Source organism: Nomascus leucogenys, chromosome 15, assembly GCF_006542625.1.
Source record: "Nomascus leucogenys isolate Asia chromosome 15, Asia_NLE_v1, whole genome shotgun sequence".
Lineage (NCBI taxonomy): Eukaryota > Metazoa > Chordata > Mammalia > Primates > Hylobatidae > Nomascus > Nomascus leucogenys.
This window is the reverse complement of record NC_044395.1, coordinates 64,201,745-65,355,177: the sequence shown is the minus strand read 5'-3', so window position 1 is coordinate 65,355,177 and position 1,153,433 is coordinate 64,201,745. Positions and strand designations below refer to the sequence as shown.

The following is a 1,153,433-nucleotide window of genomic DNA, read 5'->3' as shown; positions in this document are numbered from 1 at the left end:
AAACGTATGTCACTGAATTTCTGTTATGCAGCAATTTTGTGAAAAGAGATATTTAACAAAAATGTCTATGGTAAATGTTAGTCTTCTTCCCTTATCATATTGTATTAATACATATTAAATAAATGTCTTTTTAATGCTTAACTGTGAATTCTACAAGAGTAGAAATTGTATTTTAAATGTAGCAGAGTAACATGGTTGAATAAGAAGTCCAATCCCTCCCTGCCCTACAGAAACACAGATTTAACAATGGTATAGTAACAAAATACCCTTAACGAGAAGTCCAGGATCCAGTTAAGAAGCTGTAGTATAAAACTACACAAAGAAGAGCATGAAACTGAGATCAGTCACACAGAAATAGGTAAGAAGAGTGATTTCATTTTACCTGCATCAGCCCCTTCCCCAAGCCAGCACAACTCAGCACCAAGAAAGACCACTACTCTTCCCCAGAGGGAGGGTGGGGGTGGAGTTAGAGGTGGGGTAAACTCCAACATCCTTGGCCTTTCAGTTACTCTCCAAGGAGCCAGCATCTGTCTTGCCCCACACAGAGCACTGAAAGAACTGGCATAGCTCAGACACCTAGGTTAGATATGAAGATAGGCACCTTCTGGGAGCCAGCAAGGCTCTGAAAGGCTTACAGAAGGCACAAAACCAAGGCCTCTACTCCAGGAGGGAGGAAGAGAGTAGTGGAGAGCAGCTCCAACATTTGTGCCCTTTTGGTTTACTCCTCAAGGGTCTAGTTTGTGTCCTGCCTCACACAGAGCACTGAAGAAACTGGCATGGTCTGGATGCCTGGGGCAGCTGTGGCCAATGTCTCTGTCAGGTTAGGAGAAGGCATAGAATTGAGGCTGCTCTTCAGGAGGGTGGGAGGAGTGCGACATGGTTCCAACATCCCCAGTCTTACAGTACACAGCCCAAGGGGCCCATTTCTATCTCACCTCACACAGAGTGCTGACAGAACCAACATAGTTAAACAACAGAAAGAGCAAGAGATTATAAACACCTGAAAGAAAAAAAAAAAAGGACCAAATGCCTGGGACAGCCAAGAATAAAATTCTAGAATCTCTAGCTGGGCTGACTGGTGATGGTCTTTCCCAATAAAAGCCAGTCTGTAAAGACTGGGAGAGAGGCAGTTTCTCAAATACTCAGATAACAGTGAAAGCTACAAGAAACATGAAGAATCAGGAAAACATGACACAATCAGCAGAACAAAACTAATCTACAGTAATCAACCCTAAAGGAAAGGAGATCTATTCATTTCCTGATAAATAATTCAAAATAAAGAACACAGACAACTAATCTAAATTAGGAAAATGATACATGAACAAAATTAGAATAAAGAACCAAACAGAAATTCTAGAGCTGATAAATACAATAAGTGAACTAAAAAAAAAATGGACTAGAGGGATTCTACAGCAGATTTGATCAAGCAGAAGAAAAAATCAGCAAAGATAAGTCATTTCAAATTATCCAGTCAGAGAAGTAAAAAGAAAAAAAGAATTAAAGAGTGAAAAAAAACCTAAGGGAATTGTGAGACACATTAAATGAACCAACATACACATTATGGCCATTCAAGAAGGAAAAGAGATAGAAAAGGAGGCAGAAAACTCATTTAAAGAAATGATGGCACTTCGGAAGGCCAAGGGCGGGCAGATCATGACGTCAGGAGATTGAGACCATCCTGGCTAACACAGTGAAACCCCATCTCTACTAAAAATACAAAAAATTAGCCAGGCGTGGTGGTGGGCGCCTGTAGTCCCAGCTACTCGGAAGTCTGAGGCAGGAGAATGGCGTGAACCCAGGAGGCAGAGCTTGCAGTGGGCCGAGATCACGCCACTGCACTCCAGCCTGGGCAACAGAGTGAGACTCCATCTCAAAAAAAAAAAAAAATACGGTATAACAATTATTTACATAGCATTTACATTGTACTAGGTGTTACAAGTAATCTGGAAACAATTTAAAGTATATGGGAGGATATGTATAGATTATATGTAAACTCTATGTAATTTTTAAACTTTTTTAGTGACACAGATAATTGTACATATTTATGGGGTATATGGTGATGTTCTGATACATACAATGTATAGTGATTAGATCAGAGTAATTAGAATATCCATCATCTCAAATACATCATTTCTTTGTCCTGAGAACATTTACTATCCTAGCTATTTGAAACTATATATTGTTAACTGTAGTCATCCTACAGTGTATAGAACACTAGAACTTATTCCTACTATCTTGCTGTCATGTTGTATCTTTAATAAATCCCTCCCTATCCTTCCTTTCCCCCTACCTTCCCCAGCCTCAAGTCCTCTGTGCTACTTTTACAAGACCAAGACCAACTGTTTTTTAGCTTGTGCATAGAAGTGAGAACATGCAGTATTTAACTTTCTGTTCTTGGCTTATTTCACTTAACATAATGTCCTCCACTTCCACTCATATTGCTGTGAATGACAAGACTGCATTCCTTTTTATGGCTGAATAATATTCCATTGTGTATATGTGCCATTCATCTGTTGTTAGACACCTAGGTTGATTCCATATTTTGGCTATTGTGAATAGTGCTGCAATAAACATGGTAAAATACATGTCTCTTCAATATATTGATTTCCTTTCCTTTAGATAAACGCTCAGTAGTGGATTACTGGATCACATAGTAGCTCTAGCTGTAGTTTTTGGGTTTGTTTTTTGCTTGTTTTTAGAGATAGGATCTCACTCTGTCACCCAAGCTGGAGAGCAGTGGCATGATCATAGCTCACTGTAGCCTCGACCTCCTGGGCTCAAGCAATCTTCCCGCCTCAGCCTCCTGAGTAGTCAGAATGACAGTGGCACACCACCAGGTCCAGATAATTTTTTTACGTTTTGTAGAGATGGGGTCTTGCTATGTTGCCCAGGCTGGTCTCAAACTCCTGGATTCAAGTGATCCTCCCACCTCGGCCTCCCAAAGTACCTGGGATTGCAGGCATAAGTCACTGCACCTAGCTATATTTGCAGTTTTTTGAGGAACTTCCATACTGTTCTCCATAGTGGCTTATTAATAGTTCATTGTATTATTAATAGTTTACAGTCCCAACAACAGTGTATATGAGTTCCCTTTTCTTTGCATCCTCTGCAGCATTTTTTTTTTTTTTTTTTGTCTTTCTGATAACAGCCATCCTAACTGGGGTGAAAGCCTACCTCATTGTGGTTTTGATTTGTATTTCCCTAATGATTAGGGATGTTGAGCATTTTTTCATATATTTATTGCCCTTTTAACTCCTCTTTTGAGAAATTTCTGTTCAGATCATTTGCTCATTTTTAATCAATTGCTTTGTGGGGGTTTGCTATTGAAATATTTGAGTTCCTTATATATTCTGGATATTAATCCTCTGTCAGATAGCTAGCAAATATTTTCTCCCATTCTGTAGGTTGTCTTTTCACTCTGTTGATTATTTCCTTTGCTGTACAGAAGCTTTTTCATATAATCCCATTTGCTTATTTTTCTTTTGTTGCCTGTGCTTTTGAGGTTATTCATAAAGTCTTTTCCCAGACCAAGGTCTAAATCATTTCCCTGATCTATATTTTTTCTAGTAGTTTTATAGTTTTGGGTCCTACATTTAGGTCTTGACTTGATTTTTGTATAGGATGAGAGGTAGGGCATCTAGTTTCATTCTTGTGTATATGGATATCTAGTTTTCCCAGCACCATTTTACATAAGGGACTTGAGCATCTTCAGATTTTGGTATCCACAGCAGGTCCTGGAACTAATCTCCCACAGATACGAAGGGACAACTAAAGTTGTCTCTTAGGGTTTCTGCAAGTATTAAAGAGATATCACATGGAAAACACTTGGAACCATGCCTGGCATGTAGCAAGTACTGCATAAACACTAACTCTTCATATTGCTGCTGAGATTAAGATGCTTGAAGTGACCAAGGCACAGTGGCTCATGCCTGGGAGGCTGAGGCAAGAGGTTTGCTTGAGCCCAGGAGTTCAAAAACAGCCTGGGCAAAATAGCGAGACCCTATCTCTTAAAAAAAAAAAAAAAAAACCTTATTGAATGCTGCCTTGTTTGTGGAGTATCAGGTATGTAGAAGAAGAGTCCTGGCCCCTGGCCAAAGCTTTGAAACACCTGCTGTAAGATCCCAATTAAATATTCAGCCTCCTACTGTCTTCTTCCTGTTCCTCACACACCTACTCAACAAGCAATTCTCAAGCCTGTCCTGCGCCTCTATGGTGGCTCTGTGCTTGGAGCTCCAGTGAGCCCACCAGAAGCATGCTATTATCCCTGCCCTCCTGGAACTTACATTCTGAAAAGAAAGCAAACTCATCATCCATGACACTGAGGACAAGGCCAGGCAGGAGGCACCACAGCCAATCTACAAGGACTTAGGAAGGAAGCAGTCTCTGCAGCCTGTTTCTTGTGATCCAGGAAGACCAGAATTCTTCCTCAGCAACTTCCATCTCTCCTTGCCACAGTGTGTCCCAAGCACACAAGTGATGCCATCATTCCCGGCTGGTTCTTCTCTCCCTGTTAAGCCCGACTTGGGCTTTCCCAGGCTCCTTGGATCAAAGATTCTTTAAATACTTTCTCTTCCTCTAAATCAAGAGTCTTCTTTTAACCTTTCTTGTTTTGTCTCTGGCTGTCACTCTTTTTCCCCTGTGTATACTACACCTACTTCTCCTCCTAATCTTTTACTGAGCAAGGAACATCACAAGTAAACAAGTATCTTGTAAGTTTACATTTCACACACATAAGGCCAAGAGCTCCCTGAGGACAAAGATTGTCTTGTTCAACTGTGTAGTTCCCACAACACCTGGCTTAGTACTTATCTGTGCCCCAAAGGAACACATACATGAAGAAGTGGGCTTTCATCACAAATTCCTCAGTGTCTCCAACAGGAATAGGCTTTTTAAAACTGATCATTTTGTTCTAACAGTCTCTGATCCCCACTCTTGGTGCCGGCCCAGGGCCAAAGCTAATGGGTGAGGATGGAAATACAAGCACCTTCAACATCTCCTGCACCAACTTCTTCCTGGTGGGTTTCCCTGGACTTCGAGAGTGGTGGCTCCTCCTAGTCCTGCCTCTTGTCTTCCTCTATGTGACCATCATCTCTGCCAATGCCCTGGTCATCCACACGGTGGTTGCCCGGCAAAATCTGCATCAGCCTACGCATATGCTCATCTCTGTGCTCCTGGCTGTCAACATTCGTGCTGCCACAGCCGTGATGCCTAAAAGCTGGAGGGCTTTGTATATTATGCTAACCCCATATCGCTGCATGGCCGCCTGGCCTAGGTGTTCTTTATCTACTTCACCTTCCTCCTGGACTACAACCTCCTCTGGCCATGGCCCTGGACTGCTACGTGGCCATCTGCCACCCACTCTGCTATTCTGACCTGATGACCTCCCAGCTGCTGGGACTGCTGGCATTCTTGCCTTGACACAGAGCCTGGGAGTGGCAGTGCCCTTGGTGGTACTAACTGCAAAAGCCCGATTCTGCCGGACAGCAGTGATTCGACACTTCACCTGTGAGTACATTGCACTGCTGAGCGTAGCTTGTGGAGATCTGACCTTCAACAACTGGCTGGGGCTGGCTATGTGGTTGGTCACTGTAACCTCTGATCTAGCCCTGCTGGGGACCTTCTACACCCACACCATCTATGCTGCCTTCCAGATCTCTTCTTGGGGAGCCCAAGCCAAGGCCTTACACACGTGTGGCTCCCACTTACTGGTAATCCTCTCCATCTACCTCTCTGGTCTTTTCACTTCCATCACCTTCTGAGTAGCCAAGACTGTGTCCCAGGATGTCCAGAATCTACTCAGTGCCATATACTTGCTGCTTCCAGGAGCCTTGAATCCTGTCATTTATGGGGTGAGGACTAGGGAGATCCAGCAACATGTAGAAAAGATGCTCTGTGGAAAGAAAACAGCCCAGAAGGCTGGGGAGAAGCCAAAGAGGCTGCAGAACATGAGACTGGAAACTGCCAGGGTGAGGGACTTTACTAACTTGGGAAGTTGGGGCTATGATCTCTGAGAATAGATAAGCAGGCAGTACTCAGGGACAGGCTCGAATTTCCTCAGCAGATTATGGGCTCAACGGCAGGTTCCCTGTTGGTCAACTGTTGCTTGTTAAATTTTTAGAATGCTCTTTGTTTTCACCCCCAGTAACAAAATTGCATTTACCTATTTATCCTTCTTGGTTTATTTTCTCTGTCCTCCTCCCAACTCCTGAGGAAGTCCCAACTAACATCTCGATGTATGGGGCTTCACTAACAGTCTTACAGAGCGAGTCATACAGACCACAACCTGCCCTGTCTGAACAACACCCAGTCTGAAACAAATAAACAGGCGGGCACTTCCCTGGAGCCCAGTCTCTCCCAAACATAGCCTAAGCTTGACATGAAGTTTATTCTGACCTAATACACACGTCATCCTTGAGGCTTCCAGTCTAATCCAGGTAGCAGGCTGGGTTCTAGAGTCCAGTCAGTACCAAACACAAGTGAGGTCCTTTCCTGAGATCCCCAAGCTGTACAGGCACACAGGTCAGGTTTATCCTGCGATGTCCAGTCTAGCCCACACAAACAGGTCAGGTCCTGCCCAAGGGTCCCCAGTCTGACACACACCCAGACCAGGTCTTCTTCAGGGTCCCAGTCTGACCCAAAGACCAGAATAGACCCTACCCTGGGAAACCCAAACTCAGCCAAACACAGGTCACATTTTGAGGCCTCCATGCTGACCTCAGGCACACAGATAGGGTCCTGCACTGGAGCCCAAGTCTGACCCAAAGACCAGACTAAGCCCTGATCTGGGATCCAGATCAAAGTTGGAACCAAACCCATAGTCAGGCCATTCTTCCCATGACAGCCAATGTGATCTACCTAAAAGCTAACCCCTGCTTAAAAGACTTCCACAGCTCTGGCTGGGCACAGCGGCTCACACCTATAATCCCAGCACTTTGGGAGGCCGAGGCAGGCAGATCACTTGAGGCCAGGAGTTTGAGACCAGCCTGGCCAACATGGCGAAAGCCCGTCTCTACCAAAAATACAAAAATTAACCCGGTGTGGTGGCGTGCGCCTGTAGTCCCAGCTACTCGAAAGGCTGAGGCAGGAGAATTGCTTGAACCCAGGAGGCAGAGGCTGCAGTGTGCCAAGATCGAGCCACTGCACTCCAGCCTGGGCAACAGAGCGAAACTGTGTCTCAAAATTAAAACAAAAACAAAAAAAAAAACAAAAAAAAAAAACTTCCACAGCTCCTTATCATCTACAGAAGGGAAGAGTGATCGGGTAATGTCCCAGAAAGGGGGTGCAGTGCCTGCACACTGCACAGAACCATCTACTAAACAAGCCTGAGTTTTCTCTTCCTCTGTCAGTTGATCATAGGGAACTCCCCATGAGGCCATAGGTGCAGGCTGGGGAAGAAAAGGCAATGTAGCAGAACTGGAGACCTCGGGCTTTTGGGTCACTTCTTCATGGTCACTTGTGCCTTCAGGGTTTGCTCGAGCCTGATTTTGTATATATCACTTCCATTTGATGATGGACTGCTGCTGTGCATGCTCAATTTTATGGCAAGTTGAGTCAGACAACAGCCAACTCAAATCACATGGTAATTTGGTGGCCCATGGTTAACTGTTCAGTCTCTACTAAGGCAACCCAAAAGCTGTTTCTCAAAAGGAGAGTAGTTATCCACAGGGGATGATGGCAGGGCTTTGGTCCAAAATCCTAAGGGCCTGTCCTGTGATTCACTTACAGGGGTCTGCCAAAGCCTCCAATGAGCATCTCTATCTGCCACTGCCACTTCAAGCACCACTGGATCTGATGAATCAGACGGCCCAAGTAGCAGAGAAACTTCCCTGGCAGCCTGGACCTGTGGCAGTGCCTTCTCTAGTTCTGGGCCCCAGAACTAGCAGCTTTTGGTAAACAGGATGGAGTAGCATGCCCCAGTGTGCTGCTCCAAATGAAACCTAAATTCAGTGGGAGTAATTAAATTTCAGAGTGGCATGTGGAGGCACTCAATTGCCATAACCAAGCTGGAAATGGTTACCATGATTTTTTACCTCCAAGACTCAAAGAGGTACACTATCATGCCTCTTTCTTGCTTGTAGGAGGGGACAGATGCAACAATTTATCCTTCACCTTAGAAAGTGTATCTCGACATGCCTCACACTAGATGCCTAGAAATTGCCCTGTGTAGAAGGTGGCCCTGAATTTTAGTGAGATTTCCCACCTTCTAACATGCAAGTATTCTACCAATGAGTCTAGAGAAGTCACTACTTCTTGCTCACAGGTCCAATCGATATAATGTCACCAATGTATTGGACCAGAGTGGTATCTTGTGGAACAGAAAGCTGATCAAAATCCTGTAAACTAAACTATGATATAGGGTTGGAGAGTTTATATACCCATGAGGCAGGACAGTGAAGGTGTATTGCTGGCCTTGCCAGCTGAAAACAAACTTGTTTCTGGTGGTCTTTACTAAGGGGTATGGAGAAAAAAGCATCTGCCAGATAAACAGCTGCATACCAGGTATGAGGATATGCGTTAACTTGCTCAAGCAATAGAACTGCCTCTGGTTGGAGTCATCACCCAGTTAAGCTTATGATAATCCATTGTCTTTCTCCAAAATTTGTATTTTCTGCAAAGGCCAAACTGGTGAGTTGAATGGGGATGGGGTGGAAATTATTTCTGCATACTTTAAGACCTTGATGGTGGCACTAATTTCTGGCATCCTTCCAGGAATGCAATATTGATTTTGGTTTATCATTTTCCTAGGCAGAGGCAGTTCTAGTGGCTTCCACTTGAACTTTCCCACTATAATAGCCCCCACTCAAGTCAGAGAACCAATATGGTTGGTTCTCTGTGTCAGTTGCTGAGTGTATCTATTCCAATTACGCATTCCCGAACTGCATAGTGAAATAACCACAGGATGGTTTCAGGGATCCCTGGAGCCACTGTGAGACAGACTGGAGGTAAAACTCCATTGATTACCTGACCTCCATAAGCTCCTACTCCAAATGGAAGATCACAGTGACATTTTAGTTTCCTGGAACTAGTGTCAGTTTAGAGTCTGTGTCCAGTAATCCTCAAAAGGTTTGATTATCTCTTTTTCCCAATGTAGTTACTAGTAAAAGGCCATAGATCCTTCTGGGAAAGGCTGGGAGAAAGATTTAACAGTATATATCTTTGATAGTGCAGTGGGATCCTTCCTCAAGGGGACTTGGTCTCCCTTTCATTCGAGGGGTTCTGGGTCTGTAAACCAGTTCAAATCTGGGAATTGATTGAGGGGCCATAATTCCGGTTTTATTATTCAAATTAGACTTGTTCACTTAACCTAAAACTCTTCTGCTTATATAGATCAAGTTAGAATTTAATAGATTCCCCATGTTTTTCACCTCGAGGAACTCCATGATCATCTAGCCAAACCATATCTCTGTGAGTCAGACTTTTTTTTTTTTGAGACACAGTCTCACTCTGTCACCTAGGCTAGAGTGCAGTGGCACAATATCAGCTCACTGCAGCCTCTGCCTCCTGGGTTCAAGCAATTCTCCTGCCTCAGCCTCCCAAGTAGCTGGAACTACAGATGCGCGCCACCACACCAGGTTAATTTTTGTGTTTTTGGTAGAGACAGGCTTTCACCATGTTGGCCAGGCTGATTTCAAACTCCTGGCCTCAAGTGATCTGCCTGCCTCGGCCTCCCAAAGTGCTGGGATTACAGGTGTGAGCCACTGCATCTGGCCAAGTCAGACGATTCTGATTGCTGCTTTAACTCTGCTGTCCATTATAGTAACCATTCCCACCCTGCCTTTGGCAATTAAGTGTCTCTACCTGGCACCATGGGATCCAATTACTCCCATTGAATTTAGGTTTCCCAATTCAGTGGCACCAATTCCCACTGTAATTTCAGACCTACAGAAAAGAGCAATCACAGAGGTCTTTAAGGATGCTGAGGCTTCCCTCACAAATTTACTTCTCACAGTCATGGTGAAGTGTCCTCCAGACTTCCCTCAGGGTGGGAGAGCTGGTCTTTTAAATGATAAATCCACTCTAACATTTCAATCTCCCTAAGCCTTTGAACTACTTCCTCTATAGTATACCAAGGCAGGACTGGCATTTCAACTTCACTTAGGGCAAATTTTGGTCCATGTTTCAACCAACCAACCAACCAGCTAGGGCAGGCACTTTTTGATCCCCCATGCTGCAATATTAAATCCAAAATCTCTGCTTTGTGGGCCCCTATCAATAAATTGAGCCTGATCCAACTTTATGTTGCTTCCATCATTATCACATATCCTTAATATCCATTTCCACACACATTCTCAAATGGGAAGAATCATGTAGTTCTTTTTGAGTGTAGCACACCTCCTCATAGATCTCACTTTGTACCTCACCTTTGGGGCCTGCTGGGACTTGAATCTAGCTATAGGTTTAGAAGCAAAGAGGGGTGGTCAGGGTGGGTCCTGAGGACAATCAGCAGTGTCCTGCAAGGCAATTATCTCAGAGGAAGACATCAGTTTCCTCAAGGAAAGCAGTTAATGTCAATTAGGTATAATCAGTTTGGGTAAATCAGTTATCTCTGCTTCTACTGGCAATGAAGACTCATCCGAATTTAGAGATTCAATATTACCAGCTTCATCAGGATCTTCCCATATGTCACCATTCCAATTTTCAGGATCCCATTCATTCCTAGTCAATATTCTCACTTTAATAGCAAAGGCACCCTGCAAGGCTCAGAATTCAATTTGTATTGTAACTCAGGCACTTGCAAAATGAGATTCTGGGTTTGGTTTCAGAAATCTCAACTCTGCAGCTACAGAACATAAAGTTTCTTTCAAGGCAGAAACAGAAATGTTCAGGTCTAGTACTTAAGTTGAGAATTCAAATCACTAGTCATCCGTTTCTTTCTCCAATTTGTCCAGTGCAATTAAAAGCAACCAGCCAATCTTTTTAGTTTGACAAAAAGTTTGAAGGTATCATATATCTCTGTCAAAACATTAACTGAACATGCACTAAAGGTACAAAGACTTTGGCGATCATACGTGACAAAGAATAGTCTGCAAAATTAGTTTGGGCTGGGCACGGTGGTTCACACTTGTAATGCCAGCACTTTGCGGGGGTGAGGTGGGTGGATCGGTTGAGGCCAGGAGTTCGACACCAGCCTGGCCAACATGGTGAAACCACATTTCTACTAAAAACACAAAATATAGCCAGGCATGGTGGCACACACCTGTAATCTCAGCTACTCAGGGCGCTAAGGCATAAGAATTGCCTGAATCCGGAGGCAGAGCATACGGTAAGTCGAGATCACACCACTGCATTCTGGCCTGGGTGACACAGCAAGACACTGTCTTAAAAAAAGAAAAGAAAAAAAAAAGTTTGGAAATGTCTCAAATGGAATACTACAGTCTTCAACATAGCAATGAAACAAAAAACAGTAAGCTCTGGAGTAGGAGAATCTGATTACTGGAGTTACCTCATTATAACAGTCAAATGCCCATTTTTCAACAACAAAAATCACAAGGCATATAAAAAAAAAAGAAAGAAAACATGGCCCATTCAAAGTAACAAGAAAAAATGATAGACACCATCCCTGAGAAAGCCAAGACATTGGATTTACTCAACAAAGACATTAAAACAACTGTATTAAATATACTCAAAGAGCTAAAGGAAAAGATGAACAAATAAGTAAAGGAAATCGGAAAAACAATTATTAACAAAATCAGAATATCAACAGAGACAAAAATTACAAAGAAGAATAAAAATTCTGGAGTTGAAAAGAATAACTGAAATGAAAAATTCACTAGAGGAGCACAACAATAGATTTGAGCAGGAAGAAGTGATAATCAGAAAACTGGAAGATAGGACACTGAAATTATCAAGTCTGGGAATAGAAAGAAAAAATAAAGAAAAGTAAACAACCCCTAACAGACCTATGGAACACCATCAAGTCGACCAATAGATGCACTATGGAAGTCCCTATAAGGAGAGAGAAAGGGGAAGAAAAACTATCTAAATAATGGCCAAAAACAACCCAAATTTAACAAAAGACCTGAATCTACAAATCCAATAAGCCCAGTAAGTCCCAAGTAGGATAAACTCAGAGACCCACACCAAGACACATTATAATGAAATTGTCAAGTCATTAAGATGACTATCATAAAAAATATGAGCTGGGTGTGGTGGCTCACAGCTGTAACCCCAAGATTTTGAGAGGCTGAGATGGGAGGATCGTTTGAGCCCAGGAGATCAAGGCTGCAGTGAGCTATGATGGTACCACTGCACTCCAGCCTGGGCAACAGAGCAAGACCTTCTCTCAAAAAACAAAACAAAACAAAAACAAAAATACGAAAAATAATTGTTGGTGAAGATGTGGAGAAAATGGTACCCTACTGTATTGCTGGTGGAAATGTAAAATAATGTAGCTGCTGTGGAAAAGTTTGGTAGTTCCTCAAAAAGTTAAAGATAGAATTACCATAATTTCCAGCAACTTCATCCCTGTATACATACCCAAACGAATTGAAGGCAGAACTCAATAGATACTTTTAAGCCAATGTTCACAAGAGCATTAGTCAAAATTCCTTAAAAGGAGGAAAGAACTCAAATGTCCATCAAAAGATAAGTGGATTAACAAAGTGTGGTATTCCAGGTGTGGAGACTCCACCACTTTAGGAGGCCGAGGCAAGTAGATCCCTTGAGGCCAGGAGTTTGAGACCAGCCTGGCCAACATGGTGAAACCCCCGTCTCTACCAAAAATACAAAAATTAGCCAGGCATGGTGGCGGGCACCTATAGTCCCAGCTACTTGCAAAGCTGAGACACAAGAATCACTTATCACTTGAACCCAGGAGGTAGACGTTGTGGTGAGCCAAGCTAAGATTGTACAGCCTGGGTGACAGAGCAAGACTCTGTCTCAAAAAAAAAAAAAAAAAAGTGTGGTATACATAGAGAATGAAATTTGGATACATGCTATAACGTAGATAAACTGTGAAAACATTATGCTAAATGAAATAAGCCAGACATGTATTCCATTTATACGAGGTACCTAGAATAGGCATATTCATAGAGACAGAAAGTAGAATAGAGGTTACCAGGGACTTAGCGGAGGGAAAGGGGGAGTTAATGTTCTTATTGATACAGAGTTTCTGTTTGGGATGATGAAGTTCTGGAAACAAATAGTGGTGATGGTAGTATAACACTGTGAATGTGCTTAAGCCACTGAATTTTATGTTTAAACATGGGTAAAATGGTAAACTGTATGTTAGGTATATTTTACTACAGAAAGGAAAAAAAAAGAAAAAGGCATATAATTTCCTCCCTGAATTCTCAAAGAACAGAAAATGTTTTTTTAAATTTGACTTTTATATGAAAGTAAATGACAAAATTAATCTCATACAATCACTTAGAAATGTTTATCTTTATTTCAGAATAACCTATAGGACCATATCCAGATAAAGGTCCTATCAGTACTTCTCATGAGTTATCACTCAGTTTTGCTTCTAGAGACCCATCAGTCAAAGCAGTAAAACTAAATCTCCTTAACAAAACTGAAGTCTTCAGAAAAGCAGTGCTAAAGGGCTGATGAAACCTTACTTAATCACTCCCTGTATGCAAGATGACTTATTTTGCATTCCTAAAACTTCTATTTTGATTCTCAATATATCCATTTTTTTTTCTTTTTTTCAAAAGCATTATTTTGGTGAAAATCCCAATATATGAGTTTAAAAAAAAATCATTATCATCGTAACAGTACTTTAAATCAATTATTCCTTTTTGCCTGCAACAGGGTCCAGCAAAGCCTTACCACCTCAAGCAAACCCACTATACCTATCTATGCTCAAGAAGTAGTTTGGCTACTGAAGACATGCTGGTCTCTTCCAAGTCTTTCCTCAGGATCCACACATCAGACATTCATCTCTATTCTCCAAAGAGCACACCATGGCTGCTGTGTTCCTCTCCTTCTCTTCTTCCTCTTTTGATACCTTTTCCTTATCTTTTAGCTTCTCCTTATTTAGAGTGAACTGGATTGGATTAGCCGCTGGTCTTGTCCTTAAATAATACATCCCAGTCTTCAAACCCTACAAGGAAAGTAAAGACAATTATTAGGAGAAACTCTGCGAGAATACTAGACATTCCACACCAATATTTAAAATACATTCCTGGCTAGGCGCTGTGGCTCACGCCTGTCATCCTCCAAAAGGGGTAATGCATGCCTGTAAATTTCAGCTACTCAGGAGGCTGAGGTTGCAGTGAGCCAAGATTGTATCATTGCACTCCAGCCTGGGCAACAGAGTGAGACTCCGTCTAAAAATGTATAAAATAAAATAAAATAATAATATTAAAATAAAATGAAATACATTCCTGGCCAGGCGCAGTGGCTCACACCTGTAATCCAAGCACTTTGGGAGGCCGAGGCAGGTGAATTGCTTGAGGCCAGGAGTTTGAGACCAGCCTGGCCAACATGGCAAAACCCCATCTCTATTAAAAATACAAAAATTAGCCGGGCGTGTTGGCACACACCTGTGATCCTAGCTACTCAGGAGGCTAAGACACAAGAATCACCTGAACCCAGGACAGAGGTTGCAGTGAGCCAAGATCACACTGCTGTACTCCAGCCGGGGCAACAGAGTGAGTCTCTGTCTCAAAATACATACATACATACATACATACATACATACATACATAAAATAAAATACATTCCCATGAACCAGATCAAACTTTTTTAAAACTTGGAATTCTATCTCCTCTAGGAGTACTCTCAAAAATGCTTTGTGAGTCAGACAGAAATATCCTGTTCTTTTCACCCCTAAAACAGGCTTATCTCTTTGGAAAGGTCAAACATTTTTATTCTTTTGTCTTTGTTTTTATGTATATGACTTCCAGGTTTGCCCAAGACAATATGTCTGCCTTAGGTTATAACTATTTAGAGAGCTAGACTGTGTCTCTGTGTAACAACAGACTATAAGACTTCAAAGATAAAGATCATCATCTTCTATTCAGTATCCTCAGTCCTGGCACATACTAGATGTTCAATAAATGTTAAATTAAAAAACAAATTTATAATTCTACTTAAATACCCAATACATTATCAGGGAATAAGAACATAATCCAAAATCACCAGACTTTACAGCTAGCAATGACTAGCTAAGTAAGCTGGCTTTCACTTTATAAAGTGAGAAAACAATGGATGTTTTTGAATAGTGGGTTGACGTGTGCAAAGTTTTATCTGAGGAATGGTGGTAAGGCACACAAAATGGCTGGGAGCAGAGATACTAGAAGCAATAAGGTCAGTTTAGAATAACTGCAGCAGAAAAGGAAGGAAGATATTTAAGAAATAATACAAAGGAACAATCAACACAACTTGGTAATTGTACGGAGACTAAAGGAAGGAAAGGATCACAGGTAACTACAAGTTTTCAAACCTAAGAAGGAAATAAACCTAACAGAAACAAGAAAATCCAAGGCAAGACCTTGTTCTGGTACAAAAGCCATGGGTTTGGTTTTAACATTCTGGATTTGAACTTAAAGAACTTCTAGGTGATAATATTTAATAGGTGGCTAGAACATAAAATCATTCCAATGCTAAAATATCTCAAGCTGGCAATTAAGTACTCCTTGATATTCTCTACCAACCTGCTTCCAGCCATAGAAGTGCATACTAGTGAGTTTGCCATAGTTAGGCTCAGCAATGTGGATGTTCAAAGATTGGCTTTGATCAATGAAAGCACCTCTCTCAGCTGCCATCCTGAGAACAGTTTTCTGAGAGATTTCCCACACAGTTTTATAAAGTTGCTTCAGGTCATCAGGAATTTCTGGTATGCTCTAAAGAAGGAAAACCCAATGTTTACTTTACTCCAGTTAAAGAAAGCAGTGTATGATTAATAGAATAGTGACACAAGCTTTGACCTTCATTTTACTTCCTGCCAGATCTGACCTTACCATTCAGTATCATATGATATGATCCTTATCAAGTTTACCAAGACTATTTAGAAAGTTGAACAAAACCCCATCTAACCAACCAAATATCAATCTGGTGATAGTAATTTCAGCATCCCTTTTTTGTTGGTTTATGACCCAAACATTCATTCTTCTAGAGGCACTTAAAGAAAGGAAAAGTCAGAGCTAAGCAGCAATAAATGACCCTTGAGTTTTGCAGAAAACACAAAAAATAAGGGCTGTAATTCACAGGGATCAAGGGAAGCAATTAGATAAAACCCTTTAAATAAGCTAGGATTCCAAACTCCCTTTGGAATCCAAAATCAGGTTTTTTTAGGTCTAGGGTTAACTTTCATTAAAACACACAGACTGGCTAATGCTACAGTTTCTGTCACCAAATATGGAACTGTTATAGGACTCTTCATCTGTGTTGCTAAGCAGACCAACATTTAGCCAGACGCCTCTATCTGCAAATAAATGCGTCTTGACTCTTAGTTGCAAATATTTACAGGATTTGTGACTCTGTCTTTTGGACTATCAGTCCTCAGCCATGATTTTTAATGAAGCTTGACTCTCTTAATTCCAGTCTTTCTATCTATGATCCCCCAAATTTTGATATACTTTGGAATGACCGAAAGAATCTTTAAAAAGTATTGATGTCTGAGGCCAGGCACGGTGGCTCATGCATGTAATCCTAGCACCCTGGGAGGCCAAGGCAGGCAGATCACCTGAGGTCAGGAGCCTGGCCAATATGGTGAAACCCTGTCTCTACTAAAAATATAAAAAACAGCCGGGCATGGTGGCGGGCACCTGTACTCCCAGCTACTTGGGAGGCTGAAGCAGGAGAATCGCTTGAACTCAGGAGGCAGAGGTTGCAGTGAGCCATGATTCCACCACTGCACTCCAGCCTGGGCGACAGAGACTTCGTCTCAAAAAAAAAAAATTGATGCCTGGTTCCTGTTCCTAGACATTTAATTGGTAAGGAATGCAACCTAAGCTTCAGGATTTTAAAAGCTCCCCAATTGATTCTAAGAGGCAGAAAAATTGAAAACTACTTTTTTATATTATTGCATAAAAACAAGATGGTAAGGGTTATGTAAAGATGTGTACAATCCTAGCACAACAATGCAGAGGTGAACAGAGCTACATAAGCAAAGTCTAGATGAACACAATGAAGTCATTCTCTCCATTGTCTAGCATGAGTGAGGAGGTACCACAATGTCCAACTCAGGCCCTGCAGAGCACACTTCATTTTCATTCTATACCTGGATAGAGCCATTGCATGCAATAATCTGGTTTTTCATCTCTTCATGCCATAGGCCCCGCTCAGTAAGATCTTTCAATAAGTGAGGATTTACAATCTGAATGGAAAAGCAGAAAATATATGAAGAAATAAATAACAGTGACTGCTTAGAAAAGACTACAGCTTTGAAGCTTAAACTAAAATCACTTAAGAATTATTTAATGCTAGATTGCTTGGTAAATTCTATCTTTTATAAAGATGAGACATCAATGCCACTACACAAAAGCTATATTCCTTTAAGATCTTGACATCCGTTATTCAAGAAACAATATAATTAGCCAGGCATGGTGGCACAGCATGCCTGTAATCCCAGCTACTCGGGAGGCTGAGGCATGAGAATTGCTTGAACCCAGGAGGCAGAGGTTGCAGTGAGCCAAGATCACGCCACTGCACTCTAGCCTGGGTGACAAAGTGAGACACTTTCTCAAAAACAACATCAACAACAACAAAAACATTGTGGTGTGGTAATCATTATATAATATATACACATATCAAATCATTACACTGTATACCTTGGATTTATACACAATTTTTATTGTCAATTATACCTTAATAAAGCTGAAAAAATATTTTCATTAAAAAAGAAACATATGGCATTTGCAAAAGTGAAAAGAATAGCGCCTAAGATGGGTAAATCTATAAATACTTAAGTTAAAAAAATTAGAAACGTATCCTTCTCGAACTTTACAGAACTTTATTTCAAGATATCTGGAAATTCACAAATAGTCTTTTAAATTGAGGTTCTCAACCCTAGCTACACATAAGAATCACCTGGGAACCTTAAAAACAAACAAACAAACAAACAAACAAAAACCACTGATCTCACCCACCATAAATTCTAATTGGTAACCAAGTCTGAGAACCACTGCCTTAAATGATACTTCTTTATACATTTTGAGTATCCTAACTTAAGCATCTGGGGGAAGTTATAGAATAGATCACTATGATTACATAACAGTTAAACATCATGTTAACTCTACTATCAACAACTTAGTTTCATACTCAACCCTCAATCATTCATTCTTTCAACAGATTATTTATTAAATGCCTATTGTGCTGAAATATTAATAATAAATAATAATATTAGAGATGAAGATGACTCTCTTCAAAGTTTGCACCCAAACTAAGAAAATGGGCAAATTAAACATGAGTGAGCATTTACTCCCAACATCAGGCTTTTGAAAGATCTCCCTGTAGGGCTGGTTGTGAACTGCTCACCTGAAATTCTCCTGACAAGACTCTGCGAGTATAGATGTTGCTGGTGTAAGGTTCAATGGACTCATTATTCCCCAGGATCTGAGCAGTGGAAGCTGTAGGCATTGGGGCAATAAGTAAACTGTTTCTTATACCATACCTAAAGAAAAGGAGATTATCAGGTATTAGTCCCAAAGCTACAATCTGCCAAGAAAGCAGCTACTTTAAGTCACTGTAGTAAATGTAGATAAATGTAGTAAATGTAAATGTAACATCATACATGCATTGAATTCACATGTTGACTTTCAAATTAAACTCCTACAGGGAGGCAATTCCACAGTATGGGTGCTATTATAGCCCACTCTCCTCTTAAATGCCTGACTCCTAAACTATATTAGTACAATTTTTATTGTTGGCTATCCTTATCATGCCATGATTTATGCCACTTGGACTGTGGCACTCAGGATAACACTTGATACACTATCTTGCATAGGGAAATATTCAAATCGCTGTTGAAGCGCTCCCCACCTGTATTAGGTTACGCTCATCCAACCCTCATTCTTTTCTAAGTGCCTATAAAATCACTGTGCTAGACCCCTTCTGGAAAAATAAAGTGGTCAGAATCAGACAAATATCACCATACTTCTCCATTATCCTGTAAACAGGAAGAAATTATGCTCAAAGTATATTCTTCAATTATAAGTTCCTGGAAGAAGGTTAACATCTTTTGACTAATCAATGCCCAAAAGAGTACTTAAGAGAAAATATACTATCTGACACACTGAGAAATCTCCCAACTGCCCCTGCCTCACCTTCAAAGCTCAGCCTAATTGATACCAATTTTAAAACATCTTTCCTCATCCAGGCACAAATACAAATGTCAAATACAAATATCTGCTCTGCAAACATTTTCTCTGACCTGTACCTTTCCATATACCTTAACTACTTGTTTTCTTAGTCGCAAGTTTTTAAAACACAAAGAGCCTGTCTTTCCTACATTCTATACCTATGGATTCGTACAGTGCTTAGCATACAGCCTCATATCCTGACGGAGTCTGTACAACTACATATAGTTTGGCTGTGTCCCCACCCAAATCTCATCTTGAATTGTAGTTCCCATAATCCCCACGTGTTACAGGAAGGACCTGGCAGGAGGTAATTTAATCACAGAGGTTACCCTCATGCTGTTCTCATGAGATAGTGAGTTCTCACAAGATCTGGTTTTATAAAGGGCTTTTCTCCCTTTACTCAGCACTTTGCTTGCCGCCGTATTAAAGAAGGACCTGTTTGCCTCCCCTTCTGCTATGATTGTAAGTTTCCTGAGGCCTCCCCAACCCTGCGGAACTGTGAGTCAATTAAACCTCTTTCCTTTATAAATTACCCAGTCTCAGGTAGTTCTTTATAACTGTGTGAGAACTGACTAATACAACTGGGTTCTCTACTTTTTAGTTATTATTATTTTTTTATTTACTTTTTTTGGGGGGTGGTTCTCCACCGTACTCTGTCACTTTGTAGTGAGGTATCAAGCAAACTACCAACTATCTTCATGTCTTTACTTCCTCATCTGTAAAATAGCAACATCATCTGTCTACAGACAGGTAAATGTTATGAAAAGTCATACATATACGATATATTCAAACTATAGAATTGTCTGTAATAATTAAAAACATTAGGTAGACCTACATGTACTAAAAGAGAAAGAGCTCCAAAATAAATCACTAAATAACGAGTCTCAGAATACATCGAGTCTTTTTTTTGAGACAGAGTCTCAGTCACCTAGGCTGGAGTACGGTGGCGTGATCTCGGCTCCCTGTAATCTCCACCTCCTAGGTTCAAGTGATTCTCATGTCTTAGCCTCCCAAGTAGCTGGGATTACAGGCATGCGCCACCACGCCCAGCTAATTTTTGTATTTTTAGTAGAGACTAAGTTTTGACATGTTGCCCAGGCTGGTCTTGAACTCCTGACCCCAAGTGATCCGCCCACCTCAGCCTCTCAAAGTGCTGGGATTACAGACGTGAGCCACGGTATCCAGCCCAGAACACATCAAGTTTGATCACATTTATATTGCAAAACCGTGTATGTGTACCTATCTGCCAATGTACTGAAAAAGATCTAGAAAAATACACACCATTAACAAGTCTTATCTCTGGGAAAAAGAGTAAGTTACTTTTTTGGTTTGTTTTCTGAAACAAATGGTTGGCAGAAGTATGAAGAAGGGCTTTTACTTTCTATTTTATTTCTGTATTTGAGCTTTATTAATAATAAATTTGTGTTCATATACTAATTTTGAAATTAGAAAAGTCATGTATATAAAAAACTAAGCCATAGTATTTTGAGGGAAAAAAAAATATATATATATATATAAAAATACAGTACAGGTCCATTTTCTTACAAGTTGAATTTCCATGTAAATACACGTGTGTGTACTCTTGGAAGAAAACCTAAAGGATGACAGACACTAAGATGCACACAGGTTTTCTGGGGGAGGCAGTATTAGTATAATTTTCATTTTCTCTTTCCAAATCTATGTTTTCCTAAATTTTCTAACATGTATTATTTGAGTAGGAAAACAATTTTAATTTAACAATTTTAAGGCAAACAGTTATTTTTTTAAAAGAGCATTTTAAAGCTACTGCTTCATTCTCCAAATATTAATCACTTTGCATATGCATTAACCCATAAATGACAAAGTCACCATGATAGAAAACAAAAACAATTTGCTTTGTTATTCACTCTGCAAAACATTCTGTCTGCCTTCGAATCCCTTATGCTTTTAGTTTGAAAGGCCTACAAAAACTCAATTTTAAAATTTTTCTTTCATATAGTTAAAACACATTACCCTCCAAAAAATCTTCCAAAATCCCTTATTCCTATGATAATCAATTCAAACAAAAGCCATTTATATGCCCAATGTAACTAAATTGGGAAATAAATAAGAATGAAAAACTTTTTTTTCTTTAAAAAGCACAGTTGAAAAAAAGCCTTAATGAGAAAGAAAATTACCTAATCTAGGTGTCTTAAGTCCCTAAAATAAGATCCACTAATAATAGTAATTCCTACCAGGTACTGAAATGCTTTCATTGTGCCAAGCAACTTCCAGGTTACTATATATATTATCTTACGAAGTTTTTTCCCAAAATAGTTTTGTGAGATAGGCCATTTTAGCCCCATTTGTAATAAATGAGTTTAAGAAGTTAAAATGACATATCTAACTTCTGAAGATCCAGAAGGTGAACCTAAACCCTTCTGCCTTCAAAGCTACATCTTTTCACTTACTTTGCAATCTTCTCCTTGAGAAGCTTCCAGTCCCATAGGTCTGTAGGAGTAACATTCCACATATCATACTGAAGAATCTAAGGAATACACAACTCAAATTTATTCTACAGCAAGTTAAAACTATGACACACACACAAAAAAACCCCACAAATGACTAGCTGCCATGTCCCCACACCCCAACAAATGCTGTCTTCTAATTGACCTCTATGAGGAATACAAGCTCCAGAGATTTTTCTGGACAAAATTCCATGTAGTCATACTGATCAGAAGCAGGCTAAGAAAACTGATTATTCCATATCATATCTACAAATCAGAAAACTCTAACATTCATAAAAGCATGTGGCTGATACATTCTCTTTTTTTTAACAGTAAAAATGTTACTTTCTTCAGTGCCTTCATCTGTCCCTTGATCTGTTTACTTCGCTAAAAACACCTATTTTCTAATAACCACACATTAGATTTTCTAATACCAGCAGGAATGTCAGAAATGAAATTAACATTTTATATAGAAAAGAATCATAGTACTGATAATAAAGGCAGTGGGAAAGGCAGAATTCTAAGACAGCTCCCCAGATTCCCACACCTTGGTGCACAGGCTATTTCTAATCTCGAGTATGGACATGACTTGAGAATAGGATGGATGTCACTCCAGTGATTATGGCAAAGGTGAAAGGTGTGTTCTGCAGATGTAACTAAGGTTGCAAATCAGCTGATTCTGAGTTAAATAAAAGGAAGATTACGCCAGGGGCAGTGATTCATGCCTGTAATCCCAGCACTTTGGGAGGCCAAGCAGGCGGATCACTTGAGGTCACAAGTTCAAGACCAGCCTGGCCAACATGGCAAAACCCCATCTCTACTAAAAATATAAAAATTAGCCAGGCATGGTACCATACACCTGTATTCCCAGCTACTTGGGAGACTTGAGGCAGCAGAATTGCTTCAACCTGGGAAGCAGAGGTTGCAGTGATCTGAGATCACACCACACACTCCAGCCTGGGTAACAAAGAGAGATTCTGTCTCAAAAAAAAAAAAAAAAGCGGGGCGGGGGGTGGTGGAGGGGTGTTAAGGATATTATCCTATGTGGACCTGACTTATCAGGTGAAAATCCTCAAAAGAGACTAGACTGTGCCCCTTTTAAAACGAGAGATGGTCTCTCCCACTGGCCTTAAAGAAGCAAGATGCCATGAGTCCTTGAAATATATTCTGCCAACAACCAGGTGAGCTTGGAAGAGAACTCTGTGTCTCAGACGAGATCACAGCCCTTACCAACATCTTGAACACAGATCCAGAAGGCCCAGCTAAGCTAAGTCTGGACTCCTGACCTGTGGAAACTGTGAGATAACGAATCCATGTTTTAATCCACAGAAAACTAACACTGGCAGCATCCCTCTTACATTATTTTAGCAATGACTAGTTCTAAATAAGAGATTAAAACAGAGTATCCTTTTTACTCCAGAGGACAAAGGTATTTAAGTTTCCTATGGCTGGTGCAACAAATTACTAAAAACTTGGTAACTTAACAAAAATTTATTCTCTCATAGTTCTGAAGACCAGAAGCCCAAAATCAACATGTTGGGAGGGCTACACTCCCTCCAGAGGCACTAGAAGAGATTCTGTTCCTTGCCTCTTATAACTTCTAGTGATTATCAGCATTCCAAGGCTTGTGGTTGCAACACTCCAATTTCTGCCTCCAGAGTCACGTTGCTTCCCCTTCTGTGTCTCTTGCAGGACAACTGTCATTAGATTTAGGGCTCACCTGGATAATCCAGGTAAATCTCCTTATCTCAAGGTTCTTAATTACATCTGCAAAAACCCTTTTTTTGAACCAAATAAAATGAAATTCACAGGTTCCAGGAATTAGGATGTGGACATATCCTTTTGCGGGGTCACCATTCAGCCCACTACAGGTACTCACAGGTAAAAACAATTTCATCCATATACTTACTCCTTTGCTAACTGGAGAGCCCTCATAGGTTTCGTATGGGCCCTGCTCCTTGGCAAGGTCACAGCTGGCTTCCAGAGCGCCATAATAAATAGTTTCAAAGATCTGCTTATTCAGTAACTGGGCTTCTGCACTCTCAAAAGGGTATCTCATCAGGATAAAAGCATCTGCCAGACCTTGTACCCCAATTCCAATGGGGCGATGGCGTTTATTTGATAGGCATGCCTTTGTGTCAACAGATTTTAAAGAAAAGGAGAAAACATTACTGAACAGGAAAAGCAACATTCTGTACCAAATGAGACAGACTACCTCTTTTTCTCAAACCATTTTATTGATAACCATTTAAATGATGACTCGAAGATCATGACTGATTCCTTTCAATTTGGATTTCAATAATTACCAATAAGCAGAGAAATCTATTCATACCTCTGGTACAGGATAGTAGTTTATATCAATAATTTTATTCAAGTTTCGGACAACAACTTTAGTGACTTCAGCCAACTTCTTAAAGTCGTATGTGTGTTCTGATGTGACATACATATTCAGGGCCAGGGAAGCCAAATTACAAACAGCAACCTGGAATGCAAAAAACAGGTCAAGAATCACACAATTTTTATTTTTACTTCCTGTGTCAATTACACTACCATGTGAGCCTCTAATACTCTCAGCCATTAAAATTTTAAATTTTTATATTTGACTTCTCCCTCTTCATCATTCATCAGTCCATTCCTAAATCCCACTGATTCTATTTCTTCAATACCTAGTCATATGTGTTAGTTATAACATGCATCAGCAAAATAGGTAAGATAGAGAACCCTATGTTCCACGATACACAGCTCTATTACCAGACATATATCACACTATGTTATAATTAGCTTTTCACACGTACCTATCTCATTATTCAGTAGATGAGTGCCCTGCAATATGGTAGCCACTGGCTACATATATCTATTTAAAATGAAATAAAATCTGAGTTTCTCAGTTGCACTAGTCATATTTCAAGTGCTCAATAGCCATCAGATACAGAACATTTCCATCACTGCAGAGTTCTTCAAAACACACACGTCCACCTCACCTTCACTGATATTCTGACAAGCCCTTAGCAACAATGGATCCCAATTTGTGATTTCTGAAAAAGCTCTTCCAGTGATTCCTCTACTACATGAGGCAGTGAGCTCCTTCACACAAGGATCATCTTATTTATATTTATATGTTTAGCACTAGCAACACATCTGGCACACAGTAAGTCTTGATAATGTTGAATGAATACACTTTCTTTTCCATTTTGATTATGACTATCCCAAGGCAAAGTCTTAACTTCTCTCACCTGGACTACTGAAAGTTTCCCAGCTGAACTCTTGATGCCCTTCACATCTACTCCATTCTACACATGTTGCCAAATACCCATTTTTTTTAATATAGCTTGAATCACAGAAGTCTAATAAATGCCAGGGAGAAAAATAGGCAGGAAAAGAAGACAGAGAGTACTGGGGATAAAGATGAAGGGGGTATAATTTTTAAACAGAGTTGTCAAGAAAGACCTCATTGAAAATGTTACATATGAACAAAGAACTGAACAGGTTAGAAAGCAAACCATGTGGCTATGGGAAGAGGGGGTGCATTTTAACATTCAAGAGGGAAGAAAGAACAAAAATCCTGAGGTAGGAGCATGTTTGACATGTTTGAGAAAAAGCAAGAAAATTAATAGGGTTGGAGCAGAGTGAACAAAGGGGAAAGTAACCACAGATGAAGTGGGTTATCCAGTTGTGTAGGACCTTGTAGGGCATTGTAAGGACTCTGGATGGAAAGGAATGAAGTACTGGTACATGCTACAACATGAATAAAAGAACATGTTAAGTGAAAGAAGCCTGACACAAAAGGCTGCATATTATATGACTCCATTCCTATGGAATGTCCACAAATCTAGAGACAGAAAATATATTAGTGGTTGTCAAGGGCTGAGGGAAGAAGGGAACAGGGAGTGACTAACGGGTAAAGGGTTTCATTATCTAGAGTGATAAAAATGTACTACAGGCCGGTCACGGTGGCTCACGCCTGTAATCCCAACACTTTGGGAGGCTGAGGGAGGCGGATCACGAGGTGAAGAGATTGAGACCATCCTGGCCAACACAGTGAAACCTCGTCCCTACTAAAAATACAAAAATTAGCTGGGTGTGGTGGCGCGCGCCTGTAGTCCCAGCTACTCATGAGGCTGAGGCAGGAGAATCACTTGAATCCAGGAGGCGGAGGTTGCGTGAGCCGAGATCGAGCCACTACACTCCAGCCTGGTGACGGAGCAAGACTCTGTCTCAAAAAATAAATAAATAAATAAAAACAAAAAATAAAAAATACTACAGTTAGATGGTGGTAATGGTTGCACAGACTTGCAGATATACTATAAAAAAAAAAAAGTGAATTGTACATTTTAAAAAGAGTGAATTATAGCTCAATTTGCAAAAAGAAAGAACTCTGTTGAGGTTGCAGTGAGCCACACTCCAGCCTGGGCAACAGAGTGAAATCTTGACTCACCCCAAAAAAAAGGAATTCTGCATGGGTTAGCAAGCCAAAGAGTAGTTTTGTGCAAATGACATTATCTGATTTTTATTTTAAAAATGTCACTCTAGCCTCTATAATATAATCTATCTGGCATAATAGTTACCTAAATATATGTCGATTTCTTCCAACTAAATTAGAAGTTTCCAGAGGGCAGCATATTTATTTATATTCTCAAGAGCACTTAACACAGTGTTTTACATATAGCTAGTGCACAATAAATTTTGAATTAAACTATACCTTAGCAGTATATTTAACTCACTTTCCATTTACTTCCTGACTTTTCATTTGTCTTTTATTTTAAGGTCCTAGAATTGAGGATCTACTCCTTCCTCATTTCCATAGTTTACATCCAAGATCAAAGCAGCCTGTCATCCAACTCCTACAACAATCTCCCTAGGCTAACCTCTAATCCCATCTCACAGCAAGACACTCTGTAACCAGAAGCAAGAACCTTCCTTTTCATCTTAACATTTTGATGCTATTTTCCTGTCAGAAACCTACAAGGGCTTCCTATCTGTGACATGTCAGCTTCTACCTTCTATCTCCTTTCCCCCAGCCATAGCCATCTCTCCATATTCCAATAATTAATCTACTTGCACCATCAAAACAGATTTACTTGCCACACTGCATAAAACCCAGCCCTGTCTCTGGTGTATCATACAGACCACTCTTTCCAAATGGAAAGCTCCTCTCTAAAACTTTTTTAAAACACCAAATCCATGTCCCATTTCTAGCCTTGATTCTTCTGTGAAGTCTCTTTACAGACTTGAAATTAGAATTTCATCTCACCATTCACTGAAAGGACTCTCTTTATAAGCTTCCATACTTTTGTTGTTGTTGTTGTTTTTGGTTTTTTGTTTGTTTTGAGACAGGGTCTCACTTTGTCGCCCAGGATGGAGTACAATGGCACAATCTCAGCCCACTGCAGCCTCCACTTTCCAGGCTCAAGGCTTACATACTTTAAACTGAATGTACATCCTAACACATTTTTGTGTGTGTCCTAAACCAACATAACTGTATATTTCTATTTTTCTTGAGTAAATATTATTACAATGATGTGTGTATAAGAAAAAACTGTGTCTTTCCCACACGGCTTAGACTAAAAAACATTTATAGGCACAGATCATACCCTCTCCTTCCTTTACTCTCTGCCTTTAACAGTGTTCTTCTGCTTACAACTATGCAAACTCCCCTCACTTATCTCAAGTGAAATCAAGTGAGGAATTCACAAATAATAACTGCCTAAGGTTCTTTTCTTAGTACTCTAGGAAGAATTTTTTCTACCTACCTCATCTTTGCTGGTGTACTCCACTATTTCTGTGCACAGGTTGCTGCATTTGATGGTTCCCAGGTTCTGCTGGTTGCTCTTCCGATTACAGGAATCTTTGTAGAGCATATACGGGGTGCCTGTTTCTGTCTGAGACTCAATGATGGCATACCAAAGCTGCTGAGCTTTTACAACTTTGCGGACACGACCTTGTTTCTCATAACTGAAAGGCACAAATAATATTATTTAATATATATTCCCTAAAAAAACTTTATTGTAGACAACTTGAAGACATTAAAATATAAAGTTATGAAAACTCTTAAATTTTTTCTAAGTTTTGCTAAAGAAAAAAAGGAATATGATATTTATTTTACTCTGGCTAAAGTCATAGGGGAAAATGAGGCGGTTTTAGGCTCCTTCAAATGATCCCAATCCCACTAAACCAATAATATCTTTCATAATAAAAAGGAGTAAAAACTAAGGAAGCCAAATCTCTTAAGATTGTGCTAAATTTTTTTTCCTTTTTTTTTTTTTGAGACGGAGTTTCGTTCTGTCACCCAGGCTGGAGTGCAGTGGCACAATCTCAGCTCACTGCAACCTCCACCTCCCAGGTTCAAGCAATTCTCCTACCTCAGCTTCCCAAGTAGCTGGGACTACAGGTGTGCACCACCACGCCCAGCTAATTTTTGTATTTTTACTAGAGACGGGGTTTCACCATGTTGGCCAGGCTGGTCTTGAACTCCTGATCTCAAATGATCCATCTGCCTCATCCTCCCAAAGTGCTGAGATTACAGATGTAAGTTACTGCACCTGGCCTATTTAATTTTAATAAACTATTGACATATGTGTCCTAGTCACTCATGATTCCTTTATGCAATATAAAGCATAGCTTATCAAAAGTACTGTATGACAGAGCAAAATAATAACCCTACTAGTTATCTTAACTTTTATAAGGATCAATTAAAAATCCCAAGAACCTATTTATACATTCCAAAGTTTTAAGAAAGAAGAAGACACAACTCAATTTTGGTGAAGAGTCAGGAAGCAAATCTGACCAAAATTATTAGTCACTTTTTCTCTTAGATGCTTCAAAAGATTCTTGACAAGTACTTTTGATATTTGGACCCCTGAAATAAGAGAAACCATGGTTAAAACATTATTGTTTTCTTTCATATTTTTCCCATACCTTGCATATAGTTTCTCAAATTCCTCTCCCCAAACCTCATCCAGACCAGGACACTCATTTGGACACATCAAAGACCAGTCCTAAAAAGGAAAGGACAAAATCACTCATAAGAAACTTCAAATAGCCAACCATAATCCATTAGAAACACTGCAAGCATAAGATGACTTTTACAAGCTCTCTTGGAAATTTGCTGTAGAAATAATCATTTTCAGGTTTAAGCCCAAACATCTAGGTCTGCCTGTTTATACATGACCTTTTAAGCATTTAGGTCACAAAGCATCTACTTTAGAGAATAGAAATATAAGAAGACAAGCACGGCATCTCTTAACTTGTTCAGAATGCCTTCTGTGGCATCACACATAGATGGGCTCTTCCTAAGCCTGACTTAAGATGACCAAAAAAGAGAAAGCTCACGTGAATCAAGTTGCTATTACCAACAAGTAAGTACCTATCTCTCACCCCCGTCTCTGCAAGTACCTATCTCTCACCTGATTAGTCTCCACTCGTTTCATGAAGAGATCTGGAATCCAAAGAGCAAAGAAAAGATCTCTGGCACGCTGCTCTTCCTTTCCTGTGTTCTTCTTTAAATCAAGGAATTCAAAGATGTCTAAATGCCAAGGCTCCAGGTAAATAGCAAATGCCCCAGGACGCTAGTGGTAAATAAATCATAATTCTCTTCAGAATAAAAATGAAACAAAGAAACATCATGTCTCCCAAAGCATTTTTATAGTATCTCCTTTGATCTTCACTACAATGAATTAAATAACATAAATAAAAGTATTATAAAAGTGTAAGTTTTCCATATATAATTGTAAAAGTAATATTTTACAATTATATGAGTAAAAACGAACGAATAATATAAACAAAATGTGAAACAAGATTAACTTTTCTAAAGTGACATGATGAACTACAGATGGAGCCTCCTCTTCAGCAACAGCCCAGCTCTCTTTACACCACATGACACGTACATAAAGCCCAAAGGAAGCTGCTTTGACAGTATAAGCCATGCTCTTATTGAAGGTCAAAAAGTTGATCTGTCTTATCAAGGTCCCCAAAGTCCATCAGAGAGAAATTCATAGACTAACAAGTGATTAGTGTGCCTATAGTCACAAAAGGCAGACTCTAGTCGCAAACCATCCTGTTGACAAAATAAGGTAAACAACCCAGTTCTCTCAACTTTACTGTTTCTTCTATCAATTAGGGAGAGTTTTTGTTTGTTTGTTCTGTTTTGTTTGAGACAAGGTCTAGCTCTATTGCCCAGGTTGGAGTGCAGTGGTATAATCTTGGCTCACTGCAACCTCCTGCCTACCGGGCTCAAGCCATCCTCCCTCCTCAGCCTCCAGAGAAGCTGAAACTACAGGCGTTCGCCACCACACCCGGTTAATTTTTGTATTTTTTGTGAAGATGGGGTTGCATCATGTTGCCCAGGGTGGTCTTGAACTCGTGAGCTTATGCAATCAGCCCACCTCATCCTCCCAAAGTGCTGGGATTACTGGCGGGAGCCACTGCATCCAGCCAATTAGGGAGAGTTTTGTTATTCCAGTTTGTTTTTGTTTTTGTTTCAAGAACAACCTAGGCCAGGTGCAGTGGCTAACACCCGTAATCCCAACACTTTGGGAGGCCAAGGCAGGTAGATTGCTTGAGCCTAGGAGTTTGAGATCAGCCTAGGCAAGAAAGTGAGACCCCCGTCTCTACAAAAAATATAAAAATTAGCTGGGTGTCGTGGCACAGGCCTATAGTCTGAGCTACATGGGAGGGCTGAGGCAGAAGGATCGCTTAAGTCCAGGAGGTCAAGGCTACAGTGAGCCAAGGTCGCACCATTGCACTCCAGCCTGGGTGATAAGAGAGAGACAAAAAAAAAAAAACGAAAGAAAAACCTAGAGCACATGTTACAACCCCATTTCAAGTAACAAATTTATATGAGTTACAACTTGAGAAATTCTTTGCAAACAAACTATCATGTAAGAAAGCTGAATAGATCAGTGGCTGTCTAGAGTCAGGGATAAAGTATGTGTGGGTAGGGGTGACAGGGGTGACTGAATGAATATAAAGGTATATGAGGGAGAAAAGATTTTGGGGCAATGGAAATGTTCTACCTCTTTATCAATGTGGTGATTACACAAGTGTATACATTTGTCAAAACCCATCAAACTGTACATTTAAAGTATATGCATATTAAAATAATTATACCTCCTCAAATTGATTTTACAAGTAAAAAAAAGTAATTAGAAACTACACATAAATGAACCATCTTAAGTGTATATGACTAAATCACCTTTAGTTCTGATTTCCAGTACTTTCAAGTCATGGAGCATACCTTGTTCCCACCTTGATCCACATATCGAGCTGTGTTGTTATATACTCTCAGCATCGGTACAAGGCCATTGGAATTGCCATTAGTCTAAAAGAGAGACCATGATAGAAAAGACAGAGGGCACTCAGCAAAGAAAAGAACAAAATGGCCCCATTCTTTTATCAAAAAAGATGCCTAATTTCTAGGTAGCAACCTATGAAGTTTTACCTGCTCTCCATCTCTACTTCTGCTTTGGAAAAATGCCCAAACAAAATCAACAAAATGTTGAATAAATTACAATTATGTACTAAGTTACCTCATGGCATTTCTAATTTATAATGAGATGTAACAATTACAAGCCAAAGGGATCCAAAATCAAGGTAGCTAAGTTTAAACTCTACATCTTCTAAAGGTCATTATATGAAGATACACTTTGGGTAGAGTAAAAAATATAAACACTACGACAATGCCTTTTTCCCAAAAGAAATCAAGGCAATTTACAATAAGAATTACATGCAATAGCTATATCAGGGCAATACATAAGGTAAAAGGAGATTCTCAGCAATAAGTGGACTCTAGAATGATGTTAAGAAAATAGAGACTCCTATGACTAGAAGATAACTTCATCAAATTCTTTAACCCTTCTGATCCCAACACAAGCCTTTAAACAGTCTAGAAAGATAAGTGAGCAACAGCTCACTCTACCACTGTGTCAAGTGCTGTATATATCACAGCACCTCCAAAACACAACATAATGGAATAATTTCCTTCTGGAAGTTTATTCTACAGGGTTAGATATTTTCTTCACCTTACAGAAAAGGAAACAAACTCAGACATAAAATAACTAACTCTAGGCCACATTACTAGTTAAGTAGGGGAGCTAGGATTTAAATCCAGGTCTAACTCAAAACTATTATCTTGACTCCCAATGAATAGTAAACTAAGAAAGGGCTGAAGTTTACATCATAACGTGTCAATGCATAAATCTTGAATCCTGGCTCTACCACATATTAAGTGATTGATCTCAGAAAGTAACAACTTTCTAAGTCTCAATTTCCTCACTTGTAAAATTAGACAATGGTACCTTTATTCACAAGGTTATTTTAAGGAATAAAATTCCCACTCATGATTATGAGTCTATAATCATAGCTACCTCATAGGGCTGTAGTAAGGGTCAAATGAGTACTTCATGTAAAACATTTATAACAAACTTAACATACAGTAAGCAATCAATAAATGATAACTGCTCTTATTACTGCTAAAATAAGCCAGAATTCTAAAACCTGAGCTAAAAAGGATTCTAGAGATTATCTAGTCAAATCTAAATGTCTAATAACATAGATGAAAATGAAGCCAGAAGTAAAATGACTCACTCCAAGTCACATAGCCATTTAGTAATTTAACAGAGACCCAGGACTCCCAAAAAATAGCATATGCCCTCTCAACCATAAATCTGGTTGCTTTTAGACTTGAATCCCCCTTTAAAAGTCAAATGGAAGAAACCTACCCCAGCAATGTAGCTGCCAGTAGCCCGAATACAACTCACAGCAACACCAATTCCTCCAGCAGACTTAGAAATCAATGCACATTGCTTTAGAGTGTCATAAATGCCTTCAATGCTGTCATCTTTCATACTCAGAAGAAAACAGCTACAGGGGAAAAAAATGTCTCAACTTAGAGCAAGGAAATGAAGAAGAGTCACAAAAAGGATTACTCAACACGAAGACACTAAGGCAAAAAAAAAAAAAAGAAGAAGAATTGAAGTTTAGAAAGTTCCTAAGTGTTTTTCAAAGAAGAAAACCCACTTTACTGTACATGACACAATAAAACATATCGAAATATTATTTTAAAATCATCTTGCTGCCTCCTCTAGATAGTAAGTAAATAAGCCTAGGAGGAAGTCTTATAATAAGTCTAAAATATTAGGTTACATTTTCACCAGACTGCAAACATGCCATTTTCACATTTTCTCATGCATATTCATAAACATACATCACCGCCTTTTCAGGTTGTTAGTAAGGCAAGAAAAACAAACATTTATGAAAATAATCTATCCAATTGTCAACCAATTCTTTGATATGTCTACCAAAATTATAGCTCCTTTACAGTCTTTTTAAAGACAACCCCTTTACCTCCACTTTGGATCTCAACCTGCTCCCCACCTCAGGAACCTTACTCTATCAATAATCTCTTCACTGCCTTGAATATTCAATCATGCAAATGGATTCTATCTATTGACTAGGTGTTTATATAAATATTCAGACATTCAGAAAAATATAGAGAATGATGTAACAAATACTCTGTACTTGCCACCTACCTCAAAAAATGAGACACCACAAATATACCCTCATTGCAATCCTCTAACATTTTCAAGCATTTCCATTATGACATTTTTACATGTTATACACTTAGAATTTTTCTGGTTGCATATCTGTTTATCATTCTGCAACTTGTTTTAATTCAATATTGTTTTACAGAATTAATCCTTTTGATACATGTAAACAAACTTTACTTTCATTGCTATAAGGTATTCTATTGTATAAATATATCAATACATTTGTCCCATGTGCCTGTTGATGAACATCTGGATTATTTCCAATTCATTTGCAATTCCAAACAATGCTGCTATAAAAATTCTTGAACACATCACCTTGTGTTTATCTCTAAGCATTTCTGTACAATATGAACCTAGGAGAGGAACTGCTGGGTCAAAAGATATACACACGTTTCACTTAACTAAAGATTCTCCAAAGTGGATGGACGAATCTATTTCTAGCAATGTATGAGATTTCCTTGTGCTCCACATTCTTGTCAATGCTTGGAATTGTCAGCCTTTTCATTTTTATCAAATATATATATATAATTTTCATTTTCCTATTGCACAGTTTAACATCTCAGATGTTTATTAGCCAATCAAGTTTTTTCTTCCATGCATTATTTGTTTATAGCCCTTGCCCATGTTTCTATTTGGCTTTCTGTTTTTCTTTTTTTTTTGAGACCGGGTCTAACTCTGTTACCCAGGCAGGAGTGCAGTGGCATGATCATAGCTCACAGAAGCTTTGACCTCCTGGGCTCGAGCGATCCTCCCGCCTCAGCCTTTCAAGTAGCTAGAACTACAGGTGTGCACCACCACGCCTGGCTAATTTTCTACTTTTGTAGAGACAGGCTCTCACTATGTTGCCCAGGCTGGTTTCAAACTCCTGCCCTCAAGCCAGCCTTTGCTTTGGCCTTCCAGAGTGTTGGAATTACAGGCAGGAGCCACTGCACCTGGCCTTGTTTTTCTTATAATCTCTCAATAGTTAACATGTTGCAAATATCTTCTCCCAGTCTGAAACTTGTTTTTTTGGGTGGTGGTGGTTGTTGTTGTTGTTGTTGTTGTTTTTGAGATGGAGTCTCACTCTTTTGCCCAGGCTGCAGTACAGTGGCATGATCTTGGCTCACTGCAAGCTCCGTCTCCCAGGTTCAAATGATTCTCATGCCTCAGCCTCCTGAGTAGCTCGGATTACAGGCATACGCCATCACGCCTGGCTAATAGTTGTATTTTTAGTAAAGACAGAGTTTCGCCATGTTGGCCAGGCTGGTCTCGAACTCCTGACCTCTCAGGTAATCCACCCGCCTTGGCCTCTCAATGTGTGAAACTTGTTATTTGACTTGTTTTTGGTTCACAGAAGTTTCTAATTGTAATGTAGTCAATTTTTCCAATGTTTTGCTCTATGGTGTTTTGCTCCGAGGTCATATTATATATTCTCCTATCGAGATATAAGTGGAAGTAGGGCCAGGCGCAGTGGCTCACACCTGTAATCCCAGCACTTTGGGAGGCTGAGGCGTGTGGATCACCTGAGGTCAGGAGTTCGAGACCAGCCTGGCCAACATGGAGAAACCCCATCTCTACTAAAAATACAAAAATTAGCTGGGTGTGGGGGCGCGTGCTGTAATCCAAGCTACTCAGGAGGCTGAGGCAGGTGAATTGCTTGAACCCGGGAGGCAGAGGTTGCAGTAAGCCAAAATCGTGCCACTGCACTCCAGCCTGGGTGACGAGAGTGAAACTCCATCTCAGAAAAAAAAGGTAAGTGGAGGTATTAAGAGTCACAATGGCTGCAACTCACTTTTTTTTTTTTTGGAGTGCTCCCTCCAGAAGTTTTGAGGGAGAATCTGTTCCTTGCTTTGTCCAGCTTTTAGTGGCTAATTGCTCTCCTTTGTGGCCACATGACTCCAATTTCTCCCTCCATCTTTACATCACTTTTTCCCCTTCTGTGAGTCATCATCTCCCTCAGCCTCTCTCTTACAAGGATACTTTTGATTGGATTAAGGGCCCACTCACATAATTCAAGATAATCTCTCCATGTCAAAATCCTTATCATACCTACAAAGACCACTTTCCTTATCAGGTAACATTTACAGGTTCCAGGAATTTGGACCTGACATTTTTGGGCAGTCTTTTGCTCTTTCACATGAATTTTACAATCAGTATGTTGAGATTTTGACTAGAATTACTTTGAATCTATATTTTAACTTGGAAAAAACTGACATTTTTATAAAATTAAATCTATTCCATTTATTTATTATTTAATGTCCTTTAATCATGTTTTAGAGAAATTTCTAAAAAACTTAAAAAACCGGGCATGGTAGCTCATGCCTGTAATCCCAGCACTTTGGGAGGCCAAGGAAGACGGATCACTCGAGGTCAGGAGTTTGAGATCTGCCTGGCCAACATGGTGAAACCCTGTCTGTATTAAAAATACAAAAATTAGCTGGGTGTCGTGGCGCACGCCTGTAATCCCAACTATTTGTAAGGCTGAGGCAGGAGAATCACTTAGATCTGGGAGGTGCAGGCTGCAGTGAGCCAAGATCACGCCACTGCACTCCAGCCTGGGCAACAGAGTGAGACTCTGTCTTAAAAACAAACAAAAAAGTCAACGATGGACTATACATACGACAGTGGTCATCCAGTAATCTAACGTTAATTTATTATTGAAGAAAATATTTTTAAAATAAATTAATGTGCATAATGTTTGTACAGTCTAGGCCTTCATTTTTTTTTTTTTTTTTTGTACTTTTAGTAGAGACAGGGTTTCATCGTGTTAGCCAGGATGGTCTCGATCTCCTGACCTTGTGATCCACCCACCTCAGCCTCCCAAAGTGCTGGGATTACAGGCGTGAGCCACTGCACGCAGCCTTTTTTTTTTTTAAGATAGAGTTTCGCTCCTGTTGCCCAGGCTGGAGTGTAGTGGTGCGATGTTGGCTCACTGCAACCTCCACCTTCCAGGTTCAAGCAATTCTCCTGCCTCAGCCTCCCAAGTAGCGGATTACAGGCGCCTGCCACCATACCCAGCTAATTTTTGTATTTTTAGTAGAGACAGGGTTTCACCATGTGGCCCTGTTGGTCTTGAACTCCTGACCTCGTGATCCACCTGCCTCGGCCTCCCAAAGTGCTGAGATTACAGGCGTGGACCACTGCGCCCAGCCAGGCCTTCACATTCATTCACCACTCACTCACTAACTCACCCAAAGCAATTTTCAGTCCTACAAGCTCTATTCATGATAACTGTCCTATACAGATGTATCATTTTTTATTTTTTTTTTTTTTATCTTTTCTTTTGGAGACGGAGTCTCGCTCTGTTGCCCAGGCTGGAGTGCAGTGGCGTGATCTTGGCTCACTGCAACCCCTGCCTCCAGGGTTCAAGCAATTCTCCTGCCTCAGCCTAAGTCGCTGGGACTACAGGTGCACACTGCTATGCCTGGCTAATTTTTTTATATCTATATTTTTAGTAGAGACAGGGTTTCACCATGTTGCCCAGGCTGGTTTCAAACTCCTGAGCTCAGGCAATCCGCCCGCCTCAGCCTCTCAACATGCTAGGATTACAGGCGTGAGCCACCGCACCTGGCCCATTTTTTATCTTTTATAGGGTACTTTTACTGTGATATGTTTGGATACACAAATACTTACCATGGTAATACAAAGGCCTACAGTATTCAGTACAGTAACATGCTACACAGGTTTGTAGCCTATGAGCAGCAACAGGCCATGCCATATATCCTATGTGTGTAGTAGGCTATACCATCTAGGCTTACCTAATTACACTGTATAATGTTTGCACAAGGAAATCACCTTACAACACATTTCTCAGAATATATCCCCATCATTACGTAATGCATGGCTGTAGGTTAAGACTTAATTTTCTAACAGCTAAAGTACAGAAACGTAACTGATTGATGTATACTGAACTTATATCCAGATATTTTGCTGAAATCTTTTATTTCTAATAATGTGTCTGCAGATGCTCTTGAGTTTCCTATGTAAAAATCATTTCTTCAAACCATTACAGTTTTGTTCCCTGATTTCCAATCTTTTCTTTTTCTTATTTTACAATGCTGGCTCAGGCCTCCACTATGCTGAAAAAAGAGATGATACATCTAGGTTTTTATTGGATATCTTTTGCCAAATTAGGAAGTTATTTTCTATATCAATTTTGCTAAAGTGTTTATTATAAAAGAGCATTAAACTGCATAAAATGTTAATGCAATGAATTACATTAATGTATTTTTTGATGTTACCATGTTCTTGAATTCCTGAAACAAACCAACTTGATAATGGCATATTATTTTTTTTAATGTATTACCAGACTGTTAGTGTTCCTTTTCTCAACAAACAGCATCATCATTAATCCTGTTACTTACTGTATCCATAAATGCAAGAACCATTCTTGACCCATATTCTGTCAATTTGACTGCCTAAATATCTTTTATATATATTTTTATCTTAATCAAGGTATCACTCTGTTGCCCAGGCTAGAGTGCAGTGGCATAATCATGGCTCACAGCAGCCTTGAACTTCTGACCTCAAGTGATCTTCCCACCTCAGCCTTCCAAAGTGTTGGAATTACAGATGTGAGCCACCATGCCTGGCCCTAAATATCTTTTGATCTATCTGCTTCTGTCAATTTCTACTTTCACCTCCCTAATCTAGACTACCACAATTTCTTATATAAACTGCTATAAGAGTCCCCTAACTAGTTCTTGGCACTTACTTTCTTTTTAAAACAACCTTATTGAAATATAATTCACACCAGGCGTGGTGGTTCATGCCTATAATCCCAGCACTTTGGGAGGCCAACGCGGGTGGATCACCTGAGGTCAGGAGTTCAAGACCAGCCTGACCAACATGGTGAAACCCCATCTCTACTACAAATACAAAAATTAGCTGGGTGTGGTGGCAGGCACCTGTAATCCCAGCTACTCGGGAGGCTGAGGCAGGAGAACTGCTTGTACCCAGGAGGCACAGGTTGCAGTGAGCCGAGATCGCGACACTGTACTCCAGCCTGGGTGACAGAGTGAGACTTTGTCTCAAAAAAAAAAAAAAAGAAATATAATTCACAAATAATATACTTCCCCATTTAAAGTGTACTACTCAATGGCTTTTAATATACTCACAGAGTTGTGTAACCATCACCACAATCCAATCAATTTTAGAACATTTTTGTTATAAGCATTTGCCTTTCCTCCAATTCATTTACCACATTACAGTCAGAGATCTTTCCAGAATCTAAATCTCATTTAATCAGAGCAGGCAGTTATTAAAAGTTCATTAAATTATCTTTTATGTGATGAACTGCCCAGTTTCTTCAGGTCAAGGTTTATTTCCCTACTCAAAACACACACCTAGAAAGTTGTGGGTGTACTCAAAACACCTACCTAGAAAGTTGTGGGCGGTTGGTACCAGCATTGAAGAGAGTGGGAGAAGCATGAGTAAACCACCTCTCAGAAAGAAGATTATATGTTTCGATTGCTGCATCAATGTCTTCTTTGTGGATCCCAACAGATACTCTCATCAACATATGTTGTGGTCTTTCAGCCACTATAGACAAAAGAGGAGTTTTCACATGATGAGACGTCAGAAAAAGTAGGTTGAGATATGTATTTGAATTTTAGAAAAGGATACCAAAAGGAAACTAGAAAAACTTTATACTAATAAACAGGACGATTATCCACAAACTAAACCTAATGTCCAAAATGTTATCTAGAGTCGAAGTAGGAATATTAAGACTTATAGCTCAAAGCTATACATTCAATATAATGAGTAGAAAATGTAACACACAAACATGTTCATTTCTCACCTTTTCCATTGATCTTCAACAAATAAGACCGCTCTAGCGTCTAGAAAGAGAGAAACAACAAAAAATTTTCAGAGCACCGTTTTTAAAGACGCAGTGGATATATCATCCACAATAAGGCAATCTCTTTAAATTTTCGCTGTTTCTATAAAATTTCAAATGAAAAGAATAGCACATTTACTCTTCCTAGCTTCATCTGGAACATTATCATTGGCACTTTTTTTTTTTTTTTGAGACGAAGTCTCACTCTGTCGCCCAGGCTGGAGTGCAGTGGCGCGATCTCGGCTCACTGCAAACTCTGTCTCCCGGGTTCACGCCATTCTCCTGCCTCAGGCTCCTGAGTAGCTGGGACTACAGGTGCCGGCCACCACGCCCAGCTAATTTTTTTTTTCTATTTTTAATAGAGACGGGGTTTCGCCATGTTAGCCAGGATTATCATTGGCACTTTTTAAAAAAAAAAACTTATGAAAACGTTTTGTAGAGACATGGTCTCCCTGTGTTGCCCAGGCTGGTCTCAAACTCCTAAGCTCAAGGAATCCTCCCATCTCAGCCTCCTCACTGGCACTTTTGTTTTGGCAGAGACTGCATGAAAATGTCCGGAAAAAGCCAGCTCTATACACATTAACAGCAGAAGTTGTAGCATTCATCATCATCATCATCAACTTCACAACAGCTAACACTTAAAAAGTGCCTGTAACAGACTAGGCACTGATCTAAGCAACATATACACTCATTACACTCATTTAATCCCCTGAAGACTCCTCATGGGGATTAAATGAGCAACATATACATCAGGGATTCCTCAGGGGATTAAATGAGTGTATATGTTGTTTAGAGCAGTGCCTAGTCTGTTATAGGCATCTTTTTTTTTTTTTGAGACAGAGTCTCACTCTGTCACCCAGGCTGGAGTGCAGTGCCACAATCTTGGCTCACTGCAACCTCCGTCTCCTGAGTATAAGCAGTTCTCCTGCCTCAGCCCCCCAAGTAGCTGGAATTACAGGCATGCACCACCATGCCCAGCTAATTTTTGTATTTTTTAGTAGAGAGGCATTTCGCCGCGTGGCCCAGGCTGGTCTCGAACTCCTGACCTTGGGTGATCAGCCCACCTCGGCCTCCTAAAGTGCTGGGATTACAGGCATAAGCCACCACACCCAGCCTGTTATAGGCACTTTAAATTGAAATTTTAACTAAACTGGCCGCAGTGGCTCATGCTTGTAATCCCAGGACTTTGGGAGGCCAAGGTGGGTGGATCACCTGAGGTCAGGAGTTCAAGACCAGACTGGCCAACATGGCGAAACTCCGTCTCTACTAAAAATACAAACATTAGCTGGGCGTGGTGGTTCATGCCTGTAGTCCCAGTCACTCAGGAGGCCGAGGCAGGAGAACTGCTTATACTCAGGAGACGGAAGTTACAGTGAGCCAAGATCGCGCCACTGTACTCCAGCCTGGTCGACACAGTGAGACACAGTCTCAAAAAAAAAATTTTTTTTAATTAAATTTGTTGTTGTAATTTTATATTCTTCCCATTCTAAAAAGGAGGAAACAAGCACAGAGAGATTAAATAACTTGCTGATAAGAAATAGAGCAGAGACTGGAATTCAGGTGGACACTGACATTCATGTTCTCAGTCACTACACTATACTATACTGCCTATCAACGCAAAAATACTTAGAATGTTATGAAATACTTATGGTAATTTATCTGCATAACTCCTCAGGTCATCCAGAATAATATGTGGAAAATTCAAAAATTGCAAATGGATAAGCTACCTTTGCCTTAATTCAAACCGCCGTTACCTTAACCCCACTAATTCCCCACATCCACCTCAACTCCAAACAACTTACGGCCGTGATAACTGTCACTAAAACATAAACAAAATCCTGTATTTCATGATTTAAGTACAAATCCCCACATACTTGAAACCCATTATTTACCTTAAAGCCAAAGTAATTGTAAGAGAAATCTCGGTCATAGATAATAGCAGAATTCAGGCGCTGATAGGGGTGAAAAAGAACCCATAATTAAATTAAAATAATTACTTATTTTCACAAAATCTGTTATCTCTCAGCGCTGACTCCAGAACTAAAATCAACACAGGATACAATGAAATAACACTAAGTATTATTACGGTAGAATAGAAGTCCATCTAACATTCTAAAAAAAAGAAACAATACATATAAATTAAGTATCCTAATTAGGTTTAAAAACATGTATATGAAAACACTAGAATACATAAATATATGTTGTGAGATTAAATGTGATTTTCCAAGCTTTTACTATTATGTTTATAGTATGTTTTGAAAGGGGAAAAAAACATGAGCATAATTGGGACTATATTATCATCCTTAAACATTTTTTTAGATTGGCTATTAATCCAAAAGTATTGGTACCACATATTTACTAATATATATATATATTTATTTTAAAAGCTAGCCTACCTCAAACTGCATATAACAGTATATATAAGGCTGGGCGCGGTGGCTCACGCTTGTAATCCCAGCACTTTGGGAGGCCGAGGCGGGCGGATCACGAGGTCAGGAGATCGAGACCACGGTGAAACCCCGTCTCTACTAAAAAATACAAAAAAAATTAGCCGGGCGTGGTGGCGGGCGCCTGTAGTCCCAGCTATTCAGAGAGGCTGAGGCAGGAGAATGGCGTGAACCCGGGAGGCGGAGCTTGCAGTGAGCCGAGATTGCGCCACTGCACTCCAGCCTGGGCGACAGAGCGAGACTCAGTCACAAAAAAAAAAAAAAAAAACAGGATATATAATAAACAATGACAGGAAGCAGGCTTACGTTAATTCTGAGGCTCTTCAAAATCTATGGTCCTTTAACAAGTTTCCAACAAAGAACTATTGTAACAGTAAGATTTTATAGCATAACTGGTCATTATTACAGAGTTTTTGCAGGCTACAAAGCCATTCAGAGGAAAATAAAAGCAATAACGTACAAATAATAATTTTGGATAGAAAAAAAAGGAGCCAGGTTTTCAAAATACTAACAGTGTTTCTACATAATCATCCATATCTAAGGACTAGAAAAACCTATACGAAAGCTTGCTTTCCTTTTCTCTTAAAATTTTAAGGTCATCTTTGTTGCCTTCATACTGGGCAGGTATGGGCCCAGTATGAATATTAGAGAACTGAAATACTTGACTATCAATAGGTATATTTTTAGACACAGGTTTTGCTGTTGCTGCTGCTGTGTTTTTGTCTTCAAGATTACACAAATTAACAAAACACAAACAACTCAGTTTTCTCCTAGTCTCTTTAACATCAGATACATGTTTAGAGAGACAGTCAATTAATCATTCTTTTTTTTTTTTTCTTTTTGAGACTGAGTCTTGCTCTGTTGCCCAGGCTGGAGCGCAGTGGCCCAATATCGGCTCACTGCAGGCTCCGCCTCCTGGGTTCACGCCATTCTCTTGCCTCAGCCTCCCGAGTAGCTGGGACTACAGGCACCAGCCACCACGCCCAGCTAATTTTTTGTATTTTTAGTAGAGACGGGGTTTCACCATGTTAGCCAGGATGGTCTGGATCTCCTGACCTCGTGATCCGCCCGCCTCGGCCTCCCAAAGTGCTGGGATTACAGGCGTGAGCCACCGCGCCTGGCCTAATCATTATATTACCTAAAGTTAAAACTGGTCTCTAATCTGTCCAGATATACATGGTAAATAAATCCTGTGTGTAAAAGAGCTGGCTAGGCTACATCTTTTCCCTTCTGTCCTCTGGCATCTAGTTAAGAAACAGGTTCAAACACAAGTGGATAATTTTTAAGTTGCTGAGCATGAGCTTGTAAAATTTTACCTGAGCAAACTTTTTGGCAGTCAGTTTGGCAATGCCTATGAAAATTTTGAATTCACATACACATGGGCTCAGCAATTCTACTGAAGGGATTTATCTTACAGATATATTCATCTATGAGCAAAACACCTACCATACAAGAATATTCACTGCAGTGAAACGACAAAAAACAAATAATGATCACTAAAGGAATTCTTACACATACATACAATGACAATATATCTACAAAATGGAACATTATACAACTGTTATAAAAAATGGGTAAATTCATAAAGGCTGATATAAAACAAACAAGATATACTTACAAGTGAAAAAAGTATCAATGAAAACAGTATGCACAGTACAGTACCCCTAAAAGAAAAATATGTAGGTACACACATACACATGTATGCACACACATGTACATACAAAATAGCTCTGGAAAAATACATTTTAAAATGATAAAGTTGTTTCTAGAGAGGAAAATCAGGAATCAGGGCAGGAAACAGAATTAGTATTTACCTGTATCTTTTGTAGTGTTTAAATTTTCTAAAATGTGTGCATTATTAAAAAAGACTCTCAAAAAATTTCCACCAGAAAAGTGTTATACATACATCTTTATTGGCCAGAACAATATCCAATGTTGACTTGGCCACCATGGGAGAGTGTTTGCCATTATGTGGATTTATGTAGTTATAGAGGTCTTCCATCACATCTAAAAAATATAACAAAAAATGAAAAGATATCAAGACCACTTAACAGCTAATTCAATCTTTAGGTAATAGTTGAAAACAGTGGTTCTCAACCCTTTTTGTTATCTCAACCCAACTCAATGCCTAGCATATAAAGTGCTCAATAAACACATATATGTTGAAGAAATATGTAATGCCTCATTTAAGGAAACAATCTTCTAGAGTTAAAGTGATTATAAGCTCTGGTAGTTTAAAATAGATTCCTGGGCCGGGCGCGGTGGCTCACACCTGTAATCCCAGCACTTTGGGAGGCCGAGGTGGGTGGATCACGAGGTCAGGAGATTGAGATCATCCTGGCTAACACAGTGAAACCGTCTCTACTAAAAATACAAAAAATTAAGCCAGGCGCGGTGGCTCACGCTTGTAATCCCAGCACTTTGGGAGGCTGAGGCGGGCGGATCACGAGGTCAGGAGATCGAGACCACGGTGAAACCCCGTCTCTACTAAAAATACAAAAAATTAGCCGGGCGTGGTGGCGGGCGCCTGTGGTCCCAGCTACTCGGAGAGGCTGAGGCAGGAGAATGGCGTGAACCCGGGAGGCGGAGCTTGCAGTGAGCCGAGATCGCGCCACTGCACTCCAGCCTGGGCGACAGAGCGAGACTCTGTCTCCAAAAAATAAAAAAAAAAAAAAATACAAAAAATTAGCTGGGCGTGGTGATGGGCGCCTGTAGTCCCAACTACTTGAGAGGCTGAGGCAGGAGAATCACTTGAACCCGGGAGGCGGAGGTTGCAGTGAGCCAAAATCACACCATTGCACTCCAGCCTAGGCGATAAGAGCAAAACTTTATCTCAAAAAAAAAAAAAAAAAATTTAAAAAGAGAGAATAAAAAACTTAAAAAACAAAGATCCATCAACCTTTTTATGCAGCAGATAGGCAGCATGGAGAAATAGGAAATTGTAGTCTGCTCTTTCCCACTAATTTACATATTTGCTATTTATTTATTTACTTATGAGACGGAGTCTCACTCTGTTGCCCAGGCAGGAGTGCAGTGGCACAGTCTCAGTTCACTGCAACCTCCGCCTCCCGGGTTCAAGCAATTCTCTTGCCTCAGCCTCCCGACTAGCTGGGATTACAGGCCCCCACCACCACGCCCAGCTAATTTTTTGTATTTTTAGTAGAGACAGGGTTTCACCATGTTGGCCAGGCTGGTCTCAAACTCCTGACCTCAGCGATCCACCTGTCTCGGCCTCCCAAAGCACTGGGATTACAGGCGTGAGCCACTGCACCCGGTCTATTTTATAATTTTAGATTTTTCTTAAAACGTAGAGATGGGGTTTCACCACATTGCCCAGGCTGGTTTCAAACTCCTGGACTCAAGCGATTTGCCTGCCTTGGCCTCCCAAATTGCTGGGATTCGAGGTGTAAGCCACCCCATCTAGCCATATTTGCTTCTTTAAACAGTCAAGATTTATTTCTAGTACCCTTATTACTTTTCTGAGAGTACTAAATTTTTACTTTTCACCCCAGACTTACCACTGAACACTTTCTTTGTTTCTTTGTGCAAGTTAGAGACAGCGATCCTGGCTGCCAAGATAGCATAGTCAGGGTGCTTAGTAGTCAAGGTTGCAGCTGTTTCAGCAGCCAAAGTATCTAGTTCCACTGTGGTGACCCCACTGTACAAGCCTTGGATTACTTTCATGGTGATCTGAGCCTACAAAAATAAAACCAAGAATTACTTGAGCTTTCCCAAGAAACAATAGCTTCCTTAAAAGAGTAATTAAGAAAACCATCATGGCCAGGTGTGGTAGTACATGCCTATAGTCCTAGCTACTCAGCGGCTGAGGTGAGGGGATCACTTAAGCTTAGCAGTTCATGACCCTATTAAAAAAAAAAAAAAAAAGCCAGACATTGTGGCTCACACCCAGAATCACAGCACTTTGGGAAGCCAATGTGGGAGAATGGCTTGAGTCCAGGAGTTCGAGACCAGCCTGGGCAAGCTAGGAAGACCCCCCACCACCACCCCACCCCCCATCTCCACAAATAATAAAAAAATTAGCTGGGTGTGGTGGTACACACCTGTGATCCCAGCTACTCGGGAAGCTGAGGCTGCAATGAGCTGTGATCATGCCACTGCACTCCAGCCTGGGTGACAGAGTGAGACCCTGTCTCAAAAAAAAAAAAAGGAAAGAAAAAAGAAAACAATCAAATTCGCATCACAATAAAAACGACAGGTTGGCACTTTGGGAGGCCGAGGCGGGCAGATCACGAGGTCAGGAGGTCGAGACCACAGTGAAACCCCGTCTCTACTAAAAATACAAAAAATTAGCCGGGCGCGATGGCGGGCATCTGTAGTCCCAGCTACTCGGAGAGGCTGAGGCAGGAGAATGGTGTGAACCCGGGAGGCGGAGCTTGCAGTGAGCCGAGATTGTGCCACTGCACTCCAGCCTGGGCGACAGAGCGAGACTCCGTCTCAAAAAAAACGACAGGTTGGGCACAGTGGCTCACACCTGTAATCCCAACACTTTGGGAGGCCAAGGTAGGAGGCTCGCTTGAGCCCAGGAGTTTGGGACAAACCCGAGCAATAAAATGAGACCCCATCCCTACTAAAAATAAAAAAATTAGCCAGTCATGGTGGTAAGTGCCTGTGGTTGCAGCTACAGGGTAAGCTGAGGTGGGAGGATTGCTTGTGCTGAGGAAGTCAAGACTGCACTGAGCTACCTATGATCATGGCACTGCATTCCAGCCTGGGCAACACAGTGAGACCCTGTCTCAAACAAAGAACAAGACAACTTACTTCTCTGAAAATTTATCTTTCAGAATGGTGGGCAGTGGGAAACTTAGTAATGAGAATGCATAACCCAGCAGAACTATCAGAAAATGTATACTACATATAAAATGAAGGTGTCATTAAAAAAAATCTAAGTATAGCCTTTAAATCGATTAGTCTCACAGGGAAATAGCTGAAAACATACTAATGATTCTATATTTCCCTATTTTTCATTCAAATTCTCCCAACGGACTGATTCTATATGAGGGTTTCCCCATTTTTCATTCAGATCCTCCCTAAGTGATCAGGGCTCCAGCTCCATACTTACTTTTCCCAAATTCCATATAAGGATAAGTACAGAAAAGCAAATGAATCAAACTTTAATCAGGCCAATTAAAGGAGACAAAAGTATAAATCAGGTTTCAGGCTGAGTCATGATAATTTAATGACAAATTTCTTTAGCACTTCACAAATTACAAAGTGCAACCTCCACCCCCGAGGTTCAAATGATTCTCAACCAAAGTTGATAAGTAATTATCAACTTTGATAATCTCTGACATTTCACAATCACTTTGTGAGATGATTATTACTACACCTATTTTACATGAAGAACCTGAGGCTCAGGTTACTGGGACTTGCCCAAGGTTATATTATTATACAAGTCTTCTGGCCCCAATCCCATTAAACCTCACTGCATTTCACTGTTTTCAAGGCCACATTATAAGTTCCAGTTTTTAAGACAGGTAATGCACAAGGTATTAGCATATATTTTTAAGAAAAACAAATTCTAAGTTGTGAGTGGTCTGTTTATTGAATCTTTAAGAAACCGCTTAATCCAACAGAAAATAAATGTATTTCCCAGCTGAACAATGCGTACCCCTCTCAAAAAAAGACACATACGTGTGTAACTATTTTAACAGTCTGCAATCTATTCTAATTATAATATAGCTAAGCCCAAGTTGCTCCTGAACACTTTCTTCCCAGATCCAGCAGATAAGGTGTGTTCAGTATAAGAGCAGTGAAGTCTTCTAAATAGTTTCTAGAGCAATATGGCAAACAATTAGAACTCAGAATGAAATACCATCTGTGTGCTAACTGTGCCAGATCTAACAGCATACAGTTTTTCTTTTTTTCTTTTTGAGACAGGGTCTCATTCTGTGGCCTGTGCTGGAGTACAGTGGCACAACCTCAGCTCACAGCAACCTCAACCTCCAGGGCTCAAGCGATCCTCCCACTACCAAGTAGCTGGGACTACTAGTATGTGCCACCACACCCAACTAATTTTTTTTTTTTTTTTTTGTAGAAACAGGGTTGAGGGCAGGCACAGTGTGGCTCACACCTGTAATCCCAGCACTTTGGGAGGCCAAGGCAGGCAGATTACTTGAGGTCAGGAGTTCAAGACCAGCCTGGCCAACATGGCAAAACCCTGTCTCTACTAAAAATACAAAAAAAAAAAAAAAATAGCGTGGTGTCACATGCCTGTAATCCCAGCTGAGGCACAAGAATCATTTGAACCCCAGGGGTGGAGGCTGCAGTGGGCCAAGATTGCGCCACTGCACCTGGGCAGTTTCACCATGTTGCCCAGGCTGGTCTCAAACTCCTGAGCCCAAGCAATCCGCCTACCTCAGTCTCCCTAAGTGCTGGTATTACAGATGTGCACCAGCAGTTTTTCAACAGAATCTACCCTAGGAAGTTTGAGGATGCTGCAACACTCCTGTGCTCTAAAATGTACTACTGCATGAGGCAATAGAACATATAGGAGTCAAGAGACCTAGGTGCTTCTCCCTACACTCCCACTAACTTAAGTCACTCCCCTCTCTCTTTGGAACTTTCTTATCTATAAACCAAAGATGAAATGGGATGGACTCTTAGGTTCATTCCAACTCTAACATTCTACTATTCTAATTATTGCCTAAGTCCTCGATATAAAAGAGAATTTACATAAACATATTTTCAAGATACATAAAATCATTTTCTCTTGACCAAACTTACTTTGGTCAAGTGGCTAATTAGATACACGTCAAGCACTGAGGATATCACAAGAATAAGATACATAGCCCATCCTCAATTCTAGAGGAGGACAAAGATCTATAATTAATTTCCATACTATATGATTAAAGCTATGAGATGAGCACAGGTTTTACAGCAGTACAGATAAGATACCTAAATAAGGAGATGGAAATATGGGTGGATTTGAAAAAAAAGAGTTCTTAGAGATTCTCATTTAAGGAAGGTCATTTTAGAAGTCAGGTGGAAGACGAGTTTGAAGAGGGTAAGATTAGAGGAAGTCCAGGACACTGCAGAGACCACAGAAAACAGTTCAGATAACTGATGATGAGAGTCTAGAATATAGGAGTTATAAAGGATAAGGAGAAAAGCAGAGCAACTCGTTTATGAACAGTTTGTTCTTGACTTAAATATTTTCCATGAAATCTACTTTATATTACTTAAATCTTTTTACATAAACAACAAAAAACAAATTTTAAACCAGTCCCTACCTAAATAACCACAATTCCAAAACAAGCTTTACTCTAGGCTTTCCTTTTTTTTTTTTTGAGAGGGAGTCTCGCTCTGTCACCCAGGCTGGAGTGCGATGGCACGATCTCGGCTCACTGCAACCTCTGCCTCCCAGGTTCAAGTGATTCTCCTGCCTCAGCCTCCCAAGTAGCTGGGATTACAGGTGCCCGCCACCAGGCCCAGCTAATTTTTGCATTTTTAGTAGAGACGGGGTTTCACCATGTTGGCCAGGCTGGTCTTGAACTCCTGACCTCAGGTGATCCGCCCACCTCAGCCTCCCAAAGTGCTGGGATTACAGGCGTGAGCCGCCGTGCCTGGCCTAGGCTTTTCCACTAATGAATAAAACAATTTACTCAAGGAAATATCTGATATTAAATGTTAATATCAAATTTTCCTCTTTACTCACATTCATGGTTCTCTGAAAAGTGAGAACTCACAGGACAGAACCAAAATTAAGGAAAAAAAAATGTTTTAAGCAATGAATCCAAATTTTATATCGAAGGGCATAGCCAGAATACCAAAGTATATCAGGTGAGTGAAGGTCCAGGGATAAGAGACAAATGGAAAGAAACACATGAAACAAGGAACCCAACATAAAAACCATATTTACTTACAGGATCAACAAAATCCATATTGAGTCCATAACAAAGCTTCTGGATTCGAGATGTAATTTTGTCAAACATGACTCGCTCTTGGCGGCCATCTAAAGAATCAAATCACATTAGCAATTATTAAATTCATGTTAGCAATTATTAAGACTACAGTGTCAAAGAATCAAATGTAATTAACATGTAAATTGACCAACATGAAATGCTATTTCACAGAAAAGATTCCGGCCCCCTCAAAAGATTCATGAAGAGATTGTCTTCTCTGATGTCACCTTCAAAGAGTATGAATTCTATACAGACAGACATTTACAGATAACTTCTTAAATTTTTCCCCCTATCCCACATGGCAGCCAAAATTACCCTTTAAAAGTTAAACTCAGAATCTTATCATTACCTCCTTCAAAACTCCTAATAGTGGCTTATGATCTCCAGAATGAAAGTCAAAACTGTTAAAACAATCCACAGGCCGGGCCTGGTGGCTCACGCCTGTAATCCCAGCACTTTGGGAGGCCAAGGGAGGTGGATCACCTGAGGTCAGGAGTTTGAGACCAGCCTGACCAATATGGTGAAATGCCGTCTCCATTAAAAATACAAAAAATTAGCTGGGCGTGGTGGCGGGGGCCTATAATCCCAGCTATTCGGGAGGCTAAGGCAGGAGAATTGCTTGAACCCAGGAGGCGGAGGTTGCAGTGAGCTGAGATCATGCCATTGCATTCCAGCCTGGACAAGAAGAGTGAAACTCCATCTCAAAAAAAAAAAAAAAAAAATCCACAGAATCCTATACAACCTGTCCGGTGCACCCACTTCCCAATTGCACCTCCAACTCTCCCACCTTCCTTCCTATTCTACCTTGACAACCTGGCCTTCTTGCTATATATCTCCTTTAGGTCTTTTGCTCAATGTCATCACCTTCTCAATGAGGCTTTCCCTGATGATTCCATTTTAAATTGCAATGGCCCAAATAGGAACCTTGCTCTTCTTATCCCCCTTCCCCTTCTGTGCTTTTTCTCCATAGCACTTACCCCATCTGACATACTATATATTTTACCTAATATTTTTCATGATTTTGGACTTAGATTTATCTTTGTCCTTCTAGACAAAAAAGTCTTACTACTCTTAGTTTAACCTTAAATAGTAGCTCATCCGACCTTTCTTTATTCTTACCAGGAAGAGTGAATATATCCAACCACCAAATAGCCTTAACCTTAGACAAGCCACAAAACACCATCAGTCATTTCATAGATCTTCATTTGTAGAAAGGGGTTAATTATTATATCTATTTTACTTGCCTCATCAGTTTGCGTGACAATAAAACTAGATAAGGTAAAAAGTGCTTTTGTTGTAACAACTTTGGCATAGTTACAACTATACCTCATTATAAAATAAAGCTGCTCCTATGGGGAAAAAAAATCACAGTATGTGATACACAATAGGCACTCAATAAATGTTAGTGTCTCACACTGATTTAGTTTTTGTCTCCTTTGTGCACCTACAATCCATTGTAACTACAGGCTGAGTATCCTTAATCCAAAATTCCAAAATCCAAAACACTCCAAAATCCAAAACTTTTTCAATGCCAACACAATGTTCAAAGAAAATGCTCCTTGGACCATTTCAGATTTTGGATTTTCTGATTAGGGATGCCCAACCAGTAAGTATAATGCGAATATTCCAAAATCTGAAACAAATCCAAATACTAAAAAACACTTCTGGGCCCAAGCACTTTGGATAAGGGATACTCAACCTGAAGTAACCAATAAGAAACATGTTAAATATGTTTACATTTGGCCCTCTCATTCACATCTGTATTCTCAAATTTAGTGCCTAGAACAAGGCAAGTTCTCAAACATTTGATGAAGAATAAATGAACAGTAAGACAATCACTATTAACCCATTATCACTAGAACAAGTTGCTTTTTCTTCTACACTGATATGTTAGCCCCTCTCTTTCTGATCACCATTGTGATAATTTTCTGATCAGGCTCACATCTGCAGCATTTAACTCTGGAACGGAATAAATTAACTGGCTGGCACTGGGACTGAAACCTCAGTGCTCTAGCAATTGGATAACTAAGCAAGCAGGTAATCACAAAGCAACATTAGCGTTCTGCAATTATACATGCAGTGTGGGGGGAAAGCAACTTAGCAAAAAGAAAATTCTACAACTGCCAAAAGTTCTGAAGTCAATCAGGAAACTGACAAAAAAAAAGTGCATTGGTAACTAATCTTAAATCACACTTGAGAATAGGAGGCAGACTAAAGATCTAAAGGTCCAGTGACACACGGTTCTCTATTCTGTCATTCCACTTGGTTAGTTTTTCAAGCCAGATGTTTATTTTATCACATCACTAATCCCTGTTTCTCACTGCCTACATTATCCTCTTCTCTCAAGCAAATCCTTTCTTAGTCTGGCCCCAGATCTCTTCAACTGTTCCCTGTGAAATATAAGTCCCAAGAGGGTTTCCCATTCCCATATCCACATCATTGCTTATACCTTACTCTGCCTAAAGGTTCCCCTTCCACCTTTCCATACATCTAACTCCTACTCATCCTCCAAATCTCACACCTCCATAAAACCTGTCTCAACCACTTTTAACTCACACTGACCTCTTCCTCTTTTAAAATCCTCTAGCCAGCCGGGCATGGTGGCTAATGCCTGTATTCCTAGCACTTTGGGAGGCCGAAGCAGGCGGATCACCTGAGGTCAGGAGTTCGAGACCAGTCTAGCCAACATGGTGAAATCCCATCTCTACTAAAAATACAAAAAAAAAAAAAATTAGCTGGGTATGCTGGCAGGCGCCTGTAATCCCAGCTACTTGGAAGGCTGAGGCAGGAGAATTGCCTGAACCCGGGAAGCAGAGGTTGCAGTAAGCCGAGATCACACCACTGCACTCCAGCCTGGGCGACAGAGCAAGACTCCGTCTCAAAACATAAAAAATAAAATAAAAAATCCTCTAGCATACTAGGGTGATTTCCTCTTGGCTATAAACTGGCTTTCATTCTTCTCTCTTCAGGAAGACTTCCCTAATCCTGTAAGACCAAGGATGCATGCCTTTTCCACAAGATACAAACTTTCTAATTCCCTCTGCGGAGAATGTTCAGGCCACAGATCTCACATTACTAGCTCTTAATACTATTTAGGGTTCAGCTCAAATGTTGGCTTCTCAGAGAAGCCTTTCCTGGCTACCTAATCCAAGGTTATTTTCTCATTCATCTTTATCACATGATCCTGTTTTACTATCATCTCATTAATCAGTATCTGAAATTAACTGATTATTATGTTTACTTCTGATTTCTTATATACACTTACCACTCCCACCCACACCAAGATGTCAACTCAATGAGAAATGTAATTTAGCTTTGTTCACTGCAGAATCTCTAATGCCCACAACAGTTCCTAGCACAAAGAGGTGCTGAATAAATGCTTTATGAATAACTGAATGAATGGCCTCTACTGCCTATACTTTACCTATCAGAGCATTTATCATATTTTATCATATTACTTCTTTATTTGTCTATCTTTCTCAATTGATTGTAGGATCTTTGGAAGCTGGAACCATGTCTGCCTACTCATCACTGCAATCCCAGTGCACAGCATGGTATCCACACAGAGTTGTAAAATAATATAGCAGGCTGTGAATGGAATAGGAAGGAAGGAAGGAAGGAAGAAAGGAGGGAGGGAGAAAAGGAGGGAGGGGGGAGGGGGAGAGGAGGGAGGAGGGAAGGAAGGGAGGGAGAAAAGAAGGAAGGAAGCAGGCAGGGAGGGAAGGGAGGGAGGGAGAAAGGGAGGAAGGAAGGGAGGCAGGGAGGGATAGGGAAAGAATCTGGAATAAAAGAAAGGTTAGAGCGCAAATGGATGCTTTCAAAGACATTATTTCATAAACTTTTGTATCATTTTATGTGTATCCACATATATACACGTATGTCTGTAAAATGTTTTGTTTTTTACTGTGAGTTACAATCCAAAGTTTTGAAAATACTACACTAAATTCCAAAACAGTTTACAACTCAGTCAGCTACTTTGTCATTTACTGCAATGGTTCTCAATGTTTATTTTTTTACCCATAATCTCCTTGAGGAATGATACTCTCCCATTAGGAAAAATAGCTCGAGATAGCAGATGAAAAAAACTCATCTACTATTCTCTTCTAATAATTTTCACATGGATTGTTCCTAAATCCCTAACAATTTTAAGTTCTTTGAAGATAGAGCTGCCTTCTCCATTACTGCCCTCACAGTGTTTAGCAAGACATTAGCACATTCAGTAGGTACTTCAAAGTCAACTTCCAGTTGCGCTTGCTGTTAAAAATAACAAAAACTAGCTGGCGTGGTGGCGCACATCTGTAGTCCCAGCTACTGAGGAGGCTAAGGCAGGAGAATCTCTTGAACCCAGGAGGCAGAGACTGCAGTGAGCTGACATCTCACCACTGCACTCCAGCCTGGGCAACAGAGCAAGACCCCATCTCAAAAAAAAAAAAATTAACAAAAACTATAGGAGTTAGTCTGCTATTCCACTGACATGCCAAAAATAAGGGGGGACAAAAAAAGTCCAGAAAACCAAAAACCCATGCATATTAAAAAACATTAAAATATAGAAACATAGAAATATAAAAAAACATAAAGAAAGAAACAAATCTAAATACATGTTGTATATTAAGTCTTGCTGAATGCTACAATGGCAGAACCTACAGCATGAACCATCTGGATCAAACTGTGCTCTATGAAGGAATGAGAAACAAAATAAGCTCTGCTTTTTAGAGCTAGTTATAGCTAGCACTTTGTGGTTTTTTGTTTTTGGTTTTTTTTTTGAGACAGAGTGTCATTCTGTCGCCTAGGCTGGAGTGCAATGGCACGATTTCAGCAATCTCTGCCTCCCAGGCTCAAGCGATTCTCCTGCCTCAGCCTTCTGAGTAGCTGGGATTACAGGCACAAACCTCTACCGTCCGGCTAACTTTTGTGTTTTTAGTAGTGACGGGGTTCCACCATGTTGGCCAGGCTGGTCTCAAACTCCACACCTCAAATGATCCACCCGCCTCAGCCTCCCAAAGTGCTGGGATTACAGGCGTGAGCCACCATGCCCGGCCACGCCCAGCCAAGGTAGCACTTTTTAAACAAAAGTATTTAGAAGTAGACTCAAAAGGTTAAAAATTCAACACAGAGTTGAATTTTACCCATTCTGGTCATCTAAGTCCATACATTTTCAATTCATCTTTGTTACTGACTTATCACAGACCACCCTAAACATCTCTCCCATATCTAAAGATTTAAAAAATAGATGCTCAAGCCAGGTGCGGTGGCTCCCGGCACTGTAATCCAAGCACTTTGGGAGGCTGAAGTGGGAGGATTGCTTGAGCCCAGGAGTTCAAGACCAGCCTGGGCAACAAAGCGAGACTCCTTCTCTAAAAAAATACAAATAATTAATAATGTAAAAAAATAAAAATACAAAAATAGATGCTGACCTCTCACTCTTATGAATGGATCAATAAAAGTGCACTATGTATTTTGCTCTTTGGTCAGCTAAAATGTGAGCTAGGAAAATTCACAGAATGATGTTCTCAAGATACCAAAAACAAGAAGGGCCACTACTGTCCACCTTTCCAACTCTTGTCTGTAGTTAAACCAATCTGGACATTGGCTGTAGTTAAACCAAATCAACTACCTGCTTATTCACAGCATTCATCATGTCCTACATTTTGATACAATTATTTTCATTCATTCTTTAAGAATCTATTCATGTCAGGTCCTGTGCTAAATGTGAACAGAAAAGTCTCCATCTTGCTTGTATTCCCAGCACTTTGGGAAGCCAAGGAAGGGAGGATGGCTTGAGGCCAGGAGTTCAAGGCCAGACTGGGAAACACAGCAAGACTCCTTTACTACCAGAAATTTTTAAAAATTAGCCACCCATGGTGGTGCATGCCTACAGTCCTAGCTACTTGAGAGGCTGAGGCAAGAGCATCGCTTGAGCCCAGGACTTCAAGGTTACAGTGAGCTATGATTACACCACTGCACTCCATCCTGGGTGACAGAGCAAGACTCCGTCTCAAACAAGTCTCCATCTTTGAAATGTTCACAGCCTAGAGGACAAAACAGAAACGAGTCGATTAACCAGTATTTACTAAGTGCCTACAATTTTGAAATAATTGTATTGCTTTAACAAAGGCGAGTAGGTTCAACTCAAAACTTGTTCATACATATCTCATGTGGTTATTAAAAGTATGTTGCTCTTGTTTTTCCAACCCGATTAAGCCTATTCCCAAGGCAGGGACTGTCTCCTCTTACAATCTCACAAAGCCAAGCAAAGGGCTGGGCACAAAGCAGGGACTCCGCAAGTCTAATGAGAAAGAACTGTTGAGAAAGAATACAAGTTCCTGACTCTTCCCAGTCCCCATCTTGTCAGAAGATGTCTCAGCCACTCTTCTCTGATTCAGTATCTCTTCCCATGAAGGGAGAGGAACTCGAGGGTGCTGTCTGGGATCTGTTTTTTCCACCCCACACTCCTATCCTCACCCCACAAAAGAGATCAGTAAACTGACAAGTGCCTATGTAAGGTAAAGAGGCCCCCTCCTTCTTTCCTAGCTGCCCCCCGACCCTGTGCCTAAGACGGCTCACCAACCCTACGGTTTTCAAATCAAACTGTGTTGTCACCTATGGGTGACTTTGGGTCAGTCGCCGAAACCTCGCTCTGAGCGTCAGTTTCCCCATCTGTAATAAGCTAATGATCTCTCTCAGAGGCTTGTAGAGAGGAATAAAATAGTGCCTGGAAAGTGCTCGGCGTACGCAGTCACTACTCGATACAGGGTAAGTGTTATCCTTTTGAAAGGCGGCAGGATGACAAAGCCGAGGGGGCGCAGCCTGAAGGCCCGAAGGAGGTTCGGGGCAGGCTGACTGAAGACAGAAGGCCTAGCGGGCTTACAGGGCGGAAGGCCGCGGCGGGAAAGGCGGGAAAGGCGGGAAGCAGCGAAAGCGGGCGGGCGGGCTGGCCATCAGCTCCGGCGGCGGCAGCCCGCATCCCCTCACCTTCCTTCTCGCCCACCTCGTCGCCCCCTCACCTCGCTTGATCACATGCATCGCAGCTAGTGGCTGAGGCTCTGAAGGATCCAAGACTGGACTGCGGCTCTAAAGCGCCGGCGGGATCGAGAAGGTGACAGAGGGGGAAGGGTTAGGTTCCAGGCGCTGCTCAGGGGCAAGAACTGGAGTTGGAGCCAGACAGCACTTTCTTCAGAGCAGAGGCGCAACAATCCAAATCCCCTTCCCGCGCCCGCCACCCGTGACGCACAAAGGGGCGCGACGGGGTTCGAGTGACGTTACTCGACGCTACGGCCCACGGCCAGGGTAGGCTTCACAGACTAAGACAGGCGCCTTGTAGCCGCCATGTTGAGTCTGGGCAAGACCCAGAAGACTACGCCTCTCCCATGGGCCCCATTGGATATGGACAGGTCCGGCGGAAATGCTGCTCTCCTGCCGCCATGTTTTGTGTGGGCAAGCCGAGTTCGGGACCCTTGGGGCCCTGGCGTAGCCCCAGAGCCCGCTGGGTCAGGCACCGCCCTTCTCGCCTGCGCGTCTCCGCCGGAGGAAAGGCGGTTAATTTGTTATTTTTGAAATAACAAAACCTAACCGGCCGGAACGTTTTTCTTGCTCTGACATTTATTATAATAATCCTAACACTGCCGTCCGCTGTGGGCTCCAACCAAGGCTCCACAGCCGTGGGCAGCTTGGAGCCCCAGGGCTTTTAGATCGGCCAGAGGACTGACACTCTGGAACTGGAAGAAAACCGCGCAAGGCCAATGGCGTTTGGATTTTTATCCTGACGCAAATCAGAGCCCTGAGAGAATTTTAAGCAGGGCAGGGTCAGTACCCATTTGCTTTTAGGGTTCTTCAGTGGATGGTGGCAGAGACAGGGTATTCATCTGTGGCATCTTTTCCCTAAAGCCTTTTCGTTGATTTCTCACTGCCCTCCAGAAGCTGCCCAGGGTCCCTGTGAAGTAATTTCAAAAATCATGGAAAGTCATAAGTGAGCCTGTAATCGCAGCATTTTGGGAGGCTAAGGCGGGAGCATCGGGTGAGGCCAGGTGTTGAGATAAGCCTGGGCAACATAGTGAGACCCCATTTCTACAAAAAATGGAAAAATTAGGTGAGCACGGTGCCTCACTCCTGTAATCCCAGCACTATGGGAGGCCAAGGTGGGCAGATCACGAGGTCAGGAGTTCGAGACCAGCCTAACCAACGTGGTGAAACCCCCCCCCCCCCCGCTAAAACTACAAAAAGTAGCCAGGCATGGTGGCACGCGCCTATAATCCCAGCCAGACAGGAGGCTGAGGCAGGAGAATCGCTTGAACCCGGGAGGCAGAGGTTGCAGTGAGCCAAGATCGCGCCATTGCACCCCTAGCCTGGGCAAGAGAGCGAGACGCCATCTCAAAAAAACAAAAAAAAAGAAAGAAAAATTAAATAGATATGTTTTTTAAAAGTCGTAAGTGAAGTTATAGGATAGATAGGGTCAAGTTTACCCAGACATAGGGTTTCCCAATTTCGCAAATAGAAATGTGTCCCAGATACTGCATGAGAGAAAATTATACTTTAAAAACTGTTTATCTGAAATTCAAATTTAACTGGTCATCCTGCATTTATCTGGTAACCCTGCCCACAGAGCTTCTGGGTATGTGCATTCAAGTTTTATTTTCCCTGGGCAAAGGAAAGATTGTCTGTTCATCCTGTCATGCCACAGCACAGAGAACACAATGAGTCAAAGCCAGCAGGGGTTAAAATCTTCTACATGCTTTATTGGACTTTCAAAGAGTCTTATGAAATAACACAGAAAACCCCATTTGAGGGTGTCCAGGGGGTACAAGGCAGTCTGCAGCCTAGCACCCTCCTAAGACCAGCCCCAGGTGCACCCACCCCAGGCCCAAAATAGGATCCCAGGATAAAGGCATGGCAGGGAGTGGGGCAGAGGGAAAATACCTTTACAGCCATAGCAAAAACAGGTAAGGGATTGAGTTGTCTAGAGGGTGGGAAGGGTGGGGGGAAGTGGTCACACAGCCGCCTTCACCTATACCATCTTCCTTAGCCACGCCTTCCCCAAACTGGTTGTGTCCTTTTCGAGCCTCTGGCCAAGGCTACAAAGTAACATGAAAATGGGATCTAACAAGGGGAATATGCAGCATAGGCACTTGGGAAATTCAGATTACTTTTCTTCCTTTTAACCTGTTTGTCTTTTGGTTCAAAAAATGACAGCATCCTTGCCCAACAACTCCAGGGCTCCATAAGAGCCCTGTATCATGGCTGTGGCTCTCCTGGCCAGGGGAGCCACTTGTCCTGAGCCCCAGGAGTATTGATGCTTGGGGAGCTTTGGGGCAGCACCTCTTAGAGACAAACCCTCCTGCAGTGTGGGGGAGCAGGGGTAAGAGGGAGGCAGGTGTGGGTGGGAGAAGAGAGAAAAAGTGACTGCCTTATAACCTACAGTTCTGGCACCCACTCTTGCTCCAATGAACAGAGGCCTCTTCCAACCCATCCCCAAGCCTAGCCTCTCTTTAAAAGTCTCTGGTGGGTTGTTCTCTGAGAATTGGTTTCACTCCCCCATGGACCCCTGGAGGCCTGAGAGATCTAGGATGAGGCTCCTTCTGACCCACAACAATACCAAAGAACAAACTCCAAAGATTAGGCCCTAGCCCCAGTCTGGAGCAAACAGAACCACTGTGAGTGGGGTGGAACGGATCTGAGGCACACATGTCAGAAGTTACTCATCCTATCTTCCCTGCAACTGCTAGGGGAAGTTGGGGAGTGGTGGGAGGGAGGAGCCTGAAAGCAAGAGACAGAAACAAGAAACCAAACCTCAAAACTGGGACAGCAGAGACAGAAGCTGAACCCCAGAGGTGGAGCTGGGAGCTGAGGGAACAGCAACTAAGACATGCACTGAAGTGGAGAGGAAGTGACAGCAGCAGCCCATGGTTGGGAGGGAGGCAGGGCAGGCAGGCCATGGTGGTCAGTTAATAAATAATAATGAAGGACCCAAGAATGAGGGGGCAGGTATGTACAGTGCCCAGACCCCTGGACCAGCCCTTCCCATGCCCCACTCTTGGGGCCAGTTATCTTGAAGGAAGGGAGGGAAGGAGAGGCAGAAGACCCAGGGAAGGACAAGCTGTCCCTTTACTGCCACCCCCATCCTGCCTACTTCTTAAGAGGCTTCTTAAAGATTTTTAGGGGAAACTTCTTCCGGCCTGGGCTGGAGTCTGTCTCCTCGCCAATAGAGCCATTATCCTCCTCAGCCACAGCCTTCTTGCCAGCCAGGTGGGGAATGCGTGTGTTTCGGCTGGCTTGCAGGGCTCGGCTGTCCCCAACTGGAGATGGCGTGTCTGGGTCTGGGGAACTGGGGCTGTGAGAACGGGAAGAATCCAAATGTGGAGAGCCACCAGGTGGGGCTGAGGGGCTCAGCTCCATCAGGCTGTGGGCCTTGTCCAGCCCATGGTTCAGCGCCAGTAATGCCTTCTTGGCCAGGGCAGGGCTGTCAGGCAGTTTCTCCACCAGAGACCCTGGGTGGACCCCCTCGATCAGCCGGTGGCTGCCATTGGAAGTCATGGCATTGAGAGCCTCGTCTGCGGCACGGCTCATCTGAGGAGGTTTGGGGGCCACACGCTGGCGGTCACTCATGTGGAGGGAGGACTCCGAATCGGAATGGGTCAAATCCCTGCAAGACATGGGGCAGAGAGGAAGAAAGGGACATATATTGGACGAGGTGATGGGGGAAAGGTGAAGAGGAGAGAGGGACAACACGAGAAGACAAGGACAGGGTAGGAAAATGGGGATAAAGCAGGAGAGAGAAATAGGATGAATAGGCAGGTGGGACGGAGAGAGCAAAGAGGAATAGACAGAAGTTGAGCAGCCATAAGTATAGGATAAGAGAGGAGGCAGGAAGAGGGAATGAGGATAGATTGGAAAAGAGACAGGAAAAGGATAGTATAATTGTAGAGGAAGAAAAGCAAAAGGATAAGCAGGTAGAAAGAAGGGCCAAGAGAGAAAGACAAGAAAGGGAAAAGTGATAGGGAGGGAAGAAACAGACAAGAAACAAAAACAAATGTCATCATACCATCATCTGTCTGGCAAATGGTTTTCCAATACCTGGGCCCCACCAGTGGTGAATGCTCTGGCTCTGAACTGGTGCAACCATAGCCTTAAATTCCACAGGCATCCTCCTCAATAAAATCTCTGCCTTCTCATAGCTGGCTATATTTCCTGGGACTCAATCTTAAGCTGACACAGAACCTACAGACTGCTCCGAGTCACCATTTTCCATGCCTTCCTCCCCCACTTTCTCCTGTCACACCTTAGGATATTATCGAGTCTGGGTCAGGCCCCAAGGAACAGGGCACATGCAGTCAGTGGACCTGACCCAGGCTGGAGATGAGAACGTTAGAACAGCCTTGCAAACAATCCTTCACCCACCCCAAAAGGCCAGGATGCTGCCTCTTCTAACCATCTCACAGGATTCAAAGGAGGTCGTAGATAGGTATTGCAGAGTTCAAACCAAAGTCTGTGGTGCAGCAGGAAGGGTGGGGTCTCTTTCAGAACTCTGCTGACGGAGAATGTAGGGAGGCATAGAAAGACAGGATGTTGGCCTTTAAACAGCAATGGTTCAGAAGAGGTCTGGACTCCTGTGTGATCTTAGACAAGTCATCTAAACTTGCTAGTCCTTAACTTTGGCCCAATGAAGATAATACCAATTCAATTTATCTTACAAGACTGTTTGGAGGATCAAATATGCTGGCAAAGCACTTGGAAATGTAGAAATTATTGTGGGAATGAAGATGATGAGGCCTGCCAAGCTGAAAGGCCTATGTAAGGGCCGGTCGCAAGAGGCTTCTTTGCAAGGCTGAGTTATGGAGACATGCCACCACACACTGGACATGCACACACACAGGCTAGTCTAGGAACTTGAGACCCTTTAAGGAGCTGGTGGTTGCTAAGACCATGAATCAATTCCAGATGCCACTCTTCCTGCTCTACAGACAAAAAGGTAGATATGGAGGTGCTCTCTCTGCCAATCCTGAATCCTCCTTCTGCCTTCCTAGAGGCCTGAAAACCTCAGCAAAAGCAGAAGAGAGAGCTAAGGGAAATGTTTAAACATCTGCTAGCCAAAGGGTAAGAGTCATGAGTGGAAAAGGAGACCACCATAGGACCTAGAAAGAAAGAGGCTGAGGGTCAGAAGTTAGGAAGGGTACCAGGCCCCTGAAACAGGCAAAAGCAGGAGGTTGGCTCATAGCTATTGTAGATTTAATTCTCAGTAGGAAGCAAATAACTAAGTAGCCACCCCATGGGCCAGTACCTTCCTGGACTCAGCAGGCAGCAGAGAACAATTCCAACTCAGCTTCCATTCTACAAATACTGTTTTAGCCACATATTCTAGTATTTACAAATACTCAGTCTCATATTTGGTTTCATATATCTGACACTGTCCTTGCTTCTGAACTTGTCCTTGTTTCTCTAAGCCCCAAGATGATCCTCTCCATATCTTGCCTTCTCCAAACACTATTATAAACCAATGAGCAAGGTGCCAACGAAGTTCTGGGAAGCAATCACACTGAGAAAAACGGTCCTCTAAGCTGAGGAAGTGAAGATTCTGGGATCCTACCCTCTCTAACACCAAGGAGGAGAAATCAGGAGGTTAGGGCCCTCCCAGCCTCACTTCTCCTGGACCAGACCCCTATTTCGTCTTGATTCCTATCCATCTTTTTATTTATTTATTTATTGACAGGGTCTCGCTCTGTTGCCCAGGCTGGAGTGCAATGGCGCGATCTCGGCTCACTGCAGCCTTGACCTCCCAGGCTCAAGTGATCCTCCTATGTAGCTGGGACCACAGGCATGTGCCACCATGCCCAACTAAATTTTTGATTTTTTTTTATAGAGACAGGGTCTCACTTTGTTTCCCAGGCTGGTCTCAAACTCCTGGGCTTAAGCAGTCCTCCCCTCTCGGCCTCCCAAAGTGCTAGGATTACAGGTGTGAGCCACTGCACACAGCCTGATTCCTGTCCTTCTATGCCTCCCTCATCAACTAAAAGTTGGGACTGCCAAAGCAAGATAAGAACCTGGGAGGAAGCCTAGGGAGATATAGGAGGGAAAATGCCCAGTGAGGCAGGCTCACCTTCCCTCCCTGAATCACTGAGAACAATCAGGCCAGAGGTCCCTCCCCAAAGGCTGGGCTGCCTCGGACTCCCATCCCAAGCTACTGACCTTACTAGAGAGCCTGCTTGCCTTTAGAGATGATCCTCTGGTGCATGGTGCAAAAGAAAATTAAGTAGTGAACAGGCCAGGTGGATACAGGTATCTCTCCGCCCTTCCTCCCCACTGCCCTCAGCTTAAACCTTGGAGCATGGAATTCACAGCATCCCCTAGTGTCCCCAACCCAATTTGATCCTCTCCATCTGTATTGGAAGGAGCAGTCTCCCTTCCTAGGCTTTTGGATGAAAATGAGAATGAGAATGGATATGAGTGGCTCTGCTGAGTAATAATCCTAGTAAGGGCAATCCCTTTGTGCAAGAGAAAGGAACAGCCCTCAAGCATAACTATCCAGAGGTTTAAGGGGCAGAGCTGAATAAATGGGTATCCAGAGTGAGCTAGAACTAAAAAAAAGCAACAGAGTAAGCAGACTGCAGCCCAGAGGCCAGGACTGGGCTGTGGTCACCATTTCAGAGATGAGAAGTACTTCCAGAGGGGAAGGACCTTCTGAAGGTCTCCTAAGCTTGTTCCAGGCAAGGTCAAGGCTACTACCTCTGATCCTAGGCTACCATCTTGGGTATTAGCAAGAAAAGTCTCTGCAGCTGTCAGACAAAGCTGTGGAAGAAAAACCTTTCACCAATTATTTTTCTAGTACACTTTTTGAGACCTTGTGAAAAGACAAAAATATCCAACGGAGTATTCTGGAATGGAAAGCCAAATTCTAATCTGTGCTCTGCTCTCAACTAGCTGTGAGACCTGGAGGGAATTACTTACCCTTTTAGAACCTTAACTTACTATTCTTAAAATGTGTGTTTTAATTCCTGCCCCACCTATAAACTCTTCTTGTCCAAAACCCCAAAACCTATGTCCCCTATCTTGGTTCCCGAATTCCATGAAGGATGCTATGTCCATTCAGTCACTCAAGCTATAAACCTGAGTGTCATACTAGATCCTCCCTTTCCTTCACCACTGTAGCCAGTTACCAAATTTATCATGTCTTTTTTTTTTTTTTTTTCTGTCGCCCAGGCTGGAGTGCAGTGGTGCAATCTCGGCTCACTGCAAGCTCCGCCTCCCGGGTTCACGCCACTCTCCTGCCTCAGCCTCTCCGAGTAGCTGGGACTACAGGCGCCCGCCACAACGCCCGGCTAATTTTTTGTATTTTTAGTAGAGACAGGGTTTCACCGTGGTCTGGATCTCCTGACCTCGTGATCCGCCCACCTTGGCCTCCCAAAGTGCTGGGATTACAAGCGTGAGCCACCGCGCCCGGTCATGTCTTTTTATCCCAAGGCCTCATTACCTCCCCTAGTGGTCTACTGGAATGTTTTCCAAATTCCTGTAGTATTCCGCTTCCTTCCTTCACACAGCCACTGTTATTTCTAAAATGTTATTTCTAAAATGCAAATGTGACTGATTCACTTTCTCTTAGAAACTCTTTTGTAGTTCTCCATCTCCTGACAGGTAGAGGCCAAAACCCTTCCCTTTCAGAGCCTTCATCATTCTAGCCTCACCTGTTTCTCCTTCCCACCAACACATATCCAGTGTTCTAACCACAAATATATCGTATTCTCTGGAATCTCCATGTCTCTGCACACAGTGTTTCCTCTGCCTAGAATACTCTTTCTCTTTCCCTTCACACAGGATGTTAGCACAAATTCATCTCTTTGGTGAAGCATTCCACCCAGGTACACACTGTTAGTCACTCCTTCCTCAACACTCCCATAGCACTTAATAAATTTTTCCATAATTATTTATGTATCTCTCTCAGACAAGATTATAGTTCTTGATGGCTGGGATTATGTCTTATCACCAGTGAACCCCTATGCCCAGCAGAGCCTGGCACGGAGTAGGCATTAGTAAATGTTTGTTGAAGGAGTAAACGAAGTGAGGGCCCAAGTGAGATAACTAATGTGAAAGTGCATAGTTTAGGCAAAAGTGCTATAGGGTCATGAGGGAAGAAAGTCGTTACTCATTTTTAGAGTCAGCAAACCCCAAACACAGAAGGGGAGAAAGTAGGCTGACCTTAAAAAGGAATCCCAGAGCTGGGAACAAACAGGATAAGAAGATTCCCCACTGCACACACCCCCAGAGTTGATCAAGCAGCAGCTGGCAGGCAGAAACCAAGGTAAAAGCAGCAGAAAGGGAAGGAAGGGAAGAAAGAAAAGAGAGACAGCTGATACCCCAAGCTCTCTGAATGCCCAGGCATCACAGCGGTGCTGTCAGAAGGGGGTGTGTCAGGGTAGGGCTCCATCTGGAGGAAATAGGAAGTGCTGTGGTGGTAATAAACAGGGTGGACATGGACGGTGGTGAAGGTGGTGGTGGTGGTGGTGGTGGTAGTTGTGATGGTGGTGATGGAAGAGGAGCAAGAAGCAGCAGCAGAGGCAGATGGAGAGCTGGTCCCGTAGCCTTCAGAACTGAAAGACTGTCCAGATGAAAGGCTGCGCATTCGCCGCAGAGATACCCGGCTTGTCAAGAAGTGGCCAGCCTCGCCCTCTACCAACCTCTGAGATCCCAGGCCATGCTGTGGCTCCGTCAGGCGCTGCCGAACACTGCTCTGCAGGCTAGGGGCTGCAAGGAGAATAAAGAAAGTGTCAGGAGGGGCCAGCCCACTTTGGGCTGGCAGGTAAGGAGATGCCCATGAATAAATGCTTGCTGGAGACCACCCTGGGCCTCTAATGCCAATTTGGAGAATGGGGCACCTCCTCCCAGAAACCTCCCACCAGGGGTCCTAAAAGGATGGGAAATTGAAGATGAGGTGCCCAGGTCAGTTTTAGTGGCAATTCCAATAGAAGGAGGCCTATGGGAAATATCACTATAAAGGGAAGTGGCAAGGCAGTTAGTGGGTAGACACAAGCAAGGAAGGGTAGGATAGGGGCTTGGGACAAGGTCCGGGAGAGCACTAAGAACCAGCCTTTTCAGAAAGCCAACCTCAGGAAATAATTCACAGCATAGACAAGGACTTATACATAAACATGTTCATCATTATTAATAATTGAATCAGAAGTAAACATAATCATTTACTTTTTATTAATAGCTGTATGAAAGTAAACATAAAGAATGAACAATGGGAAAGTGATAATATATCCAGTTTCTGGGAGACTATAGAGCTATTAAAAATGATGCTTATAAAAAGACTTGAAGAAAATGGAAAAATGCTTATTAAAATGTTCAGAGGGGAAAAAGGATACAGAATTATATGTACTAGCCTTGAGCTTTGGAATACCAAACACTAGAGTTTGAAACCAGGACTTTCACTTCTAGCTGTGACCTTGAGCAGCTGACTTCCCCATTTTAATTCCTAATTTCTAAAATCCTGCAGGGTTCTTCTGAGACTTCACAATAATGTCTTTAAGGCACCTGAAACAGGTCATGGCACTCAATAAGTGGTAGTGGCTATCATTATCTTAACCACATAAAAAATTTCACAGACAAAAGAGTGATAGAGAAGGTGCTCAAATATGGTGGGACTATGGATGCTTTTTATGCTAATGTTCACTCTTTTTCACTTTCCAATAAGCACATAAACAACAAAGAACCAGCTCTTGGATCAGGCTGCAAATCGGGGTCCTGGAGATAATGGCCACTATGCCCAGTGAAGGGATACATGGGCACCAAGTAACTTAGGAATATGCTAGTGCATTCCCTCTTGGGCTCACTCCCAACTAAAAGAGAGTGCAGACCTTTATTCTTTCTCCTCTACCCTGATAGATAAGCTTCCCTGCATTCTCCCTAAAGATGAGAGAAAGGGCCAGGTTACAAGGGTGAGAGAAGCCTTGGAAGGGCCACCAGGGAGACAGCATAGTTCCATAGTGATGGAGAGTTCAGGAGGTAGGGCTTCTATGCTGGTAGCTTTCAAGGTATGAAAGAGAGGCTGAAGAGGATGAGGAAGTCTGGAATAGGGAGGGGAAGGGGGAGAAAGAAGGGGGAAACTGGGAAGAAAAGGGAGAAACAAGAAAAAGAGAAAAGAAAGAGGTGATTTTTCCTTCCCTCTTTCCCTCCCAGCCCAGCTAGAAGAAGGGCTACCAGGTTATCTGCATAGCTGGGCTAAAGGGAGAAGCCTAAGCCTTCCATTACCATGGGTGTTCTCTATCCAGCTCTTGCCAAGCAAGCTGATTCTTCTCACCCCCGAACCCCTCCCTGTAGTTAGTAGGGACAGTGCTGAGGGGATAGAGGGAGCAGGCAGGGGCATGAAGCAGGCAGGAGAAGGGACCCATGGGGTAGGAGTGTTGATTTAGTCCCCAAAGTCGGAAAAACAAAATGCCCCAAAGGGGCTCCTCAAACCGGGGTATTTCCAGAGGGACTGATCATCCGAGCCGGCGGATGTAGAGCAGAGAGAGCGGTCACTGAACCTACGCCCCATCAGCCAGGCAGCATCTAGGGTCAACAGCCAGGCCAAAAGGAGAAGAGAATCTGATTTATGGAGGGCTTCGGCCTGCCATCAATGTAATAAAGGAAGGGCTGGGGGCAGGGATTGGGTAGCTCGGAGCTAATTAAGGTCCCTCCCAGCCTGGAGAACACAGAAGCCTTCAGATCAACAAGTCAGGATCAAGCTCTGCCTGTCAGTGATCCTGTCCTTGTTAAGCCTTTGATTAAAGGCCTAACGAGTTATCAGATTAGAAGAACAAAGAGGCTTGGCCAGGGGCAAGGTATTATTGATAAAATTACAAATAAATTCTGTCTCGGGTGGGAATCCGGCCTGATTAAAGAATCTGAAAGTAAGCCCCTAACCCAGCCCCGGCCTTCTGCCCTCCCCCTGTACTGGCAGAATATGGGCCTAGGACAATAGCTTTACCATAAGGGCTATTCTACTTACTTAAAATAGCTTCTGATCCAAAGAAAAATTCAACTGTGGGCCAGTAAGGGAAAACTCCCTTCATTCACTGAAGAATTCCAGTGTTGTTCCTTTTGGCTCTGCTCTACTCAACTCTCATCACTTGCAGGGGAGAAAAGGGAAAGGGAAGACCCAGGACAGAGGAAGAGGGGGTGGGATCCAAGAGTCCAGGTGGAAAGCCAGACATGCTTGTGCAGGAGATCCCTCCTGGGCAAGAATGCCTTTCCAGCTTAGAGGATTTAGGACTATATCACTTTAAGGGACTATTTCTTTATAGGGCTTCTCACAAAAAGACAAAGAGAAACACCATCCCATTCATCTACTTTACAATAAGAATAAGGAAAAAATCAAAATAAATAAGTTCAATAAACAGTCATAATAAACGCCATTTTTACGTTGAAATTCACTAAAGGACATATTTTTTATAAAGGTAGATAGAGTGGTAGTTAGGGACAATAAAGTGAAAAAGAATGAAGGGAGACACACTTAGCACAATAGACCCAAAGGTGCACACAGAGCATACAACAAGGAAGGAACACCAAAAGGACAATTATAAAGAAATAACCTGAGCAAATTGTGCTTTATTGACCAAGGTCATGAGTTGAGCTATCTTCCTGGGTATCTGCCCCATCTGCTGTTTAAGCACAACAGAGGCCACAGACTTCTCAACCTGTGCATCAAAGGCTCCTTCCTTCATCCCCCCAAAGAGGTCACCTACACTGCATGGACAAGGGAGACACAATCTCCTCATCCATGTCATCCACGTCGTCAGTCATGATGAAGTGGGCAGGGTTGGGGCGTGTACTGCCCATCCAGCTGGGGTCTATGTTGAGGGCAGCCACCAGTGAGTGGATGCCAGGGTTATTGACAATCTGGAAGCCACAGAGGATCTCGATCTGTTGCCAGCGGTGCAGGCGCTCCCGCAATGCTGCTGTCACCTCGCTCAGTGCTTGCCTGAAGACAAAGGAAAGAGAACTGCAGGCATGGACTTGGTGTAAGCCCCAATAGGAATGAAGCCTCTTCTCAGAGGAACAAGTTTTGAGAATATGTGTGAATAAAACACACAATAAACTCATAAACTTAAGAGCAAGGCGGGAGATAAATAAAGGCTGAGGCAGGAGACCAGAGCTGTCCCTCCACCAATGAGGAAATGGAATTGGTGTTGGAGGCCCTGTATGCCCTCAAATTCTGAGGATGATATGGACATTGCCAGAGTAGATAACTGGTGTTACTTACTTAGCTGTTAGAATTTTATGATCTACATCATCCAGGGAAGAGCTGTGGGCCACGTGGAAGGTGCCAAAGAGTGTGTTTCTCTTCTTTTTTATCTTCTCAGCCTGCAAAGATGAGGCCCCCAGCTCAAAAAGAGCAGGGATTCGAGATTGGAAGAAATGAGAAAGGCCTTCCTCTATGGCTGGGGCCCACTCCTCCTAGCACAACTTAGGCTGTACAAGGAAAGGGAAGAGAAAGAGGAAAAAGAGAAAGGCAGGCAAGGTAGAAGAAAAAGGAGGGGGACAAAATAGAGAAAGCAACGGGAGAAGCAAAGGGGTCCCTGAAAGCCCTTTTGCCCCAGGAGGACCTCTGTCCCCATGGCAGCCTGGGGCTGGCAGAGCTTTCCCTCTGCCTGCCTCCATTTGTTTCATCTTTCCCAGAAGACAGGCAGGAATGCCCCTACACCCTCATTCCCTCCTCCAGAAGCCTGAGGACACTGTCAGGAGCTGAACATTAGGAAAGAAACAGAACCCACCACCAGGATATCTCTTCACCCAATGGGAGGAACGGGGAGAGGGAGAGAAGAGGAAGATACGCAGGTAAAAAGGAGAAGGGCAAAAAGGAGAAAAGAGGACAATAGAAGGGCAGTTCTCACCCCCTCCTTGGCCACCAGCAGCTGTTTCTCAGCATTTTGCTTCTTGATGTTGTAATATTGCACCTCCACCTCATGTGTCAGCTGCAGCCACTTCTGAAGGGCCTCTGGAGCATACCATGAACTGTGTGATTCTAGCTCCTTCTCTGCTTTCCTCAAGGCTTCCCGAACCTGTGCAGCCAAAAGGATGTGAGTTCATTTACTGCTACTAAGACTCTCCAACACCTCTGTATGATGCTTCAGAACTCAGACTTATCTGCTTTACAACGCTCCCAAGAAGGAGAAAAGGTAAGGATTATTTTCCATATTTTATATAGAAGAAAGCAAGCTCAGAGAAGAAAATTAACCTACTCAAGGTCAACAGTGTCAACCAGAACCCAAATTGAGATGTTTCTGTTCCCAGGCGAAGGCATTCTTTTCTATCACATCAGCTTACTTTCCTGGTCATGCAGCAAGTTCCAGTAATCTTCCCTGATCTCTTCAGGAACAGGTCAGCTAGTGAATCACCCTCTTACCGAGAGTCAGGGTCTGTGCTTAGACTTCAAGACATCACAACGTGACAGGAAAAGCACTGGTCAGGAATCTGAAAATCTGGTTCTGGTCCCTGGTCTGTCGCTTAACTGGTTGTGTGACCGACCCTGTGCTTCCTAAACCAGCTCTTAATTCAGTGTGAGGAAGGACTTTTTCCCATGCAAATCCAAACTATCAGTGAAGGGGTGATCTCAGGAGAGAGTGAGTTCTCTGTCTGGGAGGTATGTGAAAAGCTCATGTCAGAGAGACCTGAAAAATGATTGGTACTTCAGAAGGGTATTGTCCTGAATGCTCTCCAAAGTCTCCTCTAGCCCAGAGACTGCGTCTATGATTCTCTCAGGGAGTAGAGCAAGTGGGCTTTGAAAAGAACTCTGTAAAAGGTGGGAAGATAATGAGCATGCCCACACCTAACACAGGCATTGCCAACAGAAGCCAAGACATGAGAGGACCAATGTATAAAAGTAGAAATAACTGACTTCTCTGCAGGGAGCACACAATGAGGCAGTCACAAAGCACTAAAGTGTAAAAGACTTGAAAGTACATACAGACATTATGTACACCGAGTTTCTTGCTGTCTCATCCAAGCTACCAGCATAAGTGATCTCCAATTCTCCTACCTGAACAGAATCCCAGAGAAGACACACTGAAAGCAGTCTTTTTATCCCCAGCTTCAGCCAATGAGGTAAACATCCCATAGCAAGCCTGAGGTCCTCTCCACAGCTAAGATAGGCCAGGAGGGCCTCAGCTAGGGACAGAACACCTTTATTCCTTTAAGAGGCAATGAGAGTGCCAATCTTCACTTGGTTTCTGTTCCCTGAAAAAAAAACTAAAAATAGCCCATTCCTGGTTTTATAGCTTCTAAATGAAGACTAGATACCTTAGAGACTAATATACGAAGTCTGAAAATTTATGATCAAGTTCTATATTAAAAGCAGTTTAAGGAATGGGATAAGCTAAGAAGGGAAGAATGGATGAAGAAGAGAAAAAAAGAGAGCAAATAGAAGCATGATAGTCAGGGAGGCATACAAAGGGGCTGGCCTACAAGGCTGAAAAACTGTTGGGAGCTGGACACAGTGGCTCATGCCTGTAATCCCAGTAGTTTGGAAGGCCAAAGCTGGAGGATCACTTGAGCCCAGGAGTTCGAGAGCAGCCTGAGCAACACAGCGAGACCTCATCTTACAGAAAATTGTAAAACTAGCCAGATGGGGTGGTGTGCACCTATGGTCCCAGCTACTCAGGAGGCTGAGGTGGGAAGATCGCTTGAGTCCAGGAGGTCAAGACTGCAGTGAGCCAAGATCGTGCTACCACACTCCAGCCTGGGCAATAGAGTGAGACACTGTCTCAAAAAAAAAAAAAAAAAAAAAAAGCTGTTTGGTTAATGAGAGAAATAACTACAAAATAAGGAATGGGGGAGATGGAAGACAGACAGACAGAGAAAGACATATCATGCCATGCACAGTAATAAATGCCTGATGGGAAGACAACAGATGGGCAAGTCAGAGTTCTTGTCCTTTTATTTTATGGCTGTGGTTCTCAACCTTGTCACATACTGTAAACACATGGGGAAATTTTTTACTTTATTTTGAGACAGGGTCTCATTGTGTCGCCCAGGCTGGAGTGCAGTGGTGCAGTCTCAGCTCACTGCAACCTCTGCCTCCCGGGCTCAAGTGATCCTCCCTCCTCAGCCTCCCGAGTAGCTTTGGGACCACAGGCGTGCACCACCATGCCCAGCTAATTTTTGTATTTATTTATTTATTTTTTATTATTATTTTTGGTAGAGATGGGGTTTTGCCATGTTGCCCAGGCTGGTTTCAAACTCCTGGGCTCAAGCGATCTGCCTGCCCTTTGCCTCCCAAAGTGTAAGGATTACAGGCGTGAGCTACCATGCCTGGCCAGGAACTTAAAAAAACACAGATATCTGGGTCCCAACCTAGAGATACTGATTTCATTTATCTGGGGTGTTTGCCTGGGCATTAAAATAGGCTCTCCAAGTCATTCTAATATGCAGCCAAAGTTAATAAACACTTATCTATATGTTTTAAATAAAATGTTATCACCTGACTTCCACTTCCCGGTAGGATATGGTAGGTCATGGGGGAAAAACAATTCTGATCCAACACAACATCTGGAAAAAGCTGTATGCATTTTATGAAAATTGTGTTTTCAAAATGGTTTCTATTTTGAAAAACTTAGAAAATATGTTATTTGTGTTAACATCTAAGAGGTTTGATATAGTTATTTTTATTATTTTTTTTTTTTTTTGAGATGGAGTCTTGCTCTGTCACCCAGGCTGGAGTGCAGTGATGTGATCTTGGCTCACTGCAACCTCTGCCTCCCAGGTTCAAGCGATTCTCCTGCCTCAGCCTCCCAAATAGCTGGGATTACAGGTGCCTGCTACCACACCTGGCTAATTCTTGTATTTTTAGTAGAGACGGGATTTCACTATGTTGGCCAGCCTGGTCTCTAACTCCTGACCTCAGGTGATCTGCACGCCTCGGCCTCCCAAAGTGCTGGGATTACAGACATGAGCCACTGTGCCCAGCCTGATATAGTTTTGGGTTTTTTTTGTTTTTTTTGTTTTTTTTTTTTGTATTTTTTTTTTTTTTTTTTTTTTTTTTGAGACGGAGTCTTGCTCTGTCACCCAGGCTGGAGTGTAGTGGCGCGATCTCTCGGCTCACTGCAAGCTCCGCCTCCCAGGTTCAAGCTATTCTCCTGCCTCAGCCTCCCGAGTAGCTGGGATTACAGATGCCTGCCACCACACCCGGCTAATTTCTTGTATTTTTAGTAGAGACGGAGTTTCACCGTGTTAGCCAGGATGATCTCGATCTCCTGACCTCATGATCTGCCCACTTCAGCCTCCCAAAGTGCTGGGATTACAGGCGTGAGCCACTGCGCCTGGCTATATAGTTATTTTAAATGAATTAATAAATATTTTTTAATTTTCTCAGTTTTAATTTCTAATAGGTTAAATATCAACAGTTTTACCCCCTATCAAAATGTTCTTTGAGGTCCTAAATACTTTTTAAGAGTAAAGGGTCCTGGCTGAGTGTGGTGGCTCACGCCTGTAATCCCAGCACTTTGGGAGGCTGAGGCGGGCGGATCACCTGAGGTCAGGAGTTCCAGACCAGCCTGACCAACATGGTGAAACCCCTTCTCTACTAAAAATACAAAAATTAGCCAGGTGTGGTGGCAGGCACCTGTAATCCCAGCTTCTCGGGAGGCTGAGGCAGGAGGAGAATTGCTTGAACCTGGGAGGCGGAGGTTGCAGTGAGCCGAGATCGTGCCATTGCACTCCAGCCTGGGCGACAAAAAAAAAAAAAAAAAAAAAAAAAAAGTAAAGAGTCCTAAGAACAAAAAGTGTGAGAACCACTAGACTAGATAAACTAAAAGTCAGAAAGAAAAAAAGCCTTTCTAAGATAATTTGTTAATTGCCAGTCATTTTCTTCCTGGGAGACAGTGATGATTTTAGGTGAGAGCTGAAAATTGGGCTGGACCCGTGTAGAAGATCTCCACTGGGGCACAAAGAAAACAGCCTACGAAGTGGCAGAACTGCATCTCTCACAGTCTTTCAGGGCTGAAGAGAAAGAAATCTAACAGCTTTCCATTTAAAAGTCAGGGAGGGACATACCTGAGAAACTGGGACAAATGAAGGCTACACCAAGTTTTACTAAAACTACAACCTAGTTCAAATGCAGCTCGATCTCTGATTGGCTTGAGATGATCAGTTCCTTAATATACTTCACAAAAGAAAGGGGGAAAACTACCTGATGGAAGAGAAAATCATCTGGAGCCTCTATTTTTTTTATACACACTGTCCAGCATGTAATAAAAATAAATTACTAGACATAAATGGCAAAAATATGACTAATAATCAAGAGGAAAAATAAGCAGTCCCATAAATGATCCAGATGTAAGAATTATAAGACAAGGACTTTAAAATAATTATGATTGCTATGTTAAGAGAAATACAGGAAAAGATGGATACAATAGATAAAAGATAGAAATTCTGGACAGGGAACTAGAACCTGTAAAAGAGTAAAGTGGATATTCTAGAATTGAAAAATACATTGTCTGAGAGTAGGAACCCACTGGATGGGTTAAACAGCAGAATGCTTACAGTAGAATGCAGAATTAAAGAACTTAAAAGATAGATCAATAGAAAATAACCAAACCAAAGCACAGAGAGAAAAAAGAACAGAACTGAGCATAAGAGACATGTGGAATACAGTTAAAAGATCTAACATAAATATTAGATTCTCAGAAGGAGAGGAGAGAATGGAGCAGAAGTATATTTTAAGAGATATATAAGTGCTAAAAAGAATGTATATTCTAGACTTAGGCAGAGTGTTCTATATGTGTCAAGGAATTCAAATTTATTAACCATGTTTTTAAATTTTTTATATCCTTATGGATGCTGTTGGTGGCTTATTGAGAGAAGCATATTAAAATATCTAACTTTGATTGTAAAATTTGTCGAGTATCATTTTAGTTCAGTCAATATTTGCTTTATATATTTTAGACTACATCATTAGATGTATCCAAATTAAGGGCTGTTATATATTGAATTCATCCACTTATCATTATGAAATATCTATTTTTGGGGTCTAGTAATACTTCTTGACCTAAAGTTTACTTTATATTAATGTAAATATTACATTTATATTAATATATAGCTACCCTTGCTTTATTTCACTTAGCAGTTGCTTTAGGTCAATACTTCATGACCTAAATCCTATTTTATATTAATATAAATATTATATCAATATATAGCTACTCCTGCTTCATTTTGCTGCTTTATTTTGTAACATATATCTTTTCTTATCCTTTCCCTTTAACCTTTTTTGTGTTCTTATATTTAAAGTGTGTCTCTTATAAACAGCATATAATTGAGTTTTGGCATTAATCCAATCTGACAATCTTTGACTTTTAACTGAATTGCTTAGTTGTATTTTTATACAAACCAAGTCTCAACAAGTTTCAAAGGACTACACCCACACAGCATATGTTCTCTGACCATAGTGAAATTAAACTAGAAATCAGTAAAAGAAAGATATGTTAAAAAGTCCTCACGTATTTGAAAATCAAGCAATATACTAGATAACCATGTCCCAAAAAAGGAACCACAATAAAAATTAGAAAACTTTCTGACCTGAATGATAATAAAAATATAAAATAGAGATTCCTGAATGATCACCTTACTTGGGGGGGGAAAAAAAAGATCCTTGACAGCCTACCTCATATCACATACAAAAGTTAATTTGAAATAATATCCCTAAATGTGAAAAGACAAACAATAAAAGTTCAGAAGAAAATTTAGGGAAATATCTTGGGGATAGGGAAGGATTTCTTAAACAAGAAACAAAAAGTAAAAAGCCTCAACTTTTTTTTTTTTTTTTTTGAGATGGAGTCTCGCTCTGTCACCCAGGCTGGAGTGCAGTGGCACTATCTTGGCTCACTGCAACCTCCACCTCCCAGGCTCAAGCAATCCTCCTGCCTCAGCCTCCCAAGGAGCTGGAACTACAGGTATGTGCCACCACATCCAGTTAATTTTTGTATTTTTAGTACAGATGGGCTTTTGCCATGTTGGCCAGGCTGGTCTCGAACTTCTGACCTCAAGTAATCTGCCCGCCTCAGCCTCCCAAAATGCTGCGATTACAGACATGAGCCACGGCGCCTGGCCACATCAGTCATTTTTAAAAACTGATTAAATTACACTTCATTAAAATCAAGGGCTTCTGTTTATCAAAAGACAATATTAATAAAGCAAAAAAAGAAGTCAAGGCTGAGAGAAAATATTTTCTATATATATGTGTATTTATATTGACAAAAGACTAATATCCAAAATATATAAATAATGCTTACAAATCAATAAGAAAAAGACAGACAATCCAATTTTTAAAATGAGAAGAGATTCCCAAATCAAAAGGCCAATAAATTTATAAAAAGATGTTTAATAATATTAGGGAAATGAAAACTAAAATCACAAGATACTACTATATATTTACCAGAACGTTTAAAATTAAAATGCCTAAAAATACTGAGGTCATGGATCAACTAGAATTCTCTTACATTGTTGTGGCAGTATAGATTGGTACAATCATTTTGGAAAACTGTTTGACACTTTCTAATAAAGCTAAATACATGAATATTATATGTCCAACAGAAATGAGTGCTTATGCCCACCAAGAGACATATGCAAGAAGGTTCATATCAATATTATTCATAAAAGTCAACAAAACTGCAGACAACCCAAATGTTTATCAACAGAAGAGTGGATAAATTATAGTATACTCATACAATAGATCATTACTCAGCAATGGAAATAAACCAACTATCACTACATGCAACTTTGATGACTGTCATAGACATAATGTTGAGTGAAAGAAACAAAACACAAAAGAGTATATACTGTATAATGCCATTTATATGAAGTTCAAAATTAGACAAAACTAATCTGGTTTACAAGTTGTGACAGTAGTTAACTTTTGGACGAAGTATTAACTGGGGGAGCAAAAGTGAGTTTTCTGGGGTGCTGAGAAGGTTCTGTATCTTGATCTGGGTGGTAGTAACACAGGTACATGCATATGCAAAAGCTTGCCAGCTGTATACTTATGATTTGTACACTTTATGTAAATACCTCAAAAAAGGAACAAAATAACTGTTATCACCTATTATCCACTGTTCTTTGAAAATCATAGGGACTATTTTTATAATTTTCTTTTTTTCTTTCTTTCTTTTTTTTTTTTTTTTTTTTTTGAGACAGAGATTCACTCTTGTCGCCCAGGCTGGAGAGCAATGGCACGATCTCAACTTACTGCAACCTCCACTTCCAGAATTCAGGCAATTCTCCTGCCTCAGCCACCCAAGTAGCTGGGATTACAGGTGCCCGCTGCCACACCCGGCTAATTTTTTTGTATTTTTAATAGAGATGGGCTTTCACCAAGTTGGCCAGGCTGATCTCGATCTCCTGACCTCAGGTGATCCACCCGCCTTGGCCTCCCAAAGTGCTAGAATTACAGGCATGAGCTACTGTGCCCGGCCCATAGTGACTATTTTTTACAACTTGAACTCTTATTGTTGGTAAGAGTCCAGTGACTCTAGAACATAGTCTTTGGATCATATTTCAAATTCCTCACACATGAAACTTTCCAGCCAGACCCTGGGCCCCTGCCCTTTACCCACCCATCAAGGTGTCCAGGAATTTGTGGACTCTCCTACCTGCTCCAACTCCTCCTCAGCATATTTTTGGCGGCTCCGCTCATTCTCAGTACCCTCCCGCAGCTCCTTCAGCCGCTGGGCTTCCTGCTTAGCAAGGTTGATCTCATCGCGCAGCTTCTTCTCCAGATGGACCTTCTCCACCTCCACTGTACGGTGCTCCTCCTGGGCCTTGTGCAGCCTGGGGGGCAATGCAGGGAGCTGGAGGAGGCCAGGCAAGGGGGTGCCAGCCAACATGCCATGAGTCATGGCATCAAAGAGGAAAATGACAGCTCCAACTCTCAGCATATATTCTCCCTGCTCTGCTGTGTGTCTGGCTCTGAGCTAGCTCAAGGCCTATAGAAACCACAGTCATTACCTAATTCACACATTGACCATCATTTTGCTGCCAGTAATCAAGGCTGCAAAGCCAGGCTCTCAGGCATCTGAATCCCTCCTCAAAACTGTCTCATACTAAAATCATAACAAGTATCAGTTTACAAGGTATTTCCCATTTGTCCTCCCAGCAGATAATGATATATTGGTATCATTATCAGCCTGGGACAGGCAGATACAGAGTCTTAGAGAGGGAAAGCAACTTGCAGGAAGAACTGAGGCTAGAAGTCCAATCTGTGTGACTTCAAATGCCACAATTATTCCTTTTATGTAGTGGTATCTAGAAAGTTCAATGAACGTAGAATACCCTGCAAGCTTGACAAAAAGATCCAGGGAAAACCTAATGGCTGAGAAATGACTGGGGTGGTAGCAGAGGGGTGGATTAAGGAAGATGAGGAAGGAACTATTGAGCTAGACCTCTTGGACTCCTGAGCTTCTGTTCCCAGAAGCACAAAACAAATTAAATTTATGCCAAAGGACTCAGGAGAGACACCCTGCTGCCCGCAGGCCCTGACTTCCTTTCCTAAGTATCTTCCTTAGTGGATAAGATCTCAAGGGCATGAGTTATAATGTAAGTCTACCCTTGCACCGTCACACACATTCCCTCAGTTCACCGACAAAACCTTCCATCCAGCTAAACAAGCCTCCCTTCCTCACTTCTTTCCTCCACACGGCTATCTATGTTAATACACTCATTCATTCATCTATTCATTCACCAAGTTCTTTCAAGTGCCTACTAAGTGCTAAGCCCTAAATACATGGCGATAAATCAGAAAGCTGTCCCTGCCACTGAGGAGCTCATGATTTACTCCAACAAAGACAAGTAAACAGATAACTGTATACAGTGTGACAAATTCTATAATAAAAAGATACATATATATATATAAGATATATATATATATATATATGTAAGATCCTGGGTCCGCCCAAAAGATGGAGTAATCAGCTCTGCCTGAAAGGAGTCAGGGAAAGAAAGGGAGACTTGGGCTACACCCAGAACAAAGACTGAGAGTTTGCTAATCCCTTTGGAAGAGAAAACGGACTTTACTGTCTGGTCTTCCTTTCTAAGTAAAAACCACCAGCTTACCAGGGGACCAGATTAGGAAGGAGAAAGGATGGTGAAGAAGAGATAAGATATATAGCTTAGACTTGAGGTATAGAAAAGAAAGGATAGACTACAGAACAAGAAGGACCCCTAGAGAACACTGACCACTGAGATAATTAAGTAGATGGAACAAATGAAACAAACAACTCAATCTGTAAAAAAAAAAAAAAACTCTAGATCCAGAGCTATCAGTGGCAGAGACTTCAAGATATCGTGGAACAAGCAAGGAGGTAAGAGGAGGAAATGTTAGGCTGCAAGCTTCCCACAAATTGTAATCTGCCTAATTTGTCCCTGAAGAGAAAGGGAGTTGAACCCCCTGAAAATGAACACCAGATGGCGATATATGCATAGGTAAAGACAAATCAGAGGCGCCATTTCCTGCCATCTCCTTCCCTTGCTGAATATCCTCCTTTACTGTACTCTTCCATGACCCAACTGTATAAAGTTACACCATTAAGGATTCACTTCTTCACTGAAATACTGTCCTTTATGAAAGCAGCCTCTTGAGAAAAGCCAATACTATGATATGTCTGTCCTTTACAATAGCGAGCTCCTTTAAAGTAGAATCAAGACTGAACCCCTTTCATAGTTCCAATAAGGTCTGTTAGAGATGGAGATCAATAATTATTGTTGGGTGCAGAAATGAGCAAATAAGTATACAATTAAGCACTGCCCCACTCCAAGGCAACAACAATTAGCATTGCAATTAGTCCTGGCTCTAAGCAGTTGTGTGACTATGAGCAAGTTTTGCCTGTTTTGGGAATCAAAATTTCTGCCTGCCTCAAATAATTATCTTGAAACTCAATGAAATCCTAACTGGACTGTACATGTAGAATTATATTTGTTCACATAAACTATCAGGAACTCTGTAATAAAGCTCTGTGAAAGCTGGCATTGCAGGTCTGTTAATACAAGGAGGAACAAGGTGGCATGTGGGCTCTGGACACTCAGAGGAGGATATATGTGTGCATGTGTGCAAGCCTATCTCTAGGGGGAAAAGGGGAGGGGTGTCTTTGTCTCTTTCTAAGTGCCACAGTGGTCATTTAGCTCTGGAAGCTTTAGGGAGCAGGGAGTGCTGGGAGCTTAGTTTTATCCCCAAACTTGGAATGTCTCCTGCCTAGATTCTTTTGCCTTTGGAATGGAAACAGTACATGTTTTTCAAACAAATGAGGTATGGGGACTGCTCAGACAGCAGCAGTTAGCTCCTAATTGGCAAAGGGCCCAAGAACAAGGGGCCCAGCAAAGTAGCCAGGAATCAGCTTAGAGATCAGACCCCTCTTGCTCCCTGAAGCCCAGCCCATGGAAATAAATCCAATAAGGCTGCTACCTCAGTAAAGGCAACACCCTGGAGTGTCAAAATTCCTAGTTCACTACTTACTGATATATGACCCTGAGCAAAGCACTTACCCTCTCTGAGCCTTCATTTCCTCAACTCTAATAGTACCTACTTCAAAGGGCCATAGTGATTAAAAGCAATAATGCATTTAAGTATTTAACAATACCTGGCTCACAAGAAGTCTTTTCCCCACCCCTCCAAATTAAATAGTGTTTACCATTTAAAAATGACACAATGGCTGGGCACAGTGGCTCAGGCCTGTAATCCCAGCACTTTGGGAGGCCGAGGCGGGCAGATCACGAGGTCAGGAGATCGAGACCACGGTGAAACACCGTCTCTACTAAAAATACAAAAAATTAGCTGGGCGTGGTGGCGGGCGCCTGTAGTCCCAGCTGCTCCGAGAGGCTGAGGCAGGAGAATAGCGTGAACCCGGGAGGCGGAGGTTGCAGTGAGCCAAGATTGCACCACTGCACTCCAGCCTGGGCGACAGAGCGAGACTCCGTCTCAAAAATAAAAATAAAAATATAAATAAATAAATAAATAAATAAATAAAAGTCCTGAATAGACCTCTCCTCTTCTCGAAAACAAAACAACCAAAAAAACCTGATTTGACTCTCTATTGCCTTCTGCATCCTACTAACTTCCCCACATGCATCTTAAGGTTCCAGGGATCTGGCCCCACCCTATATACTCAACTTTAACACCCAGGACCTCCCCACCCATCTTTAAAGGCCACCTCCTCAGAGTCCCACATCCACTCATCCACCTCTTTGTCTTTCTAGACATTAGCGTTCTTATCCTCTAAGCTGAGTCTGGAACTAAGTCTGCATTAAGTGTGCTCTCACTGCTGCTTCTTGTGGGTATGTAAGTTTTGTTTCCTCAGGACCAGTGAATTTCTTGTAACTGCCATCACAGAACTGGTTCCTAGATGTCAGGAAATACACAGGCTGACTGACTGACTGACGGGCACTTTCTTTTCACAGTTAAATCTTCTGCCATAGTTTTGAAGTCACATTTTATTTTAACAGAATCCCAGACCATCTGAGTTGGAAGTGTTCTCCTAGGAGACTTTAGCATTCTCCTAGGTCAATCCCTTCATATTATCAATGAGGAAATAAGTCCTGGAAGGGAAAGAAATTTATCCAAAGTCATACAGCAAGTCATGTTTATGAAATTTAGACTTATAAGAAAGAACTAAGGACAGTAAGAAGGAAGGTTTGTGAGGTTTCTTTGGGGAACGGTAAAGAACAGTTCATTACATCTATTTATATGCTAGGAGAGGCAGTCCAGAGACAGGCAGAAGGAAGAATGACCCCATAACAAGCAATGGGAAGCTCAAGACCTCTGGCAGCTACACATTTCTCCCTCTGAAGCTAAGAGGCAAAAAAGACAGAAACAAGCTTCTCCCCAGGAGGAATAACTGCCCAGGGCAATTGGAATATCAGCAACCTAAACTTGCAATGCAGTTTTGGACGGATGACGCAGCCTGAGCTGCCATGTTGACAAGGTCTCAGGGGCCAAGTGGCTCACACCCAGGTGGAAATAGGAGGTTCCCAAGAACTGGCAGGGCCTTACCTTTCCTGAAGGGGCAGGCCTTACCTTTCCTGAAGGTCATGCAGACTCTGCTCAGCTCGGTGTAACCCCTCCAAGTCCTTCATCATCTTCTTCATGTGCTCCTTGGAGTAACGGTTCTGGATATAGGCAAACCAGCAGCCGCCCACACCAATAACGATAGACACCACCAGCATGAAGTCCTTGAGGTGATTATGGCGAGTCACTGCCAGAGAGGGGAGGGCATGGTGAGTTAGGGTGCCCACTGCACACTTAGCCTTGCTGACTCCACTGCATCCCTCCTCTATGAAGCCTTCTATAACAGATACACTCTCCCACTGAGAAGGAATTAGTTTCTCTTCTTAGATACACACTTGCCATACACTATTATAGTAAGCTCTATGTCTATCTCTCTGCTAGCCAAGGCTTTGTTTTGAAATGAGAGGCCTTACAGCAATATAGGATGCTTATTAAATCACACTTTCTTAAGATACAGTGAAGAGGAGAGAACTAGTGCCTTCTCAATATACCCCAGCCATCTCTGGGCTGGATGAGTCCATATGCCCAGATGTAGTGGCTTCTGTCATATAGGGTAAGCAATTCTAAAGTTCCACAGTAGGTAAATGGAGATGACTGGTATAAAGATATAAAGCAATGTCACCAGAAGCCTCAGTTCTGGCTGTAGGACTGAAGTCACTGTAGGAACTAGGTCTCCTGGACTACCAGGCCATTCTTGGCACAGATCAGGGAAAGGTCCAGAAGTCTCAATCTATGGAGAACATTTCTAGGCTGCTGTGAAATCCAGAGACTTTAGAACAGGATAGCATCAATAAATTGATATGGATGAGACATTACACCTACCAGAAATTGAGGAGCAGAGCTATTTCCAGAGAACACCTGGTAGCAGTTCAGTGAACCATGAGGGCCCCAGCCACTAGCTGGGGTTCAAAGAATGCCCATTGTCCAGAGCAACATTTAAATGTTAAACAAGAAATGACACCAAAAGATAAAAAGCAAAAGCCACATCTAAAAACTTAGCCAATCAGGAGAGAGCCATTTCTGGAACTAACATTGTTCCTGGTATACCAGATCTGGACTCTGTGCCATAGCACAAAAGACTTGAAAGGGGCACTATAAGAAGGAGACGGCTACTCCTGCATCCTCTGTCTAGGTTGTGCTGTGGGCTCAGAGGAGCCTTGGATGTGGGAGTCAGAGAAAGAGGGGAAAAAGGGAGTTATGCCAGGGCTAATGACCTTCTGTGCACAGCAAGTTGCCCTTAGACAGCGGAGGAGGAGGTAGGACTGGCATGATCCTTGGACATAGTAAGGACATGGGGCTGGTGGAAATCCAAAAGGACCCAGGTAGAGCCACCAAGTTAAGGGAGGGTCAAGACAGCAGAAAAAGAAACCATATGATATTGATGCCCATAGTTTGACAAAAAGAGTTACCATCATAGCTCCTCATAGAAAGGCCGAGCAGCAGAACATGGGGATGAGATGGGATCAAAGACAGATTAACACATCCTATTTCCACCCAAGGGAGGGGGGTTACTAGGTCAGGGTGGTGGCCATGTCCTTCATATGTTTATTCCAGGCTCTCTGAAAGAAAATTGAGGGTCCTCTAGTGGCCATCCCCTAGCCTCCAGGCAGGCTACAAGTCTAGCCATACGTAAGCCCTCACTCTCCTGTCTTTCAGGTTCCAAGAGGAGCTATTTCTGCAGCACAGTGAGTTGCCTTTCTTCCTGGAACACACCTGCCTCCTCCAGAGCCACTACCAGAGCCTGGGGTATTCTTTGTCTCCCCTGTTTGTTAAGGACTTTTAATCTTGGTTTCCTAGGGTTTCTCAACTTCAATATCCCCTTTATATTCTTACCAAAAGTCAAAGGTATCCTCGTTCAAACCAGACTCCATGCAATGAGCACTTCCAATACTTCAAATACTTAAGGTGGGTATGCAGATTAAGCCTAGTTATTTCATTTGGTTTCTTATTCTACCTTATCCAGTGCGATTTGGAACCAGATCTATTATTTTGCCCAGCTTCATATTCTCATCCAAGTCATGAATAAGAATACTGAATAACCAAGGCCAAGGATAAGATCTAACAGTCACTCCCTCCCTCTAAGGTAATACTGTTCCACCTATCAGTACCACTGGATTCTTTCAACTAGTTTTGACTCCACTTAAGTATACAAATATCCATCCTATCCAACCCTCTGCCTTGTCAAATGTATAGATAAAGTCTGGAAATACTACCTGCCACATCCATGAACTACCAAGCTTGACAGAAAGAAGATGATTCTAACATGGTTGATTTACTCTTTAAGGTTCCTAGTGATCATCACTTGCCTATATATGCCAGTGCACAGCATAACATCAACCAGCATACAGAAGTCACTCAATAAATCTTGGAAGGATTGATTCTTTACTGATAAGCTTCAAGTATGATAATATCTCCCTTCCCTTAATCCATATAAGAAAGGAAGGTAAACAGAGAAAATATAAAACATATCAGGCATTTATATTCATCGTCTCTTATCCTCATGACTACTACATAAGATAGGTTATTGGTATTCCCATTCTGTAGACCAAGAAACTGAGGCTCTGTGAGGGACACTAACTTGCTAGAGCAGGTTTAAATCCAGATTTGCCCAACTACATTGTCTTTCTGCTACACCAAACTTTCTCACTATAACTTTCATATTCACGCAGCAAATATTGTTTCTGTTTTGTTACAGGCAAACATCTCTTACAATGGAGATGTCTATATGGCCCTGATCTAGCTCAAGCTAGACTCTTGGAACTCTTGACTCTAAAAGTACCAAGGCCTGAGTTTTCCCCCACACAATATCCTGGAAGCTGATAGTGGCATTGCCATCAGGGCAGTGAATACCCAAAGGCCAAATAACCAGGCCTTAAGATTAAACACAAGGGTCCATGTAGAGAAATTCTTGTGCTACCAAGGGAGGCATCCCACACTATGTGTTAGGAAGCCTGGTTCTATGCTTGCCTCTGCCCCAATTTGTTATATAATTCGCTTCCCTTATCTAGACCTCAGCTTCCTCAGCTGTAAAATGCATTAGAGTTACTACAGAGATAGAATGTGTGGTTACTAACGAGATCGAATGTGTAGGTGTAAATGACAGCACTTTGAGGTGTCTTGGAAATATTCAGATGGACATGCCAGGAGATAAGTAAGAATGTAGATGTGGAGCTTGAGAAAGAAGAAGGAGCTGAAGCAGTAGATGTAAGAATTGTCAGGTCCCTCCCACAGAGCCCTGGGCTGTACCCCACACCACTAAGTGAGTCTATGAATCACTGTGTAGAAAAACAGGAGAAAATAGGCAAATCAAGAGTCTAATCTATGCCTTACTAATAATCCGCTTCTTCCCATTATAATCCCTTTCCCATTCTTCAATTCCTACTGTCTTCTCCCTACCATTGCCCACAAAGCCTTCCATTCCATCTCCTGTGAGCTAAGATCAACCCATTCTTTGGACAGGTAAACATAGGTTATCTCTTTATTTCTCAGGGACTGTCTTGTGTGTTTTTCAACTTTTTTTTCTTTTTTAGAGATGGAGGTCTTGCTATGTTGTCCAGGCTAGTCTTGAGCTCCTAGCCTCAAGAGATCCTCTCACCTCAGCCTCCCAAAGTAGAATTACAGGAGAGAGTCACTGCGCCCAGCCTGTTTTTCAACTCCCATGTCAGTCACCATCTGGTAGTCTGTGAGTTCCTCAGGGCCAGGGCACAAGGGTTATTTATATCTCTGTAGCCCCATACTCTTCGCACAGGGTCTGACTAGAACAGGTATTTAGCAAAGGCAGAAAAGGAAGAAAAGGGGAGAATGCAGGGAGGTTTTAGATGGAAAGGGAGCTACAATACAAAGTGCATGTAGAGGGCAAATGCCAGCTCCTGGGGACAAAAAGAGCATGGCCAGCTGCATCACACAACCCTTACACAAACTCAGCTCTCAGAATCTACCTTGCACTCAGTAACCATAGCCAGGGCAGAGTTACCATGGAGGTTTCAGGAGAACAGATGTGACTGGCTAGGTGAACAGAGCTAACCCAGGGAAGCTGGCTGGGACTGGGGAACCAGAGGATGGCAGAATTCCCAGTCTGTTTGCTGCAATTAGATTTTAGCAAAATGAGGTCAACTATTAACACCATCAGTCCTGAGATAAGGGAAGTGGTTGTAAAAAAAATGAGATACTGAGATGTTAACAAAGTCAGGGGTAATAATAAGAATTTTCAGGATACCAGTTAGCACTGAGAAAGTGAGCATCCAATCATTATCACCTTCTGGAATCCCTTCTCCCAATCTATTCTCTCCACCCTGGCCACTGCACACAATACCCTGGCAGATACAGATATTCATCCCTCACTGCCAAAATATGTAGTAGGAATTTCTTTTGTCATTTACACAGACTTCTGTGCTGGGATGTCTGTTTAACATGTAAGAGCTACTCATGGGCCCCCTTCCCTTCTAGTTATAGCCTAACAAATGCTTTAAATGCCTCAGCTATTCAGGCACTCCATAGATAGCATTTCTCCCCAAAACCAAGCTGGGCCAGATTCTTCTCCAAAATCCCCTCACTTCTGTAGTCTGGAGAGGCCCAGCCTCCTTCCATATAACTTCTAGCACACATCTCCTGGCACTTAATTCTGGTTAGATCTTAAGCTGGGTGTTGATGACAGATAAACGAAATTCTTTCAAGGAGCTCCCAGTTTAACGGATAAAAGGCAGAGAAACATATTGTTATCAAAAAAAAAAAAAGTACAAAGGGCTGTGGGTTCCTACAGGAGAATCAGAGGAAAGAGTTGAGCATGCCTCTAAAAGGATGGAAAAACATCCTGGAGAAAGCTTGAAGGGCAAATTGGAGCATAACAGAAAAGAGAGAGGGGGTAAGGATGCAGGTACAGAGATCAGAGTGAGCTTTGCCAGAAAAGCAACCACTCCTGCTCACTGGGGACTTTCCCCTATTTTCTGAGCCAATGAAGAAGGAAGATAAGGCATAGTCTTTCCTTTTCCTATCTCCAACTGCCCCTGATCCACAACAATTATTCTGTAGGCCTCCCTGCACTTTTCTCAATATTCCTGCTGAAAGCACAAAGGGCACGCTAGCCCCTAGCCCAGGACTAAGCACACTGTAGGCACAAATTAAAAATTAAAAATAGTAGCTACCATTTATTTAGAGGAAATTGGGGCACAGAGAACCTTAGAAATGTGTCCAAGGTCACAAAGCTACTGAGTGATAGAGCTGGTCAGCTTGATTTCAAAGCTGGAACTCTTTATTATATCTTGTTTCCTCTAATGGAAGTAGAAGATGGATAACATCACCTAACATCTCCAAACACACCTAACATCTGCAAACTGGTACTGTTTGGCGAGCCCTAGATGGGCCTGTAAACCCAGAGCTAACTCTGCAGAGTGAAAAAGATCGTAAAGGGCAGTGTGCTGCTCTGTGGTCACATGGGGAGGACTGAGCATGCCATCTACTGTCAGAAAGTGGACCTTGAGGTGGCCCTCTGCTGAGCCAGTCTGACCTCTCTTCCCTCTTCCCTCTTCCCAAGTTCTGAGGCTGCTGTGGACAGATGGCACCTGTTCCCTCAGCAGGCCCTCTTGGCTACTGCATGACAAACCTTTTATTTGAGATATGTCAAGCCTCAGACCAATAACAGAATTTTTATTATGGCTCAGTGAGGTGGCCATAGCTCACAGCTGTAACAAATCTAGGTTCTCTGGGGTGTTTGTGTGCTAAATGACTGATGATGAGGTCTAAGTGTCTGCTCACTCAGCCTTAAGAACTCATCCTAAGTTCAGAATACAGGTCAGAGCCAGTACAGGCTTCTAGGTCCTAAATGGGTATTAAAGAATAGAACTAAAATAGGGATTTTTAGTCCATGCTCAGAGGGGAAATAAAGTCTAGAGGGGCACAGATCAAGGGACTTTTTGTAAACACCCAGCAGGCATGTCCCCACCCCTTTCAGAAGTCTCCTGGCAAAGAGCTCCTTAGTATTTTCCTCAGATTCCAGCTGGAATTTTCAAATGTTTCCTTTGACAAGCATCAGTAGAAAAATATAAAAACAATATTTGCCATCAGGATAGCTGCTGATTTCTAAAATCTTAAGCTTCCAGGAGTATACCCAGCTCTATCAGAATCCTTGAATGAGAGAACCAGTAAGAACCTTTAATGGCCAAACTCATTTTACAGATAAGGAAACCCAAATCTAGGCAGAACTGAATTGCCAAAGGTCACTTAATAAGGCAAGGACCAAGCACAGAAGTCCTAAAAATACAGGATGCAGACACCAGGAAGGAACAGATCTCCTGTCTTTTATACAGAACCCTTATTAAACAAGAAGTTCCTCCCAAAAATCATAAAATGTCGCAACTGAAAGGAACTGTAGGGAGGAATCTCATGATACAAATCATAAAACACACCTGAGAAAAGTGACCTACCCAAGGTCACACAGTGAGTGGCAATTTTGAAAAGGGACCAAACTTCAAACAAGTTGTCTGAATAAAAATCCAGGAGCTACAAAAAAAGCTGTACAGGCATACCTCAGATACACTGCAAGTTCAGTTTGAGGCCACTGCAATAAAGCTAATATAGCAATAAAGTGAGTCACACAAGTTTTTTAGTTTCCCAGTGATAAAAGTTATGTTTACACTATACTGTAGTCTATTAAGTGTATAACAGCATTATGTCTAAAAATACCGTGTGCGTGCCTTAATTTAAAAATAACTTATTGCTTAAAAATTCCGACACAGAGACTCAAAAGTGAGCACATGCTTTTGGAAATATGGTACCAACAGCTTGATCAACACAGGATTGCCACAAACCTTCAACTTGTAAAAAATGCAATTATCTGCAAAGTGCAATAAGGCAAAGCACAATAAAACAAGGTATGCATGTATATATTTATTATTATTATTATTAAGATATAATTAACAAACCCTAAAATTCTAAGTCTCTCTCTTAAAATGTGCAATTCAATGGTTGTATATATTCACAAGGTGGTGAAACCACTGGCAAAATTAATGTTAGAATATTATCATTACCCCAAAAAGAAATGCCATATCTATTAGCAGTCACTTCCTATTTCCCACTGCCCCCACCCCCAGCCCCAGAAACCACTAATCTATTTTCTGTCTCTATGGATTTGTGTGTTCCGGGCATTTTATATAAGTGAAATCACAAAATTATATAATATATGGCCTGTTGTGACTGGCTTCTTTTACTTGGCATGTTTTCAAGGTTCATCTACATTGTAGCATATATCAGTACTTCATTCCTTTTAGTGGCTGATTAATATTCTATTGTATGTATATACCATTTATTTTTCCATTCATCAACTAACAGACACTTGAGTTGTTTCCACTTTTGGGCTATTATTCTAATTTTGACACATTCTCACCAACACTTGTTACTGTCTTTTTTATTAAATCCTAGTGGGTAAAAAGTGTTACCTCATTGTGGTTTTGATTTGCATTGCCCTGATAATGATGTTGAGCATTGTTTCAGGTGTATATTGGCCATTGAACTGTGGACTATATAAATATATGTTCAAATCCTTTGTCCATTTTTTGTTTGTTTGTTTGTTTTGAGAGAGGGTCTCACTCTGTCACCCAGGCTGGAGTGCAGTGGCACGATCTTGGCTCACTGCAACCTCTGCCTCCCAGGTTTTAGCAATTCTTATGCCTCAACCTCCTGAGTAGCTAGGATTATAGGCATGTGCCACCACACCCAGCTAATTTTTGTATTTTTTTAGTAGAGACAGGGTTTTGCCATGTTGGCCAGGCTGTTCTCGAACTCCTGTCCTCAGGTGATCTGCCCACCTCAGCCTCCCAAAGTGCTGGGATTACTGGCATGAGCCACCGTACCTAGCAAGAATTTTTTATGTATTCTGGATAGTACAGCCTTGTCAGAAAAATGTTTGCCAATACCTTCTCCATTTTGTGGGTTGTCTTTTCACTTTCTTGGTACGTTCCTTGAAGTATAAAACTTTTATTTTGGTGAAGTCCAATTTATCTATTCTTTCTTGTATATGCTTTTTAAAAAATAATTTGAGGTAAAATTCACATAATATAAAAGTAACCATTTTAAAGTAAGCAATTTAGTGGCATATAGTACATTCATGATGTTATGCAACCACCACCTCTATCTAGTTCCAAAACATTTCTATCACTCTACAATAAAATTTTTTACCCAGTAAGTAGTTTCTCCCCATTCCCTCCTCCCACCAACCCCTGCCAACCATTAGTCTACATTCTGTCTCTGTGGATTTATCTATTCTAATCATTTCACATTAACAGAATCATATAATATGTGATCTTTTGTGTCTGGCTTCTTTCATTTAGCATAATGTTTTCCAGGTTCATCCACATTGTAGCATGTATCAGAACTTCATTCCATTTATAGGTGAATAATATTCGACTGCACCACAATGTATTTATCTATTCATCTATTAATAGACATTTGGGTTGTTTTATTTTTTTGGCTCTTGTGGCATGTGCTGCTATGAACATGCATGTACATGTACTTGTTTGAGTACTTGTCTTCAATTCTTTGCATATATACCTAAGTGTGGAATTTCTAGGTTCTAGGGTAACTCTGTGTCTAATTTTTGAGAAACCACCAGACTATTTTACACAGTAGCTGAACCGTTGTACCTTCTCACCAGCAATGTACAGGGTTCCAATTTCTCTATACCCTCGCCAACACAAGTTTTCCATTTTTAAAAACTATTATTATTATAACCATCCCAATCAGTGTGAAGTATATTCTTAGCTTCAGTATCTGTGTTCTGCCTATCTCAGGAAGATAGTTTTCCTGCTAATCTCTGGCCTTCCTTAAGTTAGATCACATGCAGCACATGGGCTACATGCAATAAGCCTAAGAGAAAAATACCCCTGTCCTGGTATCAGTCCAACCTGCTCCACCAGGGCCCCTCTTGTTGGTTCTGATATCCTGGACCCAGTACCATGTCCCCAGCATTCTGGTTCCCATGCTAGCTAATTTTTTCAGATAAAATCCTTGACTGCTTTAACCTGCAGTTTCTACTGTACCCTTTCAGACATGATAAATCTGATTTTGATACAGATACAGCTTGATAATATATATTACAAGGCTGAGGAAGACTTTCAGGCTGCTGAAAGCTTCCCCTTGCATGGTGGTGACGGAGGAGAACCTTTGCAAAAGTAGCCTAGCTTTTATGGTTGGGTATAAGTGTTCTTGTGGGTGTACACAAAGAGATGTGTAAGCTGTTAACATAGGGAGAGTTTAATAAGGCCACTTCTCATCTTTCAAGACTCAGCTCAAGAATTACTTTCTCCATAAAGTTTCCCTGGACTCCAGTAGGAAACTCCTCCCTAGTTTGTGCCACTAGTTGAACTCTGGAAAGACTTACATAATAGCTATAACACTTACTATATTTGTTGACACTTTACTATATTTGTTGACATAGCTATCTCCATTTAGACAGAAGTACCTGAGAGCAGGGACCCTGCCGTTTATGCTGGTACATAGAATGTGCTCAATAAAGGTTAGTGAATGACTGAAAGGCCATTGCTCAATACAGAGACTACGCCTTACATAAAGAGTAGAATCATTCACTGTGTCATTATTCAAAACCTACCAATGAAGGTGAGCAAAATGTGTCCTAGAACCCTCCACTCCACAAAAAAAAGGTGGCAAAGGAAGTGGAAACATTAGTCTTTTCCCAGGTTGCTCTGTTTCATACTTTCAAAAAGTATGGATCCACTTGTATTGAGACATCAACTTGCACATTTGCCAAGCCATATTCACAGACAGGGAAATGTTATATTGCCTCTGACCTTGCCTGCCAGCTGCTTCTCTGGACTGGTTCCTGGTTCAATAGCATTCTCCTGCTGGCACCCTAAATCGAGGCCAGCCATTCCCAAAGGGCAGGAAGTGGGCCCTAAGAGCCTGTTTGGTTGAAAATAGTTTTCTAAGAAATCTCACTACTTTTTGCTCCCCCTTGGTTCACTTAGAATTAGAAAAAGGATGGCAGGCTGGCCGTTCCCACCACGTAGATCTGTAGAGACTGAACAACCTAATTCTCTCAACTAGACCCTGGCTGAAGAGACCACCCTTTCTTAGGCCTGAGTGTGTCTACTGCTTCAGTGAAAACCCACTTAGTCCTCCTTGGTCATTCAATGATACAAAGATGTTCATTAATCAGTTCATGCACTCTACATGTCTACAATAACCCACCATTTATATATATAAACCTGCTGATATGCTATTGAAATGAAATATGGAAGCAGGTAACAGCTAAAAAGCTTTCAGCCCATAGGGGGTTACTTCTATCCCTGAGCATACTTTTCATATTTTAGCTTTTGTACTCTTGCTCGGGTTGTTTACTCTGCTTAGAATGTCCTATTTTGCCACCTCCATAGAATAAAGCTCTATCCACCCTTAAAGGCAGAGGTAACATGTCACCTTGTCTATAGGATACCTTCACTAGCCCTCCTCTGGGCCTCAGAAGCACTGTGTACCTCTATAGAACACTCATGTTATCCCTTCAGGGCAGAACATGATTCATTCCAGGTCTTCCTACAGGGTCCAGCACAGCAATGGCACAATGCAGATATTTCCTTAAAGTATTTAATGAATGCATGTTGCTACGTGTCTGGACTAAAATGTAAGACTCTTTCATACCTTAATACCAGTGGAAATAGTATAGGTGCTATCTTGCAGGTGTGCCTAGGAGACCCAGAGCCTTAGCCTTAGCCTATCCACTACAACAGCTTTGGTTTCCATGGCACAGCAGTAGCCCTTCTCAACACAAGACTCACAGAGAGGAGGCCCAAAGAGCACTGTATCCAGGGCCTTCAGCTGCAGCTTCTGCCGATGACTCCGGTCTGTCATCTTCAGCACAGTCCCTGTCATGGTGGTGTTGGTGACAGCTAGCCTGTTGAGGCAAACAGTAGCAGATCAGTTCGCTGCCAGTAAAGCCAGGAAGGACCCTGGTAGGATTACCCACCTCCTCCAGGAACACTTCTAGATCTTGGTGATTGCTCCCCTCTGCACTCTAGAACACAGAGTCTGTACCAGTTGGGTCTCAACAGGGTGTATCGAGGGACACATAACATTTACCAAGAATTTGTTCAGCCCTCTCCCCATATCCACCAACTTCTAAGCACCCTATCCTCTAAGGATTACGTGTCTGTGACCATTCCCACAGCCAACTAAATTTTCTGTTGTACTTCTCCTTCCAGGGTTTATCCTCTACATATTGTCCCCACCTCCTACCATTTATAAATGCATTTCCTGTGCAGCCCAGGTCAAACTGTCATGTCATATGACCCAGTGATTCTGGGACTTATGAATTATCCTAATCTAAACTCACTGTCATTATATATAAACCTGCTGATGTGCTATTGAAATGAAATATAGAAAAGGAAAAAAAAATTTTAATTAACCACTGATGACAAAAATGGAATTAGTCCTGTTAGCTTGTATTTGAGTAACTGCAATACAAGTTACCTCCAATAAAATTACTGTAATTTTTTATGACCTCCACCCATACTGTCAGTGATAACTTTAATAATAGAAAGCCTGTAAACAAGAAAATGACCTAGGAAAAATGGAACTTTGTTTCTCTTCTGCTGGAACACAGTGGATATAAGAGGAGGGGGGTAAAAGATATGAAAGGTTGAAAACCACTGGTCTAGGTCCCACAAGTAAGCACTTAATTCTATACTACTCTATAAGGTTGGTGCTCTTTTCTGATGCATAGCTTTATTTCCCCAGCTAGAAAAGAAGCTTCTGACATCACAGTGTGATTTATACTCCTGTCTGAGCATGCAGGAACAGCTACTTCCTTCTCTAGCCTTGGAAAGCAATCAAGCCCACCAATAAGAGACGCAGTGAGGCACTGTGATGGGGAGTGGGAGTGGTCAGGAGACCTGGCTTCTCATTTCAGCTCTACTAGTGACTCACTTGTCTGATCATAAGTTGCTTTGTTCCTCCCCCAGGACCTCAGTTTCCTACTGTGTAAACTTACGTAAAATCAGATGCTTCCTACAAGCCTGGGAGTTCTTGGGGTTCCTCTTTAAAACACTTGTGCTGCAGTTCGTCTGACTAATGAGAATAAACTTTGTCATCTTTTCTACAGTCTATTTCTCAAAGAAACCTATGAACTGGAATGCTACCTACTTGTAAGCAATGAAAGAAATGAGAAAGGAGCTAACATTGACTAAGCAACTACTGAACTACTGTGTGTCTGGTACTGAACTGATACTTTACATACAATACCTCATTCAGTCCTCACAACAACCTTAAGAACTCAGTTCCATTATTAGTGTCACTTTTTTTTTTTTTTTTTGAGCTGGAGTCTCGCTCTGTCGCCCAGGCTGGAGTGCAGTGGCGCGATCTCAGCTCACTGCAAGCCCCACCTCCCGGGTTCACGCCATTCTCCTGCCTCAGCCTCCTGAGCAGCTGGGACTACAGGCACCTGCCACCACGCCCGGCTAATTTTTTGTATTTTTAGTAGAGACAGGGTTTCACCATGTTAGCCAGGATGGTCTCGATCTCCTGACCTCGTGATCCACCCAACTCGGCCTCCCAAAGTGCTGGGATTACAGGCGTGAGCCACTGCACCCGGCCTAGTGCCACTTTCCAGATAAGAAAACGGAGACTTAGAGTTGAGTAACTTGCCCAAAGTCACACACAAGTAAGTGGCAAAGCCAGAGAATGAACTCAAATCTGATAGATTATTCTCATTATACCATGTGAGCTAGTGATGGGCCTAGAACCACCCTCACTTCACCCCAAGCACTGAAGGCTCCATGCTTCCTGCTGTCACTAAGGTGCCACAGCTTGGCATCCCCTACACCTGTGCCCAGCCTGGCTGGACCTGGTCTTGGCTGTAATTCTAGCCACAAAAAAACTAAGTGAACCGATGACCTGAGAACTGACTTCTTATCCTATGCTTTACAGTTTTAATCCACGCCAAAGATATCCCCCATGAGGAAAATGGTCCAGGGATCCACAAGGCAATATTGCTATTTCTATGGGTAGCAAGAAAGAAACCTAAATCCTGGATCTTAGTGGTCAATCATCTACTTTTCCATTAAACATGGAGTTCCTCAAAAGTCAGAGGTCAGGTCTAATGCATCTCTTTGTCCTCTGGGCCCACCAGAGAGCATGGCACATGGTAGGTGCTTAGTGAAGTTTTGTAAAATAGAACTGAACTGAATATTGAAAGGAAGCCTATCTTTAACCACATGGCACAAGAGGAAGATGCAGTGAAAAAAAGCAGGGCATTTAGAACAAGACAGACCTGGGTTCAAATCCCAGCCTCTGCCACTTACCAGCTTGGATAAATTATAAAATATTTGAGATTCAGTTTGCTCACCCAAAGGTTGGGATACTCTTCCTCCCAGAGTTGTGAGAATCAACTGAAATAATATGTAGGAAAGCACTCTATAAAGGGAGGTACAAACATTAAGATTATTACTCTCTCCAGAGTAGGGAGAAGCTGTGAAGAGGCTGCAGGCAGCAGAGGAGGGAACAGCCAGCTCAGCTAGGCCTGGACAGCAGTGCTCAGTAGCTCTGTGGCTGGAGACTGCAAAGTGTGGGCATTCCAACAGCTTCACCTTCCCCTTTCCCCTTTGCTGAAGCTCAAAACCAGATGCACCTACATAATAAGATGACAGATTATACATAATCAGCACTTACCAGATAGTAAGCCCTTTGAGGGCAAGGACAGCTTGTTGTCATCTTTATCCCCAGCACCCAGCACAAGTGCTTCGCACAGAGCAGGTACCCAGTAAATATTTGTTGGATGAATAAGTAAATGGATAATGACTGAATGACATATGGCACTAGTTTGACACAACAAGAAGTCCAAGCAGTACTCCATCCCCTTCCCACTCCCAGCCCAAGCCCTAGCATATTGAGCATGTAAAGCAGGCAAACAGTTATGAAACAACAGCTGTTGGAGTCATCCCAGAGATGAGGCTGGGGCCAATGGCAATCAGCCTCTCCTCTGTACCATTTTTATTATAAATAAGCTGTATATGGATAACCCAGGGGAGGCTAAAAGAGCCCTGAGGCTCCCGGGTGATAAAAGAGGCAGCTGCTCAGGGCACAGGAAAAAAAGAAAAAAGAAAGAAACACCAACAGGGTTTGATGCATACCAAGATTCAAATCTCAGTTTTGCCTCTAACTAGTCATGTTTGTGACCTTGGAGAAGTTACTTAACCAGTTTCATCATCTATATACAATAATACCCACCCTACAGGACTGACGTAAGAATTAAATGAGATACTGTATACAGTGTTGAGTAGAATGCCTGGCATGTACTAAGCACTCAGTAAATGGCAGCTATTAGTACCATTCCCAGGATTGACAGGAATATTAAAGAAGAGAATGGATACAAAGTGCCCATCATACTTTATAGCAAGTGCACAACAGATGTGAGAAGACGCAAGATCTATAGACGCTGCCCTGAAAAAGGCAGAACCTCACTTAACTGGCCAGAACAATCTGAAGGCAGGCCCACTCCAGCCCATTCCCTGTACCCTCAACAGAGAAAAACCCAGTCCCCTCCTGACCTTGGCATGGCATGGCCACTGAGCTGCAGCTTCCGGAAGGTCTCCTCATACTGAGGCAGCTCCACATATGTGATCAGCCACTGTACCACCTCATCCACGGTCCAATTGTATACTGTGAAAAGAGACAAGCAAAGCCATGACTCTAGAATGCCAAGCACTGCTTGCATTTATTGTCATACTGACCTTAATATTTACCACATTTGTGTGTTTAATATCTCTCTGTCCCATAAAATACTAAGTATGAAAGGAGTATACACTGTGAGTCTATTTATATGAAATCTTAGAAAAGACAAATCTATAGTGATAGAAAGCAGATCAATGGTTAGCTGGAGCCAGGAAGGGAGCTGGGGACTGACTGGGAAAAATCACAAATGCAACGTTATAAGGTGATGGATATATTCTATATCTTGAATGTGGTGGTGGTTACACAAATGATAACATCTGTCAAAATGCGTCAAACTGTACATTTAAAATAGGTGTATCTTCTTTTATGTAAATTATAACTCAATAAATTTGATTTTGGAATATTTTTAAACTGTTGTGACCAGGGTTGAGAATCAATTATCCATCCATCCATCTGTCCAGCTATTCAACTGAGCATTCATAAGGGGACTACTTAGTGCCAAGCCTGGAGGAAGTTAGTTCCCAATCCAGTGGAAGAGATCAAAAGCTAAACAGCATGAGTGAAGCACAGATTCTGATAAAGAAAAATACATAGAGCACAGAGAAGAAAGGAAATAACTGCCTAGGGCTTCAGGGACAGCCTCAGAGAAGATGATGTATTGCAACATAAAGGATTAGTAGAAGCTTATCTGAAACATTTCATGGGTGTGGGGGAGAGGAAGGCACTCAATACAGAATGAAGACAGGTGCAAAAGAAAAGATGTGAAATTTGATGTGTGTGAAACAGCAGTCCCCAACCTTTTTGGCATGAGGGACTGGTTTCATGGAAGATGATTTTTCCACGGACCTGGGCAGGGAGATGGTTTCAGGATGAAACTGTTCCACCTAGCTCATCAGGCATCAGTTAGATTCTCATAAGAAGCACGTAACCTAGATCCCTCACATGTGCAGTTCACAATAGGGTTCATGCTTCTATGAGTATCTAATGCCACTGCTGATCTGACAAAAGGTGGAGTTCAGGCAGTAATACTCCCTCACCTACCACTCATCTCCTGCTGGGCAGCCCAGTCCCTAAAGGGCCACGGACTGATACAGGTCCATGGTCCAGGGGTTGGGGACCCCTGGTCTAGAATATAGAATATATGGCAGGTAGTGGCAGAAGAAAGTTGAAGCCATGTCACAGAGTCTTAACTACCATGCTAAGATAGCTACTAGTATTGTCCTGGGATAAGCCTAACTCAGGTTGCTCTGGCCAGTTAGGTGAGGCCCAACCCTTTTCAGGACAGAATCTATAGACCTCTCCTCCTCTCACATCTACTGTGTGCTTAGTATAGAGCACACTGGGCACTTTATAGCCATTCTCTTATTTGATGTTATTCAGAGCTGCACTGTCCAAGCAGTAATAGCCAGTAGCCACAGTGGCTATTTAAATTTAAATTTATTAAAATTAAATAAATTAAGAATTCAGTTCCTCAGTGGCACTAGCCACACTTCAAGGGCCCAATAGCTAGATGTGGCTAGTGGCTACTATATTGGACAGCATAAACTATAGAACATTTCCATCATTGTAGAAAGTTCTATTAGACAGCACTGGTCAAGATAATTTAACATAGGCCGGGCACGGTAGCTCACACCTGTAATCCCAGCACTTTGAGAGGCTAAGGCGGGAGATTGCTTGAACTCCAGAATTCAAGACCAGAATTCAAGACCACCCTGGGCAATACAGTGAGACCCTGTCTCTATTAAAATTTTTTTTTCCTATTTGGTCACCTTTTTTTTTTTCTTTCTTTTTTTTATTTTATTATACTTTAAGTTCCAGGGTACATGTGCACAACGTGCAGGTTTGTTACATATGTATACATGTGCCATGTTGGTGTGCTGCACCCATTAACTCGTCATTTGCATTAGGTATATCTCCTAATGCTATCCCTTCCCCTTCCCCTAACCCCACAACAGGCCCCAGTGTGTGATGTTCCCCTTCCTGTGTCCAAGTGTTCTCACTGTTCAATTCCCACCTATGAGTGAGAACATGCGGTGTTTGGTTTTTTGTCCTTGCAAGAGTTTGCTGAGAATGATGGTTTCCAGCTTCATCCATGTCCCTACAAAAGACATGAATTCATCCTTTTTTACGGCTGCATAGTATTCCATGGTGTATATGTGCCACATTTTCTTAATCCAGTCTATCATTGATGGACATTTGGGTTGGTTCCAAGTCTTTGTATTGTGAATAGTGCCACAATAAACACATATGTGCATATGTCTTTATAGCAGCATAATTTATAATCCTTTGGGTATATACCCAGTAATTGGATGGCTGGGTCAAATGGTATTTCTAGTTCTAGATCCTTGAGGAATCTCCACACTGTCTCCCACAATGGTTGAACTAGTTTACAGTCCCACCAACAGTGTAAAAGTGTTCCTATTTCTGCACATCCTCTCCAGCACCTGTTGTTTCCTGACTTTTTAATGATCGCCATTATAACTGGTGTGAGATGGTATCTCATTGTGGTTTTGATTTGCATTTCTCTGATGGCCAGTGAAGATGAGCATTTTTTCATGTGTCTGTTGGCTACATAAATGTCTTCTTTTGAGAAGTATCTGTTCATATCCTTCGCCCACTTTTTGATGGGGTTTTTTCTTGTAACTTTGAGTTCTTTGTAGATTCTGGATATTAGCCCTTTGTCAGATAAGTAGATTGTAAAACTTTTCTCCCATTCTGTAGGTTGCCTGTTCACTCTGATGGCAGTTTCTTTTGCCGAGCAGAAGCTCTTTAGTTTAATTAGATCCCATTTGTCAATTTTGGCTTTTGTTGCCATTGCTTTTGGTGTTTTAGACATGAAGTCTTTGTCCATGCCTATGTCCTGAATCGTATTGCCTAGGTTTTTTTCTAGGGTTTTCATGGTTTTAGGTCTAACATTTAAGTCTTTAATCCATCTTGAATTAATTTTTGTATAAGATGTAAGGAAGGGATCCAGTTTCAGCTTTCTACATATGACTAGCCAGTTTTCCCAGCACCATTTATTAAATAGGGAATCCTTTCCCTATTTCTTGTTTTTGTCAGGTTTGTCAAAGATCAGATGGTTATAGATGTGTGGTATTATTTCTGAGGGCTCTGTTCCGTTCCATTGGTCTATATCTGTGTTTTGGTACCAGTACAATGCTGTTTTGGTTACTGTAGCCTTGTAGTATAGGTTGAAGTCAGGTAGTGTGATGCCTCCAGCTTTGTTCTTTTGGCTTAGGCTCTTTTTTGGTTCCATATGAACTTTAAAGTAGTTTTTTCCAATTCTGTGAAGAAATTCATTGGTAGCTTGATGGGGATGGCATTGAATCTATAAATTACCTTGGGCAATATGGCCATTTTCACGATATTGATTCTTCCTATCCATGAGCATGGAATGTTCTTCCATTTGTTTGTGTCCTCTTTTATTTCATTGAGCAGTGGTTTGTAGTTCTCCTTGAAGAGGTCCTTCACATCCCTTGTAAGTTGGATTCCTAGGTATTTTATTCTCTTTGAAGCAATTGTGAATGGGAGTTCACTCATGATTTGGCTCTCTGTTTGTCTGTTCTTGGTGCATAGGAATGCTTGTGATTTTTGCACATTGATTTTGTATCCTGAGACTTTGCTGAAGTTGCTCATCAGCTTAAGGAGATTTTGGGCGGAGACGATGGGGTTTATACAATCATGTCATCTGCAAACAGGGACAATTAGCCAGTTGTGGTGGTGCACACCTAGAGTCCCAGCTACTCAGGAGGCTGAGGTGGGAGATCACTTGAGCCTGGGAGATTGAGCCTGCAGTGAGCCATGATCATGCCACTGCACTCTAGCCTGAGTGATGGAGACTGTTGCAAAACAAATAAAAAAAGATAATTTACGGCCAGGCGGTGGTTCATGACTGTAATCCCAGCACTTTGGGAGGCCAAGGCAGGTGGATCATCTGAGCTCAAGAGTTCAAGACCATCCTGGCCAACATGGTGAAACCTCGTCTCTATTAAAAACACAGAAATTAGCCAGGTGTGGTGGTGCATGCCTGTAGTCCCAGCTACTCGGGAGACTGAGGCAGGAAAATAGCTTGAACTCAGGAAGCAGAGGTTGCAGTGAGCCGAGATTGCGTCACTGCACTCCAGCCTGAGTGACAGAGCAAGAGTCCATCTCAAAAAAAAAAAAAAAGACAATTTACTGTTAAAGTGTTTTGATTCTATATTTATATTTTGGAAATAAGCTAAAAGTAAAAAGCAAAAGTATATTCTGTATCATCTAGATATGTAAGAATACAGGCTTTCAACTTCAGTGCTCATGTTGCATTTGTGTTTATAAGTGTGTTGATGCAAAATAGTTACAATGACAGAGTTCACCTTTAAACAATGCAGGTTTTAACTGCCTGGGTCCATTTATACATGAATTTTATACATAGATTTTTTTTTCAATAAAAGGTATATTGAGTGTGCCTGCTTCTCCCACCTCCCTTCCTACCTTCTCTATCTTTTCTGCCTCTGCCACCCCTGAGACAGCAAGACTAACCTCTCTTCTTCCTCCTCCTCCTCAGCCCACTCAATGTGAAGATGAGGATGAAAACCTTTATGATGATCCACTTCCACTTAATAAACAGTAAATATATTTCCTCTTCTCTTACTTTATTGTAAGAATACAGTATATAATACATATAACATATAAAATACGTGTTAATAGGCTGTTTATGTTATTGGTAAGTCTTCTGGTCAACAGTAGGCTATTAATAGTTCAATTTTGAGGGAGTCAAAAGTTGTAAGTGGATTTCTGACTATATGGGGGAAAAGGGACAGTCAGCACCCCTAACCCCTGTGTTGTTAAGGCTCAACTGTATTTTCCTGGAATTTTAGGACATAATGTACTTTATAACAATAATATATCTCAAATTTAAATATTTTAATACAAAAGAACCCAGAGGTCAAACTGATGTTTTTACACAAAATATACATTCATAATTGCAATTCAAAAAGACAAATATTACCCACTAAAAGATATAAACTGTCTTTTAGTTTAATTCAGACAAGAACTGTCCCAATGGGTGCATCCCCAGAAAGACTAATGTAGTATAACAGGATCACCTATTACGATCTATCTGATAGCACTATAATGAACATGGGTCACTTTTGCCACCAAGCATCCACTTCCCTTTTTGGTGGCAATAGTATTCTGAATTGGTATTAACAGAACCACTCCTCCCTTGCTCTCAGCTAATATGCTTCAGGTAAAGCTAAATCAGTCTCTAAAGGTAGAGTATGTAACCCAAGTTAAACCAATCAATACATTCCATTTTTCTGCCCATAGTGCTTAGTTCGGGGATGAGTACATAACCCAAGTCAAGGCTGAAGAAACTGAATTCTAAAATTTTTGTTTGGCCCATAGGGGATATGCTTGCTTTTCCACTATACTGGTGTCTGGGATAAAATGATCCTGAACTATAATGTTAATAACAACAACAATAATAATAATAGTAATAGAAGCCATCACTTACATAGCGCTTACTCTATGAGAGTATTGTTCTAAGTACCTCACATATATTAACTCACTAATCTTCATCATTTTCATATGAAGTAGATATCCCATTTTATCCCCATTTTAAGGATGAAGAAACTAAAGCACAGAAAGGTTATATAACTTTCCCAAAGTTACCCAGCTAGGAACTGGGAAAGCCAAGATTTGGTCTCAGGCAGTCTGGCTCCATCATTCACATTCTAAGCATGTATGTGTGTGTGTGTGTGTTTGGGCAGGGGGGTTGTGTACAACCTCCCTGATGCTGCTGGAAGCCTTCATACAGAGGAAAAGCTGAGTCAAGATCCAGATGACAGGCCAGGCACAGTGACTCACGCCTATAATCCCAGGACTTTGGGAGACTGAGGCAGGAGGATCACTTGAATTCAGGGGTTTGAGATCAGTCAGGGCAACACAGGGAGACCACATATCTACGAAAAAATAAAAATAAAAAATTAGCCAGGTGTGGTGATGTGAGCCTGTGGTCCCAGCTACTCAGGAGGCTGAGGTGGGAGGATGGCTTGAGCCTGGGAGGTCGGCTTGAGCCTGGGAGGTCGAGGTTGCAATAAGCTGCAATCATGCCATTGCACTCCAGCTTGGGCAACAGAGTGAGACCCTGTCTCAAAAAAAAAAAAAAAAAATCCAGCTGATATAATTTAAGCCCTGAGTCAGATAATGCCTGTAGAAAGCCCTATTCATAGATATTTCAGTTTTGTGCAACAAGTACATTCTCCCTTTTGCTTATATCAGATTGAAAGGATTTTCTCTCATAACAGGAACCAACTCTAACTGAAACAACTGAATGGTCATTTGCAACATGGCAAATTGCATCATCACCATACGTGGAGCACTAGAGCTAGTGGTTCCTCAGTATTATAATGTGATGTTTTTAATGAACAGCCATAAAAAGTACCCTTTTAAAATAATTTTTAGGCCAGGGGCAGTGGCTCATGCCTGTAATCCCAGCACTTTGGGAGGCCGAGGTGGGTGGATCACCTGAGGTCAGGAGTTCAAGACCAGCCTGGCCAACATGGTGAAACCCCATCTCTACTAAAAGTACAAAAATTAACTGGGTGTGATGGCGGGCGCCTATAATCTCAGCTACTCAGGAGGCTAAGGTAGGAGAATTGCTTGAACTCGGGAGGTGGAGGTTGCAGTGAGCTGACATCATGCCACTGCACTCCAGCCTGGGCGACAGAGCGAGACTCTGTCTCAAAAAAAAAAAAATAATAATAATAATAATTTTTATATCTGTATTGTGTTTAAACATACAGAAAGCAAATTTATCTCTATACTTTGTTAAAAGTCAATTATGAAGGAATAGAAGTAGACTTAATACACAATACACAAGGAATACGTTCCAGTCCAGTGAAGGTCAAATGAGATCATGAATCAAAGTTTCATAGTAGCTTAAATAAAGAAAAATGGTGGGAGGAATGAGTCATCACATGGTATCCAGCAATACAGACATGCTGAACTTAAAAAGAGCCTGGAAGCAACTGATTTTCAGCAAAAAAGCATCATTTTATTGGATCTGAGGTTTATTTTTACTTAAAGTATATGTTTTTGTTTACACTTATATACAAATTTTATACAGTGACTTAAACTTTGTTTTATGTTTGTATATACTTAAATAACATTATAATAAAAATAATTTAAGTCAGCACTGCATGTCCAAGATGAATTATTTACCTTAAAAGGAGTTTGTACATTCTCCAAGTTTGAGAAACACTGCTGTAAGCAGCAAGAAGCCAAAAAAGTTTTGAAGTTGAATGATATGGTGAGATTCATCACTGTCCTCTCGTAAGATCCCTATCTTTTTTCTTTGAAGAGACAGGTCTTGGCCAGGCACGGTGGCTCAACACCTGTAATCCCAACACTTTGGGAGGCTGAGGTGGGCGGATCACGAGGTCAGGAGATTGAGACCATCCTGGCCAACATGCTGAAACCCTGTCTCTACTAAAAATACAAAAAAATTAGCTAGGCGTGGTGGCACGCACCTTCAGTTCCGGCTACTTGGGAGGCTGAGGCAGGAGAATCACTTGAACCTGGGAGGCAGAGGTTGCAGTGAGCTGAGATCACGCCATGGCACTCCAGGCTGGGTGACAGAGTGAGACTCCATCTCAAAAAAAAAAAAAAAAAGAGACAGGTCTTGCTCTGCCACCGAGGCTTGAGTGCAGTGGCATGGTCACAGCTCACTGCAGCCTTGAACTCCTGGGCTCAAGAGATCCTCCTGCCTCAGCTTCCTGAGTAGCTAAGACTACAGGCATGTACTACTACCATGCCAGGCTCTTTTTTTGTTTTTGTCTTTGTTTTTGTTTTGTTTTGTTTTGTTTTGTTTTGTTTGAAAAAGGGTCTTGCTCTGTCACCTAGGCTTCAGTGCAATGGCATGATCTCAGCTCACTGCAGCCTCCGCCTCCCAGGTTCATGTAATTCTCCTGCCTCAGCCTCTGGAGTAGCTGGGATTACAGACACGTGCCGCCACACCCAGCTAATTTGTGTATTTTCAGTACAGATGGGGTTTCACCATGTTGTCCAGGTTGGTCTCAGACTCCTGGCCTCAAGTGATCCTCCCACCTCGGCCTCACAAAGTGCTGGGATTACAGACATGAGCTACTGTGCCTGGTCAAACTCTTTTACTTGTTGTAGAGATGGGGTCTCCCAATGTTGCCCAGGCTGGTCTAGAACTCCTGGCCTCTGGCAATCCTCCAGCCTCAGCCTCCCTAAGTGATAAGATTATAGGAATGAGCCACCAGACCTGGCCTAATTTCCCTTTAATAGGCAGAAAACATTGAAGGCATGGAATATGTCCTGTTCATTTTTGCTCATCCACTGTTTCTGAACTAAGAGCTTCATATACAGTGGCATCAATAAGAACTACTCTAAATGAGGGGTTCCAGAAATGATTTGATGTGGGGCTCAAAACAACAACAACAAAACCTCCTTAGAAAAATATACAGCTCATGTGGATAAGTAACTTCTGAAACACTTGTCAAAAAACAGGCATTTGGCCAGACATGGTGGCTCATCCCTATAATCCCAGCACTTTGGGAGGCTGAGGCAGGAGGATCACTTGAGGCCAGGAGTTTGAGACGAAACTAAGCAACACAGCAAGACCCCAACTCTACAAAAGAAAAATAAAAAAATTAGCCAGGCTTAATGGCACATGCCTGTAGTCCCAGCTACTTAGGAGGACGAAGTGGGAGGATAATTTGAGCCCAGGAGTTCAAGGTTGCAGTGAGCCATAACTGCACCACTGCACTCCAGCCTGGGCAGCAGAACGAGACCCTGTCTCAAAAACAAACAAAACAAAACAAACAAAATCAGGCATTCCTCTCAGCCCAGCATGTGATGCAAAGCAGATAATCAGGGAGACATCCTGAATAAAATGAAGTTGAAGGCAAAAATGCTACAATCTCTTAATGTCCTCAAGAAGATGCTGGAGTTCAGAAGGAAAGCTCTGAAGCTGAGTGCCTTGGGGGGAAGATTAGACTATTTGCAGAGGCATGGGAGGTGAGAAGGGAAAGGTGGCAGGGGAAGGAAATGAGGGAGACACAGTGTGTCCAGGAATGCATCCTAGGAGATAAGATACTAGAAGCTTAAGTGAAGGGTGCTTAGTCAGTGCTTGGTTATATTTCTAATTCCCAGACTAGAATACGTTGGAAGAAAAAGATAAACTAATTTCCAAGAGATACCATTGAGAAAAGAAGGATGACAGAGCTGGGGTTAAATTAGTGTTGAGGGGTGGTACATGCCTGTGATCCCAGCTACTTGGGAGGCTAAGGCACGAGAATCACTTGAACCCAGGAGGCAGAGGTTGCAGTGAGCTGAGATCGCACCACTGCACTCCAGCCTGGGCGACAGACTGAGGCTGTCTCAAAAAAAAAAAAAAGGTAGCTCACGCCTGTAATCCCAGCACTTTGGGAGGCCGAGGTGGGTGGATCACTTTGAGGTCAGGAGAGTTCGAGACCACCCTGACCAACATAGTGAAACCCTGTCTCTACTAAAAATACAAAAATTAGCTGGGCATGGTGTCACATGCCTGTAATCCCAGCTACTCGGGAGGCTGAGGTGGAAGGATCACTTGAACCTGGGAGGCGGAGGGTTGCAGTGAGCTGAGATCTCACCACTGCACTCCAGCCTGGGCAACAGAGCAAAACTTCGTCTCAAAAAAAAAAAAAAAAAAAAAAAAAGAACTGTTGAGGGATGGACTTGGTGGCTCATGACTATAATCCCAGCACATAGGGAGGCTGAGACAGGTGGATCGCCTGAGCCCAGGAATTCAAGGCCAACCTGGGAAACATGACAAAACCCATCTCTACAAAAAAAAAATCAAAAAATTAGCCAGGTGTGGTAGTATATGCCTATAGTCCTAGCTACTCAGGAGGCTGAGGTGGGAGGATCAAGTAAGCCTGGAAGGCAGAGGTTGCAGTGAGCCGAGACTGCAACACTGTACTCCAGCCTGGGTGACAGAGCAAGACCCTGACTCAAAAAAAAAAAAAAAAAAAAAAAATGCTGACGGAAGTTAAATGGACTAGAATGCATTATTCCTGAAAATGAATATATATCCTAACGCATTGCAGATGTTATCATTTACTATGGTCTGGAGTGTCAGGTAATGAAGGCATAAGAGAGTGACACACAGATATGAGGCAGACAGACAAGTGCTAGCCTGTAAAGTGCAGAGAACAACACACTCCTGCCCCTGCTGCCAAGGGAACTCGACCTCATCCAGCACAAAGGGGCCTTTCTGCTTGGAGTGTAGTGGAAAGAAGGCTACTTTTTTATTGCTAGAAGGCCTGAGGCCAGCAGTGCATCAAGGGCCTTTTGTCTACTGGGAGGATGCCTTGATACAAGTCTGGGCATAGAATCTTGGCATGCAGAAACTCCTCTATCAGCACCCTACACCACAGTGGTGACAGGCAGAAGTCACTCTAGACCAGGGTTTCTGAGCCTCTGCACCAATGACATTTTAGATGAGATAATTCTTCGTTGTGGAGGCTGTCCTGTGCATTGCAGGATGTTTAACAACATAGATGCCAGTAACATGCTGCCAATCATGACAATTAAAAAATGTCTCCAGATATTGTTCAACATCCCATGGACGGGAAAAACTGCCCCCAGCTGAGAACCACTGCTCTAAACAATGCAGTGGTGAGGCACGGGGTCGCTAAGGGGGCCAATACACTCCACTGAAGATGGACTCTAGAATAATCAGCTCCTACATAGCTAAGCTATAGGGGAAAAGGAGAATGGCTTCAGCATGTCAGACCAAACCTCAAGATGGTTTTGGTTTGTTTGTTGTTGTTGTTGTTTTTATCTGCATATATCATTCTGTTACCTAGGCAGATGCCCTATCTAGGTAGGGTTTGGCAGCATGGTGTCCACCTGGAGTCTCTTATACTCTGAACAAAACGAGCCAGGATGAGCTGTATCCTCTGTAACATCTGTATCTCAGATAGCAACCCTGAGTTCCAGCATAAAGATCTCATTCAACAGACCAGCTGATATATCAGGGCTCCCTGTCCCCAAGGTTCAAGCACCTAAAAGTTAAAAGTCTTGTTCTGTTTTCTCATTCCAAAAGAGAAAATGGGAAGAATCCCCGGGCCAGAGTGAGGAAGAAGGCAACAGCAAGTACAGAGAGCTGTGGCTATCAGTGACAGGCTGCAGAATTTGGCAAGGAGAGCTTAGTACAGATACAGACTCCAAATGACTCATATGTCCAAATCCCAGGAGGACATGCGAGAGTCAATGTCCTAATGTCGTAAGTCTCCCATCCCCTGAGCCTGTCCATGTGGCCCCTAGCCAGATCAAAGACTACATCTCTGGGCAAAATGACAAACAATGCTACACCGAATCAGAGAAGGCTAACGCCTGGAGTTCTACACAATAAACCATCCTTCATAAGAGAGACACACGGGGTGACTTAACTCCTATCTTTTTTTTCCTTTTTTTTTTTTGAGATGGAGTCTCACTATGTCGCCAGGCTGGAGTGCAATGGTACAATCTCAGCTCACTGCAACCTCCACCTCCCAGGTTCAAGCAATTCTCCTGCCTCAGCCTCCCGAATAGCTGGGATTACAGGCACGCGCCACCATGCCCAGCTAATTTTTGTATTTTTAGTAGAGACAGGGTTTCACCATGTTGGCCAGGACGGTCTCAATCTCCTGACCTCGTGATCTGTCCACTTTGGCCTCCCAAAGTGCTGGGATTACAAGCATGAGCCACCACGCCCAGCCATCTCCAATCTTTTTAATGACATTATCTACCTGTAAAAAAAGCTTTGTATACACATTGCCAATATATGTATATGTGTTTACAAACTAGATTCATTTACTAACATTAGATTGTAAAACATACCTAAAAATTAAACAATGAGATAAAAATAAGTACAATACAAATACCACCCCTAGTATCTTCTTCGAATGAACAAATGATGGCAATCTGTGGGTCCTGGATCACTTGTTGTCCATCCCATCAGTATTTATATTATGTTTTCTCACTAAAAGTATCACTTACCCCCACAGACTACTTATGGAGGTAAAGGGGGGAGGTATAAGAAAATTAAAAAGTACTAATGACACATATCCACAAAGAATCCCAGAAACTGATGTCCAGTTAGCATCTTGGGTAGTAAAGATATACCCTGGTCTCCATACTATGTTTTATAGAAAGGAACAGACCTTTTATGTTTGAGAACAATTTTCATGTAAAAATCAATAAAGCCTCCTGTTTTATTCTGAGGTAGCTACAAAAACTAAAGTTATTAAAGACTTCCAAACCCTTGGCATTTTAGAACACTGATTTTTTATTTTAGGATATATTACAAAAAAAAAAACACTGAATTTGAAGCTGGAAGACCTTGCCTATCCTATCTGCCATGAACTAGCTTGCGTAAATCACTCAACCATTATGAACCTCAATTTCCCCTTCTGTAAAATATTAATTTTGCTATTCAACAAGCATTTATTTCATTCTATTCCGAGACCAGGCACTAGGAATAGGGCGGTGATCAAGAGAGAGAGCCCTACTCCCATGTAGCTTACAATTTAGCAATATCTGTCTCCCAGAGTTGTTGAATTAAATGAGTTAATGTATTTGAGATGCCTAGGATTTAATACAAACTCAGTAGTAATTTTTTCTTCATATGTACCTTCATTCAAAAAGGGGTAGATATTAAGGACTGGTCAGAATCTGGATGGACAGAGATGCAGATCTGCCAGAAGAAAGAATCATGAACAAAGACAAAGAGCTATAAGATGTGAAGCATGCTCAGAGAACACTGACTCTAGCTTGTCTGGAGTCCAAGAGTTATATATAGGGTCAAGGAGAATGAGGTATTGCTGACACCAAATGACAAAGGTCCTTGAAAACAAGTGGTCTCAAATTCCAAAATAATATATTCATTGGGGGAAAAACATTTATTGAGCAACTACTACTTGCCAGGCACCACTCTAGGAGGTAAAGATACAACAATACACAAAACAGTCACAGATCCCATGGTGCTTATATTCTGGTGGAGGGAGACAAAATAAAACACTATAAACAAATAATTACATGTCAGATGGTGATAAGTATAATGAAGAACAATTAAGCCATAAGGGGTTAAGGGGATAAAAAATAGTCCTATATTGTATTAGGTCAGATTAGGGAAGGCCTCTCTGATGAAGTGATATTTGAGCAGAAAATGAAATAAAAGGTATGAGCCATGTGGACATTGGGGGAAGGGCATACCAGGCAGAAGGAACAATATTACTCCCTAGCACTTGAGCTATAGCAATACATCCAGGGATGTGCCAGGGCAAACACTTGGCCTTGGTCAATCTTTTCTCTTGCCAGGGAAGGAATAAGTAATGTAAATGGATTCCTGAATCAGTATCTCTTTCCCATAATGGACCTGTGGTGCCTCCAGACGAAGCCCTCATCTACTTTTGTGGTTTCAAATCCACATCTCAAGAGAATGAGGTCTGGCAGGAAAGTTGCCAGTACTTTCTTTGCCTCTCCTTCACACAGCTGTTAGTTAGTTGGTCACTTAGCCTTTAGTCAGCTAGTCAGATATAGCACAGTGGTTAAGAATGTGAGCTGTGGCCAAGCACGGTGGCTCACACCTATAATCCTAATACTTTGGGATGCCAAGGCAGGAGGATCACTTGAGGCCAGGAGTTCAAGACCAGCCTGGGCAACAAAGTGAGACCTCATCTCTACAAAAAATAAACAAAATTAGCTGTGTGTGATGGCACACACCTGTAGTCCCAGCTACTTGGGAGGCTGAGGTGGGAGGATCACCTGGAGTTGAGGCTAGAGTGAGCCAAGATTGCGCCACTCCACCCTGAGTGATAGCAAAGATCCCGTCTCAAAAAAAAAAAAAAGAAGAAGAAGAAGAAGAATGTGAACTTTGAAACCAGGTGTCTTGATTTGAATTTGCAATCTGCTACTTACTAGATGTAAGACCATGGGCAAATTACTTGATATTTTGTGCCTCATTTTTTTCACCGCCAAAATGATGAAAATCAGAGTTTTCACATCATAAAAATGTAGTAAAGGGAAGCTCCTAGCATACTGTAAGTGTAAAAAAAATCATCTATAATTATTATCACTATTCATTTATTCATTCATTCACTAAGATTTTATTGGCTTCTACTCTAGCAGGTAAAGGGTGAGTTAACCAGCACAGAGGTGAATATGCACGAACTCCATCCTCAAGGGCTCTCTTCTAGAGAGGGGAATATACAAGGAAACAAATGAATATAATATAGTGTGATAAATACTAGGTCACAGGGATATATAAGGTGATGTGGGAGCACAGAGAAAAGAGTGACTGACAGTATCAGAAAAGGCATCACAAAACCCAGCTTTTTATTGGTCTTCTCTGAATAACAGCACTCCAAGGCAGCTGTCAAATCCTTCCAAAGTGGCCCTTCCTAAAGACAGTGTGTGACCTGGAACTGTGAATTGTCTCGTTAAGTAGCTTCCTTCTGGTTCCCACTAGCAGCTTCTCATCTCGGACTACAGTGAGGTAGAGGTCTTCATTTTCTAATCTGATGTCATTATCAAACCCTGAACCATCGCTGCAAAAATAATCTGGCCTAGGCCTCATGTGATAGGCTCACTAGGCTACCAGGCAAAAACCAGGTCTTCCAGGGCCCAACAGGACATGCTATTAAAGACCACCTATAGAGAAACTATAAGGTTAGTAGAGCCATGTTAGAGAAGTCTGGCAGCATGGCTGCAGCGTAGTAAGAGAACCTAGGTGCTCTGAAATGTTGGGTAGGCCAAACAACTTATCTAAGATCACACAATCAAACAGCCAAGGACACATTTTTGTGTGCTGCATTCCTACTCTGGGCCAGGCCCTGTGCTAAGTATTAAGAGATAAAATCATATAAAATGCTGCACTCCAGTAGTCTGATGGGAAAACAGGCAGTGGAACAGATCTTTGCATTTAGTGTGCTAAGGGCTGTGAAGAGATAGGGGCTGTGGGAACACAGAAGAAGACACCTAACTTAGCCTGTGGTTTTCAGGGAAGATGTCTTAAAGAAATGATCAATTGAGTTTTAAACAGATCAACAAAGGAGAAAGATAAATAGAGGAAATAGCATATATGAAAGCACCATGGGATGAAAAAGAATAACATTTCCTAGGAATTGCCAATATAGCAGTGCACTTCCAGAGGAGATGTAGTGTGGAATGATGGAAAACAAGTAGATCAGAGAAATAAGCATGGACCTTGTATGCTAAACTCATCTAGCACAATGCCTGTATATAGAAGGTACTCAGTAAATTTTTAACACAGAAATGTTTACATAAATTATAGGAGAAAAACACTACCTTCTGGGGCCAATACCACAGAGGTAGATAAGGAATAACAGAGAGCTACAGCATTAAAATATAAATAAACTCTCAAGATATAAAATATCATCAGGGCTGGGCACGGTGGCTTACACCTGTAATCCCAGCACTTTGGAAGACCGAGGCAGGCAGATCACATGAGGTCAGGAGTTCAAGACCAGCCTGTCCAACATGATGAAACCCCATCTCTACTAAAAATACAAAAAATTAGCTGGGTGTCATGGTGGGCACCTGTAAACCCAGCTACTTGGGAGGCTGAGGCAGGAGAATCACTTGAACCTGGGAGGCAGAGGTTGCACTGAGCCAAGATCACGCCACTATACTCCAGTCTGGGCAACAGAGTGAGACTCCATCAAAAAGTACAATATAATAAAATAAAATATCATCAGATTTTTATTTATGTGTACATATTACTTTTTCTCCCAGATAAGGTAATTCATTTTGAGATTACAGATGGACATTTAATTTCAATACATCTGACTAACATCTCACAGATAAACATGAAAAAAAAAAATCATTGACACTTCCTTTCTTTTTTTTTTTTTTTTTTTTGAGATGGAGTCTTACTCTGTTGCCCAGGCTGGAGTGCAGTGGCGTGATCTCAGCTCACTGCAACCTCTGCTTCCCGGGTTCAAGCAATTATCTGCCTCAGCCTCCTGAGTAGCTGGGATTACAGGTGCCCGCCACCACGCCCAGCTAATTTTTGTATTTTTAGTAGACACAGGGTTTCACCATGTTGGCCAGGCTGATCTTGAACTCCTGACCTTGTGATCCACCTGCCTCACCCTCCCAAAGTGCTGGGATTACAGACATGAGCCACCACGCCCGGCTTCTTTCTTTTTTTTAGAGATAGGGTTTCATTCTGTCACCCAGGCTGAAGTACAGTGGCCTGACCATAGCTCACTGTAGCCTCAACCTCTGGGGCTCACCTGATCCTCCCACAGGGCTGGAATTGCAGGCATGAGTCACCACACAGAGCCAACATTTTCTATCATTTTTTTCATCAAAAATTACTAAGCTTTTGGTATCTTATTTTGTTGAGTCTCAAATGAGAGAGCAGTTGTGATCTAAGCTTATCGCTACTCCTACACAAGCTGAAGGGTTATCCAACCAATAGGAAAGCCAATATTTATTCTTTCAAAATAACATTTGATTACTATTTATTGCTATATAGGTATTTACTTGTAACATTTTTAACAGTATCTTTATTTCTCCAGCTTCCATTTGAGAATATTTCTTATACCCAGAAATTTGATGCCCTAACTTGTTTGTTTCATGTATGAGAGAAAAATGGGAAAACTCTGAAAAATGTAAGCAGAGACCTCGTCAGATCTGGAACCAAGTGAAAGACAGATAGCAGCAGAGCTAGGCTGGGCCAAGAATAATGGTATATGAAGAACAACAGCCCAAGCAGCAAAAGATGATTCAGCTGACACTTCTGTTTCAGAGTAAGCTGAAGTGCCAGAAATGGAATTTACCCTCCCTCCTGAATTAAAATTACCCCTCCCAAAAAAGACAACATATATGAAATAATGGTTTTCAGGACACTGGACATCAGCCTACAAAGGACAATGATTCTTGAGAGATAGGCAACAAATGAGGGAAGTTATACAATTGCCCCAGCTTATGGCCTTGAATTTCCAAGCCACAGTGCAAGGATTAAAATCTAAGGTTGAGAGAGAGAAATGAAAATACACTACTGGAAGCTTCTTATACTACATGTGACATGGTATAATATCTCTTGAAAGTAGGCCCAGTGCAGTGGCTCACATCTGTAACACCAGCACTTTGGGAAGCCGAGGTAGGCGGATCACCTGAAGTCAGGAGTTCGAGACCAGCCTGACCAACATGGCAAAACCCCATCTCTATTAAAAATACAAAAATTAGCTGGGCGTCATGGTGGGCACCTGTAAACCCAGCTACTTGGGAGGCTGAGACAGGAGAATCACTTGAACCTGGGAGGCAGAGGTTGCAGTGAGCCAAGATCACGCCACTGTACTCCAGCCTGGGTTACAAAGCAAGACTCTGTCTCAAAAAAAAAAAAAAAAAAAAGACTGTGATGAGTTAAAGATACATATTTTTTATCTCCTAAAGCAACCACTAAAATACCAGTTATAGCTAATAACCAACAAAGAAGATATAATTGAATTGTAAAAAATACTGAATTAATCCAAAAGAAAGCAGAAAAGGTAGGAAAAGAAATTAAAGAACAGATGAGACAAACGGAAAACAAATAGCAAGAAAATGGACTAACCTAAATTATCTTATATTAATAATCATATCAATCATATTTGATTAATCATATTAATAATCACACCAAACATAAATGGTCTAAATAATGCAATTAACAGATATTGTCACACTGCAAAATATACATATATATATATATATATATATGACCCAACTATATGAGCCTATAGGAAATGCACTTTAAATATAAAAATACAAATAGATTAAATGTAGAGGGATGGAAAAAGACATTCCAAACTAACAACAGTCAAAAGACAGCTATATTTTTATCAAAGTAGATTTCAGAGCATAGATTACCACGAAGGATAAAGCAGTTCATTTCATAATGTTGAAGGGGTCAGTTAATCACTGAGAAATAATCATCCTAAATCTTTATGCACCTAGTAACAGAGCTTCAAAATACATGAACCAGAAACTACAAGGAAAAATAGGGAAATCCACAGTTATAACTGGAAACTTAAATACTCCTCTCTAACAATTGATAGAACAAGTAGGCAGGCCGGGTGCAGTGGCTCATGCCTGTAATTCCAGCACTTTGTGAGGTTGAGGAGGGCAGATCACTTGAGGTCAGGAGTTCGAGACCAGTCAACATGGTGAAACCCTGTCTCTACTAAAAATCCAAAAACTAGCCAGGGATGGTGGCACACACCTGTAATTCCAGCTACTCAGGAGGCTGAGGCAGGAGAATTGCCTGAACCCAGGAGGCGGAGGTTGCAGTGAGCCGAGATCATGCTACTGCACTCCAGCCTGGGCAACAGAGCAAGACTCCATTTCAAAAAAAAAAAAAAGAAAGAAAGAAAGAAAAGAAAAGAAAAAAAAAAGATAGAACAAGTAGGCAGAAAATCGATAAAGATATGTAGACTTGAACAATACCATTAACCAACATGACCTGATTTTCTCCCATTCTGTAGGTTGCCTGTTCACTCCGATGATAGTTACTTTTGCTGTACAGAGGCTCTTTCATTATATCCCATTTGTCAATTTTTGCTTTTGTTGCATTTGCTTTTGCCATTTTCATCATGAAACTTTTGCCTGTGCCTATGTCCTGAATGGTACAGAATGGGAGAATATGTTTGCAATCTATCCATCTGACAAAGGTCTAATATCCAGAGTCCTCAACGAACTTAAACAAATTTACAAAGAAAAAATAAACAACCCTATTAAAAAGTGGGCAAAAGGCATGAACAGATACTTCTCAAAAGAAGATATTCATGCAACCAACAAACATGAAAAAAGCTCAACATCACTGATCATTAGAGAAATGCAAATCAAAACCACAATGAGATGCCATTTCATACCAGTCAGAATGGCAATTACTAAAAAGTCAAGAAACAACAGATGCTGGCAAGGTTGCAGAGAAAAAGGAACACTTTTACACTGTTGGTGGGAATGCAAATTAGTTCACCATTGTGGAAGACACTGTGGTGATTCCTCAAAGATCTAGAAGCAGAAATACCATTTGACCCAGCAATCTCATCACTGGGTATACACCCAAAGGAATATAAACCATTCTATTATAAAGATAAATGCACATGTATGTTCACTGCAGCACTATTCACAATACCAAAGACATGGAATCAACCCAAATGCCCATCAATGAAAGACTGGATAAAGAAAATGTGGTACATATATACCATGGAATACTATGCAGCCATGAAAAGGAATGCCATCATGTCCTTTGCAGGGACATGAATAAAGTTGGTAGCTGTTATCCTCAGCAAACTCACGCAAGAACGGAAAACCAAACAGTGCATGTTCTCACTTGTAAGTGAGAGCTCAACGATGAGAACACATAGACACATCAGGGGGAACAACATACATTGTCAGGGGAGTGGGAGGAGTGAAAGCATCAGGAAGAACAGCTAATGGCTGCAGGGCTAAACACCTAGGTGATGGGTTATCTGTGCAGAAAACCACCATGGCACACATTTACCTGTATAACAAACCTGCACATCCTGCACATGTACCCTGGAACTTAAAAGTTGAAAAAAAAAAAAAAAGGGCAAAACAACAAAAACAGACCTGATTGACATTTATAGAAATCTCCATCCAATAGAACACATACAAGCAAACACGGGATATTTAACAAGATAGACCATGTCCTAGGACATGAAAGAAAAAAATCTTAAAATTTTTTAAAGGATTCAAGTCACATAAAGTATGCTCTCAGATCACAATGGAATTAAATTATAGAAACAATAACCAAAAAAGTCTAAAAAAAATCTCCAAATATTTGGAAACTAAATAACTTGCTTCTAAATAACTTGTCAACTAAAGATGTCAAAAAGGAAATATAAAATATTTTGAGCTAAGTGAAAAAAAAGCACATTTCATCCAATATAATGATAAACCAATAATGGATGGATCTAAGGTCTAAAACAGATTTTAAAAGTACGCATTTCCAGGGCAAAAGGAATCTCTCAAATTAGAACATATTATTAAGGGATACTAAGTTATTGAAGATTGTATCAGGAAAAAAAGTAATAGGAGAACATTTGCCATTAATTGTGTCTTCACTCTAGGTATTTTTATTCATCTGTGCTACTAATAAATCAGTTGGAAAAGAGGGAAAAAAAAAACACAGTACACCAGAATTTGGGACATGCCTCTAAAGCAGTAGTTAAGGGAAATTTACAGCACTAAATTCTGTATTAGAAAAGAAGAAAGGTCTCATATTGGTGACCTTAGTTTTCACCTTATCAAACTAAAAAATAAAACAGCAAATTATAACTAAAATAGCAGATGAAAGAAAATAATACAGATCAAAGTGGAAATCAATGAAATAGAAACCAGAGAAAAATCAACAAAATCAAACACTGGTTCTGTAAAATTAACAAAGATCTAATAAGACCAATCAGTAAAGAAAAGAAGACATAAATTATTAAGATCAGTAATGAGACATTATTACCGATTTTACAAACATTAAAATAAGGCAATTTTATTAACATATACCAGTAAATTTGACAACACAGGTGAAATAGACAAATTTCTTGAAAGACACAAAGTACCTAAGCTCACTCAAGAAATAGATAACCTGAACAGCCTTATACCTACTAAACAAATTGACACTATAATTAAAAACCTTCCCACAAAGAAAACTCTAAGCTCAGTTAGCTTCACTGCTGAATTCTATCAAATATTTAAGAAAAAATAATACCAATTCTACATGAACTCTTCAAAAAAACTTGAGGAATACTTCATAATTCATTCTATGAGACAAACATTATCCTGATACCAAAAACAAAGACATTTTAAGAAAACTACAAAACAGTATCCTTCATGAACAAAGACACAAAAATTTAAAACAAAATTTTAGCAAATCTAATCCAACAATATAGTGAAAGGATAACACATTATGACCAAGGGGATTTATCCCAAGAATGCAGGGTTAGCTTTACACTCAAAACTCAGTTACTCTAATTTATCAGATTAACAAACAAACAGAAAAACCATGCAATCATCTCAATAGACACAGAAAACTCATTTGATAAAATCCAGTATCTATGCCTGATAAAGGCTCTCAGCAAACTAGGAGAGACACTACAAAAAACCCACAGCCAACATTCTATATATATATATAATTTTTTTTAATTTAATTTTATTTATTTATTTATTTATTTTTCTGAGATAGTGTCTCACTCTGTTGCCCAGACTGGAGTGCAGTGGCACAATCTTGGCTCACTGAAACCTCCGCCTCCCAGGTTCAAGTGATTCTCCTGTCTCAGCCTCCCAAGTAGCTGGGATTACAGGCGCCCACCACCACGACCAGCTAATTTTTGTATTTTTAGTAGAGATGAGGTTTCACAATGTTGGCCAGGCTGGTCTCAAACTCCTGACCTCGTGATCCACCCACCTCAGCCTCCCAAAGTGCTGGGATTACAGGCATGAGCCACCACACCTGGCCCAACATTATATTTAATGGTGAAAGACTGAATGTTTTCTAAGATCAGAAACAGCCAGGTGCGGTGGCTCACGCCTGTAATCCCAGCACTTTGGGAGACCTGTAGTCCCAGCTACTTGGGAGGCTGAGGCAGGAGAATGGCGTGAACGCAAGAGGCGGAGCTTGCAGTGAGCCGAAATCATGCCATTGCACTCCAGCTAGGCGACAGGGTGAGAGTCCGTCTCAAAAAAAAAAAGATTAGAAATGAAACATGGATATCTGCTCACCTCATTTCTCTTCAACACTGTACTAGAAATACTATCCAAGGCAATCAGGCAAGAAAAAGAAAAAAAAAAGCATCAGATTGGAAAAGAAGTAAAACTGTCTTTACTGGCAGACAAACGTGACTATCTATGGAAAAAAAATGTGATGAAATCTACTAAATGAGTTTAGCACTTCATAGAATATACATTTTTAGTTTAGAATATCAAATCAATATACAAAAATCAATTACATTTCTGTATGTAAGCAACAATCAGAAATTATTTTAAAATACCATTTACATAGTAAATTTTGTTATATGTATTTTACTATGATTTTAAAAAATACCACATACAACAGCATAAAAAACTATGAACTACTTAGTGATAAATCTGACAAAAGACGTGAAAGTTCTAAATGTGAAAGACTAAAAAACAATACTCAGAGAAAGTGTATCTCCTAAATAAATGGAGAGATATACTTCGTTTATGAGTTGAAAGAACATCAGTATTTTGAAGAAGTCAGTTCTCTCAAACTCATCTATAGATTCAATGCAATCCTATTCAAAATCCCACCAGGCTTTTTTGTAGAAATTGACAAGTTTATTCAAGGACCTGAAACAGCCAAAACAACTTGAAAAAGAAGAACAAAGTTGGAGGGCTAACACTACCTAATTGAAAGAATTATTATAATTCTATGGTAATCAAAATAGCATGGTACTGGCATAAAGACAGACAGATAGATCAGCGTATCATAATAGAGAGTCCAAAAATAAACTCACACTTCTACAAACAACTTGAGGCATTTTTGTTTGTTTTTTAGAAACAGGTTCTTGCTATGCTGCCCCAGCTGGACTCCAACTCCTGGGCTCAAGCAGTTTTCACCCACCCCCCCACCTCAGCCACCCGAATAGCTGGGACTACAGTGTGTGCTACTGCACTCAGCTTAAACAACTGATTTTTGACAAAAGATGAGAGGCGTGGCAATGCAATGGAGAAAAGAATAGTATTTCAAAAAACGGTTCTAGAACAAATGGGACCATATGTAAGCACAATAAAGAAGTAAGTTCCATATTTCACACCACATATAAAAATTAATACAAAATGAATTATAGACCTAAATGTAAAACATAAAACTACAAAACTTCTAGAAAGAAATCTTTGTGTGATCCTGGGTTAGGCAAAGATTTATTAGACACAATACCAAAAGCATGATCTATTAAAAAACAAATTGATAAACTGGACTTCATCAAAATTACAACTTTCTGCTCTTCAAAAGACACTGTTAAAAGATTGATAGGACAAGCCACAGATTTGGAGAAAATCTTAGCAAAGTATATATTTGATAAAAGACTTAAATGGAGAATATATAAAGAATTCTCAAAACTCAATTTAAAAAAACAACCCAATAAAAAGCAGACAAAAGATTTAACAGATACTCTACCAAAAAAGAGATATGAATGGAAACATGTACCTAAAAAGATGCTCAACATTGTTAGTCATTAGGCAAATACAAAATAAAACCACGATCATTATACTATCAGAATGGCTAAAATTAAGTAGACCGACCATACCAAGTGTTTGTAAAGATGTGGAAGAACTGAAAATGTCATATACTGCTGGTGGGAATATAAAAAATACAACTATTTTAGAAAACAGTTTGACAGTTTCTTAAAAACATATACCTACCATATCATCTAGTCATTCCACTCCTAGATATTTACCTAAGAGAAAAGAAAATATATGTCCATACAGACTTGCATGTGAATGTTCATAGCAGCTTTATTTGTAATAGCCAAAAACTAAAAGCAGCTCAATGTCTCCCAGTAGGTAAATAGGTAAATAAATTGTGGTATGTCTCTACAATGGACTACTACTAAGCAATAAAAAGGAGTTAACTATTTACACATGCAAAACATAAATGAACCTCAAAATAGTTACACTGAGTGAAAGTGGCCAGATTATTTTTTAAAAGTACATATTATATAACTCCATTTACATAAAACTGTAGCAAATGCAAACTAATCTATGGCAGAAAGCAGATCAGTGGTTGCTGGAGGAGCAGAGACTACAAAGGACTATGAGAAAACTTTTAGGGGTGATTAATATATTCACTATCTTTAATGCAGTGATGGTTTCACAATTGTATACATGTACCAAAATCTTAAAAATAGTAAACTTTAGAGATTTACACCTTTTTGTATGTCAATTGCAACTCAATAAATATCTTTTTAAAAAGATAATGAAGTTGAGCTAAGGTAGTATCATAGGAGATGCACATAAGATATATTAAACAGGTAGAACCCTCAGGTGAGAGATACTCAGTTTTCTTATTTATTAAATGGGAATACCGGTAAAACTTTTTATCCTCAAGTGTCTATTTAAAATAAATATAAAATGACTGTGATAAAAGTTAAATCACTACATGGATGCTAGTTGTTTTTATTATCAGGATAAAAAAATTATCTGAAAGAATGTAAGGGAAAGAAAAAGCCAACCGTATGATTCTTCCAAAAAATACAGCAGCAAACAACTAATGTCTGAGGTTTTTAACTAAATGACTTGATGGTTCACTTAGAAAAATAATTTTTAATGACCAAAAGAAAATAATAAACATATCTCTCACTAGGTTTATGTAAAAGCAAAAATGGGCTGCCAACTCTTTCATACGGGTCTGACTTTTGAAATGGTTTAGACAGAAGTCTGATGCCACCTGGCCTCCCTGTGTTGTGTCAACAGAGAGGTCAGCAGGTCTGATGGGTGCTTTCTTTCTTTTTTTTTTTTTTTTTTTTTTTTTTTGAGATGGAGTTTCGCTCTTTCACCCAGGCTGGAGTGAAGTCGCGATCTCAGCTTACTGCAACCTCCGTACCCTGGGTTCAAGCGATTCTCCAGCCTCAGCCTCCTGAGTAGCTGGGATTATAGATGCCCACCACCACACCTGGCTAATAATAAAAAATACATTTTTGTATTTTTAGTAGAGACAGGGTTTCACCATGTTGGCCAGGTGGGTCTTGAACTCCTGACCTCAAGTGATCTGCCCGCTTCAGCCTCTCAAAGTGCTAGGATTACAGGCATGAGCCACCGCACCCGGCCTGGATGTTCTTTCTAAAGGCTTCCTAGCTCTCCAGTACAGTAAGTCCTCAATTAATGTCATCAATGGTTTGTTGGAAACTGCAACTTTAAGCAAAAGCATGTCTAACAAAACCAATTTTACCAGAGGCTAATTAATATAAACAAAGGTGACGTTATTATGGCATATTTCTGGTCACAAAAACATCATCAAACTTACAAATAAAGACCCAAACACTTCTAATATTACACAATGAAATAAATGTGACCTGTACATACATTTAAGGAAGATTAAAGCAAGTAAGATAATTATTTACCTGCTTATTTCAGTTCAAGGTTGAGAGTGGCTGGAGCCTATCCTCAGCAGCTCAGGGTGCCAGGTGGGAACCAACCCTGAATCAGATGCCATTCCACTGCAGGGCACACACACGAACACACCACATACACACACACGCACACTCTGTCTCTCTCTGTCTCTCTCTCTCTCTCTCTCCCCCCCCGCAACCCTCCTTCCCTCCCTCCTCTCTCTCTCTCTCCCTCACTCAGACTGGGACCATTTAGACACGCCAATTCACCTAAAGTGCACATCTTCGGGATGTGGGAGGAAACTGATGTACCTGGAGAAAGCCCATGCAGACATGGAGAGAACGTGCAAACTCCACAAAGAGACAGTGGTCCCAGTAGGGAAGCAATTTTTTTATTTTCATCAGCATTATAATCAAACAAGGTTGAATGAAGTGACATTATTCAGGAACCTGCTGTACTACTCCACTGCTTCCTACAGAGAAATTCTATTGTCCAAAGAATAGCACAGACAGAAAAGGAGATCTGTGAACTTATTTACTGTAATGTTTATTTTATTTATTTATTTATTTTTGGAGACGGAGTTTCGCTCTTTGTTGCCCAGGCTGGAGTGCCATGGCACAATCTCAGCTCACTGCAACCTCTGCTTTCCAGTTTCAAGCAATTCTCCTGCCTCAGCCTCCCAAGCAGCTGGGATTACAGGTGCCCGCCACCACACCCAGCTAATTTTTTTGTATTTTTAGTAGAGATGGGGTTTCACCATGTTGGCCAGGCTTGTCTTGAACTCCTGACCTCATGATCTGCCTGCCTCAGCCTCCCAAAGTGCTGGGATTACAGGCGTGAGCCACCACTCCCGGCCTGTAATGTTTATTTTCTACCAGGCGTTTGGAAACAAAAACTTTTGGAAACAACTACTATGGCAAAGTCCACAGGCACACTAGACTACCAGGTTCTTTTGCTTTTAGCTGCAATCATATTTCATAGAATCAAAGATTGATAGTTAGAAAGTCTTGATTCATAAAAATGAGGAAAGAAATTACTACTTAAGAAATATTGGCCAAGTGTGGTGGCTCACGCCTGTAATCCTAGAACTTTGGAAGGCCGAGGCGGGCGGATCACCTATAGTCAGGAGTTCGAGACCAGCCTGGTCCAATATGGTGAAACCCCGTCTCTACTAAAAATACAAAAATTAGCCGGGCGTGGGGGTTCACGCCTGTAATCCCAGCTACTCGGGAGGCTGATGCAGGAGAATCTCTTGAACTTGGAAGGCAGAGGTTGCAGTGAGCCGAGAACATTCCACTGCACTCCAGCGTGGGCAACAGAGCAAGACTCCATCTCAGAAAAAAAAAGAAAGAAAAAGAAAAAGAAAGAAAAAAAATATATTCGCCAGGCACAGTGGCTCATGCCTGTAATCCCAGCATTTTGGGAGGCTGAGGCAGGTGGATCACTTGAGATCAGGGGTTCAAGACCAGCCTAGCCAACATGGCAAAACCCCAACTCTATTAAAAATACAAAAATTAGCTGGACGTGATAGTGCATGCTTGTAATCCCAGCTACTCAGGAGGCTGAGGCAAAAGAATCCTTGAACCCGGGAGGCAGAGGCTGCAGTGAGCCAAGATCATGCCACTGAACTCCAGCCTGGGCTACAGAGTGAGACTCTGTCTCAAAAGAAGAAATATACTTTGTTTGGCAGATGGCATCATTTAAAATCTAGTGTCCAGGAAAGGAGAAGAGAAACAGTAATGATGCACTTTGCTTAGAAAAAATGAAAGCCATGCTTTAGAGGAGAATTCCCTTAGGTCAGTGCCTCCCATCATTCTTCTCTAAAAATGACACTGTTATTGTTTCCAATGGCTGAAATATGCAAACAGTAATTCTATTTCTCAAGGATTCTACAAAATCTACCCAGCCACCCTTCCTTTAAAGAACTGCCACTCCTCTAACTTCAAATGATCCTGTAGGGGCTGGAAATTGCAGCTCTCTCCAAACCCTACACACACACTCCCACTATCACCATCCTATTTAAATCTGTAATCCACACTATGCCAATCTGATTCTTCTCGTCATATCTGACTCTTGAGCAAAGACACTTAGAAATAAAAAATGAATAAAGCTGAGTCATATGAAAGTACCTAATTAGAAAAGGCCAATCCCCTGGGCACAGTGGTTCACACCTATAATCCTAGTACTTTGGGAGGCCGAGGTGGGCAGATAATGAGGTCAAGAGATCGAGACCATCCTGGCCAACCAACATGGTGAAACCCCATCTCTACTAAAAATACAAAAATTAGCTGGGCGTAGTGGCGCACACCTGTAGTCCCAGCTACTCGGGAGGCTGAGGCAGGAGAATCGCTTGAACCTGGGAGGCGGAGGTTGCAGTGAGCTGAGATTGCGCCACTGCACTCCAGCCCAGGTGACAGAGTGAGACTCCGTCTCAAAAAAAAAAAAAAAAAAGAAAAGGCCAATCCCCTAGTCTCTGCTGCTGGATTTCCTGGAGTGGCTCTCATTCTTGGTCCTTCTTCAACTCTGCTTTACCAGTTCTTCCATACTTAATTATTCAATGTTGTATAATAAAGAATTTGGCAGATCTTTGTCCTGGGTTACTGGGAAGTACCCACTGAACTTTTGGAATATTCCCAGCGATAGGAATGTCTTTATTATTCCTGGTGGGTCCCTTGGATCACACATGAGTTCAGGCTAATAAGATGACTCAGGATGGGGGTTGGTCACTATAAAAATCAACCATGTGACTAGAACACTGGGGCTCTGAGCCCGGTGATACTAATCCAACCTTCATGGAGAAAAAGGGAGCTGGAAATTAAGTTCAATCCTGTGCCTAATAATTCAATCAAATTGCCTATGTAATGAAACCCTAAGAAAAACACTGAACACCAAAGTTCAGTTGAGTTTCCTGGCTGGCAAACACTCTGATGTGCTGGAAAGAGATATGTGTCCTGATTCCACAAGGAGAGGACACAAAAGTGCCATATTCAGGACTCTTCCCATATCTTGCCCTATAAATTTCTTCTTTGGGCTGCTCCTGATTTGTAACTTTTATAATAAAATTGTAATCATAAGTATAGGGCTTTCTTGAATTCTCTGAGTAGTCCTAGTTAATTATCAAACCTGAGAAGGCCATGGTAATACATGAATTGTAGCCAGCTGGTCAGAAGTGCAGGTGACCTGGGAACAGCTTGAAATTATGGCTGATGTCTGAAGTGAGAGTAATCTTATTGGGGGCTGTGAACTTAACTCGTGAAGTCTGTGCTAACTCTATATGATCATAATATCTATACTTCATATGGTTTCTGTGAGAAATAATTTAATATATGTAAAGCACTTAGAAACAGTGCCTAGCACATATTAAATACTATATAAATGTTAAAGTAGTTTTTCAGTTTTTGTTGTTGCTGCTGCTGCTGCTGTTTTTATTACTAAAGCCCAGAGTTGGCTAAGATAGAGATTAGAAAACTTTTCTGCTAAGATCTATATAACACAGAGAAAAGATTGGCTCCCAACATTAGTCAGAAAAATGTTAACAATGCTAATCACACAGATGGTACTGACACTAGCCAGCTGATGTTCTGAACACAAATGACCACTGCTGACATCTACATCATCTAGCTAAACTCAGAACAGCTATTTTGAGCCAGTGCCAGAATATTAAATGCTTTTTGTAGCTCTGGAAATCATCACTCCAGAGAGATTAGGGGCCTTTCTCTGAATAATGAAGCAAATTATTGGGAGGAAGAGGACATATAAAAATTCTCACTTTTAGTCTGTCAAATCACCAGGTATAACACACAGTGAGCAAATTCTAATAGGGTACATATGTATATCATTTCTCATCTTAGCTGTGAACTACATCACTGCATTGAAATGCTTTTCTGCACTCATGGTTAATGAGGACTCTCCCCCAAAAACCTCACTCCATTGTCTTTCATTTTCCTGTAATTTAGAATACACTGGAAGTGTTCCAAATAGTTGCTAAGTCCAAAAATAAAGTCCTTGCCAGAAAACTGCCTGGAGCTGTTTTCTAGCATTATGATTTAGTCCCTCTGTTTCTGCCCTCTCACTTTCCTTTCCTAGATACTTCCATGTGAGCTTTCAGAAAAGGCCAGAATGCGCTCCCTGCCATCTTTAATTCTAAGTTCCTATTTTTGAAACCCACTCTTAAAAACCAGCCACCCTGTCCTCATGTTATTAGAGAAAAATAAGAAAGCCAAAACTAAATGATGCTAATGGAAGATTTTTTTCCTGGCACCGCTGGTATAGTTCCAAAGCTCATGTCACTGCTTAATCTTCATCAGTACATAGCCTGAGTTGCTTGAGAGCTATTAAAGAAAAGCCCCCAGAAGGAACTCAGCTTCCAAAGATAACCAGGAAGCTCTCTCCTACAGCTGCCTAATTTTTCTTCTACATTGATAAAACATAGAGTTAACAGGAAGCATCAGCCTGTCCATCCCATAATCAGTTACAATCCAGGTATTCCTGCTTCACATTTAATGCTCCCCATCTACAATATAGATTATCCCTTTCAGATCTCAAATTCTATAAGCCTAAATTAAAATGTAAATAAAAATAGAAACTGCCTCATTCCTACCGAAACTAGTCTTCTCTACCCTAGACTAATGCTTTCAACCAAGAGGGTATTGAAAAGCATTGGCTTACAGAGCTGAAGTTCTGGCTCTACTAAATGCATGATAATGACAAGTAACTTTATACACCTAGGCCTAAGGTTCTTCAGATAAAAACCAGGGATCCTGATGGTTACTTACATTTAACCCCTGTTAGCATCAGAACCTGCCCTAAGAGACCCTGGGAAGAGAGATTTCTTCTAGTCTTATTGTTATCTGTGCCCTAGCCACAGATATAAATGGAGAGGAAGCTAAAGCCCTGTTTTCCCCTTCCCTGTCAAGTCTCGCACAATTAGACATGCTCTTTCACTAAGAACTCTGAAGGAAATGCTCCAGAAAAAAAATGGTAATCATGGTTTAGCAGTTTTACAGAAATCTGAAGTTTTCATTAAGCTCAACATGGGTCAGCAGAGTGATATGACTAGTGAGGCACCAGTATCTAATCAGACTGCATTAACAGATGCACAGGATTCAGAAACAAGAAGGTGACAGTCCTGCTCAACTCTGTGATGATAAAATCACACTTGGAGGTGTGCAGCCAACTCTAGGATCTAAGAAACACATTAACAAAAGTGCTTATAGGCAGGAAATCAAGATGAGAAGGAGGCTGAGAAAATGTTTTCTTCAAGAAGTAGGGCTATTTAACCTGGAAAAAAGAAGACTCAGGAGAGAGTCACTCTACACTAGTGCTTTCAACCAAAATGGTATAGAAAAGCTTTCAATCAAGATGGTATAGAAAATGAGAGAGTCTGTCTGTACCCTCACCCAATCTTTGAATTGTCTAGGACTCAGCAGAGCTGGGACTAAGTGGGAAGCTAGAGAAGAAAGGGGCTGCCTCAAGAGACCAGCAAGCTCCCTGTCTCTGGAGATAAAGCAGCAGAACCTGGAAGATTCCTATGCCAGGGTCAGGTGGGTGAGGAAAGGGATAGGAATAGGACAGAATTCAAAAAGTATTCTAATGAAGAAAAATGCCAACTCTGGAGAACCTTCCCCCATGCCCAGCAGAGTGACTATATTCAGTCTTATTTAGTGACTGTATGTAGAATAATTTCAATAATTTGCCCTTTACTAAGCATTTTATATACATGTTATTTTAAGGCCAAGTTGCTGCTTCTTTCTTCTCTAAACCTTCCCACAACTAGTATTGATGACCAGGCTGCCTATTACCTTCTGATGACTTCCATGCCTTCCACAGGTCCTCCACGCTGATGAGCTTATCCTCACCATGGAAGGTGCTGTGTTTCACTGTTGGGTCATGGTAATTGAGGTCTTCCCTCAGGAACTGCAAGGGAAAAGTACACAAGTCACAAGAGATACCTAGGAGTCAGCCCATCAAGATCTCCACACAGGTCACCTGCCTCTAGCTAGCCATAACACATTCCATCTACCCAACATACAAGTGTATCACATCACTCATGTATCCTTCCTTATGCACATGTCCATTGCCAACTAAACTATCACTTCCTCTTTGTTACGTGTCTCACTTGAAAAATATATATAAATTAGAAATTCTTTCCTCATTTTTTAATTATGAAAAGACAATACATGAGAGTTAACTGAAAATCAATAAGCTAAAAGAGGAAAGAAAAAAGGAAGGAAGAATTTAAAATGTTTGAGTACTTGCTTATAAATTAAGCAATATTCTAAGAATTTCCACAATATTTTCTCATCAAATCTTCACAACCAATGAATTATCACACATTTTATAAATGAGAACAGTGATACTCTTGAAGATAATGCCATTTGCCCCAAATTACATTAGGTTTACACAGGTTAATTTACTGTGATGGTTGTTTGTTTGTTTGTTTGTTTGTCTGTCTGTCTTGAGACAGAGTCTCGCTCATCGCCCAGGCTGGAGTGCAGTGGCGCGATTTCGGCTCACTGCAACCCCCACCTCCCAAGTTCAAGCAATTCTCTTGTCTCAGCCTCCTGAGTGGCTGGGATTACAGGCGTGTGCCACCCGACCCAGCTAACTCTTTGTATTTTAGTAAAAATGGGGTTTCACCGTTGCCCAGGCTGGTCTCAAACTCCTGAGCTCAGGCAATCCACCCATCTCAGTTTCCCAAAGTGCTAGGATTATAGGTGTGAGCCACCGTACCCGGCTGAATGTGATGGTTTTAAAACATGTCCACAAATTGTTTGACAATCCTCCCATTAAAGGTGGATTTCTCTCCCCTTTAATATAGGCTGACATTAGTGACTCATCTTCTAACAAACAGAATGTGGCAGCAGTGATGTTGCATGACACCCAAGTCTAGGTTAGAAAAAGCAATATAAATTTCACCTGGCTCTCTCTCTTTTGGGCCCTGAGAGGCCCTGAGTCAAAATGTAAGAAGCCTGGCTACCCTGAAGCCACCCTGCTGGAGATATCATGTGGAAAGTCTATGTAGAGATAGAAATGCGTGAGTAGCTCCAGCTGTTTGAGTCTTCAAGTTCAGGAGTCAGGTATGTGAGTGACTGAGACTTCAGTTGATTCCAGCCCCCAGCTCTGCAATCAAATTGGGTATAGAAGGAATATACCTCAACACAATAAAGGCCATATATGACAAACCCACATCTAATACATCGAACAGGGAAAAGTTGAAAGCTTTTCCTCTAAAATCTGGGACAAGAAAAGGATGCCTTCGTTCACCGCTATTATTCAACATAGTAATGAAAGTCCTAGCCAGAGGAATTAGGCAAGAGGAAAGAAAGAAAGGAAAGAAAGGAAAGGAAGGGAAGGAAGGAAAGAAGAAAGGCATCAAAATTGGAAAGAAGGAAGTCAAACTGCCCCTGCATGCAGACAACATGATCTTCTCTTTTTTTTTTTTTTTTTTTTGAGACAGGTTCTTATTCTGTCACCCAGGCTGTAGTGCAGTGGCATGATCTCAGCTGACTGCAACCTCCACCTCCTGGGCCTCAAGAGATCCTCCCATCTCTGCCTCCCAAGTAGCTGGGACTACAGGTGTGCACGCCACCCCACCTGGCTAATTTTTTGTATTTTTGGTAGAGATGGGATTTTACCACGTTACCCAGGCTGGTCTCAAACTCCTGATCTCAAGGGATCCACCCACCTCTGCTTCCCAAAGTGCTGGAATTACAGATGTGAGCCACCATGCCCAGCCAATAACATGATATTAAATCTAGAAAAACCTACAGACACCACCAAAAAACTGTTAGAACTAGTAAACAAATCTGAAAAAGAAATCAAAAAAGCAATCCCATTTACAATAACTACAAAAAATAATAAAATATCTAAGAATAAATTTAGCCAAGGAGGTAAAAGATCTCTACAATGAAAACTGTAAACTACTGATGAACTAAATTGAAGAAGACACAAATAAATGGAAAGATATCCCACGTACATGAGTTGGAAGAATTAATATTGTTAAAATATTCATACTACCCAAAGCAATCTATGGATTCAATGTAATCCCTATCTAAATTTCAATGACATTCTTGAAAGAAATAGAAAAAAAATCCTAAAATTCATATGGAACCATAAAGAAACCTGAATAGCCAAAGCCATCTTGAGCGAAAAGAACAAAGCTAGAGCAATCACACCATCTGACTTTAAAATATTCTCCAAAACAACAGTAACTGAAACAGCATGGTGCTGGCATAAAAACAGACATACAGACCAATGGAAAAGAATACAGAACACAGGAATAAAACCCACATATGTATAGCCAATTGATTTTAGACAAATGCATGAACAAACATTGAGGAAAGGATAATCTCTTCAATAAACGGTACTGGGGGCTGGGCGCAGTGGCTCATGCCTGTAATCCCAGCACTTTGGGAGGCCAAGGCAGGTGGATCGCCTGAAGTCAGGAGTTGGAGACCAGCCTGGCCAGCATGGTGAAACCCCATCTCTACTAAAAATACAAAAATTAGCTGGGCATGGTGGCACATGCCTGTAATCCCAGTTACTCGGGAGGCTGAGGCAGGAGAATCACTTGAACCCAGGAAGTGGGGGCTGCAGTGAGCTAATATCACATCACCGCACTGCCAAAAAAAAAACCACCACCACCACCACGGGCAACAAAATACAAAAATAGATAAATGGGATTAAATCAAAATAAAATGGAAATAATGAAAAGTGAAGAGACAATCTACAGAATGGGAGAAAACATCTGCAAATTATACATCTGACAAGGGGTTAACATCTAGAATATATAAGGAACTTGAACAACTCAATAGAAAAAAAAATCAGATTAAAAAATGGGTGAAAGATCTAACTAGACATTTCTCAAAAGAAGACAAACAAGACTGAGTACAGTGGTTCATGCCTGTAATCATGGCACTTTGGGAAGCGAAAGTGGGAGGCTCACTTGAGCTCAGGATTTTGAGACCAGCCTGGGCAGCATAGGGAGACTCCGTCTGTGCAAAAAATTAAAAAAAAAAAATTAGCCAGGTGTGGTGGTTTATGCCTGTGGTCCCAGCTATAGGCTGAAGCTAGAGCCTGAGGTCAGAGGATCACTTGAGCCTGGGAGATCAAGGTTGTAATGAGTTGTGATCATGCCACTGTACTCCAGCCTGGGTGACAGAGCAAGACCTTGTCTCAGAGAAAAAAGAAAACAAAGTCCAAAAGGTATGTGAAAAATATGCTCAATATCACTAATCATCAGGGAAATGGAAATCAAAACCACAATGAGATATCATCTCACCCCAGTTAGTATGGCTATTACCAAAAAAAAATAACAAATAACAAATGCTGCCAAGGATATAGAGAAAGGGGAACCCTTACACACTGTTGGTGGCAGTGTAAATTAGTACAGTCACTATATAAAACAGTATGGAGGTTCCTCAAAACATGAAAAATAGAACTACCATATGATCCAGCAATCCCACTATTGGGTACACATCCAAAGGAAATGAAATCAGCATGTTGAAGAGACATCGTCACTCCCATGTTTATTGCAGCACTATTCACAATAGCCAAGATATGGAATCAACCTCAGGGCCCATCAGCAAATGAGTGTTTAAAGAAAATGTCGTATATTTACACAACAGCATACTATTCAGCCATAAAGAAAAAAAAGAATGAAATTCTGTCATTTGTGGCAACATGGATGTGCCTTGAGGACATTATGCTAAGTGAAATAAGCCAGGCACAAAAAAATAAATACCACATGTTCTCACTCATATATGGAATCTTAAAAAGCTGATCTCATAGAAGTAGAACGTAGGATAGTGGTTACCAGAATCTGGGAAAGGTAGACAGGGAGATGGTGAGAGATTGGTCAGTGGGTACAAATTTACAGCTGGGAGGGTAAGTTTATAAGTTCTAGTGTTCCATTGCACAGTAGGGTGATTTTAGTTAATAATAATATATTGTATATTTCAAAATAGCTAGAAGAAAGGATTTTGAATGTTCACCACAAAGAAATGATATATGTTTGAGATTACAGATATACTAATTACCCCCTAATTTGATCATTATACATAGTGTACATGTATCAAAACATCACACTGTATCCTATAAATAAGTAGTTTTTTTGGATGGTTGGTTGGTTGGTGGAGTTTTTTGTTGTTGTTGTTTTTGAGACAGTGTCTCGCTCTGTCACCCGGGCTGGGTGATCCTCCTGCCTCAGCTTCCCAAGTAACTTGGACTATATGTGTGCACCACCGTACCCAGCTATTTTTTTAAATTTTTTGTAGAGACAGTGTCTCACTATGTTGCCCAAGCTGGTCTCAAACTCCTGAGTTCAAGCAATCCTCCTCCCTCAGCCTCCCAAAGTGCTCGGATTACAGGCGTCAGCCACCATGCCTGGTCAATATGTACAACTGTTATGTATCAATTACAAATAAAATAAAACTTTAAAAATGTTTTTAAATAAAATATAATTTAAATAAAAAAACGAGCAGGGAAGAGGAATAGGAGATGCCAAGAGTAGTGGTATTCACAATTTGTCATTTTAATGAGAGGAATCAAGGAGTCATTAAGAAGCTGACTTCATTTTCTTCATTTTTATTTTATGTACAAACAGCTAATATGATTTTTCATTGGGTGGATGCCTTGGATAATCCATTCAAGGAAGATCACTTAGTCCAATTTAATGAAACCTATATCCTTCACGTACTGATGGCAACACTGGAGGCATATATTGAGGCTATATTTCCAGATCAGACCATGCTGGTTTGAGCAGATGCAACAAAAGCGAGAACTGTGGCCAGATTTTTGTGGGTGGCTCCAGTAGAGCTGCTCGTGATCCATTTTGCCTTTAGGAGTGCAACAAGGCAAAAGATAAGAAGGTGACTTTAAAGCAAATATTTAAAGGAGGTGTGGGAGAAAGGCATGCAGAATAACTGGGAGAAGAGTATCCCAAGAATGGAGAAGGGCAGATGCAAAGTCCCTGAGGCAAGAGAACATACTTGGTATGTTCAAGGAATAACAAGAAGGCCAGTATGGCTGGAGAGAAATGAGTAAGGTGGTAACTAGCAGGAGATGAAGTCAAAGAAGCCACAGGGTTCCAGAACACAGATGCCACCTTTTTAGGCCTTTTTTTTTTTTTTTTTGAGACGGAGTTTCGTTCTTATTGCCCAGGCTGGAGCGCAGGGGCACAAACTTGGCTCACCACAACCTCCACCTCGCAGTTTCAAGCAATTCTCCTGTCTCAGCCTCCCGAGTAGCTGGGATTACAGGCATGCACCACCACTCCCGGCTAATTTTGTATTTTTTAATAGAGACGGGGTTTCTCCATGTTAGTCAGGCTGCTCTTGAACTCCAGACCTCAGGTGATCCACCTGCCTCGGCCTCCCAAAGTGCTGGGATTGTAGGCGTGAGCCACTGCACCCAGCTGCCTTTTTAGGCTATTATCAAGACTTTGATTTTTCACTCTGAGATGGGAGCTGTTACAGGGATTTGAACAGAGGTATAACATGAAGACATTTATATTTTTAAAACGATTTCTCTGGATACTGTGTTAAAAAGTATAGACTATAAAAGGGAAAGGGCAGATACAGAGAAATCACTCAGGTGGCTATTGCAATAACATGAGCTAATGGTGGCTTGAAACAAGGTGGTAGCTGTGGAAGTGATGAGAATTTGTCAGAATTGGGATATATTTTAGAGATCAAATCTGCTATCCTCATGATTTTTTAGGTTTGATTAATCAGGTTCTTCAAGATATACCCTTCTTTGGTCCTCATAGGCTCAGACCTAGAACCTCTTAATCTAAGACTAGAAAGACAGTTATCACAAGCAGGCCTTGGGAGCAGAAATGCCAAAATCTCCAAGGAAGGGGATTTTCTGCCATTATCAGATAACTCCAGGAAACCATCTGATGTGAGATACCAGCTGCTTATAGGCAATCAACAAGAAATAGACTCATTTTTATAGTCAAGTCTGATCACCGAGGTAAGTGGAGAGCAGAGAAACTCAGAAAGAAAGTGCAAGGGACTCACATACAGACTCTACTGGTGCCACAAAGCACACAAAAAACAAGTAGGGTCAGAAAACAAGGTCAGAGAGAAGATGATGCCAAAAGAGGAACTGGCAAATAGAAGCTCTACCTGAAGGAAGGTACTTATGCTGAATGGGACCTCTTTAGAAAATAAAGAAATGAAGCTGCAACAATCAGGCCTCAAGAGTCAGAAAGGCAGAACCCAGTGGACTTCCAAGATGGCGAAATAGGAACAGCTCCGGTCTACAGCTCCCAGTGAGATCAATGCAGAAGACGGGTGATTTCTGCATTTCCAACTGAGGTACCTGGTTCATCTCATTGGGACTGGTTGGACAGTGGGTGCAGCCCCACGGAGAATGAGCCAAAGCAGGGCGGGGCATCGCCTCACCTGGGAAGTGCAAGGGGTCAGGGGATTTCCCTTTCCTAACCAAAGAGAAGCCGTGAGTGACTCCACCTGGTGGAATGATACACTTCTGCCCAAATACTGCACTTTTCCCACGGTCTTCGCAACTGGCAGATCCAGGAGATTCCCTCCTGTGCCTGGCTCGGCGGGTCCCACACACACACAGAGCCTTCCTTGCTGCTAGCACAGCAGTCTGAGATCAACCCGGGACACTGGAGCTTGGTGGGGGGAGGGGCATCCGCCATTGCTGAGGCTTGAGTAGGCAGTTCTATGCTCACAGTGTAAATAAAGTGGCAAGGAGCTCAAACTGGGTGGAGCCCATCACAGCTCAGCAAGACCTACTGCCTCTCTAGATTCCGTCTCTGGGGGCAGGGCATATCTGCACAAAAGGCAGCAGACAGCTTCTGCAGACTTAAACGTCCCTGCCTGACAGCTCTGAAGAGAGCAATGGTTCTCCCAGCATAGCGTTTGAGCTCTAATAATGGACAGACTGCCTCCTCAAGTGGGTCCCTGACCCCCATGTAGCCTGACTGGGAGACACCTCCCAGTAGGGACCGACAGACACCTCATAAAGGCAGGTGACCCTCTGGAGCAAAGCTTCCAGAGGAAGGATCAGGCAGCAATATTTGCTGTTCTGCAGCCTCCACTGGTGATACCCAGGCAAACAGGGTCCGGAGTGGACCTCCAGCAAACTCCAATAGACATGCAGCTGAGGGGCCTGTCTGTTAAAAGGAAAACTAACAAACAGAAAGGAATAGCATCAACATCAACAAAAAGGACATCCACACCAAAACCCCATCTGTAGGTCACCAACATCAAAGACCAAAGGTAGATAAAACCACAAAGATGGGGAGAAACCAGAACAGAGAGGCTGAAAATTCCCAAAACCGGAACGCCTCTTCTCCTCCAAAGGAACACAACTCCTCACCAGCAAGGGAACAAAACTGGAGGGAGGATGAGTTTAACAAGTTGACAGAAGTAGGCTTCAGAAGGTCGGTAATAACAAACTTCTCCGAGCTAAAGGATCATGTTCTAACCCACTGCAAGGAAGCTAAAATCCTTGAAAAAAGGTTAGACAAATGGCTAACTAGAATAACCAGTGTAGAGAAGAGCTTAAATGACCTGATGGAGCTGAAAAACACAGTACAAGAACTTCGTGAAGCATACACAAGCTTCAATAGCCGATTTGATCAAGTGGAATAAAAGATATCAGTGATTGAAGATCAAATTAATGAAATAAAGCAAGAAGACAAGATGAGAGAAAAAAGTAAAAAGAAACGAACAAAGCCTCCAAGAAATATGGGACTATGTGAAAATACCAAATCTACATTTGATTGGTGTACCTAAAAGTGACAGGGAGAATGCAACCAAGTTAGAAAACACTCTTCAGGATATTATCCAGGAGAACTTCCCCAATCTAGCAAGGCAGGCCAACATTCAAATTCAGGAAATACACAGAACACCACAAAGATACTCCTCGAGAAGAGCAACCTCAAGACACATAATTGTCAGATTCACCAAAGTTGAAATGAAGGAAAAAATGTTAAGGGCAGCCAGAGAGAGAGGTCGGGTTACCCACAAAGGGAAGCCCATCAGACTAACAGTGGATCTCTTGGCAGAAACCCTACAAGCCAGAAGAGAGTGGGGACCAATATTCAACATTCTTAAAGAAAAGAATTTTCAACCAAGAACTTCATATAAGCTTCATAAGTGAAGGAGAAATAAAACACTTTACACACAAGCAAATGCTGAGAGATTTTGTCACCACCAGCCCTGCCTTACAAGAGCTCCTGAAGGAAGGACTAAACATGGAAAGGACAACCAGTACCAGCCACTGCAAAAATATGCCAAATTGTAAAGACCATCAATGCTATGAAGAAACTCCATCAATTAATGGGCAAAATAACCGGCTAGCATCATAATGACAGGATTGAATTCACACATAACAATATTAACCCTAAATGTAAATGGGCTAAATGCCCCAATTAAAAGACACAGACTGGCAAATTTGATAAAGAGTCAAGACCCATCAGTAGCTGTATTCAGGAGACCCATCTCACGTGTAAAGACACACATAGACTCAAAATAAAGGGATAGAGGAAGATCTACCAAGCTAATGGAAAGCAATAAAAAGCAGGGGTTGCAATCCTAGTCTCTGATAAAACAGACTTTAAACCAACAAAGATCAAAAGAGACAAAGAAGGCCATTACATAATGGTAAAGGGATCAATTCAACAAGAAGAGCTAACTATCATAAATATATACACACCCAATACAAGAGCATGCAGATTCATAAAGCATGTTCTTAGAGACCTACAAAGAGACTTAGACTCCCACACAATAATAATGGGAGACTTTAACACCCCACTGTCAATATTAGACAGATAAACAAGACAGAAAATTAACAAGGATATCCAGGACCTGAACTCAGCTCTGGACCAAGCAGACCTAATAGACATCTACAGAACTCTCCACCCCAAATCAACAGAATATACATTCTTCTCAGCACAACATCACACTTACTCTAAAATTGACCACATAGTTGGAAGTAAAATACTCGTCAGCAAATGTAAAAGAACAGAAATCAAAACAAACTGTCTCTCAGACCACAGTGCAATCAAATTAGAACTCAGGATTAGGAAGTTCACTCAAAACCACACAACTACGTGGAAACTGAACAACCTGCTCCTGAATGACTACTGGATAAATAATGAAATTAAGGCAGAAATAAAGATGTTCTTTGAAACCAATAAGAACAAAGACAAAACATACCAGAATCTCTGGGACACATTTAAAACAGTGTGTAGAGGGAAATTTATAGCACCAAATGCCCACAAGAGAAAGCAAGAAAGATCTAAAATCGACACCCTAACATCACAATTAAAAGAACTAGAGAAGAAATGGCAAACAAATTCAAGAGCTAGCAGAAGACAAGAAATAACTAAGATCACAGCAGAACTGAAGGACATAGAGACACAAAAAACCCTTCAAAAAATCAATGAATCGGCCGGGTGCGGTGGCTGACGCCTGTAATCCCAGCACTTTGAGAGACCAACACGGGCAGATCACGAGGTCAGGAGATCGAGACCATCCTGGCTAACATGGTGAAACCCCATCTCTACTACAAAAACACAAAAAAATTAGCCAGGCATGGTGGCAGGCACCTGTAGTACCAGCTACTCGGGAGGCAGAGGCAGGAGAATGGCGTGAAACCGGGAGGTGGAGCTTGCAGTAAGCCAAGATCATGCCACTGCACTCCAGCCTGGGCAACAGAGGGATACTCTGTCTCAAAAAAAAAAAAAAAAAAAAAAAAAAAAAATCAATGAATCCAGGAGCTGGTTTTTGAAAAGATCAACAAAACAGACTGCTAGCAAGACTAATAAAGGAGAAGAATCATATAGATGCAATAAAAAATGATAAAGGGGATATCACCACCAATCCCACAGAAATACAAACTACCATCAGAGAATACTACAAACACCTTACACAAAGAGAATAAAATAATATAAAATATAAAATAAATAAACTAGAAAATCTAGAAGAAATGGATAAATTCCTCGACACATACACCCTCCCAAGACTAAATCAGGAAGAAGTTGAATCTTTGAACAGACCAAGTGGCAATAATTAATAGCCTACCAACTAAGAAAAGTCCAGGACCAGATGGATTCACAGCCGAATTCTACCAGAGGTACAAAGAGGAGCTGGTACCATTCCTTCTGAAACTATTCCAATCAATAGAAAAAGAGGGAATCCTCCCTAACTCATTTGATGAGGCCAGCATCATCCTGATACCAAAGCCTGGCAGAGACATAACAAAAAAAGAGAATTTTAGGCCAGTGTCCCCAATGAACATCGATGCAAAAATCCTCAATAAAATACTGGCAAACCGAATCCAGCAGCACATCAAAAAGCTTACCCACTACGATCAAGTTGGCTTCATCCCTGGGATGCAAGGCTGGTTCAACATACGCAGATCAATAAATGTAATATATCACATAAACAGAACCAATGACAAAAATCACATGATTATCTCAATAGATGCAGAAAAGGCCTTTGACAAAATTCAACAGCCTTTCATGCTAAAGACTCTCAATAAACTAGGTACTGATGGAACATATCTCAAAATAATAAGAGCTATTTATGACAAACCCACAGCCAATATCATACTGAATGGGCAAAAACTGGAAGCATTCCCTTTGAAAACCGGCACAAGACAAGGATGCCCTCTCTCACCACTCCTATTCAACATAGTATTGGAAGTTCTGGCCAGGGCATTCAGGCAAGAGAAAGAAATAAAGGGTATTCAATTAGGAAAAGAAGGAGTCAAATTGTCTCTGTTTGCAGATGATATGATTGTATATTTAGAAAACCCCATCGTCTCCGCCCAAAATCTCCTTAAACTGATAAGCAACTTCAGCAAAGTCTCAGGATACAAAATCAATGTGCAAAAATCACAAGCATTCCTATACACCAAGAATAGACAAACAAAGAGCCAAATCGTGAGTGAATTCCCATTCACAATTACTACAAAGCGAATAAAATACCTAGGAATCCAACTTACAAGGGATGTGAAGGACCTCTTCAAGGAGAACTACAAACTACTGCTCAACGAAATAAAAGAGGACACAAACAAATGGAAGAACATTCCATGCTCATGGATAGGAAGAATCAATATCATGAAAATGGCCACACTGCCCAGGGTAATTTATAGATTCAATGCTATCCCCATCAAGCTACCATTGACTTTCCTCACAGAATTGGAAAAAACTACTTTAAAGTTCATATGGAACCAAAAAAGAGTCCGCATAGCCAAGACAATCCTAAGCAAAGAGAACAAAGCTGGAGGCATCACACTACCTGACTTCAAACTATACTACAAGCCTACAGTAACCAAAACAGCATTGTACTGGTACCAAAACAGAGATATAGATCAATGGAACAGAACAGAGCCCTCAGAAATAACACCACACATCTACAACCATCGAATATTTGACAAACCTGACAAAAACAAGCAATGGAGAAGGGATTCCCTATTTAATAAATGGTGCTGGGAAAACTGGCTAGCCATGTGTAGAAAGCTGAAACTGGATCCCTCCCTTACACCTTATATAAAAATTAACTTGAGATGGATTAAAGACTTAAATGTAAGACCTAAAACCATAAAAACCCTAGAAGAAAACCTAGGCAATACCATTCAGGACATAGGCATGGGCAAAGACTTCATGACTAAAGCACCAAAAGCAATGGCAACAAAAGCAAAAATAGACAAATGGGATCTAATTAAACTAAAGAGCTTCTGCACAGCAAAAGAAACTATCAGCAGAGTGAACGGGCAACCTACAGAATGGGAGAAAATTTTTGCAATCTATCCATCTGACAAAGGGCTAATATCCAGAATCTACAAAGAACTTAAACAAATTTACAAGAAAAAAACAAACGACCCTGTCAAAAAGTAGGCAAAGGATATGAACAGACACTTCTCAAAAGAAGACATTTATGCAGCCAACAGACACATGAAAAAATGCTCATCTTCACTGGCCATCAGAGAAACGCAAATCAAAACCACAATGAGATACTATCTCAAGCCAGTTAGAATGGCGATCATTAAAAAGTCAGGAAACAACAGATGTTGGAAAGGATGTGGAGAAATAGGAACGCTTTTACACTGTTGGTGGGAGTGTAAATTAGTTCAACCATTGTGGAAGACAGTGTGGTGATTCCTCAAGGATCTAGAACTAGAAATACCATTTGACCCAGCCATCCCAATACTGCGTATATACCCAAAGGATTATAAATCATGCTGCTATAAAGACACATGCACACATATGTTTATTGCAGCACTATTCACAATAGCAAAGACTTGGAACCAACCCAAATGTCCATCAATAATAAACCGGATAAAGAAAATGTGGCACATATACACCATGGACTACTATGCAGCCATAAAAAATGATGAGTTCATGTCCTTTGCAGGGAATTGGATGAAGCTGGAAACCGTCATTCTCAGCAAAATATCACAAGGACAGAAACCCAAACACCACATGTTCTCACTTATAAGTGGTAGTTGAACAATGAGAACATATAGACACAGGGAGGGGAATATCATACACCAGGGCCTGTTGGGGGCTGGGGGGCTGGGGGAGGGATAGCATTAGAAGAAATACCTAATGTAAATGACAAGTTGATGGGTGCAGTAAACCAACATAGCACATGTATACCTATGTAACAAACCTGCACGTTGTGCACATGTACCCTAGAACTTAAAATATATAATAATAAAAAGAAATAAAGAAAGGCAGAACCTGTAGAAACGGGCTACTTACTTGCTGTGTGACTTTTGGGCAAGCTACTTTGCCTCTCTGAGCCTATTTTCCTCTCAAAATTAGGGTTAATAGTGCCCCTCATTCAGGTATGGTAAGGATTAAATGAGACATGTTTGCAGAAGTCATAAATCGCCTTTGTGTGTGTCTTTTACTGGCCTGCACAGCATTTTAAAAAGTTGAACCTAAATTTAAAAATCTGAAAATTTTGGCCGGGCGCAGTGGCTCATGCCTGTAATCCCAGCACATTGGGAGGATGAAGGAGGTGGATCACCTGAGGTCAGGAGTTTGAGACCAGCCAGGCCAACATTGTGAAACCCTGTCTCCACCAAAAATACAAAAATCAGCTAGGCAGGATGGCACACACCTGCAATCCCAGCTACTTGGGAGGCTGAGGCAGGACAGTTGCTTAAACCTGGAAGGCGGAGGTTGTAGTGAGTCGAGATCATGCCACTGCACTACAGCCTGGATGACAAGACTAGACTCTGTCTCAAAAAAAAAAAAAAAAAAAAAAAAATCAGAAAATTTCACTAAAAGTCCACCTTCTCAGGCTATCTTTTAAACAAATCAAAATCAGTTGGGCTCCATGGCTCATGCCTTAAATCCCAGCACTTTGGGAGGCCAAGGTGGGAGGAGATTGCTTGAGCCCAGGAGTTCAAGACTAGTCTGGGCAACATAGTGAAACCCCACCTCCACAAAAAATTTTAAAATTAGCTACATGTGGTGGCGTGCACTTGTGGTCCCAACTACTTGGGAGGCTGAAGTGAGAGGATTACTTGAACCCAAGAGGTTAAGGTTGTGGTAAGCCATGATCGTACCACTGCACTCCAGCCTGGGCAACAGAGCAAGATCCTGTCTCAAAAAAATAAAAATATCTAGCCACAGTAAGCTCCAATGACTTTAGAATTTTATACAGGAGTGGCTTAAGGACTAACAATTTAATTGGAAAAGGAGAGTGAGAGCTAAGGGACTTGTCATGAGGTTGCATTTGCATAGCAAGCACACTATTTTTATGAAGATTATTCATTACAAATTAATTTTATTTTACTTTATTTATTATTATTATTATTTTGAGATGGAGTCTTACTCTGTCCGCCCAAGCTGGAGTGCAGTGGCATGATCTCAGCTCACTGCAACCTCTGCCCCCCGGGTTCAAGCAATTCTCCTGCCTCAGCCTCCTGAGTAGCTGGGATTACAGGCGCCCACCATCATGCTAATTTTTGTGTTTTTAGTGGAGGCAGGTTTTCAGCATGTTGGCCAGGCTAGTCTCGAACTCCTGATCTCAAGTGATCCGCCTGCCGCGGCCTCCCAAAGTGTTGAGATTATAGGCGTGAGCCACCACACCCGGCCAAAAATTAATTTTAAAATGCAACTTTTTTTTTTTTTTTTTTTTGAGACACTCTTGCTCTGTCGCACAGGCTGGAGTGCAGTGGCGCGATCTCAGCTCACTGCAAGCTCCGCCTCCTGAGTTCACGCCATTCTCCTCCCTCAGCCTTCCAAGTAGCTGGGACTACAGGCGCCTGCCACCACACCCGGCTAATGTTTTTTTTTAATTTTTAGTAGAGACGGGGTTTCACTGTGTTAGCCAGAATGGTCTCGATCTCCTGACCTCGTAATCTGCCCGCCTCAGCCTCCCAAAGTGCTGGGATTACAGGCGTGAGCCACAGCGCCCAGCCAAAATCCAACTTTTTATGAAGATGTTTTTATTAACCTTTTACTTAAACTTAAGGAAAAAATCAATTCTCCATATCAAAGAATAAATATATACAGCAGCTCCTCAAATAACACCATTTCTTTCAATGTCATTTCTTTATAACATCAATGAAAAAAAATCAATTCCCGGCTGGGGCTACTGTCTATGTGAAGTTTCCATGCTCTCCCCATGTGTGCATGGGTTTTCTGTGCGTTCTCTGATTTCCTCCCACATCCCAAAGATGTACATTTTAGATGACCATGTCTCCATGGTCCTAGCCTGAGTGAGTGTGGGTGTGTGAGTGTGCCCTGCAATGGAATGGCGTCCTATCCAGAGTTGGTGCCCACCTTGCACCCTGAGCTGCTGGCATAAGCTCTGGACACTCTCAACCCTAAACTGAAATAAGTAGGTAAATAATTATCTTACTTGTTTTTATTAATCTTTCTTAAATGTATATATAGCTCACATTTATTTCAGTGTTTCATATTGTAAGTGTTTTGGTCTTTATTTGTAAGTTTGGTGATGTTTTTGTGACCAGAAATATGCCATAGGAACTTCACCCTTGTTTATATCAATTAGCCTCTGTTAAAATTGGTTTCATTATATGTCATTTCACTTATGACATATGATGGGGATACATTCTAAGAAATGCATCATTGTGTCAACATCATAGAGTATGCTAAATGTGTATAGCTACTACACACCTAGGTTATATGAAATAGCCTATTGCTCCTAGGCTACAAACTTGTACAACATGTTACTGTACTCAATATTGTAGGGAGTTGTAACACAGTAGTAAGTATTTGTGTATCTAAACATATCCAAACATAAAAAAGATATAGTAAAATATGATATTATAATCTTATGGAACCACATTGTATATGTGGCCCACTGTTGACTGAATGTCCTTATGTGGCATATGACTATATATAAAATATGTATAATTCGTATTATATATACGTATGAACATATATATGTTGTACAATTTGGGGTATCTTAAAGGTTGGGGAGTTGGTGTTAAAGGAGCTAATGGAGGCCTCAATCCCCTATCTCTTAGAACTGCTCTTGGATTACATAACTACACAGCAACAATCTGCCAGAGCTGCTCCTTCTGAAGAGGTATGTGCTCTCCATTTTCCCACAGCTCTCACCACTCACAGACTTATGCACATGCATTTATACAGCCCACATTACTCACTTACAATGCCCTCTGACCCCTCAGGGGCATAGTTTGTAATTCCTGTTGTACACTAAAGTACTATGAGTTTGAAAGCACAATTCAGATATTAATTGAGATTATTATTGGAAGGAGAGTGAGATAAGGATAGGAAAGTAACAGAAAAAGATTCTTGATCAAAGGTGGCCTCTTCTGTGCTCCCATAGTGCCTGTGAATAACTTTATCAATCTTATTAGATGTTTATCTCCCCTGCCAAACCATATACCCCGAACAGAAGTTCCCAGTTACCCAGCCATAAGCTGGGTACTAGCACCCAAGAATATTATATTGAGCTGTAACTTTGATGTCCAATATACTTGAAGTAGGCATTACCACATCTTACTCTGAACACTGTCCCACATCCAGCTAATAGCTAAAGTCTGATTTAAGACAAAGTTTAAAAGTAACAAAAGGTAATAACAAAGCTAAACAGGCAGCTTTTGGATCCCACCAAAGGGATTTACTATTTCAGACTTAGAACAAGCAGCTCTTCTCTCAGGAAGACCTAAGGAGGCTCCCCAAGAGTCCTGCCTTACCACGGGGAATGCAGCATTGGCTAGAACTATACAGCTCAATAGCTCTCCAAAGAGCCAAGGTACCAGCTGTCAGTAAGTATATTTAGTTCCATGCGCCCAGAAAAGTGATCTCCCAGGAGGTGGCACAAGGCATAAACCCATCCCAAGTGTTAAGCAGTAGTGAAGTAGTGAGAGTGGGAGCAGAGAAGAGGGGAGACATCTCTCTATAATTTCTACAAAATAGGCCCAGCCAGCTTGATCCACCAGAGAACAGAATTCACTGACATAAAGCCAGAAGAAGAGCAGCACACCTTTGGGTACAGCAATCTGGATGGCTTTCCTGGGTTCTTCCTTAGAATCAATAACTCTTCCCTCCCCTTTCCAACCTTGTTCCCTAATACTTACCTTCCATATTTCCCAAACCAAATCGTCCCACTTCCATTCCCACTTTCTCTGCTGCTCTCCAACCCCCACCCAGCCCACAATATTTAGAACCCTACATTAGTCCATTATTATATTGCTATAAAGAAATACCTGTGGCCGGGCACAGTGGCTCACACCTGTAATCCCAGCACTTTGGGAGCCAGAGGTGGGCAGATCACTTGAGGTCAGGAATTCAAGACCAGCCTTTTAGTAGAAACCCCATCTCTACAAAAATATAAAAAATAGCTGGTATCATGGCTTGTGCCTGTAATCCCAGCTACCTGGGAGGCTGAGGCAGGAGAATCGCTTGAACCCAAGAAACAGAGGTTGCAGTGAGCCGAGATTGTGCCACTGCACTCCAGCCTGGGCGACAGCATGAGACTCTGCCAAAAAAAAATTAAAAAAGAAAGAAAAAAAGAAATACCTGAGACTGGGTAATTTATAAGGAAAAGAGGTTTAATTGGCTCACCATTCCACAGGCTATACAGAAAGCATAGCAGCCTCTGCTTCTGGGGAGGCCTTGGGAAACTTAAAATCAAGGCAGAAGGTGAAAGGGAAACAGACACACCTTACACAGCCAGAGCAGGAGGAAGAGAGAGCGAAGGGTGAGGTGCTACCACACTTTTAAATGACCAGATCTCATGAGAACTCACTCACTATACAATACTAAGAGGGGATGGTGCTAAACAATTCATGAGAACATCACTCCGATAATCCAATCACTCCTACCAGGCCACACCTCCAGCACTGGGGATTACAATTCAACATGAGATTTGGTGGGGACACAGAACCAAGCCATTTCTAACCCATAAGTCACATGTTCCATATCTGAAAAGTTTACCAACTCTTATTCACCTCTTGAACATCTAGCAAGGAAGCATACCATATTTCAGGTACAATAGCTCTAAATGTCATTTACAGAGTTCTAGGACATGTATGTGTCATGAGTGAAATATCTGTTTCCACTGAGATCAGAAGCTGTTGCTCAAGGCAGGGATAGGGCAGTCATTTCTCACTTATCTTTGTACATCTAGTCTCTTTTCTGTCAGTCTATCTACCATATTAGATGCTAGAATGATCTTAAAATAAATATCTATTCCAACTCCCTTACTTAACATCTCATGGCTCCCCATTACCTACAAGATAAAGCCCTAGCTTCTTGGCCTGGCATTCAAGGCCTTTTACAATATGACACATTAACTTCCTAAGTACCTTCCTGGCCACTCTCCCTCCCTACCAGACACCTTACACACAAGATATTGGGTGAGAAAACTATGGCCATAAGCCAAATCCAGTTTGCTGTTTGTTGGTTTTGAGACTGAGTCTCCCTCTATTGCCCATGCTGAAGTGCAGTGGCGAGAACATGGCTCACTGCAGCCTCCTGGGCTTAAACCGTCCTCCTGCCTCAGCCTCCCGAGTAGCTTGGACTACAGGCACAGGGGCTAATTTTTTCTTCATTTTTTGTAGAGACAGAGTCTTATCATATTGTCCAGGCTGGTCTCAAACTCATAGACTCAAGCAATCCTCCTGCCTTGGCTTCCCAAAGTGATGGGATTGCAGGCATAAGCCACCATGCCCAGCCAGTTTTCATAAAGTTTTACTGAAACATAGCCAGGCTCATGCATTGATGTATATTTTCTGTGGCTGCTTTCATGCTACAAAGACAGAGTTGAGTATTTGTAACAGAGACTCTATGGCTAACAAAGTCTAAAATAATTACTGTCTAATCCTTTACAGAAAAAGTTGCCTGCTCTAGACACATCAAGTCATTTCATGCTCCTTGACCAAAGCATTATCTTTTATACCCCCAAGATTTTGCACAAGGTGCTCCATTTAAAATGCTTTCTCCCACTCTTTGTCTATTAAATAAAAAGTCACTGCCTTCTGTGAAGTTTTCTAGATCTCTCCCAGGTGAGTTCATTGCCCTATCGTATTTGTTCCCTTAGTTCTCAGGGTATACATTATCCCTCTCTTACTCTCCCTAAGCAACTCAAAAATAGAGACTATATTTTATTTATCATTTATTCTTCACCAGCATCTTGCAAGTTTTCTGGAATACATAAATGAATAATTAATTTAGCTCCATAAATCCATTTCCAAGCCAAGGGCCTGGCACAGAGCTGGGTGTGTGGTTATTAAATAACTGAAGGAGTGTCTCTCGAGTTTGTCCTATAACATGTAGCAGAGAGCTTAGCTTACAATAGCTAGTCAAGACATAATTGTCTATTGAATAGAAGAAAGAAAAAGGTCCCCAAACTGTCAGTCTATCTAAAACAAAGATATTTAGCCAGGAGCCAGAGAGTTACACTAGCTTGGATTCAATGTAGCATGATACTTTAGAGTTTTATTCTAGACCTGGCTGCCTGGGTTTGAATCCTCGTTCCACTACTTAGTTTCAGTGTATAACTTGCATCATTTGTAAAATGAAGATAGTAGCACAAAACCTAACAACCCTCATGTTGAGGGAAGCATAAATGAGTAAATTCAACTAAATACCTTAGAATAGTGCCTGGCACAAAATAAGCTCTCCTGTCTGTGTGTGTGTGTGTGTAATATGTTTTAAGAAGGATTAAAGATACTAAGAGAATGTACAATCCTAGGGCCCACTATTACAGTGATGCTGATCCCTCATATGTAAGGAAGACCTATAGAGGAGGTAGAAAATGGATATTCTCTAAGTGCTTGCTATATAAAGTCCATGTGTCAAGAGGTTAGGAATGGAGATAGTTAAGACAAGACATTGTAGTCTACTAACCTCTAAGGTCCTTTCTGTTCTACTCTATGATTCTTTGAAAGCTTTTAAAGCTTTAACTCCATTTAAAATCAAAACTTTACAACTTTATGCAAGACCCTCCCTCCTCTATGGGCTGTCCTTCCTCAGTGCATCAGTTGCCACTTCCTCTCATTCCCAATGATAATGAATTCCCAATTCCCAATGATAATGAATTACTTAAAACTCTCTGACAGTACCAGGCTTTTTACCTGTACAATATCTTTGTACATGCTATTCCCTCACTTAAAACATTCTCCTTATCACTCCTAGTCATCTGTTGAGATCCAGATTATGTGTCAGTGACTGTAACATGGGAAAAGCTGACTTAGGGCGTCCTCTTCTGCAACTCTATCACAGTGTTCACTCTTAAAATTTTATTTTTTTTTAGAGACAGGGTTTCGATATATTGCTAAGGCTGGTCTTGAACTCTGGGCTCAAGCAATTCTCCCACCTCAGCCTCCCAAGTAGCTGGTACTACAGGTGCAAGCCATTGTGCCTCACAATATCCACTTAATAAATTATAGTGTCCTTATCTGTTTTATGGCTATCTCCACCACTAGTGGAACTTCTTCAAAGGCAGCAACATTGCCTTTCCTTTTACTCCTTTATTTCCAGCACCTAGCACATACATAGATACAGAGAATCCCTCTGAGGTCAATGAGAAAGCTCAGTGCTTGTCATGGAATCATCGTTGATGCCTCACCAAAACATAGGGCACATGACACAGGTCAAATCCTAGAGGCAGCATTAAAAGTTTCAGCTTGCCAGGTACCTGGCCAGAATGGCAAAGACAGAGAAACTCTAACATCTCCAGTCTTGCAAACTGTCAGAACCAAAGTATCCAAGCTAGCCAAAGAATACCGTCTGGGGAATCTTTGTTTTATGAAAGGAGGACAGAAATAGATCACTAATTAGAAAATATTTCCCCAGAGGAAAGAGATTATCTTCTTAATTGGGGTAAATACTGCCACATTTATATAGGCTGAAATGCATAGCACTGGAGAAAATGCATTATGAGAAAGGACAGTTACAAAATTGATGCGTTAGAAGGGACTTCTAGTTTGACAGCATGGGAAGCTCCACAGACCCACTCTCCAGTAAAACTAGTGAAACTTATTTTTCAAAAGCAACCATTTAAAGTTTCTGGAAATGGTCTTAAAGGCACACAGCCAATGAAGAAACGTATGCTCAAGAAAACCTAAGAACAGCAGGAGTCCACAATATTTAAACCAAGACCTGTTCTCTGCCTTGCCTCTCCCAACTCAATGACACAGAAACTCCACTCCACACTGATGCAGCTAAAAACACAGACCTTCTCTCTCAAGCTCCCTGTTGAAGGGTTAGCTGTCTGGAATGTCCTGAGCAGGATATTAGCATTTCTGATCCTTCCCCCAGCTACCTGTTACTGAGGCTAAGTTCTAAGTGAGTGCAGCTAAAAGGTGGGCCTCTTTTGTCCCGTTTAACCCCCACTCATAGGATGGGAGCTTTAGCTTGGATGCAGTGCCACTGAGAATACTGGAGCCACAACTGGCATTGCCCTGGCTCATAAGATGGTGATTATACTCTGGGAGAAGCAAACCAAAAAGACCTGAGGCTACTGCCACCCCTCCATCAAGTCCTCAGCTCCTAAAGTGGTGGTGTCACTCAGAAGCATGTCATTGTCCCCCACCCCAGCTCCAGAACCGTGACTCAAAGATTTTGCCTGGCAGAGGAAGCAGGCTATAAAACAAAGAGCTCTGAATCTCTTCCCAGGGGAAATGACCTCATCTGCAACAGAGTGTAGAGAAGTTCAAGACTAAGGGTAGGGTACTCTCAAAACAGTAGAAGTTGTGGTGAAAGGAAAAGATTAGCAGATTCATTGGAGATATAGGCTGAACTGTAGACTAGAGAATTTGCTGGAGATAACTAGGGAAAGAGACAGCTGGGAGGAGTCTCTTGGGGTAAGAACAAATTTCACCAGCCTGGGCAACATAGGGAGACCCCATCTTTACAAAAAATTTAAAAATTAGCCAGGCCACCTGCACATCCTGCACATATATCCCAGAACTTAAAAAAAAAAAAAAAAAAAAAAAAAAAGAAGCCAGGTGTAGTGGCACACACCTGTGGTCCCAATTACTCAGGAGGCTGAGGTAGGAGGATCACTGGAGTCCAGGAGGTTGAGGCTGCAGTGGGCCATGATCACGCCACAGCACTCTAGCCTGGGTGAAAGAGTGGGACTCTATCTCCAAAAATAAACCAAAAAAGAACAAATCTCAAACACTGATCTCAGGAACTATCCCTTCGAAGGAACCCTAATATAGTTGGATTAGTCTGGGAAGCAATTTATGCTTCAGGGCATTGCTGAAAAGAGCAGAGCAATCAGATGGCAATTAGTGAACCTAAAAAGCTGGGTGTGGCCAGGGAAACAGACAGTCAAAGTTCTGCCCAAACCATTATCATCCAAATATGACTGTAGGCATACCAAAATCCTCTGAGGAGCAACATCAGAGGATTCACACTGTGAGAGGAGGGGGATCAACCACTTAAACAATCTAGCCAGTCATTAAATAAATAAACAAGCAAATAATAATAAGCCCCAGAGGAATCAGACAAGTACCCAAAGTTGCTACAATATATTATCAAAAATGTTCAGCTTCAAACAAACAAACAAACAAACAAAAAACAAAGAATCACGAAAGTGTGACCCACATACCGGAAAAAAAGTAGGCAACAGAAACTCTCAGTAAGAGGGACCAGATGTCAGATTTAACAGAAAAAGACTACAAATTAGCCATTATAAATATGTCCAAAGATTAAAAAAAAAAAAACCATGATTTTTAAAGAGGTAAAGGAATGCATGATGTCAATGTTGCATCAAATAAAGAATGTCAATAAAGAGACAGAAATTATTGTTTTAAGAAAAGAACCAAATGGATGTTCTGGAGTTGAAAAGTACAATAACTGAAGTGAAAAATTAGGAGAGGGGCTAAATAGTAGATCTGAACTGACAGAAGAAAGAATTAGCAAACTTCAAGAGAGACTGATAGAGATTATACAATCCTAAAAACATAGAGAAAAAGGAATGAAGAAAAATGAACAGAGCCTCGGAGAAATGTAGAACACCATTAATCACACCAATATATGAATACTAGAAGGGGAAGATAAAGAAAAAGGAGCAAGAAAACTCACACCTGTGAGAGGCCAAAGTGGGTGGATCGCTTGAGGCCGGGAGTTAAAGACCAGCCTGGACAACATGGTGAAACCACATCTCTACTAAAAATACAAAAATTAGCCGGGTGTGGTGGTGTACGCCTGTGATCCCAGCTACTCGGGGAGGCTGAGACATGAGAATCACTTGAACCCAGGAGTCAGATTGGAGTGAACTGAGATTGTGCCACTGTACTCCAGCCTGGGTGACAGAGTGAGACTACGTCTCAAAAAAAAAAAAAAAAAAAAAAAAAAGAAAAGAAAAAGGAGAAGGAAAAATATTCAAAGAAATAATGGCTGAAAAACCTCCCAAGTGTTTTGAAAAACATTAATCTACCCGTAAAGAAAATCCAATAAACTCCAAATAGGATAAATGCAAAGAGATCCACAAATAGACACATTAAGTAAAACGCTAAAAGTCAAAGGCAATTAGAAAACTTTGAAAGCAGCAAGAGAAAAATGACTCATCACACACATGTGAACCCAGTAAGATTAACAGTTAACTTCTCGCCAAAAATAATGGATGCCAGGAGACAATGGGATAACATGGTCAAAGGGCTCACTGAAGTGAGAGGATGTCAACCAAGAATTGTACATCCAGCAAAACTCTCATGAAAATAAAGACATTTCCAGATAAACAAACACTGAGAAAATTCACTGCTAACTAACACATCTTACAAAAAAATACTAAAGGAAGCTTTAAGTGACCCCCCAGATAGTACTTTGAATCCATACAAAAAAGTACCAACACTGAGCCAGGTACTGTTCTAGGTACTGGAGATATAGCAGTGAACAAAACAGATCCCTTTCCCTTATGAACTTTATATTCTAGGAAATAAATAGTAAAACAATAAGTGATTAAATAATAAAATCCAAATGATGATAAGTTCTTAAAAATTATTTTAAAAAGTGATTCATAATGAAGATCTGGGTGCCAGGAATGGAGCAGAGGTGCAGATTTCATTATTAAATAGGGTGGTCTGGGAAAGGTCTCTTTGATAAGATGAAGGATGACAAACGACAAAGAATATTTTGGGGGGTTTTTGTTTTGTTTTTTGTTTTTTTGAGGCAGAGTCTCCCTCTGTTGCCCAGGCTGGAGTGCAGTGGCACAATCTCTGCTCACCACAGCCTCCACCTCCTGGGTTCAAGCATTTCTCCTGCCTGAGCCTCTCGAATAGCCGAGACTACAGGCAAATGCCACCATGCCTGGCTAATTTTATATTTTTAGTAGAGACAGGGTTTTACTATGTTGGCCAGGCTGGTCTCGAACTCCTGACCTCAAGTGATCTGCCCACCTTGGCCTCCCAAAGTGCTGGGATTACAGGTGTGAGCCATCACGCCCAGCCACAAAGCATATTTTATATGGAAATATGAGGGCATAAACTAAATATCTAAGGAAACAATAGTCCAGGCAGGGGCAAAAGCTAGAACCAAGGCCCTAAAGCAGGAATACAAGAATATGAAGGAACACCAAAGAGTGTGGCTATAGTGAGTGACAAGGGGAATATAAGTCAGAGAGGAGATCAGAATAAGTGGGGACCAGAACCCAGAGGGCCTTGCTAACTTTTGTGGAGACTGTGGCTTTCACACCAAACAAAAAAATGAAGTTATCACAAGTTTTGAGCAGAGTGAAATGATCTGGTTTGCTTTTTTTTTTTTTTCAAAAAAGCTCTCTAGCTGCTACATTGAGAATAAATGTAGACATGGTTATCTGCTAGGAGACTACTGAGCCTTGGTGCCTGCAGTGGAATGATAGTGAGAAATTATTCTATTTTGGATATATTTTAAAGGGAGAACCCACAGGATTTACCAATAGATGTGGAGTTGAGAAAAATTATGAATTATTTAGAATATTTTTTGCCCAGGCAATTGAAACAATGGACTTGCCCTCAACTGAGATGAGGAAGGCAGTATATACAACAGGTTTTGGATAAGATAATATTTAGAATCCAGCTAGTGCACATTAAGCTTCAGATGCCTTTAAAACTCTTAGAAGAAAACACAGGGGTAAGTCATCACAACCTTGGATTTGACAATGGTTTCTTAGACATGACCTCAAAAGTATGAGCAGAAACAACAGCAAAAAAATAAATAAACTGGACTTCATCAAAATTTAAAACTTCTGTGCTTCAAAGGACACAATCAAGAAAGTGAAAAAGCAACCCACAGAATGGGAGAAAATATTTTCAAATCATGTATCTCAAAAGGGATTTGTACCTAAAATATATAAAGAACTTTAACAACTCAATAACAAAAAAGACAACCCAATTTAAAAATGAGTAAAGGTTTTTTATTTTATTTTAAATTTTTTTTTGAGACAGAGTCTCTCTGTCACCCAGGCTAAAGTGCAGTGGCCCAGTCTCAGCTCACTACAACCTCCGCCTGCTGGGTTCAAGCCATTCTCATGTCTCAGCCTCCTGAGTAGCTGGAATTATAGGCACACATCACCACGCCCAGCTAATTTTTGTATTTTTTTTGTAGAGACCAAGTTTTGCCACATTGCCCTGGCTGGTCTTGAACTCCTGGCTTCAGGCAATCCGCCCACCAAAGCACTGGGATTACAGGCATGAGCCACCATACCAGGACACAAAGTTATTATTAAAAACTAAAAAAAAAAAAAAAAAAAAAAAAAAAAAAACAGATGGCAAGGCTGCAGAGAAAAGAGAACACTTATACACAGTTGATGGGAATGTAAATTAGTCCAGCCACTGTGAAAAGCAGTTTGGAGATTTTTTTTTTTTTTTTTTTTTGAGATGGAGTTTCACTCTTGTTGCCCAGGCTGGAGTGCAATGGCACGATCTCGGCTCACCGCAACCTCCACCTCCCAGGTTCACGCGATTCTCCTGCCTCAGCCTTCTGAGTAGCTGGGATTACAGGCATGCGCCACCATGCCCGGCTAATTTTTTTGTATTTTTAGTAGAGATGGGGTTTCTCCATGTTGGTCAGGCTGGTCTCGAACTCCCGACCTCAGGTGATCCACCCTCCTCAGCCTCCCAAAGTGCTGGGATTACAGGCGTGAGCCACCATGCCGGGCCACAGCAGTTTGGAGATGTCTAAGAGTACTAAAAATAGAACTACCATTCGATCCAGCAATTCCATTACTGTATACATACCCAAAGGAAAATAAATTATTCTACTAAAAAGACATGTGCACTCATATGTTCACTGCAGCACTATTCACAATAGCAAAGACATGAAATCAACCTAGATGCCATTAATTAATGTGATACAGGCCAGGCACGGTGGTTCACGTCTGTAATACCAGCACTTTGGGAGGCCAAGGCGGGAGGAGAGCTTGAGCCCAGGAGTTCAAGACCAGCCTGGGCAACATAGCAAAACCCTGTATCTACAAAACAATACAAAGAAATTAGCCAGGCAGTGGTGCATGCCTGTAGTTCCAGCTACTCAGAAGCTGAGGTGGGAGGAACGCTTGAGCCCAGGAGATTGAGGCTGCAGTGAGCCGGAATCATGCCACTGCACTCCAGCCTGGGTGACAGAGCAAGACCCTGACTCAAAAAAAAAAAAAAAAAAAAAAAAAAAAGAAAGGAAAGAAAATGTGGTACATATTGACCATGAAAATATTTTGCAGCAACATGAATGCAGCTGGATGCCATTATCCTAAGCGAATTAATGCAGACACAGAAAACCAGATATTGCATGTTCTCACTTGTAAGTGGGAGCTAAATCTTGGGTACACACAAACACAAAGATGTGAACAATAGATACTGGAGTCTCCAAAAGGAGTGGGGATAGCGAGAAGGACTGAAAAAATTCCCATTGGATGCTATGGTCACTATCTGCATAAGAAAATCAGTAGAATCCCAAACCTCAGCATCACGCAATATACTCTTGTAACAAACCTGCACATGTACCCCGTGAATATAAAATGAAGATGGAAATTTTTTAAAATAATAAAAAATAAAATAAATGAGCAAAGGATCTGAGAAAATATTTCTCTAAAGAAGAAATACAAATAACCATTAAACACATGAAAAGATGTTCAATACCATTAGTCATCAGAGAAATGTAAATCAAAATCATAATGAGATATTGCTTTATACCAACTAGGATGACTGTAATCAAAAAGGCAGACAATAACAAGCGTTGATGAGCATGTGGAGAGAACAGATCCCTCATATACTGCTGGCAGGAATGTAAAAATGGTTTAGCCACTTGAACCATTTTTACATGGAAAATACTGTGGCAGTTCCTAAAACAGGTAAACACAGTTACCATATGACCCAGCAATTCTATTCATATGTATGTACCCAAGAGAAATAAAAGTATACATCCAAACAAAACATAAAACACATGTCCACACAAAAACTTATACATGTCTATAGCAGCAGTATTCATTATAGCCAAAAAGTGAAACAAACCAGATGTCTATAAATTGATGAATGCTAAACAAAACTGGTATGTCCATGCAATAGAATATTATTTGGCCATGAAAAGAAATAAAGTACAGATATATATACACAAACATGTACAGGCAGTACTGATACAACATGAATGCACCTTGAAAACATGCTAAGTGAAAAAAGCTAGTTACAACAGACCACATATTATATGATTGAATTTACATGAAATGTCCGTAATAGGCAAAACTACAGAAAGAGAAAGTAGATTCGTGGTTGCTTAGGGCTGGGGGAAATGCGGAGAGAGAACAATAGCTAATGTGTATGTGGTTTCTTTTTGAGGTGACAAAAATGTTTTTAAATTGACTGAGGTGATGGTTGCACATATCTGTGAATATACTAAAACCCATTGAATTGTAAAATGGGTGAATTGCACAGTATGTGAATTCTTTCTCCAAAAAGCTGGGTTTTTTTAATTGATAGGTTGGACTAGAGGCCAGATAAACTTTTTCTGTAAAGAGTCAGACAGTAAATATTTTAGGCTTGGTGGTCCATATGGTCTCTGTCGCAACTACTCAACTCTGCTATTCTTGTGTAAAAGCAGCAATAGACAATATGTAAACGAATGAGAGTGGCTGTATGCCAATAAAACTTTACAGACACTGAAATTTCAATTTCATATAAATTTCACATCTTGAAATTCTTCTTTAGCTTTCCCCCTAAACTATTTTAAAATGTAAAAATCAGGGTTCTCCCACCGCCCCTGCTGGGGGTCTCAGTAGCTCGGGTGGCGGGAGGAGCGGCAGCGACCAGGCAGCCCAGCTTCGCGAAGGCTCTCGGTGCGCCGCCGCTCGCAGACATCCCTCACGCGCCCTCCACGCCGCCAGGATGCCTAAGAGGAAGAAGGTCAGCTCCGCCGAAGGGGCCGCCAAGGAAGAGCCCAAGAGGAGATCGGCGCGGTTGTCTGCTAAACCTGCTCCTGCAAAAGTGGAAGCGAAGCCGAAAAAGGCAGGAGCGAAGGATAAATCTTCAGACAAAAAAGTGCAAACAAAAGGGAAAAGGGGAGCAGAGGGAAAACAGGCCGAAGTGGCTAACCAAGAAACTAAAGAACATTTACCTGCAGTAAACAGGGAAAAGAAAGCTGAGGAGAGTCCAGCCTCTGATGAAGCAGGAGAGAAAGAAGCCAAGTCTGATTAATACCACACATCATATATTATCAGTGGTCCCTGTCTCCCTTCTTGTACCATCCAGAGGAATATTTTTATCAACTATTTTGTAAATGCAAGTTTTTTAGTAGCTCTAGAAACATTTTTAAAAAGGAAGGAATTCCACCTCATCCCATCTTTTAAGTGTAAATGCTTTAAGAGGTGAAATCATTCGCTGGTTGTTTATTTTTTGGTACAACCAGAAAACAGTGTGGGTTATTGAATTATGGGAGGCTTTGACTGTCTTTGGTGTCAGCTTAACATTCCATAGGTGGGGGGGTTAGTTTTTATATCCTATAATACAATGCATATTAAATGACAATATGGAGTCAGTCCTGCATTTAATGTCTTGAACATTTTAAATTACTTCTATTCCCATGTTATTTTTTAGTAGAATTGTTTCCTAAAGGAAACCACTCCTTGATCATGGCTCTCCCTGTCAGAATTGTGTGTACTCTGTAACATCTTTGGTTGTGGTAGTCCCGTTTTCCTAATCACTTGGTTACTGTGCTGTGAAAGATTAAAAATTTGAATATGTAGTATACATGCTATTCAGTGTGAATTGGTGGGACGTATGTAACAGCTTATCAACATGTGAAGATACCGGTACTTGATAGCCTCTTAAGGACAATTTGCTTCCAAATTTTAAGCTGGAAAGTCACTGGAATAACTTTAAAAAAAGAATTACAATACATGGCTTTTTAGATTTTCGGTACGTATGTTAAGAATTGTGTACAAATTGGAATGTCTGTACTGATCCTCAACCAATAAAATCTCAATTATGAAAGAAAAAAAGTAAAAATCATTTTTAGTTTGCAGGCTATACGAAAAAAACAGTTTGCTGATCCCTGGACTAGATATAATAAATCCACTCTCTGCTCTGGCTTCAGGTGCTAAGGAAATCTCTCTCCCTGACAATCCCCATGAACAAACAGCAACTTCGATTCCCCGCTCAGTTTTCCCTCATGCTACCATCCCTATACATGGCTTTCAAACACCCTGAGAGGATCACAAACCCAGCCAAACACTCAACAGCAGGAAACCTCTAGGACTCCATTTCCAAAATAGAACACCCACTTCAACAGACTTGGCAAAAAGAATTAGAGCTCATCACGTGTTCCTTATAAATGACACTCACCTTTGGGCAGTGGTATGGGAAGAGGCTTAGGGACAAAGAATATAAGAGAATAAAACAAACTCATGCCTCTCCCAAGAAGCTTCTGGCATCTAATCAACTCTAAGTGGGAGGATTTAGGCTTATGCATCAATGAGCAATACAAAATATATACACACACTGTGTGTGTGTGTGTGTGTGTGTGTGTGTGTCCTTAAGGACAAAATATCCTATTAAGAGTATTGTACTACACAAGAGAAGGCAGAAGAATAGTGCAGGCATTAGGAGTTCCAGAAGCCTTTGTTAAGCACCATTTGTTCTTTCATTTGCCTAACCAATATTTACTGAGTAGTTACTATGTGACAGGTCTTGTGCTGAGATCCAAGGACACACAGATTAATCAGACATATTGAAAGCATCTAGGTGAGACAGATATATAGAAGAGAGTCAGTCCTTGAAGGAAAGAACCACTGTTCTATGCAGAGGAAAGTGTTACCACTCAATCCCAAAGACAGAGCCAAGCAACTTTCTCTCCAACTCCTCCATCCCCATACTGCCTGAGACCGCACAAAGTTTTCCACTCTTAACTGATCACACAGCTTGGTCAACATCCAGAGAAATCACAAAGCTTATGAAGTGTCATAGAGGAAAAAGAATTTCACAGATAATGTCTTGAATCACATTTCTGCCACTTACCACTGTGTCACCTAGAGCCTGTAAAATGCAAACTACCTCACAGTTACAATGTGGAGAAAAGGAGATAATTTAAGGCACAGTCCCTTACAGTGCCTGTATGTAGAAGATGCTTCATATGTCCGTTTGACTATTCTGAACCTAGGTCCCCTTGACAAGGGGGCTCATACTATTTATACTGGTTTATCTAAGGAGAAACCTAGTGTCTGAGGATAAACAAGAATAAAGAGTATGAGCCCCCTTGTCAAGGGACCCAGCAACTTCTAATCTTACCAGTGACTTCCCAGAGACTTCTAATCTTACCTCTGCCTCCTCAAGACACCAAGTGGCTAGATAAAAGAGGGCATGCCTCTCATCAAGCCAGTGCCAAACTGCCGAGGTGTATGCCTATGTGGATCTATACCTGAGAAGGCCTGATGCATGTTGGGTACTGACAAAAAATTAGAAGAAACTGGATAACACAATTATAGAAATTTGCACACAGCTCTATGGTTTACAAAGGATATTTTTCAAGCCTCACATCAGCCATTGAAGGTATATGTTACTGGTGTCCCTATCTTATAGATGAAGTAACTATTCTCTAGATACTTCCCTACTTGATGTCTCCCAGAGTTGCCATATTTTTTGCCTCCTGCCTTTACTCGTTAAGTTCCCCTTTCCTGGAATGCTCTTCTTCCTTTCTTCATCTAGTAAACTCCTGCTCATCTTTAAAAACCAAGTTCCAATTTCACCTCCTCTGCAAAACCTGCTCCTGACATACCTTCAGTCAGAATTAGGGCCAGCTCTGTTTACTTCTAGCTTTTCAACTTTAGGATGAAATCCAAGTTCCTCAGTATGGCACACAAATCTGGCTACAGCCTGCCTTTCTAATCTTATTCCCAACCTCTCCCTCCCTGCCCCACTATTACATTTGCTCAAGTTAAAAGAACCACTGAACCACAGATTCCCAAGGACATCATACTTGTTACTCCACATGATGTATCATGCTCAGCCCCCTCCCCATGTAAACCCCTATTCATCTCCAAAAATTCATCTCAGGCAATACCTTTTCTGGGTAGTGTTTCCTGTCATCCTCAGATGGGTTAACTCTTTTCTGTACTTCCAGAGCATGCAGGGCTCATCTCTTGTTACAATATCTATGGGGATTGAATATGTGTTTTTTTTGCCTCAATAATATGTGAGAACTTTGTAGGTAGGAAATTCATCTTATTAGTCTTTAAATGAGTATGCAAAACATATCCAGCATCCAGCACATAGCACACACTAAATATGTTTGAAGAAAAAAGAGAGAAAGAAGGCAAGGAGCACATCAAAAAGTAAGAAAGATTTCAAAGGAGGTATTTATAAGTGAGGAGAAGAACACAAGAATGAATGAAAGGAAATGAAAGGAAACTCACTGAACTTAAGTGAATCAGACAATTCTTCTTAATGCTATGAAGTACAAGTACACTGAATGTGAGGCATATGCAGACACAGACATGCACAGAAGGACTTGAAAAAATACATATATAGTCAGACAAACACAGACACCAGTTAGGTCTGAAGGGAAGCAGGGCCTTGGGAGCCAGCTGCCAATTCCTCCTTAGACAGGAAGAGTCAGAAATTTTTAATTTCTGAAGCATGGCTTTTCTCTCTCTGCTAGCTTGACCATTCCTGGCTGCTAGGTGATACCTGCATTCTGCCTACCACTTTGTGGGGCCCAGATTCTGCCTAGACTGACAGCATCTTTGGGCTGCTGATTACATTTCTGGCTCTGCTTTTACTTCCAGGTCCTGTGTCCTATACCTCAGGCCAAACCCTTTGTCCCTAACCTTCTCCTTGATCCTCAACCTCATTTATGGGCTTTCTTTCAGCCCCTACTTCCTTGGCTCAGTGTGCCTCTTCTCCCTCCACTTCTTGTCATACACAGACACATCTAAATGCAGAAAGACACATACCCACACAAGCACAAAATGGTGTATACACACATATAAAAAAAACACAAACACAAAGGCACATATAGACATATACACATATATAGACATCTATACAAACAAGTCTTACAAATATATCTCATCCCTGTCATCGACAGGATTACCATCCAGAAAAGACAAAGCAGACTCAATAACAAAGAGAGGGGGAAGGAAAACAACAGCCTGCTTAGTGAGAAAGAATTTCCCTATCTGTCAAAGCAAGCCACCGTCAGGTTTTCCTGGAAACATGAGGGGTACCATCTGGGGGAGCTGCTGCCTCATCTTGTATCTGGCTAAGGTACTGGGACAGATTGCAAACTATGCCTACTCTCACTGATATTTAGCTCAGCTTGTCTGGAAACTGGTACCCTTGCCTGCGTGCTGGCTGACAATATGGCTTCTGCTACACCAGTACATATAAGATCACTGCATCCTGATTCCTCTGGAAACTCCCACAGGCCCTATGGATACTATCATTACAGCCCTTAAAATGTGCTATTGTCACTGCCTGTTTATATAATTGTCTCTCTCACTAGCCTAGGGCTTGTTAATGGCAAAGAGTATCTTATTTTCATCACTACTTAGTACATTGCAAGGTTTGGATTTGAACCCAGGTTGGACTCCAAAGCTCATGCTTAGACTTTTAAAAAGTCAAAGTCCAAATAGTTTATTCTAAAGTTATTCTAAGAAACTCACAAAAGTTAGGACTGAATGTATGAGCTGGGCCAAATAACTTGAACTCGGCCTATAAACGAATGAGCCACTCCTGGTAGGTGAATTCTACAGCCACCCTATATGTACTTACAAGGAAGAATGGGAACAGGACATTTCTTTAGCCTAAGGAGCAGGTTTCACTTGAAAAATTATGTCATTAATGGTGTCAGCTATCTCTGTTCTGTCCAAAGGACCTGAGCAGACTTCAATCCGTGCTTTGCCTGAATTAAGAGCAGGGGGTCAGAATGCTCCATGAAGTAGGAGACAAGATGATGATTGCACCAGGATACAGGCAGAGAACTAGAAAGAAAAAAGGCAGAGAGGTGCCTCCAAACTGAAGTCAAAGAAGAATTACTATAGCAACAAAATGTATATACCAGAAACCAATGCTCAAGTAAATTTGCATATAGTAAATTTTTTTAAGAAAGGAGAAAGAGGCTGGACACGGTTGCTCACATCTGTAGTCCCAGCACTTTAGGAGGCCAAGGCGGGCGGATCACTTGAGGTCAGGAGTTTGAGACCAGCCTGACCAACATATGAAACCCCGTCTCTATTAAAAATACAAAAATTAGCCGGGCATGGTGGCATATGCCTGTAATCCCAACTACTCACGAGGCTGAGGCAGGAGAATCACTTGAATCCAGGAGGCGGAGATTGCAGTGAGCCAAGACTGCGCCACTGTACTCCAGCCTGGGCAACAAGAGGAAATTCCATCTAAAAAAAAAAAAGGAGAAAGAGGAGGAGGAGGAGGAGGAGAAAGAGAAAAAGCAGCAGCAGCAGCAGTAGCTCCAGGCTGTCAAAGCTGTGTGCAGGGAACACAAAGAAAAGTTATGTTCAGAATTGGGTCCAGGGACCAAAAGGAGAGCTCTGCTTCCCAGGTGCCAGTATGGCCTCTGGGAGTGATATAGCAGCCATGGGAATCAGAGAGAGGCCCTGAGCACAAGATGAATCAAGGAAAAATAAAACTAGAGCCACTTGGCTAGCTGTCTTTGACAACTCCTCACATGTAATGTCACACAGTAGGGGTCAAGAAATTGATTCAGGCCCCTGGTATATGGGCAAGAGGGAATTGCCACCATGGTTGTCCCACAGATTCTTTGACATCTTAACTTCCCCAGAAGCAGTACTAACTACAAAAAAGGAAAAGGAAGGAATAAAAAGAGAGAAAGAGGGAGAAATTCTCCAAAAGAGAATGTTCCAGGACTCTTCAGTCTGACATTCTCAAAAGTCATCTATACCTCCCCAGGAACTGAGGCAACCTCGCTGTCAGTTAGCTAACCAGGGATCTGCTTCCAGCAACCATGGTACTTCAGACTTCAAAGCACCACTGCATCTCTATCAAAGTTGGAGGTAGGGGAATGGAGATCGAGGCAGGGCACGGTGGCTTACACTTGTAATCCCAACACTTTGGGAGGCCAAGGCAGGCTGATTACTGGAGACCAGGAGTTCGAGACCAGCCTGGCCAACATAGAGAAACCCCTTCCTACTAAAAACACAAAAACATTTGCCAGGCGTGGTGGTGCATGCCTGTAGTCCCAGCTACTCGGGAGGCTGAGGCATGAGAATCACTTGACTCTAGGAGGTGTAGACTGCAGTGAGCAGAGATCACGCCACTGCACTCCAGCCTGGGTGACAGAGTGAGACTGTCTCAAAAAAAAAAAAAAAAATGGAGATAGAAATCAACATGACTTTCAAAGTGCTTTCTACAGGGCCCTAAGGATTGTTACGGGCTGGGCTACAGAAAGGCAAGCAAAAGGTGACCACCACTCCAACCAATGCAGTGACACTTTTTTAAAAAACATCTTTATTGAGATTTAATCACGTACTAATTGTAGTATAAAACCCAATAGTTTTTAGTATATTCACAGAAGTATACAACTATCACCACAATCTAATTTTAGAACATTATCATCAGCCTGAGGTACATCTGAGTTACAATAACCTCAAAAATGGTTAACTATGATCTAACTCCGTCTCTTTCCTTATTGGTTATACGGAAAAAAATTAATGTCTGTCTCAGAGATTTCTTGTAAGGATTATATGAGACAGCGTATGCAAGAGTACACAGCACAAGCCTAGCACATCATAGCAATGGTAGTACAAGTTAAAGAAGTAGAAATACTGCTACTATAAACTAGACCACAGGCTGGGTACTTGATATACATGATTTCATTTCATCTTTGCCATAATCTTTCAAGGTAGGAATTACTGACTAATTTGATGGTAAGGAAATGAAAGTTCACAGAGTTTAAGAAAATTTTCCAGGCTGGGTGCAGTGGCTCATGTTTACAATCCCAGGATTTTGGGAGGCTGAGGTGGGCAGAGATTGCTTGAGCCCAGGAGTTTTGAGACCACCCTGGGTAACATGGCGAAACCCTGTCTCTACAAAAAATACAGAAATTAACTGGGCATGGTGGTGTGCACCTGTAGTCCCAGCTACTCAGGAGGCTTTAGTGGGAAGATTGCTTGAACCCAGGAGTTTAAGGCTGCAGTAAGCTATGAGCATGCCACTGCACTCCAGGCTGGGGGACACAGCAAGACTCTATTTCAAAAAAAAAAGAAAGAAAAGAAAAGAAAAAAGAAACGAAAAGAAAAAGAGAGAGAGAGAGAGAGAAATTTTCCAAAGTCAAACAACTAATAATTGGCAAAAGTATACCTGAAACTATCATCTTTCTTGCTTTAAAAGTACATACTTTTGCTCTACTACATAGCCTTTGGGCATTCTCAGTGTTTTCCTTTTTTTATTCACTTGTGCTCCTACAGTATGTGTTATCCTCAAAGTCTCTCCTATCATTTTAAGTACAATAATCTTACCTCCATCCAGACTCTGCACATGATTCATAACATAGGGCAGAAGGGTAGGGAAGAAGGTCACAGAGGAGACCAGACATATAGGTCATATACTAACATGTCTAGAGCCCACACTGTAGCAACTCCAGAAAAACAACCCAACACTGACTTCAGCTTTTATCCTGACGGGGAACTCACAAGTCCAAAGCACTCTGTCCCCAGTACCATTGACCAGCCCACTCTGCACTCCTCCTCTGCACTAGAGAAACAATTTAAAGGGCATAAAACAATAAGATAGTATCTTTGTTTTCAAATTCAAAATTCAAAAAAAAGTCAACTCAGCACCCTTATGAGAAAGGTCCTGAACCAAACACAATGTTATGAGAAACAGCAATGAATAAAACCTAGTTCATGACCCCTAAAGGAACCCACAATCTGGTAGGACAGTTAAGCATGGACCCAATTACAATACAGAACAGAGCAACATGACAAACATAAGGTTCATGCCAAGTACTCTCAAACATGAGAAAGGATTACTTCCCACTGTAGGAGAACAAACAAGATTTCTTGGATTGGCCAGGAGTGGTGGCTCACGCCTATAATCTCAGCACTTTGGGAGCCAGAGGCGGATGGATCACAAGGTCTGGAGTTCAAGACCAGCTTGGCCAACATGAGGAAAGGGAGCCTGAGGCAGAAGAATCATTGGAACCCGGGAGGCAGAGGTTGCATGAGCCGAGATCACACCACTGCAGTCCAGCCTGGGCGACAGAACAAGACTCCATCTCCAAAAAAAAAAAAAAAAAAAATTTCTTGGATGAAGCAACATTTAATCTAGGCCAGTAGTTCTCAACAAGGGGCAGTTTGAAAACTGACAACTGACAATAGTAACTGGCAATATTTTTGATTGTCAAACTGGATTGCAAGGGCAGTTACATGAATCTATTAATAAATATGTATTAAAACTCATAGAACTATGCGCCAAAAAGTTAAATTTCATCATATGTTAATTTTTTTAAAGTTCCCAGCATAGTACCTGACACGTAATTCAAGCTCAGTGAATGCTCGCTACTTTCCCTTTTCTCTTTTCCTCTATATATCCAGGAAATCAACTAGCATCTGACAGTTGTATTTTTCTTAGATAGGGGTCTCACTATGTTGCCTAGGCTGGTGCTGAACTCCTGGGCTCAAGAAATCCTCCTGCCTCAGCCTCCCAAAGTTCTGGGATTACATGTGTGAGCCACCACGCCTAGCCTGACAGTTGTTTTTTTTTTGGAGATGGAGTCTCACTCTGTCACCCAGGATGGAGTGCAGTGGTACAGTCTTGGCTCACTGCAACCTCTACCTCCTGGGTTCAAGCGATTCTCCTGCATCAGCCTCCCTAGTAGCTGGAACTACAGGTGCGTACTGCCACACCCAGCTAATTTTTGTATTTTTAGTAGAGATGGGGTTTTGCCATGTTGGTCATGCTGGTCTTGAACTTCTGACCTCAGGTGATCTGCCCGCCTCCAGCTCCCAAAGTGCTGGGATTACAGGCATGAGCCACCACGCCTGGCCCCTGACAGCTGTATTTTAATGTTTGTCTGATGTATTTTGAGCCCCTTTAGGGAAAGAACTGCTCTTAGCTGGTTTGTCTCTCTTTTCCCCAGTGCCCAACAAAGTCTGTTATAGAATACGTGCTTAATCACTGTGTTGAATGACTGACCAATATTGCTATAGCAGAATGCTATCATTCTGCTATGGGAGTCTTAGCAAGGGTGTGATCACACATTTTAGGGGATAAGGATGAGTAGGTAGCAGTATGAATCCAGGAAGCTACAAGATCTACTTATGACTTCTGTTAGTGTCTGTGGTGTCTGGTATAGAAGTATAACACAGGGTTATGAGCTTATGCTCTGGAATCATGCAAACTCCATTCTGCCTCTTCCAGCTGTGGAAACTTGGGGAAGAAGTTACATAATCCCTTTCCACCTCAGTTTCTTCATTAGAAATTGGAGTAATAATAGTAGTAGGCCTTTCATGAAGTTGTTGCAAATATTAAATGAATAATGCATATAAAGCACTTAATACAATGCCTGGCACATAGAAGAGGCTCAATTAAAGTTTTTATGTTTATTATTGTTATCATCAGAAAGAACATATATTTTGATGCAAACAAGCCTGTATTCAAAACTTGGCTTTGCCACTTACTGGCTATACAACTTTAGGCAAATAACCTTACCTTTCTGAGCCTTGATTTTTTTTTAAGCTATTTGAGGAGGGATGTTGCAGGGATGTTGTGAGAAATTAATGTATGTAAAGCCCCTAGCACAATGCCTGGTACATGATAGGTGCTAAAGCCATGTTTTTTTTCTCCCTCAACATGAGGGTACAATAGTGAGGGCTGGCCTGTATAGCAAAATTCCAGATCAGCTCTATCACCATCCCGTGGCACCACAGCATTCAGCCATGGGAGCCACTCCCAGCAGTGTGCCTGACTTGACTAGGGCCAGGACACTGTAGGAGGTAGAGGTAGTTCTGTTTTTGCTTAAGTGGTTGATATTAAGAGGGAAGGCATGATAAAGCAGGATCACACATTTATAGGGACTACAACTTTTCTGGCAGCTCACCCAGCCTCCTACATATGCCTGTGTACTTTTTTTTTTTTTTTTGAGACGGAGTTTCACTCTTGTTGCCCAGGCTGGAGTGCAATGGCGCTATCTCGGCTCACTGCAACCTCCGCCTCCCAGGTTCAAGCGATTCTCCTGCCTCAGCCTCCTGAGTAGCTGGGATTACAGGCATGCACCACCACGCCCGGCTAATTTTGTATTTTTAGTAGAGATGGGGTTTCTCCATGTTGGTCAGGCTGGTTTCGAACTTCCGACCTCAGGTGATCCGCCCACCTCAGCCTCCCAAAGTGCTGGGATTACAGGCATGAGCCACCACGCCCGGTGCCTGTGTACTTTTAAAAAGGTCTGGCTTTTGGGCTGGGCACGGTGGCTCATGCCTGTAATCCCAGCACTTTGGGAGGCCGAGGCGGGCAGATCACTTGAGGTCAGGAGTTTGAGACCAGCCTAACCAACATGGTGAAATCCCGTCTCTACTAAAAATACACAAATTAATTGGGGTTGGTATCAGGTGCCTATAATCCCAGCTGCTCGGGAGGCTGAGGCATGAGAATCACCTGAACCCCAGGGAGGCGGAGGTTGCAGTGAGCTGGGATTGTGCCACTGTACTCCAGCTTGAGCGACAGAGTAGAAATGTCATGAGACCTGTTTAGAGTTTAGTAGGGGTAGAAATAGACTTGTTTTCTATGTTTTTCATTGTCCCACCCATTCTAACAGGCATGTGGTGATACCTTATTATGGTTTTAATTTGCATTTCCCTAACGGTTAATAATATTGAGTATCTTTTCATAGCTTATTAGCCATCCATATATCTACTTTGAAGTCTCTGTTCAAATCTTTTCCCATTTTTTATTAAGCGGCTTATTTTCTTCTTCTTCTTCTTCTTTCTTTTTTTTTTTTTTTTTTTTTTTTGAGGCAGAGTCTCACTTTGTGGCCCAATCTGGAATGCGGTGGCACAATCTCCACTCACTGCAACCTCCACCTCCCGGCTTTAGGCGATTCTCCTGCCTCAGCCTTCCCAGTAACTGGAATTACAGGCACGTGTCACCACACCAGCTAATTTTTTTGTATTTTTAGTACAGATAGGGTTTCGCCATGTTGGCCAAGCTGGTCTCAAACTCCTGACCTCAAGTGATCTGCCCACCTCAGCCTCCCAAAGTGTTGGGATTACAGGCATGAGCCACCACCACACCTGGCCTGGCTTATTTTCTATTGTCGAGTTTTGAGAATTCTTTATTTGTGTTGGGAATTTTAAACAGCACTTTTCTCACTTAATCCTGACAACAACCCTGCAATGGTAGGAATCATTAACTACCACTTTACCTTGAGAAAACCGAAGGAAAAGTCACTAGACTACTATAATCTGATCACAGTTCTGCCTAATTTCAAAGTTTTCTTATCACTTAATCACCTGTGCCATACAGATCACTAGAACGCAAGCTCCCTAAAAGCAGGGATCTTATCTGTTTTGTGAACTGTGGAATCCCTAGCCTTCTAATAGTGCCTGGCTTTAATACGTATTAAATAAGAATTTGTTTAATGATTGAATAAATGCCCTGATTTACCATGTAGGCTCCAGAAAAGAAAATAGCACTGCTCTCAAAAAGTCTGGTCCAGTCAAGGGGATGGTGGTCTTAGGAAGGCCCTTGTCTGCCCAACTCATACTGTTAAGGACAATCTAACAGTACCATCCCACTGCAACAAATCTTTTGCCCATGGAGCAAACCCCACCAGAGGTTTGAATAGAACACAGGTCATGAATTCTCATACTGCCAGCCTGGTAGAACTCCCTGCCAGCTCTGCAAGAAGGGCACCATCACCAATAGAGCCATCTTGCACATCTGAAGGGCCCAGAATACATAGCCTGTGCTATCCAGAAGAGAAGCAAGCAAAGATGGCACTTAACCAAACTAGCTGCCCCTACACAAATGATTATATATTTTTCTTTTCTTTTAAGAGACTCTTAAGTCTCTTTTAGGGTCTCTGTGCCAATATCTGGCTTTTTTTTTTTTTTTTGGTAGAGATAGAGTCTCCCTATGTTGTCCAGGCTGGTCTTGAACTCCTGGGCTCAAGCAATCCTCCTCCCTCAGCCTCCCAAGGTGCTCAGATTACAGCTGTGAGCCACCACAACTGGCCTGATTATATATTTTTCTATAACATGCCTACTGAGTCTCAGTTTGCCCTAAGTCTAATTTCACAGCAGAGTATATTCAGCAATTAGAAACGAGAATGGCTTTTTCTGCCTATAGATGCCGCTGAAAACATCATTAAAGTCTCTCTTCCCACTGCTATCGCGTCTAAGTCAGTCTCTTAAGAAGTCCCAACAGCTGTAGAAGTTCTTCATCAGAGAGTTGAGCTTTGAAATGACCAGTGAGGGTCCAATGAGCCATTCTGAGCAACAGGGAGCGCTCACAGACTGTGGTAATGAGAGATCCAAATACCAAGTGCTCCAGGGGCTTTGGGTTTGTCACATATGCCACTGTGGAGGAGGTGGATGCAGCCATGAATGCAAGGCTACATAAGGTGGATGGAAGAGCTGTATCAAGAGAAGATTCTCAAAGACCACGTGCCCACTTAACTATGAAAAGGATATTTGTTGGGGGCTTTAAAAAAGATACATTTTAAATTTCAAAAATATTTTTTTAAATTAGCTGGGTGTGGTGGCATGTGCCTATAGTCCCAGCTACTCAAGAGGCTGAGACAGGAAGATCATTTGAGCCTGGGAGGTAAAGGCTACAGTGAGCCATGCTCACACCACTGAACTCCAGCCTGGCCAACAGTGTGAGACTTTGTCTCAAAATAAATAAACAAATATTTTTAAAAGAAATACTGGCTGGGTGCAGTGGCTCATGCCTGTAATTCTAGCACTTTGGGAGGCCGAGGCAGAGGATCACTTGCCCAGGAGTTCAAGACCAGCCTGGGCAGCATGGCAAGACCTCGTCTCTACAAAAAATACAAAAATTAGCTAGGTGCAGTGGTGCGCGCCTGTAGTCCCAGCTACTCGGGAGGCTGAGATGGGAGGATCACTTGAGCCCAGGAGGTCCAGGCTGCAATGAGCTGTGTTCACACCACTGCACTCCAGCCTGGGCAACAGAGCAAGCCCTTGTCTCAAGAGAAAAAAAAAGAAATACCATACTGTGAATGGCCACAACTATGAAGTTAGGGATGCCATGTCAAAGAAAGAGATGGCTAGTGTTTCACCTAGCCAAAGAGGTCAAAGTGGTTCTGGAAACTCTGGTGATGGTCATGGAGGTGGTTTTGGTGAGAATGACAACTTTGGTCATGGAGGAGAAACTTCAGTGGTTGTGGTGACTTTGGTAGCAGCCATGGTGGTGGTGGATCTGGTAGCAACGGGGATGGCTATAATGGATATGGTAACAACAGTGGTTACAGAGGGGCAACCCTGGTTACGCTGAAGGAAGCAGAGGCTATGGAAGTGGAGGCAGGATTATGGAAATCAGGGCAGTGGCTACAGCAGGAGTGTCAGCTCTCACAGCTATAACAACGATGGAGGCAGAAGCAGCTTTGTTGGTGGCAGTGAAAGCAATTTTGGAGGCGGTGGAAGTTACAATAATTTTGGCAATTAAACAATCAGTCCTCAAATTTTGGATGCACGAAGGGAGGAAACTTCAGAGGCAGAAGCTCTGGATTCCATACTGGCCAAAACACAAAACCAAGGCAGCTATGGTGGTTCCAGTCAGTAGCTATGGCAGTGGCAGATTTTAATTACTGCCAGAAAAATGCTTAGCAGGAGAAGAGAGCCAGAGAAGTGACAAAGAAGCTGCAGGTTACAACAGATTTGTGAACTCAGCCAAGCACAGTGGTGGCAGGGCCTAGCTGCTACAAAGAAGACATGTTTTAGACAATATTAATGTGTATAGGCAAAAAAAAAAAAGTAGGACTGTATTTATGACTAATTGTATAACAGGTTATTTTAGTTTCTTTTCTGTGGAAAATGTAAAGCATGCCAACAAAGAGTTTTAGTGTAGATAATTTTTTTTACTCATGCTGTTAATTGCTAAATGTAATAGTTTGATCATGATGCTGAATAAATGTGTCTATAAAAAAAAGAAATGAGAATGAATCAAAGAAGAGATAAAACTATAAGAAGAAAACTATAAGAGGCAATCATAAGAATGTATATAGGAATCTAGGTACTGGGGTAATAGTGCAAGAGGCCCTGAAGACATGCTTTGATTCATACAAAGAAAAGTTAACACTCTAGTCACAATAATCTGTAGGAAGAAAGACTTACTTCAGAAATGGCTAAAATTTTAAAAGATCTGTAACTGGGGTTACAGTCCAGTTACACAAAAAAGTTACCAGTAGGAGGCTGAATACATGAGGCCTCAATAGAGCACCCCTTCAGACTTCTACTAAGGCTCTTGAGTAATCAGCAAGGCTTTTAGATGACTTACAAAAATCTCAGGTCCTTCATCAGAACCCAAGGAAATGAAGCTGAAGCAGGAGAACGAGGGGAAAATTAACCAGCCTTCCAACTTTGTCTACCTCATTCTAAAATTTACATAGTAGACCATTTGTCATCCATGCTGTCCCACAAAGAGTTTTTGTTTATGATTTATGACAGGTTTATGCTACTTCTACTTGAATATCTATATTTCCCATGTGGTTTTTATGTTTAATATTAGGAGAGTAGAGCCAGTTAACATTTAGGGAGTTATCTGTTTCCATCTTGAGGTGGCCAATATGGAAATGTGGAATTTTTATAAAGGTTATAAATGTTTGGCATAGTACTTTTGGTACATTGTGGCTTCACAAGGGCCAGTGTTAAAACTGCTTCATGTCTAAGCAAAGAAAACTGCCTACACCTTGGTTTGTCCTGGTAGGGAGTAAAAGGGATCATTGGTTCCAGTCACAGGTGTAGTAACTGTGGGTACTTTAAGGTTTGGAGCACTTAAACGGCTGTGGTAGAAACAGATATCCCATGGATATCACATGTTACATCTTGTATATCTATGGAATATTCAATCTCGCTGTGCACACCTTTGACTATGGCTGCAGAAGTGTTCCTTTAGACAAAGTTGTGACCCATTTTACTCTGGATAAGGGCAGAAACAGTTCACATTCCATTATTTGTAAAGTTACCTGCTGCTGGCTTTCATTATTTTTGCTACACTCATTTTATTTGTATTTAAATCTTTTAGACAACCTAAAAACAAATGTAAAAGTAAAGATGCAGTAAAAATGAATTGCTTGATATTCATTACTTCATGTATATCAAGCACAGCAGTAAAACAAAAAAAGAAAAACCCATGTATTTAACTTCTTTTTTTTTAGGTTTTTTGCTTTTGTGATTTTTTTTTTGATACTTGCCTAACATGCATGTGCTGTAAAAATAGTTAACAAGGAAATAACTTGAGATGATAGCTAGCTTTGTTTAACATCTTCTGAAATTTTCATGAACAATCCAAGCGTAATTGTTAAGAACACGTGAATTAAATTCATGTAAGTGGAATAAAAGTTTTATGAATGAAAAAAAAAAAACCCTTCAGGTCCTCGACGGCCAAAAGAACCAGGGTTTCTGGTACCCCACCATCCATTACACAATATTCTAAACCCTGAGATATCTACCCAACTTTCTAGTTAGATCCTGAACTCTTAAGGCTATCTTATACATGTTTGAAGTGACTTAGGCACACACATTTTGGTACTTTCTCTCTCAGGAAGGTAGCTTGTGATTGATCATGCAAACCTAGACCAGCAGGCCTCTCTAACCATGTGAGGCCTGAGATTGCAGGGAGAGCAGTGGAAACCAAGGCAAGGCAAAAACTATACTGAAAAAGAACAGCTCACCACTGGCACAGAGAAGAGCAGGGTAACAGCTTTTGTGTTATTTTGGAACGGTTTGTGCTGATGAGCTTTTTGTTGTGGTAACATTCCTCTAAAAAGAACATTTTATTCCTCCCCTCATTGACAAAGCAACTCAGCAGAATGTAACAAAAAAAAAAAAAAAAAGGACGAGGAGCAGATAACAAAGATATCCAAGAATTTATAGATCTTAGGTTACATCACCTTCTTCATCCATTCCCCAGTTTTGTGGCCAGGCCCTGGGACAGTCCATCAGGACGCCACTAGGCCTCATTCACCCCCAGGAACATGGCTGTATTCTCAGGTTAGACAAATAAAATTTTGATCCTTTACAGGTCAATGACACTTCTGGATGTAACCAAATTTCACATACTTATATCATGGTCGTTGTCTTTGCTCAAGAACCTACAGTTGCCTGGTTCAACAAGTATACTTATCTCAGCCTGGGCCCCACTTTCCTTTCCAACTTTTTGTTCTGTGGTTTTCTACCACAGTCCCTGTCTAACCAAACCAACCCACTATATTTCTTACTACCTCTACAGCTTTGCCCACACTGATTCTCCACTACTCAGTAAGCCCAACCCTTTCCATTCTATCCACATTTTACTTTTTCTCCAGGAAATCTATTTTTCTCTTCCTTTAAATTCCTTAAACATTATCTGGTTCATCCTTACAGACAAATCCCCTCTGTTGACCAATCAGTGAATTTTGTATTTTGTTTTGTGTTTTGTTTTGTTTTAGAGACAAGGTCTTGCTCTGTTGCCCAGGCTGGAGTGCAATGGCATGATCATAGTGCACCACAGCCTCGACCTCCTAGGTTCAAGTGATCCCCCCAGCCTCAGCCTCCAGAGTAGCTGAGACTACACGTGTATGCCACCACGCCCAGCCAATTTTTTTTTTTTTTAGAGACAGGGTCTCACTGTGTTGTCCAGGCTAGTCTCAAATTCTTGGCCTCAAGCTATCCTCCTGCCTTGGCCTCCCAAAGTGCTGGGATTACAGGCATGGGCCACCACACCCAGATTCAGTGGAGTTCTGTATGCTACTTGCCTATCTTCAGTGATAGGGAGTTCACTGTCTACCAAGGAAGCCTCTTCTATGACAAGATAGCTCTCACCGTTAGTCAATTCATTATTCTAAAAGAAAATGCCTACTTTTTACTTTCCCCACTTTACTTTGGACCTGGTTCTGCTCTTAGAATAGGAGAAACAATATAGCAGTACTTAAGAGCATGGGCTTTGAAACCAGATCTGCACTGATATTCACTGTGTCCCTGAAGAAAATGCTTAACCTTTCCAAGGCTCCATACCCTAGTAATAATACCAACTTCATAAATCTGTTGAAGTTAAAAGAGTAACTATGCAAAAAGCTTAACACTGTGACTGGCATAAGGTAAGAGTTTAATCAATGAGAGCTAGTATCATGGTTTTCACTTTACTATCATCATTACTTAAGTCTGATTTATTTACTTCTTATGTATTTAAAGATAGAAATTATATTACCTGAGTCTCCTCTTCTCCAGGCTAAAGTCTCTTCACTAGACCTTAAGTTATATAAAGACAGACTGTATCTGTTTTATTTACAGTCCCATCTCCACACCTAGCACAGTGCATGGTACATAGATGCTTAATAAACAAAATTGTGTTGAATGCTCTTTGTTTCATACTTTCCAAACTCTTCATCACTCATGTCACTCCTCTCTGTATAGGCCCTCACTGTTCCAAATCCTTCTGACAATGTGGGATCCAAAATTGAACTCAAAACTCAAAGGTAGGCTGGCAGGAAAGAGAGAGTGGGGTTATCTCCCCCATTGTGATATAACTACATCACTATTGAAGATTTGGCATAACTTGATAGCTTCACCAAACTACTGGTATATGTTGAGCTTTAAATGAAAAAACTTTTAAATCTTTTCACACATAATGACCTTATACTCTGGGATCTGCTGAGCCACAGGTACAATAATGCCAAAAGATGAAACAACAACAGAGCTTTTTTCCATTTAGAGACTCCTCTCTTACTATCTAGACCACTCAACTGGCTCCCAAAAACTTCAGCCTGGAATTCAGAATGATCTTTCTAAAACAATTTGTTTCTTCTTCCCAAATAAACTCCCAGAGGGCAGGATCTGGGTGTCTTATCTTCTATCCCTCATGCCAACACAGGGCTGAGAACAGACTGATGCCCTCCATCTATAGCAGGATTGCGAGAGGGATCCAAGGAAACCATAGAGACCAGCCTCAGGATCTCTCTCCCTCCCAAACAACACAGCTTAGTCAGTGTTATACAACTAGCCAGTAGGCAGGGGGCAGCCAGCCCAGGCACAGACACAGGCATAAAGCCTACACTCTGACAGGCTGACTCCTGGAGGGCTGCTCTTCTGGGAGCCACCTTCCCTGATTGGGATGAGTTCCTAAAGAACAAGCCAGCAGAGAACATCTCTCCACAGGGAAGAGCCTGTCTAAGCAGCTTTCAAAGACTAATTCACACAGGAAGAAAAGAGAGCCATAGCAGGATGAGAGAGCTCACCTCATCACTTTCTTCCACATCCACATCACCATTGGCATCATCATCCATCAGTTTGTGGATGTTACGGACTGCCTCGAAGCTGAGTTTCTCATCCTCACTGTGACACAGGGGCTTGTCAATTCGGCAAAACTCTGTGTAAGAAAAGCAAGAGACAAGATTACTCAGAGCTGCCACCCAGAACCTATCACCCACCTGTGTCAGTATCCTTAGCTTCTAGCATCTGACTCCTCATGTAGGCACTTAACTGGCTACTTGTACAGTGACAGAGGTGTTTCATCTAGACTTTAACTGTCTCCCCAAGAAAATGCTGAGCTCCCCCACAAGCACAATGCTTTATCACCCGAATAGTCTCTTGGCAGGGAAGTCTTGCATAGGACTGGGAATATACTGGGATCTAGACAAGAACGTGAATCAGTAACACACAAATGAGAGAAAACATAAATAGCCAATGAACACAGGAAAAAATTTGGCTTCATTATTAATCAAAGAAATACACATTCAATTGAGCTATTAATTTTAATCAGCCAAATACACAAATGTAAATCAATATAATCTTTCTGGAAACAGAACAACAGCCAATTAGTCCCAGTGCCCAAATAATGTGTAATTTTCCTTTTTGTTCATTTTGTCAGTGCTGATACATATAAAGTCAGCCATTGACTGGGGAAACCTCTCACATCTCATGCCTTCCCACAGACAGTTATATCAGGCAAATATTTTTTAGATATCTGAAGGTCCTGAGCTCATCTGATACAACACCTTAGGTGGTCTGGGATACAGTTTCTTCTGCCTACCATTACATGTCCATGCAGCAGTAAAACCAGCACAAGACCCTAGGCCACCTTAGTTCTTTCTGTGACACCTAGTCCTCTCTTACAAGCCTGGAAAACACCTAGTCTGAATGATGCACACAATAGAAGGAGCCTGAAATCTAGGCTTAGCTATACCATGTGATCTAGGGAGGTCATTTCTCTTCTACAGGCCCCAAGGTCACTATTTGAAAAAGGTATTTTGACTGAAGTTTCTAGTATTTCTTCCAATTCCTAGATGCTAAAATTCCTCTTTCCTTTTGACTTGGATCTTGACAACTACTTCCTTGGCAAAATACTCTTCAGATGACCCTCAAAGAAGATAGATCTTGACTTCCTAGGCAATAGAAGAAGCTGTCACAGGACAGAAAGTAAGGACAGGGTGAAGAGGCTGTGGTTGTGATGCCTTTTAGAAGGCACTAATCAAAGGCCTAAAATACCCTAATCCGTTTAATCATCTACTTGTCTGCCAGCCAAAGACAGTGATAAGACCAGACAGGTCACCTCTCTACCTCTTGCTAGTTATTCAAATCCTTTTCAAAATAAGGGAGGAGTATAAATATTAAATTTTAAAGTGTTCCAGATGTGATTCAATAGAAGTATGTTGAACACTGAAGCTCACCAATGTTAAGTGATGTGCCAAAGTCAAAGGCAGCTAAAGAGCCACAGTGAGAGCCCAAGTCTGCTGACTTCCAGGCCAGCACTTCAAAATTCCATTTTCACCACTGCCTTTTTGCTAGGGTGACCAGATAGCTGGCCTTGGGTTGCTTTCATCTTTTAGAAGCCACAGGTGATAACATGGGCAAGAAGAACATTGAAGAAATGGGTTTTTTTTTTTTATTTTTTTGTTTGTTTGTTTGTTTTTTGAGACAGAGTCTCACCCTGTTGCCCAGGCTTGAGTGCAGTGGCATGATCTCTGCTCACTGCAACCTTCACTCCCTGGGCTCAAGCAATTCTCCTGCCTCAGCCTCCCGAGTAGCTGGGATTACAGGCATGCGCCACCACGCCCGGCTAATTTTTTGTATTTTTAGTAGAGACAGGGTTTCACCATGTTGGCCAGGCTGGTCTCGAAGTCCTGACCTCAAGTGATCCGCCCACCTCGGCCTCCCAAAGTGCTGGGATTAGAGGCATGGGCCACCACGCCCAGCCTGCAATGGTTTGATAAAAGAAAAAAAGTATGATGAACAGTATGCATACAAAAAGAAATGCCTCTGCATAAACTTATTTCTCTCTGCATTTGTTCTGCTAAATTGGGGAGTGAGATGAAGGGGTAGTGGGAACTTAGGGAGAGAGCAGAATGCATCCAAAGATGAAGGCATTGTTTCTCTACTATCCCACCAACAAAAACATATATAATTGCATATTAGAGCTTTTTGATCAGCCCATGATATGCCCATTTAAACATTTATTGAATGTTCTTCATATATCAGGCCCTATGATCAGCATGGGGCATAAAAACATGAATCATATCTCATTTTTCTCTCAGAAGGCTAATTACAAAAGTGGGAGAGACAAGCAATTAAAACACCATGTGCTAAGTGCCATGATAGAAACGATCATAATTATCAGCAAATTTTTCTGTAAACGGCCAGATAGTAAACAACTTAGGATTTGTCAGCCATATAGTCTCTGTTGCACAACTTAACTCTGCCATTGTAGCACAAAAGCATCCATAGACAAAATATAAGTGAATGAGCTTGAATGTGTTCTAATAAAACTTTATTTATAAAAGCAGGCAGTAAACTGGATTTGGCCCACAGGCCATAGTTTGTTGAACCCTGTTCTAGAACATCATTAGGTAGCATACCTAAATCATATTGGATTGACCTAAAAGAAAGAAATCCAAGGCTGGGTGTGGTGGCTCACACCTGTAATCCCAGCACTTTGGGAGGCTGAGGTGGGAGTTCCCTTGAGCCCAGGAGTTAAAGAATAGCCTGGGCAACATGGTGAAACCCTGTCTTTACAAAAATTTAAAAAATTAGCCAGGCATGATGGCACACACCTGTGGTCCCAGCTACTCAGGAGGCTGAGGTAGGAGGATCGCTTGAGCCCACGAGGTTGAGGCTGCAGTGATCCATGTTTGTGCCACTGAACTACAGCCTGGGCAACAGAGCGAGACACTGTCTCAAAAAAAAAAAAAAAAAAAGAATTAAAGAAAGAAATCCAATCTTTTCATTAGCCTGTATCCACACATATCCTATGTAAAGCAAAACTTCTAATAGGCTTTTCAAAATAATGGAAATAGTTTACCAAGCTCTAGGGTTTGGGGCCTCCAGGCTGCACCACTGGCCTGAGGTCAATTAACCAGCACCTTTCCCAAAAGCCTACAAGATCCAAGAAGTTTGGGCTTCAAATACCCAGCCTCTGGTTTGTAACCTAATCAGACAGACAGGTGATCTTTGCTGCTAGCATCAGCTGACATAGAGAAGGATTAAAGGGATTGAGGGTTAGGGAGTACAAAAGCTTGATTCCCCTATGGCAGTTGAATCCTGTACAGAAAAACCATATCAGCCAAAACTCACAAATAACTCCTTCAACCAAGCATGTCCTAAGCTGTCTCTCTGTTCTTCCTGAGACCTTTCCTACCTTCTCTTATGCATTTCAATCTGGCAAGGTTTCCCACAACCATCTGGAAATACCTTCAAAGAGCCATCCATTTAGCAACACGTAACTACGGTGAAAAAGCCTGAACTTAGAGTCAGAACACTATCAAAATCCCATCTTCACCAATTACAAACCATAAGATATTGGACAAGTTAATTTATTTGAGCCTCCAATTTCTCATTTGCAAAATAAGGATAATGATCTGCTGCACAGACTTTTTAAAAATAAAATCACATTTGTTAAAACATCCAGCATAGGGCCTGGTGTAGGCTGACATTTAATACATTTGTAGTATCCTTCTTTACCCCTAGAGCAGCAAGTAAACAGTTCCCATCTTCTTTTAACTTCGGCCACTTTCCCTGTCTATGAAGAATCAAATATAGGAGGTATAATCCAATCAACCTGACCAGTCATATGTTCCAGGTGAGTGGGAAAGTGGCTCTTTGCAAGACTCTGACAGCAGCCTGTACTCCCACAACATTTATATGCTATCACTGGTAACATTCAACATACTGGGTTTAATGTGTCTTCCCCACCAGACTGTGATCTCCATAAGAGATCGTACCATGTCCCCAACAGCAACAAAAAGCCAGGTTCTTGATAAGATGCTCAGTAAATGTTTTTTAAAAATGAATACCTAAATATTAACTCTACAATTATGTGTAGGATTTCTCTAGAGAAAAAAGAGAAGAGTTCTAGGCAAAGAAAATAGCATAGGCATATGTTTTTAAACTTTTTGGTCTCAGGACCCTTTTAGATGCATAACATCTTTTAATTACAAAGAACTGTTTAATATTTACCATATTAGAAAGTAAAACAGATGCAGCCATAAAAAAGAACGAGATCATGTCCTTTGCAGGTACATGAATGGAGATGCAGGCCATTATCCTTAGCAAACGAACACAGGAACAGAAAACCAAATACCACATGTTCTCACTTCTAAGTAGGAGCTAAATTATAAGAACACATGGACACACAGAGGGAAACAACACATGCTGGGGCCTTTCGGAGGATGGAGGGTGAGAGGAGGAAGAGGATGAGGAAAAATAACTAATGGGTACTAGGATTAATACCTGGGTGATGAAATAATCTGTGCAACAAACCCCATGTCAGAAGCTTAGTTATGTAGCAAACCTACACTTGTATCCCTAAACTCAAAATAAAAGTTAAAATTTAATTACCTATATTGCGTTAATGAATATTTAGCAACATAAAACTTTTGCAAACTGCCTCAGTAAGATTTTTCTAGATTGATAATATGTTTCATAAGGTATAGATCAGAGCATTTCAAATAAAATTTCCACAAAATTTTGAATTAAAAAAGGAAAGTAAAACACAAATTTTTATATTTAGTTATTAATTCATTTTATTTCTTCTTTTTTTTTTTTGAGACGGAGTCTCGCTGTCACCCAGGCTGGAGTGCAGTGGCGCAATCTCGGCTCACTGCAGGCTCCGCCCCCCGGGGTTCACACCATTCTCCTGCCTCAGCCTCCTGAGTAGCTGGGATTACAGGCGCCCGCCACCTCGCCCGGCTAATTTTTTGTATTTTTAGTAGAGATGGGGTTTCACTGTGTTAGCCAGGATGGTCTCGATCTCCTGACCTCGTGATCCGCCCACTTTGGCCTCCCAAAGTGCTGGGATTACAGGAGTGAGCCACCGCGCCCGGCTTATTTCTTCTTAATAATCAAAACAGATTAACACTAAATGAGTAACACTAAACTCACTGTAGAACAGATAAGCCAAAAGAACAAACAATTGTTAAAGTCTTTGTATACATACTCCCAGAGCAAGACTTTTCTAAAAAGTCAATAAACAACAGATGTTGGTGAGGATGCAGAGAAAAGGGAATACTCAAACACTGTTAGGGGAATGCACCAGTACAACCTCTATGAAAAACAGTATGGAGATTTCCCAAAGAACCAAAATTAGGCAGCTAGCCAAAGGATAAGAAAGGATAAGAAATCATTATATAAAGAGATAGCTACCACTCATGTCTGTTGCGGCACTATTCACAATAGCAAGACATAGAATCAACTTTAGTGTCCATCAATGGATGACTGCATAAAGAAAATATTATTTTTATACACACACACACACACACACACACACAATACTACTCAGCCATAAAGGAAGAATGAAATCATGTCTTTTGCAGCAACGTGGTTGGAACTGGAGGACGCTATCTGAAGTGAAACAACTGAGAAACAGAAAATCAAACACCACATATTCCCACCTATAAGTAGAAGCCAAACAATGTGTATAGGGGGACATGGAGAGTCCCTGGAGGCAGTGGAGACTTTGAAAAGTTGCTGGGGGTCGGGGAGGATGGTAAGGGATAAGAAACTACCTTTTGGGTACTTTGGGTGATGGATACACTAGGTACACTAAAAGCCCAGGCTTCACCAATACACAATATATCCATGTAACAAAACTGCATTTGTACTCCCTAAATCTATAAAAATAAAATATAAGACACTTTTCTAAAAGAACTTTTACAGACACCTAGTTTAAGTAACCACAGTTTAGTTAACTAGGTAGTTTCAATATACTCCTAATTATTACAATTCATGCTAATAGCAAAAATGTAGATGATACATAGAGTTAAAAGTGCATTTCCCCCTCTAAATGTTAGGTCATGATACCAGTATGAAGGCTTCCAAAGGACAATTTTCTCCTATGCTTTATCCTAAATTCAATCTTTTTCTATCAGCTCCTTTGCTTAGAAATACAGGTATTTGGCCGGGCGCAGTGGCTCACGACTGTAATCCCAGCATCTTAGGAGGCCAAGGCGGGCGGATCACAAGGTCAGGAGTTCAAAACCAGCATGACCAACATGGAGAAACCCCATCTCTACTAAAAAATACAAAAATTAGCCAGGCATGGTGGGGCACACCTGTAATCCCAGCTACTCAGGAGACTGAGGCAGGATAATCGCTTGAACCTGGGAGGCGGAGGTTGCAGTGAGCGGAGATCGTGCCGTTGCACTCCAGCCTGGGTGACAGAGCAAGACTCTGTCTCAAAAAAAAAAAAAAAAAAAAAAAAAAAAATATATATATATATATATATATATACTCATCACATTGTCCTTTGATATCCCATTTTGGAAATTCAATGCTTCTCATTTGGCCTTGTCTTTTAAATCTAGCATTCCTGGACACTCAATATTAATGTCCCCAGTTACAGCTTGTTTCTAAAGCCCATAGAGTTGTTTCAGTTCTTCCTCATCTGGTCTTGTTTTCAGCTTCCTCACATCTTCTGCAACACTGTCAAAATCAGCCTGCAGGGCCAGGTACAGTGGCTCACTACCTATAATCCCAGCACTTTGGGAGGCCGAGGCATTGCTTGAGCCCAGGAGTTCAAAATCTGTCTGGGCAACATAGTGAGACCCCATCTCTATAAAAGCCGAGCATGGTGGTGCATTCCTGTAGTCCCAGCTACTCAGGAGGCTGAAGTAGGAGGATCACTTGAGTGCAGGATGTTGAGGCTGCAATGAGCTGTGATTGCACCACTGCACTACAGCATGGGCAACAGTGAGACCCTGTCTCCAAAAAAAAAATCACCTTTCAGGGACATTGTGACGACAGCCAGGCTGCTACTGCTCTCCAGGCTCTCATTAATTTATTTTAGAACAATAATAAATCTCTTACATATTAATGTAAATAATATTTTTATGGAAAATAATTGTTTTCTGAAAAAATCTCGAGAAGGGTAGAATTGTTGTACATTTTTGCAAATCTTTTAAATGTCTGGCTTAATAGAAGACAGATAGAATCTTATAGCTACATTCAACCTATTGTGATGTGTTGTTTTGACTGAAGATCAAAACATAGATATGAAGTTGGAAAAGACAGGAATATTTTACTAGTCATACTATTGTGGATACCTTATACGAGACTATACCCAAACTCAACAAGCTGTAGGTTTCTTAAAGGTTAGTTGCAATGTGAAATCCCAAACTATATGAATAAACTTTTTGTACCCTCTAACATTAAAATCCATTGGTCTATCTTACACTTTGGATCCTTTATACATGCATGACTTTGTAACATGATGCACTTGTCATTTGGAAACTATTGGTTAGGAGTTAGTGCAGAGCTTCCAAATGTTGACACTTTCATTTATACAATATCAAAATAGTCACAATTATTAATATCACCACTGAGTTCATCAGAAAAGCTTTTAATCCAGGAAAACTGTCAATTTCACAGTGACAAATACAAGTTTTCTAAAATCCAGTTTTCACTTAAAAGCTGGAATTTTATCATTGGCAACAAATACTACCAGTTGTTTTCCTTAAAGCAGAAGACCCGTTTCATTTATTTACAAGAAAATGTCTGCCAAATACTGAATAACCATAGTTATCTATCAAGTATTCTTTCAAGTAATGATAGTGCCGCCTGAAAAAAAAGAGGTATGTCAGCTTACAACTCAATTGCACAAGTGCTTTCCTTGAGATAACCATCAAACTTCCATATGCAGCAGAAATGCTTTATGCATACTTATATTTCATCACACAGAATACTAAAAGGTGTGAACTCATGGGATGCAATTCAATAAAATTAATGATTTCTACTTCTTTGTTGAAAACTTTTATTTTTTTTAACTGACAGTGTGTGGAGGTGAGGAATACAGTCATTACTAGCAGTTCAGTGCCACTGCTTTGATTTGTGTTAAGGTGCCAGCAGTTTTACCTACCACTGTTTTTGCAACATCAATACAAAGGTATACATAGTTTTTTTAAGGCAAATAATATAATATTATGAAATGGCTTTGATCTTCTGGATGTCCTGAAAAGGCCTTGCTGCCACCCGCCATGGTCTGAAGACCACACTTTGATAGCTATTGGCAGACAAAACCACAAAGTCCTTTCCCTCCTGTCCAAATCTCCTCACCTTTCTCCAGGCAGAGCTAATCATTCACTGTTCACTGTTCTATGCTCCAAAGCACTTTGTGCATAGCTCTGTTATATTATTTCTCATGTTATGAGTTGTTCACATACCACATCCAAGTGGTAAGAACCAAGCTTGACTCACTCTATCCCCCAGGGCCCATTATAATATTACCACTAACATCTACCCTGTCAAGTATGAAATCAGTATGTGCTGGCTAAATGAATGAATGAATGAAGAGTGTGTGAATTAATTAATTAAAAAACAGTTATCTCCTGAAAAGTCAAGGGAATTCTTGAATACAACCCACCAATTCCCACCACCAATATCCACTGTCCATCTAATGCTTTGACTTTCCCAACCACTTTCTGTTTCTCGTCACTAAACAGTAATTCATCCCTATAGGACGAATTGGAAATTGCCAAGTTTTACCAGCGGGGGCCCCATCAGTAAGAAGAATTTCTCCCACTTCACCTCTTATTCCTCAGCCAGGACTAGCAAATTCTGCAGCTACTCTTGATGGGATTAGAATCCACCCTCACTCTTGGAAAGGGATCAAAAGACTAAGACTTGAGACCACTAGCCTTGGGAAGATTTTCAAAATTGGCCAAGGACCATGAAGTTCAAGAGATAAAATAGCATGGGGCTTAGAATGGGGATGAGGTGAGGGAGGAGTAAGGGATGGACGCTCTGGCCAGAAATGTAAAGTCTTTTTTTTTTTTTTTCGACAGAGTTTTGCTCTTGTCACCCAGGCCCAGGCTGGAGTGCAATAGCTTGATCTCAACTCACTGCAACCTCTGCCTCCCGGGTTCAAGCGATTCTCCTGCCTCAGCCTCCACTGCCACGCCTGGCTAATTTTTGTATTTTTAGTAGAGACAGGGTTTCACCATGTTGGCCAGGCTGGTCTCAAACTCCTGACCTGAGGTGATCCACCCGCCTCAGTCTCCCAAAGTGCTGGAATTACAGGTGTGAGCCACCGTGCCTGACTATGGAAATGTGAAGTCTTAAAAAATGAACAGGTTTGAGACCTGGAGTTATCCAAGAAAGGTCCCCAGTGAAATACAACATCTCAGCTGAGGCACACAGCAGGCCTAGCCACAGAAAGAGGAGTCATACCCCTAGGCTAGGCAAAACTCAGCCTATCTGACAGACATTCCTGCACCTGTTAGAACCACTCGTCCTCATATCCAAGAAGAAGACCAGCTCTTCTCAGCAGGGGGCAGGAATTCAAAAGATCTTTTCTTCTGGATAAAACTGGCACTGGTTTCAGCTGCCCAAGCAACACTAACACAAATCACTAAGATTTTAAGCTCTAACTTCCTTTTTCTTTTTGAGAGGGGGGTCTTGTTATGTTGCCCAGGCTGGTTTCAAACTCCTGGCTCAAGCAATCCTCCTGCCTCAGCCTCCCAAATAGCTAGGATTACAGGCTTTTACCACTGCACCCAGCTTCTAAGCTCTGAATTTTGACCAAGCTCACTTCTCTCCCTGAGGTCGCTCATCAAAAATTAATCAGCTGGGAGCAGGGGCTCAAGCCTGTAATTCCAGCATCTTGGGAGGCGGAGATGGGCGGATCATGAGGTCAAGAGATCGAAACTATCCTGGCCAACATGGTGATACTCTGTCTCTACTAAAAATACAAAAATTAGCTGGGCATGGTGGCACATGCCTATAGTCCCAGCTACTTGGAAGGCTGAGGCAGGAGAATCGCTTGAACCCAGGAGGTGGAGGTTGCAGTGAGTCAAGACTGCGCCACTGCACTCCAGCCTGGCGACAGAGTGGCCAATCCATTGGCCAGCCTTGGTGGCTCATGCCTGTAATTTCAGCACTTTGGGGGCCAAGGTAGGAAGATCACATGAGGCCAAGAGTTCAAAATCAGCCTGGTCCACATAGTGAGATCTCATCTCTACAAAGGAAGAAAAAAAATTTTTTAATTAGCCCAGTGTGCTAGTGTGCACCTGTAGTCCCAGCCACTTGGGAGGCTGAAATGGAGGACTGCTCGAGTCCAGGAGTTTCAGACTGTGTCAGCCATGATCATGACACTGCACTCCAGCCTTGGTGACAAAGCAAGACCCTGTCTCAGCATTAATAATAATAATAGGCCAGGTGCAGTGGCTCACCCTTGTAATCTCAGCACTTTGGGAGGCTGAGGCAGGCGGATCACAAGGTCAGGAGTTTGAGACCAGCCTGGCCAACATGGTGAAACCCCATCTCTACTAAAAATACAAAAAAATTAGCCAGGCATGGTGGCGGGTGCCTGTAATCCCAACTACTCAGGAGGCTGAGGCAGGAGAACCGCTTGAACCCGGAAGGCAGAGGCTGCAGTGAGCCAAGACCGCGCCACTGCACTCCAGCCTGGGCAACAGAACAAGAATCTGTCTCAATAACAATAATAATAATAATCCACAGCATCAACTATATATACAGGTCCATGTTGAGCAAGGCAATGAGATACACTTCTGAGTTCCACCAGCAATTCTGACTTTGCACCTCATATGGCCTTACCTCAGTCAGTTTATAACTATAATTATTTGAAGATATCTGAGGACACAGCTTGTGATTCTCATTTTTCATAGCATTTGATTCCACCTGACACATGATATATTTATTCCTTGGTTTGCTTATCATCTATCTCCCTCCACTAAAAGTAAGGTCCACGAGAGCAGTTGCTTTTTTGCTCACTGCAGTATCCCAAGGGACTCGTACAGTGCCTGACACATACTAGGTATTCAATAGAGAATTTGCTGAATGAATGAATAAATCTTTGCTTTCCCTAATTTGCAAGGTAGGTTTCTCCTCTCTTTTTTTTTTTTTTTTTTTTTTTTTTTGGAGACAGGGTCTTGCTCTGTCACCCAGCAGATTGAAGTGCAATTGCATGATCATGGTTCACTGCAGCCTCTATCTTTTGAGTTCAAGCAATCCTCCTGCCTTAGCCTCTCATAGTGTTGGAATTACAGGCATGAGCCACTGCGCCCAGCCTTCTACATGAATTTTAAATGTCAGAATTTTTTTCTAAATTCTGGGTTCTCTTCTTACTACACTCTTTCCTAAAGTGATTTTACCTCTTCTCACACCTTCAGTTACTATTTAAAGAAATTACTATTACCAAGTCCTAAAATTATGTTTCTGGTTCAAGTTTCACTTAGGACCTACAGAAACCCACAGAACCCATCTACCTAGTAGACAACACATGGATGTCTCTCAGGCACTTGAACTAGTTAAGTTCCAATTCTAAATTCATTTTTTCCCTAACATTCCTACTTTTCCAGGTGCTTATGTCAGAAGGCTTGACATCTCACTCTCCTTTACTCCCCACATTTAATCAATCACCAATCCTAATTCAATATTCCTTAACTATTCCAAATCTTATCCTTCACACAGCATGCCTCTCCCAGAGGAGATAATCTAAATACTTAATGACCAATCAGCAGAAATGCTAGCTATAGGTGGTGCTAGTGTATGCTAGCTGAATATCCAACCTAGTCACTCTCTGCTTATAACCTTTCAAAAATTTCTCATTATTCTTAAGATAAAGTTAAAATTTCTTAATGTGGCCTGCAAGGCCCAGAATGATCTGACACCTGCCATCTTTCTGATTTCATCTCCAGTAACTTCTGCTTTTTTTTTTTTTTTCTGTAAGTTCATATTAGAAGTGAAACTCCTGACTACTCTGGGCACACTGCTTATGGGGTAGCCCTGCTGCACAAGGAGCAGTAAAAAATAATAAAATTTTTTAATTAAAATTTTTAAAAATAAAAGAGAAGTGAAACTCCTGCTTTTTATGATCCTTCTTTACACACCATTTCTTCCCTCCTCAGCCTTTCCACATAGAGCAGTAGTTCTCAACCCTGGCTGCATAGCAGAATCACTTAAGGAGCTCTTAAATTGCTGATGCCCAGGCCCTACCCCACACCAATTAAATCAGTATCTCTCTGGGTGGGGCCAGGCATAAGCTGGGTTTTTGGGGGTTTTATTTTTTCTTTAATAGAGACACACACAGTAAAGTACATAAGTAAATATATAGACAATTTTAAATATATATTTTTACATTATATATATTCAACTTTTATGTAATCTATATATTCATGTAACTACCACTGAAATAAAAAATATAGAACATTTCCAGGAAGGCTCCACCCTTCTTGCCCCTTTCCAGTCAATACTACCATGAGTAACCATACCCCATAGTAACCACATTCTGACTTGTATCATCATAGACGAGTTTTACCTGTTTTTGACCCTTATAAAAATGAGGCATGAATATTTTTAAGGTACAGTTACACATAATAAAATGCCCTCATTTTTAATGTACTGTTAAATGTGTTGGACAAACATACACACCTGTGTAACCACCACCCCAAACAAGATGCAGAACCTTTCCATCACCCCAGAATATTCCTACTTGGTCCTTCACTGCCAACCCTCATTCTCCCTCCCCACACAACCACTGATCCAACTTCTATCACTATAAACTAGTTTTGCCTGTTCTAGAATTTCAAATTAAATGGAATCATCAGTATGTACTCTTTTGTGCCTAGCTTCTTTTACTCAGCAAGATTTGAGATTCAACCATGTTGTCACATGAATCAGTAGTTTGTTCCATTTTGCTGCTGAGTAGTATTCCATCGAATGGCTATACCACCACTTGTTTATCCATTCATCAGTTTTTGGCTATTCTACAAATAAAGCTATTCAGCAAACCAACACGGCACATGGATACATATGTAACAAACCTGCACATTGTGCACATGTACCCTAAAACCTAAAGTATAATAATAAAATAAAATAAAAAAAGAAAGCATTTTGCAAAGCATTAAAATTAAAAAAATAAAAAATAAAGCTATTATGAGTATTCATGTACAAGTCTTTGTGTGAACATATGTTTTCATTTTTCTTGAACAAATATCTAGGGTGGAACTGATGCGTTTACACAATAAAAGTATGTTTAACATTTCAAGTAACTGCCAAACTGTTTTCTAAAGTAGGCATATCACTTTATACTCCCACCAGTCATGCATGATATGTCCAGGTGCTCCATATACTCCCTTATACGTGGTGATGCTAGACTGCAGCCCAGGTCAAGAACCACGCAGAATTCTTTCTGTATGGAAGGCTCTTACTTCTTTTTTAACCTGTAAATTCTGACTCATGCTGCTGATCTCCACTTAAATATCTTTTCTTCAAAGATCCTGACTCATTCTCCCTCCCAAACTGGCTTAGGCCCACATTATACATTCTCAAAACAACATATATTTTTCTTTTACAGCACTTTTCACAATAGTAATTATTTCTGTGATAATTTGCTCAATGTCTACCTTCTCCACTAAATTGAAAGCTCCATAGTGGCAGGAACCATAGCTGTCTTGTTCATGGCTGAATCCTGGCTGCTAGCACCTAGCTTAGTCCCTAGGACAACAGTTAGACTTCAATGAACATTTGTTGAATGAACAAACAAATGCACAGAAAAACTTGTTGAATTAACAAATTCAAAAAGAGATGAATAAACACCATCCTTTGCTCACAAAAAGTACTAGGAGAATGAGCACAGTACATGAATTACAAAGTAAAATATGGCAAGGGGCAAGAGACCACACCAGCAGGAGTTACCACTGAAAAACAGGTAGAAGAGAATGGGAGAAGAAGGAAGGGCAACCCAAAGAAAGCCCAAAGGCAAGGAGCACAGCATCTCACACAACTTGACTTATTAAAAGATCAGGAAGTCAGGCCAGGAATGGTGGCTTACGCCTATAATCCCAGCACTTTGGGAGGCCAAGGATCACCTGAGCCTGGGAGTTCAAGACCAGCCTGGGCAATATAGGGAAACTCCATCTCTATAAAAAATACAAAAATTAGCTGGGAGTGGTGGCACACACCTATGGTGCCAGCTACTAGGGAGGCTGGGATGAGAGGATTTCTTGGGCCTAGGAGGTCAAGGCTGCAGTGAGCTGTGAGCATGTCACTGTACTCCAGCCTCAGCAATAGAGCAAGACCCTGTCTCAAAAAAAAAAAAAAAAAAAAAAAAAAGATCAAAGAGTCAATACCGATCTTGCAAAAACTCCTGGCATAGAATGGGAATAATGGATGTTGAGATCACATATTATACTCAGACTCTAAATGGCAGAATTGAAGGGGATTTGGAGGGCCTCAAGAGCCATTGCTCTTTTAACACCTGGAGAAGAAAATTGAGGCCATAAAATGGGTTGTTTTGCCCTAGGTTGGCCAGCAAAGAAGTGGCAGAACCAGATTAGAAGCCACACTAACTTCCTATACCACGTCCTGTGGCAAGGTTATAGTTGGGTGATCTGGATCAGCCTATGCAACAGGGCTCCCTGGCATTACTAACTCTTACTTTCCAAGGCAACAAAGCAAGGGCTGTGGGGTGAGGAAGCAGGGGTTCCATCAGGGGTTTTTGGTCTATTAATGACAAATACAAGAAACTCTATCTGGGCTTGAACCATTCCCCAAACGGTAAAATAGAACATCCTTGCTTTGCCTTAAATTTTTTAGTGTTCAACCCTCTGAAACAAACTAGCCAAAAACCTCTTTCTCATTAGAACTTAAATATAAAGTTTAAGAATCACTAGAGAAGGAGAACTGAGTCTCTGGTACACCATGCTGGGAGGAGCAAAAAGGGAAAAAGAATATGCTTCTGCTAAACCTAATCATCTGCTAGAAGAGAAGTCTCTGGCTATCTCTCCTCCAGGGTGCACTCAGCTACTCCTTCTTGCGTCCCATTTCTACCTTCCTCCTCCTCTAAGCATTCTTTTCTTCGAATTTTGATCTCACAAGAAGCCTCCTTCCAGAAGAAAATGGCTAATCCCTACAGCTAGTCACCACCAAGCAGGCCTTGACCTCAATAACACAGGCTTCTGATGCAGGAGCTGTCCAACTGTTATGACATCCTTTGCCCACTCCTTGGTTTCCCACAGGGCTTCAGACTCCTGGTAGACAGCCTATTTGCCTGCCCTTTTGTTTCTATGACCTTCCTGACTGAATTGAAAGTGTCTGACTGACTCCCAGATCGGTGTTCACATGCTGGAATACCCATTTCAACACTTATTTAACACTTTCAAGCAGCTTTTGCTGATGACTGAACTAGCTGAACTAGGCAAAGGCACTGGGAAATCAAACAATAACACACGCTTCTCTGGCCTCCAGGATCCCCTTTTTCCCCAATCCCTAATTATTGAAATATGTATTGAATTGCAGAGGTAGCAAATATGGGTCTTTGAATTCCAACTTTCCTATACATTGACTACTCCTAAGGATTAATGTTCTTACCTGAAAAATCAGTCAAGTCTTTTGAAAAATAGTAAAGCTCTATACAAATGTTAGTTGTTCATCCGTCAGTTTTCTAGTCTCTGCTTAACCTGGAAGACTTTATTTTATTTATTTATTTATTTATTTATGAGACAGGGTCTCACTCTGTCACCCAGGCTGGACTGCAGTGGCAAGATCATGGCTCACTGCAGCTTCCACCTCCCAGGCTCAGCCTCCCAAATAGCTGAGACCACAGGCATGCACCACTGTGCTCGGCTAATTTTTGTATTTTTTGTAGAGATGAGGTTTCACTATGTTGCCCAGTCTGATCTTGAACCCCTGGGCTCAAGCAATCCACCACTTCAGCCTCCCAAAGTGCTGGGATTATAGGCATGAGCCACTGAGCCTGGCCCTGAAGTCTTACCTTCCCAACAATAGCAAAGAGAGTCTTTGATTCTTCTGGTGTTCCCCTGTGTCTAGCCCAGTGCTGGGCAGCACAATATCTGGTCTAGAGACAACTGAAAGCTGCATACTGATTTTGAAGATTTGCTATCCCAGGTTTGGAGTCCCACATACCACAGGTCTTTATATACTAAAGCTTCCAAGAAGAAAGACAGCCCCAGAAGAATTAAATCAACACACACTTGTTCAAAAGCTACCCCAAATTATCTGACTGGCGCCTGACCCAAACGTTCTTGTGCCCTAGCCAGCACTCATCAGGGTCTGAGATAGCCAAAAAAATAATTACAGACAACTCAAATGGCTTTCTGCTGGGAAAAGTTTTCTGAAAGTGTTGGAGTGGGCACCCAAGGACTTGCCCAGATAAAGGATAACGCCTAGGGTGCATGTCCAACCTATCAGTGGACCCTCTAAGATTATAACCTTCTGGGTTCAATCAGTAAGGCTGGTTCCCAACAATCAGTCCCAATCACAGCGGCTCTAAGAGCACAATGATAAAAGCCTGGAAAATATAAACACTGAGGAACTAGGCACACCACTGCATGGGGTAAAAACAATGTGGATTCCAGTTTCCATAGTAATAAGAGGACAGACTCAAACCTCCCAGGCCTCTTGCTGGCTGGTTAAAAGAGAACACATTCCTGGGCTCCAAAAGAGACATGAACTAGGAAAGAGCTTCTCATTATCTTTCTGCCCCATATAACCCTCCACTCGGACAATAAAAGAAAGATAACTGGCCCCTCTCTGTCTTTTCTTGGGAGAAGATAACCAACAGCATCTACTAAACAACAATGCAGTCAAGATGGTCATTCTAGGAACCAGGTTCTGACTCTCTTCCTGCTCCTGCAGCTGAAGAGCAGCCCTTCCTTACAGGACGCCTTTCTCAGCTGGGGTAGCAGAGTGTCCTCCCTGAAAGGAGACTATCCAGAATGAAGTCTGCCTGAGTCTCCTGGCAGCCCAGGCTCCGTAGCCCTGCTCCCTCCTCTGCACAAGCCTGATCTGATTTCTGAGGGCGATACCTCTATGCCAAAGCAGTTCAGGCTTCTACATCTCTTGCCTGGGTTACAACAGTTTCCTCACTATTCTCCCTGTCTCTGTTCTAGTTTCTTTCAAACTCATCCTCTACCAAGCAGTGAGTACAATTTTTCTAAAATTCAAATCTGGGCCAGGCACAGTGGCTCATGCCTGTAATCCCAATACTTTGAGAGACTGAGGTGGGAGGATCACTTGAGCCAGGAGTTCAAGATCAGCCTGGGCAACAAAGCAAGATGCTGGCTCTACAAAATAAAAATTTAAAAATTAGCTGGGTATGTGTCATGCACTTGTAGTCCCAGCTGCTCAGGAGGCTGAGGCAGGAGGATCCCTTGAGCCCAGGAGTTTGAAGTTGCAGTAAACTATGATCGTACCACTGCACTCCAGCCCAGGTGACAGAGCGAGACCTTGTCTCAAAAAAATAAAATAAAATTCAAATCTGACTAGATAGCCCTCCTGAATAAAATCCTTCACAGGCCCACACAAAAACCTGTACATAAATGTTCACAGAAGCTTTATTTGTAATACCCCAAACTGGAAGCAGCCCATATATTCTTCAACAAGTGAACGGTTAAACTCCAGTACTTATGTACAATGGTACATGACTTAGCAATAAAAAGGAATGCTCAGCCAGGTATGGTGGCTCATGCCTATAATCCCAGCACTTTGGGAGGCCGAGGCGGGCAGATCTTGAGGTCAGGAGTTCAAGACCAGCCTGACCAACATGGTGAAACTCCGTCTCTACTAAAAATACAAAAATTAGCTGGGCATGGTGGTGCATGTCTGTAATCCCAGCTACTCAGGAGGCTGAGGCAGGAGAATCACTTGAACCCGGGAGGTGGAGGTTGCAGTGAGCCAAGATCGCACCACTCCACTCCGGCCTGGGCAACAGAGCAAGACTGTCTCAAAAAAAAAAAAAAAAATGAATGACCTATTGATACACACAACTTGGATGACTTTCCAAGGAACTGAACTGAGAAAAGAAAAAAAAGAAAGAAGCCAATTCCAAAAGGTTATATACTCTGTGATTCCATTTATGTAACATTTTTGAAAGGATAAAATTCTAGAAATGGAAGGCAGAGAGAAGTTAGGAATGAGGAATGGGGTTGAAAGGAGATGGGAGTGGTTATAAAAGAACAGGAAGGATCTTTGTAGTGTTGGAATAGAACTTCATATACATAGATGAGTACAAGTAAAACTGGGAAATCTGAACAAGATTGGTGGATTTTATCAATGCCAATGTCAATATCCTGGACATGATATACTATAGCTTGTCCAAAATGTTACCATGGAGGAAACTGCAAAGTTTTCCAGTGATCTCTCCATATTATTTCTTAGGACTCCATGTAAATCTACAATCATCTCAATAAAAATTTTAATTTAAAAAATCCTTCACAGGGTTCCCAAACTCCCTTAACAGTGATGCCTAACTTTTTTCAGTGAGGAATTCCAAAGAGCTCCATGTAATGATAGGTGTGCTTTTACTAACCACTGGTTGAAAAATGACTGAAGAAATAATATGGATTCATGAGACACCCCTCAAGGACCCCTTTCAGGGATTCAACTCCCCAAGACTGTGAATGCTTGGCCGTTGTAATGAATATAATTTAGAAAAGCATACAAGACTTTTTCAAGAGGCTGTCTCTATAGCATTTTCTAGCCTTATCTCCCACCACTCACCAGCTCACATATACCCTACACTCCCACCATACTAAATTACTTTCAGTTCCATAAATATGCAAGGCTCACTTTGTGGCTTTGTACGTGATGCTCCCTCTGCCTGCAATATCCTTGCCCCATTCTGCACCTCACTAATTCATACTCAGGTTTAAAGATTCTACTCAGGCTTTTTCTAATTTCTCTAGGAGCCTTCTCTATACTGACCCCCGGGGTTTGATTAGGAGTCCCTCTTCTGTGCTCTTACAGTCCCTGTGCTTCTCTTTATCACAATTTGGACCAATTACTTAAATTCTCTATGCCTACATTTCTATCTGTAAAATAAGGAGAAAACAGTATCTACCTCATAGGGTTGTGAGAATTAAATCAGTTAATACATATAAAGTACTTCAAATACAGCATGGCACATAGTAAGTGCTCAATTATTACCATGTTATTTTTGTTGTAATTGTCTAACTAGTACACTGAAATATCTAAGCAGAAATTGGTATTTGCATTTGTGTCTAGTCTGGCATATAGTAGATGCTTGTAAATGTTTGAGAAGAGAATTAAGGGATCTAAGGTTGGGGCAGGAAGGTACAATCTAAATTAATGGTAGAACTGGAGATTTAGAGGATTGGGAATAACTGCTAAGAGCAGGAGGTGAGTACAGGTTGGAACTAGGAATAAGATAGACATATTTAGAAGATAAGTTAAAAAGACCCAGACTATTATAGATTGAGAACTTGGATGAATAAGCACAACTGAGACCTGCTAAATTATACATATCTTCTAAACTGGCTCACGTAGGGCTCCTTTGATTTGTCATCATAATTTGTTATTGTAGAGCTAGAAAAGTTGTCTAACCTTTTGGGGGCACTATTTTTTCATCTGTAAAATATGGCATAATAATGTATTTTTCTAAATAAGTAAGATTATGCAAGCAAACTACATAGCCTATAGATTCAAGTAAAACTAGCTTGTTCTTAATACATATTAGGTTCTCCTAATCCCTTAATTTTTTTCTCTTATGTATTAAAAAAAGAAAAGATAAGCCCCTTGGATAATAACCACCTAGAAGAAGAGAAAGGGAGATATACGGGAAACTGACCTATACAAAACAAAGCACCAGGGCTTGAGACAGAGTAGATAGGTACCTAGAATTATTCTCTCTAGCTTTTCATGTCTAATACTTTCTGACCCTTCAAGGCCCAGGGAAGGCCCTGGGATGCCTTCTTTAACTACTCCGTGCCCTATAAGTCTCCCATTTTGAGGTCAGAGTATTGAGCCTACATTGGCCAACGGACCACCTCATAAGAGCTCTTCTAAACCTAATTGTATTCTGTTCTCATGTGGCCTGTTAGCTCCTCTAGAATGGAACTTGAGTGTCTTTTTGCTTTCTCCACAAGAACAGAATTAAGAATACTGTAACTGTCTAAGGGAGAAAGGGAAGATGAACATGTCAGGAACTATGTTGAGCACTTCTACACATGTTGTCTCTTTGAAACTTTGTAGTCAGTACTTTTATTATCCCCAATAAAAAATGAGAAAACTGAAGCCCAGATACAATAAGTGACTTCCCCAAGGTCACATATATGGTGAAAGTAGGGCTGGAAGTAGGATACAGTCTGTCTCCGGAGCCTTGATAAGAATAAATGTATACAGGTGCCTACCTGGTTACCAACCACACAGCTGATTTACTGGGCAATTCGGTGACATCAGCTTCTCACCTCAACTCCTCCCTGCTGTCAACTGAGCCTGGGAGAGCTGTTTGGCTTCCTTTCTTCCTCTTATTTTGTCCAATATAGGAAATGCAAAGGTAGCCCACTGTGTCTCTTGTAGGATGCAGTATGTGGAAAAAACAGGTGAAACAGAGGGCCCCCATCAGCGGTAATAAACGAGAGCCAAATATTCAACATCAGAGCCAGAAAGCCTCCCTCGTTAAAACTTTCTGGCTTCAGAGAGGAGGAAATTGAACCCTGAGAGGGGAGGTCACTTGCATAAGGTCATACAGCCGAGCAGAGACTGAAACTCTATCTTCTGACACTCAAATTGGTGCTCACTTTGGTCTACCCTGTACCAGGCTATGGAGAGAGAACTACAATATGACCTGTCAGGCCTGTCACTAAGTGCAAAACCCAAAAGCTGTAAACACAGGAAATGGGCTGGGATGAGGTTCAGAGGAGCAGCAACATTTGCCAAGTTAGAAGTGTTCGAGGGTTTCCTGTCCACAGCTGTTAACTGTCACAGAAATGTTCCAGAAAGCAATACAAGGCAGAAAGAAAGAAAAAAAAAAACACTAAGAATGAGGAGAAAATATTCAGGCTTAGATATGCCTTTGTAAATTATTCAAGCCAACATACTTAGTTTTACAGATGAGGAAACTAAGACCCCCCTAAAAGAGAAGTGATTTGTCCAAACTCAAATACAGAACTTAAGGACTCTTACAAAGCACTGAGTTGGTTCAAATCATTCATTTTAATGATGAGAGCCTGAGACACAGAGAGGGAAAGGGTCATGCCCAATGTCACACAGTCATACAGTGGAAGAGCCAGCACTGGAACTCAAGGCTTCTACCTCACAGGCCACTGTGCTTCCCATTGGTTAGAGTGAGCCAAATAAAGTTATTTACCTGGAGTGATGTGGGTAGTGTTTTGGCCCTGGAAAAAGTATAGCAGGTCAGGAAACATAATATAAGCAGGATATGGTAATGACTAACAATGACAGAACCAAACAGGGCCACCCTAAAGGAGCCAAAATTAAAATGCTTCTGATTGCTTAAGACACTTGGAAAACTAAGAGGCAGAAAAATATTCTGGCTATTTTAGGAACCTAGAATCCAACAAAGAACAAGCAGGGCAGGCAGATAGAAAAGGCCAGAAATGCTGAGAATAATCTCAAAGTATGCTACTTTCTTTGTCCTAGGCCAAATATCCAGAAAACATCACCTCAGAAGCATCTCTGGGTTTAGCTCACTATAGGGGTACTATAGTAACCAGCAGATTCTTGGGTTCCACATGCACACAGCCAACAGGTATGGAGAGGAATGACATTTACACACTTCCTGGCATTTCATATTAATTTAATTCTCACATCAGGCCTACAGGACAAATATTTTGATTCCCATTTAACAGATATGAAAACTGGGGTGTAGAGAGGGCAAGTCTCTTGCTCATGATCATAAAATTAGTATTGTATATGGCAAATTCAGTATTCAAATGTATACTATTATTCAAGAAATTCCTATCCAGTGCCTGCTGTTCCAACCCCATTGATATAGTTGGGATATTCGTCCCTACCCAAATTTCATGTTGAATTGTACTCTCCTATGCTGGAGGTGGAGCCTGGTGGGAGGTGTGTGGGTCATGGGGGCGGATCTCTCCTGGCTTGATGCTGTCTTCGTGATAGTTCTCACAAGATCTGGTTTAGAGTGTATGGCATCTCTCCCCACCCACTCTCTATCTTGCTCCTGCTTTTGCCATGTTAAGTGTCTGCTCCGTCTTTGCCTTTCACCATGATTGTAAGCTTTCTGAGGCTTCCCTAGAAGCTAAGCAGTTGCCAGCACCATGCTTCCTGTAAAGCCTGCATAACTGTGAGCCAATTAAACCTCTTTTCTTTATAAATTACCCAGCCTCAGGTATTTCTTTATAACAATGCAAGAATGGCTAATACGCCTGTGCTAAGGACTATAGATATAATAATAAAATAGACATGGTCCCTGGCCTAACAGAGTTTCAATCAGGGAAGAAGTTAAGCAACAATGATTATTATAATAATACACAACATTATTTTTTTTGAGACAGAGTCTTGCTGTGTCGCCCAGGCTGGAGTGCAGTGGTGCAATCTCGGCTCACTGCAACCACTGCCTCATGGGTTCAAGCAATTCTCCTGCCTCAGCCTCCCGAGTAGCTGGAATTACAGGCATGCACCACCATGCCCAGCTAATTTTCTTTTCTTCTTCTTTTTTTTTTTTTTTTGTATTTTTAGTAAAGATGGTGTTTCACCATGTTGGCCAGGCTGATCTCAAACTCTTGACCGCAGGTGATCCACCTGCCTCAGCCTCCCAAAGTGCTGGGATTACAGGCATGAGCCACCACGCCCAGCCTACACAACATTTTTTAACGCTTACCATATGCTAGGCACTAGTCTACACTCTCCATATATACTGCCTTATTTAAATTCTCACAATATCTGCCAGTAAGGCAGTTGCCATTATTCTCTTCATTTTACAGATAGGAAACTAAGGCACAGAGAGATAAGTAACCTGCTCAAGAGCACATAGCCAGTGAGTTGTAAAAGTAAGGATTCAAACCCAGGCAGCTTGACTCCAAAGCCTATACTCCTAATAGCTACCTCCAGACAAGCAATGGTAAGAGCCTGGTGAGTACTGTGATAGAGGGAAGCCAGAGAATATGGAGGGCCTTGCTGGGACAACTGGGTCACCCATATTATATAATGAGGAGTCACTAGATAAAGACAGGAAAGAACAGAAAGACGAAATTGAGCATTGAGGACTAGGTTATAGTAGCTGATTCCTCCAGAGATAGGAAAACCCTAGCAAGAAATGAGGGGATGGTGACCACAGTCACTACACTCTTGCTCTGATTAGGGTACCATCACCTCTACTATGCAGAGCTCTCTCATCCAACATCTCACCGATGTTCACTACAATTCAAGGAGTCAGGCAGAGCAGAGATTCCTAATCCCACTTGACAAATGAGGCCCACACAGCAGTAGTGATTTGTCCTAGGTGGCACAGTGAGTTGGTGACAGAAGAAAGTCTCTTACTTAAATTGTGCTCTTTCTACTAGACTACTCTGTCACAAAAGGAAAATCCAAAACATAGTATTGATGAAGAGTTAAAAACTGTAGATTTCTCTGACCATTCTCTTTTCATCTTACCATCACTCCCATCCCACTCCCCGCTCCACTCCCACTACACAGGCACAGAGAGTTCTGGCTGCTTAAATATACTCATGCTCCCTCCCTTGGTGCCTCCAGAGGCCAGTGATTCAATCAGTGAGTTAATCAGGCACAAAACCTTGGCTGCCATGAGAAGACATGTCCTCAGGGAAACATTCCCCTCCAACAGTTCATCCACAGCATACAAATCTTTAAATGGCAATTAAAGAATTGAGAAGAATGCTGAAAAGAAAAGCCAGGGGAAACACCCTGTAAAAGGGAAACATTTCACATTATCTCAAGTCTTCACAGAAGACATACAATTTGGCCCCAGCCTAAGGCCCCTTCCTCTAAACAACTCAGTTGAGGTCTTAAGTTCCTAAAAAAGAGAGAAAATGTGCTAAAAATCCATCATTAACTCATTAATTAATTCATCTGTTCATTCATTATTGATGTCTATTCTGTACATAACCTATGTTAGGTGGTAGAGCCACACAACTTTAAAAAAAAATCTCTGCCTTCAAGAAGTTTACTTTCTAGCTTGTACTTCAATATAGATGAAGATATCCTTTGACTAATACATTTGCTCCTGTCACTTATGTGAATCTGTGTATATACATGGTAATTTGTTTTCTTTAAGTCATAGTTATATGACTGTGTAAGATATGCAAAGGAAAAATGAAAGGAAAGTTGTCTTTGTTCCTTAGTATGATTTTCCATCTATTCTAGGATAATTTTTTATTTGGTTGGTTTTTGTCTTTTGCAGAGACAGAGTCTCTCCTGTTGCCCAGGCTAGGCTCAAACTCCTGGGCTCAAGTGATCCTCCCACCTCGGCCTCCCAACGTGCTGGGGTTACAGGCATGAGCCACTGCACCCGACCTAGAAGATGTTTTTTTTTTAACTGTGAATTGGCCTGTGGCTCTCTTGGAAAAACCTATATTGAGCAATAATCTTTTTTTATTAAAGCACAATAGCTTTACCAGAAGAAAAAAAAAAGTTTACCAGCTTACAGTCTTTATTGTCTGGTGAAGAAGACAGGTAATCAAGAGGCATTGCACGGAGGTAAGAATAGGTATGGTGTGTGATCAAGTTACCAGCCAAACCAGGACTTCAACCCAGTTTCTCTATTCCAGTTAACGATGCAGAAAAGCACTCCTTAAATGGCCATGTAATATTTAGACAGCATGTGGCAATCTTATCAAGTGAGTAGTCCCCATTTTCTACTAGGAAATATCTACAATCACAGGATATAGCAGGTTCTGTGGAAGCAAGTTGACTAATTCTTTCTTAGGAGTCAGGGAGAGGCTTCCCAAAGAAGATGCCCTCAGAGCTTGGCCTTAGGAAATACAAAACATCCAGATGACAGAAGGCTGAGCATGCACAGACACAGCTGGCAAGGTCTCTAAAAGCAGAATAGAGGGTCCTAGGTTCCTAGCAGAAGAGTTGCCTTGGGGTAAAAGAAATGATATAACCCTGGTTGCTTTAGCAATGATAACATCCTTCTAGGGAGTCTGTTCCAGGCAAAGTCCATCTAACTCTGTAAAGGACCTAACTACTCTGCACTCAAAAAGCTCTAAGCATTAGCTTAAAACTCTACAAGAGGTTTCTCTATCTTGCTCTCAAACACTTACTTCCTGCCTTGCATACTAGCCCCCAAAGCAACCAGGAACACATTACCTCATAAAGAGGTCTGCTGGTACCACAAATGGCCTTAAGACATGAGACTTAAAGCCAGCCAAAATGAGAAATGATCCAGTTCAAATGCAACCTTTGGAGGTTTTAACCTTCAGCTGGCCAAAGATAAAGATAAAAGTCCTTTAATGCTGTATAAACAGAGAGCAAAGCAAACCACCCATACGAAACCACAGTTTATTGAGAGGAAATCCAAAATCCAGTAGTCCCTGCCACCCTACCGGTCCATCACCAAACCCATGTTCCAGCTAGGCCCACTCTAGGCCCACAGCACAGGCAGCACTACAAAGAAGGATAGGGTAGGTTCTCAGGAACTCTCCTGAGGCACATCCAAATGGAAGAGGGCAACTGTCTATGGTTCTTTCCCACCCTCAACACTACCCCAAATGCCAGATCAGCCTGGCCCTTATGGGACTTAGAAGTCTACAAGGAAGCTGAAAATGTGTCATCCAGGCACCTCAGACCACTCTGCCCAGGAAATGGAGGCTACGCATAGTGAGACTGCCTGCTATAAGCGGTCTAGATATTACATGGCCATTAGTGCTTCTCTGCACAGCTCACTGGAGTAGACAGACCACGTTGAAGTCCTGGTTTGGCTACTAACTTGATCACATACCATATCCATTCTTACCTCCATGCAGTGCTCACCTATGATCAAATTCTACCCTACCTTCAAACCCAATCCAAGTACTGCCTCCTCTAATGAGATCTTCCTGCCTTTTACAGTCATCAGTGATCACTCTATTTGTATTTGAACATTTTTTAATTGAGATGTAATTAAAGCCTGTTTTTGATCATTTTATATACTCAAAAATATGTATTGACAGGGCTTGGTGGCTCCTGACTATAATCCCAGAACTCTGGGAGGCAGAGGCAGGAGGGCTGCTTGACTCCAGGAGTTCAGGACCAGTCTGTACAACAATATAAGACCCTCTCTCTACAAAAATAAAAAATTAGCTGGGTGTGATGGTTCATACCTGTAGTCCCAGGTACTCAGGAGGCTGAGGTGGGAGGATTGCTTTAGCCCAGGAGGTCGAGACTGCAGTGAGCCATGATCATACCATTGCACTCTAGCCTGGGCAACACAGTGACACTGAGACACACTCTCTCTCTCTCTCTCTCTCTCTCTCTCTCTCTCTATATATATATACACACACATATATATATACATATATACACATATATATACATATATACACATATATATACACATATATATACACATATATATACATATATACACATATATATACACATATATATATACATATATATACACATATATATATGTATACACACACACACATATATATATAGGCTTCTTCTATGGCAATACTGTTTGCTACAACACTGCTGCATTCCTTTCACCAGAACTCAAGTTATTTGACAAGGCTGCCCAAGTCCTACACATCTACTGCTTAACCCTACCAAGAATTACTTTCAAATGTAACAAATGTTTTGTACTGCTAGGTGATTTAACGTGGACACACCCTATCTCAAGAGCCCATTGCCAACTCTCCTCCCTCTAATTCATCCTGCACCTCCCAGTCAGATCTGTTTTGTTTAATATCACTTTATGCTGGCCTCACCTTGCTTACCACTTTCATGGATCTTCATTACCTACAGCAGAAGTCTTCAAATTGTAGATATCAATCCCTCAGTCAGTGGATCATTTTTGTTTTGTTTAATTATCAGCGTTCATCAGTAGAGGCATGTACTCTTTTGTAAAAGTTTTATTTCATTTAAATAATAACTAAAAATTATAGCACCTTACATGTATGTAGCATTCTGTGTCAGGTACTATTCTAAGCACTTTATATTTGTTATCTCATTCATCCTCACAACAACCCTATGAGGTATCATTATCAACATCTCCATTTCTCAGCTCAAGAAACTGAGGCACAGAGAAGTAAACTAAGTGGTGGCATATAGAGACAGGCAGTCTGGCTCTAGAGTCCAAGCTCTTAGCTACTACACTACACCGAAGAGTACAAGAAAGGCCTTTCTATAAATATAAATATGTGCATATGGCATAAAAACACTTCCTATAAAAACATCTCTTTTAAATAAAGTCCAAACTTCTCTGTTTCTTTAATTTTACTCCACTGCTTCTTCCATGTATCCTCCACTTCCCCAAGATTGACATTCTCTGTGAGACCTGTTCCTTCATTCATGGCTTGCCATCCCCCCTTTTCTCTTTCTCCAAATGCTAACCAACCTTTCCAGTTTAGGTCCTCCAGGATGGCTCCTTGAAAGGGACATAGGGGAGGCAGTTAGTGCATGGGGGTATGCTGCTTCCCAATAGTCCGATGCCTACCATGATGCATCAGCCATTATGTTGGTGCTTTACACACATCACCTCATTATTCCTCACAACCCTGTGAGTCTGCTGTTGTTATCCCCATTTTACAGAAAAGGAAAAAGTAGTTCAGAGAATTATGTTAACTTGCCAATGGCCTACAGTTCTAAAGCATACACTCTTTCTGCTATACCTTCTCAGCCCCTTATGATCTATTCCCCACATTTAAATATTTACATGTATACAATTTGATTTTGCATTTTATTTAAACTGCCTCAAACTATTTTCCCATTTATATATGTGTCTTATCTCCCCAACTGGACCTTGAGTGAGCCCCTCCCCTCCCCTCACACCAATGGCTTCCCCTGTAGCACCTAACAGAGCTAGGCACTCAGAGTTTTGGCCAAACCAAATTGGTAACTCTGGGCTCACTAGAAGACAGAACTGCTGTGTTCTGGGTAAAGCTGCTAAATAGCTGTGCTTTAACCATACAAAACTACGAATTAATGTCTTCTGGAGTTAAGGAAAAAGGTCTCCTAACCAAGAAAATCACATAGTGAAGTCTATGAGTCACTCTTGTCAGCAATGATATGAAGATCCCAGAAAACAAGTAACAAAAAAAGAATTACAGTGGGTGGAGTGTTTTTTCCCTTCCCACTCCTTAGGGAACACAACTGGGATGATGATCTCTAACAAGTGCACACAGCTTCAGCTACAGAACAAGGGAATCCCATACACCTAATGCTAAATGACGAGTTAATGGGTGCAGGAAATCAACATGGCACATGGATACATATGTAACAAACCTGCACATTGTGCACATGTACCCTAAAACCCTAAAGTATAATAAAAAAAAAAAAATTATTTAGGACATACCTATACTAAAAAAAAAAAAAAAAAAAAAAAAAAAAAAACCAAAGAGAAGGTCAGCCAAAAACAGCCAACCCAAAAGGTGCTCAGAGAAAGCCCCCAGGCAGCTCAGAAGAATAGGGAAAGAACAATACTGGCCAAGTATTGTTCCTAGTTCTATGTTCTGATTCATTCATTTATTTAACAAATATTTATTAAGAGCACTGAGGATACCAGCTGATCTAGTGTGTAATCTGGACAGGTAAATTATTTAACTTCTCTGAATCTCAATTTCTTCATCTCTAAAATGACTTAATAAGCACTTTCTTGCCTATATCATAAGGTATTGGGAGGGTCAAATGAGAAAGGATAGACTAACATTGTGGACAAATAATAAAGCTGTATTTTTTTAATTGTGGTAAAACATGCATTTAAAAGGCTGTGTTTTACATCTGTATCTCTCTGGCCTAAGTGGAATGCAGTGGTTGGGAGAAATGCAGAAATGAGATCAGTGGTAACCTCAACTATGTCACAGTCACCTACTTTCCTGACCCCACTGTTGGACCTGTAAGATTTGCAAGAATCACAGAACAAAGTCAGTTCTAGAATTTTCAGTTTGGAAAAGCCTAGAAGAATCACAGAATCTCAGAACCCGAAGGATCTTTAGAAGTCACACCTCTCTTTTCCATCATAACCAGATAATCATGATGGCACTGCCCAAGTGTATATCCTCTGATAGCCCCAGAGATCAAGCAGCATTTTATAAGCTAGTCTATCTAGTCTCAATTCTATTGCTATCCCTTAGTTTTTAGAAAATTCTTGTCTAAATATTTTATGTAGGGCTCAGTTATATGTAATACAGAAAAGTTCTTTGCCCAACTTGGGGCCAAACATAAAGGGAGAACAGTACCTTGCTGAAGCTAGTATGGCAGTAGTGGAGAAAATTAGTAAGAGTCCCTCCTAGGAGAAAGGGGTTTCAAGATACTGGTTGAGACTGCATGGCCTCTTGCCCCTTCTCACATCTTCTAATGTTAACCCTGCTCATTCTGGATGATGGTCTTAAACTGTCTTTTTTTGGGACAGTCTTGCTCTGTCACCCAGGCTGGAGCGCAGTGGTGCTACCTCGGCTCACTGCAACTTCTGCCTCCCGGGTTCAAGCGATTCTCCTGCCTCGGCCTTCTGAGTAGTTGGGATTACAGGTATGCGCCACCACACCAGGCTCATTTTTATATTTTTAGTAGAGACAGGGCTTCTCCATGTTGGCCAGGCTGGTCTCAAACTCCTGACCTCAGGTGATGTGCCCACCTCAGCCTCCCAAAGGGCTGGGATTACAGGTGTGAACCACGTGTCCGGCCTTAAACTGTCATTTTAAAACTGTCAGTCCCTCCTGTCAGTCCCTTTTAATGTTTAGAAACATTAAATCATTCTGGGACAGAACCTCACTCTTGAGGAGCCCTGTTTTAATGATAAAACATAAAGCAAATGAGCACACATTGCTCTTGGGGAAAAGGATACAACAGGATATTTTGTGACTTGGCAAAGACTGTTCTCAACACCCCTTGGTATGCAAAGCTGAAGAAAATGAAAACAAATATGCATAGGGTCTAAAGCTCTCCTAGGGAGAGACTGAAACTTTGACTCCCCTTACTTCTGAAGTTCAATGCTATTAGAATTTCTCTAACAGGCCAGGCGCAGTGGCTCATGCCTGTAATCCCAGCACTTTGGGAAGCCAAGGCAGGTGGATCACTTGAGGTCAGGAATTCGAGACCAGCCTGACCAACATGGCAAAACCCTGTCTCTACTAAAAATATAAAAATAAATTAGCTGGGTGTGGTGGTGGGCACCTGCAATCCCAGCTACTCGGGAGGCTGAAGCAAGAGAATCATTTGAACCCAGGAGGCGGAGGTTGCAGTGAGCCGAGATCGCCCCACTACATTGCAGCCTGGGCGACAAAGCAAGACTCCATCTCAAAAAAAAAAAAAAAAAAAAGAATTTCTCTAATAGACTCAAGATCCTAGGTGAAGTTAAAGGTAGGGAGGGACAGTAACAGCCAACAGTAAGAGCTCATGCTGAAGGGATGTCCCAAGCTCTATATTATAACCAAAATGATCATGAGAGAAGGTTCTGGAGCTAGAATGTGGTGGAAGCTAGAAACACTTCTAGACTTAGCCAAATGGGAAACTGTGGGGGTTTCCTCCTCCAGTGGATGAGCTTATATACATATAAACTTGAGCATTCACCTTGAGAGCTCAAGCAGAGTGAACCCTAGGACCAAGAGTGACATTGAAAGACTGCCATCATCCTCCCTCAATGAACCACTGTGACTTATGGAGAATCAGGTTCTTGTGGTTACAGTAAATACGGAAACCACATTCTGTGAAAGATCCATTTTTAAAAGCCATACTGTGCAACACCAACAGAAGCTAAAAATGGGGCCCGCTAGCAGGCCAGTAAGATTCTTTAGTTCTCTACTTGGAACTAAGCCTGACCCCTTTGGATTGACTAAGCCCTTAGAGTTTTTGAATACTTCATAAAGAGAAACAGGGAAGAAGAATGGCCCCAAGGGAAACATATTAAATTTCCAGATAATTTCATACTCATTCCAGAGATTTTATTATTATTATTATTATTGAGATGGAGTCTCGCTCTGTTGCCCAGGATGGAGTGCAGTGGTGTCATCTCGGGTCACTGCAACCTCTGCCTCCTGGGCTCAGGTGGTCCTCCCACCTCAGCCTTCCAAGCAGCTAGGATTACAGATGCATGCCATCACACCCAGCTAATTTTTGTAGAGATGGGGTTTTGCCATGTCACCCAGGCTGGTCTCCAACTCCTGGACTCAAGTGATCCGCCTGTCTCAGCCTCCCAAAGTGATGGGATTACAGACGTGGTCCACTGCACCCGGCTGCAGAGATTAATTTTAATATTGAAAAAAGATCTGATCTTATTTGTACTCCAAGCTAATGAGATATGAGATATGTCATATTCACTGTACTTTAATTTTTCCAAAATACTCTACACCATCCCACCCATTGGGTTCTAATTACCCCTTCTGAAGCCACAAAGAAAAACAAGTTGGTTTTCTCTGCCAAAGAACAGCCTTTCAAGGATATGAAGCAAATGATTACATTTTCTCTTCAGGGCATCCAATCTTGGCTCCTTCAACCTCTCCTCAAAGGATTGGATTTCAAGGCCACTCTCCATCTCCAGACTGTCTATGTTGCCTCTATAGTGCCAAGTCCAGAATGGGCTGCAGCCACTACTAAGATCACTCTCAGAACATATGAGACTATCATCCCTTCTCATTTTCTATATTTCTATTCCAGTTATGTGAGCCTAGGAGCCGTCCTTTTTTCAGATACTATATCATACTGGTAACCTTATTATAAGACTCCCTAGTCTACCCTATTCTTTGCAGGCCTGGAGAAGCAAAGGCTGGGCAAAAGGCACGTTGTTCTGCCTTCTTTGGGTCCTGGAACTGTAGGGGTACTGAGATAGTTATCTCATTCCTCCCCACTGCCTATCTCTGGGCCTCTTGCTCCCCAACACCCCTCTTTAGTGCTTAGATTGTAAGTCTATGTCATCTCAGTCCTTAATGCACTTGTCCACCAGGACAAGAGAGGCAATGGCTTGACCACAAATTGAGAGATGAAAGGTAGTACAGCACAGAAGAATATGGACTCTGGAGTCACACAGCATGGATTCAAATGCTGGTTCTATTACCATGGGGTCCTGCACAAGTCACTTAACTTCTCTGTCCTTCAGTTTTCCTCTTTGTAGAATGAGGACAACAAAAGTACCTACTGATGAAAATGTTCTATATAAAAAAAAAAGAAAATGTTCTATATCTTGATTGTAGGGGAGAGGTTACACAGGCATATACTACATTTGTCAGAATTCAAACTGAGCACTTAAAATTAGTATATTATATGTAAATTATATCTCAATAAAGTCCATTTGAAAAGTTAAAAGAATTATAGTAACTACTCATGGATGATTGTGACGATTAAAAGAATTGTAAATACCTTAAAAAGTTCCAGAAAATATAGTAAGCATTCAATAAATGTTACCTATGTATAATGTAGTTTTCAATGATGCACACAATCTCTGTCTTATGATTGCCGCTAGGGAATAAGGGAGGCATCTGAAGACTCAAAGACATCCTCAGTTAGCCCAGGTGTGGTATTTTCACAGACATTTAATTACAGACCTGGTTTTCACCAGGTAAAATACCATGGTTACAATCCATACTTCTTCCACGCTCCAGCCAAGGTTGCATTTAACACTGGGAAAATCGAACCACAGGAATCATCATCAAAACCAAAGATGTCCAGTGAAACTGGGAGGGATCTGCTTTCATTAGTCTTCTTCTGGCTTAGACCATGCAGTTTTCCTGGGCCAACTTTGTTTTTTATTTACGCCTTCACTAAGTCTTCCCAGAATGTCTCCTGTGCCCTGATGTCCAGAAACTAGGAAGGTAACAGAAGGAAAAGAAACCAGGTTTCCTGGTTACTTCAGCCTCACCAACTTCACAATCTACAGGCATTACAAACATAAAAAAGAAACTGGTATCAGAGACAGCAGGGTATAATGAAGAGAGCACCTTGCAGGGAGTTGGAAGACCAGTGTCTAGCCTCACCTGACACTAGTCACCCAACCTTGAACTAGTCCTATGCCCATGGTGGGCCTCAGTTTCCCCATGTATAAAATGAAGGGCTAAGGGTACACAATCTCACAGTCTTTGGCCTTACAATGGTAGAAAAACAAGGGTAAGATGACTTGTTTCAGGCTCTCAGCCCTATGAGAAATCTCAGGACAAGCCAAGAGAGCCAATTTAAAAGATGAATAGATTTTGTCTTAGATGCAGAATGCAATGAGGGGAGTGTCTCAATGCTGCAACTGCAGCTGCGAAAAGATGACAGTAATAATCTGTAGAGATCCCTTTCAGCTGCTGTTACAGGGAACAGGTTCTTTTCCATTTGCTCACCTTGCACTGCCCCACAGGGCCAAACCTGCAAACCAAGGAGTTAGGATGCCAAGGGTGGCTCATTTCTGGCATTTCCTCCCTACTCATTCCTTGGGTCAAGCCCAGGGACTTAGAAGAGCACTGTGAGGTGAAGGGCAAAGCAGGCAAAGATAACATCTGTGCTATGTTCTCTCTCAAAGTCAGCTACTGCAATGCATGTTTGAAGGGCTATGGGCCTGGGAGATACACAAAACAGTGAAGTATGGAAGAGAAACTTATTTAGTTTATGGAAGTACACAAGATAGTTGTACACAATCATTTACTTTTGATTTGGGCATCAGTGTCCCAAGGTACTGATGTGATGAACTGAATTGTTCAATTCTACAATTTTTGAGACTCTAGTCTCCCTCATACCCTGTGCTTGCTAAAGAGAGGTGAAACTAACTCAGCCTCTTGCTCTTAAGAGGTTCAAGATGTGGAGAGTGAAGCAGACAGCTAAGTGAATAAGACTATATAAAATCCCTGTACAAAGTGCTATGGAGGCACAAAGTGGGCATGACAACCTCCAGAGAGAAGAGATCAAACTGGGCCTTCAAGGATGAGTAGGTATACATGGGGTAAAGAAGATGGGAAGGATATTCCTGACAGAGGGAACAGAAGGTACAAAGACTCAAGATATGAAAAAGCCTGTCAGCCTTCAGGAAAAGGAAGCAGAGTTGGAACACAGGATGGGTGAGTGTACCAGCCTTATTTTATTTAGGACCCCACTTCTCAAATGAGACTGCAAAGTCTCCAGAAGAAAAGAGGAGGAAAAAAAAAGAGTGCTGAAAAGCTATTGAAGACACAAATACATATTACACTTCCTCTTCCACTATTCCCTGGATTCTGCCTTACACACAGACCCCTCTCCCACCCCGTACACAACCCTGACAACTCTGTGAAAGAAAAAAGTCTCTCCACTCTAATGTCAGTAGCTCTAGAATCTCCAGATGATGAGGCAGGGCTTCTATGGGAAAGAGAGAAAAGAGAATCTTAGGTCCCTGGAAAAGGGACATTAAGTACTAACTTACAAAGATCCAACCAACTTCAGTAGCCATGCAATTTAGAAAGGCTGAGGGAAGCTCTTTCCACCACTCAAGCCAAGCCCCAATGCCTTTTTCATTCAAACTCATTTCTAGTGAGCCATCCCCATCTTCCGTCTTCCTGAGAATGCTGTGGGAACTGGATTAAGAAAAGCAGCCCAACAAATTTAGAGCTAACTTACTCTTTAAAAATGACTCCAATTATAGTTATAATGTTGCCTCACATTAGACACAAAAATACATTGTAGACAGGGGAAAAAAAAAAAAAAAAAGAGAGAGACTCTAGGTTATCTACCAAACAGGATATATTCCTGAGCCTCAGCCATGTTGAGAATCCTTAGATTACTGACACAGGGAGGCAAGACAAATAAGTCAAGGTAGACAAGGCCAAAGAGGCCATGGAAACAAGATGACATGCAAGATCTGAAGTCTGTAACTACATTGGGAAACAGCTGGATGAGAGAGGGAAACATGGACTTTAGAGTTGGACCTAAATTCTAACCCCAAACCACTACTTACTAGTTTACTTAGTTCACTAAACTTTAGTCTCCTTATTTGTAAATTAGAATAAAAGTACTTACTTCAGAGCATTACAGGGAGTATTAAATGAAGTAAAGAATACAAATCACATAGCCTGAGGCACACAGTCCATGTTTCAATAACTTAACTTCCCTTCCCTTTAACCAGGGCCACAATGTTGCACTTTTGCACAATTGGGGAAACGTCCCATTCACAACACAGCCTATGTGAACAACACACCCAGGACTTAGGCAATTTACAGTCCAAGATAGCCAGCCACTAAGACTTTTGTCTATAAGCAGTATCAGAATCCAGAAAAACAGAGCTAAAATACCACCTTAGGTGTACTCAAGACAATGGATGGGTATGAGAACACACGATCAATTGTAATAAATATGAGACACCAAGGACACAAAGCTCTGAAAACAGAGGCAACTTCACCTCAGCCAAAAAGCTCCTTCTATGTTTTCTACTGGGGACAAAAGCCAATCTCTGGACCCCAATAACCTCAACTCTGTAGAGGAGCCTGTCTTAGTCCATTCAAGCTGCTATGATAAAAATACCATAGACAGGGCGGCTTAAACAACAAATTCATTTTTCACAATTCTAGAGGCTAAGAAGTCCAAGACCAAGGTGCCAGCAGATTCAGTGTCTGGCGAGGGCCCGCTTACTGGTTCATAGATGGCTGTCTCCTTTCTGTGTCCTCCCACTGCAGAAGGGGCAAGAGAGATCTCTGGGGTCTCTTGCACTCTTGCCCAGGCTGGAATGCAGTGGAGCGATCTCGGCTTACTGCAAGCTCCGCCTCCTGGATTCATGCCATTCTCCTGCCTCAGCATCCCGAGTAGCTGGGACTACAGGTGCCCGCCACCACACCCGGCTAATTTTTTGTAATTTTAATAGAGACGGGGTTTCACCGTGTTAACCCCAATGGTCTCGATCTCCTGACCTCGTGATCCGCCCGCCTCAGCCTCCCAAAGTGCTGGGATTACAGGCATGAGCCACCGCGCCCAGCCCTCTGGGGTCTCTTTTCTAAGGGCACTAATTCCATTCAAGAGGGCTCTGTCCTAATGACCTAATCACCCACCAAAGGCCCTATGTCTGTTGTACCAAATCCCTGTTAACTTCCATAGGGAAGGCAGCAGGTTTAAGAGGCCAAAGAAGAGACCTAGAGCCAGCAAACAAGACACAGGGTTTTATTAGGGAATTACATACAGGGGAGAGAGTCCAATGGTGGTGGGCTGGACAAGAGAACTGCCTTACATACAGATATGGTCCAGTAGTGGCGGGCTGAACAAGATATCTGCCTTACATACAGTCCAGTCGCAGCAGGCTGGACAGGAAAACCACACAGCCCAGGAGCAACAGGCTGGGCAGGAAAATCGCAACCGCTTGCAAACAGCATGCAATTTACATAGCATTTTCACTTAACACCCTCCTCTTAATGGCCTCACCTGGCAGCCTTCCTTCAACTCAAACCCAGGGCCTCAATCCCCTGTATGGCCCGTGCTCCACAGGATAGGCTAGGGCTCAGATATTACTTACAGTCAAGGAACGAAATCTCTGGATTGGCCACTCCCAGATTCCCTAGCTTGGAACACACATTCAGGGGTGTCTGCCATACAGGGTCATTCTAAGGGAATGCTTGTTATTGCTCTCAGATCCATTTACCCTACAACCTCCTAATACCATCACATTAGGGGTTAGGATTTTAATGTATGAAATTTAGAGGGATACAAACATTCAGTCTATACCAGATCCCCATTTATCATGGATCTGCTAAGTGTGAAGCCAGGGATAAGAACAAACACTGCAAGTTTTCATCTGAGGTCCATGTCCTCTCGGCTTGACAGATGGACCAAACACTCAAGGGCAGGCAGTTTTTCTAAAGGTGTTAAGTCCTATCACATGGGACCCAAAAAACTGAGTCCAAGATCTAGGGTGAACTTAGCACCCTGGTTACCAAGGAATGACATCACTACTCCTTACTGAGTTTATCCAGGGCAGGTAGGGACCATGTCTTATTGTTTTTTATGTTCCCAGAACCTAGCACACTGCATGATATAACCCAGCAGTTGTAAATGATTGCTGAATAAATGAAGTGACATGGACATGGCTTTATCCTTATTGCCTGGCCTATAAGCCTTTACATACTCTTCCAGCTGCCTAGCATTACCTTTCTTAACCCTTACTTATTTTCTCTCAATTTTCAGATCCAACTTAAATGTCACCTCCTCAGGTAATGTCAGGTCTTTCCTAACACCCTAAACCATATTAAGTTCCTCTGATATATGCACCCTCTCATCACATCCCTTATTTGCACTTCATGACATTCATCAGACTTCATTATGATTATTTTGTTCATTTTTGCCTTCCCTACTACACTGCAAGCTCTAGGAGAGCAGGAACCACATCTATCTTGTTCATTATTCTGATTACCAGGGCCTAGTACAGTACCTGGCAGAGAGGCAGTGTCCTATATGTTAAAAGAATGATTGAATACATGAATGAATGACAGAGCTCCAGCCTAAAATGATTCTGGAGTAAATGGAGATTCAAAACTGTCTGCTCGGCCCTAAGGTAGCAACAGTTACTTTTTTACTAGAACCTTAATAGAGCCTACAAATGCCCATGCATGGAAGATGACAGCAGATCTGGCAAACAATAGAATGAAAAACAGTTTGTATGATAGGAAGTAAGAAGAGATAAAATGGGATGAAGCAGGAACCCTAATTCGGAATGCCTTATATTCCAAGCTAAGAAATATGGTTTATTAACCTGCAGGACAGCCACTATCTGACTTGGGTTCACTAAGGTCACATGGACCTATATAGTAGGTACTATCCTGCTACATGACCCACTGAGCTCCCTTTGTTGCCCACAGCCTGATAGGCCTTATTCCCCTCCCTTCATGTTTGCCCCCATTTTCCTGAGCTATATGAGATAATTCAATAATACAAGTGTCCCCAAAGATAGCATGGTTAAATTATCCTAGCCCAATTTTACTATAGAAAGTTATAAACAGGGAAGCTGTCATTTTTGAAGGACAAAGTCAGAAGGCCTGGATTTTAGTCTTGCCAGCTGTGTAATGTTAGGTTACTAAGTCAATCTTCCTGAGTTTTAGTCATCTCCTCCGTAAAATGAGAATATCTATCTCACAAGGTTGAGGGAAGATTGTGGTAAACACATGCAAAGTGCCTAGTACAGTGCCTTACATATAGTGAAGGTCAAATACATGTTTGGGTTTTTTTCAATCCCATCCAGGGCAAAACGGAATTATTTCCTCCTAAATGCTAAGCATTTCCACTTGACCTGATGCAGCACAGACACCCATGAGGCGAGAGGCTACTCATATATACCTGGGCCTGCATTACCTCCTAAAAGGGGATGGGCAGATTGCCCTGTTTCCATTCTCTGTCCAGTTGTCTGGGCACTGAAGAAATTACCGGCAAGCAGGCTGCTGGAAGTAGAAAGGTGGGGGAAGAGCTGAGGCTCTCCCAGAACTTCAGATCTATTAATAGACCAGTCACATGTCCAGAGAGGCACAAGATTGTTGTCTGTAAACTTGGTAACCTGTGGCCCGAGACATGCAATTTGGGACCGGGGTTGAATTTCAGACCAACGATTGCAGAACGGGGTCCACTCTGAACGAAAAATGCAGGAGTAAAGCAAAGCGATCAGAGGTAAGGTGTTGACCCTTCCCTCGCCCTCCTCAACCCTTCTAGCTTTGTGTTACAGTAAGCCTCTGATAGGGCTTAGCCTTTTTAGGGACTTCAATTTGGCTTGGGAAGTATCTTCAGAGACCCACACTACTCATGACTGTGCCACCTTGAACAAGTTACTGTTCTCTAGGCTTGTTTCTACATGTGAAACTCAAGAAGACTAGGCCAGATGACCCCAATATCTTGATGAACTTGCTCACAAATCTTCTCAAAGTCCCAGCTCTGATTTATAAGCCCAAGTCTAAAGCACTGTGTTCTAGAGACAAAAAGACAGGGATTCCAGGTGTACTACCCTTGGCACCAGCTTCAGCCACTCCACCAGGAGAGAGGCAATAATAAACTGGGCAACAAGCCATTCCAATCTCTCAAAATCCTGGCACCTCCAGCCTCAGAATGCCATTATCTCATAGCATACAGCAAGGGGCTCAGTAAATGCAAGCAAATGACTTCATGGAATCAGAATGTGGGGTGCTAACTGCCAGTTCCCACAGTTCCTTAACACACAAATCTGGAGCAGAAGTTCACCTGCTTTAACATAAAAAAGAAAGAAGTAAAAAAAGGACCTGTATTTCCTGCCTTTCCCAATCTTAGCATATCATCATAGGAAAAACAAAGCAGGACATCTGTAGAAAATTTAACAAGAATCATCAGCCGGATGCATGCCTGTAATCCCAGCACTTTGGGAGGCTGAGGCAAGCAGATCACTTGAGATCAGGAGTTCAAGACCAACCTGGCCAACAGGGTGAAACCCCATCCTGGGTGTTGTGGCACGCAACTGTAATCCCAGCTACTTGGGAGGCTGAGGCAGGAGAATTGCTTGAACCTGGTAGGCGGAAGCTGCAGTGAGCCGAGATTGCTCCAATGCGCTCCAGCCTGGGCTACAGAGTGAGTGAGAGTCTGTCTCGAGGAAAAAGAAAAAAAAAAAAAAAAAGAAAAGAAAATGTAACAAGAATCATAAAGTTGTTAGGTGGCAGATAGAAGATTTAAATACAGTTCTATATTTGTGTATGAATGTATGAAATTTTCTGTGGGTGTATGGTCTTTTCTTTACTCCATCAACAAGCCCCTTGAGGAAGACTCAAGAGATGCCTTCCAGAATCCCAGGAAAGATGTTAGACTGCCTTGTGACACCAGGAAGGGATTCTTGTCAGCATTCTGGGGCTCTATAGATGCACACGCATGCACACACGCACACACACACACATCCCCAGGCTAAACTACAAAATCCACAGAATAAAGATACGCCAAGTGAGTTTAAAAAAACAGAATAGCAGCCGAGCGTTGTGGCTCACATCTGTAATCCCAGCACTTTGGGAGGCCGAGGTGGGTCATCATCTGAGGTCAGGAGTTCGAGACCAGCCTGGCCAACACGGTGAAAACTTCGTCTCCACTAAAAATACAAAAAATTAACTGGGTGTGGTGGTGCACACCTGTAGTCCCAGCTACTCAGGAGGCTGAAGCAGGAGAATCACATGAACCTGAGTGGCAGAGGTTGCACTGAGCCAAGATTGCACCACTGCACTCCAGCCTAGGCAACAAAGTGAGACTGTCTCAAAAAAAAAAAAAAAAAAAAAAAAAGGACTGTTACGCAGGATAACATATCTAAAGAAAAAATATGTCCTTCCTTAGGGAGATCAGTCAACCATGAAAGCCGAGAAAAAGCAGAGTAACAGATACATATTGGCAGTACCCATCATTCTTTCATTCCACAAAAGGTTTACTAAGCACTTACTTTATTTCAGACACAAATCTAGGCCCTGGGAATAGGGTGATCTTAACACGCTCAAGGGGAGAAGAAGCCAAGAAAGTTTAAATACTTCATTTGCTTTCCCATGACCTTTCTATCTGTATTGCAAGACAAATGCGTCAGGCTATTGTAGCTGCTATATCCACAGGGTTCGTAGTTGCAAAAACAACTTAGATTGCAAATTTAGCAACCCAACTGATTTTGGCTAGTTTGAGGAGAAAAAGAACTTATCAAAAGAGTAACTCAGACTTACAAGGAGAAGTGAAAAACCAGGGATTGATGCCAAGAACAATGCCTAAAACTAGGTAGCAGAACTAATCTGATCAGGATGCCTCTGCTTCCACTGCCGACCTCCACTATCTCTAGCCACTGTAATATAACTGGCACTGCTGCCCCAGGAACTCAATTTGCTACCTGTACCACCATCACTGCACCCTGCTTCTTTGCATCACAGCTCTTCAGAGTCAAAGTCCATGGTGAATGGCTAAGACCAAAAGAGCCTAGGGCAAACTGCGAAAAAGGTTACAAGTAAATAGCTGGCATTTTAGGTAAAGAAATTCCTTAAACACAGGAAAGGGTAATAAATATTCACTTTAGCCACTTTGGCATTATACACAAAATACTGGATTCACCTAATGAATGTCCCTAATTCAGACCCTATGTTCAATATAACCTTCATGATTAGGATGTTTGTGTTCCATGGTGCCATCCAGAGGTAGAAAATGTACAGGTCATTAACAACACAGGGAGTCCAGTATACGTGACAGTTCTACTTCCTGAGGTAGACTTAAAAATTGGCATTGTAGTTTTACAAGAACTTAATATGAGTCTGCTCAAAGATAAATAAAGGTTAATATGAGTCTGTTCAAAAATAAATGTTCTCAGTGAACTGTGAACTGACCAAATCTGAACCACCAGAAAGTTAACTAAAAATTAACATTCATTGAGCTCTTCATATGTGCTAGATAGTATGCCAAACACTTAATATGGATTAACTAATTTTTCATAGCAACCATAAAAGTTAGATGCCATTTTCCCTATTTAACATAAGAGGAAACTGAGACACAAAGTGGTTAAATGAACTTGCCTAGGAATACACAGCTTATAATAAGAGAAGCCCAGAATTTGAGCCCAGACTGTATGACTCCATACTTAAGCATCTGTCAACTCCCTAAAGTAAATCCCTACCTATTGAGGCCTCTAAGGTGGTAGCCCTCCTCACTGGAGTGGTTCTGGTGGGTTACATATTGGCAGGAAGACATAGTCCTCTATCCTAATCCTAAGGTTAAATTCTTGATTTAATTAGCTGCAGATACAAAATTTTATTGGAAGAGAGATGACTGTCCACACAGGATAAAAACAGATAAAGCATCTGAGTAAGGCTTTGCTTAGCCCACAGATTCTCTAATTGCACCTGCTGGCAGTACTATCCACACAAAGTATTTGCTGGACTTAAAGCTCAATTATTATGATACTACAACCTTTTATTTATATTCAGGGATTATGCCTACATTCAGAATTTGGAAAGAATTTACACAAACAGTATGTATTAAGACAGTGGTCTCCAAAGTGGAATGCATAAGACTTTCCAGTGAAGTACAAAAAGAAAAATTAAAACTCTTACTTTATAATTGTTTTTAATCTTAAAATGTAAGAATTATGCTTTACCAATGTTAATTGTACAGACTAACAATGGTGCCCTCTCTGGGTCTGTATGTCATGTATTTCGGTATCGCTTACCACATATGACTTATCCTGAGAATAGAAATGGGAGCTCCACAGTGTGCAAGGAAGAACATCAGTATCTGCAGTCACTCATTTGCTTTCAGGGTACTTATAAATTATGGTTTATATTTTTTTCTCAACTAAATCAAACTTTACCACATAAATGATCTTAAGGGATGTTTGCAAATAAATAAATGAATATGAAAAACAACCCCCATAGGTTAAAGATAATATGAAAATTACAAACAAAAATAAATACCAAGTAACAAAGCTGACTCTTCTATACCTAATATGAGCTCTCTGTGAGCTATATTACAGGATGAAAACAATCTAATTGGTTCAAACAATAAGTTGGCAAAAAAATTCAAAATTATCAAAAGATACTTAGAATACTGTATGGATTTAAATTTATTATTAACAATAAACTAAATCCTTACCGGGCCTGATATATTAAATCAGATGTCAGCAAAACATTTTCTGTAAAGGGCCAGATAGTTAATATTTTACAGCCTGTATTATAACTAAGTAACTCTACCACTGTAGTATAAAAGTAGCCACAGACAATTACATTACGTTGTTATTGATTACATTAATCAAATGAATGTGGCTGTGTTCCAATAAAACTTTATTTATACAAGCAGGCATAATTTGTTGACCATTACATTAAATAATGATAAAATAAAGCTATCATGATTAAAAACCATCTAAAAATTATATCTGAAGATAAACTTATTATTAATTTTTCTGTAGTGTTTAAAGTCCAAAGATACTCAATCCAGTGCTAAGAAGTCTCTTTCTACATGTCCTGCTTAATAATGAAAAACAAAAGGAACATATTATTGGTAAAACATTTATTCTTTCTTATTGTAGTAATAAAGTGGATTAAATAGTACAAAGAAAGCAATATTTTGTTTGTTTTGTTTGTTTGTTTGTTTTGAGATGGAGTCTCACTCTGTCGCCAGGCTGGAATGCAGTGGCGCAATCTTGGCTCACTGCAACCTCCGCCTCCCAGGTTTAAGCGATTCTCCTGCATCAGCCTCCTGAGTAGCTGGGACTACAGGCGTGTGCCACCATGCCCAGCTAATTTTTATAGTTTTCATAGAGATGGGGTGTCACCATGTTGGCCAGGATTGTTTTGATCTATTGACCTTGTGATCCACCTGCATCGGCCTCCCAAAGTGCTGGGATTACAGGCGTGAGCCACCGCGGCCAGCTGGAAAGCAATATTTTTAAAACTACATTCCTTTGTCAGCAAATACTGTTAGAAAATATATATTAAATATTGTTTAAGATTTGAAAAACAAATATAAATTATGGAGCATGAGGTATTTTCTAGAAAGTAAGATACAAGTTTTCTTTCATGTGCCAGTTAAGGGTATTTGCTACGTTCAGTTAAATTCTGAAATAAAAAAGGAACTGTCTTTCAAGGGACGCTAAAGGAAAAATGTACAAGAGAAGAAATATCCTCTATAGCATAAGACTTCCTTAGTTGAAATAAGATTTATTTTTTAAATGATAGAAAATAAAGTTTTATTTTAAAAATACTTAAGTGTAACCACGATAAAGTAGCTGCTTCAACTGGAATTTTAAAAGGATTATGGGTAAGATTAAAGAAATAGCACTACACATGAAATTCTTTCCTGAATTATTCATAAGCAAGCTATTACAGCAAAGAAATTAAAGCTGGAAGTGTTGAGTACTACAAGGCTTCATTGAAATTGTTTATTTTATAAAAATAAGACCTTTAAAATACAGTAATACTATTGACTATTGCATCAAAAATACACCAAATACTTGGGGGAAAAAACCTAATAAAAGACATATAAAGCCAGGCACGGTGGCTCACACCTGTAATCTCTCAGCACTTTGGGAGGCCAAGGTGGGTGGATCACGAGGTCAGGAGATCGAGACCATCCTAGCTAACATGGTGAAACCCCGCCTCTGCTAAAAATACAAAAAATTAGCCGGGCGTGGTGGCGGGCGCCTGTAGTCTCAGATACTTGGGAGGCTGAGGCAGGAGAATGGCATGAGCCCAGGAGGCAGAGCTTGTAGTGAGCCGAGACTGCGCCACTGCACTCCAGACTGGGTGACAGAGGGAGACTCCAACTCAAAAAAAAAAAAAAAGAAAGAAAAGAAAAAAAAAGATATATAAGACCACTACAAAACAACCTACAGGCTTACAGAAAAAAAATAATTTTAAAGATCTAAATAGGCCAGGCATGGTGGCTCAAGCCTGTAATCCTAGCACTTTGGGAGAATGTGGCGGGAAAATCACTTGAGGCCAGAAGTTCAAGACCAGCCTGGGCAACATAGTGAGACCCTGACTCTAATTTAATAAATAAATAAACTGAATAAATGGAAGAACATATCATGTTCATGAGTTGAAAGACTACATATAGTTTGTCAGTTCTCTCAATCTATAGATTTAATGCAAAGCCAATCAAAATCCCAACAGGGGTTTTTCTTAGCAGAATTTGACAAACCGATTCTAAGATTCACATAGAAATACCAAGGACAGCCAAGCAGTGCTGAAGAACAAGCTGATAAACTTAAACTTCCAAATATCAAGAATAATTACAATAAAAATTAGCACAGTGTGGTACTAGTGCAGGATACAAAAATGACAAATAGAATAGAGAGTGTGGAAACAGATCCACAAATATCTGCCTTATGAGAAAGGTAACACTTATGGTACAGTAGGAAAGAATGACCTTTTTTTTTTTTTTTTGAGATAGGGTCTCACTTCTGTCGCCTGGGCTGGAGTACAGTGGCACGATCTCAGCCCACTGCAACCTCCGCCTCCCAGCTTCAAGCAATTCTCATGCCTCAGCCTCCCAAGTAGCTGGGATTACAGGCGTACACTACCATGCACAGCTGATTTTTGTATTTTTAGTAGAGACAGAGTTTCATCATGTTGCCCAGACTGGTCTCAAACTCCTGGCCTCAAGTGATCCACCTGCTTCAACCTCCCATAGTGCTGGGATTACAGGCATGAGCCACTGCGCCCGGCCCAGGAATGATCTTTTCAATAAATGGTGTTGGATCAATTGGTTATACACAGAAGGAAAAAAACGTACCTAGAATCATTACTTCACACCATACACAAAAATATCGATTTCAGATGGATTGCAGATCTAATGGGAAAGGTGAAACAATAAAGCTTTTAGATAAAAAAAAAAATTATGGGGAAATCGTTATGAACTTGGAATAGGCAAAGAGTTTTTTTTTTTTTTTTTTTTTGAGATGGAGTCTCGCTCTGTCTCCCAGGCTGGAGTGCAGTGGCGCGAATCTCTGCTCACTGCAAGCTCCGCCTCCTGGGTTCACACCATTCTTCTGCTTCAGCCTCCCAAGTAGCTGGGACCATAGGCGCCCGCCACCATGCCTGGCTAATTTTTTGTATTTTTAGTAGAGACGGGGTTTCACCATGTTAGCCAGGATGGTCTCGATCTCCTAACCTCGTGATCTGCCCGCCTCAGCCCCCCGAAGTGCTGGGAATACAGGCGTGAGCCACCGCACCTGGCCTGCAAAGAGTTATTTTTTTTATTACTCATTTTTTTTTCTTTAGGAAAAAAGCAGACCCAGTTAAAGAAGAAGAATCCTTAAAGGAAGTTTTCCTGCCCAGGGACTGAACGCTGTCACAGAGCGTCTTCCAATCACCAGCTACTGAGCAAGCTGGAATGGAAAGGGTGCCTTGCCAGGTTTGCTTTCCCTCCCTTTGTGAAGCTGGCAGAATACTAAGCACTTTCCAGATGGGATCCCAGGAGGCCAGATTTCTTACAGGGCACAAAAAGGGCTAAGGACACATGGAGGAAAAGGTTGATAAACCGAGAAAAGATATTCATAATACACATGTAAGACAAAGGACTTATATCCAGCATACATAAAGAACTCCTACAAATCAATAAGAAAAAGATAGCCCAATGGAAAACTGGGCAAAAAAGCTTGAATAAATACTTCACAAAATAATAAATCCAGATATTAAATACACATATACATCTCTATATGTCCATATAGATATTCATATGTATATCAAAAGATGCTCTATACATTAGTCACTGGGGAAAAACAAATTAAACCACAATGTGATAACAGTGGTGTTAGCACTCACCAGAATGGCTAAAATAAAAAAGATAGGGAAATACTAGATGTTGAAAAGAAGGTCAGGCAACTAGAATTCTCATATTCTGCTTGTAGGAATGTATATTGATATCTATCATTGCATAACAAATTACCCCCAAAATTTAGTTGCTTAAAACAATAAACATTATTTCATACAGTTTCTGAGAGTTAGGAATCAAGGAAGTGGCTTAACTGAGTGGCTATGGCTCTGGTCTCTTAGGTTTTAAAAGGGCAATAGCCATCTGATGGTTTGACTGGGGCTGGAGGATTTGCTTTCATGGTGGCTCACTCACATTCCCAGCAAGTCCATGCTCTTGTTGTCAGGAAACACTAGTTCTCCACATGGCCTTTTCCATACGCTTCTTGAGTGTCCTCACAATATATTGATGGATTTCCGCAGAGTGAATAATTCAAGAGACAGAGAGAAAGCAAAAAGGAAACTGTAGTGCCTTTTATGACCTGATTTCTGAAGTTGTACCCTATCATGTTCACTTTATTCTATTTGTTACAATAGAAAGTGAGGTCTAGCTCAAGGGGAGGGGAATTAGACTCCATCCCTTGATGGAAAGAGTATCAAAGAATTTGTGGACCTATTTTAAAACCAAGTATATCCAGTTTGGCAAAGAATGTAACAGTACCCACTGTGGAGCACACACATCTTACCAAGGCCTCCAGTGTGCTAATACTGTCTGGTTAGCATGATATTGTCAACGTAATATATCATGGTGATGTTCTATGGCCAGATGGTCCAGGTATCTTCTGACTATATTATGACAAACAGTATAAGAGTAGAAGTGTTTACATATCCCTAGGCAAAACTATAAAGGAATACTGATATGTTCCCCATGAATACAAATAGTTTTTAATCCTTTTTTCTGACTGAAACAGAAAATAATGCATTTGCCAAATCAATGGCCAAATATCAAAGTATAACCTGTTCTAGCAAAGATATCAAACCCATCATGGCGGCCACATTTGGGGATGCTAAATTAAAATTACTGAAGTCCAGTCATTCTCTGATCAAGCCAGTTTTACAGGGGCAGACTAATGAATTAAATATAGATAGGATAGAGACCACCACCCTGCATCTTAAGATACTTAAGGGTAGGTCAGGTGCAGTGGCTCACGTCTGTAATCCCAGCACTTTGGGAAGCCGAGGCAGGCAGATTACCTGAGGTCAGGAGTTCAAAACCAGCCTGGTCAACATGGTGAAACCCCATCTCTACTAAACATATAAAAATTAACCAGGCGTGGTGGCGGGCGCCTATAATGCCAGCTACTTGGGAGGCTGAGGCAGGAGAATCACTTGAACCCAGAAGGCGGAGGCTGCAGTGAGCCAAGACTGCACCATTTCACCCCAGCCTGGGAAACAGAACAAGGCTCCATCTCAGAAAAAAAAAAAAAAAGATACTTAAGGGTAGCACTACTCTCCATCATCTGTCCCAGAAGGTGTTATTGGGTTTGGTTCACTATCTTGGCCAGGAGAGCAGGAGGTAGTTTCCAAGGCTTCCACTTGGCCTTCCCACTATGACACCTCTTATTTAACAGGTCAAGTATCCAGTATGGGCGCTATCTTTTAAATGCTGAGTTTGTCAATCCCAATTATACACTTGGGGACAGAGAAAATGACCAGTTGGTAGGTCTGTGGGATAATTCTACTTCAAAAAAAGTATCATAGAAAAGTAACAAGATAAATATATATCAAAATCATACTAAGTGAAAGAAACCAGACATGATTCCATTTATATGAAATGTCCAGGATAGGCAAATTCATAGAGACAGAAAGTAGACTAATGATTGCCAGAGGATAGAGAATAGGGAGTGTGACCACTTAATGGGTGCAGTGATTCTTTTTAGGGTGATGAAAATGTTCTGAAATTAGATAGTGGTAACGGTTACACAAAATTGTTGAAAACCACCAAATTGGGCGGGGCACAATGACTCATGCCTGTAATCACAGCACTTTGGGAGGCCGAGGCAGAAAGATTGCTTGAAGGCAGGACTTTGAGACCAGCCTGGGTAATATGGCAAGACCCCATCTCTACCAAAAAAAAAAATTGTACACTTCAAAATAATAAGTTTTATGCAATGTGAATTTTTTTTTTAAGAAACAGGGGTCTTGCTCTGCTACTCAGGCTAGAGTACACTGGCACAATCATGGCTTACTGCAGCCTCAAACTCCTGGGTTCAAGCAATCCTCTCACCTTAGCCTCCTGAGTAGAAAGGGCTAAAGGGGCAGGCCACCATGCTAGACTAATTTCTTAATTTTTTGTGCAGACTGATTCTTGCTATGTTGTCCAGGCTGGTCTTGAACCCTTGGACTCAAGGTATCCTCCCACTTCAGCCTCCCAAGTAGCAGGATTACAGGCCTGTACCACCACCAAACTGTTATGTGATTTTTACTTCAATTTTTTAAAAAATCGAACGGTTGTTGGCTGCCTGGTAAACTGGATAGTATGTGAGGGCAGCTTTCATCCTCATTCAGTTTATAATACAGAATCCATCCAGCTCACAGCTTTATACACCATACCATATAGAGCCCTTGCCAAATGCTTAGGATACGAATATATTTCATCACTTACATTAACCAACACATTATAAAGCGACTTCCTCCTGTTCTCTATGAGTCACTATTTAAATTTGAAAGACTCATGGCTTCTTAAAAAAAAAACTCACGGTTTCAGGCTGGGCACGGTGGCTGACACCTGTAATCCCAGCACTTTGGGAGGCAGAGGCAGGCGGATCACCTGAGGTCGGGAGTTCAAGACCAGCCTGACCAACAAGGAGAAAGTCCATCTCTACTAAAAATACAAAATTAGCTGGACATGGTGGCGCATGCCTGTAATCCCAGCTACTCAGGAGGCTGAGGCAGGAGAATCACTTGAACCCGGGAGGCAGAGGTTGCGGTAAGCCGAGATTGCACCATTGCACTCCAGCCTGGGCAGTAAGAGCGAAACTCCATCTCAAAAAAACACAGTTTGGTGTTGGGGCTAAGAAAAGTCCTTGGCATCTTCAACCCCAGACAATGACTGGCTCCGCTACTTACCTCCCTCTCCCTGATTTGAAGGAAAATACAATCTCTATTATAAAATGTCAGACAGATGCAAAGAAAGGATTCAAGCACTATTCCACCTCAAGCAAATATTTAATGGATAAACTGTCTAACAGTTTTCAAATTATGCTCTGTAGACTCCTCCTCCCCTTCCATCCCCTGTCCAAGTCTCCTGGCAATATCTACTTAAAGCAGAATTCTACTTTTGTTGAGTTTTAAATATTGGAAACACATTTTTTTTTAACAAAAATGACTTAATTATGTAGTAAACATCTACGAATTTTGTTGACTTAAAACTATTTCCCTACCTCCCAAACCTACCTTTCTGTAAATGTACCTTGATCTTCTTCCCTTAAGGAACCACCTCTTTCCTGCTCTCTATCCACATGGTTCCAGGGAAGCTGACCCTGACCCCTGGGTTCCATGAGTAGAATGAATCTCTGTTGGCCAATTAAAGGCCAGTATTCTCCTGGCCACAGTGATTACTTTAGGATGGGCATAGGACCCAAGCCAAAATCATACCTAGGACCACCAGCACCATCAGGAAAGAGGTATTATGTTGTATCTTTCTTTCTTTCTTTCTTTTTTTTTTTTTTTTTTTGAGACAGTGTCTGACTGTCTCCCAGGCTGGAGTGCAGTGGTCTGATCTTGGCTCACTGCAGCCTTGACCTCCCAGGCTCAAGCAATCCTCCCACCTCAGTCTCCTGAGTAGCTAGGACTACAGGTACAAGCCACCACGCCCAGCTAATTTTTGTATTTTTTGTAGAGATGCGATTTCCTCATGTTGCCCAGGCTAGTCTCAAACTCCTGGGCTCAAATGATCCACCTGCCTTGGCCTCCCAAAATGCTAGGATTATAGGCTTGAACCAACATGCCAGGCCTGTTGTATCTTTCAATAAGCTGGTAGGATGCATACCCAAATCTCATATCTTTCTTTGCCACTACATGGGAGAAAACCTGCCTAAGAATGACACCAGTACAAAGAAAAGCAGAGCCAAAGGGGGAGAGAGTGAGTCCTAATGACATAATTTAACTCCCTGTATCTAGCTGTGTCTAAAAGTAGAACTACTTCTAGGCTTTTTAGTTACTCAGTCAATAAAGTCCCTCTCTTGGTTAAGTCAGTCTGAATTGTATTTCCGTCACCTGCAAAAGAGAGAGTCACAACAAATGCAAAATTATTTGAATAAAAAATTGAAAATCAACCATCTAGTCAGTAAGCCTCAAACTTTTCTGAGAATCACAGTCATGAGAAGAATCTTTTTAAAAACTCCCAGAAAACTTAGTCTTCTCCCTTGATTCTCCATTACATTCCCAAATCTCATTTTATGGTTTCCAAATCACTTTTCTACTGATAACCTCAGCTCATCTTCAAAAACAAAACAAGGCTGGGTACGGTGGCTCACACCTGCAGTCCCAACACTTTGAGAGGCCAAGGCAGGTGATCGTTTGAGTCCAGGAGTTCAACACCAGCCTGGGCAACATGGCAAAATCCTGTGTCTACAAAAAATGCAAAAATTATCCAGACATGGTGGCATGAGCCTGTAGTCCCAGCTACTTGAGAGGCTGAGGTGGGAGGATCGTTTGAGCCCAGGAGGTAAAGGTTGCAGTGAACCAAGATCATGTCACTGCACTCCAGCCTGGCCGACAGAGCCAGACCCTGTCTCAAAAAAAAAAAAAAAAAAACAAACCACAGAAACCCTGTGAAGTCAGCATTCACCTTTTGTAATCAAAGACATTAAGGTTCAGAGAGAAGTGATGAGTCTTAAGTCATCCAACTTGAAATCAAGGCCTCTGTCTCCATATGATCTTCTCACTAATCATTACTGTTTTTGCACAGTTCTCAGGAAGCTATACCCAGGGCTGGGAACCTGACTGGGCTTAGTACAGACTTGCTACCTGACTACATTGTTCCCCTCACCCCTGCCAGCTATGCCTTGTTTCAATTAGGCCTCACCCTGCTCCTCACAGGCTGAGATACAGACAAGCCAATAGCAGAGCATCTCACTACACGTACATAAGGGTGTGTCACTCAACTGACTGGCATCCCTGAAAGTCACTGGCCTTACTCTCAAAGTTGCCCGTAAACCTATCAAATGCACATCAGTGGATCAGATCCGAGGAGGAGGAAATGTCTTCTAAAATGCCCCTATCGAAAGAAGCTTCAGCCAATAGCCACTAAAACACTGCCAAACCACCTTTCCATATCTATTGGGATTTAAAGATTTAAAAATCATTACTGGCCGGGCGTGGTGGCTCATGCCTGTAATCCCAGCACTTTGGGAGGCTGAGGTGGGCAGATCACCTGAGGTCAGGAGTTCGAGAACAGCCTGGCCAACATAGCGAAACCCCGTCTCTACTAAAAATACAAAAAAATGGCCGGGCGCAGTGGCTCACGTCTGTAATCCCAGCACTTTGGGAGGCTGAGGCGGGCAGATCACCTGAGGCGGGCAGATCACCTGAGGTCAGGAGTTCGAGACCAGCCTGGCCAACATAGTGAAACCCCATCTCTACTAAAAATACAAAAATTAGCTGGGTGTGGTGGCAGGCGCCTGTAATACCAGCTATTCGGGAGGCTGAGGCAGGAGAATCGCTTGAACCCAGGAGGCGGAGGTTGCAGTGAGCCGAGATCACGCCATTTACACTCCAGCCTGGGGGACAAGAGTGAGACTTTGTCTAAAAAAAAAAAAAATTGGGTGTGGTGGCACATGCTTGTAGTCCTAGCTACTCAGGAGGCTGAGACAGGAGAATTGCTTGAACCCAGGTGGCAGAGGTTGGCAGTGAGCCAAGATCACGCCACTGCACTCCAGCCTGGGCAACAGAGTGAGACCGTCTCAATTTAAAAAAAAAAAAAAAAAATTACTGACTGGATTGGCATACATTCAAGGGTTTAAAGTTCAAGAAATTCACACTACACCCAAAAGTTAACTCAAAGTGGATCAATGACCTAAATATAAGTGCTAAACCATAAAACTCTTTGAGGTAAAACATAGGAGCAAACCCATAAAACTGAGGAGTAAATCTTCATAACCTTGGCTTTGACAACAGATTTTTTATTTTTTAATCTTATTTATTTACTTATTTATTTTGAGATGTATCACCCGGTTGCCCAGGCTGGAGTGCAGTGGCACAACACTGCAACCTCTGCTTCCTGGGTTCAAGTGACTCTCCTGCCTCAGCTCCCGAGTAGCTGGGATTACAGGCGTGCAGCACGAAACCTGGCTAATTCTTTTTGTATTTTTAGTAGAGACAGGGTTTCGCCATGTTGGCCAGGCTGGTCCCAAACTCCTGACCTGAGGTGATCTGCCCACCTCACCCTCCCAAAGTGCTGGGATTACATATGCGAGCCACCATGCTGGCCAAACTTTTTTAGATACAACACAAAAGCACAAACAACAACAACAAAAGAAAAATAAATTAAAATCTATAAAAATTAAAAACTAGGCCGGGTGCGGTGGCTCACGCCTGTAATCCCAGCACTTTGGGAGGCCGAGGCCTATGGATCACAAGGTCAGGAGATCGAGACCATCCTGGCTAACACCATGAAACTCCATCTCTACTAAAAATACAAAAAATTAGCCGGGCGTGTTGGCGGGCGCTTGTAGTCTCAGCTACTCGGGAGGCTGAGGCAGGAGAACGGCGTGAACCCAGGAGGTGGAGCTTGCTGTGAGCCAAGATGGCGCCACTGCACTCCAGCCTGGGCGACAGAGCGAGGCTCCGTCTCAAAAAAAAAAAAAATTAAAAACTAGACCAGACACAGTGGCTCACACCTATTAATCCCAACACTTTGCAAGGCTGAGGCAGGTGGATCGCTTGAGCCCCGGAATTCGAGATGAGCCTGGGCAACATAGCAAAATCTCATCTCTAAAAAATAAAAATAAATTTAAAGCTACAGTGTATCAAAAGACATTATCAAGAAAGTGAAAAATCAACCTACAGAATGGGAGAAAATATTTGCAAATCATACATCTCATTAAGGGTCTAGTATTCAGAATATATAAGGAATTTTAATAACTCAACAACAAAAAACAAATAACCTAATTTTAAATGGACAAAGGACTTGAATACACATTCTCCAAAGAAGACATACAAATGGCCAATAAGCACATGAAAAGATGATCAACATCATTAGTCACTAGGGAAACACAAATCAAACCACAGTGAGATAACATGTCACACCCACTAGGATGGTTGTAATTAAAAACAAAACCAAAAAGAAAATAAAAAAGAAGTACTGGCAAAGATGAGGAGAAATTGGGACCCCTTATATACTGCTGATGAGAATGTAAAATGGTATAGCTGCTATGGAAAACAGTTTGGTGGTTCCTCAAAAACAAACATAAAGCTACCATACAATTCTACAATTCCACTCCTATGATACACTCCCAAAAATTGAAAACAGGCCGGGCGCGGTGGCTCACGCCTGTATTCCCAGCACTTCAGGAGGCTGAGGCGGGCAGATCACGAGGTCAGGAGATCGAGACCATCCTGGCCAACATGGTGAAACCCCATCTCCACTAAAAATACAAAAATCAGCCGGGCGTGGTGGTGCACACCTGTAATTCCAGCTACTCGGGAGGCTGAGACAGGAGAATCGTTTGAACCCAGGAGGCAGAGATTGCAGTGAGCTGAGATTGTGCCACTGTACTCCAGCCTGGCGACAGAGTGAGACTCCGTCTCAAAAAAAATAAAAAAATTGAAAACAGGTACTGGAACAAGTACATGTAACTAGCATGTCCATAGCATAGCAAACAGTCTAAATATTCATCAACGGATGAATAAACAAATTGTGGTATGTACATATACACATAATTCAGCCAGTAAAAAAAAAAATGAAGTTTTCTGATGCATATTGCAACACAGATGGACCTTGAAAACATTATGCTAAGTGAAATAAGCCAGACATAAAAAGACAAACATTATATGATTCCACTTAATGAAATATCTAGAATAGGCAAACTCACGAAGACAAAAAGTAGACTGGAAGTTAACAAAGGCTAGCAGGAGGGAGGAATGGGGAGTTATTGCTTAATAAGTACAGAGTTTCTGTTTGGGATGATGAAAAATGTTTTAAAATAGTGGTGAAAGGTTGCACAATACTGTGAGTGTAATTACTGCAATTAAATTGTATACTTATCAATGAATAAAATGACAAAATTTGGTTATATATATTTTACCACCAAAAAAACCAATAATAAAAAATGAAAGTACCGACACGTTACAATGTAGATTAAGCTCCAAAATATCACTCTAAGAAGCCAGAGATACAAAAGGTCACATATAATATTATTTCATTGATATGAAATATCCAAAATAGGTAAATCCTATTGGTGGCTGCCAGCGGGAGCGGAAAATAGGGAGAAACTGCTTAATAGGTGAGGGGTTTTCCTTTGGAATGACAGAAATGTTTTGGTGCTAGATAGAAGTGGTGGCTGTACAACATTGTGAATGTACTAAATGCTACTGAATTGTTTAATTCGAAATGGTTAATATTATATTAATTTCACCTCAATAAAATGTGTTTAAGTATATGAGAGAGTTCAGGGAATCATCCAGGCATCAGGAATTAAGGCTTAGAAGCAAGGCAAGGCAAGAAATAGTCAGGAACCCCGTGCATAGTGTGTCTAAGAGATACCCATGAACAGCAGCAAGAAGCAACTTAAACTGGGCACAGTGGTTGACCCCTGTAACTCCAGCACTTTGGAAGGCTGAAGCAGAAGGGTCACTTGAGCCCAAGAGTTCAAGACTGGCCTGGGTAACATCGTGAGACCTCATTTCTAGAAAGAAAAAAAAAAAATAGCCAGGCATGGTAGTGCCCATCTGTGGTCCCAGCTACTCAAGAGAGTGAGGTAGGAGGATCACTTGAGTCCCAGGGATCAAGGCTGCAGTGAGTGGTGATGACACCACTGTATTGCAGCCTGGGCGACAGCAAGACCCTGTCCTAAGAAAAAAAAAAAAAAGCAACTTGATACTGCAGCAATTTGATGCCTCACTGTACTGGTCAGGATACAGATAAAGCTGCTGTAACTAAGAGACCCTCAAATACGGTGGATTAAACAAAAAGTTTATTTCTCTCTCATAATAGTTAAGCAGTGAGCAGTCTCAAATGAGAGTGGAACTTTGCCATTCTCACTCAAAATGAGGCTTCCATCTCTGGGATCAAAAAGGTGCTGTAGATCTCACCATATTCCAGCTAGCAGGAAGGCAAAAAGGGAAAGAGAAGCACCACACACTGTTTTTAATTACATGATATAGAAGTGGTACACATAACATTTCCACTTGGATCCCCCCCCACCCCCAGGATAGAACTGACACATGTGGCCACACTTAGTTGCAAAGGAAGCTGAGCAGCTATGCATCCTGCTAAAACTCAGGTGTCCTATCATTAACTAAAGAATGAGAGAGCCCACATTGGCAAAGGCATCTAAGAATCTCTTTCATATTACCTCAGTTTTTTTTTACATTTTGTCTTATTAAACAAACAATTCGGCTGCACACGGTGGCTCACGCCTGTAATCCCAACACTTTGGGAGGCCGAGGCGGGTAGATCACTTGAGGTCAGGAGTTCAAGAACAGCCTGGCCAACATGACGAAACCCCATCTCTACTAAAAATACAAAAAATTAGTTGGACGTCGTGGTGGGTACCTGTAATCCCAGCTACTTGGGAGGCTGAGGTAGGAGAATCGCTTGAATCTGGGAGGCGGAGGTTGCAGTAAGCTGAGATTGCACCCTTGCACTACAGCCTGGGCACTGAGAGTGAAACTCTGTCTCAAAAAAAAAATTTATTCCCAAGCCCAGCTATACTGAAGTTTGCAGTTATTTTTCAGTGAAACCTGCTGGCTAGCTTGGAAAAAAAGAAAGAGGGAAGAGAGGGGAAGAGAGGGGAGGGAGGGGAGGGGAGGGGAGGGGAGGGGAGAAGGGAGGGGAGGGGAGGGGAGAAGGGAGGGGAGGGGAGAAGGGAGGGGAGAAGGGAGGGGAGGGGAGAAGGGAGGGGAGGGGAGAAGGGAGGGGAGGGGAGGGGATGGGAGGGGAGAAGGGTAGGGAGAAGGGAAAGGAGAAGGGAAGGGAAGGACAGTTATGGATAGATGCCCCCTGTTAGCCTCACTAGACTGAACAATACCAACAAAGGCCACTTATTTAACTTCTGTGACCAGTATTTATGGTGGAAATAAAAGTTGCTCTAAAAAACAAATCAGTAAGTGCTATCTCTGTGCAATACTAGGCCAAGTGGTATAGAAAAAACAACAACAACAACAAAGCAGTGTTTCTGTCTTTAAAAAACTTCCAATCTTGTGTGGCAATCACATACAAAGCAACCACAATGCAGCAAGGTAACTGAGACATATAAAGTATGATAGAAGAGTAACAGTGGAATAGACTGCCTGCCTACAGGCAAGGAGGACAGAGAAAGCTTAAAAAGTGGTGACACTGGAGCTATGTACTAAAAGATGAGGAGTTTACTAGATAGAAAAGAGTAAGCAAGCCAGGGATGGTGGCTCACACCTAACACTGTGGGAGGCCAAGACAGGAGGATCACTTGAACCCAGGAGTTTGAGACCAGCTTGAGCAACAGAAGGAGACCCCATCTCCACAAAAAAAATTTTAAAGTTAGCCGGGCATGGTGGTACATGCCTGTAGTCCGAGCTACTCAAGAGGGTTAGGTGGGAGGATCACTTGAGCTCAGGAGGTTGAGCTCTGCAGCCTGGGCAACAGAATGAGACCCTGTCTCAAAAAAACAAAAACAATTTTAAAAAGATGGTAAGGAGACATTCCAAGCAAAATGGAAAACATGAATAAAAGCATAGAAAAATGTTTGCTGAGAAGACAATATGCAGAACCCAGATCATAGAATGCCAGGAACACCAGAATGAGAAGCTTGGATTTTAGAATCTCTGAGAAATAGGAAAGCAATAGACTTCTGAGCAGGGGTGGGCCGCAGTTAGATTGACTTGTTAGAAGATTCTGGCAGCCAATTGGAAGGATGGACAAGGACACATGCTTTGGAGTCTCATCCTTGCTTTTATGCCTAGTCCTATCCTTCTCTCCCCAGTGCTACCACTGATAAGCCAAGCCCTTACAGAAGGAAGGCAAATCCAGGCCAAATCCCACAGACTCCAGCAGGTTGAGACTTGTAGATTTGTTAGCTTGTTTTCAGTTTTCTTGTTTGTTTGTTTGTCTCGCTCTGTCGCCCAGGCTGGAGTGCGATGGTGCAATCTCAGCTCATTGCAACCTTCGCCTCCTGGATTCAAGCGATTCTCCTGCCTCAGCCTCCAGAGTAGCTGGGATTATAGGCAGGCGCCACCACGCCCGGATAATTTTTTTTTTTTTTTTTTTTTTAGTAGAGACAGGGGTTTCACCATGTTGGTCAGGCTGGTCTCGAACTCCTGACCTTGTAATCCGCCCACCTCGGTCTCCCAAAGTACTAGGATTACAGGCATGAGCCACCTCGCCCAGCCTGTTTGTAGTTTTAATCTGTCTTTTATTGAGGTGAAATTCATATAACATTCACCATTTTTAAGTGAACAATTCAGTGGCATTTAGTACATTTATAGTGTGCATCCACAGAGGTTTTTAGTTCTAAATTTTTTTGTTTTAACAGACAGGGTGTCATATGTTGCCTAGGCTGGCCTTGAACTCCTAAACTCAAACAATCTTCCCACCTCAGCCTCCTGAGTAGCTGGGACTGCAAGCATGTGCCACCATGCCCAGCTGGACCTTAGTTTTTGATGAGGTCCAGGAAAGCCTCTGCTTACTTTACTCAGGTCAGGCTTCATCCAGTCCTCTGGCATCTCTGCTCAGATGGATACGCCAGATACTTTTGGCTTTCAACAAACATCTGCCTAGAGTCCCTAAACTGCCATACTCTTTTCTAACCTTTCCTGACCTCAGCTCCCCTAGGAACACAGGTCATTATGACCAGGAGGAAATTTGACCATGTCTATCCCTTATTTTAAATTTTTCAGTGGTTCTGCATTGCCCAAAGAATATAGTCTCAAATCCTTAACAGATAGACAAGGCTCTCTATAATCTGGCATCTGCTTGTTTCCCTAGCCTTATCTCCTAAACATCTTGCCCTAAAATTCTTCCCTCTCATTATGCTTCCCTTCCTATTCATGGCTGCTCAAACATATTTTTTTTCTTTCACCCTGGGAATGATTTTGTCACCTCATACACATTTCCCACAGACTTTTCTCACCCTAGGGAAAGTTCTCATATTTTCATTATTTCCTGGGAACAGCTCTGATTCCAGTCTCATTTCCCTCTGGGTGCCATTCTAATCCATGCCTCATTATTCACTCTTCTTTACATATGTTATTGACCATATAATACCACAAGATGACTTTTTTTCTTTTTTCTTTTTTTTTTTTTTTTTTTTTGAGCTGGAGTCTCGCTCTGTCACCCAGGCTGGAGTGCAGTGCCAGGATCATGCCATTCTCCTGCCTCAGCCTCCCAAGTAGCTGGGATCACAGGCGCCCGCCACCACGCCCGGCTGATTTTTTGTATTTTTAGTAGAGACGGAGTTTCACTGTGTTAGCCAGGATGGTCTCGATCTCCGGACCTCGTGATCCACCCACTTCGGCCTCCCAAAGTGCTGGGATTACAGGCATGAGCTACCGTGCCCAGCCCCATAAGATGACTTTTTTTCCACCTCCTACTATTCTACTTCTGTCATATTACTGAGAATAGCCTTAACAAATATATCTGCTTCTGCTCCCTCTGCCTGGGTCTCTCATAAGCCCAGGACTTCACCAGGCCCCTCACCCCAAAGTTACTGGTACCTGGGACTTAGAAGAGAGATATATTATACCCATACCCCCAGTCATCTGGGGAGTTAGATCCAGATCTTATTCTCTCTCACCTTCTTTCTGACAGAATTCTTGAAATGACAAAGCTTTTATTAGGACGGCACTTGAACCCACCCTCATTTTACCCTGGAGACATCACTGACCCCAGTTTCATCTTACTTTGAGATCAGCTCTGGCCTTGGCCTCCCCAATCACCATACCAAAGAGAAAGCCATACCCCAGTATATCTTGGGAATGATTTGCACTCTGGCCTTGGCTGGCACTCAACTCAGGAAAGAAAAGTGACATGAAGCAACTGGCCCAAAGTAACACTAATACTATCCCAAACTAGAGAAAGAAGGTTTTCTCTGGGGTGGTAGGGCAGGAAAGCTTCCAAATCATCATAAAACCCCCCTCACTTTCTGTGTATGCAAGCCAAATATGGGTCAAATGGTGCACAGGAAGAACTCACACAAAGGCCTTTTTCCAGGTGTATTTTAGGCTTCCAGGTATATCACAGTCACAAGTATCAGTTTGCTCCCAAGTGAATGAATGAGCAATGTCCAGTTCAGGAAATTCAGACTTCGGCTTTCTTCTGGTTTCTAGGCTTGTGGTTTATAAACTCCGTTCAGCAGCAAAGCAACAATATTTATAAGCCATAAGCCATCTTTCTATAACATTTTATTTGACAATGTTAAGCTTGACAATGTATTAAGCAGAATAAACCTAGGCTTTAAACTTTCTAGCCATGCAATCTTGGCAAATAACTTTTTTTTTTTTTTTTTTTTTTTTTTGAGATGGAGTCTCGCTGTGTCACCCAGGCTGGAGTGCAGTGGCGCGATCTCAGCTCACTGCAAGCTCCACCTCCCGGGTTCATGCCACTCTCCTGCCTCAGCCTCCCGGGTAGCTGGGACTACAGGCACCCGCCACCACACCCAGCTAATTTTTTGTGTTTTTAGTAGAGACAGGGTTTCACCAGGTTAGCCAGGATGGTCTCGATCTCCTGACCTCGTGATTCGCCTGCCTCGGCCTCCCAAAGTGCTGGGATTACAGGCGTGAGCCACCGCGCCTGGCCAGCAAATAACTTTCCCCATTCATAAAATGGGAATAATAGTAGTATCCTGCAAGACTGTTGTGCAGAAAAGTAAACAAATATATATATAAAGCATCAAGAAATATACCAGGCCCAAAAAGGTTATTCAATCATTTGTTCATTCAGTCAACAAATATTTACTAAGTATATGCTATGTGCCAGTCAGTATTCTAGCACTGAGGATTTAGCCATTAACAAAAACCCCTGCTCTTACGGAACTAACAGGGAGTGGGGGGGCAAGGTGAAAGGCCTGACCAATAAATATGCCAGATGGTGATAAATGCTGTGATGAAAAACAGAGAAAGGGGTTGCAGTGTGCGGTGAGGGAGGGATTGCCATTTTTAAATAGAATGATTGGATAAGGCCTCACTGAGTTGACATTTGACCAAAAGATCTGAAGGAAATAAGGCATGAGCCATGCAGAAAGTTAGGGAAAGAAGGAAGAACCAATGCAAAGGCCCTGAGGCAAGAGTATGTCTGTCTCTATTGTTCAAAGAATGGTAAGAAAGCCAATGGGGCAGGGTGAGCAGGTGGAGAGGAAATGAGGCTAAGACAGGTAACTGGGAGCCAAGTCACATGTGACCTTGTGGGCCACTCTAAGGGCCTTGGCTTTTTCCCTGAGAGATATGTAAAGCCACAGAACAATTTTGAACGGAAGAGTTATATAATTTGGATTTACGTTTTGAAAGGATCACTCTGGCTTCCTGTTTAGAATAAACTGTAGACAGGCAAGGGCAAAAGCAGAGCAATCAGTTGGGCTATTATCTCACCAGGCAAGAGACGATGGTAACTTGGATCAGGGTGGTAGGTGCAGAGGTAATGAAAAGTATCTGAATATTGGATTTGTTTTAAAGGTAGAACCAACCAGGATATGCTGACAGATTCTATGTAAGTAAAACTTGTTAAATTTCAAATGCCTATTAGATATCTAAAATGTTAATTAAGATGTTAGATATACAAGTCTAAAATTCAGGGAGAAATCTAAGCTGGAAACACAAATTTGAGTTGTCAATAAATAGATGATAGTTAAAATTATGTAAGTGGACTTTTAATGCCATGAGATATTCAATAAACAAAGTTCCCAGTGAATAGTAACTGCCATTATAACCCCTTTTTGTTCTTTTTTTCCCCCAGCTTCCCAAGCTTATAAACTCCTTTTTATTCTTAAGGTATTGGAGATAATTGCCAACTTCTAAACTTCAGTGCCCAACCTCTAACCCTGTCCCCACCCCTCAAGAAAAATTTTATTTTCTGACCTTGTATCCTTCTTTACTGTCGTCCTTCTTTTCATATTTGCAATTAAAACATCAGATAAGTAAAGGCACGCTGGTGTTAAGTGGTAAAGTACCAATTTTAGAGTTAGATTTAGGTTTGAATCTTCTCTCTCTCAGCCATTTACTAGTTCTGTGACCTTTTAGCCTCAATTTTCTTATCCACACGATGGGACTAATAGTACCTATCTTAAAGGATTGTTATCTTATCGATGGTAAGACACCTACTTATTGCTTTATTCAACAAAAACTTACTGAGCATCGATTACATGCCTAGCACTGTGTTCAGCATTAGGGTTACAGCAGTGAACAGGCACTGGTACTGTCCTCATGCAGCTTATAGCCTAAGGGACCATAGTATTTCTAAGGCACCTAGACAAAATTTAAATTTTTTTAAATCATCTAAATAAAATAAATATGTAAAGAACCTCACACAATGCCTAGCAAATAGGAGGTGCTAAGTGACAGTATATATTATTTTATAATTAAAACATCATAAGCCCTCACAGAACAATACGCTTTAGAATTGGCAAATCTTTGGAAATCAAAAGGTCCAATTATCTCATTTAATAGAAGAGCAGATTAACTAGCTCCATAATAAACTTATTCAGGACACCTATTCAGTCAGGGCATGTGCTAGCTGCTCAGGATACAAGGATGGGTAAAACACAGTCCCTACCTTACATCAAGTAAATAATGCAAAGGGAGAATGACTCGCCTGAGGTAACCTAGTTCATCCCTTAGACTGGAAATCATGTCTTCTAATTCTCAGTGTTTTGCTCTTTCCACTGAATCAAAATTATTCAACTCAAATAAAAATACTTAGGAAGAAGCCTACCACTGTGCCAAGGAGAGTGCATCCTACAGCTCAGCAATTCCTCACGAGTAGCTTGTCAAAAAGGATAAGCCCCTCTGGGCCTGGAAGCTGATTCCTTTTTTCCTCTATAACAGTCCATAGCACACAGCAGCCAGGGCCTCAGAGGCCCTGGTAAGAAGTTACAGAAAGATGCAGAAAAACAGAGTAAAAGCCTGAAACCATCAGAGGCACTGGCTAAGTAAAGAAAAGGTAGAGCAAGGCCAGACCAAGACCCTCCTCCCTCATCCAAGAGATTAAATCATGTTCCCTCCAGGCTAGCACTAGCTCCAGAACTCTACCTTTGTCCCTCTAGGCCACCCACCCCGCCCCCTGCAAGGGCCCTCTTTAGAGTTTCAACATTAAGCTCCATTTAATGGAAAAAAATAGCACTGGGAAGCAGAAAGAATACATCATGGAGTTCCAGAAACCTGGCTGAAACTGGCTCCACCACTAACTAGCTGAATGTTTCTTAACTCGTCTGTTTCTGCATTTGGAAAATAGTGACAATACTCACTTCTGGGAGCTGTGGTGAGCATCAGAGATGTGTCTAATGTACCTAGAAAAATGCCTGGCATGCGGCAGTTACTCAATAAATGGTGCAATGATTACTTATGAATGATAAGGTCTCCCTTGTCTGCCCCATGCTCTAGTGACCGCAGCCTTCAGCAGAGCAGCACAGTTTAAGACTCCCACAATAATATGAAGTATTCAGGGAGATGTGGCACCTTCACGGGCTACATTTCTCAATCGCTTCTCCCCTCAACCTATACCAGCTCAGGTCTCCACTCCACCCCTCCACCTTTTAAAAAAATAAAATCTTTGAACCTGCCTCCTCGGCTGTCTCTTCAAAATACCACCCTCTTTCCTTCCTTCCCTCGCAACTATATGTCTCAAAAAAGTCTTTTGTTCTACATCTTTGCCTCATACTGACTCCCTAAGCCACAGCACTCTAGCTTCTGTCCCCACCCCTCCACTGAAACTGCTGTCACCATGGTCACCAATGACTCAGTAGCCTCATTTCAGGCTCACCCTACCTGTTCTCTGCTGCAATAAACACTATTGCTTTCTTTTAGAAACTCATCTCATTCCTGGCTTCCCAGACAGTACTTTCTCTTAACTCTCTGATTGCCCCTCCTCAGGCTCTCTCCCTAACTCTTCTGTCTGCACATATCACAGTTCCTCTGTGCTCTATCCTTAACCCCCTTTCTTTCCCCATTTTATAAATTTTACTCAGGTGATCTCATCTACTTCTGCAGTCTCTACTATTTCTTAGAGTTCATGATTCTCATGTCTATTCCTACCTCTCTCAGGAACTCCAAAACTCATGTCTTCTCCCCCAACTACCAGATATTTTCTCATGGATATCACCCATAACCATCTCAAAACCAGCATTAACTTCCCTGGCTCTCTCTCTTGTATTCCATGTGTTAACAGCATCACAGTAATTCCCAGTCACCTAACACTGCCTCCTTCATCCTTCCGTCACACAATTTAAATCAACCCCCATGACCACTACCCTTGTTCCAGCCTCATCATCTGCTACTGCAAATCTTCTGGCTGCCTTCCTTGCCTCTAGTTATAATCTATCTATTCTAAGCACAGGCATAAAAGAGGTCTTCCTAAAAAAAAAACACTCTGGTCATGTCACAGCCATCTTAAATATTGACGGTAAAGCTTAACTCCAATAGGATTTAAGCTCTTTACCATAAAATACAAGGTCATTCAGGATCTGGCCCTTCGCACACACCCAGCTTCATCTCATGCCACTCCCTCCAAGTAGTCCAACACTCCAGTTCAGGGAACAACTCGTCATTCACTGAATATGCCATGCACTTCCACAGTCACACTGCCCAGAATATGCTCCAGGGCACTCTAGCACAACCCTGGTCATCCTGGTCATCCTTAGAGGGTGGCATCTTTGATATTGCTAAGTATTTGGACTCTCCTTCTTTTCTCTCCCAGTACATTTTCTTTTTCTTTTTTTTTTTTTTTTTTTTGAGACAGAGTCTCACTCTGTCACCCAGACTGCAGTACAGTGGAGTGATCTTGGCTCACTGCAACCTCTGCCTCCCAGGTTCAAGCAATTCTCCTGCCTCAGCCTCCTGTCTAGCTGAGATTACAGGCACGCACCACCACGCCCAGCTAATTTTTGTATTTTTAGTAGAGATGGGGTTTCACCATATTGGTCAGGCTGGTCTCGAACTGCTGACCTCGTGATCTACCCGCCTCAGCCTCCCAAAGTGCTGGGATTACAGGCGTGAGCTACCACGCCCAGCCTTTCCCAGTACATTTTCTATGTACCTTTATTGTAGCACTTGTGACACTGTATAGAGTGCACTTGTTTACGGGTGTCTCAGTAACCTGCAGGTTGTTCATGGACACATACTATATCTTTCACATCTCTGCACCCCAGCCCACTTGCCCAACCTCTCAAGATAAGCAACTAGACTATCAGTCCTAACAGGGGATACTCCCCCTATAGCAGGAGAGCAAATTCTAATGACAACAGGAAGTCTCAATAGGTTCAACTTCCCCTCTTGCAAATGCTTCCAGATGGACTGACCCCACAAGAACTATTTCCTACCTAGTTCCTGGGGCCCCTATGCCTGGTACAGCCTGTTCAATAGAAAGAGGAGAGCTTCCTTAAGATTAAAATTCTTTGGAAAATGATTTCTAAAATGGGCTGAGCTGATAGGCAGGACTGCCAATTGCCAGAGCCATCTCAGGAAGTAATTTGTGAAATAACTCCGAGACCTTTATACATCTTCCAAAGCAACTGGGGTGGTTGCTACAACACCCTGTGGCTGGTCTTCTTGCCTTCAATCAAGGCTGAGAAATTGCCCTGCATCACAATACTTACAAACAAGTTGCTTCACTAGGCAGAAATCTATAATGACTTCTCACTGCTTAAAACTGTATACCACAGTGATTAGGAACAAGGACACTGAAAACATATTACCTGGGCCTGAATCCCACCTCTACCACCTATTAGCCATGTGAGTTTGGGCAAATTATTTAAGTTCTCTAGGCCTCAGTTTTCCCATCTTTAAAACAGTAAAATAATAGTACCTACTCTCATAGGGTTGGTACAAAGATTAAATAAGCTAATCTAAATAAACTACTAATAAAAATTAAATAAGCTTAGCATTAAAAATGCAAAGAATAGTACCTGGCACATGGTAAGAACTTAATAAATTATATATAAACATGTTCAGGTTCCAAGTCCCTCTGTCATTCATAGCCTGAGATATGAAATGTTGCCCTGTCCCATTTCACATTCCATAATCCACCAGCTCCCTTCTGACGATCATTTATGATCCTTTGCCTCTATCCACAACACCAATTGCAATCTGCCCAGCTCCTCCCTCTGGCAATGCTACCTTCAGCTGGCCAGAAATTAACGCCTTCGGCAGTCTCACAGGTGGTGTCATGCCTAAGAGCAGTACAGGATACTACCTTCTCCTGAGCATTCTATTCCCTATGCCAGGGGTCCCCAACCCCCAGGCTGCAGACCGTACCAGTCCGTGCCTTGTTAGGAACCAGGCCACAGAGCAGGAGGTGAGCGGCAGGCAAGCGAGCATTACCGCCTGAGCTCCACCTCCTGTCATATCAGTGGCAGCATTAGGTTCTCACAGGAGCACAAAGCCTATTGTGAACTGCACATGCGAGGAATCTAGGTTGTGTGCTCCTTATGAGAATCTAATGCCTGATGATCTGAAGTGAAACGGTTTCATCCCAAAATCATCCCCACCCCCGACCCCGGTCTGTGGAAAAATTATCTTGCATGAAACTGATCCCTGGTGCCAAAAAGGTTGGGGATCGCTGCTCTCTGCTCACTCCTATTTTCACTCAGGTCATTTTCACAATCTAAATGCCTCCCTGAGCTTCTGCAGTATATCAACTTAAACAGAGTTTTAGGGATTAGTTAAGTCACACCATCCCAGGAAGCTACAGTAACTCATAAAAATATCTGCCTTCCCTTAACCTCTAAAGTCCCAATGTGTAACTTATACTTCCACACTCATATCTAATCATCTCTATTAGATTAAGTTCCATGAGGCAGTGTCTGGTTTTCCATCACTACATCTCCATTACCCCAGAACAATAAATGTTTAAGAAATGTTGGGGGCCAGCCACATTGGCTCATGCCTGTAATCCCAGCACTTTGGGGGACCAAGGCAGGAAGATTGCTTGAGCTCACGAGTTCGAGACCAGCCTGGGCAATATGGCGAAACCCCGTCCCTACAAAAAATACAAAAATTAGCTGGGCATTGTGGCAGGTGCCTGTAGTTTCAGCTACTCAGGAGACTGGAGCCTGGGCAGGAGGATCACCTGAGCCCAGGAAGTCAAGGGAACAGTGAGCTGTGGCTGCACTGCTGGAGTGTACTCCAGCCTGGGCAACAGAGAGAGACACTATCTCAAAAGAAAAAATGAAGAAGGCTTAGGCAAACAATAAAAGCTCAGTTAACTAAATCTCCTACCACTGAGTCTGAGACACAACCAGGGACTGGTGGATTAACCAAGATCTATACCTTTCTACAACAACAACATGGAGAAAACTATATTAGCAATCTCATAGAGCTGTTGTGAACATAAAGATGTAATCTATGTTGAACACTTGGGAGATTTTCTGACACATAAGCTCTCATTAAGTATCTCATTTTTTCTTTGAAAAGGAGCCATGGAGGTACCTTGTCAACTAAAGGACGCTGGCCACTTCTCCAAGTCATATTAACAGAAAAGCAGGGGACCACACTGTGTTCATTTACCTAATGGTGTTCTGTGGAACACCGATATCTAACAAAATGTCAATAGGTGGTTTTTGAGGATAAAAAAAGATTACATGTTCAGAAAAACATAGAAAACCCTGTATACCTTTCCTTATCATATTAAAGGCTCCTAGCTTTTCCTAACTTGATCTCAAAGGTCTTTTACTGAGTAATAATAATAATGCCATTTCACCTGATACTGACATTCTGAAGAACACTTATTTTATTTATTTTTTTGAGGTTGAGTCTCACTCTGTCGCCCAGGCTGGAGTGCAGTGGTGTGACTGCAGCCTCCACCTCCCGGGTTCAAGCAATTCTCCTGCCTCAACCTCCAGAGTACTGGGACTACAGGCGCACACCACCATGCCCGGATAATTTTTGTATTTTTAATAGAGACAGGGTTTCGCCATGTTGGCCAAGCTAGTCTTGAATTCCTGACCTCAAGTGATCCGACTGCCTCGGCCTCCCAAAGTGCTGGGATTACAGGTGTGAGCCACCGTGCCTAGCCAGGACACTCATTATATCTTAAAACAATGCACTGGGCCAGCCACAGTGGCTCATGCCTGTAATCCCAACACTTTGGGAAGCCAAGGTGGGAAGAAGGCTTGAGTCCAGGAGTTCAAGACCAGCTTAGGCAACATAGTGAGAACCCATCTCTACAAAAAATATACTAGCCAGGCATGGTGGGGTGTGCCTGTAGTCCCAGATACTTGGGAGGCTGAGGTGGGAGGATCATTTGTGCCCAGAAGGCTGCAGTGAGCTGTGATCACAAACCTGCACTCTAGCCTGGGCAATAGAGGGAAAGACTCTGTCTCAAAAACAAACAAATAAACAAACAAAAAGCACTGTACAAATATATAAAGGTACTGCTATTCCACAGTTACCCAGAATAGACAGGACCCTAAAGCAGTAGAGAATACCTGGACTACTAAAATTACATTATCTTCTCCATCGCAATAAGCTTGGAGGAAGAGAAGAGAAATAGACCAGTATTCCAAGAGGCCAGCTTTCAGTCAATCCAATGAAGAGGCAGCAGAGGGAAGAGGAGCCTTTATCAGGTAGCATTTCCAGCGACTCACCAGAGCTGGCTTTATGGAACTCAAGCCAGATTTGGTTGCCACAAGATACAAAGTAACTTGACGGCTGCCCTCCTGGAAACAATTAACTTAGTAGTTTTTACTTTGACGGAATCTTGGGCCTGAAAGAAATATTTTGAAATCACTCTAGACAAAACCTCTACTTTATTGACAATAACAGGCCCTAAGAGAGCCTACATTTGTCCGCACTTGAGCAGGATATGGGAGAAAAACAGATTAGACAGTGATAATTATAATGGTTAACACTTAATGAGAGCTTATTATGTGTCAAGCTGGCTGCTAATTATTCAACATAGATTATCTCATCTTAGTCTTCGCACAGCTCTATAAGATTGATTTCTTAATAATTTCCATGTTATAGATGAGGAAGCAGGCTCAGAGACATTAAGTAACTTGCCCAAAGCACTATAGCTAGCATATAGCACTATAGCTAGCATATAGTACTATAGTGATGAGACCCAGGCAAGCTGACCCCAAGGGCCCATGCTCTTTATCGCTAGAGAAGCTAAGGTACCAACTTTTCTGGGAAGCCTTCTCTGACAATTTCCACCACCACCAATTATTAGGGGGGCTCCCTAAACTCCCATTGCCCCATGTCTCTATATATCCCTATGCAGCATTGTCTCTGTCATAGCAGTATCACCAAATTACGTACTCCATGAGGGAAGAAATTACTAAATCTTATGCTTCCTTGCATCCCTTGTGACACTACCTAGTGTTGCATGGGCAGCTCACTCAAGATGTTTCAGAATAAACAACTATCAAGGAATACAGTATAATGATGAAAAGACGTGGGTTCTGAAGTCAAATAGACTTAGATCTGAATCCAGGCTCAGCCACTTAGCTCTATGATCGTGAGTAAGTCAACCACTCTGAAGCTCAGCTTCCCTAACATTAAAATAGAGATTAAAAAATAAATTACCACAAAATGTGAGAAAACTAAACTAAGCACCTTACACATTGCCTAGTACATAAAATAATTGTATTTACCATTCTCCTTTCCCCTTGTCCCACATATAATGGTAGAGAGAGCACTATTCTGGCCAGGCACGGTGGCTCACACCTGTAATCCCAGCACTTTGGTAGGCCAATGTGGGTGGATCACGAGGTCAGGAGATCGAGACCGTCCTGGCTAACATGGTGAAACCCCATCTCTACTAAAAATACAAAAAATTAGCCGGGCGTGGTGGCGGGCACCTGTAGTCCCAGCTACTCGAGAGGCTGAGGCAGGAGAATGGCGTGAACCCGGGAGGCGGAGCTTGCAGTAGGCCGAGATCGCGCCACTACACTCCAGCCTGGGCAACAGAGCAAGACTCCATCTCAACAAAAAAAAAGAAAGAAAGAACACTATTCCGGGAACCCAGAGTCGAATTAGCTATATAAACTTGCTTAAGTGCATCTCCTTTCTGGGCTTTAATCTCTTCATTTACAATTCTCAGGACTGTTGGTTTGAAACTAAATGAAATGTGGGTAAGTGACCAAAAAGTACTACACAGATGGAAGGAATTTTTGTCATTCCACCTATTTGGCTTTTAAAATCAGCCCTGAACCACACTGCATAGAAATGTCTTGAAGCTCAAGGTAGAAGACCAATCTCTTGGAGGTTTAAAAGCTATAAAGGGAAGGAGTATTTGCACTGTCACTAGGAGAAGGAGCCAGTCCCACCAAGAAGCTGAGACACTGCCAAGTGGCTTTGCTCCAGGAGTCCCTAACTAATTAAGGCCTTGCTCCCCTGCCCTGTTTGCCTGTGACCTCCACAAAGGCTAGAGAACACCAAGTGCTCCACAGCAGCTCTTCTCTTGGCCAGAGTGACAAATGTGTTTCTGGCCAAGGATCAGCCAAAGCTATTGCTAAGAGGTTCCTGCCCTTGGCCTTCTTTAGAACAGGGTCAGCCGGGCGCGGTGGCTCATGCCTTTAATCCCAGCACTTTGGGAGGCCGAAGTGGGTGGATCACCTGAGGTCAGGAGTTTGAGACCAGCCTGGCCAACATGGCGAAACCCTGTCTCTACTAAAAAAATAAAAAATAAAAAAATTAGCCAGGCGTGGTAGCACATGCCTGTAATCCCAGATACTTGGGAGGCTGAGGCAGGAGAATTGCTTGAACCCGGAAGACGGAGGTTGCAGTGAGCCAAGATCGTGCCACCGTACTCCAGCCTGGGCAACAAATCGAGACCCTGTCTCAAAAAAAAAAAGAAAAGAAAAAAGAACACGGTCAAAAACAAGATGCCCTTCATTCTTTGTCCTGAGGTTATCAGCTCACGATTCCTAGGAATCAGCCCTAAACACAGCTACGAGGACCCTGGGTCTGGAACATGTTGGATGTGACTCAACTAAAGCCTGACCAGCCAGGCCCTTTGGACAACTGAAAGAGACCCTGTAGGCTGTGGAATAAGGGGTAAGGAAAAGGGACCCATGCTCTGCTAAGAGCGTCTAGTTTTAGATGCTCCCAAGGTCACTTTTTGGGCTCTTGTTCAGGCTGCATAGGCCCCAGGGACTTAACCACTTCCTTTGCTCATTAAAGCAGAACCCCCTACTCCACCCCTTGGGACTCCCACTCCCCAGCCTGAAGCCTGGCTCTAGGGTAAGACAGTCCACCGATCTCTCCCTTCAAAAGTTAAAACATACGGGCCCTTTTTGTTGTAAGAGTTTAACTGTTAGGTTGAGAAAGAACGTAAGCCAAAAACAACAAATATGAGGAAGTAAAAAAAAGTTTAAAACATATTACAAGTTAGTCACAGTCACTGTCCACACTTCATAGTTCCTGGTTCCTGTCATAATCCGGGCTGTTAGAGGACAGCTACAATACAATAGTTTTCAAGACTTATTTTTAAACAATGGAACCCTCTTTTTCAAATATAGTTCAAATTGGCCTGGCATGGTGGCTCACACCTCTAATCCCAACACTTCGGGAGGTGGGCAGATCGCTTGAGCTCCGGAGTTCAAGACCATCCTAGGCAACATGGCAAAACCCCATCTCTACAAAAAATACAAAAGTTAGCTAGGCATGGTGGTACACACCTGTAGTCCCAGAAGAGACTCAAGATTTAGATCAATCAACACAATGTAGACCTTATTTGGATATGGACATTGACCCCATCTCTACAAAAAATAAAAATATTAGCCAGGCATGGTGGCACATGCCTGTAATCCCAGCTACTTGGGAGGCTGAGGCAGGAGAATCACTTGAACCCGGGAGGCAAAGGTTGCAGTGAGCTGAGATTGCGCCACTGCACTCCAGCCTGGGTGACTGGGCTACAGTGCGAGACTCCGTCTCAAAAAAAAAAAAAAAAATGTTGACCCAGATTTTAACCAACCATATACAATTATCAACCATACACAAATAATATTGCTAATGAGCAAGAAAGTGGAAGTAAACATGTAGACATTCATGCACCAGGCTCTGCTACAAGTTGGTTATTTTGGCTGTGTACTTGTGTCCAAGGTCATTCACTCACTGGGTAGGTTTATGTCCTATGATGCCACCAACTGCCAGTCAAAGAACTAATCGGCATGAGCAAACTAGTGTTCACACAAAACTGGTATAATTGAAACCAAAATCAAAGACACTTTTATTGTAGGTAAATGTACAATTTCCATTAGGCTTGTTAAAATACTGAAAGCAATTTAAATTCATTTATTTATTCAAAAACAAATATTTACTGAGCATCCCTGTCCATCTATGCTGGCTATCACCAAGGACAAAATAAATAACACATAATAGCCTCAGGGGGTTCATACAAACATAACTCTATATTGATTTCATGGATCCCAAATATTCTGAAGACCCTGCACCAACAAAATTGGGAGAGTGCTGGAAGGGATGACATTTTTATTCCCTTATGAATACAAACAACTTATCAAAAGGCAGCCTGTTCCACAAAGAACCACTCAACATTACAGCCCTAGCATTTTAGGAGGACAAAGTGGGTGGATTGCTTGAGCTCAGGAGTTCAAGACCAGCTTGGGCAACATGGCAAAACCCCATCTCTATTAAAAATAAAACATAAGAGGCTTTGCAGATGCTGCTGCCGCTGGGAGCCCTGTACTATCAGCCATGGTTAACCCCACCATGTTCTTCGACATTGCTGTCAACAGCGAGCCTTCGGGCCATGTCTCCTTCAAGCTATTTGCAGACAAGGTTCCAAAGACAGCAGAAAACTTTCGTGCTCTGAGCACTGGAGAGAAAGGATTTGGTTATAAGGGTTCCTGCTTTCACAGAATTATTCCAGGGTTTATGTGTCAGGGTGGTGACTTTGCACACCATAATGGCACTAGCGGCAAATCCATCTACGGGGAGAAATTTGATGATGAGAACTTCATCCTAAAGCATACAGGTCCTGGCATCTTGTCCATGGCAAATGCTGGACCCAACACAAATGGTTCCCAGTTTTTCATCTGCACTGCCAAGACTGAGTGGTTGGATGGCAAGCATGTGGTCTTTGGCAAGGCGAAAGAAGGCATGAATATTGTGGAGGCCATAGAGCACTTTGGGTCCAGGAATGGCAAGACCAGCAAGAAGATCACCACTGCTGACTGTGGACAACCCACTCCATCCGCTTTGTTAGCGCTAGTGGTGTGCAAGCACAAAAGAGATCAAGTCTCTGGCCAGCAGCAGATCTATACATTTATAGAGCTCCCCACCATAGTAAAGCCTGGCAGTCAAGATGACAAGAAAAACACAAGAACAATTCAGATGAGTCCCTCAAAACTGCATTAAAGACTATACGGTGGCCGGGCACGGTGGCTAACACCTGTAATCCCAGCACTTTGGGAAGCCGACGCGGGCGGATCACTTGAGGTCAGGAGTTCAAGACCAGCCTGGCCAACATGGTGAAACCCCGTCTCTACTAAAAATACAGAAAGTCAGCTGGGCATGGTGGTGCATACCTGTAATCCCAGGTGGTGTGCACCTGTAATCTCCAGGCTTAGGCAGGAAAATCCCTTGAATCTGGGAGGTGGAGGCTGCAGTGAGCAGAAAGCACGCCACTGCACACCAGCCTGGGCAACAGAGGGAGACTCTGTCTCAAAAATTCAAAAAAAAAAAAAAAACGACCATATGGCAACGTTCTAAACTATACAGCATCTCTACTTAAAACCTGGGTTATAATATTAAACTGACCACCCACCCTCACATTTCCTATACTGTTCACTGAGAGAAAAGGGAAGTGCTTCTTCCTTTCAGTGTTGCTTGTTCAGAAAAGCTGATCTCCTAGAAAATGCGTGAGCACCTATCCTGGCAAATAGGATCTAGCAAAAGCTTGAACCCCATAAAAGCATCTCAATCATTCACCTTGCTGGCCTCCAAGGCTGAAAATAGCCCCAAATGAAAAACAAGCTATGTGAACTACTTATCTAGTTTCATAGCAAAGACCTTAAGCTAGCTAAAGAGGACAAACCCCTCACTCCTTAACTGAAGCAGATCTAAAAGCCTCACCTGTTTCTGGCCCCATAGCAGCTGGCATAGCTCTGGCACCTCTCAGGCTTCATCTTTCAAAAACAGAAATGGAACAAGTGCAGAACAGGGAAGAGCCTTCTGCAGTCAGCCCAGCATGGCTTGAGGGGTGGTGGGGAGATAAAAAGATTCCTGGACACAGATGTCCTATTTTTTTTTTTTTTTTTTTGACACAAGAGTCTCACTCTGTCACCCAGGCTGGAGTGCAGTGGTGCGATCTCGACTCATTGCAACCTCTGTGCCTACCAGGTTCAAGCGATTCTCCTGCCTCAGCCTCTCAAGTAGCTGGGACTACAGGTGCGTGCCACCACGTCCGGCTAATTTTTTGTATTTTTAGTAGAGGCAGGGTTTCACCATGTTAGCCAGGATGGTCTCAATCTCCTGACCTCGTGATCCGCTCGCCTCAGCCTCCCAAAGAGATGGGATTACTGGTGTGAGCCACCGCGCCTGGCCACAGATGCCCTATTCTTTCATCAAATCTGAAAACGAAATGAAAGGCCCTAAAGCAGCCATACCCCAAAAGCAGCATTCTGTACCTCTGCTTCATCTTCTGGCAATAACCTTAACAGGTTTCTCTAACCAGGCCCTGTCTCAATGCCTTTTTAAAGGTAGGTTTACCTAATCCCAAGTCAGAGTCAGTAGGTCAGCACTCTGACATATCAAATCCATCTCTGTCTATTACATACCTTGACCCATGCCATTACAGTCCATTGTTTCCAGGTTCACTTCTCACAATATATTAAGTACTTCTAGATGTATGGCCCAGGTTTCATAATGCCCATGTTTCCAGTTTTGCCCAGTGCAAGGCCAGGCTAAGAACAGATGCTTAAAGGCTTATTTGTTGCAGAGCAAAAGTGAGCAGGTACAGAAACAGGGAAGGAAGTGTAAGGACAAGAATGTATCCTGCTTTACTCTCCCTAGAGGCCCTCACCCAGTGCATGCTGCCCTCTGGACCTAGACTCAGGCTGGGTTTCCCAAGCCTCCTCTCTTATTACCAAGTTCACAGCCCTCTCTACCTCCTCTGACTGTGTACAATGCTAGTCCCTGGACCCTTTTCATCCCAGATGTTTGTTTCACCTCTGGATGTATTTGGAAACTCCTTGAGTATATGGCCTGTCTCTCTTCTTTATTTTTTTTCTTTGAGATGGATTCTTGCTCTGTCGCCAGGCTGGAGTGCAGTGGCGCGATCTCGGCTCACTGCAACCTCCACCTCCTGAGTGAAAGTGATTCTCCTGCCTCAGCCTCCTGAGTAGCTAGGATTACAGGCACCCGCCACCACGCCCAGCTAATTTTTTGTATTTTAGTAGAGACGGGGTTTCACCATGTTATCCAGGATGATCTCGATCTCCTGACCTCGTGATCCGCCCGCCTCGGCCTCCCAAAGTGCTGGAATTACAGGCATGAGCCACCGCACCCGGCCAAATAAGACTTTTTTTTTTTTTTTTTTTTTTGAGACAGAGTCTTGCTCTGTCACCCAGGCTGGAGTGAGGTGACGTGATCTCTGCTCATTGCAAGCTCCACTTCCCAGGTTCACGCCATTCTCCTGCCTCAGCCTCCCAAGTAGCTGGGACTACAGGCACCCACCACCACACCTGGCTAATTTCTTGTATTTTTAGTAGAGACGGGGTTTCACCATGTTAGCCAGGGTGGTCTCGATCTCCTGACCTCATGATCCGCCTGCCTTGGCCTCCCAAAGTGCTGGGATTACAGGCATGAGCCACCACGCCCAGCCAAGTCTCTCTTCTTATAGCACAAAATACAATACCAGCCTCAAGGAATTATACCAGTAGCTATTTACAGAGTTAAAAAAAAAAAATCAACTTCCCTCAAGTTTTTAATTGCTCATGTGTGAAAAGGTGAAAAGAATGTCTCACCAGATTGCTCCTCCCTCTTAGGTTATCCCTCTTTCTCTATTTTATCATTGGGTTCCCAGTGAATTTTCTATAAAGAATTCAAGCCAAATGGTTTAGCACCTATATTTGGCCTATAATGTGTGATATTCAAGATATCATCAGAGATAACAATTCATTCTTTATATCCCACACCCCTCAGACTATGGGAAATGACTCACCCATGCCAATCCTTAATCAAAGGCAAGAAAAGTCCCCTTGAACCAAAGCAGGACAATGCTGTATCCTCAACACCTTCATTGATGGGCCCATTCATGCTCAAACTCACATCTAAAACTGGAATGGGGCCAGGCACAGTGGCTCACGCCTGTAATCCCAACACTTAGGGAGGCTGAGGCGGGAGGACTGCTTGAGCCCAGGAGTTTGAGACCAGCGTGGGCAACACAGTGAGACTTTGTCTACAGAAAAAATAGAGAAATTAGCCGGGTGTGGTTGCTTATGCCTGCAGTCCCAGCTACTCAGCAGGCTGAGGTGGGAGAATCACTTGAGCCCAGGAGGTCGAGGCTACAGTGTGCCATGATTGTGCCACCATATTTCAGCCTCCTATACAACAGAGCGAGTCCCTGTCTCAAAAATAAAATAATAAAATAAATAAAATAAAATAAAATAAAACTGGAATGTGTCCACCTTTGTGAGCTGAAGTACTGGGAGAAGACTTCCAATCAGAAAAGAAAATTATAATTATCTACAACTGTGTTAAACCAATAGTTCTCAGCAAACTCAAATTATGTATGTTTGGCAGAGCACTATGGGTCATGCCTATAATCCCAAACTTTGGGAGGCCAAGGCAGGCAGATCACTTGAGCCCAGGGGTTCAAGACCAGCCTAGGCAACTTGGCAAAACCCTGTGTATACAAATAATAATAATAATAATACAAAAATTGGCCAGGCTAGCACGCATCTATAGCCCCAGCTACTTGGGAGGCTGAAGTGGAAGGATTGCTTGAGCCCGGGAAGTCAAGGCTGCAGTGAGCCGTGACTGCACCACTGCACTCCAGCCTAGATGACAGAGTGAGATACTGTCTCAAAAAAAAAAATTATCTATGTTTATATTGAAATATAATTCACATGACATGTAATTAATCCCTTTAGATTTTATAATTCAGTGATTTTTAATATATCTATAAGGTTGTACCATCATCACCACAATCTAATTTTTCAGAATATTTTCATTACCCCAAAAAGAAACCCCACATCCATTAGCAGTAACTTCTCATTACCCTCTCCCCCCACACCCTGGCAACCACTAATCTACTTTCTGTCTCTATAGATTTGCCAGTTCTGGACATTTCATGTAAATGGAATCATACAATATGTAGCCTTTTCACTTAGCATAATATTTTTAAGGTTTATCCATGTTGTGGCATCTATCAATACTTAACTCCATTTAATAGCTAAATAAGATTCCATTATACAAACATATCACTTTTTTTTTTTTTTTTTTTTGAGATGGGGTCTGGCTCTGTCACCCACAGTGGAGTGCAGTGGCTCAGTCTCAGCTCACCACAACCTCCACCTCCCAGGCTTCTTGGGGACTGCTAATTATTACTCCCTTGGGTTAGGTTCAGACATAGCAAGAAATAAGGCTGAACTGATAGAAAGAGTGGTCTCCACATTCTACCTCCTGGAGGGCTAAACAGAACAGGCCCCAAGTTCCCAAGGCTATTCCCTTTTGCCAATTTACATGGAGAACCACTTGGGGCATGGGTTTTACTCTCAGCCTCTGGATCAGGACTGCATAAGTCAGTGTCCCAGGCAAGCTGGCATGACAGCTCCCAGCAGAAACCAGTTCCCTTTGTCTTCAAAGTGCTGAAAACATCTGGCTGGCTCCCACACTGCTCACTCATCCTCTCAACTTGGGAAAGGGAAAGCCAAACATCATGCTGTTCACCATATAACAAAGCACTTTCAATGTCCATTAACTCACTGAATCCTTACAACACTCCCACAATACCAGGGCAGGGACTCTTGCACCCATTTTATAGACAAAGAAACTCCAACCTTGAAATGTTAAGTAACTTTCCTAAGTAACAAAGCACAGAGACAGAAGAAGAACCCAAGACTTCTGATTCCTGATCTAGACCCTTGTGAGTTGATTTTAAGGGCCATCCAATGAGAGGCCTTCCCCACTCCTCTACCTAAAATAGCACCCCCATCATTCTCTAATCCTTTGCCCTGCTTACTTTGTTTTTTAGCACTTATGATTACCAAGCGTTATATTACTTATCTCCTTGTTTATTGCCTATCTTCCTACCTGAATATAAAACAATAGGGACTATTATTCTTTACTGCATACCAAGCAGAGTTTCTGGCACACAGTAGGGTCTTAAATATTTATTATATGAATACATCTAGTAAAGCCCACAACTGATCCCTCCTACAGTGATGGTGTCTGGTGTCATTACCATCAAGTAAGTCTTCAGTCTATACTCAAGTTTCATTCAGCATTTATTAACATCCACTAAATGCCAGTTCATATGCTAAATGCTAAAGACAGAAATGAATCAAATATAATCCCTGACTCTAGAAAATATAACTTAGTGGTTTGAAGCAGACAATAAAAAAGTGTCCCATTGGCTGAGTGTGGTGCCTCATGCCTGTAATCCCAACACTTTGGGAGGCTGAGTCAGGTGGATCACCTGAGGTCAGGAGTTCAAGACCAGCCTGACCAACATGGTAAAACCCCATCCTTATTAAAAATACAAAATTAGCTGCGCGTGGTGGTGCATGCCTGTAAACCCAGCTACTCAGGAGGCTGAGGCAGGAGAACGGCTTGAACAAGAGGCAGAGGTTGCGGTGAGCCACGATCGTGCCATTGCACTCCAGCCTGGGCAACAAGAGTGAAACTCTGTCTCAAAAAACAAAAACAAACACACAAAAAAATGGTGCCCCATTATAGAGATGTTCATAGAAGGGAGCACCTAACTAGTAGAAGAAGGAGGAGAAACGGATTAAGAGAGCTTCTTAGAGGAAGTGACATTTGAGCTGAGTCTTGAGGAACAATTATAATTTCAACCACCAGAGAAAAGAAGGATATTCTAGACAAAGAGAAAAGCATGAGCACAGGCTAAGAGACATGAAAGAGCTAGGTATATTTAAAGGCTAGTGGGTGATTTTTAAGTCAAGAAAGATTTGCCCCAAAATGATGTTTTTAAAAAAGATAAATGTCTAGTATCCAGAATAAAGAACTCTTACAATAACAAAAAAACAAACAACTTAGTTTCAAAAAATAGACAAAGAACTTAGACATTTCTCCAAAGAAGATATACAACTAACCAACAAGTACATGAAAAGATGATCAATATCATTAGTCATTAGAGAAATGCATGTCAAAACCACAGTGAGGTACTATTTCATAACCACAATGAGGCACTATTTCATATCCACAAGAATGGTTATAATAAAAAAAATAACAAACTTTGGTGAAGATGTAGAGAAACTAGAACTCTAGTCCATTGCTAGTATAAGTAAAAAGTGGTTCAGCTGCTGTGAAAAAGTTTGTTGGTTCCTCAAAAACTAAACAGAATTACCATATAACCTAGCAATTCCACTCCTAGGTATGTACCCAAAAGAACTGGAAACAGGTACTCAAACAGGTACATGTACACACATATTCTTTTTTCTTTTTAAGTTCCAGGGTACATATGCAGGATGTGTAGGTTTGGTACATAGGTAAACGGTGCACACAAATTCTTAACAGCACTATCCACAAGAGCCAAAAGGTAGAAACAGCCCAAATGCCCATGTGTGGATGAACAGATAAACAAATTATTGTATAAACATACAATGAAATATTACACAGCCATAAAAAGGAATGAAGTGGCTGGGCATGGTGGCTCACGCCTGTAATCCCAGTACTTTGGGAGGCCAAGGTAGGTGAATCACCTGAGGTCAGGAGTTCAAGACCAGCCTGGCCAACATGGAGAAACCCCATCTCTACTAAAACTGCAAAATTAGCCAGGCATGGTGGCACATGCCTGTAATCCCAGCTACTCGGGAGGCTGAGGTAGGAGACTCACTTGAACCCAGGAGGCGAAGGTTGCGGTGAGCCAAGATCGCACCATTGCACTCCAGCCTGGGCAACAAGAGCGAAACTCTGTCTCAAAAAAAAAAAAAAAAAAAAAAAAAAGGAATTAAGTGCTGATACATGCTACAATATGGATGAACCTCTAAAACTTATTTTCCCTTATGCTAAGTGAAAGAAGACAGACACAATACATCATATGACCCCATTATAATCATATGATCAAGGTCAGGCGCCGTGGCTCACGTCTGTAATCCCAGCACTTTGGGAGGCTAACGCAGGTGAATCACCTGAGGTCAGGAGTTCAAGACCAGCTTGGCCAACATGGCGAAACCCCGTCTCTAGTAAAAATACAAAAATTAGCCAGGTGTGGTGGCACAAGCCTGCAATCCCAGCTACAGGCAGGAGAATCACTTCAACCCAGGAGTCGGAGGCTGCAGTGAGCAGAAAGCACACCACTGCACTCCAGCCTGGGCTACAGAGCGAGACCATCTCAAAAAAATGAATAAATAAAAATAAAATAATCAGCCGGGCACAGTGGCTCACACCTGTAATCCCAGCACTTTGGGAGGCTGAGATGGGCAGCTCACAAGGTCAGAAGATCGAGACCATCCTGGCTAACAGGGTGAAACTCTGTCTCCACTAAAAATACAAAAAAATTAGCCGGGTGCTGTGGCGGGCACCTGTAGTCCCAGCTACTCGGGAGGCTGAGGCAGGAGAATGGCGTGAACCTGGGAGGCAGAGCTTGCAGTGAGCCGAGATCGCGCCACTGCACTCCAGCCTGGGCGACAGGGCGAGACTCCGTCTCGAAAAAATAAATAAAATAAAATAAAATAATCATATGATCAATAGATCACATGATTCCATTTATGTGAAATATCCAGAATAGGTAAATCTATACAGACAAAACACAGATACACAGATTGATGGCTGCCAGGGGAAAGGGAGAGGGGGGAATTAGGAACAACTGCTTAACAGGTATGGATTTCCTTAGGGTTGATGAAATAGTTTTGAACTACATTTGTGATAGTACTAAATACCACTGAATTGCACACTTTAAAATGATTAATTTTAAAGTTATGTGATTTTCCTTTTTTTTTTTAAATAAACGGTCTACATCACCATACTCTAAAAGGAAAAACTCAAAAGTCACTGTTTTCCCATCCAGCTGCCCCTTCCTGCCTCTTCAGGAAGCCTGCTCTCCCATCCTGCAGCCGTCCAAACCTGCCATTTTAGCAATGAGTTATGCTCCACTGGTCAGATTTTCTAGTCATTTCCTGTGTGTCAGGCAGTCTAAAGTCCCTAGTGAGAAACCAAGCTCCCTTTTAAATAGGATGTATTGGTCCATGTATCTCATCCTCTTTCCAGACAGACCAAGTCATGGTTGAGGAGTAAGGGAAAGGGACTGACTGACCTCTTTTGAAGCAGCAATTTGGAGTGGTGCTAGCAGAGAGCTAGAGGCTGGGTGACCAGGGAGGCCAGAGATATAACCATCGCACAATGGTCTGAATATGATTTATTTTTCTTTTGGGGAGGGGCAGGGGTTTAGGAAGAGTAGGGAAGTATTTAACAAACAGCTTTGGAGCAATATCTGGTTTCAGAAATAACTAAAATCTCTCAATACCAACTGTGTTCTTGACTTTCCAGAACCAACAATTCTAATGCCAAAGTTCTTCAGAAAAACAAGAAAGATTTTACTCCCAAAGTTTGACACTGAAACCATCCCCCAGCTGTCCACAAACTATTTTCATTGCCCTGAGAAGACACTGGTAACTTGGAGACTGGAGACTTTGGGAACAGCATTCAAGCTCATCCCCTATCAGCCAATAGTTTCCAAGGTAGTCATCACTAATGCTTGGAAATTAAGACACAAGAAGTAACCTGCAAGGGTCACAGGTGTTAGCAGGCTTCTAATGCCCTTCAGGCACCTTAAACTTAAAGTAGTATTGGCAATAAAAGCCAACAACAAATACTGTTTTTACAGGCCATTATGTGGCCCTTAAATACATTCTCTCAGTAGCCCTAAGGCTCAGAGAGATTAATGATTTACTAAGGGTCATGAAGCCAAAAAACTACAGCAAAGACAGATTTCAAACTCTGGCCTGAACTGCTTGCAAAGCTCATGCCATTGCCACAACACAAAAGTGCCCAGCACCACACATCCTGTCCTGCTTCCTGGATCTCCATGAGAGTGTGTTCTGACCATTCATAATAATCTAATGCTTCTTAGTTCAACATTAATCCTAATAGCCACAGAAAGAGAACGCTCTTGGCAATAGCAACCCAGAACACTGATGCCACTGAGAAGTACCTAAGATTGCTATCTGGGCTACTTTACCATTCACTGGGTTACCAACCAAACCTAAAAACCCACAAGGTAGACGTTCTGCCTTGAGTGACCCTTGAAGGCAAGAGGGGAAATGGTAGGGAAAAAAACAAATGTAGAAGAGACTGCAGATAAAATTCTAAGCCAGAAATTAGTAAACCTGAGATATAGTTTCTGTTCTGCCCCTAATTACATATATGACATTGGGAAGTCACCTGCCCTCTTTGAATTTGTTTACTATAATATGGAGATAACAATCCCCTCCTGTCCCACCTCACAGAGCAGCTGTGGGCATGGTAAGCAAAAAGACAGGTCTTAAACAGGGGAGTGATTTGTAAAGTGCAGAGCACAAACCAATCTGGGGAGTTATTATAATATGACTACCATGGGTTGGCTGGGGAGAAGATTAATGTCCACAAAACCAACAGAAAGTGAAACAGTAGATAATTAGGTGACAAATTATATGGTACAGACTAAGAAGATTATAATCTAGAAAGGGAAGTCCCTGGAATAAGTCAGAAAAACTACAGAGAAAAGAATGAACAGGATTGGAGGGTTTTGGAAAGCCACAGCCGGAGGAAAATGTATAGCTAGAGAAAAGAGGTATGAAGGGCCGGGCGCGGTGGCTCATGCCTGTAATCCCAGCACTTTGGGAGGCTGAGGCGTGTGGATCACCTGAGGTCAGGAGTTCGAGACCAGCCTGGCCAACATGGTGAAGCTCCGCCTCTACTAAAAATATAAAAATTATCTGGGTGTGGTGGTGTGCACCTGTAATCCCAGCTACTCGGGAGGCTGAGGCAGGAGAATCACTTGAACCCGGGAGGCGGAGGTTGCAGTGAGCCAAGATCACGCCACTGCACTCCAGCCTGGGTGACAGGGCGAGACTCCGCCTCAAAAAAAAAGAGGTATGAAGAAGAGGAAAGCAACAGTACTAGAGGAGATGCTGTGTGTTGGGAAGTCAGGGAGGCCACAATGGGTAGGCAAGATAAGGCCAAACTGTCGGGGAAAGATAGGCAGCCAAATAGCTGGGGCAGGACACAGCTAGCAATAGGAACCCACTGCAGCTAACATGAGCTATGGGGAGGGCAGAGCTAGATTTTACAGCAAGCACTTATTGGGCACTAACAACATGGTAAGCACTGTCATAGGGAATGGTGACACAAAGATAGGTAAGACATAAGCCCTGCTCTCATGACTCTGCATTTGAATCCCAGCTCTTCCATTAGAGCAACATGGACATCAAGGGAACACATTCTGTAATGAGAGAGACCTGGTTTCAAATCCCTGCACTGACACTGCCAGATGAGTGACCTTCCACAAGTAACCAAAGCTCTTTAATTCCCAGTTTCCTCATTTGCATTGAAGAAGTAATCATTATCTTTCATAGGATTAAAAAAAAAAAGAAACTTCATATGTGCTTTTCAGGCACATGATAAATAATAACTTATTATCATTAACTAGCTTTGTGACCTTGGGTAAGTTGCTTAACCTCTCTGGGCCTCAGTTTCATCATATGTAAAACAAGACTAATTATAGCTACCTCACAAAGTTGTCGTGAAGATTAAAGAAAATTATTGGTGTAAAGCACCTAGCCTAGAGAAACAGCTCAGCAAAAGTTCCCTTTTCTTCCCTCTGTCTCTTCTTTCTTTAACCCTCCTCCTTTCCCTTCTCCCTAGCCCATATGTGAGATCTCCCCTACGGCAACGCTCAGCTCCCGAAGGAGGGCAATGAGGACACAGCCAAGACCGTTACTGATTCCACTCCTAGAGAGCACCAGGCCCATTTAACCCCAAACCAAGTCTAACTTACCAATGCTTGACCACTCCTATCCAGGAACATGTTCTTTATTCACTTCTTGCCTAGTGACTTCAATTCACAAGCAAGAAGTCTTTTTTACCTGAAAGCCAAACAATTCCTCCCTGCTTACTCATTCTCCCAAGAAACTAACTAGAAGAGAAAGCATCAGTGTTTAAAATGCTGATTAGAGAGAGGAGACTGGTATTCCCAGTGCTTTAGAATGACAGGATAAAAGGAGAAGTCCTGGGCACCCTTGCTGGGAGACAGATAAATCCTACTGGCCCTTGTGCATGTATGACAAGGGCAGGCAAACCTGCTGCAACTCCCAACAGTTCTGGGAATGCCTGAGAACAAGGCCCTCGGCCTGCTAGAGTTACTTAGGCATGAGGGAAAAATTAGGTATTCACTAGTAAAGGTCAACTTATAAATACCTGATTAACCCAAGCAAACACACTCTGCTCTACCTTATGTGAGAATTTACAACTGATCCGGAACAGGAGTCAAGCTGAGTACACGTTTTCAAAGCTATAACTAACAATTATTGAGGTATTTGGCAGGGTGGGGATAGGGGATTGACGGCTGGCTACAAAAGCCCATGCAAGTCAGCTAAGTCCAGAGTCTCCACTGGAAGCTGCTTCTTCTGGAAGAACAACCTCTGAACAAACCTGCAGTGTAAATCTGACCTTGCTAGAAAGACAAGAGCCAGCCCTCCAATGAAGACCATGGGAAATGCAGAGAAGCAAGGCATACCAATTCCAAGATGCTTGCTTAATCCCAGGGAGTTCCTTTTGTGAGGAAATAATAATAATAATAATAATAATAATAATAATCTTGTTCTGTAGGAAGACACTATCAGATCAAGCCTGTGAAGCCATCGTCTAGACTCCCCCAGGTAGCTCTAACTGCTTTTTCCCCTGCACTCCCATCACACTTTGCAAACCAGAAAGGGGAAATGAAAGAAACTATCTTTCCTTAAGCACTTACCGTAAGCCTTACAGAAAAGGTTTTAATATTTTTTTAAACAACCCTCCCAATAACCAGCTAATCCTAGTCCTATTTTATTTATAAATGAAGAAACTGAGCAACGCACTCAGGAAAGGGGCTGGGCAGAACCCAAATATGAACCTGGTCTGTCTGATTCCAAATTGTAACCTTTCTTTCAACAAATATTTGTTGAGAGCCTACTACATGCCAGGCACTACTCCTGGTGAATATATAACAGTGCATGAGACAGACAAGAACCCTATCTTTATGGGGTTTTCATTCTAAACCAAACTGCCTCCATATTTTACCACATCACATATTTAGTAGGTAGATATCAGTATTTCTTTATCTTCAACCAGGCAGGACTCAATAAATATGTATTGAAGGCCAGACCCAGTGGCCCATAATTCCATCACTTTGGGAGATGGAGGCAGGAGGATCACTTGAGCCCAGGAGTTCGAGACCAGCCTGGGCAACACAGTGAAACCCTGCCCCTACAAAAAATAAAAATAAAATCAGTCAGATGTAGTGGCATGTGCCTGTAGTCCCAACTAATCAGGAGGCTGAAGCAGGAGGATTGCTTGAGCCCAAGAGCTCAAGGTTGCAGTGAACCACGATCATACCATAGCACTCTAGCTGGGGTAACAGAGTGAGACCCTGTCTCCCAAAAACAAAAGAAATGAATGCAGTCCTTTCCCTCAACTCACAGGAATTCCTCTCAGCTGCTACCCAAACAGCATTCAACTGTTTATCCATTAATTTTGCATCCTTCTTCCTACCTAGGTCTGTTTATCCATTAATTTTGCATCCTTCTTCCTACCTAGGTCTAGCCATATCTTAAACCAAAAGCTTCCTTACAGTGCTAGTAAATTGGCTCCAGCCACCCACTAAGTATGACAATAATAGTATTTCATAGTTTACAAAAGACTTTCACATACATTATCTTACTTAACCCTCATAAAATTAAACAAGATAGGTATTATCCCCTTTAACGCATAGGGGAACGGACAACCAGAAAGCTTAGTTTCACCACTGAGTAGAGGAACTGAGCCACAGCACAGTTCTTCCTAGTCCCAGAATGCAATATTTGCCCCTTCTCCTAAGAACATTTCATATCTATTCTCCATAGCAGAGAAACCAAAAGGAATGTTGTGTCCTTATTTAGTTCAATCCATTTGACTAAGCTATTTCAGGTTGCCTATGTTATCAAAACAATACAAGGCAAAAATGCATGTTTCATCCTATTGCAGTATTTATTTTTATTATTAATATTTTATGACTTCTTCCACTAAAGGTGTTTTAACTATATTTTGTTGTTGGTTTGATTTTTTTGTTGTTTTTAGGGTTTTTTTTTTTTTTTTGAGAGAGGGTATCACTTTGTCACCCAGGCTGGAATGCAGTGGCATGATCTTGGCTCACTTTAGCCTCGGCCTCCCAGGCTCAAGCAATCCTCCTGCCTCTACCCCCAAGTAGCTGGGATTACAAGCACACACTACCACTCTTGGCTAATTTTTTTGTGTTTTTTGTAGAGACAGGGTTTCGCCATGTTGCCCAGGCTGGTCTCAAGCTCCTGAGCTCAAGCGATCTGCCTGCCTCAGCCTCCCAAAGTGCTGGGATTACAGGCGTGAGCCACTGTGCCTGGCCTATATTTTGTTATGTTCCAATTTGCCATTTATTCCCAAAGGAACTTTTTATGTTAAACAGTAAGTATATACTATATGCATAGAAAAAGGTCTGAGATAGTTTTATAATTGTTTTCAAGTCAGTGAGAAAAATAATTCAACTTATAGGGATGCCTTTACCTGTGTTTGCCTTTGCCAGGAAAGCCTTTATCCTGTGAAGTGACATACACTGGTAGGCAGAGGTTGCAGAAAGTATAAGCCCCAAATGCAAGGTTAATATCTTGGCATGCTCTTTGCCAAAAACCAACCAAACAAAATCCAAGCACCATGGTCAACAGGCATATTCCAGCAACCTAGGCCAAGCCGAGGGTCTGTCATATCACTCCAGTCCAGGGAGCATTAAGCCTAGCTCTGTAGGTTGCAAGCCAACTACAAGAAAAACACAAACAAACAAACAATAAAAGAAGAGGAAGGGGAGGAGAAAATAAAAATTAAAAAAAAAAAAAGATACAAACTCTAAAGCCAGATGTCCAGGAAAATAACAGCACATTCTGGGCAAATCAGAAAGACACAGGGGGGCCTTATTTGAAAAACTAGCCAAGGCTTTGCCCAAAACCCTTACCCTTGCCAGTCTGTCATAACACCTGAAATTCCAGCACTATAACTTCATTCTATTCTTTAACAAATACACCCTGAGTACCAAATCTTGCAGGAGCAGGAATAGTCAGATGAGGGAGGTAGATTCATGCCTCAGTGACTTAAATATCAGACAGATTAGTGAGAGGCAGAGTAGTCTTAAAAAGCAGGGAAAGAAGTCATTCTGGCTAAAGGAACTGAAGAAGACTCTCTGGATATGAGAACTTAGTGGCTTAAAAGGATAAGAGGACATGAAATCATTTGTGCTACCTTAGGAAAGTAACCTGAAGCTAGGGAGAGACCTGGATTTGAATTCTGATTTAGTTGCTTAGAGCCTGTAATGACAATCAAGCAAGTTATTTTCCTTTTCTGAATCTATTACTTCACCTGCAAAATGGGCATTATGAAGCATACCTCAAAAGAGGTGTGTAAAACACTAGCCCTGATCTGGCAAATGGTGGGACTTAAATATCTTTTCCTTATCCCTTTTTCTGGTTAGAAGAGGAACACATACCAGAGAAGGATACTCCAGGACAATAGAAATGACTTGCCAGCTCACAGAGCAAGGCCATTTGAGGGCTATCAGAACAGACAATCAACCTGAAAAGACACCTTAAGAAGTGCAGCAAATCCAGGCCACATCCAAGTCCCAGACTAAATTTCTCCCCACCATAAAATGTTTGGCAGTCCATTTTGGACAAACATTACATCACTGTAGATTTAGTAGATTAGGAAATGGAAACCCACTCCTCAGCTCCCCAGGAAAAATAGCTCTGTGCCAACTTCTGGTACTCTAGGAGACCAGAGCAGGACCTAGTGCAAGGAAAGTAGTGAGTCCAACTGTCAACACATTTTAATTAGTCCAACCTTAAAAGACTATAACCACATGAGATTAAAAGGAGCCCCCAGGGAAAGCCTCTGCCCTTCACACAGTTCAGCCAATTAGATATGCTCAAGTGCCCTAATTTTCATCACTGAATTCTTTGGGGAATCAGGCCTCACCAAGCTCTGACTTCTGGCTAAGAGTACAAGCATACGATCAGCTCAGGAGGAGCAGTTAGGTGTCAGCTACAACAGAAGCAGCATGAGTATGCCTGGAGGCCCTAACACCCTTCCTGCGTAGGTAAACTGAGCTAATAGAACTGCCCTCTTGCCAGGCTCCACCCCTCACTCCAGAATGCAATCCATTCCCCAGTGGCTATACCAAACCTAATCCATACTAAAAAGCTAGTTTTAGTCCTCAGTTCAGAGGTAATGTAAATACACGGCCAGACACAGTAGCTCACACCTGTAATCCTAGCACTTTGGGAGGCCGAGGTGTGAGGATCACTTCAGGCCAGGAGCTCAAGACCAGCCTGGACAAATCCATCTCCACACAAAAAAAAAAGTTTTTAATTTTTTTTTTTTTTTTAAATGGAGCTTCGCTCTTGTTGCCCAGGCTGGAGTGCAATGGTGCAATCTCGGCTCACCGCAACCTCCACCTCCCAGGTTCAAGCGATTCTCCTGCCTCAGCCTCCCCAGTAGCTGGGATTACAGGCATGCATCACCATGCTCAGCTAATTTTTTTGTATTTTTAGTAAAGATGGGGTTTCTCCATGTTGGTCAGGCTGCTCTCGAACTCCCTACCTCAGGTGATCCACCCGCGTTGGCCTCTCAAAGTGCTGGGATTACAGACGTGAGCCACTGCACCCAGTCAAGTTTTTTAATTTTTAAAAATTAGTGGAGTGTGGTGGCACCTGCGTATAGTCCCAGCTTCGGAGGCTGAGGTAGGAGGATCACTTAAGCCCAGGAGTTGGAGGTTACAGTGAACTATGATCATGCCACTGCACTCCTGCCTGGGCAACACAGTGAGACTCTGTCTCAAAAAAACAAAAAAAAAAGTGGGAGTAACATAAACACAGTAATACTTGTGCATTAAAGGGGAGTTTTCAGAAATGGAAGTGACTTTGAGACTCAAAAGAATTGAGCTATAATGGTAAACCAGATGGCAGATATGAAAATGGGGTTAAAGAGCCGGGCGTGGTGGCTCACGCCTGTAATCCTAGCACTTTGGGAGGCTGAGGTGGGAGGATCATGAGGTCAGGACATAGAGACCATCCTGGCTAACACGGTGAAACCCCGTCTCTACTAAAAATACAAAAAATTAGCCAGGCGTGGTGGCAGGCGCCTATAGTCTCAGCTACTCGGGAGGCTGAGGCAGGAGAATGGCGTGAACCCGGGAGCCGGAGCTTGCAGTGAGCCGAGATTGCACCACTGCACTCCAGCCTGGGCAACAGAGCAAGACTCCGTCTCAAAAAAAAAAAAAAAAAAGAAAATGGAGGTAAAGAGACTTGTTCAAGTTAATGACAACATATTGTACTCAAAAGCCAATGAACGTTTACATTTCCCAAGAGCTCAGACCCACTCCCTTGCAACTGGTGTAATGCCAGTGTAGCCACACTTCCTGTTGTCATTAAGAGTTAGAAAACAAGGCCGGGTGCAGTGGATCACGTCTGTAATCCCAGCACTTTGGGAGGCCAAGGCGGGCAGATCACCTGAGGTCAGGAGTTCAAGATGAGCCTGGCCAACATGGTGAAACCCTGTCTCCACTAAAAATACAAAACTTAGCCAGGCATGGTGGCACACGCCTATAGTCCCAGCCACTCGGGAGGCTGAGGTCCAGGAATCGCTTGAACCCAGGAGGCGGAGGTTGCAATGGGCCGAGATCACACCACTGCGCTTCAGCCTGGGCAACAGAGGTAGACGCTGTTTCAAAAAAAAGAGAGTTAGAAAACAAGATTATAAGGAAGAGTGAGAACCTAGGAGAACAGGGTACTAAGAGAGAGGATAAACCAAAGAATTGCAAAGAATAGATCATCAGACAATTCAGAGGAGAAAAACCAATACAGTAATGATAAATTACTCAAATTTGTGTACGAATAAATGCCTATCACATTATTTCATAAGATCTGCACATATCAACCCTGTAAGATAGGTTCTGTTATCCCCACAATACCTGGGATGAGGAAATTTAAGCCCAGAAAAGTCAAGAGTATCAGAACCCAGGCTAAACTAAGCCTACCTAATTCTTAGTCTCATGGTCTTTTTATTAAACCAGATTTTCCGTAAAGAAAGCTGTGAACACTCAAGAGAACCAACTTAGGAAGAGGGAAGAAAATGAAAAAAGTTTCAAGAAAACAATGGAAAGAAAAGGCATTAAGACAGAAGCTACAAAATAGTACGCAGTTGTTTTTTAAAATTAGAAAATCTTGTATTCCTCCTCCACTCACTCAGAGTATGTGACTAGATATTGGACAAAACAGCTAGTTTCAGGCCTGCCCCCATGACACAGAGCTGACATAACCACAGCCCTACTACCTAACAATACCCCTACTAGAGCAGCTTACTTCCCCTGAGGAGAACTTAGGAACTTGTGTACTAAACCAAAGAGATGACCAGATAAGGACTCCAAGCACTCTGATCAGCAAGTCCACCCTAGTTTCTCTGTCCCAAGCCAGGACTTACCCTAGTCTAGAGGAAGTTCCCACCGAGCATAGCCTAAATTCAGCTATCACTTTGCCTCCACTTTGAGCCCACATGAAGGTTGGCAGAAGACCCTGAGGGAAAGGGATATTAATCATCTTCTCTCTGGTCAAGAGTAGCCGATAGGAGGCCGGGCGTTGTGGCTCACGCCTGTAATCCCAACACTTTGGGAGGCTGAAGCAAGCAGATCATGAGGTCAAGAGATACCTTCCTAGCTAACATGGGGAAACCCCATCTCTACTAAAAATACAAAAATTAGTTGGGAGTGGTGGCGGGCACCTGTAATCCCAGCTACTTGGGAGGCTGAGGTGGGAGAATCACTTGAACCCAGGAGGCAGAGGTTGCAGTGAGCCGAGATCGCATCACTGCACTCCAGCCTGGCGACACAGCAAGACTCCATCTCAAAAAAAAAAAAAAAAAGAGTAGCTGATCGGACATGGTCACTCGGTGTTCTGTCAGCCACTCCATATCCCACTAGAAAATCGGAGCTGTAGCCAGGCGCAGTGGCTGATGCCTATAATCCCAGCACTTTGGGAGGCTGAGGTGGGTGGATTGCTTGAGCTCAGGAGTTCCAGACCAGCCTGGGCAACATGGTGAGACCCCCATCTCTACAAAAAATATAAAAACTAGCTAGGCTTGGTGGTACACACCTGTAGTACCAGCTACTTGTTGGGCCAAGATGGGAGGATCGCCTGAGCCCGGGAGGTGGAGGCTGTAGTGGGCTGTGATGGTGCCACTGCACTCCAGTGTGGGCGACAGAATGAGACCCTGTCTCAGAACAAAACCAAAAAAAAGTAAAAAGAGTATTATAGAAAGCATCTTTACTTCCAATGCCTCCATGAGGTAAAAATTAATATTCCCTTTTTTGCAAATGTGGACAAAAGGGAATATAAGGCTCAGAGAGGAAAAGCAATCTTGTTAAGATCTCACAAACAGAAAAATGGCAAGATCTGGAATTGAAGTCAGGTTTGTCTGTCTCCAAGACTCTCTCTGATTTTCCTAGAGTCAAGGCTCAGCTTTGTTGGAAGTTTAATAGCTAAAAAGCAAACAGACTTGGGTTCTCAGACTTAGATTCCACCATGGAATTACTGTATGACTTTAGGCAAATCATTTCATTTCTTTGGACCCCAGAAAACTCATTTGTAAAATGTAGCAATGTGAAATAAGCGTAGAAAGAATTATTTGGTTCCTGAAGTCCTGTGGAGTGTAGCCCCTTGCCCAGCACTTTAAATAAGTTCAGCTACTCCACCACTAATCATCCCTTAGCACCGACCCTCCTTCTGACTGCCATATATTTTCTGTTAATGGCACCACCAGTCTCTTCATGACCCACACTCAAAACACTGGTGTATCTTTGACTCTTTTTTTCTTTCCTTCCCTTCCTACATTTAAACTCTGAGTCCTGATTTTACCTCCACAATGTCTCATGCTCATGAACAGTTGCAAAGTCTCCTATCTAGGCTCATTGCCTCCAATCTCACCTTTACCAATGTACTGTGCATATTCTGTGAGATTAACCTTGCTACAGCAAAACTCAGGTCATGTCTCTCCTCTTGTCAAAACCTGCAAGGACTATTTATTCCCTATGGAATCAAGCAGCCTGACAATTTAGGCCCTCCTTGGTCTTTCCTTGATCTTTTTATGGTACTCTCCGGCACAGCTACCACGCTCCAGCCAATCTAAACTACTGCCCCCCAAAGACTCTTTACTTTTCCCCACTCCAGACCTTTACTCATAACATTTCCTATGACTGGAATACTTCCCTCAAATTCCCTTATATTTCTACCTGAAGTATCTGAAGACCCACTAAGCTGCTACCTCCTCTACAAAGCTTCTCTGATCTCCCTCAGCAGAGAGGATCACAACTGCCAACAAGACTATCAGTATCAATCACAGGGCACTGAACCAAGATTGCCTTGTACAATAAGCTATAAAGTGAGAGACCCGATGTGAGGATTAACTAAAATAATGCATGTGAAAGTACCTAGCCCAGTCCTGATGAAGAATAGGTACTCAGGCCAGGTGCGGTGGCTCACGCCTATAAACCTAGCACTTTGGGAGGTGGAGGCGGGCGGATCACGAAGTCAGGAGATCGAGACCATTCTGGCTAACACGGTGAAAACCCGTCTCCACTAAAAATACAAAAAAATTAACCAAGCATGGTGGCTGGCGCCTGTAGTCCCAGCTACTCAGGAGGCTGAGGCAGGAGAATGGCGTGAACCCAGGAGGCGGGGCTTGCAGTGAGCCAAGATAGCGCCACTGCACTCCAGCCTGGGCGACAGAGCGAGACTCCGTCAAAAAAAAAAAAAAGAAAAGAATAGGTACTCAATAAATAGAAGCTCTTATTATAATATAAAATGTGAGCATACATCTTAATTCTCCTGCTATATTGAGTCCTTCTACTGAGCAGGGATTGTCTTATAACATATAATAAACATGCTAAATGTTGACTAAAGAGATAAAGAACACTACAAAGACACAGCCCCTACCACAAGGCTTAAATTCAGAACAGTTCAACCAGGGTGATAGTTTTGGAAAATATAAACTGAATATACATCACTCTGTAGCTAGGTACTACCTATTCAGAATTCATAAGTAAAATACAGCCTCTCTTTCCATCTCCCATCCCACCTCTAATCCTAGTTTCCCAGGCCACTTGGGTGATAGAATAAACTAACACCACTTAACAGTCCTATAAATTGTATAATTTTTAATCAAAATGCCTATCTCCACTTAAATTCTAAACTCAGATAGCTGTTTCTTCCCCCCCACCCCACCCCACACCAAGTTATTAAACAAACATAGAAACAATTTTGGTCTTGGGATCAGATAAAGCTAATTTCAAATCCTGGCTCCACCACCTTGGGAAAATGATCTTAAGTTCTCAGAGTTACGATTTCTTCATCAGTAAAATAAGAGCAATATCCACCTTTAAGGGTTGTTTTGCAGATGTAAAACACCTACAAAGGTGCTCAATAAATAGTAGCTGTCATCATCATTCTTACCATTGAAGTTATTTCAGTTGTCTTAATTACATATATATCTCTTCAGAGATACAAAGTGTGAGTTCCAGTGACCTTTGCTCTTGTCAGCAAGTTTCTTAAAACAAGACCTCCACAAATTCGACCACCCAGCAACAAATACACACACAGACACACACTGCTTTCTAACCTGTGTGTGTGTGTGTTACACCTGAAGGCCACCCATCTCCCCTGGCTGCTGTATTTCAGAAGCCAGCTCTGGGAACTTGGCAAGCACAGACACATTTGTTCGAACATACACTGTAGTGACGAGAGTTCTGAGAGCTTCCTGAGAGGCCTGAGATAACCCAGAGAGGCCAAACAGGAGCAGAGCTACTGAATCACACTGAGAAAATTAGAGGCACATGAGATTTGAAAGCCTGCCTGCTTGCCTGCCTGCCTGCCAGTGAGATTTCTGGTCATTACCTAGGCCAGAGATCAACACAAGGCAGCCAGGAGCTCTGTGTATATGGCCAACAGAGGAAAGGGTCAGATCAGCCCTCACTGGGCCGTGCTGACAGCACAGTTGCTTTTATTCTTTTGTCTCCTCCATCACGTCTCCCAAGAGGCCCCTCCCCAACGTCTTCAAGGAAAGCTGATGTGATGCCTGCTCAGGCTGGAGTTCTCAGCATCAGAGATAACATTTAAAAAGCCAGCAGGCCGGGCGCGTGGCTCACGCTTGTAATCCCAGCACTTTGGGAGGCCGAGGCGGGCGGATCACGAGGTCAGGAGATCGAGACCACGGTGAAACCCTGTCTCTACTAAAAATACAAAAAATTGGCCGGGCGTAGTGGCGGGCGCCTGTAGTCCCAGCTACTCGGAGAGGCTGAGGCAGGAGAATGGCGGGAACCCGGGAGGCGGAGCTTGCAGTGAGCCGAGATTGCGCCACTGCACTCCAGCCTGGGCGACAGAGCGAGACTCCGTCTCAAAAAATAATAATAATAAAATAAAAAGCCAGCAATATTCACAGGACTCTCCTATCTCTCTGCTGCACAACAAGCCCAGGACTGGGACCCATGAAAGGTTTCCTCCTCCGTTCCACAAGCTAGTCTCAGCAAAGTAGTGAAAGTTCATTCTGTTCATTGAGCTGCCTCAAATTTGACCTGAGGTAAACCCATGTGGGCCATGGAACCAAAGAGAGGGAGCAGGAAGACCCAAGGAGGCCTTGCCTACAGGTTTCATGTCCTCTTCAAGCACAGTTCTCCACTCCTACTGCAGCCACCTGCTCAGGGTAGTCATTGCTGTGGCAAACAAAAACTGCCAACAAAAGTCAATAGCCAAACCATCCCTCAGTATGACTGATAACTGTCACTGAGCACAGCTTCAGTAGGTGCTTAGTAAATAGGGATGAAGTACTAGGTCAGGCAGAAAAATAATCCCTACAGAACTCCTCAGAAAACTCACCATGTGAATTCTATCCCAATCCCAGGGCATGCTTGTCTAACAGTTTTATAGGAACTGATGTCAAGTACTTGGTATTCTCCCTCCCCACCTACTCAATCCAAAGATCAATTCATTGTTTTTCATTCATTTATTCAACAAATATCTATTGGGCACATACTCTCTGACCAGCACTCTCATAGGTACTGAGGATATGTACTACAGCCAACAAACCAGACATGGCTCTTGCCCTTAAGAGACAAGGAAATATGCAAATAATAATAATAATAATAAATAAAACACAGTTTTAATTTCTTTTTTACTTTTCTTTCCTTCTTTACCCTCTCTTATGGTGCTTATAACTCCATTTTTCAAGTGAGGAAACTGTCGTTTGAGAGTTTGGATCATACTGTCATACTATCAGCAAGAACTCAAACCAATGCCCAGTGCTCTTAGGTACTAGCTTGCTGTAGAAGACGTTATCTTGAGAGGCCGAGGCAGGCGGATCGCAAGGTCAGGAGTTCAAGACCAGCCTGATCAACATGGTAAAACCCCGTCTCTACTAAAAATACAAAAATTAGCTGGGCATGGTGGCACGCACCTGTAATCCCAGCTACTCAGGAGGCTGATGCAGGAGAATCACCGGAACCCAGGAGGCGGAAGTTGCAGTGAGCCAAGATTATGCCACTGCACTCCAGCCAGGGGACAGAGCAAGACACTCAAAAAAAAAAAAAAAAAAAAAAAAAAGACATAGCAAGCTGCCTCTTGTTGTAAGTGGCATAAGCAGTGTGTGAAGTGCATAAAGAGCACTGCAGATAGTAAGTGCTACCAGAGTTTGTTCAGAGGTCAGCAGTATCTCACAGCTAGCATTAGTGTCAGGAAAGACTTCGTAGAGGACTGGAAGTAGGAATAAAGAAGGACAGGTAATAAAGAAAGACATTCTGAAGGAAGTTTAATGACATAAGTAGAAACAAAAGTGAAGCAGTATAAATAAAAGTTTGTTCTGCAGATCAGAACAAAGAAAAAAGCCCAGCTTGCCAAGAATGCAGCAAGGGGAACAGAGGGAGATGAAGTGAGTAAAGTGGTCTGGGGCTGGAACTCTGCATCAGGAAAGCAACCACCACCCATAGAGAAATTTTAGAACCCGCACCTTCTCTATTCCATGCTCCCCAGCAGAAAACAAACGTGTAAGTGCTGTTGGCTCATTTCCGGATTTTTCTTGCATGACTTCTCACACAAAAGAAAGCTGCTCCACTCTGATAAACATGACAGGACCACAGCCATCCCTCTTCAAGTCTCGCCTGCTCTAGCAAGTTGTGTCAACATAGGCAAACTTGTCAAATTCTCAGTGCCCAGAGAACTTCCCCTTGGCACTTTCCAGGTGGCCACGAGTAACCCCACAAAGTTTTTAATACATTTACCCTTCCTGTGGAGGCCCCAAATCCATAACGGAGCCAGCTGAACGGCTCAGTGGTGAGACGTACAACATAAGGCTCTGACCCGTCTCCTTCAGATGCCTATTCTGTACATCCCAGCAAACAGATTCCTCATTGCTCTGAACAGATATTGTCAAGAGAGTGGTATAGGGTGCATATATTAAGCACCATATGAAACAGATATTGCTGGGCTTCTTTTTCTGTGCCTAATATAAAAGCTCTCTAGCTGGATAGGTCCAAAAAAGCAGCACTTGACATTTGACTTTGTATATCCCTAATTCTACCCAGACCAGTTTCTATGAACATAATATAACATTGTGAACTGCTTCCTGGTTCTCCTCTGTATAGGTACCAGACCTTCTAACAACCCAAACAGGCTCCATTAGGGTAGACAGGCTCCACAACAGAGTGAGAACAACATATGAATGAGAATCAGAGAAAATTATATTCTAGCCCTGGCTTACCAAAACCTTGGGTAAGTTTGTTCTTCTGATATGTAAATAAGAAGTTTGGGAGAGATGGTCTCTAAAACCCCTTCTAGCTTTCACATACTAGGATTTCAGTCCTAGCACCTAACACCAATGGCCAAAAAGTCAGAATAAAGTTTTTCATCTGTCATTGTGAGTCCCAATTCAATGCCATCTACAAATATAACTCTCAGAAGCCAAGTTGGAGTAGTAAAGGCTCCAAAGTCAGTGGCTGTACAATGGGCTCCAGAATAAAAGGTATCAAACAAAAAAAGTTGGGAGGCAGGACTACAGCCTAGGATAAAAAGCTAGTTTCTAATTGGAGCCCAGGAGTCCAGGGAGAAGGAAAAAAGGATAGGTCATGTCAAAGCAATGAAGTAATGCATGAACCAAGAGACACAATATAAAAGGGAGTATAAAAAGACTCCACAAGACTCTAGGTCGTAAGCACAGGAAGTCAAAGAAAAACTAAAAGGCCACAGAACCTAGAAGCGATTGTTCCCCAGAGCATGGCCCTTGGGCAATGTCAGAGGCATCCTTTAAGATGATCCCTAGTGGTCCTTGCCCTCCTAGTGTTCATGCCCTTATGTAATTCCCTCACCTTGAGGATGGGCTGGACTTACTAACAAACACAATATAGAAGAAGTGATGGCCTATCAGTTCCAAGATTAGATGATAAAAAGATGGAGGTATCCATCTTAGGCACTCTCTCTTGCATTCTCTTGGACCACTTGTTCTAGGGGAAACCAATCATCATGTCCAGTATAGCCCAGTGTAGAGGCCCATATGGCAAGGAACAAAGGCCTGCCAACAACCATGTAAATCAGCTTAAAAGCAAACACTCTCCCCCCAAATAGAGTCTTCAGCCCCAGCCAACAGTTTGACTGCAATCTCATGAGAGACTCTGAGCCAGAGGTACCCAGTCAAGCTATATCCAGACTCCTGATGCACAGAATCAATGAGATAATAAATGCTTATTATTTTAACCCTCTCTGTTTTGGCATAATTTGTTATACACCAATAAGTAACCAATACAGTGGGGACCAGGCCCATTTGCTCAGCCATTTCAAGACTGCAGGTGAAGCTAGGGAGGTGGTTATACTCAATAAGAGAGTACAGCTGGAGCTAAGGTCAAATATTAGCACCCAGACTTTATTAACAGTCTCCCCATGGCCTACAGTAAGCCTTGAATAAAAGCCTAGTTTGGCCACACCAGAGTTATGCATGATGGCTGGGTATAGCTGAAGTTAAGACAATGAAACTACAGTAGTCCTCCTTTATTCTCAGGGGATACATGCTAAGACTCCCAGTGGATAGCACCAAACCTATACCTACTATGTGTTTTCCTACAGATACATACCTATGATAAAGTTTAACTTATAAATTAGTAAGATATTAACAACAATAACCATTAATACAAAGTAGAATAATTGTAACAATATGTCAGTAATCACTCTTGCACTTTGGGGCCATTATGAAGTAAAATAAGGATTACTTGAACACAAGCACTGTGACACCAAGACAGTTGATCTGATCCCTAAGATGGCTACTAAGTGACTAAAGCACAGGTAGCCTATGGTACATGAATACGCTGGACAAAGGGGTTGATTAACATCCTGGGCAGGACGGAGCAGGACAGCATGAGATTTCATCATGCTACTCAGAATGGTGTGTAATTTAAAACTTATGAATTATTTCTGGAATTTTCCACTTAATATTTTCAGATTTGGCTGGGCACAGTGGCTCATGCCTGTAATCCCAGCGCTTTGGGAAGCTAAGCTGGGAAGATCCCTTCAGTCCAACAGTTCAAGACCAGCCTGGGCAACACGGAAAAACCTCGTCTCTTCAAAAAAATTGAAAAAGTAGCCAGGCATGGTGGCACATGCCTGCAGTCCCAACTACTTGGGAGGCTGAGGTGGGAGGATCACCTGAGCCCAGGAAGGTCAAGGCAACAGTGAGCCATGATCACACCACTGCAATCCAGCCTAAGTGACAGAGTGAGACCCTGTCTCAAATACATACACACACACACAGACACACACACGCATTGTCTCAAATATATATGTGTGTGGCCAGGCGTGGTGGCTCACGCCTGTAATCCCAGCACTTTGGGAGGCCGAGGCAGGTGGATTATCTGAGGTCAGGAGTTCAGGACCAGCCTGGCCAACATGGTGAAACTCTGTTTCTACTAACAAATACAAAAATTAGCCAGGCGTGATGGTGGGCGCCTGTAATCCCAGCTACTCGGGAGGCTGAGACAGAAGAATTGCTTAAACCCAGAAGGCGGAGTTTGCAGTGAGCCGAGATGGCGCCATTGCACTCCAGCCTGGGTGACAAAAGTGAAACTCTACCTCAAAAAAAATATATATATATATGTGTGTGTGTGTGTACTTGTAAATATATATGTATAAGTATGTATCTTATACACACATATATACTTTTTTTACCCCCAGACCTCAGTTGACCTCAGGTAACTGAAACCACAGATAAGAGGGGACTACTTGGCTGGGCACGGTGGCTCACATCTGTGATCCCAGCACTTTGGGAGGCCGAGGCAGACAGATCACAAGGTCAGGAGATCGAGACCATCCTGGCTAACACAGTGAAACCCTGCCTCTACTAAAAATACAAAAAATTAGCCGGGTGTGATGGCCAATATGCAGTACTTAAAGGAACCTGCTCGGTCATTCTGATGCATATGCAACTCTGGAGTACAGAAGAGGTAGCACCTCCTGGGATAACCCTTGGTGAGTGAAGGTGAGGTGGTGGATAAATACTCCCCTCCTCTATCACCTGTAGAATGCAATTATTTATTTTTTAATTTTATTATTATTATACTTTAAGTTTTAGGGTACATGTGCGCAATGTGCTGGTTTGCTACATATGTACCCCTCCCCCCACCCCACAATAGTCCCTGGAGTGTGATGTTCCCCTTCCTGTGTCCATGTGTTCTCATTGTTTAATTCCCACCTATGAGTGAGAACATGCGGTGTTTGGTTTTTTGTCCTTGCGATAGTTTGCTGAGAATGATGGTTTCCAGTTTCATCCATGTCCCAACAAAGGACATGAACTCATCATTTTTATGGCTGCATAGTATTCTATTGTGTATAGGTGCCACATTTTCTTAATCCAGTCTATCGTTGTTGGACATTTGGGTTGGTTCCAAGTCTTTGCTATTGTGAATAGTGCCGCAATAAACATACGTGTGCATGTGTCTTTATAGCAGCATGATTTATAGAGCTCACATCGCCAAGTCAATCCTAAGCCAAAAGAACAAAGCCGGAGGCATCACGCTACCTGACTTCAAACTATACTACAAGGCTACAGTAACCAAAACAGCATGGTACTGGTACCAAAACAGAGATATAGATCAATGGAACAGAACAGAGCCCTCAGAAATAATGCTGCATATCTACAACCATCTGATCTTTGACAAACCTGAAAAAAACAAGCAATGGGGAAAGGATTCCCTATTTAATAAATGGTGTTGGGAAAACTGGCTAGCCACATGTAGAAAGATGAAACTGGATCCCTTCCTTACACCTTATACAAAAATTAATTCAAGATGGATTAAAGACTTACATGTTAGACCTAAAACCATAAAAACCCTAGAAGAAAACCCAGGCAATACCATTCAGGACACAGGCATGGGCAAGGACTTCATGTCTAAAACACCAAAAGCAATGGCAACAAAAGCCAAATTTGACAAATGGGATCTAATTAAACTAAAGAGCTTCTGTACAGTAAAAGAAACTACCATCAGAGTGAACAGGCAACCTACAAAATGGGAGAAAATTTTCGCAACCTAATCATCTGACAAAGGGCTAATATCCAGAATCTACAATGAACTCAAACAAATTTGCAAGAAAAAAACAAACAACCTTGTCAAAAAGTGGGCAAAGGATATGAACAGACACTTCTCAAAAGAAGAAATTTATGCAGCCAAAAAACACATGAAAAAATGCTCATCATCACTGGCCATCAGAGAAATGCAAATCAAAAACCACAATGAGATACCATCTCACACCAGTTAGAATGGCGATCATTAAAAAGTCAGGAAACAACAGGTGCTGGAGAGGATGTGGAGAAATAGGAATGCTTTTACACTGTTGGTGGGACTGTAAACTAGTTCAACCATCGTGGAAGTCAGTGTGGCGATTCCTCAGGGATCTAGAAATAGAAACACCATTTGACCCAGCCATCCCATTACTGGGTATATACCCAGAGGATTATAAATCATGCTGCTGTAGAATGCAATTCTACACAGCATTCTACAAGGCTTCTCAGAGGGTCTCTAAATGACACTGAGCCTCAGATGCTCACAGTGGTGTTAGCTCCATAGTACACCTGTCCATTCCCTGTTTCATTCTTCACAACTCCCACCCCTCATTTCTTGAAGTCACTTCTCTGAAATAAACTCTCTGCAAGTTCCTATCCTAGGTCTTACTTTTTAGGGGGAATTTAGGGTAAGACAAGGTCTTGGGATTATTTCCTGCTTTTAGTCCACAATTTTTTTCAAAGTCATTTGAGGGTATTCAATGTATTATTATTTATACTTTATTGTATATCTTAATATTTCATGTTTTTTTAACAACAGTAACAATAACATCAACAACAAAGCTCTGGAGGCCCAATTTGGTCTCTTTTTTTCTCCCTAAAAGCCTGACAACAACCAGACCTGCTGAGTTTCCTAAAGAATCATTTCCCACAGCATGCCCACAAAGCCACTCAGCAATGTATATCAAAGGCTACCCAGCAGGAAATCAGAGGGGCCCCTTAGGGCTGAAACCCAAGTCCTGTAGAGACCTAGGAAACTACTCCCCTCCACAAGATCTCATCACTTCCTTGCCAAAGAGCTGTTCTTAACATGAAGGCCCCATATCCCTAAGGGGCCCATAGATATAATTCAGGAGGCCTGTGAATTTGGATGGGAATGAAATTACATCTTTGTTTTCAATATTCCCTTACCGAAAGTTAGCATTTCCTTCAATTACATATAGAGCAACCAACCACAATAATATTAGCAATACCTATGATTTTGTCATCAATAGAAATCAACAGATGTTTTCATATCACATTACATTGCTACAGATATCTCAAAGTATTATTTACACTCATCATTACTTCTAAATTATGGTAAAAAAAATAGAGGCCAGGCGCAGTGGCTCACGCCTGTAATCCCAGCACTTTGGGAGGCCGAGGTGGGCAGATCACGAGGTCAGGAGATCAAGACCATCCTGGCTAACAAGGTGAAACCCTGTCTCTATTAAAAATACAAAACAATTAGCCAGGCGTGGTGGCGGGCGCCTGTAGTCCCAGCTACTTGGGAGGCTGAGGCAGGAGAATGGCATGAACCTGGGAGGTGGAGCTTGCAGTGAGCTGAGATCGGGCCACTGCACTCCAGCCTGGGCAACAGAGCAAGACTCCGTCTCAAAAAAAAAAAAAAAAATAGAACCACTACTAGATCACACATGACTGCAATCTTCCTACCATGGGCGCTCATGTGACGTAGCTAACCAACAATGAAGCAACTCTGCCTAATTATCATCCAGCTACCAAACAGTGAAACCAGATATTTACAATGCCCCCTTTCCTCCAACCTCCCCAAGTCAGACTACTCTCTCCTGTTCTCTTCTGCCTCCACCCAACCCCTCCTTTCCAGGAAGCCCTCTGCAACCACCTAGTCTAGCCCAGCCCACAGAGATCTCTTTTAACCCTTAGCCTACAATGTCTATACTGCCTGATTTTGCACATCATTAAGCCTGTATATTATGTTGTATTTAATATTCCCTAAATATATGTGACCCTACAAAAGCACAGACTTCTTCAGTAGCCCTAAATTCCTTCCATAGTGAAAAGCAAGCAGTGAGCACCCATTATTTTGACTTATAAATTGAAAAACTGATTTAAGTTAAGGTCCCTGATTCAAATTTCCCAGTCTAGTTCTACTACTAACCCACCATGAAACCTCTAATGCCTCTCTGGATGCCAGTTTCCTCATATGTAAAAATAGGTGGGATGAACTAACTGATGTTTCTATCTCTTAACCTTTGAATTAGGCAGCCGCTTTTCATCTCAAGATCTGAGAAAAATTACAAAGAAACTGTAAGGCCTCCCCCAGCTCTCCCAGGCAGGTTTAGTCACTTACTCCTCTGGGCTTCCCACAGCTTTCTGCATGTATATACAATACCTCTATTGCAGATTTATCACAGAGTTTTGAGACTGGCTAAAGTAGAGGTAGAGAGAAGAATCAGACTGCCTGGATTCAAACTCTGGCTTCCTTATTATCTGTGTAAACACGGGCAAGTTATTTAACCTCTCTATGATTTAATTTTCTCATCTATAAAATGGGGACAATATAACACAGGGTGGTAATAAGAATTTAATAAAACAAAATGTTTAAATAGTGCCTGACATATAGTAAGCTCTAAAAAAGTTAGTTGCTATTATTATCATTGATGTTATTGTATTAATCTGTACTACAATTAGGTTCAGGCTTTAACTAGATCTCTGTTCCCCTCTCATTCTCCATGATAGCATCCTGTTTATTTCTTCCATGCCACTTTCCACAAGATAATATATTTATGTATGTGTTTATTATCTGTCTCATCAACAAGACTGTAACTTCCATGAGGGAAGAAACATGTCTGTTTTGTTCATCCTTAAATCCCCACAGGAACATATGACCTGGCCCACAGAAAGCACTCAAATATTAATACTTGTTTAATAAATACCACATGAGCTGGCATTGTTCAATGTTTGCTGAATCAATTAACCTAGCTAAGGGTGATTGTCAAAGCTGAGGCCTGGGAGCAGATTATATCCTGGCTACCCCAGGCTTAGTGTGTCCCTCTCCCCAGGCCCCAGTATTAGCTTCAGCCAAGCCCCACCTACCTGCTCTTGGTCCCAACCCAGTTCTGGGAGCCACCCTCAGCTAAAATTAGCATAGCTACCAAGATGGCCAGGCCATTTATAGCCTTGGAGGCAGCAGCAACTAGCTGGGGGCAGGAGGCAGGGTTCTGGCCTGCCACTCCAACAGAGGTTGATTGAGAAGCCAGCCTGCACTCTGCACACTGCCTAGATGCCTATCCTCCAAGGCCCTGTCCTAGCTACACTGAACTAAACCACAGTTCCTGATTAGAGGCCCTCAATACCTCCAACACTGGCAGCCATAACTCCAGACTCCACCTGAGGTCCCTCATGCACATTCTACAGAAACCATTGTTGTTTTCTAGAGTCTAAGGATGGTTCCAAGCATCCGTATCAGGCCAACTTCAGAAACTCAAGCCCCAGAGTAGCACAGGCAGGCACGGATCTTTACTGAGAAAGTGACTTAGCATGGCTGGGTGTACAGGTATTAAAGAGCCAAAGGGTGACAGGAATGGCCTCTCCACGGCCCAATGAGAGATCTTCCTTGCAGAGCACCTGCCTTCACTGCAGGATCAGGCTTTCATAGTGTTTATTGTATGCATGCTAAAGCCATAAGCATTTTAACTAAATCATTCTTAGGATCAAATATTTTAACTAACTAAAAAGAGACAGATGGGTATATATACATCCAAAAGAGAAAAAATCAAATTCTCTGGGCCCCTGCAAAAGACTCTCCAGAGCAGAAAAAAAGTGCAGCCCTTTTCTTGGCTCTCAGCTACAGAGTCACCAAGGCCTGCCTAATTGTCAGAAGGAAAGCAACATTCTCCGGCCCTGCCTAGCACTCCTTTAACAGGGCAGGACCTGAGAAGATGGAAGCAATCCAAGACTTAAGCATCAGAAGACCTGCCTATAAGAAAGACCAAGCACAGGACCAGGTTTCTTCACCCATAAAAATGGGGACAATACCACCTGCCCTGCATTGTAACAGGGCTATTGTGAGACTCTGTTGGAAAAACAGCTGTGTAATTGTAAAATACAAACTGTAGAGAACACACAAATTGACTGGGTATGTTGAATCTGATTTTTAAAAGTAGTAGTTTTAAGAGCAAGTAAAACTCCTCCTGTGTTCTGGGGATACAGAGAGGCTGGAAAGGATGCAAGAGTTCCTAGTTGCATAGAAAGTTTCTCTCCAAACTCTTTTGCAGATCCCAGTCTATATGAAGCACCTGTTTGCAAAAACAAGTTCCTGACTGAGTCAAAGACAAAACCCCAGGTAGACCCAAGGGGAAAACCTACCACAACAACAGTGCTAGAACCTCCAGGTTTCCACAAACCTTAGGCATTCACAGCACCTAAGGTCTCTCTGAGACTTTCCTCCCTGGAATTCACTATTATTGTGACAACAGAAACCAGTTTCTAAAATGAGCAAGAGTAGGCCTAAGTGGTATAATCAGCATAGCCAGGCCTCTGAAATATATGATGTGTGAAGAATTGTCTCCAAAAGCTCAAGTCATGGGGTGGTCCTGAGGAAGGCTACAATGCCTTTTACTTCAGGCAAAAAAAAAACAAAACAAAACAAAACAAAAAAAACCTTCCTGATAGCCAGCCAATGTCTACATTCAAAATTTCATCCCTTTAGCTTATATCTAAAATATAGAACACCCACTCTCCAAAAAATATTCATTTTATGTCAGGCACTCATATTTTGGAGTGAAAAAAGACATATTATCAGTTATAAATAGGAATGTCACAGGGACAGCAAGAGATGATAATTAGGTCTACTTCACGGTTCAATCTACATTTGCCCACTAGTTTTTCCCTTCATAGCCCAATGAGAACCAAGCTTTCAGCCAGGTGTCAAAGGTCAAGGAGACTCTCTATGGAGAGACAGGATTAATAGGCAAGAAGAATCTATCTAGAAAGCAACAGCCAGGTATCCTACTTACACATGGGCAACCCTGGCCTCATTTGGAAACCAGACCCCTTGGAACATCTGGAACTTAAAAGGGTATTGCCCATTAAAGGGTCTACCACCAAAACCAGCTTCTGGATCCATCTATGAAACTCCCTAGCCACCATGACCTATATTTCCTTTTCTGACTTGTATCAGCAGGTGCCCACTGAGCCATTCCCTCATTTGAACTTGCTTATGCTCAGAAACAACCATCTATAAACTCTCCCCACTCTGCAGGTCACAGCTTTGGGCAGATCACAGCCAAAGGGTGAGAGAAATGGGAAAAGAGAAGTGATCTTCTAAGCCTTATGTAAAATGACTGGATTTTAATAGAGTTCCTTGATGGGTACAGTGGCTCACACCTGTAATCCCAGCACTTTGGGAGGGATCCCTGCACAACACAGAGAGACAGTGTCTGTACAAGAAATTAAAAATAGAAAGAAAAAAAACGTTAGCCAGGCCCAGTGGCTTTTGTGTTTAGTCCCAGCTACTGGGAGGCTGAGGCAGGAGGATCACTTGAACCCAGGAGTTTGAGGCTGTAGTGAGCCGTGATCACACTACTGCATTCCAGCTTGGACGACAGATCAAAAAAAAAAACAAAACATAAAAGTGTTCTTTTCTACTGCAAAAGTATACCAGGGCTCCTGCTGCCTGATAAGCCCTTACAGCTGCATAGGAAAAACCATGACAGATCAAAAGTAGCATGGTTTCCCTAGCAAGCAGACTCAGGAAAAAAAAAAAAACCTGTAGCATGGAATTCCCACCCTCATCAGTCAGAAGAAACAGAATAAGTCAACAAGTGGTCCCAGGAATTATATCATGTCTATGTCAAGAAAAGGCCATTAACACCCTAGCGGTAAATAGGATTCCATCTAAGGAACTGCCTGGATATTTCAAATGCGCACAGCAAAGAGACAAGACTACCTAAGGGAAGGGTGGGACTAGGGTTCCCACGGTTGTTGGAATAGGCACACCTGAACACCAGGCTTTCAGGCAACAGAGCTGGCCCAGCCTTAACTTTCCCTTTCCAACATAAGTGGCCCCAACCTCCCCCATGCTGCTCAGTACTAAAACTGAATAGGAGCAATGAACTTATCATCTCACCAGGCCATTCTTCCAGACAAGTAGGCCTAAGATGGGGTCTTTTCTTGCTGATCTAAAAGGTCAAGTTGCCCCAAAGGCTTCTTCTTACTGCCAACAAAAAAAATCCTGAGTAGGGGGGATGAGGAAAGTTGTTCAGGAAAGATACAGGCATTTGCCATGACTACTGACCAGAAAGAACTTCTTGGACTACTTGGAACAGGCAGTGCCATGTGTGGATCCTCCATGAACCTCACATGTACAAACCTAGATTTCAACTTGCCCACTTCGGGCCACTCAGTCCTGAGCCAAAGCCTCCAGCCCAGTCCAGCCCGCAGCAAGGCCTTACCTGCTGCAGTGGACTCCTCAGAGTTGGCCCCCGAGCTGGTTCCTGTCGCCTTCTCACTGTGACTATGGCTGAGGCTCTGGCCCTGGTGCAGGAGGAGTCCCCAGAGGAGCCACAGGGCAAGACGGACGCATACATCCATGACTCTAGGTCTCAGTCAACATGCGTCTGATGTGGACACCTCAGGATCCCAGAGGCAAAGCCAGGAGCCCGGGAGTGCAGCCGACGGTCTCCAGGCAAGATGCCCTCGCGGCTCCGCAGCTGTCCAGCCACCCGCGGGCCTGCCCCCTCCAACAGCCAAAGGTCAAGTGCTCCAAGTTTGGGTGCGGGAGGAGGGCTGGCTCCTCAGGTCCAATAGTGGGTCCGCGGGGGCTGCGGCGGCCTGAGCTCGTGCCGCTTCCGGAGACTTCGGGCAGGGTGGCTGCGGGGCTGCTGTCAGCTCCGCAGCTTACTACACCCCTGCGGGAGGGGGCGGCCGGAGTCTCCGCGGGCACAGGAGTCGGGGAGGAAGAGAAGAAAAGAGAAGAGAAGAGAGGCGAGAAGGGGGCACCTGACCTCGCCCTGCCGAAGAGCGGCGAGCAGCAGAAGCTGGGGAGGGCGTGCGACCCGCAGGGTCCTGAGGGCGCGAGCGTCTCCGGGATCTTGGGCCTCCTAGGCCGAGGTCAGCGCCCCCGCCCAGTCCCGTGCCCAGGCGGCTGACGGTGCCCAGGTCCAGCAGGCGGACGCACACCGGCCAGGCCCAGGACAGCGGCTCCCAGGCGGGCGGGCGGCGCGGGGCGGGCCCGGGGCAGGCGGGGGCGTGCTCTCCCGCGGGCCCGCCCCGCGCCGCCCGGCCCCCAGCGAAGCCCGGGCCAGCCCCAGCGCCCAGCTGGATCCCGGAATAACCGGTGAAGACGGCTCCCCGGAACCCCCGCCCCTAGCGGGCTCTCCCGGACCCCCGGCCCGCGCTGGTCTTTGCCAGGACCCCCCTCCCGCGCAAAGGATCAAGTCCCAGCTTCCCTTTCCCCCCCGAGAGTCTCCAGCGCCAACCGCCGGCCGTCGGGCGGGTCCCTGACCCGCAGTTACTCAGGTAACTCAGGCCTGCGGAGGCGGCGACAGCAGCTTCCCTGCCCCGATCTCTGGGCCTTAGTGCTGCTCCACTCGCCTCAGTTCTAGAGCTGTCTAAACAGAGGCCCAGGACACAACGTTAGCCTCCCAGGAGCCGCCTGAGGCGACAACAGCCCGACCCAGCTCGGCCCGGGGGCGAGCTCCCAGCCCCCAACTCCAGGCCAGTTCCTAGGCTCCGCCCCCGCGCCTCGCCTGACAACCAATCGGCTTCCGCCTCTCTGCGGCTTGGGAACCCGCGCGCTTCGTCGCCTATGCGCAGCGGCCCCTGGTGGGAAAATCGGCGAACTGCAGACAGGACTTGCGCTCCTGGGAGGGCCTGCTCTTTTGCAGAGGGTTGGGGATTGAAGCTAAGACCCGCCCCGGGGGAGGCCCACTAGGGCCACTGGGGCCTGCGAGTGTTTTCTGAGGAAATGATGATGCTAGAAAGCAAAATGAAATGTCCAAACCACTCTAGCTAAAATTCCCCTACACATTCCTTGAGTCTGGGCTAAAGGGTGCCATCTGCTTTCCTGACCCCGCCTCCCTTCCCCTCCAAGCTAAGTGGGATGCCCTCCCTTAGCTCTCACAGCCCGTTAGGAAAACCTGCCCCTCAAGCTCTCAGCCCTTTAAGGTTTTTCGGTGGGGCCTGTAAATGCTTCCTCCCTGCATCTCATTCTCCCAGCTACCTCTCTGGTGGAGGAGGTGTCAGCGACTTGAGAATAAGTGCGCCAAAGAAGACAGAGCCACGCCTGAGCCTCCTTCAGCAAAGCCTGCACTTCCTGTTCTCTTCTCAAGCGTGCTGTCAGCAGATCTTGACTGAAGCCTCTGTGCCCTACACTGTCCTTGGCACCAGACGCAGGGGAAAGGATCAGGCCCAGTCCCTCCTCTGACTGACAGTGCTAAACCAGCTACCTGTTCTGAGCAAGCCCTTTGAAGACTGGGAACACGGATTTGCCCAACAGCTGCCTGGCTTAAGGGTTAGGCTGTTGATATAAAAATACATGGCTAACGTAACCTACTACCACTCTCCCGTATCTGTTAAGCTCCTGTCACGCTAGCCTTCGTTAAGTTCCTAAACACGTCAAACTCAGCCACCTCACAGCCTTTGTATCTGCTGTTGCTTCTGCCTGAAACACTCTCCCCTGCTCCCAGTTCCTCATGTAGCTGGTCGCTCATTCTTCCAGATACAGCTCAACGTGTCTCCTTAGAAACTTTTACTCTGCCCACCCCTTCAAAATCAGTCTGTGACCAAAATTGGACCATACATCTGTCTGCCCCAACAGATAGTGACTGGCCACTTTTCAGGTCAGAGACTGTGCCTCACTCATCTCTGTGACACTAGGACCCAGCCATAGACACTGCACATAGTAAGTGCTCTGTAAAAGCTGGATGACATGAGTTAATTCACTTGAACACCCAGATACTAAAAACTAATACTCAATACCGGAATATTGGAAAATTGACCAGAACAGTTGAATCCCGACCTAGGTTCTCCTAGACCTATTCTCTGAGCCAGGGGTCTTAAATTCAAATGGCAAAATGGGCAGGTAGGTAATTCAATTAAGAAAAGTAGGTAGGAGTAATAGAGAGTGGTGGGGACTGTGGAGAGCAGGCAGAAAGGTGGGCCTCGTATTGCTGGAGTGTCATTAAGAGAAGATGGGGCTGGGTGCAGTGACTCATATCTCTAATCCCAGCACTCTGGGAGGCCAAAGTGGGAGGATCGCTTAAGCCCATGAGTTCAAGACTAGCCTGGGAAACATAGTGGGACCCCCATCTCTACAAAAAAAATTTTTTTAATTAGCTATGAGTGGTATCTGGCATCTGTGGTCCCAGCTACTCAGCAGGCTGAGGGGGAATGATCACTTAAACCAGGAGCTCAAGGCTGCAGTGAGCCATGATCACACCACTGCACTCCAGCCTGGGCAACAGAGCAAGACCCTGTATCAATTTTAAAAAAAAGAGAGAGAGAGAGAAGATGGAAATCTGGACTTTCACATGACATACCCTTTTTAAAAAAATATTAGCAATTCGTTTAAAACGATAAAACCTTACATAGGCCACAGAAAACATGTCTGCAGCCCAGATTAATCACTCAGACTGACAGTTGATCATTTCTACCTAAGCCAGCTCTCCTGCCTGTGCACTCATTTGCCTAAGAGAACATGAAAGAAATGAGCAAAGTAAAGCGTGTTTAACACAATTTCCTTCAAACTCGACTACAGCATTTCTTTTCACCACCACATGATTTCTTCGGGGTTATGGGTGCTTATTTATTTGGTACAACAAACAGGTCTTGGAGGCAGGAAGCCAGGGTCTGTTACCAATTTACACCAATACCTTAAACCTCTTGGAACCTGTCGAATTTCCTGTGATGCTAAAATGGTGTCTAAGAACTAAAAATAGTTACTATGATACACCAATATCAATTCTGGGTGTACACCCAGAAAATGAAAGCAGGGTCTTGAAGAAAAGTGTACACCCATGTTCATGACAGCATTATTCACAACAGCCACAAGGTGAAAGCAACCCAAGTGTTCATGGATGGATGAATGGATAAACAAAATATGGTACATATGTACAATGAAATACTACACAGCCTTAAGAAAGAAGGAAATCCTGACCATGCCACAACATGGATGAACCTTGAAGACAGCCAGCTAAGTGAAATAAGCCAGTCACAAAAGGATAAATACTGTGATTTCATTTATATGACTGTACCTAAAACAGTCAAATTCATAGAGACAGAAAGTAGAGTAGTGGTTGCCAGAGACTGGGGAGAAGGGAGAGCTGGGAATAGTTTTAATTTTACAAGATGAAAAAAGTTTTGGAGATTGGCTGCACAACAATGTGAATGTACCTAACATGACTAAATTGTACACTTAAAAATGGTTAAGATGAGGCCAGGTGCAGTGGCTCACGCCTGTAATCCCAGCACTTTGGGAGGCCAAGGCAGGCAGATCACAAGGTCAGGAGATCGAGACCATCCTGGCTAACATGGTGAAACCCCGTCTCTACTAAAAATACAAAAAATTAGCCAGGCGTGGTGGCGGGCACCTGTAGTCCCAGCTACTCGGGAGGCTGAGGCAGGAGAATGGCGTGAACCTGGAAGGTGGAGCTTGCAGTGAGCCGAGATCGCACCACTGCACTCCAGCCTGGACGACAGAGCAAGACTCTGTCTCAAAAAAAAAAAAAAAAATTAAGATGGCAAAATGTATGTTATGTATTTTTTAACCACAATTAAAAATAAAAATAAATGACCAGGTGCCGTGGCTCACACCTGTAATCCCAACATTTTGGGAGGCCAAGGCCAGCAGATCACTTGAGGTCAGTGATTTGAAAACAGCCTGGCCAACATCATGAAACCCCATATCTACTAAAAATACAAAAATTAGCTGCGCGTGGTGGCGTGTGCCTGTAACCCCAGTTACTCAAGAGGCTGAGGCAGGAGAATCACTTGAATCTGGGAGGCAGAGGTTGCAGTGAGCTGAGATCATGCCACCGGACTCCAGCGTGGGTGACAAAGCGAGACTCCATCTCAAAAATAAAATAAAATAACAAATAAATGGTACCTGGGAGCCAAAGCCACAGCCTGGGCAACAGGAAGAACATTCTGGTGTCTTCTGTGCCTCCAAGATCACGATGTGAATCATGACACTAGAAAAGTCAGTTCCCCTCTGAATTTCAGTCTCCCGTACTATAAATTGGTCAGCTACCAGATTATTGACCCAGTGCAGCTTTAATATTCTACAAAATAAAAAAATTCTGAAACCTGATGGATCTTCCTGGATCAGAATCTGTGACCCTCATCTCTATAGCCCCTATGCTTCGTCCTTCTAAAAGTGTGACCCCTGCAAGAACCCAGGTATGTACTAGGGCTCGCACCTAAAATCCTAGCACTTTGGGAGACTGAGATGGGAGGATCACTAGAGCCCAGGAGTTTGAGACCAGCCTAGGCAACATAGTGAGACTCTGTCTCTACAAAAAAATACAAACATTAACTTTGCATGGTGGTATGTCCCCGTAGTCCCAGCTACTCAGGAGGCTGAGCCAGGAGGATGGCTTGAGCCTAGGAGGTCGAGGCTGCAGTGAGCTGTGATTGCTACTGCACTCCAGCCTGGGTGATAGAGCAAAAATCTGTTTAAAAAAAAAAAAAAAAGGGCGGGGCGCGGTGGCTCACGCTTGTAATCCCAGCACTTTGGGAGGCCGAGGCGGGCGGATCACGAGGTCAGGAGATCGAGACCACGGTGAAACCCCGTCTCTACCAAAAATACAAAAAATTAGCCACGCGCGGTGGCGGGCACCTGTAGTCCCAGCTACTCAGAGAGGCTGAGGCAGGAGAATGGCGTGAACCCGGGAGGCGGAGCTTGCAGTGAGCCAAGATCGCGCCACTGCACTCCAGCCTGGGCAACAGAGCGAGACTCCATCTCAAAAAAAAAAAAAAAAAAAGGACCCCTCACCATATTGTAAGCCTCAGGAGGAAACAGTGAGCTTTCTCCCCATCTCTCTTTTTATACCTATGCAGTATATCTCCTTGGCATTAATCTTAGGGCCTTGCTTAGATGGTCTGAAGATGTTGGCTAAATCAAATTGGATTAACTAATTCTTATGCCTCTATTCCACTGTTTGCAAGAGTTTTCACATGTATTATCTCATCTCTTCCTCACAGAAGCTCTGCTAGATAAAACAGGGGCTACACGGTGGTCCCCACGTTGACCTGAGGTCAACTTCTGTCCAAAAATAGGTGAGTATAGGGGTCGGGTGCAGTGGCTCACGCCTGTAATTCCAGCACTTTGGGAGGCCGAGGAGGGCAGATCACCTGAGGTCAGGAGTTCAAGACCAGCCTGGCCAACATGGTGAAACCTGGTCTCTACTAAAAGTATACAAATCAGCAGGGTGTGGTGGCACGTGCCTGTAATCCCAGCTACTCGGGAGGCTGAGGCAGGAGGATCACTTGAACCCAGGAGGCAGAGGTTGCAGAGAGCCAAGATTGCACCACTGCATTTCAGCCTGGGTGACAGAGCGAGACTCCATCTCAAAAAAAAAAAAAACACAAAAAAACGGGGGGAGGGGGTGAGTATGGTACAATAAGATATTTTGACAGAGAGAGGAGAGAGACCACAATTGATCTATTTTATTATTAGTTATTTTTGTTCATCTCTTACTGTGTACAGTTTATAAATTAAGCTTTATCATAGGTATGTGTATAGGAAAACAATATATATAGAGTTTGATACTATCTGCAGTTTCACGCATCCACTGGGGTCTTGGAATATATTCTCCGTGGATAAGAGGGGACTACTTTATTCATTTTAAAGATGAAGAAACTGAGACTGAGGAGATAAAGTAGTAGGTGAGAGCCAAGCTTGCTTTCTTCTTTGGGATTCCCTCCCCATCCTTCAAGTCTCAGCTCAAATGAAATAAAAGCATCCATGCCCTGACCAATGACGATACCTTATCATAAATCAAGGGTTATGATTTTTAGAAAAACTCAAAAGCTCCACCCCGCTTTAGCACCTTGCCTGACTTGCCCTGTCTCTTCAGTCCTCTTCTATACCTTAGAGTACTTATGTAATTTGATTATGATTTTTTTTTTGTGACAGGGTCTTTCTCTGTTACTCAGGCTGGAGTGCAGTGGTATGATCATGGCTTACTGCAGCCTTAACCTCCTGGGCTTAAGTGAGTTTTATTTTTTGAATAGGAATATTCTTTTTATTTATTTATTTATTTATTTTTAGAGACAGGTTCTCACTCTGTTGCCCAGGCTAAAGTGCAGTGGTGCAATTATAGTTCACTGCAGCTTTGAATTCCTGGGCTCGAGCGATCCTCCCACCTCAGTCTCCCGAGTAGCTGCATCTACAGGCACATGCCACCATGCGCAGCTGAATTATGGTTATTTAATAAGCATATATCTTCTACATTAGCCTCTGAGCTCATCAAGGGCTGCATTTTATTCATCTTTATATTTTCACAGTCTAGGTTGCCCATTACATAGCTGGTACTCAATAAACGTTTCGCTAAGTGAATAAATCAATGATATGTATTCTGTACAGCAGCGTAACTGTCCTTTCTCCACACCACAGGGTTTCCGGTTACCAATAGCTTTCATTCAGAAAATGAGGGAGACTTTGCTAGAAATAATAATTGAGAGTCCAAAATCTGCTCAGAAAAGTTTAGGAATCTCCTAGTTTAGGTTGCATTATTAGTAGCGCTCCCTGGTGTCCAAAAATGGAAAGTATAGCTATCACTGAGAAATTGCCCAAGGTCTGGGTGGGTTGAGAATGAGGAGAGACAGCTTCTAGCAACAACTTCTCCTAGGCTAGTTTCACACAGAGAATTATCTCATCATCCAGAGTCAGTTCTAGAATCTTACTTGCAATGTTCATTCATTCATTTAACACCTACTGAGCACCTATTTGTAACAACTTAGTTCCTACTCTCAAAGAGGTCCATTTTTATGGGAAAAAAAAATGGGGTGAGTGTGTGTGTGTGTGTGTTTGTGTGTGTGTGTAGAGATAATTAGTACATGTCAATATGTCTCGAAAGAGATTGGTACAGGAATAGGCGAGGGAGCACAGAGGAAGGACAAGTAACAGTCTAAAGCAGTCAGGGAGGCTGTGCAGACTCACAGATTGGGGTGTGTGGGTGAGTAAGTGGGGTACTAGGATCAGACTGCCTAGATTCACATCCAAGCAATGCTGTGTGACTCTGGGCCAGTTACTCAATCTCTCTGCCCTCCGATTCCTCCATCTGAAAAAAGTAGGATTCTGGAAGGCTTAGATGAGTTAATAAGTGTAAAACAGCACAGTGCTTCGCGTAGAGTAATGTGCTCAAAAAATGTTGGCTCTTACTCTGCAAGGAATTTCAGAGCCATTAAAGAATTACACCAAGATCAGGTAACTGTGATTTGCAGAAATTATTCTGGCAATAGTGTTGATAAAGTATCGGAAAAGGTAGAAGCTGGAAACAAGTGACATGGTATGACAGACCTGTGCTGATAACCCAGCTCACTGCTGTGTGAACTTGGGCAAGACCTGAAGTCTAATTTAGAAAATAATGATGGGAATAGAAAAGGGTTCAGATTTGAGAAATATTTGGTGATTGATTAGATGACCAGGTGAGGAGGCAAGACAGATCAAGTTTAAATAATAGCTATGGTTTTGGAAGATACTATTGTGTGCTAGGTATTATGCTAAACATGCTACATTCAATCATTCATTTGACCAATATTTACTGAGCAAAGTATTTCCATACCAGGCACTGTCTAGGCACTAGGAATTTAGCACTAAATAAAACAAGCAAAACTTCTTGCCCTCCTGGAGCTTACATGTTATCTCATATAATGAATATCCACAGCAATATTACACCTCAGGAGGTGTAACACAATTTAGATTAATCTTACAAAGGAAATTAAAACTGACACGTTCAATTTTGCTATCTGCGAGGTTTTTTTTTTGTTTTGTGTTGTTTTTGTTTTTGTTTTTGACAGAGTCTTGCTCTATCACCCATGCTGGAGTGAAGTGGCATGATCTTGGCTCACTGCAACCTCCACCTCCCTGGTTCAAGTAATTCTCCTGCCTCAGCCTCCAAGTAGCTGGAATTACAGGCGCACACCACCATGCCCTGCTAATTTTTGTACTTTTTTTTTTTAGCAGAGACAAGATTTCACCATATTGGTCAGGCTGATCTCAAACTCCTGACCTCAGGTGATCCACCCACCTTGGCCTCCCAAAGTGCTGGGATTACAGGCGTGAGCCACCTCACCCGGCCTATCTGTGAGTATTCTTATCCGTAAAATGTAAATAATATTACCTGCCCTATAGACTTGTTATATTTATTGAGTTAATACGTGTAAAGCATATGTAAAACATATCTAAGTTGTTTTCTTAAATTATTATTCAGCAACTTCTCCAGGATCACACAGCAAGTAAATGGCAAAGATGAGAATTGGGGAAAATTTCCCCAGGGAATCCCGAATCAACTGGGCAGCTATAGTTGGGTTGCTCTTAGAATACCAGGACTGAGGAAGGAGAACTTTCCCAGAGGGGCATTATGCCAGATGATGTGGGTACCACCACTGGGCTTGGAAAATGTCAAAGATGCAAAGCTGTCCTGGAGGCAAACAGGACAACTATTGTTCTGCCTGCCTGGGAGAAGGGACCCTCTTGGAAGATAGGGCATGGCCATTGTCCACACACCCTTCATCCATTTAGTTCCTTGAGGGAGTCAAGAACAAAAGATCGGCCAGGCGTGGTGGCTCACGCCTGTAATCCCAGCACTTTGGGAGGCTGAGGCAGGCAGATCACTTGAGGTCAAGAGTTCAAGACCAGCCTGGCCAACATGGTGAAACCCTGTCTCTACTAAAAATACAAAAATTAGCCATCGTGGCGGTGCTCGCCTGTAGTCCCAGCTACTCAGGAGGCTGAGGCAGGAGAATGGCTTGAACCTGGGAGGTGGAGGTTGCAGTGAGTCGAGACTGTGCCACTGCACTCCAGCCTGGGCGACAGAGGGTGACTCCGTCTCCAAAACAAAAAAAAAAAAAAGAAAAAAAGATCAGAGGTTGTGACTTTAGAACTTTGTTTAATTTGACACCTCTTTTTAGTTCTTTCTGCTGTCTCCTGTCTGGCCCATCAAAGCCCATGAAATGGGATATTGGACTTGTTTTGGGGGGCAGTAATAAAGAGGAGTAATGAAAAGGAGGCCAGTCACAGAGGATCATGCCTGTAATCCCAGCACTTTGGGAGGCCAAAGCAGGTGGATCACTTGAGGTTAGGAGTTCAAGACCAGCCTTGCCAACATGGTGAAACCCCATCTCTACTAAAAATACAAAAAGTAGCCAAGCGCGGTGGCAGGCAACTGTAATCTCAGCTACTTAGGAGGTTGAGGTAGGAGGATCGTTGGAACCCGGGAGGTGGAGGCTGCAGTGAGCTGAGATCGTGCCACTGCACTCCAACCTGGGCTACAGGCCAAAACTCCATCTCGAAAAATAAAAAATAAAATAAAGGCCATGCACGGTGGCTCATGCCTGTAATCCCAGCACTTTGGGAGGCCCAGGTGGGCAGATCACCTGAGGTCGGGAGTTCGAGACCAGCCTGGCCAACATGGTGAAATCCTGTCTCTACTAAAAATAGAAAGAGTTAGCTGGGCGTGGTGGTGCATGCCTGTAATTCCAGCTACTCAGGAGGCTGAGGCAGGAGAATTGCTTGAACCCAGGAGGCGGAGGTTGCAGTGAGCAGAGATCGTGCCACTGCACTCCAGCCTGGGTGACTCTGTCTCAAAAAAAAAAAAAAAAAAAAAAAAAAAAAAAAAAGGAATAATGAAGAGGAAACTGTGTTCTACTCCTAAGGCTGGCTGAGAGAGGGAAGACCAAAGGATCAAGAGGAGCCCCAAGAAGGCTGAGTCCCTTGGAGCCACAGCTGAGGCAAAAGAGAATTCAGATTTAAAGGTAACCTAAAGGGGCTGGGGCTGGGGCTAAGCCAAGACCCCTGTGGATCACTGGTGAGCTCCAAGAGCTGGAGTTCAGTGAGGAATAGGCTGGGAAGACCCCTTTGGAATCCTCAGGGCACTGGTGAGATCAGTTCAGGGCCTTTCTCCTCTCACTCTCTGTCCCCTCCTCTCTCTTTCAGGGAAACTAGTCAGCTTTAGCATTTTGACATTGAGAGAGAGGGAAGAATTAATCAAGCGGGGGGGGGATACCTGAAAACATCAAGGGAGTATGGAGAAATTAACTAATGTTTATTTGCTGTACCCTAGGGCAATTTACGAAGGGCTCCACATGCACTATGTCGTTTAATACTCACAATCTCATGCGGCCCTTGCCAGTCCCATTTTGTTGTTTTTTATTTGTTGGTTTTTAGAGACAGGATCTCACTCTGTCACCCAGACTGGAGTGCAGTGGCACGATCATAGCTCTCTGCAACCTCAAACACCTAGACTCAAGTGATCCTCCCACCTCAGTCTAGCAAGTAACTGGGACTACAGGCGTGTGCCACTATGCCCAGCTAATTTTTGTGTGTGTGTGTGGAGACGGGGTCTTGCTATGATTGCCTAGGTTGGTTACAAATTCCTGGGCTCAAGTGATTGTCCCACCTTGGCCTCTCAAATTGCTAGGAATACAGGCATGAGCCACCACGCCCAGCCATTCCCATTTTAAAATGAAACTAAGACTGAGAAGTTGGCTCTGTTATATGCTCTTAGAGTACTCTGTACTTTTTTTTATGGAGAAAGGATCTTGCTACGTTGCCCAGGCTGGTCTGAAATTCTTGGGCTCAAGCAATCTTCCTGCCTTATCCCCCTGAGGAACTAGAACTGGAGACAAACACCACCATGCCCAGCAGCACTCTGTGCTTTTGTATGATTACCTGTTTAAGGTCTATCTCCCTTGCCAGTTATATCAGAGCAGTTTTCTCTACTTCATAATTGGCATGTAACACTATGTCTGGCACCAAGAAGATTTTCAATAAATATACATTGAATATTTATGCATATGGGAGAGCTCATATGACTAATCAAAGGCCATACTGTGTTACAACCATCCTAATCTGTCTCCAAAATCTGTCTGTGATCTCTATTCTACCCCACCAAGTGCTTTCATGTTATCTCACTTCTAAATGTCCAGGTTCAATGTCCTTGTCTCTCAGCTGCTTGTAAGCATACATGCACACCACCTACCAAGAACTCACCTATTCAGGGAAAGCTAGTGAGAGAGTAGAAAAAAGAAACAGCCCATTTGGGATTGTGCCCTCTTCCTACCCTCTTCAAGTCAGCATTTCTCCTCCTTTAAGAAGCCTTTACGGACAGCTCCACCTGTCCACCTGCTTCCCTTTCCTCTGGCCCTTCCTATACCTGTGCCACAAAAGTGTTTCCAAGTTACCTGGAGTCTGATTGTTCTATACATATTAGTACTTTATTAAAGCAATTTAACGCTATGGATGTTTAGTGAAGGCAAATATATGCTCAGGCCTGCCTCTGTCAGGCCCAGTGGGTGGACACAGAAATGAATCAGACGCAACCTCAAAGGACTTACAGTCAGTGAGGGAGACAGATATTAGGCACAGATGCAATTTACTAAAGCACAAAGCATGATGACCTAAATGGTATTAAAGAACTATGAGCAACATGCTATCTTCATAAACCTTAATTATTATTCTGAAGAGTGTATCATAGAAGATCAGAGCTCAAAGGTATCATCTAGTTCAACCTCTGTTTTCCAGTGGAAGAGTTTGAGACAGAGAAGGGTGGGGCCTAGCCTAAAATCTCAATCTGTCTGTCTGAGCCAAGACAGACTTCAAGTTTGTTTGTGTTTTTTTTTTTGTTTTTTTGTTTTTTTGTTTTTTTTGAGATAGAGTCTCACTCTGTCGCCAGGCTGAAGTGCAGTGGCGTGATTTCGGCTCACTGCAACCTCCACCTCCTGGGTTCAAGTGATTCTCCTGCCTCAGCCTCCCGAGTAGTTGGGGTTACAGCCATGCACCATCACACCCAGCTAATTTTTGTATTTTTAGTAGAGACGGGGTTTCACCATGTTGGCCAGGATAGTCTTGGTCTACTGACCCCATGATCCGCCCGCCTCAGCCTCCCAAAGTGCTAGGATTACAGGCGTGAGCCATTGTGTGAGGCCAGACTTGAAGGTTTTCTAAAGCCCAGCCTTGGGCTCTTTCCTCCTCCTCTGATAACTTCATATGCAAAGTCCTATACTTCATCAGACCATGAGATCTTTGAGGCTGGGTCAGGTTATTCTTCCTAAACCAGGGCTAGGCAACCCAAAGACACTTAACAGGCTCAGGAAATGCAATCTGATCCCAGGCTGCCAATCCAGTCTTTCAATCTGCGAACCTAATGTGCTCCCTACTCTTACCACTATGTCCTTAAATTGACTTTCAAATATTTTTTGCAGGAAACTTAAAAACAAAATTAAACTCTTTATGCAGAATACTAGTAAATAAATCAGATAAAAGCGAACCTTCTCTGGTTGAAGGGGAGAGAGTCCATAGCTCCACTGTTTTTCCTGTTCTTAAGTCCTGGGAAGGGAATTCTAGGAACACATATCAAAAACATTTGTTCCGGAGCTGGATGTGGTGGTGTGTGCCTGTAGTCCTAGCTACTTGAAAGGCTGAGGTGGGAGGATGACTCGAGCCCAGGAGTTCCAGGACAGCCTAGGCAACATAGTGAGATTCCCATCTAAAAAAAACAACAAACAAACAAAAAAAAACTTTTGTGCTGGGACATAATTTTTAATGGCGTCATAGAAGCTGCTTTAGCGTATGGTCTTCCTCTGAACCCTGTCATTTATGGGGCTCACAATCCTTTCTTTATTCATGAAATGCCAAACACCCCAATGTCAAGTTGTCCCAATGGTGTATGGATGGGAATGAGAATTTCCCCTTGTGCCTCCTGCTCTCACGTCCTCCACAAAGAGGAGTTTGTCTGAAGGGCTACAGGGACTGGACCCAAGAGGAGGAAAGAGACCCAGACACTGCCTGGCAGGTCAGGGGAGGCTTCTAGAGAAGGATCTTTGAGAAAGACTTCATCCACACAGTCATTCACCATCCTGAATCTGATAAAGCCTCTGTTTTTTGTGGGTTTTTTTGTTTTTTGTTTGTTTGTTTGTTTTTGTTTTTGAGACGGAGTCTCGCTCTGTCCCCCAGGCTGGAGTGCAGTGGCGCAATCTCGGCTCACTGCAAGCTCTGCCTCCCGGGTTCACGCCATTCTCCTGCCTCAGCCTCCTGAGTAGCTGGGACTACAGGCGCCCGTCAACACGCCCGGCTAATTTTTTGTATTTTTAGTAGAGACGGGGTTTCACCGTGTTAGCCAGGATGGTCTCGATCTCCTGACCTCGTGATCCGCCCGCCTCGGCCTCCCAAAGTGCTGGGATTACAGGCTTGAGCCACCGCGCCCGGCCAAAGCCTCTGTTTTTTGAGGGTGATACAGTAGCCACCAGCTACACATGCTATTGACCACCTGAAATGTGTCCAGCCAAATTGAGACATATTGTAAGTATAAATTACACACCACATTTCAAAGACTTGGTACAAGAAAAGAATGCAAAATATCCAGTTAATTTTTATAACCAATAATTTTTATGTTGATTACCATGCTAAAAGATAATATTTTGAGGCCGGGCGCGGTGGCTCATGCCTGTAATCCCAGCACTTTGTGAGGTCGAGGCGGAGGGATCACGAGGTGAGGAGTTCAAGGCCAGCCTGGCCAACATGGTGAAACCCCATCTCCATTAAAAATACAAAAATTAGCCAGGCATGGTGGCGCGTGCCTGTGATCCCAGCTACTTGGGAGGCTGAGGCAGGAGAATCATTTGAACCCAGGAGGTGGAGGTTACAGTGAGCAGAGACCGCGCCACTGCACTCCAGCCTGGTGACAGAGCAAGACTCCACTCCAAAAAAAAAAAAAAAAAAAAAGTTTATATTTTGGCTATGGCTAAGTCAAATATAGTTAAAATTCATTTCGTTTCTTTTTACTTTTTTTGAAATGTCATTACTAGACAGTTTTAAATTACTTATGTGGTTCCTATTAAATTTATTTTTTTTAAATATAAGTAGGCTGGGCGTGGTGGCTCACGCCTGTAATCCCAGCACTTTGGGAGGCCGAGGCAGGTGGATCAACTGAGATCAGTAGTTCGAGACCAGCCTGGCCAACAGGGTGAAACCCCGTCTGTACTAAAAATACGAAAATTAGTCGGGTGTGGTGACATGCACCTGTAACCCCAGCTACTCGAGAGACTGAGGCAGGAGAACTGCATGAACCTGGGAGGCAGAGATTGCAGTGAGCCGAGATCGTGCCACTGCACCCCAGCCTGGGTGACATCGTGAGACTGTCAAAAAATATGTGTGTGTTTTTGTTTACAGAGACAAGGTTTCACCATCTCTGTAATTACAGGCAGACACCACCGCGCCAGGCTCTTAGAGTATGTTTTTTTTTTTTTGGTTTTTTTTTTGTTTTTTTGAGACGGAGTCTTGCTCTGTCGCCCTGGCTGGAGTGCAGTGGCGCAATCTCGGCTCACTGCAAGCTCCGCCTCCCGGGTTCACGCCATTCTCCTGCCTCAGCCTCTCTGAGTAGCTGGGACTACAGGCGCCCGCCACCACGCCCGGCTAATTTTTTGTATTTTTTAGTAGAGACGGGGTTTCACTGTGTTAGCCAGGATGGCCTCGATTTCCTGACCTCGTGATCCGCCCGCCTCGGCCTCCCAAAGTGCTGGGATTACAAGCGTGAGCCACCGCGCCCGGCCAGAGTATGGTATTTTCAAAAGATATTTGTTTAGTGTTTGAGATATGCCTTGACAACAGGTCTTTTACACCCATTCTCATGTTATCTTCAAAACTATGGGGTGAAATATAATTATTCTATTTTACCAAAGACAGATTTGAGGCTTAGAAAGGTTAAGCTATTTATTCCTGGAATCAATCCGTTTATTTGAAAAGCTTCTGGAAGACAGGGATCCTGTCTTAAACGCTGTGTTTCTTCACAGCACCTAGCACAGAGCTCTCTCCACGTGGTAGGCGCTCAGAAAGTTTGTGCTGAACGAAGGATATGGATTCTCAAGTCAAAGCTCCGAGGCAAGGCCAGGGAGCGAAGCACCAGAGGGCGCCCATGAGCCCGCCCACCCGCGGGTCGCCAGGGCCCAAGCTGGACCTCAGGCCTGGGTGCGGCTCTTCAGCCCCAAGCAGCTGCGCGCCCCAGCAGAACAGAGGGCAAGGGGCCGAGGGAAGCCCCAAGTCCTCCGTCTGCCCCGCCCCCTCCCCAGAGCCAGGCCTCGCAGAGCTGCACGGTGCTGAATGACGACTCGACATCCTGTTTTTGGGGCCCGCGGCTCCGCCTGCGCCTTTGCTGATCTTGTCTTTCCCTTGGGTGCTGACGCCAGCTCCTCTTCCCCCCGAGTCTCCCCACCCTCCCCAGGGGTCTGGGGCCTTCCCACTGCTGAATCACCACCACCCCGCACTCCCCCAGGGCTCAGGGCAGGGGTGGGGACTGCCCCAGCCTCGGCCACCACTCTATCCCTGGGGTTGGCTGAAGGCACCAGGCCCAAGGGCGCCTTTCTCAGCATCTTCCCGCGGAGGCTGGTGGGGGCGGGATGGGGGGAAGAGGACGAACGCCTAGCGCCTAGGGTAGGGCCTCCAGGGTGGCCAGGAGGAGGCGGAGAGACTTGACCTTGGGAAGCCTGACTTACTAACCGCAGGGGCAGCGGACTGGGAGGGGGAAAGTGGCAAGCCCGGGACTGGGCCGGGGGCGAGGCTGGGGGGCGGGCCGGGGCTAGAGAGGGGGAGACCGGCCCTCGGACTTCCTGGTCGGGCCCCGCCCCGGCCCGCCCCGCCCCGCCGGCCCGCCCCCCCCACTTCCTCCGGCCTCCAGCTCTCACTTCCTTCTCGAGCCCGGAGCCGCTGCCGCCGCCCCCAGCTCCCCCGCCTCGGGGAGGGCACCAGGTGAGGCCCGGCCGGGGCTGGCGGGTAGGGGTCCGCGGGGGGAGAGCTCGGCCGGCCCAGGACTCGGCGCGGAAGCCGGCTCATGAGTTTGCTGGCGGAGGCCGCGGGCGGGAGCTTCTCAGTTCAGTCCAAGTAGGGCGGGCGCGGCCGGCCGGGCGGGGCGGGGACGGGGCCACTGCAAGCCGGCGGAGGCTCGGCGAGGGTGGCTTCCCGGCGGCTGTACCGCCTCTCGGGAGCCGAGAGGGACCCCTGAGGTCGGAGGGTCCCGGGCTCCAAGATAAGTGTGTCTGAAGTGGAAGAGCTCAGAGCTGGGAGATAGGACTCAGGTGGGGTGTCCTCAGAAGTTGGTGAGGGGGGTGTTGAGAAGTGCGTGAGGGGAGAGGGCTTCTGGGCTGGAAAAGGCGCTCCCTCTGCTCCGGCAGTTGTGACACTTGTGGGGGTGAGAGGGGCGGTGTCTGGGGCCTCCGAAAGCTCTCTCCCTGTCAGATGGATGCTAATACAGACCCACACTCGGTCTGCAGCCCCAAGGCCCTCTGCACTCAGGAGGACCGGGGTTAGGGTGGGGGGAGCCCCGCCGACCCCAGTCGTTCTCTGTATGTCTGTTTTCCTGAGTCCCAACCTTACCTGGAGCCAAGCAGTAGGTATTTAGTGAGCAAACGCTGTTCCTAGCTGACCAGAGCCTGGCCTTGCTCTTTTGGGAGTAACTTGGTCTTGCCCTGTGACTGGAAGTGGAAGGACTCTCATTCAGAGGTACTGATAGTCCCTGACAAGTTTTTGTTGTGTCTTTTGGGGACGATTGAGAACCATCTCCTAGTGTTGCTCTTCATTCTTAGTCCCTGAATTATACACATGCTCCTATCGTCTCCCTCCACACCTTCTTTAGTTTCTACCCACAAATCCGCCATCACTCTCTTCTCATCCCTTTCAGTCTCTTTTCCTCCAAACATACGGTCATACCTAGGCCTTGACCTCTCTTCACCTACCCTGCCCCATGTTTGTCTTGTTCCTCTGCAACCTGCCCCATCCCTTCCTTTCCCAGCTCTGGCACCCACACACATACACCTCCTTGTTTCTTCCATCACCCCTCATTCCTTTTGAACCCTCAGCCTGTCACCCTCTCTGTATCCTTCCCTCCCACCCACTTATCTCCAGCTTTGGAATCAGGATCTGTTGTTGAAGACTTAGTGAGTTCGAGAGTCTTTTCAAACCTCCCTAGCTTGGAGAGGCAGTCTGCAGCCTCCCAGTGATAGAGATGGATTAAAGAGCTGGAAAACCTCCGTGTCTGTGTGTGTGTGTGTGTGTGTGTGTGTGTGTTCGCGCGCGCGTGTGAGTGTCTGTGTGTCTACATCTTTATCTCTTACAGACAAAATAACTGCCCTCAGCCTTGAGAGGGCCCACAGCAAGGGAAGCCAGCAGAATGAAGGGAACCTGCAGTGAGTGAGTCTGTGGTTAGGCAGGAGGAAGCAGTTTGTAGCAGTCAGGGTAGGGTAACACAGGAATAAGACTGGTAAGAGAGGCCGTGGGAAATCAAAATCACCCCAACCCGTGGTGCTTGACCAAGGGGCCAGGCCTGGAAGCCAGGAGACAGCCCGAAGGTCCCTGACTCCATTACCTACTAGTTCCAGCATCACCTGGTGGAGAGAATGGGGCCAGCTTGGGTGTGATGGAAATAAATGGAGGCAAAGGCAGGATTCTGGAGGAAAGACTGCAGCTGGTCTAACTTCGGACTTAACGGTTTTAGTTTTGAATTAAGAAGCGGCTGAGGCAAAAGTGTCTGCTCCTTTCCTGCTGCCTTCTGGGGCCTGCCTAGGCTGGGTACCCACATGCCCTGATCTGCATCAGGGCCTTAGTGACCAGGAAGCCCTCTGGAGTTCTACTGACCCCTCTGCCTTCAGGCATCCTTAATATTCCCCATCTCACCTAGGACCCTATTCCTTCTCAGGAATTCCTCCCAAATTTAACTTCAGTCCATCCTGGCTATGGAGGATCTTGTTGTTTCCACTCTAGAGCTCCATCCTCCAGCTTTTGGGGTGCATCTTAGGATCTTGCTTCTGTCTACCTCCTCCAGTCATCTGTATTCATTTCTCTCCATTAGAAAAAAAGAGAAGTAGAGGGGAGTAAGTGCTACAGCTAAATTTAAGGGCTCTCCCTGTTCCCCATTCTGTCATCTTCCCATGTCACAGTCGTCCCTCTCCCATGAATTGTTCTTCCAGTCCTGCCCTTCCAACCACTTGTCTCTCTTCCCATTTCTTGGAGGTACAGAAGTTTGGGTCCAGGAAGAAATCCCAGGGACCTACATAAAAGCCCAGTTTAGAGAAGGATGTGCATGCAAGGCACTTTCCCAGCATCACAGCTTAATAAAAACCCCAGGAGTCCCAATTCCTAGGCTGGCAAACCAGTAGTTACTTTAGTATTCTGCGTAACTGAGCAAACCCACAGGGCTCTGATGGTAAAGACAAGATGGGTGAGACAGGGATTCTCCCAGGTGAGATCTGGCCCCATTGGAAGTTTGAGCTAATTGCAAAAAAGGCATCATTGGAAAAAATGTGACCAGGGTGGGAGAGATTTTAATGGGAAAATATTGGGGGGTAAAGGGAGGTGGTGGCTACAACGTAGGAGGCTGCCGCTGAAGTCTTGGCTAAACAAGTATGGTCAAGGTTGTGACATGAAGAAGGGGGCTCAGGCCCACACTGAAGACTCCTTCTATATATTGTAGACCCATTAGCGGTGAGGTCAGTAGGGGTCCGTGAGAAGAGCTGAGGAGGGAAACCAAAGACAAAGCCTGGGCCACCTCCCCAGATTAGACTGGTTTTCCTGTCCAGGGTCCAGCTTCCTCTTTTGTCCTCATCTCGTATGGGGGGAGGGCATCTCTCCAGGAGCCAGAGGCCAGAGGAGGAGCTTCTCAGCTAGGGCAGGGCCAGAGTGGCTGGCTATTGAGTAGTGTCAGTGCTAAATCATGAATGCACCAGGATGGGCTAGGCATGAGAGCCTGGGAACTTGGAAGCAAAAAGGGCTCAGATGTAAGTCAGCCCACCCTTTGGCCCATTTTCTGAAGGAATAAACCATGGTAGGGTTCTCCTGAATGAGGTTAAAGAGATGGTTGGTCCATTCTCAGGCCGGAGTTAGAATCCTCACCTTCTCTCCTTTGTAGAAGTAGCATAAGGATGGAGGTTAGAAGACCTGGATCCTTGTCGTAGATCTGCTACCTGGTCAACTTGGTTTCTCTTGGCTCCATTTCAGCATTAAGGAGTTGCATATCAGTACCTCCAAAGGGGACAGTGAACATCATGGCTCTGACTCTTCCTCCCCCAAGAGACTGCTCATAGCAGTGCCCCTCACTCTGGGCCCTTGTGTCTTACCAGCCTCAATTTGACAGGTCCGAGTAGTCTCTACATATATATCTGTCCAGGGATAGAACTGGCCCTTTCCCCAAGCACAAGGATTGTTAGAGCTTGAGAGATAAGAAGGCAGAGAATGTTGGGGATTTTGCCATGGGGTAGTAAGATGGGGGAGTACCCTGTCTCCTGCTCCAGCTCTGCCTCACTGACAGTGGAAAATAAATGCCGGAGTTTCCTCCCTGGTGTTATTTTCCCTTGTGGAAACCCCCTCAGGCCTCGGGCAGGGCTAAAGGGACTGGGCAGCCCTGGGTCTCTCTGTGGGTATTTTCAGGTGGGGGTGCCAGGATTGGGAGGATGGCACTTCTGTACAGCCTCATGTGAAATTAGCAAAGGCAAAGGAAGTGCCACTTCACAGGCCTTTGGTGGGGCCCAGGGACTGCTGAGCTGCTGCTAGGCGGGGAGGAGGAAGCCAGTGTGCACCCTTCCTCTGTGCTGCGTGGGGGAGGGGGCAGCTTCCTTGGCTCCCTCAGCCAGAGCTGTCCTGGTCCTGACGCTCAGCAATTTTTTTTTTTTTTTTTTTTTTTTTTTTGATACGGAGTCTTGCTCTGTCGCCCAGGCTGGAGTGCAATGGCGCGATCTCAGCTCACTGCAACCTCCACCTCCCGGGTTCAAGCCATTATCCTGTATCAGCCTCCCAGGTAGCTGGGACTACCGGCATGCACCACCAGGCCCGGCTAATTTTTTTTTGTATTTTTTAGTAGAGATGGGGTTTCACCATGCTGGCCAGGCTGGTCTCGAATTCCTGACCTCAAGTGATCCGCTAGCCTCAGCCTCCCAAAGTGCTGGGATTACAGACGTGAGCCACCGCGCCCAGCTGAGGCTCACCTTTTATGGAACACTTGGGGTGCTGGGACAATGAGGGAAGAAAGTTGGGAACTAGGACTTAGTGAAAGGGTCCTAGACTGCCCCCAGCCTTCCCAGCTACCACTGTCTCATTTCCTAGTGGGTGGCATCAACTATTCTCTTTTCCTACCTGCCGCAATGTAGGATCCTCTCCAGGGGCTGAAGGATGAATGACAGGTGGACGGTCCTCCAGCATGGATTTTTTTTTTCTTTTTTTTTTTTTTTTTTTGAGATGGAGTCTTGCTCTGTGGCCCAGGCTGGAATGCAGTGGCGTGATCTCTGCTCAGTGCAACCTCTGCCTCCTGGGTTCAAGTGATTCTCCTCCCTCAGCCTCCTGAGTAGCTGGGATTACAGGCGCCCACCACCACGCCCGGCTAATTTTTGTATTCTTAGTAGAGACGGGGTTTCACCATGTTGGCCAGGCTGGTTTCGAACTCCTGATCTCAAGTGGTCTGCCCACCTTGGCCTCCCAAAGTGCTGGGATTACAGACTTGAGCCACGGCACCCAAGGGATTTTTTTTTTTTTTTAAGACTAGGAACTGGGCTCTCTTGGGTTCTTCCCTGGTGATGGGGAGAAAGGGAAGAAAGAGATTCAGCCCTTGGCCTGGTCCCAGCCCCACACTGGCCTCATGTCTCCCCCCAGCTTCCTCCTCCCAGCCCAGCTGCAGCCAGCTGCAGCCCCTTTGAGCCTCTTTATATCACCTCTCCTCTATTCCTCCCTTCAAAACAAACAAACAAACAAACTTGTAGAGCTTTGGAAGTCTTTCCAACAGTGGCCCTGTCCCTTGCCATGTCTTTGACCAAGGGTCCTTGGATATTCCCAGTCTGTAGCCTGTCGGGACCACTTTCCCTTCCCATCTTCCACATCATCTCTGAGCTAGATCTGCCAGCTTCACCTCTCACCCTTCCAGTTGAAGACAAGACAGTATAGCTTATGTGTTTATTACCCCAACTTTGGGCTCTTCAGGTTGAATGAGAAAGAAGTTGGTTACTTATGTCTTGTGTCTTCTGGTCATAGAGGTTCTTCCTTGTTCCCAGCATCAGAGTCTGTGGATTGATGGGGGAGGAGGGGTATGTCATTCTACAGCTTTTGCTCAGCCCTTCCCTGGGCTTCTGGAAATAAACAGAAGGTCAGACTACCCTCCCCCTGAAGCATCCAGTTAGTTCAGCACAATGAACAGTACAGTCAGTGCTGGGAAAGGTAAGGCAGAAGAGGGGGTTGCTGTGATGTCCTGGAGAAGCTGGGGAACAGTACCGGGCCTGAAGGACAGGAAGGATCTGAAGGGGGGTGAGTCGCATTCCAGGAAGAGGAACTCCCATATGCAAAGACATGATTGCATCGACTTCATTCAGTTATTTACTGACAGCTACTACATGCTGTGCTCAGCTTAGGGTGCTCTGCAAGGTCCAGTCAACCAGGACCTTGCCCTCTAGACACTCCCAGTCTAATAACAAGAGATAAGATTCACATCAGCCTCTTCATGCCTGTGAGAGAGACAGGGACCAGACTTTGGATAGGATAAGTCACTTCTGACTTGGATAATTTACACTTTCCTGGAAGACACGGCAATGGTGCATGGTTCCATATTACTACTTGGTGTATTTTAGGGAAGGGAATATGGAGGCCCCTTTGTAGAGGATCAGGATTGGAATGGCCAGAGATGGATTGTAGTTATAATGAGGTTCAGGGAGGGCTGCAGAAAGGGAGCCCCATGTTAGGGAGGCAGGTTATAGAAGGCTGAGGTAAGTTCCCATCACCTCCATACTCACCTATGTCTTAAGAGTCCGTTCCTCCCCTCCCCCACTCCCAGTTGGGACACTTCCCCTGCTGTAACAGCCACAGAGATCTGGCAATCAGTCTGCTTCCTTTCCCTCCCCCATTCTGGGCCTGCCTGGGCCACACCCAAAGGCCAGGCCCCACTGGGTACAAGCCGGGCTCTAGGGACCACACTCAGATAGGGTTAGAACCCCATGGGCTATACTTCCTGCCGGAGCCAGGTCAACCTGGTACTGGGAAGAGAGATTTTTGCCTATTTCAGGCATAATTTTTGCCTGTCATTGCTGTCTGATAAGATTCAGCATTGCAGTCTTGTCTGTTGGGGGGTGGGCAGGGAGTGTCCCATACTGGGCTTCAGAGAGGTCTCTCCATATCTCAGTAATGAGGGCTGGTACAAGCAGATCAAAAGGCAATGGTTGTACAGTCCTGTGTGCCTAGCCCTATACTTAGAGGTTTTTTTTGTTGTTTTTTTTTTTTGTCATTTAGTCCAGAGAAGCCAAGGCTTCAGTACTGAAGGGCATCCACAGCTGGGAAACTTATGTACGACTATTGGAAAAGGAGAATCACACAGAGCCAAAGCAGGGTTAAAAGGGGTGGCCATGGGTGCGGTGGCTCACTCCTGTAATCCCAGCACTTTCAGAGGCCAAGGCAGGTGGATCACTTGAGGCCAGGTGTTCAAGACCAGCCTGGCCAACATGATGAAATCTTGTCTCTACTAAAAATACAAAAATTAGCTGGGCATGATGGCATGTGCATGTAATCCCAGTAACTCAGGAGGCTGAGGCAGGAGAATCACTTGAACCCGGGAAGTGGAGGTTGCAGTCAGCCGAGATCGCGACACTGCACTCCAACCTGGGCGACAGGTGGCCATGCAATGGATATCCAAAGAAGAATTCAGTAACCTTATGGAACTGTGAGACTTAAGTTAGGCCTTAAGGAGTAAGGAAGGTTAGAGAAGGGAGAGGGAATGGCAGCAGAGGGAAAAACAAGAGTAAAAGTCCAGAGGCAAGAATGATCCTGGCTTGTTTGCAGAGGACATTGAAAATGCCTCTGGAACAGGGAGCTGGGAACTCACAGTTACAAAGTACCTACATTGTGCACATATTATACATTAATACACTTAGTCCTTGTAACAGTGCTATGTGGTAGGTACCATACGTTGCTGCTGCATTTGAAAGATAAGGAAATTGAAGCTTAGAGAGGCAAATCATCATAAGCTCAGGGTCACACAGCTGGTAAGAGGCAGAACTAGGATTCAAACCCAAGTCTATATAACTCTAATACCCCTTATCAAATTGGGAAGAACTCTGAATGCCAATATGAGGGACCAGGCATGATCTGAATTGGGACTAAAAAGCCAGAATAAGTCTTTGTAATTTGTCTAATAACATACAGATCTGGCCTGGCGTGGTGGCCCACGCCCATAATCCCAGCACTTTGAGAGGCCTAGTCAGGAGGATCACTTGAGACCAGGAGTTCAAGACCAGCCTGGGCAATATGGCAAGACCCTGTCTCTACAAACAAAAAAATACATAAAAAATACAAAAATTAGCCAGGTGTGGTGGTGCCTGCCTGTAGTCCCAGCTACTCAGGAGGCTGAGGTAGGATGGCCTGAGCCTGGGAGGTTGAGACTACAGTGAGCTGTGATGGCACCACTGCATTTCAGCCTGGGCAAACAGAACAAGACCTTGTCTCCAAAAGAAAAAAAAACAAAATAAAACAGATCGGCAACCATTGATTTACTAAATAGCTTTTTTTTTTTTTTTTTGAGACATGGGGTCTTGCTGTGTTGATCAGGCTGGAGTGCAGTGGCTACTCACAGGGACGATAACCTTGACTAGTGTACACACTTACAACCCTTCACTCCTGGGCCCAGCCTCCCTAGTAGCTGGGACTGCAGGTGCACCACTGAGCTGGGCTTAATGATTCTTTTGAAAAAGCCACTTAGTGAATAAGTCATTGTTGAACCCTGCTCCAGGTAGGTCACACTCCTGGTTTGGTCTCCTGCAGCACTGACATCCCTTCTTCCTATTTGGCACAGTTTAGACTCTACCTTTTAGCATATGCCCTCCGGAAATGGACTATGGGAACTTATTCAACCCAGTTCAGGCCAGAGGATTTCAGAAAGAAGAGTTGTTTTGGGAGAGAGGATAAAGGTCTGAACTAGACCTGAGTAGGGAGGACTGGGCTGATCCCCTAACACAGACACAGGCATACTCAGTGCTTCCTGCCTTCTGGGATGAAAGGCTTTGCTCCTGTCACCTCCTGTGTGTACAGCACTTCAGTTTACAAATCGTATTCATTCCCATGGTCAGGTTCCTTGATGCTGCCCTTGAGGCTGGGAGGGCTACTGTTATTACTTCTACTGTATAGATGAAGAAATGGAGGCTCCAGGAAGGGCAGCAACTTACCTGATCAAGGTCACACAGTTGGCTGGTAAGGGGTAACTTTAAGACTGTATGATGCACAAAGGAAAACACAGGACTTTGGGTGCACAAAACTGGGTTTGTGTTCTGGCTCCCATGCTAACTAGCTGTGTGATGTTGAGTTACTTTTACCGCTCTGAATTTGTTTCCTCATCTGTAAAATAGGAATAGTACTAACAGGTTGTTATAAAGGTCAAATGACATAATAACATGCGAACTATAAAGGCTTATACCATATGAGGGCTTTTTTATCAAGGGTCAAAGTCAGCAGATAAACTCAAGACATCAGAGTCAGGTATCCAGTACTCTTGGCCCTATACCACACTGCCTTTGCTCTGCTTGTTTCTGGACACTACCCTACTCATCATCCTTTTCAAGTGTCAGTCCTTGTTCCCTTCCCAGCCCAGAAGCTACCCTGTCCTTCCCCTCTCCTTTGAGAGCTGATTTACTGATTGCTAGTTGATAACCACCTCCTTAGAGAGCTGTACTTCCAGTCTCTTGGGCCTTGTGACAGCCAGCCAGAGTTCCCTCCTTGCCTTCCTGCCTGGGCCAGCCCGGCGCTCGGCTTTTCAGTCATACTGTCAACACCCACTCCCCTACTCTGTGTGGAACTGAAGATTACAGGCCCAGGAGTTCTGCTTTGAATGTCAAGGCTTCCCACGTAATCCATTGGGCACAAATAATGCCACCTGCCTCCAAGGAGCTTTAAGTCTTAGTTCATCCACCTAGTGCTCTTGTAACAACCATTTTAATCTCTAATTTCTGGATAGGAAAACTGAGGCCCAGCAAGCGTAAATGCCTCATGCTTGGTTGTAGTGAGTCAGCAGAGCTGGAGTTAGAAGTTGGGTCTCTCAGCTTCCAGTCTGAGGTCTCTATTTGACTCTCCACTGGCCTAGAGGGTCCTTATGCCCTTCCCTGACCCACTGTCTGAGGGTCTCTATCTGAATGTCCTGAGGTTGCATGCACACACGCATACACACACACACACACACACACATACACACACACACACTCACACTCTCTCTCTCTCTCTCTCACATTCATGCAAATAGGATGGAAATATTTTTTAATGTGAACCAGAGACACAACTTCATAGAGTGAAACCATTTCTCTCCCAGCTGATTCCAAGGCAAACTGTAGCCTGGGAGGGAGATGGGACTAAGCCCTGGGTCCTTTGCAGCCCCCACTTCACAAAAGTTTCTTTTCCACTTCCCAGTGGGGATTTTCTTCCCCACTTGTCATTGATTTTTGAAGCTTCTGAACCAGTGGTGAGAGCTCAGGCTGGGGGGGTAAGGGGTTCCCAGACCAGGGTGCAGCCTTGCAGTATAGCAAGTGAAATGGAGAAAATGGGCTAGTGGTGATGGTGCTTGGGTGGAACCAGGGATAAGGAATACTCAGGGATTTGGTTGTGTTTAAAACAGGGCTGCCCCCTCTCAGGGAGCAGGCCCTGGTTGTGGGAGACAGTCAGGGAAAGGAAGTCACATATTGACCACCAAGAGTCCCCCATGGCCAAGAGGAAGTAGCTGATGAGAGAAGGACCCTTGCCATAGCAGTGTAAATAATCACAGGGTTTCTGGAAGCTCTGTTCCAGAACTCAGAAAAGCAGTTCATCACTCCAAGGCCCTATGACCTGCAGAGGTGACCAGATGTTGGCTGGAGCTGGGACTCCTCATACTTACCCCACTAATAAATACAGCAGCCCATTTATTGGGCACTTGCTATGTGCCATACCTCATGCTGGACATCTTCTATACATTATTAACTCTTACTTTTTTTTTTTTTTTTTTTTTTTGAGACATGGTCTTGCTGTGTCGCACAGGCTGGAGTGCAGTGGTGTGATCATAGCCCACTGCAGCCTTGACCACCCTGGGATCAAGTGATGCTCCCACCCCAGCCTCCCTAGTAGCTGGGACTACAGGTGTGTACCACCACACCCTGGTAATTTTTTCATTTTTTGTAGAGTCAGGGTTTTGCCATGTTGCCCAGGCTAGTCTCAAACTCCTGGGCTCAAGCGATCTACCTGCCTCGTTCTTCCAAAGTGCTAGGATTACAGGCATGAGTCACCGTGCCTGGCCTCATTTTATATTCTGAGCAATTGTAATGCAATAGGCAAGATTATCCCCATTTTACAGATGAGAAAATTGAGGCTCAGGGAACAAATATATTGTCAAGATCACATATAACTAGTTGGTGGAGCTGTGATTAGAATCCCTGTGAGTCTTACTCTAGCATCTATGTTCTTAATGATGGTATTTTCTACCCAAGACTCTGGAAGTCTCTAAAATCTTTCAGCGGCACATGCCAGGATATCAGATCCTGGAAATGGATCTGAGATTTGGAAATGGACAGAAGATTGAGGGGAAAGTCAAGTTTTTGTCTTACTCTTGACTTCATCCTTCCTAGTTGGGCTTGAAAGATTTGCTCCAGGCTGGGCGTGGTGGCTCATGCCTGTAATCCCAGCACTTTGGGAGGCCAAGGTGGGCGGATCACCAGGTCAGGAGATCGAGACCATCCTGGCTAACACGGTGAAACCCTGTCTCTACTAAAAACACAAAAAATTAGCTGGGCATGGTGGCGGGTGCCTGTAGTCCCAGCTACTCGGGAGGCTGAGGCAGGAGAATGGCATGACCCTGGGAGGCGGAGCTTGCAGTGAGCCAAGATTGCGCCAGTGCACTCCAGCCTGGGCGACAGAGTGAGACTCCGTCTCAAAAAAAAAAAAAAAAAAGATTTGTTCCAGGCCGGGCATGGTGGCTCATGCCTGTAATCCCAGCACTTTTTGGAAGGCCAAGGCGGGCAGATCACAAGGTCAGGAGTTCAAGACCAGCCTGACTAACATGGTGAAACCCCGTCTCTACTAAAAATACAAAAATTAGCTGGACGTGCTGGCATGCGCCTGTAATCCCAGCCACTCAGGAGGGTGAGGCAGGAGAATCGCTTGAACCCGGGAGGTGGAGGTTGCAGTGAGTCAAGATTGCGCCACTGCACTTCAGCCTGGGCGACAGAGCAAGACTCTGTCTCAAAAAAAAAAAAAAAAAAAATTTGCTCCACCCCACCAAGTGCCTTGAGAGAAGATACTAATGTCTGGGAGCCTCAGCCTCTACCTCATTCATCATAACATACCCAGACCCCAATCCAAATCCCAGGTCCAACTGAATCTCCAGTATTCCCCTGCATTGAATTGGCAACCTGAGTGTGCATGGCCAGATAGGGTTTTTAGTACTTATAAGAATGATGGGCCGGGCGCGGTGGGTCACACTTGTAATCCCAGCACTTTGGGAGGCCGAGGCGGGCGGATCACGAGGTCAGGAGATCGAGACCACGGTGAAACCCTATCTCTACTAAAAATACAAAAAAATTAGCCGGGCGTGGTGGCGGGCGCCTGTAGTCCCAGCTACTCAGAGAGGCTGAGGCAGGAGAATGGCGTGAACCCGGGAGGCGGAGCTTGCAGTGAGCCGAGATTGCGCCACTGCGCTCCAGCCTGGGCGACAGAGCGAGACTCCGTCTCAAAAAAAAAAACAAAAGAATGATGGGGTGGCCAGGTGTGGTGGCTCACGCCTGTAATCCCAGTACTTTGGAAGGCTGAGGCGGGTAGATCACCTGTCAGGAGCTTGAGACCAGCATGGCTAACATGGCGAAACTCCATCTCTACTAAAAATATAAAAATTAGCCGGATGTAGTGGTGCGTGCCTGTAGTCCCAGCTACTTGGGAGGCTGAGGCAGGAGACACTTGGACCCGGGAGGCAGAGGTTGCAGTGAGCTGAGATTGCGCCACTGCACTCCAGCCTGGGCGACAGAGTGAGACTCCATCTCAAAAAAAAAAAAAAAAATTTCCCTATTGCCAGAATACCCTGGATTGGGATAGGGCAGCTCTCTAAAGAATTGAGCCCCTTACTCAGCAGGTTTCTTACTGTGCCTTTTGGTTTGTACTCAGTAGCCAAGATACCAGGTTTGCAGAGGGCAGGGTGGGCCCTGAGTTGAGAGAGGTTCTACTCATGGCAGCATCACAGAGTGACCTGGGACAGCTGTCCTGTGCCAGAACCCTTTCCAGTCTCCTGGTGGAAAGGGTTCATATTTAGTAGAGGATCTAGTAGATCCCTAAATTTGTGCACTCTCCTTTTGTGTCTGTATAGCCTGGGAAAAAAAATAGCTAATACTGATCAGGTGCAGTGGCTCACGCCTGTAATCCCAGCACTTTGGGAGGCTGAGGCGGGCAGACCACGAGGTCAGGAGATCAAGACCATCCTGGCTAACACAGTAAAACCCCGTCTCTACTAAAAATACAAAAAATTAGCCGGGCGTGGTGGTGGGTGCCTGTAGTCCCAGCTACTGGAGAAGCTGAGGCAGAATGGCGTGAACCCAGGAGGCGGAGCTTGCAGTGAGCCGAGATTGCGCCACTGCACTCCAGCCTGGGTGACAGAGCGAGACTCTGTCTCAAAAAAAAAAAAATAGCTAATACTTATGGACGAGGCACTGTTTTAAATGCTTTACATGTATTATATAATCGTCACAATGACCCAATGAGGTAGATATTATTTTATCCTCATTTTACTGGTAAGAAAACTTAGGCATACAGAGGTTAAGCAATTTGTTCAGGGTTACACAGCTAGGAAATAGCGAAATCAGGATTTGACCTTAGTTTGTCTGGCGCCAGAGTTTATGTGCTTTCTACCACATTATACTGCATCTTTGCTTGGTCTCAGGGCCTTTCATTGTGTATCTTTCTGATGACTGTCTTGATGGGACTTTGGGATAGTGTCAGGTTAAGGGAACAGGAGCCAGTTTCCCTTTGTGTGCCCCCATCTTTTCTTCCCAATAGGCAGAGGCCTCCCTAACCAAGAATGTCCCCTTTCATCTGTCCGCAGGTCACTGCAGCCAGAGGGGTCCAGAAGAGAGAGGAGGCACTGCCTCCACTACAGCAACTGCACCCACGATGCAGAGCATCAAGTGCGTGGTGGTGGGTGATGGGGCTGTGGGCAAGACGTGCCTGCTCATCTGCTATACAACTAACGCTTTCCCCAAAGAGTACATCCCCACCGTGTTCGACAATTACAGCGCGCAGAGCGCAGTTGACGGGCGCACAGTGAACCTGAACCTGTGGGACACTGCGGGCCAGGAGGAGTATGACCGCCTCCGTACACTCTCCTACCCTCAGACCAACGTCTTCGTCATCTGTTTCTCCATTGCCAGTCCGCCTTCCTATGAGAACGTGCGGCACAAGTGGCATCCAGAGGTGTGCCACCACTGCCCTGATGTGCCCATCCTGCTGGTGGGCACCAAGAAGGACCTGAGAGCCCAGCCTGACACCCTACGGCGCCTCAAGGAGCAGGGCCAGGCGCCCATCACACCGCAGCAGGGCCAGGCACTGGCCAAGCAGATCCACGCTGTGCGCTACCTCGAATGTTCAGCCCTGCAACAGGATGGTGTCAAGGAAGTGTTCGCTGAGGCTGTCCGGGCTGTGCTCAACCCCACGCCGATCAAGCGTGGGCGGTCCTGCATCCTCTTGTGACCCTGGCACTCGGCTTGGAGGCTGCCCCTGCCCTCCCCCACCAGTTGTGCCTTGGTGCCTTGTCCGCCCCAGCTGTGCCTTAAGGACTAATTCTGGCACCCCTTTCCAGGGGGCTCCCTGAATGCCTTTTTCTCTGAGTGCCTTTTTCTCCTTAAGGAGGCCTGCAGAGAAAGGGGCTTTGGGCTCTGCCCCCCTCTGCTTGGGAACACCGGGTATTCTCATGAGCTCATCCAAGCCAAGGTTGGGCCCCTCCCCAAGAGGCCAACCCAGTGCCCCCTCCCATTTTCCGCTACTGACCAGTTCATCCAGCTTTCCACACAGTTGTTGCTGCCTATTGTGGTGCCTTCTCAGGTTAGGGGCTCTCAGCCATCTCTAACCTCTGCCCTCGCTGCTCTTGGAATTGCGCCCCCAAGATGCTCTCTCCCTTCTCCAATGAGGGAGCCACAGAATCCTGAGAAGGTGAATGTGCCCTAACCTGCTCCTCTGTGCCCAGGCCTTATGCATTTGCTGACTGACTCAGCCCCCAACCTTCTGGGGACCTTTCCGACCCCCATCAGCATCAATAAAACCTCCTGTCTCCAGTGGCCCTGGCTCCTCCCTGTGTGCTGGGCATTAGCGGGTGGGCATGGGCTAGGGCTCCCCAGAGACTGGGAGCCTTTTGTTTCTTCTAGTAGACAATAGGCTTCATTGTGGTCCCCTCAACCCCCAATTTCCCTAACAAAGCTCTAGGCTCCCTTGGAGGGGGCAGTCTTGCTCTGGGGCCCAGTCACAGATGCTGTAGTGGACTCAGACACAAAGCCTGAGGAAAGACTTCCTGATCTTAGGGCTCAGAAAGGGAGAGGTTGAGAGCCATTAGTCTAAAGGCAGATGCTCCCACAGTCATGCATGTGACAGCTGTACCTCACATCCCCAAGAGGACAGAGCTTTAACAAGAGTTGGAGTTTGAACCCAGGCCTGCCTCAACTGAAGACTTCCAGGTATCCTAGCTTGCAGTCCTAGAATCATTACAGATAGCTGGCTCACTCCTGCTCACCAAAATAGGGGCTTAGACCAGCCTTAGGAGACTCCAGACCTAAGGGGGATTGGGGGTGCTTCTAGGAATCATACCCTGCCGTGGACTTAACTCCCTCCCCATTCTTAAGCCTGTTTCTCTCCCAGTTCCTATCAAGATGAGCCCCAAGACTAGCAAGCCTAGGCAACTGTTGGCCCAAAAAAAAATTTATTTTCCTTTAAAATGTACAACCAAAATTTAGGGTTTGGAGCAGTAGGGAAGACAGGAGATACCAGGGAGCCCATTTTACAGTAGAGATCTGCATCTGACCCCTCTATCCCATACCTTTGCAAAGGAGGGGAGGGGTCAGAACTTTCAGAAGAAAATACATCCTGTGCTGGTGCTGTTTCTGGTGCAGGTCATCCTTTAGGTATAGAACACCACCTCCACCCGATGACATCAGAACCACTGACTGGTAGAGCCCTTGGAAATCATACAGTCCACCCATCCTCCATCAGACACATGGACACACTGAGGCTCAGGGAAGGGTACATACCCTAGGGCACACACCAAATCAAAAAGGTGAAGTCAGGACTAGAACACCTGAGCAGCTTTAGCAGGGGACTGTGGCCACAGGCCTGGATGTGCACAGTAGATCATGAAATACATGAGTCCTATGAATTACCCTGTGCAGAGAAATGGCTGTGGTTGTCAGGGAGCAGCCACTGCTCAGGGACTTCTGACCTCAGTGAAAGGTGACTATGTAAATGCCAGAAACTGGATGGTGGTCATGAACCTCAGGACGTTTTTTTTAGCACCAAATGGTGGAGCTCTCTGCCAGCTCAGCTTCTTGGGGCCTCTCAGGTAAAGGTGATGTTGTTTGAGGACCCCACGCCCATATGAGGGGTGGAGAGGAGAAGCCAGCAGCACTGGGGTGAGACTTGGCCTACGCCCTTCCTTCTTACCCTTCCCCCATCTTCAGTAAGGCCAAGAGAGGATGTGGGGTGTGGAAGGCCAGAATGGTATCTTGTTTCTGGGCAGTGGGCTGCCTCCTCCCAAGCAGGACTGAAGGGTTCAGAATCTCTTTTCCTCAGGCTGAGAGGTTATGAGCAGCTCCTTGTTCCCGAAGTCCCACCAGGCCGTCATGTGGAACGCCATGTTGGTTAAGACAACAGTGTACTCCAGGATGGCAAAGATGGTGTACACTGTTGTGAGGACACAAGGAACAGGACATGGTGAACTTCCAGCTACCCCCTCAGGGGCCTCTTGATAAATCACACCATTAGTCTGCCACAGAGAACACAATGGCAGACAGTCCCCAAGACCATTGCCCATTATCAAAAACATCACTGCTGCCCCGTAGCCACTCATGACCTGTGGATCCTATCCTGGCCTCACCTCCAGCCTCACAATACATGTTGTGCCGAAAGTAGACAGCCAGCGCCGAGAAGAAGGAGATGAAGTTGATGATGAAGAGCCGCTGTTTCCAGCTGTAGGACTTGCGATCCTAGGGAATGGGCTGTCTGATCACTCTGCAGCTTGCTGGGTATGAGAGCGTGGGCTCCCCCTCTCAGCCCTAGCTCCTAAGGACTGGGCCTTATCTCCCTTGGCTCCCACTAGCGGTCATGGAAGGGAGCACAGGCAGGGGCAGCAAGAATGACGAACATGTTCACGTCCCTGCCTCTGGGGGAGTGATGGGCCGAGGAGCAGTGGTATTCCTGCCCCTTCCACTTCAGGGGGATGGAGTATGAAAGTTACATGGAGTCACCCACCAACCCCACCTCCAAATGCTGTGGGGGAAAAGAAACCCATGTACATGGGTGGGGCGCTGGAATTATGACAGACCAGTCCTCTGACACTGTTCCTAACTCACTGCCGCCTAGATGCGACTCCTCATTCTATCCCCATTTGCAGCCTCCATCTCTTCTATTCTCCAGTCTCCCACACTACCCAAACACAGTGCTATAGTCCTAGATTCTGACCAACCGCCCTCAGTTTGTTCCCAACCCCCAGCACCAACCCCAGCACCCCTCTGCCAGGGTTCCCATTAGAACTCAGTTCCCACCTCACCATTACCCGAATCCTGAGGACAGATGTCCTTGATTTTCTTCTGGGCTGCCTTGGAGCCCCCGCTAGGGATAGACCGTACCTCCTGACTTACTGTGTGCTTCTTGGTCAACCGCCAGAGAATGCAGGTGAGGAGCATGTGCCCGAGGGATGAGGCAATGAACACAATGAAAGCATTTTCATGGACGGCTGGAGGGAAAGAGGATTGGGAGCCACATTGCAGAGAGTGCCCACACCACTAAGTAGGAAGGTCCGAATGTGGTAGGGGCAGGCCCGTCCCCTCAGGGAACCCTTCCCCACTCCTCCCTCATCCGGGCACCCACTGAAGTCCTCGGAGGAGGAGACGTAAGTGAGCACTAGCAACGCGAGGTTCTCCACGACATTGAGGCCGAAGTTAAGGCGGCAGAGCGGACGATAGCAGGAACACGGGGAGGTGCAGCTGAGGTAGTGGTTCCAGTAGGCGAAGGCCACCAAGAAGCGAGGCGCCGAGTGCAGGCCGATGCAGAAACGCCACACATAGCGCTGGGGCACCTCCCCGCCGATGGCTGAGCTCACCGAGGGCAGATAATTGGGCACCTAGAGAGTTGTGACCTGTCTGGGCATCTGCCTCTACCAGCCCCACCCATGTGGAGAGCCTTCTCTCCATCTGACAAAATCACTCTTGCCTCTGCTCCAGCACCCCCCCTTCCAAGAAGTACTCCTTCAGATGTCCCCATACCTCTCCCAAAAGACCTCTCCTTCCAGGTCCTAGGCCCAAAGTGCTGGATTCTCATTCCCCAGCTATCCTGGGATTTGTGCAGGAGCATGGTGGGACCTTCTCCATCTCCCCCGCAGACTGGAACCTGCCTGTGTTTGGTCAGTGTGTAGATGGGTTCAGATGCTCTACACCCATAGCTCAGAGCTGTGCCTTCACTAAGACTCTGGGTGAGTTCCAAGACCTCAGATTCAGTCCAGAGGACAGGGATGAGTCACAGACCATCTGAGCTTCCTTAGAACAGTGCTAGATTCACTGCTCAGCTAAGATGTTCCCCAGTCTGCTCCCAGCGCCACTCATTCCTCCAGGCAGGTGTGCCAAGGTGGTAGAACGGCACCCCTGCTCTGATCATGATTAAGAAAGTGGGTGGGCTGGGCACGATGGCTCACACCTGTAATCCCAGCACTTTGAGAGGCCGAGGTGGGTGGATCACCTGAGGTCAGGAGTTAAAGACCAGCCTGGCCAACATGGCGAAACTCTGTCCCTACTAAAAAAAAAAAAAAAAAAAAAAAAAAAAAAAATTAGCTGGGCGTGGTGGCCAGCGCCTGTAGTCCCAGCTACTCAGGAGGCTGATCAGAAGAATTGCGTGAACCTGGGAGGCGAAGGTTGCAATGAGCCGAGATTGTGCCACTGCACTCCAGCCTAGGCAACAGAGTGAGACTCTGTCTCAAAAAAAAAAAGAAAAAAGAAAGTGGGTGCTCCTAACCTGAGGTAGTCTGAGGAAATGACCATGTTCTTGTGCATCTCCACCATCCATCTTAATGCCTGGAACTCCTATTGAAGCCTCAGTCCTTAAAGCTGAGGAAAAAGATAATACACAGCTGCAGGGACTGGTGTCTTGCTTGTTTGAGAGGTGAAAGGATGGGGGATGACTGAACAATGGTTTAGATGGGGACAGGAAAGCCAAAGATGGGAAGAGGCTCTCTTAGACTCCAAGGCCTAGAACAGTGCTTCACAAACTTTAATTACCCATACAACTCACTGGGGGAATTGTTTGAAAATGCAGAAGGCTTGGAACCTGAGGATCTGCATTTTTTAATTTTTTAATTTCGTTTTCCCCCTTTTTGAGACAGGGTCTCACTCTGTCGCCCAGGCTGTAGTGCAGTAGCATGATCATGACTCACTGCAGCCTTGACCTCCTGGGCTCAGGTGATCCTCTCACTTCAGCCTCCCGAGTAGCAGGCTAATTTTTGTAGAGACAGGGTTTCATCATGTGTCCCATGCTGGTCTCAAACTCCTGGGTTTAAGCTATCCATCTGCCTTGGCCTCCCAAAGTGCTGGGACTACAGGCATGAGCCACCTCGCTTGGCCAGAATTTGCTTTTTTTTTCTCTTTTTGAGACGAAGTCTCACACTGTCGCCCAGGCTGGAGTGCAGTGGCGCAATCTCTGCTCACTGCAACCTCCGCCTCCAGGGTTCATGCCATTCTCCTGCCTCAGCCTCCCGGGTAGCTGGGACTACATGCGCCCATCACCACGCCCGGCTAATTTTTTGTATTTTTAGTAGAGATGGGGTTTCACCATGTTAGCCAGAATGGTCTCGATCTCCTGACCTCGTGATCCGCCCACCTTGGCCTCCCAAAGTGCTGGGATTACAGACGTGAGCCACCACGCCCGGCTGTTTTGTTTTTGTTTTTGTTTTTGTTTTTGGAGACAGGGTCTCACTTTGGTTGCCCAGGCTGGAGTGCCATAGCACGATCTCAGCTCACTGCAGCCTCTACTTTCTGGGCTCAGGTGATTCTCCCACCTTAGCCTCCCAAGTAGCCACCACCATGCCTGGCTAACTTTTTGGATTTTTTTTTTTTTTTTTTTTTTAGTAGCAACAGGGTTTTGCCATGTTGCCCAGGCTGGGCTAGAACTCCTGGACTCAAACAATCCACCCCCCTCAGCCTCTCAAACTGCTGGGATTACAGGCATAAGCCACCACGCCAAGCCAGAATATGCATTTTTTTTTTTTTTTTTGAGATGGAGTCTTGCTGTGTTGCTCAGGTTGGAGTGCAGTGGCGCAATTTTGGCTCACTGCAACCTCCGCCTCCTGCGGTCAGGCAATTCTCCTGCCTCAGCCTCCCAAGTAGCTGGGATTACAGGCGCCTGCTGCCACGCCCAGCTAATTTTGTATTTTTAGTAGAGATGGGGTTTCACCATGTTAGGCAGGCTCATCTCGGAACTCCTGACCGCTGGTGATCTGCCTGCCTCGGCCTCCCAAAGTGGTGGGATTACAGGCGTGAGCCACCACCCCTAGCAAGAATATGGATTTTTAAAAGTTTCCAAAACTGTGGAAATGGCCAGTCCATTGCCCACACTTTCTGTGCACTTTTGCAGACCTCCAACGAGGGCCAGGGCAGTGCCAGAGCCCAGCAACCCAGCAAGGGAATGAACTTGCTCTAACTATGGAGGGACAGTCTTCGGAAGTGGAGTTCTGAAGGACCATCATTCCTTTCTTTCAATGAGATGCCAGACTGCTGAGAAGGTGAGCAATGCTGCAGGTGGCTCATAGGGCAGCCCACAGGTAGGCCTGAGGCAAGACTAGCCATGGGGCTTCACAACCACAAAAAAGGAGATGGATTCCCCTCTGCACTGTCAGAGGAAGCTAAATGTAGAACTCTGGGAGAGCAGATGCTGGTCTCAGAGGCATAGCTTGAGATACCATAGCTTGAGATATCATAGCTTGAGACCAGGCTCAGACATGCACTCTGAGTAATGTAAAGGGGCAGCATAGAGGCTCAGGAACTGCACAAAGCTGAGTCTGCATCCCAGCTCTGCCTTTATTAGCTGGGTGATCTTGAGCAAGTCACTTCACCTCTCTGAGCTCCAATTTCCTCAATGGTAAAATGGGTATGACACCACCTACCTTGCAGGGTGTTTATGAATTCTCTTTATTTATTTTTTTGAGACAGGGTCTCGCTCTGTCACCAAGGCTGGAGTACAGTGGCGTAATCTTGGCTCATTGCAACCTCTGCCTCCCAGGTTCAAGTGATTCTCGTGCTTCAGCCTGCTGAGTAGCTGGGACTAGAGGTGCCACCACACGCAGCTAATTTTTCTTTTTTTTTTGAGATGGAGTTTCACTCTTGTTGCCCAGGCTGGAGTGCAATGGTGTGGTCTCAACTCATTGCAAACTCCACCTCCCAGGTTCAAGCAATTCTCCTGCCTCAGCCTCCCGAGTAGCTGGGATTACAGGCGCCTGGCCTCTAATTTTTGTATTTTTAGATGAGGTTTCACCATGTTGGCCAGGCTGGTCTTGAACTCCTGACCTTAAGTGATTCACCTGCCAAAGTGCTGGGATTACAGGCGTGAGCCAACATGCCCAGCCATATGAATTCTAAATATAACGTGTATAAAATATCTGCAGTATCTGGCATGCAGTAAGTACAATAAGTGATGGCTTTCAGAAGACAAAATTTCCTGCAAAGAATGCAAAAACACTGTGAGCTACATGGCCACAGAGCATGGGAAGGTCTGCTTATGGGTGAGACACAGGAACCTCCAAGTCTCCTTACTTGATTTTTCTGCCTTGCTGTTACTCTGAGTTGAGTTAGTCAGTGTTGCCTCTGCTTCCTGGAATATTCATTCTGAAAACTACTCCCCAATCTCAGCTACTTTAAGGAAAACAGGACCACCAGCTAAAGCTTGACTGGGAGAGCCCAAAGGATTCAAGGGCCCTGAACCCTGACCACTGTTGGGAATGGGTATTGGGGAGAAATGATACAGAGTTTGGGGGAAGGCCTCAGGAAGAAGAGAGAGTTAGGGAATTGTGGCTGCTGGTCCTGTCTTCATGAGCTTCTCTCAGATTAGGGATGGGGTGGGATTCTAAGAGCAGTGACTGTCTCTTCCATCATGTACACACACACGCACACATACATACAGACACATACACATAATCAGGTACATGTACTCCTACCCCCAGCCCCATTCCCAGCACACAAGTTCCCCACTCACCGACTGCACCAGCAACAAGCAACATCAGGAGCTATGAGAAACTGGGTACGCAGCTCACCCCAAACTTCCCCATGTGCTCAGAGCTAAGAGTACTGAGAGACGGGAGGATAAGCCCTTTCTGATAGGACAGTAGATCAGAAACTCGTATGGTATAAAGCAGGGTTCCCCAAAATCCCCTTTCACAGCACCTCAGATTTCACCATAAGATTCATTCCTTTGGCCTCAGGTAAAAGTCCCCCCACATTATAGATGCCTTCTCTAGCTACTCTACCGTCCCCCGCCCCATGCCAACTGCACAAAAACTCCAATTGCTGTCAATCCCACTTTCTACACCTCTCTAGACTCCATCCCTCCTCTCTACCCTCACAGTCCGCATCTTGGCTCTGGCTCCCCCAGTAGCATGAGCTACTGCACTAGCATCCTTATACCCTACTCTTGCCCCTGACCTTAAAGCTGTTCTCCACTCAGAAGCTAGAATGGTCTTCTAAAGCACAAATCTCCAGCCTACACAACATGGAAAAACCCCATCTCTACAAAAAATATAAAAATTAGCCAGGCATGGTGGCATGCACCTATAGTCTCAGCTACCCAAGGCTGAGGCTGAGGTGAGGAATCACCTGAGCCCAGGAGGTCAAGGCTGCAATGAGCCAAGATCAGGTCACTGTACTCCAGCCTGGGAGACAGAGTGAGATCCTGTCTCTAAACAAATAAATACGTAAAGCACCAATCTGATCATGTCCCTTTCCTGCCTAAAATCTTTCCAAAGCTCTTGATAAAAACTGCCCTCTGGATAATATCAAAAGATGTCGGCCTGGCATTCACAAAGAGCCTTCTTTACCACAAAGCAACAATGTCCCCTCCTCCAAGAAGAAAGTGATCCCCAATGTCCAAGCTGGGTGAAGTGCCTCCTCTGAGCCCCACAGTCACTGTACTCTTTTTCATCGTAATAGGAACCCCAGATCACTGTGTTGTGACAGTCTGTGTCTAAGGACTGACTCTTGTAACAATGAGATGTTAAAGGCAAGTCCACATCTAATTCCATGCCCCTAGCACAGAACCTTTATCCCCGGGCCCCCAGGAAAGGCCTAGTGGACTGATTCTGGGAGACAGAAGTCCATCCAGGTTTCTGGCTAGCAGATCCCTGAGTGGACACAGGTTGTGGGGCCTGGAGCTGCCAGTAGGAGAAACAAAGCTTGAGGATCCGGATCAGAGCTGAGGATGAATCCTCCAAGGTCAGTCCCCGAGTCTGGGCCAAAGCCACTTGTTACATCTCCCATCTTCTGGCCTCATTTTACCTCCTCAGTCCTGGCTTCCTTTCCAATCTGTCTCCTTCCTCTCATGATCTCTCCTGCCCATTCCAATCCCTTCTCTTCCCCTATCACCCCCCTCTAACCCCCAACTCCCTTGCACTGTTATTATTATTTTTTTTTTTTTGGCATGATCTTGACTGACTGCAACCTCCGCCTCCCGGGTTCAAGCAATTCTCTTGCCTCAAGCCTCCTGAGTAGCTGGGATTACAGGCACACATCAACATGCCCAGCTAATTTTTTTGTATTTTTTAGTAGAGACAGGGTTTCACCATGTTGGCCAGGCTGGTCTCAAACTCCTGACCTCAGGTGATTCTCCCACCTCGGCCTCTCAAAGTGCTGGGATTACAGGCGTGAGCCACAGCGTAGAGCCTGCTATTTTTTTGTTGTTGTTGTTGTTCTATTTTTGAGACAGGGTTTTACTCCTGTCACCCAGGCTGGAGTGTAATGGTGTGATCTCAGCTCACTGAAATGTCCACCTCCCAGCCTCAAGCAATTCTCCTGCCTTAGCCTCCCAAGTAGCCGGGGCTACAGGGGCATGCCAGGGCACCCAGCTAAGTTTTTTGCATTTTTTGTACAGACAGGGTTTCACCACGTTGCCCAGGCTGGTCTCAAACTGAACTCAAGTGATCCACTGGCTTCGCCCTCCCAAGGTGCTGAGATTACAGGTGTGAGCCACTGCGCCCGTCATCTCCCTTGCATTTCTATCATCATCTTCCAACTCAGGGAGGACTGTGATTCTATTCTGAGTCTCCCCCCATGAATTATCTCTGACTCTGACTTACCTACCCTTCCCCCATCCCCTTGTCTCTTTCCCTCTCTCTGACCCTCCACTTCCTCTCCACTATCTAATTCTACCCTAACTGCCACCTCCTGACCTGGCCCTGACCCAGGGGCTGGGGAGCTGGCACTCACCCCACAGTCAGTGGCCACCGTGTACTCAAAGTGGAACACCAGGGACCAGATGATGCAGAAGAAGAAGCCGAACACAGGAAAAGTGATGACCCACCAGACCATGGCTGTGAAGCGAAGCCGGAACAAGGTCCCATCGGGGTCCAAAGGCTGGGAGGCCGCAGAGAACATCCTGCAGGGCGTGGCCTAAGCAGCACGAGGAATACAACTTGGGGCCTGGTAGGACACCTGGGTCTGGGAAAGTGGGGCCTTTTCCAGAGATGGCTCCTCAGAGTATAAGGAAACGCCAGAGCAGAAAGTGTAGAAAAGGCATAAGGGGAAAAGGAAGGCAGTGCAGAGGAGAAGGATCAGAGGGAGATGGGACAGGAGCAGCAGAGACAGGCAGGGTCAGAGCTTAGGAATCCCCTTGGCACAGTGATACTCTAGGTCTACCTCTTGAATAGCCTACAGAAGAGAGGCTCCCGGTGGCTTGGACAGGGAGCTCTGGTGGCCCACCTCACTCTCACAACCCTCATAGCCACTCAGGAGAAGGGTCAGAGGTAGAAAGGTTATTATTCCCATTTCACAGAAGGGGAGACTGAGGCCCAGAACTATGCCAGGATCAAACACCAGGACTAAGGCCTCTTGCCACCTGACAGCTTCAGGTTCTAAGTCAAGGCTTCTTTCAGGCCAACTAACAAAGGACCGTTGGCTCAGAATGGCCAAAGCCCTCCCACTGACCCCGTCTGACCACATTCCTGCTCCTTACCCAAGTTCAACTAGGAACAGAGGGAGTGCCCCAGAGCCTATTTCAATGGGGCCACAGGCTGCCAGCCATTCCACCCCCAGGCTCTGAATGATCCAAGCCTCAGGCCAGCGGTACACTGATCCTAAAATACCAGGTCCCTGTGGAGGCACAGTCCTACACCTCCTCCCTCTCTGAGGAGATGCAATGTCACCCAATCCAAGGTTTGGGGGAATCTGAGGGTCATGGAAACCTCCACTGAGCTTGGGCCTGCCGTCCTGGGCCAGACCCAGGAGGCCTCTGTCCAGGTCAGACCCAGACCCAGGGAACTGAGCTTCTTCCAATCCCTTCTCCCTCCTGGCAGACAACTCCCCCTCACAACCCTACTGCCCAAACACCTTGACCCCTCAAGCTGGGCTTCCCTCTGGATCAAGCTAAGGCAGACAGAGATGGCTTGATATTAAAAGGCCTAGGACCCAATCTCCCTTCGGGACTCATACTTCCCTCCACTAAGGAGACCCAGGAATGGGGTGGGGGCCTCATGAAGCAACACTCACACTCGGTGCTGAAGAATCCGGGTCTTGGGTTGAAGGTTGTAGCCAGACTGGGACTATTCTAAGACTGGAAGGTCCCACCCCCTGCTCCTCAGGGCCTGCCCTCCCGCCCACAGTACCCAATTCTCCACGCCTGCCCAGGCACACATCCTTCCCAGGATCAACAAGCATATGTCATAAATCCTAGAACACTCTGCAAAGGTAAGAAGTGATAGTGGCTGAGGTCAGCTGGCAGTAGCTTCTTTGCCAGTGATGAGGGCAGGGACCTTTCTGAGAGTTGTGTCCAGGGTCATAGGCAGGTTTCCAATAAGGGAAAGAGAGAAAGCAAAAAGGGATCTGGCCCTTTTTTGTTAGAGCAGGACTGAGAGGGCTTGTTGGGCCTCACTGGAGAAATGGCTAAATCCTATGATGATAGAAGCAGGATACAAAAGAGATCTCGACAAGCCTGAATATGAGATATCAATGTTTAGCCTGTACCTGTGCAGAAACAGCTAATAGCAACTCAGGCTGCATCAACAGAGGTCTAACAGCCAGGAATAAGAATGAATAGTCCTGCTTTTGCCTGTACTGCCCAGGCCACCTGGAGTTCTATACCCAAACCAAGGCCCAGCAGAGAATAGTGACCAACTGGGCCAAGTTCAACGGTACATTCAGGATAGGGAAGAGCCTGGAAACCATTTCCTGGGAAGATTGCCTGAAGGAACTGGATTGCCTGAGCTCAGGAGTTCAAGACCAGCCTGGCTAACACAGTGAAACCCCGTCTCTACTAAAATACAAAAAGTTAGCCAGGCATGGTAGCGTGTGCCTGTAATCCCAGCTACTCGGGGGGCTGAGACAGGAGAATCGTTTGAACCTGGGAGGCGGAGGTTGCAGTGAGCCGAGATTGTGCCATTGCACTCCAGCCTGGGTGACACAGTGAGACTCTGTCTCAAGAAAAAAAAAAAAAAAGAAGAAGATAGACTCAAGGCCCCTCATTACTGTCTTCTTGTCTCTACAGGGCTGACCTGAAGCCACGAGGAGAGAATAGTTCTAAGGCAAAGCAGAGCCAGGGCCAAGGCAGAGACTCACTGGAAAGTAAGCACATACTCACTATAAGTAAAAGCTTCAGCCTGGCTAACATAGTGAAACCCCATCTCTCCTAAAAATACAAAAAAATGAGCCAGGCGTGGTGGTGCATGCCTGTAATCTCAGCTACTTGGGAGGCTGAGGCATAAGAATGGCTTGAACCCAGGAGGCAGAGGTTGCAGTGAGCCGAGATTGTCCCACTGCACTCCAGCCTGGGCAACAGAGCAAGACCCTGCCTCAAAAAAAAAAAAAAAAAAAAAAAAAAAAAGAAAGAAAGAAAGAAAAAGCTTGGGCTAGGCACAGTGGCTGAAGCCTGTAATCCTAGCACTCTGGAAGGCTGAGGCAGGAGGATCACTTGAGCTCAGGAGTTGAAGACCAGCCTGGGCAACATAGTGAGAACCTATCTCTATTAAAAAAAAAAAAAAAAAGAGGCTGGGCACGGTGGCTCACACCTCTAATCCTAGCACTTTGGGAGGCCAAGTCAGGTGGATCACCTGAGGTCAGGAGTTCGAGACCAGCCTGGCCAACATGGCGAAACTCTGTCAATACCAAAAATACAAAAATTAGCCAGGTGTGATGGCGGGTGCCTGTAACCCCAGCTACTAAGGAGGCTGAGGCAGGAGAATTGCTTGAACCCAAAAGGCGGAGGTTGCAGTGAGCTGAGATCACGCCACTGCACTCAAGCCTGGGCAATAGAGTGAGACTCTGTCTCAATAAAAAATAAAGAAAATAAAAGAAAAAGGCTAATTATTAGTTATTAAGCTTCCTTAGAACAGGCTACCTGGGGAGGAAGGAAGCTCCCCATCACTGGGGATACGTGAGCAGAGGCAAAGTAATCAATTACAGATATGATGGACTAGCTTGCTTCTTTTATTCCTAGGGCTGGCCATTTCTGGGATACTCTGAGTGGAAAATTCAGAGCAAATATAAAAATTCCAAGGTAGGCCGGGCGCGGTGGCTCAAGCCTGTAATCCCAGCACTTTGGGAGGCCGAGGCGGGCGGATCACGAGGTCAGGAGATCGAGACCATCCTGGCTAACACGGTGAAACCCCATCTCTACTAAAAATACAAAAAATTAGCCGGGCGTGTTGGCGGGCGCCTGTAGTCCCAGCTACTCAGGAGGCTGAGGCAGGAGAATGGCGTGAACCCGGGAGGCAGAGCTTGCAGTGAGCCGAGATTGCGCCACTGCACTCCAGCCTGGGGGACAGAGCAAGACTCCGTCTCAAAAAAAAAAAAAAAAAAAAAAAATTCCAAGGTGGAACCAACACCATAGTCTCAGGGTCACAGACCTAGTACTGCTCCAGAGGGACCAAGTACTCCAGCAATTATCTATGTCTTAATTCCCTAACTGGTATGCCAAGAACAGGTAATAGGTATGCAAGGTATGCAATAAACTAGCTAATAGGGTATTGATGCCATTAGCCCTTGGGGTCAGCCACAAGGGGCAGAGCAAACAGCCTAGTCTGTTTAACTCCATATGCCATACAAATATTATAATTTTGCTTGGACTATGATTGACTTATACCATGCCTTCCTTTCCCCAGGGCACTGGGCTAGGGAGTCCTGATAATTTATTCAACCAACACTTCTGGCCAGGCACAGTGGCTCACGCCTATATTCCCAGTGCTTTGGGAGCTGAGGTGGGAGGATCGCTTGAGGTCAGGAGTTCAAGACCAGCTGGGCAACAGTGTGAGACCCCGTCTTCACACACATACACAAAAATTAGCTGGGCATGGTTGTGCATACCTATTGTCCTAGCTACTCAAGAGGCTGAGGCAGAAGGATTACTTGTGCCCTGGTGGTTGAGGCTGCAGTGAGCTATGATCATGCCACTGCACTCCAGCCTAAGCAACATGGTGAGACCTCATCTCCACAATTTTTTTTTAATTAAGCTGAGTGTGGTGGCTCACACCTGTAGTCCTAACTACTCAGGAGGCTGAGGTTAGAAAGACTGCTTGATCCCAGGAGTTTGAGGCTGCAGTGAGCTATGATCATGCCACTGCACTCTGGCCTGGGGGACAGAATGAGACCCTGCCTCTAAAACAAACAAAAAAACCCCAAATACTTTCTCACTCAAATGCAGTGCCTACCCTCAAGGAGATCCCCATCTGGTAGGGAAGACAGACACAAATATGATGTGATAGATAACACAGGGAACCGTGGGCACCCAGAGGTGGGAGTGATTAAGTTAGCCCCAAGGAGGATAGGGAAGACATTTTAGAGCTAGCTGGGCAGGGTTTTGCGGGATGATAAGGAGTGGCTAGTGTAAAAGGAACATCTGATGCATTATCTGAGATAAGCACTAGGTCAGGAAAGGGTAATCCTTCCCTTCAGATCACCTGTTCGCCCTTTTTGTCCAGTTCTTTCTAATAGCTCCCAGCCCTAGGTCTCATCAGATTGGGTGTCCATACCTCAACACCCGTGTCTACCCACTGACAAATCAGGAGGAGGGGAAACTCCAGTCACATGAAGAAAAGAGGTGGGGCTCCATCCCATACTCGTAGCCAGACCCCACTGCTAATCCTAGCCATTTCTCTGAAGCAGATGATCTTTACATGAAGGGGGGGATCCAGCTGGCTGGGGCCTTCAGAACTCTGAGGGACCCCAACGGTCCATGTGCAGAACCTGCCTCTTCTCCACCTAGAGCCCCTAGGCTAAGTTCATTTCCTGCCCTGCCTTCCAACCTGACAGTCTCTTCCTCCTCCTCCTTCTGCTCCTCACATTTCATCATCCTCCCTAAACTACCTTCCCATCCTTCTTCTACCTAGAGCTCTACACTAGCCCTGGGAAGGAGCAGGACAGGAATTATCAACCCTGTTTTATTTTTTAGAGATGGGGGTCTCACTCTGTCACCAGGCTGAAGTACAGTGAGACAACCATAGCTCACTCCAGCCTCAGACTTCTAGGCTCAAGCAATCCTCCCACCTCAGGCTCCTGAGGAGCTAGGACTACAGGTGCACACCCCCATGCCCAGCTAATCAATTCTACTTCAGACATGAGGAAACTGAGGCTGGGTCTCTGTCTCAGGTAATATAGAGTCAGTAAATGAATTACAAGTATAACAGAGTTTGACACATGTCCCACCCCACTTACTTTGATATCCTAGAGAAAGTGGTCTTACATCTTTCTTCCTGGCCCTGCACCCCATATCCCTGTCTAGAGGGTACAGAGACATCTATGGAATTTTAGAGGCCATGGGACTCACCCCAGGACACATACACAGGTACATAATCAGATCTCCATACAGACAGGCACAGATATAGTCTCTCTCACACACGACCCACTCAAACCCATTATATGGGTCATGACCCTCACAATCACACACACGTATACTGAATCACATTCCTACAGAGACAGGAACAAGCCCATAGTGCTACATTAAGAGGCCCAAAATACCCTCTAGCCCAATCCTGTTCTCTCTCCACTTCCCAGAAAACCCTGGGGTTCCAGAATCTGCTCTTCTATGAAGTAAGGTCTGCCCTCTGGACAGGGATATGGGGTGTGGGGCCAGGAAGAAAGATGTAAGACTACTTTCTCTAGGATATCAAAGTAAATGGGGTGGGACATGTGTCAAATTCTGTTATACTTGTAATTCATTTACTGACTCTATATCACACTTCAGTGACTCCAGCCTCCAGAACCTCACAGAAGGCAGAGGGAGACTAACCCTTGAGATTTCAATTTGCAGGCATGCCCCCAGCAGCCCCATATGTTTGATGGGCCCCAGTGGAGAGCTGGCTAATCTTGTTAAAAGATATTCAAGATCTAAAGAAGATCCAGATCAGCCTGAATATGAGGTATCAGTGTCCCCATGCCCTACCCCACAGTGTGTGGCCGTTGTCTCCTTGAAGTGGAAGAGCAGGGACCAGAGGATGCAGAAGAGGAAGGCGACAAGTGGACAGCAGACCGTGACCAGGGCCACCACGGTGAAGCGGAGCCGTACCAGGGTCCCATCCCGATCCAGTGGCAGTGGGACCTGGTACATCTTGTCAGACCTGGGGATGGAGTGGCATGCTGTCAGGGCCCCAGGCAGCAAGGCTGGGACTCAGTGATGAAGTCAGCCCTTGTGCTCAGTCCTAAAATTAGCTGTGTGCTATGGGGTGGGGAGTCTGAGGAGGAAGTCACCTAAACTTGGATAGCTCCTGCCCTGGATGAGGAAGACTGACTCAGAATCCCAAGACAACATTCCACCTCAATTTCAGAGGGAAGACAAAAATGAACCAAATCTGTACTAGGATAAAGATTGAATGGATTGGGAGAGCTTCTCCTCACTCCTATCTGCCTAACTTGACAGGCCTAGGACTAGAGAAGCTGCTTTAAGTGTCTCTCCTTATTTCAAGAACCAACCCTAAAACCTACCAGTGGATGGAACGGCCCATCTCCTCCCCCAGGCCTTTGAGCCTCAGGCCCAGCCTCCAGGCTTCAAGGCCTCTCATCAGCTCTCATTGCTTCCCCACTGGCCCAGGGCCCTCCTGCACTTTCAGTCTCTTCCCAGGCTCTGTGTGCTCTGTGTGCCCTGTGTGCTCTGTGTGCCTGCACCACAGACCACAGTGGCAGGGATTCCATGGAAGCTGACAGAACCCCGATCCCCCTGCTTGTCCCAGCCTGCTCCCTCACGTGCCCCGAGGGTGAAAGGCTTTGCAGAATCAGGCCTGGTGCTAGCCTGGGCTTGCTGTTTGCTGGACAGAGCTGCTTGGTCAGCTTCTGGAGGCTTCCCAGTGCCCAGGGGGCTGTCCACATCACCCTCCTGTGAACAGATGAGGGTTCCTGGGGAATGTGATTTCCCCGTTAGATAAGAGTAGCTACGGTCAGGAACTATAACAAATAAGTGTATACCAACAATCCTAGCCCAGCTCCCCACAGTATACAGAAGGGAAAGTTGGGGCAGGAATCTGCTCATGATCACATAACAAAGAGATACATGTGGGACCCACAAAGAGTTACACACTGCAACTCTGGCCTTCCTTGACCCCTTCCTCTCTGTGTCTGAGCTTGAGACAGAAAGGTCAGGTTAGGACTGGAGTGAGAGAGGCAGAAGAGGCACCTGTTCACAGGAGGAAAAAAAAGGAAAAACCAAATTCTACATAGATGAGGCAGTTAGCCCTATTCCCATTGTAAAGATAGAGAAACCAAGACACTCAGAGAGAGAGAAAAGCTCTTCCTCAAAGCCCTGTGCTGAGCCGAAGGGAAAGGCATCCCTGGAACGTTGGCTTGTTGTTGCCAAGCTAGGGCTGGCTCCAGACACATAAAGAATATACCCTTCTGGGCTCACAGGCCTTGTCAAATCAAGTCCCAACTCTTCCTGACCCCACCCACAGGACTCTTCCTTTAGTCCCACCCTCAAAAAGAACCCTGATCTCAGTTAGGTTGGCATCCTGGCATTCCAGAACAAGCCAGGTGGCTACGCCTCCACATTCTCACCCATTTTCCCCCAGCTGCCAGGCCTGATCAGGCAGGCTGCTCCAATTGCTCAAGTTCTTCTCCTCCTTTTAGGAGCATCAGGGATCCCAGGGAGCTGGAAGTGGCTCTGGTGACCCTCCCAGAAAAAAAGCACATTCCCTGGATCATCCCTAAATGGACTCTAAGTCCCTTAGGGCCCTAGATGGGGAAAATCTTCCTCACTCAACCCAAACCTAGACTCTGCAGTAGCAGTAGCATTAGTCTTCCCTCCCAACATCCCTCCCTGAAGCCTGCAGCTCTAGATCCCTGAGGAATCACTAGGATTCCCAAATTGAAGACTAAATCTTCAGGGAATGAAGAGGCACTACCCAAATCAGGAGTTGATGAGGAGGTTCAAGGGATAGTCCATTCCAATTCTTGGAGGTATGCCTGGCCTCCCATTTAGCTGTGTGACCTTTGGCAAGCAACTTAACCACTCTAGATCTGTTTCCACAGTTCTGCAACATGGGAATCACATGGTTTAGATTACCTCTAAGGTCCTTCCAACTTGGTCATTATACTCCACACCTCAGGGTGGAGCTGAAGGGCAATTGTTCAGCCTGCAGACAGTTCTACATTCCTCACAGGTACTACTTAGCTGAAAATTGCTTTCTTTGGAGCTACCTCAGCTCCAAAGTCCCTAGAGATCTTCTCAGCCTCGAGTCTGAACCCACATTTAATGAGTGCCTACGGAATACTAGGCCCCCTGCTCTGTACTTGATATACATTGCCTCTTTTAATCTCACCATAATTCTATGAGGTAGGTGCTACAGCCTGTATATTTCCATTTTACAGATGAGGAAACTGAGGCTCAGGGAGGTTCAAAACACTTACTCAAGGCCAAGGCTAATAAATGGCAGAGCTGCCATTCAAAACTAGTCTATGGGGTTCCAACGCCGGGGCCCCATCCTCCCCACCTAGGACTCCTGACCAGGAGGCCCCGCGGAATAAAGAAGGGAGAGCTCAACCCCTGCACACCCGGCCCCATGCTGGGGAGGGAGAAGAAGGGTGCCAGCTCGGCAAGTCCAGACAGCAGCAGTTCCTGGGAAACAAGAGCGTGTGCGATAGGACGGCAGGCACCAGGACTCCCAGAGCGTGGGGCCCGGCCCTGCAGAGGCCGGACCGCGCGGCCAAGCTCCCCTGAGTGGGGCTGCCCGGCAGCCCAGCACACCCATGCCCATACTCACCCACGCGGTGGTGGCGAGATTGCCGGCGGAACCCGGGGGCCCGGGTGGCCCGGGGTCGGGGACTGGTTCTGCGGGCTGGTCAGAGCGCGAACGGCGGGGGCGGGGCCGGCGCTCTCGGGGCGGAACTTACAGAGGAAACTGCGCCCAGATCCTCCGCTGGCTCCTCCCCGCTTCTGGAGACCCCGACCCCTGACTCTCCTCCTCCATCTGGCGTGTCCTCAAACCATGCTTTACAGCCCGGGTCTGCACCCACTAATTTCGGCTGCGTGAGGGCAGCCGGAAGAGCTCTGGATACCTGAGTTTTAGCATGTTGGATAAGCCACCTTGTCGCCTTACCTCTCAGCTACGTTCCATCACCTGTTGAAAGAACACAAAATTAATTCAACAGGGGCCGGATTTCTCTTTCTCATCGGCGCGTCTCTCCTGCCTCGCACCTCCATTCTAACCGAACTATCCAGCCTCGCCCTTCTGAAACATTAAGCTAGTTTCCTGTCAGCCTTGGCGCCCCTCTCCCAAACTTTGCTCGTCAGGGCGGTTGGGGACATTTGAGCAATGGGAAGAGCACCCTTGCAGGCAGTGAGACCCGGTGAGGCACATCCCAGAAACTCTGGCCTAGTGCTGTTCCCGCCTTTGTTCAGGAGAGGGCGCCCTGTCCTACATAGCGCAGAAAGAGGATTTCCAGCCACCAGCCTTGGGTCTCCCGACAATGAGAGGATTGATCCCCCAAAACCAGCTGCCAGAGTTCCCTCCCTACCCTGACCATGACTGACCCATAAAAGAACTTGAGGGGGACCCCTGGTTCCCTTTGCAAAGACCATCCTATCCCAACAGGGAAGGAGGGTAAAGGGACCAAGAATCCCTCCTGCAAGCACACTGGGGGGTAACAGAGCATCTGCAGCGGGTGGAGGACCTCTAAGCATGCCATAGCTAACATCGCACTTTTCCACTTAAATCCTCACAGCAATAACACATTCTGAGCACCCAGTATATCCCAGGCACTCTTACTTTTTATCTCATTTATTTAATCCTCATAAAAGCCCTGTGAGGGCCAGGCGCGGTGGCTCACGCCTGTAATCCCAGCACTTTAGGAGGCCGAGGCAGGCGGATCACCTGAGGTCAGGAGTTCGACACCAGCCTGGCCAACATGGCGAAACCCCGTCTCTACTAAAAATACAAAAATTAGCTCGGCGTGATGGCACATGCCTGTAGTTCCAGCTACTTGGGAGGCTGAGGCAGGAGAATCGCCTGAACCTGGGAGGCAGAAGTTGCAGTGAGCCGAGATCACGCCACTGCACTCCAGCCTGAAGACAGAGCAAGACTCTGTCTCAAAAAAAAAAAGGTCTCATTGTCTTGCCCAGGCTGGTCTTGAACTCCTAGGCTCAAGCGATCCTCCTTCCTTGGCCTCCTAAAGTGCTGGGATTACAGTCATGAGCCACCGTGCCCACGCTGTAAAATGGATTTAGGAATATCCACACTGGGTGTGGTGGCTTATGCTTGTAATCCCAGCACTTTGGGAGGCCAAGGCAGGAGGATCACTTGAGCCCAGGAGTTCAAGACCAGCCTAGGCAACATAGCGACACCATCTCTGCCAAAAAATTAGCTGGGTGTGGTGGCACACACTTGTACTCCCAGCTACTCGGGAGGCTGAGGTGGGAGGATTGCTTGAACCCTAGAGGCAGAGATTGCAGTCAACTGAGATCATACCACTCCACAACAGCCTGAGTGACAGAGCAAGAACCTGTCTAAAAAAAAAAAAGAATATCCACATCATAGGGTTGTTGTATTAGAGGTAATTTAGCAGTGTGACAGCCATGTGGAAGGTACTCAATACATGATGGTTATTATGATTAGACATGTCAGCTACAGTGTGAACTCGTCCTGAGCTTTTTCTGTATTGTCTGACCTTGGCTGTCACCAACCCTTTCTGAATCTCTTTATTTCACTGTCAGTTTGAAAGACCTCACCTACCTTGATTTATGTGCGGGAAGATAAAAGAAATAAAAGTCTTGGGCCGGGTGCGGTGGCTCACGCCTGTAATCCCAGCACTTTGGAAGGCTGAGGTGAGCAGATCACCTGAGGTCAGGAGTTCGAGACCAGCCTGGCCAACGTGACAAAACCACATCTCTACTAAAAATACAAAAATTAGCCAGGCCTGGTGGCGGGCACCTGTAATCCCAGCTACTTGGGAGGCTAAAGCAGGACAATCGCTTGAACCCAGGAGGTGGAGGTTGCAATGAGCCAAGGTTGCGCCACTGCACTCCAGCCTGGGTGACAGAGCGAGACTCCACCTCAAAAAAATAAATAAATACAAATTAAAAATAAAAATACAAAATACAAAAATAAAAATAAAGAAAATATTTGTTGGATTTATTTAATGGAACTGGGTTTTGAAGAATGGGCAGTATTTAGACAGGTAAGCAGAGATTGAGGAATTGCTAGAAAGGGGACACAGTGAGCATGGCTGGGGTAGGTATAGAGGCAGGGACATAGACTGCTAAAGACATCCAGCTTTAGACCAAGCTCTGCCACTGCCTCCTGGGAAGCCTCAGGAAAATCAGTGTTCTTCCTAGGTTGAGGAGTTATTCTTGTTCTTCTCAAATATCTTTTTCATGACCAACGTATCCTTCCTGGATGGCTTTAAACCACCCACCCCCAGCTCACTCATCTTGCTCTAGCCTCACTCTGACTCAGATAGCAATTAAATCTTCCCATTCATCTGCTTGCTTCCCTGTTCATCTAGCTTGGAATGTTCCCTGTTCCTGCCTCCATCTCAGGGAACTCTATCCTTCCTATAAAGGTATTTATTAGCATGACATTTTGGTAAGTTAAGAATGCATGTGGTAATTTCTAGGGAGATCACTAAAATAATACTAATAGGAAAAGAGAATTTAACTTTCAAACCGGTATAGTGGGAAAAATGGGCCAGGCATGGTGGCTCATGCCTGTAATCCCAGCACTTTGGGAGGCTGAGGCAGGCGGATTGCCTGAGGTCTGGAGTTTGAGTCCAGTCTGGCCAACATGATAAAATCTTCTTTCTACTAAAAATACAAAAATTAACCAGGCGTGGTGGCACGCACCTGAAGTCCCAGCTACTAGGAAGGCTGAGGCACGAGAATCACTTGAACCTGGGAGGCAGAGGCTGCAGTGAGTCATGATCGTGCCACTGCACTCCAGCCTGGGCGACACAGTGAGACTATGTCTCAAATATATATATATAGCAGTAAATTCATTAAATGCATTAGACTAAATGTTCTGGTTAAAAGCCAAAGTATTGGCTGGGCACAGTGGCTCAGGCCCATAATCCCAACAATTTGGGAGGCCAAGGCAGGTGGAACATTTAATGTCAGGAGCTTGAGACCAGCCTGGTCAACATGGTGAAACCTCATCTCTACTAAAAATATAAAAATTAGCCTGCCGTAGTGGTAGAAGCCTGTAATCCCAGCTACTTGGGAGGCTGAGGAACGAGAATTGCTTGAACCCGGGAGGCGGAGGTTGCAGTGAGCCGAGACTGCGCCACTGCACTCCAGCCTGGGTGACAGAGTGAGACTCCATCTCAAAAAAACAAAACAAAAATGGCCGGGCGTGGTGGCTCACGCCTGTAATCCCAGCACTTTGGGAGGCCAAGGCGGTTGGATCATGAGGTCAGGAGATCGAGACTATCCTGGCTAACATGGTGAAACCCCGTCTCCACTAAAAAAAAAATACAGGGCCAGGTGCAGTGTAATCCCAGCACTTTGGGAGGCTGAGGTGGACGGGATCACCTGAGGTCGGGAGTTCAAGATCAGCCTGGCTAACATGGTGAAACCCTGTCTCTACTAAATATACAAAATTAACTGGGCATGGTGGCGCATGCCTGTAGTACCAGCTACTCGGGAAGCTGAGGCAGGAGAATCACTTGAATCCAGGAGGCAGAGGTTGCAGTGAGCTGGGATCACTCCACTGCACTCCAGCCTGGGCGACAGAGTGAGACTATCTCCAAAAAAAAAAAAAGAAAAGAAAAGAAAAAACAAAAAAAAAAAAAAGCCAGGCACGGTGGCAGGCTCCTGTAGTCCCAGCTATTCGGGAGGCTGAGGCAGGAGAATGGCATGAACCTGGGAGGCAGAGCTTGCAGTGAGCCGAGATGGCGCCCCTACACTCCAGCCTGGGTGAAAGAGCCAGTCTCCATCTCAAAAAACAAAAAAAAAACAACAAAAAAATACAAAGTATTGTGCCCATGTCATAGACAAGGAATTGGGGCAGAGAAGAGTTAAATAACTTAGGCAAGATATAAAAAGTAGCAGATCTACAACTTGAACTTAGCTCTGACTCCAACTCTGCTGCTTCTCTGGAAGGAAGTCTTATCCTTCCACAATTCTGCAGTCCTCACAGGTCTGTCTCCTCCCTAACCACCAATCCTTCATGGCTGCATACAGTGAGTTCTCAAGCCATGTGTATGAGATTGGGGCTCCTAGGACAAAGCTGGACTTTCCTTGGCCAGAATAGTGTTGAGCTGTGGACATCTCTGGGCTCATGATGTCCAGGACAAGGCTTGGCTCCAAAAGGGTTTGTAAGCATGCATCAAACTCCTCGTCTTTAGAATGGAAGAAGGAAGATGATGATACCTAAAAGAGGTGTTATCAGAATTTAGACAGAGTAGGAGTGTGGGAAGGAACCCCTGGCTTCACAAAGATGTCCTTCCCCAGCCAGGAATCCTGGGAATGATGAGCCATGAGCCACTTGCCTATCAAAGTACCCAACAACGTATCTTTAGAAATCACCAAAGTCACAGGAAATTCTTCCTTGGAGTATTCCTCATCCAGTACGTGTTCCTCCAGTCTTTCTGCAAGTATGCACTATTTTCCTGCACACCTACTTGTACTTTGGACTGAATGTACTCATTTGCTTACTCATTCGAGACATTTCTTTCAGAACCATTTTATAACCAAAAAAAAAAAAAGAAATAAAAGAAAAAAAGACATTTCTGAGTCCTCTTTCAGTGTCAGAATCCATGTCTTAGAATATTTAGAATGGGAACTCAACATTTTTATTTATTTATTTATTTAGAGACAGAATCTCCCTCTGTCACACAGGCTGAGGCTAGAGTACGGTGGTGCAATCTTGGCTCACTGCAACCTCCACCTCCCGGGTTCAAGTGATTCTCCTGCCTCAGCTTCCCGAGTAGCTGGGATTACAGGCATGTGCCACTACATCTAGCTAATTTTTTTATTTGTAGTAGAGATGAGGTTTCGCTGTGTTGGCCAGGCTGGTCTTGAACTCCTGATCTCAGGTGATCTGCCCGCCTCAGCCTCCCAAAGCGCTGGGATTACAGGAGTGAGCCACAGTGCCCAGAAACTTTTTTTTTTTTTTTTTTTTTTGAGATGGAGTCTCACTCTGTTGCCCAGGCTGGAGTGCAGTGGCACGATCTTGGCTCACTGCAAGCTCCGCCTCCCAGGTTCACGCCATTATCCTGCCTCAGCCTCCTGAATAGCTGGGACTACAGGCGCCTGCCACCGCACCCGGCTAATTTTTTGTATTTTTAGTAGAGACGGGGTTTCACTGTGTTAGCCAGGATGGTCTTGATCTCCTGACCTCGTGATCTGCCTGCCTCGGCCTCCCAAACTGCTGGGATTACAGGCTTGAGCCACCACACCTGGCCAGGAAACATTTTTAAATAATGCAAACAATACCATTTATTGAGACCTTATGTGTGCCAGGTACTATGCTAAGTGCTTTAAATGTATTCTCTCATTTAATTCTCACTATGACCCTGTAAGGCAAATGTGGTTGTTATGCCCATTTTATACAAAAGAAAATTGAGGTTCAGAGGGATTAGGAAATTTGCCCAAATTTCTTTTTCTTTCCTTTCTTTTTTTTTGGAGACTTTCACTCTTGTTGCCCATGCTGGAGTGCAATGGCGCCATCTCAGCTCACCGCAACCTCTGCCTCCCCAGTTCAAGCAATTCTCCTGCCTCAGCCTCCCAAGTAGCTGGGATTACAGGCATGCACCACCACACCCGGCTAATTTTTGTATATTTAGTAGAGACAGGGTTTCACCATGTTGGCCAGGCTGGTTTCGAACTCCTGACCTCAGTTGATCCACCTGCTTCAGCCTTCAAAAGTGCTGGGATTACAGGCGTGAGCCACCGTGTCCGGCAGGAAATTTGCCTAAATTTCTTTCTTTTTTTTTTTTTGAGACGGAGTCTCACTCTGTGGCCCAGGATGGAGTGCAGTGGCTTCATCTCAGCTCACTGCAACCTCCACCTCCCAGGTTCAAGCAATTCTCCTGCCTCAGCCTCCCAAGTAGCTGGGACTACAGGCACGTGCCACCACGCCCAGCTAATTTTTTTGTATTTTTAGTAGAGACGGGGTTTCCCTGTGTTAGCCAGGCTGGTCTCAATTTCCTGACCTCGTGATCCACCCGCCTCGGGCTCCCAAAGTGCTGGGATTACAGGTGTGAACCATCCTGCCTGGCCCAAATTTCTTAATTAAATTAAACTGAATTACATTAAATTAATAAATAAATTTAAACTGAATTAAATTAAATCTGCATCCAGATTTAAACCAGGGTTCTCTGACTCAAAGTCCAACACTTCTACTAATCCCCAACTGAAGAAAATAATTCACTCATTCGTGCATCAAATATCTAATGTGTACCTACTATGTGCCCTGCCTTAGGGACACCAAAATAAGTCAGTAGAGGAGAAGCTTAAAAATAATTGGGCTTGGAGGCCGGGCGCAGTGGCTCACGCCTGTAATCCCAGCACTTTGGGAGGCCAAGGCGGGCGGATCACGAGGTCAGGAGATCAAGACCATCCTGGCTAACACAGTGAAACCCCGTCTCTACTAAAAATACAAAAAATTAGCCAGGCGAGGTGGCGGGCGCCCGTAGTCCCAGCTACTCGGGAGGCTGAGGCAGGAGAATGGCGTGAACCCTGAGGGGCGGAGCCTGCAGTGAGCCGAGATTGCGCCATTGCACGCCAGCCTGGGCGACAGCGAGACTCTGTCTCGAAAAAAAAAAAAAAAAATTGAGCTTGGAGATTAAAGGGCAAGAAATCAAATGTTCTAGAGGGCAGTTATGAAGCTACTGTAACTATCTAGGGAGAGTTAATGACTTTCTAAAGTCCAGCAAAGGCAAGGAAGTGTGGTTGTAAAGGAGGGGTGTTTTGGATGGAGGAGTTGGGGGAAGATGGCTGCAGTCAGAAGTTTAAAGTAACTTTACTATTTGGCCAACCATATATTGATTTTCTTCCTTCAAGTATCTACTGAGCACCTACAATGTACCATGTTTCTTCCATCCACTATCTTATTCCATCTTTACAACCCACCACTTTTTTTTCCCCCCAGTCGGAGTCTCCCTCTGTTGCCCAGGCGGGAGTGGCGTGACTGTAATCACAGCTCACTGCTGCTTTAACCTCTTGGGCTCAAACGATCCTCCTACTTCAGCCTCCCAAGTAGCTGGGACTACAGGCGCTTGCCACCACACCTGGCCTGGGCTAATTTTTTGTATAGGTGGGGACTCACTACGTTGCCCGAGCTGGTCTCGAACTCCTGGGTTCAAGTGATCCTCCTACCTTGAACTCCCAAGTGCTGGGATTACAGGCATGAGCCACCACTCCTAGCTTCCCATTTTTTAAACAAACAAATAAATCAATTATCTCTAATCTCTTGCCATCACCAAAAACCCATATGGCTTTAAACTCATTTACATTTTAGGTAAAGCCCATTTCAATTTTGCATTCATGTCTCACAAAGAGGTGGTGGTGGAGGTTTTTTTAAAATTTTTTTTGAGATCACTCTGGAGCGCAGTGGCAAGATCTCCGCTCACTGTAATCTCCGCCGCCCTGGTTCAAGCAATTCTCGTGCCTCAGCAAACCAAGAAGCAGCTGGGTTTATAGGTACCCACCACCATGCCTGACCAATTTTTGTATTTTTAGTAGAGACAGGGTTTCATCATGTTGCCCAGGCTGGTCTCGAACTCCTGGCCTCAAATGATCTGCCCGCCTCGGCCTCCCAAAGTGCTGGGATTACAGGCGTGAGCCACCAGCCCGGCCAGTATACACTTTGCTTTCTGAGCACAGCTCCTGCTATGAGACTCTCAGTCACTAAACAGGTCTAGTTTCTAGAAAATGCCCACCTTTCACTCTTTTTTTTTTTTTTTGAGACGAAGTCTCGCTCTGTCACCCAGGCTGGAGTGCAGTGGCGTGATCGTGGCTCACTGCAAGCTCCGCCTCCTGGGTTCACGCCATTCTCCTGGCTCAGCCTCCCGAGTAGCTGAGACTACAGGCACCTGCTACCACGCCCGGCCAATTTTTTTGTATTTTTAGGAGAGACAGGGTTTCACCGCGTTAGCCAGGATGGTCTCGATCTCCTGACCTCGTGATCTGCCCGCCTCGGCCTCCCAAAGTGCTGGGATTACAGGCATGAGCCCGGCCCACCTTTCACTCTTGTAATATCAGTCTTCCGCTCTGGGCTAGGCCCCAGGAGGACTTCCAAGAGCCCAAGGCACAGAAAACCGAGGGTATATAATAGGATACAAAGTGACAACGCTTTAACAGAGGCCTGCCCAAGCATTAGCTCAACTGGCTGGGAAAGCTTGGCAAATGTATCACTGAGAAGATGGGAACATTTGAAATACCCGTCCTTTAACAATAAGTAGGGGTTTGGCTGGGCGCGGTGGCTCACGCCTGTAAGGCCAGCACTGTGGGAGGCCGAGGCAGGCGGATCACCTGAGTTCTGGAGTTCGAGACCAGCCTGGCCAACATGGCGAAACCCCGTCTCTACTAAAAATACAAAATTAGCCGGGCGCGGCGGCGAGTGCCTGTAATCCCAGCTACTCGGAAGGCTACGACAGGAGAATCTCTTGTACCTGGGAGGCGGAGATTGCAGTGAGCCGAGATCGCGCCACTGCACTCCAGCCTGGGAGAAAGGGGACAGAGTAAGACTCTATCTCAAAAAAAAAAAAAGTAGGAGTTCATGGGCAAGGTGGCTCACGTCTGTAATCCCAGCACTTTGGGAGGCCGAGGCTGGTGGATCACTTGAGGTCAGGAGTTCGAGACCAGCCTGACTAACACGGTGAAACCCCCGTCTCTACTATAAATACAAAAATTAGCTGGGCCTGGTGGCGGGCGCCTGTAATCCCAGCTACTTGGGAGGCTAAGGCAGGAGAATCGCTTGAACCTGGGAGGCAGAGGTTGCAGTGAGCAGAGATCGCGCCGCTGTACTACAGCCTAGGCGACAACGCGAGACTGCATCTCAAAAGAAAGAGAAAAAAAAAAGAAGTAGGGGTTCTCCACGTGCAGCTGGGAAAGACGTTCCAACAATCCTCATTTGTACCAGGCCCTTTGGTGGGCCAGTCCCTTAGGGCATCTCTAATGCTCCTAATGTCTATCCTAGAAATTCAGGGAGGGAAAGAATGTGCTGGGGCAAGCATGGGTCCGGAGAGAATAGGATCAGGATTTAGGGCCCTGAAGCAGCCTCAGGCAAACTCTTGGACAGACAGACCTTCCAAGAGGGCCCTCAGGCTCCGCACGTGGTCTGGGAAGGAAGTGCGGGGCAGAGGGACTAGGAAGCCTTCCCAGCAACGCCCGCGGACCGGGGCAAGGAAGGGGTCGAATAGTTACCATGCCATTCTGGGGCCGTCCCTCTGATTGGCCCGAGCTCCCTCAGCCCGAGTCGCAGCGCTCCAAGGAAGGGGGCGGAGTCTCTATGTTGCGTCACCACTCTTCCCGACACCCCGCCGGTGCTTCGCAATCTAGCCATTCACAAGCCCACTTCGAGAGGCCCTGTGTGACGTCACGACACGCTCCCGCCAACCGCGGCGGCGAGGGGCGGGACTCCACGGCCCTCTCACCGCTCCTGCCCTGTGCCTCCCCGAACTCCTTGTGCCCCTCCTCTTCCCTCTCGCCCCTTCCCCCCTCACGTTCGGTTTCAAAAGACGCATTGCCCAATGAATAACAGGGTCGACCCAGAGTGGCGGCCGCGTTCACCAATTCGCGGATGGCGAGGGCGGAGCTCCCGCAACGAGCCTCTGACGCCGGGCGGCGTGTGACGCAGTCGGGCCCTCTGCGCGCTGCGCCCGAAGCGGCGGTCGGTAGCAGTGGTGGTAGCGTCGGCGGCGACGGTTTCGTGGGGGCCGCGCGCCGCTCCGTGAGCGGCGGGTGGCAGACGGGCCTGGGCCCGGGCTCCTGACACTTCCCCTTCCCCACCGAATCGCGGTAAGTCGGGAGCCCGAGTTGTAGCTGCCGAGACCGGCAGGTTTTTCCTCCCTTCCGGGCGGGCGGACGCGCGGGGCGTCCCAGGGCCTCTCCGCTTCGAAGTCTCGCGCCGCGGCGCCCACCTTCTGGCCTGAGAGAGGGGCGGGGCTCAGGTCCCGGGGGACCGGAGGCCGGGACGCCCGACTTTGGAGGCCCTGGGAGAGAATGGACATCAGTGGGGTCTAGGCCTGGAGGTCTCCAGTTGCTGCCCACGCGAGTGGGCGTCTGTCTGGTTGTACTCATTCATTCAGTGGTGTAAAGACCCCACGGTGGGCTGGCCTTTCCGGGGTCAGTGCCTTGAGACCCTGAATAAGGTCTGCCCTGCGCTTCCTTGACCGTCATGTGGGGCTGGGCTTTATTTGCCATGGCTTCTCCATAAGGGAAGTGGGCACCCCGAGGATTAGAGTGAGTCCGAAGTTTGTGAGATTTTTAAGATAATATCTGAGAATAGGAGTCAGTTCGGTGGAGCAAAAAGTTCTTTTCTAGATTCCCACGTGTTCACTGTAAAGCCAGATGAGGAGAAAGATTAAGTTTCTGGATTACTGTAGCCATAAGGACTTTAGAAATTAAGTCAATCCCCCTACCTTACATCAGTTTTGTAGATGGGGAAACCGAGGCCCGGAGTAACAGGCAGGATTAGCAAATGCCAGATCTTTGACAGTCTAAAAATTTTTCTACTACCTCACCCTCCCTGGATATTTCAGTTTCCCATTATTAAGAATTCCCTTTAGGAGGTCGGTGCGGCATGGACGTTAGGTAGCTAGACGTAGATGTAGTCTTCACAGCATTTTCCATTTAGTTGCTACCAGCTCTGTTCACGGGTAAGGTGGAAGCTCCGTTAGTGGTACCCTAACCTAGACCTTGAGAACTAAACTTAGAAGATGGTTAAAGAATGTCAGCGTTGTTATATATCGGAAACAAATCGATAAAACTACAAGCCATTGTTTCCCTTTCTAAATCTGAATTTTTTGACTTGTGTCAGCTGATGAGGACTCAGAATCAGTTAGGGATTTATAACAGTACTGGAATAGAAAGCAGGAAATATTGACAAGACTTAGAAAGCCAGGCAGGAGTCCGTTTGTAGTAGTTGTACCTCGGAACTCATGGCTCCTTTCAGGTACAGAATTCAAAGTGAAGTATTATAGTAGGATAAGGTGAGAAAAGAAAACTCCGTTTTGGAAGAAGAAGCTAACTGGAATAAAGAGAGAAAAGAGCGGTGATCATTCCCTGTGATGGTATTATAAATTCAAAAAGAAACTCGAGTTAACTGGATTACAGTATGTTTACCTGGTGGAGGATGTTAGGGTATTTAAAAACCAAAACTAGAGTTTGGACAAGATACAGGTACTGGGAAATACTTGGGTAAAATTATTATTTTTGACTCTTCAGATTTGATGAAATTGAATTAGTTGACACTTGGTTCTGTTCACATCAGTAAGAGTGTTACTTTGCTCTTGTGTAGATGACAAAGCATAAACTCAAACCTAGTAGTGCAGAAGGGAACCGTAGTCTAAATAGTAAAGCGTGAACAGGATATGTTTTCCGTGACATTTTCTCAGTTCAAGCATCACCCTCTTCTGGGAAGCTTTTCTTGGCATTCTCTTCTCTGCAAGCTTCCATGACACTTATTTGATAACTTATATTTATAGCACATACCATTTTTAGCTTTTATTAGGCTGGTAAAATATTTTCATCTTATCTTTGTTGTCCAGTTGCTTGCCACATAGTAGGCCCTCAGTAAGTGTGTTTACTTGAATGAATAGACAAATATGGAGGAGTTATACCTAACAGTAGTCAATAGAGAGGCTCCTGAAATATGGGGCCCAGATAAGATGGTTCCTGCTGTTTATATGTTATACGATACTTTGATACCTGACATTTATTTGTTTATTTATTTATTTAATGAGATAGGGTCTCACTCTATCACCCAGGCTAGAGTGCAGTGGGGCAATCTCGGTTCACAGCAGCCTCTACCTCCTGGGCTTAAACAGTCCTCCCACCTCAGCCTCCCAAGTAGCTGGGACCACCGGTGTGCACCACCATACCCAGCTAATTTTTTTTGTATTTTTTGGGTAGAGACAGGGTTTTGCTATGTTGCCCAGGCTGGTATTGAATTCCTGGGCTCAAGCCATCCCCCACCTCGGCCTCCCAAAGTGCTGGGATTACAGGTATGAGTCACTGTGCCCAGCTGGTACCTGACTTTGTTTATGTCTACTAGGTCCTGGATAACTACGAGCAAGTAGTTAAGGAGCTAAATTTACAGCTTTGAAAAAATTATATTATTTTCTTGTAATATGATTTGTGTGGTGGTAGTTAACTTGGAAAATACTGCACTCCAGCCTGGGCGACAGGGAGATGCTCACTCAAGAAAAAAAAAAGAAAAGAAACAAAACAAAACAGTACGTGTTAGAGGCAAGGTAGGTAAACGTTTCCTGAGAACTTGGTGCATTCTTTTTGTTTGAAATTGACCCTAAGTATTTAGCACAGTATGGCTCTAGAGAAAGGTTTCTCAGCTTTCGAACTTTTGAGACTTTGGGCCAGATAATTATCGTGGGGGCTCTTGTATATTGTAGGATATTATAGCAACATTCCTATCTCTACCCATTAGATACCCTTAACACGTCCTCTGCAGGTTGTTAACAATCAGGAATGTCTGAAGAAATTGTCAGAATTGCCCTTGATTGAGACTACTACTTATTGAAAATATTATAAATGTATTATTATTATTATTTTTTTTTTTTTGAGACAGAGTTTCGCTCTCGTTGCCCAGGCTGGAGTGCAATGATGTGATCTTGGCTCACCGCAACCTCTGCCTCCTGGGTTCAAGCAATTCTCTTGCCTCAGCCTCCCAAGTAGCTGGATTACAGGTGCATGCCACCACGCCCAGCTAATTTTGTATTTTTAGTAGAGACAGGGTTTCACCATGTTGGCCAGGCTGATCTGGAACCTGCTTCGGCCTCCCAAAGTGCTGGGATTACAGGCGTGAGCCACCATGCCCAGCCATAATTACCACATTGAAGAATTTGTACTTAATTCAGTGTAATGGGAAATACTTGTAGTTTTTTTTAGTAAGGAAAGAAAAATTCTTAAAAATATAGCGGTAGCTGGCCGGGCATGGTGGCTTACACCTGTAATCCCAGCACTTTGGGAGGCTGAAGCGGGTGGATCACAAGTTTAGGAGTTTAAGACCAGCCTGGCCAACATGGTGAAACCCTGAATCTACTAAAAATACAAAAATTAGTTGGGCACAGTGACACGCACCTGTAGTCCCAGCTACTTGGGAGGCTGAGGCAGAGAATCGCTTTAACCTGGGAGGCAGAGGTTGCAGTAAGCGCAGATTGCACCACTGTGCTTCATCCTGGGTGACAGAGCAAGACTCCATATCATAAAAAAAAAGAAGACCTCTACATGTACCAGTCTTTGCATTCTGACACATGCTATGTTGTTTTGGTTGAAGTATATGAAGACAATCTAGCCTCATACAGATACATAGTTGGAAAAGAGAGGAGTATTTTTAATAGCCTTTTCAGATAATTCTGTTCTTTGACACCACACTCAAACCTTTTTATTTGTTTTTTTTTTTTTGAGATGGAGTCTTGCTCCGTCGCCCAAGTTGGAGTGCAGTGGCGCTATCTCACCCTACGCCAACCTCCACCTCCCAGGTTCAAGCGATTCTCCTGCCTCAGCCTCCTGAGTTGCTGGGACTACAGGTGCACATCACCACGCTGGGCTAATTTTTTGTATTTTTAGTAGAGACGGGGTTTCGCCATGTTGGGTTTGAACTTCTGGCCTCAAGTGATCCACCTGCCTTGGCCTCCCAAAGTGCTGGGATTTCGGACATGAGCCACCACTCCCGGCCTCAAACCTTTTTAAAGGTTCATTACAGTATGGAATCTGAAACTGTGTCATTGAACTTTTGTACTCTGTTGTATTAAAAACCATTGGTCTGTGTTGTACTTTGAATGGACCTTTACACTTTTATGATTTTATAACATGATGGATGTTGATTTTGAAATTGATTGAGTTATGCAGATCTTTTTTTGTTGTTGTTTTGTTTGTTCGTTTTTTTGTTTTTGAGACAGAGTCTCGCTTTGTCACCCGGGCTGGAGTGTTGTGGCACAATCTTGGCTCACTGTAACCTCTGCATTCTGGGTTCAGGCGATTCTCATGCCTCAGCCTCCTGAGTAGTTGGGTCTACAGGTGTGCACCACCACACCTGGCTAACTTTTGTATTTTTTGTAGAGATGGGGTTTCAACATGTTGATCATGGCTGGTCTGGAACTCCTGACCTTAAGTGATCTTCCCGTCTTGGCCTCCTAAAGAGCTGGGATTACAGGCATGAGCCCCATTGGCCTGGCCCAGATCTTCCAAATGTTGACAAATTTAATTATACAATTGTTTCTTTTTCCACCCATCTCATCAGATAAGTCTTTTTAAGAATTGAGAAGCTTACAACCTGATAGTGGTGAATACATATTTTTAGAATTCCAATTTTTGTATCAGTTTTTTTTTTTTTTTTTTTTAGACGTAGTCTCACTCTGTCGCCTAGGCTGGAGTGCAGTGGCGTGATCTCAGTCACTATAACCTCGCCTCCTGGGTTCAAGCAATTCTCCTGCCTCAACCTCCTGAGTAGCTGGGATTACAGGTAGGTGCTACCACACCTGGCTAATTTTTGTATTTTTAGTAGAGACAGGGTTTCATCATGTTGGTCAGGCTGGTCTTGAACTCCTGACCTTGTGATCTGCCTGCCTCGGCCTCCCAAAGTGCTGGGATTATAGGCATGAGCCACCATGCCCGGCCTTTCTTTTTTTTTTGAGACGAAGTCTCGCTCTTTCCCCCAGGCTGGAGTACAATGATGGGATCTCAACTCACTGCAACCTCCGCCTCCTGGGTTCCAGTGATTCTCCTCTCTCCGCCTCCCAAGTAGCTGGGATTACAGGCGTCCACCACCATGCCTGGGGAATTTTTTGTATTTTTAGTAGAGACGAGGTTTCACCATGTTGGCCAGGCTGGTTTTGAACTCCTGACCTCAAGTGATCCACCCGCCTCGGCCTCCCAAACTGCTAGGATTACAGGTGTGAGCCACCATGCCCGGCCAGTACCAAATCTTAATAACCATAGTTTGTCAATCATTCTTTGAAATTAAAATGGCGGGCTGGGCGCAGTGGTTCACGCCTGTAATTCCAGCACTTTGGGAGGCTGAGGGGGGCGGATCACAAGGTCAGGAGATCAAGACCATCCTGGCTAACACGGTCAAAACCTGTCTGTACTAAAAATACAAAAAAAAATTAGCCAAGTGTGGTGGTGGGCACCTGTAATCCCACTTACTCGGGAGGTTGAGGCAGGAGAATGGCATGAACCCGGGAGGCAGAGCTTTCAGTGAGCCGAGATTGCGCCACTTCGCTCCAACCTGGGCAACAGAGCGAGATTCTGTGTCAAAAAAAAAAAAAAAAAAAATTAAAATGGTGTTCCATGAGAAGAACAACTACATTTAGCTTTCAAAAATAATCACAGGTGGTTTGCCCCTTGATATCCTTTGTATTTCAGTAAGCAGAAGTTTTTGAGTATTTCCCAACACCGAATTAAGAATAATTGTGTTGGCTGGGTGCGGTGGCTCATGCCTGTAATCCCAGCACTTTGGAAGGCCAAGGCAGGTGGATCATGAGGTCAGGAGATCGAGACCATCCTGGCTAACACGGTGAAACCCCGTCTCTACTAAAAAAAAAAGAAAAAAAAACCACAAAAAATTAGCCGGGCGCGGTGGTGGGCGCCTGTAGTCCCAGCTGCTCGGGAGGCTGAGGCAGGAGAATGGTGTGAACCCGGGAGGCAGAGCTTGCAGTGAGCGGAGATGGCGCCACTGCACTCCAGCCTGGGTGACAGAGCGAGACTCTGTCTCAGAAAAAAAAATAAATAAATAAATAATAATTGTGCTATAGTGTTGAGAAATAATACAACTAATAATTTTTGCTGCTTCATTAAGGACCCTTTTAAGTGAAAGTGGAAGTTTTTATATTGTAAATGGGTGACAGTGAAGAATTCAGTGAATGTTAGTTCAGCACCATTTGGGGTTGTTGCTTTGATTCATGCTGAGTTTCCAGCATTTTTGCACACCATTGATTTTGCACCTCAGCACAGAGGTCAGAACAGTAAAGAAAAAAGGCAAAGTGTTTTAGTTTTACTGTGAAAATGGTTTTGATTTCATCGAACCCCTGGAAGAAGGGTTGGGGACTTTTAGGGGTCTTTGGGTCGCACTTTGAGAACCACTAATCTAGAACAATATTTCACATTGGTTCATAGAGCCCTAAGCTGCTTCATAGGGCAGAGCTGGTGGGGTTCTACTGTACCTACTCCCTCTTCACTTCAGCCAGAGCGGCTTCTGCTTATGTCTGTTTTATATGTCGGGTTTCATGGCTAAAAAATATTTTAAAATCATTGGTCAAGGGGAGAAGAATTGAGCACCTGAATTAGGGCTGGTCTGTTCATGAAGGGAACACTTCATCCTCAGTAAATGTTACAGTCACTCATCACTTCACATCTTTGTTTAATTTTACTTCGTTTGACACAGAGCTTACTAGGTAAATGGGGCTGTGTGCCGTGGCTCACGCCTGTAATCCTAGCACTTTGGGAGGCTGAGGCGGGCGGATCACAAGATCAGGAGATCGAGACCATCCTGGCCAACATGGTGAAACCTCATCTCTACTAAACTACAAAAAATTAACCAGGTGTGGTGGTGGGTGCCTGTAGTCCCATCTTCTCGGGAGGCTGAGGCAGGGAAATTGCTTGAACCCAGGAGGCAGAGGTTGCAGTGCACCGAGATCATGCCACTGCACTCCAGCCTGGCAACAGAGCAAGACTCTGTCTCAAAAAAAAAAAAAAAAAAAGTAAATGAGCCTGGCACAGGGGCTCACCTATAATCCCTGCACTTTAGGAGGCCAAAGCAGGAAGACGGCTTGAGTCCAAGAGTTAGAGACCAGCCTGGGCAACATAGTGGCACATGCCTGTGGTCTCAGCTACTTGGGAGGCTAAAGTGGGAGGATCACTTGAACCCAGGAAGTCCAGGCTGCAGTGAGCCATGATCATGCTACTGCATTCCAGCCTGGGCAACAGAGTGAGACCTTGTCTCAAAACAAAAACCAAAAAAAAAAAAAAAAAAAAGAAATAGGTAAATGAATTTGTAAATTAAAAAGATGGATAGTTGGGAGTAAAGATAGAGATGTGAGATAGATGGAAGAGGTTGAGTGATCATAGTAATCTCAATATATTGTGTTTGTGCAGGGATGGGATTTGTTTTTGTTTGCATGGTGCTTTATGTTTGTGCTCAGTGATCAGTGGATGACACTTAAGCATTGAGAAATAAGAAATTATGGCATTCTAGCTAGCCATCGAACCAAAGTTTAGAGTGAGGGGACATTTACTACACTTTTTAAATTATAAATACCTGTAAAATACCTGTTGAAAAACTAAACAAAATGCTGCTTTTGAGGAGCTCTAGTTTGAGGCAACTTTGTCCTCCTACCAGTCTTTTGGTGTAGGCTGTACAATCCCTATTGTTCAGATGTAGAAATTGAGGTCTGAGAGATTGAATATTATGACTTACAGTAGCTAGTGGCAGAGGAATTTTTTACTTTTTTAACTTTTTATTTTGAATTAACTTTACATTTTAAGAGTCACAACGATGATAATTAACAAGTTTTTTTGAGTTGGAGTTTCGCTCTTGTTACCCAGGCTGGAGTGCAGTGGCACAATCTCGGCTCACTGCAATCTCTGCCTCCTGGGTTCAAGCGATTCTCCTGCCTCAGCTTCCCAAGTAGCTGGGATGACAGGCATGCGCCACGACAACTGGCTAATTATGTATTTTTAGTAGAGACAGGGTTTCTCCATGCTCCTCAGGCTGGTCTTGAACTCCCGACCTCAGGTGATCCGCCCACTTTGGGCCTCCCAAAGTGGTGAGATTACATGCGTGAGCCACTGTGCCCAGCCTTATACAGTGATTCTTAGTAGGTATATATTCTTTCATTTTAGAATTTTATTTATTTATTTATTTTTGGAGACAGAGTTTCACTCTTGTCACCGAGGCTGTAGTGCAGTGGCGCGATCTGGGCCCACAGCAACCTCCATCTCCCAGGTTCAAGCAATTCTCCTGCCTCAGCCTCCTGAGTAGCTGGGATTACAGGCTTGTAGGCTAATTTTTGTATTGTTAGTAGAGGGGGTTTCACCATGTTGGCCAGGCTGGGCTTGAACTCCTGAGCTCAGGTGATCCACCAGCCTTGGCCTCCCAAAGTGCTGGGATTACAGGTGTGGGTCACCGCGCCTAGCCAAGTGACAGAGAGTTTTAAACACAGACGTCTCACACCAAAGCTAATATACTCTTCCCTCTAAAATGATTAGGGTTATGTTAAGGGGATGAAAAAATGCTGCTCAGTGCTGTTAGGAAGGAGCTATGTAAGATGCTATGGACTATTTAAAATTAATTTACACCCAGTGAGCAAAGTCTTTTTTTTACCCAGAGCAGCAAACAGGTAAAACACTCAGGTGGCAGGTATAATAACAAATATATTGCATAACTAAAAGCAGCTGAGAGATACTAGTTTACGTAATTGGGGTTGGAAATGAGGAGGGGAAGTAAACTTTTATTTTTTTGAGATGGAGTCTGGCTCTTTCGCCAGGCTGGAGTGCAGTGGCCCGATCTCGGCTCACCGCAACCTCCTCCTCCCGGATTCAAGTGATTCTCCTGCCTCAGCCTCCCAAGTAGCTGGGACTAGAGGCACACACCACCATGCCCAGCTAATTTTTGTATTTTCAGTAGAGATGGGGTTTCACCATGTTGGCCAGGATGGTCTCGATCTCTTGACCTCGTGATCTGCCCGTCTGAGCCTCCCAGAGTGCTGGGATTACAGACATGAGCCACCGTGTCTGGCCTTTAAAGTGTTTTTATACTAATAAAGAGTTTAAGGGTGTGTGGCAGTCTTGTGAAAGCAGGTGAGGCTTGAGCAACAATTTTTAGGAAGAAAAGAAGATATGATTTTTAGAGAGGGTATGATGTTCTTTTTTTGTTTGTTTGAGACAGCATCTTGCTCTGTTACCCAGGCTAGAATGCAGTGGCATGATCTTGGCTCACTGCAACCTCCGCCTCCCAGGTTCAAGCAACTCTCCTACCTCAGTCTCTCGAGTAGCGGGGATTACAAGTGTGCGTCACCGCTTCTGGCTAATGTTTGTATTTTTAGTAGAGACAGGGTTTCACCATATTGGCCAGGCTGATCTCAAACTACTGACCTCAGGTGATCCTCCCACCTCAGCCTCCCAAAGTGCTGGGATTACAGACGTTGAGCCACTGTGCCCGGCCTTAGAGAGGATATGATGTTCTAACCAAGGGAATGGCTTGATCAAAGATCTATCCTAGGGAGGATACTGTAAAACAGAAGGTTCCAGATAGTTTTGTTGGGATATGTTATTAGGTTACACTTGGCTAATTAATCTCTTCTTCCTGGAATTCCACCCAGCCTCCTTTCCCAGCCCTCTTTTCTTATCTAGGGCAAAAATTTTCACTCAGTTTAACTGTGTGTGATAATCCCTGCGTCTTCTAGTATTTTTGTGAAGATTAAATGAGAGGATGTATGAAAAAATGCTTTGTAAAGTGGGAAGTACTATACTAGTCCATTCATCTAACAAATATTTATTGTTTTTGCTCTTTGCTGGCTTTGATACAAAGGAGCTTAATGAAGTGGAAAGGAAAAACTACTTCCCATTTGTGTCTGGAGTTAGCAGCAAATTGGAAATGTCTTGGGAAGCTTGCATAGTCTTTCAGATAGTCTTAAAGTTGACAGTTGCCTGGAGTTGTAAACGTTTTGACCACATTTCAGGATATCCATCACTTTTCTGGGTAGAAAACTAAATTTTGTCATTGTACCCAGAGTTCACAGAGATCACAAAAGTTAGATATGTAAAACAGTGTATCAATGTATAGAACTTCAGTTTGGACAGTGTCAGAATATATGTCTGTCCATTGATTGGACTACTGGTGTGTATTATAAGGCTACTTCTTGTATCTGAGAATCTGAATTAATTAGGAGATTTTTGAGCATAGAGGACAGAGTAAAATTAAGGGTAAAGTTAAAGTTCTCTTTTCTATATAACACTATTTCATTTTTCTTTTTTCTTTTTAAATATACCAAAAAGAAAAACCTGCAGTGGGTATAAGTAAGTCCGTTCATGAAGCTTCCCAGCTTTCTGTAATTCTATTATATGAAGAAAAAAAGGAGAAAGGTTAATCTTTGTTGTAAATTTCATCTTTGCCATGGGTATACCTTATAATTTATCCTTACTCCATAAAAGAGATTATTTCTGGTGACTAGAACTCCCATATTTGCCAGAGAAGTGTCTTTCCCTGATAGTGCTGGATCTGTAGTACCAATTGTTGGTTTTGTAGGTTCCCCATTTATAGTGAATGCAAGGTCACTTCCCTTTAATTGGCAGTGTTCTTTCTCTAGGAGCTCTAGGCTCTAGACTCTAGAAGCATTGGCGGGTGGGGTCAACAATAGCTTTGTCTTGGGCAAATAGATTCTTGTGCCTTAATTTCTTCCTTGTAAAATAGAGATAAAAATACCTACATCACTGGGTTCTTGGGAGGTTTACCTGAGATAATTCATAAACAACATTACAACAGTGCCTGGGACATAGTAAGAACTCAAATGTTATCTTGTATTTCTTCTTGGGGGGCGTGGGTTCAGCTTGGGCCAGTTTAACATATTTGAAAGGATAAAGGCTCAAGTGTGATATGGCTTTAAACTTTAATGGGTTTATTTCTGTCTCTAGGATTACTTTTTTAAATGGATTTTACTACATTTTTGGAGTGAAATCCAAATGGAATGGAAAATAGTTAATGCAAATATCTGTATTATCTAGATCTTTTGTTGTTTGTTTGTTGAGACAGTCTCACTGTGTCGCCCAGACTGGAGTGCAGTGGCATGATCTCAACTAACTGCAACCTCTGCTTCCTGAGTTCAAGTGATTCTCCTGCCTCAGCCACCTGAGTAGCTGGGATCACAGGTGTGCATCACCACTATCAGCTGATTTGTGTATTTTTAGTACAGGCTGGGTTTTGCCATGTTGGCCAAGCTGGTCTCAAACTCTTGAACTTAAGTGATCTGCCCACCTTGGCCTCCCAAAGTGCTGGGATTACAGGCATGAGCCACTGCGTCCAGCCTTGTTATTGTTAATAGAGGAAGTAAAATGTTACATGTTCTTTCTCTGATTATGTCAGTAGTCACAAACTGAAAACGCACAGGAACCAGGCAGTTGATGTAAATGAGTGATATTGGGTGGGTATTGTGGCACTTTGGAGAGTGCATGCTCTCACAGAAGAGAGGTAGATACAGGGAATTGCTACTAAGCTCCAGCCTGTCATTGCCATGAAGTGATTACAGTCATAGTTTGATTAATTATCAAGTTTTTCATGAGAAGCCAAAAATCCGTTGGTTTTTTTTTGGTTGTTTTTTGTTTTGCCATAACTGTTTTTTTTTTTTTTTTTATTCATTTATATTTTTCAAGACGGAGTCTCGCTCTGTCGCCCAGGCTGGAGTGCAGTGGCATGATCTCAGCTCACTGCAAGCTCCACCTCTGGGGTTCAAGCAATTCTCCTGTCTCTGCCTCCTGAGTAGCTGCGACTCCAGGTGCCTGCCACCACGCCCAGCTAATTTTTGTATTTTTAGTAGAGACGGGGTTTCACCATGTTGGCCAGGCTGGTCTCAAACTCCTGGCCTCAGGTGATCCGCCCGCCTCTGCCTCCCAAAGTGTTGGAATTACAGACGTGAGCCACCGTGCCCGGCCAAGGGTGTGCTTTAGAGTAACTTGAACTTTTTCTGAATGCAAATGTCTATACCCCAGCCCTAGACATTTTGCTTCAATATTTGTAGAATGGAGCCTGGGGGTTTGTATTTTTGTTTGTTTGCTTGCTTGCTGGAGTGCAGTGGCACCATTGTAGCTTGCTGCAGGCCTGAACTCCTGGGCTAAAGTGATTCTCTAGCTTCAGCCTCACTAGTAGCTGGAGCTACATATAGGTGTGCACCACCATGCCTCGGTTGTTTGTTTTTTTTTGTTTTGTTTTGTTTTTTAAATAGAGACAGAGTCTTGCTGTGTTGTCCAAGCTGGTCTGGCTTTAAGCAGATCATCCTGCCTCACCTTCCCAAAGCATTGGGATCTACAGACGTGAGCCACTGTAACCGGCCGGAGTTTGTATTTTGAAAAGCTTGCCACCTAATTCTGATGTGGCCCTCTAGAACCACTGGTTTTAGTGAGCTTTGTTTAATCAAAGGAGTTACTCAGTTTTTGGATATTGAGATAAAGAACTAAGTATTTAATTTTTTTTTTCCTAGGAAATTTCAGGAGAGAGAATATTTCTGTAAAGCATTTATTTAAGGGACAGCCTTATCTTTTTCAATGTTGCACAAAATGTTTGGGTATTAGAATGACTAGAAATGTTAGTGGGACACTAGAATTTGGGGAAGACCACAAAATGCAATATTTAATTCTATTACACGAACACGGCCTGAGTTTCCTAGAAGAAAAGACTACTCTTTACATACGTTGAGTGGCTATAATAGAAAAATCATCATACCTGTCACAAAATCCAGATGAGCATGATTGACTGTTTTCAGAGTTTTTATACTGAAAGTAGTTTACTTATTAATTTATTGTCTGCTAGCAGATAAGAGGTAGCAGGCATCTAAATTTAAGGAAAATTTGTGGAGGGGAAAGCTCTTTTGAGTAAACTATACAGCTATTTTTATTCAGACGGGGTAACCAAACGTTTCTTTGTAGGCGTTCTTGGAACAGTTTGGTCCAGTTCCTTAAATGACCACGTGCATAGTTTGGATACAGGAGTGAAATAATTTATATGAGGTGAGGGTTTTTGTTTTTGTTTTTGAGACAGAGTTTTGTTCTTGTCACCCATGCTGGAGTACAATGGTGCAATCTCAGCTCACTGCAACCTCTGCCTCCCAGGTTCAAGCAGTTCTCCTGCCTTAGCCTCCCAAGTAGCTGAGATTACAGGCATGCACCACCACGCCTGGCTAATTTTTGTATTATTAGTAGAGACCGGGTTTCACCATGTTGGCCAGGCTGGTCTCGAAGTCCTGAGCTCAGGTGATCCACCCACCTTGGCCTCCCAAAGTGCTGGGATTACAGGCATGAGCCACTGTGCCCAGCCAAGGTGAGGGTTTTTTTTGTTTGTTTTTGAGACAGGGTCTCACCCTGTCACCTTTGCTGGAGGGAAGTGGCATGATAATGGCTCATAGCAACCTCCACCTCCTGGGCTTAAGCACTCCTCCCACCTCAGCCAACCGAGTAGCTGGGACTACAGTCCCGTGTCACCACACCAGTCCAACTTTGAGTTTTTGTAGAGACAAGGTTTCACCATCTTGCCCAGGCTAGTCTCGAGCTCCTGGGCTCAAGCAATCAGCCCACTTCAGCCTCCCAAGCTGCCGGGATTAGAGGTGTGAGCCCACTGTGCCTGGCCAGAGGTGAGGGATTTTCATCAAAGGTTTTCTGTAATCTTAGAAGTAGAAGGTAGATAAGTAGGGGACCATAGGGAATAGTCTTAAAACGTAATCTCAAAGAGAATGTCAGGGCACGAGAATCTCTGGGATTTAGAGATAGAAGGCGGGGCATGCATAATTTGAAAAACATTTACTATTACCATGTTTTATATCCCTCGAAGCTAGGGGAGAAAGAAACTTTATAATGCAAACTATGGAAAATAAAGCCTTGGCCAGGTGCCGTGGCTCGCGCCTGTAATCCCAGCACTTTAGGAGGCCCAGGTGGGTGGATCACTTGATCAGGAGTTTAAGACTAGCCTGGCCAACATGGTGAAACCCTGTCTCTACTAAAAATACAAATAATTAGACAGGCATGGTGACACACGCTTGTAATCCCAGGTACTCTTGAGACTGAGGCAGGAGAATAACTTGAACCCAGGAGGAGGAGGTTGCAGTGAGCCACTGCACTTCCTTCTGTCTCAAAAGAAAAAAAACAAAAAGAAAACCTGACAAAAATGTTAGCTTTTTAGGTGGTTGGGATAGCAGACTGTGGTTATAATTTTTGATTGGTGTGATTCATAACCTCCTACGTGGATCATATAAACATCTTGCCTTGTAGACCTGAAATATTTATTGGTTAAAAAGGGGACTTAGGTAAAAAAAAAAAAAAGGTTGAAAACATTGTTTTAAATGGATGGTTAATGTTGGGATCTGAAGTTTAACCTCACATTATGAAGTTTAACCTTACTGTTCAGCTCGGGAACATTGTAGATTAAAGATCATTTTACAAGGTTTATTTTATCATACAGTTTCAGGATTTTGAATGAAAGTATATACTGTAGTTTGAATAGGCCTAAGTTTGTGGAATGATAGATTTTCTAAAACAATTATATTCCATTTTGTGGTCTTTAAGAGAGTGATAATGTTTTCTTCTTCCCAGCTTTCTGAAACAAAGACTCATTTTGAAGATGTTTAACAAATCATTTGGAACACCCTTTGGGGGTGGCACAGGTGGCTTTGGCACAACTTCAACATTTGGACAGAGTAAGTTTTTAAAAAGGACAAAAGGGGGGAAACCTTAATCTCTTCTAAGAACAAATCCACTCTGATAAGCTTTAGGTGGGAATCTTATTTGTACATTCATATTTATAATAAAGTCGTCTTGAAAAAATAACTAGGATAAGACTCTTTAACAGTTTTTAAGAAAGTAGAAATAAATTCTAAGTTTTCATGGCCTTCTGATTGCCAGTAGAGGATACTTAAAATATTTGTATTATTTTGGTTGACAGAAAGTTATAATTTGTTACTAATTTTCAGACCAGAAAATAACTCTCTTAATGTTGAAGTCTAAAATGCAGTTATGAAATAACTGCCCTGGAATTTACCCTGTAAACATAATGTAATATTCAGGTGTCACAGAAATGTTAAAATGTGGAAGTGTCTAATCCCCATCAACCCTCTGGAGATCTACCTCCCTTCCTACCCAGTATCATATATGACTAATTGCCTGAAGCAATCCGTATTTACATTTAAACTTTTTGTTAAAAAGTTTTTTGGAGGTTTTTTTTTTTTTTTTTTACCAGAAAGCCAAGCCCCCCCCCACCTCCCCCAGCAGACATTTTATTCATTGTCCCCAGGGGAAGTATGAAAATTTGAAGTCAAAAGGAGTGACTTTTCAATATTTTCAATAAAAGTTACAGATGTTTGGCCAGGCGTGGTGGCTCACACCTGTAATCCTAGCACTTTGGGAGACCGAGGTGGGTGGATCACGAGGTCAGGAGATCGAGACCATCTTGGCTACTGGGAAAAATTTTTTTCCCTGTAAAAACCAGAAACCCTGCTAGACAAATTCTAAAAGAGCTGTGACACTGTTAAAAATGTTTATACTCATCCAAGGCTGGAAAGAATGGTATAATGAACTCTCATGTACTTATATCCCAACTTTAACAATCAGTATTTTCCCAGTCTTGTTTTTATCTCTTTCTTTCCAGGGGGGAAGGAGAGCATCTTAACAGAATAAATTAAATCCCAGAAACTTTTCTCTAATTGATGAAAATTTTTTTTTTTTCTGAGATAGGATCCTGCACTGTCACTGAGGCTGGAGTGCATTGGCACTATCATGGTTCACTACAGCCTCAACCTCCCAGACCCAAGCAATCCTCATACCTCAGCCTCCTAAGTAGCTGGGACCACAGTTGCACACCACCATGCCTGGCTTATTTTTCTCAGCTCACTGTAACTTCCGCCTCCTGGGTTCAAGCAGTTCTCCTGCCTCAGCCTCCCGTGTAGCTGGGATGACAGATGCATGGCATCATGCCCGGCAAATTTTTATATTTTTAGTAGAGATAGGGTTTCACCATGTTGGCCAGGGTGGTCTCAAACTCCTGACCTCAAGCAGTCTGCTTGCCTCGGCCTCCCAAAGTGCTGGGATACAGGTGTGAGCCACTGCGCCTGGCCTCCTGGCTCATGTTTAAAATTTTTTGTAGAGGTGAGATCTCGCCATGTTGCCCAGGCTGGTCTCCATCTCCTGAGCTCAAGCAGTTCTCTCGCCTAAGCCTGCCAAAGCGAGGAGATTACAAGCATAAGCCACGGCACTGGGCTAAGGATTCTTTAAGAAGCACAACTAACAAACCTCTATCATACCTAATAAAATTAATAATAGAGGAAGTTTTTTTTGTTTTTTTTTTTTTTTGAGGTGGAGTCTGGCTCTGTCACCCAGGATGGAGTGCAGTGGCACGATCTTGGCTCACTGCAACTTCCGCCTCCTGGGTTCAAGTAATTCTCCTGCCTCAGCCTCCCCAGTAGCTGGGACTACAGGCGCCCGCCACCAGGCCCGGCTAATTTTTTTTTTTTTTTTGTATTTTAAGTAAAGATGGGGTTTCACCATGTTAGCCAGGATGGTCTCGATCTCCTGATCTCGTGATCTGCTCGCCTTGGCCCCCTAAAGTGCTGGGGTTACAGGCGTGAGCCACCGCGCCTGGCAAGGACATTTTCTTAAGTTGCTCCTGATCTCCTTTTTAAATAACTCTACATCCATGTCTGTGGTTTTTAACTAAAAGTGCCCGTCACAGTCACCTTTGGAAGTTTTTATTCAAAATATATATCTCTCATCAAAAACTATAGAATTAGAATCTCTGGAGTTGAAACCTGAACGTGTATATTTTGGAAAAGCTTCCCAGGTTGTTCTGATGTGTTCCCCTAATGAAAGACCATTTATCTCAGTGACTATGGAGTGTCACTTTTTTGAATTTTTAGTAGAGGCGGGATTTCACCATGTTGGTCAGGCTGGTCTTGAACTCCTGACCTCAAATGATTCGTCCGCCTTGGCCTCCCAAAGTGCTGGGATTACAGGTGTGAGCCACCACGCCCGGCCAGCACCTTTTTTTTTAACCTATGAACATCTGTAACTCTTTTTTTTTTTTTGAGACAGTCTTGCTCTGTCACCCAGGCTGGAGTGCAGTGGCGCGATCTTGGCTCACTGCAAGCTCCGCCTCCCGGGTTCACGCCATTCTCCTGCCTCAGCCTCCTGAGTAGCTGGGAATATAGGCGTCTGCCACCACGCCCGGCTAATTTTTTTGTATTTTTAGTAGAGATGGGGTTTCACCGTGTTAGCCAAGATGGTCTCCATCTCCTGACCTCGTGATCTGCCCACCTCGGCTTCCCAAAGTGCTAGGATTACAGGTGTGAGCCACCACGCCCGGCCGAACATCTGTAACTTTTATTGAAAAGTCACTCTTTTTGACTTCAAATATTCATACTTCCTCTGGGGACAATGAATAAAATGTCTGTGGCTTGGTTTTTACTCTGTAATTCATACTCTGATGGGATTTTGAAAAAATGTTTTCAATTAGACTAGTAGTTCAAATGCAGAATTTTTTTATTTTTATTTTTTTTGAGAGGGCGTTTCACACTTGTTGCCCAGGCTGGAGTGCAATGGCACGATCCTGGCTCACCGAAACCTCCACCTCCCAGGCTCAAGCGATTCTCCTGTCTCAGCCTCCCTAGTAGCTGGGATTATAGGCGTGTGTCACCACGCCTGGCTAATTTTGTATGTTTAGTAGAAACGGGGTTTCTCCATGTTGGTCAGGCTGGTCTTGAACTCCCGACCTCAGGTGATCCGCCCACCTCGGCCTCCCAAAGTGCTGGGATTACAGGCATGAGCCACCACGCCCAGCCTCAAATGCAGAATTTTAAGAAATATTAAAATGCCTTTTCATTTGGTCATCTTATCTAGATTTTATTCTAAATTCTAATTTATTCTGGATTTTGCTTTTTCAGACACTGGCTTTGGCACTACTAGTGGAGGGGCATTTGGAACATCTGCATTTGGTTCTAGCAACAATACTGGAGGCCTGTTTGGAAATTCACAGGCTAAACCAGGTAGGGGCTTTATTTGTGATATAACTGGTTTGTTTGTAGCTAGTATAGCAATTGACTTAGTGGCTCTGATCTACTTAACTTTTTCCCTTCTTCTCCATCTCCTCAGGAGGATTATTTGGAACCAGTTCATTTAGCCAGCCAGCTACCTCCACTAGCACTGGCTTTGGGTTTGGTACATCAACAGGAACAGCAAATACCTTGTTTGGAACTGCAAGCACAGGGACCAGTCTTTTCTCATCCCAAAACAATGCCTTTGCACAAAATAAACCAACTGGCTTTGGCAGTAAGTAGGACATCGCTGGAGTTCTGCATCTAATAATTTGGTTTGCTTATTGAATGTGTTGTCTATTCTCCTTTTTTCTATGTTCATATACCTTCCTTTCCTACTAAATGGCAAAAATATGGGAAGAGGAAAACTTCAGTATGTACTGAAAAGGTTAATAGGCTGGGAAGGAAGAGAGTATGTACATCGCTATAAGGATAGAAATTTGAAGCACTGTTATTTAAGGGAAATGCAGAGGAAGAGCTTCCTGATGCAGAATGGCCAGAGAAAGGATGAAAAGCCAGGTCAGAGTAGTGTAGTTCATGTTAAGATGGGAAAATTTCAAGGAGGAGTGTGTTATAGTCAGCCGTATTGTGCTGCAGAGGCACCTTCTTCTTGTCTCTGTTTTATATTTGGTAGGAAGAGACTAGAGCAGGAATGACATAATAGACATGACATGGTTACTCCTCCCTTCCTTGTCCGTGGTAGATGTTTTTAGTTGATGGCTTTTTTCACTTTAAGTCCAAACATGACTTGGGGATACTTCTCCACACAGCACTGTACTTTAAGGCATCAGGTATGCCTTACCAGGTGATGCCATTCCTGGCACAAGAGTATGGAAGAATGAATAGTTAGCCAGCCATCAATATTTTTTCTTTTTTTTTTTTTTCTTTTTTTTTTGTTTGAGGTGGAGTCTTGCTCTGTCGCCCAGGCTGGAGTGCAGTGGCGCAATCTCAGCTCACTGCAAGCTGTGCCTCCTGGGTTCACGCCATTCTCCTGCCTCAGCCTCCCAAGTAGCTGCGACCACAGGCGCCTGCCACCACGTCCGGCTATTTTTTTTGTACTTTTAGTAGAGACGCGGTTTCACCGTGTTAGCCAGGATGGTCTCAATCTCCTGACCTCGTGTTCCGCCCGCCTCGGCCTCCCAAAGTGCTAGGATTACAGGCGTGAGCCACCACGCCCGGCCTGCCATCAGTATTTTCCAGAGGGAAAGTTGTTTGTATAACATTGAAATATTTAACCATAACAATACATAATGCAGTCTAAAGTACTAATTCAAAAGAAATGTGCATATTTGCTTTAAACTATATATTAAGACATGTTTTAGAAAGAAGTAATAGCAGTTTGCCAGTGAGAAATAATATATTCTTTAACCTGGTAATTAGGATGTTACTAATTCTAAATATTGGCATATAAATTTCTTTGCTTAGTGACATTTCTGGCACCATATGTATAACTTCCTTTTTTTTTTTTTTTTTTTTTGAGACGAGTCTTGATCTGTTACCCAGGCTGCAGTGCAGTGGCGCGATCTCTGCTCACTGCAATCTCCACCTCCCCAGTTCAAGAGAGTCTCCTGACTCAGCCTCCCGAGTAGTTGGGACTGCAGGCACCCACCATCATGCCTGGCTAATTTTTGTATTTTTAGTAGAGATGAGTTTTCACCATATTGGCCAGGCTGGTCTCAAACTCCTGACCTTGTGATCCACCCACCTCGGCCTCCCAAAGTTCTGGGATTACAGGCATGAGCCACCGCGCCTGGCATAACTTCTTTAGAAGTAGTGTCTCTCATACTTTCAGCAATATATTCCTTAGCAATAATTAAATTCATTTATGTGTAATTTTTTTAAAACTCGGCTTTTTGGAAAAGTAAAGTAATCCAAGGATTTGCTATTTATTAGTTTCTGTAAAGTAATTGACAGTGGCTGCTAATTTTTCTGAAATTTTGGGGGGTGAAATTTTACATTAACCTATATTTGATTTCTCTAATAGGACCACTTGTATATTCTAAAGTTTTTGGTTATGTGTAGGTATATGTCATAATGTATGTAAATAAAATGTACTGCGACCACTCTTGAAGTCTGTGACAAGATGTTTTCAGAAAGACAAGTTCATTCAGCATCAAGTTAAAGGAGAAAAGGAGAAATGAGATAAAATTTATGATGAAACAAAGTATTTCTTTTAAGTTATCTTCCAAGTGTGACCTTAGAGCTTTATGGACACTTAGCTGACCAAAGAATTCAGACTTCGTTTCACTTGAAAGTTGTGAGCCTGGAAGTACGTTATCTTTCTGCATGAAATTTCTATTTGGGCCAGGCACTGTGGCTCATTCCTGTAATCCCAGCACTTTGGGAGGCATAGGTGGGTGGATCACGAGGTCAGAAGATCGAGACCATCCTGGCTAACACGGTGAAACCCCATCTCTACTTAAAAAAAAAAAAAAATACAGGCCAGGCGCGGTGGCTCACACTTGTAATCCCAGCACTTTGGGAGGCCAAGGCGGGCGGATCACGAGGTCAGGAGATCGAGACTACGGTGAAACCCCGTCTCTGCTAAAAATACAAAAAAAATTAGCCGGGCGTGGTGGCGGGCGCCTGTAGTCCCAGCTACTCGGAGAGGCTGAGGCGGGAGAATGGCGTGAACCTGGGAGGCGGAGCTTGCAGTGAGCCGAGATTGCGCCACTGCACACTCCAGCCTGGGCGACAGAGCGAGACTCCGTCTCAAAAAAAATAAAAAATAAAAAAAAATACAAAAAATTAGCCAGGTGTGGTGGCGGGCGCCTGTAGTCCCAGCTACTCAGGAGGCTGAGGCAGGAGAATGGCGTCAGCCTGGGTGGCAGAGGTTGCAGTGAGTTGAGATCGCGCCACTGCACTCCAGCCTGGGCTACACAGCGAGACTCCATCTCAAAAAAAAAAAAGAAAGAAATTTCTATTTGAATATATTTGCTTGGGAGACTTGAAACGTAAAAAATTTCAGAATGTGAGATCAGGCGCAGTGGCTCACACCTGTAATCCCAGCACTTCAGGATTTCGAGGTGGGAGGATTGCTTGAGCCCAGGAGTTTGAGACTAGCCTGAGCAACATGGCAAGAGGCAGTCTCTACAAAAATTAAAACAAAAAAATTAGCTGGGTGTGGTGGCGCATGCCTGTGGTCCCAGCTACTTGGGAGGCTGAGGCAGTAGTATTGCTTGAGCCTGTGAGGTCAAGGCTGCAGTGAGCTGTGATTGCACCACTGCACTCCATCCTAGGAGACAGAGCAAGACCCTGTCTCAAAAAAAAAAAAAAAAAAAAAAATTGAGGAAGTGAAGTACTGTGACGCTAGTGCAATAGCCCAATTCCAATGCATCTTATAGATTCTTAAATTTCTTACTGTTATCATCTCATTTTTCTTTCTTATTTTTAGATTTTGGAACCAGTACTAGCAGTGGAGGACTCTTTGGAACCACAAATACCACCTCTAATCCTTTTGGCAGCACATCTGGCTCCCTCTTTGGGCCAAGTAGTTTTACAGCTGCTCCTACTGGGACTACTATTAAATTTAATGTATGTATTTTCTTCCAATCTTTGTGGAATGTTTTTTCCCACATGTATATTTCTTTGCAGGATGAATTGTAAAATTGCTTCTCTTTCCAGCTTAGCTTGACACTTCCTGAACGATGTGTTAAAAACAAAATCTATAAATAGTTGTATAGTAGACAGGAAAACTTGTGAAATGTAAATCTAGATTATGATGTATATTTGAGTTGGGTTCGTCCCAATAAAATTTGTATTCATAAAACTTTATTATCTGGTATAAGGTAGAATTTGAATTTACTATATTAAGAATTTGCTTCTGAATGGTCAACTGTTGATTTTTGTTATTGTTGTTGTTATTTTGTTTTTTTAAGACGGAGTTTCACTCTTGTTGCCCAGGCTGGAGTGTGGTGGTGCAATCTCAGCTCACTGCAACCTCCACCTCCTGGGTTCAAGTGATTCTCCTGCCTCTGCCTCCCGAGTAGCTGGGATTACAAGAGTCCACCACCACAGCAAGCTAATTTTTTTGTAGTTTTAGTAGAGATGGCGTTTCACCATGGTGGCCAGGCTGGTCTCAAACTGCTGATCTCAGGTGATCTGCCCACCTCTGTCTCCCAAAGTGTTGGGATTACAGGCATGAGCCACCGTGCCCGGCCTGGTCAACTAATCTTTATGGGAATAAAGAATAGGGGGCAAATAAGAGTAACTCATCAACATTCTGTACCAGATGAAAAATGCAGGTTTTGTTGATGAAATGGCTAAATGGGGCAGTAAAGTTTCTTGTGTGTGTGTTCTTTTTTTGAGAGGGGTTGAGTGGAGGGCTAGAGTGGAGGATTTTGTTTACAGAAACATATGGAATGCCACTTGATGTAAATGGGGGATTCTTAGGGTATGCTGGAGGTGCAGTTAGCCTAATGGAAATCTTTGGCAGAAATAAAACTTGTTAAAATATACTCCAGAAAACAAACAATTTCTCAGGTAAATTGGTTAATTCATAGTACTAAATTTACAACCCCGAATTTAAAGTTAAAACATAAAATGATAGTGAAGAATACTGTGTGATGCCCTTTGGAAAGTACAATAGTTGAGAAAACTGGCAGTACAAGCAGGGATCGTTAGTTTTACTTATTGTGCCTTTTTCCTTATAAGGTTATTGGGGAAAAACAGGTTTCCATATTTCTTTTTTTTTTTTTTTTTTTTTTTTTCGGAGACAGAGTCAGCCAGATGGGAGTGCAGTGGTGCAATCTTGGCTCACTGCAACCTCTGCCTCCTGGGTTCAAGCGATTCTCCTGCCTCAGCCTCCCAAGTAACTGGGATTACAGGCACCCACCCAAGCTAATTTTTGTATTTTTAGTAGAGATTGGGTTTCACCAGGTTGGCCAGGTTGGTCTTGAACTCCTGACCTCAAGTGATCCACCCACCTCGGCCTCCCAAAGTGCTGGGACTGCAGGCGTGAGCCACTGTGCCTGGCCGGTTTCTGTTTTTTGCTGTTGTTGTTGCTGCTGTTTTTTATTTTTATTATTATTATTTTTTTTTTATTTTTGAGACGGAGTCTTGCTCTGTTGCCCAAGCTGGAGTGCAGTGGTGCAATCTCGGCTCACCGCAACCTCTGCCTCCTGGGTTCACGCCATTCTGCTGCCTCAGCCTCCCGAGTAGCTGGAACTACAGGCGCCCGCCTCCGCGCCCGGCTAATTTTTTGTATTTTTAGTAGAAACGGGGTTTCACCATGTTAGCCAAGATGGTCTCGATCTCCTGACCTCGTGATCCGCCCGCCTCAGCCTCCCAAAGTGCTGGGATTACAGACGTGAGCCACCACGCCCGGCTGTTGTTGCTGTTTTTTGAGATGGAGTCTCACTCTGTCGCCCAGGTCAGAGTGCAGTGGCACGATCTTGGCTCACTGCAACCTCCACTTCTCAGATTCGAGCAATTCTCCTGCCTCAGCCTCCTGAGTAGCTGGGACTACAGGTGCGCGCTACCACGCCTGGCTAATTTTTATTTTTTATTTTTTTATTTTTTTTATTGGAGACGGGGTTTCACCATACTGGCCAGGCTGGCCTCGAACTCCTGACCTCGTGATCCACCCGCCTTGGCCTCCCAAAGTGCTAGGATTACAGGCGTGAGCCACCGTGCCTGGCCCTCCGTATTTTTTTAATGCAGCATTACAGGGCAGAATAGAAAGGAGAACTTAGATATAGAGGTTTAAAGGTATGTATTTGGTAAAGCTTTCTTTATGCATAATATTATATGTATTTTAGCATGTAATTGGATGGCTTGGGTTATGGGATTAATCCCTGGGTTCGTGATTACTTTGTTACTAAGTTTGATTTATTCAGATAACCTGATGTAGGGAGAGATCAGCAATGCAGTATATTTAATCAAGCACCCTTGAAACCATCTCAGTATAAAAGACCTGGGGGGACTAGTTTTAGAGTTCAGTGGTTGAGAAATTGTGTCTGAGAGAGTAGGAATATAAAATTTGGACCTACAAATTTGCCTTTATTTAACTTTGCAGCCTCCAACTGGTACAGACACTATGGTCAAAGCTGGAGTTAGCACTAACATAAGTACCAAGCACCAGTGTATTACTGCTATGAAGGAATATGAAAGCAAGTCACTAGAGGTCAGTAAAATACAATACAGAATGTCAGTCTAACCTTTTGATTTTATTGGAATGCAACTTTTAAAAATGGTTTTGATTTTCTTTAGGATAGAGGGGTTCAGTTTGGGTTTATGTAAAAAATTAACATTAACCAAATTATTTTTTAAAATCAAGTATTATTTATAGATATCTACTTGTTTAGGCAGGGATAATATTCAGGGGTACGTGAAGGTCTAGCACCCATAATGGTCTTTTTTTTTTTTTTTTTGAGATGGGCTATTTTGCCCAGGCTGGAATGCAGTGATACAATCACAGCTCACTGCAGTCTTAGCTTCCCAGGCTCCATGTCCTTAGCCTCCGAAGTAGCTGGGACTACTGACATATGCCCCACGCCCAGCTAATTTTTCAAAATTTTTTTGTAGAGGTGAGGTCTCACTATGTTGCTCAGGCCGGTCTCAGACTCCTGAGCTCAAGCGGTCTTTCTTTCTCGGCCTCCCAATGTGCTGGGATAACAGGCATGAGCCACTGAGCCCACTCTAATCGTCTGTTCTGATTGGATGTTGCTTCTATTACACTGGGCAATGTGTATGCATGCATATGAATGTGTTTTTAGTAAAATTATGCAAAGTACAGCTTAATAAAAGTTTTTTTTAAATTTTTTTATTTGAGACAGTGTCTCACTCCGTCACCCAGGCTGGTGTGCAGTGGCACATCTTGGCTCACTACAACCTCCACCTCCCAGGTTCAAGCAATTCTCGTGCCTCAGCCTCCCTAGTAGCTTGGATTACAGGTGTGGGCCACCACACACAGCTAATTTTTTTTTTTTTTTTTTTTTTGAGGCAAGTCTTGCTCTGTTGCCTAGGCTGGAATGCAGTGGCATGATCTCAGCTCACTACAATCTCTGCCTTCTGGATTTAAGCAGTCTCCTGCCTCAGCCCCCTGAGTAGCTGGGATTGCAGCTGCACGCCACTATGCCCGGCTGATTTTTGTATTTTTAGTAGAGATGGGATTTTGCTACGTTGGCCAGGCTGTTCTTGAACCCCCTGGCCTTGTGATCCATCCACCTCAGCCTCCCAGAGTTCTGGGATTACAGGCATGAGCTGCAGCGCCCAGCCACATTATATACTTTTTAATGACTGTCTTTCAACATTGAGATATTCGTCCATGTTGTTGCATGAAGTTAGTTTGTTCATTCTTACTGCTTATGTAGTAGGTTTTTGTACATTTTGATAGTCATTCCTGATTGTAGTGATTGCTTCTTTCTACATACCAAACTATGCTTACTTTATTGGGCTGTGCCAGGAACATCCGGACTTGAGACAAAATTGATAAACTTTATTCTTTTTCTAAATTTTTTGCCCCACAGAATCTGCGTCTGTTAATTCACTATAATTTTTATTTTTATTTTATTTTTATATTTTAGGGCTGGGGAGAGTTAGGATTATTTTATGGCATTTTACCAAAAGAGTGTATTGTTTGTAAAAGAACACTGAGATGAAGATATTGACTCTTTGGCTTGTAGTTTTACGATAATTATGGTATGGATTTTAGTGTCTATTGGAAATGTTTTTCTGTAATGATATAATGTCATTCCTTAGTTTTCTCTTTTTTAGTCATGGTTCCTATGTGAATGTAGAACTTGAATACTAAATTCAAGTATTTAGCCTCCTAAATAATTATTTTTAGCTGCATGTTAAGATTAGAAATATGTCTTCCCTCCCTTCAGGAACTTCGTTTAGAGGATTATCAGGCTAACAGGAAAGGCCCACAGAACCAGGTGGGAGCAGGTACCACAACTGGCTTGTTTGGATCTTCTCCAGCCACTTCCAGTGCAACAGGACTCTTCAGCTCCTCCACCACTAATTCAGGCTTTGCATATGGTCAGAACAAAACTGCCTTTGGAACTAGTAAGCACTGATATCATATTAGATTATATTGAGGAGAGACAGATAACTAAAACTGAAACATAATTGCCATTTTGGGATAAGTGCTATGGAGAAAAATAGTAATTCAGGGATACCATAGGAATAGGGAGGAATGCCTGGATGTATGTGGGGAAAGGGAGAAAGACAGTTTAAGATGAAGATGACTAAGGAATGCTTCACATGAGAAGGTGATGTTTGAGCAGTGACATATCTGAAGAAGATGAAGGAGCACGTACAGATTTCTGGGGGAAGAACATTCCAGCTAGTGGAAACTGCGTCTAAAAACTCTTGAGTTTTTGCCATTTGAAGAGAGGGCAAGGGAAAATACTGGGGGATATAGGGGCCATATTTTATACAACTTTGTAGGCTAATATCAAGACTTGAATTTTTATTTGATTTAGGAAATCCTGGAAGTTGTTTTGAAAGAGAAGTCATGTGATTATGAGTGAAGGATGATTCTGAAGTCTCCTATATTGAACATAGATTGTGAGAGTAGAAACAAATTACTTAGAAAGCTATTATCAACATGAGAGGTGTTAGTGTCTTGGACAAGGATGGAAAAGAGGCCAAGTGTGGTGGCTCACGCCTGCAATCCTAGCACTTTGGGAGGCCAAGGCAGGTGGGTTGCTTGAGGTCAGGAGTCAAGACTAGCCTGGCCAACATGGTAAAACCCTGCCTCTACTAAAAATATGAAAATTAGCCGGGCGTGGTGGCAAGCGCTTGTAATTCCAACTACTTGGGAGGCTGAGGCAGGAGAATCGCTTGAACCTGAAAGGCAGAGGTTGCAGTGATCTGAGATCACACCATTGCACTCCAGCCTGGGTGACAGAGCAAGACTCCATCTCTAAATAAGAAGGACAGAAAAGAAAAAAGATGAGGTTCTGGACCCAGTTTGATTATAGAACTGATGGAATTTGCTGATGGATTGGTTTAATGTGGGATATGAAAGAGGAGTTAAAGATGACGATTAATTTACTTTACAAAAATACTATTTTTGCATAAGTAATGCACATATACAAAGTTCACAAAATACAGAAAACTAACCAGAGGTTATATACTTTCCTTATACACTTTCCCCAGCCACCAGTTTGCCTCTGTAGAGAAAAGCAAAAATTATAGCTTTTCATAGCCTTCTAAAGAGATGTACGTACACATACACACACAAAAATACATATTTAAGTAATATTTAACCTACTTTTTCTTTTCTTGAGACAGGTTTTTAGGGTCTTAACTCCTGTCGCTCATGCTAGAGTGCAGTGATGTGATCACAGCTCACTGCAGCCCTGATTTCCTGGGCTCAGGTGATTCTCCTACCTCAGCCACCCTACAGGCATGTGCCACCATACCCGGCTAATTTTATTTTATGTTATTTTTTTGAGACGGAGTCTCACTGTTGCCCAAGCTGGAGTGCAGTGCAACCTCCAACTCTCAGGTTCAAGCGATTCTCCTGCCTCAGCCTCCCAAGGAGCTGGGATTACAGGCGTCCGCCACCATACCTGGCTAATTTTTTATATTTTTGATAGAGTTGGGGTTTCACCATGTTGGCCAGGCTGGTCTTGAACCCCTGACCTCAGGCGATTAACCAGCCTCGGTCTCCCAAAGTGCTGGGATTATAGGCATGAGCCATGGTGCCAAGCCCTAATTTTTTTCTTTTCTTTTCCTTTTTTTTTTTTGAGATGGAGTTTCACTGTCACCCAGGCTGGAGTGCAGTGGTGTGATCTCAGCTCACTGCATCCTCCACCTCCTGGGTTCAAGCGATTCTCTGCCTCAGCCTGTGAAGTAGCTGGGATTACAGACGCCCACCACCATGCCTGGCTGATTTTTTTGTATTTTTAGTACAGATGGGGTTTTACCATCTTGGCCAGGCTGATTTGAACTTCCAGACCTTGTGATCCACCCCACTCGGCCTCTCAGAGTGCTAGGATTACAGGCATGAGCCACTATCGCTGGCCGCCCAGCCCTAATTTTTAGTAGGGATGGGGTTTCGCCATATTGGCCAGGCTGGTCTTGAACTCCTGATCTCAGGTGATCACCCGTCTCAGCCTCCCAGCATGCTGGGATTACAGGCGTGAGCCACTGTGCCCGACATTGGCTAATTTTTGTATTTTTAGTAGAGGCGGGGTTTTGTCATGTTGGCCAGGCTGATCTCGAACTCCTGGCCTCAAGCAGTCTGTCTGCTTCAGCCTCCCAAAGTACTGAGATTACCAGTGTGAACCACCATGTCCAGCCTAACGTACTTTTCAATCTTGATATTCCATGATTTAGTTTAGTATGCTTTTTTTTTTTTTTTTTTTGAGACAGAATCGCACTTTGCTGACCAGGCTGGAGTGCAGTGGAGCAATCATAGCTCTCACTGCAGCCTTGAACTCTTGGGCCCAAGTAACATTCCCACCATTCTGCCCAGTTAATGTTTCATAATTTTTTCTGTTTTTTGGTGGGGGTTGGAGGACACTGTCTAGCTCTGTCACCCAGGCTGTCGTGCAGTGGCTCCATCACAGCTCCCTGCAGCCTCAAACTCTCAGGCTCAAGCCATATACCCACCTCAGTCTCCCAAGTAGCTAAGACCACAGGCACATGCCATTAAGCCTGACTAATTTTTAAAATTTTTTTGTAGAGATGGAGTCTCATTGTGTTGCTTAGGCTGTTCAGGAACTGCTGATGCTCCTGCCTTGGCCTCCCAAAATGTTGTTATTACCGATGTAATAACATTGGCCCATATTCATTATTGAATATTACATATCAGTCTCTGGGCTGGGTATATTCATGTAAAGAAGAAGCCTTTGTTCTCAATAACTTAGACTAGCAAGGTTAAAATACACATGCTGACTTCTAGTGTATTATCTTGTAAAATAGAAGGAAGCTGTGGACTTAGAAGGGAAGATCATTTAGCCTAGTTAGGCTTCTTGGGGTCAGGGTGTTATTACAGAAGTTAAAGTTTAAGTCTAGAGTTAAGTGAAGGATGGAAAATGAAAAGCTTATCAAGTAGTGAATGAAGGGTAGTAGATAACATAAAGACTATTGCAATAACTGGATAATGGAAGGTTTTGTATTTTGGGGTGTTTACTTTTTTTTATTATTTTTTCTTTTTTTTTTTTTCTTTTTCCTAAAAGGTACAACTGGATTTGGAACAAATCCAGGTGGTCTCTTTGGCCAACAGAATCAGCAGACTACCAGCCTCTTCAGCAAACCATTTGGCCAGGCCACAACCACCCAGAACACTGGCTTTTCCTTTGGTAACACCAGCACCATAGGACAGCCAAGCACCAACACCATGGTAAGGAAACAGACCCTTATTTACCTCCATGTCTTATTTGTAGAGTTAAGTAATGAGGCTTTAATCATGTCAAATGAGCAAATTCTACCTCTACTGCAGATCTTAAGAGTTGAGGGTATTTAATGAAGGGAAGAGAACAAAGTCTTTTTTTTTTTTTTTTTTTTTTTGAGATGGAGTCTTGCTCTGTTGCCCAGGCTGGAGTGCAGTGGCGCGATCTCGGCTCACTGCAGGCTCCACCTCCCAGGTTCACGCCATTCTCCTGCCTCAGCCTCCCGAGTAGCTGGGACTACAGGTGCCCACCACCACGCCCAGCTAATTTTTTGTGTTTTTAGTAGAGACGGGGTTTCACCGTGTTTGCCAGGATGGTCTCGATCTCCTGACCTCGTGATCCACCCACCTCGGCCTCCCAAAGTGCTGGGATTATAGGCGTGAGCCACCATGCCCGGCCGAGAACAAAGTCTTAGAATAATTAAGACCTAGATTCTAGCCTGGGCTCTACTCTTTACTTGTTGAGATGCTATTGAGGCGATCACTTATCCTTTCTGAAAGTATTTTTCTCATTACTAAGTAGGAACTACTTAGTGGGCTGGACTTGGCCCTCTTAAAGCTGTACCTTGGAAAATTGATTACAACCATTCTATAGGGTATAGGAGAAAATACTTATTCATTACTGACTATATTTCAGAATATAGCCAACAACAGGAACTAAGGGAACTTTCAGCTAATTCCCTTGGGAATCATACAAAGAAATTTTTTTCTTTTTTTTTTTTTAAAGGGAGACCTACAACTTAGAGCCATACTGTGTCCAAAGAAAAGGTCGTCATGGTCATTACTAGTTTATTTCTAGGGACCTTTTTTAGGGAAGTATGAAATTAAAGAATGAAGTGATGTATGAGTAATTGATCAGAACTTGGAATTTACCTCATCTTAAAATTAGAGATAATTCTACTGATTAAAAAACAAGTGTGGGCTGGGCACAGTAGCTTATGCCTGTAATCCCAGCACTCTGGGAGGCTGAGGTAGGCAGATCACTTGAGATCAGGAGTTCGAGACTAGCCTGGCCAACATGGTGAAATCCCTTCTCTGCTAAAAATACAAAACTTAGCCAGGCACAGTGGTTGGTGCCTGTAATCCTGACTACTTGGGAGGCTGAGGCACAAGAATAGCTTGAACCCAGGGGGTGGCAGAGGTTGCAGTGAGCTGAGATTGCTCCATGGTACTCCCACCTGGGCGACAAACATATGGAAAGGATCAGCCGGGCATGCTGGCTCCTGCCTGTAATTCCAGCACTTGGGGAGGCTGAGGCGGGTGGATTATGAGGTCAGGAGTTTGAGACCAGCCTGGCCAACATGGTGAAACCCTGTCTCTACCAAAAATACAAAAATTTGCTGGGCAGGGTGGCGGTTGACTGTAATCCAAGCTATGCAGGAGGCTGAGGCAGGAGAATTGCTTAAACCCAGGAGGCAGAAGTTGCAGTGAACCGAGATTTTGCCACTACACTCCAGCCTAGGCGACGGAGTGGGACTCCGTCTCAAAACAAACAAACAAAAAAGGATCATAATCCATGACTAAGTGGGATTTATCCGAGGAAGGTTGGTTCAACATATGGTCATTAATCATTGTAATGCAGTGTGGTGATATAATTTAAACAACAGAAAACCACATGATCACCTTTGTAAATACAGAAAAAACATTCGACACTTTTTCATGATAAAAACACTGAAGAAAGAATAAGAAGGAACCCAGAATAGCCAAAACAATCTTGAAAAACAACAAGTTGGGGGACCCTCAGGCTTCTCTCTCTCTTTTCTTTTTTTTTTCTGGGACGGAGTTTTGCCGTTGTTGCCCAGGCTGGAGTGCAATGGCACGGTCTCAGCTCACTGCAGCCTCTGCCTCCAGGGTTCAAGAGATTCTCCTGCCTCAGTCTCCCATGTAGCTGGGATTGCAGGCATGCACCACCATACCCAGATAATTTTGTATTTTTAGTAGAGCTGGGGTTTCACCATGTTGGTCAGGCTGGTCTCAAATTCCTGACCTCAGGTGATCCACCTGCGTCTGCCTCCCAAAGTGCTGGGATTACAGGCATGAGCCACTGCACCTGTGCCCGGCTTTCATGTTTCTCAATTTTATTTTATTAATTTTTCTGAGACAGGCCTCGCTGCAGTCACCCAGGCTGGAGTGCAGTGGCATGATCTCAGCTCACTGCATCCTCCGCCTCCTGGGCTAAGCGATCCTCCCACCTCACCTCCCAAGTAGCTGGGACTACAGGCATGCACCACCATGTCCAGCTAATTTTTGTAGTTTTTGTAGAGATGGGTTTTCATTGAGTTATCCAGGCTGGTCTCGAGCTTCTGGGCTCGAACAATCTGCTCTCCTTGGACTCCCAAAGTGCTGAGATTACAGGTGTGAGCAGCTGTACCTGGCTTTACTTCTCAATTTTAAAACTTACTATAAAGCGATAGTAATTGTGTTAGTAATTGGCCTAGGGAGAGACATAGACCAATTGAGTAGAAGTGAGAGTCGAGAAATAAACCCTCACATTTGTAGACAATTGATTTTCAACAAGGATACCAAAACAATTCAGTGAGGAAAGAATAGTCTTTTCAACATGTGGTGCTGGGACAACTGATTATTCACATGCAAAATAATGGGATTGGATTCTTCACAGCATTTTTTAACTGCAAAAGTTAAAATTGATCAAATTTTTTTTTTTTTTTTTTTTTTTTTTTTTTTGAGACAGAGTCTTGTTCTATTGCCCAGGCTGGAGTGGAGTGGCACGATCTTGGCTCACTGCAACCTCCGCCTCCTGGGTTCAAGCGATTCTCCTGCCTTGGTCTCCTGAGTAACTGGGATTACAGGTGTGTGCCACCGTGCCCAGCCAATTTTTTTGTATTTTAGTGGAGACAGGGTTTTACCATGTTAGCCAGGCTGGTCTTGAACACCTGACCTCAAGTGATCCGACTGCCTCAGCCTCTTAAAGTGCTGGGATTACAGGTGTGAGCCACTATGCCTGGCCAAAAATTGATCAAATTTCTAAATGCAAGAGCTAAAATTATAAAACTGTTAGAAGAAACCTAGTTAGTAATAACTTAGATATGACACCAAAAGCAAAAGCAGAAAAAGAAAAAATAAATTGGGCTTTTTCAAAATTAAAACCTTTTAGCCAGGCCTTTTAGCACATGCTTGTCATCCCAGCTACTCAGGAGGCTGAGGTCGGGGAATCACTGAGGTCATGAGTTAGAAGCTTCAGTGCACTGTGATCGTGGCTATGAATAGGCCACTGCACTCTAGCCTGAGCGACATAATGAGACCCTATCTCTAAACAAAAAAAGATGGCAGAAAAACATTTATATATCAACGGGATATCATCAAAGTTAAAAGACCTGTAAATGGAAGAAAATACTTGAAAACCCTCAGGACTTATATCCAGGATATATAAATAACTCTACAATAAGACAATAATTCATTTAAAAAGAGCCAAGGATTTGAATTGACATTTCTCCAGAGAAGATATGTAAGTGGTGTGATAATATGCTTAACATCATAAGTCATCAGGGAAAGGCAAATGAAAACCAAAATGAGATACCACTTTATACCTATTTGAAAGATATAATTAAAAAAGACAGTAATAGGCTGGGCACAGTGGCTCACACCTTTAATCCCAGCACTTTGGGAGGCCAAGCCGGTGGATCACGAGGTCAGGAGTTCGAGACTAGCCTGGACAACATGGTGAAACCCCTTCTCTACTAAAAATACAAAAACTTAGCTGGGCATGGTGGTGCCCACCTGTAGTCCCAGTTACTTGGGGAGGCTGAGGCAGGAGAATCTCTTTAACCCGGGAGGCGGAGGTTGTGGTGAGCCGAGATCGCGCTACTGCACTCCAGCCTGGGTGACAGTGTGAGACTCAACCAAAAAAAAAAAAAAAAAAAAAGATGGTAGTAAGTATTGAACCTGTAGAAGTTGGAACCCTGATACATTGCTGGTAGGAATGTAAAATGGTGCAGCCCCTTTAGAAAACAGTTTGGTGGTTCCTCAGAATGTTAAACAGAGTTATGATATGACCCAGCAATTGTACATCTTGGGATTTACCAAAGAAAAATAAGACACAGACTTGTACACAAATGAACATAATAGCATTATTCATAATGACTAAAATGTAGAAATAACCTAAAGATCTATTAACAATGAATGGGTAACCAATTGTGGTATATGCATACAATGGAATATTGTTCAACCATAAATTGGAATGAAGTACTGATACATGCTGCAACACAGATGAACCTTGAAAACGTGCTAACTGAAAGAAGCCCATCACAAAAGACCACATTTTTTATGACTCCATTCATATTAAATGTTCAGAAAAAAAAAAAAAATCCATAGAAAAAGATTAATGATTCCCTAGGGATGGGGAGTAATTGCTGATAGGTCTGGGATTTCTTTTGGGGGGTGTTAAGAATTTAGATAGTAGGGATGGTTGCAGAACATCACTGAATAGTCCACTGTAAATGAGTGAATTTTATGGTGTGTGAATTGTGTCTCAATAAAACTTTAAATCCCTATTCAGCAAGTCTATTAGCACAGGATTTTTCCTTTATTAATGCGTAAGTAAAATACATTGTTAAACATAGGATGATGCAGACTGCTCATTGGAAATGAGTATAGTTTCTCATTTAGAATTAAGGCTTTTGGCTGGGTGCAGTGGCTCACGCCAGCATTTTGGGAGGCTGAGGAGGGTGGATCACCTGAGGTCAGCAGTTCGAGACCAGCCTGAGCACATTGTGAAACCCCATCTCTACTAAAAATGCAAAAATTAGCTAGGCATGGTGGCGTGCCCTTGTAGTCCCAGCTACTTGGGAGGCTGAGGCAAGAGAATCACTTGAACTTGGGAGGCAGAGGCTGCAGTGAGCCGAGATTGTGCCACTGCACTTCAGCCTGGGCAACAGAATGAAACTCCGTATTAAAAAAAGGAATTAAGGCTCTTTAACCTAACACTCGTACCTCAGTCCATGTTGATTTATTTTCGCTGATTATTTTTGGTTACTTGATTCTAAGTCCACTCCCCAGCTTGATACTGATTAGTTCTTTTCACCCAAATCGTTAAAAATGAAGGACCCAGACATACTATTTTGCTTTCACTGTTGCAACCCTGACATCTCTTAGAGCACGAGAGTTAAAGTCTTATTATTTAATAGATGCCTAAGACCTTGGAGTTCATCATCCTGGGAAGAACAGGGGCTTAAATATAGGTTTGAACTTCTGGTCCTATCACTCAGGAGCTGTGGCACCTTGGGCAAGTTTTAAAATGCTCTGAGCTTTTTGAAAAATATACTCCCTGCTTTTCAGGGTTGTTTTGAAGGAAATAATCTATATAAGTTATTTAGCCTTATATCTGTCATATAAGCTTAAAAAAATGGTAACTTTTTTTTATTAATCTGAGACTCATTATGGAAACTATTACAGGATATCTTTTAATCTATATAAACTTCTTTGCAGGGTTTATTTGGAGTAACCCAAGCCTCACAGCCTGGGGGTCTTTTTGGGACAGCTACAAACACCAGCACTGGGACAGCATTTGGAACAGGAACAGGTCTCTTTGGGCAGACCAATACTGGATTTGGTGCTGTTGGTTCGGTAGGTTTCTACAGTTGACTGTAATTTGAAGATGTGTGTAAATTTGTTAAAGGAATTTTCTTCTAAGGATTTGACTGTCTTGCAAGTATTTTTATTGGGTGTATTATTGCACCAGCCTAATATGATTTGATTTTGAGAACAAAATACTATTTGATGTAAAATGAAATTTCAGGTTAACTTCAGTCTTGTTTTCAATTAGTAAATTCTTTCCCTTTTAAAATTTCTTTGCCTCAGTGCTGGTGTGCATCATACTTCTGATAGCATTGGTTAAATTGTTGAGTCTAAATTGAAATTCTTTTGCTTTATTTGAATCAGATAATTTTTAACTCCTAGTTCTTCCCTCTTTTGTAGACGATAAATTGGTATGATATTTGGGAATGACATGTTTTTGGGGTTGATCAAGTTGTTGAAATTGTTGAGGTACTCGTGGAAGAAACTTTGAACTTGCTATTGTGAGTAGGTTAAAAAAAGAAAAAAAGAGTCAGGCGCAGTGGCTCACGCCTGTAATCCCAGCATTCTGGGAGGCCAAGGCGGGTGGATCACCTGACGACAGGAGTTCGAGACAACCTGGCCAACATGGTGAAACCCTGTCTCTCCTAAAAATAAAAAAAAAACACTAGCTGGGTGTGGTGGTATGTGCCTATAATCCCAGCTATTTGAGATGCTGAGGCAAGAGAATCACTTGAACCCAGGAAGTGGAGGTTGCAGTGACCCGAGATCGCGCTATTGCACTCTAGCCTGGGCAACAAAAGCAAAACTCCGTCTTAAAAAATAAAAAAGGAACACAAAGTCCCTAAAACATATGGTCCTGTTTTCATGGAGATTGAAATTTCTCTTTTCTTTTTTTAAACTTTGGACAGATAATTGAGGTAAGAAATTGAGAAAATTATATAATGCTTCAAGACATTCTAGTACTTTTGTTGTTGTTGTTGTTGTTGTTGTTTTTGGAACCGAGTCTTGTTCTGTTGTCCAGGCTGTACTGCAGTGGCATGATCTCGGCTCACTGCAACCTCTCCCTCCCAGGCTCAAGTGATTCTCGTGCCTCAGCCTCCCAAGTAGCTGGGATTACAGGCGTGTGCCACCATGCCAGGCTAATTTTTTTTTTTTTGAGACGGAGTCTCGCTCTGTTGCCTAGGCTGGAGTACAGTGGCATGCGATCTCGGCTCACTGCAACCTCTGCCTCCCAGGTTCAAGCAGTTCTCTGCCTCAGCCTCCCGAGTAGCTGGGATTACAGGCGCCCGCCACCGCGCCCAGCTAATTTTTGTATTTTTAGTAGAGAACGGAGTTTCACCATGGTGGCCAGGCTGGTCTCGAATTCCTGACCTCGTGATCCACCTGCCTTGGGCTCCCAAAGTGCTGGGATTACAGACGTGAGCCACCATGCCTGGCCTTAATTTTTGTATTTTTTAGTAGAGGTGGGATTTTGCCATGTTGGCCAGGCTGGTAACTTCTGGCCTCAAGTGATGCTCCCGCCTTGGCCTTTCAAAGTGCTGGGATTACAGGCGTGAGCTACTGTGCCCGGCTTCTAGTACTTTCTAGTGACAGATTTATTGATGTATAGTACACATGCCATACAATTTGTCTCTTTAAGAAAGTGTATAGCTAGGTGGTTTTTAGTATATTAACAAAGTGTGCAACTATCACCATATTTAATTTTAGAACATACTCATTATGCCAAAAAAATGCCATAGTCATTGGCAGTCACTCCTGATTTTCCTCTGATCATCTTAAGCCTACTTTCTCTCTATGGATTTGACTATTTTGAACACTTCATGTAAATGGAATCATAATATGTGGTCTTTTGTGATTGGTGTCTTTCACTTAGCATAGCATTTTCAAGGAACATCCATGTAGCATGTTCAAAGTTTTTCTTGTAGTGATTTCTTCTGGCAAAGCAAATATTTGCTACATTTCTCTTAACAGGTAAAAAGATATTTGATGGCCTTCTTATTTTTTTTCTTTGCCTCAGTGAAATCTGGTTTCATTGGATTCATTGTGTTTCAGTGGTAATCCTTAGGGGTTACCATTAACTTTTCAGGCCAGAAGCATTCTGTGTTTATAAAGTTAATCTTGCTCAGATTATTTTTTGATAGCCTTTATTCATCTTTTCTCTACCTTTTTATGAAAGTTAGGACATCTTTCTCTCACCCCATACCCAATCCAGTATACCTGAGGTAACCTGTATTTAGTTTGGTGTGTGTCTTAATATTATTTTAAATTTTCCTGTATTCTATTCTTTTTAGACCCTGTTTGGCAATAACAAGCTTACTACATTTGGAAGCAGCACAACCAGTGCACCTTCATTTGGTACAACCAGTGGCGGGCTCTTTGGTAACAAACCAACCCTGACTTTAGGAACCAATACAAACACTTCTAATTTTGGTACATATAAAAAGCAGGTTTGGCTCTCTTAAAGTTACACTGACTATACCACACATTATTCTCCTGATTCGTATGATTGGAAATATTTAAAAGTTCTCAGGTAAGCCGTAGCTTGATGTGAAGTACCAGAGGGAAAGGTTTAAAGTCCTGGATATGGCTTGAGATAATTAGTAGGCATGTAAATTGCCTTTCATTTACTTTGGATTACTTCAGCAATAGCTGAGAAACCATAAAGGAAACACATTTGGTTGAGTAACACATTGTATGAGGCCAGGTTTCAAACCTGTGGTAGTATACAGGAGATAATTGGTTATTCTTATTTTTGTTGTTGTTGGTTTGTTGTGTTGTTTTGTTTTTGCTTTTTTTTTTTTTTTTTTTGGTGGAGAACAGGGTCTTTATATCACCTCAGCTCCCAAAGTGCTGAGATTACAGGTGTGAGCCATTGCACCTGGCCCGGTTATTCTTAGTGAAAGTCGAAATGTGCCAGGCATCATGGTGAGCACCTGTAGTCCCAGCCATTTTGGAGGCTGAGTCAGGAGTATCACTTAGGAGTTCAAGGCTGCAGTGTGCTATGATCACACTTGTGAATTGCCACTGCATTCTAGCCTAGGCAACATAGTGAAAGGAGGTCTCTAAAGAAAAAATAAAATAAGAAAAATAATAGAAGAAAGTTGAAACCTTTCTGATTTGGGGAATTATTCAGTAGTTTATTTTTTACCGTTTCAAAAATTTTGAATGCATATTCATTGTATACATATTTGTTATTGAAAATCTGGAAAATACAGAAAAGATTGAACAATAATTTTAAAAACCTTAACCTACTGTCTTGGAGATATGCTGGAAAAATGTAAACCAGTTTTATGGAACATGATATTATTTTATTTATTTTTTTTTTTTGAGGTGTAGTCTCACTCTGTCGCCCAGGCTGGAGTGCGGTGGCATGATCTCGATCTCGGCTCACTGCAACCTCTGCCTCCCGGGTTCAAGCGATTCTCCTGCCTCAGCCTCCCGAGTCGCTGGGATTACAGGCACGTACCACTGTGCCTGGCTCATTTTTGTATTTTTAGTAGAGACAAGGTTTCACCATGTTGGCCAGGCTGGTCTTGAACTCCTGAGCTCAAATGATCTGCCTGCCCCGGCCTCCCAAAGTGCTGGGATTATAGGCGTGAGCCACCATGCCCAGTCAGTATTTTCAATATATCTTATAACTACCTAATTATGTTTTCAAAATTCAGCATCTATCAGATCAGATATGGGAAGTTTATTCTGTTTGTCGAGGGAAATAGTGGTTCAAATATTTCTTGAGGATTTGGTGTGCCACCTACATCACTAAGCACTGATGGATTCTTTTTGGGAGATGAGTACAAAGACATAGTTATTTGGTGTAGGTCAGCAGTTAACACAGTTTTTTAATGAGCTTTCGAACGATCTTGTACTGGAGAAAGAGATCATATTAAACATCTATTGGAAGATTAATATGTTTATCAGCTACATGAAGAAGGTAGATAGGTCATTGATAGGTACCAATTCCTAAATTGATGTGTTTGGTTTGATTTTTATAATCCTCTTTAGTCATTTTGCTCATTCACTGCCAGAAATGATTATAGTTCCTATAATTCCTTTTGGTCATACTCTGTTTGAAACAACCGTTTTGAGGCAGTGGACTTGGTTACCATGGGTAAGATACTTGGCGTCTGTCTCTCTCTCTCTCTCTCTCTCTCTCTCTCTCTCTCGCTCTGTCTTTCTTTCTCTCTCTCTCTGTGTCTCTGTCTGTCTCTCCCTCTCTCCCCTCCCTCCCAGGCTGGAGTGCAGTGGCACAATCTTGGCTCACTGCAACCTCCACCTCCCTGGTTTGAGTGATATTTCCTGCCTCAGCCTCCTGAGTAGCTGGGATTACAGGCGCCTGCCACCATGCTCAGCTAATTTTTGTATTTCAAGTAGAGATGGGGTTTCACCACGTTGGCAAGGCTGGTCTTGAACTCCTGACCTCAGGTGATCTGCCCTCCTTGGCCTCCCAAAATGCTGGGATTACAGGCGTGAGCCACCGCACCCATCCCTACTTATTTCTTTCCTATAAAATTAAAATGGAAAGATAGTTAAGGGTCAATTAGCGTTTCTCAACCTTTTCTATTATCACTTCCTTCCCCATGGACCCTTTGTAGACTATTTTTTCATTTTTAAGTAGTATTTGCTGTAATGGGACCGGTTTTTCTTTTTTCTTTTTCTTTTTTTTTTGAGACGGAGTCTCGCTCTGTCTCCCAGGCGAGAGTGCAGTGGCCAGATCTGGGCTCACTGCAAGTGTCGCCTCCTGGGTTCACGCCATTCTCCTGCCTCAGCCTCCTGAGTAGCTGGGGCTACAGGCACCCACCACCACGCCCGGCTAATTTTTTCTTTGTATTTTTAGTAGAAACAGGGTTTCACTGTGTTAGCCAGGATGGTGTCGATCTCCTGACCTCATGGTCCGCCGGCATTGGCCTCCCAAAGTGCTGGGATTACAGGCGTGAGCCACCGTGCCTGGCCTGTTTTTTCTTAATCATCTTCTCTCTTCCCCTGAGATTTTCATACCACACAAATACTGTGCATCTGTTTATTTTGTGTGACTCTTTGGAGGGCCACAAACTATCATAATCTGTGATATTTTAGTCCCTCAAGAACCAATTTCCACTCCCTTTGAAAATGTGTGTGTTTAATAAAGCTCTTTTTTTTGTAGCATGCTTCATGTTCAAAATTAAATATTATTTCTTTTCTTTTTTTCCTTTTTTTTTTTTTGAGACGGAGTTTTGCTCTTGTCGCCCAGGCTAGAATGCAGTGGCGCGATCTCAGCTCACTGCAACCTCTGCCCCCTGGGTTCAAGCGATTCTTCTGCCTCAGCCTCCCAAGTAGCTGGGATTACAGGCATGCACCACCACGCCCAGCTAATTTTTGTATTTTTAGTAGAAACGGGGTTTTACCATGTTGGCCAGTCTAGTCTCGAACTCCTGACCTCAGGTCCTATCTGCCAGCCTTGGTCTCCCAAAGTGCTGGGATTACAGGCGTGAACCACCACGCTTGGCTCTTTTGTTTTGTTTGTTTTTTGGGGAGACAAGATCTCACTCTGTCTCCCAGGCTCGAGTGTAGTGGTGTGATCTCAGCTCACTGCAACCTCCACCTCCTGGGCTCAAGTGATCCTCCCACCTCAGCCTCCCGAGTAGCTGGGACTACAGGCATGCATCACCACACCTGGCTAATTTTTGTATTTTTGTAGAGACAGGGTTTGCCATGTCACCCAGGCTGGCCTCGAACTCCTCAGCTCAGGTGATCTGCCTATCTTGGCTTCCCAAAGTGCTGGGATTACAGGCATGAGCCACTGCGCCCAGCCCGTTATTTTTATGTGAACACTATAAGGGTGTTTATATAGGCTACACTTGATAAAATATATATATATATATATATATATTTTTTTTTTTTTTTTTTTTTTTTTTGAGGTGGAGTCTTGCTTTGTTGCCCAGGCTGGAGTGCAGCGGCTTGATCTCAGCTCACTGCAAGCTCTGCCTCCTGGGTTCACGCCATTGTCCTGCCTCAGCCTCCCAAGTAGCTGGGACTATAGGCCCACGCTGCCACGTCTGGCTAATTTTTTTGTATTCTTAGTAGAGATGGGGTTTCACCATGTTAGCCGGGATGTTCTCGATCTCCTGACCTCATGATCTGCTCACCTCGGCCTCCCAAAATGTTGAGATTACAGGCGTGAGCCACTGCGCCCAGCCAATAAAATTTTTTTAAGATATATATGATGTTATATGTGATGTATATTAAGATATATATGCTGTCTCCCCAAAAAACAAAACAAAAAAGCCGAGCATGGTGGTTCACGCCTGTAATCCCAGCAGTTTGGGAGACCGAGGCTGGCAGATCACCTGAGGTCAGGAGTTCGAGACTAGACTGGCCAGCATGGTAAAACCCCGTTTCTACTAAAAATACAAAAATTAGCTTGGCATGGTGGTGCATGCCTGTCATCCCAGCTACTCGGGAGGCTGAGGCAGAAGAATCGCTTGAACCCAGGAGGCAGAAGATGCAGTGATGCTTGCAGATTTCTGATTTGCTTAGAGGTTTTTTTTGGTGTGTGAATATATTTACAGTCACGTTCACTGATATGAAAATGAAAGGTGTCATCTTTATCTGAGTTGTCTCACCAACTTGTGTGCTGAATTTGAATTGTCTTTTTAATTGTAATTTGTAAAATTGAATTTTACAAGTCAATAAACTTGTCAGTGAGAATCGGAGGAAATGTGTGGTATAAACAGTGTACGTTGGGATTTATTTCCCTCCTGTGGGTTTGAGGTAGTTCACGAGTGTCTTGTTTTCTGCTGCTTATGGGGCTGTAAGATCCCTTTTGATTAAATTTTTATTCAAAAAGAAAAAGAATATCTCCAAGTACATTTTCTGTTTTCATCAAGGAAAATTGATGATGCTTGAGTAGGCAGCACCCCATTTTTGTGGCATAGCTATTAGAAGAATTCAAGAAGAGATTCAATGAATGTCTAAGTCAAATATATTGCAATTAATTCAGGTTACTTGTTTGGAGTTGTTTTTTTTTTAATGTATTTATTTTTTTCGAGATGGAGTCTCGCTCTGTTACCCAGGCTGGAGTGCAGTGGCGTGATTTTGGCTCACTGCAACCATCACCTCCCAGGTTCAAGCAGTTCTCTGCCTCAGCCTCCCAAGTAGCTGGGATTATAGGCGCCTACCACCACACCGGGCTGATTTTTGTATTTTTGGTAGATACGGGGTTTCACCATCTTGGCCAGGCTGGTCTTGAACTCTTGACCTTGTGATCCACCTGCCTTGGCCTCCCAAAGTGGCGGGATTATAGGCGTGAGCCATTGGGCCCAGCCTACTTGCTTGGATTTTAAAATGACATGAAATATGATTGTTTTTAAACTTTTATATTCTTCAGTTTTTTTCTTGATTTTTTTCATTGAGATAATAATCCAAATACTGGCACGACAAAGTATAATATTAGTGATACTTTCATCTGTTCCAAAATAGTCTCTTTACTCTGTTTGTTATCTTTTTGGGCTAGTTTTCCTCCATGATTTTTTTTTTTTCTTTTGGAGATGGAGTCTTGCTCTGTTGTCCAGGCTGGAGTGCAGTGGTGTGATCTCAGCTCACTGTAACCCTCTGCCTCCTTGGTTCAAGCGATCTTCCTGCGTTAGCCTCCCAAATCGCTGGGATTACAAGCGTGCACCACCACAGCCAGCTGATTTTTTTTAGTGGTAGTAGAGAAGAGGTTTCACATGTTGGCCAGGCTAGTCTTAAACTCCTGTCCTCAAGTGATCCACCCGCCTCTGCCTCCCACCGTGTTGGGATTACAGGCGTGAGCCATCATGCCCAGTGCTTTATGACTTTTAAATGACTTCATATGTTTTACAAACAGGGTTTTCTGGCTAATGATTTTTTTTCTCTTATGAGAAATTAATGACATATTCATTAATTGTTTTGTTGATACTGTGTTCCAAAAGGAATAATGAAACTTTGTGGACATAGGTGAACAAAAGAAAAGTAATGGCAGCAGTACAGAATAGGATCTTTGTTTGATACCTATGGATATTTTTTCTTTTTCTTTTTTTTGAGATAGTGTCTCGCTATGTCGTCTAGGCTGGAGTGCAGTGGTGCGATCTCGACTTACTGCAGCCTGTGCCTCTTGGGTTTAAGCGATTCTCCTGCTTCAGCCTCCCAAGTAGTTGGGATTCTTTTGGGTGTGCACCACCATGCCCAGCTAATTTGTGTATTTTTAGTAGAGGTGGGGTTTCTCCATGTTGGCCAGACTGGTCTTGAACTTGTGACCTCCAGTGACCCACCCACCTTTGCCTCCCAGAGTGCTGGGATTACAGTTGTGAGCCACCGTGCCCAGCTGATACCTGTGGATTTTAAAGCGGAATTACAGGATTTTGTCTGAATGGTGGGTCATAGTGAAGGAGACTTCCCATGTGTAATCAGCTACACATTACTATCCAGGCCAGGTTCATGTATTCAAAATAAAAGCTACTATAGAAAGTTTTGTAGGTAATTTTTTTCTTAGCAAGGACCTTTAGGTTCAGTTAAAGTGTCTTTGTTGATTGTTTTATTTTTATTTTATTTTACTGTATTTTTTTTGAAACAGAGTCTCCCTCTATCCAGGCTGGAGTGCAGTGGCACGATCTTGGCTCACTGCAACCCCCGTCTCCTGGGTTCAAGTGATTCTCCTGCCTCAGCCTCCCAAGTAGCTGGGTTTATAGGCATGTGCCACCATGCCCGGCTAATTTTGTATATTTTGTAGAGACGGGGTTTCACTGTGTTCCCCAGGCTGTTTTTGAACTCCTGACCTCATGATCCGCCCACCTTGGCCTCCCAAAGTGTTGGGATTACAGGCATGAGCCACCACGCCTGGCCAATTGTTTCATTTTTTTAGTGCAAGTTAGGGGGAATTAATTTCTCTTCTAAATAAACTTGAAACATGCATTGAAAGCTTTGGGCCTTACAAAGGCAGTGTTTCCAAAGCTCAAGCACATTCACTTGGCTTGAATTTTGATATTATCCTATATTGAATAGATATTTCTTTATTTTATTTTATTTATTTATTTATTTTTATTTGTTTTTGAGACAGAGTCCTGCTCTGTCGCCCAGGCTAGAGTGCAGTGGCGCGATCTAGGCTCACTGCAACTTTTGCCTCCCGGGTTGAAACGATTTTCCCACCTTAGCCTCCCGAGTAGCTGGGATTACAGGCACGCACCGTCATACCTGGCCTTTTGTATTTTTGTAGAGACGGGGTTTCACCATGTTGGCCAGGCTCGCTTTGAACTCCTGACTTCAGGTGGTCTGTCTGCCTCGGCCTCCCAAAGTGCTGGGATTACAGGTGTGAGCTACCGTGTGTGGCCTCTGAATTATTTCAAGGCTGAAATGTATTTAAGTAAATATGAAGACTTGTTTGCATATGTGAAACTCTTTGTTTTTAAAGTTATCTTACACGTTAGGAGTCCTAAATATAACTGAAAGGTTCACAACTTAGAGTCAGACTGCTTTGTGTTAAACTCCCTTATAGAGGAAATTGAGAGTTACATTAAAAGTACAATCCACTCATTCTTTTGTCTTCCTAGGTTTTGGCACAAATACCAGTGGGAATAGTATTTTTGGAAGTAAACCAGCACCTGGGACTCTTGGAACTGGGCTTGGTGCAGGATTTGGGACAGGTAAGAAACTGCTACCATGAGATCTAGGAAGTGACACAATTTGACTTTCTAATTTCTGGAACTTGAGACATCTATTTGATTATATTACTGGAATTAAGAAGTCTACCTTTCATTTTTCCAGTTGCGTTTATGAGACATTCCCAGCAGTTATGCTTTACCAGGCTTTAAAATATTGGCACGTTTGTCTTAGAAGCTGTATGCTCCCTTTTCTACAAAATGTCCTCTGATAGTCCTGATCTTTTTCGGATTTTTAGTATTTAATGTGAGAATTGTCATGAGGACATTAACTTTCAGTTTCCCCATGTTACTTTTGTAACAGGGGTTTGAGACCTTAAACTGTTTATCAAAGTAAGCCCTAATAGAAAGGCAGAGCAATAAGAGCACATGCTGATGTAATTATTCTTTGCAAGGAGAATTTTATTTAGTTCCATTGTCATATAGACCAGTGTCACCCCTTTTCCTTGATTCCTACTGTTAACAACTGTTTTTCAGTGCCTTTGAAGATACTGACCCTTCTACCTGCCCAGCTGTTTTTAAACAGTTGGAGCATGATGATGGTCATAAAATATATGTGTTTTAGCATGTACAGTAAAACTAGGTTGTTTAATTAAACATAGAGTTTTGCCTACTTTTTCAATTTGTTTGACTGCAGGTGTGGTCATTTAGTTGCAAACCATTTCCATAGTCTACTTCCACTGTCCAGTTAATCTGTTTTTTTTTTTCCTTCTATCATCTGAGCATTCATCTGTCTGTCCGTCCGTCCTTCCTTCCTTCCTTCCTTCCTTCCTTCCTTCCTTCCTTCCTTCCTTCCTTCCTTCCTTCCTTTCTCTCTCTCTCTCTCTCTCATTATGGAGACAGAGTCTTACTCTGTCGTTCAGGCTGGAGTGCAGTGGTGCAGTCTCAGCTCACTGCAATCTCTGCCTCCCGGGTTGAAGCAGTTCTCCTCTCTCAGCCTTCCTAGTAGCTGGGATTACAGGTGTGTACCACCATCCTTGGCTAATTATTGTATTTTTAGTAGAGACGGGGTGTCACTATGTTGGTCAGGCTGGTCTTGAACTCCTGACCTCAGGTGATCCTCCCTCCTCGGCCTCCAAACTGCTGGGATTACAGGTGTGAACCACCGTGCCTGGCTGTCATTTCCTTCTTAATGGAACCTCATTTTGTACTATGATCTGCTTTTGTGGTTTTATTTTTATTTTTTTCAATTTTCCTTTTTTTTTTCTTTTTTTTTTTGAGATGGAGTCTTGCTCCGTCCCCCAGGCTGGAGTGCAGTGGCGTAATCCCGGCTCACTGCAACCTCCACTTCCTGAGTAGCTGGGACTACAGTCGCACGCCACCATGCCCAGCTAATTTTCGTATTTTTTGTAGAGACAGGGTTTCACTGTGTTGGCCAGGCTGGTCTCGAACTCCTGACGTTGTGATCCTCCCGCCTCAGCCTCCCTAAATCTGGGATTACAGACATGAGCCACCGCGCCCAGCCTTCAATCTTCTTTTTAAGATAAAAGGTGTTTTGTTTTGTTTTGAGACAGGTTGTTGCTCTGTTGCCCAGGCTGGAGTGCATTGGCATGATCACAGCTCACTGCAACCTCTACCTCCCAGGCTCAAACCATCTTCCCACCTCAGCCTCCCTAGTAACTGGGACAACAGGTGCAAGCCACCATGCTCGGCTAATTTTTTAATATTTTGGAGAGATGAGGTCGGCCTGTTTTGCCCAGGCTGGTCTTGAACCCCTGGGCTAAAGCCATCCTCCTGCCTTGAGCTCTTAAAGTGCTGGGAATATAGGCATGAGTCAGTGCTCTCTGCTTAAGATAAAAGATGTACGTGCTGGTAAAAAGTTTTTAACAGGCCGGGCGTGGTGGCTCACGCTTGTAATCCCAGCACTTTGGGAGGCCGAGGCGGGCGAATCACGAGGTCAGGAGATCGAGACCACGGTGAAACTCCGTCTCTACTAAAAAAATACAAAAAATTAGCCAGGTGTGGTGGCAGGCGCCTGTAGTCCCAGCTACTCGGAGAGGCTGAGGCAGGAGAATGGCGTGAACCCGGGAGGCGGAGCTTACAGTGAGCCGAGATCGCGCCACTGCACTCCAGCCTGGGCGACAGAGTGAGACTCCGTCTCCAAAAAAAAAAAAAAGTTTTTAACAATTCATAAGTTTCATGAAAAGTCCAGTCTCTTTCACCTGTGAAATGATTAGGTTTGTTTGGCATGTATCTTGTCAGACCCCTTTCTATGCATTTGTTGGACATGTTTACACACACATCTGTACATACATGTCTTATATATTTAGGGTTTAGGATTATATTCTGGTTTGTTTTTTGAGTTAGAGTTTCGCTCTTGTTACCCAGGCTGGAGTGCAATGGCACGATCTTGGCTCACCACAGCCTCCGCCTCCGCCTCCTGGTTTCAAGCGATTCTCCTGCCTCAGCCTCCCTAGTAGCTGGAATTACAGGCATGTGCCCCCATGCCCAGCTAATTTTGTATTTTTAGTAGAGATGGGGTTTCTCCATGTTGGTCAGGCTGGTCTCAAACCCCCGACCTCAGGTGATCTGCCCGCCTCGGCCTCCCAAAGTGCTGGGATTACAGGTGTGAACCATCGTGCCCTGCCTGGGATTATATTTTTAAATGGAAACTATACCCTGTATGAGTGACTTTTAAGCCAACGACTGAGATGCATTAGTTGGTTATAATTAATACAGTTGCTTGCAATCAGCATTTGAAGAAAATGAAGTAGAATTAAAAATCAGTGGGCTTGACCTAATGGGTTATGCTTCTAATCCTAGCACTTTGGGAGGCCTAGGCAGGAGGATTGCTTGAGGTCAGGCATTTAACATCATCTTGAGCAACATAGAAGCTATCAAAAAAAAAAATAGATATGCATGGTGGCATGTGCCTGTAGTCCTAGCTACTGAAGCAGCTGAATGAGATGTGCTGTGGGAGGATCGCTTGAGCCTGGGAGCTAGATGCTGCAGTGGGTTATGATAGTACCACTGCACTCCAGCCTGGGTAACAGAATGAGACTCTGTCCTAAAAAAAAAAAAAAAATTAAAATATTAAGGTTAATATCCTTTTACGAAACTTTGTTTCAGTTGTGTTTGTGTTTATGTGTTTTGGATCTCAGTGTTTTTCATTGCATGTGCTGTAGTTGAAGATGTTCGAAAGCACTGTCTTACATAGTGTTCTGTGACTTGTATTTTCATTTCACATAATACCAGTTTTTCTTTTGGTCAGTACATACATATTGATCTCATTTTGAAAAACCCTACGTAGAGCTGGATGAGGTGGCTCATGCCTGTAATGCCAGGTCTTTGGGAGGCTGAGGTGCACGGATTACTTAGGCAGCATAGGGAGAACCTGTCTGTACTAAAAATGCAAAAAGTTAGCTGGGCTTGGTGGCATGTGCCTGTAGTCCGAGCTACTCGGGAGGCTGAGGTGGGAGAATCACCTGAGCTTTGGAAGTCGAGACTGCAGTGAGTGGTGATCATTCCACTGCACTCCAGAGAAAAGTCTCATTCCCAAAAAAATTATTTAGTATTCCATTAAACACACATAATTTATACACATCGTACATATACCATTATTTAACATTTCACCTATTGATGGACATTTATTTGAAGATGTTGGCAAAACCCTCAGTGAACATTTTTTGTTACATAATTTTGCATGTGTTAGTTTATTGTAGGATTGATACATCAAATTGGAATTGCAGTGTTGGAATATACACATATTTCAGATTTTGGTTGAATTTGCTAATTTGCCTTTCAAAAATAATAACAGTTTGTGTTGCTCACATTATATAAAATGCCCATTTTTCTATGTTTTCCATATTGGGCTTTTTTGTCTTTTCATACACGACATTAGAAATTGGTACATTCCAGTTTGCACTTCACTGATTACTGGCAAAGGTGAATATCTTTGGTTTTTTTTATTTGCCATTTGAGTCAGTTCTCTGTTCATAGTATTGGATTATTGTTTCTTTTTTTCTGCATCTACCACTAACTTGAGATTCTTGTTAATTTATATTTTATTTATTTATTTATTTATTTATTTATTTATTTAGAGACCGAGTTTCTTTCGTTGCCCTGGCTGGAGTACAATGGTGCGATCTCAGCTCACGGCAACCTCCACCTCCTGAGTTCAAGTGATTCTCCTGCCTCAGCCTCCCATGTAGCCGGGATTATAGGCATGCACCACTGCACCCGGCTAACTTTGTATTTTTTTAGTTAGAGACGGGGTTTCACCATGTTGGCCAGGCTGGTCTCGAACTCCTGACCTCAAGTGATCCACCAGCCTCGGCTTCCCAAAGTGCTGGGATTACAGGCGTGAGCCTCCGTGCCTGGCCTCTTAATTTATTTTTAAGGATTCTTTGTGTATTGTGGATATTCACTCTTTTTGGTTATATAATAGGTTTTTTTATTATTATTATACTTTTAAGTTTTAGGGTACATGTGCACAATGTGCAGGTTTGTTACATATGTTTACATGTGCCATGTTGGTGTGCTGCACCCATTAACTCGTCATTTAGCATTAGGTATATCTCCTAATGCTATCCCTCCCCACTCGCCCCACCCCACAACAGTCCCTGGAGTGTGATGTTCCCCTTCCTGTGTCCAAGTGTTCTCATTGTTCAATTCCCACCTATGAGTGAGAACATGCAGTGTTTGGTTTTTTTGTCCTTGCGATAGTTTGCTGAGAATGATGGTTTCCAGTTTCATCCATGTCCCTACAAAGGACATGAACTCATCATTTTTTATGGCTGCATAGTATTCCATGGTGTATATGTGTCACATTTTCTTAATCCAGTCTATCATTTTTGGACATTGGGGTTGGTTCCAAGTCTTTGCTATTGTGAATAGTGCCACAATAAACATACGTGTGCATGTGTCTTTATAGCAGCATGATTTATAATCCTTTGGGCATATACCCAGTAATGGGATGGCTGGGTCAAATGGTATTTCTAGTTCTAGATCCCTGAGGAATCGCCACACTGACTTCCACAATAGTTGAACTAGTTTACAGTCCCACCAACAGTGTAAAAGTGTTCCTATTTCTCCACATCCTCTTTGTTTCCTGACTTTTTAATGATGGCCATTCTAACTGGTGTGAGATGGTATCTCACTGTGGTTTTGATTTGCATTTCTCTGATGGCCAGTGATGAGCATTTTTTCATGTGTCTTTTGGCTGCATAAATATCTTCTTTTGAGAAATGTCTGTTCATATCCTTCACCCACTTTTTGATGGGGTTGTTTTTTTCTTGTAAATTTGTTTGAGTTCTCATTATAGATTCTGGATATTAGCCCTTTGTCAGATGAGTAGGTTGTGAACATTTTCTCCCATTTTGTAGGTTGTCTGTTCACTCTGATGGTAGTTTCTTTTGCTGTGCAGAAGCTCTTTAGTTTAATTAGATCCCATTTGTCAATTTTGGCTTTTGTTGCCATTGCTTTTGGTGTTTTAGACATGAAGTCCTTGCCCATGCCAATGTCCTGAATGGTATTGCCTAGGTTTTCTTCTAGGGTTTTTATGGTTTTAGGTCTAACATGTAAGTCTTTAATCCATCTTGAATTAATTTTTGTATAAGGTGTAAGGAAGGGATCCAGTTTCATCTTTCTACATATGGCTAGCCAGTTTTCCCAGCACCATTTATTAAATAGGGAATCCTTTCCCCATTGCTTGTTTTTGTCAGGTTTGTCAAAGATCAGATGGTTGTAGATATGTGGCATTATTTCTGAGGGCTCTGTTCTGTTCCATTGATCTATATCTCTGTTTTGGTACCAGTACCATGCTGTTTTGGTTACTGTAGCCTTGTAGTATAGTTTGAAGTCAGGTAGCGTGATGCCTCCAGCTTTGTTCTTTTGGCTTAGGATTGACTTGGCGATACGGGCTCTTTTTTTGGTTCCGTATGAACTTTAAAGTAGTTTTTTCCAATTCTGTGAAGAAAATCATTGGTAGCTTAATGGGGATGGCATTGAATCTATAAATTACCTTGGGCAGTATGGCCATTTTCACGATATTGATTCTTCCAACCCGTGAACATGGAATGTTCTTCCATTTGTTTGTATCCTCTTTTATTTCATTGAGCAGTGGTTTGTAGTTCTCCTTGAAGAGGTCCTTCACATCCCTTGTAAGTTGGATTCCTAGGTATGTTATTCTCTTTGAAGCAATTGTGAATGGGAGTTCACTCATGATTTGGCTCTCTGTTATTGGTGTATAAGAATGCTTGTGATTTTTGCACATTGATTTTGTATCCTGAGACTTTGCTGAAGTTGCCTATCAGCTTAAGGAGAGATTTTGGGCTGAGACAATGGGGTTTTCTAGATATACAATCATGTCATCTGCAAACAGGGACAATTTGACTTCCTCTTTTGCTAATTGAATACCCTTTATTTCCTTCTCCTGCCTGATTGCCCTGGCCAGAACTTCCAACACTATGTTGAATAGGAGTGGTGAGAGAGGGCATCCCTATCTTGTGCCAGTTTTCAAAGGGAATGCTTCCAGTTTTTGCCCATTCAGTATGATATTGGCTGTGTGTTTGTCATAGCTCTTATTTTGAGATATGTGCTATAAATACCAAGGCTGGTTCAACATATGCAAATCAATAAATGTAATCCAGCATATAAACAGAACCAAAGACAAAAACCACATGATTATCTCAATAGATGCAAAAAAGGCCTTTGACAAAATTCAACAACCCTTCATGCTAAAAACTCTCAATAAATTAGTTTTTTTAATGAAATTCCTCATTATACCTCAGAAAGAATTTCATTTGAGCTTTTCAACTTATCCAACTTCTACCACACAAATTTTGCAAGAAATGAAAACAAAAGCTCTCATTTTGTTGTACATTGTGATCCCTAAACATATGCAGAATATATCATCTGAAATCAAATAATGTTTTCTTCCAACCCTTTAGGAAAAAATAGCTTTGGTGCGGGCAAATGAAGGAAGGTTTTTCTTTTTTCTTTTTTCTTTTTTTTTTTTTTGCTCAAATTCAAATTAAGGAAGGTTTTACATTTTTTAAATAATTTTTGTAATTTTAGTAGAGATGGGGTTTCACCATGTTGGCCAGGCTGGTCTTGAACTACTGACCTCGGGTGATCTGCCTGCCTCAGCCTCCCAGCATGAGCCACTGCACCAGGCCACAAGTTTTATTTTTTTCCAAGATGGACTCTTGCTCTGTTGCCCAGGCTGGAGTGCAGTGGTGTGATCTCGGCTCACTACAACCTCTGCCTCCCGGGTTCAAGCAGTTCTGCCTCAGCCTAATTTTTGTATTTTTAGTAGAAATGAGGTTTCACCATTTTGGCCAGGCTAGTCTGGAACTCCTGACCTCCTGATCCTCCTGCCTTGGCCTCCCAAAGTACTGGGATTACAGGCATGAGCCACTGCGTCCAGCCACAAGTTTTATTTTTATGTGATCAGAATTACTTTCTCTTTGGCTCCTGGATCTTGTAGGTTATGATTAGCAATATCTTCCCCCATATTCCAAGACTCTGTAACTCTTTTTCTGATGCTTTTGTCTCTTATTCCACAATAATGTAGTATCCTAACATTTTATTTTAATAATATTCTGTTTTCCTTCAGCAGTTCTCTCTCACAATAAACAAACTGCATTGTGTTGCTGTTGTATATTCCTTATACATGCCTCTCCTATAAACTAAAAGAAGAATACAACCAATTAAGAATTTTACACCCCTAACCTTAGCAGCAGCATATCATGTAGGGAAATGAGAATTGTGAGTCACCAAGCGCACACACTGTTGCAGTTCCCTGATTATCACATCTGCTGAAGCAGGCCCTTGGGTTTGGGAGGAACATTTCCTGAGACTTGCATATAAACACCCACATTCCTGAACTCTGCATTTCATGGTTTAACAGGTAGACTAGCACTATAGCTTTAGGCTGTATTTTTGGGAGGCAATAGCTAAGTGAGTGTTTCTCTGCAGCCTCTTATTTTCAGTGATGGAGATTCAAACTCAAGCCTCCTGTAATGTGGGCGTTTGGGTACTTAATGAGTAGTTGATATACAAATATTAAATGTACAAATACATAAGATTTTTTTGAATGCTTCGATTTAAGAAACCAATCTTAGTATAAAAGGTTTTATACTGACCCTTGACGTGTGATTTTCTCCCGCCCCATGTGTTCAGACTAAGAAACATTCATTAACTCATGGACATAACAGTTTCTTGTTTTATAGTCATATTAACTGTCATTAGCACTATCAATTGCACAACACTGCCCTGGTTACTTAGTAATAATAATAAACCTTCATTCTACAGGTTTTCCTTGAAGTAATGGCTACATATAGGAAGATTGATTGTAATACTGAGAGACACATAGAAAAATCTTTCTGGTGCTAATAGATGCCTCAGATAAATTTAAATTCTAACAATTTTGGAATATCTCAAAAGGAAAATAGCCATTTTCAATTTTTTCTTGATTTTCTTTGGAGTTTCTAAGGCCGCTATTACCATTTTGTCCCCCATATAGCTTCTTTATAACTGCTACAGCTAATCATAAATATAGTACATTTTTCCTATCTTGACAAATTACCAAAACTTTATTATATCACACATCACCACACTCAGAATGCCCCTCAAATTGTGGACCATTAGTTCTTTCATTAAACATAAAAAGCCATTTGTGCATAAAACAAGGCAGATCTGGATAAAAATACCTGTTTTTCCATTGATAAATTGCAATAGTCAGTAGTCAAGTCATTTTATGATGATCCCTTTACAGACAACTCAAACCACACAGTGCCTTTTTTTTTTTTTTTTTTTTTTTGAGACAGACTTTTGCTCTTGTTGCCCAGGCTGGAGTGCAGTGGCGTGATCTCGGCTCACTGCAACCTCCGCCTCCCGGGTTCAAGCGATTCTCCTGCTTCAGCCTTCCCGAGTAGCTGGGATTACAGGCATGTGCCACCATGCCCAGCTAATTTTGTATTTTTAGTAGAGACAGGGTTTCTCCATGTTTGTCAGGCTGGTCTCGAACTCCTGACCTCAGGTGATCTGCCCGCCTCGGCTCCCCAAAGTGCTAGGATTACAGGCGTGAGCCACTGCGCCCGGCCCACAGTGCCTTTTGTTTATTCTTCTGTGGATTACTGAAATAAAGTACAGTGATTTTAGACTGATTCATGGGTCATCATCCAGGGATCCTGTAAAGGTGAGAGCAATACACATTTAGAGTAGAATTTTTCATCTATTTTATATATTTGAGTTTCACCTAAGTTTTTGTTTGGAGGCAAGGAGGTATTAGCCTACCAGAAAATAAACAATTCTGTAATTTGTGCTGTAAACTATTTCCTTTGATGAAGTAATATAATTTTAGTATTTTTTGGAGCTTGCGTTAATTACTAATGGTTTAGAACTTTAAAAGAAGTCTTATTCTTTGTCCCAAACCTGTCCTTTTTTTTTTTTTTTTCTTTTTTTTTGAGATGGAGTTTTGCTCTTGTCACCCAGGCTGGAGTGCAATGGCATGATCTTGGCTCACTGCAACCTCCACCTCCTGGGTTCAAGCTATTCTCCTGCCTCAGCCTCCCGAGTAGCTAGGTTACAAGCATGTGCCACCACACCCAGCTAATTTTTGTATTTTTAGTAGAGGCAAGGTTTCTCCATGTTGGTCAGGCTGGTCTTGAACTCCTAACTTCAGGTGATCCACCCACCTCGGCCTCCCAAAGTAGTGGGATTACAGGCATGAGGCACCACGCCCGACCCTGTTGTCTTATTTTTAATGAGGTTGGACAGCCAGAGTAATTTGTTCAGTAGTCATCCTTTCTGATTTATATTGTGTGGGTTGTCTTGGTATAAACTTCCTGTTCTTTCTCGATTGTGATCTCAAAGCAGTTCCCGTACAATATTTTTGACCTGCAAGTATTGTATCTTTGAAGTGATTTTCCTGGTAAATGGTATTTGTTTCAAGATGCAGTTGATATGTTAAAAAGAACTTCAGAAGCCATGCGTGGTGATGCATGCCTGTAGTCCCAGCTACTCAGTAGGCTTAGGTGGGAGGATTACTTTCGCCCAGGACTCAGCCTCGGTAACATAATGAGATCCTGTCTGTCTCTCTCTCTCTCTCTCTCTCTTTTTTTAAAGGAACTTTAAATCTTATAAATTGCCAATAATTTGGGGGAAATATGGTGGGAAATTGAATAGAATTTTTTAATAATGCCAATAACTTGTATTCACCATATTCTCTCCTGTTTTACACTTCTAACATCACCACCAACAACAAGGTCCCTAAGCAAAATTCAACAATACAAGTTTCTGCAGTGGGTTTCTCTCTGGTGAAAATGAGTTCTTAGTCCAACCACTCTGGTTCCTGCTGAAATCTGAGTCTGTTTAGTAACCTCACCAGAAGATGTTGAGCTTTTTGTAAACCAAGTTCGTCTAGATAAACCGGTTTTCATGAGATGGTATAAATGAAAGTGTTATGTTGTATTAGTGAAAGATATGTTGGATTTAGTTTTCCTATAGTTCAGTCTGTAAGAAAGAGGACATGATTGTGTTAGTTGAGTATTTTGATTTGCAAGTATTGAATTTTAAGAATAATTAATTTTTAAAAATTCTTTGGAAACCTGTTATACTATAGAGTGGCAGGCAGTTAAGAGCCCTGGTTGTCAAATACACCTAGGTTTGAACCCCATTTCTATCATAACATTGTGACATCATGCTAATTACTAAACCGTAAGTTTTCTCCTCTGTTAAATGAGAATAATAGTTTCTACATCAGACATTTTGATGAGCATGTAGTATGTGCCTGATGTCTTCTAAATGCTTTACGAATGTTTATTCATTTTAATTTTAGGATAAATATCTAAGCTATATGTTACTTCATGTTATAGTTGAGGAAACTGAAGCACAGAGAGATTTAAGTATTTTACCTATGATGTGTATAATGTACTGAGCCCAGTACTTGACCCATAGTAGCACTTAACCATATTCACCCCTTTGTTGAAATGAGTGGTCATTATGAAGTTTCCAAATGTATTATATTTTTAAGTAACTGACCTCTGGCACAACATTGAAAGGATCTTCTGTGGTGCTTTTTCTTTCCTCTTGTCTCCATAGCTCTTGGTGCTGGACAGGCATCTTTGTTTGGGAACAACCAACCTAAGATTGGAGGGCCTCTTGGTACAGGAGCCTTTGGGGCCCCTGGATTTAATACTACGACAGCCACTTTGGGCTTTGGAGCCCCCCAGGCCCCAGTAGGTAAGTGTCAGTCACTTTAGAAGGCTTTTCTTAATTTTTTGCTAATACTTGCTGATCTGATTTTCCATCCTACCCCTGTGCCATTCCTACCAAGGCATTACATACATGCATGTCATTAAACAATTGTGTAGTAAAGAAGGGCTTATTAATAGATCCTGGCCTACTCTGCTTTCCCTGCTCCTAGGCCTCCTCTCTCAAAGAAACCACTTTTGTTACTGTTTTTAATTCATCTGATATATAATTTAGTTCATATCGCTAAATGTGCTTATATTACTGTGTTTTGGTTTATTAAATCTAAATACATTTAACCTGTTATGGTAGATGAGAATTTAGCTCATGCATCACCTCTACTTTATTTACTTCTTCCAATATAATTGTTTACTAAATTTACTATATTTCCTAAATTTAGTTTTATCTATTGAAGTGTTTTTCTTTCTTTTATTTTTTTGAAAAGGAGTCTTGGCGCTGTTGCCCAAGCTGGTGTGCAATGGTGTGATGTCAGCTCACTGCAACCTCCACCTCCTGGGTTCAAGTGATTCTTCTGCCTCAGCTTCCTGAGTAGCTGGGATTACAGGTGCATGTCACCACACCCAGCTAATTTTTTTTTTTTTTTTATCTTGAGCAGAGACAGGGTTTCAGCATGTTGGCCAGGCTGGTCTCGAATTCCTGACCTCGTGATCTGCCCACCTCGGCCTCCCAAAGTGCTAGGATTACAGGTGTAAGCCACCGCGCACAGCCTGAGGTGTTTTTCATATACTTCATTCATTTGAATACTCCTTCCAAACTTTGCCAGGGTCCACCTACCACTTTGTTATTTATTTTGAACTTAAGGAAATTAACTTACTTTTTTTTTTTTTTTTGAGATGGAGTTTCGCTCTGTCGCCCAGGCTGGAGTGCAGTGGCGCGATCTTGGCTCACTGCAAGTTCCACCTCCCGGATTCGCGCCATTCTCCCGCCTCAGCCTCTTGAGTAGCTGGGACTACAGGTGCCCGCCACCATGCCCAGCTAATTTTTTTGCATTTTCAGTAGAGATGGGGTTTCACCATGTTAGCCAGGATGGTCTTGATCTCCTGACCTCATGATCCGCCCACCTCGGCCTCCCAAAGTGCTGGGATTACAGGCGTGAGCCACCGCTCCTGGCCAAAATTAACTTACTTTTTAATTTAAATAGCTTTTTAAAGAAAATTATGGGCTGGACATGGTGGCCAACGCCTATAATCCCAGCACTTTGGGAGGCCGAGGTGGGTGGATCACAATGTCAGGAGTTTGAGACCAGCCTGGCCAACATGGTGAAACCCCGTCTCTACTAAAAATTCAAAAATTAGCTGGGCATGATGGCATGTGCGTGTAATCCCAGATACTCAGGAGGCTGAGGCAGGAGAATCACTTGGACCCGGGAGGTGGAGGTTACAGTGAGCCGAGATCACGCCACTACACTCCAGCCTGGGCGACAAGAGTGGGAGTCCGTCTCAAAAGAAAAGAAAAAAAAGGAAAAGAAAAGAAAATTATGTTCCACAGGAAGTGAAAAACTGGTTATCACCTGGCATAAATAGAGTAACTGAGATAAATAGAATGAATAGATAGACAGATTTTTTTTTTTTTTTTTTTTTTTTTTTTTTTTAAGACGGAGTCTCACTCTGTCACCCAGGCTGGAGTGCTGGAGTGCAATGGCGCCATCTCAGCTCACTGCAACCTCCGCTTCCCGGGTTCACGCCATTCTGCCGCAGCCTCTCCGAGTAGCTGGGATTACAGGCGCCCGCCACCATGCCTGGCTAATTTTTTATATTTTTAGTAGAGATGGGGTTTCACTGTGGTCTCGATCTCCTGACCTCGTGATCCGCCCGTCTCGGCCTCCCAAAGTGCTGGGATTACAAGTGTGAGCCACCACGCCCAGCCTGATAGACAGATGTTTCTGTACCACTAAATTAGTCTCCCATACTATCATGATACATGTGTCAGGTTTTGAGAAACCTTTGCAAATTTAAGCTACATACTTACATATTTTTCTTATTCTGTCAACAAGGTGATAGTGTTTCTTGAGTCTTCTTTGTCAAATGAGGATATTAGTACCTTTCCCTATGCTTTTATTACCCTTATTTTCTTTTCTCTCTCTCTCTCTCTCTTTTTTTTTTTCTTGGAGACAGTCTTGCTCTATCTCCTAGGCTGGAGTGCAGTGACGTAATCTTGGCTCACTGCAACCTCTGCCTCCCAGGTTCAAGCAATTCTCCTGCCTCAGCTTCCTGAGTAGCTGGGATTACAGGTGCCTGCCACCACGCATATAATTTTTGTAATTTTAGTACAGATGGGGTTTTACCATGTTGGCCAGGCTGGTCTCGAACTCCTGACCTCAGGTGATCCGTCTGCCTCAGCCTCCCAAAGTGCTGGGATTATAGGTGTGAGCCACTGCGCCTGGCCCCATCTTTATTTTTATATTGATAAAGTTGATAATATTTTCTGTCCTGTAACTGTCTTCTGTTCCTTGAAGAATAATTTAATAGTTGCAAATGAACTGTTGCAAATGATTCTGTTATTATAACTTATGAAAATAGTGCTGCCCAGATTTTTTCCCCTTGGAGTTTCTGATTCCTATTTTCCCTGGTATTACCACCGCTTATTGACTTCCACAAAACTGTTCCAAATTCTGAAGGATGGTATCAGAACATTTCGTTTACCCCAGTTACTTTATTCTCTGCTACCTCTGTCCTCCTGCAGCAGTGTGGACTGATTATTCTCCAGGCCTTCAGCATTGCTTCAAGATATTCTCGTCAAGTCTGCTCAGTGAGAACTGCTATGTCCTGCCTATATGGTTTTTCTCTTTATTTATTTTCTGAGTTTTCTGGAATATGTCTTCAAGTGAAGTGTAATACGAAGGGTAACTTTTGAATACTTAGAGGTCTGAAAATACCTTCATTCATTCCACACAATTTAATATTAGGGACTTGTGTGAAAATAATTTATTCTCAGAACATTGACTGTATTCCTTCTTGCAATAACCATTACTGATGGTCTAATGCTCTTACGCTTCTTGTGACCTGTGCCTTCTATCCTCAAAAGCATTTAGGATTGTCCTTTTGTCCTGAGATTTTACTACATTTTGCTTAGATCCTTTCTGTCTTAACAGTTGTATCTTTGACCTGTGTTTCTACTTTGTGGGAGATTTTTTTGTTGTCTTTTCAATCCTCTTTTTGGATTTCCTTTTTTTTTTTTGAGATGGAGTTTCGCACTGTCACCCAAGCTGGAGTGCAATGGCACGATCTCGGCTCACTTCTATCTCTGCCTCCTGGGTTGAAGTGATTCTCCTTCCTCAGTCTCGTAAATAGCTGGGATTACAGGTGCCTGCCACATGCCCAGCTAATTTTTGTATTTTAAGTAGAGATGGGGTTTCACCATGTTGGCCAGGCTGGTCTCGAACTCCTGACCTCAGGTGATCCACCTGCCTTGGCCTCCCAAAGTGCTGGGATTACAGGCGTGAACCACCATTCCTGGCCAGATTTTTGTTTTTAATTTGGAAGAATTCATTCTTGTTCTCTGAAAGTTTTTTTTTTTTTAACCAAACACCTGTTTCTTAGATACAGTTTTTTTGCTTAAAACTCAGTTGGGATAAAATTTTTTTAGCGTTCTTCTGTTCCTTGGGTTTTCAGGATGATTTTTGTTTTGATTGTAATCTTTAGTGCTTGGTGGTCCTTTTCATTCCTATTTAAGATTAAAAATAGGCTGGGCATGGTTGCTCATGACTGTAATCCCAGCACTTTGGGAGGCTGAGGCGGGCAAATTGCTTGAGGTCAAGTGTTCGAGACCAGCCTGGTCAACATGGCAAAACCCCATGTCTACCATAAATAGAAAAACTAGCCGGATATGGTGGTACATGCCTGTAATCCCAGCTACTCCGGAGGCTGAGGCGGGAGAATCGCTTGAACCTGGGAGGCGGAAGTTGCACTGAACCGACATCACACTACTACACTCCAGCCTGGGCGAAAGCGTGAAACTCTGTCTCCAAAAAATATATATATATATTTATATTTAAAAGCTCACTGGCAACTTTTTGTATGTGAGAGGGCTTGTTTACCAGTAGGTTTTACTTTAGAGTAAGTAATCTAGAAACCAGGTATTATCAGAGGGTCTTCTAAATGTTAGAATATCAAATTCTTAGCTCTGGGATGATGCCAGTAACCACAGTAGTTGCCCTTCTCCTTTTTATGTTATTACTTAGAGAAAGGCATACTTTGACCTGTGTGTTGAGCATCAGTGATTAGGAGGATGGCAGTATGTAGTTTTCTATATAAACTTCATCTCTTTTTTTTTTTTTTTTTTTTTTTTTTTTTTTTTTTTGAGACAGAGTCTTGCTCTCTCCCTAAGACTAGAGTGTAGTGGTGCGATCTCGATCTTGGCTCACTGCAACCTTCACCTCCCAGGTTCAAGTGATTCTCTTTCATCAGCCTCTTGAGTAGCTGGGTTTGCAGGCCCATGTCACCACGCCCGGCTAATTTTTGTATTTTTAGTAGAGATTGGGTTTCACCGTGTTGGCTAGGCTGGTCACGAACTCCTGACCTCAAGCAGTCCTCTCACCTCGGCCTCCCAAAGTGCTGGGGTTACAGGTGTGAGCCACCGCACCTGGCTTAGACTTTCCATTAATTCTTTCGTCTTCCTGTTTTCAATTCTACTTCATCAAACCTGGTATTCCCAAGTCCCTAGACTTCTGGGATTCTCCAAGGTAGATACGCGTCATTTGATCATACTAGTAGACTCTTGGACAACATGAGGGTTGGGGTGCTGACCCCCACACAGTTGAAAATTCGCAAATAATCTTTGATTCCCAAGCTTTACTGACAACATAAACAGTTAATACACGTTATGTATATTATATGTAGTACGTACTATATTCTTACTATAAAGCAAGCTAAAGAAAAGAATATATTATTAAGAAAATCAGGAGGAGGAGGAAGGGGTTGGTCTTGCTCTCTCAGGGGTGGCAGAGGAGGAAATCCACACATAAGTGGATCCACACAGTTCAAACTTGTGTTGTTCAAGGGTCAGCTGTAATTGCTGTTGAGTGTACGCTAAGCTATAGTTTTCTGTATCCTGCTTGATCAGTCCTCTGTCCACATCTTTCCCCTAGAAATTTGTCAGATTTTCTCGTGTTCATTTGCCACCTTTCCATTCTTTGTCATTGTGGGTTTATATATATAAATGTTAATATTTTTTAGCCAAAGATTTAATAAGTTCTTGGAGAGAGTGGAGGTGAATTCGAGTTTTCATTGATCTCTGTGCGAATTTTATACTTAGCTTTATCATTAAAAATAGGCCTGGTGTGGTGCCTCACGCCTGTAATCTCAGCACTTTGGGAGGCCGAGGCAGGTGGATCACCTGAGGTCAGGAGTTCGACCAGCCTGGCCAACATGGTGAAACCCTGTCTCTACTAAAAATACAAAAATTAGCCAGGCGTGGTGGCAGGCACCTGTAATCCCACCTACTCGCAAGGCTGAGGCAGGAGGATTGCCTAATCCGGGTGGCAGAGGTTGCAGTGAGCCAAGATCGCGCCACTGCACTCCAGCCTGAGTGACACAGCAAGACTCCGTCTCAAAAAAAAATTATGTTTTAATTTTATTTTTTTCTCATTTTTTATTGGTTTTAGTAGAAGGTGGTAGCATAAATTATTGTAATATGCTATTTTTACTTGTATAGCCTTTTGACTGGTTTTTAATAATCCATCTCTTTTTCCAAAGTTCCTGACACAGGAATTTAGTTAATATTAAATTTGTGTGCCTTAACATTACTGCCCATTTAAAGGTAATTGTATTTACTTTTAGAATGTACATCTTTATACTACGGAATCTTAGTTGAAGGTACTTTAGAACTATGTGAGTCTGCCTTGTCTTAAAAAAACCTCAGGTATGGTGGCTTCCTTACAGGCAGTACAGTCTGTTGTTCTGGTTGTGTGGAAACCAAATCCTGCTTCCATAGAGTTTCCACCCAGTGGTTCTACTTTTATTTCCTAAAGCTAAGCAAAACCAGTCTAGTATGGTTTCTTTTCTTTCTTTCCTTTTTTTTTTTTTTTTTTTGTTGAGAGGAGTCTTACTCTGTCACCCAGGCTGGAGTGCTGTGGCACCATCTTGGCTCACTGCAGCCTCCGCCTCCAGGTTCAAACAATTCTCCGGTCTCAGCCTCCTGAGTAGCTGGGACTACAGGTATGTGTCACCATGCCTGGCTAATTCTTATATTTTTTAGTAGAGATAGAGGTTCATCATTTTGGCCAGGCTATTCTTGAACTTCTGACCTGAAGTAATCTGCTTGCCTTAGCTTCCCAAAGTGCTGGAATTACTGGCATGAGCCACCATGCCTCGCCCTAGTATATTTGTGGTAACCCACTGACTTTTTTCTGGTTAAAGTATCATCAGATTCTTGTGTTTCATCTGAAGACTTGGTTTTTGTACTTTTCCCTATCCCTTTAATCATTTGGTTATGATTTAGTTTTTTGGAATCTTCTTTTTGAAATTTCTTTAGAATTTGTTCTTTGGAAAGTTTACAAATTATTTTGACCAAGATTGAATGTAATACCAGTAGTTGCTTAACTAGTGCTTGTTTGTTTTCTTGTTTTTGCTAATCTATCAAGATACTCTCTTTCCTGTGTCTTTAAATACTACAGTTAACACAAAATTTATATTTATTCATACATATATAAAATCATGCTCATACACTTTCTTTCTTGTGTTTGGATTTGTTAAAAGAAGTTTTTGGGTTTTTTTGTTTTTTTTTTTTTTGAGCACACCCAGGTAGAGTGATTTGTACTTGTTAAATGATGAGATCAACTAAGACAGGTCAGTTTTCTAAATGAGTAATTGCCTGTCCAGTAACAAAATGACCAGTGAGGTTTGGAGTTCTCTAAAATTTTTCTTGAGTATCCTTGCATAGTCCCCAAAATAACAGTATGCTGTTAATCTGTAGTGCTGTGTACCGAAAAGAAAAAACTTTTCTTTATTTTTTGCTCTTAAATTGGATTTAGGAACTTTCTGAACATAGATGATTTACTCTATGCTCTTAAAATTGACGTCTCTTGGTTTGAGATCCTGAGCAAACTTGTCCTGTCTTGTTAAATATCAAGATGAATGTACAGTGTTTTAGTATTTATTGAATACATTGATTTTAAGAAATCTTTGACTCAGGTGGATCTACTTCTTTTTCGTTAATTTAGCTATAGCAGCCTGTTCTGTTTTTTTTTTGTTGTTTGTTTGTTTTTTTGAGACGGAGTCTCATTCTGTCGCCCAGGCTAGAGTGCAGTGGCGCGACCTTGGCTCACTGTCAGCTCTGCCTCCCGGGTTCAAGCCATTCTCCTGCCTCAGCCTCCCAAGTAGCTGGGACTACAGGCGCCCGCCACCACGCCCAGCTAATTTTTTGTATTTTTTAGTAGAGATAGGGTTTCACCATGTTAGCCAGGATAGTCTAGATCTCCTGACCTAGTGATCCGCCCGCCTCGGCCTCCCAAAGTGCTGGGATTATAGGCGTGAGCCACCATGCCCAGCCTCTGTTTTTTTTTTTGTTATTACTGCTTTTGTTCTCCATACTGCCTCTCCCCACTCCCCACAACATTGTGAGACTTTCAGAAAGTTTTATGTCACTCCTTTACTGTGGATTATTGTATTATATTTTGGCAGTAACTTTATTTGTAAATGTTTATAAGGGAAAAAGGTAGTATTTTTGTCTGTAAAATGACTTTATTATGACTTGAGTTTTGATCAGTATTTTTGGAAAGAGATAGTATCTTGCAAAGATGTTTCTTCTTCAGTCAGGGTATACTGTAGTGGTTTTGCTTTTTTCTTAATGTTTTACTTGGTACAATGGTAGATCATGAATAGTCTTCATTGTTACTTACGTCTGTTCCCTAAATTCTCTGCAATTGATGAGATGTTCTTACACTTTGAGAAAAAATTAGGCTTAGTGATTTCTTTTTTCTTTCAGTTTATATTATTTGAATGTTAAATAAATGTAAATAATAAACTTATAAGGATAGCCTAAGCATTTTCTTCAGGAAGACACCTGGATTTGGGGGTTAAAAAAAAAACAAACACATTTTTGTTTGTATGCTGCCTTCCTCTGTAGCCTTAATGTACATAATATTTTTATTCTGGAAATTTTACCTAATAAATCAAAGATAATTTCATATTTCTACAATGAAACAAATTATTATTTTTAATAACTGCATTGCCTATGTTGATGCATTATGATGTTTACAACTTTTTTGTTTAAGACAGAGTCTCACTCTTTCACCCAGGCTGGAGTGCAGTGGGGCAATCTCGGCTCACTGCATCCTCCACTTCGTGGGTTACAGCTGGGACTGTAGGTGTGCGCCCTCACGCCCAGCTAATTTTTTGTATTTTTAGTAGAGGTGTGGTTTCACTGTATTGGCCAGGTTGGTCTCGAACTCCTGACCTCAAGTGATCTGCTCGCCACGGCCTCCCAAAGTGCTGGGATTACAGGCGTGAGCCACCGCACCCCGCCTACAACTATTAACTTAATATTGGACACATAGGTTGTTTCCATATCTTGACTATATATATATACTATGCAGTGAATGCTTAGGAATTTTTTTTCTTTCTAGTTTGAGTTAAATTTTCATGATTAAAATTATGAGGTTAAAAGATAGAGGCCAGGCGTGGTGGCTGACTCCTGTAATCCCAGCATTTTGGGAGGCCAAGGTGGGCAGATAGTTCAAGTTCAAGAGTTCAAGACTAGCCTGGGCAACATGGCAAAACTCCATCTCTAAAAAAAAAAAAACACACACACACAAAATTAGCTGTTGTTGGCGTGGTGACTCACCCTTATAGTCCCAGCTACTTGGGAGTCTGAGGTTAGAGGATCACTTGAGCCTGGAGGCAGAGGTTGCAGCAAGCCGAGATCATGCCACTACACTCCAGCCTGGGTGTGTGTGTGTGTACACACACACACAAACACACACACACACACACACACACACACACAGTACTTGCCCCATTGTATATTGTCATATTATTTCCTTTAGACAAACCAGTCTATAACGTTTCTAGAAGTCAAAGACTATGGTTTTTTGTGCAGCTATTTCAGTGATGGGTATGCATAAAATATTTCATCAGGGTTGTTTAAATTTTCCTTTCTTTGATTAGTAGTGACAGTGAACACTGTGTAAGTGAATTTATATGAGTATTGTATCTTACGAAATGCTACTTCCTAAATTTGACCTATTATTTGATTCTTGATTTTCTTTACAGTTTGCTCTACACACATTCTGCCCCAATGATACCATTGATTTGAGCATTTTGAAGACCACTTCTTCAAAAAGAATACTGAGCTCTGTGTTATAAATGCATCGTATTCTTGCATTTATATATATTTTTTGTGTTCTTTTTTTAAAAGCTTTGACAGATCCAAATGCTTCTGCTGCCCAGCAGGCTGTTCTCCAGCAGCACATCAATAGTCTAACATACTCACCTTTTGGAGATTCTCCTCTCTTCCGGAATCCCATGTCAGACCCTAAGAAGAAGGAAGAGGTAAATTTAAGGATACTTCTGTAAAATGCCATATCAAAGAAAGAGAAACTGAATGTGCAGAATGTAATTTTTTGCCTGTATATATTAAGGGATTAAGCAAAGCTAGGTGTAATTAGTTTTTTAAGATATTTCACTCAGCCAGGGGTAAATTATTTTTGCTGTATCTGGAAGGTGTTGGGACAGTGAAATGATCACTACACTGAAGATCGAGGCTGAGGGTTTTCAACAGCCTTGAAATAAGGCAGATATTAACATTATCATTTTTAATTAAAACAACTTTTTTTTAAGTTTTTTTCTTTTCTTTTTGAGATGACGTCTTGCTGGTATCGAACTCCTGGAAGCAATCCTCCCGCCTTGGTCTCCCAACGTGCTGGGATTACAGGTGTAAACCACCATGCCCAGCCCTATTCTCATTTTCTAATTAAGCACACTAAAGCTTAGAGAGGCTGACTTTGCTCACATCATAATGCTCTTAAGTGACGTAACCAAAATCTTAACCTCTTGATTTTTACATAGCTTTGTCTTTAATCTCTTATAACTAGTGTAAAAACTACTCACATGGTGTTAAAAGTGTAGTCTTTGGTCTATTTGATCCTTGTTTTACCACTTATAATCTGTGAGACATTGGAAAATGAGAAAGTCATTTTGCCTCCCTAAATTTGTTTCTTCTTCTGTAAAATGGGAATAGTAATAGTGTTCAATGTTGAGGGCTAAATGAGATAACGCATACCAGGATCATAGTAAATTGCTCAATATACAGAAACTACTATTCAGTCACTTATGTGATTACATGTATCCCTCAGCTTTTTATTTTGTTTTTTTGTTTTGTTTTGTTTTTGTTTTTTTAAGAAATGGGATCTGCCCGGCGCGGTGGCTCACGCCTGTAGTCCCAGCACTTTGGGAGTCCAAGGCGGGTAGATCACCTGAGTTCAGTTCACGACCAGCCTGGTCAACACGGTGAAACCCCATCTCTACGAAATATACAAAAACTAGCTGGGCATGGTGGTGGGCACCTGTAATCACAGCTACTTGGGAGGCTGAGGCAGGAGAATTGCTTGAACCTGGGAGGCAGAGGTTGCAGTGAGCCGAGATTGTGCCATTGCACTCCAGCCTGGGCAACAAGAGCGAAACTTCGTCTCAAAAAAAGAAAAAAATGGGATCTTACTATGTTCTTAAATTTAATCCTGTAAACTAGATATTAGAAGCGAGATATGAATATGAAAGTACCTTTTAAAGTGATGTGTAAATGATTAGACAATTATTTATGCAGCCTAATTTTAGGTGGCTGAATATGTGCAAGGCATTGTGTTAAGTGCTGAGGATACAAAATGAAAATAAACAAGAATTTATTAAGGTTGCTATCCAGTGACAAAGATCAGACATACAAGCACGTAAATTTACACTGGTTCAGTAGAGTGTATGTGGTAATAGAAGAGTGTCTATCAATGACGAATGGATAAACAAAATGTTTTATATGTCTATGATGGAATATCCTTTAGCCGTAAATAGGAGTAAAGTACTGATACATGCTATAACATAGATGAAACCTTGAAAACATAAGTGAAGGCGGAGCACAGTGGGCATGGTGGCTCATGCCTTTAATCCCAGCACTTTGGGAGGCCGAGGTGGGCAGATCACCTGAGGTCAGGAGTTCGAGACCAGCTTGACCAACATGGTGAAACCACATCTATACTAAAAAAAAAAAAAAAAAATTAGCCAACCATGGTGGCGCATGCCCATAATCCCAGCTACTTGTGAGGCTGAGGCAGGCGAATCACTTGAACCTGGGAGGTGGAGATTGCAGTGAGCCGAGATCGCACCATTGCACTCCAGCCCAGACGACAAAAGCAAAACTCCATCTCAAAACAAAAAGAAAGAAAACGTTAAATGAAAGGAGCCAGGCACAAAATGTCGCATGATTTCATTTATATAATATACCCAGAATAGGCAAATCCATAGAGAAAGAAAACAGATTCATAGTTGGAAAGGGAAGAGGGAAGAAATTGAGAGGAACTGAGTTTCTTTTTGAAGTCATCAAAGTTTTTGGGAATCAGTGGTGATGGTTGCACAACCTTGTAAATATACTAAAAACTATTGAAGTAGATGCGTTAAAACGGTGAATTCTATGTCACATGAGTTTTATCTTAATACAGAATTTAAAATATACTAGTGAAAAGATCATAGATGCTTGGATGAATTTGATAAGGCTTTGTTTTCAGAAGAGGAACATTTAACTTTTTTGTATGGATATGCAGGGCTTGGCAAGTCTAGGTCAAGCATTCCAACCAAAGACAGAATTGTGAAAGATCACAACAATCTGGGAATAACAAAGATTCATTGTTAAGTGTAAACAGCTTGCACTGGGAAGAGAAGAATAAATTGTGACAGGCTAGATATGCTAGACATTGTTATTTGAAGTAGTTACATAATCTCATTTATGCTGTTAGGAAAACAAATGTAGAACATCCTCAGGATGTTGTAGAGGTGCCATCTAAAGCACCCTGAAATTTACCTGTGTGTCCTCCACTAACTCGTAGTTTCCTCAGTAATCAGAGGAAGTAACTTTATTTTCATTTCTTGTACCCAGAGTTTGACTTAATGTTTAATTATTAATGTTCACTAAAAGATGGATAAATACAAGCTAGTATCTGCCCTTTTTTTCCCCAGAGCAGTTTGGATTGTATAGAAGTTGAATATTAATTCATGACAGAATCTCAGTTTTTCTTGAAGCATAAGATTTGTGGTTTAATTTAAAAGTAGTGTCTGTGGCTTAGGATTTTTTTGGTATCATGTTTTCATCAAATGAACATAAATACTGTTTTTCACAGCAGAATGATTGCAAGCTAAACTCTCATAGGATGAAGAGAATGGACAAGATATGTTAATATGTTGTGTTAATACATTTTAATTTACAAAACTTTTTTCAGATTCGTTATCTTTGGTTTTTTTTGGAGAAAGAGTCTTGCTCTGTCACCCAGGCTGGAGTGCAGTGGTGCGATCTCGGCTTACTGCAACCTCCGCCTCCTGGGTTCAAGCGATTCCCATGCGTCAGCCTCCCCAGTAGCTGGGATTACAGGCACATGCCACCACTGTCCAGCTAACAGATTCATTATCTTGATTACATTTTAAAAGATGTGAGACAAATAATTTTAAATGGGGGCTGGAAAGATGAGTAAAAATCAATTCTAGAATAATAAAGACAGTTCAGTTAGTATTCACACATACATATGGATAGTGCATCCCAAATCCAAAAATTGAAAATCCAAAATGCTCCAAAATCCAAAACTTTGATCACTGACGTGACATTCAAAAGAAATGCTCATTGAGACATTTTGGATTTTGGATTTTGGATTTTCACATTTGGGATATTCAACTGGTAAGTATAATGCAAATATTTCAAAATACAAAAAAATCCAAAATACTTCTGGTCCCAAGCATTTTGGATGAGGGATACTCAACACATACAAAGTTGGGTGTTAACATCCTTGTTTTATGGGAACAGAGACTTCAACAGGTATCTAGCAGGTGAATGGCAAAGATGAGGATTGAAATCTGGTCTTGTGATTTTTAAGGCCAGTGCAATACGTTTAAAGTAAACCAAAAATTTCCTTGATGCTTTTGTTTTTCAGAGATTGAAACCAACAAATCCAGCAGCCCAGAAGGCTCTTACTACACCTACTCATTATAAACTGACACCCCGCCCTGCCACTAGAGTCCGGCCAAAGGCTTTACAAACAACAGGCACAGCCAAGTCACATCTCTTTGATGGGCTGGATGACGATGAACCATCCCTAGCCAATGGAGCATTCATGCCCAAGTGAGTTTATTTTTGTTAACAGAAATTATTAAATACTGATATAAACTAAATATGAAATAATATACAATTATTTAAATATATTACAGATGTGATACAGTCCACTTTGTTTTTGTTTTTGTTTTTGAGACAGAGTCTTACTCTGTCGCCCAGGCTGGAGTGCCATGGCATGATCTTTGCTCACTGCAACCTTTGCCTCCCAGGTTCAAATGATTCTTTTGCCTCAGCCTCCTGAGTAGCTGGGATTACAGGCGTGTGCCACCATGCCCAGCTAATTTTGTATTTTTAGTAGAAATGGGGTTTCACCATGTTGGCCAGGCTGGTCTTGAACTGCTGACCTCAGATAATTCACTCGCCTCAGACTCCCAAAGTGCTGGGATTACTGGTGTGAGCCACTGTGCCCCGCCTTGTCCTAGCATTTTATACACTGTTTTTGTGCAGAGTAGGTAAAAAGGTTTACAGTAGTCCAGTCATCATGTCAATAGCTTGAGATCAGTTTCACCAGGGCTTAGGATTTTCAAATATACAAGTAGAAAGGATTAGAGTGGGAGAGGACATATATTTTGCTATTAATACCATCTGATCTTCTTGTTCTTGGCTTCACTTCTGTGGTGTTGCTGTCAAACGTCATCCTTTTTTTTTTTTTTTTTTAAGACAAGAGTCTCATGCCATTGCCCAGGCTGGAGTGCAGTGGTGCAATCATACGTCACTGCACCTTCAACCCCTGGGCTCAGGCAATCCTCCCACCTCAGCTCCCAAGTAGCTGAGACCACAGGCCCACACCACCATGCCCAGTTAATTTTTTTTTTTTTTTTTTGTAGCTGCAGGGTCTTTCTGTGTTGCCCACGGTGGTCTCGAACTCCTGGGCTCAAGCCTCAGCCTCCCAAAGTGTTAGGATTACAGGCATGAGCTACCATGCCCAGCTACCTATCAACAGTCTTAATGTAACAGAAGCATTTTACACAGTTGATCTTGTCCCTCCTCTTTGATTCACTTTCATAATTGTCTTCCAGGACCCCACAATTTCCTAGTTTTCTTCCTGCCTCACTGGTTGCTGCTTCTCAGTCCCCTTTACTGGTTCCTGTTCATTCCACCGTGTGTAAATTAGAATGCCCTTGGCTCAGTTGTTGATCACATTTTATCTATGCTTATTTCCAGAGTGCTTCAATTTATTCGCATGGCTTTAAATATCATCGATAGTCTGATGATTCCCAAATTTTTATCTCCAGCCCAGACCTGTCTCCCAAACTCAAGATTCTTGTGTCTTATCCTACTCTACATCTTCACTTTGATGTCTAAAAGACATTTATTTAAAATTAACATGTCCGTGTCTTCTTTCTCAAACCTGTCCTACCCAAAACCTGTCTCAGATGATTGCATTTCTATCATTCTAGTTGCTCAGGTCAGAAATTTTGGAATCTTCCTTGACTTTGTCACACATTCCTCATCTAAGTTATCAGCGAATCCTCTTGGTTCTACCCTGTAAATTACTTAGAATCTGTATAGTTCTCACCACATTCATTGCTATTACCCTAGTGCAAGCCACCACTATCTCTTGCCTGAATTACCACAATATACTCTTCTGTTCTTATGGTTTTTATTTTTATTTGTTTATTTATTTTGAGACAGAGTCTTGCTGTGTCGCCCAGGCTGGAGTGCAGTGGCCCGATCTCGGCTCACTGCAAGCTCTGCCTCCTGGGTTCACGCCATTCTCCTGCCTCAGACTCCCAAGTAGCTGGGACTACAGGCGCCCACCACCATGCCCAGCTAATTTTTTTCTATTTTTTTTTAGTAGAGACGGGGTTTCACTGTGTTAGCCAGGATGGTCTTGATCTCCTGACCTCAAGATCTGCCTGCCTCGGCCTTCCAAAGTGCTGGGATTACAGGCGTGAGCCACTGCTCCCAGCCCCACTCTTCTGTTTTACTAAAACTTTTGTATCTGATTCTAAACATTGCTACCACAGCGGTCATTTTGAAGCATAAGTCAGATCATTTCCCTTTTCTGCTCAAAACCCTAAGGTGGGTCACATTATTTTACTCAGAGTAAGGACCAAAGTGCTTACATTGGCATATAAAGTCCTCGAAGGTAGGATTTCCCATTACTTCTCTGAACACATCTACCATTCTCTCCATTGCTTACTCCACTCTAAACTTACTGCTTCCTTGCTCCTGTTAGGACAGGATAGGCATGCTATTTATTTGGGCCTTTGCCCCATTTGTTCCCTTTGAAACACTTCTCCTCATATATCCACATAGCTAACCCTGACACTCTGTACTCACATGTTACATCAATGAAGACTACTCTTACAACCCTATTTTTGGTTTGTTTTTTTGTTTTTGAGATGGGGTCTTACTCTGTCACCCAGGCTGGAGTGCAGTGGCCCTGTCATAGCTCACTGCACCCTTGAGTTCCTGGGCTCAGGGGATTATTCTGACTTGGCGTCCCGAGTAGCTGGGACTACAGGTGCGTGCCACCACACCTGGCTAATTTTTTTTCTTTTGTAGAGACAGGATCTTGCTGTGTTGCTTAGGCTAGTCTCAAACTCTTTAGCTTCAAGTGATCCTCCCACCTCAGTTTCCTAAGTAGCTGGGACTATAAGTGCATGCTATTGTCCCTGCCTGATTTTTAAAAAATTTTTTGTAGAGTCGTGCTCCTACTTTATAGTAGAGATGGTGTTTCACTATGTTACTCGGGCTTGTCTTGAACTCCTGGGCTCAAGCAGTCCCCCCACCTTGGCCTCCTAAAGTGCTGAAATTACAGTGCAATCCACCATGCCACCTTTATTTGAAATGTTTACTTACTCTCTCTTCCTACCCCCAACCCCAGTTGCTATGTTTCAGTCCATTGCAGTTATTGTTTTCTGTGATGTTCAAATTGTCTCATATTTGGCCAGCAAGGAGCCCTTTCAGATTGGCTCGTAAGTCCTTTCCACATGCCTCAGTAGTGCTTGGTAACTTTCTCGCTTGTAGGATTAACTTCGTAAAATTTTGTTCAGGAGTTCTGCCCTGTGTGTTCATTAGTTAAATTCCACATACTGCCCCCCACCCTCACCGGGGCTTTTTTTTGTTTGTTTTTTGGTTTTTTTTTTTTGAGATGAGGTCTTCCTGTGTTGCCCGGGCTGGCCTTAAGTGATCCTGCTCAGCCTCTCAAGTAAGTGGGACTACAGGTGTGTGTGCGCAACTGTGCTCAGCTAATGTTTTTTTCTTACAGCATCCCCACCCAGTTTTGGTATAAAGATTATGCTGACCTCATGAACAAACTGGAGAGTATTTCCTCTTTCTATTTTCTAGAAAAGTTTGTATAAGGTAATAATTTCTAGCTGAGTACAATGGCTCACATCTGTAATCTCAGAACTGTGAGAAACCAAAGCAGGAGGATCACTAGAGACCAGTGAGACCAACCTTGGCAACAAAATGAGACCTTGTCTCTAAAAAAAAATTTTTTTTAATTAGCCAGATATGATGGCACATGCCGATAGTCCCAGCCATTCGGGAGGCTGAGGTGGGAGCATCACAGGAGCCCAGGAGTTCAAGGTTGCAGTGAGCTATGATACCACCACTGCACTCCAGCCTGTCTCAAAAAAAAAAAAAGAAAAGAAAAGTTGGTAATCTAATCTGATGGTAACATCAGATGTTTGGTACTGGTAATGATAGATGGGTCTGAAGTAGTATTTATAGGACTATTTGGGGGAAAAAGTAAGAGTTAGAGGATTGTTCAGCTTTTTCTTTTATATTTTGAGTCACTTTTGATGTTACATTTTTGTAGTAAACATTTCAATAACTAAAATTTCAAATTTATTGACATAAAGTTGTTTAAAAATACCCTTGTCTTTTTTTTTTTTTTAATGTCGGTGTCTATAGGGACACCCACTTCTTCATTCCCAACATTGATTTTTATTGTACCTTCTCTTTTTCTGTTTGACCAGGGATCTCCCAATATTACTGGTAACTTCAAAGAACTAACTTATGACATTATTGATGTTCTCGCTCCTGTGATTCTTTCCTATTTCATCAGTTTTTAATTTATTATATTTTATTAATATTTTATCATTATCTTGTTCCTTTCTCCTTTCCCCTTTGATTTTCAGCTTTCCTTCTTTCAAATATATGCAGTTAAATATGTAAATTTTCCTTTTAGTTCAACTCTATGTTTTTGTTATTAATTTCTAGATGAAAAGTAAAAAAGGGTGATAGCAATAGCAATTCTTAGAAATTTGAGAGTTCCTTTAATGGCCCAATATATTGTTAGTTTGTAAATGTTGCATGTGTGCTTGAAAAGAATGTGTGCTCTGTAGTGAATGTGTACAGTGCTCTTTTTAGGCTAAGTTAGACCAGCCTGGGCAACCTGGCAAAACCTCGTTTCAACAAAATAGTGGCCAGGCATGGTGGTGGGCGCCTATTGTCCCAGCTACTCGGGAAGCTGAGGTGGGAGAATCACCTGAGTCTGGGAAGTAAGTCAAGGCTGTAGTGAGCCATGATCAGTGATTGTACCACTACACACCAACCTGGGTGACACAGCGAGACTCTGTCTAAAAAAAGAAAGAAAGAAACCTGAACTTTTTAGGTATTTGTGATCGATCATTTGCATCATTTGATAACAGGATTTTTTAACTTCAATACTTTCTTGTCATGTTTTTAAAAAATTCTCTCTCTTTGGGCAAACCAAAGAAAGTAAAAAGAAAAAACTTTTTAGTCAGCAGGTGTCTGTTTACCTTTTTCATTCAAGACAGCACGATGAGTTCTGTGGTGAAACAGCCATACGTTTGTACTGCCGAAAGAGAGAGAAAGCGTTTAGAGAGTATATGGATGATTGAAATACAAACATAGTGTGATGAGTGAACGAAGTGTCTGGATAAAGTGCTCGGAGCTGGGAGGAGGACAGTTTTCAAGGGGATTTTCCACTTTGACTTGAAGATGTTTAGCTTTATTCTTCCAAACACCATAGTACAATGTATTTGACACCTTGTGTTTTGGCTATACAATCCTAGGAAGCGTTTATAAATGAAACTTTTAGGTGATTCTTAGGTGTACAAGAGTTGAGCAGAAGTGCACCATTGGACTCCAGTTTTTAAGATAATGTCTGGGACATATCTGTATGCCTGAGTAATTTTCTTCTTTTGGTTTCTTGTTTATAGGAAGAGCATTAAGAAGTTGGTTTTGAAGAACCTTAATAATAGCAATCTCTTTTCTCCTGTTAATCGTGATTCAGAAAATCTAGCTTCACCATCTGAATATCCAGAAAATGGCGAGAGGTACACTGAATTCTGTTTTGAGTTCTTCTTAGTAGAGAGTCATAGTCTCATTTTTAAGACATTCTTAGGAATTTATGAAAATTTATGAAGTCTGATGAATATTGCATAGAAGTATTACAGCTTATGAGCACCTAGAAATCAAATCATATTTTTGTCTTTTGAATTCATTAAACCTTAAAATTATTGGAGTTCTGATTTAGTGCTTCAGAACTATTTTGGTATTTGTGTATCTTGTTTTGGACAGGGTTAGCATGCATTTGACACCCTTCAGCCCTTTAAGAGATATTTTGTCTGTGATGATTTTCTTTCTTTTTTTGAGGGGGGAGAGGGAGGCGGTGGGGACAGAGTCTCACTCTGTCGCCCAGGCTGGAGTGCAGTGGCATGAGCCAAGATCGCCTCCCATGCTCAAGCGATTCTTCTGCCTCAGCCTCCCATGTAGCTGGGAATACAGACACCCACCACCATGCCTGATTAATTTTTATATTTTTAGTAGAGACGGGGTTTCACCATGTTAGCCAAGGATGGTCTCGAACTCCTGACCTCAAGTGATCTGCCCGCCTTGGCCTCCTAAAGTGTTGGTATTATATGCGTGAGCCACTGTGCCCAGCCTTGTACAGTGATTCTTAATAGTTAGGTATATATTCTTTCATTTCAGAAATTTAATTTTTTTTTTTTTTGAGACGGAGTTTTGCTCTTGTTACCCAGGCTGGAGTGCAGTGGCATGATCTTGGCTCACTGCATCCTCTTGATGTGAATTGTTCAAGCAATTCTCCTGCCTCGGCCACCTGAGTAGCTGGGATTACAGGCATGCACCTCCACGCCCAGCTAATTTTTTTTGTATTTTTAGTAGAAACAGGGTTTCGCCATGTTGGTCAGGCTGGTCTTGAACTCCTGACCTCAAGTGATCTGCCTGCCTCAGCCTCACAAAGTGCTGGGATTACAAGCATGATCCACCACACCCAGCTGAAATTTATTTCTTTATAAATATATTTTATAATATAAAGATTATGCATGAACGATATATTCTGTAACCTGCTTATTTCCATTTATTTTATTAGAAATGTTTTTCCATTATCTGTATGAATATATTTGTCTTTTCTTTTTTAATGATTGCATAAGTCATTATTGTGAATGTAAGATAACTTAACCAGTTCCTTGTTAGTGGACATTTAGATTATCCGGTATTCCTCTACTCAAAACAGTGCTTCAGTAAAAATCCTTATATACTGGCACATGTTCTCAGGGCCTGCTGAGGGCTGTATCACGAAAAAGAAAAAAAAAAGAAACCCCTTGTATAGACACCTTTGCACTCCTGTTTTTTTTTTTTCTTTTGGATAAAATTCTAGGTTTTTTTATTATTATTTACAAAGCATTTTGTAAATCTAACATTTTGTTGATTGTAATCTTAAAAATCTAACTTTTTTTCAGTTTTTAATCTTAAAATTAACAAATTATTTGATTCCACATAGGAGAGTATACAATAGAGATAGTAATTATCTGTTTCACAGTACTGCTGTAGTAAATATTAAGTGAATTTTTAATACATGGAACTATCCAGAACAGTGCCAGGCACTTAGTAAAGGCTCAGTATTAGTTAGCTATTATCATTGTTATTACTACTACAAGAGGCTAAGGTATTATTTCTTTTCCTTTTCAGGTTTAGTTTCCTAAGCAAACCTGTTGATGAGAATCACCAGCAGGATGGAGATGAAGATTCCCTTGTGTCACGTTTTTATACTAACCCTATTGCCAAACCTATTCCTCAAACCCCAGAAAGTGCTGGAAATAAACACAACAACAGCAACAGTGTGGATGATACCATTGTTGCATTAAACATGCGTGCTGCTTTGCGAAATGGGCTGGAAGGAAGCAGTGAAGAAACCTCTTTTCATGATGAGTCACTTCAGGATGACCGAGAAGAAATAGAAAATAATTCTTACCATATGCACCCAGCAGGTCAGGTTCAGATTGGTGCATGTTTAATCTCTTACCAGTCATTTGAGATGACTTGCTTGTTGCAGATACTCAACATATGGAAGTCAGCTATTTGGCATTTTAAGTATTATTTTATGTGATCCCACATAGGAGAGCTTAATATTTAAGCAGTTTTATGCTTTAGTTGATTCTGAGTCCACATACTCTTTGGACCTTAGAGTATTAAAATTGATACATCTTTAATTATCCTGGTTTAGTCTACAGAACCCAAATTTTATAGCCAAAGAGACTATCCTGATATTTTCCCTGGTTTTGTAAACTCGGATAGATTGCTTATTGTTTTTTGTTTGTTTGTTTTTTCTTGAGACAGTGTTGCTCTGTCGCCCAGGTTGGAGTGCAGTGTCGCAGTCTTGGCTCACTGCAAGCTCAGCCTCCAGGGATCAGGACCTCTCATCTCAGCCACCCGAGTAGCTGGGACTACAGGCACATGATACCACACCCCGTTAATTTTTGCATCTTTTGTTTTGCCGTGTTTCCTGGGCTGGTCTCAAAATCCAGGGCTCAAGCGATCCTCCTATCTTGGCCTCCCAAAGTGCTAGGATTACAGGCATGAGCCACCATGTCCAGCCCATTTTGGGTGTTCTGTGGTATTCTTGAAGTGTCTGCAAAATTTATATTTAGTTTTCTTATTGCCATTATATATATATATTTGGTCACTTAGTATCATAAGGAAAGAACTTTATACTTCGACAGTAAGAATCTCAGGTAGCCTGGGTGTGGTGGCTCAGCACTTTGGCAGGCTTAGGTGGGAGGATCGTTTGAACGCAGAAGTTTGAAATCAGTCTGGGCAACATAGCAAGACCTGATATCTACAATAAACTTAAAAGTAATTGGCCAGTTGTGGTGGCATGTACTTGTAGTCGCAGCTACTACAGAAGCTGAGGTGGGAGGATCGCTTGAACCCAGCATTCAAGTGATGTTGTGATCACTTGATCACTTCAAGTGATCACTCACGTAGTTGCAGTGAGCTATGATTATGCCACTGAACTCCAGCCTGGGTTGACAGAGCAAGATCCTGTCTCCTAAGAAAAAAAAAAGAATTCCAGGTGCTTGATCTGTATTTGTGTATGTATATCTACATGAATTATTTATTATGCTACTATGTATCTTTTTAATAGGAAGTTTTATATTAGTTCTAGTTTTCTCATTTACCTTGTTTGCTGCCACCCAATTTAGAGTTTCCTTCCCAAGAAGCAAGTATACAAGTGGGTGTTGCTGGAGGCTGGAGTTTGGTCTGATGTTGGCCTGAAATACTTTTCTCTCAGAGAGCAAGTTAGCCTTATATCTAACTACAAGTAGGAAAAGGAGTGAATAGAGCAAGCAAGCACACCAGTGTTCCACTACTTTCCTTGAGTTTTTCAGTGCTCTACTGTTTTTATTTTGGTCTTTTTTTTTTTTCTATTTTAATTTTTTCTTTCTTCTTGCTTCCTTTCTTCCTTCCTCCCTCCCTCCCTCCCTCCCTTCCTTCCTTCCGAGTTTCGCTCTTTGTTGCCCAGGCTGGAGTGCAGTGGTGTGATCTCAGCTCACTGCATCCTCTGCCTCTCAGGTTCAAGCGATTCTCCTTCCTCAGCCTCCCAAGTAGCTGGGATTACAAGCCCCCGCCACCATACACAGCTAATTTTTGTATTTTTGGTAGATAATGGATTTTCACCATGTTGGCCAGGCTTGTCTTGGGCTCCTGGCCTCAAGTGATCTACTCACCCCGGCCTCCCAAAGTCCTTGGATTACAGGCGTGAGCCACCTTGCCTGGCTGGATTTTTCATCTTTCTTTTAGCTCTCTATTTGGGAGTGTAAATTTTTTTTTTTTTTTTTTTTTTTGAGATGGAGTCTCGCTCTGTCGCTCAGGCTGGAGTGCAGTGGCGCAATCTCAGCTCACTGCAAGCTCCGCCTCCCAGGTTCACGCCATTCTCCTGCCTCAGCCTCTCTGAGTAGCTGGGACTACAGGCGCCCGCCACCACGCCCGGCTAATATTTTTTTTTTTTTTTTTTTTTTTTTTTTTTTTTTTGAGACGGAGTCTTGCTCTGTCACCCAGGCTGGAGTGCAGTGGCGCGATCTCGGCTCACTGCAAGCTCCGCCTCCCGGGTTCATGCCATTCTCCTGCCTCAGCCTCTCTGAGTAGCTGGGACTACAGGTGCCCGCCACCACGCCCGGCTAATTTTTTTGTATTTTTAGTAGAGACGGGGTTTCACCGTGGTCTCGATCTCCTGACCTCGTGATCCGCCCGCCTCGGCCTCCCAAAGTGCTGGGATTACAAGCGTGAGCCACCGCGCCCGGCCGGGAGTGTAAATTTGAAAGATAAAAGAGGTTTGTGGGAAACAGGCAATGAAACAAGAAGAATTGGGTTTGGAGTTTTATATCTACTTCTATTGTTAAATTACAGTGTAAGCCAACGCAAGTTATTTCCACTGTAGGTTTTGGTATCTTTGTGTGTAAAATAAAAGAAAAAGCTGATTAAGCCTTTCTCAGAGTATTTTATGGGATGCCTCTTATAGTCCGGGATATTAATGGGTGTCCTTTGAAAATAATGTTCTGTGGTTAAGTCTGGAAAAACACGAGGTTAAGCAGAGTTTAATAGGCTATTTACTGTAAGTTTTAGACTCTCTGATGTATCATATGTATGTTCTTTAAATCTATTTGACCATGAAGCTTTTTCTCACACACACACACACACACACACACACACACACACACACACACTCTCACACACACCCCTTCTCCTAGGAATCATGTTTGGTAGAAAAGTAGTTTGGAAAATTCTTCATTCTAATGTATTTTCTCTTTATATGATGATTTAGTTGCTGATTATTTCAGGTTATTTTTTTTCCGTTATTTATTTATTTTTTTTGTCACAGGTATTATTCTCACTAAGGTTGGTTACTATACTATTCCATCTATGGATGACCTTGCTAAAATTACCAATGAAAAAGGAGAGTGCATTGTCTCTGACTTCACTATTGGTCGGAAAGGTAAGTGTGAGTTTAGCACTTAGTGATTAAGCTAGAGAGTTGCACCTTATTTTTGTAATTAGGGGAAGCTTTTGATAGCTGAATCTGTGTTTTCCTACATTTGGGCCCACCTTGGCCTGAATCTTAGATACTTTGATTGATAAGTAACAAAACAAGAAAGACTGGAACCATGTAAATTTTTTTATTTTTATTTATTTTTTTTGTTGAGATGCGGTCTTGCTACATTGCCTGGCAGATCTCAACTCCTGGGCTCAAGCATTTCTCCTGCCTCAGCCTCCTGAGAAGCACAGAACCATATAATATTCTTTGGGCTTAGGTATACCTGTTTGGTGCTAGTAACTATGGGTCATTTTAATTTTCTTTAATTAAAGAAAATACTGGAAATACCAAGAACTACTGAGAAAATTGAATAATAGGCAAGAGGTGTGTAACATTTAACATGAACTTCATGTTATTATTACTGATAATTTTCTTGTGGGAAATGCCACTGTGCTATATTGTATTAAGAAGAGCTCAGGCATTTTAACCCATATGCCAGGCCAAGTGTGAAGGTTTGTTTATATAGCGGCTTTATAGATAAATGGGAAGAGATTTAAGAAGGTTGTTTTGAGGCTAATGGAAGTTTTATAAAAATGCAGATGTTAGGCCTGTCGCAGTGACTCACACCTGTAATTCTAGCACTTTGGAGGCTGAGGTGAGAGGATCACTTGAGTTCAGGAGTTCTAGACCAGCCTGGGCAACATAGACCTCACCTTTCCCAAAAAGTAAAGCAAATTAGCCAGGCGTGGTGATACGTGCTTGTAGTCTCAGCTACTTGGGAGGCTGAGGTGGAAGGATTGCTTCAGTTTAGGAGGTTCAGGCTGCAGTGAGCCAGGACCACTGCACTTCAGTCTGGTCAACAGAGCAAGACCTTGCCAAAAAAAAAAAAAAAAAGAAAAATGCAGATTTTAAATCAGATAACAGTGTAATTGAAGTTACTCCCTAAGTCCCCATTCTTACCAGTCTAGGAATTGCTGAATGATTTAAAATACTAATACTTAAAACTGCTTTCTCCTTATGATTGTTTAATCACTATAGTTGTAAAGTAGGTATTTGCCTTCATACAGAATGGATTTTTAACTATTTGCTCTGATTTATAGGTTATGGTTCAATCTATTTTGAAGGAGATGTGAATTTGACAAATCTAAATTTGGATGATATTGTGCATATCCGAAGGAAAGAAGTAATTGTCTACTTAGATGATAACCAAAAACCACCTGTGGGTGAAGGGCTAAATAGGTAAGAGTTTATGTACATACAGAAAATTGTCAGCTAAATCACAATTTTTTTTTCTATAAACATAAATGTGTTTAGATGTATGCTTCTGTAGCTTGCTTTCCTTACTATAGAGTACATTTATTGTCTGTACTTTGATTTAAAAGTATAAATGGCAAAGAAATGCCATACTGTGATTTTGAACTCCTTTTCCCTGATTTTATTTTTTTAATTTTTTTTTTTACATTCCTTGGATTCTATTTTATTTTATCTCATTTCATTTTACTTTTTTTTTTTTTTTTTTTTTTTTGAGATGGAGTTTTGCTCTTGTTGCCCAGGCTGGAGTGCAGTGGAATGATGTCAGTTCACTGCAACCTCCGACTCCCGGGTTCAAGTGATTCTCCTGCCTCAGCCTCCCAAGTAGCTGGGATCGTAGGCACCCTCCACCATGCCTGGCTAATTTTTGTATTTTTAGTAGAGACAGAGTTTCACCGTGTTGGCCAGACTGGTCTTGAGCTCCTGACTTCAAGTGATCCTCCCACCTCGGCCTCCCAAACTGCTGGGATTACAGGTGTGAGCCACGGTGCCCAGCCTCCCTGATTTTATTGGGTCCAACTGCTAATTTCAAAAACTCTTTTTAATAGTATTTTGCTTTATTCCTGTTTCTGCTGTGGCTATACTTAACTCTCTATTTTAGTGTGAGATCCTAGCTTCTAATATCTCTTTAGTCAAGTGAAAGGGCTATAGTTAAAATCATTTATCTTTATAACCTACCAACCCTGAATCAGGAAGAAATAGAAAATCTGAGCAGATTGATCGATCCTTTCCTTTCCTTTCCCCTTCCCCTTCTTTTCTTTACCCTTTCTCTTCTTTCTTTCTGTTCTTTCTCTTTCTTCTTTTGAGACAGAGTTTCACTCTTTTGCCCAAGCTGGAGTGCAGTGGTGTAGTCTCAGCTCACTGCAACCTCTGCCCCCTGGGTTCAAGTGATTCTCCTGCCTCAGCCTCCAGAGTAGCTGGGATTATAGGTGTCCGCCACCATGCACGGCTAATTTTTGTATTTTTAGTAGAGACAGGGTTTTGCCATGTTGACCAGGCTGGTCTCCAACTCCTGACCTCAGGTGATCCGCCCACTTCGCCCTCTCAAGGTGCTGGGATTACAAGCATGAGCCACCGTGCCCGGCCAATAATTAGTAAAGAGATTACTGAATCACAAACTTGTCAGAAAAGAAAAACCTAGAATCAGATGGCCTCATTGGTGAATTCTACTAAACATTTAAAGAAATAACACCAGTCCTACTCAGACTCGTCCAAAAAATTGAAGAGAAGGGAATACTTCCACGCTCATTCTATGAGGCAAGTGTTACCTTATTCAATAGCCAGTCAGAGACACTGCAAGGAAGGAAAACTACAGACCACTTGATGAGTATATTGATAAAAAGTCATCAACAGAGCCCTAGGAAGCAGAATTTAACACCATATTGAAAGGATTACACATCATGGCCAAAAGATTTATTCTGGAATGCATGGATGGCTCAATATATGAAAGTCAGTGAAACATACCACTTTAGCAAGATGAAGGAATACACCACATCATCGTCATCATAATACATAAAAGGTATTTACCAAAATCCAACACTCTTTCATAATAAAGGCACTCAACAACAACAGCAAAGCACTTAACAAAGTAGGGATAGAGGGAAACTACCTCAACATTAATAAAGGCTATGTATGAAAAGCCCACAGCTAACATCATAATGTTGAAATACAGAAGGCTTTTCCTGTGAGACAAGTCAACACAAGGATGCCTGCTTTTGCCACTTTTCCCAAATATACTACTGCAAGTCCTAGTCAGAACAATTAGGCAAAAAAAAAAAAAAGTTAATACAGTTTTGAAAAGAAGCAAAATTATCTCTGTTCTTTGATGACATCTTATGTAGAAATCCCTAAAGATGTCACACAAAAAAACTTACTGTTATAAACAAATTCAGCAAAGTTACAGGATACAGAATCAACATGGAAAAATTAGTTGCACTGTTATACACTAACAACAAAAATTAAGAAAGCATTTCATATATATAGTAGCATCAAAAAGAATAAAATACACACAAATAAACTTAACCAAGGAGGCAAATGACTTGTTTATACAAAACTGCAAAACATTGTTGAAAGAAAGTACACCAGACACAGATAAATGGAAGACAGACCATACTCATGAGTTAGAAAACTTCACATTGTTCAGCTAGGTGCAGTGGCTCATGCCTGTAATCCTAGCACTTCGGGAGGCCTAGGCAGGCAGATCACTTGAGGTCAGGAGTTGAGACAAGTGAGCCTGGCCAACATGGTGAAACCCCACCTCTACTAAAAATACAAAAATTTGCCAGATGTGGTGGCGCATACCTGTAATCCCAGCTACTTAGGAGGCTGAGGCTAGAGAATGGCTTGAACCTGGGAGGCGGAGGTTGCAGATTATACCACTGCACTCCAGCCTGTGTGACAAAGCGAGACCATGTGTCAAAGGAAAAAACTTAATATTGTTAAAATGTCAATACTGCCCACAGTGATGCATAAATTTAATGCAGTCCCTATCAAAATCCCAGTGGCATGATTTGTAGAAATAGAAAAATCCATATAGAATTTCAGAAATCTCCAAATAGCCAAACACTCTCAAAAAAGAACAATTTGGAGGTCTCACATTTCCGAATTTCAAAACTTATTATAAATCTATAATAATCAAAACAGTATGGTAGTGGCATACAGACATAAATACCAATGCAATGTAATAGAGAGCCCAGAAATAAAACTTCATCTATATAGTCATGATTTTCGAGACAGGGTCTTGCTCTGTCACCCAGGCTTGAGTGCAGTGATGTGATCATGACTCTCTGCAACCTCCGCCCCCAGGTTCAGGCTATTCTCCTGCCTCAGCCTCCTGAATAGCTGGGACCACAGGGATGCACCACCACACCCGGCTAATTTTTGTATTTTTTGTAGAGATGAGGTTTTGCCTTGTTGCCTCCCCAGCCAGTCTTAAACTCCTGAGGTGAAGTTTTTGGCCTGCCCTGCCCTCCCAGAGTGTTGGGATTATAGGTGTAAACCACCACGTCCAGCCTTAAATGATTTTCAGTAAGGTATAAAAATTACTTGGGGGCAAGGTGGTGTGGGGCACACCTAAAAAAACTAAAAAAAAAAAAAAGAAATTATTTGATCGGGAGAAGACGGTCTCTTCAACAAAGGATGCTGGCAAACTGGATGTCCACATACAAAAGAGTGAAGTTACACCATATACACAGATTAACCCAAAATGGATAAAATACCTAAGCGTGAGATCCAAAAATGTACAACTCTTGGAAGAAAACACAGAGGAAAAGCTTTGTAACATTGGTTTTGGCAGTGATTTCTTAGATATAACATCAAAAAGTATAAGCAACAAAAGCAAAAATAGACAAATGACACTATATCAAACTGAAAACCTTCTGCACAGCAAAAGACAAGTGAAAAGGCAACCTATAAGAATAGGAGAAAATATATGCCAATCATTTGATAAGGGGATAATAACCAGAATATAAAGAATCCTGCAATTCTACAGCAACAACAACAAAAAAACCCATTTAAAAAATGAGCAAAGAAGATGGGTGTAGTGGCAGCCGGGTGTGGTGGCTCACACTTGTAATCCCAGCACTTTGGGAGGCCGAGGCGGGCAGATCATGAGGTCAGGAGATCAAGACCACGGTGAAACCCCATCTACTAAAAATACAAAAAATTAGTCAGGCGTGGTGGCGGGCGCCTGTAGTCCCAGCTACTCGGAGAGGCTGAGGCAGGAGAATGGCGTGAACCTGGGAGGCGGAGCTTGCAGTGAGCTGAGATTGCGCCACTGCACTCCAGCCTGGGCAACAGAGCGAGACTCTGTCTCAAAAAAAAGAAAGAAAAAAAGAAGATGGGTGCAGTGGCTTATGCCTGTAATCCCAGCACTTTGGGAGGCAGAGAAGTGAGGATTGCTTGAGGCCAGGAGTTCAAGACAATAGGAAGACCCTGTATCTACAAAAAAAAATTTTTAAGTAGTCAAGCATGGTTGCACACACCTGCAGTCCTAGCTGCTCAGGAGGCTGAGGCAGGAGGTTCAGCTGAACTCAGGAGTTTCACCATGTTGGCCAGGCTGGTCTTGAACAGAGGTTACAGTGAACTATGATCATGCCACTTCTGTCCTGCCTGAGCGGGAGAGGGAGACCCTGTCTCTCAAAACAAAAATGAAGAAAATTTTGGCAATGGACTTGACATTTCTCCAAAGATACACAAATGACCAAGGAGTACATGAAAAGATGCCCAACATCACTAATCATTAGAGAAATGCAAATCAAACCACAATGAGATACCATACCCATTAGGGTGGTTACTAGGAAAAAAAAAATGACCGGGCATGGTGGCTCACGCCTCTAATCCCAACACTTTGGGAGGCCGAGGAGGGTGGATCGCTTGAGCCCAGTCTGGCCAACATGGCAAAACCCCATGTCTACTAAAAGTACAAAAATTAGCCGGGTGTTGTGGCGGGCGCCTGTACTCTCAGCTACTTGGGAGGCTGAGGTACGAGACTCACTTGAACCCGGTAGGCAGAGATTGCAGTGAGCTAAGAATGTGCCACTGCACTCCAGCCTGGGTGACAGAGCGAGACTCAGTCTAATAAGAAACAAATTACCATGTGTCTGCCAATTTGGAGAAATTGGAACCTTTGTGCACCATTGGCAGGAATGTGTAACAGTGCAGCCACCATGCAGGACAATGTGGTGGTTCCCAGAAGAGTTAAAAATAGAATTACTGTCTGATTCAGCAGGTCCACTTCTGGGTATATATACAAAATTGAAAGCAGAATCTCAAGCATTTGTATACCCGTGTTCATAGCAACACTATTCACAACAGCTGGTAGGTAAAAGTCACCCAAATGTTCATTGATAAGTGAATGGGTAAACGAAATGTGGTATATACATGCAATAAAACACTATTCACCCTACAGAGAAGATTAGCATGGCCCCACACAAGGATAACATACAAATTCATGAAGCATTCCATATTTTTTATTTTAAAAATTAAAAAATATATGTTATTCAGCTTCAGGAAGAAAATTCTGATATATGCTACAACATGGATGAACCTTGAGGACATGCTAAGTGAAGTAAGCCAGTCACAAAAAGACAAGTACTATATTGTGATGTATCTGGGATAAGTCAACTTTATAGAAACAAAGTAGAGTTGTATTTGCCAGGGGCTCTGGGAAGCAGGAAATGGAGAGCAGCATCTACCTGTTACATCCTAGTAGTCACTGTGTTTAGGTGTAAGGCATACAAAATGAATAGGATACAACACTTGAACTCCGGTATTAATATTAGAAGTGGTACGCTTATCACTCTTGTAGTCATCCTCACACCGATATTCCTGATACTTCATTTTCCAAGCATTTGTATTTAGTAAATGGGTAGTAGCTGTTTTTTATTATTATTTAGTACAGTAGACCTTTAAGACCTGCATAAGATTTGGTTCGTACCACTGGACTGTAACTTAAATAAGTTAGTGATTCCTAGCTTAAGTGTGAAAATTAGTTTGGAAATAATTGATGTACCGTGGTAATTTAAATAAATGCAGTCTGACTCTAGAACCAGATATTGAGTTGTCAATGTAGGAGTGACTTCTTGCTTTTAAGCTTATGGGGCAAAACTCAAGTTTATGACACATGCAGAATAATTCCAAGGCAACAGTTACCGTTATTCACCATGTGTTAGGTGGCTTTCTGGTCTTATATATGAAGCGTTTTTACTTTAATTGGTTATGTTTTACAGGAAGGCTGAAGTTACATTGGATGGAGTTTGGCCAACAGATAAAACATCTCGTTGTTTAATAAAGAGCCCAGATCGCCTTGCGGATATCAACTATGAAGGAAGATTGGAAGCAGTTTCAAGGAAACAGGGAGCTCAATTCAAAGAATACCGGCCTGAAACTGGTTCTTGGGTGTTTAAGGTATAGTCATTTAACCCAGTTCAGACTTTTATAAACTATATTTGGAGTCACAAAACGTTTATGTTGGAAGGGATCCTTTCCTAAATTCTATTGATTGATTGATGGGGGTCTTGCTCTGTTGCTCAGGCTGGAGTACAATGGTGGAATCATAGCTCCCTGCAGCCTTAAACTCCTGGGCTCAAGCAATCCTTCTGCCTCAGCCTCCCAAGTAGTTGGGACTATAGGCATGCACTACCATGCCTGGCTACTTTTTTAAATTTTTGTAAAGATGGGATTTCTCACTGTTGACTAGGCTGGTCTCCAACTCCTGAGATCAAGCAATCTTCCCTCCTTGGCCTCCCAAAAGTACTGTGATTACAGGTGTAAGCCACTGCACCCAGTCAAATTCTCTTTATTTTTAGAAATTCGGAAGGAGATGTACAGATACATTATGATTCACTCCAAACTACAAACCTAGTTAAAATTCAGCAGTAATGAGCTCTTATAAACTCTGTGGGCTCATGATTCATGTCCTCTACCCACCTCCTATGAAGATTTATAAATACATTTCTAAGGTGTAATTTTTGTAATGTTTGTCATCATTAGGGACTTCAGTAATTCATCAGGCAGTTGTCTATTGTATCAACTCTTCCTATGTAACTGTCATTCTTACTTTTAAAGATTTTTGGAGATGAAGAGGTTGACTGTTCTTAATAGTTTAATCCAATGATTTCCTCCCATTCTAGGCTGGTTGAATTATTTAACTTGTTAAAGGCCCTTGGGTAGATAGAGGATAACAGGCAATATATGTCTGTGAAAATAATAACAAGTCTTTGGATTAAGTTTCCTATATTAATGATTACAGTTTAAATGACATTTTAATGTATGTTATGTAATCTTTATTAATTTACTAGTATGAGCAACTAGTGCATACATCAGACGTCTTCTAAATCTTAGATAAAAGTGTGATAGGTGATTATTTTGCTTTAAATACTTTGATATTTCTCCCCTTTTCTTTTTTCTTAAGGTAATGCTGCAAGATTGCAAAGGCAGGTATTGGGAAAGCATAATGTTTAAGTTGTTTTGTGGGGTTCTTCTCTTCCTTAGGTCTCCCATTTTTCTAAGTATGGCCTTCAGGATTCTGATGAAGAGGAAGAGGAGCATCCATCTAAAACTAGTACAAAGAAGTTGAAGACTGCTCCTTTGCCTCCTGCAGGCCAGACTACCCCCTTGCAGATGGCTCTTAATGGCAAACCTGCACCTCCACCTCAGGTAGAGAAAAAAGGACAGTGAATTTGAATGGAATCCATGATACCGAAGTTGAAAGCAAGTCATTCAGCTAATACAAAGCTGTTTTATGACCCTTGGAACTTTGAAGAATACAAACATTGGCAGTCACATTGAAACAAGTACAAGGGAGGGTGTGAGGTCATGCAGGCATCTGTCTTTTTACTTGAGAGATTTAAAGAATTCTCTTGCTCTTTGGATTATTCCTCTACAGATTGTCATTTTTAAACCCTTCGTTCTCTCTCATTTGGACTTGCTGAATTCTCTGCTCGGTGATTAACTTAAGATTTGCTCATGTGGGTTCATGCACAGTAAATTCTGCCTTTATTGACTACCTGATGTGCAGTTTAATCTTTTTCTTTACCTCCATGGTTTTTTAAAAGTTAAATTAGCTTTCTGAAAGGGTTTTTAATCTCCATTTTTTTCAAGTTGTTTGCTTATACTTCGGGTAACCTTGATATTTGTATTTTAATAGTACATAATCTTTATGAAAAATAGTTTTGGAATGTAAATGAATAATTATTTGGCTTGGGGAGATTAGGGCCTACATTGTTTATCACAATTACTTGTATCATTGATACGGGATTTCTTTGTAAAGCATCCTCTACCTCTCAGCTGCTGAAAGCTAGACCTTTGGTATTTTCCATGCTATAATTCTTATGGCTGCTGAAACATGTGGTTTTTATGATTTATTAAATAATCTCTTAGGAGACATTTCTGGAGAATGTGTGTATATACATGTTTGCATGTACAGAGTGAGGGGAGGGTATGATAAATGTGGGAAACTGGATTTTATGTTTATAATCTTTGTAGCATTTAGAATGCCCCTAAGAAATCTCCATTGACAAATGAAATGCTATAAATAGACTTGGTTTTCCAGTTATCCATATTCATTTTGTCTGTCATATGCTTTGTATCATCTCCTTTCCTAATTTTTTATAATCATATATATATTTATTATAAATATATATATATTTCTGAGGGAAAGAGTCAGATGGCCTTATTTTCTGTAATAAAAGTAATATATAGGATCTTAAAGATAACCTCTTTCCAGTTGGCCCAGATGAAAAAGAAAAGCTTCATTTATGGACAGACAGGAAAATGTTTGTAATGTTGACAATCAGTAGTTTCCAGGTTCTTTAATTGCCGGAATAGAAATAGTAGAAAAATAACTATAAACTCCTATATTGACACTTGTGTATGTGAGAGCTCTTTGAAAAATTGAGCACCCAAAAATTTCAGATCAAGGTTCTAGCAAAAAGAGGTAGTAAGGATTTAAACTGAGCAAGTAGCTTTTTTTTTTTTTTTCCTTGAGAAAGAGTTGTCGCCCAGGCTGTAGTGCACTGGTGCAGTCTCGACTCACTGTGGCCTCTGCCTCCCAGGTTCAAGCAGTCTCATTCCTCAGCCTCCCAGGCAGCTGGGACTACAGGGGCGTACCACCACGCTCATCTAATTTTTTGTATTTTTAGTAGAGAGGAGATTTTGCCATGTTGGCCTAAACTCATGTTGTCTTGAACTCCTGACCTCAAGTGATCCTCCCACCTTGGCCTCCCAAAGTGCTGGGACTACAGGCGTGAGTTACCACGGCTAGCCTAAAATGGGCAAGTAGCTTTGACTGAGGAAATGGAAATGGTCTTTGACCTTTTGGTTGGGAAGAGCAGAAATGAGAGAAATGGATAGAGGTATTTAGATGTCCAGACTTTAGGTTTTGTTTACTTGCATTATTTTCGAAGGCCTTGAGCTTGGTATGTTGGAGCAGAAATGTAGGACTCTAGAGAATTCTTTCATATTTATTGCTCACTGACCCAAGTGAGGCAGATGGGAAATGCCAGTGGTTGGTTATTAGCACCAAAGACCCTACATTTTACTTGGCATGAGGAAACTACTTGTGCCGTTTGAGTAAACTGGAAACAGCAGTCTTCTCATCTCTGTGTCAAGATGACTGCATACTGTCACCTCACCCCTTAAAAAGGTTGATTACACAACTTCAGCTTCTTTTTTTATTGGGGGAGAGAGGCCTGTTTCTTTAGGTATTTAGGAAGATGTGTATTTTTCTTTAATGGTCACATTTGTTCCATTACCTTTTATATGATATCGTCAGTCCCCTGTTTCCAGTTGGTTCTTAAGCCTCGCTTTTGCTCTTTAAAAAAGCAAGTAAGTCTAAGCAACCAGAAAACATAAAGGTAACTAAATTTTCATGTGATCTTCTCTCCTGTACCTTTTACGTTAGAGAAAATGTTGGTTGGCAGATAAACCTTAGTCACACAGATGAATTAAGGTAGTTTTTGTTCTGTGGTTAGAACATTAGTTTCAAAATCCTGGTCTGGGATCCAATTTCCAGCTGGCTGCATCAGTGCCCTGGTAAGCTTGGCTTAGATTGCACAGATTTGGCATGGGGCTCAGGCATATTTATATTTTGAACCCAGGTGGTTGAAATGTGCAATCAGGTTTCGAAACTATGTTGAAAGACCTCGGGCCTTTGGCACTCAGGTAGAGATACATGCAGGTTTTTACCTCAGCCTTATAACTGAAGTCTAACTTGTGTTTAGTAACATCAAGGCAGGCTAATTGGCTTGCTCAGAAACTTAGCATTGTTCACTAAGTGAATCCATTCAAGTAAGTTAATGACTTTTTTTTTTTTTCTTTTTCTCTGAGGCAAAGTTTTCCTATGTTTCTCAGGCTGGTTGAACTCTTGGGATCAAGCAATCCTTCCCACCTCAACCTCCCAAGTAGCTGGGACTGCAGGTGCATGCCATCATGCCAGATTATTTATTTATTTATTTATTTTTTTAGAGACAGAATCTTGCTATGTTGCCCAGGCTGGTCTTGGATTCTTGGCCAAATGAGTATCCTGCCTTGGCCTCCCAATAGGCCGGGAGCCACAGCGCCCTGCCTAAATAAGTAGTTTGAAACTTTTTTAAAGGAAAAAAGTGATTATTTTTTGTGGAGATGGGGTCTCAGTATGTTGCCCATGCTGGTCTCGAACTTCTAGGCTCAAGTGATCTGCCTCAGCCTCCCAAAGTGCTGGAATTACGGGTGTAAGCCACCACATCCAGCCAAAAACATTCTTTACAGTTAGAAAACTAGTTCTTTTTGAGACAGGCAACAATAGTAGTTATATTGGATCAAACTGTTTGCCTGAGAGGACAGTATGAATTATTTAATATCTGTTTGACCTTGGACTTGTCATTCACTCTGTTGAATGAGGATGTCTTGGTATATCTTACTTTTCCTACTGAATTAAGTAAGCAATGCTGTATCTTTAGGTATTGGAAGCCTTGTTTCAATGAGGAACAGTCTTTGAGATATCTCAAGTCATTGAAGGTTTCGGTTGTGAAACCTTACCCTCCATATATTTAGACAATCATTTTACAGATATAATCTGTGTAGTTAATATTTGTAATGGGCCATGCCATTATTTGGAAATGAATATGATGCTGCCTTCAAGAGATTACACTGTAGGAAAGGGAGAGTTAAAATGATGTCCTCGTTGGCTGCTTCTTCCTATACATGCCTTTCTTTTCCATAGACCTCCTGTTAGGCTTTCTCTTCCCTTTCCTCAGTTACTTCTGAGCCATCTTTTTTTTTTTTTTTCTAAGTACACTTTTCTTTTCAGGACTGGCCTAAAAAGGGTACCTGATCTGCCAAGATATCCAGGAAAATAAGTACACAGACAGCTTTGGGGAGTATGTTGCAATTACTTAGATATACTTCAACAAAATTTACATATAGGGCATTCTAGGCACTTAACCATAGTTTCATAGTAATTCCCTTCCCCCTTGTCCACTTATTAGATGGTATCTTGTAGGTTTGAAGTCTGTTTGTGTGAATAGAATAAATAAAACCTTGATCTTTAGCATTCTTCCTAAACATACGACGAGTCCCTTGGGTCTCTAATCTGGTTATTTAATGAAATCCTCTCATTTTGTCTGAAACAGTGTTCAAGGTAAGCATCTCTTGCTATTAGCAGTATTACTTTGTTGAGTAGTATAGTAAATTGGAACCACTCTCCCCCTCCCCATTTTTTCTTTCCTCCCACTCACTCTCCTTCTTATCTTTTTATAGTTTACTGCTTTCTCTACCATGTGCCAAGCACTGCATTAGGTAGTAGAAATAACTAAGTAAATAAGTGTTGAACTTAGTGATGTGCTAGACACAGAAAACAGTAAGCAATAAACCATTTTATCAAGCCTTCACAGTCTGTTGAGCCAAATATATATATACTTATGAAGTAGGAGTTTTCCCACAGTTGTTAAAATTAATTAATTAATTAATTAATTTATATATATATATATATATTTTGAGACAGAGTGTCACCTTGTTGCCCAGGCTGGAGTGCAGTGGCGTGATCTCGGCTCACTGCAACCTCCACCTACTGGGTTCAAGCAGTTTTCCTGCCTTAGCCTCCTGAGTAGCGGGGATTACAGGCATGCGCTACCATGCCCAGGTAATTTTTGGATTTTTAGTAGAGACAGGGTTTCACCATGTTGGCCAGGCTTGTCTCGAACTCCTGACTTCAGTTGATCCGCCCACTTTGGCCTCCCAAAGTGCTAGGACTACAGGCGTGAGCCACTGCACCTGGCCTATTTTATTTATTTATTTATTTTTTTGAGATGGAGTTTAACCTCACCCAGGCTGGAGTGCAGTGGCACAGTCTTGGCTCACTGCAGCCTCCACCTCTCAGGTTCAAGCAATTTTCCTGCCCCAGCCTCCTAAGTAACTGGGAGTACAGGCACACACCACCACACCTGGCTAATTTTTGTATTTTTTAGTAGAGACAGGGTTTCTTCATATTGGCCAGGCTGGTCTCGAACTCCTGACCTCAGGTGATCCACTCGTCTCAGCCTCCCAAAGTGCTAGGATTACAGGTGTGAGCCACTGTGACTGGCCACTGTTCTTAAAATTTAAGTGGGAGCCCTGGGTATCATCACCAGGGCTTTTTCCTCCTTCGGGATTTTTTTTTTTTTTTTTTTTTTTTTTTTTAGACAGAGTCTCATTCTGTTGCCCAGGCTGGAGTGCAGTGGCACAATCTTGGCTCACTACAACCTCCACTGCCTCCCGAGTAGCTGGTTAACATCAGTTAATTTTTGTATTTTTAGTAGAGACAGTTTCACCACCATGTTGGCCAGACTAGTCTTGAACTCCTGACCTCAAGTGATCTGCCCACCTCGGCCTCCCAAAGTGCTGGGATTACAAGCTTGAGCCATCAAACCCGGTCTAGAATTTTTTTTGGTTTGAAAATATTTCAAATATTGGCTTAGTCATTTGCTAACATTTTAGGATATAGGTAATTGAATTTGTACTCTACCAATTTACAGTGTTTCAGCTTTGAGTGTTTACCGTTTTAAATCATAGACTGTTAGTCATAGTTGTCTTTAAAACTGCTTAATAAATGTAAATATAACTCTTGACATTTTTAAACATAAAGGGATTCTTCCCAGATTAAAATTGTTCCTAATATTATTACTTTGTTTTTTGGAAGAGTAGATAGTGCTCATATCTTACGTGGTACTGCACAAGTAGAGCCCAGCTAACCTTAGGATTCAGTAACCCAAAAGTTAAATTCCAGACCCAAGATTGTGTTGGCTAGAAATTTATTTCTAAATGTTTTTAAGAAAAAGCAAAGTTACTGGAGACTTTGATATTTGTACCTTTTGTTCGTTTTTTCCAATGGTTTCTGGCTACAAGGCAGTGTTAGGAAAAGGTGACCCTGTGTAAATCAGAAAATGTAGTTGCTAGCTAGATCAAGTAAATCATAATGTTTGTCTCTGAAGACCACCATTTGTTTCACTATGGGTGCTGGTTTAGGTCCCAGACACCAGGTCATAGTATTAGAATGGGATGACTACATGAATCCTTATTTGGATCAAAGTACTTTTATAAGGGTTATCTTGGGGTAATTGATTTTAAATCATTCAAGCAAATCTGCTACCTTACCTTACCATAGAATGGGCTGAATCTAATAATTGCTATATCATATTCTGAATAAAGTAAGTCTGATTTAGAATCTGTTTCTGTTTGGTGTAATTTAATGCTGCTTTCCTGATCTTTCTGCTGTCTGCAGAGCCAGAGCCCAGAGGTGGAGCAGTTAGGGAGGGTTGTGGAACTGGACAGTGACATGGTAGATATCACCCAGGAGCCAGTTTTGGATACCATGTTAGAAGAGAGCATGCCTGAGGATCAGGAACTTGTGTCTGCCTCAACACATATTGCATCTTCACTGGGAATTAATCCACATGTCTTACAGGTGACGTTCTAACCCACCTTTTTTACGACAGAAAGCCAAACTAATCTTTTATCTCCACTGCATAGGATCAGGTCTCTTCCTTGGTTATTAAGACCATTGAGTGCTCACTGTAATGGGGAAAAAAAAAATAGAAGAATATGGCCAATGTCTGGGCCTCATTCTCTTATTCAAGGAGATAAGGCTATATTTAGAACTAGAAGATAGGGTTTCTGGTTTTAACTTCATTTGAAACCAGAGTCCTAGTTCCAATCCCAATTTTGTTGTGTTTTGTTTTTGAGACAGAGTTTCTTCGCTCTGTCGCCCAGGCTGGAGTGGAGTGGTGTGATCTCGGTTCACTGCAACCTCCACCTCCTGGGTTCAACTGATTTCCCTGCCGCAACCTCCCGAGTAGGTGAGATTACATGCGTGTACCACCACCACACCTGGCTACTTTTGTATTTTTAGTAGAGACAGGGGTTTCACCATGTTGGTCAGTCTGGTCTCGAACTCCTGACCTCAGGTGATCAGCCCACATTGGCCTTCCAGAGTGCTGGGATTACAGGCATGAGCCACAGCCCGGCCCCAATCCCAATTTTGTAACTTTATGACTTTGTGCAAGTCATATAACATCTGTGAGTACTGATTTTTCTCTATAAAATATTACTTTGTCTACATCACAGGGTACTTTTAAGACTGTATGTGCTCCACAAAATTTAAAAATTTTAGTACCTGGTAGCCCAGGTTTCCTCAAGCTATGTCTTTACTTCCCTTTATCCCAGTGCCTTTTGGCATGTTATGTGTTTAACCTTTGGCTTATGTTTGACTTTAAAATTATTTTATCAGCAAACATAGCAACTGCTGTGTGCCAGGCTCTGGCGAGATGCTATAGATAGAAAGAAGAGAAGTATTATATGAATTCTGCCTTTCAAGGCACACACAGTGTAATGGGGTTCATCCATCACACAAATATACTAGCTCTGTACACAGCCTTGAAGAGGAGCAATATTTTTGGTTGTTGTAAACTGCATTTTTTTTGGTATGGCCTTTCTGGGAAGCACATTCATTCTATAGATATTGCCTTTTTAGATCATGAAAGCATCATTGCTTACTGATGAAGAAGATGTAGATATGGCACTGGATCAACGCTTCAGTCGCCTTCCTTCCAAAGCAGATACTTCTCAAGAAATCTGTTCTCCCAGACTCCCCATTTCAGCATCCCACTCATCGAAAACTCGTTCACTAGGTACAGTATAAAAGATGCTGTTTTACAAGAAAGCTGTATAGTCATCAAGTCCTGCTTTTCACTTTTCTTCTTCTAACCCAAGTGGACTTCTCTAGCAAATATCTGCCAGACAACTATACCTGTGACATAAGGATGCTAAGAGAAATTGTACTCATAAGTATTCATTAAGAGTAGTTGGCTGGGCGCGGTGGCTCACGCCTGTAATCCCAGCACTTTGGGAGGCCGAGGCAGGCGGATCACGAGGTCAGGAGATCGAGACCATCCTGGCTAACACGGTGAAACCCTGTCTCTACTAAAAATACAAAAAATTAGCCGGGCGTGGTGGTGGGCGCCTGTAGTCCCAGCTACTCGGAGAGGCTGAGGCAGGAGAATGGCGTGAACCTGGGAGGCGGAGCTTGCAGTGAGCCGAGACTGCGCCACTGCACTCCAGCCTGGGCGACAGAGCGAGACTCCGTCTCAAAAAAAAAAAAAAAGAGTAGTCAGGTTTTTTGTTTTTAGAGACAGAGTCTGTTGCACAGACTGGAGTGCAGTTATGCATTTGCACTCACTACAGCCTTGAACTCTTGGGCTCAAGCAGTCCTCCTGTCTCAGCCTCCTGAGTAGCTAGGACTACAGGCATATACCACGACTCAACTAATTATTTTTTTAAATGTTTATAGAGATGGATCTTGCTATCTTGCCCAGGCTGGTCTTGAACTTCTGGCCTCAAGTGATCATCCTGCCTCAGCCTCCCAAAGTGCTGAGATTACAGGTATGCGTCATTGCACCTGGCAGGAGTGGTTGGTTTTTAAGAACTAGAATTACCTCTGTTTGTGCAGATGCAGAAGTATATGGAGAAAAACAGCATTTGTGCTTTGTTTAGGTTCATGTTTTTGTTTGCTTATGAACGTGGATAAGATAGTAAGCTCTGACTTCCTAATTTTTATAACATTACTTAGTTCAGCAAGTTGTCCTGCACTGTACTCGTTTTGTGCAGTCCTTACAGCACTGTCTTACTGTCTTCTAGGGACAAGTACTGCTTCTCGTAATGCACAGAGCACATCACATTTCTACTTTTCATTAAACCTTTTTAAATTCCCAGGGAAGTGATGACGTATTTGATTTTAAAGTTTTCTCTTTTCTAGTGGGCTCGTAACTATGTGGGATTGGCAAGAAAGTTTTCGTATCAGCAAAGAACTTAAGCAGATATAGTTTCAACATATTTTGAAAGCCAGAGGAACTGGCAGAGACATCTGTTTATATTGCTTTAAAAATAAATATTTTTCAATTCTTTTGAGTTCTCTTATTATCAACTTTGCTTTTTAAAAATATTTTTAACTTCCCTTTGGTATAGAGGAAAGAAAGAAAATATATTAACCAATAAAGTATCAGTTAAACATTCTTAATAACCTTTTCCATAATGGATACTACATGAAAATCTGATACTTCAATAACTCTTAACTCCATGCTTTAGACAAAAGCCATGTAAAATTGGGAAACAGGCACTGGTAATAAGAACTGTCCTTCAGCCGGGCACAGTGGCTCATGCCTATAATCCTAGTGCTTTAGGAGGCTGAGGAAGGAGGATGGCTTGAGGCTAGGATTTGGAGAGCAGCCTGGGCAACATAGCAAGACTCCATCCCTATAATACCTAGCTAGCTAGATAAAAACTTAAATGTTAGAAAAAAATTTTTTGCCGGGCGCGGTGGCTCAAGCCTGTAATCCCAGCACTTTGGGAGGCCGAGGCGGATGGATCACGAGGTCAGGAGATTGAGACCATCCTGGCTAACACGGTGAAACCCCGTCTCTACTAAAAATACAAAAAATTAGCCAGGCGTGTTGGTGGGCGCCTGTAGTCCCAGCTACTCGGGAGGCTGAGGCAGGAGAATGGCGTGAACCCGGGAGGCGGAGCTTGCAGTGAGCCGAGATCGTGCCACTGCACTCCAGCCTGGGCAATAGAGCCGAGACTCCGTCTCAAAAAAAAAAAAAAAAAAAAAAAAAAAAAAAAAATTTTTTTTAAAGAACTATCCTTTAGAAGGTCACGTGTACAATTTTAAGATACCTGGTGTGTTTTATTTCATTGACTGTAGCATTGTTTAGGGTAGAATAGGAATTTGAGTTTTGATCTTTTATATGTCCTAAGAAATCGTTACCTTTAGGATTCTGATAAAGGCATGAGGAGTGGTGCCAGACTTACCTTGGCTTATCTCCTAGTCCTGTCACTTTGTAGATTTGGACAAGTCACTTATCTGAGCTCAGTTTTCTCCTATATACAATAGGAATGATAATAATGCTAATCATTTAAAAGTTTTTGAGGCCAAGAGCAGTGGCTCATGCCTGTGATCCCAGCACTCTAGGAGGCCGAGGCAGGTGGATTACGAGGTCAGGAGTTCAAGACCAGCCTGGCCAACATGGTGAAACTCCGTTTCTACTAAAAACACAGAAAAATTAGCCAGGCATGGTGGCGGGCACCTGTAATTCCAGCTACTCGGGAGGCTGAGGCAGAGAATTGCTTGAACCCAGGAGGCAGAGGTTGCAGTGAGCCAAGATCATGCCACTGCACTCTAGCCTGGGCTACAGGGCGAGACTCTGTCTCCAAAAAAAAAAAAAAAAAAAGTTTTTGAAGAGTGAAATGAAATAACATATACAAATGACTTATACAGAGTCTGCTGCATATTTTAAATAGTATTAACAGTGTTGTTGCTTTTATTATTGTTGTAGATACCATCATCATCATTAGAATCTTGTCCTGATTTCCTAGTTCAAAGAGTAATTTCTGCAAAATCTGACTTAGCCTGCTTCTGGTCATCCACATCTAAGTAGTTTGATAAAACATTGAATGATTTCAGCCTGATTTTTGTTATTGTTCAAGAAACAATAGCTTGTGTTTTGTAATAGTCTTTCTCCCCTTCCTTCCCTCTTCATTTCAGTTGGTGGGTTACTACAATCAAAATTTACAAGTGGAGCTTTTCTTTCACCAAGTGCCTGTGTGCAAGAATGTCGTACTCCCAGAACAGCATCTTTAATGAATATCCCATCCACATCCTCTTGGTCTGTCCCTCCACCCCTGACTTCTGTGTTCACAGTGCCCAGCCCAGCCCTTGAGGTTCCGCTGAAAACAGTGGGTACACGTAGGCAACTAGGCCTAGTCCCTCGCGAAAAGTCTGTCACCTATGGCAAGGGAAAACTCTTGATGGACATGGCCTTATTCATGGGACGCTCATTTCGTGTTGGTTGGGGTCCCAACTGGACTCTTGCTAATAGTGGAGAACAGCTGAATGGCTCTCATGAACTAGAAAATCATCAGATTGCTGATTCTATGGAGTTTGGATTCCTGCCCAATCCAGTAGCTGTTAAACCGTGAGTCACATTTCTTGATGCTTTTTGAGAAAGGCAACATGATAGGTGAAAAAAACTATTCATTATCAGGAGGATTGGGCCCTACTTTGTCATCTTTCTAGATACAGTCCTTGTGTGTGTGTGTGTGTGTGTGTATTTTTTTATTTTTGGAGACTGAGTTTCGCTCTGTTGCCCAGGCTGGGGCGCAGTGGCATGATCTCAGCTTGCTGCAACCTCTGCCGCTTGGTCTCAAGCTCTTCTCCTGCCTCAGCCTCCTGATAAGCTGGGATTACAGGCACATGCCACCACACTGAGCTAATGTTTCCTGAGCTCAAGTGATTGTCCTACCTTGGCCTCCCAAAGTGCTGGGATTACAGGTGTGAGCCACCCTGCCCAGCCTATCCTTCATTTTTAAAGTTGACTTTGAAAAAATAAAAGACAACAGCTGGGTGTGGTGGCTCACACCTGTAATCCCAGCACTTTGGGAGGCCAAGATGGGCGGATCACGAGGTCAGGAGATCGAGACCATCCTGGCTAACACGAGGAAACCTCGTCTCTACTAAAAATACAAAAAAAATTAGCCGGGCGTGGTGGTGGGCGCCTGTAGACCCAGCTACCTGGGAGGCTGAGGCAGGAGAATGGCGTGAACCCGGGAGGCGGAGCTTGCAGTGAGCCAAGATCGCGCCAGTGCACTCTATCCTGGGCGACTGAGTGAGACTCAGTCTCCAAAAAAAAAGAAAAAACGTCTCTCTTTTTTTTTTTTTTTTTTTTTTTTGAGACAGAGTCTCGCTCTGTCGCCCAGGCTGGAGTGCAGCGGCATGATCTCGGCTCACTGCAAGCTCCGCCTCCCGGGTTCACGCCATTCTCCTGCCTCAGCCTCCCAGGTAGCTGGGACTACAGGTGCCCGCCACCGCGCCCAGCTAATTTTTTTTTGTATTTTTAGTAGAGATGGGGTTTCCTCGTGGTCTTGATCTCCTGACCTCATGATCCGCCCGCTTCGGCCTCCCAAAGTGCTGGGATGACAGGTGTGAGCCACCGCACCCGGCCAACAATGTCTCTTGAACCTCACAATTAAGAATATTGATCCTAGGCCGGGCGCAGTGGCTCACGCCTGTAATCCCAGCACTTTGGGAGGCCGAGGCAGGTGGATCACGAGGTCAGGAGATCGAGACCATCCTGGCTAACACGGTGAAACCCCGTCTCTACTAAAAATACAAAAAATTAGCCGGGTGAGGTGGCGGGCACCTGTAGTCCCAGCTACTCAGGAGGCTGAGGCAGGAGAATGGCGTGAACGCCAGGGGGCGGAGCCTGCAGTGAGCCAAGATGGCGCCACTGCACTCCAGCCTGGGTGAGAGAGCGAGACTCTGTCTCCAAAAAAAAAAAAGAATATTGATCCTAAACTTAGTTATTCTAGGTTAAGCATTATCTTGTGAATTTTGAAGGTTATTAATATCAATCTTAAAAATTGGATCAAGGTGCCGGGTACAGTGGCTCACACCTGTCATCCCAGCACTTTGGGAGGCCAAGGTGGGAGGATCACCTGAGGTCAGGAGTTCGAGACCATCCTGGCCAGCATGGTGAAACCCCGTCTCTACTAAAATTACAAAAATTAGCCCGGCGTGGTGATGCACGTTTGTAATCCCAGCTACTCAGGAGGCTGAGGCAGGAGAATTGCCCTTGAACCCAGAAGGCAGAGGTTGCAGTGAGCCAAGATCACGCCACTGCATCCCAGCCTCGGCAACAGTGTGAGACTCCATCTCAAAAAAAAAAAAAAAAATTGGAGCAAGCCTAGCTTAGCTATATGCTCATTGTAATTTAGAATCAGTTCTTTAGTATCTATAAGCTTAGCCTCATGACTTTTGATACCCAAGTATAATTTGAGAAACAGGTATCCCACAATAGCTTTTGGCCCTTAAGTTTTATCCAGTTCTAAATCTGTTAGGAGTCTCATGCTTGTTATAACCTGGCCTAAGAAGACTTTGTGTTCTGAATGCATTGATCAGATGATTTTTCTTCCCCAGTATATAGCAGATAAGTTCAGTATAGTTTAAGAAACAAAATTTCTGCCGGGCGCGGTGGCTCACGCCTGTAATCCCAGCACTTTGGGAGGCCGAGGCGGGCGGATCACGAGGTCAGGAGATCGAGACCATCTTGACTAACACAGTGAAACCCCATCTCTACTAAAAATAAAAAAAATTAGCCGGGCGTGGTGGCGGGCACCTGTAGTCCCAGCTACTCGGGAGGCTGAGGCAGGAGAATGGCGTGAACCCAGGAGGCGGAGCTTGCAGTGAGCCGAGATCACAACACTGCACTCCAGCCTGGGTGACAGAGCGAGACTCCGTCTCAAAAAAAAGAAAATTTCTTTAAAACCACAGTGAAATGTCTGCATTCTGTTTGTAATCATAAAAAGAAACAGTGGTTTGGTTGAAGTGAAAATTCTAGCTTCTGTCTTAGGTTCATTTTCTATTCTATTCCTCATTTGCTCTTGTAGCTTAACTGAATCCCCATTCAAAGTTAACTTAGAAAAACTCAGTTTGAGACAAAGAAAGCCAGATGAAGACACGAAATTGTATCAGACACCTCTGGAGCTCAAATTAAAACACAGCACTGTCCATGTGGATGAACTGTGTCCTCTCATTGTCCCCAATCCGGGAGTTGCTGTCATTCATGACTATGCAGATTGGGTTAAAGAAGCATCAGGAGACTTACAAGAAGCACAAAGTGAGTACACACTATGTTTCTAATCTTTGACGTCCCAATAATAGGGGTGGTATCATATGTTCACGGGAGGATGAATTTCCTGACACCAGTCTAGCAGGTAAATGCCTGTGCTTGTCATTTTCTGAGGTTGAGTTTAACTAAGCAGATTCCCAAGCAAGAAGAAATTGTCACTATGTTCTTGTCACTTTGTTCTTTTACCTGTTAATGTGCAAATTCTTCCACAAAGAACTGTAGCAAGTCAAATCCTTGGATTTATAAAATTGCATATCTTACCCAATCCAGAGAACGTAGGGAGAGAAATACATTCCTTCTTGCTTTACTTTTTTTTTTTTTTTTTTTTGAGACAGAGTCTCACTCTGTCACTGTAGCCGGGACTACAGGCGCGCACCACCACTCCCAGCTAATTTTTGTATTCTTAGTAGAGATGGGGTTTCACCATGTTGGCCAGGATTGTCTCGATCTCTTGACCTCGTGATCTGCCCACCTCGACCTCCCAAAGTGCTGGGATTACAGGCGTGAGCCACCGCGCCCGGCCCCTTCTTGCTTTTCTAAGTCCTATCCATTCTTCCGTGTCCAGCTCAAGTACTGTTGGTCTTCTCAACAGCTTTGTTGTAATTCCTCTTCCTGGCTTCTCTCAAGATTGCCTTTCTCCTCTATCATGACCATGTTTTTCTGAATCAATACTTTTATAAAGGGGTTACCTAATTTGTTAATATTTCAAACAGTAGAAAAATCATTTTGTTTAGCAAATCACCTTTATTGAAAAATGGGCTGTTTTAGAATGTCCTATGCCACACATGTTGGGATTTATGTTCCTTCAGTTCTTTGTATTTACTTAATCGTCTCATTGTCTTTTCAAATGTGTAAGTTATTTTACCAGTGCATACTTGTAAATGGCTTAAATGATAAACAGTGCTTTTGTAGATAGATTTTTGTAGACAGAATTTGATCAAAGTAGATATCATCTGAGATGACTAGCCATAATTAGGCTTGGGGAACCTGTTTAATGGTTACATTTGTTATGTAAGTACCACAGAAACATGATATGAGCAAGCATTTATGTATACCATGTACTTCTGGAAATTGTAATATGAAACTGAGTGAGGTAGAGGCAGATTCAGGGTAATCAACTTGAGTAGTTGTTTGAGATGTCTATTATGTATTTTTAACATCACAGTTAGAAGGATGCCCTCTGTGAAGCTGTTGTAAGACTTTGTCTCATAACGTTGTTTTTCTCTTCCTGCCTTAGTTGTGAAGCACTGGAGCCTGACATGGACACTATGTGAAGCCCTATGGGGCCACCTGAAGGAGCTTGACAGCCAGCTAAATGAACCCTGTGAATACATTCAAATTCTGGAGCGAAGAAGAGCTTTCTCCCGCTGGCTATCCTGTACTGCCACACCTCAGATTGAAGAGGAAGTCTCCTTAACCCAAAAAAACAGCCCTGTGGAGGCTGTATTCAGCTACCTCACAGGCAAAAGGATCAGTGAGGCCTGCTCTCTGGCCCAGCAGTCAGGTGGGGAAGGCATATGGTCCTTCTCTGCACCTCTGTCGCCTTCCTACTCACTGCCTCCTACCGCTCCCCCCTAATTGTGGTTTGGCTTCTAGCCTATGAGTGTTAATTATGGACTTCCCAGGAAGATTGCTGGTTCTTGTGGAATACGTAATATAACATAAAATTTAAATTTTAATCAAGTAAACAATGTTCAAGGTCCTAAACAGAGAATTAGAAGACATAGTTCAGCTGGGCGCAGTGGCTCACGCCTGTAATTCCAACACTGCGGGAGGCCAAGGTGGGTAGATCACACCCACCTATTCCTGTAGAATAGGAACCATGACTTTTTTTTTTTTTTTTTTTTTTTGGAGACAGTTTCACTCTTGTTGCCCAGGCTGGAGTACAATGGTGTGATCTCGGCTCACTGCAACCTCCTCCTCCTGGGTTCAAGCGATTCTCCTGCCTCAGCCTCCCAAGTAGCTGAGATTACAGGTGCCTGCTACCATGCCTGGCTAATTTTTGTATTTTAGTAGAGACAGGGTTTCACTAAGTTGGTCAGGCTGGTCTCAAACTCCTGACCTCAGGTGATCCACCCACCTTGGCCTCCCAAAGTGCTGGAATTACAGGCGTGAGCCACTGCACCCAGCCGAACTATGTCTTCTAATTCTTTTTTTAGGACCTTAAACATTGTTTACTTGATTAAAATTTAAATTTTATATTACATTTGTAATAAAACTAGAAACCATAGATAAGCTATAAATCAAAATCACCCAAATCCTGTGACTACTACTCACTGCAAACATTTTAATGTTTAATTTGTACTTAATTCTTTACTTTGTAATATATACAAATATGTCCAGACACTGTGACATATGCATGTGAACTTTTCAAAGGTGATATCCTGCCGTGTATTATATTCTGTTCTTTTCATGTGGCACATTACAAATGCCCTGTAATACAGATAATTATCAAATGCTTCTTAGCATTCTTTGATGTATAAATGTACCATATTAGTAAATTTCTTCCTTCACATTGAGACTGTTTTTTTAAACTATAAGCAGTACTCTGAATTACTATAAAATATGTTCTATATCAATTCACTTCATTCAAATAAATATATAGAAGTTGAGTTTCTGGGTTGAGGTACTCACTGGCTTTTTAAAAGGAATTTATATGCATATATTTACTTTTTTAAGTTACCTTTCACTAATGAGGCAATTCAGCAAGTAATGACTGCCTAGATATAAATCTTTTTTTTTTTTAAGACAGAGTCTGTCTCTGTGTTAACCAGGCTGCTGGAGTGCAGTGGAATGATCTCAGCTCACTGCAACCTCCACCTCCTGGGTTCAAGCGATTCTCTTGCTTCAGCCTCCTGAGTAGCTGGGATTACAGGTGCCTGCCACCATGCCCAGCTAGTTTTTTGTTTGTTTGTTTTTAGTAGAGACAGGGTTTCGTCATGTTGGCCAGGGCGGTCTCAAACTCCTGACTTCCAGTGATCTACCCACTTTGGCCTCCCGAGTGCTGGGATTACAGGCGTGAGCCACCGTGCCTGGCCATAAAGTCTTGATAAGAATACAGGATGGCATAGTTCAGCTTAATCTCATATGATTAGATCCTTATTCAAACCTTGATTGTTGGAACCTAATTTATCCAGAGCCAACTAATTGGAGCCATCGACTATTTATTTTGAAGGGTTTTGCCAGTTTTGGGATTATAAGGAACAAATCACAGGAAGAGCCAGAATCAGTAAGCTATATAAAGGGCTTGCATTCCACTATCACTACACATTTAGCCTGGTAGCTTCCTTTTTTTTCTTTTCTTTTTATTTCTTAAATAGAGATGGGGTCTGTATGTTGACCAGGCTGGTCTCAAACTCCTGGCCTCAAGCAGCCCTCCTGCCTCAGCCTCCCAAAGTGCTGGGGTTAGAGGCGTGAGCCACCACATCCAGCCTCAGCCTGGTACTATTTATGGTCTTTGTGCATTTGTACAGTGAGAATTTATCTTTGGGATTGATCTTCTATGAACTCACAATGATTTTGAATCATTAAAAAAAGGTTATGCTCACCAGGACGCCAACATGTAGTAGGAGAGGATCTTAAGGTATGCCAGAAGTCAGATTCTTAGGGCTATTCATTCATAAACTCTACTTTCTTCCTTTGTATTTTGACTCTAAGGCTAAACCTCTGGTAAAGGTACTGCCTTTTAGGTTACTAAAAGCTTTTGCTTTACTACTCCCCCTTTTTTTTGTTTTTGTTTTTTGTTTTGTTTTTGGTTTTGTTTTTCAAGACAGAGTCTCACTCTGTCCCCCAGGATGGAGTGCAGTGGCATAATCTTGGCTCACTACAACCTTCGCCTCCTGGGTTCAAGCGATTCTCCTGCCTCAGCCTCCTGAGTAGCTGGGATTACAGGTAACATGCCACCACACTAGGCTAATTTTTGTATTTTTAGTAGAGATGCTGTTTCGTCATGTTGGCCAGGCTGGTCTCGAACTCCTGACCTCAGGTGATCCGCCCACCTTAGCCTCCCAAAGTGCTGGGATTACAGGCATGAACCACTGCCTCTGGCCTTTTTCTTTCCTCCCCCCACCCCCACACCGAGATAGAGTCCTGGTCTGTCACCCAGGCTGGAATGCAGTGGTGCAATCTCTGTTTACTGCAATTTCTGCCTTCTGGGTTCAAGTGATTCTTGTGCCTCAGCCTCTTGAGTAGCCGAGACTCCAGTCACATGCCACCAGGCCAGGCTAATTTTTGTATTTTTAGTAGAGACAAGGTTTCACCATGTTGGCCAGGTTGGTCTCGAACTCCTGACCCCAAGTGATTTGCCCGCCTTAGCTTCCCAGAGCACTGGGATTACAGGTGTGAGCCACCATGCCCAGTGTTTTCCTCCATTTTTCCTTTTTATGTTTAAGATAGAGTCTCACTCTTGTTGCCCAGGCTGGAGTGCAATGGTGCGATCTTGGCTCACTGCAACCTCCATCTCATGGGTTCAAGCGATTCTGCTGCCTTAGCCTTCCAAGTAGCTGGGATTACAGGTGTGCACCAGCACGCCTGGCGATTTTTGTATTTTTAATAGGGACGAGGTTTCACCATGTTGGTCAGGCTGGTCTCGAACTCCTGACTTCAAGTAATCCACCTGCCTTGGCCTCCCAAAGTGCTGGGATTACAGGCATTAGCCACAATGCCGGGCTGTTTTCCTCTATTTTGTAGCTGAGGTGTCTTGCCTAGTATCACAGAAGTAGTGGTAGATCTGTTGTTGATTTCTATATGCTATTCAGTCTATAGGTCATTTAGGTTAAACTACTTTGCAAATTTTCTATCCAAGCAGAAAATGGTAAGTTTTTGATCACTATTTTGGCACCACTGCAGAAAGCAGTTACCAATGTTAAGTCCTCCCTTCTGAAGGCTGGAAAAAATAAAGATAATGCCCCCAAGTGTTTGATGAAGTCCATAAACCCTTAGTAATAACCAAAAAACTTCCATTTCTCTTATAGGTGATCATCGTCTTGCTCTTCTTTTATCTCAGTTTGTGGGTAGCCAGTCAGTCCGGGAGCTGCTCACCATGCAGTTGGTGGATTGGCATCAGCTCCAAGCAGACTCCTTCATCCAGGATGAGAGACTGCGCATCTTTGCTCTGTTGGCTGGAAAACCGGTATCTTCTACTTTTACCATAATATCTCACATTGGTTTTTTCATAAATTGAAGCTGGTTTGAGGTTGAGGCAAGGAGTCATCTTTGTAAATTGTGCACAGTTACACAAAATGTGTTACGCATTGGACAATTTTCAAACTACAGAGGCAGGCATGCACACTTTTAAAAATCTAGTTGTATAGAAATTAAAATGTTAAAATGTATCATATCCCATATCATATAGTGGTAAACAATATAAATTATCTTCCCAGAAATATTCTAGTTTAGTTAATTAATTAATTTTTTTGAGACAGGGTCTGGCTCTGTTGCCTAGGCAGGAGTACAGTGGGGTGATCTTGGCTCACTGCATCCTCCATCTCCTAAGTTCAAGTGATCCTCTCACCTGAGCCTGCCAAGTAGCTGGGACTACAGGCACACACCACCATACACAGCTAATTTTTAAGTCTACATCCACATGTATGTGTTGTTGCTATTTACATGTTTGTATATACAAATGAAATAAATTATACATAGGAGTTCTGTGATTTTTTTAATTTTTATTTTGTTCATTTAAAAAAGAATTTATAGGCCTGGCACAGTGGCTCAAGCCTGTAATCCCAGCACTTTGGGAGGCCGAGGCGGGCGGATCACAAGGTCAGGAAATCGAGACTATCCTGGCTAACACGGTGAAACCCCGTCTCTACTAAAAATACAAAAAATTAACCGGGCGTGGTGGTGGGCGCATGTGGTCCCAGCTACTCGGGAGGCTGAGGCAGGAGAATGGCGTGAACCCGGGAGGCAGAGTTTGCAGTGAGCCAAGACTGTGCTACTGCACTCCAGCCTGGGTGACAGAGCGAGACTCCATCTCAAAAAAAAAAAAAAAAAAAAAAAAAAAAAAATTTATAGCAATAGGGTCTCAGTATGTTGCCTAGGCTCGACTTGAACTCCTGGCCTAAAGGGATCCTGCCACCTACAGGTCTCCCAAAGTGTTGAGATTACAGGCATGAGCCACCACACCAGCCCTGCAGCTTTTTTTTTTTTTTTTTTTCCTTGAGACTCGCTCTGTTGCCCAGGTTGGAGTGCAGTGGCGCTATCTCGGCTCACTGCAAGCTCCGCCTCGCAAGTTCACGTCATTCTCCTGCCTCAGCCTCCCAAGTAGCTGGGACTATAGGCACCTGCCACCATGCCTGGCTAATTTTTTGTATTTTAAGTAGAGACAGAGTTTCACCGTGTTAGCCAGGATGGTCTCAATCTCCTGACCTCATGATCCGCCCACCTCGGCCTCCTGAAGTGCTGGGATTACAAGCGTGAGCCACCGCGCCTGACCCCCTGCAGCTTTTTTTTGTTTTAAACCGACTATATGTGAATATTTTTTCATGTCATGAAGCTTTTTTTTTTTTTTTTTTTTTGAGATGGAGTTTTGCTCTTGTCGACCAGGCTGGAGTGCAGTGGCACAATCTTGGCTCTGTGTCCCGGGATCAGGTGATTCTCCTGCCTCAGTCTCCCAAGTAGCTGGGATTACAGGCACCTACTACCATGCCTGGCTAATTTTTGTATTTTTAGTAGAGACGGGGTTTCACCATGTTGGCCAGGCCGGTCCCAAACTCCCAACCTCAGGTGATCCACCCACCTCAGCCTCTGAAAGTGCTGGGATTACAGGCATGATCCCCTGCACCCGGCTTTTGTGTGTGTGTGTGTGTGTGTGTGTGTATTTTTAATAGAAACGGGGTTTCACCATGTTGGCCAGGCTGGTCTGGAACTCCTGACCTCAGGTAATCAGACCACCTCGGCCTCCCAAAGTGCTGGGATTATAGGTGTGAGCCACAATGCCTGGCTGCCATTATTCTTTTTTATAGCCACTTGTGTTCCATTTTATGGCTGTTGGGTTATAATTATTTTAAGCTATTCCTCTTATCACTGCCTATCTCTTATATTATTATCTTAAAGTATTATAAATTTAAATTTTCAGAAATAAAAATGTAGCTGGTCAGAACTTATGCTTGTTTTAAAGCTTCATACATTGACAACCGTACACAATGAGAAGACCTCTCTGCTCTCAATGGCTCTCATCTCATTTGAGTACTGATTGATTATTTGTTTAAATCCTGGTACCAGCCACAGTGGCTGATTCCTGTAATCACAATGCTTTGGGAGGCTGAGGAGGGAGGATTGCTTGACACCAGGAATTCAAAGACACCTGGGCCACATAGTGCAACTCTGTATCAATCGATCGATCAGTTGGTCAATAAAAATAAATAATCAATATTCCCTCTCACTAGCTATGAGATTTTATTATATTTGTATATTTTATATATTTGTATATTTTTTATTACAAAACTTTTAAAATATACAAAAATTTGTATTTTTTATATTTATTGTGTATTTATATTTATTGTATATTTATTATATTTGTATATTTTATATCTGAATCATTTAAAATGTTCCTTCATTTAAAATATTCACTTCAGTGTTATTGCACACACAGGTAATAACAAGGTAGAATGTAGCTATGGTGATGATTTTGTTTCCCACAGGTGTGGCAGCTCTCAGAAAAGAAGCAAATAAACGTGTGCTCCCAGTTGGATTGGAAACGCTCCCTGGCTATCCATCTTTGGTATTTGCTTCCACCAACAGCCTCCATTTCTAGGGCACTCAGCATGTATGAAGAAGCATTTCAGGTATATGTGGCCAATGGAGCGAAGCAAAAATCTTGCTGGGTGTTAAAGTATTGTAAAATTGAAGTGGAGCCAGGAAATCTGATGGGAAACTATCCTTTACTCCTTCCTCTGGACAAGGCTACTTCCCCAAGTGTCTGTTTTTATTTTATTTAATATCATGAGATTCCACAGTTGACTTTCTCACTGCTGTTTTCCTGCCTCTAAATCAGAGGGTTCTTCATTTCTAATGTTGTCTTACTTCTTTGGGAATTCCCTGTTATACAGCTTGACCTCAGATTTGGTTTATCTTCAAACTTAGTTCTGAAATTTGCCTCTAAATACAATATTTTGTATTCCTTGTCAGTTTGAGGTTAATGTATTATTACTTTTAATGCCATCAGTTCTTGAATTATCTTACTGTTCATGTTTTATACTTGTCTTTCATATTGTTCTCTCAGAATTATTTGTCAGGAGGGAGACTTGAAACTTGAGTATATTAAGAATTGTGGCAAGATAAGTATGGGGAGGTTAGTGATAGCTACTTGAAATCTTTACCAGTGCATTGAAGACAGGTGAAATATATCATTGACCAAAAAATGTTTAAAATCCCTGATAGATCCTTTGGGTTGTCTATTCACTTTTTTTTTGAGATGGAGTCTCGCTTTGTAGCCCAGGCTGGAGTGCAGTAGCGCGATCTTGGCTCACTGCAACCTCCGCCTCCCGGGTTCAAGCGATTCTCCTGCCTCAGCCTTCTGAGTAGCTGGGACTACAGGCATGTGCAACTACGCCTGGCTAATTTTTTGTATTTTTAGTAGAGATGTGGTTTCACCATGTTAGCCAGGATGGTCTCGATCTTCTGACCTCATGATCTGCCAGCCTCAGCCTCCCTAAGTGCTAGGATTACAGGCGTGAGCCACCGTGCCCAGGTTGTTGTTTTTTTTTTTTTATCGAGATCGGGTCTCACTCTGTCACCCAAAACTTGAGTGGCATGCAGTGGGCCAATTACAGCTCATTGCAGCCTTGACCTCCTGGGCTCAGGTGACCCTCCTGCCTCAGCCTCCTGAGTAGCTGGGACCACAGGTGCATACCACCATGCCTGGCTAATTAAAAAAAAAAAAATTTTTGGCTGGGCGCGGTGGCTCACGCTTGTAATCCCAGCACTTTGGGAGGCCAAGGCGGGCGGATCACGAGGTCAGGAGATCGAGACCACGGTGAAACCCCGTCTCTACTAAAAAATACAAAAAATTAGCTGGGCGTGGTGGCAGGCGCCTGTAGTCCCAGCTACTCGGAGAGGCTGAGGCAGGAGAATGGCGTGAACCTGGGAGGCGGAGCTTGCTGTGAGCCAAGATTGCGCCACTGCACTCCAGCCTGGGCGACAGAGCGAGACTCCTTCTCAAAAAAAAAAAAAAAAAATTTTTTTCTTATCTTTTTATGTCAGACGGGTAATATGCCAATATCTTCACAAGGTTCGAGGGTGGCACATCTCACGCATGCATGCATGAACACCCAATCATCATGCTCATGAACTACAAAAAAATATAATTTTATTTTTTTATTTGTAGAGATGGGGTCTTGCTTTGTTGCCCTGGCAGGTCTTGAACTACTTGGCTCAAGCAGTTCTCCCACTTTCAAAGTGCTGGGATTATAGGCTCAAGCCACTGCACATGGTTGTCTATTCATTGTTAATACAGGTCTCTTAAGTATTTGAAACATAATGGCATCTAGGCCAGGTGCAGTCATTCACACCTCTAATCCCAGCACTTTGGGAGGCCAAGGCAGGCGTATCACCTGAGGTCAGGAGTTCGAGACCAGCCTGGCTGACATGGCAAAACACTGTCACTACTAAAAATACAAAAATTAGCCGGGTGTGGTGGTGTGCAGCTGTAATCCCAGCTACTCAGGAGGCTGAGGGCTGAGGCAGGAGAGTTGCTTGAACCTGGGAAGCGGAGGTTGCAGTGAGCCGAGATTGTCCCACTGCACTCCAGCCTGGGTGACAGAGTGAGACTCCGTCTCAAAAAAAAAAAAAAAAAAAGAAAAGAAAACATGATGGCATCTAGTAAAACTGACTAGGAGCTAATGTATTGTTTTATCAAATTATTCCTTCAGAATACCTCTGACAGTGACAGATATGCCTGCTCCCCACTTCCTTCATATCTGGAGGGTTCTGGCTATGTGATAACAGAGGAGCAAAACTCACAGACACCACTTCGAGATGTCTGCTTTCACCTTCTAAAACTCTACAGTGACAGGTAAATGAGAGCCAGGCTTTGTTGTCACTTGAGTGCCCCATGAGCCCCAAGGGAGTCCTTTGCTGCATCCTTTCCCTTTTATATGTCCCCAGATTGCTGTAAGTCCATATAAACTACCAAATACAACTTACAGTAGTTGAATGGAAAGAGCATTAGAACTAGAATTAGAAGTCTAAAAATTATTTTAATCAACTTTAATGAGTATAGTTTACATACAATAAAGTATGCAGTGTGATAAGTTTTATAGTAATTATCGCATTGTAACTATCATTACAGCTAAGCCGATATTTCCACTACCATTGAAAAACTCCTGTGTGCCCCTTTGCAATCAGTCAGATACCTATTGACTAGTTGTTTGTTACTATAAATAAGTTTTGCTGGTCTAGAATTTTATGTGGAGATCATACTGTATGTTCCTTGTGCCTAGCTTTTTTGATTCTGCATAATAATTTTGAGATTTTTTTTATGTTTGTATGTATCAAAAGTTAGTTTTGGGTTTTTTTTGGGGGGGTTACATGATTTATATATCTATTCATTTGTTGATGGACAGTTAGGTTTTCTTATTTTTGGCCATTATTGATAAATCTGCTATGAACATACCCAGAAGTAATTGTATCATTTTTATATTCCCACCAATAATGTGTAATATCTCTAGTTGCTCCAAATCCTCTTTAAAATTTGGTATTATTAGTTGTTTAAATTTTACCATTTTATTGGGCATGTAGTACTTGGTTTGTGTGTGTATATGTGAATCTGTGCATACATGTTTATTAAAAAACGCAGGCGGCTGGGTGCGGTGGCTCACGCCTGTAGTCCCAGCACTTTTGGAGGCCGAGGTGTGCGAATCACAAGGTCAGGAGATCAAGACCATCGTGGCTAACACGGTGAAACCCTGTCTCTACTAAAAATACAAAAAAATTAGCTGGGTGTGGTGGCGGACGCCTGTAGTCCCAGCTACTCGGGAGGCTGAGGCAGGAGAATGACGTGAACCCGGGAGGCAGAGCTTGCAGTGAGCAGAGATCACGCCACTGCACTCCAGCCTGGGCAACACAGCGAGACTCCATCTCAAAAATAAAAAAATAAAAAAAAAATGCAGACAGCCGGGCACGCTGGCTCACGCCTGTAATCCCAGCACTTTGGGAGGCTGAGGCGGGTGGATCACTTGATGTCAGGGAGTTTGAGATCAGCCTGGCCAACGTGGTGAAACCCCATCTCTACTAAAAATACGAAAATTAGCCGGGTGTGTGGTAGGCACCTGTAATCTCAGCTACCTAGGAGGCTGAGGCAGGAAAATCAGTTGAACCTGGGAGTTGGAGGTTGCAGTGAGTCAAGATCACGCCACTGCAGTCCAGTCTGGGTGATGAAACAAGACTCTGTCTCAAAAAAAAAAAAAGAAAAAAGAAAAAAAAAATGCAGGCCAGGCTTTTTTTTTTTTTTTTTTTTTTTTTTTGGATTTTTAATAGAAACGGGGTTTCACCATGTTGGCCAGGCTGGTCTGGAACTCCTGACCTCAGGTAATCCTACCACCTCAGCCTCCCAAAGTGCTGGGATTACAGGTGTGAGCCACAGTGCCTGGCTGGCATTATTCTTTTTTATAGCCACTTGTGTTCCATTTTATGGCTATTGGGTTATAATTATTTTAAGCCTGCTTTTTTTTTTTTTTTTTTTTTTTTTTGAGACAGAGTCTCACTCAGTCACTCAGGCTGGAGTGCAGTGGTGCAGTCTCGGCTCACTGCAAGCTCTGCCTCCCGGGTTCATGCCATTCTCCTGCCTTAGCCTCCCGAGTAGCTGGGAATACAGGTGCCTGCCACCACGCCTGGCTAATTTTTTGTATTTTTAGTACAGATGGGGTTTCACCATGTTAGCCAGGATGGTCTGGATCTCCTGACCTCAAGTGATCTGCCCACCTCAGCCTCCCAAAGTGCTGGGATTACAGGCATGAGCCACCGCACCCGGCCAGATTTACTGTTTTAACCATTTTAAGCATACTGTTTAGTGGCATTAAGTATATTCACATTGCTATACAATCATCACCACCCTCTCCAGAACTTTTTCATCTTCCCATGTTGGAAATTCTCATTGTTTCATTTGCATTTCCCTAATGTCTAATGATGTTGAACACTTTGTCATGTGCTTATTTACCATCGATACATCTTTGCTAAAATGTCTATTACAGGCGTGAGCCATTGCATCCAGCCTTGTTTTGTTAGCCAAGATGGTCTCGATCTCCTGACCTCGTGATCCGCCCGCCTTGGCCTCCCAAAGTGCTGGGATTACAGGCATGAGCCACCGCACCCGGCCTAAAGTCACAAAATTTATTAGCATCAAGTTACTAATAACATTTCCTTGTTAACCATTTTAAGTATCTGTAGGATCTTTAACAACATCTCTTTCTTTTTGATATTGGTAATTTGTATTCAATGATTGCGTCCTCTTTTTTTCTTGGTTGGTGTTCCTAGAGTTTAGCAATCATATTGACCTTTTCAAAGAACCACCTTCTGGCTTCATTGGTTATCTCTATTGTTTATCCAGCTCGTAATGGATTACAAACCTAAATTTCAACTTAACTATAAACCTTCTAGAAGAAAACAAAGCAGAAAATTTTTGCAACTGTAGGTTAGGCAAAAGATTTCTTAAGTGGACACTAAATAACACAATTCATAAGAGAAAAACATTGGTAAATTGTTCTTCAACAAAATTTCAAAACTACTTCTCATAGAAAGACTATTAAGAGAATGAAAAGGTAAACCATAGATTGGGAGAAAATACTTGCAATTCGTAGATCTGATAGAGAACTTATATCCAAGAATACATCAAGAACTCTGAAAATTCAGTAATAAGAAAGCAGGCCAGGTATGGTGCGTCATGCCTATAATCCCAGCAGTTTGTGAGGCTGAAGTGGGACGATCACTTGAGCCCAGGAGCTCAAGACCAACCTGGGCAATATAATGAGAGCCCATCTCTATGAAAATAAATTTCTTAAATTGGGTGGGCATGGTGGCATGCACCTGTAGTCCCAGCTGCTTAGGAGGCTGAAGTGAGAGGATCTCATGAGCCCAGGAGGTTGAGGTTACAATTGAGTCATCATCATTATTATTATTTTGAGATGGAGTTTCACTCTTGTCACAGTGCAGTGGTATGATCTCACCTCACCACAGCCTCTGCCTCCTGGGTTCAAGCAATTCTTGTGCCTCAGCCTCCTGAGTAGCCAGGAATACAGGCATGCACTACCATGCCTGGCTAATTTTTGTATTTGTAGTAGAGACAAGAGTTTCACCATCTGGGCCAGGCTGGTCTCAAACTCTTCTGACCTCAAGTGATCCGCCCACCTCAGCCTTCCAATGTGTTGGGATTACAGGCGTGAGCCACCGCGCCCTGCTCTATTTATTTTCTTGATCGTGATGGTGGTTTTACAGGTGTCTACATATGTTAAAGCTCATCAAAATTGTGTACTCTAGATATGTGCAGTTTTAAATATGTCAAAGAAAAGGATACTTCAAAATACCAGAAATGGGTATTTTGAGACTCCGTCTCAAAAAAAAAAAAGTAATGACATTATAATGAAGGAATGGAAGGGTGAGAACTGTGAAGATTCCCTGTATCAGGATGCTAAAATAGATACGCCAAACCATTACCAGCAAACCTGTTAGATCACACAGCCTTAGAAGAGGAGGTGCCTTGTTTCTTTGTAGGATCTAAAGTCTGGCTGAACCCAGAGATAGATTGATAAAACATAGGCTCAGAGGGAGAGAAGGCCTATAACGCTTTTACCCTCAGGTTCTTTTATTGTCTTAGATATAAGCAGAACAGTTGACATATCAGTACAGGCCGTCTCCTGGCTGTGTATGTTGACTCTCAGCACATTCTTTGCAGACATTATGATCTCAACCAGCTGCTGGAGCCTCGAAGCATAACAGCAGATCCTTTGGACTACCGCCTAAGCTGGCACTTGTGGGAAGTGCTGAGGGCTCTTAACTACACCCATCTCTCAGCGCAGTGTGAAGGTGTGCTACAGGCCAGTTATGCTGGCCAGCTAGAAAGTGAGGGGCTCTGGGAGTGGGCCATCTTTGTCCTCCTGCACATTGACAACTCATGGTGAGTGAGAAGCCGTTGAACCCACTGGGTACATCTCGCACTACAGGGCATTTCCAAAGTAATCACAGTCTTTCAGATCTCAGTTTAGCAAGTAATTGTGTAGAATGTGTGTTAGAGCCAGCGTTGTGATAAACCTCAAGGTAGTTAAACCCATAGCCCAGACTGTTTCTGTATTCATGTAAACCAGTTAAAACTGAGACTTCCTTTGATTAAGTGCCAAATTATAATATTTATCACAAAGTCTCTTAGCAGTCTGAGAAAAAAAGATCTCTGTGAACTGCATTGATCAGAGAAATTCTTCATAGAGGTAAGAGTCAAAGAACCTGTAAAATTGGAATAGGAAATAATGAAGTGGAAATGAGAGGATATGCCCAGATGGGACAATAGCATTATGCCTGGGCCAAAAAACTAGTCATTTAATTTCAGATCAGAACTATTCTCCTCATCATAGGCTCTTTTCTGAATCCCAGATTCAGGTGAATGTGGCATTTTTAGGAATTACACAGAAATAGTGCTGGCTGAGCTGCCTCAGTGACTCCATGGCAGGGAAGTAATGGGTTAGCAAAAAGGTCCCTGCTTTTTCTCTGTCCACTGGCTTGCTTTTTGTCTGGTCATCCCTTGTCACTGACCCACCCCTTAAGCTTGATAGTATTGTATTTATTAACACAGCCTTGTGCTTAGGTATATATGTTTTGATTCTCTGTCCTTAAAGAGAGTTGGAGAAATGCCTTTTCACTACAGTTTGAACAAGATAAGGCTGGAGATTTTTCTTAATGATAGCAGTATGGTATTACAGTAATTACAAAAAAAATGAACATTTATGTAGTACTTGAAGTGCTTTTACACATTTATATTCTACACCATATATATTAACTGTTTTATGTTCATTATGACCTATGAGATAGACACTGTTATTATCTCTGTTTTACAGATCAGTAACCCAAGACACAGAGCTTAACTTTTGTCCAAGGTCACACAGCTAGTAAATGGCAGAGTGAGGTTTCCAACTTTTCGTCCAGAGTCTGTGCTCTTACCATTATGCTGTACTGTTGTGTTGCATGGTGTGGAAGGAAATTGGGTCTAAATTCTAGATCTACCACGTACTCACTTTGACCTAGGGTAAAGCTTACTTTTGACTTTGGATAAAGATACTCTCTAACTCTCTAAGCCTTTTTTTTTTTGGCCTGTAAAAGCATAACATTAGTTTCTATTTAAAGGTTATTGTGAAATTAAAAAGAGTAAAAGTATAAAGCATCTAGCATAGCCTTATTAAGACTTAAGCAATTTCTCTTTCTTTAAGCAGTTTCTCTTCTTCCCCCTTAACAGGGAATGAAATGACCCCAGTCTATTTTTTTAAGTTTATTTAAACACAGTCATAAAGGATTTCACATGGTAAAAGACTGGCTTGATAGGATGACTAATGTTTCAGAGTTGACTATGGAGAAGCAGATCTTGTTTCCTGAAAAAGAATATAAAAAAGGAGGCAGTTGTGATGACAGTGGAAGTCATTGAAAAGCTTAGGAATTCAGAAAAGAGTCCACAATGAGAATAGTTTTGATCTGAAATTAAATGACTTGACCTCGTGATCTGCCCGCCTCGGCCTGCCAAAGTGCTGGGATTACAGGCGTGAGCCACTGCGCCCGGCCGAGCCCCAACTTTTTGAACATGAAGATACTTTATTTTTTAAAATTAATGCTATGTGTTTTTTTTGTTTTGTTTTGTTTTGTTTTGAGATGGAGTTTCTCTCTTGTCGCCCAGGCTGGAGTGCAATAGCATGATCTCGGCTCACTGCAACCTCTGCCTCCCGGGTTCAAGCGATTCTCCTGCCTCAGCTTCCCGAGTAGCTGGGATTACAGACGCCTGCCACCACGCCCAGCTAATTTTTTTTTTTGTTTTTAGCAGAGACGGGGTTTCACCATGTTGGCCAGCCTGGTCTTGAACTCCTGACCTCATGTGATCCACCCACCTCAACCTCCCAAAGTGCTGGGATTACAGGCGTGAGGCACTGTGCCTGGCCAATGCTGTTATTTTTAAAAATTAATACTGGTGTGATCACCTTTGATTTTTTAGTGAAGCTTAAAGTGATCAAGACCCATAGTTTAGGCCAAGTGTGGTGGCTCATGCCTGTAATCCTAGCACTTTGGAAAGCTGAGGCAGGTGGATCACCTGAGGTTGTGAGTTCCAGACCAACCCAACCAACATGGAGAAACCCTGCCTCTACTAAAAATACAAAATTAGCTGGGTGTGGTGGCACATACCTGTAATCCCAGCTACTTGGGAGGCTGAGGCAGGAGAATCACTTGAACCTGGGAGGTGGAATTTGCGGTGAGCCAAGATCACACCATTGCACTCCAGCCTGGGCAACAAGAGTGAAACGCCATCAAAAAAAAAACACCTGCAGTTTAAGAGACTGCCCCAAGGGCCACTCTAAGCTGCCTGGGGCAGCCTTCTCCATGAATGAGGATGGGATTTATTCTAGCTTATCTCTCCCTATAGCATACGTGAGAAGGCTGTTCGAGAGCTGCTTACCCGGCACTGCCAGCTGTTGGAGACCCCTGAATCTTGGGCTAAAGAGACTTTCCTTACCCAGAAGCTCTGTGTACCTGCCGAATGGATTCACGAGGCCAAAGCTGTGCGAGCACACCTGGAATCTGACAAGCACTTAGAGGCCCTTTGTTTATTTAAGGCTGGGCACTGGAACCGCTGCCACAAGCTCATCATCCGACACTTAGCTTCTGGTGAGTGCTGCGTTCCACATCTCCTGGAATCATCCCAGATTCTTCCAACTTCTGAACCTCCATGATGGGGTCAGACTGGAAATAAGACTCAATGTAGGACATGGCCATCTTGAATCAAATCACACTTTGCAAAAGCTCTCTGCAGAAGAGGCTTAGCCAGGATAAGGCGCTAGAGGAGCAGGGATAGATAGCAATATTGTTATCATTTCCCAGAAATATCCTTGATGTGTGCTAATATTATTATTATTTTAATTTGTTTACTTATGAGAATTTTCTCCAACAACACCAGAAATAATCTCCTTAAGGCCTGAAACTAGAAATTCTTCATATTTTCCATTGGAGAATTTCAGAATACAGGCATACCTCATTTTGTTGTACTTTGCAGATACTACATTTTTTGCAAATTAAAGGTTTGGAAAACTCTGCACAGAGCAAGTATATTAGCACCATTTTTCCAACATATGTTTATTTCATGTCTGTCTCTGTTTCCCATTTTGGTGGTTCTCACATTATTTCAGACTTTTTCATTATTATATCTGTTATGGTGATCTGTGATTAGCAATCTGATATTGCTGTTTTGTTTTGGGGTGCCACCAACTGCATCCATATAAGATGGTCAGTTGATAAAAGTGCATATTCTGGCTGCTCCATCAACTGGCCATCCCCATCTCTTTCCCTCTCTTCGGGCCTTCCTATTTCCTAAGACCCAACAATAGTGAAATTAGGCCAGTTAATAACCCTACAGTGGCCTCTAAATATGTTCAAGTGAAAGGAAGAGTGGCACAACTGTAACTTTAAACAAAAGCTTGAAGTGATCAGGTGTACAGAGAGAAGCATGTTGAAAGCCAAGATAGGCCAAAAGATAAGCCTCTTTGCCAAACAGCCAAGTTGTGTTAAAGGAAAGTTCTTGAAGGAAATTTAAAGTGCCACTCCAGTGAACTGCTGAGAGAGGTGAGGAAGCTGCAGAAGAAAAGTTTGAAGCTAGCAGAAGTTGCTTCATGAAGTTTAAGGAAAGATGCTCTCTTTCCGTCACATTAAAGTGCAAGGTGAAGCAGCAAGTGCTGATGGAGAAGCTACAGCAAGTTACCCAGAAGATCTAGCTAAGATCATTGATGAAGATGGCTTCACTAAACAACAGATTTTCAGTGTAGATGAAACTGCCTTGTATTGAAAGAAGATGCCACCAAGGACTTTCATAGCTAGAGAAGAGAAGTCAATGCCTGGCTTCAAAGCTTCAAAGGACAAGTTAACTCTCTCTTTAGGGCTAATTCAGCTGGTGATGTTAAGTAGAAGCCAGTGCTCATTCACCATTCTAAAAATCCTAGGGCCCTTAAGAATTATGCTGAATCTACTCTGCCTGTGCTCTATAAATGGAAAAACAAAGCCTGGATGGCAGCACATCTGTTTATAGCTCAGTTTACTGAATACTTTAAGCCCACTGTTGAAACCTGCTCAGAAAAAAAAAAAAATATTTCTTTCAAAATATTACTGCTCATTGATGATGCACCTAGTCAGCCAAGAGCTCTGATGAAGATGTACAAGGAGATTAATGTTGTTTTTATGTCTGTTAACACATCTAGTCTGCAACCCACGGGCCAAGGAGTAATTCAGCTTTCAAGCCTTATTATTTAAGAAATACATTTCATAAGACTATAGCTGCCATGTAGATAGTGATTCCTCTGATGGATCTGGGAAAGTAAATGAAAAACCTTCTGGAAAGGATTTACCATTGTAGATATATTTGTAGGCCAGGCACGGTGGCTCATACCTGTAATCCCAGCACTTTGGGGGGCCAAGATGAGTGGATCTCTTGAGCTCAGTAGTTCGAGATTAGGTTGGGCAATATGGTGAAGCCCCATCTGTACCAAAAGTAGAAAAAAATTAGCTGGGCCTGGTGGCACACACCTGTGGTCCCAGCTATTCGGGAGGCTGAGGTGGAAGGGAGGATCACTTGAGCCTGCGAGGCAGAAGTGGCAATGAGCCAAGATCGCACCACTGTACTCCAGCCTGAGTGAGAGAGCGAGACCCCAACTAAAAAACACAAAAAACATTTGTGATTCATGGAAGGAGGTCAAAATATCAACATTAAATAACAGGAGTATGGAAGGTATTGAATCCAGCCCTCATGGATGAGTTTGAAGGGTTCAAGACTTTCGTGGGGGAAGTACCTGCAGATGTGATGGAAACAGCAAGATAACTAGAATTAGAAGTGGAGCCTGAAGATGTGACTGAACTGGTGTCACTCATGAGTTTGCTTTATAGACAAGCGAAGAAAGTGGTTTCTTGAGATGGAATCTACTCCTGGTGAAGATGCTGTGAACATTGTTGAAGTGTCAGCAAAGGATTTGGAATATTACTTAAGCTTAGTTGATAAAGCAGCAGCTGGGTTTGAAATAACTGACTTCAGTTATCTTAAGAAATTAGCATAGCCATCCCAACCTTCAGCAGCCAACACCCTGATCAGTCAGCAGCCATCAGCATCAAGGAAAGACCGTCCACCAGCAGAAAGATGACTTGCTGAAGGCTCAAGTGATTAACATTTTTAGCAATAAAATATTTTTAAATTAAGGTATGTATATTGGTTTTTTAGACATAATGCTCTTGCACACTTAATAAGTGACAGTGGTATAGTGTAAACATTTATATGCACTGGAAAACCAAAAAATTTGTGATTTTATTGTGATACTTGCTTTATTATGGTGGTCTGAAATGAAACCCACAGTATCTCTGAGGTATGCCTGTATGTGCTTTTAATTCTGAAGTCCAGCCAACATTATTTCTCCTTCCTTTCTGTCTTCCTGCCATGTCTTCTGTACTTTTGGAAACTATGCACTTGTGCAGACATTGTGCTCAACACTTTGTTTCTTCAGATGCCATCATTAATGAGAACTATGACTACCTGAAGGGGTTCTTGGAAGACCTGGCACCTCCAGAGCGCAGCAGCCTAATTCAGGATTGGGAAACATCTGGGCTTGTTTACCTGGACTATATTAGAGTCATTGAAATGCTCCACCATATACAGCAGGTACCTGAGATCCTGAAACTGCTGCCTGATTTTCCTTTTCTCAGGCCCTTAAATCTTTAGAGACCTCACAAGGCCTTAGTATACACTTGAGAACGCATTGACAGAGATAGCCCTGTCAAAGCAGGCATCTTGCTGAAGCTCGTTTGATATAACCATTTTGACAGTTGTATCGAAACTTAAAAATGCTATTTTATGTTGATTACCAACTAGTATGTGCAATAGACATTCTTGAGGCTTGTCCATAGACAGTCTCTTCCCCTTGTTCAGTCCTAGTTTGAGTGAGAAGCCCAAATATGAGAGATAAAGTAAGAATGGAGATTTGATGAGGATAGCTGTTTCACACATCATTAGGCATGTTTTAAAATTGCAAATATGGTTTTTAAAGTCTTCATTAAAATGTCTTGGGTCAATTTTTTTTTTTTTTTTTTTTTTTTTTTGAAACAGAGTCTTGCTCTGTCATCCAGGCTGGAGTGCAGTGGTGTGATCGTGGCTCACTGCAACCTCTGCCTCCCAGTCTTAAGTGATTCTCATGCCCCAGCCTCCCAAGTAGCTGGGACTATACGGTGTGTGCCACCACACCCAGCTAACTTTTGTATTTTTAGTAGAGATAGTGTTTCACCACATTGGCCAGGCTGGTCTTGAATTCCTGGCCTCAAGTGATCGGCCCACTTTGGCCTCCCAAAGTGCTGGGATTACAGGCATGAGCTACCGCACACCTGCACGCAGCCTTAAGGTCAGTCTTTGTAGTCGTAAAATGAGTCTCCACTGCTTGCTTATGGCGCAAAAACCAAACTCATTATAATAAATATAGGATTCAAATCCTTTTAGAGGCTTTTACCTTTCCTGCCTTACTCCTACCACTCTTATTCCACATTCCAGCCTTGCTGGCCTGCTATACTCACACTAAATTACTTCTGGTGTTTCTAACAAACCATATTATGTTCCACACTTTACCTAGCACACTTAAACTCATCCTTTAAGATCTAGGTTGCTGTTACCCCTACTTCTCCCTGCTTTTCCCCCAAAAATAGTTAATTGCACTTTCTTACTACCAAGATACTTAGTATATTATTCTAATAGCGCACCTGTCAGACCATGTCGTAGTTACTTATTCATATTTCCAGGTTGCTATAAGCCCCTTTTGGGAAGGTCTTTTAAGGTTACAGGCAATAGAGTATAGAGGTTAATAGCTCAAGTTCTGGAATCAGACTCATAGATTCAATTCGTGGTTTCCAAATTCACTGGCTATGTAATCTTGAGCAAGTTAACTACCTCCTTTGTCTCTCGTCTGAAAGAAAAAGGTGGGTGGGGTAGACAGTAGTACAGATTATGGCTCATATCTGACAGATTTTCACAAAGATTAAACAAAATCTACATAAAGTGTTTAACGTAGTACCTTTCATGTACTAAATGCCTTTTTTTATTATTATTTTTTATTTTTTTGAGGCAGAGTTTTGCTCTGTCACCCAGGCTGGAGGGCAGTGGCACAATCTCAGCTCACAGCATCGTCCATCTCCCAGCTTCAAACAATTCTCCTGCCTCAGCCTCCCCAGTAGCTGGGATTACAGGTGTGTGCCACCACACCCAACTTTTGTTTTTTTGGGGTTTTGGTTTTTTTTTTGGATTTTAGTAGAGACAAGGTTTCACCATGTTGGCCAGGCTGGTCTCAAACTCCTGACCTTGGCCTCTACTAAATGCTTAATAATTGTTATCTATTATTATCCTCATCGAAGTTCCAACTCCTAGTACAGTGCCTGGCACATAATAGGCATAATTCAATGTTTGCTGTACTTTTAGTATGAATCAAGAGCATCATTTCTAAATAATCACTTGAAGAAACCACTTACTCATTGAATATTGAGTAATTCATTCACACAACCTATTATGGAGAACTCACTGTGTGCCAAGCACTGTAGTGGGTTTGGGGAATATAAAGGTAAACAGTATGTGTTTTGCCCTTACCAAAATAATGATTTTATGGGGGAGATATATACAAGTAAAGCAGCAATTACTGTAGCTTGATAAGTGTAGGGATTAAGCAAAGAGTACTATCAATGTGCCAGCACATAGCTGGATGTGGTGGTGCATGACTGTAATCCTAGCACTTTGGGAGGCTGAGGCAGGAGGATTGCTTGAGACCAGCCTGAGCAACATAGTGAGACCCCCCTTCTCCAAAAAAAAAAAAAAAAAACCTATGTTTCATAAAACCTCTCTAGTATTATCTTGTTCTGCTTCTCCTCCTTACCCCACGTGTCACCACGTAAATCTCCTTTGAATTCCCACCTTTGGGAGTTTTAGCTGTCTTCTCTTTGCCTGGAAAGCTGAGCTCTCTCCTTGTTATTCAGGTCTCAACTTAAATATGACCTCCTTAAAGAAGCCTCTCTTGGTCCTCCAGTCGCAAGTAGCTATCCAGTTTCTCTCTGCCACATCCACCTGTTTAAATTATCTACATGGTTTGTGGTTTTTCAGGATTTATTACTGTTTTGTGTTTTATTTATTTTCTGTCAGTTTCATGAGAGCAAATAACTCGTCTTGCTCTTGATTCTCCCGCCCCCCTGCACACAGCTTTTTTGGTGTTTTAGAAAAGGCTATAAACTTGGAGTCAGGGGACCTAAATTAAATGTTGGTTCTGGCTGCATTTTTTACTTCCTGTGTGCTCTTAAGAAGTCATACCATCTCTCTGAACCCAAGTTATCTTGATTTTTGGTGCTGTGTTATTAAAGCTTGCTGTATAGTTTGGGATCTCAAGACTTTTCCTAGTCCAAGGCTAGGTAGCTGTTACCTTCCTCTTGGCTATTACTGCATAATTAGTGCCTTGTCCTCCACTAGATGGTGGTGGCTTGGCCCTGTGTCATCATCTTGGATTTTCCACTCCCTCACCTCACTGTTGTTTCAAGGTTTTGTGTAGAGTCTATAGGTGGGATTGGAGTGATAGGAACTCCCCTTGGATTAATTGGCTTCTGTGCTTCTTTGTAGGTGGATTGCTCAGGTTATGACCTGGAGCAGTTACACATCAAAGTGACTTCACTTTGCAGTCGGATAGAGCAGATTCAGTGTTACAGTGCTAAAGATCGCCTAGCTCAGTCAGGTAAGCCTCTAACCTCCACTCTTTCTGCCTTCTTGCTTCCTGTTTTTATGATTATTACACCCCACCCTCAGTGCCTACCACCCTTCTCCAGACCCATGCTCAGTGCTTAACTCTAGTTTTTCTCTCTAGACATGGCCAAACGTGTAGCCAACCTGCTGCGGGTGGTGCTGAGTCTGCATCATGCTCCTGATAGAACCTCCGACTCAACACCAGACCCTCAGCGAGTCCCTTTGCGCCTCTTGGCTCCCCACATTGGCCGGCTCCCCATGCCTGAGGACTATGCCATGGACGAACTGCGCAGCCTTACCCAGTCCTATCTGCGAGAACTGGCTGTTGGGAGCCTGTGACCCCCAGGCTCTTTGCATCACACTCACATGCCCGTTCACACTCACCACACAGAGGTTCCCTGCCTTGTTTGGATTGGCACTGTTTGCCATTCTCTGGGTTGGCCGTGGCATCTACCCTCCCTCCCTGCTGCCACAAGCAGCATCCTCCACTTGTTCAGGGCTTTTCTTAATACTGAACATAGCATAAGGGCTTCTGGAACTCAGAAGAGGAGACAATTCTCCTTTTACCATCCTCAAGACCATTCAGTGTTTTTCCTTTTAAAAAATGGACAATAAAGCTCCTTTGGCAGAATCCCCCAAAGAACCAGGGAATCCTTTTTCATCCCTAGCCATTCTGGATCTTGTGACCCTCAGTGCCAACCAGCTACCCTACTCCTACCCTGGCCCTTTTATACTAGGACTCCTTAGGAGGAGTGAGATAGGTGATACTGGATCCTTAACAGATGAACTATCCACAGAAGGAAGAGGGATCCATCTCTTAAGTAATTGGTTAGTTAACATTGAATTTTGGAGGCAAAGGAGGGTTGGCCTGAGTTAGGAAACAAAACGGGATCTTTCTGACACACTTAGGGCAGAAATGAATGCCTGCCATGGAGGGATTGATCTTCAGGGCTGTTTTTGTTCCTGCCTTTAGTGTTCTATGAACACCATACCTTTGCTACTACTATGTGCAGGAGCCCTTGGTCACATGTGACATGTCTATGGGAAGCTCCCAGAGTTTGGTTTGGTCCCTGGTTTTCAGTCGTCGTGCTGAGACTCTGTCTGGATTTGCCTAAAGAGTTTGGATAAAAAATGGCAGGTTGGGTAACCCTCCCTGTTCATCCCATGTTAGCTCTAAAGCATTTCCCACCCTCCATCTACCCCTTCCAGAAGCAAAAACAAACCATGACTGAGGCAGGCATGGAGTTGGGCGTTAGGGGCAGGCAGAGGGCCTTTGCTACACTGCTGACAGCTATAGGGAGCCCCAGGTAATGGCATGAGATAGCTGGTGTTAGGGCTATCTCAGGCAATATGGCCACACCTGGGTCTTTATGCATGAAGATTATGTAAAAGGTTTTTATTAAAAAATATATATATGTATAAATAAATGATCTAGATATTTTCCTCTTTTTCTGAAGCTACTTTCTTAAATAAATAAATAAAATGTTTATAGCATTCTTGGTATTGGCTTTCCCTTTGTATTTTTGAGCCTTCTTACCCTGAGGACCTTTATGGTGGCCTTGTTTGATTTAGCCTGTTTTTGAATTTGCCTTCTAAATGGAGACAGGCCATGGGTTAAAGAGAACAATTTGGTGCTAAACTGAGACAGATTAGCCTAAAGGCTAGATTTATAAGGGGAAATTTAGGGGCAAGGGAGTTGATTATTGATTAATACTGATTGCTATACATATATTTATGCACATAGATTCCCGGGTCTCAAATTGCCCAATAGAAGAGCAAAGCCTCCTTGGTCTTCTACTTTAGTGGTTTTGTTTTTAAACCTTGAGTGGCACTTCACCTTTCTAAATCAGATTCCCTTTTGTAAAGGGGATAATGATTCCTGATGTTACTTCACACAGGGCTATTTTCAAGAGGAATCAATTGAGTAGCATGAGTACTATTCCAGGTCTTACTTTGATTTGTCAAGCTGAAGATGTGAGCAAATTCCAATTAAGATTAGACCAGGCCAGGCGCGGTGGCTCACGCTTGTAATCCCAGCACTTTGGGAGGCCGAGGTGGGCGGATCACGAGGTCAGGAGATCGAGACCACGGTGAAACCCCATCTCTACTAAAAATACAAAAAAATTAGCCGGGCTTGGTGGCGGGTGTCTGTAGTCCCAGCTGTTCGGAGAGGCTGAGGCAGGAGAATGGTGTGAACCCAGGAGGCGGAGCTTGCAGTGAGCCGAGATTGTGCCACTGCACTCCAGCCTGGGCGACAGAGCGAGACTCCGTCTCAAAAAAAAAAAAAAAAAGATGAGACCGAAGACTTCTGAGACTTTCAGGAATTCAGGGATGAGAAAGCAGACGGGGGGCCGGGCGCGGTGGCTCACGCCTGTAATCCCAGCACTTTGGGAGGCAGAGGCGGGCGGATCATGAGGTCAGGAGATCGAGACCATCCTGGCTAACACAGTGAAACCCCGTCTCTACTAAAAATACAAAAAATTAGCCGGGCGAGGTGGCAGGCGCCTGTAGTCCCAGCTACTCGGGAGGCTGAGGCAGGAGAATGGCGTGAACCCCGGGGGGCGGAGCCTGCAGTGAGCTGAGATCGCGCCACTGCACTCCAGCCTGGGCAACAGCGAGACTGTCTCAGAAAAAGAGAAAGCAGAGTGGGTCAGCTCTGTTGTCTGGAACTTCCATTTAACTTAGATGCCTCAGGACAAGGGTTACTCAGCTGGAATCCCCTCCACTACTGACTCACTATGTGAACCTGAGTGAGTCACAGGACATAGTTGGACTTCCAGCAAAGAACTCCTGACCTGGTTTCCTTACCAGACGAATGTTTCAAAAAGTGAGTATGCTACAGAAATGGTTAGCTCTTAGCAGTGTTAGGAATTGTGGGCCAGGAGTGGTGGCTCACACCTGTAATCCCAGCACTTCGGGAGACCAAGGTGGGAGGATCGTTTGAGGCCAAGAGTTGAAGACCACCCCAGGCAACATAAGACTCTTGTCTCTAAAAAAAAATAAATTAGTTGGGCATGGTGGTGTGTGTACGTAGTCCCAGCTACTCAAGAGGCTGTGGCAAGAGGATCACTTGAGCCCAGGAGTTGAAGGCTGCAGCGAGCCATGATTGTGCCACCGCACTCCAGCCTGGGCAACAGAGCAAGAAAAAAAAAGGTTCTAAATCAAAGGTTTATCATAGAAGCCATGTTGTGCATAAAAGAGAATATCAACTTCCAGTTCAAGATAAGGGTGATGAACAATCTCTTTTTTTTTTTTTTTTTTTTGAGACAGAGTCTTGCTCTGTCTCCCAGGCCAGAGTGCAGTGGGGCGCAATCTGCAAGCTCCAGCTCCCGGGTTCATGCCATTCTCCTTCGTCAGCCTCCCAAGTAGCTAGGACCACAGGCACCCACCACCACGCCCGGCTCATTTTTTTGTGTGTTTTTAGTAGAGACGGGGTTTCACCATGTTAGCCAGGATGGTCTCGATCTCCTGACCTCGTGATAAGCCTGCCTCGGCCTCCCAAAGTGCTGGGATTACAGATGTGAGCCACTGCGCCCGGCCTGAACAATCTCTTCCACATTCCAAAATCCCGTTGAAATAGTAAAAAAAAGTTTTAATTGCAAAAAAAAATTCTCAAAAACATAAAACAGGAACCAGTTACCTCAACGTTCGATAGATCTGTGGAATCTACAACATTCAAATAACTTATTTTCTCAACAGAGCCCAAAGAACAGAATCTAAAGTTAACAGAGGTCTGGAGAATTAAATATTGGAATAATTAAGCAAAGGCCTGCAGAGTATCTGCTCTTTTTAGATGTTTCATCTTTAGCTCAGTTTTGTTAATTTGTATTTCCAGAAAATTGTTCCAGATTTTTTGTTATTCAAATAACCAGTCCTTAGACTTACTAATCAATTTTACTGGAGTTCTCTATTACCTATTAATTTCTGCTTTAAATGTTCATTTCTTAGGCTTTCCGAAGGATTTGTTAAACCATGTATTGGTTGGGCACGATGGCTCATGCCTGTAATCCCAGCACCTCGGGAGGCTGAGGAGGGAGAAACCCTTGAGCCCAGGGGTTTAACACCAGCCTAGGCAACATGGGGAGACCTCGTCTCAAAAAATGAACAAAAATTAGCTGGGTGGTGTGCACCTTTAGTTCCAGCTATTCAGCTATTCAGGAGGCTGAGGTGGGAGGATGGCTGTAGGGTTTTTTGGTAGTTGTTCTTTAACAAGTTAAGGACAGTTCCCCTCTACTAGCTTGAATAAGTGAATGTTGGATTTCTGAGGCTTCAATTTGAAATGATGTGAAATGCTTGTGTGACATCCAGAGGGGGATGTTAGGAAGGTGGTTGGAGATAAAGCAGAGTACCTAGGAGAGGGGACTGGGGTGGAGAAAGAGCAGGGAATCACTGGCATATCCACAATGCCCAAAGTCATGGCTGTGGATGTGATTGCCAGGGAAGTATGTGCTGCTGTTGGTCAGGCAACTGGTCAGCTTGAACAAAAATAATCAAAACTCTGCATGATAAATACCTGTGACTTGAGGATAGCCTGGCTACCTTACTGGGACCACAGTGTAAACATTGTTGATGACCTGCTGTACCTTAGGCACCATGCTAGACAGTGCCTTGCACTATCAGGTTATCTCATTTAAATCCTTGCAATTTTCAAGATGAGTACTGTTAATCCCATTACCAGATTGAGAAAACAGAAACCCAGAGAGTTTAAATATCTTACCCAGGTGAGAGCGCTCATAAGACAGGGCTGAAAGTGACTGAATGCTTGCCCTGCTCTCCCACACTGCCCACAGTGGGCAAGGTGAAAAAACTGAGGCTCAGATGGGAATGACTGCAGGGAGTGTGAGGAGAGGATGTGGGCTCCATCTTCTGCTCCATTGGGTCATCTGGAGTGGCCTGAGGCTCAGCACTACTCCCACCAGGAGGGAAGGGCTTGCTTGACCCAAAGTGCCTAGCCTGGAGTATCTAGTCCCGCACTGCAAGGAGAGCTGCAGGTCTAAGACGAACCTCCACCTCCAGAATTCAGGCAATGGTGGCTAAGATGAGAGGACAGTTATCCATCCACTGACCCTGGCCCCTCACATTCCTAAGCCCTGGTCTTCCACATACCTGACCCAGCATACCTGTACTCTCCAACCCCCAGGATGGGCCTGAGCTGATTTTGTGTGCTGCTTTACAGAGTTTGAATAATTCAAGCTCCAGAGGCCCGAGGTATCAGTTTCCATTGCTCTGTTGTCATGGGCACAGGTGTAATTAAGCTAATGAAAGGGCAAAGAGGGAGGGGCTTCGGTCCTGTGCCTCAGACGACTCTGGGCTGATCAAGGAAGTCCCTGGTCCCTGTTCTGCTGAGAGAGCAGCAGGCCCATCTAGAGTCCAGGTGTGGGGAATGGACGAAGGAAGGAATGAGGGATGAAACAGAAGTAGGAGAAAGGGAGAGAGAGTGGAAAGAGGCGGGCAGGGGATGATCAGAGTCAGGGAGGCAGAGAGACCAAGAAAGTTACAGAGGGAAAGAGAAGGAAGCAGAAACAGAGTGAAAGGCAAAGCAGGTGGGGAGCATAGGAAAGGGCAGAGGCAGAGGCCAGAAGAGGCAAGGACCAGCAGAGAAGAAGAAAGACCAAGTACTAAAATCCAGGGGCAGGCACAAATTGGAGGATCAGAAGACTGGAGGGGCTGCAGGGCTCCCTGGAGGGTGGCTGGACCCGCCAGAGATCTCAGTCTTACTTTTGACTTCTAGGTACTGTCCACACCATCCTTGCCAACTGGGCCTAATTTTGCCCTAGGTCTGGCCAGGAGGCCTCACATCCAGAGACCTGCCCCCCCTCTTGCAGTGCCAGGGTCATGGGGCTCCGGAGCCACCACCTCAGCCTGGGCCTTCTGCTTCTGTTTCTACTCCCTGCAGGTATGAAGCTCAGTACACCAGCCCTGGCCTCTCCTGGTGGTGCTACTATTCCTGTTCTCCCAAAATCCCTTTCCATGTAGTCTCTCTTGTGTTTCTCCTCAGTACTTGTTCTGAGAACAAGCTCTCTATTCGGGGAGTGTGGAGGAGAGGGGTGCTGAAGTGCGTGAGAGGAGACTTGACTGGCTAGGGTGGAAACAATGAGTGGGGAGCTTCCAGAGACAGGGCTGGGAAAATCAGAGGGGCCAGATGTTGAAGGGCCTGCCGGCCAGGCCAGGTCTTTCTCCTGCAGATGATGGGGAGCATTGAAAGGTTTCAGCAGCATACTAGCCCGGTCAGATGTGCATGCTTAAAAGCGTGGTCTGTGGGCATGAGAGGGGTAGGAGAAGGTGAGCCTTTGGGGAAAGGGAGAGAGTGAAGGGAGGGGCCTGGCATGGAGGGAAGAGGGTAGACTCAAGACGACGTTCAGCAAAACCTGGAGGATTTGAATGATCTGACAGGATCTGGAGATTAACTGGATTCCCCGAGGAGGAGGCAGCAGAGGGAGAAGGGAGGGATAATTCCCAGATTTCCAACTGAGGTCACTATTGCAGCTGAGGGCGTGCTATTTGCTGAGATAGGGAACATGGGATAGGAAGCAGGTTTCAGAGCATGGAGGGAGGAAGCGAGTTCATATTTTGGACCCTCAGAGTTGAAGGTGCCTGTGGGAAACTCAGGAGTGGACTGTACTCTATTGGGGTCTGGAGCTCAGGAGAAAAATCTGGGATGAAGAAAAAGAAGGGAGCCAAGGACAGGATTCATGGGAACAATATTTAGGTCAGGGATTGAGGAAAATGTGTGTCAGCAAAGCCTGGGGAAGTGTGTTTTCAGAATGAGGGAGTGTTCCATCGCATCAGAAGTTTTGAAGAAACTAGCTTGAGATGGAGAAGTGGAAACAGGTTTGAGAGATACTGGAGGAGGCAGAGCAGTGGGGTTCAGAATCCCTGCATGAAAGTCTGGACTCTTGTGGCTTAGTTGGGTCCCTCTAGCATTTGTGGAGAGGCAGGCAGACTCCAGGTCCTTGAAAAGGGAAGGGTGGAGGAGAAATTTGTCAGCCTGGCGCCAGAAGATAGTACCAATTCTCTCCATGGCCTTTATCTCATGTGACCCTGCAGGCAGGCCAGGGAGGAACTAGAGCCACAGCTACAGCAAGAGAGGGCAGACACCAGGAGGATACTCATAAGGACAGGGCCCCAGCCCTGGGAGTGGAGGGTGTGAGCAGAGGCCCTGGGACTAGGGCCTGGGATGGACAACCCTCCTTACTGACCCTCCAGAGTGCCTGGGAGCTGAGGGCCGGCTGGCTCTCAAGCTGTTCCGTGACCTTTTTGCCAACTACACAAGTGCCCTGAGACCTGTGGCAGACACAGACCAGACTCTGAATGTGACCCTGGAGGTGACACTGTCCCAGATCATCGACATGGTGCGTTGTGGTGGTGGTACAGCTCTGGAGTCTTACCTGTCACAGTGTCAAGAAATGAGGGGGTGAGAGACTGGGATTCTTCTCCATGGAATTCCTTTTCTGTAAATGTTAATATTAACAAAGGTAGCAGTTACAAACTGTTGGGTACTGACTATTGGGTACTGAGTGTTGGGTGCCTACCTTGTGCCCAACATTTTGCTCACCTGAACTTACTGAATCCCTGCTAAGCAGGGATTCTCACCCCATATAACTGCTGAGGAAACAGGGGCAGAAAAGAGCCCACTAAGGTCACATGGCAAGGTCAGGTCTGGGTGGGAACTGGACGGTATGGACAAGTCAGGTTTGTGGATGCTGACCAGAGCCCTGCAGGGGAGTGTGCACAGACAGGGCAGGATATGCATATACATGTCCACATCTCTGCCATTCCCTGCCCCCACTAGGATGAACGGAACCAGGTGCTGACCCTGTATCTGTGGATACGGCAGGAGTGGACAGATGCCTACCTACAATGGGACCCCAATGCCTATGGTGGCCTGGATGCCATCCGCATCCCCAGCAGTCTTGTATGGCGGCCAGACATCGTACTCTATAACAAGTACTGCCTATCTGGGCCCCTCCGCTGTCTTACCCCTCTCTAGACTTGCCCTTAGCCGTGGGGGTGTAGTGATCCCCTCTCCCTACCACATAACGTGGTTGCCACGCTGCCCTGGAAGCTTTTCCCCAGGACCCTTCTAAGCTGCCAGGCACTCAGCCCCTCCATGGCACCCCCACTTTAGGCTATCCCAGGCCAGCCCAGGCTGAACGTCTCCTGGGAACCTGCTGTGTGGTCCAGGGCAGATATCTGGATCACAAGGGCCTCTCTAGGGCACACTTTTAGCTCTGAGTCTCTCAGGGCTCCCCCAGGAGCCTGTCTAAGGGTCTCTTTCCTCCAGGACATAGCCCTCTAGAACACTGCTTTATGTCTCCTTGACCAGTTCCGTGTCTCCCAGCCAGCACATAACTCTGCATATTTTCTCTGGGGCCCCTCTAACAGTTTTGCAGATGTCCCCCAAGGGAAGTCACTGTGTGTCCCGGAGCTACCTCTGGGTTCTGCAGAGGCCTTTTTATACATCCTCTGGCTACATCTGTGTCCCTTCTGGGCCCTTCAGGCGCCACCACTTCCAGGCCTTGAAAGGCAGCGGGTCTCTCTAGGTGCACTCCACCCTCTGTGTTGCTTTGTTCTGAAAACAAGAGTCAAATTAACGAAAGAAAAACAAGCAGAAGTTTATTTATTTATTTATTTGAGACGCAGTCTTGCTCTGTCGCCCAGGCTGGAGTGCAGTGGCGCAATCTCGGCTCACTGCAAGCTCCGCCTCCCGGGTTCACGCCATTCTCCTGCCTCAACCTCCCAAGTAACTGGGACTACAGGCGCCCGCCACCACGCCCAGCTAATTTTTTGTATTTTTAGTAGAGACGGGGTTTCACCGTGTTAGCCAGGGTGGTCTTGATCTCCTGACCTCGTGATCCGCCCACCTCAGCCTCCCAAAGTGCTGGGATTACAGGCGTGAGCCACTACACCCGGCCACAGCAGAAGTTTATTAATCTGCTGTACCCATCATGGGAAAGGCCTTAGTTCAAAAGTATTTCTCTCTGAAGGCAGTGGCTTATGGGCCTTGCTTAAATAGAAATTCAAGAAAGAGCCAGTAAGTTATAAATAGTGGCAAGACAAAGGACAGCAGTTCCAGCCTTTAAAAGGCAGGAAAATGTGGAAAGAGAGTAAAATCTGTTTCCAGATTCATTCTTCTGGTGCCCTTTGGATAAGCAAGTGCTGACTCCAGCAAGGAAGGGCTGATGTCCTGCCATCAGGCCAGCAGACGCTGGGGCAAGGTGCTCCCCTGCGTCGTGAGTGTCTCGAACTTAACGAGCCTCAATATTCTGGGGAGATGTTTTGGTTTCTTTCAGCCCCTGGGGGTCTACCCTGGGCTCCCGGCCTCCGGGGCTGCTCCTCCGGCTGGACAGCCTGGGTGAGCCTCGCCCCGCCTGCCCGCAGAGCGGACGCACAGCCTCCAGGCTCCGCCAGCACCAACGTGGTCCTGCGCCACGATGGTGCCGTGCGCTGGGACGCGCCGGCCATCACGCGCAGCTCGTGCCGCGTGGATGTAGCGGCCTTCCCGTTCGACGCCCAGCGCTGCGGCCTGACGTTCGGCTCCTGGACTCACGGCGGGCACCAGCTGGATGTGCGGCCGCGCGGCGCTGCCGCCAGCCTGGCGGACTTCGTGGAGAACGTGGAGTGGCGCGTGCTGGGCATGCCGGCGCGGCGGCGCGTGCTCACCTACGGCTGCTGCTCCGAGCCCTACCCCGACGTCACCTTCACGCTGCTGCTGCGCCGCCGCGCCGCCGCCTACGTGTGCAACCTGCTGCTGCCCTGCGTGCTCATCTCGCTGCTTGCGCCGCTCGCCTTCCACCTGCCCGCCGACTCAGGCGAGAAGGTGTCGCTGGGCGTCACCGTGCTGCTGGCGCTCACCGTCTTCCAGCTGCTGCTGGCCGAGAGCATGCCGCCGGCCGAGAGCGTGCCGCTGATCGGTGAGTAGCGGGGGCGCGGTGGGACCTGACGATGCGCTGGGATCCCCCCAGGGCAGGGCCGCGACAGGGCCTGGGTCTGCGGAACGGCCCCGCTTCGGAGAGTGAGAGGGGGGCGTCCTGGGAATGTGCCCTCATTTTGAGACTGAGGGAAAAGGATTAGCTCCTTCCAGGGAGAACACCCCTCACGACTGGGCCTTGATGGTGGAACATCAGTATCCCCAGATCCTAATAACAGGCAAAATCTGTCGACTGCTTGCTGTGTGCCAGGCACTCCCCTAAGCACTTGACCTTTATTAACTCAGGTAAGCGTCACCACAAACCTAGGAAGTAGGTCCTCTGGGTATCCCATTTGTACAAAAAGGATTCGTATCTTGTCCCAGCTCATGCCCGTCGTTATTTGAGAGCGGGACTGTCCTGGATTGTGTATGAGTGCAGCCTCCAGCAGTGATGGGAGCAATTAGAGAGCAGTAGCTTCTGATGACCCACGTGTAGGAATGAAGGATGGGGAGAACTCGGCCCTTACCTCCTTCGTGCTTCCATCCATGGGACTTGGAGGGTCTGGAGAGCCTCATGGTGGGCTTATTTCCATTTGTGCAGAGGTGGCTGGGAAGCTCAGGATCCACAGGCTTTTGTGGTTTTTTTTGTTGTTGTTGTTGTTTTTGAGACGGAGTCTCCCTCTGTCGTCCAGGCTGGAGTGCAGTGGCGCAATCTCGGCTCACTGTAAGCTCCGCCTCCCGGGTTCATGCCATTCTCCTGCCTCAGCCTCTCCGAGTAGCTGGGACTACAGGCGCCCGCCACCAAGCCCGGCTAATTTTTTTGTATTTTTAGTAGAGACGGGATTTCACCATGGTCTCGATCTCCTGACCTCGTGATTCGCCCGCCTCGGCCTCCCAAAGTGCTGGGATTACAAGCGTGAGCCACCGCGCCCGGCCCAGGCTTTTGTTTTGAGTCAATTGGCTTTCTCTCTCTCTTTCAGGGAAGTACTACATGGCCACTATGACCATGGTCACATTCTCAACAGCACTCACCATCCTTATCATGAACCTGCATTACTGTGGTCCCAGTGCCCGCCCAGTGCCAGCCTGGGCTAGGGCCCTCCTGCTGGGACACCTGGCACGGGGCCTGTGCGTGCGGGAAAGAGGGGAGCCCTGTGGGCAGTCCAGGCCACCTGAGTTATCTCCTAGCCCCCAGTCTCCTGAAGGAGGGGCTGGCCCCCCATCGGGCCCTTGCCACGAGCTACGATGTCTGTGCCGCCAGGAAGCCCTACTGCACCACGTAGCCACCATTGCCAATACCTTCCGCAGCCACCGAGCTGCCCAGCGCTGCCATGAGGACTGGAAGCGCCTGGCCCGTGTGATGGACCGCTTCTTCCTGGGCATCTTCTTCTCCATGGCCCTGGTCATGAGCCTCCTGGTGCTGGTGCAGGCCCTGTGAGGGCTGGGACTAAGTCACAGGGATCTGCTGCAGCCACAGCTCCTCCAGAAAGGGACTGTCACAGCCAAGTGGTTGCTGGTCTTTGGGCCAACCAGTCTCTCCCCACTGCTCCTAAGATCCGGGACACTTGACTTCACAATCCACAAGGGAGCACTCATTGTCTACACACCCTAACTAAAGGAAGTCCAGAGCCGGCCACTCCCCTAATTCCAAAAAAAAGAGGAACTCTACAAAGGCCAAGATCACAGAGTACAGTCTTGGAGAGACAGAATTGTTTGTGCTGGGTATTAGAGCTCTCAGTGGGGAGCACATGGGTTATAATGAGAAACTGAACTGAACTGCTGCATTTGCTGTCTTTCTTCCTAGGTGGCTGCTTTGCAGGGCTTTGGCTCTTACCTTTCCCTGCTGAGGGGCTCAGGGAAAAGGGTCGGGGATTCTCAGTCGAGTTTCCAGAGCAGAAGGCCCTACAGACATTTGGCCCCAAATCCCCGACTCAATAAAGTAAGCATGTACCTAGCACCTCCTCGATGCCCTGTGTTACCCATGAGGTCTGTGGTAGTGGAAGCTGGGGGTCCAGGTCTGTCTGTACTTCAGGTCTGTCTCATGGCCGCTGGCGCAAGTTCAAATCTAAGTTCAAAGCCTGAGAGCCTGAAGTTCTAATGTCCAATGGTAAGAAAAGGATGTCCCAGCTCCAGGAAAGAGTGTGAATTTGCCTTTCTCTTACTTTTTTGTCCTCTCCATGCCCTCCCACATTGAGAGTGGAACTTGCCACTCAGTCCACCAGCTCACACGCCAATCTCCTGCTGCAAACCCTCACAGACACATCCAGAAATAATGCTTTCCCAGCTGTCTGGGTATCGCTGGTGTCCATGGTGGTGGGTTATCAGAACTCATTAATGTCACTGTCACTAAAGTTGGTATATAACCCCCCACTGCTAAATTTGACTAGCTTAAAAAAAAAAGAACCTAGGCAACCTAGGGAGACCCTGTCTCTACAAAAAACACAAAAATTAGTCAGGTGTGGTGGCACATATCTGTAGTCCCAGCAACTTGGGAGGCTGAGGTAGGAGGATCTCTTGAACCCAGGAGTTTGAGGCTACAGTGAGCTATGATGAGAGGAGCCTCAGGACTCATGGATTAGAGCAGAAGTTACATCTGTGCTGACAAGAGAATGGGATTTGACTGAGGTGCCAATGGAGGACTGGGGCTCTCTCTTCCATCTCTCCTTCTCTCTGTGTGCTGGAGTTAGGCACCGTCCACCCCATTCCCACTCACGGACATTGAGAGCTTGACAGTGTCCAAGGCAGGGGCAGTGCAGGGACCAGCCATTCACAGGTATTTGTTCCTTTCTGAGTTTCACACATTTCCTGGCACCACCTCTGTGCCTCCAACCCAGTTCCTTCCCTCAGGAAGCTCACAGTCTGATGTGGCAGACAGACATGGACATGTGGTATAGGGAAGCATCCAGGGCTCTGTGGGAGCATAGAGGCAGGGTCACTACCCCAGCCAGGTGGGAGAGGTCACAGAAGGCTTCCTGGAGGAGTGAACAGAAGCTTTCCAGATGGACACGTGAGGCATCTGAGTAACACCAGCAGGTATCACGGCCAAGCGCTTTCCTCTCCAGTCACCCCCCAAATCAGCTGAACCCCTTCTATCTCCAAGTGAGTTGCTGCCTGTCTTGAAGTACCCCCCAACACCACCGGCCCAACTGTTTATTCAGAGTCTCATTCCTAGAGCCCTGGGTAAGGTTCAGTCCCCAAATTGTCTCCTGTTTCTCCACCAGCAGGTCTGGCAGCTACCAGAGAAGGTCCCAGAGTTCCCTGCAGATGGAGTTGCCAGGAATCTTGGTTACACTGAAAGCACACATGGCCAACATCCTCAGGATGGGCAGAGGCAGCAGGCGAGGCTGTCCCATGTCTCATGCATCAAAGGAGGCCTGGACTGTCTGGAAAGGCCCTCACCACAAGGAACCAGAGCAGCAGCAGCAAAGACCAGACTGCAGAGAGGGGGCCCTGACCCATGGCTGCAGGGAAAACAGGCAGAGAGGTTGGGGGAGAGAGAGAAAAAAAGAGAGGTATTTAGGAGCACAGGAGCAAAGTGGGGACACGCAGATACAAGGTGGAGAGATTGGCAGAGTGAGCTGGACAGACTGATACACAAAATTGCCACAGGCAACAGAGATGAAGATCAAGTTTAGGGAGGAGCTGGTCCAATGGTAATGGGTTATCAGAACTTATTAACACCAGTGTCACTAAAGTTGATGTACAATCCCCCCACTGCTAAATTTGACTGGCTTAAAAAAGTTTAGGCAACCTGGGCAACATAGGGAGGACCCTTCTCTACAAAAAATACAAAAAGTAGCCAGGCGTGGTGGCATATATCTGTAGTCCAAGCTACTTGGGAGGCTGAGGTGGGAGGATCACTTGAGCCCAAGAGTTTGAGGCCACAGTGAGCTGTGGTGGTGCCACTGCACTCCAACCAAGGTGACAGAGTGAGACCATGTCTCAAAAAAAATTTTTTTAATAAAGAATTTAGGAAGGTAGACAGAGATGAGACCAATTAGAGTCCCAATTTCTCTTCTAGAGGTCATTGGGTCTAACTTAACTGCCTTCTATTGCCACAAATAAGGTGCTGCAGAGTGGGTGAAACATGGATTTAAGATCAGAGTAGGATCTGCTGTGGTTGAACTTGGCTCCTCTACCCAAACCCTGGTAGGAGAGGTGCGGGGTGGACTAGAAGGAGAAATCCTAAACTTTTCCAGTGCCTAGAATTACATAATCAGACTCAAAGATGCCTGGGTTGGAGGCTGGGAACCTGGCTTCTTGTTCTGGCTCTGCCATAAACTCACTGTCACCTTGAGCAAATAATTTGTCTCTGGGTCTCACTTGACCATATAAGGGGGGTAATGCCTCCTGTTCTGCCTCCCTCCCATAGATTACTGTGCAGTAAAGATGAGATGAGATGATGAGATGATGAGATGATGAGATTGAGATGAGATGAGATGAGATGAGATGAGATGAGATGATGAGATGAGATGAGATGATTGAGATGAGATGAGATGAGATGATGAGATGAGATGAGATGAGATGATGATGAGATGAGATGATGTCTGGGGAGGGGTGGGAACTATCCTGGTGTGGTGGTTCAGAGTTTGGCTCTAGAGCCAGGCTCTCTGGACTCCACTTCTTAGTAGCTGGGTGGCACAGAGCCAGTTGCTTCTCCTCTTTACACCTTTGATTTTTTTTTGTTTTTGTTTTGTTTTGTTTTGAGACAGAGTTTCGCTCTTGTTGCCCAGGCTGGAGTGCAGTGGCACAATCATGGCTCACAGCAACCTCCGCCTCCCAGGTTCAAGAGATTCTCCTGCCTCAGCCTCCCGAGTAGCTGGGACTACAGGCATGCGCCACCACACCCGGCTAATTTTGTATTTTTAGTAGAGACGGGATTTCTCCATGTTAGGCTGGTCTCAAACTCCTGACCTCAGGTGATCCGCCCATCGTGGCCTCCCAAAGTGCTGGGATTACAGGCGTGAGCCACCACGCCCGACCTCTCTTTGCCCCTTTGTGCTTTGGTACTTTCTTTTTTTTTTTTTTTTTTTAGAGGGAGTCTCGCTCTGTCGCCCCCCAGGCTGGAGTGCAGTGGCGCGATCTCGGCTCACTGAAAGCTCCACCTCCCAGGTTCACGCCATTCTTCTGCCTCAGCCTCCTGAATAGCTGGGACTACAGGCGCCTGCCACTGCGCCCGGCTAATTTTTTTGTATTTTTAGTAGAGATGGGGTTTCACCGTGTTAGCCAGGATGGTCTCGATCTCCTGACCTTGTGATCCTCCCACCTTGGCTTCCCAAAGCGCTGGGATTACAGGCTTGAGCCACTGTGCCGGGCCTTGTGCTTTGGTACTTTCATCTGCAGAACAGAGGTGATGACAGTACCATTGGGGTGTGGTGAGGATGAATGGCATGATGTGCCTGGAGTGGATCAGAGGAAGCTGGGGGGTCCTTCCTGCCCCCTCACAGAGTTCTGAAGGACAAAGGAGTTCTGAAGGCTTGGGGAGGAGCTGCTGTTTCTTCCCTGGAAATGGCCCATTCCCACCTAGAAACATGGTGGCCTGGGTAGGCCTTGGCACACCAAGTGTCCGAGGGAAGAGAAGAGTCATAGCTGGGGATCATCTGGTCCAATTTGCTTATTATACACACAGAGAAACTGAGGCACAGAGAAAGAATGGGTTGGTCATAGAGAAAGTTAGAGCAGAGCCTGGACTAGAGCCCAGGCCTCCAGCACCCAAAGCTTGGCCTCATGGCCTTCAAAGGTGGGTTTGAGGGAGCCCTGAGGGCAGTAACAGAAATAGTGCGTTCTGCACTGGGAGGCAGAGAAGGACCAAAGGAGCATTTTGTGGGGAGCAGCCCTTCCATCCCTCACCTCAGTGCAGCCTGAATCTCTCAGGGGCCTGATCAGTGGCCTTTTCCTGCAAGGGACAGGCAGATCCAGGCTGGAGAGCAGGTGTCCCTGCTCCCCCAACCATCTGCTCTCTCACACACTCAACTGCTGGCTAAGGCTGGCAACCCCCAAGGTGCCACTTCAGAGAGTGCACTTTTTTTTTTTATTATTATTATTAATGAGGTTGTTTCCTTATAAAAGATTCAGATGGGCCGAGCACAGTGGCTGACGCCTGTAATCCCAGCACTTTGGGAGGCCGAGGTGGATGGATCACCTGAGGTCAGGAGTTCAAGACCAGCCTGGCCAACATGGTGAAACCCCATCTCTACTAAAAATACAAAAAAATTAGCCGGGCTTGGTGGCATGCGCCTGTAATCCCAGCTGTAATCAAGAGGATGAGGCAGGAGAATGGCTTGAACCTGGGAAGTGGAGGTTGCAGTGAGCCGAGATCGTGCCATTGCACTCCAGCCTGGGCAACAAGAGTGAAACTCCATCTCAAAAACAAAAAAAAAAAAAAAAAAAAAAAAAAAAGATTGAGGTGATGGGGCCAACTCCAGGGCAGCCTGCTTATTCCTGAACTGAGTCCCACAGGTGCCTGCAGCCCTTACCTGAATTATCCAGATGGCAAGGCCCAGACTTGCACTTCTTGTCTATAGAAAAGAAACAGTAAAGAATGAAAGGCTCAGGAGCTGTCAGGATGGAAAGGGACCTCAGAGCCCTGGTGGTCCATCCCTGACTTGTTCTAGGAGAAGTTGGTGCATTTCCCCCTAATTCTGCTCTTTCATGGTAGAACCTCCCTTGACTAGGTTTGCCTCAACCCATGAGCAGCAGGGCCAGAAGGGAGTGGGCCATCAAAGCCAGGGTCTACTCTGGGGCACTCCTGCTCCCTGGGCCTGTAACTTTGCCTCCCTGCCACACTCACCTCTCTTCCATGCCTCGCCCCAGCCTGGTTTGTGTTTTTTGCATGCCCTCTTCACCTTCTGTCAACTCATGCATGCTCCTAATGCTGTCCAAGATAGGAAGTGAAGCCCATAGCCCTTCAGAAATTAAGAACCTGGGCCCATCCTCAGGGTTCTTCTTCTGGCCTGTGCTGGGGACATGAACAGGAGGAGCATCCACCACTTCCTGACCACAGCCTGAGCTGGACCTTAGGGGCACAGTACCCAACTGCTGTCTCCTTGCCCCCACCACCCCACTCAGCACACCCTTCAGCACATAATTCCTCTTCCATCTCATAAACGCACTCTTCTCAGAAACTGAGGTTGGGACTCCTACTCATTTCTGGCAACAGCTATCTAGGTGTCAATAATCTGGCTGGAAAATAATTCCCTTTCAGCCTCTGACCAGGAGAAAAGCCCAACCAGGTCTGCTTGCCCACTCAAATGGCCAGAGACCCCTGCCTTGGCCAGGAAACCTCTTCAGCCTCCCAGCAGGCAAGTGGCCAACTATGGCTTAGATCCCTTCAGGGGCAGTAAGTGCACCCCTCAGAAGGTTATGTCTCCCCTTAGATGGAAGGGGTTGGGAGCTGGTGGATATGACTGGTTGTATTTATGAATCCCTGGGACACAGGAGATAGGGGCTTGGGTTTGCCAAAGTCCGTGGTGGATGTGGAAGGCCCACCTTCTGCACAGGTGCTGACCGGCGCTTGCCCTCCTACCTTTGATGTACTCGCAGTTGTAGGTGCTGCGCTTGCCCAGGGCCCGGAGGTAGATGCGGGCGGGGCCCTGGGCCGGTCTGCTGGCATTGATCACTTGGAAGGTCTCGAAGGGGGGAATTAGCACCTCTTCCTCTCCAGGGAAGAAGGAGTAGTCCTTGATAGGGGCCCCAAGGCAGGTCCAGATGCCAAAGAAGGTGTCCTCACCAAACTGCTGGGCTGCAACATTCTTCAGGGAGGCAGAAGCAAAGCCCCCCAGCCTCACGGTGGCCCCGGGCCCTGCTGGCCGGAAGCGCAGGCCGTTCACACCTCGGAACACCTGGTGGCACCGAGGTGGACGCTGGCCCCTGCCCAGGAGCTGCAGGGCCTCAGTCAGCAGGAAATGGAGTGTCTTGAAGGAGAAGTGGTGGAGGTAGTGGGCCCGGGAGCGGCCTGCCTCACGCACGGCTGTGTTGAACACCTTGTGCAGGGGGTTGTTGGCTGTGTAGGCCAGGAGGGCCACCCCATGCTCATCGCGGAAGCCCAGGGGTGGCGGGGATGGACGGGTGGGGCTGAGACTCCACTCCGGCCCCCTGGCCTGGCGCTCCTGCCATCGGCTGCTTGCCAGTGTCCAGCCGTCTGCATACACCTTGTTGGCCTGGAACTCCGTGTGGTTGAGATCCGGGAGAGCAGCTGTCATGGCAGCAGCACAGCCAGCGTACTGGTCATCAAAGGAGGCAAGGGCCATGTCCAGTGGCATCTCTTGAGAGAAGAGGTCTCGTCGTGTGATGGGGTGGCTCTGGGCCTGAGGGGGCAGGAGTAGCAGGGACTGAGAGGATAGGCCCCTGGGAGAATGAGTCCCCTGCCATCCAGCTCTCCCTTCCACTGAGAAAGGCAGGAAGGGCCCCAAACACACCTGGTGGGGAAGGGGATTGGGAACCTCTAGCTGTAATTTCCCCAAGATTAGCATCTGGGGCTGTGCCCTTGGGCTGAGTGATCCCCAGGGGAAGTGTCAGGCATTCTTTCCTCTCTCTCTTTCTCCCTCCAGGGTTCAGAAGAAGTCGATGGCTCAGTTCCCTGCTGGGGTGGGAACAGTGGGGGATGCCCATACCTGAAGTGCTTCCATGAGGCCCACAGACACAAGAAGCAGAGACATCATAGCAGGCATCTGCATGCTGGTGACCCTGGGCCAGTTGCTGTCTCTCTTTGGGTCTCAGTTTCCTCATCTGGAAAATTGCAGTGTTAACCTGTATAGTTTAATAAACATGAATCAACACTTAGTCTGTGCCATTCCTAGTGCTTGGCACTGAGAGTCATAAGACAGACATGGAGGCTCAGAAGAGAGAGGACCCTTCTTGCTGGAAGGAACATGAGTGACTTCCTGGAGGAGTGACGTGAACAGGGTCTTGCAGGATGAACAGGAGACTAAGATGTCAGCAAGTGGAGACTGGGAGAGAATGGCGTTTGGGGTGGGAAAGGACTTTTGTGCAGCAGGAATGGAAAAAGCAAAGGTATTGGAGGTGGGAAGTGAGGATGTACAGAGAGAAAGACATGTCATCTAGGCTGGCAGAGCTTGCAAGGTAGGAATGTTGGGAAGATGGGCCAGTCATGAAAAGACTTGACAGCCACAGTGAGAGACCTGGGATTCACCTCACAGGGGTTGTGGGTTTTGGGACAGGGGCAGATCCAGGAGTGTTCAGCTGGTGGGGCCTTAGCAGGGTCTCCAGGGACAGACTTAGAGCAGGGCTCTAAGTTGCCCCCACTCCCTGCAGTCCTCTTGTGGAATGAGCCTTCGGTGCTTCCAGGGAGGGACAGATATAAACCCCGGGTGCTGGGGGAAGAGGGGATCAGAAGAGCAGGAGAGGACAGAGGATACCAGTTTCCCTAAGAGAAGCAGCAGGAACCACAAGCCTTCCACACCCTCCCTGTTGTGGGACAGGCAGAGTGCCTGAAGTGGCTCCAAGAAGAGGGTGTCCAGGCATTGGGTCTGGATGGGAACAGGCAGTTTCCTTTTTTTTCTTTTTTTCTTTTTCCTTTTTTTGTTTTTCTGAGACCAAGTCTCACTATTTTGCCCAGGCTGGAGTGCAGTGGTGTGATCTCGGCGTACTGCATCCTCTACCTCCCGAGTTCAAGTGATTCTTTTGCCTCAGCCTCCAGAGTAGCTGGGACTAGAGGTGCCTGCCTCCACACCCAGCTAATTTTTGTATTTTTAGTAGAGACGGGGTTTCACCATGCTGGCCAGGATGGTCTCAAACTCCTGACCTCAGGTGATCCGCCGGCCTCGGCCTCCCAAAGTGTTGGGATTAAGGTGTGAGCCACCATGCCGGCCTTATTGTCATTTTTTTAAGAACTAAAAGGAAACATGCTTACACATACACATTTTTATTACCTTTTTTCCTCAGAAAAAAAATATGAACTTCCTTCCATGTCAGTACATAAATATCTCCCTGCCCACATAATGGCAGCTTGGTTTATCTCATGGTATAAACCATAATTAACCACTTCATACTTATGAACACTTAGGTTTCTTTCCTAATTTTAAAATATTATACATAATACTACAGTGAATATTTAGGTATATAAATCCTTGTTTATGTGTGTGCATGTTTTCAAAGGAAAGATTTTGAGAAGTAAAATGAGATTTAAAGAATATGAATATTTTTTATTTTGATAGAAACTGCCACCCCACCAACAATGGATGAGAGTGCCCTTTATTCCACATCTTTGCCAGTGTGGAATATGGTTGATCTCTTTTTAATTTCCATTTAACTGGTAGGCAAAATGGTATCTACTTTGTTTGTTTGTTTGAGGCAGGGTCTTGCTCTGTTGCCCAGGCTGGAGTGCAGTGACACAATCATAGCTCACTGCAGCCTTGACCTCCTGAGCTCAATCAATCCTCCTGCCTCAGCCTCCCGAGTAGCTGGGCCTACAGGCGCACATCACGATGCCTGGCTTATTTTTATATTTTTTGTAGGGGTGGGGTTTTGCCATGTTGCCTAGGCTGATCTCGAATTCCTGGGCTCAAGCAATCTACCCACCTTGGCCTCTCAAAGTGCTGGGATTACAGGCGTGAGCCACAGCTCCCAGCCTCTGTTTTCTTTCTCTACACAAATGGTAATGTAGTCAGTGGGTTTTTATCTTTTGGAATCTGATAAAAGCTGAAACCTCCCTTCAGAAAATGAATATATGCGCCTTCACACAAATGTTACATAAATATCAGGGTGGTTATGCCTCTGCCCCCAATCTCATTTAGGTTAAGTGTCGCTGCTTTATCATCTCCTCTGGCTCTGGGGAGACCTAAGTTTGGATAATTCAGTGACTCTAAGACACTGGGATTCTATGTGTCTATAATTTTTTTTTTTTTTTTTGAGACGGAGTCTCGCTCTGTCGCCCAGGCTAGAGTGCAGTGGCACAATCTCGGGTCACTGCAAGCTCCGCCTCCCGGGTTCACGCCATTCTCCTGCCTCAGCCTCTCCGAGTAGCTGGGACTACAGGCGCCCGCCACCAAGCCCGGCTAATTTTTTTGTACTTTTAGTAGAGACGGGGCTTCACGGTGGTCTCGATCTCCTGACCTCGTGATCCGCCCGCCTCGGCCTCCCAAAGTGCTGGGATTACAAGCGTGAGCCATCGCCCCCGGCCATGTCTATAATTTTATTAATCTTCAAATCTAAGATCCTGTAATTGCCAATACACAATTTAAATGTGAAGTATGAGCTTCTCTGGACAATGGGGTTAGCAGTAGTTTTTACCAAATTCCACGTGTTCAAAATGGAGCTCATTATGTTCTCCCCCTCAAAAGCTGCTTACTCATTTATTCAACAATTTTTTTGTTGTTGTTGTTTAGCATCTGTAGCATGTCAGGCACTAAGGATAAAATTATGAACAACAGCCAGTCATGGTGGCTCCAGCCTGTAATGCCAGCACTTTGGGAGACTGAGGCAGGAGGATTACTTGAGCCCAGGAGTTTGAAACCAGCCTGGGCAACATAGTGAGACACCATCGCTACTAAAAATAAAAAAATACGTCCAGACAACTCTGGGAGGCTGAGGTGGGCGGATCATCTGAAGTCAGGAGTTCAAGACCAGCCTGGCCAACGTGGTGAAACCCCATCTCCACAAAAATACAAAAATTAGCTGGGCATGACGGCAGGTGCCTGTAATCCCAGCTACTCGGGAGGCTGAGGCAGGAGAATAGCTTGAACCCAGGAGGCGGAGGTTGCAGTGAGCCAAGATTGTACCATTGCACTCGAGCCTAGGCGACAGAGCGACACTCCATCTCAAAAATTAAAAACAATAAAAATAAATAAATAAATAAGCCAGGCTACAGGTGTGGTGGTGCATATCTGTAGTCCCAACAACTCAGCAGGCTGAAGGTAGGAGGATTGCTTGAGACCAGGAGGTTGAGGCTGCAGTGAGCTATGAAAACTCACTTCCGTGGGCTGGGTGCGGTGGCTCACATTTGTAATCCCAGCACTCTGGGAGGCCAAGGCGGGTAGATCACCTGAGGTCAGGAGTTTGAAACCAGACTGGCCAACATGGTGAAACCCCATCTCTACTAAAAATACAAAAAATTAGCTGGGCGTGGTGTTGTGCACTTGTAATCCCAAATACTCGGGAAGCTGAGGCAGGAGAATCTCTTGAACCTGGGAGGCGGAGGTTGCAGTGACCCAAGATTGCACCATTGCTCTATAGCCTGGGCGACAAGAGTGAAACTCCGTCTCAAAAAAAAAAAAAAAAAAAAAGATTTGAGCTCTTGTCTGTGGTCTCTTGAAGTCCACCAAGGAGGCTAGAGCTGCTGTTACTAGTTCCTCACTTTCCTGTGTAGAATCCAGTCATGGGCTCAGGTGGGGCTTTTCTCATTCTATGCACCCCATGAGAGGAACACATACCCCAGGACCGGTGCCCTAAGGCCTTGACCATTGTGACTGGCTCATGGATGGGCACATGACCCAAGAAGGCCAATCAGAGGCCTTCCTGCGAGTTGATCTACGGATGCAGGGTAAAAGAGAGTATACCTGACACTGTGGATTCCTCAGCCCATATTCCCAGAGACCATCTTCGAGTCCACACGCAGGTGCAGTGGATAGTTCTCATGCAGGCTGTCAGCCTCCCACTTCTAGGGCTCACATTTTTCTGTGTCTGAAGCATTCTCCATCACCCTGGGAGCCTGTTTTTTGCGAGCACAGGGCAGGCCAAAAGTGTAGGGGATTTAATGTTCCCAAGGACAGTCTTCAACCAATGAGGGCTGGAAGTCAGACTTCCTGTCCCATAGAGGGTCCCCAGTGGGACTAGTCGAGTACAGTGGTAACAGGCTTTTAATTGGCTGCTTTTCTCTTCTCTGTCTGACTTTGCCACTCCCCGACTTGTATTTCTTGGGATCACTCTACAAAGAAGCTCACTGCGCTCATGTACTTGTCTGAGGGTCTGCTTTTGGGGGAAGGAAACTGAGAGTCTTTTCTTTGGAAGATTCTTCTTTAGTCTGGACCCCCAGAATGAACACGTGAGGAACAGACCTCAGCCCAGCCCAGAGTAAGGAAGACCCCAGCTGAGCCAGACCGGCGGCCGGAGCAGAGCTGCCCAACCAAGTCCAGTTTAGATAAGCCACTTGCCGTCAACCCAAAGGCCATGAGCCTGAGAGTAAATGTTTGTTTGCCACTGAGATTTTGTGGCACACCGCAAAATGGTTATGCAGCAAAAGCCCACTGGGCCAGCTGTATCTCTCATTGCGTCTCCACAGCTCTGTTTCTGTCTGCATCTGCTCTACAGTAAACAAGATAGATCAGAGGCTTAAGGGGAGAGAGGCTTGAAGGCAGACTGAGGACACGGAATTAGTGGACCTAAGAGAATGGCAGTGAGGATAGACAGAGTTAGGAGGTGGAATTTACAAGACTTGATGTCTAATGGGCTATAGGGGATGTGAGAGAGGGAAAAATCAAGGATGACACCCAGGTTTCCATTCTTTAAACTAGAAACACAGAGGAGAAGTGGAGTACACTTAAAAAAAAATGAAGCTCCTCTTTTCATGCATGTCCATGTGAAGAGACCACCAAACAGGCTTTGTGTGAGCAATAAAGCTTTTAATCACCTGGGTGCAGGCGGGCCGAGTCCGAAAAGACAGTCAGCAAAGGGAGATAAGTGTGGGGCCGTTTTATAGGATTTGGGTAGATAAAGGAAAATTACAGTCAAAGGGGGTTTGTTCTCTGGTGGGCAGGAGTGGGGGTCACAAGGTGCTCAGTAGGGGAGCTTTTGAGCCAGGATAAGCCAGGAGAAGGAATTTCACAAGACAATGTCATCAGTTAAGGCAGGAACAGACCATTTTCACTTCTTTTGTGGTGGAATGTCATCAGTTAAGGCAGGAACCGGCCATCCGGATGTGTTATGTGCAGGTCACAGGGGATATGATGGCTTAGCTTGGGGTCAGAGGCCTGACATTCCTGTCTTCTTATATTAATAAGAAAAATAAAATGAAATAGTGGTAAAGTGTTGGGATGGTGAAAATTTTTTGGGGGTGGTATGGAGAGATAATGGGCGATGGTTCTCAGGGCTGCTTCGAGCAGGATTAGGGGCGGCCTGGGAACCTAGAGTGGGAGAGATTAAGCTGAAGGAAGATTTAGTGGTAAGGGGTGATATTGTGGGGTTGTTAGAAGAAACATTTGTCTTGTAGAATTATTGGTGATGGCCTGGATACGGTTTTGTACGAATTGAAAAACTAAATGGAGTAAGAGAAGGAGAAAAACAGGTATAAAAGTTCTAAGAATTGGGAGGACCCAGGACATCTGATTAAAGAGTGCCTAAGGCGATTCAGCATAGTCCTGCCAGCAAAGATTATTTATTTACTTCAAGAGTTTAGAGAGGCAGTTTGGGGATGGCATCAGGAGATATCAGCTGTGATGGCTTGGAGAAACAGTGTAAACCGGCAGTGTAAACAAGAGCAGGGCATGTATGAGTAGTTGAGAATGGTGAATAGGAGTATGACTAGACAGAAGACAGTAGGGATGACAAGTTTTTTTGGGGCACAGTCTAAGTTGGTCTGGTGTCTGGAATGAGACTGGGGCCTAATAAAAAGAAGCATCTATACAGGAGCTCAAATGGGCTGTATCTTGTAGCATTCTGAGGACAGGTCTGACTTCTGAGAAGCGAAAGTGGTGAAAGTATTGTCCAGTCCTTTTTAAGTTGGTGGCTGAGCTTGGTGAGGTGTGTTTTTAAAAGACCTTTAGTCCGTTCTACTTTTCCTGAAGACGGAGGACTGTAAGGGATATAAAGGTTTCACTGAATACTAAGAGCCTGAAAAACTGCTTGGCTGATTTGACTAATAAAGGCTGGTCTGTTATCAGACTGTATAGAGGTGGGAAGGCTAAACTGAGGAGTTACATCTGACAGAAGGGAAGAAATGACTGCGGTGGCCTTCTCAGACCCTGTAGGAAAGGCCTGTACCTATCTAGTGAAAGTGTCTACCTAGACTAAGAGGTATTTTAATTATCTGACTCAGGGCATGTTGAGTAAAGCTAATTTGCCAGTCCTGGGTGGGGGCAAATCCTCGAGCTTGATGTGTAGGGAAGGGAGCGGACCTGAATAATCCCTGAGGAGTAGTAGAATAGCAGATGGAACACTGAAAAGTTATTTTCTTGAGGATAGATTTCCACGATGGAAAGGAAATGAGAGGTTCTAAGAGGCAGGCTAGTGGCTTGTACTATAGCATAGCCTGCCTTTGCTGGTGTGTGGCGATTAGGCCTGGTGGAACTGCCATCAATAAATCAAGCGTGGTCAGGGTGAGGAACAGGAAAGAAGGAAATGTGGGGAAATGGGGTGAATGTCAGGTGGATCAGAGAGATACAGTCATGGGGGGCAGGTGTGGTATCAGGAATAATGTGGGAGGCTGGACTGAAGTCCGGGCCAGGAACAATGGTAATTGTGGGACTTAACAAAGAGTGAGTACAGCTGAAGGAGCCGGGAAGCAGAAATTATATGCGTCAGGTATGAGGAAGAAAATAGATTTTGGAAGTTATGAGAAATGTAGAGAGTGAGCTGAGCATAGTTTTTTATTTTAGGGCCTCTAAAATTATTAAAGCAGCGGCAGCTGCTGCATGCAGACATGAGGGCTAGGCTAAAACAGTAAGGTCAAGTTGTTTGGACAGAAAGGCTACAGGGTGCGGTCCTGGCTCTCGTGTAAGAATTCTGACCGCACTAACCATGCCTAGGAAGGAAAGGAGTTGTTTTGTAAGGGATTGAGGTTTAGGAGATTAATCAGACATGATCAGCAGGGAGAGCACGTGTGTTTTTACGAGAATTATGCTGAGACAGGTAACAGATGAGGATGAAATTTGGGCTTGACTGAAGTAATGGGAGCTGTCTGTGAAGCCTTCTGGCAGTATAGCCCAGGTAATTTGCTGAGCCTAATGGGTGTCAGGGTCAGTCTAAGCGAAAGCGAAGAGAGGCTGGGAGGAAGGGTGCAAAGGAATAGTAAAGAAAGCATGTTTGAGATCCAGAACAGAATAATGGGTTGTAGAGGGAGGTATTGAAGATAGGAGAGTATATGGGTTTGGCACCACGGGGTGGACAGGCAAAACAATTTGGTTCATAAGGCGCAGATTCTGAACTAACCTGTAAGCCTTGTCTGGTTTTAGGACAGGTAAAATGGGGGAATGGTAAGGAGAGTTTATAGGCTTTAAAAGGCCATGCTGTAACAGGCAAGTGATAACAGGCTTTAATCCTTTCAAAGAGTGCTGTGGGATGGGATATTGGCATTGAGCGGGGTAAGAGTGGTTAGGTTTTAATGGGATGGTAAGGGGTGCATGATGGGTTGCTAAGGAGGGAGTAGAGGTGTCTTATACTTGTGGGTTAAGGTGGGGAGATACAAGGGGAGGACGTGAAGGAGGCTTTGAACTGGGGGAAAAGGTGGCAATGAGATGTGGCTGTAGCCCAGGAATAGTCAGGGATTTAAAGTGTCTCTGCCTAATAAGGGAACTGGGCAGGTGGGGATAACTAAAAAGGAGTGCTTAAAAGAGTATTGTCTAAGTTGCCACTAGAGTTGGGGAATTTTAGGAGGTTTAGAAGCCTGGCCATCAATACCCACAACAGTTATGGAAGCAAGGGAAACAGGCCTTTGAAAAGAAGGTAATGTGGGGTGGGTAGCCTCCATATTGATTAAGAAGGGGTCAGACTTACTTTCCACTGTGAGAGTTACTCAAAGCTCGGCATCCCTGATGGTCTAGGGGGCTTCCGAGGCAATCGGGCAGTGTCAGTCTTCAGCCGCTAGGCCGAGAAGATCTAGGAAGGAGTCAGTCAGAGAGCCTTCGGCCAGAGTTCCAGGGGCTCTGGGAGTGGCTGCCAGGTGAGCTGAACAGTCCGATTTTCAGTGGGGTCTCGCACTGATGGGATACGGCTTAGGAGGAATCCTGGGCTGTGGGCATTCCTTGGCCCAGTGGCCAGATTTCCGGCACTTGTAGCAAGCTCCTGGGGGAGGAGGTTCTGGAGGAACCCCTGGCAGCTGCGGTTCAGGCGTTTGGGAGTTCCTGTGTGCTGGAGATGTGGCTGGTGTTTGTCTCACAGTGGAGGCAAGTAATTGCAACTCAGAAATACATTGCTACTTGGCTGCCTGTATTATATTATTGTACACCTTGAAGGCGAGGTTAATTAAGTCCTGTTGTGGGGTTTAAGGGCCGGAATTTAATTTTTGGAGCTTTATTTAATGTCAGGAGCAGATTGGGTAATAAAATGTATATTGAGAATAAGACAGCCGGGCGCGGTGGCTCACGCTTGTAATCCCAGCACTTTGGGAGGCCGAGGCGGGCGGATCACAAGGTCAGGAGATCGAGACCACGGTGACACCCCGTCTCTACTAAAAAATACAAAAAATTAGCTGGGCGTGGTGGCGGGTGCCTGTAGTCCCAGCTACTCAGAGAGGCTGAGGCAGGAGAATGGCGTGAACCCGGGAGGCGGAGCTTGCAGTGAGCCGAGATTGCGCCACTGCACTCCAGCCTGGGCGACAGAGCGAGACTCCGTCTCAAAAAAAAAAAAAGAGAATAAGATGGCCTTTTGACCTTTTAGGGCCTAGGGCTGTAAAGCGTCTCAGGGTTGCTGCCGAACGAGCCATGAACTGGGCTGGGTTTTTCATATTTGATCAAAAAGCCTAAACGCTCACTGATTTGGGAGAGGTCAGATAAAGAAAAAGGAGCATTAACCTTGACTATGCCTTTAGCTTCAGCCACCTTTTTAAGAGGAAATTGCTGGGCAGGCGGGGGAGGGCTAGTCATGGAATGAAACCGTAAACCCGACCAGGTGTGAGGAGGGGAGGTGATAAAAGGATTATAGGGTGGAGGAGCAGAGGCTGAGGAAGAATTGGGACCTAGCTCGGCCTGGTGAGGAGCAGCCTGGGGATGAGGGGAGAAGTCAGATGGGTCTGTAGAAAAGGAAGATTAGAAAGACTCAGCGACGCTTGGGGTTGGGACTGAGGGGACAGGCAGGAGGGAAAGAAGGAAGATTTGGGACGAGTTGCATTGGGCACAGAGACTAGGAAGGGACTAACGTGTAAAAGAATCCCTGGATGTCAGGCATCTCAGACCGTTTGCCCATTTTATGACAAGAATTATTTAGATCTTGCAGGATGGAAAAATTGAAAGTGCCGTTTTCTGGCTATTTGGAACCACTGTCGAGTTTGTACTGGGGTCAAGCAGCATTGCAGAAGAAAATAAGGCATTTAGGTTTTTGGTCAGGTGTGAGTTGAAGAGGTTTTAAGTTCTTGAGAGCACAGGCTAAGGGAGATGGAGGAATGGAGGGTGGAAGGTTGCCCATAGTGAAGGAGGCAAGCCTAGAGAAAACAGAGAGTAGAGACACGGAGGGAAGGGGTTCGGGGGTTCTTACCCCCCAGAAAAGCGGGAAAGGAGTCGGAGTGTGGAAATAAGGGGTTGGGGCGCAGAGATAAGAGGTTGGGGCATGGAAATAAGGGATTCGGGTGCAGAGATAAGAGGTTGGGGCACGGAAATAAGGGATGGGGCACAGAGATAAGAGGTCAGGGCGTGGAAATAAGGGATTGGGGCACAGAGATAAGAGGTCAGCGCACGGAAATAAGGGATTGGGGTGCAGAGGTAAGAGGTCAGGGTGCGAAAATATGGGATTGGAGGTTCTTTCCTCCTAGAAAAGTGGGACTTGCCGCTAAGGGTGAAGGAGAAGGGGTTGAGGGGTTCTTGCCCCTCCACCAGAAAAGCAGAGAAGGGGTAGAGACAGGGAGAAAAGGGGTTGGGGTACTTGCCCCTCCTCCAGAAAACCAGGACTTGCCGCTAAGGGTGAAGGACCAAGGCAGGCATCCCTGTGTGATCTGACACCTCTGAAACGTGGGTGAACAATCAGAGAGGCGTCCCTGCAATGATTAAACACCAAGGGAAGGCTGCCTTCCCAGTCCGTGACGGGCGCCGGAGTTTTGGGTCCACGGATAAAACATGTCTCCTTTGTCTCTACCAGAAGATGAAAGGAATTAAAATTAAGAGAAGGGAGAGATTGAAGTGTGGCACCAAGATTGAAAGGGGAAAGAAGTTGAGGGATAGTGAGGGAGGTTAGAGAAGTGAGTAAAAATAGTCCGCTTACCGGATTTGAAATTGGTGAGATGTTTCTTGGGCTGGTGGATCTGAGGACCTGAGGTCATAGGTGGATCTTTCTCACAGAGCAAAGAGCAGGAGGACAGGGGATTGATCTCCTAAGGGAGGTTCCCTGATCCAAGTCAAGGCACCAAATTTCATGCACGTCCGTGTGAAGAGACCACCAAACAGGCTCTGTGTGAGCAATAAAGCTTTTAATCACCTGGGTGCAGGCGGGCTGAGTCCAAAAAGAGAGTCAGCAAAGGGAGATAAGGGTGGGGCCGTTTTATAGGATTTGGGTAGATAAGGGAAAATTACAGTCAAAGGGGAGTTGTTCTCTGGCGGGCAAAGTGGGGGTCATAAGGTACTCAGTAGGGGAGCTTCTGAGCCAGGAGAAGGAATTTCACAAGACAATGTCATCAGTTACGGCAGGAACAGGCCATTTTCACTTCTTTTGTGGTGGAATGTCATCAGTTAAGGCAGGAACTGGCCATCTGGATGTGTACGTGCAGGTCACAGGGGATATGATGGCTTAGATTGGGCTCAGAGGCCTGACACCTTTTATTGCCCATCTTCTTCCACCATTCTTACATGACTGCAGAGTGTTCTGCTCCAACACAGCCCTGTGCAACTTTACTTTTTTTTTTCAGCCTCATTGAACTATACTTGGTATACAAAAAACTGAACATAATTAATATATACAATTTGGTGAGTTTGGAAATAAATATACACTCATGTTACCATTCCCACAATCAAGGGAATAAACATGTTCATCACTTCCAAGTTTCTGTGTATCCCTTTGTTTTCATTTTATTTTTATTTATATATTATTTATTTATTTTGAGACAGGGTCTCACTCTGTCGCCCAGGCTGGAGTGCAGTGGTGCGATCTCGGCTCACTTCAACCTCTGCCTCCCGGGTTCAAGTGATTCTCCCACCTCAACTTCCCGAGTAGCTGGTACTACAGGTGCCCACAAGCACGCCCAGCTAATTTTTGTATTTAGTTGAGAAGGGGTTTTGCCATGTTGACCAGGCTGGTCTGGAACTCCTGACCTCAGGTGATCCACCTGCCCAGGCCTTTCAAAGTGCTGGGATTATAGGTGTGAGCCACCGCACCCAGCCTTGTTTTTTTGTTTTTTGTTTTGTTTTTTTTTTTTTTTTGAGACGGAGTTTTGCTCTTGTTGCCCAGGCTGGAGTGCAATGGCGCAATCTCGACTCACTGCAACCTCTGCCTCCCGGGTTCAAGCGATTCTCCTGCCTCAGCCTCCCCAGTAGTTGCGATTACAGGCATGTGCCATCATGCCTGGCTAATTTTATATTTTTTGTAGAAATGGGGTTTCTCCATGTTGGTCAGGCTGGTCTCGAATTCCTGACCTCAGGTGATCCGCCGCCCACCTCGGCCTCCTAAAGTGCTGGGATTACAGGCATGAGCCACTGTGCCTGGCCTGTTTTTATTTTTATTTCGTTTTGTTTTGGTTTTGGTTTTCATGTAGCAAGAACATTTAATGTGAGATATAACCTCTTACACGTTTAAGTGCACAAGGCCTTATTGTTACTATGGGCACAATGTTATACCAGAGTAGACTTGAAAAGTTCATCTTGCTCATTACTGTAGTCCCAGTACAAAGTAGGTGCTCAGTAAAAATGTATTGAATGAATGATCGGGTTTGGAGGGGAAATGGTGAGTTCACTTTGGGAAATGTGAACTCCCTGAAGCAGATGTCCAAGAGGTAGCAGAATGGACAATCGAGGAGACATCTGAGAGTCACAGGTGATTGAAATCAGGGAAGAGATGCGATCCCCAGAGCAAGGGAAAGAGAAGGCTGAAAGGCAGAGGGCGAGCTGCTTGATGGATGAAGCCAGAGGTCAGGTGGAGCCGCACTCCTCCTTGGCTTTCTAGAGGCTCTTTGCATCTGGCCCTTGGGTTCCATGAGATACGCTGGTATCCTTGTGATAAAATCCTCTTTAGGCTTAATCTAGCTCAGGGTGGCTCCTGTTAATTTGCCATGGCAAGTCTCACATGATAAACCATCCCCATTATTCACCCAGTCATCCATCATGGTCCCCTGGGTGTCCATTCAGTCCATCATTCGTCAAACATTCATATAGTTGCCAACTAACGCTGGGTGAGATAGCGGTCCATCCTAGATTCTCCTTCCCTTCAACATCCACACCCCCTGCCCTGGCTCAGTTTTGCCCCTTCCTCCTCGCTGATCTCCCCACCTCCACAGTCAGCCCCACTAACCCGCCTGCCCAGGGAGGGCGATGTTTCTAAAGCACAACTCTGGTCATGTTCCTTACATGCTTAAAAGCCCTCTGTGCCAAAACTGACTGGAAGAAATATCTCAAAATATAGAGTTAAAATGCAGAGATGAAAATCATGAGGGAAGAGATAAGAACACATCTAGAAAAAAAAAAAAAAGCAAAAAACAAACAAACAAAACATCCCTCCATACCCTAAGGACAGAGGCCAGCGTCCTTATCCTGGCCCTCTGCGACCTCTGCAGGCTCGCACCTGCCACTCCTGCTTGGCTTCTGTAGTGCAGAACAATGTCGCAGGTGCGGCTCCGTGGTTACCCTCCCTGTGGCTCTGCACACATCGCCCCTCTCCTTGGGACACCCTTCTCCTGGATACCTACTCTTCAAGGCTTAACCCGAGGGTCACCTCCTCCAGGAAGCCCTCTGACTCCTCTCGGCTCCTGTATCACCCTGTGCTGTCCTCTGTCACTGTCCTTATCACACTGTGCTGCCCTTATATGTGCCTGGCTCCTCTCCTGGCCAGTGAGTTCCTTGAGGGTGGGACCATGTATGCCAAGGCCAGGGACTGGGGAGGCCCCAGCATGTTTGCTGGGAGTTTGAGGAACTTTCTCAGCACAGCTAACAGTGTAGACCACTGCAGAGCAGGTGGGTGGCTGGCCTTGGTGACCAGTGTCAGGGGAGATGTGGTGGGAACCGGAGGGATGGGGTGGGCATGGGCCCAAGGAGCTGGGGATGCTGAGCAATTCCTTTTCTAGCCCAAGGGAGCTGCGCTTCTGTCCTCCCTCTCATCCCACTCGGGGCAATTCTGTCATCAGTTTCTCATCCAAGCCCTTGCTGAACATACCCTCCTGGGAATGTGACCCCAAATCTCCCCACAGGAATCCCAAACCTCCCATGGCCCCCAACCTTCCTAGGTATCCCAAACTTCATCAAAGTTTCCTGGAAACTTTTTCTCACGACTCCTAAAATTCCACCATTCAACTCCCAAACTTCACCTCAAAACCACTTTTCCTGCCCAGCACCCAGGAGGAGAGTGGTGTGCTCCTTACCTGGGCCTTGTCCTGGGTGGGGAAGCTGCTGCTGTCTCCACCATGGCCACCAGGAGAGGGGAGGACAAGTTTCTTTTTGATATTGTTAATCCCCACCCCTTGAACCTCCCCCACACAGCTGCTCAGAAACGCGACACTCCCCCATCTATTTCTGGATGTCTCCTCAGGGCTCAGGAACACCAGCCTTTGCCCAGTCTGACCTGCCCAGTGTTCTTCTAAGGGAGGAAACCACAATTCATATTGTCTTATGTCCGATTTCTGCCTCCGAAGAAAGAAGAAGTAGACACTAAAAGGCAGAAATGAAATCCACAAGCATACAGCCCAGCGCCACACCCTGGGCCTGGTAGTTAAAGATTGACCCCTGACCTAATTGGTTATTTGTACAAAAAAGCACTGTGAAGATCCCTGTCCTGTTCTGTTCCCTTCTAATTACCGGTGTATGCATCCCCCAGTCACGTACCCGCTGCTTGCTCAATCGATCACGACCCTCTCACGTGGACCCCCTTAGAGTTGTGAGCCCTTAAAAGGGACAGGAATTGCTCACTCAGGGAGCTCGGCTCTTGAGACAGGAGTCTTGCCGATGCTCCCAGCTGAATAAACCTCTTCCTTCTTTAACTCAGCGTCTGAGGGGTTTTGTCTGAGGCTCTTCCTGCTACATTTCCCGCAAAAAAAAGAATCCCTGAAGCCACAGAGGAGGTGGACTGAAGCACTGGGGATCCAGGCTGGGACAACTGCATCCTCACTGGCTGTGGTCCTGTACTTTGGTCAGCAAAGGAGGAGGAAGAGAGGAGGAAGCTTCAGTGCCCTGGCCTCAGAGAGCGTCTCCTTAGATTTTGTACCTTTCACACAAACCCTGAGACTTAGCTAAGGTGCCAGGAGAGATTCAAACTAAGGAGGCTGGATTCTGAGTCCCAGTTCCAGCTCTGACTTACCAGTGATCTTGGAGGACTTCTTTATGCTATACTTAGGATCCCTGCCCACTGACTAGTTTTTTTTTTAGACGGATTCTTGCTCTGTCGCCAGGCTGGAGTGCAGTGGCGCAACCTCGGCTTACTGTAACCTCTGCCTCTCGGGTTCAAGCGATTCTCCTGCCTCAGCCTCCCGAATAGTGGGACTACAGGCACCTGCCACCATGCCCAGCTAATTTTTGTATTTTTAGTAGAGATGGGTTTTCACCATGTTGGCCAGGATGGTCTCGATCTCTTGACCTCGTGATCCGCCCACCTCAGCATCCCAAAGTGCTGGGATTACAGGTGTGAGCCACTGCACCTGGCCCCCAATGACTAGATTTGAGTCCATCTCTTGGGGCCTTATTTTGGGTTCCAGGTCCTGGGATGGGAGAAGCAATCCCCCAAAGCCAGAGGGTGGAGAGGGACAAAGCAGTGATTCCAATAGATCTGGTCTTAGGGGCCATCCCAGCAGGCCAAGCTGTCCCCAGGTGGTATCTTTTCAAGCAACTGCAAACACTCAGCTTCCTCCAGAGAGGGGGGCAGGCAGGATATGTAGGCAAATGCTTTTTTTCACCATGACGGTAAACAGTAGGATGATTCCTTATTTTAGAATCTGGGAGGGCTTTGGGATGGCTAGACTCACAGAAGGGGGCAAAAGAACTTGTCCTGGAGCTGTTTTTCTTTCCTTTTTTTTTTTTTTTTTTTTGAGATGGACTTTCGCTCTTTTGCCCAGGCTGGAGTGCAGTGGCTCCATCTCAGCTCACTGTAATCTCCACCTTCCAGTTTCAGGCGATTCTCCTGCCTCAGCCTCCCAAGTAGCTGGGATTACAGGCCCCTGCCACCATGCCCGGCTAATCTTTGTATTTTTAGTAGAGACAGGGTTTCACCATGTTGGCCAGGCTGGTCCCGAACTCCTGACCTCGTGATCCTCCCACCTCAGCCTCCCAAAGTGCTAGGATTACAGGCGTGAGCCACCGCACCCTGCCCTGGAGCTGTTTTTCTAACAAGGACTCAGAAGCACCTCCCTCCCCACCCTCCTCCAAGCCTGGACCCACAGTATGTCTTCCCGTTTGGTCTACAGAAAGGATTCTGGGAGATAGCAGGATTCTAGGTGGAAGAAACTGACAATCTGAGGGGACGGGGGGGGGGGGACAGGGATGGGGGAAATTAATGAGCTAGACCAGGATGGAGTCCTTTGGGTAGCTCTAATCTTTCGTGCCTACCTCAGCCCCAGCAGGCAGCATTTCTCAAATCCTAGCTTTCAGAACCCTCAGAAATCCTAGCTTTCAGCGACCCTCCGGCCGCTGGGGGAAGGAGGGGTGACATCCCACCTCCTCCTGGCTCAGGCTGCTAGGAAGCTCTTCCCTGAGCTACCAATTCCTCCGCTGGCCCCCATGACCTCTGACGGGGCATCCAAAACTCAGAGCCAGGTTATTTATAGATAAGCCCAGAGGAGGTGGGGGAAAGGCCAGTGTTTACAAACATGGGTCACCTGAGTCTGAGCGGCCACGAGAGCGGTCTGGGGGAGGGGAGAGCCTGGACCCTGTGGATCTGCGACCAAGGGCTCTGTCTCTGGCCCAACCCCACTGAAGGCGAATGGGGAGAGGGCCCAGAGCAGGCAGGGAGTGGGCGCTGCTCAGATGCTGGAGCACGTGGCCTAGGGTGTGGGCCAAATGCAAACTGTATGCAAATCGGAGTGCTCTAGGGGCGACCTCTTGGCCGGTGGGACCCCCGCGGGGCCCCCTGGCCTGGTGGGCTGGGGGCCAGGGACCGCCGGGTCAGTGCCCGCCTGAGGGAGAGGCCGAGTCTCACAAGTTCCCTCTCGCTCACTCACAGCCAAAGAGGGTCCCGAAGAAAGATCCCGCAGTCTTTAAAAAAAGGAATTGCTTCTCAGTCCCTCGCGCCGGCGCACCTGCTTCCGGCCCCGCGTGCGGCGCTGGGAAAAGGGTGTCGGATTATCAGCGCGGGGGCTATAGTTAGCCTCGAGAACCTTGATTTTAGTCGGACTCCGGGGACGGCGCGGCGCAGCGCCCGCCAGAGCCCTCGGCGCTCCCTCCCGCTGTGGGCCGAACTGCGGCCCCGCCTTTACCGTCCCAGAAAGGTTCCCCGGTTTGGAGACTCTGAGGAAGCGGTGTCGAGAGCGGAGACTTGGGGCGGGGAGCGGACAATAAACTCCCAGGCCACGCCCCGCCGGGGCCCTAATGCTGGACCCGGGTTCCTGTGCGCCGGGAGACAGGGTACAGATCTGCCTTGAGCCCCTCGAAACCAGGACTACGGCACCTCTGGTCCTGCTCTCACCCGGACCCCTGACCCTCACGTCTCCTCCAGGGATGGCGCTGGCGGCTTTGATGATCGCCCTCGATTGCCTCGGCCTCCACACCTGGCAGGTAACTCCAGGAACCATCTCCTGCCCCCAAGGGGGACATTAAGGGGCAGACCCTGAGGAAGTGGACTCGGGGCTGACTCCTCACAGCCCTCTCCCAGGGACTCTTCCCTAGGATTCCACTCTTAACTCTCTTCCTCTCAGGAAACTTCATCTCTGCAGGGAGCCCCAAGTTCCCATTCTGTCTCCTAGAACCCCCACCTCCATCCCTCTCTGGACTCCTCCAACATTCTCTTCCCCACCTCTCATCTCCCAGTGCAGGCACAGCCCGGCAAAGCCTCCTTGGGTTACCAGTGTGCTGCAGTCCTGGCAGCCCCTCCCAACCAAGGCTTGGCCTCCCCACCACCCCTACCCCAAATGTGGGTACAGAGCAGGGGAGGACTCAGGCGTCTCAGAGCTCACAGTGATTTGGTGTGGTGGCTGAGCACCTACCTGCAAGGGCTTCCTGCTGGATGAGAGGGAAAGAGAGCCTGAGGAGAACGGGGCTGGGGGTCAGGTAGCCGGACACTGGCTGTGTGTAATATTTGCACATCACCTGCCTGCCAGATCTTACAGCCAGAAAAATGCTTGATAGTCATCTAGTCCCACCTCCCACCGACTGCAGGAACCTTTCTAATGACAGGATGATCCCTTTTAGGTTGTACAGAAGTAATGCTCTTTATGCTGTCTTCATAATAACCGTGAGGTTGGAAGTATCCTCAAGTCCAGAAAAGTTATGACACTTGCCCAAGACCTCACAGCTAATAGGTGGTAAAGTCAAAATTTCAGGCTGGGCGCGGTGGCTCACGCCTGTAATCCTAGCACTTTGGGAGTCTGAGGCTGGTGGATCACTTGAGGTCAGGAGTTCAAGACCAGCCTGACCAACATGGTGAAACCCTGTCTCTACTAAAAATACAAAAAATTAGCTGGGCATGGTATTGCGCACCTGTAATTCCAGCTACTTGGGAGGCTGAGAGAGGAGAATTGCTTGAACCCGGGAGGCAGTGAGCCAAGATCATGCCATTGTACTCCAGCCTGGGCAACAGAGTGAGACTTTGTCTCAAAAAAACAAAAACAAATTAGCCAGGCATGGTGGCATGCACAGGTAATCCCAGTTAGTTGGGAGGCTGAGGTGGGAGAATCACTCCAACCTGGGAGGTGGAGCCTGCAGTGAGCCGAGATCTCACCACTGCACTCCAGCCTGGGCAACAAGCAAGACTCCATCTAAAAAAAAAAAAAAAAAAGATTTCAGCCCATGTCTGTCTGACTCCAGTGCCTGTGTTATTTAAGCGTCTTATTAGGCCCTTGCCAAATTGCATATACCTGATATTTAGGGATAGAAATGAGATTCTGTGTTTCTGGATGGGTTTGCCCCCAGGACCCATGTCCAGTGCTCTGAACTTATGTTCTTTTCGGTATGGCACCTCTCTTCCTCCACAGGCCCAGGCTGTTCCCATCCTGCCCCTGGGCCTGGCTCCAGACACCTTTGACGATGCCTATATGGGTTGTGCAGAGGAGATGGAGGAGAAGGCAGCCCCCCTGCTAAAGGAGGAAATGGCCCACCATGCCCTGCTGCGGGAATCCTGGGAGGCAGCCCAGGAGGCCTGGGAGGACAGGCGTCGAGGGCTCACCTTGCCCCCTGGCTTCAAAGCCCAGAATGGAATAGCCATTATGGTCTACACCAACTCATCGAATACCTTGTACTGGGAGTTGAATCAGGCTGTGCGGACGGGCGGAGGCTCCCGGGAGTTCTACATGAGGCACTTTCCCTTCAAGGCCCTGCATTTCTACCTGATCCGGGCCCTGCAGCTGCTGCGAGGCAGTGGGGGCTGCAGCAGGGGACCTGGGGAGGTGGTGTTCCGAGGTGTGGGCAGCCTTCGCTTTGAACCCAAGAGGCTGGGGGACCCTGTCCGCTTAGGCCAGTTTGCCTCCAGCTCCCTGGATAAGGCAGTGGCCCACAGATTTGGTAATGCCACCCTCTTCTCTCTAACGACTTGCTTTGGGGCCCCTATACAGGCCTTCTCTGTCTTTCCCAAGGAGCGCGAGGTGCTGATTCCTCCCCATGAAGTCTTTTTGGTTACCACATTCTCTCAGGATGGAGCCCAGAGCCTGGTGACTCTCTGGAGCTATAATCAGACCTGTAGCCACTTTAACTGCGCCTATCTGGGTGGTGAGCTGTGCATGGGGGAAGCAGGACTGGCAGTGTGGGTGAAATAAGCCAGGATGTCCTTACACAATAATCCCCGGGGCCTTCGGGAGACCCACTTGGTTAAAGGGGAAATGAGGGCTGGAAGTCAGCTGGAGTTGCTGTTCTCTGTGACTCAGGTTTTTTTGGGTCCTATAAGTGTTTTCCAGATTTGTGAACATTCTCAGATGATTCTATATGTCCTAAAAAGGGTCCATCTGCTATATGGTCTAATAGACCAAAAGAACCTGCTTAAGGAGATTAGCAAGCAGCAGAAAGAGCCAGGGGGACTGCTTCAGGTCTCAGGGGGGCCCTGGGCTTGATGGGGCTGACAGGGCATGTATGTGCCATTCCCAAGTGCTGAGGCAGGGACAGATGGAAGAGTGACTGGGTCTTGGGTGGGAAGAGGGATGGAAAGGCAATCTGGAAAGACTTCCTGGAGGACGGAGGAGGAAGGGAAGTCAGAATTTTCCCTTTAGGTGAAGGGAAAGATAGATTGAGAGGGGAAATGGCCCTGCCAGGGCCTGGTGAGCCAGGCAGTTTGGGTGTGAGTCTATTCACACGGAGGCCTCACCCTGCTGTCTGTTGCAGGGGAGAAGAGGCGGGGCTGTGTGTCTGCGCCAGGTGAGTTGCCCTTCCATCCTCCCTCAGCTGCTTTGACTCCCCCTCACCCTGCTGACCCCTTCCTCCTCTTCTCCCTCCAGCAGGGGTGCAGCCAGAGTCACAATCTGAGGGGGCCTCCTCTCTGCCCCCCTGGAAGACCCTGCTCTTGGCCCCTGCAGAGTTCCAGCTCTCAGGGGTTGGGCCCTGAAAGTCCAACATCTGCCACTTAGGAGCCCTGGGAACGGGTGACCTTTATATGAAGAAGAGGCGCCTCCAGCAGCCTTGAGAAGCAAGAACATGGTTCGGGACCCAGCCCTAGCAGCCTTCTCCCCAACCAGGATGTTGGCCTGGGAAGGCCACAGCAGGGCTGAGGGAACTCTGCTATGTGGTGGGGACTTCCTAGGACAAGCAAGGGAAGTACTGAGGCAGCCACTTGATTGAACGGTGTTGCAGTGTGGAGACATGGAATTTTATTGAGGTAGCCACGTGATTAAATGGTATTGCAGTGTGGAGACATGGAATTTTATGATTGGTTTATTCCATGAGACTAGACCTTCTACCCCGCTCTGGCCTTGCTAGGCTGAAGGACTGACTGAGGGACTAAAAAAAAACTTCTTGGGGCCAGGAGCAGGTGGCTCACGCCTGTAATCCCAGCACTTTGGGAGGCTGAGGTGGGTGGATCACGAGGTCAGGAGATCGAGACCAGTCTGGCTAACACGGTGAAACCCCGTCTTTACTAAAAATACAAAAAAATTAGCCGGGCGTGGTGGCAGGCACCTGTAGTCCCAGCTACTTGGGAGGCTGAGGCAGGAGAATGGTATGAACCCGGGAGGCGGAGCTTGCAATGAGCTGAGATCGTGCCACTGCACTCCAGCCTGGGCAACAGAGCAAGACTCCGTCTCAAAAATAATAATAATAATAACTTCTTGTTATTATTAACACGGTCTCCTGTGCAGACCTGTGTAACCCTCTAACTTGCAAATCCAGAAGCTAGAACAGCTAGAGGGTCCTCATGACAACCATGAAGGCGGGAAAGCAGGCAGGTGATTCCTCAGCCCCACTTGTTAGGTGAGAAATGCAAAGCCAAGGAAGGAAGCAACTGATCAGAGGGTTCCCATTGAACCCCGGCCTCCCGCCTCCCCAGTCTCCTGCCTCCTGGTCCAGAACTCTGTCCATGAAAGATCTGAGGAAACTCAAAGTAGGATCCTAAGCCCAAGATACTTGGGAACACAGAGCAAGTCATTTCTCTCTGCCCTGCTCCCACAAGGGTCCATTTCAGGGGAAAGAAGGGGAAGGACCTCAAAACATCAAGAGACAGAGATTCTCACACAGCCCGGAGGCCTCTCACATCCAGAACAGAAACTTTATTGAAGCAAGAAAAGCAGCACAGGCTCCTCCCAAGGGGCTCCCCACCCTCACCCTCCTAGGCCACTGTGCTCAGCAACAGAAGAAGGGACTCTTCCGCTATATCAGGACCTCCTCTCAGTCCCCGAATCCTCCCCCTGGGGCAGGTCCCCAGCCCCTCTGCTTCCTGCTCCCTATGCACTAGCACATGAGCTGGGGAGCAGGGGCCAGACTCTCCAGAAGCCAGAGTCCTCACCCCTCCAGTGTCCTGAAGCCCGGTTCCTGATGATTCCTGGGTCCCCACAATCCCAGGCCCTGTCAGCTCTGGGGTTTCAGGGATGGGAGGCCCCAGGTTCTGGAAGCTGTTGTGCACTCAGGTGATGGAGTGACTGAGGACGCTGGCACCGTCGGGAGGCCAGGGTGTCCCTCCCTCTGCCAGAGTTCACCACACACCAGCTACCTTGCTTTGCAGTCGAGATATGGTCTTGGTCAGCTCTGTGAGTCTGTTGCCCAGGTCTGGAGGAGGTGGAGTACCGAGGGGCCTTTCAGAGGATGAGCCTGCCCTGTACCCCTTTTACCCTTTACAGTACCCCAGGGGTTGCCCTATCCAGGATTCCTGAGGGAGAACTGGAAGAAGTGAGGAACGGGTTTGTGGCTAGGGGTCAGGTGGGTGGGTGAAGCTGGGGCAGGTGAATCTGATCAGGGGTGGGAGGGAGGAGCTGAGGAGCTGGAAAGAAGGAAAGTCTGGGGGCCAGAGAAAGATGACAAGCCACGGGGAAAGCTGTTACTGGACTGGGTAGATATTTGTGCGTTCACCCGCCTGCCCTCTCCCGAGTCTATGGCCAGCCAGCTCACCCCATCCTTCAGGGCCCAGTTCAGATCCCACCCCCTTTGTCCATTCTGCTATTCTATCCTCCTGCCTTCTCATGAGCCTCTCAAAATGACGTGCTCCTTCTCCCTTCAGGCGCCCATAGCAATTCGCATCTTTCTTAGCTGCATTTCGTGCCCAGTGTGATGGTTTCTCTTCCTCACCAGACTGAAAGCTTCCCATGTGTCCCTGCTCTACAGTGCCCCGTCCGTCCCTCCCTCCAAGACAAGGCCTGAAACGAAGGAGGCCATAGTGACGAATGTTGGTGGAACGAGTCAATAAGTGAGTGAATGGAAAAGGTGAATGAGTGACTGGGTAAGGGAATGAATGGGAGAATAACTGAATGCACCTGAAGGCAGGAATGAGCGCTTACATGAAATGAGTGGGATAAATGCCCGGATGGGTCAGAGGGTAGTGGAGTGCAAGGGGCATGCTGTGCAGGTTGCCCTTCCAAGGGCAGGGCAGGATGGGACCACATATTATGCAGGCTGAATGAGGACATGACGCTGGGTATGGGGCCTTTATCCCAGCTGAACAAGGAACAGGAATGGGGAGGGCTTGGAGGTGGGTGACAAACCTTTCCGCCGGGTCTCCTTGAATTCCCGCCGGGCAGTCTCTATGTAGCGCTGTACCAGGGCCTTGATGACGCGAAGGCGGTAGGATCCATGCTCTTCCTCCCCAGGCACAGCCCCTGCCCCAGGATTGGCCTGGAATGGGAAGACAAGAGGGTGAGGGAGATTCTCTACCTCCAGCCTTCCTCTGATCACTGCCCACGTCCCCCCACCCCCAGGCAAAAAAGGCCCAAGCAAAGTCTGTGTAGACTTTTCTGTCCCTGACCCACCTAGCCCGGGTGCGGACATCTCACAGTGCGGACCTGGAAGGTAGAAGGACAGGGGCCAGAAGCTGGGGAAGGGCTGACGGTGAGAGGACCAGGAAGGGGTGGGCGAGGGCTGGGGGCTGATGGTGTGGAGGGGGAGAACCCCCTACAGACATGGCAGTACCTGAATTAGGAAGGCACCCTCATGCCAGGCCAGACTGGGCTGGGGAGCTCCCTGGATGTCCGGCCTCTTGGCCTCCTCTCTTAGGCCACTGTCAGCCATTTAACTGCCCAGTTTGTGGGACATTTACCTTTGGCTTCTTAACATGTTTTTTTTTTAAAAATGTTCAACTACGTCTCGGACCAGTTTAGGACAAAAAGGTCTGTCTGGAGCATAGTGGGTATTTCTAGCTTGGGAGGAGGGTGGCAAGGACTTCTGTTTAGGCTGCATGACACAGGGTTGGAAATTCAGGAAATGGCCAGAGCCAGGAAGAGGGAAAGGGAAGCCACGTGAGAGAGTAGGAATTGGGACAGGCTTTCTGGGGAACATACCTGGAAAGATAGATAAGCCCGGGGTATGCAGACAAATGGATGGTATAGACAATACAAGTGAAGCCTGATGCCAGGGCGACCAGCAACAAGCCGAGGAGATACTCACAAAAGTAGGGATGGGGATAGTCTGGCTTCTTGGTTTTGCAGCAGGAACAGCAACAGCAACAGCAAATGAACTGGCAAATTCTCCTGAGAGATTTCAGTGGTGGGAAGAGGTCGGTTAGAGGACAGGGAAATGGGGGCAGGGGCTAGGGATTTAGGGGGTGGGAGTGGGAGCTCTGAGGTCATCACCTGAGAAGGTAGAAGACAGCCTTCGGGGAGGGCAGGATGTTGAAGGGCACAGGCAATGTCAGGCCCTCTCGGAAGTAGGACAGATAGGGCTTGGAGCGAGCAAACTTCCACTCCACGTCAGCATCATCCTGGGAGCCAGGCAGCAGAGGGTGGTGCAAGGACCCCTTTAGCACATGGCCCTCCTGCCCACTCAAACTGTCTCTCTTCTCCACTCCTCACATCTTTGATTCTCCAGTGTGCCTATAATCCTAGCCAGCCTCTTTCTTCTCCCCAGACTTATCTCCCACCTCCCCTATCACCTGCATTTCTCCTGCCTGTCTCCCGTTTCCTCTCTCCCCACCATTGTCTTTCATCTTTCTGACATCCAGTTCCTGCCCAGCCTGTTCTCCAACCTGCAGACCCTAACCCATCCATTTCCTTTCCTCTCCCTCTCATGTTCCCGTTTACTTCTCTACAACACACTCCTCTACCCAACCCTAAGGGGGAATGAGCACTAGACTTGGTGTCTGGAGATACTAATAACATCACCAAGACCCTTATTTTACAGAGGAAAACTTGTCCAAAGCCACAAACAAGACAACAGTGGAGGCAGAGCACGACGCCACATGTCTTGCCTCTTTGCACCCTATTCCTCTCCATTCCTTTTTCCCTTTTTGTCCCTGGCCTAAACTGGCCTCTGTTGACGCACCTCGATCTTCTGGAGTTGGTGATCATAGCAATGAGCATGTTGAGCAGCACAATGACCATGACGATGGTAAAGATGCCATAGAGGGCCTGGCCCACAAACTCGGGCACCAGAAACTGAGGCACGTCCACCACGCCCACACTGTGCTCCTCCATGCCGAACATGGTCCAGAACAGAAACTGAAACATCTCATTGAAACTGGCATGCCAGGCCAAGTAAGGAACAGGAAGTGAGGGGTGGGAGAAGAGCCTGAGCTCACCCCCACCCTCCAGGACCTGGCCAAGAGTGCCCACTTCCATGTAGCCCTTTGGACCAACTCGGCCAGTACAGACACTTGCTGTTTCTGAGCTCCAAATCTTATTCTTTCAGTCGACCAGTATTTACTGAGCGCACAGTAGTGTCACAGGTGCTAAGGATACATCAGTGGACAAGATAAGCACGTTCCTGTCTTCATGGCCTTATGTTCTGGGGTGCGGGGGGCGTGAAATGGATATTACTTATACCAACAATTTAAATTTGTGGCTGGGTGTGGTGGCTCACGCCTATAATCCTAGCACTTTGGGAGGCCGAGGTGGGCAGATTGCTTGAACCCAAGAGTTGGAGACCAACCTAGGCAACATAGTGAGACCCCGTCTCAATTTTTACAAAATATTTAAAATTAAAAGTCGGGGGCGGGGTCAGCTGTAATCCAGCACTTTGGGGGAGGGGGGGATCACGAGTCAGGAGATCAGACATCTGGCTAACAAGTGAAACCCGTCTACTAAAAATAAAAAAAAAATTAGCCGGGTGTTGGCGGGCCTGTAGTCCAGCTATCGGAGGCTGAGACAGAGAATGCGTGAACCGGAGGGAGCTTCAGTGAGCGAGATGACTAGTGGGCACAGAAGACCCGTCTCAAAAAAAAAAAAAAAAAAAATAAAAAGTTAAAATTGTGACAAGTGCTGTGAAGGAGCAGCCCAGGATGTTATGACCTAGTCTGGGGCTGGGGAAAGCTTCTTTGAGAAGCATTCAAACTGAGCTCTGAAGAATGCGTGGGATTCCACATGTCAAAGGGAAGGAGAAGTGTGAAAAAGGGTATTCCCCAAGGCAGACGAGCTCTGGGCATCTGAGAAACTGAGAGAAGTCCAGCACGGCTGGTCTCAGAAGGCAGAGGAGAGAGAGACTTGTGAGAGGTAGTTAGGGACCAACCACCTCATGCAAGAGCTTGTAGGATAAAAACAAAAATCCTTACCATGGCCTGTGAGCAATAGGAAGCTGTGAAGAGTTCGAAGCAGAGGGGTGACGCTGATTTACACTGGAAAAGATCATGTTGGCTGCTGTGAGTAGAATGGAAGGGAAGCAAGTGAGAGAGCAGAGGTGCAGAGACCAGGTAAGAAACTGTTGTCATGGGCCAGGCATGGTGGCTCACGCCTGTAATCCCAGCACCTTGGGAGGCTGAGGCGGGCCGGTCACCTAAGGTTGGGCGTTCAAGACCAGCCAGGCCAACATGACACAACCCCATTTCTACTAAAAAATGCAAAAATTAACCAGGTGTGGTGGTGGGTGTCTGTAATCCCAGCTATTCGGGAAGTTGAGGCAGGAGAATCGCTTGAACCGGGAAGGTGGAGGTTGCAGTGAGCTGAGATCACGCCACTGCTCTCCAGCTTGGGTGACAGAGCGAGACTCCATCTTGAAAGAAACTGTTCTCATGGGCTAGGTGAGACAGGATGGGGGTTTGGAGCACACTGGTAGCAGCTCCAGTGCTACCTCTTTCAGGCAGTCCTTCCCTTCCCTACCTCCAGCAGAAAGTTCGCCAGTCACAGACCTGACCACATTTTCCTTCCTCTTGTATTTACTTGTGAATCCGTCTCATTCCCTCCGTCTCAGCACCAGTTCAGGTATAGATTCCCACAGCTTTGCACTGGTTTGTGGGCTCTGTCTCTCTTATTATTCTGTCCTCCACAGTGCATCCAGGGTGCTCCTTGTAAATATGAACCTGACCTAATCTGTTGTGCTTTGGCTTGTCAACGTTTAAATGCTCCTAACTACCCTCAGTCCAGATGTCTACCATAAAACCTACCTAAGAATTTTAGCAAAATTATTTTTGATGCACTGGTAATGGTGGCTCACACCTGTATTCTCAGCACTTTCGAAGGCAGAAGCAGGAGGATCACTTGAGGCCAGGAGTTAGAGACCTTGTCTCTACGTAAAATAAAAAAATTAGCCAGGTGTGGTGGCACATGCCTGTAGTCCCAGCTACTCAGGAGGCCGAGGTGGAAGGATAGCTTGAGCCCGGGAGTTCAAGGCTGCAGTGAGCTGTGATTGTGCCACTGCACTCTGGCCTAGGTGGCACAGTGTGACCCTGTCTCAAAAAACAATAGCAAAGAACAACTTTTGACTTACTTAGCAGTCACTCATGAATGAATAGCCCAGGAGGGCTTGGCCTTCCCTTGCCACTGTGAAGTGATGTCACCAGGAGCCACAAAGCAGGCTGGTATGAGTAGTTCCCGTCCCTGGCACTAAGAGTCACAGTACACTCAATTCCTTTAAGCTAACAGCCTGAAGCCAGGCTATGAACAAGAATTCTTTGTAAGAGCATAGGTCTGAATACAGCTTCCATATACACTGGAACCACGAGAGAGCCTTGGTCAAGTGTGGATCCTTTAGCATCATCAATAAAACTATTAGGTAGTTGCACTCATGAAGAATTTATGATTGGGCAGCTGCTTGGGAGGCCACTTAGAGTTCCCTGGCCTCCTGGAGAAAGCCCAAGCTTCTCACCAAGACGTCCCTGAGCTTCTGACGTGGGCCCAGCTACCCTCTCTCACTTCCTTTCACAAAATTCTCTCCATGTGCCAACCATGGGAGGCATCTTGCTATTCTCCAAACATACCTCCCTGCTTTGGCGCATGCCCCCTCTCTGCTCAGAATGCCCTATATCTTCTCTGAAGTCCGTAACCTTCCTAGGTGAAGTCCAGATTCTCTCTTCTCTGTAAAGCCTTCCCTGGTCATCTAAGACAGAGGAAGGTGCTTCCTCCGCTGGGCACAATCAATATAAACTCTCCTTTCTCACAGCACTTGTCGCAAATTGAGCTCATTTGTGCACATGGCTATCTTCTCTATGACAAAGGGTCTGGTTTATTTCTCCTGCCTGTGCTTCCAGTGCCAGGAAACAGAACCTACTAAAAGAAAGTGTCAGTAAATAGGTATGAACTCAGTGACAACAAAAAACCTGCAACAACTGAATGACTAAGAAAGTGAATGAATTTTAAAAGTGAGTGAGACTGGGTGTGGTGGCTCACGATGACATTGTGAAATGCCGTCATCTCAGCATTTTGGGAGGTTGAGGCCAGAGGATCGCTTGAGGCCAGGAGTTTGAGAACAGCCTGGGCAACACGGCAAGACTCTATCTCAACAAAAAGATAAAAAATTAGCTGAGTGTGGTGGTGCATGCCTGTAGTCCTAGCTAATAGGAAGGCTGAGGTGGGAGGATGGCTTGAGCCTGGGAAGTCGAGGCTTCAGTGAGCCATGATCACACCACTGCACTCCAGCCTGGGTGACAGAGCAAGACTTTGTCTCTAAAAAAAAGAAAAAAATTTTTAAAAAGTGAGTGAGTGGGCCCACAGAGGGGTTGTGGAGACTGACAGAATTGGGACTGGAACTCCCAACCAAGGGCTTTTTCTGCTATCTACGGTTCATAATCTTTTCTGGAGTCATGGGCCTCTTTGAGAATTAGATGTAAGTTGTAGACCCTCTCTGCAGAAAAATATACATTTACCCTCCAAATTTTGCCTGTAGTTTCAGGGGGTCAGAGGTCTTTGGAGCGCGTGCCTCTGGAGGAATGCAGGTCAAGGATTCCTGTGTTACCCAAGAGCTGGGGAGTTTTGGAGGGAAGTCAAGTGGAGTCTACAGAGAGGAGCGAGCTCAGAACAGGGCCGGTATGCACCGGATCATATCATCGATCATCTTGCCAATGGAAATCTGCAGAGTGCCCAGCGACTCATGGGCCGGCAGAATGTAGGCCAGGTGGGTGAAGCTGAGCATGCTGGTGACAGCGAAGAGCACCTCAGCCAAGAACTGGGGATCCTCGGTGTGCCACTCGCTTCGTTCTGTGCGGGGTGGAATGGGGGCTGTGGCTGGGAGCCAAGAGCCAAGAAAGAAGAACTGGGGGATTCAGGGCTGAATTGAAGGGACACTCACCAGCCGTGGTGAAATAGTGGCAGGCAGCCGCTTGGGAGGCGTCCCGGCAGTGCACGTGGGCAAGCCCAGCCAGGAGGAGGCGCAGTGCGAAGGCTGCCAGGTACAGGGACAGGATGACCATATCCAGGAAGTTCCACCAGTCCAGGAGGTAACTGCGCAGGCCCTCAATCCACACTTCCTTGCACTCAAACCACAGGAAGCCTGAAGCGGGGTGGCAGGGAGCCAGGACAGAATGGGACTGAACTTCTCCTTCTATGTCAGAGTTAGATTACGAGGCAGGGGGAGCCTATGAATGGCAGCGGGGTGCTAAAACATTATGGGGTGAAGTCAATGACATGTAAACATGTAATCTACTCAGGAACAAGTGATCTCATGTGAACATAAAAAAGACTCCTTGCTGATGCGGACACTGCTGGCGTGACCTGAACCAATGATCTCAGTCAGTGGACACTCAGAAAGTGAGTATCACCTGGGACAGGCTGTTTTTTAGGAGGGAATGACTGAAATTTGTTTCTCCGTGCCCTCCACCAAGTAAATACTGGACAAATAACTGAAAAATATTGATTTGAGGCTGGGTGCGGTGGCTCACGCCTGTAATCCCAGCACTTTGGGAGGCCAAGGCAGGAGGATTCCTTGAGCCCAGGAGTTTGAGACCAGCCTGGGCAACATGGTGAAACCCTATCTCTATTAAATTATTTTTAAAAATTAAAAAAAATTAAAAAATACAGAGTATCAGCTTGAAGGGGCTCCAAATTCTCAGGCTGCTCAGGGTGCCTGTGTTCCAGTGAGGCCCAGTACCAGACCTGGAGCTGGGGGTCTTGGGAGCTGGACCCCATAAGCTAGGTGGCCCTGCCACATTGCACCCTTCTCATTCCCTGGATACAGTCACATGCTTGTCCACTCACGGTTTGTTCCCTGTGCGTAGAATGTCCTTCCACATCTTCTGGAAGCCCAGCTCACCTTTGTGGCCTAGGTCGCATGTTATCTTCTCCAAGTAGCCTTCCCTAAGCAGATGGAGTGAATTTCTCGGGGTTTTGTGTTCTCACAGCTCATATCTCTGTGATCCCATCACTACAGGGCACTGCAGGATATCTCTCCACAGGTCTGTCTCTACCCTGCCTCCCCCTGAACTTGGAGCCCCTCAAGGGCAGGGACTACGTCCACTCATCTCTGTCCCTGGCGCCGAGAACAAATTAAACAAATACGTAAAAAAAAAAAGTATATATATATATATTTTTTGAGACAGAGTCTCGCTCTCTGTTCCCCAGGCTGGAGTGCAGTGGCGTGATCTCAGCTCACTGCAATCTCCGCCTCCTGGGTTTAAGCAATTCTCCTGCCTTAGCCTCCTGAGTGGCTAGGATTACAGGCACATGCCACCACGCCTGACTAATTTTTGTATTTTTTAGTAAAGACAGGGTTTCATCATGTTGGCCAGGTTGGGCTCGAACTCCTGACCTCAGGTGATACATCTGCCTCAGCCTCCCCAAGTCTTGGGATTACAGGCATGAGCCACTGCGCCCGGCCTAAACAAACATTTAGTAAGCTCCTACCATGTGCCAGTGGGAACCTGTGGTGAATAAGACAGTCCCTGTCCTCCCAGGGCTTACAGTCTGTGAGGAACACAGTGGGTAACCCAAGTGGGTCTCACACAATGTGGTAAATGCTAGGACTAAGGAGCAGGGGGACAGAGGGACTGTTATGGGTGTTTAGGAATGGACCCTCACCCTGATTTAGGGGCCAGGGAAAACTTCTCCAAAAGTGACATTTAAGCTGAGATCTGAAGGAGGGGTGGGAGCCAGCCAGGTGAAGGGGCAATATGGGAAGGGGCGAGTGCTCTAGGAAACGTGAATAAGCAAAGGCCTAGACAAACGTGAATATCATGTGGTCGGGAACCTAAATCAGTCCTGTAGAGCAGGAATGCCCTGTGAGGGTGGGGTGCATGCTCAGTGAATGTGTGTTAGATGGATGGGGCCACGTTGAACTTCTCCATGTACTCTTAGGGCTTCGCTTATGATAGGGCATCAAGAAACATTTATTACATGAATAAATGGGTTTTGTTTCATATGTTTCTAAGACCTTTCTCCTCCCACGGGTAGGAATTGTATTGGTTTCCTCTCCACTCAGCACAGGTCAATCCATGTTTAGTAAACAATAGGATGAGAAACTTGCCCTCTTGGGATGCTCTTATTTTCTTTCCCTAAAGTTTCTGTACCAGATTTCCTTTCTGACATCACTGACTGGCCTGGTACAGGGTGGAGCAGTGGACTTGGTATACTGGTGGCTCTGGAGTTTACTAACCAAGCCAGAGCTAAATGAGAGGAGGACAGCCGAGGAAGGCGCCACCAATTCGGCCTGCTGAGCTGAGAGGCCAGAGGCTGGCTGAAGCTCTGGGGATTCTTGTAAACTGCATTTGCTAAATTGTTTGAGAATACTCAATTCTGCTGTAGAAGAAAAGAAAACCAGTGGAATGGATGAAACTTATGCGTTAAGTATAGGCTAGTTACTTTGGTGATACATTGAACAAGTAAAGTTAGAGCATGTGTGTGTGAACATACATAGAAAGAGGTGGACAGACTCTAAATATTCATGATATACTGAATATGCATGAAGCATACGAGGCCCTCAGTATTCATGAGATCTTAAATCAGCTACCCACTGGCACCAGCCATTCTGTTTCCACATGTCCTCTGCCCAAATAATGCATATAAAATTAATAGCTGCTCATCAGGATAATTGGCAAGCTACAGCTGTGGCCAAACATACCTGTCATTGTGTTTCTCCCATAGATCAAGTCTTGGGCCAAGGTATCTTCTTTTATTATTTTTTATTTTATTTCATTTTGGAGACAGAGTCTTGCTCTGTCACCCAGGTTGTAATGCAGTGGCACAATCTCGGCTCACTGCAACCTCCGCCTCCCGGGTTCAAGCAGTTCTCCTGCCTCAACCTCCTGAGTAGCTGGGATTACAGGCACATGCCGCCATGCCATGCCTGGCTAATTTTTTGTATTTTAGTAGAGACGGGGTTTCACCATGTTCCCCAAGCTGGTCTTGAACTCCTGAGCTCTGGCAATCTGCCTGCCTTGGCCTCCCAAAGTGCTAGGATTACAGGCGTGAGCCACCGCACCTGGCCAATCTTCTTTTATTTTTAAGGGATGGTGTCTCTCTATGTTGCCCAGGCTGGTCTTGAATTTCTGGCCTCAAGCAATCCTCCCACCTCAGCCTCTTGAGTGGCTGAGATTACAGGCATGAGCCACCATGCCTGGCTCAAGGCACCTTCTGTCCATTGCACCACCCCCCTAACCCCAGCCGCTCAAACCTCAACTCTGATCCTTATTACACCACCATCATAATTACACCACTTACAGATTTAACTAGCTGTATGATTTGAGTCCTTTCATTTGGTCTGTGAGCCTTTCTGCTCCATGACCTCCAGGAGAGTCTGTCTTGGCAGTACTTGGGGGCTGCCGTGACACCAAGGTAGTTTCCCACCTCGCACTGTGGACCAGGGTCTTATTTGTGAGAGGACAGAAAACTCCAGGGTGGGTAGTGACTGATGCTGAAGGAGGAAGCAGGGGGAAGAAGGGGTCCTTGCTCAGGGAGTCTACCACAGGGCTAGGTCCCCAACTAGGGGTGAAGGGAAAGGGCCCTGTACTGTGCTACAGCCCAGAGGGGTCTGGTTATATGTTCAGGGGTCATCTACAAAGCAGGATCCCCCTGTTGGGGTGCTTATTGTGAAGGACAGGAAGGAGGGCCCCTAAGGGACACTGCCACAAATAAAGGGTCCTACACGTATACCTGTGACCCAAATCATGTGTAGTGAAGTCTCCCAGACACTCTGGCTGCGGCCACGGATGGTGCTCAGCTGTGTCTCCATGACCAGGGACTCTCCCAGCAGGAAGATGAGGAACCACAGATAGGAGGCAGAGTGCAGCAGGAACTTCAGTACTGGGATCTTTAGCAGGTGGCCCAGCTTCCAGGGGAAGGAGGGGGAGTAGGGCTCTCAGTCCTGGGTGTCTCTCTCTCCTGTGAGCCCTTCTAGACTGCTCCACCCACATGTGACTCCCCCTTCTCAGATTCAGTCATGCACTATTCAGACATACATTGAGAATGTGCTACATATCACGCCGTAAACTCCCATCTGTTGTCTCCTTCCAAACCATATGAGGTAGACATTATTATTCCCTTTTTTTTTTTTTTTTTTTTTTTCAAGAACTGAGGATCACAGATGTAAAGTAACTTTCCCTTGGAGGCCCGACAGGCTCTTCAAACTCAACCACGTTAAAAAATAAATTCATCATCTTCTATCCTATCTTGCTCTTCCATCTTCTGTGTCCCCACCTCATAAAATGACCTGGTCACCCAGGCCGGGAATATGAGACATCTCTACGTGCTTGTCCTCTCACACTCAGTCTCCCTAACTCCTGCCCCACACCCCCAGCCCACCTTTCACACCCCTAGTAGAGGGCACTTTCTGAAACACAAGACTGATGGGGGACTCGCCTCATTAATCCTACAATGGCTCCCATCCTGCGTGGCTCATAAGGCTCTGTGAGATCTGGCCCCTGCATGCTTCTCCACTACTCTTTGTTTTTGTTTTTTTTTTTTTTTTTTTTTATTAATTTTTTTTTGCACACAAAAACAAAAAACATTTTCTAAAAATACATACAAACAAAAAGATGCGTATCAAACATATTAGGAAGGTTACACATGGGAAGTCGGGGAATAGAAATGGGGGGTGGGAGTTAAAATAAGGTAGAGAGGGACTTTATGTGGATCAGTGATAATAACTCAATCCTCTATTTGACAAAGAAGAGGGAGAAGGAAGAGGAAGAAAAAGAAAGTGGGATAAAGGATCAGAAAGGGAGGAAAATAGAAAAAATTAGAGTATGACTCCAGGGTAGACCTGTTTTGTTGTCACTGAGTTGGTTGGTTGGTTTGTCTGTTGTATTTTTCATGTTTCGCCAAGTTGGCCAGACTGGTCTCGAACTCCTAGCCCGAAGTGATCAACCCGCCTCGCCCCCCAGAGTGCCGGGACCACAGGCGTGAGCCACCACGTCCAGCCCCCACATTGCTTCTGGCCTCCATTGTAGACCTCCCAGACGGAGCGGCCGGGCAGAGGCGCTCCTCACTTCTTCCCAGACACGGGGCGGCCGGGCAGAGGCGCTCCTCACTTCCCAGACGGGGCGGCCAGGCAGAGACGCTCCTCACTTCTTCCCAGACGATAGGTGGCCGGGCAGAGGCTCCCCTCACTTCCCAGACAATGGGTGGCCGGGCAGAGGCGCTCCTCACTTCCCAGACGGGGCGGCCGGGCAGAGGCGCTCCTCACTTCCCAGACGGGGCGGCCGGGCCCAGGCGCTCCTCACTTCCCAGACGGGGCGGCCGGGCCGAGGCTCTCCTCACTTCCCAGACGGGGCGGCCGGGCAGAGGCGCTCCTCACTTCCCAGACGGGGCGGCCGGGCAGAGGCGCTCCTCACTTCTTCCCGGACGGGGCGGCCGGGCAGAGGCGCTCCTCACTTCTTCCCGGACGGGGCGGCCGGGCAGAGGCGCTCCTCACTTCCCAGACGGGGCGGCCGGGCAGAGGTGCTCCTCACTTCTTCCCGGATGGGGCGGCCAGGCAGAGGCGCTCCTCACTTCTTCCCGGATGGGGGCGGCCGGGCAGAGGCGCTCCTCACTTCTTCCCGGACGGGGCGGGCCGGGCAGAGGCGGTCCTCACTTCCCAGAGGGGCGGCCGGGCAGAGGCGCTCCTCACTTCTTCCCAGACGGGGCGGCCGGGCAGAGGCGCTCCTCACTTCTTCCCGGACGGGGCGGCCGGGCAGAGGCGCTCCTCACTTCTTCCCGGACGGGGCGGCCGGGCAGAGGCGCTCCTCACTTCTTCCCGGACGGGGCGGCCGGGCAGAGGCGCTCCTCACTTCTCCCGGGCGGGGGGGGGGGGGGGAGGCGCTCCTCACTTCCCGACGGGGCGGCCGGGCAGAGGCGCTCCTCACTTCTTCCCGGACGGGGCGGCCGGGCAGAGGCGCTCCTCACTTCTTCCCGGACGGGGCGGCCGGGCAGAGGCGCTCCTCACTTCTTCCCGGACGGGGCGGCCGGGCAGAGGCGCTCCTCACCTTCCCGGGGGGCGGCGGGGGGCCGGGCAGAGGCGCTCCTCACTTCCCGGACGGGGGGCCGGGCAGAGGCGCTCCTCACTTCCCGGACGGGGCGGCCGGGCAGAGGCGCTCCTCACTTCCCAGACGGTGGGGGCGGGCAGAGGCGCTCCTCACTTCCCAGACGGGGCGGCCGGGCAGAGGCGCTCCTCACTTCCCGACGGGGCGGCCGGGCAGAGGCGCTCCTCACTTCCCGGACGGGGGCCGGGCAGAGGCGCTCCTCACTTCCCGGACGGGGCGGCCGGGCAGAGGCGCTCCTCACTCCCAGACGGGGGGCCGGGCAGAGGCGCTCCTCACTTCCCAGACGGGGTGGCCGGGCAGAGGCGCTCCTCACTTCCCAGACGGTGGGTGGCCGGGCAGAGGCGCTCCTCACTTCCCAGACGGGGGGCCGGGCAGAGGCGCTCCTCACTTCCCAGACGGGGGTGGCCGGGCAGAGGCGCTCCTCACTTCCCAGACGGTGGGTGGCCGGGCAGAGGCGCTCCTCACTTCCCAGAGGCGCTCCTCACTTCCCAGACGGGGGGGCCGGGCAGAGGCGCTCCTCACTTCCCAGACGGTGGGTGGCCGGGCAGAGGCGCTCCTCACTTCCCAGACGGTGGGTGGCCGGGCAGAGGCGCTCCTCACTTCCCAGACGGGGGGCCGGGCAGAGGCGCTCCTCACTTCCCAGACGGGGGCCGGGCAGGGGCTCCCACTTCCCGACGGGGGGCGGGCAGAGGCGCTCCTCACTTCCCAGACGGGGGGCCGGGCAGAGGCGCTCCTCACTTCCCAGACGGTGGGTGGCCGGGCAGAGGCGCTCCTCACTTCCCAGACGGGGGTGGCCGGGCAGAGGCGCTCCTCACTTCCCAGACGGGGGGCCGGGCAGAGGCGCTCCTCACTTCCCAGACGGGGGGCCGGGCAGAGGCGCTCCTCACTTCCCAGACGGTGGGTGGCCGGGCAGAGGCGCTCCTCACTTCCCAGACGGGGGGGCCGGGCAGAGGCGCTCCTCTCCCAGAGGGCTCCTCACTTCCCAGACGGGGTGGCCGGGCAGAGGCGCTCCTCACTTCTTCCCGGACGGGGGGCCGGGCAGAGGCGCTCCTCACTTCTTCCCGGACGGGGGGCCGGGCGAGGCGCTCCTCACTTCTTCCCGGACGGGGGGCCGGGCGGAGGCGCTCCTCACTTCTCCCGGACGGGGGCGGGCGAGGCCCTCACTCCCGGGGGCGGAGGCGCTCCTCACTTCCCAGACGGGGCGGCCGGGCGGAGGGCTCCTCACTTCCCAGACGGGGCGGCCGGGCAGAGGCGCTCCTCACTTCCCAGACGGGGCGGCCGGGCAGAGGTGCTCCTCACTTCTTCCCGGACGGGGCGGCCGGGCAGAGGCGCTCCTCACTTCTTCCCGGACGGGGCGGCCGGGCAGAGGCGCTCCTCACTTCTTCCCGGACGGGGCGGCCGGGCAGAGGCGCTCCTCACTTCTTCCCGGACGGGGCGGCCGGGCAGAGGCGCTCCTCACTTCCCGACGGGGGGCGGGCAGAGGCGCTCCTCACTTCCCGACGGGGCGGCCGGGCAGAGGCGCTCCTCACTTCTCCCGGACGGGCGGCCGGGCAGAGGCGCTCCTCACTTCTTCCCGGACGGGGCGGCCGGGCAGAGGCGCTCCTCACTTCTTCCCGGACGGGGCGGCCGGGCAGAGGCGCTCCTCACTTCTTCCCGACGGGGGGCCGGGCAGAGGCGCTCCTCACCTCCCAGACGATAGGTGGCCGGGCAGAGGCGCTCCTCACTTCCCAGACGGTGGGTGGCCGGGCAGAGGCGCTCCTCACTTCCCAGACGGTGGGTGGCCGGGCAGAGGCGCTCCTCACTTCCCAGACGGTGGGTGGCCGGGCAGAGGCGCTCCTCACTTCCCAGACGGGACGGCCGGGCAGAGGCGCTCCTCACTTCCCAGACGGGGCGGCCGGGCTGAGGCGCTCCTCACTTCCCAGACGGTGGGTGGCCGGGCAGAGGTTCTCCACCTCCCAGACGGGGCAGCCGGGCAGAGGCGCTCCTCACTTCTTCCCGGATGGGGCGGCCGGGCGGAGGCGCTCCTCACTTCCCAGACGGGGCGGCCGGGCAGAGGTACCCCTCACCTCTTCCCAGACGGGGCGGCCGGGCAGAGGCGCTCCTCACTTCTTCCCGGATGGGGCGGCCGGGCAGAGGCGCTCCTCACTTCTTCCCAGACGGGGCAGCCAGGCAGAGGCGCTCCCCACGTCCCAGATGGGGTGGTGGCCGGGCAGGGGCTCGGGAGGCTGAGGCGGGCAGAGCACTCGGCGTCAGGAGCTGGCGAGCAGCGTGGCCAACATGGCGACCGCGCGCCTGCAGCCAAAGAGGAAAAAGCAGGCAGCGGTGGCGCGCGGCGGCAGTCCCAGGCAGTCCGCGGCGCGGGCAGCAGCGAGCTGAGCAGATAGCAGCCTGGGCCACAGAGGGAAAGAAAAGAAAGGAAGGAAGGAAGGAAGGGAGGGAGGGAGGACGCTTCTCCACTACTCTTGATCTAATTCCTTTCAGTTTCTCTAACACTCTGGGTTCTCCCTCCCCCAGGCCTTCACACGTATGCTCCTGCTTCCTGGGAGACCCCTCTCCCCCATTCCTCACCTGGTCAGCAGGAACGGGGCTTTTCTTCATGATAACCGCAATGCCAGGCACCATGCTTGGCTCACAGTTGGGTCTCAAGGACATATTGGTTGGATGAAGGGCTCCCATAGAATTTGTAGTTGGGGTGGGCCTCTCTTTAGGAGAGTATAGGGCTGTTAGTAGGATTAAAGTTTTGGAGGCAGAGAGACTTCAGTTTAAATCCTGACTCCACTATTTCCTGTGTACTTTTGACAAAAAGAGCATTGCCCTTCCCTGTGCCTCAGGTTGCTTCCCTATACCACTGAAGCAGAATGCCTTCCTCAGGGCTACACTTCCAGCTACTTGTTGGAAACATTCACACAAAGTTATATTCACCAAGTGTCTAGCCCAGGGCCTCATAAAACAAGTGCTCAATAAGTGACAGTTATCATTAATCTTATTCTTAGTACCCGGGACTTTGGTGCCAGCCAGTAGCCAAGGCAGAGGAAGGGCATGGTGAAGAAGATGAGGAAGGCAACAAAGAGCTTCCAGCTAGTAGTGCTTCCACACCAACCAGCCACGTTCCCACACCAGATGGAGGACAGGACTTGCTGGCAAATTGGGTGTGCTACGAACTAAGCAGAGATGGGGCATAAGCAGAGGGGGAGGCCACCAGGCAAGGAGGAGGATGGGGGAGCCAGTTGGGTACACAGCCCTTCCTTCCCTGCCACAGAGATCGAACAATCCTTCTTTTCTCCCGACACCAGCCAACTCGTTTGTCATGTGACCATGGTCAGACCCATCTCTCTCTAGGCCTTGGTCTATGGAGGGAAAACTGAACTCAAAGATTCTCCTGAACTCTCTGGACCCTATATTCTTGAGTCTAAGTTAATCAGTGGTGGGTAGAACTGGGGACCCAAGACCCAGAACCCCCAGGGTCCCCTGCCTTCTTAGAGATGTGGGACATCAGCCTGGATGGTCTTGAGGAGGGCAGAAGAGGGAAGTTGGGGTTTGCTGTATTGGGAGACAGGGCCAGGGGAGCCACTATGAAGGAAGGTTTTTGGTTAAGTTCCTGGTGGATGTTGAGGGTGGATGAGAGTGAGGAGCAAGGGGCTGGGGGAGGCTAAACAAGGAGCCTGTCTTTAGCTTAGAGGGGAGGATGTCTGAGGAGACAGGGAATAATGGAACCTTTTGGGGAATATTTAAGGCCTGAGAGATCTAGTCTTATCTTGCTTTATAGAGTGATGTATTGAAATTGAACAACAGAAAGGATGGACTGAAGTAACTCAGCAGGTCAGAGACAAAGCTGTCTAAGACCAGATGTCCTGGTCTGAAGGTGAGGTCTTGGTGGGTAATGGGTCTTCCAAGGGCTGGGGAGAGGTTAGGGGCTTAGATTGAATGTAAGAAGGGAGAGGACCCACAGGGTCAAGGGCCTAGACAGAAGGGTGCTCGGGACCAAGGCCTGAGAGGGTCTTGAGGGCAGGAAAAGGAGTTGCTTAGGACTGGGTCAGGGAGACCTAGAGGTAGCAGGGCAAGAGAAAAGGACAGGGAGGGGATATAGGTGGGGCCCAGCTGACCTGCTTCTGATGGTAGTTGACAGCCAGTCGCAGCCTCGCCAGGTTGGGGATGCCTTCCTCAAAGCCCAGGCCCAGGCCTTCAGCCTCGGGCTCAGTCTCACTGTCCTTGGCCAGGTCGTTGAGCACTGCAGTGACCTCGCTCTGGTTCCGGCACATGCCCAGCAGCTCAAAGCCATAGTCCTGGCTCAGTGACTCCAGGGCAATGTACTCAGGCTGTAGAGAAGCAGGTCTGTGTGTGCCTACCACCCTGTGGACCCAACCCCATTAAATCAGCCCACTCCTCCCTACCCCCACGCCCACCAATAGTGGGCCTGGGCCACCTCTGTCCTGCCCCTGCACCATCAATTCCTATGTCTGGTGTCACTAGGGCATTGATTTCTTTCTTCTTTGCCACCTCACTCATCCTTCTTTTTTTTTTTTTTTTGAGATGGAGTCTCGCTCTGTTGCCCAGGCTGGAGCGCAGTGGCGCGATCTTGGCTCACTGCAACCTCTGCCTCCTAGGTCCAAGCGATTCTTCTGCCTCAGCCTCCCGAGTAGGGGGGATTAAAGGCGTGCACCACCATGCTCAGCTAATTTTTTTGTGTTTTTTTTTTTTTTTGAGATGGAGTCTTTCTCTGTCCCCAAGGCTGGAGTGCAGTGGCGCGATCTCGGCTCATCGCAACCTCCACCTCCTGGGTTCACGCCATTCTCCTGCCTCAGCCTCCCGAGTAGCTGGAACTACAGGCGCCTGCCAACACGCCCGGCTAATTTTTTGTATTTTTAGTAGAGACAGGGTTTCACCGTGTTAGCCAGGATGGTCTCGATCTCCTGACCTCGTGATCCGCCCGCCTCGGCCTCCCAAAGTGCTGGGATTACAGGCTTGAGCCACCGCGCCCGGCATTTTTTTGTGTTATTAGTATAGATGTGGTTTCACCATGTTGGTCAGGCTAGGCTAGTCTCGAACTCCTGACCTCAGGTGATCCACCTGCCTCGGCCTCCCAAAGTACTGGGATTATAGGTGTGAGCCACCGCGCCCGGCCACTTATTATTTTTAAAAAAATAGCTGGGCATGGTGGCTCATGCCTGTAATCCCAGCACTTTGGGAGGCTGAGGTGGGCAGATCACCTGAGGTCAGGAGTTCAAGACCAGCCTGGCCAACATTGTGAAACCTCATCTCTACTAATAACACAAAAATTAGCTGGGCGTGGTGGCAGGCACGTAATCCCAGCTACTCGGGAGGCTGAGGCAGGACAATCATTTGAACCCAGGAGGTGGAGGTTGCAGCGAGCTGAGATGGCGCCACTGCACTCCAGCCTGGGCAACAAGAGTGAAACTCTGTCTCCAAAAAATTTAAAAAAATAAATAAATAGAGATGAGATCTTGCTATGTTGCCCAGGCTGGTCTTGAACTCCTGGCCTCCTCATCCTCCTGTCTCAGCCTCCCAAAGTGCTGGGGTTAGAGGCGTGAGTCACCGTGCCTGGCCTAAGGCGGTCCTTGGCTCCAATTTATCCATCCTATCCTGGGTTTTACTTGAGGCCCTCACCCTAGAAAGCATCCAGGGATGGCTTTCAGGAGGCGAGGTCTGAGTCCCAGCACTGTCCTCAGGTGGTATCACATTGGGCAAGGTACTTCCCCTTTCCAGGCCTCAGCTTCTCTGCTGTAAAGTGGGGATGATACTTCCTGCTATGCCTGTCTCTTAGGCTGCTGTGAGAACGGAGGGAAAGTCCTTTAGAAAGGACTGCCCTTTCCTGCTAGCTGTGCAGTGGGGGCTTTTCATTCTCCTATCCTTCCACCACCATGAGTCACAACCTCCTTAGCCCTCTATTTTAACATCCGTGTTGGTTTCCCCACCTAATGGTCATCTTGGGGATGGGGATCGAGTCTAGCTTGACACACAGGAGCCATCAGGGGATGAGGGATGGACAAACTGGACTGGCGGCATTCCAGGACCCTCACTAGTACCTGCCCCCAGGCTCTGCTTCGTGCATTCTCAGTCCTTCCTGCGCAGTGTCTCCCCTTCACTCATCATCATGTATACTTTCACTACCTGAGAGCCTTTGCGTGGACTGCAGCCCTACCTCAAATACCCTCCCTGCTCCTCTTCACTTGTATGAAACCACCCACTTCCGTAGCTCAGCTTAATGCTACTTCTTCCAAGGAGTCCTCCCTGAACACAACAGCTATGGCTTTCCTGACCTGTTTTCTGGGCTTTGGAAGCCCTGTTAGCACGATTCACAGCGGCAATGAATGAAGACAAGTGTCCTGGAAGCGCCTTGTCCCCTCTCTCTGCCTTCTCCCTGCTCTGATCACACGCTTGAGAGCCGCAACACACAATGCTCCGGGTGGGAACACCTAGTAGGTATTCAGACGTGATGTATTCTACTGAATGTCATCTCCAAGTCTGTCCAGCTGTTTTTCTAGTTGTTTCTGTTCTCTCTCCTCCCTCAGAGAGACTCAGGGCTCCCCTGGAGTGGGGGTTGTGCCTCCCCCATAAGACTAGGCCCCTCTGGAGTGGCTGTTCTCTGCCATTAGAATGAAATCCCCTCAGGGGGGATTCTTTGACACCCCATCAAACTAGAGGTTTCCTGAGAACAGAGACCAGGCCTCGTCCTCTTTCTGTGGCTTCCAAGCTTCCCAGAACACCCACCACAGGCCCAACCATGCTCTGGTGGAAGAACAGACATGGGGCACCAGGGGAAGAGGGAAGTATGAGAAACCAACCTCAAATTCAGGCTCCTTGCGTGCAAGGCGCCTGAGCTCGCGGCTAAGCTGGAAGGCAGCCAGCATGGCGTCCTCACTGGCCAGTAAGAGGTGGGCCCTGCTGGTGATGTCACGGTAGGTGTTGATGCGGGACAGAGAGAATTTCAGCAGGTCATAGCGGCGGGCATTGCTGCACTCGAGGCAGGCACAGGAGACCCGGTGGGGCTGGGCAATGGTGTGGCCCTGTTCCATGAGCAGCTGTGCTATCTCATACGGTCCTTCTGGCAGGCCAGGGTGAGGGGAGTCACACCAGGTGCAAAGCGGGAGCCATCAATTGATGAGTCAAAGAAAGCCAGTGAGAAAGACTTGGTGACTACTTTGTGACCCTTCTCCCGTTCCAGCTGGGCCAGCAGGCGACGCACCACTGCTGGCTGGTTTGTGTCCACTGCCACTAGCAGGGCCTCATGGATCTGGCGGAAGTCAAACTTGACACTGGCCAACAGCACATCGGTGATGGCCTCATGGCCCAGGCGGATGGCCAGGTTGAGTGCTTCCCTCCAGGAGCAGTCCTCGGCCTCTTCCACATTCCACAGGGACCAGCCTGGTCCACTGCTTGTGGCCTCAATCCCTGACTCCAGCAGCTGCTGCACAAGGCCCAATCGGCCCTCCTGGATGGCGCCCAGGAGTGGAGGTGGGAACCTGAGCTTCCTGTTCACGATCTCAGTCCGGTTAGGCTGCTGGCGGATGAAGGAGTGGAGAGGCTAGGACCCTGAGTTTCAACTCCCTTTGTTTTGGGGCCGCTTTCACCCTTCCATGTTCTAGCACTTAACCCTCTATATCCAGCCACCATTATATTCTTCCTTGTCCCAAACACACACTGGCAAATAGTCTTATTCACCATTTTATTGTGTAGACTCTCAGGTTAGGAAAATTGACACTGTACAGTGGGGGCTTTCTATTCTTCCCCCACTGGGGAGAGACTGGGGGCCCCTTCCTCAGGTGGGTCTGACCAGGGGCCCTTTCCTCAGCTTGACTTCCACCCTCCCAGGAGCCCCCCAACAGAAGGGCTACCTATGGGTACCTTGAGCAACGGTAGGTTAAAGCAGGGGTGGGCTGCCCTGGCAGCCTAACCCCACATACAGGTGCACAGGATCTGTTTGGACCCAGCTCCCCTCTTGTTGACTTCATCTCCCAGCTGCTCTTCCCTCTTAAAGTCCCAGAGCCTCTCCCATGGGCAGGCCCGGACATGTCCACACAGGAGGGTTTTGTGTGGGCTTTTGCCAAGCCCCTCAGCTCTCACCAGGGCCCCAGCAGGATCCCAACATACTCTTTCTTCACCAATCCTCCTGCTTTGCCCTCCCCTGCTTTGGGGGGCATTTCTCCCCCTTGGCACTGCCTCGTCCCTCTCTTCTACCAGGCTCGGCCCCATCCTCACTGCTCTTCTCTTCTGGGCCCAAGCTCAGGGTTCCAGGGGCTCTTCTCCCACCTACATAGTGATGTCCGCCACCTGCTTGGCAGATAGGATGCCCCTGCAGTGCCTTTGGGCCAATCTTTTGTTTTATTCATGGGTAGAAATGGGAGCAGAATGGGAGAAGGTAGGGGAGCAGGCTTCTAACCGTGATGGGGTCCATGGCTGTGCCCACCTATGCTGGCACCTGTGCTGGCAGGAACCAAAGGACTGAACTCCTGCTCAGTCTTCTCCCTGACTGTGCCTATCACCCTCTTTTCTATCTATTCAAAACCCCGCCCTGGGCCCTCTCTTTGCAGGACCAGCTGCTCCCCCTCTGCTCTGTACCCTGGGGACCAAGGGAACCAGTGTTAGTGCCACACAGTGAAATCTTCTGGGAAAGGGGAGAGAAGACATATTTGCTCGAAGAAGCTGGGAACAGAATTTGGAATATCACAGCTTGAGGGAATCTTTGACACCCTCTGGTCCAATCACCTCCTTGTGTAGATAAGGAATGGGATCTGCCCAAGGTTCCATAGCCAAGCCTAGAACTACTCCTTAGTCATTAACCCATCTGGTCCCTATCATAGCTCTGTGAGCGGGAGGATGGGAGATTTTTTTCTCTCAGTTAATTCTGGATGCTAAAATAAATAACTTGCTTAGTGTCACACACATCACCATTATCTGATTCTGCCCAGGACAGAAGCCCACAAAGAAGACTGAGAACTCAGGTTATGGGTTGCTGAATGTCAGCCTCGTGCTCAAAACCCACACGCACATTCCCAGCACACCACAGGATTTTATCTGTCAGGCAGCGTTTGCTCTTCACTGGGACTCGGTTTTCCTTTCAGGAAAATGGGCATGAGAATGTGCACCACTCACAGAGGGAAAGACATTCTGGATGGTGTCCCAAGGCCCAAAAGTTCCAAGGAGACTTCCAAGGAGGAAAAGAACAGAGCTGGCCTTAGGAGAATCGGGTGCCATGGTCACAGAAGCCTTGACAACTGGGAATGGGGATCAGGCTAGGCACAGAGGTGCCCTCAGGCAGAGTCCTGAGGGAATGAGTGGAGGGGAGGAGAGAGGGAGCTTTGGCCTCAGCAGCTCTTCTCAGCTGTCAAGCGATTCAGTCCCAGTCTCAGTCACAGAGGGTGGGGCAAAACCACACGACCTCATGGCTCATGCCTGAGGGAAGTCCCCACATATGCTGGCATGCTCTTCTACTTCTCTTGCTGAGAACTGCAACTGGCAGATAGGGCACTGAACCCAGGAGACAGGGGGTGAACTTTCTGGGGAGGACACCCACAGTACAGACTGGGACGAAGATGATGAGGATGAGGGAGAAGCTGGGTGAGGTGGGGAGGTCTCTCCACAAGTGGCAGCATGCTGGGGAAGAATCTCAATCCAGAAGGAACCTGTGGGGGAGAGAAGGAGGTAAACAAAACGGCCTGCTCCCAGGCAGAAGGTCACCCCAAGAAGTCTGGATAAGCAATGAAGACAAATAACATTGATACACAGCAGACAGTGAGAAGTGCTAAGTCCAAGGGAATCAGAGAATCCTGTAGAAGCTCAGTTGGGAGAGATGATCTAGGCAGATAAGAGAATACTTGGCAAAGAAGAACCACTTGAACAGAGACTGAAAGAGGAACCAGCATTTGGACATGTAGGAAAAAGTTACGAAGGAAATTCTAGGCCCTCTCTGATCGTGTTTTACATTGTTTGGTTTCATTCGTCTCCTGAGGGCAGGGCCCATGTCCCTTCCTCAGCTTAGCTGGCACACTGTGCTCAGTACACACTTGTCTTGAATTACACTTGACTAAAAATACAGTTCCACACCTGAGAGCTGCAGAGATGACGGAAGCCAGCACTCCAAATTCAAATGTTTCTTGGCAGTACCCCCAGGTCTCCTATTTCTCCCTCAAGGAATGCCTAGTTGTCATACAACAACTCCCTGTGCCCAAGCATCTTACCTGCACAAATCGGGCACTGTCCACTATCCTGGCCACCACTGCTTTGGGCCTGGGGTCGGTGCTGTTTTTTTTGCCGTGCTCTTGCTATCTCCCTCCTGTTTGGCCAAGAATTAGATTTGGATAAAGGCCTGTGAGAAAGAACAGTTAAAGACCAGCTATTAGTAAGAGGCCATAAGGGCTGAAGGAGCCTGGAATCAGAGCAAAAATAATGTAGAAGAGTTAATGCAGACCTAGAAACCCTGGGTTGGGGTCCTGGTTTTCCCACCTGATATACCAGACTTGAGGGAAGACATTTAACCTTTGAACATCTGAGAACAGAGATTCTATTACTGCCCTTGGGTTATTATTTTTTAATTGAAATATAGTACACATACCATAAAACTCACTTTTTTTTTTTTTTTTTTTGAGACGGAGTCTCGCTCTGTCCCCCAGGCTGGAGTGCAGTGGCACCATCTCGGCTCACTGCAAGCTCCGCCTCCTGGGTTCACGCCATTCTCCTGCCTCAGCCTCTCCGAGTAGCTGGGACTACAGGCGCCCGCCACCACGCCCGGCTAATTTTTTTGTATTTTTAGTGGAGACGGGGTTTCACCGTGGTCTCGATCTCCTGAACTCGTGATCCGCCCGCCTCGCCTCCCAAAGTGCTGGGATTACAAGCGTGAGCCACGGCGCCTGGCCAAAACTCACTCTTTAAAAATATAAATTCAAGGCCAGGCATGGTGGCTCATGCCTGTAATCCCAGCACTCTGGGAGGCCGAGGCAGGCAGATCACCTGAGGTCAGGAGTTCGAGACCAGCCTGGCCAACATTCGTCTGTCTCTACTAAAAACACAAAACTTAGGCCAGACGCAGTGGCTTACACCTGTAATCCCAGCACTTTGGGAGGCCGAGGCAGGCGGATCACCTGAGGTCGGGAGTTCAAGACTAGCCTGACCAACATGGAGAAACCCCGTCTCTAATAAAAATACAAAAATTAGCTGAGTGTGGTGGCGGGCACCTGTAATCCCAGCTACTCAAGAGGCTGAGGCAGGAGAATCGCTTGAATCCAGGAGGCAGAGGTTGCGGTGAGCTGAGATTATGCCATTGCATTCCAGTTTGGGCAACAAGAGCAAAACTCCATCTCAAAAAACAAACAAACAAACAAAAACCAAAAATTAGCTGGGTGTGGTGATGTGCACCTGTAGACCCAGCTTGGGAGGCTGTGGCAGGAGAACAGCTTGAACCTGGGAGGCTGAGGTTACAGTGAGCCGAGATCATGCCACTGCACTCCAGAATGGGTGAGAAAGCACAACTCTGTCTCACAAAAAAAAAAAAAAAAAAAAAAAAAATATATATATATATAATAAAATGTTCTAATACATGTGTAATACAAACTTTCAATACGGTTTCGAATTGAATTTATATATATATAAACAATTGAAACAATTGAATATATATATATATAAATTCAATTCGAAACCCGGTATTGACAAGAGTTGTGTAATTACAACCATGTAATTCCAGAACATTTTCATTACCCCCAAAAGAAACCCCAAACCCAGGCTGGGTGCAGTGCCTCACGCCTGTAATCCCAGAATTTTGGGAGGCCAAGGCAGGTGGATCACCTAAGGTCAGGAGTTCAAGACCACCCTGGCCAACATGGCAAAACCCCATCTCTACTGAAAACACGAAAATTACCTGGGTGTGGTGGCATATGCCTGTAGTCCCAGCTACTTGGGTGGCTGAGGCAGGAGAATGGCCTGAAGCAGGAGATGGAGGTTGCAGTGAGCCGAGATTGTGCCACTGCACTCCAGCCTGGGCAACAGAGTGTGACACTGTCTCAAAAAAACAAAAAACAACAACAACAAAAAAAACCAAAAAAAAAAAAAAGAAAGAAAAAGAAAAGAAACCCCAAACCAGACTCTGGCAACTGCTAATCTACTTTAGTGGTTTGGAATTGCCTATTCTGGACATGAAATCATACAATATATGGTCTTTTGTGACTGACTTCTTACACTTAGTATGGTTTCAAGGTTCATCCATGTTGGAGCAGGTATTAGTACTATATTCCTTTTTTATGGCTGAGTAATATTCCACAGTATAGATATACCACATTTTATTTATCAGCTGATAGACATTTGGGTTGTTTCAATTTTTTGGCTATTATGAATAATGCTGCTCTGAATATTTGCCTGTAAGTTTTTGTGTGAACACCTGTTATCAATTCTTTGGACGTATACACCTAGGAGCTGAACTGCTAGGTCATGTGGTAACTCTATATAAACATTTTGAGAAACTGCCAAACTGTTTTCCAATCAGTTGCACTATTTTACATTCCCACTGGCAATATGTATGAGAGTTCCAATTTCTCCATATCTTTGCCAACACTTGTTACTGTCCATCTTTTTTATTACGGCCATCCTAGTAGGTGTGAAATAATCATTGTGGGTTTGATTGGCATTTCTCTGATGGCTAATGATGTTGAGCATCTTCTATGTGCTTAATAGCCATTTATATATCTTCTTTGGAGAAAATTCTATTCAGATTCTTTGTCCATTCTAAAAATTAGGATATCTTTCTATTGTTGACTTGTAAAGGTTCTTTATATATTTTAGATAAAAGAGGCTTATTGAATATATGATATGGAAATACTTTCTTCCATATTCTATGGGTTGTCTTTTACTTTCTTGACAGTGTCCTTTGAAGCAGAAAAGATTCAGATTTTTTTTTTTTTTGAGACAGAGTTTCACTCTTGTTGCCCAGGCTGGAGTGCAATGGCGTGATCTCGGCTCACTGCCACCTCCGCCTCCTGGGTTCAAGTGATTCTCCTGCCTCAGCCTCCCTGGAGTAGCTGGGATTACAGGCGCATGCCACCACACTCGACTAATTTTTGTATTTTTAGTAGAGACGAAGTTTCGCCGTGTTGGCGAACTCCTGACCTCAGGTGATCCGCCCACCTCGGCCTCCCAAAATACTGGGATTACAGGCATGAGCCACCACGCCCGGGCAAAGATTTAGATTTTGATGAAGCCCATAAAATACAGCATACTCATCTTCAGATTCTGGTTCACTACAGGACTGCCTGTTTGCCTAGTTCCAAACCTGACAACATGTGGACAAGGATATCTTTTCTTCACTGCCCTTAGGTCTAGACCCACAGGTTAAACCCAGACACAAGGATACTCTCTGACCTTAATAAAACAAGACTGGGGGAAGGACAGCTGCAAAAGGGCAATAAGGTTTGGGGAGGTGATTTGGGTCTTTCATATTGATCTACTTACCTTTGGTGCTGCACTTTTCTTCTTTTCATCCTGCCCACATCATTCTCCGAGTTTTGCTCCTCTGCTCTGTGCTCTGTATTAGAAATGCTCATTAAATATAGTTCTTTAACAAAACAGTCTTCACATATGATGTTCCTTCTTCTAAGAATATTCTTTCTACCCTCTTTGCCTGGAGGCAGAGTGTGCCTTTCTCACTCTTCAAGTCTTAGATGAAATGCTAATTCCTATGAAGCACTTTCCCTGGATTCTCTAATCTAAATCCAGTCATCCAATTATGCTTTTCCTTGACAGTACTCATCACAGTTTGAAGATTTAAATTTATTTGTGTGACACTGACATGTGTTTCTCCACTAGGGAAGGAGCATTGCTATTTTATTTACTGTGGTATTCCTAGCACAGAGCCTGGCACAAACAATGTTTAATAAATATCCATCAAATGAGTGATAATAAAAACCATCAACCTCTATTTGTCTGGTTATTCTGAATTTATGAAACACTTTGTACAGCATTTAATATATTTTAAAGTGCTTTCATAGCTCTAGGGCCTAGCCTATAGTAGGTGCCCTTCTAGTCTTTTTCTTAAAATAATAAACTACGTCTTTCCTTATGTGGTTGACAGCTGAGGCCCAAAGAGATAAGGATTCCTGATTCCTAGGCCAGTGCTTTTTCAATTACTGTACAATATTTGATTTGTCTTCTGGTAACAAGACACCAACAATTATCTTTTCTACCACATGAAGTCCCACTTGTGAGCCATCCCTTTAGAGCAATGGTAGATTCAGGGAGGAAGGGCATTGCTAGGGACAGGAAGGAACAGGTCATGTGGACTCACCTGCCCTGTCTGGATGACTGGAACCTGGTTCTGCATGGTTGTTCTTTGGGCTTGCCACACTGACTGGAGGCACCCTGCGGGCAGCAGAAAGCACCATGTGGGCTGAACGCCCCAGAGTCCCTGGCTGCAGCTGTGTTAGGATATTCCTGAGGTCTGAAATTTCCTTGGTGTCACTGCAGGGAAACAGACAGTACTTGGTTCCACTTGAAATATAGATCTTATTCTGCTCACTGAAGTCAATGGCATCTAAACAAGAAAGCTAGTTTAATATACAGATAGGGTTAGGCCTAGAGTATGTGATTAATTTGGTGAACCCAGGCTGGTCTTGTGTGCTTGTCAGTGACTTGATAGCATTTCTTTTCCAGGAGAAAGATCTCAGAGGTGGCTGGGAGACTTCCACTCTGTCAGGTACATACGTATGGGGATGTGGGAAGAATGTCCTCCGGATGGAAGGATTAGCTAGCCAGGGGCTAGGACCAGACTCCTCAGCATCAGAAGAACCCTGAGGAAAAAAAATGGAGAGATATGAAATACCAAGATTCACCACCAGGGGACACTGCTACCTAGTGCCAGGGCCTACTCAAACTATTGAACTACTCTTAAATGCCTGAACTTTTTGGGGACAATTATTTCATTATTTCCTTCTAAATATTATAGAATAATATTGTTAAGTTTTTAGCATGATTTATTTTGTGAACAATTTTGTTAACTTGCAACTAAAAACCTACCAGTTTTAGCCACAGTTTCTAGCCATCTACAAAGAGGTGTGTGTGTATATATGCATATAGATATCGGGCATAGAGAGAGCATTAGCCACCATATCTAACTATCACAGGCATTTTATAACCTCCTTGCTCCAGAAATGTCTATGTGCAATAATCTCCCAAGATAATTTCTGCATAGAGATTTTATTTATATCATCATATGCTGACTTAATTCTTTGTCAAAATTCAATTTATCTGTGATTATACCCCTACTTTTTAAAAAAGAGATGGGGGTCTCACCCTGGGTACAGCGATTTGTGGCTGTAATCTCAGCACTTTAGGAGGCCAAGGTGGGAGGACTGCTAGAGCCCAGGAGTTTGAGACCAGCCTGAGCAACATAGTGAGACCCTGTCTATACAAAAACAAAAAAATTAGCCAGGCGTGGTAGTGCATGTCTGTGGTCCTAGCTACTTGGGAGGCTGAGGTGCTGAGGTGGGAGGACTGCTTGGGCTTCAGAAGCCAAGGCTGCAGTGAGCTGTGACTGCACCACTGCACTCCAGCCAGGTGACAGAGTGAGACCCTGCCTCAAATAAAAAGAAGAAAAAAAATGGCGTCTTGCTCTACCCAGGCTGGGATGCAATAGCAGGATCATGGCTCACTGTAGCCTTGAACTCTGGGGCTCAAGCAATCCTCTCACCTCAGCCTCTCGAGCAGCTGGGACCACAGGCTCACACCACCATGTCCAGCTAATTAAAAACAATTTTTTGTAGAGACAAGGTCTCACTATGTTGCACAGGCTGGTCTCAAACTCCTGGGCTCAAGTGATCATCCCTCCTTGGCCTCCCAAACCACTGAGATTACAGGCATGTGCCATTGCACCTGGCCCCTCTTTTTTTTTGTTTTTTTTTTGAGACACAGTCACACTCTGCCATCTAGGATGGAGTGCAGTGTGCAGTGGCATGATCTCAGCTCACTACAACCTCCGCCTCTCAGGTTCAAGTGATTCTCATGCCTCAGCCTCCTGAGTAGCTAGGATTACAGGCGTGCACCACCACAGCCAGCTAATTTTTGTATTTTTAGTAGAGACAGGGTTTTGCCATGTTGGCCAGGCTGGTCTTGAACTCCCGGTCCCAAGTCATCTGCCTGCCTCGGCCTCCCACAGTGCTGGGATTACAGGCATGAGCTACTGTACCCGGCCCCCTAATTCCTTTTTCCTTTTTTATTTATTGAAATTTCCTTTTTCCCCTTACCTTAAAAAATTTTTGTCTTTAATTTTCAACTCTGATTCTTCTATCACAGGTTATTTTAAAGGTAAATGTCTTTCTTGTAAAGTATGACTTTGGCTTCATTCTACAAGCTTGAGTAGTATTTTTATTCTCATTAACTCTTTAATATTTTCTAATTACCATTACAATCTTCTCTTGGACCTAGCAATAATCCTGAAATCTTTTCTTTAATTTTCCAGGTTTTCATTTTTCTTTACCTTGTCTCATGAATGTTACAGTGAATGCTACTAGAAAGGGTAACTAGATAGGTGTGTAGAGATAGTTTATTTTAACCTTAACTCTAAGTGAGATTATCAGGAAATTAATTATTAGGAAATGATTCATTATTAGCTTCTAAGCAAAGGTTAGTTGGAATCAAGTGGCCTGGGTTCAAATCCACTCCAAGACTTATTTGGCAGTGTGACCTGGGTCACTCCACTAAATTTCTCTGTGCTTTTCTTACTAGAAAACTGGTGATCATAATAACCCCATTTCACAGAGTTAAAAGCCCTGTGTTTTGCTTTCACTATAACATACCAATTAGAATGACTCATTAGAAAAAAAGTCTATGACGTTTTAGGCATCCTAAATTATAAAACTGAGTGCCATCCATCTGTAATCCCAGCTTACATGTACCATTTGTCTCTTGCTGAAATGTTTCAGGACATTCCTTCACTACAGTTTCACGAATTACCTGCATGTATGTTTCACCCTGCTGTTGATGTTCAATACCTTCTGACAAGACTCTGCAGTTGCTGTCTCCCTTTGACCTCCATCCCACCATGGTCCTAGAAGTGCAGAGTAATTTAGACGGCCAAAGTGGAAAAGAACTCTGAGAAAATTTTATTTATCCTAAAACTGGGGTGAACATAGGTACTGGTTTGCCTGGAACAGTCCTATCTGTTGTCTCGGTACAATAATAATAATAATTATTATTTTTTGAGATAGGGCCTCACTCTGTCACTCAGGCTGGAGTATAGTGGTATGATCACGGCTCACTGCAACCTCGATTTCCTGGGCTCAAGTGATCCTCCTACCTCAGCCTCCTAAGTATCTAGGATGACAGGCACAGGCCACCATGCCTGGATAATTTTTTTTTTTTTTTTCTTCAGACAGGGTTTAGCTCTGTTGCCTAGGCTGGAGTACAATGGCACAATCACAGCTCACTGAAGCCTTGAACTCCCAGGCTCAAGTGATCCTACCACCTCAGCCTCCTGAGTAGCTGGGACTACGGGTGTATACCACCGTGCCTAATTTGTTATTTTTGTAGAGATGGGGTTTTGCCATGTTGCCCAGTCTGGTCTCAAACTCCTGGGCTCAAGCGATCCAATTGCCTTGGCCTCCCAAAGTGTTGGGATTACAGGCATGAGTTACTGTACCTAATTTTTAAATTTTTTGTAGAGGCTGGGTGTGGTGGTACACGCCTGTAATCCCAGCACATTGGGAGGCTGAGACAAGAGGACTGCTTGAGCCCAGGAGTTTGAGACCAGCCTGGGCAACATAGTGAGACCTTGGTCTCTATAAAAATCAGAGGTGGGAGGTTGCAGTGAGCCGAGATCATGCCCCCTGTGCTCTAGCCTGGGTGACAGAGTGAGACTTTGTCTAAAAAAAAAAAAGAAAAAATTATTTGGGTCTGGTAGTATGCACTTGTAGTTCCAGCTACTGGAAGGTTGATGCGGGAGGATCGTTTGAACCCAGGAGGTAGAGGTTGTAGTGAGTGATCACGCCACTGCACTCCAACCTGGATGACAGAGCAAGCCCTTGTCTCATAAATAAATAAATAATAAATAATAAATTTTTTGGCTGGGCACAGTGGCTCACGCCTGTAATCCCAGCACTTTGGGAGGCCGAGGTGGGACGATCACAAGGTCAGGAGATGGAGACCATCCTGGCTAACATGGTGAAACCCTGTCTCTACTAGAAATACAAAAAATTAGCCGGGTGTGGTGGCGTGCGCCTGTAGTCCCAGCTGCTGGGCAGGCTGACGCAGAAGAATGGCGTGAACCCGGAAAGAGGAGCTTGCAGTGAGCCGAGATCGCACCACTGCACTCCAGCCTGGGTGACAGAGTGAGACACCATCTCAAAAAAAAAAAAATAATAATAATAATAATAAATTTTTTGTGGAGACAGCATCTCGCTATGTTGCCCAGGCTGGTCCTGAATTTCTGGACTCAAATGATCCTCCCACTTTGGTCTCCACAAGTGCTAGAATTAAAGGCATGAGCCACTGTGCGTGGCCTTAGTGTAATTATTAATAGCGCTCTCCTTTGCCCTTAAAGTGTCCTGTTTTGGATGATAAGTTTTATGGTGATTCTATCTACAACTCCCCTTTAAAAGGTCACTTATATAATGAACATTTACACTAAAAGGCTACTTTGCTCTGGGCAATGTTCTAGGTGCCAGGAATGCATTACAGAACAAGACAGACAGGTTCCTAATCTCACGGAGCTTCATTTTATTGACTAGGCAGGATCACAGAGATCGAGCTCCAGTCATGTCAGCTCCTAGCACTGCAACAGTGGAACCTGGTAGGGCACACTGAACTGCCACCATCGGTCCTTTTACATTTTTTAGCCCTTTCCACAATGGAAGAATAGTCTCAGACCAAACATGACTTTGTCTTAACTCTCTGGATCTCTCCTAAAACTGCACGACAAAAGGATCTACTCTTGTTCTTTCTGTTCTAACTTCATTTTCTCTTCCCAATGCTGCCTCTCTTTTCTCAGGAATCTCAAAAGGAGTGACTCTTGTGAAGTTCGCTCATGTGAACTGGGATTCTTTTGGTTGTGAAAGGTTTGAAACTTCTAAGAAATGTATAGTGTGCACAAGAGGCAGAGTGTGTAGTGTAGGCAGAGTGTAGTGACAGGAGATCTAGTCCTTATGCTGTTCTGATTCGCTGTATGACTTTGAACATATAAAAGTTTTCCTATCTGAGATGGAAAATGAGATGGTGGGGGCTGGATGATCTCTAAAATTCCATGACTTTAGCTTTATATGATAAAACACTCATTTTTTTATGAATGAAATATGATGGAGGGTACTGGCTTAGAAAGATAAACAAGTGTAACAAGAAAGCAAGAGGAGAGGAGTCAGAATAGGGTTAAGAAAAAAACTAGAAGCCTGGTTGAGCAAATCGAAGTAAATTGATATAACCTCAGGGCTAGAAATCCATATATCTTATCTTAGGCGTACAGGCGTACTTAATTTTATTGTGCTTCATAGATACTGTGTGCTTAAAAAAAGGAAGGTGTGTGAAACGCTGCAAGTCTATCAGCACCATTTTGCCAACAGTATGTGCTCACTTCGTGTTGCTGCATCACGTTTTGGTAATTCTCACATTTCAAACCTTCTCATTATTATTGCATCTGTTACGGTGATCTGTGATCAGTGATCTTTAATGTTACTATTGTAACTGTTTTGGGGGTGCCACCAATTGTGCTCACATAAGATAGTAAACTTTTTTGGTTTTTGAGACAGAGTATCGCTCTGTCACCCAGGCAGGAATGCAGCTGCACTAATCATAGCTCACTGCAGCCTCAAACTCCTGGGCTCAGGCGATCTTCCTGCCTCAGTCCCAAGTAGCTGGGACTACAGATGTGTGCCACCATGCCTGTTTAATTTTTTTTTTTTTTAGAGACAAGGTCTTTTTTTAGACACCAGACCTCAAGTGATTCTCCCATCTCAGCCTTACAGGTGTGAGACACTGTGCCTAACCTAAGACGGCAAACTTAATTGATAAACGTTGTATGTGTGCTCCACTGACTGGTCATTCCTCTGTCTCTCTCCCTCTCTTCAGGCTTCCCGACTCCCTGAGATACAACAGCATCGAAATTAGACCATTTAATAACCCTACAATAGCCTCTAAGTATTCAAATGAAGTGAAAAGTGACATGTCTCTCACTTTGTGGTTGCAGGGAGCAGGGAGATGAAAGGTCTGTCCGGGGCCAGGAAGAATGGCCCACATCAATCTGCAGGAAAGCACAGCCACAGAGAGAAGGATAAGAGGGATGAGACGACTACTTTAGTAAGAAAGGCATGGCAAAGGCTAAGGCAGGCTGAAAGCTAGGCCTCCTGTGGCAAGCAGTTAGCCAAGTGGTAAATGCAAAGAAAAAGTTCTTTTCTTTTTTTTGAGATGGAGTCTCGCTCTGTCGCCCAGGCTGGAGTGCAGTGGCGCAATCTCGGCTCACTGCAAGCTCCGCCTCCCGGGTTCACGCCATTCTCCTGCCTCAGCCTCTCCGAGTAGCTGGGACTACAGGCGCCCGCCACCACGCCCGGCTAATTTTTTATATTTTTAGTAGAGACGGGGTTTCACCGTGGTCTCGATCTCCTGACCTCGTGATTCACCCGCGTTGGCCTCCCAAAGTGCTGGGATTACAAGCGTGAGCCACCGCGCCCGGCCAAGTTCTTTTCTTTTGAGACAGGGTCTCACTGTCACCCAGGCTGGAGTACAGTGGTGCAATCTCAGCTCACTGCAACTTCCACCTCCCAGGCTCAAGTGATCCTCCCACCTTGGCCTCCCAAGTAGCTGGGACTACAGGCACGTGCCACCACGCCCAGATAATTATTTTTTATTTTTTAATTTTTTTGAGACGGAGTCTTGCACGTCGCCCAGGCTGGAGTGCAGTGGCACGATCTCGGCTCACTGCAAGCTCCGCCTCCCAGGTTCACACCATTCTCCTGCCTCAGCCTCCCAAGTAGCTGTGACTACAGGTGCCTGCCACCACGCCCGGCTAATTTTTTGTACTTTTAGTAGAGACGGGGTTTCACCATGTCAGCCAGAATGGTCTTGATCTCCTGACCTCGTGATCCACCCGCCTCGGCCTCCCAAAGTGCTGGGATTACAGGCGTGAGCCACCGCGCCTGGCCAATTTTTTTTTTTTTTTTTTGAGATGGAGTCTTGCTCTGTCGCGCAAGCTGGAGTGCAGTGGCGCAATCTTGGCTCACTGCAACCTCTGCCTCCTGGGTTCAAGCAATTCTCCTGCCTCAGCCTCAGTACAGATTGCACTACTGTAGTCCAGCCTGGGTGACAGTGAGACCCTGTCTCAAAAAAAAAAAGAATTTTTTCTTTGCATTTACCACTTGGCTAACTGTTTGCCACAGGAGGCCTAGCTTTCAGCCTACCTTAGCCTTTGCCATGCCTTTCTTACTAAAGTAGAAAGTAAAGTAGCTGGGACAACAGGTGCACGCTGCCAAACTCGACTAATCTTTTGTATTTTAGTAGAGACGGAGTTTCACCATATTGCTCAGACTGATCTTGAACTCCTGAGCTCAGGCAATCCGCCTGCCTCAGCCTCCCAAATTGCTAGGATTACAGGCATGAGCCACCAGGCCCAGCTAATTTTTGTATTTTATGTAGAGGTGGGGTTTTGCCATGTTGCCCAGGCTGGTCTTGAACTCCTGAGCTCAAGGGATCTGCCTGCCTTGGCCTCACAGAGTGCTAGGATTACAGGCATAAGCCACATCATCCAGCTGAAAAATTCTTGAAGAAAATTAAAAGTGCTATTCTAAGTGAACACATGAATGATAAGAAAGCAAAACAGCCTTATTGCTGACATGGAGAAAGTTTTAACGGTATGGATAGATCAAATCAGCCATGATATACACTCATCCAAAGCCTAATCCACAGCACGGCCCTAACCCTCTTCAATTCTATGAAGGCTGAGAGAGGTGAAGAAGCAGCAGAAGAGAAGTCTGAAGCTAGCAGAGGTTGGTTCATGAAGTTTAAGGAAAAAAAATCCATCTCCTTAACATTAAAGTACAAGAAGAAGCACCAAGTGCTGATGGAGAAGCTACAGCAGGTTATGCAGAAGATCTAGCTAAGATCATTGATGAAGGTGGCTACACTAACAACAGATTTTCAGCGTAGATGAAACTGCCTTCTATTGAAAGAAGATGCGGGGCAGGCGCGGTGGCTCATGCCTGTAATCCCAGCACTTTGGAAGGCCGAGGCTGGCAGATCACAAGGTCAGGAGTTCGAGACCAGCCTGGCCAATATGTTGAAACCCCATCTCTACTACTAATACAAAAATTAGCCGGGTGTGTGAGTGTGTGCCTATAGTCCCAGCTACTCAGGAGGCTGAGGCAGGAGAATTGCTTGAACCTGGGAGGCGGAGGTTGTGGTGAGCCAAGATTGCGCCACTGCACTCCGGCCTGGGTGACAGAGCAAGACTCCATCTCAAAAGGAAAAAAAAAAAAAAAAAGAAAGAAGATGCCACCTAGGACTTTCATAGCTAGAGAAGAGAAGTCAACACCTGGCTTCAAAGGACAAGCTAACCCTCTCTTTAGGACTAATGCAGCTGGTGACTTTAAGTTGAAGCCAATGCTCATTTACCATTTAAAAAATCCTACGGCCCTTGAGAATTATGCTGAATCTACTCTGCCTGTGCTCTATAAATGGAACAGCAAAGCCTAGATGACAGCACATCAGTTTACAGCGTAGTTTCCTGAATATTTTAAACGCACAGTTGAAACCTAATACTCAGAAAGAAAGATTCCTTTTCAAAACATTTCTGCTCACTGGTAATGCACCTAAGCCAAGAGCTCTGATGGAGATGTACAAGGAGCTTAATGTTGTTTTCATGCCTACTAACATAACATCCATTTTGCAGCCCACGGATCAAGGAGTAATTCAACTTTCAAGCATTGCTATTTAAGAAATAAATTCTGTAAGGCTATAGCTGCCATATAGATAGCGATTCCTCTGATGGATCTAGGAAAGTAAATGAAAACCTTCTGGAAATAATTTACCATCTTGGATGCCATTAGGAATACTGGTGATTCATGGGAGGAGGTCACAATATCAACATTAACATGAGTTTGGAAGAAGTTGATTCCAACCCTCCTGGTAGGCTTTCAAGACTTCAGTGGAGGAAATTAACTGCAGATGTGACAGAAATAGTATGTGAACTAGGCCGGGCGTGGCGGCTCATGTCTGTAATCCCAGAACTTTGGATGGTTGAGGTGGGTGGATCACTTGAGGCCAGGAGTTTGAGACCAGCCTGGTCAATATGGTGAAACCCCATCTCTACTAAAATACAAAAAATTAGCCAGGCGTGGTGCTGCGTGTCTGTAATTCCAGCTACTTGGGAGGCTGAGGTGAGAGAATTGCTTGAACCCGGGAGGCAGAGGTTGCAGTGAGCCGAGATCATGCCATTGCACTCCAGCCCTGGGTGACAGAGCGAGACTTTGTCTCAGAAAAAAAAAAAAAAAAAAAAAGAAATAGTAAGAGAACTAGAAATAGAAATGGAACATGAGGATGTGACAGAATTACTGCAATCTGAAGATAAAACCTGAACAGATGAGGAGTTGCTTCTTATAGATGAGCAAAGTGGTTTCTTGAGATGAAATCTACTCCTGGTGGAGATGCTGCAAACATTATTGAAATGATAAAAAAGATTTAGACTATGACATAAACTTAGTTGATAAAGCAGTGGCTGGGTTTGGGAGAATTGACTCAAATTTTGAAAGAAGTTGTACGGTGGTTAAAATGCTATCAAACAGCATCACATGCTACAGAGAACTCTTTCATGAAAGGAAGAGTAGATTGATGTGGCAAATTTAATTGTCTTATTTTACAAAATTGCCACAGCCAGCCCAACCTTCAGCAATAACCACCCTGATCTGTCAGCAGCTATCAACACTGAGGCAAGATTCTCCACTAGCAAAAAGATCACGACTCGCTGGCCGGGCACAGTGGCTCACGCCTGTAATCCCAGCACTTTGGGAGGCCGAGACGGGCGGATCACGAAGTTAGGAGATCGAGAACATCGTGGCTAACACGGTGAAACCCCGTCTCTACTAAAAATACAAAAAATTAGCTGGGCGTGGTGGCAGGCACCTGTACTCCCAGCTATTTGGGAGGCTGAGGCAGGAGAATGGCGAGAACCTGGGAGGTGGAGCTTGCAGTGAGCCGAGATCGCCCCACTGCACTCCAGCCTGGGCAACAGTGAGATACTCTGTCTCAAAAAAAAAAAAGATTACGACTCGCTGAAGGTTCAGATAATTGTTGGCTTATATACACTGAAAAACCAAAAAATGTGTGTGACTTGCTTTATTGTAATGATCTGGAACCAAACCTGGAACATCTCTAAGGTATGCCTGTATATATGTGTTGTACAGGGAGAAAAGCAGGGGAACAAATGAAACTGCAGAGCACACATGTAAAGATATAACTTTGTAAGGGAATAATGACAGAGAAACTACATGGGAGCTTTGGGACTTACAGTGCTCAAAGGAAAAGTCTGATAAAAGCTACAGTCACCCAATAACTTAGAAATAAAGTATGAAGTTAAGTTTGGATCCAAGAATAATTTATGGCTAAAGAGCAAATAGTCCAAAAGCTTTGTGTATACTGTATCCAAGGCTCACTCACTTCCATATTCTACGTGTGGGAAAGAGGGAAGGAGAGGAGTTCACTCCTACCTGGAAGAAAGGGTATCAAGCCCACTGATACTTGTATTTGTGTGTGTGTGTGTATGTGTGTGTGTGTCTATGTCTCAAACAAGCATCAGTTTCTTAACCAGAAACCTGAAAAGGAAGGGAAAACATTAAATCTTCACTCCACCATCATACATACCTTGTTCAGCACAGAGCTCACAAGGGCTGAGGGACCCACCACAGAGTCATCTAAGGAGTCCAGAGAAGAACGCACCCGTAGAAAGGCCAGACCAAAGGACTGATGACGCGTGAAGGGTTGGGAGCAGGTCAGGCGAAGTCGATCCCATAACTCTCCTGAGGCTGGAGCCAGGAAATCAACTCAAGGAAAAAAGAGAAACAAAATCAGGGGGGAATGGAAATGCATAAATGGGGAAGAAAAGGTCAATACTAAGGAAAAGAGCTATAGAGAGTAACCTCCAACAAAAGAAGAAGGAGGTCTTCAGTAAATGTCCCCTTCAGCTTGGGTGCTCAGGGTATGGTAATGCCAAGCAGGCCAGTCAGGGCCTTCTCATATTCAGTCCCTTGCCTTCTCATCACTCCTCTGTCACAGTTCCACACTATTCTCAGCATGAATTCTATACCTCTCCAGGGACCTCATCAATATCTCATTTTAAGAAGAAGTTACCTGCAGAGTAAGGGCCCAGTGGATTACCTGAGATATATATTGGCCCTTCCTGGATCATAAGACCTCAACCTCCCTCACACCACCACGTGCTCTACATGCTCACAGTATCACATTCCGATATCACAAACCCTCTATATTTTTAGTTCCTAACACTGTCCAGTCAGTACCTCACTTTCTCCAAATCATATGCCCCTCCAATGTCACTCTTCCTTTACAACATTACAAATACTTCCAACTTAAAAACAGACAAATCCTCATGAGACTGTACATCCCTAGAGGCTAGGAATCAGATCTTATGTTTTTTCTGTAGTGCCTAGTGAACAGAGATTTGTATAAATTCAGTAAACATTATATGCTACACAACTATAACCACTATATAGCCTTCCATCACTTACATAAACATCTATCCTACATCCACACTTATACCCACAAAAACGTATTATTATTATTATTATTTGAGACAGAGTTTCACTCTTGTCACCCAGGCTAGAATGCAATGGCGCGATCTCAGCTCACTGCAACCTCTGCCTCCCAGGTTCAAGCAATTTTGCCCCCTCAGCCTCCCCAGTAGCTGGGATTAAAGGCGCTCACCACCGTGCCGGCTAATTTTTATATTTTTAGTAGAGATGGGATTTCACCATGTTGGCCAGGCTGGTCTCGAACTCCTGACCTCAGATGATCCACTTGCCCCGGTCTCCTAAAGTGCTGGGATTACAGGCATGAGCCACCACGCCTGGCCACAAAAATATATTAATCAATAAGTGTGTGTGTTCTATGTATTGGGCCCTACCAAACCACAAGTTACGTATAAATATAAATAGTTCATAAATCTCCATCTCCCCAGCTAGCATGCATCCTCACCACACAAATCTCACACACAAGCACACCATTCCTTAACCACCCTTTGCCCCCAACAGATATTATTAAACCCCTGCATAGGTTCCCTCCCACAGTCTACACCCAGTAGCACTCACAGTCCTCTTTAGTACTGCATCTCTGTTTCTCATAAAGACCACCCCCGTCTTTTCTGCTTTTGCCCTCTTTACCATCTTTGAACATGCGGACCCTGGAGCGGTTCTTCCCCTGCTTTGAATCAGTTAGAGACATTAGCATGGTAGCAGGGAGCAGGGTTATGAAAGGTCTGTCCAGGGGCCAGGAAGAACGGCCCACATCAATTTGCAGGAATGCACAGCCACAGTTACCTGGGGATGAAAGGTTGAGAGAAGGATAAGAGGGATGAGATGACTGAAGACAAAGGAATATGGTGGAAGGAGGACACTCCTCTACTTTACAGCTAGCTGAAAGCCAGAAAGGTTCAGCGATATGTGGAGTCCCACAGGGAGCCAGTAACTGGAGTGGAATGAGACTCCAGTCCACTAAATACCAGTGTCACACATTCACCTTGTTCCTCCCAGCCAGAAACTTTCCCCTGATTAAAGAGACTTGTTGCTTCTCTGTCCTCTGGCCCTGGTGGAGAGAGCTAAATTCTGTCTCTCTTAATTCCTTGCTAGGGAGCCTGACATCTCTCTGTCCTGACAAAACTGAGACCAGTGGACTGGACAGTTCTAGATTCCAGAGAATTCTAAGGTCAATCTTCTCAATCCATAAACTCCTATTCAGCCTTCTTAGATTATCCTTGCATAGTTCATCTCTCCAGCATCCTCCTGACGTGGATATTTACAGGTATATGCAGGTTCTATTTGTTGGGATTTATTTTTATTTTTTGTGAGACAGGGTCTCACTGTTGCCCAGGCTGGAGTGCAGTGGTGTTATCACAGCTCACTGCAGCCTCGACCTCCTGGGCTCAGGTGATCCTCCCACCTCAGCCTCTCATGTAACTGGGACTACAGGTGTGCACCACCACACCTGGCTAATTTTTGTATTTTTGGTAAAGATGGGATTTTGCCACGTTGCCCAGGCTGATCTCACACTCCTGGGCTCAAGGGATCCTCCCACCTTGGCCTCCCAAAGTGTTGGGATTACAGGCATGAGCCATTGTGCCTGGCTGGGATTTATAATTACGTCAGTGTCCTAAGGTTTTGCCCAGACCACTAAGATCAAAGCATGGTAGTTATGTTGCATAATTTGAGGAGCGCCATTCACATTGTATTCTATGTGAATAGAGCCCTTGGAGTTCTCCACACAGATCTGCTCCAAGGGCAAGGGCCACATTTCCCTTTGACACCCAGGTAAAACTTATTCCATAAACGCTGCTCAGCCAGAATGAACTGAGACATGTTAGTGGAGTAGTTAGAGGGGACTATCATTCCTGTTTCTTCCTCAAGTTTCCTAGGCCACAGAGAACTCACCCACATCAATGTAGCCAATGGGCACTGCCCTCTCCAGCTGTAGTTCTACTTTCAATTGCCCACTCTTGTCCTGAGGGCAGCTGAGCCAAGGTCTCCTTGGACTATCTGGGTTTAGCAAGTTCTCTACAGGATACTTGGGATCCTAAGTAAGAGAGGAGGAGAAAATCAGGAATCTCACTGAGCCCAAGGGAAAAAGGATGCCCACGAACGAGGGATCCCCAAACCCCAAACCTTCCCAGTCATCCTAACATGATAGAAAAGACACTAGATGGGAGGCCATAGGAATACTGTTATCATGTGCCAAATGGTTTACAGATACCATTTTTCTCTATCCCATTTACCAGACGACCTCCTTTAATCTTCATAACAATTCTTAGGTGGTTACTATTATTACTTCCAAGTTAACAGATCAATACTGAAGCTGAGAGGTTCAGAAACTTACTGAAGGCCATAGGCTAAATAACCAAGCAAAGCAGAATTCCCAGGTTTCTGAAAGCAGAGCTCTTTTTTTTTGAGACAGACTCTCGCTCTGTCGCCCAGGCTGGAGTGCAGTGGCACAATCTCAGCTCACTGCAACCTCCACCTCCTGAATTTAAGCAACTCTCTGCCTCAGCCTCCTGAGTAGCTGGGATTACAGGTGCCCACCACCATGCCCAGCTAATTTTTTTGTATTTTTAGTAGAGACAGGGTTTCCCCATTTTGGCCAGGTTTGTTTTTTTTTTTTTTTGAGACAGAGTCTCGCTTCGTAGCCTAGGCTGGAATGCAATGATGCTATCTCGGCTCACTGCAAGCTCCGCCTCCCGGGTTCACGCCATTCTCCTGCCTCAGCCTCCTGAGTAGCTGGGACTACAGGCAACCACCACCATGCCCGGCTAATTTTTTGTATTTTTAGTAGAGACGGGGTTTCACCGTGTTAGCCAGGATGGTCTTGATCTCCTGACCTCGTGATCCACCCGCCTCGGCCTCCCAAAGTGCTGGGATCACAGGCATGAGCTACCGCGCCCGGCGGCCAGGCTGTTCTTGAACTCCTGACCTCGTGATCCACCCACCGCAGCCTCCCAAAGTGCTGGGATTATAGGCGTGAGCCACCACGCCCAGCCAAAAGCAGGGCTCTTTTTTTTTTTTTTTTGAGACAGAGTCTCGCTCTGTCGCCCAGGCTGGAGTGCAGTGGTGCAATCTCGGCTCACCGCAAGCTCTGCCTCCCGGGTTCATGCCATTCTCCTGCCTCAGCCTCCCGAATAGCTGGGACTACAGGCGCCCGCTACCACACCCGACTAATTTTTTTTTGTATTTTTAGTAGAGACGGGGTTTCACCGTGTTAGCCAGGATGGTCTCGATCTCCTGACCTCGTGATCCGCCCGCCTCGGCCTCCCAAAGTCCTGGGACTACAGGCGTGAGCCACCGTGCCCGGCCCAAAAGCAGAGCTCTTAACCACCATGATACACTATTTCATTTATAAGATTTTTTTCTTATTTTTTTTTGAGATGGAGTTTGCTCTTGTTGCCTAGGCTGGAGTGCAATGGTGCGATCTCGGCTCACTGCAACCTCCACCTCCCAGGTTCAAGCAATTCTCCTGCTTCAGCTTCCTGAGTAGCTAGAATTACAGGCACGCACCACCACGCCTGGCTAATTTTGTATTTTTAGTAGAGATGGGGTTTCTCCATGTTGGTCAGGCTGGTCTTGAACTCCTGACCTCAGGTGATCTGCCCACCTTGGCCTCCCAAAGTGCTGGGATTACAGGCGTGAGCCACCGTGCCCGGCCAAGATGTTTCCAAGGACATTTATTTATCTTTATAGTTATTCTGTGGGATAAGAAAGTCAAAGATTTTTATTCTAAGTTTATAACTGATGCTTAGATATAAAGTGATTAATCAAAGTCAACAATAGTGATATTAAGTATACATTCTGAGTTCTAACCTAAAGCCAGATATTTTTTGGTTGAGAGATCTTGGGTAAACTACTTTCTCTCTCTGGGTCAAAATTTCTTTCTTTCTGTAATCCCAGCTACTTGGGGGGCCAAGGCAGGAGAATCGCTTGAACCTGGGAGGCGGAGGTTGCAGTCAGCCGAGACTGCACCACTGTACTCCAGCCTGGGCGACAGAGTGAGACCCTATCTCAATAAGTAAATAAATAAATAAATAAATTTCTTCTTTTTTTTTTTTTTTAGAGACAGGGTCTTGCCCAGGGTGGAGTGCAGGGATACAATCATGGCTTGCTGCAGCCTCAAATCCCTGGGAGGATCACTTGAGTGATCCCCCTGCCTCTGCCTCCTGAGTAGCTCGGACTACAGGTGTGTGCCACTGCACCTAGTTAATTTGTATTTTTAATTGAGATAGGGTCTTGCTCATTACCTAGGGTACAGTGCAGTGGCACAATCGCAGCTCACTGTAGCCTTAACTTCCCAGGCTCAGGATCCTCCCACCTCAGTCTCCTGAGGAGCTGGGACTACAGGTGCGTGCCACCACACCTGACTAACTTTTGTATTTTTTGTAGAGATGGGGCTTCACCATGTTTCCCAGGCTGGTCTTGAACTCCTGGGCTCAAGCAATCTGCCCGCCTCAGCCTCCCAAAGTGCTGGGATTACAGGTGTGAGCCACCGCACCTGGCTAATTTTAAAATTTTTTGTAGAGATGGGATCTTGCTATATTGCTCAGGTTGGTTTCCAACCCTGGCCTCAAGCTATCTTCCCACCTCAACTTCCCAAAGTGTTGGGATTACAGGTATGAGCCCTGTAATCTAAATGTCTTCATCCATAAGTAAAAGAGAGAGACCAGACTCATGGTTTTCAACCTTTTTTGTTTTAGCAATAAAACCCTTTTAACTGAAATCTTACACTGACGTGTGTGTGTGCGCACACGTGTGCATTTTTTTTTTGATAAATAAAAGGAGAGCTCTGGTTAAAGCACAGGTAGGGAGGACTAGAGACATACTTGTCCCCCTCTCCCTTTCAACTTACAGAAGTGGGTCTCTACAGAGTACAGTGGAAAACACGAAGTTTGAAACTAGCTAATGTTCTCTAGCATTTTATAAGGCTAAGAGTCTATGAAGCAGTTGGGCGTGGTGGCTCACACCTGTAATCTCAGCACTCTGAGAGACCAAGGCGGGCGGATCATGAGGTCAGGAGTTTGAGACCAGCCTGGCCAACATAGTGAAACCCCATCTCTACTAAAAATACAAAAATTAGCTGGGCATGGTGGCATGTGCCTATAATCCCAGCTACTCAGGAGGCTGAGGCAGGAGAATCACTTGAACTCAGGAGGCGGAGGTTGTGGTGAGCCGAGATCACACCACTGCACTCCAGCCTCGGCAACAGAGCGAGACTCCGTCTAAAAAAAGTAAAAAGTCTATGAAGCAAATTGTTTAGCCTGACCATGCAGGTAAGGAGGGTAAGTGTAATATTAATTTTATTTTTCTAAGAATAGGGGTTAATATATTAGTTCCTAAAGATTCTCTAAGGGTCTTTTTTTTTTTGATACAAGGTCTTGCTCTGTCGCCCAGGCTGGAGTGCAGTGGCACAATCATGGCTCACTGTTAGCCTCAACCTCCTGGGCTCAAGCAATTCTCCCACCATGGCTTCCTGAGTAGCTGGGACCACAGGCACATGCTATCACACAGGGCTGATTTTTTATTTTTTGTAGAAATGGGATCTCCCTGTGTTGCTCAGGCTGGTCTTGAATTCCTGGGCTCAAGAGATCCTCCTGCCTTGGGCTCCCAAAGTGCTGCAATTACAGGCATGAGTCCCGTGCCTGGTCTAAGGATCTTCTTGAAATGTGTGGGGATGTTTTTGACTGTCACAATGACTAAGAAGCCTGGGGGCCAGGGATGCTAAGTATCTCATCGTGCAAATAATATTGCTACAAAATACAGACTTATGGCCCCAAATGCCAATGGCACCCCTTGAGAAAGACCAGGATAACAGAAGGGAAAGAGGTGGAGTAGGAGTAAATAGAGCAGTGACAGGAGAGGAAAGGGTGCGAAGTCCCTAAGAATCACCACATCAGATCAGGCCTGGTCTCAGGGCCTAGGATCTAGCTCTAATTGGGATATTGTAGAACTTTTAGGAAGGAGGCTGAGGTCACACTTGATGGTGGTGGTGATAACCTCACAGGTCTGGGATTACCTCAAGTGTCCTACCCTGTTCTCAATGATAGAATGATCAAACTCCCCTTCTGAGGATCCTGGTGCAGTTTCTGGGCTTACAGCTTTGCCAGTGCTCTTCAAACTGAGTGGAATCCTGAGGGTGCTGCTTTCTGTACTTTCAACTTCTAAGAAGACTTCTTTCGCTCTTCCTGCACTTCTGTGGGAACAACCTGAGGGCAAGAGCTGTTTCTTCTCTTAGACTCTGAACTCACAATGTCTCTTCTATTAGATTGGGAGTTTCCTGAAAGTGGAGCCAAGACTCCTATTTTTTTCACTCCTTTCAGTTATCAAGAAAACAAATCATGCCTGCTGATTAATATACCTGAGAAGAAAACGATACCACATGGCTGATCTTCACAGGAGCCATGGTGGGCCCAGCAGCTGTTTCAAGTACAAGAAAAAAATGCTTCCTCCCAAGATTTCTTCTGTCACTACTTTGGCACTGACTACGTGTTAGCTTCCAGAAAAGCAAGAATCCTCACATTACTCCTGAAAAAGAGAACAGAAGAAAAACAAACTAGCCATGGCTGTGGTAACAGGAGTTATTTGCAGCAGTCAGTTCATTTCTGTTTTTTTTTTTTTTGAGACAGAGTCTTCTTGCTCTGTCACCCAGACTGGAGTACAGTGGCGCGATCTTGGCTCACTGCAAGCTCCTCCTCCCGGGTTCACACCATTCTCCTGCTTCGGCCTCCCGAGTAGCTGGGACTACAGGTGCCCGCCACCACGCCTGGCTAATTTTTTGAATTTTAAGTAGAGATGGAGTTTCACTGTGTTAGCCAGGATGGTCTCGATCTCCTGACCTTGTGATCCGCCCGCCTTGGCCTCGCAAAGTGTTGGGATTATAGGCGTGAGCTACTGTGCCCAGCCGAGTCAGTCCATTTCTGATGACCAACATGGGCCTGGTGGGAGTGGTGGCAGGGAGTAGGTTTAGATCAGCTGATGAGGCTCCAACAAACACAAAATAACTCGAATGCAACCAGAAGGCAACACAGCAGCAAGTACAAAATAATATATTAAGATGTTAATGTTGGATTTATATATAGGTGAGCTCTCAAGGGCATGAATTGTACACCTTTATATCACTAGAGCCTAGTACATAGTAAGGACAGGCAACAAATGTTTGACTAAATATATGACACAACTCTTTTTTTCTTCTTCTCTTAAAATTAATCTTCCTACGTTTAGATTTTCATGAAGTTATTTCTCTACTAGACATCTTCAATGACTTGCTGATTTATACAAAACCCTTGCTAAGCTGGGTGTGGTGGCCTGTACCTGTAGTCCTAGCTACTCAGGAGACTAAGGCGGGAAGATCACTTGAGCCCAGGAGTTGGAGGCTGCAGTGAGCCATGACAGTGCCACTGCATTCCAGCTTGGGTGACAGAGTGAGACCCTAACTCTAAAAAAAAAAAAAGTTCTGGACTGGGCGCAGTGGCTCACACCTGTAATCCCAGCACTTCGGGAGGTCGAGGCGGGCAGATCACGAGGTCAGGAGATTGAGACCATCCCGGCTAACACGGTGAAACCCCGTCTCTACTAAAAATACAAAAAATAAGCCTGGCGTGGTGGTGGGTGCCTGCAGTCCCAGTTACTCGGGAGGGTGAGTCAGGAGAATGGCGTGAACCGGGGAGGTGGAGTCTGCAGTGAGCTGAGATCGTGCCACTGCACTCCAGCCTGGGCTACAGAGCGAGACTTCGTCTCAAAAAAAAAAGTTCACATGGGTATTTGTACTTCTTGTTTTGCTAAACATTTTATGTAAAATTTTAAATATATGCAAAAACACACATATTAGTATAATGAACTCATGCATCCATCACCTTACTTCAATTCCTTGCTGAGAGGAGTTTTAAAGTTGTCTGAGTGTCTTTAGGTGGAATCTCTTCAAATATTTATCCCTGTCCATTTTATTCATGTTTACTACCCATCTGGCTCCTGAAAATATGAGTCCGTGACTCTTGATATACTCCTGGCCATGATGGTCTTTTTGCTTACCCTCCCCACCAAAACTATTTTTCCCTTTTCTCCAAGATTTTGCTCATGCCATTGCCTCTGCTTGGAATGTCCTTTCTCTTTCCCATTTACCAAATCTAATGCATCTTTGGTGCTCAAACGCCACCTCTCCTGCTTAAACAGCTCAAGGTGACAGCTCCATCCTGTCAATTCTCACTTAGCCTTTAACAGAGTGCCTCATATTACAATTATATGGGTATATGTCTTCTTTGTCCCTTGACAAATTGTAAGCTCTTGGGGGACAGGTTTCACGTCTGAATCATTTCTGTGTACCCAATGTAAAAGGGAGAATATGGTTCCTGATTTGCAAATGTCTGTTGAATGAATGACCATAAAAATTGTGCTCCAAAGGGCTCACAGTCATAAAGCATTCAAAATGGGGTAGATTGCAGCAATAGCAGTAACAAACTCTTAGTGAATGCCATCTAAACATCAAGCAGTCCTCACAGGCCACAGCCAGGATGGGGCTAAGGCTTCAAAGACAGAAGAATAAAGGATGAGTCCTGAGTCTCCTCTCTAGGGCTCAGATTAATTAAAGCTCACTATTCCCACTACAGGAACTCACTGGGCACACAAAAATCTTTCCTTTTCTGCTAGATTTTGGAGATATAAAAATAATAAAAATAAGCAAAACATAGTCTCTGTTTTGAAGAAACTCACAGTATATTTTTGTGATTTGATGCAAAAAGCCCATCTCTCATCATCAATGAACACTCGGGCCAGGCATGGTGGCTCACGCCTGTAATCCCAGCACATTGGGAGGCCGAGGAGGGTGGATATCTTGAGCCCAGGAGTTCAAGATCAGCCTAGGCAACATGGCGAAATCCCATCTCTAAAAAAAAAAAAAAATTAGCCAGATGTGGTGGCGTGTGCCCGGAGTCCAAGCTACTCAGGAGGCCGAGGCAGGAGGATTGCTTGACCTTGGGAGGCACCGCTGCTTTCACGGCTCATCGGGAACAGGCTGCTCAGTTCATTTCCTTGATGGCCACCCCTCCTCCCTCTCGGCCACTCCCCTCCCCATCAACAAACCCCAACGCCCCTCACCCGGGACCGTGGACCTCGAGGAGCCACCGTTGCCTCAGATCTCGGAACACCAACTTATTCTCCCGCCAATTCGGCCTTCTGACCTTCGCCTTCTGACCCCGAGAGCCACTCTTCCGTCTTCCGTAGCACAGGAATGCGTTCTGGGGCTTCAAGAAGCTGCTGTTTTTGAAAATGATTCCTACCGAGGCAAGAGGGCAGGTGCTGCAGCCCGGAAAATACATTTGCGTGTGTTTTAATGTCTATTTTCACTCACTACAACTCTTTCGTGGAGGGAGCGGAACTTAAACTTCCGGGTCAGCCTCAGTGCAGCTTGGGAAACGTAGTTCCTAGTCCCCACGTCTCGCTCCGTGGAGCCCAGCTGAGGGAGCGTCGCGAAAGTTGCCCGTTTAGGAACTCTCCCATTTGGCTCTCCAAAGGGGAGAACTGGTTAAATAGTTGCACTGAAAATAATGCGATTCAAGTTTCTCATTTTCCAAGGACGCTCCCTTGCTGAAGCTTGCAAGGGCACGGGACTCCTCTCTCCTTGATCCTGAAACATGCAGCAGGTAGATAACCTCCTGATCCCTGACAGCCTCCGCCTGTTTTGGTGCCCCGCCCCCTCTGCTGGAGTCCGAGCCGCCGATTGGCTAGGAGCACTTGAGCGGCGGAAGCAGCTGTCTCGCGCGGGGACTGCGGTGAGGGGGCGAGCCGTGAAGATGGCGGCAGTGGTGGAGGTGGAGGTTGGAGGTGGTGCTGCTGGGGAACGGGAGCTGGATGAGGTAAGCGGAGTTGAGAGACGAGGAGAGACTCAACCTGAGACTGAGGGGAGGGGCAGTGAGGTATCGGGAGGTGAGGGTCTTAGGAGAGAAGGGAAAGACCCTGAGAGGGAAGGAGCTGACTAGGGGGCGGGTGCGTGGAGAGCGAAGTCAGAGGCACTCCTGACTTGGGGACTCCGAGGCGGCCTTGGGAGTAGAAGACTTGCATTAGCCTCAAGGGTGGAGATGGAGGACAGAGAGAGAGGTCGGAGGGGTGGGGGTGTTAAGATTTTGTGATTACTAGCTGGGTGTCTTAGGGTAGGACCGAAGGGCTAAGAGGTAGTTTGAGTTGGAGGGGCGTGAATTTCTGCAGGGGAAGGCTGGGCTTCCACTGTGGGAGAGGACTCTGTCTAAGCCTAGGGTGGGGGTTGGGGACACAGACCGGGAAAGAGGGCTAATCCACTAGTAGTATAGCTTTGAGTTATCTTAAAGTTGAAACTGTTTTATTTGTCGTTACATTCTAAGACTTTGTATCTAATGCATGCTCAGTAAAGTTTTGGCCAACGAATGAAGGAACAAGTGGATGAATAAATGATTGTATGCCGGAATTCATGCATTTATTCACTTAATAAACATTATGACTTTTGCTCCGGGTCCTGGGCCAGGTGCTAGGGAGACAAGGGGCCCCTCCGTTGAAGAGCCCACAGTCTAGTGGTGGGAGACAGACAAGAAGACTAGTCATTGCATTAGAGATATAATGGTGGCACTGAGAAGTGTGCAACATTTCAGCTTGGGATAGGGAAGGCTTCCCGGAGTCGCTGAGTTTTAAACGATAAATAAGTGTCTCCCTCTCCTAAACTTAGGAGTTCCTTGAAGGTGAGCTCCTTGAGGTTGTATGTTCCCTTTACCTATCTAATAGGCATTTAAAGACTGGGGTATTAAATTACCAGTGGTCCTTAAAGGAATCACTAGGAGGAAGGAGATGTTGAGTGTGAAAGGAATGAAGGGACGGGGCAGAGAAGCAGAGAGAGAGGTGAAAAGATTCTGAAACCATAGAGACATTGATAGCTAGTGGTGTTTGTGATCTTGCACATGCCAGCATATGGACAAAGACATCACAGAAATAGAAGGAAGGGGACTGGTTGTCAGAGATAGAACCAGTGAGATCTCTGAGGTGTCAGAATCTTAGAGGCCCCTTGCTGTGTGTTGGGTGTGAGAAGAGTGGGGAGGATTGGGGATGATTGAAGATGAGGTTCAGAGAAAGGGAGAAGTGGACTTGGGAAGCAATGACTGTTGCCTGGTGGTGGGATGAGTTGGAGGAGTTGGATTACCTGATTGAGATCATTAAGGTGGGAGGAAGGGACTGAGAAACTGACAGGTGATCACAGCAGGGGAATTGTTAAAGAAGTGTTGTAGTCTTCTACCTCCCAATCACTAGAGACTACAGGTGTTTGGATACCGGTTGGTTGGTTAGGTGGAGTGGTTGTGGAAATGACCTCCAAGACCCCTTCTAGCTTTTACATTTCTGTGATTACAATTGGCTGTGGTTCAATGAGATATATTTGAAGATACTTTGGAAAGGGTAAATACTGTATTGAAGTTCTCATTTATGGTTTGTTAGTCATGGGCTCTCCCTTGAGACAAGTATCTCTCAAAGCTGTAGTTACGTATGTCAGGGTTCATTGAGATAAAGAGCAGAAGTTTTGGCAGAGGAGAAAATAACATTTTCTTTCTTTCTTTTTTTTTGTTTGAGATGGAGTTTCGCTCTTGTTGCCCAGGCTGGAGTGCAGTATTGCAATCTCGGCTCACCACAACCTCTGCTTTCTGGGTTCAAACGATTCTGCTGCCTCAGCCTCCTGAGTAGCTGGGATTACAGGCATGCACCACCACGCTCGGCTGATTTTTTGTATTTTTAGTAGAGACAGGGTTTTTACATGTTGGTCATGCTGACCTCGAACTCCCGACCTCAGGTGATCCGCCGGCCTTGGCCTCCCAAATGTGCTGGGATTACAGATGTGAGCCACTGCGTCCAGCTAAGAAAATAACATTTTCATTAAGACATTTTTCATTTTTGTTTCTTAGCTTTTCTTTATTGTTTTAAGGACTTAAGAGCTTCTAGTAGTATAATAGACTTTACAGAGTATCATGCATAGAAGTTAACTTCATATGAAACCACTAGCATTTATTCCAGAAACCTTGTTACTTGTTTCATTTCCTGAGAAAAGGTATAATCTGTTGTCTGGAAATTCCGTGTGGACTGGTTCTATCTTTTTTGTTGTTGTATGTTTGAGAAAGTAAGCTCTGAGAAGCAGGAACAGTCATCCCTTCAAGCTCCAAAAATAACAGAGGTCTGGTCTGGCAGACCTTAGTTTGTATTTGTTTCTACTAATGTCTCCCCAGCTGTTTCTTTGCAGCCTTAGCTTGTGAAAGAGCAGGTGAAATACATCTTTAATATGTAATTACGGGGTCTACCATGTGTCTTGCACTGATAATTCAAAGATGAGTAAGACAGGATCTTTACCAATTTACAGTCGAGTGAAGAGACATGCAAATAGCGTATTATAGTACTAGATAATTGCTGTAATGGAGGCGTGTAACAAATGCAGTGGGGCACAAGAGATCAAGCACTTGAGTCAGCTGGGGGAGTCAGTAAAGTCTTTATGATAGAGATGGGTATGAGCTGAAAAAGGTTGGCTTTACAAAAGAGCAGTGGTTTACATGTGGCATTAATCTTGCCCCCTGTGTAGCACTTTCTGTTTGATTGATAGACTCTAATGTGGAGCCGAGATTATAATTGGGTAATGGGTAGCCTGGCTAAGATGGAGTTGGTGTACTTTTCTACTTCTTTGGAAAGAAGGTACACGCTGTGTACATTCAGGATATTATACCTATGTTTTCCAGTATTAGATGCCATTAGCATGATACGTAGTCTGGAATAGCATTCATTCATATTCCTTTTCTCCTTTTTTGTCTGGTTTCATTAATACTTTCTCTAGAAGTTGAGGCGTAATTTAGGAGTTGAGACGTAATTTAGGCTTTCCTAATGGCTTCTTCCTTTAGAGGGATGAATAGAAAAGAGGGTTTAGGAAAAGAGCTACCAGTAGAAAAGGCTACTATTTATTCAGCTCTTACCATACACCAGCCTCTGTTTAAAACCCTTTACCTGCATCATCTCATTTATTATTAACAGTAGGCCTGTGAATTAGATGGAGTTAACCCCATTTTATAAATGAGACTGAGGCTAGAGAGATTAAGGAACTTTCCTAGGATTCCACAGTTTGTGAGTGGGGAAGTACAGCTTCTGATCCAGGCCTGCCTATGCTATACGGAGCTTAGCCCATGCTATACTGAGCACTTGGGTTCCATTTCTTACTCCACTATTTGTGCTCTAGGGGGTGGGTACTTTAAAATTGTATAGCCTTAATCATCTTGTGTAAAAATTGATACCATATATTTGATAAGTGGCTGTGATTCAAAAGAGCATTTTGAATCTCACATTTGTGAGGAAGGTTTTATTAGTATTCCCTATTTGTGATTGAGGAAGCTGAGGTTCAGAGGATTTGAGATATGCCAAGGGTCTTGAGACCACCAAGTGGTGTCACAAAGATTTAAACCCACGTTTCCAGATTCCAGAGTGTTTGTTTCCCTTCATTTTAAAGACCCAAACTCTTTTCTTTGTGTATAAAAGTTCCATTTTCAAAACATAAAGCAGCATTTCATCCCTGAGGGGATCAAAATGAGGGTTAACCAAAAGAATATTGGTTTTTCCATACAGGTCCTTTAACTTACTGATAACTGGTGGATTCTGCTGAACCCCTTTTCAGGAGAAATGATTAGCCTGTTGGTAGTTAGGGAGAGGAGAGATGGGCCTAGCTAGCTCAGGTCAGGTATTAAACTGGCCATGATGACTGCCTAAGGTCAGTTCTGTCTCTCAGCCTGCCAAAGTACAGCATGCTTGAGATGCTAGTAGGATAAGATGTGGGTACCAGTTAGGCCACCCAAAAGCCAATCTACTCCTGGAGCTAGTGATTTCCTCCTCAAAGGGGAGGCTAACCAACCTCTGAGAGGAATTAGATGCATCCTTTTGGCACAGAAAGCTAGCTTGGGAATTAAGGTAGAAAAGCACTTCAATACCCATTAGGGCCAGCCAGGGCATTGCCTGGCTAGTGCCTGTGAATCTGGATGTGTCCACTTCCAAGTCCTTTTTGTCTGCCAAAATGATGTGAAATCATGCAGATCAGTGAGGAGTTTCCAGCTCAAGCCAGAGTTCAAAGCGGGTATCCCAGCCTGCAGCTAACTTGAGGTATTAATATTATTGCCTCAAGTGAATAATTTACCTCTCTTTGGCCCTGTTTTGCTCTTGTTAAAGGAGAAGATTGGACTAGACTGGTGGTTTTTAAACCTTTATTTAGTCATGAAACCTTTTATTCAAACAAAATCTAACTCTGAAGCCTTGTCCTTGAATGGATTCAACAGAACGCCTAAGGTGCTTGAAGCCACCCTTTGAAAACCAAGGATTTTTCTGTTATAGTCCACTGATTGGGTGACCCCACTTTATGCTCCCTCAGCCCGCTTGTGCTTTGCCTAGCCAGCCCCACCAAGCATTATGAAATTGTCTGCCTTCCTCACTAGACTGTAAGCTTTGTGAGAGAGCAGAGTCCAAGTGTATCTTGCTCACCATTGTTTTCTTTTCACTCTGCATGTTCCTGGCATACAGTAGGCACCCAATAAGTATTTGATAATCATTGTTTTTGATTAGTAGTATGATAGCTACCATTTAGTGAATGTTTGTGATATGCCAGCTCTTCTGCCTAGTGGTATATGCTTTTTTATTAAATGTTTATGACATCCCCATGAGAAATGGATTATTGGATGAAATCGTCTCTAGCTCTTTCTGGCTCTAGCACTCTATGTACTGTTTCTAATTACTGCCAGGGTTTTTTGGTGCTGTCCAGTCTGCCTAGAATACCTTTCTTTTCCCTTATTGCCTTTTGAAATTACACCTTCCCTTTAAAGTTCTAGCTCGCTTGGCTTCTTGGACTATTCCGATCTACACTGATACCTTTTCCCCCTGCCTTTTATGGTTTTCTCTGTTTAAGTTTGTTCCCTCATTTCTCAACTTAGTCTTCAAACTTCTGAAACATCTGTGTGCCAGGCACTTTGGTGTGCCTGATAATACCAAGATGGATAAAGTGTGATAATTGCCCTCAGAGAGTTCACAGACTGATATGGGTAGAGAAAGAGTGATAAGTACATGCAAAATATGTCACAGGTGCTGTGATAGTGGGGTGGGTGCAGTGGGCACATCGAGGAGGAAGTGGCAGTCAGTGTTACATCTCCTCTTCCCAGCTAGGTTGGTAAACCCCCAGCGGGCAGACTGTGGAAGTTCCCATCCCTTGCTTCTTCAAGCAGTAATCACTGGTTTTTTGTTTGTTTGTTTGTTCTTTCTCCTGTGGTTCTCTCCCTATAGACATTTAGTAAATGTTCCTTGTTGCCAGGGATTTTCTTCTCTAGAGATTTTTGGTCCAAGCCAATATCTTACTGAGGGATCAAGGCATATGTGACTGAAGTTTAGACTTGGATATCTGACTACCTCCGAATTTTTTTTAGGCATGTAAAATGAGTGGTGGCAAGTGTAGTGGGGAAAAAGCCATAGGGTAGTAAACAGTGGGCTCATATTCTAGACTAGGAATAGCAGATTTGTTTTATCTCAGAGACAGCCACCTGATCATAGATGCTTAGAAGCCTGTGTCGAGAAGGATTCTGAGGCCAGGGCTTAGCAGAAAAGAGTGCTGAGGGTGAAATAATACAGATTACTTATTCTGTGCCTAGTCCTGTGCCAAGTGCTTTAAATTTATTCTTTTTTTTTTTTTTTAGATAGTCTTGCTCTGTCACTCAGGCTGGAGTGCAGTAGAGTGATCTTTGCTCACTGCAACCTCGGCCTCCCAGGCTCAAGTGATTCTCCCACCTCAGCCTGCCAAGTAGCTGGGACCACAGGTGTGCACCACCATGCCTGGCTAATTTTTTGTAGAGACAGAGTTTCACCATGTTGCTCAGACTGGTCTTGAACTCCTGGACTCAAGCAATCCTCCCGCCTTGACCTCCCAAAGTGTTGGGATTACAGGCATGAGCCGCTGTGCCCAGCCCTTAGATTCATTATCTAATTTAATACCATAACCTTATAAGATATGTACTATTATTATTATCTCATTCTATAGGTGTGGAAGATGAGGCATAGAGAATTTAAGTAACTTGCCCAATGTTATACAGCCAGGTAAATGACAGAACTGGGGTTCAAATCCAAGACTACTTCAGTGCTTGTGCTGTTAACCACAATGGGCAATATGAATACTCTATACTGTCCATCCTGTTCTACGCTAGACATTTCCATTATGTACATTTGGGTCTTCCTTTCCGGAGGTGTTTAACTGGAGTCATGGTATTTGTCTTTCCCACCAGACTGTGTTCTCCTCGAAAGGAAGGCCTATTCATTCCTATATCCTTTGTGCCTGGCATAGAGTATGACTCAATAAATGTTTAAATATGTGAACTCAGGAAAGATTCCAGTCCCTCTGTACCTCAGTTTTTTATCTGTGAAATGATAGGTTTGGACTAGGTGACTTTTGAGATCTCTTGCAGCTTTGAAAGACTTGGATCCCAGAGTTTTATTTTGGCCATGTTTCTTATACCTCTCATGAGGTACTCCGTAAATACTAGTGAATGACTGAATGAATGAATGAAGACATAATTTTTTTTTTTTTTTTTGAGACGGAGTCTCTCTGTCGTCCAGGCTGGAGAGTGCAGTGGCGTGACTTTGGCTCACTGCAGCCTCTGCCTCCTGGGTTCAAGTGTTTCTCCTGCCTCAGCCTCCTGAGTAGCTGGGACTACAGGTGCGTGCCACCACACCCGGCTACTTTTTTGTATTTTTAGTAGAGACAGGGTTTCACCGTGTTAGCCAGGACGGTCTCCATCTCCTGACTTCGTGATCCGCCTGCCTTGGCCTCCCAAAGTGCTGGGATTATAGGCGTGAGATTATAGGCATAAGCTACCGCGCCTGGCCTATAATTATTCTTAATAATCTGTGCTAATAATTAACATTGGAATGACAATTAAAAATGGTGATGGGGAAGGAGTAGACAAAAAGGCTTACATGTAACCTCTTATTCCATCACCTTTGACTTTGGAATTCAGTCAAAACCTCATGCTCTGGCAGATACCCTGGCAGATTCCCATTTGAATTCCCATTCCAATACCTGCCACCCCCAGCTCACCCTTGCTTTTTTTTCAGGTCACTTTCTTATTTTTTAAGAGACGGAGTCTTGCTCTGTCACCCAGGCTGGAGTGCAGTGGCGCGATCTCAGCTCACCACAAACTCTGTCTCCTGGGTTCACGCCATCCTCCTGCCTCAGCCTCCTGAGTAGCTGGGACTACAGGTGCCTGCCACCTCGCCTGGCTACTTTTTTTTTTGTATTTTTAGTAGAGACGGGGTTTCACCATGTTAGCCAGGATGGTCTCGGTCTCCTGACGTCGTGATCCACCCGCCTCAGCCTCCCAAAGTGCTGGGATTGCAGGTGTGAGCCACTGTGCCTAGCCTTTTTCAGGTCACTTTTTATTATGACTTAATAACACATCTACTTCCAGAAGGAATTTAAGATGTCATTCGGTCAGTAAAGGGGTTAGGAGAGAGAGGAAGGAAAGATGAAGAGGAATGTTTTAATTCTTTGAATGCAGGGACTATTTTTCTCATTTTTGTACATTCCTCAGTGCCTTGCCCAGTGCTTGGCACATAGCCCATATCAATATATTTATTGAGTAAATGAGAATGCTTGTAGGTGTGGATTCTGTTAAGGATAAAGGGAATGTTGACTAAATCGCAAAGGTTGACTGGCATGCGTACTATCTGTTCTGGAAATAATACAATAGCCCCTATCAGTATTTGTTTATAAACTTCCTATGAAATATTTTCATTGAATTCATTTAAATTAATGCCAAATTGCTCCTTATCAGTGAGTCATCGGCACTGCTTTCTGCTCCCATAGCTCCCTGTACAGATTTCCGTCAGCACTTACCATGTCGTATTGTCTTTTCCATTAGGCAGGGAACTCCTTGAGGGGACTGCACCTTATCATTTTTTCATCTCTGTATTTTCAGCACCTAATCTTGCACAGTAGCTAGCATGGAGTAGTTATTTAAATATTTGTTGAACTTGAATTTTTATTTTTTATTATTTTTATTTTTATTTTTTATTTATTTATTTATTTTATTTTTTTTGAGACAGAATCTCGCTCTGTTTGCCCAGGCTGGAGTGCGATCTTGGCTCACTGCAACCTCCGCCTCCTGGGTTCAAGTGATTCTCCTGCCTCAGCTTCTGGAGTAGCTGGGATTACAGACACTGCCACCACGCCCAGCTAATTTTGTATTTGAAACTGAATCTTAAATCTAGTCCATCCACCCATGTTGAACATCCCCAGAATATGGACACCAGTGTGTATGTGAACCCCTCTAATGATAGCAAACTAATCATTCCATGGTCAGCCTATTCCTCCTTTGAATGCCTCTGTCGGAGTGTCCTTCAGATTGGATTAGATTCTTATTTCTGTATTGCTTCAACTTTTTAGTCCTCATCGTACCTTCCCAGATTCTGCTTCTTTGCATCTCTGACTTGCCATGGCACAAACACTGCCAGAGAATGCCTCTGGGGGATGTAGGCCCAGTACTCCTGGCTTTATTTGGTCTGAAATCTTACTCCATGGAAGGCAACCCAATATAATCCATCTTGTGTCATTCCTCATCTCCATGTTATTTCTTTGTGTTTTCCCTTGAAGTCATTTGTTACCTCTACTCCTCAGAGAAAAATCTGTAGGTAAACATAAACTCATAAGTTCCCTCTAAAGTGCAGCTTTCCCAAGAGGATGCTGGATCATGGCCATGGGGCTTTTGGCCCCGGGCGGCTAGGGAGAGACTGGGGAAAGGGGAAGCAGAGAGCACAATCCCTGCCAAGGTTTCTGTTCATTTTGTCCTCCTTTCACAGGGTGTTATCAATAACTCAATGCACTCTGTTACTTAGAAGCCTCATGTAACATTTTACTCCCCGTTGCCCATAGGATTGAGCCTAACTACCTCTGAGCTTGTCATTTAGTGCCCTGCGAAAAGTCTTTTCTCCTATTTTAATAACAGGAATAGCTAACTTTTGTAGTGCATACTATGTGCCAGGCAGTAAAGTAAGCATTTTACATGTGTAATCTCTTAATTTTTTTTTTTTTTTTTTTTTGAGACAAGAGTTTCACTCTTGTTGCCCAGGCCGGAGTGCAGTGGTAGATCTCTGCTCACCACAACCTCCACCTCCTGGGTTCAAGTGATTCTTCTGCCTCAGCCTCCTGAGTAGCTGGGATTACAGGCATGTGCCCCCACGCCTGGCTAATTTTGTGTTTTTAGTAGAGATGTGGTTTCTCCATGTTGGTCAGGCTGGTCTCGAACTCCCGATCTCAGGTGATCCGCCTACTTCAGCCTCCCAAAGTGCTGGGATTACAGGCGTAAGCCACCGCTCCCAGCCTTAATTCTTTTAAGAAACCTTTTATTTGAATTTACTTTATCCTGAATTTATTCTCCTACCATAAGTTTTTGTTTCATCCATTTCTTCTGGGATCTTTTTCTTCTGTGCAACCACCTCTTCTGGTTAAGGAACAATTTTTTCCTTTTTGGTAGGATCATCTCAGTGTGGTAGGTGAGCTCATGTATAGGTTAATTTGGTTTTGAGCTCTATAAATATGGCAGTGCATCTTGGGTTCTTCATGCACTTGGATATGTTCGATGACCAGATAATCTATTAATACATCTAAACTCTTTTTTTTTTCTTTGAGACGGAGTCTCGCTCTGTTGCGCAGGCTGGAGTGCAATGGTGCGATCTCGGCTCACTGCAACCTTTGCCTCCCGAGTTCAAGCGATTCCCCCACCTCAGCCTCCCCAGTAGCTGGGATTACAGGCACCCGCCATCATGCCCGGCTAATTTTTGTATTTTTGTAGAGATGGAGTTTTACCATATTAGCCAGGCTGATCTTGAACTCCTGACCTCAGGTGATCTGCCCACCTTGGCCTCCCAAAGTGCTGGGATTACAGGTGTGAGCCACCGCGCCTGGCTCATCTAAACTGTTAAGTTCAGCATTACTCTGCATTTTTAAGCATGTGCAGCAAAAATTCACTCTTTTTGGGCCACCAACCCTGTGCCCAGCCTCACTGTTTGGCTTAGGCACACTTACTCACTCCACAGTTGTAACAATGGAATGGCTTACATGGCTTCTATAAAGTGACATCTTTCAGATACTTTGTGGCTTTTTGGATTTGCATTGCCCGCCCGCCCCCCCCCCCAACTTCCCTCCACCCCCATGGCCTGGGCAGTTTCTTGAGTCTCCTTAAAGTGAATTTGAAGATTTTAATATCTTGATTTGCATGATTTTGTGGGGTGTTCTGGGTCAAGTTAATAGCCAACCATTTTCACAGATCATCTTAGGCTGCTTACTGGAAGAGGAAAAGCTAATTCTATTTTAATACTGTTATGATCTTAATTTTCCAGATGAGAAAAACTGAGACACAGAAAAGTAATTTATTCAGGGTCACACAGCTTGTAAGTGGAGGTAGGATTTGAACCTGCTGATACAACCTCATGTCTTCATGTTATAGTGTACACTATTGCTGGTATACACTATGACATGGATTCACTATTTTCTTTCTTTCTTTTTTTTTTTTTTTTTTGAGACACAGTCTCGCTGTCGCCCAGGCTGGAGTGCAGTGGCGTGATCTCGGCTCACTGCAGGCTCTGCCCCCCGGGGTTCACGCCATTCTCCTGCCTCAGCCTCCCAAGTAGCTGGGACTACAGGTGCCCGCCACCACGCCCGGCTAATTTTTTTGTATTTTTAGTAGAGACGGGGTTTCACTGTGTTAGCCAGGATGATCTTGATCTCCTGACCTCGTGATCCACCCACCTCGGCCTCCCGAAGTGCTGGGATTACAGGCCTGAGCCACCGCACCCGGCCTGGATTCACTATTTTCAAAAGTCACTATATATTTATTGTGCACTTAATTATGCCAGGTACTCTTTTTAGTCTTGGGAATTAATAAATGGACAAAGAGACTATCTCTGCTCTAAAGAAGTTATGGTCTAGTTGGGAGAGGAACCCATCAAGTGATAATGACAATATAGTATGATGAGTAGAGTTATAAATTATGTACAGGATACCACAGGTGTGCAGAAGAAGGAGTGCCTAAGTCTATTTGGGAGCATTAAAGAACACTTCCGATAGGGTATGGCATTTAGGCTGATTCTTAAAAGTTTACCATGTGGATAGGAGGCCACTTTAGGCCAAGGTAAAAGCATATGTATAAAGGAATAAAGGCATGAAATCTCTAATCCTTAAGCATACGATTCCTCACTAATGATATATTTACCGATAACCGCATGCTTTGTGCAAGTCACTATGTTAGGGATTTGGGTTGAGAGAAAACCATGTTTCTTGCGTTCAGGGAATTTACAGTCTAGTTAGAAAAGTAAGACATGTAGTCCAGTTGGAAAGATAGTGGCCATAATTCTAAAATAAGAAGTACTAAATGTTTTTTCCAGTAGAAAAAAAAGAAAGTATTGTAGTGGAAGTACCCTCTCATCGCTATGGCTAGGGAAGACTTCTTGGAGAGGGAGCCATTTGAGTTCGGCCTTCATGGATTTGAATTTCTTTTTTTTTTTTTTTTTTGAGACGGAGTCTCGCTCTGTCGCCCAGGCTGGAGTGTGCAGTGGCACAATCTCGGCTCACTGCAAGCTCTGCCTCTCGGGTTCACGCCATTCTCCTGCCTCAGCCTCTCCGAGTAGCTGGGACTACAGGCGCCCGCCACCACGCCCGGCTAGTTTTTTTGTATTTTTAGTAGAGACGGGGTTTCACCGTGGTCTCGATCTCCTGACCTTGTGATCCGCCCGCCCCGGCCTCCCAAAGTGCTGGGATTACAAGCGTGAGCCACCGCGCCCGGCCGGATGATTTGAATTTCATTAGAGCATTAGGAATGAACGCCCAAGGTAAATGTTGAGAAATGAGGATGTATTTGTGATTAGCAAATAAGAGAAGAGTAAGAGCTAAATTGAAAAAGGTAGGTTGGGGCCAACATGAGGTTGATTTTTGAATGCCAGGCTGAGGAGTTTGGATACATTTATTCATTCCTTCAGTCACCAATTATTGAGTTCTGATATATGCTAGATACTGTGCTGGGGACACAAAGATGAAAATGTGGCTCCTGCTCTCAGGAGATTAATAGTCCCATGAAGTAAACCAGACATGGGAACAGATGGTTGTAGTATGGTGTCAGCATGTGTTAAGTACTGTGATGACACAAAAGAGGGAGTGATTAACTCTGCTTCTGGAATCCTTAAAGACTTAATGGAGAAGATGTTTTGAGTTTGTTCTTGAGGATTAAGTTTGAGTGCAATAGTCAAAATCAGTGAGGTAAGGAAGAGTGAGTGGTCCAGCAAAATGAAAAGATATGCAAGGCTTGGAGATGTTAAACAGCGTGGAATATTCTAGGAACTGTACGAAGTTCTGTATGACTGGAATTTAGGTTAAACATAAGGGGATAGCAGTGAGTGAGTGCTAAAAAGCCTGGGCTGTAGAGAGCCACTGAAGAGTCTTGAGCAGAGGAGTAACATGTTTAGATCTCTGTCTCAGAATGACCAAGTCTAACTGAAGTTTGGAAGTTACTTTTGGAGGGATCAGGTTGCAAAAAGGAGAATAAATCAGTTAGGAGATACTGCAGTAGTTTAGGAGCGAGATGATGGGGACCTGAGCTTGAGCAAAGACAATAGGGTGGAGAAAAGTGAGCAGCTATAAAAATGTTACATAGCAGTGCTTTCACTTATTTATGTTTTGCCCTTTATTTCTCTCCCTAATTCATTCACTCATGTATTCAGTAAACATTAAGTTTGTGGTCTGTATTAATTATTCATTATTTCCTTCTTCAAATACTTGTGACTTCAGTGTCAAACATTTTTCTAGGTCCCAGTAATTCAGCAGTGAACAAGACAACCGAGGTCCTTGCTCATATTAGGTTTAGTTTCTAATGTGGTAAAGCAGATAACAAATAAACAGGATAACTCCAGATGGTGACAAGTGCTTTGAGAAAAGTAATGTAATGTGATAAAGATGACTAGAAGAGAAAGGCTACTTTAAATAGGGTGGTTATGGAAAGCCTCTGAGGAAATGCTATTTGAACCAAGACCTGAATGGTGAAGACCTAGCAATTTCGAGATTTGGAAGCAGATATGTTTCAAGTGGAGGGAGAAGCAAGTACAAATTAATGGGAATGAGCAAGGCACGTCCTGGGACCAAAAAGAAAGCCAGTGCGACAGATCATAGTTAGCAAAGGAAAAATGGTGCTGTATGAGGTCAGGGAGTCTAGCAAGGTCAGATTTATAAGGCTTTGTAGCTGCTGTGATACATGTTGAATTTTATTGAGAGTGTAATGAGAAGATTTTTTTTTTTTTTTTTTGAGACTGAGTCTCGCTCTGTTGCCCAGGCTGGAGTGCAGTGGTGCCATCTCGGCTCACTGCAAGCTCCGCCTCCCGGGTTCACACCATTCTCCTGCCTCAGCCTCCCGAGTAGCTGGGACTACAGGTGCCCGCCACCATGCCCGGCTGTTTTTTTGTTTTTGTTTTTGTTTGTATTTTTTAGCAGAGACGGGGTTTCACCATGTTAGCCAGGATGGTCTCCATCTCCTGACCTAGTGATCCGCCTGCCTTGGCCACCCAAAGTGCTGGGATTACAGGAGTGAGCCACTGTGCCCGACAATGAGAAGATTTTGATTGGGTTTCAAAATGGGAGTGATGTGAGCTGATTTTCATTTTTAAAAAGATCTTTCTGGCTGCTTTGAGAGAATGGATTGTAGGAGGTTACTCAATGAGAGGGTTAGGAGGTTATGGTAATAGTCCAGGTGGGAGATGATAGTGTTTTGGATTCAGGGGGGTGTGTTTTAGTCCTTTTGGGCTGCTATAGTAAAATACCTTAGACTGGGTAATTTATAAACAACAGAAATTTGGCCGTGCACAGTGGCTCACGCCTGTAATCCCAGCACTTTGGGAGGCTGAGGTGGGCGGATTACTTGAGACTAGGAGTTTGAGACTAGCCAGGCCAACATGGTGAAACCCCATTTCTACTAAAAATGTAAACAATTAGCTGGGCATGGTGGCAGGTGCCGGTAATCCTGGCTACTCGGGAGGCTGAGGCAGGAGAATCGCTTGAACCTGGGAGGCGGAGGTTGCAGTGAGCCAAGATCGTGCCACTGCATTCCAGCGAGACTCTGTCTTCAAAATATATATATATATATATGTGTGTATGTATATATATATGTGTGTATATATGTATGTGTATGTATATATATATGTGTATATATATGTGTATGTATATATATGTACACACACACATAGATATATATATTTCTCACAGTTCTGGAGGCTGGGAAGTCTAAAGTCAAAGTTCTAGCAGATCTGATGTCTGGCAAGGGCTCTGTGCTTCAAAGGGGGCTCCTTGTTGCTGTGTCCTCACATGGCAGAAGGGACACACAGCCTCCCTAAAGCCACTTTTGTAAGGGCACTAATCCCATTCATGAGGTCTCCACCTTCACGACCTAATCACCTCCTAAAGGTTCCCTCCACCTCTTCTTAATACTGTTGCATTGGAGATTATGTTTCAGCATGTGAATTTTGGGGAACACAGACATTCAGACCATAGCAGGGATAGCAGAGACAATGGAGAAAAGTGGGTAAATTTAGAATATGTTTTGAAGTAGAGCCTACAGGACTTGCTGGTGGATTGGATATGTGATGTAAGGGAAAGAAAATAATCAAGCTGCTTTTATATTTTTTTGAATTTTTTGCTCTGACTAGAGTAAATGGCATCACCATGGTACCATTAGGTGCCATGTTAATTAGGCAGTTGGAAATATGAGCTTATAGCTCAGGGAGAGGTTTGGACATTGTTCTGGGACTCTGAAGATCTGGCTTTTTATCCTAGCTCTGCCATGCAGCTGTTATCTGTGACAAGTCAATAAGGTAATGCTGTCAGCTTTAAAATAATAATAAAGTCATTTGTTATGCCAGCCTCGTGTATGTTGGGAGAATCCTGTTCACTTGTTTATTGATTGGTCACACACTGTGAATTTACCAAGGTACTACATTAGATGTGAAAGATAACAAAGACATAGGCCTTGCTCTCAGGCTGCTCATGGTGTAGTGGAAAAGTTAGTAAAGTAAACAGATGTAATAATTGCTAGAATAGGAAGAAGCAGAGATTTCAGGGAACACCAAAAATGGCAGGCAAGGGATCAGAAAAGACTCCTAGAAGTGATACCATAGCTGAGTGTGAAAGTGACTAGAAATTAACCATCTAAAGAAAGAATAGAAGAGCGCTCTAGGCAGGAGGAGCAGCATGTACAAGATGGGAGGTGAGAAAGGGAATGCCACCTTCAGGGAACTGTATGCAGTTTAGTATTACTGGAACCTCAGAGTAGAAGGTGGGGAGTAATGATAAAGTAGGGAGACTGGTAAGGGAGGCAGATGTGGTGACACATAAGGCCTTATATGCTGTGCTGAGGAGTTTGGATTTTTATCTGTAGCTGATGATTAGCTATAGAAGAGCTTTAAGAACTTAGGTGGCCGGGCACGGTGGCTCAAGCCTGTAATCCCAGCACTTTGGGAGGCCGAGGCGGGCAGATCACGAGGTCAGGAGATCGAGACCATCCTGGCTAACACGGTGAAACCCCGTCTCTACTAAAAATACAAAAAATTAGCCGGGCGTGTTGGCAGGTGCCTGTAGTCCCAGCTACTCGGGAGGCTGAGGCAGGAGAATGGCGTGAACCCGGGAGGCGCAGCTTGCAGTGAGCCGAAGTCGTGCCACTGCACTCCAGCCTGGTGGACAGAGCAAGACTCCGTCTCAAAAAAAAAAAAAAAAAGAACTTAGGTTGGCCGGGCACGGTAGCTTATGTCTGTAATCCCAGCCCACCAGGGCTTCCAAATTTATCTAATTCTAAAATGCACATAATTTCTGGTGTATTATATATACTGCAGGAGAGCATATGTTAAGTCCCAAAGGAGCTGGGAGCAGAGGAAGGTAAAACCGGAAAGACAGCTAAGGGTCAGGTCAGGTCATGGCCTTGTGTGGTCCCAAGAGCTCACTCTCAGTGCTCCTGTGGAGGGCATTGTGTAGTCTACTAAGGAGTTCTTACTTTCACAGGCAGCATTAGGACACCAGAAGATTTGAACTTGGGTGACACAGTGACTTGAGAAGTACATGAGGTTGAAGGACCTGGATTAAGTTTGTAGACTGAGTAATAGGAAGGAAGGAAAAGATAGTAGATATATTTCTTACCCCACTGACCTAGGCATTCTGGTACTACCAGCCGTGAACTTTGGTTTTCCCTTCTCCCTAAAGCTTCCTTCAGTCCTAGCTGTATGCTGTGTTAAGTTTGGAAAGTATTTACTGCTGGCTATTAAAGATCAAGTGGGATTATGTTAGTATTTCTCTTATAAGGAAGAGTCACTTTTTTTTTTTTTTTTTTTTTTTTGAGACAGGGTCTCGTTCTGTCACCCAGGCTGGAGTGCAGTGGTGTGATCATGGCTTACTGCAGTCTGAACCTCCTGGGCTCAAGTGATCCTCCTGCCTCAGCCCCTGAGTATATGGGACTACAGGTGTGTGCCACCACATCTGGCTAATTTGTTAATTTTTTGTAGAGATGGAGTCTTGCTATGTTACCCAGGCAGGTCTCCCAACTCCTGGCCTCAAGTGATCCTCCTGCCTCGGCCTCCCAAAGTGTTGAGATTACAGGCATGAGCCACCATGCCTGGCCAAGAATCAGTTTTATTTATTTATTTTTAAGATTTTTAATTTTTTTCCACATGGCCACTGTGTCAAAAGGAGTCACTTTTAAACTTAGCAGCCATTGGCTGTTTCAGATGGCTTTCCCAGTTCCTCTGGATTCTTCTGCAATATCATCCCCACTGTTTGTTCAAGAGAGAATTAAGAGAGAATTACTCAGTGTCTGAGTATTTCCCAAGCATTTGCTTTGTGTCTAGTACTAAGTGTGAAGTGTGGAAGGGATGCTGAACAAGTAAGCCATTTATCCTTGTTTCCAAAGCAGTTACTATTACTTAACATCTGTCTGTCATTTATTGAACACATACAGTATACCAGATTACGAGCTAGTTCTCTGAAATACAAAGAAGAATAAGACTCAAATGATCCTTGAACCGTTTCAGATCCACTAAGATGGCTAAATGGGAAAAACTGCTTGCGAATCATATATTAATAAGGTATTTGTCTATAGAACATATAAAGAGCTTTTACAACTCATCAATAATAAAAAAAAATAACCTAGCAAAAAATGGGCAAAAGGCCGGGCCCAGTGGCTTACACCTGTAATCCCAGCACTTTGGGAGGCTGAGGGGTGGATCGCTTGAACCCGGGAGTTCAAGACCAGCTTGGGCAACATAGGGAGACCCCATCTTCCCTGAAAATAAAAAATAGCCAGACATGGTGGCTCGTTTCTGTAGTCCCTGCTACTCGGGAGGCTGATGTGGGAGTATCACTTGAGCCTAGGAGGTTGAGGCTGCAGTGAGCTATGTTTGTGCCACTGCACTCCAGCCTGCACAACAGAGTAAGACTCTGTCTTTAAAAAAAAAAAAAAAGAAAAGAAAAATCCACACAGAAACTTATACACAAGTATGGATAGGAACATTACTCATAATAGCCCCAAAGTAGAAATAACCTAAATGTCTATCATCTGATGAAAGGATAAATAAAATGTGTCTGGCTATACAGTGGAATATTATTTAGTAAGAAAAGGAGTGAACTCCTGATAAGTGCTATAACATGGGTGATGGGTGATCCTTGAAAACATTTTAATAAGTGAAAGAAGACAGTCACAAAAGATCACATACTCAATGAATGAATTTATTTATTTATTTTTGAGATAAGGTCTTGCTGTGTTGCCCAGGCTGGTCTGTAACTCCTGACTCACGAGATTTTCCCCTCTGACCCTCCACAGAGTAGCTGGGTTTACAGGCATATGCTATCAGATTCAGCTGCTGAATGAATTCATTTGTATGAAAGGTCCAGAAAAGGCAAATATATAGCAGTATAAAAGAAATTAATGGTTACCAGGGCTTGGGGATGGGAATGAGGAGTTAGTAAATGAGCATGAGGTTTTTTTTTTTTTTTTTTAGAGTGATGGAAATGATTTAAAATAAGATGGTTGCATCTTATTTTATTTTATTTATTATTATTATGTTTTTGGAGACAGAGTCTCCCTGTGTTACCCAGGCTGGAGTGCAGTGGAACGGTCTCAGCTCACCACAGCCTCTGCCTCCCGGGTTCAAGTGGTTTTCCTGCTTCAGCCTCCTACATAGCTGGGATTACAGGTGCTCTGGCTCTTTTTTTTTTTTTTTTTTTTTTTTTTTTTGAGACAGTCTCACTGTGTCGCCCAGGCTGGAGTGCAATTCCATGATCTTGGGTTGCTGCAACCTCCGCTTCCTGGGTTCAAGCAATTCTCCTGCCACAGCCTCCCTAGTAGCTGGGATTACAGGTATACGCCACCACACTTGGCTAACTTTTGTATTTTTAGTAGAGACGGGGTTTCACCATGTTGCCCATGTGGTCTCAACCTCCTGACCTCAGGTGATCCGCCTGCCTGGTCTCCCAAAGTGTTAGGATTACAGGCTTGAGCCACCGTGCCTGGCTGGTTGCATCTTATTTTAAATATACTAACAATAATTGAATTTCTCACTTAAAATGGATGATATGGCTAGGCATGGTGGCTCACACCTGTAATCCAAGCACTTTGGGAGGCCAGCGCCGGAGGATCACTTGAGCCCGGAAGTTTGTAGAGACCTCATCTCTACAGAAAATACAAAAATTACCCAGGCATGGTGGCATGTGCCTATAGTCCTAGCTACTCAGGAGGTTGAGACTGCAGTGAGCTATAATCAAGCCACTGCGCTACAACCTGAGTGACAAAGTAAGACCTGTCTCAAAAAAAAAAAAAAAAGGAACTGGGCAGTGAAGGAGTGAAGGTGAGTAGAGAATTCTAGAGAGAAAAGACGGCAGCAGCCAAAGAAAGCACTGAGGGATGAAAGAGATAGTTCAGTGTGGCTGGAATGTAAGCCATTTGGTGGAGAGTGGTGAAATAAGATAGCTGGTTGGGCCATATTATGAAGTCCCTTGTGTGTCCTACTAAGGAGTTTGAACTTTAACCCCAAGGCAATAGAAAGTCATCAAAGTTTGTCAAAGTAGTAGGATGATGCAATCAGGTGTGTGTCTAATAAAGATCACTGTGGCTTCTGCTGTGTCATGAATCTGTGCTGGCAAAGTTAAGAGTCGGGGAGATCATTTTGGAGGCCACTGCAATTGTTAGAGAAAGAGCAAGGCATAAAGTCTGAACTAAGGCACTATGGCAATGAAAAACTCAAGGGAGATTTTATAGATGTTTAGATATAATCAGCACATGAACCGTACAGGCTGTAAAGGCCTTGGGAGTTCATAGAGGATAGTTCTGTTCTGAAAGATTCTGGAGGAGGTGACACCTAGATTGGATCTTTAAAGATGGATAAAAAGTTTGAGTATATGGAAAGCTGCAGTGCATATAGGAAAGAGTGAGAGAGGAGGGCCAGATAGGGAGGAAGCCAGACTGAAAAATAGGAATTTGATGGGATAGCAATTGAAGAACCAAAGAAGCAACCTTAGTTGCTCCCAAATTTGAAAAGTTTAATTTAAAAAGGTTTTTGGCCAGGTGCAGTGGCTCACGCCTGTAATCCCAGAACTTTGAGAGGCCGAGGCTGTTGGATCACTTGAGGTCAGAAGTTCGAGACCAGCCTTGTCCACATGGTGAAACCCCATCTTTACTAAACATACAAAAATTAGCCGGGTGTGGTGGCGTGCACTTGTAGCCCCAGCTACTTGGGAGGCTGAGGCACGAGAATCGCTTGAACCTGGAAGATGGAGGTTGCAGTGACCCGAGATTGCGCCACTGCACTCCAGCCTGGGCAACAGAGTGAAACTGCCTCCAAAAAAAAAAAAAAAAGCCTATCAACTCAGCTGGCCTGGAGGTTGTGCTTTCCGATGAGGGGTGGGGGTGAAGGGCAGACAGCAGCTGCAGCAGCTGTTACAGCCAACATCTACTTTCACTTCACTGCCCAAAATGTGCCACCCTTGTCAGGCTAAGCATATCCAGTGTCTGCATGATCTCCAGCTGATTTATGACTTTGGTGGCCTGAAAGGTGAGGTTTCCACTTCAACTTATTAGCCTTGAATTCTTGGCAAAGCTAAGGAGTTGGGGAAGAATGGGAATGAGAGGAGAATGGGGAGCTACAAATGTGGTAGCCTGTGAACCTTTGGACTTCACTTGTTATCTTAATCACGCAGAAGACCACAGTATCTGAACCCTGCCAGATAGAGACAGTCAGCCTGGTTGTGCTGAACCTACCAGGTTCATGAGCTAGCTAATCTGTCTTTTTCTCTGGGGCTTACACAGCATTTTGTGTATATGTCAAAGGTTATCCTTATATTATTTTATGTTTAATAGTCTGTCTCTCCCTACTTCTTGGACTGTGAATACATCAAGGGCAAAGGTTGGGCTTATTCCTCTCTAATGTTTTGTGAAAGAATGAAGTCTCGGCTGGGCATGGTGGTTCACGCCTGTAATCCTAGCACTTTGGGAGGCTGGGGTGAGCGGGTCACTTGAGCCCAGAAGTTCAAGAGCAACCTGAACAACATGTGGAGACCCCTTATCTACAAGAAATTTTAAGAATTAGCTGGGTGTGGTGGCACGTGCCTATAGTCCCAGCTACTCAGGAAACTGAGGTGGGAGGATTGCTTGAGCCTGGAAAGTTGACACTGCAGTGATCTATGATTGCACTACCGCACTCCAGCTTGGGCGACAGGGTGAGACCCTGTCTCAAAAAAACAAAAACAGGCCAGGCATGGTGGCTAATGCCTGTAATCCCAACACTTTGGGAGGCCCAGGCAGGCATATCACTTGAGGTCAGGAGTTCAAGACCAGCCTGGCCAACATGGTGAAAACCCCGTCTCTACTAAAACTACAAAAATTAGCTGGGTGTGGTGGTGCGTGTCTATAATCCCAGCTACTTGGGAGGCTAAGGCAGGAGAATCGCTTGAACCCAGGAGGCCAAGGTTGTGTGTGCCACTGCACTCCAGCCTAGGTGACAGAGTAAGACTCCGTCTCAAACACACACACATGGCCGGGCGCGGTGGCTCACACCTGTAATCCCATCACTTTGGGAGGCTGAGGTGGGTGGATCACGAGGTCAGGAGTTCAAGACCAGCCTGGCTAAGATGGTGAAACCCTGTCTCTACTGAAAAAAAAAATACGAAAAATTAGCCGGTCGTGGTGGCACGTACCTGTAATCCCAACTACTCTGGAGGCTGAGGCAGAGAATTGCTTAAACCTGGGAGGCAGAGGTTGCAGTGAGCCAAGATTGCGCCAGTGCACTCCAGCCTGGGTGACAGAGCAAGACTCCATCTCAAAAACAAAACAAAAAACACACCCACACACACACACACACACAACTCACACCAAAAACCCAAAAACGAACAAAACATACAAAAAAATAATTCTCTAGCTGTATAGTTGATCAGTCTTTAATATGAAAGGATCAGCTGAATTGTCTGAAATGCTAGGTTGCTCAGCCAAAGAGGTAGAGGATTGGGTTTCAGAGGTTAGGGCCCTTTACAGTTAGTAGATACCTGAAACCAGGGTGATCTGAGTGATGGATATCTTTGATGTATGCATATGGTAGTCGCTTGGTAGATTTTTATTGATATAGCCAGGCACAGTGGCTCACGCCTGTAATCCCAGCACTTTGGGAGGCCGAGGTTAGTGGATCACTTATGTCAGGAGTTTGAGACAGGCCTGGCCAACATGATGAAACCCTGTCTCTACTAAAAATACAAAAATTAGCCAGGCGTGATGGCTTGCACCTGTAATCCCAGCTACTGGGGAGGCTGAGGCAGGAGAATCGCTTGAACCCAGGAGGTGGAGGTTGCAGTGAACCGAGATCTATGCCACTGCTCTCCAGCCTGGGCGACACAACAGAGCGCAAGACTCTGTCCTAAAAAAAAAAAAAAAAAATCGTTGATATGATTTGGTAGCATCCAGTTATACCTCACCACACTAAAGGCATCCTCCTTTTTTTTTTTTTGAGGTGGAGTCTTGCTCTGTCTCCCAGGCTGGAGTGCAGTGGCGCAATCTCGGCTCACTGCAAGCTCCGCCCCCTGGGTTCACGCCATTCTCCTGCCTCAGCCTCCCGAGTAGCTGGGACTACAGGCGGCATCTTAGTTTTAATTCTGTGGTAACTAGGGAAACTATGGCAGTTTTGAAGGCCAAAGTATTATAGCTCACTCCAGAACTTTGGAGTTAGACAGATTTTATTTGAATTATTTTAGCTGAAGAATGCAATAATGAATGAGGCTGGGTATGGTGGCCCACGCCTGTAATCTCAGCACTTTGGGAGGCGGATGGATCACCTGAGGTCGGAAGTTTGAGACCAGCCTGACCAACATGGAGAAACCCCTTCTCTACTAAAAATACAAAATTAGCTCGGCGTGGTGGCGCATGCCTGTAATCCCAACTACTCGGGACGCTGAGGTGGGAGAATCACTTGAACCTGGGAGGCAGAGGTTGCGGTGAGCCAAGATTGCACCATTGCACAAGAGCAAAAACTCTTCTCAAAAAAAAAATGCAATAATGAAAGTCATCTAAGCCAACTCATTTTATAAATGAGGAAACTGAGGCATAGAGAGAGGTACCCTATTCATTGACATATAGCAAGTAAACACCTGTGCCAGATTAAGATGTACATTATTTTTTTCTTCACTGAGAAGGGTAATTTGTTGCCCTGAACCAATTTTTTGAGGTGAAAAGTGGGAGCGAGATATAACCCAAGCCCCTGCAGAGGGTAGTCCTCTGTAGTTCTAGCTACTTGGGAGGCTGAGGTAGTCTCAGCTACTTGGGAGGTAGTCCCAGCTACTTGGGAGGCTGGGGTGGGAGGATTGCTTGAGCCCAGGGATTTGAGGCTCTAATGTACAATGATCATGCCTGTGAATAGCCACTGTACTCCAGCCTGGGCACCACAGCAAGACCCTGTCTCTTTTTAAAAAAAAAAAAAAAAGCCATGGACAAAGGCTATGAATAGACTTTTCTCCAAAGAAGATACACAAATGGCCAAAGAGCACATGAAAAGAAGTTCAACATCATTTAGCTGTCAGGGAAATGGAAAATCAAAACCACATTGAGATACCATTTCATAGTCACTGGATGCTTTAATCAGAGATTATAAGTACTGGGAAGGATATGGAGAAATTGGAACCCTCACACACTGCTTAGTGGGACTGTAAAAGGGTGCAGCTGCCGTGGAAAACAGTTTGCTAGTTCCTCAAAAGATTAAGCAGAGACTTACCATATGATCCAGCAATTCTACTTCTAGGTATACACTCAAGAGAAATGAAAACATATATTCACACAAAAATTAAAAATGGATGTTCATAGTAGCATTATTTATAATAGCCAAAAAGTAGAAACAATGCCAACTTCATAAGCTGATGAATGGATAAATAACATGTGGTGTTTATACGATGGAATATTCTTTGGCAATACAAAGGAATGAACTACAGTACATGCTACAAAGTGAATGAACCTTGAAAGAATTATGCAAAGTGAAAAGAAGCCAGTCCCAAAAGACCATATATTTATGATCCAGTTTATATGAACTGTCTAGAATAGGCAAATCTATAGATAGAGACAGAACGTAAATTAGTGGTTGCCTTGGGCTGCAGGGAACATGGAGAGTGACTGCTAACTGGCACATGATTTTATTTTGAGGTGACAAAAATGTTCTCAACTTAGATAGTGGTGATAGTGGCACAACTTTGCGAATATACTAAAAATTATCTGAATAGTATACTTAATTTTTTTAAATTTTAAATTGACAATTTATATATTTGTGTAAGTTTGTGGGCTATAGAGTGATGTTATAATTTATAAATACATGGCCAGGCTCAGTGGCTCACGCCTGTAATCCTAGCACTTTGGGAGGCTGAGGCGGGCAGATCACTTGAGGTCGGAAGTTCGAGACCAGCCTGGCCAACATGGTGAAACCCTGTCTTTACTAAAAATGCAAAAATTAGCTAGGCATGGTGGCGCATGCCTGTAATCCTAGCTACTCAGGAGGCTGAGGCAAGAGAATAACTTCAGCCTGGAAGGCGGAGGTTGCAGTGAGCTGACATCGTGCCACCGCACTCTAGCCGGGGTGATAGAGCGAGACTCTGTCTCTCCAAAAAAAAAAAAATTTCATAAATACAATGTGGAATAATTAAATCAAGCTAGTAACATATCGATCACCTCAAATACTTAACATTTTTTGTGGTGACTACATTTGAAAATTCACTGTCAGCAATTTTGAAATGTACAATATTCTGTTATGAACAGTATTAACCATGCTATGCAATAGAACTCAAAGAAAAAACATATTCCTCTTGTCTGAGATTTTGTACAGAATAGTACATTTTATTTACTTTTTAGAGATAGGGTCTTGCACTGTCATCCATACTGGAGTGCATTGCTGTGATCAGGGCTCACTGCAGCTTCAAACTCCTGGGCTTAAGCAGTCCTCCTGCCTTAAGCCTCCCAAGTAGCTGGGACTACAGACACATGCCACCACGCCTGGCTAATTTATTTATTTTTTGTAGAGATGGGTTCTTGCCGTGTTGCCCAGGCTGGTCTCAAATTCCTGGCCTCAAGAGATCCTCTGCCTCAGATTCCCAAAGTGCTGGGATTACAGCCATGAGCCACCATGCCCAACCTCAGAATAGCACACTTTAAATGGGTGAATTTTATGGTATGTGAGTTAGATCTCTGTAAAGTTGTTAAATAGAGTCAAGTGTACAGATGTGTATGGCTGTAGATGCAATTTGTTAATGTGAGTGCTGGGATGTAGTAGCAGTGCTTCCCAAACTTTAATGTACATATGAATTACTTCAGTATCTTATTAAAATTCAGATTCTGACTGAGGAGGTCTGGGATGGAGTCTGCGATTTTCTGTTTCTTAACAAGCTCTCAGGGTACTCTTGGTGCTAAGCTGTAGACCACACTTAGCAAGGCAGTAGAGGATGTTTGTTCTTCAATAAATGGGGTCTATCTAAAGAGCCTACTAGAGACCAGAAGGATTTGGCCACAGTTTTGCAGTAAGGCAGAATGTGGTTTGGTGAAAGAAAGGGCCTTAAGGGACAAAATGAGCAGCCTGCCTACAGATGCAGAGATCATAGATTTTATGATATTTTGGGGGGACAGGAGACCTGTTTGTGGGGATACGTTCTCTGAGTCTTTTGCACCTAAAAAAAAATGTAGCAGTCAACTTCTCATCATTTTTCATCTTTGCAAAATGTTCTCTTGCCCTCTGCCTAGCATTTATTTTTGGTTTAATGTCTTTCAAATCTGGGCATGACTGGGGGCCTTGTGAGATGCTAGTTGGGGAGCAATTGGCTAGCATTAAGTCACTGTAGGTCTTAGGAGTTGGATAAGGGCTCATGAATCAGTAAGTACCCTTATCTTGAGAGCCTTACCTAATTAGCTACCTGAGCTTTAGACAAGGTGCCTTCAGACTGGGTTAGTGCTTGGCCCCAAATGAATAAACTCCTTAATGAGGGAGCAAATAAAGATGTCTTTCCAGATGGTACAGGTTAATTATAGCCATAGTTTACACCTTCCCTTATTTTTTTTACTTGAGCCAGAAGACTGGTTTGGATGTAACTTAAATAACCTTTTTGGTCAGGAGGCAAATATTAAAGCCAGATCATGTCTTACTCTTAACATTTGTAGTACTCCATGAAGTGCTAATGATCCTCTAAGCCTCAAGTCTAGTCTCAGCCTTAGTGCTTGCCCTTCTGAGCTGCTTTCCCTGAGGCTCTGACAGCATTACTGTCCTCTGCTTCACCAACATTCAATTATCTCTGGCCTCTTCTAGTAGTTTTAAAATATGTCCACTTTCCCAGGAGGAAAGGCAGTGAAATCACTTGATCACCTTGAATATACTTTCTTCACAGCTCTATAATGAAGTCAGAAGTCTTATTTCTCTATTTTCTAGATGGAGAAACTAAGCCATAGACAGTAGCATGCTTGGTCCATTATGTCAGAGAGAGGCACCTTCATGCCTGGCCCAGTATTCCAGATTTTCCTAGTTTCCCCCTCATTGGATTTGGTTTCTTGAACAGGTAGTTGCTTTGTTTTGTTACATAGTTTTTAACATGATTTCCCTGGTGTCAAATGAATACTCCTTTCCCTGATGCTTATTAGTTATTTTTCAAGTGTTTGTTTACTCTATACAATTTAAGCATCTCCAGGTGAGGTGCTGGTTTGTCAGCATACTTGCTTCCCTTAATAAAGATAGTTTTCTTCAATTCCACAAGTACTCATTGAGTGCTTAATATATGCTCAGCTCTGTGCTGTTCTCCTTGAAAGACATAAATCAGTATAAAGTGTGTCTTGGCTCTGAGGGAACTAATATGTTCATGGGATGGAAGCAAATAAACGGCCAGGACTAGGGTGAGGGAAACAAGGTGCTAGGGTATAAACTTTAGAGAGCCATTCACTCTTAAGGTCATGCAAGTGCAGGGTAGGTACCTGAGAGTGAGTGCTTCCTTAAATTTTGAGCCCCAGGTCTCTTGCTTGCCTTATCCTGGTGCTAGAGACAAGCTATTAGACCACTTAGAAAGGATGTCTAAGATAACATGAGACTGAATGACTAACATAGAACAGTGCTTCTCAAATTTAATGTACATATTGATCACCTGGAGGTCTTATTAAAAGGCAGATTGTGATTCATTGGGTCTGGAGTGGTACCTGAGATGTTACATTTCTATCAGGCACCCAAATGATGCTGATACTGCCAGTCCATGGGCTACACTTTGAGTAAAAAAGAGAAATAACCATGCTGGAGAAAGGCAGAGGATGAAATTCCCTAGGCTAGGGAATCAGGAAAGTTGCAGTTGGAGCTGGGTTCTTTTTTTTTTTTTTTTTTTGAGACGGAGTCTTGCTCTGTCACCCAGGCTGGAGTGCAGTAGCGCAATCTCAGCTCACTGCAAGCTCCACCTCCCGGGTTCACGCCATTCTCCTGCCTCAGCCTCTCTGAGTAGCTGGGACTACAGGCGCCCGCCACCACGCCCGGCTAATTTTTTGTGTTTTTAGTAGAGATGGGGTTTCACCGTGGTCTCGATCTCCTGACCTCGTGATCCGCCCGCCTCGGCCTCCCAAAGTGCTGGGATTACAAGCGTGAGCCACCGCGCCTGGCCGGAGCTGGGTTCTTAAAGGATAACTAGGATGTGGATAAGAAACAAACAACAACAACAACGAAAAATAGGGAAGGGTATTATAAGTAAAAGGAAGGGTATGCAAAGGCCCAGAGACAGAAATGAGTCCCACGTGTCTCCGGACAATGAATAGACAGGCTTGGTAAGATGCAGGTCCAAGGTGGAGAAGAAGAAGAAAAGAGTTTTGACATGTAGCTTGAAACCTGTGCATGGATTGTTATTTAGAAATGTGATTCATAATTGCATGCTGGGGTACCTCCCATGTGTCCCCTCAGAGTATCTGACCTCTATCCTTCTGGGCGATGAAGGCCTGAGTCAGGGCACCTGAATAAATTCTGTGAGGCAGTGTGGGTAGGAAAAGGAAGGAGGGATGTTGACTTCATTACCCAGATTGGTTAGGCAAAGTCCTGGTAAATTTATTTTTTGACTTAGCTGAGAGATGTAGCAGTTGGAAAGCCCACCTTCAGTAGTGATGGGCATTTCCAGTACACATACATAAAGGATGCCTGGTAAATATGTACTGATTTGACTCAGTAGTAGAATGGAGTTCTACCTGTGTTATTATTTCAAATGTTCAACTTATGGGACTTTCCTGAAGTTAGAACAGTGGGTAACAGGACCTTGAACATCTTAAGTACTAAAGGAATGGTTGTTGATTGATTTGAGTATTTCTAAGGCCTTGTCTCTCTTCTGTAGATCAGATCAAAGAACATTTTCCGCTCAATTCAGTATAAAAATGCATTGACTGACTTATGTACTGAGACTTGGGTATGCTTCTGTATGACTGCAAGGAGGTAGAAGACTTGAGCCCTAAACTCAAAGAATGTAATATTATTCTAGAGCAGTGGTTTTCAACTAGGAGGATGCAATGGCAATATATAGGACACCTTCCTCAACAGGGAATGAACCACCCTAAAATATCAGTACTGCCAAGGTTGAAAAACAAGCTCTGAAAAGATAAGACTACCAAATAGAACGAGAACTTTGAAGTTGGATGGCTAGTGATATCGCTAGTTAATAGCAGCAGGGCAAGAACTAAGTTCAGTTTGCCCAGGTCCAGTGTAGCCTAGCAGCTACCATAGGGCCATTTAGAGTCATACGGTGTTATATCTAACTCTGTCTCCCACTAATCCTGATTCATACTTTTTGCTCTAGCCATACTCAATTGCTTGTGTACTGTGCAATTTTATTCCTTCCTGTCCATTTTAGTCCCTTTGCCTGGAACATATTTCTCTTATTTCTTCTTCTGGATAATTCACATCTCTTCCATAAAGCCTTCCCTAGTCTAAAACACCCCAGATTGGGTTAAAAGGTTAAAAGGCAAGGCACCTCTTTATTCTATAGCTAGTCTTTATTATATAATAGATAAATTTTCTGTTTACGTCTGTCTTTCTCACTAGTCTGTGAGCATCTTTGGAGTTAAGAATTCTTATCCTCCTCTGGCCTTATTGCCTAGCACAGACATGCAACACGTTCAGTCATAGACATGAGCCAAACTAAGCGATTAAAGAAGGGAGAGATCAGTGTGAAATAGAATGGTTGGTAAGGCTTCATAGAGATACTAAGACTTGAAGCTTCTCTAATTCCTTGAAGATACTGATAAATGTGTGAGCACCTTATATTGGCAGGGACAGTTTTAAGACAGTAACGGATTTTTCTGGTGGTGTCTTTCTACAGGTTGATATGTCAGACCTCTCTCCAGAGGAGCAATGGAGGTAAGTGTGGCAGTTCGGGCCCTGCAGACTAGGAACTGCAGGTTAACCCAGCTAATTGAGTGATACGTCTACCCATTTTGCTTTCTTGTCAGTAGGAGGCAGTGGCTCATGACCGGTAGGACTGGTGTTTTGGGATCTCTCTAAGTATCTGGGTTGCTCTCTTAGTCTGGAATGTGTAAGTAGATGATTGCACCAAATCATCTATCTGGGTTTCAATACCATTTCTACCATTTACTAGCTATGTGATTTTTGAGCAAGTTACTTAACTTCTCACAACCTTACTTTGCCCCATTTGTAAAATGAGGATCATAACAATATCTATACCTCATAGAGTTGTGAGGATTAATATATGTGAAATTCTTAGAAGAGTGCCTGGAATGTGGTAAGCTTCCAGTAAGTGTTAACTGCTTCGAAGATGATTATCATTAACATCATCATCATTATCCATGATACAGGATGGGGAGCTCTGGTTAAGAAAATGGGAGATGTATCTTCTGTTCTCAACTCTGCAACTAACTTGTTTTGTAAATAGAATGAGCCAACATATATCTTATAATGATTTCTCATCAGTAAAAGGGTTTCAGAGTGCCTGCCCCAGGAACTTCACAAGGTGACTGACCAATGAGGTGATATCAACCGTAGAATTTAATAGTGAGAAAAAAACCTATTGATTTTATTTAGATTAAAACTATTGACTATAAAAACATAGAATGGCAAAAATACCTGTTCACATGACAAACCCAGTGTGATTTTAGGTGATTTTAAGCTCAGCATAAACCAGTTGTGTACCTCAGCTACCAAAATATTCTGAATAATTTAGAAGATGTTCATAGAAATATGCTATCTGCTGTAAGAGAGGTGACAGTGCCACTGTGGTCTGCACTGCTGAGGTCACAAATATTTTGTCCTAAGCATGGCATATTAAAAAGATCTTTAACTGGATCATGTGTAGAAGAAGGCAACCCGGATTAATAGTCTTCACATCATGTTATATGAACAGTGGTTAAAAGATCTAGAACTGTTAGCCTCAAAGGGCACAGGAAAATAGTGGTAGGAACAGGATAGTTTTGTTTTGTTTGAATAACATCATGATAAATCTTTGAAGGGGTGGCATTGGGAAAGAAGAGTCGATATGTCCTTTGTTGTTATGGAGTATCAGATTAGGTCTAATGGACTGAAGCTATAAGAAGATAGATTTTTTTTGTCTCATTGTCAGAAATGTCTTTAATAGTCAAGGTATATTGAGAGGTAATGAGCTTTCTGTCCCTAAAGCATTGGGATTTTATTCATTTAAAAGCAAATATTAGTACCTGCCCAGGTGTGGTAGCTCCCACCTGTAATCCCAGCACTTTGGGAGGCCAAAGTAGGAGGATCCCTTGAGCCCAGCAGTTTGAGGCTGCAGTTTGTATAGCCTGGATGACAAGCGAGACTCTCTCTCTAAAAAAAGAATATATGTATATGTACCTACAGTATGCCAGACACTGCTGGTTCTAAAATAGATTACCTTAAAAGGCATGTGTTCTCAGCCAGTGGAAGTATTCAAGCAAAGATTGCAAAAATGATTTTTGCATTGGGTGGGAACTTGAACTGGATGACTTCTCTGGTCTTTTCTAGATCATTCTTTGACTTCATTTTGTGCACATCCTTTCACTGATACGTTGTCTGAGAACAAGGAGCTTATCTCTTGCTATCTTTATAACTCCTCATAGCCCTTAGGTGTTTTTAAGTGTGCTCTACCCTCTTAGCCTATTCTCACAACAACTCTTGAGGCAGGCAGAAAAAATATGGACTCCTTTTGACATATGAAGAAATTGTGATGTACAGATGTGATGTACAGATGGCCATATAGGTGGGTCTGAATCTAAGTTTCGAACTCCCAATCCTATTCTCTTTCTGTCAAGATTCTCCCACCCAGGGTAAAGTTTGTCAGATGAACCCTTAGGTGCTGGCTTACTGACTGGCATTTGGCTTCCCACTCTGCCCACCAAGTTTTCCCCCCTTACATTTTGTTATGAAAAATTTTAAACACATAGAAAAGTTGAAAGAATTGTACAGTGAACACCTTTATACTTACTACCTGGGTTCTACACTTTTTGTTATATTTGCTTTATTGTTTATAATTCATCCTTTTGGGTTATTTTTGCTGTTAATGTTTCATTGCCCATGGAAATTCCATGAAGACACTATTTATGTTGTCCTTTTCCTCCCTCCTAAATACCCTGGTGTAATGGGAATTGTATAAAAGCTTATGACTCAAGTTACATTTGTATTTGATTTTCTTTATTATTTATTTAAATTTGCCCTTTCCCACATGTTCTGATGTATTTGATTTTCTCTCTAATCCTTCTCTTCTCTCTCTTTTTTTTTTTTTTTTTTTTGAGACGGAGTCTCATTGTGTCACCCAGGGTGGAGTGCAGTGTTGTGATCTCAGCTGACTGCAACCTCCACCTTCCAGGTTCAAGCGATTCTCCTGCCTCAGCCTCCTGAGTAGCTGGGATCACAGGCATGCACCACCACACCCGGCTAATTTTTGTATTTTTAGTAGAGACGGGGTTTCGCCATGTTGGCCAGGCTCATCTTTAACTCCTGACCTCAAGTGATCCTCTGGCCTCAGCCTCTCAAAGTGCTGGGATTACAGGTGTGAGCCACCGCGCCCGGCCTCTGATTCCTTTCTCATTCCTCTCCTTTTGATGACTGTGACCCAGAGTGGTAGGAGTGACTGTTCTTAGAGCAAGTTTTTAGCCAGCATTGGCCAAGGGAATCACTTGCTGCCAGTCTTTAAGACCAGAGAATGCCAGCCTTAGATTAATAAAAAGTTTCCAGCTGTACTCTCTAATTACTAAACTTCCTTGAGCCTTTGAAGAGGCTGTTTACCTGTGGATACTGAGGGTAAAGTCACTGTTGGATTAGTATAAAGTTGAAGCAGTCCAGACTTTTTAGGCTTTAACTAGTCTTAAGGATTTCTGACCCTGGCAGAGAGGGTAGAATGAATAAAGCAAGACTTTAATCCTGGAATCAGCACACATTTGCAGTATTACCCCTTTACTGCTGTCATAAATATCGGTGACTAAGATTGTGAGACTTTATGGCTATAACCTCTTTAGGTTACTTTCTCGTTCCAGCATCAGGTTGAAATAGGCTTGAAATGGGCAACGATGCAGGTTTCTCCTGGGACCTCCTTCATGCTACAGGAAAGGTGTCAGCTGTTTCTGCCATGGGGGCAGGCAGCAGACCACTTAGCTCTAATTCCAATATCTAGGCTTGGTTGCGGGGGGGTCCGTAGAGCCTGTATTCTATCTCCATATGCCTGTCTGTTAGGGTGTGTGTCCTAGCCCCTAATTTGTGTGGTACCCTGCAGCTATGAAGCAGGGAATGTGTTCTGAACTATGTACTGGTGGGATATCCCTGGAAAGCACTGTCCCTTTATCACTACAGCATCCCTGACTTGATTCACCCCATGTGTTTGGCTTTCAGGGTCGAGCATGCACGCATGCATGCCAAGCACCGTGGCCATGAAGCTATGCATGCTGAAATGGTCCTCATCCTCATTGCTACCTTGGTGGTGGCCCAGCTGCTCCTGGTGCAGTGGAAGCAGAGGCACCCACGCTCCTACAATGTAAGCCACTTTGCCTCTTACTTCTTTGTCTGTCAGTCATCAAGAGACCCTTCCTAAGTATTCTAGGGCCCAGCCTAATCCAGGCCACATGGAGGTGGAGAAAGACAATAACAATGAACTTTATGTATGAATGATGAATAGTGTATTGGCGAGTGTGTGTCTAAGGGTCAAGTGATTCAGAGAGTGAAAAGAATAGAACATAAGACTATGTTCATGGGCAGAAAAGATAGGTTTTCCCTTCGAAACGTGGGACAGATTCATGAAGGAGATAATCATCAGGAACTATTCAGTTGAAGAGAGCAAAGATGACTTGACTGGGAAAACTAAGCATCTCATGAATCTTACAGGATCTAGATTACACTAATTTAAACTTTTTTTAAAAAGGGCCGGGTGTGGTGGCTCACGTTTGTAATCCTAGTACTTTGGGAGACTGAGGTGGACAGATGGCTTCAGCTCAGGAGTTCAAGACTAGCCTGGGCAACATGGCAAAACCCTGTATCTACAAAAAATACAGAAATTAGCCAGGCGTGGTGGCGTGCGTTTGTAGTCTCAGCTGCTGGGGAGGCTGAGAGGTGGGAAGATTACTTGAGCCTGAGAGGTCAAGGCTGCAGTGAGTCGTGATCGTGCCATTGCACTCCAGCCTGGGAGACAGAGCAAGACTCTGTCTCAAAAAAAAGAAAAAGAAAAAACAGTAATGGATGAAATTAGGTGGGAAAATGACATACAGAAAACAAATAGCAAAATGGCAGAAGTTAATTCTTCCTTATCAGTAATCACTTTAAATATAAATGGATTAAATTCTTCCATTAGAAGACAGAGATTGGCAGACTGGTTTTAAAAATCCCCTCATTTATCGATATGCTGTCTATAATAAATTCACTTTAGGTGGAAAGACACAAGCCAGGAGTGGTGGCACACACCTGTAATCCCACCTATTGAGGAGGCTGAGGTGGGAGAATTGCTTGAGCCAGGGGATTCAGTAAACTCATAAATGAGTGAAAGCCCCTTTGGCATTTCTGTGCTTATATGTAGAAATATTTTTAGTTATATAATGTTGGCTAATCTGCAAAGATTTTTACAACCTATTCTGAAGAAAGTGAGTATGCATATATGCACTGTAGTAATTTTCAATAAGAACTTTTTCCTTAAGGTGGAATCCTTTCTTTAAACATTATTGTAAGGAAAAACTCAATCTGGGAAACAGTTAAGAGGCTGCTCTGCTTGATATGAAGGTTGGGTAACCCTAACACCTCTGCTTCCCCCTCTGAAATCTCTAGGACTCATCATAGCACTGTTAGAAAACCACTGATGTGTTATTCACTAGTTAATTCTTAACAGGAAATGTGTCTGTGACTTAATGAGGCCAGTTGTACTAGGAGTGTGCAGTTTTCTCATTACTACCATATCCTGTAAACATAATGCTGAATTTTATTGGTGAGAGGATATGCTAACATGATAGCACATCTTACACTGAGAAACTTATATCTTTAGAAAATAAGAAAAGAAATCTACCTAGGAGTGGAATTGCTGAGTCATGTGGTACTCTGTGTTTAATGTTTTGAGGAACTGACAAATTATTTTCCACAGAAGCTGCACAATTTTCCATTCTAACCTAAAGTGGATTGGGTTTTCATTCCTCCACATTCTCATCAAGACTTCTTACTTCTTTCACTCCGTTTTTTTTTTTTAATTTTATTTATTATAGCTACATTAGTGGATGTAGATGTCATTGTGGTGTTGATTTGTATTTCCCTAATGACTAATGATGTTGGGCATCTTTTCCTGTGCTTATTGGTCATTTGTATATTTTCCTTAGAGAAATGTTTGTTTAAGTCTTTGCCCAATTTTTGGTTGAATTTTTTGTCTTTTTGTTGAGTTGTTAGAGTACTTCATATAATCTGGATAATAGACCATTATCAGATATATGATTTTAAAATATTTCCTCACATTTTATCGGTTGTCTTGTCACTTTATTGATAGTGTCCTTTGATGCATAAACAGTTTTTAATTTTGATGAAGTTCAGTATATCTATTTTTTTATTTTATTGGTTGTGCTTTTAGTGTCATCTAAGAATCCATTGCCAAGTCCAAGGTCATAGAGATTTACCCCTATGTTTTCTTTGAAGAGTTTTATAGTCTTGGCCAGGTGTGGTGGCTCACGCCTGTAATTCCAACACTTTGGGAGGCCGAGGTGGGCAGATCACAAGGTCAGGAGTTTGAGACCAGCCTGGCCAACATGGTGAAACCCCATCTCCAATAAAAATACAAAAATAGCTGGGCGTGGTGGCACATGCCTGTAATCCCAGCTACTCAGAAGGCTGAGGCAGGAGAATCGCTTGAACCAGGGAGTCAGACGTTGCAGTGAGCCAAGGTCGCACCACTGCACTCCAGCCTGATGACAGAGCAAGACTCCTTCCAAAAAAAAAAAAAAAGAGTTTTATAGTCTTAGCTCTTACATTTGGAGTTTTGGTCCATTTTGAGTTTTTGTAAATGGTGTGAGATAAGAATCTTAAGTTCATTCTTTTGCATATGGATAGCCAGTTGTCCCAGCATCATTTATTGAAGATCGACTTCTTTCTCCATTTGATGGTCGTGGCATGTCACGACCTTGTCAGAAATCAATTGATCAAAGACATGTTGGCTTATTTTTGTACTCTCAGTTTTATTCCGTTGATCTATATGTCTGTTCTTTTGCAGGTACCACATTGTTGTGATTACTGTAGCATTGTAGTAAGTTCTGAAATTGGAAAGTATGGTCCTCAACTTTGTTATTCTTTTTCAAGATTGTTGCAGCTATTCTGAGTCCTTTGCAATTCCTTATTAATTTTAATATCAACATTTCCATTTTACAAACAAAAGCAGTTGGGATTTTGATAAGGATTGGATTGATTCTCTAGATTGTTTGCGGAAATGTTTCCGTCTTAACAATATTAATCTTCCAGTACATGAACACAGGATATCTTTTCATTTGTTTGGGTCTTTAATCTCTTTCATCAATGTATTGTAGTTTTCAATGTACAAGTCTTGCACCTCCTTTGTTAAACTTATTCCTAAGTATTTTATTCTTTTTGATTCCATTGTTAATGGAATTTTAAAAAATTTCCTTTTTGAATTATTCATTGCTAATATATAGAACTTCAACTGATCGTTTTGTGTTAGTCTTCCAACTTTGCTGAATTTATTAGCTCTAATAGTTTTTAAAGTTTTTTTTAGGATTTTTTACATATAAGATTGGTCATCTGAGAGTAGAGAGAGTTTCACTTCTTCCTTTCCAATTGGATACCTTTTTTTTTCCTGAGACAAGGTCTTATTCTGATTGCCCATGCTGGAATGCAGCGGTGCAGTTTGGCGATTTCGGCTCACTGCAGCCTCGACTTCTGCAGGCTCAGGTGATCCTCCCACCTCAGCCTTCCAAGTAGCTGGGACTACAGGCGCACACCACACCACCAGGCTAATTTTTTGTTTTTGGTGGAGAGAGGATTTCGCCAGGTTCCCCAGGCTGGTCTCGCCCTCCTGAACTCAAGCAATCTGCCTGCCTCGGCCTCCCAAAGTGTTGGGATTACAGGTGTGCGCCACCGTGCCCGGTCTTCCTATTACAAGCTGTGTTTTAGTACAAGTTAGCAACCTGTCAGGAATGTTGTGGAGGGGATGTTTGTGATTTTTTATGGGATGATTGACTGGACTTCTTGAAGTCCTCCCAGTTGGCTCTGAAATCTGTGTCAAATTGAATTATCCACAAGAGGTAAAGGCCTGTCTTGTTGTTAGAGGATGAAGCAGACCTGCCTAGAGACAGGATGAGGTTTTCATTATGCAAAAGTTATGTATATTTGTTATCAAAAATTTGAACAATATAACAGTATGTGACATAGAAATGAAAAGTGTCCAGAGGGAACCACTGTTAATCAATTTGTTATAGATAGGAAAAATCTGCAAGTGTATGTTTATAAATTTTTAGATGTTTATGACATCCATTAGGTTCTGCAGCATTTTCCACCTAATACTGTCTCTCAAATATCTGTCCATATTGGTGTGTATATCATCCTCTTAAACTAATGACTGCATAGTAATTTTTTTTTTTTTTTTGACAGGGTCTCTGTTGCCCAGGCTGGAGTGCAGTGGTGTGATCTTGGCTCACTGCAACCTCTGCCTCCTGGGCTCAAGGGATCCTCCCACTTCAGCCTTTTGAGTAGTTGGAACTACAGGTGCGAGCCACCATGCCCCGCTCATTTTTGTGTTTTTTGTAGAGACGGTTTTACTATGTTGTCCAGGCTGGTCAGGAGCTCCTGGGCTCAAGTGATCCATCCACCTCGGCCTCCCAAAGTGCTGGGATTACAGGAGTGAGCCACCATGCCCGGCCTGCATAGTATTTTGGAAAATAGATATAAAATAAAATTTAATTTACCTTTATCAGTTGACTTGTTAATTAACAGTTTATCACAGTTGTAAGCAACAATTTAGTAAGCTTCTCATACATAAATTACCTGCATACCTGTGCAAGCAGTTTTATAGAATGCACTCCTAGAAATGAAATTGCCTGGTCAAAAAATATATGTGTTTTAATTATTAATGGAACTTGCCAAATTGCCCTCCAAAAAAATTATAGCTATTATAGTTTACAATCCATCAACACAGATTTAACAGAGCTGTTACCCAGTGTTAAAGAAGGTGTAGGGAATAGTCAGTATTTTTCATCTTTGTCAGTGTGATAAGGTGAAAAATATCTGATTTTATTAAGTATTTCTCTAATTATTAGTGAGGTTGAGCATGTTTTCATGCTTAGTGGTCATTTGGTTTCTTTCAATTATTTGTTCATATCATTGACTAGATTTATGTTTGATATATTTTTTTGAGACAGAGTTTCCCTCTGGTTGCCCAGGCTGGAGTGCAATGGCGCAATCTCAGCTCACCGCAACCTTCGCCTCCAGGTTCAAGTGATTCTCCTGCCTCAGCATCCCGAGTAGCTGGGATTACTGGCATGCGCCACCATGCCCAGCTAATTTTGTATTTTTAGTAGAGACAGGGTTTCTCCACGTTGGTCAGGCTGGTCTCGAACGCCTGACCTCAGGTGATCCGCCCACCTTGGCCTCCCAAAGTGCTGGGATTGCAAGCGTGAGCCACTGTGCCCGGCCTGATATTTCCATTTTTATCGAAGTAATACATACCATAGTTTTAAAAGTCAGATAGTTCTACAAGACTTCAGAAGCAAAACACGTTGGTCCCCTGCCCAACTCTGTCGGTCTCTGATTCTTCTGTGGCCACTACTTTTATTAATAACTTTTTTAGTTCATTTCTGATACTTTTTTTTTTTTTTTTAAGATACAGGATCTCAGCCTGTCACCCAGGCTGGACGGCAGTGGCTCCATCATAGCTCACTACAGCCTCAAACACCTGGGCTCAGGCAATCCTCCTGCCTCAGCCTCCCAAGTAGCTAGGACTACAGGTACAGACCACCACACTTGGCTAATATATATATTTTTTAATTTGTTGTAGAGTTGGCTCTCGCTATATTGCCCAGGCTGGTCTTGAATTCCTGGCCTCAAGTGATCCTCTTGCCTTAGCTTCCCAAAGTGTTGGGATTATAGCATGAGCCACCACAGTTGGCCTTGTGTTTTTTAAATAACGTATTTATGCTGATGTATAAATTTCTACTCTATTATATTTAAATATAATATTTGTGTTTTTTAAATAACATGTTTATACTGATGTATAAATTTCTACTTTTAAATATTATGTATTGACTTCCTACTTTGGAAGGTAATAATTATGTGGTTTGTTTTTTTTGTTTTGTTTTTTGTTTTTTTTTGAGACGGAGTCTCGCTCTGTCACCCAGGCTGGAGTGCAATGGCATGGTCTCGGCTTACTGCAATCTCTGCCTTCTGAGTTCAGCAATTCTTCTGCCTCAGCCTCCCAAGTAGCTGAGACTACAGGTTCACGCCACCACACCCAGCTAATTTTTGTATTTTTAGTAGAGACATGGTTTCACCATATTGGCCAGGATTGTCTTGATCTCCTGACCTCATGATCTGCCCGCCTTGGCCTCCCAAAGTGTTGGGATTACAGGCATGAGCCACTGTGCCTGGCAGTAATAATTATCTTATACTGCTATACCTATACCCGTCACATACTACAAATATTTCCTCCTTCCAATTTTTAAATAAATATTCATCGTTTACATTATTAAGTATTATATGTAAGTATTATTCACAAGATGTATTATTCACAGCTTGAGCCATATGATATATTTGGTACATGTTCTTTCCTTTGCTTAGGTTTCTTTCGGAATGTTTCTTACTGATTTGTAAGAGCTCTTTGTAGGTCAGGAATAAGCCTTTTGACATATTTGCTACGGATATCTTTCTCCAGTTTGTCATTTGATTTTATTTGTAGAATTGGTAGAAAAATTTTTATAGACTAGATTTATGAACGATCCTTTTTTTTTTTAAGACGAAGTCGTGCACTGTCGCCCAGGGTGGAGTGCAGTGGCATGCTCTCGGCTCACTGCAACCTCCACCTCTCTGGTTCAAGCGATTCACCTGCCTCAGCCTCCCAAGTAGCTGGGATTACAGGCTCCTGCCACCATGCCCAGCTAACTCTTTGTATTTTAGTAGAGAAGGGGTTTCACCATGTTGGCCAGGCTGATCTCGAACTCTGGACTTCAAGTGATAACCTGCCTCGGCCTCGCAAAGTGCTGGAATTACAGGTGTGAGCCACCGCACCGGGCCCAATTTATGAACGATCTTGTTGGCTAAGTACTCTATTGTTTGCTATTCTGTTTGGATGGCCCATCTTGCTGTTCCTGATTTTCTATCCTGGTTCTTAATAAAGTTCTTCCGCCTGCCTAGGCATATTTTAGGTAATAGCCATAGCTACCAATTTTACAATTCTTGTGGATCTCTCATTCTCAAATCTGCTGTAGGTTAAAGGTCAGTTCTAGAGAGGAGAAGCAGAGCATAAATACAGTTGGGACATTACCACCTACGTTAATTATGTAGACATAATTAATAACACTAGCTAGCATTTATTGAGTACGGTCTATTTATTTGTTCAGTCAGTAGATATTCGTTGATCCTTTTCTAGTCCCACGCTGGGGCTGTGCTCAGTTATATTGTTTCCTTTGTGGAGAAACCACTTTGAAAAACAGTTTCAAACTGTTTTTAAATTAAATTCCCTATGATCTGGGAGTTTAATTCCTAGATATACACCAAGAGAAGATTTTGGTACATCCTCCTAGGATTTTTCTTTTTTCTTTCTTTCTTTCTTTTTTTTTTTTTTTGAGTCAGACTCTTGCTCTGTTGCCCAGGCTGGAATGCAATGGCGCAATCTCGGCTCACTGCAACCTCCGCCTCTTGGGTTCAAGCGATTCTCCTGCCTCAGCCTCCCAAGTAGCTGGGATTACAGGCGTCTGCCACCATGCCCAGCTAATTTTTGTATTTTTTAGTAGAGACGGGGTTTCACCGTGTTGGTCAGGCTGGTCTCGAACTCCTGACCTCAGGTGATCCACCTGCCTTGGCCTCCCAAAGTGCTGGGATTACAGACGTGAGCCACCATGCCCAGCCCCTCTTAGGATTTTTCATAGCAACACTATTTGTAGTAGCAAAAACTTGGAAATGACAATACTCACGTAAAGGTGAATGGGTAAATTAGTTGTGATATATACACATAATGGAATATAACATATAAAATAATACATATAACATACTTATAAAAAGACAAAATATAAATAACTATAGCTACAAATAATGGTAAGGATGAAGCTTAGCAGTATAATATTGAGTGCAAAAGAAGAGTCCTAGAAGACCACTTATAAGTTGACACTTTTTATAGAAAGGTAAAAATAATGGAAACTTAAGTGGTATGTTTTTTTTTTTTGGCTAAGTTTATGTTACGCATAAATGGTGTGTTTTAAAATTATGCATATGTGTGATAAAACCATATTTTACTTTATTTTGAGACAGGGTCTTTTTCTGTCACCCAGTCTGGAGTGTGGCGGCATGATCACAGCTCACTGCAGCCTCAACCTCCTGGCCTCTGTTGATCCTCCCACCTCAGCCTCCCAAGTAAATGAGACCACAGGTGTACACCACCCTTGCCTGGCTAATTAAAAAATTTTTTTTCTAGAGATGAAGGTCTGCCTGTGTTGACGAGACTGGTCTCAAACTACTGGGCTCAAGCAGTCCTCCCACCTTGGCCTCTCAAAGTATTGGGATTACAGGCATGAGCCACTGTGCCAAGCCAAAACCATATTTTAAAAAGCAAGGGAATAGAATCAAGATTCCAGATGATGGTAACCTTGTATGGAAGAGAGATTGCAGGATAGGATAGAGAAGAGCACATAGCTAGATATAAGTAATTTTAGATGTTTCACATCTTGGGTTCATTTGTGGGTTCAGTATTTATCATGTTATTAAATAATTAATGTAAAAAGTAAAGAAATTATGTCATGTGGTACAGGATGGATGAACCTTGAAGACATGCTAAGTGAAATAAGCCAGTCACAAAGAGACCAATATGATTCCACTTATATCTAAAGTAGTCAAATTCATAGAAACAGAAAGTAGAATGATGGCTAGGGAGTGGGGGGAATTAGGGCCTATAGAGTTTCCATTTTGCAAGACAAAAAAGTTCTGGAGATCTGTTACAAAATAGTAACAGATAGTAATACATAACACTATTGAACTGTATACTCAAAGATGGATAAAATGGAAAATTTTTTGGTTTTTGAAACCACAAAAGTAGTTTTGGTTGACACAGTGACTTAACACCTCTAATCCCAGCACTTTGGAAGACTAAGGTGGAAGGATCACTTGATTCCAGGAGTTCCAGACAAGCCTGGGCAATGCAGGGAGACCCTGTTTCTACTAAAAATTTTAAAAATTAGCTGCCAAGTAGTGCCAGCTACTTGGGAGGCTGAGGCGGGAAGACTGCTTGAGCCCAGGAGTTTAAGCCTTCAGTAAACTATGATCACATCACTGCACTCCAGCCTGGGTGACAGAGTGAGACTCTGTCATTTAAAAAAAGACAAAATAATAATAACTTTAAAAAATTGAAGGTGGTCCATGCATGGACTAATGATGAGAATGTTCATTAACCAAAGAATTTGAATAATTTATTTTTTTCTCTACCTAAAGTTCAAAAATAAAGCAAGAAAGAAAGCAACTACCAAGACAGGGACTTACCTTCCCTTAAGACACACTATAAGAATGGACAAACAGATCAGTGAGACAAAATGCAGATCTCAGAGATGGATGGGAATTTAATATATCATAGAGGTGTAACCACCAATCAGTAAGAAGGTATTCATTGTTAAGTAGATTAGTTGAGAAAACCGACTCACCACAAGGAGAAAAATTAAAACTAGATTTGTACATAATACGGAATACAAAGGGGATTCAAGATAAAGACCTAATTATGAAAGGTAAAGTTATGAAACTAATTTTTAAAATAAAAGCAGGCTGGGTGTGGTGACTCATGCCTGTAATCCCGGCACTTTGGGAGGCTGAGGCGGGCAGATCACTTGAGCCTAGAGGTTCAAGACCAGCTTGGGCAACATGGCCAAACCCTATCTCTACAAAAAATACAAAAATTAGCCAGGTGTGGTGGTGCATGCCTGTAGTCCCAGCTACTCAGGAGGCTGAGGTGGAAGGATCACTTGAGTCCAAGAATTTGAGGTTGCAGTGAGCTGAGATCATGGCACTTGACTACAGTGTGGGTAACAGATGAAACCCTGTCTCAAAATAAATAAGTAAATTAACTTTTTTAAAAATAAAAATATAAGCAAGTAAGAAAGATTTGATAAATTTGATTTTATAAATTAAGGATTTCTGTTCTGTTAAAGATGTGATAGGCAGAGTTAACTGATAACTGAATGGAGAAGAGATGAGTAATGATTAAAACTCATTAATTTTTATTAGATTAATATCTATCCAGATAAACTCCTACAAATCAACAAGACAGCAACTCCAATAGAAAAACAGGCCAGGGATATGAACCAGTTTACAGGAGAGGAAACCCAAAAGGCCATTAAGCATGAAAAGAGATGCTCAGAGTCATTAGTAATTAGAGAAATGCATATAAAAATATGAGATATCACTTTACATCTATTAGGTTGGCAAAAACTAGAAAGCTGAATAGTGCCAAGTGTTGGCAAGGATCAGAGGCTGTAGAGCTTTTTTGTACTTTTTTGTGGGTATGGTACAGGCATTGTTGATAGCAGCATGGCATTGCTGAGTCAGCGAATATACACATACCCTGTGACACATCCTAAGGGGATATGTAAGAGGGTGTTCACTGAAGTGTTAATTATGGCTGACCGTTGAGGAGTTGGAGGCAATCTGGATATCTATCTCTGAGAGAGTAAATAGGTAAAATGTGACGGATGCATATCATGAAATTGTTTTACAGTTAAAAGCAATACATTGAGTACCTATAGGAACTTGGGAGGACCTTAAAAGCATAGTACTGAGTGGAAAAAGTAAGAAACAGAAAGATGTATAACACGATGCCAATTAATAAAAATACAAGCAGAGAAAGCAATAAACAGCTTGTATGAACAGGTACAAACAAAAATATACATGTGAAGCACATTAGAATGTCTGTGGACTGAGGAATAGTAATAAAAGAGAATCAGGAAGACTCCCCAGAGAATGTTGTGTAAAGGAGAGGCACTGGAATTGTTGTTGAGTAGTAGAAACATGAACTGTTTGAGATTAGCCATTAGAGCTTTCAAAAAAATGCCTCTTACGGCATGCCAAGAAATGATAGAATTGTTTGATAAGGCTCTGTTTCTTTCAAACTGAATGAAACTTTTTGTTCTTCACTAGTGCAGGTTGGTGGCGCAGCCTTTTAGTGGGCATCCAGTGACCACTGAGTGGAAAAACACTAGCTCTGTTTTCCTAGACCAAGGTTTCTCAACAGAGGAACTATTGGCATTTTGGGCCAGATAATTCTTTTTTTCTCTGGGGGCTGTCCTGTATATTATAGGATGTTTGATAGCATCCCTACCCTCTATCCACTAGATGCTACTGGCACTCTTCTCTACTTGTAACAACCACATGTCTCCAGACATTGCCAAATGTCCCCTGGGAAACAAAATCACCCCTGATGAGAAACACTGTCCTAGGCTCTAGGACCTAGAGCAACATGGATATTGCCAGCTTTGAGACTGATGATGAGCAGGTATGCCAGCCCACTGAGAAGTATCACATTACTGTCCGTAACTTAGGAGCTCAAGTCCAACCTTCACATTAACAGAAATGGAGGCTGCATGGCTGGGTGTGGTGGCTCATGCCTATAATCCCAGCACTTTGGGAGGCCGAGGCGGGCGGATCACGTGAGGTCAGGAGTTGGAGACCAGCCTGACCAGCATGGAGAAACCTCGTCTCTACTAAAAATATACCGCTAGTCGGACGTGGTGGTGCATGCCTGTAATCCCAGCTACTCGGAAGGCTGAGGCAGGAGAATCGCTTGAACCCAAGAGGTGGAGGTTATGGTGAGCTGAGACCATGCCTTTGCATTCCAGCCTAGGCAACAAGAGCGAAACTCCATCTCAAAAAAAAAAAAAAAGAGAGAAATATAGGCTGGGCATAGTGGCTCACACCTGTAATTCCAGCATTTTGGGAGACTGGAGTGGAAGGATAGCTTGAGCCCAGGAGTTTGAGACCAGCCTGGGCAACATAGTAAGACCCAGTCTCTTAAAAAAGAAAAAATTAGCTGGGTGTGATAGCATAGGCCTGTAGTCCCAGCTACTTAGGAGGTTGAGATGGGAGGATCACTTGAGCCCAGGAGGTTGAGGCTGCAGTGGGCCGTGATTGTGCCACTGCACTCCAGCCTGGGCAACACAGTGAGACCCTGTCTCAAAAACAAAAAACAGGCCGGGCACGGTGGCCCATGCCTGTAATCCCAGCACTTTGGGAGGCCGAGGCAGGCAGATCACCTGAGGTCGGGAGTTCAAGACCAGCCTGACCAACATGGTAAAACCCCGTCTCTACTAATAATACAAAATTAGCCAGGCGTGGTGGCAGGTGCCTGTAATCCCAGCTACTGCGGAGGCTGAGGCAGGAGTATTGCCTGAACCCGGGTCGCGGAGGTTGCAGTGAGCCAAGATCCTGCCACTGTACTCCAGCCTGGGCGACAAGAGTGAAACTCTGTCTCAAAAAACAAAAAAACAAACCCCCCAAAACAAAGGCCCTACTTACAAGGAAGAGGCCAAAGAAATAAATTTAAAAGAAGAAATATAGAATGTAAAACAAAATTTTTAAAAATACAAAAAACAAAAGCCCTGTTGTTTTGAGTAAGGTCATACTGTATCTAAATTTTAGATACTGTTCTTTTCAATTCTAGCAATAATAATACTTTAGATTGCTTATAGTTTAGATTTGTTGATGATTTAAAAAGTACTCCACCAACTCTATTATAGCACTTATACTGAATTGTGGTTGGTTCTTTCTCCTCAGTAGACTTGAGTTCTTCTCATTTACTCTCTCTTGGAACCTCCTAACAGCTCTGTAAGGTAGTCAGGGTATTTATCTTCACTTTTTAGATTAGTAAACCAAGGTACAGAATCCTGAAGTGATTTGCTAGGAACGCATGACCATTAAATTGGAGAGTTGGACCTAAAACCAAAATCCGATTCTTGGTTAAGTGCTCTTTCTATAGGTTCCTCTCAAAGGCTTCAGGAAATTTTTGTCAATTTCTGCCATAGTCAGAAGTTTTTAACCCTCTTGAGTTTCCTTATTTAACGACTTTTGCCCAAGTCCTTTCCTTGGATCTCAGGTACTTTCTCAACCTCCTCTTAAGTCTCTTTATCATCTTGCCTCCCCAGCCTCTCCAGATTTCCCCACAAACTCAGTGAATGATGATTGGTAGGCAGCTTAAGAGACAGAAGATCTGGATTGGAAACCTAGCCCAAACCACTCTTGCCTTTTGGCTTCTGCGTAGCTCAGTTTTCATCATCTATTCAGAGTCTAACATTACTCTTTAGCTTCCCTAGGGACATTGGGGAAGGGATAAGTTTATGCCTGGAAAAGTATCCATCCTATTTTTGAAGTTCTCCAGGGAGAAGCTTTCATCATCTCTGTCTACTACCAAATATAGTATCTCTTCAGATCTCTACCTCCTGAACTGCTTTCCCTCCTGGAACTGGTGAGTGGCAAAATCTTCTACCTGGAAATCTTTTAAAGTACTGTAGATTTTTCTTAGACCAAGATATTAAGAGGATTACTAGAATGTGGAATTAGAGAATTCTGACTAAGGTGGTAAGGGGTTGTAATTCACTTTCTATTAGAAAGAAAAACTTCTATCTTCAGAATATAATAAAAACTTGTAGCTGTGATATCTTTATCGGCCTCCTTTGAGTCTCATCTACCTCTTTAGGCTCATTTCTCACCCCTTCCTCAAATACTAGTTGTCTTTTCTCAAGTATACCATGTCCCCTCATCATGGAACACTCATCATGATGCCTTTTTCTATCTGGACCTATTTGGCCATGAAGACAGAGATCAAAGGATGCTTCCTTCAGGCAGCCTTCCTTGGAGGCGGGGCGGGGGGTCAGGTTCTCCACTTTGAGTGGAGTGCCTCTCCTCTGTACTTTCTTGGTCACCAGCCCTTACTCCATTAAAGCACTTAATTGTGATTATTTGTTTCTCCTCAGTAGACTTGTGTTCTTCAAGAGATTTTGGTTTTCATCTCTGAATTCCCCAGTCATTAGCATGGCATCCAGTAAGTGCTCAGTAAATGTTTATTAAATGACTGCTTGACTGACTCGTTTGCTTGAAGTGGAAAAGATGGGAAAGAAGACATAGTTCTAGGTATTAGAAGAGTAGTCATAAGAAACATGGAGTAAATTTACTTTGTGCTCCTCTGAAAGATAAGAGTTGGACCCAGAGACAGAAGTGACACAAAGGCACATTTTTCAGGTCAGCATCAGGAAAGAGCTGTCTAGCAAATATATTCGTATTGGAGTGGCCTAACTTATGTGGTAAGGATGACTGTGTAGGTGCAATAGGAGGGAAACAACTCCAACCGTGTTTCTGCCTTGTAGAGTGTCCAGTGATGTGTAGTGTCTCACCAGCTCATAGAAACTACACTGAATATGTCTGTTTATTGGGCCTCTGGAGCACTCTTCAGATATCATTTATCTGAAGCCTTCTTGTAGTCTTCTCCAGGCTTAATATCCTGGTGTCTTCAGCTGTTCCTTATGTGATTTGGTCTTATGGCCATGCGTATTTGTTGGTGTTCTTTGTATAGTGTGGCCCCAAGCCCTGATCCCAGGGTCCCAGGGATACTTTAACAGAGCAGAGAACAGTAGACCTGCTGCCCCCTCCATTCTGGGTATATTCTTTTTTTTTTTTTTTTTTTGAGATGGAGTCTTGCTCTGTCACCCGGGCTGGAGTGCAGTGGCACAGTCTCGGCTCACTGCAACCTCCGCCTCCCGGGTTCAAGTGATTCTCCTGCCTCAGCTTCCCGAGTAGCTAGGACTACAGGTGTGCGCCACTATGCCCAGCTAATTTTTGTATTTTTAGTAGAGACGGGGTTTTACCATGTTGGTTGGCCAGTATGGTCTCGCTCTCTGGACCTCGTGATCCGCCCGCCTCGGCCTCCCAAAGTGCTGGGATTACAGGCGTGAGCCACGGCGCCTGGCCCATTCTGGGTATATTCTTAGTTAAGCAGGGTTGTCTTGGCTATGTTGGCAGCAGCCCTGTTGGCATATATTCCCTGGCAATTTGTGGTCAACTGAAACCCCTAACCCTGTTTCATGTGAGCTACTATTAAGCCATTCCTTCCCCGTTCTATACTTTGGTAGTTAGGTTTCATCTTGTGGTTTTGATTCTTCATTTCAGCTTACTAGCTCATGGAATGTTAGGGCTAAAAGAACCCTAGAAATAAACTTTATTCATTTTGATCTTATTTCTTCTATTTTCCATGTTCACTGCCTCCCTTTCCCTCCCCACAAGCTTTGTGCTGTCCACAGTTTGGAGGTTCTTTGTGTTTTCTTCCAAATCATTTATGAAAATATTGAGCAGAGCCATGGAGCATGTCCCAGAAACTTACCTCCAGTTGACTGCAGTCTATTTCTCAGCATATTTTCAAGCTGATTGTTCTATTAGCTGTGGGTCTCCACCTTTATTCTACTACTTGGGCTTATAGTTTCATTTCATCCACAATATTGCTTTTCAGCCAGGTATGGTGGGAGGGTGATCCCTAGCTTACAACATGAGGGGATGCACAGGTGGTAAGATGAGAATCCTGAAAGTCAAAAGTGCCAAGCACCTGTGGACTGGAAAGGCACCTAATGCACAGGGAAAGATATGATCTGTTTTCATGAATTCTAGTTTCTCTGAGATGAAAGGGTCTGGAGGTTGTCTTATTAGAAATAATTGTCAGGTAGTGTTGATTCCATCTCTATCAACACACCTTCTACTGATGGTTCCAGCTCTCAGTTAAGAGGCAATCCGTTTAAATGTGGACTAACTCTTACTGTTAGCATCTAACATCGTCATCTCAACTGTTTTAGCCTTGTGGAGGGATAAGTGGGATATTGCAATTCTTGTCCCTCAGTAAATGTTTGCTGAACGAATCCATGAGTTAGTTTCAGGCAAGTCTTCAGCTTTGTATTTGCACATTCAGGGAAAGAAGGATGAATGGCTTTTGTGTTTCTCCTTCCACCTGGCCAAACCCATTCCTCCTTTAGAATCATCCAGAGCTCTGCCTCTTCCAGGAATTTTTCCTGACAGCTCCTGCCTCATCTTTCCACTGAATTCCCATGTCAGTACTTGATGCTTTGTACTGGCCACCTAATTTATGTGTTTATATCGCATCAGCCAAGTCCTGGAGGGCCAAGGCTTTCATGCTTTCCACAGCATCAGGCACAAGTGTTTGAGCAAATCAGTGAACCAAATGTGTCTCCATAAGTGTTGCCACGAGATGGCACCAGAGGCCCTGCAATTGTTCTGCATAACTTTTAGCCATTTATTGCCATTTATATGCCTTCCTTAATGAAGTTTAAACATATTTACCAAGCAAAATGCCAATAAATTCTAAAGTAGAAACTGAAAAAAATTTTTTTGTATTTTTTTTTAAGAGGTGGGGTTTCGCCATGTTGCCCAGGCTGGTCTCGAGCTCCTGGGCTCAAGCGATCCGTCTGCCTCAGCCCCCCAAAGTGCTGGAATTACAGGAGTGAGCCACCATGCCCAGCCTACAGTAGAAATTTTAAACCAAATAAAGAAACCAGGTAACTTCCCGTTTTATCACATGGTAGACTGTTCTGTTCACTCAGCTCCTCTGCCTTGCGCCTCCCCAGGAACTGGGTCCTTCCACCAGCAGCTGCTTTCTAGGCCCCAAGCAGTAGTTGGCTTTCACTCCCTAATGGAGACAGCCTGGGGACCTGAAAATGGCCTCAAATCCTTGATTTGTGTCTTCTGATAATTTATTTTTCCTAGAAAGGACAATTAAACATTAATAAGAAATTGCCTATAACCTTATCACTTTTCATATGTCAGTTATTTTGGTTGCCTCATTCTGGTCTTTGCTCCTTTGTACGTGCGACTTTATGCATTTTTAATCATGCAAAAGCCATAATAAGAGCTCTCATTTACTGAGTGCTTATTATGAATTATGCATCACACTTGTTTTATATATATTACTTCCATTTAAATATAAGAACTATTATATCAAATGCTTATATTTACTACATTGCTCATAACAAGTGCTGACATTATTAGGCACTGTTCTAAGTGCTTTCCATGCCTTAACTCATTTAACCCATACAACCTTATGAGAATAGATACTGTTAACCCCATTTTACCATAGTTTAGAGAACTGAAGCTTATCAGAGTTAAACGATCTGCCTAAGTTAACACAGTAATTAGCTGTATTGGGATTCATATTTAGATAGCTTTAATTCTAAAATTTCTGATCATTTCAGTGTATCATTTCATTTTGTGTATCATTTCTTTAATGATTTCTATTTGGACTTCTAGAAATGGTCTGAAGGCTAACAGAATCATTAAAATTAGGGTTTGATTTAGATCTTTTTCCTGCAGCTAGCCTGGTAACTCCTAGAGGACTAGAGGTCATGTTTATTTCTGTACTCCTTTTCCCATTAAATGCAAAATTAATACTTAATGGTTGAATGAGTGAGTGGGTGAACACTGCCTCTACTCTCCTAGGAAGTCTGGGATACAGAGCTAGTTGATAGAAACTTAGCCTGTTAGAACTTGAAGTGGTTTGAAATATCAAGCCAATCCCTTCCTCCAAGGAAGGAGGGAGGACCTCCTTAGGGTGACCTAGTGAGTTGGAGGCAGAATGGAACTAGAACTCCGGTCTACTGGGCTACTCCACCATTTGGTTTCAGAAAGCCTAATCCTGTCTCTAAATTCCTTTCTGTCTTCCCTTTTCTCCCTTTGTCTCTCTCCTCTTGTTCTCTGTCTCTTCTTTCTCACACGCAGTCTCTCTTTTCTTTCTCTCATTGTGACTTGATGTAGCTTTACGTAACTTGATGTGTATCTCTAGATGTAGTTTTCTCATCCTAAAATTTCAAGCCCGAAAACTACAAAACAAAGCAAGATTTTTCATTCCTGATGCCCAGACTTACTCCTAATTGTGTCTTTGTCCAACTCAGAATAGAATCCAGGATCTCTGCTTCTCTCCTCACCCAAAATGTACAGAGCTGCAGCTCATGTAGAGAAAATTACCTTGATTCACATTCCTCCTCAGAACATGCTATTGATGATTGGTGGCAAGTGGGAAAGAGGATCTTAGAGCAGGCTGGTTGTTTTAATGCAACAGCCAAGTTTTTGAAAAACTGGCAGGAGAACAGGAATTTCTGTTTTTTTCTCAGAGAGAACAAATGTGACCAGACTATGTGATTTAATTCTTCTCTGGGCCTACTGTTTTGTAAACAGCCCCATGAGCCTGTTAAAGCAAATAGCATGAAGACCAAAAACCTTCCAGCCCTTCTTTCCATATGCCACCCTTTTAGTTTCATGAGTTGGGTTGCCTTTTCCTCAAGTTTAAATAATCTGCAGTTGTTTGTTGTGATGTCTTTTCCTGGTGCTCCTAGTGTCTCCTAGAAAATGGCACGTGGGGCATTATTTGGGTAGTCATTTGTTAGTACATCCTGGTGCTTCCACACTTTTTATGTAAGGTCAGACTGTTTTAGAATGCTTCATTCAGAGAGTCAGTTGTGGGTTCCTATGCGGTGAATTGTTATTGAGGCTTCATGGCTCATGGACCAGCAGCCAGTACCCTCGGGTACACAGAATAGGAACCTCTAAAGCAAAGTGGTTCTGTTTACTCTTTTCTCTGTTCTGTTCTCTTCTCACTGTTTCTTTTTTCCTGTAAAACGACCCTTTTTTTTTTTTAAGATGGAGTCTCACACTCTGTCACTTAGGCCGGAGTGCGTGATCTCAGCTCGCCGCAACCTCCACCTCCCGGATTCAAGCGATTCTCCTGCCTCAGCCTCCCAAGTAGCTGGGATTATGGGTGCCCGCCACCATGCCTGGCTAATTTTTGTATTTTTAGTAGAGACAGGGTTTCACCATGTTGGCCAGGCTGGTCTTAAACTCCTGACCTAAGGTGATCCACCTGGCTTGGCCTCCCAAAGTGCTGGGATTACAGGTGTGAGCCACCACGCCTGGCCATCTAAGGCTTTTTCTTGCCACAGAGAAATCTATAAGAGAATGGTAGCTACAGACAACTAGTCTGTTGTAAATGTAAAATACATATTTGATTTCAAAGCCTTAGTACCAAAAAAAGTAAGCCATTTCATAAATAATTTTAATCTTGAATACATATTGAGATATTTTGTATATATTGGAATAAATAAAATATATCATTGAAATGAAAACCTGTTTCTTCTTACCTTTTTAAAAATGTAACTAGAAGATTTTAAACTGTATTTGTGACTTGCATGATATTTCATTTGGATAGCACTGGTCTAGAAATCCCTAAGAGTAAATACTTTCTTTTTTTTTTTTTGAGATGGAGTCTTGCTCTGTCACCCAGGCTGGAGTGCAGTGGTGCGATCTCGGCTCACTGCAAGCTCCACCTCTTGGGTTCACACCATTCTCCTGCCTCAGCCTCCTGAGTAGCTGGGACTACAGGCGCCCGCCACCACGCCCGGCTAATTTTTTTTGTATTTTTAGTAGAGACAGGGTTTCACCGTGCTAGCCAGGATGGTCTCAATCTCCTGACCTTGTGATCCACCCACCTCAGCCTCCCAAAGTGCTGGGATTACAAGTGTGAGCCACCATGACCGGCCGAGTAAATACTTTGTTAGTTTACTAAAGAATGCCAGGAAACTAGCCACTCTTTCGTCGCTGTAGCTCCCTTTTTTTTGTTGTTTTTTTAAAAATATTTTTTGATTTTGTTGATGGCATCAGGAAGAAAATCTCCATTATGTATTATTTGCTATCTTTTTTTATACCTGCTACTCACTGGAGAAGGGTGACATCTAGTGACAGAAGGGTGGTTGAGGAGGGAGTTAGGAGGCATTGGAGAGAAGACTGGCGATGACTTCACATTTCTGTCTTAGAGTTAGAATTGTTTTATGCCTTTAAAAAACTTCAGCTAACAAGTCTGAGGGGAGGCTCTGAAGAAGGGAGAGTAAAACAGGCACTCTTTAAAATAGAAATGTGCCTCTCTCTGAGGGAGTCCTACTCTAGTTTTACTTTCCTCTTATTTATTGGAATTTATTGAGGACATATCATGTGCCAACAGTTTTCTAATGTAGAGGAAATGGGAATATGGCCTAGTCACTGCCCACAAGGAGCTTACATACAGGTAGAGAATGAATTCAAGCCCAGCCTCATACTCTAGATAAGCACTAATAATGTTAGAAAAGAAAATGCGTTTGGAGCACTAGAAAGCACTTTCTGCCTGGAAAGGAGACTGAAGGCTTCGTGTGTCTTGGATGTGATATTGTCAGGCAGAAAGGCAGGCAGGTGGGAAGGGCAACCTGATGGGGACAACCTGACTTTAAGGCCTGGGGAGTGGTAGATGGCCCTCGAAATAGTAGGTCGGGGCCATACTATGGAGGATTTGACAGCCTGGCTAAGAATGTTGGATCCTCTCTACTAAAAACACAAAAATTAGCCATGCATGGTGGCATGCGCCTGTAATCCCAGCTACTTGGGAGGCTGAGGCAGGAGAATCGCTTAAACCCGGGAGGCGGAGGCTACAGTGAGCCGAGATCACGCCATTACACTCCAACCTGGGCAACAGAGCAAGACTCCATCTCAAAAAAAAAAAAAAGAAATGTCGGATCCTATCCTTTGACCATTTAAGGGTTTTAAGCAGAGAAATGACATGGTCAAGATTTCGTGTTCGAGCTACCATTCTGGCACTCCTCAAAAGGATAGACACTGAATGCAGAGAGACTAAGAAAGAGCTCATTGCAGCCAGCCAGCCAAGTGGTAGCAAGAGCTCAAATGGAAAGGAAAGAATATATCCAAGAGATAGTTGAGTGAGGGATGAAAGGGAGGAGGAGTCAAATATGGTCCTAAGTCTCTGACTTGGATCACTAGTGGAGTTACCTTTATCCAAAGTTGGAAATACAGGAGAGGATCAAGCTAAAATAGAAAACAAGCTGCATTCGGGACTGTGGACAGAGCTGCAGAGGGAGCTGGCCAGAGCTGAAGTGCTTGTGTTTGTGTTTCAGATGGTGACCCTCTTTCAGATGTGGGTTGTTCCCCTCTATTTCACAGTGAAGCTGCACTGGTGGAGGTTCCTAGTGATCTGGATCTTGTTCTCTGCTGTCACAGCCTTTGTCACCTTCCGAGCCACCCGAAAACCTCTAGTACAGACAACCCCAAGGTGAGGTTTAAGTAGTGGGAAGAGCCCAGGTTTTCCAAAGCTAATGGGTTGGAATGCATGGGAGGAGCATAGGTTTAGACTGAAAAAATTCCTGGTTTTGTCTGCCAAAATTATTTGGCATAGGGCCCCTCTAAAACAAGCTGATTGGGAGAACCCCTCCCCTATTCATTGATTAAAAACCTCAAATATTTCTGTATAGCTTACTTTATGGTTTCAAGGTATTTTTATATTAAAGGCAAAAAAAAATAAGCAAATCATGTTGATCATTGTGGTCTCATTTTAAATGTTTTCTTCTGTGAACGCTTCTCTGATCTCTAAATTAGATTTTCCATTATATTCTCTCATATTGCACAGTAGTTTTCCTTCATATAACTTACCACAATTTATAACTAAATACTGTTTTGAGTATCTATCTCCCTCACTAAACTCTAACTCTGAGATCAGGAACCACATCCATTTTGTTTGTCACTGTATATTCAGGCCCTGCCATGGGGCCTGGCGCATAGTAGCCTGCTCTGTGAATTTTTGTTGAATGAATGAATCTCAGCAAATTTATAATTTTCCAATAAACAATACTTCCTTCTTGAGTCACAAAGCAGCCACTGCCTGTATAATTCTTTTTATTTTATTCAAATTCATTTCTCATTTGATCCTCCCAACCAGCTTGTGAGGTAATTTAGTATCTGTACTCAACAGAAAAAGAGATTTTCTCATTCATTCAAATAAGCACCTACTATGTGCCAGGCCCTGTGCTGAGTGCTGGGGATACAGAGCTGGATAAGACATGGTCCCTGCCCTCAAGGAGTACTCTGTTTAATGGAGGAGATGGACAAGAAAGCTCCTGTTGCAGTGCAGTTGGTAAGTGCAATGACAGAGGTTTGTGCAGGTCCAAGAGAGCTTGACTGGCCAGCCTCAAAGTTGTGACCACCTGATCCAAAGTCTTTCAAATTGTAGATTGCCCTTCTTCCTATTCTTCTTATGTTCTACTTTCCTGCCAGCCTTTCTCTGGCCTTCTGGAGTTTCATTGTATAAGGTGAAATAGGTGATCCAGAAGTTCCTCTCTGGCTTTGGTAGTTTACTTTAAAGGCCATTGTGGAACATACAGGATGTGGAGCCAGATGAATGTGGATTGGGACCCCTAGCCCTGCCACTTGTTCACTGTATGACCTTACCTTTCTGAGCTTTGAAGTCTTCATCCCTAAAAATGGGACAATAATTGCTACCTCACATAGGGTGATAAGGTGATATGATGAAAAAGTGTAATAGAACAATGTAAGAGTCACCAAGGACACCACAAACAGTGCCAACTTCTGGCTAAAATGATTGAAAATATGTCTGTAATATGGAGGATTTTTATAATAGTAACCACTAGCTCTTTTTTTGAGATGGAGTCTCGCTCTGTTGCCCAGGCTGGAGTGCAGTGGTGCGATCTTGGCTCACTACAAGCTCCACCTCCTGGGTTCACACCATTTTCCTGCCTCAGCCTCCCAAGTAGCTGGGACTACAGGTACCCGCCACCACGCCCGGCTAATTTTTTGTACTTTTTTAGTAGAGACAGGGTTTCACTGTGTTAGCCAGTATGTCTCAATCTCCTGACCTCATGATCTGCCCGTCTCAACCTCCCAAAGTGCTGGGATTATAGGCGTGAGCCACTGTGCCTGGCCAGTAACTACCAGCTATTTACTTATTTATTTAGAGACAGGGTCTCACTCTGTCGCCCAGGCTGGAGTGCAGTTCACTGCAACCTCTGCCTCCCAGGCTTAGGCAATTCTCCTGGCTCAGCCTCCCAAGTAGCTGGGACTACAGGTATGTGCCACCACACCCGGCTAATGTTTTTTCGTTTTTTTTGTATTTTTAGTAGAGACAGGGTTTCACCACGTTGGCCAGGCTGACCTCAAATGATCTGCCCGCCTCGGGCTCCCGAAGTGCTGGAATTACAGGTGTGAGCCACCACACCCGGCCCTGTAACTAACATTTGATAGTACTTTACAATTTCAAAGCACTTTTTAAAAATAGAGATGAGGTCTCACTCTGTCGCCCAGGCTAGAGTGCAGTGCCATGATCACAACTCACTGCAGCCTCATCTTCCTCGGCTCAACCAATTTTCCCATCTCAGTCTCTGGAGTAGCTGGGACTGCAGGCGTGCTCCACCTTGTCTGGCTATTTTTTTATGTTTATTTTTAGTAGAGACAAGGTCTCACTGAGTTTCCTAGGCTAGTCTTGAACTCCTGAGCTCAAACAATCCTCCCACCTCAGCCTCCCAAAGTGTTGGGATTCCAGGTGTGAGCCATTGTGCCTGCCCTCAAAGCACTTTCGTAAACATCCTTATTTATACATGCAGCATTTCATGAACATGTATTATATACCAGGAAATGGGCTCTGTACAACCCAGTAAAAAAGGTAGCAGGGTTTTCCCGTTTTACAAAGAAAATCACCTCTCTTGTCTCAAAGAGGTGATTTGACTTATCTGAGGTTACCCAGCTACTAAAGCATCACTTAATCCATATTGAGTTTTTTGACCTAAAATTTCACTTCCTTTTCACCGTGTCTCTCTCCTTTATGATCATTGCAAACCCTGGAGAATAGAGCTGTGTGTGTTCTTTAAGACAACACTAGAAGGAAGATATTTGGGTCCTTTCCCTAGCCTGAGAAACCATCACTGCTTGCCTGGCCACAGCAAGGAGGCACGGGCAGGGAAGGACCTTGACTTTCCTCCCTAGGGTTCAGCAGGGTTGGTAGTAACCTAGTCAGCTCTCAGGAACCACACAGGCTTGTGCTGGTTATTCAGGCAGATTACTAAATTGTTCATTAGCTCCCATCACAGATAGAATAGTGGCTCCTGATGACAGGGACCCACTCTTGTAGCATTTAAAAGGCTCTGGTTTGGCCAAGCACCAGTGGCTTATGCCTGTAATCCCAGCACTTTGGGAGGCTGAGGTGGGAGGATCCCTTGAGCCTGGGAGTTCAAGACCAGCCTGGGCAACATTGCAAGACCCCATCTCTAGCCAAAAAAAAAACACAAAAGGCCCTGGTTTATTCAGGGAACCGTCTTTCTTGCTGAATCTAGTAGCTGGGATCCACCAATTAGATTGTACACTGTTCTTCATTGGCTCCTGGGGCACAGTACTCCTTCAGGAGCATGAACAACCCCATTCTACTTCACCACCACCACACACTTTCATCCAACTCAAAGGTACTTCTTAAGTGCCTCTCTCCTTTCCCTTCTCCCTCAGAAGAAAATTCATTTCAGAAGTAAATTCGTTGCACATCATTTCTTTCATTTTTGGCCTGTGGATAGGAGCAAAGCTGTATTCAGACTAACCAGGCCCAGGTACAAAAAACCTGTAGCTCATTCTACCTCTGATTCATCTCTTGAATTCTGTTTCTGAACAACTAGCCTTCCCTGCCTGTTAATCTTCTGAGCATAGTTGTGTTTAATACTTTTTACTTCCTTATTTGAGGTGACATAGCTGTCTAAGGTCAGCTGTGCTCCTTATTTGAGGCAGAAACTGCCTTTTTAGGAATCTTTTCCTTGGTCTGAAACCATGAAAATACAAACAAAGCACAGCTGGGCGTGGTGGCTCACACCTGTAATCCCAGCACTTTGGGAGGCTGAGGCGGGTGGATCATGAGGTCAGGAATTCGAGACCAGCCTGGCCAATATGGTGAAACCCTGTCTCTGCTAAAAAAAATATAAAAATTAGCCAGGTGTGGTGGTGGGCACCTGTAGTCCCAGCTACTCAGGAGGCTGAGGCAGAAGAATCACTTGAACTCGGGAGGTGGAGGTTGCAGTGAGCTGAGATCGTGCCACTGTACTCCAGCTTGGGCGACAGAGCGAGACTCTCATCTCAAAAAAAAAAAAAAAAAAAATACAAAGCACTAGTTCTTGAGTATATGGAGGCATTTCTGCAGTCAAGGGAGTGAGCAGCTTTGGATAGTAACTGAAGTTGCTCAGTAAGTCCTGAGCAAAGACCCTGGTGTCCCCATTGATGTGAGAATAAAGGATTCTGGTGATCCAGTGACCACTGAGGCCAGAATCTCTGTGTCAGTTGCACTAACCTTCTCTCCTTTCCCCAGGTTGGTTTATAAGTGGTTCCTGCTAATCTATAAAATCAGCTATGCCACTGGCATCGTTGGCTACATGGCTGTCATGTTTACCCTCTTTGGTCTTAACTTATTATTCAAGTGAGTACCCTTTGTTTTTGTTTTTGCTGGAGTTTGGGGAGGAGTGGCTGTTGAGATGTACCTCTTGCTGCAAGTCATGGTTATTAACAGGAGGGACATAATATCCAGGATAGGAGACTTGGGTGCTGGGCGGGGGTTGGGAGAGGACAGGCTTTCATGATTTGTGCTGGCAGAAAGCAAGGAATGTCTGAATATATACAAAGTCAGAGTCCTAAATCATATTTTCCAAGGCTTTATATTTTAGTGGAAAAGTCTGTTAACCAAAGTAAGCATAATAATTATCATAACCTGCTATCCATAATTCTATCACCTTAACAGAGCTGTTTTTCTCATCAGTGTGTACTGTTCATTTGCAGCATCCACTCTGCATGAATGGCCTTATGTTCAACTAGGCCAGGGGTTGGCAAACTGTGCCCTCTGTGCCAAATCAGCCCACAACCTGTTATTATAAAATGAAGTTTTACTGGAACATAGTCATGCTCATTCATTTATATATTGCCTGTGGCTGTTTTCCACTAAAACAGCAGAGTTGAATAGTTGTGATAAAGACCATATGGGCTACAAAACCTAAAATATTTACCATCTGGCCCTTTATAGGAAAAGTTTGCTGACTCTTGGGCTAGACCGTCAACCTACATGACCATGGTTGGCTACAGCTAGCAACAGATTGACTTAGAAGGATACAAAACAAATAACAGAGCAGAGCGGTGTCTGCAAGTCTTCACAGTAGACTCAGAGCTGAGGTGTGAGGGAATGAGACGACACAGATGGGTGTGGAAGCCACCCTGGCCTAGGAGCCCCATTCCCCCAGGAACACATCCAGTTTCAAGAATGTCCCAGTCCAGATGCATTGTACTGATCACAGGTCATAAGCAGTGTTGCCTGTAATATAGCTGACATTCGACAAGATTTCTAAGGAAACAGTTCTAGAAAGTTAACCTGTGGATGTTAAGTCCTGCTTCATTGTTGGGCATTTAGGTTGTTTTCAATTTAGTACTATCCCAGATGACGCTGCTCTGTTGCTTCCTAAGGGTGCATTCCTAGGGATGGAATTTTGGCTCTTGCTTCAGTTGTCATAAACCTTCCAAAAGATCTTTATTAGCTTACAGGTCCTCCCACCCCAAATTGAGTCAGATGCCAAGAAATCCTGAGCTCAGAGACTGGAGCATACAGTGAGTCAGTGAGGCAGATGAGGGTGGAAATTCGCTTTCCTGGATGAAATACTGGTGGCTGTGGGCTGTGGATCACGAGGAGCCCTAAGCCTACGACAGTGCACTGAAGCTAGAGATTTAGGTATAAGATAATGGAATGGTCATTATCTTATAATGATCATCAAATTTAAGATAATGAATGGGATGATCACTGGCCTCTTCCCTGAGCCTAGTTATATTGTAGGCAGGAGTCTCTGAAAGGAGTTTATTTTAGGACAAGTAAAAATAAATCCTGGCCAGGTGTGGTGGCTCTCACCTGTAATCCCAGCTATTTGGAAGGCTGAGGCAGGAGGACTGCTTGAGGACAGGAGTTCAAGACCAAGCTGGGCAACATATTGAGACTCTCAACTCTAAAAAAGAAAATTAGCTGAGTGTAGCGGTGTGCACCTGTATCCCCAGCTACTCAGGAGGCTGAGGTGGGAGGATTGCTTGAGCCCAGAAGTTCAAGGCTGCAGTGAGCTATGATTGTGCCACTGCACTCCAGCCCAGGTGACAAAGGGAGACCCCCATCTCGAAAAAAATAAAAATAAATAAATCCTATTTTATATAGTGAGAGTGCACTCGTGAAATTCTTTCTTCTAGGGCTAGTACAGGCTGAAAGAATAAACAGGCTCCTGAAGGGTTTAGAGGAATTCATCACTGTAGAGTCAAACACATCTTGTCAAAGAAAACAGATATGTCTTGGTAACTTTCTAACCTGTATGGTTAAAAAATAACATAAAAATCAAGATTCTGCATTATGGGATTCTGCATTATGGTTTTGTTTTTGTTTTTGTTTTTGTTTTGTTTTGTTTTGTTTTGTTGAGATGGAGTCTTGCTTTGTCGCCCGGGCTAGAGTGCAGTGGCTCACTGCAACCTCCACTTCCCAAGTAGTGGGGTCAAATGATTCTCCTGCCTCAGCCTCCTGAATAGCTGAGACTACAGGCGTGTGCCACCACACCCGGCTCCTTTCTGTATTTTTAGTAAGGATGGGGTTTCACCATGTTGGCCAGGCTGGTTTCGAACTCCTGACCTCAGGTGATCCACCTGCCTTGGCCTCCCATAAATGTTAGAATTACAGGCATGAGCCACCACTCCTGGCCTCTGCATTATGTTTTAAAGATAATTCTTCTATAATTACAGTTTCTTTTTACTTGCCTAAACTCTACAATGAGGAAAACAGAATTGAGAATCTTGATCATTTTTGTGCTGCTGATCAAATTAATTGGTGTAAGATCAATGATTTCTAGTGAGCTAAATATTCAAGGTTCATAAGCAAACGCAACTTTGTATATAAATATAATTTATAACTAAGCAAATACGTACGGTTCTTTGTACAAATATTTTAACATAATTTTCTATAACAAAGATTTATAGACTCAAGGTTGCAAATTATCGGTCCTTGGAATTATTAAAACAAACCTTCTGATGTTATAGGCAAGATCTTTATCCTTCTTGTTAAATAGACTTGGACCAAAATTTAACTTTGATGATATGATACAGATTATTTATATTTGTAGTTTATAGTTTTATAGTAACTGCTATATATTAATAAATATTTACTAATTTTGTCTTTTTTTTTCTAAACCTGTGTTTGACAAGCTGTTTCTGTAAAGGTCCAAATAGTAAATATTTTAGGTCTTATGGGACAATAGGCCAAATCTAGGATATCATGTAGGTACTTAGATAACAAGAGAAAAAACTCCTACCCTGTCCCACCCTGTTTGCCTGGGGAAGGGGCCAGGTCTCAGGTAGTGGACATACTTTGTGCTCAGTTGTCATAAGCTGAGACAATCTCAGAAGGAGGGGCATGTGGCCACCAGGATATTTTCACTTTCTGCATCAGTGACACCCAGATTCTGGCATGCCCTTTCCTCCTTGTGGATGGCTCAGCTGTTTCAACTTGGGTGGCTAGCTGGAAGAGAGACAGCTCAGCGATGCAGCTCACTCAGTGTCCAGAAGTTACCAACAGTGGAGTCCCCACCATGTAGGTCCCAATGAGCACAGGTCCTGGGTAGCTGCAAGTCATTGCCACCAGTTAGGGGAGGCAAGGACTAAGAGCAGAGTGAGGAAAAGGGGTAGGAGGGGATGCTGTAGCTTGGTCTTTGCAGCCTACAGTGCTAGCCTCTTCAAGAGGTGTTCATGGGCCATATAAAAATAGGCAGCAGACTGGATTTGGTCATAGTTTGCCCACATTTGCTCTAGCCTTTGGGCCTTCTCACTTTGGGCCCTGCCTTGTGTGTCCCAGAGTAGTAATCCAAAGAAGATATGTCTCAGGGTGGGTCTTTCTAGCTCTAATGCTTCCCTTGCAGGATCAAACCAGAAGATGCCATGGACTTTGGCATCTCCCTTCTCTTCTATGGCCTCTACTATGGAGTTCTTGAACGGGACTTTGCAGAAATGTGTGCAGACTACATGGCATCTACCATAGGGGTGAGTTCATCCGGGTTCTTAAATACTGCTTCTTGACACCTCCAAATTGTTCAAGTTGATGTCACTTGTTTAATGGAAGAGAAAGGCACTAGGGTGAGATAAGCCACATAAAATCCTTCAAGATGTACATATGCATGGACACTCCTTCCTTAAAGTTTGGAAAGCAACACTTTAAAAAAGGATAAAACCGTGTGCGTTGCAGCAACATGCCAGCTGGAGGCCTTTATCGTAAGCCAGTTAATGCAGGAACAGAAAACCAAATACTGCATGTTCTTACTTATAAGTGGGAACTAAACATTGGGTATTCATGGACATAAAGATGGCAACAGTAGACACTGGGGACTACAAGAGGAGGAGGGAGTGGGGACAACGGTTGAAAAACTATCTGTTGGGTACTGTGCTCACTACATGGGCAACAGGATCATTCGCACCCCAGACCTCAGTATCACGCAGTACACCCATGTAACAAACCTGCACATGTACCCTCTGAATCTAAAATACAAGTTGAAATTATTAAAAAAAAAATTAGAAAGCCAGATCTCAGATGTACTCTATAATTTTTCTCTTTAGGGCCATTATAGGAAAGAGCCACTTTATCCAGCAGGAAGTTAACATTCATTCAGTAAATACTTTTTAATGCCTGCTATGTGTCTGGACACATAGCTATGTTCCAGAATTACAAAAGTGTACAAAAATAAACATGGTTTTTGCCCAGATAAACTTTACTCTTGGGTGGGAGAGATGGCTATTATAGTAACAAACAGATAAAAATAAAATTACAATTTTAACAAGCATTATGTAGGAAAGGTTCATGATGCTGTAAACACATGTAGTAGTGTCATTTGACCTAGGCGTGGGGCTCAAAGATGGCTTCGTTGAAAAAATGACTGTGGAGCTGACTTGAACAATGAGTAGGAGTTAAATGGATGAAGTGAGAACCAGGCAGAGGAAAGAGCGTGCGTGAGAGTCCTGTCATGGGAGACAGTGTGGGTGTTTTGAGGAACTAAGACCAGTGCGGTTGTATGGCCAAGAAGTGTCTGGAGAAGTAGCGACTAGACTAGAAAAAAGCCTGTGGGCCAAATTAAAGATTTTGATTTTTATACTAAAAATCCTGGGAGGGGCCGGGCACAGTGGCTCACTTTGGGAGGCTGAGGCAGGCAGATTGCTTGAGCCCAGGAGTTCAAGGCCAGCCTGAGCAACATAGTGAGACCCCATCTCTACAAGAAAATGAGAAGAAAAAAAAAAAACTGGCCGGGCGTGGTGGCACATGCCTGTAGTCCTAGCTACTTCGGAGACCAAGGTGGGAGGTCACCTGAGCCCAGGAGTTTCAAGGCTGCAGTGAGCTTGTTCATGCCACCAAACTCCAGCCTGGGCAACAGAGCGAGACGTTGTCTCTAAATAAGTAAAAATTCACAAAGTGTATAATAATCATGCAAAGGCACAACAATAAATGATGGGGCACAAAAGTGCTTAGTCCATATTGGTTATTGTTTTTGAACTGCACAGTGGTAGGAGTTGCTCCTTACAATTTTTACTTTGTGAACTCTTACTCCTTGATTTAACCCACGACCGCTACAACAACAGCCACTGTCACTGCGTTACCAAAAATTGGGGAAGTTTTCATACTTGATTTATTAATCTTTAACTGTATGTGTAAAGCTAGACATTTCATTTCAACATTTAATATTAAAAGTGTTTTGAGTCTTAAGAGACAATTTGGTGTCTCTTAAATAGAGGTTTAGTGATGTCTTTGTGACAGAAATATGACACAGGAACTGAACTCTTGTTTCTATCAATTAGCCTGTGGTAAAATTGGTTTTGTTATATGTCGTTTCACTTAAAGTCACAGTTTCCAAGAAACTGTCAGTGAAGTGAGGACATACTGTATTTGAGAAGTATTTTGGACTTAGATATAGTTTGGTTCTGAAGACTGAAGGGAAAAATATGAAGGAAATGTAGGTCTCAAAGCTGAGATTTCTGATTCGGCAACTGCTTGGATGGTAGTACCTTTCACTGAGATAGGAAATGCTGCAAGAGTTGCAGGTGGACATCACGGAGAGATGCTTAAATATGGGTAAATTAACAACCAATCTGAGAAACGCAAGTAAATATTTCTAATTTTTTTTCAGAATGGAAATATATCTTTGTTGTTTTGCTGTTTATAAAAGTAATATGTTCTCTTTGTAATTATTTAAACAACACAAAAGTGCTCCCTGTCTCAGTGTCGTCCCCCAAGACCCCACCCCAAGAAGGAATATTTCCATCACCTTGGGTAACTTTAATCTAGTACCGTTTAAGGCCAGGGACTTTGTCTCTCAGTATCATGGGAATATTCTAATTTTTTCTCTACTGGATCAAATTGAAAACAGTACATTGGATCACTTTACAAACAGTTTATTAGGTTCCTTTTTGAACAACTGTCTTGTGTTTTACCTTCATTTCCCTCTTACCTATTTGTGTAGACATTGGATCTTCCTTTAACCAGTTTACTCCCCAGAAGAGATTTCTAGACCACGTCACCATTTTGACCATTTTGAAGTATACAGTTCAGTGCATTAATTACATTTGCAGTGTTCTGCAACATTGTCACTGTCTAATTCCAAAATTTTTCATCGTCCCAAACAGAAACTTTGCCCATTAAGCAGTAACTCATTACCCCTCCCCACAGCCCCGGTTTACCTCTAGTATACTTTCCATCTCTGTGAACATGCCTATTGTAGATATTTCATGTAAATGGAATCATACAATATTTGTCCCTTTGTCTCTGGCTTCTTTCACTTAGTGTAGTGTTTTCAGAGTTCATTCATGTATAGAATGTATCATTCCTTTATATGGCCGAATAGTATTCCATTGTGTGTGACACCACATTTGGTTTATTCATTCATCTGCGGATAGGCACTTGGGTTGTTTCCACTTTTTGGCTACTGTGAGTAATGCTGTGAGCACTGGCGTTTAAGTGTGTTTAGTCCCTAGTTTCGTATCTTTTGGGTTTATACCGAGAATGGAATTTCTCAGTCATTTGGTAATTCTATGTTTAACTTTTTGAGGACATGCCAAACTCTTTGCTTTCTTAATTATGATAATTTTGCTTAAGTGAATATCTGTATTCATGGAGCTTCTTTGACACTTCTTCTTTTTTTTTTTTTTTTTTTTTTGAGATGGAGTCTCGCTCTGTCGCCCAGGCTGGAGTGCAGTGGCGCAATCTCGGCTCACTGCAAGCTCTGCCTCCCAGGTTCACGCCATTCTCCTGCCTCAGCCTCCCGAGTTGCTGGGACTACAGGCGCCCTCCACCACGCCCGGCTAATTTTTTGTATTTTTAGTAGAGACGGGGTTTCACTGTGTTAGTTAGGATGGTCTCAATCTCCTGACCTCGTGATCTGCCCGCCTCAGCCTCCCAAAGTGCTGGGATTACAGGCGTCAGCCACCGCGCCCAGCCTCCTCTTATTTCTTTAAAGTCCTTGAAGTGAAATTAATGGGTCAAAAGGTGCAACAATTTGAGATACCATGCTAAATGCTATCTGAAAGGCTTGAACCCCTTTTGCTGCTGCCACAAATGTCTGAGAATGCCCTTGTCACCAAACCAACATGGCACTTAATATTTCACTGTTTTAAATGTTGGAGAATATTGTTGTCCATTTAAATGTTGGAGAATATTTTAAATGTTGGAGAATATTGGAACCATAGTCTGGCAACAGAATGGCTTGCCTGACACAGCCCCTGATCACCAGCCCCAAGTCCTTCTCCCTCCCCTTCCCCTTATCCTTTGATGCTGATCCAGCCCAGTTTATAGGTCCTGTTACATCTAACTTCCCAACTGTCTCTAGTCTGGTCACTTCTCCCCATTTGCCCAGCAAAGATGAGGTCAATTTGACTTGTAAAAGATGAACTTTTCTAAACAGTTTTTTTTAAAAAAAAAGGATGTCCTCTAACTCTGGGCCTCCCGCTGCCACTGTTCTTCTTCTCTAGAAGGCCTGAGGCCTCTGTGGAGCTTCCTACTTTGGCTGCTTCTCACAGCTTTTCCTATCTTTCCTTCCTGCTATTCTCCTTCAGTTCTATAGCGAGTCGGGCATGCCTACCAAACATCTTTCAGACAGCGTGTGTGCTGTGTGTGGGCAGCAGATCTTTGTGGACGTCAGTGAAGAGGGGATCATTGAGAACACGTATAGGCTGTCCTGCAATCATGTGTATCCTGCCTCGAGCTCCTGAGCCACATCTCTCCTGCAGTCTGCACACTGTAGTGAGGGAGAGAAAGGGGGTGGTCATGACCCTAGGTGTGCTGTCCAGACCCTTGAGTGTAGGAGAGCCACAAGAGGGCCGCCTTCCCTGCCCTTTCCCACAGATAGAGCCACTCTTACGTAAACAGTGGTTACAACCTGGCTAGGTCTGAGAGGAACCTGAGGCTGCAGCTAGTGAGGCTGTGCTAGCAGACCTGAGATCTGACCAGTCACAGGGGAAGAGGACCCTCTAATGGGATCCCTCAGTTTAGCATCATCCCCTATTCTGAATAACACTTCTAATATTTATCATGTATTTACCCAGCTCCCATTCTCTGCCTATGTTGGGAGAGCCATGTATTGTCTCCATTTTGCCCCGTAACAGTCTTGTGAGATAGGGATCATTATCCTTACTTCACATGTGAGGAAACAGGTTCAGACACAGGGACTTGCCCAACATTACAGAGGTGATAAAGAGCGAAGGCAGGATTTGAACCTTTCAAAGACTGGCTGGGGCTGGAGTGCTGCCCTGGCTCTCACCATTTCCCTTGACCAGCGGTGCTCAGCTTCCACGAGTTCTGCATCCGCGGCTGGTGCATCGTGGGAAAGAAGCAGACGTGTCCCTACTGCAAAGAGAAGGTAGACCTCAAGAGGATGTTCAGCAATCCGTATCCTTTATTGGGGTCCTCGTTGGGAGTGGGCTGTGGGAAGAAAGTACTGGCCAGTGTGACCTGCATTTGGGTCCTCCTGGGGCCCTCACTTCTGCCCCAAACCAGAACATATCCAACCATGATGGGAAGCTGAGCTGCTAGTCCTGCCCCATGATACACCTCTGGTTTCCCTATTCTAGGAATATTGCCTATTCTCAGCCTCCTTGCAGCCATTGTCACAGATAGATAGACTTGTGTCAGCCTCAGGCTGTGTTACCTTACACTGGCAGTTCCTTCTTAGGGAAGGTGTTACAGGAGGCCCTCCCTGCATGTTAGTCATGGGGAACTAGGATTTCTCTCTACCTCTCTCAGGGCTGCCCTGCTTCCAGTACCGGTCCCCTCTGTCTGCCTCCCACATTCTCTGCATTCAGCTCTTTACTCCAACGGACAGGCTGTGAGGAGGAAGAGGAGGGAGGGCAAAGTTGGGAGGGCTGGCTGAGTAGGAAGTGAGGCTGGGCCCTTCCAGAAAGCAGCCTCCATTCCTCTAGGCTGTGGAGCAGCTGGAAAGTGGGGCAGACCGAGGGAGCCCAACCACCCGTGCTAGATCACTCCTGGCAGCTCTTGCACAGAGCCTCTTTTCTTTAACACACTGACAGCTGGGAGAGGCCTCATGTCATGTATGGGCAACTGCTGGACTGGCTTCGATACTTGGTAGCCTGGCAGCCTGTCATCATTGGCCTAGTCCAAGGCATCAACTACATCCTGGGCCTGGAATAGTGATGAAGAGCATCAGTGGAAAACCCACCCCACACGTCATGGACCTCAGGGCACTCTCCTCCCTGCCCACAAAGACCTCCTGGGTGGGAAAGACTCAAAGGGGCGCTTGGGCCACTCAGGACCCCTCCGGCTGTGTCGGACTGGGGAGGGATATGATGGAGAGCCAGCCAGTGGGGCTGTCAGCAGTGGGGGGCTTTTTAAAAGAAAACTATTTTGATGAATATATTTAAAAAAACTTTTTTTTATTGTGGAAGATAGGAATTGCCCCCCTCCAGGATTCACCCTCCCTGCCTAAGCAGGGTGGGGACAGAGCCATGACATTTTTGGTTTAAAGGAGCCTTCTCATCTCTGGCTGAGAACACTGTTGGGCTCCCAGGTAGCTGAAGGCCTCAGCCCATCCACTCCCTTCTTCCCTGTGTGGGGCTCAAGCCTGGTGCACTTAGTATAGAAGAGCTAACGTACTCAGGCTTGTGCCATGGGTCAGCACTGAGGCTCCAAGTATCCTCCCTCCCCCGCTGTCTGGCACACAGGACAGGTGTTGCGTCTGACTCTGTCTCCCCCTGTCCAGGAGCTATAGGCTGGTTGAGGCAAGTGGAACCTTATCAGCGACTTGTCCAACAAGGGAAGCCTTGGGGCCTCAGAATTCATTGAAGATTTGTTTTGGGACAACTGGAAGAATCAGCACCATGGATACGCGCCTGTGGGCAGGGCTGTGGTCAGCCAAGAATAGAGGTCATATAGTTGAGCCATGGGGCAGTTGTTGGCAGCCATGACTGACGGCCCCTTGTGCAAGCTCATTCTTCAGTGGATCCTTCAGTGGAGTGGTGACACGTGCCAGTGGTCACTCTGCCACATCACTTCCTTCTTGAAAGCCTAAGAGTGCGTATGCATGTGTGTGTGTGCGTGAGGCAGGAGAATATGACAGATGTCAGCTTCTCCCTGTGTCAGATGATATGCCCTTGAAGCTGGCAGGGGATTCCCAGTCCAGGGAATATCCCTACATGATTTTTGTCATTCATGGGTCCTCCCTGGGCCTGACAACAGGAGTGGTGGGTGGGTGAGTACAGGTTCTAAGAGGGGGCTTCTAGGAAGGCCCAAGCCCTAGTCCTAGGTGACTTGAATAAAGTGGGAGGTCAAACATGGGCCTTCGGCATTGGGTTTCTAGGGAATATGGCCCAGTAGGGCCTGCCCCTTCAAGGGCAGCAAGAACCAAGCAGGATGTTGTCACTCCCGTCTGAATAAAGCTCCATGAGCTGGGTTGGAAAGCTGAACATTTATCTTGCTTTCTTCTTCCCACCTCTTTCCCTGGGGTCCCCAGGGGTGTCTTGCCTTTGCTAACCCCCATCTGAGACCTGAGGGTCTGGGGGTGGTTGGGCCTGCCTTTCTGCTGTTCCCGGCTGTTCTGCTGCTGACATCCCTAGGAGTGGTGGAATGCCAGGCTCCTGTCCTGTGGCCTAGGGGCCTGGGGCATCATTGGGCCTGCTTTCAGACTGAGGTTGCTCTATGTTCTCACTGCCTGAGGACAGTGTCCCGCCACCACCTGCCTGCCTTAGGGCCACACTCAGGCTCGGCTTCTCTTCCCCAGCTGTGGCTTTCCATGGTACCCTGCTGCTTATGCCACCTGTGGGGCTGTTCCCCTCCTCAGAGAGGGGAATGGGGCTGGTCAAAGGACCCAGGGATCACCCTTCCTTTTACTTTTTTCCCCCCACCCCCCTCTCAGGCTCAGGTGAGAAGCCGAGGCCAGACTGTCCAAAGCTCTTTTCATGTGTAACAGTCCTGAGTCCCTTGACCTCCCCTTGGCCTGACTCTGGTCTTGGTTCCACTAAGGCAGAGTCCTGTCGTCTCTCCCTACCATCCCCCACTGGACTTTGTCTCTCAGAAACCCCAGGCAGCCTTGCCTCCTGACCTAACTCCTGGAGATGCTGGTGTTCTTGGGAGGAATTTCCCCTGCATTTTACGTGCTAGAAGCCCCTGGGGCAGGAGGCAGGGGGAGGAATTGAGAGGAGGAAAAACGCGAACTAGACACCTAGAGAAGAAGGATGTGACTTGTGGTATCCTATGTCTAAATTAGGAATATGAATCTGGTTTTTCTACAAGAAGCTTGAGATCACAGCTGACTGTATTCCTGATGCATCCACCAAACCCTTTTCCATCTGTGGCCCTCCCTGGCTCTGTCACCAGCCCTCGCACCCTCCTGATCACAGGAGTCACAAACCTCAGACACGCAGCTCCTGTCCACACTTAATATATGCATGCATTGGATCACCCAGCTCTGGTCTTTCTGCCTCCCTGGATAACTGCATGACCCTGAGAGGGAACCTCCTTAGATTTAGCATCCTAGGTTCCTCATATGCCTCACCCTGAATCCTGGCCCTCCCACAGCCCCAGTGCCATTTGTCCCATCAGTGACCAGATTCATATTCTGGTGTAGACTCTGTTGCCGGAGCCAGTGCTGAGCCAGTCCGCCTCTTCCTCGGGAAGTGCCCGCCCTTCCCTCCTGTTAGGGTTGGCTCTCGAGCTTGTGTGCCAGTTCCTGGGTTGGCCGTGAGAGTTCTACAGACAAGGGGGAAGTACTCTCGGTGTATTTCCTGTGGTGGGTTCACACGCAGCTAGACACAGCTAACTTGAGTCTTGGAGCTCCTAGAGGGGAGCTTCTGGAAAGGAAGGCTCTTCAGGACCTCTTGGGAGCCAGGTAGGAGTCTGGGACTACTAGTGAACCTAGACCTGTGGCTCTGGCCAGAGGGGCTAGGATGAGAGACGGAGGGCATTATGGCGGTTGCTGGGAGATGCAGCTGACCTTGGGGCTGGTGACTCGGGGGGTGGGGAGCCTGGGAAAGGCCAGGATGTGGATGGGCTGGTATGGCATTGAGCCTGAACTGGTCCAACTTGGGGTTCCCCAGTGCCTAGGAAAGTTGTCCCCTTGAATGTCAGTGTGAAGGTGAAGGAGGAAGCAGATGCCTGTTCATATGGAAACAAAGACCTGGCTGTGAAGAGGGGAGGCGGACACCAAAGTCATGACACTTGGGTGGGACAGAATTGATCTGTGAGAGACTCATCTAGTTCACACCCTAGGTGACCCTGGGGGTGGTATGGGGGTAGATTAGAGATCCCAGACTGGTATCATCTGGAGCGTAGGAGTCCCAGGAGCTGAAGGTTTCTAGCCACTGAAGTTTGGCTGAAGCAGGTGTGTCACAGCTGCTCAGGATTCCCTGGTTAAAAAGTGAAAGTGAAATAGAGGGTGGGGGCAGTGCTTTCCCAGAAGGATTGCTCGGCATCCTGCCCTTCCCAGAAGCAGCTCTGGTGCTGGAGAGAGCACTGCCTCCCTGTGTGACTGGGTGAGTCCATATTCTCTCTTTGGGTCTCAATTTTGCCTTCCCTAATGAAGGGGTAAGATTATACTAGGTAAGCATCTGATAACCATTTGTAGTCATGAGAGCTGGGGTGGGGAAGGTTTGTCACTTGACCCCCCAGCTCTGTTTCTAAGTGCTGAAAGAGCTCCAGGCTATGCTACGGGAGGAAAAGCCAGCTACTGAGAAAAAGCGGGAGTGGTTTACCATTCTCCTCCCCCACCTTTCACCAGAGAAGAGGACGTTGTCACAGATAAAGAGCCAGGCTCACCAGCTCCTGACGTATGCATCATGACCATGAGACACAACTGGACACCAGGTAGGTCTTGGGGCTACGCATGGGCAGGCGGGGTAGGGTGAGTTCTGTGAACAGAATGGAGCAATGGGCTAACCCGGAGCCTTCACTCCAAGGCAAACACCACCCAGCGCACCTGGTGCTGTTGCTTTAAGAACCTGGGCAGATGTTGTGGCTCTGGCTCCATTCTAAAGCTTCTCTGTACTCTGTTCAATAAAGGGCTAAGGGGTGGGTGCTCAGGGGTCCCTCTTCCTGCTCTGATTCCCTGGCTAGAGCCCAGACATCTCTGGGCTGGAGTTACCTGGGCAGCCCACTCTGTCTCCAGAGCCGCTGACCTGTAACTGTCCTTTCCTCAGACCTCAGCCCTTTGTGGGTCCTGCTCCTGTGTGTCCACATCGACACTCTCCTGGTCAGAGCCACACCTGTCTCGCAGACCACCACAGCTGCCACTGCCTCAGTTAGAAGCACAAAGGACCCCTGCCCCTCCCAGCCCCCAGTGTTCCCAGCAGCTAAGCAGTGTCCAGCATTGGAAGTGACCTGGCCAGAGGTGGAAGTACCACTGAGTAAGAAGCACAGTGGTTGAGGGTGGGCTGTGGGCACAGAGGTTCTCAGGGTCGGGTTGACTCCTGAGCGCCAGCCCCCTTCTGCCATGTACCACCAGCTGAGCCAGCTGGGCTGAGCACGCACCATTCTCCCTCTCCAACCCAGTGTCATGGGTGCAGGCTTGGCGCAGCTCCCAAGATGCTCCCTATCAAATAGGACAGAGAACTCAAGACATAAGTAATGGTCACAGGACTTCCCAGAGCCTTGGTTGCAGTGGACTCCAAGGCCAGCCCCTCCACCCAGAGCCTGCTGGCCTCTGGCCATCTCAGAGGAGCAGCAGCCATCCAGCACTGCCTCTGTCACCTGGGCTCCCAAGTCACCGAGGCTGGGCACTAGAAAAGGTCATCCTGAGGAGACAGGTTCAGAAGAGGAGTCATCACTTGAACCAAGGACCATTCCTCACATTCCCCGTGTTTGGGGCTAGGGCCTCTCGGAGACTACTGTACTTCCCCTTTAACGGACATTCCCACCTAGGTGGTATGCAGAGCAGTTCTCTAGGTTCCAGATTCATGAGGACTAGGGGGGAGCTGGCAGGGAGGGCACAGCAGAGCAGGGCAGGGGAAGGGCCTGCTCTTCCAAAGAGCTAACTGCTGCCTGTGTCCCTAGATGGAACGCTGACCTTATCCTGTATGGCCTGCAGCCGATTCCCCAACTTCAGCATCCTCTACTGGCTGGGCAATGGTTCCTTCATTGAGCACCTCCCAGGCCGGCTGTGGGAGGGGAGAACCAGGTGAGGGTCGCAGCAGCCAGGTGGGTGGGAAGGAGGCCTTCTGCGGCCCTCTAATGACCTTTCCTTCCCCTCCGCTCTAGCCGGGAACATGGGAGCACAGGTACGCAGCTGTGCAAGGCCTTGGTGCTGGAGCAGCTGACCCCTGCCCTGCACAGCACCAACTTTTCCTGTGTGCTCGTGGACCCTGGACAGGTTGTCCAGCATCACGTCGTCCTGGCCCAGCTCTGGGTGAGGAGCCCAAGGAGAGGCCTCCAGGAACAGGAGGAGCTCTGCTTCCATATGTGGGGAGGAAAGGGTGGGCTCTGCCAGAGCAGCCTCTGAACTAATGCCTAGCATTCCTCAAGGTCAGCCAGACAAAAAGGAACTTAAGGCTTGGGCAGGGGAGGTGTAGCCTGGGGCAAAGTGATGAGATGTCCCTCCTTTCCTTGGCCTGATCCTTGTCTACCTTCACTTCCTAGGCTGGGCTGAGGACAACCTTGCCCCCCACCCAAGAAGCCCTGCCCTCCAGCCACAGCAGCCCACAGCAGCAGGGTTAAGACTCAGCACAGGGCCAGCAGCAGCACGACCTTGACCAGAGCTTGGGTCCTGTCTACCTGGAGTGAACAGTCCCTGACTGCCTGCAGGCTGTGTGGATGAGCAACACACCCCCTCCTTCTCTGCTTTGGGTCCCTTCTATCACCAAATTCAAACTCCATTGCCACCTACCTAGAAAATCGCAGCTTCCTTATAATGCCGCCGCCTCCTGCCATTCTCTCTCCACCTACCCATTAGCCTTCCTAACGTCCTAATCCTCAAACTGCTCTACTGCTTAGAAACCACCAAGACTGTTGATGCCTTAGCCTTGCACTCCAGGGCCTTACCTACATTTCCCACATGACTTTCTGGACGCCTCCAACTATTCTTGCTTTTCCCAGACAGCTCCCACTCCCATGTCTCTGCTCATTTAGTCCCGTCTTCCTCACCGCCCCAGCAGGGGAACGCTCAAGCCTGGTTGAAATGCCACCTCTTCAATGAAGTCATCCTCTTTCAGCTCTGGCCACATTCTGCAGACTTCATGTCTTCATGCTGTATGTTTTTTTTTTTCCTTCACTCTAATGGACTGTTCCAGGGAAGGGATGGGGGCAGCAGCTGCTTCGGATCCACCCTGTATCTGTGTCATCCCCACGTGGGTCCTCATAAAGGATTATTCAATGGAGGCATCCTGACATCTGTTCATTTAGGCTTCAGTTCCACTCCCAGGAACTTTGCCTGTCCCAGGAGGGAGTATGGGAGAGAGGGACTGCCACACAGAAGCTAAAGAAAGACAAAACCTGCTTCAGGGGAACACAGGCCCTTGAAAAAGAAAGAAAAGAGAGAACAGCCCATAATGCTCTCCGGGAGCAGAGGCCACTAATGGAGAGTGGGAAGAGCCTGGAAAGATGTGGCCCCAGGAAAAGGGATGAGAGAAAGGAGGTGGTCTGGAATACTCAGCGGGAACAAGGTAGGCTCCAAAGAGCCTTTATTTCCCCTCTTTTCCCACATAGATCAAGGCAACTCAGTACTCACGGGAGAAAAATAGACTTTATTTACAAGTAATAACATTTAGAAAAGATCCATCCCCGGCCCTTAAAAACCTTCCCATCACTCCAAATCCCACCCCAGTGCAAGTCTGGGGAAGGTAGGGTGTGAGCTGCCGCTGAAGGCTGTCCCCCCACCCCACTCCTGAGACACAGGGCCCATCCGTCCTGGGAAAGAGCATCCTTTGGCAGGTGCTCCCACCAGGTCAGACCCAGTCCTGGACTTCAAGAGTGAGGGCCCCTGCTAGGCCCAGCCACCAGGAGAGCAGGAACCAGGGCCTACTCCTCTTATGGTCCCTTCTAGATCCAGAGGCTAAGGAAGACTGGCCAGGCCCAAGGACCCAGCCATCAAAACCAGCCTCAAATCTGGTTGTGATGGAGAAGTGACTTTGCTTTAAGAAAAAAGGAGGCAAGGTAGGGAGAGCGCCCACACTGTCCATGCTCCAGGCCCCCTGGGCCAGCTCTGAGAAGGCGCCAGTGAAGGTCCAGGGACCAGATCACGGTACGGGTAGGCATCACTGTCTCTAGAGGTTTGGCTACTGTTGGCCTGGGAGCTGAGAGAAGGCACTGAGAGGGACAGTAGGCGGAGGACCAGGTGAAATAAGCATCGGGGACACAGGTGGGGCCACTCACTGGTACTGGCCCTTTAGTGCTTTGCCTGAAAGAGACACCGTCACATGGCCAGATGAGAACTTGCGATACCAGCCTGCACCCACTGGCTCGGAAGATCTCTTCCTGCTCCCACACCCCTGTCTGGATCCCCTCCCTTGTGAGCCCCAGGGTTATCAGTTGCTGGCTGTGCCTGAGCAGCTCTGGGTGCTCTCCATGAGAATGGGGCCATCTGTCCTGTCTTCTCTCCTTGGAGAGAAGCTACCAGGACAGGGACACCTCTTACCCCGCACCCTCCAGCAGCCTGGCATGGCCCCGTCTTGGATGCTACTCGGTGGGGCAGTCTGGGGGGTGCCCATGCTCTCATCGGGTTTCCCTCCCCCATCCTGCCAGTGCCTCTACCTTGCCCTTGGCTCGAGGGGTGGCAGTGGTGGCAGCAATGGCAGCAGCAGTGGCAGCGCTGGCTGTGGTGGTGGCAATGCGTGGAGAACGGCGGGTTCCGCTGCGAGTGTTGGGGGAAGCCTTGGACAGGGCCTTCTTTGAGGCTCCCCGCCGCAGAAGGCTGTTCCCTAGCTTCTTGGGTGTGTTGAGGATGCTGAAGGCCATCGACTGGCGCCGGTCAGCCTGCAAGGAAGGGCTGTCAGACCGGGAGACCCTGCCTTCCCAGGCCAGCCTGCTGTGCCATGCTCTGCCAGCAAGGTCCTGCCAGGGTGTCGCTTCATCCCCTCTCAGCCCCAGCCTCACCTGTTTAGTAGAAGCTGGAGCCGCTTTCTTCTGGGCCTCAGTAGTGCTCTGTTTGCGCCCTTCATGTCGGTCTCGGGGAGTCATGGGGCGTGGGAAACAGCTGGTGGCCTTCTTAGACTATGGGGAAGAGGACAGTTAGGCAGACAGTAGCAAGAACAGTCACATCTGAAGCCAGGCATCTTGTCCTCAGAGCTGAGTGGACCTTGTAAGTCAACTTGTGCAACCTGCTCCCCTTCCTAACTCTGGGCCAGAGCCTTCCCTTCCCAACAGTTCCCATCCATGGGTCAGGCCCTTGGAGGGAGGGAAGGAGTCGGGGAAGTGAGGGAAGGAGAGAGAAGGCTCCCTTTAGTCCTTGGCGGGCTGGGCCTGACCTGGGCACAGGGCTGGAGCAACACCCAGGAGCCACTGCGCCTACCTCAGGAGTTCCAGGGCCCTGGTGGGGCTCTAGGGAGACCCGTTTGCGCTGCTGCCGGGTGGTGATGCCAGTGCCCTCGGCTATCTGGATTGGCTGTATGCTGGCTCGGCGCAGGGTCTCCTGGGGGTCTCCGGTTTTCATCTCCTCATCTGTGATGGTGCCCAGGCTCAGGGAAGGCTGCATGGGTGGAAGAGGCAGTCAGTGGACCGTAGCTGTATGGAGATGGAGGAGGACCTGGGGCTGTTCCAGAACTCTGCACTCGCCCGACACGTACGGTAGGCGGACGCTTCCTACCTCATGAGGCCTCCTTTCCTGTTCTGCTTTCTACCTACGCCCTGGGCAAATGGCCACAAGCAGTGCAGTCCTGACCAGGTTGCTCTCCGAGCTCCTGCCCACCCCCAGGGACTTCACCCCCGAGTGCCCTCCCGGCTCTCTGTTCCACCTGGAAACATGAGAAGGTCACCCTCCCCGTCCTCGGCCAGTCAGCGATCCAGGGCCCTAGTGCTCAGGCTAGATCAGCAGGTGGGATTCCAAGGGAGGACAGGGATGGGAGGCCCTGCACAGTGACCCCAGGGCTCACCCTGGACTCCAGGGGATAGCAGGTCTTCAGGTGTGGGGGGCACACTCGATTGCGCTGCTGCAGCTCTGCAATGCGGTTCCAGTCATCCAGCTGCTCAGGCTCATCCTGGCAAGTGCCCATGTAGAAGCTGTTCCTTCCTGTGGAGGGCAGGGAAGTGGGAACAAATGAGCCTAGAGTTGGCAGGTCACCTGCTAGCCCTGGCATCTTGCCAGCCTTTGCTGCCACCTACCCCATAAACTTGAAGCCTAGCACACCAGTCTGATTTAGTGCCACAGGTGCAGGAGTACGGCACACAGACTATTTCTATCCTAGGGGCTTGCTCACCACCTTCTCCCTGGAGAGGGCAGAAGAGGTCACGCGCAGAGGCTGCTACTACATCTTATTCACCCGCCAAGACTTGGTGCCCGACACCCAGAGGAACAAATTAAGGACCAGGAATTAATTCCCAGAGGCTCCCTGGTACCCAAAGAACAAAAGCTTCCAAGAAGAGTCTGGCCAGCCTGGCCTTTCCAGCAGCCCATCACTGCCTGAGAAGGGCACGGAGGACTCCCCACAGCTAAGTGTCGCAATTGTGCTGGGAATCCCGGGTCCTTAACTCTGGCCAAGAGTGCCCCCAACATAGCCAGCCCCTAGATGGGCAGGTAAGGAAGGCCCTGAGGCTGCAGGAAGGAGGGGCAGGTGGAGCTGGACAGTAGCAAGGAGGCCAGCCTTGGATTTTTAAAAAGCTTTCCTCTTTTCCCTGTGCCACGACCACCTTCCAGTCTAATTTTGGGGTATAGTAAGTCCCTGTAGTCCCCTCACCTGGAGGGGCCCCACTGGACACCCCGGCCTGGGAGCGACGAGCAGAACTGCGAGTGGTGGGGCGGTAGCCAGGTAAGCTGAGCAGGGCTGAGTTGCCATAATCGGGAGAACCCAGGCGAGCTAGAGACTGAGTAGAGGAGGTGGCTCGCAGGCTAGCCTGGGAAGCAGGAGCAGACCGTGTGCTATAGAAGGATGAGTTGGCGCTGTCTGGCTCTTCCACATCTAGCTTCTGGAAGACAGAGTGAATCTGTTGCAGTGGGGTGGGCCCTGGCACTGTACAGAAGCCTCCCATTCCCTCCTAAAGCCCTCAGATCCCACGGCACATCCATGTGTTCCCAACTGCTTTGCAAAGGTCCTTAAAGTGTGTGTCTGCAAGAAATGGGCCTTGTCAACAGAAGCCCTCACAAGGTGGTGCTGATGTTGTCAAGACTCCTTTCTATGCATTTTTTTCATGGAGTCTATTCATAATGCTTTGAGGGAGGGAATGCAGAGGGTTTATCAGCCCATTTTAGAGGTGAAGTGCAAAGAAATAAAGTGACTAGCCCCAAATCACACTGCTAGGAAGTATCAGAGCTGGGGCTAGGCCCCATGTCTCCTGACTAGTCAGGCTCATCCCACAGCCTCTGCTGTCCCTCAGTCCAAACTTCCAAGGCCTTTACCATCTTCTAGAACTTCCCCAACTTCTTGGTAGCAGGGAACACCCTGCACACACAGGTCCTCCCTGCTGTACCAAGGTCCCCTCTCCCCCCCTCCCAAACCTCCCCTTCAAGATGTGAAAACAAAGGCAAGGGCCCACAGCCTGGCAGGCAGTCCACTGGGCAGCAACAATGCCTCTCAGCTGCATGGGACATGCTGGGAGGCACAGGATGGGCTGCAGCTTCGCCACGTTCTCTCCCTTCACCCTGCACAGGCTCAGTGCTATGCATGGAGAGAATGCTAGCCTTAGTCAGGAGGCAGGGATCTAATCCCAGCCCTGCCTTTTTCTTCAGAAGTGCCCCTAACCAAGTCACCACCCTTTTTAAGACCTCAGCTTTCCCGCTATAACATGGACTGGCTGCTCATCCCTCCCTGCTCCTGACTGAGTGCCCAATGCAAAGACGCCCTTGAAGGGAAGTGGGAATTGCTGCCCTGCAGCCTGTCCCAGCAGCCTGACCTTGGTCATGGTGATGTTGATGATCTGCGTGGTGCGCCGACGAGCGGAGCGGGTCTTACGACCCGAGTCCAGGAAGACGTCTCCCAGGGAGTCCAGGCTGCTCTCCAGGGGGGCCTGACTCCGAGCAGGGATGGGAGTGAAGTAGAGACTCTCCAGGGATTCTACCTTGGCGGGCAGGCGCTGGGAGATAGGTGAGGCTGGTTCTCCGGGGACGCTGGTGCCGTCTGGCTGGGTACGAGGCAGCTTGCTATGGAAAGGAAACCTGCTGAGGTACAGTCCTTCAAGCTAGAAGGCATTTTGTCCAGCCCTTTTCCAAACTGACCATTTCCCATACTTACTACAAGCAGATGAGGTCAGGCATCCCATCTCTCTGATTTTTCAGAGGTACCAAGGAAAGTCCTTGACCTGGGCCTTCCTTTCAGTCCACTCCCCTGGCTTCTCCTATACCTCCTCATAGTGGCAATGCCCAGACCCAGATGTCCCATCCCCACCAGATGCCCGTGGCTGCTCCACAGCAAACACGTCCCAATCTAAGCCCACTTCTCTGTTCTTCCTCCTGCATCTCCCATTTCAGTGAATAGGAGCGCCCTCCACTCAGGCCCCCAAGCCATGAACATGGGCATAATCCTATGTCGTCCTGCTTGGCAAGCCCAATCACCAAGCTTCCTGAGCAGCTCTCCTAACCACACCTCCCTCCATGCTCATGTCCTTTCCCTGGTCTGCTTCATCTCCTCTCACCTAGACTCATCATGGCACTGACAGAGGCAGATGAGTGGTGACAAGCAAGGACTCAGGCCAGGCTGCCCAGGGTCAAATCCCAGCTCTACCACTGGGGGACCTTGGGCAAGTGACTGCCCCTCTATGCCCCAGATTCATCTGTTAAAGGAGACAGAATAAACCTACCTCAGAGGGTTGTTGGGGGATAAATCAGGTATAATTGTTATGAGTGCTTTATGTCTAGCACAAAATAAGTACAATGTAAGTGTTTAATAAAAACAATGTATTTTTCCAGTCTTCTATACTGGCTATTAGAATAATCTTTTTAAGATGCAAATTAACCATCTACTCTTCAGTTTCAAATTCTTCCAAGGTTCCTTTTTTTTTTCCCTTAAACCTTTCAATTACAGCCACCAAGGTTTCCTCAATTCCTTTAGGATCAAGTCTTAATAGCCGGTCTCCAATGGGGAGTCCAGATGGCCCTCTAGGATCTTGGGCCTTCCTGGCCTCACATCTCAGCTTAGTCAGGCTCTTTCACAGCCTCTGTTCACACTGCTCTTCTCTGTCAACCTGGCACACACACCTATGGATGCTTTCAAGACTCAGCAGGAGTGATAGCTTCCACGAAGCCTTTCTTGACTGCTTGCTTTTTATTCCAACTGTGCCCTAAATAGACATCTGGTATAATACCTGTTTTTCTTTATTCTTCTCTAAGAATAAATTTAGATCACATCTTATTTATCTCACTAGGATACAGCCTGATAAACAGCAGGCACCCCATAAACAGACATAGGGAGGAAGGCTGCCTCCTGACCTGGTGATACTGAGTGGGGTCCCCTCCTCGCAGCTCAGATCCAGGCTGTCAATACTCAAGTCCAGCTGGGGCTTGGCCTGGGGCTCACGGCTCTTTAAAGCATCAGTTGCCACCTGGAATTTGCCCAGGTCTCGAAGCTGCTGGTCTGCGTGGGCAACCTGAGAAGGAGAGGGCCAGGGGGAGAGTGAAGGCAGCAGTGGCCTAGGAGGAGAGGGCACAGGGGTCCAGTGGAATAGGGGTGAGGTGAGTCTGCCAGCCATTCTTACCTGTGCCTCCAGGCTGCGCACCTGGGCAGTAAGGTGGCGGCAGGTCTGTTCAGCCTCCTTGGTTTTCAGCCCAGCCTGCTGTAGCTCATGGCCCAGCCGTTCAGCTTCAGCTCGCAGCTCTTTGTTTTCCTTCTGCAGCTGCTCCAGGCTCTGCAGCTGCTCCTGCAGCTCTTGGTTCTGCTGCTTCTTGGCATCATAATGTGTTTTGGCTTTCTCCATCTGTGGGCAGAGAAGGTGGGTGGGTGGGGTAGAGGCCGGAGGGCAGGAGGAAGGTGGCATGGGCTTGGGCCGGGCTCCTTACCTGCAGCTTATAGTGCTCAGCTGCCTGCTCCTTCTGGCTCAACTGAGCTTGCAGTTCATTCAGCCGGGCCTGGAGGCGCTGGGCCTCCTGCTGGCTCTCGCCTCCCTGAGCCTGGACAGCCTGAGAAGAAACGCCACTCAGGAAAGCTGGTCTGGCTGCTCTACCCAAGTCCGCTCATCTGCACCAGCCACTGGGGCTCCACAGGTGCTTCAGACTCCCGCACTTTCTTAGGAAGCGGAAGAAAACCACACCACCCCAAATACACTCTGCCCAACTACAGCCTACTGAACCTGAAGCCCACACGCCCTTCAGTCCACATCCGTAGTGGCCTTTCCCTGACCAGCTCCTGCCCTATCTTTGCCTTCTTTGAGACCAGACACAAAGTGTCACACCCTCTTTGCATGCACACACAATCTCCTCTAGGAGGAAGGGAACCAATCCTCGGGGAACACCCAGGTGCAGAGCCTAGAGTAAGGCACTTGGCATGTGAGCTCTCTGAGGACAGGGGAACTTGTTTCTCCTCAAAGCCACTCTGAGAAGTCACTTCATCCTCTTTTCAGAGGAGGAAACTGAGTTCAGAGATTTAAGCAAATTGACCAGAGTAACAGTGACTAAATGGCAGAGTAAGATTTGGTCCACCTAACTCCAAAAGCCTGTGGGGGGTTATTTATGATGCCCACACTGCCTACTGTCCAGGCCATAACTCCTTAAGAGCAGGGCCTGATTCTCTGTCCATCTGCAAGGCCAGCAAGTGCTTTGCTGTAAATAGAAGCATCCCCACTTTGCCTCTCCTAACATAGGACAGGCCCCACAAGGAGCAGAATAAACATTTGTTTATTGCAATCAAGACATGCTGTGGCACCATGGTATGAAGGTGAGCAGGAGAAATGAAGCTCTGAGCTCCCACCAACTCCTAGGACCCACCAGGGCTTTAGTGAGTCCCAATGCCACTGGTGCCCAATTCCTTTGCCCCTGACTGAAGGCTATGAAGCCTAGAACTGCAAAAAGCAAGTATTAAACCAAAGAAGGTGACATAGTTGAAAGCATTAAGAATATTATTAAACTGCACTGTAATATTCAACACTGGTGAATATTACACTGGTGAATATTAAACTGCACTGTAATATTCAACACTGGTGAATAGTCTCGTTCTTTCCCTGCCCAGACTATCTAGACTTACATTGTCCAACAGAACTTTATGCAATGGTGGAATGTTCTGTATCTGCGCTGTCCAATACAGCAGCCACTAACCACATGTAGCTACTGAACAGGGGCACAGTGCAGCTAGTGTGATTGAAGAACTAGATTTACTTTAATAAATTTCAATAACCACACGTGACTAGTAGCTGCTGAAGTGGACAGTGACAGTTGAGAGATGGGAACCACCCTGGTTGTCTCTGGAGAGCTCCCAGAAGACATGTGCAGGGGCTTTTAAGCCACAGGCTTCCTAGGAGGGCTGCCTGGAATGCAGGGTGCCCCTCCTCTGCCCCGACACCCTCCACGGCCCAAGAGCTTAGAGAACAGCTTCCCTCCCCTGTCCAGAGGCCAGACCCATTCCCCCAGCTGCCCCACCTTCAGCTTCTGCTGCTGCACCTTGCTGGCTTGGTCAGAGTCAGCCAGTTTCTTACTCAGTTCTTCCACCTGGGGAGGGAAGAGGAGGACAGAAGACTCAGGAGGACTTCCCCTGGATGTTCATCCTGGATGTCCACCCATCATGGGGTTTCCCAGACCAGGATCCCCAGTGTTCCTAGAATAAACTCAGGCCCTTTCTCTGGCCTCCAATTAGGGAGCAGCCTGCTGCCCAGGCTGCTTGGCAGGGCCTGAATGAGGCGACCTAATACATAGATGTTGCCAGGGCCACCTGTCCATACTTGCCTCTACCCTGAGCCTGCAGAGACAGAGGCCTGCCCAATCCCCATCACCTCCAGAATCAGGAGAATCGACTCTGGGGAGCCGACACCTCACCACCACCCTGCTGCTGCCACCACTCTGCAGCCACAACCTTCCCAGGACCTAGTCTGTAATTCTAGTAGACATACTCAATGAATTCCCATGCCTCCCTCCCAGAAACTGCCAAAGCCCAAGCCCACAGATGCTCAGACCTCTTCCCAACATCCACAGGCTGTTAGGGCTGGTGCTAGCAGCATGGCTGCTGTAGTTAGCATTGGGGGAACAGAGTGCTGGAAGACAAAAGCAGGGGCAGCACATGTACTCCAAAGCCCACCCCACTCCTACAAAGAGGAAGAGCACAGGGAGTAGGGGAAAAGAGACAACAGAACAGCCCCATGCACCCTTGGCTGCTCCAAGCATTCTGGGAGTTCAAGCATGACCAGGCAGCACTGGGGAGAGGCAAAGGCTCCACTGCTAACTGTTTGCTATTCACTTTGATTGTCCCCCACTATCACAGGCTCCTTAGAGAAAGAGAAGGGCTCAATTTTTCAGCAGTCCTGGGGTGGCTGGGTAGGAGAGTGATGGATAAAGGGTGCTCTAACACCACCTCTACAGCCTCAATGTCTCAGGCAACACAATGATTCTCATGAGAAAGAGGCAGCCAGACCATGTGACCCCCACTCCCCCACCCCCATCTGGTATAGACCCCTCCTGCTCCTTCACCCTTGGTCTTCCTGCTACAGACATCTCTATGCTGTGCTTGGGGTTAGAGCCCCAGAAAGTGATGGGCAAGTGTCCTAAGCCCACAATCCTCCCTAACCTGTGGGGGCTGCCTTGCATATCACCTTCAAGGATTCCATAAAGCCGTACTCTGGGAAAAAGGGACAACATGTCAAACGAGGCCAACAGGGTGATTCTGCTGTTCCTCTTAGTTGGGTATCCTTAACTATACACAGTACTTGGAAAGTTTTAGAATCCCAAGGATTGTGTCTGTCATTGGTTCCAGGTGGGAAAGATGAAGCCAGTGCTACCTCTTGTCCCTGATAGGCAAATGAGAGAAGGTGCAGAAGGGTGGAGAGGCCGACCTGGGACGGGTGGGATGAGGCCTGAGAGAGCCCAGCACACCACACTCCTGGGCAGCCTGGGCCTGGATTCCATGGCTTGACCCTGCCCCCTTCACAAACAGTTCACAACAGGAGCTGGCGGAGGCAAGCTGCAGCCAGGCTCATGCACCGAGACTGGTCACCGTTTAAGCAGCCAGCATTTAGCGAGGACCTCGGGCATTACCTGCTTAGTTTGCTCTCTCTGAAATATCTCTAGCTGCTCCACCTGTACATGGGGGAGAAGCAACGGAGACAGAGTGAGATGAGGCCAAAAAGGCACCAGCCCTGCTGCCAGGCTGACCTCACTGAGGCTCTGATACTTTCCCCTAAGGAGCTAGATTGACAGTAAGTTTAAAAATGCCAGTTAGGCTGATTCTAATCCCCAGTGGCTCCTGAGGCATCCAGTGCAAGTGTGCCTCTGAACAGGCTGGTGGTCATCACAGCTTGACTCTGTAGTGACAGAGCCTTCAGGGGAGGGGAGGCCACTGACATTTTCTTTAAGATGACAGGGGCAACAGACTTGAACTCCACCATCCACCTCTCCTTTTCTGCCACCCAGTGAATGAGGAAAGGCAAGACACTCCAGTGTAGGAGCCAGAGGCCCTGGAACACAGAGGATCGATGTCCCCGTGCTCTCAGCTCCTGATCTTTGGGAGCGTGGTTGAGCTGACTACCTTACCTGGGCAGTGAGTTTCTGCCTCTCTTCCTGGAACCGCTGCCTCTCCTCCAGGACCTTGACCTTGGCACCCTCATACTTGGCAGTCATCACCTCCAGCTCCCGGGCAGTGCTCTGTGCTTCTCGCTGCACCTCAGCCAGATGGGTCTCAGCATCAGCACGTACGGCTGCCAACTCTTGGACATACTTCTCCCGGGCCTGGTCCAACTCCACTTCCAGAAACTGCCGGCCAAGGTTGGCCCGCTCACCCAGCCCCCGGTTCTCCTCTGCCAGCAGGCCATGCGCCTTCTTCAGCATGCTCAGCTGCTCTGCATAGCTGGCCTTCTCTGCCCGCAGCTGCTGAGCTGTTCGCTCCTGCTCTGCCACCTTCTGCCGCAGAGGAATCAGCTCCCCAAGCTCCCGCTGGGCCCGCAGCAGCTCTGCCCGCAGTCCCCCAGCGGCCTGCTTGCTCTGCTCCAGCTCCTCACGGTGGCGTTTCTCGGCAGCGGCCTGCTCGGCCTGCAGCTGCTGGCAGAGGTGCTTAGCTGGCAGCAGTTCACTCACCAGGGCCTGTGTGCTGGTGTGCTCGAGCTGCAGGGTGGAGAGGGCCTGCTCTTTCTGGAAGAACTTCTCCTGCCATGCCTTCAATTCTTGGCCCAGCTCCTCCGCACGCTCAGCCTGTGAGGTCAGCTCCTGCCGCAGGTTCTCTGAAGCCACCCGCTGTTTCTCGGCCTCCTCCCGGAGGCTCTGCACCTCCTCCCGCAGAGCAGAGCTGCGTTCTGCAGCTCTGGCACTGTTGCTGGCTGTCTCTGCCTGCAGCAGGCGCAGTCTCTCTTCCAGCTTCTGGCTCTTCTCTGACTCGGCCATCACCAGCCGCTTCAACTCCTTGCTCTCCCCCTCCTTCTCCAGGACCTGGCGATTCAGGATGGACACCTCCTCCTCCAAGCTGCTGATGAGGCTATTTTTCCTCTCAGCCTCTTGCCGGCCCCGGGCCACCTGGGCCTTCCACTCATCTTCAGCCTTGCCGTGGTCTTGTACCTTGGTGCGGAGGGCAGCCAACTCCCGTTGGGCTGAGGCTAAGGCACTCTGACTGTGCCCTAACTCCTGGGCCTTCTCCTCTAACTGGCCCCGCAGAGTCTCCAGAGCACTGTCCCGCTCAGCCCGGGAGGCCCGCTCAGCCTTGAGGCTGCGTTCCAGGCTGTCAGCCTGCTCCTGCTGCTGCTGGCATTGCTGCTCCAGCTTGCTCACCTCTGCCTGCAGTGCCTCCAGCTTGGGGCCTGTTGGCTCTGTCCTGCCAGCAGCCTCAGATTGGCCTCCTGAGCCAGATGCGTGCTCCTTTTCTTTCTTAGCCAGCTGTTCCTTCAGTTGCTTCATGGTTTGCCGAAGTTCCTCCAGCTCTTTTATCTGGGCTGCCTCCAGACCACGAAGCTTGGCCAACTCCTGGTCCTTGCCTTCCTTTTCCGTCAGGGCATGAGCCAGTGCCTCTTGCAGGGTAGCGAACTCCACACGCTGCTCGTTGAGGGCATTCTGCAGCCGCATCTCAAGCTCTGCTCTGGCCGCCTTCTCCAGGGCAAGGTCAGCCTGGGCACGGCCCCGCTCCTGGGTCAGCCGCGCCACCTCCCTTTCCTGCTGCCCACGCTCCTCCTGCTGCTGCCCCTGGCTCTCCATCAGCGCAGCCCGCAGCCGCTCCAGCTCATTGCCCATCTGCTCTGCCTCCCGCTCCATAGCCTGCAGCGCTGCCTGTGTGCTGCAGAACTGGCGTCCCTGTTGCTCTTCCAGCCACTCGGGCTGTCTGTCTCCTGCCCTCGCAGGCTCCTTGACTAACTCCTGGGAGGCTGTTTCCTGCTGCTCACCTGCCTTGCGCACCAAGGTCTCCAAGCGGGCCACCTCTTTGCTGGTGGCAGCCATCTTTTCCTGCAAAGTGGAGAGGTCGTCTGCAAGCTTCTGGGCCCTGACTTCCTTCTCTTGGACCTGCTGGAGTGCTCTGGCCAGGTTGGCATGGAGCTCAGCTAGTTCATTCTGCTGCCGGCTTATCTGGAGCTCACTGTGGGATTCTATGCCTGCCACCTTCTCCTTTGCCTCCTGCAGCTCCTGGCGGGCCTTCTCACATTCCTCCTTCAAAGTCATCAGCTGTTCCTGGAACATGGCGCCATACTGCGCCTCCTCTTGCTGGCTATCCTCATACCGCTCACGCCAGGCAGCTACTTCTTTGACGAGCTGCTCACACTCACTCTCAGCTGTGCGCTGGGCAGCTATGGCCTCTGCCAGCTCCCGCCGCAGGACTTCAGTCTCAGCCTGATGGGCCTCCCCAAGCTGCTGTAATCGAGCCTCCAGCCCCTTGCGCCCAGCCCTCTCTTCTTCCAGCTCCTTTTGTTCCTGCTTATGCTGCTCCACCAGGCTTCGGGTCTCTGCCTTCAGCTCAGAGATACAACGCTGCTGCTCTTCCAGGGCATCTGCAGCCCTGCGCTTCTCCTCTTCAAGGCTGCCCTTGGTGACCTTCAAGGACTCTTTGAGGGCCTGGAGCTGCTCCTGGAGCTGGTCCTTCTCCTGGGCCACCCTTTCTTTCTCGGTTGCTTTTTGCTGCTCAGACCGCAGCTGGAACTCTAGCTCTGCAACCCGGGCCTGGGCCTCATGCTGTTCCTGGCGGGCTGTCTCAACACAGGCCTGGAGTTCCTCCACCTTCTGGCTCAGCTCTGCCTTCTCCTGCTGGGCCTGTGTCACTGAGGTCTGGGCACTGTCCTGGGCTTCATTAGCCGCCTGAAGTTGCTGCTGCAGAATCTCCAGCTTGGCAGCCTTCTCCTTCTCCAGTGCCTCCAGCTGCTGGAGAGCCGCATCCCGCTCCCTTAAGGAGGCCTCTCGCTCCTCCGCAGCAGTGGCCAGTTGCTGGGCGTGGTCCCGCCTAGTTGCCTCCAGCTTCTCCGCTACCTCCTTCAACTGCTGCTCCTTCTGCTTCAGGCTACTGCTCAGCTGCTCCACCTGGTGGCAGAGGCCCTGGGAGGCCTGTTCTTGCTGTTGTAGGGTCTGTACTAGCTGGGCCTGCTTCTCTTTGGCCTGCTGCTTCAGGCCAGCCAGTTCTTGATCCTGTTGCTGGATGGTGGCATTGAGTGTGGTGAGCTCAGAGGTCAGAGAGGCCACCTGGGCAGTCAACCGGGCCCCATGAGCCTGGGAGGCCTGCTCCAGCTTTTCCTTGGCCTGACTGAGGTTGGAGATGGAGCTCTGCAGGTCGGCAATCAGGCTAGACAGCTGCTGCTTTTCTTCTTCAAAGTGGTCCCGCTCAGCAAGCAGCTTGGCTTCCTGCTGGCCTCGCTCAGTCTCCAGTGTCTCTACCCTGGCTTGGAGCTGTGTGTTGTTTGCAGCAAGAGTGGCTGCCTCTTGCCTCAAGGTTTCCAGCTGGTGGTATAAAGAGATAAACTGGGATCAGCATGACTCCTTAGTCACCAAGCCTCCTCTAGAAATGGAGGAACACCAGGAACCCAAATGTACTGAATGTTGAGTCCACACCAACCCCCAGCACACAGGTCTTCCTGTGCATTCCTACCTGCAAGACATCACCCAGCACCTCACCCTTCTCCTGGGGTGGGTTCTCCCGCAGCTGGGTCAAGTGTTCTTCCAGCTGTGAAATTTTTCCCTGAAGGATTTCATTCTTCTCTTCAAGGCATTTCTGGGAGTAAATGAGACCCATGTGAACAGAGAGGGGGAACAGGCACCAGATTACCACACAAGCCCTCATAAACATCAACAAACATGGGGCCCATCACCTTGTTACCAAGATCTCCTTTTGCCCTGGCCTAGAAAAAAGCAGAAACCACGGAACTGGGAGCATGAGGGACCTGACTCTCTAGACCTAGTTCTAAGGCAGAATAAAGTCATAATGTAACCTGCTTACTACTTCCCCAAGGCTGCTGAGTTTACTTCAAATTTCCTTACCGTATACCCTTCCTCAGATAAGTCTTGAGTCCTAGATTATCCAAATCACCACCAGCTGCCCACCATCCTCTGGGCAGCAATACCACTGGCAGCAGCTGCAGTACCCCCCAGTCCCAAACCCACTTCTTCACCACTGTTCACTAAGCACCTATAATAGGCTATGCTGGGTGCATCCCTGAATTTTTTTTTTTTTCTTTTTTTTTTGAGACAGTCTTGCTCTATCGCCTAGGCTGGAATGCAGTGGCGAGATCTTGGCTTACTGCAACCTCCACCTCCCAGGTTCAAGAGCTTCTTCTGTCTCAGCCTCCCGAGTAGCTGGGACTACAGGCACGCACCACCACACCCAGCTAATGTGGGAGGGAGCTATTACTATTCCTCTTACAGAGCAAGAACCTGAAGCAGATGCTAAGTGCCTTGATCAAGGGCTACATGGTTATTAGTAAGTGGCCAAATTGGGTTCTTACCAATAGTAACAATAACTGGTTCACTGAGAGCTTACTTTACACTATGCGATGTGTGAAGTGCTTTATATACATTTTCTCATAATAGGTGATGAGGCAGCGACTCATTATTACTTCCATTTTAGGGAAAGGATGCTTAGAAAAACAGCCTGATTAACTTGTCCAAGATCCACATCTTGTAAACAGCAGAGATAGGATTGAAAGGTGTACTATAAAGTGAGGGCATTGACTGGGGAAAAAAAAATAAGTTAAAAAAAAAAAGTATACTAGACTGAAGCCCACAATCTTTCAATTACAGCACACTACTGAACCTTGAAGAGAATGCAGCTTAATACCCAAAGGCCCAGAAGAGCACAGTGGTAAACTGGACTTAGCTTTGCACATGTGGTCAAGACTGTGGCTGTGACCCCAGCAGACGGTTACCTTGTCCTGCAGGGCTGCGCTGAGCTCCTTCTCCAGTTGGGCCTGCTTCTCTAGCCACTCCTGAGTGGCCTTGCTGTGCTCCTCTGTCAGCTCATTGAGGGCATCCTGTAGCTGCTGCAGATGACTGGCAAACTCCCGCAGCTGAGACGGGCAAGTGAGAATCCCCATCACCCAGAGTCAACGCTGACCCCACCACTGCTGTCTGCTCCCAGAACCCCAGGGGCTGGATGCCTCCAATTATTCTGCCAACCCTCTACAAACCAATCACAGCCATCACACCTCTAATTCAGAACTACAAATCAAAATTTAGGGTCACAACCCAGTACCCGGGAAGCAGCCAATTATGGGACAAGGAAAGGGGCAAAATAGGTCTCTGGAGAGACTGAAGCATAAGACAGGTGCTGGGACATTCTTCTCAACCCTCTCTTGGGGAGCCTTCCAGACCACCTCAGCCCTGAGGGGCCTCCATGCACACACCACCTTAACACACACCTTAAAGGAAAGGTCTCCATTCTCCTCTGAAAGCTTATTGATCTTGCGATCCATCTGGCTCTTCTCTGTCTTCAGGTCCTGGCACTGCTTCAGGGTTTCATGCAGCCGCATGGTAAGGCTGTGAAGGAGGGAAGCAGTGAGAAGAGAGCATGGGCTCCTGACTGGGTGCAAGGAGGGGCTGGGGCCTGGGAAGGAATGCAGGGAGAGCCGTACCTCTCATTCTTGTCACGCAGCTCCTCAAGCTCCTTGGGCTCCAGTGGGCTGGCCGCCTGCTTCTCATTCAGCAGGGCTAGGCGGTCAATGCGCTGCTGCATCATGGCTATCTGTGCATCTGCCCAGAGTGGAGGGAGGAGGAGAGGAGAATCAGCACAGAACTATGTGCAGGAGGGGAAGGGAGGAGGCGGCATAGGGAGGAGGAGGAATACGGTATCCAATCTAAGGGAAAGAGAAGATGGGGTCAAAGACAGAACCTAGCTTCCAGGAGGTCAGCCTGACCACAGGCCCAGAGCTGAGCTCTGAGCTCCAGGGGCCAGGAGAGGGGACAACATGGGAGGCCAGGGGACATCCTTCCGGCAAGTCTATTCACACATCTGCCAGTGTGCCAGCCACCTACCCTTCTCGGTGAGGAGCTTGCGGTTCTCAGCTAGCTCCAGCTCCAGCTCATCCCTATTACTTCTCTCATCAGCAAGCTGCTTCTTCAGCCGTCTCATCTGGAACTGTGGGGTCTGCAGGATATCACCCATGGGAGAAGCTGGAGAACCTGAGAGAAAGCTGAGGAGGGAGAAGGCCCATATGCATTGGTAAGAGCCTAAGATCTGAAGCAATCAGCAACAGGCGGCAGGAAGGGAGCGGGGTCTATGGAAGTGCACACTAGCAGCTGGGAGGCCTGTGCACCTGGGTTCTGTTTGCAGTGCTACCTCAAGCCTCATGACATGATCTTGGGAAAACTTTTCTTCTCACTGCCTTAATTTCTTTGTCAGAAAAAAAAATGATATATTCTCCTTGGCTCTGCAGAGATGTGCTAAGAGAAGGGACTTCATTGTAGTCTCCGAGGAAGAAGGGTATTCCATAAACAGGGAACAGCTTTTGAGGGAGGCCTTCTGCACATGACAAATCCCAACCAATTCCCCCAATTAATACTGGGTGAGGTGAGGAGATCCCAGATCTACAGGATACTCTAAGCACTCCCAGAGGCTGGTCAACATCTTAACTCTAGAAGTTAGGAATGTGAGGAATGGATGCATGCGGAGGCCCTATCCCAGGAGGAGAGGCCCAGAACATACTTGTTCCCACTGGAAGAGGAGGCAACCTTCTGTAGCTCTAGGAAGCAAATCTCCCTCTTGGCCTGGTGGCTAGGTGGGGAGAGCTCTTCAGGGAATGTGCTAGAACAGGTAGAAGGCACAGGAGCTGGAGTTAAGAAATAGACAAAATAAATCAACAAAGGTTAGTAAGAAGGTGAAAAGATTTGCACCTTTATGCAATCTGAGAACTCGCCTTAGTGGGAGTGAATCCATGGATACTTATATGTAAACTACCAAGGAAGGCACTGGGCAGAACCTAAAACCTGCTGTCTGGGTTATCCAGAGTTCCGTGTCTCTAACCAAAATCAAATGCAGGCTTTCCATTTCTACAGAGCATCACTACTCAGAGCACAGTGGAGTGAGGGTGTCCTCTGGCTCAGAAACTGCACCAAGTGCTCAAGCTTTTTCCTCAAGTCCATACTGCAGAGATGGCTTGGGGAGCCCTGAGCAGGATCTCCTCGCAGCCCCCAACAACCTTTCCTATCAGAGCCACTGGCCGCCATTTGGAATTCTTTCTCCCTGAAGCCTTGCACCTCCAAAATGCCCTCCTCCTCAAAACCCTTCTCTTCCCTTGGTTTCCGTGACCACTTTTGTAGGACTCTCCTACCTCTAATCACCCATTCTTAAGTCTCCTCATCTGCTCCTCCCTCCTCTACCCACCCTCTAAGCTCCCAGAGATCTGATGGGGCCTCCTGGCTCTGCCCATAGTGCCCATGGCTTCAGTGGCCATCCAATGCTACTTGCAAACCTATCTTTTGGTCCAGAGCCTGCTCCTGAATTCTGGACTCACATTTCCAACATCTCTACCTGAAGGTCTCATGAGGAACCTGAATACAAGGAACATCAAACTCAACGGCTAGAACTCGCCTAGACCTCCTTCTTACATTCCTATCATCTACCAGCTGACCTCTTCATCAGAAGACCAGCAGAACAATCACTCTTTCTACTGTAGTACCAGCCGAGACCGTTGATATATTCCGTACTTAGATTCCTTATCATATTTCCTGGTTTATGTATCTGCCTTTCCACCTAGAACATGTGCTACGTGACGGGAAAAACATTTTTTAAAAGACTGTGGGCCGGGCACAGTGGCTCATTCCTGTATTCCTAACACTTTGGGAGGCCGAGTTTGAGACTAGCCTAATCAACATGGTGAAACCCCGTCTCTACAAAAAATACAAAAATTAGCTGGGTGTGGTGGCATGTGCCTGTAATCCCAGCTACTCGGGAGGCTGAAGCAGGAGAATTGCTTGAACACGGGAAGTGGAGGTTGCAGTGAGCTGAGATCGCACCACTGCACTCCAGCCTGGGCGACAGAGAGAGACTCTGTCTCAAAAAAATAAAAATAAAAATAAAAAGACTGTGTATTCTCAACTTCTAAGCCTAGAGTAATGATTGTTTAAAAAATAAAAAACAAAAGTAGGTATGATCACTTGTAAATATCCTACATAACTGCTGCCAGGCAGCAAGGAGGAGCTCCATAGGAACTGAGATGATACAACATGGCCCAGAAATCAACCTATTCCATTACACACACTTTTACTGAGCATCAACTCTGCCTTGTGTTGGGACAGAAACAAACCCCCACCGCACTTCCTGACAACTCAGGATCCTAGTATTCCCCATTTCAGAGATGAGGGGATTCTCAGGAGTGTGTACCTACTCACCTTTCTGTAGGAAGTTCTCTAGGTCCTCATTAAGGTTTAGCCCATCTTCATGGTCCAGCACAAATTTAAGAATGACAGCCAACTCAGCCTGGGCCACAGGGAGAAAAAGAGCATCACTTAGGTGTTAGGCCTCTGAAGGGATGGCTGCCAGGAGCTCCACCCTAGGAGCCTGCTGGATCCCATTCTGCCTCTCAGAGCTGAGGTCCTATGACCCAGCCAACAACATTCAACTAGAGTTATGTTCACCCCACTTGCGCTCTTCCCTCCCACCTCCCCTCAAGATGTACCAAAGTCAGAGTTCCTGACTGACTTAACTCCTGACCACAAGTGAAGTGACTGTTAAGGAAAGTAACACAATCAGAAAGTCGCTTTTATTGTTATTGTTGTTAAGAAACAAGATCTTGCTCTGTCACCCAGGCTGGAGTACAGTGGCACAATCATAGCTCGCTATAACCTCCAACTCCTGGAGTCAACTCCTCCTCCTCAGCTCCCCAAGTAGCTAGAACTACAGACACACACTGCCACACCCAGCTGAATTTTTTAAAAAAATATTTTTTGTTGAGACAGGGTCTTGCTATGTTACCCAGGCTGATCTTGAACTCCTGGCCTCAAGCAATCCTCCTGTCTCGGCCTCCCAAAGTGCTGGGACTATAGGCGTGAGCCACCACGCCCGGCCAGGATGCTTTTATGTATAACTATGTTGGCCTCTTCCAGATGACCCTACCAGAGGAAAGGATGAGATAAATGAAGTGAAAGTTTTGTGGGAAAAAAAAAACCACACACACACACACACACACACAGAAACACATATAGAAACAGAGAATAATTTCTATGTATTATCCTAAAACACATTACAGTTAAATATATGCACATAAAAAAGGACTTGAAAGTACATCCTTTAAAAAGTTAGCAACCTCTGGGAATGAGTTTATCGGCAACTGTTATTTCCTTCTGCATGCTTTTCAATGTTTCCCAGATTTTCTATGATGAATGGCAATAATTGCTATAACTGTATTTTTAAAAAGACCAGTATCTGCTGTTCAAAGAAAAACAAGTCAGGTGAGGTGAAGCATGGGCTAGGCCTGCTAGGTGGCATGGAGGCACAAGGGCTTACCTGAATTTTATATTCAAACTGTTCCCAGTCCCTGGGACTTTTGGAGCTCATGGTAGAGTGGTATAAGAGCAGCATGGTCATCTAGAAGCCAAAAAGGAGGCAGTCACTGAGTGGGGCTGTCTCTCTTCTCAGTGCCCCCATTCTGGGCTGTTCTGGGGACTCTGAGCTATTCCGGTGACTCTTCTAAAAGTACTAGAATTCAGCAACCCCGGGCCACCATCCTTAACAGCTCCAGGAAACACTTTTTTTAAAAAAATTAAGGACACAGTGTACACTGTACAAAAAGCTGAGCGCCAAGATTCCTGCATGGCTCAATTCCTGGACTCATGGAACCCTGGGTGTGAAGCTTTAGGTACCCTCTATAGGCCAGCACCCAGAAAGAGCAGAAAGAATGACTTAAGACTGAGCTATAATAAAAATATGGTGATAGCCGAGTGAGACCTGATTTCTGCCAGGTCTCCACCGAGGCCCACGGTAATGGTCTAGTAAACCATTGTTTGTTTCATAATCTCTGTCGTAAGATCATGGGCTCCTAGAATCCTTGGGCTAAATCAGCCTCTGCCTCAAGACAGGTGGCTGTCTGGTTCTACCTCCAACGTACTAGAGCCCCAGAAATAAAGCACCCGTCATCTCCCCTTTGGTTAAGAGAAGGCCCTGCAGGGTCCCTCAGGTACCATCACTCCAACCCTGCCCCGCCTCAACAGCCTGGTATTCCATAGGTACCTTCGCCAGTTCCAGCTCTGATCCCTCTAGCACCTTCTGTGCAGACACCAGGCATTCTGGAGAAGAGGGATGTTTTTGATTTTCTGCAATGACAACAATGTAGAAAACAGGGTGAACTTCCTGGGAACCATACCTGAGATCCCAGAACACTTAAATCTGGGGAGCAGAATGGCTATCTCTGGTGGGGCTATGAGATGTAGGGCTCCTTACTCCTATGGCCTCTTTCCCCTGCCTTACAATTTTCCATCTGAAGTCAGTTCTATCCTGGGTCAATCCAAGGGCTACAGGGATAATGGAAGAAGAAAGCAGCCTCGGAATTCACAGCAACTCTGGGTCATGACGTTGCACTCTCCCACCCACTCACCAACTCTCTCTCAGCACCACAGAGGAAGAGCCCAGAGATGCCAGGTCATTTTAGAATCCTGTTCCAACTGAGGTCACAGAGGAAACCTATAGCTGAGTCAGAAGAGGACAACTAGGGATACCTGACTCTTACGCTGCCCGAGGGTCTGGGCTCAATTACTAACACCTTGCTTTATCTAAATATAGCCTCACCTGTCCTATAATTCTCTAGGGGTGGAGATGGCAGCTAGCTCCCCATGTCAAAGATGAGGACTCTGTGGTCTAAGGCTGGACAAGGGGAGGGGAACTGAAAAGCACTGTACTAGAAGCTTTGCATGTGTTCTTATTTAATCCACCCATCCACTTGAAGAGCAGTTATCATCTCCATATTATACATAGGGAACCTATGTCCAGAAAGGTCACACAAGCAGTGAGGGGGGTCAAGATCAACCTGAATCTGCCTCTGCCCCTACACCTATCGCCTAAGCAATTCATTCAAAGTTATCTGGGAAAAACAGTTTTTCTTGCAAGGGAAAGAGAGTCATTCTCTCTCTTCTGTCTCCTTGAAGTTGGGGAGAACAGAAACTTAAGGTGCTCAAAGAGTTCAAGGTGATAGGTCCCAAAAAGTAACCTTCTGGTTCCACCTACATCTCCGAGAAGGGCTCTGGGACTGAAGGGACACTCTTCTTACACCAAGTGATGAAGGCATCACAAGACCCAGGGGATCTGAACCAGCTGTTTTCATCTTTGTGTTAGAGTGGGGCGCCTTGAAATTTTTCTCCTCCAGACACCCATGAACTAGTTCCTCTGGACTCTCCAATCCCACGAGCTGAGGAAGCAGCTTCTTCATAGCTGGATAAGAAAGGTGCTTACTCTGCAGAAAACTGCACACAAAGTCCAGTCTCTCTGACACCGGCTGCTTCAAGATTTGCTGTCCCTCTTCAGTGCCATGGCTAGAAAAAGAGCAAGTATTAGGACCAGAGTATTCACCAATCTTTGCCTCCTTGCTGCTGCATTTCATACTACCTCCCCATTCCTTCCAGTCTTGATCTCTGCTGGATCTGGAAGAGATCCAGATCAGATCCTGGAGGCAGGTGACAGATACCAGGACACCATTTATCCAGATGGAACTGTGTGGTGGGTGGGAAATGGGAACTTGAGGCATGGGGTTCTTCTGGAAAAGATGGCACTCTGCCATCCTATTTGCAAACATAAAAAAGCTCTGTGGAAAGGGGCCGAGAGGAGATGGAGGCAGCACAGATGAATGGGAAGCTAGATTACACCATCTGGAATGGCTCAACTCTAAACTGTCAGGAAGCCTGGAGAACACACCTAGGGTCAGAGTGAGAGAAGACCATGGGGAGGGAAAAACATCCAAGAACTAAAAGAATAGGAGGAAACAAGGCTCTGAAGTGACAGGGTGAAGTTCCCCCACTAGGCTGAAGGCTGAGATGGCAAAAGCCTCCCAGAGGAGGATCCCAGGGACTAGTGTTTTGTTTGTTTGTTTGAGACAGAATCTCGCTCAGTTGCCCAGGCTGGAGTGCAGTGGCACGATCTCAGTTCACTATAACTGTCTCCTGGGTTCAAGCAATCCTCCTGCCTCAGCCTCCCAAGTAGCCGGGATTACAGGCATGGACCACCACCGCCTGGCTAATTTTTGTATTTTTAGTAGAGATGGGGTTTCGCTGTGTTGGCCAGGCTGGTCTCAAACTCCTGACCTCCACCCACCTCGGCCTCTCAAAGTGCTGGGATTACAGGCTGGAGCCTGGCGCCCGGCCAGGACTAGTATTCTTGATTAGTGTTTCTTGTCTGTACTTGCTTTACTGGAAGAGCAAGCAGTGTGAAGAGAGCCATGAGGAGAGGGAGACAGCAGGGGGAGCTCTCACATAGCCCAGGAGGCTGAGGCAGGAGAACTGCTTCAACCCAGGCGACAGAGATTACAGTGAGCCGAGATCATTCCACTGCACTCCAGCCTGGGCAACAGAGCAAGATTCTGTCTCAAAAAAAAGAATACTAGTCCCTGGGATCCTGCTCTGGGAGGCTTTTACCATCTCAGCCTTCAGCCTAGTAGGGGAACTTCGCTGGATCCCCTAGCTAACTGCAGTTCCATTTTCAGAAGCAGCAGGTGAAATACCACTTCAAGTTAGAAAGCTGAATTCTCTAGGCTACAGTGGGAGATCCTGATTAGTGGGCCCCTTGCTTCTCAGAACCTAAACCCCTAGTTCTTAGCCAACTTTCTGGAGGGCAGGGCAAGCCCAGAACCTTCCAATGCCAGAGACATCCTGCAAGCACAAGCATCATCCAAGCCAAGACTGTGAGTGTACCTCCCCCCATACCCCATGTGATTACAAAGGCTTCTTCCAAGTGAACCCCCGCCAGAGGCACTCTGTCTGGATAGTTGGTCTGAGATCAGAGACTCCTACAAAGTCTTGAGGAGATGCTAATCTCTTACAGGCTCCCAAATGAGCCATTTTCCCTACCCACCCACAATCTGGAATGTTGTGACTCCTTGGCTCAGTGTAGAGTAATATTTACCTCAGAGTACTGCATTAACTAAAAATAAAAAGAGGTTCTCAGGTGAAATGTTTAAGAAATGCTGGGTTAAACTAAACTGAACATTTTTTATAGAAGAAGATACAACATGCATTATTTCCTAAACCTATTTGATCACAAAACCCTTTCCCTCCACCCCCCACAAAGCCTAGTGTAAGTTAAGCTGCATGGAGCATGCTTTGGACAACAGTAGTCCTAGAGAAATCCAGCCCATCCTTTAAGACTGTGTTGAAGTCTCATCTCTGTCAGGAAGCCATCCACAACTCCTGCCAGTCATGCCTCAGCTGTCCTCCAGGTCTTCCTGCAGCACTCATGAATGCAACTGCACCATTTACAACTGCCCACTCCAACTGCACTAGCTGAAAGCCAGGAATAAAGTAGGTGCTCAATACATATGGGCTGACTGACAACTGAGGGATGCTTTTTACTGAGAAGAGCAGAAATAAATGTCAGCAAGACAAAAATGTCAGAACTGTAAGTTTTCTGGCAAAATGCCTCCACTATACTCTGTTATTCAAGCCTCACAGCTATCAAACAGATGGGACAGCCTTTTTTGCTTTAGGCTATTCACGCACAGAAGAACCGAAAGGGAAACTTGTCAGAGGAGTTGATCCCAGTTAATTTTCCCAGAGAGAAGGCCAATTGGCCAAGCAATTAAACCCTCCTCAACATCCACGGCTTATTTTTTTTTTTAATTTTTTTAAAGAATTATTTTTTAAAGAATTATTTTTCTCAGGGTGCCCCTTGTCCAGTGTGCAGACAGGAGCCACCCAACTCCCGCAGCTTCTATCTACCCTCCAACCTTGCCACCCTCTGCTGCCTTCTGCTGAGAACTAGGCTGCTGATTTAGGTTGGCACCAGTAGCAGTATCAGGAATGTAAGAGCCAGAACATATTAACTAAGAACCTCCATTTCCCAAAAGGAAGCTGGTCTGCACTGTCCTGGATCTGAGATGGAGATTAGCGTTAACCTGGGATTTCAATATCGCCTACCTCCAACCCCCGTTTCTACTGCAGCCTAGGTTCAGGCAACACCCTAGAAGACAACTTGAAAATGAGCATCTTGAATTTTTGACCCTTCCTATGAAAATTTCCTACCAGGTTATAAACCTACAGTGGCTAACCCAAGAACAACACACATCCTTACTCTTGGGCACATCTACTGCTCTTGTCACCAGGCCAAGGAAATTTCTCTCTTCAAAAGCAAAAGCTCCTTGATCTATTTTGAAGTCAAAAAAGCATGCTGCCCCATAGTGTGTGTTATAATACAAGGCATATTATACCTGGCTGCTTCATTTTTAGTGAGGTTAAAATTAAACAGAGAGTTAGGTATTGCCAGACTAATGGTTTTACCAGCCATTAATGTCAGGTGCCTGGATCTATCACTTCCTTAGGGTTTGCAAAATAATGATTTTCAACAGAAGTTGCAAAATGCTGACTTACAGGTGGTACACAACCCCAACTATGAAGTATCCTTGCCAAAAAAAAAAAAGAAAAAGTGAATTAAGCTTAGATCTAATTATCAGTATACAGGCAACAAGGAGAATAGTGGAACAAGTTAAGCCATACCATAATAATGCAATTAACAAAATCCAGGATTTAAGGATTTCTATAAGATTAAAAAAAAAAAATGAAGTGGTGTCAAGTGGGGAGAGAAAAAAGCAGGAAACAAAACTGGTGAGAGGAAATGACCCCCTGATGAAAGATCTTAAACACCAGGCTGAAGATTCTAGATTTCTACCTATTAGAAATGAATACTCACTGAGGTTTGATGAAGAGTCACTGAAGTGTCACAAAGAAAACAAGATTTGAGAAAGATTCTTGAGAACTCGTGTATAGGAATGAACTGCAATAAGGGCAGATTACAGAAGAACTAGGCCATGAGGGCCTAGTATCCAGAATGAGGCAGAGGGAGGGACGCTGGATGTGAGCAGAGAGGATGATGACCAATTAGAGATCAGCGCCAAGGAGAGAGAGAAGTCAAGATGAAGTTGAAATGTCCTGCCTGGGTAACTGGGAGAGAAAATGGTAGTGTCTGGACCAAAATAAGAATAGTGACTTCTTTTAGAGGTACTAAGGCAGGTCCTGGTTAGAGCCATATGGAGTATTAAAAAATCCTATAAGATAACCCACGACTAACACACACTTCAAATAAAAAACCACCTTAGCAGACCCATCTGTCCTGGGCTACTTGGCCCCACTAGACCTTGCTGATAGAGAATACCAACTCATCTCTTCACTCAACAAACATTAACTAAAACCTAATCAATGTAGCGTCCTAAGCTAGGTAGGGAGGACCCCAAGATGAATCAGACACAGTTCTGGCCTTTGATAAGCTTAATTCTACCTTCTTTCCCTATCAATGAGCTGTTACCTATGAAAAGGTAGCTAAAGTGCTTGCTTCACAGAGATGTGAGTCCCTGATACCAGTTCCTAACTGCCACGTGTGGCACATAAACACCTTCAACACTTCAGTCTATCCTTGGCCTGGGGCAAACAATTTAATGTACTTTCTTAAAAACAAAAACAAAAACAAAAAAAACGACAACTGACCTATGCTTGGTCCCAGAAAGGTAGGATACTGGGAGGAAGCCCCACTCTATTCATTTCCCAGATAACTGTGATGTTCAAAGGAAATGTACTAAAGACACAGACCAAAAGGCCAAACTACAATCCTTGCTGCAATGGTAACAACAAGCTTATTATGCTCATGGACCTCAGAAAGCAAGTTAATTGAGGCAGTAAAAACCCCAGAAGTGTATTTATTTTATAATGGCTTAGAAAGAGGCATATCTGTACTGTGCTAACAACTTAGACATGAGATTTCTAAGTGTTTCTTCTTTCCTTCAGATGTGAGAGCTTCCCCTTTCTTCCCTCAGAAGGTTGCCAAGAGGGCTTGTGGCATAGGGTAGGGATGAGTCAAGAAAGGAGGGTTGTAGAAGGCTTCTGGTGAGACAAGAGAATGGGGAACCCAAGAGTGAGCACTTGGAAGAATGTGAGGGTGTGGAGCCTTGGAGGTTCTCCTGTGCAAGAGTGCAGAAGCCTCATGATGGGACAAGCATGAAACCTCTTCCATGGAGTGGCACAGCGACTGGAAGATGAGGTCAATGTATTCTTGCCTTTAGGCCCCACCCGGGCTTATGATGTCCCAATCCTGCCCCTGATTTCTGGTCATAGCCATCACCAAGTAAAGAGAACAAGTACAGCCCCCACCCCAGCAATCAGCTTTGCCTTAGAGGCTAGAGAGGGGTATGGTGCGTACTCACATTCTGTCAATGATCTTGATGAAGATGCTGCAGTCCTGGAGCTGCAGTACAGCCTCCACAGGGTCAGCCACATGCAGACTGTTCACCTGTGAATCAAAGCAAACAGCCTAGTGAGACCATTACAAACGCCAGAAGCAATGTGGTTTGCTCCTTTTCCCAGAGGCTCAATGTGAGTGCTTACAGTTGTAGGCTACAGGAATACAAGAACTGATGATTCTCAGGTTTTTAATTTCAGGAAGGAGTGCTGTTGCACTCACTCATCCAGTTACAGCCACCTGAAATGCAACCATCAGAGAGCGCTTCCTTTGGCTTCAACTAAATAAAAGCTTAAACTCTCCTAAGATGTTCTAGCACTGGACCATTTTGGAAGGATACACCAATAAATTGGTACTACCATTGCTTCTAAAGAGGAACTTGACAGCAGGGAGTCTGAGGTGGGAAAAGAAAGGCTCTTACATTATAACTCTCTGTAGCTCTTGAATGTATTATAGGTCTTTGTATTTCTTGAATGTTTACATTATAAGTGTCTGTATCTCTTGGATTTTTATATTATAGCCCTTTGTGGCTCTTGAGTTTTGAAATATCTATTCAAAACTTAAATATTACATATATGCTATACACTCCCACAAAGATATAAAATCTTATTAATACATTTTTATTCTTTCCACACATAAAGCTTTAGCTGAGGGGAGAAGGGAAAAACAATAGGGGAACAAGATGATTTTTTAAAAAGGGGGTGGAGGGAGCCAGGCACGGTGGCTCACACCTGTAATCCTAGCACTTTGGGAGGCTGAGGCGGGAAGATCACTTGAGCTCAGGAGTTCAAGACCAGCCTGGGCAACACAGTGAAACCCTGTCCTTCAAAAAATACAAAAAATTAGCCAGGAGTGGTGGCACATACCTGTAGTCCCAGCTACTTAGAAGGCTGAGGTGGGAGGATCACCTTAGCCCAGGGAGGTCGAGGCTGCAGTGAGCTGAGATTGCATCACTGTACTCTAGCCTGGGTGACAGAGCAAGACCCTGTCTCCAAACGAAAAAAAAATAAGGAAAGAAAAGAAAAAAAAAAGGCGGGGAGTGGGGGGATGAAAGAAGAGGAGCTGGGAATTTCAAAGAAAAACTTTTTAATTCTAATTTAGTTGCCCGTTCCCATTCTTTGGCTTCAGATAGGCATACATCTAAATCAGTTTTTACCACTAGAATATTCATCAGGGGTCACATACATCAGGTACACAGGTTATTCAATAAGTATACACGGTCGACCTCTACAGGAAAACCTCATGAATTCCACAGGCACTAAAGTTCAGAAGTAGCCTGGGCTGAGGTTTACCTTTTTATTACTATAGGAAGAAAGGGTTTGCTAAGTTAATTATTCACATATTCAACACTAAGAGGGGAGAGAGACTGAGCCTGCTTTAAGAAACAAGGTATTTTAAAGAACTTCAGCATAGTGGTTATGTGCAGACAACTAGATTCTATTGCTTATAAATGTGTTCTCTATATTTGGGCTGGAAGCCAGTACATATACATTTTGGGCCCAGCTCCTCCACAAATTTGCCAGCAACCTTTGTTACAAACTTTATTTCTCTCTGCACTAGTTTTCTCCCTTGCCAAATGGATGGAATCCCTACTTTATCTACTTCAAAGGACCAGTGTGAGCTCAAATGGGATTATGGATGCAAGAACACATTAAAAAATACAAAGTAGGCCAGGTGCAGTGGCTCACACCTGTAATCCCAGCACTTTGGGAGGCTGAGGTAGGGGGACTGCTTGAGGCTGGGAGTTTAGGACCACCTTGGGCAACATAACAATACCCTGTCTCTACTAAATAAATAAATAAGCAAGCAAGAAAGCTGGACATGGTGACATGTGCCTGTAAGTCCTAGCTACATAAAAGGCTGAGGTGGGTGGATCATTTGAGCTCAGGAGCTGGAGAAGTTACAATGAGCTATGATAGTGTCCCCGCACTGTGGCCTGGGCAACAGAGTGAGACAGCTCAAAAAAAAAAGAAAGAAAGAAAAAAAGAAAAAGTAATAAACATAAAGCACTATTATGGTTAATAAAATTAAAATAATGAAGTAGATATAACATTTGTATTTCTTAATAGTTAAGTTAGCTGCATGCACTATAGAATTAAGAGGATTTTTAAAAATCAATGATTCCTCTACAGACATGATAGTATTTATTTCAGTTAAATACTTTCACATTTAAAAACAACTTTTAGGCCAGGCACAGTGGCCCATGCCTATAATCCCAGCACTTGGGGAGGCTGAGGTGGAAGGACTGCTTGAGGCCAGGAGTTCAAGACCAGCCTGGGCAACAAAAGGAGACCTTATCTATACAAAATAATAATTTTAAAAAATTTTTAGCTGGGTGAGATGGCTTGCGCCTGTATGCTCCTGTAGTCCCTGCTACTCGGGAGGCTGACGTGGGAAGATCGCTTGAGCCTGGGAGGTCAAGGCTACAGTGAGCTATGATCACACCACTGCACTCTAGCCTGGGCAACGGATTGAGACCCTGTCTCAAAAAAAAAATTAAATAAATAAATACAACTTTTAGGCTAGGTGTGGTGGCTCATGCCTGTAATCCCAGTGCTTTGGGAGGATGAGGAGGTAGAATCGCTTGAGGCCAGGAGTTTGAGATCAGCCTAGGCAACATAGCAAGACCCTGTCCCCAAAACATTAAAAAAAAAAAAAAAAAAAAAGAAAGAAAAAATAGCCCAGCATGGTGGTGCATGCCTGTGGTCCTAGCTGCTCAGGAGGCTAAGGTGGGAGGCAGAGGATTGCTTGAGTGCAGGAGTTCCAGGCTGCCGTGAGCTATAAAACTGCAACTGCATTCCAGCCTGGGTCACAGAGCAAGACCCTATCTCAAAAAGAGGAATCTTTTAGATGAATCCAAACTAAAACAAATTAAAAGTTTTTTTAATGTGAAATAAAATATGACTTATTGACATCTTAAAGAGTTTGCTAATATATTTATAATATATTTATACTGTCTTTTGAAAAAAGCTCAATCTAATTGGTCAGAACAGGTCATTCTAAGTTTTCTAGAAAGATTCTGAAAACTTCAGGCCAAGATTCCATTTTACCTGCAGAAAATGAAGAGACTGCCAAGGCTAAACCATCTCCTATCAATACCTGCAATCTAGGTAAAACATTCAAGGACTACGGATGCTTGTTCACTAACAAAACTAAAAAATCATATCAATTAGCTGATGTAAAGTCTCCTAAGGAATCTGGATTCATCACTTATACCAATTAAGTAATAATCCAGCCACAGTTCCTTTCATGGATACAAAAAGATTTTTCTTCCTGTGAATTATTTTTGCTCTCAGGTGAGAAATCATTTAAAAGTTGAGGAAGTAGAGAAGTTCCTTGATCTCTATTCAGGGCATAAAACATGAGAGTGAGGACCAGGCTCACCACATAACTCAAGAGTTGCCTTTAAGGATTGCAGGGTTGCTTAAGGTTGTCAAATCTTAAAATATCCTGTAACAGTTTATTCATTATTAACTGCTGTTTACAGAATAGTTTCAAGCTATAATTTAAGTACTAATAAAATAAACCACTAATTTATTTTTATGTTATAAATTACTGAAAATTCAGAAGACAAAAAACAGAGCTCCCAATAATTCTAGTATTTTAATACAGGTATTTTTAGCATTTTGATGTATTTCTTTCATTTTTTCCTAGGTAACTTTTTTAAACTGTAGTTGGAATTATCATGTGTGTGTATGTTCTATGCCACTCTTCTCATTAACATAACAGATGCATTATTTCATGCTACTAGTTTCATAAAATTTGCTTTGGCTCCACAACTTTTGTTTAAATTGAAAAAATTCTCTATACTATATTTATATATATTTTTAAGAGACAGGCTCTTGCTATGTTATAGGTTGGAGTGCAGCAGCTATTTACAGATGCAATCATGGCTAACTGCAACCTCAAACTCCTGGGCTCAAGCAATTCTCCCATCTCAGCATCCCAAGTAGCTGGGACTATAGGTAGGTGTGCACTATTGAACCCGGCACATATAACTATAACATTTTCATGCACGTTCTTTGTTGGTTGTTTTTTTTTTTTTGAGACAGGCTCTCACTCTATTGTCCAGGCTAGAGTGTAGTGGCATGCTCACAGCTCACTGCAGCTTCAACCTCCACAGCCTCAGGTGATCCTCCCACCTCAGCCTCCTGAATAGCTAGAACCACAAGAGCACACCACCACACCCAGCTAATTTTTATATTTTTTGAAGAGACATGGTTTCGCCATGTTGCCCAGGGTGGTTGCAAACTTCTGAGCTCAAGTGATCCTCCACCTCAGCCTCCCAAAGCGCTAGGATTACAGGTGTGAGCCACTGCACCTGGCCTCATGCATATTTATCATGACTTTTCAGAAAAGGATATAAGTAGCTGCTATAAATAAAACTAGTCTTAGGCCAGGTGCAGTGGCTCATGCCTATAATCCTAACACTTTGGGAGGTCAAGGCAGGTGTATCACTGGAGCTCAGGAATTCAAGACCAGCCTTGGAAACATGGCAAAACCCAGTCTCTACCAAAAATACAAAACATTGTATTTTTTGGGGGGTCACATTAAAATTGAGGTCAGATGGCCGGGCGCGGTGGCTCAAGCCTGTAATCCCAGCACTTTGGGAGGCCGAGGTGGGCAGATCACAAGGTCAGGAGATCGATACCATCCTGGCTAACACGGTGAAACCTCGTCTCTACTAAAAATACAAAAAATTAGCCGGGCGTGTTGGCAGGCGCCTGTAGTCCCAGCTACTCGGGAGGCTGAGCCAGGAGAATGGCGTGAACCCAGGAGGGGGAGGTTGCGGTGAGCCGAGATCGCGCCACTGCACTCCAGCCTGGGGGACAGAGAAAGACTCCGTCTCAAAAAAAATAAAAATAAAAATAAAATTGAGGTCAGAAGTTTGAGACCAGCCTGGGCAACTCAGCAAGACCCTATCTCTACAAAAAGTTTTTAAAAATTAGCATGGCATGTACCCCTGTGGTCCTAGCTACTTGGGAGGCTGAGGTAGAAGGATCACTTGAGCCCCGAAGTTTGAGGTTACAATGAACTATGATTACATCACTGTACTCCAGTCTAGGCAACATAATGAGACTCTGTCTTTTGTTTTAAAAAAGAAAAATGGTTGGCTCTCCAATTGGCCCTGATTAATCAGTACTCAGGGTGAATATTAAAATATCCCGTGTCAACTAGCATGCCCAGGAAGTATTTTAAATATCAAGAACTATGATTTATTGAGATAATATGCTAAATGACTGCATGTATGTGGGTACTTGTGCACACTAAATGTATCTCATTATCCTTATAATAACCCCATGAGGTATTTTATTTTATTTTTTCATGGTGCCAAGAGAAAGTAGAACTCTATGAGGTATTTTAATTTAAAATCATCCCCATTAAAAAAAATGATACTAGCCAGGCGTGGTGGCTCACACCTGTAATCCCAGCACTTTGGGAGGCCAAGGAGGGTGGACCACGAGGTCAGGAGATCGAGACCATCCTGGCCAACATGGTGAAACCCGTCTCTACTAAAAATACAAAAAAATTAGTTGGGCGTGGTGGTGCGTGCCTGTAATCCCAGCTACTCGGGAGGCTGAAGCAGGAGAATTGCTTGAACCTGGGAGGCAGAGGTTGCAGTGAGCCGAGATCACGCCACTGCACTCCAGCCTGGCGACAGAGCAAGACTCCATCTCAAAAAAAGAAAAAGATACTGAGAGGCCAACTTGCCCTGGGTCAGAGGGACCAGCGCTGTGATTCTATGCTGGGCATGTGACTCTGAGGCCCATATTTATCACCACACTCCATGGTCTCCTCTGTTTCTTTAGCTTTATTTATTATTTATATATATATTTTTGAAACATGGTCTCACTCTGTCGCCCAGGCTGGAATGCAGTGGTGCAATCATGGCTCACTGCAGCCTCAACCTTCAGGGCTCAAGGGATCCTCCCACCTTAGCCTGCCAAGTAGGTGAGACTACAGGTGCATGACGCCATGCCCAGCTGATTTTTTAATTTTTGTAGAGACAGGTTTTTGCCATGTTGCCCAGGCTGGTCTTGAACTCTTGGGCTCAAGCGATCCTCCTGCCTCAGCCTCCCAAAGAGCTGGGATTACAGGTGTCAGCCACCACATCCAGCCTCTCTAGCTTTAAATATCCAATGCACTGTATTATTTTTTCATTTCCCATTGTCTCTGGCAGAAAATATATGAATGATCTAGCAAAATAATTTTGATGAAGTAATGGGCAAGGCAACACTTGCTGATGGACAATGGCAACAGACAGAAAGGTGATAAGAGAGTGATGAGAACCTTGTCCTAAGATTAAAGGCCTTTGAAGACCAAAGTCCCTGCATATGTTGGGGTCAGCATTTACCCTTTTTTTTTTTTTTTTTTTTTAATTTTTCAGACGGAGTCTCGCTCTGTTGCCCAGGCTGGAGTGCAATGGTGTGATCTCGGCTCACTGCAACCTCCACCTCCTGGGTTCAAGTGATTCTCCGGCCTCAGCCTCCTAACTGGGATTACAGGTGCCCGCCACCACACCCAGCTAATTTTTGTATTTTTAGTAGAGACAGGGGGTTTCACCAGCTTGGCCAGGCTGGTCTCGAACTCCTGACGTCAGGTGATCCACCTGCCTCGGCCTCCCAAAGTGCTGGGATTACAGGCATAAGCCACCGCGCCTGGCCCACATTTACCCTTTTATTCAGAAAAATACACACGGAGCAGATGAAAATGCATTTCCATGCTGCCTAAAGGAAAACTATTTAGTCTAGAAATGAGAAGACTTTACATAGCCCTGGCTCCTACAAAACTCCTCTCCTAACCCTCTCGAGCTTCCTGGAGAAGTATAGCCAACAAAAGAGAGGAAGACTACTTACCCAAGAGAGGAGTGCGGCCCCCCGGGTGGCGTGGAGTGTCATCTTGGTGATACCAGACAGTCACTCCAATGCACCTGGAACCCAAGAGAGGAAGAAAAGCAGTTAATCATATCAGATATCCATGATCAAGAAATAAAGGTGAAACGGTTCCATTTGCCAACTCTCAACACTTGAATCACTCTTCACTGAGTCCACCAAGACACCATGGGAATTTTTAGAAAGCTGAGTACACATGAAAATTACTATAGAGCTTATATCAGAAACTACAGGAAAGAATTGTGCATTTAACTCAATGTCTACCCCATGTAATTTTTCAGTTCCACAGAAAATACAACATTCAAAGCTGGCCTTCAACCCCACTCTTTGGGACATGATGCCCTTAAATTTGGGACATGATGCCCTTAAATATGGAACAAACACGGTTTTCAGACAGACCTGGGTCTGGATGCTGATTTAATGTGACCAGGGTCATAGGACCTTAGACAAGCAACATAACCTCTTTTAGTCTTTTTCTTTATCTGCAAAATGGGATCCACATACACCTGTCTGGGTTATTGTGATGCTTAAAGATAAAGCAAACAGTATAGTGCCTGGCACATGGTAGGTTGTCAATAAATAATTACTGTTCTTAAGCAGAAATGTTGATTTCCAGCTCTTTCTACAGGTACCCAAATTGTACCTAACAATACCTAAGTCCTTAAGGAAACTGTTCTAGTTTCTGGATTTTTATATCTTCCACAGAAATGTCTCACAAACATGGTTCAAATGGGGGATTGAGAATATCCAAACGTAGGTCTCTGGATGAGGTCAAGCCCAATTCCAGAGGAGATCCCATGGGACATTTAATGAAAATTAGGCACCTGTCCCGGTGTTCTCATCCCCAATTTCCTTTCCCATTGAGATTCTGCCACTTGCCTGCCAAACTACCCAAGAGACCACAGGCCAGATAACTCAATATTCACCAACACCTCCTAGCAGCCCTTACAATTTTCACTCATCTCCAGGGGCACAATAAGCCCTGCCCCCCATCTCCTGCCACATGTGCTCAGTCTGTAACTACTCTAGAAGGAGGAACAAGAGTGGTAAGAGCCACATCGCCTGTAAGTCTCCCCATATATTAGCATCTCCAGAGTGTGGGCTCTGTGGAACCAGTCTACTGTATGCAAGTTGAAGGATAAAGAAAGACACCATTCTTGCCCACAAGGTGCTCACTGTCTAGTAAGGGAAAGAGATACAAAAATCTGAAAATTCATTTCCCATTATCTCTTGGTCCTTCCTATCCAAGTACACTGTTTATCAGCCAACCGAAAGGTATTCTCTTAGTTCCTAAATATGATCATCCTCGCTGGGAGCAGTGGCTCACGCCCGTAATCCCAGCACTTTGAGAGACCCAGGCGGGTGGATCGCGAGGTCAGGAGATCGAGACCATCCTGGCTAACATGGTGAAACCCCGTCTCTACTAAAAATACAAAAAATTAGCCGGGCGTGGTGGCGGGCACCTGTAGTCCCAGCTACTCGGGAGGCTGAGGCAGGAGAATGGCGTGAACCCAGGAGGCTGAGCTTGCAGTGAGCCGAGATCGCACCACTGCACTGCACTCCAGTCTGGGTGACAGAGCGAGACTCTGTCTCAAAAAGAAAAAAAAAAAAAAAAAAAAAGATCATCCTGTGCTAGAAGCTACATGGAAAATGGGAGACAATGACATGGTCCTTGCCTTTGAGGGGCTTATAGCAGGGTAGGGAGTAAAATTAAACATACATGAAGCACTAATAGAAGAAAATAATTAAATGCTAAATATAACTAAATGCTAATTACAATTAAGTGCTTCCTGACCCTGCAAAATCCAACATGATTCCACGTTATACCAGCATCAGTCTTGGAATTGAGCCAATTCACCTGGGCTTTGGCAAGGGCAAATGAAATGGTTAAGAGAGCTCTCAGGAAGGCAGAGAAGCTAAGGGGCTTATGTTCCTCAGTCTTCGATAATTATCATCAAGTATGCCCTACCCATGGGCAAGACTGTGTAGCCCTTAAGGCCAGGCATGGATGGATGCAGATAGCCCCAACTACTGCACTGCAATAAGGCTTTTCTGTGGCTGACAAGACTAAAGCTCGAGGGACCACACTTGGCTTTGTGGTGGGGCGGCAACAGCCAGACACTCAACTGGGGCTTCTTTAAAAAAAGGCCTCTGAGCTATTAAATCACAAGGAATGAGGCTGAGATCACCTCTCCCCCATCCTCACTGCTGCCTACAGACTTGCATCCTTTTGATGAGGCCCAACACTTCGAAATTTTATCTGCAACTGTAGGCAGATCTTGCCCCCTTTGAAAGATTCACAGCTGTGCTACTAAAAATGTCCTGAGGTTTAACCAACCTCTTCATCTCAGAGGCAAAACATACAACCCTGAGGTCCTCCCAGGAGAGCTTGTCTAAAACTACTTCCACTGTTCAAGAAAATGAGTGTTAAGGCTAAATATTCTTTTCTGTGTTCCCCAGGCACAGAAATACGAGGAACCCAATATCCACCACTAGGAACCCCTGATGGACCTTGTCTGCTCTTCAGTTCTAAGCCTGTAAAGAGGTACTTTCCTAGAGACAGAACAACAGGGTGAGAGAGGCTTCAGGAGAGCCCCAGCCATTCCCTCTTCTCTGGGTAAGGAATGACTGAAGCCAGGAGTACAGCTAAGTTTTCTACATTGGGACTATAGCTTTAAGCAGACTTTGGCTGGGAATCCAAAGGCTCCCAGCCAGAGTACCATCCTCCCCACCCTCCCCCTGAAATCTGAGGCAGGCCCCACCCAGTACACTGGGTGATGCTGATGGAAAAACAGATCCTTGCAATTGTAGCCCGGAACCATTTCACAGAAGGATCTGCTGAGATCCACCCCAGCTGGATCAGGCACCCCCACAACCCTCACTCAATAAACAAAGAAACAAAAGGCCAGGCCCTCTGAGGGCACCTTTGGAGTTCCCATCTACCTGATTCTCTGAGAAAGAAACTCCCCCAGAATCTAGAACAGAGGGCTCACCGAGCTGGTAAGGCACCCTCTCTTTTCCCTAGTCTCAAGAAGTAACCAAGGACACAGAAGCAATTGCGTTATAAACTTAAGGCCCTGCATCCTTTTTACATTTCCCAAACCGACACAATGCAGCTCCCCCACGTCAGGACCAATTCCCACATTTACAGTAACCCCTCTGTTTCCAGAAAATAAATATCAAGATAAGGAAAGTGACACTAAAGAGACACGCAGCCACTCTGCCTGTACCCTCTCTGGACCTTAAAGAGTTAAAGCCTAGCCATGATTTCCTACCAGGGCTGAGGCTAATGTAAACCACCTGCTCAGACGCAAGAAGCAGGACCAGAGGGTCAAGTTGCTGAGCTCTGGAGTCTGTTCTGAAAAAGCTTCAGTTTTAAGTACAGAACAAGTGATAGGCCAAAGGCCAGAGGGTCTGAGCTGCAGCAGCATTGCTCTCCTTACCCCACCTGGCCTGTGTGCCAGCTCCTTTGAGACTGCCTCTTAGCCACTTACTGCCCATCAAGGGAACACCAGACCTACCTCAAGATAACACCAAAGTGACCTTTGGTCCCAGAGAGTTGTTAAACTATACCAATCTCTCAGCTCATGGGCCCCTGCTCCTGCTGAACCCTCATTCTCTTAGTGCTAATTCCCACTCCCAGAATTTCAGGGCCCAAAGCCCACACAAGCTCCCACCCCAAAGGGTCCTTCCCAGAACCCCACCCCCTTCTCCACCTGATAGTTCCAAAGGCCTACAGCCTCACAGCTCACAAAGGAAATGGCTGCCCCATCTGTGCGCCAGTGCTCACTTGCAAAATTTACCACCACTTACCCTGAGACTCTGCCTGCCTGTAGCCTAAGAATTCCATGCTCTGTACCCCTTTCTTAGAAAGATACTCCCCATCTGAGAGACACCCACATCCAAAGAGTGAAAACCCTGATCTTGGGGCTCCTCCTCCTCCAACTCTGGGACGGTTAGGTCAGGAGGCACATGCAAGCAAACACCCAGATCTCACCTGGCAGGTTACCCCAGAGGGGCCAAGCCACCTTGCCCTAGGCTAATAAGCTATAAAAACAGCATAGGAAATACTTTGCTGGTACATCCTCTGCCTCTGAGAAGATAAAAGGCAAAAGGACCAGTGGCTCCAAGAGACGCCATACAGAGAAAAACAATCTTTCTCAATTCCTGGGGAGCCCTGGGTAGACCGTCTGGTCCAAGTCCAAAGAGTTTCCTGAGGTCGGGGCAAACCAGTTTGGTCCATCTAAAGGGAGTAGCTTGGGCTGAGGCCTCCTCCTCTTCACACAGACCACCCCACCTTTGTAGCCTAGAGTTTGGCACAGAACCCCAAAGCCCTGGAGAGAAACAAGGGAGGGATTGCAGAGGAAACCAAGATTCTCCGGTTTCTTCAAAAGTGGCTTACAGATGTCTGCTCCTTCTCCCCATGCTCTGGAGGGTCCAGATCAGGGTGATGGCAAAAGAGGTGCAATCAGGAACCAGACCTGCGACCAGGCCTGCAGCCATGTATTGTACTGGGGCGCGTACATACACACACACACACACTGACCTGGGCCCCGACCACTACATTCACACACCCTGGTCCCTACCAGCTGACAAAATGAACTTTTCACTGCCCACCACCGCGCACACACCCATGGCCTCACGCAGAAATGGTGAAGCCCTCTCCTGAGCTGTCTCTATAGCTCAACGTGCAGGCGCACACGCTTTCCTTCTCTGAACAAAAACATGCTGACATCTACGCAAGGGGGAAAGAAAGCAACCCTTTGCTCTGAAAGGCGCCAACTCCCGGATGTTGGCAAGCTCTGCTCCACAGCGCCTGTTTCTGAGTATGTTTACTTGCTCTCCCTCTTCTCTCCCTCCCCTTTAAGGATGGCGCAGGAAAGGGAGGTGAGGGGGGAGAATCCACCCCACCCCCTCGTCCATGTTTGAACAAAAACCCAGAGAAAGAGTGAGGGAGAAAAAGTCTCGGTGCGGGGGGGCCTTACCAGACTCCTAAAGCCAAACGTATCTACAGGTTTTAATCCGCCATTAGCATTTAAATCTTGAAAGAAGAGGAGGAAGGGGGGGCCAGTGGAAAGTAACCCCACACACAAAAGAAAAGTTGTTGGTTTTCTTCTCAGTCTGCCTGGCAGGAGCGATCTTCCTGGCTGACAGCCAGAAGTGCGTCACAGCCAGGAGTCTGCTTTCTTTAAAGGCACAGCAAGCTTCCCAGATCTGGGAGCAACAGCAAGCAGGGGACTCTCAGTGGGGGTGGGGCCCAGAGGGAGGGGGTGCACTGGAGAGGAGGGGCTGCAAAGGGGAAGGCTGGAGGCTTGGTCCACGAACAAGAAAAGCAGGACGAATGGGGGCGGCGGGTTGTAGGTGAAGACACAAGCAGGCAGGCAAAATTACTGAACTCCAACAGCAGCAAGAGCCAAGGCAAACTGTGGCACAAACACACAAAACACATCTCACGGTGGCCTGCCTGACAAACCTGGGATCAACCGGACACTCCCCTTTCGCTCTGTTTTCCACCCAGAGTTTAAGGCAGCAGTAATAATCTGTCCATCTCTATTTAACAGCAATGGAAGGGTAGGACAAGGGCTGTCCTGATAATTAGATCAGCCCCTGCCTGGCGGACCGCAGGGCAAGGAGGAAGACCCGGGAACAGAGGCTTTGAAGAACAAGCAACATGCAGGCCCTTTGATCGGGGGCAGCTTCCTGCCGGCCCCAGGGCAGGCTGTGTCTTTAAGCACAACCATGCCACTCACACACAAAGCGCCTTGCCACCTTCCATAGGCACCGCCTGCCCTGCTCTGGGACACGGCCACCCACTAAGTCCATTCCCCGAGGGAATCTCTCCAGCCCATACCTTCTGCGTGGCAAGGCCAGGATGCCGTGCTGTGCCCGCTCCTCCCCCTCCGCCACCCAAACAAGAAGCCCAGGCAGATTCTGGCCCTGGAGTACAGGCCTGCGCTGTCCTGTGCTGCGTGCTATTGTCGGCTGTGGAATGGCCGCCAAAATCCCAGCTGTGCTGCCAGAACCTAATCCCCTGTTCCGCTGAGCATTTGTGGGGAGGGGCTGAGGGGCCAAGGCACGAGACCGAGTACGCCAGGCACTGGCTGCAGCCCTTAACAGACGCAGGCACCGGGACTTGTAGGCTCTGCTTCTCCTACATGGCTGAAAACAAAAGATGTCTGACTCTTAGAAGACAAAACCACAGCATTTCCCCCCACTGAATAGCGAACTTCACCAAGGTTGAAAGGGAAGCCCACCAGATGATGGTCAACAGGCACCCCCAATCTTATGCCACAAACATTTACTGACCACCTACTATGTGTAAGGCACTCCTATAGGAAACTCTAGGAAGTATACAAAGATGAATTAAGCCCAGCATCCGCACTGAGGTAGGTTGTAATTCACAGGAGATAAGAAATGTGACTTGAAGATTAATTTCAAACTGGTGTGCTAACTTCCATAAAAGCTGTAAAGAAAAATTCTAACCAGTTTAGAGTAGGGAAGGATTAGGAAAATGAAGTGCCATTTTAATTTGGACCTTGAAACACACAGGTAGCATTTCACCAGATGGAAACAGAGAGGTGTGGGGAGGAAGAGAAAGCAGAGAGGAGGCATGGAAGCAGTGGGAGAAAAGGCTTGAAGAGTGAGGTGGCATGGAAGCAGTGGGAGAAAAGGCTTGAAGAGTGAGGTGGGGTCAGAGAGCTAGGAGAATCTTGAACCTCAAACCAAGGAATCAAAGATTTGTAAGTTTGTTTGTTATTAACACAGAGCTGTGGTATGATAAAAACTGTGCCCCAAGTTTATTCTGATATATACCTGAATGAGACTAGCAGCAATGAGGTGAGTCAGGAGGCTGCACAGTCAGGAGACAGGTAATGAGGGCACACAAGAGGGTAAGGTAAGAAAGAATGGAAAGGGGGCTTGGCATGATGGCTCACACCTGTAATCCCAGCACTTTGGGTGGACCACTGGAGTCCTAGAGTTTGAGACCAGCCTGGGCAACATAGGGAGATCCCATCTCTACAAAAAATTTCATGAATAAAAAATTAGCCGGGTGTGGTGGCCCGCACCTATAGTTCTAGCTACTCGGAAGGCTGATCAAGATCACTTGAACCCAGGTGGAAGCTGCAGTGAGAGACATTGTGGAGACAGGGTAAAGAACTGATAGGAGGCAGAGAGAGGAGCTGTACAGGGGAGGAAAGTATGAGGGATGATATGCAGAATTAAACTGAGGAGATGACAGGATGTCAGAACAAGAGAGAAAACAGAGTATAATAAATAGTAGCTGGTGGGGCACGGTGGCTCATGCCTGTAATCCCAGCACTTTGAGAGGCCAGCCTGGGCACCATGGCGAAACCCTGTTTCTACCAAAAAAATACAAAAAACCATACAAAAAAACAAAAACAAAAAATTAGCCATGCTGAGTTCTTTTTTTTTTTTTTTTTTTTAAAGGCAGGGTCTCACTCTGTCACCCAGGCTGGAGTGCAGTGGCAAGATCATAACTCACTATAACCTCAAACTTCTGGGATCAAGTGATCCACCTGCCTCAGCCTCCCAAGCAGTGGAAGTACAGGTGTGTGCCACCATGCCTGGCTAATTTTTTTTTTTTTTTCTCTGTAGAGACAGGCTCTCACTATGTTGCCTAGGCACAGCATTATTTTAAATTCTTCTCTAAAAATTCTATGCTTCTCCCAAAGCCCTGGGATACAGGCATGAACCACCACACCTGGCCCAGAGTTGTCTTTGTCTTTTTCTACTAGGGGCTATACTATAGAGGTCACAATCATTGGCTACAGTTTATAATATATAGGCTAAAATGTTTTACATATAAGATAACCAGTAAAACTTCATGATTTAGAAACAAATTAGTGTCTTTTTTAGTGTCAAAGTCCCAGCTACTCAGGAGGCTAAGGTGGGAGAATTGCCTGAACTCGGAATGAGCAGAGATCATGCCACTGCACTCCAGCCTGGGTGCCAGAGCAAGACTCTGTCTCAATAAATACACAAATAAATGGAAAGATAGATAGACAGACAGAAAGACATATAGTAGCTAATGCTTACTGAGTGCATACTATGTACCCGACACTATTCTACTGACCTAATATGTACAAACTCATTAATCTTAAAAACTCCCTTAATGAAGTAGGTACCATTATCACCCAACTTTAGAGAGGAGGATATTGAGCCACGAGATTAAATAATTTGCCAAGATCACATAGCAAGTAAATGGCAGAAGTCTCTACCACATGCTGCTAACTATTTGACATTGGCAAGAAACTTCTGAACCTTGGTATCCCTATTTGTAAAATAAGAATAAAGACACCTGTTATAAAGTGATGAAAATTAATTCAATAACACCTATAAGATGTCCAACACACTGGCTAGCATGTAAGGCATGGATGGATGCTTCCTGCAGACTAATTCCTACTTGGCATTTTGGTCCCTTGTCACCAAGGTGTCCAAGCAGAAGTTGGCTCACCAATTGTTTGGGAAGCCAGAGAGGGTATTCTGCCTGGAGCAGGAGACTGGATCCTCTGTCTGTCTGCCTTCTTCCCATCAGCCTGCCTCTCCAGATTTTACTTTAGGGTCCAGCTCAAATATTTAATATATTTGATTTAATATTCCCAACTCCTCAAATATTTAACAGTTAACAGGGATTACTTTGGGGGAGGAGTTAGATTGTAGGGAACATTCACTTGGGGACTTTCTATGCTGTGTGTTCGCTTTTTTTTTTGAGATGGAGTCTTGCCCTGTCACCCAGGCTGGAGTACAATGGCATGATCTCAGCTCAATGCAACCTCCGCCTCCCAGGTTCAAACGATTCTCCTGCCACAGCCTACCAAGTAGCTGAGATTACAGGCACCTGCCACCATGCCCAGCTGATTTTTGTATTTTTAGTAGAGATGGGGTTTGACCATGTTGGCCAGGCTTGTCTCGAACTCCTGACCTCGTGACCCGCCCACCTCGGGCTCCCAAGTGCTGGATTACAGGTGTGAGCCACTGTGCCTGGCCTTGCATTTATTTTTAATAATCTTGTATTATGCTGGTGATAAGAAAAATGTAACCACCTCCTACTCTTGGCACTTATGTGTATATGCATGCAAATCTTCAAATCTAGAAGGAAATTCCTCAAGGGCATAACCAGTTCCACCTCTCTCTCTCTGTGATCCCGCATAACACCTAGCACACTAGGGCTCCTTAAATCTGCTTCTCCATACTACATCTGGATATCAGGTTTACAAATTCAACTTTCTGGCCACCAGAGAATGACTATGGTGGGTGGTTGGGATGAGGTGGGGGTGGGGGTCAGACCGAGGCTCATTGCTGTAGGCTCCCCATCACCCCGCTGCTTCTTCCAGGCCCTGTAGGCTATTCCCACTGTATCATTTGTAGTCTGTAGTTAGCAATCGCTATTAGTAGAAATGGAAGTTCTTATCCAAAGGAGCACCATGAAAGCAAAGGCAAAGCAGATACCAAAACGTTTACAGAAAAGCAAAGTGGCAAACATAATTGTTTGGGTTTTTGTTTTGTTTTTGTTTTCTTGAGACAGAGTCTCACTCTGTCACCCAGGCTTGAGTGCAAGTGGCACAATCATGGCTCACTGCAGCCTCAGCCTCCTGGGCTCAAACAATCCTCCCACCTCGGCCTCCGGAGTAGTTGGGACTACAGGTGCGTGCCACCACTCCTAACTAATTTTTGTATTTTTTTGTAGAGACAGAGTTTCACCATGTTGCCCGGGCTGGTCTCAAACTCCTGGGCTCAAGCGATGTGCCTGCTTCAGCCTCCCAAAGTGCTAGGATTACAGGCATGAGCCATCACAGGCCTGGCCAAACTTAAAGACTGGCATTATCAATGCTCCAGAAAATGTATACGGTGAAAATAGGAGGGAGGCCTGCTAAAACTGCCCTGGCCACATATGGCAATGGGTCAGCCCTGAAGCTTCCTAGCCCAGATAGAATTGATACTGTCTCAAAGCGTACAAGGGGTCTCCCCAGCCTGGCCCCTTGCTCTAAACTCAAGGCAACAGCTTCCAGCTGTGCAGCTTCCAAGAGGCTGAACCTTCCCCTAGAACCCCTCTGCTGCCAAGTTTCTGGGCCAGCTCTTCAGGACAGCCCAAGGAGCCTGGCCAGTTTCGCCAGCCTTTCCCTCCTCTTCCTCCCTCCTGTGGCAGCAGCAGAATTTCCACAGCCCCTCTCACAGCCTAGACAAGCAGCAGGCAGCCACATGGCTCCTGCCTGATTCTTACTGTCCTCAGAAGAGTGTGAAAGGAGTGATAAAACCTTTCTAGAAAAAGAGAAGAAGGGCTGGGCACGGTGGCTTACGCCTGTAATCCCAGCACTTTGGGAGGCCAAGGCAGGCAGATCACCTGAGGTCGGGAGTTCGAGATCAACCTGACCAACATGGAGAAGCCCCATCTCTACTAAAAATACAAAATTAGCTGGGTGTGGTGGCACATGCCTGTAATCCCAGCTATTCAGGAGGCTGAGGCAGGAGAATCGCTTGAACTCGGGAGGCGGAGGTTGCGGTGAGCCGAGATCGTGCCATTGCACTCCACCCTGGGCAACAAGGGTGAAACTCCGCCTCAAAAAAAGAAAGAAAAAGAGAAGAAAAGAAAGGGGTGGACAGCGGGGAGAGGGACAGAGAGATAGAGAGAAAGGAACAAAGGAAGGAAAAGAGAGAAGGAAGGGAAGGAAGGAAGGAAATTACTTTAAATTCAGTAGGGAGGGCTGGGCACAGTGGCTCATGCCTTAATCCCAGAACTTTGGGAGGTCGAGGTGGGCAGATTGTTTGAGCTCAAGAGTTCAAGACCAACCTGTCCAATGTGACAAAATCCCATGTCTACTAAAAATACAAAAATTAGCTGAGTGTGGTGGCAGGAGCCTGTAATCTCAGCTACTTAGGAGGCTGAGGCAAGAGAATCACTTGAATCCGGGAGGTGGAGGTTGCAGTGAGCTGAGATTGTGCCGTTGCACTCCAGTCTGGGTGACAGAGTGGGACTCCATCGCAAAAAAAGAAAAAAAAAAAAGAATTTTAAATTAAAATAAATAAATAAATTTCAGTAGAGTTCAGATAGAGGTTGGAGTGGGGTGGTGACTGGTTAGGAGCACAAAGGTTATTTCAAAGGGTCAGGTGATCCTCCTGCCTCAGCCTCCCGAGAAGCTGGGACTACATGCACGTGCCATCGCACCAGGACTTATATTATCATTTTTGAAAGTTTAAACAAAGAAAGATTGGAGCTGGGTGTGGTGGCTCATGCCTATAATCCCAGAACTTTGGGAGGCCAAGGTGGGAGGATAATTTGAGCTCAGGAGTTCAAGACCAGCCTGGGTAACATAGCGACATCCCCAACTCTACAAAAAATAAAAGAATTAGCCAGACATGGTGGTGTGCGCCTGTAGTCCTAGCTACTCAGGAGGCTGAGGTGGGAGGATTGCCTGAGTCCAGGAGTTTGAGGTTATAGTGAGCTATGATCATGCCACTGCACTCTAGCCTGGGCAACAGAGCAAGACACGTCTCAAAAAACAAAAACAAATAAATACTAGGAGAGTTCAAGTCCCCAGTCATCCCCATGGGATGATTCTAACACAAACAATTAGCCTGGCACTCAAGGCCCTCCATGACCTGCAGCTTCTAGAGTTCTAGCTTCTAGAATCGTTATTCCCTTACCCAAACCCTCCACTCTGCCAGGCAGGTCTATAAAGTTACAGTTTGTCCTGAGGATTAGACAAGATGACCGCAGGGGACAGGCTCTGGATTAGCTACGAATTACAACAGTAACAGCAACGATAATGATAGTCTTTATTATGCCAGGACATAAGTGACAGAGAAAAGACTAGAAGGCATTGTATTGGGCAGTTTTGTTTATTTTATTTTTTTAATAAAATTTTAAAAAATATGGAACTCTTCACAAATTTGCATGTCATCCTTGCACAGGGGCCATGCTAATCTCTGTATCATTCCTATTTTATTTTATTTTGTTCCAATTTTAGTATACATGCTGCCGAACCAAGCACTGGGCAGTTTTAAAAATGAGGAAATCTGAGGCTCAGGAATTAGGTGACTTACATGGTCTAGTCATGTAAGTAGTAAGTTGTCTACCTTGTCCCTATATTATTCTCTCTTTTTTTTTTTTTTTTTTTTGAGATGGAGTCTCGCTCTGTCGCCCAAGTTGGGGTGCAGTAGTGCGATCTCAGCTCACTGCAACCTCTGCCTCCCGGATTCATGTGATTCTTGTACCTCAGCCTCCCAAGTAGCTGGGATAACAGGCATGAGCCACTGCACCCAGCCAGCCTACATTACTCTCTACAGCTGTTAAATAGACAATCATTGAGTGAATGAATAAAAGCTAGCATATTCTCAGCAAATCAAAGAAGCCGTGTGCTTTTCCTCATGAAAATCAACTTTTTTTATTTTTTGAGACAGTTTTGCTCTTGTTGCCCAGGCTGGAGTGCAATGGCACGACCTCAGCTCACTGCAACCTCCACCTGCCAGGTTAAAGCGATTCTCCTACCTCAGCCTCCTGAGTAGCTGGGATTACAGGCGCCAGCCAACACGCCGGTCTAATTTTTTTTATTTTTAGTAGAGATGAGTTTTCACCATGTTGGCCAGGCTGGGCTTGAACTTCTGACCTCAGGTGATCCACCTGCTTGGGCCTCCCAAAGTGCTGGGATTACAGGAGTGAGCCACCGCGCCAGGCCGAAAATCAACTTCTTAATCAAAATAATCAAACAGCTCCAATTTCAAAACTAATCACTAAAGAATTTTTTTCTGAGGATCCGAGAGCTTTACAAACATTAAAGGGCCAAAACTCCTCTGAAAACAGCAAGCACCAAGAAAAGTCTTCTACTAGGAGGAACGTTGGCAGTATCTCAAGGGTGAGAGGGGGAGGTTGGAAGGAAATGCTGGTGCTAAAGGCAAGGACTGCCGTTTCAGGAGCCTGACCTTGAGCTTATTTACCATGGCCTCATTCTACCTCTTCAGAGGATAGTGGCTGATTAATGAGGCAGTGTTGGTAAGCCTGAGTCTTCCTGGGAAGAAAAGCAGAGGGCAAATCAAAACCCAGAGAGGATTCATTATAACATCCAACAGGCCCACTCAGTTCTCTCTCAAGAAGGCCTTTCTACAAAACAGCTAAGAACCTCTCCACCCTGTTTCACTGTCACAGAGGAGTAAAATGGCTCTGTCCCTACAGGCAACATATCAACATATCTAGCACAATGTTTGCTCACAAACACAGAACTATTATAAGAAATGTGAAAGAACCTGAACCTCCATAGTGGTAGAAAACATAGTAGATCTGGTGTTGAAAGCCCCTGGAGGGGTGATGGGTCACTTACTAGCTACGTGGCTTAATGCAAGTCAGAGGCAAATTACTGAGAAGCTAGGGTCGGATCAGCTCTAAAGTACCTTTTCAGGGCCAGGCACAGTTGTTCATGCTTGTAATCTCAGCACTTTTGGAGGCCAAGATGGGAGGATCACTTGAGCCAAGGAATTTGAGACCAGCGTGGGCAACATAGTGAGACCCTGTCTCAAAAAAAAAATATATATATATATATATATATTTGCCTATCCATCTATCTATCTATAGATAGATAGATAAATAGATATATATCAAAAAAAGAAAATTGGCTGGGCATGGTGGTGTGTGCCTGCAGTCCTGGCAACCTGGGAGGCTGAGGTGGGAGGATCACTTGAGCCCAGGAGTTTGAGGTTACAGTGAGCTATGATCATGCCACTGCACTCTAGCCTGGGCAACAGAGTGAGACTCGGTCTCTAAAAATATAAGGTACCTTTCCACTTCCAAAAATTCCCATGATTCTTTCCACAGGATACCATTCTCAGCAACAAATCTTGTAGTAGAACTTGTCTCCTCAGAATCTGGTCAAAACATCACTAGTTAGGGTGTTCTTTCCAAAAAATAGCAAATCTCCTAGAAACAGGCACATTGTGTGTTACCCTATTAGGACCCATCCCCAAAGCAAGGCACATGTGGATGCTTCATTAATACTCTGTTGAAAGGAGGAGGTCCTTGGAAACTGGTAGTACCAACTTAGCATGGCATACCATGAAAGGTGATTGGAGCCACACTCAAGGAACTACAAGGCAGCTTTTCATAAATAAAAGCCACAAAATGCAATTTATAACTACATCTGTCTAAACAGACTAAAGAAAAGTAGCTTTCTATACCTAGGTCTTCACCCCTTCTCCTCCCCACCTCTCTACTTTATCATCCCTGTCCTACACAGCACTGAGACCCCTGTCTTTCTGGTTCCAGGTCCACTTTTCCTTTTTCCACATCAGAATGCCTTTAGTCACTGATAGAAATGAACAAACATGAATATGAGTTCTAAACAGGAAGACAGATTGCCTCAAGAACCAACTTGTCAATATGTTACTAATACGTGAAATAAGTGGGAATGGTGTCTAACATGGGCATGATAAAATCCTAAAATACATATTGTGCTAGGGATTTGAACAAATTTCAGGATTTTTAAGGAAGGCTGTGTCTCACATCTCAATTAATCTTCCCAAAAGAACCCTAAGAGGCAAGGTTTATTCCAATTTTATCAATTAGGAACCTAAGGCTCAGTAAGAAGAAAATACCTGCCTCAAGGTTGACTGGTAAGGCTGCAGAGCCAGAACTCAAAGAGACGTCTTCTAAATCCAGTGCTCTCTCCAGCACATCTCAGCTACATCCTCTTTCTCATCAGTATAGGTCTTTATGTATACAAAGCATTTCTGCATTCATTGTTCATACTGCTTCTGCCACAGCTCATGAAAAGGGCAATGCAGGTGTCTAAATGGCACCAGATATATACCCACCTTTTTTTTTTTTTTTTTTTTTGAGACAGGGTCTTGCTCTGTCACCCAGGCTGGAGCGCAGTGGCACAATCATAGCTCACTGCAACCTCAAACTTCTGGGCTCAAGTGATCCTCCCGCCTCAGCCTTACAAGTAGCTGCTGCTACAACAGGCATGCGCCACCATGCCTGGCTATTTTTAATTTTTAGTAGCGATGAAGTCTCGCTATGTTGCCTAGGCTGGTTTTGAACACCTGGGCTCAAGCGATCCGCCTGCATTGACCTCCCAAAGTGTTGGAATTAAAAGGTGTGAGCCACCGTGCTGTCCTATCCACACTTTTAAAGATGCTAATAAATAACTTGATCACCATTAGAGAAAATAAATCCTATGTATCTGGCATCACTGAGAAGTACAAAATTTCACATAAGCAATTTTCCTACTAACTGAAATTTATCCCTTTTAAGGAAAAGCTCTTTCTTTATATCAAAACATATTCTCCAAAATACATAAGGTATGTTACTCTTTACTTAGAATTAATGAAATTTAATCAGGGATATTCGACTATAAACATGATATAAACATCCTACATACTGTGCTAGGAATTCAAAGATTTTTTTTTTTGAGACAGGGTCTCACTCTGTTGCCCAGGCTGGAGTGCAGTGGTGCAATCTCAGCTCACTGCAACCTCCGCCTCCCAGCCTCAAGTGATCCTCCCCACCTCAGCCTCCCAAGTAGCTGGGGCTACCGGTGTGCAGGACCATGCCCGGCTAGTTTTGTACTCTTTGTAGAGATGGGGTTTTGCCATGTTGCCTAAGCTGGTCTCAAACTCCTGAGCTCAAGCGATCAGCCCACCTTGGCCTCCCAAAGTGCTGGGATTACAGGTGTGAGCCACTGTGCCTGGCCCAAGGGTAAATCTTTAAACTTGAGTTTATAATCTTGTAAAGGAAGAGACACATCTGTAACCATAATATGAAGCCAAAGAACATGGGCTTGGGGTGTGCCGAAAGGAAGGTAAGACAACACAAGCAAGGCTAGTGGGGACCAACAACCCAGGGTGACTTACTGAAGAGAAGTGGGAGGCACTGAAGAGTCCTGGGCAGGAGAATGGTATACTACTTGTGCTTTTTGAAAAGATGACTCTAGCACAACAGGGAGGCCAGAGGCAGAAAATAGACTTAGGTGGCAGCTGTAGAGGTAGAGAGAAAACTGCACTGCCAGGGCAGGGGCAGTAGGAACTAAAACAGGTGGATCTGAAAGGCATTACAGATGTAGAGACAATGCTCTTAGCATATAGGGGTGTGGGAAAGGTGGGGAGCTAAAGAGAACACTAAGATTCTTGCTTTCATGGAAAGACTTCGGAATGAGAAAATAAGAGTAGGTATTGGTTTAAAGGAGCTGTGAGGGACTAACTCAGGATGGGATGATGGGGAATGCTTTATAGAGGAAGTGACATTTAAGCTAGATATTAAAATATGAGCAGGATAAGTAGAGTTTCATCAAAAAGTAAAAAAGGAGCATTCTAGGCAGAGAAAACAGCACGTGCAAAGACAGAGCATATTACAGTTGAACAATGGCATGCAGTTTTAGGGAGGTGCATCAGATGATAAGAAGGGTAATAAGCAAGGCCAGGGGCGGTGGCTCACGCCTGTAATCCCAGCACTTTGGGAGGCCAAGGCAGGTGGATCATGAGGTCAGGAGATTGAGACCATCCTGGCCAACATGGTGAAACCCCGTCTCTACTAAAAATACAAAAATTAGCTGGGTGTGGTCGCATGCCTGTAATCCCAGCTACTCAGGAGGCTGAGGCAGGAGAATCATTTGAACCCAGGAGGTGGAGGTTGCAGTGAGCCGGGATCATGCCACTGCACTCCAGTCTGGTGACAGAGGAAGACTCCGTCTCAAAAAAAAAAAGGGTAAGTAATATTAAATTGTGAGGCACTTGCCTCATGCTAAGAAATTGTAGATGATGAAAAGACAATCAAGGTTTCTAAAGGAAGAGGGTAAAGGGGAACAGCATGATCAGGGCTATGTTTCAGAAGGGAAACTGTATAAAGTACAGACTGGAATGGTAAGACAAAGTAGGAAGGCAATACAGCATAATGGCTAAGATTAAGAGGTCTGAACTTAAGACAACCTAATACAAATTCTGGGTTTATAGCTTAATAGCTCTGCAACCTTGGGCAAGTTATTTACTCTCTCTGTGCCTTAATTTTCCCCAGCTGTAAAATGGGAATAATAATAGCACTTTATCAGGCACATGCCACCACACCTGGCTATTTTTTTTTTTTTAATTTTTGTAGAGACAGGATCTTGCTATGTTGTCCAAGCTGGTCTCGAACTCCTGAACTAAAGTGAAGCTCCCACCTTGGCCTCCCAGAGCACTGGGATAACAGGTATGAGCCACTGTGCCCAGCCCATAGTTCCTAATTACACCTTTTTGTATTTTATTAATTTATCTTTCTCTTACTGCCTTAAGTTCCAGGAAATCACAAACTGTGTGCTCACCACTGAATTCTTAGAAATCAGCACAATGGCTGGCACAGCATAAGTGCTTGGTAAATACTTCTTGAATGAATGAAAGGTTCCAAACTATATATTTTAAATGAACTCTATTTAAAGGTAACCTTTATATAGAACCCCAGGACACATAGAAGAAGACAGTTTGAAGTAAGGGATATTTGGAGACTTGTTCCCTCTGCTTCCCCCTGGTTCTTAAGTCAGTTCTATAGTTCTGTAAAACTTTACAGAATGCAGTGCAAAAACCATTGTCTGTTACAAGCAAGAAGTAATGTATGTCTGAAGTAAGGCAATGACAATAAAGATGCAACAATAGCTTTGAGAACTATTTATCATAGGCCCTGACAACCAATTACAGTAGGCCCTCTGTATCCATGGGTTCCACATGTGTGGATTCAACCAACCTGAGATGAAAAACATTTTGGGGGAAAAAAAAGCATCTGTACTGAAGATGTATAAACATTTTTTCTTGTCATTATTCTAAACAATACAATGTAACAACTATTTACATAGTATTTACATTGCATTATATAAGTAACCCAAAGATGATTTAAACTATAGGAAGGATGTGTGTAGGTTATATGCTAATATTATACCATTTTATATAGAGACTTGAGCATCCAAGGATTTTGGTATCTGTGTGAAGTCCTGGAACCAATACCTCACAGGTACTGAGGGACAACTGTATAAATGAAGAATGAGAAAAGGAAAATTCTTGAAGCACCTCTAAATTTCCCAGCTTGAGTGAACAAATAGATGAACATGTGTGCCAAAAAGCAAGATAAGAATGTAAGAGTGGCTGGGCACAGTGGCTCACGTTTGTAATCCCAGCACTTTGGGAGGTCGAGGCAGGTGGGTCACTTGAGGCCAGGAGTTCGAGACCAGCCTGGCCAACATGGTGAAACCCTGTCTCCACTAAAAATACAAAAAAAATTAGCCAGGCACGGTGGCAGGCACCTGTAATCCCAGCTACTCGGGAGGCTGAGGCAGAAGAATTGCTCAAACCCAGGAGGTGGAGGTTGCAGTTAGCCAAGATCACACAATTGCAATCCACCCTGGGAAACAAGAGCAAAACTCCATCTCAAAAAAAAAAAAAAAAGAATGTAAGAGTAACAATAACAATTTCCATTCATTTGAGCATAGTATCACCCCTATCAAGCAAATACTATTAATACCCTCGACTTATAGAATAAATCTTTCACGATGTTAAGCAACTGTCATGATCTTTATTAGCAAAGATTATGAGGCTAATAAGTAGCAGAATTAAGATTCAAACTGAAGACTGTCCCACTCCAAGCCCAAAATCTAAACCGTCTTGCTATATTGGCAAGCAGTTTGAGAGTTAGGTCTTAGACGTGAGATATCTACTGGATGTACAGTTAGAAATAATCAGTAACTAATGAAAAATATGATTTGGGGTTAGAGATATGGATCTGGGCTCCATTTGGAACAGTGAATAAATTCAGAAGAGTGTCTATGAGAAGATCATGCTTGCTTGTAAGGCCTGTAAATGGGTGATGTACTCATTTGTGATTGAAGTTTGTTGATTTACCAAGGTCTCTGCCTTGCACAGATCTAGCGGGCATCAGCATTAAGAGAAGAAGTAAAACACTTTAGGAGAAATTCCAGATCTCTGGGGATTCCTGTTAGGACCTTTATATTATTTTTATTTTGGGAGAATTTAACAGAAAGACAGTGACACCAATGTCAACAAAAAAAATGAGACAGCAAAGGTGATAAAGAGAATAGATTTGGGGATCATCATTTTCTCTTCTGCTTGAGATTCCACAGCTCTCAACAAAAATGATTATTATTTGTGTATGGCTCTTTACAACTAACAAAGTGTTTCCCATTTACAAGGTATTTCCTGTTTACCAATAATGTCAGATGAACCTCACAACAGCCCTTTAAGGTGAGGGCATTATTATTTTCACTTTACCAAAGAGGAATGAAGTCCAGAAAAGTTAAATTTACCTTGCCTAAGGTCATACAGCTAAAAAGCAACTGGGCCACGATGTAACCACGGTTTTCTGGCTCCTCCCTTTCCAGAAGACTCACCTGAGATAACATGAGCCATTCACTTATGAACCAAGAGTCATCATCCCTATGTATACTTTCACTACATTTAAAAATAAAACAATAGGGGGATAGTGACTGGGAAGGGGCTAATGGTATGCTGGTAATGTTCTGCTTCTTGATGTAGGTGCTAGTAACACAGGTGTGTTCACCTTGTGGCAAGTCTTTGAGTTGTAAACTTTGTGTACTTTTCTGTACATATGTCATACTGTAATTATTAAATACCAGGCAAGCCAGGTCCGGAGGCTTGCACTTGTAATCCCAGCGGCTCAGGAGGCTGAGATGGGAGGATCACTTGAGCCCAGGAGTTCAAGACCAGCCTGGGTGACAAAGCAAGACCCCCATCTCTCAAAAAAAAAAAAAAAAACTGGGCACGGTGGCTTACGCCTGTAATCTTAGCACTTCGAGAGGCCAAGGCAGACAGATTACCTGAGGCCAGGAGTTTGAGACCAGCCTGGCCAACATGCTAAAATCTCGTCTCTAATAAAAATACACACACACACACACACACACATACACACATACACACACAATTAGCCAGGTGTGGTGGTGCATGCCTATAATCCCAGCTACTCAGGAGGCTGAGGCACAAGAAGTGCTTGAACCTGGAAGGTGGAGGCTGCAGTGAGCTGAGATCATACCACTTCACTCCAGCCTGGGTGACAGAGTGAGACTCTGTCTCAAGAGAAACAACAACAAATAAAAAAAAATTAGCCAGGTATGGTGGCATGCCTGAAGTCTCAGCTACTCAGGAGGCTGAGGCTGGAGGATCACTTGAGCTCAGGAGTTTGAGGCTTCAGTGAGCTATGATTGTGCCACTGTACCCAGTCTGAGTGACACAGCAAGATCCCATCTTTTTTTTTTTTTTTTTTTTTTGAGTTGGAGTTTTAACTCTTGTTGCCCAGGCTGGAGTGCAGTGGTGTGATCTTGGCTCACTGCAACCTCTGCCTTCCAGTTTCAAGCGATTCTCCTGCCTCAACCTGCCAAGTAGCTGGGATTCCAGGTGTCTACCACCACCCCCAGCAAATTTTTGTATTTTTAGTATAGACGGGGTTTCACTATGTTGGCCAGGCTGGTCTTGAACTCCTGACCTTGTGATCTGCCTGCCTCAGCCTCCCAAACTGCTGGGATTACTGGCATGAGCCATCGCGCCTGGCCAAGATCCCATCTCTTAAAAAAAAAAAAAAAAAAAAAAAAAAAAGCAAGCAAAACTGATAATCAAACTCGGAACACTAAGTTGGATATGTCACATTTTTTACTCAATTTCTCAAACAGTAGCTACATATAGGACATCTACCAGTTACATAAGGATGTACAAAATTCTTGCACACTCAAATAATATATCCACCCAATTGTCCCAATCCAGAATGTCTTAGTGATGTGAAAGAATCTGACAGGATTGGAAGTAACAGAAGCCCAGGAAAGGGTGAAGATTTTTGTTAATGAAAACAAAAATGGCATTGAAAATGGAGCTATCCTACATCATCAATGATGAGATATCTCAATTTCAGAGATAACAAAAATGTAAAAAAAAAATGGCCAGTGACAATTGAAAGATACTATCAATTGTAAAATAAATTCCAATTTCAGTGTTAAAATATAAAAAAGCAAAAAAAAAAAAAAAGAAAGAAAGCATTTTAAAACAAAGGAAATATAATATTCTAATCTCAAAAGGTAGCTCAGTTGTGGGATAACAGACTTGTGAAGCACATCTCCTTGTACAAGCTCTTTGTTTTAGAGATAAGGACACTAAAGCCTTCATTTAAGTTATTAAATAACCTTACTAAATTAAAGCTCAAACATCAGAAAGTTGATAACTACAATTACAAAGCTGGTTCCTTGAATGCTCATTCTCTTGCTACTACCCAGATGCCTCCTTTAAATCCAAAAGATTTACATATTAATTCCATATTAAAACTCTATTTTGACTTTCATATTTCTTTACTTCATTAACTCACTAAAAAATAATAAAAGTTAATTTTTAAAAATCAATTAAACCCGGGCACGGTGGCTCATGCCTATAATACCAGCACTTTGGAAGGCTGAGGCAGGTGGATCACTTGAGGTCAGGAGTTCCAGACCAGCCTGGCCAACATGGTGAAACCCCATCTCTACTAAAAATACAAAAATCAGTTGGGCATGGTGGCAGGTATCTGTATTCCCAGCTACTTGGGAGGCTGAGGCATGAGAATTGCTTGAACCCGGGAAGTGGGGGTTGCAGTGAGCCAAGATTGCACCACTGCACTCCAGCCTGGGAAACAGGGCGAGACTCCATTTTAAAAAAAAAAAAAAAAACTGAGCTGGGTGCGGTGGCTCACGCCTGTAATCCCAGCGCTTTGGGAGGCTGAGGCAGGTGGATCACCTGAGGTCAGGAGTTCGAGAACAGCCTGGCCAACATAGTGAAACCCTGTCACTATTAAAAAAAAAAAAAAATAGCTGGGCATGGTAGCAGGTGCCTGTAATCCCAGCTACTAGGGAGGCTGAGGCAGAAGAATCACTTGAACCCAGGAGGTGGAGGTTGCAGTAAGCCAAGATCACACCACTGCACTCCAGCCTGGGCAACAAGAGCAAAACTCCATCTCAAAAAAAAAAAAATTCATTAATTAAGATGATTAATTAATTAAGTTTAGGAAACTTCATTTCTTGCTTATACGAGTTTGTTTCCTTGTTCTTCAAAACCAGTGAAGCAATACAAAGTTAGATAAAAGACAAAATTAGTAATCTCCCAGCCCCTTTCCATTCCTCTCCAAGGCCTCCTACAAGATGAGAAATGGTAACATATTTTTGTGCCCCCCAAAAACATAAATACAAATATATTGGAAAGGGTTTTGTTGTTCTCTGTTTTTAGAAAACTAGGTTTAAACTTTACACGTTGCTCTGCAACTTATCTCATCTAATAATTTATCAACATCTCCCCAAGCGTCAATAACTAAAATTCTAACTCATACTTTTAAAAAGCTACATAAAAGTCCATATAAGGAGTATCCATAACATGTTCACATATTTTTCTGTTGAGGGAATGGCTATTTTCAATGTTACCATTTCAAATAATGCTGTAATGAGTATCCTTGACATATTTCAAGTGAAAGAAAAAAAACTATTTCTACACACATACTTTCCTTGTTGTCCCATGTTTTGATTACTCCCAGTCTTATCATCATCCCTACCTCCCTTGCTCAGAGAATCATTCTCAGGGTCCAGTGTGATGACAGACAGCAAAGTAACTTGGAGAATGTCAAGGCAAGACATGTGATAGTTAATGTTGGTAAATTGGAAATGGCCTGTCTTGGCTGCCTCTCTCAGTCACTTGCACATGCTATTCCCCTCCTCCCCTTACATGTGCTCCCTGTTCTGGTCTCAGCAGCTGCTTCCAACTCAACTGATGTGAGCACAGCTGGCTACTTTGTCACACTCCTAACCCTGGCAAGTGCAGACAGGCCCAGGAGCTCTCCAAACAATTGGGAAGGAGAAAGAATACATTATCACTGTGAAATAATATAATACAGAGGTATCTAGAGTAAAATATAAAACTCCCTCTTCATTAAGCCTCAACCCACATTTGCCAGTGACACCCCCCAGCTCAGAAGTGACCACTGTTTTAGAAGTCTGTTGTACAATCTTTCGGATTTTTCCTAAGCATGTACACATACAGGTATATATTCACATACAGGTATGTGTGTTTGGTCTACATACCTGTAATCATACCATATAATATGTTCTGCAACTTGCCCTTTTCACGTAAAAATTTATTTGACATGTTTCCATACCAGCATATAATAGATTACTCACATTTTTAATTAATTTCTTTTGAGACAAAGTCTCACTCTGTCGCCCAGGCTGGAGTGCAGTGGCACCATCATGGCTCACTGCAACCTTGACCACCTGGGCTCAGGTGATCCTCCCACCTCAGCCTCCTGGTAGCTGGGACTACAGGTGTGCACCACCATACCCAGCTAATTTATTTGTAGAGATGGGATTTCACCATGTTGCCCAAACTGTTCTCAAACTCCTAGGCTCAAGTAATCCGCCCACCTTGCCCTCCCAAAGTGCTGGGATTACAGGTGTGAGCTATCATGGCTGGCAATTCCTTAAACTTTTAAAAGCTTACAAAATCCTATGTAAGAATGTGCCACAACTTTATTTTCCCATTTTGCTACATCTAGACATTTAAGTTGTTCACAGTGTTTTGCCATGTCAAAGAATGCTGTATTGATAACACTGGCAGCACATCTCTAATTTTACACACAAGCTAATATTTCTCTAGGATATATACCAATAATTAGAATTAATGGGTTGAAAAGCTTGTGTATTTTAAATGTCAACAGATATTCCCAGATTACCATCTGAAACTGTGTACTAGTTTATAATCTCACCAACAGAGGATAAAAATTCCCATCTACACACTTCTACCAATAAATTTTACCAATATATAAGATAGAATATATTATTGTTTTAATTTATATCTTATTTCCAGAAAAGTTAAACATCTCCTCACATGTGCAACTGTTCATTCTTATTTCTTATGAAAGGTATTACCATTTTGATTTTAAACATGAGGGTTCAGAGATGCTAGAGTGACACAACCAGTAAGTAGCAGACATCAAAGCTGTTTTTTAACAATTTCCCATCAAAACTAGGCCTCTTTCTGTCAAGTGTAATTCCCCCTACCAGCAGCCAGCAAACTATGGCCTATAAGTTAGCAGCCCATATTTTGTAAATCAGGTTTTACTAAAACATAGCCATGCCCATTCATTTAAGTATTGTCTATGGCTGCTTTTGTTCTCCAATGGCAGAGGTGAGTAGTTACAACTACATGGTCTGCAAAGCCTAAAATATTTACTACTGGGGTCTAAACAGAAACAATAACTTGACTGAGCACAGTGACTCACACCTGTAATCCCAGTACTTTGGGAGGCTGAAGTGGGTGGACTGCTTGCTGTTAGAGCCCAGGAGTTCGAGACCAACCTGGGCAACGTGGCGAGATTCCGTCTCTACAAAAATTAGAAAAATAGCCAGTTGTGGTGGCATGCACCTGTAGTCCCAGATACTCAGGAGGCTAAGGTGGGAGGACTGCTTGAGCCTGGGAGGCCAAGGCCGTGGTGAACCGCCATTGTGCCACCGCATTCCAGCCTGGGAGACAGAGTGAGACTCCATGTCGAAAAAACAAAAATCACACACAAAAAAAACAAGAGTTAAAAACTAATGAAGCCTTCCGTCCTTCCTTCCTTCCTTCCTTCCTTTCTCTCTCTCTCTCTCTCTCTCTCTCTCTCTCTTTCTTTCTTTTTCTTTCCCTCTGTGACCCACGCTGCATGTAATCTACTCGGCTCGCTGCTGCCCCGCACTGCGGACTGCCTGGGACTGCCAGCGCTCGCCAGCCTCCTTTTTCTCCTTTGGTTGCAGGTCCCGTTTCGCCATGTTGGCCACGCTACTCTCCGGCTCCTGACCCCCTCGGCCTCCCGAAGTGCTGGGACTGCGGGCGGAGTCTCGCTCACTCGGTGCTCCGTGTGGCCCGGGCTGGAGTGCGGTGGCGTGGTCTTGGCTCGCAGCAGCCTCCGCCTCCCAGCCGCCTGCCTTGGCCTACCAGGGTGCTGGGATTGCAGCCCCTGCCCGGCCGCCGCCCCGTCTGGGAGGTGAGGAGCGCCTCTGCCCGGCCACCCATCGTCTGGGAGGTGAGGAGCGCCTCTGGCCCCTCGGGGGGAGGCCTCTGCCCGGCCACCCATCGTCTGGGAGGTGAAGAGCGCCTCTGCCCGGCCACCCATCGTCTGGGAGGTGAGGAGCATCTCTGCCCGGCCACCCATCGTCTGGGAAGTGAGGAGCGCCTCTGCCCGGCCACCCATCGTCTGGGAGGTGAGGAGCGCCTCTGCCCGGCCACCCATCGTCTGGGAAGTGAGGAGCGCCTCTGCCTGGCCGCCCTGTCTGGGAAGAAGTGAGGAGCGCCTCTGCCGGCCGCCCCGTCTGGGAGGTGAGGAGCGACTCTGCCCGGCTGCCCCGTCTGGGAAGAAGTGGGGAGCGCCTCTGCCCGGCCGCCCCGTCTGGGAAGTGAGGACCGCCTCTGTCCGGCCGCCTCGTCCGGGAAGAAGTGAGGAGCGCCTCTGCCCGGCCGCCCCATCTGGGAAGAAGTGAGCAGCGCCTCTGCCCGGCCGCCCCGTCCGGGAAGAAGTGAGGAGCGCCTCTGCCCGGCCGCCCCGTCCGGGAAGAAGTGAAGAGCGCCTGTGCCCGGCCACCTCGTCTGGGGAGTGAGGAGCGCCTCTGCCCGGCCACCCATCGTCTGGGAAGTGAGGAGCTCCTCTGCCCGGCCGCCCCGTCTGGGAAGTGAGGAGCGCCTCTGCCCGGCCACCCATCGTCTGGGAAGTGAGGAGCACCTCTGCCCGGCCGCCCCGTCTGGGAAGTGAGGAGCGCCTCTGCCTGGCCGCCCCGTCTGGGAAGTGAGGAGCGCCTCTGCCCGGCCACCCATCGTCTGGGAAGTGAGGAGTGCCTCTGCCCGGCCACCCATCGTCTGGGAAGTGAGGAGCGCCTCTGCCCGGCTGCCCCGTCTGGGAAGTGAGGAGCGCCTCTGCCCGGCCGCCCTGTCTGGGAAGTGAGGAGCGCCTCTGCCCGGCCACCCATCGTCTGGGAAGTGAGGGGCGCCTCTGCCCGGCCACCCATCGTCTGGGAAGTGAGGAGCGCCTCTGCCTGGCCGCCCTGTCTGGGAAGAAGTGAGGAGCGCCTCTGCCCGGCCACCCCATCTGGGAGGTGAGGAGCGACTCTGCCTGGCTGCCCCGTCTGGGAAGAGTGGGGAGCGCCTCTGCCCGGCCGCCCCGTCTGGGAAGTGAGGACCGCCTCTGCCCGGTCGCCCCGTCTGGGAAGTGAGGAGCGCCTCTGCCCGGCTGCCCCGTCTGGGAAGAAGTGAGGAGCGCCTCTGCCCGGCCGCCCCGTCTGGGAAGAAGTGAGGAGCACCTCTGCCCGGCCGCCTCGTCTGGGAAGTGAGGAGCGCCTCTTCCCGGCCGCCCCGTCCGGGAAGAAGTGAGGAGCGCCTCTGCCCGGCCACTCCGTCTGGGAAGAAGTGAGGAGCGCCTCTGCCCGGCCACCTCGTCTGGGAAGTGAGGAGCGCCTCTGCCCAGCCACCCATCGTCTGGGAAGTGAGGAGCGCCTCTGCCCGACCGCCCCGTCTGGGAAGTGAGGAGCGCCTCTGCCCGGCCACCCATTGTCTGGGAAGTGAGGAGCACCTCTGCCCGGCCGCCCCGTCTGGGAAGTGAGGAGCGCCTCTGCCCGGCCGCCCCGTCCGGGAAGAAGTGAGGAGCGCCTCTGCCTGGCCACCTCGTCTGGGAAGTGAGGAGCACCTCGGCCCGGCCACCCATCGTCTGAGAAGTGGGGAGCGCCTCTGCCCGGCCACCCATCGTCTGGGAAGTGAGGAGCGCCTCTGCCCGGCCGCCCCGTCTGGGAAGAAATGAGGAGCACCTCTGCCCGGCCGCCCCGTCTGGGAAGAAGTGAGGAGCACCTCTGCCCGGCCGCCCCATCTGGGAAGAAGTGAGGAGCGTCTCTGCCTGGCCGCCCGGTCTGGGAAGTGAGGAGCGCCTCTGCCCGACCACCCCGTCTGGGAGGTATACCACGGAGGCCAGAAGCAATCTGGGGGCTGGATGTGGTGGCTCACGCCTGTGGTCCCGGCACTCTGGAGGGCCGAGGCGGGTTGATCACTTCGGGCTAGGAGTTCGAGACCAGTCTGGCCAACATGGCGAAACATATGAAAAATACAACAGACAAACCAACCAACCAACTCAGTGACAACAAAACAGGTCTATCCTGGGGTCATACTCTAATTTTTTCTATTTTCCTCCCTTTCTGATCCTTTATCCCACTTTCTTTTTCTTCCTCTTCCTTCTCCTTCTTCGTCAAATAGAGGATTGAGTTATTATCACTGATCCATATAAAGTCCCTCTCTCATTTATTTTGATTCCCACTCCCCATTTCTATTCCCCATCTTCCCATGTGCAACCTTCCTAATATGTTTGATATGCATCTTTTTGTTTGTATGTATTTTTAGAAAATGTTTATTGTTTTTGTGTGCAAAAAAATTTAATAAAAAAAAAACAAAACAAAAAACTAATGAAAAGCTCAAGTCTGGGCACGGTGGCTCATGCCTGCAATCCCAGTACTTAGGGAGGCTGAGCGAGACCCCATCTCTACAAAAAATAAAAAAAATTAGGCTAGGCACACTAGCCCACATCTGTAATCCCAGCATTTTGGGAGGCTGAGGCGGGTGGATCACAAGGTCAGGAGAATGGAGACCATCCTGGCCAACATGGTGAAACCCCATCTCTACTAAAAATACAAAAATTAGCTAGCCGTGGTGGCGTGTGCCTGTAATCCCAGCTACTCAGGAGGCTGAGGCAGGAGAATCACTTGAACCAAGGAGCTGGAGGCTGCAGTGAGCCGAGATCGTGCCACTGCACTCCAGCCTGGCGACAGAGCAAGACTCTGTCTAAAAAAATTAAAAATTAGCCAGGCACAGTGCTGTGTGCCTGTAGTTTCAGCTACTTGGGAGGCTGAGGCAGGAGGACTCCTTGAACCAAGGAGTTCGAGGTTGCAGTGAGCTATGAAAATCTGGGTGATAGAGCAAGACCCTGTCTCAAAACAAAAAAAGAAAAGCTTCTCAGTGGGGATTAGTTATGGTCTAATTGGCCACAGCCAGAGCATGGCTATGTTACAGTGTGTAGCTCATTTTCAAATAACTTTATATGCAGTATAGGTCTGGTATATAATCCCAAAGGAAGAGCCCAAAACACTCAAATGAAGTCAAAAGACTTATCTTTACTTATGGGTTGCAACACTAAAAGATTTTCTATGCACTACTCTTCGTCTTCCTTGTTTCTTTTTTCTTTTTTTTTTTTTTTGAGACAGAGCCTCATTCTGTTGCCCAGGCTGGAGTGCAGTGGTACAATCACAGCTTACCACAGCCTCAACCTCCCAGGCTCAAGCGATCCTCCTTCCTCAGACTCCTGAGTAGCTGAGACCACAGGCGGGTGCCACCGCACCTGGCTAATTTTTGTATTTTTTGTAGAGACAGGGCCTTGTCATGTTGCCTAAGCTCATCTTGAACTCCTGGGCTCAAGTAATCCTTCTGCCTCTGCCTCCCAAAGTGCTGGGATTATAGACATGAGCCACCATGCCTGGCCCCTTATTTAATTTCATCTAATGGGAAACAAACAAATCTGGTTCCTACTGTCCTTCAGTGATTTTGACAATGTAGTTCCTACCCACACACCACAATAATACAAAGCCAAAGCAAGCCCCACTATGTCTGCTGCTAAACACCCCCAACAAACACATATACACATCACACCACACCACACCCCACACCATACCACACTACACAACACAACACAGGTGTCTCCTTCCCTTTTGCTAGCAGATTCGCTAGGAAGCAGCTGAACATTTCCAGCAAGTCAAACCAACTGCTAAGAGCTAGCGCCCCTGACCATTGTGGGAAAGGAAGGCCAATTCTCCCCTCTAGATTGTACCCTTCTGAAGATCCTGGCCATGAAAGAAGTCATTTCTCCAGAGAATTTTAAGCCATTCAGTTCCTGTACGGCAGGCAGGGAAGGTGTCATCCTCCCCATTTCATCAGTGGAGGAACTCAGTGTAACTTGTTTCATTTCCTCTTACTTCAAAAGGTCATTTTAAGTAATAGGGTCATTTAGGTTATATCAGTGATCTTTTTAATTTCTCCTCGCATTCTCTCCCAAATTTTGGTTTTACAAAATAATGGTTAAAAAAAAAAAAGCTATCATACTCTCCACGAAATTTAACTTAATCTAGAATTTTGAATGAGAAATTAATAATCAAAGAACAGTGCATTTTAGGCCGGGTGCGGTGGCTCATTCCTGTAATCCCAGCACTTTGGGAGGTCAAGGCGGGAGGATCACCTGAGGTCAGGAGTTTGAGACCAGCCTGGCCAACATGGTGAAACCCCGTCTCTACTTAAAATACAAAAAATTAGCTGGGCGTAGTGGTACGCACCTGTAATCCCAGCTACTTGGGAGGCTGAGGCAGGAGAATTGCTTGAACCTGGGAGGCAGAGGTTGCAGTGAGCCGAGATCGCGCCATTGCACTCCAGACTGGGGGACAAGAGCGAGACTTCATCTCAAAAAACAAACAAACAAAGAACAGTGCATTTTCTTACACAAATAAACAGGTATTAAGTGGTTCTCTGGATAGGAATTTGGCAATACATATCAACCTTAATGCCTATAATCCTAGCACTTTGGGAGGCCGAGGTGGGCGGATCACCTGAGGTCAAGAGTTTGAAACCAGCCTGACCAACATGGAGAAACCCGTCTTAAAAAAATACAAAATTAACTGGGCATGGTGGCACATGCCTGTAATCCCAGTTACTCGGGAGGCTGATGTGAGAGGATCACTTGAACCCTGGAAGGTTGAGGCTGCAGTGAGCTGTGATCACACCACTGCACTCCAGCCTGGGTAACAGAGTGAGACCCTGTCTCAAAACAAAGAAACAAAATGTTCACCGTGTCACTGTAATACATGGAGCCGGCGATACGAGTCAGAGATGAGACACGTAAATAAAAAAAAAAAAAAAATTAGCGGTGGGGGCCTGTAGTCCAGCTATCGGAGGCTGGCAGGGATGGGTGAGGGGGGGGCGTGAGGAGATGGCCACTGCACTAGCTGGGCAGAGGACTGTCAAAAAAAAAAAAAAAAAAAAAAAAAAAAAAAAAAAATGATATCTGGTAGGGCTCACACCTGCACTTTGAGAGGCTGAGGCAGGAGGATCTCTTGAGGCCAGGAGTTCAAGACCAGCAATCTTCTTGCCTCAGCCTCCCAAAGTGCTGGTGCTAGGATGATGGGCATGAGCCACTGCACTCAGCCTAAAATAGTAAATTTTGTTACATACATTTTACCAAAACTAAAAAAAAAAAAAAAAAAAAAAGCTGGCTGGGTACAGTGGTTGAAGCCTGTCATCCCAGCACTTTGGGAGGCCAAGGTAGGACTGCTTGAGCCCAGGAGTTCAAGACCAGACTGGACAACACAGTGGGACCATGTCTTTACAAAAATTTAAAAATTAGCCAGGTGTGGTGGCATACACCTATAGTCCCAGCTACTCAGGAGGCTAAGGTGGGAGGATCACTTGAGTCTGAGCCTGGGAGGTTGAAGCCGTAATAAGCTGTGATCATACCACTGCACTCTAGCCTGTGCAAGAGTGAGATCTTGTGTCAAAAAAAAAAAAAAAAAAAAAAGGAAACAAAAAGAATTAAAAGAAAAAAAGCTCATGTTCTTTCATCAAATAATTCCAATCACAGAAATAAAACTTTAGGAAATAATCTGAAATACAAAGATATATGGACATTAATAGAATTATTTATCATTCTGAAAAACTGAAGGAAAACTAACAATAACTTAAATTATGGCAAGAATATACATATGATGAAATCTTATGCAGTCACTTAAAATGTTTTAAATAAGTTTGGCTGGGTACAGCGGCTCACGCCTATAATCCCAGCACTTTGGTAGGCTGAGGTGGGATGATTGCTTAAGCCCAGGAGTTCAAGACCAGCCTGGGCAACATAGTGGACTCCACTTCTACAAAAAATAAAAATAAAAAAATAGCTGGGCATGATGGCATGTGCCTGTAGTCCAGCTACTTGGGAAGCTAAAGCAGGAAGATCACTTGAGCCCAGGAGGTTAAGGCTGCAGTGAACTAGGATTGCAACTGTACCACTGTACTCCAGCCTGAGCAAGGCCCCGTCTCTGGGGGAAAAAAAGTTTTAAATAATTTTAATGACATAGGGAAATACTCAAGAAATGCTGAATTTTAAAAGCAGGATATAGGCTGGGTGTAGTGGCATATGCCTGTAATCCCAGCCCTTTGGGAGGCCAAGGCAGGTGAATCGCTTGGGCTCAGGAATTCAAGACCAGCCTGGGCAACATGGTGAAACCCTGTCTCTACAAAAAATACAAAAATTAGCCGGGCATGGTGGCATGCACCTGTAGTCCTAGCTATTTAGGAGGCTGAGGTAGGAGGACTGCTTGAGCCCAGGAGGTTGAGGCTGCAGTGAGCTGTGATTATACCACTGCACTCAAGCCTGGGTGAGAGTGAGACCCTGTCTCAAAAAAAACAAACAAACAAAAAAAGGCAGGATAAAACTATTATGGTATGGCCCCATTTTTAAAACTATATATACAAATATTTATAGACAGATAGATATATCATATACATATCTATCCCTCTCCCCACATGCTTGTGAGTTTGTATATGTGTATGTACACTTGTAAGGAGGTATACCAAATAATGTTCATTTCTGAGTTGTGGAATTATGGGTGCCTTTTACTTTCTCCCTTAACACATTATTTTTCATGTTTTCTAAATAGTACCATCATACACAATTAGGAAAAAATTAGTTTCATATTGTTTAATCTAGTAATCTATTTGTAGATATGTATCATAAGAAAATAACCAAAAACATAGACAAAAACTCACGCATAATAACGTTCATGTAAAGATACACAAAAAACTATTAATAAATAATGGTTACTTCTGCAGTGCAGAATTAGGGTAAAGACTTATTTGGGGACTTATTTGTTATATCTATTACAAAAATGATTTGAAAAAAATTCCATTATTATTTGAAAAAACCTGAAAGCATATAAAAATCCTATATGATAGACTATTAGGCAGCCATTACAAATATTTATGAAGAGTATATATAAATTTATATAATGAAAAAATGGTAAATGGAGAAAAAAGCAGAGTATAAAATTTTAGGTAATATATGATCTGGAAATTGCAAAACCAGAAATATACAAGCACAAAATACTGAAAGAAAATAGGCTAAAATAAGAACACTAGTTTTCTCCAGATAGTGGGATTATGGGTGATTTCAGTTTTCTTCCTTATACTTCTCTGCGTTTTTCACATGTCCTAGAATGAGTATATACTATTTTTCAATCAGGCTTAAAAAATGTTTTTGGTTTCTGTCCTATAATGAAAAGCCCGCTCCTTGTGAGAAATTTTATCCACAAAGGATTATCAGTAGTAAGCAACCCACTAGCAAGAAGACTGTTTATAATGTATATGTCTAAGAAAATCATCTTTGGTAGGTCAGTGAGCTCAGTTTAAAGGGACACAGCTCTGACCACTTCCTGCTTTCTTGCTTTTGCAGTTGTTTTAGTAACTATAACTGAGGAATCAAGTTCCCAAACATGAGATGCCTGACAAACTTTATACTGTACTGCAAGAACCAGGACCACCACCTTCTCTCAACCTAACCTCTAAGGCTTTACACTTAAGAATAGACAAGACCGGGCCGGGCGTGGTGGCTCATGCCTGTAATCCCAGCACTTTGGGAGGCTGAGGTGGGCAGATCACCTGAGGTCGGGAGTTTGAGACCAGCCTGACCAACGTGGAGAAACCCCATCTCTACTAAAAATACAAAAATTAGCCGGGCGTGGTGGCACATGCCTGTATTCCCAGCTACTCGGGAGGCTGAGGCAGGAGAATCACTTGAACCCAGGAGGCGGAGGTTGCAGTGAGCCGAGATCATGCCTCCAGCCTGGGCAACAAGAGCAAAACTCTGCCTCAAAAAAAAAAAAGAATAGACAAGACCTAAATAACATAGATTGGGTCATGTTAGTCTGTAAATCAAAAACAATAGCTAATTACATGAAGAATAAAATCCAAATTTCTTAGCATGACACTTAAGGTTCTCTAAGATCCAACCCTCAAATTTCCTTCCCAGCCTCATCTTCAGTTCATTCCCTAAAACATCCTCTACCTCAGGCACATTTTCCCCATACATGCCAGGCATTTTCCAAGCTGTGTGCCTTTGCCCATGGTGTGACCTCCATTAAATGCCCTGTCTCTTAAACCTACTGAACTCCTATTCTTCCTTTACAACCTGGCTCAAATGCCTTCTCCCTTCAGAAACTCTCCTTATCGCCCCCACAATCAGGAACAATTGTTCTTTGCTCTATGTGCTCCCATATTGCTTGTTCCTCTACAAACTTAATTTCAATCCTCCCTGGGGGGATGCTAGCTTTAATACTTGTTTCATTTTACTAAACTCCTGAAGGGCAGAAACCATTTTAAAATCATTTCCACTCCAGCACACTGCTTGCACACAGTAGGTACTAAATATGCTGCCTGAGTAAATGGCAGCCAATTGGCCCTAATCTGAATTCTTTCAGTGGTACAGCCAGGGATGGCAAACTGTCAAAGAAGCTAGTCCCTCTAATTACAAGTTATACATATAGCATGAGTGACCAGCAGAAAATGTCAAGGGCCTGCCACTTTAAGAGGACTGGCAAGATGACTATGTTTACACAATCCTAATTAAAACTAAAGGGCACTGAGGGAAAGAAGAGAAATAGGGAGATTAAGAGGTGTGGATTCTACAGGTCACCTCCTCTTCTTAGTGAGCTTGCTAGGCACTAGGCTGGAAGATCTGAGCTACAAAGTAGCCTATTTTATCTTTGGGGTAGCCTGTAGGATCTAAGTATTGAAAAGAAAATGATTAGGCCACTTTGTCCTGCAGCAACTGGCCCTGCTCTTGGGCATTAACTTCCAATTCTGGTACACAAGGCTTTTTCTCTAAATGAATCCCACTGTACCAATCATTAGGAGAATCCCTTTAAAAAAAGGCTTGAAATTAATAACAGCAGGAAACAAAGTCTCTCAATCCTCTGAATCACAATATCCACACTGTCCATTTTGATGAAATTCACCCCCACCTCCTTCAAACAATAGGTCCTACCAAGGAATAACTTCTCTCAGGACCAACATGTCCTGTGATTGTTTTTCAGGAGCAAGCTTCGAGTGCCTGCTTCTCATTAAATAGCTGCTTAATGTCTGATCATCCAGCTGTGACTATAAGTAGAGAGTAAAGTAACTATAATTTAGGAGGTAAAAAGGAAATTCCACTCCTACTCCAAGTCCAGTAGTCAAACAGCTTAGAATAGACATTTCCCTACCTCAAACCTTCTTAGGCTTATCCAATTTTCAGATCTAGAATTTTTAGCATCTCTTAACTCTTTCAATATAAAAATGAGGAAAACAATGTTTAGAGTAAGAAAGAGAATTGCAAATGATTATACAGTAACTTAGTGACAGAATCCTTTGACCAGGCTGTCTAACACCTCATTTAACTGATGAGTTTTCAAGACCACCGTTTCCAGGAACAGATTGCAGGGCACTATAATATAATCAGCTTAATTTGCATATATTCAAGATAACAGCCCCTAGGTTTGACCCCTTCACCATCTTCCTGCCTACCTTTTTTCAAACCCGCAACTGCTAACAACAACAAAAAATCAATGTAGTGATTTAATACATCATTTCTCCCTAAAAAAGACTGGAGCTACCAAACCATCTGCTTCAGCCTCACCACCTGGGATTCATCTTGATTGATTTGGGTGTGCTGGTGGGCAGTGGCTGCCACAGCCTGAAGAACTCTTCCAACTCTTTCTGGGGGTCTTCTGGAGATGGGACTGCAATAGCTCCTCAGCCGCAGTTTCCTATAGAGCAACATGTTGAAACACACTTGTGCCCTCAACACACTTGTGTTTGAGCCCTCAACACACTTGTGATTTGGGAGGAGTACCAGGAGAAAGACCAGTTTTTGGCAGGGCACAGTGGCTCACGCCTGTAATCCTAGCACTTTGGGAGGCCAAGGCGGGTGGATCACTTGAGGTCAGGAGTTCAAGACCAGCCTGGCCAACATGGTGAAACCCTTTCTCTAATAAAAATACAAAAAATTAGCTGGGCATGGTGGCACATGCCTGTAATCATAGCTACTAGGGAGGCTGAGGCAGGAGAATCGCTTGAACCCGAGAGGTGGAGGTTGCAGTGAGCCAAGATCCCGCCATTGCACTCCAGTCTGGGTGACAGAGAGAGACCCTGTCTGGAAAAAAAAAAAAAAAAAAAAAAAGAAAAGGGGGCGGTGGCTCAGCTTGTTCCGCATTGGGAGGGGGGGGGATCAGAGGTCAGGAGAGAACGATGAAATGTCTACTAAAAAAAAAAAAAAAAGGGGCGGGTGGGGGCCTGAGTCCAGCTACTGGAGAGGCGAGCAGGAGAATGGGTGAACTGGAGGGGGCGCAGGAGCGAGATCGCCACTGCATCCAGCTGGCAACAGAGCAAGACTGTTCAAAAAAAAAAAAAAAAAAAAAAAAAAAAAAAAAGCCAGTTTTCTCCATTATCTAGTCACCCCGACCTATAAGCAAGCATATGCACAGTCACTATAAAGGAAAGTGACTTGTTTTCCAGAAGACATTTCTAATCTTATTAAATCAAATGAAAACTGCAATCAAAATACTCTCCTTAGGAAGTTATTTACTTATTCTAACAAAACACTTCTTTGGGAGCTGCCTTTAAAGTCTACTCCACGTGAGACAAACAGAAAAATTCGGTGTTACTGTTTTATAGTCACGCCTCATTCTTCACCAAAAAAGGTATTGCCTTGCATGATTCTTTGGCTCACGGTATCTTCTGGCTGTTTCTAAAAATTGAATCCACCAAGCTAAGAGTAAAGATTTGCTACCTCTGAGGAGATTCAAAAGACTGGCTCAGAGGCAGTCTGAGGCAATGACATCATCACCAAAGGAAATCGAAGGCTGAGAACACAATTACTTTGAAGGGGTCAAACTTATAAACATTCTAATTGCCCCATAATTACAATCAAGGGGGCAAGACATGTACAATATCTGCCACATTTGTTCAACTATTACATCACTTTATAATTACACATTATATAATGATAAATTTTGGCCCTGGAAGAAATCTTCAAGATCATATAATCCAAACTGTCCCTTTTTACATATGAGAAAAGTTCAGTCCATTGAGGTTAGGCAATTTGTCCCTGGTCACACATCTGGTTAGCAACAGTTAGGATGAGAAACGCAGACACCCAAACTCCCAGCATAATACACCCACACATACTTATGTATACAGCTCCTCCTCCCCTGCTTCTCACTTCCTTCACTCCCCTGATCAAAAGGGACAGAAATAACTTGGGACACCAAAGCATACCAAGAATGGTTCTGAAACCCAGTAGCGGAGAAATGATGGCTTAAAAACCAGGACTTCTCTACAGTGGCCTCAATGGCCAATGTTTAGTGTCTGGCTCACAAGAGTTCTGGGCAATCTACCTCAGAGCAAGGGCCAATGAAAACCTCTGGACACCACCCTCCCACAGTTAGAAAAATATCTTTATTAAACCTCTCTGCTCTCCTCCTACAGTAACCTGTTTGCCTCAAATAATTGAAAGACGGTCACTTTGAAGAATCTGGGTCAGGGAAAAAATAAATAGTAGAGATCCTGCCCAGGACAAAGCTGACCTATGAAAAAGTAGAGGGCAGGAACCATTTTGACTTACCTCCTGGTGGAAGCCTCCACACACTAGAACAGGGTGATCTCTGGCAGTCTGGCTTAGAATTAGTTTCCACCTAGGGAAGGGGCAAAGGGACAGGAATGATTATTCATTCCCCTAACCCACCCACTCTTGGTCAACTCAGCCTCACATTATCCTGGGCAACCCCAGCGTTCTGTGGATCAGACAGCAAGCAGAAGGGAAGCCATGCAGGCCAGGTCAATGGGGTGAGTCAGTGGCAGAGCAGGAAGAGTCACTGGGGCAGAAATTCTGGCCTTCCGTGGCAAGACTGCCAGGCCACACCCACACTTGGTCAGCACTGTGAAGGCCCTGCCCTGTTAGGATTTCAGTCTTTAAGCCAGAAAGCTTCTTCCTCAGGAGGCCCCACACCACTCTCATTTTCAAGTGTCTCTCCTCCTGCTCAAAAATCTTCCACAGTTTTCTTCTTCCTAAAGCATCATATCTAAATTCTTTGGCTTAACTTTCCAAATCCTCCATTATATGGCCTCAAGTCATTTATTCAACCTTATTTCCCACTATTCTACAGAATATACTCTGAATTGATCAAGCCAGTCTTCCCACTTCTCTCTGCGTGAGCCAAGCCTTTTCTCATTTCCCTGCTTTCAATTATCCATGAGTGGTAAATTCAAACATCTTCAGGGGTCAGGCAGGTAACAGAAACAAATGATCCAGGCAAGGCCCAGTGGCTCACAGCAGTAATCCCAGCACTTTGGGAAGCCAAGGTGGGCGGATCGCTTGAGCTCAGGAGTTCGAGACCAACCTGGGCAACATAGTAAAACTCCGTCTCTACAAAAATACAAAAAATTAGCCGGGTGTGGTGGAGTGTGCCTGGGTCCCACCTACTTGGGAGGTTGCAGTGAGCTGAGACCGTGCCACTGAACTCCAGCCTGGGCAACAGAGCGAAACCCTGTATCCAAAACAAAACAAAATGAATGATCCAGTGGGGCACATGGCAGATCTAGGAAACGCTGCACCCCCCTAAAGGCATTCAAATATTTTAATTCAAATATTTATGTACTGTCTCACTGTGAGCATCACGATAACCTTTTAAATAGTTATTAATACTCTATCTTGCAAATGAGGAAACTTCCCCAAGGTTAGGTAACTGGCAAAATGCTGGGCACAGTCTCTAGACCTGTCTGATGCCAAAGCAAGAGCTCTATACCATTAGGCTTCTAGCAGTGCAAACATTATGGAAGATACAGAACCGTCAAAGTCACTTTTCATGATACACAACCTTAATAGTAGGATGGGAAGCCCAAATCACAGCTTATCTAACCATATCCCAACTGCCTCCAATTCTGCCCATCTTCCAAACCCCATCTTTCTGCCAAAGTATTTCATTCCTAGTTACCCAAGTCCTACGAAATTCCTTCTTCTGTAAATTCCTATAGGGTTTATAGATTAGAGAACACAAATAAGTGCTAAATTATATACTGTCTTGCAAAATCAGATACTGCTTCTATGTATTTTAGTGTCAGCCTCATCAATCAAACTATTGTATTAATCTCTAGAGTTCTTCTACCAAAAATGCCTAACCTGAATCTAATCAAGAAGAATCAGACAAATGCTATGAAAGACAAAAACGCATTCAGATTAAAAAAGAACTGTTCAAAGTTAAAGCAGACTAAAGACATGATAGTCATGACAACTAAGTGCATAAATACATGCATGATCCTTCAATGAATCCTGAATTTTAAAAAACTCAATAAAAGACATCATTGGGAAAATATGAGAAATCTGAACAAGTATTATATATTGGATGTATTGAATCAATGTTAAGTTTCCTGAGTGTTAATAGTACTGTAGTTATATAGGAAGATACCTTTTTCTTAGGAAATACTTGCTGAAATAGGGATTAAATAACATGATATTTACATCTAACAGTCAAAAAGATTCAGAAAATGAAGGATAGAGAGCAAATTTGGCAAAATGTTAATAGTGACTCTAAATGAAAAGTATATAAGTATTTGTTACATTATTTTGCAAAATATCTATAGGTTTGAAAATTTTCAAAATAAAATAATTTAGGAGGGAAATCTTGTATTATATACTTTTTTATATACTCAGATCTGTGACAGATATAATAGGTACTCATTACATTAGGTATCTGCTCACTACCTAAGGAAACTGGGCATTTGGAGGTCAGCAATCAGACAGAGTCCACTTTGCTGCAGCTCATGAGGGGTATAGTAGGAAATTCTTAGGGAATAAGAGGTTTCTCCAAAACTCACATTGTCACACCACAGGAAATCTAGAAAAGCAAGCAATTACCTCAGTCCTCACTGAGGCCATCACAGAAGTACAGGCACTAAACAAATGCCCACTCGCTAGGCAGAATGCAGCTGCTACCCACACGTTAGTACCCAGTGGTAAGGTGGATACAGTGTGACCTCAGAGGACCAAGTGTTGAGGTCACATTGCATCCATCTTGCCACCGGGTACCAAAAATTTGACAACCTGCAAAACAAGTGTCTCTGGCCAGTCACAGGAAGGCACTCAAGTATCAAATAAACATGCCTGAAATATATGCAGTCTTTCCTCCTCACCAGATAAACCAGTCCTTAGCTGCAATAAGGCAGAAGAAATCTGCAAGGCTGAATCACTGGTATTTCCTGTGCAGACTTCAAAGAAACTGGCCCTTCAATAGGACAGAAAGGGCAGGCGACACAGCTGCCAACAGAGGCCTCAACCCAGGAGCATGCTATGCAATAATGCCTTCTCTCCCTTCTACAGCCATCAGATAACTCATTTTTACTTCTGCCAAATGGCCCCTTATTACCGCAACTGATTACCTAATGGCCAACCCTTTACCTTGGTTCTCTCCTCCCGTCAATGAGACCCAAGATACTGGCCTTTCCAGACAGCTCCTCCCTCAATTTGCCAGAGGAATTGTCAAAACTATTCCCCTGGCCGGGTGCGGTGGCTCATGCCTGTAATCCCAGCACTTTGGGAGGCCGAGGCGGGCGGATCACAAGGTCAAGAGATAGAGACCACAGTGAAACCCCATCTCTACTAAAAATACAAAAAATTAGCCGGGCGTGGTGGTGGGTGCCTGTAGTCCCAGCTACTCGGGAGGGGAGGCTGAGGCAAGAGAATGGTGTGAACCCAGGAGGCGGAGCTTGCAGTGAGCCGAGATCGCGCTACTGCACTCCAGCCTGGGTGACACAGAGCAAGACTCCATCTCAAAAAAAAAAAAAAAAAAAACGCTGCCTAGGCCAGACACAATGGCTTACATCTAGAAACCTCGCACTTTGGGAGGCCGAGGCAGGAGGATTGCTTGAGCTCAGGTGTTCAAGACTAGCCTGAGCAACACAGCAAGACCTTGTCTCTACTAAAAATCAAAAAAATTAGCTGAGTGTAGTCCCAGCTACACTACTTAGGAGGCTGAGGTAGGAAGACAGCCACTACACTCCAGCCTGGGTGACAGAGTGAGACCCTGTCTCAAAAAAAAAAAAAAAAAAAAAAAAGTTGACCACAGTAGGAGGTAGAGGAGAGGCCATTATTAAGTACACTCTCAGTAAACCCTGAATCTGACAAAGCTACCCAAAACATCAGTGCAGTCTTAAGTTGCATTAGTAGAAGATGACTCTATGCCCCACCTTTGAAGAGCAAAGTTAGAGGACCTGCAGAGGAAAAACACCAATGACCATGGCGAAGGGTCTAGAAGTGTATCATTTCAAATGTGGAGGAAGAACTACACACTTTTAGCCAGGGGAGAACAAGAAAACTTTTTTCAAATATATGCATAGCTTTCATATAGATAGGAGAAAGACTTATGAGTCCACTATAAGAATACAAAACCAGAACTAATGAGTGGAAGTTACAGGCAGATCGATTTTGGTTTGCCACAGGGAAGAAATTTCAGCATGTTGTAGAAGTTCAGAATGTGGGATTAGGATGCTTGGATTAGGATGTCAACTCCACCACTTATAAACTATGTGGTTTTGGGGAGGTTAATCTACCTGTGCCTCAGTTGCCTTCCCTGTAAAAGAGAATAGTAATAATAGAACTTAGCTCACAGAGCTTTAAGAAGTAGCTTCCGGGGCTGGCCACGGTGGCTCAGGCCTGTAATCCCAGCACTTTGGGAGGCTAAGGCCGGTGGATCGCCTGAGGTCAGGAGTTCAAGACCAGACTGGCCAACATGGGGAAACCCGTCTCTACTAAAAATACAAAAAAAATTAGCTAGGCGTGGTGGCGCATGCCTGTAATCCCAGCTACTCAGGAGGATAAGGCAGGAGAATCGCTTGAACTCGGGAGGCAGAGGTTGCAGTGAGCCGAGATCGCGCCATTGCACTCCAGCCTGGGCACCAGGAGCGAAACTCCGTCTCAAAACAAAAACAAAGACAAAAAAAAAAAAAATAACCAGATGGTAGTGGTGTGTGCCTGCAACCCCAGCTACTTGGGAGGCTGAGGCAGGAGAATCATTTGAACCTGGGAGGTGGAAGTTGCAGTGAGCAGAAATCACGCCACTGTACTCCAGTCTGGGCAATAGAGCGAGGCTCCATCTCAAAAAAAAATAAAAAGAAGTAGTTTCTGTAAAGTACTTAGAACAGTGCGTAGTTCACAGTATATGCTGGAAAAAAAAAATGTTACCTATTGCTATTACTAACTGTTGATACAACAGACCAGGCTGGGTGTGGTGGTTTGTGCTTGTAATCCCAGCACTTTGAGAGAATTGCTTGAGCTCAAGAGTTCGAGACCAGCCTGGGCAACATAGTGAGACCTCATCTCTACTAAAAATAAAAAGAGTTGCCAGGCAGAGTGGTGTGCACTTGTAGTTCCAGCTACTCAGCAGGCTGAGATGGGAGGATAGCTTGAGTCCAGGAGATCGAGGCTGCAGTGAGCTATGATGACGCCACTGCACTCCAGCCAGAGTGACAGAGCAAGACCCTGTCTCAAAATAACAAACAGGCTGGGTGCAGTGGCTCACGCCTGTAATCCCAGCACTTTGGGAGGCCGAGGCGGGTGGATCACTTGAGGTCAGGAGTTCGAAACTAGCCTGGGCAATATGGTCAAACCCTGTCTCTACTAAAAATACAAAAATTAGCTGGTTGCAGTGGCACGTGCCTGTAATCCCAGCTACTTGGGAGGCTGAGGCAGGCGAATCACTTGAGCCCGGGAGGCGGAGGTTGCAGGGAGCCAAGACTGCGCAATTGCACTCCAGCCTGGGCGACAGAGTGAGACTCCATCTCAAAATAAATAAATAAATAAATAAATAAATAAATAAATAAAATTAAATAAAAATAACAAACAATACAAAAAACAGACCAGATAACCTGAAGACCTTCCTAGTAAATATGCCTAGAAGTGCTCAGAAAAATATAATAAACATCCTTTTAGACTGTGCCAGCTATTAAGGTATTGTCTCTCAGCTCCAAATCTACCCTGTTATGCTCTGCTTTGTAATGCTGGGGCCTGGACTCCACTAAACCCCATTTCACATTTGCCAGCTGGCTCCCTGTCAACAGGGGGTGATAAGGGGAAAACAGAAGACAAGAGAAGGCTTCACGGGACTTCCTCCTTCCTGCAGCCTGGTGTTTCTTGACAACAGAAGTTGGTTCTTCCCAGTTGCTTTTTAAATTCCCAAAACCAGCCTCCTGCCCCTCAAAGGCACCAGCATCAGCTAAGTAAGGCTCAATAGAAGCCAGCTCCTCCAGGTTCCTCCTGTGAGGGCCTGAGAAACCAGCAGCACCAGGTAACACCCTCTCTCCAGAGAATCTGGGTACAGCTCTTCCAGATCCCTCTAGACTTCTAGGTTCTGGTAACCCCAACCTTCCTCCCTTTGTTTTTCAGTCCTGGATGAGAAAAATTATTTATGCAGTTATTATATTGAAGTTACTTTAATATTCCCTTTCTGCTTTTTCAGCCCTCCACCAAGGGTTTAAACCAATCTCCTTTATGGAGTTCACCCTATTGTGTGGTTTCTGTTTTGCTGATTGGATCTGAACTGACATATAGATAAACTGAGCTCTCAAGAAAGTAAGAAAAATCCCCAGGAACCAGAAACAAAGAATTAGTGAGGAGGATTAGCGAGCTGATGACATAGCTGTCCTAGCTGTGTATGGAATTTGTAACACCCTCATAGGTTCAGAAGACAGATCTTGAGTCCACAAAAAGCACTGAGATCCCTGTGCAGAGGCTGAGACTCTTAAGTTTATACTCAGTAAGATAACAGACTAGGAAAAAAAATCTGTCCAGAGAGAAATAAAAAACTTGCCTTGCTCACCTAGTGAGAAAGGAGGGAAAAACCTTCTAGGAATTCAAAACAGGCTGGGTGAAGTGGCTCATGCCAGTAATCCCAGCACATTGGGAGGCTGAGGTGGGTGGATTGCTTGAGCCCAGGAGTTCGAGACCAGCCTGGGCAACATGGCAAAACCCTGTCTCTACAGAAAATATAAAAATTTGCTGGGTATGGTGGTGTGCACCTGTAGTCCCAGCTACTTGGGAGGCTGAGGTGGGTGGATTGCTTCAGCCCAGGAGGCAGAGGTTGCAGCGAGCCAAGATCCTGCAACTGCACTCCAGCCTGGGCAACAAAGCCAGACAGATCCTATCTCAAAAAATAAAATAAAATTCTAGAAAGCAGACATTAATATGTAGTGAAAAACAAACGATCAGTGGTTCCTGGTATCAGGGTGAAAGGAAAAACGGACTGTAAAGAAGTATGAGAGCCGGGCGCGGTGGCTCACGCCTGTAATCCCAGCACTTTGGGAGGCCGAGGAGGGTGGATTACCTGAGGTTGGGAGTTCAAGACCAGCCTGACCAACATGGTGAAACCCCATTTCTAATAAAAATACAAAATTAGCTGGGCGTGGTGGTGCATGCCTGTAATCCCAGCTACTCAGGAGGCTGAGGCAGGAGAATCACTTGAACCCGGGAGGCAGAGGTTGCAGGGAGCCAAGATTGCACCACTGCATTCCAGCCTGGGGAACAAGAGTAAAAATCCATCTTAAAAAAAAAAAAAAAAAAAAAAGCATGAGAAATCTTTTGGGGGTGAGAGAAATCCTCTATATCTTGATTATGGCTGCTGTTTACAGGTGTAGACATCTGCCAAAACTCAACTTTCTTTAAAATTATTACAGACACAAAATTGAAAACGAGACAAAAACAAGAGCACGAAAAACAGGCAGATTTGAAAATGAACCAAAGAGCATTTCTAATAAATGAAAAAGTTAGCTAATAAAAATAAGAATTCAAAAAACAAATTAGACCTAGCTGAAGAGTAAACTAGTATACTAGAAGATAGATATAAGGAAATTATCCAGAAGTTAACACAGAAAGATAGAAATGGAAATTATGAAAGAAAGAACAAGATGTGGAAGACAGAATGAGGAAGTTCAACATAAGTTAAGCATGAGATCTGAGAGAGGTAAAGAGGTAATGATTGGGAATTTTTACACAATTAGTGAAAAGATATGAAATTTCAGATTAAGGAATTACTATATGCCCCCAGTATATAATGCTTTAAGAAAATTAAATTCACACCATGTAATGGAAGTACAGAACACAAATGACAGCAAAGAAGATCTTAAAAACAACCAGAAAGAAAGACAGGTTATCTACAATAAAATAAGTTAATTTGTAAGCATAGTTCTCAAGAGTAACAACAAAAAGCCAGAATTTCAATGAAAAAACACTTTCAAAGTGCTAAGAGACAATAACTGGAAGCCTAGTACCCAGCTAAACTACCAATCAAGACTGAAAGTGAGCCGGGCACAGTGGCTCATGCCTATAATCCCAGCACTTTGAGAGGCCGAGGCGGGAGGACCACGAGGTCAGGAGATCCGAGACCAACATGGCTAACACGATGAAACCCTGTCTCTACTAAAAATACAAAAAATTAGCCGGGCATGGTGGTGGGCGCCTGTAGTCCCAGCTACTCAGGAGGCTGAGGCAGGAGAACGGTGTGAACCGGGAGGCGGAGCTTGCAGTGAGCCGAGATTGCGCCACTGCACTCCAGCCTGGGAAACAGAGTGAGACTCTGTCTCAAAAAAAAAAAAAAAAAAAAAAAAACCAGACTGGAAGTGAAATAAAGATTTTTTAAATGAAGACAGTGTTTACCACTAATAAATTCCCACTGAACAAACATCTGAAGGATGTATGTATCTGTGCAATAAAAAAGGAAGGAATAAAATGCAAGGAAGAATAGTGAAAAAGCAAACAGTAGACATACATGGGTAAAACGAAATAATCATTAACAATACAAAACAATAAACATATTTTAATTGTGTTGGGGTCTCACTCTGTTGCCCAGGCTAGCTAAGAACTCCTGGGCTCAAGCCATTCTCCCACCTGCTCCTCCTGCCTCAGCCTCCAGAGTAGTTGGGATGACAGGGTGAGCCACCATGCCCAGCTACAAAATAATAATTATTAATTAGAATTGTTGGCCGGGCGCGGTGGCTCACGCCTGTAATCCCAGCACTTTGGGGGGCCGAGGCGGGCGGATCACGAGGTCAGGAGATCGAGACCATGGTGAAATCCCGTCTCTACTAAAAATACAAAAAATTATCCTGGCGTGGTGGCGGGCGCCTGTAGTCCCAGCTACTCGGAGAGGCTGAGGCAGGAGAATGGCGTGAACCCGGGAGGCGGAGCTTGCAGTGAGCCGAGATCGCGCCACTGCACTCCAGCCTGGGCCACAGAGCGAGACTCCGTCTCAAAAAAAAAAAAAAAAAAAAAGAATTGTTCAACTTCGAGATGGATTGACTTTGGGAATGATCTCATTCTAGAAAGTACTCATTTCGAGTCCGGACAACACCTTTTGGTATGTTTAGTGTACACTGGGTAAGAGGCTAAATTAAATGACCACACCATATATTAGGTTAATGCAAAAGTAACTGCGGTTATTGCCATTACTTTCAATGGCAATAACCGCAATTACTTTTGCACCAACCTAATATCTTCTGATCATAGTTTAATCAATTAGACACAGCTGTCCAAACAGCCCCTGATCAGCTCTGTTCAGCCACCTGAGCGCGGCTTTGCCCTCATCCTAAAAGTTCCAGAATTCAAGTCTTATTTCAAGGCATTCTTCCCACTTCCATGTTCCACATGTAAAAAAGAATTCTATGTTTCTTAAGGGGCTCTCAGGTAAGATCTTTAAGCTTTTGGAATGTACAGCTTTTCGCTGTGAACTAAGAGCTTAGACATTACAATTAGTCATCCCTTGCTAGAACTTAGGCTAAGAAAAGAATACTTTGGAAGCTTTCACAAAGAAGTATGTGGTTCTTCCTCTACAGAAGAAATACCACACAGAAAGAGGGAGTGAGGAAACATACACCCATCTGTGCTGACAGAAAGCTACCTTACATGATCCTCATGTTCGCCCCAGGTTCCCATATATTCACAGCAGTAAAGATCTCCACAAAGCAGAGAGGCCCAACTCCCTCACCATTAAAGCTTTAACGACCAGACAACCCAGAAGTTTGGAAACATAGAACCAGGCAACAGATACTAGAGAGAGGGAACTATGTATTAAAGCAAGAAAAAATCATCACGTTTTCAAGAGGGAGTGCCACTCCTGGAAAGAGGACAGCTTAATACTGAGGTTCAAATGCCACTAAATGAAAACGGGAAAGAGAAGTTCCTGTGCCCTTTCAGCCCAAGAAATTATTCCAAAGCATACATTTATTCCCATTACATGTCGCAAATCCTGCCTAGCCATTAGGATACAGTGACGAAAAAGTCTCTCATTATCTAGAAGGGCAGACAAACACGCAGAGACTTTTAAAATACCAGATGACAGGCCGGGTGTGATGGCTCACGCCTGTAATCCAAGCACTTTGGGAGGCCGAGGCGGGCGGATCACGAGGTCAGGAGTTCAAGACCGGCCTGGCCAAGATGGTGAAATCCCGTCTCTACTAAAAATACAAAAATTAGCCGGGTGTGGTGGCGGGCGCCTGTAATCCCAGCTACTCGGGAGGCTGAGGCAGGGAACTGTTTGAACCCGGGAGGCAGAGGTTGCAGTGAGCCGAGATCGCGCCACTGCACTCCAGCCTGGGCGACAGGGCGAGACTCCGCCTCAAAGAAAAAAGAAAACAAACAAACAAAAAAAAAAAACAGATGACAAGTGCTAACTCAGAGGTAAGCAAAAGAGAGTACCCAGAGGCGGCAGCATCAACCCAGTGGGCTCCCGCCCACCCACAATCTTCACACAGTCACACCACTTATAGTCACAAATTTGTACTCTCCGAGGTGCGTGTATGAAACATGTTATCTGTGAGAGTCCATGGATGAAAAACAAACAAACAAAAAAAAACAAACAAAAATTAAAAAAACAAAAAAAAAGACAACCTGTTTTGACCAGGACAACCACCCCAGGAAGTAGGCAAGGCAGCTAAGGTCATTGTTTACATATATGAAAAGTGAGGCTCAAAATACACTGACCAGTCCAAGACAACGCGCGCCCCCACACAGCACCTTCCCCGTCCCCATTTATGCCCAACCCATAAAACCCCAAGTAGAGCCAACCTCGCACTGGCTACGTAACCCAGGCCAAGCTAAACATTATAAACCTCAGGCTCCCCATCTTTAAAGTATAACAGGTGGTTAGAAGATTAAAAAGATAAACATTTGGCAGGTCATTGTGGACGGTGACTGAAAATGCTGACTACTGCACTACCATAACTACTGCTATTGTTAACGATAAAAGGCAAAGATTTTCCAGGACCCGACCCCTCGCTTACAAGCCTTTCGGGAACTTGCCCTATACCCCCGACCCCCGTCACCTTCAGATTTAATTCCACAGACACGCCCCCAAACAGACCCTCCCCTTTAAGGCACCCCCGGCTCCTCCCCCTCAGGCGCCTCTCCTCACAAACCTTACCCCCATAGATTCTGCCCTTTCGGACTCGGTTACGGAGGAGGCCTTCCGCTCGCACCAGCCTCTCTAGCACCCCTTTTAGGCCTGAGCACCCGCAGGGGTGCCCAGGCCGCACGCCAAACGCGGGCCCGCGCCGGTTACCTGACTGCGCGCTCCCGCTCTGCCTCGCGATTCTCTCGAATCGTACCTCGTCGTGGGCTCGCGCCAGCGCTGTGAGCGCACAATTAGTTTAAACTATGGCCCCGCCCCCTCGCGCTGCCCTCTGATTGGCCTCTGTCGGCGGGGCCCGCTTAAGGACCAGGGAAAAGGAAGTTTGAGGGCCACTGGGAAAGAGAAAGGGTATCACCGCTTCCGGACCCCGGCCTGGACTTGAAGGCAAAGAGAACTACAAATCCCAGCGTCACCCACGGCCTTGGAGCACCGCCCCTGACAAACTGCGGGTCCCGGTAAGCATCGCGTCAGTACTTATGGCGCCTGCCGGGTCGTGGTGACGAAAGCAGTTGCCATGGAGTTGCACTGAGTAACCCTGAGGCAGTGGGACGCCAAGACTGGAGAGGAAGCGACTGCGGGTGAGTCGGGCGGGAAAACAGGAAACCCATTCTATGGGACTAGAGATCTATGGGGAAGGGAGGGGCACTCACAGAACGACTAAGAACCTCCCTGCTCGGGGATCTGAGATTTCCCCCACCGACCCTCATCACCTTTCACAGCGAACAAGACACAACACACATGGGACAGACTGGGCTAGGGGGAGCAGAGGGAGGGATGGGCGTTGAGATATATATCCATACAGATTTGGGGATGCTTAAGAACCACCCCAGGGCCGGGAGCGGTGGCTCACGCCTGTAATCCCAACACTGGGAGACCAAGGCGGGCGGATCGCTTAAGGCCAGGAGTTCGAGACCAGCCTGAGAGACATGGCGAACCCTGTCTCTACCAAAAACACAAAAAAATTAGCCGGGCTTGGTGGCGCGCTCCAGTGGCCATAGCTACTAGGGAGGCTGAGGTGGAAGGATCGCTTGAGCCCGGAGATTGAAGCTGCAGTGAGCCGTGATCACGCAACTACACTCCAGCCTGGGCTACAAAGCGATACCCCCATCTCAAAACAAAACGAAACAAAACAAAAACAAAAAGACAAAACAACGAGCCCCGCCCCCAACGCAAACATAAAGCTCCCAAAATCCCAAAATGCTTCAAGTTCCAGGCGTAACCTGGGAGATCAGAAACGCCCTCAGAAATGGGGTTGGTTTTCCTCTGAGGAACTGAGACCCTCTTCCAAGACATGCGGTTAGCATTAGATTGAGTAAATCGCAGTCGCTACCCTAATTCTAGAGATGTAGGAAACTTCCTGGGGCGTGAAGTGCCTCTTTCCTTCCTCTTCCAAGGAGTAAAACCCCTTCTCAATCTGTCCCCGGATTCCCTTTTCTCCCCACACCTTCTCCATGGTCCGCTACTCAAAGCTCTACAGTTAGAGCTTCATTTTTTTTAGTCCTCACGACAGATCTGTTACATTTAGTAACCTACCCAGTGCTTTCACAGTCTCTCTTTTGATACTCTTAACAGCTCTGTGAGTCAAGCATATTTATCTTCATTTCACAGATTGGAAAACTGAAACCCAGAGAAAAGGGACTTGCCCAAGGCCACACACCAAATTAGTGACAGAGCTAGAACTAGACTCCAGTTCTCCGACTTCCAGCTAAGTCTCTTTAGCTTCAGCCTACTGCCTCTATAGCTGAAGGACTGGTTCCAAGGAACAGTTAAACTGCCCCAGGGAAAAAGAACCCGTATGGCCTACTTTGTATTATTTACACTTCAGCTGGAATGAATTTCAGATCCTCCCCTGAAAGTTTTAATGGGGAAAAGGAACTAGAGAGACTAAGACAATGAGACTTGAACATTTTTAACTAAACAGGAAACAGAAGGGCTAACACAGCACCCATGTCTGAAGTGACCATGATTAGCTGGTTTCTAGCTAGTGACTAGCTGGCCCTGATTGGTCCACTTACTACCTTAAAGTTCTCCCAGATTTGGTCCTACGCCCTCTTGCCACTGCACTCTATATTCTCTTCTTGGGTACCCCTCCACACCCACAACTTCATTTTCGACCTGTATGCAAATGTACAGAAGTGTGTATCTCCAGCCCAGCCCTCATCTCTAAGCTCCAGATCTATATAGCCAATTGCCTCAACATCTCCTTTAGGATACCTCAAAGGCAACCCAAACTCTACATTTCTGAAATTGAAACCAATCTCTGTGTATCCCAACCCTTTCCTCCAAGCCTGGATCTCTTCCAGTGCCCCTACCTTTATCCACAATATACACAAGCCCAAAACCCAAGAGTTAATACCTCTTCTGTTTACTTAATACCTCTTCCATTTCCCATCTATCATTAAGTCTTATCAGCTTTACTTCCTGAATATCTTTTATATAGGTCCTAGCTACCATCACATCCTTCCTGCCTTCCCTCCCAGCCATATTTGTGCACTGCAACCAGAGTAATCCTTCAAAACGCAAAGCTGATGTTGTTTACTCTCCACCCCACCCCCAATTTTTTTTTTTTTTTCTTTTTGAGACAGAGTTTCGCTCTTGTTGCCCAGGCTGGAGTGCAATGGTGCAATCTCGGCTCACAGCAACCTCCACCTCCCGGTTTTAAGCAATTCTCCTGTCTCAGCCTCCCAGGTAGCTGGGATTACAGGCATGCGCCACCACACCCGGCTAATTTTGTATTTTTAGTAGAAACGGGGTTTCTCCATTTTGGTCAGGCTGGTCTCGAACTCCTGACCTCAGGTGATCTGCCCACCTTGGCCTGCCAAAGTGCTGAGATTACAGGCATGAGCCACCACGTCCAGCCAGCCCGCATTTAGTATTAATACTTTGTGGTTTCCTATTGCTCCCATCTCTCCAGCCTCCAGTCTAACCATACATATTCATCCTTCTCTCCCCTTCAATTATATAACCTTTAAGGTCTTCAAAATTTCCAAGTACCCTTCCACCATAGAACCTTTGCATATAGCAGTCACATCCGCCTGGAATGCTCATTCCACACCACCCCCTACCCCGTAAGTTAATTTGTACTTATCCTTTAGATTTCTCTCAGTCACTTCTTCAGGAATGTCTTCCTGTAGACTGTTCAGACCAGGTCAGATCCCTCAATTACAGCAACCTCATGGCCCTCTCCTTTTTTTTTTTTTTTTTTTTTTTTTTTTTTGTTTTGTTGTCATGCTCCCCCCCCCCCCCCCCCCCCCCCCCCCCCCCCCCCCCCCCCCCCCCCCCCCCCCCCCCCCCCCCCCCCCCTCTCCTTTGTAGTGTTATTTAGTTGCAATTTTTAATGTGTTTGTTAAGCACCTACTACTTGCCAGCACTATGAGATACAAATGTAAGAAAAAATATGGTTTCTGCCCTGGTGGTGTTTATGGACATACAGATAGTAAGCAGATAATTACAGTGTTATGAGTGCTACCATGGCAATCATAGCACTACAATTACAGATTTGAGGATAAAGGTAGACTTCTCAGAAAAGTTGAAACCTGATCTGAGCCCTGAAGTAAAAATTAGCAAAGCGAAAGGAGGAGAGAAAAACTATATTCCAAGCAGACAGAGCTGGAAGGAGACACTGTTCCACTTAGAGGCCCAGCAGCAGGTGCAGGGAACTTATGGTGAGTAGTTGCATTTGGCTAGACTGCAGAATTGGAGTTGAGGATGAGATGGTAGTAGAGGGGGGTGGACAGGAGCCAGGTTGAATCTTGGGCCTCCTTTTGGCACCTGGGAATATAACCTCCCAGAATATATTAGATTATGTGGCAGATTTTTCTTTTTTCTTTTCTTTTTTCTTTTGACAGGGTCTCGCTCTGTTGCCCAGACTGGAGTGCAGTGGCACAGTCATAGCTCACTGCAGCCTCGAGCTCCTGGGCTTGAGCCATACTCCTACCTCAGCCTCCCAAGTAGCTGGGACTACAGGCATGAGCTGCCATGCCTGGCTAAATATGTGGCAGATTTTTCATAGCAGTCTTTCATTTTTTTTCCGCCATCAGTCCATCATCAGAAACTCTCGGGCCAGGCTGTTGAATCTCCTATCAGATTTATGTGATTATTCCTCAAAGCTTCCTGTGTTATCATGTTGCAACTTGCCTGAGAGAGGGCAGGAATAGGCTAGCAACAAATCAAATTCCAAACGTTAGTAATTTCCTAAAACTGAAAAGTTTTGTGTCAACTTGGGATTGGTTAAATAAATTAAGTGAATAACATTAAAGTACGATACATAGTATAAAATACTTTGCAACTATTAAAAAGGGTAATAGTCTACAACAATTTGAAAACTAAAAAATAGGTTTACAAAGGAATATTGTTTATTTAAAAATATACATAATCTAGGCTGGGCACAGTGGCTCACACCTGTAATCCCAGCACTTTGGGAGGCCAAGATAAGTGAATAGCTTGAGCCCAGGAGTTTGAGACCAGCCTAAGCAACATGGCAAAACCGTGTCTCTACAAAAAAACACAAAAATTAGCAGGGTGTGGTGACGTGTGCCTGTAGTCCCAGCTACTCGGGAGGCTAAGGTGGTGGGATTGCCTCAGCCCCGGAGGCAGAGGTTGCAGTGAGCTGAGGCAGCACCATTGCACTCCAGCCTGCACAACAGAGCAAGACCTTGTCTCAAAAAAAAAAAGAAAACCGTGTGTGTGTGTGTGTGTGTGTGTGTGTGTGTGTGTGTGTAAAACCTTATTAGCTATGCATTCTAGGAGGTTATATTCCCAAACTGTTAATGGAGATTCAAACTTTGAGTTTCTATTTGATGTACTTCTTCATGTCGTTTCACTTTATTCATCTATCATATTAGCTTTTACAGTTAAAAAACAAAACAGTTAAAGATACTGTCAATTTGGAAATGAGAAATTCCAGTTCCGAAACAAGGCAGGTATGCCCCTAACCCTGTCATTCATCCAGTCAGTCTGGACAGATGAAGGTGCTGGCATCTGATTATCTCCTGGTCATAAGCCAGAATAGCAGATGGGAAAGACTGACTCCAAAAACACAGCCACAGGAGTAAGCATGGCAGCATCAACACTTTGTCAGTTCTCTCCAGCAGTCAAGCTCTCTATGTGACACCTTGAAGACTCCATTAATTCCTTCATTTCTTCTTTCATTTTTCCATTGTCCATCCATTTTCATTTGTCCATCAAACCTTTAGTGAATATGGATTTTTTTTTTTTTTTTGCCAGGCTCAATGCAGGGTAATGATGAGAAGGGAGAATGAAGTCTGAGTTTTGTCCCTGTCCTCAAGCTTATAGGGAGTAAACAAAGTTGGTTATAATGAAATTAACAGAGAATATAACTGCTTCCATTTATTGAGCACCTGATGCCAGATGTACAATAGTTCTCAAGGTAGGGTTTGTCTCCATTTCACAGATGAGTAAACAGGCTGTAATAAAATTTTGTTCAAAGTACAGTGGGGGCATGCAGAAGTTAACTATTGCTGTGTAATAAACCATCCCAAAACACAGTGGCTTAAGATAATAAACATTTATTATTGCTTCTAAGTCTTAGAGTCAGCTGGAGGGCTCTTCTGCTTTGGCTGGGCTTACTCATGTGTCGGCAGTCATCTGTGGGTTGGGTGACTCTCCTGATCTTGACTGGGGGTAGGCTGACTGTAGGCTAGTCTAGGATGGCTTCAGCTGGAATCTCTGGCTCTTCCGCATGTCTCTCACCTACACATCTCATAACCCTCCAGCAGATCAGCCATGTTCTCATGGCACTGGCAAAGAGCAAGAGGGCAGGCCTCCTTTAAAGCTTCTGTTTGCTTCATGTTTATCAACATCTCATTGGCTAAAACAAGTCACATGTCTGGGCCCAGCATCAGAGTGAGATGGGACTACAATGTTATAGGCAAGAAGGGATGGATACAGGGGAGACCATGAATAGGGATCATCAAAACAATCAGCCTAACACAGGACACATTAACCAATTTTATCTGGAAAAGAAAGGCTTCATAGAAGAGGGTACACTAGAACTGAGTGTTGAAACATGAGAGAGTATTCACTAAGTGGGCAGCTGTTACTTGGAACTGGATGCAGGCTGGTTTGCCACAATCAATAGAAACTCAGCAGGTCTTTCTGTGCTCATGACAGGGTCCTATTATTTGTATCTTGGCTTCATTTCTTCTGGTCAGGCACAGAGCAGCAAGCACTCAACAAATGTTTGCTGAATTGAATTGAATATCTTACTGTGAACAAGGTGTGGACTGAAACAGCTGAACCTGGGAACCAATTGTTAGAAAGAACAGCTTAGCATCAACTCTTCTGAAACAGAAATCCTCAGAATTGGCAGTTTCTCATTCATTCATCCCACAAACATTTTGAGTGCCTGTTGTAAACCTGGTTCTATGTTGGATAATGAATAAGATGCGATACTAGCTCACAGCCTGGGCTACAGCTTAAATGCAGAAGGCTAAAAATTTAACCAGCTTCTTGGGGCTCCATTTTTAATACTAATTCATTCAGAAAATGCAACAGGAGGTGGTGCTACAGAAAATCAGAAGTCTTTAGGAACTGCACTAGGGTTCTCTGATAGTCAAGAAAACTAACAGTAAAAATCTGCCCTTAAGTATTTTAAGTTAAAATCCATGTTCAGTGGTGCATAACTGTGGGGTACCAACCCAGTATTTACTTTGAGAAAAGTATCCAATCTTGCTCAAAGGTATCAAATCTGTTGTAGGTGCTGAAGTGGGATGAGCTTCTGTCTAAGCTAGGTTCCTCTAGTTCTGTAGTACACAGCCAGGTTCCTCTATTTTTACAAAAGAATAATGTGTTCTTTGTTGTCTGCCTATAGATTTAATATCTAAAAGATTCAAGTCTCCCTAATTGACAATCCATGCCCATGGGACCAGTTCATAACAGAATTAAGCTGTGAAGTGACTCAATCTGGCACCTCCCCAAAGCTCAGCTGGTACTGCTATTTTTTCAGAACAAGACATTCATTTTCCTCTAAACCTACTAAACTCGATCCATGTATATGTTAAATTGCCAAAAAAGGAATTTACCTGAACTGTATTAGGCTTAAACTGAATTATAAGATATCAGGTCCTTGGTTTTTAACAAATTCTTTTTTTTTTTTTTTTTCCTGAGACAGGGTCTACAGGATCTTGCTCTGTCGCCCAGGCTGGAGTGCAGTGGCACAATTATAGCTCACTGCAACCTCTGACTCCTAGGCTCAAGCAATCCAACTGCCTCAGCCTCCCGAGTAATAAATTCCATTTTAAGGTTGTTTGCCAATTTCATTGTCTCTGCAAACTAATTTATCCTTTGAATCCAATGATGAGAACTGCAATCCTAAGGTTTCTCTTTTTGCTTTGGCTGCCAGGAATTTCAGAGCTAAATGTAGGCTTAGATTCTTAAAGTGCCTGGCACATCTCTCTCTTCCTGTAATCTAGTTTCTGATCTTTCTCTTCCATTTTTAACTTTCTAATCTGCACTGTCCAGTATGGTAGCCACTAGTCACGTACATTTGACAGGTAGGCTAGTCCAAATTGGGATGTGCTGTGAGTGTAAAATATCTCAGTAAGTTTTAATATTGATTACATATTGAATGATTTTTTGATATATTGAGTAAAGTTATTAAAATTAATTTCGCCACTTCATTTTACTTATTTTGGCTACTAGAAAATTTTAAATTATATATATGGCTTGCATTTGTGGCATTATATTTCTAGTGGACAGCACTATTCTGCAAATCATCTGTTTTATGACTGTGTTATTATTGTAAACCTGAAATCCTTTTGGAAAGCAGGTGAAGTAATACAAATAATAATACAAAGGTGGCAGCAGTGGATGGAATGAGAAAGGGGAGGTCGACTGGGACAAGTTCTTGTCCTTATCCTTGTCAATTTGTCTTTTGCTTGTGTGATTCACATACAAACCCCTTGGTAAAGTGTGTTGTCAGCTCTCTTTATCCCAGGTGAGTAGTATTCTCATGGCTCTCCCTTGTCTCCAGAAAAACCTCAGCTTTACTTTAGCTAACAAATTGGAAACGATCTGATAAGACAATTCACACCACATTGCAAGTGACTGATAACAACCTTGTGTTCATCCCTGTCAGGGAGTATTTCCATTTTAACCGGAAACAATCCCTGAACCCACAGGAATGAATCCCTAATGGTGGAGTTTCAGCCATCAGTGACAGGTGAGTGAGAGGTAGACTCTGGTTTTGTGTGTGTGTATGTTTATATGTGTATGGCTACATTCAGGATAGGGCTGAAAGTAGGGTCTTTGGATGGAAAGGTAATGGGGCTGGCAGAGAAGCCAAGCGGAGAAGGTGGCAAATCCCCAGCTGGGCCCGACTGAGAGGGGTGGTCAGACACCAACCAGATGCGGTGCAGGCCCTCAAGGATTTGCTAAGCAATAGAATAGCCCAGTTGATGTCACCAGAGGGTGGGTATCAAGACAGTCTCCACAGTAACTACTGTAGAGTAACAGAAAAGGTCTCAGAGTAGGATTCAGGAGATGATGACTGCAGTCTACAACTGACTCATTGGCTTAACTCTGGGCAAGTCCTTTTACCCCTTGGGTTTCAGTTTCTTCATTTGGCATTTTCCAGACAAAGAAATGGGTGTTCAACTCTCAAATGAGTTCTAAGAGATGTGAAGGTGCTCTGAGAAGTAGAAAGTGCTCTATACATGGAAGGAAGAGTGATTCATATCTTAAAATGGAAATACAGCCAGGCAGGCCTAGAGTAGTAGAGGATAGAAAGCAGGGATGGAGGACTATGGGGAAACCTGAAGGCGGGTGTACTTGAAACACCGGTCTTTCTCTGTCCTCCCAGGCTGAACCCAGACTCCCAGGGCACCTGCTTGCACCTGATGAATGATGGCCTGAACTATGAACAAACGGGACTATATGAACACTTCGGTACAGGAGCCCCCCCTTGACTACTCCTTCAGAAGCATCCACGTCATTCAAGGTCAGCCCCCAGAGCACAGTACTCCACTCACTAAGGCAGCAGGCCCAGTGTGGTCCCTAGGGAGAAACCATAATTTTCTACTTAAAAGCCTAAAGAGATTCTTCCCATATGCTTGCAGATGTGTTGTTACTGTCTTCTGGAGGGTAGGGGAGAGTGAGAGGTTTTTTTCCGTCTTTTTGTTTGTTTTGTTTTTGCCCCAACACAGCCCCAGGAGATCCTAAGAACATGTACCCCTGTTTGTTTTTTTTAAGCAGCAAATCTGAAAGGAAACAGGGGGCTATCACAGTAGTTGATCATCTTTAAAAGAAGCCAGGCTACAGCAGGAAAGTCAAGTGAAGAAAACTGGGAAGCCAGTCTATCAGCCAATAGTTTTATTCTCCTGTTTTTACCTGAAGAGAGGAGGAAAACACAGGCTCCTGTGGAGTCTTAGCAAGTAGGCAAAACCTTTCTCCTCTGTCTGCAGACACAAGCCTATTCTGACTGGCCAAACATGAGGGGTTTTATCAACAAACTGGCATATTTCCAGTTTAAATACTTACTGACAAATTTCTTACACTCATTCCAGCCATATCCAAGTTTATTCCATCATCACCTACACTTATTGCAGATTCCAACACTGTCCACACTCGCTTCCATTTTGCCATTCAATGTCTTTGTAAATGGCTAGCTAGTCCCTTCAGGAGGGAACATAGGGAGGCTGTCAGCCATGTCATATTCCCAATGAGTCATCCGTTCTTCCTAGGGAAGTTCTGCCATCCCTGGCTTTTGTTATCTGGTCTTTCATTAAAGCATCAGTCCATCTGTCCTCACAGAATACACGTTAACATCCACTATCTCAGAACTATTATTTGGCTTTAGTCTTCTCTCAGGCAATTGGTAGCCACCGCCTTTAAGCTCGGGAAGCTGGCAAATAGCATCAGTCTTAGATTGGGTTTAGGGTCTACTTGGGTTATCATCACCCACAGCGGTAATTCACCTTTGTTCTCTCATGAGCACACAGCCACCTACTGTGATCGTTATTGTGCACTGCATCACTTCTGATGTAGTCCATGTTTCACAAGGGGTTTTAGCTGCAATAGTAACTATCTCTAAGACGGGTGCAATGACAGAGGTGGGAGGGAAGTATACCTCCTGCCTATCACGGGAATTTCTAACTCTGATGGAGGAGGTGTAGCTCTGCCCTCTGTGGAGTCCTCAGAATTGGGAGAGAGACAAGCAGTACCAAGGGTAACTCTACATCACAAAATGTTAATTGGTACAGATGGCCCATCCTTCATTCAACCGTTCAATATTTACTGAGCACTTACTGTTAAGCATTTATATATATGTGTGTGTGTGTGTCATATGTATATGCCAGGTATTGTGCTCCTTGCTAGGTATGTGAGGCACATCAAAGGCCCAAAAGGTCAGAGTCCCTTCAGATTCCACAGAGCTTCTGAAACACTTATTTACAGCTGGGGTTAAGGGATACAATAGAGTTTGGGGGTACTGTTTGCTGAATGAATAAATATTACAGAATCTGAAATGGCAGTGCCTTTGGAAGGGATCTAATCTGTGCTACCACCAACCCAGTTCCTCTAACTTTCCACAAACCTAGAGTGTTAAGGAAGTCCCCCACCCCACCATATACACCTACCAACCCCTTCCAGTTTGTGGTTGAGGGATGACACAGGGAAGTTCAATCAAACTAACTTGTATTCTGACACATGGCAACAGCTACATGGCAGCCTTTCAGAGAAAATAAAACAGGAACATAGTTTCCCAGATCTTCCTGGAGCTAAATGCTCCCCAGTTCTCAAAGCACTGATATTTGTGGTCCAGCTTCCAGACCTGCTTTGGCCTACTCTGAACAAGGAATTTTACAGATTCTTAGGCAGTGTAGTGCGTTGGTGGAATCTGAGAGAAGCAGCAACCTGTGGCAGCCTGGATATATCACTCCATCCTTGATAAGAGCAGCTCCAGCCAGCATCAAGTTTTAGGCAACTCCATCCCACCAGTGATTCCCTCTGAGCTTGGCCTCCAGCCCATGCTTGGTGGCATTCCCCAAGCTGCTACCTTATCACATGGGGCACTAGTTCATGTGGGGTTATTTTGACCTTAATTTTGATTCATCTGTGTCATTCTGTTTCAGGGTTCTCAGGAGGTGTGGGGAGGGAGGCAGGATTAAGAATTCATGAGCTGGGGTACGCCGTTCCAGTACCCTCCTGCAACCCCCAGGCCCAAACTGTGGGTCCTGCTCACTCTAGGACTAAGGCAGAGAGCCATCTGGTGGATGCTGCCTGACCTGCATCTGAGGAGGAGGAGAGGTTTGGGTGGAAGGGCAAAGGGTGTCCTTCCAATAGAGAGCAGAAAAGAGAGTGAAGAAAGCTGGCTAGCTTCAGCAAATACTAAATACTTCCTTCCCCAGGGATGAACTAGGGAACCAAAGGCTTAGCAGCAATGGGAAAAATACAGTCACCTCAGCCAGACCTGGCATCTGGTTCTGACTCTACGACTTTGAACTTGGGCAAGGCCCATCCTCTTTCTGGACCTCATTTTGAAAAAGTGGGAGTGAGGGTTTGGGGTGTTCCATACACCTGGGTTCTAACATAATCCTATTCCTTGTTCTCTCTCCTCCTCAGCCAAACTTTCTGAGGATGTTGTTTATGCTAACTGCTTATATCCATTCACTCTTTTTTTGGTAGAGACGGGGTTTCATGATGTTGCCCAGGCTGGTCTCAAACGCCTAGGCTCAAGCAATCCTCCTGTCTCGGCCTCCCAAAGTGCTGGGATTACAGGCATGAAACCAGCCTCCATTCACTCTTGAACTCACTCACTTCAATCCGGCTTCTGCCCCCAGGCCCTTGCCATTCCACTGAAGCAGCCCTTACCAAGGTTACCAGGGACTTCTAAGTTGCCAAAATTACTTTTCAGTCCTTACCTCCCTGGAACTTACTACTATAAACTATTTACTCCCTGAACATCTTTAAACTGTCCTCTCCTGATTTTCCCTGATCATTTAACTTCTCTAATGGATTACTGTTCCTCCCTGACCTTCCTCCCTACCCTCACTCTCCCTGAGGAATCTCATCTCTTTCCCTAACTTGTATGCCTTCTATGCTAACGATTCTCAAGTCTGTCTCCCGAACTTCCGATCTTCATCTCCAACTGCCTACTTGGCTTGTCCACCTTTTTGTACAGGAACCTCAAATACACCAAAGCTAAGCCTGAACTCATCACCTTCCCAATGCTGTTTCTTCTTCTGTAATTCCTTACCAGTTAATACAACTGGCAACCACCCTTCAATATTCTTCTACCTTTACATCCAGTCAACCAAATTATGTTGATTGTAGGGCCCTCTCATGTCTTGCTTGGATGACTCAAATAGCCAAATTGGTCATTCGGTCCAACTCACTCCCTAAAATCCATATTCCACACTGACACTTCAGAGTGATCTTTCTGAAATAAAAGATTTGAATCATTTGCTTTAAACACTCCAGTGCCTTCCCATTACCTACAGGGTAAAGCCCAAGATCCTTAGCCTGACATTCGAGACTTCTGACTGGATTCCTGCCTCCTTTTCCTCTCTGTCCCCCTTGTGCGGTGCGTGCGAGCACTTGTGCAGGCACACAAACCCGCCCCAGACTCCCTGGCTGTTCTGTACCTCTATACCTTTCTTCATGCTGTTCCCCGCCTTTTTACCCTTCTTTGCCTGATAAACATCTCCTAATCCACTGAGATTCAGCTCAGTCTTCACCTTCCCTGGGAAACTTCCCTGAGCTCCCATACTGGGTCAATAGCCTCTCTTCTGTGCTGCTACAACTATTATATAGCACTTATCACACCGTATTGCCAGCTTGCTCCCATCTTGCCCATATAAGCTCCTCCAAGGCACAAATGTCTGCTCTCTGCCCTATTATTCACACAAAGTCTGGAACAGACTGTCTCTCATTTTGTTTATCACTGTATATTCAGTATATACTGTAGGTACTCAACATTAATGGAAAGAGAGGGAGGATATCAGAGTGTATTCCACTGAAGTGAATTCTATAGGCTTTACCAGTAGTTAATTCAGGATTTTATGCTATCATCTACTCAGCTCAAGCCCAACAATTCTGGTTCTTAGTTTTCCTCAACCCCACACTGGTTTGGTATACAAAAGACCCAGTGGTACAGTGGACATGAGAAGTCCATGTGACCTGGAAAGCCAAGAGCTTGAGATAGAAGTCTCTGGCCCTTAGTCTAAACTTACTGATTGCTGGAAGCTGTGGGACAGGGTTGCACTAGACTCAGGCACAGGGCTGTGGCCCTTCCAGACCCTCCAGCTACAGCCTGGATGGCTAATCTTTCCAGCTCTGTCCCTTCCCACCCCCTAAAGCCAAAAAAGCAAAGATGATATCCACATCTCACTTTGTCCCCACAGATCTGGTAAATGAGGAGCCAAGGACAGGACTACGACCACTGAAGCATTCAAAGTCGGGGAAATCACTGACCCAGTCCCTGTGGCTGAATAACAATGTTCTCAATGATCTGAGAGACTTCAACCAGGTGGCTTCACAGCTGTTGGAGCACCCAGAGAACCTGGCCTGGATCGACCTGTCCTTTAATGACCTGACTTCCATTGACCCTGTGAGTTCCTAACAGTAGGAATCCAGTCAGGGGAGCCTGAAGCCACTTTGTTCAGCCCCCAACCTCTCCACTCCTACATGTTATCAAGGAAGTGGTGAGGCAGCATGGTGCAGTCCAAAGCACAAGGCTGGAGGGCCAGACAGATGTAGGTTCAAATCCTGGGTTTGCCTCTTACTGTGACTTTGAGCAAGCTACCTAACCTCTCAAAACTGCAGCCTCCCTGTCGGAAAAATGGGGATAATATGCCAGTAGCATAAAGATTTTGTGAGGACTGAATGAAAATACATGAAAACCACCGGGCACAATGGCTCACGTCTGTAATACCAGCACTTTGGGAGGCTGAGGCAGGTGGATCACAAGGTCAAGAGATCGAGACCATCCTGGCCAACATGGTGAAACCCCGTCTCTACTAAAAATACAAAAAATTAGCTGGGCGTGGTGGCGGGCGCCTGTAGTCCCAGCTACCCGGGAGGCTGAGGCAGGAGAATCACTTGAACCCAGGAGGCAGAGGTTGCAGTCAGCAAAGATTGTGCCACTGTACTCCAGCCTGGCAACAGAGTGAGACTCCATCTCAAAAAAAAAAAAAAGAAAGAAAATACATGGAAACCAACAAACACCTGGTACATCAGAGGCTGAAGTAAAATTGTAACTGTGACTGCACACCCACTGTGTCCTGTGCTGGGTTCTCCTGTGGAAGAGGTAGTCAATAAAAGTACAGCATTTACTTTCTGTGAACTCAGATTCAAGTTTTAAGAAATAAACAAAGTTTGGCCTTTTCTAGTCCAAGATCCCTAAGAGGGGAAAGGAGCTGGAGCATGACTTGGAAACTATTCCCCTGGTATGGTGATCTCAATTTAACCAGTATTTTAAAAGCTTCTCATGATGCTCTGTCTTCCTCTTGCTTGCTGTGATAGAATCATAGATCACCAAAGCTGGAAAGGTTCAGTGAAGGGGCAACTAAGGCTGAGAGAGAGGCAGGAGAGGCAAGTCAGTGGCAGTACTGGTACCCAGGCCCATACTCCTGACCCTCAGATCACAGCTCCTTTTCAGTGTGATGCCCTGTATGTCTTAAAAGGTAAATAAAAGTAGGTTAGAGTCATATAGTATGGCTGTGGAGGGTTGGAGTGGAAGGCAGGTTGTTCCCCACATTCTTCCTTCTCTGCCCACGAGTCAGCCCTGAGCAGAGATTCAGGGTCCTGTCCTGTCTAGCCTGGCTTTTGGTGTCCCTCCCCAACAGGTCCTAACAACTTTCTTCAACCTGAGTGTCCTCTATCTTCACGGCAACAGCATCCAGCACCTGGGGGAGGTGAATAAGCTGGCTGTCCTTCCTCGGCTCCGGAGCCTGACACTCCATGGGAACCCCATGGAGGAAGAGAAAGGGTATAGGTAAGTGCCCTGCCCCTGGAGGTAGGGTCTAGCTGGGCTCCCCTAAGGGAAAGGAGGAAGAGAAACAAGAAATCTATGACCATTCTTCTGCCATGCTTGGACCTGGGAAGGGAGTAACAGACCTCTAAGCATTCCTTGCTCTCAGTCAGGATAAACCTAATCTTTCCCAAACTATGCTCAAGTCCCTCCATTCTTTGCAGTCAGGGAAGACAACAGCAACTAGTGGAGGGGGAAGGGGATTCTGGTGGGGGTGCTGGCCCCCAGCCTGAGTCTTCCCCACAGGCAATATGTGCTGTGCACCCTGTCCCGTATCACCACATTTGACTTCAGTGGGGTCACCAAAGCAGACCGCACCACAGCTGAAGTCTGGAAACGCATGAACATCAAGCCCAAGAAGGCCCGGATCAAGCAGAATACACTTTGAGGCTCCCACGACCCTAGTAGTCCTAAAGGCCTAAGCATAGACAGCATGGTTTGACAATAAATGATTTGAGCTGTTGAGCAGATGAGAAGTCACACCTTGTAGAGATGTTCTCTAACTCAGGCAACTGCAAGTAGCTCTAGCCTTTTTTTTTCTTTTTTTTGAGATGGAGTCTCACCCTGTCGCACAGGCTGGAGTGCAGTGGCACAATCTTGGCTCGCTGCAACCTCTGCCTCCCAGGTTCAAGAGATTCTCCTGCCTCAGCCTCCCCAGTAGCTGTGCTTAAAGGTGCCCGCCACCATGACTGGCTAATTTTGTTGTTGTTGTTTTGAGATAGTTTCACTCTTGTCACCCAAGCTGGAGTGCAGTGGTGCAATCTCAGCTCACTGCAACCTCCGCCTGCTGGGTTTAAGCGATTATCCTGCCTCAGCCTCCTAAGTAGCTGGGATTACAGGCGCCTGCTACCACATCCAGCTAATTTTTTTTTTTTTTTAGATGGAGTCTCGCTCTGTCGCCCAGGCTGGAGTGCAGTGGAGCGATCTCGGCTCACTGCAAACTCCGCCTCCCGGGTTCACGCCATTCTCTTGCCTCAGCCTCCTGAGTAGCTGGGACTATAGGTGCCCACCACCATGCCCGGCTAATATTTTTTTGTATTTTTAGTAGAGACGGGGTTTCACCGTGTTAGCCAGAATGGTCTCGATCTCCTGACCTTCTGATCCGCCCACCTCGGCCTCCCCCAGGTAATTTTTTATATTTTCGTAGAGACAAGGTTTCACCATGTTGGCCAGGCTGGTCTCGAACTCCCGACCTCAGGTGATCCATCCGCTCTGGCCTCCCAAAGTGCTGGGATTACAAGCATGAGCCACCACGCCTAGCCTTTTTTTGTATTTTTAGTAGAGATGGGGTTTCGCCATGTTGGCCAGGCTGGTCTCAAACTCCTGACCTCAGGTGATCTGCCCACCTCAGCATCCCAAAGTGCTAGGATTACAGGCATAAGCCACTGCACCTAGCCAGCTCTAGTCTTATTTTGCTGAAAAAGGGAGGCAATTGAGGGAAAGGCCTGCTGGCCTGGGACACTGGAGACGTGGGTTTACCACACAGCCTTGAGAAATTTATCTAACTCTCTGGGCCCCTTTGTACTTTTCAGCTTAGAGATTTGGGGGTTAAAGTAGATCAGTAATTTCCAAACTCTTCACAGAGTACCAGGGTCTGTAGAGATGCCCACAGGCCTCCATGACAGGCCAAGAAGATGGCCTATGATCTCTGAAACCAGCCCCCACTTCAATCAGATCAAAGTAATTCCATTCTGTTTTATATGCTGGGATTCTGCTTAAGATTTCATTTGATAAAAAGAATCTTCTGCTTAAAAACATTTGCTTGCTGTGTCCATATTAGGTATTCCCAGAAGAGCCTGGTCTGCTTTCACTCTCCACCCCCCAACCCGCCATGTCTCCCTTCACCCCCAGGGGCTGTTGGTAATTCCACTGAGTCTGAGGCAGGGCCCCCAAGAATCAAAGCTGCCTCAGATTCAGGTCTGTTCAGCTTTGACAGTGTTCCCATCATCACTGGACAAGGGACAAGAACAGTCTCATCCAATCTGGGGTTAGCCCAAGCCAGGTCTCAGCTAAGAGCTGACACCCTAAACCCTTATCTCTTGGGTTCATCTTCAGTATCCCTGGAAGATGCCCCCTTCCCCCCATCTTACTCTCATAGACCTGAGTAGTCAAAAGTAGAATGGGTAGGACAGAGGGGCCAGAACCAGCACATGGATGAATATACTTCCTTTATCGAGGGTGACAAACCAAAACAAAAAAAGACCAAACATGTAAAAACCCAGGGTTCTAGAAATACAAACTCAATTCATTCAAATTCAAGCTCATCCAGACCCTGGTCACAAACCCTAGTGAGGTGCATGTGAGCACCAAGTCAGGGAGAGGGGGCAGGAGTGACTCTGAGGCCAACAGAGAGGGTGGGAAGGGGATCTCCCTAGGTTCCCTGGTGATCACCCCCCACCCAAACTGGTATCTCCACATTCTCAATGACTATGAAGACATACCAGGCTCTGTCCTTTTGGCCCCCACCCCATCCCTGGCCAGAGCTTCAAAGGCCAGTCCCAAAAGGTTCTACCCTCACTTGCTCAGGCTTCTAGCCTTCCTCTTCTCCTCCTTCACATTTTTCTCTGTGATTAGTAGCAGGTTAGGGTACTGTATAAGCCGCAGTGAGGCTGGGGGCCAAGGGGGTGGGGTAGAGATGGGATGAAGAGAGGAGAAGAGCTGTCCAAGGACCCCTCTCTTCATGGGATCCCAAACTGTACAACCAGCTCCTCTTTTGCGTCCACACGGATCTGAGAAAGTGCACTGTAGGCATAAGCAGCTATCCTGGAGACCTGAGACAGAGAGGGGCGGGGGAGGAAAGGAACAGAGACAGGTGAGGAGGGCGATCAGGAAAAATGGGGAGGGGAGATTAGATGGTGATGGAGAAGGAGGGAATGATGGGGAACAGGAAGGCAAAGAGAAAGACAGGGATGGGAGAGACAGAAGGAAAAGAACAAAGGGGAGTGAAACAATAAAGGTTGCGGGAAGGAGATACAAACATAAAAAAGTTAAGAGAACGAGGTGGGAGGGAGCTGGGGCCCACAAGGCTACCAGGCTCCCTAACTCCACCTTCCCTACCTCCTCTGAGGCAGAGTGGGTGAACCCTCTGCCATACCCTGGGCAGTGTGGGAAGGGTGGGCAGGGGCAGGCGAGGGGTGTCTCACCTGCTGCAAATCAGAGAACGGGATGGGCTCACTGGCCAGCACTTGGTGGGGCTGGCTGGTAAGAGACGGCAGCGGTGGCAGCTTCTTCCAATGGGTCAGGCTGCTGCTCAGCACAGCCAAGCGGGTGCTGACAAGAGAGGGGGGTGGGGGTAGGCAGTTAAGCCAGTCTGCCCTGCCCAGCCCAGGTAAGCCTCATCCCCTCAGGCCAGAGAAGCAGGGTGTTGAGGAGGGGTATCTGGGAGGGAAGGTTTCAGCTCATCACAGACTCAATCTAGGCCCATCTCCCTTGGCCTCAGCGCCCTCAAGAGTGTCACAGGGTAAACAGGGCTGACATGAGTATCTACTGAAGCACCCAAGTGATCTGTGGTCAGTCTCCAGGGCTGCACCAAATGAGAAGCTTGGACTGGGGGCCAGGCTCCAAAGCTGGAACAGTGATGGAGGGTGGGAGCCCAAGTAGCCTGAGGGACCCACGCTGGCCAGGTGCTCACCTGTACTGCCTGGCACGGTCCATGTACTCATGCTGCTCCATGCCCTGTGAGTCTGCAGCAGACACATCAATGATGTTGCTTTGGGGAGAGGAGACAGAGATGACATGACAGGTGCTTCCGAGAAGGACAAACACGACTCAGTGCCAGGTACCAACTCCAGGGCTATCTGACACCAGTTTCCCTCCTGCCTACTGGAGCAGGGCTGGACATGGAGGCACCTCTCCCCAGTGACCTTGTCCCATCCCCCATGTCCTGAGCCTGGCTCCTTCTATCCTAGCCTTTAATATGGATAGAGGAGCTCTCACCCAGGCCTGGTCCTCTGACACTTACCTGGCTGTCTTGGCAAGGATGGAAGAGAGCAGGGCCTGCTCATCAGTGCGAGTGGAAGGCAGGCTGTGGTAGTTAGGCTCGGCTCCATTGAGAGCTTTGGTAGGGGGGCTGCTAGGGTCCAGCAGCAGCTTCCGCTCCTCTCGGTCCTAGAAGTGGTCATGGGAGAGAAGTCAGCCCCAGGACCCTTAGATCCTGCCTTTCATGGGTGCTACCCTCAGCCCAGCTCTGACCTTAAACACCAAAAATATTTCTGTAAGGAATATCCAAAGTGCCCAGCTTTATGGAATGCCAGATAAGACTCAGTTCCTGCCTATCCTTGGGAGCTCAGCTGAGTTGGTGTTCTAGGATAAACGAGAGTGGAACCAGGCAGTCCTAGAGGCCCTGAAAAAATGGACAGAGGCACAAAGCAGGTAGTCAGCAACAGCCCTGGAGCTTGAAAAACATTCTAGGACCTGGCAGAGAAAAGATAGTAGAGGCTGGAAGACAGAGGATCTGAGACATAGCAGGCAGTGGGATCTAAAGGGGAAATTGGTGCAAGTCAAGAGCCCAAGAACGGCCCTCCTCATCCCCCAGGACCAGGCCCTCCCCAGCAAAGGTGTTTGCTTCCAAGATGGAAGCCCTGGCGAGTCCAGACAAGGCCCTAGGCCCCAACAGAAAGCAAGCCCAGCCTCTCCATGGCCATTTCTCAAATTATGTCAGGGCAGGAATCCCAGCCCAGCTCTGGGTCACACAGCACAAGTGTGTTCCCTTCTTGAAGGCAGGTCCCTTCGAAGGTGTTCACCCTCCTGTGCTCTGGTGCTCTTTTTGTATGTGACTCCCAGAACCAAACTGAGTGTACATGGTGTATCCTGATCTGAGCAGTAGAGCTGTAGCCGTGTATGGTGATTCACACTGGTAATCCGAACACTTTGGGAGCCCAAGGCAGGAGGATTGCTTGAGTCCAAGAGTTTGAGACCAGCCTGGGCAACAAAGCAAGACCTCGTCTTTGCAAAAAAAAAAATTAGCTGGACTTGGTAGTGTGAGCCCTGCAGTCCCACCTACTTGGGAGGCTGAAGTGCAACGACTGTATGAACCCAGGGTTTGAGGCTGCAGTGAGCTAGGATTGTGCCACTGTATCCCAGCCTGGGCAAGAGAGCAAGACCCCATCTCAAAACAAACAACAATGGAGCTGTTCCCTCCCTTGCTAAACCACCTGAGTAGCCCATGTAAATTTTCAGCAGCCCTGTTACTGCTGGCCTGTGCTGATAATCACAACCCCTGAACTAATGTAAGACCAAACCAAGCTTCCTCATTGGTTTGGTCTTACTCCTTGTCCTGTTTCAGTCCCCTGTTCTATCTACTGTAATATTTCCGGATTTGACCCTGCCTTGAGACCATCAGCTGCAAATCCTTGCTTGCTATATCAGCAGTAAGTCGGAAAAACAGACCTGCTGGGTATCTATCCAACCCATAAAGAGCAAGAGTGCCCTGAACAAAGCCAAGGATGGGCCCAGGGGGACATCCTGGCAAATGCTGACTCACCAACCTTCTGTGCCAGACTCCTCAATGCTCCCCTCCAGGCCTATCTCAGTTCCTCAGTCTTTCCTGCTGCAGGCTCCAGCTCCCCTGCCCACAACTCCACAACTCTCCTTGTAGAGGGCTACTTCCTCCTGCCCTGCTTAGGGAGGCCCAGCCTTTTCACCTTACTCTCCTTTCTCAACCCTAGGTTGCCCAAGTGTCCTCAGGCAATTTGATCCAGTTCCCAACAGCAAGAGACAGAAGCTATGGGCTTTGCCCCATCACCTCTATAAACTCCCAGACACCCTTCCTCCCTAAATACATAGGCTCAGTATTAAAGAGCTAAAAAGACAAAATGTTTGCCAAAGATAAAACTATGTATTTCTAAGGAAAGCTGGCTCCATAATGAGGCCCAAGTTAGCTTCCTATGTGTCTATCCTCCCAGCTCCACTTCAGACAGATCTTCCTGCAGGACAGGGTAGTCTCTTCCCTATCAGGGGTTCCTCAAGAAGGTTGGCTGATCACTTCTCAGCCTTCAGCTAAGATCAACTGAAGAACAAGGTTATTTTCTTGAAACCTAGACTTAAAGAAGAGGCCATGCTACCTACTTCAGAGCAGACAAACATCACCCCACTCCCAAAGTGCAAGTGGAGCATGGGTTAGGTTTGTCACATCAAGGTTTGTCTCTGCATTAGTGTAACCCAAGAGGCAGGGTTTCATTGTCTACCTTAGCACAGACATAGCAGCCTACCCGTGACTGGCCACCTGGTCTAGGGGCATGGCCGAGACAGCTTGGCCCCATGGATAAAGTACATGGCCTAGCGTCAGAACACCTGGGCATTAGCACTTCTCAGCTTGGCCAAATCACTTAGCCTCTCTGAACTTCTTCCTCACTTTTAGACATAACCCACACTAATATGACAGATGTCTGGCAAGAGTCAAATTAGATAACTGTGAAGGCCCTTTGTAAACTGTAATGTGTTGTATATTTTTTATTATAATAAAGAGACAGAGATGCGAGTGGGAGAGGGGCCCGCCCAAGAACTGAAAGAGGGACTCTGGGATGGTGGATGGTTATGGCCCTTGTTACATGAGGCCTCAAATCACCCAGCAGTGATTAAGCACCTTCTCTGGGTGTTAGGAACAGAAATGAGAGCCTACCAAGGAGAAGGTAGAGATTCAGGAGAGCGGCAGGCCCAGCTCTCCCTTCCAAGTAGAAGCTGGTATCCTTTCTCATAAGGCATTAATCCTTCTTGACTCATTCCCTGCAAGAGTCCATATTATGCTTTAAGAGACAATTTCCCACTAGGCCACAGCTCTCCCAGTAGGCAGGGTTATTGTTGTCTCTTTCTCAAAAAGGTGGAGGTGAAGTGAGAGGTATTAGGCACGACACATGCCTAACACAGGGCAAAGGAAATATGTGTTCATTGGGTGTATGGAGAATTGAGAACTAGAAGCCACCCTTGCTTCCCATACAAATGACATTTTCCTAGGCTTAAGCCCTTAATCCAAAATACGTTCACTGAAGAAAGAACTACTTCCCAAGTACCAGTGATATAATCTATTTTTGTGACCATCTTCCCCATTAGACTGTGAGCTACCTGAAACCTTTCTACTTTCTCAGGTCTACTATATGTTCAAATGTAGAATCCAGGCTTAGAGACGATCAAAAAAGGAGAGTGGACAGCAACTTGAGACTTCATCCTTAAATGTCAGGGAGGGCAGGGATTAGAGTGTGGAGAGAAGTGAGAATGCACTAAGAGGAAGAGGGAGAATTTAAAACTGTACAGGTCTCCCCAGCCTAATCCTTTCTTCAAAGGGATCAGATTTACAGCCAAATTCTCAGAATAGGCATGTCTCCAGCTAAAGGAACCCTCAGGCCCCAGGCAGACTGCACTGAGGCAAGCCAAACTCAGAACCAAATGAACTTCCCGCTCCATTTCTCTTTTCCCACAATCTAGCCAAAGCTAAATCCTCTTTGTTCCTTCCCAGACAATTTCCCACATGTCCCGATGTCCTCACTGTATCGATTAAATCCTTCATTGGCCAACTCAAAGGCCACCAACTTCCAGAGTCGTCCTCTGGCCCTAGACTAGCAGCGACCTTCCTTCTGCAACCCCAGGGACTAAGACGATACACGAATTCCTGATTCATCTCAGGACAGACCAACTCAGGGCCTCAGCTTACCCACCCCTAAAATGGATTCGCAAAGCCCACTAATACACAGAAGACACAGGAAGCTGGGGAAGGGAGTGTTTCCCGGAGACCTAGACTGAGGATCCTTGAATCTGGAAAGTTTTGAAGGTAGGAGCAAACGGAAGTGGTGGGAGCGAGCCAGACAGGCGGCTGCCTGCACACCCCGAGGCGGGGACTGTGTAGAAAGCTGGGGCTTTAACAGGGGTAGGAGCCCGGCTTGGCGTCCCCTCTGTAATCTGTCCCCTCCAGGCCTCCGTATTCAGTGAGCCCTGCAGTCCGGCTGCCCGTCCTCCGCAGGTTTCTTTCTGGGCCCCATGCCCCAGGGTCTTAGCCCTCATTCCCAAACCCCGCCTGCCGCGGCCGCACCTGGTCCGAGTCCTCGTTCTCGCTGCTGTAGCAGCACCCCATGGCCGGGGTCGGGCCGGGCGCTCAGGCCGCGCCGAGGAGGGACGGCGTCCGTCAGGAGCCCTTCCGGTCACATGACCCGCGGCTGCCTCCCGCAGGCAACCACCGCCCCCCACCCCCCCGTATCCCCTGTCTCGGAGCCGCTTGGCCGCCTCAGTCAATACCCCGGCTTCCGGTCCCGCCCGCTGGCGCGTGATCGTTGTCAACCAATGGGAAGCCGTAACCGGATACGCAGGCACGTGATGCGGGGGAAAGGGCGGGGCGGATGACATGACTTCATCTTTCCAGTCTCTAAACTGGCAGTAGTGGCCGTCGTGAATTGTGTTACGCGTTCTCGTGGCCACTAGGCCACTTTTCTGGGCCATTGAGCGAACTCGTACCAAATGTCCTTGTATGCCCTCGTGATATACTCTTCTAAATGCCATGCGAGGGGCGACTGGGATCCAGGCCTGACTCTCCCAGATCGTACAGTCTGGGTGCACACACAGAGGATCCAGATGACCGGTACTAGTCGGGGAACACAGAGGGTGTATCGCCCAACTGGGCTGGGGGTGAATACACAGAGGGTGTATTCTCCACCTGGGCTGGGAATCTGCGACTTACAGGAAGAAGGGACCTTATACTACCTTCCCACGCTGACGCGGAGCGGAGATAAATCCTGGCAGAGGAGACAGAAGCCACCTCACTGACCTCTGCCTTCAGGCTTTTATCTTTAATTCTGCCTTTTTTTACAGCACCCATTGTAATCTAACGCACAAAGCTAACCATCAGTTCTCTTTTCCTAACCCCCCCACCATGTCTTCCCTTGGGCCCTGAACACAGATCCAAGTCCGTCCAAGATTGTATAGTGATCCATTTGTTGTTCATGAGAGTGTGATTGGGTGTTCACCAGCATGTGTCAAATGTGCCACCCTCAAATCTTGTTTTGCACATTACCCGTCTGACATATCAAAGTCATGCAGAGCCTGACACCTCTCTCCCACTGCATGTTCTGGGGTGAGAGGTGGAGGGGTGAGCAACGTGTTTCACTGGACGTAGAGAAATAATGTAGTTTCCTGATTGATCTACTGGACTTTGCACATGCAGCCTGGTCTGCCTACTGTCTTGGAGACTCAGTACAATGTCCTCCTGATTACCTTCTCTGACTCCATTCTCTGGACATGTCCAGCTCCCTATGCTTAATCCTCATCCAGTGTTAATTCATGCATTTATTGAATCAACAAATATTTGCTGAGCGTCTACTATGTGCCACACATTGTTGTAGCTGGATATGCAGGTCACAGTCCCTGTAGTCATGGAACATCCAATAGTGATCACATTATATTGTATTCTCTGTTCCTGGGTCAGTCTCACCTACCAAACTTGGGAGTTGCTGGAGCACAGTGACAGGTTCTGACTCTTACCTGTAGCCCAAGGCATGGCCTTGCTTACAGAAAACTTGCGTATCAATGAGTACGTTACAGTCACCCCATCACCTTGGCTCACCCCATGCCCCATCTTCTGATCCAAGGGATCGGAGAAGTCACCAGATCTCATACCTCTTATAACCCCTCAAATCAAGACCCTGAGGTTCTGTAACTCTTTTGAGGTTCCTGAAGGGTAAGAGGCAGCTCAAGCTCATCCCTTGGGCTGGTAACTTGAACTGCAGGTCTCAGGTGACAGCAGCAGCCTCAGCATGAATAATTGAAAGCCATTCCAGCCTCCTGCCTCAGGGTTATCCCCCGCAGCAGGGCCCTGGACTCCCCCACCTGTCCTGTACTCTGGTCCTCCAGCCCAGGTAAGCAGGGCCCTGGATTGTGGGTTCCCAAGCACACCAGTTCAAGCCCACCGCATCACTCACCTATTCACACCCATCCATACGCTCTTTCATTTTTACTCCCTGCCACCACCAGGGGCCTTGTAAGAAGGCCTGCAAGGAGGTCAGATCTGGATGAGGAAGAGAATGGTCCAGGACGTGGGAGGAGAGGCCCATTCCTCATAGGTCCCTGGAGAGAGGAGCTGAGTAGAGGGAAAATGTGTGCTGTGTGTTATGTGTATGTACACATTTGTGAAGGAAATTATGAGACAGCACAGGAGAAGAGGGGAATACAGCGGAGAGGAGACAGGGCTGGAGAATTATTACAGAATCAAAGACTCCTCCCAACCTCAGGGAAGAGTAGGCAGAGGGAGAGTCCTGGGGTGGGAAAGAGGACATCTCACTCTAACATCCTATGGAGTATTTTGATTGCCTTTTACTGAGGCAGGGCACAGTGATAGTGAAGGTGTTTTTGACTGCAAATCTATGCTCTTTTGCTACACAGCAGTGGTCAGAGACCAGGCAGGCAGAGGGTAGAGTTGGGGGAAGATATCCCGGAGGGGAACTAGTGAAAGGGATCCTGAAGAAGGGGTGACTTCAGAGATAAAGAGAAACAAGTCAGGGGAACAATGTGAAGATGGGACCAGGGGTTGGGACTGCGAAGAGGTGGTTTGGGGCTGGGTGCTGAAAGTAGACAGTATAGAGTCCTTGAAAGTACACAGGCTTGGAATCATACTAACCTGGATTCAAATCTCAGTTCTGCTCTGTGACTCTGGACAAAAGACTTAGCCTTTCTGAGCCGTGGTTTGTGAAATATAAGGATAATAATTGCTACTGGCAAAAGCTACACAAATAGGCAAATTGTGGGTGTGGGTTTCCCTCCCTACCTCCCTCCACCCCAGGAACCAGGTAGGGACCATGTCCCCTGCCATTGCACTGGCCTTCCTGCCACTGGTGGTAACATTGCTGGTGCGGTACCGGCACTACTTCCGATTGCTGGTGCGCACGGTCTTGCTGCGAAGCCTCCGAGACTGCCTGTCAGGGCTGCGGATCGAGGAGCGGGCCTTCAGCTACGTGCTCACCCATGCCCTGCCCGGTGACCCTGGTCACATCCTCACCACCCTGGACCACTGGAGCAGCCGCTGCGAGTACTTGAGCCATATGGGGCCTGTCAAAGGTCAGTGTTCCCTAGCCTTCTGCTCCAAGAAGTACCCCTAAGACAGTGAAGGAATGTTTGGGATCTGTTGCTGCTTTACTGGATGAATTGGGCAGGTTCTTGATCCTCTTTTAGGGCCTCTTTTTTTTCTCATCTAGAAATGAGGAGCTTGGACTAAGTCATTTATTCAGCAAACATTTATTGCCACCTCTTTTGTATTAGGAATGTGCTAGGTGCCAGGGAGAGGGGTAGAGGCCACAGAGATGAATGAGCCACAAATGCTGGCCTCAAAGGAACCATAATACACAGTGGAATAACCATCTCAGCAGATAACCCATAGCTTTGTAATTATCTGTCTCCACATCTTTCTTCTCCACCATGGAGGCTTCCACATACCATTTAGGGTAGCTGTCTGCCTGGATTTATCTCAATCCCAGCATAAGTGCTTTTAGGGTCTTAAGAAATTCGGCTATGTGGTGGCTGGTGCCTGTAATCCCAGCAGTTTGAGAGGCCGAGGTGGGCAGATTGCTTGAGCTCAGGAGTTTGAGACCGGCTTGGGCAACATGGCAAAAACCCATCTCTACAAAAAATACAAAAATTACCCGGGCATGGTGGCACACGCCTGTGGTCCCAGCTACTTCGGAGGCTGAGGTGGGAGGATTGCTTGAGCCCAGGAGGCTGAGGCTGCAGTGAGCTGTGATTGTGCCACTGCACTCCAGCATGGGTGACAGAGCAAGAACCTGTCTCAAAAAAAAAAAAAAAAAAAAAAAAAAAGAAAGAAAAGAAAAGAAAAGGAATTTACTGGCTGGGCACGGTGGCTCATACCTGTAATCCCAGCACTTTGGGAGGCCAAAGCAAGAGGATCACTTGAGCATAGGAGTTAGAGACTAGCCTGGGTAACAAAGTGAGACCCCCGTTTCTACAAAAAATTTAAAAATTAGCCGGGTGTGGTGGTGAGTAACTGTGATCCCAGCTACTGGAAATGCTGAGATGGGAGGATTGCCTGAGCCTGGGTGGTCGAGGCTGCAATGAGCCGTGATCACACTACTGTACTCCAGCCTGGGCAACACAGCAAGACTTGGTCTCAAAAATAAATAAATAAAAGTTCATCCAATTCCAAGATCAGAAATACATTCAATGAGCAATAAAAGGGGAATGAAACTACAAATTCTAACAGAGACCTCATAAATCTGAAAGATAGGGTGGTTGTTTCTGCCTGGGACTTCATGGAGAAAGAGCAACATTTGAACTGAATCTGGAAGTTCTGAGTTGGCCAGGCAGATGGAGATGGGGGTGGGAAGGGCAAAGCCAGCCACATATACACGTGGCATGAAGGAATGAGACAGCATGATGGATTCTGGGCACAGTTGTTTGGGATGGCTGTGATACAGGCCACAGGTGGGAAGTACTGAGAGATGAACCTGGAAAGGTAGGATAGGATCAGGTCCAAGGTCCTGAATGCCAGGCTGAGAATCCCAAGTTCAATCCCAAAGGCCTTCAGCTCACAGGAGCCAAGGAATAATAAGGTCAGATTTGTTGGAAAGATTCCAAGGCTGGTGTGAAGACTACATTGTAGGAGACGGGGACCAGGAGGGCAGCGGGGGCTATAGTACAAGAGACAGATGAGACCCCAGCTGGTTGGGAGCTGCAGTGAGGCAGGTGGGCATTTGAGATATCTTTCTATCAGGGGCCCTACATCCATCTCCCATGTCTTCTGCAACAGCCATCTCCCCTCATAGGTCAGATCCTGATGCGGCTGGTGGAGGAGAAGGCCCCTGCTTGTGTGCTGGAATTGGGAACCTACTGTGGATACTCTACCCTGCTTATTGCCCGAGCCCTGCCTCCTGGGGGTCGCCTTCTCACTGTGGAGCGGGACCCACGCACGGCAGCAGTGGCTGAAAAACTCATCCGCCTGGCCGGCTTTGATGAGCACATGGTCAGCCTCCCATCTCCCCAACCCAGATTTCTGTCACCCCAGGCCTTGCCCTAGCCAGACATCCCTTGTGAGGGACTCCCATCTAAGGAGAAGGAAGCACCTCCACTCTGGGGACTGTGATGCTGGATGGTGTGTGAGCTCCTGCCCTCCTGTCCCAAGTCATCTGCACATTATTTTCTGCCAGATGACAAAAGAAACAGCTAAGAGGAAGGTCTCTGGAACCCAGCAAATTTGGGTCCAGCATTTACTCTGCCTCTTGTTAGCTATGTGACCTTGAGCAAAGCATGCATCCTCTGAACCTCAGCTTCTTCACAGGCAGAATGGAAATCACAATACTGATCCTGACATCTTAGGTTCTGAGGTCAGAGGAAATGTGAGAACACTCATGGGGAACTAAGCCAGGACCTGGCATGAAGTAAGCCAGATTCTGGTGGGGTCTTGACTGGGAGAACAATTCCCCCCACCCTCACCTCCAGCTCCCCCATCCCCACAGGTGGAGCTCATCGTGGGCAGCTCAGAGAAGGTGATCCCGTGCCTACGCACCCAGTATCAGCTGAGTCGGGCAGACCTGGTGCTCCTGGCACACCGGCCACGATGTTACCTGTGGGACCTGCAGCTGCTGGAGACCCATGCCCTACTGCCAGCAGGTGCCACTGTGCTGGCTGACCATGTGCTCTTCCCTGGTGCACCCCGCTTCTTGCAGTATGCTAAGAGCTGTGGCCGCTACCACTGCCGCCTCCACCACACTGGCCTTCCAGACTTCCCTGCCATCAAGGATGGCATAGCTCAGCTCACCTATGCTGGGCCAGGCTGAGGTCCAGGCCCAGGGGTACTTAGTGATGCCCACACCCACCTCCACCCCCACCCAAGCAGGGACCTCAGAATCCCCTCCCTTTCCTGTTTGGGGCCTTGACACATGCTGGGCTCAGGGCTAGGGAGTCTCCCTTCCCACCTCTTACCCCTTTCAGCCTCTACACTGACCTCAAGTGTCAAGTTCTATCAGGCTGCTTGATCTCACTAGGCCCCCTCTTTCCAGAGAGAACCATGGACAGCAAGAAGCCTGAGCTCCCGATCCAGCTCTGTCACTGATTTGCTGAGTGACTCTGAGGGAATCCCCACCTTGCTCTGAGATTTAATCTTCTCTTAACACGAAGGAAGCTGGATGGGAGAGCTCCAGGGGCCTCCCAGTTCTCGGCCTCAGAAAGCCTCCCATCCTCAGCCCATGCCATTCTGGGTGGGATCAGAGGAAGTGGCAATGAGTTAGACACCCTGGAGGAATAGCTGGATGCAAGCTGGGCCAAAGAAAATGGCACAGAACCCTGGACCCAGGGCCAGGGATGCCCTGGCCTTCCCTAACTCTGGCCCACCTAGCCAATTAGGTATGGCTGATGTCCCTTGAGTGCCCTCTTCTTAAAGCCCAAAAGAAGATGCTGGACTCCCTGGGCCCCACCAACAAATAGGGAATAGACATGGGGGGAAAATCACTCCTTTGTCTTTATTAAAGAAACTTAGAAAGAGACCAGACCTGGCAATCAAGGGGTGAGGTACTGGCCAGGAAGGTGGAGTGGGGCTCAGGCCCTGGGGATTTCAAGTGCAGACTGATGGCCTGGGAGGGGCCAAGGAGACCAGATCCTGGCAGCAGCTGAGGAGGTGCCCAAGGGCACTTTCAGGCACTGGGGCCATCAGCTGGTTCTGTGGGCAGGGGTTGGGGGTTGGGATGCAGGGTGGTTTGGGTGGGCCTGGAATCTCCCTGAGGCCACCCTGCCTTGTCTACCTAGATCATCCACTGGTCCTGATCCTGTTCGTTGCCTTCCATGTCCACCTGGAGAGGAGGCTGGGTGTGGGTGGGGAGGGGCCTCAGCCAGCCTCAGCCCCAGATCCTGCCCCTGGCTGGATCCAGGGTTTCTGTACCCCTTGGCCATCAATTGGGTCAGGAGCAGGGGCTCAGGAACAGAGGCCCTCCCTCATACCCCTTGCCTACCTCATTGACCTCTCCATCATCCGGTGACTCATTGTAGTCATTCATCTCGTCCATGTCCTGCATGTCCTCATCATCCTCTGAGTCCTCTTCACTATCCTCATCATCTTCATCATCCTCTTCTTCCTCGTCATCATAGTGCTGGTGGGCAGGACAGAGCCTGTAAGCCCTACAGGCCTGCGTGGACCAGTTCAAGAACTGACCCACTTGAGCCTCTCTCTAGGGCCAATGAATGACCCCCCACCCCCTGACCCTCCCTCCTTGAGTCTAGCAGGCTGGTGCATGTTCTGCAGGACCTTAATGCTAGGCCCAATGCCCACCCCTCCTATCTCCCCTTTTTGGCCTTTACCCAGATCTGAGAACCACAACTGCTCTGGGTCAGAGACAGGACATTCAGAATTAGAGCAGAGCCTCGGTCCACTGCGGCCCCCACACAGGCCCCACCTGATAGCCACTCACCTCTGAGGCTGGCTTGCCAATAGGAACCAGGTTGTTGTCTTTCTCTGCGATGCTTTGGAGCTGTGGGCAAAGGCACAGAGGAACAAGGCCAGAGCCCAAGTAGGGCAGGTCAGGGGCATGGGACTGGCCCATTCTGCCCAGAAGACAACCCACACGTGTTGGGGAGAAGCTTCCTCCCAGTTCTCAGGGAGATACAATCCCTTTCATGTCATCTGCCATTTATGAACTTGATCCAAATACTTAAAACTCTCTGAGCCTTGTTTTCTTTGTATAATTATGGTGAAGATGAAGTGAGAGACTTAGCAGCCTAGAAAGCATCATCTGCTAGATCCTCAGTAGTCAAAATTATTTCCTATGCTTTAGGGAAAAGAGCTTAGGCTGAGTGTCAGCAGCCTGGGCTCTAATCTGGCCCAGAAGTCACATGGTACCCCTGTAAAATAGGGTACCACAAGATGAGAACCTTGGCTCCCTGGCTCCCAGCCTGATTATTCCCAGCTCAGGGCAAAAAGCTCTTCCTGGGTAGATTTCTGGAGTAAGGCTGGGTCATGGCCCACTGAAGGGGGTCTCTGTCTGTGCTGGGGTGTCTGTCTATGATGGGGTCTCTGTGCTGTGCTAGCTGCTCACTCACCCAGGCCTGATGCTGCTGTTCTTGCTGCTGCAGCTCTGTCTCTTCTACACAGGGTCGATCCAGATTAAACCACAGTGTCTCAGTCACACGAGGGAAGAGTGAGGGGAACAAAGTGGACATGGCTCCTAGACTGAGGGAAAGGGTCAAGTAAATGTGTTTTGCTTTGTTTTCATTTTTAATTTGGTTGTAATTTGATTTAGGGATAGGGTGGAAGACAGCAGGAAAGCAGCCCCTCCCCCTAGGAATCAGACAGACCTGGCTTTGAGTCCTGGCTCCACCACTTACTAGCTGTTTGACCTTGGCTGAGTCACTTAACCTCTCTGGGCCTCAGTGTCTTCATCTGTAAAATGGGGATAATAACAATTATACCACTGTCAAAGTTATTCTGATAATTAAGTAAATAATGGATAAATAAAGCTGTTGCAGGCTGTTCAAGGAGGGACGAGAATGGGAGTCAAGTGTAGGGATAGGAATCCAGAATGCAGACTGGCATTATGAAATTATACAAAATTAGAGGTAGCAGGGTTCTACTGAAACTATCCCTACCTCCTCCACACACTAAACCCTGCTTTTTGACCCTTTATGATGGTCCATACTACACCCACCCAGTGTCAGAAATTTAGGACACTAACGACCTCTCATCAATCACAGCCAAATGTCGGGGTGGGGGGATTGTAGCATATGCAAGCAGGATTCAGCAAGACATTCTAGGAGGCATGAATAAGTGGATAAATAAGTAGATGGAAGATTGAATGGATGAACTAACATTATAAGGGTACAATCAGCTTTGAGCGGCTGAGGGAGCCGACCAGGAGTGCCAGATAATCTGAATTAAACTGAAGACACGCAAACTGAGGCCCAGCGACAGGCAGAGACCGGCTTTAGGTCATACAGTGAGTCGGGGCTTAGAACTCCTCCGTGAAAGGGATGAGCAGGAGAAAATAATCGATGCCTGGTCCTGCTTTTGTCTTAATTTATCTGACCGACCCAGGGCCAGCCGCTGCCCTTCTCTGTATCTCAGATTCCCAACCCGCGTAATTAGGCACGAGGGCAGACACCCTCATGTCCAAGAAGTACTGACAGGCCAGAGATCTCGGCTCCGAAAGCCCAACCCACCGTCGCAAAGCCACCGCCCATTCTTTGCTCATTACGATAATGACCATGCAGTTGACCAACAGAAAGTAAGCAGGGCGGGTCTCAGACAAAAATTTGGCCTTATAGGGTTGCTAAACGCGAAAAAAGCGGGGCCTGGGCAGGACCAATTAACTGAAAGAAATGCTGGGTGACAGGAAGTGACACCAATGAATGACGGACCTTGTGTGACGGGGTGAGACTTAGTCTCGAGGAAGCAGCCAATGAGCTGGAGCTCTTTAAGGGTTACCGACTCTCAAGATGGAGCTCCTGGGGAGTCGGGTCAAAGGAAATGGGTTTCTCTGGGGGAGGAAGGAATGAAGGAGCAAGGAGACGGTTGCAGCCTTGCCTCTGTACTTACCGCGCCGGGAGGCTGCTGCCGGCGGCGACCCGGAAGCGCTTCACCCAGCCTGAGCGGAAGAACCCACCAGAATCCGGGACTCACCAAACGCATGCGTCCTTCGTCTCCTTTTGTTTCCCCCCCCCCCCCCCACCGCTCCCGCCCACTAAACCGGATGTGGCGTTGACCTACCTTAGTCACATTGTTAGGGAAGGAAGTGTGCCGCCCCTACCTATCTGCCCCGCCTTGAGTCTCAGCCAATCGGCCTCTCCATCCTGGCCCCACCACTACGGCTCCGTTTAACCCCTGCCCCTTTGTTCCCAGTCACCATTTGCTTGTTAACCCCTTCTGAAGAGGTGACAGCAACCTTTAATTGCGAGGGCCATTCGTCCTGCTGCATCCCAGAAAACTAATCTTGTTACTATTCCAGAATTGCTGGTTGATGTTACGCCCCTCCTGTCTGTGTTCTCTCAGCTTCAGTTTCCCGTTTGAGCACATTCATTCTTTTTAATTTTTGCTCTGAACAAAAATATTTGAGTTACAATATTACTATATTCCAGGCCTTGCTAGAAACTGGGGATAAATCTATGAATATGGTCGCTTCCCTGGAAGACCTCACAGTCCAGGGAAGCCAAACCCTGCAGACATGCAGTAGACTTAGTGGTCTCTTAAGGTTGCCTGTTGAGTTCTGACATTGGAGATTATGTACAGACTTGAATGACTAGTCAGCCTCGGGCGCAGCATTCTGTTGCTAAGGGAATCAGCTGCCCTCCTCAGGCCTGGGCCAAGTACCCTTAGAGATCGGCCTCGTCACCTCTCCCATTCCTTTGCTGATACCTCTGTTCTAGTAACCTCTGACTCAGCTTCCCCTTTAGAGATACTCATGCTTTCTGGCAACAGAGGTCCTTCAAACCCAATTCCTATTAAACTCCATCACTTACCAGCCTCTTCCAGGGACAGCAGTCGTCCGCATTTCCAGTACTGTCCTGGCCAGATGTGTGAGTTTTGGCAATTCCTTTTCCTCTCTCTGGACTCAGCTTCTTTGTCAACCAGCATCATAATCTCTGCCCAGCCTTCCTTCTATCCTGGGCTGATGTGAAGATTGGATAAGAATTGTTCAAGAGGTAGTGTACTGTGCATATTGAATGTGATTATATTGCCAAATAGCACTGTTTGTTATAGTTTTTCATTAAAGAGTAAACTTTGCCTCTTGGAAATGACTACCTTTTTCATTCATTCAACAAATACGTATTGAGTGCCTTAGTGTATGTCCATCACTATTCTTAGTAGTGGGTATACAATAGTAAACAAAACAGACCAAAAAAGTCCCTCTTTTCATGCAGCCTTCATTCTGAGAGAGGTAAACAATAAAGAAGATAGATAAATAAAATATGTAGTTGTAAGATTGCAGTAAATAGGAGAAAAAATAAATCTGAGAAGTGGGAATAAAATATTTGCAGGGGAGGTGTTTTATTTTAGATTGGGGGGCCAAAGTCACTGGGAAGGTGACTTTTGAGTAAAGGTTTGAAGGAGCAGAGAGCCTTCTGATATTTGTGGAAGAGCATTTCAGAGAGAGAGAATACAAGTGCAGAGGGCCTAGAATGGCTTGGGCATAGTATCCTCTAGGGAGAGTAATAGGTAGGAGATGAGGAGTTGGGGAGCCAGTGGAGGGTTGTGAGCACAGGGTCCACATAATCTGGGATTTATAGTTTAACTGAGTTACTCTGGCTGTTCTACAAAGAATAGACTGGGGGTAGGGGAGACAATGGCAGAAAAAGGGAGACCATTTGGGAGCCTATTATGATAATCTAGACGTAGTGGATGAGAAGTGGTTGAATTCTGAATTTATTTAGATGGCAGAGACTACAAGGTTTGCTAACATGTAGAATGCCAGAATAAGAAAGGAGCCACAATTTTTGGGCTGAACAACTAGAAGATTGGCGTTGCCACTTTTTTGAGATGGGAAAGACTGGGGAGGTGATGAGGGTTTTTTTGTTTTTTGTTTTTTTTTGACAGGGAGCTCAGGTTTGAGTGTGTTGAGTCTGAGATGCCCATTAGAGTAGAGATGTTGGGGCGGCAGGAAGGCATATGAGTCTGCAGGTCAGGGCAGAGATCTGGGCTGCATAGATCATTTGGGAGTCATTGGCATATAGATGGTGTTTAAAGTCATGAGACTGGATGAGATCACCAAGGAAGTGAGTGTAGATGGAAAATAGTTTCCTCCAATATTCAGAATTTGAGGAAACTAGGAAAAGCAGCAAACCAGATGGAGAAGGAAGTCCAAAAAGATAAGTAGAAAGCTGGGTGAGTTGATGGTATCTTGGAAGCCATGTAAAGGAAGGGTATTAGGAGGAGAAAATGGTCTACTACAGCTCATTCTGTACAAAATTGTGCTTTTATTTCCCCAGCAGACTATGAGCTCCTTGAGGGCAGGGACTGAATGGTTACTATGTCCCCAGGGCCCAGCATGACCTTCTCCTGGATTCCTCATCTTCCTCCCATGACCTGTGTCTCCATCAGTTTCTCCTCCGGCATCTTTTTCTTACAGGATTCTTACCTCAGGTACCGTTTGCCCCGTTCTTCCTGATAATTCCGCCTGCTGGAAATTCCCTAGTAACAGAGTTTCTTTTCAAGGTCATCAGCCAGGCTCAGTAAGTCATGATGACTGGTTAGCTGGTGACATTTATTGAGTACCAGCTGAGTGCCAGACAGCTTTCTAGGCCCTGGGGACAGAGGGGAAGCAGAAATAATTCCTTCCCTAGAGAAAAATAGAGCATAGTGAGTACTAAGACAATTATAGACGAGGGTAATAAATGTTAAAATCAATATATGTAGAGAATACATGAGAACACAGAGGAGGGATTGATGAATGGGTTCTGGACAAACTAAGTTTAGACTTTTGTTCCAGAAAAGGAAACATTTGAGTGGGCCTTGAGGGATGAGTAGGAGTTAAGCCCACTGGTAGATAAGTGGGAAAAGAGGGTGCACAAAGAGGCATATTTCATTCAAGGGCATGTTTGGAGAACATTGAGAATCTGGGCAGAACTAGATATGTTGAGTGGAGAGAGATGAGAAAGAATGATAGGGGACCCAGATAGGGAAGGTCTTTGGTGGCCCTATATGGAGTGGTTGGGATGGGATCTGGGCATCTTGGGTCTCACCTTTGTCTTATGGCTGACTTGCTGGGGACCCCAGGTAGATGTCTCCCCATTCACAAGCTTCCGTGTTCTCTAACATAATATCCTAACCATGTCGCCAGCTCTGATGTGAGTCCCTGGAAGGGATTCGCCGAGCTTGACCCTTTCCATTCTTAGATTTTTACATTTGCCTTATTTGTGATTTATACAAACCAGGGCCTAGCAATGGAAAGCAGGAGCAGGATGCAGATTTCTCAACAGAAATCAATAAATCCAGAGCCCAGAGGCTGAAGATGGAAACCATGACTCTATGCAGAGAATTCTCTAGGATCCAGGAAGGGCCAGAGTTGAGTGGTGTGAATTCAGTGCTAGTGAAAGCTGCTTACTCATTCCTTCCATAAACCTTGAGGAGCATGGCTGACCCTGGTAGGGGACAGAAGAGAATGTAACAGTCACAGTCACTACCTTTCATACATATGGAGGGATGGTTGGTCTCCAGAGGGTTTTCCCACTCATAGTCTCCACTTATCCTTAGCCCAGCCCTGGGAATTCTGCCTTCATTTAGCAGATGAGGAAGCTGAGGCTCAGGAAAGTAAATCGGCTTGTCTGAGTTGAAGCTACAACTCAAGAATGTCAAAATCTTGCATTGTTCCACAAATCTTCCTTGTGGGCTGGTATGTGCTTGCCGATGGGGACTCACAGAGGAATCCGATTTGAGTCCTAGTCCTCTGCAACTACCCAGTATGGTGTGGGTACCAGACTAATGCAAGTCATTAGGCCGTTGAGGCCAGATCTCTGTGTGATTCATCTGTATTTCCCCGGCACCTTGCACAGTGTCTAGCACAGAGTAGCCACTCAACAAATGTTTGTATAAGATGGGCTTGTTTCCTTGGGTCTAATGGAATTATAGTTCACATGATGAATGGTATAACAGGGATAGGTTCTAAAAAGAGAAAAGTGGGAATGTTAAAAAGAGAAGAGCAGTGTGGGAGGGGAGGTGGAGAAGCCTCCTCAGAGAAGATGAGATCTTGCAAGAGGAGTTAGGAAAGAATATTCTAGTCAAGAGCAGACAGCATGTGCAGAAGTGCAGAGGCCTGAAAGGGTGTGGTGTGCCCAGGACATGGCATTGACCGAGGGCCTGTTGTGTGGCCATCTTGGTGATGTGCACTGTGAAAGAAACAGGACCAGGAGACAGTACCCTGTGCTTAAAGGACAAGGCACACCCTTGGAGGAGGACAGGGACATGCTGAGAAAGGCTTCCTTGAGCAGGGGAGACTTCTGCTGGGTCTTGAAGGATGCTTCATAGTTCGACTCAGAGAGGAGGAAAGAGGAAACCTCCCAGGTGTGAGAGGCCTCCTTAGGCAGGGGCTGTGGTTGGAAGGAATGAGGAGAATGCCCAGGCAGGAGAGCGTGGTGTGTGGAGGGCAGGCTGGTCGGGTGGGAGGGGCTGGAGAGCTCCACTGGGTGGGCTAGCTGAGGGAGTGCACCTTAGTATGGAGTATAAGGCTTGTTCTGCCTCATGGTCACTCAACACCTCATTTATTTCCCGTCATTGTGGCCTGCCTGGACCTGACTCTGAGTTTGGGATGGATAGATGCGTTGGAAGGGATCTCTGTGAATTATCTTCCAGTTCCCTAGAAAGCCAGCCCCAGGAGAAGTGCCCCAGCCAGGTCCCTATTTGCATGATGGTTTTGCATACATTTGCTTACCACAAATATATGATAAGGTTTCCCCACTAAGGTTTAATGGGCTAAGGTTTCCTTACTCTGACTATAGCAAAATAGACGCAAAGTTTGAAGAGAGGCCCTCTGCATTGGAGGCGAAGGCTGAGGAGACACAGACCTACACACACACACACACATACACACACCCCTTCACTTTCATGCAGAGGTGGTAGGCAGAATGAAGGCTCCCCGGAGATACCCATGTCCTAATCCTACGGTGTCTATCTTACCTGGCAAAAGGGACTTTGTAGATGTGATTAAGGTTAAGGACGTTCACATGGGGTGATTATCCAGGTGGGCCCAATCTATTTACACAAATCCTTAAAATCAGATAAGCTTTCCAAGCTGTGGTCAGAAAACAAAACGTGACAAGGAAGAAGCATCAGAGAGATTTTACATTGCTGACTTTGAGGATGAAGGAAGGGGCCATGAGCCAAGGAACACAGGTGCCCTCTCGAAGCTGGAAAAGGCAAGGAAACGGATTCTCCCCTAGAACCTCCAGAAAGGAACAAAGACCTGCTGACACCCTAATTTTTTTTTAATTTTTTTATTTTTTTGAGACAGAGTCTCGCTCTGTCCCCCAGGCTGGAGTGCAATAGTGGGATCTCGGCTCACTGCAACCTCTGCCTCCCAGGTTCAAGCGATTCTCCTGCCTCAGCCTCCCGAGTAGTTGGGATTACAGGTGCCCACCACTACGCCCAGCTAATTTTTTTTTTTTTTGGATTTTTAGTAGATGACGAGGACCGGGGTTTTTGCCCATGTTGGTCAGGTTTTTTTTTTTTTAGGTTTTCATGTTGGTGGTCTCGAACCCCTGACCTCAGGTGATCCGCCTGCCTCAGCCTCCCAAAGTGCTGGGATTACAGGCGTGAGCTGCAGCACCCGGCCCCTGACACCCTAAACTGAGACCCATGTTACACTTGTAACCTACAGAACTGTAAGTTAATAAGCTTGTGTTGTTTGCTGGGCACAGTGGCACATTCCTGTAGTCCCAGCTACTCAGGAGGCTGTGGTAGGTGTGTTACTGGATAGTGCTCTGTAATTTCAGGCTCTTGGTGTCCTGAACAAAGAACTGGACCAGACACACACAGATATTAAGCACAGTATTACACTCTCGGAGGGGGAGGGTGGACTGACCTCTGGCAGATGAGATCAACATTAGTTTTGTGTACTCTGTGTCTTTGTGTGTGTGTGTGTGTGTGTGTGTGTTTGTTTCTTCTCTTCCCAAGGCTGCTTAATCTTTAGCCAGTGTCTGCCTTTTTGACTGATAGATGTGTTGCTTAGTTACTTTGGCCCTTGTGTGTCACCTCCATCCCATAATTTTAAGTACATGAGTGATTTGCAGTCCATATGCATGAGCTTCAATGAACTAATTACCATACGGGGTCATTTTAAGGATACTTTTTCTCTTTAATGTGCATGCCCATCTCTGAGGAGCTGCCCCCAACAGGTTTGGTCCAGATTTAGCCTACATGGGGGCTTCTTTCTCACTTTTGTTTTGGCTGTTCTGCTTCTTATCTTGCTTCTTGCTCACCTGCCCCTTCACCTGGCTTCTGCTCCCTGCTTTTATTCATTCTGCCCTTGATCCAAATTTTAATCCCCTTTGCTATTCTCCTGCTATATTTTCCCTCTTCCCCTGCTTCAGGAGGATCGCTTGAATCCAGAAGATTGGGACCAGCCTAGGCAACAGAGCCAGACCTTGTCTCAAAAATCAATTAATTAATTAATTTGTGTTGTTTTAAGCCACTTAGCTTGTGGTGGTTTGTTATGGCACCAATAGAAAACAAATGCACAGGTACACACATATATCCTCCCACCCGATAGACAACCACAGTCATACACACTCAGGCAGACACAGGCAGGGAGACCCAGGAACATCAGCTGGCCCTAAGCGGGTGCTGGGGAGAAATGAAGCTTCAGGTGTGTGCTGCGGGGTGGGGTGGTAAGGCCTGCTCCTTGGCTGGTGTGGAGAAACTTTGCCCACATTTCTCAGTCTTAACTTTGCTCTGCTTCCTCTCAGTCATTTTTTTTTTTTTTTTTTTTTTTTTTTTTGAGACGGAGTCTCGCTCTGTCACCCAGGCTGGAGTGCAGTGGCGCGATCTCGGCTCACTGCAAGCTCCACCTCCTGGGTTCACGCCATTCTCCTGCCTCAGCCTCTCCAAGTAGCTGGGACTACAGGCGCCCGCCACCACGCCCGGCTAATTTTTTGTATTTTTAGTAGAGACGGGGTTTCACCGTGGTCTCGATCTCCTGACCTCGTGATCCGCCCGCCTCGGCCTCCCAAAGTGCTGGGATTACAAGCGTGAGCCACCACGCCCAGCCTCCTCTCAGTCTTTACATCATACTTTTAGCAACCTTTACAACAACATTTTGTCCTAAACACTGTTGCAAATACATGTATGAACCCCAAAGACTATACTAAATGAAATAAGCCAGTCATGAAAGGACAAATACTGTAGGATTCCACTTTTCTGAGGTTCCTGGAGAAGTCAAATTCAGAGACAGAAAATAGGATGGTGGTTGCCAGGGGCTGGGGAGTAGGGAGTTATTACTGTTTTGGTATTTTTTGTTTTTACAGATATTCTGTTTCTACTTAAAGAGTTATTACCGTTGACCAGCCGGGCACAGTGGCTCACGCCTGTAATCCCAGCACTTTGGGAGGCCAAGGTGGGCAGATCACGAGGTCAGGAGATCGAGACCACGCTGAAACCCCGTCTGTACTAAAAATACAAAAAATTAGCTGGGCGCGGTGGCGGGCGCCTGTAGTCCCACCTACTCGGGAGACTGAGGCAGGAGAATGGCGTGAACCCGGGAGGTGGAGCTTGCAGTGAGCCGAGATCACCCACTGCACTCCAGCCTGGGCGACAAAGTGAGACTCCGTCTCAAAAAAAAAAAAAAAAAAAAAGTTATTACCATTGACCATGAACAACACAGGTTTGAACTGCATGGGTCCACTAATATGTGGATTTTTTCAATCAATCACAGATAAAAAATACAGTATTCAGAGGATGCGAAACCCACATATACGAAGGGTGGGACATCAGTATGTGTGGATTTGGGTATGGAGGGCTCCTGGAACCAATCTCCTACATCTGTTGAGGGAGGATTGTATTTAATGGATACAGTTTCAACTGGGGAATATGAAAAGCATTCTGGATGAGCCTGATAGTGGTGGCTTATGCCTGTAATCCCACCATTTTGGGAGGCCGAGGTGGGAGGATTACTCGAGCACAGGAGCTCAAGACCAGCTTGGGCAACATGGCAAAACTCCATCTCTACCAAAAGTAAAAAAAATTAGCCAGGTATAGTGGTGCATGTCTGTGGTCCCAGCTACTTGGGAGGCTGAGGTGGGAGGATTGTTTGACCCCAGGAGGTAGAGGTTGCAGTGAGACAAGATGGTCCCATTGCACTCCAGCCTGGGTGACAGAGCAAGACTCTGTCTTAAAAAAAAAAAAAAAAGAGTTCTGGATGGATTCACAACAATGTGAATGTACTTAATGTGAGTGTACTGAACTGGACATGTAAAAATTGTTAAAATGATAATTTTTATTATATGTATGTTGTTACAATTAAAAAAAACAACTTGTAGATTAGGCACCATTTGGAGAATGGGTTTAGGGGAGCCTCCAGTCAAACTTCCCACACTGCAGTGCAGCTGGAAACTCGGTAACTGGTTCTCTGACTCCTCCCCGCCACTCCCACCCCAGTGCCACATATCCCCATCTCCATGCCCCACTCCAGTCCAGAGCCATCTATCGCCTGGGCTACTGCAATAACTGGCTAGCTTCCTGCCACACCACTTCGAACCATACATGGCTGCCTAAAACCTTTCCCTGGCTTCCCATTGCTTTTAGCCTGTGAGTCGAAGTCCTTGCCAGGCAAGATCTGGCCCTGCCTTCCTGTCCACCCTCATCTAGAGCCAACCTTTTTGCTTTCTGCACCCCAACCACACCCCAACAGTTTTGCAGATCTTCAGACCCACTAAAACATGTTCTGCCTCAGGGCCTTTGCACAATGCTCCCACTGCCTGGGCCGCTGTCCTCCTTCTTTACTGGGTCAGCTCCCTCCATTTTGGTCTCAGAGAGGTCCCCCCTGCAGCCCCAAACCAGATTAGCTTTGGTGCAAGGAGCACTCTTCCACAGCATCTTCTCTTTTTCTCATAGCACCTCACCTAATACATACACTCACACACACACTTATGTGTGTGTGTATATGTGTGTATATATATATAAATATATATTTTATATGTATATATATAATGTATGGTAAAATATATATAACAAAAAATTTACAATGTTCGCTTTTTTTTTTTTGGACACTGAGTTTTGCTCTTGTTGCCCAGGCTGGAGTGCAATGGCGCGATCTTGGCTCACCACAACCTGTACCTCCCGGATTCAAGTGATTCTCCCACCTCAGCTTCCCAAGTAGCTGGGATTACTACAGGCACCTGCCACCATGGCCTGGCTAATTTTGTATTTTTAGTAGAGACGGGGTTTCTCCATGTTGGTTGGGCTGGTCTCAAACTCCAGACCTCAGGTGATCTGCCCACCTCAGCCTCCCAAAGTGCTGGGATTACAGGCGTGAGCCACTGCGCCTGGCCAATTTTAGCCATTTTTAAATGTACAGTTCAGTGGCATTAAGTACATTCACATTGTGTGTAACCATCACTACATCCATTCCCCAGAACTCTCATCTTTCCCAGCTGAAACTCTGTAATTAAACAGTAGCTCGCCACCCAGCCTCCCCAAGCCCCTGGCACCCACCATTCTACTTAGTCTCTATGAATTTTGACTACTCCAGGTACCTTAAATGGAATCATACAGTATTTTTCTTTTTATAATTGGCTTATTTCACTTAGCATAATGTCTTCAAGGTTCATCTACGAAGCTGTTGTTGCATGTGTCAGAATTTTCCTCCTTTTTAAGGCTGGGTAATAGTCATTTGTACATATCACATGTTGCATATCCATTCATCTTTCGATAAACATTTGGATTGTTTCCACTTTTGGGCTATTGCAAACAGTACTGCTATAAAAATGGCTGAACAAATACCACCTATTTTAACTATACATCTAATTGTGTGCTTATTCGTTTAAATTGTGCCTCTCTTCCTCATCTCTGGGCATCACAAGTGTTCACCAGCATATCCTCAGCACCCAGCACAGTACCTGGGCATCAGTAGATATTCAGCAAGTATCTGTTGAATGAATGAATGAGACACCAAAATGTATCTACTGGACATATACAGTGTCTGTAGTGTGTAGGGAAGAGCAGAGGACTTGAATCTGGGGCCCAGCTCATTGATTCCTCATTGCGTGCTCTGACCTTGACCAAGGCTGTTCACCTTTGTAAACCAAAGAGTATCTGAGGCAAATCTCAACCAATTTAGGAAGTTTGTTGTGCCACGGCTGAGCATGCACCCATGACACAGCCTCAGGGGGTCCTGACAACATGTGCCCAAGGTGGTTGGGGCACAGCATGGTTTTATATATTTTAAGGAGACATGAGACATCAATCAATATATGTAAGGTGTACATTGTTTCAGTTTGGAAAAGTGGAACAACTTGAAGTGGGGGTGAGGGTCTTCTGGTCATAGGTAGTTAAGAGACAACCATTTGCATTCTTTTGAGTTTCTGATTAGCCTTTCCAAAGGAAGCAATCAGATATGATATGCTTTTATCTCAGTGAGCAGAGAGATGACTTTGAGTTCTGTCTATCCTTTGTCTAAAAATTATGAGGAAGGTGTGTAGTTTTTTTTCTTTTTAATCTTAGTAGCTATTTTTCTTGGAATAGAATGTGAGGTAGGTTTGCCCTAAGCAGTTCTCAGCTTGACTATTCCGTTAGTAATTGACTTGGTCTTAGTAATTGACTTTTCCCGTAGTAATTTACTTGCCCTTAGTAATTTTGGGGCCCTAAGATTTATTTTCCTTTCACACCTTCAAACCTCAGTTTCCCCATGTGCAATGTAGGGGCACTATCAACCCCACAGGGTTCTTGTCAGGGTCAAACGAAACAATACATGTGATAGGGTTCAGCTTCTGACCCAAGGAACTGCTCAGTGACCTTATCTAGAGGCCTTGATCTAAGTACTGAGGGAGAAAGGAGGCTCCAACTGGGGGAGCTGACTGACTGGATTCTAATCCAGCCCAAGGTCTATTACCCATCCTCTGGGGACCTTGGCTCTGCATTCATTTCCTATAGCTGCTATAACAAATTACTACAAACTTGTTGGCTTAAACCACACAGATTTGTTCTCTTTCAATTCTGGAGGTCAGAAGCCATAAATCAAAGTGTCAGCAGCACTACATTCCTGTGGAAGCTTCCAAGAACAATCAATTTCCTTGCCTTTTCCAGCTTCCAGAAGCCACCTGCATGCCTGGGCTGGCGGCCCCCCTTACTTGGGTCCCTCTAACCTCTTGTTTCCACCTTTATGTGTCCTACTACTCTCTCTGAGCTCCTGCCTCCCTCGCATCAGGATTACATCAAGCCCGTTCAGAAAATCCAGGATCATCTCCCCATCTCAAGACCCATTTCTTAATCACATTTGCTAAGTTCTTTTGCCATATAAAGTAACATTCGTACATTCCAGAGATTAGGACATGGACACAGGTACCATCTCTCTCCCATGTGGGCCTCAGTTTAGGAAAATAAGAGCATTGGTCATGCCCTGTCCTCCCTGTCACCCTTCCTCTGTGGAGTTCTACCCGAGGCAGGAATATTGGGTGGAGGCCAGAGGGTTGGGTCCTGCCTGTCTGACTACCCTAGCACCCAAATTCTCACAATCTTGTCACCAGCAGTTATAGCCCCAGGGCCTGGCTGTCCCCCAACCCGTGTTCCAGTGCCCCACTGTTCCCTTCCATTTCCTGGGTGCTTCTGATGCAGGACTTTTTCTTGGACCCTTCACTGGACTCACAAGAGGGGTGCCCTGTTTATTCAGTCCACCACGCTCAATCCCTTGCAGGAGGGAGCACATGAGTGAGTGAGTGCAGGATCTGGTTGGCTGTTCCAGGTGCTGTCAGCAGCAAGCTCCACGCAGGGCCCTCGGCCAGTCTAGGTGCAAGCGAGCAAGGGCAAGATCCAGCCGGCTGCTCTGGGCACTGGCAGGAGAAATCTCCATGTGGGGCCTGTGGCAATGCCCAGGTGGGGGTGCCCACGACCCCAAAGCCCCAGGGTATTACAGTGCTCTCCTAGTTCTGCTGTCCATGGACGGTGGTGTGTTAGCAGCTCAGTTGGCCCCTTGTCTCATCTCATGGGGTGGTTGCCCTCTGCCAGCAAGAGCAAAAAGCCAGTGTGACAGCCTTTCTGGGTACCCACACTTGGTGGGTCCCGAGCCCTTGGCCAGTGTCCAAGAAGAATGAGGTTGTGCAGACAATTGAAGAATGATGAAGGTGGAGAATTTTATTAAGCAATGAAAACAGCTCTCAGCAGAAAGGGGAGCTGGAGAGGAAACAGGAAGGGCCAGTCATCTTCCCCCGAAGTCAGGCCGTCTCTTCTGTAGTCCAGCCATCTCTTCCTCAAAGTCCGGTTGTCTCCTTGAAGTCCGGCCATCTTCCCATGTACTGACTGAGTCTGGGACCTTTATATGCACAGGAGGGGGAGTGCGTACTGATTGGTTTGTGAGTATGCAAAACAGATTAAAGTAAAGACATCACTCAAATATGGGCATGACAGTGTAGAAAACCAATTAGGAAAGAGTAGATATATGTAAAATAGGTGAAGGGTGGGGATCAGTCAGAGGAAAGCACAACAGATGGGAAGACAAGTCTTCAATCTGGTCTGAGGATTTAGCTTGTAGCTTGGCTTTCAGGCTTTAAACTGGCTTTGGCTTGGAGGTGGGGTTTCACCAGGGACCAGTCCCTATTTGCCTAGGCATTTGGCTGCCTCCTGTCCCTCTCATTTCCCCCTCTGAAGAGGTACAACTACCTGTTGTTAGAATAGGGACAAAGACAATCTTAACTACTTCCTGCTGACAGGGGACACTGTTTTGGGCAAATAGCAATCAGAGCTCCCTCAGAGGCCTATCTAAGGGTCCCAGGTTAAAGGGAGCCATCATTAAAGGCTCTGTTCAGAGTTTGATGGCCTCTAAGTGAGAAGAAACAATTTGGGTTATTAGATGACGTGTATCAAAATGGAACAACAAGGGGGTAAAGACAGCTCAGAAATCCCAAGTCTGCTGACATGCCTAGATAACTGGTGGCTATAGTTATGCCTGCTAAGATTGATTTGGCTTTGGTTTGCTCCCTTGGTTTCATTTTCCCAAAAAAACCTCCAGATTATGGGCACCACATCCTATTTACTCCTATCACCTGCAGGATAATTGCCCAGAACTAGAATATTGATTCATATTTTTACATTACCCATCCCTTCTATTTCTTCTGAGCTACAGCCAGAGATCACTAGTTGGTTCACAGGAATAAGCAGGATTAATCTAAAATGTAGGCAAAAGCTTAAAAACAACTGACACTAGAATTTAATGACAAGTGTATGATAAATTTTGAAACATAATTTTTCCCTCAACAGTCCTCATTTCTTTTAAAAGAAAATCAAATAAACCTGGTGGCTTAAAACAATACCAATTAGGGCCGGGCGCGGTGGCTCACGCTTGTAATCCCAGCACTATGGGAGGCCGAGGCGGGTGGATCACGAGGTCAGGAGATCGAGACCACAGTGAAACCCTGTCTCTACTAAAAATACAAAAAATTAGCCAGGCGTGGTGGCGGGCGCCTGTAGTCCCAGCTACTCGGAGAGGCTGAGGCAGGAGAATGGCGTGAACCCGGGAGGCGGAGCTTGCAGTGAGCTGAGATCGTGCCACTGCACTCCAGCCTGGGTGACAGAGCGAGACTCCGTCTCAAAAAAAAAAAAAAAAAAAAAAAAATACCAATTAGGCTGGGCACAGTGGCTCATGCCTGTAATCCTAGCAATTTGGGAGGCCGAAGCGGGCCAATAATCTGAGGTCGGGAGTTCAAGACCAGCCTGGTCAGCATGGTGAATCCCCGTGTCTACTAAAACTACAGAAATTAGCCAGGCATAGTGGCACGTGCCTATAATCCCAGCTACCCAGGAGGCTGAGGCAGGAGAATCACTGGAACCCGGAAGGCGGAGGCTGCAGTGAGCTGAGATTGCACCAATGCACTCCAGCCTGGGGGACAGAGCAAGACTCTGTCTCAAAACAAAACAAAACAAAACAAAAACACAATACTTATTTAATTATACTTCAAGATTTTGTGAGTTTAATTATACTTCAAGATTTTGTGAGATTTTGCCCAAGAATTTGGGCAAGACTCAAGATTGGCCCATCTTGGCCGGGCGTGGTGGCTCACTCCTGTAGTCCCAGTATTTTGGGAGGCCTAGGTTGGAGGATTGTTTGAGCCCAAGAGTTGAAGACCAGCCTGGGCAACATGGCGAAACCTCCTCTCTACAAAAATACAAAAATTAGCTGGGTGTGGTGGTGCGTGCCTATAGTCCCAGATACTCAGGGAGGTTGAGGCTGCAGTGAGCCATGATGGTGCCACTGCACTCCAGCTGGGGTGACAGAGTGAGACCCTGTCTCCAAAAAATAAAAAATAAGGTAAAATAAAGATTGGCCCATCTACCCTCAACAGTTGCCTGGACTCCCTGGGGGCTCAGTGCATCTAGATGCTGGACTCGGATACCCATCTGATCTTTGATGTAGTGGACAGGCACTTTGTTCTTGCCATCATCTTTGGTACCTGAGATAGAAAGCCTTAAAGAGAGGCCACGCCCATGATTAAGTTTCAGGTCAAAACAATGAGCAAAAAGGCAATGGCTATAGTTGTAGGTGTAGCAAATCAGTGTGCCTTTTATCTAGAGGCTACTGAAAACCAGACATTCATTAAAGATACTCTGGTCACTTGGATGAAGGCTGGCCTTGGCATTCACCAGAATCGTTAGTAGAGTCTTTAGCACCATTGGCAACTCAGCCAGACCTGGCCTTGGCCACAATAGTGGAGCCTGGGATTGGAAGGCATGAATTTTATGAAGTCTATAATATCAGAAATTCATTGGTTGAGGACATACCTCTTTCTTTTTGGACCCTGTGGGCGTAATGCTATTGATACATGTGCAGAGGAGGAATTAATATGACTGTGATTGACAGAATAATTATGAAGTACAAAGACCTCAGATCTGTGATCAGCTTCCATAGAAGTATTTGCTCAGAAGCTTCTCAGAAACATTCTCATGATTGAAGAAGCCTTGAAGAGCCAGTATTTCTGTCTATGAAATCTCCTGTTTACCGTACCATAAGGACCCATCAGAAAGTAACTGAGGTAGTGCTGATTTCCTGAGCAATTATTCAGTCCACTGTCTCAAATCCATCATGCAGAATGTTCACAGAGGGTAAAGTAAGTTTGACTATTATAACTATTCACTTATTTTTTTTTTTTTTTTGAGACGGAGTCTCGCTCTGTCGCCCAGGCTGGAGTGCAGTGGCGCGATCTTGGCTCACTGCAAGCTCTGCCTCCTGGGTTCACGCCATTCTCCTGCCTCAGCCTCTCCAAGTAGCTGGGACTACAGGCGCCCGCCACCACGCCCGGCTAATTTTTGTTTTGTATTTTTAGTAGAGACGGGGTTTCACCGTGGTCTCGATCTCCTGACCTCGTGATCCGCCCCCCTCGGCCTCCCAAAGTGCTGGGATTACAAGCTATAACTACTCACTTTTATAATTGATTTCATTTAAAGATTAATGTGATAAGTACTCTGTTTTTCCTGGGAGTTTTGTTGTAGAAAGAGTAACTGCTGTGTGGCTAAACTAAGGTTATAAGCCAAATTGTTTCCTCAGAGTTTAAGAAATACAATACTAACTCTCATGGGTTTACTAGTTGTCTGTTGCTGCATAACAAATCATTCCATAATTTTGTGGTGTATTGCTGCAGACAGTGTTAAACTAAGTGGATGAAAACATGAAAAGGATATTCACATAGTCTCAGAGTGTCTCCCTACAAGGTAGGATTACTAACAAAGGGAAACTAATAATTATATAGTAAGGAAATCCCCTTAACCCAATAATCACCAGCAATAAGAAGTAGCAACCCTCATCATGTACCCCTTGATATGATGCACTGACAAAAGCACCTCTCTTCTCTAATTTTCTTGCCAAAATGCATAATCTCAAGCTAATTACAAGAAAGTATAGACAAACCCAAATTGAGGGACATTCTGCAAAATAACTGAACAGTAATTCTCCAAAAGTGTCAAGGTCATAAAAGACAAAGACAGACATTGAGGAACTGTCACAGATTGGAGGGAGACTAAGGGGACATGACAACTACATGCAACCTGGAATCATGGACTGAATTCCTGGGCCAGAGAAAGGACATTGGTGGGGAAACTGGTGTAAAGGGCATAAAGCTTGTAGATTAGTTAACAGTATTGCCTCAATATTAATTTCCTGATTTTTTTAAGAACTGGGCTTTGGTTACATAAGATGCCAACATTTGGGGAAGTTGCATAAAAACATACAGGAAACCTTTTGACGATTTTTTGCAGTTTTTCTGCAAGCCTAAAATTATTTCAAAACAAAAAGTTTAAAAATCAAATACACATAGTTGCTTGAAATAGTAACTATTTTATTACATTCCAAGATGTTGTGAGTCAGGAATTTGGGCAAAACTCAGCTGGGCAATTCTTCTGCAAAGACCCCCGCAACACATTCAAAAAGTCACAGGCAGAGGTTGTTGGGGGAAGGCATTGAAAAGAAGAGAAAAGTCATAGGTGGGTGCAATGGAGGGAGGGCAGAGGGCTGCTGATTATGGTGCAGGACTCATCCATAATGGAGCCCTGGGGAGGCAAGGGCTTCATAACTAGACACTGGTCTTATCACCTCAGACTCACCTGTAGCAGGACCAGATACTGAGGCCAGACTGAAAACACAGGCTCTGCCTCAGGAGAGGCTGTCTACTAGCCAAGTTAATGATGACAGTATTGGAGATGTTCCCAACATCGTAATGGGAAAATATCACTTCACACTACATAAGCAAAACACAGGAGGAGTGCCGGTCATCTTCCCAGGTTAGTAGCGATTCTGCTGCCTGCAAGAGTGTTGGAGAAATACAAACCAAGGATTAGGCACTTTTAACTTGAAAACATGAAGTTCTCTTTCCTAACTTTCTTTGTTTCTTTATTTTTTTCTTCTTCTTCTTCTTTTTTTTTTTTTTTTTTTTTTTTGTTGAGACAGGGTCTCACTCCGACAGTATAGTGGTGCCATCACAGCTCACTGCAGCCTCGACCTCCAGGGCTCAAGCAATCCTCCCAGCTCACCCTCCCAAATGGCTGAAACTACAGGCTTGCACCACCACACGTGGCAATTTTTGTGTGCAGACGAGGTCTTCCTATGTTGCCCAAGTGGTCTCAAACTCCTGGGATCAAGCGATCCATCCACCTCAGCCTCCCAGAACACTGGGATTACACGTGTAAGCCACCACACCCAGCCCACTAATTTTTTTTATAATGGCTAATGAAATAGTTTTAAGTTTAGACCCTACAAGGCATAAAGAAATACCTTTAGTTATCAAATGTACAGTAATACTCAAGTGTGCAACTGTGGATAACTTGAGTTCATGAGGTTTTTGTTTTTTTGTCAAAAGAATAAATTTATAGTGAAACTACCCAAAAAAGCAAAGTACAGAACAGTATGCTACCATTCGTGCACAGAAATGGGATATATATGGTATAACTGCATCGAATTTACTGGACGTATGTCCAGGGACCAGAACTCTTGGTGGCTTCATGTTCATACTTTTGCAAGCACATGTATAGTATCCTTAACTTAAATGTACCGTTGTATACATTCTAGTGTTATCAAAATTTACATACATATTATCAAGTCAGAGAAGTCATTCTGTGTCTTAGTATTTTCACTTCATATTTGGTATATTTATGTGTGTATACACACATACCTATATATATTTAAGTAAGATTTATAGTCACATGGTCCAAAAATCAAAACAATGTGGAAAGGTTTACAGAGAAAAGTCTCATGCCTAATCCTGTTCTCTTCTGCCAGGTGACCATGTTATTAATTTCTTTTCATACCTTGCCACAGAATTTTCACCTGCAAACACAGATATTCTTTTCTTTTTTAATGACAGAGTCACGTTCTGTTATCCAGGCTGGAGTGCAGTGGCGTGATCTTGGCTCACTGCAAACTCCTCCCAGGTTCAAGTGCTTCTCCTGTCTCAGCCTCCTGAGTAGCTGGGATTACAGGCGTGTGCCACCACACCCAGCTAATTTTTGTATTTTTAGTAGAGATTGGGTTTTATCATATTGACCAGGCTGATGTCGAACTCCTGACCTCAAGTGATCCGCCTGCCTCGGCCTCCCACAGTGCTGGGATTACAGGCGTGAGCCACCACGCCCGGTCAACACAGACATTCTTACTCCTTTTTTACAGAGAATTTTTTTTTTTACATAGCATTTTTTTGCACCTTTCTTTTTCCACTTAACAATGCACTTGGAGATTTTTCCATATTTGTACATCAGGAGCTTTCTCTTTCTTTGTTACCACATTAAATTCCACTGGGTAGATGTACCATAATTTAACTGGGTCCTTATTAAAAGACAATTGAGCTGTCTCCTAGACAAAGCCTTGTGCACCTTCCCTAACAGAGGGTCTAACCAAGCAGGCAGGATGGGGTTATAAAGTAGGTGGGGAGGTGGGAGAGACTCCACCTTCCCAGGTGGGCTGAGAATGGAGGTAAGGCCCTGCAACAGGACAGAGGGAAAAGTGGGGATGAGAGATGGGAGGCAAGATAGCGCCCACTGTTCTCGCTCAGCCCCCTCCTCCATTTGCCGCTGACCTGTTGGCCTCCCCCAACCTCTGAGCCTGCCTCTGCCTAGGTAATTTCCCAAGACCCAGGAGGGGTGAAGGGTGAGGTGCGATTGCCCCCACCCCCTTGCCTCCCGCAGCATCTGCTCCGGGACCATGAACAATAGCTGACAGCTCCATGGCCTTTGCTGTCCCCATCTCAGCTTCCCTGGGCATCTAAACCTCAGCTGCCCTAGGGTAAGAGAACAGGCTGAGGAAGCAGAAGCCTGAGGCTGTTTAGAGTCTCACTCCTGCATCAGCAGGCCACCACCTGTGGTTCCTCCTTGTGCAAATTTGAAAAGCATTGCATAAAACACTGGAGAAATCCAAGAGGGGAAGTCCACAAGGGCGGTGGCTCCCTACAAGATCACAGAGCAAGCTGGTGTCAGAGCCTGAACCTAGAGCACTGTTGGTGGAGGTCCTGCCTCCAGGTAGGGGAAGGGCTCCCTCTCACCTCTACACACCCAGCATTTCTTGGCTCAGCTGCCCTGTAGGGGATGCCGGGTGGGGACAGCAGAGATCTGGGCCTGGGAGGGAGACAGTACACAATCACATGGCTGTTGCCTCTCTCTCAGGCCTTGTCCACCTCTGACTGTGGCTGTCTGGCAGGAATAGATGGACATGGCCTGGCAGATGATGCAGCTGCTGCTTCTGGCTTTGGTGATCGCTGCAGGGAGTGCCCAGCCCGGGAGTGCGCGGGCCAGGACGGACCTGCTCAACGTCTGCATGAACGCCAAGCACCACAAGACACAGCCCAGCCCCGAGGACCAGCTGTATGGCCAGGTGAGGGCAGCCTGGTGGAGGACAGCATGCACACAGGTCAGAGGGTGATGGCACGAGCAACGGCAGGTCCAGTGTGGTCAGAACCAAGGGTGCCGCTGCTGACAAGGAAGAGGAGGGGCGGCCAGGGCCACCATGCTACAGGTAAGGCCACTGAGGCATCTCGGGGAATATGAGCTCCAATTTGAACTCCAGGCTCAGGAGAGTGCCTGTATTTCATTCCTCTGGTCTCCTGGCCTGCTCCCTACAAGGGTTCACATTCCCAGAGGGCTGGGGATGTGCCCAGGGAGAGACTGTGGCGTGGACACAATCTGTGGGTTAAAGCGAAGAGAGGACAGCCTGGAAGCCCCATGACATCTGAGTCATTCCCAACATTCCATTTGCTTATTTTAAAATCGGGGTTGAAAAAAAAAAAACCAAATACATAACATACATTTTCCATTTTAGCCATTTTTAACTGTACGGTTCAGTGGCATTAAGTATGCTCATGTGGTTGTGCAACTGTCACCACCATCCATCTCCTGGCCTCTTTCATTCTCCAAAACTGAAATGGAAACTCTGTGCCCACCACTTCATTTGCTTTTCAGAACCTTCTAGAGCACATCCTCCTTGCCAGGAAATGGTGTGGATGTAGACTTTGAGAGAGACAGATGACTATCATTCTCAGGGCCATGAGCTATATGAGAGTGATGATATTTGTTGAGCCCCTACTATAGCAAGGGAGTTCTTCTCATGTACTCAGTAACTCTTTTGGAAGCAACAACCCTTGACCCTGACAGGCAAGACCCATGTCTGCCAAACCCCAAGACCCATGATGTGCAAGGGGTCTTGCAGGAAGACCAAGAGTTGGGACATCCAAGGGAAAGCAAGTGTGAAGTCGGGCCGGCGGGAAAGCATGTTCTGTCTCAGCCGGCACTGGGCGTGGGCCAGGGTGTGGGAGATGGGTAGATCCGGCTCCACTCCCATGGATTTCCCTATTGTTTCTCCTGGGTGCTCAGACCTGTCATGCCTCTGCCATCACTTGACCCTAGGTGCAAGGGTTCAGCCCAGAAATTTTAAGCAATTGACTCATGATTTCTCAGGTTTTCTGAGTCCTGGCCTAGAGTGACTTCCAAAGAGAAACCTCCACCATTTCTGCTTGTCTTACCTGCCTTGTATTTACCTTTCTAGGATTGCCTTTTCCACATTTAGTCAAGTCTAGGTTCAGACCCACGTGCAGGCTATAGCTCCTTCGTTCCCCACCACTCTCAGGATCTATCTAGAGTCTCCCCACCTGGACCTCCAGACCCTGGGAGAGCCAGAGAAGCCCCTTGACCTCCACCCTCCCCCACAACCTGGGACAGGTTCCTCTCCTCCCTGTCCTTAGTTATAGTTTTTTTTTTTCTTTGAGGCAGAGTTTCGCTCTTGTTGCCCAGGCTGGAATGCAATGGCATGATCTCGGCTCACCGCAACCTCCGCATCCTGGATTCAAGTGATTCTCCTGCCTCTGCCTCCTGAGTAGCTGGGATTACAGGCGCCTACCACTGTGCCCGGCTAGTTTTTTGGGTATTTTTAGTAGAGACGGGGTTTCTCTATGTTGGTCAGGCTGGTCTCGAACTCCTAACCTCAGGTGATCCGCCCGCCTCCTTAAATCTTAACCTCACTGTTTACCATGGGTTTAGCTTACTTTAACTCTGAAAAAATGGGAGTAAGAATTTGTACTGGGTTGTTGAGAGGATAAAGCGCAAAAGCCTCGGGGACTTTGCACCTATGGTTTTCTATGCCTAAAGTGTTCTTTGTCGCCCGTCTACACACAGCCCACCCACTCACTAAAACCATACCCTCCCTCACTGTGGCATTCCTAGGACCCAGCACAGTGCCTGATGTATAATAAGCACTCAGTTAATATTGGCTGGATGCAAAATGAATGATATAAATAAGCTGAATAACATGAAATAGGCCGAACGCGGTGGCTCACGCCTGTAATCCCAACACTTTGGGAGGCCAAGGAGGGTGGATCACCTGAGGTCAGGAGTTTGAGACCAGCCTGGCAAACATGGTGAACCCCCATTTCTACTAAAAATACAAAATTAGCTGGGCATGGTGGCACGTGCCTGTAATCCCAGCTACTTGGGAGGCTGAGGCAGGAGAATTGCTTGAACCCGGGAGGTGGAGGTTGCAGTGAGCCAAGATCACACCACTGCACTCCAGCCTGGGCAACAGGAGCGAAACTCTGTCTCAAAAAAAAGTTAGTTTAATAACATGAGATAACTTTTTAAACTGTTAAGAGCTATACTACTAATAATTACTCTCCCAGACAGTGGCTCTCCCTCATCTCCTATATCCCCTGTATTACCCTCTGTTAAAAGCCAAAATTAAGTAGGCATGGTGGCTCATGCCTCTAATCTTAGAATTTTGGGAAGCTGACATGAGCCAAGGAGTTTGAGAACAGCCTAGGCAACATAGTGAGACCCCATCTCTACAAAAATATTTTATATTAGCCAGGCTTGGTGGCATGTGCCTGAATCCCAGCTCCTCAGGAGGCTGAGGTGGGAGGATTATTTGAGCCCAGGGTGTTGAGGCTGCAGTGAGCTATGATCACACCACTGCACTCCAGCCTGGTCAACAGAGCAAGACCCTGTCTCAAATAAATAAATGAATAAATAGGGGGGAAAGCACCAATTTTGTAATTGCCTCTGTCCTCAGGTGGGGGCTCCTCAAGGGCCCTCCCCAGGAAGTGTTCCTCTGGATGACCTACCTGGGGCAGAGGAGCCAGAATAAGGAGGAGATGGCTGTGGTGGGGAGAGACTTAGTCCTGTGTCTTCCCCACCCAGTGCAGTCCCTGGAAGAAGAATGCCTGCTGCACGGCCAACACCAGCCAGGAGCTGCACAAGGACACCTCCCGCCTGTACAACTTTAACTGGGATCACTGTGGTAAGATGGAGCCTGCCTGCAAGCACCACTTTATCCAGGACAACTGTCTCTATGAGTGCTCACCCAACCTGGGGCCGTGGATCCAGCAGGTATGAGTGCTGTTCCCACAAACAGTAACCTCAGCAGAGGGCAGAGCCTGCCAGTCGCTGGCAGCGAGGGCTTGGTCCAGGAATTCGGGTCTGAGGGTGGTAGACGCCCTGCCCCCTCCCACAGCTCTGGTCCCCGTCAAGGATAAAGCTGCTGAGATACATGGCTGACAGGAGCGTTCCATCTCTCCCCACTCAGGTCAACCAGAGCTGGCGCAAAGAGCGCATCCTGAATGTGCCCCTGTGCAAAGAGGACTGTGAGCGCTGGTGGGAGGACTGTCGCACCTCCTACACCTGCAAAAGCAACTGGCAGAAAGGCTGGAATTGGACCTCGGGTGAGGGCCGGAGGAGATGAGATGAGGAGTGGGAATGGGGCTTTGGGGTTGGGAGGGGTGCGGTCTGGCCCAGAAGCTAAGGGTCTTATGTTCTGCTCCCTCAGGGATTAATGAGTGTCCGGCCGGGGCCCTCTGCCGCACCTTTGAGTCCTACTTCCCCACTCCAGCTGCCCTTTGTGAAGGCCTCTGGAGCCACTCCTTCAAGGTCAGCAACTATAGTCGAGGGAGTGGCCGCTGCATCCAGATGTGGTTTGACTCAGCCCAGGGCAACCCCAATGAGGAGGTGGCCAAGTTCTATGCTGCGGCCATGAACGCTGGGGCCCCGTCTCGTGGGATTATTGGTTCCTGATCCAAGAAGGGTCCTCTGGGGTTCTTCCGACAACCTATTCTAATAGACAAATCCACATGTGTCTTGTGTCTTGTAATTTCCGGACGAGTGGGTTGGAGGGACACATTGCCTCATCTTTTCCATTGACAGGCCCCATATCTGGCTGGAACTAGCCTAATGTTCACTGGGAAGGAGGGTGTGGGGGTTGAGCTAGAATCCAGGTATCTGATCCATTAGTCTGGGTCTCTTACCCCTGCACTGGCTTCCCCCTCATGCCAAGCTCATCCCACCGGCACTACACATGGAGAAAGACCCAGATGGAGTGAAGAAGGGCAGAGATAGCCGATGAGTTATTCGGCTTCAAGTTGGGAAGAGAGTTTCTTTTCCCTTCTTTCATTAGATGCGGACTGGGTGGAGATATTGGTGGGGAGGAGGGTCTCGATGAACACTTGCCTTGTTTCCATTTATTTATTTATTTATTTATTTATTTATTTAAGACAGGAATCTTGCTATATTGCCCAGGCTGGTCTTGAACTCCTGCGCCCAGACAATACTCCCTCCTTGGCCTCCCAGAGTGCTGGGATTCTAGGCATGAGTCACTGTGCCTGACCTGCTTTTTTTAAAAAAATGACAACTTATGTTGCAATTAACAGTCTTTTACTTAGTGGAATGTTATACTTAAATTCCAGAAAGGATTATTGGGTCAAGAGTACATATAATTTTGAGAGTTACAACTTTATGGGGGTTGTATCAATGTGGCTCCCCCACCAGCAAAGTATGAGAGTGCCTCTTTCTCCACTGGGTGTGATGGCTCATGTCTGTGATCCCAGCAGTTTGGGAGGCAGGAGAATCTCTTGAGCCCAGGAGTTCAATATCAGCCTGGGTAACATGGTGAAATCCCAACTCTACAAAAAACCAAAAAAATCAGCCGGGCATGGTGGTGTGTGCCTGTAGTCCCAACTACTAGGGAGGCTGAGGTGAGAGAATCGCTTGAGCCCCAGCAGGCTGTGGTTACAGTAAGCTATGATCATGCCACTGCACTCCAGCCTGGGCAACAGGGCAAGACACTGTCTCAAAAAAAAAAAAGAGAGAGATTGAGAGAGAGTGCCTGTTTCTCCACAACCTTGTCAACCCACTGTGCCATTAAACTTTGGTTTTCTGCTCATCTTACAGGTGGGGAAAGGGCAGCTCAGTGCAGTTTTCATCTGCCATTGTTCTGAGATCTTTCCATATTGACCTATTGATATGTTAAATTACTAGGTAATAATCCATTCTATGTGTACATTGCATTGAATTCAGTCTCCTACTGATGGGCATTGGAAGGAATGGGGTTCTTTTATGATGTTGACATTGCTGAAAGCCACAGGCCAGTTATTTGGTAGAATACTCCTCCATTTGGGTTTGTCTGTTTCCTCATGATTCATTGAGGTTATGCGTTTTGGGCAAAAATACCCTACATGGTTATCCCGTGCATCATAATGGGAGGCACGTAGTGTGGGGTTTGCCCATTCCTGGTGACGTTAACTTTGATCTTTTTCTTGAGATTGTGTCTGTCACGTTTCTCTACTACACTTTCCCCTTTGTAACTAGTAAATATGTTGTAGGGAGAGACTGGAGAACTAGATATACTCTATTCATCAGCACACTTCCACCTATATGTTCTAGTAGCTGATGGACCTTAAACATGTCTTATTGTTACAGCTCTTTCACCAACCTTTCAATACTTTTCAGTGGTATCAACTGTAAAAACCAAACTTCTTCACAATAGCACAGAAGATCACGCCCCTCCTTTGAGCCCTCAAGCCAAATCTCTCCCACACCACCCCATAAATGAGCTCCAGTCACACTTCTCATGTTGGGGGTCTTTGCTCCAGCAACTCTTTCTCTGCATGCCTGAAATGTTCTTCATTAATCCTCTGCAGCCTAGCACTTTGTGGCCACTTAGATCACAACCTACAATCCCCCCCTAAAATGACTTCTGACCACTCAACCTGACAAAGCCACCCAGCTGATTTCTCATCACACTATGTCTTTGTGCAGATTTTTGTCTACTGTGTTTGTTGTCGGCCTTTTCCCTAACAAAACATACTCTCCTGAAAGCAGGGTTTTGTCTGTGTCATTTTATGCTACATCCCCAGGGTCTGGGTCAGTGCCTGGCACCAAGAATGTGCTCAGTAAGTTAAGAAATCGCTGCATCCGTTCTGTCAGTCAACAATTCCTTCTGAGCATCCAGTCCACTGGCCCATGCTGGTCTCAGCCAACAGGAAGGGAATTGAGTTCCTTGCAAGGTCTAGTAGGGACAGACAGTTCTGAGAACCAGTGACTCTTAGAAAAAGGAGATGAGGCTTTCACAGAGGGAAGCACAGAGTGTGGTGTTATTCTGCTGAAGCCCAAAGAGGTCAGGGAAGGCTTCCAAAGGAGTAATGTTTGCCAAGCACAAAACAGCACGGGGAATGGCATTCCGTGGACAGGTCTCAGCAAGTGCAAAGGCTTAGAGGTAATAGAAGTGTGAGCAGAATTCCAGGGTAGCTGAGAGAGAAATTACAAGGGGAGTGGGCAGCAGTTAAGGCCAAAGAAGAAACACTGGATCTGCATTCCTTAGGATGGTGCCCTGTGGGCCCCTCACAGAGCTTCCCTCCTGCAACTGCTAGGTGAAAGAAGTCAGGCTTGGAATCAGACCGAGATCAGTAGTTACAGCAGCTGGGAAGATGAATGATGTGAGATTGCATGTGTGATAGGCTGGCACTCAGGGAAGAGCTCAGGGTTCTCTCCTCCCCACTCTGAGGCCCCTCTCCTGCTTCCTGAAGCCCAGAGTCTCCACCTCTGTGAGCCAAACACCTTCCTGTTATCTGCCTGGTCCTAGGGCAGCCTTCGGGTTGGGTTAGAAGGAATGCCAATGGTTAACCTTGTGGTATTAAGCTTCCAGCTCAGGCAGATACTCTCTGGACTGGTTCAAGCTGACTGCCTGACTGTCCCTCCCTGCTGGCCCTAGCACCCAGACTCCAGATAGGCACACCACCTCATCCTTCAGAGCAGGGCTCTGAGACTCCACACGTGGTGAGGACTTACCAGAGGAACTGAACTTGACCTCCAACCCAACCTTCCATTTGCTGGTATTATTCTGAAGCCCTCATGGCCCAGGGGCCTGGCTCAGGGAGCAGGTTTACTCCTGCAGTGGAGGAGCCATAAAGTTCAGTTCATGATCAGCCCCCAAGCCAAGGGCAGCGGATGAGAGGGCAAGCTCCATCTAGAGGAGCTCCCGTGTTCAGGCGTTCCTAGACACCTGCCTGCCCTTCTCCCATCAGCATTGGGGTATAAAGAAGGAAAGAGGCCTGAGGGTTCCAGAGGCCTCTACCTGCTGAGGGCTTCAGAGGACTCAACCCTCTGCGAAATACAAATAAAATCCTCAGCCCTGCAAACAACGGAATGGACACCTCTTGGCCAAAGAGACCCCAGAAAAACTTTAAAATCTAAGTTTCCTGGCCGTGATGATAGGTCACTCACACCTCAGTACACCTGCTTCCTCACGAACCGTTACCAGGCTTCTTTCCCAAGAGCTAAACAGAAACCAGCCCTGGAAAACCAAGAACAGGAGACTCCTTCACTGATTTCAATTTCAACCAACTGCCAGACTCCCTTCCCTTTCCTGATTTTGACATGACAGCTGATCAGCTTACAAAACATTCCTGGCTGAGCAATGACTCTCAACCATGGACCAGTTCTGGCTGGTTTACAGAGGAAGCACACAGAGTGCTTTGGGTCCTGTGTTTCACATTTTGACATATAGAGCCTAATTCGATTGCATTTTAATGTCTCCACCCCGAAGTGAATATGGGACATATTTAACATGTTTTATTGGTACACATGTGTGCAACTCTCATGAACATTCATAAATGCTCTTAAAACTTATTAAATATGTATGTTTAGCCAACTGATTTAGTGTAAAACCCCTGTCCCACCCTCACTTCAATTCCTAGCTTGTGGGTTGCAACCCATCAAAAGAAATAAAACTCTCTTTTCCAAATGTAAAGATCTTGTGATTTTAAGCCAATATAATTGAAGACAAGAGTAGGATCCATGGAGCAGCCTAGGTTCCCCCAGCGTGAGTGAATGCACAGGTGCCAGGTGGAGCCATTGACAGCTCATTTGTCTTCCTGATAGCTTTGGGAGGAAGGTGGGTAAGCTCTCCCTGATCTAAGATCTCCCACTTTTGAATTGAGATCTCGAGGACTTCATTTTTTTACCCTGATCCCCTCCATCCGGACCCTGCAAGGGCCACCTTTGTTGGCCCCAGGTTTCTAGTTGGGGAGATTGGGGCCTGACTCATCCGGCCCATCAGGTTTGGTGAGGATGCTTGCCCTCTAGTGGCACACGAAGGAATGTCTTATGCTCTTCTGGGGAAGACAGTCCCAGACCAGCTGCCATCAGCAACATACATGTTTCAGAATTATGAGAAAAAGTCTTGTGAATATTTTGGATCCTGGAAAAAAGCTAACCTGGAACAATATAAAGATTTATAGGCCAAAATGGTGAACTTTTTTTTTTTTTTTTTTTTGAGACGGAGTCTCGCTCTGTCGCCCAGGCTGGAGTGCAGTGGCGCAATCTCGGCTCACTGCAAGCTCCGCCTCCCGGGTTCACGCCATTCTCCTGCCTCAGCCTCTCCGAGTAGCTGGGACTACAGGCGCCCGCCACCACGCCCGGCTAATTTTTGTTTTGTATTTTTAGTAGAGACGGGGTTTCACCGTGGTCTCGATCTCCTGACCTCGTGATCCGCCCGCCTCGGCCTCCCAAAGTGCTGGGATTACAAGCGTGAGCCACCGCGCCCGGCCCAAAATGGAGAACTTTTGACAGAATGTCTGACATGCCTAGTTTATTTGCAAGCACAGTAGGGTTCAGGACCTCCCAGAAGCAATGGGAGGTTTTTTGTTTTTTTTTTGAGACAGAGTCTCACTCTGTCATGGGGAGTGGAGTGGAGTGGCACGAACATGGCTCACTGCAGCCTCGACCTCCCAGACTCAATCATCCTCCCACCTCTGCCTCTCAAGTAGCTGGCATTACAGGCATGCACCACCACACCCCGCTAATTTCTTTATTTTCCATTTTTAATTTTTTATAGAGATGGGGTTCACCATGTTGCCCGGGCTGGTCTCAAGTTCCTGGACTCAAGGAATCCTCCCATGGGAGACCATTTTTCAGTGGTATTATGAGAGCTCTAAACACAGTCGGGAGTCTCAGATAACCTCCTTAAATGAGACTAATTCAAAACTGAAGGAGCCTAATTCAAAACCTGACCAGCATATTCAAACCTATCTGCCACTATTGGACAAGTAGCTGAAGACACTACAAAAAGCCTTATAGCCCAACAAATTGAATTCCCTGCCTCAAGTAGTAACAGATAATTTAATTGCTTCAGATTTTCTTTTACCCAAACAAGGAAGAGTCTGTGCAGTGGCCCATAACACCTGTTGCACTTACATCAACACTTCAGGTGAAGTAGAAACTTATATAGGGTTGGGTGCGGTGGCTCACACCTATAATCCCAGCACTTTAGGAGGCTGGGGCCGGAGGATCGCTTGAGCTCAAGAGTTTGAGACCAGCCTGAGCAACATGGTGAAACCCTATCTCTACAAAAACTGCAAAAATTAACCAGGCATGGTGGCACATGCCTATAATCCCAGCTATTTGGGAGGCTGAGGCAAGAGGATCACTTGGGCCTGGGAGGCATAGGTTGCAGTTAGCCTAGATCACGCAATTGCATTCCAAACTGATAGAGCAAGACTCTGTCTCAAAAAAAAAAAAAAAAAAAGAAGAAGAAGAAGAAGAGAAACTCATATAGAATTTCCAAACAAGCTAAATGATTACAAGAAATAAAACTACTGATCCTATCAATGATCTGTTCAGTTGGCTTTCTACCAAACAGAAATTCCTTTCAAGATGCTATTGAAGGCTGGGCGTGGTGGCTCACGCCTGTAATCCCAACACTCTGGGAGGCTGAGGCGGGTGGATCACCTGAGGTCAGGAGTTTGTGACCAGCCTGGCCAACATGGTGAAACCCCATCTCTACTGAAAAATACAAAAAATTAGCTGGGTGTGGTGGCAGGAGAATCGCTTGAACCTGCTAGGTGGAGATTGCAGTGAACCGAGATCACGCCACTGCACTCCAGCCTGGGTGACAGAGTGAGACTCCATCTCAAAAGAAAAATAGATGCTATTGAAGTTTTTGTTATAATTATAGTCTCCATCGAACTTTTCTTCATAAGATTTAAATTACTTATAATATGGGACAGGCATGGGGGCTCAAGCCTGTAATCCCAGCACTTTGGGAGGTGGGCAGATCATTTGAGGTCAGGAGTTCAAGACCAGCCTGGCCAACATGGCGAAACACTGTCTTTACTAAAAATACAAAAATTGGCCGGGCATGGTGGCATGTGCCTGTAATCCTAGCTACTCGGGAGGCTAAGGCAGGAGAATTGCTTGAACCTGGGAGGCGGAGGTTGCAGTGAGCCGAGATCACGCCGCTGCACTCCAGCCTCGGCAACAGAGGGATACTCCATCTAAAAAGTAAATATAAATAAATAAATAAATAACTTATAATATGTATAACCAACTGCTGTAAGTCTGCTGCTAAAACCAGAATTATGCTGGCTCAACGCATAGAATTTATAGACAAGTTAAATTGGTAGCCCTACCTTTTGGCCCTTATGTTGCTTAATAGACCTTAGGGGTTGATGAGTACCTGCCCACCTCTATTTCTGTCTGGCCAAGATGTTCAATTGGCTATAAATCTCTTGGCCACAAGGGTCCCACCAAGGGACTGGATAGATCTGGAGCAGGTAGCCTCACCAACCTGGCAACGACATGGTACAAACAATTTGGCCATTGATGCTGACTGTGGCAGATCTTGGCTAAAAGGAAGAAATGTGGAATAAAAAGAAAATCCAAAGATCCCTCAACTGACTGAACAAACCCCTGTTGGCCGAGGAGACCCCAGAAAAACTTTAAAATCTAGGTTTCCTGGCTATGATAAGACAAGAGGCTGGTCACACCTCAGTATACCCTCTTCCTTACTGTTACCAGGCTTTTTTCCTAAGAGTTAAGCAGAATCCTGTCCTGGAAAACAGAGAGTGGAAGACTCCTCTGCTGACTTCAGCTTCAACTGCCTGATGCCATGGCCAGACTTCACTCTCTTTTTGTGATTTGACACGACAGCTGACCAGCTCACAAAGCTATCCTTCCTGATCAGTTCCTGTTAACCATGGGCTGGTTCTGGCTGATTTACAGAGGCTGCACACAAAGTGCCTTTGTGTCCTATGTTTCACCTTTTGATGTGTATGGCCTAAGTCTGCATTTTAATGTTAAGTCTCAGCTGGGTATGGTGGCTCAATGCCTGCAATCCTAGCACTTTGGGAGGCCAAGGCAAGAGGATTGCTTGAGCCTAGGAGTTCAAGACCAGCCTGGGCAACATAGTGAGACCTTGTCTCTATTTTTTTAATTAAAAACAAAATACAAATATAAAAATAATTAATGTTAACTCTCCACCCCAAAGTGAACACAGGATGTATGTAACATGTATGTTTGCTTAGTATACATGCATGTGACTCCCTTTCATGAATATACATAGCTCCTCCTATAACCTATTAATAAGTATACTAGCTAACCCATTTAGCATAAAACTCCTGTCCCACCTCTCCTCCCTCAAAGTGCCTGCTCTCCATCTCAGCCAGAGGCTCCACTTCCCAGCCTGCACGTTACAACACAATATTAGTAAAAGTGTTCTTTCCAAGTGTATACATCTGGTGATTTTAAGTTGATACTTCCCAGGTTGTCACAAGATTCAGGTACAGCTCACTATTGCAGGACACAAGCTGGGATCTCCTGGGACTTGGTCTCTTTGCAAATCGTATTATCTCTGTATCACCTTTTATGAAATCCTAAAAGAATTTAAATCTGAAACATGTGACTCCAAAGATTTTGAATAAGGGATTGTGAACCCATGGTAAACTCCTGGCTTGAGGATGTCCAATACTTTTGCTTCCCTGGGTCACATTGGAAGAATAAGAAAGTTTAAGAAAGTCTGTGAATTTGTTTTGGGGCACATCAAAGCTGTCCTGGCCGCATGCGGCCTGAGGGCTATAGGTTGGACAAGCTTCTAGCTGGCTATTTATGCATTTTGTCCAAATCCATCTTTTAATTATTATTATTATTACTTGAGACGGAGTCTCGCTCTGTCACCCAGGCTGGAGTGCAGTGGTGCAATCTCGGCTCACTGCAAGCTCTGCCTCCTGGGTTCACGCCATTCTCCTGCCTCAGCCTCCCGAGTAGCTGGGACTACAGGCGCCCGCCACCACGCCCGGCTAATTTTTTGGTGTTTTTAGTAGAGATGGGGTTTCACCATGTTAGCCAGGATGGTCTCGATCTCCTGACCTCGTGATCTGCCCACCTTGGCCTCCCAAAGTGCTGGGATTACAGGCATGAGCCACTGCGCCCGGCTGAAACATAATTTTTCTCTTTTTGGTTTCACATTTTTACTAAAGACAAATCATGGTAAGACTGATTTGCTTTATTATACTTGGCCTGATTATTTGTATAACATGCAGCAAGAATATTTACTTTTCACATAGGCTTTTTAAGTTGGCTTTGATGGAACTTTGTTTTGTAGAAGAATCTCAAATAAGACTTTTTCTTTTAAGGCCCGGCGCAGGGGCTCATGCCTGTAATCCCAGCACTTTGGGAGGCTGAGGAGGGAGGATCACATCAGGAGTTCAAGACCAGCCTGGCCAACATGGTAAAACCCCGTCTCTACTAAAACACAAAAAACTAGCCAGGCATGGTGGCAGGCACCTGTAATCCCAGCTACTCGGGAGGCTGAGGCAGGAGAATCACTTGAACCTGGGAGGCAAAGGTTGCAGTGAGCCAAGATCACACCATTGCACTCCAGCCTGGGCGACAGAGCGAGACTCTGTCTCAAAAAACCAAAACAAAACAAAAAAACAACTTTTTTTTTTAAAGCCGAGTTTGGCCATGGGGTTGTACCATCAAATACCTATGAGTTGGCTAAATTCCTCTTGAGAACCCAAGATGATTTGGGGCTCCTGGGACTGTCAGAAAGTGACATTCTTTACTTGCCACAGGTCAGAAACCCTGCTCAGGATCTGTGTAGAAAAGGTATGAAGTTAGTTTTCCCAAGGGGCTCTTATCAGCTCTATAAGTCAAGTTTGATTCCTTAAAGGAAAGCACACCATTCCAGTCAAAGCCTTGGTAAAATAACCGGTTTCTCAAATTGTGTCCTGTTACAAAAGAAAACAGATTCTGGCTGGGCACAGTGGTCATGCCTGTAATCTCAGCACTTTGGGAGGCTGAGGTGGGCAGATCACTTGAGGTCAGGAGATTGAGACCAACCTGGCCAACATGGTGAAACCCCATCTCTACTAAAAACTAAAAAAATTAGCCAGGTTTGATGGCACACACCTGTAATCCCAGCTACTCAGGAGGCTGAGGCAGGAAAATTGCTTGAACACAGGAGGCAGAGGTTGCAGTGAGCTGGGATCATACCGCTGCACTCCGGCCTGGGTTATAGGAGTGAAACTCTGTCTCAAAACAAACAAACAAAAAATCTTGTACCTAGCGGAATGTTATACTTGAATTCCAGAAAGGGTTATTGGGTCAAGAGTACGTATAATTTTGATAGTTACAACTTTACGGAGATTTTATCAATGTGGCTCCCTCACCAGCAAAGCATGAGAGTGTCTGTTTCTCCGCTGGATGTGTGATGGCTCACACCTGTGATCCAGCACTTTGCGCTGCTGAGGCAGGAGACTCTCTTGACCCCAGGTGTTCAAGATCAGCCTGGGCAACATGGTGAAACCCCATCTCTACAAAAAACTAAAAAAATCAGCTGGGCATGGTGGTGTGCGCCTATAGTCCTAACTACCAGGGAAGCTGAGGTGAGAGAATCACTTGAGCCCTGAGAGGTTGAGGCTACAATGAGCCGTAATTGTGCCACTGTACTCCAGCCTGGGCAACAGAGCGAGACCTTGTCTCAAAAAAAAAAAAAAAAAAAACACACAGAGAGTGCCTGTTTCTCCACAACCTTGTCAACACAGTATGCCATCAGACTTTGGTTTTCGGCTCATCTTACAGGTGGGGAAAGGGCAGCTCAGTGCAGTTTTCATCTGCCATTGTTCTGAGATCTTTCCATGTTGACCTATTGAGATCTTAAATTACTGGGTAATAATCCATTCTATGTGTACATCACACTGAATTCAGTCTCCTACTGATGGGCATTGGAAGGAATGGGGTTCTTTTATGATGTTGACATTGCTGAAGGCCACAGGCCAGTTTTTTGGTAGAATACTCCTCCATTTGGATTTGCCTGTTTCCTCATGATTCACTGAGGTTACGCATTTTGGGCACGAATACCCTACACAGTTATTCCATGCATCGTAACAGGAGGCACGTGGTGAGGGGTTTGCCCATTCCTGGTGAGGTTAACTTTGATCTTTTGGTTGAGATCGTGTCTGCCAGGTTTCTCCACTACACTTTCCCCTTTGTAAGTAATAAATATGTTGTAGGGAGAGACTGGGGACTATAGATACTCTATTCATCAGCACGCTTCCACCTACATGTTCCACTGTCTGACGGACCTTTTTTAAAAAAGTAAAAACAAAACCAAAACGTGTCTTATTATGTTACAGCTCTTTCACCAACGCTTCAATGCTTTCCAGTGGTATCAACTGTAAAAACCAAACTTCTTCAAATTAGCACAGAAGATCACGCCCCTCCTCTGAGCCCTCAAGCCAAATCTTCCCTACACCACCCCATAAATGAGCTCCAGGCACACTTCTCATGTTGGGGGTCTTTGCTCCAGCAACTCCTCTGCGTGCCTGAAATGTTTTTCATTAATCCTCTGCAGGCTGACCTGTTGTGGCCACTTAGATGGTAACCTACAATTCTCCCCTAAAATGACTTCTGACCACTCAACCTAAAGAAGCCACCCAGCTGATTTCTCATCACATCATTCTGTGCCCTTGTGTGGATTTTTGTCTATTGTGTTTGTTGTCTGCCTTTCTCCTAACAAAACATACTCTCCCCAAAGCAGGGCTGTGTCTGTGTCATTTTATGCTACATCCCCAGGGTCTGGGTCAGTGCCTGGCACCAAGAATGTGCTCAGTAAGTTAAGGAATCGCTGCATCCATTCTGTCAATCAACAAGTCCTTCTGAGCATCCAGTCTACTGGCCCATGCTGGTCTCAGCCAACAGGAAGGGAATTGAGTTCCTTGCAAGGTCTGGTGGGGACAGAGAGTTCTGAGAACCAGTGACTCTTAGAACAAGGAGATGAGGCTTTCACAGAGGGAAGCACAGAGTGTGGTGTTATTCTGCTGAAGCCCAAAGAGGTCAGGGAAGGCTTCCAAAGGAGTAATGTTGCCAAGCACAAAAGAGCATGGGGAATGGCATTCTGTGGACAGGTCTCAGCAAGTGCAAAGGCTTAGAGGTAATAGAAGTGTGAGCAGAATTCCAAGGTAGCTGAGAGAGAAGTTACAAGGGGAGTGGGCAGCAGTTAAGGCCAAAGAAGAAACACTGGATCTGCATTCCTTAGGATGGTGCCCTGTGGGCCCCTCACAGAGCTTCCCTCCTGCAACTGCTAGGTGAAAGAAGTCAGGCTTAGAATCAGACCGAGATCAGTAGTTACAGCAGCTGGGAAGATGAGTGATGTGAGATTGCATGTGTGATAGGCTGGCACTCAGGGAAGAGCTCAGGGTTCTCTCCTCCCCACTCTGAGGCCCCTCTCCTGCTTCCTGAAGCCCAGAGTCTCCACCTCTGTGAGCCAAACACCTTCCTGTTACCTGCCTGGTCCTAGGGCAGCCTTCGGGTTGGGGTTAGAAGGAATGCCAATGGTTAACCTTGTGGTATTAAGCTTCCAGCTCCGGCAGATACTCTCTGGACTGGTTCAAGCTGACTGCCTGACTGTCCCTCCCTGCTGGCCCTAGCACCCAGACTCCAGATAGGCACACCACCTCATCCTTCAGAGCAGGGCTCTGAGACTCCACACGTGGTGAGGACTTACCAGAGGAACTGAACTTGACCTCCAACCCAACCTTCCATTTGCTGGTATTATTCTGAAGCCCTCATGGCCCAGGGGCCTGGCTCAGGGAGCAGGTTTACTCCTGCAGTGGAGGAGCCATAAAGTTCAGTTCATGATCAGCCCCCAAGCCAAGGGCAGCGGATGAGAGGGCAGGAGCTCCATCTAGAGGAGCTCCCGTGTTCAGGCATTCCTAGACACCTGCCTGCCCTTCTCTCATCAGCACTGGGGTATAAAGAAGGAAAGAGGCCTGAGGGTTCCAGAGGCCTCTACCTGCTGAGGGCTTCAGAGGACTCAGCCCTGCAAACAACTGAATGGACACCTCTTGGCCAAAGAGACCCCAGAAAAACTTTAAAATCTAAGTTTCCTGGCCGTGATGATAGGTCACTCACACCTCAGTACACCTGCTTCCTCACGAACCGTTACCAGGCTTCTTTCCCAAGAGCTAAACAGAAACCAGCCCTGGAAAACCAAGAACAGGAGACTCCTTCACTGATTTCAATTTCAACCAACTGCCAGACTCCCTTCCCTTTCCTGATTTTGACATGACAGCTGATCAGCTTACAAAACATTCCTGGCTGAGCAATGACTCTCAACCATGGACCAGTTCTGGCTGGTTTACAGAGGCAGCACACAAAGTGCTTTGGGTCCTGTGTTTCCCCTTTTGACATATAAAGGCGAATTTTACTGCATTTTTTTTTTTTTTTTTTGAGATGGAGTCTCACTCTGTTTCCCAGGCTGGAGTACAGCGGCGCGATCTCTGCTCAGTGCAACCTCCGCCTCTTGGGTTCAAGTGATTCTCCTGCCTCAGCCTCCCGAGTAGCTGGGACTACAAGCACCTGCCACCATGCCCGGCTAATTTTTGTATTTTTAGTAGATATGGGGTTTCACCATGTTGGCCAGGCTGTTCTCGAACTCCTGACCTCGGGTGATCCACCCGCCTCAGCCTCTCGAAGTGCTGGGATTACAGGCATGAGCCACTGCGCCCGGTATCAACTGCATTTTAATGTCTCCACTCCAAAGGGAATATGGGACATATGTATGTTTGCTTAGTACACATGCGTGCAACTCTCATGAATATTCATAGCTTCTCCTAAAACCTATTAAATATGTATGTTTAGCCAACTCTTTTAGCATAAAACCCTTGTTCTACCCTCACTCCACTTCCCAGCCTGCACATCATAAGAAATAAAGCTCTCAGGCTGGGCGAGGCGACTCACTCCTGTAATCACAGCACTTTGGGAGGCCAAGGCAGGCAGATCGCTTGAGGTCTGGAATTTGAAACCAGCCTGACCAACATGGTGAAACTCTGTCTCTACTAAATATACAAAAATTAGCAAGGCGTGGTGGCAGGCACCTGTAATTCCAGCTACTCGGGAGGCTGAGGTATGAGAATCGCTTGAATCCAGGAAGCGGAGGTTGCAGTGAGATCGTGCCACTGCACTCCAGCCTGGGTGATAGAGTGAAACTGTGTCTGAAAAAAAAAGAAAAGAAAGGAAAGAAGAAAGAAAGAAAGAAAGAAAGAAAGAAAGAAAGCAAGCAAACAAGCAAGCTCTCCTTTCCAAATGTAAAGATCTTGTGATCTTAAGCCAATATAATTGAGGACAAGAGTAGGATCCATGGAGCAGCCCAGGCTCCCCCCAGCGTGAGTGAATACACTGGTGCCTGGTGGAGCCATTGACAGCTCAGTTGTCTCCCTGACAGCTTTGGGAGGTAGGTGGGTAAGCTCTCCCTGATCTAAGATCTCCTGGTTTTAGGTTGAGATTTCAGAGACTTCATTTTTTTCTCTGATTCCCTCCATCTAGACCCTGCAAGGGCTATCTTTGTTGTCCCAGGTTTCTAGTGGGGGAGGTTGGGGGCAGTTCAGCCTGATTCATCCGGCCCATCAGGTTTGGTGAGGATGCCTGCCCTCTAGTGGCACTCGCAGGGACGTCTTTAAGTAAATGCTGTTATGGGGAACCTAGGTTCTAAGGGGACAGACAGTCCCTGACCAGCTGCCATCAGGAACTTACATGTTTCTGAATTATGAGAAAAAGTCCTGTGAATATTTGGGATCCTAGAAAACGCTAACCTGGAACAATTTAAATGCCAAAATGGAGATCTTTTGACAGAACGTTTGACATGCCTAAATTAGTTTATTAGCATGCACAATGAGACAGAGAGAGTTCTAGGCCTCTGAGAAGCAATGGGAGGCCCTTTTGTGTGTGTGTGTGTGACAGCGTCTCACTCTGTCACAGGGACTGGAGTGTAGTGTACAATCACGGCTCACTGCAGCCTCGACCTCCTGGGCTCAAGCCATCCTCCCACCTTTGCCTCCCAAGTAGCTGGGACTACAGGCATGCAGCGCCACACCCCACTAATTTATTTTCAATTTTTAATTTTTTTGTAGAAACAGGGTTTTACCATATTGCCCGGGCTGGTCTCAAATTCCTGGACTCAAGGAATCCTCCCATGGGAGACCATTTTTAACTGGTATTATGAGAGCTCTAAACACAGTCAGGAATCTCAGATAACCTCCTTAAATGAGACTAATTCAAAACTGAAGGAGCCTAATTCAAAACCTGACCAGCATATTCAAACCTATCCGCCCCTACTGGACAGGTAGCTGGAGACACTGCACAAAGCCTTACAGCCCAACAAAGTCTCTGAATTCCCTGACTCAAGTAGTAATAGATAATTTAATTGCTTTAGATTTTCTCTTAGCCAAACAAGGAAGAGTCTGTGTGGTGGTCCCTAAGATCTGTGGCACTTACATCAACATTTCAAGTGAAGTAGAAACTATATAGGGCGGGGCCCAGTGGCTCATGCCTGTAGTCCCAGCACTTTGGGAGGCTGGGGCCGGAGGATCGCCTGAGCTCAGGAGTTTGAGACCAGCCTGAGCAACATGGGGAAATCCTGTCTCTACAAAAAGTACAAAAATTAACAGGACATGGTAGCACACACCTGTAGTCTCAGCTACTTGGGAGGCTGGGGCAGGAGGATTGCTTGAGCCTGGGAGGCGGAGGTTGCAGTGATCAGAGATCATGCCATTGCACTTCAGCCTGGGAGACAGAGCAAGACTCTATCTCAAAAAAGAAAAAAAGAAAAAAGAAAGCTGGACATGGTGGCACACACCTGTAATCCCAGCTATTCAGGAGGCTGAGGCACGATAATTGCTTGAGCCTGGGAGGGGGATGTTGCAGAGTTGAGAGTTGAGATCACGCCACTGTATTCCAGCCTGGGTGCCAGAGTGAGATTGTCTTGAAAAAAGAAAAGAAATTCACACAGAAAGAATTTTCAGCCGGGCATGGTGGCTCACACCTATAACCCCAGCACTTTGGGAGGCCAAGGGGGGCAGATCACCTGAGGTCAGGCTTTCGAGACCAGCCTGGCCAACATGGTGAAACTTTGTCCCCACTAAAAATACAAAAATTAGCCAGGTGTGGTGGTGCACGCCTGTAATCAGGAGGCTGTACTCAGGAGGCTGAGGCAGGAGAATCGCTTGAACCCGGAGGCGGAGTTTGCAGTGAGCTGAGATTGTGCCACTGCACTCCAGCCTGGGTGACAGAGCGAGACTCCATCTCAAAAAGAAGAAAGAAAGAAAAAAAGAACTTCCAAACAAGCTAAATGGTTACAAGAGGTATGAACTACTGATCCCATCAATTACCTATTTATTTGGTTTTCTACCACACTGGGAAGTTCCTTTCAAGATGCCATTCAGGTCCTTGTTATAGTCATAGTCTCCATCAACCTTTTCTTCTTAACATTTAAATTACCTATAATATGTATAACCAGGCCGGGCGCGGTGGCTCACGCTTGTAATCCCAGCACTTTGGGAGGCCGAGGCGGGCGGATCACGAGGTCAGGAGATCGAGACCAGGTGAAACCCCGTCTCTACTAAAAATACAAAAAATTAGCCGGGCGTGGTGGCGGGCGCCTGTAGTCCCAGCTACTCGGAGAGGCTGAGGCAGGAGAATGGCGTGAACCTGGGAGGCGGAGCTTGCAGTGCGCCGAGATTGTGCCACTGCACTCCAGCCTGGGCGACAGAACGAGACTCTGTCTCAAAAAAAAAAAAAAAAAAAAAAAATGTATAACCAACTGCTGTAAGTCTGCTGCTAAAACCAGAATTATGCTGGCTCAATGCATAGAACTTATAGACAAGTTAAATTGGTAGCCCTACCTTTTGGCCCTTATGTTGCTTGATAGACCTTAGGGGTTGAGGTCTGCCCACCTCTATTCCTGTCTGGCCAGATGTTCAATTGGCTATAAGTCTCTTGGCCACAAGGGTCCCACTAAGGGACTGGATGGACCTGGAGCAGGTAGCCTCACCATCCTGGCAACAACATGGTACAAATTTTGCCATTGATGCCACCTGTGGCAGATCTCAGCTAAAAGAAGAAAATGTGGAACAAAAAATCCACCGAGTGCGGTGGCTCACGCCTATAATCCCAACACTTTGGGAGGCCGAGGCAGGTGGATCACATGAGGTCAGGAGTTCAAGACCAGGTTTGCCAACATGGTGAAACCCTGTTTTTTCTAAATATACAAAAATTAGCCAGGTGTGGTGGTGGGCGCCTATAATCCCAGCTACTCAGGAGGCTGAGCCAGGAGAATCGCTTGAACCCGGGTGGCAGAGGTTGCAGTGAGCTGAGATCGCGCCACTGCACTCCAGCCTAGGTGAGAGAGTGAGACTCTGTCTCAAAAAAAAAAAAAAAAGAATCAAAGCCCCCTCAACTGACTGAACAAACCCCTCTTGGCCAAGGAGACCCCACAAAAACGTCAAAATCTAAGTTTCTTGGCTATGATAAGACTGGAGGCTGGTCACACCCCAATACACCCTCTTCCTTACTGTTACCAGACTTTTTTCCTAAGAGTTAAGAAGAAACCAGTTCTGGAAAACAGATGGAAGAATCCTGCTGATTTCAACTTCAACCACCTGATGCTGTGGCCAGACGTCCCTCTTTTTTCGTGTTTTTTTGTTTTGTTTTGTTTTGTTTTTGTTTTTTTTGGAGACAGGGTCTCTTTTTTTTTTAAGACAGGCTCTGTCACCCAGGCTGGAGTGCAATGGCATGATCTCGGCTCACTACAGTCTCTGCCTCCTGGGTTCAAGTGATCTTCCTGCCTCAGTTTCCCAAGTTGCTGGGACTACAGGCACACACCACCATGCCTAGCTAACTTTTGTATTTTTTTGTAGATATGGAGTTTTGCCGTGTTTCCCAGGCTGGTCTCAAACTCCTGGGCTCAAAGGATCCGCCTGCCTCAGCCTCCCAAAGTGCTGGGATTACAGGCATGAGCCACTGGGCCCAGCCTCTTTTTGTGATTTTGATATGACAGCTGACCAGCTCACAAAGCATTCCTTCCTGATCAATTCCTATTAACCATGGGCTGGTTCTGGCCAATTTACAGAGGCAGCACACAAAGTGCCTTTGTGTCCTATGTTTCGCCGTTTGATGTGTACAGCCTAAGTCTGCATTTTAAGGTTAAGTCTTGGCTGGGCATGGTGGCTCACACCTGCAATCCTAGCACTTTGAGAGGCCAAGATGGGAGAATTGCTTGAGCCTAGGAGTTCAAGACCAGCCTGGGCAATATAGTGAGACCTTCTTTTTTTGGGGGGGGCGGGGTGGGCACGGAATCTTGCTCTGTTGCCCAGGCTGGAGTGCAGTGGTGTGATCTTGGCTCACTGCAACCTCTGCCTCCCGGGTTCAAGCAATTCTCTTGCCTCAGCCCCCAGTAGTACCTAGGATTACAGGCGTGCGCCACCACGCCCAGCTAATTTTTGTATTTTTAGTAGAGACAGGTTTTCACCATGTTGGCCAGGCTGGTTTCGAACTCCTAACCTCAGGTGATCTGCCCATCTCGGCCTCCCAAAATGCGGGGATTACAGGCATGAGCCACTGCACCCGGCCTTCTCTTTTTTTAAATAAAAATATAAATAGGCCGGGTGCCACGGCTCGCACCTATAATCCCAGCACTTTGGGAGGCCAAGGTGGGCAGATCACTTGAGGCCAGGAATTTGAGACAAGCCTGGCCAACACAGTGAAACCCCATCTCTACTAAGAAACAATATCAAAAAATAGCTGGGTGTGGTGGTGCACACCTATAATCCCAGCTACTCTGGAGGCTGAGGCAGGAGAATCACTTGAACCCATGAGGTGGAGGTTGTGGTGAGCCGAGATCACGACACGGCACTCCAGCCTGGGTGATAGAGTGAGACTCTGTCCAAAAAAAAAAAAAAGGCTGGGTGCCGTGGCTCATGCTTGTAATCCCAGCACTTTGGGAGGCTGAGGCAGGTGGATCACTTGAGATCAGGAGTTTGAGACCAGCCTAGCCAACATGGTAAAACCCCATCTCTACTAAAAACACAAAAATTAGCCAGGCGTGGTGTCAGGCGCCTATAACTCCAGCTACTCGGGAGGCTGAGGTAGGAGAATCTCTTGAACCTGGGAGGCAGAGGTTGCAGTGAGCCGAGATTGTGCCACTGCATTCCAGCTTGGGCAACAGAGCAAGTCTCCGTCTCAAAAATAAATAAATAAATGAAAATAAAAAAGAAAAAATAAAAAATTGATGTTAAGTCTCAACCCCAAAGTGAACACAAGATGTATATAACATGTATGTTTGCTTAGTACACATGCATGTGGCTCCCTTTCATGAACATTCATAGCTTTTCCTATAACCCATTAATATGTATGCTAGCCAACCCATTTTACATAAAACTCCTGTCCCACCCTTCCTCCCTCAAATTGCCTGCTTTTGATCTCAGCCAAAGGCTCCACTTACCAGCCTGCAGGTTGCAACCTGACATAAGAAACAATACTGTTTCCAAATATATAGATCTGGTGATTGTAAGTTGACACTTCCCAGGTTGTCACAAGATTCAGGTATGGCTCACTGTTGCAGGACACAAGCTAGGATCTCCTGGGAACTGGTCTCTTTGCAGGCCCTAGAGGGCCTTCTTTCTTGGTCGATTTTCCTCCAGAGATCCCTCCAGAGATCCAACTGTCTTCTCAGGCTCCCCTGCCTGCCTCCTCCTCGGGTCCTGGCCTGTGGCATTGCCCAGGTTACTGGGCCCCCATCTTCCCTACACTTACTGCCACTCATAGGCTGATGGTTCCCACATTTGCATCCAACCTGGACTCCTCCCCTGAGCTTTCCCCTCTACAACCACCTCCTCCTGGGCCAAGGGCACACAGGCACCTCGACAAAACAGTGTTCTGTGTTTCTTCCTGCCCAAACCTGCCCCTCCCTCTCCCTTTTCCCATCTGTGGTACCACGATGGGCTCAGAGAATAAAAAAATGAAGGCTTCTGTCATTGACTGGGGTGGGGATGGAGGGAAGAGTTAGCCCAGAATCATAGGTGCTGTAGAAAGGATACCTGAGTTGCCGGGAGAGGGGGTCTGTGAGTTGGGCATGGAAGGAGAGCTTGGCCCTTCAAACAATTGAAGATCTGATCAAAAGATTCAGAACATCTGTGATTTTGTGGCTAGTGATGGGTGACACCTGGGCTAATGGGGTTGGGGGAGTTGGTGGCTCTACAATTTATGGCCTTGGGAGATCCTTGCTCTCTATAGCTGACTGGGAGGTTGGAAGCCTGGCTCTAGCCCTTGCCTTGATCCTCCGGATCTCATTTTCCTCATCTGTCTAACAAGACAGAGAGGTTGGAAACTGATGAGATTAGCTCAAAGGATCCTGGCAGCTCAGGCTGCAAGATTTTTTTTCAGACCTGAGAGTTTGGGAAAAAATTGAGTAGGTGGAGCTTAGGGACTGGCCTTAGGCCTGCACTGTTAATTCACCCCTCCCACTCCCCCATGGAGGCCTGGCTGGTGCTCACATGCAATAATTAACTGCTGAGTGGCCTTCGCCCAATCCCAGGCTCCACTCCTGGGCTCCATTCCCACTCTCTGCCCGTCTCCTAGGCCACTAAACCACAGCTGTCCCCTGGAATAAGGCAAGGGGGAGTGTAGAGCAGAGCGGAAGCCTGAGCCAGACTGAGAGCCACCTCCTCTCCCAGGTATGTGACACTCCCCATCCCCCTTCAGAGGCCACACACCCTATGGTATTCCCAGCATGTGTTAAGGATTTTCTGAACTGGAAGGGCCCTCTGTTTGCTTGAAGGCCAGAGAATCTTGAAGTGGAGACTGAGGCCCAGACCAGAATGTGGCCTGCTCAAGGTTAAACGACAAGTTAGTGTTCATCTCCCTGAACTAGTACCTGGGCTCCAGCCCTTCAGTCCAGCACTGAGTTCTCAGCTCTTCCAGTCTGGGGCCCCAAGGTTGGGTGTGGGGGTCATGATTGTTGGTGGGGAGGGGTCACAGCTGGACTAAGACCTGAAGGTGAGACTAGGAAGGTGGGAAGGGAGCTTGCAGAGTGACGCTGGTCAAAAGGACAGGAAGAGAGCCTGGCTTCAGAAGCAGCCACAGCAAGAGAGACTACTGACTGAACAGGTGGGCTCCACTGGGGGCTGGGGAAAGGATTTTCTCAACCCCCATCTCCAGCACTGTGTATTGGCTGCACCCATGAGAGCTTCAGCACTGCGAAGATGCAGGGGGCAAAGGCCAAAAGAGCTCTGGCCTGAACTTGGGTGGTCCCTACTGTGTGACTTGGGGCGTGGCCCTCATCTGTGCTCAAATGATTCCACAAAGATTAAACTGGCTATCATTTGTTGATTTCCCCTTCTTACATTTAATCCTTGCAGGAGAAAGCTAAGCCTCAAGATAGTTTGCTTCTCTTTCCCCCAAGGCCAAGGAGAAGGTGGAGCAAGGGCTGGGGTCAGGACAGGCTGAACGGGAACCCTGTGCTCTAAACAGTTAGGGTTTTTTCCCCCAGGAACTGAACCCAAAGGATCACCTGGTATTCCTTGAGAGTACAGATTTCTCTGGCCTGGCCCTCAAGGTTAGTGAGTGAGTGGGTCCACAGAGGCATGATTGGATCCTGGAATGAATGAATCAACCATGAGAGAATGAATGAACACTGGAATCAATAGAGTAGCAGAATAATGGATTGTGGAGCAGGAGGGAGAGCTGCTGGGTGGGAATTCAATCCCAGGCTTATCTGAGCCCTGCTGTGCAGTCGGCCTGGAGACAGCCCAGCTGAGGCTCTGCCTAGACCCCTGTCAAGGAGGCCCTGTCAAGAGGATAGGAGGGGCAGCACGGGGGCAAGGCAAGCTTGTGAGCGGGAAAGGCATGTCCACTTTAGCGACTGGTATGTGGAAGATGAGTTAGAGGAGACAGATGGAGAGAAGTCACAGGAAATAAATTCTGAGCATTTTAGGAGGGCCCAGACACCTGGTGACCAGTGGAGTGAAGGAAACAGTCACCTCCCAAAATTCAGTGTCTGAGGTCAAAGGATTGAAGTTCTGTGATGACCAAGGAGAAGCCAGCTCTGTGGTAGGGGGCACAGGAGCTCCCCAAGGCCCCAGGGCTGTCCAGCTGGCTGCCCCCTGTCAGCCCCTGTGCCCTGTGACCCCACCCCACCAAGATCCCGTGGTTCCCGGGAGGGGCCTACTAAATTAGCTTGAGTGATGAGGCTAGAAAGGGGCTGGGACCAAGGTTTAAAAAGCAAAACAAACTAACAAAAACCATTCTGCAGCCCCCGCCCCCCAACTAAAACATTTTTATAAACTTTTTTTTTTTTTAGACGGAGTCTCGATCTGTCACCCAGGCTAGAGTGCAATGGCGGGATCTTGGCTCACTGTAACCTCTGCCTCCCAGATTCAAGTGATTCTCCTGCCTCAGCCTCCCAAGTAGCTGGGACTACAGGCACACGACACCGCACCCAGCTCATTCTGTATTTTTAGTAGAGATGGGGTTTCACTATGTTGGCCAAGCTGGTCTCAAACTTCTGACCTCAGGTGACCCACTCACTTCAGCCTTCCAAAGTGCTGGGATTACAGGCATGAGCCACCACGCCCAGCCCATTTTTGTAAACTTTTACAACAAAGTAATTTGGTGTCAAAATCTGACCTGAAAATTAATGTGAGCTTATGTATAGTTTTAATTTATCCCACTAGTGTAACTGTTTCACCCCAGGATATACACTTGATTATTGGGTATATGAAAATTATATTATCTTTGAATCACCTTTGATGAAATCCTAAAAAATTTTAACTCTGAAACATTTGAATAAGGCATTGTGGACCTATGGCAAACTCCTGGCTATTTCTGCATTTTGCCCAAATCCATCCTTGAATTATATCACTTGAACCTCATGACCACCTGGAGAAGGCAATGAGGCTCAAGCCAGGGAGGGGTGGTGTCTAATCCTACCTTTCACTGGATCTGGGAAAACTGAGGGAGATGGGGGCAGGGCTCTATCTGCCCCAGGCTTCCGTCCAGGCCCCACCCTCCTGGAGCCCTGCACACAACTTAAGGCCCCACCTCCGCATTCCTTGGTGCCACTGACCACAGCTCTTCCTTCAGGGACAGACATGGCTCAGCGGATGACAACACAGCTGCTGCTCCTTCTAGTGTGGGTGGCTGTAGTAGGGGAGGCTCAGACAAGGATTGCATGGGCCAGGACTGAGCTTCTCAACATCTGCATGAACGCCAAGCACCACAAGGAAAAGCCAGGCCCCGAGGACAAGTTGCATGAGCAGGTGGGCCAGGGTGTGATCTGGGGTGGTGAGGGACTGGCTCAGGAAGAGGAAACCAGGACATGGAAATGTCAAACCCCATTCACTGGTGAAATGAAGGCAGACAGACCCACTGGAGGAGCCCTTCAGTTTGCATTAATATGGGTGACTATTTCACAGACACTGGGTGCCAAATGTCGGTACAATGCCAACAGTTCACCTTCTTGGTTGTTGAGTTTCCGCATTACAGAAATAAGGAAGCAGGCCCAAAGGAGAGCCTGGGAAATGAAGTTGGAGAGACCCATCCTGGGGTTGCTTGATTTAGGGATTTAGACTGGGAATGACTCCTCCAAAGATCTGAGGGAAGAAACTGCACACTGTGCATAGTGGCCTCTTTTCTGCCAGCCGTAAACAGCTCAAGAAGGGAGAGTCTCTCACATTATGAGGCTGGGTGCAAAGCATTCTTTTTTTTTTTTTTTTCCCTGAGATGAGGTCTCCATATGTTGCCCAGGCTGGTCTCAAACTCCTGGACTCAAGTGATCCTCCCACCTCGGCCTCCCAAAGTGTGGGATTACAGAAATGAGCCATACGCCTTCCTGAGGCATCTTGGTTCATGCATCTCGCAAAATTCTGGGCTGTGTCTCTCGACCACATTGGACCTGAAGTCTCCCTATAACATTTATTTTGCTACCACCCCTTTAATATCCTGAACATGATGATATAACTAAAGAAAAAGCAGAGGAAAAGTAATTTGTAGGCCGGGTGTTACGGCTCACACCTGTAATACCAACACTGTGGGAAGCCGAGGTGGGCAGATCGCTTGAGCTCAGGAGTTCGAGACCAGCCTGGGCAAGATGGCAAAACCCCATCTTTACTAAAAAATAAAAAAAAAAAATAGTCAGGTGTGGTGGCACATGCCTCCAGTCCCAGCTACTCAGGAGGCTGAGGTGGGAGGGTCAGTTGAGCCCAGGAGGCAGAGATTGTAGATCTTGCCACTGCACTCCAGCCTGGGAAACAGAGTGAGACCCTGTCAAAAGAAAGAAAGAACGAAAAAAAGAAAGGAAGGAAGGAAGGAAAGGAAGGAAGGAAGGAAAGAAGGAAGGAAGGAAGGAAGGGGAGGGAGGAAAGGGAGAGAAACTTGTAATATGCATTTCTTTTTTTTTTTTCTTGAGATGGAGTTTTGCTCTTGTTGCCCAGGGTGGAGTGCAGTGGCGCAATCTCAGCTCACGGCAACCTCCACCTCCCAGGTTCAAGTGATTCTCCTGCCTCAGCCTCCCAAGTAGGCACACGCCACCACGCCCAGCTAATTTTTTGTTTGTTTGTTTGTTTGTATTTTTAGTAGAGACAGGGGTTTCACCATGTTGGCCAGGCTGGTCTCGAACTCCTCACCTCATGATCTGCCCCTCTCGGCCTCCAAAAGTGCTGGGATTACAGGTGTGAGCCACTGCGCCCAGCCTTAAGTGCACATTTTATTGATTGATTGATTGATTGAGATGGAGTCTTGCTCTGTCGCCCAGGCTGGAGTGCAGTGGCGCAATCTCAGCTCACTGCAACCTCCATCTCCCAGGTTCAAGCAATTCTCCTGCCTCAGCCTCCAGAGTAGCTGGGACTACAGGCGCCTGCCACCATGCCTAGCTAATTTTTGTATTTTTAGTAGAAATGGGGTTTTGCCATGTTGGCCAGGCTGGTCTCCATTCTTGACCTCAAGTGATCTGCCCACCTCCACCTCCCAAAATGCTGGGATTACAGGCATTATGTGAGCCACTGTGCCCGGCCCACATTTTAATATTTAGCTTGTCAGCCTTAAGTAATGAGATTCAGAAAGCTTGAGGATAGCCACACAGGAGCATAGTTTCAAGTTGTCCTGAATTTTGCAGCCATCAAAAACGGAATTTTGCAGTTAGTTTTTAAGGAAAAAGATAAGTTCCTAAGTTGTTTCTCAATAATTTATAATAAAATAACATCCACAATTGATTGGCTATACATTGTTTTTTTGTATCAGAAATTCCACGAACAGATAATGGGTAAGGCAGCTAGTCAGGGACAAAACACCTCCCAAGTAGCTGGGATTACGGTGTCCGCCACCACACTTGGCTAATTTTTTGTTTGTTTGTTTTTTGAGACGGAGTCTCGCTCTGTCGCCCAGGCTGGAGTGCAGTGGCATGATCTCGGCTCACTGCGAGCTCCGCCTGCCGGGCTCATGCCATTCTCCTGCCTCAGCCTCCCGAGTGGCTGGGGCTACAGGTGCCCACCACCACACCCGGCTAATTTTTTGTATTTTTAGTAGAGATGGGGTTTCACCATGTTGGCCAGGATGGTCTTGATGTCTTGACCTCGTGACCTGCCTCGGCCTCCCAAAGTGCTGGGATTACAGGCGTGAGCCACCGCGCCTGGCCTAATTTTTATATTTTTAGTAGAGACGGGGTTTCACCATGTTGGCCAGGCTGGTCTCAAACTCCTGATCTCAGGTGATCCACCTGCCTTGGCCTCCCAAAGTGCTGGGATTACATGAGTGAGCCACTGCGTCCAGCCTGGGGTTACAATTTAAATTGCTTTTTTTCCCTTCAAATCTTTGTCACCTCAGTGAGGCTTAAACCTGACCGCACTATTACACTGCAAGTCCCCATCCTTCTCTGCTTAATTTTTGTCCAATACAATGATCAGGTGATGTGTTCATTGTTGTAACCCCAGTTTCTACAAAAGTACCTGGGTGACAGTAAGTAGGATCTCAGTAAAGGTTGAATTAACAAATTTTGTAATGACTGCAACTCCAGCAGGAGCTCCCTTCTGGGCTCCCACTGTCTCTGACGGCCCTCTCCCCTAAAGAAGTCCCAACAGCAAGTATTTTCCTGGGTGACTTCCAGTGGGCTGGGGAATCAAGGACTAAGAGGGGAGTCACTGCATGTGGAATATTCTGGCTGTTCTCGCTGTGCTGGCTGTGGACTGAGTCCTCTGTCTTCCCCCATCCAGTGTCGTCCCTGGAGGAAGAATGCCTGCTGTTCTACCAACACCAGCCAGGAAGCCCATAAGGATGTTTCCTACCTATATAGATTCAACTGGAACCACTGCGGAGAGATGGCACCTGCCTGCAAACGGCACTTTATCCAGGACACCTGCCTCTACGAGTGCTCCCCCAACTTGGGGCCCTGGATTCAGCAGGTATGCATGGCTTCCTGCAGGTACAAGACCTAGCGGAGCAGCTGAGCTTTCCAGGCATCTCTGCAGGCTGCAACCCCAGCTCCAGTTCTATTCAGGGCTGAGTTGCTGGGATTCTTGAACCTGAGCCCTTCTTTTGTACCAAAATCACTCAGGTGGATCAGAGCTGGCGCAAAGAGCGGGTACTGAACGTGCCCCTGTGCAAAGAGGACTGTGAGCAATGGTGGGAAGATTGTCGCACCTCCTACACCTGCAAGAGCAACTGGCACAAGGGCTGGAACTGGACCTCAGGTGAGGGCTGGGGTGGGCAGGAACGGAGGGATTTGGAAGTGGAAGTGTGTGGGTGTGGAACTGGAATGTGACAATTTGGGGTTGTAAGGCTGGCAGACCTCAAGATAGTTCTGGGCCCAGTGGCTAAAGGTCTTCCCTCTTCTCTACAGGGTTTAACAAGTGCCCAGTGGGAGCTGCCTGCCAACCTTTCCATTTCTACTTCCCCACACCCACTGTTCTGTGCAATGAAATCTGGACTCACTCCTACAAGGTCAGCAACTATAGCCGAGGGAGCGGCCGCTGCATCCAGATGTGGTTCGACCCGGCCCAGGGCAACCCCAATGAGGAGGTGGCGAGGTTCTATGCTGCAGCCATGAGTGGGGCTGGGCCCTGGGCGGCCTGGCCTTTCCTGCTTAGCCTGGCCTTACTGCTGCTGTGGCTGCTCAGCTGACCTCCTTTTACCTTCTGATACCTGGAAATCCCTGCCCTGTTCAGCCCCACAGCTCCCAACTATTTGGTTCCTGCTCCATGGTGGGGCCTCTGACAGCCACTTTGAATAAACCAGACACCGCACATGTGTCTTGAGAATTATTTGGATATGAATGGGAACGTGACTGTTTTGTTTTCCAATTCCCATTGATTGAAACCAGTGAGACTGGGCCAATTCCTAACTCTGACAGTTGCTATGAACTAGCCTGATACTTAACTATTTTTCTAACTTAGGAGACATTCGTAGCTCTCAATTTCATTTTTCACTATAGCTCCAATCTAGAGCCAAGCCCAGGAATTTTTCATTTGTTTGTTTTGAGACAGGGTCTCACCCAGGAATTTTTTGTTTGTTTGTTTTGAGACAGGGTCTCACTCTGTCACCAGGCTGGAGTGCAGTGGCATGATCTTGATTCACTGCAACATCTGCCTCCTGGGCCCAAGTGATCCTCCCACCTCAGCCTCTCAACTTGGGACTGCAACCATGTGCCACCACACCTGGCTAATATTTTTTTTTTTTTTTTTTTTTTGAGATGGAGTTTCGCTCTTGTTGCCCAGGCTGGAGTGCAATGGCATGATCTCGGCCCACTGCAACCTCCTCCTCCCAAGCTCAAGTGATTCTCTTGCCTCAGCCTCCTGAGTAGCTGGGATTATAGGCATGCGCCACCACGCCCAGCTAATTTTGTATTTTTAGTAGAGACAGGGTTTCTCCATGTTGGTCAGGCTGGTCTCGAACTCCCGACCTCAAGTGATCCACCTGCCTTGGCCTCCCAAAGTGCTGGGATTACAGGCGTGAGCCACTGTGCCTGGCCCTCTGGCTAATTTTTACATTTTTTTTGTAAAGAGGAGATCTTGGTATGTCGTCCAGGCTGATCTCAAACTCCTGGCCTGAAGCAAACCTTTCATCTCAGACTTCAAAAGTACTGGGATTACAACCGTGAGCCACCACGCCCAGCGCAGTCTCAGCTCACTGCAACCTCTGCCTCCCATGTTCAAGCAATTCTGCCTCAGCCTCCTGAGTACCTGGGACTATAGGTGTGGGCCACCATGCCTGGCTAATTTTTGTATTTTTATTAGAGATGGGGTTTCGCCATGTTGGCCAGGCTGGTCTGGAACTCCTAACCTCAGGTGAACCACTCACCTCAGCCTCCCAAAGTTCTGGGATTACAAGTGTGAGACACCATGCCCAGCCTAGCTCAGGATTTTATCATTTAAACTGAACATAAGCCTCCCAGGGTTGATTCCTGTGCTGTGCTCAGCTCTCCAAAAGAAGAGATGGGAATGGCTGTACCCAGCATGTTTTGGATGGGTTGCTGGGAAGAGGGTAAGGGTGGCAGCAAGAGCCATATGGCACTAACAGCTAATACCCACAAAGCATTATCTGCTAGGCACTATCCTAAATTGTTTATACCAATGACATGTAGATACTACTGTCTGCATTTTCCATATGTAGAAACAGACACATAAATTAAAGAACATTGCCTGGCCAGGCGCAGTGGCTCACACCTATAATCCCAGCTCTTTGGGAGGCCGAGTTGGGCGGATCACCTGAGGTCAGGAGTTCGAGATTAGCCTAGCCAACATGGCAAAACCCTGTCTCTGCTAAAAATACAAAACTGAGCTGGACGTGGTGGCGTGCACCTGTAATCCCAGCTACTCGGGAGGCTGAGGCAGGAGAATTGCTTGAAACTGGGAGGTGGAGATTGCAGCGAGCCGAGATCATGCCACTGCACTCTAGCCTGGGTGACACAGCGAGACTGTATCTCAGAAAAAAAAAAAAAAAAAAAAGAAGATACACAAATTATGAGTAGTTACACGAAAAGATACTCAACATTATTAATCATTAGAAAAATGCAAATTAAAACCCCAGTGATATACCATTTTATACCTATTAGAATGGCAATAATAATAAGATAGGCAATAACAAATGTTGGCAAGGATGTGAACCCTCACACAGTGCTGGTGGGGATGTAAAATGGTACAGCCCTTTGGAAAACAGTGTGGCAGTTTCTCAAAAAGTTAAATGTAAAACTACCATACAACCCAAAATTCCACTTCCAAGTATCTACTAAGGAGAAATGAAAATGAACATAACAAAACTTAATTATGAATATTCATGATATTAGGTATCATTATACATAATAGCCCCAAGCTGGCAATAACCTATATATATATATATATATATATATATATATATATATTTTTTTTTTTTTTTTTTGAGATGGGATTTTGGTCTTGTTGCCCAGGCTGGAGTGCAATGGCGTGATCTTGGCTCACTGTAACCTCCGCTTCCTGGATTCAAGCGATTCTCCTGCCTCAGCCTCCCAAGTATCTGGGATTACAGGCACACACCACCACGCCCGGCTAATTTTTGTATTTTTAGTAGAGGCAGGGTTTCACCATGTTGGTCAGGCTGGTCTCGAACTCCTGACCTCAGGTGATACGCCTGCCTCAGCCTCCCAAAGTGCTAGGATTACAGGCGTGTGCCACCGCACCTGGCAATAACCTAAACTTTTAGCAGCTGGTGAGTGGATAGACAAAATGTGGTGAATCCATACAGTAGAAGACTGCAGCAATGAAACGTGATGACACATGCTATGTCGTGGAAGAGCCTCAAAAACATTATGCTAAGTGAAAGAAGCCAGACCTAAGAGGCTTCATGTGGCATGATTTCACTTACATGAAATGTGCAGGGAAGGAAAATTTATAGAGGCAGAAAGTAGAGTAGTAGCTGCCTGGGGCTGGAAGTGAGAACAGGGATTAATTGTAAATGGGCATGACGGGGGATGAAAATTACTGAGGGGATGATTCTGAGTTTCTATGGGGTGTGCACATGAGGGAAAGTATTCTAAAAAATTTGGCATGTGTCTCCATAAAAATCTATCATCTGAGACAAACTCCATTCTCAGTCTCTAAAAGATTGGTTGGAGGCTGAGTGTGGTAGCTCACGCCTGTAACCTCAGCACTTTGGGAGGCCGAAGAGGGTGGATGGCTTGAGCTTAGGAGTTTGAGACCAGCCTGGGCAACATGGTGAAACCCAGTCTCTAGAAAAAAAAATGCAAAAATTAGCTGGGTGTGATGGTGCCCGCCTTAGTCTCAGCTACTTGGGAGGCTGAGGTGGGAGGATCTCCTGAGCCCGGGGAGGTTGAGCCTGCAGTGAGCGGTGATTGTACCACTGCACTCCAGCCTGGGTTGACACAGTGGGACCCTGTCTCCAAAAAAAAAAAAGAAAGGTGGGATTTGGCAGTCAAGGAGCAAGTCTATTCTTGGTGTAGATGTAGATAACACCATTAGAGATGTTTATGAGGTGGCCCATTGACCAAGGACTTTTTTTTAAAAAAGTGTTTATTCCAGCTGGCACAGGTAAGGTTTGCTAAACTGAGTGTTAGAGACCAGAGCCAGGGGAAAGAAAAAGGCTATATCATATGCCTAGCCCCCAAAAAAATTAAAGAAAAGGGAACATGAAGTACATTACCAAAAATACCAAGACAATAACCACAATCATATCTCTTTCATTAACTTTACTCCTTCCTTTTCTAGTTACATGTTCTTGGGCTAGCATCTTCCCCCAGAGAAGTCTTCTGCCTGAGGGCTGAAATTTTGCTAGAAATCCCTAGTCTGAGGACTCTGATAGGTTGACTCAACCAAGTGTTAGTTTACAGTGATGATATCAGATACATGGGTTTATTTCCTGTCAGCAAAGTATAGCAGGTATGTTTAGACAAACAAGAGGGGAGAATAGAAACCAGCTGTTGAGCTGGGTGTGGTGGCATGTTCCTGTAGTCTCAGCTACTTGGGAGGCTGAGGTGGGAGGATCGCTTGAGCCCAGGGAGGTTGAGGCTACAGTGAGTGGTGATCATACCACTGCACTCCAGCCAGGGACGTCAGAGTGAGACTCTGTCTCAAAAAAAAAAAAAAAAAAAAAAGGAAACCAGTTGTTGAGAGTATCAAACAGCCTGGCCAATCTATTCATTTTCAATATCAGAATGAAAGAAGAATATTCACTGGGGTGTACTACACAACGGCACAAACCTACTGGTGACTGCTAGATTTCATGAGGTCTCAGATGATGGCTACATAGAACCTATTATTATTAGAACCTGGGGAGGGAGAAAGGGACAGGGAGGGTTAGTCTTCTCAACCGATTTAACTTTTTTCTTAATTTTTAGACAGAGTCTTGCTCTGACACCCAGGCTGGAGTGCGGTGGTGTGATCTCAGCTCACTATACTCTCCGCCTCCCAGGTTCAAGCGATTCTCATGCCTCAGCCTCCTGAGTAGCTGGGACCATAGGCATACGCTGTCACATCTGGCTAATTTTTTTGTGTTTTTGGTAGAGATGGGATTTCACCATGTTGGCCAGGCTGGTCTTGAACTCCTGGCCTCAAGTGATTCACCCGCCTCGGGCTCTCAAAGTGTTAGGATTACAGGTGTGAGCCACCGTGCCCAGCCTGACTCATGTTTGATAATTCTCTGTGTCTTCTCTAGTGGGCTGAGCTCTGCAGGTGATATAGATAATGAATGTATTTACAAATCTTGAGGGCCTTATAGTCTATTTTGCAACATGTGTACTACAATTGCTACCAATAGTACAAGTTAAACTATGGAATAAAATCAACATGGGCATAAATTTGACAGTCATCATGTAAGGCCTTGCACATGAATATGAGTATACTTTTATCCTTCCAGGAAGGTCCACAATCATAGTCACAACACTTTACCTTGCATAAAAATCATCTTAGCTGGGTGTGGTGGTTCACACCTGTACAGCCTGGACAACATAGTGAGACCTCGTCTCTACAAAAAATACATAATTAGCTGGGCATGGTGGTGCACACCTGTAGTCCCATCTACTTGGGAGGCTAAGGCAGGAGGATCACTTGAGCCCAAGAGGTCAAGGCTGCAGTGAGCAGTGTTTGTGCCACTATACTCTAGCCTGGGTGACAGTGAGACCCTATCTCAAAAAAATATCATCTAGAAGGAATGAGCCCCTCTTTTTGGTCTGACATCTTTCTCCACTTTGTGGACATGATGGACAAGGCAGCTCTTATAATACTGATAAACTAATTTTAAAAATATGGAGCATGCCAATTATACCTAATTATTTTTAGCATCCCTCCTTGTATCCTTCTTTCCTTATGAGTGTTATGCTGTGTGGGAGAGAATTTTTGGTGTAATCCAGTAGCTGTCTGGGAAGTGTAAGATGATTTTGCTGTTAAAAAAGAAATGCCTTGATAGTTATATTATTCTGAATTAGGACCTGATCTTGGAGGACAACAGAAAAAAGTGTTCTCTGGGAAAGGCCTTCATCTTGGCTGTGTAAGAAAACTGTATTTTACAACAACCTTGTCATTAGGAATTCTAATTTCTTTATAGGTAAAGAATCCTATTGTTTTATGTTATACCATGACTCAAGACTGTGACATGAGTCAGCACAACAGGAAAATTAAAAAAAAAAAAAAAAAGAAAAATAACATGCTTTTTGAGAAGTGAAATTCACATTCAGTTTGGGTAAGGACCTAAACTCTGCTGTCAGGGGAAAACACACAGGAAATAAAAAATAACTTTTGTTTCTTCATGTTAAAAGTAGACTTATACTCAAATGCTATACTCAAAGATGATTTTTTATGAGCAGCCAATATTGTTTAAAGCTTTCTATTTCTTAAAATAGAAGTCATCTGAAGAAGCACTTTTAGAAGGGCAGAATAAGGACGTTTGAAAATTCATTCCTCCATAAAAGCAAGAAAAACACTGGCAAAAATGGTCAAAATCAACTTTTTTAGCTGAGTGCGGTGGCTCATGCCTGTAATCCCAGCACTTTGGGAGGCCAAGGCGGGAAGATCACCTGAGATCAGGAGTTTGAGACCACCCTGGCCAACATGGTGAAACCCCGTCTCTACTAGAAATACAAAAATTAGCCAGGCATGGTGGCAGATGCCTGTAATCTCAGCTACCTGGGAGGCTGAGGCAAGAGAATTGCTTGAACCCGGGAGGCACAGGTTACGGTGAGCCGGGATCATGTCACTGCACTTCATCTGGGTGACAAAGTGAGACTCCGTCTCAAAAAAAAAAAAAGTAAACAGCTTTTCTAGAACTCTTAAAACTAACCAAAAATTTCAAAAATCTAAGGAATATTTGTGAGTGATGTCACCAACATGGTGGACTAGGAAGCTCCTGACCCTCTACCCATGAACATACCAAATAAATACCCCTTTGCCTCTGACAGAAAGCCAGAGGGAATTCCTCTGAGAGCCAGCTGAGAGACTCCTACCCATTGAGCAATTAAGGAAACATCCACACCGAATGGATAGGAAAAGCTGAGGCACACTCAGGCACAGATCTCACCTCAAGCACTGCACCATAAAAGTGGGAAAGAAAGCCCAACATCCAGCTTCTCCCTGTGGAGAGATGGCATTAAACCTCACACGTACTGCCCTAACTCTAAATGTCCCACGGTTTGGCTGTTAATTCACCAACTTGGGGAGTGGGAGGAATTAGACCTGAACAAGTCTCTCCAGACCACAGGAAAAAAGCAACTTTTTTGTTTGTTTGTTTTTTGAGACGGAGTCTCGCTCTGTTTCTCAGGCTGGAGTGCAGTGGCATGATCTCAGCTCACTGCAACCTCCACCTCCTGGGTTCAAGCGATTCTCCTGCTTCAGCCTCCTGAGTAGCTGGGATTACAGGCGTGGTGGATTACAGGCGTGCGCCACCACGCCCGGCTAATTTTTGTATTTTTAGTAGAGACAGGGTTTCACCATGTTGGTCAGGCTGCTCTCGAACTCCTGACCTCGTGATCCGCCATCTTGGCCTTCCAAAGTGCTGGGATTACAGGTGTGAGCCACTGGGCCTGGCCAAAAAGCAACAGTTTTATACCAGCACTTAAGTATTTCCAAGGGCTTCATTCCCTGCGATCAATGCAGAGAGGGACTTTAAAATGCAGCTTCTGTTTCTCCCTGGAAGGGACACACTTTTCCAGTAGCTACTTGATGGTGTGGCTTCTAACTAATTTGCACTGGGGAGTTAAAGGGTCAGACAAATATTAACCTGCAGCCAGCCTGAGAAGCAGACTGGCACTTCCCAACCCTTCTCCCCTAGCTCACTCCAGCAATACCCCCACGTATATGAATACCCCCTGGAAGGAGTTTGCCCACACATCAATTGCCCCAACTTTCATAGCTTCAACCCAAGGGACTGCATCCTAAACTTCCTAGCTCTGGGAGGAGCTAGACCACAGGAAAAAAGTGGCAGCTTTATATGGGCATGTAAGTACTTCTAGGGGCTTCATCCCCCAGGGGTGGTGCACAGAAAGGGCTTTAAAAAATGCAGGTCCCAGCAGGGCATAGTGGCGCATGCCTGTAATCCCAGCACTTTGAGAGGCCGAGGCAGGCGGATCTCTTGAGCTCAGGAGTTCAAGACCAGCCTGGGCAACATGGTGAAACCCTATCTCTACAAAAAATACAAAAATTAGCCCAGTGTGGTGGCGCATGCCTGTAGTTCCAGCTACTTGGGAGGCTGAGGTGGGAGGATTGCTTGAGCCTGGGAAGCGAAGATTGCAGTGGGCCACTGTACTCCAGCTTGGGTGACACAGTGAGTCCCAAAAAAAAAAGAATAAAGAAAGAGAGAGAGAGACAGAGAGAAAGAGAGAGAGAGAGAGAGAGAGAGAGAAAGGAAGGAAGGATGGAAGGAAAGAAGGAAGGAAGGAAGGAAGGAAGGAAGGAAGGAAGGAAGGAAGGAAGGAAGGGAGAGAGAGAAATGCATCGCCCATTAAAAAAAAAAAAAAAATCCAGGTGTGGTGCCTCATGCCTGTAATCCCAGCACTTTGGGAGGCTGAGGCGGGCGGATCACCTGAGGTCAGGAGTTTGAGACCAGCCTGGCCAACGTGGTGAAACTTCGTCTCTACCAAAAATACAAAAATTAGCTGGCATAGTGGCAGGTGCCTATACTTCCAGCTACTTGGGAGGCTGAGGCAAGAGAATTGCTTAAACCTGGGAGGCAGAGGTTGCAGTGAGCCAGGATCGCGCCACTGCACTACAGCCTGGGCAATAGAGGGAGACTCCGTCTCAAAAAAAAAAAAAAAAAAAAAAAAGCCAGGCGCAGTGGCTCATACTTGTAATTCCACCACTTTGGGAGGCTGAGGCAGGAGGTTCACTTGAGGCCTGGAGTTCAAGACCAGCTTGGGCAACATAGCAAGCCCTCATCTCTCTCTCTATATATAAAGCAGCTTCCTGTTTCTCTTTGGAAGGGGTTTTTGGCATGCATCAAGTGCCCCAACTTTTCAGTTACCTCCCAAAGGTCTCCATCCTAAACCTTTTAAGTCTGGGAGCAGAAGGGACAAGGCATATATGAGTCTTCTTTTTTTTTTGAGACAGAATCTTTCTGTGTCACCCAGGATGGAGTACAGTGGAGTACAGTGGTGCAATCTCAGCTCACTGCAACCTCTGCCTCCAGGTTCAAGTGATTTTCCTGCCTTAGCACCCACCCCAGTAGCTGGGATTACAGGCATTCACCACCATGTCCAGCTATTTTTTTTTTGCATTTTTAGTAGAGACGGGGTTTCACCATGTTGGTCAGGCTGATCTTGAACTCCTGACCTCAAATGATCCGCCTGCCTTGACCTCCCAAAGTGTTGGGATTACAGGCATGAGCCACTGCGCCCGGCCATGTGTGAGTCTTTCTAGATCACAGAACAAAGAGGTAGTTTTAAATCGGTGCACAAACAGTTCCAGGGCTATGCTCCTTTGGAACAATTGAGAAAAGGGGAGGGAACATCTAGTTCCCATTTTCTCTCCAGAAGGGGCTTATAGTATACTTCCAGTGGCTACTTGATGACCTAACAGCTAACAAACTTGCACCATGGAGATCATGGAGCAAACAAACAATAGCCCTATTACAGCTTTAGCAAGGGAACTTCATGAAACTTGCCTCTGGCTCACCCGATAAATAAATCCAGGTCTACTCATTCTTCCAGGAAGGAGCTTGGCCATGGACTGAGTGCCACAACTTCTATGGCTCCAACCCTGGGATCTGTCTCCTTAATGACCTAGCTCTTGAAGTTGATGGAGCTTCGCATTCCTGGGTGGGCTGAGACCATAGAAAATGAAGAGGTGAACATATAATAGGCACGCTTCCAACAACTATTTCCCCAGGATCAGAAGGCACAACCTGAATGTTAGTAAAGGCATTTGCCACAGATTTTCTCCTCAGCTTAGTGCAGAAAGAATGGGAGATAAACACCTGTATTCAGGTTTACCAAAAGATAGAAGTAGCTGAAACACACACCCAACACTCCAACGTTTCCAGCTACACGTACAGAGTCTGGCTCTTGCTTTACTGGTCTCAGAATACTGAAATGATATGACATAAACTCCAGGGGGGCACCAAAAACAGAATAGAGGTCTGGACAAACACAAAGACTTGAGAGGTACCTTAAAATCTCTGGTCAGACAGATAGGTGAGAGCCTTCTCCTACACGAGGCCAGTCGGACAAGACTGAAAGAGATAGTGATATGGTCAGGCTTTGTGTCCCCAGCCAAATCTCACCTTGAAGTATAATCCTTGTAATTCCCATGTCAAGGGAGAGGCGAGGTGGAGGTAACTGAATCATGGGGGCAGTTTCCCTCATGCTGTTCTTGTGATAGTGAGTGAGTTCTCAGGAGATCTGATGGTTTTGTAAGGGGCTCCTCCCCCTTTGCTTGGCACTTCTCCTTCCAGCTGCCTTGTGAAGAATACGCGTTGCCTCCCCTTCACCTTCAGCCATGATTCTAAGTTTCCTGAGGCCTACCCATCCATGCTGAACTTTGAGTCAATCAAACCTCTTTCCTTTATAAGTCACCCAGTCTTGGGAAGTTTTTTATAGCAGTATGAAAATGGACTAATACAGATAGTTATTTTATCTAATGTGCAGAAACCAACACAGAGAGTCAAGGAAAATGAAGAAATAGAGGAATATGTTCTAAATAGAAGAACAAGATGAATATCCAGAAACTAACCTCAGTGAAGTGGAGATATGTGATTTACCTGACAGAGAATTCAAAATAATGATCATGGAGATGCTTACTGAGGTCAGGGGAGTAATGTAAGAACAAACTGACAATTTCAATAAAGAGATAAGAAGTATTTAAAAAGTACCGAATAGAAATAATAGAGCTGAAGAATACTGTAACTGAAATGAAAAATTCAATAGAGGGGTTCAATAGTAAACTAGATCAAGTAGGAAAAATAAATAGTGAATTTGAAGACAGGTTACTGGAAATTACACAATCTGAGGACCAAAAAGGAAAAAATAATAAAAAAAGAGTGAGGATAATTTAAGAGACTTATGGAACACCATGAAGCATAACGACATACACATTATCAGTATTTCAAAAGGAGAAAACAAAGAGAAAGGGCTAGAAAACATATTCAAAGAAATAATGGCAGAAAACTCCCCAAACCTGGGGAAAAAAATAGAAATCCAGATCCACGAAGCCCAAACGACATCAAATAAGATTAATCCAAAGAGACCCACATGGAGACACATCATAATCAAACTGTCAAAAGTTAAAGACAAAGAGAGAGTTTTGAAAGCAGCAAGGGAAAAGTGAAATATTGCATGCAAGGAAACCCATAAGATTATCAGTGGGTGTTCAGCAGAAACCTTGCAAACCAGAAAGAAGTAGAATAATATATTCAAAATCCTTATAGGAAAAATAAATTTTAACCAAGTACAATACCAAGTAACCCTGTCTTCCAAAAAGGTAGAATGATAAAGACTTCCTCAGACTAACAAAAGCTGAGAGAACGTATCACCACTAGATCTGTCTTATGAGAAATGCTAAAGGGACTTATTTAAGCTAAAAGAAGAGGATGTTAATTAATTAGTAACATTAAAATATATGAAAGTATAAAACTCACTGGTAAAAGTAAGTATGTTGTCATGCCCGACGCGGTGGCTCACACCTGTAATCCCAGCACTTTAGGAGGCTGAGGCAGGTGGATCGCCTGAGGTCAGGAGTTTGAGACCAGCCTGGGCAACATAGTGAGACCTTGTCTCTACTACACAGGTGTAATTTGTACCTGTATAGGTAATGTAATGATATTGACAAAGGAATTTAAGACAAAAATTGTTAAGAGACAAAGGAAGTCATTTAAAAATGATAAAAAGGTCAATCCATTAAGAAGACATGGAAAATATAAATATAAATGCAACTACCAACAGAGTCCCAAAACACATGAAGCAAAAAATAACAGAATTGAGGAGAGAAATACTTTATTTAACAATAACAGTTGGAGATTTCCATATCCCACTACCAGTAGTATTTAGAATAACTAGGCAGTAGAGAACTTGAACAACACTATAAACCAACTAGACCTGTCAGATATCTACAGAACACTCCAACCAAACAACAGCAGAATATATACTCTTCTCAAGTACACATGGAACACCATATTTTGGGCCATTAAAAAAGGTACCAATAAATTAAAAATAATTGAAATAGAAGAAAATGTCTTCCCTGATCACAATGGAATGACATTAAAAAATAAGATAAGAACATTTAGGAAATTTACAAATATGTATAAATTAAATATACTCGTAAATAACCAGTGAGTTAAAGGGTAAATCACAAGGGAAATTAGAAAATGCTTTAAGATGAATGAAATGAAAACACAAAATACCAAAACCTAAGGGAGGTAGCTAAAGCAGTGCTTGGAGAGAAATTTAGATTTGTAAATGTCAATATGAAAAAGAATAATAATCTTAAATCAATAAGCTAACCTACTACCTTAAAAAAAACAGAGAAAGGGCTGGGGGCGGTGGCTCATGCCTATAATCTTAGCACTTTGGGAGACCAAGGCGGGCAGATCACTTGTGCTCAGGAGTTTCAGACTGGCCTGGGCAGCATGGCAAAACACCGTCTATACAAAAAATACAAAAATTAGCCAGGCGTGGTGGCATGCGCCTGTAGTCCCAGCTACTCAGGAGCCTGAGGTAGGAGAATCGCTTGAGCCTGGGAGGCAGAGGTTGCAGTGAGCCGAGATGGCACCACTGCACTCCAGCCTGGGTGACAGAGTGAGACCCTGTCTCAAAACAAAACAAAACAGAAAAAGATGAGCAAAATAAACTAGGAAAAAGAAGGAAATAGTAAAGATTAGAGCAAAAATAAATGGAATAGAGGATAGAAAAACACCCAAAATCAACAAAATAGTTAGTTCTTTAAAAAGATCAACAAAACTGAAGAGCTTTATCTAGATTGATCAAGAAAAAAGGAGAAGAATCAAATCAATAAAATCAGGAATGACAAAGGGAAGATCAGTACTGACCTTACAGAAATATAAAGGATTATAAGGGAATAGTATAAACAATTGTATGCAACATATTAGGTAACACCAATAAAATGAACAAATTCCTATAAAGTCACAAACTATCAAAGATAACACAAGAAGTAAAGAATACAAATAGATCTGTGACAAGTAAAGAGGTTGAGTTAGTAATTTTAAAATTTCCCACAAAGAAAATTTCAGCCCCAGATGGCCTCAGTGGTGGTTTCTACAAAATGTTATTTATTTATTTTAAAGACAAGGTCTCACTCTGTCACCCAGGCTGGAGTACAGTGGCATGATCACAGCTTCCTGCAGCCTCAACCTCTTGGGCTCAAGCAATCCCCTCACCTCAGCCTCCCAAGTAACTGGGATTATAGGTGCATGCCACCATGCCTGGCTAATTTTTTTTATTTTTAGTAGAGACAAGATTTCACTATGTTTCCCAGGCTCGTATCGAACTCCTGAGCTCAAGTGATCCTCCCACCTCTGCCTCTCAAAGTGCTGGGAGGACAGCCATGAACCACCGCGCCTGGATCAAATGTTTAAAGAACAATTCATATCAATCCTTTACAAACTCTTTCAAAAAATAAAAGGAGGAAATATTTCTCAACTCATTCTATAAGTTGTATTATATGAGCCAGTATTACCTTGTTATAAAATCGGACAGATATCACAAGAAAAGAAAACACAGATCAATATTCCTTATGAATTAAGACATAAATCTTCTTAACCAAATACTAGCAAACTGAATCCAGCAACAGGTCAAAAGTATATACTATTACCAAGCAGGATTTATTCCAGGATTAGAAGTTGGTTTAACATCCAAAAATCAATTGATGTTCACCATATTACAGAATAAAGGACAAAAACCATATGATCATCTCAATTAGTGAAGAAAACCTTGTTTGACAAAATTCAATATCCTTTCATGATTAAACAAACGCTGAACAAACTAGAAATAGAAGGGAACTCAACCCAAAACCCAATGAAGAGCATCTCTGAAAAAACACATAACATCGTATTCAATGGTGGAAGGCTTTCACCCTAAGATCAGGAATAAGAAAAGGATATGTACTCTCACCATGTCTATTTAAATTGTACTGAAGGTTGTAGCTAGCGCTATTATTCAAGAAAAAAGAAATAAAAGGTATCCAAATTGGAAAGCAAGAAGTGAAACTATTTTTATTCATAGATGATGTGATATTGTATACAGAAAATTCTAAGGAATCCATAAAAACAATATCATTACCACTAAATGAGTTCAACAAGTTTCAGGATACCAGATCAAAATACAAAAATCAATTGTATTTCTATACACTAGCAGTGAACAAATATGAAAATGAATTTAAGAATATGATTCCATTCATAATAGCATGAAAAAGAATAAAATATGTAGGAATAAGTTTAACAAAAGTAAAAGTCACAAGTAAAAGACTTGTAACTATAAAACATTGTTGAAAGACATTAAAAACCTAAATACATAGAAACAAATTTCATGTTCATCAGTCAGAATACTTAATATTGTTAACATGGCAATACTCTCCCAAACTGATCTACAGATTCAACTCAAGACCTGTCAAAATCCCAGCTGTCTTTTTTGTAGAAATTGACAACCTGATTCTAAAATTCATATGGACACGAAAGAGTTCCAGAATAGCCAAAGCAATCTTGAAAAAGAAAAAAATTGGAGAAATGACATTTTTCACTTTCACAACTTACTACAAATCTACAATAATCAAGACAGCATGACAGTGGCATAAGGAGAGACATATACATCAGTGGAATCGAACTGAGAGTCCAGGTTTTTGACAACGGTATTAAAACATGGGGAAAAGAATAGTCTTCAACAAATGGTGCTGGGACACAACTGGATATTCATATGCAAAAAAAAAAGTTGGACCTTTATCTTACAGCTTTACACAGGTGTAATACACTTGTATAAATACATCTTTATACAATATTAAAAACCACTCAAAATAGATCCATTACCTAAATAAACATAAAAACAAAAATGATGAAAGTCTTTGAAGAAAACCTAGGCAAAGAGTTTCATGACATTGAATTAGGCAATGAGTTATTGAATATGAGACCAATAGCACAGGAAACAAAAGTAAAAATAGATAACTGGACTACATCAAAATTAAAAACTTCTGTCCATCAAAGGACAATCAACAGGCAACATACAGAATGGGAGAAAATATTTGCAAATCATATACCTGATAAAGGGTGAATCCAGGATACATAAAAGAATACTACAACTCAACAAAAAGAAAACCCAATTTTAAAAATAGGCAAAGGACTTGAATAGACATTTCTCCAAAGAAGATATAAAAATGGCTAACAAGCATGGGAAAAGATGCTCATTGTCACTAATCATTAGAGAAATGTAAATCAAAGTCACAATGAGATATTGCCTCACACTCAATATGATGGCTACTATAAACCCAAAACTCCCAAAACAGGAAATAAGTGTTGATGAGGATGTGGAGAAATTGGAACTTTTGTGCACTGCTGATGGAAATGTAAAATGGTGTGGCCACTACAGAAAACAGTGTGGCAGTTCTTCAAAAATTAAATATAGAATTACCATATAATCCTGCAATTTCACTTCTGGATATATACCAAAAAGAATTGAAAGAAAGGTCTTAAAGACATATTTATATGCCCATTTTCATAGCAGTATTCTTCATGATAGCCAAAAGTGGAAGCAACCCAAAGGTCCATTGATAGATGAATAAATAAAGAAAATGTGGTACATACCTATAATGAAATATTACCCAGCCTTAAAAAGGAATGAAATTCTGATACGCCTTACAACATGGACAAATCTTGGGGACATTACACTTAGAGAAATAAGCCAGTCACAAAAAGACAAATATTGCATGATTCCACTTAGACAAGGAACTTACAGTACAGTAGCCCAAATCACAGAGACAGAAAATAGAATGGTGGTTGGCGGGGGCTGGGGAAAGCGAAAACGAGGAATTGTTTAATGGATATAGAGTCAGTTTTGCAGGATGAAAAAGTTTCCAAGATTGATTGCAAACAGTATGACTATATTTTACACTGCTGAACTGTACCGTTAGAAATGGTTAAGATGGCACATTGTATGTCATGGGTGTTTTTACCACAATTTTAAAAAGGCCATCAAAAATTGCTTAATTATGTTTTCAGAAATGCCAGATGGTAATATATTGCTGTTTAACAGATTTGAGACAATTTTAATTTTTCTGTGACCCTTGACTTCTATACCTCAACTTCTTTTTTTTTTTTTTTTTTTTTTATTGAGATGAAGTCTCGCTCTGTCGCCCAGGCTGGAGTGTGGTGGTGCGATCTCAGCTCACTGCAACCTCCGCCTCTCGGGTTCAAACAATTATTGTGCCTCAGCCTCCCAAGTAGCTGGGATTACAGGCGCACGCACAGCACCACGCCCCACTAATTTTTGTATTTTTAGTAGAGACAGGGTTTTACCATATTGTCCAGGGTGGTCTCAAACTTCTGACCTCAAGCGATCTGTCTGCCTCAGCCTCCCAAAGTGCTGGGATTACTGACGTGAGCCACCGTGCCCGGCCTATACCTCAACTTCTACCTATGTCCACCTGGCTGCCCATAAATTAACCCAATAGCTTTCACTTAAGCCTACTCAATATGTGCCAGGCTTTTCCCTATACAATTGTGAACAATTTTCTAGTGAGCAAACTGAAGCTCAGTAAGGTCCAGTGACTTTTCCCAAGGTTGTGCAAGAGATGGAGCTCTCATTGGGTCCCAATGGCCTGACCCTAAAGCCTGGGTTCTTTTCCACCAGACCTAATCTCCATCGAGCTGGCCTTATCCTAAGAACCACTTGGGGTATCTACAAAATCCAGATGCCCCCTGGTGATGAGCAATTCTCTAGGTTTTGATGAAAGTTGAATGTGTGGATGCTGGAATGAGTAAATTAACAAGTAAGGAGATGAATTCAAACAGGAATGACTAAATGGCCGGGCGCAGTGGCTCACGCTTGTAATCCCAGCACTTTGGGAGGCCTAGGCGGGCGGATCATGAGGTCAGGAGATCGAGACCACAGTGAAACCCCATCTCTACTAAAAATACAAAAAAAAAAATTAGCCAGGTGTGGTGGCGGGCGCCTGTATTCCCAGCTACTCGGAGAGGCTGAGGCAGGAGAATGGTGTGAACCTGGCAGGTGGAGCTTGCAGTGAGCCGAGATCGCGCGCCACTGCACTCCAGCCTGGGTGACAGAGCGAGACTCCGCCTCAAAAAAAAAAAAAAAAAAAAAAGGAATGACTAAATGGACAGACTCAGGGAGCCTTGAAGAGGGTGGGGTCTGGAAGGGAAGGAAGAGAGGAAGGAGAATAGCTAAGTAGGGAGATTTCACTCGGTGCTTACCAGAGCGTGTTGTCTACCCTATACTGAAGACAGAGGCTGTGGGGACAGCCTAGGGGCCTGGATCTATTGCCTACTTAGAGAGAGGCCAACTCAGACACAGCCGTGTATGCTCCCAGCAGCAACGGAGGTTCAGGCAAGATGCCCGAAGGAGGGAAGGGTGACAAGGGCAGTGGGGAGACTTGGAGAGTTTGTGCAGAGGGGAGGAACACACCTTTCTTTCTGGAGTGCAGTGGCACGATCTTGGCTCACTGCAACCTCTGCCTTCTGGGTTCAAGTGACTCTCCTGCCTCAGCCTCCTGAGTAGCTGAGATTACAGGCACCTGCCACCACGCCTGGCTAATTTTTGTATTTTTAGTAGAGACGGGGTTTCATCATGTTGGTCAGGCTGGTCTCGAACTCTTGACCTCGTGATCCACTCACTTCGGCCTCCTAAAGTGCTGGGATTACAGGCGTGAGCCACTGTGCCCAGCCACATCTTTCTTTAGAAAGATCATGCTGGCTCCTGTGGGGAAGGCAACTTGAAGGGGAAGAAATTGGAAGAGGGAAGACTTGACACTAAACATAGAGCCATGGGCAGTAAGTTTTTGGAGGGACTTTTACCAGAGAGGGAGAGGAAGCAGTCTCCATTATCCACTCTTTGGTGACAGAGCCCAGAGGAACAGCTCTGTAATGGCTGGGGGTGGGGGCAAGGGCAGCAATGAACAGAGGAGGAGAGGGATGCTCCTGTTGTTGAGTGCCTTCCAGGACACCAAGTGCTGGTCTGGCTGTTCCAACATGGGAAACTTTCATGTTGTCTCTCAGATCTAAGGGTCTCTCTACATTTTTAAAAAATTTATTTTTAATTTTTTAAACTTCTATCGTTTTTCAGGTGGTTTTAATTACATAGATAAGTTCTTTAGTGGTGATTTCTGAGATTTTAGTGCACCAGTCACCGGAGCAGTGTACACTGTACTCAGTATATAGCCTTCTATTCCTCACCCCCTCCTCACCTTGCCCCACCCCCAGTCTATATCATTCTCATTTGCATTTGTTTTTTGAGAGGTAGGGTGAGGTCTGCTGCATTAGCCCAGAGACAGCTGAGGAGGCTGGAAAGGAAAATGGCTTTCGGAGAATAGGGAAGGAAAAAGTCTGAGGAAGCAAAACTACTTAAAATACACTGCTCTTTCCATTTCTGTATCATTTAACCAAACACCATCCTGTGGGTTCTGTCACTTGATCCTCATGCTGATCTGAGAACTCGGCAGAGCTGGGTCACTGCCTTCCCCAGGGCTAACCTGGTTTCTAAGCTGGCGCAAGACCCCAGGTGATCCAGCATCTAACCACAGAGCCCTTGCTGGACGGAGGGTGAAGACATTATGTGTCCCTGGCTCTGTTCAGGGAAGCAGGGCATAGACCTGAAGAATTTAATTACTTGTCATAGATAAAGCCTAGAGAAAAGATGAGGGCGCAAAGTATCTCCTTCAAATTGGGAAGACTCCCGCAGGGCTCACTCACTAACACCAGTTCTCCTGAGCCCTTAAAGCCTGGGGGTGAGGGAGCCCTCCTGGTCAACCCTGTCTACCCTAGCCTCAGGGAGCTTCAGGGCTGCAGCATTGAAGGAACAGGGTCTGACCTCATTTGCCACCATAGGGATGGGGAGACTGAGGCAGGAGGTGAATGGGCTCCCAGCCTGGAGCCCTTTCCCCTCAGGACTTGGTTTCCCTACCCTAGCTCCGCCTGCAGGGACAGAAAGATATGGCCTGGAAATGGATGCCACTTCTGCTGCTTCTGGTCTGGGTAGCCACCATGTGCAGTGCCCAGGACAGGACTGATCTCCTCAATGTCTGTATGGATGCCAAGCACCACAAGACAAAGCCAGGTCCTGAGGATAAGCTGCATGACCAAGTATGGCTGGAGTGTGCCTCTGCTAAGGAGGGGGCTGGTTCTAACAGGGAGGAGAAAGTCAGGATGGTGGGAGAGGGATTGAGGGGTCAGATACCTCCACATCCTGAATTTTTGCTGTGGGAGAAGATGAAGGTGGAGTAGGAAGAGTGGCCGAGGTGATTTTAGTGGGGCCCTCCCCAGAGGTGGATACCATGTTGACAATGATATTGAGTCGTCATTCGATGGGCACCTGTCAGTTGTCATGTGCTTTTTGTACAAAATTTCATATTCCCAGGGGTTCTTTGATGTAGGTAGATGATATTCTCCACATTACACAAGTAAGTGAAAATGAGGCTCACAAAAGCACATGGGCCCACACAGGAGCTGGACATGAATGGCCCCTGTGGAGGGGCAGGAATAGGACTGGGTTAGGCTCCTCCTTTGGTGGGCAACAGACTAGGGAGGCGCTGGCTTTTCCCACCCTCACTAAGTACCAGTTCCATGGAGTGCCAAGGGAGAAGAGGAGGAGGTCCTTCTGGCTGTAGTTTGAGGCACAGGGGCTGGACATTCACACAGTCTATATACATGTATGCCAGCCAGTGGATTGCAGCCTTATTAGACTCAATGTCTCACTTTTATGACAGATTTTTTTTTAGATTCTGTTTTCTATCCTGCAATGAAATTCAAAGAACCTATTTGTATGCATAATTTTTGCAAATATCAACATAATGCTCTGTAATATATAGGAGAAACACACAGAAAGTAACTTGTAATAAAATAATATATATTTCAATATGTCAGTTCTCTGGTACGACTACATTAGAAGGCATTAGGAAATAGCACATGCTTGCTTTTGTCATAAAATCATTATAAGTGGGGAGCTACAAATGAAGATTGATACAGGTATATTCTATTGGTGACTTAAACACTATAAGATACTATAATATACACAATGTTACTGTTGATGTCATACTTTTCGAAAATAGTGAATAATTCTAGTAGAAAAAAACACATAGTACAGCCTTCTATTTCATGGTATTTGCAGTCCCGGAAAACCCAGTCTAGATTAAAATCTTGTGAAAATATGATGTGCCTATACGTAAGATAGAGATAGATTTAAAAAGTAGGGCTTTTGCTTACTTTTTTTTTTTTTTTTTTGAGAAGAACCCTCACTCTGTTGCCCAGGCTGGAGTACAATGGTGTGATCTCAGCTCACGGCAACCTCCACCTCCGGGGTTCTGGTGATTCTCCTGCCTCAGTCTCCCAAGTAGCTGGGGCACCCACCACCATGCCTGGCTAATTTTTTTGTATTTTTACCAGAGACGAGGTTTCACCATGTTGGCCAGGGTGGTCTCAAACTCCTGACCTCAGGTGATAGACCTGCCTTGGCCTCCCAAAGTGCTGGGATTACAGCCACGAGCCACCACGTCCAGCCTGGCTTTTGCTTACTTTTTCCAGCAAATATTTTCATGGGCCTACTGTGTGTCTGGCACTGGCCTAGCCACTGGGGACACAGATCTTACTGCATGCCAAGAAGAATAAATATATTCAAACGCCATTACCGCATGGCTCGCTCCCTCTCTTCCTTTGCTCAAAATGTCACCTACCAATGTGGCATTTCCTAACCTATTTAAAATTTCAGCAATTCCACATTACCCCTTCCTGCTCTAACTTTTCCCATATCATTTATCATATCCTGACATACTATATATATATATATATATATATATATAAAGTTTCTTCCTGTCTCCTCTGACCAGAATGAAACTTCCATGAATACATATTTGTCTGTTTTGTTCTCTTCTGTATTCCTGGCATCTATAACCGTGACTGGCATAAAGTAGGTGCTCAATAATTTTTAAATGAGTAAGTGGAAGGACTTTTTATGAAGTGTTACATACCTCATAAATGATAACTATCATTCCCAAGACAGGGTTTCCCCTGGGCTCCCACAGTCCCCTGATCACACGGTTGTAATTGTGTTTCCTCCAAGAAAGGGGTTCCTGGAGGCCTAGGACAGAGGGACCATCACCTGGGAACCTGAGTGTTCCCAGAACAACCTGCCTAGGGCAGAGGAGTAAGAACCAAATGGGGGAGAGACATGAGGTGGCAGGAGGAGGAGGGTATGGGGAGGCACTTAGTCCTGTGTCTTCCCCACCCAGTGCAGTCCCTGGAAGAAGAATGCCTGCTGCACGGCCAGCACCAGCCAGGAGCTGCACAAGGACACCTCCCGCCTGTACAACTTTAACTGGGATCACTGTGGCAAGATGGAGCCCGCCTGCAAGCGCCACTTCATCCAGGACACCTGTCTCTATGAGTGTTCACCCAACTTGGGGCCCTGGATCCAGCAGGTAGGGTGTCTCCCCCCCACCCACCCCAGCAGACTGCCATCCCCCTCAGTCACTTCAAGGCGACGGCTACCAGCATCCCTGGCTGAGAGGAGCCCTGCCTCCCCACCTCCCACCCAGGTGAATCAGAGCTGGCGCAAAGAACGCTTCCTGGATGTGCCCTTATGCAAAGAGGACTGTCAGCGCTGGTGGGAGGATTGTCACACCTCCCACACCTGCAAGAGCAACTGGCACAGAGGATGGGACTGGACCTCAGGTGAGGGTGATTGAGTTGGGGTTAGGAAAAAGGAGATTGAGGTGGGGTTTGGAAAATCCTCAAGGATTCGGGGTGGGGTGAAGATTTCTGGGGGTGGCCAGAAATGAGCTTTGGGCACAGGGGCTGAATGTCTGTGTCCACCATGTCTCTCCCTGCAGGAGTTAACAAGTGCCCAGCTGGGGCCCTCTGCCGCACCTTTGAGTCCTACTTCCCCACTCCAGCTGCCCTTTGTGAAGGCCTCTGGAGTCACTCATACAAGGTCAGCAACTACAGCCGAGGGAGCGGCCGCTGCATCCAGATGTGGTTTGACTCAGCCCAGGGCAACCCCAACGAGGAAGTGGCAAGGTTCTATGCTGCAGCCATGCATGTGAATGCTGGTGAGATGCTTCATGGGATTGGGGGTCTCCTGCTCAGTCTGGCCCTGATGCTGCAACTCTGGCTCCTTGGCTGAGTTCAGTCCTCCCAGACTACCTGCCCTCAGCTTGAATAACCAGGCTGGGCTCAGCTCAGCTCCCACAAATGACAGCGTCTTAAGCATGCTTCTATTAGTCACCTAACCCTCTGTCACCCGGTCAGTTCCTGCTCCATGGTGAGGCCAAGAGTCACTTCTAATAAACAGACTGATACATCCATGTCTGTGGAATTATTTTGGTTGTGAGTTTGTGGGTGGGTGGGAGACAGATTCTATGGCTTCTGGATTCCTTCAAATTAGAGCAACTAGACCTGTGTTTGAATCCCAGCTCTGCTACTTTGTGAAAATGAAACTGTTGCTTCACTGCTCTAAACCTTTGTTTCTTCCTGGATAAAAAGAGGTTAACAGTCCTGCCCCCAGGCTTGTGAAATATAGAGGAGCTGTTGCCTAGAAAGCCCGTGAGCCCAGTGTCTGCACATTAATAGTCTTCAGGGATCCTGTTGCTCCTGTTGCCCCAAGTGGGAGCCAGGTCCTGAGCTTATTTGTCTTGGTCTCCAAACAGCCTCCTGGTCCTCCAGCCCTTGTCTGCCTGGCTCTGTGCTCGGCTCTGTAACAGGAAAGCTGGGAATGGGAGTCCAGGAAAGGGTTCAGATTGCCAGTGGGATGAAAAAAATTCACAGTGGGACGAAAAAAACGTGATGCACACTGAAGGAGCAGAGTTGGGGCTTGGGGCTCTCAGAGGAAAAACAGAGCCAATTGGAGAGGGCAGTCTGGGGGTTCCTGGAGTGGAATACTCAAGAGCCTGGAACTGGTCCAGCGCTTCGGTGTCCTGGAGGTGTGGCTGGAAGAGTTAGAAACCCTTAAGGGCTTCCTGGGGTCAGGAGCCTCTGGCACCTTTGTCTCCTCCTGGGATTGGTAGATATGCCTGCCTATCTTGAGGGGGTTGCTCTGTCTTTGCAAAGCCCTCGGGAGCTGGACCTAAGTTATCTCTGGGTCTCCCAACACCCCTTTCCCTTTGGATAAGTCTTTGTTTGCACACTCCTACTACAACTGTCCCCAGAGAGGCCCAGGTAAGCCTCTGAGAACACTCTGCAGGTAGGTGGCCCAGCTAGGACTAGAACCGAGGTGTGCAGACTCCCAGTCCAGGTCTCTCCCCCACTACCAAGGATTCCCCTCACATCAGGCTCATCTTTTCTTATACTAAAAGGTGGCTGATGAGGAAGGTGGCACAGATTGTAGGATGAGTTATTGAGTTCTGGAGGCACTGTTGGGTGGGTTGGTGGATCTCTTAGTTATTATATTTATCTAGTGTGGAAGGCCCCACAGAGCCCCTTCCACGTCCCAGGCTCTGCTCCAGCTGGGTTAAGTCAATGCATATTTGAAATAGAGGAAGGAGCTTGCGGGACTGACCTGGGCTCCGTCAACAGGTTCAACGTAGCAAAGTGAAAGTTCTCTCCCAGGTTAAAGGGATTCTCCCACGGCGGCCCAAGAGATGGTGGCGGCGGGCGCCCGGCTGGAGGCCTGCGCCTTTAAGGAGCCAGGGGGCGGAGGGGCGGGGCAGGAAGACGACTCCCCGGAGACGCCGCCACCGGCTAGGTCTTTTTTTGGGAGGGGGCGGGCCAGACCCTTTTATGGGCTCCGCCCCCTTTCCGGCGGCCGCGTCCCCCCTTCCGCCCTCAGCGGGAGGGGAGGGAGCCAGGGGGGCGTTGAAGCGGACCCCGTCTGGGAGCTCCCCGCTGGGCGTCCGGCCCGCGGAGGCGCGAGTTTGCTGACTCGGAGGGAGCCGCTGGGGCGGGGGCGAGTGCTAATAATACCCGTTCGTTCCGCAGCCGCGCTTTACAGTTGACACAGCTGTCACCTTCGTTCCTCCTTAATTAATAATAAAAATAGCCGCCGTTCGGGAGCGCGGGCTGGGCGCCAGGCCCGGTACCGAGCGCGGTACGAGGCCGGCTCCCAGAGCCGGCCCTCGCCACAGGATCCCCATTTTCCAGAGCGGGAAGCCGAGGCTCAGCCTCGCGCCGCGACTTGCCCGAGGTCACCCAGTGGGCCAGCGGCTCCGGGACCGAGGCGCGGGGCGGGGTGAGGCGGGGCGCTGTGCTGCCCCCGGCTCCCCGGGGCGGCGCGGGGCGGGGCGGGCGGCGCGGAGGGCGGGGGCGCGCGCGGATGGCCATCTTAAGTGGCCGCCTGGAGCCCAGGTCCGCTGTCCGGGGAAGGGGGCGCCGGAGCAGCTCGGGAGGTGGGGGTCTGCGTGCGGCGGCCGGGATCCCGGGAGGGAACTTTCTCCTAGACGGGCCAGGGGATCTTCCTGGCTTCTGACTGCTGAACCCTCTCAAGGCCCTGCCTGCGGGTGTGGGGGGTGGTGCTGGGGAACTTGGCCGAGAGGGGGAAGGGCTCTGCCGGGCTGGGAGGGGCTGCGTGAGGGGCTCGAGAACGTCGCACCTCGTCTGGGGGTGTGTGGGGGAGCGGATCTCTATGGAGGGGATCTCCCCGCAGGCTTTGCCGGGGGACGGTCCCCGTGGAGTTGAGGGTTCAGATCTAAGAGGGGGCTGTATTTCGCGGGAGTTGGGGCCCCTGCCCGCCTGGGTGGAAGGAAGAGGATGGGTAGGGGGTCGTCCTGGATCCTTAGCAGTTTGGGGGAACTCGATGCAGCCAAGCTGTACGGGGGCCGAGAGGAAGAGCCATGGAGTGGAATCAGACCTTTATGGGGCTTAGGGGTCATATCATTGGGAGAACTGAGAAGCGCTGAATTCTCCAGGGGGTGCCTGGATCCCGAAGTGTCGGGGCCAGGATGGGGGGACTCGGATTTCGATGGGGGTTTGGGACTGGATCTCTTCGGGTGAATGATGGGGGCAGGATCATTGTGGGATCTGGGAGGTCCCGGGCCCTTCGGGAAGGTGGGGGCACCGTCCCCGCAGGAGGAGCTGGGGGCAGGGGCGGCCCGGGCTGCGGGCCGAGCGGAGGGGGAGGGGGCGGCAGCCGGCCCTGCGCTCCGCTCCTGCCCCTCCCCCGCCGCCTCTGAACAAACTTTTCTTTCTGTTCAAGTTGAGGCCGGCGCTGCAGGCAGCGGCGGCTGCGCGGCGAACGAGGCGGCCTGCGCGGCGGAGTGCTGAGTCCCGATCCCCGGTTCTGTCCGGCCCACGGATCCTCAAGCCCGGGCCCCGGGCCCGGCCCCAGCCTCAGCCCCCAGCGTCTCCGGGCGGATGGCGCGGGGCGGCGGGCGCGGGCGGTGCTGAGCCCTGCGCGGGCCATGGCCTCGGCCTGCGGGGCGCCGGGCCCGGGAGGCGCGCTGGGCAGCCAGGCCCCCTCCTGGTACCACCGCGACCTGAGCCGCGCGGCCGCGGAGGAGCTGCTGGCCCGAGCGGGCCGCGATGGCAGCTTCCTGGTCCGAGACAGCGAGAGCGTGGCGGGGGCCTTCGCGCTCTGCGTCCTGTGAGTGGGGCGGGGGCTCCTCGCGGGCTGGCATGGACCGGGAGCGCGGGCACGGCCGGGTGTGGAAAGGGCCCGGGTCAGGGTGCCTGGGGCGGTGGGACGCCAGACCCGCCTCCACCCCCCAGAGTGGGAGCCTTGGCTTTCTCCTGGGTCTGAGGACGGACGCAGGGGCACTTCCTGCTGTGTGTCTGGGGGCACTTTCAGGAGCCTTGAGGGCAGAGAATATGGGGTTCTGCGGCCCAGTGTGACTGTGATGGACGAAAAATTCGGGCATTCCCCGGCAGACCCCTTCAGGCATCCTCCAGGTAGAAGGGAGCAGGGGAGAGGATGTGCATTCCACGTTGTGTGCAGTCCCGTTTGGATAGGGACTGAGTGGTGAGCAGGAGAGGGAGTCGGGGCAGAGGGACTGATGGGGTGTGTGGGGATGCCTGGCAGCTTCCTTAGGGCCCCTTTCGGTGCTTTGGGTTTCTGCCTGGCCGTGTATGGCTCGTGGTGGCGGTGGTGGGTGGTGTAGAGAGGAAGGCTTAGGGAAGCAGAGGCTGAGGCTGTATGGGACCTTGCCATTATTTCTGAACCAACGAGTGAGTGTTTGAGCCCTGGCTCTGGGCTTGAGCCCTGGTTACCTGGCTGCCCTAGCCCTGAGCTGAGTGCTGAGAGCAGAGCCAGACTTCGTGCTTCTCTGAGTGGGCCAGGTCCTGTGGCTGTGCCTTTCAGCCCAGTGTGGTAGTGGTGCTGGGGTGAGTTAGCATTCTTGGTTTTGCAGCCTTCTACCGGCTTTGTACGTCCTGCCCTGCAGTCTGACATTGAGTTGGCTTCTGTGGGCCCAGTGAGTGGGAATCTGTGGGGGCTGCTTTATTTAGATCTGTTATTTAGATCTTTATTTAGATCTTTCTTAGCTCTGTGAACCCCCTCCCAAACTCCTGTCCCGCTGTACCTTCCTTACCCCTTTGTTCTCCTGACATCTTTGGTCGGGGGGCACATTAGCCTAGACTAGGGGAGACTTTTTTTTTTTTTTTTTGGAGAAAGAGTCTCGCTCTGTTGCCCAGGCTGAAGTGCAGTGGTGCGATCTCGGCTCACTGCAACCTCCACCTCCTGGATTCAAGTGATTCTTCTGCCTCTGACTTGCCAGTAGCTGGGATTACAGGCGCTCGCCACCAAGCCCGGCTAATTTTTGTATTTTTAGTAGAGATGGGGTTTCACCATATTGGCCAGGCTGGTCTTGAACTCCTGGACCTCAAGTGATCCACCTGCCCTGGCCTCTCAAAGTGCTAGGATTACAGGTGTGAGCCACTTCGCCCAGCTGGGGAGACATTTTTAATTGTCACAACTGGGATGGTGCTATTGACATCTAGTGGGTAGAAGCCAGGGATACTGCTAAACATTCTACAGTGCACAAGAGAGTCCCCCACAACAAAGAACTGTGCAATCCAAAATGTCAGTGGTATGGAGGTTGAAAAACTCTAGCCTAGGCAATTGACCCAACAAGAAAGGGGCTCTGTGAGTCTTAGCTTAGGCCTCAAGTCTGAGGCCCAGCAGGGGGAGACTAAGGAGGGACAGACTAGGCAGATGAATATCCCCAAGTCCTGCTTCCCAGCCCCCTCTGAGGCATACCCCCTAATTAGGCTGGGGAGGGAGGCAGGTGCTGGGTCAGCTGTTAAGTGGGAGGGGGACAGCTGGGGCCTGTGTCTGGGTGAGGAACATTATTGTCCCAGGAGGGGGAGAATCCTGGCCCCATTGCCAGGGGAGGCTGTGAATGGGGTGAGGGGTCTGTCTGTGAGTGGGGGCTTCAGGTTTGCCAGCTGACTCTGGCTCCTCCCTGCATCTCAAGAGCCTGGGGGTAAGGATCAGACATGGGCAATCAGACATGGGCAATATCTTAGATTTGCCAAATACACACATACTTGCTTACCTGTATACATTCTGGGTGTTCATGGATAATATGCAAGACACGCCCCTGCCCCAGCAGGCACAGGCAATCTGACCAGCAGGCTAGGATACTGGCCCTGGCTTCTGCCATGGTTTAAAATCCCAACTCCATCTTTTACTTACTCTGTGACCTTAGGCAAATCACTTTCCCGCTTTGAGCCTGTTTCCTCAGCTGGAGAATGGGGATAATAATATCTGTTTAGAAGTGTGAGAATTAAGTAAAATTTATAGGACACTGGGTACCCAGCGTGTCACAGATAGGATTCAGTTAATTGTATGCTATTGTAATAAACACAGATAGTGTTTATAATAGTCTACAAAGGAACACCCGGTGACAGACACTCACCCAGCATAAGCAGCCAGGAGAGCCCCTGAGGGGGCCACGATTTGGGGGTTCTCACCTCCCGCCTGCCCAACACCTAGGGTGACTCCTGGGTGACTCTTTGGGGAAGCATGCCCTGCAGTGTGGAGGCAGAGGATCTTCCATCCCCCGCTGATTGTGCACCTGGCTCAGCTGTCACCTGCTCAGCTGCGGCTCCTGTCTGTCAGCACCCCTCTTGCCCCTCCTTGGCTTGGGGCTCCTAGAGGCCCAGGTCTCCCATGGGGGCCCTCTTTGGTGGGAAAGCCTAGGGTGATGCCCCCACACTCCTCGGCAAAAGTGCCCTAGACATACCCGATTCCAGCAGAGCCAGAGAGCAGCGTAAACACAGGGGGCATACACACGTGTTAGCATGTTGCCCGTGTGTGCAAACGAGCTAACCAGGCTTCTGAAGATTCTTACTCTGGCGGGGGGCCCAGACTGGTACCACAGCCCAGAGGGGCTGTTTAGACAGCTGTGGAGGCCACAAAAGAGCTCCCTGTTGCTTCCCAGGCCCTGCCCTGTGGTGGGTGTGGAGTCTGTGTAGGTCTGGTGGGGAGAGGGGGGTGTTCTGGTCATTCCTGCCCAATAGGCAACACCAGGAGGGTGGAAGTGGACCGGCCACATCATTAACCCTGTGCAGCCTGGGCAGGTGGTTTTAGGGAAACCAGGCTGAGGGGATTGGGGTGCTGAGCTTGCTGGCAGGAGGAAGGGGTGCTTTGGGTCTTAGACCCCAGCCTGGGGATGACAGATTCTGGCCCTGCCTTGGCATCAGGTATCAGAAGCATGTGCACACGTATCGCATTCTGCCTGATGGAGAAGATTTCTTGGCTGTGCAGGTAGGAGCTTGGGCCCCTGACCCCTGACCTTGATCCACCCTAGGGCTTGGGGACCTGCTGGCTGACCTTTCCTCTCACCCTTGCTGGCCCACAGACCTCGCAGGGTGTGCCTGTGCGCCGCTTCCAGACCCTGGGTGAGCTCATCGGCCTGTACGCCCAGCCCAACCAGGGCCTTGTGTGCGCCCTGCTTCTTCCTGTAGAGGGGGAGCGAGAGCCGGACCCGCCGGATGACCGGGATGCCTCAGGTACTTCCCAGTGTGCAGGTCCCTCCCTTCCTGCCCCTGTCCCTTGGCTCTACCTGCCTCTTCCCATCCCCCCCTTCTCAACCCCACCTCTCCTGTAACCCCCTTTCCCTTGGCCATGATGCCGGGGCCCTTTATCCCTCTTTCCGTGGAAGTCACTTTACAGCTGCATCGTGCCTCCTACTCCACGGAGTGTGGGAGGCCCAAACGGCTGCCCACTGACCCCTGCCCACAGATGGGGAGGATGAGAAGCCCCCGCTGCCCCCGCGCTCTGGCTCCACCAGCATTTCTGCCCCCACTGGGCCCAGCAGTCCCCTGCCAGCTCCTGAGACTCCCACAACTCCAGCTGCTGAGAGGTGAGACCTCCATCCCATCCACTGAACAGGAGACCCTTTCTCCTCTGAGAACTATTTCCCTACCAAAGGTGGAGAGGCCTTCTAAGCCCCCACCAGGGACCCCCACCCCACCTCAGCCCAGAGGCAGATACCCTGATCCATCCTGCCCTGGTTGCCACAGGTACTATCTCCTCTAGGGATGGGGCAGAGGTGCTGGGACAGGTCAGCAGGACCTCCACTGACTTCTTAACCCCTCCCCAAAGTGCTCCCAATGGGCTGAGCACCGTCTCGCACGAGTACCTGAAAGGCAGCTATGGGCTGGACCTGGAAGCTGTGCGGGGTGGAGCCAGCCACCTGCCCCACCTCACCCGTACCCTCGCCACCTCATGCCGGAGGCTGCACAGGTATCTGGGACATCCAACCCCATGTATTACACCCTTACCTCTGACCTGTCCTCGCCTGCTTCCTGGCTGCACAGGTGCCGTGATCTCTGACCCTGAACAGTGAACTAGCCTTTGCCTGTTGACTTTCCTCACTGGTACCCTTTATCCTAGTGGTGAGGTGGAGGCTACAACCAGTGCCCCCTTCCCTATACGTAGGTTGGGGTGGGAGTTCTTTTGATCTGATGTCTTCCCTAGTGAGGTGGACAAGGTCCTGTCAGGCCTGGAGATCCTGTCCAAGGTGTTTGACCAGCAGAGCTCGCCCATGGTGACCCGCCTTTTGCAGCAGCAGGTAGGATTGTAGGGAGACCTCTGGGAGGTGGGTTTGTGTTCTGGAGCTGGGTGGGAGGCTCTGCGTACGTGACTCATGTACAAGCCTGGTTCTTCCTCCCCCCAGAACCTGCCACAGACAGGGGAGCAGGAACTAGAGAGCCTGGTGCTGAAGCTGTCAGTGCTAAAGGACTTCCTGTCAGGCATCCAGAAGAAGGTGGCATGACCTCTGACCCTTGACCCCCGATTCACTGGCCACTGTCATTGGCCTAGCACTGATCTCAACCCTGAGTCTACAACTTAACATTGGCCCCAAGGTCAACTGTGTCCCTCCCTGCCCCAGCCTTCAGTGTGTCCCCTGACCCCGCCCTGCCCTTGTTCCCTCCAGGCCCTGAAGGCCCTACAGGACATGAGCTCCACAGCACCCCCGGCTCCGCAGCCATCCACACGTAAGGCCAAGACCATCCCCGTGCAGGCCTTTGAGGTACATGGCAGTGGGGCCTCACAGGGCCAAGGGTGGTTGGAGGTGACCGGGGTGCTGCCTACTCCAAGGTCTTGTCAGCAGCCTCCCCACCTGGCCTACAGGTGAAGCTAGATGTGACCCTGGGTGACCTGACCAAGATTGGGAAGTCGCAGAAGTTCACGCTGAGCGTGGATGTGGAGGGTGGGCGGCTGGTGCTGCTGCGGAGACAGCGGGACTCCCAGGAGGACTGGACCACCTTCACGCACGACCGCAGTGAGCCAGGGCCAGACCTGGGAGGGGTGGGCAGGGCGGAGCCCCTGGCCTAGGGGCACAGGCCCATGTGACCGGTCCTCCATGCCCTAGTCCGCCAGCTCATTAAGTCCCAGCGTGTCCAGAACAAGCTGGGTGTTGTGTTTGAGAAGGAGAAGGACCGGACTCAGCGCAAGGACTTCATCTTTGTCAGTGCCCGGGTAAGCAGCAGGCTGGGCCAGGCCACTGGGGACTGCGGGGGTCCCCCACATGGGTGCTTCCCATTAGAGGGCAAGAGAGGGAACACATGAGGTAGGCATGCCATCCCTCCTGGCAGGGGTAGGTCTGACAGGGTAGAGAGTGTTGAGAATGGGTGGCCTGAGGGTGGATAACATTTACCAGCACTGTTACATGCTTGAGCAGTGGGTATACAGTGGAGAACAAGACAGAGCCTCTCATGGACGTGAGCCAACTGGCAGGGTATCCCTGTGGAAGGGGGGCTTCCTGGATGCCTACCTGCCCCTGAGTGGCTGCTGTTCCCCCAGAAGCGGGAGGCCTTCTGCCAGCTGCTGCAGCTTATGAAGAACAAGCACTCCAAGCAGGACGAGCCCGACATGATCTCCGTCTTCATAGGCACCTGGAACATGGGTGAGGCCCGGGCTAGGGCTGGGGCAGGAGAGAGGGATGGCCCCAGAGCAGGTGCCTAACCCCTCCAGACCCACCTCACCCCCTTCACCTCCAGGAAGTGTACCACCTCCAAAAAACGTGACATCCTGGTTCACATCGAAGGGTCTGGGGAAGACCCTGGACGAGGTCACAGTGACCATACCCCATGACATCTATGTCTTTGGGACCCAGGAGAACTCAGTGGGCGACCGCGAGTGGCTGGACCTACTGCGCGGAGGCCTCAAGGAGCTTACAGATCTGGATTACCGCCCGGTGAGGGGGGGTCATCTTGTCCAGGACCCTGTCCTCACACACCACCTCCAAACTATCCTACTTGACTTCATGGGCAACCCTGGGAGCACAGCTTCACTGGCTTTTTCTCTGGTCCCTGAGCATATCCTTTGGGAGACCTGACCTGAGTCCTTCATGCCACAAGAGGAACCATTTCTCTCCAGTCCGTCAGGAAGAGGGGTGGCAAGTCTTCCTATCCTGTGACAGACACAAAAGTCTATTTATAGTGCAGGGGGAAATGGAGGCAGTGGGTGCAGCAGGGCAGTGGTGACCATGCACTCTCTACCCAGATTGCCATGCAATCACTGTGGAATATCAAGGTGGCAGTGCTGGTCAAGCCAGAGCACGAGAACCGTATCAGCCACGTCAGTACGTCCAGTGTGAAGACTGGCATCGCCAACACCCTGGGTAAGCGGGGCTGGCAGGTGCCCAAGACTGGCAGCGTCCCTCTGTCCATGGCTTCTGCTTCCTCTCAAGCCTAGGATTGCCCCATTTTTGGTGATCTTAGTTTCCCCATATACAGGGTACTTTGAACTTTGAAAAGCATATTCATATTCTAAATCTCTCCCAGCACCACTGGGAAGGCAAGGCCAGGATAATTACCCCCTTTTCACAGATGATAAAACTCAAACCCAGAGTGGTTGAGTGACCTGCCCAAGGTCACACAGCAAGTAAGTGGTGGAGCCAGGCATTGTGCCCAGGTCTCCTGATTTTCGGTCTGGTGCTCTCCCAGGTAGATTCTGCTCAGAATCTGCAGGGCCTTTCAGCTTCACCCTTGGGGTCCCCTGTGATCTCCAGGGGCTCTGCTCACACATACAGACAGACTCAGGCCATCCACACAGACCATGTGTGCCCAATGAGGACCCCCGCCCAGGGAAGGTGTGGATGTGTGCAGGGGACTGCCCATGTCACAGCGTCTGATGGGCTCAGCGGGAGGATCCTCTCACTGCAGCTTTGAGAGGCAAAAGGGAGAGTTGGGAGCCCTCTAAGGGTGACCCAGGCCTTCCTCTCTTGCTTGCCCTAACAGGGAACAAGGGGGCTGTGGGCGTCTCCTTCATGTTCAATGGCACCTCATTTGGCTTTGTGAACTGTCACCTCACCTCGGGAAATGAGAAGACGGCTCGGTGAGGGGGTGCCTTTCCCATGGTCTCTTTACACCCATCCCATTCACCTGAGGCCTGTTCCCGCTCCCATATCCCAGCCCATGACCCTCCTGCAGGCCTGTCTCCAGAGACCCCCTGCTCTCTTATCCCAATTCAAGACCCTCTGTTCCTGACCCTAACCTTGTCCCCAGGGGCCCGGATCTTTTACCCCATCCCTGACTCCTGAGACTTCTTCCCTTTATGCCTATCCCTGACGTCTGGCCCTGACCCTGGGGATCTACCCCTCCCTACCACGCACCCCTCACCCTAGGAGGAACCAGAACTACTTGGACATCCTGCGGCTGCTCTCGCTGGGCGACCGGCAGCTCAGTGCCTTTGACATCTCTCTGCGTTTCACGCACCTCTTCTGGTTTGGGGACCTCAACTACCGCCTGGACATGGATATCCAGGTGCGAGCAGGGCCCTGCCATGGCTGTAGGGAGGCTAAGGGCCACATGGGCTATCACCCCTGGCTCTGGCTCAGAAGGAAAGTTTCCAGCCTTTGCGTCCTCCATCCCAGGAGATCCTGAACTACATCAGCAGGAAGGAGTTTGAGCCCCTTCTCAGGGTGGACCAGCTCAACCTGGAGCGGGAGAAGCACAAGGTCTTCCTTCGATTCAGTGAGTGTGGGCCTGGCAGGTGGTGATCTGAGGGTAGGAGGCTTGCAGTATCCCTGGGTGTCAGGGCCCTGATCCCCACCTGTCTCCTGCTTTCCTTAGGTGAGGAGGAGATCTCCTTCCCACCCACCTACCGCTATGAGCGGGGTTCCCGGGACACATATGCCTGGCACAAGCAGAAGCCAACTGGGGTGAGCCAAGAAAATGGCATGGGCCTTGGGGGACCCCAGGCCTGCGATGAATCAAGAATTTGGGTCAAGGGTATGGGCCTCTGCAGCTTCCACTCCAGCCTCCACGGCCCCTCTGAGGCCTTTGGGTGATCCTGCATATTGTGAGGTTCCAAGAAGGGAGGTGGGTGCTAGGGCCTCTTGTAATAGAAGTGTGGGGACTCATCAGCTCTGGAGTGGGGTCCATGCCAAGCAGCCCCCTAGTTGTCAGCTCTAACCATGCTGCCATCCCCTGCCCCAGGTCCGGACCAATGTGCCCTCATGGTGTGACCGGATTCTGTGGAAATCCTACCCTGAAACTCACATCATCTGCAATTCTTATGGTCAGAGGCTCCCGGACAGAGTGATGGGAGATCTGGGGTGGTCACCATCTGGACTCTGCCCTAACCTTGGGAGGTGGGAGCAGAGGGTGAGAATATTCCCCCTGAGTCCCCATTCCTATCCCCTCTCCCCAGGTTGCACTGATGACATCGTCACCAGCGACCATTCCCCTGTGTTTGGGACATTTGAGGTTGGAGTTACCTCCCAGTTCATCTCCAAGAAAGGTGATTGTTCCAGATATGCTTGTGGATGTGGCATAATCTAGGTGGGCACAGGTGGTGGCCTTGGGATGTACATAGGTTTGACTATGTGTGTGTGGGTGTGTGTAACAGTGAGTGCAGGAGTGTTTCTCAAGGTGTGATGTGTCAGGGTGTCTGTGCGCCTGGGCCATCACGAGTTGTGTGCCCATGAGTGTGTGTGTGCATAAGTGAGTATACACCTATGTGTCTGTGTCTGTCTAGGGCCACGTGTGTGTCCCTGAGTATGCCTGTAGGTGTGGGAATCCTGCAGGCATTCTGGTCCCCAGCACCCTCTTCAATGGGTCTTTTATCCTTGGGTTGTCTCTTTGCTGTGGTCCAGGGTCTGGCCTCTGGAGTTTCCCTGTTGGTGGCTTGGGACTGGGGAGGCCCCTCCTGGCCCTGCCTCCTTGCTCTGGACCCCTGATTTCATGTCCCAGGGCCCTGTTTCTCTGTCCCATTCCTCCTGTGATCCTCTCAGTACTCCTGTTTGTTCTCCTCCCTTTCCCCTCAGGGCTCTCGAAGACTTCAGACCAGGCCTACATTGAGTTTGAGAGCATCGAGGCCATTGTGAAGACAGCCAGCCGCACCAAGTTCTTCATCGAGTTCTACTCTACCTGCCTGGAGGGTCAGAGGCGTGGCAGGGGCTGGGTGTGGGCCAAGGAGGATGGGAGGCCAGAGGGTGCAGTCAGCCCCCTACTTAGGGGGAAAGGAAGCTGAGAGGTGGTGCTCAGTTGGGTGTCTCCCACCCCCACCCCAGAATACAAGAAGAGCTTTGAGAATGATGCCCAGAGCAGTGACAACATCAACTTCCTCAAAGTGCAGTGGTCTTCACGCCAGCTGCCCACGGTGAGGCTGTGGGCAGGGCCCCGCTTATGAGTGAGGGCACAGAGAGGGGTACCTAAGAGTTTATTGGAGAGCCTGCCTGGAAGGGAGTGTGGGGCCAGCAGAGCGTGCGTGCGTGCGTGCGTGTGTGTGTGTGTATGGGCATGGGCATGAGTGAGGGCAAAGGCGTTTGCTTTATTTTGGGAGTGTGGAACCTTGTTGCAGTTTGTTCATTCATTCAGGAGATGCTTCTTGAGCTTTTGCTAAATGTCAGGTTGTATGTTAGCTATTGAGAAAATTAATTAGTGATGCTAAGTGCTGTAAAAGGCCCGTATAGGGCTGTGTCTTTTGCATTAAGGATTTGGCTCTTCTCTGAAGAGTTGAGTGTGAGTGAGCACAGATGACCTGAGGGTGGGGAGTGAGTGGTGTCAGGGGCAGCATGTAGGAGGGGCAGGAGGAAGTGGCGGGGCTTTGTTCCTCACTGGGCCTCCCTGCTTCCCAGCTCAAACCAATTCTGGCTGATATCGAGTACCTGCAGGACCAGCACCTCCTGCTCACAGTCAAGTCCATGGATGGCTATGAATCCTATGGTGAGGGGTGAGGGGTGCTGAGGGGAACAGGAAGCTAGACAGGGCCCTAGATTAGCTTCGTAATTTGCTGGTTTGTCCCATCTGCCCCTCAGGGGAGTGTGTGGTTGCACTCAAGTCCATGATCGGCAGCACGGCCCAACAGTTCCTGACCTTCCTGTCCCACCGTGGCGAGGAGACAGGCAATATCAGAGGCTCCATGAAGGTGCGGGTGCCCACGGAGCGCCTGGGCACCCGTGAGCGGCTCTACGGTGGGGACTCCACTGGGACATGAGATAGGGTGGTGTGAACAGATTGCGGAGGGCAGGGTGCAGGGTGCATGTTGGAATCTCTGGGATACCTGGAGGTTCTGCAGCCACAGCTGGGAATAGTCCTGCCCCAAGGCATAGCTGGGAAAGGGCTGGCAGGCCCAGTGGGTGTCTGTGGGATCCAGGAACCCAGGTCTCCTCTGAGTCTCCCTTCCTGCCCCCTCAGAGTGGATCAGCATTGATAAGGATGAGGCAGGAGCAAAGAGCAAAGCCCCCTCTGTGTCCCGAGGGAGCCAGGAGCCCAGGTGAGCTAGGGCTGTGTTGAATGTCATATGAAAGGGTACCTAGGGGCATCTGGTCAACCCCACTTCATCTCCTCTCTCCTGTGCATCCCTGGCAGGTCAGGGAGCCGCAAGCCAGCCTTCACAGAGGCCTCCTGCCCGCTTTCCAGGTTATTTGAAGAACCAGAGAAACCGCCACCAACGGGGAGGCCCCCAGCCCCACCCCGAGTAGCTCCCCGGGAGGAGCCCTTGACCCCCAGGTAAGAGGAGGAACCTGTCACTGCCCCCACTTCCCCCGCCTACCTCTATCCATCACTATCCCCTGCAGGGTCTCAGGGCTGGCCTGGGGATCATCAGCTGCTTAGGTGCCCTGCCACCCTGTGGTTGGAGCTGCCACGGCCTTATGCCTGTGGCCAGCCAGGCCACCCTTAGCTGTGGCTCTGAGTCAAAGGGAGCAGTCAGCCTTTCCTCTCAATTCCGCCGTTAAAAATGGAATGCGAAATTGTTTTTAAGACAGCTCCCTCCATGTAAACAGACCTAGCTTGAGCCTTCTGTTTGGAGGAGGCACACGGCTCGGCCTGGGATTTCCCAGGGTACCTTCTTTGGAGCTCTGTCCTGCAAGAGGCGGCAGTTGAAATGGGTTTGTGGTCAAATGAGTTTGGGAAATGCTTTTTCTAGATTCTTTTCTTAGACATTCCCAGTGCATGTTAGTATTAGCAAAAGCTCTGAGCATGCGGACAGGAAGGAAACCTTTTCAGCTCTGTTTAATATAGTTTCCCAAACTTAATGGGCCAGGAAACTTATTTTCCATGTAGTAACTATTAACATTCTGGGGAATTAGCGCTCTGTGTCACACTTTGGGAAAGTGAGGCTTGCTTTCTAATTATATCCAATTGTTGCTTAAAGTTACATAAACTCCTAGGTACAGTTTGGTGCTTTTTCACTCATCTTCAGCTGTTGTCAGTCACCTGGGTTTTATCCCTAGGCTTGAATAAGACCCACCTGAATCTCTGAGAAAGATTCTGCAGTGGATTGACTGTGGGTGCCTCGAGAGGCTTTCCAAACCTGGCCTTTCATTGAAGGCTTCTTGCCCTGTCTTCTGGCACCTCTATTCTGACCCATTTAGCTTGGGTTCCACAGCTACAGATAAAGTCATGAAAGATCTAAGTATCTTAGCAAGTGAGGCAAGGGATTGTAGGATTATCCATTCAAAGGGTTATCCTCCCCCTGACCTTCAGAGATGAAGAAACTAAGGGCAGGTGATGTGCTCAAGGTCATGAGAAAGTCTAGGACCAGGGGACTTTCTGACTCCCGTCTAGTTCTCCCTCCACTGCTCCCACTGCCTTAGACCTGGGTTCCTGGATCCTGGTTTAGTTGTTCTGCTTCCACACCCAGGTTGAAGCCAGAGGGAGCTCCTGAACCAGAAGGGGTGGCGGCCCCCCCACCCAAGAACAGCTTCAATAACCCTGCCTACTACGTCCTTGAAGGGGTCCCGCACCAGCTGCTGCCCCCGGAGCCACCCTCACCTGCCAGGGCCCCTGTCCCATCTGCCACCAAGAACAAAGTGGCCATTACAGTGCCTGCTCCACAGCTTGGGCGCCACCGGCCCCCTCGTGTGGGAGAGGGGAGTTCTTCAGATGAGGAGTCTGGAGGCACACTGCCCCCTCCAGACTTTCCACCTCCACCACTGCCGGACTCAGCCATCTTCCTGCCCCCCAGCCTGGATCCTTTACCAGGGCCAGTGGTCCGGGGCCGTGGTGGGGGTGAGGCCCGTGGCCCACCGCCTCCCAAGGCCCATCCAAGGCCCCCACTGCCCCCAGGCCCCTCACCATCCAGCACTTTCCTGGGGGAAGTGGCCAGTGGGGATGACCGTTCCTGCTCCGTGCTGCAGATGGCCAAGACGCTGAGCGAGGTGGACTACGCCCCTGCTGGGCCCCCACGCTCAGCACTCCTCCCAGGCCCCCTGGAGCTGCAGCCCCCCCGGGGACTGCCCTCGGACTATGGCCGGCCCCTCAGCTTCCCTCCACCCCGCATCCGGGAGAGCATCCAGGAAGACCTGGCAGAGGAGGTGTGTGGAGCAGGGTGGCTGTCTGTGTGTGCCTGAGGGTGCTTGCCCACAGACTGGTACCCTTTCACTCCACCATTCAGCACTCATGGTGTCCCCGCAACCCTGAACTGAGCACTGGGAAGTTGGGAGACCCATGTATCAGCCCAGCCCTTCCCTTCCTTTAACCCCAGAGCATGCAGCAGAATGTGACTGCAGGTGTTTCTATGGGGGGCACTGAGCTCCCCCTGACATGCCCTGTTTTCTTAGGCTCCGTGCCTGCAGGGCGGGCGGGCCAGCGGGCTGGGCGAGGCAGGCATGAGCGCCTGGCTGCGGGCCATCGGCTTGGAGCGCTATGAGGAGGGCCTGGTGCATAATGGCTGGGACGACCTGGAGTTTCTCAGGTGGGGGAGGGGCTGGCCCCGGGGGCGGAGCTGGGGCCCTCAGGACCCCCTTGCCCATCTCACTTCCCAGCCTGTTTTACTCCACAGTGACATCACCGAGGAGGACTTGGAGGAGGCTGGGGTGCAGGACCCGGCTCACAAGCGCCTCCTTCTGGACACCCTGCAGCTCAGCAAGTGATAGCGGAGGCACCACGAAGCTGTGAACTCAGCGCCCCTCCCTGCTACCAAGGCCCAGCTATGGCCCCAGGGTTGAACAGTTATGAGGGTCAGGGCAGTATCTCTCTGCCTATTTATTGGGGTGCCTATTTATTGGGGATCTGCATTCCCCGCTGCCGAATCATTTGCAATGCCCTAATTAGGGCATCCTGCCCCTCGCCTTTTAGGCTCAGGATGGAAGGTCAGTTGCCATGGTTACCGAGGACCCTGGTTACTCTGGTGCTGTCCTCTTTTACTGGACCCCGCCTCCCAGCCCCAGGGGTGCCTGTGGGGGTCCATTTGGGTACGTCTGGGCCCCCACTTTCACCAGCTTCTGCGGCCTTCCACCGGGCCTGAACCACAGCGGAGACGCTCCGCTAAGACCCCCCCACCCCCGCTGGGGGTGGGGGCGGGTGTCCGTCCGGAAATGAAGGAATAGCCCGAGGACCGGGCTGGGGTTTATTTAAACTGTTCTGTGTGGGTTTGGGGAGGGAGGGCACCTTAATATTATTGGGGTTGGTTGGGGTGGGGCAGGATCTCAGCCATAAAGTGCCAGTTTGCTTAGTTCTGTCTCCTGGTCTGTGCTGCCCTGCGCTGGGGATGCACGGCGGCAGGGTGGGGGAGGGAGGTTCCTCGCAGGTCTCAGCCCGGGACAGGGTTTTGCAGGCAGCCTCCTGGGCAGTCGGAAGGGTTGCGGCGTGATGTCTTCAATAAATTAAGTTTTATTTGGATTGAGTAAAACTTCAATAAATTACAAGTTTTTCAAAGAAAAAGGACAACCAAAAAAGGGAAAGGGAATCCCTCTGTCCCATTCCCCGGGCAGCCCCTCCACTCCTCTGACAGGTCCACCCTCTATGCCAGACGGGCTAGGGAAGAGAGGAGACACTTGAGGGACGAATTGGCAGTGGCCATTGATTATCCCGGCGACCACCAGCCTCTGTACGGGTGGGCCTGAGGGGTGGGGCAGCGGGCTTTCCTGATCACCAACGTAAGGGGTGACCCAGCCGCTGCAGAGCCAGGGAAGGGGGCTGTGCCACTCCTCCTTGAGGACCTTCACTTTGAGGGCACTGTTAGGGACAGGCCTCATGTGATACCGCATCCAAAGAAGGCCAAGCTAGAAGGGGCTCCGGGGTTCTCCTAGAGGAGGTCCCGGTGTAAAGAACTCCGCTCTGCTGGTAGAGGGTGGGTGACGACGAGAGTGGCCCTGACTTGGTCTCCAAAATTGGGGAGGACACACCCGGGGTGAGACAGTAGGGAGTGGAGACGGATGGGGACTTCCAGGCGGGTGGCCAGGATGGGAGGGGCTGTCAGGTCCTGGAGGGGCAGGGACGTCTCTGGGGGCAGGCTTGGAGCCTCCAGAGGCCGGCAGCTAGAAGAGATTGGTCTTCAGGGCGGGGCCGGGCTTCCGGTGAAAGGAGGACAGAACCCCAGAGAAGGGCCCGGGGCCGGACTCCGCCGGCTGCCAAGCCTTAAGTAGTTCGGCCGCGCCCGCGCCGGGCCCGCCGCCCCCACCGCCCGCCACACCGGCCCACAGTGCGCCCTTGAGCGGCTGTGGCCCCGGACCAGGTCCCGGCCCGGAGCCCAGTGCGACGGGCAGCGGGCTAGGGCTCAGGCGCGGGCTGGCCAGGCCGGGCGCAGGCGGCGGCGGCAGCGACGCGGTGCTATCGGGCGTGGGGCTGCACGTGGACTCCTTGGAGTCGTCGTCCTCGGAGGAGCAGCGCGCCTCGCCCTTTTTGGCGCCCGCCGCGCCCGCCGCGCCCTTGGCGCTGGCCGCGCGCTCCTGTTTGCGGAACTTGGCCCGGCGGTTCTGGAACCAGACCTGCGGGCACAGGGGCCAGTCAGCCTGGACGAGGGTCGGAGAACGCACGGGGTCAGCCCGCGGCCGCAAGGCTCGAGTGAGATCCTGGTTCGGAAAGAACCGGGCCCGGGTTCTTACTAGTTGGAGGGGCCTTCGGCCCTCCCGCACGCAGCCCGCTGCCCTCTGCGCGCTCCACTGGCCCCTGCCTCCAGATCCCTGGGTTCTTGCCCCTGGGATCCACTCACCCGCTGACTCCCAGCACTCTCGGTCTCCTGGAGGGGACCCTGCCTTCGTTCTCCTCACCCTAAGTTCTTCCCCCATTTCCTTCTTTTAGGAAGCTCTGGGACTTCCCTCCTGGAGGGTTCCAGGGCCGTGGAGAGCAGTTTAGGGCGCCAGGAAAACCTTTTGTCTAGGGCATCCAGTCAAGGCGGGCCAACTGAACATCTGTACACGGAGTTGTACAAATAGACAACAGTCTGCTCTAGCCCGGCTCTCTTCGGCCTTGTGCCTGCCACAAACTCAGCCTCCCGGGCTCCGGGTTTTCAAAGGTGCAGCGCCAGGGTAGGGAACCCCAGGGGTGCTGACTGGCCTGCCCCCACTCCTCCTCAGCTCGGCCCTGAGGTCGCCCGGGTCTCTCCCTCTACCCCCTCGGCCTCCCTCCTGGCTTCTCAAGCATCACTCGGAACATTCTGCCCTAAGAGGGAGACAGAGCGGAGGTAGACTGGAGCTAAACAGATCGGGTCTCCCAAGGGCCTCCAAGTCCGGGCCCTGCTGCCTCCCGTAGCTGCCCAACCACCCTGGGACCGCGCCCTGCCTTCGGGCTACCCCCAGGTGTTAGGCATTAAGTTCCTACACCTCCTTCCATGCGCACACACTCTCGTAGACACACGTGCATATGCGCACCTGCACGCGAGCCTCAGTGAGGTCGATCTTGAGCGCCAGCTCCTCACGCGTGTAAATGTCGGGGTAGTGGGTCTCAGCGAAGACGCGCTCCAGCTCCTTGAGCTGCGCGCTGGTGAACGTGGTGCGGATGCGCCGCTGCTTGCGCTTCTCGTGCAGGCCGGATGGCTCTGGGAAGAACTTGTAGGGCACTGCGGGTGTGTGCAGGGGGGCGGGGGGGCAACAAGGATGGGGGAGTGAGAAGCAGGGTTCAACCCGTTGTGTCCAGCTCCGGGGGAATCACACGCCTCCCCCGTCCCTGGCCTGGTCCCTCGTCTTGATCCCGGCAGCCTAGGGCGGAGCGTCCTCCCTATCACTCAATGGAGCCGGCGGGATAAAGGCGGACGGAGATCAGGGAGACCTGAGCCCCAAGAGCGGCCAAGGGGAAAGCATAATCCAATACTCCAGCCAAGACACCCCCTCCCCCACCCCACCCCCATCGTCGCCCTCCTCCCAAGCCCTGTTCCACCTCCCCCTGCGCCCCCATTCAACCGTGCCTCCGACCCTCCTCTCCTGTCTGTCTCTCAGCCCGTCTGTCCCCTCTGTCTACCCTAGCCCTGGATGTCTGTCAGGTCTCATCAGCATTGCCAGTCTTCCCACTAACCAGTTCAGGGCCAAGGCTCTGCAACAGAGACCCTCCCACCGGCTCTCCTTTCGGCCCTACCACCAGCCTTCCCACCGGCTCTCAGCTGTATACAGATTTGGCTCCCTCCACCCATCCACCTCTCCCCTTCCCAAGCCTCATTTCTTCAATCCTGCCCCACTCCCCTGACCCCCATTCTCCCCTAGATGTCCCCCTCTCCTCTTCCTCATCTTCCTCCATTTGAATCTCTCTTCAACTTTCCACTTCTCAGCCACTCTTCTCTTTGTGCCCATTGAGAAGACTTCATCTTCTCTTTGCCCTCTTTCCTCCTCCCCAGGCACTTTCTCCATGTCCCATCTCCTCCAAAGCCAACACTGCCCCCCAACTCCCTTCCTATACCCATCCCAGTCTCCACTGCCCCATAGGTAGTGTTTCTGACAGTACTTCCTTTCCCTGTCTGTAACCCTGGTTTAAGTCTTCATATTCACTAGGGGTCTCCAATCTCATCTTTGTCCCATCCAGGCCTCCATCTCCCCTGATTCTTGTCTCCAGCACCCCATTTGTATTCTCATCTTCGTCATCTCTATTTCTAATCTTCCTTGGTCCCCATCGCCTGATTCTTATCTCTATCTCCCCAACCCTGAGTCCCCATTTCTCCTAGGATTTCCAGTGCTTCCATCTCTGCTCCCATCTCTCTGTACCTTATCCCCATCTCTCTAGTCTCAAAACCCTGTATCTCTGGAGCCTGTCTCCCCTCTTCCCAATCCCTACCCTCATCTGGCTCAGGGTACCCAATCTCCCCACCTGGTTCTCATTTCTCCAAATCCAGGTTCTCATTTCTCATATCTCTTCCCCAACCCCCAGCCTAGCTAGGGCCCAGTCTTCTTCTTCTTCTTTTTTTTTTTTTTTTTTTTTGAGACCGAGTCTCATTCTGTCACCCAGGCTGGAGTGCAATGGCACAGTCTCAGCTCACTGCAACCTCTGCCTCCCAGGTTCAAGCGATTCTCCTGCCTCAGACTCCCAAGTAGCTGGGATTACAGGCGTGGGCCACCATGCCCAGCTAACTTTTTTTTTTTTTGTATTTTTAATAGAGATGGGGTTTCACCATGTTGGTTAGGCTGGTCTTGAACTCCTGACCTCAAGTGATCCACCCACCTTGGCCTCCCAAAGTGCTGGGATTACAGGCATGAGCCACCGCGCCTGGCCCTTAGGCCCCAGTCTTCTACTTGAGTCCCCGGCGGTCTTCCCAGGAGGGAAGGAGATAAGATTCCATAGGGCAGGCTGGGACTCTAATCAGAGGGATGAGATGACTGAGAAGCTCAGTGAGGTTGAGGGTTTGGACAGGGACTTGGATCAAAAGTCTTGGGGATGCAGGAGCTGCTTCCAGGTTCTACAGAACTCTAGCTGGGAGAGTCTGTGGGGGAATGGGGAAGTACAAGTAGCTTAAAAACCCGGGCCCCTTTATTGCGGGCTACGGGATCTGGTTTTGGTGGCTACAGAAGGGTTCGGGCCCAGGCAGCATGGGTCCAAGACAGGGCAAGAGGGGCCTGATGGCCACGCGGGCTCTAGGAAGCTTCCCGTCTGGGCAGCTCAGCTGCCTGCAGAGGTCCTTGCTGGGGGTCATGCATCTTGTGGGGCAGCGGTGATGGGGTGGGGTGATAAGTGGTGATAGGGCTGAGCTGGGAGCCTTTTTCAAAGATCCAGGGCTTGTAGAGGTTTAGCGGTCAGTCTTTGCAGGTGGTGAGGGGAAGGCCTGGTAAGGATGGGGATATATTTCCTTTACCTGAAGGGCACGAGACAGAGATTTGGCAACGAGAAAAAGGAATAGGAGAGATGAGAGGGTGAGGCTCATTTCTGCCGAGGAGAACCTCGTATTCTGGGGGTCTCTCGGGGCATTGGAGGGTCTGGCCAAGGCAGGAATGGGGGCAGCTGAGGGGGACAGTCGCATTCACTTGGCGAGCGGACCCGGGGATTCTGCAGGAATTGGAGGGAGGGTTGGGCCGGGGCTGCGCTCACCTGCCGAGTAGGGCGCGGGCTGGTGGTCGCGTAGGGCGCCAAGCGCGCAGTTGGAGGAGCCGAGCGCGGGGCAGGGCGGCCCTGCCGCGGGGAAGGCGGGCCGCAGGGGGCTGTATTGGAAGCCGCCGGGCTGGCTGCAGGCGCCAAAGTCGCCGTAGGCGGACGCCTCCATGGCCGCCACGCACGAGTCGTACGAATTGAGGTAGGAGTAGTCCATCGGCCCGGGGGGCGGGGGCGGGGGCCGGGCCAGGCCGGGTCGGGGTCGGGGTCCGGGTGGAGGTCGGAAGGGAGGTTCGAGCGCCAGGCTCCGAGGACCCGAGGCCAGCTCTGAGCGCCCGAGAGTCCGCCCGCCCCGTCGCGGCCGCACTCAGCCCGGGTGCAACGCAAGTGCAGCTGGCCCGGCCCGCGCGCCTTTTAACGCGCAGGACCCCGCGGAGGGGGGCGGGGCGGGGCGAGCTCCGAAGGGGCGGGGCCTGGGAGGCCCAGACACCGCCCCCAGCCGCCCCGACCCCCACCCCGAAGGGTCCCCGCCGCCCTCTTAGGGCTCTAGAGGTGGGGAACTGGGATGCGCGGGACCCTATCCCCGGAGTCCCTATCCTGCCCCAATCCGGACCAGACCTTCGGTCTCTACACAGCGTCCGAGGCCAGAGGGTCCCGACCCTTTTCCCGGGCCTCCCCACCTGCGGCCCCGCGGAAGGGAGGGGAGGCAGGCCTGGCGGCGCTCGTGTGAAGAAGTTAATTCAATTCGCTCTGATAACCGAGTTATTCCGATCTGGCCCCTCAGCCCCGCCCCCAGCGAGGTCCCATCCCGGCGGAGACTGCGGAGGCGGCCCAGGAAGGGGGATGGAGACCGGGAAGAGACGGAGCCTGGGATGGAGACAGGGAGGGGACGTGGCTAGACAGAGGAAACAGAGACCAGGAGAGAAAGGGGCAGAAACAGTGATGGAGACAGGGACAAGAGATACAGGTACACAGAGGGAGACAAGGACGGAACATACACAGCGAAAGACAGGGTGGAGCGGGGACAGGGCAGAGACAGGAGATGAGGGTAAGAGAGAGACAGGAGGAGACAGAGAGAGAGGGGGACGAGAAAGAGAGTGAGGTAGGCATAGAGACAGAAGGGGTCGGGATGAGACATGGACGGCAACCAGGACTGCGGTGGAGAGCAGGGGAGGGATGAGACAAAACAGAGGCAGGAATCGTGAGACAGACACGTATGCCCAGGGACAGTCTGAGAGAGACAGGGCCAGGGACAGCCAGGAGCGCGGGAGCAGAGGCTGAGGGCGGAGAGGAAACGCCTCCGGGGAGCTTAGACACGAGGGCTGGAGCGCAGAGGGGGCCCAGGGATGGTGCTGGAGGCTCTGGGGTGCGGCCTCCACGGGGCTGCGGAGAGGGAGGGTCGTGGGAGCTAGGTCCCTCTACCCTGACTTGTCCCGAGGCCCACACGACCCTGCACCTTCAGGGCCTGCCTGCCTCTCCCCCAGTTCCCTCAGCTCCATCTGCGATATGCGACCCTGTCCTGTGACCTTGGGCTCAGGATGTGATGGATGTCAGAAAGGAAGCGTACCCCGCGACTTGTTTATTGTTCTTCAGTCTCTTACCCCTGTTCTCCAGGGCCCCCCGCTTTTTTTTCTCCAGGGAAGCCACCTAGACTCAGTCTGCACCTGGCCCAGACATCCCTGCACACATTCAGTCACCAGCTCTCCCGTGCTGTGGGACAGCGGGACACATTCAGAATCCTTACCAAGAGAAGGGAACAGATAACTCTTCCGTCGCTCCTGAGCTGGGTTGGGCAGCTCGTCCACTCAACCCCCAGCCTCCTCCACCGATCTTGGCAGGTCCTGTAGATGGGGAGTTCAAGACCCATGGAGAAGCCGCGGGAAGGGCGTGTCTTTGTTTCCAGCTGAAGTCCTTGGGGGTTGATATAAGGACTCCTGGAATTCTCCCCAAGTTTGTCAGGACAGAGGGGAGTGCGCCTCTCCTCAGGTAATCCCTCCCTCGTCATCCCTTCTGGGCTTCGCAGGAGGACTCTCTATCCCCAATCTCCCAATCTCCGGAACCACTCCATGCCAGGGGATTTTTTCGAGGTTCTCAAATTACCTCTTGTCAAATGTTTTTATTGTGGCAAAATACACATAACATAAAATTTACCATCTTAGCCACTTTAAGCTATAGTTCTGTGGTAGTAAATACATTCATATTTATGTATTAATACATCCATCTCCATAACTCTTTGAATCCTGTAAAATCAAAACTCTGTACCCGTTAAACAATACCTTCCATTTCTCCATCCTACCTGCAAACCGCCATTCCTCTTTCTGTCTCTATGATTTTGTGTTGTTTTTTTTCAGACAGTCTTTCACTCTGTCACTCAGGCTGGAGTGCAGCAAGGAGATCGTGGTGCAGTCTTGCATTCCTTGGCTCAAGCGATCCTCCCGCCTCAGCTTCCTGAGTAGCTGGGACTACACGTGCACACCACCATGCCTAGCTAATTTTTAAATCTTTTGTAGAGATGGGGGTCTCACTATGTTGCCCAGGTTGGTCTCTGTTATTTTGAGCAGGGACCTCGTATAAGTGGAATCATACAGTATTTATCTGTTTACTTATTTATTTTTGAGATAGTCTTACTCTGTCACCCAGGCTGTAGTGCAGAGGTGGGATCATAGCTCACTGCTGCCTCAACCTTCTGGGCTCAAGCGATCCTCCTGCCTCAGCCTCCCAGAGTATTGGAATTACAGGTGTGAGCCTCCACACCCAGCCCAGTATTTGTCTTTTTGGCTTATACTCCTTTTATATATCCCATTTCCTTATCCATCCATCCATCCATGGACATTCGGGTTGCTTCCACATTTTAGCTGTTGTGAATAATGCTGCTGTGAACATGGGTGTACACATATCTGCCTAAGATATTTGTATCTGCTTTCAATTCTTTTCAATATATACCCAGAAGTGGAATTCCTGGATCATACAGTAATTCTCTTTTTGTTTTTCAAGGAACTGCCACAGTGTTTTCCACAGAGGCTTTTCCATTTTCCATTCTCATCAGCAATGCATCAGTATTCCGATTTTGACACATCCTTGCCAACACTTGTTATTTTCTGTTTTTCTCAAATGACTTTTTAGGTCTAAACTTGTAGAGATTTAGACCCGATGGCTCAACTGCTTCAAAAAGTTCTCCCTCCTGGTGTGTGAGGTGCACCTCTCCCCCTCAATATATCCTCTACTGGGAGTCCAAGGGATCTCAGAATTGGGAAATCAGATGGGGTCACTGCTCTCAGACCCTCCCATGGCTCTCCATTGCCCTCATGATCAAGTTCAAGCTCTTGCTGGCCCGCCATGTCCTCGGTGCTAGCGCTCCAGCCTGCCTCCCCCTCTTCTTGGCTTTCTTTGCAGCCATCACACACTAATCTTTTGGTTCAGAGCTGTTCTCTCTGGCTGGAATGCCCACTTCATTCCCTGCCCTCCCACACAAAACAAACAAAAACAAACAAACCCAAGCCTGGTTGACTCCTATTTATCCATTGGGTCTCAATTTGGATATCACTGCTTCCTGGAAGCCTTCCCTGATGCCGCTAGACTAGGTTGGGCATCCCTGCCGTGTCCCATAATAGTACCTCCTCTCTTTTGGTCACTCAAATGACCTTGTTGAAGTGTTTGCAATACAGTGCAAGGTCTTAGGGCAGAACTATGTCATCTTGTTTCTCACTCACTCCCCAGCCCTACCGTGGTGCCTAGCCCATCACTCTGCATGTCATAGGTCCTCTCTTATCTGTTTGTCAAATGAATGGATTAGGCTAATCTGAAATCTTTGTGTTGGAGAATCCTGCTCTTGCTTCCAGGGAAGAAATTCTCATCCCCTGACTCCACTCTGCACTCTCTGAAGAGGGATCATCCTGCCCTCTTCATTTCCTCTCTCTCCAGGGACAGGAAACTTCTTCCCTCATGGGTCAACCTCTGCCTGGAAGAAAGTCCTTCCTCATCTGAGGAATTTGCAGGTGGCCATACCCCTTCCCCAGTGAAGCTCACTAGCACTAGGAGCAACTGAAGCTTGCATGCAGGGTCAAGCAGAGATATGAGGGGAGGCAGAGTCCCAGTGCTGCCTAAGGCCCTGGCTCCAGCTGTCTCAGAGACCATGATCTAGCCCTGTCATTTCTTTTTCTTTTTTTCTTTTCTTTTCTTTTTTTTTTTTTTTCTTTTTGAGACAGAGCCTTGCTCTGTTGCCTAGGCTGGAGTGCAGTGGCACAATCTCGGCTCACTGCAACCCCTGCCTCCTGGGTTCAAGTGATTCTCCTGCCTCAGTCTCCCGAGTAGCTGGGATTACAGGCACCCGCCACCATGCCCAACTAATTTTTGTGTTTTTAGTAGAGATGGGGTTTTACCATGTTGGCCAGGCTGGTCTCGAACTCCTGGCCTTAAGTGGTCCACCCACATCAGCCTCCCAAAGTGCTGGGATTACAGGCATGAGCCACCATGCCTGGCTTAAGCCCTGTCATTTCTACAGTTTAGTCCTTGAATCAATAAATTCCTTCTGTCTAAACTACTTTTGGTTGGGCTTCTGACACTTGCAACCAAGAGTTCTGGTCAATACAATCTTTAAAGACTTAACACATTTATAGGTAATCAAACAAATGGTAGTGGTGATTAGAAGCTTTATTGTAAGATGCTACAGGGTTAGCTGGGCAGGAACTGGCCTTTCCAGGCCGCAGGATGTGGAGTTTGGATTTCTGTCTCTGCAGGCATCCATTTGCATCTGCTGATCAGCATAGGAGCTGAGAAGCATTCCAAGGAAGTGTTTTAAACTATGTCCACTTCTGAGTTCAGACCTATATAGACAGGTCTCTCAGATGGCAGAGGTGAGGGAACTTTGGAAGCCAGCCTGCACATGTGTGCACGTGTGTGTGTGTGTATGTATGATGGGGTAGGCAAAGAGGCTTCCTGAGAACTCACCATCAAAGAAGAAGGAGACAGGCAGAGTGGGAAGGACTCAGCAAGGGCCTCATACCAGAACGGCTGGTGGTTGAGAGTCTGATATGGGGAGCTCATCCTGACTAAGACCTCCACCCCCAAAATGTGTGTACTCCTGGGGGAGCTAAAAATGCTGTAGCATGAAACACTGTCACCACAATCTTGCTGTGAAGCCTCCTTGCAGAGCAGGACAGCTTCACTTCCAAGAATGATGACAAATTCTGGAGCCTGGTTGCTGGGTTTCGACTCTGGTTCCACCATTGATGAGCTGTGTGACTTAGGGTAAGTTATTCAACCTCTCTGTGCCTCAGTTTTCTCATCTGTAAACTAGTTTTTGTTTGTTTTTTTAGAGACAGGATGTCTCTCTGTTGCCCAGGCTGGAGTGCAGTGGCACAATCACTGCATCCTCAAACTCCTGGGCTCAAGTGATCCTCCTGCCTCAGCCTCTCCAGTAGCTAGGACTTCAGGCACGGGCCACCATGCCCAGGTTAAATTAGTTCATTTTATGATTAGATGAATTAAAATACATAAAGTGTTGGAATAGTGCCTGGCACATTAAATAAATCAGCTATTTAACCACCACCACCATGACAACCCCTTCTCCCTCTTTTTAAAAATTTTTTTATTTATTTTTAAACCCAAGCTGACTTTCATGACAATTTAAAAAGTTTAAAATATATCTCTGGCAAAGAATAGTGCAGGGGTAAGGATCCAGGCACAGTCCGACATCTCTCTGAGGCCTCCACACAGGCCCCTCAAACCGCACCCACTCTGACCATACACCACTTTCGACAGACCTGGTCCCGCAGCTGTCCCTTCCTTTGGGGAAGTGGGGAAGGGATGGCTTTAGGGGGATGCAGAGCCCATCCTCAGCCCTGCCATCTGCCCCACTTCTTAGGACTTCCTGGGACTGACTGTCCTTCCCTTGACTCCCCATCCCTCTGGTCCCCTGGTCTCACACGGCATGGCCCCTCCCGCCCTCTGGCTTCTGCTGGTTCTAACCATTTTCTCTGATCCCTAGTGCCACCTCCACATGGTCCTCCTCAGCCACTTCAGCCTAGTCCTCCTTCTCAGGTAGAGACCTTTGACTTGACCCCAGTCCTGTCAGTCCCTGCTGTAGAAAGCACACAGTCCCAGCTCCCTGAGGCCCCACTTTTCTGGACCTGGCTGTACAGGGCTGAGTTGTGGCTTTTGCTGCTCCTGCCAGTTGCAGTACTAGGTTCAGGGAAGGCTGGGCCCTGGGACTTGGAAGCAGGGAGGGTCTTTGTTCTCTGGGTAGGTGGCACAGCGTAGTCATCAGTGGCAGGGTTGTAGGGGAGCTTGTAGCCCTCCTACTTTACCTGAGCTTGACATCCCACGCATCTTTGGGCTCCTAAGGCAGATCATAAAGGCCCTGGGGAAGGGCTGGGGCCAGGGCCTCGGGTTCATCATAGATGGGATCCTTTTTGGGGTCCGTCAGCTTAGCCTTCAGCAACTGCTGCTGCTCATGCTCATACAAGTCCCAACAGAGAGGTTTCTTCCATTGTACTCCCTTTCCTGCCCGAGAAAGGGTGCTGTCCAAGAGGTCTGAGTATAGGGAGCCCTGGGATGGGCCTGAAGCAATGTGCAGGGAGCCTAAGGGCTCAGCATACAGGGCTGGGGGGCTGTCAAGGAGCTCTTGGGGCCAGGTGGGGAAGATAGCTTCCCCTCTGCCACCTTCCTTTCAGAGGAATCAGCTCTGAGAACATTGTGCCCCTGTCTGGCCTTTCCCTGGGCCTTCTGCCGGTGGATGGCAGTCTCACCTGCCTGGAAGATGTCATTTCCCTGTGCCGTCTGGAAAGTGAAGGTTCCAGGGCCCAAGAGGCAGCGGCGCTGGCCTCAAAAGAGGACATGACCTTGTCCCGGCCATAGCGATGCAACAGAGTGTAGGGCCAGGACAGGAGCAGCTCCAGTACCTGAGTCTGGGCTCCCATGGTCAGGAGAGTCAGCCTTTCAGCCTCCACCCTCAGCACATAGGAAGCATGCAGGCCACAGTGCTCGACTGCCTCAGTCCTCTGCACCGTTACCCAGAACTGGGGTCCTTCCCAGGTGGGGCTGCACAAGGAGTTCTCCAGCATCTCTAGGGCAGAAAGCTCAGGTGGGTTATTGGTAGGTTCCAGAGTCCAGCTGCCTTTCCGAAAGGGGTTTTGGCACAGCGTCTGCAACCAGGCTGCACTGGACGGCACATCAACAGCCAGCAGGTGCTAGTGCTGTGCAGTGTCCAGGTGGAAGGCAGTGGTGCTGGGCTCAGGGAGGCTCTCCACGGCCACGGGGGCCAAACTCATACACTTCGCCAGATGGATCACCTTGCAGTCCAGACGGCACGAGCTCCCTCGGCCACTCCCAGAGCTCGACCCCTCATGGTCAAAGAACTCGAGCCGCGCTACACCATGGGGACTGGCCGGGTAGAGCACAGCCCAGGTCTTCCTCCACCTCTTGGTCCCAAAGTGCTGACTCTGCGAAAAGAGTGGCCCTTCCATCACAGCTCTGTCCATGGCCCCCAGCGGTTCCTTCCACCCTTCTCCCTCTTATCAAGTGACTGAGTACTGTGGCACTGACAGATCCACACCAGACTCTGGCCAGGCTCCCTCTGATCTGTTACTCCTGAAACTTGCATATATAACCCAGACACGATGCACCACAGCATCACCTTTACCTGAAAGATTCAGAAGGCATCAGGGCCCTGCAGAGTTACCCAGCCTGATGCCTTCATTTTTGCAGATGAACAGACCAAGGCCCAGCGAGGGATCCTATAGAAAGAGTAAAACCAATGAGCATGTGTCAGAGGAGGAGTCCCCCACAGAAGGAGCGGCAGGTAAAAGGATCCTTGGGGACAGATACAGTGGGGACTGCCCTGGATCTTCTGCTTCGTTCCCTGCTCTGACATTAACTTAGTCTGTGAGCTCAGGCAGTGGAAGCGGTTGAGGAAGGACCTGTGCCCTGGAGAACTCTTTCTGCCAATGGTAATTTGGAGAGTGGTATCCTGGGGATTCCCAGGTGTCACCACTTTATTCTCACTTCTGCCAGAAACACTGATCTTAGCCTCCCTTCGGAAATCTGAGCAAGAATGTCCTAGGCTCAGAGTGTGACCACTGCGCTGGCTTCTTACTCCAGCGCACTCCTGCCAGCCCTCCTCTCCTCTGGGGGAGTACACGGAGCAACGGCTCCTCCCTACCATTGAAATGCATCTTTGTACCCTCCAAAGTGATGTCTTCAGTGTCATCGTTATTCAATTATGATCAGAAGCCGAGCTTGATCAGACGTCCAATATAACTTCTATTAAATCATGAAACTTCTTTTTTTTTTTTTTTTTTTGAGATGGAGTCCCGCTCTGTCACCCAGGCTGGAATGCAATGGCACAATCTCGGCTCACTGCAACCTCCGCCTGCCGGGCTCAAGCGATTCTCCTGCCTCAGCCTCCCGAGTAACTGGAATTACAGGCATGCGCCACCGTGCCCAGCTAATTTTTGTATTTTTAGTAGAGACGGGGGGGGGGGGGGTTTCACCATGTTGCCCGGGCTGGTCTTGAACTCCTGACCTCAGGTGATCCACACGCCTCGGCCTCCCAAAGTGCTGTGATTACAGGCGTGAGCCACCGTGCTAGTGGGATGCCTTCTTTAAGGATTTCCCAGTCTGGTGGGCACATGGGAACTTATCTGGGGAGAGGGGGCATTTCTCTTTAGAATGTCTTAGTTGTTAGTGTAAGACAGTGGTAGAGAGAAGTCTTGTTGATTCCTTTAAAAAGGGGAAAGGAAAAGTTTGACCCTACTAACCTTGCTATGCTCTGACAAGCTTATACAGGTGATATGGTTTGGCTGCGTCCCCAGGCAAATCTCATCTTGAATTATAGCTCCCGTAATTCCCACGTGTTGTGGGAGGGACCCGATGGGAGGTAATTGAATCATGGGGGTGAGTATTTCCTGTGCTGTTCTTGTGGTAGTGAATAAGTCTCACGAGATCTGATGGTTTTATAAATGGGAGTTCCCCTGCGCAAGCGCTCCTGTCTGCTGCAATGTAAGACCTGACTTTCTTTGCTCTTCATTTGCCTTCTGCCATGATTGTGAGGACTCCCCAGCCATGTGGAACTGTGAGTACATTAAACCTCTTTCCTGGCTGGGTGCGGTGGCTCATGCCTGTAATCCCAGCACTTTGGGAGGCCGAAGTGGGTGGATCACCTGAGGTCAGGAGTTCCAGACCAGCCTGGCCAACATGGTGAAACCCCGTCTCTACTAAATATACAAAAAATTAGCCGGGCATGGAGGTGCCATGCCTGTAGTCCTGGCTACTAGGGAGCCTGAGGCAGGAGAGTCGCTGGAACCTAGGAGGCGGAGGTTGCAGTGAGCCGAGATCATGCCACTGCATTCCAGCCTGGGCGACAGAGTAAGAACCCATCTCAAAAGAAAAAAAAAAAGTTTCTTTCCTTTATAAATTATCCAGTCTCGGATATGTCTTTATCAGCAGTGTGAGAACAGACTAATACACCAAGTTATTGTGCATGGGAAGGAACCTGCCAATGGGCTGCCATAATGAACAATTATGGAGTGGTCATCCAGCACCATTCTTCCCTCTTGGGAACTGTCACATCCATCTAGATGGCTACCCAGGGACCATTGCTTTTACATAATCCTTCCCTCAGTCATAATTGGTCCAGGTGTGGACCCTTTTCAAAGATGGGTCAGTAAAACCTTTCCTTACCATTTTTTCTTATTTGAACTTAGAAACAAGTCATTCTTTTGTTTGTTTCTTTGTTTTTGCTTTTTAAGAAATAGAGTCTTGTGTGTCACACAGGCTGAAGTTCAGTGGCGCAATCATAGCTCATTGCAGCCTTGACTTCCTGTGTTCAAGGGATCCTCCCACCTCAGCCTCCCAAGTAGCTGGGACTATAGGTATGTGTCGCCACAGCCAGCTAATTAAAAAAGATTTTTTTTCTGTAGAGTTCTAGTATATTGTCCAGGCTGGTCTCAAACTTCTGGGCTCAAGTGATCCTTCTGCCTTGGTCTCCCAGTTCTCTGGGATTATAGGTGTGGACCACCATGCCTGGCCCAAGTCATTCTTTTTTGAATGGTGAAAGCTATAAATATGAAGTTCAGGAACTGTCTGCAAGCATATTTTCCATCATGAAGAGAAAAAAGGTGATCTGCAGTGAAGAAAGCAGAAATAAAAAGTTGAAGCAAAAGATAAAGATAATTCTATTAGGATTTAAGTTCCTAGTTCCAGTTATTCCTGAGACATCCTTGCTTTTTTTGCAAATTAGTTGTTCAGCCCCTTATTGGATTTTATTACCCAATACATTCTTCTTTATGTTTAATCTGGTTCAAGTTGGATTTCTGTCACTTCCAAGCAAAGGAATTCCAATTTAAAAATCGGTACAAGGTGTAGAGTGATGCACATGGCAGAACCTAAAACATGGAACTGGCCCTGTTGATGTTGAGGGTGGGATATAGTAAGACTCCCTCCATCCTGAGTCTGGAAGTGAGCTGTTCGTTAAGTGGCGACTGAAGCAGCCGGGGAAATGACTGTATGGTGTCTTTTAGAACAACCTCCCCTATCTCTGCCCCATGGTTGCAGCTTCAGAGGATTCAGTAGGAACATGGCAAAATATTGGAGCACATTGTCTACACTTGGCAACCCCAGGAAGATACTTCCAGGGAGGGACAAGCACATGACGAGCAGTATGACAATTTGTAACTCTGGTGAGGCCTCCTCTGCCTGGGGCCAGCAATCCAAGGTGGCTGCAGGAAAATAATCATGTGCTTTGCAGACTGGCTGCAGGCAGATTCCGTGCACACCCTAAAGTGAATGCATTGATTAGGAAAGGGGGACTGTCTGAAATGGGGATATCTGGGATGAGCTAGAGGAATGAGGGACCCATGACTCTCCCAATCCCCCCTTGGTACCCTGGCCTGACAGTAAAGGTCAACATTTGTTTTTCTTTTTTTGGCATCTGGCATTTGAAACCACTTCTAAGTTAGGGAAATTCCCCATCTAATAGATGCCAGATACTTGTTTTCTGAACTTCCCTCACAACCAGGGTGCAGACATTTGACCTTGTCTCAGCCAGTCCCATACATGGATCACAGACTAAGCTAAGAAATCTGTAGATAAGGAAATGAGGATTCAGAGACCCTCAGAACTCCCTCCAGGGACAATGGGCTTGTAGTAAGACCTAGTTCTAGAGGCAGCAGGGACCCTACAGAGCTTGCTCTTGGCAGCAGGAAGGGGCAGCGGTGGCAGCATTGTCCTCCTGGAGAAAACCCTGCAGCTTAATTTAGAGCATTGTTCTGGTTTCCTGTGTGGCTCTCTATCTGGTTCTCTAGTTGTTCCTGTAATTCTCTGAGATACCTAATATCTTTTATACAGTTAATGAATTATTTTTTTGCTTAAATAAGATGGAGTTGGTTTTGTTGCTTGTAACTAATGACTCTGACTGATACATAAATTGGTACTAGATTGACTGAAGGCATCAGACTTTCAGAGAAATAGCTGGAATCTAGGAGGTTGTGTGGCCTGTTGGGGGACTAAAGGTAATGAAAATCCAGAGATGGGGTGGCACTTGGTGGCAAAATAGCTCATCCGCTTATTACTAGTGGTTACCTGGAATGAAGTGTCCATTGAGAACAAAGACTTGGGGGACTGTCTGACATGAGTCTGAAGGGAATGAGGAACAAATGGATTGTGAGGTGGTGTGGACAGCTTAAAGCGAGAATGAAAACATCAAACTCAAAGTTTGCTCTCACTCTGTCCTGTGTGAGAACTAGAGCATTGTTTGGAAGAGGTATATGCTGGGGTGGTTATGTATGGGAGAATTTGGATGGCTGAGAGCTCTGAGCTTCTATGAACTAGGGTAGGTTGTATACCACCTAAGGGAAAATCCAAAATGACAATGGTATAAACAAAATAATAGATTCTTTCTTCTTCACTAAAACTAAATCTGTGGGTAGGGAGTCCAGTGCTGGCGTGGCTACTCCATGGGCCTCCTACTCCTTCCTTCTTTTTGTTTTCTCTTCCTAGAGTGTGGTTTCTATCCTCAAGCTCACCTAATGTTCTAAGATAGCTGTTGGAGTTCCAACCATCACATCCACATTCTAGGAAGCCAGAATGAAGAAGAAAGCAAGCAAAAAGTACATCTCTCAGTGAGACATCTCCCTGTAAGGAACCTTCTTAGAGGCTCCGTGCAGCACTTCTGTTTACTTTGTATTTGCCTGAATTTAGTTGTGTGAGCACATCAAACTGAAAGGGAGACTAGAAAAAGGAATGATTTTTAACTGGGCACATTAGTATCCCAAATGAAATAGGGTCTTCATTGCTGAGGAATAAGGAGAGAATCGATATCAGGCAGGGATGTTACCCATTGCTACATAACAATTACCCCACAACTTAGTAGTGGAAAACAATACACCCTTATTATGTAATAGTTTCTGTGCATCAGGAATTTAGGAACAGCTTACCTGAGTCCCCTGCTTCAGGGTCTCTTCCAAGGCTACAATCAAGGTGTCAGATCTGCAGTCTCAAATCAGGGCTTGGCTAAGGCCAGGTCTGCTTCTAAGCTCACGCACCTGGCTCTTTTTAGGGCTCAGTGCCTCAAGAGCAATTGGACTGAAGGGCTCTGTTTCTTATCAGATGTTGGCCAGAGGTCACCCTCAGTTTCTTGCACTGTGGACCTCCCCATCAGGACAAGCATGTTAGAAGGGTCAGAGGGAATGTCAGCAAGACAGAAGGCAGCCTTTTGTAGCCTAATCTTGGAAATCACATCCCGTCATTTTTGCCATATTCTGCTCCTTAGAAGTAAATTACTAGCCAGGTGCAGCGGCTCACATCTATAATCCCAGCACTTTGGGAAGCTGAGGCAGGAGGATCACTTGAGCTCAGGAGTTTGAGGTCGTGAGCAACATAGCAAGACACCATCTCAACAGAAAGTATAAAAATTAGCCAGGCATGGTGGCATGCATCTGTAGTCCCAGCTACGCAGGAGGCTGGGGCAGGAGGATCGCTTGAGCCCAGTAGTTCCAGGCTGCTAGTGAGCTATGATCACAGTATTGCAACCCAGCCTGGGTGCACTTACCAAAGAGTCTGGATTCCATGCGTCCGTTCTAATAGCTGGGGGTAGTCCTAATAACTTTTATTTATTTATGTATTTATTTGGAGACAGAGTCTCAGTCTGTCACTCAGGCTGGAGTGCAGTGGCACGATCTAGGCTCACTGCAACCTCTACCTCCCAGGTTCAAGTGATTTTCTTGCCTCAGCCTCCCAGGTAGTAGCTGGGATTACAGGCGTGCACCACCATGCCCGGCTAATTTTTTTTGCATTTTTAGTAGAGATGGGGTTTCACCATGTTGACCGGGTTTGTCTCGAATTCCTGGCCTCAAGAGATCCACTCGCCTTGGTCTCCCAAAGTGCTGGGATTACAGGCATGAGCCGCCACACCCAGCCTTATGACTTTTTAAAAAAGGATGAGTTGGCCGGGCGCGGTGGCTCACGCTTGTAATCCCAGCACTTTGGGAGGCCGAGGCGGGTGGATCACGAGGTCAGGAGATCGAGACCACGGTGAAACCCTGTTTCTACTAAAAATACAAAAAAAAAATTAGCCGGGCGTGGTGGCGGGCGCCTGTAGTCCCAGCTACTCGGAGAGGCTGAGGCAGGAGAATGGTGTGAACCCAGGAGGCGGAGCTTACAGTGAGCCGAGATTGCGCCACTGCACTTCAGCCTGGGCGACAGAGCGAGACTCTGCCTCAAAAAAAAAAAAAAAAAAAAAAAGGATGAGTTAATTGTTTTCTAGAGCCTATAATAACATCTTATTATTTACTTTATCATATATCCATCCACCTATTCTTCTGTCAATCCACTGTATTTTTTGAATGCGTTTCAGAGTAAGTTTCAGACATCCATATGCTTGGCCTCTAAATACTTCAGTGTGTATATTATTATGTTGAAAAATTGTTGGCTTTAAGAAAGTGTTAGACCTTTTCCCAAAGGGTTGTGCCATTTTACACTTCCACCAATAATGTATGTGAATTCTTGTTTCATATCCTCTTGAACATTAAATAGTGTCAGTATTTTTAATTTTATTTATTCTGATGGATATATAGTGGATTTAATTGCTTTTTCAGTTGGTTGACTGAAACCTGGATTCCATGATGAAGTTAAATGAAATTGAGATGCCAAGAATCCTTTGGTAAAATGTGGAAGAAAGAATCAAAAGAATTAGGGAGACGGGAATTTGGCGTGGGTTTATAAATGTGACTCATTCACTCCTAGCTCTGTCCCCTAGGAGGGCCCGGGGACATTCTCTTCACCAAGGCATTGAGAAATATATTTGTGTGAGTGATGGTATCTTCAGAAAGTACTGTAATAACCAGTTTCTGTAGGTTGGAGATATTGGGGGAAGACACTACAGATGAAACAGCCTCCCTGATTTCTTTTTTTTCTTTTCTTTTTCTTTTTCTTTTTTTTTTTTTTGAGATGGAGTCTCGCTCTGTTGCCCAGGCTGGAGTGCAGCAGCGTGATCTCGGCTCACTGCCAGCAACTCCTCCCGAGTTCACACCATTCTTCTGCCTCAGCCTCCCGAGTAGCTGGGACTACAGGCGCCCGCCACCACGCCCGGCTAATTTTTTGTATTTTTAGTAGAGATGGGGTTTCACCGTGTTAGCCAGGATGGTCTTGATCTCCTTAACCTCGTGATCCGCCCGCCTCGGCCTCCCAAGGTGCTGGGATTACAGGCGTGAGCCACCGTGCCCGGCCTTTTTTTTTTTTTTTTTTGAGACTGGATCTTGCTCTGTTGTCCAGGCTGGAGTGCAGTGGCATGATCATGGCTCATTGCGACCTCCACCTCCTGGGCTCAAGTGATTCTCCCACCTCAGCCTCCCAAGTAGCTGGGACTGCAGGTGCATGCCACCATGCCCAGCTAATTAAAAAAATATATATTTTTTAGAGACAGGGTTTTGCTATGTTGCCCAGGCTTGCCTTGAGCTTCTGGTTTTAAGCCATCTTCCCACCTTGGCTTCCCAAAGTGCTGAGATTGCAGTCATGAGCCACCGCTCACCATGTAGGCGCCCTCATTTCCACCAGCATGATGGAACCCTGGGGTTGTGAGGGTGGGGTGGGGTACTTCACTGCCAGGGGCAAGATGGGTGTGGTTACTCTCATTGTCAGCTGCTCTGAGTGGTCTGACCTGCAGAGACCTTTGCTGGTTGATCATTTTGAGATCACTGAGTCCCTAGGATTAAAGAATGTGGGCAGTTCACTAAGATTCTAACGGATCTGTAAAACCCAAAACCCTCTGGAACTGATGAAAAGGGGACCCACTTAAGACAATAGGATGGGGAATAATGGAGTTATGATCTCTCACTGAATTTTCTGTCCTGGGTTAGTTCACAGACTTAGAACCCCATGAATGGGGTGAAGGCAAGTTTACTTAAGCAAGATTTATAAATACCTCCTTATATATTTCTTTCTTTCTTCCTTTCTCTTTCTTTCTTTCTCTTTCTTTCTTTCTGTCTGTCTTTCGATCTTTTCTTTTTTCTTTTCTTTCTTTCTTTCTTTTTTTTTTTTTTTTTTTTTACAGAGTCTCACTCTGTCACCCAGGCTGGAGTGCAGTGGCATGATACCGGCTCACTGCAACCTCCACCTCCCGGGTTCAAGCAATTCTCCTGCCTCGGCCTCCTGAGTAGCTGGGATTACAAGTGCCCGCCACCACACCCGGCTAATTTTTGTGTTTTTAGTAGAGACAAGGCTTCACCATGTTGGCCAGGCTGGTCTAGAAATCCTGACCTCAAGTGATCTGCCCGCCTCGGCCTCCCAAAGGGCTGAGATTACAGGTGTAAGCCACAGTACCCAGCCTCCCTTTGTATTCCTTATAGGCTCCCCCGAAAGGCCTGTGGTCATTTTCCAGGATAACCATTGTAGGTTTAACTGTGTCTCCTCCAAAAGATATGTTGAAGTTCTGGTCCCCAGTACCTGTGAAATAGGTGACCTTATTTGGAAATAGTTTATTTGCAATCAGGTTAAGGTGAGGTCATACTGGTTTAGCCCTAATCCAATGACGGTCTCCTTAGAAGAAGCTTTTTTTTCTTTTCTTTTCTTTCTTTCTTTTTTTTTTTAACCTTATAAGAAAGGAGAAATTTGGACACAGAGGGAACACCATGTGAAGATGGAGAATAAATTTCCGTTGTTTCAGGCTACCTTGTGTATAGTATTTTGTTATGGCAGCCCTAGGAAATGGATCCAGTAACTGTGACCTTGGGAGTGTTGGACGTTGGCTCTAATGCTGATCTTTGGAGTTTTAGTGGGCACAGTGATTAATGAATCACTCAGAGTGAATGAAGGCTTATGGAGTCAAGTGATAAATTGACTTTTGATTTTTTTCTGAGACAGGGTCTTGCTATGTTGCCCAGAGTGGAGTGCAGTGGCATGATCATAACCCACTACAGCCTCGAACTCCTGTACTGAAGCCATCCTCTTGCCTCAGCCTCCTGATTAGCTGGAACTACAGGTGTGTGCCACCATGGCTAGCTGCCTTTTTTTTTTTCTTTTTAAATTTTTGTAAAGACAGGGATCTCACCATGTTGCCTAGGCTGGTCTCGAACTCCTGGGCTCAAGTGATCCTCCTGCCTTGGCCTCCCAAAGTGCTAGGATTACAGGTGTGAGCCACTGTGCCCGGCTGCAACTTTTGATTTCAGTCTACCTTACTGTCACCCCAGTTCTTAAACCCATTTTCCCATCATTTCTTTAGTTCCCGAGTGTATAGTTAGACTAGATATATTCAGCAAACGGCAGAATCCCCATGTTTCTCCAGTCCATGGAATATGGCCACTGTGGTTGAAAGGGTCGAGCAAAAGCACTAAACCTTCCTCCCTATTGAAATTATAAACAAAGAGCAATAATGCCTTGCTGGGGGAAATGCGAGATTAGTGCAACCATCAAAGATCTGAAAATTTAGAGGTGAAAATTCTTGTTACTTATCCATTTAATTTACCTGTTTGGCTCATGAAGAAGTCAGAAGGGCCTTTGAGAACAACGGTGGATGATTGAAAGGTTAAGACAGGTGATGACTGCAGTTGCATTGCTCTTACAGATGTGGTTTCTCCACTAGAGCAAATCAACAGCGCCTCTCCCACCTGCAATAAAGTTATTAACTTGCAAGTGTTTTTTTCCCTATTTCAATAAGCAAAGAAGACCAGAGGTAATTTTGTTTATCCTGGCAGGGGCAGAAGTACATTTTCACTATTTTGCTTCAAGAATTATGTCAGCTCTCTGCCTCTGTGCCACAATTTAGTACATAGGGACTTTGATAATCTTAAAGTCCCATAACACATTACACTGGCGAGCTATGATTATGATAAAGTGCTGATAAATCCTAAATAGCAGAAAGTACTGGGTGCCCTGAATGCCTTAGTGAGTTGTTGTTGTCAGCGTTTTGGATTTAAGCCATTCTAGTCGGTGCATAGTGATATCTCTTTTATTGTTTTAATTTGCAATTCCCTGATGACATAATGTTGAGCATCTTTCATGTATTTATTTGCTGTCTGCACATATCCTTTGGTGAGGTGTCTGTTCCTATCTTTTGCTAATTTTTAAATCAGGTGATTGTTTCTTTATTGTCAAGTTTGAAAGGTTCTTGTCTATTTTGGACACCAGTCCTTTATATGTGTTTTACAAAGATTTTATCCCAGTTCGTGGTTTGTCTTCATTCTCTCAAAAGCATCTTTTGCAGAATAGAAGCTTTTAATTTTAGTGAAGTCTAACATATGTTTCTTCTTTCATAAATTGTGCTTTTGGTGTTGTATTTAAAAAATCACCGTCTTCATTTATATAGTAGTAAGTAAACTTTAAGAATAGTAAAATAAATAAATAAGTACATAGAAAATCATCACCAAACCCAAGGTCATCTAGATTTTGTCTTATGTTATCTTCTAGGAGTTTTATAGTTTTGCGTTCAATTTTTTTTTCTGAAACGGAGTCTTGCCTTGTCTCCAGGCTGGGGTGCAGTGGCGCGATCTCAGCTCACTGCAACCTTTGCCTACGAGGTTCAAGCAATTCTCCTGCCTCAGCCATCTGAGTAGCTGGGACTACAGTTGCACACCACCACACCCAGCTAATTTTTGTATTTTGAGTAGAGATGGGGTTTCACCATATTGGCCAGGGTGGTCTCGATCTCCTGACTTTGTGATCCTCCCGCCTTGGCCTCCCAAAGTGCTGGGATTACAGGCATGAGCCACTATGCCCAGCTAATTTTGTATTTTTAGTAGAGACGGGGTTTCTCCATGTTGCTCAGGCTGGTCTCGAGCTCCCAACCTCAGGTGATCCGCCCGCCTCGGCCTCCCAAAGTGCCGGGATTACAGGCATGAGCTACCACGCCCAGTGTCCCATTTTAAAAAATTGTTATTTAAAAAAAAATTTTTTTATTGGTATTAAAAAAATTTTTTTTAATTTGTTATTTAAAAAATTTTTTAAATTGTTATTTAAAAATTTTTTAAAAAACATTTTTAATAAAATAGAGATGGGGGTCTCACTATTTTGCCCAGGCTGGTATTAAACTCCTGGGCTCAAGTGATCCTACTGCCTCAGCCTCCCAAAGTGTTAGGATTACAGGCGTGTGCCACCATGCCCGGCCCAAAGTCCCATTCTCTTGAATCATTTTTTAATCTCTAGGATGTTGTTGCTTATGCTTTTTTTTTTTTTTCTTTTGAGGCAAGGTCTCACTCTATCACCCCGGCTGGAGTGCAGTGGCGCGATCTCTGCTCACTACAACCTCCGCCTCTTGGGCTCAAGCAATTCTCCTGTCTCAGCCTCCTGAGTAGCTGGGATTACAGGCACACACCACAATGCTCAGCTAATTTTTTTATATTTGTAGTAGAGACGGGGTTTCACCATGTTGGCCAGGCTGGTCTGGAATGCTTGACCTCAGGTGATCCACCTGCCTCACCTTCCCAAAGTGCTGGGATGACAGAGTGAGCCACTGCACCTAGCCGTACTTATTAAAACACAAGATCCTACTTCATACTTTCAAGACTATTGGTGATACTCTTGAAAAACAGAGATCCGCTATTAACAGTGAGATTTTCTTCCAAACAACTAATATTCATTCTACAGGTTCTGATACTGGCACTTTCTTGAATTTATCAGAAGGTACGCGTGAAAACTTTCTAGACAATAACCAACACTCATATTCTTTCCTTGAATGGTCCTTAAGTGGACTAAAATGCTCAGGAGTGGCAGTTATCCAGCCATGCCACCAGGAATAACAATCCCATGTAGGCATGGCAGTGGCGTCTCTACCATGGCCACTTCCTGGTTGACAGTGATTCTGATGGTTCTCAATTTCAGATGTTCAGATTTCAGTTTTGATAACACATGTATCTTGGGATCCATGAAACAAACAGTAGTGGTATACCAATTTTATCAAAATTTAGTTAATCAGGTATGTATCATATATTTACCATGATTATTTTAACTTCTTTGTACCAATTTTTGCTTTTCCTGGAATTAATAGTTGTCTTTTAAAAAATTTGCTTTGTTTTCTAAGTTGCTATCATTATCACTCTTCTAGGGAATTGTAAACCCTTAGAGATACTCTTTTCCACACAGTCAGACATATTAGGTCTTCTATCAGTCCCATTATTTTTTTCCTGGAGACTTCTCTTCTGGAGCTTTCTGAGGTCGGCTGGATTATTATTCCCAGTTCTTCACTTCCTCTCTGTTACAGAATGATACGCCCATGGTTTTTGCCATGAACTTTGCAGTATCTACCACTAGAGTAGGGGGAGTATATTTCCCTGCCCCACTGATGGTGAGCATGGCCCTATGACTTGCTTTGGCCCAAGAATGGTAATAGACATGAGAGGAGCAGAGGATTAAAATGTGACTGTGTAACCTGGCTTGCTTCTTGAGCTTCTGCAGTTCACCCTGACAAGTACAAGGCCTGGGTAGATGTTGGTTCAAGGAGAATGAGAAAACATGGGGAAAAGACCTTAACAGGAACCTCATTCTAGAGCCAAGCCCAGCTAGGTCCAGCTGTATTGACTGAACCCTCGTCAGAATGCAGAGTCATGAACATGAATCATGTTTGTTGTTGTAAGCCACCGAGATCTTGAGGTTTCCTTTTACTACATAGAAAACACTGACCAATTGATATGGTTTGGCTCTGTGTCCCCACCCAAATCTCATCTGTAATCCCCAGGTGTCAAGGGAGGGAAGCAATTGGATTATGGGGGTGGTTTTCCCCCATGCTATTCTCATGATAGTGAGTGAGTCTCATGAGATCTGATGGTTTTATAAGTAGAATTTTCCTGTGCTTGCCCTCACTCCCTCCTGCTGCCTTGTGAAGAAGGTGCCTTGCTTCCCCTTCACCTTCTGCCATGATTGTAAGTTTCCTGAGGCCTTCCAGCCCTGTGGAACTGTAAGTCAATTAAACCTCTTTCCTTTATAAATTACCAAGTCTCAGGTATTTCTTTTTTTAAATTTTTATTATTTTTATTTTTTTAGTGGTTTAATAGCTTTAATTAGAAACAAAAAAGTTTAATAAAATCATACTTCCTCTAAGTCTCAAAACAAGGAAAATACATTACATCATCACATCTGATGTATGAGATAAAAAATCAGTTTTCACTGTGATTTGATAAACTTTCTCACTGTAAATTTTTCCGAAAAGTACAATTTCAATGAGCAATGGAAGATTTGACATCCCATAAAAATATTTTTATAACTTCTTTTTTTATTTTTAGCCAATTTTTATATTTTTAAAAATGTTTTAATTCTTATACATGTAGAAGTTAAAAGTACAGATTTCTTTTTATTTTATTTTATTATTATTATACTTTGAGTTTTAGCGTACATGTGCACAATGTACAGGTTTGTTACATATGTATCCATGTGCCATGTTGGTGTGCACATTTCAGGTATTTCTTTATAGCAGTGTGAAAACGGACTAATACACCGATATACCTTCTGCCTTCCTCCACCAATCTGGACTAGCAGTTGCTCTGCAGAGCTGTTGTTCTGGGATATCTCTTTGCTTCTCTCTTGGGTTGGGTCCCCCATTTACTGAATTCTGTGACTTCCTTCTTCTCAGTTTATTTCCTTGTTTTGATGAAGCCCATCTTCAAATAGCTTCCTGAGAATGGGTGCAATGGTAGGAATATTTTTTGAGATCCCAAATATCTAAACATGTTCACTGTATTATCACATTTGATTCATAATTTGGCTAGATGTGGATTTCTAGGTTGAAAGTAATTTTCCCTCAGAAGTTTGAAGGCATTCCTATGTTGCCTTTCAACTTGCTTGTTGTTTTTAAGGAATGCATTATGACTTCCTATTCTTTGCATGTGATTTCTTGATATGGGTTGGCTCTGTGTCCCCACCCAAATCTCATCTCAAATTGTAATCCCCACGTGTCAAGAGAGGGTCCAGGTGAAGGTAATTGGATCATGGGGGTGGTTTCCCCCTTGCTGGTCTTGTGATAATGAGTGAGTTCTCAGGAGATCTGGTGGTTTTATAAGTGTTTGGTAATTTCTCCTGTGTGCCTTCTCTTTCCTGCTGCCTTGTGAAGAAGGTGCATGTTTCCCCTTCCCCTTCTGCCACGATTGTAAGTTTCTTGAGGCCCCCCAGCTGTGTGGAACTGTGAGTCAATTCAACCTCTTTCCTTTATAAATTACCCAGTCTTGGGTAATTCTTTATAGCAGTGCGAAAACCAACCAATACACTTATTTTTCCTTTGGAAGTTTTTAGAATCTTCTTTATGTCCTGAGTATTCAGATATTTACTGATGATATGGCTGGCTCAGAAGCTAGTTTCAACCACTGGGCATTCAGTGGATCTGAAAACTGTTGTCTGTTAGTGATGAAAACATTTCTTGTGCTATTTATTTGATAATATTCCCTTGTTCAATCTCTTCTTTTTGAAGCGCCTATCATGTGGATGTTGGACATCCTTAATTACTTTTCTAACTGTATCTGTTCTCTTACATTTTCTGTTTATTTTGGTTCTTGGGAGATTTTCTTGTTTATCTTCCAACTGTTTTTTTTTTTTTTTTTTTTTTTGAGATAGAGTCTTGCCCTGTCACCAGGCTGAAGTGCAGTGGTGAGATCTCGGCTCACTGCAACCTCTGCCTCCCACGTTCAAGTGATTTTCCTGCCTCAGCCTCCCCAGTAGCTAGGACTACAGGCGTGCTCCACCACACCCAGCTAATTTTTGTATTTTTAGTAGAGACGGGGTTTCACCATGTTGGCCAGGATGGTCTCGATCTCTTGACCTTGTGATCTGCCCGCCTCGGCCTCCCAAAGTGCTGGGATTACAGGCGTGAGTCACTGCGTCCAGCCCTAGTTGTTTTATGGATTAAAAAAATTTAGCTAACATGTCTTAAAATTCTAAAAGTTATTCGATTCTGTTAGTGTTCCTTTTTTTTTTTTTTAAAGGCATATTAGCCAGGTGCAGTGGCTCACGCCTATAATTTCAGCACTTTGGGGGGCCAAGGTGGGCGGATTGCTTGAGGTCAGGAGTTCAAGACTAGCCCGGCCAAAATGGCGAAACCCCATCTCTACTAAACATACAAAAATTAGCCGGGCGTGGTGGCACATGCCTGTAATCCCAGCTACTCGGGAAGCTGAGGCAGGAGAATTGCTTGTATCCAGGAGGTGGAGGTTGCAGTGAGCCGAGATCGTGCCACTGCACTCCAGCCTGGGCGACAGAGCTAGACTCTGTCAAAAAAAAAAAAAAAAAGGCATATTGTTTTTGTTTGACGGTCGTATTATTTTTTTCTCTCTCTCTCTCTCAATAGTATAGATTTCAGGGGGAAGGTTTTCTGTGTTGTTTCTGCTTCCTGTTAGTTTTCTTTTTCCTGGTTATATTTTTGGTCTTTCATGTTCAACCTTTCCTTACATGTCTGGTGACTCTCTTTTCCTTTCTTCTTTAAGAGTGTGGTACCACAAAGTTTCTTGAAAGCTCTGTGTGTGTGTGCCAAGTTTGTGAAATGTAGTGTTACTGTATGGTGATGGGATAGGGATTCAGCCATTTTGCTGGAGGATGTAAAATGTCCTATCTATAGCCTTTTTCTCTAGGATCATTCAATGTCTTCAGTGACAAATTTTCAGTGTTCTGCCCAGGAAGGAAATATGCCTGGCTGCCACTGTGCTTGGAGCTTGTGCCAGAAGGGCTAGGATGTTATAGTAGGCTTGTTTTCAATTCTCTGTTTTTGGCACAGCTCTTGCCTTTTGCTCTTCCTGGGTCCTGAGCCTGGAGGCTTTCAGGGTAGATTCATCCACAGGCTAAAGCTTCAGACTCCTGTCCCCGTGGGGAAGGCATAATCAGTTGACCAGAATGGAGGAAGAGACATGGAAATCTTAACTGCATTTTAAAAATAAATGTTCCGGTCAGGCGTGCTGGCTCACGCCTGTAATCCCAGAACTTTGGGAGGGGGAGGCAGGTGACTTACTTGGGGCCAGGAGCTTGAGACCAGCCTGGCCAACATGGTGAAACCCCATCTCTACCAAAAATACAAAAATTAGCCGGGCGTGGTGGCGTGTGCCTACTCCAGAGGGTGAGGCAGGAGAATCTCTTGAACCCAGGAGGTGGAGATTGCAGTGAGCTGAGATTGCACCACTGCACTCCAGCCTGGGCAAAAGAGTGAGACCCTGTCTTAAAAAAAAAAAAAAAAGTTAAATCCTTGCCCCTATTTTCAGCCCCATGTTGCATCCCACATTCTCAGAGCACCTGGTGCTTTGCATTCCTGAACTCTTCTGGGGTTCTGTGTTGTGAACTTGATTCTTTCTGACATCCCCTTTGTAGTTATTGGGTATGCAGCTTTCTTAGTTCTGCTGACTTCTCTATTCATTTTTCATATTTTCCATTTTTAAGAGTATGGAAGATCATTAGAAAAGACAGCTTATAATTTCACTGACTAGATAATCCCCAATTAAATTACATGCACTGGCCAGATGATTAAAAAGAAATAAAGTAATAAAAAGTTTAAATGAAAAGTTAGAAGTATTCCTTCCCCGTTTCTTCCCCTAGTCCCTCTCTCAAAAGGAAATATTTGTGAACATTTCCTTGTTCAACATTTCCTTGTTCACAATTTCCTTGTTTAATTTCTTTTTTTGTGTTTTTGAGACAGGATGTTTGCTCTGTCACCTAGGCTGGAGTGCAGTGGTGCTATCACAGCTCACCGCGGCCTCGACCTCCTGGGCTTAAGCAATCCTCTCACCTCGGCCTCCTGAGTAGCTGGGACAACAGGCGCCAGCCACCACGCACAGCTAATTTTTGTATTTTTAGTAGAGACAGGTTTTCGCCATGTTGCCCTGGCTGATCTCAAACTCCTGGGCTCAAGGGATCTGCCTGCTTGGTCCTACCAAAGTGCTGTGAATACACGCGTGAGCTACTACACCTGACCCTTGTTTAATTTCTTCTAGAAATTAAAAAAAAACACCCTGTATCTATGTGTTTGTGCAGGTGCACATACACAAAAAGGATAAAGCTATACAGCTATATAGATAAGATTTTTTAAAAATCAGGGTCTCACTTTGTCACCCAGGCTGGAGTACAGTGGCACAGTTTCAGCTCACTACAGCCTCGACCTCCCAGGTTCAAGTGATCCTCCCGCCTTAGCCCCCCAAGTAGCTGACACTACAGGTGTACCACCATGCCCAGCTAATTTTTGTGTTTTTGTAGAGATGGGGCTTCCCTATGTTGTCCAGGCTGGTCTTGAACTCCTGAGCTCAAGTGATCCACCCACTTTGGCCTCCCAAAATGCAAGGATTACAGGCATTAGCCAGCACCTGGCCTTAGATAAGATTTCTAATAATATTCCTGGGGCTATTTCACTATTGGCACATGCAGATTCATCTTGTTCTCTTTTATTGGCTACATCATACCATATTGTAATGAACATGCTGGTTTTGAAACAATATCTTGAGAGCACTGGGAAAACTGCAATTTAAAGGATTCCCTTTAGTAAATTCTTTTTGTAGAACAAACAATTATTTGGGGGTAATGAATACTTACTCATTAGTTTTTCAGGTTTGGACACTTGTATTTTAATACATCAAGCTTTCTTAAAGTGATCCCATCTATAAATGACAGATGACTACATATATAATTACATGAGTGTTAGGTGAGATTCTCAGTGAGGAAGTGAGAAAAACTTGGGAATCTTTTAGTTTCAAGAAACAGAAGCTGTACCTGAAGGGATATTCCAGCTAAAGGAAAAAGAAAAGTTAATTTTAGGGATACTCTGTTGTTTTGCAGGCCGTAACAGCAGATAGGTTTTAGGGAAAACCGGGACCAGGAACCCAGACACCACTGGTATTCTCTGATGTTGCTATAAACATTCATGTGCAGGTTTTTGTGTGGACATAAGTTTTCAACATATTTGGGTAAAACGCCAAGGAGCAGAACTGAAGGATCATACAGTAAAAATTATGTTTAGTTTTGTAAACAACCACCAACTGTCTTCCAAAGCTGCTGCATTATTTTACTTTATTATATTAAATATTTATATTATAATAATACTTATTTAAGTATCATATATAAGTATAGAATATAATATAAATATAATATTTATATTATAAATATTATAACACTTTAGCTCTGCTCCTGCCTGCACTTTGCTCCACTGGACTCTGCTCTTTTTCCCCCAGCAGGTAAGTTTCCTCCACTATTCTGACCCTTGGAGTAGACAACTTGGTTATGGATAGCTCCCGACCTGTACATCCTAGTTGGGCACTCTAAACAGAGATTTGTGGCTGTTTCTCCATTGTAGTTTTAAAATTTCTGGAGGAGAGGGAAGTCTGATTTGCTCTGGTGGGTCAGGTTGTCACATCAGAACCAATGAAATGTATCTAGATGTATCCAGGGAGCAGTGTCATAGCTACTAACATGACAGAAGCTCTGATAGGTGTTTGGATGGTGGGAATGGGTTGGGAGAGAGTGTTGCAATAAGAAGGGGAGTGTTAAGCACACTGTCACTTAGGAGTCTGCAGTTACAGAATCCTCTAATTCTTTGGTGGAAGCTTCCTGGAAGGGAGAAGTTTCAGTGGTGCTATCATTCAAAGAAAATTCAAGGCTGGGCGCAGTGGCTCACGCCTGTAATCCCAGCACTTTGGGAGGCCAAGGTGGGAGGATTACCTGAGGTCAGGAGTTCAAGACCAGCCTGACTCACTTCGTGGTGAAACCCCATCTCTACTAAAAATACAAAAATTAGCCAAGCATCGTGGCACACACCTGTAATCCCAGCTACTCGGGAGGGTGAGACAGGAAAATTGCTTGAGCCCAGGAGACAGGTTGCAGTGAGCCGAGATAGTACCTCTGCACTCCTGCCTGGCTGACAGAGAAAGACTCTGTCTCAAATAAAAGAAAAAAGAAAATTCAAGCCCTTTGTGAAGGTTTTATAATGACCGTGACAAGGGTTCCTTGGGTCACAGAGAAGAGACCCTACCCAAATGAAGATGCCTTTACAAGTTGGGAGCGCTCACCCCTCTCTCTAGGCTTCCAAAGCTAAGTGATCCTTCCAAGCAAAATTGGAAAGCAGTCAGCTTGCAGGCAGGCGGTGGTGGCTTAGAGCTTCCTTTTAACCATTTATGGAGTAGGTCTTCATTTCTTGATGTAAATCCAAGCATCCCTCTGGTATCACATTCCATCTTCCTGAAGAACTTCTTTAATATTTCTTGTAATGCAGGTCTGATGAATTCTGTCACCCTGAGTTTGTCTGAAAAAGTATTTCACTTTCATTTTTGAAATAGTTTCATTGGGTATGGTATTCTGAACTGATGGGTTTTTTCTTTTTAGCACTTGAAGTAACGACCTCCTCTTCTAGCTTGCATAATTTCTGGTGAGAAGTGTGCTTTGTTCTTCTCAATGTAATATGTCTTTTCTCTGTCTGTTTTCAAGATATTCTCTTAATCTTTGAGTTTTGGAAGTTTGAGTCTGATGTGTCTAGGCATGTGTGGTGGTTTTATTTTTATTTTTTATTTTTTATTTTTTTTTGAGACGGAGTCTCGCTCTCTCACCCAGGCTGGAGTGCAGTGGCGCGCGATCTCGGCTCACTGCAAGCTCCGCCTCCCGGGTTCACGCCATTCTCCTGCCTCAGCCTCTCCGAGTAGCTGGGACTACAGGCGCCCGCCACCACGCCCGGCTAATTTTTTGTATTTTTAGTAGAGACGGGGTTTCACCGTGGTCTCGATCTCCTGACCTCGTGATCCACCCGCCTCGGCCTCCCAAAGTGCTGGGATTACAAGCGTGAGCCACTGCGCCCGGCCTGTGTGGTGGTTTTAAAATATGTATGCATATTTTTAATGTATACTGCTATCTCTATACCCTTTAAAAAGTGAAGCTTAAAGGCTGGGCGCAGTGGCTCACGCCTGTAATCCCAGAACTTTGGGAGGCTGAGGTGGGTGGAACACCTAGGGTCAGGAGTTTGAAACCAGCCTGACTAACATGGAGAAACCCTATCTCTGCTAAAAATACAAAATTAGCCAGACGTGGAGGTGCATGCCTGTAGTCCTAGCTACTTGGGAGGCTGAAGCAGGAGAATCGCTTGAACCCAGGAGACGGAGATTGCAGTGAGCCAAGATCACACCACTGCACTCCAGTCCGGGCACAAGAGCAAAACTCCGTCTAGAAAAAAACAAAAACAAAAAGGTGAAGCTTAATTCTCCTTCCCTTGCATTTTTGGGACTTCTGTTGTAATGAATGCAGTATGGTGGGAATGGTGGTGTTCTGCTTCTGACGCTTAGGGCATGTAAGACATTGTGGCTTCTGCCTGCCTCTCCCTTAGATTGGTCTGGGGTACAAATTGTCATGTTGTAAGGACTTTAAGCTGGTATGTTTTAGTCATCAGGAAATTATACTTATTTTATATAATTAATTGCCTAAGAAATGCTAAATGGATGAAGCGATACTGCAATGGGAAGAAACAAAGATAAAAACCCAAATCATGAGGTTATGCCATGGAGTCTTACTGATTTGTTCTTCCTGCAAGCACTCAGTAAGCATCTATTGTGTGTCTGAGTATGTCCAGGTAAGCTACAGAAATCAGGTAGAGGAAGGAAGACCCTAAAACAGTTTTCAACTTTAACCTGTTAAAATATGAGCCATAACTTTTTGGATACAGCTCATTTCCCCCCCCCCCCACATTTTAAAAAGAAGCTCTATTAGAATGTGGTTCATTTAACTTTTAAAAATTAATTGACAATTTTTTTAGAGCAGCTTTAGGTTCACAGCAAAACGGAGTGGAAAGTATACAGCATTCCCATACCCCCCTCCTCCCCTAGTACCAACCCCCCCCCCCCCGCAACAAAGCCTCCATTATTGACATTAGCATCAGATTGGAATATTTGGTACAATCAATGTACCAATATTGACACATACATCATAATTGACCAAAGTCCATAGTTGAAGTTCACTGTATTTGCATTCTGTAGATTTTGACCAATGTATAATAACATATGCCCACACTTATAATATCACACAGAATAATTTCACTGCCCTAAAAATCCCCTGTGCTCCACCTATTGATCTCTCTCCACTTAAGTCCCTAGAAATCACTTCTATTTTTACTGTCTCTATAGTTCTGTCTTTTCCAGAATGTCATATAGTTGGAATTATACAGTATATAGGCTTTTCAGAATGACTTCTTTCACTTAGTGATAAGAATGTAAAGTTTCTCTATGTGTTTTTATGGCTTAATAGCTCATTTCTTTTTAGCATTAAATAATATTCCACTGTCTGGATGTACCAGAGTTTCTTTATCCACTTACCTATTGAAGGACATTTTAATTTCTTTCAGATTTTGACAATTATGAATAAAGCTGCTACAAACATTCATATGTAGGTTTTTGGGTGCACATAAGTTGTCAGCATAGTTGGGTAAACACAAAGGAGCTCAGCTATAGGATCATATGGTAAAAGTATGTTTGGTTTTGTAAACAACTGCTGTCTTCCAAAGTGACTGTATCCTTTTGCGTTCCCTCCAGCAATGAATGAGAGTTCCTGTTGCTCCACCTCCTTGCCAGTATTTGGTATGGTCAGAGTTTTGAATTTTAGCCATTCTAAAGTGTAGTGGTATCTCATTGTTTTAATTTGCAATTCCCTAATGACATAGGATGTGGAGGATCTTTTCATATGCTTATTTGTCATCTGTATATCTTCTTTGGTGAGGTGTCTGTTCAGATAGTTTGCCCGTTGTTTAATCTGGTTTTCTTATTGTTCAGTTGTAAGCATATATTTTGAATATTCCTGTATCACATAGGTCTTTTGTAAATATTTTCTCCCAGTCTATGACTTCTTTTCTCATTCTCTTAACATTTAACTTTGATATATTAAAACATTTTTTGAAAGGATATATTTCCTTATTTTTAAAACTGAGGTATAATTTTTGAGATATAAAACTTTGAGATATAATTCACATCATAAAATTCACTGTTTAGATGGGGCACAGTGGCTCATGTCTGTAATCCCAGCACTTTGGGAGGCTGAGGTGGGTGGATCACTTGAAGTCAGGAGTTCCAGACCAGCCTGGCCAACATGGTGAAACCCTGTCTCTACTAAAAATACAAAAATTAGTCAGCTGTGGTGGCGCACGCCTGTAATCCTAGCTACTTGGGAGGCTGAGGCAGGAGAACTGCTTGAACCCAGGAGGCAGAGGTTACAGTGAGCCAAGATTGCACCACTGCACTCCAGCCTGGGCAACAGAGTGAGACTCTGTTTCAAAAAAAAAAGCCAGGCGCGGTGGCTCACACCTGTAATCCCAGCACTTTGGGAGGCTGAGGTGGGCGGATCATGAGGTCAGGAGATCAAGACCATCCTGGCTAACAGGGTGAAACCCCATCTCTACTAAAAATACAAAAAATTAGCCGGGTGTGGTGGCGGGTGCCTGTAGTCCCAGCTACTCGGGAGGTGGAGGCAGGAGAATGGCATAAACCCAGGAAGCGGAGCTTGCATTGAGCTGAGATTGCGCCACTGCACTCCAGCCTGGGCAACAGAGCAAGACTCCGTCTCAAAAAAAAAAAAAATTCACCCTTCAAAGTGTACAATACAGGGGTTGCACAAAGTTGTGCAACCATCACCACTATGTAATTCTAGAACATTTCATCACTCCAAAAAGAAACGTCAAGCCCATTATCAGTCATTTCTATGCCTCTTTCCCACTACCTGGCAACCACTAATCTACTTGCGGTCTCTCTGAATTTGCCTATCTGGACATTTTCATATAAATAGAATCATCTACTATGTGGTATTTTGTAACTGGATTCTTTCATTTTGCATATTTCGAGGTTCATGTTGTAGTGTAAATCAATACTTCATTCTTTTCATGTCTGAATAATATTCTATGTATATGTATAGATACACCGTATTTTATCCATCCATTCATCAGTTTGATGAACATTTGGGTTGTTTCCACTTTTTCATTATTATGAAAAATGTTGCTATGTACATTGTGTATAAGTTTTTGTGTAGCTGTATGTTTTCATGTCTCTTAGGAGTAGAATTGCTGGGTTAGATGGAAACTCTATGTTTAATTTTTTTGAGTGACTGTTAGGCTCTTTTCCAAAGTGGCTGCCTCACTTTACATTCCTACCAGTAGTGTATGAGAGTTCAGTTTCTCCAAATCCTCACCAACACTTGTTATTGCCTATCTTTTTGATTATAGTCATTTTGGCGGGTATGTATAGTGGGTTTGATTTGCCTTTCCCTGATAGCTAATGATACCGAACATCTTTCATGTGCTTTTTAACATTTTATGTATCTTCTGCCGATAAATGTCTATTCAGATCCTTTGCCTGTTTTAAAATTGGGTTAATTTGCTTTTTATTGTTGTGTTTTAAGAGTTCTTTATATACTCTGGATACTAGACTCTTATCAAATCTATGAGTTTCAAAGATTTTCTCTCATTCTATAGGTTGTCTTTTCACTTTCTTTTTCTTTTTCTTTTTTTTTGAGATGGAGTTTCGGTCTTGCCCAGGCTGGAGTGCAATGGCACAATCTTGGCTCACTGCAAATCCGTCTCCTGGGTACAAGCGATTCTCCTGTCTCAGCCTCCCAAGTAGCTGGGATTACAGGCACGTGCCACCATTCCCAGCTGTTTTATTTTTTTGTATTTAGTAGAGACAGGGTTTCACCATGTTGGCCAGGCTGGTCTTAAACTCCTGACCTCAGGTGATCCATCCTCCGCGGCCTCCCAAAGTGCTGGAATTACAGGCGTGTGCCACCGCGCCCGGCATCTTTTCACTTTCTTGATGGTGTCCTTTAAGTGCAAAAGTTTTCATTTTCCTTTTTTTTTAAAACGGAGTCTTGTTCTGTCACCCAAGCTAAAGTGCAGTGGCGCCATCTCTGCTCACTGCAACTTCTGCCTCCTGGGTTCAAATGATTCTTCTCCCTCAGCCTCCTGAGTAGCTGGGACTACAGATGCCTGCCATCACACCCAGATAATTTTTGTATTTTTAGTAGAGATGGGGTTTCACCATGTTGGCCAGGCTGGTCTCAAACTCTTGGCCTAAGGTGCTCTGCCCACCTCAGCCTCCCAAAGTGCTGGGATTACAGGTGTGAGCCAGCAGGCCCAGCCAAAACTTTTCAATTTGGGTGAAGTTCCATTTATTTTTTCTTGTTATTTGTGTTTTAGTGTCATATCTAAGAAACCATTGCAATATCTAAGAAACCATTGCCTAATCCTAAAAAAAAAACTGTGGTAAAACATACAAAATATGAAACGTCACAATTTTGACCATTTTAAAGTTTATAATTCAAAGGCATTTAGTATACTCACAATGTTATGCAACTATCACCACTATCAGGTTCCAGAACGTTTCATCACCGGAAAGAAAACTCTATACCAGTTAAGCAATTACTCCATTCCTCCCTTTCCCCATCTTGGCAACCACTCATCTACTTTTTGTCTCTCTATATATGCATATTCTGAACATTTCATATAAAAGAAATAATACAATATGTAGCCTTTTATGTCTGGCTTATTTTACTTACTATAATGTTTTCAAGGTTCATCCATGTCATAGCATGTATCAGTACTTCATCCTTTCTATGGCTGAATAATATTAATGATATGGATACACCACATTTTGTTTATCCATTCATCAGTTGATGGATATTAGGGTTGTTTCTATCTTTTGGCTATTGTGAATAGAAAACAAAAAAACATGCAGAACTTTTTGTTTGAACATCTGCATGTCTCTTAAGTATAACCTAGGAGTAGAATTGCTGGGTCATACAGAAACTCTGTTTAAGCTTTTCAGTGACTGGTAGACTCTTCCAAAGTGGCAGCATCATTTTACATTCCTACCAGCAATAAATGAGGGTTCACACTTTTCCACATCCTTGTCAACACTTATTTCATTACTTTGTTTTTGTTTTACCTCATAGTCATCCTAGTGGGTGAGAGTAGTATCACGTCATTTTGATTTGTATTTCTCTAATGACTAATGATACTGATGATATTGAGTATCTTTTCATGTACTCATTGGCCTTTTGTACATCTTTTTTTGAAGAGGTTACAACTGTATCTTCTTCTAAGAGTTTTATCATTGTTTTAACTCTTACGCTTAGGTCTTTGATCCAGTGTAAGTAAATTTTTGTGTATGGTGTGGGGTAGGGGTCCAGTTTATTTTTTTGCATGGGGATATTCAGTTGTCCCAACATCATTTACTATTCTTTCCACATTATGTTTCATAATTTTTCATTGAATGTTGGACATCATGTGTAGAACAGTAGAGGCTGTAATAAATAGTATTTATGCCTAGAAATGAATATGCCTCTCCTTTTCATAGGCTGTTTGTGTGGGTAATTGAGGTAATTTAGTACAGATTTGATCTGGGTTTAGGTTTTATTGTTACTATGGTTACCTTCAGTGTACTATCAGCTTTTTTTTTTTTTCCTCTGTTTCCCAGGCTCTGGAGTGCATTGGTATGATCTCGGCTCACTGCAAGCTCTGCCTCCCAGGTTCACACCATTCTCCTGCCTCAGCCTCCCGAGTAGCTGGGACTATAGGCACCTGCCACCACGGCCGACTAATTTTTTATATTTTTAGTACGGATGGGGTTTCACCACGTTAGCCAGGATGGTCTCGATTTCCTGACCTCGTGATGAACCCCCCTCGGCTTCCCAAAGTGCTGGGATTACAGGCATGAGCCACCGCGCCTGGCCTACTATCAGCTTTAAATTCCTCTAGCATTATCTTATGGTTAGGGTGGAGGCTGGGTTGGTACAACTTTATCAATTTTTTTATGTTTCAAAATTGATTAACTTTCCTCATCTCTTGACTCTTTCTATTCTTTTTGTCCTCATGGGTAATTACTTTTTTTCCACATTAAAAATTGTGAAAAAATATACATAATATAAAATTTGCCATCTTAACCATTTATACTTGTATAGTACAGCAGTATTAAATACACTTCAAGGCCGGGTGCGGTGGCTCATGGCTGTAATCCCAGCACTTTGGGAGGTTGAGGTGGGCAGATCACCTGAGGTCGGGAGTTTGAGACCAGCCTGAGCAACATGGAGAAACCCTGTCTCTACTGAAAATACAAAATTAGCCAGGTGTGGTGGCACATGCCTGTAATCCCAGCTACTAGGGAGGCTGAGGCAGGAGAATCGCTTGAACCTGGGAGATGGAGGTTGTGGTGAGCTGAGATTGCACCATTGCACTCCAGCCTGGGCAACAAGAGCAAAATTCCATCTCCAAAAATAAATAAATAAATAAATAAATAAATACACTTCATATTTTGTGCAGCCATCACCACCGTCCATCTTCATAATTCTTTTCATCTTGCAATATGGAAATTCTATAGCCATGAAATAGTAGCTCCCTATTCCTTCCTCCCCACAGACTCTGGAAACCACCATTCTACCTTCTGTCTCTGTGATCTTAACAATTCTGTGTACCTCATATAAGTAGAATCATACAATATTTGTCTTTTTTATTAATTTGTATGTGTGTGTGTGAGGCAGAGTTTCACTCTGTTGCACGAGCTGGAGTGCAGTGGTGTGATAATGGCTCGCTGCAACTTCAACCTCCCAGGCTTAAGTGACCCTTCTACCTCAGCCTCCCCAGTAGCTGGCATCACAGGCAAGTGCCAGCACACCCAGCTAATTTTTTTCATGTTTTTGTAGAGAAGGGGTCTTGCTCTATTGCCCAGGCTGGTCTTGAACTTCTGAACCCCAGCAATGCTTTCACCTTAGCCTCCCAAAGTGCTGGGATTACAGATGTGAGCCACTATGCCTGGTCAACTTTGTCTTTTTATGACTGGCTTATTTCACTTTGCATAATGTCCTTAAGGTTCATCCATATTGTAGCATATGTTAGAATTTCCTTCTTTTTTATGACTGCATAATATTCTGTTGTATGTATATACTACATTTTGCTTATCTGTTCATCTGTTGATGGATACTTGTGTTGTTTCCATGTTTTAGCTATTGTGAATAATGCTGCTCTATGGAATATGGGTATACAATATCTCTTTCGGACTCTGCTTTCAATTCTTTTGGTTATATACCCAGAAGTGAAATTGCTGGATTATATGATAATTCCATATGTAATTGTTTTAGGAACCTCCATATTGTTTTCGACAGTGCTGTATCATTTTACATTCCTGCCAACAGTGCAAAAGGGTTCCAACTTCTCCAAACCCTCATCAACACTTGTTATTTTCTGATTTTAAAAAATTGCAACCATCCTAATGGGTCTGAGGTGGTGTCTCATTGTAGTTTTGATTCATATTTCCCTAATGATTACTGATGTTGAGTATGTGTTTTTGTGCTTATTGGCCATTTGTATATTTTCTTTGGAAAAATATTTATTCAAATCCTTTGCCCATTTTAAATGATTTTTTATTGAAAAAATTGAGACAGGGTCTCACTGTCAACCAGGATGGAGTGTGGTGGCATGATCTCTGTTCACTGCAACCTCCACCTCCTGGGCTCAAGCAATCCTTCCACCACAACCTCTCAAGGAGCTGGGACCACAGGCATGCCCCACCACACCCAGCTAATTTTTTTGTATTTTTGGTAGAGGTGGGGTTTTGCTATATTGTCCAACCTGGTCTCAAACTCATGGTCCCAAGCAATCTGATTACTTCCACCTCTCAAAGTGCTGGGCTTACAGGCATGAACCATTGTGCCCAGCTCTCTTTGCCCTTTTTTTTTTTTTCTTTTTTGAGACAGAGTTCTGCTCTGTTGCCCAGGCTGGAGTGCAGTGGCGCGATCTCGGATCACCACAACCTCTGCCTCCCAGGTTCAAGCAATTCTCCTGTCTAAGCCTCCTGAGTTGCTGGGACTACAGGCGCATGCCACCACGCCCAGCTAATTTTTTTGTATTTTTATTAGAGATGGGGTTTCACCATATTGGTCAGGTTGGTCTCCAATTCCTGACCTCAGGTGATCCACCCACCTCGGCCTCCCAGAGTATTGGGATTACAGGCATGAGCCACCATGCCTGGCTCCATTTTTAAATCATGTTGTTTTGTTTTTTCACTGTTGAGATTTATGAGTTCTCTCTATAGTGTGGATATTGATCTCTTATCATATGTATAACTTGCAAATATTTTCTCCCATTCTGTAGGTTGCCTTTTTACTCTCTTGATAGTGTCTTTCATTGCACAGATTTTTAAAATTTTTATGAGCCCCAATTTATGATTTATTTTTTGTTACCTGTGCCTTTGGTGTCATTTCCAAGAAATCACTGTCAAATTTACAATTGCACAGATTAGCCCTATGTTTTCTTTTAGAATTTTATACTTTTAGGGCTTACATTTAGGTCTTTGATCCATTTTGAGTTGATTTTTGTATATGGTTAGATAAGGGTCCAAATTTATCCTTTTGCATGTGGATATCCATATTTCCCAGCACTGATTGTTAAAATACTGTTTTTTTCCCCTTTGAATAATCCTGGCACCCATATAAAAAAATCGTTTGTTCATATATGCAAGCATTTACTTCTGGGCTGTGTATTCTATTCAATTGGTTTATATGTCTGTCTTTATGCCAGTATCATACTATTTGATTACTATAGCTTGTAATAAGTTTTCCAATCAGGAAGTATGAGTCTTCCAGCTTTGTTCTTCTTTTTAAAGATGATTCAGGGTCCCTTGAAATTCCATAGGAATTTTAGGACGGGTTTTTCTATTTCTGCTAAAAGCATCATTGGGATTTTGATAGGGATTGTATTGACTCTGTAGATTGCTATGGAAACATTGATAAATTCTTGTATGTTGAATCATCCTTGCATTCCAGGAATAGATCCTACTTGGTCATGGTGTATAATCCTTTTAATATACTGCCAAATGTGGTTTGCTAGTGTTTTGTTGAGTATTTTTGCATCAGTGCTCATAAAGGATATTGGCTTGTAGTTTTCTTGTAGTGTCTTTGTCTGGCTTTGGTATCAGGGCCTCATAGAATGAGTTAGAAAGTGTTCTCTCCTTTTTTTTTTTTAAAGTTTGAGAAGGATTGGTGTTAGTTCTTTAAATGTTGGGTAGAATTCAGCAGTGCATCAGTTCCAGAGCTTTCATTACTCAGCAGACTTTTTATTACTCATTCAATCTCCTTGCTAGTTATAGGTTTATTCAGATTTTCTATTTCTTTGTGATTTAGCCACGAGAGGTTTTGTGTTTCTAAAAATTTATCAGTTTCATCCAGGTTATCCAATTTGTTGGCATGTAATCATTCATAGCACTCTCTTATAATCCTCTTTATTTCTGTAGAGTCACTAGTAATGTCCTTGCTTTCATTTCTGATCTTAGTAATTTGACTCTTCTCCCTGTTTTGCTTAGTCCATCTAGCTAAAGGTTTGTCAGTTTCTTGATCTTTTTAAAGAACCAATTTCTTGTTTCATTGATTTTCTCTGTTGTTGTCCTATTCTCATGTTATTTCTCTTCTCATCTTTATTATGTCCTTCCTTCTGTTGACTTTTGTCTTTCTAGTTCCTTAAATTGCAGTTAGGTTGTTGATTTGAGATCTTGTTTTTTAATGTAAGCATTTATAGCTATACATTTCCTCCTTAGCACTGCTTTCACTGCATTCCATAAGTTTTGGTGTGGTGCATAAATAGTTACAGGTCATTATCATGTATCTGTAAGTATTTTCTAATTTCTCTTGTGATTTCTTCAATTCATTGTTTGATTTTCATAATTTTATGAATTTTTGCCATTTTACTACTGTTACTGATTTCTAAGTTATCTTGATCTGTCAGAGAAAATACTTTGATATCTATCTTTTAAATTCTAGGGCGGCGTTGGTAGCAGTGTTGGCGGCAGTGGCGGCGGGCAGCGGGCAGCGGGTGGGAAATGGCGGAGTATCTGGCCTCCATCTTTGGCACTGAGAAAGACAAAGTCAGCTGTTCATTTTATTTCAGAATTGGAGCATGTTGTCATGGAGACAGGTGCTCTCCGTTGCACAATAAACCGACGTTTAGCCAGACCATTGCCCTCTTGAACATTTACTGTAACCCTCAAAACTCTTCCCTGTCTGCTGATGGTTCGCGCTGTGCCGTGAGTGATGTTGAGATGCAGGAACACTATGATGAATTTTTTGAGGAGTGTTTTGTTTTGTTTTGTTTTTTGAGATGGAGTCTCGCTCTGGCGCCCAGGCTGGAGTGCAGTGGCACGATCTCTGCTCACTGCAAGCTCCTCCTCCCGGGTTCACGCCATTCTCCTGCCTCAGCCTCCCGGATAGCTGGGACTACAGGCGTCCGCCACCACGCCCGGCTACTTTTTTGTATTTTTAGTAGAGAGGGGGTTTCACCGTGTTAGCCAGGATGGTCTTGATCTCCTGACCTCGTGATCTGCCCGCCTCGGCCTCCCAAAGTGCTGGGATTACAGGCGTGAGCCACCGTGCCCGGCCTTTTGAGGAGTTTTTTGCAGAAATGGAGGACAAGAATGGGGAAGTTGAGGAGATGAACGTCTGTGACAACCTGGGAGACCACCTGGTGGTGAACGTGTACAACGTGTACGTCGTTTCGCCATGAGGAAGATGCAGAAAAGGCTGTGATTGACTTGAATAACCTTGGTTTAACGGACAACCAATCCACGCCGAGCTGTCGCCTGTGACCGACTTCAGAGAAGCCTGCTGCCGTCAGTATGAGACAGGAGAATGCACACGAGGCGGCTTCTGCAACTTCATGCATTTGAAGCCCATTTCCAGAGAGCTGTGGCGGGAGCTGTATGGGCACCATCCCAAGAAGCGTAGATCGAGATCCCAATCCCAGGAGCGTAGTTCTCAGTCTAGAGACCATGGTGGTGCAGTGGTGGTAGCGGTGGTGGTGGCGGTGGTGGAGGCAGCAGTGGACAGGAGCATGACAGGAGGCGGTCGAGAGATCATGAAAGATCTGGGCGATTCTGAGCCATGCCATTTCTACCTTATGTCTGCTAGAAAGGGTTGTGGTTGATTGACCAAGCCAGTTCATAAGGGGAATTTTTTTTAAAAACAACAACGATAACAGCAAACCACAAAGATGGGTTTCTGAATAAAATTTGTAGTGATAACAGTAATAAATAAATAAATTCTATTGAGACAATTTGTGGCCTAACATATGGTCTATCCTGAAAAATGTCCCGTGTACACTTGAGAAGAATGTATATGCTGCTGTTGTTGAGCACAGTGTTCTGTATATGCCCATTGTATCTAGTTGGTTTATTGTGTTGTTTAAATCCTTTATTTCCTTACTTCTTTCTGGTTCTATCTAACACTGAGAGTAGGGTATTGAAGACTCCAACTATTATTGTAGAACTTTCTATTTCTCCCTTTAGTTCTGCCAGTTTTTGTTTCATGTATTTTGATGGTCTTTTTAGGTATATAAATTTTCTTTTTTTTTTTTTTTTTTTTTTTTTTGAGACAGAGTCTCGCTCTGTCGCCCAGGCTGGAGTGCAGTGGCGCAATCTCGGCTCACTGCAAGCTCCGCCTCCCGGGTTCACACCATTCTCCTGCCTCAGCCTCTCGAGTAGCTGGGACTACAGGTGCCCGCCACCGCCCGGCTAATTTTTTGTATTTTTTAGTAGAGACGGGGTTTCACCGTGATCTCGATCTCCTGACCTCGTGATCCGCCCGCCTCGGCCTCCCAAAGTGCTGGGATTACAAGCGTGAGCCACCGCGCCCGGCCGATAAATTTTCATAATTGTTGTATCTTATTCCTGTATTAAATCTTGTATTTATAATCTTGGCTGGGCCCCGTGGCTCATGCCTGTAATCCCAGCAGTGTAGGAGGCCAAAGAAGGAGGACAGCTTGAGCCCAGGAGTTTGAGACCAGCCTGGGCAACATAGTGATACCTCATCTCTACAAATAATTAAAAATATTTGCTGGGCATGGTGGTACATGTCTGTGGTCCTAGCTACTTGGGAGGCTGAAGTGGGAGGATCGCTTAAGCCCAGGTGGTTGAGATGGCAGTGAGCTGTGATCATGCCACTGCACTCCAGCCTAGGCCACAGAGTGAGACCTCGTCTCAAAAAATAATAATATAATGTTCTTTTCTCTTGTAATTTTTTTAAAAACGTCTTTAAAAAATTGAAGTGTATATTGTCTGATGTTGGTATAAGCATTCCTGCTCTCTTTTGGTTACTATTTGCATGGAATATGTTTTTTCCATCCTTTCACTTTCAATCTATTTGTCTCTTTGGAGCTAAAGTGAGTCTCTTGTAGATAGCATATTGTTGGATTATGTTATTAAAATCAATTCTGACAATCTTTGCCTTTTGATTGGAGAGTTTAATCCATTTACATTTAAAGTTGGCTGGGAGTGGTGGTTCATGCCTGCAATCCCAACACTTTGGGAAGTTGAGGCAGGTGGATCACCTGAGGTCATGAGTTTGAGCCCAGCCTGGCCAACATGGTGAAACCCCATCTCTACTAAAAATACAAAAAAATTAGTTGGGCATGGTGGCACATGCCAGTAATCCCAGCTGTTTGGGGAGGCTGAGACATGAGAATCACTTCGCTTAAACCCAGGAGGCAGAGGTTGCAGTGAGCCAAGGTTGTGCCACTGCACTCCAGCCTGGGTGACAGAATGAGACTCTGTCAAAAAAAAAAAAAAAAGAGTAATTACTAATAAGAAGGGGCTTTTGTCATTTTGCTATTTGTTTTCTATATGCCTTATGGCTTTTTTGACCCTCATTTCCTGTATTACTGTCTTCTTTTGTGTTTAGTTTATTCTTTTGTAGTGAAACATTTAAATTAATTTCTCATTTCCTTTTGGATATATTCTATAGCTGTGTTCTTTGTGATTACTATGGGGATTACATTTAACACCCTAAAGTTATAATACTATAATTTAAATTTATACCTGCTTAACTTCAATAACATACAAAAACTCTGCTCTTTTAACAATCCACCCTCAACCCTTTTGGTTATTGATGTCACAAAATTACATCTTTATATACTGTGTGCCCAAAACAAACCAAAATTCTTTGAAATGCATTAGTCTCTTAAATTATGTAGAAAACATAATGTGGAGTTACACATTAACATCACAATACTAGCTTTTTTCTTTTTCTTTTTTTTGAGACGGAGTCTCGCTCTGTCGCCCAGGCTGGACTGCAGTGGCGCAATCTCAGCTCAATACAAGATCCGCCTCCCGGGTTCACGCCATTCTCCTGCCTCAGCCTCCCGAGTAGCTGGGACTACAGGCGTCTGCCACTGCGCCCAGCTAATTTTTTGTATTTTTAGTAGAGATGGGGTTTCACCATGGTCTCGATCTCCTGACCTCGTGATCCACCCCCCTTGGCCTCCCAAAGTGTTGGGATTACAGGCGTGAGCCACGCGCCCGGCCACAGTACTAGCTTTAAACATGTAAATTAGCTGGGCATGGTGGTGTGCGCCTCTCGTCCTAGCTACTTGGGAGGCCGAAGCAAGAAGATCACTGTATTCAGGAGTTTCAGGCTACAGTGAGCTATGATTGGGCCCTGCACTCCAGCTTGGGTGACAGCCAGACTTTGTCTTTAAAAAATAATAAAAATTAAAATTAAAAATATATTAGTCTCTTAAATCATGTAGAAAGCAAAAAGTGCAGTTACAAACCATTGTTACGATAATTCTAGCTTTTAATTGCCCATGTATTTACCTTTATTGAGATCTTTATTTCTACATATGGTTTCAAGTTACTGTCTAGTTTTTATTTAAATTTTACCCTGCAGGATTCTCTTGAGCATTTCATTTTTTTTTTCTTTTTCTTTTCTTTTTCTAGAAATAGGGTCTAGCCGGGCATGGTGGCTCACGCCTGTAATCCTAGCACTTTGGGAGGCCGAGATGGGTGGATCACCTCAGGTCAGGGGTTCGAGACCAGCCTGGCTAACATGGTGAAACCTGTCTCTACTAAAAATACAAAAATCAGCTGGGTGTGGTGGTACACATCTGTAATCCCAGCTACTCAGGAGGCTGAGGCAGGAGAATCAGCTTGAACCTGGGAGGCGGAGGTTGCAGTGAGCCAAGATCATGCCACTGCATTCTAGCCTGGGTGACAGAGCAAGACTCCATCTCAAAAAAAAAAAAAAAAAAAAAATCAGTCTTACTCCAACACCTAGGCTGGAGTACAGTGGTATAATCATAATTCACTGTTAACATCAAACTCCTGGGCTCAAGTGATCCTTCTGCTTCAGCCTATTGAGTAGCTGGGACTAGGTGTGCACTGGCTAATTTTTATTTTTATTTTTTTATAGAGATAGGATCTCAGTATGTTACCCAGGCTGGTCTTGAACTCCTGGCGTTAAGCAATAGCAATCCTCCCACCTTAGCCTCCCAGAGTGCTGAGATTATAGGCATAAGCCACCACACTGAGCCTTACTCTTGAGCATTTCTTGCAGGGCAGGTTTAGTGGCAATGAACTCCCTCAGTTTTTGTTTATCTGGGAATATTTTAATTTCTCCCTCACTTTTGAAGGAAAGTTTTGGTGGGTATAGGATTTTTGGTTGACTTTTTTTTTTTCTTTTTAGCACTTTGAATATATCAGTCCACTACCACTGGGCTCCAAAGTTTCTGATGAAAAACCTGTAGATAGTCTTATTAAGGATCCTTTGTACGTGATGAGTTGCTTCTCTCTTGCTACCTTCAAGATTCTCTTTGTCTTTCAAAAGTGTGATTATGTGTCTCAGTGTGGGTGCCTTAGAGTTCATCTTACTTGGAGTTTCTTTGAGTTTCTGGGATATTTATATTCATGTCTTTCATCAAATCTGGGAAGCTTTCAGCCATTATTTCTCTGCCCCTTTCTCCCTTTTCCTTCTGGGACTCCCACAAGGTATAGTATATCTTGGTCAGCTTGATGATGTCCGTCCCATAAGTCTCTTAGGCTCTTTTCACTTTTCTTCAATCTTTTTTCTTTCTGTTCCTGACCTGATAATTTTCACTGTCCTATCTTCAAGTTCACTGATTGTTTCTTCTACCTGCTCAAATCTGCCTTTGAATGTCTCCAGTAGAAATTTCATTTTAGCTATACTTTGCAGCTCCAGAATTTTTTTTGTTTTTTTTTTTTGGGTTTTCTCTCTTTATTGATATTTACATTTTGTTCATACATCATTTTCTTGACTTTCTCCATGTCTCCCTTTGGTTTGTTAAGCATCCTTAAGACAGCTGTTTTAAAGACTTTGCTTAGTAGATCTTCCATCAGGTCTTTTTCAGGTACAGTTTCTGTTGATTTTTTTCCTTTGAATAAGCCATGATTGCCTGTTTTTTTGTATGTCTTACAGTTTTTTTGTTGAAAACTGGACATTTGAATCTAATAACGTGGCAACTCTGGAAATCAAATTTCTTTCCCGTTCACAGGGTTTTGTTGTTGTTGTTGTTTTATTGTTGCAGGCTGTCTGTGCCAAGGATCAGCCTGAAGTATAAACTTAAGGTCTTCTGAGGCCTTTTACTAACTCTGCATCTTCTCTAAGACATTATGATCACTTTCTAGTTTTCCCTGTATATGCAACTGCTTTTGAATATCCTAGTCTTAAATTTCTGGCTACCAACAGGAAATAAAAGAGAAAAATGAAGAGGGAGGGAAGGGTGCAAGCACGTTAATCCTAGCCATCACTTCAGCCAGAGGGGCTTGCTACAATGGGAGGAGGTATAAGAATAATGGTCTCTGCCTCTTTTTCTTTATGCCTGTGATCAGAAGTAGCAGTCAGAGCACAGATCCTAAGTATTTGAAAGACAGGGTCCTTTTGCCCCTCCTGGCTCCTGGAAGCTGCATTCAAGCTGCTCTAGGAATACGTGCACAGCTGCCTGCCATGGGGCTGGGAGGTGGGGGATGGGTAGTTGTTACTGTGCTAAGAGTTGAAATTGAACAAAATTAACCACAATTTATCATCTAAGCCTTCCCTGGGAAGTCGCAGGACTCCAATGGACTCCAGAGCTCCAAAATAGTTACATCAGATAAATTCTGCCACTGTAATTGTCTGGGTGGGGAGACAGTTTCCTGATGCTTCCTACTCTGCCATCTTCCCAGAATCCTCTGGGTATTTACCTTTTAAAAAATTATTTTACTCTTTGTGTGTGTGTGTGTGTGTGTGTGTGTGTGTGTGTGTGGTGGGGTGTCTAAGGTGGGGAGCATACTGTATAGTGCCTAATCTGCCATACTTTTTTCTCTTTTTTCCTTCCTTTTCCTCGCTTTGCCCTAGTATTTTATGTAGATTGTGTTGGTTAACTTCTCAATTTTTCCCACAGGTTAAAATATACCTAAATAGGGTTATGATAGAACCAGAGGAAGAATGCTTATCACACAGAGATCCTTGATATGGAACAAGTTGTAGCAACTGATGAGACTTTGCTATGTTTATCTTTGTAAGAGTAAATTGCTCTGTGCAAGGGATAGGTGGCATTATGTAGCATAAAGTTTTTTTCAAAAATACAGGTTTGGGAAGATCTATATTGTTGTTAGGTTAAGTCTGAAGATTCTGAGAATATTTGGAAGAGAGATTATAATGATGGGCCCTGAGATTTAAGTGGACTTGGAGAAAGAGGGATCAGATGGGCAATAAGAAGGTTGGGGTTAATGGACTAGAAGTATCAATAGGGTCACAGAATTACACACAGAATGTACTCCAGTTCATACAAGTGAACTGGAAGAAGAAAGATAATTGGCTAGAGAGGGAATAGGGACTTTGGAGGAAGTTTAATTACTTGTGATGAAATTTAGACTGTGACCATAACATAGGTTGAGGTGGGCAGGGGCAGAAAAAAGACCACTAAATGTGAGGAGAGCAGGGCTTTAGATAGGTCATTCATGGAAAGTTGAAGCCACCAAGAATATTGGCATGTGCTGGGGAAGAGAGAAAGTGACACAGGTACTAAAATCTTCCCTGTGACACACTGATTGGGAGATCAGTAGGCAGGACAATCAGAGAAAGGCTGGTATAGTCGAACAGATGAATTCAAAAGAGCTGAGAGGAAGGATGAGAACTAATTGAGGAGGAGCAGTGGAGGCTCACTTCCTGGGTCTGACAATGAAAGCAGCCTCTGCCTAAGAGGGCTACAGGGTAAGCAGAGTCTTAGGGGACAGCCAGAGTAAGCTGTGTCTTTAGGGGACAGTTGAGGTGAAGAAGTGAAGCAAATATTCCAAAAACAAGGTGCATATAGAAAAGAATCTACCGATTTTAGAAAGGAAGTGCTGGAGGACACAGTGGAAAGGTTGGAGAGGGAAGCAGTATGTGATGATGTGGTGGTAGATGACCGCTGAGGTTAGGGTCAGACTTCTTGGGATTTTACTATAACAAGTCTGTGAGGGATGGTATTAGACTTGAAGACTCTTAGGATGGTGGGCTAATGGTTTCAGGATTGTGGTTGAGGCTACATTCCTTATCTCTGCAACTGATCGTGACTCTGGAGGGTCACACTTGTGACTGCCCTCCCCCACTAACCATTCTATATTCCCCTGGTCCTGTGTCACTGCCTTAGACCACCATGGTTTGTTGTCCAATGGATGACCCAAATCTTCCTCCTTTAAGAATATGAGTCCTTATTACCCCTAGTATCTAATATCGAAGTCAATTAGGACCACAACACTAGAAAAAATTGTAGAAATACATAAAACACGAAAATTAACGTGAGAAAATCACTCAGAATGAAGCCTTTTTTCAAACATATGTACTATTTTTTCTTACTGTCCTTTCTTGCTTTATGGTTTTTAGTCTTCTCTCCATGTCTTTGAACATGTTAAGCATTTTTTCTTTTTTTTTTTTTTTTGAGACAAAGTCTCACTCTGTCACCCAGGCTGGAGTGCAGTGGCGTGATCTCGGCTCACTGCAACCTCTGCCTCCTTGTTCAAGCAATTCTCCTGCCTTAGTCTCCCCAGTAGCTGGGATTATAGGCACATGCCACCATACCCAGCTAATTTTTGTATTTTTAGTACATAGGGTTTCACCATGTTGGCCAGGCCGATCTTGAACTCCTGACATCAGGTGATCTGCCTGCCTCGGCCTCCCAAAGTGCTGGCATTACAGGCGTGAGCCACCGCACACAGCTGGGATTTCCCATTCTTGGTTTCAAGTCTAGTTGTGTATTAAACTTTTTTGTCTTATTACATATATCAAATATTTGTTTGAGGTGGAAGAGAGTTTGCCTGAAATTACTCTATCTGTTGTGTATTGGTCAGAAGTCATCCCAAATCATTTCACACAATGCAAACAGAGGGGTCTTTTAAAATACAAATCTGGTCATTTCATTCCCTTAGCATGGCATTCAAGGCACTTTGAAATCAGGAAACTTGCCTCTCTAGCTTCATTTTCCACCAATTTCCTCTCTTCTCCACGCTCACACACAGCTACTATACTCCAGCCACAGACAATAACCCTTCTCTTTCCTTTCTCTCATAATCGTATTTAGGGTGTGTGTTAATGATAAATTTACATTTTCCCTAATTTTTGCATACTGTCAAGATAAGATTGCAAAAGTAGTAATGTCTATTTCCTGAGAGCCTAGACCCAGAAAACAGTAGCTCCATATAGAATCATCTCTGGACACCGTAGTGCAGTACGACCCTAACATTATTTAATTAAAAGTGCTGTCAATTAGATTTGTATTAAATTATTTATTAGGCTTACATTAAATTATATATTAAGAAATGTATATTTTAGTATTATTAAATCATCAAAAACTTGGTATGTTTTTTCACTTGTCAGATCTTATTTTTATGCCCTTCAATATGGTTTTCTTGTTAAATTTATTAAGTATAATTTCGAACAGGTAATACATTAATATGGTTCAAAACTTACTAAAAAGTATTTAAAATAACATAGCAATGTTCCCCTTCCATTGCTGTCCCTGAATTGCCCAGTTCTGCTCCCTTTCAGAAATAGTTATGTATAGATGAGCAAATATACATATACCTATTTGTTGCAATTGTAAATGGAATGTTTTTCTTTTGTTACTGCTTCTAGTTGATTATTGCTAGAATACAGAAAAAACAATTGATTTTTGTACAGTTATCTTTTATTCAGACACTTATCCATGCTAATAGGCTTTTACTATAGCCTCTTTTTTTTTTTTTTTTTGGAGATAGGCTGGAGTGCAGTGGCACAATCTCATCTCACAGCAACCTCCACCTCCCGAGCTCAAGTGATATTCCCACCTCAGCCTCCCGAGTAGCTGAGACTACAGATGGATGCCACCACACCCAGCTAATTTTTTGCAGAGATGGGGTTTCACCATGTTGCTCAGGCTGGTCTTGAACTCCTGGGCTCAAGCAATCCACTTGCCTTGACCCCTCAGTGTTCTCAGTGTTGGGATTACAGGCGTGAGCTACCGCACTTTTTTTTAAGAGATAGGGTGTCACTCTGCCACCCAGCCTGGAGTGCAGTAGTGTGATCATAGCTCACTGTAACCTCATACTCCTAGGCTCAAGGAATCTTCCCACTTCAGCCTCGAGTAGCTGGGTATACAGGCATGAACTACCATGCCTGGCCTGAAATAACTTTAAACTTAGAGAAAAGTTTAAAAACAATACAAAGAATTCATGTACATCCTTTCCTCAGATTTCCCAAATGCTAACATCTTTTTTTTGTTTTTGAGACAGTCTCACTCTGTCACCCAGGTTGGAGTGCAGTGTTGTGATGTAGGCTCACTGCAACTTCTGCCTCCAGGTTCAAGGGACTCCTGTGCCTCAGCCTCCCAAATAGCTGGAATTACAGGCATGTGCCACTATGTCCAGCTAATTTTTGTATTTTTAGTAAAGAGGAGTTTCACCATGTTGTCCAGGTGGTCTCGAACCCCAGACCTAGGTGATCCACCTGCCTGGGCCTCCCAAAGTGTTGGAATTACAGGTGTGAGCCACCATGCCTGGCCAACACCTTACTTTTTGCTTTATCATTCCGTGTGTGTGTGTGTGTGTGTGTGTGTGTGTATGTGTAGTTTTCTGAAATACTGGCAAACTAAATTAGAGGTTTACCTTTAACCTCTAAATACTTATATTTTCTGAAAACAAGGACGTTCTCTTCTGTAATCATAGTATAATTATCAAAATGAGAAAATTTAACAACACTAGCACTCTCTAGACATTTAAATAACATTTAAGTTCTTGATGTAATAAATTAATAAATTTCCTGACACTGAGCCTTGTATTGCTAAAATAAACCTTATGTAATCAGAGTGTACAATTCAACTTGATTTTATTTGGGATTTTTGCATCTATGGCCATAGGTGAGATTAGGCTATAGCATTCTTTCTGGCACTTTATCAGGTTTGAGTACAATGGAAGCTTAGATAATAGTTAAAACTCATCCATTTTGGGGGTTGAGTGATGGCTACAGGAGTGTGTTTACTTTGTAATCATTCACTGAGCTGCATACTTGAGATTTGTACAATTTCCCATATATTTTTCAATTAAAAAGTTTAAAAACAATTTTTTATTTTTTATTTTTGGAACAGGGTCTCGCTCTGTCACCCAGGCTGGAGTGCAGTGGCCCTATCTTGGCTCACTGCAACCTCTGCCTCCTGGGCTTAAACAATCGTCCCCACCTCAGCCTCCCAAGTAGCTATGACTACAGGCAAGCACCATCATGCCTGGCTAATTTTGGTATTTTTAGTAGAGGTGGGGTCTTGCCATGTTGCCCAGGCTGGTCTCAAACTCCTGGGCTCAAGTGATCTGCCTGCCTCGGCTTTCCGAAGTGCTAGGATTATAGGTGTGGGCTACCACCATGCCTGGTCAACAATCTTTTTTTTTTTTTTGAGATGGAGTCTTGCTCTGTCGCCCAGGCTGGAGTGCAGTGGCGCAATCTCGGCTCACTGCAAGCTCTGCCTCCCGGGTTCATGCCATTCTCCTGCCTCAGCCTCTCCGAGTAGCTGGGACTACAGGCGCCCGCCACCACGCCCGGCTAATTTTTTGTGTTTTTTAGTAGAGACGGGGTTTCACTGTGGTCTCGATCTCCTGACCTCGTGATTCGCCCGCCTCAGCCTCCCAAAGTGCTGGGATTACAGATTACAAGCGTGAGCCACCACGCCTGGCCAACAATCTTTTACAAGGATAAAATTTTATTTATTTTTCGCCATCTTATGGTGCTGAAAAAGGATAAAATTTTAACCACCTTTTCAATTTATTCTTGGGTAATCAGTTGGCCTTTTAAAACTATGTCTAGGATCAGTGTTTGCTGGGAAATTATTCATTTGCTCTGATTTCAAATTTGTTGCCACAGAGTTCTATTATTATTCTCAATTCCTCAATATATATGGTTATGTCTAATTTCTCATGCCTAATTTTGTTATTTTTTGGCTCCTTTCCCCTTTTATCAGGCTCAGGAGGTTTTATCTATTTTATTGGTGCTTTCAAAGAATTGCTTTTTATTTTTTCTTTTTTCTACCTTGTTAAGTTTAGCTTTTATCTTTATCAGTCCATATTCTATTTTTTATGGTTTAAGTGTGTTTCTTTCCTAAATTTCTTTCTTGTTTTTCTTCTTTCACTATACTGAGGAATTTCCCTAAATCTTAAAATCACTACACACCTTTGAGTTTCTTTTTGAACAATAAACATGTTACACTTTCATTTCCAAGTCTGGTCTCATGTATTCTAGGATCCTTATTAAGGAATTTGGGGCCGGGCACCGTGGTTCATGCTTGTAATCTCAGCACTTTGGAAGGCCAAGGTGGGTGGATCACTTGAGACCAGTAGTTTGAGACTAGCCTGGCAAACATGGTAAAACACTGTCTTTACTAAAAATACAAAAAAAATTAGCTGGGTGTGGTGGCGTATGCCTGTAGTCCCAGCTACTGAGGAGGCTGAGGCATGAGACCTGCTTGAACTGGAGGTGGAGGTTGCAGTGAGCCAAGATTGCACCACTGCACTCCAGCCTGGGCGACAGAGCAAGACTCTGTTTCAAAAAAAAAAAAAAAAAAAAGAAATCTGGGTCTCACCTTGCTGCATTTTCTCAGAGCTCAAATCCTGGCCACAACAACGTGGGACAAATAAAAATATGCTGAGCAAACGAACAATACTTTTCTGTTACAGGGCCCACTGAGAAGATCTGCACTTGCTGCAGGTCCCATCCACTCACCCAAGTATAATAATAAAGGAACCTGTCATATGCCAGCACTGTGCCAGGTTCTATGAATGGCTGAACAGCTGGGTATCTGCCCTCTTAGAATTTACATTCTAGTGATGAAGACACAGAATAAGTAGCACAAGTGAGCTGAGTGTTGCCCGGGATGCTATGGAAGTAAAAGATATGGGTCCAACACCACCTAGGAGTTCTGGCAGAGAATCTCCGGAAGAAGTAATTCTTTTTTTTTTTTGAGACGGAGTCTCGCTCTGTCACCAGGCTGGAGTGCAGTGGCACAATTTCGGCTCACTGCAACCTCCGCCTCTTGGGTTCAAGCGATTCTCCTGCCTCAGCCTCCCGAGTAGCTGAGACTACAGGCACCTGCCACCACGCCTGGCTAATTTTTGTATTTTTAGTAGAGATGGGGTTTCACCATGTTGGTCAGGATGGTCTCAATCTCTTGATCTCGTGATCTGCCCCTACGCAGCCTCCCAGAGTGTTGGGATTACAGGCATGAGCCACCACGCCCGGCCAGAAGTGATTCTTAATTAGGTTCCTTAGAATCTAAGGTTCTACCCTGTCTCCTTATCCTATTCTCAGGAAGGTGGCCATTGGGTTTTCTTGTATAGAAGTTACCTGATTTTGATTATATGCCTAGTATTCCTGGCCACAGTTAACTGAACCAACGGACTGACAGCCGGGCATAAGACCTCTATCTAGTAGGAATACTGCACACAGGATGGTTACTAGCTGACTTAACTAGGATGGGAAGTCTAAACATCAAATAGAAAGAAAGGAGCAGAAACAGAGCAGGAGAAAAAGCAGAAAAAGAATAGTAAGGTTATAAAAATGGCAGTCACAAACCCTATAGTACTGAATTAAAACTGTATCTAAACTCATGATTTTTATTTATTTTTAAAAATATGAAACAGAGTCTTGCTCTGTCACTCAGGCTGCAGTGCAGTGGTACAGTCACAGCTCACTACAGCCTCAACCTTCTGAACTCAAGTGATCCTCCCACCTCAGCCTCCCAAGTAGCTAGGACTACAGGAATGCGCCACCATGCCTGGCTAATTTTTATTTTTTAAACGTTTGGAGGGTGAGGTCTTGCTATGATGCCCAGGCTGGTCTTGAACTCCTGGGCTCAAGTGATCCTCCCATTTTGGCCTCCCAAAGTCCTGGGATACAGGCATGGGCCACCATACCTGGCTCATGGTTTTTAATAACATACAGATGGATAGAAAGAATAATAAATTCAGGTGCTTGTATTTGCATGTTTTAACATATATACATATGTTTTCTAGCTCTGTCTGCTGAACAGGCCTACAAGCAATGACACTCCGCCAATGATACTCTAGCCAGGAGTATATATTGTGTCCAGATCTTGGTTTCCAGTGGTACCAAGAAACAACTTGGTTTCTAAGTTCCTTTTTTCTGGAATAAAAGGAACTGGGAGCTTCTTAGAGAAATGACTGATGTCAGGGCTGAGATAGGGAAAATGTGAGGAAGCCTGAAACATCCTGTGGTGCCAGAAAATGCTTAAAAAGTGACAGGGGCAATGTCGAAACAACACAGTGCCAACTTCAATGAGTTCTCACTGGCCAAATCTGAGCCAATTTGAGCAACAAAATAAACTATGTTAGCAGTAGATTGTAGCCTGTAGAATAAAACAGGTATCTATTCATTCATACTGATATAAATTATCAAATAAATAGGGAAAAGGGATAGCTCTTCCTTACAGTAGAATACCAATTAATAAATACAGGTAAAATAATGAAACAAAGTCACCATTAGGCAAGCATAACATTAATACTTGTTATAAGCAAGAATCATTGATGATGGAAACGAAAATCAGTAGGCAAAATTTTAAGGATAAATAAGACATTCACACAGCTTCAAAGTAGAAGATTCTTATTAATTTCAAAGGGAAAATTCCTAATTTTACAGTAGAGAAACCTGGCACACACCATCTTAGCCATGTGATCAAAGTTACCACCACCTAGGCCGGGCGTGGTGGCTCATGCCTGTAATCCCAGCACTTTGGGAGGCTGAGGCGGGCGGATCACCTGAGGTCAGGAGTTCGAGACCAGCCTGGCCAACATGGCGAAAACCTGTCTCTACTAAAAATACAAAAATTAGCTGGGTGTGGTGGTGGGCACCTGTAATCCCAGCTACTCAGTAGGCTGAGGCAGGAGAATCACTCTGAACCCAGGAGGCAAAGGTTGCAGTGAGCCGAGATTGCGCCACTGCACTCCATCCTGGGCGACAGAGGGGGACTTCATTTCAAAAAAAAAAAAAAAAAAAAAAACAAAAAAACAAAACAAAACCAAAACAAACAAAAAGTTACCACCACCCTCCGCTAGGAGGCACTAAGAATGGCATGGTTTCACTTCTGTGGTTGTCTTGCCAAAAATGCAGATCCTCAATCATATCATGTAAAAACATTAAAAAAACTAAAACTGGGGAATATTCTATAAAATAACTGGCCTGGACTCTTCCAAAGTGTCAAGGTCATGAAAGATAAAGACGGAGAAACTGTCACAGGCTGACAGAGATGAAGGAAACACTACAACAAAATGCAATGTGGGACCCTGGACCAGGAAAAGGACATCATCAGGAAAACTGGCAAAATTTGAATGTCCGTAGATTAGTTAGTAGTAGCTTATCAATGTTAACTTCCTATTTTCTTTTTTGAGACGGAGTCTCACTCTGTCGCCCAGGCTGGAGTGCAGTGGCGTGATTTTGGCTCACTGCAAACTCCGCCTCCTGGGCTCAAGTGATTCTCCTGCCTCAGCCTCCCAAGCAGCTGGGATTACAGGTGCGCACCAGCAGGACTGGCTAATTTTTTTATTTTTAGTAGAGACAGGGTTTCACCATGTTGGCCAGGCTGGTCTCGAACTCCTGACCTCAGGTGATCTGCCTGCCTCAGCCTCCCAAAGTGCTGGAATTACAGGCATGGGCCACCACACCCAGCAGTTTCCTGGTTTTGATAAACTACAGTATGGCTTTGTAAGATGTTATCATTGGGAGAAGCTAGGTGAAAGGTACATGGGTATTTTCTACTATTTCTGCAACTTTCTCTAAGTCTAAAATTATTTCAAAATGAAAGGTAAAAAACAATGAAAATAAAAGCAGGCCGGGTGCAGTGGCTCACGCCTGTAATCCCAGCACTTTGGGAGGCCGAGGCGGGCGGATCACAAGGTCAGGAGATTGAGACCATCCTGGCTAACACGGTGAAACCATCTCTACTAAAAATACAAAAAAGTAGCTGGGCGTGGTGGTGGGCGCCTGTAGTCCCAGCTACTCAGGAGGCCGAGGCAGGAGAATGGTGTGAACCTGGGAGGCGGAGCTTACAGTGAGCCGAGATCACGCCACTGCACTCCAGCCTTGGGGACAGAGCGAGACTCTGTCTTAAAAAAAAAAAAGCAGTCACTGAGGTAGGGAGCAGGGAGCAGCAGCCCCTGAGGGGTAGACAGTGATCCAAGAATCTGCTGGAGCCCACACCCTGAATTCTGACTGCCTCATACCCACCATACTGTTAGGACATGCTTCCATTACCCAAGGGACTTTGATTCCTGCCCCATTCTCTGCTTCCTGAAAGACTAACACTACATGAGGGTTCCATGAAGGGCCTTGTGGGGGAAGGTGAGTGGAGTGCTTATCAGCAGTGCCTACTGTAGATGGTCCCCAAGGATGCACCAGGCCTTGTTGTGTCTGGCTAAGGTGGGCTTGAAACATTGGCTGGTCTGTGAAATGCCCTTGGGGGACGGTGTCCAGACCCTCTGCTTTGTGACTAACATGCACACTGAATAAACTGCATGTTTATTCCAGGCTCATTTAGCTAGACGAGCAGTACAGACAGGGCTGAGGCCGACTCCATGGCCATGTGGGCAGAGGCCAAACCCATGATCTCTCTCCCTACAGCTTCCTAATGTCTGCGATGTTAGTCTTGTGAAGGAGGCCCCCACAGAGCTGAACTTGCTTGGTTATCTGGGACTGCTGCTCAGTCTGAGTAGGGGAGGGTAATGAACCAGTCAGGCCTCCTCCTGGAGGTGCCCAACACTGGACTAGTCCCCAAGGCTGAAGAAACATGGTCTGGCCTGACCTCAGGACATGGGGTGAGGAGGAACAGTGGGCATAATATAGTAGCGGAAACAAGCAAGCTTCTATGGGTCCCTTCCCCTTAGAATTTTAGGGTATGGAACGAGGCAGCTACAGACTAAATTGCGGAACCATCTGCGCCTGGGCCTCTGTGCTCTTCCTCCACTCCCAGTGGAGCCATTCTGGGGACTGAGTTGCATGAGGACTGGCAGAGGGTGGCAGTTCAGTCTGGTCCCTGTCCTCTTCCAGCCAGCTGTGTTCTTAGCTGCCATACTTCTGAGCTTCCTGGGAACATGATAAAGTCTGGCGACTATGGGGGATGGGGATCATTCTGAAGGAAATAAGGGACCTCCATCCCTCCTTGCCTTGAAGGAGGTGGAAAGGCAGCTCCTCTCCTGAAGGCTTGTTAGCAGGTTACGGGCCCACAACAAAGGGGCCAGAGTAGGGCGAAATTCTTCCTTCAGGTTTTGGGGCTGAGAAGGGGTCTTCACGGGCTGTGAGGAGGTAAGCAGGCCTGAGACTGGGTAGAGACGGGAGAGGCATGAGGGGAAGGTAAGTCAGTCGCCATGCCACTGCCAAGGGGCCTTTATTGGATGGTGAGGGCACACAGGAGCAGGCAGGTGGCTGCTAGATGGTGTTGCACACCTTCTCAGGGTGCAGGGGTGCCCGGATGTCCAGTTTGCGAGTCTTGCTGTCCTTGTCGATGATCTCCAGACGCAGCTTGGGGAGGCGCTTCTCAGCCTGGGGTGAGGGCAGTTCTGGGCTCTTTAGTAGCTGCTTGTCTGAGTCCTCCACCGTGATGCGCAGAGTACAGCCCCCTGGCAGCAGGTCCTGCTCGTAGGCTGCTGCCAGCTGGTTCACGACACGGCGCTCTACCTGTTGGTGGGGAGGTGAAGTGGTCACTCCCTCGGCCTGGACGCAGCCTGGGGGCCGGTCCTCCATCACTTATTGCTAGGGCAACTCAGAGACCTCCTTTGAGCCTGAGCCTCAGCTTTCTCATTTGCCAATTGGGGCTAATAACAGCTAGCTCGCAGGACTGCGCTCAGTTTCTGAGGCTCCCAGCCCAGTTCCCTGGTCCTAGTGGGGTTCATACTTGGCTACCCTCCAGCAGGGGTTTTACTTGGTGATCATGTGTTTATGGTTCTGAATGGGCATCTGCTCTGAGTGTGAATAATTCCAGCAACCAAGCTATAGGGAGGCAGGCTGAGAGCTCAGGGACTGGGTCTGGGGGGCCCTGGGGAGGGAGGTGTGGAGGCGCCTCATCTCTCAGGCTCCCGTGCTCACCTCATGTTTGATGGAGCGGGCGCCATAGTGCACATTGTAGCCGTCGACCAGCACATCTGCCACCTCGCGGTCCCAGAGCAGCGTGATGTTGTGCCTTTGCTTGGCCTGAGATGGGTCAGATAGAAGCATGCCTGCATGTGGCCCACTGCTTTCCATCTCTTGCCACTCTGGCCTGAGGCCAGGGCCAGTGACCCCACACCACTGTGCTCCACCTTTTGTATGTGTGGGGGTGCCCCCAGTTCAGTGTTCCAGATTTCCAGTGGCTGGCTATCCCACCCCCACCCAAGGGCAGTTCCCTCTTACTCTCTTGGCCCAGAAGTTTAGTTCCTTGTTGACGAGTTGGATGAGCTCCGAGTGGCAGAAGGGGAGGAAGTAGACGATCTCATTGATCCGTCCCAGAAACTCATCCCTCCGGAAGTGAGCCTGAAGGGCCAGGTTAGGGGTGGGATGAGCTCAGTGACCCAGAGGGGGTTAGGGAAATTACCAGACACCAGGGGAAGACTGGGGAAATTACGGGGCTTCCAGATCTTTAGGATGGCAAAGATCACCCTCCCCCAACCTTAGGCTCCAGCAGGAAGTGCCAAGAAAGACCTCTTACTTTCAGGATAGGGCGAATCACATTCTCCTTGAAGTTCTTTGAGATGGTGATCTTGTCACTTATCTGGACGTCCCCTGTGGAGAAGAATCATAAACTGCTTATTCTCCACACTCAGGGAACTTTGGGGGCTGTGCCTGCCCCTTGAAACAGCCCTGGTCCTGCCCGTCTGTGTGGTCCTGGTCAAGGTCTAAGGCTCTCTGGGCTTCAGCCTGGTTTCCTCCTCTGACCAGGCACTTTCTGAGGCCTTTCCAGCTCTCAAGTGTACGAAGCCTGCGGTTCCTCAGGGTGGGAGTTGTGTTAGGGAGGGAGAGGAGAGAGGAGAGGAAACATCAGGATTAAGACTTGAGTCCTGACTTGGAGGAAGGGGGCTGCAGGGCTCGATCTTGAATGGAAAAGGTGACGGACACAGCTTCCTGCCAGATGTGATCCTTTTTTTCAGCACTCTCCAAGGCCCACCTACGCAGGAAGCTGCCCTGGGTGAACAAGGCTGTGTCCACTGCCATAGAGTTTTCGATCTGCTGTCCCCTTCTTGCACCAAAGCATCTGTATCTGTAGCATGTGCGTCTCCTTAGTCCCCCCTAAGACCCTGGGCAGCTTCTGGCCCCCCACCCTGGTGTAGCTCTATCCATTCCTGCCTGGAGCCCTCTTATCACCCAACAGACTTGAGGCTTTCTTGAAGAAGTGGGGTCTCTCTTTTGTCTCAACCCCCACTACTTGGTATGGTGCCTGGTGTCTGCTCAGCGTCAGCTAGGGACAGAGCTGCCCACTAGAACCTTCACCTGGGCCCAGGGCCCCAATCCCATCCTTCCCCAGGAGATAGGCTGGTGGCCTGGTCACTGGCCCAGACTGCTCAGGTCAGCCGCCGTACCCAGGTTTTCGGCAATACGGTTACGGCTCATCTCCAGAGCTTCCTGCCTCAGCTGCAGCGCATGCTGTGCGATCTCGTCGCTGGCCACGTTGGAGGTCATGATGAAGATGGCGTCCTTGCAATCAATGGTCTTCCCTTTTCCATCTGTCAGCCGGCCCTGGGAAAGGGAAGGAAGGGAGTGTACAGTCAGGGAGGTATGTGCCTGGGCAGGCCTTAGCACTCGCAGTTCTCACCTCCTTCAGGAGGCCTCCCCAGAGCCCTGTGTCTCCCTCTGGCCCCTGCAGCCAGCTGCTTCCTCCTCTGGGTTCTCCAAGCACTACACTCGCACCTTGGCTGCTGTGCTCACCACCCTGTGCTGCAACTGCTCTCCCTACTGAGTGCCTCCAGGTGAGGCTGCAGTTGCTCTCTGGCATCTCTTGGGGCACCCAACTATCCCTGGCATCCAGAAGTCAGTCACAGTTAGCCATCCATTTGTGCAACCAACACATTTTTTGGAGGCCCGCTCTGGGCCAGGGTCTGTGGTGGGGTACTGGGGTTCCACTGAGCCTTCAACATGCTCCCAGTATAGAGAAGCAATGAGATACAGGAAACAAGCACTGACCATCCAATATGTTAAGTATGACGATAAAGGGAAGCCCAGCATGCTGTAGGAATTCAGAGGAGGGTACTTTACACTGCTACTGTGAGGACTGGATGTGGTTATCCGGTGAAAATTCTTAGTAAACCATGCTGTTCAAATGTTCAGAGCTATTATTACTGTAGTAGGTGACATATAATGAATTGAAACAGGAAAATCTCTTATCTTTGGAGCTGCCGCCTGGCCTAACAGGGATAAAAAATGAGATTGCTTCTTTAACCACCTTGGGAAGTTTCCTTGGAATCTTCAGCTCTTTCTAGAAGAGACAAAGGAGGCATCTATACCGGAGAAAGATGCACCAAAGAAGGAGAAAAGGAGCAAACAGTAGAGGGCAGAGACAGAAGAATGATAAAAGTACAGCGTTCTGGGACCAATCAGTTGAAGGGTACAGAGCCCCGCTCACTCAGCGAACCTCAAGGGCATGACTGTACAACAGCACTTTATATCACTTATAACAAAACCAATGATCAGGGACTCCTTGAGAGCAAGCAATAGAGTGACAACGCCGAACACGGACAGGGACTTCTACTTTCATTACAGATGCTCTGCTTAGTGCTTTTTGTGTACAACCCCACTCCTACCAGGAAAGTGGCTCCTTGACAGCAGAGGCTGGGTCTTGTTCATCACTGTGTCCCAGAACAGCGCCCGGTACAGAGTAGGTGTTTGACACCTGCTTGCTGGAGACCGGAATCTTCACATCCACCCTTGGAAGTAGATGCAGTTAGGAAATTACCAGACAAAGAAACCGAGGCTCAGAGAGGATCAGTAACTTTTTCGAGGTTTCACAGCTAGGATACAGTAGAGGCGAGACTTGAACTGTCTGACCTCAGAGCCCATGCCCTTCCTCTGCACCAGGCTACAGAGGTCAGACCAATGGTGCTGGATGAATGAGGCCTCATGCTATTTTCTTTCCTTCCACAGAATTTTCTCAGAATTCTGCCAAATTCAGTTTGCATCCTTTGATCCTCACTGGAGAGATGCAACTGGGACAGGTGCTAGGGAGGAGATCTGCCTGAGATTTCTTTCGGGAAGCAGAGAAAGCACAGCTCCCACCAAGCCAGAAACCGTGGCTCTGGGGATATACATCACTGACCTCAGCCTGCTGGCTCCTGCCTGAGCCAGGGATGCTGGGCCCTGCCCGAGCTTCAGGGTCAGCCCTTGCTTCTAAAGCCAGTGTAATGGTAAACCCAGTCCTGCCCCTTAGGAGCAAAGGAGAAAGGATTGTGCATCAACCGAGCTAGCTTACTGCATGTTGGGTGTACTTTCCAGCCTTGCTTTCCACTGGACCTTGGCACAGGCCTCTGAGAAACTGTTAATTCCCAAAGTGTCTATTCACAAGGGGCCTGGTAATCCACGTCCTGGAGCTGGTCACTCTGTTGTCCCTGCTCTGGACAGGAAAAGGGAAGCAAGGGTGCAAGCGATGTCCTTGAGCTTTTACCAGCAGCTTTTCACTCTTACCCCACTGCTTATGGGTTCTAATCTAAGAGATCCACTGAGGGCAGCTCCAGTTTTGAGGACCAGGTGTGTGTGTGTGTGTGACATGTCCAAGCATGTGCATATGACACTGTGTGTGTTCCATACTCACTTTGCAGAGCTCATCCCCAAGGACTGGGTTCACACATTGCTATACTGGCCAGAGCAATAACCTAGCAGCAATTTCATTCTAAGAGATCAAAGCTCTGCTCATAACTGGGCCTGAAGATGGGTCCCAGGTGGGTGAGGGGAGCAGGTGCAGTACACGACTGACCCAAAGGGTGACTTTCAGTGCTCATGTCTCCTCCTCAGTTTCCTTAGCAATAAAGATGTGTCTCAAACAGGAAGCTGTCCATGCCTCACCTCCCTCTAACAACCAGAGCGTGCACATCCCGGGTGGGGCTTGAATGCTCACCCCAGCGTTATGGGGCTGCTTTCCCACTGTCTCACATATGAATCCTTGGTGGGAGGAGTGGGGGCTGGGCTCTCTGGGGACTAGTCTCTTTCTGGGATTTCTGCCCTGGGGTCACCTGTAAGTGGCCAGCATTAGTCCTGCTTGGTGCTTTGATGGGAGCAATAGGGTTCTTACATTTCTGGGCCCAGGCTTGGGAGAACTGGACTGGGTAGGGATAAGGGTGCTTCCCTCACACCTCTAGCCTGGATTAGGTGCCCCTACAACTCCTGGCACTCACTGCTGGTTCCTAGTGCAGCACCGACCACAGTGGACTGAACTACTTTTTAGCTGCCTGTGTCCACACTCATTGGTCATGCCGAGGCCAGGGCTGCATCTGTTTTGTCAGTGTCCCCTCTACCCCACACAGTGCCTCATGAATAAATGAATGAGCCACATTCTTTTGGTTTGCTCTTTTTTGTTTTCGAGACAGGGTCTGGCTCTGTTACCCAGGTTGGAGCGCAGTGGTGCAATCTCTGCTCACTGCAGCCTCCGCCTCTGAGGCTCAAGCCATCCTCCCACCTCAGCCTCCTGAGTAGTGAGGACTACAGGCACACCTCACTATGCCCAGCTGATTTTTGTATTTTTTGTAGAGACAAGGTTTTGCCATGTTGCCCAAGCTGGTCTCGAACCCCTGAGCTCAAGTGATCTGCCCACGTTGACCTTCCGAAGTGCTGGGATTACAGGTGTGACCCACTGTGCCTGGCCTGGTTTGCCTCCTACTTCTCTGGCAAGTCTGTCTTGACTCTTCCCTGATCGGTCCCAAGGCTCTGTGTGTAGCCCTCTTTTCTCTGCACATTATACACTCCCTGGGTTAGAGACCTCATCCATTCCTGTGGCTTCTGTTAACCTCTCTGGGCTCAAGGATTCCTGAACTGCTATTTTCAGTCAGATCTTTCCTAAACTCCTGACCCATGAAACTGAAGAATGGCCTCTTGGCCATCTCCATCTGGATGTCCCTCAGGCATCTCACCTTCAACATTTCCACACCTCAGTGCCTCACCTTCCTCTCCAATCTGCTGCTTCCCCTGTGGTTCGCCGCCTTGGCTGATGGCCAACTGGCAGCAGCCAACTGGCCACCCTTGGCTCCTCCTTCTCAGTCAACCTTCTAGTAGTTTCTCTAGCCCATGGCCTCCCCAGCTGTAGCTTGGGCTCCCCAGCAGTCTCCTTGTTAATGACCCTCTCCCTTCTCATCCATTCTTTACACAGCTGCCCACAGCATCTTTGTAAAGTGAAAATTTGACTGTTTCTTTCTTGCTTAAAGTCTTTCAAAGGCTCCTTACTCTCTACCAGAGAAATGCAAACTTCTGTGCCTGGCATTTTAACTGGGCCCTGTTTACCTTAGCTACCTTGTCTCTACCACTCTCCTTGTTTTCCCTCTGCAATCGAGCAGTACTGACCAGCTGCAGTTCCCTGAACATGCCAGGCTGTTTCATGCCCTGTACTTTTGCACATTAGGTTTCTACTGCCAGTCCCTCCACTCTGTTCACCTAGCACTTACTAACCCTTTGAAGGTTTGCTGAAGTACTGTTGAATTAAATTAGTCAATACAACATTTCCCCTGACTTTGTGGGCTCTGGGAATGGTTCAAGTGAACATGACAAGGGCCCCTCCGCAAAGAGCCTAAATTGAGTAAACCTGGATGGCAGCTTTGGTCAATGGAACCAAGAGCATCAGAAACTACAGTAGGCTGGAGCTGGGGGAAGGGGCGACAACAGCTGCAGGAAGGAATTCCTATCAACCCCTAAAAGGCAGTCAGTGGAGTGAAGTGACGGAGGACGGGGAGACAGGGCTTCCATGTAGGGCTGGTTGTACTTCAGTCAGCAGTTGCCTTCTGTCTTTTTGGGCCAAGAATACCATCAGAGGTGCCTCTCCAGGGAGGCCAGAGATCAAACAGGCCTCGATGCTCACCCTCCCTGAGCGGCACGGTCCTGTCCCTTGAGTGCTTCACTAAGACGGACCTTGGTCTTTTGGCCCTAGCTGCATGGCGGTCATTCACGCTGCAGGATCTAGAACTGGGCTGCCTGGGTTTGAATCCTTGATTCTCTCTCCCCAGCTGCATGACCACAGGTGAATGACTTAATCTTACTTTGCTTCAGTTTCCACATCTGTTCAATGGGGGCGGTAATAATAGCTAGCTTTGGAGGGTTGCTGAAAGGGTTAAATTGATACACAGAAGCCTCTGAAGACAGCGAATGGCACATAAAATGCAAAATGCCAGCTACTACCATGTCTCCTTTCCACCTGTCTACCAGGCAGAGAGCTCCCAGAGGGCACATTCGGGTCTGGCCATAGCTGTGCACTTGAATCCCATCAAGAGGCTGGAATGGAGTAGAGGCCTCAGCATACACATGTGAATAACTGAGAATGTGACCTCTGAAGGACTGGTCTCTTCTTCCTCAGCAGGAGGTTCAGGGGCAGGGAGCAGCTGAAGGGCTAGGAAGATACAACAAAACGGGCAGGGGCAAGGAGGCTGAGCCAGGTGGGGAAGGCAGTGAGCAGCTGGTAGGAGATCTGGATCTGGATCTTCCTGGCTTGGTACCTGATGTGTTGTTCGGTCTGGAGAAGTCCCCTCCCTGTGGCCTCCTGTGACATGGGAAGCAAACCACCTTCCTATTTTCCTAGGGCTGCAGGAGGCTAGGTAGAAAGATGAGCTGGACTCATGGCCAGGTGCTGGCTAATATAGCCCCCGCATGGGAGAAGAGAGGCCTCATCCCCGGTTCAGTCCTTGGCTCCTCATGCTATCTTGATGGAGCAGGGCCCCTGAAAAGGTGGAAGTCATCTTCTTCCGTGATCGTAAGCAATCCCTCGCCTGGTTCAAGGTAAACAGTGGTATGGGGGGCGAATTGGGGCTCTGGGATCAGACATATCTGCAGCCCAATCTTGGCTCTTTACACAGCAGCTGTGGCCTTAGGCATGTCTTTTATAACCTCTCTGAACCTCAGTTTCTTCATCTGTAAAAAATGAGCTAATTTCTCCCTTGCCTGTTAGGAATTTTTCTACCTACCTTGTGAGGATTAGTGATAATGGCTGTAACGTCTTTAGTACAGGTCTAGTACACAGAAGGTACTGGATAGAAGTAAGCTCTTCTCTCCATTTAGAACTTACCCCTATGAGCAGGGGAACTGGACCATCTGTGAGAACCCTCAGATTCTCAGAAGAGAAAGACTCCATGAACCAGAGTATCAGCATCTCACCATTAGCAGCAACAATATTAGCATTTTAAAGAACTGCAGGAGACAATGTTTGGCACACAGGGAGGAACAAGAGCTGTCTGAGGCAGAAGGATTTTTGGGGCTTCTCTGATTCAGCCTCCTCATTTGTCACATGAGGTCTCTGATGCCTAGAGATGGGCAGTGACTTGCCAAGGCCACAAAGCCAGTCAGGAGCACAGCTGGAACTAAAAATTCATGTCTCGCTCTCATGACACCTCTGCCATACCATGTCTCTCTAGAAGGTGGCCTGAGCAGCCACACAATTTCAACTCTTAGGCAGGGCTGGTCTTACCTTGAGTGCCCCGCCCAGGCCCTGGTGCAGAGGGGCTGAGCACCTACTGGAAGAATGTACACATGCGGAAGCAGGAAGCCGAGGAATGACCAGCTAGCCTCTGGGCCTTCGCTTTCTGCTGTTCACAGTCCCCCTTATCTCCATGTGTCCCCCCGCTCCATCCTGGCCCAAGGTGACTCTCACCTCATCAAACAGCTGCAGCATGATGGTGAGCACATCTGGATGGGCCTTGTCTACTTCATCAAAGAGCACCACAGCATTGGGGCACTGCTTCAACTTCTTGGTCAGCTGGCCACCCTCCTCATGGCCAACGTAGCCTGGTGGGGACCCGATAAACTTGGCCACCTGGTAGAAGGAAGGAAACATGCTAGGAAGGCCTTTCTCTGCTTTTAGTTTCCAACATGGGGCATGCATGGGAAGATGACTTTATACATTATTAAGGTTGCCTCTCTCAACAGAGATGATTGGCTGTCCATCTCCTGGTGTGGCAGATAGATCTTCTCTGTTTATTCTTCAGAGCAAATCCTATGTGAAACAAATCAGTGACGCTGCTGCACACCTATGCTCCCAACGACAAATCCCAAGGATGCTGGAATTATCTGAGGCCCAAATGACAAGACCCAGGCAGTCATGCTGACAAGCCCTCCAAACCATGCTTCAATCAAGGACTGTCATCACTCACCTCGTGTCGCTCCTGGAACTCGGACATGTCCAGCCTGATGAAGCCCTGTGTGGAAACAAGCAAGCACCAAGTCCGTTTGGAGGCAGGAAAGTGAAGAGAAGGGTTAGGGAGAAGAGCATCTCAACTATCCCCAAGGCTTTCACACTACACCAACACAAGATCTTCTATCTCACGCTCAAGAGATGTTTTTTTCTGGCTTCCTGTCTCCTTTTCTGTGTACTCATTTCCTACGAGTCCCTCATTCTCTTCCTTAAAAGACCCAAATCATGTACCTGACCTTCTAAATCTGACTTGAGGTGTCTTCGTTCAGGGAGGCCTCTCCTGCTCTGATTACCACATCATCCACCCACCCATCCACTCCACATTTCCTGAGGGCATCCTGTGTGTGCTGGACACCGGAGTAACAACAGGGAACAAGTCTTGGTCTCTGTCCTTAAGGAGCGCCCCATCGAATGGCGCAGACGTGGACAAAGTCAGTCACGATCAGTGTGGATTGTGATGCGAGAGAGGAGAGAAACACTCAGATGGCTCCAGAATGCCTCTCAACTCTGCAAGTCTGTGTGATGCCCATGTCCCTTTGATTTACTTTTCTTCAAAATGAATATATTTTAAAATGTATTTACATTTCTTCATTTCATTAAAAAAAATATCCATAACATAGCTTTATAGCCCTTTTCTCTCCACCACAGGGTGTGTAGGGGTGATTTCCGAGGAAGTGGCCCCATGGGTGAGGGCCATGGTTAGCCCCTGGGGAAGAGAACAGCTTGCGGTGTGTGATCTGAAGAGTTAACATAGGCAGAGTGCCCGCTGGTTTTCAAGAAGCATTACCTGATTAGGGAGCTGTAAAGGCATCCACAGGTGCCCTGTCTAGCCACAGCCAGACCAGAGTTCCCCACAGTCCCCCAGGCTCCTCTCCTACTGGCACATGCCTCCATCTAAGAGATGGCATTCACTGAATCCTGCTTCTCCTGAGAGCCAGCAATGATGGGGGTGCCAAGACCCTCGGGGGAGGTAGCTATGTCCGAAATCCAGGGCCATATTCTAGCTTGGCCACTGGTCAGAAATTCATGCTGTGATGTACTTTTAGTTTTTTCTCTGTCCTGTCATTCTACAGCTGAGACACAGGGTGGCAAGAAGAACCCTGGGCTGGGAGCCAGGGGGCTCGGGTTCCAGTCCTAGTTCTGCCTGCCTGTGGAGCCTTGGACATGCTGCCTCCCCTTTTTGAGCTGCAGTTTTGTCCTGTGTTACACAATGCTCTTGGCTCCTCTCCGTGCCTCACCAGGGGTCTGAGAATCTAATCCAAGACGTGAGACAGGGCTTAGAGAAGTTATTAAGGCCACTTGGGGGAAAGCACTGCTATCAGCACATGGGGCATGAGCCAGAAAACATTTCCAGAGGGTCCCCAGGCTGCTCAGTTGAGATCTGCAGGTTTCAGGGAAGAGTGGGAGGATGGCCATGGGGAACTGGGAGAAGCAATGGGCTGGAAGCCACAAGATGGGTCTCTGATTAATAACAGCTGACATTTACTGGGTATTTACTATGTGCCTGGCAATGTTTTAAGCAAGCTATAAAGGGCTTTAGAACACGTACAAGTCTCTGGGGTAAGCACTACTGTCACCTCCACTTTACAGATGAGAAAACTAAGTCATAGATTAAAGTAACTTGCTCAAGGTCACCCGCGCTTGGCAATCCAGCTCCAAGTCTGTGCTCTTAGCCATCATGCTACACTGTCTCATAGCTTCCCCTCTGCCAATCAGCTGGGCTCTTGACAGTCTTCACCTGAAGGGTTCTGAGCTTCGTGTCCAGATGCCAACGAATGTCTGACGTCACATGGACTATAGACTCTCGTGCTTACTTATGTCAAGTGACCTGGGTTCTCACCCTAGTTCTTCTAATGATTTGCCGTGTAATTTTGAAAAAGTTTTTTGGCTTGATTTTCTTGGCCGGAATCATCATTTTGATTTCACATGATCTTAGCTTGGTGTTATCAACAAAGTGAGGCAAGAACAATAAGAGTAACATCCAACATGTACTGATTGCTTACCACATGCCAAGAATGGCATTTAACATTTTACATCACTATCTCATTTAACCTTCCAAACAATCCAGTGAGACTGGCACCATTATGGAGCCCACTTTACAGATGAGAAAGCTGAAGTAAACAGAGGTCCTGGCCAACTCCACATAGCAGAGTACAGTTGGGATTTGAACCCAGGCAGCTGCACTCAGATACTTGCTCTTTATCCCTCATCATATTGCTACTATAACTAAGTCTTTTGGACTCTACCACCCTACCTTATGATGATATCACAGAACACCATTAAGGTTCCTTCTCAAGGCTTATTAGCTCTAGTAATGAAAGTTAACAGAGCCACTCAATTTGGGAGAAATAGTATACAGGCTAATGAGAGAAAAAAATAAGTTCACAGATCCGATAAAGAAGTCATATAAATGTACAAAGAATGCTTCTGAAGCGGCAAGATCTGGAGGTGTCAGTGTCTCTTTACAAATGAAGAAACTAGGGATCAGAGAGCCAGAACTAGAATTCACATCACCAGACTCCAGGCCAGTGCTCATTTCATTTTGTCAGCCGTCTTGGGAGGCAAATTAAAGGGAGCTTCTGTTTGGTAAAAGTCTACTTTACACTGGGCTCTGTGAATGACGCTTTCCATACATCACTCTTTGGGTCCCAGGTACACTGGCTACATAGCTTAAAGTCCAGGGCTCTCTTGGATTTTGAAGGCAGGTCTCAAACATGCCTGTCATGTGGCTATAAAGTGTCTACGCTAAATACAGATTCTGTAATGAGTTGACCCACAGGGCTAGCACAGGTAGGAGTTTCATAGAAGCACCACCTATGATTTAAAAATAAAATACATGGTTGTTTTTATGGAGCTTCTCATGCCTCTCATCTCCCAATGTGAAATGGGGACACATTGGCAAGTTTCCAATCCAGCTTCCTAGAGCAGCTGAGAACAACGGTATCACAGTGAGGAGTTGAGAGACTGGATTGATTCTGGTTTTATTTCTTCCCCTAATAGGTGACCTTAGATAAGCCTAAGAATGCTGTAGGGCCTCAGTTTTCTCATCTGAAAAGTGGGTCTAATTTAGCATCCATGCTATCTTCCCCATAGGATCAAATGGGAGAGTAGATGGGGTGCTGCTGTGGTAAGTAGGAAGTGACAAATAAATACAAGTCAAGGAATAGGCACTTGCTGTGTGCTCACCATGATACGATGACATAAGTGATGAGCACACAGCATCATCACTTGATGCTCACCATAACCTAAGATACGGGTTGGAGGGCTTTTACCTTGAGGCAAGAGAGCTGAAACTTCAAGGGGTAAAGTTTACCTGCCTAGGGCCAGTAGAAAGTAGAAGCACCGGAACCTGAAGCAAAGAATGGTTGCTCCAGAGCTCTGTCCACCACAGTGCGCTGCCTCCAAGGGTGATGGTGTTACTTCCTTCTGAGTGAGGCATGCACTGAAGGATGCCAATATCATCCTGCACTGGGGTAAATTTGTCTCCCATTCAGATGTGTCAACTAAAAAATTATTGCATTATTAGTCTCCTAACAAGCCCCCTCTCCCTTCTACACCAGCAAGTCAGTAGATACTTTCCTTCTACTTCCACTGTGTATGAAGACATATGAAGACAGCTTGGATAAGGAGATTATAATTTGTAATTAAATATTAACCTTTCTGACAGTATTAAAATTAAACCACTCAGAATTCTTCATCCCTAATCAGGTGGTTCCTGCCCGTAACTACATCTTCCCTAATAGTCCTGCTAGTTTATGGCCCTTTCCAGAGTGCTAATTGTTTCAATCGCTGCCAACCTGATGAATTGACTTAAAAATGCTATTTCGGTCGGAGCGCATTAGCATGCTATGGGCTGCTTCTTGCTTTCCCGCTTGTCAAGTGGGTCTGCTCCAGGTTTGGTGGAGGCAGAGCACAGCTACTGGCAGAGCTGGCGGGGTTTAAGAGCCTTCAGCCATTTATGAAGCAGAAGGGGGCTCAGGAGGACACAATCTGAGCTACCTTGTTTCTGTGGCTGCCAGTGGGGCATGCAGGCCAGGAAGAGAACAGGAGTCCAAGACTCTGTGCTGCTGGGGCCACTTGGCTGGCAGAGGCCCAAGCAACTCCTCATTGCCTTGGCCAGGGAGGCTTTCCTTAGAAAGGCAAGAGCATCTGGGGTCTCGGGCAACCTCCTGCCCTGGATGCTGGGAAGGCTGGTAGGAGACTGTTTGGCTTTCAGTGAAATGTTTTTGCACTCTCTCCAAGGATTGCTGTCTCTGCACAAAAGCATTTCCTTTCTCCCTAAAAAGCTAAACTGAGCAGGCCTTGGAAAGCCTGAGTGTGAACAAACAGGGGATGGGGATGGCCCTCTCCTGTGGAGAATCCAGGGCTCTGAGCCATGGAGGAAGGGGGACTATAAGCACCCTAGGCTCAAGACATAAGAAACCATGTTTAAAAGCTCATGCAGGATAGTGACAGGCAACAAGGCATCTTCTTATTCCTACTTGTTTTCTCCTACAGCCCCCAAGACTCCCATTAGCACAGCCATGACTGCACTGAACAGTAATGGTGTCTTTCTAAAGCTGTTTCCCTCTCCAACCTGAGCTCCTTGGAGCAGGGGGAGTGTCTTAATAAATGCTGTATTAGCAGCATCTAGTACAACACCTGGCATGGCACGGTGCTTGAAAATGTTGTATGGTAGATCTCACTTTGTTTCCTCAAGCGTCAGGCAAGGCAAGGATTATTATTCCCATTTTACAGATGAAGAAACTGAGGCACAAAGAGGTGGGATAACTTGCCCAAATCTCTGGAGCAATTGGTGGCCAAGCTGGGGTCAGAGCTGAGGTCTGCTTCCTGGGTCAGGGCCCATCTTTTTTATTGCCTATTGCTGAATTCAGAGGGTCAGATTTTTTGGGATAGCAGGAATGGTGAGGTCTCCATGATCTGCAGGTCAGACCTAGGTCCCAGTCCTTACCTTTTTAGCATCTTTGTGCATATATTTGGCTGTCTGTTTGGCCAGCTCTGTTTTTCCTAGTAAGAAAGAAGGGAGAGGTGTTGGGTTAGAACCAGGTGACTAACCGCTGGAATGAAAGAATACTAGAAATGCACGGACACTAGAAAGAATATATTCTATGGATGAGAATGTTGAGGCACAGAAAGGATCAGTGACTCTCCCACAGTCACCTAGGGAGTTAATGGTGAAGCTGGGACCAAAATCAAAGTCTGCACCTGCATCTTAATTTTTCTGGGATGAGGATTGAGGCCTTTTCTCTGTAGCACCATCCTAAGAGTGACAGGCTGACTTTATAATCCAGAACCAACTTGCTTTTTAAAGCCCAGTACAAACCTCACCTCTCCTAGGAGTACCCGGGCCTCCTGGCTCACTGCCCTGCATCCCTCTCAATACCCACAGTCCTGCCGTTTAGCCAGGCCCTGGAACCACATGCCAGATAGAGGGTGGGAGGGGCTGAAGAGTACCTCTCATTGTGGCTTCACGGTCCTTCTTTGTACCACAGAGAAGGAATGACAATACTGAAGTGGGGGCTCTGAAGGGCCATTTGGTGGATGGTAACCTTTGGAAGTCCCTGACTGGTATAAAAGTCAAGTTCTGTAGCATCATGGTCAGGTGGTGGTATCCTTCTGGGGGCCTACATCTGAGGGAGAGGCCCACGAAGATGTTGGGAGGGGAAGAGGAGGAAACTAAACCATGAAATTTCCCATCAGGTTCCCTTCAGGTTCCAGTGCTTCTGGTGGGAGGTGGTAGTGAAGGAATGGGGGGGGTTCTGTCAGGGCAGAGAATGAGGGGGTAAGAATGCCTCGGATAATCCAGCCCAACTGGCTAGAAAAATACTCAACCCATCTTACTGCAACCAATTTTGCTATGCACCCGGCACCGTGGTGGTCATTAGGGGCCTTCTTTAGCATTTACAGCTAGGCTGTACTGAACATGGTTGATGTGCTGGGCAGAGGAGGTGGTTCAACTGTTCCCGAAGGGGAGGCTCTGCGGATGCAGAGTGGCTGGACCAGGGTTAATGGGCCCTGAAGGGCCTGGTCCTCCAGGTGAATCAGTCTTAGCACCACAACTTCCAGAGGGAGGGGCATGTTCCAGCTCTTCATAACATGACAGATGGTAACAGGGTCCTCTTTCTTGGTGGCTCTGTAATCTGGAAGCCGTTGTTTTTAGAGCTGGAAGTTGACCTAGAGGTGGACCTGCTGACCCTGGCCCGCAGCAGCTAGGGTTGTCAGGCTTGGGCCGGGCACTACCCTAGCTCTCCGTCCCCACTGGCTGATCTGCTCCCAATTACCTATTCCAGATGATCCCAAGAAGAGGAAGACCAGAGGGTGTTCTTCATCGTACCAGCCATTCTCCTTCCTCCGGATCGCTACGGCCAAACACACAAGATGGGGGGACAGGGAGGGAAGCAGATAAATCAATGACACAAAAGGCAGGATAATTATCACTAAGTATACAATATGTTTTACTGCTCTGCGCCCACTCAAAGTCCTCACTACCATTAGTGCTGCCTAATCTGATTAGCCAGCAAGGCCCCTAGGGACACCTAATCAGGTTAGCATGGATTTGGAAAGCTGCCCAGAGCAGATTTCGGATAAAGTTTTCCAGGATGAGCACTCAGCGTTGCTAGGGAAACTGAAAGGCGGGTGGATGGTGAATGGAGGTGAAGGGGGTGGGGGACTGGTGAAGGAGAATTCGAGAGGAACTTCAACTCTCACTGGTTACTCATCTACTCATCGCTAGTGGGACTATGGGCCGCCTCCTATGCAAATACAAGAGGCAAAGCCCATGGCAGGCCCTTGGGGATGTGGGGTGTGAGTCCTGGACTCTTTCCTATCTGGGGAAACTAAGGTCTGGTCCACTGTCTGGGTCAGAAAGTGGAAACACAGCCAAATGCATTTTCTGGAAGCCAATCAAAGGCAACATGGAGCTCAGGGCATGGAAGGGGTAAGCCACAGGGTTACCAGAGATGCTAACTATAGCCTCCAGTGGTGGAGGGAGTGGGGAGCACGGGGAGTGGGACAGATAGGTACCAGGTTCCTTGGAGGCTCAACTCTGCTAGAGCAAGACTTGACCTCCTCTTCAAGAGGACATATGTAATTAAGGGCTACGCATTCAATCTGAGAAAACTAAGTGCTTAATTATGGAGTAGGAGAATCAGGCTCAGAAACATTGCTCAAGTATATGAGTGGGGGTGGAGTGAGGCAGAACTGCAAGAAGAATCATGCACTGAACATGCTGTTTGCTAAGCACAGTGGGAAAATTCACCAACAACGTATCTATTCAAGACCCACACAAATACCCGGAGAGGAAAGTAGTATTCTCAACTCCATTATACTGAACACAAAACTGAGGCAACAGATAGAGACTTGCCCAAGTCACACAACTAGTAGATGGCAGAGTTGCTTCTCTCTCTAAACCTGTCTTCTTTTTTTAAAAAAGTAACATATGGCTGCTCAAAAAAGTATGAATTTTGGTTGCACTAATGGAAACATGGCAGTCAGGAGCAGGAAAGAGACAGAGCACTGTGTAATGTCAAGGTCAGTCTGCAAATGGAACAGCATGTCTGATCTAGTCCCCAGGGTGTCAGGGGAAAATTAGCTAAGGGATAGATGTCAGAGAACAAGGCCTGGAACACTAGTCAATCGAGAAACATTTGACAGTTTGGGATGTGTCTGCCCATCTTGAGTTGCCAAGATCCTAACTACTACACTGTGTGGTTGAATTTCAAAGAAGCGACTGCAGAGGTCTGGGAAGGTTCTTTGGAAGAGGCAGGACTGGTGATGGATCATGGAGGATGGGCAGGATTTGAAGAGGCAAAGGTGGCCAGCATGTCAGAGGTGGAGAGACAAGAATGATCATGAGGAGTGGTGGGGTGGGATCAGACTGTGAAGGTCTGGAATACTGTTTTAGAAGTTCAGCCTCAAGCCAATGGTCTTTCTCATCTCGATCTCTAATGTTCCTACCTAAAATACGACTTTCTTTCTACTTCTGGCCTCAGTAGAAACAGATGGAAGCTGTGCAAATTCACGGACATCAGACTAGCCACTTCTGCCTGCCCAGAAAATGCTCCCTGAGAATCCTGAATGAGGAATGAGAAAAAGCTCAGTACAACCTCTCTCCTGGGCAAGAATCCAGATTTTCTCTAAACTAACTGGCCCAGGATCTCTGCAAAGGTTGGCTATAAAAGGTGAACCCACAGACCTCATAGGTACCTGAATGCTGGGGATGAAGAGGGAAGAGTGCAAGCTTGGCTAAGCGGGGAGTCCCTGGTGTCTGACAGAAACAGGGAGCTGAGAGTGTGGGTATCTGAGGAAGTGAAGATATTGAAATGGCAAAGGCTAGATTTGTGAATATTATGTGTGGACATGTGTGTATGTGTTAGGGCAGGGGTGACAGCAGTGACCTGAAAGGAGCTGTGTTCTTCTAAAAGTTGGCTAAATTAAGAGTCTAGGTTGGAAACAAGTTGAGCATGAACTGAGTTCAAGCTTCATGGGGTATCTGGGGAGGCAGATGTACCCAGACATCCCCCTATGTGGGTTCCGCAGGGTATCATGTACCTGGGGTTCTGATCCTGCCTTTTCTTTTAAGGTAGTATCCCAGCCCACAGAGAGCTGCACACTGCTGGGCTGTGCAGTACAAAAACACCATGGAGAATGAGGAATTGAATTATGCCTGGGGCCACTGTTCCCCGCTTCTTTTCTAAGAATGCACCTGGGAGACAGCTCTTTATAATGCCAGGCAGACTTCACTGCACAGCTGTCCCTGGTCAATTCTGCCCGACCTAGGGCATGAGTCCGGGGTGGGCTTGATGTGGGTCCCCTGTGAAACAGGTGAAATGCCAACCATTAAGCAATTCCAACTCTGGATATTTCTAATAATATCTGAAGAGAAAAACAGCCAAACAGATGGAGTCTGACAGAATGAAAAATGGTGGCGGCTAGGAAGGACTGGAGAAGGCGGGCCCCAGTATGTGTGGTTGGCAGGGCGGCTGAGGACCAAGGCTATGGGCCTTGAGGATCCCGTCAGGCCAGAGTAGAGGCTGGGACAGAGACCTGCATGGTAGCCCATGTGGGAGGTGGCCATAGGTGTTGTTGCTCTCATTGTGGCCAGCAAATGTATTTACAACCGACTCACTTCAACATTTCATTGTTGTCTATAAAGAACGTCTGTAGACATAATTTCATTTCAGCCTTGTGAGGTAGGCAGAGCAGGGGACTTGATTTCCATTTTATAGGTGAGGAAACATGCACGCAGAAGTTGGGTGACCTGCTTAAGGTTACAGGGGGAAGAAACAAAGACCCTGGGCTTTACCCTCAGTTCTGGGGGAAAAACCCTGAGCCTGAGCCTGAGCCTGCGCTATACTATGGGAGCTTGGAGGAAGGTCAGCTCTCCTCCTCTGGCTCTCCGCTGCCACAGCACCTCCTCACACCCTGACTCCTTGGAAAACGTTCTCTGTAGTCTTCCAATCTGGCCTGCTCAGCCATTCAGCACATGGCCTCAGGAGCCCCTGTCCCCTGACCCTGTCCTGGTCACTGCTCTTGGGCTACAGATGGCGTCAGGGCCCTCTGCAAAGGCAGCCTGGCTCCCTTCCCTGGCCAGTCCCATTGCCACAAACTCCAGCCAGGCTGCTCTGCCTCCCAGCAGGTAGTGCCGGTGCCCACCTGGCTTGTGTTCTGCTTTCTCGTGGCCATGCTTGTCACTACTGGACCATCTGAAAACTCACCTGCAACAGCTCTTTTTGATTCACTCCACCACACCACATCTAGCCATTAACTTGCAGGTCTGTATTCTCTAGCATGCATTCATCTACAGGGTGGTATAGTGGAGAGGGCAGGAGTTACAGGAGTTACAGGATCTAGCATGGATCCACCTCTGTCACTTACCAGCTGACTGACTTTAAATAAACACTTATTCCTTTAGAGCCTCCGTTTCTTCCTCTATAAAATGGGAACAGTCACATATGCTGTGTCAGCCCCACATGCAGATTAAACAAGTTAATGGTGATGAAAGCAATTTGTAAGTGGCAAGGAATGGGATAACAGTAAGAGTAAAAAATAATGGTAGTCATAGTGGCAGCAATGGTAGTTACCATTAGCTTTGGTATTTTACAGTAACTCTTTTGTCCTCCTAATAATCCTGATAAGTAGGTGTTATCTCCATTTTACACAGGATACCGAGGCTCAGAGACGGGCAGTGTAAGGTGTTTCATCTACCTGTGCCCTTGTATCTGGGGGGGAGGGTGTGCCCCCAATCTGACCGTATTCCATGGGAGCAGGTGCTGGGTGTCCGATTTTCTGAGGACCCCTGAGACTAGCCCAAAACTGGTTTAATACTTGCTGACTAAATGAATTATTGGTCTTTCTCAAATCGCAAGGGGGAAAGAACAGGTACTTCAACTCTCATTTTACAGAGAAGAGGAGAAGAGTAAGGCCTAGACTTGAGTCTCTTAGTGCCCCAGGTAGTTACTACCACTCTTGTGTGAAGAAGGCTTCCACTTTCTTCTAAATCCCTCTCCAGGAAGCCTTATGCATTTGTTTAGCAAAAAGCTCTGTCCTAGGTGCAGGGGCACCCACAAAGAGGTCTCAAACAAGGTGCATGCCATAGAGGTAAAGGCTACTATGAAAACTGTGGGCTCCAAACCGGATGGGTGCACAGAGGGAAGTATGGGAAGAGCCATTTGTGCTGGCCTGACATTTGTGCTTGAAGGGTGAGAGGGAGATTGCCAGTCACTTGCAGGTATGAGGGGACATTCCAGGAAGAAGGCCCCCAGTGTGTGCAAAACCAAAAGGCAAGAGTGGCCTCCTCCTTCCACCCCAGGCCTTTGTTTCTGTCCAGCTCAAGGTTCTAGGGCAGTCTGGGTGGGCTGACTCACCTTGAAAGGTGCCAAGGATATAGTGTGGGAGGTTTTTTATAACCTAATCTGGAACATGTTTGTCACATGTCTGTGGCATCTCCTAGGGAGACTCTCATGAGAATCTCAGAGGGACTCTCATGGTTGAGAGTCATACAAATGTTTATCAGCAATTTCCTGACGACTGCTTGTAGGTTCAAGGAACATGGTAAGTACTCGACAGGTGCCTACTGAGTGGATACTGAGGCCTTGGGTTTGGTGGATCATGAAAGAGCTCTCTTCTTAGTCCTTAGTAAGGATTATTCTTTCTGCAGGCAAACTATTGCTGCCAAGTGGTTAACAACTTAAAAATGCAAAGAGTAGCTTCTGACAAGACCTAACATTGTGCGTGGGCTCAGGCTTCCTTCACGGAGTTCAACAACTTTTTATACACCTGTGTGCCCAACCTTATAGAAAAAGAGCTGGTGTGCAGTAGTTCTGGACTTCTGGAGGGAGAAAGACATACACAGTAGATACCACATGATAAAGGTGTTCCTAGGAATCCCAGGGAAAGAGCCCTGAATCCAGGAGGACTGAGGAGGGCAACCTGCAGAAGGCCTAGGTCTTTTCTTTTTTAAATGGGTATTTGTGGGGTACATGAGATATTTTGATACAGGCATACAATCTGTAATAATCACATCAAGGTGAATGAGGCATCCATCACCTCAAGCATTTATTATTTCTTTGTGTTATGAACATTCCAATTATACTCTTTCAGTTGCTTTAAATGTACAATAAAGAGCCTAGGTCCTGAATGTCTCAGCAGGCAACATGGAAGGGCAGGACAGTCCAGCAACGAGAAAGCACAGCAAGTGACTTCAGAAGTAACATGATGTGGGGTGGAACTGCAAGCAGTTTTGTAAGTTAATCACTACAACTCCACAACCCAGGGATGACCTGGATGTATTTCTCAGATGAGGATTCAAAGGGAGGGTCCAGAAAGGTGCAAAGCTTGGGAAGATTATGTTTTTGGGCTGGTCAAAGAGGGAAGTGAAGCATGAGATCTGGTGGTGTGCCCTGGTGGCCTGCCCTGGTGGCCATACACAATCCTTCTGTAATATGGAATATGCGCCATACTCTGGCAGAGCTGAACACGTGAGGTGGCAGAGCTTCCCCAGGGGAGCATGTGGCTTCAGAGGGTCAACCGGGACCAGGTAGATGGAAGCTCGGGACAGGTTCCTGGTCAGAAGGAGCTCTGAGAAAGCTGCTGGGTATGTGCAGGCTGATCTGCTGCCCAGGAGAGGCTTTTAGAGCAGTTCTGGGGAATGGCCTGCTCACCCCAGGAGTCAAAGGTCAAGGAGTATGGCTGTAATGAGCTATTCCATAGTTGTATTCCCAGTATGTGGTGGGCTACTAGAGAGCAGGTGCTGCAGCTTCTCTGTTTTACCTCAGGGCACATCCTAGAGCCCATGAGGGCCTGGGCTCTGGGGCTATTCCCTAGAGATGGACAAAGGGCCAGACCAAATTCTTTAATTTGACAAACTGCACTAAGCATCTACTTTGAGCAGGGTGCTGTGCCAGGAATTGGGAGCACAAAAACGATTAAGTCATGTTATCTCCCCTCAAGGAGCCTGCAGTCAATTGCTCCTGAACTGAGTTAGGCTAAGTAAAAACCAGCCAGTGTGTGGGCAACGGGCTGGGGTGGGGTGAGGGAAGGGCCAGAAGGGAAAGATTGCAAGCAGAGAGGGTGGCAGACAAATGTAGGCAGGAAATCAACAGAGTATGTGCAGGGAGGCAGAGGCAGGCCGTTGTGGCTGGTTCATGCAGCACAAAGCAGGAAGCAGCAGGAGCAGACCTGCATGCCAGGTTAGGGCAGCAAGGAATATGCAAAGGTTTTAAATGGGAGTGGCACTGTTAGATACGTGTTTTGCAAAGATCACTCCAGCTGGTGAGAACTGATTCTAGGGGAAGGAAGGGAGGTAGGGGCACCAGTGAAGGAGCTGCCTGGTTCAAATGGGAGACTTGGACACCCTGAGTTAGGGCAGTGGTATTAGGAAGAGAGTGGAAAGGCCAGGTGTTTGATCCTTCATGGGCTGTAAGGGGTGAGGGGGAGGGAGGGGCCAAGGAAGCATCTGAGTTTCTATTTAAGAGACCAGCGAATGGTGGTCTCTACACAGATCAGAACACAGCAGATGAGCAGGCTGGGGAGGCGGAGGAGTCGGGTTCTGAATGTGCTGAATAGATAGATAGCTGGTTGCCTTTCTGAGGAGCATGGTGGGGCTTAGAGGTGCTGAGCTCACAGGAGGTCTGCCCAACAGGGCAGGCAGCCTCCCTTCCTCAGATCGAGAGCAGCTCTGGATTCTGGAAGGAGAGCCTCACTTTCAATGCCAAGGCTCTGGCTTGCAGGTTGTCTTGGTTTGGCTCCAGTGGCCCTAGACCAGAGAGGCCATGGGGGCCTGAGCTGTGGGGCTGATGCTTTATCTCCTCCGTTTGTAAGGTGGTAACTGTGCGCCAGCCTTGCTAGAGGCCCTGCAGCTGGGGATCACACTGATAAATTCACTGTATTACTTTGCACAAATCAATATCCCAGCACTTACCAGGGGTTGATGTGACCGAAATTGGTTTCAGCCAATTCGTGAGGGTAATAAATGGCCATTTATCAAATCAATTCATTCTGCGGCACTTCTCTGGCTGCCCATCCTCATGGTACCCATGGGGTGCCAGGCTCCATCCAGCCAGTCCCTACCACACATGTGACACTAGCTTGGAGAACTCAGGGAGGCCTGGCCTAGCCTCTAGATCTGCCTCACTCTCCTGGACCTGCTTCAGTTTGAGGTCCTGAGGTGTTGGGTGCTGCTTGCCTACCATAAGTTCTGACCCAGAAAGTGCTTCATGCTTCAGCTGGGCTGGCAGTTGCAACCACCAGGCTGCCTTAGTCCCTCATGCTTGGGTTTAGAAGCCTCTGGGAGCTGGTCACAAGGACTGAGCATGGCTCTGAACATTATCATTGTGATCCCCAGCTGCAGGGCTTCTCAGCAAGGTGGATGCAGTAACTTCCTTACAAATGGAGGTTAAAAAGCACCAACCCCTCAATCCAGGCATACCACATGACGAGGTAGGGCCTTCCTGGGGCAGTGGCATTTTAAACTTCAGCTGAGTGTCAGAATCACCTGAAGGGCCTGTTAACATACAGATCCCAGAATCTTTGATTCCACAGGTGTGGAATAAGCCTGAGATCTGATTTTTAACAGGTTCCCAGAAGATAGTGATGGCGCTGGTCCAGAGACCATGCTTTGAGAACCACTGTGTTGGGGGATACACTTTTGTCTTGGCCTGGCCTGGGGTTCCTCTTCCCTTGCCTCATCTATCTGAAATCAAGCCCAAGGAGTGGTGCTCCAGAGTTGGAGAACAAAGATGAGGCCACTGTATTCAGTAGAACCTTAGTTTTAATTATCTGCTTGTGGGGTTTGCACAGGCAGGAGGGCCATTACATTAGGGATTACACCAGAGGGCAGTCTGGCTCCCAGGGATCAAAGTATGGAAATAAGAGCTTCAGGGGTGGAGAAAACACTCAGAAGTTGTTCAGGATATTTTCTATAAAATTAGGCCAGCTGCTGACAAACTATCTGGAAGTGACAGAAGAGTCCCAGGTTGACAGATGGGGACATAAGTTCTGGCTCAGCTGCTACATTGCTAGTGACAGACAAGCTCCCATCCCTCTCTGAGTCTCAATTCTCCCACTTGAAAAATGGGGTTGTGGTGGGAATTGAATAATGGAACTCATGGACACAGGAAGGGGAACATCACACTCAGGGGACAGTTGTGGGGTGGGGGGAGGGGGGAGGGACAGCATTAGGAGATATACCTAATGCTAAATGACGAGTTAACAGGTGCAGCAAAACAACATGGCACATGGATACATATGTAACAAACCTGCACATTGTGCACATGTACCCTAAAACCTAACGTATAATAATAAAAAATAAAAAAATTTAAAAAAGAGAGAGAAAAAAAAAGAAAAATGGGGTTGAGGGTAGCGGACCAGATGACGGTCAGAGTTAAATTCTATGCATAGGAAAGCAGCCTCGAGCAAGTGATTTAGGTATTCTGTGTCTTGGCTTCCTCAGCAGTAAAATGGGGATTTAGCAGTACTAACCTCAGAGGATTGCCATAAGGATTAAATGACACATGACATGCAGAGAGCTTATAACAATGTCTGGCATATAGATAGTACTCAACAAATGCTAATTTTTAATATTATTAACAGCGCCTATCCAGTTTGGTGACGACAGGATGTACCCCTCAAAGGGCACCACTGTGTCCCACATACTCACCAGCACCCACTGTGGCGATGGCGCTCTCCTGGCCAATGATATGCTCCTTCAGTCGCTGCTCCAGGGGGAAGCGGCGCCGCTCCTCGGCCTCACGCTTCCGCTGCTTCTCTTGGTACTGTGGGGAGAAAGGGCAAATGGTTGAGGGCTGCCGGGCCCATAGCACCATAGCTTCACTCTATCCCCCAACTCGGGGAAAACACAGGTCTGGATCTCCAGGGGTCCTGCTTCATCGCTGTGGTTCACGGTCACTGGAGGCTGGTCCAGCCCTTTCCACTCTCCACTCGGGTGGCTGCCACTCAGGGGTCTCGGCTCACTCTGCTGGTAGAGTAAGTACTGCTAGCAGAATAACCCTGGCTCTGGAGTCTGACAGAAGACCTGGGTGCAAGCCCAGCTTTATCACTTATGAGATGTGCTTATCACCTAGAGCAAGTTATTTCACCTCAGTTTTCTTATCAACAAATTGGGGATTAAATATTAATATGATGATGTATGTACCAGGCCTAGCATCATGCTTGACATGGAATAAGTGCTTAATAAGTATAAATTCCTTTCTCTTTCCTCTTGAAAAACATTTTGTTCAAAAGAGAGCTATGAACACCCTCCATTTCAATTATGCTGCATTTCAATTAAACATAATTATTCAGCAGTAGCTGCATGCCCAGCCTTGTGCATGGCCATGATGAAAGGGTGGGGCAGGGGAAGGAGGAGGACTGTGCCCTGTCGCCTGGGAGGTTCTAGTTGATGCTGAGGGTCTGGCATGACTGGCCCTGGGCTTCATCCACTTCACTCACAAAAGGCAGCAGAAGAAGCCTAAGCTTGGTTGCCCGCGCAGAAGAGGAGACCCGGGCTTGCCCTCAGGCGGCTCAAAGTCAGGAGATGAGGCATGGCCTGCACACAAATACTTCGCAACCATTTTCCTCAAGGGTGCAATGCATGAATGTTTATCTCTAGCACTGTATCTTTCACTAAGAAACACAAAAACCTACTTGAAAACAAGTTTGGTGAACGTAAGTCTGTCCTCTAAATCAATATGAGCTCCCGAAGGACAGGCCCTATCTTTGACTCACTGCTATTTCTAGCATGGGTCCTGGCATAGTGGGGCATCTGGTGAGGGTTTGCAAAAATGACAGATACAAAGAGGAGAGAATTAACAGCTAGATGGGGTGGTGTAGGAGTAGAGAAAGGAAGGACACATAAGTGTGGAACATCTGTTGGGGGGCTTTCTGGGGAACAGGAGGCCTGAAGAAGCTGGAGGAGGACTGGGCCAGGACGGAGCCGTGGGACTGTCTGGAGAACAGGCAGGGAGGGGTGAGGGCAGGGGCCTGATGGTAGAGTATTTGTGGAGGTTGGGAGCTGGAGGGGAAGGAAGCAGATCTTGAATTGGAAAGGAATGACCAGGTCTTCAGGAGGCTCCTTTCCCCCAAGCCTGTAACACTAACATCTTTCTGGAAAGAGAGCTGTCAAAGTCAGGCCCTGTCACAAAAGTTGCGGTTGCAGATTGCTCTAGTGGGCAGAGTGGATAAAAAATACCTACTGCTTGGGCAGTGTTTTCCTGTTACAGTAGTGACCTTGACAGAAGTTAAAAAAAAATAAATAGCAAACAATCTAATTTTGGCTGTTGCTATCAGTCTATAACTGAAAGCTCCCATCAGTCCTGGGATTTCATATGGAGCAATAATTCGGCGCCAATCCCAGTGGAGTGACACTTGCCGGTTGGAATCCAGAGTGTCACTGTGCAACCCCCTCAGGCGCCACATACATCACTTGGCTCTGCCGACTTCAGCCATAGATCTGCTTTTTCCTCCTCCCTGCCCACCCAGCCCCGCTCAGCACTTAGGTCCACTGGGCTGGAGGCTCTGATGGTGAGATGCATACATACTGGCTGGGGCAGTGCCAACTTGCAGTCGGGCAGGCCATGGAAGGAGCCTGAAGGGACGGAAGCTGGCTTGCAAGGGTTTGTTGGGTCAGTTTCCTCACTTCCCTTCAGTGATGACTCCCAGAGTATGCCTGCCTCTGGGCCTTTGCTGACACTATTACCCTACTACAAAGGTCTTCTCTCTTCCCACCAACCTCCAATGTGGTACTGTCTAGGGAGTCTGTTGTAAGGCTTTGTGCCTACCCCAGGCCCTAGGACCTCTGGTACACTTAAATAACTTCCTGTTTCTCTCTCCTTCCTGGACCATGAGGTCACTGGTTACAAGACCATGTTTATTTATCTCTATAGTTCCAGCGCCTAGCAAAGGGCCTGGCTCACAGCAGGCGTCAATTTGTGTTGCTAACTGAATAAAGGTGACTACCGTTTGTGGAATGGCTGCTGTATGCCAGGCACTGTACTCAGAACCTTATACACAGCGTCTGCTTTAATTCTTTCAGCTGTCTCCATCTGAGGTTTGGCTCTTCTTTTGGCTCACAGTGAGGCAAGTTGTGTAGAAAAATGTGCTTTGCTCCAGACAGACCTGAGTTCACCCGTCAACTTCATCTACTTCCTAGCTAGCTGACCTTGGGGAAGTTAAGCTCCCAGAATCTTAGTTTTCCTCATTAAAACACAGGATAGTATTCATAGTTTTAGCTTGTAGGATCCTTGTGGAATGCCACGAGGTGAGGATTAAATGAGATAATACATTAATATATAAGTTCTTAGCAGAGTCTCTGGCACATAGCATAAAGAGGTAGTCTGAGTGACCAAAATGGCTACCTTCTACCTAACCCTTATTAAGCCTTTGATAAATGTGACTCCTCTTCTCCTTCACTGCATTTTGGTAACAGACTGTCTAATCTAGTGCCTTTTTTGTTTTCGGTACTGGAATCCTTTAACTAATTTAATTGTGGGTGGAATTCCGCAGATAATAAGAAGAGTTACTCTGGCTCAAGAGGAAGCCAGGAGCCAAGTCCACTTGGTTGCTAACACTGCCCCAGAGGCGGCTCTCAAGGCTCCATCTCTAGGAACCCTAGGTCTGCAGTGTGCAGTCTCAACACTCACCCGGCTCTAGAGGTGCCTCCACTGCCTGAGACAGCTCATCTTTGCTCTCAGTTTTCCTTAAATGATAGAGAATTCCACCTCTGGGTACCTTCCATCCATTGGTCTGTGGGGCCTCACACGACGTATCTTTTCCCTTTGCCACAGGCAAAGTCTAACATAACTTTTCTTTCCACTTTGTTGATTTGGGTATGACCAGTGTGGCCTCCCTAAGTCTCCTCTGGGAAAACACTTCTACTTCCTATAACTCTTCTTCAGTGTCATGGTTTTAGGTTGTTTGGTATTCCTATTTCTTGGGCAAAGGAAAGGACTCCTTGACTTCTATGGAGGTGACAGGTGGGGTGGGGAAAGTTATACTGTGAACTGGTTAGTTTTCCAGGAGCTTTCTAGATGGTCTTGGGAAAGATTCAAACCATGGCCTAAATCTCAGCACATTCTGATTCTCTCCAGCCTGGAGTCCCAGATATCTATGCCAATTCAGTAAAACCTCAGAAAATGGATCAGACTTCTTGATAAAAATGTAAAGGACACTGAGATTAAGCCAGGCAGACAGAAGATTACTGCTTCATGCTCTTTTCACAATGCTTAGCACAGAGTTTGTGCTAAAAGACATATGAAATGAATGACTTTTAAAAAATTTTTATATATATTTTTTGAGACAGAGTCTCACTCTGTCGCCGAGGCTGAGTGTGGCACTGTGTCAGCTCGCTGCAACCTCCATCTCCTGGGTTCAAGCAATTCTCCTGCCTCAGCCTCCCAAGTAGCTGGGATTATAGGCGCCCACCACCACGCCCAGCTAGTTTTTGTATTTTTAGTAGAGATGTGGTTTCACCATGTTGGCCAGGCTGGTCTTGAACTCCTGACCTCAGGTGATCTACCCGTCTTGGCTTCCCAAAGTGCTGGGATTACAGGCGTGAGCCACCGCACCTGGCAATAATTGACTTGTGCCCGGCCTTGTGAAAGGCTAGCCAGTGGAGTAAACTAGAGAAGGAAAAATACTTGATATATATATATATTCTATTTGGAGGAGAGGAGAAAGAAGGATGGGAGGAGCTTGGTAACGGCTCTATAAATACTATTGTTCCTGTCTTTGAGGAGATGGGGAGGAAGGCTACAAGACGAGTTCAAGGCTCTGCTCTGATGGGGATCCACTAGAGAAGAAGAGAAGGCAGGAATTCAGCCTGCAGAAGCAGAGGGCACTGAGGTGAGAGAGGAACTGTAAAAGAGCCACCCAGGAGAGCAGGAGTCGGGGAGTGAGCATCTTCTTAATAAAAGCCACACACAATTAGCTTCAGAAGCCCTCACCTGGAGCCATCAGCGACCAGCTTCCCATGCTGCATCTTGGCTGGATAATCGCAGTCACTGGTTTCCATCAGTCTTGATTTAATATGGCACCCCTCCTGGCTGTGAGTGCATTTACAGGAAAGGGCTGGGAGGCTGAGGCGAAGCCTAGCTGGGCTCGCTTTGCTTAGAGGTGGGTGGCTGGGCTGAGTGGCTCTGCGGGGGAGGGTTACAGAAGGGATATGGCAGGCATCCCAACTGTTGGGCATCCCTCAGGGCAGAGGTCTGACAGTGAACCTGGCAGTGTATTCACTGAGGGGGCAGCTGGAGTAGGCAGAACAAGACCCTGGGCAAGAATGGGAAGGTAGGTATGGAGGGGGAAGAGAAGAGAGGCCAAGCTGCAGTTTGCCTCTCAAGGGGAGGTCAGGCCCAAAGAATCCACCTGCTACTCATAGATAAACTCAGGTATGCCCCATACGCCTGAATCCCTGACTCAGACGGTAACTCCTATCATAGTCGGGGCTTCTACCATGTCCTGAAACGGTATCACATAGAGGCCTGGGAAGGGAGGTCAACAAACGGAACAAGGGGGTAACAGATGAGATGGTGGGGGTGGGGATGACGATGGAGAATGCCTGGAGGAGGCGAATGATAAAAGAGGAGCCCAGGAGTGCCAACAAAGAAGTCTAGGGGATGCAGAGCAGATGGGAACACAAGACTGGGAGATGAGAGAGGCACCCAAGGAATTTGAAAGTCTCTTAAAACTATTCCACAAAGGACACATCACTGTAGAGGAAGGCCTGACACAAAGCAGGTGTCAGCCCCTTCACACTTGGTAATCACTAGGTCGGCATCCCAGATTCCATTCTCCTCTCTTCCAGTCCATCCTCCTTTTGCTGCTAAAGCCAATATTTTAAACATGTAAATCTGATCATGTCACTCCTCTGCAAATAGCTAGGTGGATCAGAAACAAGACTGATGAGAGAAGGTTGAGGGGCGAAGAGTGGCTAAAGTGAGAAAATGAGTTTGTGCTAGTCTCAGGTGGAACTCCTGACCTCAGGTGATCCACCTGTCTTGGCCTCCCAAAGTGCTGGGATTACAGGCATGAGCCACCATGCCTGGCAATGACTGACTAAATTTTAAAGACATAAGCCATGTGCCCAGCCTTGTGAAAGGCTAGCCAGTGGAGTACATCAGAGAAGGAAAAATACTTGATATGTATATATCCTATTTGGAGGAGAGGAGAAAGAAGGATGGGAGGAGCTTGGTAAGGGCTCTATAAATACAGGCTACTACAGGCATCATATCAGAGGCATGTGATGTTGATTTATCTCATAACTGGTAGTCTTAACTTCGATCACTAGGTTAAGGTGGCAGCTGCCACAGGTTTCTTCACTATTATTTTTCCCTTTGTAATTAAAAAGTATCTTGTGGGGAGAGACTTTGACACTGTGTAAATATCCTGTTACTCCTCAAACTTCAACTCATTAATTTTAGCACTCACTGATTTGGGACTAGGTGTTTTAATCCTCATAGCCCTATGAAGTTGATAGTATCATCATCCCCATTGTACAGAGATTAAGTACATTCAAGCAAGGTTCTACTGGCAGCGAGTGTAGAGACAGACAGTAACCCTTGCAGTCTGATTCCAAAGCCTGCACCGTCCACCTGGAGATAAGGAAAGACTTGCCTTCAGGGAGTTCCGTCTGTTTAGGAAGATGAGACTTAAAACAGAAACTTTCTATCTGTTAGAAGTATTAATGCTTCTAGTAAAGGGCAACTTGATACATTGATTGAAAATAAACCCCACAGGGTGTTCTTGCCACAAATGCATAATCTGAGTTTAATCACAATGAAACAGCAGATAAACCCAAATTGAGGGACATTTTACAAAATAACCAACCTGCACTTGTTAAAATGTCAAGGTCGGCTGGGCGTGGTGGCTCACGCCTGTAATCCCAGCACTTTGGGAGGCCGAGGTGGGCAGATCACGAGGTCAAGAGATCAAGACCGTCCTGGCCAACATGGTGAAACCTCGTCTTTACTAAAAATACAAAAATTAGCTGGGCGTGGTGGTGGGCGCCTGTAGTTCCAGCTACTCTGGAAGCTGAGGCAGGAGAATTGCTTGAACCCAGGAGGCGGAGGTTGCAGTGAACTGAGATCACGCCACTGCACTCCAGCCTGGTAACAGAGCGAGACTCCATCTCAAAAAAAAAAAAAAAAAGTCAAGGTCATAAAAGTCAAGGAAAGACTGAGGAACCATTCCAGATCATTATGTTTTATTTTGCTTTTTGATTTCCACATCATAACTTTTGGACCATTCCAGATTAAAGAAGGTTAAAGAGACATGACAACCGAATGCAACTTGGATTTTGAAACCGTCTTTTCTTGTAAGGAGAATTATTAGGACAACTTGTGAGACAGGAATAACATCTGTAGATTAGTTAATATCAATATTAATGCCCTGATTTTGATGATTATACTGAGGTTCTATAAGAAAATGTCGTCGTTTTTTAGGAAATACATACAAATATTTAGGGGTAAAGGGGCATCATGTGTAAACTTATTCTCAAATCATTCAGAAAAAAATTATATATATATCCTTATATGTATTATTTATGTACATAAATAATAAAGCAAGTATGATGAGATGTTAATAGTTGGGACTCTAGGTGAAGGATTTATAGGAATTAATTGTACTATCTCTAAAATTATGCAAAAATAAAAGTTAAAAATATCAGGATAATGCCTACCCTTGGGGGATGAGTCTGGAAGGGAGTCTGAGGCAGGCTTTTGGGGTGCTTCTAACAGTCTATTTCTCGATAAGGTGTCTCTTGTATGTGAAAATACAGTGAGCTGTACATTCCTGATATGTGTATCTTATACAAGCATTATTTCAATAAAAAGCTTTTAAAAGTTAAAAAAAAAGGCCAGGCATGGTGGCTCGTGCCTATAATCCCAGCATTTTGGGAGGCCGAGGTGGGTGCATCACTTGAGGCCAGGAGTTTGAGACCAGCCTGGCCAACATGGTGAAACCCCGTCTCTACTAAAAATACAAAAATTAGCCAGTTGTGGTGTAGCCCCTGTAATCCCAGCAACTGGGGAGGCTGAGGCAGGAGAATCACTTGAACCTGGAAGGCAGAGGTTGCAGTGAGCTGAGACTGCGCCACTGCACTTGAGCCTGGGCGACACAGCAAGACTCCATCTCAAAAAAAAAGAAAAAAAGAAAAATAAATAAAAGTTAAAAAAAGGGAAAGTTGGTCCCTAAAAAGCACTTAGCACTGTGTCTGGCCCATACCATAGTAAGCCACAGGGCCAAGTACAGAACCAGGCACATGGCAAGCTGGCGCCTGTAATGAGAGGCAAAGCAGAGAATGGGTTAAGCGAGGCCGAGGGGAGGAAGAACATAACCGTCATACCCTCCTGTGTGCTCCCCCTCTCCCCTCCTGCAGGGCCGCACTCAGCTCTGAGAGGAGCACCCAGGCTCTCAGCCTGGAATGTGGGCCCAGGGGAGCATCACATCCCCAGTTACCCCTGAAGCAAATGAAAAAATACAGATAGGAAATGTGCTTGTGATCCTGTCACTGGGATATGCAAATAAAATATATAGGATAGGCCTATCTGCCTAATATTCCTGCCGATGCATTCTTTGGGTGTGATTAAAATGAGCAATAAATTCCTCGTGAGTCTCGGTGCAGTGAGGATTGGGAGTGGAGATGCAGGCTGGCACGAGCACATTCCCCTCAGCTGAATATTCATCATGGGATAGCTCCACATATTTTTGTTTTATCTGCTATCATGTCAACAGAGATATATTTCTACCTCTCCTTCGTCTCTTAGTTAAGACATGAAAATGGTCCTGGCTTTAAGTATTACACTCTCCATCTATTGAAATCCTTCAAAGTGAGATTACAGGCTACCTCCTCTTTGAAGCCTGCCCTGCTCTCTCTGCCAGGAGGTGATCCACACTTTCTTGGAGACTCTATCAACTCTGCAAACCCTCCTAAGACAAATCAGTCTGCAGGTATCAGAGCTAAGAGTGCCTGCCTCTCCCCCAGCCAGATGGCAAACTCAGGGACAGGGGCTGGGCCTCATCACCTCTGGATATTCTCAGGGGGCCTAAGGAGGCTTCGGCACAGAGAATGCTGAGAGAACTGAGGAAGCCAACAGTGAGGGACACATCATTCAGACCACTTAAGGTGACAGAGATTCTAGGGTAAATGATGCATTTTAAAGGGCAGAATTAAATTAAAAATTAGGCTTATGGATAATTTTAAATGGAAAAATCACCAATAATATTAAGTGAATAAAAACCAAATTCCAAATATAGAATAGGATCATAACTCCTTCAGGGCCAAGTAGGAAACAAAAGTGTCTGATAATCAAGGACATAATATAAGAGGGAATGGGGGGCCCTGTGGCTGGACAGTGCACACTCCCAATCCCCAAGGCATTACCTTCACATTTTTGGAAAACTCTGGGTGGCTATATAAAATGTGGCTGCCAGTTTGAGACTCCTGGTATATATGGTGGACTGTTAACCACATTTTTTACAAAAAAGGCCATCTATGTAACTATACATAGATATGATCCAGAGAAGGCTAATACAGTTTCATAAGAGGAAACCTATTGTTCAATTTCTAATAGTCACTTATAACAACTTGGTTTTCTGTAAATCATCTGCTTGCCTTCCTGCAGCTTTAGTTTTCCCATCTGTGAAACAGGGGTAACAAGAACTAATTCACAGATTTGCTACAGGATTAGAAAAATATGTATTTGAGCACCTGGCACACTACCTAGATGCATTTGATAAAAACAGTATCTATTATTGTTATAATTAATTAAAAATATTAATAGTGGTTATGTCTTGGTAGGAGGGCTAGAGTCTTTGAATTAAATTCAGCTCAGTTGTCATCTCTTCCAGGAAGTCTTCCTTGATAAGTCATACCACTGATGACTCAGTGGTGTCATGGTTTACTTGCCTGTCTCCCTATCAGACTGTAGCTCCTTGAGTGTTTTACTCATCAGTCTTCTTCCCATCTAGCCCAGAACCTGGCACATAGATGTCGTTTGTAAATATGTACTATATTATTTATTTCTCTTCATTTTACTTTTCTGTATCTCTAAAACTTCTATAGTGGGACATATGACTTTAATACAAGTTTTCTATGAGCATAATTTGACTACAGAGTGGTAGGTGGAGGTGGAGGAGGCTGAGCAGGGTGGCAGGGGGATGCTGAGCGGAGAGAAGGGGAGCCAGATAAGATCAGAGTGGGTCGGGAGCGGTGGCTCACGCCTGTAATCCCAGCACTTTGGGAGGCCGAGGCGGGCAGATCACGAGGTCAGGAGATCGAGACCATCCTGGCTAACACGGTGAAACCCCGTCTCTACTAAAAATACAAAAAATTAGCCAGGCGAGGTGGCGGGCGCCTGTAGTCCCAGCTACAAGGGAGGCTGAGGCAGGAGAATGGCGTGAACCCCGGGGGGTGGAGCCTGCAGTGAGCCGAGATTGTGCCACTGCACTCCAGCCTGGGTGAAAGAGCGAGACTCCGTCTCAAAAAAAAAAAAAAAAGATCAGAGTGACAGCAACCCATGTCTAGACAAAGAGCCAGGAGATGGGGCCCAGGCTGGAGCTTCAGCAGCCTCCAGGCCTGAGTCATTATGTTACAGATGCAGGGCCTGAACTCAGAGGCAGCTGCTTCTTACTTACTGGCAGAGGGGGAAGAAACCAGGTCTAAAATGGTGTTCTTCCCACAAAAGCCTGCCTCACAATTTTGAAGAGGAAGCTTTTTGCAGTTTGGAGGAAAAACGAAGAACAGAATGAATGGGTGACCAAGTAGATGCTGAACAACTGAGAGAAAGCCAATGCCGTTGGCATCCAGGGAGGCCTGAGGGGTGCTTCACATAGGTCGAATATGGTGGGACAGCAAAGCAATTAGGTGGAGATGCTCAGTGGACACATTCAGAATGGAGAAAGTCCAGACTGGATGAAGGGATCAAGTGCACAGAGGTGACAACACATGAAATGGTCTTCCAGCTGCGAGCTAGGGAATCCCTGGACTGGCTCCAAGTGGTCTTAGCCTCTAATGCAGCCCCTCCATGGTGGGACAGCTGTGTTAGGGGCTCTTCCCTGAAGCTGCTGCCCAATAAGCCTAGCCACTCTGGCTCCGCCATGGAATAAATCTCATTCCCTCTCACTCAGAGCTGTTTCTATGCTCTTCCTCTTCTGGCCAGATGCCCTATTGCCATCAGCTTTCTCTCATGGCACAGTTCCTCTTGCCACCCTACTGCCCGTCTCTGCACAGATTCTAAGAGATCAATGTCTACTTCGAATATGGTGTCTGTAATTGCCCTCCATGCTCCAGAAGGGTCTGACTGGCACAGGGGATTGCAACCGCCATTTGTTCACTCTGGACATTAGCCCTGTATTAATGTGGCCAACATCAAGCCACTTCCCTTGGGCAGCTAAATTTTGTGAATGGTCCCTCAGTGGGCCTAACCCCTCCACCAGCGCTGGCACTAAGGGGCCTGTTCTCTTGCTTCAGTGGCCAGACCAGCACCTGCTCTATGTCACACAAGCTCAAAAGCCACAGGTACTCTTGGCCAAGTCCGGGGTTGGTCTCTCGGGGAAAAGCCACTGGGCTTGAAAGGGGAGCTGATGATGAGCGTGCAGTCCCTAAGGTTATGCGCAACAGTGCTGAGGGATTTCCTTAAGGCACTTAAGGAAGTTGACCCGACCTCCCGACCTGCTCCTAGGACAGAAAAATCTGAACAAAAGGAGAGAAGCATTTGCCCTCTGAAATTTAGTAGTTCTTTCTGGTCACAAGGGCCCCTGGGGATGGGTTGTGAAAAGCTAGTCACCCTTCCTAATTCCTTCCTTTCTCCAGGAGAAACTATTGCAAAACAGTTACTAAAAATACCAGGGAGGCAAACTCTGCATGGTTCATGTTGATTACCAAATATTTCCAGCTCTCCCATTCTAGGCACATGGTAGGATTACTCTTCTTGGCCCCCTTATGATTGGTCTAAAACATGGGATTAGTTCTGGCCAATGAATAATGAGTGGAAGAAAAGGATCCTCCTTCTAGGCTGAGCATTTAACTACAGATGTAAGACCCTTCAGAGCATCCTTTTCCCTCTGGCAAGCAACTAGCAACATTCCAGTGGGGGGCTGCTCTGCCTGCTGGGATCCCTAAGTGCCTAGGATGAACAGAGCCTGCCCCTCACCCACTACCACAAGGAACACGCAACATAAGGCAAAAATAAATCTTATTTTGTTTTGTTTTAAACCACTGAAATTTGGGGTTGTTACAATAGTATAATCTAGCTTATCCTGACTGATCCATAGACAATCATACGTTGCCTAGAACATTAGAAACCATTTAGTACAATGTTTTCATATCACAGAAGACTGAGCTTTAATGAGGGGAAGTGGTAGCCCAAGGTCACATGGGCAGTGAGTGGTGAAGCTAGGATCAGAACCCACATCTCTTCAGTGTCAGTCCAGGGAGCTAAGTGCTTGGACTCAAGACAGAGAATATTTGCCACTAGGTGGGACCTGCCACACTGAATCATCTCAAGGTACTTCAGCCAATTTGTGGATAACAGACTCCATGAGGCTGGAAAGGGCACAAAAGTAAAAAACCAGGTCTTCCAGTCCCTGTCCTGCCACACGACCTGTAGTCAAGCCTATTATGTTCAGTTTTGATGCTAACTCACTCACAAGGGCAGGCCACGTGGGCAGTGCTCTAGTCCATCTCTCTCCTTCAACTCGAACAACTCAATTTTCCTCTGATTTATTGGCTTATGTTTTTGTAAGATTTCCCATCACTGGACTTGATTTCTAAGGTCCTTGCCAGCTCTCAGATTTGTGATTCTAGTTCTTGGATTCTGTCCAGTAGTTCCTGAGTTACAGCTCTGTGGCTGGGAGAGGTGGAAGACTTAGCCCTGTTTTCAGGGAGTTCAAAAGTTTGGTTGGGAAAACAGAATTAGAATGGAGGATTTTTTGGCTCAGATTCTATACTAGGCTTTCTGGAGTGTGTGTGGAGGGGAGGGGTGAACGAATAGTTCTAGAAAGAGTGATGATGAGAAAAGATTGTTTGATGAGGCTGTAGAACACATGAGGCCTAGGAAAAATATGACTAAAATCTTTGCTTGGGCTAAGGATTTTGTCTGGCTAGCACCCCCTCCTCTGAAAAGGGCCTGGGAGATCCATCACTTCATAAACCAAATTTAAAGGTAATGCTCAGAAGCCAGAAGTGGCCAAGGCCGCTCCCTGGTCATGATAGGGGCAGCTTCCTATTCTTGATGAGACTGGGGGCTGGATTTGTATTTAAACAGATAATAATCACCTAAGGAGAACTGGCCTTTGGTGTAAAGCCTGACATAATTTAATGAGTGAAGGATTAAATGATGCCTGGAGTACCCACAGGCCTCCTCCCTTCCCTGAGACTTACCTTGGCTTCAGAAGTCCTCAGAAGCTTCATCACTTCCCCTTCTCGGGCATAATCCAAGGGTGTGTGTCCCATTTCATTCCTCTGCAGGGGGTTGGCTCCTAGCAAGAGAAGAAGGATAGTCAGAGGCTCTATCTATGAACGATCAGTGGGACCTCAGCCTTCCCTTGGAGGTGGCTTAAGGCTCTGATTTCTATGTTGGGAATGTCCATGGACACCTACAAATGGTGGAAAAACATGGTACTGGGGCTCCTACATGTGCGTGCACACATGTTCAATAACATACTATACACACATAGATGTGTTATACATACACAAATACACACAGCTGAACATGCTAAGAAAGTATGCCAAACAAATACACAGGTTAATATACCCTGGCACAAATACATGTAAACACACAATTTCATACATGTATTCATTAAAATGTCCATATTTTCCAACATATCCGTATACAGATAAACATTCATTCATGAAGCCATATAAAGGGTTCCTTTCTAAGGCAGAGAATACACCAAATAACAATTAAATGATTCCCCTTCTTTCTGTTTTCTGCTACTCTTCTTTTATGCTCTCTTACCTCTGGGCATTTCCTATCTGTCTGAGTCAGCTGAGTCCCCTGGAAGGGCATGGGCACCACCAGCAACCTGTCTGTGCCACTCTGGCTGTTGGTGGGTGAGTGTATGTGGCTGGGTATTTCCTCCAATCATTAGTTCCTGTGACTTAAGGACAAAAACTTTGAGTATAACAAGAAGAAGGGGTTAGCTTGGGGCCATGTATCTACCTTCTCTCTAAGTACTGGCAGCTGACAAGCCTGTATCAAGTGTCTACTTTGTGCCAGCCTTGGCAGTTATGGAGGAAAGGTCACTCTGACTCTCTGTGCTGTCACAGCCTTCCCAAAGCCCAAGTGTAAGCACCTCACTCTCTTCTTCAAAAACCATCCATTCCATTCAAGTCGGCAGACCCTGAATGAATGGGGCCTGAGGATGCACAAGAATCAGATCTGGCCCTGCCCTTTAGGGAAGGGCAGGAAGACAGAAACATAATTAGAAAACTGCTTTGTACACAGCAGATGCTCAATAAACGTGTGTTACACAGAACATTAAGGTAATAATTATCTAGTATTTTTTGAGTTTCTCTCTTGCTCAGGAAGTACTGTCTGAGGTAAAGAAGGTTAAGACTGAGTCCCTGCCATAGGATAGAAAGGGCCGGCTGGGAAACCAATTAGCACAGGGCATGCATGGCTCAGGGTGGGTGTCCAACCATTGTTGATGTACAGTAAAAACCAGTGTTTCTCAATCCAGTATGTGAAAACATTTATATCATAATACAGAAGTATTCCTATTGCAAGTCTCTACTTTAAAAAAAAAAAGTTTTTTTAATTAAAAAAATTTTTTTGGCCAGGAGTGGTGGCTCACACCTGTAATCTCAGCACCTTGGGAGGCCGAGGCAGGCGGATCATGAGGTCAGGAGATTGAGACCATCCTGGCTAACTAACACAGTGAAACCCCTGTTAAAATAATACAAATACAAAAAAATACAAAACATCAGCCAGGCGTGGTGGTGGGTGCAGTCCCAGCTACTCGGGAGGCCGAGGCAGGAGAATGGTGTGAACCCGGGAGGCGGAGCTTGCAGTGAGCAGAGATCACACCACTGCACTCCAGCCTGGGCGACAGAGCGAGACTCTGCCTCAAAAAAAAAAAAATATTAAGAGACAGGGTCTCACTACGTTGCCCAGGCTGGTCTTGAATTCTTGGGCTCAAGCAATCCTCCTGCCTTGACCTCCCAAAGTGCTGGGATTACAGGTGTGGGCCACCGTGCCCAGCCACAAGTCTCTACTTCTTCTTTTCTTTCTTTTTTTTTTTTTTGGGGACAGGGTCTCACTCTGTTGCCCAGGCTGGAGTGCAGTGGCGTGATCTCTGTTCACTGCAACCTCCACCTCCTGGGATCAAGCGATTCTCCACCTCGGCCTCCTGAGTAGCTAGGATCACAGGCTTGTGCCACCATGCCTGCCTGGCTAATTTTTGTATTTTTAGTAGAGACGGTCATCATGTTGGCCAGGCTGGTCTCAAACTCCTGACCTCAGGTGATCCTCCAACCTTGGTCTCCCAAAGTGCTGGGATTATAGGCGTGAGCCACCATGCCCAGCCACAGTCTCTACTTCTTAAAAGACCCTATCAACTTATGAACAACAGTAATCATTTATTAAGCATTTACATGTGGCTGTCTGCCTGAGAGGCGGAGGAAGTGGCTAAAGCTCTATAGAGATGTGGGAAGTGGAGGGGGAAGGGGCAGGACATAAGAAATACAATCCAGGTGAAGGAAACTTTTATTATCAATAAGAAAAAACTAATTTTTTTTACACAGTACTATCTTCTAACAGGAATTTAGTGCAGAATATTGATAAATATGTTGTTTTTTATTAAGATACAATTCACATACCATAAAATTAAACCTTTCAAAGTATATAATTCAAGGCCAGGCACAGTGGTTCATGCCTGTAGTCCCAGCAATTTGGGAGGCCAAGGTGGGCGGATTACTTGAGGCCAGGAGTTCGAGATCAGCCTGGCCAACATGGTGAAACCCCATCTCTACTAAAAAAAAAAAAAAAAAAAAATTAGCCAGGCATGGGGGCACATGCCGGTTACCCCAGCTACTCGGAAGGCTGAAGCACGAGAATTGCGTGAACCCAGGAGGCAGAGGTTGCAGTGAGCTGGGATCATGCCACTGCACTCCAGCCTGGGCAACAGAGCAAGGCCTTGTCTAAAAAATGGAAAGGAGAGAAAAAAGGAAAAGAAAGGAAAGGAGGTATACAGTTCAGTGGTTTAAAATATACCATTCCAGAACATTTTCACCCTCCTCCAAAAGAAATTCCCTATCTATCATCAGACACTCCTCCTACCCCCAGCCCCAGAAACCATTAGTTTACTTTCTATCTATGGATTTGCCTATTCTGGATACTTCCTATGAATGGAGTGTATAATATGTGGCCTTTTGTGTCTGACTTCTTCAAGCTTACCAGAATGTTTTCAAGGTTCATCCATGTGGTAGCATGGCTGAGTAATACTCCATTCTGTGGATATACTACATTTTGTTTATCAGGTGATGATCGACATTTAAGCTATTTCCCCTTTTTGGCTATTATATAAACAGTGCCATGAACATTCACACACAAGTCTTTGTGTAGATGTATGTTTTCATGTCTTCTGGGCAGATAATTGGAGTCATGATGTAATAATAGTAACACTGGTATTTATTGAGCACTTACTCTGTGCCAGGCACTGTGCTCGGTACTTTCTGAGGGATAGGAATCAAAATCCTCAAGCTACAGGCTCAGAAAAGTGAAATAACTAGCCCAAGGCCACAAGGCTAGCTTTATTTGCTTGAACTAGGAGTAAAAACCACCCCCAGGTTTTCCTAACTCCAATTCTCTACTCTCATGAGGGCAGCCACAATATACCCCTGATGAAAAAGCCTTCAGTTGGCCTTTGCTTTCAGGACAAAGTGCAAACTCCCTAGGAAGGAGTGTGTCTGTGGTCTTCCTAACTACTGGGCAAGTCCTCAGAAGCTCAGCTGGAGCCTCATCCTTTCTTTCCACTCTGTTGGCACTTACTGGGCACCTTATATCTGCAAGCCTCTGTGTGCAGGATGATGAAGGATTGGCAGAGCCAATGAACAGTTTCCCTCTTTATATTTCACAACTGTTCTGTAGCAACTGATACCTTGGCCACTCTCTCCTTTGAGTTCTATAAAACCACTTTTCAGGTTTTCATCCCACTCTTGTGACCATTTCTTCTGTCTCTTTTGCAGACTCCTCTTCCTGTCTTTAAGATTATTAAGTGCTACCTAGAGTTCAAGTCCAGCACAATTCCACCTCTCCAGGAGCTCATGGAGACAAGAGATCACAGGCTGAACATCATCAGTGTGCTGAAGGAGGGACAGGTGGCACTGTGGAGCTCAGGAAGGAACAAAGTGCTCAGGGACTTGTTCGCCTAGCCTAGTCTTCCTGGCTCAGCCCCACTGAGGTGCTTTCTCTGGCACTCAGCACTGAGGGGCTCTGCAAGGGCTGAGGGGCCAGTGGCAGACAGCATCCTCCCCTCCCCCCAGAGCTAAACCACAGCAGAGGCAGAAAGGGAGCGGCAAAGAAGCAGTGGAAAGGTCTCTCCTTTCTTAGCCTCAAGGGGAGCTCTGTCACTAGATATGAGCTGCAGTGGAAGGGAGGGTTAGGGAGAGACCTCTGGAAGGGGAAGAATGGTAAACAGAAGAGCAGAAACATGGATAGGAAGAAAGAAATGGGAGAGAGAAGAGGAGGGGGAAGAGGAGAGAAGGTGACAGAGGAAGACAGTGGAAGAACGAACAGAGAGTGAGATTAGCCTCTTCAAACAAGTGCTGTCAGTGATCTATATTTGCTTACAGAATGAAAAATGTGTGCCATAAACATTGGCCACTGAGTAATTTCTAGTAGGAGTCGTGTCACTTCTCATAAAGGATGGGATGGGGACAGGTAGGACATCTCTGCACCTGGGCCAGCCAGCACAGGGGCTCCTTTTAAAGCAGTACGGCGCCTGTCTCCAGCCCAGGAGGCTCTCAGGTCAGGCTCCACCTGACCACTCATGGGGAAGGCTCCCCCCAAGGTCCTGGAGCCTCAGGGCAGCACGTCTGCTCCCACTTTAGGAAGGCTGAGGCAGGGGTACCATGGATAGTGTCCATCTAATATTAGTACCCCAGCCCTGCACCCTCGCTCTGACTTGACTAATTGCTGTAATAATTGATAGAACCTGACTTCTACCACTGATCGATTTCACCTCCACGACCAACGGCCACAAACCATTACAGTCCAATAAATAACCACGTTGGGCCTCACCCGCCTGCCCTCTCCAGGGGCATCAGGATGGCCCGTGCCCTGGCCTGACCTCCCCTTGCCTCCCACCCAGGGCCCCTTCGGGCCGAGCAGCTGGTTTAGAGGGCCAGGCCTCTGGGAGCAAGTGAAAGGGCTGGATGGAGGTGGGGAGTGCTAATCGCAGGCCATCCGTCACCTCCCACTGGCTGTCTGGGGCTGGGGCAAACACCTGGAGCACCCCAGGCAGTGTGGTACAGGACCCCTCCCCTCCTCTCCCTCTCCAGATTAGTGTGTCCCAGCTTATAATATTTGATAAATAGCAGACTGGCTTCCTGGCAGCACTGCTGCGGCTGCGCCTGCCTGCTACAGCTGTGGAAGGTCACTCATTGGGGAAATATGTTTCTGTCAGTGGTATTGAAAAAAGTTTAGTGGAGTGACAGGCCTCAATTTTTCAAATTTTATTAACTCCATCCTCTTAACCATTTGTCTTGAATTCCTTCAGATTCTGGGGGATCTGTCAATAGGGCCTGGGCCAGGAAAGTAGTGTGGGGGGGTGGGTGGTCGTGGGGCTGATGCTGATTGGTGCCACGATGGTTGGTTTGGACCTCATCACCCAGGGCAAGGTAAAGCATGACAATGGTGTTGGTGGGAATGAAGGCCTGGCTCACTGGTGCTAAGGGAGCCCACTCTTCTTCTCTGGTTCAGTACCTGCCTTTGATTTGACACAATTATTGACTCTCCAAGTGGAAAAATGGTGAGTTCTTCTAATTCCCTAAGAAGATACTCCCTTCTACTACATCTCAAACAGGTGGTCATTCTGGCTCCTCTAAATGTCCCCAGTACCCAGCCCCAAGCGCATGGCTCTCCCAGGGGTGTCCTCCATTTAACTGAGGGTAGATTTTTCATATATGATCCCCAGATTCTCTCACCAACCCCACTTCCATCTTGATTCTGAAAACACCTGTTCATCCTTTAAGACTCAGTCCTGGCTTCTCCTCCAGGAAGGCTTCCTTGTTTCCCTTCCACCCCAGGCTGGGTACCATCCTCTCTGCTCCCGTAGGTCTTTCGGCTTCCATCTTACTGCATTGGTCACCCTGTATTAAAGTCTGTCTCATCTAAGACTGAGAGTTCTTAGAAGCCAGACACTGCGTTTGATACACTGCTATATATCCCTGCATGGGATGGGAGCTCAATAATATTTGCCAGATGATTGAACCGTATTCTCTCCAGGTGCCATCTTCTGAGGCCACACAGAACACGGCTGTTCTTTCTGCCCCAGGAGAACCTTTCTGATAGCAAGTACAAAACCATGTACCTTTTTCCTATAGACCAAAGTCCCCAGTTTCTTTGCTGGTCCCAGAAGCCTCTCTGCCTGATTGGCAGAAGAGGTCAGGTCAGGCCCCGGTACCCTCTATGCTCTGTAGGTGGGACGTGGGGAAGAAGTGGTTGGAGAGAGAGGCCCACCTGCCTTTCCTAGGGAGAGTGCTGAATCCCACCTAGGGAGGTGGGATTCAGATCTTCTCTGTGCTGGTGGGAAAAGCTCATAAGCAGAGGGGGTGGGAGGAGGCTTGTCACTCCCTCCTCCCTTGACACTACTCTGTCCTGGCCCTTGCCTACCTCAAATAAGATAATATGTATAAGAGGGCTTAACAACAACAACAACAAAACAACAGTAAATGCCCTATACAAATGTGTTGGCCTATTATTATTAAGATTGACATTCATGCCCCTCCCCACCCCCGGTTCTGTCAGCACACTGATATTCTAGTGATACGATTCCACTGCAGGTCCCATGACTCAGCCCTCCCCTCTGAAAGAGCACTGGGCTGGGGAGCCAGTGAAGGCTGCCTCTCTCAGCTGTGTGATCCAGGGCACTTGCTCTACTTCCCTGGTGGTAAAGACTGCTGCCCCACCTACCTCTAAGGGCTTTGTGAGGACTAATTAGATTAACAAGTTCAAAAATGATTGGAAAGAAGGATTAGACAGGTGTACAATGTTCTTTGTAATAACTTTTACATTCACTCTTGCTTTCCGTATTTACTGCTAGTGGCTTTACCACCTTCATCCTCATTGTCACTATTTCAGCAGTCTGTTGACTATCTCAAATTAGAAGTTTTTGTTGAAACTTCTAATTATGGGAAATCCTTCCCATGATCAGAGACATGTCAATGTGGACTGATCTATTCTTTTCGGCTATGAGCTCCCCATCAAGGAAACATTCAGAGAGTGAGTGGCAGGATGACTACATATGAGAAGCCATGCACGTTCCCTGTCTCCATGCTCAGCTCCACTCTGTCCCCACCTGTGGTCTCTCCGATTACCCAGATCCTGCCCATTCTTCAAGGCCCAGTTCTCTCCTCCTCCATTGATCAGTGCTCTCCCTTCTGGGCTCCTAGTGTCCTCCCTACTCACTCAGTTTCCTGGCCCTCAACCTCAGGGTCCTGGCCTGCCACGTTCATATCTTGCTTTAGTCTTCGTATCCAGTATGTAAGGGGCTACTCAAGTCAGAGCCAATTCTCCTCTACTTTCCCAGAGGCTGAAGGTGAGAGAGAAGAGACTTGTTGAGAATGCTGCAGGAAGCACAGAAGAACTGGCAACAGAGCTCTGGTCTCCTGATATCTTGAGCTTTTTCCATAAACCACACCACTGAGCCCTGCTCAACATACGTATGTACACAGACATTCACACTTGCAGATATGCCCCCCCCTTCACCCCTGTAATGAAAAATACTTACTGGGCACTTGTTATGTGCCATATCCTGTGCTGACAACGGCCATGGATTTAACAATTTGGTGAAGACAGCAGGAGACGTATTATTTTTTCTAGTTTACAGATGATTTAACTGAGTCTAGCAGAAGAGCAAGGGGAAAGGTGACAGGCTAACATTTGTTGGGTATAATGCCTTTATATACAGTGTCTGAATTATTCATCAAACAAAGATTCTGAGAAAGTAGAGGCTCAGAAAACTGAAATAATTTACCCATGGTCATACAGCAGATAAATAGTAAAGCTAGGATTTAACATGGGGATTTATTATACTATTTTTGTTTGTACATGTTTGATATTTTACATAATAAAAAGTATTTTTTTAGGAAAGGAAGCCAGGTCTGGTTTTCCACTACAAAATGCTGCCTTCCAAAGGCCTGGTGACTCAAAAAGAGAGAAAAATCATCTTTTTTCCTCCCTTCCAGTGTGCTCAGATGCTCCAAAGACAAGATAGGGGCATTTCTAAAGGTAGATTTGGGATAGACAGCTTTGTAGAAAGGGGACAAAATGAGGCTTCCTTTCCTCCCATTCAGGTCTTCCCTGTCTGGGGGCCAGGGGAATGGTGACACACATTAACTGACCTCCCAGAAGGTCATCCACAAGTCCCAACCCCCCAGTGGACATGCTCTGATGCGATCCCTTGCCTTCAGGGAGGCAGATTTCTAACGTTCAGGGAACAGAGAGAGTTTTAATGGAACGGATCCAGACATTCCCCATTCCACTGTATGGAATCAGACTTGTTCTTGCCCTTGGGCAGAACTCAGACTAGTGAAAGACAGACAGGGATAGAAATAATGTCATTATACTACAGCGGAGTGAGGAGATGAGGATGATGATTCTTCCCCCTACCTCCCTGGTACAAGGGAGCTAGGCATTGTGTAGCTGAGGAGGTGGGAAACCACAGCACCAGCTGGAGAACAGCAGAAGATACTACACTGAGTATTAAAGAAAAAAGGACCGGAGAAGTGGAGAAGCCTGGGGAAGGGAAATTAGAGCTCAAGGTCACAGAGACTACGAGTAGGAGAGTGGGAGCTAGAACCCACACCTATTAGTCCAGGGCTCTTTCCACCTACACTGTCTCAGCCTCTGCCCACCCCGTAGCTTTCACTTCCTCAGCACCAACTGGAAGGACTGGTCTACACTGGGCTACCACTGTTCTCTTCTGTGGTGCCAAACTCATCTTTGCCCATCACTCAGACTTTATGTTTTGCAGACTAGGGTTCATATTCTCTGCCCTGAAGCTTTTCCAGGCCACTCAAGCCTACAGATCACTTCTTCCTCTGAACCACTAGTTATTACCTGATCACAGACTTTCACACATAGGTCTTGTCTCCACAATCAGATGTATGACAAGAATGCTTTGTGAATGGCTAGAAAAGGAATGATGACGATTATTAGGCATCAGGATGGGTTCGCAGAAGCCAAGTCATGCCAGACTAACCTCTCCTTTATCAGGATGACCTATTTGCTCAATCAAGTACAATTAGGCCAAATGTGGACTTCATGAGACATCTGATGGGATGTCTCAGGATAATCTTGTGGTCACAATGGAGAAATGTGGGCTGGATGCCAGTACCACATGGAATGCTAGTAAATGACTGATGGACTAACCAGACCCAAGGAGGTGGGTCACTGATGGATCAGAGGTCTGAAAGGAGTTTCCAGTGGCAGCAAACATTTGGTCCTTGTTCAGTATGTTTATCTATGACATGGATATCACAGGGACATCTTCCTCATCAAATCTGCAGATGTAATTAAGGTGGGAAGGGTACCAAATACACCCGATGGAAGATTGACATTAAGAGCTAAAGCAAATATGATGCAAGTTAGTGGAAATAAATAGGAAGAAGTCATAGGTTTGGAAGAGAAAGTGAGGATTGTTCTGGGAAATGTGATTGAGACAGGAAAGGGTTTACAGGCCACGTGAGAAAAATAGTTTAAAGAAGTAGAGGGTTTAGGCTGGAGAAAAGAGCTCAGGAGAACCTGTCTGACATTTTCAGATATTTCAAGGGCCATCATGTTAAATTGGGATTAGATTAATTCTACATGAATCCAAGGGTAATATTCAAACCCTTAGAAGCAGATTTTGGCTAAATTTCTAACCATCGGAACATCCAAAAATAGAATATGAGCAGCCTCAAGAGCAACTGAGCTCTCCAGCACTGAAAGTGTTCAAGCATTAAATGGACAACCGCTTAGGAGGTTTCCTACTTATATACTGGTTTACGGATTTTTTTTTCAAGATTAATTGTTATCCGTTCATTCAAAGATACTGTTTGAGTCTTCTATGTGTTTGGCACCATGGTAGGTGCTAGGGATACAAAAGTGAGTAAGAAGATACTGTTCTTGCTTTTCAGGAGTTCCTGATCCAGCTGAGGGGAGATGGACAAGTTTATTTCAGTAGTATCTTGTGCTTTGATTACAGGCCTCAGCACACAGAAGGCTGGCTTTAGTTTAGATTAAGTCGGAGTTCCTGTGGAAATTCAAAAATGCGTTTGGTTACTAAAGGCCAGTAACAGTTTAATCAAGGCCAAATCACTTGCTTAAACTTACTACTGGCTGTGGGAATATAAGTGTACAGTGAAACAGAATTTGTGGATTTTTGTGCATGACGTTTTGCTCTTATACCTTGAGTTTTGGTCTTTGGCTGGGACTTGTTTATGAACCTACAGATTGTCTTACAAGTGGCTGTGGTGTCAGGGTGAAATGATTTAGCCAGCAGGGCTACCCAAGTCTCCATTTCTTACCCACCCTATGGGGACTGCTTCAACACAGACATAAACATGCTCCTGCCGTTACCTTATTGCACTCGTCACACGGGGAGGCTAGAAGGCTTGATTCAGGGATATGATTGGATTTTAAATCCCAGTCTCACAGGATTTTAATTACTGGTTTGGGGCAGCAGAGATAGGCGCTGGCTGCCTTTGGATGGAGGAGGTCGATACACCAGTCCACAACATATTGAGCCACAATGCCTGCAGACTCTATTGCTCTATTTAATCATCTTTTGCAAAATTTACAGTGGAACAGGAGGGATCAATACGGAATTTATCACATTCTCTTGTAAATATGAGCCAGGAAAGAGTTCCAGGCAGTTTGTTACTGAGTGGGAGGGAACATGTCTGTGTACAGCTGGGCATTAGGAGATGAGACAAAATCCATACTTCTTGGCATAAGCTACAGACATTCAGCCAGTCCCTCTTACACCTGAAGGCAAGTTCAATGGGTGGAATGCTGATTCATTCATTCATTCATTCAACCAACCAACCAACATTCTAGATTACCTATTTTATTCCAGACCCTACAGAGGACAGGGTAGACCCTAGAGAGCTCTGGGGATATACACTGGAATTATGCTTATGAGATCCTAATCATAGCTATAATAACACAATGGCTCTGCCACTTAGTGGTGAACCTTGGTTGTTACCGAACTACTTGGTGCCCTTGTTTATGCATATGGAAAATGTAGATAATAAGAGTCCCTAACTTGCAGAGTTATTATTATTATTTTTTGAGCTGGAGTCTTGCTCTGTCGCCCAGGCTGGAGTGCAGTGGCATGAACTCGGCTCACTGAAAGCTCCACCTCCTGGGTTCATGCCATTCTCCTGCCTCAGCCTCCCAAGTAGCTGGGACTACAGGCGCCTGCCACCACGCCCGGCTAATTTTTTGTATTTTTAGTAGAAACGGGGTTTCACTGTGTTAGCCAGGATGGTCTCGATCTCCTGACCTCATGATCCACCCGCCTCGGCCTCCCAAAGTGCTGGGATTACAGGCGTGAGCCACCGCACCTGGCAAGTTATTTTAAGTATTAAAAGAGAAAAGCCTTAGTCCAGAGCTTTTATCAAAAAATGGTAACTGTTGTTATTTTTCCTTCGATTACTATTACTAACCATTCTTTCCCACAGTGGATGGGGTGTTGAACAGGGAGCCGGCTACCCTACCTCCTTAATAGACAGAAGGGAGACTGGATGGCCTTCCCAGGTTAGAGTTCTGGTCACGGCCACCAGCAACAGAATCAGAGGAGCAAGAGGATGAGGGTGTGTAAGGAGGAGATTCATATTAAGCTCTGTTTTTTGAAGCTTCAATTGCAATCTTTAAAACAATAAAATAGTCTCCTAAAATTGCTGTGGGGGAACAGAGTGAGAAGTGATTCACTTCATGTGGGCAAACCGTGGAAAGTTACACATTAAAGATATAAATGAGTTGGATCTTGAAGGCTAAGTAGGAGTTTGATAGGTGGAGAAGTGGGGAAAGGACATTCCAGGCAAAGTGAATGAGGACAGGTTTGGAGGCAGGAAAAGCTATGCTAGGTAGTGAACAGTTCAGTGGGCCACAGGCAGAGACAGTTCCTGTCTCCCAGGCCTGCTTGGCTGCAGGTATCCTCCTGGTAGGCCCACAGGATGATCCCAATCCTGAAGCAAACCATCATCCTCATCCTCTCCTGGAAACTGGTGGCAGAAGATTTATGATGGACTTCAGAGTGACTGCATGCTGGGTGAAACATCTGGTCTTAATTTATAGGCAGTGGGAACTACTGAAGGTTTTAAAGCAGGAAAGTGACATGGTTTTGTGAGGTGGAGGCTGGTTTGATGGGATCCTAGAGGTAGGAAGACCAACAAGGCTGTTATAATAGTCCAGGTGAGAGTGATGAAGCCTGAATTAGAGAAGTGCGGACAGAGGAGAGAATGGGCTTAAGATGAAATTCTAAGAAAGACAGGGCTTGGTGGAAAGTGAGGGAGAAGTCATCAGACATAACACTTTCTAGTTTGAGTGACCAGTAGACAACCATACTATTCATCAACGAGAACACGGAAGAAAGTGTGAGGAGGGATGTCTACAGAATATTAAGCATCAACAAAGCTATGGAAGACATGAAAATGCCTGGTTTGTTCTACGGAAAATATGTAGATCAGTGTGGTTAGAAAGAGGTGGTATAAAAACCATGGAAATGAATATTCAAACATACTTCACATACGGAGTTAGACAAGGAAAACAGCAAAAGCAAAAACTCCTGCCAAGGATTTCTGGTCAATGCAAACCTAACGTAGAGGTTTTCTAGACGGTGGATAATGCTCTGAATAGCATGTGACACAGGCATAGGAAGTGAGGATCCTTAGCTCATTTTCATTTTGGGACTTGTCCAAAATGAAAATGTTCACGACTTCCCTGGAAGTCGTGGGCTTTCAAGAGGCCAGCCCTACTCCTCCTTATCCCCACAGTATAGCACAGACTCTCCTCAGAGGTGGCAGCACGTTCTATGGCCAGAGAGCAGCTAGGAGCAACTGTCAGTGGGGAGGGAAAGGCTCTGGATAAAGCAGAGTTCAAAGTGCACTATCAGAGCCAGGGTCCTTAGGCCTCTGCAGTCTTCCCTCCTGCAAATGACAGCTGAGACCAAGGCATCCGAGCCTGGGGTCTGGGCTGAATTTAGCAGTCATAATTACACTGCTGACGTCTGGGGCACAGCCACAGTCTCCGTAGAAGGCGGCAGCTTTTGTTCATGCACTAAAAACACATCATCTTCAAACATGCTAATCCTACGTCTGCTTCCATCTAACAACATTGAAAGGAGGCTGAGGAAAGGGCACACAATGCCCACACATCTGGCTAATTCAGTTATGAGGCCAATCAATCTTGATGGGTTGTCTATGAAACCCCAACCACCCCAAAGGACTGAGCTGACCAGATGTTTAAGCTTCTGTTGACCAATCCTAGCCTAATGTGCAGGGCAGAGAAGAGGGGTTATCAAGAGATGACTTTTGCTTCCACTTACACATCTATTCCCAAAGCTAAGTAGAGCCCTCTGCTTGGATGAAAAGTATCAGCACATTAAAGTAGTGGTTGAACCAGGCTCACTGGAATGAGGTACACTCAAATATACAGACTTTCACTCTGAACTCAAGGATAGGAAGCCTTATTCACGGTTGCCTTTGTGAACACTCACAGCAATAGAAACCAACGAAATATTTTTTGCTAATTGCATTTCCCTACATGGAGAGAATCAGAAATGTGGGGATTGGGGAGGTAGTATCTTCAACTATAATATCAAATGTTATAGGCTATGGTTCTGGGAACAGGAACTGTTTTATCTGCTGATACCTGCTTTCATTCAAGGCTGAAGGAATTACTCATTTCCCTCACAAAACATTTGCTTTTTTGAAAAACCAGAAGCTTCTGCCAACAAGGACTTTTCCAGTTTATGCACCTTCTTTTATGCCCAACCACAGTCACCAGGCAACCATCACCAAAAAAAAAGTGGAAAGGTGGTGGGAGATTAGGAGGAAGGAGAGAGGACAGGGATAGACCACAAACAACAGGAGGACCACTTTGACCCAGAGCTCCTTGCTGTTGCTAGTGATTCCATTTTTTTCAAGATGCTTTTCCCTCATTAATTCTGACGGTTTTACCAAGTTTGTCCCAGAATTGATGCATGACAAAACAGATGAATGGTCTTGGGTAAAAGAAACTTCCAACTTATTAGAAAGTAGTGAGAGAGAGGCAAAGATTAAAAATGAGGTATGTATTGTGATACCCTGTGCCCAGAACAGTGATTGGTACTCAGTAGGAGTTTAAAAAATACCTGCTGACTGAATAATTATGGCCCCATTATGACACAGCTGAGCTGTGCTCCTTCCATTTCTGTTTGTCAAGAGAGGCCTCCTATGGTCATGGGCAATACTGCTCGACAAAACCACTGCCCACAGATCAGGAGAGTCTTCCTTCAGCCTGAATGAGCACAGATGAAGTTGTGCTAAGAGGTAGGGCTATGAATGTCATTACCACATCCAGCAACCTCTTTTTCCTCTTCTCCATGGGTGCAGTAATCTATACTGCTGATCAATCTTGCCTCCTTTTCATTCTTTTCTACCTTAAAAAAAAATATTTTTTTGAGGCAGGGTCTCACTTTGTCACCCAGGCTGGAGTGCAGTGGTGCAACCTCAGCTTATTGCAACCTCCACCTCCCAGACTCAAGCAATCCTCCCCATTCAGCCTCCTGAGTAGATGGGACCACAGGCATGTCACCCCACCCAGCTAATTTTTGTATTTTTTTTTGGTAGAGACAGGGTTTTGCCATGTTGTCCAGGCTGGTCTCAAACAGCTGGGCTCAAGCCATTCGTCCACCATAGCCTCCCAAAGTGCTGGGATTGCAGGGGTAAGAGCCACCACGCCTGGCCTTCTTTTCTACCTTGATTTCCATGATATACAATATCCATGACTTTCTCTCCTTTGCAGTTCATTCTTCTTTTCCAAGTTATTGAGTGTCACCGAAGCCCGAGTCCTCAGCCCTTATTCCTTTCTCTCTCCATGCATTCTCCTTTAAAAAACAGCTCCGATTTGTATAGTTTAAACTACCCTAGTGGTTCTCACTCCTGGCTATATATTAGAATCACATGGGAAGTGTTAAAACCATATCAATCCAAAGTAGGATAAAATATTCTATATATCACAGATAAAGGGCTGATATTCTTAACATAAACAGAAATTTTAAAAATCAAGAGAAAAACAAGACCAAAAGTCCTATGGAAAAGTGGGCAAAAGACACAGACAGTTCACAAAAGGAGATATAAAATGACCGTCAAACATATGAATTGATGTTCAAATTCACTTATAATAAGAGAATCAAACTAAAATTACAATGAGATACTGTCTCACCTTCAGATTGGCAAAAATCCAAAAGCTTGACAATACACTCTGTCGGAGAGGCTACGAGGAAACAGACCCTCTCATACGATGCTAATGGAAGTGTAACATGGTACAACTCGTACGGAGGAGAAGCTTGGTAATATCTAACCAGAGGACATATGCATTTACCCTCTGACCCAGCAATACCACTTCTAAGACTTTACTGTAAAGGCGTACCTCCAACAAGACCAAAATATATATGCATAAGGTTATTCATTGTAGCATTATTTATAACTGCAAAATATTGGAAATCTCAAGGTCCAAGTATAGAATACATGGAATATAATACATAATATGAAGTATTATGCAGCTATTAAAAATGAGGAATATCTCTATGAATTTACATGAAGTGATTTTCAAGAAATATTGTTAAGTTAAAAAAGCAAACTGCAAAGCGACATATACAGTATGCTACCTTTTGTGTAGGTAGAAAAGTGAAATAAGAGAACAAATATTTGCTTATACAAAGAAACACAGGGAGGATAAACCAGAAAACAACAAAGCTAATTATTTACAAGGGGCCAGGACTCACTGACAGGGACAGAAGAGGTTGAAAGGGATACAGGAGGGAGGTTTACTTCTCTGAGTATACCTTTTGGTACCTTTGACTTTTAGAAATGAGACAGTGCTCTACATATTCAAACAATAAAATTAAATCAATCAGGATACGTAGGGGAGAAAAATCCTAAAACTGAAAGCAAATTGAAAAATTAACCCAACTGTATTTCAAATGAAGAGCACAAACACACTGAAGGGGGAGAAAAGAACCCCAGTAACTTAGGAGCCCAGTATTTGACTTATATACTCTCAGCCTTGGATAGACTAGGGGTGAGAACTGCAAACAAATCCTGACCTGAACTTTTAAGGAGGTTTGTTTTCTACAGTGGCATGGGTAAAGCAGTTCTGAAGCCTTTTTAGATGTATTATAGGATAGAGCAAATGATTAAATAAACAAATATATCGACGCTATTTGCAGCTAGCATTGTCACTAAGGAAGAAGGACATACAAATATGAAATGTGTGAAGACAAGAAAGAACCCGTCAGGATTAACTGGAATGTGGGGCGGGTGGGGGGGCGGGCAGTATTGGTGTTCTCAGGATTTCTAACATATGTAGGTGCATAAGAATAGCTTGTGCTTACAGTCCCAGCTACACGGGAGGCTGAGGTGAGAGGATCACTTGAGGCCAGGAGTTTGAGAGCAGCCTGGACAACATAGCTAGATGCTGTTTCTTAAAACAAAAACAAAAATCATCCTTGGTGTATTTACGTTATAAAGAAAAAAGTAAACAATATAGAATATCTGTGTGCATATGTATATACATGTATGTGTATATTTTAATGGATATGTATATATATGTGTATATACCTATATAAATAGCTCTTGGCTCTGTCAACAGAAGGAGCAATGAGCACACTTGGTACTCAGATTTCACTCTCTAGTATAACTATCAACAAAAAAATCCGAGGGCTCCTCAAGAAATAGCTGATTTCAGGGCAGCAGCAAGGTGGATAAGAGATGAGCCTGAGACATTTCCTTATGTCGAAAAATAAGAAAATGCTATGTATTAAAAAAAAAAAAAGATGCAGGTATGCCACACTGGCCAAATATGGGCCAACAGTAGCCCCAACAAAACTAAGCCTAATAAATTTTACAACATTAAAATGCTAAGTACCCGCCAGGCGTGGTGGCTCACGCCTGTAATCCTAGCACTTTGGGAGGTCGAGGCGGGTGGATCACCTGAGGTCAGGAGTTCAAGACCAGCCTAGCCAACATGGTGAAACCCCGTCTCTGATAAAAATACAAAAAAATTTGGCCGGGTGTGGTGGCGGGCACCTGTAATCCCAGCTACTTGGGAGACTAAGGCAGGAGAATTGCTTGAACCTGGGAGACGGGGGTTGCAATGAGCTGAGATCACAACATTGCACTCCAGCCTGGGTGACAAGAGCGAAATTCCGTGTCAAAAATTAAAAAAAAAAAAGGTCAGTACCCATGAACACATTTTGACAATATTAGAAAATAGAGGAAACGGGGTTCTTGCTTTAGAGTAGAATGCCAAGTGCTAACTGGTCAATGTGGAGTACGTGCTGGAGTTAGAAAACATGGAAAATATTCATTCTGCAAGCATCACATAAAGATTGGTTCAGGCAAGAACCAGCGATGGGTGCTAATTCTAGGGTAAAATTTTGATGAGGAGCAGGATATTTTTGTGGTCTTAAAAGTATCTCCTTACAGCCTGGGCAACATAGCAAGACTCTGTCTCTACAAAATTTTAAAAAAAAAACTCAGCTGGGCAAGGTGGCTCATGCCTGTAACTCCAGGTACTTGGGAGCCTGAGGTGGGAGGATCACTTGAGCCCAGGAATTAGAGATTGGAGTGTGCTATAATTGTGCCACTGCACTCCAGCCTGGGTGGTAGAACAAGACCCTATCTCAAAAACCAAAAGCTATCTCTGCATAGAGTGCTAACTAATGTCAAGGGAAAAGATACAGTGGAGAAACTGGACAATTCTCTGATTGGAGATGGGGTGAGAGTAGAATTTTCTCCGAAAATTCTTGTGAATTTTGTACTGTGTACAAGTATTAACTGTTCAAAAACAGGATTAAAAATAAAGCATTTATAAAATATCTCTGAGAGTGTGATACACAGAATAACCCCCCACCCTCACCCAAGATGTCCATGTTCTAACCCTGGAACCTGTGAATATGTTAGGGGAATATGAAGGTTGCAGATAGAATTGATGTTGCTAATTAGTTGACTTTGAGAGGGGGAGATTACTCTGGACTATCTGAGTGGGCCCAATATAATCACAAAGGTTTCTAGAAGTAAAAGAGGAAGGCAGAAGAGCCAGTGTCAGAGTGAGGAAACGTGAGAAAGATTCAACTGGTCATTGCTGGCTTTGAGGATGGATGGCGACCACATGGAGACATAGAATGTGGGCAGCCACTAGAAGCTGGGAAAGACAGAGAAGATTCTCTCCTGGAGTCTCCAGAAAGGAAGAGAGTTCTGCCAACACCATTTTCAGTCCAGCGAAACCCATTTCAGACTTCTTCTCTCCAGAACTATAAGATAAATTTGTGTTGTTTTAAGCCACTAAGTTTGTGATAACTTGTTACAGCAGCAATAGGGATGATACATAAGAAGAGTTAGGTGGTTGCCTCTGAGGAGGACCAGGGATGTGAAAGAGACTTCCTTCCCACTACATGTCTTCTGGTACTACTCCAAATTTTTATCTTGTGCAATTTTTAAAGTAAAAATCACAATGGTCACTAAACAAACACATAAACAATAGACAATCACTTCAGGAGCTCTCTATGGACTACAAAACTAAGTAAAAGTCCTCTGTCTTTTCCCCCCAAGATCCTTCACACCCGTCTCCCTACCCCTTAATCCAGCAGGTGGCCAGTTTCCACCAGGTCTCTAAATAATACACAGTATTTCTGGCTCCTGTGGACAGCTCCTGTTGCTGCCTCGCCTGAAAAGCTTCCTTCCTTCTCTCTCTGTTTGAATTTTACCTGTCCTTCTGGGTCTGGCTCTGGTCCCATCTCCTCCATTAAGCCTTCTATAATGCCACACTGGTCTCTCCCCTCCTCATTCCCTATGACAGCTGTTAATTCTGGCCCTTGCTTATGTTTAATTGAAAGTCCTGTTATCTACTGTCCTGCACTGTTCTCAGAGTGCTTTGCATATGGGCATTTTCACCAAACTACCACTTTACAGCGTGCAGTCTCAAGGAAGTGCCTGTATCTTTTTCTCTCTTGTTTCTTGGCATGCCTAGTACCCATTAATTCAACAAATGTTTGCTAGGCACCTATCATGTGCTAAGGACTGTGCAAGGTGCTGGGAACACAGTACCTCAGATCCACATCCTACCTTCTGTGAACTCACTGTTAAGTGAAGGAGAGATATATTAATCAAATAACTATAGAACTACATGTTATGGTAAAAGTGATAAATCATACAGGATGCTTTAAGAACATGTATCAGAGGAAATGAGAATAGGGATGATGGTGGTTAGTTGTAAGAAAATAATTAATAGTTGCTGAATAAATACAAATACTTAGATCAGTGGGCAAGTATTCAGAATCACAAAATATTACAGTGAAAGAAAGTCTGAGATTGTAGTCCAATTATATTATTTTACGGATAAGGAAACTGAAGCTCAGGATGGGGGAAGGGCTTGCTTGACAGCAAGGCAGAGTTAGTGCCAGAACCACGTGCCAGGTCCCTTGACCCCAGTCAGCACTTTACCACACAGGCTTCTATCACTTCAAAGGGGGTCCCTGAAGGATTTCTCAAGTGGCAAGCTCCTTTTTTCTGCTACATTTAAAAAATACTCATTTCCAAAATGCAGTTCAGGAAGGAGTCTGTGGTCCAAACCTATAGAGAACATCCCTGCTGTGTTCTTCCTTGGATACTGCCTGGCTTCTGTATCGAAGAAGACAGCATATGAATGCTAGAAGCAAACTCCTTTTGGGAAGGGAAACTTGGTTCTGGTCATCCCCAGTCTCAGCCTTGGAAGGGGCTTTTGCTGCTATTTTGCAGGCCCTGACTTTCAGACTGACATTCTCCTTTCTTAAAGCTGCAGTGTGGTCCTTTATCTGTGCATTCCGCCCAACAGCACATGCGTTGGAGGGGGCATGAGTGGGCTGGCAAAGGGCAGCTGGAAAATCTGATTCTGATTCAGCACTATTTCCAGGCTCAGTGCAGGTGGAGGAGAGTGTAGGACACGGAACAGACCTGGCCCAGCCGATGCTGACCTCTCCCTCACCCAAGGGAGCCTTGGCCTCCAGCTGCCACTACTGGCGGTGATGAGGTCATGCCGGATACCGGCCAGGCTCATCTGAGGACTGCTTGGAGCCGATTAAAGCCTTGATGAAATGCGGGGGCCTGGATGGCAAGTGGCTCTGCAGAGCATGGGCTCTGGTGACCAGGCTCATCTCCAGCTCAACTATGCAGTGGCTCCTCGATGTCCACAGGAGCCAGGATACAGAAATACTTTTCCCTGGGGTGAGCAAGGACAGTTCCTCATTCTATACTGGATAAAGGGCTGAGGATAGGACTTAGGTCACTGAGGGCCCCTTCTAGGCCTGGTCTTCCACATGGGCTGCAGATACAATATCACAGAACTCCTCCACTCCCCAAAATGCCCCGGACTAGACTGCTGGATCCCTTTGGATGACTAATGGCCATCCCTCTCCACAGGATTTTCTCAAGCTAAATGACAGGCTAACATCCACATTTTGAGTCTCAACGGAAATGCCATATGCTCAGGGAAGACTTCCTCCATTCCCCTTCAGACTAGATTAGGACCCATTATGCTCTTATAGTACCCTCTATTTTTCCTTAATAATACTTTTATTATTAGCTAGCAATTTAGCTAATAATTAGCTGGTAATTTTGTAATTATTTGCCTAACATCTATATTCTACCAGACTTTAAGCTTTACAAGGATGCAATAAATATTTGTTAAAATAATAACAGGAAATCAATAAAAAGGAAGGGAAGAGAGAGGTTTACAGATTTTTTAATGATATTCTTTAAAAGGAAACTGTTTTATACAACAGAGGGGCTCATCTCCTCTACCACACTAGTGATGGGGTTGATCTGGTCCTCCTGGCTTTCCAGGCTGCTTTCAGGCAACCAGATATCCAAGACAAGATTTTCTGGTTTTGGGAGGCATGGAGGATTTTTTTCTTCTTTTCTAATAGCTTTACTGAGATGTAATTTACATACCATAAAGTTCACCCATTTAAAGTATACAATTTAGAGGAGGTTTCTCGTATACTTAGAGAGTTGCGCAGCCATCACCATAATCTAATTTTAGAATATTTTCATCATCTCCAAAAGAAACCTTGTACCCATTAGCAATCTCTCCCCATCCCTCCCCCAGATAACTGCTAACATGGGGGGCCTTTAACATTTGAATCCAAACAAGAAGAAACCTTTAGTATTCAATCACCTGACACAATTTCTTCATTTTATAGAGGAAAAATGTGATGTTTGAGAAGGGCCATGTTAGAGAAGGGTGAGATGTGGCAGAACTGGGTGGATCACAGTCCCTGATGTCTACATCATAATGGCAGTGCTGTGACCTCTCTGCCACACAGTGTGACTATATGTGTCCCAGAATGTCTATACCACTGGACTTTAAGCTAGTTGAGGGCAGAGGCTCTATTTTGCTCATTTGTCTCCCCTTTCTGCCTGGGAGTACCAGCAAAGCAGTCATGTTTTAAGTGTGGTCTGTGTACTGGTGCCAGACAGTGAACTTTGCCACCAGTTTTTGATGGGATAAATACAAACAGTAAGTGTCTGGAAACTTTTATAGCAACTAGTCAGAGTAATTTTATGTCTATAGAAATTAATAACACATTTGGGGCTATATTTTGCATGCCTTTAAAAATATAGATTTTCTTTTTCTTTTTGAATCAGAGTTTTTGATCTTGTCGCCCAGGCTGGAGTGCAATGGCATGATCTTGGCTCACTGCAACCTCCACCTCTCAGGTTCAAGTGATTCTCCTGCCTCAGCCTCCCAAATAGCTGGGATTACAGGCACCTGCCACTATGCCTGGCTAATTTTTGTATTTTTAGTAGAGACGGGGTTTCACCATGTTGGCCAGGCTGGTCTTGAACTCCTGACCCCAGGTGATCCACCCAACTCAGCCTCCCAAAGTGCTGCGATTACAGGCATGAGCCACCACACCCAGCCTCCCCTCATTTTTTTTAAACCTGTTTCAAGTGTAACATATAAACAAAAGCACAAAAAGTACATAAGGATACAACTCAATTTTCACAAAACGGACACACCCACATAAGCAGCATCTACATAAAGAAATAACATTACACATCCCAGAGATCCCCTCACAGCCTCTCCCAGTCACTACCCACACTCTCGAGGTTAAGCACTACCTTGACTTCTTATGCCATTGATTAGTTTTCTCTATTTTGGAATTTAAATGCAGGCATACAGTAAGCACTCTTCTATGTTTGACTTGTGACCTGATGTGAGGTTTGTGTTGTAGTACACAGCAAGAGTTGACTCAAGCCCATTGTATATTATTCCATTGTGTGACCATCCCACAATTTATTCATCCATTCAGCTACTGATAAACATTTTAGAAATGCCTAAACCATCTTTCACATTATACATAAAGCCTATCCTAGTCCTCCTCTAAATCTTAATGATTTCCCATTGCAGGATAAGTCCAGTCTCCTCAGCATAGCTTACATTAGTGACCTTCAATATTAGCTCCTGCTTTCCATTCTTGCTCTCTGATACCCTCCAGCTCTTCTGAACTACCTGCAGTATTCTGAGTAAAGTATGCTGCTTCATACGCCATGCCTTTGAACACGTTGCACCCTCCGCCTTCCTACCTCATCTACCTGGTACACTTGCGTTCATCCTTCAAGACTTGGTGTGAACACCATCTCCTACATCATGCTTTCCCTGCCCTCTTCAAGATTTAAAGGTCTTTTCTTTGTGATCTCACAGCACCTTCTACAGATCTCCATTAATACACCAGATAGCAATTCTTGGTTAAAATGTCTGGTTTTCTCATCGAACTGTGAGTTACTTAAGTGCAAAAATCATGTCTGGATCATCTTTATTTCCTTGGTGCCTAGGGCAGGGCTTGTGGCAGCAGAGATGCTCATTAGGTGTTTGTGGGCAGGGTTTGTGGCAGCAGAGATGCTCAGTAAGTGTTTGGTAAGTGAAAGAATGCCGGAGCTGGAAGGGGTCCTTGGGATCTGCTATCCTAACTTCTTTATTTTACTGAGGAGGAGAAAGGATATGCCTAAAGGTGAAAGGATTTGTTGGTGGCAGAGCCAGAACATCTGATCCTTCACCCAGTGTTCATTCCCCTTCTCTGTATTGCTTGCGGGAATCAGAGTGTGGAGCTTCAACAGAGGACAGACAGCCTGAGGCAGAGCTGATTCCCTCCACATCAGGCAGTGTCGCCAGATGGACAGATGGTGAAGTGGAACAAGAAGTGGAACTATAAGTTTTGGGTCCTGATAACAAGCCAAGAGGCTGTTAAAGGGGATGGCACCACTGGAAAGGATCTTTGCCTCAGGCAGGGATGGTGGGGAATTTAAGGACTCATTTGATGATGGCTGGTTAACACTGATAACTCAGCGCAGACTTGGAGATGGGGCAACGAGGATTCACTAAAGTAGGTGGGAAGGAGGCTGAGAGAGGCCCCGGGGAAAGTATTAAGTTTCGTTAAAGCCCAAGTGTTTCTGAAGTGAGAGCACCAGTGATTGAAAAGGAAGTGGCATTGACTATAAGGAGAAGGAAGGTGGCCAGGCGGAGGTGGCTCATAAGTGAAGCTCTAAAAAGTCAGACACATTAGGACATTAAGAGTCAGGGAAGGGGATCAGCAAAGAGTAGACCAAAAAGTAACGACACCACATCTCCCAAAAGAAAACCTACAGTGGTTTTGGAGACCTATCAGTGCATCCAATTAAAAAACATACTAAATCATGTGCAGAGCATTGTAGCAAAGGAGATGGAGACAAAAAAAGACACAGGCCTGGCCTTCATCCACCTTGGTCTAGTAAGTGAGACTGGACCCAAATCCAGAGAACAGGAAAGACTTCAGAAGGAAGGTGACGTGAGGCTGGGGACTGACTGGTAAAAAGAGCTCCACCAGCATGAGAAATGGTCTTAAAGGGAAAAGAGAGGCCGAACAAACTGCGAGAATAAAGGCACCAAGGTGGGAACACAGTGTAGCTGGAGTATAAGGGCTCCAGTAGGGGGACAAGGTAGGTGAGGGTCAGACTAGAGCAACTCTAAAACCAGTTGAAAACATTAGTATGGTTAGGATTTTTTTTTAAATGAGTGAGCACTGAGTGTTTCTGAAGTTAATAATAACAGAGACTATATATAAAGTACCTACTCTGTAGAAGTACATATGTCCTAATCCTTACAAATCCTTAGGAGGTAGGTGGCACCACCCCCATTTCCAGATGAGGAAAAAGAACTTCAGAACAGTCAGTAATTTACCCTGGATCACATAGCTATTAAATGGCAGAGCTGGTACCAAGATCCTGACTCCAATATTCATGCTCTTCCCTTGCAACCTCTCTCAGCTGGGGGTTCTCCTTTGAAGCACATACAAAAAAATATTTGGCTAGAGATTTTCTCAATGCTTCCAAAGGTGTGTATATATATATATATATATCTAGTACCATTTTAGATTCCTGGGAGAGAAGTTAATTCCTGTGTACAATGGATGCCTTGGAGAATGAGGGGTCAATTCTCTGGAGGAATCTTGGTCAAGAAAAACTGCCATGATTAGAGATATGTTTTAGAAAGATGGATCTGCCAGTGGGATCACATCCCTGAGAGGACCTGGTTGCCAAAGCAACTTAACAGTCCTGGAAATATCAAGATGAGTCATCTTCAGGCACTTGAAGTATGAGGCTCCAGCCACCCTCCCTGATCACTCCTCTTTCTAGTCCTACTGCCTCTTCCCCACCTTCCTCCCTCCCTCCCACCACACCTGCATTCAAGTGCTGAAGCAGAGCCTTCCTGCTGATAAAGCCATCGACATAGTCAAAAGCAGCATCTTCCAAGGTAAAAAACATGAGGGTCTCTGTACTTTTCTGTGGTGGCTGGGAGTAGAAGACTGGCACTAGTTAATTCAAAACCCTTCTGGAGAACTCTGGCAAACTCCCATCATCCTTCCTGATAAGGCTTAAGCACCCCCTCCTCTGGGAAGCTTTCTGTAACTGATTCTACCTCTCTGATCACCAGGCAGAAGACAGCATTTCCCCCTGTTCATCCCCAGAGCCCCTCGTCCAGGTGCCTGCCAGAGCACCTACCCCATTATCATGGCCTGTTTCCACATTTGTCTCCTCTGACAGTGTGAGAGCCTCTCAGGGTCAGTGACAGTTTGCCTGATCTGTCTTAGGATTCCTTGAGGCCCATGGTGTCAGAGATGGCAAGCAGCTTGCCCAGGGTCACTTGACAGGGCTGAGATTTAAACCCAGGTCTGACTTCAAAGTTTGTTTCTTTTTCACTATGCTACAGGGTCTCCTGAAAATGAGGCGACGTTAAGCAGTCTGTGCTAAGCTGTACAACGCTGTACAAGTTTGGAGGAGGAAGTATCAGAGTAGACCAGATGACCAAGAAAGGCTTCTTAAGAGAGGGAGGTCTTAAAGAGTCTGAGGATTCAGATAAGAAAAGAGGGAACATGATGGCACTTTAGGCAGGATGGGAATATTGTAGGTAGAGACAGAATTAAGAGGCCTTAAGGTAGGAGTAGAGGTTCCATATTGGGGAGGAATGGAATTACAGATGCCAGAATGAGAGTTTGATTTCTTTATACATGTCACAATGATAACTACTTATAACAGGGAACCTACCATGTGCCTGCCAGGGGCTTTCATAAAAAATACCACCAATCCTCATGCTATCCTTGTGAAACAGGTGTTATTTTAGATGTACGAAAACTGAAGCTTAGAGAATTTAGGAAACACGCCCAAGGCAACACAGCTAGTAGGTGGGGGAGCTGGGATTCAAACCTAGGTTGGCCTGATTCTGAAGCCTGAGGTTCCCTTTCTATTACTCCATGCCACCTCCTAATGGGCCAGAGAGCTTTCCACAGTATCAGCCTGATGCTTCTGTCTGAATCTCCTCCCAGCTCAAATGGGGACCTTTGGTCAGACAGCAAGAGCAACTGACCCTTCTAGCTCTAACCTTCTAAGGTCTGGGGACCGTAAATCCCTGAGGGCTAAGTAATTTCAAGGAAACTGTTCTGTGTGGGCCCTGTAAGCACAGGCTGGCCTGTGTGTTTAGGCCTGCTTTGGATCTCACAGAATCTCCCTTTAGTTACTGCAGCAAAGCTGGTGGCATGTACAGCCTAAGAAAACCGGATGGGGCTGGGTGCGGTAGCTCATGCCTGTAATCCCAGCACTTTGGGAGGCCAAGGCAGGCGGATCACCTGAGGTTGGGAGTTTGAGACTAGCCTGACCAACATGGAGAGACCCTACCTCTACTAAAAAAAATACAAAATTAGCTGGGCATGGTGGCACATGCCTGTGATCCCAGCTACTTGGGAGGCTGGAGGTAGGAGAATGGCTTGAAGGCGGAGATTGTGGTGAGCCAAGATCGCGCCATTGCACTCCAGCCTGGGCAATAAGAGCGAAAATCCATCTCAAAAAAAAAAAAAGCCAGCCGGATGGGCAGGAAGGTAGGCTCCCTTGCCTTTCCTGAAACCCTTTGGAGAGGGTCAGCTGAGGTCAAAAGACTCTGGAAATATTACTGGCAACAGCCCCTAGAATGATAGAGCAGGATCCTGCCTCTCGGTTGGCTGGTCACACACACAGGCAGACCAAGGGAGGTCAAGGGGGAAGGGAGGTCAGAAGTTGGCAGCCTGCAGGCCCTGAGTGACGGCAACTTGTTCAGGGTTGGGAGGGAGAAATAGTGGGTTAATGGTTTTGGCCCTTGAGGGTGGGAGGCTAGGGCAGGTGGTGTAAATGGATGCTGGCTAAAAAGGCAGGTGGGAGAAATGTAAAGGTGGGGGCTAAGGGCATCTGTTCCAAGTCAACAGGCAGGAACCATGCCCCTGGAATGGCTCAAAGGGCCAGCCTTGACCTGGGGGGTGAGGACGGAGGGAGTTTCATAAAAGGCCCTTGTCTTTTCATTTCAAAGGTGTTCGATCTAGAAGGCTAGGAAGAGGGGCTCCTTATAAAGTGAATTCTCTGTCTGGGGGTTGGGGGAAGCAGAGAATGTAAACTACTGGACAATAGCTGGGAGTAATGACTGCACGGCAGAGAGAATGTCCTTGGTGAACGCTCCAATTCTTAGCTACAAATGTCTTGCCACAGTTTTCCAACGGACAAAGGAAGAAGCATTCTGCTTGAGGATGTTTTCTAAGTCTCTGCTTCTGAGAGCAGCAAGTTCTCGCTCTAGAAGCATCAGTCATCCCAAGCACTGCTGCCACATCCACAAGTAGTCCTGCCCTTCAGTGGCTGTGCCCTAGAACAAAGCATATTCTGGCTGCTCTGGGGCAGGTCCCTTGTAGGCTTGGGGATACAGGCCAGGCCTGGGTTTTAAGCTAGCATGGCTGTGGCTGACAGAAAGTGGCAAGATTACGTGTTCCTGGGAAGTCCCCAGAGGCCAATCAGAAGATGATCTGGGGATGCTGGGCCTGCGGAGGCAAAGGCTCTGGGACTGAAAGAACTTTCTTTGAAGACTAGTATTTGGAAAAGTGATTAGGTAGCAAAAGACAGTTAGCATAAGTTACAGAGAAGGCCACAGCTCATTGAAAAGATGTTTCAACCACACCGGGCGCAGTGGCTCACGCCTGTAATCCCAGCACTTAGGGAGGCTGAGGCACGTGGATCACTTGAGGTCGGGAGTTCAAGACCAGCCTGACCAACATGGAGAAACCCTGTCTCTACTAAAAATACAAATTAGCCAGATGTGGTGGAACATGCCTGTAATCCCAGCTACTCGGGAGGCTGAGGTAGGAGAATTGCTTGAATCTGGGAGGCGGAGGTTGTGGTGAACCGAGATTGTGCCACTGCACTCCAGCCTGGGCAACAAAAGCAAAACTCCGTGTCTCAAAAAAAAAAAAAAAAAAAAAAAAAAAAAAAAAAAAAAAAAAAGATGTTTCAACCAGTCAAGGATAAAGTAAAATGGGATTAACTCCCTGGGGAAGAAGGAGGGTTCCTTCTGTCTCTGAAAAATGTCAGCTAGCCAGCTGTTGGAGAGGGTTCTGCTGGAAGAGAGGCAGGCAATCATCAGAGTGGCCCAGAGACCTTTGAAAACCTTTCCAGTGCTCAGGTTCTATGAAGAATGATCCCAAAAAGGAAGACCCTGGGGTCTAGCCCCAAGAGAGGATCCCTGGCCCTCAAAAAGCAGCAGAGGAGGCATGAACAGGCAGTCATGTGCCATGTACTCACTCAGGGGTCTGTGCTCCACACATCCTGTCAAGATGCTTCCCACCCTCTCCCAAGGAGAGGCGGGAGTGGGATATGGGGAAGTGGGGAAGAAAGTGACTGGGATGTGTCTGGCAGGTAACACTACCAGACTTGGACAGGACCTGCCCAGCCTGAGTCTGGGGATGGCATGTTTTGTCCCTCCAGTTACCTGATGTTCTCCAAAGGGAGGGTATTCATTATTCAACAAATATTTATTGAGTGCTTACTAAGTGCCAAGTACTATAGTAGATGCTGGGGACACTTGAACCAGTCAGCCATGGTTCTGCCTTTTAGAAGCTCAGAGACAAGTTAGGGAGAAGGCTATTGAACAAATAAAAACAATTTCAGGTTGTGACAAGTGTAATGACGGAAAAGAATAGGGTGCCATGACCCAGAGTAATGAAAGGGGCCTGAGACGGGGATGGGACCAAAGAGGATGTCTTTGTGACCTGGGTTAGCAGGGATTTAAAGAGCCTGTCCTTTGTTTCATTAGCTCTGCTTTGGAGGTCAAGGGGGAGAAGAGAGAACCCTTTTAGGGATAGCAGCAGTCCAGAAAACTCTCACAGCATACACAGACAGACAGGATGGCATGGTGCATCACACACACATGTAGGCAGAGAACACACATCAGCCACAGGAGGGCAAACCACATGTGTGCACTGCCACTCTCAGCAAGCAAAGCTGCTCTCGAGGCATCTCTAGCTCTAGGAGGATAACAGGGCTCTGGGGAAGTATGTTACTTCCAGAATAGACAGGCTGCCAAGTACTCTCTCCCACTGCCAAATCCCATCCCACCCCTCTTCCACCTCCCCCACCCCACCCCTCCTCCACCTCTGCTCTCACCTCCATCAAGCAGCTCCTTGACAGTGCGGTAGTCATCAGCAAGGACAGCATAGTGCAAGGCCGTGCAGCCCTTGAAACTGGCGCGGTTGTTCAGCCGGTTGTTGAAGTCATCCTCTCGGGTGATCAGGACTGGGGAGACAGCAACACAAACCCTTCCATTAGCAACGACAGCATGAGCCACCAATCTCACCTGTTTTCTCGTGGCATTTTAATTCACTCACTCATCTACCTACTTACTAAGCATAAAATGGCACCTACTATGTTCCTGGCCATCTGTGCTGGGTAAGAAGAGGCAAAACAGAGGCCAGTTAGTTCCACAATGTTTACTGACATCTGTTAAGTGTTAGGATTCATCCTGGGGACATGAAATAGATCAGATAAGGTCCCTGACATAACTGACAAGGGAGGCAGACAATAACCAGATGTTTATAGAACTGTTTGAGATAAATCCTCTGTTAGAGGTGTAACAGGAGAATATACCAGAACACCAGAGGAGAGTTTAGCTCAACTTGGGCATGAAGAGAGGATCCCAGAAGATAGGAGTCTTAAAGGATGAAGAGAAGTTATGCAGGTAAAGAAAGCAGGTTGGGGTAGGATAAGGGAATAGTGGGGCAGGAGACAGAGGCTGTTTTAGCAGAAGATTAATACACCTCTCTGCTCTGAAAATGTTTACATTCTAGTAAGTAAGTGGTTTTAATTTTTTAAAACTTAAAAAATTTATAAAAGCAATTAAATTTTTAAAATCACAGAAAAGTACAACGAAGAAAAGGGACCGATATCTTAGCGACTTGAGAAACTACGTGTCAGATTTTGATATATGTTCTTCCAAATTTCATGTGTGTGTGTATCCCCTACAAAATTGGAATTTGCTGTAAATACAATTTTGTAATCTGCATTTTTACCCTTAATAATTAGCTGTAAACATTTTTTTGAAAGAACAAGCATTTCATGTGGTCAAAGAACCAAAATCCCCCAGGCTCACTCTAGCGCTAATATTTGTGATTTTCTCACTCTGATTTGATATAAAGTAATATAAAACCAGTCCATCACTTTTCCAAGACTCTCTGGGTTGGGTGACTCCACACACCCCGTTTACCCAGGGTGGTCCTGGTTTTCGTCTGCTGTTATAGACAGTTCCAGTTTGGACAATAAATTAGAATGTTACCCCACCTCTGGGGCCCTCCCTTGGGAAATGAGATCCCACAGAGCACTCTCCCCTGCTCAGGCAATGGAGCTTCTTTCTAGCCCCCATGTGAAAGTTATCCAGGCAACTCTTACATTCCCTCCTGAACTGAGTTTGTAGGGGTAGAATTTGGGTCCTGACTACCTGTACTCCTCCCTGAGTCCACAGCACAGGATCTGCAGAGGACAGGTTCCTCTTACCTCTCACCGAATAAAGGGGTACACTCAGTCAAGAGGCGACCTTACCTAGGTAGTCAAAAGCACCAGACAATTCCTAAACCATTCTTTTTCAAGTGGTCTTGGAATGGAGTCTATGCAATACTAAATGTCCTATATAAAGTTCCAAAAGCCAGAAGACTGCCATGCCTCTTCCTAATACTAATGGATTTTTTTTTTTTTTGAAATGGAGTTTTGATCTGTCACCCAGGCTGGAGGACAGTGACACGATCTGGCTCAATGCAGCCTCTACCTGGGTTCAAGTGTTTCTCTGCCTTAGCCTCCCGAGTAGCTGGGATTACAGGCGCCCGCCACCACACCCGGCTAATTTTTGTATTTTTAGTAGAGATGGGGTTTCACCATGTTGGCCAGGCTGGCCTCGAACTCCCGACCTCAGGTGATCCACCCGCCTCAGCCTCCCAAAGTGCTGAGATTACAGGCGTGAGCCACTGCGCCCAGCCATACTAATAGATTTCACTTACTGACCTTCTATACTATGCCTGACATGGTCACTTCACACAATTAATCTCACTTAATTCTCATAATTAACTTACATAGTAGATAATTATTATTCCCATCTTATAGATGAGGAAACTGAGGCTCAGAGGTCACATAGCTAATAAGTGGTTGTCCCCACTGTTTCTCACATATCACAATGTCACCCTCATTTTCCAAATGAGGAAATCAGACACCAAGAAAGAAGCAGAGCCCAGATGTCCTGGTCCCAGCCTTGGCTCTTATTCCATCCTGTTTTCCTGTTTGGGTGAAGGTGCAAACTCACCCTCTGCAGAATTTGCCCTTAATAGAAAATGGCCCGAGGTTTGTAGCTAGCACTCAGATAAGCTAATGTGGATGGAAGCATTTCAAATGTTTGGCCAAAATAAAGTTGGTGGAGTGTGCAGCTGGAGAACAGACAGTTACTTAGTTTCTTGTGGTTTATAGAATCGATGGTCAATGAGCCTTCTACTCCTGACATGGCCTCTCCAGACTGATGAACCCCCCGCTCCTGCCCCAGGAGTGTTATCTGACCTTTCCTGGAGCAGGAAGAACAGGAAGTTAAAAGGCCTCTAACATACAAGTCCCATGTGCAATGGCATCTACACTTTTCCCATAAGAGAGCCCTTTAGGACCTCAATCAGAGATTACTAGCCCTTAGTTACAGTCTTATCAAATCATGCTAGGTGATCTTATTTCCAGCCCACTGCAGATTAGGAGAAGGAAATAAGAAGGCCAGGGAGGATGCTACAGAACCAAGCAGACTGATTACAATCAAGCACTGGCCAGGCAGGCGGGAAAAGAACAGGACAATGAAAAGCTGAAAAAGGAATTCAGAGTACAGCACCTCAAAAACCCCTAAGGGTATCACTGAACTGCCACATAGGACATTAACTGCTGGATATAATGATGAATCTGACGAAAAGTGATAGTTGGCTCAAGAAAGCAGGAAAGGTGTAATCCATTTTACAAAGAAAAGACATCATTCATTCAACAAACAACATTTAATGAGCACCAATGCATGGTGGTAGTTCCTGGAGATATAATAAATAAGACACAGTTCCTGACTTTCAGAAGCTAACATCCTAACGCAAGAATCAGACCACTGAGCAGACAAATGATAATACAATTTCACACGTGCAATGACAGAGCTATACACAGGGTACTTACCACAAACAGCAGATGAACTCAAGGAACACAGCTGGGGCTATTTTGGCGCAAACGTCAGGAGAGTACTGGTGTCATAGCCCAACTAATAAGGAATGTCTAGAGGAGGCCCACTGCTCACCTCAGTCTCATCTCTCATCATCACCTTTCTAATGCTCTTTCTTGCCTCTGAGCTTTTGTAAATACTATTCCACTGCCTGGAACATCTTCCCCTCTCCCATGCCTTTAGTTGGCTAACTCCAATACAGCGCTATGCCTCTGATTAGAAGTCACTTTCTCCAGTGATTCCTCCTGCATTTGAGGTAGTTATTGCTCCTAAGAGCTCCTCCAGCACCTTAGGCATCTCCCAATTCTAGTATTTATTACATTCTTTTTTTTTTTTAATTATTATACTTTAGGTTTTAGGGTACATGTGCACAATGTGCAGGTTTGTTACATATGTATCCATGTGCCATGTTGTTTTGCTGCACCCCTTAACTCGTCATTTAGCATTAGGTATATCTCCTAATGCTGTCCCTCCCCCCTCCCCCTACCCCACAACAGTCCCCAGAGTGTGATGTTCCCCTTCCTGTGTCCATGAGTTCTCACTGTTCAATTCCCACCTATGAGTGAGAACATGTGGTGTATTGTAAGCACTTGCTTACTTGACTACAATTCCCCACTAGACAAAAAACTCAATGAACACAGGAAGTGTGACTACCTTCTCCATTGCCCAACAGTGTATGGCCATAAGTATGTGCTTGACAAATACTTGTTGAATCAACAAATAAATACATCAAACATAAACAAGGTCCTAATATTATCTTTGGTTTTGGAATAATAAAAATAAAAGTAATACCAGTCAACAGTATTTGGTGGGGCTCTGGAGTCAGACCACTTATCTTTGAATCCCAGCTCTGAACTTACTGACTGTGTAATCTTGGGCAATTTACCTAACCTCTCTGTGCCAGGCTCCTTTATCTATATGTGGAGGTAATAACAGTAATGCCTTCATGGGATGTTGTAAGGATTAAATGAGACACTATGAATAAAGGGGCTGGGTACAGTGCCTAGCATATAGTAGCTCTCAATAAATGTTAGTTATTATCTCATCATGGGCTTCCAAAAGTGTATTTTCTCTGTGAAAAAAGGCTTCACTTGAGGATTCCTGCATATACTTTCCTCTCAGAAAGGCACAGTGAGGTGGGCAAAGTGAGGTGGGCGCAGTGGCTCACACCTGTAATCCCAGCACTTTAGGAGGCCGAGGCAGGCAGATCGCTTGAGCTCAGAAGTGTGAGACCAGCGTGGGCAACATGGCGAAACACCAACTCTACAAAAAATACAAAAATTAGCTGGGTGTGGTGGCACATGCCTGTAGTCCCAGCTACTCGGGAGGCTGAGGTGGGAGGATCACTTGAGCCAGGGAGGCAGAGGTTGCAGTGAGCTGAGATCACGCCACTGCACTCCAGCCTGGGCGACAGAGCCAGACCCTGTCTCAAAAAAAAAAAGAGAAAGTAAAAGAAGGAAGGAAGGAAGGGAGGGGAAGGAAAGGGACGGGGGGGAGGGGAGGGGATGGAGGGAAGGAGGGAGGGCACAGTGAGCATGAGAATAGAGTTCTGAGTTAAGAATCATCTGTTTCACTGGGTGTCACTCAGCAGTTTCTTGTTTGACAGCTGAACCCTTGTTAAAATCCTGCAGTGGTCTCTAGATAACAAAAGCTTTATTTACTGTTCACTTCTGCAGGGGAAGGCAACCCTAGCTTTGAGTCCCTCTCGGCCTCTACTGGCCACTCCCAGGAGCCAGTGCCATCTAATGTTATGGGATGTCTAGCAGTGCCCTTGACTTTAAAGATGTGAACATGTTTCCATGAGAGGGAACCTCTATGACTAATAAGACAAATAAAAGAATAACCCCTTGTGTTTGTATCATGTTTTAAAGTGTAGGGAGCACTTCAAGGCAATCATTCCCTCATCCTCATGACAATCCATGTAGGGCCAAGTACTATCATCTCTATTGAACAGATGAGGAAACACAGGCTTAAAGAGGTTAGGTGGCCTGCTCAACTTGCAATGCTGGTTGGTGGTAGGCTAGGACTAGACCCTAAGCCTGAGTGGCTCCATGGCCTCTGCTATATCTTCTGTACTGTGCAGCTTCTGCCAATGCCCACAGGCCCAAGCCTCACATAACTCAGGGTCGGTTGATACGACCTGAAGCTGAGGAACTAAGCTAACTTCTTATCAAAAGTCTCTAGGAAGAAGCCTCTGGCCTCCCAGCTTCCTCTCACTGAAGACTCTATACAAATTAAGACCCTGCTGAGGCATCACAGCACCAGTTAGAAGCAGAGCACTTGCCCCTTCTTGCCACTGCTCAGGAATGGCATCTACAATGTGTGTGTATGTGAGGGAGTTGTCTACAACCCACCAGAAAGGTCTCCGACTTTCCAACTTGGATGAGTTACTTCATCTCATCATTTTCATCTTTTCCACCACCATTCAAACTAAAAAAATTGTAGAGAGCTTCAGCATGAAGTGTATTCCAATTACTTTTTATTTATTTATTTTTTTGAGATGGAGTCTCACTCTTGACGCCCAGGCTAGAGTGCAATGGCATGATCTCAGCTCACTGCAACCTCCGCCTCCCAGTTTCAAGCGATTCTCCTGCCTCAGCCTCCCGAGTAGCTGGGATTACAGGCACACGCCACCATGCCCAGCTAATTTTGTATTTTTAGTAGAGATGGGGTTTCACTATGTTAGCCAGGCTGGTCTCGAACTCCCAACCTCAGATGATCCACCTGCCTCAGCCTCCCAAAGTGCTGGGATTACAGGTGTGAGTCACTGGGTCCGGCCAAAAAAATTTTTTTATTAAAAAAAAAATATAGAGAGAGATGGAGTCTCCCTATGTTGCCTAGGCTGGTCTCAAACTCCTGGGCTCAAGTGATCCTCCTGCCACAGCCCCCCAAAGTGCTAAGATTACAGGCATGAACCACTCACTGCACCCAGCCTTCAAACAGATTTTCCTTCCCACCTTTTTCCTTTCCTCCTCCCTTCCTGCCACATAGAGGACCCTGGTGACCCCAGTATGAATCCTCAGCAGGCAGCAACGTGTATTAGAAAGACCATGGGGGCTGGAGTCAGCAAGTCTGGAAAGCGAAACTGACTGTGTGACTTTATTTACATCTGTGAGATTCAGCTTCTTCATCTCCAAACAGATAATATCACCTATCTCAAAGAGTCAACGGCAAATCTAATTTAAAAAATGGACAAAGGACTGGAAAAGACATTTCTCCAAATAAGACATATAAATGGCCAAAGAGAACATGAACAGATGCTCAATATCACTGGCCATCAGGAAAGTGCAAATGAAAACCACAATGAGGCTGGGCGTGGTGGCTCATACCTGTAATCCCAGCACTCTGTGAGGCTGAAGCAGGAGGATTATCTGAGGTTGGAAGTTCAAGACCAGCCTGGCTAACATAGTGAAACCCCGTCTCTACTAAAAATACAAAATTAACTGGGGGCTGTGGTGGCACATGCCTGTGGTCCTAGCAACTCAGGAGGCTGAGGTGGAGGATCCCATAAGCCCAGGAAGTCAATGCTATAGTGAGCCGTGATCACACCATTGCACTCCAGCCTGGAGGACAGAGCAAGACCCTGTCTCAAAAAATAAAATAAGATTCAATTTATATTTAATGTCCAGATTAGGCAAATCTATGGAGACAGAAAGTAAATTAGTGGTTGCCAGGAGCTGGGAATAGTTGAGGAGAAATGAAGAGTGACTGATAATGAATACGAGGTCTCTTTATGGATTGATAAAAATGTCCTAAAATTGATTGTCATGATAGTTTGCACAACTCTTGTGAATATACTATATAAACCATTGAGTTATATACTCTAAATGGTGAAGTGCATATAGAACCAAAAAGAGTCCAAACAGCCAAAGCAATCCTAAGCAAAAAGAAAAAAGCCAACAGTATCAGACTACCTGACTTCAAACTATACTACAAGGCTATAGTGACCAAAACAGCATGGCACTGTACAAAAACAGACACACAGACCAATGGAACAGAACAGAGAACCCAGAAATAAAGCCACACACCTATACCCAACTGATCTTCAACAAGGTCAACAAATATAAGCAATGGGGAAAGGACTCCCTATTCAATAAATGGTGCTGGGATAACTGGCTATCCACATGCAGAAGAATGAAGCTGGACCTCTACCTCTCACCATATACAAAAATCAACTCAAGATGGATTAAAGATTTCAGTGTAAAACCTAAAACTATAAAAATCCTAGAAGAAAACCTAGGAAATACCCTTCGGGACATCAGCCTTGGCAAAGAATTTATTACTATGTCCTCAAAAGCAACTATGACAAAAACAAAAATTGTCAAATGGGGCCTAATTAAATGAAAGAGCTTCTGCACAGCAAAACAAACTATCAACAGAGTAAACAACCAACTTATAGAATGGGAGAAAATATTTTTGCAAACTATGCATTTGACAATGGTCTATTATCCAGAATCTATAAGGAACTTATGTGGGTCTTTTGTTTTGTTTTGAGATGGAGTCTCATTTTGTTACCCGGGCTGCAGTACAATGGTGTGACCTTGGCTCACTGCAACTTCCGCCTCCCAGGCTCAAGCGATTCTTCTGCGTCAGCCTCCCACATAGCTGGGATTACAGGTGTGCACCACCACACCCGGCTAATTTTTGTATTTTTAGAAAACACTGTTTTCTAAATCAGGGTTTCACCATGTTGGCCAGGCTGGTTTTGAACTTCTGACCACGGGTGATCCACCTGCCTCAGCCTCCCAAAGTGCTGGAATTATAGGTGTGAACCACCGCACCTGGCCAAGAATCTATAAAGAACTTAATCAACTCAACAAGCAAAAAACAAATCCCATTTAAAAAATGGGCAAAAGACAAAGACATTTCTCAAAAGAAGACATGTAAGCAACCAATAAACATATGAAAAAATGTTCAACATCATTAATCATCAGAGAAATGCAAATCAAACCCACAATGAGATACCATCTCGCACCAGTCAGAATGGCTCTTATTGGTGAGGCTGTAGAGAAAAGAGAATGCTTATACACTGTTGGAGGGAATGTAAATTAGTTCAGCCACTGTGGAAAGCGGTTTGGAGATTTCTCAGAGAACTTAGAACTACCATTCAACCCAGAAATCTCATTACTGGGTACATATCCAAAAGAAAACAAATTGTTCTACCAAAAAGAAACATGCACTCATATGTTCATCACAGCACTATTCACGATAGCAAAGACACAGAATCAATCTAGGTGCCCATCAGTGGTGGACGGAATAAGGAAAACATGGTACTATACCATGGGATACTACATGGAATACTACACAGCCATAAAAAAGAATGAAATCATGTCCTTTGCAGCAACATGGATGCAGCTGGAAGCCATCATCCTAAGCAAATTAACACAAGAACAGAAAACCAAATACTGCATGTTCTCACTTATTATTATTATTATTTTTTTGAGATGGAGTCTCTCTCTGTTGCCCAGGCTGGAGTGCAATGACACACTCTAGGCTCACTGCAACCTCTGCCTCCTGGATTCAAGTGATTCTCGTGCCTCAGCCTCCCGAGTAGCTGGGACTACAGGGGCGCGCCACCACACCCGGGTAATTTTTGTATTTTTAGTAGAGTTGGGGTTTCGCCATGTTGGCCAGGCTGGTCTTGAACTCCTGACCTCAAGTGATCTGCCTGCTTTGGCCTACCAAAGTGCTGGGATTACAGGCATGAGCCACTGTGTCCAGCCTGCATGTTCTCCCAAAGTGCTGGGATTACAGGCGTGAGCCACTGTGCCCAGCCTACATGTTCTCACTTATAAGTGGAAGCTAAACAATGGGTACTCATGGACATGAGTACCCTGTTGGATGGCAACAATAGACACCAGGAACTCTTAGAGCAGGGAGGGATGAAGGGGGGCAAGGGTTGAAAAACTATTGGATACTATGCATAGTACCTGGGTGATAGGATCAACTATACACCACACCCTAGCATCATGCAATATACCCAGGTAACAAACCTGCACATGTAGCCCCTGAATCTAAAAGAAAAGTTGAAAGAAAAATAATTTGATACAAAATTTAAAAAAAAATGAGGTAGGAATTCTAGTGAGGTGTGAGAGGAGAGGAAGAGAAGCTTTTCTATTTTAAGCTCTTGTATCATTCATTTTCTTTCTTTTTTTATTGATATATAATTCACACTCCATAAAAACAAATGGTGAATTGTATAGTATGTGAATTAAATCTTAATAAAGCTGTTAGGTTAAAAAATATATTTAAGAAGATGAGCATATTGCCTGGCATGTAGTAAGGACTCAATAAATGGTAATAAATTTATTATTGTACCCGTTCCTCTTCCTGATGTCATTCCAATACTGGCTAGAATCACCTCTAATACTAACACTGTAGAATATGTCAGGCTCATTCCAGGCAGCCCATTTCATACTAGTGGAGAGTCACAGGTGAGTCCTGAAGGCTAACATCCCAAGACTAAGAGTCTTCCTCCAATACTCAGACAACTAAATATACAACAGAACAGTAAGAAAATAATGGTTCCATGTATTGAACACTCACTATGTGCCCAGGTACTGTGCCAGGAACTTTACGACTATTCTCATGAGAACCCTACTAGGCTGTTATATTATTATTCCTATTCATTAAATGAAGAAACTGACACTTAGAGAAGTTATGTATCTTATAAAGTCACACTGGCAGTCACTGACTGAGCTGGAAAGTTCAACTCCAAGGCTTATAACTCTTTTTCTCTAAGTGATTACATGGCTTTATTATGCTTTCTCTTATTTACACACATTTTACCCACACTTTACAATTTAAGCATCTTGATTTTCACTGATCTACCTTTCCTCTATGCCTTCTGTTTATATCAAATTGGTAAACATTTCCTTTTACATAGTCTTGTGTGTTCTCAGATTGTTTCATGTATATTCTCTTAAGTATGGCAGGTTGCTTAATAAACACTTCTTTAGTGAATGGATGTTAAGCTTGTCTCCTCAGGCAGGAAACAGGTTCTTGATGGACAGACACTGTGTCTTCAACATGTCTTTATCCTTTATATAGAGAAAGCACTCATGGTCACCTAGGCTGGCCGATGGCTGGAGGACCATCCCCTACTTGAAAATGGTTCTCACAGACATCATGCTTTCTGCCCATGGACTGGAAGTTTTCTCCTTAGGAATAGGACCTCACCTCATTATCACCCCATCCTAGTGTAGCATGGGGGCTCAGAATAGAGTTGATGAATTTAAGACTGGGTCAACACTTATTCCACTGGAGACACCTCGAGGGCAGCCTTCCCACAGGGACCCCAAGCACATTTTCTCTCACCTCCATGAAAGGGAAGGGCGAGACCAGGAAGGATGGCAAGGAACTTGAAGAAGACAGGCTATTGTCCCTGCCTGTGGCCATGACAGTCAGTGTGGCATCCTCTCTGGCTCAGGAGCCTTCTTTTTAGTGCAGACCAAGGGGGTGCTTTCCAGAGCCCACATCTCACCTTCACATCACCAAATTCATAAGGTGGGGCAAACTCTTAAGAATCTGTTACTTGGTTATCTACAGACCCATCACAACTCTGTTTTAACCTCCTCTACTTCCCACCTCTCCTAACTCTCAGAGCAGTGACATGCTCACAAGTATCTAGATTCCCTTAGATTTGTCCTATAAGTACCCTGAGGTCACCCTCTTCCCTCTCCTCCCCCACCCCCATCCTATCCAAAGCAGTATTCTTTGAGCTCCAGGGATCCTCTGGGGCAGGGATGGCAACAAGAAGAAGGTGGCAGCTCTTTGCCTCTCAGCAGCTATGCTACTTGGTTGGTCAAACTTGGTCCCTCTGTGTTCCCCATCTCTACACCTGCTTGCCTCTCCTCTGCCTTTTCTTCAAGATGTTAAAAACTCGCAATAAAAAACAAATACAAAATGCTGTAATTAATAGCCAATTCCAAGCCAACCCAGCATCTCTACTAATAAACCTCAACACTTGCAAAAAGAACAATAAATTCTGCCCCTCTCTGGTTCTGAGGTGGTCTCTTTTATATAGTCTGTGTGTGTGTACGTATGTGGGTAAGTGTGTCTACATATATATTTATTTTCCTTTATTTCCCATCCAGGGAGGGGCAGAATAATGAACTGCGTGCGTCAGGGAAGATGAATCTGAGATACTAGGGAGCAGTGCAGTAAAAAGATTAAAGTGTTATTATTGTTGGGTTTTTTTCCCCCATGGTCCATTGTGACAGCTCGACCGTCATCTGTAAAAAATGTCTCAGCGAGAGATAATCATCGGAAACTCAATAAAGCGTCAGGGGGAGCCTCAGCCCCTATCAATCACTAGGTGCCTGGAAAATTTCAGCCCTCTGTCTCCCTTCCTGCTATCCATATAAATGTCTCTAATATATTTTGTGTGGTGTGTGGGACCCGTCCCTGATTTGGAACTTTTGATGAAAAAATATTTATACACAAAATATGTAAATCAGCTAAAAATCATAAGACTAGTTCTTTGCCACCCAATCCTATTTTTTCTTATTTTTATAAATGCATCAAATTTATTCTGTTTAGTAAAACATGTCAACTAGTCTATCTCTCTCTCCTGGGACACAGACAGACACACACACACACACACACACACACACACACACACACACACACACACACACACAGAGTTTGGAGGGCTAAAAGGATGGAAATAATTAACCTAACTGGCTGATTCATTTAATCATGCAGTTGGCCAAAATGTATCCTGGTAACTCTATGGTGGCCAGAACCAGCACTATGGAGAAATGACATGTAGAAACATTGGCCATGGAGTGTGACAAGTCTGAGTGAGCCTGGAAAAGGATGAGGAAGGGGCTGTGACATTATTAAAAATAATAAATTGCCCACACAGCTTTTGGCCTGGCAGATTCCCAAGCCTCTGGACAAGCCAGAGATCTGAGCTGACTAAGCTGGGGGCACATGCAGGCTGATATGGTTGCTGGGTCTTATACAAGAGCAGGAGGCAGTTCTGCTGGCATTTGACATCCTCACTCTGCCTTAGTTTCCTTTAGTACCTGCATCATAGGGTTACTGTGAATACAAAGTAAGTATCAATCAATATTATCTGCTATCCTTGCAGCTATCATCATCATCGTCATCTCATTATCACCTCCCTCTGCTTCTCTACCCTGGAAGGAATCAGTTCCTGCAGTGCCCTCTCCTTTAGGACCTTCAAGGCTCTTCTCTGTCTAAAGGATAAAGTCCAAGAGTCTTGATCTGGTCCTACTCTACTAATGTTGCATCTTTATTGCTCATTACTCTCTAAGATTAATCTTCTGCTGTGTGCCTGCTTCACCCTAACATGTTCACCTATCAGCGTGAAACATAATTTTTCTGTTTCTCATATCTGAGTGGTTTCTTTGTTTTTTGAGACAGGGTCTTGCTCTGTCACCCAGGCTGGAGTGCAGTGGCGTGATCATGGCTTACTGCAGCCTTGACCTCCTGGGCTCAGGCAATCCTCCTGTCTCAGCCTCCTGAGTAGCTGGGACCACAGGCACAACCCACTATACCTGGCTAATTAAAAAATATACATATTGGGCAGTGCATGGTGGCTCATTACTAATCCTGGCACTTCGGGAGGCCAAGGTGGGCAGATCGCCTGAGCTCAGGAGTTCGAGACCAGCCTGGGCAACACGGTGAAACCCTGTCTCTACTAAAATCAAAAAATTTGCCAGGCATGGTAGCACGTGCCTGTAATCCCAACTACTCAGGAGGCTGAGGCATAGGAATTGCTTGAACCCAGGAGGCGGAGGTTGCAGAGAGCTGAGATCATGCCACTCACTGTACTCCAGCCTGGGCAACACAGGAAGACTCTGTCTCTAAAATAAAATAAAATAAAATAAAATAAAATAATAAAATAAAATAAAAGTTGTGTAGAGATGGGGTCTCACAATGTTGCCCAGGCTGGTCTTGAACTCCTGGGCTCAAGCTGTCCTCCTGCTTCAGCCTCCCAAAGTCTTGGGATTATAGGCATGAGCCACCATACTTGACCGCTCTGTATGTTTTGAATATAGCACACCCCTTCTCTACTCACATTCAGTTGCACACACCTGTCAACCCTCCATACAGCTGTCCAAAACCTTCCTATACTTTGAGGCTCAAATGTCATTTTATTTCCTTGACTTCTTCAGCCAGAGATTCTCTTCTCTGAGCTCTGATAGTCCTTGTTATCTGTACCTCTGACTGGACCCTTTGTCAAATATTGTCTTGGCAATGTCTTACATCTTTATTATTACTAATTATTGTTCTTGCAAGCACCTTACATTTGCACAATGTCTTGTATTTTCTCAAGCGCTTTCATAAGTACTCCAATTTGGGCCTTAAAATAAGCCTGTGGTGTAGGAAATATTATTCTCTACAGATGCAAAAATCAAGCTCAGAGAGCGAAAAAGAATTGCCAAGGTCACACAGTTAGGTAATGGCTAAGCCATTCCTTAGACTCTAAATAATATTTGGCTCTTTGAGGGTAACAGTTTGCTACCAGAGAAAAGCATTTGGAAGGCTGTGTCAAAGACTAACATTCTGTTAAGAATATAATGAGAAGGAGGATATAGAAACACAGGTTTACATTCACAGAATTTCTTCTATGTTCTAGGGTTTAGGTTAGGGGTAAATGTACTATACTGCCTCCCAATAACCTTTATTTTACAAATAAGGAGACAGTGCCTCTGGCAGGTATAGAAAACTGCTCCAGGTGTCAGAGCTATTAAGTGTTCTGCACACATATAATACCATGGCTTAAACACATAGCCTCTCTAGGAGAGAAGCTTAAAGTGGCAAAATAAGATTTCTGGTAGGGAGGTGAAGGCCCAGATGAGTTTTTTAAGCAGTTCAAGCACAACACCACAACTAATACCTGTAGCCTAGATCATGCTTCTCAAAGGGTAGGGGCCTATTATTAGAAATGCAAAACCTCAGGTCCCACCCCAGACATACTCAATCAGAATCTCTGAGGGTAGGGTCCAGGAACCTGTGTTTTAACAAGCTCTCTAGGGGATTCTTATTTCCTTGGGAACCTTATTATTCTCATCTGAGTTTTTGCTCTCCAAGAGCATGCATTCTCTCTGCTATGCTTGGGTTAGGCTGGGCACACAGTGGGTGCTGGGTAGTTCACTTATACTGAGTAAAAGAGATAGTCAGATGAGACTATCCTTGGCATGTCCTGGGGAGAGGGAGAAATATTATACAAAGCAGTTCCATTACCGCCAGCGGGGAGTCCTAGCCATCTCCTGAACTCCAGGGCACTTGTCCACTGGTTTGTGATGTGCCGGCTTGCACCGTCCTGTCCCCCATCTGAAGACACAGAGATGGGGAGGTCAGCTGGAGCAGGCCAAGTCCTGCAGGCCCTGGAGCTGTGGGAAGGGGGCACTCAGGCTGATGGGGTTGGTCCAAGCCCTCTACCCCCAGAAGGGCCCTATGCCAACCCAGCTTCTGCCCCACTCATCTTTATTCAGCTGCCACTTGGAGCTGAGAAGAGAAGCTGATTTATAGCCTGCTCTGGCTGCGTTTCTGCCGTGTTTTATTGTTTTAATTGTACATATGAGAGGCACTCAAAATGCTTGCTTGCATTTCTGACAGCCCCAGACACCCAATGTTTATAACAGTTACTTATAAGAAGCCAGCGGCATCCCAGGCTGGGCGACTTGTTTACTGTTACCACTAATTTATTACCTCCTCCATCTGAGGATTAGGGCCCCCACCCATTAGCCAGCCACAAGTGGAACACTCCTGGAGTGGGCATGGGTAGGGCTCAAGGCACTGAATGGAATGTGGTCGAGATCAGGGAATAGGTTGGCAGAGGAACAGCTATGATCCTCATACTTCTCTCTGCATTTATTCCATCTCACAGACATTCTAAGCTGTGCCCTCTGCTTTTTTATTTTTCCCCGTCCTCTTCATCCTCCAAAGCCCAACTCAAATCCTACTTCTTTCAAGAATATCACATTGGGTGTGGTGGCTTATGCTTGTAATGCCAGCACTTTGGGAGGCCAAGGCGGGTGGATCACCTGAGGTCTGGAGTTAGAGACCAGCCTGGCCAACATGGTGAAACTCCATCTCTACTAAAAGTATTAGTAAAATAAAAATAACAATTAGCCGGGCGTGGTGGTGGTGCCAGTAATCCCAGCTACTTGGGAGGCTGAGGCAGGAGAATCGCCTGAACCCGGAAGGCAGAGGTTACAGTGAGCCGAGATCATGCCATTGCACTCCAGCCTGGGTAATAAGAATGAAACTCTGTCTCCAAAAAAAAAAAAAAAGAACATTACTTGCTCTGATAGTGAGCCTAGAGCTTCTAGAACATTAGAAATCACACGGCTGACAGGGGCATTGGGGGCCAGATAATCCAATGACCCATGGCAAGAATCCCCTTTACAGAATCCATGATGGGCAGACATCTCAGCCCATCATGTCTTAGAGATGTCTTAGAGAGACATCTTAGAGAGACATCTCAGCTGTTAGTACCCCTTGAGTGGTGAGTTGCTCAATACCTCCTAGGCAGGCTTCCTGCTTTACACTTTGCCAAAACCCACCTCCATAGAGAAATTCTTCATTAAATGTCACTGTGCTTTAAATATATATGATTATCTCTAATCATCCTAACAACCCTATAAGATGGGTATTGTTACTATGTTACAGATGAGAAAATTGAAATTCAGAGACTTTAAGTCATTTACTCAAGATCACACATCTAGTAATAGAGCTTAGATGAATCATTCAGATATCTGGCACTGAAGCCCAATCTTTCTCTAGGACACCAGTGTGCCTCTGAAGATGCCACTCTGAGGGCTGGAGGGAAAGGAAAGAACAATCAGGCCAACAAGATTTCCATACCAAGCATCCTTGGGTTACCTGAACCAGTAAGACTGCCCTCTACCCAGAAACACCAACTTTGACAAAAGTGAACCCAGCTAAGTAGGCTTCTTGCTAAAGAGCAAATGCTCACGTGACACAAAAGAAGAGTGTCACTAGGAATGGCATAACCAAAGACAAAGTCTCAGCAAGGATGGCAAAGAAGTTTCTTTCCTCCCTAGCCTGTGTCTGTTCTCAGCAGGTAAAACAGATACAAAGCATCTTTGATATCTTTTAGTTTTCTTGCCTGGATCCTTTTTCCTGCTCACACCTTAAATGCTGGTATCCTGAGTAAAGGACTTGTCCTCCTACCACCCCCTCACTTTAAATCCTTTCTTTGGGCAATTTCGGTCACATCAATTGTTTTAACTCCCAAGGAAATGGAAAATACTCCTAAATCCCTATCTCCTGCCAAACTACTCCTTTGAGCTCTCCAGACCCACATATCTAAATATTCACTCAAATTGGAAACTGAGGTATCACCATGCATACCTCCTTTTCCATCAATTCTCACAATCCACTGAGTACTCAATCTTCTAATATTCTGCTAATATCTATTTACTCTATTCCCAAAGATCACCTTTAGGAATCTCCAGATATTTTAAATGTATTTTTGGAGGACAGGAGCATAGCTTCTTACAGATTCCCAAAGGAGTCCATTATCCCTAAAAAGTCAAGCACCATTGCTAATCCTTCCCCTCCAATTCCTCTTCCACCCTGTCAGAATGGTCCATCTAAAATGCAAGTGTGAATTCGACATTGCCCTGCTTAAAATCCTTCAACGGCCTTCAGAATAGAGAATGAGCTCCCTAGAACTGCCTTACGAGGTCCTTCCTATGTGTAGCCTTCTTCACTCTCCGGCCTTATTTCTTGTTATTCTCCTCAATCCTGCAGCAGATGGTTCCACCTGCTGTCACTCCCTAATCCCCACCCAACGCCTCTGCATAGACTGTTCCCTCTGCCTGGAAGGTCCATCCCTCTTAGCCTTTCTGGCAATCTCCAACTCAACCTTAAGACCCAATTCAAGGTCACTTACCCTGTGACACTTCCCAGACACCAGCCTGCTCGCTTCTCAGGTAGAGCTCAGCACTACTTACAGCAGTACTGCCTACATACTTTGTGCAGCTACCACTGCATTTATCACTCTGCGTTGTGATTCCTTGTTTACAGGCTTGTCTCTGTAAATGACTGGGAGCACTGATGAGGGGCTAGACTATGTATAATCATTTACATAATCCCAGCAACTGGCAGAGTGCCTGACACTCGGTAAGAACATGCTGAATTATACATAAATGAAACTAATAAGCAATTACAACTGTAGAGCACTTTACAATCCACACATCACATATTTTATCTCTTGATATTCACAACAATACTGATACTGAAGAAAAGGAATGTATCATTGGAGGTTAGAGAGGTCTTGCCAAAGCCACAAACTACACCTTCCTTCTGTACTAACTGCAGGCCAAGGGCCACAGAAATATCTATTAGAAATTTAGTGAACTTCATGGACTTGGCATTGACTCCATAGTCTAATATAATAGCGAAGGACTGCCCAACTTTCCTGAGCTTGTGACCTTCCTGTGAATTTGCCTAGACACACTCGAGGGAAAGGGAATTACATGTCTTGTTTTACTCTACCTTCCTCATCTATCCCTACAAGTCAGGTAATTTTTCATGAAAAAGTCAATCCAATACAAAAATAAGAGAACTACAGGATTCTTTTGTTTCTATTTCATCCATGAGAATGAGTCGGAGCTGGGTATGGTGCCTTGCATACAACTGGCAGTCAATATATATTGGTTAAATGGCTAAAAAAATGAGGTTTCCTTAAACGGAAAAAGGAAAGACATGGTTAAGAAGCTAAAGGCTTAGGCTGATGAGAGAGAAGAGCCCTGAGATGATTCTAAAGGATTATCACTATCCAGGTCCAAGTCAGAACATTCAGTGCACCAAGTTGGACAGCAGAGCACATCCAAACTGATACACCCAGGAAAATAAAGCCAGCCACCAGAAAACTGTGGCAGACAAAGGTAGTCTAGAACTATTAAAAAAAAAAAAAAAGTGGACAGCTATATCTTGCAAGCCACAGTGAGTTTATTAATGATTCCTGACAAACTTCTAGGATGTTATTATTACTATTTTTTTAACAGTTGGTTGTTTTTGTTTTTGTTTTGAGACAAAGTCTTGGCTCTGTCACCTAGGCTGTAATGCAGTGGTGTGATCTCAGCTCACTGCAACCTCTGCCTCCTGGGTTCAAGTGATTTTCGTGCCTCAGTCTCCTGAGTAGCTGAGACTACAGGCATGCGCCACCATGCCCCGCTAAGTTTTGTATTTTTAGTAGAAATGGGGTTTTGCCGTGTTGGCCAGGCTGGTCTCGAACTCCTAGCCTCATGTGATCTGCTTGCCTCGGCCTCCCAAAGTGCTGGGACTACAAGCATGAGCCACGGTGCCCAGCGTTTTATAACAGTTCTTAAACACTTGGGTAATTTCTGGGTACCAGTATGAGTTCCCTAAGAACAATAAATCAACATGCCAGAATAACCTGATTTCCTTTCTTGGAAAGAGTTATTAGACAGGAAAATAAGACAAATGCTAGAAACATTTTAATTTTTGCAAGAAATCTGGGGGAAAAGCTCTTAAAATTTTGTGGACAAAGCAGAGGAATGGAGGATGGAAAAGAATGAAGATTGGTAGAATTACACCTGAGAATGCTGAATAATGCATCAAAATTATCCTGACCATGTGCTCTAGGACTCTGTATTTAATAAAGTCCTTATAAATGTTTTAATCCAAGTAAGAACATGATGGCAGGGGATCTTGTCTGTCTAACTCATCAGTGCTTAAAACTCTACCTGGTATACAGGAATGTGATCAATAAATACTTTTGAATAAACAAGTGAATCCACAGGAACCCTACTACTAAATTTGCAGATCATATGAAATAAGAGATAGTTGATATTTTAATTGTTATTTCATAAGGGGACATGATAACCTTTTCAAATATTTTTGTTGTCTATCTCTCCCTATCTACCTACCTACCCAGAATGTAGGCTGTCTGGCATAAGAGTTAAAAATAATCCAGAGGTTGACCACGAAAAAGAAAAGAAAAAAAAAAAGAAAAGGGCAGGGGAGGGGACGGGGGGAGAGGAGGAAAGGGAAGGGAAGGGGAGGGAAGGGAAGGGACGTGGAAGGGAAGGGTAAGGAAGGAAGGAAGGAAGGAAGGAAGGAAGGAAGGAAGGAAGGAAGGAAAAACTAAGAAAAAGAAATTATGTAACCTTGAACTAGGAATGCAGAAAAAAAACTATGTAGAGCAGAGTTGGCAAACTACAGCCTCTGGGCCAAATCCAGCCTGCTGTGTGTTTTTATAAATAACGTTTTATTGAAACATATCCACATCGATTTGTTTGTGTATTGTTTATGGCTGCTTCTGTATCACAATGGTCAAGGTAAGTAGTCACAACTGAGATCAACTGGCCCACAAAGCTTAAATGTTTACTATCTGGCTCTTTCTAAAAAGTTTGCTGACTACTGATCTACAATGTTGAATGTGAGTATCACCCTGGAGGTTACCATTAAAACACAAAGCTACAAAACATGAATGTACATCGTGGAGATCAGTGTGACAGCAGAAGTTGGACTAGATGGCTTCATAGCTCTGAGATTCTGTAAAATAAAAAAATGTTTACGGAGCCCTGCTAGAATCCTGACAGCAGATGAGAAGGCACTCAGAAGAATCCCCTCCTGTCCAGCTGGCCCTACCCTCTCAACAAATGCTCCACCTTGCTTTTTGGTGAGAGCACCTGTATTAGTTTGTTTTCATGATGCTGATAAAGACATACCTGAAACTGGGAACAAAAAGAGGTTTAATTGGACTTACAACCCCACATGGCTGGGGAGGCCTCAGAATCATGGCAGGAGGTAAAAGGCACTTCTTACATGGTAGCAGCAAGAGAAAAATGAGGATGAAGCAAAAAGGGGAAACCCCTAATAAACCCATCAGATCTCATGAGACTTATTCACTATCACAAGAATAGCATGGGAAAGACTGGCCCCCATGATTCAATTACCTCTCCCTAGGTCCCTCCCACAACACGTGGGAATTTTGGGAGATACAATTCAAGTTGAGATTTGAAGAGGGACACAGCCAAACCATATCAGCACCTAAACTGAAGACAGAGCTGAGCACTGCAATGCTGTGCCTGAATGAGAAGAGGATAGCCCATAAGCTGAGTCCCCACATATCAGGCTGCAAATAGAGGGCAAGGTGGTACTCATGAAATTCTCTGTTTAAAACATAAACACAATTCCTCCAGCTCAGTGGGGAATCCAAGGACACAAAGATCGTGGCCTGCACATGAGAAGGAGAGAAAGGACATATCGGTAGATGAGAGTTCAAATAACCATACAAGAGGCCAAGATCTAGAGAACATTCAAAAGAGCAGCTGAGGGCAGGTTGCAATTATTGTCAAGGACAGGGAAGCCTTTGTGGAGGATCTAGCCTTAGCAATGGAGCCTTAAGAGAAGGACCAGGTTTAGAGAGGTGGAAGGGAAGGGAGAGGGTAACTTCACACTTTATCTGGGCAGCAATGCCTTAATGCTCTTAGACACTCCTCTCATGCCACTGATTTGAGAAACCTTCTCCCCGGGGCAGCAACAACACTGCTACTCTGAGTTACCACATACCACGTCAGTCTGGCAGCCTTACAGCTCTGAAGGCTGAGCACATTGTTCCCCTTAGCTGAATTTCCCCCAGGGTCAATGTTCTGGCTCTCAGGCAGTCAGAGAGGCTGTCTGTCCTCCTGGCATCACTGCTAACACTAAAGCAGCCACTGCTCAGCCACCCTGTTGCTGGCAATCTCAGAGGGATCACAGCCTCTGTGAATGATCCAGGACAAGGGAAAAGCAGTGGGGACAGTCTGGATAAACAAAAGCTCGAATGTAAAATACTCATTTCTGACTGCAGCCAAAGCAACCAGCTGTTTTTTCAATCCCACTTTGGAAGAAGTACTCACCAGACACAACATAGACTGACTTGCTGAGGTACCCTCCAACAGACACATGATCGAGCCCTACTGCAAGTCCAAACACCTACCTTGGAAATTCAATCCCCAAGACTCACCCCAGAGCCTCTTCATTCTGAAGTTCAAACCACCACCAACACAACATCCCAGACATCCCAGAGGAGGCACTGATGATGACCTCATTTTATGAGGATAGACATCAAAGCACAGAGAAGGTCCACTAAATAGTGTCCACTAAATCCTGGATCATAGAGTAAGCTGAGGGGACAGTCCCAGAGACAGGATTGCATTTTACATTTAGGAGGGGGGAAAAGCAGTATTCAGAGTAGTAGTATTTAGGGACTTCTGAGGCTGAGGAATCCAGTGAGGCTGTTGTCTAGTTCTGGGGCAGGAATGGGGCAAGGTAAGCCTGCAGGAAACAGGAGAGGAACAAATCCACATTCCATGCAGTTGCCTTAATTATTTTACTGAAATCTGCTCCGTTGTACACTCATCTGCGGCTCTCCAGGCTGAAGCACTTTCAGGAAAACACCAGTTGAAATGTACCTCCTACCCCCAATTAGGTCATGAAATCAGGCCTCTATTTCTTTCCCCAAGACTTCTTTTGAAGTGACATAAAGTTAGAGCCAGGGGACTGTGAAAGGCAGCTGTTCCAAGCCCTTTGGGGTCCCATGAGTCCACAGAGATAAAGAACATGCAGGCTGTCACTCTGAGTTGCTGATAGAGCTGACACCACAGAGCAAGGCTGCATGAAAGCCACAAGAGGAGAGCTCTCAGAGAAGCAGGACAGCCCACACTTACCTTCCAAAGAATGGATTCCCTGTTCCTTGGCAGTCTTGTAAACACTGCTAAAATCATCTCCAAGGTTTGGATCAGCCCCGGCAGCAAGCAGGACCTGTACCACACTAGAAAAAATCACAAAGACAGAAGTGTCAAAAGCAAGAAAGGCCCAGGAGGTACAGACCCAGATCCGGAAGCATGTTTGGGGATTGGAGCTGTCTCTGCTCATGTGAGTGATACAGTGGGAAAAAAACCATGAACTCTGGGAGTGTAAAAGACAAGGATAGGAAAGACAGGGACAGGAAATCTTAGCCGGGTACAGTGACTAATGACTGTAATCCCAGCACTTTGGGAGGATTACTTGAGTCCAGGAGTTCAAGACCAGTTTGGGCAACACAGTGAAACTTCATTTAAAAAAAAAAAAAAAAAGGCAGCAGCCTCTGAAACTTATCAGCTGAGAAGCTTGGGACAAGTTACTTAACACCTTTCTAAGGCCCAGTTTCCACAATTATTAAAATACAAACTGTTTATCCAACAATTACTTATCAAATGCCTGCCATGTTCTAGTCCCTGTTTTAGGTGCTGAGGTCTGTGACCTCAAGAAGCTAGGGCCAGTCTGCTGAGAAAAACAATAATTAAGTATAAAGCTACAGCTCAAAGTGTGATAAAGGTTACGACAGGAGAAATGTGCAGCAGAACAAGAAACAGGATCAAGAAAGCCCTTACGGCATCAGCAAGATGGCAGAACAGGACTCTCCAGCACTTGCTCCCCAGCAGAAACATCAATTTGAACAATTATCCACATGCAAAAATACCTTCACAAGAGCTAAGTAAACCAAATGAGAGATTATAGCACCTGGGAGTAGCACAGAGGTAAAGAAAAGATTACCTACAGAGGGTAGGAAGACAGTTTCCCCTTACCCATATCACCCCTGCCCCAACTCCAGGCGGTACACGTGGAGAGACATACACTCATGGGGGAAGGAGAGGGAAGTGAGGGCTGGACTTTGCCTTGGACCCTGAAACCAGGCCCACCTCAGTAAAACTCAGTGCCTGGAAGGCTCCCAAACTCCTGGCTGATACCCTCAGACTAAGCCTCTAGGCTGGCCCTGGTGCCAGGCCACACCCCATAGCCCCAGGCTCCAGATCTGCCTCCTAGCCAGACTGACCTTAGCAGCCCGACTCTGGCCCTAGTGCCAGGCCAGCCCCAGCAGTCATGGACTCTGGGCCCACCTTAACATGAGCCCAGCCCCTACAGACTCAGGATTCAGGCCCGCCTTGCAGATTCAATCTCCAGGCCCATCCTAGCGCCAGGGCAGCCTTGGTGGCCCAGGGCTCTAGACTCCCCCCAGAACCGGCTGGGGCATGAATCCAGGCTTCAGGTCTGCCCTAGCACTGGGTCGGCCTGACAGCCTTAGTTATCAGGCCTACACCAGCAGACCCAGCCTCCAGGTCCACCCCAGGCTCCAGCCCAGCCCACAGCCAAGTCAGTCCACACAGCTCAGAGCTTTAGGCCTGCCCTAGCACCAGGTCAGTACCCCTGGCCTTAGGCACCGGGCCAGCACCTGTGGACACAGGCTCTAGGCCTGCTCAGTTTCACACCAGTCCCTGTGGCCCCACACTCCAGGCCAGCTCTAGCAGCCCCCAGGCCCATCCCAGTAGACCCAGTACTGAGCTGGCTCCCACAAATCCAGACTCCAGGATAGCCCCCGTGGACCCAGGTCCCAGGCTGGCCCTCACAGACCTACCCTCTGGGGCAGCACCTGCATATCCAGGCTCTAGACCATCACCCACAGACCCAGGCTCCGTGCCTGCCCAGGAACAGGCCAGCCCAGGCTGCAGGCCAGTCCCCATGCCACAGACTTCAGTGAACTCAAAGCCTAGGCCTGCTCCAGCAGACTCAAGGTCCAGACCCACTCCAACAGATGCCAGTAACAGCCTGGCCCCCATGGGCTGAGACTCCAGGACCATCCCTGTATACCCACGTTCCAGGCCAGCCCTTGTGGACCCAGGGCCCAGGCCCAACCCCCATAAACTCAGGCTCCAGGTCTGCCCCAGTACCAGACCAACCCCTGTGGACTTAGGCTCCAGGCCCGTCCACATGGATGCAGGCTCCAAGTTAATCCCAGTGACTAACCATTCCCTGCAGATTCAGGCTCAAGGCCCATGCCATCACAAGGTCAGTCCCTATGCACTTAGGCTTCAGGCTGGCCCCCGCAGATACAGGCTCTAAGCCCACCCCTGTGGTCCCAATCAATAGGTCCACTCCAGTGGGCCCAGGCTCCAAGCTCAACCCTAAGAACCCAGGCACCAGGCCCACTCACCTGCTGACCCAGGTACCAGGCCAGCCTGCCTAAGGACTCCAGCACCAAGCTCATTCATGAACCACACAAGATGGTTTGCCCAGAATCTCTGGACAGGCTGAATGGTGAAGGGCTTTCTCAGGCAAAGCCAATCTGCAAAGACTGGATAAGTTCCTACTTTTTCACATGCTCAGACACCAAAGCATGGCCACAAGACTCAAGAACAATCAGGGAAACTTGATCCCACCCAAAGAACAAAATAAAGGATCAGTAACCAACCCTAAAGAAATGGATATTCATGACCTGCCTCACAAATAATTAAAAATAATTGTTTTAAGAAAGTTTAGCAAACATTAAGAAAATATAGAGAAACAATTTAACAAAATCAGGAAAACAATAAATATCCCAAACAAATTTAAGAGGTTGAAATTATTTTTTTAAAAAACATCAAAAGAAATCCTGGAGCTGAAAAACATAATGAATCAAATGAAACTGCAACATAGAGCATCAACAGCAGAACTGATCAAGCAGAAGACAGAATATGTGAACTCAAAAATCAGTTATTTGAAAATAGGAAGGCCAATGGTTTCCAATAAGATTCAATCCAAATAAGACTACACCAAGACATATCATAATCAAACTATCAAAAATTAAAGACAGGCTGGGCGCAGTGGCTCACACCTGTAATCCCAGCACTTCGGGAGGCCGAGGATGGCGGATCATGAGGTCAGGAGATCGAGACCATTCTGGCTAACACGGTGAAACCCCGTCTCTACCAAAAAATACAAAAAAAAAAAAAAATTAGCTGGGCGTGGTGGCGGATGTCTGTAGTCCCAGCTACTCGGGAGGCTGAGGCAGGAGAATGGCGTGAACCCGGGAGGCAGAGCTTGCAGTGAGCCAAGATCGCACCACTGCACTCCAGCCTGGGCGACAGAGCAAGACTCCGTCTCAAAAAAAAAAAAAAAAAAAAAAATTAGAGATAAAGAAGGATTCTGAAAGCAGTAAGAGAAAAAAAGCAAGCAATATATAAGGGACTTCCAATAAGGCTAACAGTGGATTTCACATTATAAACCTTATAGGCCAGGAGATAACGGGATGATAGATTCAAAATGCTGAATGAAAAAAAAAAACCTGCCAACTAAGAAGACTATATCCAGCAAAACTCTTCTTCAGAAATCAAAGAAAGATAGACTTTCCCAGAGAAATAAAAGCTGAGGGAGTTTATCACAACCAGACCTGTCTTATATTTCTTAGACAGGTCTGATGGAAATAAATTTTTAAGAAATGCTAAGGAGAGTGCTTCATGTTGAAAGAAAAGGATGCTAATTAGCAACACAAAAACACGAAAGTATAAAACTCACTGGAAGCCTGAGAAACATGCTGAAACCCCATCTCTACCAAAAACAGACAAACAAATACAAACATTAGCCAGGCGTGGTGTCACATGCCAGTAGTCTCATATAGTCGGGAGGCTGAGGTAGGAAAATCACTTGAGCTTGTGGGGCAGAGATTGTAGTGAGCTGAGATCAACCGTTGTACTCCAGCCTGGGTGACAGAATGAGACCCTATCTCAAAACAAACAAAACACCCCAAAAACCTCACTGGTAATGGTAAGCACATAGTTAAATTCAGAATACTATGATCCTGTAAATGGTGGTAAGTAAATCACTTTTGTCTTTAGCATTAAGGTCAAAATACAAAACTGCTAAAAATAATAGCTACAATAATTTGTTAAGGGATATATAATACAAAAATATGTAAATTGTGACACTAAAAATAGAGAATATGTTTGTGGCAGGTATGGAATAAAAGTGTAAAGTAACCACAAAGCAAAACCTAAAGTAGATTCATGAAAGGTAAAAAGTAAGGAATATAAGTATACTACTAAAGAAAATCACCTAATCACAAAGGAAGGTGGCAAGAGAGGAAGAGAGGAACAATGGCTCTACAAAACAACCAGAAAACAACAAAACATCAGAAGTTAGTCCTAACCGATCAATAATTGCCTTGAATGTAAATGGATTAAAAAGAGTAATATCCTACTGTATGTTACCTACAAGAGACTCACTTTACCTATAAGGACACACATAGACTAAATATGAAGGAATGGAAAAAGATATGGCATGCAAATGGGAACCAAAAGAGAGCAGAAATACCGATATTCATATGGAATAAAATAGACTTTAAGTCCAAACTGTAAAAAGAGACAAAGAAGGTCATTATATAATAATAAAGGGGTCAATTAATCAAGAGACTATAGCAATTGTAAATATATATGTACCTACCATCACAGCACCTAAATATATAAGGCAACTATTAATCAATGGGAAGACAAAGATAGACTATACTACAGAAACAGTAGGGACTTCAATATCCTACTTTCAGCAATGGACAGCTCATCCAGAAAGAAAACCAATACGGAAATGTCTGACTTAAACTACACTTTAGACGAAATGGATATAAGAGACCTATACAGAACATTCCATCCAACAGCAGTACAACACACATTCTTCTCAAGCACATGGGAACATTAAAGGTACATGCATCTCTTTAGTCCAAATTCCAAGAGTTACTAATGTTTATAGATTGGCAAGTTTCCTTCCAAACCTTTGCAATTACAAAAATCACTCCAGTGGCTGTGTGAGAAGAGGGAGTATGACCAGAGGAAGGGGCTCCATATGTTAGCTTCCCTTCTTCCTGCGATTTATGTAATATTCCCACTAATACATTTTTTCCCTTCTAATAAAAAAGGGCTCATGTTCACTACAAAAAAACAGAAAATATAGATAACCAAAAGAAGAAACGGTCTTAGAACATATAACATCTTTCCAGTTTCTTCAATGGATATATACACACTTTTATTTATAAAAATGGGATCATATATGAACTTTCTCTCTGAATGCACATACATCCTTCCATGTATTATATGTCTATTACATTGTTTTACTAGCCAGGCACAGTGGCTCATGCCTATAATCCCAGCACTTTGGGAGGCCAAGGTAGCTGGATCACCTGAGATCAGGAGTTCGAGACCAGCCTGGCCAACATGGTGAAACCCTGTCTCTACTAAAAATACAAAAATTATCTGGGCATGGTAGTGTATGTCTGTAATCCCAGCTACTTGGGAGGCTGAGGCAGGAGAATCACTTGAATCCGGGAGGCGGAGGATGCAGTGAGCCGAGATCGCGCCACTGAATCAAGCCTGGGCGACACAGCAAGACTCTGTCTCAAACAAACAACAACAAAAAAACCCACATTGTTTTAAATGGCTACACAGTATTCCACTGTAAGACTATCCCATGCTTGATTTAACCAATCCCTATTATAAAACAATAGATTGTTTTAAATATTTTAGTAATATATTTGATTATTTCCTTTGGATAAATTCATATGAGATAAAATTTACATCAAAAAGTATAGGCATTTTAAGAGTTTTATAAATATTACTAAGTTGCTTTGCAAAAAGATTGTGCTAATTTTTATTTTCACTAGCAAAGTATGCTGTATGAGAGTAACTGCTGTGCCTTCCTTTACCAAAATAGAGTAGTTTTTTTCTTCTTTTCCATAATGTGTCAATCTGGAAAACACAAAATAGAATCACACTGCTCTTTCAATTTGCATTTTTTGATTACTAGTGAGGATGAATTTTTTTTAAAATATGTTTAATAGTCAGTTGTGCTGCTTCTTCACAAATCCCTTATTAAGGTCCTTTGCCCATCTTTCTCTTAGGGTGTCTATCTTTTGCTTACTAACCTTCAAAACTGCTAATGCTTCTGCAAGCAGAAGTGGTAAGCATTTTAAACAAATTACTTATCATAACTATTAAAAAGCCAAACTATAGTTTGTTTTCTCTTCCTTGATAGTTTTTTAGTATTTGTAACCAGTAATGTTGATGGTTTCCCACGTACCATTTGGTTTGAATTTCATTACCTTCAACAGGCACAGTATCTGATTCAATTACTTGCTGAACGAATGAATGAATTTCACTAAATTCCATGAACACAAAGATACAGTCCTCATAGGTAAGCCCAAAACCAGACTCCATCTCCTACATAGCAGTGGTTCTTCTATATGTGACCTAAATCAGTTAAGCGAGTCTTCTGTGCCTACTCACCTTACCTAAAATAGCTTTTAAAATTACCTTCAAAGGTAACTTATCCAGAATATGAATTAAGATTTCAAAGAGAAATGAGAAGGGTCTCTAAGCAGCTAAAATCTATGTCTAAAACTCACATGTTTAATTCATAGAAGTCTGTCGGGTTCTCATTTGGAGACTATTTACTCTCAGTTTATACACAATTTGGATTAAGATTGGCATTAGTCAGTCTTCCTATTTCCCAGAACGTTTAAGCCAAGAAGGTAGAAAAAAGCAGATACAGATAGGCAAACTAACTGAAGGCACTGCAAAACAACGTCTGATAGAGAAATAGTATGGCACAGAAGTTAAGAAAACTGGCTGTAAAATCTAGGATGATCAGAGCATCAGAGTGAATAATGATAGTAATGTATTATAACCCATTAATTATATATAATTATAACCCACTGAGTAAAATAAGATTCTCCATTGAAGTCCACATTGAAAATTAATAAGTAAATGGGAGAGAAGGGAAAGTTCTGTCTTACTATAGAATGAAAACTAATAATTGTAGAAGGAATGATGAAATTAGAAAACCACCATTTTGCGGCCTCATAATAATTATTAGGGATAATAAGAGTAGCTCATCTGGTTGTGTTAATACACATAAAGTAGCTTAGAACAGTGTCTGACACATAACAACTGCTCAATGAATGTTAGTTATTATTACTATGTACCTGGCCCTGTGGCTGGACTAAGGAAAGTCAGGAGACATACGAATTAAGACATCTAAATTGGGAAGACAGCATGGCATTTTATAATAAGCACAGAGAGACCTGTGTTCAAATCAAAGCTCTATCATTTACTGATTGTGTGTTCTTGGACCAGTTACTATACCTCTGGGCCTTCATTTCCTTACCAGAATAATGGAGATAATGATGGCTGCCGTACAGGTCATACATATGTAAAACTCCATAGTGCCTGACATATTAAAAAAAAAAAAAAAGCTCCATAAATCTAAGCTCTTTACCCTCTGTTTGTATAATCTTAGCAATAATCACATGAATCTGGGCTGTGATGGGCACCAGATCTATACCTAACCACCCTAGCACTCATGCTGGCATAGTCCTGTTTAAGAAGGCAGCTTTTCTATATTCTGCACAAGTTGATGTGTGTTAAAATCCAAGTGTCGATCTAAACTCAAAGGGACGTAATTTGGTTAATCCTCAGCTGCTGTGTCCAATCACCATTCAATCACACCCCCTCCCATGGCAGGCTGTCCCTCCAGGCAGCTAGTGTCACTAACTGTGCTACCTGGGCCTCTCCAGGTTCATGAGTATTGATTCCATCTGTCCAATTTGCAGGCTGTAGGACGTGTCCAAGCAACCACGTATGTTGCCCTTGGTCCCGGAGGGCAGACAGTGGTCTAGCAGGGTGGGGAGAAGAGAGTGACTAGGATCGACCCTGGGGCTGCTAACCCAATCAAAGGGAATGGGCAATTCACTTCACAAACTTGGAGGCCAAAGAGGGTAAGCATCCAAGATAGTGACTCATCCTGAAACCTCAGAGAAGATTCCCTTCACTTTTTTTTTTTGAGACGGAATCTTGCTCTGTTGCCCAGGCTGGAGTGCAGTGGCGCAATCTCGGCTCACTGCAAGCTCCGCCTCCCGGGTTCACACCATTCTCCTGCCTCAGCCTCCTGAGCAGCTGGGACTATAGGTACCCACCACCATGCCCGGCTAATTTTTTGCATTTTTAGTAGAGACAGGGTTTCACCGTGTTAGCCAGGATGGTCTCGATCTCCTGACCTCGTGATCCACCCGCCTCGGCCTCCCAAAGTGCTAGGATTACAGGCATGAGCCACTGCGCCTGGCCCTCCCTTCACTTTTAATAATACTCGAAAGGCAGCAGCACCACTGTGGGGTATAGACAGGGCTAAAGAAACCATGGCTGCTCAGTAACCAACAGTGGCATCAAACACCTTGACATATGGCCAGTAGGTTTTTTGTTCAACAGCCTTCATGTACTTATAAAGTATCTAACCAAGAGCTCCAAACGGGTCAGGCCCTTCTTGGAGAAGCTAGCCCAGATCGGGCTAGAGGGCTACAAGAGTATGATTCACCACTAGCTTTGATCACCAAAAGAACCTCACTGAAACTATAGCATATAGCATACAGCAGGGCAGAAACAGGGTAGGAGGCTAGCCAGGTTAGAGAAATCTAAGGCAGGGATGGTGAAAACAGGCTCAGCAGTGGCCAACACCAGGGAGTGCCAAGAAGTTCACAGTCAAAATAAAATTAATTAAGGGCCACACACCAGGAAGCAAAGGTGTATATGAGGTCAGAGGTCAAGAACTAGAGGGTGAGGTAGAACAGATTATAAACCAAGTGAGTAGCTAGAAACCAAGGATTACACTGGTACCAGAAGTCAAGGCAAGGCAAAAGCAGCAGCATCCAGGAGCAGCAGTAAGGAGACAATGGAAATAGAATGATTTCTGCCTCTTCTATTTTCTGCTGAAGCAGAAAGAAATCCCCAGCTCAAAACAGTATTTGGGAGAAGGTGACTTACATGGGGAGATGATGGTGAGTCAGCCCACCTGGATGATATACAGAACACAGAGTGATCAATAAGAACCAAATCTGATGGCACAGAGGAAGGTAGGCACTGCTACTGGAGCTGATCCATTAAAGGACAATAGGACAATAGCAACTTCTCCGTTGTTCTGGTGCTGGCATACTGGCTGTCATGTTGTAGGTTTGGGTTTCACTATTACTGTCTTAAATTTGAGTAGCTGGTACCAAATGGGCTGTGGTATAAGGCTAGGCCTTCATGGTCTTAACAGTTGGATTAAAGGAGGCAGAGTACACCAGGCCACTCAATTATGTTTTTCCATATCAGGAAACATCTTCACTCAAAGGAATTACTCCACAGGCACTCACTGGGCAAAGGCTTAAGAATATCAGCGATTCTCTGGCTGGCATGGTGGCTCAGACCTATAATTCCAGCATTCTAGGAGACTGAGGAAGGAGGATCATTTGAGCCCAGGAGTTCAAGACCAGCCTGAGCAACATAGTGAGATCCTATCTCTTTAAAAAAATTAAAAATTAGCCAGGTGTGGTGACACATGCCTGTAGTTCCAGCTACTCGGGAGGATCGCTTGAGCTCAGGAGGTCGAGGCTGCAGTGAGCTGTGGTTGTGCCACTGCACTCTAGCCTGGGCAAAAAAAAAAAAAGATTATCAGCCATTCTCTCAACCAGCTCAAGATTTGGCCTCTCATGGTAGTACAACCCTCAAAGGCTAGGGATAATCTCCAGATACCCTATTACCCTTACTAATTTGGGGAAGCAGAGAATGTCTATGGCACAAGTATGTTATATTGCCTTTCACTTCCCAATACTGACTTCCAGGTAGTTAATAGTCTGTAGGAGCACTTTGCCCCAGATCAGGTTTTGATAAAAATGCTAGGATCAGAAGGCCCAACATGCCAGGCGCAGTGGCTCATGCCTATAATCCCAGCACTCTGGGAGGCTGAGGCGAGCAGATCACTTGAGGCCAGGAGTTGGAGACCACCCTGGCCAACATGGTAAAACCCTGTCTCTACTAAAAATACAAAAATTAGCCGGGTGTGATGGCAGGCGCCTGTAATCCCAGCTAATCAGGAGGCTGAGGCAGAAGAATCACTTCAACCCAGGAGACAGAGGTTGCAGTGAGCCAAGATCACACCACTGCACTCCAGCCCGGGCAACAGAGTGAGACTCTGTCTCAAAAAAAAAGGAAATAGAAAAAAAAAAAAGAAAAGAAAAAAGAAAAAGAAGGCCCAACAAAAATGAGGCAAAGGTATTAACAGCCAATTCCTAGAGGAGGAAACCAAAAAAGGATTATTACTAGGTATATAAAGAAAATCTTCAAGTTCATTTGTTATTATAGAAATGCAAATTGAAATGAGATATCACTGTAAATTCAACATATTGACAAATGTTAGAAAGCTGAAAAATGGCAAGTGCTGGTGAAGACGTGAGGATCTGGGACTCTTCATGCACTGTTAGGGTATAGACTGGTGCAGCCATTCTGGAAGCCAATCTTGTAGGACTTCATTAAAGCACCTTACCAAGCACTTCTGCTCCTGAGTATATAATTCCTAGAAAAATCCTTATGCAGGTCCATAAAGGGCAACACAAGAAATGGTTCATCACAGCATTCTGTGGCAGTGGCGAATTGCGGGCCATCAAATGTTCACCACTAGGGGGACGGATAAGGTAAATGTGGTAGTCACACACTATGAAACACGATGCAGTAGTTACAAGCAACAGGCTGGATATACATGCAACAACATAGATGGATGATTTTTTTTCAAAAAGGGTTGAAGTCCTAACTCTTTTATTTACATATTAACTAACTTGACCATTTGTTCCAAAAGTTAATCCCTTTCAGGGAGTCTCTCAATTATAGAACTTCTAATTCCTATATAATCTAGTAATCTTGGGGGCTGAAATATTAAAGACCCAGCGAAAACAATGAACTCCACTGGGCGCGGTGGCTCACGCTTGTAATCCCAGCACTTTGGGAGGCCGAGGCGGGCAGATCATGAGGTCAGGAGATCGAGACCACGGTGAAACCCCGTCTCTACTAAAAAAATACAAAAAATTAGCCAGGCGTGGTGGCGGGCGCCTGTAGTCCCAGCTACTCGGAGAGGCTGAGGCAGGAGAATGGCGTGAACCCAGGAGGCGGAGCTTGCAGTGAGCCGAGATTGCGCCACTGCACTCCAGCCTGGGTGACAGAGCGAGACTCTGTCTCAAAAAAAAAAACAAACAATGAACTCCCTGCAGTACACCAAGGGCCATCAAAGACGCCACCTGCTGTCCCCTCCTTCAACTGGTTGGTGTTTATTCACCTTCAGGGCTCCTTGGTGACGCCATCACCAACTCAACTGCACCTTCTCTGATTCCCAGTATGAGTCCATGCTCTTTCTCTTTGTCTGCACAGCACCCAGTACTCACTCCCATGGTAGGTGACCCTCATATTTTATCATGATGGCCTGCTTACTTTTATTTGCCTTTCCCACTACACTATGGGGCAAGAGCCATGTCTCAACCTCATTTCCCAGCTCCCTGCCCAGTGCCTGGATCATAGATGTTTTCTGAATGAGTGCATGAATAAATAAATGAAAGATGAATAAATAAAATCATTATTTTATTTGATGGAAAATGGGAGAGAAAGGTGGACAGCAGCTGTCTCTGCCCTGCTCAGCCTTCTCCCACCTGAAGGTCCCAACTAGGCTGCAGGTGGTTTAGCTGTGGAAAACCTGTATGTTCCTCTCCTGAACAGTAGCTCCTTCCTGGGCTACAGAAAGTTCCCAGACAAAGCTCAGGAAATGAACAGGAGGGTGGTCCTTAAGTGGCAGCTCCTGAGATTCATGGAACTCCCTTTGGAGCCACAGCTGAATTAATTTGCTGATCAGGCTGTAATTAGATTAAAAGTGGGGGCGCATGTAGGAAGGTTGGCTCACACTGACCTTGATGAGCTCTTGTTTTCAGGGTGGTGGGGAGTCACAATAAATGGGAGGTTAGTTACTTCGATCAATGTTTAGGCTTTCTGCTTTCAGTGGCCAGAGGGGATTAGGGTGCTCACATTGTTTAGGGAAGAGCGAGAAAACCTATGGTGTGAGCTCAGGCTTGTGTTGGGCCAGGCGCGTGTCAAAGACGGCTGGCGAGCAGCTGGAGTTGGTGAAGCAAGAAGGGCAGTGATCTCAGCTCCAGGTCATCCCTACACAATGTTGAGCTTCAGAAGAAGCTCCTCTAACTCCTCCTCCTCCCCACCCCCCACATCTGAAACATAGGATCACTGTGATGAGTGTCACGGGTCCCAAGGAGAAGACAAAGAGTGACCTCTTCTCAACCCAGTGCACACCTCGATGAGGGGAGGAAGCGAAGAGGTCACAGTTCAGGAGGTCTGCTGGAAAGTCAAATGAGTTGTGGCTCATTCAGTAACCTGGTCTCTGGCCGGTCAGGAAAGCCGGGTGGCCCAACCAAAGGCACTAGCATTTGTTAAATCTGCAAGTTCTGTGGCATGGGGACATGAGCTGAGAGTAGAGAGGGCGCAAAGAACAGTTTTCTTTTTAAAGCCAGATTCCTAAGGAAATGAATTAAAGATTGGGTAGGAAATAAGGTACCTGTATAGAAAATGTGCCCCAGTTTCCTCAAATGAGGATAATGTTTATTTATTTACTCAAAAGGTAAAGATCAATAATCATAATAATAAAGCAGCCGCAGTGTGTTAGACACCTTATATTCACTATTTCAGATCCTTATAACAACTTGTAATGAGGTACCAGTCCTATTTTATAAATAAGTAAACTAAGGCTTGGCAAGATAATATGAGTTACCCAAATGTACACATTAAATAAACACAGGAACCAAGATTCAAATCCAGGTCTGTCTGAGTCTAAACTTGGTGTACATTCCCCTAAACCACGTTGGCTCTCACCCAACTGACCATCCATTAATCTGTCTTATTATCCCATAGTTACTAAGCCCTTACTGCATAGTACCAGGAACAGTGATATTTTCAGATGGCAGTTAAAGCAAAGCAGGTCATGGCAGTTAAAGCAAAGCAGGTCATAGCAGCTAGCTGGGATAAGAAGGAGTCTGTTTGAGATAGACAAGGATAAAAATCAGTGGTGAACCCAGACAGAGGTGATATAATTAGGGGCAAGGCTCGAGGAAGGCATGGCAGGTTAAGCAGATGGCCAAGGAATCAAGATCACCCACAACAGGGTTTCCAAGATAATCCCAATTTCACATCCTCAGCGTAGTTCTAAATATACTTCCATATCTTTCAATTTGTGGTTCATAATATATGATCACCAAACCTAAGGCCAGTGTGGTCAGGCCCTAGATGTTAGGACTTATTACAGTATGGACCCAGACTAGGCTCTCTCTAGGCAAATGATCCAGAACAGTATGATGGGGCTGGCATATCTCTTAGACTCGGGTGAAAATAACAACAAAAAGAAAAAACAATATTAATAACAGCAGCAGATACCTACTTATGCACTACACTAAGTAGTTTTATGTGCATTTTAATCTTTGCAACCACCTTATGCTGAGATAGGTGCCATTATTATTCCCATTTTGCAGATGGGGAAACTAAGAACTATAAGAGGCACAGCAAGGTCTTCAACTCAGGCAGTTTCACTCCAGAGCCCCTATTCTTCACTACCATAGTATACATAAGTAGACTGGATGCTCCCCAAAGCAGGGACTGTGCCTTGACTATTTCCATCTCCTCACACATAGGGCCTATACAGGGCAGTAAATATTTGCTGAATCAATTCACTTCTGGGGCCTGATTGCACAGCGGACAACACATTGGGTTTTTAGTCAGCTTCTAGACTTTACCTTTAGTGTTGCTAAATTTTTCACGTTGGGTTATACAGTTGGTTTTTAATTGTTGACCCATATACTTATCCCTGTTAGTTTTTATCAACACAGATTTAACCATTACTCTAGCCCACTGAGGTTTTATTTAATGTCCCCTATTTTTTCACCCAATATATTAGTACCTCCTCAAGCTTCATTAACTCTGTTGGCATTTATCAATGACCTCAGTGAAATCAGTGACATAAAATACTGAACAGGACAGAGCCCCATGGCTCACCACTCAAGCCTGCTCTCTAGTCTGATGTCCATTCATACATAAACAATGAACCAGGTCATTTACATTTATTAGTCTGACTATACTATTTTTTACATAATTTTACTCATATAGATGTCATTAGAGACATCCAAATAGCTTACTGAAAGCCTGAAACACCCATCGTATCTACTGCCGACCCCTGGCCCACCAGCCTGGTAGCTCTGTTAAAATAAGCAGCTTATGGTACAGCTGTTTTTAAAGAAGTCTCTTAAAGAAGAGGTATAGAACTAGACCATCTCACAGTTCCTAGAGATGGAACACCCTCCCCCAAGCAGCTGAACTGAATGAACACTGGATGCTTTCCTATCCCCAACTGCCATTCTCCATAATGAACACTGGATGCTCTCCTATCCCCAACTGCCACTCTCCATGAAGACAGCACTGAACACAGAACCCCAGGACAGAACAGAACATTGGGCCCAGGAAGTATACCCTGAGACTGTCACGTTAGGCAAATGAGCTGGCACTGATTTCCAGGGAGCAGCGTCTTGAGTTGCCTGAGGTTGAGGCATGTGTCTGCCAAACTACGAGTGCATGCTGGAATTGGAATATCATTACCACGAAACAGGATTATCTTGAGCAACGATTCCAAATGGGATTAGAAATGACTCTTTGTTACTCAGAGATAATCGGCCATAGCAGTAGGGGTGGGAGAAACGTCAAGCCCAGCACACTTTTCCGGGGGCACGGTGCTGCGGTGCTGGCATTCTGGGCACTTGGCCAGCACCCTCACCCACCCTTCCTTGCTGGGGAATACTGGGTACTGTCCTGCACTGGGCAGGTGGCCACCTGTAACAAAAGCCAGCCTATATCAAGGTACCCTGCTCAGGGGTCCCATGCTCTTGGGTTCCGTGCTGGTTGCTTCTACTAGCACATCTCTACTTTCCACCTTTGTGAGCCTATGCTCACAATGGTCCTTCTGCAAATGCTCTCCCCCTACTCCCTATGTTACCAATCAAATCCTGCCCATCTTTCAAGGCCTGACTCCTCTGAAAGGGCCTCTTTTCATGATGCTGGCTCTACACAACATCATCTCCTCCACAGCACTCTATGGGTTCTTCTCTGTGGCACTGAACACATTCTGCCTCATTCTCCAAAGCGGGACTTTTATCCCTTTTCTGAGTGTCAGCTTTTTGAGAACAAGGAGAGTGGCTTGTCTGTTTTTACAGTTCTCAAAATCCATCTAATACATCATGGGTCATCGAGAAACCCTGATAGAGCTGACTTGACTCCTGGTCCCAGCATCCTTCGGTCCATCCCATGGCCTTGCTCCTTGCCCCTTCCCTCCATAGGCAGTGTAGTCCAGTGCAAAGAGCAAGGGTTTGGGGTTCAGAAAGACCCAGCTTCAAATCCTGGCTCCTTCTTTTACTAACTGGACAAACTTGGACAACTCTGAGCTTCATTTTCCCTATCTGTAAAATAGGAATAATAATCCCTTCCTTTCAAGATTGCCCTGAGGATTAGACCCAACATGGGAAGTGCTTGACATGGGCTTGGCACACAGAAAGCACCCAATCAACTATTGCCATCATCATTATTACAGTCAGCAGATCACACAGCACAAAGCCCAGCCTCCTTGGGCAGAAGGTAGCCCTACTCTACAGCACGAAGCCAGACCAAGAATAGGTTAGAAGATGGAAAAGGCTCCGTGCCCCTAAGGCAGGACCGACTTCCATGTGGTTTGGTCAGGCTCCCTAAGGACCTACTTTCAAGCACAGGTACACTGGTACTCTACCTGCTCCACGTATAGCTAGCCAGCAAGGAAGGAGAGCCTCCCAGGGAGGCTGCCAGCAGTCTAGCTGCAAGATTAGCATCTGCTCTTCGCTCTAAGAACACCCATGGAGCTGTTGGAGTCCGTAAAGGAAGGCCTTTAAAACCTCTTCTGTAGGACAGCAATCTGGCTTAGGCTATCGGTTTTTTAAAGAAAGGGTTTAATGCACCTTCTCCCCTTAGTAAGGCAGAGGGAAAATAAGCAAATGCTAAAAATAAATGACTGCTGTGAGAGGGAATTGAATGGTCTTCAGCCAAGGATGGCAGCACTTTAAAATTAACAAAGCCCAGGTACCACATCCAGGAAGGCCTTGGCAAATGCGTGTTATCCACTCATTAGCTCAGTTCCTCAGGGACCCTGGCCAAGCAGGGAAGGCAGTGCCGGGAACCAGTCCTTCCGACACTGATGAAATGCACTCGGGGAGAAAAGGCAGAAGGAGGGAGGGAGACTCTTGTGGGGAATTTCAAACAGTTCTGATGTGCTTCATGCTCTGCCTTGCAGTTCTCACCTTCTCTGAGGCAAAGGCTTGCAAAAGCCACCACCAAGCCCAAGCAGGATCAAATCAAAATCTCCCCACACCAGCCTACCTTTTCAGGATCTTTGGTTCCTGAAGCACCACAATGGCCTCACTATATAGGTGGTGTCCCTGCATGAGAGTCCAGAGACAAGGAACCCAAGAATAGTGTGGGAGAGGCAAGCTCCCAGTCTATAACCTCAACTTTCTCCTTGCTGGAATAAAGAATCGTATACTTTATGAATTTATACAAGCCCACTGTATACTACTCATAAAGTGAATTTATCACTATTCATCAGTAATTATACTTCATTACATCACTGATAGTATGAATTGACAAATCTTCATTCCCTAATAAAATCAGAATGCATATCACTCTAATGTGAGATATCATCAACAATAAGCATTCAAAACATTCCAGGTAACCATTAACAACATGAATTAATTTTGATACTACTAATACAAATTCTCAGTATGCCACTGGTCACAATTAATAATGAAAATTAGAGAGGGATGACAGCTTTTTAAAAAGTTTTTAAAGTCAGTTTACTGAAGCATCATTTACACAGTAAAATTCATCCTTTTTAAGATATATAATTTAATGAATTTTGATAATTATATACACTCATGTAACCAACATGATAATCAAGATACAGAATATTTCTCCATCATCCCAAAAAGTTCCTTTATATTCTCCTCCCATTCCCAAAAACTGGCAACCACCAATCTGATTTCTGCCCCTAAAGTTCTGTCTTCTCCAGAATGTCATATACATGGAATTACAGAGTAGGTAGCTTTTTGTGTTGGTTTTAGCTTAGCATGCTGCTTTTGTTGTCGTTGTTTGTTTGGCTGTTTTTACCATATGGATGTACCACAATTTGTTTGTCCATTCACCAGTTGATGGACATTTGCATTATTTCCAGTTTTTGGTGGTCATAAATAAAGCTGCTATAAATATTTACATACAGGTGTTTTTGCAGATGTACGTTTTTATTTCTCTTAGACAAATACCTAGGAGTTGCTATCGCTGTGTGATATGGTAAATGTATACTTTACCTTTATAAGAAACTGCCAAAGTGTTTTCCAATGTGGCTATACTATTATGCATTCCTATCAGTGATGTATCAATATTGTTCTGTATCCTTGTCAGCCCTTAGTATTGTCAGTTTTCCTAAATTTTAGCTACTGTGGTAGGTATGTAGTGGTATCTCATTGTGACTTGGATTTGCACTGAGTATGTTTTTCATGTGCTTATTTGCCACCTATCTCTTTTTTGATGAAGCATCTGCTCAAATCTTTTGCCCATTTAAAAAAATTAGATTTTTTTTTATTATTGATTTGTAAGACTTCTTTATAAGTTCTGGGTACTATTGCTTTATAAGATACATGTTTTGACGGCTTCTCTTTTATGAATTAGAAATTATAAGAATCTAAGTCACAGAATTTTTCTTCTAAACCACTATCCTCTGCACATATACTCTAATTAAGGGACGAGGAATGACTTAAACTTCCAATTTACAAACATCTTAGTGCTGCTGGAACAGAGGGCCAAGAAGTACTTAAAACCTGCTAAAACTCATGAGACTATTTTTATCTCCATTGCAAGCACCTAACAATACTAGAGCTTTAAGGAAAGCTACATCTGGAGAAATGACTGTCCTATGAACAGCTTTTGGCCCCCCAGGCTCCGCACCTCCCAAAGCCCTGTTCTGGTCCGCCAGACTTCTGGAATGGTCAACAGTCGTCACACTCCATTGCTGGCCATTGTTCACTGGGAAAGGTAGGAGGCTCCCAATCCATCCCTCAGTGGAAGAGCAAATAGTGGGGCCTGTGGCTGCCTGGACATCAAAGTTGAGCAAACAGACCTGGCAGGCCCTGCCTCTCCGCCTACATATCCTGCAAATGCCATCTGAAGGAGCTTCCCCAAGGGGGTCATGACTTTCAGCTTGTCATAGCACACATCAAAGTTTGCACCACACACGAACAGGGTGCATGGGTTCGAATCAAGTCGCCCGAGAGCGGATACTCAGCCATTGTGTCCAGTTTTAATCCTGTGTTTTCCCAAGTAATTAAGCCTTCTTGCTTATGAACTTGTGACTAAGTAAAGCATCACCGAGAGGTTGTAACATCAAAGTGCCTTCCACCGTCTGTCCGTGTTTGGTAAAATTGGATTTCTTTCCCTTCTTAAAGAAAAACTAATTGAATTTAGCTGAAGGCTGTGTGTATTTGCACAAGCCGGTGAAGGCTATGCTAAGTCACAGTGATCATTCTGGGACCCTGTGGCTTAGCCTTTAGCTGGACTGGGTCAGAGTGCAATACAGAATGAAACACCCAGACTCATGCTAAACAAGTGCCTTGTGGCATAAGGCTTATAGAGGGCTCACTGTGGAGAAGGGGCCAGACCCCAATGACTGTTGCTTGAGTCAATACTATACCCAAGCTGTTACTAGGGCTGGCAAAAGGATTGTCCTAGTAGAATGTTGGTAAAGCTTTGGCAGCACGGCTACTGAAGACAATGGCCATCACATTACTCAAGTCCTTGATGTCGGCAGTCCAAGTAAGCTTCTTAAGGCAAAAGCTGTGACTGCTTATTCTCTGAATCCCTGATAGCCTAGCACATTAGCACCTGACACCACAGAGTTTTTAAATATGTTTGCTGGATATACATAATGATAATATATATTTTACATATATAAAAATATAAATATATATATAATATACAAAGATATAACTCTCTGTATCCCTTTTTTGCCCTATCAGGAAACTTCAATCTAAATTAATACTCAATTTCCCTAATTACTTAATTTACAGTAAATACGGCATGGTCCCATTCATGTTAAATTTGTACATAAACATGTATATAACAATTAATTTCTAGATAAAGAGAATTCAGGTGACTACTATTTTATATATGATTTTTACAAAAACAATAAATCTGTTTTCAGAAAAGAGAATCTCTGGTTCAATCTTTATACAATTATCTCTCCTTTAACCAATATGATTTCTGATCTTGATCCAGTTTTCCCTCTCCTGTGTATATTTATATTTGTATTTTAAGTCACTTCAAACTCTTTTTGGAAATAAAAGGAGAAAATAAATTATAAATTAAATTATTGTGCATATTTTTAAAGTGTAGTTCTATAGCACTGTTATTTCCTACTCAAAACTAAATAAAATGTACATACAGATCTAGAAATTCATAAGACGTTAAGCTCCTTAAAGATAGAGACTATTGTATTCTATATCCCTAAAGACTTAACAAATTATTAGGCAGCATTAGGGTGAAATGATTGGGCTACTCTGAGGAACTCTCTCTTGAGCTTGTGGCTGCCTACATCCTAAAGGAGGTGAAGGAGGTGAAGGTTCTCTGCTTTCAGCCTTGAATCAAGGGTGTTCCCCCTCTATCTTCCCTTCATCGAAATCTAATTCAAAGGTGGTAGCATTTCAGGCCTGACCAATATGATTCTGGAAGGATTTGGAGATTGATTATATGAAAATCAGTATATTTCTAATAAGGAAAAACTTACTGGCAGATTGTGCTGGTATGGATATGATAATCCTCCAAGACTACTCATAGGGCACCTTAATAATGATGCCTACTCACCCTGACCAATGTACTCCTGGTACTCCCTTTTTAACAAGTTCTACTTTTCCTTTTTCCCATGGCACTTATCTTCTGATATATTAAATAGTTTACGTATCCATTATACTCATTGTTTATTGTCTATCCACACCTTTCTCTACCAAAGGACCACAACTAATACAGAAATAAGCTCTATGTGGGCAGGGATCTTTGTTTTTCATCAACTTTATTTCAAGTACATACAACAGTACCTGGCAAACAGTAGGGACCAAAAAAAATTCTATGATATGAATACATAAATCCAACCCAAGAGTGTGCTATTTTCAGTAAAGATCTGTCCTCCCTGGATAGTGGAAGGAAGAGAAGGTCACAAAATGGATACTTAATTAGTCCTAGGAACCAAAGCAAGTAAATATAAGCCAACACTCTCACTGTGCTCAACAAGCATCACTGATTTGCTAACAGCTCTGGATAAAGACAGAGCAATCAGTTAAGCCAACAACTCATTAGATTCAAAGAGATGTGTCCCCAAAAGCACATCTACTAGCCATCTAATCACTAATTGACAGTATTTTTAAGCATTGTGTTGTTTCCTATTCAGTCTCAATCTTGAAAATCCTACACACAGAAGGGAACACACCTCTCCACCTCTCCTTCTTTAGCACCACTGGCTATTTCTTGCAGAGGGAAACAGCTACAAGCTGGGGGAAAAGACTGGTGCATGTGGTGAAGTACCAGTGGTATAGAATAACACGTGTGTTTGTGTACAGAGATCTAATGGGGGCATCAGGGACTAACAACCACCATTTATAACCTGTAGTACATACATTACCTTATTTGATTCTCAAAAGAATATGGTGAGGATCTATTATGCTGCCACATTGAGTCCCCTCACATCCTTTGCTTCGAGAGTATCCCATACACACTGCTCTGAAATCACTGATCATACTATACTATGTCTTTTTACCTGCATTTGTTTTCCCCATTAGACTGCAAACTCCCCAAGGTCTCGGATTCTGCAAACACTAGCACAGGGTCTGGCTCAAGGCATATATTTACCTAATGTTCATAGAAATAATTAATTTCTGATGAAGAAACAGGCTGTCCATGGAGTTCTGAAATTCAATTAAGGCTTGGAACCAGGACTGGACTCTAGGTCTCTCAACTACGAAGCCTATTTATATCAATTTTGTTTTAAAGAATAAGTGCACCAGACATCGTGGCTCACGCCTGTAATCCCAGCACTTTGGGAGGCCAAGGCAGGTGGATCACAAGGTCAGGAGATCGATACCATTCTGGCCAACATGGTGAAACCCCATCTCTACTAAAAATACAAAAAAAATTAGCTGGGTGTGGTGGTGTGCGCCTGTAGTCCCAGCTACTCGGGAGGCTGAGACAGCAGAATTGCTTGAACCTGGGAGGCGGAGGTTGTAGTGATCCGAGATCGCACCACTGCACTCCAGCCTGGCAACAGAGTGAGACTCCGTCTCAAAAAAAAAAAGAAAAAGAAAAAAGAAAAAAGAATAGGTGCTTGGAGCTAAAGAGGGCAAATCAGGAAACCGAGTGACTGAGAACAAGTCCACAACAAAGGAGCAGAGAAGAGAGACCCATCTCATGTACAGCTAAGTCTCTCAGTCAGTCTGAGGCAGTACCACCTCTATATTAAAAAATACCAGTTACATTTGTTCTTTCACATTTATAATCCTTTCACAGGTGGCCAGTACCCCTTAAACACCTACTTGCAGAAAGAATTGAAATTGGTACCTCCAAATATCAATTTCAATGGCTGTTACTAAAGTGCCCAGCCTGCTTTCTTTGAAAGTATCCCTTTTTGGGCCGGGCGCGGTGGCTCACGCTTGTAATCCCAGCACTTTGGGAGGTCGAGGCAGGCGGATCATGAGGTCAGGAGATCAAGACCACGGTGAAACCCCATCTCTACTAAAAATACAAAAAATTAGCTGGGCGTGGCGGCGGGCGCCTGTAGTCCCAGCTACTCGGAGAGGCTGAGGCAGGAGAATGGCGTGAACCCGAGAGGCAGAGCTTGCAGTGAGCCGAGATCACACCACTGCACTCCAGCCTGGGTGACAGAGCGAGACTCCGTCTCAAAAAAAAAAAAAAGAAAGTATCCCTTTTTGCTCTTATTTAATCAATTCTTTCGCACAATCATAGCTAGAGCAAATGTGTACTTCATCCCAGCACTTCCAGAATTATACAGACTCCAAGGCAGAAATCAGAACAGACTGAAATGGAAAGGCAGCATCAGCACTAGGCTGGTATCTGGCATCGGGAGGTGGCAGTGAGATAAAGTAAAAAACACAGATCATGGCTGGGCACAGTGGCTCATGCCTGTAATCCCAACACTTTGGTAGGCTGAGGGTGCAGGAGCACTTTGAGGCCAGGAGTTCAAGACCAACCTGGGTAGCACAGTGAGACCCCTATCTTTAAAAAAAAAAAAAAAAAAAATTAGCCCAGTGTGATGGTGCATACCTGTAGTCCCAGCTACTCAGGAGGGTGAGGTGGGTGGATCACTTGAACCCAGGAGGCCGGGGCTGCAGCGAGCCATAAATCGTGCCACTGCACTCCAGCCTGGGTGACGAAGCAAGACTGTATCTCAAAAAAACCCCAAAACCCCAAAACGCAGACCTTTCAGGCAGCCAGACCAGGTTCTAAATCCTGTCCATGTGACACAAATAAATCACTTTATCTCTTTGGGTTTCAGTTTTCTGAGCTACAAAATGAGCATAATATATATTTTGTGGAGTGACTGTAAGAATTAGATAACTCGCTACACAAAGTAAACTATTTCAATCTTTATACAATAGCTACAACTCTGATAGGATGGAGGAGGGGGCAGGAAAATAGCACAGCCTCCAATGGGAGGGAAAGAAGTCCCCCATCTTTCTTAGTTTCCATCAGAACCTCCAAAGAAAAAGCCCTTGGAGGAGCACTCACTGGGGACAGTAACTGCAGACTTCTCAAGATCAACAGACGGTAGGTAACAGAACATGACAATAACTTGCACCTATACACACAACCACTTACAACAGGCTTCCAAACATTTGGTTGCTACAATAATGCAAATGACTTGCCTAAGGTCACAAAGCCAATGACTGAGGGAGCTGGGATTCAAGCCTACATCTTTCTGGTCCACTGCTACTATACAGTCCAAAGCACCAGGTGAAGTCCAGTACCTCAGTCTGAATCTATCTTCCTGCCTCTGGAAGACAGCAGGGAGGCACACCAGGTGTGAGAGTGCTCAGGAGCACGGTCTGCAGAGATCTGCCTAAAGGAGCCCCTTGTGGAAGGAGGTCTCTCACCTGTTGTTTCGGTTGATGGCTGCCACCATGAGTGCTGTCCAGCCAAGTCTGTGCTTTGCATTGACATCTGCACCTTCTGACAACAGCCTAAAACAAGACAGAGGAATATTTTCAGTGTATGGCTTATCATGGATGTAAAAGTAGAAACAACCATGGAAGAAATGACACAGTCAACAAACAGAGGCTGAATGAGTCAGGAAATAGAGGCCTTTGAGGACTACATTCCCAATCTCAGCTCCTCTGGCCATTCTGTCCCATCATGGCTTCCCCTACCTCTCTCCTTCCCTTAAATCAGTCTGTCCCCCTTGTTATCTTCCAAACCCTTCGAGAAAAGAATGGCGCCTCCCTATCTTAATACTCTGACACTCTCACTCCCTTGGTCCAGAATGCTGTCTCCCTGCTCCTTTGCCTATTTGAATTCTCCTCTCATGGTATTTAATACAATTCTTGTGGCTTGTGGACTCCTGAGAAGGAAGCCTTCCTTAACTCATCCAATCCACAGCTCTTCCTTCCTTAATTTCCCAATGCTAGGAACAGAATGCCTGATGACATGTCTTATCTAGGTAGTTCTCAGTTCACAAAATGATCATATTCCTCAAGTTTATCTATATTGTGGTTGTTTGGAAATTGAAAATCCTTCAACCCAAGGAAAGATGGATACAATAGATTAGGTTCCTAGTGGAGTCCACGCAGACCCTACCAGCATCTATATGCCAGCGCCTAACACATTGTAGAAGCTCAATAATTGTTAAATAAATTAACAAACCAGAATTTAAAGTATCCCACTAAAAGTCTGAATTTTTGCTCCCAAGACAGGAGGACCAACAATGTAGGGGTGGGTAAATAGAATGAACTCTTACTGAGCACCTTCTACAAGCAGGAACTACCCCAGGTACTTTACATTCATGATTCCATGTACTCTTGAAACCACCTAAGGAGCTAAGAGTAATCGCCTCTTTTCAGGGATAAGGTAACAGGCTCACTGAGGTGAAATGACTTGCTTAAGGTCACACAGCTAGTTAAGGGGCAGTGCAGTGACTGGTTGGCAGTGACCCTACAGCCAGGCTCCTTCTCACCTCACCACCCTTCCTCCAGACAGAACCTGGCTCTAGATAACATGAAAGACAAACACTACACTGATGTCAGTGAATCGGTATGACATGCACTTGGTCCCCTGCTAGATTCTGGATGAGGGTGAGGAGAAGACATGGCTCAAGACAGCATATCAAAGAACACAGTGCCAAGAAAGGGAGGAGGGGTTTGGGAAGCTAGGAGGCTGTTTTTCAGTGGGTTCTAGCCAAAAGGCAGAGAGAGTCCAAAGGCTTGGGTTTGAGTCCTAGCACCATTCTTGTGCCACAATCTATAGTAAATGTCCCTACAGACCAAGTCAAATAAAATCTCTGTGTTGCGGATGTTAGCAGGTAACTACGGCTTGAGAGGATGACGAGAAACATCATGTACTAAGGCTTCTCTCAAATACTTTCAAAGGCACTGTCAAAGCCCAAGGCCGAGACAGACCACAGAACTGCACATCTCATGAGTGCTATGAATGGGACTATGGGTTGCAGGTGCATTACAACAAAACTTAACCCAGTCTCAGTGGCCAAAAAGGCCTCTCTGAAGAGGTGATGATAAAGGGGAACTGGCCAAACAAAAGGGGGTGAGGGAGGAGAAGGAGTGTTCCAGGTAGAGGCAGTACTCTTCACCTGGAGCAGGCACGGGGTACATGAGACCCCCTAAGAGGTCTGGTATGACTGGGGTACAACATGTGAGGCGAGAGTATTAAGAGAAGTTAGGAAACCTTCCTTTCTTACCTCTAGTTTGGAGGATTTATTCTGGTGAAGGTCTCTTACTATATTTAATGTTAAACTTCTTTTATGCAGAAACAATTTTCTATGGCCAAGAATGTTAAAGAAGCTAAGAACCCTGTCTAATTTACAAAATCTCTTCTCCTTGTTTAGCAGGCCACGTGATACGGTAGAGAGCGCATGGTTCTGATCCTAACTATGATCCTGATGAGATGGCCTCGCTTCTCTGACCCTCAGTCCAAAAGGCTAGAAAATCAGGATAGGCTGAAGAAAATCAGAGGCTTCTGAGGGAACAAATTTGAACTGTGTCTTGAAGAAGGGGAAGAGTTTAGAGAAGCGGAAGGAAGTGCACGTCAATCAAGGCAAGAAACAGGATATCACTGCGAAGCAGGAAAGGAACATTCAGAGACCATCAGGCAGCTCCATCTGGGTGACAGTTCACAGCAGAGAAACAGACAGCTGCTGAGGCATGCAGAGCCAACACAAGGCCTTGAATGTCAGACTAGGAGGCTAAGGCAGTAGGCATAAACCTTTCTGAGCTATGGGCTCTTTTGTGACTATGATCGAATTTCTTCCAGAAAAGCTCATAAGAGCATACACTCTCAAAAACATTTTTTTTACATATAATGATCAGGTGTTCGCAGCCCCCATGAAATCAGTAATGGACCCTAGGATAAAAGCTCAGTCTAAAGGTTTGACAGATTCCTGGCGTGCACGCTACTGTCCTGCGCTCCCACATCTAAGAGGGATATCACACATCTCTCCCAGCAGCTCTCGCTGTGGACCCTTTGAAAGAGCCTCAGAATCCTCTTCAAGGCCGGGCATGGTGGCTCACACTTGTAATCCCAGCACTTTAGGAGGCCGAGGCAGGTGGATCATGAGGTCAGGAGCTTGAGACCATCCTGGCTAACACGGTGAAATCCTGTCTCTACTAAAAATACAAAAAATTAGCCGGGCGTGGTGGCAGGCACCTGTAGTCCCAGCTACTCAGGAGGCTGAGGCAGGAGAATGGTGTGAACCTGGGAGGCGGAGCTTGCAGTGAGCTGAGATCACGCCACTGCACTCCAGCCCGGGCGATAGAGTGAGACTGTCTCAAAAAAAAAAAAAAGAATCTTCTTCAAAATACGTTCCAATCAGCCACCATCAATCCACTGAAGTTAGCAACAGAGAGAAAACCTACTTGCCCTTCCTTAGCTTCCCACCAAAGGCAGTGAGGTTGTCATTCAAGGTTTTGGGGCAAAAGAAATTATAAAATTAACCTAACCACTAAGCAGGCTGAATTTAAAGGGCAGAGGGTACAAAATGGGGATACGAAGACCAGTTTGGAGGCATAATACGACCTTGAGAGAGGAGCTTGGACAGAAAAATGAGAAAGGAGGGTGTAGCTAGGATAAACTCGGAGTGACCAAAATCCATCATGCCTCCAAAGGAACAATGACCCATGTTCCCCTGCCTGGACCCTGAAAATTGTGGAAGCAGCACTGCTCTAGAGGTAGGGCTGAAGAAAGAAGATTGAAATGCCTCCTCCTACTGCCCCTGAAGGGCTGAGTGCAGTCTAATAAAAAAAGAAATGGATGAATAAAGGGCGTTGGAGTAAGTCAGACCTTGATTTGAATTCTGATTCAGCTAGATAACTCTAAGCAAATCAAGGCTAATTTTCAGTCTTCTGACCTCTAGGATAATATCTCTAAGTTGCAAGATCCCAGCCTCGGCATATAGCAGGTATTCAATACAGACCCTACTATCCTATCTCACTTCCATCATTTTGATGGAACAAAGTGTTGCACTCTCAAGCTGGTAGTGGCAGGTTGGCCAATACCCAGGGATTCTAAGATGTGATCACACAGGATGACCTGGATAATTCAGCAAGGCTGGCTCTAGGCACTTTGTTCATTCATTCAGCAAACATGTGCACACACCCACTCTGTGCCCAGCCTCTTGCTGGCTACTGGGAAGTAGACAGACAGAGAGGTTCTTGCTTTCCAAGACCTGATCTATCTCTACCAGGCAAGATCTATCTCTTCTTTTCCTTCCCTCCTTCCTTCTTTTATAAATACATATGCATGGGTGTGTGTAGGTACGTGTGTGTCTATGTGTATAAAATTCTGCTTACAACTTTTTTCACAGAAAATTCTGTTTTAAGTATGCTCATATTGCTAAGTATGCAATAACTCCATTGTTTTTAACTGTTGCATAACTCCCCATGGGGTGTGTCCACATTTTCTTTCTCTGCTCTCCCAGGCATATCCGCCCGGGGAGCCTCTATCTCCCAGCCACCAAAAACAATGCTCACAGAACATCCTCTCCTATGTCCCCTTTTGGACCTATGTGAGCATTTCCCTGTGGCATGTACTTGGAGTGAGATCACTGGGTTCTAGAGTATGTGCACAGTTGATTTGACTAAATAGTGCCAAGGTCCTCTTCTGAATAGCTGCCCCATTGATCCTTCCACAAGCAGGACAGAGGTGTGCCTGTGTATCCCTCTTCCTGTCAACACTTGGCCATAGCCAGCTTTCTAATCATTGCCAGTCTAATGGGTGGGTGTAAAGGGCTATTATATTATTGTTTTATTTTGCATGTCTCTGATCACTAACAATTTTGAGCTATTTGTTACATGCATGTTTGCATTTTGGGATTTTCTCTTCTGTACATTGCAGGGTTTTCTATTTTAAGAGAAAGAACTGCTGGAAGAGGCACTTCTCTAAACCTGCTATCATTTCAATGAAAGAACATACGGGAAAGTCAGGAGACCTGGGTTCTAGCTCTAGCTCTGCCACCTACTATTCTAACATCCTAAAGGAAGGCACATCATCTGGCTAAGCTTTGTCTCTTCATAGGTCCAATGAGGATCACAATCCTCCCAGTGTCACAGGAGTTTTAGGAGGCAGCACTGAAATATGAAAGAAAGGGCTCTACAAACCTGAGGGGCCATTCAGAGGAGGAAATCTTGGTGTTCTTCAGTAAGACTCCAGCTTTCAGCCCTGCCCAGCTTCTTGACTGAGCATCATTCTTTGCAGTCTCTTGGGGCTGAGGTGTAATGGAAAAAAAGCAATGACCCTGGAGTCCAAAGGCTGGAGTTCAGATTCTAGCTCTGTCACTTACTAGCTGTGAAATGGAAGATATTAATCCCTCTTGTGCAAGGTGGTCATAAGGATTAAAACAGAACTTCATAAGGAGTGGTGGCACCTGGTAGATCAAGAAAGGACCGGGCTGGGTGCAGTGGCTCATGCCTGTAATCCCAACACTTTGGGAGGCCAAGGTGAGTGGATCATGAGGTCAGGAGATCGAGACCATCCTGGCTAACACAGAGAAACCCTGTCTCTACTAAAAATACAAAAAATTAGCCAGGCGTGGTGGCACACACCTGTAATCCCAGCTACTTGGGAGGCTGAGGCAGGAGAATCGCTTGAACCCAGGAGGTGGAGGTTGCAGTGAGCCAAGATCACGCCACTGCACTCCAGCCCGGGTGACAGGGCAAGACTCTGTCTCAAAAAAAAAGAAAAGACCACAAGAGAACCCAACCACAAATAACTCCGAAAGAGCTGGGTAGGCCCCTGCCCTGCCTCCCCTCAGTGCAGAGCAGCCCAGAAAGTTGGGATTTTACAAACCAGGTCTCCTGCATTTCACTCTGTTGCTTTGCAAGTGAATGCACAGTGGGCAGTCATTTCAAAGTCCTGGGCCAGCTAGGGGGCAGGCTGCCCGCTGAGAGCAGCTGAAAGGGCCTTTGAGGCCTGAGAAAACCACCCTTGCTCTCCCCTGTGATTTTCACCAATGGGCAAAATGTGACAAGTGAATTAATCTCTTTTAAAAAGAGCAATGCTTGTGACAGACTATGGTGTCTCTGAAAAGGTTAGGATTCCATCATCCCGGAGATGATGAGTAGAATGCTTAATGCAGGCTGCCACTCAGGGCAGAACAGCCTGTGTCCAGGGGCTAGGGAGGCAGGGTGGGCATAGTGGGCCTTTCTGGGCTCACTCCAGACTTGTGGAAGGCCCTTCCCTAATGAACTAGGTCTCCTGCTTGGCAGGGCAGCAGTAGGTGACCCCTATCTGGGGATTGCCCAGGGTAGTAGACACACAGTAGACCAAATTAGAAGTCCAGAGTTGAAGCCAGGCGTGGTGGTTCACACCTGTAATCCCAGCACTTTGAGAGGCCGAGGGGGACAGATCACCTAAGGTCAGGAGTTCGAGACCAGCCCAGCCAACAAGGCGAAACCCCATCTCTACTAAAAATACAAAAATTAGCCAGGTGTGGTGTCGGGCACCTGTAATCGCAGCTACTCGGGTGGCTGACGTATGAGAATCACTTGAACTCGGGAGGCAGAGGTTGCAGAGGGCTGAGATTATGCTACTGCACTCCAGCCTGGGCAACAGAGAGAGGCGCCATCTCAAAAAAAAAAAAAAAAAAGGTCCAGAGTTGAATCCAAGCTCTTGCACAACTCTCAGGCAGTAGAGTGGGTCAGAAAAATCAGCAGCAAAGATCTCGTTTCAAATCCAGGTTCTGGGGGCCGGACGCGGTGGCTCACACCTGTAATCCCAGCACTTTGGAAAACGGAGGCAGGTGGATTACCTGGGGTTGGGAGTTCGAGATCAGCCTGGCTAACAAGGTGAAACCCTGTCTCTACTAAATATACAAAATTAGCTGGGCGTGGTGGCGCACGCCTGTAATCCCAGCTACTCTGGAGGCTGAGGCAGGAGAAAAGCTTGAACCCGGGTGGTGGAGGTTGCAGTGAGCCAGGATCATGCCACTGCACTCCAACCTGGGTGACAGTGAGACTCTGTATCAAAAAAAAAAAAAAAAAAATCCAGGCTCTGGCGGGTGGATCACCTGAGGTCAGGAGTTTGAGATCAGCCTGACCAACATGGTAAAACCCTGTTTCTATTAAAAATATAAAAAATTAGCCTGGCATGGTGGCCGGTACCTGTAATCCAAGCGATTCAGGAGGCTGAAGCAGGAGAATCACTTGAGCCCAGGAGGCAGAGGTTGCAGTAAGCCAAGATCACGCCACTGTACTCCAGGCTGGGCAACAAGAGCAGAACTCCATCTCAAAACAAAACAAAACAAACAAAAAAAACAAATCCAGGCTCTGTTACTTACTAGGTGAGGAGTGCTGGATGAATGAATGACTTAGCCTCTCTGAATCTCAACTGCTTCCTTCATTTACATGATAGCTCCTGCTCTCTAAGCCTGTTTCTGCATCTGTTAAAAAAAATGGAGAGCACCTCACCAACCCTACTATATATGTCATATAGGGGTGCTATGAAGAGACAGTGAGACAAAATACGTAAAAATACTTGGGATGCAATAAAGCACTGTACAAAATAGCATAGGAAGAGCTTATACTATTCTTATCACTTTCCAATTCGTGTTCACTCGATTTTAAAGAAGTGATAGAGTAACTAGGATGATACATTAAAAGGTATACACAGAACTTGGAACATAGTATGTGCTCAGAATTACTAGAGGATAGATAAATGAACTGTCTAAAATTCCCAGGCAAGGGCAGCGGCAGGAAAGGGAAGGTTCCCTAGCCCAAGAGCTGAAGATTACCACAGGAGAAGGACAAATCAGTCGGGAAAAACATAGCCTGCTCCCATCCATCAGTGATCTTGGAGAGTCCAGCAGGCTAAAGACCAAAGAGGTAACAGCTATTACCACTGATTGGGGAAGGGGCAATGAAGCAGTCAAGCTTTCTCTTTCTGCTGTGAGTGCCTCTGTATTGTTTGAAGTTGTGTTGTTTTTATAACAATGACCATACTATTATTCTTTTTTAAAATAAAACTTTCTTAGGAAAAAAAAAATCCTATACTTTAAGAAGCCTTCCCTAAGATGGCCTTGTTGCCACCACAATCCCCTGTGCTAACCCGTATCAATGTAGTTATCATACTGTCCACAGGTCTAACTTCCCCAGTAGGCAGCATGTCCTTCTAGAAACAAGGACTTGCCTTCATCTCTCTGCTCCAGGTGCCTGCCATGGCAGTTGGCACACCACAAAGCTCGGGGTCTGAATGAATGAATGTCTACAGCACTTACCTATATTAACTTCTCACCAATACTTCTGTCTGGTGCTGGAAGTTACCTGTTTTATAACTGTATGCTTGCCTTTTTCAAAGAACTTAGGCTTCTATGTATATGTAGGAGGGTGTGGGTGCAGCTTCTCAGTCTCAGGGCTGAGGACATTTGTGGATAAAGGCCTAGAGGCTAGAGGTCACAAATTCCAGTCATGGTTCTATCACTTACTAGCTATGTGACCACAATAAATGTCTTTGTCGTCCTTACTTTTATCTACAGTAAAAGAAGGAAATCAAGTGAAATTATTTCTGAAGTCCCTACCAGCTCTATAATGTTATCATTCTAAATATGTGCAGCATCAAAATGAAAATTGAGTAGATTCCTAGCAGACACTGCATTCAGCAAGACTTCCAACGAAAAGACAACTCCCCAGGCTCTGTTTGTAGGACGGAGAGACAGAGTCACAGTAAGGGACACAGGGGCAGCTTTGAGTTATTCTGGCTAACTAGCTCTTCCACTCAGAGGAGGGAGGTACCACTTGATTTTTCTTCCTTTCTTTAGGACCAATCAATACAAAGCGGCCACTGAACTTCAATGATGCATTGTTCCAAGTGATTTCCGGATCCTTCACATGAACCAGCCCTCAGCTGCAGCTGGGGAGGGGCTGAAGGGTAGGGAGCCCTATCCCACCTGCATCAGAGGCCTGGAAGCACTGAGCCATGCAGACCCAATCATGATTGCTATCTGGGCAACAGGGCCCTGGCTGGAGCCTCACAGAAGGCGCTGTTTACAGTAATAACAGCACCAGGCCCTGCTGTCTGAGCAGAGGCAAGGTGCCTGGGGCCAGAATCCCCAGGCAGCCTCCATCTGTGCCTTATCTACTCTGCCAGCCAGGGCTGGGAGGGGCAGGGCAAGGGAGTAAAGGCTGCTTATAGACCCCTCAAGCCTGGGACAGCAGACTTCAGGCAGGGACATGGTGCTTCAACTCCATAGACAAGGCCTCTCCGGCAACTTCTGCATTTGCTACTCGAACTCAGCACCCTTCTCCAAGGCCTAGCTGGGGACCCTTCCGTGAGGAAGCTCTCCAGATGCTCTCACTTCAGTGAGATGGCCCACCAAGCATTCTTTCATGCCTGGAGAACTCCAAGGGAGTGAGGGTAGTGATGGAGGGGAGAGGCTGGCAGGTATGCAGTACCTACCACAAATGCAAGTGTACTGTGGAATGTGTCTGCATGTTTCATAACTGGCTATTTCCTATCACAGAAAACTTTAAAATTTCTAAACTTAAAGAATGATCTGCAGAGATTAATCAGTCCAAATCTTCCTTTTACACACATAGATAGGGAGGCTCAGAAAGCATACCCTTTGGAAAAGACTGATCTATATATGAGCCTGCCTCTGTCTGTCTCTTCCAGGCTGTGTGACTGTGGGCAGATCACACTACCCTCTCTGAACCTCAGTCATCTTACCCTATCAGCCTGCCAGCCCTACCTAACATGGGTGCTGAGATGACCAAAGGAAATAATGTTTGTGAGGGCACTTACATTTTCCAAATCTTAGTTGCTATTATCACAATTGTTATGTTTGTTGAGGCACACAGTGGAGGAGCTGAATCACAACCTCAGTGAATACTTGCTGGATCAAATGAAAAAAGTGTAACACTCGGTGATCATTCTTTGCCCCATCTCTCTTACAGAAACTTGGCCCACATTAAAGTGCTTAGATTATTTTTTAACTTTTTATTTTGAAATAATTTCAAACTTATAGAACAGTTACAAAAATCACACACACACACAAACCCCTTCAAACAGCCTTCATGCCGGGTGCGGTGGCTCAGGCCTGTAATCCCAGCACTTTGGGAGGCCAAGGCAGGCGGATCACCTAAGGTTGGGAGTTCGAGACCAGCCTGACCAACATAGTGAAACCCCGTCTCTACTAAAAAATACAAAATTAGCCTGGCATGGTGGCACATGCCTGTAATCCCAGCTACTCGGGAGGCTGAGGCAGGAGAATCGCTTGAACCCAGGAGGCAGAGGTTGCAGTGAGCCAAGATTGCGGCACTGCACTCCAGCTCGGGTGACAGGGCAAGACTCTGTCTCAAAAAAAAAAACGAAACAAACAAATAAATAAATAGCCTTCACTCATATCCTGTTTACATTTTGTTTCATTTGCTTTTCCATTCCTCTTCTATTTTTTTGCTGGACTATATGAGAATTAATTTCAGATACTATGCCCCTTTACTCCCAAATACTTCATCGAGCATATACCAGATGCATTGGTACATGCATCTGGTACCTAGTACCAGAGCATTCTCTTACAGAACCACTAACTAATGATGACAAAATTCAGAACATTTAACATTGATATACTATTTTTATCTAATATATAGCCCATATTCAAATTTCTTCAATTATCCCAATATTCATTATAGCAATCTCCCCCTATGATCCAGATGCAAGCCAGGATCAATATCAGGACCAAACACTGCATATGTTTCAATTTCATCTAGGATAGTTCTTCAACCTTTCTTTGATTTTCATGATATTGACATTTTTTGCAGAATAAGGCTAGTTTGTTTGTAGAATACCCTTCAATGTGGATAACAATTTTTGAGGTACTACTTATTATGCATCCATCCATTCCATAAACTCTTCCTAAGGACTGGTTATTACAGGACTCTGAGCAGGGCACTCAGGGTACTGTGATGAATTCTGTGGTATCCTTGCCTTCAAAGCATTCACTGGACAGCTACACACTGGGCAAACAGCTAAAATACAAGCAAGGACCCTAGAGGAAGGTGCCATGAGAGTACAGGTCAGAGCAAGAGAGCCACAGGGATGACTTCCTAGAGGCAGAGTGTGCCAGAAAGGATGGGCCAGAAGCACAGATTCCCAGAGTGACCTTCTGGGATCCTCTATGGCAAACATCTTTGCTTCCCCAGGCAGTGTGTGCCAAGGCTGAGACTGCATAAAACACGAAAGTCCAACAATACAAGGCCATAAACAGGAGGGAGTGGCCCAAAGCAACTTCATCTGGGTACCCCTGCCCAGAGCTATTAATACATGCATTTCCCAGAGAGTCAGTAGCTGCCGTGGTGAGAAGGAAAGGCGTGTGCAGGACCTGAGGTGTGGGAAAGGGTCATAGGCGCCACCTACTGGCCCCACAGCAGGCCTCCTGGCTGGCTGCCAGGAAACCTGTCACACTACAGCAGTGAGACACAAAAGTGGTTCAAACTTCTCAAACAGTGAAACAGTGTTGGTACTTGAGCCACCTTTTGTGAAGTTCAGGAATCCCACAAAATTTCCAGTAAAGTAGAGACAGTGAAAAGCCAACCGTAAAACCTGGCCTCTTCAGGCAAAAGTGTGGCCTTCACTCACTCAACAAAACTGAAGTAACATCTCCAAGCCAGCCTCTGTGCTGGGCATTGACAGACACCGAAATCAATCAGACATGAATCTTGCCTACAAGGAGCTCTTATTCTGAGCTGGAGGAGGGAAAATGAAACAAGCGCACAAATAAGTGCACTAAGTATCACAGGTGCTCAGAGATGTTTACACAGGCTCAGGGAGCACAACTCACTGCCTTGCAAAGCTCTTGAATGATGGAGTTCAAAAGAGCTCACATTTCTTGAGCTGCCTACTACGCAACAGATACTTGACATTTATGATCTCATTTGATCCTCTGAAAGAAGCCCAAGTCTTACAGAGTGTAAATGACTGATTAAGATTACAAGGCCAGGCTGGGCACAGTGGTTCATGCCTGTAATCCCAGCACTTTGGGAGGCTGACGCAGGCAGATCACAAGGTCAGAGGTTGAAGACCAGCCTGACCAACATGGTGAAACCCCATCTCTACTAAAAATACAAAAATTAGCCAGGCGTGGCCGGGCGCGGTGGCTCACGCCTATAATCCCAGCACTTTGGGAGGCTGAGGCGGGCGGATCACGAGGTCAGGAGATCGAGACCATCCTGGCTGACACAGTGAAACCCCGTCTCTACTAAAAAAAAAAAATACAAAAAATTAGCCGGGCGAGGTGGCGGGTGCCTGTAGTCCCAGCTACTTGGGAGGCTGAGGCAGGAGAATGGCGTGAACCCCGAGGGTCGGCGCCTGCAGTGAGCCGAAATCGCGCCACTGCAGTCTAGCCTGGGCAACAGGGAGACTCCGTCTCAAAAAAAAAAAAAAAAAAAATTAGCCAGACGTGGTGGCAGGCACCTGTAATCCCAGCTACTCAGGAGGCTGAGGCAGGAGAATCACTTGAACCCAGGAGGTGTAGGTTGCAGTAAGCTGAGATTGTGCCACTGCACTCCAGCCTGGCGACAGAGTGAGACTCCGTCTCAAAAAAAGGAAAAAAAAAGATTACAAGGCCAATAAGTAGCAGCTGGGGATGGAGCCCAAGCTCTATGGAGCCACACTGCCTTCCAGGGCTCATATGCCAAATTCTTCCCTTCTTTCCCAGATTTAGCATGCGTCAGCACACCATAGTTGTCTGATGGGACCAATCAGCTGACAGAAAATAAGGAAAAACCTCAAGTGGAAAGGAGTTTACTTGAGGGGTGAAGATACTTTCTGTTTAGTCCTGCTTCCTAGAACCTTCTCTCTTGGAAGTTCCAGTTCCTTCTAGTCTCATGCTGAGAACGTTCCAAGCCTATCCTTTCTTCTTTCTGGTAGTCTCCATACTACCACCACTACTTTCACATAGTACATATTCACATTTCAAATATTACAAATTCACAAGCAAATACAAAGCCTTAAAGTATCCTTACCTTTAGGTTAAAACAAGCTCTGCAAACAAATCCAATCAAAGGGTTACAGGACATAGGAAGCCATGAATCTCAGAAGGCTGGGCTGATTACAAGCTTAACAGAACCTAGGAGTGTAATGCAGCTGCCAAGAAAGCCAATGCAAGGTCGGGCCATATTAATAGAAGTATAAAATCTTTAACAAAGGGGATAGTTGCCCTGCTCCTCACAATAATGGTCATGCCACACTGGAATTCAGAGAGGGCACCAAAACTTTGTGGCTGTTTATTTTAAAATGACTAGGATGAGGAGGAGACTTCAAACCACAGTTTAAGGAACCAAGGCTCATATAGCTTGGAGTCCTGTCTCCTAAGAGTTAAAAATCTGGAACAGGAAAAGGAAGCCATGTAGTCCTAGAAGACAGAGCTGGGACCAAATGAGGGGAGTTGCAAAGGGAGCTAACACATAATGACAGCCCGTCATGTGCCAAGTGCTATGCCAGGTGCTTTCACACTATTATTTCAGAGCTCATCAGAAGATAAAACTGTTTTCTACTACTAATTACAAATTGTTTTTACTTACATTACTCCAACTGCCCAGAAAGTCTTTCTGCAAAGCTCCTTGTATACAAATACTACCTATCTCTAGACCCAAACTAAAGGCAACCTTGTCTGTGAAGTCCTAACTTTTCACCTGTACTAATTACAATTCTCTTCCAGACCGCAAGTTCCTTGAAAGACAGAGGTCATCATGACATATTTTTCTCCTCCTCAATGCCTAATAAGACATCGCTCATAACAGGCCTTAAGAATGAATAAATGCCAAAGAATGGCTGGGCGCGGTGGCTCACGCCTGTAATTTCAGCATTTTGGGAGGCTGAGGCAGGCAGATCACCTGAGGTCAGGAGTTCGAGACCAGCCTGGCCAATATAGTGAAACCCCGTCTCTAGTAAAAATACAAAAATTAGCCAGGCATGGTGGCACGTGCCTGTAATCCCAGCTACTTGGGAGGCTGAGTCAGAAGAATCACCTGAACCTGGGAGGCAGAGGTTGGACTGAGCCAAGATCGCGCCACTGCATTCCGGCCTGGATGACAGAGCAAGACACCATCTCAAAAAAAAAAAAGAAAAAAAAAGAAAAAAGAATGAATAAATGCCAAAGAAGATACAGAAATGGCCAATAAGCACATAAAAAGATGCTCACATCATTAGCCATTAGGGAAATGCAAATCGAAACCACAATGAGATACCACTCCACACACTAGGTTGGTTGTAAGTGATGACAACATTGATGACAATAATTGTTGGTGAGGATGTGGAAAAGGTAGAACCCTCACACATTGCTTTTGAAAACGTAAAATGGTGAAGCCACCCTGGAAAACGGTTGGGCAGTTCCTCAAAATGTTAAATGTACAGTTACTCTATGGCCCAGCAATTCCACTCCTAGGTATACACTGAAGAGACATGAAAACATACATTCACATAGAAATCTGTACACGAATGTTCATAGCAGCATTATTCATAATAGCTAAAAAGTGGAAACACAAATGTCCATCAACTGACAAATGATATCCTGTATGGATGTACATCCAATAAAATGTAGTACATCCATACAGGGAATATTATTCAACCACGAAAAGGAATAAAGTACTGATACATGCTACAACACAGATGAACCTTGAAAACATTAAGCTCAGTGAAAGAAGCCAGACACAAAAGGCCACATATTGTATAATTCCATTTATATGAAATATTCAGAACAGGCAAATCCAGAAATAGAAAGCAGATTAGTGGTTGTAACATCTAGGGGGAGAGGAGAATGGGGAGTAACTACTATTGGAACCAGAGTTTTCTGAGGGTCTGGGGTTGGGTGGGAGAGTGATAAAACATTCTGGAATTAGTGGTGCTGGTTGCACAATCTTATAAATGTTCTAAAATCCACTAAATTGTATATTTTTAAAGGTTGAATTTTATGGTATGTGAATTATACTTCAAAAGAAAAAAGAATGAATATATATTCAATCAGAATCTGCCTATTCTTCAGGAGGCAGAGAGTGCCTCATACCTAGAGAAACCCAAAGAGAGCTGGATGTTGACCATCACAGAAGCTAAAGTGGGGACCTGAATACTGGAAAGGAAATCAGGCTGGAGACAAAAGTGCCTAAGATCCTGTCTGACCCATCTAGGGGTTGTGACTGAGCCCCTGATGTGCCCTGGGAAGGATCCTGCCCCTCCCCACCCCTGCTGGACTCTGAGCCCCAGGGAATTCTTGGGGCCTCCTTCAATTGTTTGTGCTTTACATCCCGCCCCAGTACACTGTCCATCTGCAAAGGCTGGTCAAACACACAGGCTTCACAGGACGCCTGGGTGCTATCCCTTCAAACAAAAGGGCATTGAGATGGAAGCCTCAGCCTAGCCTCAAAGAGGATTCTTATGCAGCCTTCCTGAGCCTTCCATCCACATGAATGGAGGATCCTGGAGACCAGTCAGCCTGCCCAGCTGCTGCCTAGGGCTGTGCTCTCCTGCTGGTTAGCCTTTGGAGAATAAACAAGGTTTCTATCAACCAATCAATCAACGGGCCAGACTCCCTCTGTACCATGTGTCTTCTGAGTGCCAGCCAGCCTTGTGTGACTTACTACTTATTACGGTGAAGGCAGGAGAAGGAGGTGCCATACACCTTGCTGTGACAGGGCTCACAGCATAGGTCAGGAGAAATACATAAGAAGCAACTGGAGAGAAAAGCGAAGAGATGAATCAGTAAACATGACACACCAATGGTGTGAGGCAGGTCAATTATCATCCCTACTTTGCAGGTGAAGAATCTAAGGTTAAAGAGGTTAGACAACTTTTCCAAGGTCACAGAACTAACCAATGGTCACAGCTGGGATTCAAGCCTTGCTTTGTCAGACTCCAAAGTCCTCACCACTGCTTCCTGCTAATGATAAGAAATCCACTTGAAGGCCAGATGCAGTGGCTCATGCCTGTAATCCCAGCACTTTGGGAGGCTGAGGCGGAAGGATCACGAAGTCAGGAGTTCAAGACCACTCTGGCCAACATGGCGAAACCCCGTCTCTACTAAAAATACAAAAATTAGCCAGGTGTGGTGGCACACGCCTGTAATCCCAGCTACGCCGGAGGCTGAGCCAGGAGAATCGCTTGAACCCAGGAGTCAGAGGTTGCAGTGAGCTGAGATCGTACCACTGCACTCCACCCTGAGTGACAGAGTGAGACTCCATCTCCAAAAAAAAAAGAAAAGAAAAGAAATCCACTTGTATCTGCATCCATTGACAGAATCACAGGAGAGGACGACTGATTGCCTTAGAAGGACTTTGGGCCTAGGGTTCTCTTGCTCAGAAGGGAGGAACACAAAGGAGGCAGGACACAGAAGAGCGTCAAAGTTCAGAAAGTGAAATTTTCTGAGGTTTTTTCAAAAAGGCAGAGACAGAACAGGAACTATAAGGCAAGCAGCTTAAGTGAATATTAGAAGCCCGGTAACACACTGGCTTGATTGTTTTCAATATTCTTGGATTCATCTCTGTTTCTCAGTTTCCAGGAAAATTCCTTGGGAGAAAAATTCCAATTGGTTCTGGTGGTGCTGACATGAATTGCGTTATGATTTTAATTAAGCTGGGATTTTAGAGGAGAGATAGCACTTGGGCCACAGAAATGATGGTAGGGAGGCAGAGCCTGACAATTGCCCCTGCTGTTAGGCCCTGAGAGATTACAGCTTTGTGGCCTACACTGCCTCAAGGGGCAGGAACATGCCCAAGATGATGCCTGGCACATACAAGCAGGAAGGCACTCACATTAGTTCATGTTCCTCAGCCATGAGAATGGCTGCTGATCATATCGATCCCCTCTCAACCCATCTCAGCTGCCACTGCCGTAAAAATAAAGACAAAACTTCTTCATGTGGCCTCTGATGCCCTGTAGGGTCTGCTTGTTCTAGGCTCCTGGCACCTTCCTCTAGCTGGAGTACCACTGACCTTTTTCAGTCCTTCACACTGGCCTTGCTTCCTCCTCCTGCAGGATTCTTGTAAATAAAAGTTCCTTGTGCTAGAGAGCTCTTCCCAACCTTTTCCACCTAGATAAACTCTTCCTTATCCTTCACTTCCAAGCTCAAGCTTCCTCTGACCAGGGGAAATCTGGCTGTCACAGGCTCTCCTGATTCTCTGTGTCCTTCCTTTGCAGCATTTGTACTAGTAATTTCGCATTTGTAGGATTCATGTCTGACAAGGGTTTGAGCTCCATGAGGCAAGTCCTGTACATGTCTGACTACTGATCTACCAAGCACAGTGCCACACATAGTAGGCACTATTTGTTCAATGAATAAACGATTGAACTACTTCATTTTTGTTTGTCTTCTGTTTATAGGTTTATTATGACTGTAATAGCTACACAGTTTGCTTAACTTTTTATCATTTACAAAACACTTTTAGGCAGGCGTGGTGGCTCACACCTGTAATCCCAGCACTTTGGGAGGCCAAGGCAGGAGGATTGCTTGAGCCCAGGAGTTCAAGACCAGCCTGTGCAACATGACAAGATCTTGTCTCAATTAAATAAACAAACAAACAAAAACACAAAACACTTTCAATGGCTGGGCATGGTGGCTCACGCCTGTAATCCCAGCACTTTAGGAGGCTGAGGTGGGTGGATCAAGAGGTCAGGAGTTCAAGACCAGCCAACATGGTGAAACTCTGTCTCTACTAAAAATACAAAAATTAGCTGGGTGCAGTAGCGGTCGCCTGTAATCCCAGCTACTCGGGAGGCTGAGGCAGGAGAATGGTTTGAACCCAGGAGGCAAAGGTTGCAGTGAGCCAAGATTGTGCCACCGCACTCCAGCCTGGGCAACAGGGTAAGACTCTGTCTCATGGGAAAAAAAAAATTTTTCAATAATATTCAGTAAGTATTTGGTAACTATTTACATGCACAGTGATGAACAACACAGCAATGGTCTGCTGCCCTCCAAAACTCAGTGTTGTGAGGGAGAGAAGGAAACAGATAACTCATCCCAACAGAAGGTGGTAAGTGCTCTCACTTATATAGTACTTATATAATACAGGGTGCTATGGGAATCCACAGATACTGGTGTTGTAGGAGTTATTAAGAAATTATTTCAGGCAGATAAGAGAGGAAAAGAGGTCCATGGGAAGTTTTCGTTTTTTAAAGCATCTCCAGAAAAGTTTCTGGTAAAGCCCTGTTCTTAGAGCCAGTCGGCAACCTTTGATATGCAAATGAAGGCCATTAAAAAAACTGGGTCCACCCGGCGGAGCACAGTGGCTCACGCCAGTAATCCCAGCACTTTGGGAGGCCGAGGCAGGCGGATCACCTGAGGTCGGGAGTTCGGGACCAGCCTGGCCAACATGGAGAAACCCCGTTTCTACTAAAAATACAAAACTAGCTGGATGTGGTGGCACATGCCTATAATCCCAGCTACTCAGGACAAGGCGCCCTGCATTTGCATATTAAAATGCTAGGGTGGGAGGGCCAGCTTTTTTGCGGGGTACATGAATGACATGCCTAGTCAAACCAATCCCTTGAGTCCTATGCAAATCAGATACCGCCTCCTCCAGCCTCTGTATATACCTGGCTGGTATCCATGGCAGGTGGGGTTCCCTCTCTTGGCTTTGGAGCCCCCCTCCCTCTGTCTCTGTACAGGGGAGCTTCTTCCTTCTCCCTTCCTTCTTGCCCCTCCTTCCCTATTAAACTCTCTCCTCCTTAAAACCAATCCACGTGTTTCCGTGTCATCTTATCTAATTCGACGTGAGACAGGAGCCCTGGTGTCCCTCCACTCATCAGAGCCGTATCACTGGGGGATCATGGCAGGCTTTCAGGAAGATGTGACAGTGATGACCGAAGGATGAGGAATTTTCCAGACAAGGAATCACCTGCCTGGAATGCTCACAAGATCCTGGGAGAGTGATCAGTCAAGTATCATCAGAGATATTTTACAGTGGAGGCCCCCGAGGAAACTGAGGGACTAGCCCAAGGCCACACAGGGCTGGCTGTGCTTTTCAGTGACATGACCTCTCCCTCCAGGCCCCCTGCATTAGGCCCTGGCTGTTCTCTGCTCATGGCCAACTGCCTGCCTCTGCAGGGCTTCTGGGCAGTTGACCAGCTGCTCCTACAACTCACCTACCCATGAAGTTATAGAGAAGCTGCTAATCCAATCTTTCCCAATTGCCTTCCATCACCAGGGAACAAGCAATCAGAGCCTCAGCAAGCCACATACCCCATAAAAGAAGCCAGGCCCTGGGCCACTCTGTAGAACTGCTTGAGAGGTACAAGGTCTACTTGAGCAAGCCTAGGGTTTCAGTGTGCGATCTGGACCCTTCCAGGACTCAGCTTTCTCTGAACACTAGGAAACTGGCTGGGCACGGTGGCTCACGCCTGTAATCCCAGCACTTTGGGAGGCCAAGGAGGGCGGATCACGAGGTCAGGAGATCGAGACCATCTTGGCTAACATAGTGAAACCCCGCCTCTACTAAAAATATAAAAAATTGGCCAGGCGTGGTGGCAGGCACCTGTAGTCCCAGCAACTTGGGAGGCTGAGGCAGGAGAATGGTGTGAACCCGAGAGGCAGAGCTTGCAGTGAGCCGAGATTGTGCCACTGCACTCCAGTCTGGGTGACAGAGCAAGACTCTGTCTCAAAAAAAACAAAAAACAAAAAAAAACTAGGGAACTGTATTTAAAAGTTCTCAGTGGGGACCCCATGAACAAGACTTGGAAGCTAAGACTTAGGGAAGGTCAGTGACTTATTAATGGTCACATAGCTTGTTAGTAACTATGACAAAAGTAAAATGAGGTCTTTTAATTCTAAAACTCTTGTATTCTTTCTGTAACATTATGATGCGTTTCCAACATTCTGGAAACGCATTCAAAAACCCTGTGTACACCCTAGCATTCAAAAAACTGTGTGATGATCTTCAGAAACTCTCACTATAAGTATCAAATTACAGGAGTGATGCCCTTGAGGCCTTGACCTTTGGTCTAGGATAAAGCTTCTGTTTCAATCCAGTGCAAGCCACAAGGATATTTACATACTTCCTGATTAAGAGAGCTGGATGTTTTGGTTGCTCTGATGCCATCATTAATATCTTCCCATCCAGCCAAAATGATACGACAATCAATAAATAGCCTCTCTGAGGCCCCGAGACAGCCAAATGTATTTACCAGCCAGGGTTTTGTTAATTAGATAAAATCCCTGGATCAATGTGCAGGACATTTACCTATGCTGTAGCTAAGTACATTCTGGACACCTCAATCCTGGCACATGGACAGCAAGTGCCTCAAGCCCCAAGCTGGGGCATCCAGGGACAAGAACCAAACCAAGCTGTCAATGTGAAGCTAGAATAAATGTGTTTACCCCTCAACAAAGCCCAACCCTTTCTTTTTTCCTGAACTGTAAACCAAATCAGATTTTTTTCCCCAAAGCCATCTAGTAAACCAGTTTGGGCTAGTATGAAGTTCTTTATTTTCTAAAGCCATAAAACCAGAAATCAAAACAGGACACCAAAAGAATCTTGTAAATGATAATTTAAGAGGCAACACGGCATGTATAGTGGGAAGTCAGAAAGACCCAGAGGTTCTACTGACTAATTGACATTTCCATTGGCATGTTGAATTCAGCATGTTTAAAACTGAACTCATAATCTTTTCCCCCAAACCCAGTGTTCCTCAGGGATCCACATCTCGGTGAATGGCAAGAGCATCTACACAGACGATCAAGCCAGAAAACTGAAATCCATTAAGACCGTTTTCTCCCTAATCAACCATGTCCAATCATATTCATTCATTTATTGAACACTTACTGTGTGGCAGGCACTGTACCAAGCACTGTCCTAACCATCACCAAGTCCTATCTAGCTTACTTCCTCCATCTCTGCTGCTGCCATCTTAGTCTACCTCACATCTTCTCTCATTTGGACTACTCCAGCTGCTTTTCAACCAGTCCTCCAGCATCCACCACAGATCTCTATGTGGTAGAGAATCTGTTCTCTACCAAACAACCAGAATGATCTTTTAAAACTGCAGATCTCTATCATGTCACAATGTGTACCTGTTAGTCTCTCTTTCTCACACATACACATACTGGCTGAAAATTCCTCAATGGTTGCCCATGCTCTTAGGACAAAAATAAAAACTGTTAATATGGCCTACACACCCAGTGTGGTATGGTCCCTGCTTAACTCTCCAACCTCATTTGACACCACTCTCCCCCTTGCTTTCTAGGGTCCAGCCTTATTGGCCTTCTCTCAATTCCTCAATTTCTCCACATCTTTGACTCAGGACCTTCCACCTGCTGTTCCCTCTAACTGAACTGTCTTCCGCCTTTCTCTTCATCCTTAAGAGTTCACTTCAATCTCATTTACCAGAGGCTTTGATCTAGGACTTTGATCTCTAGAACTGAGAGCAATACATTTATGCTGTTTATAAACCACTCAATCTGTGGTACTCTGTTATAGCAGCCCAAACAGACAAAGACAGTTGCCTTCGGTGACTAGCTTTTTTCACTTAGCATATTTTCAGGGTTCATCTATGTTGTAGCATGTATCAGTACCTCCTTTGAATTGATGAATAATATTCTGATGTACTGTTCTATCATATTTTTATGCAAAATGTATCAGGCCCAGAGAGACCTGAGCATAGGACCTCAGCCACAATCCCACACCCTTGCCCCATGCCTGGGGGCAATTGTTTAAAGCCATTTTTTTCTTTCTTTTCTACCCTGTAGTTTCCTAACTAGCTGCCTCACCCATTATTTTCCTGTAGTTCCTGGAATATGTTACAAAGAACAATGTATAGCCAAACAATAGCTTATGTTATTTTAATGTAAATTCTTGGTAAACAACTTAGAAAGTGCCTCTTCTGCGTGGTGGCTCAGGCCTGTAATCCCAGCACACTTTGGGAGGCCGAGGTGGGCAGATCACTGGAGGTCAGGAGTTCGAGATCAGTCTGGCCAACATGGTGAAACCCCATCTCTACTTAAAAAAAAAAAAAAAAAAAAAAATATGCCAGGCGCGGTGGCTCATGCCTGTAATCCCAGCACTTTGGGAGGCCGAGGCGGGCAGATCATGAGGTCAGACCATCCTAGCTAACATGGTGAAACCCCGTCTCTACTAAAAATACAAAAAATTAGCCGGGTGCGTTGGCCGGCGCCTATGGTCCCAGCTACTCAGGAGGCTGAGGCAGGAGAATGGCGTGAACCCAGGAGGCGGAGTTTGCAGTGAGCTGAGATCGCGCCACTGCACTCCAACCTGTGGGACAGAGCGAGACTCCGCCTCAAAAAAAAAAAAAAAAAAAAAAAAAACAAAACTTAGCCAGGTGTGGTGGCGTGTGCCTCTAATTCCAGCTACTTGGGAGGCTGAGGTATGAAAATCACTTGAACTCAGGAGGCGCAGGTTGCAGTGAGCCGAGATCATGCCACTGCACTCCAGCTTGGGTGACTGACTGAGATTCTCTCTCAAAAACAAAAAAAAAGTGTCTCTTGTTTTTCCCTTTAAAAGCACACTTGCAACTGTTGCTAATCTGGAGCATATATTTACGGCAACTTGAATCTAGACTCCTGGGTTGCAGTCCCCAAACTTGGCCCCAATAAACTCTTTCTACTAATTTTGCTTTAGTTTTTTCCTTTAGGTCCACATTTCCACTTTTTGGCTAGTATGAATAATGCTGCTGTGAACACTCATTACACTAGTGTTCATGTTTTCCTTCTCTGGGGCATATACCTATAGTGGACTTGCTGGGTCTTAAGGTAACTCCTGTTTAACATTTTGAGGAACTATCAAACTGTTTTCCAAAGCGGCTACACCATTTCACATGCCCACTAAGAATGTATGAGGGTTCCAATGTCTCCACATCCTCACCAACACTTAACTTACTGTTATTAGTCTTTTTTATTGTAGCCATCCTAATGGGTGTAAAGTATCAGGTTTTGATGTGAATTTCCTAACAAGGGTTGAGCATTTGTATATTTCCTAACAAGGGTTGGTCATTTGTATATTTTCTTTGAAGAAATGTCTATTCAAATCCTTTGTCCTTTTTTTTTTTTTTTTTAAAGAGACAGGGTCTCACTCTGTTGCACAGGCTGGAGGGCAGTGGCGCAATCACAGTTCACTATAACCTCCAACTCCCAGGCTCAAATGATGCTCCCGCCTCAGCCTCCCAAGTAGCTAGGACTACAAGCACATGCCACCACATCCGGCTAATTTTTTTTTTCTTTTCTTTTGTTTTTTTTTTTTTTTTGAGGCAGAGTCTTGCTACATTGTCCAGGCTGGTCTCAAATTCCCGGCCTCAAGTCATCCTCCTGCCTCTCAGGCTCCCAACCACGGCCAGCCCATTTTTAAATTACCTTTTTATTGTTAAGTTGTAAGAGTTCTTTATGTATTCTGGATGTAAGTCCCTTATCAGATATATGATTTGCAAAATATTCTCCCATTCTGTGAGAGTCTTTTCACTTTCTTGATGGTGTCCTTTGAAGCATGAAAGTTTTTAATTTTGATGAACTCCAATTTTTTTTCTTTCATTGCTTGTGTTTTGGAACCATATCTAAGAAAGCTTTGCCTAACCCAAGGTACAAAGATTTACTCCTATGTTTTCTTCTAAGAATTTTATAGTTTTACTCTTACATTTAAGTCCATGAACCACTTTGAGTTCATTTTCATGTATGGCGTTAGATAAGCGTCCAAGTGTGTTCTTTTGCATGTTGATATCCGGTCGTCCCAGCACCATTTGTTGAGAAGACAAATTGTACTTCACTTTCGAAGTACATAATTACAGTTGCATAATTAGTCATCTGACTCCTAGTTAGACTGTGCCAAGAGGGCAGGGACTGTGCCAGTCTTGTTCATTACTGTTATCTGCCACATTCAGCCCAATGCCTAGTTCTGAACATGCACTCATAAGTATTGGCTGAATGAATTAATCATTTTGTTATTAGTAATAATGACTCTGCCACTCTGTGGGGTTAGGTATTATCATCTTCATGTTAGTTGGAAGGTAGGTAATTTGTCCCTTGTTTCACTGGCTCTCAATGTTTGACTCATGTCCTTCTTCCTCACCAGAGGGCACACGAGCTCCTCCAGGGCAGGGACTGTTTCTCCTTCCTCATTTTGTTGCCCCAAATTCAGCTCAGGGCTAGGCACAAAGCACAGGCTGGACAGATGGGCGACTGAGGGACAAACGGAGAGTCAATCAATGTTCTCCATGACCACGTCCCTACCTGTCTCCAGTCCCTCCTGGCCTCAGACTGATTCGGCAACACCGAACAGCAAGTGACTTCCCCTCCGCATACCCCCCAGGCTGCTCCTTGCCTCGTGCTACCATATATGCTGCCCTTTTTGCCTGGAACGGCTTCCCCTTCTATTTACAAAGTCCAACTGATATTTTAAGTCTATGATCAGGTGCCATTTCCTCTGGAAGTCTTTCTCAGATCCCCCAGGCTGTTTGTCCTCTGGTCTCCTGCAGCCCCTGTAGTTTCCTGTCTCACAGCATTGACCACCCTATTGCCACAGTTTACCCCTGCTTCTGTCATCATGGGCAGGAACCATGCCTGCTCTAGTGTTCCCTGTGCCAAGCAGAGGACTCAGGATATGGCAGATGCTGTTTGTCATATGAACAAATAAATCCCGGAGAAAAAGGGCAGGCAGTCTGAGGCCCAAGACTGATCTTGCCAGGCTTCCTTTATTAAGAGACTGCTTGGTCTGATGAACAACTCAGGTAAGCACTCAGCAGAGGCCTAGCCCCTTGCTGGGAGAAGGGAGATGGGTATGGGTGTTGTCTTTCACCTAGTTTGTGCTGAAGGAAATGTGATCTCCGCTGGGAGAACAGGAGGCCTCACTTTTCCCAGTCCCAGTCCTGACAACTCCTCACATGGCTCCGCCTGAGCCTGGACAGATGTGCCTCTAGTCTGCCTTTTGCCCTAGGTTTCGGGTGAGCAGTTCCTCAGGCTCAAGTTTGGGGTGTGCCCAGGAGCACGACCACCTGCTCACACTGCTGACAGGTAGGAGGCCAGGCTTCCACTTCTGAGGAACCAGAGATGGATGAACTTAAGTGCCTCAGGGGAGAAGGGAGGAAATGGATGTCACACAGGAAGGGAGGGAGGGAGGGAGTGAGGGAGGAAACAGAAGAGACCTGGCCTCCCTTTGATACAGCCAAGGGGAGTGTGAAAGTAAGACTCTGGACTGCTTACTTCAGGTACACTGAAAAGTCAATAAAAAGCAAAGAAAGAGTCACAAAAAACAAATAAGTGCCACTGTGCTGTGGAACAGGGTAAAAGACTGTAGAGAACGCAACCTTGTCTCTGCCCTTCAGGAGGACACAATCCAGCAGTTTCAGATGACATATAGCCCACAGACTTCTTCATATAAAGAACAGTGTGGCAAGTGGCATTCAGCTCCACTTCTCCAACCTGACATCCAGCTTCTCTTCCACAAAAGGAGCTCCCTCCTGTGACAAGCTGCCATGGTCCTTTCTAGATGACCCTCATACCCTCCCAGACCAGAAGGCAGGTGTAGGATGAGAGTGGGGGGAATAAGCAAAGGAAGATGAGATCACACCCAGCTGGGAGGAATCCAAGAAGGCTCTGTAAGGAAAGCAGCACTAGAACTATGAAAGGTGTAAGCAGAGGATAATGAATACAGATGGCAGAGGGCCATCTGTGGAGGACCCGCATCCAGGGCCCACGGACTGAAGATTCCAGGTTGTCTTTAAAGAGGAGGATCGAGTACCTCCCCCCTGGGAGTAGAAGAGCCTTAGGCTGCTGCCCTTCACTATCCAGAACTTTCCCAAGACTCTGGGGCTAAGGACAGGAGCTGGGGGAGGTCAAGTAGAGACAGGCACAGTACAGAGCCCCAGAGAGGTCAAGTGGGTTAGAGGGTAAAGGACAACATTATTTATGGGGTCTGAGTTTTGCTCTAAATACTGATATTATTGACCATATCAATCATATACACAGTGACCCAACCATGTATAACCTGCAGTCATGCGCTACACAATGATGTGTTTGTTAACGATAGACTGCATGTATGAGGTGGTCCTGTAAGATTATAATGAAGCTGAAAAATTCCTATCCTCTTGTGACGTTGTAACTGTCTCAACATCACAGTGCAATAAATGACCTTTTCTGTATTTAGATATGTCTAGATACATAAATACTTACCATTATGTTACAATTGCCTACAGTATTCGGGACAATAACGTGCTATACAGATTCCTAGCCTAGGAGCAACAGGCTATACCATATAGATTAGGTGTGTGGTAGGCTATTACCATTTAGGTTTGGGTAAGTATACTCTATGATGTTCACACAGTGATGAAATTGCACTACTCAGAATGTGTCCCTATTGTTAAGCAAGGCATGACTGTATGTGTAAATTCAAAAAAAAAAATGAGTATGGGATTCTGTCCTGCTATAGGCAGGTCTGTTGGGCAGAGCTAAGAGCCCAGGACATTGAAGAAGAAATAAAGAGCAGCACGAACCACCTGTACAGAGTCTAGGGTACAGAAAGGCTGAATAAGGACCTACTGTAGGAATTCCAGAAAGTTTCCTTCTAGCAAGGATGGTCAGGCTCCCTTTATCCCCACTGCCCCCAGGCCTGGTTCTGTTCGCAGGAAGAACTATAACTGGTGGGTTACATGTCTGTTTCCTTGAGACCAGGGCCTGGGTCACCATCCCCATCCCCCATCTGCAGTGCCCAGCAGAGGCCCACTCACTCTTTCATAATCAAGAACTGCTTTGGGTGAGGGGGAGGGAAGGATGTCCTCATTCAGGCCCTCATCATCTTGAACCTGTCTTTACTGAAACAGAAGCAGCCCCTTAACAGATCGGCCCTCAGTCTTTTCCCAATGCAGTCCATCCTTCACTCCTCTGCAAGTCAGCCTTAACTAGGTCATTCCCCTGCTCAAAAACTTCCCACATCTCCCCACTGTGTATAGAGTAAGAGTTCAAAACTCCTCACCCTGGGCATGGCAGGCCTTGCACATTCCAGCTTCTCTCAGACAACCTTCCCTCTTTCCTGACACCCTGTACAAATCCCACATCAGCAGCATCAACATATTCCGCAGGCCCAGCAGCCAGCCAGCATCTACTTCCTGCCTTTGCTTAGCTTGCTCCTGGCTCTGCGGTCTTGTATGAGATGGGGGCTGAGGGCAGGTCTGTGCCTTGCTCATCTCTGATGTCCTCACATGGAGTGAAGGGAGATTCTGACAGGGTCATCCTGACCAAGTGAGGTGGGACAAGAGGAAGCAGGAGAAAAGCAGGCTAGAGCCTGAGGACACACATGAAAAGCCCCCACAGACACTATCCACACGAGAATGAATGTTCAGAAAAATTGTCTGAATCACACACACACCGTAAAGTTCAATTACTGTTTGCTATTAGAAAAACATGTATTTGAGGCCGGGCGCAGTGGCTCACGCTTGTAATCCCAGCACTTTGGGAGGCCGAGGGGGGCGGATCACGAGGTCAGGAGATCGAGACCACGGTGAAACCCCGTCTCTACTAAAAATACAAAAAATTAGCCGGGCGTGGTGGCGGGCGCCTGTAGTCCCAGCTACTCGGAGAGGCTGAGGCAGGAGAATGGCGTGAACCTGGGAGGCGGAGCTTGCAGTGAGCCGAGATTGCGCCACTGCACTCCAGCCTGGGTGACAGAGCGAGACTCCGTCTCAAAAAAAAAAAAAAAAGAAAAACACGTATTTGAAAGAACTAAATAATCAATGCCTGGCAGCTCAATGGAATAGGGTAGTGGCATCCCCTGGGGGACAGAAGAATGGATTCCCAACATTGCTGCTCTGCAAATGCCCTGCCAAAAGGGGAAAGCTGCAGCCCAGCAGCCCTTGGCAGTAGCCAACAGGTGATTCCAGGGTCAGCAAGGCTCAGTTTCCATACCCGTACTCCCTGTACTGCAGCAGAATGAAGCAAAGCACATCTGTTTCTGGAGGAATGAAGATGCCACACACAGCCTGCAGTTATGAATGGCTCTTATAACAACAGGATGACATCTGTGCTTGGTTTTTAAGATGCATCATTGCATGTTTATTAAACTATTGCTCCATCATATTTATTTGGCTACAAAACAACTCCCAGCCCATACTTCCAAAAGTGGTTTATTAAAAACCAAGGCTTGAACATTAATACTCAAAAGCACCCTTGAGAATCAATAATAATGCTGCAGATAAAATGAAAGGGAATCAAAGCAGTAAGTCTTGGTGGGGTCGGCTGCTTTTCAACACTTTCTTGTATGTTCAGGAAGCTAAGGTGGGCAAGAACACCAAGGGCCTGTGGCACTGGGTGTGGAAATAGCCACCCCAACACTTGACTTCCTGTCTAACATGCAGACATGATGGCAAGGAAGGGGGGTGTCCTATGGCCACCTAGCTCTATATAAATGGCCAAGAGAGGCCAAGGTTAGGCCCAGTGGGGGCATAGTTTCAACAAGAATAAGACCTCTGCCCTTAACCAACAGCCCTGTAACTGATGCCCCATGCTGGCCCCAGTCTGAGCATCCATCTTGGAAACAGACTCTGCCCTATACCTGGCACTGGGCTGAGCCAAGTTGAATCTTGCCCTTGCCGAATAATGAGCCTCAAATTCAACCTGCCAGTGGTCACTGGAGACTAGCTGAGCCAGTGAAGCTACAGAAATGCAGTCTGTCCCTGGGCAAAGCTAGGTATGGGCCCCTGGCCCTGCAGGCAGGCATTTCTAGCCCCAGACCTTCTGGCAGATGGTCTCTTCCACCTCTGTCCCAAATCCCCAAGCCTTTCCATAGATGCCCACCTGCAACCTGTCCAGGCAGCAAGCAGTAACACATGGCCATTCCCAAAGAAGGAGCACAAATCAGAAGATTCAGAGAAGAACCCAAAGGATATGGGGGCTGAGGGGAGTCCAAACCAACCCAGTGAAGAACAAAATAGCTGAAGGATCCAGGGATGTTTGGGAGCTGACTCCCTACCAAAAATATCCAAGGGGTGATCTGGGTAAAGGGAGCCCAGGTGACTGTGACTACAGAGATGTCACAGGGGACAGTTCCCAGCTAAGGGTAAGGATTTCCTCCAAAGCAAAGTCATCACACGAGAAGAGGCTCGCCCTACTCAGCCTCTCCTGTCAGGGAGAGCAAGGCCTGGGGTTCAACTCACCTGCTGACTTCTTGCATATTGTTGGCACGGGCAGCTTCCAACAGGGCTGCATCTGAAGAGAAAGGGGGCACTGGTCAGATCCACGGCCAGGACATACCCATCTCAGGACTGCATGGAGGGCCCACTAAGATAGTGGCAGTACTTTAGAAACATGGACTTTAACAAGCAAACTGATGTCACAATATATAATGAGAAACGAATCATTCCCTCCCCACATGGTGTCCACTGTTAACAACCTGACTTCCACACCTTTCTACTACAGAGCCCAAACTCTTCACTCCTCTCATCATAGAGGGAATGCAGGTCAATTGCTAGCATCATGTCTTGCCTATGGTAAATAATGTGCTCTTCATAATCTATGAAGCTCTGCATATACTTTATGTTTCTATGAGTTATTACTAACCATTCCCTGACCTTGTCCACTTTCTCCCTCAACTCTAGTTCTTCAACCCAGTTCTGAATCTTGATGTCAAAAGTCATAAACCCAAAAGGAAAGGTAGAATGAGAGGAGCAAGCAGGGTGCAGGCCTCTCTGAGGATGGAGAGGTCTCAGCTAGGAGTCTTTGAGATCTGGCTCCATTCCACTCCTACTACTCACCACGTGACCATGACAGCTCCTCGCTCCCTCTCAACCACAGCTTCCCTGACTGTAAAACATGGACAGAACTCCTTGCCCTGCCAGCTTCACAAGGATGTCAAGGAGATGAAATGACAGTTGAGATATCTGCAAACTCCCCAGTGCTAAGCCCAGGGAAGGGAGACCCAAAGCAGAGGAGACACCAAGCCTAGGAGAAAAACAATGCTAGCTAAGTGAGTCTGGCCAGGTCTGGGCAGCCTGCAGGCTGTTGCCACCACCCTGTGGCCATAAAGAAAATTGGACTGACCCAGAAAAACTCAAAAGTCAACAGGAGAGGCATAATCTTTTCAAATAGCTCAATACCAGGTACATGGAGCCCTCTGTGCCCAGCCTGGTTCTGAGCTACACTGCTGGGCACTGGATGGATTCATAGCCAGCCCTGACTCAGGGAACTCTCAGTCCAGCCAAAAGACTCACCCATGAGCAAACGCACTGGAGTAGAGTGAAAGAGCAGGATCTGGAGACAGTCAGACCTGGGGTCTAGCCCAGCTCTGTCGCTTATTTGCTGTATAACCTAGCCCACTTATCTAACCTCCTGAGCCTTAGTTTCCTTATCTGTACAATACACCTTATCATGCATATGAAAGCCAGTCCTGTGGTTCAGACATGGATGCCTCCTGGCCTAGATTCCAGGGACAGGTCCTTTCTACTTACCTTACCCAACTGTACCCAAAGCACATACCCAAGCATGGCTCAGACAGCCACCAGCTGGGAGGGGATCAAGCCTTCCTTAGAGATGGCTGTATCCACTCTCCCCTCACTCTGCAGAAAAAAATGTGGCTTCTACAAGGTTATAGAGAGAGGAATGAGCTAAGAACCAGGGCCTCCTGGCTTCTAAAAGGGTTCAGTTTCTACCACACTGCACTGAGGGTCAAAACTCTAAGTCAGGGCACAGGGTAGCTGGCAAGTCAGTTCCAGCAGGAACTGGTCACGGCTTTGACCATTATCTATTTTGGTAAATAGACCGTGGTATTCTTGCTGGAGTTCACAGGCCACAAAGTCCAGTTGGGAACCCCCAGGAACTTCTTAGGCAAGACCTCACCAAATACACTGGACTCAGAACATTCCCTGCTCATGAACCTTCCATAAATCTCCACTGCCTACAGAAGAAATTCCAACACCCTCACCCACCCCACCCCTGACTGGCTTCCAGGCCCCACTCCATCTGCTCTCATCTAATTCCAAACACCTTATCCTCCAACCAAGCTGGCCACTCTGCTAGCCCCTGCACACACCATGGTGCCCTGAAACTCTGTTATTTCCATTCCCTGAAGCCTTTGCATGGAGTATAATCCAACTCTCACACATTTACTGAGCACCTACTAAGTTCCAGACACTGTGGTGGGCAAATGATGTCTAGGTATTTGGGAAAGTTGCTAGTATAACCTGAAAACACAAAAGAGAAGATACATTTCCTGCTCTCATGGGGCTCACAAGGTCACTCTCCTTTTCATTTCTACTTCATCCTTCAGAACTCAAGTTCGAATTTCCCATCCTCTGGGGTCTCCAATACTCCAGCAAGGCTTTCCTGACCCTACTGGCCCTCTGATCCCCCAACAACACATAGCAGCACTCACCAGCCCTACATTCCAACTGCCTGCACTGTCCCCTTGACTGATTTTGTGTTAAGTTAGGACTTCCCACACACCTAGCCTAAAACTAGACGCACAGTGGGTATCCCCAAAAATGCTGGAAGTTATAGGATTACAACATGCCTAAGCTCGATGCCCTTAGCGTCTATTTCAATACCCTCATTTTGTAGATGAGGAAACAGAGGACCAGTGAGGACAAGCAAAAGTCCAAATTCACAGTGAGAGTTAGACACAGAACCAAAACAAGATCCCCAGTGTTGTCTCTCCCAGACCAAAGTCCTTCCTTTACAACTGGCCACATCAAACGAACCAAAGTCAAGGCACTCCCTACTCCCCCACTCTTGCTCCAAATTCTCAGAGCTTCGGGTGCATGGAATCTATGGACACCATGCCTCAGTCTTTCGTCTTGAGGAACGACTAAGAACCTGAACGTCTGGACTCACATAGGTCATAAGTCTGGCTCTCTGTCCGTTCTCTCAGCTGCTGCTTAGCTCCATGGATCCAGATGAGATGCTAATCGGGATCAGCCAGTCCCCCAGCAGTTGCCCTTTGGCCTCCAGGAATCCACCTTCCTTCTCCTGCCAACTATCCCACATGGCAAGATCACCTCACAGCATGTGAGACCAGACACAGCAAAATCCTGAGACTGACAGACTCAGGCCGCTGAACTCCAAAAAGAGTCAAAATAACAGTACTGTAAAAATGTTGAGAAATTATCCTTCACTATATAAATAAAGAAATTGGTCAGACGCGGTGGATCACACCTGCAATCCCAGTACTTTGGGAGGCCGAGGCGGGTGGATCATGAGGTCAAGAGATCGAGACCATCCTGACCAACAACTAAAAATACAAAAACTAGCTAGGTGTGGTGGCCTGCACCTGTAGTCCCAGCTACTCGGGAGGCTGAGGCAGGAGAATAGCTTGACCCGGGAGGCAGAGGTTGCAGTGAGCCGAGATTGTGCCACTGCACTCCAGCTTGGCGACAGAGCGAGACTCCATCTCAAAAATAAATAAATAAATAAATAAATAAATAAATAAATAAATTGAGGTCAAGCTGGCATTAGAACCGAGTCAGGTTGTTCCTGACTCTGGCACCTTTGGTGGCGGGGGGTTGGGGGGGGAGCGGTTTGCCAACTTCTCTAAACCATCTAGCGGTTGCCCTTAAAACACCCCATAATTTCCGTTTCCTGGAGATCTCAGGAAAGAGGAATTGGACCAGGCAGAATATGACAAACATAAGGGGACCATACTATAATATTAGATGTTTAGTCCAATATCCCCATTGTACAGATGATAAAATGATGCCCAGAGAGGGGAGGCAGATCTATGATACGAGATTATACAACTCTGAGGTGATGAGGTCTCTAGGGCAACACCCTGTCCCTGTAACCAGATGATGTCTGAGTCCCTCCAAGACTTAGGCTCTAAGGATCTAAACCTATAAGCACCTCCCACCCTCCTAAGATACGAAGTTAGGACAATCTTCCCGCCTCTCCCTTCCTCAAACCCAGATCTCATAATCACCCTTGTTGGACGGACTCTTGCTGTAGCAATGAACCACCAGCGCTGCGGCCAGGGCCCACATGCCCAGTCCGGCCCTGCTGGGGACCCCGTTCCAGCTGTCCTGTCCTGGGAGTGTTTCTTCGGGGCCAGGAAGGCGTCTCCAAGTGGCAGCCGCGAGGCATTTGGTATCGAAGCGTCCTCCCTGGCGCCCCCCGGTGGCTGCCCCGCGTCCGGAGAACAAGGCGGATGTTCCAGGGCGCCCCCCGGCGGCTACCCTCAGCCACTGCGGCTCCCCGAGACTCCCAGTGGTCACATTCCGGCCAGAAGCACCTCCATGGCCCCGGAGCGTTGGGCACCTGAGCAGCCGGAGGAGTAGCCGTGGCGCCGGTGCTTTTCTCCTCAACACCAGAGACCCCAGCATCTTGACAGCTGCTTCGATAACCCCGTGGTGCCGGCCCCTGTGCTGGCCACGTCCAACATGGCTGCCGCGGCGCGTTCGAAGACGCCGCGAACAGGGTGGAGTTGCGCACTACCTCACGGGAGGGGTAGTCCACAGCCCTAAGCCTTTCCCCAGCTGGAGAACAAATAAACTACGTTTCCCAGAAGGCTGTGGGATTGCGTCACAATGACTGCGGGCATATAGGAGCCCGGGGCATGTTGGGAAATAGAGTTCGGGTGAAGAGGCGTGACGATTAAAGATTAGAATCCCAGGACTTCTTTCTTTCCTAGTTTAGTTGAAGCACACGACAGACTTTTTTTTTTTTTTTTTTTTTTTTTTTTTTTGAGACGGAGTCTCTCTCTTTCTCACAGGCCGGAGTGCAGTGGCGCGATCTCGGCTCACTGCAACCTTCGTCTCCTGTGTTCAAGCAGTTCTCCTACTTCAGTCTCCCAAGTAGCTGGGATTACAGGCGCCCGCCACCACGCCCAGCTAATTTTTGTATTTTTAGTGGAAACCGGGTTTCACCACGTTGGCCAGGCTGGTCTCTAACTCCTGACCTCAGGCGATCCGCCCGCCTCGGCCTCCCAAAGTGCTGGGGTTACAAGCATGAGCCACCGCGCCCGGCCCACAATTTTTGACTGGTGTAAATTACACAAGAATCTTCAGCAGAGTCGTATTATGAAACTTATGCTTATTTAGTTTAGCCTATTTCTTTTTTCAGCCTGGGCGGCCTTTCAAAAAGATGTTTAGGGTAACTACTGCACCTGAGATAGTAATACATTTTATTTGAAGAGTTGACTTCCGGTCTTTTTTTTTTTTTTTTTGAGACAGAGTCTCACTCTGTCGCCCAAGCTGTAGTGCAGTGGCGCCATCTCAGCTCACTGCAACCTCTGTCTCCCGGGTTCAAGCGATTCTTCTGCCTCAGCCTCTCGAGTAGCTGGCATTGCAGTCATGCACCACCACGCTTCGCTAATTTTTGTATTTTTAGTAGAGACGGGGTTTCACCATGTTGGCCAGGCTGGTCTCCAACTCCTGACCTCAAGCGACCCACCTGCCTCAGCCTCCCAAAGTGCTGGGATTACTGGCCTGGGCCACTGCGCCTGGCCCCGATTGTGTTATTTTTAAAGGGCTTTCAAGTGGGTCATCTCATCTGATCCTCATGGCAGCTGTGTGTGAGAAGCTGGGCAAGAACTGTTATTCCCATCTACAGCGAAGGGAATTGAGGCTCAAAGGTGAAAAGATTTGCCAGTAAATCACCTGGAGTAATGCTCAGGTCTTCTGACTTTGAGCATATAGTTTCCATTAACACCTGTACTCCCATCCCGCCCCCTCTTTTCCAAACTGAACCCATAGGTAGGCAAAGAAGGAAGTTCTTCTTTGTGCCAGTTCTGTTTCTTGCAAGTCTTGTAGATCTGCTCAGACTTCACATGATCAGAGTCTTCCCTGACCATTCTGGTTAAAATAGTAATGCTACGCACCCCATCCTAATTTTTCTTCACAGCCATTTATCACCATCTGACATACTACATTTTTATTGTCTTTCTCCACTACAGCATGAGCCCCATGAGACAGGAATTTGTTTTTTCACTTTTATATCACTAGCACTCAGAACAATGTCTGGAACAAAAGAGGCACACAATTTTTTTATTTTTATGTATTTATTTATTTATTGAAATAGGGTCTTGCTCTGTCGCCCAGGCTGCAGTGCAGTGGCGCGATCTCAGCTCACTGCAAGCTCCGCCTCCCGGGTTCACGCCATTCTTCTGCCTCAGCCTCCCGAGTAGCTGGGAGTACAGGTGCCCGCCACCACGCTCGGCTAATTTTTTTTGTATTTTTAGTAGAGACAGGGTTTCACTGTATTAGCCAGGATGGTCTCGATCTCCTGACCTCGTGATCCGCCTGCCTGGGCCTCCTAAAGTGCTGGGATTACAGGCGTGAGCTGCCGCACCCGGCCTGAGGCACTCAAATATTTTTTTCAGTGAATGGATTACTCTCACCTTATTAGTGTTGGAGAGTACATGAGCTTTGGCATTCAGGCAGACGTGGATTTTAATTTTGACTCTTGCATTTACATGCGTGACCTTGGACAAACTCCCTTTACCTCTCTGGTAGTTAATTACTCATTGTTGAAGATAACAATTCCTACCTTCAAGATGATTGCTTGTATTAAATAAGATAATATGTAGAAAGCCCCTAACACTGTCCCTGGCTCACGGTAGGTCTTCAAGAAATGGTAGCTATCATTGTATATTCTCTGCTCTGTGTATTCTATACACTTCCTCCAGGCAAAGATGGAACTTCTCATTTCCACATCCGTTAGTAAGACAGGAATGAATGAACGACTTTTTTGGTTTTTGTTTGAAAGAGGGTCTCACTCTGTTACACAGGCTGGAGTCCAGTTGTCACTGCAACCTGAAACCTCCTGGGCTCAAGGGATCATCCCACCACCTCAGCCTCCTGAGTAGCTGGGACCACAGCTGGCACCACTACACCTGGCTAATTTTTTGTTATTATTATTATTATTATTATTATTATTTGGGTAGAGACTAGGTCTCACTATGATGCCCAAGCTGGTCTGAACTCCTGGGCTCAAGCAGTCCTCCCTGCCTCAGCCTCCTAAAGTGCTGGGATTACAGGTGTGAGCCACTGCGCCTGGCTTTAATAACTTTTTTTTTTTTTGAGATGGAGTTTTGCTCTTGTTGCCCAGGCTGGAGTGCAATGGTGCGATCTTGGCTCACCGCAACCTCTGCCTCCCAGGTTCAAGCACTTTTCTTGCCTCTGCCTCCCAAGTAGCTGGGATTACAGGCATGCGTCACCACACCCAGCTAATTTTTTTGTATTTTTAGTAGAGACGGGGTTTCTACATGTTGGTCAGGCTGGTCTCAAACTCCCAACCTCAGATGATCCACCCGCCTTGGCTTCCCAGAGTGCTGGGATTACAGGCGTGAGCCACCGTGCCCGGCCTTGAATAACTATTTTTAAAGCATTTTTAAAGCACTCAATAATGAAAGCATTTTGACCTTTCTGTTTTGACAGATTTTCAGCACATACTATTTTGTTAACCACCCCATTCACTATAGCAACTTCACCTTCTCTGTATTCTTGAAACATTTCTGTCTCCCAACTTAGGGTGGTCACAGCAGGAAGAGCAGTCTCCGAAAGCTCCCATTACCAGATGCAGAGTTCAAACCCTCTCACTGCAGACACATCCCAGGGCCCTTCAGTTTACTTAGCAATGCATAATTTTCAAAGCACTTCCCCATTGATTCTCTCATTTTATTTTCACAGATACCATCTGCGAGGGGTTCAAGGAAGGGTTTAATTACTATCAGTATTTGATAGGGATACTGAAAAGCTTAAATTATCAATCTCTGAGTGGGGGATGTAGTGAGGAAGTATGGAAACACCCATTAGGGTCATGTGTGTTTGCTCAGTGCCTGTAATCCCAACACTTGGGGCAGGAGTTTGAGACCAGCCTGGGCAACATGGTGAGATCACAGTCTCTACAAAAAATAAAAAATTAGCCAGGCATGGGGGTGTACACCTGTAGTTCTATCTACTCAGGGGGCTGTGGCAGGAGGATCCCCACACTACCGCACTTCAGTCTAGGCAACAGAGTGAGACCCTGTCTCCAAAAAAAAAGAAAAAGAAGATAAAATTAAAACAAACAAAAAAACCCCACCCATTAGAATCAGCTGGGACTCAGAGTGAATTCCGTATGGTCAATAACCAATCCAGGGCCAGGCACAGTGGCTAATGCCTATAATCCCAGCACTTTGGGAGGCCGAAGTGGGAGGATCACTTGAGGTCAGGAGTTTGAGACCAGCCTGGCTAACATGGTGAAACCCCATCTCTACTAAAGATACAAAAAATTAGCTGGGTGTGGTGGCACACGCCGTAATCCCACCTACTCGGGAGGCTGAGGCAGGAGAATTGCTTGAACCCAGGAGGCAGAGGTTGCAGTGAGCCAAGATCGCACCATTGCATTCCAGCCTGGGCAACAGGGCAACTCCGTCTCAAAAAACAAGCACACAAAAAACTCTTAGGTCACATTTTAACAGATTTTCAACTCAGGATGGCTTCCTTTTGGTCTGCTCAGAAAGCAAAAATTTATATCAGGTTCCAATTAGCCCACCTTGGCCCTAAGCTTCTAACTGTTGGGTTGGGAGACAGAACTCCAGTTTTAGTTTGTAGTAAGGTGACTGGGGGATATCGGAATGGGGTTTAGGAGGAGACAGAAAGTGAAGAATCAATGCAGTTGCCATGATCAGCTACCTCTGGCATGGAGTTGCAGGCCATTTGGTGCTACACATTCTATAGGTTTCTGAGAAAAACTTTTCCAGAAAAAGAAAACAAAACAACAAAACACACATACATTTTTAAACAAATAAGTAAATAGTAGCTGGGCTTTTCACTGTTGGAGAAAGAAGTTATAAATAGGGAAAGAAAGAAAGCTAAAATGAACCTTGTGGTATTGAATTGGAATCAGATGTATCAGCATAAACTCATGGCTTTAATTTTATTTTTACTTTATTTATTTTTGAGACAGAGTCTTGCTCTGTCATCCAGGCTGGAATGCAGTGGCACGATCTTGGTGACTGCAGCCTCCACCTCCCAGGTTCAAGTGATTCTCCTGCCTCAGCCTCTTGAGTAGCTGGGATTACAGCAACGTACCACCGCCCAGCTAACTTTTGTATTTTTAGTAGAGACAGGGTTTCGCCATGTTGGCCAGGCTGGTCTCAAACCAGCCTGATTGGTCTCAATTGGTTATTGACGATATGGTTTTGCCATGTTGGCCAGGCTGGTCACAAACTCCTGACCTCAAGTGATCTGCCTGTCTCAGCCTCCCAAAGTGCTAGGATTACAGGTTAGAGCCACCATGCCCAGCCGTAAAACTCATGGTTTTTAAAAATAGATACAGACAGATCAATACAGAAATATAAATATGTAAGTATGTATGGGTTCGTGTATTACATATATTACCTAGCCTCTGGGAGGGTCTAGAAGCAATTACACCCTAAAAACTGAAAACACCTGACACCCAGATGTAAACAGCATTCGCCAATAAACCAGAAACCAGTTACCTTTGGAGAATGGTTGTTTTTAGGTTGTTTTACTGGGCAGAGAAAATCCAAAATGAGTCAACAACATCGTATGTGCCAGGAAGTTAGGAAAGGCTCAAAACCAGATGCAGGCTTGTGAAAAGAACACAGGAGCCAGTGTGAAGGAGTTCATAATGACCTAAGTGGGAACAATTTAACTGAAAAGTAATGACCGTATGGGGTTTTGATCCACAGAGTAAAACAAATATGATATAAATAATCAAATAAATAAATAGATAAATAGGGGAGGAATGAGGGAAGAGGCAGCTCTTTCTTTCTTTTTTCTGAGACGGAGTCTTGCTCTGTCGCCCAGGCTGGAGTGCAGTGGCGCAGGTCTCCCGGGTTCACGATATTCTCCTGCCTCAGCCTCCCAAGTAGCTGGGACTACAGGCGCCCGCCACCATGCCCGGCTAATTTTTTTTTTTTTGTATTTTTAGTAGAGACGGGGTTTCACCGTGTTAGCTAGGATGGTCTCAATCTCCTGACCTCGTGATCAGCCCGCCTCAGCCTCCCGAAGTGCTGGGATTATAGGCGTGAACCACCGCGCCCGGCCCGAGGCAGCTCTTCCTTACAGTGGAAGTTCAATCAATAAATGTAGAAGAAAGATAGAAATAGAGAATTACCAATAGGTAAACACTGGAGTAATAAAAATTTCAGGCTCGGCACAGTGACTCATGTAGTGACTCATGCCTGTAATCCCAGCACTTTGGGAGGCCAAGGCAGTAGGAGGATCACTCGAGGCCAGCAGTTTGAGACCAGCCTGGGCGATAAAGCGAGACCCTGTCTATACAAAAATATAAAATAAAAAAATTAGCTGAGCAGGGTGGCACACACCTGTTGTCCCAGCTACTTGGGAGGCCGAGGCGGAAGGATTGCTTGAGCCCAGGAGGTCAAGGCTGCAGCAAGCCTTGATCGCACCACAGTGCTCCAGCCTGGGTGACAGAGCAAGACCCTGTCTCTAAAAACATGAATAAAAATAAAAATAAACATTTCAGGCAAGATCCATAGATGATACTAAAATTAGTGGGTGACAAGAAGGAGAAACAGAATTTATATAGTCTCAAAAGTACTTCCTGCAGCTGGGCGTGGTGGCTCACGCCTGTAATCCCAGCATTTTGGGAGGCTGAGGCAGGTGGATCACAAGGTCAGGAGTTCAAGACCAGCCTGGCCAAGATGATGAAACCCTGTCTCTACTAAAAATACAAAAATTAGCCAGGCATGGTGGCAGGCACCTGTAATCCCAGCTACTCGGAAGGCTGAGGCAGGAGAATCACTCGAACCCGGGGGGTGGAGGTTGCTGTGAGCCGAGATCGCGCCACTGCACTCCAGCCTGGGCAACAGAGTGAGACTTTGTCTCAAAAAAAAAAAAAAAAAAAAAGTACTTCCTGCAAGATAATTACAAACTACAAAAACTTTACAGTGGGGAAAACCTGGCAGACACCAATTTAACTACATGATCAAGGTAAATATCACCAGTAATAAGACATATACACAACAGACAAAATGAATCCCTTGATACGATGCACTGGGAAGAACACATCATTTTTGTTCATTCTCATCGAGCATATATAACCTCATTCCAAACGTGAGAAAACATCAGACAAACACATATTGAGGGACATTCTACAAATAACTGATTTATATTATTATTTGTATTAGTTTTCTATTGCTGCAAAACAAATCACCATAAACTTAGCAGCTTAAAACAATTGCCATCTAATATCTCACAGTTTCTATGGGTCTGGAGTCTAGCATATTCTAACTATGCTCTGCTCTGGGTCTGAAATCAAGGTGTCGGCCAGCTGCATTCCCATCTGGAGGCTCGATTAGGGAAAGGTCGTTTTTCTTTTTGTTTTTTGAGATGGAGCTTTGCTCTTATTGTCCAGGCTGGAGTGCAGTGGTGCAATCTGAGCTCACTGCAACCTCCACCTCCCAGGTTCAAACGATTCTGCTACCTCAGCTTCCCGAGTAGCTGGGATTACAGGTACATGCCACCACACCCAGCTAATGTTTTTGTATTTTTAGTAGAGACAGGGTTTCACCATGTTGGACAGGTTGGTCTCGAACTTCTGACCTCAGGTGATCAACCCACCTTCGCCTCCCACAGTGCTGGGATTACAGGCATAAGCCACCATGCCCAGCCAGGGAAAGGTAGTTTTTCAAGCTGCCTTACATTGTTGGTTGAAATCATTTCCTAGCAGCTGTGGGACTGAGGTTGTATTGCTAGCCAGCAGCAGCTGAGAACCTCTCAGCTCCTGGAAAAACTCTCAGGTCTTTGCCATGTAACCACTTCCTTAGATTGTCTCACACTTGCAAGCAAGCTTCTCTGACTTCAGGAAGGGCCTGGTTATTTTAAAGGGCTCACCTGATTAGACCAGGCCCACCCAGATAATCTCTCTTTTGATAAGTCAAAGTCAACCGATAAGTAATATTATCACAGGAGTGATATCCCATCACATTCACAGGTTCTGCCTGTACTCAAGAGTGTATACAAAGTATGTACATTCAGCAGTGGAAACCTTAGGGATCATCTTAGAATTCTGCCTATCACAGTACTCTGCAAAAGTGTCAAGGTCATGAAAGATAAGGAAAGACTGAGGAGCTGTTACAGACTGGGGATTGAGAAGAAATAAATACTAAATGCACTGTGTAATCATGGATAGGACCAGGGAACAGAAAAGGGACATTTGTGGGAAAATTGATGAATTTCAAATAAATTCTAAGGTTTAGTTAACGATATTGTACAAATGTTAATTTCCTGTTCTTGATCACTGTGTTATGGTTATATAAGATGTTCACATTGGGGAAGTGGAGTGGAGGATATAAGAGAACTCTTTGGGCCGGGCATGGCGGCTCACGCCTATAATCCCAGCACTTTGGGAGGCCGAGGCGGGCAGATCACAAGGTCAGGAGATGGAGATCATCCTGGCTAACACAGTGAAACCCCGTCTCTACTAAAAAATACAGAAAATTAGCCGAGCATGGTGGCGGGCGCCTGTAGTCCCAGCTACTCAGGAGGCTGAGGCAGGAGAATGGCGTGAACCCAGGAGGCGGAGCTTGCAGTGAGCCGAGATCGCGCCACTGCACTCCAGCCTGGGTGACAGAGCGAGACTCTGTCTCAAAAAAAAAAAAAAGAAAAGAGAGCTCTTTGCACATTTGTGTAACTTTTTTAAGTATAAAATTAATTCAAAATTTAAAATATTTTAGAAAGAAAATATATAATTTCTTAGTAGATGAGATAGGGAAAAATTGAGAAGAAACTGACATCTATTGAGTACCTACTATTCATTTACCTATTGATTCATTCAAAAAAATATTTATTGAGCACCTACTATACCAGGTACCACATTAGGTGATTTACTGAAGCCAACTCCTTGAAGGTAGGGTCCATGTCTTAATAATTTATGCATCCCAAGCACCTTGTACAGTGTCTGGCACAGAGAAGGCACTTATGTTGTTATTTGATTCTGACAATAACCACAAGGTGGGAATTTTCCCCCATTTTACAGATGGAGAAATTGAGATTCAGAGAAATGAAGTGACTTGTTCATATCATGCAGCTGATGAGTGACAGCTCTAGGATGCCAGTGCTGGTCTGTGTGATTCGAAAACCTATGCTCCCTCCACCATTTCAGGCTTCCCTTCCATTTTGGTTAGGTGTCATTAGGTTCAAAGGTCATTCTGCAGTATAAATTAAGATATAAAATTTGCATTTTAAAAAAAGTAAAGTACATGAGTTCTCAAAGAAATTTCATGCTTGCATGGTTGGTGCAAGCCCCAGACCCTCTCAAGGTGTTTCACTGAAAACCCTTGAGAACAATTCTTTTTCCTTCTTTATTTGATTTCTTTATTTTTTAGAGTCTTTTCTCTGTCACCCAGGCTGGAGTGCAGTGGTCTGATCTTGGCTCACTGCCACCACCGCCTCCCGTGTTTAAGCAATTCTCATGCCTCAGCCTCCCAAGAAGTTGAGATTACAGGCATGCACCACCACGCCCAGTTATTTTTTGATATTTTAGTAGAGACAGGGTTTTGCCATGTTGGCCAGGCTGGTCTCTAACTCCTGGCCTCAAGTGAATCACCTGCCTCGGCCTCCCAAAGTGTTGGGATTACAGATGTAAGCCACCATACTCAGCCAACAATAGAAAGTTATTTAGTCAGTTAGCAGCAAAAGATACAATTAAATATATAGCATTCCATCAAATATCAAGAGCGACTGATGAGCCTTTGTGAGTCAAAGATCTTTTTAAAACAGCACTGTGGGCCAGGCACGGTGTCTCACGCCTGTGATCTCAGCATTTTGAGAGGCCGAGGCAGGCAGATAACCAGGAGGTGCAGACCAGCCTGGTCAACATGGTGAAACCACATCTCTACTGAAAATACAAAAATTAGCTGGGCATGGTGGCGGGTGCCTGTAATCCCAGCTTCTTGGGAGGCTGAGGCAGGAGAATTGCTTGAACCTGGAAGGTGGAGATTGCAGTGAGCTGAGATCGCGCCACTGCACTCCAGCCTGGGTGACAGAGCAAGACTCGGTCTCAAAAAAAAAAAAAAAAAAAAAAAAAAAGTTAGCACTGTGGCTAGGGGTCAGTGGTTTGGATCTGAAGACACAGAATTCACTTCCTGGCTGGGCGAGGTGGCTCACACCTGTAATCCCAGCACTTTGGGAGGCTGAGGTGGCTGGATCACATGAGGTCAGGGGCTCGAGACCAGCCTGGCCAACATGGTGAAACCCCATCTCTACTAAAAATACAAAAATTAGCTGGGCATGGTGGCACATGCCTGTAATCCCAGCTACTCAGGGGGCTGAGGCAGAATTGCTTAAACCCAGGAGGTGGAGGTTGCAGTGAGCCAAGATGGCGCCACTGCACTCCAGCCTGGGTGACAGAGCAAGACTCTGTCTCAGAAAAAAAGAAAAGAAAAGAAAAGAAAAGAAAGAGAAAGGAAAGAAGGAAAGAAGGAAAAGAAAAAGAAAGAAAGAAAGAAAGAAAAAGAAAGAAAGAAAGAGGGCTGGGCACGGTGGCTCACGCCTGTAATCCTAGCACTTTCGGAGACCGAGGTGGGCGGATCACAAGGTCAGGAGATCAAGACCATCCTAGCAAACATGGTGAAACCCCATCTCTACTAAAAATACAAAAAGTGAGCTGGGCGTGGTGGCACGCGCCTGTAGTCCCAGCTACTTGGAAGACTGAGGCAAGAGAATTGCTTGAACCTGGGAGGCGGAGGTTGCAGTGAGCCGAGATCGTGCCGCTATACTTCAGCCTGGGTGACAGAGCAAGACTCCGTCTCAAAAAAAAAAAAAAAAGAATTCACTTTCTGCTGATCCTACTGCATATTGCCATAGCACTGTCTTCAGGTCCACTCTTCTACAATTCTTCTTTGGAATAACTAAGACAAAATGATTTATTGTTAATAATAACAGGAAGTTTTATTAAGTATTTTCTATGTTCCAGCCACTGTGCTAAGTGAACCATGTCAATTATCTATATAAATGATCAGGTAAGTTTCTCCCAGGTTTGGTGGGCATGTTTTTCCATGTGATCTCTCCAGTCAATGAAGGCACAATCCCTCAGTGATAGCAGGTAAACCACATCTGAGAAATCTTGGAGAAACTCATCTAAGCATTTTTCAAAAATAGAAGTTAACAGCTACTGAATATTGAGCATGTATTCTGAGTCCAGCATTGTGCTAATAAGCACTTTACATGAATAAACTCAATCCCTACATTAACACAAGTTAGAGACTAGTAGCATCACAGGCTTATGTGAGTCAGAGCCCAGTCTTAGCCATTACACAGCTTTTCCTAACGAAGGAACTTGTGTATGTGTGTGTGTAGTCTTCTGTATTACTTTTTCTCAAAAATATTGAACACTTTCCTTATTCACAAATAGAAGATAGTAAATATAATTTAATCTTTTCCTGATAAAGGTTATTGCTATCCTGATTTTTGATCACATGATAGATGTAGAACTCTTTTTTTTTTTTTTTTCGAGACGGAGTCTCGCTCTGTCGCCCAGGCTGGAGTGCAGTGGCGCAATCTCGGCTCACTGCAAGCTCCACCTCCCGGGTTCACGCCATTCTCCTGCCTCAGCCTCTCCGAGTAGCTGGGACTACAGGCGCCCGCCACCACGCCCGGCTAATTTTTTGTATTTTTAGTAGAGACGGGGTTTCACCGTGGTCTCGATCTCCTGACCTCGTGATCCGCCCGCCTCGGCCTCCCAAAGTGCTGGGATTACAAGCGTGAGCCACCGCGCCCAGCCTGATAGATGTAGAACTCTTAAGCACTAACTCAAATCATGCTCTGAAAATAAACAAATCTCTTAATTGCCTCCTTTTCTTGTCATCTGTTTCTTTCCCATAGAATCAAAGTGTAGCATGTGGCCTCTGGGCAGGGTAATATGTCCTCTTATTACATTAAAGATGAGAATTTAGTTTGTGATAAATCTGGCACTTTATGTAAGTGGGGAAAATATTAATTATTTAATAAACAGTGTTGGGACAACTGGGTGGCCAACTAGGGAAAAAATAAATTAGATTTCTGTCTCACCCCTTCACCAAAATAAATGCCAACTGAATCAAAAGACTTAAATGTGAAAAAAAAAAACAATAAACATGCCAGAAGAAAACATGAAGTGATTTTTCAAAATAACTTTGGAGTAGGGAAGCTTTCTAAGCATGACACAAAATTCAGACCCACAATAGCAAAGATTGATGTATTTGACTCTACAAGTAATTATTCTGATTGAAAAATACCATGAACAGTAAAAAATGAAAATGATAATCTGGGAAGAATATATTCACACCACAATGATGGAGGGTTAAGTAATACAGAGAACTCTTATAAAATATGAAAAAGACCTACAATGCAATAAGTGAGCAAAGACAATGCCTCTGCTAGCTTATGCAGTGCCTCTGGGAAAAGTAAAGAAAGCAGCCATCTCAGGATGAATTAAAAAAAGGGGTCCCTAGGCAGTGTACATGTCCCAGAGAGCAGTGTGCTGCCAGATTGCAGCCTCCACTTCTCCTATTGGTTTAGGCTTTTGAGTGGCACATGAACTGCATATCCAAACACAGCTGCCTGGGCAAAGGACTTGACCAAAGACCTCATGAGAAATGAAATATAAATCATATTTAAATATATGAAAATATGCTCAATATACCCATGACAAACATACAAATTAAAACTATAGTGATCCATATCTTACAGCATATACAAAAATGAACTCAAAATGAATTATTGTCCTAAATGTAAAACCTGACTCCAAAATTTCTTGAAGAAAACATAGGAGAAAATCTTTGTGACTTTGAATAAAGCAAATTTCTTAGATACAACATCAAAAACACAATGCATAAAAGAAAAAAAATAGATCAATTTGACTTCATCAAAATTAGGAACTTTTGCTCCTCAAAAGCCACTGTTAAGAGAATGGATAAGCTGCAGAGTGGAGAAAATATTTGTAATTATATTTCCAGTAAGGGATTTACACCAGAATATGAAAAGAATTCTCAAAACTCAAATGACAAGAAAACCACCCAATTTTTATATTGGAAAAAAGATTTGGAGAGATAACTTCTCACTGTCAAATAAGAACACTAAAAAACACCCTCAGTATCATTGCTCCTTAGAGAAATAAAAATTAAAACCATGAATTATATATGTATTAAAATGTCTAAAATGAAAAAGACCAGCCATACCACATGACGATGTGGAGCAACTGGAACTCTCATATACTGCTGAAGGGGAATGTGAAATGGTACAACCACTTTTGAAAACAATTAGGCAGTTTCTTTAGAGGTTAAACAAGCACATACCATATGATCCAGTCATTCCAACTTTTAGGTTTATTATCCAAGGAAAACAAAAACATATGTTCACACAAAGACTTGTACATGAATGTTCACAGCAACTTTGTAAAAGCTACAAACTAAAATTATTACCAAAACACCAGGGGTTTGGTCTAGGTCCAGGGAGGGTCCTGCTTCTCCCATATACTAGAGGTTTGGTCTATGTCAAGGGTTTGGTCTAGGTCAGGGGTTTGGTCTAGGTCAGGGGTTTGGTCTAGGTTCGGGGTTGGGCCTGCTGCTCCCCTTTCTTGCTGCTGCAGCCTAGAAGATGGGAGCTCAGTCTCAAATCCATCTCCCTGACTGATTAAAACTAGGGGTTTATACATCAGGGAAGAAATGTAACAATGTGTAAGAAAACAGGAACTAGGGAGAGGCAAAGGAAGCAATCATAATGAATGAGGGGTTGTCATCTGGTGCTGTGATCCACTGAGTTTCACTTCTTTGATACTTTTTCCAGAGGCCTGAAGGTTGTTTCCTGAGGAAGGAACTCAGATAAAACAAATATAAATTTCAAGCTTTAAGATCAGGAGGGTCAATTTCTGTGTTTATCAAAAAGAACCATCTCACTGCACTCTGGCCTGGGCGAAAGAGCAAGACTCTGTTTCAAAAAAAAAAAAAAAAAAAAGAACCATCTTTGGGACTATTGGATTGGTTTCAAAAACAACCTAAACTTGTATCAGTACATAAAAGGATAAACAAATTGTGGTATATGCATACAATGGAGTGTGACTCAGCAATAAAAAGGAACTGTTGATGTGCACAATGACATGGATGAACCTCAAGATATTAATGCTGAATGAAGAAAGTCAGTTCTACAAATAAATAAGCAAGCAAGCAAACACAGACTACACATTGTATTATCCAATTTTATAAGATTCTAGAAAATAAAAGCAAATACAGTATATAGTAACATAAAGCAGAACAGTGATTGCGTGGGGATGTTAGGATTACAGGGGTAGTGGGAGGAAGGGTTTACAAAGGGGTACAAGAAACTTTTGAGAGTGATGGATATAGTCATTATCTTAATTGTGGTGATGGTTTCACGGGTACATACGTCAAAATTCATCAAATTTCCACTTTAAACGTGAAATTTACTATATGTCAGTTATACTTCAATAAAGCTGTTTCAAAAAGCTATAATGAGATATAGTTCACCTCAGACTGGCATATATACTGCAGTATTATGTATTTTATTTATATATATATATATAAAAAACTGTGTGGCAAGTTTGTAAAGAAAAAACACTCATATTGTTGGTGGAAGTGTAAACAGGTACAACTTCAATGGAGGGCTAATTGATAATATCACAATATTGGAATTTAAAATCTATATATACTTGCAGGTGTATAAAATGAGGAATGTTTTGAGATATTTGTAAGAGAAAGAGATGAGAAGCAATCTGAATGTCCATCACTAGGACATTGGTCAAATACATTAAAGCTAAACAATGGAATTTTTTTTGAACAGGGTAACACTGTTTTAATATGGAATGCACTGAGATATTTTAGGTACAAAAAAAATTCAAGGAACAGAACAGTTGTATACAACCACTGGTGTTATTTGAAATATATATCTACTTGGCCAGGCACGGTGGCTCACGCCTATAATCCCAGCACTTTGGGAGGCCGAGGTGGGTGGATCATGAGGTCAGGAGATCGAGACCATTCTGGCTAACACAGTGAAACTCCATCTCTACTAAAAGTACAAAAAAAAAAAACTTAGCCGGGTGTGGTGGCCGATGCCTGTAGTCCCAGCTGCTCGGGAGGCTGAAGCAGGAGAATGGCGTGAACCTGGGAGGTGGAGCTTGCAGTGAACGGAGATGGTGCCACTGCACTCCAGGCTGGGCTACAGAGCGAGACTCTGTCTCAAAAAAAAAAAAAAAAAGAAATATATATCTACTTATGTGGTGCTATACCTAGGATATCTCTAGAAGGATATCCATCCTAGGTGTATAATAAAAATTGTTGCCCATGGGTTGGGCAAAGTGGGGCTGGAGGAAAAGGGACAGAAGTAGGGAGGGAAGAAGAGTTTACTTTCCACTGTATACTTGAATTTTGTTCTATATGTACATATTACATATTCAATCCAATCAACCAATCCCTGTTATTTCTATATCAATATTAACTTTAAATTACTTCTGCCATCAGGTAGAGGGAGTGCTTTTAATTTCATCCAGACTGCCACATTTTTTTTCTCAAGCAGAGACACTGACATCTTGTGGGCTTTTGAGATAATGCAGTGAAATAGCATTAAAATCAGCCTATTCACCATGACATTCCATTCCACTCCACTCCATTCCTCTCAACAAATTATTTGGCATTCAGTGCCTATGCTGGGCTTTTGTCCAACTCTCTAAAGCTTACAAAGTTTCAACAATATTCAGCCTCATTTACTGAGCACCTGTAAGGCCTGGGTTACTGAAACTGTAGTCATGAAGAAGCCATGGAGCTCTGGAGGGGCATGCAGACAATAGGCCATGTCAGCAGAGAGTGGTGAGTGCCACGATTGAGATAATTCTGGTGACCCTGGGAGCACATAGCAGTCCGAGTGGTCAGAGAAGGCTTCCTGAAGGAAGTGACATCTAAGCTGAGCTCTGCAGGAGGAGCCAGAATTGACCAGACGAAAGGAATTAGAGTAGCTGATGTAGGGTGGGGCACTTGGAGAATGGGGTCACTGTAGGTAAAGGGAACCCTAAGGGCAAATGAGCAGAGGCAAGAGTGCAATTCGTTGTTTTTTTTTTTTTTTTTTTTGGCAATGCATGTTTGAGGAACTGAGTGTTCAGTGTGGATTAAGTGTAGAGTGGGAGGGGCTAAGAGGGGAAAATGAGGCTGAACCAGAGGGGTTAAGTAACTTACTAGGTTCTCCCAGCAAGTACTTAGTGCACCAAGAATTTGAACCCCGGGCTAAATGACTTAACCACTTCCTCTTATACTCATCATGAAGACTTTGCTCCTAGACCCCATGCCTACTGCTGCTCTGCTTCTTCCAACTGGGCACAAAGCTTAGCCATCTGCTTTCCCTCTCTTCCTCCTTCTTTCCTTCCTTCCTTCCTTCCTTCCTTCCTTCCTTCCTTCCCTCCCTCCTTCCTTCCTTCCTTCCTTCCACATTGCTTGTTTTCTGCAGCCTTGGTGCTAGGGAGAAGACAGAGAAGGTACTTTGGGTCAGGAGGTGATAATTCAGATCTCAGAGGAACTGTCCACTCTGCTCATGTTGATAGATAAAGCTGATAGATGAAAATGATTCCTGCATCAGAGCCTCTCTCCGTCTCTCCAGCTTAGTAGAGCAGAGTGGAGCCTGGGGTGGGGATGGTGGATGAGCCCTGGCATTGAAAGCTGCGTCTCTCAGTAGTAGTCCTCTGTCTGTTCATGGGCAAATGAATGTGTGTACGTGTTTACTGAGTGCTTACTATGAGCAAGACTCTGCTTTTGCTGCTTATGCTACATTAATTCCAACAACAATTGAACGAGGAAGATATTCTCTCCACTCTACAGATTCAAAAAACCCAAAATGGAGTAGCCTTGCTAGTGAAGTATGCAGCATGTCAGTCTCAAAAAAAAAAAGGAAAGGTTAAGTAATTTGGCCAGGGTCACCTAGCTTATAAATGGCAAAAATGGGGCTCAAATGGTCTGAATCCAAAGCCCAGACTCTTAACCACTATAAAATCTCAGCTCCTAGGAAAAACAAAGATCCACATGTGATAGACATCTTTGAAGTTTGCCTAAGGTATGGAGGAAGAGAAGAAAGTATAGTCAACACAGTGCTGAACCAATATGATACATTCTGAGCTGTGATGTGTGCGAGGGTGCACTCTCACATAACTGAACCAAAGGCACAAACAAATGAAAGGGAGGAAGGAAAACTCCAGGCAGGAAGGAATTCCCAGATGCTCAGCTGCACAGATGGCTCTTCCTTGAGAGCTAATGGAATGACCACCATCACTCCTTTTCAAGCTTGAAGGCTCCCAGTCTTTCTAACTGGACAGGCATAAGACAAACTCTTTTTTCTTCTTCATTCATCTGAGATATTTGACAGCCTTCAAATATAACCTTACTAGAATGCTGGCAAAATAACAAAACCTTAAAAAGCAAAGGGAAAAGTGTAATTCTAGAGCACATATTTTTGATAGAACGGAGAGTGAATTCTGGCCATAGATGTGCTGGCTGGGCCCTCTGATGGGCAATGAAACTTCTGCTCTTTCCCTTCCCTCCCCCCCATATCTGTTTTGCTTGGATGATGGAGCAAGCTACTTTGTCTCCTGTCACAGGATGGGTTCTCTGGAAGCAGAAGCCGAGATAGAGTTGTGGATGCAAGATGGTTATTAGAGATCAATATCTGTGAGGAGAAGCGGGAGGGGGCAGGATTGGGCAGAGGAAGAAACTGAACTGTGATGCAGACCTGGCCAAGGCTTGGCCAACTGTATTAGTCCATTCTCATGCTGCTATGAAGAAATACCCAAGACCGGGTAATTTTTTTTTTTTTTTTGAGATGGAGTCTTGCTCTGTTGCCCAGGCTAGAGTGCAGGGCACGATCTCGGCTCACTGCAACCTCTGCCTCCCGGGTTCATGCCATCCTCCTGCCTCAGCCTCTGGAGTAGCTGGGACTACAGGTGCCTGCCACCACGCCCAGCTAATTTTTTTTTTTTTTTTTTAGTAGAGATGGGGTTTCACTGTCAAGATGGTCTCGATCTCCTGACCTCTTGATCTGCCTGCCTCAGCCTCCCAAAGTGCTGGGATTACAGGTGTGAGCCACCGTGCCTAGCCAAGACTGGGTAATTTATAAAGGAAAGAGGTTTAATTGACTCACAGTTCTGCATTTCTGGGAAGCCCTCAGGAAACATAATCATGGCAGGAGAGGAAGCAATCACGTCCTTCTTCACGTGACGGCAGGAGAGAGAAGAATGAGAACCGAGCAAAGGGGGAGCCCCTCATAAAACCATCAGATCTCATGAGAACTTACTATCACGAGAATAGCATGGGAGAAACTGCCCCCATGCTTCAATTACTTCCCATTGTGTCCCTCCCATGACATGTGGGAATTATGGGAACTACAATTCAAGATGAGATTTGAGTGGGGACACAGCCAAACCATATCAACAACCCAGAGTTACTCCAGAGTATTGACTGTCAGAGCGGTTCTGTGTCAGACTAAGTGGCTGAGCCTCTATACCCCTTTTCTGTTCCCCTGACCTTCAACCTAGCTCAGTCACCAGCAAGGGCTGCTGAGGCAGACCCTGAAAGAGCTCACAGCAACAGTCTGTCTGCTGACTACATTCTCTAAGCCTGGGCAGCAAGTCTTTCCTTGAAGACGGATGTGAGCAGTACATGTCTATGACTACCAACATTTTTAACATTGTTCATTCACTGATTGATTATTCAATGTATTGGGTGCTAGCTACCATGTTGGGTGCTAGGGGACAGAAGAGGATACAGGGATGAAGTAGAAGTGGATCCCACCCTCAAGTTTGGCCTAGTGGGGGACTCGGATCCCTATGGATTAGGGCAGTGAATTCAGAAGGCAGGAGAATACCTAGAGAGGGGCATTGCTCCTACTTAGGCAACCTCTGCTCGGGGTCCCTCTCAGTAGAACTTTTCCAAAAAAAGTAGTTCACATTCGGCCGGGTGCAGTGGCTCACGCCTGTAATCCCAGCACTTTGGGAGGCCGAAGCGGGCGGATCACGAGGTCAGAAGATCAAGGCCACCCTGGCTAACACGGTGAAACCCCGTCTCTACTAAAAATACAAAAAATTAGCTGGGTGTGGTGGTGGGCGCCTGTGGTCCCAGCTGCTTAGGAGGCTGAGGCAGGAGAATGGTGTGAACCCGGGAGGTGGAGCTTGCAGTGAGCCGAGATCATGCTACTGCACTCCAGCCTGGGCGACAGAGCAAAAAAAAAAAAAAGCACCAAGTTATGACATTATTTATTATTATTATTATTACTTTTTTTTTTTGGCAGATGCCAAAAGCTTGGTGTTTCCTGAATTTGCAGCCCTTCTCTGTACAGGCCCATGACTGCAAAAGAAAGGCACTCCTTGCCAGGCTCACTGGTTCATGCCTGTAATCCCAGCACTTTGGGAGGCCAATTACTTTTCTTCTATAGAGAATCTACTCTTCTGTGCCATCAAAAACTCAGGATGCACGGGACAGAAGGGAGACAGGGCTGAAAGGTAGGCTGGAATTAGCTTGTGAGAAGCCTTATGAGCAATGCTAAGGAATTTAGAATTGATTTACTGAGGAGGTGATCACACTTCAGATGACTGGTTATTGTGATGGGGGTTTAGTGGATAGCAAGAAGGAATCAGATCAGAAAAACAAGCCAGATTTTGGGGATGTGAAAAGGTTCTTAATAGGTAGCAAGGATAAGTAGCAAGGAGAAGACATGGGAATTTCCATGGAGTTTGGATGCAAGAACAAGAGCACCATTAATTAGTAGGAGTGCCTTCCTTTCTTCCTTCCTTCCTTCCCTCCCTCCCTTCTTTTCTTTCCCTTCCTTCCTTCCTTCCTTCTTTCTTTCTTTCCTTTCTTCTTTCCTTTTCCTTTTTTTTTTTTTTTTTTTTGACAGAGTCTCACTTTGTCGCCCAGGCTGGAATGCAGTGGCGTGATCTCGGCTCACTGCGACCTCTGCCTCCCGGGTTCAAGCGATTCTCCTGCCTCAGCCTCCTGAGTAGCTGGGACTACAGACGCACGCCACCATGCCTAGCTAATTTTTTGTATTTTTAGTAGAGACAGGGTTTCACTGCGTTAGCCAGGATGGTCTCAATCTCCTGACCTCGTGATCTGCCCGCCTCTGCCTCCCAAAGTGCTGGGGTTACAGGCGTGAGCCAGTGTACCCAGCTAGGAGTGCCTTTCTTTTGCAGTCATGGGCTTGTACAGAAAAGGGCTGCAAATTCAGGAAACACCAAGGTTTTGGCATCTGCCAATTCTTTTTTTTTTGAGACGGAGTCTCGCTCTGTCGCCCAGGCTGGAGTGCAGTGGCGCGATCTCGGCTCACTGCGAGCTCTGCCTCCTGGGTTCACGCCATTCTCCTGCCTCAGCCTCCGGAGTAGCTGGGACTACAGGCGCCTGCCACCACACCCGGCTAATTTTTTGTATTTTTTTAGTAGAGACGGGGTTTCACCGTGGTCTCGATCTCCTGACCTCGTGATCCACCCGCCTCGGCCTCCCAAAGTGCTGGGATTACAGGCGTGAGCCACTGCGCCCGGCCAGCATCTGCCAATTCTTTAACTTACCTTCCATCAGGATGTGGGGTCTTTGTCCCTTCCCTTGAATCTGGGAAGGCGTGGTGATTGCTTAAATAGAATAAGGCAGAAGTGACGCCATGCCATCATCCAGGCTCAGGTCTTAAGACACTAGTAACTTTCACTTCCTGTCTTTTGAGATGTGTGCTCTTGGAATCACGAGGAAGTTGGAGTTGACCCATGGTGAAGCGTATGTGGAGAGGAACTGAGGACCTTGGCCTACAGCCTTAGCTGAGCTCTTAGGTGACAGCCAGCCCCTGCTTGCTAGCCATCTTGGAAGCGGATTCTCCAGCCCCAGTCAAACCACCCCAGCTAATGCTGTGTGGTACAGAGATGAATCAGCCCCATCAAACATTGCCCAGATTGCAGATTCATGAGCAAAATAAGTGATTATTGTTGCTATAAGTCATTAAGCTTTGGGTAAGAGTTTGTTACTATCTATTGTTTGTTACACAGCAATAGATAACCATGACAGCTGCTCATGCAGTTTGCCAGGAGGTGAGAAGAGAGAAGATATTTGCAATAAATATAACTGACAAAAGGCTCACATCTATGATTTAGTCTGCTCAGGCTGCCATAATAAAATACCATAGACTGCGTGGCTTAAACAATGCATATTTATTTTCTCACAGTTCTAAAGGCTAGAAGTCCATGATTAAGCTACTAGCAAATTCAGCTCCTAATGAGGGTTCTATTCCTGGCTTGTAGATGGCTGCCTTCTTGCCGTATCCTCACATGGCTTTTCCAGAGAGACAGCTCTGGTGTCTTTTCTTCTTTTTATAAGAACACCAGCCTTATCAGATTAAGGCTTGTCCCTTATGACCTCACTTAACCTCTGTTTCCTCCTTAGAGGCCCTGTCTCTAAATACAGTCACATTGGGGGTTATGGCGTCAACACAGAATTTTAGGGTGGGTACAGTTCAGTCCATCACTTCTTAGCATATAAAAAAGAATTCCTACAGATAAACGTTTTAAATAGACAAAATACTTGAACAAGCACAAGAAATGCAGATGGCCAATAAGCATATGAAAAGTGATTGATTTTATGAGTCATTAGGGAAATACAGAATGAAAACGTTACAACTCTGTACCCACCAAAATGGACAAACGTTTAAAAATCTGACAACATCAAATAATGGCCCCAACTAAATCTGCTGTGCCATATTGTGCCTTTGTTGAAATGGATCAATTCAGTCTATGGCATTTGGCATGTGGCTACTGATCTGTCAAATGTGTTATTTTCTGTCACTGTCACTAAAAGCAGTTTACATCTATAGGAGAAGGTCGTCAATACATGTTCACTGTCTTGTCCCATAACTATATTATTTCTCCTGCTCTCTGTCAAGATGTAGTCCACAGGGGCCTTGATCTTTATGTTTCACATATTGGTCCACTATATTGATGGCATCATGCTGATTAGGCCTGGACAATAGAAAGTATCAAATATTCTGAATGCCCTAGTAAGACAAATGCATGCCAGAAGGTGGGGAATAAACTATATAAGAAATCAAGGGTCTACCACATTGGTGAAATTTTTAGGAGTTCAATAATCTGAGGAATTCTAGGACATTCTTCTTCTTCTTTTTTTTTTTTTTTTTTTTTTTTTTTTTGAGACAGAGTCTCACTCTGTTGCCCAGGCTGGAGCACAGTGGTGCAATCTTGGCTCACTGCAACCTCCACCTCCTGGGTTCAAGCAATTCTCTGCCTCAACCTCCTGAGTAGCTGGGATTACAGGTGCCCACCACCATGGTTGGCTAATTTTTGTAGTTTTAGTAGAGACAGCGTTTCACCATCTTGGCCAGGCTGGTCTTGAACTCCTGACCTCGTGATCCACCAGCCTTGGCCTCCCAAAGTGCTGGGATTACAGGTGTGAGCCACCATGCCCGGCCTCTGGGACATTCTTCTAAAACAAATGGCAAGTTATTGCATCTTGTAAACCCATATCACTAGAGAAGAGGTGGTGTTTTGTGGCGGGGGGGATTTGGATTTGGGGAGCAATATACATTACATTTAGGAACACTGTTCTGACCTATTTATCAAGTGACTAGGAAGGATGCCAGTTTCAAGTGGAGCTCAGAGAAATATAGGGCCTTACAGCAAATCTGGGCTACAGTGGAAGCTGCCTTGCCACTTAGTGGGTAAATGGTATATTTGGGATCAGTCCAGAGCAGATAAGTTACAAGTAAGTTACATGAAGGAGTGGCCCAGTCTATATCACCCACCTTTGTTGCATTCACACCTCCTCCTTAATTCACACATGCAACCTCATGGAGGTTTTCCTTACAACCAGCTAACAAAGGAAAAAAAAAATTGTGATGGCTGTGGATGGGGGGGACTCAATATGTTTTTGTAACCAAAGCTGGACAGCTGCCACACTAATGCTTCACTAAGTGGGACCCTAAAAGCAAGTGTAGTGAATAGTACACTTGGTTTTACTTTTGAATGGAGGGAAAGTAGTTTGAGGTAAGAATATACATAAACTCCTGGGCAGTGGAGAATGATTTAGCTGGTTGCTCAGGATTCTGGAAAGGTCAAGATTGGAGAATTAGAGACAAGCTGATGCAGGGGAAGAATCATGTGGCTGGATATTTGGAAGTGGATACAAAGTGAAGTGAAAGGACCACTTCTAATGGAGGAGGATGTGATTCTCCCTTACTGAAACTGACATCTGCTCTTGAAATGTTTGCCTTTCCTGCCTTAAGTGCCTTTCCCAGCACCACTATCCCAAAGGCTTGGAGTTGGAGAATGCCTGATCAACCCATATGGGATCCCAGAAGATGTTGCCCCAGACCGAAGGATCCATTTTACAGCCAAGGAGGTGCATAACAATAATCACAACAGCCACTGGTTCTACCGTATATTGTATACTTGAAAGCAGCTGGCAAACAGAATGGTGAGATGGCCTATTAAAAGCTCATCTAAAATGCCAACTTGGGGACAGTATTTTGGGGGTGGAGTCCTGTCCTCCAGGATGAAGTGTACTTACTAAACCAATAGCCAACATATAAAGATGGAAGATTGGCCCCTCTCACCATCGCTCCTAATAACCAACCCCCAAATATTCGCTCATCCCCTCAACCTTGGGCTGCTGGATTTAAGGTCCTCGTTCCCTGGGAGGAGGACTTTTCCACTAGGGGGCACAATAAAGCCTCCACTCAATCTGAATCTGTAACTGTGATCTGGTCACTTTGAGCTCCTTATGCCTGTGGACCAGCAGGCACTAAAAGTTATACTGACAGCAGTGGTTGACCCTAATTATCATAATGACTTAGAGTAGCTGCCAATAATGAGGACAGTGAAAAAAATGTCTAGAATGCTGGAATTCTATGGTGTCTCTCAGTAATTCCAAGCCTAGTAAAAACTGTGAATGAGCAATTGCAGCAACCACCACTTGACAAAGGCAAGACAACCAAGAGCTTAGACTCCTGAGAGATGAAGATCTGAGTCCTCCTGCCAGGCAGGCAAACTAGACAAGATGGAATGCTAGAGTGGGGGTGGAGGGGAGGGTGTGGTAGGGAAGAAAGATAATGTCTATTACCATTTTGGGTAACTAGTGGGATTGTAGCTCGTCTCAATAATCCCTATATATTAAATCTTTTTCTTTTTCACTTACTCCAACTTGAAGCTCAATATTAAATCTTTTCTAGAGGCTGCAGCTGGCTAACATCTTTAACAGGGTGTATCTAACAGAATGGATATGGGATACAAAGGAATCTCAGTGGCGCAAGAAGTGACCAGAGTCTATGGTGCCCTGTGTCAAAACTCCTTAGCTTCCCTCTGACTTTGGTATTACTGTGATTGACAGTTCTTTGTGACTGCAAACTCATCTTGTGCTGACTATTCCCACCTCAGGCAGGAATCTGTTTGCATCCTTATTTAATGTTTCATTTTTTTGATATTTAAGCTACCAGAACCCAGTGGTAATTAAGATTTGCTTTTCAAATGAAGAAGAGCTGGCAGAAAAGGGCATGCTTTTACTCCAAACCTCAAAGAGTCTGCACTGTGATTCTCCTTTTGGGGCTTGGCAAAGGCTCCCCATAAAATTTCTCTTTCTTCTACAGAGACTTCCCACGCCATGGGGTTTGCTGAGTCTTAAGACCCAAGCGGCAGGGCAGCTTGAATAACTTAGACCTGCTACAGGTATTTTTCTTGCTCTGGGTCCTACACAAGACTGTAAACCTGGATGGGCGTGGTGGCTCATGCCTGTAATCCCAGAACTTTGGGAAGTCAAGGTAGGGGGATCTCTTGAGGTCAGGAGTTCAAAACCAGGCTGGCCAACATAGCAAAACCCCATCTCTACTAAAAATACAAAAATTAGCCAGGCATGGTGGCACACACCTGTAATCCCAGCTACTCGTGAGGCACAAGAATCGCTTGAACCCGGGAGGCAGAAGTTGCGGTGAGCTGAGATCATGCCACTGCACTGCACTCCAGCCTGGGTGACGGAGTTAGAGAGACTCTGTCTAAAAAAAACAAAAAACAAAAAACAACAAAACTGTAAACCTTATAGATTCCTTGGTGAATGCATTGGAGCAACAAGTTCAAATGTAGAATATGTTGCCTGCAAAATACAAACAGGCCAACCAAGCATTGTGCCTCTTTATTCATAGTGGACAATGTAAGGTGAAGCAACCTGTCATTTTAAAGCTATTGTCAACATGCCGCAGGCGTTGGACCCCTAGAAACTTCCCTATGTGTGAGGTCCCTGAATTTTCACAGGGTTTATTGGCCAGCTTTTGAAACGCATGTGTTCCACTAAAGTATGTGGGATGCCTGATACGTCTTTCTCACCAGGTCCAATTAGCATAATGTCATCAATGTAATGGAGCAGCATAATGTTCTGTGGGTTATCAAGGTAATCAAGGCCCCTTCTGGCTATACTAAACCAAAGTAAAGAAGGTTGACACAGTCCTGAGGAAAAACAGTGAAGGAATACAGCTGTCATGCCACACAAAGGCAGTTTGCTTTTGAATGGAAAAGAAAACACTTTCCAGATGCCAGAGGCTATATTGATTTGCTCTGTTAAAGATACCACATCCAGGTTGCAGCTCTAATTGGATTCCCTACCTGATTACATTTACAATAATCCATAGTCATGTTCCAGGATCCATCAAGATTCTGCATCTGCCAAAAGGACAAATTAAATAGGATTGTGGAAGGAATAACTACCTTGCATCTTTCAAGCACTGGTGGTGGTATTAAGCATTGCAATTTTCTGAGGTTTGTTTTTTTTTTTTTTTTTTGAGACAGAGTTTCATTCTTGTTGCCCAGGCTGGAGTGCAATGGTACAATCTCGGCTCACTATCACCTCTGCCTCCCAGGATTAAGTGATTCTCCTGCCTCAGCCTCCCTAGTACCTGGGATTACAGGGCCCACCACCATGCCCAGCTAATTTTTGTATTTTCAGTAGAGACGGGGTTTCGCAATGAGGGCCAGGTTGGTCTCGAACTCCTGACCTCAGGTGATCCACCCACCTCAGCCTCCCAAAGTGCTGGGATTACAGGCATGAGCCACCACGCCCAGCCTGGGATGGTTTTTTGTCTGCCTTAATAGCTAGAATACACAGGCCTGGGCGACTACAAGATTGACAGAAGCATTGCCCTGACCACCATTTCTCTCAATGACCCACTTGTGGAATTCATGTTTCCTGCAGCCTTAGGCCCTGAGAAGACCTATTCACATGTGCTTCTACCGGGGAACTGGAAGCTGTGGTCATGTTTGGCCACTTTGGGCTCCTCATGCCAGAGGATCAGCAGACAAAGAATGGCATTTCTTTTTTTTTTTGAGACGGAGTCTTGCTCTGTCGCCCAGGCTGGAGTGCAGTGGCGCAATCTCGGCTCACTGCAAGCTCCGCCTCCCGGGTTCATGCCATTCTCCTGCCTCAGCCTCCCGAGTAGCTGGGACTACAGGCGCCTGCCACTACGCCTGGCTAATCTTTTTGTATTATTAGTAGAGACGGGGTTTCACCATGTTAGCCAGGATGGTCTTGATCTCCTGACCTCATGATCCGCCCGCCTCGGCCTCCCAAAGTGCTGGGATTACAGGCGTGAGCCACTGTGCCCGGCCAAGAATGGCATTTCTGTACTGGCAGGGGTAGTTGACCCTGAGTCACATGAATAGCAAGGGTTGCCATTTCATAATGGAGAAAGAAAGAGCTCCCAGCCTGGGAAACATAGGGGGACCCCTGTCTCTATAAAAATTTTTAAAAAATTAGCCAGGCATGCTGGTGCATGCCTGTAGTCCTGGCTACTCAGCAGGCTGAGGCCAGAGGATCACTCAACCCTATGAATTTGAGGTCACAGTGAACTATGATCATATCACTGCACTCCAGCCTGGGTAATAGAGTGAGACCCCATCTGAGAAAGACATAGAGATAGATGAAGGAAGGAAGGAAGGAAGGAAGGAAGGAAGGAAGGAAGGGAGATAGGAAGGAAGGAGGAGAGAGAGAGAGAGAGAAGAAAGAAAGAAAGAAAGAAAGAAAGAAAGAAAGAAAGAAAGAAAGAAAGAAAGAAAAGAAAGGAAGGAAAGAGGGAGGAAGGGAAGGAGGGAGGGGGAGAGAGAGGGAAGGAAGGAAAGAAAGAAAGGGAGAGGGAGGAAGGAGGGAAAGAAAGAAGGAAAGAAGGGAGGGAGGGACGGAGGAAGAGAGAGGGAAGGAAATAAAGAAAGGGAGGAAGGAAAATGGGAAGAAGGGAAAGAAAAAAAGAAGGGAAGGAAGGAAAAGAAAAGAAGGAAGGAAAGAAGGGAGAGGGAAGGGAGGGAGGGAGGGAAGGAAGAGAAGAAAGAAAGAGTGAGAGTGGGGAAGGAAGAGAAGGAAGGAAGGAAAGAAAGAAAGAAAAAGAAAGAAAGAAAGGGAGAATGAATGAATGTCTGGAACTTGGGGGATTCGCTGGGCCATTTCTTGGTGCTTCTCTGCCCAGTGAGAACTGTGAGTGGTTAATTGCAGCAACCATGGCCTTACAAAAGCAAGGCAAGAGGGCTGAAGGTTTAGGTCGCTTCACCAGGCCAGTGACCCAGACCAGCCAAAGTGCTGACTGAGGAGGGTAAGGGAAACCCGGAATGGTTGGTAGAGGTGCGAAATGAGAATATCAATTATGGCCCTGGATGTCAATTATGACCAGCTGTAATAACGGGATTTAACTTGGTTTTCTAACTCCTTTTTTAGGAGATTGGAACTGGCCATCAGCTTGAAAAACTGGGTTTTAAATTTTCTTCTTGAGGAAAAGTGAGAGCATCATTTTTTTTCTCATGCAAGATTCAGAAATGAATGGGTCTAAGCAGATCTATGTGGTGCAATGGATGGATGTGCAAGATCCAGTTTCTTTGCACCCCAGATGGGTTGAGCCTGACTTTTCCACTCCTCTTCCCCGAGGCCTGAGCCTCTTGCCCTATTTTCTGGCTTGACTGGCCCTGAAGATGGCTCATTTCATTCCAGTGGTCATGGCCGTGGCTCTGGTTGCCTCAGCGGACACTCGGGGTTGGACAAGGCTCCAGCACAGCTTCTGTCACAGCCACTGCCATAGGAGCTGTGGCGGCTCCAACACCATGTCTAACCTGACTGAGTCCATGGAGGCTGTGGCTTCCCCTGTGACTTCCCAGAGTGGTCAATACACAACCTGCAAATCGTAGGGAATTAAAGCTCCATGGGGATGATTTTGACCAAGGAGAAGAATGCCAGAAGGCCTGAGAAGGAGTTGAAGGACCTCTGCGTGCCCCTGCCGGATTGTGTTTAGACGCCGTGGTCCTCTGGCCTCCCTGGAGGAGCCCTGTGAGCCCCGCGGTTGGATATTCTTGGAAGATGTTACCAGCTCTACAGCACACTTTGTGGTTGCTCTCCTGACTTTCCTGCCTGACTGCGCCTTTCCCTCATTCTTGCTTCTTTCTCAGTAAAGCATCAGCACATTTGCTGTGCTTCAGGCTGACTCCGTGTTCCAGGGACTCTGGCCTAGGAAAGAGGTGTGTTCAGAGCATGGGATATTTGAAACTGAACTTGTGATAGGACTGAGGTGATTGTTATGACAAGACTTAAAATATGACCATGGAAGAGAATCGCTTAGGTAGAATGGATGACCAGTTCACTGGAGAAAAGAATATCATGGAATCTGGAGTCCAGGTTCCTGGAATAATCATCCATGTGGGTATGGAAATATCTAGGAATATTGGCGAGGATGATCCAGGAGCTAAACTCTTCAAAGCATGGGGGAAGGTGGCAGAGATGCTGCAGACAGAGGGATTGTGGATTGTGGATACTGAGTCTGAAAGAGAGGGCATCTGGGATTAGCGATGGGGAACAAGGAGAACATCTAACTACCCCCCAGGCCCAGTGATACAAGGGCTGTGGGAGGGCAAGCAACCACCTCTGAAGAGGATTGCAAAGAAAGAAGTATCCTTAGAACACGAGGATGAAGAGAACATTTTGGAAAGAATAGAGTGCAGAATGTTCTGCTGATGAATAACTTTGAGCTCCAGAGTGCACAGTGGAAAGGTTTCAGGAGATGAGGAGCTATGGAAGATGGGGTTGAAAGGTAGTGCACAAGCTGAATGGGGATTAGAGGTGGGGAATGAGGAATGATGCAGTGGCTACAAGCACAAGACTAAAGGGCCTAGTAAGATTCGTCCTGACAGTCCCCAGGTACAGAGTGACGGAGCAGCTGCAAGTGTTCAGGGAAGCGGGAGTGTGAGCTCTTGTCCAGAGTGTGCCCATTCAGGGGTTCCCACTCAGCCTTGCTGAGAGAGGAGGGGTGGTCCTGCAGGCATGGGGGATGTGTCCTGTTCTGAATGCACAAGCTCCTCCTTCCTCCCTGAAGGATGTCTCATTCAGTTAGGCTGGGCTGTCTTCTTTTTCATTGTCTTTTGGTTGTATGTTTTGCAGGGGACTGTTCTTTGCTTGCACTTGGTACATGTCTACTTATTTCTAAGACACCATTACACTTAGACAAACTTTCATGTTCTTCTAGTTTTCTTTTCATTCCCTCACCTATTTTACATAACTCTTTGATTCTTTATCTTCTTATAAAAAAGAGACTATTTTTAATTTCTTGACATTTCTCCTATTCTCTTTTGCTGTGACACCAACTCCTTCTTTTACCTTAACTGACTTTGCACTTGTTTGAGCTCGTTCACCCTGACCCTGCCAGCCCAGACAGTTTCCCACTTCTTCTAAGAGATATGCAAACCTCCCTCCTCCTTTGAGCCCACTCTTCAGAAGGATTTGGTGACCCGTACACAATAACCTGAGTTTACTGGCTTTGTGCTTTTTATTACTATTAATTAATCTTGATACCTTCCCTTCTTCCATCACAGTAGACTTCCTCTCTGTTCAGTATTGCCTAGCTAATATTTCTCCACATTTTACTTACCTTTTCCATCTTCCAGAGCACTGCCCTTATCCACAAAATTACCCTCACTTTCTACAACTATACCCCCACCTTCTACAAGTACACTCTTACTTTAAAAAATACTTTTGGCCAGGCGCGGTGGCTCACGCCTGTAATTCCAGCACTTTGAGAGGCCAAGGCAGGCGGATCCCCTGAGGTCAGGAGTTCGAGACCAGCCTGGCCAACATGGTGAAGCCCTGTCTCTACTAAAAATACAAAAAATTAGCTGGTTGTGCTGGCGTGAGCCTGTAGTCCCAGCTACTTGGGATGCTGAGGCAAGAGAATCACTTGAACCCAGGAGGTGGAGGTGGAGGTTGCAGTGAGCCGAGATCATGCCATTGCACTCCAGCCTGGGTGACAGAGCGAGACTGTCTCAAACAAAACAAAGCAAAACAAAAAAAACGCTGGGCCTGGTGGCTCACGCCTATAATCCCAACACTTTGGGAGGCTGAGGCGGGCAGATCACAAGGTCAAGAGATTGAGACCATCCTGGCCAACATAATGAAACCCCGTCTCTACTAAAAATACAAAAAATAGCTGGGCATGGTGGCATGTGCCTGTAATCCCAGCTACTCGGGAGGCTGATGCAAGAGAATTGCTTGCAACAAGGAGTCAGAGGTTGCAGTGGGCTGAGATCATGCCACTGCACTCCAGACTGGCAACAGACTTGAGACTCCATCTCAAAAAAAAAAAAAAAAAAAAAAGGCTGGGTGCGGTGGCTCACACCTGTAATCCCAGCACTCTGGGAGGCTGAGGCGGGCGGATCACGAGTTCAGGAGCTTGAGACCATCCTGGCTAACATGGTGAAACTCCGTCTGTACTAAAAATACGAAAAAATTAGCCAGGCATGGTGGCAGGCGCCTGTAGTCCCAGCTACTCAGGAGGCTGAGGCAGGAGAATGGCATGAACCTGGGAGGCGGAGCTTGCAGTGAGCCAAGATCGCACCACTTCACTCCAGCCTGGGCGACAAAGCAAGACTCCGTCTCAAAAACAAACAAACAAACAAAAGCTTTCCATGTTTGATATGTGCCTTTCTAAGATTTTTTTCTCCCCAAACCTACTCCTAAATTTTATTTTCTGGGGTATGACCAAAATGCCAATGTATGACTCATATAGTTTGGGCTGATGAATACAAAACTTTAAACTAATAATTTTGCAAGCTAGTGTGCACATTATCACTACTTTTTCTTTTTACTCGTATTTTTATCTTTTGAGGCAGAGTCTCACTGTGTTGCTCAGGCTGGAGTGCAGTGGCACGATCACTTCCAGGGCTCAAGTGATCCTCCTGCCTCAGCCTCCCAAGAAGCTGGGACTACAAGAGTGTGCCACTGAACCAGGCCATCACTACCTTTTAGTTCCCTTTGTGAAGTCTTCCTTCTAATTATTTAGGATGCTTGTGGATTCACAGTTCTTTCCGTAGACTCAGTTAGTTCTGATTCACTGTGGTCACTTTTTCCCTCTCTGGAGTTTATGTGGTCACTCTTTGGCCACTCACAGCTCTGCTTTCTTGAATGACAGGATATTCCAGGCTGGGTATGAAATGCTTTCTACTTCAAAAGCTGGAATCAGTTTTTTTCCCCAGAATCTTAGTTCTTCTTACAAGAGAAAAATATTAGCGCCAAAATTTGGGACTTAGGCTGGTGCCACTCATCAACCAGGAGAAGGCAGATCAATATCAGAGTTTTCTCAGGTCACTTTGATGACCTAGCATACATTTTCTTTTTGTTTCTCCCCCACTCTCCCTTTCATGTAAGGAGTCATGAGTACATCATATCATGCTCCAAGTTACCACTACCTTTATCAAGGTTGTTACTTTTCTCTAATGTGAGATATTATTAAATTTCCCTTCTTTTATCAGCTGATAATTTTTCTATTTTCTCACCAACACTGACATAAAGAACACTCAAACCAAGCCACGTTTTCATTAGTTTTATTCCCCCAGTTATAAGTGTTGTGGGAAGTCAGGGACCCCAAACAGAGGGACTGGCTGAAGCCATGGCAGAAGAACATAAATTGTGAAGATTTCATGGACATTTATTAGTTCCCCAAATTAATACTTTTATAATTTCTTACATCTGTCTTTACTGCAATCTCTGAACATAAATTGTGAAGATTTAATGGACATTTATCACTTCCCCAATCAATACTCTTGTGATTTCCTATGCCTGTCTTTAATCTCTTAACCCCGTCATCTTCATAAGCTGAGGATGTATGTTGCCTCAGGACCCTGGGATGATTGTGTTAACTACACAAATTATTCGTAAAGCATGTGTGTTTAAACAATATGAGATCTGGGCACCTTGAAAAAAGAATAGGATAACAGCAATGTTCAGGGAACAAGGGAGATAACCATCAGGTCTGACTGCCTGAGAGCCAGGCAGAACAGAGCCATATTTCTCTTCTTACAAAAGCGAATAGGAGAAATATCACTGAATTCTTTTTCTCAGCAAGGAACAGCCCTGAGAGAGAACGCGTTCCTAGGGGGAGGTCTCTGAAATGGCCGCTCTGGGAATGTCTCTTTTATATGGTTGAAGATAAGGGATGAAATAAGCCTCGGTCTCCTGTAGTGCTCCCAGGACTATTAGGACATGGAAATTCCCACCTAGTAAATTTTAGTCAGACTGGTTGTCTGCTCTCAAAACCTGTCTCCTGATAACATGTTGTCAGTGACAATGTGTGCCGAAACTTCATTAGCAATTTTAATTTTGCCCCAGTCCTGTGATCTCGCTCTGCCCCCATTTGCCTTGTGATATTTTATTACCTTGTGAAGCGTGTGATCTCTGTGACCCACACCCTGTTCGTACACTCCATCCCCTTTGAAAATCACTAATAAAAACTTGCTGGTTTTGCAGCTTATGGGGCATCACAGAACCTGCCAACATGTGATGTCTCCCCTGGACACCCGGCTTTAAAATTTCTCTCTTTTGTACTCTGTCCCTTTATTTCTCAGACTGGCTGACACTTAGGGAAAATAGAAAAGAACCTACGTTGATTATCGGGGGCTGGTTCCCCTGATATATAAGTCTCCAATTCATTTTCTCTTTTAACCTCAGCTGAAGCATCCTTGGGCTGGCTACCAAGTGTGCACATCCAGATGATCTGACCCATAAGCATCAGTTGCACATCAATCATCCAAAAGGAAAAAGAAGTGCCAACCATCCTAGAGTAGCCTCAAAGCAAGTACCAAACACTTATAAGGGCAGCATACAGACGAATACCATTGCTCACAGTTTCATTCCAATTTTTCCTCTAGTTTCCTCCAGCTGGACCTTACCATTTAAATCTATTTTCCTTCCCTTTAATTTTTTCCCCTTTTACTTGGTGCTCAAAAAAATTGTTTTTTTCTTCAGGATTGGAGGTCAAATACATTTTGTTTTGTTTTGTTTTTAGTGGTTTTAGAACTGAACTCCATTTTCTCAAAGGTCCTAGGGTACATATCTTTTACTCCCTTCCTCATCTTCCCAATTTGCTTATAACATTGTTTGGGGTTCCTTTATTTATTATTTCTGTAACTTTAAATGCTAACTTACACTTTTATTTCTTGTTTCATTGCCTATGGGCTGTTTCTTGACCCCAAGTTTTTAAGGTATTGGTGCTCTTGTTCTTTATTTACTCTTCCTTTTACCTTCCACCTCTGTTTCTAGTATCTGTACTTTTTTTTTTTTTTTTTTTTGAGACGGAGTCTTGCTGTGTTCCCAGGCTGGAGTGCAGTGGCACAATCTTGGCTCACTGCAAGCTCCGCCTCCCGGGTTCACGCCATTCTCCTGCCTCAGCCTCTCCGAGTAGCTGGGACTACAGGCGCCCGCCACCACGCCTGGCTAATTTTTTGTATTTTTAGTAGAGATGGGGTTTCACCGTGGTCTCAATCTCCTGACCTTGTGATCCGCCCGCCTCGGCCTCCCAAAGTGCTGGGATTACAAGTGCATCTGTAGTTTTATGTTGATATTGTCAAAGTTAAAAACACTGATATTGCTTGATGATACCGCGTCTTATAAAAATAAATAAAATAAAATAAAAACATTGATAGTCTCTTCTTTTGCCATAATACATTCTGTTCAATCTAAAAGTTAAAAATCAATATGCGAATGTATACAATCTATATTAGTTAAGAATATTTTCATTGTATGCAAGAATATTTTCATTGTAAGCAAAAAGTGGATTGATAGGCTCACGCAATACAAAAGTCCCAGATTAGGGCTGGCTACAGGTGTGACTGAGACAGGAGCTTGTGAAACATAATCAAGACATGGATCCCCTCTGTTCTTTGGCTCTGCTCCCCCATGTGTGTTGGTCTCATTCGCAGAGACAGTGTCTCTCCCCTGTGGTTTTGATATGATTGTCAGCAACTTTTGCGGCAACATTCACGTTCCATGTTCATGTCCAGCAGGAAAGTGTGAAAATCTGTGCCTCAACTTTGCCATCTAAAGTCATAAGACTCCCTGTGATGGGACATCTTGGGGCAAGTCTTGCCTCTTAGCCCATCAGGTCATTGGTGAGTGCTTTGTATTGTTTATCTTAAGCCTGGTTTATATGGGCCACCCTTAGATTTGAGAGCAGAGCCCCACTTAAATCAAATGGTTGATTGGAGAAGGGCCTTGAGCTAATTGGGGAATAGATATCATGTAATTCTCCATTTCCTTATAATTTTCCTTCAACCCCAACTTCCTTCAACCTCAGTGCCCATCTCCCCTCCCCTCATATATATCATTCTCTTAAACAGAACCCTGGGAGAAAGTTTCAGGCCTCACACTCCCAATTTCTCCTTCCCCTTCCCCTTCCCATTCCCCTTCCCCTTCTCCTCTCTTTCTCTTTTCCTTCTCCCCCTCCCCTCCTCTTCCCTTTCCCTCTCCCTCTCCTTCTCCTTCTCCTCCTTTTCTGAAACAGGGGTCTTACTCTGTCACCCAGACTAGAGTGCAGAGGTGCAATAATGGCTCACTGCAGCCTCAACTTCCCAGGCTCCGGAAATCCTCCTACTTCAGCCTCCAGAGTAGGTAGGGCTACTGATGCAGGCCACCATGCCTGGCTAATTTTTGTATTTTTGGTAGAGACGGGGTTTCACCATGTTGCTCAGGCTGGTCTCAAGCTCCAGAGCTCAAAAGATCCACCCACCTCGGTCTCCCAAAGTGCTGAGATTACAGGCATGAGCCACTGCACCCGGTGACACCTCTAAGTTCTGAGTAGGTAGGCTCTTCTGAGAAATCCATCTCTTGAGCACTTCCTGGAATGGATACAGAGAAAAGGAGAGAATGAAGGATTTTGAAGCAATTTTTTTTTTTTTTTGCGATGGAGTCTCGCTCTGTCGCCCAGGTTGGAGTGCAGTGGTGCAATCTTGGCTCACCGCAAGCTCCACCTCCTGGGTTCATGCCATTCTCCTGCCTCAGCCTCCCAAGTAGCTGGGACTACAGGCGCGCCTGCCACCACGCCTGGCTAATTTTTTGTATTTTTAGCAGAGTCAGGGTTTCACCATGTTAGCCAGGAGGGTCTCAATCTCCTGACCTCGTGATCTGCCCGCCTTGGCCTCCCAAAGTGCTGGGATTACAGGTGTGAGCCACCGCACCCGGCTTGAAGCAATTTTTTAGAAATGAAAGACAATGGTTTTTCAGAAGGGAACAAGGCTTTCATTACCTCCTTAACTTTCTCTAAATTCTCCAGGAGATCAAATTTCTTGACTCCATATTCTCCAGCTCTCTCCCTGCTGGAGTCCTCTACCTTCTAGCTCCAATCTGGACTGGTTGCCTACTGGGATTTCCCTTCATTAGCCTACTGGCTTTAATCTCAAGTCGCATCTTTGTTGATTTACTCATTTTTTTTTTTTTTTTTTTTGAAATGGAGTCTCTCTCTGTCACCCAGGCTAGAGTGCAGTGGTGCGATCTTGGCTCACTGCAACCTCCGCCTCCCGGGTTCAAGCGATTCTCCTGCCTCAGCCTCCCCGGTAGCTGGGACTACAGGCATGCGCCACCACGCCTGGCTAATTTTGGTATTTTTAGTAGAAATGGGGTTTCACAATGTTGGCCAGGCTGGTCTCGATCTCCTCACCTCAAGTGATCTGCCCAACTCGACCTCCCAGAGTGCTAGGATTACAGGCATGAGCCACAGTACCCGGCCTAGACCATGACTAATTCTTAAAAGAAATAAGCCAATGAACAATAAGTTCCCCTCTTCTGATGGAAAAGCTTTGAGAAAGGGCCCAGTGAGAGGCAGATTCTGCTTGAAATGTTCAGGAATCATTGGGGTGGGATAGAAGAGTGGAATAGAGAAGAATAGAGAGAATCCTGTAAAATATCTGAGCCGTGGTCACAACTCGGGCCAATGCTATTTCTATTGCATCCACTCTATCAGGAATATCCCTTCATCTCAACTCTTTTTCTGTGGGTTTCTCCGGGACAGGGACTAGCCGTGAACAGCATGTTCATAGTCACATCCATCTCAGAATGAAACGTGCACAGGGCTTCCGTCTGAGAAGTTAGGTGGTACTAAATGGTTGGAGTCCTTTTCTATTTTTTTCTTTTAGTCTTTATATACAGTAGAGTTATCTTTTGGCTTCTAGTTCAAGATAGAAAATACGTGTTTGTGTCTTTTCCTACATAAGAATCCATTTCATGATACAAAATAAAATTTAAGGCCAGGCACGGTGGCTCATGCCTGTAATCCCAGCACTTTGGGAGGCCAAGGCAGGCGGATCACCTGAGCTCAGGAGTTCGAGACTAGCCTGGCCAACATGGTGACACCCCGTCTCTACTAAAAATACAAATATTAGCAGGGTGTGGTGGCACAGGCCTGTAATCCCAGCTACTGACAGAAGAATCACTTGAACCCAGGAGGTGGAGGTTGCTGTAAGCCGAGATTGCACCACAGCACTCCAGCCTGGGTGACAGAATGAGATTCCATCTAAAAAAAAAAAAAAAGAAAGAAAAGAAAATTTAAAAAGTTATAAACCCACAGCAAAGAGAAAATAAGAGAGAGGATATCCGTGTAAGAGACAGCCACAGGAGGAAAGACGACTCACCCATGAAAACTGGGAAATAAATTGAAGTTCTATAGATAGAACATTGTACCCTTCGTGCACCCTCTCCTGCCCCACCCACACACAGAAACCCTAGCAGGCAGGCATCTGCCTCTCAAGCAAATATTTAGAACATGCTTCTCTAACATCTGCACCCTTGCTAGCTGGTTAGGAGATCAGCCTAGAACAAATCCCTCCAATAAATGAGCCCAGTACACGCTCATAGAGTCCCACTTAGGTATTTATGGCTCATTCTTAAAAATAAATGAAGTATTCCCAGGCATCTGAAAGCCTGCAAGATGAAACAGAGTAACCAAGAGGCTGTGAAAAACAAGAACAAGGCCGGGGGTGGGTAGCTGATGCCTCCACTCCTAGCACTTTGGGAGGCTGAGGCAGGAGGATTGCTTGAGCCCAGGAGTTCAAGACCAGCCTGGGCAATATAGGGAGACCCTGTCACTACTAAATATTAAAAAAAAAAAAAAAATTGTCAGGCATGGTGGTGCACTCCTGTAGTCCCAGCTCCTTGGGAGGCTGAAGTGGGAGGACGGCTTGAGCCTGGGAGGTTGAGGCTGCAGTGAATGTGTTCGTGCCACTACACTCCAGCCTGGGCAACAGAGTGAGACCCTGTCTCTAAAATAAAAAAACAAAACAAAGGAAAACAAGAACAACAAGCTATGAAAAAACAACCAGCTTCTAGGATCTAAAGATATAATTGGCAGGGCATGGTGACTCACACCTGTAATCCCAGCACTTTGGGAGACCAAGGCAGGCAGGTCACCTGAGGTCAGGAGTTTGAGACCAGCCTAGCCAACATGCTGAAACCTTGTCTCTACCAAAAATATAAAAATTAGCCAGAAGTGGTGGCGCACGTCTGTAATCCCAGCTACTTGGCAAGTGGAGGTTGCAGCAAGCCAAGATCATGCCACTGAACTCCAGCCTGTGTGACAAAGTGAGACTGTCTCAAAAACAAAAAAGATATAATTGATAAAATAAATAATGCAATAGAAGTACTGTAAGATAGACAGAAAACATGAGAAAAAAAGATTATCAACATCAGAATTGCAGAAACTCTAGAAATTACAAATGGGTAAACAAGGAGTGAGAAATTATCAAAGAGATACTAGAGGAGAATTGACCAGAACCAAAGAATACAGATCACTGGACTAAAAGGTTCCATCAAGTTCCAAGCACATGAATAAAAGAGACTCTCATCTTGATAAATCATTGTGAAATTTCAGAACTCCACGAAAAAAGAGGAGATTCTAAAAAATTTCAAAGATGGGAAAAAAAAGGTGACTTTCAAATTAAACTTGGGAATTAGACTCACTTGGAACTGCTAGTCTGTAGCCCTAGGTGCTAGAGACAATGGAATAATGACTTTAAGTTCCGAGGGGAAAGGTTTTCAATTTTAATTTTATGTTCTGCCAAATTTTCTGTCAAGTGTGAAGGCAGACTAAAGATATTTTTAGACAAACAAGGAATCAGAATTTTTGCCTCCAACATAGCCACTAGGAGGAAGTTACCTGAAGATAAACTCCAATAAAACAAGTGAGTAGCCGGGCCTGGTGGCTCACGCCTGTAATCCAGCACTTTGGGAGGCCGAGGCGGGGAGGTCAGCAGTTTGAGATCAGCCTGGCCAATACAGTGAAACTTCGTCTCTACTAAAAATAGAAAAATCAGCTGGGCGGTAGTGGCATGCGCCTATAATCCCGGCTACTCAGGAGTGTGAGGCAACAGAATCGCTTGAGCCTGGGAGGCAGAGGTTGCAGTGAGCTGAGATCACTCCATTGCACTCTAGTATGGGTGACGGAGTGAGACCTTGTCTTAAAAAAAAAAAAAAAAAGGCCGGGCGTGGTGGCTCATGCCTATAATCCTAGCACTTTGGGAGGCTGAAGCAGGCAGATCATGAGGTCAAGAGATTGAGACCATCCTGGCTAAAACGGTGAAACCCCGTCTCTACTAAAAATACAAAAAATTAGCCAGGCGTGGTGGCGGCCGTCTATAGTCCCAGCTACTCAGGAGGCTGAGGCAGGAGAATGGCGTGAACCCAGGAGGCGGAGGTTGCAGTGAGCCGAGATCACGTCACTGCACTCCAGCCTGGCGACAAAGTGAAATGCCGTCTCGAGAAAAAAAAAAAAAAAAAAAAAAGATCAGAGCTCCCAATCAGGAAATCGGAGAATTTGTGGGGTGAATGAATAAGCAGAATAAGAAACTGGAATCTAAATTAACCTGAGTCCTTCCTGAAAATGAGAATTTAGGGGAAGGTGAAGGAAGGGCTGAGGACTGGGGAAGTGGTGGTAATTAGGAGGGGGTGTGGGAGCGGATAACCAAATATTCCAAGTAGGGAAGTAACATCCCTTAGGAAATTCTAAAATTTAACCATATCATGTCATTGTTCCCTGGCCCCTGGGGCAGCTCTGCTGGCTGCCTGGTCCCACATGGTCCCTTGTCAAAATGGTGAAACCCGGTTCCTCAGGACAGTTGATGAGCAGGAATATGCTATTTTCCCGCCTCTCTCTCCTGTCCCATTCAAGTTCCCCTGACTGTGTTAATCACCTTCTTTTTCCTTTAGTCAGATTTTTGTTGGAAATGAAAACTGTGAAATCAAGTCCTTAAAACAGATGCCCCTTGTGAGGGGTAACTCACAGTGGAAGGCCATGGTTCTGTATTTCCCTTGTCCATTTAGGCTCTGATAGAACATTCTGTTCTACTCCGAATGATTCTGTTTTATTGAGTTAGCATGATGGGTATGGGCATGAAAAAGAGCACCCAGAAAGTTCAAGGTGAGGAAATACTTGAGAACGGGAACCTGTCTGGCCCATCTTTGTAGTTCCCTTAGCCCAGCCTGGTGTCTAGCCAGGTATCAAAGGTACCATAGCAGTGACTACAGTGTCATTGAGTATTGAGCTAGACGTGCTGACTACCTCACACCCCAGGTCAGGAATCACCCCCGAGCCTGGGGTAGGGCCACAAAGGCCAGTGGCATAAACTTGGCTATGGGGAAGGACTGCAAAAGCTAGACACCAGGAAGTTTTGACTTTCTAGGTGTGAAACGTAGAAGATGGCCAGTGACGACTAACTTCCCAATTTGTTATAAATATACATACATAAGATGTTTATAGAAAATTACTTTTGAGAGTGAAAAGCAAGAAGCAGGTTTGAATAATAGGTGCCGAGAAATTATGTGATTATTAAAATGATGACTATGTAAAAACTACACATGCATATTAATGAAGATAATCCGAAGAAAGACAACACCGACACTAAAATAGTCTCAGTGATACCATGAAGCAATTTTAAGTGAAATTCTAATTATTTTTATAATGTCATAAATGTAATTTTAAATGTTCAAAGAAAAAAAGACTACTGAACTTCAGCATTGCACATGGTGAACTGATATTAACTTGGAAACAGCACATGAGAGAACCCATCCAGGACTGCTACTCCTTGTAGATTTCCCCACAGGATCTGAACTGTGGGTAGCATACTTCCTTCCCATTTGTCACCTCTTTCTCCTATATCATTTTGAAGTTGAAATACAATGGCTCTTGGGCATGTCAGGTTTAGACAGAGATCCTGTTCCATGATCTTGGGAATTAGGTGGAGAATATTTCATAGTCCCCCAGGAAAAAGCATCTAGGGACAGTTGGAACACAGGCAAGATATCATTTTCAATTTCCTGTTTTCCTGTGTCTTCGCCCAGTTGGTTCTGGACTACCTAATTTCCCCTCTCCTTTAGTCACAACACACATTAACGAACACAAATAGATGTTTAGGCAGCTGCTGCCAGATTTACACATTCAGTATCTGATCTGATGGAGCTCTGCTGGAAGGCTCCACTATGTTTAAGTATGTGTAAGTTCTGGACAGCTGTGGAGAAAATGAATGATCAGAGTAAGTAGGGCTTCCTTGGTACTGTTGTCTGGTTTGTGCACTGTATAAAGATGCCTGGCCGAGGGGGTGCATGTGGACTGAAGCCCAGTCCCTCTGTCACTCCCCATGCTGTGTGCACCAGCAGGAGCTGCTTCAGAAGGAGTGCTATTTTCTTCTCACAAAGATGTTATCCATTCGCTAGGCTGTGGTCCCCAGGGGCTGCGTCTGCTCAAAGGAGGGCACTTGAGTCTAACTTGTCCACATAGAAGGAGCGTTCCTCATTCATTCAAGGCACATACACTTCGCACCTGCTCTCAGAATGGGTTAGAGTTACTCAGAGAAGGCTTCTTGAGAGAGAAGGATTTTGAGACAACTCTGAAGGAAGAAAAGTAAATAGTTTTCTGAAGAGAGAAAACTGGAAATGCACACTTATTTAGGGAAGGGGCCAGATGTCGTAGAGACTCTCAATGTCTGCCTGTTTTCCCCTCAGACACTGCCATCTCTGTATTTGTTGCATCTCTGTACCTGAGGACTGTTTCCAGAACCACAGAAAGCTGTCTTACCCACCCAAGCTCTGCAGGCTGGAAGTGCTGGGGAACAAACACTCCCTCCAGCAAGCAGCCCTCAACTGACGAGAGTTGGTATAAAGTACCCCAGTTCCCTTGTATCCCTAGTGAGCTGATTCTGAGGGGGTGTGTTTTACACCTTTAATCAGAATTTTCTGTGGCGTTAAGCTCTAGTTGCACTCTGTGGCAGTCAGCTTAATGATGCTCCTTTCACTGGCTTCCCTCAATCATTTCTCTATGTCTCCTGCAGGGGGCTCCTGCACCTCGCTTCAAAACTGCCTGCACTTCCAACTCGTGGTCGGCTTCTGAGGGAACCCACACAAAGACACGGTTTGTCCGGCTGAAACAGAGATGAGCTGGGATTGAGGGGAAGCTAGATACATGATAGGGGTCAATTTGTGGAAGGCCTTAGGGACCACACTGAGAGATTAGACTTGATTGAGGAGACAGTTCATGTGCCGGATGACATATGAGTGATATATTTTTCTTTCAATTTATCATTTTCATATTTGATTTATTAATTCCTAGGTTTCTACAAACCTTGCATTGCCCATTGAGTTCTGGCTAATAAAATCTTAGCTGGGCCAGGCACAGTGGCTCACGTCTGTAATCTCAGCACTTTTGGAGGCTGAGACGGGGGATCCCTTGAGGTCAGGAGTTTAAGACCAGCCTGGCCATCATGGTGAAACCCCGTCTCTACTAAAAATACAAAAATTAGCCGGGCGTGCCTGTAATCCCAGCTACTCGGGAGGCTGAGGCACCAGAATCGCTTGAACCCAGGAAGTGGAGGTTGCAGTGAGCCAAGATCATGCCTCTGCACTCCAGACGCGGTGACAAAGCAAGACTCTGTCTCAAAAAAAAAAAAAAAAAAAAAAAAAAAACTTAGCTGAAGATAAACACTGCAACCTTCTTATCTGTCAGTTGCCAGTAAAAAGAAATTCTAGAGAGAGAGAAGTGTGATTAAGGTGTAAGACTGAGATGAAATTCAGAGCTATGAAACCATTCCCAAGATCTTGTTAGAGAAATATGAAGGTGAAAATAATCACAAGACTATAGGCCACATAAAGGATTTTTATTTGAAGCCATCCTGTTCAACATTTTATATCCTTAAAAAAACCAACTTTGTAAAGTAATCTGAAAAGTCTCCTTAAGCACATTGGGTTTTCAAAATTTTAAGATTATTTCTTATGGTAGGAAACCTTGAATCCCACAGCACTGCATAATAATTGGTTGTCAAGGGAAACTGCATGACTGTAACTGGTATTGGTAACTCCTAGATGTATATAAATAACTTAAAGCCCTTTGTTTTGCAGAAGAGTCTGAAATTCTGTACATGGTTCTTCTCATTTAGACCCAGAAAAAAATTAATAATGTCAGTGACTCTGGCAGACTCTTTGTCCTAAGACAATACATTTCAGTGGTTTAAATTAGAAATTTGGCAAATACATTATATTCTCTTTGTCTTGAAGGCTTAGAAACACAGATCAAATCTTCTATCTAAGCATTTCCCTCTGCCACACAAGTTCAGAAACCTAGAATCACCTTTAACATGTGGACTGTCATCAATCAATCTCACAGAAAATGCGGTATTAAAAAAACCCCAGAATGCCAGTTTGTTAATTCATACTGGAACTCTTTTTGCAGAGGGGTCTGGGTGCTCATATTCTCCAATCAGAGCACTTTTGCCCTGCAGGCAGCTACCCAAGGAGCCAGATTGTAATCAGAAGTTTATGTGGCATGCATGAATTCAGAACAAAGGGAATTTGATGAGTTGAATGGTTAATGGTTTCAGGCCAAATGAAGGTGACACTCCCATCCTATTCCCAGGACCAGAACATTTTATGGATTTCCTGGTGCAGAGTCCTCACCACCATGGATAATATTGGATGGACACTGATAGTGTGTGTCTTTGTGACTCTTAAATACTTTTAATACATTGAACTAGTCCACACAGGCGTGGGGTTCTTAACTGTGGGTTTATGAACTGGATAACTAGAGATTCTTTTTTTAGGAACAGGGTGTCATCCTGTTACCAGGCTGGAGTGCAGGTGGCATGATCCTAGCTCACTACAGCCTCAAATTCCCGGACTTTTGTGATCCTCCTGCCTCAGCCTCCTGAGTAGCTAGGACTCCAGGCTTGCCATCAAGCCTGGCTAAATTTTTATTTTTTGTAGCAACAGGGTCTTGCTGTGTTGCCCAGGCTGGTCTTGAACTCCTGGGCTCAAGTGATCCTCCTGCCTTATCTCCTGCCTTGGCCTCCCAAAGTGCTGGAACTACAGGCATGCCCAGTCTGTATAACTAGGATTCTTGAGCACTTGGAAATTAAATGCAAATTTTGTGTCTATGCATATTTTCTCTGGAGAAAATTTATAGCTTTTATCAGACTCTCAGTGTGATTTGTTATCCAAACAGAATTAAGAACCACTGATGTAAATAAAATCAAGTCCTGCCAGCCTAGGTCTCTACTTTTCCTTAAAGTGACTTTTTTAATGTTCCTGCTCTGATTCATTATGTGCTGTTTCTTTGTTTTGTTTTGTTTTTGTTGTTGTTGTTGTTGTTTTTGAGACAGAGTCTTGCTCTATTGCCCAGGCTGGAGTCAGTGGCGCGATCTTGGCTCACTGCAACCTCCGCCTCCCAGGTTCAAGTGATTCTCCTGCCTCAGCCTCCCAAGTAGCTGCGACTACAGGTGCGTGCCACCATGCCCGGCTAATTTTTGTATTTTTAATAGAGACGGGGTTTCACCATATTGGCTAGGCTGGTCTCAAACTCCTGACCTCGTGATCTGCCCACCTCAGCCTCCCAAAGTGCTGGGATTACAGGCTTGAGCCACCGCGCCCGGCCCCCATTAGGTGCTGTTTTAAAGCATTAACTGCTCTAGGGAGCTCTTATTTCCAGGTTTAGGGGGAAAAGAGAGTTCCTTAACGTAACCATGAAAAGTTTGATAATCAGAGAGAAATAGGAGGATATTCTACACACAGTGATCAGTGTGAGCCCAAAGTGTCCTGTCCATCAAGAGTTTAGATGCAGGCTGGGCGCGGTGGCTCACGCTTGTAATCCCAGCACTTTGGGAGGCCGAGGCGGGTGGATCACGAGGTCAGGAGATCGAGACCACAGTGAAACCCCGTCTCTACTAAAAAAAAAAAATACAAAAAATTAGCCAGGCGTGGTGGCAGGCGCCTGTAGTCCCAGCTACTGTAGTCCCAGCTACTCGGAGAGGCTGAGGCAGGAGAATGACGCGAACCCGGGAGGCGGAGCTTGCAGTGAGCCAAGATTGCACTCCAGCCTGGGTGACAGAGCGAGACTCCATCTCCAAAAAAAAAAAAGAGTTTAGATGCATTTTTAAAAATTTACTCTGTGTTATTTTGAAAGTTCCAAATTTGATTTCTTTCTTTTCATGGTTAGTGGTCAGAATAAGTAAAGAGTAGCATTAGAGCTGGAAAAGCTGGAAAACATATGTGAAGATGAATTTTAAGTGCATTGGACCAAAGAGGATGAAATGTAAGTTTGATAGTCATGAAATTATCACCAGGAGTGTACTTACATGGATTCAGGCTATAGTAATTAATTGAGTGCTCACAAGTGGCTTTAACAACTTGCTTGACTAGTTTACTGAAGCCTGGATTCAGTGGTGGTCTAGAGTCAATGAGGCTAAAGTGTCAAAGATCCAAAATCTCAGGAAGATGGGAATCTTGGAGTGGACCTAAATGTGCAATTTTCCCAGCCACCCTCATCCATGACCCTGGAAAGGTTCAGAGGATGTTCCATTTACCGTGGTGCTGAGATATGTGGACCTGATGGGCACCCCAAAAAGCATTGCCAAAAATGGTAGTGGGAGATGCCACGTGAGAACTGGTAATAGGTTGCAGGGACAGAAAGGCTATTAGAATGCTTTGACCTTCAAAGATCAGTGGTAGCAACTAACTGATGGTAGGGTTCTTAGAAATGAACAGATGGACAGTCTACCAAGATGCGGCTTTATCTATAGTATTGAAAAATAGAAACCTGATTCAAGTCACCACAGTGGGAATTTACTGCCTCATGCCCAATTATTAAACCTAAGGCAGTCTCAGGCCTGTAGTTCGTTGATTGAGAGAAAGGCTCAGTCCCTTTAAGGAAAGATCTTGCAATGTGGCAATAAGTATATATTACAAACAAACTTTTCTCCAAGCCTCCCCTGGAAAGGTCTGCAGCCACTTAACTAAAATGACTGTGCATTGCGAGAGAAAATACCCAAACCATTTGGAAGCTATTATACACTGGTTCTGAGTGTGTACAAAATGCCAACCTGGTCTTCTGGTCAGAACAAGGGCTTATGGAGATCATGTGATAAATGGATTCTTGGCCTCAGTCCATCACTGGACAGTGGGTCCAATGAATCTAGTTATTTCCCTTATTCCTGCATATATAGTTAAAATAGACATACTTAGTCATTGACTGAACCCCTTCCATTGGTTGCATGATTCACCATTGTTTAGTGTCTCTCCTTCAGCCACTCCTATGGCCTCTATGGCTTCATGACATGGATGACCTGGAGAAGAGATACATAGATGGGCCTCTTGGAATGGGCATAGAGTGTGAAGACAATCATGTCCCACAAAAATACCCAACAGAGGTCATCCACTGCAGATGAGTCACTCAGCGATCAGGTGGACAAGATGATTGGATGTGTAGATGTCAGTTGGCCTCCTTCCCCAGCCCCTCCAGTTGTTGCTCAGTGGACCAGGTACAAAGTGTCAAGATGGAAGAGATGGAAGCTGCACACAAGCTTAACAACATCTATATCCTCTCACCAAAGCTTACTTGGCTATGACCACTAGTGAGTGCCCAGCTGCCAACTGCAGAAGCCAAGGATGAGTCCCCAGTATGGCACCATTCCCCAGAGAAACTAGCCAGGAATCTCTGGTGGTAACTGATTTCATAGGAACCCTTCCTTCATTGAGGACAGAAAGTGCTCTCATGGGAATAGATATGTTTCCAGAGTTTTTTTCCTTGTTCCTAATGCTTCTACCAGAACCATGTCATTTTTTTTTAATTTGAGACAGGGTTTTGTTCTATCACCCAGGCTAGAGTGAAATGCTGTAATCATAGCTCACTGTACCTTCCAATATGAGCCTTCCTGGCCTCAAGATATTCTCCCACCTCAGCCTCCAGAGTAGCGGGGACTACAGGCACATGCCACAATGCCTGGCTAACTTTTTAAATTTTCTGTAGAGACAGGATCTTGCTATGTTGCCCAGGCTGGTTCAAACTCCTTTCTTTTCATGGTTAGTGGTCAGAATGAGTAGAGACTAGCATTAAAGCTGGAAAAGCTGGAAAGCATGTGTGGATTGCCTCAAGCAATCCTCCTGCCTAGGCCTCTCACAGCCCTGGGATTACAGGCAGGAGCCACTGTACCCAGCCAAGAATGTCATCTTTACCACCATGGTATCCCATACATCTGACCAAAAGGCTAATTTTATAGTGGAAGAGGTGTGGCAACAGGCTCATACCATGAAATTTATGTTAACCTTAGGATATATGTTATCACCCAGAAACAGCTGGCTTGAGAGAATCACCTATGAAGGTCATGGTTACTGAGAGAATGACCTGCTGAAGGTCAGTTATGGCGCCAGCAGAAATACCCTAACAAATGGAAGAACAGTACATTCTTTACATCAGCAACCAATATATGATGCTATTTTCTCTACAGCAGGGACACACAAGCATAGGAAGGAGGAGAGTGGAGTAAGAGTGGCCCCTCTCATGAATACATCTAATAATCCAGTTAAAGAATATTTGCTTCTTGTCCCCACTGTCTTATTCCTTGCAGGTTTAGAAGCCTTAGTTGCTAAGGGAGAAAATGCTTCCAATAGGGAACATAGTTGCAGACTCATTAAGTTGGAAGCGAAGACTGCTCAGTCGCCATTTTGTTTTCCTCATGCCACTGAGCCAATAGGCAGAGATGTGGTTTACTGTATCGGCTGGGATAACTAATTCTAATTATTAAGGGGAAAGTGAATTACTGGATGTTTTAGGACAAGATAATTCCTAGAAACATTAAGGAGAAACTCTAATTTTTAGTCATCTTCAGTTTACCAATTATTTTATTTTATTTTAAACTTTTGTGTGTGTGTGTGTGTGTTTGTGTGTGTGTGTGTAGACTGCGTCTCGCCATCTTGCCCAGGCTGGTCTCAAACTCCTGGCATCAAGCTATCCTCCTGCTTCAGCCTCCCAAAGTGCTAAAATTACAGGCATGAACCACCATACCTGGCCCAGTTATTTTATTGTAAGTATGACTTGACAATCTAGGGACATGTGGTTTAACATGAAATGTGAGAATGGGAATTCTTTTCTAACCTTTGGTCTGGGGAAGGACCTTGAAAGGTTAGTCTAGCCTAGGGATAAAAGCAGAAAACTCAACCTTTTTATGGGTTACATGGGAAAGGTGTCAGGGGAGTGGACAGGCTCAGTTTACGATCACTCTTCTGAAATGATGAAGACTTCTGAAATAAAAGAAGTTCAAAAATGGAGTCAGAGCTGGGCTTGGTGGCTCATGCCTCTACTTCCAATAACTGAAGAGACTGAAGGAGGGGGTGTTGCTTGAGGCCGGGAGATTGAGGCCAGTTTGGGCAACATAGCAAAACCCCACCTCTCTTAAAACTCTCTTAAAAAAAAATTCCAGCCACTTAGCCAGGCTTGGTGATGTGTGCCTGTAGTTCCAGCTACTCAGAAGTCTGAGGCGGGAGGACTGCTTGAGCCCAGGAGTTCAAGGCTACCGTGAGCCATGATCAGACCACTGCACTCCAGTCTGGGTGACAGAGCAAGACCCCAACTCAAAAATTAACAAAATAAAAATTTAGAAATGGAGTCAGATCAGGGAGAACTCAAAGACAGCAAAGAGGCTTACTACAGATACTCTCTCTTATCCTGCTGGCCCCGTCAACCACTCTCAGGTTCTGCCGTGCTCCAGATTCTGGCAGAATTAGGTCAGACGGCGGTGGAATATAGGACTGCAGACTTAAAGATGGTAATAACATTCCATCATTTAACAAAAATAGCTCCATGCTGGAAGAAATGGAAAACACTCACCATTGAGAAATTTTCTGTTGGAACTTACCTAAGATGGAAGGTGTCCAGGATGCAGATGTAAATACAAGGCCGGAGTTCTGGACCCTACACTGGTGGTTGATGGCCCTTAGCACAGAAATAAGGCACTAACAATGAAGTTAGTGCTCAGGCCTCACTTTCACGGTCTTATGTGAAGTCCTTGTTCAACTACTAGATGATATCAATTTTAGACATGACAGATCACCTTTTGACTCCAATTTGGTGGCTAATAGTACAGGTAATATTTACTACCTCTGGACCCTCATCCTAACTGACAGCTACTCCTTCATATTTTATAAAACAAGAAGACCCTGGAGTGGAGCTATGATGAGGGTCTGTTAGAGATGGTGGATTATAAATAAGAATCACAATTTTTCAGCCAGGCATGGTGGCTCACACCTGTAATCCCAGCACTTTGAGAGGCTGAAGTGGGTGGATCCTTTGAGCTCCGGAATTTAAGACCAGCCTGGGCAACATGGCAAAACCCGTCTCTACCAAAGATACAAAAATTAGCTGGGCATGGTGGCACACCTGTGGTCTCAGCTACCTGGGACACTGAGGCAGGAGGATTGATTGAGCCCGGGAGGTTGAGGCTGCAGTGAACTGAGATCACACCACTGCACTCCAGCCTGGGCAACAGAGCAAGACCCTGTCTCAAATTAAAAAAAAAAAAGAGAGAAATTGAAAGCAAACAAAAAATTTAAAACTGAATGTGAAAGGGCAGAGGGGAAACAAACAAACAAAACCAAAATAAACAATTCAATGATTTCCACAGAACAGCTCTAGTGGCCTGTACTGGGTGTACCGTGCCAGGGTTATTAGCAGGACTGTAAGATAATTCCTTCAAATTTTACATAACTTTCAGTTTAAAGCTTTCTGTTATTATTTGACAAGAGCTCTTCAACTTCTCACTACAGGGCAGTGTTATATCATTTATAGAGGCTGTTGCACCAAGTTTCATTACCGTGGGAGAGGAAATGCAATTTTGGCCAATTTTCCTCATATTTCTTTCCTCAACGAATAGCTACTCATACACACCATATTTTAATAGAAAGGCTCAGTCCTTGTCATCAGAGCCTTCTTAGAAGTTTCTTTTTTTTTTTTTTTTGAGACGGAGTCTCACTCTGTCGCCCAGGCTGGAGGGCAGTGGCGCGACCTCGGCTCACTGCAAGCTCCGCCTCCCGGGTTCACGCCATTCTCCTGCCTCAGCCTCCCGAGTAGCTGGGACTACAGGCGCCTGCCACCGCGCCTGGCTAATTTTTTGTATTTTTAGTAGAGACGGGGTTTCACCGTGTTAGCCAGGATGGTCTCGATCTCCTGACCTCGTGATCCGCCCGTCTCGGCCTCCCAAAGTGCTGGGATTACAGGCGTGAGCCACCGTGCCCGGCAGAAGTTTCTATTAGAGATATGCTTTTGGCCCACGTGAAGATGAAGTGCTGATTCCAGGCTCTAAGGTGTTTCAGAATGTCACCCTTAAAAACAACAATAATGTTAACTTTGAAAAAATAAAGCCAGTAATTTCTACTGCTTCTCAGTTCAAGTGAGTCTGGGTCTGCTGATGTCCTGGAATAGGGAGCAGGGCCCCGGCACAGAGCCATGAGGCAGTTTTGCAGTCCAGTAAAGCTCCCAACCTCTGCTATGCAGAAAGACCAGAAAGATCTGCTGGGCACCAGGCAGAATGAGTTATGGAAACTACTGCTATGTTGGGGGACACATCAGAGGGCGAGGAGAATGGGCAGACCTGGTTCCGGGCAGAAGGCTGTGGCTGCTGCAGAATTTGGGGCAAGAGATGAGGGTGCCTGAACTGAGCAGGTGGCCGTGGTGATGGAGGCAGGCTTGGGAACTGGTGCTCTCTATGAGGTGCTCTAGGAGGTAGACAGTGGAAGCTGGGCAGACTGAGAGGGGTGGTCAGAAAACAGATTGATGGGCCTTGAGATTTCAAAGGTGGAGTAATTTCAAGTTCTGATTAGATTGTAGAATATGTCCATGGAAGTTTGTTCTAAAATTTCTCTGGAAAATATAGAAGCATTCCATACACAGAAAAACAAAAACTTAAGGTGTGATTCCAGGGAAACTTTGAGCTTTCGAAAGGAACTTTTGTAGGCTTATAAAATTCCTATCAGGCCTTACTGGAAACAGAATGGTCAGGTAAACAGGCCAGCAGAGGAAAGATGCCACCTCACATCTGGATCAAATGATTCCCACCAGATCCTGGTAGCTTCATCAAGAGTCAGTACACCAGTCAACCTGTGAGTAGAGCACATATTTTGCAAAGCCATGTTGGGTGGAGAATATCGCAAAAAATAGCATTTCCGGAGCCAGAGATAATTTCAGGGTGGAGAAAGACAAGCACGGAAGCTTCCCCTAATGGCCAGAGGACCTCCAGGCCCAGATAGGAAAGGTCTTTCTCACATAGGGAGCAGCACCCGGGGTGCCAAGGTCATTCAGAGCTGAGGACTTGCAGCCCTAAGCACAAAGGCCTACAGGTGGAAGAACTGAGTTGTTCATCAGGCTTGACAGCTGCAGCAGTTTGAGACTTTCTTGGGTTGGAATTTCCAGTGGAGAGGAAGGGAACTAAAAGATAATATCCTTGGAATCTTTGGAGTGTCACAGGAATTCCTGGTGGTGAGAGTGGATTTCAAATAAGAATCTAGAGGAGTGGGCCTGAAAGTCCCTCTGTCTGGTTTGTTTTTGATTTTATTATTATTATTATAGAGACAGGGTTTCGCTATGTTGCCCAGGCTGGTCTTGAACTCCTGACCTCAAGTAATTCCCCTGCCTTGGCTTCCCAAAGTGCTGGGATTACAGGTGTGAGCCACCAGGCCAGGCCTGGTTTATTGACAGAAGGGTGGAGCTGGAAAGGTCTCATATGTCCATGTTCTGAGACATTTCTTCCCTTCACAGGCACAAGAGAAGGCCTTGTGCTCCTGGTTCTCCTGCCTGGTCTCCTGGTCTTGTTGCTTCCCACTAAGTGGAGGCCTTAACCTGCTTTCTGACTGCACATTTTCTATAGTGTAGAGCAGATATTAAAGGAAGGGTAAGGATCTGACTGCTTCCCAAGTTCGTTATAGCAAATACTAGGAAGCACGAGAAGTGGAATCTTTTCCCTGGTTCACAGTTACTGCTTTTCTTCTGCAAGGAAATCCAAAGGATCTCCTAATTGAACTCTAAGATTGTGTGACCTATTTTGAGATTTTTTTTTTTTTTTTTTTTTTGTGAGATGGAGTCTCACTCTGTTGCCCAGGCTAGAGTGCAGTGGCACGATCTCAGCTCACTGCAAGCTCTGCCTCCCGGGTGCACGCCATTCTCCTGCCTCAGTCTCCCAAGTAGCTGAGACTACAGGCGCCCGCCACCATGCCCGCCTAATTTTTTTGTATTTTTTAGTAGAGATGGGGTTTCACTGTGTTAGCCAGGATGGTCTCGATTTCCTGGCCTCATGATCCACCCACCTCGGCCTCCCAAAGTGCTGGGATTACAGGTGTGAGCCACTGCGCCCTGCCCCCCCTCCTTTTTTTTTTGGTGACAGAGTCTTATTCTGTCACCTGGGCTGGAGAGCAGTGGAACACACATGGCTCACTGCATCTTTGACCTCCTGGGCTCAGGTGATCCTCTCGCCTCAGCCTTTTGAGTAGCTGGGACTACAGGTGTGTGCCAACATGCCCGGCTAATTAAAAAAATTTTTTTTTAGAGATAGGGTCTCTATGCTGCCCAGGCTGGTCTCGACCTCCTGGGCTCAAGCAATCTTCCTGCCTTGGCCTCCTGAAGTGCTGGGGTTACGGGTGTGAGCCACTGCGCCAGGCCTACTTTGAGAATTTCTAGTTAACATGACTTATATTCTGTGTTTAAGTCCTTCAGTGTGATTAATAACCACGTACACTGTCAGCAATAGTTTAAATATATGTATTGTGATCATAAATGTTGTAAGTTGAAGAAATAAATGATCTCTAATAATGTTTCCCCTTCCCTGACTTGAGAGAATTCCATAGGCTGTGCTAGCTCCTGGCTAGGATTGTCCTCAGGCCTACCTGATCCTTGAACTGGACACAGTAGTGATAGTTCATGTGACAGGTTTTTCACAGCTTTTCTTGATGCAGTGAATGCCCAGGTTAGACTGTCTAGACCAGGTTATTTTGACCTTGGCACTTTGACATTTTGGACTAGATAATTCTTTTTTTTTTTCCTTTTTGTGGAGAACAGGGTCTCACTATATTGTTCAGGCAGGTCTTGAACTCCTGGGCTCAAGCTATCCTCCCGCCTCTGCCTCCCTAAGAGCTGGGATTATAGGCGTGAGCCACTGTGCCTGGAGGGACTGAATAATTCTTTATCGAGGGGCTGTCATGTGCATTGTAGGATATTTGGCAGCATCCCTGGTCTATCTCCACTAGATTCCAATAGCATCCCTCCTTCCAAGTTGTGACAACCAAAAATGTCTCCAGACATTGCCAGATGTCCCCTTTTTGGCAAAATCACCCCTACTTAAGAACCACTATTTCAGACAAATCCATCTTCCTTCCCCACTGGATATATAATTGATCACAAAGTCTGTTGAACCCACATTCTTGAATTATCTCTCAAATCCATTTCCTCTTCGCTGTCTCCAGTGTTCCCGGTTTTCCAAGGGAATGCACAAGGCTCTTAAGGTTTGGATGGAGTCGGGAAGGGTAACCCTGGAGCAAGGTATTAGCCCAGGCTGGGATTGCAGTAGCCCATGTTGGCCACTGGGTGGTATCAGTACAGCACCAAGCCTGGAACCTAGAGGCGCGCTCAGGGCCAGGACCCTGCATTGCCCTAGAAGCAGCTGGACGTGACTCCGCCCAGTCTAAGTCAGTAACATTTGGCACCATCTATCTACAGAGTGCGTACTGTGTGCTGGGCACTCCAGAAGGTGCTTTACCCACCTTTTATAGTTAACAGTTAACTATAATAAGAATCATAGTTAACTGTTATTGAACATTTCCTCCATGCTAGACACTGGTTCTGTGCTTTGCGTGGATTATATTCTTGAATTCTCACAACAATCCTAAGAAACAGGCAAGGCATATTTGGCCGGGCGCGGTGGCTCACGCCTGTAATCCTAGCACTTTGGGAGGCCAAGGCGGGCGGATCACGAGGTTAGGAGATCCAGACCATACTGGCTAACACAATGAAATCCTGTCTTTACTAAAAATACAAAAACATTAGCCGGGCGTGGTGGCGGACGCCTGTAGTCCCAGCTACTCGGGAGGCTGAGGCAGGAGAATGGCGTGAACCCGGGAGGCAGAGCTTGCAGTGAGCCGAGATCGCGCCACTGCACCCCCAGCCTGGGCAACAGAATGAGACTCCATCCCCCCCCGCAAAATAAAGAAATAGGCCTATTCATTTATTTATTATGTCATTTCACAGATAAGAAAACAGAGGTACAGAGAAGTTAAGAAACTAGAAAAAAAATCATATTTAATTCTTTCAAAAACGCTCAATAAATTCATTTAACTATTGGACATCTACTCTGTGTCATGTACTCTTGTAGATATGAGGTTTTTTTGTTTGTTTGTTTGTTTGTTTGTTTGGGACTGAGTCTCACTCTGTCACCAGGCTGGAGTGCAGTGGCGCGGTCTCGGTTCACTGCAACCTCCGCCTCCCTGGTTCAAGCGATTCTCCTGCCTCAGCCTCCCGAGTAGCTGGGACTACAGGTGCATGCCACCACGCCCGGCTAATTTTTTGTATTTTTAGTAGAGCTGGGGTTTCGCTGTGTGAGCCAGGATGGTCTCGATCTTTTGACCTCGTGATCCACCCGCCTTAGCCTCCCAAAGTGCTGGGATTACAGGCGTGAGCCATCATGCCCGGCCACGAAGTGATATTTTTAACCCCATACTATATGAGAGGAAGTAGATCTCAGAACGTCAGTGTTACAGTCCAGGTTTGCACAGCTTGCTGAGTCAGTATTTTAACTCAGGGCTATGTGTCTGATTCCAGCACCTCCCTCTGCACCCGTATTAGAACACAGTGAGAGGGCTCCCCAAGCCATGCCTCCTGTTGGCCTGTCTCTCACTGATCTGCTCCACAGTGGAACCCTCACATGCATCTACGTGTTTCAGACAAGGCTCTGGGCACCCAAAGATAAACAAGACAGACCCAGAGCTTGCTTTCATAGAGCCCACAGTTAAGGGGTGCTCAGGGAAGACAGCTGTTCAAACAACTCATTCCAGAAATTGTTATGTACAATTGTGCTGACTGCTAGAAAGGAAAAGCATGGGACAGGAAGTTGTGAAATTGTTTCAGGGAAGCCATACTTGTGTAGGAAGTCAGGGCGAACTTCATGGGAAAGGGGAATTTAGGCTGAGAGTTCAAAGTTGAATAGCGGTTGATTGAGCAGTGAGTCATGGAGGAACTGTCTACGCTAGAAATGAAAAGGCTTTGAGGCTGGGAAAGAACTTGGCCCTAACGGTCAGAAGGGTGAAGGGCAGTGAGCAAGGGATAAATAATAAAAATCCTAATTCATAGAGATAAGTGCAACTAATGTTTCCACATGTCTTATTCTAACCAATTCTGGTTAAGAGTATGGGCTCTGGAGCCAGACAGGCTAGGTTTGAATCCTAGCTCCACCATATATTGGTTATATGGCACTGGGCAAGTTCCACCTTCTCTGTGTCTCTATTTCATCATCTGTGAAATGGGAGCAAAATTGCCCCTATCCTTTCAGGCTGCTGTGAGAATTAAATGAGTTAATATACGTAAAGCACTTAGCAAAGCACCTGGCACGTGGTAAGTGCTATTTTTTATTACTACTCTTATACAGTTTGATACATACAAATTTACATTTGATACATACAAATTTATATTCTAATCTTGTTGTTTTACAAGAAAGTATCTCCCCATGTGGTTAAAAACTTCTTTGTAAATGTGCACTGTGTGTGAGCACATATGTTTGTAAGAGCATGGAGGAAAGCTAAATGCCTCTCAGAGTGGTAACGTGGTTACTTCAAAGAGAAGAGGGTGGGAGGACTTTATCCACTTTTTCTTTATGCAACTCTTTATTGCTCCTCTCGGAACAAAAAAAGAGAAAAAAACCACCTAAAGAATAGAACAGAGAGCCCAGAAACAGACCCACACATATATTTATGTGTGGGATTCATGACAAAGTCTCCATTCCAATTTATCAGTTATTTAAATAAATGGGCTGATGGGATAACTAAGCTGAAAAATTGAACCTTGACTCCTTCCTCACAACTACCAGAAATTAATTTAGAATGAATTGTAGACTTAAATGTGGAAGCTAAAATAAAGCAATCAAGCCTCTAGGAGAATATGCGTGGAAAAGAGTTCCTAGACAGAACGTAAGATTGATAAATTGGATTTTACCAAAATTAAGAACTTCTGTTCACCAAAAGACACCATCAAGAGAGCAGAAAGGGGCTGGGTATGGTGGCTCACGCCTGTAATCCTAGCACTTTGGGAGGCTAAGGTGGGTAGATCACCTGAGGTCAAGAGTTCGAGACCAGCCTGGCCAACATGGAGATACCCCATCTCTATTAAAAACACAAAAATTAGCTAGGCATGGTGGTGCATGCCTGTAATCCCAGCTACTCGGGAGGCTGAGGTGGGAGAATTGCTTGAATCCAGGAGGTGGATGTTGCAGTGAGCCGAGATCACACCACTGCACTCTAGCCTGGGCAACAGAGTAAGTTTCAAAAAAAAAGCAAAAAGACGACTCATAGACTGGGAGCAAATATTTGCAGTACATATATCTGACAAAGGAATCATACTAAAATAATATGTATGAAATATCATATATAATATTCACAACATCAGTAGGAATATATGTAAATATATCATACATGTGAAAAATTAAACAGCAATGAGAATAGTGAACTACTAACGATACATGAAAAACATGGATGGATCTCAAAGACAATGTTAAATAAAAGAAGCCAGACATACAAAAAGTATATATTATGTGATTCCATTTCTATGACATTTTAAAATAGAATAAACTAATATATGGTGTTAGAGATCAGAATAGCAGTTACCGTTGGAGTGGGTACTGATTAGTAGGAGGCACAAGGATGTCTTTTGGGGTGCCAGAAATGCCCTGTATTTTTTTGGTAGGGGGTGACGGAGTTTTGCCCTTGTTGCCCAGGCTGGAGTGCAATAGTGCAATCTCGGCTCACTGCATCCTCTGCCTCCCAGGTTCAAGCAATTCTCCTGCCTCAGTCTCCCGAGTAGCCGGGACTACAGGCACGCACCAACATGCCCAGCTAATTTTTGTATTTTTAGTGGAGACGGGTTTTCACCATGTTGGCCAGGCTGGTCTCAAACTCCTGGCCTCCCAAAGTGCTGGGATTACAGGTGTGAGCCATCGCTCCCAGCCTAAAAAGTCTTTTTAAAGTCTTAGAAATAAAATTCAAAGGCGAATAATTTACTATAAATAATAATTAACCACACAAAGAAATAAGGTATCATGGGCAAGGACTAGCAGAAATGAAAACAGAGATTCAGAAGAAAAAAAATCCAGTAATGGAATTATCAGAGTTTATATAATAACATGCTCCATAAGTATAAATAAACGACAGAAATGCTTGAGAAGCATGTGTAGGAAATAAGAAACTATAAAGAATTGCAAAGCAGACTTGAAAAAGAGAAAAATAGACATTCTAGACATAAAGTCATAAAATAATTATAATTGAAAACTCGGTGTATAGAACTCCCTTTTCCCTGAAGATGAAATAGGTGTACTTTACCTTTTTCTTCCTGCCAAGTACAACTGAAGTCCCTGTACATTATATGTAAAATAAATATAAGACTTTGGAAGATGTGCAGAAGCAGGGAGACCAGATAGGGACTTTGGGACTGAAGGAGTGACACAGTAATGAGTTCTCTACATTTTCGTCCTGCCTCATATATCCCAGACTTGGAAGTGAAGAAGCGAGCAGTTTGCAAATGCCAACATGCACAGACAAGGAAAGGCCCAACAAAGACTTGCTCTTTCCAGCCAGAAGACCAGGAAAGGAGAGTGCAGAAAGACAGAAAACTTCTAAACAATTAACTGTTATACTCTAGCCAAACACCAAAGAAAAAACTGTGATTCCTCCACCACCCATGTCCGCAAAGGCCAAGTGGGGAGTGTAGATTTACACTACACGACACTAATGAAGCACCCCAACCCCTGCGGGGTAATGTCAGAGAAGACTGAATAGGGAGCTGGGACTCTCATCCCTGCTAGATAGTAACAAGGTTCCCTCCCCACTACAGTGTCAGTGAGGACCACATGGGGAGTCATAGCTGGCAGTCATAAGGAGCTCTCCTCCTTATGTGTCAATGGAGGCTGGGTGGAGAACTTGCACTTCCAGCCCTGCCTGGTAATAATCAGGTGGTGCCACCCTGTTATCCCCTGCTGGAGCGGTTATTAAAAAAACAGCTAAAACAGATAATTTAAATACAATTCAGATTCTTATAACATAATATCTAAAATGTACAGGTTTAATAGAAAGCCACTTGTTGTACTATGTTAGTCTGCTCAGACAGCCACAACAAAATACTATAGACTGGATGGTATTTATTTATTTCTCAGAGTTCTGGAGGCTGAAAAGTCTCCAGATCAAGGTGCCAGCCCATTCAGTTGCCGGTGAAGGCTGTCTTCCTGGCTTGCAGACGAATGCCTTTGGTCCTCATGTGGCCTTTCCTCTCTGCTCACAAGAAGAGACAGACAGAAAGTTCTCTGCTGTCTCTTGTTATAAGGGCACTAATCTCAGCAGACAAAGGGCCCATCCTCATGACTACATCTAACCCTAATTATCTCCCAGAGTCCCCATTTAAAAATACCAGCACATTGGGGGTTAGGGGTTCAACATATTAATTTGTAGGACTCAAACATTTAGTCCATGACACAAACCAACAACCAGAAAGATCCTAAACTTAATCAAAATGGACAATGCACAGATGCCATCAGCAAGATGACAGAAATGTCACAATTATCTGATAAAGATTTTAAAGCAGTATTATAAAAATCAGTTAATGAGCAATTATGAACACACTTGAAACAAATGAAAAAATGGACTCTCTAAGCAAACAGATAAAAGGGGAAGGAACAAATGGAAATTTTAAAATGGAAAAGTACAATGACTGAAATAAAAACACTCAGTGGATAGACTCAACAACAGAATAGAGGAGACAGAGAAAAAAAAAACCAGTGAACTGGAAAACAGAGCATCAAAAATTGCCCAATTGTAACAACAGTGAGAAAATAGGCTGAAAAAAACATTAACATGGCCTTAGAGACCTGTGAGACCCTAGCAAAAGATGGAACATTCATGTCATATAGCTCCAGGAGAGAAGAAAGAGAGTGAGGCTAAAATGGTATTGAAGATATAATGGCTGAAAATTCCCCGAATTTGGCAAGAGACATAAACCTACGGAGTTAAAAAGCTGAGAAAAACCCACACAGGATAAATCTAAAGAAATCCACATCATGGAACATTAAAGCCAAATTTATGAAAACGGAAGACAAGAAAAAATCTTGCAAGGTACAGCGGCTCATGCCTGTAATCTCAGCACTTAGGGAGGCCAAGGTGGAAGGACGGCTTGAGACCAAGAGTTTGAGACCAGCCTGGGCAGCATAGCGAGACCCTGTCTCAATTAAAAAAATTATATATATATATAAAATATGTGTGTGTGTGTGTGTGTGTGTGTGTGTATGAATAAAAAAAGTAAAAACAATCTTGAAAGCAGCAAGAGAGAAATAACATCTTGTATACAGGGCAAAAATAGTTCAAATGACTGCGAATTTCTCATCAGAAACAATGGAGGCCAGAAGAAAATGGCACAACCTTTTTCAAGTGCTGAAAGAAAAGAACTGTTGACCCAGAATCTTATATCCAGTGAAAATATCATTCAGGAATGAAGCAGAAATCAAGACATTGATGAACAAAGGAAAATAAAGGAAGCAAAGGAAAATTTGTTTCCCGTAGACCACTAAAAGAACAATTAAAAGAAGTTCTCTAAACGTAAAGGAAACAATCAAAGAGGGAATCGTATAACATCAAAATGGAAGAATAAATGTGGTGTGGGAAAATTTGGGCAAATAAATACAAACATTTATTCTCCTTTTGAATTTTCTAAATTGTGTTAGATAGTTGCAGCAAAAATTGTAACACTGCCTGATATGGTCCTAAATGCAGAGAAAGGAAATATTTAAGACAACTGTATCATGAATGGGGGATTAAATGAATTTAAAGGGAGGTAAGATTTCCAGTTTCATTCAAACTGGTAAATGATAACCTAGTAGACTGTGATAATGTACATATGTATAATATCTACAGCAATCACTTAAAAAGCCATACAAAGACATACAGTAAAAATACTACAGACAAATAAAAACAGAGCTCTAAAAAATGTTCAAGTAACCCACAGGAAGGCAGGAAAAACAAAACAGAGGGAAAAAATAGAAAACAAGAAACAAAATAGCAGAATGAAGTCTTAACATACCAAGAAATGCATTAAATGTAAATGATTTAACTCACAAATCACCACTAAAGAACTTGTTCATGTAACCAAATACCACCTGTTCCCCAAAAACCTATGGAAATAAAAAAATTAAAAATAAGTACATTTCACCAAAAAATGTAAATGATTTAAATATAGCAATTAAAATACAGAAATTGGCAGACTAAATTAAGAAACGTGACCTAACTATATGTTACCTATAAAAACTTCACTTCAAATATAACAACATAGGCAGGTTGAAAATGAAAGGATGGGAAAAAGAGATAGCATGAAAACACTTATCAAAAGAAAGTAGGAATAACTACTAATATCAGAGAAAGATGACCTCAGAGCAAAGAAAATTACCAGAGACTGAGAGGAACGGGGTACCCTACAACACGGCTGATGAGTATTTTTCAATGCTCTCAAGATAATCAAAAATCAAAGACAGTCTGAGAAACTGTCACAGCCAACAGGAGCCTAAGAAGCTATGACGAGTAAATGTATTGTGATATTCTGTGTGGGATCCTGAAACAGAAAAAGGTCATCAGGTAAAAATTACTGAAATCTCAATAAACTATGGACTTTAGTTCACAATCATGTATCAATATTGGTTCATTAATTGTGGCAAATATATCATACTAACAAAGATGTTCATAATAAGACAACTTTTGTGCAGAGGACGTGTGGGAACTCTTTGTACTATCTGCTCAATTTTTCTGTAAATCAAAAACTGTTATATATTTTTTTTAAAAGTATTTGGCTGGGCACAGGGGCTCACATCTGTAATCCCAGCACTTTGGGAGGCTAAGGGGGGCAAATCACTTGAGGTCGGGAGTTCGAGACCAGCCTGGCCAACATGGTGAAACCCCATCTCTACTAAAAATACAAAAAGTTAGCCAGGCATGGTGGTGCATGCCTGTGATCCCAGCTACTTGGGAGGCTGAGGCACGAGAATCACTTGAACCCAGGAGGCAGAGGTTGCAGTGAGCTGAGATCTAGCCACTATACTCCATCCTGGGCAACAGAGCAAGATTCTGTCAATAAATAAATAAATAATAAACAAGAATTAATTAAAAAAAAAAACAAGTGATCTCTTAGATATTAAGAAAAATGATGGCCAATAGAAAAGTAATCAAAGTAGAAAATGCTGAAATACTGCCATTAGCTTATTAAATTTAATGTTCACATACCTTCTGCTAAAGCAATTGTGGTCCTAGATATTTTCTAGGATTCAGGTACTGGAATGTTACAGCAGCAAAACCCGGAAATAAGCAAATGCCCATCAACAGGAGAATGGATGAATATGCCATTGTGATGTTTAATGTTATCTATCCTCTTGACTGGGCCATGGGGAGCCCAGATATTTGATCAAATATTATTTTGAGTATTTCTATAAGGGTGTTTCTCAATGAGATTAGAATTCATATCAGTAGACTGAGTAAAGCAGACTGTCTTCCCTAATGTGGGTGGGCCTCAAACACAAAGGCTGATTCTCCCCCAATCAGAGAGAATTCTTTCCTGCCTGGCTGCCTTTCAGCTGAGATATCAGGTTTTCCATGCATTTGGACTTAAAGTGAAACATCAGCCATTCCTAGGTCTTGAGCCCGCCAGCTCAGACAGGAATGACACCATCGACGCTCCTGGTTCTCAGGCCATTGGACTCAGACTGAAACAAAACCATTGGCCCACCTCCATAATCACATGAGCCAAATTCCTTATAATAAATCTATCTATTTATACTTACACATTCTATTGGTTCTGTTTCTCTGGAAACCCTGACTAATACAGTCACATTATATCAAATCAGATGGAGACGTTTTGAAAAAGGAAAATTACAGGACCACTCCATTCATGAATATGGATATAAAAAGTCCTTAAAATATTAGCAAATCTAAGCCAAGAGGGAGTAAAAAAGCAATCACACCATTGCTTAATTGAATTTAACCCAGCTATGCAAAACTGGTTTAATATTAGAAAATCCACATATGAAAATTATTTTATAAACTGATTAAAAGAAAAAACCATATTATAATGTCAACTGATTCAGAAAAATCCTTTGATAAAATCCAACTCTCAATCATTATAAGTACTTATGGAAAATTAAGAAGAGAAAATCTGCAACCTAATAAAGAACAGCTATGAAAACACACACACACACACACACACACACACACACACACCCCTAGAGAAACCTGATCCTAAATGGTGAAACATTGGAAGAATTCCTTTGAAGTCAGCATGTCTACTAATGCCACTTTTATTCAATATGGTATTAGAGATTTATACTGGAGATTCTAGCCTGTACAATACAACAAAGAAAAAAGATATTAGAGGCTGAGCACAGTAGCTCATGCCTGTAATCCAGTACTTTGGGAGGTTGAGGCCAGAGAATGACTTGAGCCCATGAATTTGAGACCAGCCAGTAATACCTTTTTTTTTCTTTTCTTTTCTCTTTTTTTTTTTTTTGAGATGGAGTCTCGCTCTGTTGCCCAGGCTGGAGTGCAGTGGCGCAATCTCGGCTCACTGTAAGCTCCGCCTCCCGGGTTCACGCCATTCTCCTGCCTCAGCCTCTCCGAGTAGCTGGGACTACAGGCGGCCGCCACCACGCCTGGCTAATTTTTTTTGTGTTTTTAGTAGAGACGGGGTTTCACCGTGGTCTCGATCTCCTGACCTCGTGATTCGCCCGCCTCGGCCTCCCAAAGTGCTGGGATTACAAGCGTGAGCCACTGCGCCCGGGCTTCTCTTTTTTTTTGAGATGGAGTCTCACTTTGTCACCCAGGCTGGAGTGCAGTGGCATGATTTCAGCTCACTGCAACCTTGACTTCCCAGGTTCAGGCGATTCTCCTGCCTCAGCCTCCCAAGTAGCGGGATTACAGGCACATGCCACCACACCCAGCTAATTTTTTGTATTTTCAGTAGAGACAGGGTTTCACCATGTTGGCCAGGCTGGTCTCGAACTCCTGACATCAAATGATCCACCTGCCTCAGCCTCCCAAAGTGCTGGGATTACAAGCATGAGCCACTGCACCTGGCCAACATAGTGAGATCTCATTTTTACAAAAAGTAAAAAAATTAGTGGGGCATGGTGGAACACACTCCTAGCTACTATGGAAGCTGAGGTAGGAGGATCACTTGAACCTGGGAGGTCAAGGCTGCAGTGAGCTGTGATTGTACCACTGCATGCCAGCCTGGGTGATAGGGCAAGAACCTGTCTCAGAAAGAAAAAAAATGATTGGCTGGGCGTGGTGGCTCATGCCTGTAATCCCAGCACTTTGGGTGGCTGAGGCAGGCATCTCACTTGAGGTCAGGAGTTTGAGACCAGCCTGGCCAACATGGTGAAACCCTGTCTCTACTAAAAATACAAAAATTAGCCAGGTGTGGTTGTGGGCATCTATAGTCCCAGCTACTTCGGAGGGTGAGGCAGGAGAATCACTTGAACCTGGGAGGTGGAGGTTGCAGTGAGCCGAGATCACACCAGCTTGGGCGACAGAGCAAGACTCCATCTAAAAAAAAAAAAGATATTAGAGGCAAAGTATTGGAAACAAGACATAAAATGTCATTGTTGAAGAATAACAAATCCAAACAAATGTACAGATAAATTATTAGAAATATTTATAGCTGGCTATAGATTACCAAGCCAGTTGTATTTCTATGTAACAGCAGCAAATGACTAAGAATACAATTAAAACTAAAAATAGGTCAGGTGCGGTGGCTCACGCCTGTAATCCCAGCACTTTGGGAGGCCAAAGCAGGCGGATCACAAGGTCAAGAGAATGAGACCATCCTGGCCAACATGGTGAAACCTCATCTCTACTAAAAATACAAAAATTAGCTGGGTGTGGTGGCGTGTGCCTATAGTCCCAGCTACTTGGGAGGCTGAGGCAGGAGAATAGCTTGAACCCAGGAGGCAGAGGTTGCAGTGAGCCAAGATCACGCCACTGCACTCCAGCCTGGCAACGGAGCGAGACTCCGTCTCAAAGTAATAATAATAATAATAATAATAATAATAATAATATAGGTGTATCAGAGAATATCAAGTCCCTAGGAATAAATCTACCAGGTCTTCAAGATCTCTACAGACAAAATTTTAAGGATGTCAATTCTCCCCAGATTGATCTGTAAGTTCGATGTGATTCCAGTAAATATCCCAACAGAGTTTTCATGGAACATGGTAAGGTGCTTTTAAAATTGCTGTGGAAGAGTAAGGGCCAAGAACTGCCAGGGAATTTCTGTAGCTGAAAGAAGGGAAATGGTGCTTGGGAGGAGAGAACCAACTGGGGGCAGTGGCTCAATCCTGTAGTCTCAGCTATTTGGGGGGCTGAGGCCAGAGAATCCGTTGAGCTCAGGGGATCAAGGCTGCAGTGAGCTATGATTGCATCACTGCACTCCAGCCTGGGCTGACAGAGCAAGACCCTGTTTCTAAAATAAAAGTTAATTTAATTTTTAAAAGAGAAGAGAACCAGAGGTCCACAAAAGGTCCATTCCCAAATCCCCTGAGGGACTTCTTTCAGCTGACAAATTTTTGGACTTCTGGATTGCAAACCAGGATAGCATCTCCCTTTGTAGTGTGGAAGTACTCAATACTAATTTCACTTTATTAGAGAAATGAAGTTGGAAAAGGAGAGGAGAAGATCGAAAGAAATGTCATTCTACCCACAGTTCTGAGCATACAGCAAAACCTCAAATGAGCCAAAATCCCCTGCTTGTGGTTTCCATCTGCTGTGTGGAGTTAAGGCTTGCTGGCTATGTATCTGTCAAAAAGTTTGCACAAGTGTGGGAGAAAGATAAAGGCAATGCTGTCAGTATTTATAAAAGAATCAACTCAGAACACCATAAAAAAAGAAAATAATTTAAATTTCACTCATAAGTTCAAGCATCCCAGCAAAAAACCTATTTTTATCTTCTCATGTTTCTTTATAGTCTTAATTTCTATATGTAAATATAGACACATAATTTTTTGCATTGTCATCACTTTAAAGACTACATAATATTCATCCACTGTCTCTCTGGCTTTGGACATTTCTGCTGTTTCTGATTTTTTTCACTGTTATAAAGAATGCTCTATAAACATTTTGTGCAGTCATGTTCTCTATCATTTCAGAACCAGGGTCAGAGACATTGAGAAGTATGATAGGTTTCTAGTAATCACTTTTTCTCTTTTCCAAATATTCAGCAAGAGGCTCTACCTATTTCTCAGCCTTTATAGATACTCTCTCCTACGGTTTACTTACTGTTATCTGTATAATAAATACCATTCCAGTTTCTAGAATCAATCCTGATCATTGAGAAGGGTTATTTAGCTAGCTCCAGTCCAACAGTCATTGATAGCACAAACATTAATTATCAACCATGAGACAAGCAAAATACCGAAGGCTGCCCTCCCAGGCAAATCTCTGAATTACTTAAGGTGGAGAATATTTTGTAAACTTTCATCTGTGATTATGTGCATTGAACTTATGACACACCCTTATTTTAAAGACTAAATCTTGGAGAAATAAGCCCAAATCTGGTAAGCCACCCTCTTCTGATGGAATGGTGTTGAGAGAGCAAGACCAGAGATTAAGATTCTTCTTCAATGGATGACAGTAATGGAAGTGATATGATAGAGTATGGTGCAGAGGATTCCCCCGAAACATTTGAGCCCTGGTCACATGCTAGGCCTCATATGACTGAAATTACCTCTATTCCATTTGAAGAAGTCACTTTTCGATCAGACCCTCCTCCTTTAGCTTTCTCCAGGATAAGGAAATTGAGGCCCAGGCAGCTAAGCTTGGATCAGGAATAACCATTAACATGTATTGACCTTAGGGAAAAGATGCCTGCATTGGCTAGCTAGCTATTGGTTCGCATCAAAGTAAAGGGCAAATAAATAAGCCCAGTACATCTACCCAGAGCTCTCAAGTCAGTTCCTTATGGCCTTCTAATTTTGTTGTTGTTGTTTTGAAATAGGGTCTCACTATGTTGCCCAGGCTGATCTTAAACTCCTGAGCTCAAGTGATCCCCCTGCCTCAGCCTCCTGAGTAGCTGGGACTATAGGCATGCACCACCACGCCCACTTTATTCTTTTTTTTTTCCGAGACAGAGTCTTGCTCTGTCACCCAGGCTGGAGTGCAGTAGCGTGATCTCGGCTCACTGCAAGCTCCGCCTCCTGGGTTCATGCCATTCTCCTGCCTCAGACTCCTGAGTAGCTGGGAATACAGGTGCCCCCCATCGCACCCGGCTAAGTTTTTGTATTTTTAGTAGAGACGGGATTTCACCGTGTTAGCCAGGATGGTCTCGATCTCCTGACCTTGCGATCCACCCGGCTTGGCCTCCCAAAGTGCTGGGATTACAGGCATGAGCCACCGCGCCTGGCCCGCTTTATTCTTTTTTTTTTTTTTTTTTTGAGACGGAGTCTCGCTCTGCCGCCCAGGCTGGAGTGCAGTGGCACAATCTCGGCTCACTGCAAGCTCCGCTTCCCGGGTTCACGCCATTCTCCTGCCTCAGCCTCTCCGAGTAGCTGGGACTACAGGCGCCCGCCACCACGCCCGGCTAATTTTTTGTATTTTTAGTAGAGACGGGGTTTCACCATGGTCTCGATCTCCTGACCTTGGGATCCACCCGCCTCGGCCTCCCAAAGTGCTGGGATTACAAGCGTGAGCCACCGCGCCCGGCCTGGCCTGCTTTATTCTTATATATAAACAGATGACAAAGATCAGACATTTCTGGAATCAACATAAGCGTCTATCAACAGATGAATGGATAAAGAAAATGTTGAATACATATATAAAATGGAAAATTATTCATCCTTAAAAAAGAATGCAATTTTGTCACTTGCGGCAACATGGATGGAACAGGAGATCATTTTGTTAAGTGAAATAAGCCAGGCACAAAGAGACAAATATCACATGTTCTCACTCATATTTGGGAGGTCAAAAAGAGGGTCTCATGGAGGTAGAGAGTAGAATGGTGGGGCCAGGTGTGGTGGCTCACACCTGTAATCCCAGCCCTTTGGGTGGCCAAGGTGGGTGGATCACAAGGTCAAGAGATCAAGGCCATCCCAGCCAACCTGGTGAAACCCTGTCTCTACTAAAAATACAAAAATTAGCTGGGCATGGGAGCGCGTGTCTGTAGTCTCACCTACTTGGGAGGCTGAGGCAGGGGAATCGCTTGAACCTGGGAGGCAGAGGTTGCAGTGAGCCGAGATCGTGCCACTGCACTCCAACCTGGCGACAGAGCAAGACTCCGTCTCAAAAAAAAAAAAAAAAGAATGGTGGTTATCAAGTACCAGAGGCTGGGAAGGGAAGGGGGAAGGGCAGATGAAGAGAAGTTGGTTACAGAGTACAAAATACAGTTAAAATAAAGAAATAAGTTCCAGCATTTGGTAGCATAGTAGGGAAGTTATAGTTAACAATAATTTATTATATATTTCAAAATAGCTAGAAGAGAATAATTGTCATGTTTACAACACAAAGATAAATATTTGAGGTGATGGATAAGCTAATTACCCTGATTTGATCATTACACGTTGTATACATCTATCAAAATATCACGTGTACCCCCCAATACACACAACTATTATACATAAATTAAAAAAAAAATTTAAGAGAATGACCAAGATCATATAAGAATAAGAGGTTATATAAAACAAAGGAAGTGGTGGGGGATGGTATTAATGGAGGACGCAATGCATGTGTGGGATATGGGGTACACCAGCTATCTGTGCACCTTCTTCTCAATTTTTCTGTGAACTTAAAACTGCTCTAAAAAATAAGTCTTGGCCGGGCGCGGTGGCTCACGCCTGTAATCCCAGCACTTTGGGAGGCCAAGGCGGGCGGATCATGAGGTCAGGAGATTGAGACCATCCTGGCTAACATGGTGAAACCCCGTCTCTACTAAAAATACAAAAAATTAGCAGGGCATGGTGGCGGGCACCTGTAGTCCTAGCTACTCGAGAGGCTGAGGCAGGAGAATGGCATGAACCCGGGAGGTGGAGCTTGCAGTGACCCTAGATCACGCCACTGCACTCCAGCCTGGTCGACAGAGCAAGACTCCTTCTCAAAACAAAATAAAAAATAAAAATAAGTCTTTAAAACGTTGAGGGACAGGGAGCAGCAGAAAGGAATAATCAGAAGCCAAGATGAGTTACTGGATATTAAAAATATTTGCCAAGTTTTTAATGAGTTTAATAGAAGAGCAGAAGATAAATGTGTATGAGTCACCTTGAAGGTAGAACAAAGACAAGGAATCAGAAAATATGACAGAAGGAAAACAGAAATAAAGGATCAATCCAGAAGGTACAACCTCTAATAAAAAGAACTTTTTTTTTCTTTTTTGAGACGGAATCTCGCTCTGTTGCCCAGGCTGGAGTGCAATGTCACGATCTTGGCTCACTGCAACCTCTGCCTCCTGGGTTCAAGTGATTCTCCTGCCTCAGCGTCCCAAGTAGCTAGGATTACAGGCGCCCGCCACCATGCCCAGCTAATTTTCATATTTTTAGTAGAGACGGGGTTTCACCAGGTTGGCCAGGCTGGTCTCAAACTCCTGATCTCAGGTGATCCACCCCCCTCGGCCTCCCAAAATGCTAGGATTACAGGCGTGAACCAGCACGCCTGGCCAAAAGAACTTCTTAAAAGAGAAAACTAAAGACAGGAAATCACCAAAGGATAAAGACAAGAAATTTTCCTAGATGTTACAAACCAAGTCTCCAGATTAAAAAGGTCCACCAATTTCCCAGGACAAAGATAAAAGACCCATATCTTGATATATCATTGTGAAATTTCAGAAACCCAAGGATAAAGACAATAGTTTGGAAGCGTCCAGTGGGGAACAAGGGTGGGGAAAACAGATGACTTTCAGAGTCATGGGCTGGACGTAGAGTGCTTCAGGTCTTCTCACACTCTCCGTTAAATCCAATCCATCACAGGGTCTTTGCAGCTGTCTTCTCTGCAAAGATTTGGTACAAGAGGATTAGGGAAAGAGCTACAATTCCTGCTGCTGCAGCTGGTCTCAAAGCCATAATTGATATTTATCATCTCCCTGTAATGCCCAACAATACAGTGTTATAATTATTGCTTTATACAATCATGTCTTTTAGAGAAGCCAAAAGGAGGAGGAAATATATAGGATTTTATATTAAGCTACATGTTTACCATTTCCAGTACTCTTCATTTTTCTCTCTTTGAATTTGAGTTACCATCCAGAGTCATCTCCTTGCTCAAATGTTGCTTCATTCCCTCCCTCCTGCTTTGTGCTATTATTGTTACATATATTACATTTTAATGTTATAAGTCTAATAATACAACTTTATATTTATTGTTTTATGCAGTTGTCTTTTTTTTTTTTTTTTTTTTGAGATAGTCTCACTGTGTTGCCCAGGCTGGAGTTGGAGTGCGGTGGCACCATCTTGGCTCACTGAAACCTCTGCCTCCCAGATTCCAGCGATTCTCATGCCTCAGCCTTCTGCGTAGCTGGGATTACAGGCGTGTGCCAGCATGCCTGGCTAATTTTTTGTATCTTTAGTAAAGACAGGGGTTTACTATGTTGGCCAGGCTGGTCTCAAACTCGTGGCCTCAAGTGATCTGCCTCCCAAAGTGTTAGGATTAAAGGCATGAGCCACTGCACCCGGCTGCAATTGTCTTTCAAATCATTATGGGAAGAAAACAGAAAAATATGTTTATAACACCTTTGGTAATTACCTATATAATAAACTTTATTGGTGCTCTTTGTTTCTTTTCCTTTTGCTTTTGGTTCACAGCAAAATTGAGTGGAAGGTCGGGAGATTTCCCATATACCCCTCACTCTACATGTATAGCCTCCCCCATTATCAACATCCCCCACCAGAGTGATACATTTGTTTTAACTGATGAACCTGTATTGACACATCTTTATCATCCACAGTCCATTCCAGTTCACTCTTGATGTACATTCTATGGGTTTGGACAAATGTATAATGACATGTATCCACCATAAGTACCATACAGATAGTTTCACTCTCCTAAAGATCCCTGTGCTTCACCTGTTCATCTCTGCCTCCCTCCCACCCTTGGCACATACTGATCATTTTACTGTCTCCATAGTTTTGCCTTTTCCCAAATGTCATATAATTGAAATCCCAGTATGTAGCCTTTTCAGATTGGCTTCTTTCACTTAGTGATATGCACTTGGCTGGGTGCGGTGGCTCACGCTTGTAATCCCAGCACTTTGGGAGGCCAAGGCGGGCGGATCACGAGGTCAGGAGATCGAGACCACGATGAAACCCCGTCTCTACTAAAAACACACAAAAAAATTAGCTGCCTGGGAGGCGGAGCTTGCAGTGAGCCGAGATTGCACCACTGCACTCCAGTCTGGGCGACAGAGCGAGACTCTGTCTCAAAAAAAAAAAAAAAAAAAGTAATATGCACTTAAGTTTCTTCCATGTCTTTTTATGGCCTTATAGCTCATTTCTTTTTTGCTGAATAACATTTCATGGTCTGAAATATCACAGTTTCTATCATATGGCCTGAAATATCACAGTTTCCATTCACCTACTGAAGGACATCTTGGTTGCTTCCAGGTTTTGGCAATTGTGAGAAAATCTACCATAAATATCCATGTGCAGGTTTTTTTGTGGATGCAAATGTTCAGTTACTTTGGGTAAATAGCAAGGTGCACAATTGCTGGATCATATGGTTAGAGTATGTTTACTTCTAGAAGAAACCATCAAGCTGTCTTCCAAAGTGGGTATACCATTTTGAATTCCTACAAGCAATGAAAGAGAGTTCCTGTTACGTCACATCCTTGCCAGCGATTGGTGCTGTCAGTATTTTGGATATGAGCCATTCTAGTAGGTGTGTAGTGCTCTTTGTTTCTTCATGTGGATTGACATTATCATCTGAAGTCACTTCCTTTCATCTTCAAGACTTTTTAAAGTATTTCTCATCAGGTAAGTCTCCTAACAACAAATTATCTCAATTTTTGTTTATCTGGGAATTTATTCTTCGTTTATTAACAAAGGATAGTTATTCTTTGTATAGAATGCTTGTTTGACAGTTTTTTTTTCTTTTAGTGCTTTTATTTTGTTTTATTTTTATTTTATTTTATTTTCAGATGGAGTCTCACTCTGTTGCCCAGGCTGGAGTGCAATGGTGCAATCTCCACTCACTGCAACCTCCGCCTCCCAGGTTCAAGCAATTCTCCTGCCTCAGCCTCCCGAGTAGCTGGGATTATAGGCACCCACCACCACACCCAGCTAATTTTTGTATTTTTAGTAGAGATGGGGTTTCACCATGTTGGTCAGGCTGGTCTTGAACTCCTGACCTCAGGTGATCCACCCACCTCGGCCTCCCCAAAGTACTGGGATTACAGGTGTGAGGCACCACAGCTGGCCTCTTTCAGTACTTTTAATATGTCACATGTCATCCCACTGCTCTTATAGTGTAGTTTGAAGTTGGGTAATGTGATGCCTCAGCTTTGTTCTTTCTGCTTAGGATTGCTTTGGCTATTCAGGATCTTTTTTTGTTCCATAAATGTTTTAGAATATTTTTTTCTAAATCTGTGAAGAATGTCATTGGTATTTTAATAAGAATAGCATTGAATTTGTAAATTGCTTTGGGTAGTATGGCCTTTTTTTTTTTCTTTTTCTTTTTGAGACAGAGTTTCACTCTTGTCACCCAGGCTGGAGCACAATGGCCCAATCTTGGCTCACTGCAACCTCTGCCTCCTGGATTCTCCTGTCTCAGCCTCCTGAGTAGCTGGGATTACAGGTGCCTACCACCACGCCCAGATAATTTTTGTATTTTTAGTAGAGATGGGGTTTTGCCATCTTGGCCAGGCTGGTCTCAAACTCTTGACCTCAGATGATCTGCATGCCTTGGCCTTCCAATGTGCTAGGATTACAGATGTGAGCCACCACACCTGGCCAGTATGGCCATTTTAACAATATTGATTGTTCTGATCCATGAGCATGGAATGTTTTTCCATTTGTTTGTGTTGCCTCTGATTTCTTTCAGTAGTGTTTTGTAATTCTCATTGTAGAGATCTTTCACCTCCCTGGTTAGCTGTTTTCCTAGGTATTTTATTCTTTTTGTGGCTATTCTGAATGGGATTGTGTTCCTGATTTGGCTGTCATCTTGGATGTTGTTGGTCTATAGAAATGCTACTGATTTTTGCACATTGCTTTTGTATCCTGAAACTTTGCTGAAGTTGCTTATCACATCTAGGCACTTTTGGGCAGAGACTATGGGGTTTTCTAGGTGTAGAATCATATCATTTGCAAAAAGAAATAGTTTGACTTTTTGTCTTTCTATTTGGATGGCTTTTCTTTTTCTTGTCTAATTGCTCTGGCTAGGACTTCAAGTACTATGTTGAATAGGACTGATGAGAGTGGGCATCCTTGTCTTGTTCCAGTTCTCAAGGGGAATACTTCTAGGTTTTGCTCATTCAGTATGATGCTGCCTGTGGGTTTGTCATAGATGGCTCTTATTATTTTGAACTATGTTTCTTCAATGCCTAGTTTGTTCAGGGTTTTTAACATAAAGGAATGTTGAATTTTATGAAAAGCCTTTTCTGCGTCTAGTAAGATGATCATGTGTGTTTTGTTTTTGTTTCTGTTTATGTCATGAATTACATGTAATGATTTGCATATGTTGAACCAACCTTGCATCCCAGAGATAAAGCCTACTTGATTGTGGTGGATTAGCTTTTTGATGTGTTGCTGGATTCAGGTTGCTAGTACTTTGTTGAGGATTTTTGCATCCATGTTCATCAAGGATATTGGCCTGAGGTTTTCTTTTTTTGTGTGTCTTTGCCAGGTTTTGGTATCGGAATGATGTTGGCCTCAAAGAATGAGTTAAGGAGGAGTCCTTCCTTCTCAATTTTTTGGAATAGCTTCAGTAGGAATGGTACCAGCTCTTCTTCATACATTTGGTAGAATTTGGCTGTGAATTTCTTTGGTCCTGGGCTTTTTCTGGTTGATAGGCTTTTTATTACTGATTCACTTTTGGAACTCATTACTGGTCTCCAAGGATTCAATTTATTCCTAGTTCAATCTTGGCAGGTTGTATGTTTCTAGGAATTTATCCATTTCTTCTAGGTTTTCTAGTTTGTGTGCACAGAGGAGTTCATTGCATTCTCTGAGGGTTTTTTGTATTTCTGTGGGGATTTTGGTAATGTCCCCATTGTCATTTCTGATTGTGTTTGTTTGGGTCTTCTTTTTTTCTTTATTAATCTAGCTAGTGGTCTATCAATCTTATTTATTCTTTCAGAAACCCAAGTCCTGGATTTATTGATCTTTTGAATAGTTTTCCACATCTCAATTTCATTCAGTTCAATTTCATTCAGTTCAGCTCTGATTTGGGTTATTTCTTGTTTTCTGCTAGCTTGGGGTTGGGTTGCTCTTGTTTTTCTAGTTCCTCTAGGTGTAATATTAAGTTGTTAATTTGAGATCTTTCTAGCTTTTTGATGTGGGCATTTAGCACTATAAACTTTCCTCTTCACACTGCTTTAGCTGTGTCCCAGAGATTCTGATATGTTGTATCTTTGTTGTCACTAGTTTCAAATAATGTCTTTATGTCTGCTTTAATTTTATTGCTTACCCAAAAGTCATTCAGGAGCAGGTTGATTAATTTTCATGTAGTTTATGGTTTTGAGTGATCTTCTTAGTGTTTCTATTTTTATTGTGCTGTGGTCCGAGAGTGGTTGGTATGATTTCAGTATTTTTGAATTTGCTGATAATTGTCTCATGGTTGATTATGTGAACAGTTTTAGAGTATGTGCCATGTGCAAATGAGAAGAATGCATATTCTGTTGTTTTTGTGTGGAGAGTTCTGTAGATGCCTGTTAGGTCCATTTGATCAAGTGTTGAGTTCAGGTCCTGAATATCTTTGTTAGATTTCTGCCTCAATTATCTGTCTAATACTGCCAGTGGGGTTTTGAAGTCTCCCACTATTATTGTGTGATTATCTAAGCCTTTTCCTAGGTCTCTAAGAACTTGTTTTATGAATCTGGGTACTCCTGAGTTGGGTGCATATATATTTATGATAGTTAGGTCTTGTTAAATTGAACCCTTTACAATTATGCAATACCCTTCTTTATCTTTTTGATTATTGTTTGTTTAAAATCTGTCTTATTTGAAATTAGAATAACAACCCCCACTTTTTTCTGTTTTCCATTTGCTTGGTAGATTTTTCTCCATCTCTTTACTTTCAGCCTATGGGTATCATTGCATGTGAGATGGCTGCCTTGAAAACAGCATACCATTGGGTCTTCCTTCTTCATCAAACTTGCCACTCCATGCCTTTTAACTGGGGCATTTAGCCTGTTTACATTCAAAGTTAATATTGATATATGTGGGTTGGATCCTGTCATCATGTTGTTAGCTGGTTATTATGCAGACCTGATTGTGTAATTGCTTTATAGTGTCAATGCTCTATGTACTTATGTGTGTTTTCGTGTTAGCTGGTAACAGTCTTTCCTTTCTATATTTAGGACTTCCTTAAGGACCTCTTGTTAGGCAGGTCTGGTGGTAACAAATTCCCTTAGCATTTGCTTGTCTGAAAAAGATCTTATTTCTCCTTCACTTACAAACCTTAGTTTAGCTTGTGTATTAGGCCATTCTTGCATTGCTATAAAGAAATACCTGGCCAGGCGTGGTGGCTCATGCTTGTAATCCCAGCACTTTGGGAGGCTGAGGCAGGCGGATCACGAGGTCAGGAGATCGAGACCACGGTGAAACCCCGTCTCTACTAAAAATACAAAAAAATTAGCCGGATGTGGTGGCGGGCGCCTGTAGTCCCAGCTACTCGGAGAGGCTGAGGCAGGAGAATGGTGTGAACCCGGGAGGCGGAGCTTGCAGTGAGCCGAGATTGCGCCACTGCACTCCAGCCTGGGCGACAGAGCGAGACTCCGTCTCAAAAAAAAAAAAAAAAAAAAAAAAGAAATACCTGACACTGGGTAATTTATAAAGAAAAGGGTTTAATTCCCTCATAGTTCTGCAGGCTTTACAGGAAGCATGGTGCTGGCATCTGCTTGGCTTCTGGTGAAGTGTCAGAGACCTTTCCTTTTTTTTTTTTTTTTTTGGAGACAGAGTTTCACTCCGTAACCAGGCTGGAATGCAGTGGCACAATCTCGGCTCACGCAACCTCTGTCTCCCTGGTTCAAGCAATTCTCCTGCCTCAGCTTCCCGAGTAGCTAGGACTACAGGCACGTGCCACCATGCCCAGCTAATTTTTGTATTTTTAGTAGAGACAGAGTTTCACCATGTTGGCCAGGATGGTCTTGATCTCTTGACCTCATGATTTGCCCACCTCGGCATCCCAAAGTGCTGGGATTACAGGTGTGAGCCACCATGCCCAGCCACCTCAGAGAACTTTCAATCATGGTGGAAGGCAAAGAAGGGACAAGGATGTCACATGATAAAAGCAAGAGCAAGCAAGGGGCAGGGCACACACTTTTAAATGACCAGATCTCATGTGAACTCTGAGAAAGAGCTCACTTATCACCATGCAGATGGCCCAAGCCATTCATGAGGGATCAAGCCCCGTGAGCACCTCCCACCCATTCCCACCTTCAGCAGTGGGGATTACAATTCAACATGAGACTTGGTAGGGGGACACACATCCAAACTATATCAATCCACCCCTGGTCTCTTCCAAATCTCATGTCCTTCTCACATTGGGAAATACAATCATGCCTTCTCAACAGTCCCCCAAAGTCTTAACTCATTCCAGCATCAATTCAGAAGTCCAAAGTCCAAAGTCTCATCTGAGACAAGGCAAGCCTCTCCCACCTATAAGCCCGTAACAAACACAAGTTAGTTACTTCCAAAATACAGCGGGTGTATGGGCATTGGGTAAACACTCCTATTTCAAAAAGGAGCAATTGGTTAAAAGAAAGGGGTAACAGGCCCAATGCATATTTGAAACCCAGCAGGATAGTCATTAAATCTTAAATGTCCAAAATAATCTCCTTTGACTCTATGTCCCATATCAAGGGCACATTGCTGTGAGGGGTAGATTCCCAAAGCCTTGGACAACTCTGCCTCTGAGGCTTTGCAGGGATCAGCCCCTGTGGCTATTCTCACAGGTTGGAGTTGAGTGCTTGTGGCTTTTTCTTGGGTGCAGAGAGCAAGCTGCTGAAGGATCTACTGTTCTGGAGTCTAGGAGGTGGTGGCTCCCTTCCCGTAGCTCCACGAGACAGTGCCCCAGTGCAGACCCTGTGTGGGAGCTTCAACCCTACATTTTTTCTCCACACTGCCATAGTAAAGGTTTTCTGCGAGGACTCTCCGCTTGCAATAGGCTTCTGCCTAGGTACCCAGGCTTTTCCATACATCATCTGAAATCTAGGCAGTGATGCCAAGCCTCAACCACTCTTGCACTCTGTGCATCTATAGGCTTAACACCACATGAAAGCCACCAAGGCTTATGGCTTGCACCCTCTGAAGCAACAGCATGAGCTATATCTGGGGCCCTTTGAGCTGAGGCTGGAGCTGGAGTGTCTTGTATGCAGGGAACAGAATCCTGAGGTTATGCAGGGAAGTGGAGCCTTGGCCCCTGAAACCATTCTTTCCTCCTAGGCCTCAGAGCCTGTGGTGGGAGGTGCTACCTCTTAGATCTCTGAAATGCCTTTGAGGTCTTTTTCCCATTGTCTTGGTTACCAGCACTTGGATCCCTTTTAGTTATGCAAATTTCTGTAGCAAATGGGTGCTCCACTGCCTGCTACAATTCCTGTCCCAGAAAAGCTTTTTCTTTCTCTGCCACATGGCCAAGCTTCAAATTTCCCAAACTTTTATGCCCTGATTCCTGTCTAAATATAAACTCCAACTTTAAGTCTTTTCTTTGCTCTCAAATCTGAGTACAGGTTGTTCAAAGCAGCCAGGCCACATCTTGAACACCTTGCTGCTTAGAACTTTCTTCTGCCAGATACCCTAAATCAAGCTTGTCCAACCTGTAGCCTGCAGGCCACATGTGACCCAGAATGACTTTGAGTACAGCCCAATACAAATTTATAAACTTTCTTAAAACATTTTTTTTTTTTTGAGACGGAGTCTCGCTCTGTCGCCCAGGTTAGAGTGCAGTGGTGCAATCTCGGCTCACTGCAAGCTCCGCCTCCCAGGTTCACGCCATTCTCCTGCCTCAGCCTCTCCAAGTAGCTGGGACTACAGGCGCCCGCCACCACGCCCGGCTAATTTTTTGTATTTTTTAGTAGAGACGGGGTTTCACCGTGGTCTCGATCTCCTGACCTCGTGATCCACCTGCCTCGGCCTCCCAAAGTGCTGGGATTACAAGCGTGAGCCACCGCGCCCGGCCAGTGTTAGTGTATTTTATGTATGGCCCAAGAACAATTCTTCTTCCACTGTGGCCCAGGGAAGCCAAAAGATTGGATACCCTTGCCCTAAATCATCACTCTTTAGTTTAAACTCCCACAGATTCCTAGGACATGGACAGAATGGAGACAAGTTTTTTGCTAAGGCATAACACACATGCCCAATAAGTTTCTCATTTCCATCTGAGACCTCATAAGCCTGGACTTCATCATCCATATTACTATTGTTGCAGGACTTTTCCTTAGTTGAGCAAAAGATGGGATCCTTGTCTGTCCCACAGCCACAAAAATTTAGGCTCACAGATGATTTGAAGGGTGAGTGAAGCAGGGTTTTATTGGGTTAAAAGGAAGAAAATTGGGAAACAGGGACTCTCACTAGGCCAGAGTCCCTCCACTACAGTGCTTCCTGCCCGGTTGTTTGAATCCCAGGTTCCACACAGGAAGAGGAGGAGCCAGGCTCCTCCCTGCTGCAAAGGTCATGAACTTCCTGAGGCTCCACCTCAGTGGGCCGGCTGGTTGGAGTTTCTCCAGGGACTCCCTCCCACCTGGCTGTCTCACTATCCGCATTTTGGTCACAATCATTTAACCAGTCTCTAAAAAGTTCTGGACTTCCCTTGGTCTTCCTCTCTTTTTCTGAGCCCTCCAGACTCTTCCAACATCTGCCTGTTACCCATTTCCAAAGCTGCTTCCATGTTTTCAGGTATCTTTATAGCAATGCCTCACTCCTCAGTAATAATTTTCTATATCAGGCCATTCTTGTATTGCTATAAAGAAATACCTGAGACTGGGTCACTTACAAAGAAAAGAGGTTTAATTGGCTCACAGTACTGCAGGTTTTACAGAAAGGATGGTGCTGGTATCTGCTTGGCTCTGTTGAACCCTTGAGGAGCATTCAATCGTGGTGGAAGCTGACAGGGGAACAGGCACGTCACATGGTGAAAGCAGGAACAAGTGAGAGTGCAGGGGGAGGTCCACTTTTAAATGGCCAGATCTTGGCAAAAACTCACTATTGCAAAGACACCACCAAGCCATGAGGGATCCACCCCCATGACCAAAACCCCTCCCACCAGGCCCCACTTCAAGCATTGGGGATTACAATTCAACATGAGATTTGGGCAGGGAGAAATATCCAAACTATATCAGCTGGATATGAAATTCTCTCATGCCTGTAATCCCAGCACTTGGGGAGGTCGAGTGGGCAGGTCATGAGGTCAGGAGATCAAGACCATCCTGGCTAACATGGTGAAACCCTGTCTCCACTAAAAATACAAAAAATTAGCTGGGTGTGGTGGCGGGCGCCTATAGTCCCAGCTACTTGGGAGACTGAGGCAGGAGAATGGTGTGAACCCAGGGGGCGGAGCTTCCAGTGAGCTGAGATTGCACCACTGCACTCCAGCCTGGGCAACAGTGCAAGACTCCATCTCAAAAAATAAATAAATATATAAAAAAATGCTGAATATAGGCCCCCAATCTCTTCTGGCTTGTAGAGTTTCTGCTGACAGGTTCACTGTTAGCCTGATGAGGTTCCCTTTGTTGATGACCTGCCGTTTCTCTCTAGCTGCCTTAAACATTTTTTCTTTCATTTCAACTTTGGAGAATCTGATGACTATGTGTCTTGGGGATGGTCATCTTATACAGTATCTCATAGGGGTTCTCTGCGTTTCCTGAATTTGACTGTTGGCCTCCGTAGCGAGGTTGGAAAAATTTTCATGAATGATATCTTCAAATATGTTTTCCAAGTTATTTGCTTTTTCTCCCTCTCTTTCAAGGATGCCAATGAGTCATAGATTTGGTCTCTTTACATAATACCACCTTTCTCAGAGGTTTTGTTCATTCTTTTTTATTTCTTCACTTTTGTCTGACTGAGTTATGTTGGAGGACTGGCCTTCAAGCTCTGAGATTCTTTCCTCAGCTTGTTCCATTCTGCTATCAATATTTGTAATTATGAAATTCTTGAAGTAAGGTTTTCAGCTCAATCATATCAGTTTGGTTCTTTCTTCAAATGGCCATTGCATCTTTCAGCTCCTGTGGTGCTTTATTATATTCCTTAGATTCCTTGGATTGGGTTTTGACTTTCTCCTGAATCTCAATGATCTTCATTCCTATCCATATTCTGAATTCTGTATCTGTCATTTCAGCCTAATTAAGAACCATTCCTGGGGAAGTAGTGCCATTATTTGGAGGTAAGAGGACATTTTGGCTTTTTGACTTGCCAGAGTTCTTGCACTGGTTCTTTCTCATTTATGTGGGCTGATATTCCTTCAATCTTTGAAGTTGCTGTCCTTTGGATAGTTTTTTGTTTTTATCTTCTTTGATCCCCTTGGGGGTTTGATTGTGGTATAAAGTGGGTTTAGTTGACTGGCTTCATTTCTGAAAGATTTTCGGAGGCCCAGTCTCAGCTCAGTGTCCTGGGCAGCATGCTCTGGGAGGCTGGTACTGGGCTCCTGGCTTTATTCTCTGGCCCCTTGAGATTAGGAACCTGCTGTACTGAAGGGGCCACAGTGCTCCTGATCCACTGGCCACAACACTCCAATGAGTGGTGCTAGCCAAAGAACTTTGCTGGGGCAGTGGCAGCAGGATCCATGCTCCCATGCATGTGCCAGTAACTGTGGCAGTGCAGTGGGGGTACACGTGCATTGTCTGAGGCAGGATATTAGCTGGAGCAGGGTGGCAGTGTTCCTGCATGTGCTTACACCAGTAGTGGGTGCAGAATGGTGGGGATGGGACACTGGTAGGGGCAGGATTGCTGGTGTCTGTGTGTGCGTTTGTGCCAGCAGTGGTGGTACAGCAGGGTGCCCATGTGTTAGTGGAGGGAGGGGTGGTAGGGTGACATGGTGGGGTGCATGTGCGCATTCACTGACAGTGGAACGGGGTGAGGTCCACCTATGCATGCCTGCTGGCAAAGTGGTGGAGCAGGGGCTGTGGACAAATATGTGCTGGCAAAGTGGCAGGGGAAGTCAGTGGTGGAGGGAGACTGTGGGTGGACTGATGTGCATTGGCAGGGGCCAATCTGCTGGAGCTGTCCAACAGTGAGGTGTGGTCTGCCAATGAAGAAGCTATGATGAGGGCCCCTGGATATAGCAGTTGGGCATCCAAAGCTGTGCTGCAAGTTAGAATGGGCAGGCTGGGTCCCCAGGCGAGGCCAGCAGACAGAGGGGTGCTCAGATAAAATTGGCCCTGTCCCACAGGCAAGACTGCCCTGCTCTGTCCAGTTCTGACAGTCACCCTAAGGCTAAAGTCTCCTGAAGGAGCATGGTGAGCCTTGGGGGATGAGCATCTCTGGCCATGCTCCACTGCAAATGTTCCCACATCAAACACTTGGCTCCACACAGGCTGGAGTCCTGCCCTAACTGCCTCTCTAAGTAGCTCTTGCTGCAAGCTTAAGTGTCCATGGGGGTCGTGGGGTCTCCTGCTGCTAGGATTCTGGACGTCTGTGGCAAGAATGGGCCACTCCTCAACTGTTCAATTCATCTCTTCTCCAGGAGTCACTGGGGGTCAGGAATGAATCCCAGTGCACAGCAGCCCCATGCAGGGTTCCCAGCATCATCCCCCTTCAGCTCAGTGTCTGAGTCCTACTTCCATCCACAAGTCTTTGAGGCAATGTTCATTTATCTTCATTGTTTTTCCTTTCTGTTCTTCCATTTGGATGATCTCTATAGACCTATTTTTAAGTTCACTTACCTTTTCTTCTGCTAGCACAAATATACTGTTCAATCCCTCTAGAGAAATTTTTATTTCAGCTATTATATTTTTCACCTCCAGAATTTCTAGCTGTTTTTTTTTTTTTCCTAGATGGAGTCTCACTCTGTCGCCTAGGCTGGAGTGCAGTGGCACAATCTCGGCTGACTACAAGCTCCACCTTCTGGGTTCATGCCATCCTCCTGCCTCAGCCTCATGAGTAGCTGGGACTACAGGCGCCCGCCACCACGTCCAGCTAATTTTTTTTTGTATTTTTAGTAGAGACAGGGTTTCACCGTGTTAGCCAGGATGGTCTCGATCTCCTGACCTCTTGATCCGCCTGCCTCGGCCTCCCAAAGTGCTGGGATTACAGGCATGAGCCACCACACCCAGCCGCTAGTTGGTTTTTTAAAATAACTGTATCTTTTTGTTGAATTCTATAACTGAGACATTGTTCTCATGCTTTACTTCTTTAAACAAGGTTTCTTTAGTTCTTTGAAAATATTTATAGCAGTTGCTTTCAAATTTTTGTCTGCTAAGTTCAACATCTGTATGCTCTCACAGATAGTTTCTGTTGTCTGCTTTCTCCCATGTGTGGTCATATTTTCCCTTTTCTCTTTGTGATTATTTTATTTTATTTTATTTTATTTTATTATTTTATTTTTGAGAGTCTCACTTTGTTGCCCAGGCTGGAGTGCAGTGGCGCAATATCGGCTCACTGCAAGCTCCGCCTCCTGGGTTCACACCATTCTCCTGCCTCAGCCTCCCGAGTAGCTGGGACTACAGGTGCCTGCTGCCACGCCTGGCTAATTTTTTGTATTTTTAGTAGAGACGGGGTTTCACCGTGGTCTCAATCTCCTGACCTTGTGATCCGCCTCCCTCGGCCTCCCAAAGTATTGGGATTACAGGCGTGAGCCACCATGCCCGGCCATGATTTTTTTTTTTGAAATTGAACATTCCTGTGATATATTTTAGCAACTATGGGTTTTGATACCTCTTCCTTGGGGTTGTTGTTGCTGTGTTTTGTTTGTTTGCCTGGACTAATTCTGTGGAATCTGTTCTCCCTGTAGTGTGCAGCCTCTGATGTTTTGGTTCAGTTCCCCCGACCCTTCTTTTATTTTTAGGTCTGGCTTCCTATGGGTTGCCCCAGGTCAGCATAGCTTAGTGGTCAGCCAATGATTAGTCAGTGGTTATGCTTAAACACTGAGCCAGTAAGACTTCCACACTTGGCAGTTGAATCTGTGCGTGGCTTAGGGAATAATTTCACAATTCAGCGACTTTACAAGTTGCTTTATATTCATCCAGAGACAAGTGTCTTGCAAGGATCTTTTCTAATCTTTCCTAAGCTACTCCAGCCTTGTACATGGGCACAGCTTTCTGAATTGCTGGTGACAAATGTGATTTTAACATGGTCCTCTTTAGCTATCTCCTTACTTAGGTATCTCTTAAATTTCTGGGTGGCCTGATTTTTTGTTTGCCTCAATTATGATTTTAGCTCTCCTTGATTGTTTGCCACTGAAAGCTCCATTGTTTTTGACAATGTCACTGGGCATGGATTTCCCCATACTCCAAATTAACTCACCCCCTTCAGACAGTGAAGCAGACCTGCCAGTCCTCAAGGGCTGCCCCTCCCACCTGGGATAGAACTTCTGTGCATGGAGATAAAGTGCAGGGAGTGAAAGTGACTCCTAGCTAAAATGTCACAGACTACCACTTTCTCTATTTTTACCAATATTCAGATAATTTCTAAAAATAATTTATTCTCAATTTAGTGTACAGTTAGTCCTCCATTATCTGTAGTTTTGCTCTCTTCAGTTTCAGTTACCCCTGGTCAACCAGGGTTCAAAAATAGGTGAGTATCATACAATTATATATTTTGGGAGAAAAAGAGACCATAGTCACATAACTTTAATTACAATATATTGTTATAATTATTCTATTTTTATTAGTGTTGTTCATCTCTTACTGTGCCTAATTTATAAGTTAAACTTTATCATAGGTATGTATGTACAGGGAAAAAACAGTATATATAGGGTTCAGTACTATCCATGGTTTCAGGCATCCACCTGGGGTCTTAGAATGTATCCCCCATGGATAAGTAGGGACTACTGTATACACACACAGGCACACACATTATATGGATTGCTTTATTCATCTTTATATGGCTTTTTTCTCTGTTTATGGCATTTTACTTTACAGAGTTTCATATTTTAAATAATCAAATAGTTGAATTTTCAGTTATGGTCTTGTCAAAACAAAGCTGAGTTTAATGCTAATGGAGGTAAGAGAGAAAGCTGTCTCAATACAGTCTCAATAACCTCTCAGAGGAGGAAGGGCAAAGTTAGGATGTTGAGACTTTTTGAGGTTTCGAAGTCTGATCTAAGACAGGGACTTGGTTAGTATTGAATACGAATCCTAATAAAATGGAAGTAGATTGGTGAACACAGCAAACTGAGAGTTTTGAGACAAAGTGTTCACAGAGTCTTGGGGTATGAACTGTCATTTGATGCTTTTTTATGAGAGCAGATGGGCCACTCAGGAAGTTCCTCAAATTGATAATACTGTGTCTGTGTTTAAAACTTTTATCTTCGTGGACAAGAGTTTCCTGGAATCATACAATTATGCTGATAAAGAGGGGAATTGTGAAGTCAATTAACGTAGACAGTAAGCTGTGTGAACATAGATGATTTTGGTTCTTAGTGTCCCCTCTTGTGGTCATTCTTCAACCTTTGCTGATTGGCAGACCATTAATATGTGGGAGTGGGGATCAATACAGATTTTCACCACTCTTTGAGGTGTCTGAATTACATGCCCAATTTCCAGGAGTGATGGTTTTGACCTCTGTTAAATGTCAGTGTTCCCTGTTCTTTTTGCTGGGTGATCATTCCTTAGATCACTTGATGAGACAGTCACAGCAAAGCAGCATTTGAGTCTGGAGATCACACATCTGAACACTGCAACATATAATCAGTTTGGTTATATGCTTCAGTCAATTCATGAGCAAATTGTAGGTAGATGTTGGATTCATACTAAGGAGTGACTAAGGATGTGAAAATGATCCCCAAAAGCTCACCCCAGAAGTCCTACCCAAAGCAATTAGGCAAAAGAAAGACGTAAAAAACATCCAAATAGGAAGACAGGAGGTCAAACTATCTCTCTTAGTGGATGATATGATTCTATACCTAGAAAACCCCATAGTCTCTGCCCAAAGCCTTCAAGACCTGATAAACAATGTCAGCAAAGTTTCAGGATACAAAACCAATGTACAAAAATCAGTAGCATTTATATACACTAATAACATCCAAGCTGAGAGCCAAATCAAGAACACAATCCCATTCACAATAGCCACAAAAAGAATAAAATACCTAGGAATACAGCTAACCAGGGAGGTGAAAGATGTATGCAATGAGAATTGCAAAACACTACTGAAAGAAATCGGAGGCAACACAAACAAATGGAAAAACATTCCATGCTCATGGATCAGAACAATCAATATTGTTAAACTGGCCATACTACCCAAAGCAATTTACAAATTCAGTGGTATTCCTATCAAACTACCAATGATATTATTTGCAGAATTAGAAAAAAGTATTCTAAAATTCATATGGAACCAAAAAAGAGCCCAAATAGCCAAAGGAATTCTAAGCAAAAGAATAAAGCTGGAGGCATCACATTACCTGAGTTGAAACTATACTACAAAGCTACAGTAACCAAAACAGCATGTTACTGGTACAAAAACAGACACATAGACCAATGGAACAGCATAAAGAACCCAGAAATAAAGCTGCACACCTAAAACCATCTGATCTTCACAAAGTCAACAATAACATACAATGGGGAAAGGATTCTCTATTCAATAAATGCTGCTGGGATAACTGGTTAGCCACACACAGAAGGTTGAAACTGGACCCCTTCCTTTCATCATATACAAATATCAACTCAAGATGGATTAAAGACTTAAATGTAAGACCTCAAACTCTACAAATCGTAGAAGAAAACTTAGGAAATATCGTTCTGGACATTGGGTTTGGCAAAGACTTCATGACGAAGTCTCCAAAAGCAACTGCAACAAAAACAAAAATTGACAAGTGGGACCTAATTAAACTAAAGAGCTTCTGCACAGCAAAAGAAACTATCAACAGAGTAAACAGGGAACCTATGGAATGGGATAAAATATTTGCAAACTATGCATCTGACAAAGATCTAATTTTCAGAATCTATAAGAACTTAAATCAACAAGCAAAAAACAAACAACCCCATGGGAAAAAAAATGGGTAAAGGACATGAACAGACACTTCTCAAAAGAAGACATACACACAATCAAAAGCATATGAAAAATTGTTCAATGTCATTAATCATTAGAGAAACGCAGCCACAATGAGATACCATCTTGCACCAGTCAGAATGGCTATTATTTTTTTTTAAATGTTGGCAAGGTGTGAAGAAAAGGGAATGCTTATACACTGCTGATGTGAATTTAAATTAGTTCAGTCACTGGAGAATGCAGTTTGGAGATTTCTCAAAGAACCGAAAACAGAACTACCATTTGACCCAGCAATATAATAACTGGCTATACACTCAAAGGAATGTAAATTGTTTTACCAAACACATATATTCAATCTCCTGTTTACCATAGCACTATTCACAATAGCAAATACATAGAATTAACATAGATGCCATCAACAATGGAATGGATAAAAAAATGCAGTATAGATACACCATGGAACATTACACACCATTAAAAAAGAATGAGATCATGCCTTCTGCAGCAACATGAGTGGAGCTGGAAGAATTATCCTAAGTGAATTAACACAGAAACAGAAAATCAAATATTGCATGTTCTCACTTATAAGTGGGAGCTGAGCACTAAGTACACATGGACACAAAGATGGGAACAATAGACACTGGGGCCTACTTGAGGGGAAGAGTGGGAGGAGAATAAAGGTCAGAAAACTACCTATTGGATACATCATCATTTGTACACCAAACCCCAGTGACACACAATCTACTCATGTAACAAACCTGCACATGGACCCCCTGAACCTAAAATAAAAGTTGACAGAAAAAAAGCTCATCTGTCTTTCCTTCACCTTGCCCTAATTCTCTCAAATTCTAACCCCCTCAAATGGCTCAGGTAATCGGTTAAAACCATGTGTATGGGGAAAAGATCTACAGCAATCTCTGCTTTTTTCAGGACCTACCTCTAAGCCGCAAGCCACACACACACACACACACACACACACACACACACCACACACACACACACATCAGTTTCATGGAAAGAAAACATAAAAGGGTGAGAGCATTTTGTTCTCAGACACTATTGTCAGAGAGGGACAGGGACCAAATCAAGGATCTGCAGGAGACCAGATATTGACAAGTCTGAACTCGGCCCTCCGAAGAGCGGAAGAAGGGTCTCTAAAGGTGAGGAAATTAGGAATGTCCCCTGAGGAGATATTGGTATTAGGATGGGGCTGAGAGACGATCTGAGGGTTGGGGTGACTGAGGTAGGGGGGTTATATGTCAGGAGGCAAAGTCTAGTTCTGTGCAAGAAATACTCCACGTAGAGAGGTGGGGTCAGATCTGGAAAAAGAAAAACATCTAAAAGGACAGGAATCTTTGTTGGTAACAAGTTTCCCAGTTGAGTTCTTATGCACCCAAACCTTGAGAATCACTGTGAGTAGAGGATAAGGAGCTGCTAAATGATTTTAAAGTAGATAAAATGTAAAAGCAAAGTATTTTCTCATTAGCGGTGTCTTAACTCGGAGCCAGTCAAAATCTTCCTCTGGGGGATTTTAACAATTTAAGGAGGATCGCTCTAGTCTTAGAAATACTTAAAGAAGGCTGGGCATGGTGGCTCATGCTTGTAATCTAAGCACTTTGGGAAGCTGAGGCAGGAGGATCCCTTCAGCCCAGGAGTTCAAGACCAACCTGAGCAACATAGGGAGACCCCGTCTCTATAAAAATTTAAAAAATTAGCCGGGCATGGTGGTGTATGCCTGTAGTCCCAGCTACCCAGGAGGCTGAAGTGGGAGGATCACTTGAGCCCGGGAGGTTGAAGCTGCAGTGAGCCATGACGTGCTACTGTACTCCAGCCTGGGTGACAGAGCAAGACCCTGCCTCTAAAAAATAAAAGTCCTTAAACAAGGGTATATTAAATAGAAGCTTTTACAATTTTGCCTGAAGATCAAAGATTAGAATTTACTCCATATATAGAGACGTTGGATAAATACAAATATTTATTACCTTAATGCTATACAATTTAAAAATGCTAAGAATCAATTAAGAATGTTAGAATAATATAATCAAAGTATAAGATGATTAAACAATTAAAAAGTAGTTATTTGAGGTATGCGTCAGATAGCAAAACTTTAAGTGGTGCTCAGATATTTTAGGTGGAAACTTTCTCATAGAGTCATATAATTTTCAAACACAGAAGACCAGTTTTTATCATTATAACACATTTCAATTTGCAAAAAATTTCATTTGAACAGCCATGTTTATATTAATTTTGTATAGTGCTTTAGTTGTTCAATATTAGTGAAGAAATCTAAATTTTCACATAAAATCAAAATATGCCATGCTTAAAATTCCCAATCTTGCATTCTATTAAAAAAGCACTTATACAGAGAAAAATATAAAATTACTTCTTTTAGAATTAAGGGGAAATTTTAAATGTTTAGTTCTAATTTCATTTAAGTCATTTTTTGAGGTTTAACAGTATTTAATACAAAGCCTCCCAAATTCAGAATACAAATTTTAGAAGAAAAACATCCATAGAATTATTATTATTATTTAATAAAAGAAAGCAGGATGTGGTTGGTTCAGACTTGGCCCCCATATTTTTGATTGCCCTAGAATCATGCTGACTCTGTGACAGGATTAAATTTGATTAAAAAAAATTATTTCAAGGGTACCATTCCTGGCTGGGTGCAGCGGCTCATGCCTGTAATCCCAGCACTTTGGGAGGCCAAGGGGGTGGGAATCAACTGAGGTCAGGAGTTTGAGACCAGCCTGGCCAACATGGTGAAACCCCGTCTCTACTAAAAATACAAAAATTAGCTGGGCGTGGTGGCACACACCTGTAATCCCAGCTACTTGGGAGGCTGAGACAGGAGAATCACTTGAACCCAGGAGGCAGAGGTTTCAGTGAGCCGAGATTGCGCCACTGCACTCTAGCCTGGGGAACAAAGCGAGACCCCCATCTCAAAAAATATAACATTTTTTAGATTTTGGAACATAATTTTTATTCAATGCAATACATTCCTATCAATTATGGCTCCCCAAGTGCTTTTTGTCTGAAAGAAATTCTTTACCTACCATATTCATAGAATTTTCACAATTAGACATCAATTTCAATATATTCTTAATGCTTCCGGCTAGACTAGGATTCTTTGTCATCCCCGACTTTCTGCAGTGTAGGGAACTGGGAAAGCTGCAAACACTCAAATTATTGTTGGTGGGCTGGTTCGGGTTCTTGACTTTGCCATACAAAAGAATTTGAGAGCAAGTCCATAGTAAGAGTAGGCAAAGAAGTTTATTGCAAAGCAAAAGTACACTCTGAGAGGCAAAGGAGGCTGCTCAAAACTAGAGACAGCAACTAGTGCCTGAGGAGCGATTCCTTTTGTACTGACAACTTTGAGAGCTATTCAGAAGTATTGACTTAAATTTGAGCCCCATGTTAACACAACTTTGAGAATAATTTTTTTAAAAGCATTTGTGAAAGGACTTGCAATGTTTCTCTATGGGAAAGTAAAATGTTAGGGGTTAGGAAGCATCTGCCAAAACGTAGTCTGTTTCTCTCACTGGCAGTCTGCATGACACGTGGCTCTGCCTATTACCAGGATGGATTGTTTTAATACCAGCGCCCTACCTGAAGCCAGATGTCAGAGTCACCTCATCCCTGGTGCAGGACCCAGGCAAAGCTCTTTACAAGGACTCCTGGTTAGCTGTTCAGGAAGCAGTGTACATAGGAGCCTAGACTTCCAGATTTGAAGTAGGGATTAATTAACACAGAACGGATACATCAGCACACTCACAATGAAACTTATGTTCACACTTCACATTGTCTTAAGTTTATTTGCAGTTATTTTTGAACTTGAAGATGGCATATCTTCCAGCCATGGCAGTTCACTTCTTCATGTTAATTTGGTGGCTAACACAACAGGTAATATCTACCACCCAGTCCCAACCTACATCCTGCTAATCTTGCTTTGCTCACATCTTGGAGACAATACAGTGCGCAGAGTTGAGTCTGTGGCTAGAGCCAGTCAGAGAGCACGAATCTGAAAGATATTTTTAAAATAGCACCAGTAGGCCAAGCACGGTGGCTCACGCCTATAATCCCGGCACTTGGGAGGCCAAGGCAAGCAGATCGCTTGGGGTCAAGAGTTAGTGAAAATACAAAATCAGCTGGGCATGGTGGTGCACACTTGTAATCTCAGCTACTCAGGAGGCTGAGGCAGGATAATCACTTGAACTCGGGAGGCAGAGGTTGCAGTAAGCCGAGATCATGCCAGTGCACTCCAGCCTGGGGAACAAAGCAAGACTCTGTCTCAAAAAAAGAAAAAAAAATAGCACTACTAAACAAAACAGTCACAAAGCTTAGCTTTTCTCTTTATACTACTAATAGTGTCATAAGATGGTGTTCATACATGTGCCATACATGAGACCTATGAGGGGAACCTGTGAAATTTCATACTGAGCTAAAGCCCATGCTGTGGGCTCTGGACAGCATGCAACACACTTTCCCAGCAGGTCAAGGGACTCTACTCCTTCCTTTTTTTTTGAGATGGAGTCTCGCTCTGTCACTCAGGCTGGAATGCAGTGGCACAATCTTGGCTCACTGCAACCTCCGCCTCCCAGGTTCAAGCGACTCTCCTGTCTCAGCCTCCGGAGAAGCTGGGATTACAGGTGCACGCCACCACGCCTGGCTAATTTTTTTTGTATTTTTAGTAGAGACAGGGTTTCGCCATATTGGCCAGGCTGGTCTCAAACTCCTGACCTCAGGTGATCCACCCATCACGGTCTCCCAAAGTGCTGGAATTACAGGCGGGAGCCATCACACCCGGACTCTACTCCTTCTTAACAGGTGACCAGCCTGAGACAGCCAGCCAAGCTGGACATGACTGACAATGTGTTTGATGACCAGTGCGTGGGTTCTGTTGAAGAAATGGAGAAAACGGTGCCCCAGTTGTTAAAAGGAGAACTGAGAGTGAATACAAATTTAAACATTGAATGGAAAAAGGTGGAAACATGGAAGCAACTCAAAAACAAAATAAGCTATTCTGAAAAACTCAATGATTTCCATGAAACAGCTCTAGTGGCCTATACTGGTAACATTGCAAATGATTTTAACAAAGCTGTAAGAGAATTCTGTCAAAATTCACACAGCTTTCAGTTTAAAGCCTTCCATTATTATCTGACAAGTGCTCTTCAGCTTCTCACTACAGGGAATTGTAACAGAGTTTACATAGGCTCTAAAACCAAATTTGATTACAGTGGGGAAGGAAATGTATGATTTGGGCAATTTACTTCATCATCTTCATCTCGAAATGTATCTGTGTCACCACCATTTCTTGGTGAAGAGGGGACACTATTTGTCATCACAACCTGCCTGGGTGTTAAAATCAAAAACTTCTCTTTCTATCCTCGTGAAGAAGTGCTAATTCTTTCTTGAGAGTATAAGGTGTATCAGAAAGTTACCGTTAAACAAACAAATAAGAAACACAATAAAATTTTACTTGAAAGTCCTAAGAAAATAAGGAGTAACTTCGATTGTTTCTGCGATGGTTCTACTAAAAATCCCAGAAAACAAGACAGCAATTTCAACAGCTCAGGTGAGTCTGGGTCTGCATTGGAAGTACGAGTGGTGGGGCCATCATAGAATAGAAGAGGGGGTGCCCTCGTATCAGACGCAGCCAGGGCACAGAACCATGGGCCTCCAATCAACTGCTGAAATGTATTAGGTTCCTGAAAGGACAGGGCTAATGTCCTGGAATAGAGAGCAGAGCCCAGGCACAGAGACACAGTGAAATGGGAAAGGTTCTTTTGTCCCCCTAACAGGGCGTGTGACAGGGGGAATGGCTCGCTTCTTCAGTGCCCGCTGCTCACAGCTCTAGGAGAGCATACAGATGGGCAGGTGGTGGGGCTCTGACCCCACAGCAGTGTTTAGGGGTGAATGTTTACAGCTCCTGAAGCCCCAGTGGGCCTGTGTTACAGGGTGCTCTTTTAGTTTTGCTCTTTAAGTTTAGCTGTCCATAGGCAGCTTGTATTAACCAGCTCAATGAGACCCCTCTACCTTGTCACAAGGCCAGAGGGCTTTCTGTATCCTGGGTTCTTGCCTTGGTGTACCTGAAGAATCGGATCACACCTGGGTTTGGAGAATGAGTGCAAGATTTTACTGAGTGGAAGTAGCTCTCTGACCATCGGGCAGCCAGAAGGGAGATGGTTTTCCCTTGGAGTTGGGCTGCTGGGAGACCTGGGCTCCCCTCCAACTGCCCTGGCCAAACTCCCCGTCATCCTGCCAGTCGGTGGCCTGCCAGCGTGCTGGTGCCTGTCAGTGCGTTCCTCTCCACGTCCAGCTGCCGTGTGCTGGTGTGTTCCTCCGCTGATGTGCTCCTCTCCACGTCCAGCTGCCTCTGTGTCTTCTTCCACCCATGTGTTCCTCACGATGTCTAGCCATGGCCACTTGTGTGTCTGCCTGCTAGGGTCTGGGGGGCAGGGGTTGTTTTTTTGTTTTGTTTTCTTTGAGGCGGAGTCTCGCTCTGTCGCCCAGGCTGGAGGGCAGTGGTGCCATCTCGGCTCAACGCAACCTCCTCCTCCCGGGTTTAGGTGATTCTCCTGCCTCAGCCTCCTGAGTAGTTTGGATTACAGGCATGGGCCACCATGTCCAGCTAATTTTTGTATTTTTAGTAGAGATGGGGTTTCACCATGTTGGTCAGGCTGGTCTTGAACTCCTGACCTCGTGATCTGCTCACCTTGGCCTCCCAAAGTGCTGGGATTACAGGCGTGAGCCACCGTGCCCGGCCGAGTGTTGGTTTTATAGGCACAGGGTTGGGGGCGTGGCGGGCCAGGGTAGTCTTGGGAAATGCAACATTTGGGCACGAAGGCAGGAGTGCCTGTCCTCACCTAGGTCCGTAGGGGTGGAGCCCTAGCCAGGGACCACACCCTTCTCTACCCAGCACTTCCCTTCCTTCCTTCCATATCATTTAAAGGATTTAAAGGGACCATGCTCTTCCCTTCCCAGCACTTCCGTATCAACAGGCCAGCCTGTAGCCCAGTGAAGCTCACAACCTCCCTGCTATGCAGAAAGGTCAAAAAGATCTGCTGGGGAGAATGAGTTAGGGAAACTACTGCTATGTTGGGGGACACATCAGAGGGCCAGGAGAGTTGGGAGACCTCGTTCTGTGCAGAAGGCTGTGGCTACTGCAGGAATCGGGGCAAGAGATGAGGGTGCCTGAACTGACCAGGTGGCCACAGTGATGGAGGCAGGTCTGGGAACTGGTGCTCTCTATGAGGTGCTTTAGGAGGAAGAGAGTGAAAGCTGGGCAGACTGAGAGGGGTGCTCAGAAAACATATTGGTAGGCCTTGAGATTTCCAGTGTAGCTAGTTTACAGGTTCTGAGCAGGTGGGAGGACATTTCCATAGAAATGGTTGGCTAGACGGAAGAGAGATGGACGGTGTTGGAGTGAGGAGATCGAAAAACAGAAAGGTTTTGCACAAATGGGCCACACAATAGACCAGACGCATAGGGAGGATGGCTAGGCTGAGGAAGGTTAGAGGTGGTACAACCAGAGGACAGGGACCTCAGTAAGGCAGAGCAGTCATGGTTGGCAATGATAATGGAGGGCATCAGGGGAGGCTAATACTCCTCCCAGACCCTGATGGTGAGAAGTGCCAGCATGAGCACTTTACCCACCCTTTCCTTTCCCACATGACCTGGCTTTTAGGTCTTTGTGCCTTTGCACCTGTCATTCTTTGTGACCTGAAGTCTCATCCCTCCTTTGACTGCATATCATATTTCATCCCATCTAAGACACCATCAATTTCAGTACAGTAATTATCTTTCAAGACCTACCTCAGATATCTCTTCCAGTGGTAAGCCTTTCTTAACACTTTCAGGCAAAAGTAAACATTGTAACATGCTCCGTGCTATAGGTTTGCAGTCAGACCACCTCAGTGGTAATCTGGACTCAGCCATCACCAGCTCTGTGACTCTAAGCCAGTTACCTGAGCAATCTGTGCCCCAAATTCCTCATTTGAAAGATGTGGGTATGAGTAACAAATCCTTCAGTAGTGCTGCTGTATTAAAAGAGAGATATTTGTAACTTATTGCCTGGCACACAGACATTGCTCAACAAATACTACTTTTCTTTTTTCCCTGTGCACATCTCAGCCATACACTCACCATTTATATGATAACCATTTGTTTACAGTCTAGAGACTTCACCTCCTTTTCCATCTGCACTTAGGGCCTGCCATAATGCCTGGCTGGAATGGGGGCTCCAGCACATGCTGGTGAACTGAGTTAAGCTTTGTTGAGAGTCCATCCAGAAGTGAATCTGAGCTGCAGAGGGACTGATTACCCAGCAAATTGAGACCAAATTAGTCCTTATGCTCGGAAGGGGTGCTGGAAACACAAGAAATCTTTGGGGTAGAAATGGGACCACAGAGAGGAATTACAGGGGAACTCTGAGCTTTTACATAGAGAGATTTTGAATTTGGATCAAGTCTAATGAAAATAGGATAGCCAGGTAGACAGTCCAGCGGAGGAAAGATGCTACTACTCTCCTTCTGGAGCCAAATGGTTGGTGTTCAGATTCAGGAAGACTGAGAACCCCAGGTGAGGAAGTCAGATCCCACCAACTCCAGTTAACATCAGCTGTAGGGACAGGAGTACATATGTGACTGCAAAAGATTGACTCCAAGAGATACAGATTCAGAAACCTCTTCTTGGGTGAGAAAGACAAGTGTGGAGGCCACAATGGCCAGGGGAGCTGCAGGCCCCAGATAGGGGAGGCCTTTCTCACTGAGTCACCAGTGACTGGGAGCCCAGGTCTGGAAAGTGGCCATGGAAGGATGAAGGATTCATCAGGCCTGAGAGCTCAGTCAACTTGAGGTGACCTTAAATTGAAGAACCAAAAGCAAGTGTCCTCACAGCTTCTCTCTCCCCTGTATTTCTGAGTACTTCATGAATCCTGAAAAGGCAAGGGTCTAACTAGGTCTAGTGAGCCCCTAGAGCCCACCTTTTTGGGTTTTTTTTTTTTTTTTTTTGAGACGGAGTCTCGCTCTGTCGCCCAGGCTGGAGGGCAGTGGCGCAATCTCGGCTCACTGCAAGCTCCACCTCCCAGGTTCACGCCATTCTCCTGCCTCCCGAGTAGCTGGAACTACAGGCGCCCGCCACCACGCCCGGCTAATTTTTTGTATTTTTAGTAGAGACGGGGTTTCACCGTGTTAGCCAGGATGGTCTCGATCTCCTGACCTCGTGATCCACCCGCCTCGGCCTTCCAAAGTGCTGGGATTACAGGTGTGAGCCACCGCGCCCGGCCTTGTTTTTGTTTTTTGAGACAGCATCTTGCTCTGTCGCCAAGGCTGGAGTGCAATGGTATGATCATAGTTCACTGCAGCCTTGAACTCCCAGGCTCAAGTGATCCTCCCACCTCAGCCTCCTGAGTAGCTGGGGCAACAGGTAGACATGACCATACCCAGCTAATTTTTAATTTTTTTGTAGAGACAAGGTCTCGCCATGTTGCCCATGCTGATCTCGAACTCCTGGACTCAAGTGATCCTCCCACGTTGGCCTCCCAAAGTGCTAGGATTACATGTGTGAGCCACCATGGCTGGCCCCTCTTGTTTTTTTTGGTGTTGTTGTTTGTTTTATCTTAAGATGAAGCTCTAAAAGTTTGGGAGGCCTGTGTCTTGAGAAATCCCATGCAGAATCCTTTCCTTCTCTCCTTCCCATCTGCAGGAATGAAAGCAGGCCCCATGTTCCTTCTGCAGCTGCCAGATCTCCTCATCCTGCTGTTTCTCCTTGCTGAGCTGTGACCGCCCCACCTGGTGCCTGATTCTGAATAGAGTTTGTGGAGCAGGGGTGTGGGACGGAGGCAAAGAGGTAGGGCCTTGACTGGCTCTCTGGCACTGGCAGTATTAGAAAGGGTAGGATAGTTTTTGTGGTCTACATTAGTGCTCACAGCACCCACAGACAAATGAGGAAACTAGTGAGTCTGGCTGCAAAAATGAGCACTTTATTTTATTTTATTATTATTATACGAGCACATTCTTAAAATTCACTACCTAAGATAACACCCTGGTCTCCTGACACTTCGCTATGATTAAAAAGCAACATTTCCATGCACTGTCAGCAGTAACAGTCTTAAAAATGCAGTTTAATTGTGATGAATGTTATAATCTAAAGAAATAAACCATTTATAATCACACCTTGCTTTTCTGTGACTAGATATTTCTATAGGTTGTATTATTTGCTCAAGAAATTGTCCTAAAGCATTAGACTTGATGCTGGCATTTTCACAGTTGAGAAGGCTCATGTTGTACATTTCTCATAGGTTTCCTTGCAAGACTGGTTGATTGAGCCAGAAATACAAGGGCTGTCCTAGATAAATCCCTCCTCCTTTACTACTCCATCAAAAATTCAGGCAGCTACCAAGCCCTGTCAGTTAATTTTAATAATAGCTCCCAAATCTAGTCCTTGCCTCTGCCTACTCTGATTATCTCTGAGGAAATGAACAGGCATGTTCTGATGTCTGGATACAGCAGGGAAGGCTACGTGCTGTACTTGCCAAGGGTGGGTTTGGCTAAGATGCACAGAACTTCACACACTCCTTATCCTTCACTCTCCATGCCTGAAGACTACACTGCCCTTGGCCTAGCAGCTATTGAGACAAATTACAAAGAAATGGTAAGTAGCACCAAATAGTAGGATGGTGCAATAATAGACAAAAAGACCATCAGAGAGAACAGAGTCAAGAAAAAGACCCACGTAAACACAGGCATTAGATCTATGGCAAAAGGGCCTCACAAACTATGGGAGAAAGGACGAGTCACTGAATGGTTGGGACCCCTGTCTGTCAATATGAAAAAAGAAAAAGAAATTGAATTGGATCCCTACTTTGCACCTGTTAAGTAAAATTCATGGGAGGCCATTGTTTTGGCCTAAGCTTCTTCACTAGGCCCCAACAAACCAGAGCAAACCAGAATGGACTCACTGGTGCTAGCTGCCACATAATCAAAGTGAACTTTGAAACGGGTCAGTTTCCAAAAAAAGCCTAGGAAAGTCACAGAAACCAATCAGAAAGGGCCCAGTTTACCTGAGCCAGTATGATAAGGAAGTCATTTCTGTTTTAACCCTGTAAGAAAAGAAACTTTAAATGACCAATCCATTTTCTGTTCTTTATTTCTGCTTTCTTCAGCCCTTTTCTACCCATAAAGCCCACTCCCTCTACTCAGCTCATCAGGACCACCATTCTATTTTCTAGAATGAGACTTTGCCCAGTTCTAGAATTGCTAATAAAAGCCAATTAGATTTTTTTTTTTTTTTTAGAAGGAGTCTCACTCTGTTGCCCAGGCTGGAGTGCAGTGGCACAATCTGGACTCACTGCAACATCCGCCTCCTGGGTTCAAGCAATTATCCTGCCTCAGCCTCCCAAGTAGCTGGGATTACAGGCATACGCCACCACATCTGACTAATTTTTGTATTTTTAGTTGAAACAGGGTTTCGCCATGTTGGCCAGGCTGGTTTTGAACTCCTGACCTCAAATGATCCACCCACCTTGGCCTCCCAAAGTGTTGGGATTACAGGCATCAGCCACCATGCCTGGCCGCCAATTAGATCTTTAAATTAAATGTGTTGTTTCTCTTTTGACATGTCATACATAAAAGTAATCCCAAAGAAATTAAAGAATTAAATGTAAAAAATAAACCTCTAAAACTGTTTATTATGATTATTATTTTTTTTTTTTTTTTGAGACGGAGTCTCGCTCTGTTGCCCAGGCTGGAGTACAGTGGCATGATCTCGGCTCACTGCAAGCTCCACCTCCTGGGTTCATGCTATTCTCCTGCCTCAGCCTCCCGAGTTGCTGGGACTACAGGCACCTGCCACCACACCCAGCTAATTTTGTTTTTGTATTTTTAGTAGAGATGGGGTTTCACAGTGTTACCCAGGATGGTCTCAATCTCCTGACCTTGTGATCTGCCCAACCCAGCCTCCCAAAGTGCTGGGATTACAGGCATGAGCCACCACGCCTGGCCTCTAAAACTATTATTAAAAATGTAGGCTGGGTGTGGTGGCTCATGCCTGTAATCCCAGCACTTTGGGAGGCCAAGGTGGGTGGATCACAAGGCCAGGAGTTCGAGACCATCCTGGCCAACATGGTGAAATTCCGTCTCTACTAAAAATACAAAAGTTAGCCGCACATGGTGGCTGGCACCTGTAGTCCCAGCTACTTGGGAGGCTGAGGCAGGAGAATTACTTGAACTGGGAGGCGGAGCTTGCAGTGAGCGAGATTGCGCCACTGCAGTCCAGCCTGGGTGACAGAGTGAAACTCCATCTCAAAAAAAAAAAAAAAATGTAGAAGAATATTTTTTAATATCAGGAATGGAAGATATTTTTTACCCGTCCAAAAAATGTATTTACTGTCCATGCCTAATTCAGGCCACAACATCACAGAACATCCTTTCACAATTACCAAGGCAGGAAATGAGAATGCAGGGAGTGGGTGGGTGGCCTGACGGATTCCTGGATCTCACCACTTCTGCCCAGAAGCGACACCATCACTTTTGCTCACATTTCACTGATTCAAGAAAGCCACATGGCTACACCCAACTTCCAAAGGGGCTTTCCAGAGGTCTGGAAGGTAAAGAGAGGAAGAAGATTTGTAATATGCCCCATTGATTGGGGAAGTCTTTCTTAAATAAGACCAAAAAGTGCAAACAAATAAAGAAAAATAAATAAATAAATTTGACATATAATAATAACACAAATACCTAAAATGTATTGGGTGATTGCTGTATATCGGGCACTCATTGTTCTAAGTCCTTTACGTGTTTACTCATCTAATCCTCATCATGACCCAATGAGGTAAGTTCTGTTATTTTCCAATTTTACAATTAAGGTACTGAGAGGTTATATGATTGACTGTCAAAGAATAGAATAGGACAGGCGCGGTGGCTTACGCTTGTAATCCCAGCACTTTGGGAGGCCGAGGCGGGCGGATCACGAGGTCAGGAGATCGAGACCATGGTGAAACCCCGTCTCTACTAAAAAAAAATACAAAAAGTTAGCCGGGCATGGTGGCAGGCGCCTGTAGTCCCAGCTACTCGGAGAGGCTGAGGCAGGAGAATGGCGTGAACCCGGGAGGCAGAGCTTGCAGTGAGCCGAGATTGCGCCACTGCACTTCAGCCTGGGCGACAGAGCGAGACTCCGTCTCAAAAAAAAAAAAAAAAAAAAAGAATAGAATAGAGGTAAGAAACAAAGGAAGGGAACACACCAGGGAAAGGCCAGGGATTCTTAAGTATTAGTAGGAATTGTACTAATTAAGCAGTAAAAAATGGCATTCCAGATAGGATAGATTGAGTTCATAGGTCTGCATATAATTGGCTAACAGAAATCCTATTGTTGGCCAGGCACAGTGGCTCACACCTGTAATCTCAGCACTTTGGGAGGCCGAGGTGGGCAGATCCCCTGAGGTCAGGAGTTTGAGACCAGCCTGACCAAGATGGAGAAACCCCATCTCTACTAAAAATACAAAATTAGCCAGGCGTGGTGGCATATGCCTGTAATCCCAGCTACTCGGAAGGCTGAGGCAGGAGAATTGCTTGAACCCGGGAGGCAGAGGTTGCAGTGAGCTGAGATCGTGCCATTGCACTCAAGCCTGGGCAACAAGAGCAAAACTCTGTCTCAAAAGAAAAAAAAAAAGAAATCCTATTGTTTTTTGATCAGGAAAGAGTCCTCGTTTACCATCTGGCATGCAAGAGTCATTAAAAGTTCATGATTATTTATCAACTTCAGCAGGGAAAACCCAGTTGTGATGAGATAAAACATGCGGTTTTTATATCTCCCAGGCAAGTGCTTCTGTAAGTCAAAAATTTTCCTTTTACACAGCAAGTAAATTAAGTCAGAATCAAACATTTAAACTTCTGAGTGTCAGAAGACGCCACAAACAAGCTTACAATGCAGAAGTATATTGGGAAAGAATCTTTTCAAGATGTTTAACATGTAAAGAATACCTACAAATAAATTAAAAAACAAAAAAAACAAAAAAAAACAATAGGGCCGGGCGTGGTGGCTCATGCCTGTAATCCCAGTACTTTGGGAGGCTGAGGCGGGTGGATCACGAGGTCAGGAGATCGAGACCATCCTGGCTAACACAGTGAAACCCCATCTCCACTAAAAAATACAAAAAAATTAGCCAGGCATGGCCGGGCGCGGTGGCTCACGCTTGTAATCCCAGCACTTTGGGAGGCCGAGGCGGGCGGATCACAGGTCAGGAGATCGAGACCACGGTGAAACCCCGTCTCTACTAAAAATACAAAAAATTAGCCGGGCGTGGTGGCAGGCGCCTGTAGTCCCAGCTACTCGGAGAGGCTGAGGCAGGAGAATGGTGTGAACCGGGAGTGGAGCTTGAGTGAGCGAGATCACGCCACTGCACTCCAGCCTGGGTGACAGAGCGAGACTCCGTCTCAAAAAAAAAAAAAAAAAAAAAAAATTAGCCAGGCATGGTGGCAGGCGCCTGTAGTCCCAGCTACTCAGAGAGGCTGAGGCAGGAGAATGGCGTGAACACGGGAAGTGGAGCTTGAAGTGAGCTGAGATCACGCCACTGCACTCCAGCCTGGGTGACAGAGGGAGACTCTGTCTCAAAAAAAAAAAGAAAAATTGGAAAAACAAATGAACTAGCAATTTAACATGATAAAAACATTTTTAAATGCTCATTTTATGCAAATTGCCATGGAAATGTAAATGGAAACAATAACATATTATTTCACCTGTAAGATTGGCCACTAGACCTTATTAAGTTTCTGCTATTTAAGCAACATTTTATCCTAGCTTTAAATCTGCATGAGATTCTGTAACCCTTGTTCTTATATTTTCATTACGTTATTTGTTTAATATCCAGGTGAGAAAGGTTTTGATACATCCTTTAAGGTTGCAACTTAGGTAACATATTATAAGCGATACTGTGACATAAACTATTATTGCCAGACCATGCAATATTTTGTACAATTTTTATTCAATTCAAGAAGGCACAAGCTTCCAGAATATGTGAGGGCTCTTTCCTTTGGTGTTTATTTTTCTTTTGTCTCCAAACATCTACAACCCTTCCATTTTCACTTTCCATCTTGTCCTTGTGAGCTTCATCAAACGTCTCTTTTTGCTCCTCTACTTCTCCCTTTCCACAATTTGACAGCACTTCTCTAAGTTTCTTCTCTTTCAAGTCATCACACACATACCCAACAGACATCAACCTGTAGAAGAGATGAGCGGCATGCTTAGTCTCGGGCCTCCTTAGGACATCCACCTCAGGTGGGAATGAGCAAACTGGGCTTTAGCGTCTCTCCTCGTGGTTGAAGGACTTGTTTCTCCTCGGTCCAGTAAATAAATGATGACTGGAATTAAACAGTGGCTGAAAATAACAGAGCCTGATCTCTAAAGACCAGGTCCTTGGTCTAGGCTTCTTCCATTCTCCTGGGCATCAGGTGTCTTGACCACTTCGGCTCTACCCAAACTCTCTATCTTGTCTAGGAGTTTGCACTATAATTGTCCAACATGAAGATTCTGGGAAGGTTTCAAGAATTTTCAGGCGAAACATTTCAGTTGATTGGAAAGCCAGAAAATTTTTAGAGATTATGTGCTGGAAGCTTAAAAGGCAAAAGAGAAATAAAAGGAAATCAAGGTGGCAAAGTTAAAGAATAGCCATAGTTTAGCAGTTGGACGCTGTTCTATGAAATAGAGTTGTGATATTCTTTTTTTTTTCTTTTTGAGACAGAGTCTCACTCTGTCACCCAGGCGTGAGTGCAGTGGTGCAATCTCGGCTCACTGCAAACTCCACCTCCCAGGTTCACGCCATTCTCCTGCCTCAGCCTCCCAAGTAGCTGGGACTACAGGTACCCGCCACCACGCTGGCTAATTTTTTTGTATTTTTTTAGTAGAGACGGGGTTTCACCGTGTTAGCCAGGATGATCTCGATCTCCTGACCTCGTGATCCACCCGCCTCAGCCTCCCAAAGTGCTGGGATTACAGGCATGAGCCACCGCGCCCGGCAAGTTGTGATATTCTTAAGCAAAGATGTTTGTAGGAATTTGGCTTGGCTCATGGTAGAACGTTGCTAGCTGTTGTGGATTCACCCATGTGGCTTATAGAAGCAGGTGGAGAATTCACAGCAGCACTTTATGTACTCATTGTTGCTGCTTCTTCCCAGGATCACAAGGCAAACACAGCTTCTTATTTACAACAGCAAGTTACACCTAGGAACCAGGTGGCATTATATTCACAAGAGTCTTTTTGGGTATTGGTTACAAATACGGGTTCATGGGCCTCTACCAGCAAGGGTCTAGGGGAGGCTCCGAACAGACTGTGCTTTTGATAGGACTCTCCGTCACCCCAGTATTCACAGCCTCACTGCCACTGTCTGCCTGGGGATCATAAGGAACAATCTCTTTTTGCCCTTAGCCCCTGTTTATGAAGCCCAGGTTACCAGATCATCCCATGTCCTCAGACCCCAATCCACCTAAGGCTCTACCCATCCACTTCTTTAACCCCATATCTCACACTTCCCTACCTCCCGAAACACTTTTACTATGCCCCTTGGAACTCATGGCCAATCATTAATAAATTGCCCCATATCCTCAACCTCTCTCTAAAAGTTCCATCCACCTTCTTGCTGTGACTGAAACATGCTGTCCCCTGAGAACACCGCAACTTCACTCTCCTAGTGGCTCAGACTAAGAAACGTGGAGTTACTCTTGACTCCTCTCTTTCACACCCCACATCTGATCCATGAGCAAAACCCATTGTTTTTACCTTCAAACTATAGACTGAATCCAATCCAACCACTTCTCACCACTGCACTGCTACTACCTTGGTCTAAGACCCACTGTGTCTTAGACCCACTGTGTCTCACTTGTATCATTACAGTCCCCTCTGTGATAGATAATTAGATTGTTCTTTCTCAACTTCTCTTATTGCTCTCCTCACACGTGGTGAGATTGGAGAGTTAAAAACTACACTTCCTAGACTCCATTGCAATTTGGTTCTGTTAATTAGTTCCTAATAATAATCACACACACAAAATCTATTTTGTATTACCATCCAAGGTGGTAAGTGAAGTGGGGGCCAAAGTGGCTGCTGGCAAACAAAGGTAGACAGACATGACTATTTTGGTGATCAGATTCTGGGCTGCTTGTTCCTTCCAGGGTGTCTCCACCAGTTTCATGGGTGTGAGGGCCAGTTACGGGTGTAGCAATAATTGCATGTGCAGAACTAGCTTACTGATAACTGAGTTTCAGCTACAGTGGTGTGACCTTGAAGGACAATACTGATGGTGAAGCCTGACTACTTCTCCTCCAGCCCTTCCAATAATCTGTAAGCCTCTAATTTTGTTTGTTGAGTCCCTTTCTATTTGAAATGCCCAGAATGGTTTCTGTGTACTTCATAGGACCCCGCATGATACAACTTCCTAATTGGTCTCTCTGCTTCTACTATTGCCCACCTGAGAGACTGTAGACTTAGGTCAAGACATAAATTCTGTGCTTGAATCCTTAAATGGCTCAAAGCCAAAGCCCTTACAATGCCTGAAAAAAGGCCGCATCCAATTTGGCACCCCACAAACATTCTGATCTCATCTTCCACTGCTCTCCAAGTTGCTCACTCTGCTCCAGCCACAATGACCTCCTTATGATTCTCAAAGACGCAGGCACATTTTCGTCTCAGGGCTTGTTATTTGTGTTCCTGCTGCCTGGAGCTAATCTCCTCCAGTTACTTGCCCAGCGTACATAACTTAATTCAGGTCTTTCCTCAAATGCCCCCTTCTCCGTGAGATGACATTCCATGTCCATCTACAATCTTAACTGCCTCATCCCCTTCACACTTACACTCCCCTTCCCTGCATTATGCTTCTCCTTAGCGCTTGTCACAGTCTAAAATGTTATACATTTTTGACCATGTGCAGTGGTTCACGCCTGTAATCCCAGCACTTTGGGAGGCTGAGGCAGGTGGATCACCTGAGGTCAGGAGTTTAAGACCAGTCTGGCCAACATGGCCAAACCCCATCTCTACTAAAAATACAAAAATTAGCTGGTAGTCCCAGCTACTTGAGAGGCTGAAGCAGGAGACTCACTTGAACCTGGGAGGCAGAGATTGCAGTGAGCCGAGATCACACCACTGCACTCCATCCTGGGCAACAGAGTGAGACTCCGTCTCAAAAAAATTAATAATAATAATAATTAAAACTTTATATTTTTTACCCAATTTCACATTGCAACTTGCCCCCTCCACACTCTTGATCCTCCTTGTCTTCTCCAAGCTTTCTGTTCACTTATATTCCCATCAGAAGGGTACAAAGAGCCTATTGCTTCCTTTTGTCATCAATACTTGTCTTTTTGCCATAGCACGTGCTTACCTTTCCATACTATATAATTTATTATATTAGTTTGTATATTGCCTGTCTCTTCCCCATCTCTAGAATTTAGGCTCCACAGGGCAGGGATCTCTGTAAGTTTGCTTTACTGGTGTATCCTAAGCACTTAGAACAATACCTGTCATGCATTGGGAGCTTAGGACATCTTTATTGGATAAATGAATTGCCTTCATTCTATGAATGAAAAAACTAAGCCTTAGAAAAGGCAGGTTCCTCAAGGTACCCAGCTAAAAAGAGATAACTCCAGATCTACCTCTGGATAGGTAGAGAGGGAAGCTGCTTCCTTATTTTATTTTTTTCAACATAAATAAAGTATTTATTGTAGTATAAGTACTGGAGTCAGACAGAGTTGGCTGAATTAAAACCTCTGCTTCACTGCTTATTAGCTGTGCTGTCTTGGGCAAATTACTTCACTTTTCTTATTTCATTTTATTTTAAGCTCTGGGGTACCTGTGCAGGATGTGCAGGTTCGTTACACAGGTAAACATGTGCCATGGTGCATTATTGTTTTAAATGTTTTATTAAAGTATAGTGTGCATAAAGAAAAGTGCACAAATCATAAATATACAGCTTGATGGTTTTTCACAAAATGATTACAGCTGTGTAACCAGTACCCTGATAAAGAAACAGGACATCTTCAGCTATCCAGGAGCTCCCATGCCCTCCCTCTCAGTTATTACGTCCCTGAAGGGTAAGCATTACATTAACTTCTAACCTTAGAGATCAATGTTGCCTGTTTTAGAACTTTATATAAATAGAATTCTATGGAATATATTCTTTTGCATCTGACTTCATTCACTCAAAATTACGTTTGTGAGACTCATTCATGTTGTTGCATATAGCTGTATTTTACTCATTTTTATTGCCCTGTTATGTTCCATTATATTAGAATATGACAAATTTATTTGACCATTCTAAATGATAGGCATTTTGTTCTTTCCAAATTTTGGCTATAGGAATAATGCTGCTATGAACATTGCTGTATATGCTGTACACATGTGCATACATTGTTGTACACATCACTCTTTTTTTATTTTTTTAAGAGGAGGGTGTCTCACTTTGTTCAAGGCTGGTCTTGAACTCCTGGGCTCAAGCAATCCTCCCCCATCAGCCTCCTTAGTAGTTGGGACTATAGGCACCCAGCCACATTACTCATTTCTGTTGGGTATATACCCAGGAGTAGAATTGCTGGGGACACATTATTTACATATATAATGTTCAGCTTTAGTAGATACTGCCAAACAATTTTCCAAAGTGGTTCTATTAGCCTAAATTCCCATCAGAAGTTACAAAGTTCCTATTGCTCCATTTTGTCATCAATACTTGGCTATTGCTAATTGTTTTAATGTGGCCACCCAGTGGGTATATCATTTGTGATTTTCACTTGCATTTGCCTGATTTCCATTGAAGCCGATCACTTTTTCATGTGTCTGTCTGCAATAATTTCTCCAATGTTATCTTCTGGAAGTTTTTTGTTTTGTCACATATAGATCACCAACCCACCTGGAATTGATTTGGGGGTATGGTTGAAGGAGAAGTTGAACTGTATTGTTTTTCATATAGATATCAGCTATGGTATCAATGTGTCCCCCAGACTTCATGTGTGGAAATGTAATCCCCAAATTTATATGTTGATTGGAAGTGGGGACTTGGGGAGGTAATTAGGATTAGATAAGCCCTCATGACAGAACTAGTGGCTTTATAAGAAGAGGAAGAGAGGCCTGAGCTGACATGCACACTCTTGCCCTCTTGCCATGAGATGCCCTTCACCATGTTATGATGCGGCAAGAAAGTTTTCACCAGGTGCCAGTGCCATGCTCTTGGACTTTGTGGCCTCCAGAACCATGAGCTAAATAAACCTCTATTCTTTATGGACTACTCAGTCTGTAGTATTCAGTTTCAGCAGCAGAAAATAGACTAAGTCAGTGTCCACTGACCAGCAGATCAAGATTAGAATAGAAAACCAGCCCACTGCCCTGTAACAGTTCCAGGAGTTTCCTGGAAGGTATCATACCCTTGCTGGATCTCAAGAGAGAAACAAATCATTGATCCCTGTGTTTAAGAGAAAAACAAGAAGTTGTTATGTGGGTGAGTATATTTTCTCACATGAGATGTAATACTGAAAGCCTTGGCACCTGTGTCAACTTGACTGGCCTAAGGGATGCCCAGATGGCTGGTAAACATTATTTCTGAGTGTGTGTGTGACAGTGTTTCTAGAAGAAATTAGCATTCAAATCAATAGGCTGAGTAAACATCTGCCTTCATGGGTAGCCGATGGTAGACATCAAAGGTGAACTCTCTCTCTCTCTCTTTGAGCTGGGGTGTCCATCTTCTCCTGTCATTGGACATCAGAGCTCCTGGTTCCCAGGCCTTCAGACTCAGGGACTTAATCCCACCTCCTTTCTCAGGCTGATAGCTTCAGATTGGGAATTACACCATTAACTCTCCTGGTCCTCAGGCCTTTAGACTCAGGCTGAAGCCACCAGCTTGTCTGTGTCTCCAGGACTAGCTTTCCTGTTTCTGGGTCTCCAACTTGCAGGTGGCATATGGCATGTCATGTGTGTGAGCCAATTCCCATTATAAATCTATCTATCATCTATCTATCTATCATCTGTCTATTGATTATCTATCTATCTATCTATCTATCTATCTATCTATCTATCATCTATCTATCATCTCCTATTGGTTTTACTTCTCTGGAGAATCCTAACAAATGCAAAGTGCCAGCCATTTTAGTACTTAGCAGGGCTTGATAAGGTCCCTTCCAATAAAGTTCCAGTGATGTCTTCATTTGATAAACCTTATGTAATTTCAGCCAACCACTTTTACCATTATTCTGTCTATGGAGGTCACCTGGTAGGTTGCATCTAGAATAGAATGCTTTGATGCACATCATTGTTGAGATGCTTTGAAATAATGAACATAAAATCAGAGAGCCTACAAATGCTCTTCCAGGGAGTGGCCATGAGGGAGTAACTAGAAATGGCACAAGTATCCCACAGATTAATCATGTGGGAAGACTCTTGGTCTTCATTTTGCAGCAGATGTCATGCTCATAAGAGCTCTGGGAAGGGTGTCAGGCCACTCTAGTCCAGTTTCTGCATAAGTCCTGACTAGTTTATCTTTTTTAGAATTCATTTTGAAGTTTTGCCACCTTCTCTGATTCCAAATAATGTGAGCCATAAAGTATTATTCATGAATCAACCAGGCTTTACAACTATTAACAGTCAAGGATAATCCAAGTTTTAAAATAACCTTTAGAAAACTTTTAGAATTCTTTGCCAACAGGCATTGTATCAACAATTGCACTTGAACCATACTTTAAAAGTACATACACTTATTAAAATATATCCATGTGGCCAACATTTCAGTCATATAAAAGCAACTTAAATAATATGCATAAAATCATTCTAGGGGGTTTCCCACATTGCAGTCTTGAAAAGCATTTAGTTCTTATAATACTGTTGAAAAGTTCTGAAAACTACAAATTCCAAACATGCTAATCTTTCCTGGAAGTCCCTTTGTGTTTGTGGGTGCTGAACTATGGGCTACATATACAAAACACATTAATTCCATCCCAACAGCCCTGAGAGACTTAACTCCTTTCAACATCAAATTTAAAATCTAAAGTTTCATCTAAATATTATCTAAATTAGATACGCAAATTGCTTTCCAGCTGTGAGCCTATGAAACACGTTATGTGCTTCCAAAATACAATAATGGGATAGGCACAGGATAGACATTCCCATTCTAACAGTAAGAAATAGGAAAAAAGAAAGGGGTAGCAGGTCTGAAATGAATCCAAATTGCAAGGCAAACTCCATGAGTGCTTATGGTTGAATCCTCTTTTCCTCAATGTTCTGTCCTCCAGGTGCACGGGGTCTAGTGGCCTGCCTTCCAGACCACAAGGGCAGTGGTTCTGCCCCTACAGCTTCGGGTAACCTTGCCTCATGGCTGCTTCTGCCATAGGCCTCCCTTTGCAACCTAGTTGAAGGCAGCCACATCTCCCAGGCTTGTGCACTATTCCTGGGGGAAGAGACAGTGCCTCACGGACACCACCAAAGGTTGCTGCCTTCACCCTCCAGAGGAACAGACACCAAGGCTCACACCACACTGGGGCTGCCAGAGCCACACCTTTGATAGCCAAGGAGGACAGTGCCAAAATACAGGAAGTGAAGCCCATGATGCGAGGTGGCTGAGCAACAAGCTCCAGTTCCCTCAGACACCAGAGGCTCTTCCTTTGAAGCCATTATGCCCCCACAGCTCTTGTACTCTGGACTTGTGATGGGAGGGAAGCCCTGATAGTCTCCGAATTGGTTTCAGGTCATTTTTCATTATCTTAGAGAATAGCTCTCGGCTTCTGTTGAGAGGGCTAACCCATATTAATCTCTGTATCAAACATTCACTTACCCATACCCTTAGTGTTCTTTCCCTAAGCAGACTTTCTCGTTCTTCACAATATGGATAGGCTGAGAATTTTCGAAATCTTTAAGGTTTGCTTCCTTTCTGATCAACAGTTCTGTCTTTAAATTATTTTTCTCTTCTCACATTTTCTATAAGCACCCAGGAAACCAGGCCATTCCTTCAACACTTTGCTTAAAAATTGCTTCAGCTAAATATCCAGTTTCATTGCTCACAAGTTCTACATTCCACAAAACACTAGAACACAAACAAAATTCAAACAAGGTTTTTGCAACTTTATAACAAGTATTGTCCATCCCCCAGTTTCCAATACGATGTTTCTCATTTCTGAGACGTCAACAGAAAGGCCTTTACCATCCACATTCCTACCAACATTCTGTGCAGAATTACTTAGGTATTCTCTAAGAAGATTGAGACTTTTTCTTTTTTTTTTTTTTTTTGAGACAGAGTCTCGCTCTGTCGCTCAGGCTGGAGCGCAGCAGCGCGATCTTGGCTCACTGCAAGCTCTCCGCCTCCTGGGTTCACGTCAGTCTCCTGCCTCAGCCTCCTGAGTAGCTGAGACTACAGGCGCCTGCTGCCACGCCCAGCTAATTTTTTGTATTTTTAGTAGAGATGGGGTTTCACCATGTTAGCCAGGATGGTCTCGATCTCCTGAACTCGTGATCTGCTTGCCTCAGCCTCCCAAAGTGCTGGGATTACAGGCGTGAGCCACTGCGCCTGGCCATTTCTGGGTTCTTTATTCTGCTTCATTGGTCTATGTGTCTGTTTTTGTATCAGTACCATGGTGTTTGGGTTACTGTAGCCTTATAGTATAGTGTGAAGTTGGGTAATGTGATGCCTCTGGCTTTGTTCTTTTTGCTTAGAATTGCATTGGCTATTCAGGCTCTTTTTTTTGTTCCATATGAATTTTGGAATAGTTTTTTTCTAGTTTGGTGAAAAATTACATTGGTATCTTGATAGGAATAGCATTGAATCTGTAGGTTGCTTTGGGCAATATGGCCATTTTAACAATATTGATTCTCCCAATCCATGAGCATGGAATGTTTTTCCATTGTTTGTGTCATCTATAATTTATTTCAGCAGTGTTTTGTAGTTCTTCTTGTATAGGTCTTTCACCTCCTTGGTTAGATGTATTCCTAAGTATTTTATTCTTTTTGTGACTATTGTAAATGGTGATATTCTTGATTTGACTCTCAGCTTGAACGGTTTTGGTGTATAGGAATGCTACTAATTTTTCTACGCTGATTTTGTATTCCAAAACTTTAGTGAAGTGATTTATCAGTTTCAGGAGCTTTTTGGTAAAGTCTTTAGAGTTTTCTAGTTATAAAATCATATAGTCTGCAAACAGAAATAGTTTGACTTCTTTGCCTATTGGGATGCCTTTTTATTTTTTTTTTTTTGAGATGGAGTCTTGCTCTGTTGCCCAGGCTGGAGTGCAGTGGGGCAATCTCGGCTCACTGCAAGCTCCATCTCCCGGGTTCAAGCCATTCTCCTGCCTCAGGCTCCTGAGTAGCTGGGAGTACAGGTGCCTGACACCACGCCCAGCTAATTTTTTGTATTTTTAGTGGAGACCGGGTTTCACCGTGTTAGCCAGGATGGTCTTGATCTCCTGACCTTGTGATCTGCCTGCCTCAGCCTCCCAAAGTGCTGAGATTACAGGCGTGAGCCACCACACCCGGCCGTGGGATGCCTTTTCTTTCTTTCTCTTGCCTGATTGCTCTGGCTAGGACTTCCAGTACTATGTTGAAAGGAGTGGTGAAAGTAAGTGTGCTTGTCTTGTTCCAGCTCTCAAGGGGAATGCTCCAAGTTTTTGTCCATTCAGTATGATATAGGTTGTGGGTTTGTCATAGATGGCCCATATTATTTTGAGGTACGTTCCTTTGATGCCTAGTTTCTTGAGAGTTTTCATCATGACGGGATGTTAAATTTTATCAAAAGCTTTTCTGTGTCTATTGAGATGATCATACCGATTCTGCTTTTAATTTTGTTTGTCTGGTGAATCACGCTTATTGGTTTATGTATGTTGAACCAACCTTTCGTCCCAGGAATGAAGCCTACTTGATCATAGCGAATTAGCTGGTTTCAGTTTGCTAGTACTTTGTTGAAGATTTTTGTGTCCATGTTCATCAGGGATATTGGCCTAAAGTATTCTTTTTTCACTGTGTCTTTGCCAGGTTTTGGAATCAGGGTGATGCTGGCTTCATAGGGCAGGAGGAGGAGTTAGGGAGGAGTACTTCTTCCTCAGTTTTTTGGAGTGGTTTCCATAGGATTAGTACCAGTTCTTCTTTTTATGTCTGGTACAATCCAGCTGTGACTTCATCTGGTCCAGGGCTTTTTGGGATTAGCAGGTTTTTAAAATTACTGATTCAATTCTGGAACCCCGTAGTGGTCTGTTCAGAATTTCAATTTCTTCCTGATTAAATCTTGGGAGATTTTGTGTTTCCAGGAATTTATCAATTTCCTCTAGATTTTCTAGAGGTGTGCCTACAGGTGTTTATAACAGTCTGAGAATAATTTGTATTTCTGTGGGATTGGTTGTAATGTCACTTTTGTCATTTCTGATTGTGCTTATTTGGATCTTCTCTGTTTTTTTCCTTGTTATCTAGCTAGCAGTCTATGGGTCTTGTTTATCCTTTCAAAGAATCAATTTTTGGTTTCATTGATTCTTTGTATGGATTTTGGGTCTCCATTTCATTCAGTTCTACTCTCATTTTAGTTATTTCTCTTCTTCTGTTAGCTTTGGGTTAGTTTTTCTAGTTCCTCCAGGTGTGATGTTGGCCTGTTAATTTGAGATCTTTCTAACTTTTTGAGGTAGGCATTTAGCACAATAAACTTTCCTCTTAACACCACTTCTGCTGAATCCCAGAGATTTTGGTATGTTGTGTCTCTGTTTTCATTTAGTTCAAAGAATTCTTTTATTTCTACCTTAATTTCATTGTTTAGCCAAAAGTCTTTCAGGAGCAAGTTGTTTAATTTGTATATAATTGTGTGGTTTTGATAGATCTTCTTTGTATTGATGTCTGTTTCTGTTCCACTCTGATCTGAGACTATGGTTGGTGGTATTTGTTTTTTTTCTAATTGGGACTTACCTTATGGTCAAGCATGTGGTTGATCTTGGAGTATGTTCCGTGTACAGATGAGAAGAATATATATTCTGTGGTTGATGGGTAAATAATCGTCTATGATCAGAATCATTTACAGCTTTAAAAATATATTGTTAACATTAAACACTGATAGGTCGGGCGCGGTGGCTCAGGCTTATAATTCCAACACTTTGGATGCTGAGGCAGGTGGATCACGAGGTCAGGAGATCGAGACCATCCTGGCTAACACGCTGAAACCCCGTCTCTACTAAAAATACAAAAAATTAGCTGGGTGTGGTGGCGGGCACCTGTAGTCCCAGCTACTCGGGAGGCTGGGGCAGGAGAATGGCGTGAACCCAGGAGGCAGAGCTTGCAGTGAGCCAAGATTGCGCCACCATACTCCAGCCTGGGCGACAGAGCAAGACTCCGTCTCAAAAAAAAAAAAAAAAAAAAAAAAAAAAAAAAAAAAAAAAAACTGATGATAAGAATTCATAAGAGAAGTATGGTAGCAAAGCATTATCCACTTTAACTGGATTAACTATAAATGTACACAATTTTGCAATATTATATGAATTCCAGCAATACAATAACCAATTTATAAAGTACTTGTTCTTTTAAATCATTCAACTAGTTGAATACTCACATTTACATTTACATACTCTTAAATATTAGTGCAAGTAATGATAATCAGGAAATTTGGAAAGTTTACTTCATTTGGCTTTTGCAGGGATTAAAAAACTAAATTCAAAGTATTTCAGGAACTGAAATCCAACATTTGCATTTTTGTTTCTCACTGTGGTAAAATCAAGGAGAAGACCTACAGTCATCTTTTAACTAAAATTCACAATACAACTTATTTTATCAAAGGATTTGCCTTCACAGATAATATTAAGGGCACAGGCATTAGCATTTAATTTCCTTGTATTTATTTACTTTTCTATTTTGTATATTATTTGAGAGCTTTGCCTGTAAAATCCCTAACTGATAAAGGCACATCGTTGCAAGACACCTGGAGGACAAATAAGGAGAACTCCTGATAAAGGATGTACACAGGCCAGATTAGATGGCTTTTACTTCCTTGTTTTCCCTTTCCTCCCAAACCACAAATCATAGCAAACTCCAAAACAGCAGCTAATTTCAAAGCTAATTTGCTCCCCTCAGCTGCACTCTTGCCATGAGGGCTTCTGTTGTGCCCTCAACTTGTTTTAAAAATGAGTTCCTCAACTAAGAAGGATCACACAAGATACACATTCATACACGGAACACGTTCATCCTCCTGAATACAAGGATTCTCAGGGACCCATGCAGATTTAGGATTCTGGCAAGATTCTTGGCCAAACAAAACCAATATCCAGAAGTAATCCCTGAGAGTGAGGGTGACAGTTACCTGAGCAGAATCAGTAGTCAGTGACAGTGGATCCATACCAGAGAGCTGGGCTGTGAAAGTCCTTCCCTCCATGAAGGCACACCCTTGGCCTGAGCCGCAGGGAAAGCTCAGCTGGTTAAAATACCAGATACTGACTCAGCAGAAACCAACATTTTTCTCTTAGGATTAAAACAACTAAATTGTGCCTGGTATTTCCCTTGAAAATGATCAAATGAGAACCATTTGGGGGATACACTGGCTAAAGTGGTTGTGTGCAGGACAGGGTAGCAGGGTTCCCATCCACAGAGCAGATCTGTGTACAGGTTAGAAAATGCTCTAGTGTTCTTTTGAATCAGCAGAGTGAGGACTCCAGCTCTAGGATGGATCAGCAACTGGAGTTTGCTCCATTAGCATTTAGTAGTCTGTGGTAGGCAAGTGCAGCCACCAGGGGCCAGGGTGCACATTTAACCCTGGCCTTTCTGAAACCCAGAGCACCCAAGTCTTTCCAGGTGGATCTGGAACTGTTTTCACCAAGCCAGCATATTGTTTTCCTTGACTTGTGAAAGCGGTGGGTCATCAAGATAAAATAAAGAGAAAACACCCTTGAAGAAACTAAAATTAAGAAGTTGAAAAACAATGTTAGTAGGCTAGGCATGGTGGCTCACACTTATAATCTCAGCACTTTGGAAGGCCATGGTGGGAGGATTGCTTGAGGCCAGGAGTTCAAGACGAGCCTGGGCAACACAGTGAGACACCTGCCTCTACTAAAAACTAGCTGAGTGTGATGGTGTGCACCTATAGTCCTACCTAATCAGGAGGCTGAGGCGGGAGGATTGCTTAAGCCCAGGAGTTTGAGGCTGCAGTGAAGTCATGATTGTGGCATTGAACTCCAGCCTGTGTAACAGAGTGAGGTCCTGTCTCTAAAAAAAAAGAAAGAAAGGAAGGAAGAAGGAAGGGAGGAAGGGAGGAAGGGAGGGAGGGAAGGAAGGATGGAGGGAGGGAGGAAGGGGAGGGAAGGGGTGGGAAGGGAAGGAGGGAGGAAGGGAGGAAGGAGGGAGGAATGATGGAAAAAAGGAAGGAGAAAAATAAAGAGAATGTCTGTTTTATGTGCATATATTGTCACTTATCCATCAGTCTCCATATTACTTTAGAAAAACGGAACTCTAGAGAAAAAAATGAAGGTATGTAGGGGTTCCCAACCAGAGAATTCAAATGAAGACTATGCTGGATCTCTATCTTCAGTCATTTATAAGCTGGATGGTGCTGTCATGTCCCTGAGCCACAGAAGGCAGTCGCACAATCCACACAATCCACAGACCGCAAGGAGGCACTGGGCCAAGGCTGCACGCCAGCCACCTGACGAGTGGCTCAAGGGCTCCCTTGTATTTATTTTACAGAGTAATAAGACTCTCTAAGTATTGATTAGAAGTCTTAGGAATGAAGGGTTTCTTAAAGTGTTTATGACTACCAATTTTTGGCCTGATGTGAATTTGCATATTAGTGGGCCTGATCTGCATACTTATTTTGTAACTCAGCTGGAAGCTTGAAGCCATTGAACCAAAGTTAGAGTTTACTGTTTTCCTGTCCAAAAACATTTTGAAGAAAGAGCTTAGATTTGAAAACAGGAATAGTGTTTAAATTTGTATTAACAATGTCAGGCCTCTGAGCCCAAGCCAAGCCATCGCATCCCCTGTGACTTGCACGTAAAGGCCCAGATGGCCTGAAGTAACTGAAGAATCACAAAAGAAGTGAATATGCCCTGCCCCACCTTAACTGATGACATTCCACCACAAAAGAAGTGTAAATGGCCAGTCCTTGCCTTAAGTGATGACATTACCTTGTGAAAGTCCTTTTCCTGGCTCATCCTGGCTCAAAAAGCACCCCCACTGAGCACCTTGCGACCCCTACTCCTGCTCTCCAGAGAACAAACCCCTTTTGACTGTAATTTTCCTTTACCTACCCAAATCTTATAAAACGGCCCCACTCCTATCTCCCTTTGCTGAGTCTCTTTTTGGACTCAGCCTGCCTGCACCCAGGTGAAATATCTCCCTTTGCTGACTCTCTTTTTGGACTCAGCCTGCCTGCACCCAAGTGAAATAAACAGCCACGTTGCTCACACAAAGCCTGTTTGGTGGTCTCTTCACACGGACGTGCATGAAATTTGGTGCCGTGACTCGGATCGGGGGACCTCCCTTGGGAGATCAATCCCCCGTCCTCCTGCTCTTTGCTCCATGAGAAAGATCCACCTACGACCTCAGGTCCTCAGATCCACCAGCCCAAGAAACATCTCACCAATTTCAAATCCAGTAAGCGGCCTCTTTTTACTCTCTTCTCCAGCCTCCCTCACTATCCCTCAACCTCTTTCTCCTTTCAATCTTGGCGCCACATTTCAATCTCTCCCTTCTCTTAATTTCAATTCCTTTCACTTTCTGGTAGAGACAAAGGAGACGTGTTTTATCCGTGGACCCAAAACTCCAGTGCTGGTCACGGACTGGGAAGGCAGCCTTCCCTTGGTGTTTAGTCATTGCAGGGACACCTGTCTGATTATTTACCCACGTTTCAGAGGTGTCAGACCACGCAGGGATGCCTGCCTTGGTCCTTCACCCTTAGCAGCAAGTCCCGCTTTTCTGGGGGAGGAGCAAGTACCCCAACCCCTTCTCTCGGTGTCTCTACCCCTTCTCTGATTTTCTGGGGCAGGGGTAAGAACCCTCAACCCCTTCTCCTTCACCCTTAGCGGCAAGTCCCGCTTTTCTGGGGGAGGGGTAAGTACCCTAACCCCTTATATCTCTGCACCTCAATCCCTTATTTTCGTGCCCCAACCTCTTATCTCTGCGCCCCAATCCCTTATTTCTGCACCCCGACCTCGTATCTCTGTGCCCCGACCCCTTTCCCGCTTTTCTGGAGGGTAAGAACCCCCTAAAAGCTTCCCTCTGTGTCTCTACTCTCCCTTTTCTTTAAACTTGCCTCCTTCACTATAGGCAACCTTCCACCCTCCATTCCTCCTTCTTCTCCCTTAGCCTGTGTTCTCAAAAACTTAAAACCTCTTCAACTCACACCTGACCTAAAACCTAAATGCCTTATTTTCTTCTGCAATGCCGCTTGACCCCAATACAAACTCGACAGTAGTCCCAAATAGCCAGAAAACGGCACTTTCAATTTTTCCATCCTGCAAGATCTAAATAATTCTTGTCGTAAAATAGGCAAACGGTCTGAGGTGCCTGATATCTAGGCATTCTTTTACACATCGGTCCCTTCCTAGTCTCTGTGCCCAATGCAACTTATCCCACATCTTCCTCCTTTCCCTCCCGCCTATTCCCTCAGTCCCAACCCCAAGCGTCACTGAGTCTTTCTAATCTTCCTTTTCTACAGACCCATCTGACCTCTCCCCTCCTCGCCAGGCCGAGCTAGGTCCCAATTCTTCCTCAGCCTCTGCTCCTCCACCCTATAATCCTTTATCACCTCCCCTCCTCACACCTGGTCCGGCTTACAGTTTCATTCCTCGACTAGCCCTCCCCCACCTGCCCAGCAATTTCCTCTTAAAAAGGTGGCTGGAGCTAAAGGCATAGTCAAGGTTAATACTCCTTTTTCTTTATCCAACCTCTTCCAAATCAGTGAGTGTTTAGGCTCTTTCATCAAATATGAAAAACCCAGCCCAGTTCATGGCTCGTTCGGCAGCAACCCTGAGACGCTTTACAGCCCTGGACCCTAAAAGGTCAAAAGGCCGTCTTATTCTCAATATACATTTTATTACCCAATCTGCTCCCGACATTAAATAAAACTCCAAAAATTAGAATCTGGCCCTCAGACCCCACAACAGGACTTAATTAACCTCACCTTCAAGGTGTACAATAATAGAAAAAAGTTGCAATTCCTTGCCTCCACTGTGAGACAAACCCCAGCCACATCTCCAGCACACAAGAACTTCCAAATGCCTGAACTGCAGCGGTCAGGCGTTCCTCCAGGCCTGCCTCCCCCAGGAGCTTGCTACAAGTGCCAGAAATCTGGCCACCAGGCCAAGGAATGCCCGCAGCCCGGGATTCCTCCTAAGCCACGTCCCATCTGTGTGGGACCCCACTGAAAATTGGACTGTTCAACTCACCTGGCAGCCACTCCCAGGGCCCCTGGGACTCTGGCCCAAGGCTCTCTGACTGACTCCTTCCCAGATCTTCTCGGCTTAGCAGCTGAAGACTGACACCGCCCAATCGCCTTGGAAGCCTACAAGACCATCAGAGATGCTCTGGGTAACTCTCACAGTGGAGGTTAAGTCTGTCCACTTCTTAATCAATACGGAGGCTACCCACTCCACGTTACCTTCTTTTCAAAGGCCTGTTGCCCTTGCCTCCATAACTGTTGTAGGTATTGACAGCCAGGCTTCTTAAAACTCCCCAACCCTGGTGCCAACTTAGACAATACTCTTTTAAGCACTCCTTTTTAGTTATCCTCACCTGCCCAGTTCCCTTACTAGGCTGAGACATTTTAACTAAATTATCTACTTCCCTGACTATTCCTGGGCTACAGCCACACCTCATTGCCACCTTTTCCCCCAGTTCAAAGCCTCCTTCACATCCTCCTCTTGTATCCCCCCACCTTAACCCACAAGTATAGGATACCTCTACTCTCTCCTTGGTGACCGATCATGCACCCCTTACCATCTCATTAAAATCTAATCACCCTTACCCCACTCAACGCAAATATCCCATCCCACAGCACGCTTTAAATGGATTAAAGCCTGTTATCACTCACCTGTTACAGCATGGCCTTTTAAAGCCTATAAACTCTCCTTACCATTCCCCCATTTTACGTGTCCTAAAGCCAGACAAGGCTTACAAGTTAGTTCAGAATCTGCGCCTTACCAACCAAATTGTTTTGCCTATCCACCCTGTGGTGCCAAACCCATATACTCTCCTATCCTCAACACCTCCCTCTACAATCCATTATTCTGTTCTGGATCTCAAACATGCTTTCTTTACTATTCCTTTGCACCCTTCATCCCAGCCTCTCTTTGCTTTCACTTGGACTGACCCTGATACCCATCAGTCTCAGCAGCTTACCTGGGCTGTACTGCCACAAGGTTTCAGGGACAGCCCTCATTACTTTAGCCAAGCTCTTTCTCATGATTTACTTTCTTTCCACCCCTCCACTTCTCACCTTATTCAATATATTGATGAATTTCTTCTTTGTAGCCCCTCCTTTGAATCTTCTCAACAAGACACACTCACACTTCTGCTCCTTCAGCATTTATTCTCCAAAGGATATCGGGTATACCCCTCCAAAGCTCAAATTTCTTCTCCATCTGTTACCTACCTCGGCATAATTCTTCATAAAAACACACGTGCTCTCCCTGCTGATGGTGTCTGATTAATCTCCCAAACCTCAATCCCTTACAAAACAACAACTCCTTTCCTTCCTAGGCATGATTAGTGCGGTCAGAATTCTTACACAAGAGCCAGGACCGCACCCTGTAGCCTTTCTTTGCAAACAACTTGACCTTACTGTTTTAGCCTAGCCCTCATGTCTGCGTGCAGCAGCTGCCGCTGCTTTAATACTTTTAGAGGCCCTAAAAATCACAAACTATGCTCAACTGACTCTCTACCTTTCTCATAACTTCTAAAATCTATTTTCTTCCTCATACCTGACGCATCTGCTTCCTGGCTCCTTCAGCTGTACTCACTCTTTGTTGAGTCTCCCACAATTACTGTTGTTCCTGGCCTGGACTTCAATCCGGCCTCCCACATTATTCCAGATACCACACCTGACCCTCATGACTGTATCTCTCTGATCCACCTGACATTCATCCCATTTCCCCACATTTCCTTCTTTCCTGTTCCTCACCCTGATCACACTGATTTATTGATGGCAGTTCCACCAGGCCTAATCGCCACACACCAGCAAAGGCAGGCTATGCTATAGTACAAGCCACTAGCCCGCCTCTTAGAACCTCTCATTTTCTTTCCATCGTGGAAATCTATCCCCAAGGAAATAACTTCTCAGTGTTCCATCTGCTATTCTACTACTCCTCAGGGATTATTCATGCCCCCTCCCTTCCCTACACATCAAGCTCGAGGATTTGCGCCACACCCCCGCCCCAGGACTGGCAAATTAGCTTTACTCAACATGCCCCGAGTCAGATAACTAAAATACCTCTTAGTCTAGGTAGACACTTTCACTGGATAGGTACAGGCCTTTCCTACAAGGTCTGAGAAGGCCACCGCAGTCATTTCTTCCCTTCTGTCAGATGTAATTCCTCAGTTTAGCCTTCCCACCTCTATACAGTCTGATAACAGACCAGCCTTTATTTGTCAAATCAGCCAAGCAGTTTTTCAGGCTCTTAGTATTCAGTGAAACCTTTATATCCGTTACGGTCCTCCATCTTCAGGAAAAGTAGAACGGACTAAAGGTCTTTTAAAAACACACCTCACCAAGCTCAGCCACCAACTTAAAAAGGACTGGACAATACTTTTACCACTTTCGCTTCTCAGAATTCAGGCCTGTCCTCGGAATGCTACAAGGTACGGCCCATTTGAGCTCCTTTTTATTAGGCCCCACTCTCATTCCAGACACTGGACCAACTTAGACTGTGCCCCAAAAAAACTTCTCATCTCTACTATTTTCTGTCTAGTCATACTCCTCTGTTCTCAACTACTCATACATACCCTGCTCTTGTTTACACTGTTTCTCTAAGCCATCACAGCTGATATCTCCTTGTGCTATCCCCAAACTGCCACTCTTAACTCTTGAAGTAAATAAATAATCTTTGCTGGCAGGACTATGCTGAATCTCCTTAGGCACTCTCTAATCAGATGTCCTAGGTCCTCCAATTCTTAGACCTTTTATACCTGTTTTTCTCCTTCTCTTATTCCATTTAGTTTTTCAATTCATACAAAACCGTATCCAGGCCATCACCAATAATTCTACACGACAAATGTTTCTTCTAACAACCCCACAATATCACCCCTTACCACAAGACCTCCCTGTTAGGTAACAAGAGCACCCTGATGGCGCTGGTTCCGGGTTCTTCTTCCTCCCCAACACAGGCCCACCAAAAGGAGCCAATCAGAGGTCACGCCTTCCCTCCTCAGCCTAGACGCAGCCCCTCAGCCAACCAGCGACCCCCAGGTAACGTCCCTAGGCATAAAAGACGGAGGCTGCAGAGCCCTCGCTCTCTTTCTTCTTCCACTTCGGCTGTCCCTTGGACTCCTCCAATAAAGATCTCTTGTCTGCAACCGGTGTGGTGTGGTCTGAGTCTGAGCCTACAGAGTCACCCTTTCACTCCCTTCAGCTTAATCTCTCCCACTCTAGGTTCCCACGCCGCCCCTAATCCCGCTCGAAGCAGCCCTGAGAAACATTGCCCATTCTCTCTCTCCATACCACCCCCCAAAAATTTTCGCCACCCCAACACTTCAACACTATTTTGTTTTATTTTTCTTATTAATATAAGAAGGCAGGAATGTCAGGCCTCTGAGCCCAAGCCAAGCCATCGCATCCCCTGTGACTTGCACGTAAAGGCCCAGATGGCCTGAAGTAACTGAAGAATCACAAAAGAAGTGAATATGCCCTGCCCCACCTTAACTGAAGACATTCCACCACAAAAGAAGTGTAAATGGCCAGTCCTTGCCTTAAGTGATGACATTACCTTGTGAAAGTCCTTTTCCTGGCTCATCCTGGCTCAAAAAGTGCCCCCACTGAGCACCTTGCAACCCCCACTCCTGCCCGCCAGAGAACAAACCCCCTTTGACTGTAATTTTCCTTTACCTACCCAAATCCTATAAAACGGCCCCACCCTTATCTCCCTTCGCTGACTCTTCGGACTCAGCCCGCCTGCACCCAGGTGAAATAAACAGCCACGTTGCTCACACAAAGCCTGTTTGGTGGTCTCTTCACACGGACACGCATGAAAAACAACCTAGTGTATTTTCCAAGGTAATTTTCACGTATTTCATTTTATTCTTTTTTTTTTTTTTTTTTTTTTGAGACAGAGTCTCGCTGTCGCCCAGGCTGGAGTGCAGTGGCGCGATCTCGGCTCACTGCAGGCTCCGCCCCCTGGGGTTCACGACATTCTCCTGCCTCAGCCTCCCCAGTAGCTGGGACTACAGGCGCCTGCCACCTCACCCGGCTAATTTTTTGTATTTTCAGTAGAGACGGGGTTTCACTGTGTTAGCCAGGATGGTCTCGATCTCCTGACCTCGTGATCCGCCCGCCTCGGCCTCCCAAAGTGCTGGGATTACAAGCGTGAGCCACTGCGCCCAGCCTTCATTTTATTCTTATAGGAATATAAAACTTACCACTTACATAGAGTTTTTAATACTCAATTGAGTAGTTTATTCTTTTTTTCACTTGGAAGTCATTTTTTCTAAGTAGAATGTTAAAAGATTCATCCTTTTGAAGACTAATTTCTTTAGTCTATTTAAATGTATTAGCATAAATTACAGAGTGCAAGTTACAGCTCAAGTCTCTTTGCAAACATGGTGTTCCACGGTTTGGAAGGTTTTCTTTTATTTTTCTGTCAGCCTGGAGGGCTTTTCATAAAGGGCTGGCACATTTAAAGTAGTGGAGGTGAAGCTTAATTTCTTAATTTTTCCTCCTGGGAGACATTGAATCCCTTTATCTTAGATTTATATAAGCTCTCAATGGTCTATTGAAGCCAGTATGAATAGGAAATCCACTAGAGAGACATTTTAGCTGTATTTTCTATAAACTTACAGAGAAGGCCTAATTATTTAATAATTCAAAGTATCTTTATATCAAACTCATTTCTTTGTCATCCATGGTGTGTCCAGACCAATCCTCCAGAAACAAGCAAGCTGAAAAATCTGTTGGGGTTCAGAATTCCCTTAGACTCCCCACTCTCAATCCTTCGATTCCTATCAGTACAAACCCAACACGGCTGGGCTTTTGCACAGGGGAGCAAATCTCTCAAACAACAGAATACATTATTAAATTATTGGACAGTCTGAAGATTGAGCAGTAGCATTTTTCCCCCAAGGAAAAGAAAGAAGAAACCATTCAGAAAAACACAAAGCCACCTGAGCTTCCCTGAATATCATATACATATTTATCTTCTAAGGACATGAATTCCTTGTTTCTGGTGCAAAACAACCTTCTCTAGTTCAGAGTTTTGCCTCTTGGAACCTCTAGGGTAACTTCACTTAGCTGGAACTTAATTCCAACAGAAAGAAAACACTCTACCTTCCAATCGGATAAAATTTTATTTTTAAATTTTATTTATTTATTTTGAGACAAGGTCTGTCACCCAGGCTACAGTGCTGTGGCTCAATCATAGCTCACTGCAACCTCTAGCTCTTGGGCTCAAGCAGTCCCCCTGGCTCAGCCTCTAAGTAGCTGGAACTACTGGTGTGCACCACTGCACCTGGCTAATTATTTTTTCTTCCTTCTTCTCTGTCTTTTTTTTTTTTTTTTTTTTTCAGTAGAGATGAGGTCTCCCTATGTTGTCAAGGCTGGTCTCAAGCTCCTGGCCTCAAAAGACCCTCCCGCCTTGGGCTCCCAAAGTGCTGGAATTGCAGGTGTGAGACACTGGGCCTGGCCCAGATAAAATTCCAACCCAGAATTGGAATTTTACAAATCCAACCTAGAAGCATTCATTCCAAGAGTCAGGGGCACAAGATCTCTTCCAATCTGCTTGGCTGGCAGGTTCACAGATAGGACTCTACCTGTATTCTGTGGATTCATACCTAAGAATACCTGGGAAAATCCACAAGACAATTTCTATACACAATAGAAAACAGAAACTGCAGTTTTTGCTTCCTGGCGCTGCATAGATGTTCTTGGCCCACTGCTCCCTAGTGCTCCTGTTTCGTGAGCTGGTTAGAAACAAATCGAGACAGGCATGTACTCAGTCAAGACCCAAATGCATTGTCATTGCCTGAGTTCCCTTCCAAAAACAGAGCCTGAGACAAGGAGTTGCTTAAAGAGGGTTTATTTGGGAGGTGACTTCAGGGTGCAAGGGTGAGGAACTGGCAGGGTGACCAGCTGTCCCTGTTTTCTGTAGACTGCGGGGTTTCCTAATATGTGAGATTTTCTGTGCTAAAATCAGAGAAGTCACAAGCAAACTGGAACGAGTTGGTCACTACAGGAACTGGGAAGCTAGACCCAGTTCAAGGCGGGGCTAATGAGTTGATTTGATCCCATCGGCCACCCAAATATTGTCTGCCAGAAGGATGGAAGTGGGGAGCATTTATCCACTG

At 45.0% G+C, this 1,153,433-nt stretch overlaps 20 protein-coding genes, 2 long non-coding RNA genes, 4 other non-coding genes and 9 pseudogenes across 76 annotated transcripts; 17 read left to right on the top strand and 18 right to left on the bottom strand.

The window, feature by feature from the left end:
- The first annotated feature begins 4,958 nt into the window (after window positions 1-4,958).
- On the top strand, window positions 4,959-6,011 carry LOC105738854 (annotated as a pseudogene).
- A 7,353-nt stretch (window positions 6,012-13,364) lies between these two features.
- RRM1 (ribonucleotide reductase catalytic subunit M1) lies at window positions 13,365-56,795 on the bottom strand. The gene is made up of 19 exons (XM_003254797.3): window positions 56,447-56,795; window positions 49,404-49,492; window positions 45,039-45,216; window positions 43,427-43,527; window positions 40,966-41,025; window positions 39,035-39,074; window positions 38,613-38,775; window positions 32,428-32,569; window positions 30,945-31,028; window positions 29,116-29,277; window positions 28,628-28,707; window positions 27,463-27,664; window positions 24,045-24,194; window positions 23,622-23,843; window positions 21,677-21,753; window positions 18,424-18,559; window positions 17,168-17,263; window positions 15,600-15,788; window positions 13,365-14,044 (listed from the first exon to the last, which is right to left on the bottom strand). Exons 1-19 carry the CDS (start codon window positions 56,463-56,465, stop codon window positions 13,856-13,858), a joined length of 2,379 nt encoding a protein of 792 aa, XP_003254845.1. The 5' UTR covers window positions 56,466-56,795; the 3' UTR covers window positions 13,365-13,855.
- A 1,353-nt stretch (window positions 56,796-58,148) lies between these two features.
- On the bottom strand, window positions 58,149-281,405 carry STIM1 (stromal interaction molecule 1). Of its 4 annotated transcripts, XM_030794504.1 has the most exons (14): window positions 280,654-281,405; window positions 173,582-173,712; window positions 127,044-127,158; window positions 95,994-96,105; window positions 92,229-92,344; window positions 81,457-81,634; window positions 77,045-77,222; window positions 69,299-69,466; window positions 68,668-68,768; window positions 68,150-68,385; window positions 66,882-66,974; window positions 65,102-65,168; window positions 62,619-62,655; window positions 58,149-60,078 (listed from the first exon to the last, which is right to left on the bottom strand). In XM_030794504.1, the coding sequence occupies exons 1-14, from the start codon at window positions 280,790-280,792 to the stop codon at window positions 60,034-60,036; spliced, it is 1,716 nt and encodes a 571-aa protein (XP_030650364.1). In that variant the 5' UTR covers window positions 280,793-281,405; the 3' UTR covers window positions 58,149-60,033. The 4 variants fall into 4 exon arrangements, with proteins under 4 accessions (XP_030650364.1, XP_012359606.1, XP_030650363.1 ...); XM_012504152.2 differs by lacking the exon at window positions 66,882-66,974 and having other exon boundaries at window positions 280,654-281,403; XM_030794503.1 differs by lacking the exon at window positions 62,619-62,655 and having other exon boundaries at window positions 280,654-281,402.
- LOC115830478 lies at window positions 131,905-132,075 on the bottom strand (annotated as a pseudogene).
- On the top strand, window positions 155,044-155,428 carry LOC100599055 (annotated as a pseudogene).
- On the bottom strand, window positions 179,687-180,567 carry LOC105738813 (annotated as a pseudogene).
- LOC115830548 lies at window positions 219,415-219,551 on the bottom strand. Its single transcript, XR_004026098.1, has one exon. It is a non-coding gene; the product is annotated as a small nucleolar RNA SNORA7 (small nucleolar RNA).
- On the top strand, window positions 245,849-246,541 carry LOC105738809 (annotated as a pseudogene).
- A 15,672-nt stretch (window positions 281,406-297,077) lies between the features above and the next one.
- On the top strand, window positions 297,078-311,698 carry RHOG (ras homolog family member G). The gene is made up of 2 exons (XM_003254790.4): window positions 297,078-297,164; window positions 310,471-311,698. Exon 2 carries the CDS (start codon window positions 310,539-310,541, stop codon window positions 311,112-311,114), a length of 576 nt encoding a protein of 191 aa, XP_003254838.1. The 5' UTR covers window positions 297,078-297,164; window positions 310,471-310,538; the 3' UTR covers window positions 311,115-311,698.
- A 613-nt stretch (window positions 311,699-312,311) lies between these two features.
- On the bottom strand, window positions 312,312-339,786 carry PGAP2 (post-GPI attachment to proteins 2). 9 transcript variants are annotated; one of them, XM_030794636.1, is made up of 8 exons: window positions 339,645-339,786; window positions 330,385-330,403; window positions 327,243-327,417; window positions 321,083-321,265; window positions 314,496-314,748; window positions 314,255-314,361; window positions 313,504-313,612; window positions 312,312-313,310 (listed from the first exon to the last, which is right to left on the bottom strand). In XM_030794636.1, the coding sequence occupies exons 1-8, from the start codon at window positions 339,784-339,786 to the stop codon at window positions 313,180-313,182; spliced, it is 1,119 nt and encodes a 372-aa protein (XP_030650496.1). In that variant the 3' UTR covers window positions 312,312-313,179. The 9 variants fall into 9 exon arrangements, with proteins under 9 accessions (XP_030650496.1, XP_030650497.1, XP_030650498.1 ...); XM_030794637.1 differs by lacking the exon at window positions 321,083-321,265; XM_030794638.1 differs by lacking the exon at window positions 321,083-321,265 and having other exon boundaries at window positions 314,267-314,361.
- A 131-nt stretch (window positions 339,787-339,917) lies between these two features.
- NUP98 (nucleoporin 98) lies at window positions 339,918-466,022 on the top strand. Of its 3 annotated transcripts, none has more exons than XM_030794632.1 (33): window positions 339,918-340,241; window positions 354,753-354,856; window positions 358,091-358,192; window positions 358,299-358,475; window positions 361,635-361,774; window positions 364,257-364,364; window positions 366,070-366,250; window positions 369,379-369,542; window positions 375,036-375,173; window positions 377,417-377,480; window positions 384,668-384,760; window positions 395,822-395,962; window positions 405,347-405,480; window positions 409,110-409,297; window positions 414,430-414,546; window positions 416,204-416,502; window positions 419,394-419,507; window positions 420,647-420,785; window positions 426,587-426,764; window positions 427,851-428,015; window positions 434,095-434,277; window positions 435,343-435,499; window positions 438,409-438,838; window positions 441,309-441,538; window positions 442,788-443,054; window positions 446,524-446,681; window positions 449,194-449,337; window positions 451,423-451,565; window positions 455,439-455,660; window positions 458,157-458,398; window positions 461,269-461,423; window positions 464,400-464,511; window positions 464,641-466,022. In XM_030794632.1, exons 2-33 carry the CDS (start codon window positions 354,781-354,783, stop codon window positions 464,856-464,858), a joined length of 5,379 nt encoding a protein of 1,792 aa, XP_030650492.1. In that variant the 5' UTR covers window positions 339,918-340,241; window positions 354,753-354,780; the 3' UTR covers window positions 464,859-466,022. The 3 variants fall into 3 exon arrangements, with proteins under 3 accessions (XP_030650492.1, XP_030650490.1, XP_030650491.1); XM_030794630.1 differs by having other exon boundaries at window positions 377,417-377,555; XM_030794631.1 differs by having other exon boundaries at window positions 377,417-377,504; window positions 464,641-466,013.
- LOC115830528 lies at window positions 355,613-355,683 on the bottom strand (annotated as a pseudogene).
- On the top strand, window positions 425,725-425,828 carry LOC115830517. Its single transcript, XR_004026069.1, has one exon. It is a non-coding gene; the product is annotated as a U6 spliceosomal RNA (small nuclear RNA).
- On the bottom strand, window positions 450,749-450,854 carry LOC115830567. The gene has a single exon (XR_004026115.1). It is a non-coding gene; the product is annotated as a small nucleolar RNA U13 (small nucleolar RNA).
- A 4,260-nt stretch (window positions 466,023-470,282) lies between the features above and the next one.
- CHRNA10 (cholinergic receptor nicotinic alpha 10 subunit) lies at window positions 470,283-476,386 on the top strand. Of its 2 annotated transcripts, none has more exons than XM_030794629.1 (5): window positions 470,283-470,415; window positions 471,726-471,933; window positions 472,312-472,466; window positions 473,901-474,433; window positions 475,410-476,386. In XM_030794629.1, the coding sequence occupies exons 4-5, from the start codon at window positions 474,157-474,159 to the stop codon at window positions 475,865-475,867; spliced, it is 735 nt and encodes a 244-aa protein (XP_030650489.1). In that variant the 5' UTR covers window positions 470,283-470,415; window positions 471,726-471,933; window positions 472,312-472,466; window positions 473,901-474,156; the 3' UTR covers window positions 475,868-476,386. The 2 variants fall into 2 exon arrangements, with proteins under 2 accessions (XP_030650489.1, XP_003254840.1); XM_003254792.4 differs by having other exon boundaries at window positions 470,319-470,415; window positions 471,726-471,871.
- A 1,180-nt stretch (window positions 476,387-477,566) lies between these two features.
- ART1 (ADP-ribosyltransferase 1) lies at window positions 477,567-496,858 on the bottom strand. Its single transcript, XM_030829640.1, has 5 exons — window positions 496,808-496,858; window positions 483,042-483,156; window positions 481,955-482,735; window positions 480,906-480,947; window positions 477,567-477,890 (listed from the first exon to the last, which is right to left on the bottom strand). Exons 2-5 carry the CDS (start codon window positions 483,102-483,104, stop codon window positions 477,793-477,795), a joined length of 984 nt encoding a protein of 327 aa, XP_030685500.1. The 5' UTR covers window positions 483,105-483,156; window positions 496,808-496,858; the 3' UTR covers window positions 477,567-477,792.
- A 3,097-nt stretch (window positions 496,859-499,955) lies between these two features.
- Window positions 499,956-503,425, top strand: ART5 (ADP-ribosyltransferase 5). Of its 3 annotated transcripts, none has more exons than XM_003254780.3 (4): window positions 499,956-500,144; window positions 501,560-502,289; window positions 502,896-502,928; window positions 503,138-503,425. In XM_003254780.3, exons 1-4 carry the CDS (start codon window positions 499,959-499,961, stop codon window positions 503,191-503,193), a joined length of 1,005 nt encoding a protein of 334 aa, XP_003254828.1. In that variant the 5' UTR covers window positions 499,956-499,958; the 3' UTR covers window positions 503,194-503,425. The 3 variants fall into 3 exon arrangements, with proteins under 3 accessions (XP_003254828.1, XP_003254829.3, XP_012358694.2); XM_003254781.4 differs by having other exon boundaries at window positions 499,964-500,144; window positions 501,560-502,085; window positions 503,012-503,419; XM_012503240.2 differs by having other exon boundaries at window positions 499,964-500,144; window positions 501,560-502,085; window positions 503,009-503,193.
- Window positions 503,426-504,371: 946 nt separating this feature from the next.
- LOC100598272 (short transient receptor potential channel 2-like) lies at window positions 504,372-552,699 on the bottom strand. Its single transcript, XM_030829634.1, is given in 24 exon segments — window positions 504,372-504,767; window positions 505,697-505,826; window positions 506,595-506,677; window positions 506,780-506,907; window positions 507,468-507,662; window positions 511,387-511,549; window positions 511,641-511,841; window positions 515,435-515,609; window positions 520,797-520,961; window positions 521,904-522,116; window positions 524,604-524,857; window positions 524,860-525,343; window positions 526,378-526,423; window positions 527,333-527,441; window positions 527,997-528,124; window positions 531,253-531,325; window positions 532,085-532,257; window positions 532,501-532,586; window positions 542,629-542,807; window positions 544,161-544,316; window positions 545,424-545,565; window positions 549,886-550,052; window positions 552,234-552,405; window positions 552,618-552,699. Coding segments are annotated over 19 exon segments (3,057 nt in total). The 5' UTR covers window positions 549,931-550,052; window positions 552,234-552,405; window positions 552,618-552,699; the 3' UTR covers window positions 504,372-504,767; window positions 505,697-505,826; window positions 506,595-506,677; window positions 506,780-506,837.
- Window positions 552,700-553,230: 531 nt separating this feature from the next.
- On the top strand, window positions 553,231-621,611 carry RNF121 (ring finger protein 121). The gene is made up of 9 exons (XM_003254778.3): window positions 553,231-553,375; window positions 582,427-582,464; window positions 585,939-586,080; window positions 606,737-606,891; window positions 610,969-611,076; window positions 614,579-614,699; window positions 618,750-618,883; window positions 619,480-619,581; window positions 620,220-621,611. Exons 1-9 carry the CDS (start codon window positions 553,313-553,315, stop codon window positions 620,338-620,340), a joined length of 984 nt encoding a protein of 327 aa, XP_003254826.2. The 5' UTR covers window positions 553,231-553,312; the 3' UTR covers window positions 620,341-621,611.
- On the top strand, window positions 620,368-627,269 carry IL18BP (interleukin 18 binding protein). Of its 5 annotated transcripts, none has more exons than XR_004033672.1 (6): window positions 620,368-624,006; window positions 624,339-624,545; window positions 625,192-625,315; window positions 625,396-625,543; window positions 625,774-626,382; window positions 626,536-627,269. XR_004033672.1 is itself a non-coding variant. In XM_030829566.1 (6 exons), the coding sequence occupies exons 2-6, from the start codon at window positions 623,979-623,981 to the stop codon at window positions 625,849-625,851; spliced, it is 585 nt and encodes a 194-aa protein (XP_030685426.1). In that variant the 5' UTR covers window positions 620,368-623,032; window positions 623,921-623,978; the 3' UTR covers window positions 625,852-626,511. The 5 variants fall into 5 exon arrangements, 4 of the variants coding, with proteins under 4 accessions (XP_030685426.1, XP_003254823.2, XP_004090680.2 ...); XM_030829566.1 differs by lacking the exon at window positions 626,536-627,269 and having other exon boundaries at window positions 620,368-623,032; window positions 623,921-624,006; window positions 625,774-626,511; XM_003254775.4 differs by lacking the exon at window positions 626,536-627,269 and having other exon boundaries at window positions 625,774-626,511.
- NUMA1 (nuclear mitotic apparatus protein 1) lies at window positions 626,857-708,072 on the bottom strand. Of its 10 annotated transcripts, none has more exons than XM_030829553.1 (27): window positions 707,842-708,072; window positions 696,867-696,936; window positions 660,080-660,153; window positions 653,188-653,273; window positions 648,243-648,322; window positions 647,028-647,110; window positions 646,305-646,385; window positions 645,191-645,278; window positions 643,506-643,629; window positions 642,836-642,993; window positions 642,436-642,553; window positions 642,223-642,340; window positions 641,731-641,871; window positions 640,458-640,580; window positions 636,944-640,309; window positions 636,449-636,490; window positions 634,844-634,912; window positions 633,272-633,391; window positions 632,971-633,189; window positions 632,705-632,862; window positions 631,174-631,420; window positions 630,021-630,249; window positions 629,220-629,356; window positions 628,640-628,816; window positions 628,225-628,341; window positions 627,883-628,104; window positions 626,857-627,529 (listed from the first exon to the last, which is right to left on the bottom strand). In XM_030829553.1, the coding sequence occupies exons 3-27, from the start codon at window positions 660,119-660,121 to the stop codon at window positions 627,518-627,520; spliced, it is 6,357 nt and encodes a 2,118-aa protein (XP_030685413.1). In that variant the 5' UTR covers window positions 660,122-660,153; window positions 696,867-696,936; window positions 707,842-708,072; the 3' UTR covers window positions 626,857-627,517. The 10 variants fall into 10 exon arrangements, with proteins under 10 accessions (XP_030685413.1, XP_030685418.1, XP_030685422.1 ...); XM_030829558.1 differs by having other exon boundaries at window positions 707,704-707,858; XM_030829562.1 differs by lacking the exon at window positions 696,867-696,936 and having other exon boundaries at window positions 707,842-707,903.
- On the top strand, window positions 642,249-644,639 carry LOC115838620. Its single transcript, XR_004033673.1, has 3 exons — window positions 642,249-642,334; window positions 642,908-643,022; window positions 644,337-644,639. It is a non-coding gene; the product is annotated as an uncharacterized LOC115838620 (long non-coding RNA).
- On the bottom strand, window positions 672,002-672,108 carry LOC115830501. Its single transcript, XR_004026055.1, has one exon. It is a non-coding gene; the product is annotated as a U6 spliceosomal RNA (small nuclear RNA).
- On the top strand, window positions 707,379-736,688 carry LRRC51 (leucine-rich repeat-containing protein 51). Of its 8 annotated transcripts, XM_030828616.1 has the most exons (7): window positions 713,866-716,650; window positions 721,053-721,258; window positions 722,496-722,644; window positions 732,467-732,505; window positions 733,410-733,711; window positions 735,430-735,626; window positions 736,120-736,688. In XM_030828616.1, the coding sequence occupies exons 1-7, from the start codon at window positions 716,569-716,571 to the stop codon at window positions 736,438-736,440; spliced, it is 1,296 nt and encodes a 431-aa protein (XP_030684476.1). In that variant the 5' UTR covers window positions 713,866-716,568; the 3' UTR covers window positions 736,441-736,688.
- On the bottom strand, window positions 713,029-730,901 carry LAMTOR1 (late endosomal/lysosomal adaptor, MAPK and MTOR activator 1). Of its 2 annotated transcripts, none has more exons than XM_030829568.1 (5): window positions 730,701-730,900; window positions 726,642-726,787; window positions 726,312-726,389; window positions 725,824-725,950; window positions 713,029-713,951 (listed from the first exon to the last, which is right to left on the bottom strand). In XM_030829568.1, the coding sequence occupies exons 1-5, from the start codon at window positions 730,740-730,742 to the stop codon at window positions 713,916-713,918; spliced, it is 429 nt and encodes a 142-aa protein (XP_030685428.1). In that variant the 5' UTR covers window positions 730,743-730,900; the 3' UTR covers window positions 713,029-713,915. The 2 variants fall into 2 exon arrangements, with proteins under 2 accessions (XP_030685428.1, XP_030685427.1); XM_030829567.1 differs by lacking the exon at window positions 713,029-713,951 and adding an exon at window positions 724,832-725,451 and having other exon boundaries at window positions 730,701-730,901.
- LOC115830574 lies at window positions 731,590-731,685 on the top strand (annotated as a pseudogene).
- Window positions 733,873-741,270, bottom strand: ANAPC15 (anaphase promoting complex subunit 15). 6 transcript variants are annotated; one of them, XM_030829564.1, is made up of 6 exons: window positions 740,184-741,260; window positions 738,947-739,031; window positions 738,692-738,821; window positions 738,064-738,123; window positions 737,608-737,745; window positions 733,873-735,111 (listed from the first exon to the last, which is right to left on the bottom strand). In XM_030829564.1, the coding sequence occupies exons 3-6, from the start codon at window positions 738,809-738,811 to the stop codon at window positions 734,797-734,799; spliced, it is 633 nt and encodes a 210-aa protein (XP_030685424.1). In that variant the 5' UTR covers window positions 738,812-738,821; window positions 738,947-739,031; window positions 740,184-741,260; the 3' UTR covers window positions 733,873-734,796. The 6 variants fall into 6 exon arrangements, with proteins under 6 accessions (XP_030685424.1, XP_030685425.1, XP_003254816.1 ...); XM_003254768.3 differs by lacking the exon at window positions 733,873-735,111 and adding an exon at window positions 737,097-737,448 and having other exon boundaries at window positions 740,184-740,312; XM_012504543.2 differs by lacking the exon at window positions 733,873-735,111 and adding an exon at window positions 737,097-737,448 and having other exon boundaries at window positions 738,692-738,816; window positions 740,184-740,312.
- Window positions 741,271-752,420: 11,150 nt separating this feature from the next.
- On the bottom strand, window positions 752,421-812,896 carry LOC115838610. 2 transcript variants are annotated; one of them, XR_004033657.1, is made up of 3 exons: window positions 812,797-812,896; window positions 756,873-757,069; window positions 752,421-752,624 (listed from the first exon to the last, which is right to left on the bottom strand). It is a non-coding gene; the product is annotated as an uncharacterized LOC115838610 (long non-coding RNA). The 2 variants fall into 2 exon arrangements; XR_004033656.1 differs by having other exon boundaries at window positions 752,421-752,595.
- On the top strand, window positions 759,232-763,368 carry FOLR3 (folate receptor gamma). Of its 2 annotated transcripts, none has more exons than XM_030829450.1 (5): window positions 759,232-759,275; window positions 759,454-759,627; window positions 762,310-762,626; window positions 762,823-762,958; window positions 763,063-763,368. In XM_030829450.1, exons 3-5 carry the CDS (start codon window positions 762,543-762,545, stop codon window positions 763,305-763,307), a joined length of 465 nt encoding a protein of 154 aa, XP_030685310.1. In that variant the 5' UTR covers window positions 759,232-759,275; window positions 759,454-759,627; window positions 762,310-762,542; the 3' UTR covers window positions 763,308-763,368. The 2 variants fall into 2 exon arrangements, with proteins under 2 accessions (XP_030685310.1, XP_003254810.1); XM_003254762.2 differs by having other exon boundaries at window positions 759,260-759,275; window positions 762,438-762,626; window positions 763,063-763,366.
- On the top strand, window positions 783,151-811,600 carry LOC100589102 (folate receptor alpha). Of its 4 annotated transcripts, XM_030829448.1 has the most exons (6): window positions 783,270-783,352; window positions 785,760-785,935; window positions 788,882-789,070; window positions 789,223-789,358; window positions 789,508-789,608; window positions 811,234-811,600. In XM_030829448.1, the coding sequence occupies exons 2-6, from the start codon at window positions 785,768-785,770 to the stop codon at window positions 811,423-811,425; spliced, it is 786 nt and encodes a 261-aa protein (XP_030685308.1). In that variant the 5' UTR covers window positions 783,270-783,352; window positions 785,760-785,767; the 3' UTR covers window positions 811,426-811,600. The 4 variants fall into 4 exon arrangements, with proteins under 4 accessions (XP_030685309.1, XP_030685308.1, XP_003254809.3 ...); XM_030829449.1 differs by lacking the exon at window positions 811,234-811,600 and having other exon boundaries at window positions 783,151-783,352; window positions 789,508-789,934; XM_003254761.4 differs by lacking the exons at window positions 783,270-783,352; window positions 785,760-785,935; window positions 788,882-789,070; window positions 789,223-789,358; window positions 789,508-789,608 and adding exons at window positions 806,473-806,640; window positions 808,218-808,391; window positions 810,533-810,721; window positions 810,839-810,974 and having other exon boundaries at window positions 811,133-811,597.
- A 179-nt stretch (window positions 812,897-813,075) lies between the features above and the next one.
- INPPL1 (inositol polyphosphate phosphatase like 1) lies at window positions 813,076-828,762 on the top strand. 3 transcript variants are annotated; one of them, XM_030829111.1, is made up of 29 exons: window positions 813,076-813,465; window positions 814,429-814,815; window positions 817,875-817,938; window positions 818,033-818,183; window positions 818,416-818,536; window positions 818,779-818,919; window positions 819,154-819,247; window positions 819,353-819,442; window positions 819,614-819,709; window positions 819,811-819,961; window positions 820,052-820,158; window positions 820,483-820,585; window positions 820,680-820,876; window positions 821,185-821,302; window positions 821,922-822,018; window positions 822,308-822,446; window positions 822,557-822,656; window positions 822,756-822,844; window positions 823,122-823,203; window positions 823,336-823,425; window positions 823,952-824,065; window positions 824,198-824,286; window positions 824,765-824,852; window positions 824,945-825,100; window positions 825,324-825,402; window positions 825,498-825,638; window positions 826,774-827,446; window positions 827,693-827,826; window positions 827,914-828,762. In XM_030829111.1, the coding sequence occupies exons 2-29, from the start codon at window positions 814,634-814,636 to the stop codon at window positions 828,002-828,004; spliced, it is 3,777 nt and encodes a 1,258-aa protein (XP_030684971.1). In that variant the 5' UTR covers window positions 813,076-813,465; window positions 814,429-814,633; the 3' UTR covers window positions 828,005-828,762. The 3 variants fall into 3 exon arrangements, with proteins under 3 accessions (XP_030684971.1, XP_030684970.1, XP_030684972.1); XM_030829110.1 differs by lacking the exon at window positions 813,076-813,465 and adding an exon at window positions 813,536-813,622; XM_030829112.1 differs by lacking the exon at window positions 813,076-813,465 and adding an exon at window positions 814,204-814,222.
- PHOX2A (paired like homeobox 2A) lies at window positions 828,724-833,746 on the bottom strand. Its single transcript, XM_030829113.1, has 3 exons — window positions 833,358-833,746; window positions 830,723-830,910; window positions 828,724-829,840 (listed from the first exon to the last, which is right to left on the bottom strand). The coding sequence occupies exons 1-3, from the start codon at window positions 833,572-833,574 to the stop codon at window positions 829,391-829,393; spliced, it is 855 nt and encodes a 284-aa protein (XP_030684973.1). The 5' UTR covers window positions 833,575-833,746; the 3' UTR covers window positions 828,724-829,390.
- Window positions 833,747-839,392: 5,646 nt separating this feature from the next.
- On the bottom strand, window positions 839,393-840,835 carry LOC100588770 (annotated as a pseudogene).
- A 29,745-nt stretch (window positions 840,836-870,580) lies between these two features.
- On the top strand, window positions 870,581-871,664 carry LOC100588431 (annotated as a pseudogene).
- Window positions 871,665-887,416: 15,752 nt separating this feature from the next.
- CLPB (ClpB homolog, mitochondrial AAA ATPase chaperonin) lies at window positions 887,417-1,031,371 on the bottom strand. 2 transcript variants are annotated; one of them, XM_030829044.1, is made up of 16 exons: window positions 1,030,801-1,031,371; window positions 1,027,049-1,027,100; window positions 998,359-998,445; window positions 975,122-975,225; window positions 953,327-953,455; window positions 924,272-924,369; window positions 911,558-911,672; window positions 902,682-902,759; window positions 901,352-901,407; window positions 896,360-896,404; window positions 895,861-896,022; window positions 889,610-889,766; window positions 888,742-888,815; window positions 888,447-888,566; window positions 888,144-888,248; window positions 887,417-887,735 (listed from the first exon to the last, which is right to left on the bottom strand). In XM_030829044.1, the coding sequence occupies exons 1-16, from the start codon at window positions 1,031,198-1,031,200 to the stop codon at window positions 887,487-887,489; spliced, it is 2,031 nt and encodes a 676-aa protein (XP_030684904.1). In that variant the 5' UTR covers window positions 1,031,201-1,031,371; the 3' UTR covers window positions 887,417-887,486. The 2 variants fall into 2 exon arrangements, with proteins under 2 accessions (XP_030684904.1, XP_030684905.1); XM_030829045.1 differs by lacking the exon at window positions 998,359-998,445 and having other exon boundaries at window positions 887,430-887,735; window positions 1,030,801-1,031,247.
- Between the last annotated feature and the right edge of the window lie 122,062 nt (window positions 1,031,372-1,153,433).

Excerpts from the sequence above, each read along its gene's own strand:
- ANAPC15 (XM_030829564.1), bottom strand. The coding sequence starts at position 738,811 with ATGTCCACTTTGTTCCCCTCACTCTTCCCTCGTGTGACTGAGACACTG. Across the intron at positions 737,746-738,063 it reads TTGGCAAGCCAGCCTCAGAG|CACTATGATGACGAGGAAGA; the intron begins GTGAGTGGCTAT and ends CCTGCCCACCAG. Across the intron at positions 735,112-737,607 it reads ATGATGGAGAGGTCAATGAG|GTTCATCTCTCAGTACTTCC; the intron begins GTAGGCAAGGGG and ends CTACCTTTCCAG.
- CHRNA10 (XM_003254792.4), top strand. The coding sequence starts at position 470,355 with ATGGGGCTCCGGAGCCACCACCTCAGCCTGGGCCTTCTGCTTCTGTTT. Across the intron at positions 470,416-471,725 it reads TCTGTTTCTACTCCCTGCAG|AGTGCCTGGGAGCTGAGGGC; the intron begins GTATGAAGCTCA and ends CTGACCCTCCAG. Across the intron at positions 471,872-472,311 it reads TGTCCCAGATCATCGACATG|GATGAACGGAACCAGGTGCT; the intron begins GTGCGTTGTGGT and ends TGCCCCCACTAG.
- RNF121 (XM_003254778.3), top strand. The coding sequence starts at position 553,313 with ATGGCGGCAGTGGTGGAGGTGGAGGTTGGAGGTGGTGCTGCTGGGGAA. Across the intron at positions 582,465-585,938 it reads TCTCCAGAGGAGCAATGGAG|GGTCGAGCATGCACGCATGC; the intron begins GTAAGTGTGGCA and ends TTTGGCTTTCAG. Across the intron at positions 606,892-610,968 it reads CTAGTACAGACAACCCCAAG|GTTGGTTTATAAGTGGTTCC; the intron begins GTGAGGTTTAAG and ends TCCTTTCCCCAG.
- STIM1 (XM_030794503.1), bottom strand. The coding sequence starts at position 280,792 with ATGGATGTATGCGTCCGTCTTGCCCTGTGGCTCCTCTGGGGACTCCTC. Across the intron at positions 127,159-173,581 it reads ATGTGGAAGAAAGTGATGAG|TTCCTGAGGGAAGACCTCAA; the intron begins GTGAGCTCTCTC and ends TTTCCCTTGCAG. Across the intron at positions 92,345-95,993 it reads AGTGGCCATGCCATGCCAAG|GCTAGCTGTCACCAACACCA; the intron begins GTCAGGAGGGGA and ends TTGCCTCAACAG.
- INPPL1 (XM_030829111.1), top strand. The coding sequence starts at position 814,634 with ATGGCCTCGGCCTGCGGGGCGCCGGGCCCGGGAGGCGCGCTGGGCAGC. Across the intron at positions 823,204-823,335 it reads CATCATCTGCAATTCTTATG|GTTGCACTGATGACATCGTC; the intron begins GTCAGAGGCTCC and ends CCCTCTCCCCAG. Across the intron at positions 823,426-823,951 it reads CCAGTTCATCTCCAAGAAAG|GGCTCTCGAAGACTTCAGAC; the intron begins GTGATTGTTCCA and ends CTTTCCCCTCAG.
- FOLR3 (XM_003254762.2), top strand. The coding sequence starts at position 759,460 with ATGGACATGGCCTGGCAGATGATGCAGCTGCTGCTTCTGGCTTTGGTG. Across the intron at positions 759,628-762,437 it reads AGGACCAGCTGTATGGCCAG|TGCAGTCCCTGGAAGAAGAA; the intron begins GTGAGGGCAGCC and ends TTCCCCACCCAG. Across the intron at positions 762,959-763,062 it reads AGGCTGGAATTGGACCTCGG|GGATTAATGAGTGTCCGGCC; the intron begins GTGAGGGCCGGA and ends CTGCTCCCTCAG.
- LRRC51 (XM_030828616.1), top strand. The coding sequence starts at position 716,569 with ATGAACAAACGGGACTATATGAACACTTCGGTACAGGAGCCCCCCCTT. Across the intron at positions 716,651-721,052 it reads AAGCATCCACGTCATTCAAG|ATCTGGTAAATGAGGAGCCA; the intron begins GTCAGCCCCCAG and ends TTGTCCCCACAG. Across the intron at positions 735,627-736,119 it reads CCGGCTTTGATGAGCACATG|GTGGAGCTCATCGTGGGCAG; the intron begins GTCAGCCTCCCA and ends CCATCCCCACAG.
- NUMA1 (XM_030829553.1), bottom strand. The coding sequence starts at position 660,121 with ATGACACTCCACGCCACCCGGGGGGCCGCACTCCTCTCTTGG. Across the intron at positions 633,190-633,271 it reads CTGAGCACTATAAGCTGCAG|ATGGAGAAAGCCAAAACACA; the intron begins GTAAGGAGCCCG and ends CTCTGCCCACAG. Across the intron at positions 629,357-630,020 it reads GTCCAGTGGGGCCCCTCCAG|GAAGGAACAGCTTCTACATG; the intron begins GTGAGGGGACTA and ends TGCCCTCCACAG.
- PGAP2 (XM_030794636.1), bottom strand. The coding sequence starts at position 339,786 with ATGGCTAGATTGCGAAGCACCGGCGGGGTGTCGGGAAGAGTGGTGACG. Across the intron at positions 314,362-314,495 it reads CTCCTCCTCCGAGGACTTCA|CCGTCCATGAAAATGCTTTC; the intron begins GTGGGTGCCCGG and ends CTTTCCCTCCAG. Across the intron at positions 313,613-314,254 it reads AGCACACAGTAAGTCAGGAG|GATCGCAAGTCCTACAGCTG; the intron begins GTACGGTCTATC and ends CCCATTCCCTAG.
- RHOG (XM_003254790.4), top strand. The coding sequence starts at position 310,539 with ATGCAGAGCATCAAGTGCGTGGTGGTGGGTGATGGGGCTGTGGGCAAG.
- IL18BP (XM_012504500.2), top strand. The coding sequence starts at position 623,979 with ATGACCATGAGACACAACTGGACACCAG. Across the intron at positions 624,546-625,191 it reads AGAGGTGGAAGTACCACTGA|ATGGAACGCTGACCTTATCC; the intron begins GTAAGAAGCACA and ends CTGTGTCCCTAG. Across the intron at positions 625,316-625,395 it reads CTGTGGGAGGGGAGAACCAG|CCGGGAACATGGGAGCACAG; the intron begins GTGAGGGTCGCA and ends CCTCCGCTCTAG.
- LAMTOR1 (XM_030829567.1), bottom strand. The coding sequence starts at position 730,742 with ATGGGGTGCTGCTACAGCAGCGAGAACGAGGACTCGGACCAG. Across the intron at positions 726,390-726,641 it reads ATCCTTGCCAAGACAGCCAG|CAACATCATTGATGTGTCTG; the intron begins GTAAGTGTCAGA and ends CTCTCCCCAAAG. Across the intron at positions 725,951-726,311 it reads GACCGTGCCAGGCAGTACAG|CACCCGCTTGGCTGTGCTGA; the intron begins GTGAGCACCTGG and ends CTCTCTTGTCAG.
- CLPB (XM_030829044.1), bottom strand. The coding sequence starts at position 1,031,200 with ATGCTGGGGTCTCTGGTGTTGAGGAGAAAAGCACCGGCGCCACGGCTA. Across the intron at positions 975,226-998,358 it reads GCCATCAACCGAAACAACAG|TGTGGTACAGGTCCTGCTTG; the intron begins GTGAGAGACCTC and ends GATTTTTTCTAG. Across the intron at positions 911,673-924,271 it reads TGAGGACTTCTGAAGCCAAG|TACCAAGAGAAGCAGCGGAA; the intron begins GTAAGTCTCAGG and ends TTCTCCCCACAG.
- ART5 (XM_003254780.3), top strand. The coding sequence starts at position 499,959 with ATGCTGGACCCGGGTTCCTGTGCGCCGGGAGACAGGGTACAGATCTGC. Across the intron at positions 502,290-502,895 it reads TAACTGCGCCTATCTGGGTG|GGGAGAAGAGGCGGGGCTGT; the intron begins GTGAGCTGTGCA and ends TGTCTGTTGCAG. Across the intron at positions 502,929-503,137 it reads GGGCTGTGTGTCTGCGCCAG|GAGCCCTGGGAACGGGTGAC; the intron begins GTGAGTTGCCCT and ends TCTGCCACTTAG.
- RRM1 (XM_003254797.3), bottom strand. Across the intron at positions 29,278-30,944 it reads TGGATCAAGGTGGGAACAAG|CGTCCTGGGGCATTTGCTAT; the intron begins GTATGCTCCATG and ends ATTTACCACTAG. Across the intron at positions 21,754-23,621 it reads GCTCTCCAGTTAGCAAAGGA|ATTCTTCAGTATGATATGTG; the intron begins GTAAGTATATGG and ends TGTATTCCTTAG.
- LOC100589102 (XM_003254761.4), top strand. The coding sequence starts at position 806,614 with ATGCTCCCAGCAGCAACGGAGGTTCAG. Across the intron at positions 808,392-810,532 it reads AGGATAAGCTGCATGACCAA|TGCAGTCCCTGGAAGAAGAA; the intron begins GTATGGCTGGAG and ends TTCCCCACCCAG. Across the intron at positions 810,722-810,838 it reads TGGGGCCCTGGATCCAGCAG|GTGAATCAGAGCTGGCGCAA; the intron begins GTAGGGTGTCTC and ends CCTCCCACCCAG.
- PHOX2A (XM_030829113.1), bottom strand. The coding sequence starts at position 833,574 with ATGGACTACTCCTACCTCAATTCGTACGACTCGTGCGTGGCGGCCATG. Across the intron at positions 830,911-833,357 it reads GCCCGCGCCCTACTCGGCAG|TGCCCTACAAGTTCTTCCCA; the intron begins GTGAGCGCAGCC and ends ACACACCCGCAG. Across the intron at positions 829,841-830,722 it reads TCACTGAGGCTCGCGTGCAG|GTCTGGTTCCAGAACCGCCG; the intron begins GTGCGCATATGC and ends CTGTGCCCGCAG.
- ART1 (XM_030829640.1), bottom strand. The coding sequence starts at position 483,104 with ATGCAGATGCCTGCTATGATGTCTCTGCTTCTTGTGTCTGTGGGCCTC. Across the intron at positions 482,736-483,041 it reads GCCTCATGGAAGCACTTCAG|GCCCAGAGCCACCCCATCAC; the intron begins GTATGGGCATCC and ends CTGCCCCCTCAG. Across the intron at positions 477,891-480,905 it reads TTGCCATCTGGATAATTCAG|CCATGGGTCAGGGCCCCCTC; the intron begins GTAAGGGCTGCA and ends TTTTCCCTGCAG.
- NUP98 (XM_030794630.1), top strand. The coding sequence starts at position 354,781 with ATGTTTAACAAATCATTTGGAACACCCTTTGGGGGTGGCACAGGTGGC. Across the intron at positions 435,500-438,408 it reads ATCGAAAACTCGTTCACTAG|TTGGTGGGTTACTACAATCA; the intron begins GTACAGTATAAA and ends TCTTCATTTCAG. Across the intron at positions 451,566-455,438 it reads CTAAAACTCTACAGTGACAG|ACATTATGATCTCAACCAGC; the intron begins GTAAATGAGAGC and ends CATTCTTTGCAG.